The 1,153,433-nt window shown below is 37.2% G+C and overlaps 5 protein-coding genes, 1 non-coding gene and 2 pseudogenes across 10 annotated transcripts; 4 read left to right on the forward strand and 4 right to left on the reverse strand.

The window, feature by feature from the left end:
* The first annotated feature begins 63,679 nt into the window (after positions 1-63,679).
* On the forward strand, positions 63,680-597,220 carry SYT1 (synaptotagmin 1). 3 transcript variants are annotated; one of them, XM_060025298.1, is made up of 12 exons: positions 63,737-63,822; positions 63,919-64,023; positions 177,263-177,373; positions 247,629-247,687; positions 407,169-407,351; positions 455,512-455,696; positions 461,614-461,736; positions 465,503-465,670; positions 469,346-469,513; positions 515,966-516,083; positions 591,455-591,588; positions 596,152-597,220. In XM_060025298.1, exons 5-12 carry the CDS (start codon positions 407,186-407,188, stop codon positions 596,356-596,358), a joined length of 1,269 nt encoding a protein of 422 aa, XP_059881281.1. In that variant the 5' UTR covers positions 63,737-63,822; positions 63,919-64,023; positions 177,263-177,373; positions 247,629-247,687; positions 407,169-407,185; the 3' UTR covers positions 596,359-597,220. The 3 variants fall into 3 exon arrangements, with proteins under 3 accessions (XP_059881280.1, XP_059881282.1, XP_059881281.1); XM_060025297.1 differs by having other exon boundaries at positions 63,680-64,023; XM_060025299.1 differs by having other exon boundaries at positions 63,680-64,023; positions 461,623-461,736.
* LOC132434624 (U4 spliceosomal RNA) lies at positions 137,885-137,960 on the reverse strand (annotated as a pseudogene).
* On the forward strand, positions 482,580-482,710 carry LOC132434636 (small nucleolar RNA SNORA18). The gene has a single exon (XR_009521355.1). It is a non-coding gene; the product is annotated as a small nucleolar RNA SNORA18 (small nucleolar RNA).
* Positions 597,221-622,468: 25,248 nt separating the features above from the next.
* Positions 622,469-625,766, forward strand: LOC138414221 (uncharacterized). Its single transcript, XM_069541239.1, is given in 3 exon segments — positions 622,469-624,068; positions 624,070-624,169; positions 624,171-625,766. Coding segments are annotated over 3 exon segments (2,451 nt in total). The 5' UTR covers positions 622,469-623,313.
* Positions 625,767-672,759: 46,993 nt separating this feature from the next.
* On the reverse strand, positions 672,760-774,828 carry PAWR (pro-apoptotic WT1 regulator). Of its 2 annotated transcripts, XM_060025302.1 has the most exons (7): positions 774,688-774,828; positions 773,498-774,173; positions 705,098-705,229; positions 695,688-695,722; positions 679,321-679,468; positions 677,615-677,719; positions 672,760-675,424 (listed from the first exon to the last, which is right to left on the reverse strand). In XM_060025302.1, exons 2-7 carry the CDS (start codon positions 774,023-774,025, stop codon positions 675,338-675,340), a joined length of 1,035 nt encoding a protein of 344 aa, XP_059881285.1. In that variant the 5' UTR covers positions 774,026-774,173; positions 774,688-774,828; the 3' UTR covers positions 672,760-675,337. The 2 variants fall into 2 exon arrangements, with proteins under 2 accessions (XP_059881285.1, XP_059881284.1); XM_060025301.1 differs by lacking the exon at positions 774,688-774,828 and having other exon boundaries at positions 773,498-774,328.
* A 38,939-nt stretch (positions 774,829-813,767) lies between these two features.
* PPP1R12A (protein phosphatase 1 regulatory subunit 12A) lies at positions 813,768-963,452 on the reverse strand. Of its 2 annotated transcripts, XM_060025303.1 has the most exons (25): positions 962,982-963,452; positions 905,657-905,787; positions 886,896-887,014; positions 877,462-877,621; positions 872,890-873,034; positions 871,423-871,497; positions 870,502-870,590; positions 870,194-870,351; positions 864,781-864,905; positions 857,148-857,363; positions 855,789-855,883; positions 854,833-854,937; positions 853,747-853,914; positions 853,173-853,349; positions 846,746-846,836; positions 845,123-845,323; positions 844,712-844,880; positions 842,031-842,152; positions 837,913-837,978; positions 832,216-832,232; positions 830,820-830,955; positions 827,547-827,651; positions 822,009-822,056; positions 818,989-819,039; positions 813,768-816,218 (listed from the first exon to the last, which is right to left on the reverse strand). In XM_060025303.1, exons 1-25 carry the CDS (start codon positions 963,216-963,218, stop codon positions 816,132-816,134), a joined length of 3,093 nt encoding a protein of 1,030 aa, XP_059881286.1. In that variant the 5' UTR covers positions 963,219-963,452; the 3' UTR covers positions 813,768-816,131. The 2 variants fall into 2 exon arrangements, with proteins under 2 accessions (XP_059881286.1, XP_059881287.1); XM_060025304.1 differs by lacking the exon at positions 853,747-853,914.
* LOC132434205 (uncharacterized) lies at positions 941,114-948,860 on the forward strand. The gene is made up of 3 exons (XM_060025921.1): positions 941,114-941,175; positions 941,350-941,464; positions 947,685-948,860. The coding sequence occupies exons 1-3, from the start codon at positions 941,114-941,116 to the stop codon at positions 948,132-948,134; spliced, it is 627 nt and encodes a 208-aa protein (XP_059881904.1). The 3' UTR covers positions 948,135-948,860.
* Positions 963,453-1,018,497: 55,045 nt separating the features above from the next.
* Positions 1,018,498-1,018,923, reverse strand: LOC132434326 (small nuclear ribonucleoprotein G pseudogene; annotated as a pseudogene).
* Between the last annotated feature and the right edge of the window lie 134,510 nt (positions 1,018,924-1,153,433).

The following is a 1,153,433-nucleotide window of genomic DNA, read 5'->3' on the forward strand; positions in this document are numbered from 1 at the left end:
TGATTATAATATTCCTAGAAATGAATGATTGTAAAGACAGTACTTATAAAAACCTGTAGAATTCAGCAAAACCTATGCTTTGTGGAAATCTTATAGCCTTAAATATATGTATTAGAATGGTAGGAAGCATCAGAATGAATGAATTCAACATTCATCAGGAAAAATAATTTTAATTATTACAGAATATACCCAAAAGAAGAGAAACAAAAGAGGTAATGAGGTGGATAGACCTAGAGTCTGTCATACAGAGTGAAGTAAGTCAGAAAGAGAAAGACAAATACCATATGCTAATACATATATATGGAATTTAAGAAAAAAAAATGTCATGAAGAACCTAGGGGTAAGACAGGAATAAAGACACAGACCTATTGGAGAACGGACTTGAGGATATGGGGAGGGGGAAGGGTGAGCTGTGACAGGGCGAGAGAGAGGCATGGACATATATAAACTACCAAACGTAAGGTAGATAGCTAGTGGGAAGCAGCCACATGTCACAGAGATATCGGCTCCGTGCTTTGTGAACACCTGGAGGGGTGGGATAGGGAGGGTGGGAGGGAGGGAGACACAAGAGGGAAGAGACATGGAAACATATGTATATGTATAACTGATTCACTTTGTTATAAAGCAGAAACTAACACACCATGGTAAAGCAATTATACCCCAATAAAGATGTGAAAAAAAAAGAAAAATTATAATATGTTATAAAAACAAATATTAAAAAGGCATTAAAACAGCTAAAAACTAAAACATTGGCAAGATGACTCAGATTTTCATTGATGAGTTTGCTGGTGCTTATTACATTATTAAATTTATTAACATTATTAAAATATAATAAATACCAAACAAAAGTGTGCTAAGTACTGACAACGACGAGTATGTTCAGTGAACCAGGGTTTATTACTCATCTCATTCTGTGCATCATAAGTACAATGGAGAAAAATGCAGTTTTCAAAAACCTTGATGTTTTACTTATAGACCCAAATAACAATAACAATAACCTAATATTTTTTAGATGTGTATTTATTTCAAGATGATATTGTATATTTGAATTTTCTATTTCTATTTTCCAAATTTTCAAGAGAATGTCTTTTAAAGAAAATAATAAAATTAATAACCATGTTAAATTTTATTATTTTTATTACTATTTCATGAATTTTTGAAATATGAAGATGAAACAACATGATACATGTTTGTGTGTGATTACGAATAAGTACTGCAAAATATTTCTGCCTAGGGAAGTTCTTGTAGCATGTATACACACACACACACACACACACATATATATGTGTTTTATTTTGTATGGTATATATACCATAGTATATTCCACATAAATGTACATATGTATTTTTTGCACTTTCATTGCTCATTATAATAGTGGTAAATAATATTTTAAAGTTGCTGATATAAGTACTTATCTCTACCATTGAAGAAAAATGTGGCATATAGAGAATGAGTACAGTTTATGAAGAAAAATAGACTAAAACAGTTATGAAGTAAAACCATTGGCGTATATCAGTGTTAGCCCATTGCTTTTTTAATGCATGTGATTACAAAATGAGAAACGTAATTTTATTGCATCCTTCATTCTTTGTGACATGGAATTAAAGCTCTTCTTCATTTCTTGGCAGACATTCATTGACAGTTTTGTAAAAGTTGACAAGGGCCAAATTTTTAAAAAGATAACTTCATAGATGTACACTGGAACTTCTTATATGAAAGTATGGCTTTAAAACTTCTTAGCTATCAAATTAGTCATAAAATAGTTAATGTCTAAATAGAGCTATCTCTATACTTAAAATTTCACTTATATACTCATTTTTTATATGAAAATCAGTTTTCTTTTCTCACCTAGACTCTCCTTGCAAAAGAGAGAATGAAAGAAACCTGCATGCATTTCCATGGGAATATTCAGATTGGGTGCTTAAATATTCAGATTCCAAGAAATCAGAATCCTTAATGAGGTGGGATGCAAAATCTGCAGAAACAAATCCATCAACAAAATTTTAGCAACTAAAGCTCAAGAGAAGTTTATTTCTTGCTCATTTAGCAGTTCAAGGCGGTGAATCTTGATCTTTAAGCGGTTCTTCTTTAAGTAGTAATTAGGAGACGCAGGGTTCTTTCATCTATGTTCCTACTATAGTGTGGATTCTTGTTATCATTTGCAGCCAGTCAGTGGAGAAAGAAAGAATGGGCAACAGGCCACCCATCTTCTTAACCCTTGTCCCTGATATGGCACGTAGCATTTCCATTTTATCCCATTGCCTATAATTCAGTGACATGTTCACACCTAACTGCAAAGAAGTCTGGGGCATGTACTCAATTTGCGTGCCTAGGAAGAAGAGCAAATGGATTTCAGTAAACCACAGTCTCTGACGTAGAAATCAATTCTGTGCTGTATTTTAACATCTGAATGATGTTAAGTGAAAAAGCTGAGTTTCTGTGGTAGAAAATACCTACATTATGGTGTCATAAGAATAAGATGAATTAAGATTCATTATACCTGGGCCCTATGCTGTCTCCACCTATAACATCTGAGTAAATAGGCAAATCATTAAACTTTGGTGAAATTCCATTTTGAGTTTTGTGACTGAATCATCTCTAAGATTAGCTACAGCTCTAAAATGCTATAATTATACTTTTAACAGTTTTTGAGGTGTTGAGTGAGACTTCAACGTACAGACTTCCAGCAAATTGGAAAAAGGTGATGAGTACTTTATAAAATGAATATTAAGGTTCATGTGGATGATTTTTATCACATATCAGAGGTACGCTATTCTTTTTCTAGGAATTATAGTGCAAGTAAGTATCAATATTAAATATCAATTGATTTTAGTCACAGTTTTTCTTAAAATTCGATATTTTTTCACCACTGTGTGCTGACACCATTACTTCTGGCACATCGCAGGAACTCAGTAAATATGTGCTAAATGAAGAAATGCATGAATAAATAATTAAAATGAATTTAAATAAAATTTAACTCCTATGGCCTGAATTTGTATCTAAAGTATCACTTATGCTATAGATCTTCTCCATAATTAATCGAAAAAATACATAAATAAAATGCAGATAAGAAAATCCTCCTATAAAACTTAATACTTAAATGGAGTAAGCTCTGCCTTTTTCTTCAGAGCATGTTGTAAATGAATTCAGATGGGTCTAATAATTAAACTAAATCTAGCGAAAATCTGAAAAATTTAACTCAACAACTGGGACTGGTAAGTGCACACACATTACATAGTTCAAATGAAAAAGACTGCATTTTCCATAACAGATTACTTACCAGAATTGACATTTTTAAATGAATTTCCTAAGGGAAAGACCTAGAGAAGAAACATAATATGTAAATGCAAAGAGAGTTAGATTCTGAAGCTGGCAGAAAGCTTCAAGACACTGTGTGATAATTGACACATTTGGTCCTTTCATATTCTTGAATATAACTATCATCCCACTCCCCCACCAACTTAGAGGAGAGTTTTCTTTTCTCAAATGCTTATGGGAAAGAAAATGTTACTTATATTCAAGTAAATACAGGCAAATTTCTCCCACATAGTGGTCTAATTCATTTCTTTTTTAACAACTTCATTGGACTATAATTGCTTTACAATGGTCTGTTAGTTTCTGCTTTATAACAAACTGAATCAGTTATACATATACATATGTTCCCATATCTCTTCCCTCTTGCGTCTCCCTCCCTCCCTCCCACCCTCCCTATCCCACCCCTCTAGGTGGTCACAAAGCACCGAGCTGATCTCCGTGTGCTATGCGGCTGCTTCCCACTAGCTATCTATTTCACGTTTGATAGTGTATATATGTCCATGCCACTCTCTCACTTTGTCCCAGCTTACCTGCCCCGTCCCCATATCCTCAAGTCAATTCTCTAGTAGGTCTGCGTCTTTATTCCCGTCTTGCCTGTAGATTCTTCATGACCTTTATTTTTTTTTGAGATTCCATATATATATGTAAACATATGGTATTTGTCTCTCTCTTTCTGACTTACTTCACTCTGTATGACACACGCTAGGTCCATCCACCTCACTACAAATAACTCAATTTCGTTTCTTTTTGTGGCTAAGTAATATTCCATTGTATATATGTGCCACATCTTCTTTATCCATTCATCTGTTGATAGACACTAAGGTTGCTTCCATGCCCTCGCTATTGTAAATAGAGCTGCAATGAACATTTTGGGACATGACTCTTTTTGAATTATGGTTTTCTCAGGGTATATGCCCAGTAGTGGGATTGCTGGGTCATATGGTAGTTCTATTTGTAGTCTTTTAATGAACCTCCATACTGTTCTCCATAGTGGCTGTATCAATTTACATTCCCACCAACAATGAAAGAGGGTTCCCTTTTCTCCACACCCTCTCCAGCATTTATTGTTTCTAGATTTTTTGATGATGGCCATTCTGACTGGTGTGAAGTGATATCTCATTGTAGCTTTGATTTGCATTTGTCTAATGATTGATGATGTAGACCATTCTTTCATGTGTTTGTTGGCAATCTGTATAACTTCTTTGGAGAAATGTCTATTTAGGTTTTCTGCCCATTTTGGGATTGGGTTGTTTGGTTTTTTGATATTGAGCTGCATGAGCTGCTTATAAATTTTGGAGATTAATCCTTTGACAGTTGCTTCATTTGCAAATATTTTCTCCCGTTCTGAGGATCCTCTTTTCGTCTTGTTTATGTTTTCCTTTGCTGTGCAAAAGCCTTTAAGTTTCATTAGGTCCCATTTGTTTCTTTTTGTTTTTATTTCCATTTCTCTAGGATGTGGATCAAAAAGGATCTTGCTTTGATTTATGTCATAGAGTGTTCTGCCTATGTTTTCCTCTAAGAGTTTGATAGTTTCTGGCCTTACATTTAGGTCTTTAATCCATTTTGAGTTTATTTTTGTGTATGGTGTTAGGGAGTGTTCTCATTTCATTCTTTTACATGTAGCTGTCCAGTTTTCCCAGCACCACTTATTGAAGAGGCTGTCTTTTCTCCACTATATATTCTTGCCTCCTTTATGAAAGGCAAGGTGACCATATGTGCATGAGTTAATCTCTGGGTTTTTTATCCTGCTCCATTGATCTATATTTCTGTTTTTGTGCCAGTACCATACTGTCTTGATTATTGTAGCTTTGTAGTATAGTCTGAAGTCAGGGAGATTGAGTCCTCCAGCTCCTTTTTTCTTTCTCAAGATTACTTTGGCTATTCGGGGTCATTCATGTTTCCATACAAATGGTGAATTTTTTTGTTCTGGTTCTGTGAAAAATGCCAGAGGTAGTTTGATAGGGATTGCATTGAATCTGTAGATTCCTTTGGGTAGTAGAGTCCATTTCATGATGTTGATTCTTCCAATCCAAGGAAATGGTATATCTCTCCATCTGTTTGTATCATCTTTAATTTCTTTCGTCAGTGTCTTATAATGTTGTGCATACAGGTCTTTTGTCTCCTTAGGTAGGTTTATTCCTACGTATTTTTCTTTTTAACATCTTTATTGGAGTATAATTGCTTTACACTGGTGTGTTAGTTTCTTCTTTACAACAAAATGAATCAGTTTTATATATATACATATGTTCCCATATCTCTTCCCTCTTGCGTCTCCCTCCCTCCCACCCTCCCTATCCCACCCCTCCAGGTGGTCACAAAGCACCAAGCTGATCTCCCTGTGCTATGCGGCTTCTTCCCACTAGCTATCTACCTTACGTTTGGTAGTGTATATATGTCCATGCCTCTCTCTCACTTTGTCACACCTTACCCTTCCCCGTCCCCATATCCTCAAGTCCATTCTCTAGTAGGTCTGTGTCTTTATTCCTGTCTTACCCCTAGGTTCTTCATGACATTTTTTTTTCTTAAATTCCATATATATGTATTAGCATATGATATTTGTCTCTCTCTTTCTGACTTACTTCACTCTGTATGACACACTCTAGGTCTATCCACCTCATTACAAATAGCTCAATTTCATTTCTTTTTATGGCTGAGTAATATTCCATTGTATATATGTGCCACATCTTCTTTATCCATTCATCCGATGATGGACACTTAGGTTGTTTCCATCTCCGGGCTATTGTAAATAGAGCTGCAGTGAACATTGTGCTACATGACTCTTTTTGAATTATGGTTTTCTCAGGGTATATGCCCAGTAGTGGGATTGCTGGGTCATATGGTAGTTCTATTTGTAGTTTTTTAAGTAACCTCCATACTGTTCTCCACAGTGGCTGTATCAATTTACATTCCCACCAACAGTGAAAGAGGGTTCCCTTTTCTCCACACCCTCTCCAGCATTTATTGTTTCTAGATTTTTTGATGATGGCCATTCTGACTGCTGTGAGATGATATCTCATTATAGTTTTGAATTGTATTTCTCTAATGATTAATGATGTTGAGCATTCTTTCATGTGTTTGTTGGCAGTCTGTATATCTTCTTTGGAGAAATCTCTATTTAGGTCTTCTGCCCATTTTTGGATTGGGTTCTTCGTTTTCTTGTTACTAAGCTGCATGAGCTGCTTATAAATTTTGGAGATTAATCGTTTGTCAGTTGCTTCATTTGCAAATATTTTCTCCCATTCTGAGGTTTGTCTTTTGGTCTTGTTTATGGTTTCCTTTGCTGTGCAAAAGCTTTTAAGTTTCATTAGGTCCCATTTGTTTATTTTTATTTCTATTTCTCTAGGAGGTGGGTCAAAAAGGATCTTGCTGTGATTTATGTCATAGAGTGTTCTTCCTATGTTTTCCTCTAAGAGTTTGATAGTTTCTGGCCTTACATTTAGGTCTTTAATCCATTTTGAGCTTAATTTTGTGTATGGTATTAGAGAGTGATCTAATCTCATACTTTTAAATGTACCTGTCCAGTTTTCCCAGCACCACTTATTGAAGAGTCTGTCCTTTCTCCACCGTACATTCCTGCCTCCTTTATCAAAGATAAGGTGACCATATGTGCGTGGGTTTCTCTCTGGGCTTTCTATCCTGTTCCATTGATCTATCTTTCTGTTTTTGTGCCAGTACCATACTGTCTTCATTACTGTAGCTTCGTAGTATAGTCTGAAGTCAGGGAGCTTGATCCTTCAGCTCTGTTTTTCGTTCTCAAGATTGCTTTGGCTATTCGGGGTCTTTTGTGTTTCCATACAAATTGTGAAATTTTTTGTTCTAGTTCTGTGAAAAATGCCAGTGGTAAGTTGATAGGAATTGCATTGAATCTGTAGATTGCTTTGGGTAGTAGAGTCATTTTCACAATGTTGATTCTTCCAATCCAAGAGCATGTTAAATCTCTCCATCTATTTGTATCATCTTTAATTTCTTTCATCAGTGTCTTATAATTTTCTGCATACAGGTCTTTTGTCTCCTTAGGTAGGTTTATTCCTAGATATTTCATTCTTTTTGTTGCAATGGTAAATGGAGTGTTTTCTTGATTTCACTTTCAGATTTTTCTTCATTAGTGTATAGGAATGCCAGAGATTTCTGTGCATCAATTTTGTATCCTGCTACTTTACCAAATTCATTGATTAGCTTTAGTAGTTTTCTGGTAGCATCTTTAGGATTCTCTCTATATAGTATCATGTCATCTGCAAACAGTGACAGCTTTACTTCTTATTTTCCGATTTGGATTCCTTTTATTTCCTTTTCTTCTCCGATTGCTGTGGCTAAAACTTCCAAAACTGTGTTGAATAAAAGTGGTGAGAGTGGGCAACCTTCTCTTGTTCCTGATCTTAGTGGAAATGCTTTCAGTTTTTCACCACTGAGGACGATGTTGGCTGTAGGTTTGTCATATATGGCCTTTATTATGTTGAGGAAAGTTCCCTCTATGCCTACTTTCTGGAGTGTTTTTATCATAAAATGGTGTTGAATTTTGTCAAATGCTTTCTCTGCATCTATTGAGATGATCATATGGTTTTTCTCCTTCAATTTTTTAATATGGTGTATCATGTTGATTGATTTGCATATATTGAAGAATCCTTGCATTCCTGGAATAAACCCCACTTGACCATGGTGTATGATCCGTTTAATCTGCTGTTGGATTCTGTTTGCTAGTATTTTGTTGAGGAATTTTGCATTTATGTTCATTAGTGATATTGGCCTGTAATTTTCTTTCTTTGTGACATCCTTGTCTGGTTCTGGTATCAGGGTGATGGTGGCCTTGTAGAATGAGTTTGGGAGTGTTCCTCCCTCTGCTATATTTTGGAAGAGTTTGAGAAGGGAAGGTATTAGCTCTTCTCTAAATGTTTGATAGAATTCGCCTGTGAAGCCATCTGATCCTGGGCTTTTGTTTGTTGGAAGATTTTTAATCACAGTTTCAGTTTCAGTGCTTGTGACTGGTCTCTTCATATTTTCTACTTCTTCCTGGTTCAATCTTGGACGGCTCTGCATTTCTAAGAATTTGTCCATTTCTTCCAGGTTGTCCATTTTATTGGCATAGAGTTGCTTGTAGTAATCTCTCATGATCCTTTGTGTTTCTGCAGTGTCAGTTGTTACTTCTCCTTTTTCATTTCTAATTCTATTGATTTGAGTCTTCTCCCTTTTTTTCTTGATGAGTCTGGTTAATGGTTTATCAATTTTGTTTATCTTGTCAAAGAACCAGCTTTTAGTTTTATTGATCTTTGCTATTGTTTCCTTCATTTCTTTTTCATTTATTTCTCATCTGATCTTTATGATTTCTTCTGCTAACTTCGGGGTTTTTTTGTTCTTTTTTCTCTAATTGCTTTAGGTGTAAGGTTAGGTTGTTTATTTGCGTTGTTTTTTGTTTCTTGAGGTAGGATTCTATTGGTATAAACTTCCCTGTTCAAACTGCTTCTGCTGCATCCCATAGGTTTTGGGTCATCGTGTTTTCATTGTCATTTTTTACTAGGTATTCTTTGATTTTCTCTTTGATTTCTTCTGTGATCTCTTGGTAATTAAGTAGTGTATTGTTTAGCCTCCATGTGTTTTTATTTTTTACGGAGTTTTACCTGTAATTGATATCTAGTCTCATAGCATTGTGGTAGGAAAAGATACTTGATATGATTTCAATTTTTTTTAATTTACCAAGGCTTGTTTTGTGCCCCAAGATATGATCTATCCTGGAGAACGTTGCATGAGCACTTGAGAAGAAAGTGTATTCTGTTGTTTTTGTATGCAGTGTCCTATCAATGTCAATTAAGTCCATCTTGTTTAATGTATCATTTAAAGCTTGTGTTTCCTTATTTATTTTCATTTTGGATGATATGTCCATTGGTGAAAGTAGGGTGTTAAAGTCCCCTACTATGATTGTGTTACTGTTGATTTCCCCTTTTATGGCTGTTAGCATTTGCCTTATGTATTGAGGTGCTCCTATGTTGGGTGCATAAATATTTACAGTAGTTATATCTTCTTCTTGTATTGACCCCTTGATCATATGTAGTGTCCTTCTCTGTCTCTTGTAATAGTCTTTATTTTAAAGTCTATTTTGTCTGAAAGGAGAATTGCTACTCCAGCTTTTTTTGATTTACATTTGCATGGAATAACTTTTTCCATCCCCTCCCTTTCAGCCTGTATGTGTCCCTAGGTCTGATGTGGGTGTCTTGTAGACAGCATATATACGGGTCTTGTTTTTGTATCCATTCAGCCAGTGTGTGTCTTTGGTTGGAGCATTTAATCCATGTACATTTAAGGCAATTATTGATATGTATGTTCCTATTACCATTTAATTAATTGTTTTGGGTTTGTTATTATAGGTCATTTCCTTCTCTTGTGTTTCCCACCTAGAGAAGTTCCTTTAGCATTTATTGTAAAGCTGGTTTGCTTGTGCTGAATTCTCTTAGATTTTGCTTGTCTGTAAAGGTTTTTATTTCTCCATCAAATCTGAATGACATCCTTCCTGGGTAGTGTAATCTTGGTTGTAGATTTTTCTCCTTCATTACTTTAAATATGTCCTGCCACTCCCTTCTGGGTTGAAGAGTTTCTGCTGAAAGATCAGCTGTTAATCTTATGGGGATTTCCTTGTATTTTATTTGTTGTTTTTCCTTTGCTGTTTTAATATTTTTTCTTTGTATTTAATTTTTGATAGTTTTATTAATATGTGTCTTGGCATGTTTCTCCTTGGATTTATCCTGCATGGCACGCTCTGTGCTTCCTGGACTTGATTAACTATTTCCTTTCCCATATTAGGGAAGTTTTCAACTATAATCTTCAAATATTTTCTCAGTTCCTTTCTTTTTCTCTTCTTCTTCTGGGACCCCTATAATTCGAATGTTGGTGCTTTTTATGTTGTCCCAGAGGTCTCTGAGACTGTCCTCAATTCTTTTCATTGTTTTTTCTTTATTCTTCTCTGCAGTAGTTATTTCCATTATTTTATCTTCCAGGTCACTTATCTGTTCTTCTGCCTGAGTGTTTCCGCTATTGATCCCTTCTAGAGAACTTTTAATTTCATTTATTGTCTTGTTCATCACTCTTTGTTTGCTCTTTAGTTCTTCTAGGTCCTTGTAAAACGATTCTTGTATTTTCTCCATTCTATTTCCAAGATTTTGGATCATGTTTACTATCATTATTCTGAATTCTTTTTCAGGTAGACTGCCTATTTCCTCTTCATTTGTTATGTGTGGTGGGTTTTTGCCTTGCTCCTTCATCTGCTGTGTATTTCTCTATCTTCTCATTTTGCTTTACTTACTGTGTTTGAGGTCTCCTTTTCGCAGGCTGCAGGTTTGTAGTTCCCATTGTTTTTGGTATCTGTACCCAGTGACTAAGGTTGGTTCAGCAGGTTGTGTAGGCTTCCTGGTGGACGGCACTAGTGCCTCTGTTCTGGTGGATGGAGCTGGATCTTGTCTTTCTAATGGGCAAGTTCACATCTGGTGGTGTGTTTTGGTGTGTCTGTGGCCTTTTAATGATTTTAGGCAGCCTCTCTGCTAATGGATGGGGCTGTGTTCCTGTCTTGTTAGTTTTTTGGCATAGGGTGTCCAGCACTGGAGCTTGCTGGTCCTTGAGTGGAGCTGGGTCTTTTCTTGAGATGGAGATCTCTGGGAGATTTTCAGTGTTTGATATTACATGGTGCTGGGAGGTCTCTTGTGGACCAGTGTCCTGAACTTGGCTCTCCCACCTCAGAGGCACAGCCCTGATGCCTGCCTGGAGCACCAAGAGCCTCTCATCCATACAGTCATGTGGCTGTAGGTAGGAGGCCTCAGTTCCTTGCCACATGGATCTCTCCTTTGTGCTGCTTGAGTGTCCTCATGACATGGCAGCTGACTTACTCCAGGATGAGTGATCCGTCCTACAGTCCCCAGGACTGTCACGGCTTCAGCTGCTGGGGCCCCTCCAGTACCAGCATCCTCAGTGAGGCCTCCCTCCCCTCAGGCTCCGGGGCTGTTCAATGACGGCGTAGGGCAGAAACCCCAAGCCAGCAGTTCCATCTCTGCCTCTAATTCATTTTTACATTTGGTCACTGTTTAAAATATTTTGATTGTATATACTTTATATACCAGGTTTTTGAGATATAATTGATATATAACATTATGTTAGTTTCAGGTGTACAACATAATTGTTCAATATTTGTATACATTGTGAAATGATCAGAATAAGCCTAGTTAACATCTGTCACCGTACATAGTTACAAATTTTTTTCATGTGAAGAAAGTTTTTACAGTCTACTCTCTTACCAACTTTCAAATATAAAATAGAATGTTATTAACTATAATCCCCATGTTGTATATTACATCTCCTTAACTTATTTATTTCATAACTAGACGTTTGAATCTTTTGAGTCATTCACCCATTTCACTCACACCCCCAACATCCCCCACCTCTCACTACCACCAATTTATTCTTTGTATCCATGAGCTCAGATATTTTGTTTGTTTTTTAGATTCCAAATATAAGTGAGATGATATGGTATTTGTCTCTCTCTGACTTATTTCACTTAGCATAATACCCTCAAAGTCCATCCATGTTAACATAGATGGCAATATTTTATTATTCTTTTTTTAGGCTGAATAATATTCCATTGTCTATATAAAGCACATCTTCATTAGCCATTTATGGACACAGGTTGTTTCCATATCTTGGTCATTATAAATGATGCTACAATTATCATGGGGTGTCTATATCTTTTTGAGATTTTTGTTTGTTTGTTTTCTTTAGATAAGTACTTAAAAGTGGAATTTGCTGAATTATATGGTAGTTCTATTTTTAATTTTTTGAGGAACCTCCATACTGTTTTCTATGATGGCTGTACCAATTTACATTCCTACCAACAGTGCACAAGGGTTCCCTTTTCTCCACATCCTCACCAACACTTGTTATTTCTAGTCTTTTTGATAACAGCCAGGTGTGAGGTGATATCTCATTGTGGTTTTTATTTGCATTTCCTTTATGATTAGTGATATTGAGGATTTTTTCATTCATGTGTTGACCATCTGTATGTCTTCTTTGGAAAAATGTCTGTTCAGATCCTCTGCCCATTTTTTAATCATATTGTTTGGGGTTTTTAAAAATTCTTTCCCTATTTAGTTGTATGAGTCCTTTATATAGTTTGGATATTAACCTCTTATCAGATATATGGTTTCCAAATATTTTCTCTCATTCAGTAGGTTGCCTTTTTATTTTGGTGATGGTTTCCTTTGCTGTCCAGAAGCTTTTCAATTTGATGTAGTACCACTTGTTTATTTTTGCTTTTGTTGCTTTTGCTTTTGGTGTCAATATATATATATATATATCTCTTCACTAAGACCAATGTCAAGGAGTTTGCTGCCTATGTTTTCTTCTAGGAGTCTTATGTTCTCAGGTCATACATTTAAGTTTTAATTCATTTTGAGTTAATTTTGTGTTTCGAATAAGATAGTGTTCCAGTTTCATTCTTTTGCATGTGGCTATTCAGTTTTCCCAGCACCATTTACTGAAGAAACTGTCTTTCTCCCATTGTATATTCTCGGGTCCTTTGTCAGAAATCAATTGAATATATATGTGTGTGGATTTATTTCTGGGTTTTCTATTCTGTTGCATTAATCTATGTATCTGTGGTTATGTCAGTATTATACAGTTTTGATTACTATAGCTTTGTAATATAGTTTGAAATCAAAGAGCATGATGCCTCCAGCTTTCTTCTTCTTTCTCAAGATTGATTTGGCTATTCAGGGTCTTTTATGGTTCCAACTTCAACGAATATTTACCAAACATTTTCAGAGCTGTAGGTCTGAATACATACTAGTGACATAGAAACACAAAGATCCTGCTCTCATACAATGTATAATCCCCAATAAAAAACTCTACATTACAGTATTGTATTGAGTAAAGGGAGTAAATAATTTAGCATTCATCAATTATAGAAAAGCAAAATATTAGAAAATTGAAGTTAATATAAAGAAGAGATAAATTTCATGTAAAAGAGTTAAATGATGTGAGGTAATAGAAAGTTTAAACCCCATTTTCTTGGCCTCTTAGTATCCAAAACGGTGTGGAAATGCTAGAAAAAATTACTATAGATCTAAAAATAGAAGCTAATTTGGAATGTAGGTATTGTGAATTCCATTAATTGATTTAATCATTTGGTGAGTATTGATTGAGTCCTTACTATGGGCCAAACATACAAAGGTTAAGATATTGCTTAGAAAAGAAATAAAATAATTACAATACAATGTAATAGAATTATAAAAAGAAGCACAAAACTGTAGAGAATATAGAATGGTCACTTAATATAGGCAAGCCAATGCCATAATTTAAGAGAACTTGGACATGTAAGAGAACATTTCCAGGAGAATCATTGTCTAAAACAGATATGGAGACCTTCAAGATGGCAGAGGTGTAAGATGTGGAGATCACCTTCCTCCCCACAAATACATTAGAAATACATCTACATGTGGAACAACTCCTACAGAACACCTACTAAGTGCTCACAGAAGACCTCAGACTTCCCAAAAGGCAAGAAACTCCCCACGTACCAGGGTAGGGCAAAAGAAAAAAGAAAAAACAGAGACAAAAGAATAGGGATGGGACCTGCACCTCTGGGAGGGAGCTGTCCACACACTAGGAAGCCCCTTTACTGGCAGAGACGGGGTGGGGAGGGTAAGCTTCAGAGCCACGGAGGAGAGCACAACAACAGGGGTGCAGAGGGCAAAGCGGAGAGATTCCCGCACAGAGGATTGGTGCCGACCAGCACTCTCCAGCCTGGGAGGCTTGCCTGCTCACCCGCCGGGGCGGGTGGGGGCTGGGAGCTGAGGCTCGGGCTTCGGAGGTCAGATCCCAGGGAGAGGACTGGGGTTGGCTGCGTGAACGCAGCCTGAAGGGGGGGGCGGGCTAGTGCACCACAGCTAGCCGGAAGGGGTCTGGTAAAATGTCTGGAACTGCCTGAGAGGCAAGAGACCATTGTTTTGGGGTGCATGAGGAGAGGGGATTCAGAGCACTACTTAAACGAGCTCCAGAGATGGGTGCGAGCACGGCTATCAGCGTGGACACCAGAGACAGGCATGAAACGCTAAGACTGCTGCTGCAGCCACCAAGAAGCCTGTGTGCAAGCACATGTCACTATCCACACCTCCTCTCCCGGGATCCTGTGCAGCCTGCCACTGCCAGGGTCCTGTGATCCAGGGACAACTTCCCCGGGAGAACACACGGCGTGCCTCAGGGTGTTGCAATATTATGCTGGCCTCTGCCGCTGCAGGCTCGCCCCACATTCAATACCCCTCCCTTCCCCCTAGCCCTAGTGAGCCAGAGCCCCCTAATCAGCTGCTCCTTTAACCCCGTCCTGTCTGAGCGAACAGACGCCCTCCGGCAACCTATTTGCAGAGGCAGGGCCAAATCCAAAGCTGAACCCCAGGAGCTGTGCAAACAAAGAAGAGAAAGGGAAATTCTCTGTGCAGCCTCAGGAGCAGGGGATTAAATCTCCACAGTCAACTTGATGTACCCTGCATCTGTGTAATACCTGGACAGGCAACGAATCATCCCAAGATTGACGTGGTGGACGTTGGGAGCAACTGTAGATCTGGGCTTTGCTTTCTGCATCTAATTTTTTTCTCTTTTTATGTTTATCCTAGTTTAGTATTTAGAGTTTATTATCATTGATAGATTTGTTTATTGATTTGGTTGCTCTCTTCCTTTTTTTTATATATAGATATATATTTTTCCTTTTTCTCTTTTTTGTGAGTGTGTATGTGTATGCTTCTTTGTGTGATTTTGTCTGTATAGCTTTACTTTTACCTTTTGTCCTAGGGTTCTCTCCAGTTTTTTGTTTGTTTGTTTGTTTTGTTTGTATATTTTTTTTAGTATGCTTTTTAACACTTGTTTTCATTGGTGGATTTATTTTTTGGTTTGGTTGCTCTCTTTCTATTTTTTTTATTAAACTTTTTTTATTTTTAATAATTTCTTATTTTTTATTTTAACAACTATTTTATTTTCTTCTTCCTTCCTTCCTTCCTTCCTTCCTTCCTTCCTTCCTTCCTTCCTTCCTTTTTTCTCCCTTTTCTTCTGAGCCATGTGCTTGACAGGGTCTTGGTGCTCCAGCTGGGTGTCAGGCCTGTGACTCTGAGGTGGGAGAGCTGACTTCAGGACACTGGTCCACCAGAGACCTCCTGGCTCCACATAATATCACACTGTGAAATCTCTCCCAGAGATCCCCATCTCAACACTAAGACCCAGCTCCACTCAACGACCAGCAGGCTACAGTGCTGGACACCCTATGCCAAACAACTAGCAAGAGAGGAACACAACCCCACCCATTAGCAGAGAAGCTGCCTAAAATCATAAGGTCAAAGACACACCAAAACACACCACCGGATGAGGTCCAGCCCACCAGAAGGACAAGATCCAGCCTCCTCCACCAGAACACAGGCACCAGTTCCCTCCACCAGGAAGCCTACACAACCCACTGAACCAACCTTAACCACTGTGGGCAGACACCAAAAACAACGGGAACTATGAACCTGCAGGCTGCAAAACGAGACCCCAAACACAGTAAGTTAAGCAAAATGAAAAGACAGAGAAACACCGCAGATGAAGGAACAAGGTAAAACCCCACCAGACCAAACAAATGAAGAGAAAATAAGCAGTCTACCTGAAGAAGAATTCAGAACAATGATAGTAAAGATGATCCAAAATCTTGGAAATAGAATGGAGAAAATACAAGAATCGTTTTACAAGGACCTAGAAGAACTAAACAGCAAACAAACAATGATGAACAACATAATAAATGAAATTAAAAATTCTCTAGAAGGAATGAATAGCAGAATAACTGAGGCAGAAGAACGGATAAGTGACCTGGAAGGTAAAATAGTGGAAATGACTACTGCAGAGTAGAATAAAGAAAAAAGAATGAAAAGAATTGAAGACAGTCTCAGAGACCTCTGGGAAAACATTAAATTCACCAATGTTCAAATTATAGGGGTCCCAGAAGAAAAAGAGAAAAAAAAAAGGACTGAGAAAATATTTGAAGAGTTTATACTTGAAAACTTCCCTAATATGGGAAAGGAAATAGTTTATCAAGTCCAGGAAGCACAGAGAGTCCAGGATAAGTCCAAGGAGAAACATGCCAAGACACATAGTAATCAAACTACCAAAAATTAAATACAAAGAAAAAAATATTAAAAGCAGCAAGGGAAAAACAACAAATAACGTACAAGAGAATCCCCATAAGGTTAGCAGCTGATCTTTCAGCAGAAACTCTGCAAGCCAGAAGGGAGTGGCAGGACATATTTAAAGTGATGAAAGGGAAAAACCTACAACCAAGATTACTCAACTGAGGAAGGATCTCATTCAGATTCGATGGAGAAATTAAAACCTTTACAGACAAGCAAAAGCTAAGAGAATTCAGCACAAGCAAACCAGCTTTACAACACATGCTAAACGAACTTCTCTGGGAAGGAAACATAAGAGAAGGAAAAGACCTACAATAACAAACCCAAAACAATTAAGAAAATGGGAATAGGAACATATATATTGATAATTACCTTAAATGTAAATGCATTAAATGCTCCAACCAAAAGACATAGATTGGCTTAATATATACAAAAAGAAGACCTGTATATATGCTGTCTACAAGAGACCCACATCAGACCTAGGGGCACCTACAGACTAAAAGGGGATGGAAAAAGATATTCCATGCAAATGGAAATCAAAAGAAAGCTGGAGTAGCAATTCTCATATCAGACAAAATAGACTTTAAAATAAAGACTATTACAAGAGACAAAGAAGGACACTACATAATGATCAAGGGATCAATCCAAGAAGAAGATGTAACAATTGTAAATATTTATGCACCCAACATAGGAGCACCTCAATACATAAGGCAAATGCTAACAGCCATAGAAGGGGAAATTGACAGCAACACAATCATAGTAAGAGACTTTAACACGCCACTTTCACCAATGGACAGATCATCCAAAATGAAAATAAATAAGGAAACACAAGCTTTAAATGATACATTAAACAAGATGGACTTAATTGATATTTATAGGACATTCCATCCAAAAATGCAATAGGATACACTTTCTTCTCAAATGCTCATGCAACATTCTCCAGGATAGATCATATCTTGGGACACAAATCAAGCCTTGGTAAATTTAAGAAAATTGAAATCGTATCAGGTATCTTTTCTGACCACAACGCTATGAGACTAGATAGCAATTACAGGAAAAATTCTGTAAAAAAATAAAACAGATATGGTACAGAAAATGGGCTAAATTTGGAGTAGAGATTCAAATCTGGCAGCTCAGTGTGAAGTTGGATGTGTGACATCAACTCTCTGAGTCTCAATTTCCTCATACATTTCAAGAAGTTATACCTACTGGAATGGTTGTTGCAAGGATTTAATATATTGGCTAATGGTCTGGTATATGGTAGATATTCTGTAAAACGGCGATCAGTGTTAGGATTATTTGCAGAGTCTTAGGATTATTTGCAGAGTCTTAAACTCAAGTAAGAGTAGTCAAGGATGTTCCAAATAAAGAAAAGCACAAATAGCATAAGCTAGAATAATAGAATGCCTTTATATTAGGTCCCTAGGGAACAGTTGACAAGCTGCTAGTAGGTGGCCTGAATAGAGAAAAGAGTACAGAGAATGAATTCGGAGAGGTGAAGTGTTGGAGTTAGATAGTGAAGGACTTGTGTGATATTCTAAGGAATGATGCAGAATCAAATTTCTGTTACAGAAAATTATTCTGGTGGCAACTGGAGGGTGAATTGGAGATGGAGCAGTATGACAGTTATAGAGATCATATAGAAAGCATTTGGAGGCATGCGTCCACTCCTCCTGTGTACCAGGCATGATAGGTTATATTGATGCGTAAATGAAGAGATAGCTACTTTTAAATCCAGGAGAGAAATTGTGAAGCATGAAATAGTGGAAGCAGAGGTAATGAAGATTTGGGAGAGCTTTGGAATCATAATGGACAAGAGTATATGATCAAGTAGGTGTGGGATATGAGAGACAGAGAAAAGTCAGGATGACTCTGGAGCTTCTGAATGAAGCCTGTGGGTAGGCTACAGGCAGGACAGCAGTGGGCGAAAAAACATGGTCTCCAGAGACTGCTTGGGCCCAAATCCTGGCTTCATCACTTTGTAGATGACATACCTTGGGTAAGTAAGTAGCTCCTCCACTTGCTAGCAATATGCCTGGGGTGCAACAGGGGAGACGTCAAGCTCAGTAAAGTGAAGAAATCTTCCTAGAGTAAAACTTTTGATAATATATTGAAGAGCTTGAGACAGAAATACAAATAAGGTATGTGGTTAACAGTTTGGCTGCTTCACTGCTCAAAGCCGTAGCCACTAGCTACATGTGACTATTTAAGCTTAAGTTAAGTTTAGCACTTTAGTCACACTAGTCATACTTCAAATGCTCAGTAGTTACATGTGTCTAGTAGCTGCCATATTAGACAGTTGTACAAACTATTTTCATCATTACACGAAGATCAACTAGACAGCACTGGGTTACTCCAAGAACTTATAAGGAGCAAGATTAGAGGATTTTAAAGAGAGGTTTGGGGTTCCTGAAACTTTTAGAATAAGCCTACAGTGCAGAAAAATTTGTTCTGTTATTGTTTACTGAAAGCCCCTCTCTGCTGAAGAGACAATCAGGCACATGAGTGTACTTGGTATTTGTATATCCTTCAGTCACATTCTGTTCACCTGATGTTTGTCCAGTGGGTTAATAAACAATATTCATCAGCTCAACATCACAATTCTCCATTCAATCAGTGCTGACCTTGCTGTACTACACATAAGAACCCAATTTTTCAGTAACAACCACCACCCCTGAACCCCCAATTCAATAACATACAACAAAGGGTGCAGCCAGCTAGATACCTGGTATCAAACTTATGACATTGGACACCTTCCATTTGAAGGAAGCTTGGAAGAGACATGTACTCTAGATTGAGATTTGTTTTCTTTGCTCATTATGTTACGCCAGCACAAACATTCATGGGCTTGCTAAATGCCTTATCCGCTCTCCTGGCATGATGGTATCATTGCTTTAAGGAAATCATGTTATGGAAAAAGTAAAATTCAAAACCTTATCAGTTAACTGATCATCAAAAAGCAGCTGGTATTATAGCATGATAAAATTTCTATTAAAAATACATTTCTCCAGCACAAGGAGTCAAATCATTTTTAGGCTTGGACAGTATCTCATACCTAGAGGATGTGGTAAATGGTTTGTATTTTTGTCATCTTTTTCCCATAACCAGAACTCAAGTGTCAGGTCTCCTAGCATGGAATTTGACATGGAGCCTGCCCTTAGGAAACCAAATGATCCACTTGTGTGCTTTTTTGTTTTTATTTGTATGACTGAACCAATATCTACACCAATTAAAAACTGATACTGCTACTTGGCCTTTTGGGGTTCTTCATGCCACTTACTGAGCAATCCCAAATGGAAGTTTATATAGTTGATATGGGCAGTGGATCTGTTTTAAGAAAAACTGGGTTATAATTCCTACAGTCCAGGAATTCCAACCCTCCTTCTTGTTCTCTACATATTCTCTCTTTCATACTTATTACATTCTAACATTATATAAAATTTACTCATTAGTGTTCAGTGTTTATCATATATCACTTCGTGCTTAAATATAAGTGACTCAAGGACAGAGATCTTTGTCTTCTTTTGTCTACCAAAGATTTCCACTGTATAGAACCGTGCCTAGAATGTATCAGTTATTAAATATATATATATATATATATAGAGAGAGAGAGAGAGAGAGAGAGAGAGAGAGAGAGGGAGAGAGAGAGAGGGAGAGAGGGAGAGAGAGAGGGAGAGAGAGAGGGAGAGAATTGAAGCACGAATGGAATCAGAGACTCCCCTAGTTTCAACTGTTCCATTATAAAAGAAATGGAAGACTACTGCAATCCATTACAAGTACGATTACTGTAAAGCTCACATCCCACGAGAATATTTTGGGTCATCCTTCAAAGTTGAAACAAACAAACATGGTCAAGTTTCTGGCTAAAGGCAAAAGTAATAATGAATTGGCAAAAGAGTTAAAAACCATGAATATCAACTATGGCCCCATGACAAAAGGGAATCATGCCTGCAGAAAGAGAATAGATTGTTTATGGTTGTATTTTTCATTCTTTTCTCTGTTTTACTAGCATTTATAGATCATTTTTATTGAGATGGGGTAATCATAGACTTAAGGAAATAAAAGGTGCCACCTAAAAATCTTGGGCTTAGGCACCTAAACTCTTACAGCTGTCTGCAATAACTGATGAGATTTGTGGATGGTTTGCCTTTCTGGGGGGAACTGGGTATGTTTGCAGTTTTAAGGTTGATTATGTTATGGGGGAATATTATTTTTAGAAGTGTAATATAGTTAGAAGATATATAAGGAAATGAGGTAGCCAAGGGGGTAATTTTGTAAACATTTCATGGTTTGGGGTACCATCAACATTGACCCCTCCTTCAACTGGTAAAAAAGGAAACTTCATGTATAATATCTGTTTCATTTCTCACTATGGAGACTGAGGGAAATGGCACCTAATGGCAGCAAATGTACATAGAAGTATCTACAGCTCAGCCTTGGGTGTTGTATCTGAAATGAATGATGTAAAGGCAGTGAGATGGTTGGTATTTATTAAAGTTAGCTGTGACTGTGTCCAGACACAGAAATACCCTGGCTATTTATTTAGCAAGTATACATATAGGTCTTACTATGTGTCAAGTCCAGCTCTAAGTGTTTTACAAATATTAACTCATTTAGAAACTTCTATTAGTCTCTGCCAAATATTCTGGACTTGTAGTAGGATTGTACTCTCTGATGTCCTTCTGGTGTAGCCAAGTGACCAGTTTGCGCCAGGGAGTTTTAAGTAGAAGGGATGTGTGTCATTTTTAGGCCTACCAACTAGTTGTCAATAAGATACCCTCCTGTCCTCTTTCACCTTTGTTGTGGCCATTGATAATAATCCAGAGAATGGCTCTTCCTTCAGCCTGGATTTAAGAGTGCAGATGATGGAGCTGTCAGTTAGCCAAACCATAATGAACATGTTCCATGAGCATGAAATGAATATTTTAAAGTCAGTGAGATTTGGGGGGTTGTTTGTTACCAGAGCATAGCTTTCCCTAGTCTAATACAAATTCCTGTGTGGTAGGTACTGTTATTCCCATTCATAGGGAAAACCGACCACAGAGTGGTTAAGTAATTTACACAAGGTCATACATAGGAAGCAGGATTCAAGTTCAGCTAAGTTAGCTTCAGAGTCCATATTCTTAACTAGTAGGCTCTGCATCCTCTATAGGCTGTCATTTATAAAAGATGGTTTCTGTCCTTTCTGATTTTTGTACTTCCAGCCTTGCCTTTTACCTGTGTTCCTTCCAAGTCTTTCCATTAGCTCCCCATTATTAGCATGGGTACTTCAACAAATAAAACTTTTCTTTCTTAAAATAGAGTTGTTTTGGTGCTTATAACCAAGAACCCCAAAAGAAATATGTGAATGCTTTTTACCTATTAAAAGCAATAGGTATTCACTGAAGGAGTTTAAGCTGATGAAATACATGATCCAATTGTATTAAAATAAGCCAAATAACCTGTTTTAAAAAACTAAAATTAGAAGTGTATTTTACAAATTAGAAGTGTATGGAAACAAATTGATTAAATATATTGATAGAATGTCTCAAAATTTCCCATAAATCTCAGAGAATTTTAGATATTAGAAAAACACAGTATAGTGATACTGTGTTCTCATTATGATGCTAACCTCAAATAATCCCAACTCAGGCATAATATATAGTCTCTCCAATCCTGAGAAATGGTTTTTATAATGGTGTGACTAAGGAAATATATTCTGAAAGCCCCACAGAACTACTTTTCTATTCACTGTTGATTTTGACAGTGTTTTCACAAGTTCTGGTTATATGTTTGGAACTCTATTTTTAAGGTAACAAAATAAGTTCTGAAAAAGCAAGACTGGATTTAACATCTAGCAAAACTGCCAATTGCTTTTCAATTTGTTAGTTGAAAAAAATATCTAGATAGTAAATTGAAAGTTTTTATATCTATCATTGAAAAGTGGTATTTGTCTCCAGACTAAGATAGAAGTTTGTGATGCAGAAACCTAAGAAAATTTTTATTTACAATGGCTCACTCTCAGTACCTATCTCTTAGAAGTGAGACAGTACATCAATACATATTGCCAATTCTGTCTTTTATTGTTTCCATAATTGTCAGACTCCTTGTCAGATTTTTAATATCTGAAAATAATCAAAGCAAGATAGCAGTTTCACCTATTATACTTGAAAATTTCAGCAAGAGTTCCTTGTTATTTCTATATATTGAGCCCTTCCTCGAGAATCTAGGTCTAGATGTTATCACATAAAACCAACAATAATTTTTAGGTTTTAGGGTTCCCAAGATAATAAAAGAATACGCAGATAATAGAGTACAAGGAAGATAAATTTCTTTTAGGCCATATAAAAGACAGAAACTATGCTTATAATGCTTGGTTCTTCTTTTTTGTAGAAGAGTTGGATATATTCATTTTTATGTGTGTATGTTTATTGTGATTTGCTATTATGGGTTTTTTTTTCAATCATCCCAATTGCAATGATTTCTCCTTTCTAAGTGAACAGAGAATATTAATAAATCTAGGGCCATTGTTCCTAAGTGAGTTTTGCCAGAAGGTCAGTGCGTTTTTTTCTGTAAAAATACATTTACATGTTTGCACTAAGGAAGGATGAGTTAACATATGCAAATCCTATGGGGATTTTTTTGGGTTTTTTTTGTAGATCTTGCTGCAGGACCCTGTTGTCTTAATCTACTTAAAGTGAGGTTTGTCCCTTTGTTTCACGTCTAATAAGATTGCTAAGCAAGGACCTTTGTCTAGCAAGTACTGTTGGGAATAAAATCTAGGGATGCTGTGAATAAATTTGGGTCATTAACATAACCTAGTCATGCTATAAATTTTTATCATAACCTCTCTTCAGTGATGAGTGGAATGGTCTGAGGTCTGCCTGCTGAGGTATAACTGTAAGCTAGAGGATACCTCAGTTTGCCCCTGTACACTCAGGCCTGACAGCTAAGATGCTCAGGACCACTTAGACCTTGAAGGTGTCGACTATCAGAAAGAGGCCTGAAAACAATCATGGAATAACTAAGTATGGTCTGGATATTACTTTGAGCAGAAAGAAGTAGTTTGGAGGCCCCCAAACAATGAATTGACAGTGTCTATTTAGAATCCAGTAATAAGCACTTGAAATATAAGCACTTAAGGTGATTTTAATACTTTTTACTATATTTCTCCAATAGTGAATATGAAAGGACTGGGCTTTTATTGTTTGTGTTGGGAATTTTATTGTTCTCATTAATTTCACCATCTGTCTACATTCGTGTTGTGTGATTATTACATGGACAAGAATGTAACAATGAAAAGAACAAGCATTAATTCAACTAAGGTTATCTTTGAAGTCTGTCGACTGTACATTGTCTTAGTCTCCTAATAAGGAGATAATATGGTTTATAATTATATTGTTTAGTTACCTAAAGAACAGGAAGATCTAAACATATGGCTCAAACTCACAATTAGATGATTCCTTGCAGTGAGCTCAGTAATCCTTGATAATTTTATACAAAGTGACATTTGGCTAAACCTGTGACAAGGAAAAAAGCAAATTTTCTTTGGAAAATAAGTGAATAATCTCCTAGAATCTAGAAACTGGGAAAAATAGGAAGTACAGGCTAAAAATTAAGACTTTCTGTCTGCATATCAGCTCATAAGTTTTATAGCACTTGCCTTCCTCCAGATTTTCAGCAAGCCTATAATCTACAACAGCCCTTAGATCCCATTCACTTTGCCTTATGCACTTGTTTATTTTTCTTGAAAATTCCCCAGACATTTTTCTTAACAGGTGATTTTTCAATGAAATGTCATTTTGGTTTTTTGTGAGTATCCTTAGTGGCATGTACCAAATGACTCATTTCATTTGTGACCAGAGCCAAATTCAAATTTAATTTTCCAGAGGGGACAAGTTAATGTATAACCTATTGTGCCACCTGGCATCCTAAATTCAATTTCCTGAACTGTTTTCACTGAGAACAGAATCGGGTTTATTGTTTTGTAAAGACATTTCCAGCTGTCAGCTGTGACTTCAGTCACTTTTTTAGTTATATAATTAACCCATTTGTTATAATTAATAAGTAATAAATACTCAGAATTCTAAATTTTGAAAATGAAAATTTGGGTTATTTAGATCTATGGAACTGCCGTGGCCTATATTCTGAACTAGAGAAATACTAAAACCTCTTAATTGAACTTCCATTTTTCATCCTATACTGAGTTTTGTGCCTCATGAATACTATCCTAAATTGTTCTTTTGAGGTTCAAACCCAAACCAATTTAATTCCAAAGCTCATATATTTTTCTATTACACGATGTTTGAGTTAAAGGTGTTTTTTTGATGTTTATAGAAAGCATGAACATTATAAAGTTAAAAATAGGAAGAAGAATTTTCAGACCACTTCAAAATGGCATGTAGATACAAAGTCGTAATAGTATTGTATGTTAAAAAAGTGAGACTTAATAAAGTTTCTTTACATAAAGATTTCTGAGTTATTAAGGCCACTTGCTGTTCATAGTAGCCTGGTATGTTACCAAAAGACTCTAATTATAATATATAATATGTGTCTTGTAACTCACCAGTTTACATTCTAGCAGCAGCTTGCTCATTTATGTCCAAATATTCAAGATTGTTCTATATGTTTGACTAAACCCTGAATGAGCCATTTTAAATAGTAAACAACATATTTTACACTGCATTATTTTGAAAAAAAAATAAGATGAGAATTTATGAATTAAATGATATTTTGTTCTTTATTCTTATTTTAGAATCAGTTATTCCCTTTCTTATTCTTCATCTAAAACTACAGACCCTGACTTTAAATTCCAGGCCCACAATCTCTTAGCTGAATAACTTTGGGAAGTAGTGTAACCTCTCTGGGTTATAGTTATACAATGGGAATAATAATAATAATAGTAATGACCTCATTTGGTAATTAGGAGCATTAGGCAATTTTTATTTATGTAAAGACTTCAAACAATATCTGAGTACTTAAAAAACATCATGTACTATTATTAGTTGTTAAAGTTTTCATATTACAGTGCCTTAGCATATTAGCTAATCTATCAATCTCTAATGCTCAATTCTCAATCACTACTATGTTTTTTCTTCCGTTTTACCTCATTTCTTCTGAGCACAGGTAATAAATAATAATACCAAAATATACCAAATAATAATACCAAATATACCAATAATAATATACCAATACCCATATACCAATAATACCAAAATATTTGCAAAATATTTTGAAATAAGGAAAATACATGATGTCTTCATCCAAAAACATGTTCTAGAAATACTTGAGGTGTTTCTTCTCAGTCTTTTCCCCCCTAGGTATAATTTACACTGTGATGATCGTATTGCATATAAAATTCTAGTTCCTGTTTATTAATATAATGTTACCAAAGAAATCTCTTTACTATAAAATATACATCATGTTAATGGTTTAAGTTATGAATATATACTAGGTTATTCAACAGTCTTTCTATTGTGAATCATTTAGTTGACTTTCATCTCTCTCTCTCTCTTATTTTTATCATCATAGCTAGTGCTATGGTTTGTTCATTCACCAAGTAAGAGTCCTTTCTAGCCAGAGGAAACAGTAGGGACCAAAGGAGGCAGAATCCCTACCTTTGTGGAGCTAATGTCCTAGCTGGGAAAGGAGCAATAAACAGATAACTCTACATACATTTAAAGGAATGATGTGTACTTTAAAGAACACTAAGACAAGATATGGGTATAAATATTGATGGGGAAGTTCTCTTTAAGACAAACTGAATTTGCAAAGCCTCTCTGAGGATATATTTGAATAGAAGCCTAAATGAAATGATGATTAAATTATAAAGTTTAGTGCATAAAACTTTTTATTGCAGGTCTTTTTGAATATTTTTAGTTTTATATGGGGAAGGGAAGGAAAATCAATAAACTAAAATACCTAAATAATTTCATGTCACATCCTAAAGTCACTCCCCAGCAAGCATTTAGCATAAAGAATTTATAACATTATTCCTTATTAACAGTAGCAAAATAAGCATATTTAACTCACTGGTTGACATATGAGAGGTTTGAAGTATGACTCAGAGAGTTACATGATTACTCAGGCCAGTTTTCTTGTCTGGTAGGTTAGAGATCATGGATCTAAAAACCAATTTTGGTTATATATTTGTTAGCAAAATCCTCATAATCTGTTTATAAAAGAAAATCAACATGTGCATCTCTTTGGGTTCAAATTATTGGCAACAGCATACCTCTATATTTTTATACTTATAAAACAATCCAAATTCTCCTGTGGAATTCCAATAGAGAGAAACCTATTATATTCAACAATATGTAACCTGCAAAGGATTTCTGAAAGTCAGGGTGCATGTTGGAGATTGCCTTTGCTTAGACCTTTACATAATCACTTACAGTCAGCCTTCCTGGAGAAGTTCCCATATTTAGCTTTTTGATCATAATGCAGTAGGACAAATGTCAGGAAATACATTCCCATAAAGTGAAATAAATCTTGTTCTTTAACCCAGAAATGACTATAAACATTACCTTCATGGAAATTTCACTCATTTGCATATTTTCAGCTTCTGTAAGGAGAACAGAACGAATAATAATTAGGTGGTGGTATTTTTAATTGAGGACAAGACTAAACCTTACTTATCAGATTCTCACATAGTGCAGGCTAATTTTGGTCTGTATACTATAGTGAAAACATGACACATTGACCTCAAAGCATTTGAGGGCTGTTTAATTTTCTTTCACTGAAAGGAAAAATAAAATAGATTTTGGTAAGTTGTCTTGATGAGAAAAATTCATACAATATTTACATATCTTTTTTTGTAGCATGTTTATATATTTTGAGATCAAACAGCATTTTTCCTTTAGTTTTCTTTTTAAATAATATAGCATTGTAAGTTTCAATCTCACATAGATGGGAAGATTCAGAGCTTAAAACAACTAAACAAAGACTTAGGTACATGTACAAGCCTCAAATTGGAAACACATCAGATTCAAGAATGGAAAATGGTGAGTAAAAAAAGGGAAGGAAAACAATGAAATGAGAACAGACCTAGAAACGATAGAGGAGAATTATGTTAAGAACGGGCAGAAAAGTGTCAGAAGTACCATGAGGAGGAAAACACAGAGAGAGAAGTAGAAGAAGAGACATAAATACTGAATAGAAAGAAGTAACAAGGCAACAGGGAAAGGAAGAGAAAAATAAATGTCAGTAGAGAGGATTATCTCAGTCCTCCAAAAACAAAAAAATCAGAAATGACAAAGAGGGGAAGTAAAAAGAAAGCTAGAAGAACAGGCAAAAGAAAAAGAAATTCCAAGTTAAGATTCTTTTGACTGAAAGTTATACACTCACCACAACTATGTTGCAATTAATTAATTAAGAAGAAAATATCTCATAAAGATACAAAAGTATCTCAGAGAACACAAGACATGGAAGTTCAAGCAGGTTTTCCCAAGGACTAGCACCCGAAACTGGAAAGCTGACAGTGTCAAGGGCTCTTTCTTCCATTCTTCCCTTTTTTCATTCTTTGCTTTCTGCAGACTGGTTTCTGGTTAGAAGTTTGGTTTTCTTGCAGCTTCCACTTTCTCATCTACTCAGTATAATCAGCATCAGAGACTGGCTAGGATTTCTGAATTTTAATCTCAAATTATCATAGGAGTTTGTTTAACCCAATTGGATCAAGGATCTACCCCTAGTATAATAGGTTTAATCAGCCTTCACCAGGGAATGATAATTAAATTGAGATTAGTCAGTCTTCTCACTATGAATTGTGGAACAATTCTCAGGAAAGGAAGCAGTGGGATAGGTTGAAAAGTTCAAAGATATCAACTTCTTAGAAATAAAGAAGATTAACTAAAGGAGTGATGGAAAAAGAACACTTATAGGTCAGTAAAGTAAAAGGAATATTGAAAGGAAAGCAAACAGAGGAAGAGAGAGTAGTAGAGATGATTACTATGTTAAAGAAGAATCAACCCAATACAATTATAGTACTTCATATTGGTTCCAGCATTTACAAAAGTTTCATAACACCCCAAAAAATGGTTTCTAGCTCTACATTTATAGGGAGAATGGAATATCTTCTCTTGAGTTCACATAATTTGTCCTTTATGACTGACATCTCTTGAGGGCAAGGATTGACTCTTTTTTTAAGAAGTTTATTGTGGTAAAAACAATTTAACAAGAGATCTGTCCTCTTAATAGACTTTTACATGTATAATACAGTACATGTAAAGTATTGATTACAGGCACAATGTTGAATAGCAAATCTCTAGAACTTATTCAACTTGAATAACTGAAACCATATACCCCTTAGTTAGCAACTCCCCAATTATTCATCCCTTCAGCCTTTGGCAACCACCATTCTTCTCTTGCTTCTATGAATTTGACTATTTTAGATACCTCATGTAAGTGAAATCATGCGGTATTTGTCCTTCTGTGACTGACTTATTTCACTTAGCATAATGGCCTCAAGGTTCATCCATGCTGTCACATATTGCAGGATTTCTTTTTAAAGTTGAATAATATTCATTGAATGTATGTATATACCACATTTTGTTTATTCATTCATCTGTTGATGGACACCTAGATTGTTTGCACATGTTGACTATTGTAATAGTGCTGCAATTAACATAGGAGTACTAATATCTCTTCAGGATACTGATTTCAATTATTTTAGATAAGTACCCAGAAGTAGGATTGCCGGATAATATGGTAGTTCTATTTTTAACTTTTTAAGGACGTTCCATACTGTTTTCCATAGAAGTTGTATTATTTTGAATTCCCATCAAAAGTGTAGAGGGTTCCAATTTCTTCATATCCTCATCAACACTTTTTGTCTTTTTTTTTTTTGGAGGGGAGAATAATAGCCATCCCAACAAATGTGAGGTAATAACTCATTGTGGTTTCAATTTGCATTTCCCTGATAATTAGTGATGTTGAGCATCTTTTCATATGTCTGTTGGCCATCTGTATATCTTCTTCAGAGAAATGTATTTTCAAATCTTTAGTCTATTTTTAAATCAGGTTATTAGGTTATTAATATTGCTGTTGAGTTGCAGGAGTTGACTATATATTTTAGAAACTAATCCCTTATCAGATATATGGTTTGCAAATATTTTCTCCCATTATATAGGTTACCTTTTTGTTTTGTTTATTGTTTTCATTGCTCTGCATCTTTTTAGTTTGATATAGTCTCACTTGTCTATTTTTGCTTTTGTTGCCTGTACTTTTAGTATCATATCAAACACATAATTGCCAAGACCAATGTCATGAAGCTTTTTTCTGTTATTTCTTTTAGGAATTTTACAGTTTCAGGTCTTATATTTAAGTCTTTAATTCATTTTAAGTTGATTTGGGGGTATGGTGTAATATATAGATCCAATTTTATTCTTTTCATGTGGCTTTCCAGTTTTCCCAACACCTTTGTTGAATAGACTATCATTTCCCCATTTTGTATTCTTGGTACCCTTGTTGAAGATCAGTTGGCCATATATGTGTGGGTTTATTTCTGGGATCGCTATTCTGTTCCATTGGTCTATATGTCCTTTTGCCAGTACCATACAGTTTAATTACTGTAGCTTTGTAATATAGTTTGAAATCAGAAAGTGAGATGCCTCCAGCATTGTTGTTCTTTCTTAAGATTGTTTTGGCTATTTTGGTTCCTTTGTTTTTCCATGTTAATTTAAGAATTGTTTTTTCTTTTTCTGTAAAAGAATTCCATTGGGATTTTGATAGATATTGCATTGAATCTGTAGATTGCTTTGAATAGTATGAACATCTTAACAATATTATCTTCCAGTCCCTGAACATGAGATGTCTTTCCATTTGTTTGTATTTTCTCTAATTTCTTTATCAATGTTTTGTAGTTTCAGTGTACAACTCTTTCACTTCCTTTTGTTTATTTTTAGGTATTTTATTATTTTAAAGCTATTGTAAATGGTACTGTTTCCCTAATTTACTTTTCAGATAATTCACTGTTAGTGTATTATCACAACTGATTTTTGTATGGAAACACACTGATTTTTTTGGTTGTTGTTGATTTTGTATCCTGCAACTTAACTGAATATAGTTATTAGTTATAATAGGGGTCTTTTTGAAGTCTTTAAGGTTTTCTATATATAAGATTATGTCATCTGCAAAAAGGGGTGATTTTACTTCTTTTTTTCTGATTTGGGTGCCTTACATTTCTACTTGGTCTGGATAGGACATCTAGTACAGTGCTGAATAGAATTGCCTAGAGTGGGCACCCTTGCCTGTGCCTGATCTTAGAGGAACAAGTTTGTTTTTCACCAGTAAGTATGACAATGACTATGGGCTCTTCATATATGGCCTTTATTATTTTGAGGTAATTTCCTTCTGTTCCTAGTTTGTTGAGTGTTTATGATGAAAAAGTGTTGAATTTCGTAAAACATTTTATCTGTTGACAATATCATGTCATTTTTATCTTTCTATCTTTATTAATGTGGTATATCACATTAATTGATATTCATATGTTGAATCATCCTTGCATCCCAGGGATAAATCCCACTAGGTCCTGGTGTATGAAATTTTTAATATGCTTTTAATTTGGTTTGCTGCAATTTTATTGAAGATTTTTGCATCCTTGCATTTATCGGTGATACTGGCCTGTAATTTTCTTATGTTTTGTTGTCTTTATCTGGCTTTAGTACCAAGGTACTGCTGGCCTCATGATATGGGTTTGGAAGTATTTGCCCCTCTTTAATTTTTTGGAAGAGTTTGAAAAGGGTTAGCCTTAATTCTTATAGAATTCACCAGTGGAGTGTTCTGGTCCTGGGCTTTTCTTGTTGTAAGGTTTCTGATAACTTTTTCAATCTCATTGCTATCTATAGGTCTGTTTAGACTTTCTTTTTCTTCATGACTAAGTTCCAATAAGTTCTATATTTCTAGGGATTTATCCATTTCTTTTAAGTTATCCACTTTGTTGATGTATAACTGTTTATAATAGTCTTTTATGATCCTTTTTATTTCTGTGACATCAGTTGTAATCTCTTCTTTATAAGCAGGTTTAGGTTTACAGAAAAATTGTGCAGAGTACAGAGAATTCCTGTAAATTGCCTTCCCTCCCCTTCCTTCTAGTTTCCCTAATTATTAAGACCTTGCATTAATGTGGTCCATTTGCTACAATTGATGAGCCAATATTGATGCATTATTATCAACTAAAGTCTATAGTTTATATTAAGGTTCACTCTTGTTGTACATTCTATGGGTTGTGATAAATGTATACTGGCATGTATCCGCCATTATCATGTCATACAGAATAGTTTCATTGTCCTAAGAGTCCTTTGTTCTCCCCCTATTCATCTCTCCTCCATTCCAACCCCTGGCAATAACTGATCTTTTTACCTTCTCCATAGATTTGCCTTTTCCAGAATGCCATATAATTGAATTTATGCAGTATCTAGCCTTTCAAATTCACTTCTTTCACTTAGCAATATGCATTTATGATTTCCTCATGTCTTTAGTGGCGTGATGGGTCATTTTGTTTTATTCCTGAATGATATTCCATTGTATGATGTACTACAGTTTGTATATCTGTTCATCTATTGAAGGACATCTTCCAAATTTTGGAAATTATGAATAAAGCTGCAATAAATATTCATGTGTAAGGTTTTTGTGGACCTAAGTTTTCAACTCATTTTGGTAAAAACCAAGCAGCACAATTGCCCTTCTTTTTCAGTACAGTTTTTATACCTGGTAGTCCTACCTTGATAAATTATAATTTCTCCTTCATAGCTAAGTCCTGTGCCTGTGATCCTAATTTCTTTTTTTTTTCTTTTTTTTTTTTGCGGCACACGGGCCTCTCACTATTGTGGCCTCTCCCATTGCGGAGCACAGTCTCCGGACACGCAGGCTCAGCGGCCATGGCTCACGGGCCCAGCCGCTCCGCGGCATGTGGGATCTTCCCGGACCGGGGCACGAACCTGTGTCCCCTGCATCGGCAGGTGGACTCTCAACCACTGCACGACCAGGGAAGCCCCTAATTTCTTTTTTTAACACATTAAAATATGGATATTTTACTGAAGATTTATCTCATGGGTAGATGGGGGAGAAAAGGTATAACATATAGCCCAGACTTAAAATCCTTATTAGACATATTCATTCTTTAATCCTCAAAGTTCTTAAAATGAGCAAACCACCTCTTCTTTTCATTTCTCATTTTACTTTTTTGAGTATTTCTTTCCTTAGGTTATCTAGCTAAAGTTTGTGAATATTGTTTATCTTTTCAAAAAATCAACTCTTTATTTTGTTGATTTTTTTTCTTTTATATTCTTTATTTATTTCTGCTCCAATCTTTTTTATTTCTTTCCTTCTGCCAATTTTGGACTCAGTTTTTTCTTCTTTATCTAGTTCTTTGAGGTGTAAAGTTAGGTTGTTTGTTTAAGATCTTTGTTTTTTTTCTTTTTTATTCTTTTAAAGGTTTATCACTAAAAACTTCCCTCTTGGTGCTGTTTTGGCTGCAACCCATAAATTTTGGTATGTTGTATTGTTTGGTTTTTTTTTTGCGGTACGCGGGCCTCTCACTGCTGTGGCCTCTCCCGTTGCGGAGCACAGGCTCCGGACGCGCAGACTCAGCAGCCATGGCTCATGGGCCCAGCCGCTCCACGGCATGTGGGATCTTCCCGGACCAGGGCATGAACCCGTGTCCCTTGCATCGGCAGGCAGACTCTCAACCACTGCGCCACCAGGGAAGCCCTGGTATGTTGTATTTTCACTTCATTTTCTCAGGATATTTTCTAATTTCTCCTTGATTTCTTCTTTGACCCATTGGTTGTTGAAAAGTATTGTTTAATTTCCACATGTTTTTTTGATTTTCCATTTTTCCCTCTGCTATTGATTTATCATTTCATTCCATTGTGTTTGGAAAAGGTACTTTGTATGATTTCAGTCTTACTGAATTTGATCAGACTTGTTTTGTGACAAACTAGTGACTTATCCTGAATAATGTTCCACATGTGATTGAGAAGATTGTTATTCTGATGAATGTTCTGTGTATGACTATTAAGTTCAGTTGGTCTATAGTGTTGTTCAAGTTTGCTGTTTCTCTGTTGATATTTTGTCTGGGTGTTTTATCCATTATTGAAATTGTGGTATTGAATTCTCCTACTATTACTGTGTTGCTCTGTATCCTCACTTTAATTCAGGAATATTTGCTAATGTATTTAGATGGGTACATATATATTTATAATGGTTATATCTTCCTGTTGAATTGACCCTTTTATCATTATTTAATATACTTTGTCCCTTACAATTTTTGACTTAAGTCTATTTTGTGTGATATAAGTGTAACTACCCCTGCTTTCTTTTGGTTTTTATTTGCATGGAATAAATTTTTCCATTCTTCTTTTTTTTTTTTCCAGCCTATGCATGTCCATAAATGTAAAGTGAGTCTCTCGTAGTCATCTGTATGTTCATTTTCTTTCCCAGATTTGGAAAGTTTTTGGTCATTGTTGCTTTGAATTAGATTTTGGTTGTTTCTCTCTATGTTCTTCTTCTGGGACTTACATAATGCATATATTGATCTTCTTTTTGGTATCCCATATATCCCTTAAACATTCTTCACTCTTTTTGCTTTTTGCTCCTCTGACTGGATACTTTCAAATAACCTGTCTTCAAGTTGCTAATTCTTTCTTCTGCTTGCTGTAGTTTGTTGTTGAACTCCTCTATTGAAATTTTCAGTTTAGTTGTTGTATTCTTAAGTTCCAAAATTACTGTTTGGCTATTTTTATAAATTTCTGTCTTTTTGTTGACATTCTCACTTTATTCATGCATTACTCTCCTGAGCATTTTTAGCATTCTTATAATAATTATTTTAATTCTCTGTCAGGTGATTCATATATCTTCACTTCATTAGGGCTAGTTCTGGAATTTTACCTTGCTCCATTTTTTAAAATCATATTTCCATATTTCTTCATTTCCTTTAACTCATTGTGTTGTTAGCTACACAGAAGAAAAAGACCAGCTCTCTCAGTCTTTGCACATTGGCCTTGTACAAGAGATGATATTCACCAGTCAAGCCAGTTAGAGCTTCTGTAGTGCTCTCAAACATTTGTGTCAGTCCAAATCACCATTTTTGTTTTTAGGTGCCCCTAGACAGAAGTGACAGAAGTCAATCCCTTTGGTGGTAACTGGAGAAATTGTAACACTGAATGTGTGATCCAAATCTTTTCCTCCCTAGGGAGAAGCTTGGAGTTAGGGTGGCTTTTTCTTTCTCCCCACTAGCTCTGTGTTAGGCTTGAGTAGCTGTGCTGAGTGCATGAATTTTAGTTTAAATTGCTGCCTTGGTTCTCTGTGGTCCCAGGAGTCTAGCATATGTTGATCCTGTCAAGCACTCTGCAAGAGATGAGATAGAAGCCAGTCCTGTGGGCAGCATGCAAAAAGTTGGGATACTATATGTGTGGTCTGATTCTTTCTCTCCTCATTGATAAGCTGGCAGCTGGGGGTTTCCTGTCAACAGCATGGCACTGTTTCAGGGAAGGGATTATGGCAAGAGGATGTCTCCAATTTTACTACCAGTTTTTTTTTGTACCTGGTTTTTGTACTTGTCCAGACTGCAGGAGCCCCTCAACTAGTTTCTGGATTTCTCACAAAGGGAATTTATCTGTGTATTTCTGTTGAATTTGTATGCTGGTGGTGGGTGAGTCCAGGGGTTCCTCTTCTGCCTTCTTGCTGATGTCACTTAAGTCTTATTTGTTTTTATGCTAGCACTTCACAGAATGCCAAGCACTTAATCAATGCTTATGGATTGATGATAGGAAATCATATACTATTGCCTTTTGTGCTGTTAGCTGATTCATTGAATGATATACTCATTCAAAAAATAATTGAGTTTCTCCTGTTTACTAATCATTTTTTTCCTAAATATGAAATATTCACCACTGGAAAGATGAAGATAAAATGGCTTACTTGACACACTCAACGCATAAAATGCTCTAGGTTAGATTCCTTGATGAAACCAAATAAAGAGTGTCCTTCTTTACTGCCTGTGTCCTAGATGAATTGGGAGGCAAGATAACAGGCCAGCAGATGGAGAACCAAAGTATCTCCTTTACTGCTGATAAAGGTTAGGAGGAAGGACATAATGGAGGAATCAAAATTGCTTTGCTCACTGAACCCATAGAAATAGAGAGATATACCAACTGGGAAGTTTGCATTGAGCCAGCCACCCCTACAAAAGAGTCTGCCACCAGAGGAATAAGGACAAAATGTGATATCTTATGAACACATTCAGAAGGAAGGAAACAGGAATGGTTTACCCCTACAGTACTTCAAATTAGTGTATACAAGTCTAAGTTATAATGAGTGAGATGCATTATCTAACACTGAAGTCAAAATATCAATGAATTACAAGAAAAAAATAAATGAGAACCAAAAATTTTACTAAATTTTGTCTTAGATAAAGATTTAATTTCACTCATTAATGATACTGATTTCTGCTTGTAATTAATACATCATTAGAGTTTTTATTTCTTAATGACAGCACCTAAGGCTGTGGTTATAATTCTCCTACATTAGTGGAAGCTATCCAATGGCCAATGGCATTCTATTAGATTTTCTCAGTTAAATTAATATGATGGACTTTTAATGGATGTTTTAATAAACATGATCAAGAATATTGTGAAATCACAGTCACTCTCAATGACATTTTTGACTTTGTGTAGTAATAGAGTTTTCAGTCATTGATTCTGGTCCTCTGAGAAACAATTCAAAATGAATTATTAATATATTTTTCTAGTGTTAGTAAGAAAAGTGACAAAGGGAACATAGACTAGACCAGATTTAACAAGATTTTTTTAAAGATAAGCTATTTAATTAGCTAATCTAAAGTTTTCGTTTCATGTCATTGTGATTATCCAGGTCTGTGACCTTTCCAAATAGAATACAGGTAGAAGGGGTGAGATTTGATTTGGGATTGAAAGAGTAATAGATAGGCCATCTATGCTTATTTATAAATTTCCTGTCTTAGGGTCATGTGTTCAGATCACTCACAAAGACAGATTTTGAGCTTAGCTTAACCTAACTCAAAACAGTGTTTCCTCCAAGATATAGATTCTTAAAACCTTCAAGTCCAATGGGTGGCTATTTCTCTTCACTCTGTGAAAACACACATTTAAAGAGAAAGCTGCTAAGTTGCATGCTGAGATTCTCCTAGGACATATTTTAAAGAAATTTTTGCAGGTGGTTGAGAGTTGTCCTCTATGTATCTGTGGTAAGGGAATGAAAATTGCTTACTCTGGGAACATTGACTCTATCATTCTTAAATTATCTGTGTACTACTTAAATAGTTTACATTGATATAGGGATAGAAAGGCTCACGGTTATGTTTCCATCCTGCCACCATCATTGCCTATAAACACTGGGTACTCGGTGCAAGCAAAGCAAATTGTGTCATATTTTTTGTTTTAAATTTTCATTACATTTTTATTGCTTATGTAACAATATTGTTACTAAAGAAAAAATAAAGTATACATATAAAAGATAAGAAAGAATTTAGGAGAATTATTCCTGTAACCTAGCATTTAAATATAAAGCCTATTAATATTTTAATATTAATGACCATTCAGATATATTTATATGAGTATATGTGTTTTTCTTTGTTTTATTTTTCCTCAAACACTCATGTAGTTATTCTCCAATACATTAAAAATCTTATATTTTCTAATTGAATACAAATAGTATAGAAAATTAGAAAAGAAAGAAAAATATAATAAATTGGAATTACTATAAATCATTGCTCTATTTTTATAATTCTTAAATAATTTACAATATCAATATCTTCCACTTTAGGTTATACTAATATTTTATTAAGTGAAATAATGTATTAAAAGTACATAGTATCATCACTTAATAATGCTAAGTTGTAAATTTACTATTGCTGCTAGATGATTAAATACTGAAGCTCTGTTTATTTGGGAGCCTAAATAAAAAGTGCACAGTTTCAAGTATCATAATCACACAGAATTTTATTTTCTATGAAATGAGGTGGAAATAGAAGTTAATCGTATTATTGATATCATTTTAAAACTCTGACACATACCGGAAAGGCATTTATGTGAAATGTGCAGTGAAGAAATGAGAAAGTTTATCAATATTTTTAACAACAGAAGTTTCTCTAGTGTACAAAGAAAAACAACTTGTTAAAGAACATGCCTGAAAATCTTACACTAGGAAATACTTTCATAATGACTTTGAATTGGAAAACTTTCTACAATCCATTGGAATGAAAGCAAGAGAAGTGAACTCCAGCAGTAGTGTATGTTTGAGAGCAATGAAATCTCTTCAGTACAAACATTCATATGCATTTTGAAAGACTATAGAAAAGACATTATTGTCATGCTTTAAAAATGAACCTATAGTTACACAGGGAAATTGGCATATGTATGTTCCTCCATCTTTTCCTGAATCTTGCCGAATACAAAATTCCCATCTCTATCGTCCTGTAAAGCTGGAACCTATAAATCTAGAGAATTTGCAACAGTTTAAGTTAAAAATGACTTTAAAACAACCCAGAAGCAAATGTTCTAAACTGACTTGGATTTAGGAGCTACTTAGCTGTAGTCAGAGCTTGCACAGGTGCTGGACCCTACAATTCTGAAAGCACATAGAAAATTTAGAGGACTCTGTGATTAAGGGATTTTAAGAGGAAGCTAAAGAAACAGAGTTATAATGTAAAACAAACAAACAAAAAAACAAAAACAGAATAAAAAGACCTCAGTGTTCCTCCTCAGACTTAATTGTTTAATATCGTAGAGACTGAAGGAATACACTGATATTTTATTGAGGAGGGGCATCTCTACTGTGATTCCTGAAAATGGCTCAGGTTTAACTACAGGGTCAGAGGAGTTAGATTCAGTATAAAAATGAATCAGTAAATTTCCTATGTAGATGCTAAAGTGCAAACAGCTCTCTTAACGAAAAAACTTCAGGCCAGCTCCTCATCAATATTCAGTTAGAATGCATATTCCAGAAGTATTCCTTGATCCCTCTTAAACATACTACACACAGCCATCAAAAGTGACTTTCTTAACACATAAAACATATAGTGTCATTCTCTTATCTCACTCTCTCCCTCTTGGCACATGGGATCATCTGTATTTTTTTCACTGATTTTTAAAATGTGGCAAAATATATATAACAACATAAACATATAACATAACATTCACCATCTTAACCACTTTAAAGTGTACAATTCAGTGGCACTTAGTACCTTCACAATGTTATTCAATCATTTCCACTATTTAGTTCCCGAAAGTTTTCATTGCTCTGAAAGGAAACCCTATACTTATTAAGCTGTAACTCTCTACTCATCTCTCTCCTCAGCCTCCGGCAATGACTAATGTGCTTTGTATCTGTATGGATTTAAGTATTCTGGATATTTCATATAAATAGCATCATAAAATATGTGGCCTTTTCTGTCTAGTTTCTTTCACTTAGCCTAATGTCTTCAAGGTTTATTCATGTCACAGCATATATCAGTACTATAATACTTTTCATGGATGAACAATATTCCATTGTATGTATATACCACAATATTCATTCATCAGTTGATGGAAATGCAAATCAGTTGAGTTGTATGCACATCTTGGCAATTGTGAATAATGCTGCTTTGAATAGTTTTGTGCAAGTCTTTATTTGAATATCTGTGCTCAATGTGGAATTGCCGGGTCATATGTTTTACCTATGAGAAACTGACAAACTGTTTCCACAGCAGATGCACCATTTGATATTTCCCCCAGAAGTGTGAAGGTTAAAACTTTTCCACACTCTTGCCAACGCTTATTATCACTTTTTTTTTTTATGATAGCCATCCTAATGGGTATGAAGTGGTGTGTCATTGTGGTTTTTAATTTCCTAAATGACCGATGATATTGAAGACTTCTCATGTGCTTTTTGGCAGTTTGTATATCTTCTTTGGAAAAATGTCCATTGAATTTTTTTTTTTTTTTTTTTTTTTTTGTATGCGGGTCTCTCACTGTTGTGGCCTCTCCCGTTGCCGAGCACAGGCTCCGGACGTGCAGGCTCAGTGGGCATGGCTCACGGGCCCAGCCGCTCCACGGCATGTGGGATCTTCCTGAACCGGGGCATGAACCCATGTCCCCTGCATCGGCAGGTGGACTCTCAACCACTGTGCCACCAGGGAAGCCCTGTCCATTGAATTTTTTTGTCCATATTTTAATTGGGTTGCTTGTCTTTTTGTTGGTAAGTTGTAAATATTGTTTATATATTTTGGATACTAAACACCCTGATCAGATACATGATTTGAAAATATTTTCTACCCATTTGTGGGTTGTCTTAACTCTCTTGATAGTGTCTTTTAATGCACAAAACTTTAAATTTTGAGAAAATCTGATTTATCTGTTATCTTTTGTTGTTTATGCTTTTTTTGTTGTAACTAAGAAATTATTGGCAAGTCCAAGGTCATGAAAATTTACCTCTTTTCTTCTAAGAGATTTAGCTCTTAACGTTAGGCCTTTGAAACATTTTGAGTTAATTTATATATGGTGGGAGGTAAAGGTACAACTTCATTCTTCTGCAAATGGCTATACAGCTGTCCCAGCACCATTCATTGAAAAGACTGTCCTTTCTCTTATTGAATGGTCTTGGCACCCTTGTCAAAAATTAGTTGGCCATAGGTATTTAATTTATTTCTGTACTCTCAAGTCTGTTTCATTGGTTTATATGTTACCCTTATGCCAGTGCAATTGTTTTGATTACTGTAGCTTTGTAGTTAGTTTTGCAGTCAGGAAGTATGATTACTATTTTGGCTGTTCAGGGTTCCTTGCAGTCCCACGATAATTTTACGGTCAGGTTTTCCTTTCTGCAATATGGTCATTGGACTTTGATAAAGATTTCATTGATTCTATAGATCACTTTGGGAAGTACTGCCATTTTAACAAAATTAAATCTTCCAATTCATGAACATGAGACGCCTTTCCATTTATTTAAGTCTTTTCTATTTTTCAGCAAAGTTTATCATTTCCGATGTGCGAGTTTTCTAATCTTTGTTAAAATTATTCCTAAGAATTTTATTCTTTTTGATACTTTTATAAATGGAATTGTTTGCTAAATTTTTTGATTGTTCATTGATAATGTATAGAAATACAAATAATATTTGTGTGTTTATATAGTATCTTCCAACTTTTGTTGAATTTGTTTATTCTTTTTAAAATTTAATATAATTAATTAATTTTTATACAGCAGGTTCTTATTAGTTATCTATTTTACACATAATAGTGTATATATGTCGATCCCAATCTGCCAGTTCATCCCACCACCACCAACCGCACCCACCCCACCCCTTTTTCCCCTTGGCATCCATATATTTATTCTCTGCATCTGTGTCACTATCTCTGCTTTGCAAACCAGTTCATCTCTAACATTTTTCTAGATTCTACATATATGTGTTAATATAGGATATTTGTTTTTCTCTTTCTGACTTACTTCACTCTGTATGACAGTCTCTAGGTCCATCCACATCTCGACAAATGACCCAATTTCATTCCTTTTTATGGCTGAGTAATATTCCATTGTATATATGTACCACAGCTTCTTTTTCCATCTTCTTTATTCATCTGTCCATGGGCATTTAGGTTGCTTCCATGACCTGGCTATTGTGAATAGTGCTGCAATGACCATTGGCGTGCATGTGTCTTTTTGAATTATGGTTTCTCTGGGTATATGCTGAGTAGTGGGATTGCTGGGTCATGTGGTAATTCTGTTTTTAGTTTTTTAAGGAACCTCCATACTGTTCTCCATAGTGGCTCTATCAATTTACATTCCCACCAATAGTACAAGACGGTTCCCTTTTCTCTACAACCCCTCTAGCATTTGCTGTTTGTAGATTTTCTTATGATCCCCATTCTAACTGGTGTGAGGTGATACCTCATTGTAGTTTTGATTTCTCTAATAATTAGTGATGTTGAGCAGCTTTTCATGTGTCTCTTGGCCATCTGTCTGTCTTCTTTGGAGAAATGTCTATTTAGGTCTCCTGCCCATTTTTGGATTCGGTTGATGGGTTTTTTTAATATTGAGCTGCATGAGCTGTTTAAATATTTTGCAGATAAATCCTTTGTCCATGATTCATTTACAAATATTTTCTCCCATCCTGAGGGTTGTCTTTCCATCTTGTTTGTAGTTTCCTTTGCTGTGCAAAAGCTTTTAAGTTTCATTAGGTCCCATTTGTTTATTTTTGGTTTTATTTCCATTTCTCTAGGAGGTAGGTCAAAAAGATCTTGCTGTGATTTATGTCATTGAGTGTTCTGCCTATGTTTTCCCCTAAGAGTTTGATAGTGTCTGGCCTTTCATTTAGGTCTTTAATCCATTTTGAGTTTATTTTTGTGTATGGTGTTAGGAAGTGTTCTAATTTCATTCTTTTACATGTAGCTGTCCAGTTTTCCCAGCACCACTTATTGAAGAGGCTATCTTTTCTCCATTGTATATCCTTGCCTCCTTTGTCATAGATTAGTTGACCATAGGTGCGTGGGTTTATCTCTGGGCTTTCTCTCCTTTCTATTGATCTATATTTCTGTTTTTGTACCAGTACCATATTGTCTTGATTACTGTAGCTTTATAGTATAATCTGAAGTCAGGAAGTCTGATTCCTCCAGCTCTGTTATTTTCCCTCAAGATTGCTTTGGCTATTCGGGGTCTTTTGTGTCTCCATACAAATATTAATATTTTTTGTTCTAGTTCTGTAAAAAAATGCCATTGGTAATTTGATAGGGATTGCAGTGTATCTGTAGATTGCTTTGGGTAGTGTAGTCATTTTCACAATATTGAATCTTCCAATCCAAGAACATGGTATATCTCTCTGTTTGTGTCATCCTTGATTTCTTTCATCAGTATCTCATAATTTTCTGAATACAGGTCTTTTCCTCCTTCAGTAGGTTTATTCCTAGGTATTTTATTATTTTTGTTGCAATGGTGAATGGGATTGTTTCCTTAATTTCTCTTTCTGAACTTTCAATGTTAGTGTATAGGAATGCAAGAGATTTCTGTGCATTAATTTTGTATACTGCTACTTCACCAAATTCATTGATTAGCGCTAGTAGTTTTTTTGGTGGCATCTTTAGGATTCTCTATGTATAGTATCATGTCATCTGCAAACAGTGACAGTTTTACTTCTTCTTTTCCAATTTGTATTCTTTTTATTTCTTTTTCTTCTCTGATTGCCATGGCTAGGACTTCCAAAACTATGTTGAAAAATAGTGGCGAGAGTGGACATCGTTGTCTTGTTCCTGATCTTAGAGGAAACACTTTCAGTTTTTCACCATTGAGAATGATATTTGCTGTGGGTTTGTTGTATATGGCCTTTATTATGTTGAGGTAGGTTCCCTCTATCCCCACTTTCTGGAGAGTTTTTTTAATCATAAATGGGTGTTGAATTTTGTCAAAAGCTTTTTCTACATCTATGGAGGTGATCATATGGTTTTTGCTCTTCTATTTGTTAATATGGTGTATCACATCGATTGATTTGCATATATTGAAGAATCCTTGCCTCCCTGGGATAAATCCCACTTGATCATGGTGTATGGTCCTTTTAATGTGTTGTTGGATTCTATTTGCTAGTATTTTGTTGAGGATTTTTGCATCGATATTCATCAGTGATACTGGTCTGTAATTTTCTTTTTTTGTAGTATCTTTGTCTGCTTTTGTTATCAGGATGATGGTGACCTTGTAGAATGAGTTTGGGAGTGTTCCTCCTTATGAAATTTTTTGGAAGAGTTTGGAAAGGATGAGTGTTAGCTCTTCTCTAAATGTTTGATAGAATTCACCTGTGAAGCCATCTGGTCCTGGACTTTTGTTTGTTGCAAGATTTTTTTTTTGAATTTTATTTATTTTTATACAGCAGGTTCTTATTAGTTGTCTATTTTATACATATTAGTTTATATATGTCCATCGCAATCTGCCAGTTAATGCCACCACTACCACCCGCTTCCCCACCCTGTGGTGTCCATATGTTTGTTCTCTACGTCTTTGTCTCTATTTCTGCCTTGCAAACTGTTTCATCTGTACCATTTTTCTAGATTCCACATATATGCATTAATATACGGTATTTGTTTTTCTCTTTCTGACTTACTTCTTTCTGTATGACAGTCCCTAGGTCCACTCATGTCTCTACAAATGACCCAATTTCTTTCCTTTTTATGGCTGAGTAATATTCCATTGTATATATGTACCACATCTTCTTTATCCATTTGCCACAGTTGCAATTTCATTACTTGTGATTGGTCTGTTCATATTTTCTATTTCTTCCTGGTTCAGTCTTATACCTTTTTAAGAATTATACCTTCCTAAGAATTTGTCCATTTCTTCCAGGTTGTCCATTTTATTGGCATAGAGTTGCTTGTAGTAGTCTCTTATGATGCTTTGTATTTCTGCAGTGTCCATTGTAACTTCACCCTTTTCATTTCTAATTTTATTGATTTGAGTCCTCTCCAGCTTTTTCTTGAGCAGTCTGGCTACACTCTAATCTTTAGGTGTAAGGTTAGCTTTTATTGTTTTTTGTTGTTTTGTTTTGTTAAAAGGTAGCTTTTTAAAAATTTATTTATTTATTCATTTATTTTTGGCTGCTTTGAGTCTTTGTTGCTCTGTGCAGCCTTTCTCTAGTTGCAGAGAGTGGGGGCTACTCTTCGTTGAGGTGCATGGGCTTCTCATTGTGGTGTCTTCTCTTGTTGCGGAGCACGGGCTTTAGGCACTCGGGTTTCAGTAGTTGTGGCATTCAGGCTCAGTAGTTGTGGCACATGGGCTTAGTTGCTCCGTGCCATGTGGGATCTTCCTTGACCAGGACTGAAACCCATGTCCCCTGCATTGACAGGTGAATTCTTTTTTTTTTTTTTTTTTTGGTACGCAGGCCTCTCACTATTGTGGCCTCCCCGCTGCAGAGCACAGGCTCCGGACACGCAGGCTCAGCGGCCATGGCTCACGGGCCCAGCCGCTCCGCGGCATGTGGGATCCTCCCGGACCGGGGCACGAACCTGCGTCCCCCGCATTGGCAGGCGGACCCCCAACCCCTGCGCCACCAGGGAAGCCCGACAGGTGAATTCTTAACCACTGCACCACCAAGCAAGTCCCTAGATTGCTTATTTGAGACTTTCCTTCTCTATTGAGGTAGGATTCTATTGCTATAGACTTCCCTCTTAGAATTGTCATGTTTTCATTGTCATTTTTCTGTAGATATTTTTTGATTTCCTCTTTGATTTCTTCAGTGATCTCTTGGTTATTTAGTAATGTATTGCTTAGCCTCCATGTGTTTGTGTTTTTTTACGTTGTTTTCCCTGTAATTGATTTCTAATCTCATAGCATTGTGGTTGGAAAAGATGCTTGATATGATTTCAATTTTCTTAAATTTACTGAGGCTTGATTTGGGACCCAAGATGTGATATATCCTGGAGAATGTTCCATGTGCACTTGAGAAGAAAGTGTAATCTGCTGTTTTCGGATGGAATGTCCTATAAATATCAATGATATCTATCTGGTCTATTGTGTCATTTAAAGCTTGTGTTTTTTTATTAATTTTCTGTCTGGATGATCTGTCCATTGGTATAAGTGAGGTGTTAAAGTCCCCCACCATTATTTTGTTACTGTTGATTTCCTCTTTTATTGCTGTTAACATTGAGGTGCTCCACTGTTGGGTGCATATATATTTATAATTGTTGCATTTTCTTCTTGGATTGATCCCTTGATCATTATGTAGTGTCCTTTCTTGTCTATTTTATCTGATATGACTATTGCTACTCCAGCTTTCTTTTGATTTCCATTGGCATGGAATATCTTTTTCCATCCCCTCACTTTCAGTCTGTATGTGTCCCTAGGTCTGAGGTGGGTGTCTTGTAGACAGCATAAATATGTATCTTGTTTTTGTATCCATTCATCTAGTCTATGTCTTTTGGTTGGAGCATTTAAGCCATTCACATTTAAGGTAATTATCAATATGTATGTTCCTATTACCATTTTCTTAATTGTTTTGGGTCTGTTTTTGTAGGTCCTTTTCTTCTCTTGTGTTTCCCACTTAAAGAGGTTCCTTTACCGTTTGTTGTAGAGCTGGTTTGGTGGTTCTGAATTCTCTTAACTTTTGCTTGTCTATAAAGCTTTTGATTTCCCCATCGAATCTGAATGAGATCCTTTCCAGGTAGAGTAATCTTGGTTGTAGGTTCTTTCCTTTCATCACTTTAAGTATATCATGCCACTCCCTTCTGGCTTGTAGAGTTTCTGCTGAGAAATCAGCTTTTAACCTTATGGGAGCTCCCTTGTATGTTATTTGTCATTTTTCCTTTGTTGCTTTTAATACTTTTTTTGTCTTTAATTTTTGTCAGTTTGATTACTGTGTGTCTCAGCATATTTCTCCTTGGGTTTATCCTGCCTGGGATTCTTTGCACTTCCTGGACTTGGGTGGCTATTTCCTTTCCCATGTTAGGGAAATTTTCGACTATAATCTTTTCAAATATTTTCTCTGGTCCTTTCTCTCTCTATTCTCCTTCTGGGACCCCTATAATGCGATTGTTGATGCATTTAATTTTGTCCCAGATGTCTCTTAGGCTGTCTTCATTTCTTTTCATTCTTTTTTCTTTATTCTGTTCCACAGCAGTGAATCCCACCATTCTGTCTTCCAAGTCACCTATCCATTCTTCTGCCTCAGTTATTCTGCTATTGATTCCTTCTAGTATATTTTTCATTCCAGTTATTGTATTGTTCATCTCTGTTTGTTTGATATTTAATTCTTCTAGGTCTTTGTTAAACATTTCTTGTTAAACATTCTAGGTCTTTGTTAAACATTCTTTTTTCCGAGGTCCTGGATCATCTTCACTATCATTATTCTGAATTCTTTTTCTGGAAGGTTGCCTATCTCCACTTCATTTAGTTGTTTTTCTGGGATTTTGTCTTGTTCCTTCATCTAGTACATAGTCCTCTGCCTTTTCATGTTGTCTCTCTTCCTGTGTATGTGGCTTTCCTCCGACAGGCTGCAGGATTGTAGTTCTTCTTGCTTCTGCTGTCTGCCCTCTGAATTGGTTTATTCTTCTAATAGTTGTATTGTGCATTCTTTCAGATTTTCCATACATAAGATCCTGTTATCTGAGAATATAGTTTTTGTTATTTCTTCTTTTCCAGTTTGGATGACTTTTAGTTATTTTCCTTGCCTAATTTCTCTAGCTATAACTTCCAGTACAGTGTTCAATAGCAGTGCAAAAGTGGAATCACTTTCTTTTTCCTCATCTTAAGGGGAAAGCTTTCAGTATTTCATTATTGAGATGTGGGTTCTTCATAAATGCCCTTTATCTTGAGTAAGACCCCTTTATGTTGAGTAAGACCCCTTGTATTCCTAGTTTGTTGAATGTTATCATCATGAAATGGGGTTGGCTTTTGTGAAATGCTGTTTCTGCTCAATTGAGATGAACATTTTTTTTTTAACCTTCCATCATTAGTTGGTTATATTATATTGATTTTTGCATGTTTAGTTACTCTTGGATTTGTGGAATAAATCCCACTTGGTCATGGTGTTTAATCCTTTATATAGGCTATTAGATTCAGTTTGCTAGTGTATTATCCAGGATTTTTGCATCTATGTTCATAAGAGATATTGGTCAGTACTTTTCTTGTGATATCTTTGGCTTTTTGCCAGGCTAGCCTCAAAGAATGTGTGAAAATAGTGTTTCCTCCTCTTTTGATTTTCGAAAGAATTTGAGAAGGATTTGAGAGAATCCTTTAAAAATTTGGTAAAATTAACCAGTAAAGTGATCTGCTCTTGCACTTTTCTTTGTCGGCAGGTTTTGTTGGGATATTTCATGTGCTTTTAATTTTATGAACACTAATGATCTGAGCACTTTTTCATGTTCTTATTAGCCATTCACACTATGTGAATCATGTGTTGAACTCTTCCACCATTTTTTAATTGTTTAGCAGTCTTTATTATTGTGCTGTAAGAATTGTTAATATATCCTGGACACAAACAGGATATACGTTTGTGAATAATATTTCCCAATACGTGGCTTGCCTATTCAGTTTCTTAAGTTTCTTTTGAAGAGATTTTTAATGTTGATCAACTTTAATTTATATTTTCCTTTATAGTTATTAGTTTGTTCTAAGAGCCTAGGAATTCTTTAATTGTTCTGGATTTAAGTCCTTTGTCAGATATATGCATTACAAATGATTTCTCTCAGTTTGTGTTCTGTCTTTTCATTCTTTGAATGTTGTCTTTGATGGTCAGAAATTCTTAATCTAATGAAGTCCATTATGTCAGTCTTTCCATTAATGGCTAGCTATTTCTGTGTTGCATTTAAGAATTATTTGCCTACCTCAGGCTGATGAAGATGTTCTTCTATGCTTTATTCTAGAAGCTTTACTGTTTTTCTTTTCACATTTAGGTCTATGATCTATTTCCAATTATTCCATTGGATAAATGTATCTAATTGGTTTAATGTCATTTGTTGAAAATAAATCCTTTCCCCCACTGAATTAGCGATGTGCCTTTGGTACAGATCAGGTGACTATATATATGTGAGAGTGTTTCTGGACTCTACTTTCAGATCTGTTGGACTATTTGTCTATTCTTGTACCAGTAACGCACAGTTTTGAATATGAGGCTTTGTAATAAGTTTCATATCTACTATTGTAAGACTCTCAACTCTGTTAAATGTATTTGAGACTTTCACAGAAAGTATAAGCCTTTTTACCTCCATATAAATATTTAATCAGCTTGTCAGTTTACATTAAAATTGATATTGAATTTTATCTATAAATTTATATGGGAGATTTTGGCATCCTATTATTTATTTCTCCAATATAAGAATATGATATTTTTTCATTTATTTGTTTTCTTAAATTTTTCTCATCAATATTTATAATATTTAATGTGGACATCATAACCATATTTTCCTAGATTTATTTCTAGGTATTTAATATCCATTGATGTTATTGTAAATGATGTAATATTAAATATCACTTCTAATTATTTGTTTCTAATAGTTACAGAAATTAGTTTTGTATATTGATCATTTATGAAGAAAACTTGGTAAATTTATTTATTAATTCTAAGACTAGATTTTTTCATAGTTTCTGCATATAGAAACATGTAATTTGCAAATAATGATATTGATTTTTAAATTTCATATGTAATTTAAATTTCATATATATGATTTTAAAATTTCATAATATATAATCTTTCTCACATATTTCTGTGTCAGTGTGGTTAGATGAGAAGTCCATTTTCCAGAATCTTCTTCTATGTATAATGCCTAAATAGCGTTGGTCCAGAGGTACTTGTGTACGTATGGAAGACATAAGTGAAGCTGTATCTATTGTTCTCGGAAGGTCCTCATGCTTAGATGTGGTATCAGATAGAACCTGGCAGATTACATGTAACAGAAAGAACCTGGCAGTTTCTAGTTTGTTCTGTCTATTCCATGTCCAGTTCTTCTTCTCAATAATGCTCACAGACCCATAACCAGACCCTTGGCTGCAAACCTACAGAAATAATAAGTAGGCAACAACTTTCCATCAGTCTCTCCATAAACTTCATCTGTTAAATCCTTCTGAAATCCTAAGCTTGTAATTATAAAGGATAAGTAACTTAAACCACTAACAAGTTTTCAAAAAACAAACAACAAAAAATATTGTGAGGCATTCAGAGGAAGACATTTTTAATCGAGAAAGGGTAGGAAATAAGTTTCTAACTTATGATGGGTTGCCTGAAAGTATCAGAATTGAGACTTGAGTCAGTTGATAAAGAAATACTTAAGACATTTATTTAAAGAAAAAAACCACTATAATTAAACCATGAACAGTTTATTTTGTATTTAGAAGTTAAACTTCTTTCCATTTCTGGGGATATTAACAATGTAGATTGCTTAATCATTTTTTATTTTAGCAGTGTTCAATATGTGCTTTGCAAACAGATAAATGCTACAAAAATTTAAAGTACTGTATAAAACTTAAGATCCTATATGTTAAATTTGAGATTAAATACATCTATTCTAATTGAGATTAATTTAAAATTCCAGTTCATTTTTTTTAATGTTTTGAAAATTCTGCAGTTTAAGGGAAAGTATAAACACCTGGATTGCTCAGCTGAGAAACCCATACTTAAGCAGGGAAATGGAGACATTTTAAAAAGAATAAGACAATTATAAGCAATAATCACTGAATAGATTGTATGAAGTTCATAATTCTTTCACCATTATTTAAACAAACTCAAATCATAGAAATATCAATTTTGTATACTTTAATTTTTACTACAGTCTCTCTTATGATCAAATATCTAACATTGCCTTAGGAACAGGCAGCACAGCAAAGTTAATTTCCCAAACTTTAGGTCAATTCAAGCTTGGTTAAATTGCCATTATTTACTGGCTCTTTGCTACCTGTTTTCAAAGCAGTCCATGTTCTTTCCCTTTCACCTTCTGTTAGTCAGTTTCAAAATCTTCTGATCTATTAGACATGCACAGAATCTGCTTCCCATCTGCTCATCTCAACACCACTGATGTTAAATTCTTAATCTTTAACCCAACATCACCACAGTACTTTCATCTCTTGGGAAAAACTTTTTTGATCGTTGAATGAAAATGGCTACCTTCACCTAGTTGCTCCATGTTTTGTTCATGCTTACTGATATACCCTGAAACTAGCCCTAGACATTCCATTCTAGATTTGCCTGGTTTCAATGTGTGCTCTGCCACTACCAATGCAGAAAGTAAAGAGGGAGACTGGGTAAAACAAAAGACATTGCATTGGTAGAACCAGGTTATACTCCCTATTACCTTTAATTGCAAGCCTTTTAAACAATCTGACCCTCTTTCATCCTCTGTTAAGTGGGAACAATAGGAATGACATCAGAGGACTATTACACTGAAATGATATGGGTAAAAAGTATACTATAAAACCCAACATATTACTATTATAAAATATGCTAATTTTGAAAATATCTTTTTAATATTCTGAGATACAGCACTGATGTTTTTTTCCTTTAGAAACCATATTTAAAGTGGCAGTTAGGAATACTAAACATGGGATTAATATTACTAAACTTTGAGCTTGTAATAGATTTTACAAGTTTTGTGAATTCTCTAGAGGAGTATTTTGAGAGTGTTTCCACTTAAATATATATATTTAACTTCCAAACAATTGCCTTACAAATAAACTTTTTACTTATTCAATATTTTTTTGTTTATTATAAATAAAGGTATCTCTTCATGGTATTCTTTATATGAAATTAAGATCTAAGGAACTTTTTATTATTTTATTTTATTTATTTATTTTTTTACGGTACGTGGACCTCTTACTGTTGTGGCCTCTCCCGTTGCGGAGCACAGGCTCCGGACGCGCAGGCCCAGTGGCCATGGCTCACAGGCCCAGCTGCTCCGCAGCATGTGGGATCTTCCTGGACCAGGGCACGAACCCGTGTCCCCTGCATCGACAGGTGGACTCTCAACCATTGTGCCACCAGGGAAGCCCCCAGGAACTTTTTAAACAGGGTTAAAGTTGTTGTGATATCAGTATGCTTGCTTATTCCCTTGTTTAAAAGCATATGCTAGCAAAATAATAGAAATGGTGAGAATTTTTCTTATTTCTATGAATTCAATCATAAATCAACAATAACTGTCCCCAAATTGTTATCTCTAACCTTGACCAAATTCCCAGACCTGAGAATTACTGACTTAAGTGACATCACCAGATCTCCTTTCCATAGGCAACTTAAACTCTAAAACCCCACACTGAACTCACATTCTTTTTAAAGCATACTTTTCTCTGTATTTGCTCTCCAGTCAATGACTCTAATATTTCAATTAACCAGCTCAGATATCTAGACTTTTCTCTAAATTCCTCCCTCTCTACCACCTTTGACCTGGAAAACCTTTAAATACATGTTTTTAAACATCTCCCAAATGTGTCTCATCTTAAACATGTCATTATTACTGACTTCACTCAGGTCCACATACTTGCCTAAGACAGGAATCAGCAAACTTGTCTTTGTAAAATACTAGATCACAAATATTTTAGGCTTTGTAGGTCATATAACATCTATGAGTACCAAACGCTTATCTCTGCTATGTGAAAGCAGCCATGGACAACAGACAAACAAATGGGTGTAGCTGGATTCTAATAAAATTTTATTTACAAAAAGCAGTTGTACCTTGGGTTGTAAATAAACCTTAACATGAACAAATTGGTCTAAGAGAAATTAGTCTGCATGCCAAAATAAACTTCAGCACACTTTAAAGGAAGACAGTAGTATTCAGACATTTGACAGTGTAATATTCACAATGTCCTGTATCCAATAAAAAAATACTAGAAAGAAGAAGGAAGCAACTTTGACACATAATCGTGAGGGAAATCAATCAATAAGCAAAAATACAGAAATAATAGATGATAGAGTTAACAAGGATTTCAAATGAGATAAGTTCATGCTTAAAGCTAAATATAAACATAACAGAGGGAGAAACAGAAGATATAAAACAAATGACATTCTGAAGCTGAAAGCACAATATTCAAAATGAGAATTGATAGACTAAATAACAGATGAGATACCGAGGGGTGGGGAAAAAAAAGTGTGTATAAGGACATAGCAATAGAACTATTAACACAGAAGCAAAAAGAGTAAAAGGGAGGGAAAACCCCTGAGTTTTGGATACCTGTGGAAAAATATTAAGCAGTCTAACATATACAGACGTGGAATCTTAGAAAAGAGGAAATGTGGTTGGAATGAGAAGAAATATTTTAAAAATTTTCAGAATTTTCCCTAATTCATTTGAAACTCTGTTTACAGATTAAAGAAGCTCAATGACCCCAAGCAAAATAAACACACAAAAAAACTGAAACCAAACAAATCATATTGAAATTGATTTGAAAAATGAAAATCCCAAAAGCAGTCAGAGAAAATGAACATATTTTATGCAGGCCGAGAAAGAAAAAAAAAAAATCATTCTCATCAAAATCATTGCAGACTAGAAGATAATTCAATAATGTTTCTAAAGTCCTGGGGAAAAAACACATATTTTATCAGCCTATATTTCTATGTTCAATGAAAATATACTTCAAAAATTAAGATGAAATTAAAGACATTTTTAAACAAACTAAAGTTCAGAGAATTTGTGAATAGCTGTCTTGTACCACAACATAAGTTATAAGATGTTTTTCAGGCTGGAGGAAAACCCAGATAAAAATAGAAATGCACGAAACAATGAAAAACAGCAAAAGTTTGTGGGTAAAGATAAGTGAATATTGTACAAAACTAATGATAATGTAGATTTAAAATATTTGTATAATTAGAATAAATTGTCAGATTTATGCTACTCGTGGTATAGGAATAAATGGAATTACATGTTCCTAAATTATAGCATTATTGAGAAAGTGGTAAATAATGTGTATGCGATTGCAATAAGTAAAGGGTATATGTTATATAAACACTAAAAGAATAGTAAAAATAATGAGTTGAATCCACCATATATTCACATAGAAAAAAAATGAATACTGACCCCCAGTCTGACACCATGCATAGAAATCAATTCCAGATGGCTTACTTATTTAAATGTTAAAAGTAACAAGCAAATCTCTTAGATGAATGCACAGGAAACTGTCTTCATAACTTTAGAGTGAGCAAACATTTCATATATAGGGCATAAAACAAGCTATCCATAAAGGTGTGATGTGAAAGGTTGTGCTACACAGAAAAAAGAACACAGACCCAATACACGTTATTTGATGCTTTAGTAACCTTGATACCAAAACCAGGAAGTACAGCTCAAGGGGAAAATTATAACTGAATCTTAGTCAACAACAGAAATCCAAACATCTTGACAGAATATCATGAAACCAAATCCAGCCATTTATTTAAAAAATAGGTTTATATTAGAGTTAATTTATGTCAAAAGTGCAAGATTAATTCAATATTAAAATACATATTAGTGTAAATGACATTAACGTATTAAGAGGAAATTGCCCTCTCAGTAGATGCAAAAAACAAATTAAAACCTAGAGAAAATTCAACATCTGTCCATGATTAAAAAATAAAAATGTAAACCAGAAATAGGAGAGAACTTCTTTGCCTTATAAGGACTTTGTCAAATACTCTACAACAAACAAATACTTATTGGTAACATATTAAAAGTGTTTTCCTTAAAGTTAAAATAATAAAGATCTTTACTTAAGTGGATCATCTACCCAATGCAATAATCAGGCAAAAGAAGTGAAAATGATAGCTGTTGAGAAAATTGTCATTATTCATAGATTTTTGTCTCCAGAGAAAATCTAAATAATATCCAAATTATCATTATTAATTAGTTTAGCAGCTTTGCTACAAAAGCCAACTTCTTTTTTTATGAGGAAATGTAAGTTTTAAGTGGTAAAATTTGCCTCAAACAATAAAAACTGGTACTTAAATCTGGGGAAAAAGTGTATAATGTCTTTGATAGAGTCAAAGTCATAGTGCTACCAATTTTTTCCCAAATTAGTAAAATATGTAATAAATGTTATCAATAATATTAACAGAGTTTTTTTTATGGAAATTTACAGGAGAATTCTAAATTATATGAGCATGCTTAAGGTAAGCAGTCAAGACACTTGGGGAATAGAAGAAGGAAGAAACAGTGGAGGAGGAGGAGTGGGGAATGCTTTTAGATATCAAAATCTATTATAAAGTTACATAATTAAAACAGTGTACTGTTGATGCAGAGATAGATAAGAAACATATATGCAAAAATGAAAAAGTGATCTAGACAAAGCTAGCATTGCAGGTTGATGGGGGAAAGGACAGGCACTCAATAACTGTGCTGGGACAACTGGTCATCAGTAGGAAAAAAATAAATTCTATCTCAAGGTATATACAAAAATTATTTTAGTTATATTGATGACTCAAAAGTTAAAATATTTTTAATTTTATAAATATAGAGAATATGAAGTGAAAGAATCATAGAATTGGGCTACACTAAAATTAAGCATTTGTCTTCATTAAAAAAAAACAGAAAAAGATGAAAATACAAGCCACAAGTTGAGAAAAGATATATGCAATACATATAACCAACAAAATATTAATACAAAGAATATATAATGAACTCCAGTGAATCAAAGACCAAAAATAAAACATGGGGAAATGATTTAGAAAAGGCATTTCACAGAAAAGGAAATATGAATGGCCAATAACATATGATATTATTCTCAACAAATTTCTCAGTAATCAGAAAAATACAAGTTAAAAATTCAAAAATATATCATTGATCTCCACCAAATAAGAAAAATTGTTTTTAAAATTTGTTGTGATTTCTTTTCTCATTCCAAATAAATATACACTTCCATTCCTATTTTGAGGCTATTTTTAAATAGCAGATGACATGATATTATACACTGAAAATCCTAAAGACAGCACCAAAATAAACAACTAGAACTCATCAATGAATTCAGTAAAGTTACAGAGTACAAAATTAATATACATAAGTTTGTTGCATTTCTAAACACTAACAATGAACTATCAGAAATAGAAATTAAGAAAACAGTCCCACTTACAATCACTTCAAAAAGAATAAAATACCTAGGAATAAATCTAACTAAGGACATAAAGAACCTGCCCTTGGAAAACTATAAAACACTGATGAAAGAAACAAAAAAGGACACAAACAAATGGAAAGCTATACCGTGTGCATGGGTTTGAAGAATTAATATTGTTAAAATGACCATACTACCTAAGGCAATCTACAGATTCAATGTGATCCCTATCAAAATGTTGATGGCATTTTTCATGGAACTAGAACAAATAATTCTAAAATTTGTATGGAAACACACACACACAAAAACCCTGAATAACCAAAACAACGTTGAGGAAGAACAAAGCTAAAAGTATCAGATTCCCTGATTTCAAACTATGCTACAAAGCTACAGTCATCAAAACAGTATGGTACTGGCACAAAAACAGAAACATAGATCAATGGAACAGAATAAAGAGCCCAGAAATGAACCCACATTTATGTGATTAATTAATCTACAACAAAGGAGGCAAGAATATACAATGGGGAAAAGACAACCTCTTCAACAGCTGGGAAAACTGGACAGCTACATGCAAAAGAACCAAACTGGACTAATTCCTCATACCATACACACACACACACACACACACACACACACACACACACACAAAGAAAACAAACTCAAAATGGATTAAAGTTCTGAATGTAAGACCTGAAACCATACTCCTATAGGAAAACATAGACAGTATACTCTTTGACATCAGTCAGCAATATTTTTTTGGATCTGTCTCCTCAGGCAAAAGAAACAACAAAAGCAAAAATAAACATATGGGACTACATCTAGCAACAAAATGAAAAGACCACCTACTGAATGGAAGAAGATGTTAATTATATTTGCAATTGATGTATCTAATAAGGAGTTAATATCCAAAATATACAAAGAACACATAAAATTCAACATCAAAAAAAACAAACAACCCAATTAAAAAATGGGCAGGTGAAAAAAAAATGGGTAGGGGACCTGAGTAGACATTTTTTTCCAAATAAGACATACATATGGCCAACAGGCACATGAAAAGGTGCTCAACATCATCAATCATCAAGGAAATGCCAATCAAAACCACAATGAGATATCACCTCACACCTGTCAAAATGGCTACTATCAAAAAGACAACAAGTAACAAGTGTTGGCAAGAATATGGAGAAAAAGGAATCCTCATGCACTGTTGGTGGGAATGTAAATTGGTTCAGCCACTGTGGAAAACAAAGTATAGAGCTTCCTTAAAAAAATTAAAAGTAGAATTATCGTATGATCCAGCAATTCCACTCCTGGGTATTTATCTGAGGAAAACAAAGACACTAATTCAAAAAATATGTGTACCCTTATGTTCATTGCAGCTTTAATTACAGTAGCCAAGATAGGAAAGCAACCTAAGGGTGTCCATCAATAAATGAATGGATGAAGAAGATGTGGTATACATACAATACAATATTACTCAGCCATAAAAAAGGAGTGAAATCTTGCCATTTTTGACAACATGGATAGACATGTAGGGTATTATACTAAGTGAAATAAGTCAGACAGAGAAAGACAAATACTGTATGATTTCACTTATATGGGGGATCTAAAAAATAAAGCAAATGAGTAAATATAACAAGAGAAACAGAGTCACAGATTTAGAGAACAGACAGGTGGTTGGCAGAGCAGAGGAGAGTGGTGGGGATGAGAGAAATAGTTGAGGTAGATTAAGAGGTACAGATATCTAGTTAAAAAATGAGTCACAGCTATGAAATATACAGTGTGGGACATATTGTCAATAAAAAAGATTTGTTGTGACTTTTTTCATTCCAAATAAATATACACTTCAATTCCTAATTTGGGGCTATATTTTAAAATAAGGTCCCTAAATTGTAAAAACCTCATATCTATAAAACCTGGGTCCATTTCTTATTCTAGGTGTATACCCAAGAGAAACTCATGCACATGCAGAACAAAAGATATGTTTGAAATTAATTATAGCAGTACCATATGTAATAGCAAAACAATACAATTATCTATAGACAAAAGAACAATGGTAAAAAACAATGATGGGGACTTCCCTGGTGGCGCAGTGGTTAAGAATCCGCCTGCCAGTGCAGGGGACACGGGCTTGGGAAGATCCTACATGCCACGTAGCAACTAAGCCCATGCACCACAACAACTGAGCCTGTGCTCTAGAGTCCGTGAGCCATAGCTACTGAAGCCCGAGTGCCACAACTACTGAAGCCCACACATGTAGAGCCCGTGCTCCCAACAAGAGAAGCCACCGCAATTGAGAAGCCCGCACACAGCGATGAAGAGTAGCCGCCGCTCACCACAACTAGAGAAAGCCTGCACACAGCAATGAAGACCTAATGCAGCCATAAATAAATAAATATTTTTTAAAATGATGTATTCATACAATTGAATACAATCTATGAGTTATAATGAATAAACTTCAGCTACATGGATGAATCCCAAAATGTACTCAAACTAAGTGTGTTGAAGGAATATATATTACTGCATAAGTCCATTTATAAAAATCCAAAAAAAGGAAAAACTGAAAATGACAATTTTTAGAGTTACTTACATATGTGGTAAAATTATAAAGAGTAGCAAGATAATGGTAAACACAAAATATAGGATAGTGGTTACCTTGGTGGTGCAGGTAGGAGAGTATCAGATGAGGAAGAGCAAATGAATGATGGCAAAGGTAATTTTCAATACTTAATTTCTGAAGCTGGATGGTGCATATACTGGTGTCTTTATTAATAACATTTAAACTATTCATACTATTTCCTAATGAACATTTCTAAGAGTTCTAAAGCCAACAGCTAAAACTCAGTAACCTTATTCATTAAGAAGAGTGGCTGGCAAAATATCCCTTTTCTGGTTCCATGCATTTCCCTTGGTGATGATGAGACAGTTATGTTAATGTGTTATTTAAGCTATTCCTTAATCCATAAATCTTTCAATTTACTCTGTATTTTTGGAGCCTAGTAGAAAAGGATTGGAATTCTTGAAGTAGTCACAGTTATTTTGAATATATCTTAAATTTCTCTTGATTGTCATGTGTTGGGGATTGAGATGTGCTGTGTGATGTTGGAGAAATTAACATTTCTGTTTCAATTTTCTCAAAAATATTTTTAATATTTATATCCCATTGACTTCCTGATACTCAAATCTATTCCTCTACTCTTAAGATAGAAAACACGGGGACATACAAAATGGACAACCATGGTCCAGGAGATGTCATCATCATGGCATCCACAATAGGTTTCAACTACAGTGGGGTTTAAGCATGCTCACAGACCAAGAGACCAATCACTCAGGCTCCTGTTACCTCTGTCAAAAGTCTTCAATATCCAAAAGGGAAGCATGCCCAGATCTATGAGAGACTTTTATTCTGGGGTTAGAAGTAGAGAACCTTGTGTCTTTCTTATCTTTCCTCTTTGTTCAGTATCCAGTAAATGAACTTTTCCTTCAAAAGCCTGCCAGTTTTGATGCTTAATTTAGTATTAGGTGAATTAGAAACAAATGGACCAGGTTGCATATAAATTGTTGAAGCACACACAGATAGTCGGTTCTACAAAAACCCTCCCAGGAGTGTACTAGAATGAATCAAACGTATTTGTGTTTTTCCTGCCTTCTATCAAAGCACTGAGCACCATTCCAGAATCAAATTTTGAAGTCTTGAATGTCTGCCCTGCTTCTCTCCTAAACATTATTAAAACATTTTAGCTTGTTGAAAGCACAGACTATTTCTCCCCTTCCACAGCCTCAACCTACCTTAACTCTCTCTATGGCTTTTGATAAGTAATTAATCCCTCTGGACACACATTTTTTTTTTTTTACATAAATTGAAGGCAGTAGTTGAGCTATGATTCTCTTATGTATTCAGTTAAATAGAATTCTCCCTCTGATTTTAAAGGGAATTAATATAAAATTTAATGTTCCTCTTGATTTATTAGCAAAATTGCTTTTGCTACAGTATATTCCTGGTGTGATAGGGTATTTGAAAAATATATCACTTGTTTTCCTTCTAAAACCTTTGGCTAACACTAACTCAAACTACTTTTTATTTTGCTCTTGAGATAGATTCACTTAAATATTATTTTCCTTTTGCTAACCTCAACAGCCTGACACAGTATATTACTTTTTGAGTCACTGTTCTCCTTTTCATTTTCAATATTTTCTTAGCCATAACTTTAAGAAAAGCCTTTTGTAAAGCCACATTGAATACTTCTAGCTCTTTATTTTCTTTTCTGTGAAAATTGTAAGGTATTGTAGTTCAATTATAGAACTCTTACTCTCTGCCCTAGAGACTAAGACTTGACTTGACTCCCATGTATTCATTTTATTTTTTTCCTCTTTCAATTCTAGATTCTCTTTATTTAAAACTTTGGGTGTCCAGTTAAAAAATCCATGTGGTTAATTTCTTTTTATCTAATTCTAAAACAGCTCTGATGTGTTCTCCTTACCAGGTGGCTATAATATCATTAGCAGTACTATCAGGCCAAATGATTGTGAGAGAAAGGAAACCAAAATGGATGACTCCACTGTCTTTAAGTGTTTTGAAAACATGTGGTTGGTTCCACTGGCCTCCTAAAAACCAAAAACACCAGTGTTCATATTTTTAACACTAGAATAGATTTTTCTTAAAGAGTAATATAAACTAAATGTTAACAGCAAAACGATACTTAAGTGCATATTCTCTAAAAATTATTCATCTCCTAGAAGCTTACAGTCTAAGACCAACACATGCAAGATAGAAGACTGTTGATGCTTTATGTATAAACAAATTTTTATAACACGGATTAACTCTCTTGTAACTTCAATGTTCATACGTAGAGTGTCCAACTCACTGTTGGCTTAAATGGATTGGATTATGGGAGGAAGTCCCACCTCCTAGAAATCTGAAAAACAAAAACAATGGCAAGAGGAACGATAATGATGAAATAATAATAATGGCTAATGTCATTAATCCTTGCTATGTGCTTGGAACTAGCACTTTATATACATTGCATTACTTAATCCTCACAAAAAACCCTAAGATATATGCTGTGTCCTTTTGTACATATTATAGATGAGAAAACTGAGGCTTGGAGGGGTTTTGTACATTTTTCGAGATCACATAGACAATTAGTGTGGAAGCTGGAATTCTATATAGATTTTTGCTCCAGAAAACAAACACTTAATCAATCCTGTATCCTGGAAAGAGGGGAGAAAAAAGGCTGTATCTTGAAAGGCAATGACAGAAAATGTATAACTATAAAAGAAAATATGAATTTATAGAAACAAAATAAATCTATACAGGCAAAATATGGAAAAGTTGGTTATTTTTTCATTTTTTCACAACCTTGAGAAATGATACTTATGAATAGATTTTACCAATTAGTGTGGTTATTAAAGATATAAACTTTAATGATATATGAGTGTGTTAATTCAATGGAACTCTTCAGTACCATTGATCAACTAGCATATACAAGCCTTTTCAGCAATGTGGAGAATTCTCTTGATACCTCTCTTGTGTGTTCTTTCTGTGGTCTATACAAAACCTTGGCTAAGTTTGCACTTAATGAATTTCTAGTTTCTAAAGTCTCTAATTCCCACTCTTGCCCTAAGACACACTCTTCTCCTCAGTGCCCCAATCCAATTTAATTTCTATTCTGATCCTGTAGCCTATTAAAATAGATGGCAAAGGGAACATTAAAGTAGTAAATAGATGAATCCATTGAAAAAGGAATAAAGAAAATGATGATGAGATCTCAGAGCAAAAAATGTGAAGAAAAAAATGAACAAAGGTTTTTTTTTTTTTTTTTTTTTTTTTGCGGTATGCGGGCCTCTCCCTGTTGTGGCCTCACCGGTTGCGGAGCACAGGCTCCGGACGCGCAGGCTCAGCGGCCATGGCTCACGGGCCCAGCCGCTCCGCGGCACGTGGGATCTTCCCAGACCGGGGCACGAACCCGTGTCCCCTGCGTCGGCAGGCAGACTCTCAACCACTGCGCCACCAGGGAAGTCCGGTTTTTTTTTTTTTTAAGCAAAGAATGAGGAAGCAAAATGTTGAACAAAATAGATAAACACAGTTCTGAAAATAGCAAATATTTTTTAAAAATACAGGATAACCAAGGGATGAGTTCAATCTCAGTAGCATAAGACATAGACATTTCTAGATTTTAAAAGTACCTGAGGAACTGGATAAAGACAAAAGCCTATTGACCTGATCTTTCTTTTAATGGAGGTGAGTCTACTATAAAGTCAAAGAGATGATATATACTCTCTGCAACAGAATAGCATGATATGTGAGCCCAGGTGGAGGTCTTTAGATCATTCCCAGAGTTTGGAGAGAACATAGGAATAGGAGAGAGAATTAAAAATCTTAGTTCTGTAAAAATTACAGCGTATATATATCCAGTATGTAAGTGCAGTCTTCCTAATATTCATGATCAGAAATGCTGTTTATTCCAAAGTTAATCACAATATACCTGTGAAACCCATTCATATCTTAGCCAGCAGTCTCCTGCAAGGAACTTTGGGATGTAAACATCTAACACCATTCCTGTTGTTAGGATTCTGACCACTGAGAGAGAGTTGATTATTGGGTAGCATATGAGGTAGACAGGAAGAGAAATTGGCTAAAACGCTGATAATAGGATCAGAGTCTGGAACAGAGATTAATATGGAATCATATTCTACTTACTAATTTCTTCTAAAATAAGTTTACTTGTTTCTACATGCAGCTATTGGACACAGCTTTTAAAAACAAGCAGCTTTTAATTATTGGAATCTAGAGAATGTGCTAGGAGTATTTTTTAGAATAAAGATCTCTATTAGGTGGATAATATAATGATCCTCATGTGAGGACGTTTACTAGGAAACAGTGTTAGGTAATTGATTCTTTTTCTCCTCCTCCTCCCCCCTCAACCTCCTCATTCTTTTTCTTCGTCATCAAATACTTAAGTTGATTTTAAACTAACATCTATTATCTTTCTCCATCTATGAAATTATTCTAAGATTTGAGGAATATTTTTAAACAATGGGAGATCCATATAGTTACAATTTTGGAGAATACACAGGTATTTGTCATTAAAAGGATTAGTTTATATCAAGTTGTCTTCTTTTCCCGTATACTTAGAATAAGGATCTTAATCTTAAACATTACATAAATTGGAGAGATTTAATTAAAACTTGAAGAAATGTGTTACTGTTAATTGAATTCTTGATACAGTTACCTTTGCAAACCAATGTTAATGAAACTCCAGTTCAAAGTGGATGGGTTTGGGGAATTGAGATAGCTATTTATTTCCTTAACTGAGATGCCGTGATCATCTTTTCAGTAAAATAAAGAACCCAGTTAGGAGAGTTCTCATTTGTAGCTATTGATCAAGTTTACACAAACTGGAAGTATTTCTAAGCAAAACAAATCAGAGATTCAAAGTCCGGTAAACAAGGTCAGTGAGTGAGAGATGGAAATGCTTCTATGCGTTTTGAAAGACTTGCACCTGTGGAGCAGAGCCAGGTCTTGGTCCGACCCCGAGCCAGGTTCCGCTCCGCCCCTTGCCTCGCTTGCTCTCCCTGCCCCCACACGCTGAACCTCCCAGTTTGGTATCTCTCGGTGTTACCAAGCTATAAATTGCCCTAGAGCTTAGAGGCAATCAGGTCAGCACCGCTGTCACAGGGGAAAAGCTTCTTACTCCCGAGCAGAATCGTTCGGGGGAAAGAGAGGAAGGAGGGAGGGAACCCACGCTTTAGTCGTCACTGCGCTGGCAGGGGGTGGAGAGATGGGGGAGGGGGCTGGCAGAAACTGCATCCTCAACAACGTCGCCCTTGACCCAAGTCTACAAACTTATTGGTCGCCACAGTGGAAACTCCCAGTGCACTCTCCGCTGCCTGACAGCCCCGGCTGCTGGGTGGAGTCGCGCTTCCCGGCCCCACCTATGGGAAGGAGCTTCCCCTGCATCTCCGATCCACCGCACCCTTTACGAAAAGTCTCCAGGTACCTAGCAAGGCTCAGATTGTTCTACCCCCGCTTCCACCCGTGCACCCACACGATAATATTATCAGCCTCCGACAGCCCAGAGGGCCACCTTCCTGTGTCCTCAGTTTGAGGACACTCTTGCGGAATCCTTTCTTTTCCCCGCCCTGCTTTGCTTTCACAACTCCAGCGGGTTGAATGGCCAAAGACAAACTTCTGCCTCTCCTTCCCGGCTTCCACATTTTCAAAACCCCACAGCCTGCAAACCCACACACATCGGAACTCCAAGGGTGCTGTTGCAGTCCGGGCATGCTCAGTATCAAGGCAGATTTTGATTGAAAGTAAAAAAAAGAGAAAGAAAGAAAGAAAATAGCTTTGTATTATGCAGTCTCCCTCTCATGTGCTTACAGCTTGCTGAACAGGTTGCGGGGCATTCCTGCGACTACCCAGAGGGTTTATCTGGTGCCCTTGATTACGTCTCCTTGGCATCTGTACCCCTCGTAGTTCCCCCCCCCAACCCTTCTCAACCCCCCCTCCTCAGGTCCCTGTCCGCTGTGGGGATGGAGAGACACTAACAGAACTGGGATGGGCGCTGTTGGCTGAGCGGATCCACCTATTATTAGTGCGCCAGGATTGGCTCCTCGGCGCAGCGTACCCCAGGTGGAACCAATCAGGCGGCCGGGGCTGGGAGCTGATGGGCGGCCGCCTCCTCACTGGAGGGATTCCTCGAGAAGCTGCAGTGTGGGGATGCTCTAGACCGAGTACTGCCCCCAGTGTCTTTCCACCTCTTCTTCCTGCCGCGGCGGCAGCAGCGCTTGGCAGCGGCAACTTGAGACTGCGCCCAGGGCAAGCCCCCCCCAGGGTGGTGCTCAACTGAGAGGGGGGGCTCAGTGCCCGAAGGTGTGTGTGTAGGGTGGGGGCGGCCAGCTGGGACCAGCTGGTGGCCCTGGAAAACCTCCCACACACCCACACCCACACACCCCTTTTGTGTTGCAGGCTGCCCCTCCAAGAGCAGAGGCAGCAAGAGGACGTGTGTGCACCGGTCTGCACGGGGAAGCAGTAGGGACGGAGCCCGGCACCACCTCCTGGTTCTCCCTCCAGGTAAGACAGCGGGACTGGCGGCACAGCAGCCTCAGCTGTGCCTGTTTGCTTGAATCCGTTCGTAAGATTTTGTTCTCGGTACACTTAGGTTTTGGCGGTGGGAGACTGAGACCTGGGCAGGGAGCCCCGGGTGGCCTATTGTGAGCTATGTAATGAGACCACATGTGCCTCTCCTGGAGAAGCACTTTGCACAGCGCCCGTGATTTAGAGCCTGGAGTTGATGATGTTGGTCATCCCCCATCTTCTTCTTTCCCTCTTTCATTTCTTCTCCTCCGTCCCCCACCCCCAATCTCTATCCTTCACCTCCCCCCCCCAACCCCTTTCAAATCTCTCATCTTCTCCCTCCTCCCATCCAAAGCACGCACAGTGTTTCTTTCTCTTCCTGGAAAGGATTGCCTTTTCTGAGAGGAAAGAGGGGGGTAGTGATGAAAGGAGAAAGATTTCTTTCTGCCCAGGGGGAAAAGAACAAGATAGAATACACGATAGAAAATTAGAGTACCAAAAGCAATTAAACTGAATAAAGGAAGTAGACAAGCCATGCAGCCCCAGCTGCCAGAGAGGGGAAGTGTCAAGTTTGACTTGATCTTCTGCTTGCAAGGGGCTGTGTCTCTCACTAGATTGCTTCAAATGGAACAAAAATAAACCACCGATCCAACCCACTTTCAATTGCTTAATTGCTGTTGCTTTTAAGTGCCCACCATCTGACTTTTCCTGGTTCCATTTGTCCTGCGGGGCTGACTATTTGGTCTTATCCATCACTGGTAATGTCTGAACTTGGAGAGGTTTCTCGAGTGGAGAAAAAATTTTAAAAACAGATTATTACTTTCCTGAGGTTCTTTGGCATGGCCTTTATGTTGAGGGGCAAAAGAAAAAAAAGTAAAGTTTCAAAACATGTTAGTGACACCAGTATTATTAGGAGGCTTGGATTTCTACTTTGAGAAAGCAAATCTGGTTAGCTTTGTATACATGGTGATTTTGACTTTCTTGAATATTAACCTGAAATAATGCAAACATTTAACTTTTGTGTTAAAGCTGCATTTGCATATGAATTGTGATTTCATTCTATCTTTCTGCTGTTTGCGTTTTGCTGCCCAGATATCGAATTCATGCCTTGCCTTATTTTCTTTTAATAAGTATATTTAATAGATGTACACATGATGCTTATACAGTTTCAGTACTCGATTTAGAAGGTGCATGGAAGCTCAGTTGGCCAAGAATCCTCTTGTACTGGAACAAAGTTTAGGAAGTAATGGTAGGAAGATAGCGTCAAATTAAAAAACCTTGAAGGGGAAAATGCTTTTACTTTCATGTCTTATTATAATACAGAGAAAGGTATCAAAACAACTATGTACCCTGGCTGCCTGCATGATAGGTCAAGTGAAAGGGACTTGCTGGACAGAGCCTTGACAGCAGCCTCAGAAATTTCTAATTCCATCATCAATGGTATAAGCTTTCCTTTCCTATTATTCAGCTAAGTGATGACCGTCAGATGGGAGGAGATAGAGAGAAGTGCTTAGCTGAATGTAATGGGAAAGCATCCCAAGTGGGTCCTACATGAGTGCAGAGAAATCAGCAGATGTTAGTGTCCAGATAAATCTTTTCCTTTGATTTATCAGGGAAAATGCCAAGTCTTACATTTTTTTTTTTCCTACGTGTCCACTTCGGATAAGAAAAGGGAGCCTTCTTAACTCTGCCTGATCTTCCACACTAATCTGTGTACCCCAGAAAGTATTTTTTTCACCACATATCTTCAGTGGACAAGTTTATACACTGACCTAAAGAAGAGCTGCTTTCATTTACCATCAACGTAATATATGTTATTTTCTAAACCATTTTCCATTTGAGACACTTATCTTTCCTATCTAAGTAGAATTGCCTCGAGTCACAAAAACAAGATCTTCTTTCTAGGCCTTTGACATTTAAATGCCTTTTTTTTTTTCTTTTTAATGTAGTATCTCTGTTGAAAGCTAAAACTTATTTTTAGTGGTGCCACCTTTTGGTTATAAGGACAAAAGGACAATCGTTTAATTGCCTTATGTGTGTACAACTGAATTAACAAGTTTAGACATAAAAAGATATAGAAAAAGGAAACCAACTGCTTTTCACTGCGAGCAAAATATTTTACTTGCTTATTTCTCCACTGTCTTAGGAAGGGTAAAAGTTTGGTCTTGGTTTGTGACATTTATGTTCAGGACTCTTAACAAATGCTAATTATAACAATGACAAGTAAAAGACATGCATATGAGTATTGAGTTTCTCACATACAAAAAAATTAAGCCTTTATATACCGGAAGTCAGAACTAATTCCAATATATATTGAGTGGATTAAAGTGAGACTTTAAATGATATATTATGGGAAATTATTACCCTGTCTTTCCACAAAATGTTCTAGTGTAACAGTTTCATACAACCTTCATCTTTTCTCCTTTTAAAAGAATATCTTAGTAAATCTTATTAATGTTTTAGAGCAAATATGGTAATTAGACTTTAATGTATTTTTATCAGAACTAAAGGTTGCTACCCTACAGAGGAAATGCTAAAATGCTAATTTCATAAAATACCACATGATAGAGAGTTGTTACCGAGTAGTTTTGAACTTTATTTCATAATGGAGAATATTAGTTATTCTGTCTGGTCAAATTGTCAGAGAGTTCTAATTCAGAAATATGAAAATGGTTAGCATGGTATGTACAAGATTTGCACATTAGACTTGGTGCTAACTGAAAATAAAACTAGAATATAGTAGCTTCTCTTAATTGTACATGCAAAATGAACTGGATGATTAATAAATAAAATACAGAATGTGTTAGATCTAAAAGCTAATTTGAACTTCCTGTTTGCCTAATGACACCATGGACATAATATCAATTCATTCTTTTGAGTTCAGTATACTAAATCAATTTATAGCGAATTCCCAAAACAGATTTTTACAGTCATCTAATCTTAAAAAAACTCACACTTAACACAGACAATTATGTGAGCCTGAAATACTTATACCTCTTAGGATTTCCAGTTTGTGTAATAGCTAGGAAGAGATACCATTAACTCCAAATTGGAACATCATAATTCTTTTCCTAATGGTAGTGATTAAATGATTTGGGGAAGGGAAAGTAAAAGTAAACAGTTTGATTACATAATGGAGCAAATTTGGTCTACTATTACAGAAAACCAAGACCAAAGTTAGACTTTCTGGCATTAGAATAACATAGGTGTGGGTTTTTACAAGTGTTTTGCTAAAAACTAATGCTTTCTAAAATGAAATACCTGGAACACTTGTGATTTAAAATAATTTTTTTTTTTTTTTTTTTTGTGGTACGCGGGCCTCTCATTGCTGTGGTCTCTCCCGTTGCGGAGCGCAGGCTCCGGACGCGCAGGCTCAGCGGCCATGGCTCACGGGCCCAGCCGCTCCGCGGCATGTGGGATCTTCCCGGACCGGGGCACGAACCCGCGTCCCCTGCATCGGCAGGCAGACTCTCAACCACTGCGCCACCAGGGAAGGCCCTAAAATAATTTTTAATGATTTTCTTGTCATAAATACATCCGTATCAAAAGTTTAATATATGATATTCTTCCTAACTGAATTTGTTTGCCATCGAAATTGATCAAAGCTATTTAAATAGGGATAAAGTATATGGCTGTGTAAAACATAATTTCAATTAGCATTTAAGGATATATATATATACGTATGTGTGTGTATATATATGTGTACGTGTGTACATATATATACATATTATGTAACATTTTCTAAAAGGATTTGAGACTAATGGACAGTAGCATGTAATCTGCTGAAACTAGGGAGTACTCCTGTAAAAAGTACCATTTAAAGAAAGATTACAATGTCTTGGGGATGCTTTTAATATTTCTTTGGTTGAAAAGACCAGGAGTACTCAGAGGCAAAATTAATGGAGGTCTAGATCTTTTCCTTTATACAGCCCTTCTGTGGCTTAGGGAAGAAGTGATTTTTATATGAATCATGTATTAAAAAAAAAAAAACAAAACACCTCTCAGTGCAAGATGCACTTTTATATACAGGTAACAAACTGAAGTCACATTTTCACATGATTTGGACATAACAGGGCATTAAAGTTTTTATCTTTCTAAGATTTCTTCAGTGTTTCTTTCAGCATTTGCACAAAGGTAAACGTGTTCTTAATCTTTTACATAATCGACATGATTATCATTGCTTTTTCAGATAAGGGGGTTTAGATTGGTATCTTAAATAATTCCTTTAGGAGTGATCAATATTTTTCCTAATAGTTTTATAAATTTGATTCAAATCTCTCCATTCAGTGTGGCCACTTTTTTTAAAGCAGGAATTTAATCTTTCCAATCTGAAGAAAACAGTGTTTTTCCTTTAGCTTCTCTGTCATTTTAGGAGAGTTCTTGAAGAGCCACTTTTATATTGACTATAAGATGAACTGTGATAGCAGGGCATATGAACATCGTTCTACTCATATGTGTTAGTATAAAAGAAATGTATTTTAAATAATATTGCAAGTATAGTCATGCTATCTATTGGAAATAAGAGAGCACCCAGTCCTTTCTTGCTATGTATGAATAAAACTTCAACCTTTGCTATATTGTTTAAAAAAGAAAAGCTCTTATTTTAAAGTGTACAACGTGAAATTATTGCTATGTTATAGAAGGAGTAAGCACCGGGGATGTTATTTCCGCAGTTTTAAAAATAATTATAGAGGTCCTATTGCAAAGAAGCCTCCTTTTAAAATATCCACTTTCTAAATCTAAAAACAATATTTAAAAGAGTTCTAAAACAAACTGAAACCTAGGTTAGCATAACAATAGCACATTTATGACTGTGTTAGAAAGAAGTATTCTGCTGTCTTTGAAAAATGCAAAGCAGATTAAAAAATGTTTCTGTAATTTCTGTAATTGTATTTAGTTAAACCACAACTTCTAGTTGTTTAGAACTAATTCTGATTCTCTTTGGGTTTGTTTTTTCTCTACAAATACACTCAGTGCTTGGAAGGGATGTGACACACTGGTTTCCTTAACTTACCAGTAATGTTAATGAGAGGAGGTCAGAGTTCATCATTTTTGGTTACTGCTATTGTGGAGATAAAAAGAAAAGATACCGATCGTTCCTATACTGGTCTCACATGTAGTATGTTGAACATATTAGTTATACACATAGGGCGTCATTTTGTTGAAGAGGAGCTCTGGAAAATTGGAAAGCTTATGAAGATAATAAACGCCTTCTGTATTTTAGCTGTCTGTACAAAATGGGAGCTGGAAACTTTCCATGTAGATTGAGAATGGCCTTTCTCAGCTAGTATGAGAATCTGGTGAAATAATGTAGTTTCTGAAATAATTTGGTTAAAATACCATTTCCTAGCAGCGCTGTCAGACAACATTTCATTGGAAATACTGGATTACAACCCCCCTACCGCAGCCCCCAAAACTACGCCTAAGACAGTTAGCTAAGTGCCTCAGTCAAGAACGAATTTTGGTCAAAATAGCCATTTAATCAAATCCAGCTATGGATGGTACTGAAACTTGGTCTTGCCTCATCCCATTAAACCTGTTGTTTCTCTATTTGCTCAATGTAGTTTTGCTTATAATTAAAAAGAGTTAAGTGTTTCCTGCAATAGATGAATGTTTTCCTTTTCTTTCTAAATCATTCACCTGATCAAGGATAAAATGCACATAGGCACTTAAACACAAATAGAATCGGAGAGTTACTTAAATATGAGAACTTCTGATACTGCAGTTGTTTAAATGAGACATACTATCTCTTGTCCTCCTCCTACACCCTCCCAGACTACAGCCAACTTTTCTGTCGCAAGCAAATGAAGGAGAGAGCAGGCAAACCCACCTCACACCTCTTGGCACAGTTCCTTGGGTGTGGCCTCCAGGGGACAGCCTCCTGTTTTTACCTGAGGTCTCCTTGCGTATCAGCCCAGGCCCTACTCTAGCTGAAAGCAGATAACTGAATTTAGGAATTGCTACTTTGAGATTTATTGGCATATTTTCGTCAACGTGAGGGCAAAAGCACACGGAAATACTCAGACAGAACATACTCAGCTGTAACAAACTTGGTGCTAACACTTTTCAAATGTGATGCTGAATCTTATATACGATTTAGATAATTGATAACATAGTTTTCTTTCATGGAATTTCTTTTGATTACTCACAAGTGATCCAAGCAAAAGGTGAGATTGTTAAACCGTGAAGCCTCGTATAACTTAACTTATTAGCACCAGTGGACAAAGCTGAGATAATTATTTAAAAGAATTTCAAATCCTTCGATTGGCTTTAATACTTCCAAAATCCACCTGTGTCTTGTTATGGAGACCCTTAAACATTTACATACCTCGTCCTGCTCATCACAGATAATTGAGAACTGGTTTGTACATCTACAGACTGGATATTATTGTGAAACGTCACATAGGGTTGCTTTTAGGATGGATTATTGCTAATCTTCTTTCAGGCATAATTTTATGTGAATGTAACTAAGTGTAAACAGCATGTAGCATCACAGCAGCAGACTACACTCACTACAATGTCAAGTTAGAATTGTTTGCTCTTTCCTTGAGAAGGAGAAAGAGTCGATTAAGTATATTTTTTCGTGATGATGTTCTGCCCCCCAGCATTCTATGTATTATAAACAGCGAAATAGGTCCTTGTTCTCCACCTATGAAATATGGAATCTGCTTATTTTTGTGGGGAAAGTCATTAACAAATGTTTTTTTGGACAAATGACTTAATGGCTTTTGAAACAAGGACAAATGATATAACACAGGTTACTAAGGCCTAGCTAAGCTCCTCTAGCAAGCAGGCTCTGCGTTAGCAAGATTATTAAGAAAAGTTGACACAGCTTCTCAGGAGAAAGGCAAGGTAGCAAAGCTCTGAATCTCTGTCTGACTTGGAGTGTCTGCAGATCCTTGTTTACAAGGCTGGCTTTCTGCCTAATCCCTAGCATTTTTATCAGATTTGAGGAATGAATAAAGTGAACCATTGGGCCTTAGACCATATTTCTAGAGCACTAGCATCTTTTTATAAATAGAATAACATCACTATCCTATTTTAGCCAGTGTCCAGAATCCAAGGCCACTAAAAGTTTTATATATAAATATAAACCAGACCATTAAATGCCTAAAAATGCTTGAGTTTTATCTGTCTGTGTACAGGAAATTCTTGTGTTGAAAGCTTAGTTAACAACATGACTGTACAAGTAATTTACCTATTTTTCGTGTTTTTATTAAATTATAATATTAAATTTAAAATGCCAAACAATCACTTTGAGATACAGTTGAGTTTAATAATTCAAGAAAGTGACATTTCAACAAAAAGCCAACATATTCCTAAATTCTCCAACACCACCCTGCTTTTAAATTGTGGGAGGAAAAAAGTACTTCACATGCAAGTTTCCAGTTTTGTTTTGTTTTTTTTTTCCTGTGGAATCATAGATACTTTCGGAACCATTCCTAGATACCACAAAATGAATATTAATGATAGGACAGAGCCTACTCCTTCAGGACAGAGTGGAGTAGACAAGTTGTTAGCCTTGGAGAATCTGTTTCATCATTTAGATATTGAACACATAGCAACAGTTTGATTTCTTTGACTTCTGGACTTTTAGACCCGTATGTGTTGGAGCGTGTTACTACTCACTGCCAGGGTAGAAGAGATTTGTTCAGCTCTCCAGCTAAGAGCGTGATATAGCAATTCTCTTGCATTCTCTTCCTTCCCCACCATTTTGTTCCTTTCTCATCTCTTGTTTGCCTGCCCTCTTCTGCCTTCCTTCCTTTTTTTCTTTCTTATTCACCTCCTAACGAATCATCTTCCCCTAGAATCACTGGGAGCTTGGTACTCTAGGCCCCATACTAATCTCCACATGCTGAATTTATTTTTTGTCAGTAACCAAGAAATTTCACTCTTAGTTTGTATACATTTCAGGTTAGTTTCGCAAAAGGTTTGTATAGATAGATAAGGGAGCATCCTCTTAATTTGTTTAAGTAGTTGGCACACTTAAATGGATTGTGCCACGATTTGAATGTTTTTAAGACCTTACATGTAAAGACTAGCCCACTGGTAATTTTTAGAACAAAATTGGTTGAAGAGAGATAAAGCAATAATGTTTAAAATTCCAAACGGCATGTACTTTTAGGCACCTTTTTTTCTCTGTTTTGTTCTTCCAGTGGTAACTTTTACATCATTGTTTTCACAACAGTTGTATCTCACCGTATGTAAAAAATATTATGTTGCCTTATTTGATTTTGATAATAGAGAGATTCTCCATTTTACAGAGGCAATAAAGGAGACTCAGAAGTTAAGTTACCTGGCTGTAATTACACACTTAGGAAGGCTTTTATAATTTTCACCTGCTGAATCATACTGCCTCAGCAGTTAATCAAGAAAAAAGTCAAGTATATTTTTAAACTTCCTCGCTATATAAGAACTAGTTTGCTATTTCTTATCAAAAATAAAAACAAAAATATAACATCTTCACTGAATATTGGATATGCAGTTGTTATTCTTCCCATTGAAAAGAGAAGGACAGTTTAATATACTGTCATTACTTCTGTGACTCTAACTTTGGATTAAATTGTATTTTAAAATTATTCAAGGAACAGTTCTCTAATCCATAAGACAGTTCACCAATCCTGAGTCACTAGGCTTAGTTGGCCTTTACTCATTGCTGTATCACTGTGGTATTAGATGTTACCTCATTTGTTTCCTTATTTGGAAACTATGGAGTCATAAGCCACCTCCTAGAGTACACAGAGATGTGATGAGAAAATGAACGTTGTAGCTTTACTAGAAGCTTTACAACCTCATCTCTCATTATTTTTCTCATTGGTACTTACACATAAAACTTCTCACTGTTTCCAGAACCTGACATTAATGGAAGTTGTTGAATCTACTGGTGCTTTTTCTCTCCTATTTCAAGATAGAAAGGGCTAAGCAGGGAACATACTCAAGCCCCAATTATTATCCAGCCCTAATGTGAAATCCATCAATTGGCAATTCTTTATGTTAAGAATCAAACACGTTTGGAAATGATTGCCAGTAAGTATACACATTGCAATGTGGATTATCATAATTGACTTTCTAGCTGATCTGATAGAAGGAAACAGAAGTTTTAATTGGGAAAGGCTTATAGAAAGAATGCAAGATTAATTGGAACAGAAGACAGGTATTTATGGGGATTTTTGGACAAACACAAGTTAATCATATTCTCGTGTTCTTACTACGATTCCATTTAATATTCCCAAGAATTTTTTGAGACTGGTACTAATTTATCTATAATTTTTAGATGAGAAAAATGTGGAAAAGTAACTTGCCAAGGTCATACAACTGTTATGTAGAGGGAATTGGATTCAAACCCAAGCAGTCTATTTCTAGAGCCAACACTCAACCATAAGAAATCATAATCATTAAACTCCTCAGTGGTAGAAGATGCAGAACAGTTGGAAGCAAACAGAAGTGATCAAAAGAAATTGAACAGTCATAAGCAAACTGTACTTCATAGTTTGAGTCAATATGACCATCATGGCAATGTGCTAAAAGATTGAAACTTGAGTCTCATAGGTCTGGGTGTAAAGACCTACTCTGGCATGGTGAGCTTCAGTAATATATTTCACTACTAAAAGCTTCATTTCACCAGGAATGGAAATGTTTGCAAATTGTCTGGTACTCTGTTAATAAATGGCAGATCTGACCACTCTTGCCCCCCTTTTTTATTAGTCAGGGACTCTTTCACTTTCAAAAATGCCACCTAACTCAAAATGGTTTAGAGAGAAAAGGGATTTTAGAGCTCATGTTACCATAAAATCCAGGAATATTCTGGATTTCATCATAGCTGGAAATAGGAAATCAAGCTATATGATCAAGTCCAGGCCTATCGCCCCCCACCCTCTCACCCATCCCTACCTCCTTAATTTTACTTTTCCCTGCCATTGCTTTATTTAGAATCAGGCTCTTTCTTTACGGTGGTTAGAATGTTCCCAGGGAACAGGCTTACATAAGAAATCTCCATGTAAAGAGAGCATCTTTTTTTCCAAAAATTTCTAGGATAATCTTGACTGGAACAACTTGAGTCACTTGCCCCAAACTCATCACTATGGTGAAGGCTGTGAAATATCATATTTTTCTAAGCTGAGCCTTGTGTCATCCCTGGATTTGAGAGTTGTACAAAGCATCACTCAACTACATAGAAAGAGAGTTCTGCTGTTAAAAGAAGGGAAATGATTAGATTTAGAGCAGGCAAAACAACAAATGCCTAGCTCATAAGGTATGGGCACTGACCGGTCGAGAGGATGCCTGCTGGCATTAATGCTGGAGCAGGCTCCTGGAGGGCCCTTATTTTTCCTGGCACTAACCCCTTAGTTGATGGGGTAAGATCCAGGGAATTCTAGGGGAAGGTCCATAGTAGTTGAGGATGTGGAAAGGAGTGGCCCTCAGAAGGCTTGAAGCAATGCCATTTACAAACAGGTGTGGATGTAGTCAATAATTAAACAACTGGTATGACTATAGCAGTGTGAAAAGGCTGCCTATCAGGGGCTGAGGGCTGAGTTGAGTGTCATTTAACTCTAGTTGGGTCCTTGCCTTACTGCTTTGGCCTCCTCTTTTTTAATGCAGTGGGAAAATACTTATAGGATTTGAGGATTCTTAGATTCAGAGCTCAGTAGGTCTGAGAACTGCCAACTAAAGATATGTACAAGGCCACCTGTGTATATGTCAATACCTCACATTTTTGTTGGTTTTGAGTAAGGCTGGTTATTTTCAGGAGTTTATAGAGTTTTATTTTATGATTACCCTAACTACCTATGTATTGCTACAGATACAATAAAATAAATTTGCACAAAAACACTATACATTTTTCCTTGCTATACCCTGAACTGAAAGGGAATTATTTAGGAATGATGCACTTCCTCCGTAAGCACCAGGGCATGCCTGTTATATGCCAGGTGCTATTTTAGTGCTGGGAATATAGAAACAAATGTAGTAGATAAGTTCCTTGCTTTTAGGGAGCTGGCATTCTAGGGAAGGAGACAAAATAGTTAAAAACAACAACAAAAGATAACTAAGGTAGTTTTCAAATAGTGAGAAATGCTACTACATAATAAAACAACCTAATAAAACAGTAAAATCAAGGACTCTGGTAAACCAAAGCTATGTAAGTTGAGGCATGAAAGGAGAAGGATCCGGCTATGTAAACACCAGGGGAAGAGCACAGTAGACAGCAGAAATCCTAAGTGCAGAGGCTTGGCAGTGAGGGTGAGTTTGTTCTACTTACGGAAGAGAAAATAGCAAATGTAGCTGAAGTTGTAAAGATGCTGGCTTCATGAGTGTAACCCTGCTTTAATATTTTAACTAAAAGCAAACTACAAACATTATTAAGGAAATTTTCCAAACAAGACGATCACGTCACCTCAACATTATTTAAATATATGTAGTATCTTATTTCTGTGTAATACATTTCCAGTCTATGTAATCATGCTTACACATTTTATGATTACAGTCATGGAATACATACTATTTCCACCCTGACTTTCAAAATGCACTCTCAGGTGACTTACAGGCATATATTTTTATCTTCCAATTTCTCTAGAAAGGTAACTTCTTTTCTTTTATGACATAGATTCCTTAGACACGTTCCGTTATCTTTTGTTAAATCTTAATAACCTTTCTCCTTTTGCCCTCCTTTCTAAGGGAATTGAACACACAGCCTACCCTCAATTTTATTGTTTCTCAAAATTTAAGTGAACACCTTGGTTTTTTATCACAATAACGTTTTTTTCCTCAATTTAATTTCCTTTTGAGTATATGTTTGATTATATCCAACAAAATTCAAATTTAGATTTTGAAACAAAAGTAAATAAACACTGAAAGCATAATGAAACAACTCATTTTGTGTCGATTATCATTTAGACAACACGGGTCTCAGAGCATTAACCGGAAATTATTTTTCCTCTGTCTGGTTTCATATCCTGGTTTTAAGAACTCAGTAACCCAAGTCTACCTAGGTCACTCTGTGACAGTAAACTAGGTGCTTACAGAGGCATATTAACATTGCGAGTGGTGCTGCAGTACCACTCCCTATGCTGCAGCAGTAATGAAGTAATAATTACAGTGTCAATCTTAAATGGCCCTCTTTTTTCCCCTAAGACTCCCATAGACATTATATGCTGATAATAACATATTTTGTAAAGAGAGTATTCTTTGCTGAATTCACCCAAAATCATCTATATGTGAATATAGCAAGAGTGTTATAATGGACCATTCTCATCAGTAAGTGATAAACTCTGTTTTCCTTATCTGTGGAAATCAGGCTCTTTTGTATCCTAAATATCTTATGTTTTTCTACATCTGTATATATATATATATATATATATATATATATATATATATATATACTTGCATATATAGTATATTTGAATTTTTTAATTATGTGATCACTCCACTAAGTGCAAGTTTTTCAGGATTTTGCAATGATGTATGTATATTTTTTATCATCTTTTGACTCTGCAGTGCCTGACAAACATTAGGAAGAGAGCATTCCATAGAATATTTATTGAATGAGTGAATGAATTCACTAAATCTATATTTTCTAATGTTTTTGAATGACATCCAAACACAGTATGCTTTCAAACACACATACACACTACATGAACAAAAGTTCTATGAAGTATTTCTTACTGGTGGTGTATTCTGATACCTCCTTTTCAATTCTCTTTTTTACCTAATTTATTTTTTTATTTTTATTTATTTATTATTATTATTTTTTTTGCAGTACGCCGGCCTCTCACTGCCGTGGCCTCTCCCATTGCGGAGCACAGGCTCCGGAAGCGCAGGCCCAGCGGCCGTGGCTCACGGGCTCAGCCGTTCCGCGGCATGTGGGATCTTCCCGGACCGGGGCACGAACCCGTGTCCCCTGCATTGGCAGGCGTACTTTCAACCACTGCGCCACCAGGGAAGCCCTACCTAATTTATTAAAAAAAATACTGGTCATGACCAACAAAGTTAATGTAACAGCATACCAATGGATAACAATCTGTAGTTTTAAAAACAGTTTCCTAAAGAAGTATTATCAATTTCAAAAAAGTATATTTAAGATCCCATTAAGCATACATAAGTATAATATAATGGATATACAGGAACTTGCAGTGCCTTATTTGGAACATAAAGTATCATCATACTGTAAATGAATGAACGTTAATAGAATTCCCAGACCAAAATGCTCTTGCTGTATTCACATATAGGTGATGCTCTTGCTGTATTCACATATAGGTGATGCTCTTGCTGTATTCACATACAGGTGATTTCGTGTGAACTTACACTGTATTTTTTTAAACCCACAATGAATCTGGCGCCAGTGCTGTTACTGGTCATTCTCAACCAAGCAGATTTATGTTGGTCTGCTGCCTTCTGAGGAATTCAGTTAATAGCCATTAGTTAAAATAAACTTTTTTATAGACTAGAGGAAAATACAGAGATGTGATAGGAGATTATTTCTGTTTCTTTAAAGTAGTGAATACAGAACTAGTCTATGGAACCAACAGATGATGAAGACTGAGCATAAATATTTAGATTTTTGTGTTCAAATATAAAAACAAGCAAATAATATAGAAACCCTCAATCTGTCACTAAGTTTATGATATAGTGATTTTACAGTGTGATCTCTCTGAAACCTTTCTGTGCTAACTGGAGAGGATCTGTAATTGATCATGATATTTCTCTGCAAGCTAGTAGACATTCAAGTGGCTCAGCACAGTAATGCTTCTTTGGCTTTCCTACTATCCAGGTGAGTTTTCTCATGATAGTGGATAAGGTGGAGATTATGTCCTCAATCTTTCAGTCATTCATCAAGCTGCTCAAAAATATTTAAGAGTACAAACTCTCAGGCACTGTCAGCCACTTATGGAAAAGTGTAGTTCAGTTAAGAGAGACATCATAAGCAAGTAGTGATAATATATTCAGATGTGAGCTGTGAAATAATCAGGATAGGGTAGGAAATGCTATGGTAACAAACAATAGGAAAACCTCAGTGGCCTAAACATCTAAGCCTTATTTCTTGCTTATACTATGTAACCATTGTGGAAAAGTGTGTGTGTATTTGGGGGGAAGGGTGGCAGAAGACCCTCTGATTTGAAGTCATTCAGGGACCCAGAATGTTGAGAGCTTCAAAGAGTTATAACACTGTCATCTCAACATAATGACATTAATGATACAATGACATTAAGGATTCATTGCAGTTGGGAGGAAAGCGCTGGACAGTTTCTCACCATCCAGTGAGAAAATTAACTACTTTGACCCTGTAAGAGGCATATACAATTTCTGGTCAGAGACCATTTGCCAGATCCAGCCAACGTGGCCTGTAACTACAAGGGCATAGGAAGTATAACACCCTCCACCCCAACTTGGGCCTCGAAAGGAGAGGATATTGCCAAGATCTTGAAGCCTCTTTTATTAGCTGCCACAGAAAAGTGAAAGCACATGAGAGTGAATGATCAGTTAGTCAAGCCAGCTACGGCTTCACAGAGGAGGTGATGCACGGGCTGCACTCTGAGGGACCTTTCTATTATCATGAAAGATGCTTAATTCATTCTTTAATGAAATCTTCTCTCTCTCTCTTTTTTTAACCTGAATCTCAAACACGGGATATGTGTTTTATTAAGAATGCCAGCACTCCTGGTAAATTTGGTGGATGAACTAAATCATTTCTCTCGTACTAGGAGTGCTGATGTATAATACAACTGTCAATTTAACAAATCTATTTGGATGTCTCAAAGACACCTCATATTTACCATGGAAAAAGTGAACTTTCAGTGTCTTTGATCCTAATGAATGATTCCATCATCCATCTAGTTGTGTTATCTAGAAACCTGGGAGTCATCTTTGTTTTCGTGTCTCTCATTCTTTTTTTTTTTTTTCGTGTCTCTCATTCTTAACCCGAAGTCTAAAATATATGATATATTTATTATTTTTAGTTTATAAATATCCTTTACATCTCATTATTTTTCTTTATCTCCATTGCCATACCATAATCAAACCAACCTTGCCTTCTCAATTCTACTCTTCTTACTTTGACTTTCAAGTGCATGCATTATCTGGCGCCTCCTACTCACCAGCCTAATTTCTCATATTGTTTCTCTCATTCTCATGCTCAGGCCACACGGGCCTTCTGTCAAGTTTTAATATTCCAAACTCCTTCCTGCTTCAGGGCCCTAGTACATGCTGCTTCCTATGCTTGGGTTACTGTGGACTGTATTTACTATTGGCAGACACTAAGGATGTAAACCCAGCAATAAAGTTTGGCCAGCTTTTTAAAAATAAATGTTTATTCTTTATATACAAGAGTAAGTGTTCGGTTTTTTTCATATTATGAGTATGAATATGTCACTTTTCAAAATTACTGCAGAATTGTCAAGAATTGGCAATCACCGTGTGGTAGAAAGGGATCTGAACAGTAATTGAAACTTTTTTATGGTTTGGGAAACCCTGAGTATAAGTTTGAAGATGTTGAATAGTTAGCTGCTTTTAAAGAAGAAATGTATTTATAAATTCAAATCTTACAGGTGAGGATACTGATGAAACGAAATTTAATTGAAGGAAATCTTCAGTGGGATATAGAACAGTGCTTTAAATATATCTTGCTAAAATTTTAACCTTAGGATTTTTTCCAATTATTTTGAGAACATGTTTCTTCCAAATCATGCCATCGTAGAGTTTTTTCTTGTTTGTTTCTTTTCTTTGTAATGGGAACACTCTGATCTCACATCCTCTGGGTGTGAAAACACACTTTCAGAAAATACTTGAAAAAATGCAGTGAAAAATAAATCTAGCTAAAGATAAAATAGCAAAACTATAAGAGAAATTTTAAAATAAAGATTTTAAAAATCTTTAAAATCTCTGATTACTGAGACTGAAAAATCTCTGAGATTGACTGTGTTAAGAAATCTCTTATATTTATGTGTATATTTCTGTACTTTAGTTCAAACAGTAATTCATTGTTATAAAATTATAGCAATGAAGATTAATGTTTATCATCTTGTTTCCAATTATATCTTCAATGTCAACTGACCTAGCAGTGCTTAGCACTTTACTAAGTAGGAACCTAAAAATCTTTGGTGGACATTGCTGGATGGATCATCCTTGTTGGTGTTTTTTTCATTTGTTTCTCACGCATTTCTATTTTTCTTCCAACTTAATGTTTAGCCTTGGCAATGAATCTTCATGAACTGGAATTAGTTATAGTTGACTCTTATTTCATCCAAGGTGAAATATGACTTACTTTCTTTAATCAGCCTTTACTTCTCTATAATAAATCATCCCAGTAGTTCACTACTAAGTTGCAAATGAATGTGTGCTAATTTAAATGTATAGATCATTAAGAGTAAAAACATATCATTTATTCCAGTTCCACTTTAATGGAGCCACTATTGTGGATTATTTGGGGCAACGCTAACTATCTTTGAAATAGATAATCAGTCTTTTGCTTTACTTTTTCCCTTTCATCTCTTCTCCACCTTTTCTTCCTTCTCTCTTTTTAACCATTTCCTCAATTTTATCATAAATATCTATTGCATTCGAAGCACAGAAGAATTCTACTACTAAGCAAAAAAAATATTCTTTCTGTATGGATTTTAAATATATGTTTAATATTCTACATTGGAAACTGGTATTTTTTAGAAAATTATGGTTTATTGCTAGTAAAGAGCAATGTTTTTAAAGAAATATTTTAACTTGATTTTTTTTAAATTGAAGTTGGTTGATTTACAATGTTGTGTTAGTTTCTGGTATACACCAACAAAGTGATTTAGTTATACATATATATACATATTTCTTTTTCATATTATTTTCCATTATGGTTTATTACAGGATGTTGAATATAGTTCCCTGTGCCATACAGTAGGACCTTGTTGTTTATCTGTTTCATATATAGTATTAACTTGATTTTTAAATGAAAAAGTATTCCCTAAAAATATTTATAATATTAAAATAATCCAAAAATATGTGAATTGAAAAGTAAGTCTCCTTTCAAACCACTTGTTGTCTTCCCAAAGGCAACCATTGTTAATAACCTCTTATATCCCCTAGCAGAAATATTATCTCTGTATGCAAACATACATCACATTTAAAATTAATGTTCCATTATATACACAATGCTCTGTACATTTTAAGTTATTATATAATTTTATTTATGTTGGATAATATTTTATTTTATACAAACTACAATTATTTCATAATGTACATAATATATTTTACATGTTAGTAAGAGTTATAGCTAACACTTTTGGTTAATGTAACAGGAACTAATTCTATAAAATATGTTAATTGCAAGTGATTCAGTTTAACTTTAAGCTAAATCAGTTTTATAATTTTAAGTATTTTCTGGTATAATTTGTGATGATTGTGACAATTCACTTTAGATATATTAAATGATTTTATAGATTTGATCATATTTAAGGATTTTTATAAAGTTTTACTTCTCTCATATTGCAAAGTATCTGTCAACAGATATTATAATATCTTGTTTAAAATGAATAATTATCATTAGAGAGCATAATCTTCTGTAGCATTTTTAATGTTCAGACACTATTATAAATAACATTTTATAATCACGTTTATTATGTCTTTGTTTGGGGGCTTCAATATGTTAATCTTAAGGATTTTAAAATATTTCAAAATGTAAAACATTAAGAATGATCTTGCTTGTTTTGGGTGCATGACAAGTATTTTACAACAGAAAGGATATGGAAAATATTTGAAGGAATATGAAGTTTTTAGGGGTCTTTACAGAATATGTTGACTTAATAATAGTAGCTTACGTGTAGAGAGCTTTAATTACATGCCAGTTGCTATTCTAAGTATTTAATCATTTAATACTACTTCAAACTCTTTGTGAGGTGTGTACCATTATTACCATTTTGGAAATGAGAAAGCTAAGGGTAGAGAAATGATGCTGTCTGCTTACAGTCACATAGCTGTTAGGTGTTATAGCTGGGACTCAGTTCCATGTGAGGGGAGGGTGGCTTTAAAGCCAATAGAATCTAGATTATTTATTCTGTTATTAATCCAAAAACCTCTGAGCATTAGTTCAAAATTATTCAGTATCAATAACTTTCAGCCCTCCAAGAGCTTATCTTTTAGGGGGAGCAGAAAAGAAGTTAAGTGGAGAAAAGAAAGAAAGGAGAGAGGAAGGGAAGAAGGAAGAGAGGGATTTGTTGGTAGTATGTTTTATCTTGGTAAGTACTATCAAAATAGTCAAGATAAAAAAACAAGGAGAGAGAGCAGAGAGTGCCAGGTTGTGGTGGGTGGGGGAAGATGAAGGCAGAATGCATTTTTAAATAGGGTCCTCAGTGAAGGTCATAATTGAGCACAGATCTGAAGGAGGTGAGGAATTAAGCTTTGGTAAGAGGTGGGACCATGCCTGGTGATTCAAGGAAAGCAAAGGAGACAATTGTGGCCCAGGTGAAACAGGCTGAGAAAGCACCAAAAGATTATTTCAGAGAGGTGACTTGAGGGCAGATGGTGTAGAGTGCTGGGTCAACTTTGGCTTTTATGCTGAATGAGATGGAAAAACCATTGGAGGGTTTTGAGCATAAGGGTAACATGTTCCAACTTGGATTTTTAATGATCTTTTTGAATAGAATGTTTTTGTTAGAATAGACTGAGTGGGTTAAGGGTGGAAGCAAGGAGAAAATATGCTCTTTGTAGGTTTATATTTGAAATGAAATTGCCTGCACCTTCTCTCTCTGTTCCCTAGATGTTGTGGCCTTTAAGTACATTAAGAGAGCGGTGGAAAGCTCAGGAATATGTTACCACAGAATGTTTATGAAAAAAATGGGTTTAATTTCCATCATAGAAGGTTATCATAACACTGTTTTTTTTGTTTGTTTGTGGGTTTGTTTGTTTGTTTTAACATTTTATACATGCATTTCCCAGCCATCTTTATTTTGAGGCAAGCAGATAAAAGGTGGTCTAACTTCAAGGCATCTGGGAAAGTGGCAGAGAAAATCTTTTTTTATTCTTTCTATGCTTGAAAGACTTACTAATGCACTCTCAAACATTAGAGGAAGAGAAGCATTAAGGGTTCATGAATATAGAGTGCGTGCAATTAGTTCTAAAAGCCGTCTTCCATAAGATTGGATTGGCATTGCTTTTCAAGAAAATTTTTTCTAGACAAAATTCTTTTGCCTTTCAGTATTTTACATTTAATTTCATTTTAAACAAAAATAAATCAATATCAACATTGCAAATGATACCCACCCTACTGAAGGCCGATTTTGAGACTTAGAAGACATTTGATATAATTCTCTAAAATTAGCCATCATCCAAATAGTGCTTATCATAGTCAAATTCATAGCAACAAATTCAGAATTAAAAGATATCTATAACGCTTATAGCTAAGTTGATTTGTGTTTTAGTCAGTACATACTCCTTATGTTTCAGTGCACCATCAGCAAATAGTTTTCCTTTGCTTGCTTACTATGAGATGAGCCTTCAGCCAGCTATTCTAGATTTTTTTAAAGGCTTTTTTAAAAGGAGACTATAATATAGTTAAAAAGCTACAAAAGACCCAGAAAATACTTTCAGGGAAAAATATAAAACAGTATATTATTTTTTGCTGAAGTGGAGAAAATGAATATTTAAATAAAAGACATGGTGGATAAACAGATATAAGCTATTTAAAGTTAAGTCATTCAACAAGACTCCATGATCTATACGTGCTATTTAGTCGTGTGGTCTGGGAATGCCAAGGGGTGGAATTGAGGAGGTATCTCCAATGACACTTGTACTTTATACCTTATAATATAGTTGTTTGTATACATTATTTCCCTTCCCTATTACAATATAAGCTCCTTGATAGTTGAGAAGATATCTTAATTATCTTTATATCCCAAACAATATCTCACACATAGTTGATATTCAATAGAAGTTTACTAATTGAATGAAGTATGTGCTTTCCCCTAAGATGCTAAAACATAATTTCAATATCTAGAACTTTCATTGGGAGAAATAGATTATTGCTTGCTTGAGAGCACTGATCATGTTTCCCAAATGTGATATTCTTGGCTTATTGAGAAAAAGCTTACCTTTTTGGATGGAATATTTAAAATTAACTAAATTTTATTTCCAAAGAGGCATGCTTAAATTTTACCCCCCCCCACAAATTATTATTAGTAGAGTATTTAAACTAAGTTATGTTGAGATTATAGTTAGTAATCAAACTTACTACATATAAAAAGTGAAATATTAATTAGTATCATTAGTAGTAGTAATAAAAAGTATAAATGAGTGCAATTTCCAATATAAAAGTATTTTTAAATCATTTTTTTAAATAGAGGGTTTTTGTTTCAATTTTTATGATTTACAAAGATTACATATTGCCCTTGTATGTAGAAGACTACATATCTGACTATAAAGTAGGTGTAAGTAAGTAGGTTTAATAAACATATTCAAGCTGCTGAGATAATAAAACATTCAACTTAATAATAGTGCATGTAAAGTGATTAGTATGGCAAAATCATATTAGTGATTCTTTGACACAAAGAAATGTTCAGTAAATGATAATGATATCTATAATTGCCATTATTATTCTTACTAATCTTGTTGGAGTTGTTCACTTTTGAAATGCTTTGGAGAACACTTTTTGCATTTACCTTCTGAACTCTTCTTCACTTTACATTGTTCAGTATACCTCTGCCTGGTGATTGGTTCATATCTTTGGTAGCTTCTGAGTCATGCTTTATCAGGAAACCAAGGCTGTGATTTGCATCCCAGAATATCCTCCTCCTTCCTCCTTCTCACTGTCACTTCTATTTTTACTTCGGAGCACAAGGTTCTTTAAGGCTTATCTTGTATTCTGAGGTTTCCCGCATCCACAGATTTACTACCTGCTTCTCTATAAGAAATGTGTACTTGGTAACAAATCCTTACTAGAAAAAGACCGCTGTAGCTAGGTTAATACCTAAGGACAAAGCTTTTCTTTTTTCCTAAATCTCCCATTCTTTCCCCTCCTTGAGCTGACTGTTAGCATTTTTCTGCCCCAGTTCTCCCCGAGTGCCTGGTCCAGTTAATCTTGTTAAACCAATAAAAAATGATTTGGTTACCTGTAGTTAATCTGTTGAAAAGCATATATTGAATTCCTACTTTGTCCAGGGACGTTTGTTAAACACTAATTCAGGATATCTTATCTTGGCATCCATGTTGCCTCAAGGGTTTCAGAATATTTTCCTTGAAATTATGTGGAAAACGTGGTGTGCATGTTTGCAGGTATGTTTTTTCTGGGGAATAAGCTCATAGTTTCCATCAGATTGTCAAAGGGTGAAGATGCCAAAAAGATCAAGATTCACCCACAACAGAGGCAAAAATGCATAAAGCACATTCCTCTGGTTGAGGAGCTTACAATACAGGTGAAATTAACAGGTAAATGACAGTATAAAAATAAGGGTGAAGAGTATATAGTACAATAGGTAAGAAGAGAAAAATCACTTAGAAATAAATTGGTGGGAAGAACTGGGACTTCATCTGGGTTTAGAAATAAGTTATTTAAAGTTTTAGGGGACTTCCAACCTGAGGGAAAAGAGTGAACAAGTCCTTGGAATTAGTAGTATTGATTAGAGTGTCTGGGAAGATAATGAAGAGCCTACTTGAATTATATTTGTTTATAAATAAAAGTGTTGTTGAGTACATGATATATTAATAATTGCCATGGTTTAAAATGTTGAATAGTAAAAATATTCATGGCAGATCATCTTTTAGCTAATCTTCCTTAGATTTAAAAACTTTCAGATTCTGAAAACCTTAAATATTCATCAAGATATTTTTCTGTAAAATAACAATGATCTGCATGATATTTCATTAAGAAAGACACTATGGTCCATTTCACAAAGACATGAGGTACAGTTCTTCAGTAGTAAATTATATTACAGCAGCTTACACTGACCTAGACTGAATATTTTAGTTTTCTTAAATATATCCAGTGCATTTTGTTTCTAAGCTTCTGTTTTATCCAATTAGAAGGAAAAAAAGTTCAAATTTCATGGCTTAAGAGTGTAGACATCTGTACTCAAATATCACGTACTATCTCAAAATTAAGCATCTTAAACTGGACCGCTCATGACCCTCTTCTTCCTTCAACTCACGTCCTCTTCATCCTCCTTTTCTTTCCCCTCCCTTCCAAACTTTGCAGTGTCTCAATTGTAATCAGTCTTTCATCTTCCAGGTCACTCATTCTTCCCAAAATTGATCCCTTCTTCCCAGAAAACTTTCTTCTTCTTCTTCTTATACCATATTTTTCATCTTCATTCTCCACTCACTAACATTTCCATTGCCTCGGATCTCCTATCCAGAGTCAGACTCTTTTTCCTTTCCATCAAGGTAAATATTGTCCTACCTTCAAGGCTTAACTGAGAAACCATCAGCTAGAGTGTTTCTAAATAAGAACTATACAATAGTAATCATGCTCCTAACATGAATACTTCTAGATTTTAGGTATGTAGATAGTACCCTGTTTTATACTATATTTTCTGTTTGGATTTATGTAGAATTAACCCTGCTGGTTTTTCACATATACATATGTTACTTATCTTTCCACCTTAACTAAAATCTTTTTGCTGGCTGGATCAGGTTTCCTATTCCTGGTTTTCTTGTTTGTTTGCTTTGTTGTATTTTTCATCTGTCAGATCATTAGGCACAAAATGGGCTCTTTACCTACAGCTATTTTTAAAACACAGGCAAGATTTTAGGAGAGAATGGCACGTAATCAACACTCACATACATTGTAATTTACACTGTACATACAAAGTATTTTCACATACTTTATCTCATTTACTAACACTATTATGTATTATCATCTTCATTTTGCAGATAAGGAAACAGACTTGGTCAGGAATAGGAAACTAGTCAATACCTGACCTGAGCATTAACTCAAAATGTCTGCTCTATACCCAGCTTTCCATGTTAGCATAGCTGCCTTCTAGGGCTGCATTTTATAAAAGAAAGTTAAAAGACTGAATAGTTTCTAATATTCAAAGGGCAATAGATCTGGAACAAATTTGTCAAGATAACTAACAGAAGTTCTAGATGTTGCTGAATTGTAAAGTATCCACCATGAAATGACAGTTAATTGAAATTTACTTAAATACGGAAGGAGGCATTTTTGACAGCTTTTTAATGTGTAAAACTTGTAAGATAATCTCAGAACATGTAGGATAAAAGGAAACTTTGTCAGTATTATCACCAGAAACCTGTGACAATTTGAATTGTGCCCAGGAGGAAGGTCACAAATCACTCCTTTAGGGATGTCCATTAAGTAGTCTTTCCTCTCTTTAAAAGCTAGGTAGTGGGTACCAAAATAAACCAACCTCAAACTTAGATGCATGTCATTTCATGTGTGTCTTCTTAGGTCCGCAAAGCCAGCACTGTTAAGCTCGAGTGCTGAGAATTGTTTAAATAAATCCTCCTATGTGTGACAAATAATCAAGAGGTAAAAGTCTAAGAAAACTACAAAAGGTTACTACTAATAATTTTATATATTGGCAGTTTTCCATTCTATTTCTCTTGACGTGTATTCTTTAGTCTTAGTGTTTATGAATCAAGCGTATTTGGTATTTGTAGGATACAAATGCATATTTGATTTAGCAACATGTTTTCTCTCCAAAAATTATACCAAGGAAAAGAATTTGATGACAAATATATATACCAATTAGGGTGAAAATTATTTTTGAGAATTCTGCGATATTTTAAAGATAACTACATATGAATCTTAGTTTGAGAAAATCACTTTGAGAAAAAACAAAGTCAAATTCTAAAATTGAAAAAATAGTTCATATAAGTATCATCGTGATGCTCTTATTATGATTTGTGTTCCCTAGTAACTTAGTTGCCTAACAAGGTTATTCTGCTGATGACCTTTGCCATCAAAAATGGTTATCAAGATCTATGAGGATTGTGCAGACAAATGGATGCCCGCCATGATTGTAGCCAGTATGAGCGCACCGAGCATGAGCATACAAATGGAAACCATTCCACATTATTCGCAGACAGTTGCAACATCAAAAGCAAGTGTGATTAATAGTTAATGACAGGTTACTTCTTTCAGTCTACTAATAATGATTCTTGCCTTAATTTTTTTGACTTTCCATTGGCTAATTTATCAAAACTTACAGATTAACACTGACAATAAAGTTGTTAGCATCTAGACCAATAACATTATTTCTGAATAGAATACATATTTCTAAATTAAACTTTTTTAAAGTTTGCAAGGTTTGTTTTCAATACTAAGCATAATTTTCAAAGCCAGGTCATCTAGGTACATACATTTCTCTTCATTTTATCGAAGAGGAAGCAAATCTAAGTACCAACATTTACTGAATACCTGAAAAATAAAAAGACTGATAATTTTGATACTCATGAAATCCAAGCTTTTAAAAGCGGATATTATAGAAAAGTTGAGTCAAAAATATTTAGCCTTCTACCTGAGTAAAATTTAATATATTGATCCTATGATTTCTGCTGTAACTTGACCAGTGGATGATGATGTGTTGCAGAGAACAAACTTCTCTGAAGTGAAACTAAACCTAACCTTAAAGGTAGTTAAAGACTGGATTTATCGCCTGTTATATAGATAATCAAAACAAACAGATAAACAAAAACCATGATGCATTAAGTTAATAAATTAGAAATGAGTTTAAATGCATACTATGTAGATACCCATTTCTGTCATCACCAAAGTAACGATACAAAACATAGTAAAATGTCCTCTATGTTTCTTCTTCAGATCTCAGTTTTCAGGGCCTCTCATGCACACAGACCCTTCTGAGATCCCGGGGGAATAGGGAGGTTGGCAGTGGATATGTTTTGTTTGTAAAATTTGTAAAAATAAAATATTTTAACCATAATTAGTGAGATAACTCTGTCCTTTCCACCTAACTTTGTATTCCTATTGCTTTTGTGATTTTTTTTCTTCAAAAGGGCCCTCAGAATTGTATAAGTGTCAGGAAACTCAATGTCTGGAACTGCTCCTATATGCTTTACCTCTGCCTAGATCTCTCTCCCCTTCATCCCTACTTGTTAGAATCCTACCTAACATTCAAAGCCTATTCCACATACCTCTTCTTCTATGCGAGTGTTCTGATTTGTTTATAGAACTTTGAGCCTATTTATTTTCAGTGTTAGTTTTAATTTATGGCTTGTGTATGGTTCTTCTTGCTTTTCACCACCCACATAATCTAGTAACAATTGGCTCCAGCCTAATAGACTCTTGGAGACTCACTCCCAAGCCTCATGACTTCCTAGTTGTGTGACACCAGGCAAGTCACTCATTCTCTTGCTCCCTCTGGGACTCAGTCCCGCACTATCAAATGGACATCAAAATAATAATATTCTCCTCATAGACTTGTTGTCAGGAGTAAATGAGATGATTACTATTAAGTGCTTATTAGAAAGCTTGGACAATAGTAAAAACTCATGAGTTAGTTCTTACAATTATGATTATTTAAGTAAAAATTTTAGGTTTCCGTAGCATCCCGTAAAATACTGTGAAAATAAATATGTACTGACATGAATTATTGATAACAGACTTGATTATTTCAGGCTATAGGATCATTTTGAAATACAAAATGAGAAAAGACAAAAAATGTTTCTTCGTAAAACTACTTTATGACATTTAGGATTAAGTAATCAACGTGGTAAGTAAAACAATCAAAAATCCTTTGATGTAATATTTATTCTAAGTGCTTAATGTAAAATAATGTTAGTTTTAGCAATTACTAAAGAGTTGGCATTTGTGTACTTCCCACATAATAAACAGACTCTAAAAAAACACATTTGGTGGTTTGAACTATGGCATTTTCATTTGAAAAATAAAATATGTTATCACAGAAACATTTTCATTTCTCTGTGATTGACTTATTTAAAAAATATTTTTGAAGGTATTCTATAAAAATACTCCTTTTTTTGTTAATCCATGTTTTTGATTCCAAAATATTTTAAATAAGGCATATATTTGAAGTCACAGGACACAATAATGAATGATTGTGATATGTGCAAAGTATTTGAATAATGAAAGCTAATTCTAGTCTATTAAGGACAAAAAAAGATGCAACACTATCTGCGTCAAATGTTTTCTTAAGTTTACTCTGTATTTGGATCTATGGACACCACTGCAGTTTATAGCCTCTTTGACTGTTTGGAGTTGCAAGGTAAAGAAATCAGGCCTCCTGCTATAATGGGGACCTTGTGAAAAATGTAATGGTATAGGAGAAAGAAAATGGCCAAAAGAAACCTAAGGACAGGAGGCAAGCTCAGCTATTTGGTTGCCATGCAACGGGCAATTTCTTTACCCTTGAGCCTTTTCCTCATATATAAAATGGAAATCATTATACTGACTTCAAAGGTAGATGTACATAAAGCACCTAGATCAATTTCTGGAGTGTAGTCTGTGACTTTACCATATACATAGATGAAAGAAAGAATTTGTTTCTAGAAGTCCAACTCTAAGTATCACAAAACCCCTTTCTTCTTCTTTTTTCCTAAGCATTTAGTGTAAAGTTAGAACTGCATTTATTCTTTTCTAACTTTAATTGCTACTTGCCCTGTTTGCATAAAGAATTGGCTATTTCAACAGTCGTGCTAACTAGTGAATGAGTATTGTCTTCACAGGAATTATAAGATAAATACATTGAAAAAATGTGCTTGAGAGAAAAGAGATATGGAAACACACGATAAATAACTAGGGAAATGTCTCAGGGTAAATGATGAAGAAGAACATTTTAGCTTTTTTTGTTAAATAAGAAAATGTGGTCAATGGAACAAGTATAAATCTCCTGGAAGAAGAAATTTATCTGAGACAACCCAAAATTTTATCTGAAACATATGCTTAATATAGGAGATAAAAACATTCTGAAACACAGATGGGGGGAACTTAATTTGAAATGAACAGCAATCACTCTCCCTGAGGGGCAAATGTCCCCAAACTGTATATCCTCTAAATACTGTAAATAGAGAATTTACAGTATTTAGAAGTCAATGATATTTCTTTTTTTTAATTTTTATTGGAGTATAGTTGATTTACAATGTTGTGTTAGTTTCAGGTGTACAGCAAAATGAATCAGTTATACATATACATATAGCCACTCTTTTTTAGATTCTTTCCCATATAAGTCATTACAGAGTATTGAGTAGAGTTCCCTGTGCTATACAATAGGTCATTATTAGTTCTCTGTTTCCTATATAGTAGCATGTACCTGTCAATCCCAGTCTCCCAACTTCTATTAATTGTTTATAATGTAGATACCAAACTCATTTAATTCTGTTTTAATTTAAAACAGTATAAAATATATTACATACTAAAAATTATTTGAAAAGAAGGTATTTTTTAATTAGCTTCATTTCTCCTTGATGAACACAAAAAGGAAAAAAAGAGTGATTTTATATATTTTACAAAGGATAATAGGAATTTTAGAGTTCAATATATAAAAAATATTTTCTACAAAATATTAGTTTCAATTAACAGAAATGTATAATTAGAAAATTTACCTTCCTTAAATCTTAGAAGCTCACAATAATGCACTTTAGTCTTTTTGACCTACGTATAATATCTAGATTTATGACAATATCTATATGTAATATCTAAATAGATTTGTGACAGTGTCAGCAGTCAACTAAAAGACAAGATGTTTAAAATTTTATTTTAAACTTTTCTTAAATTTGTTACATATAGACTACAGAAGTAGCAGACCATGCATTTAAGTATGTAATACCTTCATACTGATTAATCTAAAATGTACCATAAAATAGCTTTTGTACTTTGTTTCTATGAAATACCATTTGAAAAATATTCAGGCTAATTTATTTTTATCAAATGTCAAATATCAGGATATTATTAATGATTTTTGAGCTTAAGAGAAAAGCTACTTTCCTTTCTCTGTATTTCAGTGGTATCAACATAGAAATACTACTTAATAAACCATCCTCAGAGTACTTCGGGCAGGATTAAATGTTTAGTGACTAGAAGTTAAACTCTTTTTTATTAGACCAGGTCTTAAATGCTGTTCAATCCCAGAGGTGGATCTTCATCATTGCATAAAACTTGGTAAACCTGAAAAAAATGACAGTTCAAGACTGTCGTCTACAGGCATATGAAGCAGTTTGTCTTGATCGTTTAAAAGGAGTAGACAGTTGGGCTTCCCTGGTGGCGCAGTGGTTGAGAGTCCGCCTGCCGATGCAGGGGACACGGGTTCGTGCCCCGGTCTGGGAAGATCCCACATGCCGCGGAGCAGCTGGGCCCGTGAGCCATGGCCGCTGAGCCTGCGCATCCGAATCCTGTGCTCCGCAACGGGAGAGGTCCCAACAGTGAGAGGCCCGCGTACCGCAAAAAAAAGTAGTAGACAGTTGATGCTTTATTAATGATTTTACTAGATCCCATCCACTGATTTGCTCTGTATAACTAATAAGGATCCATATAATTTATCAAGTGCCACAAGGTAAAACTTATACTAGGGCTTTTCATCTATCATCTCACGAAGATCATACTTAACCTGTGGATAAGTGTGTACTACAAAATAAATATTTGGTAGGGGGAAGGTTTATCTTCTCAATTGTTTTGGAGTATTACGTTGATCAGAGAATATAGTGCTGAGGCTCTGGTATTTTTTTCTTTTTTTCAAATTATTTCTCCCATTGATATTTTTTAAAGTGAATATGAAATCTTTTTGATTTTCCATAGGCTCCTTGGAAAATCTTAAAGATAGTTTTAGAGGTAAAAGATATCATGAATTTATTTTTTATTTTTTATTTATTATTTTTATTTTTTAACATCTTTATTGGAGTATAATTGCTTTACAATGGTGTGTTAGTTTCTGCTTAATAACAAAGTGAATCAGTTATACATATACATATGTTCCCATATCTCTTCCCTCTTGCATCTTCTTCCCTCCCACCCTCCCTATCCCACCCCTCTAGGTGGTCACAAAGCCCCGAGCTGATCTCCCTGTGCTATGCGGCTGCTTCCCACTAGCTATCTATTTTACGTTTGGTAGTGTATATATGTCCATGCCACTCAATCACTTTGTCACAGCTTACCCTTCCCCCTCCCCATATGCTCAAGTACATTCTCTACTAGGTCTGTGTCTTTATTCCCGTCTAACCTCTAGGTTCTTCATGACCATTTTTTTTTTCTTAAGTTCCATATATATGTGTTAGCATACGGTATTTGTATTTCTCTTTCTGACTTACTTCACTCTGTATGACAGACTCTAGGTCCATCCTACAAATAACTCAATTTCGTTTCTTTTCTGGCTGAGTAATATTCCACTGTATATATGTACCACATCTTCTTTATCCGTTCATCTGATGATGGACACTTAGGTTGCTTCCATGCCCTGGCTATTGTAAATAGAGCTGCAATGAACATTTTGGGACATGACTCTTTTTGAATTATGGTTTTCTCAGGGAATATGCCCAGTAGTGGGATTGCTGGGTCGTATGGTAGTTCTATTTGTAGTTTTATAAGGAACCTCCATACTGTTCTCCATAGTGGCTGTATCAATTCACATTCCCACCAGCAGTGCAAGAGGATTCCCTTTTCTCCACACCCTCTCCAGCATTTATTGTTTCTAGATTTTTTGATGATGGCCATTCTGACTGATGTGAGTTGATATCTCGTTGTTCTGATTTGCATTTCACTAATGATTAATGATGTTGAGCATTCTTTCATGTGTTTGTTGGCAATCTGTATATCTTCTTTGGAGAAATGTCTATTTAGGTCTTCTGCCCATTTTTGGATTGGGTTGTTTGTTTTTTTGTTATTGAGCTGCATGAGCTGCTTGTAAATTTTGGAGATTAATCCTTTGTCAGTTGCTTCATTTGCAAATATTTTCTCCCATTCTGAGGGTTGTCATTTTGTCTTCTTTATGGTTTCCTTTGCTGTGCAAAAGCTTTTAAGTTTCATTAGGTCCCATTTGTTTATTTTTGTTTTTATTTCCATTTCTCTAGGAGGTGGGTCAAAAAGGATCTAGCTGTGGTTTATGTCATAGAGTGTTCTGCGTATGTTTTCCTCTAAGAGTTTGATAGTGTCTGGCCTTACATTTAGATCTTTAATCCATTTTGAGTTTGTTTATTTATTTATTTATTTATTATTTATTTATTCTTCGGTATGCAGACCTCTCATTGTTGTGGCCTCTCCCATTGCAGAGCACAGGCTCTGGATGCGCAGGCTCAGCAGCCATGGCTCACGGGCCTAGACGCTCCGCGGCATGTGGGATCTTCCCGGACCAGGGCACAAACCCGTGTCCCCTGCATCAGCAGGTGGATTAGGTGTTCTAATTTCATACTTTTACATATACCTCTCCAGTTTTCCCAGCACCACTTATTGAAGGGGCTGTCTTTTCTGCACTGCATATTCTTGCCTCCTTTATCAAAGATAAGGTGACCATATGTGCGTGGGTTTATCTCTGGGCTTTCTATCCTGTTCCGTTGATCTATCTTTCTGTTTTTGTGCCAGTACCATACTGTCTTGATAACTGTAGCTTGTAGTATAGTCTGAAATCAGGGAGCCTGATTCCTCCAGCTCTGTTTTTCGTTCTCAAGATTGCTTTGGCTATTCGGGGTCTTTTGTGTTTCCATACAAATTGTGAAATTTTTTGTTCCAATTCTGTGAAAAATACCAGTGGTAGTTTGAAAGGGATTGTATTGAATCTGTAGATTGCCTTGGGTAGTATAGTCATTATCACAATGTTGACTCTTCCAATCCAAGAACATGTTATATCTCTCCATCTATATGTATCATCTCTAATTTCTTTCATCAGTGTCTTATAATTTTCTGCATACAGGTGTTTTGTCTCCTTAGGTAGGTTTATTCCTAGATATTTTGGTTGCAGTGGTAAATGGGAGTATTTTCTTAATTTCACTTTCAGATTTTTCATCATTAGTGTATAAAATGCCAGAGATTTCTGTGCATTAATTTTGTATTCTGCTACTTTACCAAATTCATTGATTAGCTCTAGTAGTTTTCTGGTAGCATCTTTAGGATTCTCTATGTAGAGTATCATGTCATCTGCAAACAGTGACAGCTTTACTTCTTCTTTTCCGATTTGGATTCCTTTTATTTCTTTTTCTTCTCTGAGTGCTGTGGCTAACATTTCCAAAACTATGTTGAATAATAGTGGTGAGAGTGGGCAACCTTGTGTTGTTCCTGATCTTATTGGAAATGGTTTCAGTTTTTCACCATTGAGGACAATGTTGGCTGTAGATTTGTCATATATGGCCTTTATCATGTTGAGGAAAGTTCCCTTTATGCCTACTTTCTGCAGAGTTTTTATCATAAATGGGTGTTGAATTTTGTTGAAAGCTTTCTCTGCATCTATTGAGATGATCATATGGTTTTTCTCCTTCAATTTGTTAATATGGTGTATCACGTTTATTGATATGTGTATATTGAAGAATCTTTGCATTCCTGGAATAAACCCCACTTGATCATGATGTATGATCCTTTTAATGTGCTGTTGGATTCTGTTTGCTAGTATTTTGTTGAGGATTTTTGCATCTATGTTCATCAGTGATATTGGCCTGTAATTTTCTTTCTTTGTGACATCTTTGTCTGGTTTTGGTTTCAGGGTGATGGTGGCCTCTTAGAATGAGTTTGGGAGTGTCCCTGCCTCTGCTGTATTTTGGAAGAGTTTGAGAAGTATAGGTGTTAGCTCTTCTCTAAATATTTGATAGAATTCACCTGTGAAGCCATCGGGTCCTGGGCTTTAGTTTGTTGGAAGACTTTTAATCACAGTTTCAATTTCAGTGCTTGTGATTGGTCTGTTCATATTTTCTGTTTCTTCCTGGTTCAGTCTTGGAAGGTTGTGCATTTCTAAGAATTTGTCCATTTCTTCCAGGTTGTCCATTTTATTGGCATAGAGTTGGTTGTAGTAATCTCTCATGATCCTTTGTATTTCTGCAGTGTCAGTTGTTACTTCTCCTTTTTCATTTCTAATTCTATTGATTTGAGTCTTCTCCCTTTTTTTCTTGATGAGTCTGGTTAATGGTTTATCAATTTTGTTTATCTTGTCAAAGAACCAGCTTTTAGTTTTATTGATCTTTGCTATTGTTTCCTTCATTTCTTTTTCATTCATTTATTTCTCATCTGATCTTTATGATTTCTTTCCTTCTTCTAACTGTGGGGATTTTTTGTTCTTCTTTCTCTAATTGCTTTAAGTTCAAGGTTAGCTTGTTTATTTTAGATGTTTCCCGTTTCTTGAGGTAGGATTGTATTGCTATAAACTTCCCCCTTAGAACTGCTTTTGCTGCATCCCATAGGTTTTGGATCATCATGTGTACATTTTCATTTGTTTCTAGGTATTTTTTGATTTCCTCTTTGATTTCTTCCGTGATCACTTCGTTATTAAGTAGTCTATTGTTCAGCCTCCATGTGTTTGTAGTTTTTACAGATCTTTTCCTGTAATTGATATCTAGTCTCATAGCGTTGTGGTCAGAAAAGATACTTGATACAATTTCAGTTTTCTTAAATTTACCAAGGCTTAATTTGTGACCCAAGATATGATCTATCCTGGAGAATGTTCCAGGAGCACTTGAGAAAAATGTGTATTCTGTTGTTTTCGGATGGAATGTCCTATAAATATCTGTTAGGTCCATCTTGTTTAATGTATCATTTAAAGACTGTGTTTCCTTATTTATTTTCATTTTGGATGATCTGTCCATTGGTGAAAGTGGGGTGTTAAAGTGTCCTACTATGATTGTGTTACTGTCAATTTCCCCTTTTATGGCTGTTAATATTTGCCTTATGTATTGAGGTGCTCCTATGTTGGGTGCATAAATATTTACAATTGTTTTATCTTCTTGGTTCGATCCCTTGATCATTATGTAGTGTCCTTGTTTGTCTCTTGTAATAGGCTTTATTTTAAAGTCTATTTTGTCTGGTATGAGAATTGCTACTCCAGCTTTCTTTTGATTTCCATTTGCATGGAATATCTTTTTCCATCTCATCACTTTCAGTCTGTATCTGTCCCTAGGTCTGAAGTGGGTCTCTTGTAGACAGTATATATACTGGTCTTGTTTTTGTATCCATTTAGTCAGTCTGTGTCTTTTGGTTGTAGCATTTAATCCATGTACATTTAAGGTAATTATTGATATGTATGTTCCTATTCCCATTTTCTTAATTGTTTTGGGTTTGTTATTGTAGGTCTTTTCCTTCTCTTGTGTTTCTTGCCTAGAGAAGTTCCTTTAGCATTTGTTGTAAAGCTGGTTTGGTGGTGCTGAACTCTCTTAGCTGGTATTTTTAATTTATTTACATTTTTATTGAAGTATAGTTGATTTACAATATTTTGTTAGTTTCAGATGTACAGCATACTGATTCAGTATTTTTGTAGATTATATTCCATTTATAGGTAATTTCAAGATGATGGGTATAGTTCCTTGTACTATACAGTAAATCCTTGTTGCATATCTATTTTATATATAGTAGTTTGTATCTGTTAATCCCACACCCCTCATTTGTCCGTCCATTCTTCCCTCTCCTGTTTGGTAACCACGTTTGTTTTCTGTATCAGTGAGTCTGCTTCTGTTTTGTGTGTACATTCATTTGTATTATTTTTTAGATTCCACATATAAGTGATGTTATTTTATTTTATAGAGTTAGTCCCCAAAACACTTCTGCATGGGCAGAGATGAAATTCCAGAGTTAGGAAATGAACTACATATAATATGAAAGTTCATTTGTACCTTGTGCTGGGTATCCTTCCTCATCTTTAGCTCCCAAAGGGGTGGAACACCTCAGACTGAAAAATCTTACTAACCTAACTCCTAACCTTACTAACCAAGAATTTCTTAAGGCATTCATGAATGCTTGAATGTCAGTGATTATAGTTCATAAATCTTTTACCCTGTCTGTATGGTTAAAAAATGTTATATGGAGTAAAATTCTTATACTAAAACTGTACTTAATAACTATACAACCTTGAGTAAATTACTTAACTTTCCTGTCTCATATTTCTTACCTGTAAAATGTGCATAAGAATAGTACTACCTATAGGCTTGTCTGGAGGATTTAAGTGAGTTAATAAACACCAATAATCTTGGAACAATGCCTCGAAAAAGGTAACAATAACTGTCAATTACTGTGATTGTTATTGTTTTGTTATTTTCTCATATACAGGCTGATCCTATACCAGGCCAGGAGAATTCAGTCAACTTGAGGGGGGAAATGTTAGTCAAATAATGATTTGGTGCCAGAATTCATTTTACTTTCTGTTTGGCTGTTTAATCATTTTGTTAAAGAATAACAAACAGCATAATCTCTATTCTCAAAACGTCCTCAGCCTTCTGATCTTCACAGAGTCACAGAAAGTAGGATTTAAATGGCTTTCATCTAGTTTGTCTTAGTAATAGACCCACAGTCCATCAAGAAACAAATGTCTTTCTATGGCCCTAGTTAAACAGAATTCATGATTGTTTTTCCCCCTAGGACTGCATTGCAACTGCAGATGAGAATGGCATCATGCCAGTGGGCCCTGCCAGATGGCTTTCCACTGCATTCTGAGTTTTGGAGAACAGGAGCACAGACATTTTTGATTCTGCAGGTCCATTCGAGCACAATTTACAATAAGGAAGAAAATATTTAACAGCAATTTCATATGCAGTGAAGTTATAACTTTAACATTGAAAAAATGCAGTTTTTAAATATATATCCTTTCCAAATGGATACTAGCAAATTATCAGCTAAAAAACCTGGGTATCTATAACAGAGCATGTTTTCCAATAGTTAACTGCAGATTCAGTAATGATACAAAATGATATAGTTGTTGATATTGAAATGTTTCAGTCATTCCTTTCATTCATCTCTTCAGTACATAGTGCCTACTCTGTGCCCAGCACTTAACGTGAGACGCCTTCACTTCATTGTTGCTGGTTTTGAGTTGGCAAATTCTGATGTGATATTGTTTCTTATACTAGACTAGTTCTAGATAATAATGCTCACTAAATATCTCCATGTTCATATAAAATATGAGATTATATTTCTCATTTAACTCTATGTTTAAGGCTATCAATGAATTCCTCATGAGTGTCTCTAGTGTAGGGCTTTGCTTTATCCTCCAGTGTATTCCTGGAGCTAGAGCGGTGTCTGGCACAAGTTAAAATATACAATGCAGTAAATAATTGAGTTAATAAATATGAAAATCTAAATAATCCCGAATGTCAGTTAGGAGAATTGTGGTAATGATGAAAAGCTACAAACCCTGGGAAAAACTGTTTTAATTTCAAAATCTATGTGATATTCTCCAGATAAATTTTTTTTTCATTTATTATATATTAAACATATATTAATGTATTATTTGGTTAAAAAAATGTGTTTCTATAAGTGTAGATGGATACAACCTACACCATTTTAAAGTTTTTACGATATACTTGTGAAATAGTAACACTTTTCCCCAAAAGAGATTTTTCTGTTTTTTTTAATCCAAGGTGGTTTTTGTCTTTGAAATTTAATGTAGCTCTTAAAAATGTTCTGTTCTCTCTATTTAATCTGCAAACTTAACATAAGTGGATTTTTTTGAACCTGGTTTTTAAAACACTATGTGAAAACTTTCTCTCTAATATACTTAATTCAATATGCTTTATATTTTTTATTGATTTTTTTAACGAGGCTCAAATAATTTTATACTTAGATTATTTTATAGGTAAAACAGAATATTCTTGCAATAGGAAGACCTTTTGAAGGAAGTCATTAATTTTGTTACCTAATTGAATTTAGCTCCTAGTTTTTTATCTGATACCTTTAGAAACACAAATTAAGAAAATTATATGAATAGACAGGCTCCTTATTTAAATTAAAAATGTCATTACCTTGTAATTATAGTATGGTAAGACCAAACACAAATATGACAAAACAGGTTAATCGAATAATTGGTCATTGAAAATTGCTAATAGACCCTTTGGTGGTGATTAAGAGAGGCAGTAGATAAGAATAGCTGTATTTTGGTAGTTTTCTGGTAAAATGTTTTGATGGCGAAAAATAACTGAAAAGATGGTTATTTACTTATTTTATTCTTTCATTCAACAAATATTAGTCTGGACATTTTGCCAGGCACCCTTCTATGACCAGGGCTACACTAGGGAACAAGCTAGACAACATACTGTTCTCATGAAACTTACATTCAAGAGGACAGGACATATATATGTGTTAGTATACGGTATTTGTTTTTCTCTTTCTGACTTAATTCACTCTGTATGACAGACTCTAGGTCCATCCAGCTCACTACAGATAACTCAATTTCGTTTCGTTTTATGGTTGTATATATGTGCCACTTCTTCTTTATCCATTCATCTGTCGATGGACACTTAGGTTGCTTCCACGTCTTGGCTATTGTAAACAGTGCTGCAATGAACATTGTGGTACGTGACTCTTTGAATTATGGTTTTCTCAGGGTATATGCCCAGTAGTGGGTTTGCTGGGTCATATGGTAGTTTTCTATTTTTACTTTTTTAAGGAACGTCCATACTCTTCTCTATAGTGGCTGTATCAATTTACATTCCCACCAGCAGTGCAAGCAGGTTCCCTTTCTCCACACCTTCTCCAGCATTTATTGTTTGTAGATTTTTTGATGATGGCCATTCTGACTGGTGTGAGGGTGGGAGGGAGATGCAAGAGGGAGGAGATATGGGGATATATGTATACGTACAGCTGATTCACTTTGTTATAAAGCAGAAACTAACATACCATTGTAGAGCAATTATACTCCAATAAAGATGTTTAAAAAAAAAAAGAGGACAGGACAGATATTATTAAGTACATAAGTAAATACATATGGTGAAATCTGGTAGCTTTAAGTGCAAAAGAAGATAAAACAGGCTAGAGAGTGACTGTGGAGAGATGCAGCTAATTTTGAATGAGTAGTCAAGAAAGTCTCATTTGAACTGAGACGAGGAGATGCCAGCCCTGTGTCAGATGCTCTAGGCAGAGGAGCTAAAGGCCCTAAGGGAGTGTTTGAGAGATGGAAAGAAGGCACATTTGACAGGAGCATGTAGAACTAGGGAAAGGAGGGGAGAGGATGCTAGATATCTCTAAGTAACACCCTGTGGAAACTATGAAAAGAGTTGGGCTGTACTCCAAGTGCAGTGGAGTATTGTAAACAGCATAGTGTCAGGCTCTTCTTTATAATTTTAGAAAAAAAACTTATGTGAAAGAATATTTGTTCTATACTTTTTAAAGTCACATACATTTGGATCCCTGTTGGCAATGCAGTCTTGTTTCTTAATTTAAACACTCAATGCTGTCAAAATGCACATAATTTTTAATTTAATTTTAATGTGGTTTGTCAGAACACTAGAAGGCAATTAAAATCATTTGACATACTATTTTCCTTTTTGTCCATTTTCACAAATGCATTTTAAGTTTTTTATAATATTTCAATTAAACAATATCTAATCCATTTATTTAACTATATCCTTCCTACGTAGAAACGTCACACATTATTTTTAAAGGTATATGCATAAGTGTGTCTATCTGGCTGACATGATATTAATTCATTGCTTCTCTAGGAAGGATAGTCATGAACAGTGTTTTTCTATTCAACCATTTAACCATCAACATTTTTCATGATGATAAAATTTATGTATTTTCCAGCAACAGAAACTTTGAATTGAATTTGGACCTCTTAAAAGAATTTTTGCCCAATGGCAATAATCTTCTTCCCTGATTGATAAAGATTAGAATTGGTTACTGAGTTTTTGAGATTTTATTTTGGTATAGCATTTTTCCTTTTCTTTATTTTCCAGACATGAATAACTGCCAAGCAAACACTGTATTTAAACCCCTGAGAAGTTCAAAAGGGTTTGGAGACAGCAAAGGGAGTTCTTTTATATTTCATTATCCTCTATAATTAACATTTCTGCCTCAGCATTAATAGAACTAAGCTTTTGTCTCCTTTTGATTTTCATTTTAGTGGTTGAGGCCATTATTATTTGTGCAAAAGGACAAGCTAGCTGTTAAAAGTAGCCCAAGTGCAAATTGGAGGGTAATTGAAGGAGATAATTTGCTGTTGTGAAAATATGTCCAAATATTTGTTCATGTCATTGTCAACAAAATGGTGATCATCAGACCAAGCTAATTCCCTTTCCCAGGCACCAACTGGTTGTTGTTGAGTGTTTGGCCTTCACAACACTCATGTGATCACATCCCATCATATGTGCTTGAGACAGTGTCTTTAAAACAGCAGAAATGTGGGTGCTGCTTCTTTACCTCTTCATCTTAAGAATTATTTTATGTTTTAGCTGTATGCTATAACCAATCTTTAACTTTGATCATATAAGGATACTTTATCTTAACGTTACATATGTAACTATGCCCATTGATTCTTGGAAAAAGAAAATTCATTTCTTTACATAGATTTTTAAGGACCCAGTTGAAGATAAGCTCAACATATAACAGTAGGCAAACCATATAGAGTACTTTAGGGATATCTCTGTAACTTCTATATACATCAAGCAAATAGCTCATAAGACTATATACAGGTGTTATTTATTTATGAACTGTGAAGAAAAATGACATAGATAATACAAGTTGGTAGACAAACTGAAATTATGAAAGTAAAAATAATTTCTTAGTTATAATAGCTGTCACTTACTGAATATTAGCAGTATCATTAATGAATATTGCTATTTATTTTTTCCCCAGGAATTTTCTGTTTTTCTAAAAGGTAGAAGACCATGAGTTAGTTAACAACCAAATAAACATCATTGAGTAGATATCAAATAAAGGTATATGAGAAATTTAAATTTATTTTTCATCCATTTCATCTCCAAATACTTGATTATTTCACTGGTAGTTATGTGATTTTGCTTCATCTTGACCCTTTGGAGAAATAATATTCTGTCCTCTGATGGTCATGGAATTTGTAGCCTGCTTTGAAAGACTCATCACAAGATGTTATTGACAATCTGAAGTCTCAAAAAAACATTGGATGTATCCAGTATACAGCATTTGGTGTTTCCAGTTTTCTGAAAGTAATTGGTGGGACTGTACGATAAAGCAGGGGTCTTGAAATTCAGATCTTACTATTTAAACCCTAGTAATATATGTTGCTAGGAGCTGAATTGGGGTTAAAATATTGTCAGCTGAATTTAGCCACAATTGTACAGAATCAATTTTAAACTCAAAGAACCGATAATAGTCATTTATATTACACCTTGTATTAGTTCAAAGCTGGAAGTATAATATAAAGTTATTAAATCTCAAATCAATCATTCAAGGTAAAGATGGATATATCTTTGGCATTTTATGTCAAAAAGGTAGGAAAGCGTCTCTAAATATCTAATATTTTATTTGTGATATTTATGCTGCAGAATAAATAGGATATAGTGCTTTTTAAATACTTCTGCATTTGTTAAATTTTTTAATTGGTTAAAAGGATACACAAATATAACAATTTCAAAAATTGCCGAGTGAAAATGATATTTAGGATATTCTGAACTACAGGTATATGTTTACATGTAGATTATGGGTATATATTTATATAAACATATACATTTACAGTTCTCATAATCTTGTATGATAAATAGCCTATCATTTTATATGTTTTTAACTTAATGAAATATATAATGTAAATAGTTATACATATATTTACATATAAAAATGTCATGAATTTTTTAGAGTCTCCAAACCATACAGTTCTTTGTATTCTTTAAGCCGGGAGTCAATAAAGATACCAATTTATCTTTATTCCTGTTAAAGGATCACAGGATATACCCTCTGAATCTATATGATACAAAACTTGGTCTATTTGATTAATGGAACAAATAACTAGTGTATTCAGAAAATAACAATAAATTAAATAATTATGCATCATAAGAGTATCAGAATCCCAATTATTAAAATTGTTATAAATCAAATTTATCAATCTTTATTTTTTACGTTACAATTTGAAAAGCAAACTAGAAATACTAGTGTGTATTACATTTTAATTTATCTTTTCTTAGAGAAATTTGCCATTAAGTATTATAAAATATCAAATCAGTCATTATCTGTAGGTGACTGAGCCCTTAAGATAATTGTATATTAATTTTCATACGTGATTCATCCATTAGAAAGCTTATGCAAAGTTAGATGTATTGAAGACAGCCACCATTACCCCATAAAAAATATAAATATAAAATTAATAAAAATTAATTGCTCTCTAAGGATTTAATGTCCACCTATTCTGGGGAAGTCAATATATTGGATCTGTAGTAAATAGACTCAGTGAATCTAAATGTGGACATGCTGAATTTCTTTAATAGTATGCATTATTCTAAAGAACTGTAAGTGAAAGGAGGTAGTGTGTGCAATGCTATGATAAGGAACTACAACTACTCAATTTTAATTCTCATCTGAAAAGCATACAGAATTTCACAAATATTGGGGAATGTTGGAAGAAAAGAGTTTTAGCTTAAATGGAACTGTATTTTAACTCTTTAGTTTTTATTTGTTTTAAGTAAGGAAGATAATAAGAGTATTGCTGGCTCATTGAGCACTTTCCATGAGCAGGTGCTGAACTAAACACACTACTGCACAGAACTTTTTATAAGACAGATATATATCTATATCTATATCTATATAGATATATACACATATACACGAGACAAATAAACACATGAGACAAATAAAGCATGCAGAAGTAAAGTTGAACCAGTTTTCGAAATTAGGGTGATATTCATACATTGCAATTAATTAAATTTGTATATGTTAATCTAAAGAATATTTCCACCAGATTGGCTAAATGTTTTATAAATAATTTCTTATTGGACATTTGAAAATTATTTACATTCTTAAATTTGGAACAAATCTTTCTGTAAATCTCCTTGAATACTAATGAAATCTTGCAAAATATAGTATGTATATTAAGTAGTTTATTAAAGGGAGATTACGGGTTATTCAGATTTTTTTACATTATTAAAATGGAAGAATCAGTGGAACAATTTTCATTTTTTCTTTCTCTACAAGAAAGAAAAACATGAGATAATGCAAATACGTAGCAAAATAAGGCTAAAAATAATAGAAAAGATGGTAATTGTCTTATTTCTCTACAAAGTGAATAACTTAAGTACCATAATAGAGGAAGCAATTGCTCTCTATTTTCAATTTAAAAACAGATTAAATAAAGTGTTAATTATAGGAATAGCAAGTAAAACAAATCTACTTTCAATATTTAAAGGTAAAACATAATGGAGATTTCAAAGAAATTTGTTATCACTAATTTATGGTGGTTTAGGTTCAGCATGACCTTGAATCTATTAGTTAGGCATTAAATTTCTTTTCTGTCCTGTGAATTCTGGAAAAACTTTAAGCCTTAGGGCAGGTAAAATATGAACAATAGTTTTCTCAAAGGTAGTTACTTTTTAAGTACCACAAATATTTGTTTAGCTTCTCCTGGGAAACTAGAGCCATCATTCAGCATCCCCTACTTCTGAATCTTCTTAATTTAAAAAACATGTCAAGTTTTAGCTGATGAAGGTAAGAGTGTTGGATATTTTGATAGTTTCTTTTTTTTTGACATTTAAAAAAATTTATTTTACTTGCCTTTATAATCAAGATTTTTGAATAATACCTTCTAAGCTAATGCATTTTAAGCCCCAAAATTTTGTATTGTCATCAGTGATGAAATTTAGAGTAAATATAAAAGTATTATTTTCACAGGTGTTTAAGTACTTTTAAAAAATATTTAAATGACAAAACAAAACACAAATTATACTAAATTTTCATTAAAAGATACTTGGATAGCTTCTTAATACAGAACGTTGCACAGGCCACTTGTTCATACAAGGCGATAAATTCTGTAACCATTCACATGGCCCCGGAAAACTGCTCTATAGATCAGCTTTTAGCATCAAATTCTTTGGAAGTTTGCTTACCTGAAATTATAATTGTCAAAAAATAAATTAAATTATATCTATGTTATTAAAATTTGTTAATGAAGAAAATGCAAGAATATTCAATATGCTTGCTTAAAAATATGCTTTTTGAGACTTGCAAGATAAAGCTTGTATATAAGTAATTTTTATTGTTGATATTTGCTCACTTCCACAGCAGCAGTATTATCTGGCAGGACCTAAATGAAATCTAAAGTTAACCTACCTGTTAAGTTAACTTTTACAAAGCCTACAATAAGGTTTCACACAGAGGTTGTTTAATTCAAAAAGCAAAACCTGAGTCGCCATTGTATTGGAGTAGATGCTCTGCTATAGCAGAAGTGGCTTAAAAATATAAAGTAGGATTAGGAAGGGAAACTTACCTGGATAGAAAATTGTTAATGGTGGGGTCCCTGAGTGAAACAATTGTGCTCACAGAAAACTATCTGTTCTTTTAAAGTGGACTTAAAGTATTTTTTTAAGATAAAAGGCAACTTTTTTAATGCAGAGAGTTTAGTTAGACTTATGGTACATGTAAATGTTAATTCAGAACCTCCAAAGATTAGGGATCCATCCTGGAAACACAAAAGTTGGAAGGAGATATTATGAATATTTAGAAAATGATTAAGATTATGTAACATAAATAGAGACATTATTCACTCTCATCCCCATATTGAGATGAGGCCATAAGAAAATAATTTTGGATAATTGAAGAAATTATATTTGTATATAGTAATACATATTTAATATATATGTAAAATTATATTTTACACAAGTAAATAGTTAAGTTATGGAACGAAGAGACAAAAAGGCTGAAAGTGTGCAATAGACTTCAAAGTTTTGTAGTTAAAATGGTCTGTCAAACTATCGTCACCATGCTGTACATTATGGCTCCAGAACTTATTTATCTTATAAGTGGAATTTGTACCTTTTGACCCCCTTCACCCACTTCGCCCACCTAACCACTCCCCCACCAACTCCTGCCATCTCTGGCAACTACCAATCTGTTCTCTGTATCCATGAGCTTGCTTTTGTTGTTGTTGTCTTAGATTCCACATATAAGTGAGATCATACAGTATTCGTCTTTATCTGACCTATTTTACCTAAGTATAATGCCCTCAGGGTCCAACCATATTGTCACCAATGGCAAAATTTCCTTCTTTTATATGGCTGAATAATATTCCTCTTTGTGTGTGTGTGTATATCACATTTTCTGTATCCATTCATCCATTGATAGACACAGGTTGTTTTCCATTCCATACTATTTTAAACAATGCTGCAGTGAACATGGGAGTGCGTATATCTCTTTGAGTGAGTGTTTTTGTTTTCTTTGGATAAATATCCATATGTGGAATTGCTGGATCATATGGTAGTTCTATTTTTAATATTTTGAGGGCCCTCCATACTGTTTTCCAAAGTGACTGCACCAGTTTGCATTCTCACCAACAATGCACAAGTGTTCCCTTTTCTTCCTTGCTGACACTTATTATTTCTGGTCTTTTTGATAATATCCATTTTTACAGGTGTGAAGTGATATCTCATTGTGGTTTTGCTATGCATTTCCTTGATTATTAGTGATGTTGAGCATGTTGTAATGTGCTTGTTGGCCATCTCTGTATGTCTTCCTTGGAAAAATGTCTATTCAGACTCTCTGCCCACTTTTTAATTGGATTATTTTTTTGTTTTGCTATTGAGCTGGATGAGTTATTTATATATTTTGAATATTAACCCCTTACAGATATATGATTTGTAAATATTTTCTCCCATTTGGTAGGTTGTGTTTTCACTTTGTTGGTTGTTTCCTCTGCTGTGGAGAAGCTTTTTAGTTTGATGTCCCACTTGTTTGTTTTTGCTTTTGTTGCCTTTGCTTTTGGTGTCAAACCCAAAAAATCATTGCTAAATCCAGTGTCAAGGAGCTTGAAAATTGTTTTTCAAGTTTTCTAGGCTTCATATGTTATACTTAAGCATAAAATGCCTCAAGCCCTATACTTGTATTTTCTAAACAAACTGCAAATGTTATTGTCGGTTACTACTTACTGAAATCTTTTTAAAGAACGACTTGTGCATTAAAAATCTTCAAAGCAGGAACAATTTGGAAAAGGATAAACCACTCATTTTTATACCTCTGACCTTTTAATATATATATCTTCTACCGTACATTAGCTTTGCTCTGCTTACTGTTTATTTTAATTTCAGTTTCAGTAAAATAAATAAATACCTGAATGTAGGAATCCTAAGGGAAATAACCTTGGAAAAGGAAAAATAGATTCTTTGATCTATTTAAGTGATTCAAAAATTACAGCACATTACAGTGCTATTAAATGTTGTAAATAACATAAAACCTTACTTAACTCTCTAATATGGAGAAAAATAGTTCTGATTATATGAGATGTAGCATCAAGGAAGTTTGTTTTTTTTCCTCCAGAGAGGTTTGTCATATTTTGTAAACACTGATGAGTTTTTCCTTTACTGAGGTAAGATAAAAATATTCATAATTGAGGAGTACTCCTCCTTCTCATGTATTCAAGGAATCTGAAGAAATCAAAGCAGTATTTTTAGCGTACTTTCAGTCAAGCCAGTGAATAAAGATATGAATTAAATAAAGAAATTTGTATATTTAGAATGTACAATTATAGAACATGTTTCTTTTAATAGAAGGAGGGGATGGATTCAGTTATGTTCAGTAATATTAAGAAAGTCTTTAAACTCTAGAAAAAAATATTACTCATATTAAGTGCTGATAACTGATTTTATTCTAGGCACTTACGTATATATCCCAAAGAAAAGGAAGGAGCTACCATGTAAAAATACATTTCCTCATGAGGAATGGAAGTTCATTCAAACATTCAGCCAGTAGCTCTGGGTGCCTGCAAAGTGCCAGGCTGAGTGCTGAAGATATAGCAGTAAATAAAACAGATAAAAATGTCTGTCCTCATGGAGTTTATATTCCAATGTGGAAGGCAGACAGATATAATAAAAAATAAAATACTGAGCATGTCAGATGGCAAAAGTGCTATTGAGAAAGACATAGGGGGAAGGGCCTACCAGCAGCAGGAGTGTGAGTTGTCCCGGGCCACCTACTAGTAACTAAGAGGAATGACACAGAAGTGAAATTAGAGCAAACAGAATTAGTTCTGCCTGTCTTCACGCAGGGAGTGATCAGACTGGGAGTGTTCTTGAAGAGAGTCTCACCAGGAGAAAGCAGTGTTCTGGGCTCCGTCTTCTCTCTGCCAGAGCACACAGTATCCCTAGGTCACATGGATCATTCTGCCATTTCATTCCATGTCATCACTGAAACGTCGATTTGAGCACCTGCTGTGCCAGGAGCGTGTTGTGTCTTGTGAACACAAAAATGATGAAGACCTCATAACTGCACGTGAGAAGCTCAAACCCTGGCACTTCAATAAAACTACTGGTATAACTCTTTGATTTAAATTATTTAGAGACTAGATTTTCATGTTTTGATTCATTAGAGTTGTATTTATGGTAAAGTGCTCTCAGAATGGGAATTTAACCTTTTCGTGTTCAGGTTCTGGAGTAGGGGCTTCATAAAATCAAAAAAATATTCCCAGGAGTTGGATATTATGATTCTTATTTTAAGAAAAGGAAAAAAGAAAAGGTATCCAAGTTCATGGGGTAAGCAAGAAGCAGGAAAGACTATTGAATCCGAAGTCTCCATACTTTCTGTCAGAACATGATGTATACAAAAGCCACCCCAAGAAAGAGATTCATTTGGTAGTTTGTTATCATCATGATTGAATGTATAATATGGAAAAAAAAGTATGTGAAGATGTGTTAAATCAAAAGATAATGCCGTGTATATATATTCAGAACATTTCTCTAATAAAGGACCAAGGGATGGAGCTCCTCCAAGCAAAGTGATCAAGTCTAGGTGATGATGCTTACAGATTTACATCCTCAAAGCAGTCCTCCTTTCCAGAAGTTCCATACTTATTAGAGCATTAACTACTAAATTCTCCTTTTATGTACCGATGGAAGTCTCAAAAGACGAGCTGTCTGAAGCCAAAATATAAAATGCCGTGTGTAGTTAGGTCAAAAACTCTGATCTACCTCCCAGTTATTACTGTCATGAAGCTACGTTTTATTTTGTCAAATGAAATAAAAATGTGAGTTTGCATATGGCTTACAACCTGAAAAGCGTTATCAAAACCACAAGTTCTTGGGACTTAACAGAAGCAAAATGATCAAGATGGTTGCTTACATAAAACGTTGATTTAGTTCTCTGATGCTTTGAAAGGAAGGCATAATTTGAATTACCGCTCAGGTATAGAGGGGAGAAAGTCTTTTCTCCTACCATTTCCTGAAGTCTGACTCTGCAATATTTGGAGCTGCTCAGCCAGCCAGCAGCCACGTCGTTGCATAGAAAATATGCAAATTACATTTTGTGCCCAGAAGGTGTAAATAATTGGGTTTATTAGAAATAGAAATTTTTAGATCACACTAGTCTTTTTTTTCTAGTTTCTTCATCTCCTTGTTTACACAAAGACACATACCCTTTTGTATAAATCACTCTCTCTCTTTATATATTTATATACTCACTGTGTCCCTGGCAAGTGATAGAAAGCCAGAGTTTTCAGAAACTCAAGGAAAAGAATCTGTCAAAGGTTCTCTGGATTGACCTTCACAGGCTAGTGGCTCAGTCTTGAGTAAATCACTTCACCCCACTTAGCCTCAGTTTCCTCATATCCACAGTATCCAAAATTCTTTAAAAATTCTGTTTACTCATTAATATTCATGGAATTTATAATTTCCAAGCCCATGGGATCTTTCTTATTCCATTATTCTAATCAAAATATTATATTTAAACTTGCAGAATTTGAAGATCAGTGAGATGTTTTTGAGTACCGGTTATATTGTTTCTAAATATAATGTTACCGTAAGGGCCATGTGGTACAGCTTCAGAGATAACATAAACTCACACCACCATGACTGCCAGTTTTGATGATTACATATCTTAACAATAGAAAGCTGAACAGAACTCAACAGTTCATTTTTAGACCAGAATTTGTGTTAATCATTTTGGTCTACTGATAAGAATTTAAAGCCATATTTTTTTCCCCTAATCTCTAAAGCATAACCGTGCCATGTTCCAATCATGATTTGATGTTTCCAGTTTACCCTATTTTACTCCTTATTTCTGTAAATAAAATAGGCTTAAGAAAATGTTGGAACTCTAATGGATAAAGAAGGACTCATGGACAGGTTGAGGGCAGATCTACTATTTTGGCCTTTAGAAAAATCTCTACGTATCTGGGTTGAATCTCTTACCTGGCATTTCTAGGAAATCAGTTTTGATACTTCACTTAGGAATGATCAGTTTCTAGTACACTGATCAATATTGAACATTTTCACAAAGAATTGATTTAAAATCAGAACACAATTTATTAATATATAATTAATGCCATTTCAATCAACCAAAATGTTCATAATCTCTGCAGGACAAAGAAAACTTGGGAACTACATTTTATTACAGAGAAATGTTTATCTTACTTGACTAAATGTTCATTTATTCAAGTGGTGTTTATTGATTTCTTGCTCTCTGCTGGCCATTTGGGACACAAAGAGGAGCAAAAACAAGTACAGCCTTTGCCTTCATGAAAATTTCAGTCTAGAAAAGGAGAAAGAGTAATTACACCATGATCACAGAAAATGTTAAGTTACAACTCTGAAAAATGCTACAAGAGAAAGTAAGATATACCGTGTTCTGAGAGCTTATAGTAAGGACATTTTGCCTTACTGGGTAAGCCAGGCTTTCCTGAATAAGGTACACATGAGCTGATATCTAGAGGACAAACTGGAAATTAACTTGGTGATGCATACGGGGGAAAGAATGCAGGCAAATTCTTGACAAAGGGCAGACAAGGGACTGAAAAGGCCACTCTGCTAAAGTACAGGGAATGCCTAAGAGTATGCTCTAAGAAAAGATTAAAAAAGCAGAGAGAGATCATATAGGGTTTATAGGACATGCCAAGATTTGTCCACGAGTGATGGGAGGCCACTGAGAGGTGTTGAACAAGGGAGGGAAGTGATCAGATTTTCATTTTTAAATGACCTTCCAAGCTGCAGTGTTGTGAGTGAACTAAAGGGACACTGAGCTGGGTGTGCATAAATTAGTTTGTTGTCAAGATGAGTTGTACAACTTGTACAACTAGATGGGTGTGGGTGTTATTTATCAAGATAGAAAATGCACCTAGTGGGTGGGAAGATTGTGAATTTTATTTTGGACATGAATGTGTGTTTGGAAATAAATCCTGGAAGAGATGTCATAGGAAATTGAATATATTGGCTTCGAGCTCAGAAGAAGTCATTTGTGTTTAGGTCATATTGCAAACTGTGGAAGTGGAAGAGAGCATAGAATAGGGCAAGCCTAAGTCTGAACTTCGAGGTACTCCACTGTTATAAATGTTATAAGTGTCTATGTACACACAAATGAACCCGCAAGTAACAAAGAACTGGCACAGAGGAAGGAGTATGATAAGACAAATGTGGCAGATGACCAGGGAAGAATATGTTTTGAAAGGGGGGGAGACATCGTCTATGTCAAAAACTGCTGTGACATCATCTAAAATCTGAAAAATGTTTATTAGATTTACTGACATTGGAAGTCACTAGGAATCTCAGCAAGAACTGTTTCAATGGACTCAGGAGACCAGATGCCAGAATGATGGGTGAGGAGTAAGTGAAAGTTAAAATGGACATAAGTATAGACAGCTTTAGCCTCTCTAATGCTTTGTGATGATGATGTTGGTGACTTCCTGGGGAAGTGAGGTGACTTAATTCCCAGGAAACACTTTTGCCATTGCCTTATTTCCTGTTCTCTCTTTATTCTAAACAAGTCAGTAATGGAGTCCGAGAGTGTATCCCCACTTTGTTAAATTACTGAAAGCAATGAATATTTGCTCACTATACTAATTGTATTAATAGAATCATAAAGTCTTCCCCAAGGCTCAAAGCACAACATAATTGATGACATCTATGTCTGACTTCCTATTTCCATGAATATCTGGGTGAGTTTCTATGATATTTCTGTAAGTTTCCTCTGTAGAATATATGCAATGGAATTTAGAATTGGGGTACATAAGAAAGGTAATATCAGGGATGGAATATTTGGTATGGGTCAGTTGTGATATCTCAGAAAATGAAAATGGATTTATTATTATACATTTACTCCATTCCCTCCCTCCCTCCTTTCCTTTCTTTCTTCTTTACTTCCCTCTTTACTTCCTTCTTTCTTTCCTTCTCTTTAAGGAATGAACACCTAATGATTCTTCTGTAATATGCAAAGTACTAGCTGATAAATAGTAAAGGTAAATGAAGAGTAAAATGATAAGTACACTGAAATTGCTAAAACAGAATAGCTATGTCAAAATAAACAAAGATAAGATTGAAGAGAATGGGATTAAGAGAATGGGAGTGATAAATACTTTTGAATGCAAGCCTGTGATATAGTGATGAATAGAACGTTATTAAGAAAATAAAACTTAGAGATTATCCTAGAAGTTCTGCACAGGTCTAAAAATAAAGAGACATTGGTTATCGTAATAATCCTAGACATCAATTTTGGGAAATGAATATAAACAAGATGCATTATGCCATGGAAGTATTCTCAAGTCTCAGTAATCCCTGAGAACATGTCACAGAGAAAGGCAGTCAATTTGGAGTCAAAAGGAGCTTTACATTCAAGATATATTGTGAGGGAGATATTTTTAATAAATAAAAGTATAATTTGGGGCTTATTAGGTATCAGGTGTTGGTAGGACATCCAAGCACACATATACTGAGGCAGAAGAAAATAAAACACATGTAGAATTACTGTTCAGGTATCTAAACATTTTCTCAAATACTTCTTGGGAAGGCCCACTCAGTAACCGGAATTTTCTAACATATGCCATAGATTGATAAAGACAAGTGAGAAAGTTGATTGGTTGAAAATATGTTACAAATCTATTTAGTTATATTTACTTACATCAGAATGGAAAGTTAAATTTTACTTTTAATTGTAAGTGAAATCCTTTTAAGTTTATTCATTGCCAGTATGTGCTGTTGAGTCTGTTCTCAGAAGACATAAGTAAAACATCTCAACTTTGTCATAAGCACATGTACACAGTACTCTTGATTTCCCATAGAAATCTTAGAGAGATAGCTTATTTTTAAGGAACCCAATTCTAAATTTCTTTATCCTTTAAAGATACGTTTTATTTATTTATTGTATTTCCTTTTGTTTTTTTCTAATATAATTTTTAATCATACTCACTTTTGATCAGTCTCTACTTACTGTGAGATCTAACAGTGATAATTTTAGACTAGGGAATTCCCTGGCAGTCCAGTGGTTAGGACTCCACGCTTCCACTACAGGGGTCACAGGTTCGATCCCTGGTTGGGGAACTAAGATCCTGCACGTCGCATGGTGCGTCCAAAGAAAAGAAAAAAAAGTTAGACTAAGCCAAACACACTCTTTTTTTCTATATTAGTTGAGTAAACACTTGAGTAGAGCCTTAAAGTTTGAAGAATGATATTTCTTCAAAAAAGTATCAAATTTCTACTTAATATAATATTACTTTATTGATATTTAAGAAACTTTTTGTACTTTCTCTCTAGATCTCATAATAATTTCAAGTGCATACATGCTTGCAGAATGCTCTATTATGCTCATTTTCCAGATTATTTGAAAAGTTTCCTCAGCTGATGATAGTTATGATTTTTATGAAATGCAGAATTCTTCCTTCATTCCTTGCTCCGAAGAAATCTTTAAATTTTACCAATATGTGAGTTGTTAGGGGTTTTTGTTGCTGTTGTTGCTGTTTGGTTTTTTGCTTTCATTGAATAATAATCAAATCTTTTGCAATATTTACTTGATCCAGTAAAATAGATAATTTATTTGACTCACAATGATGTAAATAGGAAATGATTAAACCCACAATAATTGAAATTAATTATTAATCAGTGATCTAGATGATGAACAAATTAGCCTTCTGCATCGCTGGTCACATAAGTGGGGAGATTGAAAGGGTGTAATATATTCCTATTAAAAAATTTTAATTGTGTCTCTAGGAGTCCCCTAAAACTTTAAATATCTTTGGGAAAACTGGGTATTTTGGAAAGGGCACTAAATTGGACTTACCTTGGGAAAATCAGTTTTTCATCTTATTTAGTTTTTCATATGCAAAATGCAGATAATAATTTTTACTTATTATACAGATTGTTCTGACTCAAGTAAGATAACATATGTGATTTTTTTAAACATAGAAAAATGGCATTAATCTTCAATTAATTATTCTTTTGCTCACCTATCAAATCCATCCCTTAGTAAAATTCTGAGGAAATAGATATGGGTCAGTTTTCAAAAAGGTTTTGGGAAAATGATTGTGTGACTTTGACATTGGAGAAATGGGGACTTCAGTAGAATACCCTGGAAAGTACTTCTGTGGGTGGGAAGAAAGAAGTTGTGCTAATACTGAAGAGAGAGGTGCATAATTGGGGACTAGAAACACAGTGAAAAGGAACTTCTATTTCCTGGTTTTGTCCCTGGAATCTATTCTGATAATAGCCTGTGACCGTCTACAGCAGATGTTTTCATGTGTTTAGCCACCAAGTAGTTTAATGAGTTAAGCCTACTTTAACAGCAACAAATTATAGAGTAATTTGTTTTCTTTTATTGATGCACATATTATATATACGTTTCCACTTTAATGTCCTCATTTGCATAAGTTTAAATAGGCATATGAATTACAGCTCTGAGCCTGATGTGCAATAGTGTATGGGTCCCTACAGCTTGTGATGTCTGCTAAAGAAGTATAGAGCTCAAATGCTGTACCAGAAACATTTCTTATTTTTCTCCTTATAAAACCTCTGAATTTAACTCTGAGTCAAGAATGCTATTTTCTACATCTTTTCGTGCATTAATTCATACAAATGATTATCTACTTTCGTGAGAGATGTGTGCATAATACATTGTACCTATCCTCAATTTACATGCCATCTAATGTAAAAGTAAAACATGTACAGATATTTATAATACAAAAATGAAGGTTATAACTACCACATGGGTAATACAGAATGAATGGGGGGTCCAAATAGAGAGTGATGACTTATCGCAAGTTGTGAAGGAGTGCCTTTTGAGCTGTATGTTGAAAGATGACTGATAATCTCTTGAAAAAGGCAGACTGGACAACAGTATGAGCTATTGAAAGTTTTAGAATCAGAAGGTACTATCATTAAAGAAATGCTTTAAGAAGATTGAAGTGGTGGTTTGAGCCATATTGGTTAGAACACAGGGGATGATTCTGCAGATAAAAGTACAGTTAGGGGACTATTTTAATATTCGGTCCATGATTCCCAAACACCGGTTCCCAAGCACCCCTGCTACAGAAGCATCTGCAGAGATTTTCTAAACAGCAAACTTCCAGGTCCCTCCTGAGACTCTGATTCAGTGGGTCTTAGTTAGGACCCCAGAAACAATATTGAAAACCCATCAGTGATTCTGATGTATAGCCAAGGTTAAGAATCACAGGTTGCAATGATAAACCCTCTGGCCTTATTAGTAGAAACTAGAATTAAGGTAATGGGAGAAAAAAGAAACAAATGTAGGAATGCCATAGAAGGTATTTTAGCTGTTAATAATTGCCCAACATTCAAAATGACAAGTTTTACTATTTGCAGTTTGTGAATTGCACTTGTGGAAATTTTTCTGTCTTGTTTTGTTACTATATTTATAGAGCATTTTTAATCTATTTCCCTACCATTTTGTTCCTCATTTGACATCACAACAAATTCTGTCAAAATAAGTTTCAAAAGTGTTTCTTCCTTCTACTCATGCTGACAATAATTCTGAAGTTATTTTAAGATTTTAAGCCTTTTGCAACTGCACCGAATATTTTAAATTGCTACCATAGATACTTTTAGAAAGAATGATATCAGCTGATTATGAAAGAAAACATTATATTTGAAACAGTTTTCTAGGCTTTGCTAGCCACTTTCAAATTCTCTATATTTTTATTAAGATTCCCAAATACATAACAATAGAAACTGATTTATTTTTAAATGTACGTTTAACATATTGGTATTTAATTATGCCATGTTTATGGGGATGTTTTATTGTAGAGTTTAATTAGATGTTTCTGGGTCTAAATGAAATCCAGTCTTATTTTAATTAAATGGTACATGGTGCTAAAAATGATAGGAAAAGCTAAAAGAAAAGAACCCCAATGGAAGACTTGGGTTTCAGTTGTTGGTTTTTTTTAAACATAAAGTAGCTCAGCTCTCTAGCTGAACTAGCCAGACAAGATTTGAAATCACGTATAGGACCCATTTGTTGAGCCAGGATTTTCTCTTATTTAGTTTCACTGATATGTCTGAATAAATTACTTAGCCAAATGTATGGTTTACTGTTAAATCATATTGGAATCATGGCAAGACCAAAAATCTTATATGAAATAAGTGATGTACAGGTAATGCAAATAAGCTCATTCAAAACATTTTTTTTAACAAATACTTGAGGAGGGCTCAGATTGGTTATTTTTTTTTACATCTTTATTGGAGTATAATTGCTTTACAATGGTGTGTTAGTTTCTGCTTTATAACAAAGTGAATCAGTTATACATATACATATGTTCCCATATCTCTTCCCTCTTGCGTCTCCCTCTCTCCCACCCTCCCTATCCCACCCCTCTAGGTGGTCACAAACCACCGAGCTGATCTCCCTGTGCTATGTGCCTGCTTCCCACTAACTATCTATTTTATGTTTGATAATGTATATATGTCCATGCCACTCTCTCACTTTGTCACAGTTTACCCTTCCCTCTCCCCATATCCTCAAGTCCATTCTCTAGTAGGTCTGTTCTTTATTCCCATCTTACCCCTAGGTTCTTCATGACCTTTTTTTTTTTTCTTAGATTCCATATATATGTGTTAGCATACGGTATTTGTCTTTCTCTTTCTGATTTACTTCACTCTTCATGACAGACTCTAGGTCCATCCACCTCATTACAAATAGCTCAATTTCGTTTCTTTTTATGGCTGAGTAATATTCCACTGTATATATGTGCCACATATTCTTTATCCATTCATCCGATGATGGATACTTAGGTTGCTTCCATCTCCTGGCTATTGTAAATAGAGCTGCAATGAACATTTTGGTACATGACTCTTTTTGAATTATGGTTTTCTCAAGCTATATACCCAGTAGTGGGATTGCTGGGTCATATGGTAGTTCTATTTGTAGTTTTCTAAGGAACCTCCATACTGTTCTCCATAGTGGCTGTACCAATTCACATTCCCACCAGCAGTGCAAGAGTGTTCCCTTTTCTTCACACCATCTCCAGCATTTATTGTTTCTAGATTTTTTTTTTAACATCTTTATTGGGGTATAATTGCTTTACAATGGTGTGTTAAGTTTCTGCTTTATAACAAAGTGAGTCAGTCATACATAAACATATGTTCCCATATGTCTTCCCTCTTGCGTCTCCCTCCCTCCCACCCTCCCCATCCCACCCCTCCAGGCTGTCACAAAGCACCGAGCCAATATCCCTGTGCCATGCGGCTGCTTCCCACTAGCTATCTACCTTACTACGTTTGTTACTGTGTATATGCCCATGACTCTCTCTCGCCCTGTCACAGCTCACCCTTCCCCCTCCCCATAACCTCAAGTCCGTTCTCTAGGAGATCTGCGTCTTTATTCCTGCTTTACCCCTAGGTTCTTCATGACATTTTTTTTCTTAAATTCCATATATATGTGTTAGCATACGGTATTTGTCTTTTTCTTTCTGACTTACTTCACTCTGTATGACAGACTCTAGGTCTATCCACCTCATTACAAATAGCTCAATTTCGTTTCTTTTTATGGCTGAGTAATATTCCACTGTATATATGTGCCACATCTTCTTTATCCATTCATCCAATGATGGGCAGTTAGGTTGTTTCCATCTCTGGGCTATTGTAAATAGAGCTGCAATGAACATTTTGGTACATGACTCTTTTTGAATTTTGGTTTTCTCAGGGTATATGCCCAGTAGTGGGATTGCTGGGTCATATGGTAGTTCTATTTGTAGTTTTTTAAGGAACCTCCATACTGTTCTCCATAGTGGCTGAACCAATTCACATTCCCACCAGCAGTGCAAGAGTGTTCCCTTTTCTCCACACCCTCTCCAGCATTTATTGTTTCTAGATTTTTTGATGATGGCCATTCTGACTGGTGTGAGATGATATCTCATTGTAGTTTTGATTTGCATTTCTCTAATGATTAATGATGTTGAGCATTCTTTCATGTGTTTGTTGGCAGTCTGTATATCTTCTTTGGAGAAATGTCTATTTAGGTCTTCTGCCCATTTTTGGATTGGGTTGTTTGTTTTTTTGTTATTGAGCTGCATGAGCTGCTTGTAAATTTTGGAGATTAATCCTTTGTCAGTTGCTTCATTTGCAAATATTTTCTCCCATTCTGAGGGTTGTCTTTTGGTCTTGTTTATGGTTTCCTTTGCTGTGCAAAAGCTTTTAAGTTTTATTAGGTCCCATTAGTTTGTTTTTATTTCCATTTCTCTAGGTGGTGGATCAAAAAGGATCTTGCTGTGATTTATGTCATGAGTGTTCTGCCTATGTTTTCCTCTAAGAGTTTGATAGTTTCTGGCCTTACATCTAGGTCTTTAATCCATTTTGAGCTTATTTTTGTGTATGTGTTAGGGAGTGTTCTAATTTCATACTTTTACATGTAGCTGTCCAGTTTTCCCAGCACCACTTATTGAAGAGGCTGTCCTTTCTCCACTGTACATTCCTTCCTCCTTTATCAAAGATAAGGTGACCATATGTGCATGGGTTTATCTCTGGGCTTCCAATCCTGTTCCATTGATCTATCTTTCTGTTTTTGTGCCAGTACCATACTGTCCTGATTACTGTAGCTCCTCCAGCTCCGTTTTTCGTCCTCAAGATTGCTTTGGCTATTCGGGGTCTTTTGTGTTTCCATACAAATTGCAAAATTTTTTGTTCTAGTTCTGTGAAAAATGCCAGTGGTAGTTTGATAGGGATTGCATTGAATCTGTAGATTGCTTTGGGTAGTAGAGTCATTTTCACAATGTTGATTCTTCCAATCCAAGAACATGGTATATCTCTCCATCTATTTGTGTCATCTTTAATTTCTTTCATCAGTGTCTTATAATTCTCTGCATACAGGTCTTTTGTCTCCTTAGGTAGGTTTATTCCTAGATTTTTTTTTGTTGCAATGGTAAATGGGAGTGTTTTCTTAATTTCACTTTCAGATTTTTCATCATTAGTGTATAGGAATGCCAGAAGAATCCTCAACAAAATACTAGCAAACAGAATCCAACAGCGCATTAAATGGATCATACACCATGATCAAGTGGGGTTTATTCCAGGAATGCAAGGATTCTTCAATATACACAAATCAATCAACATGATACACCATGTTAACAAATTGAAGGAGAGAAACCATACGCTCATCTCAATAGATGCAGAGAAAGCTTTCGACGAAATTCAACACCCATTTATGATAAGAACCCTGTAGAAAGTAGGCATAGAGGGGACTTTCCTCAACATAATAAAGGCCATATATGACAAACCCACAGCCAGCATTGTCCTCAATGGTAAAAAACTGAAACCATTTCCACTAAGATCAGGAACAACACAAGGTTGCCCACTCTCACCACTCTTATTCAACATAGTTTTGGAAGTTTTAGCCACAGCAATCAGAGAAGAAAAGGAGATAAAAGGAATCCAAATCGGAAAAGAAAAAGTAAAGCTGTCAATGTTTGCAGATGACATGATACTCTACATAGAGAATCTTAAAGATGCTACCAATAAACTACTAGAGCTAATCAATGAATTTGGTAAATTAGCAGGATACAAAATTAATGCACAGAAATCAACATTCTTCTGATGACATTTCTCCTTTTTTTATTCCAAAGTTCAGCCCAGTTAAATCCATTTATTTCCCTGCTATCTTACCTTTTCATTTATGGGCCAGCAAATATAGTTAGTTTATTGCTTAGTATTGAACTGTCTCTTTGATCTATACAGTTTTATTTTACTCTTGATATACCTAGAAAAGGAGCATAGTATTCTTTATTTATAAGTACCTCAGTTAGTTGTATCTATTGAAACTATGAAAACACCTTTTTAATTACAACTAGAACTCTATTCTCTGTCTAAGTCTCTGGCTTTACTATTTATGAAAACATAGTGTTTAATTACTGTTTTGCCACCTCATTTCTTTTCTAGTAATTTAAACTTGAAAACCTTTTCACAGTCTCAGTATAAATTCTGAAAGCAGTTGTAACTGACCCCGTGCTTTATTAGAAACTTCTTTCCTATATTGAGTTGAAATGTCTTCTTATATTTCTACCTATCGCTCAACCCCTTGTGGCTAGACAGAACAAATCATATTCCATGCAACAGCCTTTCAAGTATCTGAAGATGGTTATATTCATACTTCTATACCATCTCTGCTCCAGGCAGTTTTTCATGAGTCATGTCTTTGATTTCTTTACCATCCTGTCTTCTGAATATTATCCCAATTAATCTTTATAATCAAAGCTGACTGTAGGACCCTGACATCACAGAATAAAATTGGACCAACACTAACTTTGTTCTTGCGAATGTATTTGCATTAACACCCCTAGATACCCAGCCACACATACCCTTACCCATCTGATCAGATTAGTTTCCAAAATGATTGTTTCATCATGTTGGCTCATATTAAATTTAAAATAAACTAGAATGTGGGCCTGAGGTAGAACACAAGCATCAACTGTTGGATAGATCAAAGAAAGAGTAGCTACATCTTAAGAACTCATGTTCATATTAAACAAATCTTTTAGAACTTTTAAAAGCCATACATTAAGAGATTTTTAAGTCTTCTGTAAGGTTTTTAAGTACTCCCATATCAAATCCTATAAAAAATAATTTATCTCAGAAAGGTACAATAGTAACATGGATTTTTCTTTTTTGCTTAAGTAAGACAGTGATGCCATAGGTGCTCAGAGTGGGCTTGATTCTTCCAGGGAAGAGACTGAGAAATCGTTGATGTGAGAAGAGCCTCTCGCTTGCTGTTCTCTCCTTTCCGGGCTGGTTGCCTGCCAAAGCCTCATTCCTACCTGTAAAACTGCCAGCATCGGTTCATGCAGCAAGCCTATGTAATTTGCTTTTCTGGGGAGCTATATTAGGGCAGGGTTGACTGATTGAGAGAACTGAAAGCTACAGGCTCTGGGACAAGAGGGCTTTCCTGTGGCCTTATGAGCTGGTTGGTCCTTTTTCAAGCTTGAGAGATAAAACTCTTGGTAACATAGAAAAGGCCTTACTGGCTAAACTGACAGTACTTTACTGAACAGTGCAAATGGCCCTCATAGCAGGTGCGTTATTCATGGAGCATTATTCATCAGAGCACCACCTGGACAAAAGCAAACAAACAAAACAATATAGAGAGAGATTAGTTGGGAACAAATTTTATATAAAGGATGTTCCTTGTCGAATTATTTATAATGGAAAGGAAAAACTATTCAGTCTGAATGGCCAGAAATTATAGTATTAATTATAGGGCATCCATACCAGGAAATGTTATGCATCCTGTGTGATGTTAAAGAAGAACCTTCAATTTCTATAAAAGTTGATGAGATACTTAATCAAAACTCAAATTTCAAGGCAGTATTATGGTGGCAGCTTGTTAAAATGCATAAGTGATGTACTGGGAGAGCGATACTAATTGAGAATGAGATGTGGAAACAGAAGATAGGAAGGATTATCAAACAAAATTTTAGAATATTATTGCTAGATGGTAGAGAGTTATTGATGACTTGTTGATTATTTTAGTTTCACTATTTGTGCTTATATGTGTTATGCAAACACACAGACAATAAAGTTACTGCTTTTGTAATAAAAGCATGGATAATTTAAAAACAATTTTGATGGGTATAAAAATAATGTTTCCAGGTTCTAAACAACAGAACCCAGCTCTAGGGAACTTGAAAAAAAAAAAAAGAATGTGTTGGAAGATTATCAGAGAACTCTCCAAATCTGCTGAATCCAAGATTGGGAAAGATGTCAAGGGAAGCAGGATACCAAGCGAAGCCCGGACAGCTGAATGCAGAAAGGGATCAGGCAGAACAAGGGGATGGTCTGCTTATAATTCTTCCATTGGTACCTTTGTCACTGGACTGTGATATGTGCCATAGTCTCTTGACACCTCTGTTCCTGTGCCCAGATTAATCACTAACTCTCCTTACATCTTTGCCTCACTTTGTTAAGATACAAAAGTCCAAGTTGGGATGGTGTATATTAGTGGCCCATAACCCATAGGATGTGTCCATGCCCAAGCTTCCAGGGCCCTGCATGGCTATTCTCTGCTTCCCTTGGCTTCAGGTGGAGACCCACCTCTTATTTTGAGGTTTCTGTCACCTCCCTCCAGTAGAAAGCTTCTTGGATGCTAAGTAGTAGCAAATGTTCTGTACATCAAATGTTGGAAGAGTTAGTAAAACATTGTGTTAATATTTCTCTGGAGATGCTTAAAAGCCTTAAATAGGATCCTTCAGATAGATTTTTATCTGTACAAGTAAGTCCAATTGTGTATGCTACAATTCCTAAGACTCTGGAATATTTCAGTAATGTGTATTATGTAGCTCAGGCATAATAGAAATGCATTCTCCTGGAGACCAACACATGAAACGATTTGTGTATGCATTGCCAGCGTCAGACACCATATATTAGTGTCAATATACTGTAGAGTACATCAGGATGTTTTTTGCTCAAGAGAGCTATGAAATTTAGTCCTTTTGAAATACTAAGGCAGAGTGAACTACTAAGCTAACTGCCAAAATCCAAATTTAAAAATATATACAAATATTTTTATTTTTTGAGGGATATGTAGGAGCCTGTCTTCTGATTAACAGACTCAAAAGAAAAATGTCAGTTAAATTAAAGTCATGGGAATCTATGATTAGGTTAATAATGTAGTGACCACGTCTTGCTAGTAAAACAATAATATTTAATAAGAGTGTTCACTGCACTTTTATAAGATGGTTTACAAGTTCACAAAGAAAGTTATAGTTGTAGTACCTGCCACTGAGTTGTTTTATGAGCTAATAGATGACATTCAACAGATGAAAATGAAAAGGCAGAATATACATCATAGATAAATGTATGACTATATTATTTATAAATGTGTGCTAAGGGATATTGGAATGGCTTAAACACATTGAGATTATTTTAATACAAATTCAAGAAGCAGTTGAGTTTTCAAAAATTCAGATGCTTTTCATTTCTTAATTTTATGCAGTCAGATGTATTTTTGTAAACTTTGCAACCGAAAGATCTCTGAATAAGCATTTTTAATTAAAAGTCCCACATAACCACTTTGAGAATATTTTTTTCATTGAGGAAAGGGGGAAAGAGCCCATTAAATATTGCTGTTATTTTGTATGTATAAAAGAAGTCTCAACTGGCAATTCAAAGCCTTCTATGATTTGTTCAGTTGAAATTAATTCTCTTCCTTCTCCTCCATGTTTCCCCTGAACTTTGCTTTTACCTGTATTATCTCATTTAAGTTTGCATCATATGACGATGAGAATAACGATAATAATGAACCCTTAGTGATTAGGAAATCAAAGTTTAGACAGATAGCTAATTTGTTCAAAGTCGTGCTGCTTATAAATAAAGTACTAAGATTCATTCTTAAGCAATCTGACTCTAGAGTCCGTACTTTCAATCCCTGCACTATTAATTGAATATATATTTTCTTCTCTGGATCTTTAATTTTTAAAAGGAAAGGCATCCATCTTACTTACCAATATAACTTTCATGGTACTTAAGACCATGATGACCACAAAATAAGATTAAAAGGAAACAAATCAAAATGTTCAGTATAGTTGTTATATAGTGTGATTATAAGTAATTAATTTCATTCTTTTACTACTTTAATGTTTTCCTAATATGCTGTAATAATAGAAGTCAACATAAGAGATAGTTAAGAGTAGGAATTCTGGTCAAACATACCTGATTTCAAATTATTTCTCCCTCACTTTATGACTCTGTTTATTTATGGCTTCAGTTATCTAATCATAAAATGGGAATATTACAATGGAAATGGTATTTAAGACTGTTGTAACAAAAATACACTTGTCAGAGTATCTGGTAGAAAGCAATCAATAGAAGCTAGCTATTATTTTTAATCAAAAAATACTTAAGGAGAGAATACTAATATATCATAAATAAAGAATACTGAAATTTATGGTCATTGATGAGTCTTTGAATCCTTAAAATGGATTTTTATCCATACAATAAATTCTAATTTTGTGCACTAAAATTCCTAAGACTCTGAAACATTTCAGTAATGTGTTTTGTACAGCTCAGGTCATGATTCTAATGCTCAGGGTGGATAGAATAAGTAAAAATGCTACTTACAAAGATGTACCTGACCAGACTTCCTCCTTTTGGGTATTCTACCATGATACAGTCATATTTAACAATGAACGGTGTTTGGAATCAATTTATATGTATACACAGTATGTTTACATGGTATTTCTGAGATTATTACAATGTTATTTAATTAATTTTATTTGGAATTTCTGCTATGGCTTGAATCACAAAGTATTGCAGAGACAGGGTCAGGAAAAAATAAAAGATGGTGAGAATGAGGTGAAAACTTTAAATAAATAATGCTTGGATTTTATAAATAAGCAAAAGAACATCTTTTTTACATGTCTCTGTAGTTCATGAAAACTGTATTAGAACAAGTTTAGGTCTAAGAGAAGATGAGGGGTAATATTTTGAAATCAACACATTTTTTTACTATCACTGCAGAAATTTCAGTATATTTTATCTTGCATCAAAAAATTACATCTAAATATTTCTTTATAAAAGTTTCCTTAGGGCTACACAAACCCAGAGAGGTACAGAATTACTTGACTTTTCTCTGTGCAATCCTAAATCAAATGAAGTTCTCTCAACTGAGATTCTGTGATCAGTTTGGAGGTCTTGAACTAGACTGTCCCTTATACTGACCATAGGAAACAGTTCTCCATATTCGTTATCATTTTCCCAGTATGTACCAGCATGTCCAGTACATACTATGTTCTCAACAAATATATAATGAATGCATAACTAATGGAGTTACATGGCATAAAGATCTTGGAATTACAAGTCCTGTCTTCAGTCCTGGGCTTTGCCACTTGCTGATTATTTAGCTTTGGGCGAGTGATTTAACTTTTTAGAATGTAAATTTATGTATCTGTAAAATTTTAAAAACAATTCTCCTAGTCTCTCTGAAGGAGATACATGTAAATTATCTTTGAAAATTATAAATGCTAACCATTATAAAGCCATTTCTAAGGCAGAATGACAATGGCTTAATATCGTGGAATCATAGAGTCTCTGTATTGAAAGAGACCTTAAAAGTCATTAAGTTCAACCACACCACTGGTACTTGATTTTCTTCCTAAACAGGGATGTAATGGATATGAAATGCATATTTTATTTTATACATAAGGGGTTTTTCATTCTGCCCCTGATATGACCCAAAATATTCCCTTTGAGTTATAAAGGAGTGATATTTTCAGTACTTTACTCCACACTTTTAAACCGCACACAATTCCATGAGGTAGACACTACGTTTGTCCCCATTTAGGAGATGAGGAAACCTAAAAAAAGAATTGTAATGTTACTTGCCCAGTGACTCACAGTTGGTAAGTTGTAGAGCCTGGACTTGAACCTAGACAGTCAGGATGGAGACAGTCTTGAGTCCATACTCCTAACCAGCACAGTGCACCCTCCCCAGGTGAAGTGGAATGTGGGAATCTTCTCTGTTCCCTGCACGCAACAGTGGATGGTTGTAAGGCGCATCCTATCAAATTCCATAACAGTCTGGAGTCTAGACCAGCAGAGTTCCATAGAACTTTCTGAGATGAAGGAAATAATCTATATGTATACAGTCCAGTATGGTAGCTAGTAGCCACCTTTGGCTTTTGAGCAATTGATACGTGAATGGTGTGATTGAGGAACCAAATTTTTAATTTTGATAATTTAAGTTTAAATAGGTAGATGTAGATAGTGATTACACGGTGACCACATGTTGAACAATGCAGTTTCAGGTTCTAGATCAATGCTTCTCTTTTTTTTTTCCTCCTTGGTATATATGACAGCTGGCATTTATTTGTGAGACACTCTCCCATGAATGGAGCCTGGCAGGACAGAACCAAGTAGTGGCTAAGAATTTAGAGGCTGAAGTTAAGCCGACTTAAGCTCAAATGTCGGCTGTCGTGCTGAATGTGTGACTCGGAGTGTGGAGTTGACTTACCCTTAAATCAGGGCAGTAATTAAATTACATCACTGAGCTTTTTAAAAACTGAAAAAAAATTATTTGACATAATTTCAGAGTTACAGGGGGAAATGCAAGAATAGTACAAAGAATTCCTGTGTACACTTCACTTGGAATCCCCAAAGTTTATTACTTTTTCTCTCTGTCTCTGTCTGTCTCTGTCTGTCTCCCTTCCTCTCTGTCTCTCTCTCCTCTTCCCTCCCTCTCTCTTTTTCTCCCTTTCTCTCTCTGTCTCTCTCTGTGTATGATTATTGCCCTGAACCATTTGAGAAAAAGTTGCAGGCATGACTCCCCTTTCCTTTTACTAAATACTTGTGTGCATTTCCTAAAAATAAAGACATTATCTTAGACAAGGCAGGAAATTAACAGTTACTAGTCATAATACTATTATCTAATCCACAGACCTTATTCAGTTTTCAGCTGTCGTCCCAATAATGTCTTTTATATCCAAAGCAAATACCATCTTATGCTGTGCATTCAATTTTCATGTCTCTTTAATCTCTTTTACTGTAAAACAGTTTCTCAATCTTGATATTGTTTCATGACATAGATGTTTTTTAAATGATGTAGGCCAGTTAGTTTGCAGACTGTCTCTCCGTTTAGGTTTGTCCTTTGTTTCCTCATAATTTGATGTACTTGTGCACTTTCGTTAGGGATAAGAAAGCTATGGCATGTCCTTTGCTGTGCATCATATCAGGAGAAATATGATGTCCATTTGTCCCATTATGTTGGCCCATTATGGTGATAATAACTTAGATCACTTGGTCACTTAAGTAAGTTTCTATCTACGAAGAACATGTTTTCGAGTTAAGCTTATAAATTCATATAATTATTTTTTTTGACACTGTAGCTCCAGATTTGAGTAGAGAGAGCCCCCCTCAAGCTGACCCTTATATCCTTTTGACATGACTCCATCATTATTTGAATACATCCCTAATTTCTGGCATAAGAAGTCACTTCAGACTCAGGTCTTATCTTCCCTGACTACCTCCTGGAATCATTAATTTCATCAAAATGCTTCGGTTTATAGGAGTAAAAGAAAGGTATTTCGAAAGCAAGATCTTAGAGCCTGATGGACTTTTTGTTGCTACTGAATGTCAGTACTTCTAGGCTTTTTAGCAGTTAGAACTAGGCTACACACACAGAGATGGGTGTATGTACCACCACATATATACATACATACATATATATATATATGTAATTTCTTCCTCCCTTCCTACCCTCCTTCCTTCTATCTATGTCATAAAAGTTGTAAGTTCAAACTGGTTCAAGTTCAAACAAGTTCAAGTTGGTTTCAATTCCAACCAGCATCATCTTTCATCTTTCCCACATTTGTAACTCCCTTCTCTGACAGAACAAGACCTAGATCTCATTATCCACAATATATTTATTTATTTGTTCAGTCCGAGAATACATAGAAAGTAGTTTCAGAAGTATTAACCAATAAATCTGAAAAAAGATACCTGCTATGTAGAATTCAATAATTGTTTAGAGTTCTTTGTGTCTTCAGACTGAGGGTATATAGTCCAAATATGCAAAGTCCAAATAGTCTAAAAGTTACCTGAATTCTCCCCCTCTGCCACCATGCCCAATGTGGCTATGTTATTCATTTGATATAAAAACATGACTCTGTTCATGTTTCTGTTTTGGGTTTTTAGATTTGGGTCCCTCCCCAAAGTGTTGTCCATTTTCTTTTTTTAAGTATGTAAAACATTAACCATTTCCAAAAATTAGAACTTTACCAGAAATTCTGTTCAGAGAAGTGTTATCCCAACCCCCTCTTCCTTCATAGAAGTTTTTTGAGGAATAAATAAGATTATAAATGTTTAGATTTTTACACACGACCTGGTACCTATTTAGATTCCAGGAAGTCCCATCTAGCTATTCACTTAATAATATTGCTTTACCTTTGTTCATTTACACACTCCTCAAATACTTCATGCATTTTCCTCCCATCTATGAAACCAAACTGGAAAGCAATTGTGTGAATAAAATTCTTCTCAACCTTTGATATTTTAGATCTTACTAGGAACAGATTATGTTGATATCCTTATCACAACTGATCACAAAACGCTATTGTATTTAGTTACCCAGTTAATCAGTGGCCTATTTTGTTCCTTAAAAGAGAAGAATATGCTTACTGTCTGTGGGATAACCATAATGTTATTGCAGGAATTATGTAGAAAACATATCACAGTAAGACCTCATTTCAGTGATGCCCTAAACAAAGCTGTAATTCTGTATGAAGGTAATAATTGTTAGATTGGACTGAAACAAATAAAGAATCCTGAGACATGTCTCAAGAAATAAGTGAGTTAAGTGGAACTTCCAAGAATCATCACCAGGTTGCATTCGGGTTCTAGCTGCATGCTGAACCCCAGGAATTTCTTGGGATGCTTTAGAGACCCAATCTTTGTGTAAGGTTATTTTTATAATAAATTGGTTTCATTGTCCTCAATAATACAACTATAGGTTTTGCTCTAAGACTATTGCAGGTCATGATTTTTCTTAAATTTTGTATCTTGCATTCATTGTGAGCCATGTCCCATTCCATAATTCTGACCATGGGATCATGCCTAAATTTTCTTTGCCTTTTTGAAATGCCCTTTCCAAATGCCTACAGTATGTTTCTAACTAGTTGCTATCTTTCCCCTTCTTGCTGGTCTGAATTAAGCATTGAAGAGAAATTATCCTAACAACTTTCTTTTCCTTCTCTAGATAAAATTGTTAGCAGGGCGAGGAAAATATTTGTTAGCTTTTCCACTTTCATTACAATAAGATTTGTAGTAGATGGCAGAATTTAAGCCCCCCATTGCTACAAAGCTTGCCTTTCTCTCACCTGATCTTGTGGTTATCATTAGGAATAAGGCATCCATAGCCTCCAGCCAACCAGGCATCTCTAGCACCGTGCACCTCCTTAATAGGATGCTTCTGTCTGCCTTTGTGTTCATTTATGCCAATACTATTCTGCATGCTTCTGCTCAGAAATCTACAGATTTCTCAATACCTCATTTTTCAGTATTTCTCCCTATTTCCCCTCACTGGGATTCGAAAGTATGCCTTTGAACTTGAAGTAAATAATACTAATTGGCACACAATTTTTAAAAAATTCTGTTGTTATAAGATGGGGACAAAGTGATAGCTTAGATAGATGTAACTTATCATAGCAATGAAGGAGTTTGGGATATTTTCTCTTCTTAGCTCATCTCATTAGTAACTACTGCAGGAGTCATTTGTATTCCATTTTAAAGTATAAATATTTGATTCATATCCAATTGGGAATAATTTGTGTAAGATATAGCATACAATGTTTTACCTCTGTGTATAAATCATTACCCCTGCATTTAATCATTGCTAAGAGATCGTATAATTTAGCAATATAGATGATTTTATATTTGTTTCTAGGCTTCTTTTACCTTTGGATCAATTAAATAATTTAATATATTCACCACTTAATGCAGCTTTTTAAAAAACTGAAGTAAAGATCATAGAGGAACAACTATGACCTTAGAAAAGTTTGTGACTTCATTAAACAGCAAAAACAAAAAACAGCAGGAAACGTAAGTTTTTTAAAAATCCAGAATTTGTGACATAGAAGTGATACCACAAATAGGGCAATTGCAGGAAATCTGAGACTATCCTTAAGACATGTCATGTTGTTACTGACAGTTATACTAAACTATATAGTGAATTCTAACACATTCTGAATGATGAATCCAATCACTTGGGTTTGGCTGACCGGAATTATCCCAATATAGCACATGCATTCATTTTGAGAACAAAGAATATGAAAGCTAGTATTTGATTTCTCTTGTAATCATCTGGAAATATGGTAGATAGTTTTAATCCAAAATTTCCTGTATGAGAAGGGAATAAAATGGAAATAATGCTGTTGAAGTTGAAGGTCAAATTCTATCAGCATGAACAAGGAACCTAACATCAGACCAAAGTTCTCCTTCAGAATCCCAGAGTTTGAAGATGCTATGAAGTCCTGCACTGCAGGAAGAATAATTAAACAATGTTATCAGTTGGATTCTGTCAAACAGTCTGGTGCTATTTTACCATAATAGTTCTAATTGATCTTTCCATAATCTGAACATTGTAACTTGAATGTGACACTGCCTTAAATGCCCAATAAAGTGCCAACACAGAGGGACCATTTGGGGCCAGATCCCAACCTATTTATAATTCAGTTCTATTCTATTCTATTCTATTCTATTCTGTTCTATTCTATTCTATTCTATTCTATCCTATCCTATTCCATTCCATTCTATTGATTCAAGTGAGTATCTGCTAGTTACAGGGGAGTTTTAAGGTGAAATTTAAGATTTTTAACTAAAAAAAGTGTTAAAATAGGGTTGTAGAAAATAATATATACTTTGATCCTATATCTGATATAACTAATAATAATAATAAATAAAAGAATCTATAAATACACAAAAAGTTATTAACAGCAATTATTTTGGGAGAGGGTAGGAAGACTTTTTATTCAGTAATTTTACTTTCTAATTTAACAACTTTGTAGTGCGTGATTATCAATTAGCAGTTATTACCTATCTGATTAGGAAAAGATAGTTTTTCAAAAGCTAAACTTTATAGAAAAGTCAAATGATGTAATGAAAAGTCATAGAATTTATAGTCAGAAAACATGGCAACTGTCTAGCCATGTGACTCGGTAGATGTCATATATTTCTTCTGAGCCTCAGTATTCTTATCTGTAAAATGTGATTGATAATAAAATTACCAAAGTAAAAGGTGGTTGAAAATATCAAAATGCAATGTATGAAAAAGTACTTTATAAGGTCAAGTATCAAGATACCTTTGGTAGTTATATATGTACAGTTTTATGCTGACTTATAGGTACTTATTGATAATTCAGAGAGAGACATATTGGGTAGACCTATTTGTAAAAAAGAGCAAAATCCTAGAAAGAAAACTGACAGTGAAAAACTGAAGGCAGAGGTGAAAGGAAAAATACAATGGAAATATATCAGAACACATTTTCAAAACAGACAGAATGCAGCCCTGGGAATAGGGAGGAGAGAATTAAAGAAAAATTAACATGGTAAACGAAAAAGTCAGAAATTGGGGGAAAAAATAGAGCTAATGACGAAGAGACTTTTAGAAATAGCACTAAGCTGTGAAGCCTAGGATGGTCATTAGATTTGGGAAGGGTGATTGAGGCTCTGGCACTCTTACCTGCTAAAAATGACTAAAGGACAGAATGAAAATCTTTTCTAGGACTGTCAAGTTAGTTATGCTATATAGCTGGAGGTTGGAGAGTGGTTAAGGTTTGAAAATAATTAAGTGATATAACCAGGATTTGATCTACTGAATTTGATTTATCTCTTCAATGGCCAAAGGTTAAAATGATCAACACGTAAAGCTGAGGCATAAGTTGTCACATGAGACATCTAAACTCAGATCCCGGTTCGAGCTTGCTTCTGCCCATAGAATTGAGGACTTCAATCCACGTCTTGAGAATTCCGGTTGGTTACTTAGGAGTGAGTGAACGCGTGTGTGGCCATGATGGATTTATTTATTTCTATCTTAGGAGTTATTTTCATAGTTTTCCTTTGAGAATTCTAACAGACTTCTACCAGCTTCAATTGTTCTGTCTCTGGATGCTGCCTACGTTCTGTCAACAGAGGTGGGCCAATTTATCTGATATTGCCTCTGCAGAAAAGACAGGAGCTTTGGGGGGCAAAGTGTGCCTATCATGCAGGTAAACTTCCCTGATCTAACCAGGTAGAGAACTAAGCAGTCAGGAGGGGTAGTGTTGGTAAAAGCAGAATCTTTTCTGTAGCCACCTCTCCTGTCCACGTAGGAATAGCTAGCACAAGAGCCACTTTCTATAAGAATTCCTAACATTTGACATGGCTCGACAAGGATGACTCTGATAGACATTATCATGTCTGAATCTGTGCATGGCTGAGTCTACCGGTGTGTTTGGACAACCACTTTCCCTCGCTGCAAAGTATGTCTCCTTTTCATCCTTAATGGCATTTTTGGTTTATGCCCTTGTTTGTGAAATTATGAGAGGCTAAATTTGGTTCTTCCTCCAAATCTAAATATCTTCAGAATATAATCTGAATATCCAAATTTAGGGTTGGGTTGGGTTTCCTCTTATATTTATTTTGTTTGTTTATTACCATAATGACTTCCCTAATAATTGTAGTTTGTACCCTAGCCTGAGAGCGGCAACTAGGAGAATATATGCCTGCTGCCTCTATGCTCTCTGTACCTCAGTTTCTTCCTATATGTTCGTGGGAGGTATGTCAGTGTTTTTTATTTATCTCGTAGGATTATATTGAATGCCAATTAGGTGTATTTTTAAACACTTACAAAGCTATTTGTGTCCCCCAAATTATCTACTCATAAAAATACTAATTTTAAAAGGATCCCTGTGGTAATGAGGTTTATAATTAAGCTGTCAGTTTAAAATATTTTGATTTCAGTTTTATTTAAAAAGGAAAATCCAGAGAATGGACTTGAGGACACGGGGAGGGGGAAGGGTAAGCTGGGACGAAGTGAGAGAGTGGCATGGACATATATACACTACCAAATGTAAAATAGATAGCTAGTGGGAAGCAGCTGCATAGCACAGGGAAATCAGCTCGGTACTTTGTGATCACCCAGAGAGGTGGGATCGGGAGGGTGGGAAGGAGATGTAACGAGATATGGGGATATATGTATATGTATAGCTGATTCACTTTGTTATAAAGCAGAAATTAATACACCATTATAAGGCAATTATACTCCAATAAAGATGTTAAAAAATAAAATTAAACAAAGTTTATCATACTAGCAAAAAAAAGGAAAATCCACTTCAAGTTTGCTATGTGAAGTTTTGAAATTTTGTGTAAATGCTAACATCACATGGAAATCACATTTTGTACAATTTTATAGCCACCATTTTTTTTTATCTGACGGTTCTTGTAATTTTCCTTTTAGTTGCCTTCAGGGAACAATATGAGAGCTCTACTTAGAGCTTATTTAACTCCTATCAATTCTTATCAATAAAAATCAAAGATTATACAAAATTATACAAACATTCATTTGGATAAGAGGCAGTCCATTGAATTCTGCTAAAACAGTTTTTATATTAAAACTGATTCATTTTATTTCCTCACTTCAGTTATAGGCTACTAAACTCTTACAGCCTTCTGAAACACAAAAATTGAAAAAGTCTTATTCATGTAAAAAATTTTTTAAATTCTACGTAAAGCAAATGTCTGTCATACCAAGATGTCCAAAATTATAAAGGTTATCAGGCATCACTCGTGGTAGCCTTGGAAATTATTTGTTTGATTTTTGAGGAAATCCTTTAACCAGTCAAGTTCAGTAATATTTTTAACTTACTTTTCTCTGCATTAAAAGGATATGCCTGTTAAGATATACCTAGGTCATACATAATATATTCATCTGTCTTCTACCACCTCTGTGGGTTGAGATGCACATGGTTTAAGTGAATCTGTGTGACGAATATTAGAACCATCTTGACCCCAGTGTGTCAACTTCTGTGAGTCTGGCGGTTCTCAAAGAATTTGTTGGCTGAGCTATAGAGTCTCTAAGAAACTCTGATTTGAAGAAAGAAGACTAAAGTTTGGGGAGGGAAAGTGAAAAAGGTTGATAAATACATATAACTTCCTAAATAAAAATTTTGTCATATATCATCAAGAGTAGCCCAGGAAAACCATTCTTATGGCTTCTAAATCCTTGAATCCAGCAATATAAAAAATTTTTATTTTGATTTAGGTTTAAATGTCCAGTTTCTTGAGATGCCAGTTTCTTTACAACCTAAACCACTTGTCAAGTTCAGACCACGGGGAAGAATATTACTAGTTTTCAAATACAGATTATTAAATCCATTCCATTTGAAAGACTAGAGATGCAGGTCAAACATCCTCTACTTCATGTTTTGGATCCCCTGGGAGATAATCCATTTTAGGAATTGTTTAATACTTTCTGAATACTTGTCATAAACTTCCATCACAGATACTTGTTCTTAAATCTGCAAGGCAAGTTGTCTTTTTATATGCTTGTTTTGCCTCTTTAAGAGAGAAAAGGGAAGAGAGAGGGAATGGAATTAAGCTTTAAAGAAACATGCCTGGTTTGTGTGTTTGGTGCTTTCCAGAAACAGGAAATTTATTAGAAGAAATTGAGGGTAATCTATAGTTAAGGGAAGCAGTTTATATGTCTTATGGGCCATGGTTTCCCCAATGAAAGAATGTTTAATACATCTTTATTGAGTAAATAGGCTTGAATAAAATCTATAAATTTATAAAATATTTTTGTTTGATCTTTATGGCAATCCTTTGGGATGAGTAAAAACAATATTATATCTCTTTCTGGTGTTGTTGCTAACTTGGCTTCCTGACCCAAAGTCAGTATCAATCCATTCCAATTGTGAAAGACCTAGGAGTGTCATCTGAACAAGCAGGAGTGGAGATGTTAAAACCACTGGTTTTATCGCACATCTGCAAGTGAGAAGACCTGTCAAAACATGGGTTAATTGTTTATATGGTAAAAAACTAGATGTTGAAGTGAAAAATCTAAAGTGCTAAATATGTTAATTATAATTAAATATGAGCTGTTTTCGGAAAAGGTACACTGAAATTTACTACAGAAAGAATCCAAGACTCTCTCTGATGAAGTTGGTATACAACCTCTTTCTTTAGAGAATAGTACAAGCACAGGGAGCAGCTGCAGGACCCCCAAATTCTTGGAGGTAAAGAATATCTAGAATTTAGATAGATATTATTATTATATCTATTCATAATAAAATGTAATTATTCTATTATTCTATTTAGAATAATAGAATTTGCAGATTCTAACAGGTCACATCACATGTTGGTAACTGAGGTGTGAAAAAACAAAGGACCATACTCTGGCTTGTACTCCATAGAAATCACACCTTACTTGTAACTTTAGATTTGGTTGGATCCTTTTCCAATGAATTAAGGGCAGCAAGCATTAAAAATAAAAGACTAAAATTGAACTCAGACAAATTTAAAATGTAAGATCTAAAGGTGGTACATTGTGGGCCTAGATAATTTGAATTCTGTCTTTGAACAGAAGGGCAGCTATGGGGAAATTAGGTTTCTTGTGATGACATCAGAGACATCTCATCCCCTGGGTGTCAATGGTCACATTTAGAACGTTGCTCTAAAGTCCGATGCAGACTCTCTGCTGATAAGTTTCTGAGAGGCAAGTTTTTGGGTCTCATTGATTTACTGAAACATTCATTCAATTAAGAAATTTTTGAGTTCCTGGAAGGAGCCAGTGGTATGCTAGGCCATACAGCTACGACATAGGCATGGCTCATGTGTGGTGCAACCTAAATTTTGTTGCTTTGGTAAAGATAACATCACTTCCGAGAAGGGAGGCTAAATATTATAGAAAAGAACAGAACAGAAGTAGGATGCCTCCATAAAAGGAGGCAAATACATAAGATTGGAAATTGAAGTGTGCGTTCAGTCTGGGTAAATAAAAATATGAGATTAATTGCTCTTATATGGGTAATTAAATGGGGGGTGGGGGAGGTGTTCCCATGATGTTAATCCTTTCTGAGATTAACATGCTTTTATATACTGGTTTCAGTTAGTCATTTGCCAGTGAAGGCTTTTAGATAGCATTTAAGAGAAATCTGTACAGGTCAAAACAAAAAAAGAGACAATCTTTCCTAGCAGAGCAAATTGTTAGAGATAAGAGTATACATAAATTATGAAATTTGCTGTAAAGTCATTCGAAATGGGTGTATTCTTCTGTGGCCACCTTAGCTATATATGTATCTCAGAGCAGAGGAAGCCCATCTAGATCATATCATCTAGAAACCAGTATTTGAGCAGCCTCATAAAATATTTCAAAGTATAAAGTCTCAAATTTCCTTTGATGTTAAAGAAGAGAGACACAGTAAATAAGTAAGGTTTTGGATATAAGATAAAGAAAAGTTGGAAGAAAATTATTTCATTATCATCAAAATCAATTATTGAGTTTCACTGTATTTATATCACTTCTTTTAGAGTGGTAAAGTTAGGAGAAAATTTAAACATTTTCTTCTAAGAATGTACAATTTAAAAGGATAATTTTAATATAGAAAAGGTTAACTGATGAATAGAATATATTCTATTTAGGAATGTTTACTTAGATAACGACAAAGTATTCATGTTTCCTTCAATGGTAGTTGAATCAGCAGTATCTCTAAGTTTGCTAATAACTTGAACACTATGATTTTGGACTTGAACCCTAAGGAGTCAAGTTCAAATGATGACTTGTATGTTCTCTATTATTTAGTTGGGAAATTAGACCTGGCTATTTAAGGTTTCTTAAATCATTACATATATGTTACATATTTTAAACAGCTTTCAGTATAATTCTTGTGAATTGGCTTTGCAGATATGCCTGTTTATTTTTTTAGATTATTTAGGAGATTATTTAGCATTAGAAGATATGTTTAATTACAGTTTTTCCTTATAAAGTAGGCAAACTTTCATGTTTACTAAATAATAAGAAATATAAATTCTTTATTTATTAGTGAATGTGGAAAATAATTTTCTCTGAATGTAACCCAGTCTGGTAACTTTGCATAAACAAGCCCTAATTCAAAGCTATTGCAACAGGAGGGAGAGACCGGAACTCAATCTGAGCTCTACTCCAGGGGAAAAAAAAGGGCAGGAGAGTTTTCAATTAGCAATAATCACGCCTCGGATAAACCTCATTGGCTATGGTACTGCCACTGCGCAAAGCTGGGCAGGAGAGTTTTAAGAGGTGCGTGGAGGCCTCTAAGTCCACCTTTGTTTGCTAATTGGATTTACCTACAGGAAAAGGAAGATAGTTTTACAACTTGGAGCAAGGCACCTATCAAATTTAGGCTTCTACCTTCCTACAGACACTGAAAGATAGAGGTACTGTCTTCCTGGATGGTTACATTTCAAAGGAATGACTTCCAGGTCTTTGAGAAAGACATCTGTGGGTTGTAAAACTGGCTAGGGCCTTTGAAAGATATTTACATTTCAAAGGAGCAGAGAAGGATTTTACAATGATATGTTTTCTAAAGTAAATGCGCTAAGAAAAGAGAGATCAAGGGCTGAGTCGGGAAGATAACTAAAGTTTAGTCAAGCAGAGGGGGACCAACTTGAGCAATATATTATGTCGTGATTATGTTATAATTTGGACTTCTTCTCCAAGGTTCTTTGACTGTGGACCTCTGGGTGTGACTCATTTGGACTTCTGGAAAGGGGAAGGAACAATAGGGATGATGCTTTGGTACTCTTCTTTACTCTGTTACCAACTATTTATGTCTTGAGAAGCTGCCTTTGGGGCCTTTAAATTTTGTAAGTTGAGAAGAAATTAGATATTTATTCTAGTAACAAACAATAATGAAATAAATTATTGGAATTGCATAGATTATCATAGAAATACGATTAGTAGTAGTATTTTTAGTACTTGTGTTGAACTTAGCCATCATGATGCATAGAAAAGAGATGTTGTTATACTATAAAGATAAGTAAATTTAGGTAAGTTATGCTGAACAATTAAGCAGAATAGCCTTATTCTTATACTAGCAGCTTCTTACCTTCAAACTGGAATTAAAAGAGAAAGTTTATATGTCATCCTGTTAAGGAGACAGTGATAATTATAAATTCTCGTCCTCCTTCAGAATCTTAAACAAAAAGCCTTACTTTCTGGAAAATTCTATAGTCCTATAATGCGGAAACATTATTTAGAATAAAACAACTCGTAAAATGTTGATAAAAAAGAACTACCTAGCTAATTCTTAATTCTCTGAAAACTAAAGCTCTCTAATACCTATTTTTTGAATGCTGTTGTGGGTAATTAGATATGATTTTCCAGTTATTGGGGAAAGAGCAGATGTGACTGGGATTGCTGAGATCATAATTTTATGGTGTAATGTGATGCTGACCGTGTGAGGGGATGTGAAGATGAGGCAGTTAACAGTAGATGTAAGAATTTGGAACTGGGAGTCTTTGAACTATATTTGAAAGAATCAGAGCAAGGGCTTAAAGTCATTTTACTTTTCTTCTTTCTTTGTTTCCTTCTGCCATTCTTATAGCAGATGAATTCTTGGGGCCTCTCTCCTCACTCTTCCTTTCCAACGTTTTCCTTCTATTTCCTTCTCCTTTAGCACTGCTCTTTAAGTAAATAGGACACTGAAAGAATATATAACGTCAAACAACCATCAGACAGCAGGTCCTAATCATGCCAGTATTCAGTAAGCCATGTCTGAAGACTCTACCTTTCCTCTGGGTTTGATAGGATAAAGCTAGTCGTGGAAAAGGAATTGAGAAGTGTGGCTCTACTGATAAGGAAACATCACCATAAACTATGAATTAGCAGCAGGTCACTGGATTTACACCTGGAGTGTTTCACTGCTATTAATAATGCCTTTTTTACTCTTTGACTTCTGTGGACATATCACCTAGGATAATGACCCTCCATCTATTTGCACAGGTGCAAGGAAATAAAAAAAGGTCCTAAAATGTACATACAGACTCACACACACGTAAGCATGCTGGGCATACTAAATTATAGAAAAGAATAATTCATCAATAAAGTAAATGTTGTGAAGTCCTGTGATTCATCATTCATGATTCATTCATAACACAAATTAAAAAATAATTTTGAAAGAAGCTGACAGATTGGACCAGAGGCATAAATCTAAGCTATCCAGGCAGTATAACTCTGCACAGTAACATTACGGGAACAGCTGCTATCTTTGTGTAGCTCACACCTAGGTTGTTTTTGTAGACCCTACTGATGACAAAACCAATTAGCAGATTAGAAATTGCCAAAAATCAGGGATGCCTTGCTGAAGAATCTCTAAAACTGAATAGTATTTTGGCTAATGCTGTTCTTTGTTCATCTCAGGATTTATAGAATAAGAATGTTTTGTGTGTAAACATCTGTTGCTTCAGGGGAGCACCCATCATGCAGTTGCCAAATGAGGTAGACATATGTGCATATGGAAGGCCTTAAGACCTGTGGTACTGCTGAATTTCTTAACATAGATTAAAACTTCTAATCAGGTTTTTTTTTTTAAGTAAACCTACTTTATAAAATGAACTGTTGAATAGTTTGATGTAAAAGAAAGCATTTCAAAGGATATTTCATTTAAATGTAAATGTAGACTATGCATTATTAAAGAGAACGTGGCTTTTCATATTCTTGTTTTTCTAGACACCTGGGATCAAAGTCACCTTTTGAACTTACACAGTAAGCTTCTAAACTTAAATCTTACTGTTAAGGATTTAAGTTCCTTATTTTCACTGTTAAGAGACAAATGCTACCTAAAGCTTTATCTGCAGCATTAATTTTCCTGTAAAGACAGGGGAACTGAATTAGCAGGGGAAAGGGTAGGACTCTGGAACACTTCGGTCGTAGCTTTGGAATCAGAGCTCTCAGCAGTTTCATGCTTTGTGGATAATTAAAATCGATACAAAATAATTACACAGCTGGAAGGATCTCCAGATAGTTAATCCAGTCCCTTTCCTCCAGGAGAAACTAACTCTAGTCTAAACCAACGTCCACACAGGCATTCAGGTTACATGAAAGAATTAGGAACCCTAGATTTACTTTCTGCACTTACTATGAACATTGCAAATGTGGCCTGGTAATAAGTGTTCAGAAGGAGATTATTATTATTATTATAAAGACGATGTAAGCATCATACAATAGCCTTCTGCAATCGCAAGATAATCAATGGAAGGCAGTGATGGCTAAAATGACTGTCATTTTTAGTGTTTCTCATGTCATATCTTAAAAGTCCAGATCAAGTGCTATTCCTCCCTAAAATCTTACTAATCTCCATATCCATTGGTTATTTAACTTTTGGTACCTATATTTAGTAAGGCTTTAGGATATATACATAAATCTATAATATGAATATAGATAGCTGTATAAAGTAACTTTTGACATCTCTGCACCTTAATGAGAAGTCCTTGAATGCTAGTTGCCAGAGCCTAGCACAATGCTCTGTACTTAGTCATTACTCAGCAAATGCTGGTTTTTAATATTTTTCTTCTAAATCCGGTTGAAGCTAGTTTTTCTTTATTGTTCTGTCCTCAGGGCAGGTGAGGACAATCATGAGAAGTGTTGAGTCTCCTGGCTGATTTCAGTTCTCTATTCCAACATTCTCTTTATTTCTTTTTTAAGGCGTCTTTGTTTTTTTTATTTTATAGAGATCAAATATTGTAAGAACAAAATAAAACAAATATTTCCAAGTTCCATTAATGTTCCACATTTTTCAAGTAAAATTTAACGTGACGAAGTTAGTCTACAACAAAAGATTTTTAGATGATCTCTTGGAGTTCAATTTTATTTTTTAGGTACACTTTTCCTAAAGAAAAAGGCCATGGTTCTTGAAGCTTTTGGTAAATCAGTAGAATTCAAAAATTGTAAAGTAACGTGTCAAGTTAGATTAGTGGATTAGTCCAAGGCATCTACAAAGTTTTAGGGAAACAATGTATTACACTCACTACATGCTTTGAAAAAAATAAATAAAAGGGAACTTTTCATCAGTATTCAATATTGGGCCACCATATGGAACTGCACCCTATTCACACTTTTTATGTTTCCTTTAATCCTGCTGTCTTTGACTGGTGGTCAAAACACAAGATTTCTATTACAGAAAATATTTCCCATCAATTGTTATTTCTACATCCAGCTGCCTTCACAATCTCTTTTCTTTATTCTGTGACCTACATTCCACATTTCTTTACAGTATATTCTTTCTTCTTCCTTTAGCTAATAAACTTCCAGTTTCTTCACTTGACAAGAAACAAAGGCAACTCAAGTGGAGGCTGTACATTCCACTACAGCCAGAAGGGGATGGGGGAGTGGGGAGGTGAGGGCTGAAAATGGGAATAACATTCTAAATTTCCATGCATTCAAATACCATCACTTTCTTTGTCTGCAAGACCCTTACTCTGCATACACATCCCAGACACACTGTCTTCTAATCATTGAGGACACTGGAATCTGGCTCCCTATCTTCCTTTTGACCCCCAAACCCAAGCATCCTTGTGTATAGCTTCAGTGTCATTATGGTGAACCCATCAATTTATCCCAAGAAATTTTACCGACACTTCACTCAACAAACATCATCAAAGCTCAAGTCCAAAGAAAAGAATGAATCTCTCTCTCTTTCTCTCTCTCCCCCATTCCCTCCATTCAACCTCCATGCTCTTCAACCCTATAATTATCTATTTAATTTTCCTAAAGCACCGCATTAATCCATGCAGTCACTGATTCCTATTGCCACATGTTCAGTCTTCCTACTTCTGGTGTTCAAAGACCATCAAAATTGGCCCTCAACCTTTGTCTCTAGACAATTTTTGTTACTTGGGCAAGATTATAACTGATCCAGCAATTCTCCAAATACGCCTAATTTTCTAGAATTCTAAGCTATTCTCATGGCCTCTGTCAATTGTGTCCTACCCTCCCCCACAAAAAAAACTACTTTCCTTTAAGATCCAAATGGCCAGTAGTCTGTGACCACTCCATGTGAAAGTGTCTGTGTTCTTCTCAGAAGTTCTGTGGATTGGGTTCCACTGTTTGAAAGCATTTATTTCTTTGTTTTGGGGTTAACTGTAAATTTATCTGTCTCCTTAATTGCCTAAAAGGTAGAACCAGCTTACTGTGCTAGTAAAATAGGGTATTAGTTCCGTGTCTACCTCTAATGAGCTCTTTCTGACTTACCACTTCACCCTACTGAACTACAATTGTATATGTATGTAACAGGAGAATGAGGACATCGATTAAAATGATGTGTTATATTTTGTATGTGTTCTATGAAATTATCAGAGAAGTGGCCAGGGCGTTCTATGTTTATTATTTCCATATCACTCTCTTTATAGTAGGCTAAAACTAGTAGATATTCAATAAATATTCATTAATATTCATTGAATAAGGAGATATTTACTAATTTCTTTTTAACAGAGCACAATAAGTTTTAAGGAGTCAATAATCCACTTAAGGATACAGTTCTCAGTCATCTACCCCTTCTTTTCATCACATCCGTGATTAGATTTCTCCACTAGCTCTGTCTTCTGGACCACATCTTTAGCCTATGGCAAATACTAAAACTAGTATAAAAAACATGGCATATCAGGTTTGAAAAAACAGACTTCTAAGTTTTAGTGGCAAGTTGTGCAATGCCACAGTTTCTTTGAAAAGCCTTTGCAAAGCACCTCAATTACACCTCATCATTATGGTTCTTGTGACTTCCTGGATATTTCTCTAATAAACTCTGTAAAACTCACCTTGTTAATCACCATTGACAAAGCTCCATCACATGGTTCATCTTGTTTGAACCGCATAAGAAATCAGAAGTTGTACCTTCTTCCTGTCTCATTGGTTGCCTCAAGTTGTAAGTTTTGCATAATTATATAGATTTTTCTTCAAATGATGGTATCTTATAAACATGGCGAGTTATGTCTTCTAGAAGCCCGTATCTTTGGGGGGTTTTACATTGATAAGAAACATTGAAAACTTAGTTCATTTTTACAAAGATTTCAGAATTTTAAATATCTCTGAGAAGGGTCATATGCCAACAGATGCTTAATTTTCAGTGTAGCCCACATTATCCAATGCCCAGAGGGTGTTTTTTCTTTTTTAAATATTTAAATAACAGTAATATTGGCAAACACCGTCTTCTCCCCCCAGATGTGGAATACAGGAATGACTTGTTGGCTACTAAAGAGATTAAATTTCATTTGTCTTTGCCCTAGAGATAAACACCAAGTAAAAGATGGAAATATTTTTGATAAGTAAGTTATCACAAACAGCATAGTTTCTACTTAAGAAGTAAAAAAAACTAACTCGGCCTCGGGGCTCTAATTCTATTTGTGTGCCATCTAATATTTGTAAGTGGGCTTCACTTTAAGCTTGTCTATCCTGGCAGTTCAGAATGCAAATATAATAACAAAATTCCCTGAAAACAAATTTCAGCTGATCAAAACCCCTTAAAGAATTGTTTAAAAGATAAGTTATTTTCTTTACTACAGTAAGTAAAGTATTATGGTGATCAACGTGTGAGAGAAATGAAGTTAATTTATATTAAATACAGAAAGGAATAAAAATAACTCATAATACATTCAAAACAAGACTGTACCGTATTTATAACTAGCTTACCTTATCTCAGTAGTTGAATTTTCCTTTGAATATAATTTTGGAGGAATTGCGCTTTTCTTGGCTAAGGTTCTATTTTAAAACACACACATATATGTTGTTGACAATGTAGCCCTCCATCCTAATAACCGAGATTAATATCCAGTGACATAAAAACACTACCAAATGTAAAATAGCTAGTGGGAAGCAGCTGCATGGCACAGGGAGATCAGCTCGCTGCTTTGCAACCACCTAGAGGGGTGGGATAAGGAGGGTGGGAGGGAGATGCAAGAGGGAGGGGATATGGGGATATACGTATGCATATAGCTGATTCATTTGGTTATACAGCAGAAACTAACACAACACTGTAAAGCAATTACACTCCAAAAAAGATGTTAAAAAAAAAGTACTTGAGATTAAAATAGAATAATTGTGAAGTAAATGTGTTTTTTCCCCCTTAGACTTGGGACATGATTCAGCATTTAAAACTTATAATTCCCCAAAAGATGTTACAGAGACAATTCAGCTGTTGGATTTGTTTCAGAATAAATAAGGGACTTAATATAATATGCATATGTGTACATACATATAGAGTCTTACATATCTAACCTATGTATCATGTGTTGATATATTTTTTCTTCTTTAATGTGCACAATTTCAGTTCATTCAGTGATATACTTAGGCAAATGTTACCAAGCCTCTCTCCTCTGTTCAGGAAATGAGATCAGCAGTGCTTATGGGAAACGCACATGGAATCATCAGTCTTTGGTGCTCATCTAGTCACATTAACATTGTACTTCACTAATAATGTGGGATTTGGCACAAATCTAATGATATTAATGGGGAATGACTTCTGTTTGTATAGAGAGAGTAAATGGTGGATAATTGTGCTCTTTCTGCCCTTATTCAATCCTTTGTTCACTCTCCCACAGCCAACATGCCTCCCACATCCCACCTGAAACTGGAGGCAGCCTTTCTTGGCTTTTCTACTTTTTCTAATATTTCTTAGCCTTGTGGGAGAAGATAGGAGGAGGAGGAGGAATAGAAGAAGTCTAGTTCAAAATATGCAGTTTCCTCTTTAATGTCACCACTGGACTTGTTCAAAGAGAAACTCAGATCCTTTTTTTTTCTTTTTTTAAAGTAGTATCCAGACAAAAGTTTTAGGCTGTAACTCGGGTATGTAATGTTACAGCAGCTTTATATTTACATATTAGAGAAATCTGTATATTTATATGTTAGAGAATTCTAACATAAAAACCTTTTTATTTATATTTCAGTAAAATGTCCTTTTAAAAATATTTAAAATCTGAAAAAAATATTTCCCAAAAGATAATCTCTCTTACAAGGAGGGAACACATTTATTCGTTCCACAGGAATTTGCTGGGTGTCTTGTATGTGCCAGGCATCTCCTCACTGGAGATACAGTAGGAAAAGGAGGACAAAGTTCCTTTATCCAGTAATACTTAAAGGGTTAAAGCTTGTATTTATAAGAACTGGAGCTACCCTTAAAACCACTAGACTCAGTAATTCTATAGTGCCCATAACATCTTACACTAAACATGTAGTAAGTACTTTAATGATACATTTCCTCACCAAACTGGAAAGCCATTGCATGTTTAGCTAAAATATCTCCACTTTGGAGTGAACAAACAAAAGCACTGGGTTTGATCAAAATGTAGAAGAGAAATACCTATTTGTTATGAATCTGCCTCTTAGTATAAAGGGTATAAGAATTATTTACATCTACTGGAAAAAAAAAAACTGCAAGTTTTGTTTCCAAAATGTTTCGTGACATTTATTTATTAACTACGAATTGTTTGTATATTGTGATGGACTACCACTTAAGGTGTTTTAGTTGTTGTTGTTTTTACTATTCCTGAAAGATTTGCAACTAGTTTACCCCATCAGCTTGGTTTCTTTCTCCTCTCTCCTGGAGCCCTAGTTTCCTGGCAAACAGCAGGAATGTTATAGATTTAGGAATTAACCTTCAAGAAGGCACTTTAGATGGCGATGTCTCCATGAACTGCTCAGTTCTTTAGTCTCTCTTTTGGGCACAACTTGGCAAAGTGAAAATAAGCCAAAAGACGGAGAGGAAAGTATTTTGCATTGGAAATTTTTTCTTTTCTTGAAAGAAACATCACTCACATTTAGGCTAGATTATACACCACGACCTGGAATTGGAAACCTAGCAGCTGATGAATTGGAACTTTTCTGTGAAACAAGTCAATTTAAGTTAGAGTCATGGACTGTTCACACAGGCTATCAAATTCAAACGGATGAAACAGTGCCTGGCAAAAGTTTGACTGAATCTAGAAAAGAAAAACAGATTCACTTAACAGAAAACGACTGGTAAGAGATTACAATTTTTAAATATGTACTAAAATTACTGTTGTTCAGGCTGATAATTTCTCAGTGCTAATAGGCCACGGAAAGGCTTGATACAGCCAGTGTAGCTTTGGAGACAGGGATTTTGTTTGGTTTTTGTTTCTATGTTTTATTCAAATTATTGTTGTTCTTTATAAAACTGCTTGGGTCGTTTTTATTAACGTAGGAGAGCCTGGACTTGTTGCAAGAGATATTGTCTAAAGAGTGATAGCACTAAAGACCTTTAGTCCCTATATGGATAAGAGACAAATAACTAAATTAGGGTAGGTCTTTTTATATAAACCAATCTTAACAAAACAATCTTAGTAAATACTTTAATCTAATAAAATATCCTCATAGTCAAGTAGTGTTTTAAAATACCAGCTATACATTTTCAAGTTCATTTTTCTTCAGAGCTTTTAAAGAACCATAGAAATACTGTATGTAAAAAATGAATAAATCCAACAGTAGTGATAGAAAAGGATACAAATATAATACATGAAAGGTCCTGCAACTTACTTTAACCACCTAACTAAGAAAAGTAAGAACACTATTTCTCAGATAATTTTTTTAAGTCAATATTACTACAACTCACTATATTAAAGGCTCTCAAAATGAGGGAATTAGTCATGGAATAACATTTTCTACAATTAATGACATATTTAATTTTCTTATTTAGTCATATTTCTTTCTTTACTCATAATCAAAATATAATTTAGAGAATGTATTATTTCATCTAGAAATTAACAGCTGGCTTGTAAGGAAGACTTATGTCAGATTAATTACTGCCTTTTTAAATTTTATAATATACTGTGACAGAAAATTAATGATGCCTGCAGTATTTAGCATAGTTCGTAACCCACATTTCAATGAAAATATACTGTTATTAATGATAAACATTGCACAGATATAATAGACATGAATTGCTGTCCATTTTATGTCTGTTCTGTATAATTCTATGAAATGAAGCTATATTCATTCTGTTTATTAATTTAGGCTTCATGGATTAAAATTTGCATTCATTATATTCATGTGTATATAGGATTATATGAATTTAATCAACTCAAGGCATGACAAGTAGCGTTTGACTGACAGTTTCTTCACGATTCTAATCTGGTCAAGAATTTATTTCCCGTTCATTTTATCATAGACATATGAGCATTTTAAATTAGACTGAACACGTTAGCATTTTAGGTAGTATCCATTCCCTTCATGCTCCCTGTGCCAAAAGCAAGGTAGTGTCCACAGGCAGACATAGACTTGTATAGTGTCCACAGAGAGATGCTTCCATAGCATGCATGCCCTGACATTTAAAGCATGATATCTCCAGTTTGGTGTCTCAGATTTAAGTTTCTTGCACAGTTTTAGTTACAATCTCTTTTTCCTGTAATGGATAGCAGGACCCCTTACATTATAGTGTAGCAGGTGTAAAATTCCAGATTCTCAAATAGGGTCACCTCTTTCATTTTTAGTCCTACTGAATTCAGTCATTTTCTTTATACCAGTGGCTAGTGATTGGCTATGACGTCTCCAAACCAAGGACTATAGTAATAAGAAAGACATGGTATATCCCTGGACAAATATGGGAACAGTTATTTTTGGAACCATAGGCATAAAAATACTAAAAAGAATGCTTAATAGTTTTCCTGTAGAGGATCCTTTTGGAAATACAGAATTGCTATGGAATACTTAGAGGAATATTCATAAATAGATTGAATGAATAGTCGAGATTTCTACATTAATAATGAATGTGAAGTAAAGTTATTTCCATAAAATAACACCAAGTAATATTTGCAGAGCTATGATAATGAGTAAAATGTATCCACTGGTTTCAAGATTGTTCCAAGTGAGTTTAGAAGGTGTGAGTTGTCACAAAATAATACAGCGAAGTTTTCAAAACCTTAAGTCAATCATAACACCATTTCATTTATAATTCACTTTTGAGTGTCTGTATTCCAGAGACTGACTGACAATGGCAGGTGTTTCTGAGTGATTGCTGAAGAAAATATCTAAAATGAGATACAGCAGAAATAAGTCTCTCTAAAAGAAGAGAATTAAAAGCAACCAGGTAGGGAAATGCATTTCTGAGAAAATACAAGAGACTTTCAGATCTCTCTTTGAGGCATATGCCTCACATTGAAAAGGAAGCATTTGAGGAAAACAGAGATGCCAGAGAGAATAGATAGGGAGTTTCCCTCCCATTAGCCTGAACAGGGTACAGAGGTAGAACTGGGCAACCTAAATTACATTGAATAATCTGAACTATAAAAACCTTTGGGATATGAATTTGCCTCTACTTTCATAGGAACAGAGTAGATGTACATGAAGATTATAATCAATATTTGTGCATAGTGGCAGAATAAAATTATGTTTTCAAAAGTTAGAAATGTTTTAGCATTTTTCTGGGAAGTCATAATTCTCAAAATTTTCAAAAACACAAAGAAAAAAGTAAAGCCTTTCTGGAATGGTAGCTCCTAAAAGTAACTAAAATTGTCAGTTTGGTGTGAATCCTTTCAAACTTTTGACAATATGCAAATATATACGTTTACATTAATGGGTTTTTCTGTAATATCCTTCTGTAGATTAATTTTTTACTCAATCATATAAGGTATAAATTAATGTGTGAATACATAGGAACCTACTTTATAGTTTTGACACTACCATGTTTCATTAAATGGATGTACCATAATTCACTGAAGCTATCCCTTTCTGAAGTATATTCATAATATGATAATATAAGTAATCATAAATTCTAGTGTAATTTAGGTTTTAACACAGTTTCTGATCAACCCCAGCGATGAGAAGGGACTTCCTTCAGTGGAAAACATTCAAAGTGCCAGCCAGTTTCTCATAGTATTTTATGAAATCACAACCACCTTTGGACGTAGAAATCATAAGCTTCATTTCACAGCACAAAACAATGTGTTTCTGAGAGGTTAAGAAGTTTATTGCAAGACACAGCTGGTTTGGTAAAGAATCTGAAAAAGAATGAATATATGTATATGCATAACTGAATCACTTTGCTGTACACCTGAAACTAACACAACATTGTAAATCAACTATACTCCAATAAAATTTTAAAAATATATATAACTTACCCAGTCGTTCAACCAGAAAACTGGTGGGTATGCAGTTATCGCCCAGCTCCTGGGGTACAGGCATGCCAAATACAGAAGAACTCTGTCAAGAAAAGATATCCAAAAAGTATGGGTAGTGTGTCCCTCCCATGTCATACAGGAATGAAGGCCTGCCCAGAGATGAACTTTTTGGTTTCAGGATCCATTTACATCTTAAAAATTATTGAGAATTCTAAGGATATTTTGTTTGTGTGGGTTGTAATCTAATACATCAATATTTATGTATTAGAAACTAAACTGAGAAATTTATTTACTGATTCATTTTTAAATGACAATAATAATAAACCCACAGCCAACATTTTTAATTAAAATATGTTTTGTAAAACAAACAAGACACAGAGCTAGTAAATGACAAAGCTAATATTCAAAACCAGTTATGTCTGACTGATTCCCTGTCCTTGACATGCCAACAAACTGTGAGAAAACTGTGAGAAAAATATGTTATTTCATCATGACCTTTTAGTGAGAGAGTTTCATTCTCAAGTTGTTTTCCTTAACTACAGAGCCCTGGATTTAAGAGAATTATTGAACAAAATTGTGCCATTCTTTTTTTTCCTCTAACATCTGTACCAGGAAACCTTGTTGCTTAGACCAAAATGGAGGAGCCATTGCACTGTCACCAAAGTACCAACCTACAAATAGTGTCATGAGGATTGATGGGTTTCTGTATCTTTATATTTTAAATATAAAGCAACGCCACTCATGGACATCAAAGGATAAAGTTTTTTCATCTAATACAATTTTATACTAATTTGGAGGTGGCTGTTTTTAATGGGATATGAGATAATCGTCTATGTAAATAGGTAGTGTATTTCATCCAGAATAATAGTGAAGTCCAGACGCTCGATATATGGATTACCTCTTTGCCCTAATTCAGTATAATTCTGCTGGTGTCATAAAGCCTCAAATATACTTTTTTTTTTTTTATACAAAACAAAGATTTTTCTTTTGGATAAAAAGTTGTCTCCTAATTATCTACAGGTCATTCTATTATGGAACCAGGAACTTCATTCGTTGGTTTATTAAGCAATTGTTACTGGATTTGTGCTGAATTCTAGTGATATCAAAATAAATTAGAAAGAGAGTTCATGTCTCCATTCCTCCAGCAACCACCAGTGTGATAAGTAGGGAAGGGACATGAGCAAGGAATTGATACAAAGTATGATATAAAGTAAAATGAGAGCCCAGTGCTAATTTTGGGTCCTAATACAGAAGACACATGAGAAATAGGGTTAAATAAGGTTTCAGGACAACAACATTGTGGGATTTAATATTATAAAATTTTTAAAGTAATTAGGATAATCCCAGGGAAGGGGGGAACGACTAGTTTAAAAAGTACTGTTTAATATGTGATGTCAGTTTGTAACTACATAAATAAAACGTCTGGTTAACGTTAAAATAAGACTCTCTTAGTCTGTGTTATGAGTCAGTGCAGTGAACAAGTTAGTCAACCCCCTTTTTGGCATCGTGTTCAAAACCAAATGAATGACCAGATCTTTTGTTCACCTGAGTGGACCTTTTGCCATCATCTGGTCACAGCCGCCATTGCAGCCCCTAGTGGTTTGGCTACTAGAGCGCTTGCCAGAGCTCATGTGTCATTTAGGATGTCCCCAGCCTCTGCACGTCTGTTTGTTCTAATGACCACCCTCAGCAAGCCCCAGCTTCCGAAGGAGACTCCACTAATTAACTCAGTCAATACAGCATCTGATAACTGGTTGGTGGGATAAACAAAAAAGACTCCTAAAGTGAAGGAAGGAAAAATGAATTCTCCAGGCCACGAAGACCAAAATGAAATTACGAGCCATCAACCCAAAGCCATAGAAGCTTGATCGTGTACATCAGCCTTGTCTTTGGCATTGCCTGGCACTCCATCCTGGGCCAAAATGTAGATAACTGCAGTTATACCATGCTCAGCACTTCAGTTTGGTGGCAGTTTCATAATATAATAAAATTTATCATTTGTAAGCCCGTCTGCTTTTTTTTTTTGAAAAAAGCCCGAGAACAATTTGATCTGTCCTGCTAACAGCAGACGCTGATGCAGGTGGTTTAAAAACAAAGCATTTAATCGGGCAGGGTTTTACTTAAACTACTTGATGATTCATCATCCAGCCTCTGCTCATTGTCAATTGTGCCTCTCTGAGCTATTATTTATAGAATATTTAAAGAGCCGGGACTACATGTGCCTCTGTCTTGGGTTCTGTTGTGCTATAAATTGTAGTTCCAATTTGTTTCAAATGTGGCATGGATTGTCAGGATGCCATGACTCATGCTTGGTTCAGATGAATACTGTATAGTAGTTATAGCGAAAAGCACAGTTTTCACTATTTATTGGCAGTTCTAGAATATTCCTAGACTACAGTTTTCTCAGGTTTTAGCCCCGTAAAATCATTCTACTCCTACATTTCCTCATGTTCATTTTCTTCACAGGGCAAAATTCAATCAATGGCTTAAGGAACACTGTGTAGGTTCTGGCCCCCTAAAATGGCCGTTGCCATATGAGGTTGCTCAGCATGACTCAACCCTTTATCTATCAAGAAAAGAGACCAACATTTGTGGTTTTCCCAAAGGAGACACTATAGATTTCTTGAATCACATTCTGTCTCCTTAGGTACTTTTTTTTCCTTTAAGCTAACTATTAAAAACAAAAATCAGAATCAGATGAAAGAAAGAAAAATTTAACTTTAAATGACAAAACCAGGAGGATAGAAACTTTTACTTGTCATGCTTAGTCCTTAATAATTGCAATTAAATAGATATTAAGTTTAATTCACCCCCTAGGCTCCCTAAAAGCAGAACAGTCTTTCCTCTCTGCACCCTCCACCTTTAACTATGTCCCATAGTAGGGACATAATAAAGATTAGTGGCAGGAATGAATGATTCTGGAAGACAAGTTATGTGACTCTATCATTGGGAGGCTGGAGAAAGTTAGAAAAGATAGTAAAGTATAAGAATAGGACTGAAATAGGATGATTTAGAGAAGAGTTGAAAAGGATACATAATTATCCAGCCTAAGAGTCCGCCTCTATCTTATTCCATTCGGGCTGCTACAACAAATCACCAGATGGTAGCCTTTTCACTGTCCTCACATGGTGGATGGGGCCAGGGAGCTCTCTGTGGTCTCTTTTATAAGGGCACTAATCCCATACATGTGGGTTCTACCCTCATGACCTAATCACCTATCCAAAGGGTGCATCTCCAAAGACCATCCCATTGGTGGTTAGGAATTCAAAATGTGAATTTTGGGGGACAGAAACATTCAATCTGTAGCAACCTCCGAATGAACAGCCCCTCCTCAGAGCACATATTGCTCATGTGCGGCTATGGCACCTGGCACATTTCATTGTTATAGCTCCTAGGGGTGCTTCGATTGAGTGTGTTCATCTTCTCATTCCTAGCACAGGGTGTGGCACGTGAACGAGTATTCAGAGAGCATTTATGGATGGACTGAACCAGTGCACACCCAATATCATTATCATCAAATGCTAAAGGCTTTCCCAGTTTAAAGAGAATTGAGGTGTTGTGTTGAGAAGTTAGACAAATTGTATAATCCACCAGAAGCAGTGTCTAAAAGAATAGGCATCCAGCAAACACAAATTTTGATGAAATTTGAAAATTCGAACCACAGTATGTAGTTTAAAAAAACTCAAATAGGCTTTGCCAGAAGAAAAAAAGGGTTTTGAAATTTTTCATTAAAAATTCAAGAAGAAAAGAAGGTGGGGCATGGAGAGGGAGAAAAAGCAGTAGGGAATGTGAGGGAAGAACCAGAAAGAGTGAAGACAGTGGATCAGAGTTTTCATTAGGTCTAGCCTGGTTTGCTGTGGACCCCTAACCAGGGATGATTTTTACCTATTCAATTTTCAAAAGCAATCCTTAATGATATTTCAATGCCCAATAATATTTCAGTTATATTTTAGCGTCAGTGCTATCCAGGAGGATTATTCAGATTTACATGGCAAACAAAGGTACTTAATAAAAGTCTTGGACGACTTGGAGAATCAGAGAGAGATTTCCTCTAGCTGCTTCATTTGTAGCCTTAGAGAAATAATGCATTAATCTGCAATTAGATCATGTCATCTTTCAGGATGTTTAGCTAAGGTGAAATGTGTAATTAGACATTTTAAATTGCATGTCACCACCCACAGGGTTGACACATGTTGTTTTCTCTTTGGTACAGTTCTGTGTAAGGATTCACTCAGTATATCCAGAAGTCACCTTGACCATGAAAATAAGACTCCTGCAAATTACAGCTTCAGAATGAAATCAAACGTTATCTTCCATTACTCGTGTATTCCAACTTGAATGAACATGCATTTGATAAATAAGTTTTTCATTTTGCTTACTTATTAATTTAACATACATTTTATATTTGAGGATAGCTTAATAATTATCAAAATGACTAGCAGATAATGATTAAAAATAGTCCCACATGTACTCGGTCCACCTTTTATTATGGTAGGTATAGGCATGGAAAAGAGGCTTTAAAAGAGAGAGAGAGAACATATGTAAATATCTTCTTAATATTGAACCCAGTTGAGTTTCCTTAGTTTGTTGTACATGTGATAATTACCCTGGATCATATTTTTCAATAATGGCATGTTTGTTATTATAAATAACTTTATATATGTATTTTTTCATTTGGGATTTTTGTAAAATATTAGCAGGTGAGGGAAAAGAAGTAATGTAACCCATCTCTAAGTGTATAATAATGAATGCTAAATGTTAAAGACATATCTGCTAAAATACACTTAAACAAATGCAGTATGGCCTGCTTTATATCTCTCTACCTTTTTATTGCGATGTTAATCAGGAATTTAAATTTTATTTTTAGGCATGGTATCCTGAGTACTATGTGAAAAGGAAGTGATGATGGAATTTTTATTTTAGTGTTAACGGCAGTTTTCAAGAGGCCTAATTAAAATCTTTATCTGAACCTTGAAGATGGGAAGGCTGTGTGAATGCATGCACTGAGTTCATATGCCTTTTGAGATTTTCTTTTCAATTTTATAGTATAAAATTTCTAGTTTTTTTATACTTTTCTCCTATAAAAGTAGTATTTCTTGTTATCTTTAAATACTGCTTTCACTTAAAATGACAGTTAAACAGTTTCTAAAATATTTTGAAATACTTTAAGAGGGAAAAACCTACTTTTCCAATTGTTTAACAATAAGATAGGAGTTCCAATAATTTTAGGAGTTGCCTAGCTGCTATACATATTAAGGTGATGTCTAGGTGATTAGCAGGATCATAATTCAGAAGATAGGAAAAGTGTTGCTTATTTAATTTTCAAGTCCACCATTCAGGTTATGTCAGTATCTCTTGAGTGGGGTAATACTGGTTGGTCCTCAGGGAGAAATAAATGCTTATTGGTTGTATAGGTGTTTATTTAGTATCTTTAGTAGACTTAGTGTCAATGAACTATACCTTTATAATGACCAGGAAGAAAATAATCTTTACTTGACCATTACCTGAAAGTGTTATGGGACCATGCATTTTATTTTCTGCCAAGACATTGTGTGGGTATATGTAGGTAAAGACTGGGGACGGGGTGGGGAGAGGGCAGGGGTGAGAAACACTGAAATACAATGTCTGTTGGCTCTATGGTTACCTAGCAGATAAATTGCATTTTCTTATGTCTTTCAAAGTTTCAAGGTCAAACATGTATTAAGATTAATATTTTTCTTTGGCTGAAAATCAGTGATCAGCATAGAATGGGGTGGTGTAAGACAAGTGGTGCGAGTCAGAATGGAAACTCCTATAATATGAGAAATTTTGTGTTAAAATGAAGTTGCTTTACTCGTTTGAACTTAGGTCTTCTTTTTCTGAATGAGGATGTGGTGTGTAGGGATTTGCGAGGAAGTGCCTTGGTAATCATGGAGTACTAACACTGCTGGAAGGACTGGTTTTGTGTGTATGCTTGTATGTGTTTAATAAATGTGAAATGACATTCTGAGAGATAGCTGGAACAATTTAATACAAACATTAATGCAAAGTGCGCAAAGATTTTGGAGGCATACTGCTTGAGTTTGAATCCTGGCTCCTCCACCTGTTTTTTCTGTGACAGGCTACTTACGTAACCTACTTGCACCTCAGTTTCCATCTCTGTAAAATGGGGATAGTAACAGCAGCTACATTATTAAATTGGCTTGAGGATTAAGTGAGTTAATATCCCACTCCCTCCTCTTCTTAGAAAGGAAAATTCATATCCCACTCCCTCCTCTCCTTAGAAAGGAAAATTCAGGGTTTTTTTGTGTGTTTTTAAAGGATGTATCCTAAATAACCAAAACAATGGTGGCAATCATTTAAAATTGAAAATACCTATCAGAAATGGAGAAAAAATGTGTTTCTTAAACCACTGGCAAGGACATTTATGCATAGGCTTTGTGTCTTAGTAGCAGCTTACTCCAAGGTGACTGTGTTACTTACTGAGATTTGACCTCTTATATAGTTGATAAATTAATCAGTAAAGAATAATTACAGAACACTGAAAAATACAGATTATCATCAGAATCAAAATTTGCCTATTATAGTGAGTTTCCTTCAGATTTTCATGGAGAAAATATTGTCTTAACATCACAGTTTACTGGACTAAGAAAGTTGGAGGGATTTTTGTTTGTTTTGTTTTTAATGACAGACACCTTAAAAGGTTTTATTGTTGTTCAGGACCATGAAGTCCATTATGGTAAAGAGCTAGTCATTTCTTGAGTAATTTTTTTTTTTTTTTGCTAAATACTAATATCAGTTTAAGTAAGTTTGATAGCCAGCCTTGATCACGATTGATTACACAGCATTTGAAGTCATTGCTCTAGTGCTAATAGTAAATCTATTTTGTACTGTGTAACCTCTTAAATATCCTTAATTAAACTGTCTTTGCTCCATGGAGTGTCACCTGCTTGTAGACCAGCAAGAGATCTCTCTCTCTTCATAACTGCCCCTTCATAACTAGCACAGTGCCTGGCACAGAGCAGGCTGTCAGTAAATGGTGGTTAGATGAACAAATCATACTAAATGAAAAGGTGTCAGTCCATTTCAATTTCCTTATACTTTACTGTGCTTAATTTTAAGTCATAATAAAATTGATAGTAAGACCTGCAGTAAAGGCACAGTGGTGGGAAGCCTAGGAATTGAGGTACCATCAGAGTTATATGGCAATAAAGGACAGTCATCCCTTAGACGTGGCTCAGATCTATGGAAATTGACAACTAATGTAGAGAATCGTATTATCGACATTGCCTACACCTGGGTAATATGACTACTGAAGCACTAACTGTGTTCAAGCACTGAGCTCAATACTCATTTCAACTAAGAAAACTCTGTGGGGTTGATTTTATTAATTGTATTTTGCATCTAAAGGGACTCAGAAATGTTAAGTCATTGGCTCATGGTCACACAGCCAGTAGGTGGGTAGAGACCAGAATTGGATCCTGTGTTTTTCTACATGAAAATCCTGTATTCTTTGCTTTTCTTTGGGAGTCAAAATACTCTGAGCTGGCCCAAATAGACTACACGTTTTCTTTGACTCAAATGAGTCATATGTACAATGGATAAAATAACAAAACACTGAAGATCTTAATATTGTAAGGTATTTCAAATAATACTCCCCAAATAAATATGAAAATCCTGCAAAATGTGGCAAAGCAGTAACCATTATACCATATTATTTGGTTAAGAAATCATCTAAAAATTTAAAGTCAATTTAGTCAACCTGCATTTTTATTTACATTCTAGCATTCACATAATTTTCGTTTCCCTCAATTTACTCTTATCCCCTAAATCCTTACGTAGCTTCACTTGAGATCATAGCTTCTTCTAATTCTGTTCAAGGTGTAACTTTTCAGGAAAAGAAAAGCCATTTTTGAGTGTACTTTTCATCTTTCCTTGTGAAGAAAGTTATAATTAGAGATAAAGTCTGATCTCCCTTCTCCAAGTACCCTTTAATAAACGGATTATGCTTCTGAGGCCCAGATAGTTCCAAACCACAAGAACCCTGCATACAGAGCTGTCACTGAGAAACCAAGGACGCAATAGATACTTCAACTTTCTCTTTTTAATTTAGTTTACAAATCCAAATACAGCAGAAGTTTGTTGATCACTTCCTTGCCATATTTTTGTTTGTATTTTTCTGTTTCTACATTCCAGTGTTAGAATTTGTACCTAGCCCCTACCAGGCAAGGTCAGGAACTTACCAAAGATCATTCAAAATACTATGTATTATTCTTTCTAGTGATTGAGTTTTATTACTTGCAGCTATAACTTAAGTAAAGGAAAGTGCACTATGCTTTGATATCATTTTGTATCTTTTGTGCCAGTGTGAAAAACATTCAAGATCCCTTTAACATCAATTGAGAAGAACATTTATAGGACCAAAGAGTCTGTTGTATATAACATATTTGAAATTATTTTATATGTAAACATTTATTCTTATAATATGCTAATTTTGAGCTTTAGTCTCTTAATTGTTCAGCAAATTATTCAATTTATTTAGTTAATTTTTTTTTTAAACAAACTGGTAGAAAGCTGTCTTTATTAACTAGTATAAGTATTGTGTGGAGGTTAAGCAGTGTTCCAAAGTACTGAATCAGTTGGAAGAAAGATTTTCTTATTAAATATTTGTGTTACGAATATATTTGGAATAAAATTATATGTAACTAAAAATGCAATATTTTAAGATGTTTGCTTAGAATTATGAAAATTATAATCTTACTTAAGAGCAATTATAATCAAAAAGCTTCCTCACAAGAAAATACTGGTTTTAATATGCTTCAAACACCCTTTAATCCTTCTGCCCCCATCTGTTATTACAAACATGTTGCTTGTGCTACCTTAAAATGTAAACGAGGGTGTATTCCATTAGAAGGACTTCTTTTCTATATGAACACAAAAGAGAGAGGTTAATAGATGCAATAATTCTGATGGATGATTCTTATAAGAGGCCCCTAAAAAGAAACAATCAATCAAACATATAGGTTCTAGCTCTTATTACAGAACAACAGATGTCAGGGCTTCTTAAGAAAATGTGTGCCCATCACAGAATACTGCTGAGCTCTACCCCGTTTGAAACTAATAAAAACACAGTTGCAATGCCAGCTATGTAAGCTAGGGAGGAATTCAGTGGAAAAGTGAGATATCAGAAATGCTTTCAAGTCCTTTGAAATTGTAAGTGCATTTGAATGTTATGCCGTGAGCAGGGAGGCTGCATGAAGTGATTCTGTTTCTAAAGGTAGTTATAAAGAATCTGAACTACAGGATTCAAGAAACACTACTGGTGATTTTGAAAAACCATATAAAGCTAAAGTTAGGAAGAACTGCATTCCAGAGTGGTTCAAAAATGGCACATGATTTCAGAGTAATTTAAATAATTTTAAACTCTTATATATACTTGATTTTACAGTCTAATAGTTAGTATCTTAGTTTTAAAAAACAATAAAAAGGCAACTTCACTACTTCCATGCTTTGTTGGGAGTTTTGCTTGTCATGGTAGAAAATAAAAGAAGAAAGTAAAAGAGAAAATCTTAACAGTTCGTGTTTCAACCCTGTTCAACTCCATTTTTTGAGAGTTTTTTCTAACCTTTAGCCTTTCCAGATTTTCTCTTAACAAGCATTTTAAGTAACGGCATGAATTTTAGGAATTCTCAAAATATTTTCTGCTATAATTTAAATGTATGCAGAATCTGGCAATACAGTGATCTGTTCATTTCTTGAGTGAATAGGTAAAGCATATTTAATCATTGGAAAGTAGAAACACCTTTCTGACTCAATTTTTTTCTCACGTAGTTCTTCATCTCAAAGAAGAAGTTCCTTTAGCAACCAATGAAATCAATTGGTGAAGCAGGTGTAATGGACAGATGTCTTAATGTGCTGCCTGCCTGGGACAGCACAGTCTATTGGAAAAAAACAGAAAGTAAAGATGCCAGAACAGAGTAATACATTAGTGTCACATTTAGAGAGGTTCATGCGTTGCTCTGGGGGACACAGAGATGATTCTACATAGATCAGTGGGGTTAAGGATGGCTTCTGAGAGATGTGAATAGGAGTGAGGATCATTTCTGAAGAATTTCAACTGCAGAAAAGTTAGCCTAGCCAAAAATTTTAAAGAAGGGCCTGCCATGGTTTTCCCTGTAGAATTAAACACATCAGCTTATACTTGAACTATAAAACTTTCTTTCAGCTCATGGTCTGTGCCTACATATTGGCAAAGGAACGTACAGTGGAGAATATAAAACTATTGCAGTTCTATTTTTAATAGCCCAGTATGGATCTGTAATCCATCAATTATATAAAGTTTTCCTTAAAGAAACTTATCTTTTCATTCTACTTCTCTGGAGTGTGCGTTTCTATACTCGAAGGCCCATTTTGTGGACTATTTAGTATCTGTTTTGTTGTCTTAAGTTTGCTATTTCAAGCTTTAAGCCGTTGTTACTCCCGTAAATTCTAGTGATTCAAGATTTCTATGAGCAAGTTCATGTTGACCCAATCAACTGCCTTCATGTCTTCATAGAAGCTGATTATATCCCCTTTGTTTTCCTAAGTGGAGATATTATCTTTGCAACCCTGTCTCCTGTAGCAGCCTGCTTTTCCTCTGAATCACAAGCAGTATGTCATATAAGAGAAATGAGAAGGTAGTTGTAGGCACTGCCTGAATGATGAGTAGTTCTTATGCATTACTAATGGCAACTTGAGAACTACTTAGAATAACACTTAGCACCAGATAAAGTGATCAACCTTCCAGGAGATGGAAGCTCTGTAATTGAACTGGAATAACCGGTAAACACTACATCCCTTTCTTTTCAGCTTGATGTGTCATATTTTGGTAAGTGAACATAATCATTTACTACATATCTGATGCTATACTTGAGCAAATTCATAGTAAAACCTTTGACTCATGAGTTACATAGAACCAGTCAGAGGCCAGATGTAATATTGTTATATACCTGTAGTGTTTTTTAATGTCACATAACCTACTATAACAACAGTGTATTGAGATAAAATATTGGATTGTGCTTTTTGTTCGTTTGTAGGGTTTTCTTCTTTTTTGGTTTTAAGGTTCATTAGTGTGATTTTGTTTTTCTTCAAACTTTTTGCTTGTGATGATATGGATAGTCTAGGCAAGAAGCTTGGGTCACTTAGGGTATTATCTCATAGGATTCTTACAAATATTAAATAACAATATGAGATAAAGTGTTTAGAGAACTGCCTGGCACACAGTAATCACTCAGTAGCATTCTTTTTAGGGCATTATAATGAAATAATATCGCTCCATAGGTCAGTTACCTTTACTTTTCTCCAAGCAGATTTATCCTAGGTAGCCTATAAATGATCAATAAAAACTGAACAACACTACTAGAAAACTAGCTCAAAGTCTATGACCTAAATATTACATGAACCAAGTATGTCAGCTTTGTAAAGCGATTGGAAAATGTGGCGTCTGTGAGTCTGTTTGGGGCAAGGAAGCAGGGAGTTGGCCTGTGTGTGTTCTCAGTCCTAATCTATATAGGATATTCTGAAAGCAAGCTGTCATTCAAACTTTTTAAAAGAATTGGCTTATAGGAACAATGAATTTATTTCATAAGCTTTGGTAATAAATAATTGTGTCGCTTAACTCTTCTATTATTGTTTCCCTGAAATCTATTCACCATACCACAGCCGAAGTGGTGTTTTGAAAATTCAGCTCTGATTAAGTTACTGCCCCCTCCTACCCTACTTATAGCTCTTTATTTATTTATTTATTTATTTATTTATTTATTTATTTATTTATTTTTGGCTGTGTTGGGTCTTCGTTGCTGCACACGGGCTTTCTTTAGCTGCAGCGAGCGGGGGCTACTCTTCGTTGTGGTGCGCGGGCTTCTCATTGCAGTGACTTCTCTTGTGGAGCACAGGCTCTAGGCGCACAGGCTTCAGTAGTTGTGGTGCACAGGCTCAGTAGTTGTGGCTCGCGAGCTCTAGAGCACAGGCTCAGTATTTGTGACACACGGGCTTCATTGCTCCGTGGCATGTGGGATCCTCCCAGACCAGGGCTCGAACCCGTGTCCCCTACATTGGCAGATGGATTCTTAACCACTGTGCCACCAGGGAAGCCCCACTTATAGCTTTTTAATGATTTTATAAAGTTTAAGAAAAACAGGCCAAAGTCCTTGCTGTGACTTACAGGGACCTCTGGGATCTGAATCCTCCTTACCTTCCCAGCCTAGGGCTCCTCACTCACACTGTGCTTTCTGTGGTTCAGTGGCCCTGATCATGGGCTCGACATGTCAGAAAATTTGCACATGCTGAACCACCCCCCTGGAATGCTTTTCCCTACAAGGCCTTGCTCAAGTAATTTTTAATTCTAAGTTTGATCTCAACACAGTGCCTGGCACATAATAAGTGCTCCAAAATATAGGTAGCATAAATGAAAAAGTGGATGGTTAATGGAACATGTACTGTCTCAGAAGCTCTGTAATAAAGGATAATTTGAAATTTTTTTCACTAGCAGTTTTCCCTTTATGTCACTTTATATTAGAATAAAGTTCAAACTCAATTTAAATATTCCCTTCTTTGGATTCACATTCATGTATCTGAATTGTTAAAAGATTCTTACCATGTTAGTAGAGAAAAAAGTCTTTTATCTGCTAGTTTATTCTTTTCAGATTTAGGGTTAATACATTAATAAAGGGGGAAGGGGTAATACATTCTCTCTCTAGAATTTTGGAAGATTTTGAGAAAAGGTCCAAAACTTAGCTCACCAAAAATGGAATGACTGCATGTATCAAGCCTATATTGAATGGTAACAATTGTAATAGTGAATATGCTGTACATGATATAAAAACTGTCTTACAATTTGTGCTCTAAGGAAGATATTGTGAAACTATAGCCAGACAGAGATAACAAAGTAAAAAAAAAAAATCTTAAAAGGAGAAAAACCATACATGGAAGCTTCACAATAATAAGCTTTTGCAATTGCCCAAGTTCCCTCTCATAGCAGCCTTGGTTGATTAGAATGAGGAACTGTGAGTAAATAGAATTCCTTTGAAAGAAAAAGTGTTTGGGCTCCAGAAGCTGATGAATTTTCTTCTATTCTTAGGGTAGCAAAAAGAAAGAAAGGTAAAATTCTGAGCTTTACTCTCTATATAACAAGGTTGTTGTGACCAAATGAATGTGAAGAATTTAGAACACTGTACAATTCTAAACTATTGACATGAGTAATACTTTTTTGTTAACTATTAGTAATGTCAATGCATTCTGTACGCTACTGAGGAAATTGATTTATTTTATGTGCACTAAATAGAAGTGAGACCCAATTAGAAATGAGAAATTATTCCTAATCTTACTTCTAAACTTTAAAACATTTGTTCATAATTTTAAATCTTTCAAGATTTCATTATTCATTTTTCTCTCTCTCTACTTGTTAGTTTCACACATCTTGAAAAAGAATATTTGTTGTCTGAATTACTTCTTATAAAATAGAAATTAAATATTGTCTGACTCTTTTAAGCCTTTAAGAAATGTCTTTTTTTTTAGTTTATGAAGATGCTAGTTGGTGTATGTGGGTGTGTGTATCTAAACATTCCGAAATGTCCCACACTACTAATATGAGTAACAATTAGAAGTGCACATACAATAGTATTACTATGCTTATTCTCTGAGTTATTGTATATCATTATATTTTATTTCATTGTCCATTCTATGTGTTCTCACTCTGTCTCTGAAGGAACACTGTCAAGAGATATACTTTGAATCTGTAACTTACTTGGTTTCTTGACCACACACTCTACTTTTAGAAGTTTCTTCTACTTTGTCTTTCAACACACTGCTCCCTTCTTTTGCCTATTCTTGGGTATATTACATTTTCTCTGTCCATCTTTTATTAAATGTTGGTTTTCTTCAATGGTAGTCAGCCATTTCCTCTTCCTACATTTCATGTGTTCACTGAGAGATTTCACCTATTCCCTTAGCTTGTTTTTACATCTCTACAAACAATCTCAAATCTCTATTCTCAGCTCCCAAATTTTTTTTTTATTCCTTAGTTTTGCAAATTAGAGAGGGTAGTTAAGAGTGTGGACTTTGAAGACAAAATGCTTGGGTATAAATGTGAGCTTTACTTATCAGTTAGGTGACCTTGTGCAAGTTATTTAATATCTTTGTGCCCCAGTTTCTTGTATTCCATGGTATGGCTGTGAGAGTTAGCCATAGAATAGAATAGTTAGCCATTGGAATAGAACCTGACACATAATAAGTCTTCTATTAAGTGCTCTGTTAGATTTGTTGTGCTGTCATTGTCATTACTGATTGAGCAGGTAGCATGAGCAGGGAGACATAATACTGAGCAGAGGAAACAGGACCTGACCCCTGCTCTCCCCTGGAGCATATAGTCTATAATCCTCTTTTTAGCTTCCCACTAGATTTGTGTGCTTGGTTGGCCTCCTGGTATTTCCAATACAAGATATTTAAATCCAAAACAAGAACATGCTTCCCCCTCAAATCTGCATCCAGTCCTCATAACACTTAACATCTTTACAAGGGTCACCTGGTAAATTGAACATTACTTCAATTACATTTTACAGGAAACAACTTTCTGAATGTCTCACAGGTGTGACATTGGTCAACCACTTGCCAGTGATCCCACAGCATAAGTCCTGGAGCTGACACTTGGACCAAGATTGTTCTTCAGGCCCTTTCTGTATGAGTCACTGCCAAAGATACCATGTTTCCTGGAACCTGGTAGAACATCAATACATATTCTTGAACTAAATGAATGGAATGAACCCTAATTTATTAATTCAGAGTTTACATTTTGACTGTCTATTTTATGTTCTGTTAGAAGACAGGGAAGTGGGAAGGGACCAGTATTTTCTGAGCAGGAAACATTTATATACCTTAATCATTCGTTTGTCATCCTTCACCTCATTCTGTCCTTGTAACTCTAAGACTGGTACCATTATCACCATTTTAAAGATGAGAAAACTCGGGAGTTTGAACAATTCTCTTAAGATTCCTGAGCTGGTACATGTTAAAGTCACAATTTAATTCCAAACCTGTCTAATTCTAAGGACCCGCAATCTTTTTACTATGCCATCTTGCCTATTTACTTTGCCTGACAATCTATGGAAAATAGTTTCCTCTTACACCATAGTTTTAGCTTTTCACAACATATATGTCGAGCACTCGGTCATATCACTTGTTTCAGATTAAGTCAGAATAAAAACATTGACAAGGTAAGTCACCTATCTGTTTATTTACAGAACCTTAGACAGAATCCAGAGGTATGAGTCAAAAACTTAAGGATGTGAATTAATCCCCTATTATATATTTTTGATATCATATTGGAGAAGGTACTTATTCCTCCTGCATTCTTTTTATACATATAAAACACTCAAAAAAGTTAATATTCATAAAAGCCTTTTCTTGCTAATAACTATTGAGAGAAATTTAAGTGAAATAATCATTGGCTTCTGATAACATATGACCATTAAGTCAATATATGCTTCTACTCTCTTTAATTTTTCCAGTATATTATTGAACAATTCCTTGTTCAAAAACTAAATATCAAGGATAACAAGTAAGATATTTGAGCTAATATTTGAGCATAAACTATTAAGGACAATGATGTAGTTTTATTTTCTTGTGTTACAGTAGAGAAGGGCATCTTAGCCAGACTAGCACAGTGATGACATATTTTCTGAACTGTTTTTTCTCACATTGTCTTATGCTTAATTTAACAAATATTTATTAAGTGCATACTGTGGGCAAGGGGTCACTATGGAGGGTACAAAAGAGGCTAGAATATCATTTCTCCCCTTGAGGAATTCATAATCTGATGGCAAAAGCAGACTTGTATGTAATCAACTGCAGTATCTGGAAGAAAAAAGTACATCTTTTAATAACAACACAAAATACTCTGGTATTGTAAAAAGAGCAAGGCTAGAGGGCAGGGCATTGTGGAGCTTGGAATGAAGTGGCAGGATATTAAATGGAAGACATCAGTTATGAAGCTAAAGCACATATAGGCAATAACATGGTAAGAGTCTGGATTCGTCAGTGGACTGAGAGAGTAGAAGGTAAAGAATATCAGGGACATTTCAGGGGAAGAATCAATAATATGTGACACTTAATCAGATGTGGGAGTAGAAGTTAGGTGGAGTCAAAGATGAATTTCAGTTTTCTTATCAGATAATATGCCAGGGAACACAAAATAAGAAAAAGCGTAAGGGAAATGTGCAACATTTCATTTGAGGTTTGTGGGTTTAATATACCAGTAGGACATCTATAAGTAGATAGCCAGCAGGAGGAAATTTGGGTCTAGAATATAGTGAGGAGGAAGCAAAATAAGAAACTACAATAAAACACAAAACTACGGGAACCTCCTTGGTGGGGCAGTGGTTAAGAATCTGCCTGCTAATGCAGTAGACACAGGTTCGAACCCTGGTCCGGGAAGATCCCATATGCCACGGAGCAACTAAGCCCGTGTGCCACAACTACTGAGCCTACACTCTAGAGCCCGCGAGCCACAACTACTGAGCCCGTGTGCCACAACTACTGAGCCCGTGTGCCACAACTACTGAAGCCTGCGAGCCTAGAGCCCGTGCTCCACAAGAGAGGCCACCGCAATGAGAAGCCGGAACACTGCAACAAAGAGTAGCCCCCTCTCACCGCAACTAGAGAAAGCCCGCGTGCAGCAACAAAGACCCAATGCAGCCCAAAATAAATAAATAATAAATAAATAAATAATTTTAAAAATAAATAAAACTACAAAAACCAAAAACTACAAAGCCCAAAAAGTATGGGCATTAACACAGAACCAAAGTTTTGAAACAGTGGAATGGTGCTTAACAATCTCAATAATGCAGAGAAGTTGAAAATTGAGAATTAGGTGTTAGATTTGACAGCCATGAGATGCATGATGACTTTAGTATAATGAATGAGGAAGCCGGATTGCTGAAGGTTGAATAGATATATGGAAGTAAATGCAGAAAAGTTCACTATGAAAGTTTTATAATAAAGAGGAGAAAAGTGAGTAAGGGGTAAAAGGGTAGTTGATGTAAAATTAATATTTTGGCTTAGTATGGAGAAAAATGAACTTGTTTATAAACTAGTAAAAAACAAAAATAGAGAAGAAGAAGAAGAAAGATACTTAACTCAAGATCCATAGAGTAGGAGTCTATTTGGGACTTCAGGTTGATTTTGATCTCTTAAAAGCATAAACAAAATATTGAGTGTATGTAAATTTTTATTTGAAGAGTCATGAGATTCTCATAAGGATCTCTACTTCTCACTGCAACCTCCCAAAAATAAATTTTGGAATCTCTGAAATACACAGAGGGAAGATTTTATGGGCAATACCCAAGGAAGCAGGATGAAATGAATTCAAGGGGATGTATATTCTACACCATTTCATTGAAAATTTCATCTGTGAATCTCAAAGTGTTCCATGTATGTTTAAAACAAATTTGAAAAGAATAACTCATATCATCTCTTAATATACTCTGAATTCTGAAAGGAAAATAGACCTAAAAGGATCATCACTGTACACATTACCTAAGAGATAACTGAGCACTTGCCCAATCTGTGCCAGGCATAGTGCAGGGTGGACTCAAACAATTAGGCAGGACACCTAACGTAGAATTTAGTGGAACCATGCCAATGTGGGATTCAGTAATGGTTTAGCAGACAAACTATCTAAGCTAAAACATGAAGAACCCATTCATTCAAAAAATGTTTATAGAGTGCCCATATGAGCCAGATACTATCCCAGGTGCTGGTCTTCTGGGCACGAATAAGACAGGAATGTCTGCCTTCGTGCATTGTGGCAAGAGGGAGACAAAGTAAACAAATGGACAAATAAACAAAAGTCTATAATACCAGGTCTTGATAAGTGTTATAAAGAAAATATACGGGGCGGGGGTGGGTATAGTGGCAAAGGAAGACTTCCCTACAAAGGTGACATTTGATAAAAGACTGGAATAAACAGAGGAAATGAGCCATGTAAATATCCAGGAAAGATCATGGGTGGTAGAGAGAACAAAGGCCCTGGGTAGGAACATGGTCTGTTGAGCTGGAGGAATCGCCAGTGTGTCCAGAACAGACTGAGGAAGACAGATGAGGAGAGTATATGAGGCCAGAAAAGACTTATGAGCCATGTTAAGGAGTTGAAATAGGAATAAGTCAAGTGAGGATTGGAGGGAGTAGCTTGACTTATTTGACTCCTTATTGAAGTTTGACTCCTTATTGAAGGAGAGTGTAGAGAAATGAAGTTGGAGGTGGGGATAAAAGTATTACCATTTTCATAGGATAGAAAGGACTTGATGAATGGTTTACTACCAGCTAGCCGTCAACAATACACGAGAAACCCAAGGTTTGCAGATCAAAGACATCACTAGATAATTTCATCATCCAAGATTCTCTACCAAGAGATACCAATTGTTTTTCTTTATACAAGACACTGTATTGAGTACAATGCTTTAGATTGAAATGGGTATATTCTAATATAGTAGCTTTAGATCATTTTATAAATTTTCTTACTTTGCAGAGCCTAAAGTTCTGAGAGTTTCCAAAGTAAACATATTTCACTGATTTATATGTACATATTTTAAAGAACATGAAAATAAAGTAGACTGATTTTTTTAGTTATTCTAAAATTGGTTTTAAACTTTATAATATTTCTAACTTCGATTTTTTGAGTGGTTCTCTTTAGTACATAATGTTTTTACAAATATAGAATAATTCTAGGAACTAAAAATAAGTACCCTATTCTCCCTTCCCCCATATAACTGATGGACTCAAAATGTTAGTGATTCTTGGCTAGCTTTAGTTGTTGTAAAGTATGTGCTTTTACATCTGATTTAAGAAACAGGTAAATGTTTATTTAATCGTTCAGTTGAGATTGATACAGTTGTCTTCTACTTACGCTATCTTCTTATTGCCCAAATCATACATAGAAGATATGTAATTTTTTTTAAATATAGGTAATTTATGAAGTTTAGAATGAGAAGTTTATGGTTACTACTGCATGAGCAAGCTATTTCAATGGAGGCTTCCTTGTTCTATTGCATCGTACTTGCTTAAGTCTGGGTTTTCTCATATCTGGGTTCTTATGACACTGACAATGTAATGTTAAAAATGTGGGACTAAATATTTTGTGCAAAATAAACTGTTATACCATAAAGTTTTTTTTACAGTTTACTTCATTTATCTGTTTATTGATAGGCTCTTTTCTCATCAAAGTTGAAAGCCTCTTTTGTAAATTATAAAAAATTTTATTGTGACCTGGTTCATTTAGTACTTATTTAGATGAAAAAAGCTTGAACTTGATAATAATACAGAGCCATTCAAACAAGGTCAGTATACTCTGCCTTCGTTATTACAGTTAATTTTTCATGACTTTTGTTGTCTTTTTATGAAAGTTTACATCTTTTACAATTTCTTACATTTTAAATACATTTTCTAAAATATTTACTATGTATATATTTGTTCATGTCTTTATTTTTGTATTTGGCACTCCAACATTTGCACTGGTATAGAATTTAGCAAATACAGTAGTAACAGAGTTTTAATTGAATTTTGCAAGAACTTAAGCAACATGAAAGCAGGGATCTGATCTGTCTTGTTTGCCTCTGTAACTTCAGACCCACAAAAGTGTCTAGCACAAGGTAGGTCCTCTATAAATATGTTAATGTAAAGGAGAGAAGAAAGAAGAGATAGAGGACAAGAGAAAGGGAAAGATGAATTAATAAGACAGTTTTTGTCCTGAAGAGACTTAGAGGCCAGATAAGGAAATATGACATGTGCGTAAAAACTAGAATAACAATACAGTGATGTACCCTCCAATATACCATAATTATATGTGCCTTCAGCATTCAAGAATGGGATTTAGGCTGAAGTGTTTTTAAATTTGAAGTTGTGTTAACTTGATATTAAAAAGAATAATGATGTTAGTAATGGTAACATTAACGCCAACGCAACAGAGCTTATTATATGCTAACATTTCAAGTAAATTAATTTATCCAATCCTCACAATAGCACTATTGGATAATTATTATTATTATATTTGGTTTTTTAGATGAAGGAATTGAGGATTATAACTAGGAAGTTCTAAAGACAGAACACAGTGACAACCAAAAAATAACAGCCTGGGCTTCCCTGGTGGCGCAGTGGTTGAGAGTCCGCCTGCCGATGCAGGGGACACGGCTTCGTGCCCCGGTCCAGGAAGATCCCACATGCCGCAGAGCGGCTGGGCCTGCGCGTCCGGAGCCTGTGCTCCGCAACGGGAGAGACCACAACAGTGAGAGGCCCGCGTACCGAAATAACAGTCTGTGAAAGCTCAATTCAGTCCTTTACTGGAAATATCACTCAAAAAAAACCTTTTTTTTTTTTTTTTTGGCGGTACGCGGGCCTCTCACTGTTGTGGCCTCTCCCGTTGCGGAGCACAGCCTCCGGACGCGCAGGCTCAGCGGCCATGGCTCACGGGCCTTGCCACTCCGCGGCATGTGGGATCTTCCCGGGCCGGGGCACGAACCCGTGTCTTCTGCATCAGCAGGCGGACTCTCAACCACTGCGCCACCAGGGAAGCCCCGAAAACCTTTTTTTCATACAGCATTTATTTTTGTATTTTACTTTCATTAATTTTTTTCCTTAAGTTGGATTTATAGTAAAATAGTAATAGTTATAAATAAGTATAACAATATAAATATTATTTCAACTATTTAAAAGCTCCAATTTATTAAATAACACAAATGTTAATTATACTTCTTTGAAAAATTTATTGAAAGGGTATCCATTTTATTTATTTTTTAACTGAAGTATAGTTGATTTACAATTTTGTGCCAACTTCTGTACAGCAAAGTGACTCGGTTATACACCTATATACAGTCTTTTTTTATATTTTCCATTATGGATTACCAGAGAATATTGATTATATCAATAGTTCCCTGTGCTATACATTAGGACCTTGTTGTTTATCCACTCTAAATTGTAGTAGTTTGCATCTACCAACCCCAAACTGAAAGAGTAGCTTTGAAACAAGCAGCTAAAGAAAATCTAAGAACATGTCAGTGTTCTGCTGATTCTAGCATTTTGTCTCTAGATTTCTAACCTCATCTACGAATTATTGCTTATTCTCTTTCCCTGCTCCACTCATACATGTAAGAAAGTCTGCTAGAACTTGAGCTGTGCAGATTGCTGTGCAGAATAAAATGTTAATCTCTTGGCTTATTCAGTCCAAGAATGATTGTAATATACTTACAATGATTGTAATAAATAGAGACTGTGACTGACTCAGATAGTGGCACAAAATTAATTACCTGTCTTTAGTCTTATATAATGCATTTTATATATATACATATATATATATATATAATATTTAGGAAAAGCACACAAGCATGGAAGATACATATATAATGCACTATATATAATATAATTAATATATATTATATATACATGATATATATAATATATAATGCATTATATATACGTGCCTTCCATGCTTGTGTGTTTTTCCTAGATCTGTTCTCCCAGTGACTTTTACCTGCACTTCAGATCAGAGTTCACCTAAATTCCCACAGTGGTCAAGTATTGCTAGTGTTGCTAGTTTGTTATCTAGTAGTTAGCATACCACTAACAGTGGTCAGTAGATGATGGCATAAAAAAATGGATCATGTGCATCATGGCCAGTTTTAGCAAATCTCTAGACTAGATTCCTTTCCTAACTAAAGTTATCTTATAAAGAGGTCCAAACGTATTTTGAATAATTTAAAATCAAACCTGAAAATACATTTACAAAAGAAAACAGAAATATGTTCATTTGTCCTCAATAACAAAGGAATAGAGAAACTGAAGGCAATCAGTTGAACCAAAACAGGTTGTTAAAATTCACAGTGTGTTCTATGTTGAAATTTTAGAAATAAAAAAGAAAAAGATGAAAGCAGATGCACTGTTTTGTGGATTAAATCAGACAAGAGAGCCAAGGCTTTCAAACTCCTTCTTCTGTCCAATTTACAAAGAATAATGATATAAAATTCTTTGTAGCTTTTATCCCACATTGACTAATATGGTAAAAGATTTCTCCCTGGCATTTTTTTGCTTTAAAAAAATCCAAATAAATTTTAATTCTAACTGAAGTCCTTCCACATTCTATGTTTCGAATACAATTTGCAAACATTTTGTCTTAAATTATTTTTTAATAGGGAAAAAATTTTTGAATGGTGCAAGAGCCTACCTCTCCTGCTTTCTCCCCCACTTTTTGCCTTTGCACATTGCAAACAAGATTCTTCTTACGCAATTATCTTACAGGGCATCTTGGCATAAGGATATTCAAATGTAATTATTCTTTACATTTTCATGTCTCAGGTAATTTGGCTGGTATATTGTCTGTGATTTGCTTATACATAAGGTCAAAAACCTGACCCCTGTTGGTAATACATCATAAACTAATCATTTATATTTTCTTTGCCAAGGTTCACTGAACCATTTAACTTACACTGACTACTGCAACATTAACTTTTTCATATTAAAGCAGTATTCAAATTAACGTTTTTAAATTACACTATAAAAAAGTGAATTTGCGTAAGTAAAAATTAAGGGCACCGTAAGCAAATAAGTTGGGCAGTTTTTCTTGGGAAAACTGTAGCTTAAGCACATTCCTCTAGATTATTTAAGCTGTTTGTTGTGTTACAATAATTTGTATCTAACCCAGTAAAATTTATAGTACATGTGTTCAATGGAAGAAAATAATTGATAAATTAAACATCTCACTCTGTGGAAGCAGTCTATTAAAATTGCTAACTTATTAGATATTTTGTCTATGAGCTTTTATGAATTCATCTATATCATAAAAATATAATCTTTTAATATTACAAAATTTGAAGTACATATATTTGGTTAATTCCTCTAAGTTCCCCTGTCAAATAAATGGTACCAGAGAGCCCTTTATCTGTATCCATTTCTAAATTGATAATAACTAAAAGGATTTAGAGTTTTGTGAAAATAACAAGAGAATTTACTGAAAAATGATTGACTCTTACCCTAAAATGAGTGAACCTAAAGTCTAAGAGAAGTACGTTAGGACAAATATATTTTGCTTTCAAGTTAGGTTCCTCATCTTTTATTTTTTTGTTCATTTACTTTGCCCAAAGAGGTTTATTTATACCTTTTCCATAAGCTACAATTATAAATACTTTTTTTTAAATTGAAATATTGTTGATTTACAATGTTGTGTTAGTTTCTGGTGTATAGCAAAGGATTCAGTTACGTATTTGTGTGTGTGTGTGTGTGTATACATATATATATTCTTTTTCATATTCTTTTCCATTATGGTTTATTATAGAATATTGAATATAGTTCCTTGTGCTATACAGTAGGACCTTGTTGTTTATCCGTTTTATATATAGTACTTTGTATCTGCTCATCCGAAACTCCTAATTTATCCCTCCCCACCCCCTTTGGTAACCATAAGTTTGTTTTCTATGCTTGAGTCTGTTTCTGTTTTGTAAATAAGTTCATTTGTATCATAGTTTAGATTCCACATATAAGTGATATCATATGATATTTGTCTTTCTCCTCCTGACTTACTTCACTTAGTATGATAATCTCTGGGTCCTTCCATGTTGCTGAAAATGCCATTAGTTCATTCTTTTTTCATAATTGAGTGGTATTGCACTCAGTTGTTACGGTAGTATCTTCTCTATCCATTCATCTGTCGATGGTCATTTAGGTGGCTTCCATGTCTTGGCTACTGTAATTAGTGGTGCTGTGAACACTGGGGTGCATGTATCTTTTCAATTTAGAGTTTTCTCCAGATATATGCCCTGGAGTGGGATTGCTAGATCATATGGCAACTCTGTTTTTAGTTTTTTAAGGAACCTCCATGCTGTCTTCCGTAGTAGATGCACCAATTTGCGTTCCTACCAACAACGTAGGAGGTTCCCTTTCTCCACATCCTCTCTAGCATTTATTACTTACAGACTTCTTAATGATGACCACTTTGACCGGTGTGAGGTGATGTCTCATTGTAGTTTTGATTGGCATTTCTCTAATACTTAGTGAAGTTGAGTATCTTTTCATGTGCCTGATGACCATTTGTATGTCTCCTTGGGAGAAATATCTGTTTAAGTCTTCTGCCCCCTTTTTGATCGGGTTGTTTGCTTTTTTGTTATTGAGTTGTATGAGCTCTTCATATATTTACAAATACTGTTTTGAATGACGAATCACCAGAAGCACATTTTATTAGTCTAATAAGCTCTACATTAGCATGCAAAGCTGACCTGGCATGAAAGTAATTTAGGGATAAAAATAATAGCAAATGATTGCTAGCATCAGGAGACAGTTTTCTAAATTATCCATTCATTTATACATTCAACATGTATTTGTTGAGCTACGACTGTATAGAATAGTAGCCAAATGGTGTTCTAGGCACTAGATATGCATCAATGAACCAAACTGAAAAAACCTCGAGCTCTTACAGATTTTTGAAGAGGTGGTCGTGGTGCCAGGAAGAAACAGACAAGCATATATGCAGCGTAATGATAAGTACTGGGAAGAAAAATACAGTATTACTGAAAAGTGAAGAAAACAAATAAACCTAGACCTATTCAACATCAGGGAGTCAGAAAATTAATTTTTAAATCAATACGATAAATTTCACTCCTATGAATAGGTAAAAGAAAGTTGTTGGTTTTTTTTTAATAGTGATAAATATCCTCACCCCAATCCATTCTCCAAAGAGTAACTAAAGGGAGTCGATGCTTCAGTGGCTTCCAGGGTCCCCTCACCTAGAACCCTCATCAGAGGCTGCCCCATGCCTGCCTCCAGCCTTGATACCCCCATGCCTCTCCATACTCACTACATTTCAACCACATGGACCCTTTGTGTCGTCCTTGTTCCTCAAGCATACGGAGCTCAGGACTTTACACATATATTGTCATATTTTGAATCTACCCCTTTACCCCATCCTACCCGTAAATCCAGCTAATTCCTGAATGTGATTTCTGCAAGGAAGCCAATTCTGGATGAAGCTCCCCTGCTCTCACTTTCCCGGCATCTTTACCTGTCCTTTTTGGAATTTATTACACGTAAAGTGTGTAATGACACATGCTCTGTATGTATGTTTTTATCATCTCTCTCTTTCATTAGCCTGCAGTCTCCGCGGGGCGAGGTGAGGTGGGCACTAGAGGCAGCCGTTTGTCTCCTTTGCCAGTGAGTGTTCAGTGTCTTGCACCCTGCCTGACACGAATAAGCATTTAGAAAATCACTTCTGAGAGAAAGAATGAATTTCTATAAAAAATGTCTTAAGTTTACAACCCATGGTTTTATGTAACACATTGCAAAGTGGGTTCTGGTGGGAGCTGGTAATATCCTTTTAAACCATGTGACTGAGCTAAATCTAGTTGAATCTTTTGTTTTTAAATCTGTGTTACATACTGTTTCTGCCCCGGACTCTGCTGGAAGTCTACTGCTTGCTTGTAGGCTCACAGTCCCAATGACAGATGTTTTTTAATCTTTGCTATTTGGCTTCCAAATGGGTATATATTACTAACTCATGTATTCTCACCAACATTTAGAAAATGACCCTGGGGGCTGTGCTCTGAGAAATCAGATACTTTCTGGGACCTGTAGCCATGGGAAAGAGGTTTTGAACGCTTTCTGGTGGGAAAAGCCATTTTATGCTTGGAACCATTGTTGAAAAGAAGATCCAATTGTGAAAAGCCACAGTTGTGTAAACTATTAAAAAATTCCAGGGAGTGACATAGATCAGGACTTTATTGTTTTATCCTCTTACTTCACATGTGTGTGAAGGGCACACACATAGATGTGCATAAACACACAGTGTTGGTGATGTTTTCTGCTTCATTCCACATGAGAACTTAGAATACTCCTAGAGGATGGGAAGAATCCTTTATCGATGCCTACCGCATCCTGCATCTCCATTGTGACACTTATCTATGTGTAGTAATAATTTATTTCCTTACCTGTCTCGCCAATTCTTTTAGAAGCAAGAAACTTTCATTTTTTCTCCCCAAAACCTGGCCAACAAAAAGACAGTCCACAATAGACACTCAATTAATATTCATTGAATGAATCGCAGATTATAAATAAGTACCTATAATGGAAATAGCCTGAGCTGGAGTCAACCTTCCCTTGTCTATCTCAGCCAGGCAAAATGGAGCTCAGAAACCACTCAGGGAATTACACTGTCTTATGCAGCATCTTCTCCTTTAAACCAACAGCTAAGGTTTTCCCAAACCCAGAAAACCCCCAAAAGATTTTCCTACATGGATTTATGCCAGAACGATTCTGGTCCATTAGTTGGCAAAGAGGACTCCATAATAACTTCAGAGGAACTGTAAAATTCTATTCAGAATATAATGAAAGCTGCGGGGGATTGTGTATTCATTTATCTTGAAGTAGGAAAGCTTGAATCCTCAAATAACAGGGTGTTGCCATATTAGCTTCCTCCAGAAAACTGAAACTTCAACTGTGAAGAGAGCAGAATGGTCTGATTAGTATCAGAGCTGCTGGAATCTGCAAAGCCTCCATTCTTAATTGGAGCTGCAAGATGCAGCTGATAACTTAAAGTCTCCCTCTGTGAGTTTCTGCATTCGTGGATGAATTCTGTTACTTTAGTGTTTTTGAGATTCCATATTCTAAAATCATTATTTAAAAATCTCAAATATAAGATAATACCATAGGTTGCCCTGTATCTAAGAATAAATAAATACAATAAAAGAGTATATTAAAGAAAACAGAAAGAATAAAAGGAAGAAGGAAAGAAAAGAAAAAAGAATGGAAAAGAAAGGAGGGAGAAGAAAAGGACAAAGGAAGCAAGGAAGGAAGGTACTATTAGAATATTTGATAGACCTCCTCCACAACTCAGATGTTTTTGTATGTGCAGTATTTCAATGTCCTTCCTAGGTACATACAATGCCTTCCTTTTTTATTAGCATGGCTGCAGCTGCTGTTGCTTGCAAAGAGGTTCACAAATCAAAATAGACTCAGTTAGCTTTTCAATAATTCTAAAATATGGGGGAACACTGCCAGAGAAGGACAGCACTCCAGTATCCTAAACAAGGAGTCTTGTCAGCAAAACAAAGTATGAATTGCTTAGAGATAATCCCCCCGGGTGGTAATTCCACTGGGTGCCTTCTGTGGCGGCACACGCTCTTTCTCCTCTACGGAGCAATGCCATAGAACAGGCTATGTCAGAAGAAATTGGAAAAAAGTTGCTTTCTTGAAACATTTCTTCTTCTAGATTTTTCTTTATGTCCACATGATTCATACCTCTTGGTTCTTAGCCTGGAGCACGTAGTGCAACCAGGAAATGAGGAAGCTAGAGCTGGCTGTGAATAATGAATGGGCCACATCAGCAAAAGTCTATATACACACTCAGTAGCAAAGGCGGGTGCAGAGTTGCAGGCCAGCATTTTTATGAATTTTTTCCATTCTCCTCTTTCTCTCAAAGGAAACCAGGAAAACAAGAACTAGCAAGAGCTTGACAAACGCCTGGCTTTGAATTGGAGACATTCACCTGCCTATTGCTTCATTCCTGGAAATTTCACTGCAACTAACTAAGGTACGTGGAAAAAAAACAGAAACTTTGATATGTTTTGTTGATGAACTTGTGATATGTGGAATAAGAATGCATTTATGCGGAAAATTGGAGGACTGTATCTCTTACTTCAAAAGAATGTTTAGTATTTGTCATGTCTTTTGAAATTATTACTAGTATTAACGCCCTTGACGTGCTAGTTTAGTTGGTGGGGCACTGGCCACTTATATAACATTTTGCTTTCTCCCACTCTCGTTTTGTACTTCATCAAATCCAAAGTTGTCATGGTTCATTATCTGTAGATGATCTTGAGCAGCCTTGCATTCTAAAAGAATATGCCAGAGCATCTGCCTCTGTGCTTTTGTGCCCTGCTGTACGGATGATATTTCAGCAACAATATTGGGTAAGGGGTGGGAGTGGAGGCAGACTTGTCTCAGGCTGATGTTTCTTTGTGCCATACTATGCCTTACTCTCTCCTATATGCCTAATTCAACAATGAAGTACATATATCACATTGTGACTATTACCTGTGTTAGAGTACATAATCGAGGTTGTAAAGTATCTGCTTGAATGTCCCAACTAATGAATTCCATCAAATTCAATTATCATTCTTAGACTCTTCATTAACCAATCAAATTGCTTCTTTGGTCTGTCATTTCTAACACCCTTTCACTCGGCATAACCACAGTTCTCTGAAGTAAATTGGAGGTGATTAAATTATCTCACTAATCATTATTGGGAGTCTCATGTTACTGAAGTTTTGGATTTCTAAAGAATCGTCTTTCACATGATTCTCATTGTACATAGGAGAAATAATGTTATAGTATGAGGCCGTGTCTTGAACTTTATTCTGCTATTTGTATCTTAGTTTCTTCCTGAGGAAGGTGGCTGCAATAGGTCTCTGATCCTAAAATCATACAGAAATAAACCAACTATACACTCCTATAAATTCACATCTTATTAAATAAATCTGTCCAGTAGGCTTGTGTTGTAACACAGTTCTTCACCTTTGGGGAATGAACCATTTGAATGCTGGAAGTTCCTCTTATCTCTGATGCAGTATGATTTTACAAGATCACAGTTGTTATTGCTGAAACATGTCTTTTGCTAATTTTTATAATTTCCTTACATAGATTATTAAAACAAAGGAAGTGGTTCTGAAGTGCATATTACCTAGAATCAAAAGTTTCTTTCTTAGGCAGTAATTGTCAGTGCTAATATATAATGGTTATTTCAATCATTTTATAATGAAAGGCACAGCTGATGATCTGACAGTGTGGTTCTTCCCATACAGTTCTTAAAATATTCCCATTTTATACTCTTCTACTTTGTATTTTAGAAACAGTTTCATCTTCTACTCTGCAAATATTTTGAGAAACATCTCAAAATGTAACCTGAAGCCAACCTAAGGAAATATCTATTCCTGGGTTCCATGCCAGACGTACTTAATCAGAATCTTTGTGAATGGGCTTTAGAACCAGCATTTTAAATATGTGTATCAGATCATCCCAATGCACTCCAAAGTTTAAAAACCACTACTCTATAATATGACAGCAAGGAAACAGCCAAGTGGAAAACATTTTAAAGCTATAGACATATAATTAATATAAAAATATTGAAAATAAATTAGGATTTTGACTTTTTTCCTACATATTTTTATTTCCTAGGAGTGTACAAAGGACTTTAGACTGTTTCTTTCCCCTTTCATTTGAGTCATAAATATTTTGAAATTAAAAATTAAATGTTAAATATGCTAAGGGTATGAATGTCTATCAATTGAAAAGTTTCCCAAAGTTGCCAAATAATAAATGATCTCATAGTAAAGGGTATTAAATTCATAATTGCTACAATTATTTTCACATTTAAATCTTTAGTTTTACAAAGCTTTCTAAATATCAAGTCATTCTTTCAATATTAGATGTCTAATAATCATCACTTCTTTAAGAATTCCAGCCTGTACTTCTGTTATGGTTTCTACTCATACAAGTCCTGTGGGTGTCAAACTTTCAAAAGATAATTTATTGGTACAACTAAGTAAAACCTTTTGGCTAAGGGTACCCCATTTATTCATAAGTGAATATTTTTCTTTTATCTAATTTTAGTAAGGGAATTTCCTCATAGCTTTATTTTTAATGCAAAAATGTCAGACAGTTTGCCAACTTAACATGCCAAACTCTGAAGTATACATTTAAGTTAGAAGGGACAAAGAACTTTCTTCTGAACCGTGAAACGACAGAATATTGTGATTACCTCTGGCACTGAATGAGAGCAAAAAGTAACATTAGATTTAGTAGGAAAACTGCAGAGACTGTTTGACCCATAAAATTAATTCTTGCTTCCTATCTTGTAGAATCCACTGAGACAAGGGTCTAAAAGGGGAAAATGCTCAAAATCTTTAGGTTTTCAGGTGTACTTACTTTATAAAAGTGTCCTAAAATAGTTGGAATAATTGTCTTCCAAATTCATACGAATCTTTTTATAAATAAAAATATTCTTGGTTTTCAACTGGTTTTAAAAATCACATTTACAATACAGGCAGGCACTAATTTCAATTGGATTGTATTTCAAAAGTTTAATTTATAAGTTATATTTAGAACTCAAAATGTTTTCACACAGAAACGATGTTATAAATGATGTTAGATGCACATTCAATTTTTTTTTTTAAACATGTTGGGGGTAGGAGTTTATTAATTAATTTATTTTTGCTGTGTTGGGTCTTCGTTCCTGTGCGAGGGCTTTCTCTAGTTGTGTCAAGCGGGGACCACTCTTCATCACGGTGCGCGGGCCTCTCACTATCGCGGCCTCTCTTGTTGCGGGGCACAGGCTCCAAATACGCAGGCTTAGTAGTTGTGGCTCATGGGCCTAGTTGCTCCGTGGCATGTGGGATCTTCCCAGACCAGGGCTCGAGCCCGTGTCCCCTGCATTAGCAGGCAGATTCTCAACCACTGCACCACCAGGGAAGCCCCACATTCAATTTTTTTTAATCCACAAAATTATAGTCAAATTATATGATTTGTAAAAAATGAAAAAAAGAGCTCTAAAGTGGAAAATAGTAGAAAACAATACTATGGGATTCTAAAAAGTAAACCAATTGAACAAAATATTTTTTTAAATTCTTATTTACTTTGAATATTGACACTAAAGAAAAACAAGTTTGGTTATAAAGTAAATGAGAAACTGAAAGAGAGGGTAGGATGTTTTTGTAAAACACAGAGAAACTGGTTATAACATGAGCAGTATTCTCTTGAGCAGAGGAAAAGTAGATGGAGGGAAGAGATGCAGCCCAGAGATAGAGCTTGAGGGGCAAGTGGTCTCAAATACATTGCCAAGCAGTATTAAACTATTAAATAGACAGGATGCTCATTAATGTTCATGTTTATGGCTCAAGGAAAGAGGTGCATTGAGTTATTTTTAAATGAATAGATACTTATTGTAGGTACACATTCATTTAGAAAGCAGATGAATAGAGGAAGTGTTTAAGCAGAGACAGCAAGCATGAATGCTAGTCCAATGGACACCAAGGAATGATGGAAAGAGAGAACTGGTGATCTCATAGCCTTCTACCAACAGCTTTTTCTCTGAATGACTCAAGCCGCCACTCAGGGTTTTATTATACCCCACTTTCTAAGGAATTCTATCCTCTGTGTTTTTCAAAAAGTTCAGCATCATGTTCAGTTGGATCAAGTTTACCTATTTGCTGCATTTACCCCTACAGGTGTTTCTTTAATTTGCCAAATATTTCCTGAATATCTACTGTGTTTTAGGCACTTTGCTGAATTTGCTACTTTTAGTCCAGACATTAGACCAAAAAAAATATTTTGTTCCATTTGAATTTTAGTATTTTCTGTTTTACTATTTCTCTTTCTTTCTATTCATTAAATTTGGATGGTTTGATAAAACAGGAAGCACCTGTACCTGGCATGGCGGACAGGAGTCTGAATAGCCCAGGGAATGAGGCCCAAGTAAGGGCTTATCTGTCTTATTCTTCCTCTGTTTTTTGGATGTCAAGGAAGTCTTAGCAGCTCTGAGTCCCCTTTACCTTCATTTAACCTAAGGAACAAATGGTAGAGGTGGAAAAGCAAACAAACTAAAACTCCTCATTCAAAGAAAAATTGATAATTTCAAAATAAAGGCCCGTAATAGTTAACATCTCTTGTTTTGGTCAAGCCTCACTACTAGGCTAATCTGCAGTGTAAGAAACAAGAAGTTAGATACCTTTCCTAGAAAAAGGGCCTGTAATACTTCATCAGTTCTAATTTTTAGTAAAATAAAATGTCTAAAAGAAAAGTTTCCAGAATCTCTGTTACCGTTGAGGTTGAGGCACAACAGAAGTTATCATGTAGGCTCCTAACATCCCTCTTCACTCTGGAAATTCCACTAGGAAAAAAAAATGGTTCATTTTCCATTGAAGAAAATTTTAAAGATATTTTTAAATGTAAAGCACCCTTCTTTTCCATTCCATTCTCAAGAAACAAGAGTAAAGGGTAATATGGAGTATTGGCAACATTCAAATGAGTCTTAGGACAGGAATGGTCAATGCCTGGGTTGAGTTATCTCAGTCTGTACTTCACAGCTTTCAAAAACTACTAGGAAAACCTGGGTTTAATGAGACAACAATGGTATTGCCACTCAGCCTTGTTTGAATTTCCCAATTGCTTTTGTTCCCTCATCCCTTTGAAGTGATGCTTGAGAATTGCTTGACCGGTCCTATATCACCAGTTATCTTCACATGTAAGCTTGTTTGATGTTTCCTGCACTTAGGTTTTCAATCAGTATATCTTCGTCCTCTACTTTCCCTTAGCCCAGCAAACCTTGTTCATCAGCCTGGGTTCACACTTCCTATGCCAGTCAGCACTTCCTATGCCAGTCAGTCTTCCAAGCCGTGTGTCCAGGCCCCTGTTCTATGGAGATTTCATGTTAGTGGAGAAACAAACAAGAAACAAACACATAAATACTCAGACCCACTAAAATAGTGATCATCCAGTAACTCTAATCATATTCTTCTCTGCATTTTTTTCCTCCAAGTTGTTTCCAGTCAATGATCCTACTCTTTTTAATCTCACTGATTCTTACTGTTGTCAGTTATGCACTAAAATCAATCTGGTCCACTTACTTTAACTCTTTTTAGTCTTTATACCTCCTTAAATGAAATGTATAAATTTGCATAGTAGATAAAGCTATATTGCCTGAGAAATCTAATCCATAAAGCTAGGCCTAAGTAATGCCACAGTGGCTACACTGTGGCCATTATGGAATCTAATACCCCACAACCCAGGCCACCAAAGGCATAATTTCTGATCCTGCGATTTTTCTTAATTACATTTCCCAGCGACTGAGTGTCCTGTTCTGGGACACATCAGAATAAATCTTTTGCTCTGTTGTTCTATCTGGCAAAGTAACTTCACTATGGATGAAATTGGACTAGCCACTTTTAAATTCAATAAGGATTGTGTGTATCTAGTCAATATAAAAGAATAGACTTTCGAGAATTCATTGTGGTAATAGGAAGGAAAATTACCTACTTGAAGATATTGGATGTAATTCAGGAAATAGATGATAAGAAAAGAATACATAGCAATTTGTGAGAATGATGCACTATTTAAGAAGAGATAAACCAATAGCCTGAAAAAGTTATAGAAGTTGGACATTCATTCTTAACAATTTTCTTTACACTTATTATCACTTAAAAATAAACTAATAACATTAAAATGCAATATTTAATGAGAGTAGAACCACTAATTTAATAATAAAAATGATTTTTATATTTGCTTATGCTGATACTTATTTCAGTTTAAAAATGTTTTATGGAGAAGTTAATACTTTTTATTGTAATTTAATAAAAGCAAAAGTTGTGTTGCTCTCATTAGTTTATTTAGGGTTGATTATCTTTTTTATTTGAAAATATTTTTGCCAATTTTAAGGCATTTAAAGAATCTTCACTTTGCCATACATTAAACCCCCTAAGCAATGTGCAGCTAAACATATCTTAAACATATATACCCAGGAGAATAATACAGTTCACAGGAACATCGAAGAGAGCTTAATAGAATCTTCTAGAAAAACTGAACCAGAAGGAAATGTATAAAATAGATGAAAGGATATTTTCAAAACCCAGTAAGAATGTGAGGTCACAAGGGGATATGTTGAAGGACATAAAATTGTTTCAGGTGCAATAGTAATGAACTCCAGAAAGCTATCCTTTTCCTAACATTGTGAAATACACACAGAACTATGTGAAGCATTGTCTCATTTCACTGTGTGCATCTAGGTTAATCACTGATTACTAATTCGTTTCATATCTGAGATGAAGCATTTACCACCTCTTGTTCATACATACATATCTATAGTATTATCACTATAAATATTTCTAAATATGTAGATCAACAACACATTAAAACCCTGAAAATCCTCAAGTGTCAGAAAAGAAAGAGCTCGAAGGCAGAGTAGAAAGACGAAGAGCTGATGTCATGACTGAGTAGGGAGAGGTCGGTCCTTTATCAAGTCTCTAATGACTACAGGACTTGGGTCTAAGCAGGTTCGAGATCTGGAACTGAAATTCTCACATAAATTCAGGATCGGCGAAGAGCTGCTTCCTTCTTGATGAAGCAGCAAGAAAATTGCACCCACTGATCCAGGGAAGTGACTAGAGCTTATCTGCCTAGGAACCTAGATGAAATACAGGGAAAAAAATAGTTCTACTGTGACAAATCAAAACACCAGGCTTTGGCATATGTCAGTACGGGGCTTGAATGTATATTATTCACAGTGCATGAATCCTCCAAATGTAATTTATATAAACTAATGGGAACCTCCAATTCTGTATGGAAACATGTCTGAACCAGGACACACAGGACTCTTTAAGAAAAAAAACAAAACTAAAATGAGTTTACAATTAAATGAATAATGATAAAACCACACATGAGAATTATCCAACATAGCAAAGCATAATGAGGCACCATAAGCAAGAGCATTCAAATCCTAAAGTTTTGAGATAGCTTAACAATATGAAAAACAGCATAAACTAATCATTTAAAAAATTATAAAAATAAAGAAGGAAGAAATAGAAACCAACAGTAAGACACTATGAAAACAGATTAGCAGATCTGAAAAAGAACCAAGTACTCATAGAAAAGAAAAATATAGTTTTCAAATTAAAAAATTTAATGAAAACTTTTAGGATGAAAAGAGAAATGACCTAAGATGATATTAATGGACTGTGAATTACATCTGAAGAAATTTTCTAGAATGAGCACAGAATGTTAAGAGATGGAAAACTTAAGAGACATAGAGGAATAAAATGAGAAAGCACACCAGTATCTATTAGGAATTCTAGATGGTTAGTTACAAGATAATAGCTGAGAATTTTCCATATTTGAAGAAAGTCATTAATACCTTATAGAAAATCATTCCCAGCCACAAACCAGATAAAGAAAAACAAATTCAAACATAAACATTTTAACAAAGCCACAGAACTCCAAAGATAATACAAGATCTTAAAAATCAATTAGAACAAACAACATATAAAGGAGCAAGGAAAAAATAATAGATATCTCGTCAACTATAATAGACAAGATGACAGTGCAAAAAATAACTTCATGTGTTGAAGGGAAATAACTAGCAAGTTCCATATTTATATTCCATATTTATATAAACTACGAATTGATTTTGCTGGCATTATTTTTCAATAATGACAGCAAAATCAATGTACTTTTTCAGAAAATGATTAAAGAAGTTCACCACTCATAAATAATTTTGAGTAACAAAATATATATTATCTACATTTTAGTGAAACCCTGGTTTTCAGCCTTGAAAACTTGGTTATTCTAGGATTCGGTAAACTAAAAAGACATCCCTGGGCTTCCCTGGTGGTGCAGTGGTTGAGAATCCACCTGCCAACGCAGGGGACACAGGTTCGAGCCCTGGTCTGGGAAGATCCCACATGCCGTGGAGCAACTAAGCCCGTGGGCCGCAACTACTGAGCCTGCACTCTAGAGCCCGCGAGCCACAACTACTGAGTCTGTGTGCCACAGCTACTGAAGTCCGCATACCTAGAGCCCGTGCTCCACAACAAGAGAAGCCACTGCAATGAGAAGCCCGCACACCACAACGAAGAGTAGCCCCTGCTCATGGCAACCAGAGAAAGCCTGCACACAGCAACCAAGACCCAACGCAGACAAAAATAAATAATAAATAAATAAATAATAATTTTTTAAAAAGACATCATCAGTAGCGTATTGTTACAGACCAAGTTCATTGCTGACATATCTTTATGTGTCAAAAGGTTGAAATTTTAATAGCATAAGAGAGGCGCCTTTTTGATAGATAGTTAAGTGGCCTAAAATACAGAAACTGCACTGTCCTGATCATTTACTTCTTCAGTTAGCTACTCTGTAACATTGCCTTCTGAACAGGAACTTCAAATGTAAAATCTTTATGTTCTCCTAAAATCATTGTTATCATTCTTGACCCATCATTAAATGTAAACTATTGCATTTCAGAATGCACATCCAGACATTTAAATGTGTACACATGTAAATGCTTATCTTGCTCAGCTTCTGTAATAGTGTGAGAGATATATAAATAATCAATAGTTAAACCTATAAACCATCTTTGTGCCAAGCACACTTAGTAATTATAGGATAGCTGAGCTAGAGATAAAAAAGACTGTAGGGGTAATTGGAGCAAGTTCTTGCCAGACAGCTTATGATCATTAACAACTTCTTCATGTAATAAAGTGATTCTGTGAAGAAGATGGAAGGGCACTAGGAACTAGCGTAGGAGCAGACCTAATGACTGAGTGGTTTAGCAAGAGTGTGTTTTTACCCAGGACAAAGCCTTAAGAACTAGAGACAGACCAAATACTAAGAAAGAAATTTGCATTAGTAACTTATCTACCCCTTAAATTAGATAAAACATTCACAAATCAGTTATACCCCTTCTTGTGCCTGTGATGTTTTCTTATGCCCTGGACAGAATTTACTAAGATAATTAAAAACTCAGAGCATCCTATCCATACAATGACATATAAACATTCTCATTCTGTTTAATTCTTGAAGCTAATGTGTTTATTTATTATGATGATCAGAAATTAGGAAACATAAAGGATGAATTTAATAGGAAAGTATTAAAACATATTCATGAAAGGAACATACTACAAAGGCGAATTAAAATTTGCTATCAAATATGTAGAAAATTAGATGGAGTTTTTGGTTTGAAACAGCTGAAGAGCTGGCAATATGCTACTATTAAAAACCAGCATTATTCTAAGATATTCAAATAGAAACATAAGAATAATGCTGGACAGATCACTGTATTAGAGAGCCTAGTTCTAATTTAGATCCATAATTGAAACACAACATCAAGAACTAATACAAGGACTGACATATACACACTACTATATATAAAACAGATAACTAATAAGGACCTACTGTATAGCACAGGGAACTCTACTCAATACTCTGTAATGGCATATATGGGAAAAGAATCTAAGAAAGAATGGATATATCTATATGTATAACTGATTCATTTTTCTGTACACCTGAAACTAACACAACAGTATAAATCAACTCTGATCTAATAAAAATTTTTAAAAAAAGATTTAACAGAGGGAACTGTATTCATTATGCTGTAATAAACCATAATGGAAAAGAATATGAAAAATAATATATATGCATAACTGAATCACTTTGCTGTACAGCAGAAACTAACACAACATTGTAAATCAACTATACTTCAATAAAATATATTTAAAAGTAAAAGAATTAAAAGAAATTGAGAAACAGCAACAAAACTAAAATTATTTAAGGTTTGAGACATCACCTTGTCAGAAAAGACTAAAGAAATTTCAAGATGTTAAAATGAGAAAAAGAGAAGCATCAGATGTGGATTTAAAGTAAATATAGGCCATTACAAGAAAGGTCAGACACTGAGGCCCAAAAGGGAGAAATGTGTTTAAATTGTCGGAAAGAATAGCAGATGAGGTGATGTGATGTTCTACAGAAGAGAATGTTGAAATTCTGTTCTTGAATTTATTGAAAAGACAGAAATTTCTCTTTTGTGAAAAATTTTATACAGTTCTGCCTGACAGTAAAGAAATACATGTTTATAACACTTCCCAATTCTCGTATATGTATATTGATAGATAAGTTTTGACACTGTATTTGGAAGGCTTAGGGTAATCAACCCAAAGGTTTCCTGAAGTAGAAGCACAACATTACAATTTTCTAGGTGATAAGTTATTTTATGACTTTGTTATTACATTGAATGAGCAACAGGAGAGTCCAAAAACATAATCTTCCCCCCACAAAAAAAAGTCCGTTTCCAAAATAACTCCTGTCAAGATGGCAGCCAAGTCCAGAGAATGACCAGATTAATCGTTTGGGTTTCGTGGTTGTTTTGATGTTGCATAGAAGGAGAAATGATCATTCTGTGATGGTATTCAAGGAAGTGCTCCTACAGAGATAGAGTCATCCGCTCACCATCCCTCACAAACCCCCTTCATAAAATGGGAACATTCCAGGTGGAGGACAGATAATAAATTCTTTATGTTGTTTTAGAACCTTTAATTCTAAAAATATTGGAGGTTTTTATGTACTGCTGTTTTACTTCTGAGTATAAATGTAAGGAAGTTGTTTCATAATTTAGTTTTATAATTTAGACCCTTGAATAAGGCTTATAAACTGATTTATGGTCATTATGCTTCAAGTTTATTTTGGATGCAAAATGTCTTACAGAATCTACTGAAATCAACAAAGGAAATAATTTCAAAAAGTGTTCATCCAATAGAAATTCTCTGTGGTTAGGAAAATTTACATCAATCTATTTTTACTTACCGACACCCTCGTTCTTTTCTTTATAAAAACACCTTTGGGGGAAGGAGAAAATTTAAAAGAACACAAAGAGAGGAAAATTACATAAAACTTTAAAAATTGCATGGACTTTTGCCTGCTTTTCACATGGACTACTGTCTTATACTTATTTAATCTTCTCTGATTGCATTATGTTGTGAATGGGCAGGGTAGTGTTTTCCCACCAGTTTCTTCTATACAGGCAAGAATTTTCAAACCAAAAATCTAACAGTTTGTGTTTTTATTTTACTTTATTATTTTTTTAATTAATTAATTAATTTATTGTTTATTTTTGGCTGCATTGGGTCTTTGTTGCTGAGCCAGCGTGGCTTTCTTTAGTTGCGGCGAGTGAGGGCTACGCTTCATTGCGGTGCGCCGGTTTCTGATTGCGGTGGCCTCTCTTGTTGCGGAGCTTGGGCTCTAGGCGCGCGGGCTTCAGTAGTTGTGGCTCGTGGGCTCTAGAGCGCAGGCTCAGTAGTTGTGGTGCACAGGCTTAGTTGCTCCGCGGCATGTGGGATCTTCCCGGACCAGGGCTCGAACCCGTGCCCCCTGCATTGGCAGGCGGATTCGTAACCACTGTGCCACCAGGGAAGCCCAGTTTGTGTTTTTATACTGCAAGAAATGTCTCTGGTGAATAGGGAAGATGATTTATATGCATACATCTGACCTTATAAAAAAATCTTTGTTTTTCCCATAAAGTTGAATTTATATTGCTATCATTTATTCCAGTTTCTTTTTGTGTATCTCTAATACACCATTTAGTTTGTAGATCTTTGATACTTTAGAACATATGACAGTTTAAATAAATCTATTTTTCCAAAATTTTTTTACGTTTATAGTTTTTCTTCTTTTTTTTAAAAATGAAACAAATAGTTAATTACATGGTTACAACAATTTTTGCAAAGTTTCAGCTAACACATTGTAATGACTAAAAATTGCCTCTGCCTGTTATTTATTGTTCAGAAATTAAAATTTAATTGTATTAATTAACAGTTCTATGAAGAGTAAAAGTTATTAGGTTTCTAATACTTACAGTTCTTTTTTATATATAGTGAAATTCAGATTTCTTCTAAAAGGGAAAAATCACTCTTCCACAGTAAGAAAGGCTTTCTATTCATATCCTGAAACTACATTTTTTAGCTTGTGGAATATAAGTCATCCACTTGCTTGGTATGAATGCAGAAATTTAGTTCACGAAACTGAATATATATTTGTTCATATGTCTCTTTATAATAAGATTCTGGACTGTGATGAGTGGTTTTTCCTTCATGTTTTCCATACACACATGAAGGATTAAATACATAGCTTTCTTTTTTCCAAAAATGCCATCAGCATTATCAGTCTCTGAATATAGGTGGAAAACTGCCTCAGTGTTTCTGATATTTCTCTTTTCAAAAAAAGCCACAATGCAGAATGAATAAATACTAAAATTTTATAAAGTGTGATCATGAAATAACAAAACTTCTTTTTTTCAAAAAAGCTCATGTACTGAAATTTATATTCAAATGAATGTTGTCCTTCACTGTGGTCACCTTGGATTTCAGAAATGCTGCTGCTCTTCAAAGTATTTTGTTAACACATTTTGGGGTCTGTCTTTAGAGCCAGTTTGTGCACCAGGAAGCATTCCTCAAAGAACACTGGGAAGGCAGACACCATCCATGTCTGCTACAGGAGACATTGGCTTTAAAATCACATGATCATGGCAAATGTGAAGGCAGACTTTCTGAAATGTATGTTTCTTCCTTCCTCCCTCCCTCCCTCCCTCCCTCCCTCCCTCCCTCCCTCCCTTCCTTCCTTCCTTCCTTCCTTCTTTCCTTCTTTCTTTCTTTCTTTTTCTTGCTTTTGTGAATATATTTATTTACAGTTTTCAAAAGCACTAAGTCTACAGCCCTAAGATACTCAGAATGACTTTCTGTGCTTCCTTTGACCTGAGATGTTTCTTTTAATGAGTTTGTGCCCTCTTCAAGCAAAATAGGCATTCATAAATTATATTTTTATTTTAAATAGTACTCTTTTTTTCTGGACAGAAAGATATATCTGTCACATAGGAGGAGGGATCTGAGGCTGATGGAATCATGAGATCACATGTTGGTTAAAGAACTTCTTAGGCTATGCCCAGAACACTGGATTCTTTAAGATATTAAAAAAAAAATCAGGAAACACAGATTTTTCAGGCTAGGTGAAGGATTATGGGCTCATTGTTTTACTCTCTTCTTATTATATCATTTAGTTATATCCTTATCCTGGACAAGTATATAAGGTCCTTACTAGAACCCATAGAACTATACATGACCTGCCCCTGCTACTGGTCTTTAATGGGATATAAAACTTTACCAGAGCCTATAGTACTCTGCATACCTAATTACTGTTTAATATTCACTTTGCGTTAGGGATTTATAAAATGGACCCTAAAAAGCCAGTATATACCAGACCCACATGGGTTCACTAGTGTATTTTACCAAACATTTAAGAGAGAAATTATACCAATTCTCTAAAATCTCTTCCTAACTCATTCTGAGGCCCATGTTACCCTAATACCAAAACTAGAAAGACATTACAAGAAAAGAATATTGCAGACCAATAGCTCTCATGAACAGAGATGCAAAAATCCTCAACAGGAGCCAGCCCATGAGCTATCATGCCAGGTGAAAGAGGTAATGGAACTGTGGAGGGATGTTTCACCTTCTATTACAAACTGTTCATTTATTCAACCAAAGTTTACTGTTCTGAGTACTATCCTATGTGGTCGAGAAGTCAGACTAGTTACCATCCCCCATTCAGTCAGTCACTTATCAATTAACTTATCCAACAAGTATTTCTTGAACATCTACAAGGTGTCAAGCATTATACCTGGTACTGGGGAATGTATCAGTGAGCAAAATAAACCAAACTCCTGCCCTCGGGGAGCTTACGTTCTACTGGGGAAACAGACGACAAACAAGATATACACATAAAATGTAAAACATGTTAGTGACATGTGTTAAGGAGGAAATATGAGTGTAACATGTATGTGGTGGTGAAATGTACATAGGTTGTTCAGAGATGGCCTCACTGAGAAGACGACTTTATGCAGAACCCCAAAGGATGCAAGGGAGAGAGTCTTGACAACGTCTCCTGGAAAAGAGAAGGTAGAAGGAACAAGGAAACAAAATAACTAGGAGGCCAATGAAGGGTGAGAGAAGGGATGTGCTTGGTGATAAAGTTGAAGAGTTAGGTGGAAACCTGGTCACGCAGGGCCTTGTGGGAAATGGCAGGGAGTTTGGATTTTATGCCAAGTGTAATGGAAAACCGTTGGAGGGTGTTCAGTGGGAAAATGCCATGCAATGATTGACTATTCTAGAAATTCATTCTTATTTCTGTGGAGAATATATATTTAGGTGTCAAAAGTACAGGCAGGAAGACCAGAAGTAAGTTATTGCAGCAGTGCAGGTGAGAAAGCTATCAGAGGGTTAGTAGCTTTGATTAGGCTCATGGAAGTATAAAGGGGAAAAGTAAAAAGACTTGAGACATATTTTCAAAGTAGAACTTATATGACCTGTTGATAGATTGGTTATGGAGAATAAGAGGAAAAAAGTTAAGAATTATCCTAGATTTTTGCCTTCAACAGCTTGGTAAAGTCATTCACAATGATGGGGATGATCCAAAACAGGATCCAATAAGGGAGGATAAATAGAGTTTTATTTTTTACATAGTAGGTTTGAGATTCTCATTGGACTTTCAAGGGGTGACAAAAAGGCTCAGGTGCAGGAGGCTGGGCCCCGGGAGAAATGACTGGGATGGAAATATCAAAAGAAGATTTGTATTAACTAGGATGCTCTCAGCAGCAAATTAAAGAACACTTTACCAGAAGCTGCTTAAAAATAAATATTACTGACATTTGTTTTGTCACTTTACCATGTCTGTTTATTAAGTTTAACTTTAGAGTTAGATAACTCAGCAGATAATTGTTGTAAAAACCCTGGGTCAGCCTCTATGAGAGTCTCTTGGCCTGGCCGCCAGGTATGCAGTGTCAGTGCAGCCATCCAAGCATCATGTCTTCAAGTGGCAACAGAGAAAGCAGGGTAAAGGAAAGAAGAGTGTGCAGCCAAAAAGTTAGCTCTCTCTTCTGATTGGGGAGCAAAATTTTTTCCAGAAAATTACCAACAGATTCCCCCATGTCTCTTGTCCAGAACAATATCAAATGCCCACCCCTTGCAAAAGGAAATAGTATTATCTAAATTGATAAGACAAATGTGTCATTTCTTATAACCAAGATTCCATCATTAATTTTAAAAAAGCTAGGCTGTCTAAGGAAGGTAACCATCCATGTCTACTACAGGAGACATTGGCTTTAAAATCAGGACAAATGATGTCACCAAAAATATATCACTGTACACAAAATATTTCACCCTCTTTCTACAATACCCTTTTTTAAATGGCCACTGGAAGAACGAAATCTAGAGTATCACCTACAAATTAGTTGCTTCTGGAAGTGAAAGAAAACCATAACCCAACAAACTTAAGCTGGCTGTAATGATGATTATCTCTCATCACAGATGAGAATTACACACACACACACACACACACACACACACACACACACACACACACACACACACACACACACACACACACACACACACACACCATGATTTCCAGTAACTTCATGTTTCTTGTTAGCTTAGGGAAAACCACAGCCTAAAATATCATAATCTTACATATATTTATTGTGGACTTAAATTCAGCAGATCTGGATAACAGCCATTTTACTTTCATGAACCATGACTGTCTCATCTCTGGGCTTTTGCTCTTGCCCTGCCCATTCTGCCTGGAAATCACCTCCCTTAGATCTTTACGGGGCAATCAGTTCTCATTATTTGGATGAGAATGTCATTTTCTTAGAGCCTCTTACCTTGACCACTTTACTGAGAGCAGCCATACCTGTACCAAGTCCCTCCATATTTAATACATATTTAAATAACTGCTTTTAATGCACAGAAGTTATCCCTAACTGAACATTGTATATATTTTTGCTTGGACCTATAAGATGTTTCTTCCCCACCCTTAATTAGGTCAAGGACGTCTGCTTGCTTCTCCATGGGCTCTCAGCACCTATGACAGCACGTGCTATGAGGTACATACTCGGTCAAGATTCATTTGTGCATCTGTAAATGAGGATACTTTGAAAATAACGGACCTATATGATCTTTCAGAAAACATATAACACTTATATTCTGTGATTCCTGAGAAGATTTTTTTTTGAGTGACATTTGTTGGAAGTTTTTTTTTTTTCCCCTGATTAGGAAAATAAATTACATCTAGAAATCATTCTTAGCTCACCGTTCTATTAGTGCCTATGACTTAGCTGACCTCCTTCTTTCTTTGAGAGACTTTTTTCCTTTTAATCCACATTTTCTACTTCAAAATATAGGATGAATAAAAGTACATGACTGTGTTTTCTTAGACATAGTAGTTGGTTAAAGTGGGCACTAAATGCAAGAGGAACCAATCGTGAAACTTTTTCATACGGTTGTAATCATTTATGTGCATATTCATGTTTATACTTGTAGGCTCTTAACCTATGTGCTCCAGTGCCTCTTAATTTGGAAATGAAATGTCTTAACAGTGGCCTACAATTTTATACTATGTTTTTATAACTTTGAAATTAATCATCTGCCTATGAACCAAGATATAAATGAAAAATTTCCTGGGGAAAAAATGTACCTATATTTCTGGGCTTACAGATCTAAAAGATAAAAATTGGAATATAGCGAGGAAGAATAGCTAATATCACAAGGATTATTTGAATTGCCTTTGCTAAGTGACAGTAACTGAATTCGATATTAGAATTTTTCGGATGAATAAGATGTGATTAATGCATTTGAGTGTTCCACAGCCTAGTTGGAGATTATAGGTAGTGTGTGAAGTGAAATAAACAGGAAGGAGAACAGGATGTGTCTAGGATAAATGAGACCCAGGGAAAGAAAGTTTTCTGAGAAAAAAAAATAGAGCTCAGATGTAAACATATCTGATTCAGAGACTGTGCTGGAAAATTAATGAAATCAGTAGGCAAAAGAGAGATTAAATCAGCCTAAGAGGGGGGATATACAGATCTGTTAAAGAATCAGAAATGGGACAATCAGAAATACTGGGAAGAGACTTAGAAAATTTACAGGAGAATGGAAGCAACTGAATTCCAGAAAGTAAGTTTCTGTGTTTGTGCACCCTTAGTAGAGGGTCTCTGCTAGTATTTGAACATGCGCTTGTGTACGTGACAGTGTTATGCGGCCTGTGAGTGTTGCCTCACCTGCCGCCTCTATGAGTAGGGTTTATGGGTATTAACTGTTCATTTGTTTACTGAGAATCTCCCATATGCCAAGTACCCTGGCAGAGGCAAATAAAAGAGACCACTGTCCTCAAAAAGGTCATAATCTCTGATTGGGAGATAAGTATTAAATAAGCAACGTGATAAAATATACTTGCCACAATTTCCTATTATTGCAGGGTTTTTTTTTCTTTCTTTCTGATGTCAAAAAGTAATCCAAGCCACCCATTGGCATTTAAATCATGTATATCTAGTTTACAGTGTCCTTCCTTACAGTTACTTTGTTCTATTTGTTCTATTACAGAAAAAAACAATGTGAGTTGATATCTACATGAGTTTTTAAGTACAAATCCTTATCCCTGTCTGCCATATCACACTGTGTTGTGAGAAGTCCAAAATTTAGGTTCTTTCTTAAATTTAATTATCTGGTACTTCCCTACAATAGTCTGTCTCTTATTGACATGTCAAATTTCATTTTGTTCACATATCTTTTGTGTATGTCTACTTGATACTGATAACAGTGGCTGGTGTAAGAGCTTATCTGCTTTTGATTCTGAAAATGTAATAAAGAAGGAAAACACAAAGGAACAGCCACATGTACTCGCTATTCAAGCATACATCCAACTTTTATATCAAACTAATATTGGGAGAAACGTGGGCTGCATGTTGCAACTCAGTCTCACTGGTATCAAAGACAGACACCAATGGCAAGGGACAGCGCGTCTGTGACAAATGTGTGAAGGGATAAATTATTGAAACAAAGCATGTGAAAGTGGTCTTATGAGGATCTGTGTTTGACTTTTAGGTACAATAATTTCACGAATGTGTCCCTTTGTATTACGTTACCTTTGACTTCAGAACAACAGCATTTTTCTTACCTAACAATTTATGAATAAAAATGACATGAAAATGAGAAGAGACATTACCCCTTAGTGCTCCATTTACTCCATTTGAATACATCTTAAATAATTATCAAATTAAAAAATATTTGAGGGAAAACATAGTATTAAAAGAAACGCCAAGGGCTTCCCTGGTGGCGCAGTGGTTGAGAGTCCGCCTGCCGATGCAGGGGACACGGGTTCGTGCCCCGGTCCGGGGAGATCCCACATGCCGCGGAGCAGCTGGGCCCGTGAGCCATGGCCGCTGAGCCTGCGCGTCCAGAGCCTGTGCTCCGCAATGGGAGAGGCCACAACAGTGAGAGGCCCGCGTACCGCCAAAAAAAAGAAAAAGAAGCGCCAAGAAGTTATGTAGTTCTTGCCTAACTCTAGGCAGTTTTGAAATTAGTAAAGGCCTTCTAAAAAGGGAACCTTACATCTTATAGAAACACTTCCTTCTATCTAACTCAAATGCTTTATTTCTATAGTAACCCTATGTTTTCTTTTCCTTAGAAAATTAGTAGTAGAGTATCATGTCTTTTGGGTCTATAGCTAACACCAAAAACACTGTAGTTAATTAATGTGGATATTTTTAAATTGTGGACCCCTAGATAATTAATTTTGTTTCTCTGGACTTCACAGATGAAAGCAAAATTCAATGATGTGTAATTAGAAGAAAGGCACAGTTAGTCCTTTTGAATCATTTTATGTGAAAGAAGATTTTCATCATTTATTTAAAATCATAAACCGACATTTTTATCCAAGAAAATTCTAGAGGAAACATTTTGATTTTCAAATGTGATTAGAAAAACTCAGACATTCATCCTTGCCCTTTCTATGAACTCTTTCTCAGATTAACAAGTTTTCTTGATCTCATCATTTGGGGTGCTGTTTATAAAACTGATAGCTGTACATAAGCACTGAATCTTTTTATAGATTTTATAAAATCATGCTGAATTGTTTTGTGGATAAGTATGTTTGTGTCAAATTGATTTGGCTCTCTGTGGATTACTGTTTGAGGAAAAGGCTGATCATTTTGTAGTGAGGGTCATTTTGTGAAGAGCCGTTATTTCCTGGAACCTTAATTTTGGGGCCCCAGAATGTAGACTTAGGGACCAGGCTCTTCACCAAGGTCATTGTTCTGTTCTTACCATTGCCCTTTCCCCAACTCAAAGTCACCCTTGTAGTCAGGAACATTCATTTACAGGGAAAAGAAACGAATAGCTCTTTCTTACCTATGCCCCAGAGCAACAAACAGCAAATATCACCCGAAAGTCACTGCAGATGGACGGAATATTCAAGTTTTAGAAGTGGTTATGTCTGGACCTGAATCTGCCAGTTCCGTGTGACTCTGCACAAGGTGATTGACCTTTCCAGCACATGCCATCCAAAAACAACAGAATATACATTTTTCTCAAGTGCTCATGGAACATTCTCCAGGATAGATCATATCTTGGGTCACAAATCAAGCCTTGGTAAATTTAAGAAAACTGAAATTGTATCAAGTATCTTTTCCGACCACAATGCTATGAGACTAGATATCAATTACAGGAAAAGATCTGTAAAAAATACAAACACATGGAGGCTAAACAATACACTACTTAATAACGAAGTGATCACTGAAGAAATCAAAGAGGAAATCAAAAAATACCTAGAAACAAATGACAATGGAGACACGACGACCCAAAACCTATGGCATGCAGCAAAAGCAGTTCTAAGAGGGAAGTTTACAGCAATACAAGTCTACCTTAAGAAACAGGAAACATCTCGAATAAACAACCTAACCTTGCACCTAAAGCAATTAGAGAAAGAAGAACAAAAAACCCCCAAAGGTAGCAGAAGGAAAGAAATCATAAAAATCAGATCAGAAATAAATGAAAAACAAATGAAGGAAATGATAGCAAAGATCAGTAACACTAAAAGCTGGTTCTTTGAGAAGATAAACAAAATTGATAAACCATTAGCCAGACTCATCAAGAAAAAAAGGGAGAAGACTCAAATGAATAGAATTAGAAACGAATGTCAGTAACAACTGACACTGCAGAAATACGAAAGATCATGAGAGATTACTACAAGCAGCTCTATGCCAAAATTGATAAACCATTAGGCAGACTCATCAAGAAAAAAAGGGAGAAGACTCAAATGAATAGAATTAGAAATGAATGTCAGTAACAACTGACACTGCAGAAATACGAAAGATCATGAGAGATTACTACAGGCAACTCTATGCCAATAAAATGGACAACCTGGAAGAAATGGACAAATTCTTAGAAATCCACAACCTTCCAAGACTGAATCAGGAAGAAATAGAAAGAAATATGAAGAGACCAATCACAAGCACTGAAATTGACACTGTGATTAAAAATCTTTCAACAAAGAAAAGCCCAGGACCAGATGGCTTCACGGGCGAATTCTATCAAACATTTAGAGAAGAGCTAACACCTGTCCTTCTCAAACTCTTCCAAAATACAGCAGAGGGAAGAACACTCCCAAACTCCTTCTATGAGGCCACCATCACCTTGATACCAAAACAAGACAAGGATGTCACAAAGAAAGAAAACTACAGGCCAATATCACTGATGAACATAGATGCAAAAATCCTCAACAAAATACTAGCAAACAGAATCCAACAGCACATTAAAAGGATCATACACCGTGATCAAGTGGGGTTTATTCCAGGAATGCAAAGATTCTTCAATATACGCAAATCAATCGGCGTGATACACCATATTAACAAATTGAAGGAGAAAAACCATATGATCATCTCAATAGATGCAGAGAAAGCTTTCGACAAAATTCAACACCAATTTATGATAAAAACCCTGCAGAAAGTAGGCATAGAGGGAACTTTCCTCAACATAATGTCCTTTATATGCAGTAATTTAAAAGGGTCCTCCCAACATCATTCCAAAGACAAAAACTGAAGGTAGAAATGGTTCTCCAGACTATTCTGACTTCTAGTTTATCAGTGGCGTGAGGTTCTATTAAGATGTAACTTAAAATAGTGCCTGTTAAATGGTGGATGGTGACCTATTAGTGGGTCATGGAACCAAATTAGTGGTTTGTGACAAACATTTTAAATTGAGTAAAATAGGACAAAAATCAGAAGTGTGTAAGTTACATCAGATGCAGTGAGGCTTAGTATTGCTTTGTGAAACAATTATGTATTCAGTTACATATTTGCATTGTGTGACTGAATTGTGCTATAAAACATTTCTTACCGATGTCATTGCATTAAGTAAAGTAGCTGAGCTGTAGATGTCCATGTGTAGGTGATATTTAGAAACTCACCATGCCCATTCGGTTGGATGCTTGTGAGAAGAAAGCAGATAGATTAGTGCATTCTTATTTGGTTTACTTAAGAACCGCTTTTAGGCACCTTTCCTCAAAATCCGTGGTGCTAAGACTACTGCAGAGAGAATTCTCTATTTGTTTCCTCTTCACACTCTGATGTTTGTTCGCTGACATTTTTGTGTCAGCCCCACAATGGCTCCTTTGGGCTAATAAATCCTTGTGCACCAACTCACAACTCTTACATTCTGATAGCACTCTCTAATGACTTAAAGCCTGTATTAGATTTCTCTGTTTCCTAAAACAGCATATGAAACTGTTGGACCTAAATTATCCTGGACCCCAAACTCTGAAAGAACATATAATCATAGGAAAAATATATTTCTTATCAGAACAAGCAGGTGTGCTTGAATATTGACTAAGCTGCTTAATCTTTTGGGCACGGTATGTCTTGCAAAGAAGGACAGTAATGTTCAAATACCTGTACTTTTATTTTCTGTCAGTTTGATATTTTTCCCTTCAGAATAATCATTTTCCACTTTCCTAATGAAATCAGTTTCATGCATCAGATCAGCCATCCTTGAATATTTGAAGCCTTTCACATCAGGTCCTGTAATGCCGTTTTACATATTGTTTGCTGATGTGGTTGCCTGGTCAGAAATTCAGCTGTTCCACTGGGACCCCACTTTTGTTTTTCTAGGAGCAGTTGAACATCCATAGCATCCAGCTTCTGGAAAGAAAAGCTTTCAAACTAAACAGACTGTGTTCATTTAGGTTACCACAAATTCTTTAACCATATAAAACTGCTCTTTGACTCATTTTGACCTATAAATGTTTAGTTCAGGCAGTTTCATATAGTTCAGTCTAATATTATGTTTGAAAAGACAATATCCTGTATTCAATTTACATTTCCTTTTAAATAGCCAGACTCTGAGTTCAGCCAGCATGAGATATGGGCTGATGCTTTTCTTCATTCTTGTATTTAGTAAATATTTTCCTCAGTTCCAGCTATGTTCAGAGCACCAGGCATGTGGTAAAGACAAAGATAAAGCCGACAGATGCTTAAGAATCATGTAATGTTTTTTCTGATTGCTAGTAGACTGGTGGCAAAATAAAGTTATATCCTCCTTTTCACTCATAAAGTAACACAGAACTTGATCGCCCATTAAGGTATGTGGTTTTTCTTAAATATGGGCTCAGTGTCGTATTAGAATCATCAAACCCCTTCCTGTGTTGTCCCTATATTTATTTCCTCCTGAGTAGATACTCTCTCCAATCAACCTGCCAGTGTCATTTAGTCTTTCCTAGGTACCTGTCCCTGATCTTTAAATGCTAATGATCTACGGTAAGCATTTAACCACCTAAAGTCTCATTGCATCTTGAAGCATTAACAAAGCACTAAGGTGGCTCTTTAACGTTTTAATTGCACCAGCCACAATCAATAAAATATTACAGATGTTCCTATGTTATTGTTTCTTCGTTTTGGAGGTGAGAATGAATGGATATCTTTGTAGTTTGCCTCTTTGTAAGATGGTCACTGCCTGGCCTGTCTGTTGCTATTTCTAGTTCTTTTCACGTTTACTTTAGAAGTTGCATTATTCTTGGGTTTAGTTTTGTTTTGTTTGGAGGGAGTCCTTTGCTCTGTGGTTGATATTTTTGAAATGATTGCTCCCATTGCTATCCGGTGTGGCAGGGCTTTTGCTTCCTTCAGAGACTCCTCGTTTTGTTTCTTCCAAATGACCATCCCACCCGCCACTGCTGCACTGATGTTACCAAACTATAGACTGAGTACAGCAAGGCGGTGCAACCATGGCAGTGATTCTCAACCTTGGCCGCACGATAGAATCCCCCACGGAGTTTTAAAAATACTGACGCCTGGGTTCTGCTCTTGACATTCTGAATGAATTGGCCTGCACTGAGGCCTGGACATTAATATTTTTAAACATTTCCCAGCGGGAGTCTAATGCACAGTGAAGTCTGAGACCCACTGATTAAAGTTTTAATAAGAGTTCCCACGTCGAGCGAGCTGTATGTCTTTGGTCTCATTGAAGCTGGTCCAGACTTTGGAATGAGCTAAAAGCTAATGTGTATAACTTCTTTCAGTAACCCATTCTGATGGTTAGCTGGTTACTTTATAAAGGTTTTACCACCTGCCCTACATTTATCAGAGAGGAGTTCAGATCTCAACAAGAGTGAGAAATTATATCCATAATATCTAATAGCCCTGAAGTCACTCTTTGGGATCCACTGCAAGATTATTTTACACACCTGACACTTTGGGCAGCTTTCCTAAGAGTAATTAACATCTGTGTAAAGATGTAATCACCTGAAGCAGCTATGTAAGCAAGAACAATCTCAAGAGCTTTTCATTTCTAGCAGCAAAGAAATTGTATTACAGCAGCATTTTGCCAGCAGAGCTTAGGACATCAGTGTAGCCAGTATTAGAATGAAGCATTGGAAGACTGAATAACAGGAAAAGATTAATTTCTATTAAATACCTACATCTGCTGGTTCTCCCAAGTAGATTAGACTGCAAAAGCCTAATGGAGGATTTTACCCAATCTCCTTTGACTCTGTGCACAATTCCTGCAGGTGCTACCAAGTTTCCCCAGAAAGAAAAAAACAAAAGGAGTAAGAAGTAGCCCCAAACATGTAACCAATCCCCAAATTAATTGCTGTTTGAATGAACTGTGTTGTTATTTGTGTTGTCTTCATTTACATGGACATTCTTTTGTTAAGAAAGAAAGATTTCTTTTACTATGTAACATTATACACTTTTAGAATAAAAAATTTGCCTGAATTTCTGAACTGAACTTACTGTTTATCATCTGTCAGTTTCACAAATAATCCAGGTCTTTCTCCATCCATTACTGTTACAGAGAGGTCTACAGATAAAATTATGGGTATAATTTTACCCCTATCTACCTTAATGTCATTTATTTTAAGAGAATTAGAAGATCTTTGTCAGCTTTTGCTGTTACTTTTATGTGTCTCTGCCTCAGTGCATTCGGTAAACTATAAAAAAATAGACTAATAGTAATTTTCAATGAATACAATTTTTCTGTTTTATATCAAAGTCCAGCTGCTTTCAAGAGAATCCCTTGATCACCTCTACAGCCATGATTTGGGCTTAGGGAAATGTGACTAAGCACTGATTTCCACCTAAGGGAAAGGTTGCTTCTAAGATATAGGAGAGCCTTGCAAGAACACATTTCTTTTTTAGTGAAAGCTATACTATATTGATACCAATTAAGAAGAAAGCATGGGGCTTCCCTGGTGGCGCAGTGGTTGAGAGTCCGCCTGCCAATGCAGGGAACATGGATTCGTGCCCCGGTCCGGGAAGATCCCACGTGCCGCGGAGCGGCTGGGCCCGTGAGCCATGGCCGCTGAGCCTGCGCGTCCAGAGCCTGTGCTCTGCAACGGGAGAGGCCACAATAGTGAGAGGCCTGCGTACCGCAAAAAAAAAAAAAGAAGAAGAAGAAAGCATGAATGGGAACTCTGCTGGGTTTCTGAAAGTTCTGTTTTACTACAACTTTATTAAAGCCCTGGGGAAGACCTTTTTTTTTTTTTTTTTTTTTTTTTTTTTTGTGGTACACGGGCCTCTCACTGTTGTGGCCTCTCCCGTTGCGGAGCACAGGCTCCGGACGCGCAGGCTCAGCGGCCATGGCTCACGGGCCCAGCCGCCCTGCGGCATGCAGGATCCTCCCGGACCGGGGCACGAACCTGCGCCCCCTGCATCGGCAGGCGGACTCCCAACAACTGCGCCACCAGGGAAGCCCAGGGAAGCCCAGGGAAGCCCCCTGGGGAAGACCTTTAAACTTCCCTTAGTGGTTAGTTTTGATGCTAATAGTATAGGGTATTCTTGAAGAGCCTCAGAATTCAGAAGGACCATATTGACACTCTTAGATGGTCAAGAGATTGGTTTCTAAATACTACATCAAACAGTGTATGTAAGAATAACCTCAAAGCACAGTAAGAGTTGAGGATGCTATAGAGTCATATATCAAACCCTAAAATTCCATCTGTCTGCCTTACCCTACCCAACCAAATCCAGTTTGGCAAAGTACAGAAAATGGATCAAATAAATCAGAAAGATAAAGAGCAAACATAAACTCACACAAGTGGCTTTGGAAATGCAATGCTTAAAAGAAAGTCAGAGAAACAGGAATTAGATTGTTCACAGGATAAACATAGGTCTCGTCACAGTATTAAGTGAGAATCTTTGAATGGCAAGCCACAGAAACTATTTGAGCTGGCATAAATCTCAGTGATATTATAGGAAAGGCACTGGGGTATCTACAGAATCCATGGAAGCATTAAGCTTTCACATCTCAGGGAGTGCGGGATCCAGTGTATCGACAGAGATCTCAGGGGCAAGAATATGTTCTCCGGGCTTCTAGAATTCTCCTAGAGGCCCAACAGTTTAACTCCCAAATTAGCAGGAAAGTAATTTGATTTTCCCATTTGAGGTAAAGGGCCTATCCTGTGTTAATTAGCAATATCCCAGACAGCTGTTCTTGGAACAAAAACATGGCCCTTGGGAGTCATTCCTATGGACAGTGTGGTTGTTCTCAACTAGGAAGGACCAGACAGGTAATCCATAATAGGATTCTATTATGAATATTTTCAGAGAGTCCTGAAAACAAAAAGAAGAGATCCTCAAAATACAGGGACGTCTGTGGATCGTGTTATTCCTGAAGCCTCAGGCCTTTCTATTTTGCCTAAATTGTCTTATATTCGTGACTGCTAATGTTAAGTAATTGTGCCTTGAGAGAAGGTGGTCATGTTTTGCTTTGTGAAAAGTAGGAGCATGAGCAATCTTGAGAATGGGCATTTTTTCCTTTTCCTCTTGAGTTTGAGTGAACGCAAGAGGAGGAATGTGTACCGAGATGACCTTCTTTCTTCCCAGAAGCTGACTTGTACCCTAAGCCTATCGCTTTACAATTTCTTTTCCTCTTTCTTGTTCCCTGTTTTGGAAAGAGAAAGAGAAGACAGAGGAAAGAATGGGGAAGAAGAGAGTGTGCCTTGCAGAGGACACTATGTTCCCTGGATTCCCTCGCCCAGTAACCTAATGGAGAGTTAGAGGAAGCAGCTGCTCCAAGGAACAGTTCTAGACAGTTGAGGCTAGTCCTTTCAGCCACCCCGCCCCTCTCTTCAGTGCCACAAATGCCTAAAACGACTTTACAAGAGCTCAGAGCCTTCAGTCCACATTTAAGAAGGAAGGGCCAAGTGGATTGAAGCTCAAAACAAGTTAGAAACTGACTCATATCAAAGTTTTGCCCAAGACCAAGTTTTGAAAGACTTGGAGAGGAACAGGAGAATTATAACAACCCAAAAGGAAAAGTGGGGGAAAGAGCAGGATCTGAGAGCCTGCCCCAAACCCTTGCTCTCTTCATAGTTTACCCGGTGCTGTCCTTGATTAGAAGTCATTTTATTTTGTTTGCCTATGAGAAATAAAAATACTGAAATTAAGTCCGAGCATGGAGATATTTATGGATATTGACCTTTAAATTAGGTGAAGGGAGAGTTAGGAGTTCAAGAGCACAGGGGTCAGAATTTCATTAAGAAGCAACTTTTATTTGCTCTCCTTGGCAGGTAACCCTAAATGTGTGAATTCAGTGCCATCCTTATTCCTTACCCAAAGTCACCACTCTTTGTCAGGGAAGAGTTCTGCTTGCTTTGTCCAGGCCACTGGACTGGAAGCTCCATGAGGACAGCCACCATGTCTTCTGTGTAACAACTGAATACCCAGCATCTAGCATGGAGGCACTGAGTAACATGTGCTGAAAAGATACTAAATCATGAAGCAGTGTCTAAACAACAATGTGACCTTCGGGAAATGCGGGGAGGCAGTGTAGAATTAGCACAGTGTTTAAGAACGAAGACCCTCGAGTGAGTTAGACTGAATTGATTCAAATTACGACCGCCATTTTCTAGCTTTGTGACCTCTGCTGATTTGTTTAACCTCTGTGAACTCGGTTTCCTTCTCTGCAAAACTGGAATAATAATAGGAGCTTCCTCCTGAGATAGTTCTTAAAAATAAATCTATTACACATAAAGCATTTAGCATATTTCCTGCTACACAATGAGTACTCAGAAATATTAAGTATAGCAAGTTGTCACGTGTAGTTATAAGCAAAATCCAATCAAATTTTGTAAATCCTTTGAGTTTAGTGTTGGTAGAAAATTTCACTCTGTTACATTCATTACTCATCAAGGGATGCGTGCGATAAAGAGAGGTGGTGTAAAGGTCCTGCTCTTGGCTAATAACAGTGAATTTCTAGAGCAGCAAGGCTCCATGATTAGGTGACAGAAAATGGCTTATTATATAGTTCTTCTATCAGTTCACCAATAAATACATTATAAAATATTCACACAGGAAGCTCTGATTCACCAAGGGTTTTTAGACATTCGTATCTGCTGTTTTTCTTCCAACACTGGCATGATTGAAAAGCATTAGCATGCTCTTGGCTGTGACTGTGTTTTGGAACCTGCATTTGTAACTCCCCCCATAGAAGAGCAGCAAGTGATTTGGAAGCAGCGTGATGGTATGATTTCTAAAGGGAGATTGTTTTGTGTACCTATGGTTTCCTTTTCTGGAGTTTATCTTTAAAGAGTCTAAATCTTTGACATGCTTTTATATTTTTTGTCTAAAAATGGGAGACTAATGGCAATGCTCAAAATCAGGATAACCATGGTATAAACTGCTTCTGACAGCCCTTTCAAGGACAAGTTCAATTCTGACTTGTACTGCCCTTGCTTTTATAATCCTTCCACCCTGGCAGAAATAGTCTAACCTGGATTAAATTTACATCTATCAGAACATATGTACTTAATAGCAACTAAATTAAAATAATCCCATATTCAAACTTTGAACTTGGGTGTGTGGAAGAGGAAAGGTATGTATCATGCAGGGTCCAGTGCAGTCCTTTGCCACCTTATCAGAGATTTTTCAGGAATCGGTCACTGTTAGTAGTTAATGTATTCAATATGTTAGTGCAAAGGTGGGGAAGGGATCAGCACTAAAATGTAGAAGCTGGTTAATATTCCTACAGAGAATTCATTAACTTCAACAAGATGTGATTTGAGAGAAAAGGTTCTCATCACCACACGTTTTAAATAAGTACTTGCACTTAATAGGTGGCAGGATTTTGATTATACAATTGGGTATTTCATACTGAGAAACGCTGACTATTTTAAACATATCAGTGAGGTTAGTGGAAATATACAAAATATTTGAAATGTGAAATAAATGCAAACATTACTGATGTTAGGTCAGATTATATTAAATTGGATTAGGGTATGTTAAAATATAGGACACAGTCTACTTCAGAAGTAATTCAAGATTAATTCACCGTTACCAAGCTGTGATTCGGATGCAAAGCAAAATGGAAAGGAGAGTGCTGTTCTTCTTCTTCAGCTAAGCAGTGGAAGGATTAAAAACTGTAAACGTACTCCTTGGAAACAAAATACCTCTCTTGCTTTTGAACGTAAGTGGTTTTTTAAAAATCACTTTTTAGAACTACCTTAACTACTTCTTCATTTTGAAGATATGAGGGTTTCTGTCCTTAAAAGAAAATTATACTTTGTGTCTACACTTGAAACTATCAAGGTTGATGCTGGATTGTCTAATAATGCCTTAGTCACACACGCTATCCTGGGGCCAAAAGATTCCAATCAGTATTTTGTTTTCCATATAAAACGTCTTGTCATCTTCTTTTCATGAATTGAAAATACTGTTGTTGGACCTTTATTTCCGTTGATGTCCGTTGGTGAAATATCCCTGTACTGAGACACTCCAAGAAATGCCAACTTAAATTCCCAAATACGTCTTTACTTGGAAATAAAAAGCGAACAATAAGCAGAAAATTGTCTTAGCCAAATTAGCAACAGAAATCATCTCAAATAAATTATGTAACTGAATATTAAAGAATTCTAAAAGTTAAGACTTCCAATGTGTTTGCCTTTGAGTATCCTTTTTTAATAGTCAGAATACCACTATTGTCTACACCTTAATTCATTACTATTCTAGTATAAAAATCACAGTAAGTTTAAGGGGCTCTCGGACAATTCGTATTTAACCCTTAAAATAGCTAAAAGCTGCCAGTATGATAATCAGTTCCTCTCTTTAACGTTATATTGGATAGACTAAAATGGTGATATTTTACAAATCCTTCATAAAGTTCACTTCAGTTAATAAGAAAAAAAAAAGTCCCCAATCTCACTAACAAAGCCACTGCTAGAGTGACAGTAAAACCTTCTGGAGCTTCATCATTCATAGATAATTTAAAGAACATCAACTGTAGATCCTATGATTAATTAGATTAAAAAAACCAATGCTTAGGGATTTTTTTATTAGTATACATTTTAACTCTAAGCTGTTTTACGAATAAGAAGAAAGTACAAACATGTTATTTAAGAAGAGAATGTGACCAGAGTTGAGAAGACTAAAGATGTTACACTGCCATCCCTACAATCCATTCTATCGGTTGGAAAGATTGTGTGCTATTAGTGGCTACAAAAAGGCTGCGAAGAAGTGAGCACACCACCATTATCTGACTAATTTGCTTTGTGAAGTGCTTTTAGAAAAACCGAAACTGAAAGGCACTCTAAACTACCAATTTATGGTCTATTCTTGGTGTCCATGATGCCTGAGAGAACAGCACATTGTAAAGTCTGTTTTTCAGATGAGAAGATTTTTGTCAAAGTGATGTGGATTTTCAAATACAGTCAGCCCCCCATATCCAAGTGTCCCGAATGTGCAGGATTCAACCAAATGTGGATTGAAAATTTCCAGAAAGTTACAAAAAGCAAATCTTGAATTTTCTGCACCCCAGCAACTATTTACATAGCATTTTCATTGTATTTACAACTATTTACATAGTATTTACATATGTCTTTTAAGTAATCTAGAGAGGATTTGAGGTATATGGGAGTATGTACGTAAGTTTTATGCAAATACTATACCACTTTATATTAGGGACTTGCGCATCCTTGGATTTCGGTATCTGCAGGGGTCCTGGAACCAGTCCCCCAGGATAGTGAGGGACAACAGTACTCGTGATCATCTGCTTTTCATCATGTGAAATTTATCATGTGCATTCACTTTCACTTCAACTGTCTTCATCCAAATAAATGTTCTTTTTTTTGACACTTGCTTCAAAATTAAAAGAACATAAACAGAGTACGTGGATTTATTTCAGTGATTGGATTAACTGAGAGGTTTTGCTTTTAGTAATTTCAAGGTTTTCTAATTCCATTTTAGGAGTGTGCTCTGCGTTAAACATCTGCATGGTAAAATCACTAAGATATTGAAGGGAAAAACTGCTGTTGCAGGATGCATAGAGATGTTTGCAGATCCTTTTTTTAATAAAAGGATAGAAATATGTATACCTTTTTTTTCCTCCTTATACTTTTCAAAAAATTAAAGAGATTTTACTGTAATTTTTTACCATAATCTTTCACTAGTTAAAAAGAATGACAGAAAGGCATGGATGTGATAAATTTAAGGGGATCAAGGGAAGCACGTCAGTACAGTGTGCTCCCTCCTGGCCAGAAAAATTATAAATTAAAAGTCATCCTGGCGTGTGCTTATTGGTCACTTATAATAATTTTCATTTATGAACAACTTGTTTACCTTAAGTTGAAATGTCTTTGGCAGAAAGAATAACAATGCACTTGTGAATGCAAGAGGAAATATTCCTTGTTTGGCTTTTTCTCGCATTGTCATTTTTTTAATTATTATTATGAGGGGAAATTTCGTTTAGAATAAAGTCTCATCATTTCACAGTTTTAAAAGTTTTCTCAGATGAATGAAATTTGGCTTTTGAACCTCTCAAGTTCGGTATCCAGGTAGTGAGTGAGCTACGCAGAAAATGGTCTCATGCTGTGTTTATTGAGATGTCCTGAACTCTTGCCCTGAGCTTATTTCATTTATATTCCATATCTAGTCAAACTATGAATTTAGTTTAGCGTCACGAAGCACATTACATTTGTGTATTCCTTGAATCTCAAATTCACTAAGTCACTCCTTTGGGATTCTTCTATCATGGTGAAGTAAGGCAAGATGAGGAAAAAATGAGATCCAACATTAAAAAAAACAGCTTGAACTCTTATTCACTTTGTTTGGAAAATGATTTCATGAAACCTGTTGTATTGGGCTTTAAAAAATAAATATCTGTTATATTAAGATAAGTATGTAGCTTTCTTTTAAAATGAGCAGAAGGTACATTTGTGCTGCACCTTTCACCCCCTAAGGAGTGTGTTACAAACTCTATACAGAGCACAGAAATTACTTTTTCCATCACTGGAGTGGAACAGAGCAGTTGTTTAACAGAATACAACAATACTGCAAAATCACTTAAGAAAGGAATTGAATGAGAGTACAGCCTCCAAAAGAAATGACAGGGGGGATTTAAGAAAAGCAGACTGCAATCTCTCAACTTGGAATGTGGCCAGGACTTTCAGGCCAAACACTCCAATCTTTCCCTGAAACATTATACGGTAGTGCCTTTGACCCATGATCAGTGTCTTGTCATTTTAGTGCTTATCACATGTGACATCTCCTGGATCTAGTCCCTTGATAATTAACTAGTCCAGAACTGATCCAGAAAAAAAAAATCTTTTAATGACTTTCCAATGTCCACTCTTCTAATGCACCTGGGTTCCCACCATCAGGTCTCCTTGCAAATGTCACCAGTCCTAGCCAATGTTAGGAGTGTAACGCACGTGTTATTTAAAACCCAAGGTGTCAAAGTTGTAGGTGGTAAGATAGATTTTTCTAATTTCAAGTAAATATAAATAGATCCAAGCTTAAGACATCAGTGCAAAATTAGAAAGTTTTTGAGACATTCAGTGAAGCCAAGTGAATAGACGTAATATGTGTCATTGAGGGGTTGTTGTTTCTTTGTTTCCTAATAAAAAGGCTCTACCTTCATTTACATTGTATTGTAGATCTTTCCAAAGTCCTGAATGATAATGATCATTTTGCAGATGAATTTATTTTGAAAAGCATGTATATATATTTCATTTTCCATTTTGAAGATACACTAGACGTTTTCAAAACTTTTGACCTACTCAAATTTTATCTTTTGATGATATAATCTTCTCAATTCATTAGTACATTGGACAGTCCCTTTTCATTTTTTATAATTCTATAGAAACTCTTCTGCTTTGAAGTCAGATTAGAGCTATTTCTTTTTTCATCTGGCAGGTTTGAATCAGCACTCCCTCTGAAAGGATTAATTTCTTTTGTTCCAATTTTAAAGTAACGATTGCCAGCATCTTAAAAAGCATCAGTTATGTGGAAAAACTGCCCTGCGCAGAAACCATAATAAAATAGTTAACCTTCATCTTTAAAGTAACTGTGATGCCACCAAGTATTCAATTTTCTATGCTTTCAAATATCTAATAACCCTGCTTTTTTAACCTCATATTCTAATCAAGAAAAGACGATCACATGTAATTTATATATATACAAAGCAATATGAAGAAAACATGCTTATATTCATTTAGTTTGATTTATAGTTATTTGTGGTGAAAGTTACCAGTTGTCTAAACTTCCCAAAGTAATATATTTGGACATTTAAAAGTAACTTAAATTTTTAATGAAACTAAATAAATTAGATCATAAATATAAAGGTGATGACAATTGCAATTTCTCTCTAATAATTACAACACGTAATTAATTTAGCTAATTCTTACTGACTTCTCTTATGTGCCTAATAAATTCCATGATTTGGATATAAAGCACTTAGAAATACTGAGCTCTATACAAATTTTATCATTATTATTGTTTAGTTAGTATAAGTAATTGTATTTTGGTAAAATTTCAATAATATCTTATGTTTAAGTTGTTTTGTTGGGTTGGAGCTAAAGATAAAGAGAAGTATTTGATGTTGCTATTGGTTTGGTTTATTTCAATAGGATAGTAGCACTTAATACAAGGGTGAAAATCAGAATGCAGTTTGAATACACATGTGGGAATTTTTCAGGTATCTAGTATGTCCCATTTCCTTTAAGCATTTTATCTCATTTCACTTCACCACAATATTATAATGAAAAAATTATTTCCATATTTAGATGAAGAAAATAGAGCAGAAAGGGGTTCAGTAACTTACTCAATGTCACGTGATTATAAATGATAATTCAAAGTAGCTGACTCCAAAACTCTCTCCACTCAATAATGACACTGATTTGGTGACTAATATGTTCATATGCTCATTTTAACTTCGAATGAGAACTTACACAAAAACCTGAAGCTTAACTCTGCATGTATAATACTTCCATGAGAAGAAGGGTTTCCTAGAACATAACTTGAAAACCCTGATAGATGGCATCTCATAAAAGAATCTAGTATCCTTACTGTGTGAGCACAACAAAACTTTCTGGTAGCCCTCGCATTCTAGCAAACAAGAAGCCCCCTCTAAAACTATGATAATTTTCCTTGCCCCAGCGATACACGATGAGGTCAGCAGAACCCCTTGTTTCAAGGGTCCCAGCCAACCTTATGTGTTAGAGGCCAGCTATAGACTTTAGAAAGGGAGCATGAATGAAGTCACAATATGTCTGAACCCATTTAATGTTTCAACATGACAATGTTTTATTCATATTATGAAATCAATTAAACAAATGTTTATGAATAGATAATAAACATGGATTATCTCTGTGGGATTACCCACAAAGATTAAAAAACATGGATGTTTAAGGTCACACAAACCTAGATCGCAGTCCTAGTTTTCCTTTTACTAGTTCTGGATCTAAGCAAGTCTTTGCAACCCACTAATGTGCAGTTTCTTTATAGGAAAAACAAGGCTAATAATAGTATCTCTCTCACAGGGCTTTTGTACATTAACATGTATTAAATGAGATAATACATGTAAATGACAGTGTATCTGCTCCATAGGAAACACTTCAGAAATTATTTTGTTCATTTACTAGCATTATTATTAATATATACCGGATTGTATACAAGATCCTTGAGAGCAGATAGACATGGCCTCAACTTAGACATAGAGGTTATGGATTGAAAAGATAGGCATGGCCGTGCAGTTTACCAATTACTATGCTGGAAGAGGATTAAAGTCATCAAGAGTTCCAAAAGGTTCAGTTTAAAAAACCATTCCAAACTGGGAACTGGTCCCATCGAAGGTATGCACTTCATGCAGGTCCCACATCTTCAAATTGCTCTTCCCACCATGGACACACCTGAGCCCTGGTGGATTAATATCAGACATCTAGGGTAGTGCTGTGGTTTTGACAGGCACTCTGTTTGCCTACCTTCCTTTTCTCTAATTGGTTTGCCTTGAAGGGTGATGATATGCCTTTTAGGATGCCAAAAGATTAGACACCTTAGTTCCTAAGAAATCATTGTGACTGTGGGTAAAAAAAACCTAGAAGATTTTTTACTCAAGGTCCTCTTCCAGGGAAGACCAAGCTCTTGAAATTGACTAGAAATATCAATTCCCATTCTAGCTTGGAGAGGAAGTGATGGCATTCATTACTTTAGGATTTTCTCTCTCAGGCAGGTCTACTTGTGCCAATGTATGAAGGTCACTTATATAAGGCATGGGAATTAAAGTATTCGATTCTGGGTCATCAAGGGAACACTTAGTCAGGACTGGCCAATGCAGCGGTTTGCCAACAGCTGGCACCTGTTTGGCCGAAGTTGCCAAGGCCAAAGGGTGGCTATTATGCAAGGAGTGGTTTCCATAATAAGTCGTAATTGGAGTGTACCATGAGGGGACAAGGGAAGGCAAAAGTGGCAGTGACCATGAATGAGCTCCAGGCAACAGGTGCTCTTTTTGGAAAACTAGTCATGTTACTGGGAACGATGACATTGCAGGCTTGGATGTTTGGGTTTTCTTGTCTTTTGACAATCAGTGAGGATGAGTGTTTGGTGTCATCTTCTGAAAGTCCCTGAAATGACGTATCTCCCACCTGTTTTTGTTTGTATTTTTTTTTCTTTTGTTTTGTTTTGGGTTATCTAAAATGTACTATATAGGATCGTTAGAGATTCACAGAAGATATTCTCGGAAAGCTTCAGAGCTTTGTTTGCTAAGTTTGATTCTAATGGAGGATAAGAGGGAGGTCCTGCAACACAGTTCCCACTTTACCCATGACGAGCCATGTCAAACCATATGGTGAAACACATTATTATTGTGGTTAATAACTTTGAAGCACAGTTTGGTTGCAAGTAATTAAGATGTTATGCATTGATGATTGACTTCAGTAAATCTATAGCTCCTGCTATTTTGTTGTTTTGTACCTGTTTAAAGCTGCCAAGAGAAATCTTAAAAAACAAAATCCATACAAATATACAAAAGAAGTCCACACAAATATACTCTTAAGGTGCTCTACCCATTAAAATTTCAGTGTGTGGACATTTCAAGTGTTTTCAGCCTGAAATTATTCACAGTTACCTTGTTGGCCATTTTTCAGCGAAAGGGTTGCTACAGTTGACAGGCATGGCAGCCAGCCAGGAGAAATTGAGCATAGAGGAGATGCAAATTTCCCCTCACAGTTAGGTGAGGGCAAATTATGCAATTAAGTATGGTAGCTATTTAAATCCAATTGTAATTCAAGGCCCATCTCAAGTCCCTCCGCCTCCTCCATGAGGCTTTTTAAATTACTTCAGGCCATGATGACCTCCCTGTCCTCTGCAGTTCTATAGCTCAGTTTATTCAGGTAGTTATGAAATGAAAATGAAGATGTATTTTATAAGTTTATGTGTAAGTTAGTCATTTGGCACATGAAACTATTTTCCAGGAGTTGGGAAAAAACATTTTATGTGGTGGTTCTATTTTTTTCAGTCAGCTTTGTTACAATTATTAGGAAATTATTGCCTAGATCAGTCCCCAGGGCCACCAACCGTCACATAAGCAGTGACAGTACTGCAGGAACTTGATGTCCTAAGGACTTTTATGTTCCCATATTTAAGAGTTCTCTTCCTCTTAAATTAACATAGCATCTGAACTCAGAAGGTAGTTGAAGGTCAAGTTGGGAGTGGAGGGGGAAAAGTAGATAATACTTATACTGTTTTGTGTTACATATGTCAAGTTTCATCTCCTGGGAGGTGTCAAGAAAAGGCTTTGGGAGAAGGTGAATAGAAGATTGAGAGGTTCAATGATATGGGTAATGGTCCCCTTCATTCATTCAACATTCAACTCACAAATGCTTACTAGACGTCAGGCACTGGTTTAAGGAGGTACTTGGGGATACAGCAAAAATACGTTAACCAAGATCCCTGCCCTCAAGGAATTTACACTCCAGTGAAGTAAAAAAGAAGATCTACCCACATACATATAAATAGTTACGACTGTGATTAGAAAAAATACATAAATGCAGTCGTGAGTGGTGAGTTGAGGGTGAACGGCCATTTATATACAATGGTCACAGAAGGCCTCTCTGAGATGATGACCTCTGAATCGAAACCTAAAGAGTAATAACCATCCTGGAATATCTGGAAGGAGAGGGTTCTAAGCAGAGGGTTCAGCACATACAGGAATCCTGAGGCAAGAGCGACCTTGGTTTGTTCTAGGGGCAGAAAGAAGAAAAGTATGAGCAGTTCAGTGCAAGCTGAAGGAGAGTGTTAGGTGAAATAGGCAGGGGAAATATGTACGATCCTATAAGCGTGAGAAGTGGTTAGATTTCATTCTAATTGTGATGGGGAGCCACTGAAGAATTTGAAGCAGAAAAACGCTATGACCAAGTTTATATTCGAGAAGCTTATACAGGCCATTGGATAGAATATAGACTCCTTTCTGTAGGTAGAAAGGAGTGATGTTAAGAGACAAAAGCATTTATCCAAGGGAAAGATGAAGGTATTGTGGTCTATGATTGTGGCCGTGCGGATGGGGAGAAGTCAAATTTGGACTTTTGTGGAGGTGGAATAGGTAGGTTTGATATAAAGATTAAGGGAAAGGAAGGAATCATAGATGATTGATAGTATCCTAGCTTCAGCCTCAGGTTGGATGCATAAGGTGTTCCAACTGATGGCTGTGCCATCTCCCACTGTTCACTCCTGTTTTTTGCTAGCCTCATTTCCCCAGATAATGTCCTCATGGATGATTGCCCCATTTTATTCGTGTCCGTAGTGTTTACCATAGTAGGAGTTGAATAAAAACTCCATTGATTTATTTTCTCCACTACTTGAACAAGAAAATATTATTCAAGAACAATTTTCTTCTATAAGAAAAACATTATGGTGAAATTTTTAGAAACTTTAGCATTGCTTTAAATATATTTATGCTCCCAAGATTACTTATAAGATTATTACTCCATTTAGACACCTTACGTCAAATTGAAAATCTGAATTGCTCGCTTTCATTAAATGTTTAAATTACACGAAGACTACCTTTCTGGTTACCGTGTGACAACTTCTGTTGTGGCTGGTGTGAAATACAAGATGGCATTTTAAAAGCTTTATAAGTTTTTAGTACTTTCCATGAGAAAACCAATACCTATCAACACTTACGTATTTCTAAAACAATATTTTAAGTCTTAGTGGTTTCATCTTTACCATTTATGTAAAGATCCCTCTGATTTTTTTTTAACTTTCAATAGTTTATGCAAAGCCATCCATCCTGTGAATTGTCTAAAGCACTAGGCAACCCGACTTTCTGTTTTCCCCTGACACCCAGAATAAACTTTGGTTGTCTGCACACTTCATTATTGATGAGTATTAGCAAAGGCAGCAAAGCAAATCATAGCTATTAATACTAAATTACATGTATTAAGTTCTTACTTGCTTCCTGGCACCATGATAAACACTTGTATGTTTTATTTCATTTAATCAATGTAAATACCATATGAAGTAAGTAGCATCATTATCTCCATTTTACTGATAAAGGCTGAGACTTAGAAAGAGTGAAGGCTGTGCCTAAGATCACCTAGCTGTCAATCAAAAGAACTGAAGTCAATGTAAGTCCACAACTCAGACTCTCAACTATAAGGTATATTGCATATTGACATAAGAAGGTCAATCCAGCTGATATTTTGGTTATTTTTATAATTTGGTTAACTTTAAAGGTTTATATTTTCTAACATTTTGAGAGTCTATACTTTAACCTGTATCTCATTTTCTTTTCCCATCATTATCAATTCTGTTTGTTTCTTTATCCTTTTACTCTACCTTTCTTTCACTATCATCTTTTTCCCTAGCCCAGATTTAGTGCTTTACTCCATAATATTAAAGCTCTGCCCAGAGAAGGCATTCTTTGTACTTCATGACACTTTGCTGCCATTGCTGTCACTATGTTCTTTCCTGGATTCGCAATCCTGAGCTCCAAGTGTATTGCCAAGATTTCTTAACCTGCCTTACATTGTCTCTGGGTGGAATACTGCTGTGTGGAGTCTGAGGTCTTACCAGAGGCTTTATGGGTTTCTTTTTATTGCTAAATGGATACTATGGCATTCCTATTACAGTAGTTTGTTTCTTTATCCCGTTCTTTCAATATTTTTCTAGTACTATGGAGAAAGAGGTAGAAAAATCAATAGAATTAGAATTGAAAAGAAACTGTGACAAGATGAAAATTGGACAGAAACAAATTGAATGATTTTTTTTTCCAGTCTAAGTTGAAGATTAGACTAGATGTCTCTCACTTGTCTTAGAAAATAGAAGATGGGGAATATCTCACATGTATCCTGTCCTCACTTTGGTTGCCTTGCATGAAATCCTCCATTTCATTCTGAACAAACTCTCCTCTCAAAATCATGTCCCCTATGTGTTCAAAACAGGAAGTAAGTTGTCCATAATAACATGTTCCACTGCCTTTTTTTTCCGTGAAGATCATACCTTTTGCTACTCCTCTTGATATAAAAGTGAGGAGGAAAGTCATCCGTAGTTGAAACCCCCTCTTATCAAAGCCCACTAAATTATTCTTTACTATATTCTTTATTAAATCTGGATTCTTGATTAACAAATTCAGTATCTCCTTTAATGCCTCCAAGACACCCAGATCCTGATCATTTTACTCTCACCTGTACTTGCTCTATTTCTGCAATATAGACTTACAAAGTCTTGTTCTGCAATCAGTTGTTAAGCCATTCCTGTAGATACTCAGATTCTTTTCAGGACCCCATCCTAACTACTTTATTATGTAAATTTTCATTATTTATCTCAATCTTTGAAGACAATTTTCTTCTAAAGCTAGATCCTCTGAATGTACCCTCTATCTAACACCCATCTAATTCCTGATTGCTAGCATGAGGATGCCTTTATTTTCCAAGTCTACTTGATTTCCTCTTCAAGGGAAAGATGGAGGCATCTTGGACTAGGATTGCGGCTGTAGAGAGGGTGAGATGTGGCCAGATTTGGGCCGTGATGCCAGTCATTGTTGAGAAGTCCTACCAGAATTTGATGTCTGTTTCTTAACATTAGCCTAAAAAGTTGCTTTAGGATCTCATATGAAACCTTAAATGAAATATCTTTTCACTGGTAAAGAGGAGGTTAAAAGAGATCATAGTCTTCAAGTAATGGAAACATTTATTTAATATTTACTGCATATATTTTTCATTCAGTAAGTATTTATTAAGTGCCAGGTGCTCTGCTAGATATTAACAGTTCTACTGAGCATAAAGTAGACAGTGTCTCCCAGTGTTTACTAATAACTTAGAAGAAAAATAATCAGTTTACTACAAAGAAGTGTGATGAGTGATTTGAGAAATTACAAAGGTTTGTGGATCTGTAGCAGGAACATTCCATCTAGTCAAGAAGGCAATTGCATTTCATTTGAGGTCTAAAGAACAGTAAGAGTTAACCCTATCCTAGTGCTAAAGAGAGAAGGTTGAAAAGATTGTGCCCCGGACCTCAAAGAACTTACAATACAGGTGTGTATATGCTTTCTGAGAGATCTTACTAGAAATCGTTCAAATAAACTAGGGAAAACTTTTAGACCAATGGCTCTTTGCACTTAAAATTCACCTGAGCTTTATGGGAAAAAAAAATCTATGACTAGTTGCCACCCCAAATCTCCTGAATTAAAATTTCTTGGTATAAATCCTGGGAATTTGCATTTTATAAGATCCCCAGTGACTCCTATATTTATGAATGCTTGGGAATCATTGCCTAAGATTTAAACATAGGTTTTCTTGAGAATCACCTATGATGTTTTCTATCTGCAGATTCTCTGGGCACACTTAGGAACTGGAAAGTTTAGAACTAAGAGGCCCAGAATCTTCATTTGTAGGCATCAGTCCAGTTGATTCTAGTTCAGGGGTAGGTGGACCATACATGGATAAGCAGCACTCTAAAGTTGTATGACAACATTATCTGTTATAGAATATTATGGACTAGATATTGATTTAATTTTTAGAAGAAGACTGGATCCAATCACCTGGAGGGTATCTTACTTTCTGGCCACATCTAGCTCAAGCCGTCTCCCACTCAAGCATAACTGAGCACGTACTACTGTGATATACAAATGGCAAGCCACATTTCATTGTTCATAAAACCACAAGTGTATGCAGTTTTCAATATGGAAGGAAAGGAGTTGGGCTTTTCCTATTCTCTTACTTGTTTCTGTGACACTTCTGAGATCTATGGAGTCAAGTCACCATTATATAGCTCTTGCTTTCAGAAAGAGTCAAGAAAAAAAAATGTTGTAATATCTCCTGGTTCTTCGTGAAGTATGTAGGCAAAAACTGATAGCTTTCTGTAGACAAGTGTTCATTCCTTCTGATAAAAACAGAATGTACCTTTTAGCTGCTCCCATGCCTCTTCCCAGGTGGTCACTGCTCTGCAACCAGATTGCTAATTTTCCTTCCATGGTTTCTCATCACTCTTAGGATGAAGTCATCTCCTTAATGAGGCCTACCATGCTCTATAGGACATGCCCCGACTCACCTCCAGACTCATGTCCCCTCTTTCTTTGCTTCATTAAGGATGACACATATGCCTTATGGTCACGTGGCACCTCTTTCCGTGCACCCTCGTCTGCCTGAAGACCCCTGCTATCTCTGCTTGCTTCCACATCAGCCTAACTAACACTCATCTGTTTCACATGGCAGCTCAGGAGTCACTTAGAGAATCTTACCTTGACTCCCACTCAAGGTCAGTTTTATCAACATTGTTCTGTCTCCTAGGGTGCTTTTCTCAGAGAGTTACTGTTATCTACTCCTTCATGAGTTTATTTGCTTAATGTCTCCTTAACTAAACTGAAAGCAGAAACAGTGTGTGTGTATATGTGACACATACAACATTGTCTACACATAGTAAGTACTTAATAAATATTTGTTGAAGACGTGAATGAAGAGTGTAAAAAACTTGAAGAAAGTCAGAGTATTTCAGAGTAGGATCTCAGTCCATCCAGTGGGTTCATCAAATATTTATTCAATATTTGCTATGTTCTGGATGCAGTAATAGGCACCAGGAAGACACAGATGGATTAACTGTTTGTGAGCTGTAAACACAACATGAACTCTCAGTTTTAGGCAACTTTCTTCCAAGGAGATGCTGTTGTATCACTCATTTGTGTAAGTGGTAGCTCTTCCGAACTCATCTCCAACTTATCTGCAAGCAACCTGGGCATATTCCATTTCTATTTCTTCTGTTTTCCCCATACAACACCTAGCCCATTTCCAGGAGGTCCAAGTAAAGCATTCAGTCAGGCCCAATTCTAGAAACAAACCAAAACCTCAGATCAATTCTTGATATAGTATAAGAAAAAGTACCTTTTTTTCTAGATAGTTATAGAATGGAAATGCCAGCAAAATATATTAGAAGATTAAATAGTACATTGTTTTTTTCATATACAAATGAGATTCATGACTATATCAATTTTGTTTGAAAAAACAAATCTAGGGTATTTTGACAACTTCTAGCGAAAAATCAATTCAGATACTTTAATCAGAAATAACTCTCATGATAAGTACCATTTATTTTTTCTTAAGTCTAACCTAAAATTTGCACTCAAATGTGATTAGAACTCTTTTCAAATACTTGATACCATTTAGAATAGTGTTTAGAATTCTTCCCTCTAACCATTCTATGTCATGCCTATATTTGGTGGAAATATTTCTTCTCTTTGAAAACATATTCCGAAATCTTCATATCGAATTTAAGTTAAAGATTCAAAGCTAAAGTTAGAAGATATAGCCACATAAATAACTTTGTACAGTGATGACTCATAATAAATGCAAACATTGTAACTCAGAGTGTCTACCTAATAGTTGGTATTGTACCTATTAATAGTCGGTATTGGTATAGACGTTAATGATCAAGCGTAGCCAACATGAGAGACTTTTTTTCTATGAAGCATCTGGTTGGTAGTACCATGTTTGTTGGTTTTAACTTTGCTAGGCAAAATGCCATTTAGGGTTTTGAGGGTGTTTTTAAGAAGTGGGGAAACAACCTTCAGCATTTTTTTCTTACTAAACTCCATTCATGTCAGAGAAAGAGAAGATTGCTGGCTGGAGAAACCAGAAGCCAAATTTGCAAGTGAGGTCAAACAAAATACTAATAGATTCTTGCAATATGCATTAAAATGCTTTCATTTTCACAACCCATTTAACAAGTAGGTGTTTCCGGCAATGCAAAAATACATTAATTCTTTTTTTCTTTCCACACCTCTACAAATTGCTTTTGTGTAATATACTGCACCATAGGATACTTACTCAGAGAGCTGATGCAAAACCTCATTTTGAGAAACAAAAGCAGTGTCGATTTCTATGGCAAGAGAATGAATACTACATTCCAAGTTGATTTAGGATCTGACAGTTCAAATCTAAAATAAGTTACTTGGAAGGCCCACTATCTTTTTTCCCTGACCTTGGGTATTCACAGCATTTGTGACCTTGAATGAAAATGAAGTCTAACACTAAGAATGTTCTTCATCAGCATGAATTAGCAGTTTTTTAATGTATGTTTCTGTGATCATCAGTTTATTTTCCAACGTGTAATTTCTATCTCCCTAAATCAATTTACCCAGCAGCGTGTTGCGAATGTGACTCATTTCGTCTGTGCCTGTGCTTAGCATTATGTTGCTACAACAAGACCACCTGACAGATTTTTGAGCCTAGGAAGTTGTCCATTTCAATTAACAGGACACCCAGGACATTTCCCTGTCAGGATAATGAAAGTATGCACTAATTTGCCTCCTCTCTGAAAAAGAAGAAAATATTATGTACTGTTAAAATGAAGTCAACTTCCTTTTTTTTCAGAACACAAAGTCTTAGCATAAAATGAATATAAATAATGGAAAATTATACATAAAAATATACAATATATATTATATGTTGTTTGTATTATGTATATTATATGTGTGTGTGTCTGTGTGTGGGTCTGTGTGTGTATTTTTTTCCTCCACATTATGGTGTATGTGCCAGGCATCCTTTCCTAATTCTTCGACGTCTATAGAAAAATGGATGGATTATGGACACAATCATCAATTCATAATGCTAATATGACCTGCTGTTACCTGTCCATAGCAACAGATTTGTGTTTCCTGTGCTTTGGAGAGGAAACACGTAGAAGAAAATGCATCATTCTAATGTTTAAGTATCGTTTACTTCATGAACCCTTTGAAGAAACCTGCAGCGTTTAATTCCTCCTAGGCTATGGCTAAGCAAGGGAACCTAATGGGTGGTAAAGTACAAACACGGTATGACAAAGGCTCCAACTGGTTTCATGAAGAATTGATGCAGTTTTGCAATAATGCTTTAATAAGATTAGAAACTCTGACATTTTCTCATCCTCCGTCAACATTGGTGCATGCGGGACTTTTAATATAGTTGCACATGTAAACCTTAGCTTTTCTAGTCCAATTCAGTTTCTCCAGGTTCTATTCTTGATAGATCTCTTTTTGTTAATAGTTTTTGTAAGCCTACAGGAGAAAGGAGAAAAGGGAAAACAAACTGAAGCAAAGCTCCTTTCAACTATAAAACGTCCCTACAAATATATGCGGGTGCTCTTTAGATATACCATTTTGTATGGTTAAGCCTCACAAACTCATCTCTGCAGCAGGCTGCACATAATAGCTGGGAGACAACTGAGTTATAAAATTCATTTTGGACTATTGAGAAAAGAAATGGAGCTAAAGAAAGGTTCGAGATTCTATCATGAGCCCATAAAATAGGAACTTTTACTTCTTCCGGTGAATTTCTCTCACTAATACTGGTTTATTTTCCTTTGTATGGAGAATGGTCATTATTAAGACACCTCGTAGGTTTCCTCCATGAACAGTGGCCCTTAATTAAAGTTGTGCATATATATGTAGTGATGAGATGAGCCTGACGTTTTGCAAACACCTGCTTTCTTTAAATAAAATCCAATGATTATTTTATAGAAAAAGAATAATAATGTTATACAATTTGGGAGCTGAAAAGATGGATCTAACCCCTCAATAAATCATTTTAAAGATGAAAACTACTGTCCAAAGAGGTTGATTTGCTCCAAATCAGAAAGTTATCTAGTGATGGGAGAACAGACAGAGTGCCATCATCTGCCCCCTAGGAAAGCATTTTACTCTTCAGTGTGCTTAACAACTTGACAATAAAATGAGGGATTTAGAAAACGTATAGTTCCTAAACCTAGACTTTTTAAGGAAATAATTTACCATAACTCATATTTTTATTTTATCTTTCAAAGAGCTGAATCTAAGTACCAAACTTATTCATTAACATTTTTATTCTATTGCCAATATAAGTGCATTTCTTATATTTTAATGTCTCTTCTGCTTTTTCAAAGCATCTCAAAATCTGCCATTTTGTTTTGTCACCATAGCTCTCCAATAAGGTAGCTATTCATATCTTCTGTATTTTGTTTTTCCCCCCTCACGGAGGACACTGAAAAAGAAAGAGGTAAAATACAACGCTACCACGTTCACAAACCAATCTATACAGACAATGACAATATACCTGTGTGTCAATGAATTTGTAGAAGGAAGTATAAGAGAGGAAACTTACTTATACCAACTATTGACTGATCTGTGCTAAACTAGTAGGAGAAGCTTTATATATGTTATTTCATTTAATTCTCTGTGAAGAAGCATTATCTCAATTTCCTAAATGATGTACTAAGTCTCAGACAGGGTAAGTAATTCAGCTGAGGCCTTAAAACCATGTAGAGGCACAACTAAGATTGAAAATCAGGATTTTTACTACAAAAACGAATGCTGGGTGTTCTAGACTAGTGGTTCTCAAATTTGGTCTGGGGACGCCTGCAGGCCCAAAGACCTAGTCTATGAGATCAAAACTATTTTTATACCTTTTCAATCTCATTGCCTAATGATTTTACAATGTTTTCCAGAGGTTATGTGACGTATTGCAACACAACAAATTGACTGAAGCAGCAGACATGACACTTCAGCTACCTTCTATTAAGACAGAGATTTTTAAAGATTTGTAAATGTGTAAAACAATGACATTGCTTTCACTAATCTTTTTGTTTGCGAATATAGTTACTTTTTAAACATGTTAACTATATTAACGAGTTATAGTTTATTGTTATTTTAATAAGTTAATAAAATTTTACATTTCTTTTAATTTTTAATAGGTTATGTATATGCAGACGTAACACATATGCAACAGATCTCGTGGAATCCTTGATAATTTTTTAGTATAAAGGAGTTCTGAGACTACAAACATTTGAGAACCACTATGTTAGATGAAGCCTCCTCATTGAACAAAACAACCCAGGACCTGTCTTTCAAAGGTCAAGAAAATCTATGTGTACATCAGTCTTAGTGCTAGAAATGACTTTCAGATAAAACTTTGCTGCCATGTTGTTTTTTCACTTAACTTATCCTAGAAAGAAATCAGTAATTATTGTTCTTTTCTTGGAGGTCCTGAGTTATGAACTGTCACTATAGTCAGGTATTTAAATCTAACTCTTTTGACTTAGTTTTAGCAAAGTTCTCAAAGGCCAAGAAGGAAGTGAGAGGTGATAAAGCCTGCACATTCCAAAGTGAGGGGCAGTAATATACATAAAACTTTCAAAGACAATTTTTAAAATTAGTTTGACAATACCTCTCTTACCTGGATGAAATAAAAGGGTCAAAGTAGGAGCCAGGTTGTTGGAAACTGAATAATTTCTTTAAATATAGTTGTTAGTATGCTGAGTCTTTATGGGGGCAGGAAAAACACAGCTTCCCTCTAGCCTGAAACCTAGAGAAAAGGGGCTTTAGAGAGACCATCTGAAGTTCCTCACATGATGGAGTCTCTGTGGCCCTGCAGTTGATGCCTGGCCCACAGTAGGAGAAGCCAGAATGTAGGATATTGTGACTGGCTCAGGCCTCAGATGGAGGAACATGAAGAGACTTCACTGAGAGCAGTCTGGACTCAGAAGTTGACAGGGCCAAGTATGGTGAGCATTTCCTCTGGGATCAGGTCTTGAATAAACAGCCTGGAGTTGTTTTTAGTAATTTTAAAATGTTTTATTATTGTATATTGTATAATTCATAGTAATACATTTATTATTACATAATTATTTCATTCCTACAGAAAAGTTACAAGACTACTACTAAGAATTACCATACACTCTTTGCTAAGATTCGGCAATTATGTCTATGCTGTACCATTTACTTTATCATACCCTTTCTTTATCAGTCTTTCTCCATGCGCGCGCATGCACATGCACACACACACACACACACACACACACACTTTATTTCTGAACCATTTGCCTGTAAGCTGAAGACATCATGCCTCTTTATCCCTAAATACTTTAATGTGTATTTCCTAAGAATAAGCACATTTTCATATATAACCACAGTGTAGTTATCAACATCAGGAAATTCCTCATTTTTATCATAGTACCACCTAATCTATAGCTGGAATTGTTTCACATTTTTCCCAAGAAGGGCATCCTGACCCCACCTAGGGGTAGAAATGCTGATCTCCCAAGGGTTGAGAGAGGAAGTATGAAGGGGGAACAGATGGAAATGCATAGATCTCTAACCCAGCCTTGAGTGACTGGCAAGGATTCTAGGAAATTGGGATTGGCGATAGAAAGGACTCATTCACTGAAGAACAATTCAAAGATTTATTTTCTGGGAAATGGGGTTGAAAGAGGTACCTGGCCGACCAACAGCAAGGCAAATTTAAGCACAGATTGGAATGCACCTATCACAGGCTCCTGGTTGTGCTTTCTCTTTATTGTCAGAATTGATTGAGGAAACCAGGGCTATGCTTCTTCAACAGGTAGAGATTGCTCATACTCAGTGGCCAAGACTAGCTGCTGTATCAGTATCCAAAGCCAGAATTTTGCTTAACAGTATGTATCTGTAACATATCTTTACCATTCTAGAGCTATAGAGACACTTATTCATTTAATTATCAAATATTAACTAAATGTGTACATTGTAAAGTCCTAGACTAGGAATACATTCCTGCAGTCTCAACATTCATTCATTCATTCATTCATTCATTCATTCAACAAATACTTTCTGAGAAGTACCATGTACCAGACTTTCTAGGTGCTAGGAAAATAGTATTTGACTAAAATGGCCAAGATCCCTGCTTGCCACGAAGTTAGTTAGTTACTTTCTAGGGTGCATTCTGTTGTCCTTGTTGAGCTTATCTCTGCAAGGGGGATGCTGCAAAGATGTTTTGTTATATCTGTGCTATAGTTTTTATGCTGTAATGATTAAGAAAGAATTTGGATCAGAGAATGAAGCTAATGGAGAATTTAGTCCAGCTTTTTTCCACTGTGATGATGTATTGTCTTCTTGAAGTCCTGCTGTTTGCTACATATTTTATTTTTTAATAGCTCCAGGATAATAGCTACCTAACCCTGCATTTATTGGGACTTTTTGATAGTCAGTTGCAAAGCAGAATACCCTTATTTATTTTTTATTTATTTATTTTTAATAAATTTATTTATTGATTTATTTTTGGCTGCATCGGGTCCTCGTTGCTGAGCATGGGCTTTCTCTAGTTGCAGCAAGCAACAGCTACTCATCAGTGCAGTGCGCGAGCTTCTCATTGCAGTGGCTTCTCTTGTTGTGGAGCATGGGCTTCAGTAGTTGTGGCACATGGGCTCAGTAGTTGTGGCTCACAGGCTCTAGAGCACAGGCTCAGTAGTTGTAGCACACAGGCTTAGTTGCTCTGTGACATGTGGGATCTTCCCAGACCAGGGCTCAAACCTGTGTCGCCAGCATTGGCAGGCGGATTCCCAACCACTGCACCACCCGGGAAGCCCCAGAATACCCTTATTTAAAATATGCTTATGAGGGACCTGGCTCTGCCCCAGCAGCTGAGAGGAGCTGCGTCTCCTCAGGACCCCCTGGAGCCTTGGCTTCTGGAACAAGCAGGGCCGAGGCCATGCTGACGGCCCCGGCTCTGAGATGAGAGGCATCAAGTCCACAGTAACGGAAGCCTGGTCTCCTCAGGACCCGCTGAGAGGTGGTGCCGCTGAAGGAAAAGGGTCTTGGTGTTCCGGCTAGGTGTCAAGCCTGAGGCTCTGAGGTGGGAGAGCTGAGTTCAGGAATTGGTCCACCAGAGACCTCCTGGCTCCTTGTAATACCAAATGGTGAAAGCTCTCCCAAAGATCTCCATCTCAACACTAAGACCCAGCTCCACTCAACAACCAGCAAGTTACAGTGCTGGACACCCTATGCCAAACAACTAGCAAGACAGGAACTCAAACCCACCCATTATCAGAGAAGCTGCCTAAAATCATAATAAGGTCACAGGTACCCCAAAACACACCACCGGACACGGTCCTACCCACCAGAAAGACAAGATCCAGCCTCATCCACCAGAACACAGGCACTAGCACCCTCCACCAGGAAGCCTACACAACCCACTGAATCAACCTTAGCCCCTAGGGGCAGACAACATAACCAATGGGAACTATGAACCTGTAGTCTGCGAAAAGGAGACCCCAAACACAGTAAGTTAAGCAAAATGAGAAGACAGAGAAACACAGCAGATGAAGGAGCAAGGTAAAAACCCACCAGACCAAACAAATGAAGACGACATAGGCAGTCTACCTGAAAAAGAATTCAGAGTAATGATAGTAAAGATGATCCAAAATCTTGGAAATAGAATGGAGAAAATACAAGAAACGTTTGACCAGGACCTAGAAGAACTAAAGAGCAAACAAACAATGATGAACAACATAGTAAATGAAATTAAAAATTCTCTAGAAGGAATCAATAGCAGAATAACTGAGGCAGAAGAATGGATAAGTGACGTGGAAGATAAAATAGTGGAAATAACTACTATAGAGCAGAATAAAGAAAAAAGAATGAAAAGAATTGAAGACAGTCTCAGAGACCTCTGGGACAACATTAAACACACCAACATTCGAATTATAGGGGTCCCAGAAGAAGAATAGAAAAAGAAGGGGACTGAGAAAATATTGGAAGAGATTATAGTTGAAAACTTCCATAATATGGGAAAGGAAACAGTCAATCAAGTCCAGGAAGCACAGAGCGTGCCATACAGAATAAATCCAAGGAGAAACATGCCAAGACACATATTAATCAAACTATCAAAATTTAAATACAAAGAAAAAATATTAAAAACAGCAAGGGAAAAACAACAAATAACATACAAGGGAATCCCCATAAGGTTAACAGCTGATCTTTTAGCAGAAACTCTGCAAGCCAGAAGGGAGTGGAAAGACATATTTAAAGTGATGAAAGGGAAAAATATACAACCAAGATTACTCTACCCAGCAAGGATATCATTCAGATTCGTTGGAGAAATTAAAACCTTTACAGACAAGCAAAAACTAAAAGAATTCAGCACCACCAAACCAGCTTTACAACAAATGCTAAAGGAACATCTCTAGGCAGGAAACACAAGAGAAGGAAAAGACCTACAATAACAAACCCAAAACAATTAAGAAAATGGTAATAGGAACATACATATCGATAGTTACTTTAAACCTGAATGTATTAAATGCTCTCACCAAAAGACATAGACTGGCTGAATGGATACAAAAACAAGACCCATATACATGCTGTCTAAAGAGACCCACTTCAGACCTAGGGACACCTACAGACTGAAAGTGAGGGAATGGAAAAAGATATTGCATGGCAATGGAAATCAAAAGAAAGCTGGAGTGGCCATTCTCATATCAGACAAAATAGACTTTAAAATAAAGACTATTACAGAGACAAAGAAGGACACTACATAATGATCAAGGGATCAAACCACGAAGAAGATATAACAATTGTAAATATTTATGCACCCAACATAGGAGCACCTCAATACATAAAGCAAATGCTAACAGGCATAAAAGGGGAAATCGACAGTAACACAATCATCATAGGGGACTTTAACACCCCACTTTCACTAATGGACAGATCATCCAAAATGAGAATAAATAAGGAAACACAAGCTTTAAATGATACATTAAACAAGATGGACTTAATTGAGATTTATAGGATATTCCATCCAAAAACAACAGAATACACTTTCTTCTCAAGTGCTCATGGAACATTCTCCAAGATAGATCATATCTTGGGTCACGAATCAAGTCTTGGTAAAATTAAGAAAATTGAAATTGTATCAAGTATGTTTTCCGACCACAATGCTATGAGACTAGATATCAATTAAGGAAAAAATCTGTAAGAAATACAAACACATGGAGGCTAAACAACACACTACTAAATAACCAAGAGATCACTGAAGAAATCAAAGAGGAAATCAAAAAATACCTAGAAACAAATGACAATGAATACACGATGACCCAAAACCTATGGGATGCAGCAAAGGCAGTTCTAAGAGGGAATTTTATAGCAATACAATCCTACCTCAAGAAACAAGAAATATCTCAAATAAACAACCTAACCTTACACCTCAAGCAACTAGAGAAACAACAACAACAAAACCCCAAAGTTAGCAGAAGGAAAGAAATCATAAAGATCAGATCAGAAGTAAATGAAATAGAAATGAGGAAACGATAGCAAAGATCAATAAAACTAAAAGCTGGTTCTTTGAGAAGATAAAAAAAATTGATAAACCACTAGCCAGGCTCATCAAGAAAAAAACTGAGAAGACTCAAATCAATAGAATTAAAAGTGAAAAAGGAGAAGTAACAACTGACACTGAAGAAATACAAAGGGTCATGAGAGATTACTACAAACAACTATATTCCAATAAAATGGATAACCTGGAAGAAATGGACACATTCTTAGAAAAGCACAACCTTCCAAGACTGAACCAGGAAAAAATAGAAAATACAAACAGACCAATCACAAGCACTGAAATTGAGATTGTGATTAAAAATCTTCCAACAAACAAAAGCCCAGGACCACACGGCTTCACAGGTGAAGTCTATCAAACATTTAGAGAAGAGCTAACACCTATCCTTCTCAAACTCTTCCAAAATATAGCAGAGGGAAGAACACTCCCAAACTCCTTCTACGAGGCCACAATCACACTGATACCAAAACCAGACAAAGATTTCACAAAGAAAGAAAACTACAGGCCAATATCACTGATGAACATAGATGCAAAAATCCTCAACAAAATACTAGCAAACAGAATCCAACAGCATATTAAAAGGATCATACACCGTGATCAAGTGGGGTTTATTCCAGGAATGCAAGGATTCTTCAATATATGCAAATCAATCAATGTGATACACCATATTAACAAATTGAAGGAGAAAAACCATATGATCATCTCAATAGATGCAGAAAAAGCTTTCGACAAAATTCAACACCCATTTATGATAAAAACCCTGCAGAAAGTAGGCATAGAGGGAACTTACCTCAACATAATAAAGGCCATATATGACAAACCCACAGCCAACATCGTCCTCAATGGTGAAAAACTGAAACCATCTCCACTAAGTTCGTGAACAAGACAAAGTTGCCCACTCTCACTGCTGTTATTCAACACAGTTTTGGAAGTTTTAGCCACAGCAATAAGAGAAGAAAAATTAATAAAAGGAATTCAAATCAGAAAAGAAGTAAAGCTGTCACTGTTTGCAGATGACATGATACTATACATAGATAATCCTGAAGATGCTACCAGAAAACTACTAGAGCTAATCAATGAATCTCGTAAAGTAGCAGGATACAAAATTAATGCACCGAAATCTCTGGCATTCCTATACACTAATGATTAAAAATCTGAAAGAGAAATTAAGGAAACACATTGCAACAGAAAGAATAAAATACCTAGGAATAAACCTACCTAAGGAGACAAAAGACCTGTATGTGGAAAACTATAAGACACTGATGAAAGAAATTAAAGATGATACAAACAGATGGAGAGATATACCATGTTCTTGGATTGGAAGAATCAGCATTGTGAAAATGCCTATACTACCCAAAGCAATCTACAGATTCAGTGCAATCCTTATCAAACTACCACTGGCATTTTTCACAAAACTAGAACAAAAAATTTCACATTTTGTATGGAAACACAAAAGATCCCAAATAGCCAAAACAATCTTGAGAAAGAAAAACAGAGCTGGAGGAATCGGGCTCCTGGGCTTCAGACTATACTACAAAGCTACAGTGATCAAGGCCATATTGGTACTGGCACAAAAACACAAATATAGATCAATGGAACAGGATAGCAAACCCAGAGATAAACCCACGCACATATGGTCATCTTATTTTTGATAAAGGTGGCAAGAATATACAATGGAGAAAACACAGCCTCTTCAATAAGTGGTGCTGGGAAAACTGGACAGCTACGTGTAAAAGAATGAAATTAGAACACTCCCCAACACCATACACAAAAATAAACTCAAAATGGATTAAAGACCTAAATGTAAGGCCAGACACTATAAAACTCTTAGAGGAAAACATAGGCAGAACACTCTATGACATAAATCACAGCAAGATCCTTTTTGACCCACCTCCTAGAGAAATGGAAATAAAAATAAGCAAATGGGACCTAATGAAACTTCAAAGCTTTTGCACAGTAAAGGAAACCATAAGCAAGACGAAAAGACAACCCTCAGTATGTGAGAAAAAAATTGCAAATGAAGCAACTGACAAAGGATTAATGTCCAAAATTTAGAAGCAGCTCATGCAGCTCAATATCATAAAAACAAACAACCCAATCCAGAAATGGGCAGAAGACCTAAATAGACATTTCTCCAAATAAGATATACAGATTGCCAACAAACACATGAAAGGATGCTCAACATCATTAGAGAAATGCAAATCAAAACTACAATGAGATATCACCTCACACCGGTCAGAATGGCCATCATCAATAAATCTACAAACAATAAATGCTGGAGAAGGTGTGGAGAAAAGGGAACCCTCTTGCGCTGTTGGTGGGAATGTAAATTGATACAGCCACTATGGAGAACAGGTTCCTTAAAAAACTAAAAATAGAACTACCATATGACCCAGCAATCCCACTACTGGGCATATACCCTGAGAAAACCATAATTCAAAAAGAGTCATGTACCCCAATGTTCATTGCAGCTGTATTTACAATAGCCAGGACATGGAAGCAACCTAGGTGTCCATCGACAGATGAATGGATAAACAAGATGTGGCACATATATACAGTGGAATATTACTCAGCCATAAAAAGAAGCAAAATTGAGTTATTTGTAGTGAGGTGGATGGACCCAGAGACTGTCATACAGAGTGAAGTAAGTCAGAAAGAGAAAAACAAATACTGTATGCTAACTCATACATGCGGAATCCAAAAAAAAAAAATGGTTCTGAAGAACCTAGGGGCGGGACAGGAATGATGACACTGTTACAGAGAATGGACTTGAGGACACGGGGAGGGGGAAGGGTAAGCTGGGACAAAGTAGGAAAGTGGCATGGACTTATATATACTAACAAATGTAAAATAGATAGCTAGTGGGAAGCAACGCATAGCAGAGGGAGATCAGCTCAGTGCTTTGTGACCACCTAGAGGGGTGGGATAGGGAGGCTGGGTGGGAGAAGCAGAGGGAGGAGGTATGGGGATATTTATATATATGTATAGCTGATTCACTTTGTCATAAAGCAGAAACTATCATACCATTATAAAGCAATTATACTCCAATAAAGATCTTAAAATAAATATATAAAATATGCTTATGAAATGTTTCTTTAGGCAGATAGAATTCATACATTCATAAGCTAAAGCCCACATGTATGCACACTAATTGATTTTTATGAATACCAAGTGTGAGTGTTGTTTTCTATCCAAAGTTCTCTGTGTGGTTTTACCATTTAGGCAGCACTGATTTGTCTAGAAGTATTTTGACATGGTACACGTACTAAACATTCAAGCCTGAATTCAGAGTAATTTTCCCTTAAAATTACTTAGAGGCAAAAAAAAAAAAATTATGTGAGCAATCATTACTCTTACTTCAATGTGAATCACGTGCCTCATCAGCATGATTCCATTTCCTCTAAGTTCACTCTAAAAGCTCTTCAACTCAAAGCCAAAATATGATATTTGCTTGTTAAGCTTTATGGAAGCATTGGGAAGCCTGGAAATGAGGCTGAAATTATATTGAACATTGGAGTTTCTAATGTCCATTTTTACAATCATTAGTAACTAAGTTTAATGGCTTGCTTTGGGATTGTCATTCTAGACTCAAATCTAGAGTGAAAAACCTGAAGTATACTTTGTGTATTATTTTACCTGTAAAATAAAAAATGTAATTTGATTTCTTGATCATATGTGTATGTGTGTATATATACACAATACACATTGACATAGACACATGCATGTACACATATATATACAACATGCATATGAAATAAGTGTATATTGGCGCATCTATGCGTTTTTATGCCTATATATAATATACATGTATATACAGGCTGTTTTATTCTGACACGCATGCAATGTATACACATATATATGTTTATATACATTTGTGTGTAGAAGAGCTATTAAGCAGTAGAAAGTGATAAAGACTATCTGATTCTAGATCTTTTTCCTTCTTTTTTTAAATGCCAAACACTGTACCTGTGTAAGTGACCTTTTGAGAAGGTTGGTAATATTGATGCATATGTACATTGTTGGAAATTGTATTGTGATATTACTAAAGAGAAGTAGCTTATGTCTGCATATGAGTGTGCAATTGCTTCAAAATGAATCTTCCTCCTCAGTGCTAGATGTCAGCTACTGAAAATAGATATTAAAAAAGACCCTTGAAATATAAATTCTGTGGCATAATAATATTATAGTGAAGAATTGTATTTAAAATTTTGATTTGTTAATTTTATGCATGCTTTATTTTAGTTTCTCTTTTCTTAAGGAAATATTACTATTCAAGCATGTAAAATTGCTTGCTTTTCTAAGTTAACAGATTGGCTACAGCATTTATGCTTCTATTTGAACACTTTCAAGAAAGAAGAAAGTTTTTAACCCATTCAGAATAGGAATTATGTCTGTTCTATAAACATATTTCAAGTACTCAGTTATTATTGTTTCCCGATCAAGGAGACTTTAGTGTCCCGGTTATAGAAATGAGGAAGATGAACACTCAGAGATAGTTTCATTCTGTGAGTGTTCAATGCATTTGTATATTGATCACTGAAAAAAAATTGCCCATTCTCATCCTTTTAACGTGTTCTTTCCTGATAAAGAAAATGCCATTCTGCAGTTAGGAAAAAACAACAGGCCATTATTAAATTTAAAAAGCACTGTGCCTTTATTTTATTGGAATCACTTAGTTTATTTGCCTGATTATTTGTTTTCAGCTATTAGAATGTATTTAAAGCTGCTTGAAAACCCACACAGCACTGAACACTGATGTGTTCCTTTTACACCCTTTAGTAGATGCCTTGAAATTCTCCACATAATTTGGAAAACTATTTGGAAAATGCTTTACTCTGCTGCATTAAGGGAACTTAAGTTCTTATTGTTTTGCTGTTTCTTGAGCACAACCAACTTTCCCTGCCTCAGACATGGTGCTTCCAATTCTCTCCACCCAGAAGGTTCTTACCTGGCTGCCCACACAGCTGTCTTCCTCACTTTAGTCTCTGTTCAAATATCTTTCCAAAGTGGCTTTCTGGAACCACCGTACCTAAAATAACCTCTCCAGCCTGCTTTCTGCTTGATTCTTTTAAGTCTTGCCTACCTATATTTTTCTTCATAGCCATTATTACTACCTGGAGTTATAGTGATTCACTTTCTTATTGATTCCATGAGGATAAGGATCTTGTGTGCTATATTCACCTCTCTCAACAGTGCCTGTCATATTGGAGGTGCTCTCAATATTATATATTTTATATATATATATATATATATTTATACTTATATATGTATCAAACCCATGCTTAATCAATGTAGAAAGCAAGTTGAAAACCAAAAGATTTAGGCAAGTGACAACCACACACACTTGAAGCCAATTTATGATTAAATAATACCATACCCAAAGTATCCGAAAAAATGAATTCCTTTTTTCCCAAGAAGTAGGCAAACTAAAACATAATATGCTCTAGTTATTTTAACTTGTAACAAAAGAATTGTTATTTAAAAGCATAAAAAAGAAGCTTTAAGATAAATTCTATTTGCAACAATTAATATAAGGGTATGGCATAACATACATTTATTATTTTGTAATTGCTTTAAATAAATAGAGACCAATTTAGCTATGGGATTTGCATCAACTACTGGCCGAGTTTTAATGGTCAGATTGCCTGTCTGTGGATGGCGAGATCTCCTTATACCTTCCCAGGCTATATTTATTTGAGTTAGCCCATTTCTTTGTATAGGCATAGTATGAATTGATAAAGATCTCTGTATTTGGTCAGGATAAAAGAGCAAAAGAGGAATATTGAATATCACCAAATCCATAGGACGAGATTACTGCTTGCTTCGTCAAGTAATATTATAGAAATACATGTTATTTTAATCATCTCAAAGATGTCTCCATGAAAAATGTGTTAGAAAACTTCAGCAAAATAATGCACTGTTGGTTGACAAGCCACTTCAAATTTCCTTTCTGTGGAGTTATTTGTGATCTATCATCCAGTCAGCCCTTAGCAGATATTTCTTTACTCCAATAGAAAAATACACTTTTCAACATAATCTTCTCACATTATTGTTGTCCTTCTGAAACTTTAAGTGTAAATTATGTAATATAATACATGTTCCTGGCCAGCCTAATGCTTTAGAAGTTCAAAATCCAAAAACAGATAAATAAACTAATATAGACAGAGCTAAACTAATATGGATAGAGCATGATCATTGGGTAATTCAGTGAAGATTTTGTGCTTTTCCTTAAGTAAAAACTACACTTTACTGCTGACTTTGTCTCCAGAGCAACAGAGTAGTTTAAATGGGAATAAGAAATAGAAAATGCATGTGGAGTACCTGCCAGTCATTGTGGAATAATAACAGTAATAGATTTTCTAAGAGCATTATTTCAAAGGGCTCTTTACGTTAACCACCATCACACAAATATTTTTTTTCCTGTATTCAGTGGTTGGAACATTTCTTATTCAGGAAGCTGTACAAGATATATTTGGCTTTGGAAGTCCTGCATGGTAGTAGGATACTTTCCCCTTCCTAGGTAATTTCTACTAATGCAGATATCAATTATGCTTTCAAACTTTTCAATATCTCGCCCTGTGTGTTATGGGTAGTGCAGATTGGTTTTGTTTTATCGTCTTTGTTAATGCGTTTGTAGATTGCATTGAAAGAGTCTGAGAAAATTACTCCATACATCAACATCAACAGTGCAAATTGTTTTTTCTTTTTTTTTTTTTTTGGAAATCTACATACTGTGCTAGTGTACTACACTGTACAAATCAGTAAAAAAAAATTAAATGCTTAAAGTTGGTTCTGGAAAGTTTTAGGTCGGGAGCAAATGTACTTTTTGAATGCTTCTCAAAATTGAGCAAGAGAAAGGGAAGTAAATAAAAACGACTGTGAAACCAAACATATATGCTGCTCTCTTCCTACCATCCAGATTCAGAAATACTTGTGACTTCTGACATGGTGATTAATGTAACATCACTTGTGAAATCAATGAAACTAAAATATTTTCCATACATTCATTGCTTTTCTCTAGCTAATGAACCTTAAATGAAGTTTTATTTATATAGATGTGCTAAGTGTGAACAGAGGAGGTTACTTGGTAATTGTAAGTTAATTAATTATAACTGTAATAAATGTTTCTTTAAGAATTCCTATGGTAACATTTTGCAAGTAAAGATAATGCTCTTCTTTACTCAACCATGTGTAGAAGAATAACCTTAACTGAATGTTGCAATGTTTCTAACCTGCATAGTATAAATTCTAATACATTTAAGTGCCATTGTGCTTAATTTTTTTTTTTTTTTTTTTTTTTTTTTTTTTTGCGGTACGCGGGCCTCTCACTGTTGTGGCCTCTCCCGTTGCGGAGCACAGGCTTCCGACGCACAGGCGCAGCAGCCATGGCTCACGGGCCTAGCTGCTCCGCGGCATGTGGGATATTTCTGGACCGGGGCATGAACCCGTGTCCCCTGCATCGGCAGGCGGACTCTCAACCACTGTGCCACCAGGGAAGCCCGTGCTTAATTTTTGTATCAGACTTGCTTCACTGTCTACGTGTAGTTTTCTTTTACCCTCCTGGGTACAGATTGTCTATGCCACATAGAACAAATGATAGGACATTTTGTTAAATCAGGTAATGTCTTTCTCTTCCATGTGTCATGAATTTCAGTGTTAACACTTTCATGGAAGAAACAAAAACTTTGCACACTTTATAATACACTTTCAAGACTGCCTAACAATACTTTGTTATATTTTACTCCAATATTTTTATAGCACAAAGTGAAATAAAGCATTACCTAATCAGAAGACTACTACCCAGTTGCTTTGCTACATTGATCTTCTGAGAAACCTGCATTGGCTTCTTGTTGCCTTCTGTAATCTCATTCTAAGATTGTCTACAATATGATCCAACCTACTTTTCCAGCCTTATTTCTCTGTCCTTGCATACACCTGGTTCTCCTGCCCGACCAGCCTACTGTCTAGAAAACAAAGATGCCTAGTGCTTTTCCTCCTCCATCGCTTTGCTTCTCCATAACTGGTCCCTCTGAGACGCTTTTCCCTATCAAAACTCAAACAAAGAATAGATCTTCCATGTACCCTAAGCCGTTAGGGCTTTTGCTACTCCTTTGGATTTTAGTTTACATACAAAGAGAACTCATTATAGTCTGCTTCAGGTAAGAGTTATGAGTGGGTTCAACGTTCCCTCCCCCACCCTACCTTTTGGATAGAAATTTCTTGGGATTTCTCGTTTTTGTATTCAGAACAGTGTTGGGCAGGTGCCTTGCCCAAAGTATTCCATCAGCAAAATCCATTAAATGAAAATATATCATGAAGGAATTGCATCACTTGCCTTGGTGAGGCTCTCACAGAATGAAAGAAATAAGAATAGTTGTTTAAACAGTCTTACGTTTAAATTAAATGGAGGGGTAAAGTGATAGTGTCAGCTCAGAAGTACACCTACATTGTCCTTAAATAATGACTTGTTTTAGGTGAAACAGGTTCAGTTTCCTTCAGATGTGTATCATGTCTCCAGTATTGTTGCTTCAGTTCTCATCTCCAGTCTGCACTCACCTCCCATGATCACCATCTAGACTTTTGGAGCTATTGCTCATGTATATACACATACATACATATATGTATGTATCTTTATTTATATTTTCTTTATTCCAGAAAGAATAAAATATTTGTATTTAATAGAATAAATGCTCATCCAATTTTAAGGATTGATTTACATAAATGACACCTACTGAATAAATCCTTGATAAAAGAGAGATGAATTAAAATAATCTCAAAATAGTATCATTTGCAATGAATTTGACTATGAATGGCACAATTATTTGATTCCTCCCATGTTAAGAGTCTATTTTAAAAGTCACTAAGGGGCTTCCCTGGTGGCGCAGTGGTTGCGAGTCCACCTGCCGATGCAGGGGACACGGGTTCGTGCCCCGGTCCGGGAGGATCCCACATGCCGCGGGGCGGCTGGGCCCGTGAGCCATGGTCGCTGATCCTGTGCGTCCGGAGCCTGTGCTCCACAACGGGAGAGGCCCGCGTACCGCAAAAAAAAAAAAAAAAAAAAAAGTCGCTAAGAACGTTTTCCTGACCTAGAGAGCTTGTAAATTTTATTATATACCTCCTGCAAATACTTCTGATCATCAATTTTAAATAATATTAAATTTGAGGTTGTGGTACACTGTGCCCGATGTGTTGATTGGGTCTTCTATGTTGACTTCTTTTCTTGGCATTTGCTTCTTTTCAATAAAGGAGCATGAAGACAATCCAACATAGAAACGGCCTCTTAGGACCATGTTATAGCTAATCAAATAAATGCAGAATTTTATATTTTAGGCTTGCAGAATTTTATATTTTAGGCTTGAATGTCCCTAATTCACCAAGACAGTCACCTCTCACCCCTTGTTAAGGTGATGATCCATGTTAGTTCCCTATCATGTAACTTTCATATTAGACACATCACAGAACTAACCTGGCTTTTTCTTGTAGAACCTAAAAGAAAAGTGAACAAGTACACAGATAATGGGCAAGAGAATAAGGTTTGAGAGGAGTAGTTTTCTACCTGTGAGAGAGAGAATGTGGTGTGGAATAGTATAGAATAAGTTACAATATTCTGCACTTGAAATGTCTGGAGTATATGATACAACCGCACCATCAAATTGGCAAACTAGATTTTTAGTGAGAGGGTACTGCATAGAGAAGGGAGACTGATTGGGTTCTTCAATTGTTTAGTTCAACAGACATTTATTTAGAACCTCATATATGCCAGGCAATGTACTAGGTGCTTCCAAGTACATTGTCATGGAGTTAAACAACCTCAAAAACTTTAACATGATGTACTAAGTGCTATGATACAGATATGAATTGGCATTCTATTGGACAGAGACCTTTTCTTCTACTTCATTTTGTTCCACACAACTCCTGGAATGGTACTACAGAAACACAAGGACATTTGTTGAGATTTGCCTGATTAGAGAGATGGAACTGTGACTTGACTTGGGGCCACCTCCAGTACATGGACAGTAAGACTGTGATTTGTATTCAAATCGGAGAAGGTCTGTGCTTCCCATCAACCTCCGCCAACCAAGTTTACTATTCTTAATATAATTAGCATTTAAATGATTTCATTATGTTGACATTTTAGTCCATGTTATGATTGTTAGTAAAATTAGAAATCCACATGTGGTAGATGATACTTCATAGACTTCATTGAAGTCTGTTAAAGTGAATGATTACATGATTAGTTTCTGAGTCTCCCCTATATCAAAGAGATGGAAGTGATGATAATAAAATCAGTTTCTTTTCAAAAATGACATGACCTTAAACTATAAAGAGGAAATTACAATGCTAGGGAATTCTATGGCAAAAACCAGAACACCACTGAGAAACACAGTAAAAGTTCACCTGCTATAATATGTAAATCCAAAAGAATTTTTATTTTAAATTGAAGGTTGTTCTCTTCAGTTGAGTTTTCTATCAGTGGGCCCAAAACTCAGTCCCTTATAATCCCTGCCTAGAATCCTGCCTCCAAGGGAATTTCCCTGTTCTAAGGAATTAGTTCTAAGGAATTAATCTTGATCGTATTCCTTTTGTCAGTGAGAATTAGTCGCCATCCACATTAGACCCCTAAAGGATCAAAGAATAGAAGCTGGGAAACCAGCTCACCCATGTTATTGCCTCACTGGACCTGTTGTTATTCCATTCATTATATCATTTCATGGGTGAAATGAAAGTCTTTTTTCAAACCCAAGTAAAATAGTGTCAAATTTTTAAGTAAAATTTTATTGAACTCTCCCCCAAATTTCTAATGCTAGATCACTCAACTGCTTTCTCTAGTGAAAAATTTAGTGTGATTTAACTATACATTCCCCATGTAACTTGTTGGACATTCTTCATTTCTCTCAAGTATATTTAGGTTTTGAAAACATCTTTGAGTTCTCTGAGTAAATCATTAATTCAGAATTTTATAGGATTGCATTTATGGTTATTTTGAGAAAAATAATTTTATCAGAATTAAGTGGTTTGTTCTTATAGCAAGTGTCTTATTTCATTTCTTCTCCCCTTTGGTCTTTTCTATTCATCAATTTGTTTTCATCCACTGATGGGGGATCTCGAGTCTGGTGTTCTGAAACTGACTTCATGTGCATTCACTTTCAGAGTGGAGATCCCATTCTATTCTTTGAAATGCTTACCATTTCCAATACCCACACATCTAATTCTAAGAACTAGTTTTTAAAATGTGTTTTCTCCAAGTAAAGTTTTTTGGTTTTGGTTTTTTTGTTTGTTTGCTTTTTGTTTTTTTTGTTTTTTTTTTTAATTTCTAAACCTCTTAGAATTAAATAACCATTGTCCATTTAAAGAGTTGAGAGTTTGGCCGTTTGAGTTAACACAAACCTTTGTGCTTTGGGGTCATCACATAACGTCTTTTAGCCATCCCCCCGGTATGTAGCTCTTAACTTAGGTATTCACTCAAATTTGGTTGACTCTAGTTAGAAAATGTATCTCTAGACATCCATGAGCATGCAACTTTTACTTCCTGCCTAATTCGATGTGAACTGTGTAGATGTTTGTAGGACAAATGTTTTATGCGTCTCATAAATATATCCTTGAAGGTAGTCCCACAATAGTAAATCCTCATATGTAGATGAAACTATTATGTTGATTTAGAAATCTTTTGTTTAATGTAGGAATAACGCAATTCAGGTAAAAGTTCCAGGAGTAGTAATGAATTTTACAAAGGTTACATGTTGAACATTCCTTGAAAAGACTTCTACTTTTAAGGCTTTTTACACTTCAGAGATTAGATATATTCAATTACTTTTAGAAACCAAAGATACCTCAATAAATCAAGTAATTTAGTCTTTTTCCTCAGGGTAGGTATTGTGTTACCCCATCTTACAGATGAAGCAATTAAGATGCAGAAAGCATGTGAATTGCTTCAGGTGATACACACTGAATAAGTAGAAGAGGAATGTCTAGAAAATAGGCTTTTTACCTTCTCAAAGTCCATTCCAACACTACAGAGACTTTGTTGCAAAGGAAAAATGGGATTCAGAAAGAGCTGAATGTAGATACTGGCTCTACCATTTACTAATTCCAAAGAAGTTGTGACCTGAGTTTGCTCTTATGCAGAGATTTAACACCTACTTCACCATGTCCTTGTGAAGATGAATGTGATAAATATATGCAGTTTGCTGAGTGCAACTAATTAAATAGCAGTTATACTTACTTTTTTAAATCATGCTGCTTCTCCAAAAATAAGCATGTAAACCCCGACAGTGAATCTTTGAAGAGGGCAGTTTTCATGTGAATATAAAGGCCCAGGATACTATAAGCAAATTTGTGTTGATTTTTTTTTAATGTACCAGTAAGAAAGAGAAAAATAAGACAATGTCTTGAGAACTAGTTTAATGTGAGAAATCACTAATTTTCTATTTTATCTCTACAATTTTTCCCCGAGTGAATAGAAGTGACTGAAGACCACTTCTTCTAGGCTATGGTTTTGTCACAGCTGGCCCTGAACTTCCAGCTTGGTACTTTCCCATGGTGATGAACTAAACTCAAAACACAACAGAATTTGAGCCAATCAGCATAGACCTGTAAAGATTTCATGCCATATCCCAACATCACACTTATTTGGTCACTGAACTTTGTTGGGCTTGAATTTGCGGCAAATCCAGGTTTAAATGTCATTTTCTCTCCTTCAGTCTTAAATCTGTATACAGAATTGATGCCCCACTCCCCCTACCCAACCTCAAAAAATTGGGAAAGTTGAGTCAACTTATTTTCATTGCTTGTCACTTCATCATGTCTTATTAGGACAGGTGTGGTTTTTATAGCTACCTTGGAGCCCTTTGTAAAGATATTTGGTTGGCTTCTCCTTTTCCAGCAATTATGTCAGCATCTATGTTATGTAAATATTCTCCACAGTCTCTAATTGTTGCAGCACCAGAATCTGTAGAGAAATCAAAACCCTCTGAAAATAGTCCAGTTAGTTTGTGTTCTCTTTCCCTTGTGCCTTCCTCCTCTTTTGTACCCCTGGCTGCCCACAGAGACGCTAATTCTGCCATCAACAACCCTCCATCTTTCTTATAGTGGTATCACCATCAGTGGTCTTGTTTTGAACATAGAACCATAAGAAACATCCTGCTCTCTTCTGACAAAGCTGGGAAAGTGGCCCCTCTCACCTCTCCAATAGATCAGACTGAATTGGCAAACTAATTTCAAGTCATAGATTGAGGTGCCTTTCAGGCTATTTGACTAGGTCTTTCTAGTTAAAGAACAGTATACCTTTCATCCCCCTATAATAGGTCCTTGGCCTTTCTTCCCAAAAATGCCAAGAAGGATAGGTGCTGATAAGAAAGCAAGGTAGGGGATCCACAGAAGTCCCAGGATCACCAACCATGGTTAATGGCCAAGAAGTCATTTTTTGGTATCTGCCAATCTGTATTCCAGTACATTTTCTGAGCTCAAAATATACTCTGCCCATCTCCATCAACAGATGAGTGTTTACCATGCATTGACTCATTTTAAGTACCACCTTATTGTAGGGAAACACAAATGCATAGCACATGCCTCCTCTAGTAGTCAATTCAAAATCAGCATAGATGGGACTGGGGAAAGTAATGAGATCATATATAAGTAAGGGCTAAGTTATGTGTTATTGAATGTAAGTGCTCCACAAGCTTGTAGGAAAGAAACCATGAGGAAGCTAGTGGGTTTTTTTTTTCAGTTTGTTTTATTGAAGTATAGATGATTTACAATGTTGTGTTAGTTTCTGCTATACAGTAAAGTGATTCAGTTATACATAAATATAATAGTTTTCATTTGTTAATCCCAAACTCCCAATCTATCCCTCCCTTACCACCCTCCCCCTTGGCAACCACAAGTCTGTTCTTTATGTCTGTGAGTCTGTTTCTTTTTCATAGATAGGTTCATTTGTATCATATTTCACATTCTACATATAAATGATGTCATATGGTATTTGTCTTTCTCTGACTTACTTCACTTAGTATGATCATCTCTAGGTCCATCCATGTTGCTGCATTATTTCATTCTTTTTTATGGCTGAACAGTATTCCATTGTGTGTGTGTGTTTGTGTGTGTGTATGTGTGTATATATATCTATCTATCACATCTTCTTTATCCATTCATCTGTTGCTGGACCCTTAGGTTGTTTCCATGTCTTGGCTATTTTAAAGAGTAGGAAGCCAGTGTTGATCATCAAAGGCATCATGGAGGTATCTGCAACTGTGCCTTGTGGGCCTTGAATTAAATAGCTCTTCATGGAATTAAATATAGATCCTAAGACTTTCTTCAGCCTTTTCTTCTCTAAGATGGACAGTAACAATTCTATGACCATGTAGTAACAGAATATTTCTATGAACTCCTGCCATTTCGTGGCTTCTTTTGAACACTTTCCATTTCTATTCACTTGGGAACTCTAGATGTGGAAGCAGAGAGTGTGTAGTGTCACAATAATAATAAAAAGATAAAGATTTCTACATCTTCATGCTTCTGTCAATAGTATATGTAAATGTCACTTCACACATGCCAAAGCCATAAAGCACATTTTGCATTCTCTCTTCTATATTAAAGTCTCTTTCGATGGGATTTATTTCCCATTACTTGAATCAATGCATTGCTCTTTTATTCATCTTTTCTTTTCCACCCTCCATTTGTCTTCATTTAAAACTCATATCTGGCTATTCTCTTCTACAAAAAGGTTCACAGTTACCCATTTTAATAAACAGAACCACATACAGAAATATTTAGAAATGGAAGGCACATTAGAGAATCACCTTTTTCCACACTCTCATGGCTGATGACATTGAGGTGAAAATAGATTAAGGGATTTGCCTAAAGTCACACACTAGGTAAGACAGAGGCAGACTAGGATTATATGACACTTAATTTTACTTTTATCAATATTCAATATTATTCATTCAACAAACATTTATTTGTGTGATAGGAACAATTCTAGGAGCTGAAGGCCAACGGAGGCTCCCCTAGGCATAATTCTGGTCCTATGGCTCATGTTTCTTTGGGTTTCTTCTCCCTTTGCTGTGCTCACTGTGGCTTCCTGCTATACCTTTTTTAAAAATTGTTTTATTTCTTCATGTATTGATAGTGTCTTTATCTTCACTCAGTCCCAATTAACTTTCCCAAGCTTTTCATTTAATTAATTCCCATCCTCCTTTTCAAGGTACAAACTGGCTCTCTCCTGGCTCAGTGCCATTCTGCCTCATTATCAGGCCTCCGTTCTAAAATAATTATTTTGAGTATAATGAAAATGTTAAACATGGTTGAACCCAGTATGTGATTTGTTATAACTGACTGCCAACAGCTGTTTTATAGTATGTTTTGACTTGTATAATAAAGTGTCACATCAAAAAAATAAGTAAACCCTTCATCCTTCCCCCCACCCACCCATTTCATTCTTTGTTGGTAAATATTTGCTTCTATTGTAATGAGGACAGGCTTGTTAGACTTAAGCCTCTTAAGTGACTGAATGGTTAGACACAAAACATAGAAAATGTTCTTTCCTCTAATATGAGGTACAATCTTTTGGCCTTCTACCTTCCTTTGAAGGAAAGTCCATATTCTGTGTGATTGCCTTGTTTACTGTTCCTACCAGCAACTATAGTGATTGCATTTAGTTACAGAACATTTGTTTGTTTACTCTATTACTTGATGGAATATTTTTCTTTTACCACCTAATATTCTCTAATAGTTACCCAGATAAATGTCATTGTCTTATCTTTTGTAGCTATAGACAGAATAAAACCATCTTGTGCTTAATGATCAAAATAAGAATAGCCACAGTTCAGTGTAATGTTTTGTAGAGATACTGAAAAATGGCATTTTATATTTATTTAATTTTTTTTAAAGATAGTTTTAGATTCTCTTTTTTGGTCATGTTTGTTTTGCTATTTCAAACTCTCATAAAGCATTACAAGAATAGGACAGGGAGATCTCATATTCCCTTTACCTTGATTAACCAACTGTTTACATTTTATCCTATATATCAGTTTCTCTTTCTGTCTCATAAAAAATGATATACATATATATACTATATATTCTTCATATTATGTATGTTACATATGTGTGTGTATATACGCAGTTCATAAACCATTTGAGAATAAGTTGGAAACATGGTGTGACTTATCCTAAATACTTTAGCATATATATCAGTGTATTTCCTGAGTACAGGACATTCTCTTACATTACACAGAACAAGAATCAAACACAGGCAATTTATCGTTGATGTAATACCATTATCTAATGCATAGTCCACATTCAAATTTCATCCACTGTCACAATAACGTTCTTAACGGCTAATTGTTTTTTCCCATTGGTCCAGGATCTAATCTAGAATCATGTAAGCCATTTAATTGTCATGCTGTGCTTTACTTTTTTGTTTAAAAGCTTGCATTCAGTCACTAATGACCTGGATAGTGTCTCTTTTTAAAGTAATTTCTGCTTGCTGACTACTGTTCCAAGAATAGGAATTTAAGCCAAAAGCTGTCTAACAAAATCCCTTAGGAATAATGTTATCTGTGCCGGAAATGGCACAACAACTTTGAAACCCTGTTGTGACGACAAGTTTTGGCATTTCAGTAGGAGACAGTAAAGAGAACTCTAAGTTAAGCAACATTTTGCAGTTTTGAAATTTAAAACTTGGAATAGAGATTCTGTTGCCATTCCAGTCAAGGGGTAATGTTTACAAGTAGCCGTGTTGCACACAGATTCACAGTGCAGACTTTAAATCCAACCCTAAATAAATATTTAGCTCAATGATGTGTTAGTGAATGCTTAGTAAAAATTAATGCTTTCATCAAAATAAAATACTGGAGATATTTTTTAAAGTTTGGATGTAAATATTAGTTATTTGTCATTTTTTAATCTAAGTCCCCTTTTTTAAAAAAGCTATGCATTTTTAAATGTCTAGCATTAAAATGAATACAAGTAGTTCCCTCCCCCCCAAAAAAACCAAGGAACACTGATCTGTAGTATTTATGATGCCTAAAGCATGCAGTGTTTTGCTTAGTTCTGTAAATAGAATTATGATTAGGGCTACAAGGTTTCCACAGCAATTTCTAGCCACTGTTGAGCAATAGTGATACCTAAGTCTCAGACAATTTTCTTTTTTCTCCATGTCAGGCTTGCTTCTAAAACTAGATAAAAAGAACATGAAAGAGCCATCGGTTTTACTGACTATGAATACATATCATGTTTTGTGAAAATTATATGAACCTACCTACCTAAACAGATTCATTTTGTTTTTTTTTTTAAGTATTGTAAAAACAGGCAAAAGTACCAAGTACCAGGAAACTGAGTCAGACCTACTGGTAGCAATTACACTACTGAAAAACCAGATGGTTGACGGGAGGTGCAGAGTCATCCCATGTTATTTTCACGTTTTCCCTCTAAAAGAGAGAGAGATGTTTATACATGCAAGAGACAAATTAGCTACCAGAAAAATACTATGCACATCCATATTCAGCACGTAGATTAAAAATAAAATAATTGTCTGTTCCCTACAGTAGAACAGGCTTGCCCATTCATCCTTGTGATAGATATGCATGCAAAACCAAAATGAAACCAAATCCCTGCAGATGACTCATAAGTCACAAAAACTGTTTAATCCTTTCATTGTATCCCTTTGGGAAGCCTGCCCCTTGGTTAGTAGTAACATGCAATATGTATAATGTCAAGTATTCTGTTAGTTTTTTAGTAGAAAGGCTTCGTTTTTTCTAACAGAGTTTTGTCCCTGTATTTCATACAAAGAGCTTTATGCCACTCTGTTACCTTAATATGTACGTCCATAGAATTCTGTTGTAGCTTTTGTTTTAATAAGAAAAGTGTCAGTAAGCAGAAACCATGTATGGAAATCTTATCTAAAATTGATTGTGGCTCTTATCTAAATTGATTTTAAGAGGCAGGCAGGTAAATCTAAGGTGCAGTTTTACATTGCTCTTTCTAGTGGATTTTGCTAGAAAACAGTTGAGTTTCAAGCAGGACTAAAATGAAAGGAGACCTTGGAGTCTTAACCATTGAACAGATGCAGTAAATGCAGCTTTGGGAATACAGCTGTCACTTCACATCTTTTCCACTGAGTACCTATGTAAGCCAATCACCAGAGCTGCTGTCATTGTAATATTTTTGTACCTTTGTTGAAAATAGACACTGAGAACCCTTTAAACAGAGTAACGTGCCTATTATCAACCTATTTTTAAATATTTCATTCCTTCTTGATTTTCATTCCACTTAAATTTTTTGATGACCAAAACTAATGAGAACTTATAATAAGAAGGTACTTGTTTCTAGCACTGTGAAATTGTTCATTTGTGAGTTGCTAACTTATCAAACCAAATCAGAAATTCTTGATATCTTTATAATATTAAAGCAGTTCCTGATATTGACTCTTGGGAAGGATTTAATTTTCTTATTCTCTAAACTGAAAGTTGTACTGCTTTCTGCGATGATGTGAGATTATTTTTCTCTTTATCCCTGATGGGATTTTATATATATGTGTGCATATATTATATATATAGTATATATGTGTATAAATGTATGTGTATATACTTATACACATAAACACACACACTAGAATAGTTTTAGGTTATATCTGAACCTTGATATGGCTCCGAAAATAGGCAAATAGGTAGAATATATTGAAGTGTTCAATATAGCAATAGGCATTTAATTGACTAATAATTGTATGATTCCTTTTTAATGAATAAAATAATGCAATATTCTCTAACAATGTCTGCCTAACTTAGTAGTATTTCAGTTTTCAAATGGAAAAACTATAATGTAGGGAGCATAATGAACTTCCACAAAATCAGTGTATAAACTATGCACAGAACCTTGATCTCTAAATCTTCAACTTTAAAATCCCTATCTATCTATCTTATACTATATCTACTAAGTATATATATGATATTGTATTGTATTTGGATGTATATAGTGTAAGATGTTTAAGTAGAAATAGTAAATAATAAAATGAATCAGTTATAATTCATGACAATATGAAATGATTCTGAACTATGTGTACTCACCTAACCATTGCGCATATTGTTTCCTTTTAGGAAAAAAAATACCAAGAAAGAAAACAAAGAACAAAATACCCGAGAATTCCTGAAGAACAGTAAGTACTTTAATGAGACAATGATTATACTAGAGCTTCTATGACCTTACAAATTTCTTTTATAGAAATATTCACCTTTCTGTTTTCTAAGATAAGAAACTAACATACTAAGTAAATGGAGCCTTCTAAAACTCAATTTCAATTTACTGGAGCAAACTGAAAATCATTTATCCTATAATCCTCTTAGATAAGAGGCCAGGGTAATCCTTGTAATACGTATATGTGGCAGAAAATGTTTATGTTGATTCCATCATATCTTTTGACTAGCATCATATCATTTTAAATTCTATAGAAGAAAAACAGTAAGTAAAATTTAATCAAAGTACCTCACGTTCTCTGTATGTGATACAAATTTTTTTTCACTTTGAACAAAATTTTAAGCAGAATCAATATGCTTGGTTTGTTTATAGTCATTAAATTAGAATTATTAAAAAATGGCAGCCATCTGCAGGCATTAAAACTAATTAATCTCATTAGTACATTTCTTTCCAATCTTCTCACAACTTAATTACGACGTGTATTTCCTTACATAGCTATTATTTGTTAGTAATAATTGTTTTTATTAAACAAAATTAAGTGCATTCTTGATATCATTCTTTCTGATAAAACTAGTAATATTGTAATGATTTCCTAGATGTAAACAATTACATATAATGTAAATAATTATAAATTTTGAATATGTGAATGTCAAAAAATAGTAAAATAAATATAGGAAAGCAAAATCCACTTTGGTGCCCCATGGTATATCACTTTTAATACCATGGTAGTTTTGAAATGAGTTTTCACATGCATTTCTCTAAAATTTAAAACAGAAATGTTGAAGTAAAATGTAGTGAATTAGCAAAATGATAGATCTATATCTTGATATATATCAAAATAGAATAAAGTCCAATGGAAAGGCTATAAGTGTGATATAAAAAAAGAAATTCATGAATAATTTTTCTAGGATATATACAAATTACACTTAATAAGATTTTCTAGCACCCAAAGAACTTTAAGATGTGATTCATGCATTAAATGATTAAATATAATTAATCATGGTAATGATGATATAAATGCAGTTTATCTTAAACTTATTTTACTTTTGAAGTGTGAGAGAAGCAGGAAGAAAAGGATTTTCTTTTACTTACCTATCTGAATATTATCCCTGTGCTGCCTCACTTTATACAAAGTAATTTACCTCACTTTTTGCTGTGGTTATGGATGGCTATACACTTTCAGTTTTAATCAGAGATTTATAAAATTCAAACTTCAGAACTTTCAACAACTGTTCCTTGTTTTAAAAAAGAAACTCCAAATATGTGAATTGCTTTTCTGAGGTGACATAATATGTTTACATCGTCTTGGGTATAAGAAGGATAATTTAAGAATTAGATTTTTCTATCATGTTTAAAAAAAAGAAAAAGTGCCGCCAATTTGAGTGAATTGCAGAATATGAAATAAATGGGCAATTTCTTTTTGACATGTTTTATTGCCAACATCTTACTGACCAGAGAAAGTCAACTAAGTAATTCAGCCAAAACATAACACCTAGAAATTGTCCCACAAGAAGGCTAGCTTCCCTTTAAGTTTTGTTTTTATGTAAATAAGTCAGTTTTTAAACATAATTTCAATTCCTTACATTACTTATTGGGGAAAAGGTTGGATTTTTAAATGAAAGAACCATGCATGTTTGTTTTAAGGTCTTTATACAAGAGCCAGGTAATACCTACCCTAGCCTCTCACAATTTCTTAGTCATCTTCTTATAATTTTATTGTGAAAAGCTATCAATGGCTTTTTATCTGATCTGATTAATCTATAACTTATTTGGTCTGTTATTCAGTGTGACTTATATAAGTGATTTGATTTGAAATGTAATTTTCAGTAGGATTTAGTATGGCATACTTTGGAAGGACCTGATTCAAGTAATGACATCTTTTGCTCATTTGGAATAATCCTAGGGAAAATAATGTATGTTTCCAAGAAAACAATCATGCCTTTTCTTGGTGCATTTTGTGGTATAGGGCAGTTTTTCCCTTCAGTCTTTAATTGTCTTTTATTTAACAACAACATGTTAAACTACTCATAAATAATTGTAAGGAAAAAGTGACTCTTTTTAAGATACATATCATCTGATTTAATGGTTCCAGAATTCTTATGCCCTAATCCTTCCATTTTTTTAATTTTTATTTTATATTGGAGTATAGTTGATTAACAATGTTGTGTAAGTTTTAAGTGTACAGCAGAGTGATTCAGTTATACATATACATGTATCTATTCTTTTTCAAATTCTTTTCCCATTTAAGTTATTGCAGAGTATTGAGCAGAGTTCCCTTGCATTACAGTAGGTCTTGTTGGTTACCTATTTTAAATATAGCAGTGTGTACATGTCAATCCCAAATTCCATATTGATCCCTCCCCACTCATCCTTTCCCCCCAGTAACCATAAGTTCATTCTCTAAGTCTGTGAGACTGTTTCTGTTGTGTAAATAAGTTCAATTGTATCATTTTTTTTAAGATTCCCCATATAAGCGGTATCATATATTTGTCTTTGTCTGTCTTATTTCCCTTAGTATGATAGTCTCCAGGTCCATCCATGTTTCTGCAAATGCCATTATTTCATTCTTTGTAATGGCTGAGTAATATTCCATTGTATATATATATATGTACCACATATTCTTTATCCATTTGTCTGTCGATGGACATTTAGGCTGCTTCCATGTCCTGACTACTGTGAACAGTGCTGCAATGAACATTGGGGTCCATGTATCCTTTCGAACCATGGTTTTCTCCAGATACATGCCCAGAGTGGGATTGTTAGATCATATGGTAGCTCTATTTTTAGTTTCTTAAGGAACTTCCATAATGTTCTCCATAGTGGCTGTACCAGTTTACATTCCCATCAACAGCATATGAGGGTTCTCTTTTCTCCACACCCTCTCCAGCATTTACTGTTTGTAGACTTTTTGGTGATGGCCATTCTGACCATTGTGAGGTGATACTCACTGTAGTTTTGATTTACATTTCTCTAATAATTAGCGATGTTGAGCATCTTATTGTGTGCTTTTTGACCATCTGTATGTCTTCTTTGCAGAAATGTTTATTTAGGTCTTCTGCCCATTTTTAAATTTTTTTCTTTAATATTAAGCCACATGAGATGTTTGTAAATTTTAGAGATTAATCCCTTGTCGGTTGCATCGTTTGCAAATATTTTCTCCCTTTCTGTGGATGGTCTTTTCGTTTTCCTTCTGGTTTCCTTTGCTGTGAGAAAGCTTTGAGTTTAATTAGGTCCCATTTGTTTATTTTTGTTTATATTTCCACTACTCTAGGAGAGGGATCAAAAAAGATCTTGCTGTGATTTATGTCAAAGAGTGCTCTGCCTTTATTTTTCTCCAAGAGTTTGATAGTAGTTGGTCTTATATTTAGGTCTTTAATCCAGTTTGAATTGATTTTTGTGTATGGTATTAAAGAATGTTCTAATTTCATTTTTTTACATGTAGCTGTCCAACATTTCCAGCACCATTTACTGAAGAGACTGTCTTTTCTCCATTGTATATCCTTGCCTTCTTGGTCACAGATTAATTGAGCACAGGTGCATGGGTTTATCTCTGGACTTTGTATCCTGTTCCATTGATCTGTATTTCTGTTTTTGTGCCAGTACCATACTATTTTCATGACTGTATTTTTGTAGTATAATCTGAAGTCCAGGAGCCTGATTCTTCCAGCTCCATTTTTCTTTCTCAAGATTGCTTTGGTTTTTCAGGGTCTTTTGTGTCTCCATACAAATTTTAAGATTTTTTGTTCTAGTTGTGTGAAAAATGCCATTGGTAATTTGATAGGGATTGCATTGAACCTGTAGATTGACTTGGGTAGTATAGTCATTTTGACAGTTTTGATTCTTCCAATCCAAGAACGTGGTATATCCTTCCATCTGTTTGTGTCGTGTTTGATTTCTTTCATCAGCATATTAAAGTTTTCAGAGTACATATCTTTTGCCTCCTTAGGTAGGCTTATTCCTAGGTGTTTTATTCTTTTGATGTGGTGGTAAATGGGATCACTTCTTTAATTTCTCTTTCTGAACTACTGTTGTTAGTGTATAGAAATGCAGTAGACTTTTATGTCTATATTTTATATCCTGCATTACCGAATTCATTGATGAGTCTAGTAGTTTTCTAGTAGCATCTTTAGGATTTTCTGTCACCTGCAAACACTGACAGTTTTACTTCTTCTTTTCCAATTTGGATTCCCTTTATTTCTTTTTCTTCTCGGATTGCTGTGGCTAGGACTTCCAAAACTATGTTGAATAAAAGTGGTGATGGTGGACATCTTTGTCTTGTTCCTGATCTTAGAGGAAATACTTCCAGTTTTTCACCATTGAGCATTATGTTAGCTGTAAGTTTGTCATATATGGCCTTTATTTTGTTGAGGTAGGTTCCCTCTATGCCCACTTTCTGGAGAATTTTTATCATACATGGGTGTTGAATTTTGTCAAAAGCTTTTTCTGCATCTATTGAGATGATCATATGGTTTTTATTCTTCAGTTTGTTAATGTGGTGTATCACATTGACTGATTTGCATATATTGAAGAATCCTTGCATTCCTGGGATAAATCCCACTTGATCATGGTGCATGATTCTTTTAACATATTGTTGGATTTCGTTTGCTAGTATTTTGTTGAAGATTTTTGTGTCTATGATCATCAGGGATATTGGCCTGTAATTTTATTTTCTGTGGTATCTTTGTCTGGATTTGGTGTCAGGGTGATGGTGGCCTCATAGAATGAATTTGGGAGTGTTCCTTTCCCTGAAATTTTTTGGAATAGTTTCACAAGGATAGATATTAACTCTTTTCTAAGTGTTTGATAGAATTCACCTGTGAAGCCATCTGGTCTTGGACTTTTGTTTGTTGGAAGATTTTTAATTACAGTTTCAATATCATTACTTGTGATTGGTCTGTTCGTATTTTCTATTTCTTCCTGGTTCAGTCTTGGGAGGTTATACCTTTCCAAGAATTTGTCCATTTCTTCTAGGTTTTCCTTTTATTGGCATATAGTTGCTTGTAGTAGTCTCTTATGATTCTTTATTTCTGTGGTGTCATAACTTTTCCTTTTTCATTTCTAATTTTATTGTTTTGAGCTCTCTCCCTCTTTTTCTTAATGAGTCTGGCTAAAGGTTTATCAATTTTGTTTATCTTCTCAAAGAACTAGCTTTTAATTTCATTGATCTTTTCTATTGTTTTCTTCATCTCTCTTTCATTGACTTCTGCTCTGATCTTTATGATTTCTTTCCTTCTACTAACTTCGGGTTTTGTTTGTTCTCCTTTCTCTAGTTGCTTTAAGTGTAAGGTTAAGTTGTTTATTTGAGGTTTTTCCTGAAGTAAGACTGTATTGCTATAAACTTCCCTCTTAGAACTGCTTTTGCTGTGTCCCATATGTTTCAGGTCTTCGTGGTTTCATTTTCATTTGTCTCTAGGTATTTTTTGATTTCCTCTGATTTCTTCAGTGATCCCTTGGTTATTTAGTAGCGTATTGTTTAGCCTCCACATGTTTGTGTTTTTTTTCCCTGTAGTTGATTTCTAATCTCATAGTGTTGTGGTCAGAAAAGATGCTTGATATGATTTCAATTTTCTTAAATTTACCGAGGCTCGCTTTTTGGCCCAGCATGTGATCAATCTTGGATAATGTTCCATGTGCACTTGAAACGAATATGTATTCTGCTGCTTTTGGATGGAATGATCTATAAATATCAGTTAATCCATCTGGTCTAATGTGTCATTTAAGGCCTGTGTTTCCGTAATGATTTTCTGTCTGGATGATCTGTCCATTGATGAAAGTGGGGTGTGAGAGTCCCCCATTATTATTGTGTTACTGTCAGTTTCTTTTTTATGGCTGTTAGGAGCACCTCAGTATATTAGGCAAATGCTATGTTGGGTGCATATATATTTACAATTGTTATATCTTCTTCTTGGATTGATCCCTTGATCATTATCTTGTGTCCTTCTTTGTCTCTTGTAACAGTCTTTATTTTAAAGTCTACTTTGTCTGATATGAGTATTGCTACTCCAGCTTTCTTTTGATTTCTACTTGCATGGAATACCTTTTTCCATCCCCTCACTTTCAGTCTGTATGTGTCCCTAGGTCTGAAGTGGGTGTCTTATAGACAACATGTATACGGGTCTTGTTTTGTATCCATTCAGCCAGTCTATGTCTTTTGGTTGGAACATTTAATCTGTTTATGTTTAAGGTAATTGTTGATATGTATGTTCTTATTGCCACTTGGTTAATTGTTTTGGATTTGTTTTTGTAGGTCTTTTTTCTTCCCTTCCTCCTTTGTTCTCTTCTTTTGTGATTTGAGGACTAACCTTAGTGTTGTGTTTGGATTTTTTTTCTTTTTTGTGTGTGTATCTATTGTATATTTTCAGCTTGTGGTTACCATGGGGTTTTGCTATAGCAGTCTATATATAAACAAGATTGTTTTTAAGTTGCTGGTCTTTTAATTTCAAATGCATTTACAATATCCTGCATTTGTGCTCTCCTCTTCTCACAGTTGCTGTTTTTGATATCATATTTGTGTGAAAATGATTTGCTACCTTTACTGTATATCTGCCTTTACCAGTGAGCTTTTCCATTCGTAATTTTCTTGTTTCTAATTGTGGCCTTTTCTTTTCTGCCTAGAGAAGTTCCTTTAGCATTTGTTGCAAAGCTGGTTGGGTAGTGCTGAATTCTCTTAGCTTTTGCTTGTCTGTAAAGCTTTTGATTTATCTGTAGAATCTGAAGGAGAGCCTTGCTAGGTACAGTATTCTTGGTTGTAGGTTCTTCCCTTTTATCACTTTAAATATTTCATGCACTGCCTTCTGGCCTGCAGAGTTCCTGCTGAGAAATCAGCTGATGATCGTATGGGGATTCCCTTGTATGTTTGTGCTTTTCCCTTGTTGGTTTTAATACTTTGTCTTTAATTTTTGTCAATTTGATTCCTATGTGTCTCGGCATGTTTCTCCTCGGGTTTATTCTATCAGGGACTCTGCTTCCTGGACTTGGGTGACTGTTATTCTTCCCATGTTAGGAAAGTTTTCAGTATTATCTCTTCAAATATTTTCTCTCTCTCTTCTCCTTCTAAGACCCCTATAATGCAAATGTTGGTGCATTTAATGTTGTCCCAGAGGCCTCTTAGACTGTCCTCATTTCTTTTCATTCTTTTATGTTTATTCTGTTCTGCAGCAGTGATTTCCACCATTCTGTCTTCCAGGTCACTTATCCGTTCTTCTGCCTCAGTTATTCTGCTATTGATGCCTTCTAGTGTATTCTTCATTTCAGTTATTGTATTGTTCATCCCTGTTTGTTTGTTCTTTATATCTTCTAGTTCTTTGTTAGACATTTCTTGCATCTTCTCAATCTGTACCTTCATTCTTTTTTGAGATCTTAGAGCATCTTTACTATCATAACTCTGAATCTGTTTCAGGTAGATGGCCTAGCTCCACTCCACTTAGTTGCCCTTCTGAGGTTTTTATCTTGTTCCTTCCTCTAGGACATATTCCTCTGCTGTCTCATTTTGTCTAACTAACTTTCTGATTGCAGTTTCCATTCTGCAGGGTTGTATTTCTTTGTGCTTCTGCTGTCTGCCCCCTTGTGGAAAGGACTGGTTCCTGTCCACCGGTGGGTGGAGCTGGGTCTGTCCCTCCAGCAGGTAGGGCCATATTACAGGGTGTTTATTGGGCAGCTGTATGCTCAGGAAGACTTCAAGCAGCCTGTCTGATGAAGGGTAGGGCTGTGTTCCTGCCCTGTTGGTTGTTTGGCCTGAGGCATCCCAGCACTGGAGCCTACAGGCTATTGGGTGGGGACAGGTCTTGGTGAGAAGGGGTGGCCTCTAGGAGGGCTCATGCCAATGAGTACTCTCCAGAACTACTGCCACCAGTGTCCCCACACTGTGCCAGAGCCACCCCCATCTCCACAGGAGACCCTCCAATACTAGCAGGTAGGTCTGACCCAGTCTCTTGTGAGGTCACCCCTTTTTTCTCTGGGTCCTGGTGCTCACAAGACCCTGTGTGCACCCTCCAAGAGTAGAGTTTCTCTTTCCCCCAATCCTGTGGAATTCCTGAAATCTTACCCTGCTGGCCTTCAAAGCCACATTCTCTGGAGGCTCCTCCTACCATTGCCAGACCCACAGGCTGGGGTGCCTGACGTGGTGCCCAGAACTTGCACTCCTGTCGGAGAATTTCTGTGGTTTCATTATTTTCCAGTTTGTGGGTTGCCCACCCCCCCCAGGTATGGGATTTGATTTTATCGTGGTTATACCCTTTCTACTGTCTCACTGTGGCTTCTCCTTTGTCTTTGGATGTAGGTTATCCTTTCTGGTAGGTTCCAGCATTTTTTTATCAATGGTTGTTCAGCAGTTAGTTGTGATTTGGGTGTTTCTGTAGGAAGAGGTGAGCTCATGTCTTTCTACTTGGCCATCTTGTCTCCGCCCACACTGGATCCTTCCTCAAAAAAAATGACTCAATTTAAGCCTGAATAATAAAAAACATATAGTTTATTTCTTTAAAATTTTATAAAATATTTATGAAGAGAAATAATCTGAATTAAAATGATGTCAAATGTGTGTTAATATATGTCTTAAGGGTGTCAGTGCATGGAGAAAAGCATGATATTAGGTGACTATTTTTCTTGTCTTTATCTGTAGAATACGTGCTTGTATTATACACCCATGACGAGTAAATAAGCTTTTACAACTTTTATTTGAATCAAACCTTACAAATGAAAGATGTTTTAGCAAAGGAAAGCCATACAGACCTCCTATACTTTTTCTTCAGAGCCCATAGCTTAAGAATGATTTGGTGGGGACTTCCCTGGTGGTCCGGTGGTTAAGACTTCACCTTCCAATGCAGGGAGTGTGGGTTCTATCCCTGGTCAGGGAGCTAAGATCCCACATGCCTCATGGCCTAAAAACCAAAATATAAAACAGAAGCAATATTGTAACAAATTCAATAAAGACTTTAAAAATGGTCCACATCAAAATATATATATATATTAAAAAAATTGTTTTTAATGATTTGGTGATTAAAATATTACTACAGCTCTTTAGAGCACATTGCACTTATATTTCACAAAAACTTTTTGTGCTTAAGAAAGATAAGGAAAATAAGGAAAGAGGACCATTGGATATTGTAGTTTATATTAATAATTTTCCTCTCAATTGCTGAACACTTGGTGGTGCTTTCAAGAGCTCAATGGGTCAGCACTTTATAGACGCTAAACACACTGGAAAATAATAACAAAGAGGATACATATTAAAAATTCAGGTGCTCAAGCGTGCTTCTGAAAAGCTATTCACATTACCCTAGATTTACTAAACCTCTTTAAATACTATTGGGAGTTGATGTTCTCACTCAAGGCATGACTATTATTAACAATCTTGCTTTCCTGGCACACCAAATAGAGCAAGAAGTTTTCAGTAAGAAAGGTCCTAATGGAAAGCAGATTTTAACTAGGAAAGGGTTTGTGATTCACTGGAGAGTAAACATTATTTGTAAATGCTCTGTTCAAGCTTCATTTAGTCAAACCTCTCTTTATTTGAAGTAGTTAAGTCCCTGTAATCAAAAAGTATAGACGTGTGTGTGTGTGTAATAGTAGCATAGTAGCATAGAGCTAGGGAAAAAAATTTATCTATCTGGTCTAAAGTTCTTCTTTTAGACATTACCTCCTTTAATATGCTCATTTATAGAGGGCCAGATAAGACAAGTCATTTATCCAAGCTGTTGCGTCTAGTGACAGAATCAAGAAAAATTCTAGCTTCATTAACCACCCACTGTTTTTCCTATCTGTAGTATTAATTGAAAGAGCTTATAGAAAAACTGAGGGTTTCAGATTGGTTCAAGAAGCCTGTTCTCAAAATTTTAACTTAATTCAACCAAAACTCTAACAAAATTTTATTTAAATAGCATGGCCTACTCTCTACCTGCCAAAAATTTTATTGTGATATGGCTCACTAGGATGATGTTTATAGTGGAAAGAATTAGAGAGAGTTAGTTAGAGAATCTGAGTTTGAATCTTGACTTCATCTATTCCCCCTCTCGTAGCAAAGAGTCCTGGGGAAGGTGATGACTTTCACGATCACACAGGTAGATTACTACTGGATAACAATAATACATACATACAATCTACCATCAGCAAAAGTTAAGCAATTACCTCTTTGATTCTCTACTTTTTTTATCTAGATGATGAAAAAAAAAATCTGTCTAGTCTGCTTCCTGAGACTCTCTGAGAGCTAATTAGATTGCTGTAGTGATGTTATTACATTATTTTATAAAATCTTATACTATGTTACTGTAAAAAAACAAGTTCCTTTTGTGTGAAAATTTGACTTTACTGTCTTGGGAATCCAATATTTCATTTTACAACAGTCCATTGCTGATGAAACCGAAGTTATTGATTGATGTCTGTTTTAGACAATAATGGTCATCCAGAAAAAAATTCCCTTTTCCTTGAATTTATAATTTACCCTTAATCCTGATCAGCTTTCTCACACATAGACCTAAGAGAGTTCTTATAAAAAAGGAAGAGTGTTAGGAAGGGAAAAGGAGCACTTATTGGGCTCTTAGTTTGTGTCACATGCTCTACTAATTATACAATTAAATTTCATTTGATTATCAAAAGTACTCCTCCTATGTTATCATGGGTTCATCGATAATGAAAATAAGAACTGAAAGCCTTATAAAGTTAGCCTAATTTAGTAAGCAGAAGTTTTACCATTTGAACTCAGGTCTGATTTACCCCTTTTCAAGTTATCACTCTTAAACATTTAACAACGGGTGAAGGCAAAGCCTATTTCATTTTCCTGTATGAATGATGGCATGGTGGGAGGAGGTGGAAGTAAAGAATATATCACTTTTTAAAATGTAATTTGTCTATGAAGAATACTTGATGTACAGATAATACTACTTTATCACTTATCGTCAATAAACATTAGGTTGCATCATGCCTATTTGTCCTTCAGATGCTAAAATTAAACCATGATAGGAGAATTTAATTATTAAAGACAGCTATCTTTAGATAGAAAAAGTAGAACCAAAATTTAAATGAATGATAGCCATAAGTGTAAAAGATCACCTAAAGAGAAAGAACTATATTTACTCTATTTTTTGTTTGTAAATTAACAAATTGATGTTCACTGTATGTGCTTCTTAGATTTCTATGCTTACGTTATTATCTGGACTTGTTCCCTTTAAAATCATTGGTAAAACTTCAGAAATTTATCCCTTTATTCATTATTCTTTAACATTTGCTAGTGAGTGCCTACTCTCTACACTGCCCCAGGTGTTAGAGATACAGAAGTGACCAAAGCACAGCCTCTGCCATCAGGTAGCTTATATTTAGAGTAATTACAAATACTGGAATGTCTATTTTATAAAGAGAATAACAGTACTTTGACTTACAGTAATTTAAGATTCTCATATGATTAACCATGGTCAGAATCACTTTATGTATTTATTTACTAGGTGACTGAGAATTTTGTTGCTTTCTCTGGGACATTGGGTATGATGGGTTTCCCACAATCATTACTATTCATGGTAAAGCAAAGCTAAACAAATTTTGTGACTTAGGGCATTTCCTAGAACACTAAAGAAGGAGCCTTCTGTAATCATATTATAGCATTGTACTGGCTTTGGAAACTCACTCTCTGTGTTCAAATCCCAGCTCCACTGCTTATTAGCTATGGGATTTAGGGCAATTTAGTAGACCTTGTGATTGTAGGTACTACACTGAGGTTAGCTATTCTACTTATTCAATAGAAGTTGATAGAATTCAGTCCATTTTTTATTTCTAGAAACATTAAGCTTTGATTTGGCTGCTCTTATTGAAATTCGTCTTTATTTTGTTCTGAAAATTTTATCATCTTTCATGACTCAAATATAAGTTGTATAGTTACAAAAGAGAAGGGAAATGCTTTCAGATCAGCAATATGGTTTTAGAGATATGTGAAGTCTAAAGTTAATAAGACTTTAAAACAAATGATTCAGCCGAGTGATTAATGCTAATTTTGATCTGCTCTAACATGGAGACTTATTTACAGATTTGTCAGCACCAGGGCATTACTGTGGGTTGCATTATTCATTTGTGTAATTAAGAACATTGGCAGTGGAGGAAGGAACTGCATTCAGGTCCTTTTTCTGCCACGTACTTGCTGTATGACCTCAGGAAGACAATTTAACCTCTGCCTCAATGTCCTCATATATTACAATGGAGATAAAAAATCCTATTTTATAGGCTTCATGTGAGAATTCCAGTACACGTTTTTTAAGTGTTTATTACAGAAGTTAATACAGTAACATCAGCAGATAGTACTTCTGTTGTTATATTTGCTATTAAAGATATCTCCTTTGCAATATTAAAGGGGCATTTTTAAAAAATCATAAACCACATACAAGTCTGCAAGGAATAAAGACGAAGGAAAGTACAAAGGACGAAGAGTAATGAAGGCTGGTTAGAAAACCTGAATGCAAGATGAAATTTGGTTTCGATACAGTAGTAGTCTACCATGAGCCCTCTCCTAGAAGGCCTCTTCCTCCTTAAAGCAAATGCTACTGAAATTAGACAAGGCCAATAGCGTGGCTCCCTTTCAGAGAGGTCAAAAGTAAGACTTGAGACATTTTGACAGTCTTCACGGTTCTACAAGTAAGCTAAATCAGCATGCATCCTGTTGTGAAGGGTACCAAAAAGGCTTTCTACCCTACCAAGAAATGCCTTCCTTTGGGGTCACAAATGGGGTCATTTTCTCCAGAGAAAATAACCCTAACCCCAACTGTAGGCTGAGCAGCTTTCCAGAAATAAATTATACCCAACACATGCTATAACAGGCACCATTGTAAAGTTAAGGGCAGTTTTATGCCACTGCATAGCAAAATGACACACTCTTCCTTTAAAGAAAGTTACATAAAATTTTGTATGTGATATCTAAAACTGAAATCGCAAAATTATTCTTTCACCAAGGAAATCTCAGATAACAGCACTTCTTATTTTGCTGCTTTTTCCCCCGTGTTAAGGAATCAACTGAGTTCCTCCTCATTTTAGTACCTCACCTATGTTGTTAGTAAATTTCACATCTACCATTTTAATTTGCTTTATTGTTTGTCATTCTTTTGCAAATATCGTAAAAATCCCTTATAATACTGACATGGAGTATCAATACCAACACCACTCTCCTTTTCATGTCGAATCCTGTTCTGCCTGTAAAGACAGGTATATCCCAGCCTTAGTAATAATGATTCATTTATCACCAGAATGTAATTCATGGTAAATATCTTATTTTTCTCTTTTCCTTAAAAGTTAATTCTTACATAAACTACACACAATTTTATTTCTTTCCTATTCTAAAATATAAAAAATCTGGTTCAGCATATGCTCCTTTGTACATTTGAGCAATTTATGTCTCCTTATGGCTAATATGAATTGCTTAACCCTGCTATTGTTTTTATTTTCCACTTTCAAAAGTATCCTGGCAAAGCCTATGTTTATGAATTGGTACAAAATGTTTCAGACTGAGGAAGGAAAGTCTCTAAACAAATGCCCAATGTGCATTGGCTTCCTAACTCGATGACCCCCAAAGTGGTATTATATGAATTTCAACAGTCTGAAATGTAAAAACTAATTATTAGCAGTTTTGCCAGTTGCTCAGGGTTTTTGCTTATCCATTTTATTTTGGCATGTAGCATTGACATGTTCGCTTTAACATCTCCTGGGAAGTACTTATTTTTTATTAACTATGTAATATTTGAACATTATTTAGCCTTGAATTTTCCTTCTCTTTTGTATTTTAAAATACATTTTCCTCATTTTAGAGGTTTTCATAATGCCCCCCATTATGTCTTAGAGCATTTTATTTGTGATAGTATTTATAATATCATTGTATTCTAGAATGCATGATTTTTAAAAATTTATCTGAATTATAACTAACATAATTCTAGAAAAAGATGGGTTTGCATAATTGTGCAATTATTAATATGCCCATTGTTTCCAATTATGATGAGATTTGAACAATTGTCAATATGGTTTATGAAAGGCAAAGCCAAATTTGTTATTGAGACAGCTAAAGAAATGGAGAAAAAACAGGCAGTCCCCCACCTATGAAAGTTATGTTTTCTTTCTATTTCATGAGATAGATATTTACTGAGAGTCATTGCACAAACAAACCCATGAAAAGCCACAGTCTCCACTGAGCCACAGTATTTAGAGCATTGGGAATGGGGATGGCATGAGTGAAAGGGGGACAACAGCAAAATGTTTCTCCATTTCTCCTGACACTGAATTGACCCTGCCCAAAATTTGAAAAATAAGTAAAGCTGGCTTTCCATACTGCCTTATCTCTTTCTGACCTTTGCTTTTTTCCTGATGTAATTCTGTTTCCCACCTAATGTTCTTGAGATGCCTTTTCTTTAAAGCGGTTTCAGCTTCTAATTTCCTAACCCCACTTTTCTCTTGCTCAGCACGCCTCAGTGCAGCTGGTATAGGGAAGCTACTAAGAAAAAAGGAACCGGCTCAAAGTACTCGCACTGGCCCTGCATTCTCTCTGCTCTCCCCCAACCCCTACACACAATAGTGTTAACCCAAAAAGCAAATGACAGAGGGGATTTTACACAGTGTGAGGTCCTGAAATGATGAGCTCAGATGGTGTGGGTGGAGATATTTGGGGACACAAACTTTCAGTCCATCGCAACCATCTATACCAACCATTCTATTGGGACGACTCAGATCAAGAAAGTAGCGCTTAAATTTTAATTTTCAATTTCTGTCATAACTAACTCTGGATGTGAATATAATTAGTAATGATGAAACAAATGCTGTGTTCTTTCTGTGCTGGTATCAACAGTTATGGAAGTGGCACAGTGAGACCAAGCCAGCCCATGCCTCTGTCCTCGGACTGACGGCAACGGTGGTCCCCATTAACTGAACGCTTGCTTCCCCCTGAGCACTTCACATGTAATTTCCCCTATTTCACAAACGAGCAAACTGAGAGGCAAACTAACTTTCTTAATGTAACATATCTTATAATTTTTGAGCTAGATGCAGACTCGAGTCTATATAGTGCTAAAACCCATACTCTTAAACAGACAAACTTCAGACTTATACCAAAACAATGTTTGAAGAATTTCTCTCTGCATGAGAGGGTGAACTCCTCGAGTGTGGTAGGCGAATCATCTTTGTGTCCCAGACTCTGTGCCAGAGTTCGTGCTCAGTGCTAGTTGAACCAAACTGATGACTTTTTTACTCAGATCTATCATAGTGGTGGCTTTATTGAAAACTTTCTTTTCTCTTATTTTTCCTCACCAAAGCTAGATTAATCCACATCCCCAAACACTCCATTGCAATAAGGTTTTCTTTTCAAGAGTTGTATCTTTAGCCCTATACAAATTTGTCATTTATTTTGACCTTTTTTTAATTATGATAAAATATACATAATATAAAATTGACTGTTTTAACCATTTTTAAGTGTACAGTTCAGTGGTATGAAGTTCTTTCACACTGTCGTACAACCATCACCACCATGTACCTCCAGAACTTCATCTTCCCAAACTGAAACTCCATATCCATCAAACAATAACTCCCCATTCCCTCTCTCCACAGCCCCTGAAAACCACCATTCTACTTTCTATCTCTATCAGTTTGACTACTGTAGGTATCTCATATAAGTGGAATCATGCAGTATTTGTCCTTCTGTGTCTGACATATTTCACTTAGCAAGGTCCATCCGTGTTATAGCATGCGTTAGCATTTTTATGCTTCTTAAGCCTGAATGATATTTCATTGTATGTATATGCTACATATTGTTTATCCATTTATCCTATAGTTTATTGAATAATGTAGCTGTCCAATGTGGAATTCTTTGCCATTTCCTAACTTAAGATGCAAATATAGAAATGCAATGAGTTTGTGACTTCTAGGACAGCTATTCTTTTATGTCATAAACTCTAAAATTAATCACAGAATGCTAGTTGAGTGTAGGCAATCAGCAAAAGAAATAGATGAGTTTAAGATAATTAGGGTGTCTGAGTCATAAATATGCCATGTTTTAACTGTTCCAACTAGAATTAGCCAGTCTTCATGTGATTATCTGATGTTTTTACACATCAACTTTTCTTTAGAAGATTTGAGAAGCCACTGGTATTTTTAAATTGCCATTTCTCTAAAAATAAATAGAGGCTTGTTGATTCAAAATAGGAATGCAAATTTATAACCTTCAACTTTTTTAATACTACCATTTAACTTCTAATCTGTGTATTATGAAATATTGTTCAAGAATTACTGGATGAATCTTAAATCAATAAGAAAGAAATGATCTATTCATCCCTTCATGTTTTCAACAAATGTTTCTTATGTGCTTACTATTTTTACAGCCAGCATTTACTGAATGCAAGATACACACACATATGTTTATAGCTGTATATATCTTCTAATAGACAATCTTTATCACCATTTTTACAGATGAGGAAGCTGAGGATCAGAAAGGTAAAGTGATTTTCACAGCTAGTAAGTGGCAGAGTTGGAATTCTAGATGCATGGCTCTTGCTCTCTGCCACCTCACACTGCCCCCCCTCTACATGCTATGCATGGTGTTATATGCAGGGCAAGACACCATCTCCACCCTGGAGTAATTCACATTATAGTGGAATTGGTGAACATTCTAAAATGCATCATAATAGTACGATAAGAAATACTTGGAATCCAGTTGGACATGGCTTAACATCGCCTGAAAAACTTTACAGAATAAAGGGCAGTCCATCTTGACCTTGCATGACTTGCTTCCATGCTGGTTTTCCACTTTGATTGCTAAAGAATTTACTTAAGCACATGGTATGGTTGGTTAGGGTTGAGGCTGTAATGAGATCATGAAGGTCAAGTTCAAGTTTGTTTGAAGTTAATCTCTAGCCAGTGGAAAACCAGTTTTTTAATGTTATTTTTTCTGCTTAATCTCTCATTCTGTAGAAGCCTTAGTAATAGTAACAATTTTTAAAAAAAAGATAAGTTTCAGAAAAATAATTTTTGTTAGCTTGTTAATGTTCTTGCATTATAGAAATGAGGCAAGATTTAAGTGTATGACCTTGGCTTTTGTTCAGAACCATTCCTTCTCTCGGGTGATCCTCAACAGTATGATCCATAATAACCTTTCGTTGCTATTTTCTGACCTGTTGGGCGAGGCACTGAAGCCTGCTTCCCAAGGTCTGTGTTGCTTTAAGTTACCGCAGTGAGGAAATTTCACAGTGCTGTCATGCTTTTGGTTAATAGTTTTGTGTTTTGCTTGGAAAAGACAATTCTGATAGTGTCCTACTGATTCAGATGTTTTCTGACAGTAGCTGCCTACCAGGTTTGCCTTCATTGACTTTTCAATGTTCTGTTACAAATAACTTGCATGTACAATTTGATATTGAAGGGCATAGAAGGTTCCCCACTGTGCATGAAGTTGGAGCAGCCCTGAGTCACGGGGTGGTGTGTGCTTATTCTCATTCTGAAATCACCCACTTGTCCTAGGCTGTTGCCATTACAGGGTTGCCTTTTCTCTGTCATTCTTTTTTCTTCTCCCTGTTTTATTCTTTAAACTTCATTCTTAGAAATCCCCCATGATGAGTGAAACTTGATATATAAAGTCATAGGTGTTTTCTTATTTTTTTGGACACCTGGAATCCACAGTATATTGAATTGCAAGTACATATTTTGTTAGTAATTTTAAAGGAAACCTATTTTTCAATTCTTCTGAAATTGTGGATGGTTAGAAATGTCTGTTATAATAAAAATAACTATCAATCATTTAATGAATGCCTACCACTTGCCAAGCTCTGTGCATAGCAATTTTTACATGTTATCTATAATTTTGACAACTCTACAAGGTAGGTTATCATTGCCCCATTTACAGATGAGGAAACTAAGACTCTGAGAGATCAAGTCACTTGCCCAAGATAATAATAATCACTACTCTCTCTCTAATCATGCTTGACTTTTAGTATCTAAAATGATAGTAATGAATAGTGTTTGGATTTGTAGAGCACTTCACAGTTTGCACGGCAGTTCACATACGGTACCTCTTTTAACCTCACAAAACTGGTATCTGTACTTTCTATTTCGTCTTAGTCTCTGTAAGACCATTTTAAGGCTCCAGATTCTGAAATGGATTATGAATTTCCTTGGGCTGAAATATCACCCTTTGTTAGGTTAGCATCATTTGAAATAATAGCTTCGTTTCTACCACTGCTAGTTTATCAGTGGAGAAGGCAGCTGGAGAACTTGCCTGTTGATACCCTTGAAGAATTCGGGGCATTATGCTTACCCAGACAACAGCTGCCTAAAGCAGAAGCATAATAGTGTTTTCGAGACCATAATTCTCTGCCCAAGAAATCTGTGTAAAAATTATATACATAGCTGCTATTTTTTACTGTCCCCTACCAAGATCCCAGCCCACAGCATCCTTGCCATTTAAAGACGTTCCAGTCTCTGCAGACTGTTCCCATATCTTCATATGTACTAAAGCATCCTATTCATTCATATACATGAATAGACATAGGGAAGAGGGGGAGGAAATAGACAAGTGCACAGAGAGAGAAAGGACACCTTACAGTATTACACAAGGATAAGGTTACAGGAAAATCGATACTAAGTACATTTCTGTCTCATCACTAGTAGTTCCAAAACTCAATGACCTTAGATTCTCTGACATAACTAACTTAGGGTGGAAAATACCAATTGGGTAATGGGAACAACAAATAAAAAAGTTTAAATAGAAGAAAAAATAAAACAATTAAAGCCACCTGTTATCTCCCATCCCCCATGGACCACAAAACCACCCTACTCATCATTTCAGAAAGTTCCCTATTCTTTCAAACACCAGAGCTTTGGCTTGAGAGTTTGTCCCCACTTTTCCTGACCTAACCTCCTCCTATGCTGAGTTTCTCCGTCTCATCTATATCCCCAGAGCATCTACCACAGCACTGCTCGGATCTGCTGGATGGGAACAGAGTCAGCCATCAGTAGGGTAACCTTGCCACCGCCTCACCCCCATCATACCAGAGAGCAGTCCAGCACTTTGAGCACAATGCCCAGCACACAGCAGAGGAGTCTACAGCACCAGACCCTGTGCTAGTTCTGAGGGTTAGCCTCAAGGAATATTTATTAGAAGAAAGGGAATGAAGAAGGTAGGGAAGGGAGGAATGAGAGAGAGGAAAAAGAGACGGAGGGAGGGAAGGGGAAGGAAGGAAGGCGGAAGATATAAAAAAACAATGTCATGATTTAATCTATCACGTAGTTTTTCATATAAAACAGTTTTTTCAGCAAAGACATTTGAAAAAATAAATATTTCAGAGTCATTCAGAACTCACAATGGGGATGAGGGAAATGAGTTTTATGTAGGACTAAAAGTCAGATCTTATCATTTGTTTTCCCACTATTTTGGAAGTTTATTTTTCTTATTACTATTTCCACTTTTATTATGACAAGGTCTTTGTTCACTCCTTAGCTAACAAATTTTAGAAACAGACAATTTTATATGTTTTTATAATGTAACAAATAAAATAAGAAGGCAAAAGAATTTTATCTCCCAATCTACAAATTACTGCATTAAAATATTCCTAAATAATGCAAAATCCACCATATACAAGTGTGAGGGTGAGTGTGTTTTCTCTTTTGGTCTCTGTGAGACTGATTATGCTAATTGATACCAGTGCTCCTAATAGGAACTAACTACTCCCCAAGGAAACACCATTTACTATTCATTCTCCTGCTCAGGCGCTCTGTAGCTTTACTTTCTCCTTTTTAAAATTTCTCAGTACTGCCCTTATCAATCCTAAGAAAACTCCTGATTTTTCTAGCACTTCTAGGCCTTGAGGGGCTGCATACTACCATTCTACTGCTCTTCATACATTCCAACAACTAGAAACTCATGGATAGAGTGTTGATCATAAGACACATTGCTCCGCTTAATGATTGAGACTTGATTCCAATTCTTGCTATACTTGTGGGCAGACAATGTATTTATTAAATAAAAAGCCAATGTTTTATTTTTCTTCCTATCTATCTCTCTGCTACTCAAAAACAAATATCCCAGGAGCAATAGTTAGTTAGCAGTCACGGAAGGCAAGAAGATTAAACAGAAAAATAAACAACCTTGAGAAAAAGAAAATCAAGTATGATTTTTGAATAGTACCTTGAAATGTATTATAATCACTTCCTGACTTCTAAATCAGATCTGACCAACATATACCCCAGTATCTATTGAAATCTATAGGTCAGGCAAATATTACACAATGAGAAAGGAATATTTATTAGTCTTTGTGCATTTATAGGCGTAGAAGATGCTGTGTGAACTGGTTTGAATTTTTCATCTGTTCATTATCTTATGGTTTCAATTAGTAATGAGCAGAAAATTGAAAAAGATGGAAAAGAAAGAGGGGAGAAGGGAAGAGTAAAAAGATCAAGGGTTGCAAAAATTATAAAAGAACAAAGTAGTTACTCACAAGCTAGAAAAAGAGATATTTCACAAAAACGAGTTGGATTATGGGTTGGAGGGAAAAGACCACACATATGCACAGCCACGTACACGCACACATCACCCACACATGTGATATACTGACCACACACAAAGATGTACACACATGCACAGACTCCGCCTCAGATGTATCATCCACACACACAAAAGCACAGACTACACACTTGCTCATTTGCTCACAAGCACACACAGACACAACAAAGTTATGCTCCCATATCTCATAGTGGCTTCCCTTGGTCCTCAGTGCTCTGGGGGCAAGGATGGGGAGGGCAGGGCTCAGAGTTGCCTAGGACTGGCCATGCGACCAGATCTGTAAAGCTCCACTATCTTTGCTGTGCTGCACCTTTATATACTGCTGTATAGTATCATTCCAGAAAATCTTAAATTTATAGTCTATATGCTTCAGATATCTTTTGGTTCCTAAAGCAAATTCAGTGACCATCTAGCGTGAGGAAGCAGAGTCAGTGCCAAGGAGTTATGAGCAATATTGCATTCCCTTGAAATAAATATCGTGGATTGTACTTATCTAACGCTGAATTCATACAGTGGGAATAATAACACTGGCCTAATGAGGAATAAGTGAAGTAACGTTTGTAACACACCTAATACAATGCCTGGTGCATAAAAGATGCTCTAAAAAAAAAAAAAATGGAGAAGGGCGAGGCGTAATTTTACCTTTGTTATAAAGATTTCTAGCTGCTCTTGGTTTGGTTGATTTCCCTCATATAATCTACTAGATCTGATCACCTTTTAGTTTCCTAAGAAATATTAATAAAGACTACTTAGTCCACATTAATCTATCTCTGAAATCTGAATAAAACTTTAAAACTTTCAAAGGTAGTTCAGAAATACACACGAAGTAAGTGTTACGTATATATTTCCTCAAGGCAGTCAGTTGAGTATGATTTTAGATCATATATCCGTGCACTGGAGAAACCCTTCTGCTATGACAAGCTAGTTAAATTGTGAGATTCACCCAGTTTATAAAAATCAACATGCTTTTTTAAAAGAAAGCATTTAAAAAAATTCTTTGAAGTGTTAAGAAGAGGATAATGTTATAGATGTTGGTTAAAGGTAGTTGTATGGAATTAAAATCATCTAGCTCATGACTATTTGTTCAGATGTCCCTCCTACAAAAATAGAGTTCTTATGTGTACTGAATTCTCATAGTTGACTTTAAATTCTGCTTCCTGTATTAAGTAGAAAAATAGAGTCATGGAACTGTGGAATTGGAATTTGGAAATATGCATTTCAATGCCATTTGGATATTAAAAGTATTAGGAAACTATATTGATACACAGGCATTTTTAAGAGTCAGTTCTAAGTTATTTTTTAAAATTTTAACCTTTAAGCTTTTACTTGGAAAAAATTTCTTATAATTTTAAGATCATATAAAAACCATAGTGTTCTGAATGGCTTTATGTGAACTTTGAAGCAAATAACTAACAAGGTATGAACCCAAGCAAGGCCCCAGATGATTCTCTCTAGCAGTTAGTTTGTAAGGAGACCTTGTAATATAGACTTGTTGGGGTTTCCAGGTAAAACATCAAATACCAGCTGTACTTTCATGCTCAGTGGTGTAGAAAGGCAGAGAGGAGAAGTAAGGATGTGGGCACCAGGTCCTGGGCTAAAGGTTCACGTAAACTTCCCCAATTCTTTATGCTAGCCTACATCCTCCCCTAGGATCAAACTGCCCTGGGCTACAAACTGAGACTCGGAGAATATATTTGTTCATGACCACACACACCAAGTACAAACTGATGTAGAATATGTTACGTACCTGCCTATTTCAGGGCTGAGTGTCATCATTTGGCATTATTGCCTTTACACTTTTATTTCCACCACGACACACCCATGAGGCAAGTCTGAAAGAGGAAGGCAAGACTTCACATCATTCTTAGAGCCCCTGCCAGGCTTTGGATTTCATTCTTATTAATTTGGGTTGTAGTTGCAAAAAGCCAAACCACAAATGACCTTTGATTATTTTATGAAACCTAAACACACTTGTCAAACCCAACCATGCAGAACGGTGCAAATTAAGTCAACTTTTACTCTGGTTTTGTGCCAAACGGGATGAAGCCTCTGGTGGCCTGGATAGCTCTATTTCCTGCTTTCAATTTCAGAGAGTCTAATTAGTAAATCAAACTTTTAAAAGCTGTCTAAAATAATTAATTAGGTCATAATTACTCAGAAGCATATTTTATAGTGTACTCTAATCTACTATCTGGTCTAAATGCTTGAAAATGGTATCAATTTCATTATTAAAGAATTAATTATAATTGGGCATAATCCTTTGGTGATGGAGGGTGAAAAGAAAACATACTCTAGCGATAAGTTGTTCACATATGTGAAGTAGATAAATTCTTCCAGAGCTCAAGAGTGCTAGTTGTGCTCTGGAATTATTTTCTGGTTTTAATAATATTCCGTTTTAAAAACCTTATAAACATCACCCAACAAATAAATGCCTCATAGGAAAAAAGGGCCCTCTGTCTGAATGTGTTCATTGCACATGGACAAGTTATTTTCCTCCTACTGTATCCAAAGCATTTCTGACCATCATTACATTAGTACAATAAAGACAAGGAGAATGTATGTGTCGTATCAACCTCTGTACTAAGGAGTTTTACCCACATTATCCCATTTGTTCTAAAAATATAATGTTATAAGGAATGTGTCATTTTTACAGATTGAGGAGGAGAGGTCCAGGGAGACTGAATGATTTTCAGAGTTAATAAGGGCAAGATCTAGGAATTGAATTTAGGCCTGTGTAATTCCAAATCTCACCTTTTTTCTCTTTTTTTAAACTATTTCAGGTTTGTTACATTGGGGACCCTACTAACAAGGGTCTTGTTACTAGGTTACTGGAAACAAGGGTCTTGTTTCTTGAGGGTCCATGAGACTTTTTTAAAAAATCCTGTCCTTTCATTTCAATAATAATTTTAAAGTGTATACGTATTACCACTTATGAATACAAAACAGCTACTTGGCAGTGATCAAACAAGAAAAATATTTTAATACAATATAATTTCAGTTGTTAAGTCATGATTTCTCAGACAGGGTCTTCAAGCCCCACTGAAGGATCCTCAAAGATTTCTTTCTTTTCCTGAAAGACACCTGCACATGACTTGTGCTTATAGATGAGCATTGAAAAACCATGAGCATATAGAAAACCATGTCCTGCACTACCATAGAATATTTTATGGACTCCTGAGTATTTTAAATTAATTCTTCAGATTCCAGATTGCATTTGTCTATTTTCTCAAGCATTAATGATCTTCAAACCCTACGTGTTACCAGATGTAAAAAATATCTAGTCATAAACTCTTGAGTTTGAATTGTATCATTGTTTGTTATGGAAAATTTTCTTTGACCAACCATTGGGAGCCGACATAAGCGTCCAAAGCAAGAGCAAGTATTTGCTCAAATGATTCTTAGCGAAGACGATACTTGTTCTTTTATGCATTTAATATTCGTTTTACTCAGTTTTAACCAGGCCCCTGAGTTCCCCTTTATATATTTTTGTTCCTGGTTTACATACATATTAATGAGTTCCATGAAGCGTGGTGTCGTAATATCTTTGTCCCTTTTATATGCCAGTACAGTGTGCTTTTATTTGACAAATAGCTTTTTTCAACCGACATTTTAATGCCACATTCACAAAAAATCAAGCAAAAATGCTAAATACAATTTGGTTTGTCTGTGAGGTAGGGTTTTATGAAGAGCTTTCCATCAGAAAAGCTACATGGAAAAGATAATATATGAAAGCTGGGAAAATATAGATAATTACCTCACATCCTAATATTTACACAAGACAATGTAACTTTTTACCAATTACAAATAGAAAAAAATCTTTTAAAAACAATATTATATCATCCCCTAAAGACTAATTCTCAATTTTATTAAGATTCAACAATAGAAATCCTTTCTGAAAATTAACCTAAAATTTCTCATTTGGAGCGACAGCTTATGTTGCTTGTATTCTGCTCCTAAATGTTACTATCTTTAATATAAAGGCTCTTAAGCTGCATGAAGACTAATTTTCCCCAATCTTGTCTTTCATGGACTATGGAGAAAAATGCCATGAGGTAAAAATGTTGTTGCTATTTCTTTAAGCTCCTACTCATTCCTTTTTAATGTTTCTTTTAGGATCTAGCAAATCAAATAAGAAAATTTAACTTATAAATAGTAATAACACCTAAGATCAATAAATCTTGCCTGTGCCCATCCATGTCAGAGAGAAAATATAAATATGAACCATTTCAAAATCTTCTTGCATATTTAGGCCAAAGAGTATTGTAAACTAAAGCTGTGGACTTCAATTGATCATTACAGTTTTACGGGTATACTGTTGTAGTGACTTAATGTGTTTCTCAGAAGAGAAAGAATAGAGGTGACCAATGCTCATCTATAAATGGCAATGAGTAATGTGAAAACAAGAGCACAGATAATATACCTGTTAAGGGTTTCACAAATGTATAAACCACAAAAATGTTAGATTCATAAACGAAGTAATCAAGAACATCTTTTAAACACTGTTGTCCTCCTAATTTTTTTTAGGTTTTATAAAATATATTACATACATAAGTAAAACCATAATGCAGACTTAAGTGCTTACTTAAAATGTATTTTTGGAATGAAATTGGGTCATTTGTAGAGACATGGATGGACCTAAAGAGTGTCATACAGAGTGAAGTAAGTCAGAAAGAGAAAAGCAAATATCATATAATAATGCATATATGTGGAATCTAGAAAAATGGTATAGATCATCTTACATGCAAAGCAGAAATAGAGACACAGAGGTAGAGAACAAATGTATGGATACCAAGGGGGAAAGGGGTGGGGAGGGAGGAATTGGGAGACTGAGACTGACATGTATACATTACTGATACTATGTATAAAATAGACAACTGATGGGAACATACTGTATAGCACAGGGAACTCTACTTAATGCACTGTGGTGACCTAAATGGGAGGGAAGTCCAATGGGGAGGGGATATCTGTATGTGTATGGCTGATTCATTTTGTTGTGCAGTGGAGGCTAACACAACATCCTAAAGCAACTATACTCCAATAAAAATATTTTTAATAAAATTAAATAAATAAAATGTATTTTTGAAAAATTAAGAAACTTTTCATTTTTCCACAGTGTTATATTTATGAATTCTTTTTTTAATTTTTTTAAATTCCTATTTTTATTATTTGCACATTCCTATTTTTCCACAACTGTGTTTGAGTGTTAAGACTGAGTTTTTTCTTTTTTATGGACATTATAACATTAGCTTTAATAGTAATTAAAAATTAACAATAAAGTATAAAAACGAATCTAAAAATTCCTGCTATATAGAATGATGGCTACTAAAGACCATTTGTAGGTGACTTGGCATTGACAGAAAAGTATACAAGTGTGGATTTAGTCAGATGTTAAAATTCCTTTCTGGAACTCAGTCCTCTTGGCAAACATAAGTATTGTGTAACTCTTTATATTTTAATTGGAGAAAAATGCCTGCATGAAAGGATAATTTTTACTTTTTATCTTTTCCAGCAGCATGTGCTGCTGTTTGACATGGCAAATGGAAAAATCAGAAAGAACTGAATTAAATATCTCATTATCCAACAGATTGAATAAATTATAAATAAGAAAAATAAATACAAAGAGAGGCTCAAATATAACCTTGAGCATAATGCTTTGAAGGGTTGTAAGAATTTTCAATATGCCTTCTATTTTCATCCTCTTAAATATTTCAAAATATACTTAAGGTGTCATAGATAAATAAATAATAATGCTTCCATTTTAACTATAGCCTATCTTTTGAAAGCTGTTTATCACCAATTCCTGCTATTTTATATAATGGGCCTACCAACCTACAGAATGAATGACATCCAAACTGACCAGGACAGACTTAGGAAGCTAAGTACACACCAGTGCAAGAAGAGCAATTTGTCTAGTCATAGGATTTTTGGCTTCAGAATGCTTTACAGGCCTCGAGAAATTCTAACCACACCCCAAGAGGTAATTTGCTATTACTGACAATTTATGAAAAAAAAAAAAAACTCTTGGCTATCTCTAATTTGCCCAAGGCCAAAGAAAGTCAGATTAAGGTTTTTGGCCTCAAGTTTTTAAGTCTGATTATTTGGATTGCACTTTATTTTTTAACTTTAAGTAAGTTTTTTTTATTATTTTAGGAATTTGGCATCATTTGTTACTGCAAACCTATACTTGTACTTGAGATTACACTTCTATTTTAAATTCCTATTTTCATCACTAACAGCTTTTTATGCTTTTCTCCTCTTTTTTTCCCCAAGCTTTATTTTCTTCCAGAAAATTTAAAGAGTTGTATTAAAAAACTGCTTGGTCGTATTTCAATTAGTCAAAACTTGACACCGATAACAGTTGCAAGTGAAGAATATTCTTCAAGCTCTGTGAACAGAAGAGTAGATAATTCAAACCTAGGTCCCCCTCAGAGCACAGTCAGAATATAGGAAGAGAGTTTTGCCTCTCAAAAGTGAGGAGCTATGGACAAAAGACAACATGTGACTTGAAATCCTGATCCTCCCTTTTTAAAGATACTACCTCTGAACTCTTAATTAGAAAAACAATATAAAAATAGAGGGAATTCAGTCTTTGTTCAACTTTGGGTTGGTGTTTAAAAGCCACAGACTTCTCTTCAGTACCTTACTGGGCTGAAGTGTAGAGAAACCTTTGTAAATCAGTACTACTTATTTAAAAAATAATTTGTTGATTAATTCACATTTTATTTACCATCTTTTATGCCAGACCCTATTAAAAGCACTGGAATTATGGTAATAAATGATATGAACCTTTCCCTTAAAAAGCTCAGTCTAAGAGAGAAAGAGAGAGGAAAAAGGAAACAATAACAAAAAAAACCTCTAATAAATCTGTGCTAAGAGAATACAAGGGAAAAAATAATTACTTTTGTGGACAGTAAATATTTCAGACTGGAAAACTGGATCCCAGAGAACCAATGTTAATTAAATGCCTACTTTATTTCTTTCCTAGGACTGCCTTAAATTATCAAAAATTTGGATGGCTTAAAACAACAGAAATTTACTCTCTCACAGTTCTTTGATCCAAAATCAGAGAGTTAGCTGGTAACAAGGTCCTACTGTATAGCCCAGAGAACTACATTCAGTATCCTATGATAAACCATAATGGAAAAGAATATTTTAAAAAAGAATGTATATATATATATATATATATATGTATAGTTGAATCACTTTGCTGTACAGCCAAAATTAACACAACATTGTAAGTCAACTATACATCAATTAAAACAAAAAGAGTTACCTGGGCCCTGCTCCCTCCAAACTCTCTCAGGAAGGAGCCCATCTTGCGTCTTCCAGCTTCTGCTAGCCCTAAGCATTCCTTGCTTTGTGGCAGCATAATTCCAATCCCAGCCTCTGTCTTTGCATGGCTGTCTTCCCTCTGTGTCTCTGTCTCTCCCCCTCTTCTTATAAGGACACCAGTCATATTGGACTTACGGCTCACCTAACTGCATTATGACCCCATCTTAACTTAATGACATCTACAAAGACCTCATTCCCAAATAAGGTCACATGCACCAAGGGATTAGAACCTCAACAAAGCTTTTGGGGGAAAACAATCCAACACACGACACTAGATGCTCATTAAAACACTAGGTACTTGTCCTCCTTGGTTTAAAAAATAATAGTGGTTTCATTCAAAAATCAGACAATAAAATAATTCATCAATTTTTTACAGTTTGCAGATCTATGTATATGAGCTTTTATACATACAGCTCTGTCTTTAAAGATGAAGAGGATTCTCTTTCTGAACAAGGAAAAAGATAAACTAGATTTAAGTAGCAATTAAAGATAGGGCTGGAAAAGAACAATGGCTCTCTAATACAGACTTATTGTGGCTATTGTGGGATGACTCTCACTGGTGATTTATTGAAATAGGTAAACTAAGGAAGTGAAATGATGAAATCTTGCCCACAGTAGAGAAAGGGTACTAAATGACCTCCTGGAGTAACTTCACTGGCAGTCATTTGAATACAACAAAAATCTAAAATTTTTGAACATAGTATGACACATAAGCAGGAATGCTGCAGGAATGCTTACATAAGACTGACAGATTTTACCTTTAAAAGGTATTTACATATATAATGCATGTCCAACCTGAAAATATACTATTTTGTGATATTTGAGTTTCCTACAGTCTCTCAGGAGGCGCAAATGGTACATAGAAATATTTGCAACGTTTTGTGTACTGTAGTTGACCGTTATAAACTTATTGTACTCAGTAAATTCCAAACTATCTACTGGACACTGCAGAGAAACAAGACTTTTGCCATGACACCAAGGACCATACTATTACTATAATATGCTTTATTTATATAAATAGGGACCTTAAGAGATTTCACCAGGATGAGAACTACAGGACAAGGGTGGATATTTCAGGAAAAGAGAATGACTAATTAATTCATTCAACCAATATATATTGAGAACCTGCTATTTGTCAGGCCCTGGGATTTCAGCAGTGAACACAGTGTTCCAAGTTCTTGTCCTCAAATAGCTTAAATTCTGGGGTGGGAGGGAGGGGGAAGGGGGGTGGGGAGGGCCGAGAGGTGTCATCAGAAAAAATACAGCATGCCCTGTTAAATTTGAATTTCAGGTAAACGATGAATACATTTGTAGTATAGGTATGTTCAATACAATATTTGGGACACTTGAATAATTATACAATGAATAAGTTTTCAGTATAAGTAATGACAAGTAATAAGTTTTTAGTATGTCTGACACAATATTTAGGACACACATACTAAAAAGTGTTTTGTTGTTCATCTGAAATTCAAATTTAACTGGGTGCCTTGTATTTTTATTTGCTAAATCTGACAGTCCTAAGGTAGGGAGAAAGAAAATAAACATACAAAAAGTAGTATGCCATAGATAATAAATACTAGGAAGAAAAAGAAAGTAATGTTAGGAGAATTGGGGATGCTGCAAGAATACGGGGTTGCCATTATATTTATCAGAGAGAAGGTCCCTCCAAGAAGGAGATATTTGAGCAGAGACCTGAAGGAAGTGAGGGTGTGATCTATATCACTACCTGGGTGAAGAGCTTTCCTGGCTAAGGAGACAGTAAGTAAAAATCCCTGAGGTTGGAATACTGTAGGCTTCCCAGGGAACCAAGAGTCCTGTATGTTGGAACAGAGGGAGCAATGGGAAGGGCAAAATTTGTATTGGCCTTTCAGAATTTATTATGAGTCAGAATGAATTCTTTGGCATTACTCAAAATATGACATTAAGTTGTATGTCTGTCCATCTCTGTCTCTTTGTTCCTCTCTTTATCTCTGCCTCTCTACAAATGCATGTGTGGGTGTGTGTCTATAATGTAAGACATATATATATACAGAGAGAGGGAGAGGCTCAACACAAAGTAATGTCTGCTACAAGGAAAAATAATGAGCAACTTAATTAATCTGGGCCTTATTTACACTTGTGTTGTCAATTTTGATCATTTGCTTATTTAACTAAAATGTTCTGCTTTCATTACAGTCATTAGCTTCCACCTATAAATAATAATGTATTCATATTCTGTAAGTATGTTATAGAGTTCCACACATTTTGCAGCAGAGACCAAGACACAGAGAGTATTGTTATTTAATGAAACCTCTCATCAAACCCTGTGGATTTACTAGCAGTTGGTTAACCTTCAAAATAACACCACATATTGGGATTCTAATGCCCAAATTTATTCATCTCATTCTTTGTTTTGAAAATTGGCCTCCATTAGACATTGTCACACTGCAAACTGACCCTTCTCTCCACATGGAGGTGGTCTCTGTGGCCCCAAAAGGTGGACTCAGCAGTGCCCCCCATTTTAAATACCAGGGATTTAAATAGCTCTCAATCCAAGGGACACTTGTACAGCATTTGTGTTCCTGTTCTGCCCCCATTCTTGTGTCTTAATCTCTGACTTGGTAGCTTCCCAATATTCCGCCCCTAGAGGCCTGGAATATGACCTTTCTCTTGTTATTAACGCTTCTAAAATACACTTGTTTTCTAATCTCTGGCCTGGTTCTTGAGATCATTTTGCTTACTGATACAATTTTCTGAGTAAAATATCAGAGTATTAATCATCCTTCACCCCTGAGTTTTGCTCACTCAGGATCCAAGACATCCCAAATCAACTTCTCAACTCCCTTTCTTGACTTTTCACTTGGAATTTTGTCCTGCTATTGTCATGCTTCCTGACATAAGTCATGTTTTGCTTGATAGACTGACTTCCTCTGAGCACCATCATGGGGATCTGTTCTTAGTGTGCTAACTCAATTCAGAATGTGATTCCAGAGGAAACTTACACAAGCCACTTAGATAGCCTCATCCACCAGAGGGCAGACAGCAGAAGCAAGAAGAACTACAATCCTGCAGCCTATGGAACAAAAACCACATTCACAGAAAGATAGACAATATGAAAAGGCAGAGGGCTATGTACCAGATGAAGGAACAAGATAAAACCCCAGAAAAACAACTAAATGAAGTGGGGATAGGAAACCTTCCAGAAAAAGAATTCAGAATAATGATTGATAGTGAAGATGATCCAGGACCTTGGAAAAAGAATGGAGGCAAAGATCAAGAAGATGCAAGAAATGTTTAACAAAGACCTAGAAGAATTAAAGAACAAATACACAGAGATGAACAATACAATAACTGAAATGAAAACTACACTACAAGGAATCAATAGCAGAATAACTGAGGCAGAAGAACAGAGAAGTGACCTGGAAGGCAGAATGGTGGAATTCACTGCTGCGAAACAGAGTAAAGAAAAAAGAATGAAAAGACAGCCTAAAAGAACTCTGGGACAATTTTAAACCCAACAACATTCGCATTATAGGGGTCCCAGAGGGAAATGAGAGAGAGAGAGGACCCGAGAAAATATATGAACAGATTACAGTCAGAAAGTTCCCTAATATGGGAAACGAAGTAACCACCCAAGTCCAGGAAGCACAGCGAGTCCCATACAGGATAAACCCAAGGAGAGACATGCCAAGACACATAAATCAAATTGGCAAAAAATAAAGACAAAGAAAAATTATTGAAAGCAGCAAGCGAAAAATGACAAATATACAAGGGAACTCCCATAAGGTTAACAGCTGACTTCTCAGCAGAAACTCTACAAGCCAGAAGGGAGTGGCATGATATACTTAAAGTGATGAAAGGGAAGAACCTACAACCATTTCGATGGAGAAAGCAAAAGCTTTACAGAAAAGCAAGAGATAAGAGAATTCAGCACCACCAAACCAGCTCTACAACAAAAGCTAAAGGAACTTCTCTAAGTGGGAAACACAAGAGAAGAAAAGGACCTACAAAAACAAACCCAAAACAATTAAGAAAATGGTCATAGGAACATACATATCCATAATTACCTTAAACATGAATGGATTAAATGCTCCAACCAAAAGACACAGGCTTGCTGAATGGATACAAAAACAAGACCCATATATATGCTGTCTACAAGAAACCCACTTCAACCTAGGGACACATTCAGACTGAAAGTGAGGGGATGGAAAAAGATACTCCATGCAAATGGAAATCAAAAGAAAGCTGGAGTAGCTATACTCATATCAGATAAAATAGACTTTAAAATAAAGAATGTTACAAGAGACAAGGAAGGACACTACATAATGATCAAGGGATCAATCCAAGAAGAAGATATAACAATTGTAAATATACATGCACCCAACATAGGAGCACCTCAGTACATAAGGCAACTGCTAACAGCTATAAAGGAGGAAATCGACAGTAACACAATAATAGTGGTGAACTTTAACACCTCACTTACACCAATGGACAGATCATCCAAAATGAAAATAAATAAGGAAACAGAAGGTTTAAATGACACAATAGACCAGATAGATTTAATTGATATTTATAGGACATTCCAACCAAAAACAGCAGATAATGCTTTCTTCTCAAGTGCTCATGGAACATTCTCCAGGATAGATCACATCTTGGGTCACAAATCAAGCCTCAGTAAATTTAAGAAAATTGAAATCATATCAAGCATCTTTTCTGACCACAACGCTATGAGATGAGAAATGAATTACGGGGAAAAAAAGGAAAAAACACAAACACATGGAGGCTAAACAATACGTTACTAAATAACCAAGAGATCACTGAAGAAATCAAAGAGGAAATCAAAAAATACCTAGAGACAAATGACAATGAAAACACGACGATCCAAAATCTATGGGATGCAGCAAAAGCAGTTCTAAGGGGGAAGTTTATAGCTATACAAGCCTACCTCAAGAAAAAAGAAAAAATCTCAAATAAACAATCTAACCGTACACCTAAAGGAACTAGAGAAAGAAGAACAAACAAAAGACAATGTTAGCAGAAGGAAAGAAATCATAAAGATCAGAGCAGAAATAAATGAAATAGAAACAAAAAAAGCAGTAGCAAAAATCAATAAAACTCAAAGCTGGTTCTTTGAGAAGATAAACAAAATTGATAAACCATTAGCCAGAATGATCAAGAAAAAGAGGGAGAGGACTCAAATCAATAAAATTAGAAATGAAAAAGGAGAAGTTACAACACACACCACAGAAATACAAGGCATTCTGAGACTACTACAAGCAACTCTATGCCAATAAAATGGACAACCTGGAAGAAATGGACAAATTCTTAGAAAGGTATAACCCTCCAAGACTGAACCAGGAACAAATAGAAAATATGAACAGACCAATCACAAGTAATGAAATTGAAACTGTGATTAGAAATCTTCCAACAAACAAAAATTCAGGACCACACGGCTTCACAGGTGAATTCTTTTAAACATTTAGAGAAGAGCTAACACCCATCCTTCTCAAACTCTTCCAAAGTATAGCAGAGGGAGGAACATTCCCAAACTCACTCTATGAGGCCACCATCACCCTGATACCAAAACCAGACAAAGATACTACAAAAAAAAATTACAGACCAGTATCACTGATGAATATAGATGCAAACATCCTCAACAAAATACTAGCAATCAGAATCCAACAGCACATTAAAAGGATCATACACCATGATTCAAGTGGGATTTATTCCAGGGATGCAAGGATTCTTCGACGTATGCAAATCAATCAATGTGATACACCATATTAACAAATTGAAGAATAAAACCCATATGATCATCTCAATAGATACACAAAAAGCTTCTGACAAAATTCAACACCAATTTATGACAAAAACTCTCCAGAAAGTGAGCATAGAGGGAACCTACCTCAACATAATAAAGGCCATATAGGACAAACCCACAGCAAACATCATTCTCAATGGTGAAAAACTGAAAGCATTTCCTTTGAGATCAGGAACAAGACAAGGATGTCCACTCTCTCCACTATTATTCAACATAGTTTTGGAAGACCTAGCCACGGCAATCAGAGAAGAAAAAGAAATAAAAAGAATACAAATTGGAAAAGAAGAAGTAAAACTGTTAGTGTTTGCAGATGACATGATACGATACATAGAGAATCCTAAAATGCCACCAGAAAACTACTAGAGCTAATCAATTAATTTGGTAAAGTTGCAGGATACAAAATTAATGCACAGAAATCTCTTGCATTCCTATACACTAATGATGAAAAATCTGAAAGAGAAATTAAGGAAACACTTCAATTTACCACTGCCACAAAAAGAATAAAATACCTAGGAATAAAGCTACCTAGGGAGACAAAAGACCTGTATGCAGAAAACTATAAGACACTGATGGAAGAAATTAAAGATGCTACCAACAGATGGAGAGATATACTATGTTCTTGGATTGGAAAAATCAATATTGTGAAAATGACTATACTACCCAAAGCAATCTACAGATTCAGTGCAATTCCTATCAAATTACCAATGGCATTTTTTATGGAACTAGAACAAAAAAATCTTAAAATTTGTATGGAGACACAAAAGACCCTGAATAGCCAAAGCAGTCTTGAGGCAAAAAACCAGAGCTGGACGAATCAGACTCCCTGACTTCAGACTATACTACAAAGCTACAGTTATCAAGACAATATGGTACTGGCACAAATACAGAAACATAGATCAATGGAACAACATAGAAAGCCCAGAGATAAACCCACGCACCTATGGTCAACTAATCTATGACAAAGGAGGCAAGGATATACAATGGAGAAAAGACAGTCTCTTCAATAAGTGGTGCTGGGAAAACTGGACAGATACATGTAAAAGAATGAAATTAGAACACTCCCTAACACCATACACAAAAATACACTCAAAATGGATTCAAGACCTAAATGTAAGACCGGACGCTATAAAACTCTTAGAGAAAACATAGGAAAAACACTCTTTGACATAAATCACAGCAACATCTTTTGTGATCCACCTCCTAGAGTAATGGAAATAAAAACGAAAATAAACACATGGGACCTAATGAAACTTCAAAGCTTTTGCACAGCAAAGGAAACCATAAACAAGACGAAAAGACAACCCTCAGAATGGGAGAAAATATTTGCAAATGAATCAACAAAGGATTAATCTCCAAAGTACATAAACAGCTCATGCAGCTCAATATTAAAGAAACAAACAACCCAATCCAAAAATGGGCAGAAGATCTAATAGACATTTCTCCAAAGAAGACATACAGATGACCAAGAAGCACATGAAAAGCTGCTCAACATCACTAATTATTAGAGAAATGCAAATCAAAACTACAATGAGGTATCACCTCACACCAGTCAGAATGGGCATCATCAGAAAATCTACAAACAACAAATGCTGGAGACGGTGTGGAGAAAAGGGAACCCTCTTGCCCTGTTGGTGGGAATGTAAATTGATACAGCCACTATGGAGAACAGTATGTAGGTTCCTTAAAAAACTGAAAATAGAATTACCATATGATCCAGCAATCCCACTACTGGGCATATACCCAGAGAAAACCATAATTCGAAAAGACACATGCACCCCAATGTTCATTGCAGCACTATGTACAATAGCCAGGTCATGGAAGCAACCTAAATGCCCATTGACAGACAAATGGCTAAAGAAGATGTGGTACATATATACAATGGAATATTACTCAGCCATAAAAAAGGAATGAAATTGAGTCATTTGTTGAGACGTGGATGAATCTGGAGACTGTCATACAGAGTGAAGTAAGTCAGAAAGAGAAAAAAACAAATATCGTATATTAATGCATGTATGTGGAACCTAGAAAAATGGTACAGATGAACCAGTTTGCAGGGCAGAAGTTGAGACACAGATGTAGAGAACAAACATATGGACACCAAGGGGTGAAAGCCACAGGGGGTTGGGGATGGTGGTGTGCTGAATTGGGTGATTGGGATTGACATGTATACACTGATGTGTATAAAATTGATGACTAATCAGAACCTGCTGTATATAAAAATAAATAAAATGAAATTCAAAAATTAAAAAAAAACTAATACTAAACTTTCTTTGGGTTATTTATATGGAAATATGTTAATATAAATGTTTCAGACATTACATGAAATTCCTAAAAATCTTATATATTCTGGTATAATGTTATAAGTCATAATTCTAGTTATTACTTTAAAATGTATATCTCAGAAATAACTAAAAACAAACAAACAAAAAAAGAATGTGATTCCAGCGGCTGCTATCCCTGTCTGCCCTCATTGGATGTGGCAGGACCAGGACACTGGGGCATAAGCTAAGCCCGCCGCCCTTTGTGCCCAGTAATCGAACTGGTTGGATATTGCTCCTTGTTTCTTGCTTTCCAAAGTAAGAATCACACCAACATTACTACATACTTTACTCTGAACTTCAAATCAAAAATGTTTTAAATATCTCACATCTCAAGGATCACGAATTAGAGACACCATATACATATTGTTCTGTAATTTCAGAACCAGGCATTAGAAGAGCCCTGTGTTTGCAGAAACTAGAACTTTAAAACATTTCTAATCATACTCTTGCAAAAAAGATAACATGACTTTCTCCCTCTCAATTCATGCCATCTTTTGCTTCCTGGCCAAAATCATCAAGGCTTGTTGAATTTCATAATGAATTTCTCTTTTTGGTCTATGGACCCACTCTCCACCTTTTTTACATCTCTTTTGAGTTTTTCCACTTACACCCACTAGAACATTTCCTCTTTGTGCTAGCCCAAGCAGGCTTTTCTGTCTGCGTCAGGCCAACATCCAGCTCTTTCTTCCCAGTAAGTGTCTGTCTCTGAAGTCTGATGCAGAGCTTAGCCAGAGAACCTTTCCGCATGTAAGTAAACAGAGCCATGTTTAACTAGGTCTCAAGATGAAACACGTAACTGTCCTTTTTGCTGTGGGGAAGTGCTTCTGATGCTTTAATATTTATGCTCTAGATCTAAAATAATCTACTATTAGTTCTGTGAACCTAATCCCCAAGTCTTAGTTTCCTCATTTGTAAGATACTGGCTATGTGATCTCCAAGGTCACCTCCACCTCTGCGGTCTGTAATGCAATTATTCATCACATTCGGCAGAGCCTCTCCTCTTTATAAAACTCAAGTCTGTGGAATCAGAGAGAACCAAAAATGATCCCAGGCATGATTTTGCTATGGCAGGATTTCTACCTTCATAGTCATATACTCCTTTTTAGAAAACCATAAGAAGAGGTAAACTATGCAAATTAGAAATAAATATATATCTGATAATTATAAATCACAAATTATATCAGCTTTAAGAACAGAGAGATTACTAAAATTTCCTAAGAAGATGTACTGTGACATCTTATATATTGTTACCTTTTTATTTTCTGTCAATTCTTTACTGCTTTATTTGGAGGTGAGTTACATACACAGTTTTCAAGTTAAGCAGATCAGATGAAACATAATCGTGATTGCTGTTCCTCTGTTTTTGCTTTCCGTAGTGGATGCTTTAAGTGTGAAACATTCAGTGTGTCTATTTACAAGACTATTAAGTGTGAGGAATATTTGTATCATAAAACACTCCAGGATTAGCTATACATTAATAATGTTTTAAAAACTTATTTGAAAGTGAACACTCAGCCAGTCACATTGTCTGGGAGGTCCCAAATAATTGGAATGGCTTTTTTAAAAAAAATTAATTGTAATTTCTTAATTTTCTGAATAAATGTGCATAGTTCACCAGTGGATTTGTCTTCTCCATTCTCTCACTTGCTGAATCTACCCTATCAATCAATTCCTGAGTCATTCTTGATGCAGTGCAAATGATTTATAGTCAGCCTCAACCCAGCAATGCATAGGGTCTGGAATGTCTTACTAATATGCCCAGTAAGTTTTAGCCCTCCTTTTGTGGCCCAGCTCTAGCCACTGCATTGACTTACCATAGAGTTTCTGCTTCAAGTTCCTGATAGACCTGAGCCCCTGTAGAAAAAGCCTTGACCTCACTGGCTCTTGTCAGCCCCACCTCTAGAGAACAAGAAGCTGTTTATTCCCACAACACTACCATGTTCCTTCCAGGAATGGGCTCCTCACCCAAAGGCGCAACACTGCCATCCAGCTATTTTGACCTTGAACTCGTTCTTCCACAACTGGCCCACAGTAATGCAACACCCACAGTGACCACACAGAGATTTGCCGTTTTACGCAGGACAGCCCCATGGATAGGTCTGCTTTCCAGTTTCAGTGTTTTGTCCATATCTGTTTCCGTTGCCTCTTGTTGGTGAAACAGCACTCTGACCCATTCTGACATTTCCAAATAGGAGGGGAAAGTACAAAATTGTTTGAACCATTCATGAATAACTTGGACATTCAATGGGAAAGTAATCAAGACTGTTTATGAATATTCCTCTTTTAAAATAAAATGGTATTAAGCAAGGGATTGAGGTGGTCGACCATGCTGTATTTGCAAAGATAAATGAGATTTAGATAAAGACATAAACTTTGACAAGAGCATTATGTACTTTTTGCTTTTCAATCTGTTTTTGCTTTTCCTACATGTTGTTAGCTGAAGGGGACTTTTAAAAAGCTAGTTGAAAATAATGACACCTCAAAATAAGCATTGGGCCATTCAACATTATCACTTTAATCTTTCTGGCCCTTTTAGAAATAATATGCTCATTTTAAAAATTACATGCTTTCTTCTGGTAATTGTATGTAAATTTCAAGTCATTAAAAAGTACTATCACATTTTTTTTCTGGTTCATTTTCTGACATATTTCTGTACAAATGGGTATATTAGTAGGAATAGGACAAAATTTTTTAAAACTAAAATTGAGCATTGTATTCCTGGTTTTTAAAACTGTTGTATCCCATGAAAGAAATGTTGTCTAAGATTTCTATAAGCTATTCATAGAACCATCAAATTAAGGTTGCACTTTTTTTTAACTCACTGACCACTGTCCAGTTCTAACTTAATGACCATCATTTGATGGGAAAAGCATGTTGACTGCAGAATCAGCCAGAGTTGGCAGCTAATTCTGGCTTCTCCACCTACCTCCACTCCACTCCTGGATCTTACCCCCGCTAGCCCACCAATTCTCTCATCTCTAAATAGTCAGAATGTCAGTATCTTTCTTATTTGAGGGTCATTGTGAGAAGAAAAATAGACAATATATATAAAGCACTTAGTTCCCTGCCTGACACACAGTAGGAGCTTAATAAAAAATTATTAAAAATTAACATTAATTATATATATCTGGAGTAATTGAGGCAGATGTTATAATGCAATGCTCGAATCTGTTCTAATTATACCCATGCCTTTATTAAAAGCCTTTCATGCTTTCCATTATCTTATCTAATACTAATAAATTGTCTTTCACAGGTAGAACCCATGGCTACTTTTTAAGGGACAAAATATTCTGTAAGATTCTATTTTATGCCAGAATCACTTTTTTTCAGAATTACATATATTATTATATATAAAAGCCATTATAAAATATAATTATATATTGCATAATTATGTAAATTATATAATATAAATATATGATGTAACTATATTATATATGAAAGCCATATATATATACACATACATATATATATATATATACACACACACACATATATATACACATACCTCTACAGGGAAAGAGAGGGGTGCTATTTCCTGGTTTAGATTTTCACAAAGGTCTTATATGTATTGGCTTGCCCCAGATGCTAATGGATACTTAAACCACATGATGCAACTTCACAGAGAGTCAACTGTACTCAATGCAATGTGATAAGTAAACTCAGCTATGTGAAGGGGTAGAATTAAAAAGTCATATGAATTAGAGACTTCCCTGGCAGTCCAGTGGTTAAGACTTCGCCTTCCAAGGCAGGGGGTGCGGGTTCGGGCCCTGGTTGGGGAGTTATATCCCACATGCCTTGCGGCCAAAAAACCAAAACATAAAATAGAAGCAATATTGTAACAAATTCAATAAAGACTTTAAAAATGGTCCACATCAAAAAGAAAAGAAAAAAAGAATGCAGAGATATTTTTTAAAAAAAGTCACATGAATTAAAAGACTGCACAAGATCCACCTAAAAATTCTTTTCTGACGGGACTGATTCAGGCTACACCTCAGAATCCCCAGCACGTTTAACACTTCTGATTTAGGGTATTTTTGGAATACCCTACAAAGTTTGGAGAAAAAAAGAAAGAATAGAAAATAGTTAACATAAAATCAGTGAAAAAAAATAAGACTAATATAGAAACTATTGTCATAAGCTGTAAAGAACATGAGAAGGATATTCCAACTGATTTTAACCTCTCCCTACAGCAGAGATTAATAGAGTGATAATTCTTATTTGGTACCTAATCTATATTAAAGACAGTGATTTAAATAGCGCCTGTGGTGTATGGAGTATTAGGTATAGCAAAGGCCCTGAGTCCAGGGTATAAAAAGCTTAGAACTTTATAAGATGATTGGCATGTATTTGTGGGATTATTTTTTTAGAATACGGAATGGGAAATTTTATCTAGCTAAATTTAAATTCCCACTAATACAGATTTTCATCTTCTTTAAATTGAGATCTGTATGTTATTTGAGTTAACTACCTAGATATATCAAATAAAATTAATGTATCAGAGTATGATAGTAGAAATGACATTTTCAGATATTTGAATTTGTTTTTAATTATAGCAGTGTTCTCTATCAGCTACAGAAACTGTGGAATATGTATGTTATAAACATAAACATAAATAACCTTATTCTTTTGAAAGACCACAATAATTTCAAAGAACTGTTTGCTGTTGATATGCACGAAAATGAAACACACTAAAGTGATAAAACAGACTTTGGATCTTAAGGTTATAGTGACTGCTATTAACATTGAACAGATCCAGAGACATGAAAAATGGGCTGTCTGTACTCTTTGCCAACTCAGTGAGAATATCTTATAAACCAGATCATTACTTGTGTTTAGCTGATTGGTATGGATGAAGAGAACCTTAAATTCACAGTACAATATTTTTCTATTCCTCATATGTGAGTCATCGTTGCAAAAGTAAAACCTTCACTTCCTCAAAAGTAAATCTCCTGCTGTTTCAATGAGATCGAGCATTTCAATAATACTCATTTTAAATTTAATATTATACTATTGGGTCCTACAGAAAAACAGAGGATTTAGTGTGTAGACGTTTACCCATTTATATAAAATCATTATATTTGGGCCAAAAAAGGGAGAATTCTGCAAATTAGTTGTTTCTTTTTATGTCGTACCAAACATCTTGAGACATCCGGATGTTTGACCATCACTAAACTTATTATGATTAATAAAGCATTATATTTTTTATCTAAATGACTTGGCACCTAAGAGAAACAGATTTAATGATTATTTATTAACCTTCAATTCCAAGGAAAGTTAGATAATTTTCTACTGTGAAACAGAAAGAGAAGCCATTCACTTCAATAAAAGCTGTTGCCTAAATCTGTATCTGAAAGAAAACATAATTGATGTCGGTAGATGTACGTATATTGATCTTTAAGACAAAACAAATCACAAAAAAGATGGTGAATTAAATATATGTAAGTTTCACAGGCTAAATTTCACAAGCGAAAACGATGAGAAAGATTTACTGGCTCCCACATCAGTGAGCAGCAAGGACACCAGGCAAGACTTAAATTCTGTTAAAGCCTTTGGGATCTTAACCCAGCCGCTCAGGCCTTCTGCTTGGGTACCACAGCTCCAGAGAGGCAACCTAGCAGCCGTAAGGATGCTGTTAGACTAATCGAATCAGTCTCTTCCACTGTCAATACTTTGTCAAAATAGTCTAAGATGACAGATGGGTCAGGGAATTTAGGAGTCTTGCCAATGGGCATGAGATTAGAAAGTGTCAGGTTGTAGCTTTATGATAAGAGCAGACCGAAGGGAAAGTGAATTCAACTAAATGGGGATTTGGAATCATGCTGCCAGGCTGCTTAGATAGTAGAGCTGTATATCTGGGCAGTGAGGAATCTGAGTGTGGTAGGAATGGAACTGACAAAGTTTGGGACTGAAACGATTAAAAAATAAGAGAGATTGGAAGAGCTATATATCATGTCAAAAGCAATCACTGTATGCATATATATGTATATGTGTTTGTGCAAACCTGTACACATAACGTATGTGTACCTGTCGCGTAACCTGTCGCATCCTCTTCCTCAACTCCCTCATTCCAACTCCCCTTCCAGGGAAGACCATATAGCTACAAACATTTTAAAGCCTGTGTATAAAATCTACAAAAAAAGAAAAAAGTATATTACTACATTTCTACCTATATGATGCAATACGGACATTGTTATGCTTCACAAATTCACTTGTTGTCCAAGTTACATATGAGGCCTACTCTCCTGTATCTGGTAACCGGTCCTGATTTCTCTCTTTATTCCACAGTTTCTTCTCCCTATCAAATTATAAATTGCCTTCTGTAATTTGTTTCTCTGATGTAGCATATCCTCTGTCAATTCAAGTACTTCTGCCGGCTTTCCTTGGGAGGTTCTAAGATGACAAATGACTCCTTTATCATTTAATTCATCTCACTATAAAGGAGTGTTTGTCATTATAAGCTTCTTATTTTCTTACACTATAGCTCGCTGATGGTGTGACCATAAAACCTTAGTTTCGTTGTATCTCAATCGTCTCTACAAAATAGAAATAGTGTATACATTGTCATTAAAATTTCTCTTACTGAAACTGTTGTGGCCAAGATGAATAGTGTAGTAAGCTGGGCCTCAAATATATTGGAATGCTGGTGGAGATTCAACATAGATTTGGTGGGGAGGGCAGATTCTGACCCTTCTGTAGACACTACCTAAGAGTGGAAGTCACATGGCTTTTTCTCCAGACATGTATTACTTTTTGGTTTATCAATATTCACAAAGGCTTATAAACCCATCTTCAGCTTAGTGGTCCGCAAGAAGTAGCTTCAGTTAGCATCAGAGAATAGCAACCTCCCAGATATTGTAAGGAAATTTAATCTCTCATTTATCAATGTAACATAAATTTTTGTATACCTGCTCTATCCCAGCAGTACCATAGTGTAACTATGAACAGACATGGTTCCTAGCCTCAGGGAACTGACAGAACAGAGAAGTCAGACAATAAAAGAGGAAAAAATAACATGTACCTTGTAAAAAAAACCATTTCTGCTGTGATAAGAGAATCACTGCTAGGGAATTCTGAGAAGACAAGTAAAATATATTGCACATATAAGCACACACCTTAAAATAAGCTCAACAAAAGAAACAAATTGGTCAATGATAGAGAATAACTACTGGGTTATTATGGGAAGATGATAGCTTGAATATATCCCTGCTACCCTTGCTGCTACTGTATCTGACCCAAGCAGCTACCTAGGCTTCCTGTGCTGCCAGAGCCTTGAAAGAAAGAGCACTTGGGGGAATTTTTGCTTCATGAACCAAGGAAGAGGCAAGGACCAGTGGGGAAAGGCCTGAAGGGAGGCCCCAATGAATGTGGTAGATTCTGGTGAAAGTCTGGCCTGCGGGGTGGATGAGCAAAGGCTGCCTGCAAGAGTGGTCCTTGCTGGGTCTACCAGTCTCCCCAGGCCTTGAGCAGCTTCCGGGTGAAAGAAGGATTTTTTTTAATCATGAAATAAAAAAAGCAAAAACCATGAAAGAAATGATTATTCAACATGACTGTACTAGGATAAAAACTTATATAAAAAAGAAACTTTAAAAAGTAAAAGGATAAGCCAGATGAAGAAAGTATATTTTTTTAAAAATCAAATAGCCTAGAAGAAAAATGGCCTAAAGCATTTTATTCAGAGAAAATTAGAATGCCAATAAAAATATCAAAAGATATTAAAGCTCACTAGCAACTTCTGAAATACTAATTAATAGATACTGACCCCAATTAATCTTACACCAAGGTGGTAATAAAGATGTAGAAAGGTAAGACTCACAGACGTTATTGGTTGAAGTAGAAATTAGTACCACTACAGAGGAGAGCACCTTCAAAACACCTGGTAAACTTGAACATGCTCACAAGCCCTGATTCACTAGTTTTCCTACTAGATGAATGAATTCCCTAGTGAAACTCTGGCACACTTTTATAAGAACTTACATGCAAAGATGCTCAGATCTGCTCCCTTTGGGGGAGTGAAACATCGCAGCAACCTAATTATTCTTCACTACATAAATGAATTATTCTTCACTACATAAATGAACAAAGTGGACTTTGTTCACACGGTAGGATAGTGAACCAAAATGAAAACAAATGAATTTACATATATTGACCTGAATAAATTGCAATAAACAGGGTGATTTTGAAACACCAAGTTGAATTTTTAAAAAGTATTAAATGATTTGAACTTGACAAAATGTATTCAACGTAAAAAATGCATTTATAAAAAAAGTTATATAAAAACTTTAAATGTAGAAAATAACATATATATTGTTCATAGAGAGATCCATATTTTATAAAATATAAAAACTGGACCTAGAGACTGTCATACAGAGTGAAGTAAGTCAGAAAGAGAAAAACAAATATCATATTAATGCATATATGTGGAACCTAAAAACATTGGTATAGATGATGTTATTTACAAAGCAGAAATAGACAAATGTATGGATACCAAGACGGAAAGGATGGGTGGGATGAACTGGGAGATTGGGATTGACATATATACACTACTGATACTACGTATAAAATAGACAACTAATGAGAACCTACTGTGTAGCACGGGGAACTCTACTCAATGCTCTGTGGTGACCTAAATGTGAAGGAAATCCAAAAAAGAGGGGATATATGTATACATATAGCTGATTCACTTTGCTGTACAGTAGAAACCAACACAGCATTGTAAAGCAACTATACTCCAATAAAATTTTTTTTAAATTATGCATACATCTACCAATGTCAGGAAAGTGATTACAGCTGAGAAGGAAGGGGGGGAACGGAATGGGACAGTCATTAGCTACATGTGTAACATTTGATACTGAATGAGAAAGCACCTTGACACAGAGATGTCAGAATGTCAGCATCTGTTTGTGCACGGAAGTGGACATCCTTTGTAATATTATTTTTATTTGATGAAATCACGATTATTGTGGGAGATTCACAGACACACCTCTTAATAAGAAGAAAAACCACAGTTTCTCAAGGAATAAGGTAGAGTTGAAAGGTCAAGTGTCATAGAGGTGAAGAGGACAGGGGCTTGGTGATGTGCTTTGGGATCAGGTGTGGAAGAATCCAGAGCCACCACTTACCAGACCTGAATCTTTCAGAAAGTTATTTAACCTCTTAAAGAATCGAAGTTTTCCTCTGTAAAGTGAAGATAATAATGGAATCTACTTCCATGGTATTATAGTGAAGCAAAATGTACTAATGTAGCATATATAAAACAGTCGGCACTGTGGCCAGAATAAATGGTCCATAAACGTTGACATAGTCCATTCATTCATCAAGATATTATTAAAATTCCCAGTCTAAACACATAATGTCATGAAGATATTATGAGGGCAAATGGAATGATATGGGAATTTAGTAACAAGCATTAATTGAATATCCACTAGGCTCAACACTTTCCATAATTTACCTGTAAGCCTCCAAATAACCAGGCAACAGCAACTCTTATCCTGTGTAAGGAGACCCAGGTCCTAAGAGGCTCAGTGTTTTGCCTAAATCTCCAAGCTTGTGAGAGCTGTGAGGTCCAGATTAAAGCCGACATCTGACTCCTAAACTCGTTTGTTTACAGTGATAATCAAACTGCACTTCCACTGGCTATGGCAGCTTTAAAATGTTTGAGACCCATAATTCTACACTATGTTACCTTTCTGCATACTAGTAGATACTTCCTAAGGTTCAAAGAAAGGCCAATATATACTTTGGTGTCAATATAATATTTCAATTATCATATACAGTATAATGCAGGTAAAGTTTAAGAACAAAACTGCTTAACCTTAAGCATGATTTTTTTACTGTTTTACATTGTGTATTATAGAATTTGGTATAGGTGAATTAGTTGACAATAGGTTACTGACTTAATATGAAATAAATATAGACATACATACACACACACATGAAAATAATGCAACAATGAACCTTATGTTTGAAAACCTTACACCAATCTCTTCTCATTTTTAAATAAGTTTATGTGTGGTGAAAATGCAGCTAACCATGTCCCATGTCCCAGGGCAGAAGCCTTCTTCAAGTGCTCCCTGTACAGGCAACTAAAGTGTTATAACCTCTTTCCGTCAGCGGTGTGAACCTTTCTGAGGGCTCATGGTGGCATGGAAAGATCTGACCTAAGTCAGGGGAGCTGGGTCCCAGTCACACAACTACCATTCACCAGGAGGAGGTCTATAACACACCAGGGAACCCGGAGCTTCACCTTTTCCAGGCTTCAGCTTTTCTTTCAATATAATGGAAGCATTGGTCAAAAGCATGGAAGTAGTTTTCAAATGTATTTTAAGTCCTAGACCCCTTTGTTTACCTAAAATTTTAAGCCAAAGTCAAATATGTCAATTGCCTGGAAAGGGGACATTGAGAACTCTCCCCAAATTCTTGGACACATCTCCAGTAACACTTTGGAACCATCCAGAGATAAGTCAGAAAAAATTAGTGGACAAGATGAATTCTAAGATTAAATTAACTAAGGAGAAAATTGTGGGCCTCCAAGTATGACCAACGTGGTTTGAATCTCAGATCCTCCACTAACTAGTTGTCTTACATTGAGCGAATTAACTGGTATAAAACTAGTTCCCTGTAACCTACCTTATAGTGTTATTGTGAATATTGAATAAGATAATGCATGTGAAGCACTTAGAAAAGTGCCTGGAACCTAAAAAAGAGATCAATAAGGTAACCTACTGATCAGTTTACCACCACCAACATCATCATCATTATTGTTATGAAATTAATCAAATGTACGAAAAAAAACCTAGCAGTTGCCTGGCACAAGATGTGTGTGTATTACACCTCCATCATTTTCCTACTTTTATGCCAAGATATCGACTCTATATTAGGCTCTAGAAGCTGTTAGATTATATTAAAAGGTAATGATGAATGAGATAGCAACCTCACAACACACTGATGAAAGTTATTTTCTGCAGATTAGAATGAATATTGAGCTAATGGTATTTTTGTGAGAAACTTTCCTCCATCCCCAGTAGTTTTGTATCTGCTTCTCTGGATATTTTAGTGGTTGAGACATTCCTGGCTACACAGGAATGTGAGATGTTCATTAAGAGAAGAGCCCTAGTCACTGCCTTGTAAAGATGATTCTGACAGCCTAGTTCTTTATGAACTATTTGTGTGTTAGCTTGTCCAGACTTTGGATGAGTTGGCCACTGGAGCAGAAAAATCACCACCAGGCTTGTCATATATCATTGATGCAATGTGCCTTTCTATGTGCTTGGCTGAGCAGCTTCCAATGACATTTGACATGGGGTTTTCTCCCAAGGCCATGGCATGCTGTGTGCAGCAAATCTGAGCTAAAAAACTAGTGTATGGCTGGGTGTTCTTGGTAGGCCTCCAGGCATTTCATGTTCATTTATAAAATGCCTTCTTTCTCCTTCAAATTAATCTTACGTTCTTTCCAATCACCACTGTAATACTCTTTTGACTTTATTTTCTGACAAGCATGAAATAGCCTGATAGGATTGAACTGAAGTATAAAAAACCAGAGTTACTACAGTCAGAAATAAATGAAAAGCCAAAAACCAACTCTGCAAATTTACCTTCACAGCTGTGTTAGTGCACAGTTCAGGCCGTTTCTAGTTTTAGGACTCTACATTACCTCTACATGATGTCTTTGTGTTGAATGAAGTTGTAGGTGTTATGTTTACAGAGCAGTTAACCTGTCTCCAAAATCTGTAACGCTCCTGGATGTTCTCTGACTTTCACTGCAAATGGAACTTCAGTGTTGGTTTATGGAAAAGCTACTAAAACAACAGAAGGACAGTTATCACAAGTCTCTTTATGAAAAGCATTAGCTTGTGGTAATTAATCTGAATAGGACATTTACTTTAGTTCATCTAAGCAAATCAATCTAAATTTTATTTTCTTCCTGGATATGTCGTTTAATGCCCATTTAGGTTCAAATATTATATTTCTTTAAATTGTTAGTCCTAATGTGTGTTGTTGGGTGATCCATTCATTTAATAAGCATGTATTTGGCACCTCCTATATGCCTGGCTTTTGGAATTCAGAGGCAAATGGCACAAAGTGTCTGTCCTCAGAGTGTTCCTAGTCTGATAAAGGAAGAAGAAAAGTAAACAAGAAATGTGTATGGTGCATCAAAGCCCAGTGGTAATAATGTGTACCAGGCATAGGGGCGACAGAAGAGAATGGGAGTTCAAGGAAGGCTTCCTGGAGAAAGTGATCTCTGAGCCAGACAAAAAGGGGTAGGGACTTCCCTGCCGATCCAGTGGTTAAGACTACGTGCTTCCACTGCAGGGGGCACGGGTTTGATCCCTGGTCAGGGAACTAAGATTCCGCCAAAAAAAAAAAGGGTAAAATGATGACAGGCAGTGATGGGAAGTTTGTTAACCAAAAGGATCCAAGTAAAATGGAATTGAATTAGGGAAACCGAACAATTTGTATGGGGCTTTATATTTAAACAACACTTTTATGTATTCGCCCACTCATTTCTTCCCTTGAGGTATGCAAGCCAATATCTATCTTATTTTATAAGTTAGAAAACTGGCTCTCAGAGTTCCCACTCAGTGACTGTTACGTGAATGAGATAACTCAACAAATACTTATCAAGTGCATAGTACCTCTCTGTGCCTCAATTCTTTATCTGTAATATTAGCATAATAATCATACCTCTCTCTTAAGATTATTACGAGGAATAAATAATATATGCTAGTAACAGAACAGTGCTGGGCTCAAAATCAGTGTTATATAAGCCAGTTATTATTACTAGTAGCAGTAGTAATAGAATGCCAGATACTGTTTTAAACGCTAATTGTGAGCAAAACAAAAGCTAATTTTCATGGAGTTTACAGTGTAGCTAGAGCAGACAAATGGAGACAGTAAAAGGAAATGAAGTTGAAAGATTTGCTGGAAGAGGGAAAGGCACAGATTGCATAGGAATTTATAAGCATGCTAAAAATTTAGAATTTTAAGCAAAAAAAAGGATCTAACTTATGCTTTGAATGAATTACACATTGAATAGATTGAAGAAGGGCAAGGATGGAGAGAGTAGACCCGGTAGAAGATTATTCAGAAAATGGTGGCTTTGGGCCAGTATTGGGGGGGGCTGAGTGATGAAGGGGCGCAGAGAGAAGTGGTCAAAATCTGGATATATTTTGAGGGTTACCAGGCAGAATTCACTGATGGATTGGATACATGGTGTTCAAGAAAAGTAGATTCCAGAATTTTGGCCTAAGCAGGTAGATCAAAGCTGGCATTTCTTGAGATGGAGAAAGATTTATGAGGAAGACAACTGGCAGCAAAAATCGAGATTTTAATTTTAAACAAGTTAACACTAAATAAATTGATGAATATATGATATTGCAAAAGATGAGGGTGAACAATTTAAGCTACATTTACTAGTTGATTGGCAACAGTTAAAATTTTCAAAACAATTTGAGCTAAGGATCTTCATGTTTATCATATTATATTGAGCTGTTTATGTGGTTTGCTCTCCCACTAGATTATAAACTCCTTGGTACACTATTCACCTTTGTGAATAGTGTACCAAGGAGTTCATCACTGCCCAGCACAGTGCCTGGCACATAGTGTGTACTCAGTAATTGTGGAAGTAAATTGAAAAGAAATGGTTTATGCCCATACAGAAATTCGAGTTGAGATTGTAGGTTTCCTGGGTCTGCTGTTGTATAAATTCAAACCACTCATGCTTGGGGTTGTTGAGAAAGTTCCAGATATCTGCTTAGCACCACAAAGAAGGGGAACCCTCACTTCCACATCCTGCAAACAACTCTTAGCATCCTGCTACTTCCTTATTTTGCCTCATACCAGAGTCAAGAGCAACATTTCAATGTGTCTCTTACATTTAATTTACTAAACTCCAGGCCAAATTGAGCCCTGGTCTACTTGAAGAAAAATACACAGATGTAGTTTCTCCTTCCTTGTGCACGTTCATCTATCTTTACTCTAATTCACTCAGAACTCAGAGAAAAACGCATGTGTATCGAAACATTTGTATGGCATTGATTGTTCCCCATGCGATTATGCCAACAGCAATAGTGTGAAAGCATGGGGGTGAAAATCATCTCTGTAGCTTGTCTTTTGTGGGTTTACACCCCAGTGAGGTAGGACAGATAGCCTAAGGTGTGTCTCTACTTTTCTCTGAGATTTGTCTTTTCAGTAAGAGTGTATTTATTATACCTCCTGCTTGCTTTTAGTGACTGATAGATTTCTTGAAGGTAGAACAGATTCTTTTTCACTTGAAAAAAAATTTATTTCTGTTGTAGTAAAACTGTTTCTTTAAAAAAGTTTTTAAAGATGTGAGACTAGATGTCATTTTAAGCTGGTACAAACTGTTCAAATTTTGATAACAATAAATCAGATTAGAGGTGTAGGATACCATTTTGTTTTCCGCTAGCCCCACTTACAGCCAAGTGCCCATCATTCCAAACTATCTGCCTCCATCTTTGTTCTTCTTCCCTCTCCCCTACTATTCTGATCTCCCATAAGACCTCTCACACTTTCCTATCTTATCTGTCAACCCAGTGATCCCTCATAATTGAATATTTGAGACCACTGGAGAAGCCTAAGCAGTATTGGAGCTCATGAAACTTATATTTGCTAGGTGTATGGTATACCTGCTCACAAGGATCTTCTAAACTCCTGAGAGACAAGACACATAAACAAAGTTTATTAAGTGTGATTCATGCTTCAATAGATATTATCCAGAGGAGAGGGCTTTGACTTTTTCTGGGTCAGTCAAGGAATATTTCACTGCAAAGGTGATATTTAGCTGAATCTTAAGGGATGAGTAAGAGTTTGCCAATGAAGGAAGGCATTTTACGTTAAAAAAACAAAAAAAGCAATATGATAAAGGGAATAGAGGAAGGCAATGATGTGATCCATTTGGAGAAAAGAAGTTAAATGGGACTGGAAGGAAGAATAGTCAAAGGTGAGGGACCAGATGCTGGCTGGGCAGATGTTAAAAGACTGTGAGCAGAGGCATGCCATCATCACATCGAAACAGTATGGAAGATGAATTAACATAGGTACTAAGTTCACATAAAAGTCTATGGCCATAGTCAGAGAGAGGTGGGACGGAGTCAAGGGGATTAAGAGGCTGGATGGAATCAAGAGAGTTACAGGAATCAGAATCCACATCAATTCATAACAAAGTGCAGGAGGGCAGGATGAGGGAGAAAGCAGAAGTAAAGGTTTTAATTCCCAGGTGCCATTAACCAAAATAGAGAATAAAAGATATTGGCTGGGATTGCATCAGCATGAGGAGCATAATATAGCTGATTCTGGAAGTGCTGAGTATAAGGATCCTGTGAGCTAAGCTGAGTTATATATTTGGGAGTCTAATAGGCAGAAAGGTTGAAGTCATAGGTGTGGATGCAGTGACTCAAGGTAGAACGCCCCTGAATGGGCCTGGTTCCTCTAAATTAGTCTAAGGGATGTCAGCCATACTTCCGAGAGATCTCAAATATATATTCCCTGGTTTACAAAATTCAAGTAAGATATTCTCATCCTTTAATGATGCATGAGACTGCCAGACAGTCCATTAGCCAGAGGTCGCTGATATCATCTAGCCACAAGGTTTAAACCTCTGAGGTCTTAGAAAGCAGTTTTCCAAGGGGCTGCAGAAATGTACTTCTCCTTTGCTTATGAATACCCATAGGAGCTGGTATCACTAAGATACTATGCAATCTAACTCCCTCTGGAAAATCAAAATGCTCATAAAATAATGCTAAGATCTTGTCAAATAAGGCCTTACCCAGCCATATTCAAGGAGGAAAGCATTCCTTCTGACTTCTGAAAAATGGCCTATTTGCCTTCTCCAAAAAATAATGTCAGAACATATCACAACTATTACTGTATATTTAATAATGATGGAAATTTTAACTTTCAAGGATCCTACTTAGAAATCAAAAAGAAGGGCTTTCAAAGCTACATTGCTTATTTCTCTGTGTGTGTGTGTGTGTGTGTGTTGTTTTTTTTAACCTCTTTATTGGAGTATAACAGCTTTACAATGGTGTGTTAGTTTCTGCTGTATAATAAAGTGAATCAGCTATACGTATACATAAAAAACAAAAAAGGTGGGGAGAGGAGAAATTCCTCCCTCTTTCTTCTTACCCAGTTGCTTGAGCTTGGGCATCTGTCTTCTGCCCTGGGCTTCCATGGTTCTCAGGCCTGGGGACTGCAACTGATTTACACCACCAGTTTTCCTGGGTCTCCAGCTTGCAGATGGCAGCTGGTGGATTTAAAAAAAAAAAAAAAGTTACATTGCTAGTTACTAAGTAGAGAAGACCCTTGTTTTCCTCACCTCCTTCAGGGTGAGACCAGAAGGTTAGTCACTTTAGTGTGTGTGTGTGTCTGTGTGTGTCTGTGTGTACATATGCACACCTGAAATCTGATAGATAGTCCATGATCTTTGAAAATTTGTTTTGCTTTCCCAAAAGTTTGTTTGGTTATGTTTTTATTTAATCTCTCTGGGCTTACGTTTCATCTTAGCCATCATTTAATAAGTTTCTTGGATGTGCCAAACGATAGGAGTTTTATATTCTTTATTTCATCTCCTCTTCTGTTACTTATATGAATGAGATATTAGCATGGAGTTTTTTTGTTTTGGGGGGTTTTTTTGCGGTACGCGGGCCTCGCACTGCCGTGGCCTCTCCCGTTGCGGAGCACAGGCTCTGGATGCACAGGCTCAGCAGCCATGGCTCACGGGCCCAGCCGCTCCGCGGCATGTGGGATCCTCCCGGACTGGGGCACGAACCCACATCCTCTGCATCGGCAGGCAGACTCCCAACCACTGCGCCACCAGGGAAGCCCCTACCATGGAGTTTTATACATAAATCTGAACCTGCAAAAGGTTAACCAACTTGTCCAAGGTCACACATCCACAAAGAGGCACAGCAAGTGTCTGAAACTAAGTCTTTCTGACACAAAAGCCCCCGCTATGAAACACAAGGGATGAACTTGCCCAGAGAAAGAGACTACATGAGGATACAGCCAGAAGGCACCATCTGCAAACCAGGGAGAGAGGCCTCAGGAGAAGCCAAACCGGCAGATCCCTTGATCTTAGACTTCTAGACTTCAAAACGATTTCCCAGGAGCTCTATGACCCTGTGACTTTGGTTACTGGATTACAGCCCAGGGATGAGCAAAGCTGACCTTCAGCAACATTACTGATCTCTCTTAGTAGTAATAATTATAAAGAGATTATCTCAGAATTTCTATGTGAACAATCTTATTGTTTAAAAATAATGACTTTTTTGGGGCTTCCCTGCTGGCACAGTGGTTGAGAGTCCACCTGCCGATGCAGGGGACATGGGTTTGTGCCCAGGTGCAGGATGATCCCACATACCGTAGAGCGGCTGGGCCCGTGAGCCATGGCTGCTGAGCCCGCACATCCAGAGCCTGTGCTCCGCGATGGGAGAGGCCACAATAGTGAGAGGCCCACATACCACAAAAAGAAAAAAAAAAAAGACTTTTTCAGAAGCAAGAAGAACTACAATCCTGCAGTCTGTGGAACAAAAACCACATTCACAGAAAGATAGACAAGATGAAAAGGCACAGGGCTATATACCAGATGAAGGAATAAGACAAAACCCCAGAAAAACAACTAAATGAAGTGGAGATAGGAAACCTTCCAGAAGAAGAATTCAGAATAATGATAGTGAAGATGATCCAGGACCTTGGAAAAAGAATGGAGGCAAATATTGAGAAGATGCAAGAAATGTTTAACAAAGACCTAGAAGAATTAAAGAACAGAGATGAACAATACAATAACTGAAATGAAAACTACACTACAAGGAATCAATAGCAGATTAACTGAGGCAGGAGAATGGAGAAGTGACCTAGAAGACAGACTGGTGGAATTCACTGCTGCGGAACAGAGTAAAGAAAAAAGAATGAAAAGAAATGAAGACAGCCTAAGAGACCTCTGGGACAACATTAAACGCAACAACATTCGCATTATAGGGGTCCCAGAAGGAGAAGAGAGAAAGAAAGGACCCAAGAAAATATTTGAAGAGATTACAGTCGAAAACTTCCCTAACATGGGAAAGGAAATAGCCCCCCAAGTCCAGGAAGCACAGAGAGTCCCATACAGGATAAACCCAAGGAGAAACACGCCAAGACACATACTAATCAAATTGGCAAAAATTAAAGACAAAAATTATTGAAAGCAGCAAGGGAAAACGACAAATAACATACAAGGGAACTCCCATAAGGTTAATAGCTGACTTCTCAGCAGAAACTCTACAAGCCAGAAGGGAGTGGCATGATATACTTAAAGTGATGAAAGGGAAGAACCTACAACCAAGATACTCTACCCAGCAAGGATTTCATTCAGATTCGATGGAGAAAGCAAAAGCTTTACAGAAAAAGCAAGAGATAAGAGAATTCAGCACCACCAAACCAGCTCTACAACAAATGCTAAAGGAACTTCTCTAAGTGGAAGACACAAGACAAGAAAAGGACCTACAACAACAAACCCAAAACAATTAAGAAAATGGTCAGAGGAACATACATATCGATAATTACCTTAAACATGAATGGATTAAATGCTCCAACCAAAAGACACAGGCTTGCTGAATGGATACAAAAACAAGACCCTTATATATGCTGTCTACAAGAGACCCACTTTAGACCTAGAGACACATACAGACTAAGAGTGAGGGGATGGAAAAAGATATTCCATGCAAATGTAAATCAAAAGAAAGCTGGAGTAGCTATACTCATATCAGATAAAATAGACTTTAAAATAAAGAACGTTACAAGAGACAAGGAAGGACACTACATAATGATCGAGGGATCAATCCAAGAAGATATAACAATTATAAATATATATGTACCCAACATAGGAGCACCTCAATACATAAGGCAACTGCTAACAGCTATAAAAGAGGAAATCGACAGTAACACAATAATAGTGGGGGACTTTAACACCTCACTTACACCAATGGACAGATCATCCAAAATGAAAATAAATAAGGAAACAGAAGGTTTAAATGACACAATAGACCAGATAGATTTAATTGATATTTCTAGGACATTCCATCCAAAAACAGCAGATTACACTTTCTCCTCAAGTGCGCACAGAACATTCTCCAGGATAGATCACATCTTGGGTCACAAATCAAGCCTCAGTAAATTTAAGAAAACTGAAATCATATCAAGCATCTTTTCTGACCACAATGCTATGAGATTAGAAATGAATTACAGGGAAAAAAACGTAAAAAACACAAACACATGGAGGCTAAATAATATGCTAGTAAATAACCAAGAGATCACTGAAGAAATCAAAGAGAAAATCAAAGAACACCTAGAGACAAATGACAACGAAAACACGACAATCCAAAACCAATGGGATGCAGTAAAAGCAGTTCAAAGAGGGAAGTTTATAGCTATACAAGCCTACCTCAAGAAACAAGAAAAATTTCAAGTAAACAATCTAAACTTACACCTAAAGGAACTAGACAAAGAAGAACAAACAAAACCCAAAGTTAGCAGAAGGAAAGAAATCATAAAGATCAGAGCAGAAATAAATGAAATAGAAACAAAGAACACAATAGCAAAGATCAATAAAACTAAAAGCTGGTTCTTTGAGAAGATAAACAATATTGATAAACTATTAGCGAGACTCGTCAAGAAAAATAGGGAGAGGACTCAAATCAATAAAATTAGAAATGAAAAATGAGAAGTTACAACAGACACCACAGAAATACAAAGCATTCTACGAGACTACTAAAAGCAACTCTATGCCAGTAAAATGGACAACCTGGAAGAAATGGACAAATACTTAGATAAGTATAACCTTCCAAGACTGAACGAGGAAGAAACAGAAAATTTGAGCAGACCAATCACAAGTAATGAAATTGAAACGGTGATTAAAAATCTTCAACAAACAAAAGTCCAAGACCAGATGAATTCTATCAAACATTTAGAGAAGAGCTAACACCCATCCTTCTCAAACTCTTCCAAAATATTGCAGAGGAAGGAACACTCCCAAACTCATTCTATGAGGCCACCATCACCCTGATCCCAAAACCAGACAAAGATACTACAAAAAAAGAAAATTACAGACCAATATCACTGATGCATATAGATGCAAAAAATCATCAACAAAAGACTAGCAAACAGAATCCAACAACACATTAAAACGGTCATACACCATGATCCAATGGGATTTATCCCAGAGATGCAAGGATTCTTCAATATATGCAAATCAATCAATGTGATACACCATATTAACAAATTGAAGAATAAAAACCATATGATCATCTCAATAGATGCACAAAAAGCTTTTGACAAAATTCAACACCCATTTATGATAAAAACTCTCCAGAAAGTGGGCATAGAGGGAACTACCTCAACATAATAAAGGCCATGTAGGACAAACCCACAGCAAACATCATTCTCAATGGTGAAAAACTGAAAGCATTTCCTTTGAGATCAGGAACAAGACAAAGATGTCCACTCTCTCCACTATTATTCAACATAGTTTTGGAAGTCCTAGCCACGGCAATCAGAGAAGAAAAAGAAATAAAAAGAATACAAATTGGAAAAGAAGAAGTAAAACTGTTAGTGTTTGCAGATGACATGATACGATACATAGAGAATCCTAAAATGCCACCAGAAAACTACTAGAGCTAATCAATTAATTTGGTAAAGTTGCAGGATACAAAATTAATGCACAGAAATCTCTTGCATTCCTATACACTAATGATGAAAAATCTGAAAGAGAAATTAAGGAAACACTTCAATTTACCACTGCCACAAAAAGAATAAAATACCTAGGAATAAACCTACCTAGGGAGACAAAAGACCTGTATGCAGAAAACTATAAGACACTGATGAAAGAAATTAAAGATGATACCAACAGATGGAGAGATATACCATGTTCTTGGATTGGAAAAATCAATATTGTGAAAATGACTATACTACCCAAAGCAATCTACAGATTCAGTGCAATTCCTATCAAATTACCAATGGCATTTTTTACGGAACTAGAACAACTCATCTTTTAATTTGTATGGAGACACAAAGACCCCGAATAGCCAAAGCAGTCTTGAGGGAAAAAAATGGAGCTGAAGGAATCAGACTCCCTGACTTCAGACTATACTACAAAGCTACAGTAATCAAGACAATATGGTACTGGCACAAATACAGAAACATAGATCAATGGAACAAGGTAGAAAGCCCAGAGATAAACCCATGCACCTATGGTCAACTACTCGATGACAAAGGAGACAAAGACATACAATGGAGAAAAGACAGCCTCTTCAATAAGTGGTGCTGGGAAAAGTGGACAACTACATGTAAAAGAATGAAATTAGAACACTCCCTAACACCATACACAAAAATAAACTCAAAATGGATTCGAGACCTAAATGTAAGACCAGACACTATAAAACTCTTAGAGGAAAACATAGTAAGAACACTCTTTGACATAAATCACAGCAAGATCTTTTTTGATCCACCTCCTAGAGTAATGGAAATAAAAACAAAAATAAACACATGGGACCTAATGAAACTTCAAAGCTTTTGCACAGCAAAGGAAACCATAAACAAGATGAAAAGACAACCCTCAGAATGGGAGAAAATATTTGCAAATGAATCAACAAAGGATTAATCTCCAAAATATATAAATAGCTCATACAGCTCAATATTAAAGAAACAAACAACCCAATCCAAAAATGGGCAGAAGACCTAAATAGACATTTCTCCAAAGAAGACATACAGATGACCAAGAAGCACATGAAAAGCTGCTCAACATCACTATTAGAGAAATGCATCTCCACATCCTTATGCAAACATAACAATGATGCCTACCTTACAATTTGTAATGAGTACTAATAGGCATAATGTATTGTAAAAGGCTTAGCCAAGTGTTTGGCACTAATAAACGTGACCATTTTAGAGCATTTGGGGGAATACAGTTTAGTCCAGCTTGACTGTAACGTATGAGGAAGAGTAAGGGAAGATAAGTCTACAAATATAATTGAAACCAGAGTAAGCAGAATGTGCAACACCAGCCTATTCCTTAAGCTGGAAAGAATCGTGAAATGTTTTTTGAGCAGGGAAGTGATGTCTCAGTGCTAGGCTTTTGAAAGATTAATAGATCAGTTGTTTACAGAATATTTTGGATACTGGAAATACAGAAGTAGAAAATCAGTTAAGAAGCAGTTTAATTACTCCCACAATAGAGACCAAAACAAGAGAAAGGATTGCAGACATTACAGAAGTCAAGTTGACAGGACTTTGTGACTAAGTGAATGAGTACAGGTGTCAAGGCTGGGGGCCTGAGAGAATAACTGAATAGAGATGGCAATGAAAGGACCCAGTTTGAGTCAGAAGAAGATGACTCAGCTGTGGGCACACTGGTTTGAGATTCCAAAAGATACCCAGCCAGCAGTGGAAAATGTAGAACAAAAATAAAGGGGAAAGCACTAGTTAGAAATGTAGGTTAGAGTATCATCAACATTCAGATTGTAGCTGAAGCCCTGAATGCTGGCAGGATAGCTCTGCCAAGAGAGAATGGAGATAAAAGAAAAGGATGGTAAGGGCATAGTCCCAATGTCTGAATACTTCTCACTAAAGAAACTAGAAGAATGAGTCTGGGAATGAGACGGGGAAGGGAGGGATCCATATGAACAAAGGACAGCCAGTAGACACAATGAGCAGATTCTACATGTCAATTGCTGTATGTAAATAATACCTAAATAACGAACTTAAACACTTTTATTCAGATATTTCGTTTATAGGATGCTAAAAGAGCTGATTTAAAAATTGTTGGTAATGCTTTTCACGCATCATGAAAATGATGTAAAATTCTTGAGCTTTTTTTTTTTTCCTGTATATATCTAATTTATTTACAAAGTCCTCATAGAGAGGTCTTTTTTAAAATGTTCGATTTCTAAAATATAGAAGCACTTCTTAAGGAAATTGTGAAATATTCAGACTTAGCTGAATAGCTACCTAGGAAATAAGTCCTGTCAACAGCATGAAAAAAGTTTCCTTTGACATAATAGCTAAAGGTGATGAAATGATTTCCTCATTAAATGACTCAATTCCCAGGGTGGCATTAGGAATGCATAATATATGAGGTGTTATCACAAAAGGCTTTTTTTTTTTTTTACTGCCACACCTCTCCCCTTACTTTAACTTTAATTATGATAGAAACAAGGTATAAACAAAATCAGCAAGTATAAATTAAAATGATATAGATTGTTTCATATCACTAGTTGTTCACCCCCATATTTCACATTGTGTTGTACAGATCAGAATTCAAGTTAATAGAGGAAAAAAGTTTTTCTCCTTCAAACAGGCATACTTATTTACATAAATGAAATTATGAATGAAATTTTTAAAATAGTAGAACTGATATAAAATATTGAAATACACGCTATAGCCAAGTATATGTTAATAAACCTGAAAATGTCAATTAAATAAATATGTGGAAAAGTAAAAATGATCAAAATTAACTCAAGAAATATATAATATAAATAGAGCAATAAACCAGATGAAATTATTATTATTATCAAAGAATTCCAGAGCTAGAGTTTACCAATTGAATTTTTACATTCAAGTAATAACTTATTATATTATTTTCTATAATATAGAAAGTAAAAGTTATCCATTGTTATTCTTGATGATTTCAAAATTTGATCAACATGAAAAAACATACAACAAAAATGCATGAAACCTCAGCTATTAACAAAGTTGGATACAAATGTACTAACAGGTAATTCCAGTAATACATTAAAGGTATAATCCTTTATGATGAAGATAGGTTTGTTTCAAAAAAATTAAGTTAATTAAATCAGTGAATTTGATAAAATTTTACATTCTCGTTAGAAGTATTATCGTTAAAATCAGAAACACGGCATGCTTATTCCCTCCATTATTTTAGAATAAGATAGATTGTCGGGCTTCCCTGGTGGCGCAGTGGTTGGGAGTCTGCCTGCCGATGCAGGGGACACGGGTTCGTGCCCTGGGAGGATCCCACATGCCGCGGAGCGGCTGGGTCCGTGAGCCATGGCCGCTGAGCCTGCGCGTCCGGAGCCTGTGCTCCGCAACGGGAGAGGCCACAGCGGTGAGAGGTCCGCGTACCACAAAAAAAAAAAAAAAATAGATTGTTATTCTGTAAAGAGCACATGCTTATCTTCATAGACTAGTCCCAGAGAATTATCTAAAAACCTATTAGATATTCTTAAAGACTTTAGCTACAAGAATTTAGGTATAATATAAACACCTGAAAAACAGCAACTTGAATTTGAATCACCAGTGAGTAGTTACAAGACAGAAATAATTACCAACTAAGAAAAAATTAAAATGTATCCAGAAATAAGCCTTAAAACATTGTGGCAACTATGTCAAGGGAACTATAAAGCTTTATTCAGAGATAAAAAAGGAAAAAAATTAAATAGGAAGATGTACTAGATGGGCTCCTGGATGGGAAACTTAAATATTGTAAAACTATGAATTCTTTCTAACTAAATTTAGAGATCTAATGCAATCTTTGGTAATATGTCATTGGAATATTTTTGAGAATTTGATACTTGGTTCTAACATTCATCTGGAATAATAAGATAGAAGAATGACTACAATCAAATGGCATTACTTTTTTTGTGTACAGTAAGAACTAATGATTTTCTTAAAGAGTAAAAATGAAGACATGCACCAAGTTGATAACAATACTAATATCTTGAGGGCGGGATTAAAAGAACTTGATGGAAGGGGGAGGCTTTTTTTTTCTTTGTTTCTATATATATTTTAGTGGGAATGATTTTTACTTTCTTCTGACTGTAATTTTCAATTTTTACAAGATCCTATTAAAACAATAAAAAATGATCCTATTAAAACAAAAAAAAGGAAATATTTTAAATGAATATAATGAATGTTTAGTATGTTTAATATATAAAGATATATTTCATTTCAAGAGTAATGCTAAATTATTCTAGTAGAAACTTTAATATTACTAGATAATTGGCAAAAGAAGAAATTTCCTTGAAAGTTCACTATCATTAGTAAGTAACAAAATAAATTTAAAACAAAATAGATATACCATATTTATCTTTTTGATTTTGTGGTTTAAAATGTTAATATTTATGACTGATAAGGCAGAGTGACAGAGGCCCTCCCAGACTCTTCTTGTAGGAATGTAAATGGGTCAGCAGGAATCTTGCCTGAGAGATCACAATGGATTTTGATTTTCCAACTCACATATTTGTGGATTTTTTTAATTCCTACAATATTTACACATTTAAATAGTACAATATTAACATATTCTACACTATTTACCTATTACTTTTATAATCAGAAAAATAAAAAGCATTTTAAAAAAATAAAGTTGCTTAATGTAAATTCAGCAATTAGGATTTTTTAATATGGTATTTCTTAAATCACTGCTTTTCTTAATTTATTTGTGAGTGACAGACATGGTTATGGCCTCAATTCCTCTCCCCAGTAAGTTCATTCATAATATTCTAGTAACTGAAATGAAAATACACAAATTTCTTCTCATAGGGATGCTGGGTGATAGGTATAGTAATAACTGTAATAATGTTAGTAATAGTCAAAATATTTAACATTACCATATGCTGGGTACTGTGTTAAGCTCTTCAGAGGTATGAACACAGTTAATCACCAAACCCTATATGGTGGGTATTATTGCTTTACCAATTTACAGATAAAAAACTAAGTGTCAGAAAAGTTACATAAATGTGCAGGACAGCACTGTGACTCCAGAGATGGGATGCCAGGATCTTATGCCCTGCTAGACTGCTTGCTTGGGATTTTTTTTGAGAGGTCATGTAACTTACTTGAGCCAAAATGTTCTCAACTCCGCTGTAAAATGAAAATAATAACACTTGGCAGTGTTGTGAAACCAAATGATGTGATATATATGAAAGTGCTCTGAGGAGCAAATTCTGTAAATTTAAAACATGATTGTAGAAAAAATGGAGTTTAGTTTTAAGTATTTAGATAACGGTTCCTTTCTAAAAAGTATCTTTCTTAGTGTCATCGATTATTTTTCCCTGTTCTTTTAAAAAATCTATGCTATTTTGTAGGAGAAATTGTTGTTCTTTGTTGAGTACAATGTCTGAAGCATTGTCCACCCAGTGTTGCTAGTTAGAATTTTACTACAGACCAACCAATCCCAACCACAGAAGCTGTCTTTGTGTATAAGACTTTAGATGCAGCAAATAATAATAATGTATCTATAGCAAGTTTTCCAGTATATATTACTACTGCCAAAGGACCCCGATGAGATGTGAGAGAAAAGAAATTAACTATTTGTGATTAAAGATGTAGTGAACACTTTACAAACAAGTATTTTTTCTGACCATAATTAAATTTTGGTTGAATTACATTCTATTTATGATACCTCATTGCCCCCTAATTTCATCTGGGTAAAATGTTCTTCCTGTTGTCTCCTTTTGACTTCTGCTCCATTTTACAAGAAGTGACTAAAATTTTAAAACCTTTTTTTTTTTTCATTTATGACAACAAGATTGAAGGAAGACTGCCATGAGTACAGAGTCCTACACAAGAAATAGAGATCTAGGTCAATTTTTCCAATGGGGAAAACAAATTGGGCTGACCTCCAATATTACCTCCTGCCTTTTCTCTGTGATAAGGCACAGTAAGAACCAGAAATGAACTTGAAAACAAGAAGTAGCCTCCTTTAGTTCCATAGCAACCTATGAATAAAGACTTCAGAAATCTGTCCTTCTCTAAAATAAAGATTTTAAGGGGTTTAGATCTTATTTTCTTTTGAGTAGTTGGAGACTCTAATCGCTTTAAATCATAGGAAATCTAGAAAATGTTTTATGTGAATTCAGGTATAATGCATTTATACTTTAATTCTAAAGCTAATTTTGATATCAGAAGTTTGCTTCTCAGTTAAACACTGATTAATAAAATGGATTTTTAATTTTATAAACCTTAATGCTTGATTTAGCAGTGTGGTTTAACCAGTATTTATAGATATAGATACAGATATCAAAAAAGAGCTTTAGGGGCTTCCCTGGTGGCGCAGTGGTTGAGAGTCCGCCTGCCAATGCAGGGGACACGGGTTCGTGCCCCGGTCCGGGAAGATCCCACATGTCGCGGAGCAGCTGGGCCCATGAGCCACGGCCGCTGAGCCTGCTCGTCCGGAGCCTGTGCTCTGCAACGGGAGAGGCCCCAACAGTGACAGGCCCAGCTTTAAACATGTATGCACTTGAATATAAAGTATAAATAGAAGAGCACAGAGAAATTTGCTAGTTATTGGTTCTTAAATAATAAAGCTAACAATTGTTAAACTCTTACCAAGTGCCAGATGACTTAGTTATCACAAGTATTACTCCCTTTAATGCTCACAATAATTTTATAAATAATTAGCATTTTTAAGTCAAATGATTAAGTGACCTGCCCAAGGACATGCAAAGATAAAGTGATGAAGTTGGACTACACTCCCATTGGTCTAACTCTACAAAGAGTACTCGTTACCACTCATCCACACTATGGGTACTTTACTTACTTGTTTTTTAAAATAGTCACTATAGTGTACCGATCAAATATAAGAATATTGTGAATTTAAATCCTCCTCACTTAAAATTTAAAAATACTAGTTTCACTGCAAAGAAAATCCTGAGGTGACTCCATGGTCTACAGTAGTATTCCTAACAAAATTTGGGATAGGAGGCTGTGGGGCAAAGAAGGGAAAACCTTTCCAAGAGGGCTGTTTTTATACTATGCTCACCCCACCTCCCAATTCCAGTATTTCTCCCTATTCTTTTCATGCATTACGTATGTACGTACCATTTCAAATACTCTTCCTCTTCATGGAACATGCTTTCTGCTTCTACCCTACGTCATGGCTAAGTTTATCCTGCAGGTCTCCACTCACATGTTACCTTCCCCAGGAAGCCTACCTGTTCAGTTAGGGTGTCCTTCCTCTTGCTCATAGCACCCTGTCCTCTTTCCTATCATATCACGTCCCTCTCTCTCTCCCTTTCCCTCTAACACACGCACAGTATTTTAATCCTTTATTTATATGTTTGTCCATCTAGTCCATCATATCCTTCCAAGCAGAGACAATGAGTTTTTCATTCATCTTACTGTAGTAATAAATTTTAAAAATAAAAGACAACTATTATTTTTATCCCAAGTGAGTACCATAATGCCTGCCAGAGACTCAACACTCAAAACGTATTTGTTGAGTGAACAAATATATTTCAAGGCACCTCCCAGTTTTCAATGTATTTTCTCATGTGTTCCCTCATTTAATTTTCATGTTACACCTCTGTGCTGAGTGTAATATTCTTATTTTTAAATAACGAGAAACCCAAAATGCAGAAAAGTTAAGAAACATGTCCAAGGTCACAAGTGCTACAACAAAACAAAACTGAGACTGAAACTTATGTCTTTGGACTCTGTCCATTAGTGTTTGCCTTACAACGAAGACGAGAAATCAGTCTCCTAGGAAAGTACGAGGTATACTTCTGGCTTACCACATTTCACTCTCTGAAAAACTTTACTACATTGAAGTGGTAGCATGCCACAGAAATTTTTAACTGTACATTTCAAGCTTAATGGACAAAATAAGAGTTTTCTTCAATTCAGTAACTGTTTAGTACAGAGCATAGAGTTAGTAAATAACAGAGACAATCTTTGCCCTTCGTGGAACTAAAAGTTTAGTTGAAAGGATTAGAGAAAAATGCAAATAATTTTAACTCAAGGCAAGAAAGAGATGCTACAAGAGAGTCAGTAGTTCATTGGACAAATTAGATAACTAATTCTATGTGCCAAGCTTCATGCAATGGGTTAGATATATGAAGATTTAAAAATGGGATTGTGGGCTCCCAAAAGAAAGCGATATCCAGTGGCTTGAATTAAGAACAGAGTCATGTGACGGGGGCAGTGATGGTAGTGGTGGGATGAATTGGGAGATTGGGATTGACATATATACGCTAATATGTATAAAATAACTAACTAACATATAAAATATGTATAAAATAACTGTATAAAAAAATAAATAAAATAAAATTCAAAAACTAAATAAATAAATTTTTTTTTAAAAAACAGAAAAAAAAAGTTCTTCCCTCCCCTTAAAAAAAGAAAAAAAGAACAGAGTCATGGAAGTGGTAGAAACTGAGAGGAAGCTTAGAGAGCTGGTTGACTTTCAAAGAATAAGGATAAAGGTGGTCATTCTGGGAGCTATGGAGACATTAGACAAAAGCTACAAGATAGAAAGATGTGGGGCATATTTTGGAGAGAACTAGTTTAATGAGAGTGTTAAAGGGGGAAAATGGGTGAAAAAGAATGAATGTCAGGACCTTATATGCCAGACTAAGGAATTAATTCATAATTTGATAAGTAATGGGGATCCAATGAAAATTTTGAGCAGCAGAATGACATCACTTGAGGTGGGATTTGTAAAGATTTATCTACCTGGTGTATGTAGGATGCAGCAAGAAACTGAAGTCTTCAAAGCTAAGGATGATAAAGCAGCATCATATAATTACACCATTATAGTACAGAAAATATTTAGGTGATCTAAAATAAACACATTCTTTTATTCCCTGAAAATAGATGAAACAATTTTAAGAGAGTCCCCACTGATGAGTTTTCATACTAAAAAAGCCTATCAGGGCGAGAGATTGCAACGCAGTACAGTTAAATTAGATTTGTTATTTCTTGGAACGAAACTCCCTTTGGTAGTTGTAGAGAAGTTCTATTGCAGATTCAAAAAGAAAAAGAAGAACTTGAAGCACACAGCAATTTTTCATAGTTATTACAGGTGACATCTAAACTGGCAGGGTGCAGACAAAGAAAAGGCATGTAAATTAGACTAATAAAAGCGTTTGTTTAGACTTCTCCATGAATACCAACAGAAGTATATAAAGAGATAATGAACTTGTCTAGGGTAACTACTGATAAATGAGCAAGCCCAGGTTATCTTTCAGTTCCAAAATGTATTTCACAGGCAGGTCAAGTCACTTTTGATTATTATTTTCAAAAGGAGTCATTTTTAAGATATTTGTGTTTCACATATAAGTTAGCCAAAATATTTTATGTATTATTAATTGTATTAATATGTATTATTAAATATGACTTTAACAACTGACATCCCAACCTGCCTTAGAGATTTAATGATGATTTTATCAAATAGAATAAGAAGGTACTTGTCCTAGTGCTATACCATTGAAACTTGCACTTACGGACATTTAATAAATAGTTCTTTCATGATAGAGATTTTATACTAAAGAGATATGGCTTACAAACTATATTGTATTAGGTAGCCCCAAAACTCTCTGTGTTATAAATTCCGTGAGATGATCTGCAAAAGAAAGAAATTTTCTATTGTCAATTACATTTTGGAAATTTGCATGTCTCTTTCTTTGGAGATACAAACTACACATTAGCATAGTAAAGTCTGATATATCCTGCCTAAATAATATAAAACCTATTTAACTGTATTCAACCCAGTGCTTTCCAATCTTATGTGATAAATATAATCTATTTATTTTCCTTTCATATCTATTCATATTCCATGCTGACCTCAGGAAATATTGCCAGCGAACAAAGAAGACAGCATTACATATTCGGGAAATGTGAACTTTTAATGAAAGATCTGCTCACCACTAACCCTACTTCCCAAAAAAGCTACTGGCATTCTGGTCTGAGTCAACCCATGGGGTGCTCAGATTTATCATAGGTGCTCATGGGGTCCCCATAGTCCTATTTAGCCCTGCCTCAAAAATGAGACATTAGGGGCTTCCCTGGTGGCGTGGTGGTTGAGAGTCTGCCTGCTGATGCAGGGGACACGGGTTCGTGCCCCAGTCCGGGAAGATCCCACATGCCACTGAGCGGCTGGGCCTGTGAGCCATGGCTGCTGAGCCTGCGCGTCCGGAGCCTGTGCTCCGTAACGGGAGAGGCCACAACAGTGAGAGGCCCGCGTACCGCAAAAAAAAAAAAAAAAAAAAAAAAAAAGACATTATCTCTGATGATTTTGTCTCCCCTACTCTGTTGCCTCCATCCATTCATTTGATCAATGTTTTCTATGTTCTGACTCCACGACAGGGAGCATGATATATTCTGGAGATAAATAGTATACAGACCCCATGGCCCTCACCTTCACTAAAATAGTGGAAGAAAGAGACAAGAAAAGAGCCTGATATGTTTCTAAGGAAAATACCTGCACTGTGGGAACACAAACGAGGAGCATCCGTACCGCTTTAGTGGATTAAGTGCTGAGAATAAACTGAAATCTGAAGAATAAGTGAGAGATTAGGAAGATTGTCATGCAAGGCCTTGGTGTGGAGAGCTTGACTTTTAGGAAAAAAGTAAATGTGGTACTTCGCTCCATCCATGCAGTATGGATCCCAAGGAAAATTCTTTCTTATTATTGAATTTCCCTTCTCAGAAGAGTAGAGACTATTCAAACCTTGGTACCTGTAGGGTAATCCAAAGGTGAGAGGAGGTGGCATCATGCCTTTTAGAAGCTTGACCCTCTGCCCCTTGATTAAGTAACTGCTGTTACTTGGAGGCAAGAAGCTAATGTTGGAATCACCCCCACCTGCCCACCGTGATTTAAGTTCAGAGCTACAAAGAGCCAACCAGCTAACCAACACCTCCTCCTACAGTGCTTCCTCTGTGGTTCTATCCAACCCTGGAGAAGTTCCTTCAGGCAGCATTTGACTCTAAGTCATGAAGGCAACCATAAGTCAAGACCAGAAACACTTCTTTGAGACAGAATATAGCTCTTTGAAGTATGTCCACTAAATAGGAGATGTGTTAGGATACTGCTGGCCAAGCCTATATGGATGTTCATTTCTTGTTGGAACACTGATTTGTCTTTCACAGGATTGTGAAATCAATGTATATGTCACAAATGAGCAAAAGAAAAGAGTACCTAAAATTGAAAATGTCAGTATTATTCACACAAACTCAAAAACACCAAACTGGTAACACTCTAATAAAATGAAGATGAAAATGTCTTAAAAATGAGAGACCAGAATATGTTATTATATGCATTGATTCTACATTTTCAAAAGGAAACAGTCACAGGAGGCTGTGAATCATTTATCATCCTGACCAGACCTCTCCTACTCTTTTCTCTTTAAATTTGAAAATGGTGCAATTATTCTGTTATATGCTTCATAAAACAGTAAATTATCTCCAATTATTGCAGATTCATAGTAGCAGTAAAATGCTTGTGTAAAACAACACACTCTTGGAATTTATTACAAGATTATAAAATTACAACTCTGAAAAGAGTTTCAAAAACATGTCTAACTCATTTTCCTTGCCTCTGGGCAGGACTGAGTTGCAAATAATTCCAGAAAAGAATAACTATCTAAAGAGATGGTCCAACAATTATTCTTGTTAGCTCCAGGGTTCAATTACACTTATAGAGAGACAAATATTTTTTCCATATGCCACAGTTCTTAATGTTTCCTTATGTTTATATTCAGCTAAATTCTCAAAAAAAAAATCACATTCTATCATATCAATAAAAGTGAATGGTCTCTGAACAACAACAAAACCACAAAATTAAGTAAAGAAATCTGTCGATGACTTTACCCCATAAGCTTTTGAAAACCCTTTCATTTATTTGCCTTGATATTTCTTGTTTTGTCTAAAAGACAGCACTGGCTAGACAAATTTTTAATCACCTCTACGTCAAGGATTTTTAAAATGTCTTAAGAGTGGAAGGATAATCTACCCTCGGCACAAAAACATTTTGTTATTCCCACAGAAACCATAAAGTAAGCATAGCTTTTCCTCCGCTGACATTAGAGGATATTAGTGATTTTCTTAAATTGTAATTTAAAAGTTTTTTGGGAATCTGGGAGATGCCAGATGTCCCCTAAAGTTTTATCATAGTGTACTATTCTCCTTTTGTCACTCAGCACACCATCAAGGCTGTCCTCTAGAGACTGTCCTTCCACAATTTAGGGCTGCTTTGAGAATTTCTAGAACAGTTCTGAGACCATATATTTGTCAGTCAAATCTGTATTCAATTCCTATGAAGTTTCTCTCTTCCCCATACTCTGAAAGTTACAAGGAGCAGAGGGGTATACGCTAGTGATATGAAAATAGTAGCGTACAACCTCTGGCGTGAGAAAGATCTGTTTGACACCTGGTTCTGTCACTAACAAGCTAGTTGACCTTGGAAACGTCATTTATATTGTCTGAGTTTCAGACCCTTTGGCCTTTAAATGGAAATGATAATGCCCACCTCAGAGGGAGAAACGGATTGAGATAATTTATGGAAAGCAAATAGCCAGACACATTGGTCCTCAGTCCATGTCTGCAGTTATCGTTTTCTATCATCGCTGGTGTTCTTGTTGTTAGTATTACTGTGTCTGTTGGGAACGATAGGGCACGAAGGCCAAAAAGCCCAGAGGAGTTTAGGATTGGTATCAGTGCCCCCGGAGAAGTGGTTGGAATGTGCACGATGTACAGTGGGGGAAACGCTGGGAGACTAGTAAGAAAGCAAGGTGTTTCCTCCACGTATTGATTTAAGAGGCACACAAAATCGCTAGCAAAGCAGAAAACCCTCTCATAAGTATCCCACCTTAGGTGGAGACAAAAGGCTCAGGGTATTAACGTAACACACCCAACACGATTGAACAAGGACTCAAACCCAGGATTTCTGCGTCCAAAGTCAGTGCTTTGTCTGCTTATACCAGATGCCTTTTAGGACACCATTCCTGCCCATAATAGTCTTCCCCAGCCAGCCAACCTCCTAGTCATTGCCTATTTTTAACTCCCATTGTATGTTATACTCATTTTATTTCAGCATAAATATTTGCTGTGTTCTATCTCTTTCTACTGAATTTTGAGCTCCAGGTCAAAGAGAATTTCTTGTGCATCTCTGTATCTTAAGGCCTTATATTCGAATCTGAGTTCCACCGCTAGGATTGGTGGGCAGGTCACTTCTTTCCACTCCAGGGAGGGTGGCAACTAGGCCTCTCTCTGGGTTCCCTTAGAATCTAGAAGCACCTCTTGTAAATGGAGAAACAGGCACGTAGAGATTGGTGAATAATAAAGAGTAATGAAAAAGCCAGGGTATAAAATTGAAAGTGTTTCAATTCTGGACTAAGGATAAATTCTTGAGCTTGGGAGTTGCTTCTCGAAAGTCCTGTTATTAGAAAGATTAATCTAGAAGCAAAGTACGTGGACAGACTAGCAAGAGATGGGAGTTCCAGTAAAATCATTCATAGGCTAATTAAATTCCCTCTTCGCGCACTTTTACTGCAATTAAAATATAAAATGTCTGTTGACATTTTTGATGCCTTGATACGTATGCAGAGATACTTATTCTTAAGTGGGTTTTCCCTTTCCTTTTCTGTGCTTCGTATAATGCAGTCACTATCCACGTGAGCCCACAGTGCTCAATGTTAAATTCGCCAAATGCTGTTCTGCACTGTTCCCTCAGCCAATTTATTTCAATCTCAGAAGGAGCAGCCAACTCCACAGTGGATGACTGCTGACTGCAGTTCCACACCATCACTCTTCAGGAGTAAGCTGCGCTCGGGCAAAAAGCTCCCACCGTGTGAGCATGGATGCGATCAGTCCCTCGTCAGCGGCAGCAGCTGTGGGCCTAGGAGACCCCACTTTCTGCCCATGGGGTGCAGAGATGCAGACAGCTTATCTACCTCTAATACAGGACTGGATTTTTATCTTTAAAAAAAAAAAGCTATAGAAAAGGTAAGGGAAAATATATAGGTTGCATAGGGAAGATTATCAAACCAGTCTTCCTCCCATGTAAGAGCTAGGTCATATTTACAGCATGATTGGTGGTAGCCAGATATCATAAATGCTTATGTTTATTTTTGGAAAAAATTATAGAACTTTCAGGGTAACAGCTTAAAACTTCTAATTTTCATGGTTAGGGGGTTAGAGCCTAAATGTTCAGAAGTTTTCCACAAACGCTATCATCAACTTAAAATAGCTGTATTTTGGGCTTCCCTGGTGGCGCTGTGGTTGAGAGTCCGCCTGTCAATGCAGGGCACACGGGTTCGTGCCCCGGTCTGGGAGGATCCCACATGCCGCGGAGCGGCTGGGCCCGTGAGCCATGGCCGCTGAGCCTGTACGTCCGGAGCCTGTGCTCCGCAACGGGAGAGGCCACGACAGTGAGAGGCCCACGTACTGCAAAAAAAAAAAAAAAAAAAAAAAGGCTGTATTTACTAAATGAATTTGTATTGAGATGGACACATACGATAGCAAGTCTGTGGCCCAGAGCCAGGAAAGCTTTACCTTTGTCCATTTGACCTCCCTCCTCTTGCCTCTGACTTTCCTTATATGCTGATTCCATCAAATAATTTGATGATTATAGAAATGATCCTTGACAAGATCCTTTATTCTTGAACTATATTATCATTTACCCTATCACCTTGCATTTGTGAACTGCATGTTAGAATAAGCCACTTTGCTGTTTCCCATGTGTACTTATTATTGGTTATGTATTGTCATACTCCGACTAAAATTATGATTTTAGTAAAGAAGTGGATGTTTCTAGAAATGTATGCACAACATGGAGTTTTTTCAAAATTTGACTGTACACCATAAGGGTAAACATTTTTCAAGTGCAATGTTAAGGGAAATTTTTTTCACGTAATTTGAATCGACAAGCCATTTCTTTCAAGTCTACATACAATTTTTCTGTGTAAGTAGTGGCGCAAAAACAAACGGCATACTGTCTATTCTTCTCTGTTTAAAATCATAATCAAGTTTACCATTTCTGCTATGTAATAAAGCAAACAGCCCTAGTGTAGAAATTAGAAATAAAAAGAGTTTAGTGAGCATCAAAGTTGAGTCCAACACTGTACATGTGTTATCATCTGTAAATTTCACAACACAAAAATCAAGTAATTATCTGAGTTTCCAGGGAATTAAGTAATTTAACGAATGTGTCCTGCTGGCTCTTTAAATGCTCTAACTCCACAGGCTTCTGTCCTGAGTACTGTCTTTTGCTACAGTACATGATTTTCCTGGGTGCTCTCATCTCTTTTCAGGGTTTCAATTGCTGCTTATATACTCCAATTACTCTCAAATCCATTATTTCCCACTGAAACCTTTCTCCCAAACCTCAGACCCAAATGCCCAACTGCCTAAGATATCCTCCCTTCCCTGTTCCTAGACACTTCCTCCTCCAAATATCCACTAGTGGTTTCCCTATTCTTTCTACTCTGTTTCCTATGTATGTTCCCCATATACACTAGCTGAGTTAAATCAACACATTAAACAAAGGACTCAATATGAAAAATTTATCAAAGTTATGTGACATTTCATGTGATCAAATATGTGATTCCAATAAGAGAATTTCCTTAAACATTTCATTCTTATACCTCAGAAGCCATACAGGCATCATCTGATCCAGATTCCTTGCTTTGCAGCTGAGAATCTGATGCTAATAGCAGCAGTTCAGTCTTTCACTCGAGATTGCATGGCCAGTGTCTGCCTTGAATCCCAAGTTCCCTGACCTGGGAGGAAGTTCTACTGGACCTTGTAAACTCCTCCTTTTTTCAAAAAGTAATGATTTAGGAGTGTGAGCCGGTATTTAGAGTAGTGAGCTATCATGTTTCAAATCAGCAGAAATCATCTATGTGTCATCTCACATTCTCCCTTATGGGAGAGTGGGGCCTAGGTCCATATTGTCACACTGTCTTCTATATACGCTCCACGGGTGGGGTCAGTTTCTCTTCCCTGCAGTGGCTCCTAGCCTGTATTTTCCTTTCCTTCTCCTCTGGCAAACCCATTTCCCAGTCATGAGGATCCCATTGTTCACATCCACACCACTCACTGCCCTACCTGACTCCCAAAATGGGGGGCTTGAGTTTAGCTACCAGGAAACGTGCTTCAAGTTACCTCTTTCCCAGACTTGGGGTAGGAATGTTTTTGGTCTATAGAAATAGGCAGCCTCACATGTTAACTGCAAATGAAAACTTGCTTTGTCTGTTGGGTTTTCTAACATCCTAGAACAATCTGGAATAAACTGTAGGGTGCATTTTTAAGTGACATTGAATAAATCTAAAAAGGAAGGTAGACCGCTATTTGATTTTGCTAGCCTCTTGTTGATTTCAGAAGCAGGGCCTCTGTAATGGTGAATTCAGTTTTACACTTTTCTCCTCTTCCCACTCAGGGCTCGTTAACCCCATAGTCACTCTCCACCTGCACCATCACCCACAAGCTCCTCTCATGCCCATCGCTGGCAATTTATGCCTTAGGTTAGCTTTAAGGTCACGTTTATGAGTCTGCTAAACTTGCAAACTTAGCCACCTGAGATGCTACAGGAAAGGAAATGTTCTTATTAGCTGCTTTCAATAAAATTTTCTGGAGCTCAAGTAGTGTTTTTAACACCCCAAGGAGATACCTTGTAGAGAGAAGAAGTCAAGCCTTATATTTGCTTAATTAGTAAGTACCTGTTAAGGTATTGAATAATATACAACATAGTAGATGCCATGCAAGTAAACCAGCATTTATTGAGTTCCTAATACATGATAGCCAGACATAAACAAAAATCAAAAGTCCTGCTTGCCCTGGTAAAGGGGAACTTAGAAAAGCTGCATTTTTAGCCACACACTTTAATGAAACTGTTCCCCTCTGGTCACTGCTTTTCAGCACTTTTTCTAGTAGCTGTCTTCTGTCTATCATGTTTCCTTGCAAGATTTTTAAGTTCTTTCAACTTATAGAACTATAGCATGTGTCTTAAGCATATTCTCTTTCTTCAAGCCCATCATCACTCACATAATTAGATATAAAAGACTAGAAATTTCTTTGAAAAAAGGTCAATAAAAAGATTCACACTCCAAATAAGTATGAATTTTTAACTAGTTTCCTAAAAATTAATTTCTGGGGAAGTTTTTCAGTTGGAAGACTTTCCGATAAATTGGGCTATTTTGAACTTGAATATAGCTAATTCAGCGTCCAAACATGGTAAGTAAAGCAAATTTTTGTGGTCATATGTATGTTCCATTCATTTTTTTCTGTTATTTTAATAGGAATATAGTTGCTTTACAGTGTTGTGCTAGTTTCTGCTGCACAATGAAGTGAATCAGCTATATGTATACATATATCCCCTCCCTCTTGGACCTCCCTCCCCCCCCCACCCCATCCCACCCATCTAGGTTGTCACAGAGCACCGAGCCGAGCTCCCTGTGCTATACAGCAGGTTCCCCCTAGCTATCTATTTTACACATGGTAGGGTATTTATGTCAAACCTAATCTCCCAGTTTGTCCCACCCTTCCCTTCCCACCCTGTGTCCACACGTCTGTGCTCTATGTCTGTGTTTCTATTCCTGCCCTGCAAATAGGTTACCCTCTTGCACTATTGGTGGGGATGTTCCATTATTTTATTGCCAATAAATTAAGTTTGGTAAGTTTGAGAGACAGATATGAAAATGTCTGAAGGATGATGATGTTTAAAGTGATTCTTTTTTTCCACCAAGTTCTTAGTAAATAATAAATTCTCAATTACTTTGAGAAAGATTATTTTTATCTTCCCATATTTCCCTAGCCTCCCAGTAATAATTCTAACTATTAATCTAACTCGCTTTATTTTTTAAAATAAATGATGACATCTCCTAAGTAAGGTGATCATTAACATCCATCATTTTTATAAGCAGTTTGACTGAAAATGAAGAATTATGATGAGGGGAGAGCCTAGTTTTACAGGAGAGTATTTCACCCTTCCTTTTGGAGACAAGTTCTACAGAGCCACCCAATGTGTGTTTAATTCACTTATGATAGAGAAAGAATGAAATATCCTTCAAAAGATTCAAATCAACTTGCCATTTAATCCCCATGTTTCCAATAGGCTCTAACATTAAGCAAGAGAAGGAGCTCTTGGATTCCTACCATAAGCTCCCATCTGTCTAAAAAGTTGTCTGCCTCAGCATTGCAGGTCCCATCATCCAGTTCAATTCTTTGGGCCATGCCACTGTTGCTGAAGGCATCCATCTCAAAGCATTGTGTGTGTGTCGGGGCCAGGGTGGGGGGCGGGGAGTAGTTGCAAGAGAGAAAATAGAAAAGAATAAATGCCCCATTAACAAAGTTATAGAACTGATTTTCAGATTCCTTAGCTATCACTTCAGAAATAAGGGAGGGGGGCATGGAGAATCTTATAGAAAAACAAATAGGTAATTATGTTGAAAATAATAACACCGAATGGTTGATTCTTCTGATCCTCTAGATACTAACAGCATCCCCACTCTATAGATGAGGAAACAGGCTCACAGGGATTGAGGAACTTATTCAAGCCTGTGCTTGAAATCACAGCACTGCATTATGGTAACACAAACGTTTTGTTCAATTACATTTTAGAAGCACATTTACTGCATAAATCTAGTTCTTTTGTGCATATAATCACACTATCTTTTTTTCCACTAGCTAAAATAAAATTGAAGCATTTTACATTTCCTTAAATGACAGTAGGTGTCTAAAGATTTAGTTTTCCATTTTTGGTGTTAGAACTCAGTGAGCTCCAATTACTGATTCCCCATAAACCTGAAACAAATAAACAGGAATGTTTTTTTAAAGTTAATAAATAAAAGTTCTTTACTTCCTTGACCAGTAAATTAAGAAAAAACAGGAAGAAAAGTCCAGAATAGCTCTACTCTTCCCCTAAAATGAAGAGGAGACTAATGAAGGACTCTTTCAGATACCAACGGGAGAAATAGCTTTGCCTGCCTGCCTTCTTTTTCGCTGGTGCTCTTGTCGTATTTTTAATTAACACTTATCAAGCACTACTATGTGCCAGACACTCTGACAAAAACCTACATTGATATATTCAACCACCCCATGAGGTCTTCAGGAACTACATCACAGTGAAATTTTCAAACAAAGCTCTCACTTATACAGAAGACCAGGATTCCCATTCTAAAAGGTCATCTCTAATTCACACTTTTGACTCTGCCCTAAGCATAGCCAGAAGTCTATTGCCTTTCAAATTATGTGGCCTGCCTTAGGGAAGAATTCCCCAGCACAGATATGATGTAATGGGAATAGCATAGACACCCAGCGTTTGAATACACCCTGCAACTTTCTTGTTTTATGATCTTGGAGACAATACACAACCCCTCAGAACTTCCATTCCCTCATCTGAAAAAAAAGGGTACCAAACCCAAGAAATTATCATGAGGAAGAATTTAAATAAGCCATAGATAACCTGGAAGTAAGAGCCCAATGAAATAATTTTTTTCATCATCATCATCTTTATTAGATGGTACTTTCTCAGATTCTTTGACCAGAAAATAAGAAGGACTTGAATAGACAATAAGACTTCTCCATGGAGTAATTGTATACATTGTATATATAAAACTATATATTATTGTCATTTCATACTTGGTGACTAGACAATGATACCCCTATTCTTTTTTTCTAGATTATCAATCAAATGTCCAGCATATAAAGATTTGAAAAGTTAAGTATGGAGTAGTCTGAGTAAAATTAAAAGTATTAATTCACTTCAAATGAAGCTGAGGGAAAAAAGTATTTGAGGTTACTCTAGGAAAGAAAGGAGGGAGAAGAAGAGATAATTGAGAGAGAGGAATAAAGAAAATACGCTCATTATTTCTTCCTTATTCTCTGCCATTGTGTGATTTCTTTACAGGGATTAGAGCATTGACATATGCAACCTTGATTCTTGTTATCTCTGATGAAGAGTAATCCATCCCTTCTACGGTGTGTGTCTTAGGGCTTAGCAGATCGCTTAATTTCAGAAAGTTATAACACAGAACCCTCAAGAAAAAACTAGAAACTATTAAAAACTGTGTAAGCAAAAAATAACGTATCGTTTTTTCTTCTTCTTCCCAGTTGAGGACTCCATTCTTTGGCAGACATTGTAAAGTAACAAAAATGTTTAGTCAGAGTCCTCAGCTTATATATGAAAAAATCATTTTCTCTCAACTGCTCCAATATCATTATCACTTTGTTAATAGGCATGCCGCATTCCTAAGTTGGGAACATTCACTCTTCCTGGAACAGGCAGGCCCCAGATTCCTCCTGGTTTCTGCTCAGTCTACCTTATCAAAGACGCCTTTCCTATCTTCTTCCTAGGCAGCAGTTCCCTCACCCCATCACTTGCTACCCTCTAATCCAACCTTTTCTTTATTTTCTTCAGAGCACTTATCACCATGTGACATCTATCTGTTTAGTGTTGTTCTCACCTCATGAGGATGTAAGCACCATGAGAACAGAGATTTTCTTTGGTTCACTACTGTATGGCGTGAAGGAGGAATTCAGTGGTTATTTGTTACATTAGTGAATGTAAAGAACTATTGAAGGAGCAAAGGCCTGATTAGGTCTCAGAGACTGGAAAAAATTAATATCAGCACATTTAAAATAAAGAGCTTATATCTTTATTATGTAGTCCTTGTGAGTGTGTGTATATGTGTATATATACATATGTACAGAGAGAATGTGTGTGTGTATATATACACACATATTGAGAGAGAGAGAGAATGGCACTACTAAAAGTATAACATGCTGGAATCGTCGCTCAGGTAACTCTAGTGACAAAGTCACTTTGGAGGCTATATGCAGTGTCAAACGACCTCATTTAGGATGTCTATCTGGACAACTTCAAGATGATGTTGGTAAAAATATATTTAGACTCATAATAAGATAGGGCCCCAGATGTCCTGAATTACTGGGTGAACTGGTATGGAGCAGTACTAGAGTGAGAAATACAGGAATGGTGACTCTGACCATATCTTGGACTCAAGATTGTAGTTAAGGTAGGGCCTACCAATTACATGAATTCTGTTTGTCAGCCTTGTGATGTTAGTACTGAATTCACTAACACTTGGACTTGAAACTTGAGAATTATCACCTAAGCTATTTGATTACAATTTTGTGTCATTCAGATTCATGGGAGACCCCCATCTAGGACCACACCTCACCAGGAGGAGGCTGTTGAAATTCTGCTGGTGGCATCTCTCAGCATTGAATCTATTATCTCACACAGTTAAGATGTGGCTCCAAAGTTTTATATCCTGTTCAACAAGGACTTAAGAATGATCCAGACCTACCTTCCATTAAAAGTAGTCAGACGACATTTGTTACTAAGCATAATCCCCTAGAGCGTCATACCCAGCACCCAAGCTGTTCAGAGTATTCTTCCCAGTGACAGAAGCAAATTTTTATAAGTACAATTTTCTCCATTTCTTACAATCCAAAGATATATTTTAGTGCCACTTACGCACTGGTTTTCTGGAAAATGCCTGACTAACCTACCCTTGATCTGACTTTGCCTTAACTTAGCACTGGTTGCAAGAAAGATATGAAAAAAATCAGAAGGACAGTTTCTATCATGAAATAAATCGAGGGTCAAGAGTTTAGTAATGTTTAAAAGCAAGAGCTTTGAAGCTAGCCGGGTTTGTCTTATATCTGAATCTGAGAATTACAGCCATATGAATATGAGCAAGCTACTTAATATTTTAAAGCTTAGATTTCTCAACCATAAAATTGGAATAATGACAGCACCTAGCTCAGAGAACTGATGTGAGGATACTGGGTAAGTACTGGGCAAAGTTGTCATGACGACTGGGAAGAATAATGGGCGTGAAATGACTATCATGGAGCAGGTCAACATGCCTATTTCCTTCTCTTCTCCCTTCACTTGGGAAGGATCCAGTCCCTGGCACTCCCTTGTGCTACCAAAATCCTGCCTTGGTATGGCTGTTTCTGTTTCCAGCTGTCTTTAATCTGCCACATACAAGAATAAAAGCTGAGAGGAAACCTAGAAAATAATGATTACCTTGTCTTTATTTATTAAGAGCAATAGAAGAGGCCTTTTCTTAGGAATAAATGTTGAATCATGTTAGCAGAAGTGACTGCTATTATTTAATATCATTTAAATTCAGCTATTTAGGAAATGAATTATCTAGCCAGGTAGAGAGACAGAAAGATGTAGATAGACACATAGGTAAATTAATGCTTGGATGGAAAGAGAGACATAGGATCATACACGGGTGGATGGACGAACAGATAGACAAATAGGTAGATATATGCATGGATGGTTAGGTAACAAATAGATTCAGAAAGATGAAATCATATATGGTTGGATGGATGGATAGATAGATGGATGGATGGATGTTATGGTATGAATAAGGTATGAGAAACATCATGGTAAGGAATTCAAGGTAAAGAGGGAAATTCCTAGAACCCTATCTCCCTTTTGAATTACAGCCAAGCATACTTATGTTTCAAGCCTGTGATCTTCAGACTGCAGCATGGTGTACTCAAATTACAAGAAAAACCTGTTACATTTTCCTAGAAATTCTATAATCTTCAAGTATTCGGGAGGAATTTTTTGTTTTTGTTTCAAAAATCCAAATATATAATGAAATAAGGTACAAATACATAGGTATTTTTTTAGAAAAAAGCTCATGTGTTTTTATGTTAAAAAAGCGTGGCCTTAGGTTACAATCCCCTAGACTCTCCTGATGGTATCCCTTCTTTCTTCTTTGTCTTTATGGGCACTTCGGTTGAAAATTTTAGAAGTACATTGTCAATCAAAGGGTCACAACAGTTGGTGTGGTCTGAAACACAAACTGTTTACAATTTTTGTTTTCTTTTTATTTTAGCAATGTATATATTAATTTTTTGCTAGAACCAAACACATGTGCTATTAAGGTCATGCTGATCCGATGAAACATTAAGCAGAACAGGCTGTGAGGTACAGTGGAGAACAGGACACAATCTACTATGAGTAAGAGAGAAAAAGCACAGATGCATGTCAAGGCAAATACTCAATAGACCCGTAAAACTTCCCTTCATGGGTCTGTAAGAGAGCACAGTCAGGTCGATGAAAATTGTATGAAAATGAAGAGTCACTACTGAAGGAATTGAATAGTGCAGTGACATGGGTGCTTTCCTAAATCCACATAGGAACATTGATGTACTCTAGGAGGAATTATATTGTAAAATATACTGCCTCATTCACCATATTTGAGTATGAGTTTCTACAAATTTAGTATCTGAAAGTGTGCTAAAAATACAAAATGGTTGGGAGTCTCTGGGTTAAACTTTGCAGTTTAGATCAGGAGATTTACTGACACCTGTTAGCAAAATACCATAACCAGATGGAGACAGTGGCTTTTAATAAGTGAATCTAAGTATAAATGTGTAAAATTCCATTTAAGTCACAGGGCTTTGGATGGAATGTAAAGCTATATCAAAGATGATTCAATATGTGTACATTATAAACATTTTCAGAGATGTCTTATTTTGCAAATGGGTACAGACCTCTGCAAATGGACAGATGAAAAGAATTACATACAAACAAAACTCAAGTAACATTTTTGATGAAAAGTTTGCAGATCTTTCTCAGAAATCCATATATAAAGAAGTAAATTTTTCTTGGTACATAAAAATGTGGGAAATTTGCTAAGATTCATCAGGAATTCCTGTGTATATAGTCATAGCAATCAATGAAAATTTTTTATGATCTGGAAGGTATTCTTTTTCAAAAACTGAGTGATTTCTCACCCATAGTGAACTATAGGTGACTATACAATTTACATACTAAAGTAGGACACTGTTGAGAGTTAGAGGCGGTGCTAAACCAAATTAAAAGGAATTGCTTGATCTGTACCTGGCTTTGCCGTATGCATACTGGAATGCATTCACTCTAGGAATAATTGCCGTTACCTGGAAATCATTTGTCATCCCATGCATTATATTGTCCAGCATCAAACCAGTGGAGACCCATCATTATTGCTCCAAGACAGTTCATGGGTGTCATGTTTCTGTACATCTGGAGAGCATAGGAACCAGCTGCCTTGGTTCTCAGTCTTTTCAAGAATGTTTGTGTGGCAAAAGCTTTGGAAGCTAGAGATCCAGAGCAAAAGTTAGGCTGGTTAGCTTGCCTATCATCACAAAAGATTCAGGTTTTCTAAGCTTAGGATTCCTCATCTGTGACACAAATCCCATATGTGCAGAACATCCGCATAATCTTTATGGGACCTGGACTGTCAGGGAGAATTGACACAAATATGAAGCTCATGCTGCTTGCTATGCCACAAATAAAAGTCCTTTATCTTTGGCCCTGGAGTTTCATGTCTTCTGCCAGTATCCATGGATATTTAGATGGCTAACTTGTTCACTTACAAGTAGGGCAAAATCCCAGCCACTTCATAGCTTTTAACACACATGGATAGGGCAAGAGCAAAACGAATAACCATTGTGATAATAATATTTAATCTGAGTCCTAGAAAGGGCATTGGACAGGGGTCCAGAGATAAGTTGCTAATCCCACTAGACTACAGCCTTTTTGAGTGAAAGAACAAATTACTCCCTTTCTCTCTGGTCCTCAGTTTTCTCATCCATAAAGTAGTCAGAGGAAGGAGGTGGCCTTTTAAAGTCCTTCTGATCCTAAATTATTTGCATTTGTGATTCTTTCAGTCTGCCCATAACTCTGTCCCTCATTCCCACCACATGATTTATAGATGCATCCTATGTACATATGATATGTGCTCTACGGTATATGTGTTAAAACTCACAGAATATTAGCATGCAGAAGCTCCTTAGAGACAGTGTACTCTAGATATTTCCATAACTATGCTCTGATAAATCCCAGGATCCTTCAAAGAAGATTTGGGAACTCCAAAATTCTTGATTGGTTTATTTTTCACGTAAGTGTAAACTAGTTTTTAAATTGAAACAAAACCACATGGATACTGCAATCTGTTGCAAGCTAAATGCAACCACGTAGAAGACCAACAGTGAGGGAACATATCCTCATTGACCTTACAAAATGCAAGTGCCATACAGTCCAATTTCTAAAATAAACCTACACTGTTAAAATTGTTTCTTTTGACTGCTATTTAAATGAGTTACAAACAACAACCACTTTGCAATGCTGACTTTATCAATCAGAGACATGAAACACTGATGCATTACAGTACTATTAGTCTGATGAAAGGGAGTATAACGAATTGGGGTAAAGAAGAGAAGTAGAGGCAGAAAAGCTAACTATATATACATATGGAACTATTATAACTATTTGAAGCTTATTTTCCTTTTGAGTTGAGGATGCTATTGTTTCTTTTAAGGTCACGTAGTTGAATACTGCAAGAATTTGGAGTATGGGTTTACTGCAGTAGCTTTTGTCCCTACTAGCAAAATCATTATTAAAGGTTTCCTTGAACATAAATGTTTCCTTGAACAAAAAGTTTTCTTTTGCTCTGGCTTGGCATTGCTATCCCCAAAGATGAAGGGATCGGTCTGAACTTTGGAGGAACAAGCCAGAATGGAAAAGAGATGTGTATAAAAGGCAATATGGAAAAAGAAACAATCCAATGGCTGATTCATGTGCAGAAACACTTAAACCAGTGCATCTCCGTGACTGGGGAAATGATGGCAACTTGGATAGAAACAGGAAAGTTGAACAGAGTAACCAGTTTTGAAAGCAAGAATTATGAGCACAATTTGAGAAAGGTGGAATTTGAAGAGATAACAGGCCACGTGGTATAAATCCCTAACGAACAGGCCAGAATTGAGGAAAGAGGCCTAGCTAGAAATATGGATTTGGTAGTCATCTGTGTCCACAGACTGCAGGCTTCAGATATCAGAAATTAGCTTTTATTCTTGAATCTGGAAGTGCCAGTAATGCTGGCAATTTCCTGCCACTCTTTCCAATAAAAAAGTCCACATTCTGATTTCGCTGTGACTCAGTAAATTGCCTCAAATCTCATACACCATTTTCCTTGTTGCAGGGTGTCAAACCCAAATCTACCTTCACTTTAAGTGTAAAAGTTTTTAAAAACAGTGTTGTGCGTTTGTAAATTGAATAATTACATTTTCCTTTCCCTGAGCAATATGGAAATGTGAAAAAATAATAATAAATCATCTTCACCAATCAATGCAAGGAATTCAGGTTTGCAAAGCCATGTTTGAATTACTATAAAAGGAAAGGAGACCTGACAATTTCTGTGTGATTGTGGGATGTATAGCATCATCAGAATGACAAGGTAAATGCTGAGGAATATTTTTCTAAATATTGGAAGAATTGACTGGGTATTCAGCAGAAGCTAAGTGAAAATGTCAGGGTAACGATTACGATTTTGCACTTTAGCACACACTGACGATTGGGACATAGCAAGATTTGATTGTGGCTTCATGAAAGTATGAGATGGAACTTTCAGAGACATCGCCTGTACTAGACTATACTTGAATGCTCCTTTATTTTGCATGCAAGATTTTTTTTAATATATACTCTTTTTAATAGTATGTTATTTGGTTAATATATATGTCACACTCATTAAATTTCATACCTTGAATTTGAAGGTATTTTTTCTATCTTTGTTTCTTTGTAAGCATAAAATTATTCTGAGCTTTTCTCAGATACCAGTAAATAAGTAACAATTGTTCAGTGAGTATCTACCGTGTGCCTACCGCAAGGCTGAGCATTATGGACTTTTAAGACGGAAGAAATTAACATCCACTGGGGAAGCAAGTGTAGATACTCATAAGTGTTCAACTTTCTATTCTGTGATAAGGAAGATTAAGAGTTGGGTGCAGATACCTCCTTGGTTGACATGAGCATCTTGCTTTTGATCGACAAAGACACTTATGGGAATATCAGCTTATCCTACTCCATGGCTTTACTTTTAGGGCCACAGGACACGGGTTGGTGGTGGTCAGTGGATGATTATTCTCTTGGCAGAAGTCAAGGATTGCAGGATCCAGGTGTCTTTTGGAGTGGCTGAGTTTCTGAACAAATAAGATCCTAGCAAGAGCAATTAAAACAAGCTCTTAATTAAAAGCTTTTGGTATCTAAACTTGAGGAAAGCAAATCGATGTGGCAAGCTTTCACTCCAAGTCATATCATTGCTCTGAAGCCCAGAAGGGTAGCCTGAGACAACACTGTCTGGAAATTTCCTGAATGCCTAAAAGGACTTGGGTTGAGTTCAGTCTAGACTGGAAAATATGTCTATATTTAGAATAAATGGTGAAAGTTTAACATTTAGACAGAAAATCACTTAATTTTCCATTATTATAAAACTAAATGTATCATTCTCATGAGTAGACATCCTTTCAGCTGCTGTCTATTGAACTCTTATGAGCAGCCAGACATCTGCTGACAGCATTATCTTGGTTAAACTCACACCATATTATAGATTGGTACTCTATCCCATTTTTACAAAGGAAAAAAAAATCCTGGAGAAGTCAAGTAACTCGTTCAAGATCCATCACCTCACAAGAGGTGGGGCTCAGATTAAAACCCAAATATGCTGACCCCAAAGTCATCGTGTTAACTACTACCTGGTACTACCAAACTTGACCAGCAGTGAACTTCAGGTATTACATATGAATGTGCTAGGTAAATTAGTTCCTGACTGCATACAAGACCTCTACTCTCCAAGCATTTTTTTTTAATACCATACATCGCTGATAAACTATTTTCCACCGCTTCTAATAATAACACTATAATAATGACAATTATTACTGAAGATGGCCAGTGTATCTCTGTAATTTTCATTTTTAACGTTATCTAATGCAGTTTTTGCATAAATTCTTCTTAGCCAATAATTTATTGCTTGTGTTAAAAGAAAAAAAATCTAAAAATGAGCTTATTACATGTAAATGGTAAATCTCTTCTATTTATAGAAAATCATGTTTCTTGTGTTTTTCATTAATTATAATGGCACTGATCAACTTTAAATGTGGGCTCCCTCTACATATTAAAATTGATTTTTCTCTACATTTTTAATTCTGCAGCTATTACGTATCTGGGAAACAAGAAAAATGTTCAATTATTTTCATTATTCCACCTATGTGAGGTATGGCTAGTCATTTCTGTAGGTCATATCAAATAATTGTTCCAAAGTATTATTACTTTGCATCCAAAAACGTCAATAACAACGAGTTAGATCTATCATTTATTGAATGACTGATATGTTTTAGGTACCACACTTAGAACTTTTTTTGTACTTGGCACTTTATATCCATTGTATCATTAATATCCACGACCATCCCATAAAGTAGTTATCATTACCCACAATTATATAAGAGCAATCTGTGGATCAGAGTCGTTAAATAACTCTCCTAAGTCATAAATTAGAAGTGACAAAAGCTGTTTCCAAAACCTGCCTGCATCCTAGCACTAAATTTTTAGCCTATCACCATGCTCCCTCCAAGATACCTTTGAAAATACTGAAAATTAAACTATCTGTAAAAATAAGATCTTGAGCATGTTTCATTTTAGGTTTGCACTTCATAAACATTTTAACAGATATCCTTTGATCTTAGGGGAATAAAAATTAAAGTTAGCTGTAACTCTGTAATTTGTTTCTTTATATATTCAGTATCTTATCAACCCTTTGTTAGCATGGCTGACCTTTCCCAGCGCTGGTATTTATGTAGAGCATCATGCTTTTGTATTAACTATAGACATTTCTGTCTTTACCCCTGCACAAAATCTCTTTCCTGTCACGTTGTTAGCAGATATTTATTCCACTCTGCAAGCAGTAATGCATAAAAATATGGCTGTAGATATGCATGTCCTTTCTCAAGCCCTAACACATACAGATTTAACCATCACGTCATTCATAGATACTTATTTCATCATGACAAGAAGAGCAACATATATAATTAATATTGATTTCCCTGATCTTGCCTGAACCCATACAGCTTTCACTGGTACAGACTGATAGGGAAACACTTTACCTCTGAAACTCTCCGGCGTTTAAATATTTAACTTCCATTTCATACATCACTAAATATTACTGGGGTACACAAAAAAACTACCAAAAAAGCAGTAATTCAAACTAAGAACTTAAGAAATCAACTGAAGCCAAAAAATCTTTAAGATTTTAAAAAGATATCACTAGGAACTTACATTTCAACATCAAATTTATATTTCAATCTCAGTGAAAGAGACATAAACATCATTACTCTTTAATAAAACCATAAATAATATTTTGTGGTATTTCCTAAATGCAATAATACTAAGAACTAGTAGTCTGTTAGAATTTACAACCTACATTCCAATTTACAAACAGATCACTGGCTCTGACTTTCATTCGCTTCTTCCTTTTGACCACAGATATGCAACTTTGGGCAAGTTACTTAACTTCTCCAAGCTATCTTTTCCTCATCTTTAACACGTAAAATAAATCCACGGATTAAATGAAAATATGTGTGTGTGCATTATATATGTCACATTTGTTGAGATAAATATATTCATTAAATACTATCTATCAGGAAATAGATATTATATGATTATATATATATATGTGTGTGTGTATATACATATATATATCACACAAACAATGCCTGCCATACACGTAGTAGGGTCTCAATAAGTGTGAGTTCCCTCCCATTTTCTCCTTTTCATATACGTATTGTATACTAGGTACGTATCTGTTAAATATATTGTACTTTATCACGTACTATAAAGTATATGTATACTCTAAAGTATAATGTATAAATATACGTTATACTTTACCCTATACCTTATCACCTCTGTATCACACACTATTTATATAATTTGTTAAATACATTGTACTTTGCAAGGCTTTCACTCAGGGTGGGACCAGAATGAGGCACTTGCTTCATGTACAAAACTTAAGATGATGCAAAAAAAAAAAACATAATCAAGTAAATAATATTTTAATGCAATTTTTTAAAATAAGAATTTATCGAAATTCCATGATGAACAAAATATCAAAACATTAAGTAAGGGCACAATCAATATTACTGGTCTTTCCTTTGCCTTGGGCTTTTATATGGCTCAGCCCAGCACTGCTTTCACCAGAATTACCTAAGCATGTTTCCGAGCTCTCAGCCTCTCCGTAGAAAGAATATTCAGCATGTCTGTGTTCTTATTCCAGGGCCTCTTGCATGAGGTAGCTCATCACAGCCTCATTTTTTTTCCCAGTTTGAAGCTGAAAGGTTTAAGGCTTGAAACTGGAGATAGGAATACAGGCTGAAGTATGAGCTGAGAACTTGAGGAATCAAGAATGCGAGAGGGCAGGGCATCACAGAGATCTAGTGATGAGAGAGCTTCTGTTCTAGAACTTGCCAACCTTGAAAAGCCTACAGACTACTGTCTCTCTGCTCATTCTGCTTCAACTTCCTCATCCAAGAATGATTTCTGACTGTGACATGTTTCTATAATGATTTGGGGAGGCACTAAATACATTTCTGGTTCTTAGGCCTATGAATATAACAGAGTACTCCATAGTTATTTTCCTTTCTGTTGGACTTGGGGGGGGGGGGAATGCCTTGATGAATTACACTTATCTAAGTACTCAGCATATGTAGGCATAGAGTTGATTTTAATAGTGCTTTTGAAAAATGAGAATGGGTACATCCTCTTTCTACAATGTTTTCTTATTTCATATTGTACCTATTCCTAAATATTCAAATCAGCCTCTACTAAAGCCAAATTGTAGACCAAGTTAGTGCTGGATATGACTTGGTTTAGACTGATTCTCTCACTGAGACAAGACACATCGCTCTCTTCGGTTTACCCCAAGGGAAAGAATTGTATCACCAGTAGGCAACCCAGGAAACAGATTAACCAAGCCATGGAGTAGAATGAGTAGGTGACGGTGCTTCTATCCCTCAGTTACCAAACTATGCACAAAACATATCTGCAGTTAGTGTGGCCATGTATGCAGCATTTCAGGTGAGCTATGGATGGCAGGAAAAGACCACATGAGCCTACAGAAAGTCCCTGGTTTATTTAACAAGAATTCTGAAATTAATGGAAACGCAGTGGCTCCCCACAGCGGGGGCAGATAGGCAGCATATGGCTTTCCTCTTGCCCCTGGCTTCCCTGAGGGGCGCACATCTGCCAGAGACTCACTTCATCTGGAGAAGGCCCTGCTAGCTCTGAAAATACAGCCAAGTTCTTCTATGCCACAGTCTTTCAAGACATGGAGTCTACGACACCAGGGAGACATAGGCTAATAACCTATGTGCTTCCATTAAGGGAATATTTACAGACTTTATAGACTCTTCAGGTTCTTCTGCAAACTCTCCCCAGGAAGCTCACATTTGCTTCTGGTACAGAAAGCAGTCAGGTTTCCTTCACAGTATATCTGCCTCTAGAATTCTGGTATCTCCAAAAGCCATTTTCTAGAACACTCCTTGATACAGACTTAGTACATTTTAACTAGGTGGTTTCCACATACAGTTTGGTCTGAAGATAACAACAGATTAACTTTTCTGAAATATATTTAGTTCTTACCACATGCAAAGTTAAGTGCCTATTGAGTTCTCAGAGCAAATGAATGAGTTTGGACCCAGGCATACCTAATTTATAAAAGACTGTGCATTTCATTACCATGCATTAGAGTCAATTGGAATGCTTATCAAATGCAGAATTACTGGGCATCTCCTTAGATTTACTCCTGAATTATAATGTTTGGGGGTGGGGCTAAAGAATTGTTATTTTTCTGAGCCCCCACTTGACTCATGCACCCTAAAGTTTGAGCATCACTGATTTGCATCCTCGTTGCATTGACTCCTTTAGGATTTGAAGTTCTGGTTATCTTAGGAGAAGTCCGTAGGTTTACATGTTACCAGTACCATTGTGACAACTGTCTTTGCGTCCCTCAAAAAAACCATATACTCTCTCTATAGATAGATAGATAGATAGATAGAGATATATATACACACACACACAAACACATATACTCTAGTCATTACCCCAAGCTGAGCTCAGCTTGCCTATATCATAATGAACTGACAGTCAGGGTCAAGGGAGTCAACTTCCTAAGTGTTCGTCTTGAAAAAAAGTAGGCCAGCTTTTTCGCCTTGCCTTCTCTCTTGAGTTTTGTTAAAATAAAGCCTATTCTTATCTGTGGAAACCAGCATGTTTTGCCATCTGTCTCCTTGCAGATATCAAAGTTCTATATTTTTCATTCAGCACCAAATATTTATTTCACCCCTCCTTATGATGTTTTTTCATCCTCATCTCCCCTTCCATATACCAGTTTTCTGTGATCAGATTCAATCTGTGCATTGGCACATTAATCTATTCTTTACGCTTCATTTTATTCCTAATTTAGGCCTAAGGAATTTTATATTTTAATATCTTGCGACACCCTATAGGTTCCTTATTTCTTTAAAAAAATGTACTCCTTTGAAAGTGTACAAATAACATATTTGTATCTTTGCTGCTTCTTAAGTTTATTATTTAGATGCATGAAATATTACATGTGACATTAGACAGACATGCTAGAATGGATGGCTTAACTAAAGTAAGCTATTTTGTTTACTTCCATTAATACTACTGTGGTTATATAGGTGAACACATTTGAAAAACATGAGGAATATATGCTAAATTATTTTGCATTTCCTTTTTTTTTGAATTTTTGAATTTTATTTTATTTTTTTATACAACAGGTTCTTATTAGTTATCTATTTTATACATATTAGTGTATATATGTCAATCTCCCAATTTATTCCAATTATTTTGCATTTCATAGCACAAGTAAAACCAATGTTCTAGTATTGTTGATGAAAAAGAAATCATTGAGTAATTGGGGCAAAGACTGAAAATATTTAGGTTAGTAATGATTATTTGAATGTGGAAGACCAGGTATCTATTTAAAGAACAATACATGTGAACCTAAAACTGCTCTTTAAAAAAAGTTTTTAAAAATATAAGTCTATTTAGAAATATTTCATTTAACATAATTAAGGTGGGCTCAGGACGTTATTTTCATTGCTTCTACTACTTTCATGATTTTTTGTAGTTTATGGATCCCATACTTTCTAAGGTGTATCACGGGGCTGTAGGAACACATGGCATTGGTCTACATAATTCATCAGGTTAAACAGTCTATGTCATTGGCTTGGATTTCTTTCTTCAGGGTGTTCCCAAAGTACATCAGGACCCAGCTCAGCTAGCAGCAGTTTGAGATAGAGAATTAGCATATAGTTTCTTAGGGAATGGTGCTTGAGTAGCTGCCTTGTGTGAGGCCTGAGCAGAATTGCTGAGAGCCAGAGAGGAAACAGGGTCCAGGCAGTAATCCTGCGTGACTCTGTCTAGTTTGGTATCTCAGGAAAGGAAATGTCAGGATCATTGTTGAGTGACGAACACACAGACAGTGCAGATCAGTGTTGCATCTGGGGCCCGCAGCTCGCTCACGTTACAGCACACTTATGCAGAATTCCAAAGCAGCCCCTGTGGTACCAGGTAAGCATCTCACCTTCATTTCTACTAGTGTGAAGTACTGAAAAATCATTGAGAAGTTAAGACCCTTCTTTGCCTACCACTTGATGATTTACATTATTCACCTTTTTATGAGAGGGCTTAAAAATGTCCATTTTCTAGAGGGTACTAAAGATGGAAATAAATACATGGCTGGCTGGGTTAAGTATACTGAAAATGTGGCCAGAATAAAGAAAAACAAATCAACCTACAATGTAGACCAACCATGAGAGACTGAACAATATGATTTTTTATTAATCTCCCATGCCAGGGAAACAGACACTTACTAAGACAGATGAAATAGAATGTTTCCATTTGGCAAAATGCTTGGAGGTGGAGACAAATTTAAACAGTCAAATGTGAACATTAGTAAAATGAGAAGAAATGACACTATAAGCAGATCACAATTTCTTATGGCCTTTCATTTGTCTTTTGAGAAGCAGAATAAAATGACTGTCACTGTTTTAATCGCTTGAGAACCAGAATTCTTTTCAGAGTTTTATCACTTATTGTTGAATGTACCTGTGTTATGAGTCCAAGGTCCAGGTTCTGAATCAGAGAATCATTTATTTGATTTGTGTCAGCCACAGATTGCTTGAGGAATGTCACTTTTGCTTACAGAAAACTGAAATAGGCATGGTAGGATGTATTCCTATACTTCAAGTGCATTTTAAGACAAGAGGTCAAACTCAAGTTGTCCTTAGATAAGGAAGAAGCAGAAATAACAGTACTTCAAGCACTAGATTTTTTGTGTGTAACCTTATAGGTTTATGATTTTGAGAAAATCTTATGTTACAAAAAAGATGGATGCTTAGATATAGAGAGTAACATACCGTTTTCTCTGATGATACTCCAAAAATGGATTCTTAAGAGCAGATCCTATTAAGATCTTTTCATGTTGCTAGGAGAATTGTTACCATAGAAACAATGGTACTAGTAAGCATCACTTACACACACATAACCTCAAAAGTAACTTAATTAAAATACCTTTAGAATTTTATAGTGTTGTCTTTTGCAGCATTTGTGTGTGTGGTACAACTTATTAAGCCCTTTTTTAGGCAAGCATGAGTAAATTTGCCCACTGCCAGCTTTTATTAGTTTAAATTCTCACTCACTTTGTTACATTGAAGTTTTATCTTTCCTCAGCATATAAGGCAGAAAAAAAACTTTAATATTCTCAACTCAACTGTCATTTTTATTGGGAACATTGAATCACAGCAGTGGTGGGTGCTCAGCCCTGATGGGATGCCATAATCAAATAAGAAAATCAAAGAAAACTTTGGCACTGCGACAGATTTAAGTCACGCTTTACCCATAACCTCATAATCTTGAGTATTATTTTGAAAACGCCAAATCAGAACAAGTAGCCATCCTCAAATTCCTTAAAATATGCTTCTGGATTTTTCATTAAAAATCACAAATTCTGATCAAATGGAAGAGAGTTCAGCTCAAGCAACTTTGAGAAATACTCTTCTACTTTTTCCCTTAAAAGTATAGTTAATAAGACTCCATTACACAGGTACTGATTACAGGCCCATAGTTTACTGTTCAGAGAGCATGCTAGCTCACGTTACAGATTTCTCTAAAATCAAAAGCTTGAAGTCTGAATTCAGGATGTAAAGTGTTAACATGTTGCCAGGAAACAAATTAGGAGAAGAGTTCCCATGTCTTGGTTGGGAAATTGTGCATTGCTTGTGGATACCCTGAAATACTGTAAGTTGGGAGTTTTGGAGGGGTATTGTGGAAGATACAGCACACCACACTTGACCACTGTAGGCTTCTGCTAATGTCGCACCCATCATCACCTCTTTGACATACCATTTCCTCCAAAATTAGCTCATTTCGCTTACTATAGATCAAATTCCTTTTCAATTTTTGTCAATAAAGTTTGTTACTGCAACCATACAATAGACAGGGCACCAGAGTTATTTCCCCTGAATTCCAAAAGCCAACAGCAAAGCAGAGTCAATAACACCTGTTGACAAGGCTGATACATCCAACAGCTGACATAAAATACTGCCTCAATGACATAGAGAACAGAGATATGGGCCCCCAGACACGAATCTCTTCCGTGACACTCCTTAGTGAGACACTCCCTCATTTTCCCACCAGCCAGGAGGGCACGGCTTAACAATCTTGTCAGGCCAAACTGGGATGAGGGAAGGGGGCTTCTAACTGTCTCTCTTTCCAAGAATACCGACCCCAGGCATCCATGGCCCACGTGGCACAATTCCACTTACAAATGACTGAGCTAGACAGCAACCAAGAAGTGATCCTTCCACCAGACCCCTCCACCTGCGTAGTCATGACAACTGCTAACCCAGCACTGAGAACACCAGAATACTCCTTAACCCTCTTCACAGCTTGGTTCATTTTGCATTGAGAATCTTGTCTCCCAGGGAGTTATCCATGGGATAAGCCTCCAATAGGCTTTCATTTTAAACTAGCGAGAACTTTGTTTTACCTTTCCAGGGTGGAAATAGCCTCATATCTCCCTGCACCACCCAAATCAAAAAAGTTCTCTATCCCATTTAGCTGTAGCTTGAAGGCACTTTCTAAGTTTTCTATCATGTCAGTGTCCTCCATTGTATTCAGGGCTTGGTAGTCTTAATAATCAAGAGTATCAGAGTCTGACCTTGCCCTGGACAACTTGCTTTCCCTATCATCTTAGAAAGAGCAAGAGCCTTGATATCAGCAAATCTCTAAGCCTCCGTTTCCATATATAGAAAATTAAGAGCATAACCTTACTCTGTAGCATTGGAGTATTAATGAGGATTGAACTAAATAATGCATATTCCAGCACAGTATCTGGAATATCAAAGCTCTTAAAGAGAGGATAGCTTCTACATTATCTGCAGAACTGGTTGGAAGGAAATCGGACTAATATCTCTAATTGTAATCAGTTTTACTTGAGCTTATTTTACAATTCACTTCTCTTTGTGACTATCATTCATGAAACTTCACTTTGCAATCTAAAATTAATTCAAGTTCCAGGTGGGTGTTTTCCAAACTTGATAAAAGGAAATACCCATGGGACAACAAATATATTGGTAAAAAAAAAAAATTACTGCTACAAGAGGCAACGAGAACACTGTTGGTCATAATTTAAGTAGTGCAATGTAGAAAAATCATAAAGTCAGAGAAACCAAAAATTTTTAAAGCATAACAAGTCATCAGTTCTGCTTGCCCACCCCTTAGGGTTTTGTCCAGTGTTCATCTCTAATGTCGTAATGATGAAGCAGCTTCTGCTTCCCTTGAAAAACTCTCATAATCAATAACTCTTACTGTCAAATACCTTTCCTGATAGACCAAATTTTATATTTTCATTCATTCTGTTCTATTATTTTTAGTTATGAGCCTGAGTACTTCCAAACTTTGTAATTCTGCCCCTCAGACTTCCATACACTGGATGGCCAGCCTAGTCATTTTTTTTTTTAATCTTCATGATTTCCTAAAGATATTCTCTCACTTACTGTTCTCCTTTGATCAAATCACCAGTGCTTATCTACATCTTTTGTAATACAATGTTTGCAGTCCCTACTGTTTATTAGTGTAAGGTTTTGCAATTTCTACTTTTAATTAAATTGCCTCAGAAGACAATTTAACTTTATCCGTTTCATTGCATTGGCAAGTCCTTATTTTACTTATCTTCTATAATTCTCAGTCTTACGTATGTCTTTTAGATCCTCATAGCTGTGTACAAAAGAAGGACTCCTGAACACAAATGTAACACACATTGCACACTGTGTCAAAGCTCCTTTGGAGGGCTTCCCTGGTGGTGCAGTGGTTGAGAGTCAGCCTGCCGATGCTAGGGGATGCGGGTTCGTGCCCCGGTCTGGGAAGATCCCACATGCCGCGGAGCGGCTAGGCCCGTGAGCCATGGCGTCTGAGCCTGCGCGTCCGGAGCCTGTGCTCCACAATGGAAGAGGCCACAACAGTATCACATAGCTGAGTGTTTTGCATAGTAGTTGCTCAATAAATGTTATATTGCATTCTCTTCTCACACAGCAAGTTGAACTAAAAGCAATAACTCTCTTGAACTTCAAAGGTAAACTAGTAAATTTTACTAAATTAGAAAAAAATAATAAGACTTTTAGAAAAACTTCTTAAATCAAAACTTATCTGTGCAAAAATTAACAATGGAGATTCATTTAAACTCAACTTTTACATTGCTGCATAAAAGCTAGCCACAAAATGATTAGCAATAAAACTACCTAAGTTCCCAAAGAATCACCAGAGGTTCTATTAACAGCATCTGAAAGAAATATTTCTACAAGCCGCGCCACAGAGGTTATGCTTTTATTGGTGTTTATTTCTTCATTTCAATTACTCTTTCTTTTTCTCACTCTGTTTCTTACCGTCTTGGAACCATTTGTCATAACTACTCTTGCAAGTGCCCTAGCATTGCACTGCGGTATCAATTTCATATTTCTTTAGCAAACTTCCCATGTCAACTTCCAGATGAGTACTTTAGACTTTTAAATAAGCCTACTTAATGAGCACTCCTATAAATTACGTTGCATGGATTTCATCCCTGTTAATGCTCTGATAAGACCTTATGCTTTTCCTTCATATAATCCATCACAAAGGTAATTATGTAATTATTTGTTTGTGTATTTCCTGAGTCTTCAGCTAAATTGTAGGCTCCATGAAGGGAGTAGCTATATGCCTTACTTACTACCCTGTCTCTATCTCAGCTCACTACTATGTGTCTAGCACTGTGTCTGGCATTTAATAGTTATACAATAAATACTTATTGAACAAGTGAAGAAATGAATGAGAAGATGGATATAATTTTATTCTGATACAATGTGCATTAGTTTAAGCAGTTGATAAATTAATCTATGTACATCTTCACTTTTTAGTATTCCTTGCATGGTTATGAATGGCCTAGAAATATAAATATGAGCTTACCTTTCGTTCATCTATGTCTAAAGAACAGCTAGTGATTTTCCCAAACTGCTCTTAACAAAGATATTGGTGGACAAAATGTATTGGCTTTCCTGGTGAGTCATTTCTTACAACTCCATTCCCTTAATGGAGCACCCAGCAGGGAAACAGGTGCTGCGGGAATGAGTTAAATTATACCTCAAGAAGGGAAAATGGCTTGGCATTGAGGAAATAATAGCCAGACTCTTTCTTTAATAATAATTAAACAACAGGTCAATTAAGTCAAGTATCCATCATTTAGGTTAAATATCATTACAGCTGTTGATGTCTGGAGACTGAATGACTGATATAATTCCTTATATCTAAGTTTCATAGGAGATATCTTTATTAAATAGGAAAATTCTAGTCATAGTCAATGAACTAGTCAATAACTAGTCAATAAACATGTGTAGTGTTTACTATGCAACTTATGACATGTCTTTGTTTTAATGGTAATATCTATACTGTATTTAACAAGTTCAATACTAAAAGCAACTATGCTGTTTTTTCTGCATATTTTCCAGTGCCCAAGTTGCTTGTGGCTTCTGCACTGTGGATTTTTGGAAGTTCTTTTCTCAATATTTATTTCATCAATCTATTAATTGACTTTACAGAACAGTCTCCACTCTAAAAAAAATCAAGACCTTATCTGCTCATTACCTCAAATTGCTTTAGACAGTAACAAATTAACAAATTCTATAATTTGTACTATACATGCCTAATAGTACATTATCCAGTGTTCTAAATCTATGTGGCTTTGGTTCATCTTCATTAAAAACCTGTTTTTCTAACTTTATTTAGAGTGTTAACTTTTTTAAAAATATGATTTAGTATACCTTATCATTTTGTTTTACATAAATTTTAAAGATGGTTATCTCACAGAACTTAGGAAAAATACTTAAATTAATGCTTTATTTTTTAAAAGATTCATTTAAATCATTTTGTTTATGGCAAGAACTATTTAGCCATACTGAACATAAGTCATTTAAGAATTAGTAATAAGTAACAGGTATACGTGCCAGCAATGTACAAGATGCCATCATCATTTTTATTTTTTTAACATCTTTATTGGAGTATAATTGCTTTATAATAGTGTATTAGTTTCTGCTTTATAACAAAGTGAATCAGCTCTACATATACATATATCCCCATATCTCCTCCCTCTTGTGTCTCCCTCCCACCCTCCCTATCCCACCCCTCTAGGTGGTCTCAAAGCACCGAGCTGATCTCCCTGTGCTATGCGGCTGCTTCCCACTAGCTATCTATTTTACGTTTGGTAGTGTATATATGTCCATGTCACTCTCTCACTTAGTCCCAGCTTACCCTTCCCCGTGTCCTCAAGTCCATTCTCTACATCTGTGTCTTTATTCCTGTCCTGCCCCTAGGTTCTTCAGAACCTTTTTTTTTTTTTTAGATTCCATATATATGTGTTAGCATACGGTATTTGTTTTTCTCTTTCTGAGTTACTTCACTCCGTATGACAGACTCTAGGTCCATCCACCTCACTACAAATAACTCAATTTTGTTTCTTTTTATGGCTGAGTAATATTCCATTGTATATATGTGCCACATCTTCTTTATCCATTCATCTGTTGGCCATCATTATTCTTAATTCTTTTATGTATTAAAATGTTCTCCTCTTGGCAAAAACCCAATGAGATTGGCATCATTATAAACAGATCTACTTTGCAGATAAGTAAAGAGCGGCAGAAAAGGTTTAAGTAACTTTCCCAACATCACAAAGCCAATGATTCAAACTCAAACACTTGGACTCCAGAGCCCAAGATTTAAATAATTATGCTATCTACATTGCTTCTCTTTACACATATAGTATTTTAGGTCCTGGAAAAAAGGGAAAAACAAATAGCAAAAGAAACAACCAACCACAACAAATGAAAAACACTTCAGACCTCAAAGAACTTTTAATTGTGAGAGAATTTACAGCCCAATACGTCAACCACCCTTCTAGCCCTACACATATTCCCACAAAGAGACTGAACACACTCACAGCAAAAACACTTTATACATGTACCCATATACACACTTAAAAGTACAAAGCAAGTTACAGGCGGATGTAAGTTAACCTATGTGTAGGAAACAGTTCATTAGAACCATCAGAACTAACATGTAGAGATTATAAACTATATGCCAGGCCTTTTCCATATACCATCTCCTGTAATCTTCATCACTTTATAGAAGATACATCTGAGGCTTAAAGAAGTTCAGTAGTTTGCTGAGGACCACACAGATGACTGTGAAAGAGCTGGAATTTAAACCGGGTTCTGAGTCCAAGCCCATGACATCACCACACCACAGTACAGAAAAAACTAATATACTCCAGAGACGGACCACAAAAGCCAGTAGGAGATGCCCATAACGAAAATCAGTGTCTCCACTTCAGCAATTCTGGCAAATAATAAACTTCAAGATATGGCCTTACGGAGTATAAGGTAGAAGAATGGTCAGAGCCTGTCGAAATTCACCAGAAAATATTTTCTGAACGTTATTAGATCTGACCTGGGGTTTTTGAAAAATTTAATTGTGATTTATGTCCACAAGGTAAAGGAGAGAGGAAGACTGAATAGCATATTATCTTTTTAAAAATGCATAAATCTCCAGAATGTAAATATAGTTTATAAGATGAACCTTTACAATCATCACCAAAAATAACTAATTAAGTTGCCTATTTGTTCTCCTCTTGCACATCTAAGCGAATTTCACACTTATTCTTAACAATTACCTCTTTTATTTTCCAAGCATTTGAAAACACAGGCCTTTAGCAAATATACTTTTAGTGTTCCCCTAATTGTAGATTTCCATGAAAATTAAAAGACAAGGAAAGGAGCTGAAGTGTGTATACTTTAAAGTCTACACCTGTTTTACTCTAAATTTAAACTGATTTTTCTTCTATCTTTGTGAGTGCTGAAAGTGGGGAAAAGAGTTTATTATTATAACGTTCATTGTAATGAGTATAACCTAGGTTTGAACAATTCTAGGTAGGCTTTGTAAAGTTAAACCACATTAAAAGGCCTTAAATTCAAAAGTTTGTCAACTAATAACTATGTTTCTTAGAATATGTGGCTCAGTGCCATATACTGGTAGCTACAATATTTAACTTGAATGTTCCCATCACAAAAATGCAAAAATGTCAACTGATAGAAAGGAACAGTTACATCTAATGAGTTCATGAAAATCTGTGAGATCCACATGAAATATTAATCCTAGGGATTTTAAAGTTTTAGTATTTGTAAGTCAGGATGACTCAAACTTATAGTCTTTCAGAGATGTATAAGGGAATCTTTATTTGGTGAAGTTGCAATGAATTCCCGCACTACCATATCATTGGTTTGAAATAGGAACTTTTGATGCCACATCTGGAGAATAGAATAATATAAGCCACTACAGGTAGTAATTACTGCAGGTAATTGTAATGCAGCTTGAATGGTAAACATTAATGGGGAAAAAAAAAAGATTTCTAAGCAAATAAAAATCTCAAGCATCAAAAAGACAAAAAGTTTGTGATAAATGGTTCATTTAGGCATGCAGTGCTGTGTGGGCAAAATTGGATTGCAATCATAGCCATTTCAAAAATGAAAACATTGGGAGAAAAGAAAATTGGACAGAAATGGCATGGAAATTACAGCCTTTGAACCATTCTGAACCTGTTTTTGAAGTATCATCATGAGTGGGCAGCAAATTCCTTCCAATCTCCTGTTAAAACCTTTATGAAAGCCTAGAGACCCTGAGAGAGAGAGAATCAATTCGGGGCAGACAATGGAAATATTTTTTAGTGATAATCTTCTTTTCCATAAAACTGTGCAAAATTAATTCTACGGTTAAATTGCTACTTGATTTTTCAATTGATACTTTTAATTTCAGGAGAAAATCCTCCCTAATTATCCTTGACCCGTCCAACTAAAGATCAGTTAATAAGCACATACTTCACGGTAACTATTGGGTTGGCCCAAAAGTTCATTCGGGGTTTTGGTAAGATGTTACGGAAAAACCTGAACAAACTTTTTGGCCAACCCAGTAATAAAGAGATGACACAATTTCACATAAATAAAGAGTATGTTAATGTTCCTGGTGTTATATTGTTGGGAATCTCACGGGTCCAAGAATTCTGTGATTAACAATGCACACCTAGGAATGTAAGTGGGCATTATTCTATGGAAACAGATCTTTGGCCCTTATAAATGATGCATTATAGTTTCCAAAGACATGTTGTGCTGGGTCTGTATTTGCAAAAAGTTAAATTAATTCTTACAGCTTTGAAACAATAGTGATCATAGACTTGTTCAATCATTGCTGAAATGTCTGTAATTCGATTCTAAGACATTAATATTGAAATTACCCATTGACTTTCTTTATTAAATACTTGTAATTAGTCATTTCATAAGGTTTTTTAACCTATTTGTTAAATCCATGTTTTTAAATTAGCTTCCCAGTAATCATTTAACTTATTTCTTACAAATAAAATAATTTTAGATTATTATCTGGAAGAATGTTACATCCTGACGTTAAAAAGGAGAACTATTTGTAAATAAGTATAAGAACGTTACTTTACCTTTCCGTAAGTAGCAGCTTTAATCTTCTGAGAAGATTGTTTAAATCAGATTTGCAATGCCTGAAGCAAAATCTTGGTTTATTTTATTTTATTTGACTTGACTACATTCTGTTTTCATTAACATTTTCTATTCGACCTTTTGAGTTATAGACCCCTTCTAACCTAAAAAGATGTTATTATGAAAGAAGACTGTGTCTGTTTTTTATCTTTGAAAGTGAGTACTGTTTTATTGCTATTTGAAAGTATTACTTAAAAGATAGTGGTGTGAAATTTCAAATGAAATGACAAAAACACAGATTTTTTTTTTCTGTCAATGATTTTTAACTCAACTTTGGGTGAAGTAGTTTCTTCCTAAGACTCGTTAGCTATGTATAAAGTCTGTAAGCAAAATGACCCATTTTTGTAACATTTTAAGGCTTTCATGATATTTTTTCTAAATTATATCTATGAAGTTTAAGAAGCATAAAATAATTTTCTAAATAGACTTTCTCTTGGATACTGGCAACATACAACACATTTTTTTTAATCTGAAAGAGATGAAAAATCTTGCCTTGGTCCTTGAAGAACCCATGATCTAATGGAAAAGATGGACAAGGGGCAAATTGAAAAATTGTATGATGACTGCTCTAAGGGTGGCACTTAAACATCACTGCCTCAGGGACTGCTAAACTAGGTTTATCCCCTTATAATATACTACCTGAGCACACTAAATTGTCCCTATTAAAAAGTACTCCACATTCTGTATGGCAATTACAAATCAAATCTGTCTTCCTGATAGACCGTAAACTCTATAGGGACCCATATCTTTTTTCTTGTTTATCATAGTATCTTCAATGCCCAGCACCATTTCTGACATGTAATAGCTGCTATATGCATTCATGTTGAATAAATGAATGAGAGTGAATGAATGAATGAATGAAAGGTATAAATAGGATGTTATATTATTTAACCCAGAGCAGACCTTTTTTTTTTTTTTTTTTTTTTGCGGTACGCGGGCCTGTCACTGTTGTGGCCTCTCCCGTTGCGGAGCACAGGCTCCGGACGCGTAGGCTCAGCGGCCATGGCTCACGGTCCTAGCCGCTCCGCGGCACATGAGATCTTCCCGGATTGGGGCACGAACCCATGTCCCCTGCATCGGCAGGCGGACTCTCAACCACTGCGCCACCAGGGAAGCCCCAGACCATTTTTAAGTGAGAACTCAACTAAGCCGTAAAGGAAAGTCCAGATGAATATGGAGAGGGAGGACATAACACATATAAATGTACAGAGGTGACAAGGAGCACAGAGCAGTCATCTGGAATGGCTAGAATATGCACAGAAATGCGAAATTACAGTGATGCAGTATATTTTTTATTTTCATCTTAACATTTTTCTCCACATCAAGCAAGTAACCCACTCCTTGCCTAGAGGGTTTCTTTCCAGGGAAGAAAAGAAAAACAGCCAGAAGTCAATAGCACTTATTGCTTTTGGTCAGAATATAAATACATCGAAGAAATACTCTTAGTTCCAGAAGAAGGAGCATAAGGGGAGCATGCTTTGGAAGACAAGGAGAGAGTAAGAAGGGAGACTCCTTGAGACAAATAAGGAAAGCTGGTTTGTCAGTACCTTAGGATGACGGTAATGATTGTACCACAGACCCAGAAGCTGCCAGCTTCACCAAAAATTCCTGTGCCTGAAGCATGGGATGGAGAACAGAGAGCTACTGGGGTAAGAAACCCACTGAGAGACCATACTGGCTGAAACACTGGGCATCGCAGGGGTGACTAGGATGAGTAGATGAATCACGAGCAGAGGAACTTCCATGATTTGGGCGTTCTGCAATTCCCCAGGACTTCGGAATAACCTTGAGGCAATAAAGTTACTAAATTTGACATCCCCACCTGCCAGGAAGGATGGAAGCCTAGAGCCAGGTTTAAAGTACATTTAAGAAAATTAAGGGGCTTCCCTGGTGGCGCAGTGGTTGAGAGTCCGCCTGCCGATGCAGGGGACACGGGTTCGTGCCCCGGTCCGGGAGGATCCCACGTGCCGCGGAGCGGCTGGGCCCGTGAGCCATGGCCGCTGAGCCTGCGCGTCCGGAGCCTGTGCTCCACAACGGGAGAGGCCACAACAGTGAGAGTCCCGCATACCGCAAAAAAAAAAAAAAAAAATTAAGAAATGCAATATTTCTTGTCATTTGAATTTGTAACTTTAGATTTCTTATGCGCTACTTAACCAAGAGAGTTAGGTTGAAAGGCATCATATAACAAGCTAATAAGTTTCAACTTGATTCTGAGAAGAGTCAGCCATTTATGGTTTTCAATTAGGGAAATTACAGGTTTAGATTAAAATTTTATAAACATCACCCTAATGGTAATAGAAGTTTGGATTGGATAGCAACAAACTAGTGGGAAGTCGCCCAGGTATGAGCAATATTGCAGTCAAGAGATAATAAGTTGAACTTAAGATAATAAGAATAGAAAGAAACTGTTGACATGAGAGCTATTTAGAATATTGAACCATCATGCTTGGATGTGTATGGTGAAAGAAAAAGAAATCTCAGGTAACTCCCAGGTTTCTGGTTGGCCTGGAGGGTTGAGAGGGGAGGAGGAGGTATCACGTTATCATTTGTACGACAAGAATCTGAGGAGTGTGCTCCTGAAAGAAGGGAGAAAATTATCTAGAACACAAGAGAGAGGAATTTGGGGCTCATCAGTAAAGTTGAAGTTTGAGGCATGTATATGAGACCTAGCCCAGGAAATGCACAGAGAGTAAAAGGGCTGAGAAAGGAACTCTGTGTGTTCAGAGAGAGAAGTTCTGTAGATGACTGAGAAGGGGTGAGCAGAATGCTAGAAGAACAGTAAAGAATGCTATCCCAGAAAAAACGAGAGGAAAAATTTTCAGGAAGGAGGAAAACAAACGTCAACTGTGTCAGATGTGATAAAAAAAAAAAAATAAGCAAGTAAAACAGATTTTGGAAAATTTGAACAAAAATAAATACCTGGCAAGGAAACTAGATTTTGGAAAATCTTGAATATGAGATCTTAGATGACCTATGAGAAAAGAATTGTTATGATAGAAGGAGGTGTGGAACCAGGTTTCAATAAGTCAAGAAGAGAATTCTAGGTGATGAAATAGATACTTTATATATAAAGTTGAATCAGAAGGGGAGATAGGCACTCAGGCCTCTAAACGGGTTTTAGGATCAAGGAAGCCAAGTGATCTTGTTTTCATTGCTGCTTCACGGGGGGAGATTGGAACAGTTAATATTGTGGAGTGTGGGAAGGGAAAGTAGAGGGCAAGAGGTTAAAGAGAAAATAAAGGATAAAGGAATGGTAGCCTGCGGCAGCAAAAAAAAAGCAGAAAGAGACAAAATGCAGATAGACACAGAAGAGAAGGAAGTTAGAATCCTTTTGAAATCAGAATCACTTCACGTCTGTATAGAGCAGGAAGAAGTGAATAAAAAGTGCAAAATGTCAAGGAAATTATTGCGTGTTTGCCTCTATTTTTCTGAGAGAAAATAGGCAAGAGAGTAATTGTCTATTTTGTGAGGAATATTTTATAAGGACTTACCTATTTTCATATTATCTAAATCTCTATGATGTCTATTCTGTGAGGAATTATATAGCAGAATCTCTGTTCCATGAGAGGAATTGTCTGGTGGGAGTGAGGACACAGTTTGGAAGACTGAGTTCAGAAGTGAACATAGTTAATATTGGAAGGACAGAGGGGGAGGGGGAGTTGACAGGGTAAGTGGAACACTTACACGGTAAGTTTTGCAAAGAGCTTTCCTATTGGGCCTCAACTATGGATGTTAATTTACTAAAGACCGTTTACAAAAAGCAGGAAAAAATGTAAAAAGAAGTAAGAGAAGTTGGGACCTAGGAGGAGCCTTAGGTTTCATCCAGCCATATTACTCTGCTCATTTATATGTAAGGTAACTTGAGACCTGATGGGTCAAGTAACTTCCCCAAAGCTCAGCAGTGACACCATACTCCAGTCCCCTCCCTGCTGTAACAGAAGTCTTTCACTCCTGCAGCTGCCTCTTGATAAATGGCCTTCATCTACACATAAATAAAATTTACCAGGAGGCTAATATTGCAAGATCAGCAGAGCCCACAGAACCTGGAAGCCACGCATACAACCTTTTAAATTCATCGTTTTCTCTGAATCCTTACCTCCTGTTCAGTTTTCAGGAATTGCAAACTGTTTGTGGCTAAACACCCTAGTTAGTAAGTATACATACACTTAATTTCACTGGTGAAACCTCATAACTTAGTCCTTTAAAAAGGACATACCTCAATAAACATATTCTTGGGGAATTTTTACTCCAAAGATTGTTTTGTTCTTAGCAAGGACAGGAATAATTTCACGAACAGCTTATGTAACTTCTGGAGGATATGACATTGCCTACCTTTTGAATACTCTTGGGCTATATTTTCTCAGGGACAGTTTTGCCTGAAATTGTTGAACGACTGCTTCCTTACTGAATTTCTGGCATGAAATGGATGTCCCAAATTGAGTTACAGGTTGTTTTTTGGTTTTAATTTTTTCAGTGATTATAAAATGCCTTTCCCCCATCCCCAGCCTTTCCTATAAGTATTCCTGGTGTTCCCTATTTTTTAAACCTCCTAAAGGGGGGAAAAAAAGAATTTTCCAAACTTTAGGCAAGTAAAAATATCACATTTTATAAATACGAAGTTTAAAAGAGTATCAGTGTGTTTCTGGTTTGCACTTCACTTTGATCCAAAGAAAAAACGTAGGAGTTTAGAAAAACTAAGCAAGCTCCAATGATCAAAGCAGGGGAGCCCACAGAAATTTCCCATGTAGGAAAGAGAAGAATTTGGGTGGATCAATATCATGTAATATTGTTAACTTAAAAAGGAAAATCTACTTTTTTTCGTGATTGAAGAAATACTCAGTATCATCCAGCCTTAACACTCTCCTCAACAATTATATACATGAAAATTCAAGAAAGGTAATTGTAGTTTACCTTAAAAGGTAAACTACATTTATCTGGACAATGAACCACAAGCACCTATGTCCGAAGTCTTGATCAATGGCCCAACACAAAACATAAATTATAGTGCAGACTTAAAAGGAAGCCTTACTGGTGGAGGTTGGGAGAGGTGGGGCTAGGTTCCAGCCCAGCGTCTGGGGATTAGACAAATTACTTAATTTCCCAGGTTCCTCAGTTTTTGTCATCTGGAAAATGGAAGCTTCAAACTAGATAGTCTTTATGACCCCTTCCATCAATAGGATGCCAATCAACCCAACTTCTCCTGGATTCAAATTTTTAACAATAAATTTATGCCTCTGGCTAACTTTCATCAGAATTACGGTTGGGGGAAAGATCCATTGAACATACAGGAAAATTCTGTTCTGTTTTACTATCTAAAAGAAAAATTGAGCTACACTTTTTAGTGGTTTATAGACCACCCTGATGCATCTATGTCACAGTATGGCTATGATTAAAAACTCAATTTATGAACAATAGGGACACATTAATTATGACTGGAACAATAAACCTAAGCATAGAAGAGATAACATGATATGTTTCTGTATAAATTATCCCGCCATAGGAGAATGCTGATTCAAACTTTGTAGCACTGGTAATCCTTCTTTCTCTGAAATGGTGTGACTTTCAAATAGTTTTACTTTATTGGGTGGACTTCACAGATGATAAGTTTGTTTTCTGGCATTAAAAAATCATTCAGGGGCTTCCCTGGTGGCGCAGTGGTTGGGGGTCCGCCTGCCGATGCAGGGGACGCGGGTTCGTGCCCCGGTCCGGGAGGATCCCACATGCCGCGGAGCAGCTGGGCCCGTGAGCCATGGCCGCTGGGCCTGCGCGTCCAGAGCCTGTGCTCCGCGGCGGGAGAGGCCACAGCAGTGAGAGGCCTGCATACCGCAAAAAAAAAAAAAAAAAATCATTCCGTTGTCACCACAGTTTCTTAGGGAATTTGCAAATTCAGAGGTCTTTATTTAAAATGAGTCATCATGATGGTGCTATTTTTCTCCCAGGGGTCTACCCATGTATTCAGTTAGATATCTGAGGTTCAGACACGAAGTCAAGTTGCATGTTTATCAACTGAATGAAAAAGATGTACCACCTGTAAATCAATGTGGCTAATGATATTGTCTCTATTTTACAGTAATGGAAATTGATGTTCAAAAGGTTAAAGAACTTATAAGGCCAAGCAGATTTTAAGTGGCAAATCTGAGAATTGAGCCTCTGACTTTAAGAACTTCACGTCCAGTATGTGTTCACTGTATTATACAGTCTTCAACTACCTTCTCCTAATCATTAGTATGACTGGGATTTACAGGCTTGTATTAATACTAACCTGATTCATGATTAAATTTCTCTGGTATAAGTCAGAGTTAAAATACTCAAAGGGACATTACGGAGCCACTGAAAGGTTACGACTTGAGAAACTACCCCCCAAAAAACTATTATTTTAGGTTATTTCAGTGTTACCTTGAAATAATAACACTTCTTGAGTGCTTGCCACATTGCTCTGAGAACTTTACAGATAGGAATTTATCTAATCCTCAGAATAACTCTATGTCATAGGTACATTTTTTTCCTTCCTCTTTAATAAATGAGGAATCTGAAGGACAGAATAGTAAAATATAAGCTAAGAGGTCTGACCCCTGAGTCCACGCTCTATAGCTAAGAGGTCTGACCCCTGAGTCCATGCTCTATACCACTCTCGGGTCGGGATAAGAGGGAAAAGGATCCTAACATTTCGTCCAGTTACGTACTTATATAGTACACTTTGGTGGAAAACAGGAAAAACTGTAGAATGAAGCATTGAGAAGATATTACTGTCGGAGCATGTGATATCAAAATAGTGGCCACAGAGTGACAATGGGGAGACAATTTGAAATGCCTAGAAAAAGAAGGGTCCCTGAAGACAGATTGCTTCATAGCTTCATTTGGGAATTTGTGATGATAAATTCAGAAGAAAAGGCATATGGATCTCGGCCCTTGGAATCAACATGACAACCAAGATGTGGGGAGAAAATTGCTGCTTCTGTGCCACTGAAGGTACCCTGTAAGCTTGGACGTACTCATTACTGAATCCATTTACCAGTAAACTTACAAAAGAGCCAGGAAGTTCTCTCTACTCCCACATAAAACAGCCATACGGCCATGGCACCTCCATTCCACTCCTCCAAGCTCTTATGCTCAGGATCTGATAAGCCAGGAAAAGTAAAGATAAATATTTGACTAAATGGAAACATGAGATTGCTCTACTTAAAATATGTAACGTCTTGTTAGAGGACATACTAAGGAACGTACTTATTGCCACGGAGGGCCAAACAAATGCAAGAGATGAAAATAAAGCAAGATTGTAATTTTTCAAAGGAAGAACTGTTTAATCAAAAAGATAATAAAGTATTAGAATGGGCCGCCAAGAGGAATTGTTTAGCCTCTGTTTCTGAATATCAGAAGTGCTGCTGTTTATCCTTATTGATTAAAAATTGAGATGTCTAAAGGTAAAGGCTCCCTAGAATCCCACTATTTAATTTAAAAATCCATATTTAGCTATAAACATTGTCTTGAGGCATCAACAATACAAACACGCTTGAATTTCTCTGTTGACACTGTATTCTTTTAAAACAGAATAAAACTTTCTTTTCATCTAAGGCATTTGATGCCTTTATCTAGGCACCAAATCAACTGTACATATTTTGTTTAAAATCTGTGAATAATTTAGTAGCGTCCTCGGTTCACCAGGTGATGTCTCTAAAGGATACAAATCATGTTTTAAATGCAATTTACGTATCAGGAAATAGCCTATCAGAGTTAACGATTCCGTTAATGCACTCTTTTGAAAAATTAGAAATAGTTAGTTCAGCTTTAAAAATAGGTATTAAAATGGAATCATTTTCTCTGGCAAACTTTTAGCGGTAATTTCAGAAGGAAAAAAAAAAAAAACCAAAATGGAATTCTTCTGTTGCCTTCCGGCCCCTTTTGAGAACTCCCTATTTACAGAGTAGGATTTAATGAGCATTTTTAACTAACACTTGATGAGAATTTGCTAACAATTATGTAACTTGAGTATTTGATTCGGTTGCTGAATCATCAACTGTTATATGTAAGGAGCAGATTACCCAGTCATATGTTCAGTTTCTAACCAACATTTCCAGAGGAACCACATATTAAAATTCATGCGAGTCCAACCTTTGGTAATTATACACCTACATCAAGTACTGTGTGCCAATTGTGTCACACATATGACCTCATACTAAGAACAAGCTTGGGCAAGGTGGGTACCATTATTACTCTTTTTACAAATGACAAAATCAAGACTCGATAGGGTCTTACAAAATGAAATTCTTTTTGAGGCTAATTCAGTAGGTCTAACTATAAAGCCCATGATCCGTGCACAAGGCCACATGGCCTCATTTTCATCAGGGAAAATCACTAGGTACTCATTTGATACACAGTTTGCCTTCATAGGGTCATTATTTGTGGGTGTGTTCATTGCTTTGAGGTAGTTTGCCTTCAGAGGCCATACTCACCCCAAACTGCATGAAAAATACAGGCTGTTCCATTTCTTTAATTCATTTGTTTATTTATTTAATTAAAAATAGTAAAAAAATTAACACATCTTAAAGTCCTGATAGGATGCAATCACTGACATCAGTCAGAAAAGGGTCCTCCTTGGCAAGCGTTACAGCCAATTGCCACGAACAAACACTTCCAGGTCACCTTTCCCCTCACCAAGACAAGCACGAGGTGTCCAAAGCATCATCTCCAAGATTGGCTCAGACAGGAGAGAGAGATTGATGGAGAGGAAGCAAAGGGAGTGGCGTCAGAGGAAGGTGCTGAGAAGAAGATGAAGGGTTCGAGTAGGACCACTAGCATGATCATGGAGCACAGCCATCATTCCTTCTCCTGCCACCTCTGCACCCCACTGTGCTTAGGACCCCGTCCTTTCCACTGTCAGGCAAGCTTGTTCCACAAGACAAAGTGACCTACTTACAGTTTATTATTGCAAGGGAAACTTTTGGCTGTGACCTTTAATAGCACAATGTTCTATAGGCATGACTATCATTCACCCTTTGCATTGACGTGTCTGGTTGGAGTTATGATACCAGGTACACTCCTTGGGCAATTAAAAACCACAAAAGACAGACGGGCATCAAGTGAGAGAACCAAAATAGCTACCGCAGGCACAGCCTCAGTCCCACCACTATTTTAAGATTTCCTGTTCAAAGCAGTAGGTGACAAGAAATCCCCCACTTAAATGAAACTCTAAGCATGCTTAACTCTCTCTGTACTTGAAATACGACCAAAAAAATAACTTCCCCAATTGACCACATATGATAAATTTGTTCTTCTAGTCAATGTTTATCTGATGGCACTACTCATTCAGCAGGTACTTGTAGAGTGCAGACGCATGTCATGAACTAGATTGGGGGTTGTTGAAGATGCAAAGAATAACAGGATATTGTTCCTTACAGGGCGAGACTTACCCTTTAACTGGGAAGACAAACAATTATAGGGCATTATACTAAAAACTGTACCTTTGTTATAACCCTGAAACTCTCCTAAGTGATTTAAATGTATTAACTCATATAATTCCCCACACAACCTTTTAGGTATTTGCTGTTAACATCCCCATTTTACTGATGGAGAAAATGAGGCCCAGACAGGTTAATTTATCAAGCTAGTAAGGGCTGAAGCTGGGACTCAAACTCAGGCAACCTGGCTCCAGAGTCCACAATTTCAGTCACCTTGTTGTAGAACTCTAAAAATAGAGAGCGACCCTCTCCAGGGGATCCAGGAAATACTTCTGAGAGATGATGTTAGAACTGAACTCTTAAAGACAGGTTGAATTTAGTCAAAGAACGGTCTTTCAAGGCAAAACATACAGCATGTACTGAAGCATGACAGTTTGTTCAGGGAACATTGATACAGTTTGTAAAGATGGCATTTAAAGTGCGTGGGAGAAATTAAGAAAGGCAGGGAAATTCCATTAGGACAAATGGGGAAGGGCCCTTTATGTTATGCTGAAGAAGTTTGAATTTTCATTCTACAATGAAACAATACAGAGACAGCAGAGATTTCCAAAGTAGGTAAGGAGAAGTAAACTTTAAGTTGAAGTACAGGCTTGTGGATTCTGATCAAATAATAGAAAAAGTCCAATGTGGCAATTAGGTGGGCTTAGGGATTATGCAAAGATGTCATAGTCAGCATTTTGTTTTTAAGACACTGTTCTGGCTACTTACAAAAAAATCACTGGAGAGGGAGGAAACAGAGAGGCTGGGAAGGTATTCAGAAAACCATTAGCATGTTTCATCAAATCCAAGGCACCACTGATTTTAAAGTGCATGATTTTAAGAAATACTAAGAAATAAAAATGCCTACAATTAAACACCATCTATCATAAAATGCATTCCAAGTTCACAGATGTTAAAATGTAGGAGTGAGTGCATCTTAGAATCTATGAAAGGTGGTATAATGACTCAGGCAAAAGTAGGCTTAATTACTGATCCCAGTCACTGAGTTAATTGGAACCTAAATTCATTGAACAAATAAATATTTATTGAATACTGGTATGTAGAAATATAATGGAGATGTTGAGAGTAAACGGCAGTAGTGACTAAGGGAAAGAAATGATATTGGATATAAGATCTCTTAAAAATAGACTTGTTGAGCTTTGTTGTACTACTGAATGCAGAAAGGGAGGGAAGGAGCTTTAAGGATAACCATTGGAAGGCTGACAAGGTAATGTCTTTAAGACAAGTATAAAAAGATGAAAATCTTAGTCTGTGACACCATGAGTTTGGCTCTGAACATGCTGAGGTTGAAATAAAGATAGGACTTGCGTGTGGGGATGTCAGCAGGTAGTTAGAATCACTGCCTGGCTCCTGCTTAGGAAAGAGGACAGGCTTAGACAAATTGATTTAGGAAGCATCCAAGTGATGTGGTGACACCATGGTAGTAGATGGAGTCGCCTACAGCAAGTCTCACCAAGAGGTGATGTTGGCTGGAGCTAGGGCAAAGCCTTAGAAATAAATGAAAGGAGATGGATTCAAGAAATACTATGAAGATAAAGTTCCTCAGTCTTGATATTGATAATCCTTAAGGGTTGGGAGAAAGATGATTCCATTGGGTGATATGGGAAGTTAAGAAGTATAGCAGTTTGGTTGAAGAGCAATAAAAATTGCAATTCTAGATGTGCTGTGTTGGAAGTGCTATCAGGATATGCAAGTGAAAATGACCTAAGAGTAGTTTAAAATGTATAGTCTGGGGCTTCCCTGGTGGCGCAGTGGTTGGGAGTCTGCCTGCCGATGCAGGGGACACGGGTTCGTGTCCCGGTCTGGGAAGATCCCACATGCCGCGGAGCGGCTGGGCCCGTGAGCCATGGCCGCTGAGCCTGTGCGTCCAGAGCCTGTGCTCCACAGCGAGAGAGGCCACAACAGTGAGAGGCCCGCGTACCACAAAAAAAAAAAAAAGTATAGTCTGTATTTCTGGAGATGGGTCAGATCTAGAGATATAAATTTGAGAGTCATCTCTTCATAGTGAAAGTTGCTGCTGTGGTATAAAAGACTGCCGAGAGAAAAATAGGGATGGTAGAAACAATTCAACCGTAGAACTTTAAAAAAAGTTACATTTAGGTGGAAGAAATAGTTCTATCTTATCCTAAATAATATTATTTAATAAGAAATGACATTATTTAATAATAAAATGCCTATGATTTATTGAATGCTTATATGTATGAGCCATTTCACATTTGATATTTATAATACTTCTAAATAACTGCATGGTAGATACTCAAATCTCCATTTCAAAAATGAGGCAAATCTGAGGTTTAGCATCTTTCCCAGGGTTACACATCTAGGAAGTGGCTGAGTGGGGATTTGAATCTAAGGCTCTTGCTTGCAAGCTCTCCTGCTTCCTAATGCACTCCCAGCCTACACAAAGCCCATCTTCATGTCACTGTCAAACATCGCTCCTCTTCTTTACAGAGCACATGTAACAAATCCAAATGCCCAGAGAGGACACAAGCAAGTAATGTGTTTCAGAGACTTGAGCTGGATCTACCCCTAATGGTATCTGGAATTGTCTGCTTTTGACACTGCACCCTTGTTTTGACCATGAAGATATATTCTTCACTTCTACCAAAAAAAGGTTTCCTTAAAAAATGTGGTCCTCTTACTCTATTTTCATTTTTCCCACTTTTGATTGAAACATGGAAACAAGTATTTCTCTACCATAAGAAAACAACGATGTAATGAGATGAGAGCAAAAGATGCTTGAATTCAGTGCTGAGGACAATAGAGAATGGCGGCGACTATGGCAAAATGGAGAGTAAAAGCCCATCTAAAAAGGTGGCAACCCCTCAAAGTCTTGTGTTGCCAAATCTCCAAATTTTTTTCAGGGAAGGTGGGAATTTAAAATGCTCGGCAAGGGCTTCCCTGGTGGCGCAGTGGTTGAGAATCCGCCTGCCGATGCAGGGGACGCAGATTCGTGCCCCGGTCCGGGAGGATCCCACGTGCTGCGGTCCGGGAGAATTCCACATGCCACGGAGCGGCTGGGCCCATGAGCCGTGGCCTCTGGGCCTGCGCGTCCGGAGCCTGTGCTCCGCAACGGGAGAGGCCACAACAGTGAGAGGCCCGCGCACCGCAAAAAAAAATGCTAGGCGAAACCGTCCACTTTTGATAGGATGCATCATTTTAAACACCATGCAGGCTAAAGAAAAACTGCCTATGAGTAGAATTAACACTGGTGCCTGTTTATGAACATAATCACATAATCAAACCAGTTATATTTTGTAGAGTGGATAATTAAGAAATGTTGGTACTTTACTATCAGTGGTGAATTACTAGTATGGCAAGACACTGCAGTGGAGAACCACTGAACTTGGAAGCGTTCACAGAGAATTTACAGCGTGCTTTCCTTTTTCCTTCTTTTTTGGCTTTCTGTTGTTCCCCCAACTATTGGTTCATCTAAACTAGACTGTCCTTCCCGCCCTCATGTTTCCATTCGTTTTGCAAAAACATCACAAGAAGCTATGTCAAATGCATCAGTAAATTAAAGTGTATGTATGAATAGATATTCACAAATTTCCCCACATCATGGTTAGCTGTCATAAGCTATGCGAAAAGTACGGAAAGGAACCGGGTCTCTTTACCTTTGGAGCGTGCCCAGAGGAACACAATGTAAAGAGAAATCCTTAGGAATGACTGTTCTCAGTATCTGCAATCTCCACTGAGCCCCTTGCTTTATCTTTGGGAATTTAGTGTTTAACCATATTTTAATATGTCAAACTATTTGTTTCTCATGAGAGGGGGCATGTGGTAACAATCATTGTTTGAGTCACAAACTGGATGAACTAGATTTAAATGTCATTTCTAAGTGGATTAAGAAATATTCCGTTTTTACATTTAACAAATGAGAAATGGCACAGAGGGAAATGGTGATCTAGACAGAATCCTGGTAGATACCTAAATTTATGTTGATAGAGATTTACCTTACCCCTTTACTTTCTAAGACGTTGATATAAAGCAAAAGGCATATGTCTAGAGGAGTGACCTGATGACTACCATTAGCCTTCGGTAAAGGAGTTGGTATGAGGCAGGGACTGAGGAATCTTGTGTCCGGATCCTTGTGGAAGTGGGAGAACGGCAATAATAGGTTTTCTATCACATTCAAAAATTTTGTTCAGGGATATCCCATTTGTGTAGAGAGATGTAATTTTCCTCAGACATCATCTAAGCTCATTTCATGGAAATGGGGCGGCCTGAAATTTTTGCTGCATTTCTCTTTAGAAACAATTTTTAACTCTTTCTTTATATCACGGTTAAAAATTGTAAATGAACAGTTAGGGAAAAAACCACCTCTGTTGATTTAATTATATAGCTTACATGGTATTTAAATAGCCACGTTTATTACATATTTGTAGCTTGAGAGGATTCTTCACACATAAAAGCTTTTCTATGGGCTGGGCACCATCCCAACTCAGATTTAGAATAATGTGGGAAAGGTTTTGTTCACTGAACTTATTCCAAATTTTCTAAAGTTCTATATTGTTGAAGGAGGCTATGGTTGCTGATTTTATATGGTGGTGAAGACTCTTCTATTAAAATGTGTTTCACTGAAAATCTATCCTTTGAACAGACGCATAAGAAATTTATCTTGATTGCACTGGAAGATGGCAATTTGGAGCAATTATTTATCCTTATAATGACCCAAGAGCTTTTATCATCAAGCACTTACCATTTGAAGACCTGACTCCCGTTCCTAAATAAGTGAATAATAATCTGCGTGTTTAATCCTTGCAATACAACTTAATCTTTTGCTAGCCTATTCTATGAGCTAATGAGTTTATATTAAGTGGAAACTGAATTGTCCACCTTCTCCATTGTTTATACAGATATATATTACACATATGCAATAGGATGAGCACCAAAGAACATTTTCTTTTAAACAACTATATTATAGGAAAGTTTCTTTGGCTGCTTCAGGCTAAAATCTAATTATTTACTAAAAGTTCACCCACTGAACTCATCAAGTTTTCCTTACCTTTCATCATTTTGACTACCTGACTTCTTACACAAAAACATTTTACTGAAAAAAAGTTACACTTTTACATTTTCTGGAACTTAAGAGCCATGAGACCTGTCTTCGCAAAACACCATTTTGGTACAGATAATTTTTCAGAAGGCAACTTAGGATTTTGAAATATATACCAGTTGCCAGAATCTATAAATCTGCTGGTAATTAGGTTTTTTAAATTCAATTCTGGTCAATTCTACCATAATAATTGCAATAGAATGCATTAATAATGAGCATAAAAGTTTAATGCAATGCATAGAATAGAATTCAATAGCTGATTTTAATAGTGGTCACTTCTTATTCTATGTAGGGAAGACCAAGCTCTATATTGATGTACAAACCATGGAGGCTATCTGGGAGACAGAGATGCTATACTAAAAACGAATATTTTAGGGAGAAAAATCAGGGTGTCGCATGGTCATCTAGGTCATATGGTTAGACCAAAATTTCATTTAATTTTATTTTTGCAGTGCCCTACTAATGGTTCAGTAGCATCACAAGCAGTCCTAAATCCTGGGTGATAACATGTTCTTCTTCCAGTTTTAGAAATCCAATTGAATAAAAATACCTATAAAAATACCTATACCTCCCTTGGTCTTGTGAGGATCAAATGAGATAATGTACATGAAAGCACTACAGATGCTATACAAATGCTAGTTGGATTCTTAGGGAAGGCTTTTTAGAGACAGCTTTGGCACAGTAGAAGGATACTGGGATTCAGTGTTGGAAAAATCTTAGTTTTACTAGCTCTGTTCCCTTGAGCAAATCATTTAAAATTGAGTCTCACTTCTGTATACGTAAAACAAGTAAACTAATTTCTACCACAGTGCTGTTTCGTAAATCACCTTCAAACAAAATAAGACCTATGATGAAAGTGTTTGTAAACGATGAAGCACGATACTGGTATATTGTTATTAGAGTGGTTATTTATTAACTATAGAGAAGGCAAAGTAATGGTTATAACAAAGTAAATTGTTTAATTAGAATATCTGTTTAGAAAGGCTAGGCAATTGCAGTGAGTTCTTTGTTAAGTACTTATCAAATGACTATCTCAGTGTCCCTATGCAGAGGGCAGAGAAACGGTGGACAAGTCCTGGACTTGAACATCTTACCATTTCAAGAAAGTAAGGCATACTTTGAGTCTCTACAAGAGGTAAAGGAAAATTTTTTAAATGTATCCACATTATTGGCCACTTGAATGATTAAATCTGTCACCTAGCTTCAATAATACTTGTTTGAGAATTAATTGTGTACAAAATATTGTCCTATGCCCTGATCTGTGGGAGTGTTTGAGTGTATGTGTGGAGTAGTTGGGGAGGGTGGGAATGAAGTTGACATGTATACTACAAAAGAGTAAACATATCGTTCCTCCCTTCCTTCGACAACCTTATTCATTTGTGAAACTTCAAGATTTTATGCTATGAAGAAGCATAAAATGAATGTCAAAAGACTTGTACCAGGATGTATTATTGAAACATATTGCACCTGCTACATAGAAACAGGTCTTTATTTTTACGAAATATAAACATTAAAAGACTAAATTGTCAGGTACCAAATATTTGTAGCTATACATTCCCCAAAGCCCAATATATTAGAATTAAAACAAAGGATTAAAACATTATGTTAAGGTCTAACACATATGTATACACTTAACTTCTTAGTCTTCTAGTGATTTGTTTAGACAGGGAGCTTAGAAAAGTCAGTAAGATCTGGTGGAAAGCCTTATTCGAGTGACAGTGTCAAGTTGTCTCACTGAGCCTCAGCTTCCTCATCTGTAAATGAGGAAAGCTCTAACGTGTTAGGTTGTGATAAGATTCAGCATTCTAGTGAACAAAAGTGACCCAAACTGTGCCAGACAAGTGCTTGGAGTTTAAGAAGTAAGCAATAATGTTCAGCAAGTAGGAATCTCCTTTTTGTTTTTTAAACCTCTTAATCCCATACCCCTATCTTGCCCTTCCCCCCTTTCCTCTCCTCACTGACAATCCCTAGTTTGTTCTCTATACCTGTGTCTGTTTTTTTTATATTCATCCACTTGTTGTATTGTTTAGATTCCACATATTGTGGTATCATACAATATTTGTCTTTCTCTGACTTATTTCATTTAGCATAATACCATTCAAGTCCATTCATGTTATTGCAAATGGAAAAATTCCATGCTTTTTTATGGCTGAGTAGTATTCCATTGTGTATATATGTATCCACTACATCTTTATCCATTCGTCTGTTGGTGTACACTTAAGTTGCTTCCATATCTTGGCTATTATAAATAATGCTGCTACGAACATTGGGGAGCATGTATCTTTTCAAATTAATATTTTTTTCCTTCAGATACATTCCCAGGAGTGAAACTGCTGGATCATATGGTAGTTCTACTTTTGGTTTTTTGAAAAGGAATCTTCAATTTTAATAAACACAACAAATGATGTTTCAATCTGGCAAAGATGGGACACCTTGCTCTAAATTTAATTATTCTTTCTCTTTCCCACAGAATACTACTAGTTCTTACTGGTGAACCATTAGTATTTACAGAATAAAGACAGCTCTTTTTCACATTTTAAATGCTTTCAATATAGTCACTAGGAAGACAAAGTAACGGTATTTGTTATGGTTAGAAAATAGCACACAGTTTTCTAAATTCTTTTTCACTGAAAGAAATGTTTCAGACTAGTGCTTTATCCTCAGAAATATGTGAGTTTGGGTATATTATCATGTTATTTGAGGTTAGCAAGTATGTGATGCTTGAGATCATAACTAGCTATTGTTTACTAAACATGTATAAGATAAAGGGAGATGAGAGGCTAATTATCAATAGACTTGCCTTACATAGCAAATACCATTTTCTACTTTAACTTGGCCTCAGTGATAATAATCAGAAGTCAAGTTTCTAAACAGCTTTCCCATACCCTTTTGGGCCATTAGTCCCTCATCTTTAAAGTTTTCAATATTCTTTTCAAGACATCTTGAATACTTGAGCAGCAATTTTCCGTGTCTGCAGCAATCACCAGTTGAATGCTTTTGTGAATGGGAAAATAAATGGATTTTCAACAATGTAGATACTTTTAAATGAGAGTCCCGATGAAATTATGGATGAATCAAGGGACAGCAGGAAGTCTGTGATTTTCTGCATTTGCAAGTGTCTTCCTAAAACACAGCATCCTTAGCTCTCAACAGATATGACCCATTAATGCCAGTGCCTCAATATTTTTTTAAATAATTCTTATTTAAAAAAAATTTTTTTATTGAAGTATCATTGGTTCACAGCATTATATTAGTTTCAGATATATAACACAGTGATTCAATATTTTTATAGATATACTCCATTTAAAGTTACTATAAAATATTGGCTTTATCCCCTGTGCTGTACACTATAGCCTTGTAGCTTAGTTATTTTATACACAGTAGTTTGCATCTCTTAATCCCCTACCCCTCTTATGCCCTTCCCCCCTCCCTCTCCTGGCTGGTAACCACGAGTTTGTTCTCTATATCTGTGAGTCTGTCTCTGTTTTGTTAAATTCATTCCTTTATTTTTTTAGAGTGAGAACGTTTAGTAAACAATAGCTAGTTATGACCTCAAGCATCACATGAGTGAGAACGTTTATGGCTTCAGAATTTCACACAAGAACAGTCAGTAAAGTAGCCAACTTTATACATAAACTCTCAAATTGTATAAAGGGCATTAAATATGCTACTGGTTATTGGAGGACTCCTACAAAATATTTATGTCCTGACTTCTAGAAGTCTAAATAAAAATGGTATAAAAAAAAGGTTTTAAAATCTAAAGAGAAAAAAAAAATCTAAAGAGAATATAAGAACTCATACAGGGAAAAACAGAAATGTATACGATGTTATTTAGCTACCTGCTTGTTTTTGTCACTCGCATCTGTGAGCAGAACAATTTAGAGGCCCCTCAGATGCAGTGAGGCAAACAGAAGTCTAAAGGCCTTTCTGGAAGAGGATAGCATCAGCGAGGGCTCAGGGGGGATTCGTCTGCCAAGGCTGCAAGCAGATCTGACCTATTGGTGGTGTGAGATGAAGCAGCTGTCTTTGAAAGCTACTCTGGCATTTGCCATCTATGTTTCTCAGAAGGAGCGTGGCAGAAGAAGATCGATAATTAGTGAAGATGATTCCTGCTGTTACTAAATAACCACAGAAGAGGAAGAATCGTTTGACCTTCATATTAGTCACATTGCTGTTTATAAAACAGGTCTTTCAAATGAATTCCCACTCACTAATTTCATATACTTCCTCCAGAATTTAACTATTCATTCAATAGAGAGTTAATCTGACAAAACCATTGCATGATTTTCCAGAAGAGGGTTAAGATAGGAGAGTGATGAGAAACACGGGGTCTGGAGCTGGACCCGGTGGGTTTAGATCTCTGCTATACTCCTTAGCAGCTGTGTGACTTCAATAAACTATTTAGTCTCTCCTAATCTCAGTCCCCTCATCTGTAAGGTCAGGGTAATGTAATGTCTCCCCTCTTATTTTAATGAGAAGATTAAATGATAGAGTTGTCAAGAAAGCACTGACAATATTTGGTATTACAAACACTCAGTAAATGCTAATTATTAAGGTTTCTAGGCTTGAAAGAGGTCATTTATTTTTAAGGTATATTTTATTACTACACCATGCAAATCTGTATCTCTTTTCTTGATTTCTGTAATAGAGGAAAATACTGTCAAAACTGAAAGATTCAAAATGAATTACCCAGGTACCTAATTCAATGAATACGTATCAATATGCTACTACGTATAACACAAGTCAGTAAGAGTTCTTGCCCTCAGGAAAGGAGTTGTGCAACTAGAGATGCCCAGGGAATAAAGTGATGCGGCATAAAAGGCATACCAACTCTTAAGATTTAAGGGGACTGGTTAATGGCGTACGTATCTTTTTCCTCCAGAATTCAGAACCATATGAGACACTTTGTTACAAAGCAAAAACTAACACACCATTGTAAAGCAATTATACTCCATAAAGACGCTAAAAAAAAAAAAAAAAAACATAAGAGAGGTAGGCTGAGGAATCAAGCTACTACTGTAGCTTTAGGGAGCACATTAACTGCATTACGAGGCTTAAATGTGTGACCTCAGTGTGGTTCCTTGAACTGAGCTTGCGATTCAAATCTGCAATCCTCCCTGAAAGTGCAGACTGTACCCCTGTAAGTTCACTGCACATCCAAGAGCATGCACCTCTCTGTGGGAAAGCAGATGTACAGTAAGAACCTCAGACACCCTGGGCCAAGCACGCTCAATTCCTTCTCTCACATTTATCAATAGGGCCAGGGGAAGACGGATGGAGAGAGGAAGCCAAAAAGACAGAAACATCACTCCTTTATTTTTTCCTTGAAAGAGTGCTATGGAAATTCCCCCTTCACTTGGTGGGGTATGAGAAGTGAAAATAAGTGTTCTTGTCCTAAAGGAGACAACATGCATAGGGGTTCAAAGAAGAAAGAGTCCGGAGGGTTGGAATGATTAGGAAACAATTCAGAGAGTAGATAGTACTGGGGATATGCATTTTAAAGGAGTATCAATTGGATAGGCAAGATGAAAGAACGGGGCTACCATGAGGAGCTGGTAGTAAGTCCTAAAGAAAAAGCTAGAAGAATTTTCAAGCATCAGAGAAGAAGGCCCATCACAGTTGACACTGAAGTGCATTTTTAATGAACTTCGAACACCTGAGACTTTGTTAATATTTAAGGGCAAGAAATAGGCAGTCATCGTAAGGTGTTTAAGATTAGCAAGCACATGCGGTATATATTTAAGATGATGTAACATTCTATGGAAATAGTATATTATTAAATAGATATTGTGAGGGTCAGGCTCGATTGCTGGATGAATGAAACCAGCACCTATATCACACACTAGAATGGGTAGTAAATGACGAAAATAATGAACAGATTTATAGGGGAAAGAAGACAGAAGGCTATCCGGAAAGAAAGGAATTTTGGAATGTATAATATGGAAAGTGGATCACTGCCCAGAGGTGAAGCCCAAACCATAATTACAAAAATCATTAGAATCAGAAAATAAAGGAATTTCGAGAGCCAAATGGCAGAGAATCATCAATGGACGTTGAAATCACTAAGAATGCCTCTAAGGATGTTAGCGAAATGCAGTACAAGCCAGTGGAGGAAGATGGACACCCATCCTAGAAGTCCTGGTGACAACGATGAAGCATTAAATAGCATAAGTACAGAAAATATAAGTGGCTTAAGAAACTGCTGGGAGTTAATTGTCTGGAATTAGTATTGAAATAAATTCTCCTGGGCTTATGGAAAATAAGAGACTAAGAGGCATCAGGGGGAAGCTGGGTTTCAGTTAATAAAAGATGGAAAGAGTTTAGAAGAAAGATTTGAGGGTTCATTACAAGGTGCAATCAAAGGCAGGCACTCAACTGACACACTATGCATGACACAGTAATAAGGGGATGGGCCAGAGTGCAAGGGACCTGGGGAAGAGGGGCAATCTAGATAGGAAAAAGGATGCGGGCATTATCAATAGCCAGGATTAAGGAAACGACGGCTTGAGAAAGAAGCTCCAGGGACCTGTTGACAGTACAGGCGGTAGCATAATTTTGTCATTTTCAGGCCTCTGGAATGGCATTGCCGGGTCACTTAGGGATGTTGAAAAATTATATTCTTTCAACACCTTACAATTAGGAATGGGAATTGGCATCATCCTATTGGCGCTTGCTGCTAACACCAATGTGGGAATTTTTAGAGACAGACACATGGTCTCACCAACACATTCTAATGTAGTCACGATGCCATCCAGTGGTTAGCTTGGTTACTTTCACAGATACTGTCCGTCTCTCTTTAAGAATATATTTTATTTAAAAAAAAAAAAGAATATATTTTATTTTATAGTGAATATTCATCTAAGTTTCAGCAGGCTTTTATGATAAGCATTTTATTGTATCTTCAAAAATCACAGAGGAGGGATTTGATTTGTTATTTACTTCTAAGATAATGGAGTTACACCCAGCTTGTTTTCTATATGTGTTATGCTCTAGGAAACATGATTTAGCCTCTCTTCTATTGAAATTAATGCAATAAAGAACCATGAAATAATGGGCCTTACACTGTATTCAATTTTAGTCCTAATAGAAACACAATGGAAAATAACATCTGCGACATAGGCCTGGTTGAACACAGGAAAGTAATGGATATTTTCTGCTATGATTTTATGGGTGTTCTGGGTTATATCCTTCACAGAATGCTCATTGGTACGGTAATAATATGGTACCTACTTTGACTTGACTTATAGGTAGTCTCAGTTTGTCTATACGTTTACTTGGGCAAATTTAGCGGGGAGACTTTCATTTGGTTGCTAACAAAGTAGGATAAATCGAGCTGCCATTAGCAGGAACCCTTCTCAAAATTTTTGTAAAAGCACAGCTTTCACATTCATTGCACATCCCTTTAAACGCATATTTTAAAGTAATTTTTAGCGACATCCTATTTGGGATATGCAAACATTTGGCAATAAAATTCTCCTTTGCCACAAAAATTCATTATTTGAATCTCCATGGTAAATTAGCTTTATGAGGTAGCTACTTTATTTTTCTATGAAGCAAAGGCAAGAATAGAGACAGTTTCATCATCTTTATCATTGTTTGTATGAGGAATCACTAAACAGTTCACCGGTGGGAAGCTATGAAAAGGCCCTTTGGTTTACGCCTTTATCGGTAGGCATAAACATAACTAAACCGCCCTAGAAAAATGTACATTAATATCTAATATTGTTTCTAAAGACCTAGAGGGGTAGCGTCACCACAGTCAACTATGCTGTACTGATGCAATATTTTAAATCATTTCAATTTGAAAGTGATTGGAGCCATTTGTCATTTGATTATTTTCACACTATTTGTCCTTAGACTGCTTAAATTCAGTTCAGAAAATACAGAATTGATTTGGAGAAGAAGGCGGTATTGACATAAACGATGGCAACGTCTGCAGATTTTCAGGGCTGGGGGAGCAAGAGATCAAATGCTACCCAGACTGAGAGGCAAAACTGATGACAACAATCAAAAGAGAAAACTTTATGGTTCATACGAGTTATTGCATTTGATCTTAACTCATGCAGTTACATACTCCATACTACTTATCAATATTAAATTAATGCTAAATAATTTTTCTACTAAATTCTACCACTCTACAACCTTCTTCATGCAATGAACTTTTGGTTGTTTGGTTGTTGTTACTATTTTTTAAACTTTACATTTGGAAAAATTTTAAACTTACCAAAACAATTGAAAGAATAGTACAGTGAACACACATATACTCTTTGCTTATGCCAAATGATAACTTTTTGCCACACTTGCTTTGTGTATGTGTGTGTGCTCACTTTTTTTGGCTGAACTATGTGAAAATAAGCTGTAGGCACTTCATCCCTAAGTTACTTCACTGTGCATCTTAAAAACAAGAATACTCTCCTACATAACCACAATACCAGTAACACAAGCCAAAAACTTGAACATTGGTGCAATAATATTATCAAATATAATACCTAAATTTAAATTTCCCCAATTGTCCAAAAATGCACTCAATAGCTCTCTTGTAAAGGTACACTTCAACTTTTACAATGAATATCCCCAGATACCTTTTACGCAATTTTGTTTTTTGGCTGTGTTGGGTCTTCATTTCTGTACGAGGGCTTTCTCTAGTTGTGGCAAGAGGGGTCGCGTGGGCCTCTCACTATTCATCGCGGCGCGCGGGCCTCTCACTATGTTGGCCTCTCTTGTTGCAGAGCACAGGCTCCAGACCCGCAGGCTCAGTAGTTGTGGCTCACGAGCCTAGGTGCTCTGCGGCATGTGGGATCTTCCCAGACCAGGGCTCGAACCCGTGTCCCCTGCATTAGCAGGCAGATTCTCAACCACTGTGCCACTAGGGAAGCCCTACGCAATGTTTTTAACATCTACGAATTCTTGCCTGAATAACTTATTATGCTGGGTATTGCAAAACAAGGTGATTTTCTAATTTTGCCATTTCTTCTACATTTTGAGACAGCATTCTACTGTAAAGAAGAAAGTTCTTTTGCTTTTATTTAATAGTATCACCCTGGGTTCATGGACTTTTTTAATAATTTTTTACAATCATTTTACTTTTTCACATCCACATTGTGCCAGTTGTGGCCAGTAAGGGCCCCAAAGACCAGCTCCATGTCTTTCTGACACATGCCAACCAATATGAGGCGTATCCTTACATTCTTACACAATGAGGAGCTCTAGGCCCACCCAGTACCTTCCTTGTCCCAGACTTAAACACAAGAAATCCGTTCTGCCTTCCCTCCCCAATGGGTAAAGGTATTGAGAAACCAAAATATACTAATTTTTACTGGAATATCATCTTCTAGGCTCTTTTGGTGGACAGAGCTAGGTTTTTTTAAAAAGAATGCATTCAAATTTACACCTCTAAGTCAAGTTCAACAACACAGGATTCTTCTGCACTTTTTTCCATTCCATATGCATATCCCCACATCTCACTGTGAGAACACCAATTTCTAACATCATCCATATATTTCTCATTTGCTCTATCCTACAATACACAAAAGCTTCAGAATTACTACACCAATAGCAGTAGTAACAAACCTGCTATGTCAGATTCAAGATTTTTAAACTATTCTTTTATGTCCTTAGATTATGTACCACTAAGGTGTTTCACTTAACAATGCATCTTGAAGCACTCCATATCAGTTCATAGAGATATCTTTTATTCTTTTTGATGGTGTTATAGTACTCCATGTTATGGATACATCAGAATTTACTCAACCAATCTCCTATAATTTGGCATTTAAGGGTTTTTCCCCAATATTATGCCACAATGACTAACTTTGTCTATTTTGTTTTGTACTTTCGGAGGCGTACCTTCAGGATAAATTCCTAGAAGTGGGATTACAGAAGCAAGGGTTACCAAGGATACCTTTGTCAAATAGTGCCAAATTCCCCTCCATAGATATCGTGCCATTTTTCACTTGCATCATTGTACTTCTTAAAATAACCCAATCATTATTTCTCCCTGAAAACACTAATTATTTAAATGATAAACAATTAATTTTATAGAACTATAAGAATTCCTTATACACCCACTTCCTGATTCCAAACTCAAATTTAAATTATATAGGTGGCAGATGTATATATCCACAGAAACAGAGGACTATAATACTAGACAAACCTGGACAACTGGTATGTTTTGAAATTGTAGTATTTATGATTATTTTTCTCTTAGACTAATTAAAAATACAAAATAAAACTAAATAATTCATATAATGGAAATTTAGAGTGAAAAGAAATCTCAGAGATTGATCTTTATGAATTATATTAGAAGAAAGTGAAGTACTTACAACATAAACATGATTGAATGTACATTACAGTTATTTCTGGAAGTATGACTATCTATATAGTATATATGCTACTCTCACTGAAAATATAATCTTCTCTGTCTTAATTTTTCTTCTAGGGTTCTCAGTCTCTGTATCAACTTTATACCTTCCTAGATTTCTAATATTTCTATTTAAACAGTTCCTAAGATCTCACAATCTGATTTCTTAGTTCCCATTCCCAGGCCACAAAGTGTGGAAGACCAGCTCACGTGACTGAACCACTATAGATGTTCCTCATGTGACACCAATGGGCTTTCACTGCTACTCAGCAGTACTTCCTTCTCCAGGCTCCAGATGTCTGAAATTCACCTTTCTACACCTTTTCTTTTAGCTGATGACCTTAGTTTTTACTTTACTTGAAAACCAAGGGCATTCAATTTGTATTCATACCAATTCTATCCTCCCTTCCTTGTAACATCTTTATTTTCACTCTTCCTGCAGGCTAACTCTCCCCTTCTCACCTCCACACACCTGCACTCTTCCTCTGGAACTGTGCTCCGTAAATCATCTCCTTTTCAGCTTACAATTTGTTAAATCTTTCTGTCTTCTGGCAACTTCTCTTTGTCTCCACACATGCTGAGGACTCACACATTCTAACAACAGCTTTCTTCACCTTCTTAACTTGGAATTGTTACTTTTTCTTGTCCTTTCAATGGCAAAATTCTTAAAGACACTGTATTAAAAATCACAGCTTCTGTTTACTCTCTTGTCAAGCCCTTGTAATCTGGCTTCCACTTCACAGAATATGTTCTTTTAAAAGTTTCTAGTGACCTCTAAACTCTAATTCCAGTAGTCTCTTACTGTTCTCCATCCTTCTTAAGCTCACTTCAATGTTTGGTGCTATTGATTGATTTCCTCTTCAGACTCCCTTTCTGAGATCATCTGGACTCTTTGTTACCACAGTTTTCCTCCTCAACATTCCCTCTCCCTCTTGTTCACTAGTTCGTCCCAACTCCTAACATTAGGGATTTCCTAAAAGTCTTCCATAAGGTTTATTTGAATAGTTCATCAGGTAAACAACGTGTTGGAAGACCACACATGAGGATGTTTCCTGGATTGTGAAAATGGTAGAATGCATATTGGGGAGCTCATTGCACAAAGCCTGAGAGTTATAGGTATATAGATAGGTTCAGATGAACTATATGGCAGCAGATAATAGATAGGCAACAGGTATATGTAGGTTCAGATAATGGGCCATGTAGTTCTAAGACTATTTATTGGGCCAGTATGTATCACAATATTTGTGGGCCAGTATTTCTCAGGTAATTATATATCCAACAACAGTTTTTAACTGACTGAAAGCAGAGGTCCACTATAATTTTAAAACATTGATAAAATGTTAACCCTTCTTTTTAGCCTTTCTGCTGAAAAGATTTTCTTTTAATCTAATATCCAAAAGCAAACTGCATCATATTACTATGTCTAAACTGCCCTTAGTTAAATCATTAATAATCATCCATTACTTTTTAGAAATCAGCTCTATTTCTCCATTTTTAAAGACCTAAAAAATTTGAATAGGTTTTTTTCTACAATAAAAATACTGTTACAGCTTCAGTTGACATAGGTCAATTTCTGATGTAACCTGGTCTTTATAGTAATCACTCAGAATAAAAACCAAAAATGTCACATTCCTTCAGTCAGGAACTTAGGCAATATTTAATCACACATCCATTGCCTAAATTACAGTAAATATTTGTTGTGCACCAATCATATGCAAGTCTCTATTAGGACATTAGGGATTCAATCTAGACAAAAATCTTTGCCATGAGAGCATATACATTTCATCTGAATGAATCAGAATGGCTTAGATGTAATGGTATTTGTAGCTTATACCTGTCCTTCCTGTAGTGGGTGGTGCTGTATAGGGTGTTCCAGCTTTAGTGAACCCACTAAATTGGGCAGCTAGGAAGATATTTATCTTCTATAAAGGGGAACTGTTCATGTGTCCATGTTCAAAACTAAGGGTGGTCTTGCCCCAGGGGACTTTTGGCAACCATTTTGGTTGCCCAAGCTGATGGGAAAGGGTTCCTACGATGCACTGGACAACCTCCCAAAGAATTATCCCATCTACAATGTCAACAGTGCCAAGGCTGAGAAACCGTGCTCTGGGCAAAAGGGCTCATGTGGCTTGGGTTCTCTCTTAGGAGAGGGACATAAACCACATTCTTCCACAGCCTTTCTCCTACTTCTGACCATACAGATCTCCCTTCAAGTTTATTTCTCTGATCTTTTTTGTTCCATGGGAAAACATATAATGTTCAACTGAGATCTGTACATTCTGTTTTTCTGGGCTGTTCTCAAGGGTCAATCAATGCTTGCTAAAGTTTTCGAGCAAGCACTAAGGTAAGTTCTGTGCCTGCTGGGCATAATTATAGAAAACAACTTCAGTTTAAAAATCTCCTAATGGGAAGCACAGGCACAATCTACAAATTACAATCTTTTTCTTGTGTGTTTGTGCCCTCAGCAGCTCACAGCAGGGCCAAATCAGTCTCCATCAGCCACCATTTTTCTAGCTACCTTCCTAAAATATCAGAAGCAACAAACCTCCCAGGGTGAGGAAACATTCTGCAGTTTTGCCTACGTGGATCACTATTTTTCGCCTACAGTGGTTATGCTGCTATAAAATAACTAAGAAGTTATTATTTAATTCATGAATAGAAGGGCAAGTTAATCATGTTATTCTTTAGAAGTGTTATATTTCACATGGTAGAAAACTCACAGGGGCCTTGGTTGTTAGTCCAAAATTCACTTGTGTTTTTCCTTTCCTTTAGATACTGCCTAAACGTTATAGATGATAATGTCATCATTTTACCTGTATAACTCTATGGCAAGGTATAAACTAAGTCACGTAACTGTTGAACTCCGGATGGAATTTATACTTTTACTACTTATATAATATTAGATAACCCATTTAACCTTTCAAGGGCTGGATTTAGTAATGCATTAAATAAATAAGTTGAGCTAGTATCTGGCATGAGAATCCTGGGTTTGAATTGGGTCACACAGCCATCAGCTGGTGATGCCATCAGCAAGTCATCCCACCATTTAGACTCTAGAGATTATAATATGATTACTTCGAGTATTACAAAGCTATTTGCCATTGCTTCTGTCATCACTAGATGGTTATCTTGAATGTGTCTTCTGGTTCTACAGACACAACTCAATATCACCCTAAACTGTATCTAAGAGATGATATCCAATATTCAGGATGTCTGAATTGGCCAAAATTAAGTAGGGTTTTAAATTCTGTGTTTCAGCTTTTTTTTCCCCTAGTAAAATAATTACACTTTGTAGGCATAGAAGTATAGGAGTGGAGATGTAATTTTTACCCCAGTGGTTCCAAATTTCTTAACATGCACATCTATTTTAGATTCACTAGGAACTAATACATTATAAACAAAACACTTCTTTTTAGTAAAGGTCGAATATTTTCTCTGAAAAGTCTCCCATCTCAGAATGTGTCTTCTTTTCTGTCCTAAAACTGTATGAGCTCTGTTATTACAGCAAGAACACCTTCACTAGCAAACGGAAATGTCACCCAGCCAAAGAGAGGTATGGAGAGCCAGGTCCCATCCACTGTGACCTGGCATTTTGGTCTGTAGCTACTGACCATCAAGAGTGATGTCGTTCATTTTTAGAAAACCCCATGATTTATTAGTCCAGAGCAAGAAGAGAGACACGTTTGTGGGTGGGTGGCTGGAGTAGATCTTGGACATCATTTCTGAATTCTGTGATTTTTTCCAATTACCTCTGCTCCCAAGAAGTCAATCACCACTGCTTGTAAAGAGTAACCCATTTAACTGATAAATAACTAGGTTCTGAGGGAATATTAAAATGAAATTAAACACTACTTCATTTACACTTCACCTATCCACTTGCATTTCAATGTATCCAGACCATTTTTCTAGGCACTCTTGTTGAATATGGTAAAATCTCCACCTCCATCAGGTACTTTTTTATTTTTATTTATTTATTTTTTTTGGCGATACGCAGGCGTCTCACTGTTGTGGCCTCTCCCGTTGCGGAGCACAGGCTCCAGACGCGCAGGCACAGCGTCCATGGCTCACGGGCCCAGCCGCTCCGCGGCATGTGGGATCTTCCCGGACCGAGGCACGAACCCGTGTCCCCTGCATCGGCAGGCAGACTCTCAACCACTGCGCCACCAGGGAAGCCCTCCATCAGGTACTTTTGAGGTTGGATGCACGTTGGAGTGATTCTCCATGTGATATTTCACAGAATCACCAGCCCACCTTTCCAGTATCCCTTCTGGGTTAGATTTCTTCACAATACCCAGATAACAAGTAGGCAGGCTACATCTTATTATCCAGGTTTGCACTGTGGAAGGGATGGTCTGATTCTCAAGAAGCTGACACCTTTCTTGGATATAAAAGATATGTAAAAGAATAAATAACCCACTCCAAAAAACACTGTGATGGTTTACAGCAGATCAATTTGCTATAAATGTGATTTACTGCAAATCATCATAGTACTAGCTATCTTCAAGCAGTATGAACTAAAGATGTAGAAAAGTAGTATATAGAAGAAATGGTTTGAAAATACCCATGATTATGAACCAGTTCCACCTAACCAAGTAATTTATCATTTAATAGTTAGGTATTTTATAGCAAAGTTAACTATATATGCTTTTTCTATAAAGTACATCCTATATTTCCATTCTTGGCCAATGAAAATTTAAGTGCAATCCTGCAGTATGTCAGGAATTGAAGTGTTTTATGTTCTAACATTTCAGTCCCCAAGAAGAGTTCATTTTGTTTCTATAGCATTTTCCACATCATCTTTCTTTGTTCAACAAGCTCCTTCCAATCCTCTTTTCCATGAAACTACAAGATTTCTTGAGGCTCAAGGATCCCCACATATTCACATCTTCTCAAACGTTACTCTTGTCTTTCTTTGCCTGTAATTTTCTAGTATCTCCTGGATTTTACACATCAAGTATAAGATTCATGAAATTCAGTTACTCACTTTATCAGTTCTGCACATTCAAACTTCCTGGTATTGATTTCACCTTACATGCATCATACCTATAGTTGGTTTGCATTTTACTTATACCGCACATAAACTCTTTCTTTGTAAAGAGTATTTTTACAGTACAGTGGAGAGTGCGTAGGAGACTTTGGTTTTAATCCTGCAGAGCACTTTCTTTCCTCAAGCATAGAATAGAAATGTTGAAATTGTGTTCATTTTCCCAGAACTTATTATGATGTGTATGTTTTTTATTCACGTACCCTCTAATTTCTTACTCTCCCCAGGTCTAGAAAAGAAATTGAACTTTTAGAATTCTTTCTTTGAGAGAAAGGAAGTAATTTTATTCATGAAGTCCATTTCATTTAGTAAAAATGTCTCTGAGTGGCTGATTCCCCAGAGATTAAATGTCCAATAGGCAGTCAAGTAGAAAGTGGACTCCCATCCTCCTGGTTTCTCACACCATACATAAGTGATGGTATACACTTCCTCCTACCAGCTTTCTCCTGAAATCGTAATTTGTCATTTTCTAAGGACTAAACAATTAAGGTCTGAGATTCATTTTCATTGCAAATGAATAATTAGTGAATGTCAATTTCATGTTCTCTTAGTCCATGCAAAAGACAAAAGCAGTTATGTTACAATGCTTAACAGGCTCTCTAGCTACGATGACGTACAAATTCTTGGAGATGATAAACATAAATATTATTATTGTTTTCCTCCTTAAAAGATCATCTAATCTGGTCTCATTTAAAAGTTTCCTTAACATTTGTCTTCTCTATGTATAACTTTAGGAGTGTTTTGCTAATTAGATACAAGAAATATAGTCACCTCTTCTAAACATTATTTTATTTACACTTGGTTTTAGATTTTTTATTGTTTCTTTGTTTCTCCACCCCCTTACAGCACAAGGTATCTCAAACCCCAAGCAGCTGCCGTCTGGCTTGTTTTACATAACTCTCTGAGGCCATTCAAGTGGCAATATACCAGTGAAGAATAAAAATATATATATTGGATAGAGCCCCGGAACTGCACCCAAAATAGCTTTTGAAAAGTCATTGAGCATAACAGTGGAAATAATAAGGAGGTCATAGCAGCAGCTGCTCTGGGAGCACTGGAATAATTCTCCCATCATCATGCCGCAGGTACAGGCGGAGAGCAATGCTTTTGGAACCTCCACTTTCCCCTTTAGTTTTTATGCCTATCGCTCAATCCTAACAGCTGACAAGCACCTGGGGATCAATGCCTTCAGGATTTCATAAATTCACACTAATTTTGGCAATTTCCCAATTGTAACAGTGAGAACCTTCCCCCAAGTTGGGCAAACAGCTTTAATATTTCATTGCATATTCATGTATCACCCCATGTTATTTTTAGTCTCTAAAGGAGACAGCAGACGAGGCTTCATAAAAGATTAGTAGAAGCCCTACAAATAGCTTTCTCACTGTTCTCATAGATTTGGGGGTTCTTTTCTTTTCCTGAGAGGGCAGACAAGAATTCCCTTCAAAGACAATGTATTTGGTAGTGAACAAAAGGAAAACTTCAAACCACCAAGAATCTCCTTGATATGTGAGAATATCTAATTTTGATTCCCCCAAGACAGCCAGCCACAATGTTCACCAATTGTAAGGCACCAGCTAATCTTTACTTTCTCTTTCCCCCCAGTTCTTCCCATTTGTATTATTTAAAGGGTATGTCATGTTTCATTATTTCCACATTTCTTTCTGTGAGATATCAAAATCACATTGGGAAAGAGCTATATCTTAAAAAAAAAAAAAAACAGACAATTGGAGATAATTTTTTTTGTACCGTATAGGTGTCTTGTAACTTTTATATTTACTGTGCTGTTTTTTACAAGAATTTTCTATTCCATTTCCCTTATTCATCCAGAGAGTTTTATAAGATTGTATAGTGTGCAATATAGTGAAAAGCCCAAAATAATAGAAAACATTTTTAGAATGGAGACATTCTACAAATGACAGATTTTTCCATTTTAGGCCTTATGAAAAATGGATTTGAAACTTATAAAATATGTATCTGGAACATCTGAGTGCAAGATTTTTTATTTTATTTTAGAATTCAGATCCATGATTTAAAAGCCCTTTCCTTTTTCTGAAAATAGCCATGCTGAATTGATTTTTAAGGAGAAAGAAAGGGTGTAATTTGGATTGTAACCCTTTTCTAAGGACTTACACTGTTTTCACTTATGCTGACTTCCTTTATTCCCATTGCATCCTCATGGAGCAGGGAATGCATGTGTTATCATCACTCTTTTACAAGGATGAACTTTCGGCAGAGCTATAAATAAGGCTTCATTTTCCTTTGTTCCATTTCACCTTTTCAGTTCTACATCTCCTGTTATAGACGCAGTGTGGCTTTCTAGCTAACACTCCTTTTTCTATCTTGAAAAAAGGGTCTTATTATCTTATAACATCACTCAAAGAGAACTTGCTTTCCCCGCATCCCCCAGAGAGTTAAAGAAAGGAAATAATCAACCCAAATGAATGAATCACTAATGGTAGAACTTCAATAATGAATGTGAGATAGATATCTAGGAGATATCGCTGGGTATTTTCCAAGTCTTTGAAAACTGCATGGAGGAGTAGGGAAAGTCCCATTTTGTTATTCTTATGAAAACCAAAAATCTGAGTATTCAATCTCTAACCCGAATTTTATAATCTTGATTCTCCAACTTTGAAAGTAGTTCTTTCTCAGTCAGACTTCTTCCTTCTATAATGGCTGCATCAAATTCCACTAATTTTTAGTACAGTTGACGGAGTAAAAAAAGAAGGTAACTGAATATAAAGATGACTAGGTTGGAAACCAAAAATCCAAGTCTAGTCTGATTTGCCACTAACTAGCATTCTGACTTTTGGAAGCAGCTGTGCCTTTCTGAATGTATTTTCCTCCTCTAAAATTAGGAAGCTCAACAATATCTTTTTTAATGGTTCTGCCACAGTGTTCTTGGATTTAAGCTTGAACTCTACTAGGTGTGTGATCTTACACAAGCTATTTAATCTCATCTCTAAAATGGAGATGATTACAGTACCTACCTTGAAAGGAATTACATCAAATGCAGTAGGTACTTAGTTAGATTCTAATAATTTTTAGCTATCACTTGATTTTTAAGAGCTAAATTCAAGTTACCACAGAGACATTAAACAGTTAGCATAACTGAAAAATGTAAATATGATTTTAGATATTTGTATAATAGCTGATGTTTATCAAGTGTTTATTATGTGCCAAACATTGATTAAGTCCTTCATTTGTAAATCTCATTTAATCCTCTCAATAACACATTGTAGAAGATACAATTATCTTTGATTTACCAATGATAAAACAAAGGCTTAGACGATCACACAATCACACAAGTAAAAAAAAAAAAAAAAAAGGTGCCGGAGGTGGTGGCGAACAGTTTTTTCCCCAGAGTTCACTCTTTTAATCACTGTGCTATCCTGCCTTCCATTCTAGGTCTTCTGCCTTCCATCTAGATGACTAAACCCTAATTAAATGCAGCACTAGATCCTAATAAAAATAAACCTTCTCATCTCTTCAATCATTTTATAATCCCTATTTGATTTACATTAATTCTCTTCCAAACTTGCCAGTGGACTTTTATGAGGCTATGAATCCATAAAGTCAAAAAGTGTTTTCAAATCACGACTCATTATTCGCCTCCATCCTTCCCCTTCAGAATCACATATGAAGGACCAAGTTTCTTGGGAATCTCAGAGACTTATTTAGATCTAGCCTGGAATTCACCTAAAGCTAGATAAAACTGGTGTTGATAGGCCTGTAAGAGCCCCACAGAAAACATTGCATCAACACACACAAACACACACACACACCCCTTCATTTCAAATATAAGAAGTCAGAGGTCAGAGTTTTAACACCATTGTTTTCCATAGATGGTGGCAATTAAGACATTTGAAACTGCTACATTTCAATCTCCAGATCCTCATGGTGCAACACTTCACTGCACTGGGAAACAACATCTGTTTCATTCTCCAGATTAATTCCCTTCTTTCAGAGAAATGACTTTCAGCTATTTTAGATATATGCGCTTCGCTTCATTTGAGAAGCAATTTATATTCATTCAGTCACAGCCATCATTCACTAATATCATGGATTGATGGACTTAAAAAGCCTAGCTTTTCATTAGTTCTGTTTGCAAGGCTAATTTTTTTTTTTTTTTTTGCGGTGCGCGGGCCTCTCACTGTTGTGGCCTCTCCCGTTGCTGAGCTCCGGACGCGTAGGCTCAGCGGCCATGGCTCACGGGCCCAGCCGTTCTGTGGCATGTGGGAGCTTCCCAGACCGGGGCACGAACCCGCGTCCCCTGCGTCGGCAGGCGGACTCTCAACCACTGCGCCACCAGGGAAGCCCTGCAAGGCTAATTTTTATAGCATTGGATTATTTTACTTCCAGTTGCTCCTTTTTCCAGGACTTTGTGTCCCACAATCATTCTTTTGATAGAATAATCTATTACATGTTTCTATCTAATCTATTACATGTTTCTATCTATCTATTACATGTTTCTATCTAAAAGGATGTGTTGATTCCCTTTGTAGTGAGAGCAGGTATTTACAAAAGCCAAAAGGTTTATGTTCCTCGTGCTAATTTGCACAGAAAGTTCTGTGAACCCTTTCAGTTAGCAATGAGACTATTAAAATATAAGTCTTGGAACAGAAAGGATCAGGAATTTAGTTGCTTGTGTAACACGTATTATTGGCTCCTAATTTGCACTGAATATATGTAAACTCATTGCTCCATTTCTTAAGTATCCTATTATTTGTTTACTCTTGCAGCTGTTACTGCTAACTTCAGATTAGTCACAGGATCTCTCAATATATTACTATTCCTTTAGCAAAAGCAATGATGATAGGGAGGGAGGGAGGGAGGGAGGGAGGGATGGATGGATGGATGGAAGGAAGGAAGGAAGGAAGGAAGGATAGATAGGGATCAGTAATACCTACATTTATCTAAGTCCACATATATAAAGGATTTTTCACTTGTTAAATTGTACTTATCAAGAACATGTGTAAAACAATCTAATTGTTTTGCTGTTTATAGGCACACCATGAAATTTTCTTCTGAAGCAGTAGATTCTAGTAGGTGAGGAGCCTTGGGAACAAAGAAGAGACGATTCCTTGTACTAATGATTCCTAGAAATGTTTCTAATTACAGTATGACATCCTGTATCTTAGGTGCAATGCAATTACCATTTTCTCTTTTCTTCTTCCTCCCGATACACTTATACATGAGGATCTGTGGGTTTCATTACACCAGGGTGATTAGGTAAAGATATTTGGTTGAGATTTTAAGGTAAATTTTGACTTCAAAAACGAGTGATAAGTGATTTCCTTCTTCCTGGGCATTGCTATGTCCCAGGAACTTCACCTATACATACGATCTCCTCATTTAATCCTCCCAGCAACCTGTGAGGGACCTGTTGATCTAGTAAGGAAACTGGGACATATGCCCTGTATGACTACAACTAAGACATAAAATGATGACTGCTGCAAGCCAAGTACAGAGACGTATAACAATAGCTGTGCAGAAGAAAGTTTCCTTCTATCTGAAGAAATTTTTAAAAGCTCCTTGAAAAGGTAACATTACCATCAGACCTGAGAGGAAGAAAGGTATTTCTAATGTTACTTTAAATCCTAGGACTCCCTCTTCCCTTTAGACGTGTACCACTAATGTTATTCTTGTGGTAAACAAACATAAACGAGGTAAGAATGATACCTTGGCAAAATGTGAAATGAAGACGAGGGAGCAAGGAAAAAAGGGAGAGAAGGTAGGAGAATATGGGAAGGACCTAACAAGGACTATGTGTTTTCATGAAAGAGAGATTGTGAAAGAAATAAGAAAGACCTTATTCCTAATCAGTTACAAATAAGAAGGTGGGGGAGAAGGAAAGTTATGGTTTAATGTTCCCTTGATACAACCACCAGTTGACACCACCAAGGCAGTCTAGTTTATTTGTTGCCTGAGTTGACCTTACTAGTGTCAGGGGAGAATCTGTCTTCTGATCTCATGTGTAAGACATTCCAAGCTCAGAAGCTCATTTCTCAAGAGAAGAAGATGAAGTAAGAAATGCTTCAGTTATTGATGGTCTTAAAGTTTCCTAATATTAATACCTAGTATACGGAGAAAAGGGATGCGAAAGAGGACAAGGCACCTGTTTTAATGGTGGCAAAGGTGGCCTCTCTCCCACAGCTAAGCTGAGTGATCTTGCTTATGGGTGAAGTATTTTGCGAAATCATTCTGGCTTGCTCAGGGGCCAGCCTTGTTGAGTGTCTCTCACCATTCCTAGAAGGACAAAGTAACTGCCCCCAACATCACCCACAGGGTGTAAGAACTGATTAATGTGAATGCATTTACCATTTATCATTTATTCAAATATTAAGACTCACTGACCTCTAAGAGAATCAAAGTAAGCATTTTTTTTTTTGCCCTTCCTTCCTTTCAAATAAGTTGATATCAGTAGCTGTGCTTCTCATACATGGATTCTCTAGAACCAATTCCTTTCAAAACTGTGGCCTCTCAAACTAGCAAATCATATCTGAACTAAAGTTAGTTCTATTCAGGTGGCTTTACATTCCATTCCATTCTACACAATGTCATAGTCAGTGTACTACCCTAAGGACCCCAAACAATTTCCTAGTAGCCTGAAAGAGTCTCTATAACTTTCCAACAAATTTCAGAAAAAACATAGGATAATGAAATAAGCCCGAGAAAAGATTTTTTTAAACATCCTCTTTATGCCAGGGGTTGTTCTAGACCTAAGAAGATGCAATGATGCCACTACTGGACTCTCAAGGAGTTTACAATCTAGTATAAGAAGAATATGTGTAAACCAATATGTACTAAGCAGTAGAACATATGAGACGCACTAGGGAAATAAATGAATTCTGACTGGGTGGGCTCAGAGAAGAAGGAAACAATTGACTTAAAACTTGAAGCATTAAAAAGATTCAGATAGTAAAGAATTAGATGGGGGCAGAGTTTAGGTAGAAAATTTGCTGCAACGGAGGTAAATCACTTAACAGAGCAGAAATTCAGGGGTGTTTCACACCAAGAATTTACTTTAAATTCTCTCTAAAGTATTTACTTTAAATTACTTATTTCTATATTTTCATTTTTTACTGTTATTAAGATCCATCATGACCAAAATATATCTTCTTTTGTATAATACTTGAAAAATTGATGATGCCAACTTTAAATATGTTTCTTATTTCATTACTTCATCAAATTTCAGAACGTTTTTGCTCTTTGTGGATTCAATTTGTTCTTGTTTTATTTTTCTCTATTTCTTAGGTATTTTAAAATCCCTATGTGCTGATAAATCATACAGCACGTTGGAATTACTGGATGCCCAGATTAATTTAAAAACTGGAATTTAAGTAGAAATGTAATTGGCTATAAAATATATAGACTCTTATTATGGTAATCTTCTAACTTCTTTTGAACCCTGGATTTCAAGTCTCTGCTGACCAGTGAAACTTGTCGTTTAAATTCATTCAGAAGGGTAGTGTCTTATGCAGAGTGAGCCTATGAAGCAAAAATTATCTATAGTCTAAGTGACCTTTGAAAATAAGCCTACCATAAAATTCAGTAGGCTGCTTTTTCCTGTTTTTCAGTAAATCTAACACAACGTTGAAAGAGATCACTGTTCTTGGTGAGAGACTGAGGTGAAATAATCACCTGAGCTAGAAGCCGTACTGGACGAAAAAACTGAATTGTTGCTTTTTTTTTTTCCCTGAGTGGGTATGGTTGATGTCACCTAAGTTTAATTAGAACACTACTGCAGTGGTTCTCACAGATAACCATGCATCAGTATCCCCTGGGGAGTCGTCTGTTGAACTAGCTTGCAGAATTCTACCCTCAGTAGGTATAGAGTAAGGCTTGAGAATTCACATTTCCAACAAGTGACCAGTAATGGTGATGCTGCTGGTCCAGGGATCTCACATCTGTGTCCGTGTGTGTGTGGGTGTGTGGGTGTGTGTGTGTGTTTTAAAGATACCCGTGTATGCAGCCATTTTCACAAAAAAAGAAAATCTGCTAGCAGCTACCAGCTGCAACCTTATGGTCTCAAGGTCTCCCCCATGTAACTATGCAAGCATTTTGGACCCCAGTCAATCCTTGCTAAGCAAGCATCCTTACTTCTTGCCACTCCAATCCTGATTCTTAACAACTTATGCAACTTTTTGGTTTTTGCCTATGTAAGCCTTCCCCACTTTGTAGCCCAGCAGAACACAATTCAAGTGCTTCTTGAATCTGTTGTCTCCCAGGCTATAGTCCTCTATTTGGCTCAGATAAAACTCTTTTCCATTCCAAAAAATAAAAAGATGCCCTGTATGTGTGCGTCATTCAGCCAACTACATTCTTTCATCTATCAATCCTTTCTTTGTTTTTCAGTAGTGAATATAACCACTTCTGCCCTGTAGAGCTGCTTTGATGTGCAAAGTTGGCAAAACCAATTCTCAGCTGCTGGGAATGCCTTAAATGCTGAGGTCAAATTGTCAATAGAATCCTGCCTGGGTTGATTTAATGTCAGGAAGATAGATATAAAAGTGGCATTTCAATAAGCTACTTTGCTAAACTTTAATAACACAAATTCTGTTAACCTTGGAGCCCTGATTTAAACACAAGTAAGTGAGGAAATCCCTATTGTTAACTAAGCCCATTTTGCATATTTATTGCTATCCCTTTTAATTTGTAAGGGCATATCAGACTAATGAAATCTTTTCTCTACGTACTAGGTCTTTGACTTTGCCTTTTCCACTCGTTACATTAGATGTAGATGCCTGATGTGACTTTACTAGCAGCTTACCTACATTTGGAGAAACTATGAAAACATGTGAAAAAGTGCTTGCTGTCATCCTGTCATTCCTTTCTTAACTTTCTCATTTTTTCCTATACTTGTCTATAATCTGTTTCAAAGTCCAAAATTTTTAACTTGCTTTTTCACTCCACCAAAATGAAAATCATATCTATATTGATTTCACTATTTAAAAAATAAATGCCCTATTTTGTTGAGTTCGGTATTACATTCAGTCTTCCAGTTGTTTTAATTCAAAATTATCCTTTGTGCAATCATATACCTAAAAAAGAGAGATAACCCTGAAATAAGAGAATACAATGCAAATAAGCTGGGATAGGGGAGTGTGAGAATATAAAAATTTGGAAACGTGGCGACTACTTGACAACCAAGAAGATTATCACACTGTCATCAGCAGGCTTTGGGGTTGATTAAGGGGAAGGAAGAGGATGCCTTAAGTAGCGTGGGGAAAGACTCAGAGTAAAGATTTAGATGTAACAGATTAAAATGACAAATTCACAACTTCATCAAGTGACCTGCCTTGTTTTGTAGTCTAACTTGGAAGGAACTAAGGTAGAAAATATATAAATATGATATAAAAAATTTAAATATAAAAAATCAAATTACCTACTTCTTCCCCTTTTATAAGTCTATGTAAAGTTATAGAATACAAAGTTAAAACATACCTTACTTTAATTGCTCTGCCTATGGATTTCTTATAGGGAACTGCCTTCAGTGGCATGAAAAATCTAAAATTGCTTGCAATGTTTATACTTGAAGTCAATAAATTCTACTTATGCATTCATTCACACATATTTATTTAGCAACTTCTATGTGACTCGTGTTGGGTGACTCGTGCAAGAAATAGAGTTGTGAACACACATCCCTTGCTTGGCCTGGTTGTTAAAGTATACCAAGGAACTGCTCATAGCAATAACATGCATTGACTGTGGAAACAGAAGTTCATGGACCTATCATGCAGTGTATCAAGGTGTCCTGGTACTAATCATGGTGTCTGGGTGCTCCTGGCAAACTTAAGGAACCCTAATTAAGAATTAAAATTACATGTGGAAAAACAATCAGTCTAATCTATATATTTTTTTCCTTCAGCAACAACTACAGAGAAGAAATGTGTCCCTTTAACCTCTGAGGAGGTTATTTTCCCTTTCAACCGAGGGAGGAGATCTTCACATCAGAACTAACTGTTCTATGATTGATTAATAGCTTCCCTCCTGTTGCTGTGTGCAGCCGGGATGACATGCATTGTACACACAACAGGAGGTAAGAGAGTCAATCAATTAGGGGAACAATTAGTTCCAGTTTCTACAATTTATTTGAGGCTGTAGATGAAATTGCCTGAAAATATTCAGAACATTAAAGATCAGTGATGAAACCTAAAGAAATAAATTTATATTCAAATTTCAGAGGCAGATGCTTAGCTGACGCTGCTCTTCTGCAGATAGGCTACGTTAATGCAATAACAATTATAACTTGGCAGCAATTAATAAATAGACTGTCAAAAGCAGTCAAGTTGTGTTCATGGTTTTGGAAGGCTGCTGGTTTTAGCTTTGACATGATGTGGCTGAAGTGTTCCTGAAAAGCTCAGCGTTATTAATTAATTTAAGAATGCAATTCTGTGACTCCCTTTCTATGGGTCTTAGGTTGGAAATTTCAGGAACCAATCATTCAGTGCATCTTGCTGTATCTTCTTTGGGGTCCATATTTAATTCATATTTGTATTTAGAAAACTGCAATATGTAGGAGTATTCTAAAATTTATGAGATTGATGCAAATACAACCAAGAAAACATGAGACGACTTGAAGTAATGTAATTTGATGGGATCCTCACATAGAATTCTAGATTTAGCCCTCGTTGCAATATCATGGTATAAAATTCAAGTTAGGGGTAGAAATCAGGTGGGCCAAGGGTGATGGTCTAGCTCCAAGTGAACTTAAAGTTACATCGCATGCAGTATAATCTGCAAGTCTGAGCCTAGGGTCCCTCTGGTCCAGGGAATGAGACAACAGAAAGGAATAAAAATGGTCAAGAACATTTCACTGAGAACAGTGAAATAAGCAAAATGTTCAATAAATGTAATACAAATTCTTTTTCTTTTAAAGCAAGATATAAGAAGGAGTTAAAAGCCATAATTCTACCAAGTTTTAAGCTTGGAGATTTTCTTATCCTTACTTAATAATCATCAAAGCTACCTCAGGCCAGAATGTAAATCCCTGATCAGTTTCACGTATCTACTAGTTTGTTCAGATTTCAGTAATGAGTAAATAAATTATTGATGTTAACATGTGTGTATGTAATACTATTTAAAACCCAAACACATTCTGAGAGTAATGCTCTAGAGTTACTCAAATTTAATCCCTCAGAGAAAATGTACATTTTTTAAAAGGTAGCACTGTTACTTTGATGAATGCATAATCTCTTGCTGAAAACTCTGATGGAAACAAATAGGACAGCTAAGAAATAAGGCAGGCAAATAATATCACTATCACCCAGAAAACAAGGTAATACTAACAGAGAAAATTAACTCTAAATATTAAATCTATCTCTAGACCAAAACAGGAAAGAATTCATCTCATCTCACACAAGTTTTCCTAACCTTTAAATAAAAATCTGGTAGAAATGTGTTAGAAAATTCCATTTTGTAATTCGATTCTAGAAATTAACTAAGAAGAAAAGCAAATTGATATTCCCAGCTCCTTGTCTGTGGTGTTTTAGTACTCACATCAACTTTCGTGCTCTAACTAATTTTATTAATCCCTCTAGTTAATGAATAAGTAAATCAAGAGCAGGGAGAAAAAGAATCCATCGATTGCAAGAACAGTAGTAGAACATTTTTAGAAGTGGCCCCCAGCTACGAAAGTGATCTTGTCAGCATTGCTTTGCTATCTAGTTAATATTCTAATTTCTGTTTTATTGTTCTTCATAGAGCAAAATGTTTCACAGTTAATCTTCCACGGTAGTTTTGTTTCTAAGCTCTCTTTAAAACCTGGATTTGGCAGTAGCCAAATATTTGAAGATAAATTGATTTCATGCAATACACAGAAAACAAGTATGTTATTGATATAAATGGTTTATTTGTAGAATTACGTTAAAGATTATTTTGAAACAGCATGATCCCTCTCTGGACGGTATTAGAATTTCATGCCTAAATCAAGTTGAACATTAATTTATGTGAGTTTCTTTGTCATTTGCAGTAGTAATGAATGTCTCTGAGTGGACTGTCAGGGGAGGGACTGTGTAGATAACAGGTTCGAGAAAAAAGATGCACGTGTGAAGTTCACGTGGGAAGAAATTGCTACAGATTTCTCTCTTTTATTCCTATTCTTAAAGGAAAATACTTAAATTTAAGGACATCAGTCCTTTTCTTTCAATCTGATTGATAAAAGCAGAAGACTCAGGCCTAAATTGTAAATTACATATGCAGTCGAGCAAATGCCCAGACATGATGGAGACAGACCACGGTAAGAAAGAGGAAGGCTGCATGAGTTTGGGGAACCACAAACCTTGGACACTGACATTCTGAAATCAAATGACATTCTGATACCGATTTCCAGGCTTTTTCACTAGGGCAGTGTTTATAATCTTAACCAGCATGGCCAAGGGAAAAGTCTCAAGGGCAGTATAGACTCCAGTCATTGCCTAAGTTTTTTTTTTTAATTGAAGTATAGTTGATTTACAGTGCTGTATTAGTTTTAGTTGTACAGCAAAGTGATTCAGTTATATATTTTTTTTCAATATATTCTTTTTCAGATTCTTTTCCCGTATAGGTTATTACAAAATATTGAGTATAGTTCCCTGTGCTATACAGTAGGTCCATGTTGGTTATCTGTTTTATATATAATACCGTGTACATGTTAATCCCAAACTCCTAATTTATCCCCTTCAATGCCGCACCTTTCTTACTTCATCTGGAATGCTGTTTTCTCATTCAGAAAGCTATTCAGTCTCTGATGATGGATTTCTACAAAGTACCATCTGAATCCGCTGATTTCTACAGAGACTTTTCTTCTAACACCCTCTGCAAAATGCTGTCTGGCTTCTTTACTTGTTATCATGAATAACAGCATGATTTTGTAGATACGTGTTCTCTCTTTCAACACTGAATGCTCCCTATCCTTTTTCTGTCTACCAGCTGCCTTCTCTCTTCACTGTCAGCATTTTGTGATGAAAAAGATTCAATGACAAAGTGTGCCTAATATTGTGTAGGGTTTACATTCGCTCAGGATTTGAAGCAGGCCCCTGTTCGTATTGTTCAAATGCCGTGTCACCTCTGCTAATCCCAATTCTCTCCAAAATGGAACTTAATCTGATCTAACATGCAAAACTCAGAAATGCACCCAGAGCCTGCTTGTGACACCAGAGAAAAATGAAGAATGGTGGGTAAATTCACCTAACTTCACCTAAGCTGATATGGTTCACTCCCTCATACCAGGAAAATGAAGTATCTATTTATAAAAATGTTATAAGTATATATCCTAAAAACAATCAAATTTCTACCATACTGGGGTAGGGATTGAGACTTTGTGCTGAATATTGCAAATACATACATGAATAAGACCCTATCCCAAAACTCAAGGGGCTCAGAGGCTGGTAGGAAAAATACATACATAAGCAGACAATCATGACATAATTCTAGAAATGCAATAAAAATGCCCTAAAGTCCTCATTTTTTCCCTTTTCCAACATAAAGTAGAGGAGTCTTTTTACATATTGAAGAAAAGGGGGGGTGTTTTCATCAGAAGTATAGACAGGATTTCTGTTCCTGGTGGCTTATTAACCACAGAGATTATTTATGCTTACTTCCAAAAGCTATTGAAATGGTAGAAAAGATATGAAAAGAAAGGGGTGAAGTATATAAAACTCTGGGCAACATGAGAGTACATTAATAAATCAGAAGTTGAGACACTTCCAGAGGATAGAAGGCATTTCACAGTAATCGATCAAGACAGCAGATCTGAGAAAACTGTAATCCAGAAGTACTTGATGAAAATACAGTCCAGAGAGAGGAACCATTTTCCCCAGCCGGCCCTAGATATTTTAACAAATTGATCCAGCACTTTTGCCTAGAGAGTAATTGCAATGGAGTAATTTATTAGTGGAGAATTGCCAGCTCACAGCTGGGCAACCGACTCTAGTTTACACAGAGGTAAATAAGGCCACTTGGAATGCACGCTGAGTAATGCGGGGAGAAGTCTGGGAACGGTTTAGGACCAAAACAGAAGCAGAGCCAGGTATTCTGAATCTCAAAAGGATATTAAGAAGAACAGGAATAGCCCCTCTGTCAGAAATAAAACATGGTCCACTCCCAGAGGAATGCCTTCGTCACCTTGATAACGAGGTCACTCCTAGCCTACCTGCTGCCCAGGCATCTGTAAGAGAAGCCTGGTCATCAGTACACTCCAACCAGGTGCACTGAGCTCCCGGTCAACCCCTCTATTCAGAGGAGAGGCTAACAGGAAGAGACTTGCCCAGTTTTGGAGAAATCCATAGCAGTCCCTAATACTAATCAACACAAGGTTCAAACACAGACATTCTGGCTTCAGAGCCTATGCTCTCATCTAGCACATAACTGGTCTAGATATGCATTGGCCCAGTATACCTAACTTAGTAACAGAACCTGCCCCCCACACCTATGTCATATTTCCAATTATTGAAGGGAATTTTTTTAGTGTCAGCCAAATATCCAATTGGTGAAACAGCTACCTATACAGATATTGAAAAGGTAAAAAAATCAAGGAAATGTATCTTGGAACCAGAGCATTACCACATGGACCAGCCATTATTCCATGAAGTCATCCTTAGATCCGATCCTGGCTCTTTCTGATTCTCAAAACTTTTAATTTCTGAAGCAGCAGGACCTCTAGAAGCCGCATGGTATTCGGGCTAATGTTCTTACAGCTGTATTGGAATTGCTAGTGCTAGGAAAGGGTGATTCCCATATATGTACGACTTGGAAATTGGGGCTTCTAAATGGGTGCCTAACTCTCAGTGTCCTATAACACCTTGCCAGGGCCACAGAGCTTCAGAAATTTTAACCAGTTTGACACAGAATCCTGAAAAATTCCTTTGGTAGCAGCTGCCCTTTTATTGAAAATTTGATAAATCTGAACTATATATTTAGATCCTACTCCATAGAGAAAGGGGAACAACCTCCATCGAGAAACAGAACAAAAAGTTTTCATTTCTTTCTGAGTCTAATTGATATGACTATGGGAGCAGAGGGTGGAGAGGTAAACAGAAAAATGTGGCCATATTCCAGGATCTGGCCTTCAAAGTGATAGACTTAGAAAATGATTTTGAAAGTTATCTTTCAGTGTGACTCACACTAACCAATTCACAAGAGACTAATGTATAAACTAGAATGCCAATATTTGTTCAGGGACTAGATATCTAGGCATGTCTTACCTGTACATTCTTTCCTAGCAGAGAAATCTGCATGCAAATAATACTATGTTAACTTCATGAATCAGAGCAGGAGAAGCTCCTTGCATCTAGCTCTGTAATAGGGATATATCAATATTTGCTACAGGAACAAGATGATGATGCTGACCATCATCATCATCATCAACACTGCATTAAAACAATTGTTATCAACTACCACTGAGTGCCTGCAATGTGCTTATTCACATTTTATCTAATTTCATAATAAATATATAAGTTGTATACTATTATCCTTTTTAACAGGTGAGGAATGCAAGTAATGTGCTCTTGTTTTCACAGCTAAAAAAGGCAAGAGACAGAACTGAGATCCCTCTCAAACTGGCCATCCTAGAGCTCATGTGTGCTCACAAGGTCCTTAACAGTACCACTTACCTTGTGAAAGTCTCCTCTTCCCTGGATGGATTTTATCTCTTTTTTTTTAACACCCTAATTCCTACATTTCATTATGAATTATTTTTCCTTTAGGTATGTTGTTATTACTTTCACCTGTGTAGCTTTAAAGTTTCTCGTAGAGCTATATTTTGCCTGTTCTTTCTGCCTCTAGCCCTGATAATTCTGTGATTTGAAGTTGCTGTTGTAGAAATCCTTCTCATATTTCAGTTTGATTTTATAATTTTACTCCGTTAATTTTAGTGGTGCTCTGCTGGCATTCCTACCTTTTCTTTCTTTGTTAGGCACAAAACTTTCACACGGTCCTTTTGGTTTGGGGGTTTTTTGGTTGCGTTCTTTCTCCCTGATTTTGTCTTTGATGCCAAAGCCCCTGAGTGATTTCTACAATCAAAATCTTCAGTAAACAAGTGGAATGATATTAAGTCATATCTCCTATTTGATTCTATATTTCACCTTCTAGAATACAAGGTGACTTTTAGTTGATTGAAATCAACACTCATATTTTATTCATGCTATCAGTATACTTTTATCTTAGTAAAAGTGTTGGTTTATCTGTAATATGATATTCAGTGATGAATCAGTAAGAGTGTGCCCTCACTCTGAAATGTCTCCTTAGTCAGTTGGATATTAATTGCGATTCAGCTATTGCTATTACCTGTTTTAAGGAAAAGCAGTTGCATATTAATGGCGTGGAAGAAAAAAAGTTTGGCTAAATATAAACATTTTCTCCCAGTAAATGCATCATCGTTTATAACCAGATTGATGAAATGAAACATGTAGTTGTAACCATCAATGATCTTGAGCTACACAATGGGGCAAGTTGCAAATCTTCCCTGTACCTGTTGTTTCACAGTAAGGTAGAGATGCTTTCTACTTAAGAATATTAAAAAATTGTGGTAATATGGCATTCTGAGAGTAAAGGTCATCCAACAACTTTCAAAGAGGAAGATGGGCCATTCAGGTCAAGTACTTTAGATTACTTTTCAGTTTTCTTTTAATATGTCATAATATCAAATTATTCCTATGTTTGGAAAAAAGCCTAAAGAGATAAGACTCCCTACAGAATGACTTTTTTTTTTTTTTTGTGGTACGCGGGCCTCTCACTGTTGTGACCTCTCCCGTTGCGGAGCACAGGCTCCGGACGCGCAGGCTCAGCGGCCATGGCTCACGGGCCCAGGCGCTCCGCGGCATGTGGGATCTTCCCGGACCGGGGCACGAACCCGCGTCCCCTGCATCGGCAGGCGGATTCTCAACCACTGCGCCACCAGGGAGGCCCCAGAACGACTTTATTTTGATGCAATTATACTGTCTGTAATTACTAAATCTACAATGTAAAGGCAGTTTGACTCCATATATTGCTGTCATTAAGCCAGAATGCCTGTTTATTATGCAAATGAGAGGGTATTTACAGATTGTGCTTTTGCTGAACTCTTTCTTTGAAGACCTAAAATGTAAACTGCTATATATTCATCTGTCTTATCATTGAGCCACTCAAATGGAAATGGCATGAAGTCCAATTGTTGGCCAAATGTAAGTTTAAACAAAATAAAGCCTACAGATACTGATTTTTATCAAAGTCATATTTTTCACAGTGATGCTTAAATGTGAGATGAGGAGAAGCCAAAGAAAAGGAATCCACTAAGAAATGCTTGGAGAGTGTGCCATGTAAACGACATAATAGGGTACCTGCCTCTCAAATATCCTTTCCAAGTGTTTGGCTCCCCCGATTTACTTCCAAAGTGCTCCAAGTGGATGAAGGCACAGTTTTACAATGTCCAGTCACTCACACGTTTTGATTAATTATGGACACATTAAAAGGTAGAGCATTTAATTTGAATACAATGTACAAAATTAGAACCTTACCTAAACCTTTTAAATCTTCTAAATTAGATAGAACCAATCATGAAGCCAATTTTCTGGTATTCTGAATAAATTCAATTTGTATTAATCTAGCACTTTAGGATGCTGGGCAATGATCTTCACCATAATTCATAGGGTGTAGGGAAGATACAGCTCTGTTCTGAAGAGGAGAAAATGTAATGAGTGTCTCATAGACTTATTGAGCATCAAAAATTAGGGGTCATGGGCTTCCCTGGCGGCGCAGCTGTTGAGAGTCCGCCTGCCGATGCAGGGAACACGGGTTCGTGCCCCGGTCCGGGAAGATCCTACATGCCACGGAGCGGCTGGGCCCGTGAGCCATGGCCACTGAGCCTGCGCGTCCGGAGCCTGTGCTCCGCAACGGGAGAGGCCACAACAGTGAGAGGCCCGCGTACCGCGGAAAAAAACAAAAAAAACTAGGGGTCAAATGCACACACAGGTAAAGGGTATTAGCAAGCAGCCAATAAATACCCTTTTCTACTACTATGCTAGGCATAGCATAATAGAAAATAAGCCGATAGAAACAATTTTATTTTTGTTATTGTGGAGATCATATTATAAAGTATTTGTGTATGCTAGCTTTTGACTGCAGGCAACACCAAATGCAACACAAAATGGATTAAACCATAAGAAACACTTATCTCCCATTGCAAGAAGTTCCCAGGCATGGTGGTTGTACGGCTAAACAGTACAGCAACTCAAACCATCTTCAGGGTCATGATTACTCCCAACTTTCAGCTCCTTTATCCATAAAACACCAGCCTCTCCTTCACTGAACAGTTCTCTCATGATCACAACACAGTTACAGGCAGTTCTAGCTGCCACACACAAATATAACACCAACCAGCAGAAGAGAAATCACTTCCTGTGTATGTATTTTCAAGAGTTAGAAAAACTTTCCCAGACATCAGCCAGCAGACTTCCTCTTACACACAACAGGCCCAAACTGGATCACATGGCATTGCTCAAACCAACCATTGGGAAGAAGTATGGGATTACCAGGACTGACATATAGACTAATAAAATTTACCATGAGTGGGGGATAAGGAGTAGTGGTTGCTTATCTAAAAATGCATATCTAAAAATATGGCTTATCTGAAATCAGAAGGAAGGAATAGCTGTTAGGTAAGCAACTGACCTACGATCTTGCTTATTATTTTTTTGTAAATTGTATATATTGTTCATTCAAGTCTCCTGTCACCAAATTAGTTCATCAGCACACAACAGAAGGTCGAATTCAGGAAGAATAAGCCAAATCACTTTTTATACTTCATATCTGATATATTTAGCGTGTAAACTTAGACTTCAGGCCCAACTATACTCAGATATTTAAATCCTGGTGGTTTTCTCTACCTGGTGTGTTCTCTCAGTTCAGTCTTTCATAATCATTTCTACTAGAGCATATAACACATTGGATTTTAACCATCTGTATGCATCTGTATGTATTCATTTATTAACGAGGCAGAATTCCACAGGCCCTGGAGCCAGCTTGTTTCAATTCAAATCCTCTCTTCAGCACTTACTAGCTGTGCAACCTTTGGTAAGTTTCCTTATCTATGAAAGACAGATAGTACTGCCTGACTCATGGGTTTATTTTGTGAGCATTAAATGAGCTTCTACGTTTCAAGCTCTTATTTTATTCATTTACTGTTTTTAACTGGAAATTGCAGACATTTCCATCATATTTAACAATCTGAACTGTGTATAGACTGATTTTAAAGTTTTGCTTCCCTGTGTGACAAAACAATGACAGTTTGCACACCGTTTGATAAAAGAGGGCCTTGAGTCGCAAGCTTACATTTTCTCTCAAGTGCCTGTAGCTCAGAAACAGCAAGAGTTCAGAAATGGGTTTCAGCAAAGCAATGGAGAATGGGAATTCCAAATGATTATTCTGTTGCTGCTATAGAAAACATTTTGACAGTCAATTTGCTTGATCCAGCTAACCTGTACCACTTCCAAAACTGCCAAAAGCATCTAGTTTTATCTTACTGTACAAAAGAACAAAACTGTACAGAAGAGGTAACTTCAATTAATATCGTACACAATGACATTGTTGATGAAAACTATGCTAAACTGATCCATGTAAGATTTCCATTCCATCTCTAGGTTTTCATGTCTACCGGTTTTATCAAAAAATAAAAAAGGGAGACTTTGACACTGTATCATTTTAAAAATGCTACAAAATGCACTTGAAGTCTTTATAATGCATCTGAAAAAGCTCTTTTGCAATCTTTTCTTGATCATGACCCTGCCATTCTTACCAAAATCTTGGGAGGCCCTTTAAAGCTATACAATTTCTCCAATATTGAGTGATGCTTTGAAAATAAATTACAGTTTTTGAAACTGCATTAGTAGAGAAATGGGTGTACAATAAATGGATTACTAGAAAAACAATGTTAAATTTGTGAATTTATTATTAAATGCTTTTAGAAACATCTCTGATATCCCAGTTTCCAAGATTTCTTTCCCTATTATAGGTGGGAAATTTTCAATTTGTCTAAGAACTCTTGCTTTTCTGTATCATTATCACAGTATTTCAGTACTTGGGTCTTGACTTGGATATGTTTTGTTTCCATTCTTTTATTCTCTATATTATAGGTCTAAGGGGGGAAATAATCTAGCAATGAATATAGTTTTCATTTGGCTCAGAGATTCATTTTTACTTTAGCTAGTTCTTCTGAAATTTATGTTGACTATAATTGCTGAATATAATTGCGGTGACTGATCTTCTGGGAATGAGAAACAAACTCAGTTTGTTTAAAATTTTATACAGTCTATTACTTTATAATACATTATTTGTAAACAATGCTCGTGCTTTCTCTTCATTCTTTAGGAAATCTCTATTTCATGTACTCTAAGAAACCACTAATTACAGGATGCAGCATGATTTTATATACCACTAAGAAAAAAATGCTGCAAATTAAACTATGTCCAAAAACGGTTTCCTATCACTTGAATTTTTATTTTGTACTTATTGAAAGGTCATTGACTCACTTAGATTTTATTTTGTGTCATTTTTGTGCATACAAACGAGGAAAATAAAAGAGATGGGTTAATAACTTGCAAAGATTTCTAAATCTGTCCTCAATTCATAGTTGATGATGCCCATCTTTTCTTACAGACCATTTTCCTTTGGGCCATCAATAGTGTTCGATAAAGCATCTCTTTAAATATTGTTCCATTAGTGCTTCTAAAGCCTTCCAAGCTGTTTGACTCCCATTCTGCTAGTTTTCAGTGTATAAGCTTACAGTAGAAAGCTTCAGACACAGCCAGGATTCTGATCCCTTCCTCAAATGGCCTTTAAATGATTTGTTACTGGGATATCAATAGGAATAAGAAGACAGTTGAGTGTGCACAGGCCTGGCTGACAGTGATAGTGAGATGCCATATGTTATAAGACAAATAAATCCTCATTTCAGAGGTGTAAAAACATGGGGGAAAATGTAATGTGGAAAAAAAATGTATTCAGAGTCGAATGTTTTAATCTCTCCAGTATCATTGAGTCACCATGGCATTTTTCTAAACCTACACAATAGGGGTCTCACATCACTCTACATCATCAGTTCTTTCACTTCACACACATACCCAGTTATGAATGCAGAGCAGACTTAGTAACAGAATTCACCACCTCTGGCTATAAATTCAGATATTCCAGGAACAACTAAGCCTAGTGAACCCACACAGGTTTTACTTCTAATCGTGCTTTCTTGATTACAAGGTACAGATACTCAGATTACTATCAATATTAGTATTGCAAGATACTACGTACTGAAACTCAGAACTGAAAACCAAGCCAAAGGAAGCAGGAAACCAGAGGGATGCGGCTGCCATGGTGGTCACAGATGTGAGCCCTGGGATCAGCTGCATTTGGGGCCCTGGTCCCCCCACTTATTAACTCTGTGACAATGAGCATGTTTCTTCTCTTCTCTACGCTTCAGTTTCTTTAGGGTATTTCATAGCTTCCATTCCTGCAGGAGAGAATCTTATTGGCCTCACTCACCTTTTCATGCTAAACAGTGTCATTGGCCTCAGGCCAGCATCTAAGTGAGGTGCCCTTCAATCAGGTACTCATACCTCCTTAAATCTGCTGTGCCCATGGCTCTTGGGGGGCGATCATGCAATCTACATGGACTCTTTTCCATCATTAGAGTCTGTAAGCAGGACAATTTCAGTGGAAAGGGGCTATGGGTGGGCATTCACATCTTAAGTACATCTCCCACCACCATCTACAGGATCCACAGTCAGATCTCTCCTCAGAAAAAAAGAAAAAACAGTTGAAAAAAATTTTTAATAGATACAAAGAATTTTGAACAAATTGGACCAGCTTGGAAATAAGCCCTAGTAATAATGACACTTTTGCCAAAGTACATTATTATTTTTTTAAACAATGAAAATTAGAGTAAGACAGGAAAATAACTGAGTTCTTATTATTGCCAGTGTCCTTCCACCTTTAAGGAAGAGAAATCTTGAGGAACTGCTTTTGCTTGTCTTGGGGAGACAGGAATGGAAGGGGGTAAACACTGGACAATCTGGAAAACTAAATTGTATAAGATAAAAATAGGAAATAATTCACACTGAAAATATGAAAACCAGAAGTTGGTAGTCCATTCCAAAGTCTAGTAGGAGTAGCTGACCATTTAAAAGTTTGACCTCTGGTTTTTAATACAAATGTTGCTATTCTGCTCTTTGGAGCCCCTAACATATGTACCCCTCTCTGCTTACTCCTTTTGGACCCAGATTTCCTAATTCCTGGTCCTACGGTTTACTTCTTATACATGCTTTGTCACCTGCTCCCTGGCGATCAGAGTAGTGTTTCCAGTTATCTAACTATGTCAGGAAGGTAACTGTGAGTTGTAATTTACCACTATTGGTGTCAAGAGATGCCATCCTGGGGTCTGTTTGAGTTTCCATAATGGCAGGAAAAGGCAGCCAGGAGAAACTCAGGGGCTGTCTCAATGGTGTGAATTGGCATCTTACTCTCCTTTTCACTGACTCCACACAAGGCGCAGCACTCAGGAGACACACATAACAGGCATCAAGTACCCAGTACATGATAAGTAAGACATAGCAGTAAATAAGTATGGTTCTCCCCTTCGGAGGAAGAAAAGAAACTAAGAAAGAAAGAAAAGACAAAACTAAGGAGAGCAGGAGGATGTCGATTGGAGAGGAGAGACGGGGGCGGGGGTGGGGGCAGAAAGATAGGAGAAGGAAAACCAACATAGCTGTAGGAGGCTGCAGAGAGCCAGGCTTGGAAGAAGGGACAGAGAACACATAACAGCACCTTCTATGGGGCCAGGAATGGGAGACCATGGTGATGGTTTCCATGGGCGTTTACTTATTTCCAAGCTCATCAAGTTGTACACATTAAATATGTACAGTTTTTGTATATCAACCATACCCCAGTCATTCAGTATCTCCTAAGGGATTCTTAGGAGATGCAGCTGGTGAGTGTTCAGTACTCCTCCCTCCTCACATTTTTCCAAAGACACCTTCAGCATAATAACCTCTACACCTCTTCAGGGTTTGTACTGTGATATTTGTAGGACTGGGGAGGAGTGTTGATGCTTTTTGCAAAGTAAAGCTAAGCAGGCCCATTTGTATTTGATTTGCAAAGGCATCTGTGAGAGATACTGGCTGAGAACCATACTCTTAAGCAGAATTCTCACTGCACCTCTTTAGGAGACTTTTGTGATGAGATAAAGGGGTAAAATCTGGAGGTACCTACATCTATTTTGAATCAATAGATTGCAGATAAAGGGCTCAGGAGCCTGTATGTTTTATGGTTTCATAAAGGTAGGCTACGTGCTATGCTTCCATTTGCTCCAAGGTCTGATAAACAACCTTTCATCTCTCTCCATTTTACTGGGACTAACACCAGAAGTCAGCTTTCTCCTGCCATGACAGGGACCATACAATCTCTGGCTGTCCTCCTACTTCCAGCAAGAGAAACTATCTAAACCAAAGAGACGCTACACCTCAAGCCTGACATTGCAACATTTGCAAACTCATAGAGGATTTTGATCATGCTGCTAGAGTTCACTAACTGCCTAAGGATCCTTGGGTTTGGAAAGAATTTAAATGAAACTTTTGACAGTGTTGTTTTTTTTCCCCCCAAAATCTTTCAGAGTGGGTATCATAGGTGGGATTCCCAGGGAAGCTGCTCTAAGTCAGAGGTAGCTTACTGGGGAATGCTTTTCATGTAACGGGGTGGAGAAAGCAAGGTTTAGGCAAGATGCAGTTACCACAACCTTCAGCTGATCCTACAGGGGTCTTCAGAGATTAACCAAATTAAGGCAGGGGGACGTGCCTTTACACCAGCATCCTAGTCATTGCATGGGGGCCGTCCCTGGGGAAGTGGGTTTAACCTTGGACAAAGCAGTTCCCTTTAACCAAGGGTGACTCTTTAGGAGAGACTCCTCAGCTGTGAGCTGTCAGAGGGCCCTGAGACTGAGGGCCTCATTCCTGAAAGGGAGGGAAGGAGGCACAGGGCATCTTCTTAGGGTTTTCACCTACACTTACAGAAGGTCAAGGGAAATTCTGATGGAATAAAATGACTACATTCTGCCCTTCATCTCAAAAATACTTTATAACACATTCTGTGATATCTCCTGGACTCTGTAATAATTTCTGCAAGAATTACTTTCAGTTTGGGGCATTTCTGCATTCAAAGACTTTTTCTTAGTAATAATATATTCTTCAATATTTCTTTGACCTTCTTCTCCTGTTTGCTCTTTAATTTTGCATGCTATTATGATAAAGTACAATGCTTAAATAGAGATGGAAATAGTTCTTTCAACAAAAATCATTATGTGTATGCAGTATGATAGAGTATCTCACTGTAAAATCCAAGAAATCCATATCAATTTATGGACCTAGAGACAGACATAATTAAAGTCCTCCTAAGTAGAATAAATGTAAGGGACAGAGGGAAGTTGTCATGGCAACAAAAAATCCTGATTTTCCTCATTTTATACCACAAATGTATTAACTTTTATGATACCTTAAAATTTCTTCTACATTCTATTTTAACCAGTGGCCATTTTGCATATTATATTTGCTAGATATGCAGCTGAATCCTTCTTTCTTGCAGTTTAGCTTTTTACATTACATTGTAAAGTTTGGTGTTTTTTTTTAATCTGGTATTGAGAAATCTCTTTCTGGAAGGTATAGTTTTCTCAAGAGCAAAACAGTTTTAAAGGCCTTTTCTTCTGTGTAATTTTAAATAATTCAGGTTTATAATATACAATATAAACAATATAAACATACGGGAAAAAAAACAGAGTATCCTATCACAAGGTTGACATTTTTAAGTGTATCTTTCCAACCTCTTTTATACAAAAGATCTTATCTAGAGAAATTGGACATACTTTCTATAATGTCTCATAATTTGCATTTTCATCTAATTCTCTAATGTATTTCCAGGTTTGTAAATGTTTATCTTTAAAATAATTCTAATAACATTATTTTATGGATTACCACAATTTAAGTCTCTCTGTTAGGTAGTTTCTGGTCTTCTAATACTATAAATAAGTTACTACAAACATCCTTATATTAAATGAATTCTTTACTGTGAATTCCTAGAAAAAGAATGAGTGCTTCTACAGCTTTTAACATGTTCTCTTACTTTGGCCTCGATAAAGTATTTTTCAAAACTATGGTCTTTACCCATTGCCAAGTTTTTTGTATCCTCACCTTCACATCTATATTTATCCTCATTTACAATTAATATATATTAACTTTCAGTTTTTTGACTATTTGTTAAATTAAACACATTTTTTTTTTTTGGTAGGAGGGATTTGCATTTCTTTCTTTTAAAATTGCTTGCTTGTGTCCTTTGTACCCAACCTTCTTCTAGGCGGGAATTTATTTTTCTATTCAATAATATTTCTCTTGGCACATTCAAGATGTTAAATTCCATTTTAACAAACTCAATGACTATACCTCAAAATTAAGCAGTCTCTTTCCTATTAGTAAGATGACTTGTATTTTCTATTTACTGCTAAACCAATTCAAAAGAAAATCATAAATACCTTTCCAGTGCTGATTTAATTGTTTCATAATACTTAAATGTTATTACTGGAATAGACTAGTGGAAGGAACTGTGGATCAGGCTAAATCTGTGTAGAACAAATCGCTTAACCTCTCCACAACCATTTTTTTTCCCTGTAAAATATGATAAGTTACTTTTCAGGGTTGTAATGAGAATTGAGGATATTATACTTGAATATCAATGCCAGCATTTTGGCACATAGTAGGTTCTTAATAAATGGCATCTTTAGTTTTTCTTAGCCTCATTTAATGTTATTGTATCTTAACAGGTCCCTTAGCATAGTGATTTTCCAAACTGTAGGTCACAAACCAATAGTTGTTTGTGAAACTAATAAATATAACGAGAATTTTTTACTAAAACAGAATAGAATGGAATGTATCAGAATATCTCACACATAGTAAGGGCAAGTTTCTTTATGTGAAATGTGTTCCATATTTAACATATAGGGGGAGAGTGTGTATACTGGAGCACAATACAATGTACTTCTTACTAAGGGTCATAGTCCAAAACTTCTTCAAAAAACCCACTATTTTATTAGATTTTAGTCTCATAGCGTACAAGTCCCTTATACTAGTAGCTAGGACACCTAGGTTCAAATCTCAACTCCACTAATTACTGCTATCTATCTTTGAACCAATTGCATAACTTCTGTATGCCTTAGTCTCCTCACCTGTAAAATGGGTGCTAATTATACCTATCTCATGGGAATGGTGTGAGAACTCTATGATTTCATATATCTCAGCCACTTAGCAGATCCTCAATAACTGTTGGCTGTTTTTTATCAAGACTTGAGTAGAACATAAATTTTTTTACTAAATAAACAAACAATGCCACCTGCACTAAAGTACATAAGAGAGTATAAAGTCATCACATTAGTCAGGACTGAATAATAAGCTAGTTTTTCCACCTGCAAAATGATGCTTCTTGATAAGCATCTTATTTCCATAAATATGCATTTTCGAGAGCCATGTAACTGTTCTTAGTTTTGTTATTTACAAACTCTATCTCTCAAAATATAAAGGAATGAAAATAAATTCAGCAATTGGTCTTTCTTTGTCAGTATAGTAGATCCTTAATTGCCCATTATATCTTTATAATTTGTGAAAGACCTCTAATTTCACAGTGGTATACATTAAGTAAAAGAAGCACTGTCTGTATATTTCTTACATAATCTTTTCTTGATTTTTAAAACAATCAGAAATGGTAGGGATAATATCATTGGCTAGTAAGTTCCAAGTTTATAGATTTTACCTTTTTTTTTTTTTTTTTTGCGGTATGCGGGCCTCTCACTCTTGTGGCCTCTCCCATTGCGGAGCACAGGCTCCAGACGCGTAGGCTCAGCGGCCATGGCTCACGGGCCCAGCCGCTCCGCAGCATGTGGGATCTTCCCGGACCGGGGCACGAACCCATGTCCCCTGCATCAGCAGGCGGACTCTCAACCACTGCGCCACCAGGGAAGCCCTAGATTTTACCTTTTTTTGATAAAACACCTTGCAAGCTGTACCTTATGTCTGAAGAGAATTCTTTCTGGAAATTATAGAAACATTCTTTGCTTCCTTCACAACAACAACAAAAATACTGCTTAAGCTTTAAGTGCCTTTTCTAAATGTTGACTCTGTTTAATAAAAGCCTCATTTTTCCCAAAGCCTTTTAGATCATTCAACTTATATATACAAATGTTTTATATATATTCCAAAATAAACTGGGGAAATATGAAAATATTTAACAATCCAAGAGAAAGGACCCAAACATCTCCGAGCACAAAAGCTATAAACAACTGTGTAGCCCGTTGGAGGGAGCAGCCAAACGTCAGGCTTATCCCAGCAATGATATCCCACTTCCAGAACATGACAGAAATTGAGCTGAAACAGACAATATACCTTTAATTTAATGATGACACTGTTGTATTTAGCTATTCTATTTAGCACAATCACTTCCTTTAAATCCCACAGCAAACCATAATTCCTCAAATATCCTCAGCTATCCTGTGGAGATAAGTAATGATAATCACATCTGGTGATTCTCATAGCAGAGGAACAAATTCATTTTTTAATACACACAGATATTTTATGCATATGTATGTGTTTGTGAGTGTGTAGTTGTAGTCTTGCTAAGTTACATGAAATACGAGTGAAGGCATCATCAATATCAATAGCTTCATCTAGGTTGTGCGAACAGTACTCCAGATTTTTGCAGGGAGACAAGAGCCAAAGCTAAACAGAATCAGAAAATCAGGGAAAGCTTCTGGAAAGTGACCCTGAGTTAGAAAAAATAAAATTTTTTCACAGTCTGGAAAAGTCTGAGCTGCCAAATGCTATTAGGGAGGGATAGATCAATCAATCGATTGATCAATTAATCAACAGAAGGAACAAACTTGCATGCCAGACATTGTGCTAAATTCTTTGCATGGATTAAAACCTTACATACTTGGTATGATTACTCTCCTTTTACAAATGAAGAAACTCAAGAACAGAGAAGCCCTGAACCCCTATCTGTCTAATTCTACCCCTTAGGATTGTATTAGTGGCTACTATTGAAAAATTCAAAGCTTTGAAAAGAGAACTAATCTATTATAAAATTTGATTATCTATGTGTCTCAGCCTCATCCTTGATCTCCTTTCAGGAGACCCAAAATCTCTAGATTTTGATTAAGATTTTAATAAATCCCATACATTGGAGATTATTCTACTTTCACTAAGTATGTAAGTAGGCGTAATTAATGCACAGAAGGTTTGAATTCTATAAAAATCCTTTATCTGCTTGCTCGTTATTTCCATTTCTTTGCAACTCAGAAGGGCTTTATGGGTCCATCAACTTTCCTGCTGAGACTGTGAAGTTAGGCCCAGGCCTATTTGTATTTATCTATTTCTGCCCCAAATCATGTCCACTCTCACCAGCACAGTCTGAAAACTTACATCACACAGTAAAAGTATTTAAGTCCAGAATACGTTTAGATTGGAGAATATGACTTCATTTGTACCCCTTTAGAAGACCTCCCTTACATTTATACAGCACTTCACAGGTACTAAGAAAAATCTAGGCAGGGCAGGTTTTGATTCTTCCTATTTCAAAAGATGTATTAATTAAGAAGTTTAATGCCTTGTCAAACTTCATTTAGCTAGTGAAGAAAACTAGAACTGTTTTCTGTATTCAAGGCTAAGATTTTTTCACTGACTACCTTAAGGATTCATTTTTTTAAATATTTTGAAGATTTTTAAATAATTGAATAAATAATTTTTATTATTAATTATATAATTCAATAATATAATCAAACTAAATAAACTGAAATAATTAAAGTCATGTTTTATCATCAGCACCTTAGTCTATATAGTCAATCATGCCACATTTACAGTGGCTTCAAAAATTCAGCGTAAGCTGGGACAAAGTGAGAGAGTGGCATGGACATACATACACTACCAAATGTAAAATAGCTAGCTAGTGGGAAGCAGCCGCGTAGCACAGAGAGATCAGCTCGGTGCTTTGTGACCACCTAGAGGGGTGGGATAGGGAGGGAGGGCGGGAGGGAGGGAGGCACAAGAGGGAAGAGATATAGGAACATATGTATATGTATAACTGATTCACTTTGTTATAAAGCAGAAACTAACACACCATTGTAAAGCAATTATGCTCCAATAAAGAATTAAAAAAAAAAATTCACCCAGCAAGACAAGTGAATTATTGATCATAGTATTATCTATAGTAAATGTCAAAAAAAAATAACTGGGCAGAAAGCATGCTATCAATAAATGAGATTCAAGAACTAATTTCTGTATAACATTCAGGAATCTTAGAGTATCAGTGTTACAATAGTATTCTTTACACCCATTTTAAAATTTACTAACATTTTGAATGTGCTATCTTTTATAATTTATCAACACTTCCAATATAAATATTTGGTCTCTCCTTTTCGGAAACGCAAAACATTTAGAGTATAGAGCATGTATGTTGTCAGCAATTGTTTCATGGACATTTCAGTAGGATATGGGTTAAAAAGTTAAATCTATATAGCAAGTAATTGCCTGTATAAATAACTAATAGATTTGACAGTTTCATTTTATTGTTAGGAGAAAATGCTTTCAATAACTATGTCTGGTCTTACCTTCTGGGGAAGAACCTTCTCTGTGGTTCCATAAATATTTCATGAACCAACATAAAGCAATATGCTAATGACAGGCTGTTTACCCAGTGAGCAGATGTGCCCTCTGATGTTTTTTCATCTCTAGAATAGATCTGATGTGGGGTCAGTTAAACCATTTTGAATTGTTCTTTTTTTTGCTTCCCTCCCCTCACAGTTTCACCTGAACCTAAAATGGTGAGCGAGAGTCATCATGAGGCCCTGGCAGCCCCGCCAATCACCACTGCTGCAACTGTTCTACCAAATAATGCCACAGAGCCAGCCAGTCCTGGGGAAGGAAAGGAGGATGGCTTTTCTAAGCTGAAGGAAAAGTTTATGAATGAGTTGCATAAAATTCCATGTGAGTATTGCATATTGTTACTTGAGTAAAAATAAATGGTTGAAAATCAATGTACCCATTGGGAGGAAAAGAATTCCTCTTAACCTAAGTGTACCTTTGATTTTTTTATTATTGGAATGGTAGTATTCCAAAAATAAAATGGAATATTCTTGGAAATGGAATATTCTTCTTAAGGATTTAAATATACTTAATAAATGAAAATCCAATTTATAAAAAAAACTATCTTGTGTTTAATGTAGGTGGGCTCTTTTTTTTAATCTTCTTCAATGTCTCTTTCTCCAGAGAATGTTAACGTTTTATGTGTTGTGTATTTTAGATTTGTATTTATGAAATCATTCCATTGTAAAGATTATTCCTAAGCAATAGCTAAAATGTACTTTCCCATTATTACAAGTTTGGTTTTCTTTCACTCATCTGTTAATATTTCAAAAGCTTTTGCACACTTTTTAACATTTTCTTTGTTGTTATTGGGAAAGAAACAATAACCTGGACCTAAGTTTATTTGTGTGGGTATAGCACTAAGTCCAACCAGCGCCATTTAATTTAAATCATAAACTACAGGTTGTTCTTTTTTCTTCAGAGATGAACATTTACTATGCACTAGACACTTCTCTAGGTTCTGGGAAAGTAAGTTTTGGCCCTCACAAAGCTTTTATTCTAGTGGGGGAAAAGAAATAATCAGTAAGGAGGCAAATGTTTATGGTACATCATGGTGAAATGGTGAATAATATAAGGAAACAGAAGGAGAGTAAGTGGGAAAGGGAAGGGGGTAGAGGGTAAAAGGTTATTACTTTTTAGGATTATCTGAGCTGATTTCCTTTGTAAGGAAACCTGGAGGAAGTAGGGGAGAAAGCTCTAACACCTGTGTTATACAAAGGCCCTTAGGCAAGAGTCTGTCTGGAATGGCAAGGAGCTCAGTGTGCCTTCCGTAGAATAACACAAGGTAGAGAATGGCGGAAGACAAACCTGAGGCCGCTATATGGAGCCTAGTGAATTGTTCCAAGGAAGCTGGGTTTTACTCCGAGTGAAATGAAATGGCTTCGCAACATTCTGAGCAGAGGGATCCCATGATCTGACATAGGTTTTTCTTAAAAATCACTCTTGCTGTTGTGTTGAAAATGTGCTTAGAGGGGCAAGGACAGAAGATAAAGCAGGCTGTTGCAATCATCTAGATGAGAGATTTACCAAAGCTATAAGAGTTATTCTATAAGGACATTGAGAAACTAAATGAAAACTACAGGGAATCAATTTCTTATCCTCCCAGGAATTAACAACTTGTTCATCTGTTTGTCCACCTTTAACAAATCCAAGTGCATCTGAGAGACACTCTTAGCTCAGTTGTCAGTAATTTCCATTCCCAGCATGAAGTTCCATAACCTAGGGAAGAGGGAGATGGTCCAATAGAGCGATCCCTAGGATGGAGAACACAGGCTCTCAGGTTCTCTTCCTTGCTCTGCTGCTGAGCTGATGGACTGATTTGGGTATCTTTTGATATGACTTTGAAGTCATAACTACAGGGCAAAAGCCAAATGCACCTGTCATGGGGGCAAACTCTCCCTTGAATATTTTATCGAAATGCTTGCTCTAAAAGAAATGTGTTAGAGGGAAGCAGAGATAGAAAAGAACACCACCAAATCAAACGCGTATTCTGCCTTGTCTTCAACACCATTTCCTTCTCTGGAAGAGTAAACAATATGAGAAGCAATGGCAATGTCGATACCAGTGAGATTTAATGTTCCCCGTGTATCCACACACCCATTCTCTCATCTCCTTTAGGCCTTCACCCAATAGCATCTTCTTAATTAGGACCTCCCCAACCATGCTATTTAAAACTCTAACCCATTTACCCCACCCAATCTTTGCCAGCATTTCCTGTCCTCTCCCTTGCTCTCCCTTGCTTTATTTCTCACCGTATTACTTAGCACCATCTGAAATGCTATGTATTTTATTATCTGTTGTTCAGTTGCTCTGGCTCTCTCCAAAATAATGTAACCTCTATGAGTGCAAGAAGTTGGGTCTGTTCTATGCATAGTTGCATCCCTGGTGATCCTTAATATGTACGGGGCACTCAATATCTATTTGTTGAGTGAATTAATGAATGAATCAATGTTGATTTAACTTATATCCTGAACCACCCACTCTTAGATTTTCAGGCCTTAAGATGCTGAAAATTTAAAGCATATGAAAAAATTTAAACAACAACGTCCTACTGTATGGCATAGGGAACTATATTCAATACCCTGTGATAAACCATAATGGAAAGGAATATGAAAAAGAATGTATAAATATGTATAACTGAATCACTTTGCCGTACAGTAGAAATTAACACATTGTAAATCAACTACAATAAATTTTTTAAATTTAATTTCTAACACCAAAGAAAGCATCATTTCAATGCTTGACTGTGTCATTCACATTGAGAAAACAAGTTGTTTCCATATTTATAGTCATAACTCCATCATTTAGCCTTCTCCACTTAGTGCCAGCTATTACTTTATACTTTCCTCCCTGTGTATCAGCAGGAAAAGAATCAGCTGGGAAAAAATATCTATGCAACTCTCCCTTCTTTTTTTTCTTTCCCTTGGCTATTCTTATTTCTTTCCTTCTTCCCAAGCCACTATCCCATTCCTGTGTTTCTTTCTTCGGCACTGGGAATTAGACCAGGAAATCAGCCTTCCTCCATGGAGATTTGCTTTGACCAGCAACCTAAAATAATAGAATGTCAGAGGATCTAGGTAACACCTCTAGAAATATTATGTTGCTGGCTCTCTCCTTCATTTAATGGGAAGAAACAACTGAGATACCTAAAATTTTTAAACGGTTTGGTAAATAAGTTTAGGAAAACTAAATAATAAATACAGCCATGCAGGTTTATGATAAATATTGTAACGGCGTATTTTACACTTTCATTTTAATCCATCACAATTTTTACTGCCCGTGTAATTGAAATTTCTAATGGGATTTATACACAGAGAGCAACACTCAACAGAAATGAAACAGATCCCTAAATCAAATTCCTTTAGGAGCATATGTTAGATAAAGGTTATCACTTTTGACTTGGCATAATACGGTGATGCTAATGACAGGTAACAAATTAGAATATTAATTGATTTCCGTCTCTGAACTAAATCTTGGCTCTCTGGCAGATGTGTTTTTTGCAAAATTGATAGCAAACAGCTTTAGTCTGTCACTTGAAATTCCCACTTGTGAAAAGAGAGGTGTCACAATGGCAAGGAGTGTGCATGTCATTAGTTGGGTAATCTGCAGAGTCCAGCACGGAGCATATTCAAAGCAAATTGCCTGATGATAGCATCCACAACACCACAGGGGTTTCAAATAAAAAAAGGAAAAGGAAATGGTAAATGCTGAGCATTTTTATCTTTCAATTCGTTCTGCACGCTGTTATCTAAATGAAGCAGACAAGGTTTTTCAGAATGTTTCTTTATTTTGCAACTTTGATTTTAATATGACTAGGGCCATGGTTGGTTTGTAAAGCATGAACTTGTGTCATCCAAATAGCTGTGATTAAGGTTTTGATATTCATGAGCTTCTTGAAGTAAAGTGCAACTTTTCTGAAGCACAGCAGAAAACCAAATAGCCAGAACTTGACTTTGAGTCTAGAATAAGAGCAAGTGGGCTAAGCGTAGTTATGTGATTTGTGCAGAAATACTATTGGATAGACAGTTTAAACAGGGATTAAAAACACAAGCTTTGGTTACAGACTGCATGGGTTCAGATCTTAGCTCTGCTACATCCTAGCTCTGTGACCTTGGGAATTATTTCATCTTTCTGTGCTTCAGTTTCTGCTGGTATAAAATGGGGGTTAAAAATAATATCTCCATCATCGGGTAGTTGGGCAAAGGCATCAATGCATAGGAAGTGCTTAGAGTGTCTGGCACAGAGTAAGCATCCTATAAGTGTTAGCTATTATTAGAGTCTAGTTGTCATTTTTAACAAGTGTATTCCTCTTTCAGAAAAGCCCTCTATTCAGGTCAGACACCCAAATTGAGAAAATTCCAGAAACTTTGCAGCCAAATATTCAAGCATTGCCTTCTTTAAACACGTTCCAAGGATGCCTGTTCTAGGAAAGACAGATTCCTTCTTGGTGTTTCCTCTTCCCATCACATCTAATTTTCTTTTTTTCCTTTGTAATTTCATTTTCTTACTCCCTCATTCCTTTTAGCCTACAGGTATGCTCAAAAAAGTCCACATATTTGCAAGGGCCTAGTGAAATGCTATGCATCGTAGGTGATTCAGAAATGTCAGTTTCCTTCTTCCATGCTCTAAGATTTTCTTCTTCCTTTACCTCCTCCATCACCCACCATTCTCACTTCCTCCTTCGTATCTACATCAAACTGATTGGAAACAACAATCTAGATCCTGACATCTATTTCTTCAACTTCCATTAACAAGTCAGCTTCTTCTGCTCTGATCTGCATTGTCAAGTACTATTAAAAGGGTCACCAGGTACCTCCTTTTGCACAATTATGAGGGTGATTGTCAACCTTCATTTGGTCAGATATTTCTGTGTCGTCTTTATGATCAGCGGTCATCATCTGAAAACTCTTGATTTCCAGGAGTCTACTCTCATTTCCTCCTCTTGCTTCCTTCCCTCCTTATTCTCTTTCATTGACTGGTCCTCCCTTTTCATTATCTTTCCTTCCCTGAAGTGGTAGATGTCATGGTTTCCAGGGTTCCATTTTTAATCCTGTTGCAATCTTATTCTCTATGCTTTCCCTGGACCATCTCATTCCCCTGGCTATTCAGATAGGAAATCTCACTATTATCCTTGTCTCCCTCATCTATTGCACCTCCAATTCCATACCCGCATTCATTTAAGTCCTGTGAAATCTCCTCCTAAAAAACCTCTCAAAACCAGCCAGCACTTTGCTTTTCTCTCTTCCTGGATTCCCTTACCCAATTAACCCTGACACGTTCTTTTTTTTTTTTAATCACTCAACCAGTTCAGATGTTACCATTTAGATGAGAAGTTGCCTCATTTCCCAAAGCAGAATTGTTTGAGCCGTCCTCCAGCCTTCAAAGCTCTTCATTAAAATCTTTGTCTTGGTTACCTTGTTTTGTTTGGTTATATCTGTCTTTCTCACTGAAATGTAAACTCTTCAGAGGCAGGGACAATTTCTTACACACATTCGTATCCCCAATCCCCAATTTGAAAGTATCTGCCACCAGGCTAGAAACTATACTATAGGTATTACCATATTACAAGTATTAACACTACACCAAATACTGTGGTTCTTGTGCCATGCTTGGAGAAACTATGATCTAGAAAGCAATAGTTTTCAAACATTTTAGCCAAGGATCCCTTTGTTCAAATAAAATATTATACGGAAACCTATGTACAGGAAGTCAGAGCTGCCTTGGTGAGTAAACACATCTTCCTCACTCACCCTCCCAAGGTTTATTAGCAGCTACAAAGACACCTGGCTGTATGGCACACAGTTTGAAGGCAGTGGCCTCAACAAGTGGCAGATATATCAATGTTATCCCTCACAGCAATAACCAGTGAAACTCAACAACCAGTAGTGATATAACTGGTTAAATATGGCATAAGCAAATATTCATCCATGAGGAAAAATGCAGTCCAGTAACTTTGTTTTCCCTCGTGGGGCTGCAGAATGAATATAATGCTACTGCCGTATGTTAGTGTCAAGAACACAATGTTAATTCAAGAAGATAATTTCAAGAAACGTAGGAAGAGAACCCTTAGGAACATATAGTAATACCTAGCATGTGAAGAACAATAATTATTGTAACGATTGCCAATGTTCACTGAGCACTTAGCATGGGCTGTGCATTCTGTGAAATCAACCTCCATTCTGCCCTGTAAAATCTCTACTAGGTGTGAATAATTATTATCCCCATTTTATAGATAAGAGAGCTGAAGCCTAGTAAGGCACACATGGTGCAGGTTGTAGGTGCAGGGCTGTGGCAGGAAAATTTTTGCAGTTTTTTTGCCTTCACAAAATATCACAAAGACTGCAAATCACCTCCACTGTTGCTTATCTCCACTGACTTGAAACTCTTAGGGCTCTATGTGCCTGTTCAGAGATACTGGTTGGTATTTGATGTTCATCTCTTGTTATTTGTTTTACTAAGTGAATACTTGGAATACAAGTTTAGTGCTAATTCAGAGTTTCTCCTTGGCTTGAAAGGCAAGTGTTTATTCACTTTATGTTTCTGCATTTCTTTTATTGGACTCACTCTAACACACTGTCATGTGAATAAATAATCCATTACTACCTAAGTACTAAGAGTTAGATTCTGTTGCATTGTATAGATGAACTCCTCAAATATCATCCACTGACTCAGCTTCCGCTCTCATCTGTTGACTCTGTACTTCTCACACTTCAGAAAAGCACTGGCTAAAATGTTAAGTGAGATTATTCATTGTTAACCTCTACTAAATGGAAATATCTATGAGAAAAAAGTTACAATGCTGATGAGCGTTACTTTCAGAGCAAGTGCTTTGCAATATTGAGTTACTTCATCAGTGCAATGCTGAAGGAATCTACTTGGAACAAGGACACTTAGAGATAAGGGTTGCAGTTCACAGCACAATGTAGTGATTCATGCTTACACTCAATAAATGGTTTTGTTTATTTATATCATTTTTCAAGTTTAACTCTGATTCAAAATGTAGGAAATGCATACGTGTATATGTAAATACAATGTGAATTCAATGTGTGTGTATTGAGTTACCATGAAAAACTTAATCCTAGGGCAGAAAGTCAGTTTGGTTCTTAAAATTTTGAGTTGGCACTGCCCCTTATAGGATATTATGAATACTCGTTGGGCCGTTTTTATTGTGCTGATAAATGAGCATGAGGGGCAGCTAGTGGCATTTAGAGGCCCTGGGCCCGGGAACCCACACATCTTCCAACATGTCAGACAGTTTCGCACAATGAAAAGTTGTTCCACATTCTGCACAAATTTCACAATCTCCCTGGGATGTGCATATGGAAGGAACCCCTGTTTATAATTATCTGAACCTAGAATGACTTGACATAAAAGGTTAAAGTGTTTTCTGCGTGGCTCTGATATAAACTGAATATTCTAGCTTTTATTCTAATGTTTTCCTAACCTCTGAAGTTTCACTTGCTCCTGACTTTTTGCAAATTTTCTGTCTTATTTCATTAATTCCAAACATCCCTTTTAGCAGTTGCAAGCATTTGATTACTTCATCGTGTCTTCTAGTAAAGTTTTGTCTGAAGATTTTTACAGTGAACTGTGAATTATTTCATTACAAATTACTTTATTATTTCTCCTATATTATAGTTAGCACATTTTATTCATTTGTAAAATTTATGTGGGTATGTTGTATTATCTATTATTTACTCTGAGTAAAAGGATTGTTATAAAATATTCATTATACTACTGATTTTAAAGAGCAAGTGTGTAATCTGACTCTATCAACATCCTATATTCAATGTATAAACCTAACAAAATTATAGGCTTCTGATGCTGTATTTCAGGAAGGTTGTTTAAATGTGTCCTTGAATTTTGTTTCCCTCTTGGAAGCCTATTATGCAGAAAATTCCCCCAAGAAATTCATGCCTTTAAAATTAATTAGTGTTGTGAGATTTTATAAGCCTCCAAAGCATAGGTAATACAGAGTAACAGTAAGCACATTAAGCCACCCAGTTAAGTTAGGATCTCAGCGAAGTTTCTAAACCTTATTTAGCTACATTCTATTAGCATTTCAAAGATATTAAGTAAACACACCTAAGAAAAATAAGGGGAGTGAACAATATTTTGGACATATATTAAAAATAGCTCAGGAGGTCTTCCCTGGTGGCGCAGTGGTTGAGAGTCCGCCTGCCGATGCAGGGGACACGGGTTCGTGCCCCTGTCCGGGAAGATCCCACATGCCGCGGAGCGGCTGGGCGCGTGACCCATGGCCGCTGAGCCTGCGCGTCCGGAGCCTGTGCTCCGCAACGGGAGAGACCACAACAGTGAGAGAGAGGCCTGCGTACCGCAAAAAAAAAAAAAAAAAAAAGCTCAGGAATCACCTTGCTGAAATACTGTACCAATAGATAAATACATTTAAAAATAATTTTAAACATCTATTTCTCACCACATAGCAGTTGCATGTCAAAATACAGGCTACATTTTCACTCAGGGAAGTCTGACTATAAATGCAAATCTATAAAGAAAACAGCAAAAGGAAAGAAGCTGAGAGACTGCCGTTTTCGCCTATTCTAATGACTATGTAGACCTTTTATTGCACTGCTGACCTGTCAGGTTTGTGCCAGTTTCTATTAAATTAGATAAAGAATTTAGAAGTGGAAACCAGAGGGAAATTATGCGATGTGCCATTATCTTTTTAGCACTCGGCTTTATTTTTCTTTGTTTTGATTTTCATTTCTGAGAATACTATAATAAAGAGATTTGAACTTGTTTTCTTCTCAGTCCACATACCTCCTCACTCTGCCTTTTAAGTGAACTTAGATTAACTTTGAAATAAAGATTAAGAAGATATTGGCCCAGGGCTTCCCTGGTGGCGCAGTGGTTGAGAGTCCGCCTGCCGATGCAGGGGACACGGGTTTGTGCCCCGGGCCGGGAGGATCCCACATGCCGCGGAGCGGCTGGGCCTGTGAGCCATGGCCACTGAGCCTGTGCAAGATATTGGCCCATTTAAAAGTTTCCTCACCAAGCAACACTTTCATTGAAACCACTGTACTGGAGGAATCTCAAAATCACTTCAACCCTCTGCCTTTTTCTCTTTCAAGCTTTTTACATACATACAAGTTATTTTTAAAGGCAACAGTAAGCTACAAATAATAGAAATATATTTGACTAACAATTATGCCATTTATGGAAAGGAGTGTGTACCTGTCCACAAAAGCTTAGAAAAGAGCCAGGATCTCATGGTAATAAACTTTAATTGACAGAGTTAATGGTTCAATGCCTTGCAAGTAAAATTTTATTGCAATAATGTTTTTTCATAAGGATTTGAATCAGATTCGTTAAAATCAGTAAACTATTGCAGTAGATTAAAAACACTGCTGTTATATAAATATTACCCCTAGATTCTTCTGTACACTTCAGTAGCCTTAAGTTTTAAGACTTTGACCATAATTCTAAATTAGTCACTCAGAGGCCCTGGCCCAGTATTAGTTGTTAACCCGCAGTAGGGGAGCACTGTTTGCTACAATAAGAGGCCAGAGGGTGAGCTCTGGAGTTGTTCTGCCTTGGTTCAAAGTCCCAATTCTGCCATTACTACTACATGACCTTGGGCAAATCATTTAATCTCTCTGTAAAATGAGGATAATAATAGTACTTACCTCTGGGAAGGTGTGAGCAGTGAAGTATTAATATATATAAAGTGCTTTAAACATTGTCTGGAATATAACATGGGCCATATTCAAAATTCATAAACTCCTAATGCGTATTTATATAGCTCCTACTGTGTGCTAGGCTGTGTGTGCCATGCTTAGGAACTAAACTAAAGCACATCATTTTAACTTGTTTCTGGCTTCGATAGCATTACAGGCTCAGAATTTTTCTACCAGAAGGACCTCTAAATTAAACTGTCTTAGCAAGACATCAACAGTATTGTAAGACATGATATGATTTTTGCATACATTCCAGTCTCATCTGCAATTATTCACCCTCACACAGTTTGTTTTGTCAATACAGAGACTCTTAGAGTTACTGAATTTATTATGCACATTGTCCCATGCTTCCAGGTCTTTGCACAGACTCTCTCCTCTGCCTGAAATTGCTTGCTGGCCACTGCTTGTCTAGCTGGACTACTTTTAGTTATGCCTAAGGGCTCAACTCTTTTTTAAAGGTCTTCCTGTCCTCATGCTACCAATCCCATAATCTAATATTCATCAGCAATTCTCCCTCTGTAATAAATCTGTGCTTTACATATGTTCATAATTTTTACTTTCTATTTTACTTTTGTGTTTTCTCTCTTAATATGAACCAGTCTACGTGAGATCAGAACACTGTCTTTTCATCTTTGTGTCTCCAACCTCAGCACAAAACTTGGCTCATAGTAGGCAGAATTATTATTCTCCTTTAGCTCAAAAGATCCTACATAACTATATTAACAAGGAAAGGACTTCCAATCCTAGATACAGAGGACAGATTGGCAGAAGCCAGAGGCAGGCGGTGGGGTGGGGAAAATGGGTGAAGGGGGTCAAAAGGTACAAACTTCCAGTTATAAAATCAGTCATGATGGACGGATGGGGAAGTAAGTTACAGCATGGTGACTATAGTTAGTAACACTGTATTGTATATTTGAAAGTTGCTAAGAGAGGAGATCTTAAAAGTTCTCAACACAAGACAAAAACATTTCTAACTGTGTGTAGTGATGGATGTTAACTAGACTTATTGGGGTGATCATTTCACAACGCATACAAGTATTGAATCATTATGTTGTACACCTGAAACTAATATAATGTTATCTGTCAATTATATATCTGTTTAAAAAAGGGCTTCCAAAGGGGTATCACTGGAAAGGGGTAATAATAATAATCAAAGGTGAAATTCAACATTATGCTGGACTGAAGATGGGCCACCTTCCAGATCCCTTTTGCTTTCCCCTCAACCACTCAGCCCTTGACAATCATCTTTTCTCACCTTTGATTTTTCTCTCCCTTTGCTCAGCCTTTGCCATCTGCTGTTTTGTTTTCTTTCCTCCTTGCCTGTTTTGTATCAAAATGTTAGGAACTGTTTGATTCTCTTTGGCCTGGTGGTAGCCCAGTCTGATTCATCGCTGAGATACAAACCACCACCCAATCGGTCCTCAGAGTACACAGCTCTCCCCACAAGTATTTTTATTCAAGTGGAGACCTGGGACTTAATACCAGTTTCATGTTTTAGTTTTTAAAATAGTGCACGGTCCTGCAATGCCCAGGAAACAAGATGAGCTCATTTCTCTCAACGATTGCTGAACCACACAGCCCGGTTTCCTGTGCATTCACCGAGAGAGTTCAAAGCTATCGCTGAGTGTTGTGTTACGGCAGCTTTTACCACACTGTGTACTTTTGTGAGGTTTTCTCTGCTGAGTAGCTGTTTATAGGAAACTTGTATGAGTCTCCCTGTTTCACTTATCAGCCACACAAAGCACAGCCCTTTGGTCTTTGGGGGATCGTTGCTGCCGATGAGGCCACAAGGTGGATATCATTTGAAGTGGTGCTTCAGAATGGCCTTGCCAGCCATCTTCTGCCCACACTAACTGGAACCGTTCCATATCACCTCACCTTTCCACGGCTGCTGTCATCCATCCACCTGTCTTTTCCATACCTGTTAATGTGGCTCTGATGTGATTTACCTGGCTGTCTTTCAAGTCCTCATCAGTAGACACTCTGTTTTGCTATTTTGCATTCCGTAGCCTTCACCTCTAACAGCAACGCTACGGATGTGAAAGCCCAGGAACTCTCGTAAGAGTTCAAGTTTGATGATCTTTCTAAAAGTTGAGCACCACGTGATTTCACCAGTGCCTCAATTACTGGAAAACGGATCATTTCCCGAAGTCAGTTCTGCTGCTTTTATCCTTCATGGGAGCTCGATGCACCTTTGCTTCTATCTGGATTCCCTGATTTGGCCATTCATTCAGCCAGGGAGAGTGGACCTGTCTGTACAGACACCCAGTGCCATGTACCTTACCCTTCCTGATACTCTCTTCTCCCTTGGTTCCTGACACTTTAATCCTCTTTCGTTTTGAGTGTTCTTTTTCTCTTTGCCTCCTTCAATCACTGATAGGTACTTTCCAAGGACCTGCCTTTGGCATTCATCTACTGCTATGATTTCTTCATAATTTCAGGACTTTCAGTATTCTCTTTATGTAAATCATACTTCTAAACTCAATCCCCAGTCTTGATGTCTTTACTGAGCTCTCCCCTTTTGTTCAATTAACCTTATTAAGGAATGATTTACGTGCAATAAGATGCACCCACTGCAAATGTACAGCTCTGTGCATTTCGACAAGTATATGAAAGGTAATCACCCCTCAAAAAATGCCTCTAGGCCCTTTCCAGAAATTCCTGCCCTGGTTCTAGGTGATAACTGATCTGCTTTCTGTCACTATAAATTATTTTTGACTGTTCAAGCATTTCATGAAAATGGAACTATGCACTGTGTCGTCTTTTGCATCTGGCCTCTTTCACTGAGCCTAGTGTTTTTGAGATTCATCCATGTTCTTTTATATACCAGTAATTCATTTCATTTTATTGCTCAGTATTCCGTTGTATAGATATCCACAATTTGCTTATCTATTAATGAAAGTTTAGATTGTTTTCAGTTTGGAACTCATAAGATAAAGCTGCTGTAAATATTCCTGTGCAAGTCTTTGAGTTGATAGAAGTTTATGTTTTCTCTTGGGGAGTACCTAGGTGTGCAACTGCTGAGTATTAGTATAGAATTTATTTTTCTTTATGTAAGAAAAAAAATTGTCAAACTTTTCCTAAAATGACTGTGGTATTTACATCAGTGATGTATGAGAGTTCTAATTGCCCTGTGCCCTTGTCAACACTTGGCATTGTTGGTCTTTTAAATTTTAGCCATTGTATTACAGGTATCAAGTATATCACTATAATTTTAATGTGCATTTCCATGGTAACTCAAAATAGATTATAGATCTAAACATAAATATTAAAATTGTAAAACTTCTAGAAAACATAGCAGATAATTCAATGGTCTTGATACAGGCGAAATTCTTTTTTCCCAGCTTTAGTGAAATATAATCAATAATATAACATTGTATAAATTTAAACTGTACAATGTGTTGATTTTATACAAAATGATTACCACCATAGCATTAGCTAATACATCAATCTCATCATATAATTACCATTTCTTTTGGGGCTGAGAACATTCAAGATCTACTTTTAGCAAATTTCAAGTAGATAATACAGTATCATTAGCTATAATCACCATGCTATACACTAGATCCTCAGAACTTGTTTGTCTTATAATTGGAAGTTTGTACCCTTTGGCCAATAACTCCCCATTTCTCCTACCCAGCAATAGTCTGCCTAAAAGGACATCAAAACCATTAACAATAAAAGATAAAGGTGACAAATTAAACTTCTTCAAAAGTAAAGACTGCTTTTTTGAAATGCAGCACTAAGAAAATAAGGCAGGGGGCTTCCCTGGTGGCGCAGTGGTTAAGAATCCACCTGCCAATGTAGGGGACACAGGTTTGAGCCCTGGGCTGGGAAGATCCCACATGCCATGGAGCAACTAAGCCCGGGCACCACAACTGCTGAGCCTGCGCTCTAGAGCCCATGAGCCGCAACTACTGAAACCCGCGCGCCTAGAGCCTGTGCTCTGCAACAAGAGAAGCCACCGCAATGAGAAGCCCACGCACCGCAACAAAGAGTAGCCCCCACTCACCGCAACCAGAGAAAGCCCGCGTGCAGCAACAAAGACCCAGCGCAGCCATAAATTTATTTATTTATTTTTTAAGAAAATAAAAAGGCAAATCATAGACTGAGAGCTCTAGAGTATCTGCAATACATAGATTTGAGAAAGATGCTGTTTCTGGAATATATTTTTTTAAAAAACTCTTACAAACCAATACAAAAATGAGCAAAGATTTGAACAGATATTCAGTCAAAGAAGATATACATGACCAATAAATTCATGTAAGGATCAATTGCACGATCATTTACATTCAACATTTTTAGTCATTAGGGAAGTGCAAATTAAAACTACAATGAATTTCATTTTTAAAGCTCTCTTTAAGATCCATTCATCTGTATATGCCATTTGCATATTTTACTAAATTGAAATTTAGTATATCCCAACTAAACTCACCTCCTTTTCCCCCCAAAAAATACACACACACCTCTACCCTGAAGCTCAAAACCCTAGCATCATCTTTGATTCTTCCCACTTTTTGTCCCCATTGTCCAACCAGGTAACAAGTTCTACTGCCTCAATCTCTGCCTTCTCTCCTCTCTATTCTCACTGCTGCTTCTCTATTTGGCCCGTCCATCTGTATTACAGTTATTAGGACCTCTTAAGAGATTTCCCCATAGTTATCTTCCCCTGTTGGCCAATCCACTGTACATAAATCTTCCAGTTGTATCTTCCTAGAGCACAGCTCTGAACACACCAGTCCCTTGCTCAGAAACCTTTAGTACTTTCCCCCTTATCTGATTTTTGAACTCCTTTATTTGCCATCCAAGACCCTCTGTAGTCTAGCCCCAACCTACTTTTCCAACCTCAGTCCAACTTCTTTGAACTGAACTATTCACTGTTCCCCAGAGACATGCCTCCATTTCCTGCTTTTGTACCTCAGTCCATGGTGTTCCTACATCTGAAATGCCATTACCCCCATCTCTGCATATCCAAGCCTTCCTAACCTAAATGATAAGGCTCAATTCAAATGCCAGCTCTTCCGTCTTGCTCCTCCTGAATAACCATTTTACTCTTTCAATATACTTATCTTCTACCATGTAGTATTATGCCCATATCTTATCTTCCTTACCAGATTTAAGTTCTTAGAAGATAGCCTCAGACTTTGACCCCTTTTTTCTTATTTTAGACTACGTGCTATGTGCCTTACAGACGATAGGCAGTCAATAAATGTGTATGACCTGGATGAATTGCTTGGTTGTAGAATACAAAACAGAGTAAATTATCATTCCTGTAATCTAGTAGGAGAGATAAGATACGCAGAGACAGTAACAGTGTAAGACAGTAGAAATGTGTAGAGGAGTCATCAAAGATGAGCCTGGAAATGTAATTTGGAATTAGGTTAGAGAGGGCCATCAATATCAGGCTAAAGAGTTTAGACTTTATTAAATCGTTAAAGAGGAGCCAGGAACCATTCAAGATATTTCAACATGGAAGTAACATAATCATTGTTTTGTTTTAGGAACATCAATCTGACAGCAGTGTGTGGGCAGGAGAGATTACAAGGGGAGAGCCTGGAGAGACGGACCAGGCAGGAAGGAGGCAACTGAAGGAACAGTAGAGATAATGAAAGTACAAATTGATGTGGAAAGGAAGGCACAGATGTTCAGACTCTGTGAACATGCAGTTGACAGACACTGCAACTGGATCTGAGGGTGTGTAGGAAAAAAAGAAAAAATATAATTCCAGAGTATCTGGGTGATCATTCCCCAGTGATGCCCTGTAGGGAATGGGGAATGCAAGGGAGAGCTCAGCATTGGAAATTGAGGTTTGGGGAGTTGACCACATATAAATCTAGGTTGTGAAAGTGGATAGTTGACATAAGTAAGAATGTGTGGGATGGGGGTGGGGGGAGTCAATGATAAATTCTTAAAATATAAAACTCATGGATGAGTAGTGAAATTGATGGCGGGATAAATGAGCTGTCAGAGAGTAGTGGGTAAAGCAGAAATGCAGAGTGTCATAGAAGCTAAGTAAAAATTTTCTGAGAAACAGTAGCCAATCTGGTTCAAAAGAAATGTATTGAATGTACTGCTTGAAATTCGGAAAAACAAAAATGACTAAAGCATGCAATCTACCCTTACCATGTTTTCAATATAGTGGGGGAGAGGGAGCAGATACCATCGTCATCATCATTACCAGTATTTTTGAGTGATTAATACAGGACCTCATCTATTTATTAAATTATTATTTGACCAGTTATTCCTCATAACAACCTTGTTGGGTATGTATTTATGATTTTAATTTTATAAAGGAGTAAAGCATCTCAAAGATATTAAGCAAAATGTACTCTGGTACAGGGCGTAATGAAATAAGGATTAAAGAAGGGTGCAAGTAAGCAAAGCACAAAGGAAGGAGAAATGGTACAGGAGCAACAGAAGGAGTTAGTTAAGAAAGAGGTACCTTTTGAATTAGGCCTTGAAAGAGAGGATTTATACAACCGAAGAACTGGACAGAAAGCCATTTCCTACTGAACAACATGAGTCGTGAGTGCCATCACAGTTTGATGGTTAACAGTTTGGTTTGGTGTGACTGAATTGTAGGACACATTGAAATGATGTTGATGCAAATCGTGTGACCCCATTTTTTTTAGAATATTTAATGCTTGGCTAAACAGGTCATACTTTATCCTGCAAACCATAAACCTTTATGGGATTTTAAAAAATAGAGTGTAGGTCCAACTAATCTTTTTTTTTCTTTCTTGATGATCAGAAGAAATAATAACATATAAACATCCAGGCATGGCAAATGCTGCAAATAGATCATGGAAGCTTATGCTTGAGAAAAGGTCAGTGGATGTAGAGCTCTTTGTTGACCTTGGAAAGCCTTGTTTCATTAGACAGCTGGCTTGCAGGGTGTGAGGTGAGGAGTTAAGAAGTGAGAAAGTGGAGTGAGAAAGTGAAAGCAGTGAGTGTGAACTGTTCTCTCCCGTGATGGGACAAACAGAATGACGGCTCGTGCACTTAGCAGGATGAAGGGGAACTGGATAAGTGTTGAGGCAGGGAGCAGAATGAGATGAAATGACAGAGACTGTCATTACCATAGGCAAAGTGAACTCTTTCCTGGCTCATTCTGAACGCCACCACATATCCACACCCCATCACACATCTCTCCTAATTTTTTTGCAACAGAAGTTACTTGTAAACCTGGGACAGAAAAGTTGGTGACAGTCCACTGAGAGCTTCAGTGTTAGAAACTCTTCCCAATGCATTCAAATGACTAATTCACTGGGATTATAAAGTGTTGCTGAGACCACAGACCAATATGTTTGCACTATTTTTCCTTCTTCATTGATCAGAGTCTCCCTTCCCCTGTTCTTTCCGTAAACCTCATGCTACGGCACTTGCCAATTTTGTTCTTATGTGACAGCTATTTGTTTTATTCTTCCAGGTTAGTCTAAAATTTTTTTTTGGTGGGGGGAGGCAGAAATGGACATTCTCATATATATTGCTGCTGTAGATACTAAATAATTACTTATTGAATTAATTTTGGAGTCTGTTTCACTATTATAAATACATGCAAAAAATTGGTTTGCAGAGAGATATATTAGTTTCCTACTGCTGCATGAAAGCTTACAACAAACTCAGTAGCTAAAAACAATACACATTTATTGTCCTACAGTTTACATGGGTCAAGAATGCAGGCACAGTTTAACTGAATCCTCTATTCAGGGTCTCACAAGATTGCAATCTATGTGTCACCTGGACTCCGGAAGAGCGACTCAGGCCCCTCTTCCAAGCTCCTTCAGGTTTTTGGCAAGAATCCATTTCTTGCAGTTGTAGGACTGAGACTCTCAGTTCCTAGAGGCTGTCTGCTTCTTCAAGGCAAGTGGAAGAACATCTCTTTCACCTCAGGAAGGGTCTAGTCTCTCTTGAAGGGCTTTCAACTGACTAAGTCAAATACACTCAGGAAAATCTTTCTTTTGATTAATTCAAAATCAACTGACTTAGGACCTTCATTGCACTGGCAAAATCCCTTCACCCTTGCCATATAAAGTAACTTCATATCACGGGTCTTGCTCACAGTCAAGAAGAGGGAATTCTACAGGATGTGTACGTAAGGAGTGCTAAGAGGAATTTGGGACGTCTTGGGAGCCATCTCAGAATTCTGCCCACACAGATATGGAAGGGGAAACAGAGCATTAGGAGAGAGCAAAATAATTTTTCTTTAATGAAAAAGCAATAGATATTTCCTTTTCTATAGTATCTATTTGTACTATATACTTTTTTTTTTTTTTTTTACAAAATTAAGAGGATTTGAACTGGAAAGCATCATTCATTCTCATTTTGTCCATTTCTTCTTTGGTGGCGGGGTGTGGGGGGCAGATTCCATTATGACCACTAATACAGTATATTTTCACAGGGTTAGCAGCAGCAGAGTTAAAGTGCTGAGATGTTTCAGTGCAGATTCTTTGGTATCTGAGCAATGTTAAAGGGAGTGCGAAAGCTAAAGCAGTGTGCTGTTCAGAACTCTCAGTCTAGCAAATTTTTCAAAGGTTATATTTTGGTAATGACAATGAGTTCACATCAACGGGTTTCATAATGTCTATGAAATGAAAGATAGGGAGAATTAGTAACCAAGGTCATTCAACTACTAAGTAGCAACAGAGGATTCAAACCTAAGCCTGGCTTTTAACTTGAGCCCAATCCAAATCCATCTAGGTTCTTAACTCTTGCAAGATGCTCTCTCCTCCCAAAACACTCATAATAAGACCTTGTGTTGTATGTAATAAGTAACTTGTGTATGAGGGTGCTCATATACATCCTCCCAAAATTCATATGCTGACACCTAATTCCAATGTGGTGGTATGCGTAGGTGGTCCTTTAGGAGGTAATTAGGCCATGAGGGTGGAGGCTTCGTGAATAAGATTAGTGCCCTTATAAAAGAGATCCCAGAGATCTCCCTTGCTCTTTCTGCCATGTGAGGATACAGTGAAAAGGCAGCTGTTTATAAACCAGGAAGTGGGCTCTCACCACACACACAGAATCTGCTGGTGCCCTGATCTTGCTTCCAGAACTGTGACAAATTTCTGTTGTTTACTAATTACCTAGTCTATGATATTTTTGTATGGCAACCTGAATGCACTAAGACAGGCTATTTGCCACTCTTCCCCTTGTCTCCAAAATTTGAAGACAATCAGTTTCCCATTTCTTCATTTTTCCATGACATTTTTTTCTTTTAAGCTTGTTAAATGGAATTTCGTAAATTACTCAAGTATAACCACATGCTTGCTCACATTTCAGTATCAAGCACAACATCAGGCAGTGGGCATTTTTTTCACACTGATGCAACTGTTCTGGTAAATTAAGAAACTTGTTAAATCCTTCTTGTGTCTCTATTTATTAAAAATATTCTAAAACAAAATCAGTGCAGCAAGAATGCATTGGAGGACCTTACTCAGGAGCAAGGATTGCAGATATTGGAGATGCAGTGCAGAAAATTTCATCCCTCTTCCCCATTTCCAAACTCAGCGATAGCTTTGTGAGCACCAAGCAGGAGGTCTCTGAAGTTAAGCCCATCCCAGAATGGCATGCGTTGTTGCTTCTAATGATTGACTTTACTTGAAGTATTAATTACCAAAAGTCTACTCTCTAAAAGTGCTATGTATCCTTATCTCAGAAAGGGAAAGCAAAGTTAACAGGGCCATCAAGGAGTGGGAGGAAAGGCAATTTTACAGATTTAGTTAGCATGGAAAAGGAAGAGGGGAGGGGAAGAAAATGGGGGCAGGGAGTAAAGTTACACCTAATAAAGCTTAAGAATCTAGTATAGCTTTTATGATGTAAAAGCATGATGCTCTATCATGCTCTGTCATAAAGTAAAAAGAATTAGTTATCCATTTACCCAGTTTCACCGTGGACTCTACTACCACATTTTCAAATGTGTTAGAACAATTGATCAATTCATTTCAACTCCATTCTCTGCAATTTGAAGTACTGCAGTGAAGGCTTTCATACTGATAATTACCAGTGTTCTCTGCTCTTTTCCAGGCCTAAAATTAAGGTGCCTTTGTTAATACCTTCATCACTATCATTGGCTTTGCACATTGCTACCCCCTTATTATTTTTACAATTTGCTAAAGCTTTTTTTTGTTTGGTAACCTTGATCCTCAAGAACTTTCTGCCTGATTTCCTTTACACAGTCCTTTAGCAATTTTTTCTCTCTTCATAGAAATTCTCATTTCCTATATACTAATGCAGAAAACACTAATATTTGATCATAAAACTAAAGGGATCTATACTAACCTTTCCCCCCAAGTTTTCACATATTTCACTCTAATTCTTGTTGGGCTTCTAATTTTACTTTGAAAAGATTTTTTTTCTAAACTGAGATTTCTCTCTTTAGTTTCTTTTCTTACGTGGCAAAAATGGAAAAGCACTTTAAATGTTATTCTAAAACTTAGTCTGTGAAGTAGGTGGCAGTCTTAGCAAGGAAATGTAATTCCTGGAAATTGTTTCCAGTGAGTGATAGCTGTTGTAACTGCGAAATCTAGTGTAAGCAATGAGTTTTTTCACCAAAGGAATGACTCAAACTGTTATATCTCTGTGTAGAAGCCATCCTTTAAAAAAATACCACCTTCTCGTTACTTGGAAACTCAAATATAAATAAATAACCTTTAACCTTCCTTTGATTTCTTAAGTTGAACTTTATATTTTTGTGCAGAGTTTTATAAGAGGTAATGATTATGGGAAGAAAAATATAGCTGCAAAAAAACTGTAGTAAAAAAAGAAAATAATTATGAAAATGATAACAAGCTTTTGCAATTTTGTTAATTCTTACCAAGATTAAGACAAACTTTTCGGAGGAATAACTCAGGAGGAAACCTCAAACTAGTCTCTAGTTTCACTAAAAATGGTATTTTATAGAAACTATGCAAAAACTTAGTAGACTATGGAGTCTGGAGACCAGAAGACATATTACTGGTCAATCCCAAAAGATAAGGATCCTGTTAAGAGTAGTGGGTACAATAGATGTTTTAGAACACGGCAGTTGTTTTAAACATGAAAATTAAAGGTGCAATGAAAATCAAAGATGATTAAAACTTTAGGCCTAGGGAGAGTTGAGAGAATGGGGGAGCAATGATTAAAAACTGGACATTTTGAGCATGTATTCCATAATGGGAAACGGAAATGAGACCATGAAAATGAATAGAGCCCAGTCATCGATGGCCTTGAATTCCAAGTGTCACTGGGGACCACTGAAGTATTTTGAGCAGAGAAGTAACCTGGCCAGAGCTTGCCATTTCCTCTAGGCTTCTGTTTTGGAATGAACTGGGGAAGGGAGAGGCTGAAGAATGGGAATCGATTAAGAGGTGATCCAAGTATTCTAGGCAGGAGGTAATAAGAGCCTGACCTGACAAGTAGAAATAGAAATTCAAAGAAGGAAGTACATGTAAAATGTATTATCCCCTTTTCCAATCTGGTACTTATTTTTGCCCCCATTCTCTGGTTCATGTTGGCGGTCATTCCCTCATCAGTTCTAAATGTGTGAATTCTGCACAGCCTTCATGATACCATCATAATGAGGCCATTCCAATTCTTCTAGACTTTCTTCTATTATTTCTCTGAATTTATTTTTTTACCTTTGTCTCTGAAGCAATTATTATTAATTCTATCTTTTATCATAGTCACCTCTGTTGACCTCTTATCTCAACTATTGTGAGTTCCTAGAAGACTGAGATGATGCTTTAGTTTCGGTCTCTCACCCTTATCCAGCCCAGTGGCTAGAAAGTCAGGGTTCAGCATAAGGGTGACAGTATTTGCTGGGGGTGTTACGTGGATAAAGTGCAGAACTAGCAATATACACTTGCTGGAAAGTCAAAGAATAACAACAAGAGTTTCAAAGGAGGGATTTTTTTTTAATTTAAAAAGTTTAAATCTGTCCCTAATTCCAAGTGTCATTAGAGATAAGGCAAAGTGAAGATAATTGAATATAGTGATTATTTATCACCTGTAAAATTCCAGAGTATTGTTTTTATAGAGAAGATATTAAGACTTCAGAAAAGGTGTTCCAAAGTCAAGGGCTGTCAGGCCTCTTCGCATAGCTATAAACCAAATGCATTCTCATTTCTTCCATTTACCAGTACTTCTGGTTCACTGTTGTTAAAAAGATATCAGAAGTTGCAAAATAGCAACTTATGAGGTGCCACTTATGGAGTAGGAATGCTTTTCACATAGATAGGCTTTACAATGTTGTCTTTGAACATTCTTGGCATAAACAGGACATACTACTGCTGAGATATATAGGGTATAATGAAACGTAGCACAAAGTCAAGGACTCACAACTCTTTGCTAAGAGAGAAACAATTTATGAGGCATTATTAAGGACGGTGGGGTTATTACCATCTCACTAGCAAATGGAAAAAATTAGATCATATATTCCCTTCACACATGGCAGATTGTTTTGCAACCACCTACATGTTGGCAGTTGATCATCACTCAGTATTGAATGAGTGCCTGGTGTGTGCTCAGTGACCTTCAAGAATGCACAGCAATGGCAGTGGGGGAGAGTCACAGCACAACAGATGCTTAGCACACACAGACATAGATACTCAAAAGGCTCACAGTCATACAAGGAAAGAAACACACATTCAAAGAGTTGGAGAACACTTTCCAGGGCAGGGGATCAAAAAAAGCATAGGAAACTATAGTTAAAAGCATGAATTTGCACTGAAAGGGGCACACAATAGGAAAGTACTAAGAACCATCTTGTAGGATGAAAATATTCCTCTTGAGAAAGTACATTTTGAGTTGGGATTTCAGAAAATGAAGGTCAATAAAGATCTTATCGGTTAAAAAGAAAATAGCAAAAAGTAGTCAGACTGGTTGAATCCATTTTTTAAAGTTCACTGAGGCTAAACCAAGCCCATTTGACCCAGTTAGTATCACAGGACACTTTAATCCCATTCAGGATGCCCCTCGTTGTAGCAAGTGAATTAGTCACATGAAAAGGATGGTGCAAGACTAATGACATTTCTGTGAAAATACTCAAAGTAAATTCTCCATTGATGGAGAGTAGCATTTTTAATAATGAGAGGAGTGAGATGGATGGAGAGTACAGCAAGATTAGATTTCTTAAAAAGTATGTTATGAAGAAACAAGGACTCAGTAGAGGGAGAAGTTGGATTGGGCAGTTGATGGAGAACCTCCATTGCACCTGACATTCTTAAAAGGGGAAAACGTACTTACTGGGAAAATAAAAATTATCTGAATAAGAATGTGTAAGCCAGAGACTTCTCTTGTCTTCTTACTTAGAAATCATCATAGCAATTCGGGTATGAAATATCAAAGGCATGGAGAAGAATGGTGTTTGTAAAAATGAAGAAGTCTGGAGTCTCAAAAATGCCAAAATGGCTGGCAAAAAAAAGATAGAGAAGGCAAAACTAACCCAAGAATAAAACCAGAAGAATGATGAAGTGATGATATGTTTAGCAAAATGCAAAAACTTGAACAGCAGCTCAGGTTGGGTACAGACAGGCAGGACAGGCTTGGTTCTGGAACATTTCTGGTTTCAGATATTGCTGAAACAAACACCTTTGGGTCAGAAGTTGAAGTCAGCTGGAGACCCTTGACATATAGGAAATCATAGTTGAGAGTTAGCCTCAAAAACAAGGTAGTTAATGGGATCAAATCTAACATAAAAATGATTGTACAAAAAAAAATCTGTGAATCTAGCGAGAATTCATGAAATCAATTAATTCTGTTTTCAGAGGTAGAAGATCGTTGACAGAAAAAACTGATTTCATTTTGTGTATATATTTTTTGTATTGTCCGTCTCTCAAGCATGTTCCCTGGGGCTATGTGACTTTTCCAGGCTCACAGGTGTTGAAGGGTGACAGCTATGTAACTTATCCCCTATTTTCCTCCTGTTTTCCCAAAAGTCTTCCATCCAAAGAGTTGGAAGTGTGGATGGTGAGAAGACAAAGCCATCTAGAGGAGACAGATCCTAGGGGACATATGCAACTATAATGAGGGACTTGGTGCTTAATCAGATAGATGGAAAAAGATCAAAGGTCAATTATTTAGGCAAACGCCCAGCAAAACACTAAGCAAAGCTAAGTGGTAAGTATTTCCAGGAAGGAGGAGGTGTTAGCAAGAGCGGAACCAGAGGGATGATCTCACTCTTCTGGATGGATCAACAAGAGAAGATTAGGTCCCCAACCCTGGAAAAACTGGAGTTTAAGACTTTTCATCACAACAGCAGTTTAGAAGAATAAAACCCCATTACAGAAATTGAACTAGAATGTTAAATATTAAGGTTTTGAAGGCCAGACTCTGGAAGTGGATCTCCACATCAGAATAAGGCTAATAGATAGCTGGAATTCCTTAAAGCCCCCAAACAAGAAACCGGTGAGGGTCTGGACCATCTAATAGTAAAAATAGTTCCCATTAATTTAGTAATTATTAAGTGCTTTACCTGAATCATCATATTCAATCCTTATACAATCCTATAATATAGGTATTATTATTTCCATTTTAGAAAGACTAACTTGCTTAAAATTATGCAGCTAGTATGTAGCCAGGAGGATACAAAATCCATAAGTGTGTGACAAAAAGAGACTACTGCCTGGGTAAAAGGAGGATTCAGAACAAGAATGAACTTGTTATAACAACACTCCTCCTAGAAGTCCTTCCAAGAAAGAAAAGGCCATTGCTGAGTATGTCTGCCTTCCAGGATAAGTTACCTCCCAGTATGAGAGCTCTTAGCTCCTGTTCTCACAAACCCTTATCTATTAATAAAATCCCAGTATGTAAACATAGTCCTACTACTGCCATCAAGGACTCCTCTGGAATACTCAAGGTGAAGTCCTCTTATATATCAATATATCAACTCCCTTGAGTCATTTAAAATATTTTAAATTTGAGAGCAATTCTCATGCACAACTGTGATATATCTCTGGAGATGTCTATATTGCTGCAGTATAGATAGTTTCTAATAAAAAATTTATGAATGAAATGTACAAGTCAGTGACTTAGAGTAATACACTTTGGGTCATTCCATCATAATAGCCCAAAACTAGAAGAGTCTTCACACAATGAAATGGGTGATCAGCATTCTTTTGGTGAAACCCAACGCTAATTTGTGTACATGATGAGTGATGTTTTTGGCTCTTGGAACTAACAAATACCCACCTACCCTGGCTCCCACATAAATGTGTCCTCAAGCTCAAATGATGTCATCAGAACTCAGTTTCTCTCTTTTCAACCTTTAGCATGGATTTCTTCAATTTTTACTTCCCTCCTAGGACGGCATTGTCCACATGGCAGCTGCCCAGCAGCTCACGGCTAACATTCAGCCAGTGTAGCAACGCTCAGTATAAGTGACTTTTTCACTCATTCAACAAATATCAATACATGTTGAGTGCTTACTGTGTACCAGCATTGCTCTAAATGTACAGATATGTCAGTGAAGAAGAGAGAAAAATCTTTGCCCTTGTGTTATCTTTTCTAGATCTACTATTTGTAAGAATAGTTCCAGGTACAACTACTTCAACATCATGTGTCCGTCCATGCCGCAGTCATTATGCTCTGGGGGAATGGAATGTTCTCGTTCACCAGACCTACAGCTTAAACCCGTGCTTAAAGAAGGGAAGACAGGATCAGTAACATTCAAATCACCTTAAGACTAAAAAAGAAGAATTGGGGGTGCTTTTACCAAACAACAAATGTAAACCTAGGAGGAAAATTTTTCAATTAAAACTCCAAAATCCAAATTCAGGGAGTTTAGATGAAGAAATCTCCCCTGAAAACAAGTAGAACTTGCTCAGATAAAGTTTTTGAGTCAAATTAAGCTTCCAGAATCATCCAGTCTAGACGCCTCCTTGTTTAGTCCATGAGCACTAAGGGGAAAATAGTCTTCCAATGAAGAGTATATGGGGTAGAGTCGCACTTCCAAGGATAATAGCTATCTTCAGTCATTGTCTGAATATAAGTTTTATTTATATAGAGAATTTCAACATCCACCCAGTGAATAGCTATGGGCTATGCGTCCTTCCTTCTTGCCACAGACGGTGGAAGTTATGTTCAATTTTGTCTCACCCCAGGTGAGGAGAGCTCAAGCTATTAGTGATTGAGACCTCAGGCTTCGTAATTTATAAAATTTATTTTGCTCTTCTGTGTCATGGAAGAAAAACTGCCCCCTGTGCTTTGGGAAAATTGATTCAAAATTTGATTGTCTAATATACTGACTCTAGATAACTGGATAGTAACTGATAAGATAAAACTTCGTTAGGAAATACTTATTTTTTCCAACAATAATATAATGGTAGCTGTCCTTGTTTATTTTTTCTTGACGTGCTAGATGATAGGCAGATAATAGGGGTGTGTGTGTATTGAAAAGCAAAGTTATTAGACATTTATGACATGGTTAAGAATGGTGACTTTTGCAGCTGAACTGCCTAAGTTAACATCATGACGCCAACATTAAGCTACTAAATGATCTTGAGCAAGAAACTTCTCTGAAACAGTTTTTCAGAGTATGAGAGTAATAGCACATTATAAGATTGCTGAACATATTAAAGGTATTAACAGACATCAAAACTCAGCACAACAGCTGATAGATAGTTAACATTCAGTAATTTTAGTCATCATTATCTTCGTCATACTCAGGATGCTTTTTCCTGCCAGTAACAGGATTCTCATCTTAAGCTGATATAGGTATCGTCAGTACCGACTGTCCCTCCTTAGGGGCACTGGTATAGTTGCACTTCCTCACCTTATTGTAGGCGAAGCTGTGTCGCTAGTTCTGGGAGGTTAGGTTGTGGGTGAAAGTCACATGTGCCTCTTCTGGGCTAGAACATTTGATTCAGATGTGAGAACACCCAAAACTCTTCCTTCTGGAACCCAAACCAGCAATTTTGGAGATGTACTTGCTTCATAAACCCACATCTTTGAGTGACTACAATAAGCAGAAGCCCCTGCTGCTGCACAAAGGCCTCTAGCGTGAATGAGAAATAAGCCTTTGTTGTTTTAAGTCCCTGAGGTTTGCTGCATAATCAAACACATCTTGACTGATGCAAGCAACTTACACAATGAAGCATTTAAGTGTCTCATATAAAATAAAGTCTTGGGGTAGGCAGTCCCAGAGCTAGTTTACAACCAGGAGCTCTGAGTTTCCTTTGACCGTCTCTGCATAATTGCAAGATGGCTGTGGCAGCTCCAGACACCATACATTATCAATATAACAATCCAATCCAGAAGGAGATGGTGGGGGAGAAAGGCAAAAGGGGTCTTTTTCCCTTGGTGCTATCTCTTTTGTCAGGGAAAACATTTTTCCCAGTAGTCTCCCGCAGATTTCCCTTAAATAGTATTGGCAGTACTGGCTCTTATGTCCAACTCTAGACCAATTAGTGACCAAAAAAAAAAAGGAATTACAAAACTGATTTAATTCAATCGTAATTCATCCCATCAATCTGGGGAAGGGGCCTGCTATTCTTGAGTATACTAGTCCCTTGCATGATACCTAAACAAAATGGGTATTCCTTAGCAGAGAGTGAGGAAGAAGAATGGTTATTTGTCTAAGCGACCAAGAGTATCTTTCCCAAGAGCAATGGCCTTTTACAAGACTTCTTGTAAAACTAAAAGAGGACTTTTTAAATGACTTTCTGAAATGACCTACTTACTGTCAATGAAGTTGTCCCAGGAGAGGATTTCAAGTCTACTGAGAAGACTGAGGTATGCTGGTAAACCCTTCTGCTTGCATATTTCGGTGGACAGTGTGGATTTCTAAAGAGGCTTGCTCAGCCCCCTTGTTAGACAGACACCTAATAATCTGGTGGACACTGAAGTATGTTAATAGGGAGAATGTGTTACATGAATTATTTAGATTATGATTATCCCAACGTTAAGCAGTTCTTGAATTAAAATATATGCCTAGGATACAAAATGCATAGCAGCTTATTTTGTTCTAAGGTGAGAAATGTAGGAAGAGAAGAGGTTACCAGAGAATGATGATCGACTCTCCAACCCCCTTATGGCTTTGAAAAAAATCACAATTTACAGCTTAAAAGCATGGATTCCAGGTAAAAGCTAAAAGTTGGTGACCTCCATGTCTTTCCAAAACATGATCACGCAGGACGGCAAGAGAAACAGCAAAACAAATTCCGCCTTGTAGCACACGTTTTCCTTACTAATATTTGCAATTCCAGTTTCTAATAGCACAGGTATATTTAGTTGCCTCTGAATGTTGGAATGCAAACCCATTTAGTGTTGAAAATAGGAGCCCAAAAAGGAATCGCAGGCTCTGTTGGCCTGCAGAATCCCATAGCTGAAGGCTGATTTTAATGTATCTGGGGAATTTTTTTTAATTCTTGGCTATCATGCTTACTTTAGAACAGCATTTAAATTATTAAACCATTACCATCTCAAGCACAAATGTCTTGCCGACACTTGTGACTTCTGAGTTATTTGTGTTACCATTTCAAGAGTTCTACTGAATATTTTGAGCACGTCTAGTGGTGGAAATGTATATTTTTCTCATGCTCCAGTTCCAAGCTCTTTAAAAGGGGCTGGTCAATAAATCCAAATCTTTTTTTTTTTTTGACCAAGAGATCTCTACCACTGTTAATAGTAGGTATCCTTCCAAAAGATTCCTAACAATAGGAATCCTTCCAAAATTGTAATGCCAATTACTCTGCCTGATGCAGAAGAAACGTGCTATTCATTAATCTGTTTCTTATTTGTTTATCCTACACTTGAATTTTCATCTCTGAGTAGCAACATTACAACACTTAAATATTAGGATACTGTACTTTTTCCCTGTATGTATCCATGATTCACCTTTAAGTTAACTTTAAGAAATCTCAAACCTAAGCTTGCTAATATAAACTTTAGTATTCTTTCCAGCGGAGACCACTTTACTAACAAAAATAGCTTCTATCAACTTGCTAGAAGAGTCTCTGTGTGGCCATAGCTGAGATAAACGACATTGAAGATGTAGAGCAAGAGACAGTTTTGTTAAATTTCACCTTAATAGACATTTAGCAGCATGTATCAAAATTCATTTTTATCCAAAACTGAAGAAAATGTATTAAAAGTTAGAATAAGACAATAACTCACTGTCAACTTTGTTGACAAAGGTATATTAATTGAGATGTGGAAAAATAGTCAACTTCTATCCTTCCAAAACTGTCAATCAGCATGTTTGATAGTTGGACACTTGACTTTGGTTAGCAGTCACGTATTAAGGTTAAATTATGTGTTAGTTCCATGGCTGGTACTAACTAAACTATTATCTTGCCAATGGTTATTGCAATGAGGTCACACTTTTGGTGCAGAACAAACAGAAACCAGGAATCTATCATCATCCCACTGGAACATTACTGTTAAGTGAACCAAGAAAGAAAGAAAAGCATCTCACTATTAACCTCAAATACTTTTGGAAATGGATGTTCGCATCCATATCCTCTCTGATAGCCTGGGTTATGGCCTTGGAAGTGAAAATCCCTTGCTGTGTACATAGTGGGTCAAAAGAGTAGGAAGAAAACTAACTCAAATGTTTTAAGATGCCTCACAATGACACCTGAATTTCCTCTGATGCTTAGCATTTTATTTCCCTAAGGGTGAGACTACTTAAAGGAGAAAAAGATCAACTTCTCAGATGAGGAAGCAAATTAAACAGTTAATAGAAACAGAGATTATTTTGTTTTGCTTTGAAAATAAACAACACATCTCATTCTCAGAAGACGAGCAGCTTAAAGTACACCTTTATTTTACGTATCCCTACGAATTGCACATTTAAGAACACTACAGAATAATGATTCTGATTTATTTGGTTTCAAAATGATTGTGACAGTGTTGGAAGGCAGGGTTTTATGTTTCCTTTCTTTTGTTTTTCTGACTTAGCATCCTGACTTTCAAACAATCCAAATGAAGTGAGGATGCCAACTAGACAAGGCATGGAGGTGGGAGACTCCAGAACCGCATCACTTTTGTTAACTAGGATAGTGCTTCCCAGGATAGACAGAGTGACTGCTGAACTACATAGAAAACACAAAGCATGGATTTCTGGGCATGTGGGATGTCTTTAGGTAATTTGAGAGACAAATCACGTACGGTGCATTGACTGCTCTGCTGTGGCTATTTTGCTGAGGCTATTTTGACTCTTAACACTGAAAGTTCAAACTGCTGTTAAGATTTTACTATAATGTGTGCTGTGGTTCTCTTAGGAATGAAGAGTTAAATCTACAAAGTTCCTAAGAACACTTATGTAAAAGCATAAGGAAATGCACAGGAATAAGAAATTAAAAACACTTAATTTCATGCAGAGTTTACATCTTGGGAAGAGACAGGAAATGCAATCAGAGGTGGTCCTATGTGGCCTCAGCAGTCATCATCTTTTAGTTCTTCAGCTTGGTGTGAGGTAAATGAACATCACACTTTATTCCTTTTTGCTTGACTTAAATTGTAATAATGTCTGAAAAAATTAAAGTCCATGTAGTATCATGGGAACATTCATAATGAAAATAGCTGAATACAAAATTGCATGTGCTGTGAAGGCAACTCTAAATATATGTGTGTAAATGAAGATAAGAAGGGAAAATGTTAAGAGGTGACTTGATAAAATAATAGAATTATGAGCCATTTGCATGGCAATTGCTGAGAGATATGATTTGAAAGTTTGGTGATCAAGAAAGGGAAAATAGGGCTTCCCTGGTGGCGCAGTGGTTGAGAGTCTGCCTGCCAATGCAGGGGACACGGGTTCGAGCCCTGGTCTGGGAGGATCCCACATGCCGCGGAGCAACTGGGCCCGTGAGCCACAACTACTGAGCCTGCGCATCTGGAGCCTGTGCTCCGCAACAAGAGAGGCCGCGATAGTGAGAGGCCCGTGCACCGCGATGAAGAGTGGCCCCCGCTTGCCACAACTAGAGAAAGCCCTTGCACAGAAACGAAGACCCAGCACAGCAAAAATAAATTAATTAATTAATAAGAACACCGCAATCAACAACATAAAAAAAAAGGGAAAATAGAACCTGAAGAAAATGGAAGCTTCTTTCACATAAAACAAAGGAAATGTTCAGTATAAATCAATTTAAATATTCAGTATATAACCAATTTGAACCTTGGCTTTTTCTTCCTCCTCTCCCCTGTATTCACCCCATCATTTTACACTCTTTCAATTAAAGAAAAATTCTTCCTTTTCTGAAAACATCTGGAGTTAAAATTCAGAGTTCTACAAGAAAATATAATTCAGAGCTCTAAATTTAAAGCAAGGTGAAAGTGCATCCACAGTTTTTAAATATTACAAACACAATAACTGGCATTCAGCTGAATTTCCTATTTATTGCATATTCTGAATTTGATATAGTCTAACACTTGTAGGCTTAAAGCTTAACTGAGGCATGTAAAATAAGACAACGATTAAACAAAAGGAGAATTTCTCACTTCTACCATAACTGTGACATTAGGAAAAAAACTCAGCTTTACTTTTCCAAAGGGACTTGATTACATGGAGATATATGTGACGAGGAGCAAACACACCTCAGAAAGATTTAGAAATACTTATTTTTCCTACAGGAATTCCCAGCCAGAAAGCAAAACTTGCTGAGTCTAACTGGCAAAAAGATTCTTCTTTGTTCTAAGGTAACTGTTCCTTATTTCCCATGGCCTTGAATAAATTCAAATGCAGCGGTTGTTTTGCTAAAACTCAGAGTAGAACCTCTCATTTACCTACTATTGTTCTGCTTCATTTACTTCATTCTGATCAATTTCAGTCACGCTCTCTCGGGTGCTTTGAAATTGGCAGGTATTCTAAATGAACATCTTGTCAGGACTGGTGGAAGTAAATAAGCAGTTAGAGAAAAAGGCTATTTCATTGAACTGCAAAGAAAAACAATCTTAAAGACTTTGTTCTTATTCTCCTGCCTTTAATAACGCACAGTCATAATACGACGGAAACCTTCTGAGAAGAAATTTTTATTGGTGGCTTTACTTCACCATACATGCGCACCAAAATGCCTTCAGAAACTGATGCCCAAGGTGCTCCCTCAGAGGACCACAAATACAATAAAGTTCCGTTTGAGTGTAAGGCTACTTTAACAAGGAATTCAGATTTAATTAGGAGTTTGAGATTAACATATACACACTACTATATATAAAATAGATAATCAACAAGGGCCTACTGTATAGCATAGGGAAATATACTCAATATTTTGTAATAACCTATAAGAGAAAAAAGACTTTGAAAAAGAATATATGTATGTATAACTGAATCATTTTGCTGTATAGCAGAAATTAACATTGCAAATAAACTATACTTCAAGAAAAAAAATTTTTTTTTAATACGCAGGTTTCTCAAACAGGAATTAATATACTTTAAAACCATAGGCTTAAAACCCAGTGAGACAGTGTAAGTGATGGCCAGGCATCATCGCCAGCCAAGCTTCATTGCCTCTAAGATTTCATGAGCTATGCCAGATCTGCTCTTTTTTAAAAAATTCTTTCAGTACATATCAATCCTTAAAATTAAGAGATTTCTACTTCTCTGCCCCCAATATTTTCAGTCTCTTCTGCTATACTCTGTTTATTTTTGCTAACTCTCCCTTCATAGAAAACAGGTCTTTAATTCTCTTATAGGTCCCACTGGCTAAGATTTAAATGTCTTCTTTACTTGATGCTGGATATGCCAAATTACCTATATTCCTTCCAACTTGTAGCAATTACACTGGGCCAATTTTCTTTTCCTTTAAGTTATGACAGGCAAATAGAACCAGGGCTCTAGAGGAAACCCAGCAGGTTTCATATAGTTTATTGCTTGGGTCTAATCATTTTAAATATGTTACCAAGAAATACTTTCAGGATGAAAAATATTAAACTTTAGAACAGAATTTGATATATATTTATTTTTATATAAAATTGGAAAGAGAACTAGCATTTATTAAACCTCATCTATCTGCCAAGTGTCAGATGTGTTACCTCATGGAATTCTCTCAATTATTATTGTGGTATTATTATTCCCACTTCTCATGGAGAGAAATAAAGGCTCAAAGAAGAAAAAGACTCACTGCGCTTTAAACTCAGGGTTCTTTGACTCCAAACCTCTACTACCTTTTAGTATACCACGATGAGTTGAAGTAATATATAGAATTATAATTGATTTTCTATGAATTTACTGTTTCAGTTATTAAATTTCAAATTTATTAAAATTCACACAAAAACATTTACCTTTACTAAAAATCAAATTATATTGACGTCATGCCAAAATAACTGCTCTATGAGGAAAATTAATCCAAATCTATTCCCTTCTAGAAAGGTAAAACTCTTAGGTGTTGCTTTAGAACAATAACCAAATAATAATTATGTTTCAGCCATTTTAGAAACTTATTTTCCATTACTGTATATTAATTATGATTCTGATCAGTTGTGTTAACAAGACTTTTTCTCCTTATACTTTGCGCTTTTTTCCAAAAAGTCTATTTTGTTTTATGCCATAGTTGGACTTTTGCCTAGAAAATTACAAAATCACTTAAAACGAACAGTATTTATCCCGTCTTTCTGAAGGAAAATACTTCTAACTCCAACCTCATGACTCTCCCCTAATATTTTTCCAGCCGTAGGTGTTAGCATCTGCTGTTGTAAAATCTTTGGTTTTGATTGGGGGAGACTGGGGTGAGGGCTAGAGCAAAGATCACTTTTTACATTAAACATTATATAATCATTCCACATGTCCAATTACACAGATGACTGGAACTTTACAAAACAATCTACCTCAAGCTCATCTTAATCATTTTCACATTTGTGTTCTTGAGATTCTACCTGAGATTCTCACCCTTACAATCCCTAAATAAGGCACCTGACACACTTCTCACCAGGTAGGAACCTGGTGGTGACAAATGCTTTCTCTGCGTCCTTGTGAGCACTACTGAAACTGAGATAGGTCTCAACTCTTCTTCTCCTGGAAATGTATGCAAGCCTCAGACCACTTACAACCTCCCCTCCCTGTTTCACCATTTAGATGACTGCTCAGAGACAATCAGAAAAAGTGCCAAAGAACGTATCACCCCAAATGGCTTCCCCAAACTCTGTACTGTATTCTTCCCTCTCTTGACTCCCCAACATTATCATATATGCGTAAAGCAGCCCACAGAGGTGGTAGAGTGAATGGAAAAGAGAAAACCAAGGCACAAGGCAGCACCATGTGCTTCAAGAAGGACCAGGAGTGATGTCAGGAACCCTGGGTTCAAGGAGGGAGCTGACCCAGGTTAACATAAACATAGGGTCACTTACTGCCCCTTTTGTAGTGTCCATAGAATGCGTCCTTAGTTTTCTTCCATTTGTCTCAAACGCATGGTAGGACTTCAAAGAGCACTGATTAATGAAATGACTTACTACAATCAGTTGCCGCTTTTAAGTCAGCGGAGCTATCCTCTGAGGTTAGTGGAATGCTTTTTCAATAGGAGATAGCGCTCTCCATTCTTTTTTTTTTTCCCCTCAAGATCCTTCTTCTGATAACCTGTTTTATGTTGAGTGCTCTGCTATTTTCTTCCTTTCTGTCCATCAATATTTAATTTAAAGTAAACATCTTTTTCAGAGATAATAGTTTGACCTTTAGTCAAAAAGATTTACCCACATCAGTTCACTGAATTCTCCATTTTTTTATTATTTCATTTAAAATCATTAAGATGAACTTCAAATATAAAATTTTTTATTACTTGAAAGGCATTTGCCTCAGTATGTTAAGAAATGGATCTACTATCCTTTTCCAAAGAATCTTAGGAGGCCACTAGTCTAGTAAGACAATTCTATTTCTTCCAAGCAATATCTGGATTTAGTGATCCTCCAAGCATACATGTTAATATTACAATATTTGTGCAGCAACCGGGTTCTTGACTTTGATGGTTACGTATAAGTAAAATACTGGGGAAAAAAACAGCTATCCCTTCCATTAAGTTTCATAGCTTTCAATCTTTAAAGAAAATCCTCTATTTCACTATTTTACTAAATCATATTAAAATGTAAATTTCAGCTACTGTTTCAATTCTAGTCAAAACCACCAAAAGAAAACTATAGGCTCCTAACTTAATTTTCTTGAAAATGAGCAAAGACAGCAGAAAATAAAGGTTTTCTGTAAATGAATATGACATTGGAATGATTTAAATAGCAAAGAACCAAAAATTGTGATCCTAGATAAGTTTAAATCCCAACACCGTTGATTGATTTGAAACAGGAATTATCAGAAATTGGATTAGTAGAAAGAGCTTGATGTTCAAAAGACTGAGCTCAAGATTGGGCCATGGTTTCTTCCCAGAATCTTAGGACAGTCATTATTTTTGGTACTTTAGATTTACCATCTGTGAATGAGGATATTACCTAAATGAAATAATAAACCCAACTATTTTATAAATTATTCAATGGAAACAAATGGTATAAAATCAAAGTTGGTTCTTAATAAAAATTGATCATTATAACTTAAATGTGTATGTAAATAGTTACTGAACAATAAATGCTGAATTCAAGATAGCTTTTCAGTCTCTTATAATACTTGGCCAATTTTTAAGGAGAAAAAAAAACAGCATCAAGAGCATGTTGTTATTAATGCATAAGCACTATAAAACGGGGAGTGTGTTCAAGCAAAATCTACCATTTAGCCAGTAGAAAGAGTAAAATCTTTCCACTAATATCTTTACTGCTTAATAAAAAGGTTTACCTCAGGAAGTGTTAGCTGGGCTGAAAAATTACTGAAAATACGAAGCAGTACATGTTTATTTCCATTAATACAAACTTAATATTATTCTAATGCTGCTTGCACTATTTGAATAACATAAACAATTGTTGGCCAGTGCAATTCTGAAGGACAATTATTTATGTTCCCCCAAAGTTTGATCTATTCATTCTATTATTTATCCACGAATAGCTTGATGACTACCAAAATGCTTTGCATTTCAGTTTTTCAACAGCAATCTTTATTTTAGAATGTTACCCTGACATTCGGATATATTGTTAGGGCAGAACACTTTGAGCTACTGGAAATTGTACAATACATACAAAATTGCTTGTATTTCATCTTTTATCCACGTAACGTTCAGAACTTGTTTTTTCTGCCAAGTTTTAAGCATTTTCAAATTGTGAAATTTCATCGGAATTGCTGGCAAATAATACTGACATTTAAAACTTTCCTTCATATTATCTACCATTCTAAGCACTTTGCACGTCATAAATTTACATATCACAAGTCAGAGTTTATATCATTATCTCCTTGCTTCACTCACCTCCCCTGTTACAGAGGGTGAAACTGAGGTTCAGAAAGTTTAAATAACTTGATCAAATTGATTTAGCAATTTAAGTGGCAGAACTTGGAGTCAAGATCCATGATCCTTATTATATCTGATGTTGCCCTGTTACGATTATCAATAATATTTTTTGACAAATGATTTTCATTGATTTGGCATAAACAATTAAAACTTATTTCAGTTAAGAGAAACCTGACAGTAATATACAAATATGTTCACAAAACTAAACTCTTCTTAGAAGTGATATAATTAGTGAATATTTGCTCATCTGTCAATGTGGACACGAGAGAATGCCACAATATATAAGAAGAACATGAAAATTGAACCCCAAAGACTTAGGTCTGATCTCAACTCTAAAAGGAATCACATTACAGGAACCATAGTTCAGATCCTCAGTGTTCTGATCTGTAAAATGGAGATTATGGTATCCACTTTAGCTACTCTACAATTTGGCTTTTAGGGTCAAATCAGTTGAGGTAATGTGAAAGGGTGTCATAAAATGAAAGAACTATATAAATGAGAAATTGAATTAGGAAATACTGCAGGGGTAGGATATAAGAAAGGAAAAGGCATACCAGCATTACTAGTACAATTTTAATCGAATCTTTTAAGGAGATATATGACATAAAAATCATTTAGAAAAAATAATTGACAGAAAAAAATAAGCCAGTTTACTGCTTTTTCCATAGTCTATCTGGAATAAAAAATAAGGGATGCTTGCACAGATTTTCTAAATAATCTGGAAAAGTTGATGTATGTATGAAGGTTTATCATGATTTAATCTGTAGTATTTTTTTTTAAGTGTACGTTTTAGTTTCAACAAGGTGTCCAAGGAACCAGGCCCTATGTATAAACAGTATTTGAAGAAGGCTGTCTCTGCCTCTAATTATACTTTCATTTATTCAATAAGCATTTACTTAAGACTTACCCTTGTACCCAACCCAACTGATACTTCATAGAAGGCAAAGGAAAGGAAGATATCAGTATCCCTCTTCAGATAGCCTCCTCATGTTGAAGAGACAAATCACAAAGCTACTAGAAAACAAGGATCAATACGTGATAATAGAAGGCATAAATGAATGTGGATGAGAGACAACGCAAAGGGCTCCTGCGTGGTATTACTCAGGTAGACATTTGGAGGAAGTCTACTGGGAGTCATTCAAAGGAAGAAATAACTGAGTTTGACAAAGAGAAGAGAATAAAAGGAATTCTACATTCTTAGTGGACATCTGTGAGAATCTACAAAGACCAACAAGATTTGCAGGGCCTTGAGGTCACATGCTCACTGCTGCGGTGCTTAGAAGCACGAGCTCTAAACAAAAGAGAAATAATATTTAAAAGGAAAAAGAAAAAATAAAGAAAAAGTCACCATATACAAGATTGACCAGCATAGGGAAACCCCGTCAAAAGCAAGAACAGGAAATAAATCAAGGATCTTGGGAGCTGTAAACGAAAAATGAAAGTTCACATCCAAGAACCAGGAAACAAAAAAAGAAGAAATGACGCTACAGATTGTGAATTGGACACATAAAATTGCCAAGGAGAGAAGCAGACTGAGATAAACAGAGAAAACAACAGTTGGAAAGGAAAATTAGTAAGTGTGGTCTGTAGCAGCAGCGATCCATCGGATCATCAAGGCAAAATGTCCCGTGGATAGCTAGACAAGTGGGCGGCTTTGCTTTCACTGTTGTCTACCTGTCACTTTGTATAGTGATGAAATTAATGAACCTGACGCTTCCCTTTCATGACTGGAAAGACTCAAATGTCCTGCCCTTCTTCGCTCATGCACGGCAACCACACAGTTCTCCTGTCAGTACAATCAAATCTCTCCAAGTTACAGGGAATTCTGAAAACGCATCGTTTGCTCCTAGAATAATAAACAGGAAATACAGGGGAGAAAAATCCTTCCAAAAAGCAGGTAATGAAACCAAACGGCCTTTTTGTTTGTCTCTTTCTTCTGTTATAAAAGAGCATAGGGAAGCAGGGAATATATCCGCCCATTTACCTGACGTTCTTTTATCATAATTGGATTTCATTCTAATAACATTAAATTTCTTAGTAAAGAAACAAGTAGACTCTCAACTATTGAATTATTCCAAAGTTAACAACGGGTGCTATATTCAATGCTTGGAAAAGTCTTTTTTTTCTTGGCATCTTTGCCAAAAACAGACAACAGATTAAAGACCTAGTTGACCAAATTCAAAGCATCAAAATAAAACCAAGTACTAATTGGATCAGGATCCAAGAGATGCTTAATTTGAAGCCTTAGCAAACAAAAGTCAAGAAGAAAGTTAGCTTCCGCTATGGGAAGAAAAAACCCGAGACATAATTTTTCTTAGTTTTGAACTTAGAAATCAAAACTCGAGAGAGACATGCTACAAATGTTACAGGATAAATGGATTTCCCTTTAACCACAAAATTGTGTCGCCCACAGCATGATTGAAAACTGTTACAAATTTCCAAGAGCTTCAGCACTGATTAGCGAGTGAATTGCCTTCATCTCTGCCAACTTACCTGGCATCCCTCTATGTTTACCAACACACTTCTCCCTGGAGGCTGCAGAGAGCAAGTTCCGGAGTCAACTCTGGAGCCTTATCTAAATCCCCTGAAAGCTGTGAGGGGAGCTTATCTCTGCCTGAAGACCCAATGTCATTTTCCATGTCAAGTTGCAGACATTCCAATATTGTGAAGATATGGATGACTTGGCCTCATCGTTGAAAGCAGACGATTATTACAGGCATTTTATAAAATTAATTATTTGGTTAATACCTGTGCAGATAAAATGGACTTCAGTCGACTAATTTTTGTTACCAAGACTGATCCTTGCATTCAGCCAGAAACATCAATAACCTTAACAAGTTATTCAGCAGGGACTGTGAATTTGTTCAATAGAGCAACACATACTGAAATCAGATCGATGGATAGAGGTTCTGGTAAAAATGTATCAATGTATGGGTTGTGATTTTGTGCATATCAAAGCAGTGTATCTTACTGAAGTCTTTTTATGTGTTAACTTTATTAAATTTTAAAGTTTTTAAAAATAATTCTAAACTAGTGCTCATCGGACAAGTAGAATAAGATTGCTGTGACTATATAGAATTAGAATCTAACAAAAGGCCTCATTTAATTTGGCATTTAACATGCTATCTGGTATTGTTCACAACTGCTTCATGTCTGTTAATCAAATCTGACCAACTGGACTGGAAGCTGATTAAGAAAATTGTTTCAAACCTCACTATTCCTCCAATGTGTTGAGCATTATCGTGTTAAATAGACATTCAAATGGATGAATGAATGAGCGAGCCTCTCTCCTACATTATTTTTTACGCAATCCATCCACCTTAAAAAGCCACGAGTAGCTGACTCAAGTCAATGACTTGGATCATTTTTACAGCATATTTATACAGACACATCTTCCAGTTTGCTTTCTGTCAGGGGCTCATATTGGAAAACTGAACAGAACGACATTAGAGGAAATGTGAAATGTGTTCTTAAGAAGGTAATTCTGAAGGGTATTCAGGGAAGGCCACGTGTGTTTACCTCAAAGAAATGTCTTTCCATTTACTATGATAAAAAAATCTAATGTAGATTTTCATAAGTCCGTGTCTTATTGAGAGCTTTGTTTAGCAAGGTAGTCACTGGGTGATAAGTTAGATTAAAAGGAGTCTAAAACCCAAAGGAAAGGAAGGAGAAAGGAAAAAAGGGAAGGAGGGAGACAGACAGGAGGGGAGGGAGTCAGGAAGGGAAGGAGGGAAGAAAAGAACTGGAGTCCCCAAAACACTATTTTCACTGTGTACCAAGCAAGGATTCAAAGCTCACCTCAAGACTCACCTCCTCCATGAAGCCTTCCTTGAACTCTAGGACCTTTTATCTTGCTCTTCTCTAACCTGCTACCTGCCGAGCCCACCTACTCCACTGAATTCTGTGTTTAACTCTGTATAGGCTCCTGTCTCCTGTAGTTTATTCCTGGGAGTTAGTCTTCATAATCTCCTAGATAAAGGGGCCCATCTTCTCTGGGTTCTTTTTCCCCACCACCCCCAGCATAGTATAAGCACACAGCAGACTGCCCAGAAGAAATAAGTGAAGGGTTAAATGACCAAATAAAGACTACATTTTCCCTAACTCACTAATCTTGAATTTTACTCTGATGCTCTCAGAAAGGAGTTTTTACTTCAGAATCCAATGGTCTTCTAGACCTAGGGAACTGTAATCTCCACAAGGGTACCACACACTCCCAATTGTGTGGAAATTTAAACCAACACACAACACACACATACACACATCTTCCCATCAAGAGCCCATAGCTTTTGTCATATTCTAAAAAGAGCATACAATTCAAAGGGGGCTTAGAACTACCATTCTAAATAGTGAAGAAAAATAAGTTTAATACCCAGAAGCCAAGAATGCATGGTCTTTGAAGCCATTTCGGTCTATAATGAGAAATTCTTCATTCTGACCTTTGACTGGTTGGTTTAATCTTAAGCCATATTCTGAATTACTTCATACACTATTTCAACTCTTGCATTTAACAGTCTGTCTCCAGAGGTGGTTAATGAGTGTATTAATCCACATATTTGCAGAACTTTTTTTTCCATTTGCATTCTGTAATTTAGAAAAAGCTTTAAAATGCAAGGCTTATTTTCTTTTTTTTTCCTTTTTTTTGCCAATTTTTGAAAAATGATTATCCTTGTCTGTTTTTTAATAATTATTTATAAACAGTCTAAAAGCAAAGCTCTGACATATAGATTATTTTTCCTACTGGTTAAGAGCAAAAATTATTATTTTTCTATTGTATTCTGCATCTTGCATCAACGTATAATGATCTAGAAAGATGGACTGTATGGGGTAAAACTGGAAGTTGGCAAAAATCTTCAGTAAATGTAAGAATTAATTTTTATATAAATTATTCATAAAATGAATTACACATACCTTAGTGCAGTGATGAGGCACTCATATGACAAACAGAGAGACATCAAAAGTAGAAAATGCTTGAAGATATTGCTGAATTTTTGCAGTGGCCATAGCAATGATACTACCTCTGTATCTTGAGGCTCTTGGCTCACATAACAAGAATTGATATAAAAGTACAAGCTTACATTTCTCAGAGAGGAAAATATGGCTCATCTTGTGAAAGAGTTATGAATTTAAGGTTGTTTCTTAATATGATAGATGGGAATGAAATGGAAAGATAATGCAGAGCTGCTCCAGAAAGACAAAAAACAGTAAGTTTTGTCCTCGATTAAACCTTGAACCCAATGAGTAAATCCACCAAAGTTTGCCAGCCTAGGAGACTGCAGTAGCTAACTGGGAATGAGGAAGGAGAGGATCAGAGCCGAAGACATGGGATTGAGTAGCTGACCCACAGGAGACACACATGGGAGGGTGGTGGGCCTCAGAGACTGTCCACTTCTCTCCTACTTGAGCTCAAGAATGTGGGGACGTGGGTTTCTTTCAAGCCATTTACTGAGCACCATTAAGCAGATAGTACCGAGTCAGGTATTTCAGAGAGGGGAAAGAAAAGTCTCTTTGGAGGTGAGAGCTCAGAATTAGAAGAGCTTGAGCAGGCCTCCCCTCAGCCATAGGGCACTTTGTGTAAATTAGAAAAAGCTCTTCTCGCCAACTGCTCATTCTGTAGGTCTGAGGCACAACGCACGTCTGATGAGTAGATTTCAGATCTGGGAGCATAAGGTTGACACACATGACTGCTATCAGTAATGCTAAAATTCTCCCTTTTATAAATGTACTCTCTGAAATACCCTTGTTCTTGGTGAGACTTTTATCTTTGATTTCACCATATATTAAGGAAAAGGATATTTCTTGCTCTATTAAAGAAAAGGATATTTGGAGTGTCTACTTTTTCTTTACATATATGTCAGGGCCCCTTAAGTAAATAATTTAAGAAATTTATTTACTGCCAAACTCCCTGTGGGGGGGGTGGGTTGAGGCAGGAAATGAGGCTTTTCAGTTTGAGAGTTACATTTTTATTGTAGAAAGAATATTTACTTGCTGAGTTCATCAATAAACATACCCCTGGAGTTCTAAATTTGTCCACAGGGGCATATTAGCCATGTAGTTTCTACCTGAAAATGTACTATATTATGTTCTGAGTACTGAGCTTGGCAAATACGGAAAGTTACTTTTTTAAAAAAGTAAATTAGACCTAGATTTAACACCTGGGAAGTCAATAGAAAGCTTCATGATTGCAGAAACCGTGCTTAGCACTGTATCCCAGACCCGAGAAAAATGCCTGACACACAGTAGATGGTCCATAAATATGTGTTTGATTAAATAATTACTTTTTTAAACGGCCGACTTCCCATGAAAGGACAGCCTCTCTTGATAAGGGAAAACAGTTGTTTGGGGTTTTTCCAACAGAAGACCAGCTAATGAAAATTTATTTCTAACTGGTTCCAAATTAATTTTATTGTGTTTGCATTAAATATCCGTGCTTCATGTCATGAATAATCTACAAAGAGCTGAGTTTTAAGTCAGCAAGAAGTGAATTTCATGTGTAGGAAGGAGTTTATTAAATACCTTTTATACATTTTTTTTACAGGTTTGTCTTTTTATTTTTACATTATATGTCATTTTTATGCCAGTCTAACAAACCACCCAGTGTATTATACCACACAGTCCCCATTTCCCACTGGCTGGGAGGGGGAAATTTTAGCAAATATATGCAATATTTTTATTTAAAAATCTGTCAACACTCAGTGAGACTTGTGTTGAGCCTTGAAAAGTAAGTATTATTTAAATGACCAAAGAGGAAGCAGAAAAGCCATTTCACAAAAGAAGGAATCTGCTTTAGAAAAACATGGGGGTAGAACTGAGCAAAGTACAATGAGTTGCCCTGTCTGACGGGACTACAGGTGGTATAGGAGAACAGTGAGAAAGAAAGGTGGATAGGTGGGGTGGGCCAAACACAGAGGACTGTGAAAGCTATGCACAAAATGACTGAAAAGTATGTATGAGAAAAGTTGTGCTCATAAACAACAAGGTCCTGCTGTGTAGCACAGGGAACTACATTCAATACCTTGTGATAAACCACAATGGAAAAGAATATGAAAAAGAATGATATATATGTATAACTGAATCACTTTGCTGTACAGCAGAAATTAACAGAACATTGTAATTCAACTATACTTCAATAAAATTTTCTAAAAAAAGAAAGTTTTGTTCAATGACAATGGATGGGTAAAATGGAGAGAAGAGATAACTGATGGGAAGGGAGATCAGATGGGAGGTAATGTCAGGCCCAAACCTTCCAAGTCAAATAGATGTAAAAAAAAAAAAAAAGAAAAGAAACATATAAAATGTATCAAAGAAATGACAAGACTTGCCAATCAGTTGGAAATGGGAATTAGAATTTCCACGTGGTTCCAATGTCTAAGGCAGGAAATTATAAAAGCACTGACAGAAGCCACATAGCTGGTTTGAGAACTGGTTTGAGAAGATGATGAAAGATTCATAGGGAACATTTCCTAGACAGTTGGGAACACGGTTCTAGAGAACAGAAGAAGGGACGGTAACTGACCTACAGTTTAAGGCATGGGAAATGATGTGCTTATTAACGAGGGAATGTGAAGATGAGCACAGAGCTAAACGCCTTGAATAAAATCTCCATCTGACACTGGGGATTGGGAAAGGAAAGAGAAGAAAATGTCCGAGCCACAGAAGGAGGTGCCGGTACGGGTAGTAGAAACAAAAGCAGAAGAAATTTTCAAGAAGGAATACATGATCAAGACTTTTTCATACCACTGACAATGTAGTTTGGGTTTAGCCAGAAGAAAATCATTGGTTATCTCTGAGAGAGTCTTGAGTGCACTGTTAGTATCATGAAAATGGTTGCAGAAGGCATAGATAAAAACGGTGAATAAGAAGAAAAGCTCACCACATATACAGAAATAGCCCACATTAATATTCCAATTGCATAGTCATCTATATGCAGCATATGTTATAAATCTCTTGAGGTCTGCTTTGTCTCTATTGAGTTTCCTATTGCTGCTGTAATTACTTACTACAAAATCACTGGCTTAAAACTGCACAAATTTATTATTTGGAGGTCAGAAGTCCAAAATGTGTTTAATTGAGCTAAAATCACATTGTCAGCAGGGCTGATTCCTTCTTTCTTCCCAACTTTAGTGATAGGTAATTAACAAATAACATTGTATAACTTTAAGTTGTACAACATGATGATTTGATATACGTATATATTGTGAAATGATTACAACAATAAGGTCATTTAACATATCCATCACCTCACATAATTACCATTTTGTGTGTATGTGGTAAGAACAATTAAGATCTCTCTAAGCAAATTTTAAGTATACAATACAGTACTGTTAACTACAGTTACCATGCTGTACATCAGACACCCAGAACTTATTCATCTCATAATTGAAAGTTTGTACCCTTTGACCAACATCTCCCCATTTCCCCTACCCACCCCCAGCCCCAGGTAACCACCGTTCTACTCTTTGTTTCTATGAGTTCCAACTTTGTAGGTTCCACATTTAACTGACATCACAGAGTATTTGTCTGTATGACTTATGTCTCTAACTTCTCATTTAGCCTGATGCCCTCAAGGGTCATCCATGTTGTCTCAAATGACAGAAGGAACCTTTTTTATGGATGAATAATATTCTATTTTCTTTATCCATTTATTTTCTTTATCCATTTATCCATTGATGGACACTTAGGTTACTTGTATATCTTGACTATTGTGAATAAAGCTGCAGTGAACATGGTGGTGCAGATATTTCTTCAAGAGAGTGATTTTTTGTTTCCTTCAATAAATACCCAGAATGGGATTGCTGGACCACATGGTAGTTCTACTTTTAATTTTTTTGAGAAAACTCCATAGTTTTTTGTTGTTGTTGTTGTTTTATAACGACTATGTGAACTAATTCTTCCCGTTGCGGAGCACAGGCTCCGGACGCTCAGGCTCAACGGCCATGGCTCACGGGTCCAGCCGCTCGGCGGCATGCGGGATCCTCCCGGACCGGGGCACGAACTCAGGTCCCCTGCATCGGCAGGCGGACTCCCAACCACTGCGCCACCAGGGAAACCCTGAACTAATTCTTTTGAAGCTGTAGGAGAGAATCCCTTTCCTTGCGTTTTCCAGCTTCTAAAGGTCACCTACCTTCTTTGGTTCATGGTCCCTTCCTCCATCTTCAAAATCAGCAGCACAGAATCCTCAAATCGCTCTGATTCTGAAACTCCTGCCTGCCTCTTTCACTGAGAAGGACCATAGTGAATACACTGGGTTCATCTGGATAACCTAGGATAAACTCGCCATCTCAAGATCCTTAATCACATTTGTAAAGTCCTTTCTGCTATGTAAGGTAACATAGTCACAGGTTCCAGGGATTAGAATGTGGACGTTTTTGAGGACTCATTATTCTGTGTACCACAAAATCTAAGTTAAAACATCAGAAGCAGAATTGACTTTGACTTAATTCTTATGCATCGGTTTACCTTCAGGTTAAATGATATGTGAGATTAATTCATTAACTAGAAGATGAAAATAACACTTTTAATGGAGAGCTTTTACATTAGTCTATTATTTTCTGTTGAAAGGTCCTTAAGTTAAATGCTAAAATTCATGTTATAAAATTCCATTTAATGATAGTTGGGTAGCAATAACTATAAGCTGATAGCTTTCTGCCAGTAGCAATATTTTGATGAGCCTATTTTTGATTGAAACTATATTTTATATTTAAATAAAATAAAGAAATCACTCTTAGCAGCATCTTTTGCTGTTATTTTTTTTCAAAAGTAAAATGTCCTATTAAACAGGCTTCACAGCCCCACAAGGACTTTTCCTTTGTATACATGTATAATATGCATATTTTTAACCTAATGATGTAAAAATATATTTCAGTTTCTCCTACTATTCAATCTGTAGTTTTTCCTTTATAAAATTGAAGGGATAATGAACAAAACTTCTGTGAAGATTACATGAGATTTAATGTATGTAAAGCCATAGCACAGCTGCTGGCCCATAATAAGTAGGTCTTCAATAAATTTTTAGCGTAATCCAAAATATATTTCATGAGATTTGCTCACTAATATTGAAACTTATTTCTATAAATGCTACAAAGTAATAATACTGTGGATGGTGTTTCTGACTAAACTTACAAAATTCTCGAAATTTAGTTGCTCTACGAAATAAAATAAGATCGTTAGCACGAAAATTCAATTTAAATAACTGCATTTAATTTAAAATGGTGGTTTATAATTATTCAGTCCAGTTTTCATATGGGTACACAAAATGATAGCATTAAGGCTTTTTTAAAATTCCATCTAAAGGTACCAGTAAGTTGTGAGGAAATTTTTGTTTATTTCATATATTCAAAGTTAAAATTAAGCTATTCAGAAGATCAGCTGAAAGCAAATCTAGAAGACAGCAGCACTATAAGAAATAGAAGTCAAAAACAAAAGTTTTTTTCAGTGATTATAATTCACCTTCAAGTTGCACTATTTCAAATTTCTTCCTGTAATCCTATGTTCCTATCTCTTTACCTCCTTTAAATAATGTTCCTGTGCTGTCACTGTCTATTTTCTTTTTGTTAAGTCGTCAAATGATCTCTGTCTTGCCCTGTGTAATTTAAGAGACTTTTATGTAGCTCTCTGAGAGACTATCACGCAAGTCCAACTAGGAGAATAATTTACGAGGTTCAAAATGAAGGGTCATTATGCTACTGTCTCACCCGCAGTGAATACACAGGCTCTCTCCTTCACGCATGGCAGGGTTTTAACTAGATCAAAAGAGGTAGAAGCTTTTAAATGAAGTATTGTGAATGCTATCATTGGTTACATAAGCTCCCTTTACATTTTTTTAAAAATATGATTGCTTAATGAGATTAGAGACCTATAAGAAAGCATGTCTTTGGGTATGGGCTTATCTGTAACTTTCACACAAATCTTTCTTTAGCTGAAAACACAATTTCAGCAGTTATGGTTTTATATGTCCTTAGGGTAACATCTAGTCATCTTTCATAAGCTAGAATAATATGCATAGTAAGTCTTCTTCACTATGAAGCTGAATGCAAAAGGAGCCAAGAGAGCGGATTTTCTCAGTTTTGAAGTTAATTTTGAGGTGTTTTTACGTCATCAAAGTACTCCTACCTGTGTTCAGCAATCATTGATACTAACGATGTTTATGTAGGTAGAAGAAAATAGCACTTTTTCTTACCATTTCAGTAACTAATGTCTTTTTTGATTACAACAGGCAAATCTAATTACTGCTTCTTGTGATTAATCTCAATAGTTGAATGACTTTCTAGGCAAACTGAAATCCTCCGTGTTTCCATGAGACCTGATTGTTTTATAAGCACATGTGTAGGGGATGCCAAATGAGAAAATAGAGTTACTTTTAGTAGCTGGACAACGTGTCATAGAAAAAAATGCTTGAGTGTCTTTATTTGTGTGTGCTTTATTAAACAGACCCTGTGAATCGGAAGTCTACGCTCTTATCTAAAATTCTCTCTTCCTCCTCTCAATTTCTTAGCATATCCATCAAACTCCTCTCAGTGTATTCACCTCTTTCTTTTTATATATTTATTGATGTGCATTTTTTATGCCCCCATAGGTACTCTGAGCTGTGTCACCCACAGTACTTAGCCCTATGCCTTGAATATTTTTTTTAAAAAAGCTAATATTAATTGAATTCTTGCTGTGTGCTAGATGCCATTCTAAGATTTTTTAGTCTATTAACTCAACCTTGAAAAGAGATGAAACGGGTACCACTATTATCTTCATTTTATAGAGAGGGAAACAGCAATTCAACACACATAATCTGGCCAGTTACGAAGCCTGTAAGTGGCCAAGCCCGAATCTAAGCCTGGGTTTATAACCGCTGCCCTACCTCCAGAGACCCTGCATGGGTAAATCTCCCCATGATCGACTTTCGAGCACCAAGTCCTTCTTCCTAATCTTCACTACTTTTAGGACTTTACATTTGTCTTTCTGTTGTTTTGATTAATATCTACCCCTTCCACTGTGCCCAGGGCATATTAATAGAACCTATAGTATTTGATAGATGAGAAATAGCAGCTAATATTAAGTTTTTGCCATGTGCCAGGTACTGCATCTTATTTTAATATTCAGAAAGACTATCAGGTACCCACCAATTTACCTCCACTTTAGAGATGAGGATACTGAGACAGAGAGAGGTTAGGCAACTTGCCCAAGCTCACACAGCTAGTAAAATGGTGGAGCCAGGGCTTGAACTCAAAGGCCAGACTCCAGAGGTAAGCTCTGAAGAAATGAAGGAGTGGATCATTGAAAATCTAGCTTGGAGGGGCAGGGAAAGCTGTAGGGAGGAGATGACATTTGGCATGCCTGGACGGGCGAGGGGGAAAAGATAGAAACACTCTAGGCTGGGGAAACAACATGGATAAAGCAATGCAGAACAGTGTGCCTAGAGCTCAATAAATACGCATGAGTGAGTGAACAGCTATCTTTACGGCCCATGAATTTAAAGGTTTTGCAGATGTAAATGCTTTATTACTAACAGTCTCTGCATTTGTTTTCTTTCAGTGCCACCGTGGGCCTTAATTGCCATAGCCGTAGTCGCAGTCCTTTTAGTCCTGACGTGCTGCTTTTGTATCTGTAAGAAATGCTTGTTCAAAAAGAAAAACAAAAAGAAGGGAAAGGAAAAGGGAGGGAAGAATGCCATCAACATGAAAGATGTGAAAGACTTAGGGAAGACCATGAAAGATCAGGTAATGTATTCATTCCATGTTTCTTCTTATTTTATCAAAAATTTAAGAATAGACAGTTTATTCGTTTATGCCAGATAAATACAGAAATAAACAATATCTGGACACTTGTCATAGTTTTAGAAATGCTTTGCAATCCTTTCAGTCATGACTCAACATCCCAAAGTACAATGGAAACGTGTGGTTAGGGTTTTCCAGTCTCCTAAGCACATAGACCAGGAAAGGGCATCCGTGACCATCAAGGCCAAATTGGTAGGCCCAGCGTATTGGAATGATACCTGAACATTTGTATTACATCTGTTTAGCCTCTCTTAATTGTGCCTAGAGCTAGAGAAACAGAATAAAGAGTACCTGTTCTTCCTCTTGGGCGGGACATCTTTTTATCATCATCGCTGTTCATAATCACTGTTAAATACTGAGTCTTATAGCTATTTATCACACTTGATGAAAGCTACCATCCCTGTACAAACATCCAGCTCAATTATGAGCGCTCAGGAGTAATGAGTTATACAAGGCAAGTGAGAGAAGTATGAGCTGGTTCTAAAGAATGGGGTAGAATTTTAAGGCAAAACTCTTCACTTAGGGACAATTAGAACCATAATGCAAGTTATAAAATCCATCTGGCTGAGTTATCTTCCCAAGCCCAAGGAAGCAATCTGAGTGTCCTTTACACTGTTATCTATCTTTCCTAAACGAGCTAGGTGATTTGGTTCAGAATAAAGTCTACTATTAATAAGTATAATAATTAAATGTCTCTTCATTTCTCTATTGGAATCATATTCATATTGGATATTTCTAAGGAACAACTTATTTCATATAAAAAGTAAATGTAGGGACTTCCCTGGTGGCACGGTGGTTAAGAATCTGCCTGCCAATGCGGGGGACACGGGTTCGATCCCTGGTCTGGGAAGATCCCACATGCCGTGGAACAACTAAGCCCCGTGCACCAGAACTACTGAGACTGCATTCTAGAGCTCACGAGCCACAACTACTGAGCCGTGTGCCACAACTACTGAAGCCTGTGTGCCTAGAGCCCATGCTCCACAACAAGAGAAGCTACCACAATGAGAATCCTGAGCACTGCAACAAAGAGTAGCGCGCTATCCACAACTAGAGAAAGCCAAACTAGAGAAACCCAACGCAGCCAAGAAATAAATAAATTTATATTAAAAAAAAAGTAAATGTGAAGATTTTTCAGAGAAATAACATTTTCAATTATCAATGCTTCCCTTCAAATAATTCAAAATTTCTATTTATTCCCTAATAGCAACATATATAGGCAGCTTTATAAATTCTTATTATACTATTAATTGAACTCTTAAATATGTGAATCTCCTTAAGAACAATTTAGTTAAGGAAGGTATTTTTAGTACATTTGTATAGTTATCCACACACTCAGGACACTAATCCCTCTCCCCAGCCTGAGTTTTAAACACTTTGCTCAAAGACACTGTAATGTCTCTTGACAACAGTTTCACATAGGCTCATTTTTCACTTGAACTTCTGCTTGGTTTCAGAGCCGTAGAATGAATGCTATGCCTGCACTCACACTCGGAGAGCTTCATCCTGAGCTCAGAGTATCAAGGGTTATATCTTTCTCAAAGTTTCTAATCACAGCCACAGAAGCCCAGGTGCCAGTGTTCAACCACAGATGTCTAATAAGGATTTTTCTTTTCAGTTAATTTGTTACATAGAAACTGAAGCTTTAAATCATGTCTTGTTTTATTTCAGCATTTTCCGTAACCAGCAGGACGTGATACAGATTTCTTTAGACAACATATTTGGGAGATTAATAGCAGTAGTAATAACCTTCTAGATGGACATGGATGTACTGAATAATTTGTATGTGAATTTGAGCTATGTCTATGAAACATTGGAAATATAATACTATCATTTTCATAACTACATTAAAATTCAAATGTGGTTTTCATGTTTGCTAGAATTAACAGCTTAAAACACTAAATAATGTTAAATGATTACTACAGCATTTCTTCCTAGGACAAGAAATTTGTATTTTTCTTTGTGGAATTTGTTCTGTATGATGTAAGACTAATTTATAGGATAGTAGCAGTGTTTATTACCCCTATTATGACATGGATAAATGACCAAGATCTCAAAAATAGTAAATACAGAAATCAGTAACTTGTACCATTTCACTCCATATAAGAACTAACAGAAATTCAAATTTCAATATTCATGACTATATGTCTCTATGATAAGATTTTATAACCAAGGAAGAATTTTTAAATATTCTGCAATAACAACAAAATGGTAATGATACATAATATTTGTATACAGAAAAGGATACATATTTAAGACTTTTATAATGGCTTAAAACTTAAAAGCACTAAAATTACAGAGGGGCAAAATCAACTTGCAAAGTCAGAGGTCTGGAAAGGTCATTTCTCCACGGCTTTTACTAACGTGTGTGGATATTTAAATTTTTATTTCTTCCCTCTGTGTCCTCCTTATCTGTATTATGTCTCATGACTGTTCTGGACTGTCCCTTGCGGTAGGTTTCCTCTGCTATGAGACACCCTTAGTCAACGCTCAACTACATTTAGTGGCCTGGCAGCCGGGGCTCCGCAGCTGAGGGTGTACCATTCTGACACACATCAAGAGGCTGAACTAAATTGATTTTTTTTTTAAGATAAAGGGTTTTCATTTTAAGATTACTGATTAAATAGAACAGTATTAGAAAGCTCAAGTTTTAATAGATGGACACAGAAAGAAAATGTAGTGTCTTACGCTCCCTTTTTAGCATGTCTTATTAATTCCAAATCTGAACAATTTAACATAGAATGAACAAATGCACCTTCTGATGGTTTATCCAAGTACAACTAAACACCTTTTGAATGTTGAATCAAGCCAGAAGCATGTGCACTAAATTTTTGAAATTTAAAACAAGGTCTTTTTCCCAACACAGCTTTTCCCACTACAATTTATCAAACTCTCAGAACTGCTGGGCTTACATGCATTTTCCTCTGCATTTTGTCCCTTGGTGCGTGTGGTGGGGAGACTACTGCTCTTGAGATATTATAATAGCTGCTGATTTAATAGGTCTTAATTTAATGTAATGGTACAGAAAATGTCTTGCTTAAGCTTGGCCTTTGGGACAAGAATAGACTTAATCACTTCACTGATAAAACAGCAGCACTGAGAAATTATCAAAAATTTAGCCCTATTCCATGCAGAATAATTGCAGAAATGGTCATGCACCTTTCATTAGGGCAAAAACCACTTAGAGAGAAGGTGATTTAATAGCTCAGCTCTTTCAAATGACACTGAGCTGAAACATATGTAAATTGTCAGTTCTGAAAGAGATTTTGAAAAAGTATTTTAATCCATGAAAATTTTTTTATGATGGAGTGGTGTGAAGATTTTTTCAGACAAAAATGTGCGTTAAATAGTTTGCTATTAAAAAAAATTAAAATTTTACAGGAGGCAAATTACCTACATTGCCATTTTCTCAACACATCTTTTCAGACAGTATTAAAGACTGACGCACAGCTGAGGTTCTGAAAGGGCAATGTGGGTTCACTGCCTCAAGTCCTCCCCTTAAATTCAGTAGTCTTTTCCTGTCACTTTACTATCATTTTTCTATTAGCAACACCCCAAGTTAAAAGATCAATATTAATTTTTAAATAATTATGTTGTTTTCCTGCCTGTGGCTATCAGTAAAGCAACATTTTACTATTCAAGGAAACATCCAAGTATAAACTTCCTAATTAAATGGTGTATGGCTCACCAGATTTGAAAAGGTTTCTGCACAGATGTAATAATGGCAATTTCCAATTTTCCAAAGTCATTGTAGGCTCCTGAAACTTTTCAGGAAGAACAAAATGGGAGGCATCTCCAACTACAGCTCAACTCTCTGCTTCAGCTCAACTCTCTGTTTATCATCTTCCCACCCTAATGAGTTCTAGTAAGATGATGCCAAGTCTGTTTTTTAGGATCAAATTAGAGTTAGATGGCTAGAGCCAAATTGCAGTCTTGTCAGTTCAGAGACTGAGGGTGTCATTTTGAGACACCACTGCGGGTCTCTGTATGAATGGATAAGTGAACAGAAGAGATTTCTCTGAGCAGAGGGAAAAAACCATGTAATCTGGGAGTTGTGGGAGGCTGGATGGTAGAGCTATAGTCTAATGACTCTGAAGCCTTTCTGAAGCCTGATTATACTTCTGTGCATTTGAGTTCTAGAAGATTTCTCAGGTTTAATTTGATCACTGGCAGGAGTTAAAATTCTTTTGCTTTGGGCTTCCCTGGTGGCGCAGTGGTTGAGAGTCCGCCTGCCGATGCAGGGGACATGGGTTCGTGCCCCGGTCTGGGAAGATCCCACATGCCGCGGAGCGGCCGCTGAGCCTGCGCGTCCGGAGCCTGTGCTCCGCAATCGGAGAGGCCACAGCAGTGAGAGGCCCGCGTATCGCAAAAAAAAAAAAAAAAAAAAATTATTTTGCTTTGCTTTGTCAGAGATATAAAGCAGCCTACCACTCATATGTCTTATCTTCAATTTTGTGAGATTCTATAGTAACACACACACACACACACAAAGAAAGGCAATGAAAATACCATAACCAAAACCTAAGAGAGAATATTTGTAGTATATAACAACAAAAAGATTGAGACCACTAAAATACAGAGCCTCTACAAATCACTAAGAGGCAAACAACCCAATAAAAAATTAGCAAAGGATGTATTATATATACATATTATACAAAAGATTATTACACAGGTAGTCCCCAGAAGAAATAATACAAATAGTTCATATAAAGGTTTTTAAATTTTTCAACCTCAATAGTGTTCAGGAAAACGTAACATTTTATCATTTTTCATTTCGAATAACTATTTATAGATTTCTAATTTTTTTCTAATCCTTTAAAGCAATAAGAATGCACACCCCCTAGAAACAAAACTTCTAATATTTATAATCGTTATAACCTTTGATTTTTTTGAGCAAACTTTTTGCATTAATTGGGAAAATACATTATATATTTTTATTTTTAATAAAGAGGACCATTTGAATGAATTTTATGAAATTATGAGCTTTCTAGTGTTTCAATTTATATTACACTTAAGTTTTAGGTTATCAGGAACATTCAATTGGTTTAAACTCAATTTTGAGAATTCTGTGCCATGATTTTTGCTTGTTACCACAAAATTAATTTTTATGCTAATTTCAGCTTGACAGAATTGCAAACATAACTCCTTTTACCTTTTGCTATCAAACAGACCCGTAAGTCAATTTAATTCAGCCTAGCTTTCTGTGGAGCTGTTATGAAAGTAAAACAGTAAACTTAAACTGGAACTGGGGTAGATTTTTCTCCAAACATGCATTTGCTGGTGGCATGTTTTTTTTTACTCTTTTCCCATAACCATTACAAACGTATACGCAAAACTCAGGAAATTACAATTTTCTAAGAATCACTTACTCAACTATCTTTTTCATAGGAAACAAGGCAAGAAAAGGCCACCCATTTCATATAAATTACTCCACTGCATGTAACAAGGATGTTTTACATGATGCTTAAGATCTCTTTTAAATTACATGAATGTGAAAACTGGCCTGGTTAATAGCATGTTTATCATACCTCCAAAAGAAGCGATTTTATCAGAGCCAAATATAACACAAAGTTGACGTTTTCTTTGCAACAACTTTACATTTTTTGCTTGCAATATTCTGAGGGGCTATTTCCATTGCTTCCATGTTGCTTGCTGATTGGGGGGAAAAAATTCCGTGCACAAATGGAATTTTAAAAAAATATGTAAGCAGCAGATGTGAATGTGTGTCAGACAAATGGAGATTTACAGCATCTCAGTGCTTGCTTCTAACAGCTTGGAAGTATAACCACAGGCCCAGTGTCATTTGAGTTCTGATGAAAATTCATTTGAATTCACATATAATCCATTTCCCTACTCATAGGCCCTGAAGGATGATGATGCTGAAACTGGATTGACTGATGGGGAAGAAAAAGAAGAACCCAAAGAAGAGGAGAAATTGGGAAAACTTCAATATTCACTGGATTATGATTTCCAGAATAACCAGGTCTGAGGGGGAAAATGTCTTGTAATTCCATTACGTTTTCTGAAATTACCAACTAGAAATTGAAACAAGATACTTCTTAAAACATTTGGTTTGCTACGAGGGGAAAATGCAATTATCAAAGCTATTGATGAAATCATTTCTAAGTACAGGCGGTCCCCTACTTGCTAATTTAACTTCTGGTAATTAGAATCCACAGTGTTCAGCCGATTACATCTACTTATGGCACTTACAGCAGGCAGGCAGAATACAAATTAACTTGAAGCCATCAGTCTGATTCTGAGAGCTCCCAGTCACAGATCCCTCAGGCTGAGCTACAACAATCTTCCTTGGAATTCATGGATTTAGCTCCAAACAGGGCAAGGGACCTTTGAGTTAGACCACCAATTAAGCCAAAGTCTTCAAACAAAAATTAACCATTTGATGAGGAATCAAAGATTAAAAAATTGACTTTCCATGAATTTCAATGGCAAGAATGCCTTATGTAACATGATACTGGCTAAACCTCCTAGCACAAATGAGTTAACGGCTCTAGAAAAGTAGAAAGACCATCAACTTGATTTCTAATGCCTTTGCATGCTGCCCTGCTTCCGGAAAAGTGACAAGGAACTAAAGGTTGCATCAAAACAGTCCCTCCTGCTTTAAAAGCCGTGAAGTGCCCCCTAGATGAATGATAATACTAGCTGGCTTTTATTAACTGCCTGCTATAATGGTAGCTCCAAGATAAATGTTAAAAAAAAAAAAAAAAACCTCTACCTAAAAAGACCTTCCAGGGGCTTCCCTGGTGGCGCAGTGGTTGAGAGTCCGCCTGCCGATGCAGGGGACGCGGGTTCGTGCCCTGGTCTGGGAAGATCCCACATGCCGCGGAGCGGCTGGGCCCGTGAGCCATGGCCGCTGGGCCTGCGTGTCCGGAGCCTGTGCGCCGCAGCAGGAGAGGCCACAACAGTGAGAGGCCCGCGTAACGCAAAAAAAAAAAAAAAAAAAAAAAAAAAGACCTTCTAGGACCCATGACTTTGATGAAGATGTCTCTTTACCTTCTGAACTGTTCAAGAAATTTAAAAGCTAGATAAGAATTAGCTGAGTTAGAGATCAGGCTCTTAAAAATCTATAAGACACAGTTCTCTTCCGACTAGGAGAGCTTTAAATCGATTTCTCCAGTTTGATCAGTTCACTGACCTTTCGGGGTGGGGAAGAACTTGATAGATGTAAATAGAGTTACTACCTAATGCAGCATGTGTTAATTATGTCTAGTTTGATGAGGAATAAACAATAAATAAATCAAACACCAATACTCAGCTTTGGTGACTTATGTCCAAAGTCAGTAATACTGTGAGCTCTAAACAATGGCAGAAATTCTGGACTTTATTTAGGAATTGACTGTTCAAATAATGTCTTCACTTTTTGAAGTGTCCAGAGGGTTCCTCAAAAAGAACATATTGATACGTACCACCATATAATAAATAATTGTACTTAGTTAGCTTCATTATAGCCCTGGCTCATTATTTTATAATACATTCCAGAAAACTGCATGTTGGTTATAGATACAAGCCAATAGGTATGGAATTATACAGAATTATAGGTATACCATTTCTAGTTAATTAAATAGGGCATTTGAGGTCATTTTTGTCGCTTCTACCAAAATTTGATTAGGGATTGGTTGAGAGCAAAACTGCCTATTATTTATGTATTCTAGAGAAGGTCAAGGTCAACTTACATTATCTTAACACAAAACATCTTTTCCAGAAGTATAACCTGCCTTTATATATGTAGCCAACAATTTTCTACTAATTTATTCTACTTTCATATTTTCCAGTAGAAATCTAGTGGATCTCATCTTGGTTAGTCATAATTTTGAAACTTCTACGTTGGCTTTGAGTACTCTAAGTAACATTTTATAAGGTAGTATTTTTAAGAATACAGCACTGAATTTTTTTTACTCAAATATAATTCGAATGCATTTACTCTTCCTTTTCTAGCAAACCCATTTTAGAAAGAAGGTGTTTCATTCAGACGATCTAGGGTATTCTACCTGATAAATTATTTTAATAGTATGCATTTATTCTTCCAAATGGTCTCCGCTAATCTGATTTATAAAATGATTCCTATGAGTCATGGAAGATAAAGTCTGAGGAATTTCGTAGATAAGGCTGTAATCAAATATACACACCTGCTTACCAAAACTAAAAGACAATCCCAGAAGTCCTCTAAGAATCCTTCATGGTGGAGAGAAATGTGATACTTATCTCTCAAGCAGAAGTCAGAGGGGGGTTGGGAGAAGTAATTCCACCTCTATCAACAAGATACCCCCAAATCTTTAAAGTACAGATGATCAAGTTTGAAAGAGTTTAGGCTATATCACTAGTGCTTTCCCTGCCCCAAAGAAAAAGTATTACAAAAAGTGAGGAGAGAATATAATCTTGCTTATTCACATTGCTATCCAAAGGCAAATTCCAAATACCAACTTGGCAAACCTAGAGATGAACTGTTTGCTTTACTAATCATGTCTTTATAAGCTGATGTCTATTTTAAGCATTCTTTGACCATCGGTCTACGTTTTGTATACCTACAATCCAGCATTCTTATTGCTACTGTTGTATGATGAAGTCACAAAGATCTTGAAGCATTAAGATGGAAACAACAATCTTTAAGGGTATTGGTCTAGGTTAAAACTTGAGCCAACTAGCCAAAGTGCACATGGTGGGTCCATTTTGTAGAAAGTGGATGTGACTTTTTCAAGGAGGTGACTTGCTTTTCCACTCTATTGGTGGAAAAGATACAGACTCAACATTTCAGACCCTGATGTGAACAGCTATGATGTGACTGCATTTTCTGAAGGGTATATACATTGAATAACAATAAGGGAGTCTACTTTTGTTTCCCATATGGATCTAAACCAGTCTGTTGACACATCATGTCTGATGGCAGGGCATCAGAAGAGTCTGCTCACACCTTCTGTTTCCTTTGCAAAAACATTATCAGTGCCAGCCAATACCCGCATTCATAATAAGAGATAGGAATGTATCACTGAGAAAACCAGACGTGAAGAAATGCAGAGATTTCTGCTGTATTTGAAAAATATCAGAAAATTAGTCACTTAGCATTAAAAACCATAACTGTAATCTCCCCTTCCTTTATATGAAGCTAAAATTATATTTCTTTGACCCCATGTCCTATATTTAACACAGAATTTAATATACAATAATCATTTTACTCTAAGTTAAAACAAGAAGGAGCCAGTACCCAAGTAAAGGTCAAATATGATAGAAACTTGAAAATCTTATTTTTATCTCAAAAAGCTACCAAATTCTAAGAAAATTTCTATTTAGCTGCTCTGGGGCTTTGGTTCAAAATAAGAATTTCCTACTTTATAATTACAAGCTTGTGATTGTTTAACAATTTCTTTCCACTTACAAATCATGCCCTGGAAAGAAAAATAATGCACAAGGGCTTTTAGCAACTGGAAAGTTATTTGATTGCAACCCTTTTGCAAACATGAATTCCATATTTAACTGTAATCAGCAACCTTTTAAAAGCCTCTTTTGTGTTTAAAACCAGGCTTCCTAGAGCCTGCATCTGTCATAATTGGGTTTCTGAAGTCTATGCAGCTCACTTCATTTGCCTTCTGTGCTCAGATTCAGAAGAGAATAAAAGTTTATTAAAAGCAAAGAACAAAAGGGAAAAATCACAATATGCAGCAGTGTGAACACATCAATCTTTTCCAACATGTCCACCAATGCCAGTGTTTGCTGTATCCTGCCTCTCATTTCAGCTGCTGGTAGGAATCATTCAGGCTGCCGAGCTGCCCGCCTTAGACATGGGGGGCACATCTGATCCCTATGTGAAGGTGTTTCTGCTGCCAGATAAAAAGAAGAAATTTGAGACAAAAGTCCACCGAAAGACCCTTAATCCTGTCTTCAACGAGCAATTTACTTTCAAGGTAATTTTTTTTTTGTACTTACTAATGAACTTGTCCTCTGTTGTTCTAGATAACAGACTGATCTCATCCTGACACATATAGAGACCACTTGACCACTTGTTCAGAGACTCACAAATGATTCTATTCAGAATATTTAAGATTCTTATCTTCAATGTAATGAGGACTCTCTATTGCATTAAAATTTGGTCCCAGTAGGATTCAGCTCAGCTATTTCAGAAAAGAATATGGACTGGGATAGAACTAGGATGTCATTCGTATCTAAAAAGTGAGTTCAGCTTCAAGTGTGTCTGTGGACCTGAACGTTTCCCCCCTCTCTAAAATAAAGCCAAAAGAACTGTAAACTTTTTCCAGGTTTCCAAGTTCCTGAAAATAAATCACGACCACAGAATAAAGTAAGCTGTGCAACACTATTTAAATGGTACAATGAGGTATTACTCTCGTTGCAAAATTTTTTGTGTACAGGGGAAATTTAAGTATTCTAAAACATTCTGCTTAACCCACCAATAAAAAGAATATGAACCTATTGTTTTTTTCCATCTCTAGCATTTTCCTCTTACTCTTGGCTCTTCCCTGGTGTTCTTCATCTTGTTGAGACACCTCAATTAGCAAGCAGTAACAAAGAGGAATTCTGGCCACATAATAACTCAGCAGGAAAAGGTGCTTGGCAGGTCTCAGGCATCTCTGCATATACGAGTAGTCTCTGTAGTTCTCATCTTGAAGTCATGCATAAAAACAGTCTTTTGGTAGATATGTTTAACACGTGAAATTTTTTGAAATGCATTACTTAAAACAATACATGTCTGTGAATATGCCAAGGAGCAGATTCAGAATCACCTGTCTACCAGTCAGCCTTAGCGATAGCACGCACCTGACATTAGCAAACATCCTGGTATGAAGTAAAATGGATGAAACTGAGGGCGTGAGTCATTCCCATGAACCTTGTTTCCAATTTTGTAAAAGAGCGGTATCTTTCTATTCACTCTAAAATTAGAGTTTTTAAGACAAAAAAAAAAAATCCCTCATCTACTGTCAGCAACTCCGTTTAAAATCTATACTTTTCTAAACCCAGATAGTTAATGTAGAGTAGCAGTAAAAACCAGCTTATGAAGAACTAATCATTAGGGTCAATATACCACAGGACATACAGTGAAAACGAAACAAAAAAATATTGCAAAAGGTAATTACAATCCTTCTGTTTGACTATGTATTGATCTTAATTTAGGTCAGTAGTTTCTAACCACAATTTAGTCAGCACATTCTTAAATTATTTGAAATACTGTGGGGCTTTGTTTTTGTTTTGAGTTATCTATACGTTATTTCTTTTAAAAAAGTGTATTGCTAATAATTTTTAGTAATGTCTATAACCTCAAGAATTATAATCATTGAGATTTTGAAATTGCCTATAAAATTTAATAGGTTCCATTTTACTTCAGGAGTGTTGATCACATCAGAAATCAATCCAAAGTACAATATATTTTGATAGATTTGAGAAATATACCACCGTTTCTAGGAACTAGTTAATTTTTCCTTGTAGGCCTTGTAGATTATGCATCTTAAATGCCAATAGGCTGTATGATACAAGAATGGAAGCAAAACAGTTTAAAGAGGATTGGCTTTAAAATTGAGTTCAAATCCACTGAACATGAACTTGACATGCCCCACATGAAATGCTCCTTCTTTTCTCCACAACAAACTACCATTTGAAAGAGCTACTCATCATTCAAACAGTAAATATTTATTAAGTGCCTACTGTGTACCAGCACTGTGCTAAATGCTTTACATGTATTCGTTTGGCCTCAACCAGCCCCTGTGAAATAGACACTGTTATCATCACTTTTTGATGGATGAAAAAGCCGAGGTTTATTTACTTGTCCCAGCGCCATCAGTGGGAAAAAGGGGGAACCCAGGCCCAGACCTGCCTGACCTCAAGCTCAAGTTTTTGACTAATGCCCTTTCAGTACAATCACCAAAAAATCTAGAGAGATTTCAGAAATCAGATGAAATTTTCAAGAGTTCATCCCTACTCTAAAATTCCTTATTTCTTCCTTTCAAAACTGGCTCTTTGGAAGGGTTTATTTTTTCACTCTAAAGTAGAAAATGTGCTGTGCCTAGTTTTTAATCATAGTATTTTAATCTGATTCCAAATAGATGACAAATGATATAAAATAAAAACTCTTTGGAAAAACCAAAATTTCTTGTATATATGCAGTCAAATATTCTTCCTTCTCCTTTCCTTCTTAATATACAGAGTTAATTGAGAAATGTTTGCTGGAGCATAACACAACTATTTACACTGATAAAATAATAGCAAGTGTCTGAAAGTTGATCAAACCTTCAATACAAGTCTGAACAATTTCTTAATTAGGCATTTCTTCCCGGTTACTGAAGTGTAGCTTACTTGGATTGCCCTGCTTTCTCTGAATATTAAAAATGTCACTAATAAATATCCCAACCCATAGCATCTGTCCCAGTTATATTTGAACAGCTGGAGAATTCATCAGTTCTTGGCCTTTTGCCACTGCTCATCCTAAAGAGTGTCGTACCTAAGAATGAACTTCAAGATCTGGATTATAATGCATCTCTGATATTCAAAACAGCAATTTTCTAGTCAGCTCTTGTCAATCAGTAACTTATTTTAAGGAATAGGTGAGGCACCTTGTGAATTTCATTCAAGTCCTTGCAGACTCCTAGCATGCCTGTTCACATATCACTGCTCCATTAAACTATGACATCCAAATGGCCTGAAAGAGCGGGAACTCTCCTCAATACTCTGTAATGGCCTATATGGGAAAAGAATCTAAAAACAGAGTGGGGGGCTTCCCTGGTGGTGCAGTGGTTAAGAATCCACCTGCCAATGCAGGGGACATGGGTTCGAGTCCTGGTCCGGGAAGATCCCACGTGCAGCGGAGCAACTAAGCCCGTGTGCCACAACTATTGAGCCCGTGTGCCACAACTACTGAAGCCCATGCGCCTAGAGCCCGTGCTCCACAACAAGAGAAGCCACCGCAATGAGAAGCCCACACACCGCAACGAAGAGCAGCCCCTGCTCACAGCTAAAAGAAAGCCCGTGCACAGCAACGAGGACCCAACGCAGCCAAAAATAAAATAAATTTATTTTAAAAAAAGAGTGGACATATGTGTGTGTATAACTTATTCACTTTGCTGTACACCTGAAACTAACACAACTTTGTAAATCAACTATACTCCAATAAAATTCCTTTTAAAAATGAAAGAGTTAGTAGAACTTTTGAAACAACTTATCTACCCGGTTAAGTTGCACCCTGACAGTATAACTTATCATAAAAATGACAACAAAATATTCTACAAGAAAAACTTATTTATATAGTCAAGTGCAATTGGCTTGGTTTATTCGTATATTAACCTTGAAGTGTTTCTAGCCTGACTAATAGTATGAGCTATTATTAATAATACTAACAGCTTCTAGAACTTTGGGATAAAGTGATAAATCACTATGGTAAGTCCTCATTTTCTCCCAAGTAATTTAAGCCCCAAGCAGTTAGTTAAATGATTCAATTTAAGGAAAAAACCCCCAAAGCACAAGTATCTCCCTGTTCTGTTTATCCAACATAAATATTAAAATTAAAGACTATAAACAGGTAACATGTTTTAAGCATTTTTTGTGACCAGATGTTTTGTCCTCATCTTTTTATTTAGGTGCCGTATTCGGAATTGGGTGGCAAAACTCTGGTGATGGCTGTCTATGATTTTGATCGTTTCTCCAAGCATGACATCATTGGGGAATTTAAAGTCCCCATGAACACAGTGGATTTCGGTCACGTAACTGAGGAGTGGCGTGATCTGCAAAGTGCAGAGAAGGAAGAGGTAAGAAAAACATTAGCATTTCTAATGTGACAAGCCGTACTCGCCAGTTGCTACTCTCATACTAACCTATTGAGAGCTGCCGGGGTGACGTGAGTGATGTGGCCCTCCAGCTTCTGACAGTGAGCAAAATAGGGTCAGGGGATTGCATAACCTCGTAAAAAAGTATACTGATCTTCTGGGTCTTATTTGAAAGAAAACAAAGGTTTGTGCAGGTCTACAGATAATTCCCTGGGGTTGAGGGGACAGACAGACGAACACACCACTTCTAAAAGCTTAGAAATTACACACACACACACACACACAATCTGCTTCTTTAAAAGGACAGTGAAAAGTCATCTTTTCCTTTGTATTTTTCCACAAAGACTTTGTTTTCTACATAGATTATATAGCTATTAAATAGAAATGAAATGGCACTTTTTCCTTGATTATTTCTGCATATTATAGACAGTTCATTGTTTCTCCTAAAGATATCAGAGCACAATGGGTAAAACGTCAAATAAAATTCACAAAGGCAGATATTAAATCCACTTTTTAAGTGACTCACATTTTTACAGTATTCTTCACATTGTTTTGCCCCAGTTTTAATAGGTTAGCCCAGGATTTTTCTGTGATTTAAAGAAGGGAATTTCAGTAGCCTTAGTGCATTTAAACTGCATAATAATCAATTCTATTTGATTATGCTATGCCAGCCTGACACTAGTGCTTTTCTGAGCCAGTGTCTCAACAGGCCAAAACCAGAAAAGCAAACAATTCTTAGCTTCTCTGAATTCCTAAAGCAACTCCTTTTCCAGCCATTTTTTTGTTCCTAACATGGGTTTATAATTACCCAAGGGATTGCCAACAGCCTTTGTCATTTAGGATCACTAGACGCCTTGGATTCTGTAAGGTGTGGTCATTTTGGGGCCACCAGGGAAATCAGAAAGTAACCCAAGCCTTCAGAGAAACTCAGCCAAGAACATCACCTGGGAATCCTTTCAACCTAAGGTTTTCTGTAACCATTATTACTATTGAGGTTTTAGAACAGGTTTATTTATTACTATACTGAAATTGAATTTTATTAGTGCTCTAAAATTATTACTTCGTTGTCAAAAAAAAAAAACGAGTCAAAATTATTTGAGTTAAGCTCTGCTTTTTCTTTGGAAGGAAAACGTTTAGTCAAAATTAGATTCTTGGATATTGAAATAGATTTACTGCCCCTGTGGATAGAACCACCCAAGGATAATATGGAGTTTTTAAGTTTTACAACTTATTTAAGTAGTTCTTCCCTATGAGTAGACCAATATCTATATTAAAATGCAACATCTGTGTGAAAAACATTTAATCCTTTAATCATAATGTTGCTAGTCATTTAACAAGGTAGTGACCTGTTTCACTGAATTTTTATATTTTATTGACATACTTGACTTTGTAAGTTCCTTGTGGCTGGGGGATAGGGGTGGGACCATAACAAGTATTATTAACTGATAGATTTTTGTTAATTGATTATTGGTTGGCTTCTTGGTCGAGTATCCAGATAGGACCCACTTGTCCTTCACAAGCCCACCTGTCCAGAGGGCATGGCTCATGTCCTTCCCCCCCCAACTAGTCACTATCAAGTGGTATGGGATTCCAAGACTACACCCCTGGGCTTCTGAAAAGTTGGTAAATATTTTTGTCTGTGTTAGGAAATGTAATCCATCAAGCCATTTTCTTCTTTAAAAAATTCTTTGAATACGGGCAGAGTTTGATACTTGACACTGAGCTGACAGGTATGACGCTAGAATCTACGAGTTTAGGTAGACTGCCCAAAAAGAATCACGTTTTTATTCTCACCCCCTGAATTGCCCGTTTTCTCTCTTTCATAACTTTCTTCCTCCTCATCTTCTCTCCCTATGAAAGATTTTTTTTGTGATCCAACTTACTCAAAATGATTCACCAGGGCTTCCCTGGTGGCGCAGTGGTTGAGAGTCCGCCTGCCGATGCAGGGGACGCAGGTTCGTGCCCTAGTCGGGGAAGATCCCACCTGCCGCGGAGCGGCTGGGCCCGTGAGCCATGGCCGCTGAGCCTGCGCGTCCGGAGCCTGTGCAAACGTTTATTATGTACTGCTATATTCCTAGAACTGTGCCAGGTGTTTAAAAAAAAAAAAGAAACGTGAAAAGGGTGGACACTGTTCTTGCTTTCATGGAGTTTAGTGCTGCCTCACTTTCCTCCCTCACTCCAGTTTTTGCCTTGCTTATTGCCAGCTAGACTGATTTCTAGTAAAAGTCTTGCCTTTAAGATCAAACACTCCTGGGTTTCAATCCCTACGGATCCATTTACTAGCTCAGAGATCTTAGACAAGTCACTTATGCTCTCTAAACTTCAGTATTTTTTTTTTAATCTAGTAAGTGGTCTAACATTATCTTATTTTACAGATTAAATAGGATAGAGTATAAAGTACCTAGCATGGAGTCTGCTATTTGACATATTCAACAAGCAAGAGATCTCCCATTCTTTCTTCTTGACCAATCTTTTTTGTGTCCTTTCTTTCTTGTGCTTTCATCTCCCTATTTGTTCTACTCTTTTTCCTCTATGTGTATTGCTCTACTCTTTTCCTCACCACCACTGTACTTACTGAATGGCTCTGGAGATTTTTAACGGGAAATAATTCTATAACTATACTTTTAAACCCTGGAGCCTTTCCTCTTTGGTAGCTACTTGGGAATAATTTTTGGTTTTCAGTTGAGTGACTATTTCCTTTTATCATGATATAGGAAACCTTATAAAACAGATGTCTAGCTTACAAAGTATCTCTGGATAACTAGATTCAGGTATAAACTTTCTCCTAATAAATAAGATTCCAATTACATTTTATGTCTAAAGAATTACTTCTCACTGATAACGTGCTGTCTTTTCATCTACTGTTCACTAACTAGAGAAAATTATAGTTGTTTGAATAAACTGAAGTCTTAGATTGACTTTAGTTCTCACGGTTTCAAACAAAATTCTTTTTCCATTTTATATGAGCAATTTTGTTTAAGATTTTTGTTTTGCTTTCCTCTAAAGTGTTAAATCTTCTTTTTAATGTCATAATGAGTGAAAGATACCAAAGACAGCGAGAAAAAGGAATTCAAGAAACAGCTTTGGAATCTAGAAACTGAACCGCTAGTCATTAATAGTCTGTTCAAGGAGAGACTTGGATTTAAACGGGTTAAATACAGCCCACTAGGATCCAACCCCAGGGTTTTGATAGCATGGGGTAGGCTTTGTTGTTTAAAGTTATAAAATATAAAAGTCATAAGATGATGAAGCAATTACGTAAGTTAAAGGATTATGTGTTATCTTAGTAAGCAATTAAATACGCGAGCAATTGGGGAGAAACTGGAAAGGAGCCTTATCTAAAAGTTACTAAGCACATGTTTGAAACACAGGGGGTGTTGAAGAGAGAAATTAGGCCAGAAGAGCTTCAACAAGCACACAACTCCCATTGTTAGATTCTAGCCCGTGGAGAAAACCTCTGTGCTGAAGTTTCCATCCTGACTTTATGACGTTTTTATGACTAACACAATCCAAGTCCCCTCCCTTACTAGTAGTTCAGGTTCGCTAGCCATTTTTTTTTTGTTTAATGTTGCATGACTGATGACCCACTCTCCTTCCACCTGCTAACAGGTGAAGATGGAATCTGACCTTGCAAGACAGCTAAACCTTTCTCTTCCTTTTGTCTCTTTAAAACAGAAGTCCTTTGAGTTTCAAGAGATGGTTACGCATAAAACCATTGTCTTAATTTTCCCCCTTTTCAGGTTAAGGCCTCAAACATCATCTTTATAATCAGTATATACAGTTCTTCCACTGGTAAAAGGCTTCTAACATGTATAGCCTCAGGCTACCTGGTGAATTTTTAAGATTTTCTTCATTTTAATCATTCAAGAATATTTATGTCATCCATAAGTCAAACCTGAAGCCAACCTCCAGATATTTGGAGTAATCCATTCTTTTAATATTTTTACTTAATTACTTCAAATATTATGATCAATAGCTATGACTCCATTTTCTTTTTTAATGAATTTTATTTATGATCATTGCAGCAACTGTATCAGTCCTGTACCCCAGCATCAAGTACATCTTCAAAGCATTTAGACCCTTTTTATTTTAGCATTTGTTCCTAATTTTTCATCCCTATGCCTTCCACTACTACTTTTTAATCCCTAAAAACAGCATAAAATATCACCAGAATGCAACTGGATCCCTTTTTTTTAAGGAGTCTGTCTCATAACTTGACCAGTACTATTTTGTCTCCATTAGAAAATGTCCATCACCTCTGCTTTGTGTAGAATTCGTTAAAGAGTGATTTTTAAATGAGATTCTGTAATCTAGTACAAATGGAAAAAAAAACTGATTGCTGAATTAAAACAAGTTGGGACATAATTTAATTAGGACCCAAGCAGAAGGGAAGAGAAACTACTTTAGTGCCTTAATAGAAAATCAGTTTTGCAAGAAAACTTCACATTTTTAAGTCTAATTAGAAAAACATTTAATTCACAGAAAAGCATTTGGAGAATACATATTCAATCAAAAATCCAAAGTTTTTTTAAGCTTATGATAAGTGACTTGATATTCCTTTGGAATGCGTTCAAGTCATTATTCCTTATGGCAACTCTTTTGTCCAAGGATCATGAAAGAACTGATGCTGTTTCTAAGTATACTTAGCAGTCAGATGGTAGCTCACGCCCTCCAAGAATCTCCGCACAACAAATTAGTGCCCTGAATGAAATCCTCATAAAAGGTTAAGTGCAGGAACTTTAATATGGAAGCCAGTAAGAATCTACCTTGTCACTCACAAACTATCACATTAGAGAAATGCAACAGACACTCATTTTGACCCCCAGCATTCCAGGAAGGTATACTTATTTTTACTTCTTCATCGTCTGTCTTCCCCACTGGACTATAGGCAGCGTATCTATTGTTTCCAACTGTGAAACCAAGTTTAATCACAGAGGCAAGCACACAGTAGGTGTAAAAAAATATTTTCGAATTAATGAATGGGGCAGAGTTGCTTATTATACATGAGAGATGCTTCAAAACTTCCATTTTAAAGTCCATGTTATGGTAATTGTGTTCTTATTTTACAAATGAAGTCTAAAGTATTCTGAAAAACCATCAATAAAGTATCTTAGCACCAAACAATGAAAGTGATTTAGTACCCTTTTGTCTTTTCAGTCTTTTTATATCAAATGGAGGCAGATAGATGCTTAGCAAAAGCATTCTAATTGTTTTTGTTGATGGTCATGAAAATGATGAGTTTCTCTCACTAATTTTTTGGGGGGAGGTGAGGGGTAAAGGCTTATTCAGGATCTCTTTCCTCTGTATAAACCTTTTTATCCTGTTTCCATGATGCATGGAGAGCTTGTGGCTCAGCTTAATTTAACTTCTATTTAAAGTTAAGATTTAGTTAAAGCTCTGATTTGAGTCTCTGCTGGCAACATGGAAATTTACCCAGAGGGAAATGGGAAAGAATCAATTCCAAGGAGAAGTCCAAGAATATGAACAAAATCTAAGTTTATTGTATCTAGAATATTTGTTGCTAGTCAGATTTATAATAAAATAGATATAAAACAATTCAATAATATTATATGAAGACCATGATATATTTTAGTGTACTTAGTATCTATGTGTCCATTTTGTGGTACGTGCAACATAATAGTTTCCCTTTAAACTAAGTAGAGTTGCATTTGATTTCTTGATATGTCTTTGGCCATAGCTGTGGTTTACTTGCATCTGAGTTTGGTCAGAATTTCAATCACCAATTATAACTGTATTGCTATGCATAATAAGTATTGTCGGCTTCATGATGTGGTTTCTAAAAACATCATAGGAAAGAATAACTGGAAATATCCTTCTAGTGTGTAGGACTGTAATTTGATTGCCTTTCTAGTTAAAAAGCCTTTTCAGGCACAAATGGATGAAAACAAATTCTCACTTCACTGAGATTCTAAATGAAAATTTGGTATCATTTGTCTGCTAAAATAAAAGCGTGGGAACTGTGAGCTTCAGTTTTATTGGGGACTTAACTGAGGACTATAGCCCCAGAGACAGCCTCTCAGATAGCTCCAAGGAACTCTCAGGAGGACATAAGGGGGGAGGTTAGTATATACGTGATCTTGGCAAAGAGGTTTGGCAAGCAAAAGCACATCTCTGTAGAAGGTTGCTACTAGCCACGAGGAAAAGATATCTCAGTTAACGATTTTAGTGCTTTAAAGTATGGGAAGATGCAAGAATTTGGGTTCATAAGATTTTCTCCTGAAAATATCTAACTATCTGAAAGCCTTGTTCTGCCAGTTTTCCCAGAGCACAGAGGGCCTCATTCCTGATCTCCACCCTGAGCTCCTTTCAGGGTATGTTAAAGGTCAGCAACTCCAGTAGCTAATGACTCAATCCTTGTAGAACCAGACAGCAAGCGACATTCTTTAGTTGGCCCTTTTTTTTTTTTTTTTTTACTGTGAATTCCCTAGAAAAAATAAATTTAGACTCTAAAGAATTAAGTGGAGGGAGAGACCCTGGACATTTTCAAAATGCCCTTTGACGACCTCCCATGGTTCCCCCATTATCATAACTTAACCTACTGCATTACCCTCCCCTTCACAGCTGTCATGGCCCAGAGGCCTGGATTTCCAACCCAGCTCCCTCGGTTCCAAAATTCATCTTATTAAAAGCTTCCCTTAACTTCTCTACCTAAGTTATAAACACCAATAATAATAAGAGCTACTATTTACTGAGAATCTACTGTGTGTCCACAAAAAAACTTCACAACAGTCTTCAAAAGTGGCATATTAAATCTGTTTTACAAAATGAGGGGAAAAACAAACCTGAGCCCAGGAAAGTCTAAGTAGTCTGTCCAGGTTCACACAACCAATGCCAGAGCTAAACTTCAAACACCGGTCTTTCTACTTCACCACTCTTTCTACTTCACCATACCATCTGCTTTAAACAGTGTCTCTCAGTCTCTTTAGCCTCCAAGTGTAGCTATAAACTCAACTTAAATGCAACAACAAAAAAAAGAGCAAAACCAAACTGATACAAATTAGTTTTTCCTCAGCTTTGGCTTGTTTATTTTGGAATTTCAACGTTTGGTCAATTTTCTTTGACAACATTCAACTGATTAAAATCTACATATATATTTTCCCTCTCAAATATTATAATACACTGCAAATGTAACACAGCAAAAGAAAAAAAAAACAGTAAATAGCTATGGCATTTTTGTTTCTTCTTCATAATATTTCATAAATACTTACCATGAATTCCTGTCCAGGATACAAAGTCCTAAAATTCAAAGGTCCTGTCCAGGATACAAAGCCCTAAAGTTCAAAGGTACTCATTAACACAAACATGTTATTATTCACTCATGATTGCTGATGAATTTAATGAAGGCAGAGGGATTTTGCCTTCCAATAAAAAAAATTCATTAAATAGAATTTAAATTCACATTCATTTATTCAGAACATATATTGAATATCTGTGAAATTACCACTGTAAAGTGCATGGAATGGAAGATTAAGATTCACATATGGGAAACGGTCAATAATTGTAGCAAAATTTCGTAATGAAAATTAACAAAAGCAGTTTTGTAAAGAGCCAGATCTGAAGTATAAATTACTGGGCACCGTATGTTTTAGGCGCAAAGAAAAGGTACGGACAGGGAGGGTCCGTGGAAGAGTTGAAAAAAGTGAGCTAGTCTTTCAAACTGAGTAGATTTTGAATAGGCAGAAGGAAACTAAGAATGCCTTCCAAAAGTTAAGAGGTGAACAAGAGACAACTGACAGAGCTAAGACCGCCAATGACAGGCCCAGGTAGAAGTAGAGTGAAAGCTTGAACAGATATCCTGAGAAAGAAGACTGAATGAAGTAGTTTAGTGACAGTTTGTCCCTTACAATGTCAGACTGATCAACCTAAACTCAGGACGCTAAATAAAGCTCGTAAAACTTGTTCTTCCCAAGGACAAGAGCTGGAATATGAAAGCCAGCCCCACCTCTATGCCAAGCACTCTACTAAGTGCTTTTCTCACATGATCTCAGGTAATCCTTGGTGCAGTCCTATGGGGTCATTCTTCAGATCCCTGTTTGGGATTGGCCAATCCCCATCGGCCCGGTGCACCCAGAAGGTAAGCACCAGAATAAAGATTTAGACCTAGGTCTGACTCCCAAACCCATTCTCTCTCTCCTCTGCCATATTGCTACTTAATTGACTAACACTCAGTGAGTCCAAGGATATTGCCAATCTTGTTTCTCTTCTTATCCCCAGTGCCTGGCACTGTGCCTGGAACATCCCAAGTGCTTAAATAAGTATTTCCAAGGGAATCGGTTGGACAAATTAAAATAAAAATTTTCTTTTACAAACATGCATGAGTCATACCACCTTCAGAGAATTCATCTTTGAAGGATACCCAGTTATTCCAGTTGTACTGCCTATATGGTACATATTTTGAATTCCAGCCCCTCTCTCCAAAATTCTTTCTCAGTATACAATACAGTCTTCTCTCTGTCCTCAGTTGTGGCCTGTCTTTAAAAGGTAAGTTTGATTGAAATGGTCATAAGCTGTTTCCAAGTATGACCTATAAGGTGATGATCCAACTGAGTAAAATAGTTTTAGTTATTATGATCAAGTAATGAAGTGGATATTCTTGTGAGACTTCTATTCTGACTCTGACCAAAATGTTTTGAGCAATAACATCATTATATAGTCTCTCAAATGGGTCACTATAGGAAAAATCATCAAGAGATATAAGTTCTGGATACATGTAGTGCCAAGGAAATCTGTTTTAAGAGAAACTAGTGTAGGTGTTAGTTTTCTTTTTTATTTAAAGAATAAAGAGTGAGAGTTTTCAGTCGAACTTTAAATACAGCAAAGTGGTTTAGAAGCATGGATTTCATGAATATAGATTGGAGGAGCATAAAGTGAGGAGTGGGAATTGAAACAGGAATGAATAGAAAACAAAAGAAGGGTGAGAAAAATGATATAGACAAGTGCAATCTTGCCTGTATCTGGTTGTTTTACTATTGAAATAGCAAAGAGGATTCTGAGTGGGAAGCAGTGTCATCAATGCAGGAGAATGTCTCGTTCTGTCCTGTCCTCCAATTCCACACATTTGGATCTTGTACAATGTCATCTTTTCTGGTGGTTCATCATATGCTTTGGAACAATTTTTTTTATTATCTTGTTTGTGACTTCTTCAAATAAAATGTTTTCACCTTCTGCTTTACTCCTGCCTCGCTTTGAGCAAGCCAAATGTTTGTATTGTGAATCTTTAATCCATTACAATCTGTTACCCTGCAATTAGATGAAATGTCAGCAATTCAGTTGTACTATTTGTACTAAAGAATAAGGGAGAAGAATGAGGACTTGCTGATAAACAAGAACTTAAATAATTAAAGGATGAAAGAGAGGGAGCCCGCATACACACATGCAAACCTACTTGTTTTACACGTGGCTAAGGTTCTTTCCAATTGTGAACAAGAGGCCTTAAATACTGCAAATTACTTTTATTCCTTCATTCTTTCATTTATTCAACATATATTTATTAGGGCTCTTTTGTGAGCCAGGGACTGTACTAGCTTCTAGAAAAACAGTGGTGAAGATAAACAGACCCATTAAGCGTAGTCAATTATACTTTAATTATGAGACAGTACCACAAGTAGATAAAAGCTCTGAGCCTGGGCTCCACCGATGTGTATCCAACCATGACTCCACTTACTATTGGTGTCCTTAGGCTTGTTACTTAACCCTTCTGTAAAATGGGATTAATATTACCCACCTCCATGAGTTGTGATACACTCTAAAAGATAATTCATTGAAAGCACTTAAACAATACTTGGCACCTAATAAACTCTCAACAAATACTAGGTTTTCTTATTATGGAAGACACTGATCAGAGCCTTTATTTCCTTGCCACTGAAAAAGCACTGCTCTGACCACTAGACTTATATACGTTCTTTTGTGAGGAGACTGAGACAGCCTTAGGGTTCAGAGGACATCAGCATACAGTTCTGATGAAAGACAGGATATCCGAGTTTAGCTCCCATGTGTGAGAAACGGTGGATGAAGACAGACTGTGGGTGACATGGAGAAGAGGTCACAAGGCCAATCCAGGGTAAGGCTTAGCACGCATGAGTGGAAGGTGGCACTAACACAGTGTGGCCCCAATGACCACGCACTTCTCTATGCTCTGACACCACAAAAAAAGAATTCAAAGTCCAGGCCCTACTAAATCAAAAAGACTGTCAGTAACAAGTATTGGTGACGATGTGGCAAAATCGAAACCCTCACACAGCTCTAAAGGGTGTAGCCGCTTTGGAAAACAGTTTAACAGTGTCTCAAAATGTTCAACAGAGAGGATTCCTATGACCTAGCAATTCTACTCCTAGGTTTATACTCGCCCCCCAAAGTGGAGACGCATTTCCACACAAAAAAAATTGTAGAAGAATGTTCGTAGCAGTATTTTTCACAATTGCCAAAGAGTGGAAAGAATTCAAATTTCCATCAACTGATGAATAATTAGACAAAACATGCTATAGTCACACAGTAGAATATTATTCAGCCATAAAAAAGAGTGTAGCACTGATACGTGCTACAACATGGATAGATCAGAACAGCCAAATCCACAGACGGAAAGCAGATGAATGGTTGCCTAAGGCTGGGAGTTGCAGGGTGGGGTGGGGGGCAGTAGAGGAGGAGGCATGAGGAATGACAGCTGGTGGGTATGAGTTTCTTTGTGCGCTGATGAAAGTATTCTAAAATTAGATAGTGGTGATGGTTAACACAACTCTGAATCTACTAAGATCCACTGAAGTGTATCCTTCAAGAAGGTGAATTTTCTAGTAGGTGAAGTATAACCTCAATAAAGCAGTTTTAAAAAAAAATGTTATTTCAGGCACTGAAACCCTAATCATGGAAGCATGATGTTCTAGGTTGACCTGGGGTTCCATCTGAAACAGAACTGATGTATGCTGGGAATCCTCTCCCAATACTGTTTCCAAAGTTGAGGGATATTTCCTCAAAATATTCCAGTCTCCCTTTAAATCAGAACATGTGTCTGCAGGATCCTGCTCTTCACCACCACACCTCTTGATGTAAGGTCAATACTAAGACCCCTTGGAGAGATGAAGAACCCAGGCTCAGGCCACGTGGCTAGCCAGTGAGAACTCAGGATTCAGACACCCTTTTTCTGATTCCAAAGCCATTTTCTACTAGTGTACTCTCTCGTAGGGTAGAAGCTTTAGGGTTGCTTATCCTGACACAAGAACAATGTTCTAAATATTAGAACTACCCACTCCCTTTTGCAGTCTGCCTTCCTACGGTAGATTCTCAGAGATTCCTCCAGTCATTTCCTTGCTCTTTTCTGTGCCTTGACTAGCAACGTCATGCCTTTTTTTAATGGAGGTAGAACTCAACATATAATAAAATGCAGATATGAAGTGTACAGTTCAATGTGTCTTCACAACTGTATACACCAATATAAGCACCACTCCAATCAGGTTGCAGAACATTTTTTTACCCCCGAGAAGTCCCACATGCATCTTGGTGTCTATACAGGAATGCACCGATACTTACTCTAATGGGATTCTATCGTTTTTTCTTCCTCATTCTCACTAAGTGCCCTGATAATACTCAGCATCACCTTGATCTTTAACCCACAGCGTATTGTTTCCGCTGTACCGTACGACTGGCACCTCATTACACACATCCCTGTTTTCTAAGTGTCAGTGCCAAGCCGCTTTGTGCCGTTACATAAAAAGATGCCTTGTTTACCTGTTTTGTTGTCTACAGGAGTATAAGGTCCTTGGAAGTAAGGAAAGTATTTACTACTTTTGCACATCACAGTAATTAGCTCTTAGGAGAACGTGTGGCAGGGATCAAATGAGGACAGATCCCACCAAATCCCATCAACCCTCTGAGCCTCATTTCCTTATATGTAAAATGCTGTTGAAAAATGTAGAACGATATGTACTTACGTGTTTGAAATTTACTTTTGTTTTTTCCCCAATGATTTTTAGAAAATTCATAGAGTTGTGCAACTATCAGAACAACCTAATTAAAGAACATTTCCATCACCCCAAAAAGAAACCTTGTGCCCATTTGCAATCACTCCCATTCCCAGCCCTCATCCCCAGGCCACTATTGATCTACTTTCTGTCTCTATGGACACTGCCTATCTAGACACTGCCTATCAACGTAATTCTACAGTATGTGGCCTTTAAAAAGTTATTTTTCAAACCCAGGTCTGTCTGATGCCAAATGAGTTCCTCAAGTAAACAGATACATTGAGTAGAAAATCACTTGCTCTTTGGGGGAGCGGGGGGGAGATTCATGGTTTCCAGTACCATCTGGCAGTTTCAGGAGTATTCTTCCTCTCACTGTAGCACCACTGACAGTCTCAGTATCTCTTTCACTCACTCCTGTCCACTCTTTCCAGATTTCAAGTGCCTGAAGACAAAGAGGAATGGCACCTAAGCTTTTGGGAAGACTGATGGGAGGTTTCTGTCAGTCTACTGCAAACAAAACTTCTGCCACTTGGCGTCCCCTGCCAGCCTTATCTCCTCTCTTCTCTCTTTTTATCTCTTTAGGAGAACTCAGGGAACAAATAAACCATTTAGATTGCTTTTTTGCTCCCTTTTAAATGTCCCCCAAGCTGCTAATAACGTGCAGTTATTTTCTCCCTGATGGAACACAGCGAGACTGTGAAGCAGGCATGTATGTCAGGGTGCTCACAGGGTCTTACCTGGCCCCCAGGAGCTGGCAGGAGTCCAGCTTGGAAAACACAGGAGAGCACCGGGCAGTAGGAGGACCCAGAGCACAGCGAATCCAGCCTTGGGCAAACCATCTAAAACGCTTAGAGAACAGTGTTCTTAGGGGTAATGCCCTTCATTCTAAACTGAGCCCCTCCTTTCAACATCCTTTCTGAAAGTAACTTCTAAATCAGTATTTTTGGTTTTGGGTGGAACATAATGAGTTTATATGCAAGAACAATTTGCTGGACTTCAGATAACACTGAAGTGGAGAGATGAGGATTTGTGAGTGAAATGTGAGGCCCTACAGACAATTCTATTAGAAGGGAAGAGTTGAGGTCTATCCCGATGGGGCTTTTTCTGTAAACCTACATCGTTGGAAACGCCTCGTAGATTAACGGTGTGGTTTCCTTTACTCAAAGAACTACATGTTAGATCTGTGGGAAAGAACTACAAGACAGAGCTGCCAAGTGAACTATGAAAAACCTAACTTTTTACCTTAGGTATTGGCATATCCCAATGATCTGTACTGTTCTAGGGTGTGATGGCTTAGGAGGGAATATGATCTGAACCTCATACATTTTTAGAGGGTGTCAAACCCTCTAAAAAACCCTGGTTCTGCCTGTCAGAACCAGGCAGATCCATCTCCTGACCCTGAACATGGTCCTAAAGTAAATCGCTTGAGGAAATTGGATCCCAAAGATTACAGGTGGGGAATTTTGAAGTGTGTCCATATTTCATTGGAGATCAAAGAAACCTAACTAAAAGAATTGTGGGCTGACTCACATGATAACTTATTTTTGAAAGGGCTGTTTTATCTTGAAGATTATGAGTTAGGAGAAACTAAGGTGATTGGCAGTGGAAAGAATCAGAACGTGTGAAATTCCTTAAAAATTTATTGACTTAAATAACTTTGTGTTACACATAATTTAAAAAAAACTCTTTAAGAAAAGGGAAAAAAAATTTTTTTTTTTTTTTAAATACTTCTAGTCATGTCTCCTCATTCTCTAAGCTGCAAACACTCTGGAATGTGGTGAGAGGTTATTTAGCAAAAGTTAACCAACTGCTCTTCAGTTTAAGGTGTTACTTCTGCATGTATAAATCAATATTCTGACAAGGAGCTTCCCTGAATTTTCTCCTTCTGCTAGTGTAGGAGGGGAACTTTTAGGAACCAGCATAGTGTCAGGAGTTGTCTGTTCTTAATTGTATCTCAGTGTCAGAAAGCAAAAATAGAGTGAGATAAGAATATTCAAATAGGTCAAGAGTCTGGAGTTTTGTTTTTTGATCTTTGAACATATTTTTGGATAGCCTAAGTCATAAAGAGAGAATGTAGACAGTAGCCTTTGAAATGCTTGCCTGATTTAAAAAAAAAAAAATTACCATCAATGTTTAACTTAGAATTTGAGGACAGATGTGTGCTGCTTCTTTAGGTCACTGGCTTTCCAAGTCCCATCATGTTGATGCTTTGTTTATATTGAGGCCACATTTGAAAATTACATCCAGGCTATGGAACCTGAGTGTCACAGTAGGATTGCCTAATTTTAGGGGAAATTATGTTGTCTTTTTTTGTTGTTGTTGCTGCGGTACACGGGCCTCTCACTGTCGCGGCCTCTCCCGTTGCGGAGCACAGGCTCCGGACGTGCAGGCTCAGCGGCCATGGCTCACGGGCCCAGCCGCTCCGCGGCATGTGGGATCTTCCCTGACCGGGGCACGAACCCGTGTCCCCTGCATCGGCAGGCGGACTCTCAACCACTGCGCCACCAGGGAAGCCCTCTTTTTCTTTTTGGTAGACAGTATTTTCAAAGCTCCGTTAGCTAGAAAAACCAGGTAGAGCACAAACTTAGCTTAACTGTGTTTAAACTCCCATCTATTGAGTTTGTGTGGGGGGCAGATGCGTGTTAGGTGTGTTATCTCATTGATTCCTCACAGTGACACTCTGGGGTACGTACCCTCCATATCCCCAACGGATAGACAAAGAAGCTGAAACTCAGAGAAACTGAACAGCATGAGGCCATGCAGCTAATGGGAGGCCTGGGGTTCCGACATGGTCTGACTCCAGACACACATCACGCATCACATGGGATCGCCTCTAACTGAAAAAGAGGTCACAAGGCCTGCATTAGGGATGATGTTTTAGTCTGCAAACGCACACCCGCTCTGCACACACTCCGTACTTTGTTCCTCTTACTCTTACGCTCTCAACTCTAAGGCCTCCACCCTACTGTGCGAAGAGGGCTACGACAGCTTGCCTCAGTTCAACACCAATCCCAATTCCCAACCCTCTAGCTGTCCCCCAGCTTCCTGGGTCAATCTTTCTATGACATAGATCCATCTGTGACAGATCCACCTAGGATTCACATGTTTCTGTTTCCAAGTCTCTCTATTCCCCATCTTCCCATCTGTTTCATTCCATCCTATCTCAAGTTCCCGGCAGGAGGAAGTCATTGCTTCCATCTCTTTCATCACTTTTCCTGATACCAGGTACAATGGTGAACTTGGAGTTGGACATCTGCCTGGTAACTATCCCTAGGACACCAAAGATCAATGAAACATTTTCACGTTCTCCAGACAGTGTTTAATAAGGTATACTTGAATCTAAGAGACAGTTCTTTGTAAAACAAAGTATCTTTGTCTGCTTAGAGTTTCCTAAGCCCCTGTGTATCACAAAACAAGAGAAGCTCCTTATTTGCATCCTATACAGAAGATTTTGAGCTCTGTAGAATTTCTCAATATTTTTGTCACTCCCGAAATAATTCTTAAAAAGCAATGAATCTGCCAGAAAGGGCTGATTCCTTTATGAGGTGCTACAATTTGAAACATGGCACTGACCATCCTGCGAGATTGCCACTTCAAACCCTTCTTACAAGAGAAAGAATAAGAGGGAAAGAAAATGCATGAGCTACCTCTCACCAAACCAGATGATTACTAAGTGCCTGTCATCCAGTTTCCCATTTAGCCTTTCTTCAAATCCAAATATTTAATATTTTGAGAATAAAATCATAGCATTCCTGCCTGGAAATTTATGTCATCTTTATATGAATTAATTTCACATATACCTTAGCCAAATTTTTAAACACTTTTTATGTTAGGTCTGAATTTTAGCAGGATAACTAGCCTTTATTAAATGAGCAGTGGCTGGTGTCATTGTCAGTCATGACTTCCAAAAACCTCGTATCAGTTGGTGGCAGACCTGGTTTCCTGCACAAGGAAATCATCTCTATCGGGGGATTTCTAGAGACCTTGATTCTCACCACCACCCCAAAACCCCAGCCTCTTCCACCTGCTGGTTTATGGTCTCTCTCCAAAAATCTCCTGACTTTGTAATTCGAATTGCTGATCCATTCCCTTGGGAGGTAAAACAATTTACATATTTAATTTATATATGAAATAATTAAACACATTAGCTCAATTAAATCTCACAGACTTGTGTTACACATATTACGCTAAACGTGCACATGAGGAAACCAAGACTCACAGAGGCTAAGAAACTTGTCTGAAATCACATAACTAGGAAGTAACGACCAGATGTTTAAATGGTTTGCTGAAAAGTCCACGTTAATTACTATTTATTCTATTTTTAAATTCCAAAGTGGAGCAGGGACTCCACGTCAGATTCCTGGGGTTGAGAGTTAGGAACGGTTCAAGCCACGTATAAAGGGACCTGGTAATTCACTTAGGAAAGAAATGTAGCATGCGACAGTGGTGACCTTTAAAAACTGGGTAAGGGTTTTCCCGAAGTAGTAATCAGGATCAGAAGGGTGCCTATTTAAATAGCATACATGCAGTTTGAATTCTTTTTCTTCCTTTTTTGGTGTGCTGGAGGAAAGAAAATTGTTTATCCCAGTGACTGTGACTTCATATCCAACAGTGCTGAACCTCAAGAGAGAAAAGAGATGAGACAGCTGCATTTTAACAAGGTTGATTTAGGCCAGAGCTGCTGTTTGGGGCCTCTGGTTTGAGTCCGAGATAAGTATTTACCAGGATGTACTGCTATACAAGTCACCAGCAAATGATTTCACGGAAGAACCCAGTACACAATCACAAGGATCAAACCCCCTTTCAGATCCTCATGTTCGGCGCATAATGAATTCAGTGCCCTGGGCTAGAACTTAAGTAACTGGGAGCAAAACCCAGCTCATCATGTGTCATTTCTACAGGAAGATAATGCTTGATACATTATGTGATCTCCTGTATGTGAAGCAGGAAGCCACTGTCCAGCCATTAGAGTGTCAGGACCGAAGACAGAGAGAAAGGCTGGGAGCCCAACAGGGAGGGTGTAGTGGATTATTTCTCTCTGGGTGTTGATGTGGTGACCTGCCATTGCCCACTGCCCTTCCCATTCTCAGCATACTCGCCCGCCAATGTTCTCTAAGAAAATGCTTCTGGGTGCCTCCTTTCCACATAAAATCATATGCACTTGGGCTCAGAACCGAGAATGGAAATGGTTCATTTCCCAAATGCAGGTTCTGGCCCATCTGAACAAAGATTTGTACGCAGTAAGTTAAAATCTCTCAAAGAGTTTCAAGCGTCAGTTTTTCAAACATATTCTCGGACTGTGAAAATTAAGGATTAATATATCCCTGAATGGAAACTGCTAATTAACATCTTCTATGCTTTATTCTTCCTATTAAGTCTGAGATTATTTTCTTACTTTTAAACATGCTGCATCTGTTTGGATTATCTTTTTCTTTAATTTATTTTTTTTAATTTTTTTTTTGGCTGCATTGGGTCTACGTTGCTACGCACAGGCTTTCTCTAGTTGCAGCGAGTGGGTCCACTCTTCGTTGCATTGCGCGGGCTTCTCATTGCAGTGGCTTCTCTTGTTGCAGAGCACAGGCTCTAGGCATGCGGGCTCTAGAGCACAGGCTCAGTACTTGTGGCACACGGGCTTAGTTGCTCGGTGGCATGTGGGATCTTCCCAGACCAGGGCTCGAACCCATATCCCCTGCACTGGCAGGCAGATTCTTAACCACTGCACCACCAGGGAAATCCTGGATTATCTTTTGTGTCCCATATATTTCAGCTTTTATTAGTTCATATTTGTCCCCCCAAAATGTAGGTTAAATAGGTGATAAGTAAGATTTACACTATCTGTTTTTATGAGTTTAACAGTAAATATTATTAATATTGCTTTACATTTGTGTGATGCTTTCATGTGCTCTAGAGACTATTGGGAACCAGCCCTGTGTTTCCAAACCAAATTCTCTCTCCCCTCAAGTCTCAGGGCTGTGGCATCTATGGAAGTTGCCTATCTATTTTGGGCTCTTAAAATAGAAGAACCACAATCTTTCTCTGAGAGAACTGAATAATCAATGTCCATTAATTGGGGGTAAGATATCCATTTGAGGCAGCTTAGAATGACCTTCTGAAGCGACTAAAGCCTAAATAAAAAGGTGTTTAAATGTGGCATGGAAACCAAAGATACCCCTCCTGGCAGGGTGCAGTGTTGAAACAGCTACCCCAAAGAGCCTACCTCTCTGGAGGGTTTTAAAAAATAAGCATTGGGGGCTTCCCTGGTGGCGCAGTGGTTGAGAGTCCGCCTGCCGATGCAGGGGACACGGGTTCGTGGCCCGGTCCGGGAAGATCCCACATGCTGCGGAACGGCTGGGCCCGTGAGACACGGCCGCTGAGCTTGCGCGTCCGGGGCCTGTGCTCCGCGGCGAGAGAGGCCGCAGCAGTGAGAGGCCCGCGTACAGCAAAAAACAAACAAACAAAAAATAAGCATTGGGTCATGGATTTATAGTCCTGCTTCAAGGTAAGGGGACAGACAGGGCGATCTCTCATGGGATCTAGCAGCCTGGTGATTCATCAAAGAAGGTGTTTAAAAAGCAAAACCGTGAAAGAAAAAGAGCTGTAGCATCAATCTAAATCAAGGCTCACATGTACTTTCTCTTTTTCTTTTTTAACTTCTAATCTCTGCCTGCATTTTCATAAGACCTATCACAGTAGGACATACCCTCTACAATTACTTTGACAAGCAATGGTATCAGTACTTAGGTTTTTAGTCTCTTTCAAAGTAGTCAATTTTTGACAGTGACAAATAGCAGAAACTGATTCCTGAAGCTCTGACTCCAGTCATAGATTTGGAGAGTTGATTTAGCAGAGTGGCTTTCCGTATATTAGCCCCTGGCTAACTTTCTTGGGCAAGTGCGCATAGGCAGCAAAATTTCAGTGGAAACTTACACAAACGCAATAAAAAACAGAAGTTATATCGTGTTGACTTTTCTACCAGGTAGATTTAAAAAAAAAAAAAAAGTACCAGTTTTTTAACAATCTATTTTTAATGACAGTTATATACAGCAAAATATTCTGCCCAGAGATGAGATTTCACACTGTAGAGTTCTTGCAAACAGAAGCAGTAACAAGCTGAGCCTCTGGCCATCCTATCTAAACTACATAGAAATTCATATTCATGGAAGCCAACTTTAACTTATAATTTCACACATTAAAATGGGCTTAGTGCTCAAAAATAGGAAAGTGGCTAATTACACTACCACTTAATGGAATATTAGGCATTAGACATAATTATATGGAAAAATGCTTTAATATGTTAGGCAGAAAAAGCAAAATATAAAATTTTATACATAGATACATATGCTTGTGTTGTAGGTTTTTTAAATATTTGCATATGGAAAAGATAATTTGGGGATCTATGAAAATGAGATTATTGTTTTAGGATGCTAAGATAGTATTTTTGGTCCAATTTTTTTTTTTTTTGCGGTATGCAGGCCTCTCACTGCTGTGGCCTCTCCCATTGCGGAGCGCAGGCTCCGGACGCACAGGCTCAGCAGCCATGGCTCACGGGCCAAGCCGCTCCCACGGCATGTGGGATCCTCCCGGATCGGGGCACGAACTCATGTCCCCTGCATCGGCAGGCGGACTCTCAACCACTGCGCCACCAGGGAAGCCCTTTGGTCCAATTTTTAATGTACATATATAAATGTAAATATACACACACACATGTACATTTGATGTAACAAATGACCACTTTTTCAAAGTTCAGTCTAGTATATTTTTTTTCTGCACAAGTTTTTTTTTTTTTTTAAGTGCTCTACCATGAGTTTTAAGAAAATGCAGGTAAACCCACATGTTCCCTCCTTCATTCACTTCTCTGCTCATAAGACCCCTGCCAGCTGCAATACCCACATATTGAATGGGTTTCCATTTTAACTTGTATTCAGCTAAGTTTTTCCTTTTCTTTTCCAAATGAGTTTGCCCCAGAAATGTTCCCCTAGATTATTCCACAAAAGCATGTAGTATTTACCCTTAAGTAATTAGAAAATAGGAAGGCGAGAATAGATTAACATTTAAAAATAAGAGAGAGCACCCCTGCCGTGCTTCTGTGGCGTTTGAGATGTGCAGTATCATACATGTGTTTCGTCACTGGCTAAGTGAGAAATCTGGAAGGGGCTAGGAAAAGTTGTGTGGCTGCAGTAAAATCTCGACTGACAAAGAGAAGTTTCTGTGGTGAATGTTTCCATGCCCTACAAAGGAATGGGGCAAAATAAAAAGATCAAGACTTATACCTCGGGTTAATGCAGCAAAAACTATATTGGTAAAAAATTTCAGTGCCACGGAGATGCCATCACACAATCACATTGATCAAAATGCTTCCCTGAAGCATGGATTTCAAGCGTTTGCATTTTTCATGCCAGCCAACTGCTATTCTAAGTAGCCATCAAGTTTTCATAACCTTCTCCTGGCCACCTCCAGAAACTGTGGTGGTGAGCAGGTCTGTTCCACTGCAATGGATATTCTATAATATCTGAATCCCAGTTACGTATCTTTACAGGGGGAGCCTGAGACTGAGGGAGACTGAACCATGAATTCATTTCTACATGACCTTTGGCCTGCTTCTGACAGCTAAGGAGATTTGACTTCCTGGCTGGCCTGCTAGAAGCTCAGGGAATGAGACTTCCCAGTATTTACTATGTCATTTTCTAAATCACAGTTTCAGACAGAGTATGATGTAGTATACCTCCTTGGTGGGGAAAAGCAATGTTATGGCCCAGAGGGAAAAAAAAAAAAGCATGTGCCCTCATTCTTGTTAGATGTGGAAAACAAACCATCGGGTGAACAGGAAAATAAATACTGTTATGCACCTAGCTTCATACCAAAAAGATATTACTTTGTTGACCTTGCTTGCCTTTTCAATGCCAACTTCAGGTCTATTTGTTAATGCCAGCTTTGAGTAATTCAAAATGTATATAAAACCATTTTCATGAAACCTACGGTTCATGGAAGACAGAGGAGAGGTTGTCCATTTCGTGTGAGGCCTATGATTTCCCTCTTTCCATACTGATTTATATACCTGCAGGGAGGACTCATGGATCAAGAAGGTACACCTTGGTTCAAACTGCCTCTGCTATTCATGACTGTGCAAACTTGGAGAATTCAGCTAACCTCTCTGTGCTTTAATTTCCTTATGCCTAAGATAGAGAATACAAAACCCTATCACAATAGCAATTATACCTCAAGAAAAACCCTCATCACAGACTACTATAATAAGATGCTACATGTGAAAACATCCAGAACCAGTAAGCATGCAATGAACACTAGCTTCCTTTCTTTTTTTCTCCTTCTACACTCTTGGGCTATTATAACTTACACAATAATTGTGTTACTTAAATTCCCTACTACTTCTTTCAAATACAAAGACCATATTTACTGATACAGGGGAACAAATACATAAAGCTTAAATCATATTGTGTCATATTTTTTTAAAGGGTAGTCCAACAAAATGGGACCAAGATTTTCTTGCCGTCCGTAGACAGTTCATTTTAGCCTTTTTTTTTTTTAACATCTTTTTTGGAGTATGATTGCTTTACAACGGTGTGTTAGTTTCTGCTTTATAACAAAGTGAATCCGCTATGTATATACATATATCCCCACATCCCCTCCCTGTTGCATCTCCCTCCCACCCTCCCTATCCCACCCCTCTAGGTGGTCACAAAGCACCGAGCTGATCTCCCTGTGCTATGCAGCTGCTTCCCACTAGCTATCTATTTTACATTTGGTAGTTTATATATGTCCATGCCACTCTCTCACTTTGTCCCAGCTTACGCTTCCCCCTACCCCTGTCCTCAAGTCCATTCCCTAGTAGGTCTGTGTCTTTATTCCCATCTTGCCCCTAGGTTCTTCAAGACCTTTTTTGTTTGTTTGTTTGTTTAGATTCCATATATATGTGTTAGCATACGGCATTTGTTTTTCTCTTTCTGACTCACTTCACTCTGTATGACAGACTCTGGGTCCATCCACCTCACTACAAATAACTCAATTTCGTTTCTTTTTATGGCTGAGTAATATCCCATTGTATATGTGTGCCACATCTTGTTTATCCATTCATCTGTCAATGGACACTGAGGCTGCTTCCATGTCCTGCCTATTGTAAACAGTGCTGCAATGAACATTGTGGTACATGACTCTTTTTGAATTATGGTTTTCTTAGGGTATATGCCCAGTAGTGGGATTGCTGGGTCATATGGCAGTTCTATTTTTAGTTTTTTTGGTGTTGTTGCGGTAGGCGGGCCTCTCACTGTTGTGGCCTCTCCCGTTGCGGAGCACAGGCTCCGGACGTGCAGGCTCAGCGGCCATGGCTCACGGGCCTAGCCGCTCCGCGGCATGTGGGATCTTCCCTGACCAGGGCACGAACCCGTGTCCCCTGCATCAGCAGGCAGACTCTCAACAACTGTGCCACCAGGGAAGCCCTATTTTTAGTTTTATAAGGAACCTCCATACAGTTCTCCATAGTGGCTTATCAATTTACATTCCCACCAGGAGTGCAAGGGGGTTCCCTTTTCTCCACACCCTCTCCAGCATTTATTGTTTGTAGATTTTTTGATGATGGCTATTCTGACCAGTGTGAGGTGATACCTCACTGTAGTTTTGATTTGCATTTCTCTAATGATTAGTGATGTTAAGCATCCTTTCATGTGTTTGTTGGCAACCTGTGTATCTTCTTTCAAGAAATGTCTATTTAGGTCTTCTGCCCATTTTGGATTGGGTTGTTTGTTTTTTTGATATTGAGCTGGCTGAGCTGCTTGTATATTTTGGAGATTAATCCCTTATCAGTTGCTTCATTTGCAAACATTTTCTTCTATTCTGAGGGCTGTCTTTTTGTCTTCTTTATGGTTTCCTTTGCTGTGCAAAAGCTTTTAAGTTTCATTAGGACCCATTTGTTTATGTTTGCTTTTATTTCCATTTCTCTAGGAGGTGGGTCAAAACAAATTTTGCTCTCATTTATGTCATAGAGTGTTCTGCCTATGTTTTCCTCTAAAAGTTTTATAGTGTCTGGCCTTACATCTAGATCTTTAATCCATCTTCAGTTTATTTTTGTGTATGGTGTTAGAAAGCATTCTAATTTCACTCTTTTACACATAGCTGTCCAGTTTTCCCAGCACCATTTATTGAAGAGGCTGTCTTTTCTCCACTGTATACTCTTGCCTCCTTTATCAAATATAAGGTGACCATACGAGCATGAGTTAACCTCTGGGCTTTCTATCCTGTTCCATTGATCTATATTTCTGTTTTTGTGCCAGTACCACACTGTCGTGATTACTGTGCTTTGTAGTATAGTCTGAAGTCAGGGAGTCTGATTCCTCCAGTTACATTTTTTCTTTCTCAAGATTGCATTGGCTATTCGAGGTCTTTTGTGTTTCCATACAAATTGTGAAATGACTTATTCTAGTTCTGTGAAAAATGTCATTGGTAGTTTGATAGGGATTGCATTGAATCTGTAGATTGCTTTGGGTAGTATAGTCATTTACAATGTTGATTCTTCCAATCCAAGAACATGGTATCTCTCTCCATCTGTTTGTATCATCATTAATTTCTTTCATCAGTGACTTATAGTTTTGTGCATACAGGTCTTTTGTCTCCTTAGGTAGGTTTATTCCTAGGTATTTTATTCCTTTTGTTGCAGTGGTAAATGGGAGTATTTCCTTAATTCCTCTTTCAGGTTTTTCATCATTGGTGTACAGGAATGCAAGAGATGTCTGCGCATTAATTTTGCATCCTGCAACTTTACCAAATTCATTGATTAGCTCTAGTAGTTTTCCGGTGGCATCTTTAAGATTCTCTATTTATAGTATCATGTCATCTGCAAAGAGTGACAGTTTACTTCTTTTCCAATTTGGATTCCTTTTATTTCTTTTTCTTCTCTGATTGCTGTGGCTAAAACTTCCAAAACTATGTTGAATAAGAGTGGTGAGAGTGGGCAACCTTGTCTTTTTCCTGAACTTAGAGGAAATGGGTTCAGTTTTTCATCATTAGGAACAATTTGGCTGTGGGGTTGTCCTATATGGCCTTTATTATGTTGAGGTAGGTTCCCTCTATGCCCACTTTCTGGAGAATTTTTATCATACATGGGTGTTGAATTTTGTCAAATGCTTTTTCTGCATCTATTGAGATGATCATATGGTTTTTATCCTTCAGTTTGTTAATATGGTTTATCACATTGATTGATTTGCATATATTGAAGAATCCTTGCATTCCTGGGATAAACCCCACTTGATCATGGTGTATAATCCTTTCAATCTGCTGTTGGATTCTGTTTGCTAGTATTTTGTTGAGGATATTTGCATCTATGTTCATCAGTGATATTGGCCTGTAGTTTTCTTTTTTGTCACATCTTTGTCTGGTTTTGGTATCAGGGTGATGATGGGCTCATAGAATGAGTTGGGGAGTGTTCCTCCCTCTGCTATATTTTGGAAGAGTTTGAGAAAGATAGGCATTTGCTGTTCTCGAAATGTTTGATAGAATTCGCCTGTGAAGCCATCTGGTCCTGGGCTTTTGTTTGTTGGAAGATTTTTAATCACAGTTTCAATTTCAGTGCTTGTGATGGGTGTGTTTATATTTTCTATTTCTGACTGGTTCAGTCTCGGAAGGTTGTGCTTTTCTAAGAATTTGTCCATTTCTTTCAGGTTGTCCATTTTATTGGCATATAGTTGCTTGTAGTAATCTCTCATGATCCTTTGTATTTCTGCAGTGTCAGTTGTTACTTCTCCTTTTTCATTTTTAAATCTGTTGATTTGAGTCTTCTCCCTTTTCTTCTTGATGAGGCTGGCTAGTGTTTTATCAATTTTTTTTATCTTCTCAAAGAACCAGCTTTTAGTTTTATTGATCTTTGCTATTGTTTCTTTCATTTCTTTTTCATTTATTTATGATCTTTATGATTTCTTTCCTTCTGCTAACTTTGGGGTTTTTTTGTTCTTCTTTCTCTAACTGCCTGAGGTGTAAGATTAGGTTGTTTGAGATTTTTCTTGTTTCTTGAGGTGGGACTGTATTGCTATAAACTTCCCTCTTTGAACTGCTTTTGGTGCATCCCATAGGTTTTGGGTCATGTTTTCATTGTCATTTGTTTCTAGGTATTTTTTTGTTTCCTCTTTGAGTTCTTCAGTGATCCCTTTGTTATTTAGTAGCATATTGTTTAGCCTCCATGTGTTTGTACTTTTTAGTTTTTTTCCTGTAATTGATATCTAGTCTCATAGCATTGTAGTTGGAAAAGATACTTCATATGATTTCAATTTTCTTAAATTTACCAAGGCTTGATTTGTGTCCCAAGGTATGATCTATCCTGGAGAATGTTCCATGAGCACTTGAGAAGAAAGTGTGTTCTGTTGTTTTTGGATGGAATGTCCTATAAATATCAATTAAGTCCATCTTATTTAATGTGTCATTTAAAGCTTGTGTTTTTTTATTTACATTTTGGATGATCTGTCCATTGGTGAAAGCGGGGTGTTTATGTCCCCCACTATTACTGTGTTACTGTCGATTTCCCATTTTATGGCTGTTAGCATTTGCCTTATGTATTGAGCTGCTCCTATGTTGGGTGCATAAATATTTACAATTGTTATATCTTCTTCTTGGATCGATCCCTTGATCATTATGTAGTGTCCTTCTTTGTCTCTTGTAATAGTCTCTATTTTAAAGTATATTTTGTCTGATATGAGAATTGCTACTCCAGTTTTCTTTTGATTTCCACTTGCATGGAATATCTTTTTCCATCCCCTCACTTTCAGTCTGTATGTGTCCCTAGGTCTGAAGTGGGTCTCTTGTAGACAGCATATATATGGGTCTTGTTTTTGTATACATTCAGCCAGTCTGTGTCTTTTGGTGGGAGCATTTAATCCATTTACATTTAAGGTAATTATCAATATGTATGTTCCTATTACCATTTTCTTAATTGTTTTGGGTTTGTTTTTGTAGGTCTTTTCCTTCTCTTGTGTTTCCTACCTAGATAAGTTCCTTAAGCATTTGTTGTAGAACTGGTTTGGTGGAGCTGAATTCTCTTAGTTTTTCTTGTCTGTAAAGGTTTTAATTTCTCCATCAAATCTGAATGAGACCCTTGTTGGGTAGAGTAATCTTGATTGGAGGTTTTTCCCTTTCATCACTTTAAATATGTCCTGCCACTCCCTTCTGGCTTGCAGAGTTTCTGCTAAAAGATCAGCTGTTAACCTTATGGGGATTCCCTTGTATGTTATTTGTTGCTTTTCCCTTGCTGCCTTTAATATTTTTTCTTTGTATTTAATTTTTGATAGTTTGATTAATATGTGTCTCAGCATGTTTCTCTTTGGGTTTATCCTGTGTGGGACTCTCTCCACTTCCTGGACTTGATAGACTATTTCGTTTCCCATGTTAGGGAAGTTTTTGACTACAATCTCTTCAAATATTTTCTCAAACCCTTTCTTTTTCTCTTCTTCTTCTGGGACCCCTATAATTCCCGTGTTGGTGTATTTAATGTTGGCCCAGAGGTCTGAGACTGTCCTCAATTCTTTTCATTCTTTTTTCTTTATTCTGCTCCCTGGCAGTTATTTCCACCATTTTATCTTCCAACTCACTTATCCTTTCTTCTGCCTCAGTGATTCTGTTATTGATTCCTTCACACCCCCCTCACCATCTTCCCCAGGGTTCCCCCATCACCACTGGACCCCTAACCATGGGTGGGTCACTCTGGGTGTACAAACTCCTCGCTTTCCCAAGCCGGCCCTCAAGGGTGCCGTCCTGGAGGTCCGGCCTTTACTTTTGCTCCCCCTTCCCTCCCTCCCACTCCCTCAGGACCCATGCGGCTGGAGGGGGCCTCAGTGGGCAGAGGATCAGGTCTGGGATCTCAACAGGCTCCCGGGGGCCCACGTGGGCAGGGGAAACCTGGCCATGCTCTCTTTCTGATCCTCTGCCCTCCCAATGGTTCACCAATTTCCCTCTTCGGGTGTGGGATCCCTTCCCCTCCCCCAGCCGCCCCTCAGGGGCGCCAGTCCCGTCCCGCCTCCACTTCTCCTCCCCCTCACTCCCCCCATGCCCCACATCCTACCCAGTCACTGGGGGTTCCTCCCGTCCACTTAGGTGTCCGTGGTCCCCCACAGGTGCCTGGTAGGTGCCCTAGTTGTCTAGCCTAATTATTGAAAAACTCAACTATTTTGACTTTTTACAGTGTCTGGCAATCCAGAAAACCTTTAGCTCGGATTAGCCGGACTACAGCATGGAGAAGGAACGTATTCAGGCTGCGAGGCCCGTGACAAGCTATAGTTAATAAGTTCTCCATGGTGTCAAAAGTAATAATAGTAACATGCCTTTGTGAGTTAAATTAATTTTGGTTTGTGCACTGGCCTGCACATAAAGGTGAATGACATTTCCAAAAATGATCAGGCAGGAGTTGAGAAAGCCAAGTGGTAAAGCAGAATGAGATGCGCTCACTAGAGCAGGGCCGCTCACTGCAGGCGTCTGGGGGCACAGGCAGAGAGATGCAGGGTATTATTACAGCAAAGGTGATGCCGTGGGGGGAGGGGTTGTTTTAGTTCATTTTGCCCTTTACGAAAATTCCGGAAGAGCGATTGTGTCTTTAGAGAAACTAGAGATGTTTGACATCCTGGCTCCCTGTTTGGTAATGAGAGAGCATCTTCCTGCTAATCTCTGATTTCAAGTGTCTTCAACCCACAGATATTTTTTTCCCTCTGCCTGCAAGAGGCAGCTGACTGGTAATAGCTTTTAAATGAATGACCCGTCAAGTGGCATTTTAAAGCCCTAATGGTTGTGTTCATTTCAGAGACTTCTTAGGAACCCCACACACATACCCTGCCACTGGCACAGATAAATATGCTGTCTGCAAAGAGTTAAAAGACACATGTTGAACCCAGGAAGAAAAGATCTTAGTATGACCGACGTAGCTGGTGTGGTATCTTGTCTTTTTCTGTTTGAGCTCTAATAGTTCAAGGGTTGCAACCAGAAATCAAATTATAAGGAAAATGAAGATTTCCCTGTTAAGTGATTACTATAGATAGGAACTATATAATAGTTTATATTATGTAATTATATAATAGTTTTATATAATATATTATAATAGTTTATATATAAACTTAATAGTTTAAGGAGGAGCTATATAATAGTTTAAGGAAGCTGTGTGTCTCCTCTTACTATAAACTTGACAATTCAGTCTTGGCCTCATCCTAGAGTAATAAGTCTCTACATTTCTTTCATGTATCTGTCAACACATTATTTTTCCTGTCTGTTCAGGAGTACTATTGATATACCACCCAATTTTTAAACTTGTATGTACAAGTTTCTTTATTTCAATAAAATTAAGAGCACTGTATTCTAGGCTATACATATTGTTTGATATCCATAGCCATCCTACACACTCTTGGAAGTATTCTCCTCATTTTATAAAGGAAAAGTAAAGGGAGTACCACAGTCATACGCCCATTAAGTTACCAAGTCTGCATCTTAACTCAGGTCAGTCTGAGCCTGTGCTCCTGTTGACACATAACCATAAAAACCCTTGCCCTGTTTTCCAGCAATCAATTCACTGTATGTACTAAAGGCTTCCTATATAAGCAACTATGTTCTGTACCTTCTACATTTAACTATCCCAAACAAAAACACATCAGCAAAGGAAATAGCTCCTTGGTGGAAGATTTTTCATTAATCTGATGCCTCAATTCAACAACATATCTACAGATCATTCTATGCTGGGCCCTGGTGATACAGAGGTCAATCAGATACAGTTTTTCCACTCAAAGGAGTTCATAGGCAACAAGGAAGGGATGATGCTGTCTGGAGGTGAGGCGTTCAGAAGGGATGATTAGATATGAATGAGGTGGGTTATAAAGGACGATTAGGAATTCAACAGGTCATGAATAAGGATTTCCAATCAGGGGAAGAAGGGTGAGCATCTGAAACATTCAGAGAGAAATAACGTCTGGCTACGATCTAATGCATGTGAGAGGAGAATGATGGGGGCAGGGGCTAAGCCACAAAAATAAATAAGGGTAATATTTTAGTGCTTTGAATTTGGAAGTTAACATTTTACTCTGATAGTTGGCAACCAGGAGGGTATTAAAGCTGCCAGTGGCCGTATCAGCTCTATGGCTTAGAAAGCTAATCCTTTGGCAGCATGACGATGAATTGAAGGCTCTTGCTTCCAGAGGCAGAGTTCATGAAATTACGTGGCAGTGAAAGTAAAAACTCAAATTTGAAAAGGTTTTTAAGGTATGATTTATAGAAACTTGTTTTCAATTAGACAGAAGAGTGAGGGCTTGAAAGCCATTGAAAGTGATTCCAACTCTAGCTTGGTTAACTGAGAAGTGAGCAAACGGGGCAATAAATGAAATTACAGAAAGATGCATGAATTTTAAGGATAAACATTAAGTTCTATTTTGGACATGTTGGTTAAAACAGAATTCATTTCCATTTTAGATCATATTAACACCCTACTTCCTCCCCATCACAAACTTGTTTAAGTGCTTTATATATCGTATTTTATGTTCTCCTATATAGTACCCTACCCAGCATCAACCTGCATTGCTTAAATTTTCCTGATTCCATCATCTCCTTAACAGTCTAGTATTTTTCTAAATTGCTTATAAATAAAGCCAGAAGGCACGTCCTTTCTTCAAAGGAAAGAAATCTCCCAAGGAAAAAATGTCCTGAAGAACAGAAAGTGAAGAAAACAACCTTCATCCTTGCCATTAAGCTAGTACCTTTTCTAGCTTCCTCAGGAACTTCCTGATTTCCATTTCCACTCCTCCCAGTTAGCAGCCAAGTATAATAAACCACTACTAGCACCTGCTCCTTCCTGTGCTGATCCAAGCTCAAGGTCACTGAGGGGTGAAGTGGGGGGACAAAATCGAAGCCACGTTTTACCCAAGGATAGGATTCAGTGGACTTCAACTCAGAGAGACCCACTGTGTGAGAAGACCCTGAGCTCCCCTGCAGAAGGAGGACCTCAGGTGGGGCCCAAGTGCAGTGAGATGGGCATCTCCACATAGACATCTTACCAGGTCCCACAGCTGGCTGTCCATGTCCACAGCTCTTCTGTGTGTCCAAGAACAAACTCCTAAGAGGGCTGACTGAGAGCGAGAACTCTGTATCAGCATTCATATGACATTATCCTTCTGTTCATTAACACAACAAAAATATGAGTGTCTGCTATGTGCCAGACACTGTACCCCGCACCAACTGAGTAAGGAACACACAAAGATGGATATAATTGTATTTTGTAAAAACTCATTCTTAATTTTTGATGGATAGAAATGCTACGAATAAAATAACGAACATGCACTGTGCACTTAAACCATATTCTAGGCATCATTCTAAGCACTTGGTGTATCTCCTCTCATTTGATCCTCACAACCACCAGTTGAGATCAGTACTATCATTATCCCCATTTTATCCAGGAGGAAACTGAGGCTTAGGGAGATGAAACAACCTACCCTAAGTCACCGAGCTAGGAAGTGACAAACCAGGGTTTCAAATCTAGGTCTATCTGACTTTAGACTCCAGCTCTAAACCTCTACTACCTGTAGCCCAACAGGTACTTCAGCCACAGATCCATCCCTATACCGTATCCACTGACCTCTGGCCACATGAGAACAGAGAATACAGCACTTATGTGTTTAGAGAATGTAGCTTGCTTTTATATTTTTCTAATTCACTGCTTGAAATAATCCCTTTCTTGCATTTATTTATCCTCCTTTTTGCAGAAAGCTTATCCTTCTACCCACTTTTTCCTTATTTGACCTCACCAAATCCCTGTGAGGAGAGAAGAATATAATTGATTACCCTTCTGATTCAAGATGATGTAATACATCTCCTTTTAGTCGATACATTTAACTCAGGCAACCTCAGGAACGGAAAGGAGAATCAGGGAGCCTGTGTTTGGGACGTGCTTCTGCTCCTCTGAGAAACCTTTCATCTCAATAGTCTGCAGGTTTACATGGAAGACCTTGAGACGGTCATTCAGAAATTGTAGCCTGCTGACTCCTGTACACTCAGGAGGACATGAAAGCAATTGCAAGTTGCTTTTGCAATATTAGAGATGAAGAATCTGGCTATGAACACTTCCACCAGGGAAGCGCTGCCATGTGACATTTTTTTCCAGTTCAGCACCTTGTGCTAATAGTATCTTACAGGCTTAGTATTAGATACTATTGAACAATGATTACCCAATATAAAAAGAAAATTAAAATTTCACGAGATTTGCCAGATAGAAGAAAAAGCATGGACTTTGATGCTTAACAAACCTGTGTTCTGGGTTCTAATAACCATGTTACGTTAACAAAGTTACTCCACAGGGCTGAGCCTCAGTTTGTCCATTTATGAAGTAGAGACAATGATAACCTGTACTTCATGGCTGTGAAGATATGGAATAAATCATATGAAGTATCCAACACATAGAAGCTGATCTGTAAAAGGCAGCCCGATTTTTTTTTTTTTTTTTTTTTTTTTTTTGTGGTATGCGGGCCTCTCATCGCCGTGGCCTCTCCCGCCGCGGAGCACAGGCTCCGGACGCGCAGGCCCAGCGGCCATGGCTCACAGGCCCAGCCGCTCCGCGGCACGTGGGATCCTCCTGGACCGGGGCACGAACCCGTGTCCCCTGCATCGGCAGGCGGGCCCCCAACCACTGCGCCACCAGGGAAGCCCTACATAACAATTTTATACATATTCTTTTTAGCTTCAAATTCAAAATGATGTCCCTTAGATTTCACATATTCTTTCTCTGAGTCAAAAGATTTTGGGGGGTCATCTGAAGTATATATGGTGATTTTTTTTTAATTTATGTCACTTTTACTTATTTGCCAAAAATATGCATGAAAGCAATGGAAATAAGGATTACCTCAGGCTCTTAATTTGTCCCTTTGCAGAATTTATTGAACAATAATGGTTACTACTTTTCTAAGAAAGAGTTCATGGAAATCTGCAAACTACTTTAAGGTACAGTGTTGGCAAACATGCTTTTATGGGATTTCAAATGTGAAAAAGTTCTTTTTAAATTTTTATACTGGGACATCCCTTGTGGCACAGTGGTTAAGAATCTGCCTGCCAATGCAGGGGACATGGGTTCGAGTCCTGGTCCGGGAAGATCCCACATGCTGTGGAGCACCTAAGCCTGCGTGCCACAACTACTGAAGCCTGCACGCCTAGAGCCCGTGCTCTGCAACAAGAGAAGCCACCACAATGAGAAGCCCACGCACCACAACGAAGAGTAGCCCCCACTCTCAGCAACTAGAGAAAGCCTGCATGCAGCAACAAAGACCCAACGCAGCCAAAAATAAATAAATTTATAAATAAATAAATTTTTAAAAATTTTATATTGATCTCCATTAACAGGATATCACATAATAAAATCCGAGATGAAAACCATAGATAAAAACTAAATCCTAATAAAATGATAAAAAATCACCTGATGAAATTGGCCAGAAATTTATGGGTCCGTTTTCTCAGTCACATTTTCTAGAAGCTAAGTTTCCTTCATTAAAAATACGATGTTCAAAGTTGAAAACCAGAATGCCATTACAAATAAAAGAGGAAAATTATCACAGTTTAAAATGCCTTGAGTTACAGTTGCATAACACACATTCTTAAAAATTCTTTTAGTCGTCATTTCGCATAAAAAATCTGTGATGTCCTTTACATAACAATAAAAACAAAACCCTGACATCTCAGCAGGTCACTCCAGCTGTCAGTCTGAATACATGCAAAATGAAGGAAATAAGATAATACCTATGTGCTTTCTTTGTCTGAAGACGATAGCTTCCAAGCAAATTCACATCACACTCATTTGCAGATAAACTATATTTTTGCACTGTGTGATGTAGTGACATCCACATTTCCATGCAAGGGACCACTGAATTCCCTAATGATCTGATTTTCTTAACGATGAGCACCAGTGAACTTTCCCCTAGGCAAACCAGATGGAAACGAAATTGTTTCTGCAAAATGAACAATTTGTGAAATGTTGGCAAATTGAATTCCAAATATACTTAGAGATGATCTTGACTTCCTCTGTAAGTCTGCCACAACATGCAGTGCATTTAAGGCCTACATGAGAAATACGCTAATTATCTGCATAACCTTTAAGGAAAAATAAATGAGAACAGAAGATCACCACTGGAGAGAGAAAAGCCAAACTCTGATGAAGTAGTAATGTGTAGATGGGACCGTTTCACTAAGAAACTGAGATTAATGTAGATGTTGTTAGAGGTGTTCACTTATCACCTTTGAGATTGGTGATCTATTTTGTGAAGGGGGTAACTCAAGCTAAGCAAATTTCTTCACATTGTTTCAAGTCAGTTACATAGCCAAGATGAAAATATAAATTCAAATGCCTAATCTATATGCATATAATTTGCAACTCCATATATTTTTATCTTTATCTGAAAACTGAATTAACTGGGCTGTTCATGAGAAAGATTTTGCTTCCATTATCCACAATCTGATTATATTACTATTTTCACAGTGACACTGAAACTATCAAGCAGATGCAACATACTTGTGGTACAGAAGATGGACTGTACTTTTCTCTTTATCTCAATAATCCTTACAGGTCTCCTCGTATCCCATCCATGGAGGGTTGCAATGCCCCTGGAGATGGCCATAGTCATAATTGGGATTTGTACCTATTCAAAAATTCAAATATTCCACCTCAGCTGTTATATCATCAAGTAATGAGGATTCTTTTGCATCTTTACAAGAGCCAGCTACTCAATGTCTAATAAATAATGAAGTAGTGGAAACTATTTAAAAATGGTTATTCTACTGATATTAACCTAGTAAGAAAATGATATTAATACATCTCATGTACAGGGTTAGTATTTCAAAGCTCTTTTCTTTGATTTCATTTTATTCTTACCAGTTCTTTACTAGAAAATGTAGTTGCATTATTATATATAAATCTAGTTAGAGTTTCTCTTCAAGCAAACTAGCCAAATTCCCAGTGTTATTCGCGTATCATTTTTAAAACCTATTCCCAAACAGTAACTGTTTTCTCTTTGGCTCTTTTATGTTTTTGTCCTGTCTAGTTTTTCCGCTAATGATATTTATCCATTGTCCTTGGCATGTCTGCTCTCTCAGAAAGCTTGATCCCCAAGATTCCACTTCCATATTCTCTTTGCCTTTAATAAGAAACCCAAATGATATCTTAACTCTAAAGAAACTTTATTGTCAGCTATGTGCTCGACAGTTTTTTGTTTTTACATCACTAGTGCATATAGCATAGCTTTTCATTTCTTCCCCATCAGAGTCTTGGCCAACTGATTCCAAATTTTTCTTACAATAGCACAAAAACTAAAAATTGGCATTTCCTCTGTCCTATCCCTTTTCTACAGTAAGACACAATGGCTCTTGACCTGTAACTTTATATCGACTTTTAGCCATATGGCAGACACTTTGTTAGGCAAAAGTGATGAAAATATAAGCCTTGTTTAATGAAAGAGGCACATAGGGAACAGGCATCTTGTGTGTAATATTATAAGTGCTATACTGAGAGTTTAAAAAGGTGTCATTGTAACAAAAATAGGGAAGAAAAGCCATTCATGAGAATGTCCAGAGGATGACTCAGTAGAGATGACAGCTGAGAATTAAGAGGAGTCCAGTAGTAAAACAAAGGGAGGGAGTTATACCAGTTAAAGGAAGCAGATGTCCAAAGATATGAAAGCACAAAAGAACATGGTGCAATCCACAACATGCAATAGTTCTTGTTCTGTTGCCTGCAATCCAGAATGAATCTGCTTTCGTGTGGTAACATTTCTGTTGTATAAGTGTGCATCTCCTTTGCTATTTCTTTATATAATACTTTTATCGTTTTCCTTTGTATGTCCATGGGCTTCATCCTCTGCTCTGGTGTCATCTTCATAGGTTGTCCTTTGTATTTTCAAAAATCTGTTCAAGTGAGACCACCCTTTCCAAGAGTCTGTCAAAAGGGCGGTTGTGTTTAACCTGAATCCTCCTACTTCTGCTCTCTTAATTCTTCTTGCTCATATAGATTATGAGAACCGGAACAGTCAAAAAGCTGGTCTTCTTCTTCCCCTGCTACACGTTCACACATCTAACCCATAATCCATCCCTTTCCAAAAATCCATCCCCCCACTCCTGTGGCATTCTTCCCCTACTGATGGGTATCAAGAACCCCCAGACCAATCCCTTCAGGAATGTTCACTTCCCCCTTTATTGTCAAGTACTTGCACTTTATTGGAAGATAAAGTAAACAAACTGGCTTTTCCCCCGACCCCTTACTCTCTTTTTCAAGTTTCTTTTCTCTCCTCTATTCCTTTCTCTATTTTTTCCCCACTGCCTTGCCTCTCCAACCTCAATTTATTGGCTTTTTTTCCCGTCTTCTCTCTTTTTTCAAGGCTCCCATTTGCTATGGACAGCCCCCTTGGCAAGCTGAAGCCGCAAGTGGAAAAGCTGGACTTGGCCCCTATGACCTCCCTCACCTTGCTTAAGTGGCTTTTCTCCCCTTGCAGCTTCTGTGTGACTAGCCTAGTGCATAGCGTGCTCTTTTTGTTGCCTTCTTTTTGGTTCTCTTCTCCGTGATTGTAAGCTCCTCTTGGCTCACAGGTGGGTCTTACGTAATCCTCACGGAAAGAAAGAGCAGGCACGATTCATCTATTTTAATGGTGCAGGAAGAACTTGCTTGCAGTGCCCCCCTGAGGTGGTTGGTGGCAGAACTCAAGTCTACGGAGCATTTACCTTCCCTTTCACCCAGACCTCCCTGAGAAGAAGGAAAACCTTCCTGGGGCAATGGTGTCTCCTACTTGTGTGGTATTACCATTCCTTCTGGATTTCTTGGTCACCACCCCAGAACTAAAAAGGGAAAGTGTTCTTTGGATAAAACAGCACCTTGGCTTCTGAGTTCTCTCTGTCAAGACCCTATTCCCCCATGGTACCTTTCACGTTAGTTAGGATGCACCAGTAAACGTAGCTATGGAGTGAGAGGTCAGGGTACTAAGTCTTTGCAGTTGTTGAGTATGATTAGTAAACATTTAATGCTGCTCTACCAGAAAGACTATGTATAAATCATTCAAATGCTTATCTCTGCCAGTAAAAATGACACATCTCAGAGTTGAAAGTGCCAAACTATGCCTTCCAAGGATTACCTGGCATTGTTTTTCATGACTGCTCCAGCACCAATGGCCCACCTTCTGGCATATTATTTATGTATAATGGCTTCCTTTATAATTGCCTAGGTCAAATTTGCATTTTTATGTAGAAATAGGTTGCTCATATTTCAAAATTACTTAGTATCCACACTTCCGGTTTAAAAGAAGATAACGCTGGTTCCCATAATCCAAATTTAACTATTTGGAAGAGGCCCCAAAAGTCACATGAAGACAAGAAAATAGAATATTTAAAATTGGGTCTGACCTAGAAAATCAAGGACATGTAGCTAACAGAGAGAGAATGTTAAAGGGACAAAGCAACGTGGTCTCTTTAGATACTTTCCACAAACGTTCTGCATTATTTCCCTTCGCTTCACATGTCCTCATACAATTGGGTCATTCACCTGGATTCCTACTAGGCGCTCTGACTGACTAAGGCAGCATCCCTAGCTATGGAGACATACTCACCATCTTTGGCGTTTTTGCCCGTCTCCACTCACTTAGATAAATCTTCCATAACCCAAAGAACTGTCAACTAAAATTTAATACCATGATGGATTGCCATGTCATCCTCTAGGGGGCAAAACAGCGTTTCATATTATTTTAAAGGACTCCTAGAGATCTAAAACTTTAGGGGAAGGGAATGAATGGTGGAATTTCAGGCCCCAAAGCACACTACAGAATGAAGAATCTTTTGACAAGGACATTGCCAGGACTCACTTTCCATTCTACATTCTGGTCGCATTCCCCTGTCCACCACTTGAAATTCTCATTTGAAATTAACCAAAACAAATTCCTCTACCTTCTCTATACTGGTCCTTCCAAATATATATTTCTAAAATGGCACTAATCATTTTATGTTGAACTTTTGTTTTTATGCTTGTCCCCCTCAACACAGAATAAGTTTCTTAAGGTCAAGGACAAGTTTTCATCATCCATTCTTCCTAGTACCTTGCACCATGACTGACATATTGAAAACACAAAATAAGCATTTGGCAAACTGAATTAATGAAGTATAAGCATTGCTCATTTTCTACTAACCACAGAAAGTGAAATGGATCACTAATCATACTTTTGAAAACACTGTTTAGAATTCATTCATTTATTTCTATTAATTATGTAAGGCTAGGCTACAGTAAGAAGTTGGCCCAAACATGTAATGGTTCAGCAAAAGAAATTTATTTCTTGCTCACTCAGTAGTACAAAGTGGTTCCACATTGGCAGGTAGGGTTCTTTTACTGTGCCATTTGGGGATCCTGGCAAACTGAACCTCTGCCATCTACAGCACGTGGCTTCGAAGGTCACAGAGGTCACTGTCACAGTCATAGGGGAGATGAAAGATCATACAAAGTAGTTATGGGGGATTGAGTCTAGAAGGGCACACTTCACTTCGGTTCACAGTCCATTGGCTAGAATCCAATCACAAGACCTCATCCAACTGCAAGGAGGGCTGAGAAATGTAGTCTAGCTATGTGTCCAGGAAGAAGAGAATGGATTTTGACAAACAACTAGCAGTCTCTGTCAGAGTTGAGCACTCAAATATGCATGCATTCTTTGTCTCAATGAATATGTGCTAATCATATCTTATATGCCAGAACTATGCATACAGATTAAAAGGGTACTGTATAAAGATGGTCAAGTTCATGTAAGTGAGATGCAATCCAATAATCACACAAATCAATATCTGATTGCTGTATATCATTACAATTACTGGGCATGATTATAGTAATGATAACTATAGTCAAAACTTCAAAAGAAGGGTATAAGGAACCACTAAAGAATATTTAAGAAAGGCTTTACTTAGTCTTGGAGTCAGGTAAGGCTTCTCTAAATAAATGTTGAGGTAAGGTCTGAAAGATGAGTAAAGGTTACATAAAAGGGAGAATAACGAAAGGACAGAATGTGTCAAGCAAAAGGAACTGTTCATATGGTGGTGCTAAGAGTACAGTTAACATGACTTATTTCATGATATGAAGAAGCCTGATATGAAGAGGCTGAGGAGTAAGCAGGAACAAGACATTGAAGAATATTTTAACTGGTGGTAAAGTTGTGGATCTTTATCCCAAGAGAGACAGAAGACCTACTTGAGGATTTTAAGTAGATTTGTTATTTAAGAGGCCGACTCTGCCCACTATATTCCAGGAGTAAATTGGAGGAGGACAATTTAGAGACTATTAGAATATCCCAGGTGACAGATTATTGGATTAGGGGGTAAATACTCTAATATTGAAATATTAGAGATTTATTGGAAAACGATGGAAACAAGTGAACCCACTTGAGAGATTTCTAATAGATAAAATCAGATCTCTAAAGAAGTCAATGGTCAGTGATAATGCCCAGTTTTCTGGCTTTAGCAACTGTTTGGAGGCGGTTACCAATACTGAAATAGAGTGAACCAGGCTTGTGAGAAATGTAATGCAATTCAGTTTTTGGCATTTGAGTCTAAGATCTTTATTTAATGTACTAATGTGGAAATGACAAGGAAGCAGTGGATATATAAGTCTGGAGTCCAGATAAAAGATCTGAACTGAAGAAACAATCTTGGGAATCACTTCTGGATTGTAACTAAAGCCATAGACAGGGACAATATCAGTTTAAGAAGAAAAGAAATGGGCTTGGACTAGAATCAGTGGCCAGAGAGGCAGATAAATCAAGAAAGCCTCCAGAATTACAGAATCCAGGGAAGAGAGAGAAGTCAACACATCCTGCTGAGAGTTCAGGTTAATGAAACCTGAAAAATATTTATGACTTATCAAGATGGATGTCATTTGAAAACTTGGCAGAAACAATTTCAATTCAATAAAGTAATGGAGAAATCAGTAGAACATGAACAAATAGGGACAGTGATTGTAGACAATTCATTCAAGAAGTTTGGCTTCTCTAGATAGTGCCACCCTCTTCCCTATATATGGCACTACGTATGGGGAAGAAGGTGGTTGAAATAGGATTTTTGTTATAATAGCAAGTGCTCACATAGTACGTTTTATGTGCCAAGCACTCTTCTAATTACTTTACTTTGCCTTGTATTTTACCATGTTTATTTTGTTCCTTGGTTTTGTATGCTTTATTGTGTCCTAGTATCTAGGACAGTGGTGGCCCAGAGGAGATGCCCAATAAATGTTTGATGAACAAATAGTTAATGCCCGTGTCTCAGTCCAGTGCTCTCTCCATCACTCTGTACTGCACTGTACTGTTATTTTTAATAGGCATTTTGATTTTCTATTTTCATCATTTTTAGAGCACTTCAGAATATCCACTTTTCTGTTGTTAATTCTTATTTCTAATAGGACTACAAGTGTATCTCTTCATCAAAGTAGAAGTTAAAGATATAGTGAAAAAAATTTGAAGATGTAAATCAAAAATAGAAATCTGTCCTTAATTAAATTACATACATTTTATACCTATAGAAGAGTAACTTGTTTAAGTGCTTAGAGACTTTGCCCGTGCATCCCTGTGCCTGGAACATTCTTGCCCTGTCCTTCAAGGGGTTCACATTGACTCTTCCTGTGGAATCTTCCCATCTCAGCTCAGGTATTTTCTCTTCAAGCACACTTACATGTCACCAACCCCCCATATATACTAGCTCTAGCTGAAAGGGGAAAGCTGGAAGACTTGTCCTAAAGCTACATTTGCATGGCAAGCACATTTGTTTTACAAAGGATGTTTATTTGGGGTGGCTGGAAAAATTTATCCTTGATTATTGGGGGTATAAATCTCCAAATAAAGTCTTCCTTCCTTAATTCTATCACTAGACCCTGGCAAGTTTCAACCTTCTCCTCTTTGCCCCCAGAGTATTTGTGCCACCTGTTCAGTGCAGTTAACACACGATATTGTTATTCTGTTTAAATTTGTCTTTCTACTACATTCTGAACTTGTTCAAAGTCATCTTATTCCTCTAGGTATCTATGGAGCCTAGACTAGACCCTGGAAGAGTTTATGATGGAACTTAATCATTGCTTAGTAAGAAATGAATAGTTGAATGCATATGAAGTTAATCAATTACATGGTAACCTCACAAAAATAAGTATTAAAAGAAATAACATAGTCTCATTCACCTGAACCATTTACTGTCCATTTGCACGCTAGGCCAGATTCAGTCTTTTTAGCCTGGGTACATCCACAGCAACATTTCACACTGTGACCATCTGGACCATTAGATGTAAATACCGATTTGCAGATACTTCAGGGGTAGGAGAGTAGTTATGGGAATAAAAAGAATTTGAAAGATACTACCACACAAAGGATATGTTTAAAGCCACCCTATCTGTTATTAAAATTAAAAACCTGACATTGACCTTTCCTATAAATGAATAATATCTTTGTATTTTTACAAATGGAGAACACGCAAATAGTCTAGATTTTCATTTTGAGAGATTGGACTGCCATTTGTCTGTCACCTCTAAATAGATGCCCAACCTCAGAAAAAAACCTTCTATTCAGAGAGAATATCTCCAGTTTAACACATAGAAAAATCTTAAGATTAACATAAATAGAATATGTCCTTTTAAAATGTCACAGCATTAAGTCAATTCAGGTACCTTTTTAAAACTCATTCAAAAGTATAGCATTTCCAACAAGTGTGTGAACTTAGCCCCATTTGCAAAGATCATTAAAGTGAACACCTCTCTTTACACATAAAATGATGGACGGTGCTATAAAAAACAGCATATATTCATTTTAATCAAGCTTTTTATTTACCCAATGGAGATGACCTCTGTTCTAGTATCTATAATGCTTTTCAAAAAGGAAAGGTATTACTGTAGTTGTCTATATTAAATCATTAATTCATGTCTACTCTATTCAGTGGATGCTTTTAAAAAAATATCAGAATTATCAAGCTGCTCAGAACAAAGGTGCTTTCTGATTGTCAGCTCCACATTCTAAAAGAGCAGGTTAATTTCTCTGAATCTCACAGTTAGAACTTTCTAACACTAACTGGCAGTTTCCACCTAGTGATCAAGGCAATTGACTAAAATAAATTATACATAAAGCTGAGATTTCTAATAGTAGTAAGGTCCCTTCATGAGCTAATCATACCAGCAAAAGCACTCATCTGTCGGCTGCAACCCCATAGGGTCTTGAAATTATCGTATAAAAACTGCACTTCCAAGAATGTTTTCGTTTCCAGTTTCATGAAAGGACTAACTGAGCCATGTCTACAGAACTAGGAACAAAGAAAGACCTCTGAATATATTCATTAGTTGACTTGTTGATTAGCTAGAAACACTGTTGATATATCGAGTACTAGTGTCCATACTGTTTACAAAACAAGACTGGTGAGGCTCTCTTTTCAATGCAATCAACCAACAGTTATTTCTAAGCCCCTATCATGTGCCTTATTAGGTAGTATCAAGTACAATCCCTCTTCTTCTGGAGATTAGGGTGAGGGGAACTCGCAAATATGAATAGGGGAAAATATCTCTAGGCACCATACTACTGGCTATAAAGCAATTAATTACTAGTAGAAATCCTTGTGCACTATGGAGATACTTAAAGATATGGAACTTGGACTAGGGCTTAATGGTTAGGGGTAATTTAATTAGGCATAATAAGGGACTACAGACAGACATTGTAGATGAATTTCCTGACTAAGCAAAAATCTGGTGATGGGAAGGAAGATAGCTCAGAGACGTAGTCATTGCTGTGGTGACCCCTCCACACACACACAGTCTTGCACCATCTTCATGATGAAGGCATTTATTCCACTGGCCAAGAGTGTTGATGGCTGACACTCGTAACAACTGAGTTGCTCCTTCTTAGAATCTCCCTCACAGCTGAGGAGGCCCTGGTCCAAGATGTGGGGAAAGGCCACATCCAAAGACCGGTGGATTCAGGAGCATAAAAGTCATCTCTTCAGAATTTAGAACATCTCTGAAGAGCTATTTTAGCTCCAGAACTTCCTATAGGATCGACTGAGGCCTTTGGTGTGACTGCATCATAGCCCAACTTCTCCACCTGAGCCATCCTGCTTTCTGCATTCTCCCACAGGTGTTGATTCAAAGGACACATCCCAATCTCCCATTTGCAAATCAGTTTGCTTCCATGGAGAACCCAACCTGTGGATACTGAGGACATTGACTATAATTGATAGTAGGGAATCTGCATTTATTCCATCAATAGGAATCATATGGCTCTGCTCTGTGCCAGCCATCTCTTGTGGATCTCATACTCTGGTGGGGAAAACCTCAACAAAATAGAACTTCGAGCAATATGTGCTAGGATGAAAAAAAAAGCAGGGCATGGGGGTAGGTAGTGTGAGTGTTTAGGAGTGGATGGAACCTCTTCAGATAGCATCGCCATATAAAAGGTCTCTAAAGAGGTGATATGTAAAGCAGAAAGCTAAGCAAACTAATAGAACAATCCATGATAGTATCTGGGGGAAGAATATTGCAGGCAGAAGGAAGAGCATAGGCAAAGGGTCTGAGGTCAAAGTGTACCTAACGGGTTTGGAGGAGAGAAAGTAAGATCGGGAGTATAATGGTAGGAGATGGAGGGGTGAGACCCCCATCTATAAGGCCTTTAAGTGTAAGGAATACAGATTATTCTAAGTGAAATGGGAATACATTGAAGGGCTTTGAGTAGGATTGTCTCATGACCAGATTTCCACTTTGAAAAGATCAGTCTGCCTTCTATGTGAGGAAGAGTCTAGAAAGGAGCAAGAGTTGAAACAGAGTGGCTATCAGGAGGCTATTAGAGAAGTCTAGGTCAGGAATTATGTGATGCTTTAGACTTAAGGTTACCAATAGTCATGGTTTGCCTGGGATCGAAGTCTCCCAGTATACAGGACTTGTGAGGCTTAAACCAGTAGAGTCTTGAGCAAATGAGGGTGGTTGGTCACCCTTCTTGGACTAGAATGATGACCCTATAAATGGGGAGATACAGTCAAATTCAAAATATATTCTGAAGATTGAGTAGGTAGTGAAGTTGAAGAAAAAGATTTGGATAGTTAGGGCAAAGAATAGAGCTTCTTGAAAGCCAGGAAGATGGGTTTGGACCTTTGAAAGATTAGCTTGGCATTAGTATGTGGTCTCCATTGGACTTTGGTGAGACTATGACTTAAAGAAATCTTTGCTCAGACCATTTCAAAAGAGATGACAGAAGTATTTAGGGCATAGTCTCACAGAGTGGAAATGGAGGTGAAGGGGATAGAGGTAGTGGTGGAGGCCATGGTGTAGGGTGATGGTAGTAATGGCAGCAAATGGTAGAGATGCAGGTCATATTGGAAGTGGAGGTGGTGAGGGTAGAGGTCATGCTGATGATGGTGGTAGAAAAAAGTGAAAGAAAAAATACAGTTGAACATACATTACCCAAAAAAAGAAATGTCAAGACTTGTAGGCTGAATGACTAGAGGAAAACAAAAGGTAAGGTGGCCACCGGAAACAGATGAGTTAGCGACCCTGACAGGTAAGAGTGTTGAAAAGGCAAACAGTTGAGGGGAGGGTTTGCTGATGAACATCCATTTAGTAAGACAATCTAAAAGTGAAAGGAGAATATCCTAGTGGGCGGTCAGTTAGGAATATTAGTTTCTACCATTCCAGATGACAGTCTGACACTAAAGAAAACTCAGGGGCTTCCCTGGTGGCGCAGTGGTTGAGAGTCCGCCTGCCGTTGCAGGGGACACGGGTTCGTGCCCCGGTCCGGGAAGATCCCACATGCCGCGGAGCGGCTGGGCCTGTGAGCCATGGCCGCTGAGCCTGCGCGTCCGGAGCCTGTGCTCCGCTGCGGGAGAGGCCACAACAGTGAGAGGCCTGCGTACCGCAAAAAAAAAAAAAAAAGAAAAGAAAAAGAAAACTCAGGATCAAGTCAAAAGACTTTGAGCATTAGCTCCATGCTAATGTAAACCTTATGTAAACCGAGTTTAAAAATTTTAAAGCACTGAAAAGCAACTTCAGTTGATTAACATAAAAATACATGCTTAATTTGGCATACCAATTATGATGATTTTATGAGCAAATGAAATCTTACATGTTCAAGTTCCTAAGTTAATGAATTAAATGGAGATCTGTAAAAGGTGCTAAAATAAGTACTTTTCTCTATTTCCCTTTCTCCCAAAATATCCACTTTGAAATCCAGTCACTCATTCTTCCCCCATCCCATAGCTTTAAAATTAGAGGTAACTTGACATATTTCTTCTACTTGAGGTATGGTTTTTTCAAACTGCAACTGCTTTCTTCTGAAACTAAATATGTAAAATCTTAAAGATTCCCTAGATATCCTAAGATTGAAGAATAAAAGTATACTAGAAGTTATGACAACTCTTCGTTTAGAACACCTGAGATGCCTATAAAGTGTGGAATTAGATTATGGGCCACGAAGAACGGTGTCATTTAAGAGAGAACGGCTGATTAGGATGCTTAGAGTGACCTGGTTCTCCAGCAGTTCCCCAGGAAGGTTACTGTGGCAAATAGACTCCTGCAAAAAGAACCCTTCTGATGAGCATTTCTGAACAGGAGTTTTGTTCATTTACCTTTGTCTTGTCTCCTAAGGTTCAGATGAATTTGTCCATCCTTTGTATTAATTTCTGTGCTATCGAGGCCCGTTCTGTATTTTCAGAGACTATGAAATGTAATCTAGTCCGCTAGATTCTCCTGATATGTACATTAATTCCTAGGGGTGAGTAGGCACATTACAAGTAACTATTATCTACACTAGTGGAAGAGAGGTATGACCTAGATAATTCAAAATGAGGGAATTAGCTCCAATTTCCATATATTTACTTTTTGAAAATATGTGGAAAGTGATAATTCAGGGAAGGACCTTGTCTTCAAGGAGTTTTTAGTCATGTGGGGAAATTAAGACACGCACAGTAAGACCAAAAAAGTCCCCTTAGTAACGTAAGAGATATGTGGGTAAGGTGCTATGGGAACTCAAGAAATGAAAGAACCATGGCTATACACACATGTGGTGATATTTTCAAAAGCATTACATAAGCAGAAAGTACCATTTCTCTCTTCCTCTCTCTCTCACGTGCGCGCACACGCACACACACATTGAATATATTACTTCTCACCTATCGATAAATTATAGAACAGGTAGATACCCTTTCCTTTTTGAAAGATGGATTTAATGAGTACCCCCCAAAAAAGGAACTGCATTTTCTTAATTTGTTGGATTACATCTGGGCAGTTAATTTAGCCAATTTAACATATGTCAAGATACAGAGAAGGCCAAAAACAGCCAAATTAGGAGTACAACAGGAGAAGACCTGAGGATATGGCCTTCTGTACCTCACTCCTATGTTAGAAATCTATCTGCAAAAGTCTGGCACAACCATTACCTTCTTTGGAATTACTATTGGAGGGGGGATGGGCAGGGAAAAGATGCAAAGAAATAAACCCTGATTTGCCATACATATACTTAATGCCGTATGTCAGTGAGCAGTCTAGCACCTCCAGCATCTGAGAATACAACAAACTGCACACCCTTGCCCCCTCTCTCATGCATTAATATGAATGCAAAAATCTTCCTCATGTTCAATTACCAAAGTTCTTAGTTATCCTAAACAGTAAAACACTTAAGGTGGGAGAACCCATAGGCCTCTTTTCTGAAAAAGGTGAAAGTTCTATATAGCGTCAACATTTTAAACTCTTCAGTTATTCAGAGATGCTCAAATATAGGATTGGTGAATGTTCTTGAAACTAAAATATGATACCAATGAAATAGCGTGAGGGTATATGAGAAACTTTGTGTTACTGTGTATTTCACTTTTTTGACCCACTGCTTAGATTTTTATAAATTTTAGGATAAGGAAAAAGAAAGTTAGACCTCACTTGAAATGAGTAAAACTAAAAGTGCAAAAACTTATATACGTTTTTGCCTTTTTGCCTTTCTGCTATTAGGAATTTACAATTTCTCATCAATAAATAGAATTTAAATGGAACATGGAAACAAGTATTTTTCCCCCAAAAGTCTAAGTATTACACATAATCCTATTTGAAATGTCAAAAGACAAAAAAGTAGGTAGGTTGAGTCTACCAAAAAAGTGTTAGGCTCTTTTCAAAGCTATTTAATCAAGTTATTAATTTTTGCCAAGAGTTTTGCAGTACTATTCAGAAAGCAGTCTCTAAAAAATTGTCTTGGTCCCATCTCCTGAACCATTGAATTATGGATATATTTTGATGAATGTTAAAGTATAGATGAGCTAATTAAAAACTGAAATGAGTTACAGTCACTCTTGATGATACCTTAGTGAATGAAAGACCACTGGGTAAATGCCAGTGAACGTTAAGAGTTTTCAACTTCTAATTGTCATAATCCCCCTCCCTGAGGACTTTACAGTGTTTATGTACAAACCACATTCACCTTTATTTGAAAAATTACTTATACTTTCTTATTGGTTTTCATAGCAAGAGAAATTGGGTGATATCTGCTTCTCCCTTCGCTACGTACCTACTGCTGGCAAACTGACTGTTGTCATTCTTGAGGCAAAGAACCTGAAGAAGATGGATGTAGGTGGCTTGTCTGGTGAGTCTGATGTTTACTGTGTTTCTTGATGCTGTTTCATCGTGGATACCGAATGCACAGCACACGTGCCGCGATGCCCCACTCCTTAATTGGTCACAGTTCTCTTTCCCATGGAACCTGGAAGCAGTTTCAGAATTCATCCCAACACAGAGACCCAGGAAGCCACTCTCAATTTATTAGAATTAGCAGAGAAGATGAGACCTATTTTCCCACTTCACAGCCCAGGTATCAATTGGCAATTCTATAGCTCTGAAAGATGAAAAACTGCTTCTCTTTTGAAAGGCAACACCTATGACCAATTATAATTTTGTTCCCTTTTTTTTGTTTTGTTTTTTGGTCAAAATTCATTTATGATATGAAAAATACTGTTTTATCTGAGACTCATTAGGTTAATACTTAATTTATATAATAAAAGACAAATATTAGGTAAGTATATAGCCTAAGATAGTTTTTAGCAATACTGTTTTGTGTGAACATGCAGCATTTCAAATATATGTGAACAATAAAATCTGAGGGTGAATCCTCATGGTAATGCATTTAGTCTCTACAGCTTGTGTTGGGGATGGGGAAATTTGGGGATTTAAAGTTCTGTAAAACCCAATTTTAGTTTCAAAAAAAGTGAGTATATTCTTTTCTTTTTTTTTTTTTTTAGGTGAGTAAAGTATATTCTTTTTTTTTTTAACACCTTTATTGGAGTATAATTGCTTTACAATGGTGTGTTAGTTTTTGCTGTATAACAAAGTGAATCAGCTATACATATACATATGTCCCCATATCTCCTCCCTCTTGCGTCTGCCTCCCACTCTCCCTATCCCACCCCTCTAGGTGGTCACAAAGCACTGAGCTGATCTCCCTGTGCTATGGGGCTGCTTCCCACTAGCTATCTGTTTTACATTTGGTGGTGTATATATGTCCATGCCACACTGTCACTTCGTCCCAGCTTCCCCTTCCCCCTCCCCATGTCCTCAAGTCCATTATACTTGCTCAAAAGCAAAGTCAAATGAAGGACTTGTCATTTCCACAGCGGAACACAATTGTTTTTATTTTCTTCTCTGTGTGATTAAATCAGTTATATTCTTGATCTTCTAGTAACTAATTAAAGTGTGAGGAATTTTCTTGATATGGCACAGGGTCAAAAATAGACTATAGTTGTCATTGTTCATGGCTATGGAATTAGATCCAACATGACTGGTTATTCAGTGCTTTCTCTAATAAAAATATTGCAAACTTCAGAAGGTCACCCTCATGCAGCATGGTGATTTTATATTATAAAGTGTAACAGCTAAAATATGCTAAAGCTAAGGTTCCACCTACTGAACCACTAATCTGTCACCCAAATTCTCCTGGTGCCTAAATTTACTTCTCTTTATAAATATATTGCCTGGGGAATCTGCACGACTTCTTTCATGTCACTAAGACCCCATTTAAAAACTTGCTGCTTTCATCGCCTAATGGCATTAACAGAGCAAGTTTAAAGCAATAAGCAGTTTCTTTCAAAAATGTAGAGTATTTACTGTGCCTAAGATGCAAAATATATGCATACACCTATGTAAGTATCTATACACATCCACCTTTTCCTGGCTCTGTCCTGTAAAAAGGCCTAGAAACAAAGACTGACCTAGTAGCCATGACCATCCCAGAACCAGAAATGGTGTGAAAATACAATTTCTCACTAGAAGAACCTGGAGCTTGTTGGAGAAATGGTAGATTCCAGGTGTGGCAAAAGAAGGTATACAAGACAAGCCGAGAACATCTCATCATACCAGAAAGCAAGGAAACTATCAAAGACTAAGGGAGTCATGTCAACAGGCTTAAGAGTCACCTTGAAGAGGCTTCCACTGGCCAAAGATGTGATCATTTGAACATCAGTAATGATAATAAATGCAATGTATTTAAACCTAAAACAAAAGAGTATTTAATGTGCAGAGAAATTTTTAGGCACGAGAACAGTTTACCCCCAGAGTTCTACTTAGTATCTTGAAGTCTGACTTCAGACGCCTTTGACCTTTCCGCTTCCTTTGGTTCGATAGCCAACTATCATCATCTAGTTCTCTGCATCCTCTCTCCCACACTTCTTTCCAAACTCCTATGCCAACCACCTCCTCATCACCTCTATCCAGTGCTCTCCTGGTCTTCCTCCCCATTCACCTTAACACCCTTCATCAGAGTTCCAGAAGCAACTCTACCATGAAGCCAGTAACTTCAGGGTCCCTTATTTGTTCTGTCTTCTCCCAAAGTCCTAGAAAGGAGTCCCCATGGTCACAGATAGATATTTCACCCACAATTTGTTAATCACAGTTTGTGCCTCTTGACACTCTCACGCCTCTTCCATCATCCATCTCTCTTGTTGTTCAGCAGCATCAGAGATGCTACAGGCATTTTTGAGGTTTAGCTATGGGAAGTTGGGTCTAGCAGGACATTATTTATGTGGCTTGCAGTCATAACCATGTGTAGTTGGGTAACTGCTAGGTATCCCAGTGAAGGAAGGGCTCCTGGCATGACTCCTACTACCCATTGGGCTAACTCAACACTGTGACATGGAAGGGGCAAGGCCAGAGGTCATATCTAATTCAGTCTTCGTAACTCTATAAAAGAGAAAAAAATATATTCTTTTTTCAAATGCCAAACTACATTTGCTGAAAATAGCTAGTTAACTGGAACCAAAGTGGGCTATTTTCCCAGGGTTTACAATTATAGTAGCTTCACAACCCACCTAACCCAGTTCCACCCCTAAATTTGAAGTACCTGGAATGATTTGGTTGAACAGTTAAATATTAAATTAAGGATATTTAGCCTTGAAATATCCTTAAAGAGTCCTAATCATATGGGCTTCCTGCTGCCTGTAAAATTAAGTCATAATCACTCAGGTCTACATAATATAGATACTTCCAGACTACACCCCACCATATTTCTATATTTGAACCAAGTTGACCAGCACACTGGTCCCCAGAACAGGCGATGGGATTTGCTGCCTCCACTGTTTGCTTAAGTTGTTTCCTTCACCTGGAATCTCTTCCATCCACCAAGGAAGGTCTAGCTAAACCCTATCCATTCTTCAGGCCCAGCTGAAGTCTTATTTCCTCCATCCACTGAACAACTATGTATTGTGTCCCTACTTTATGTTAGGCATTGTTCTGAAACCAGGTTTACATCAGTGGACAAAACAGCCAAAGGACCCTGCCCTCATACAGATTACATTGTAATGTGCAGAAACAGACAGGAAGCCAATAAATAAGAAAAGCACGTTGTACACCAAGAGGTGATAAGTGCTATGAAGAAAGCAAAGCAGGGAAGTAGAATAAGGAATGTTGGGGAGAAGCTTTAAATGGGGTGGTTGGAGAAAGACCCGTGAGTAGGTAACCTTTTGGCAACAACCTGGAAGAGGTGAAGAAGTGAGCCATAGGGGTGCCTGGGACAGACAGCATTATACGTGGAGGGATTCCATGAAGCCTTTTTTGATCCATCCTAAAAGAACAAATTTTTTCCTTTTTTAAATGCCAGGAGTTTGTTTACACCCTTCAAACATCACGCTTCTCTGACTAGACTGTGCTCTATATTTATATATCCCACCATTCCCACACTGACTGGTAGCACTGAGCTGAGCTGCTGAATGAATAATCAATTATTTACAAAGGAGCTATGGCCTGAAAAAACAAGTCTTGCATTTCAAATTTGTTTAACCTACTTACCACTAAAATGACTTTAAGCACTTGGATGGTCTGTCTCAAAGTAAGTTGACCTATGTCCAAGGAGACCAAAATTATATAATGAGGTCCTTCCAGGTAATTTGAATGCCAAACTACATTTGCTGGAAATGGCTAGTAAATTGGAACCAAAATGGGTTTTTTGCCAGTGTTTAAATCCCAGTCTCCCACTGTGAGCAATTTGACATTGGACAAGTTATCTAGCTTTTAAGTCTCGGTTGCATTATCTGTAAAGTGGAAATAATTAGAGAATCTTATTTATAAGGTTATTGTGAGAAATAAATGAAAGCACACTAAAGTGCTTACTATTATTGTCATTATTTCTATTAGTAACCTTATCAAATCTTGGGCTAAATATGCAAAATGTGAAAGCAACCAATGGATAGTTTAACCAATTCCTTGATTTAGTGGGAAAAAAGCTTGATGGGATTGGCTGGTCAATTCAGACAAAGAGATATCAGTAGACTCCTGTATTCTAAGTCCCAATATCAAATTAAGACAATATATGGGATTAAACAAAAAATATTGAAGAAATAGGAACATTTTTAAAAATAATTTCTTACGACTCAACACAGTTTCTTTCTTTTCTACTGTATGAATTCAAAAAGCATGGCCCCAAGATTTTGCCTCTATCATATACCCAATATAACAAGCCATGCAAATCCCAACTCTTACCTTACAGTGACAAATTTGATTGGACCATTCACATATCTACAGTAGACACTTGAGCTTTGTTGCTTCCTGTTCTAGCGCTCAAGTATTTGAGCACCAGCGAGGGTTTCCGAATCTAGCTATTTGTATTGAAATCTTGAGTCCTGCAGGCGGCAAGGCTGTTCGTCAGGTGCACGTATGTGCAGTGGGAAATGAGCAGCTTTTGTGCCCTGTACTTGGAAAAAACTCAAGCCTTCGGCCTAGTAACCACAACTTAATATACATCTGCACTTTTGGAGTAAATCTCCCTTCAAATAAATGTTTTCGTAAAAATTGAGGTAGAGTATGAAGAGTGCCTTAGTCCATTCAGGCTGCTATAACAGAACACCATAACATGGGTGTCTCATAAACAGAAATATCTCACAGTTCTGGAGGCTGAGACATCTAGGATTAAGGTGCCAATAGGTTCTGTGTCTGATGAGAACCTCCTTCCTGGTTCACAGATGGATGTTTTCTCTGTGTCCTCACGTGGTAGAAGGAGCAAGGGAGCTCTTTGGGGTCTCTTTTATAAGGTCACTAATCTCTTTCATGAGGGCTCGACCCTCAAGAGCTAATCACCTCCCAAAGGTCCCACCTCCAAATACCATCGCATTGAGGACCCTGTTCCAACGTATGATTTTTAAGGGGACATTAACATTCAGTCTATAGAAAAGAGGTCTAAGAAATTGAAAGCATCAGAAAAGTTGAGAATTCCTAAAGGTGTGAGGTTCTATATATGTCTTGCATTTTTTAGCTGTATAATGTTTATATTTGAATTTCTACCCGTGTAGAGGCACAAGTCAGAAATAACTAGATACCCTGCTCCTAATTTCTTGTCCCTGGATATGTTACAGTTGATCTTCTCAGGTTTTTTTTTTTGGTCACCCCAGAAATTTGAGACTTCTGAGTACAGCTTTAAAGAGGAATGTCAAGACTCTAAATTCAGTTTGGGCTTTATATATCACAAGTTAAAAAAAATTCTGAAAGTTTTCCAACGAGTACATAACTGTTCCAAGAAGGAAAGACAAAACTTCTGAACCAACAAAATGGAAGTGATAGTAAGCTTTTAAGTTTCTGTATTAGGGAGAAGTTCTAATTTTCAACTTTAATCTGAAAATTGTTTTCAAGTGTTAAGAAGTCATTAGCACATAGTTATAAAACACTCTACTAATTTAGAAAACCTTTTCTAACTTGGTTTTCTCATGTGGTCCTCAAGATAGACCTGTAAGGTAGTTTCTGAAGGTGATATTCTCAGAAAATTGAAGCTTAGAGACACTAGACAATGTACGTAAATCATCTTGCTCCACGTCTGTCACATACGTGGCATTCGATACTGGCCATTGCTTTTGTCATTATTGACATTCAAAGCCACCTAATGTGTAGATTGTAGAGCTGGGACTGAAGTCCAGGCCCTACAATTCCCCAACATAGAACATCTCAAAGACTGTTCCATTTCCCTCTTCCGCTGAAGCTAGGACAGAATTCTTTTGAAATTTTTCTAAATGTTTGTACTGCTAGGAACCATGGCAAGTAAATCAAGGTAAAAATCTGCAGCCCTGCCCCCTTGATATGGTTTGTGTTCACTTATATTGTGAAGAGAACATCAAAAGTATGCCAATCATTGGCAGCAAGAGAATGCTGGGAAAACATAGGAAGGACTGAAATGATATGCCCCTAATTCCAGCAGTCTGCTGAAGGTCAAGGACCTGGAGAGGTAACTACAAGGTAGGATCAGGTCAGAGACATCCTGAGGGCTGGTTGGAGAGAGCGTGGTGGAAATTGTTCTCTCTTTTTTGATTTACTTTATATATTTATTGAAGTATAGTTGATTTACAGTGTTGTGTTCATTTCTGCTGTACAGGAAAGTGATTCCATTGTACATATATATATATATATACATTCTTTTTTGTATTCTTTTCCATATGGTTTATCTCAGGACATTGAATATAGTTCCATGTGCTGTACAGTAGGACCTTATTGTTTATCCATTCTATATGTAATAGTCTGCTAACCCCGAACTCCCACTCTGTCCCTCCCCCCCCCCCGACCCTCCCCCTTGGCAACCACAAGTCTGTTCTCTATGTCTGTGAGTCTGTTTCTGTTCTATAGATAGGTCCATTTGTACCATATTTTAGATTCCACATATAAGTGATATCATATGGTATTTGTCTTTCTGTCTTAGTTCACTCAGTATGACAATCTCTAGGTCCATCCATGTTGCTGCAAACGGCATTATTTCACTCTTTTGTATGGCTGAGTAGTATTCCATCCCATATGTGCACCACACCTTCTTCATCCATTCATCTGTCAGTGGACATTTAGGTTTTTCCATGTCTTGCCTATTGTGAATAGAAACTGTTCTCTCTTACCATCTTTTCTCCCTTTCACTTTCCACACCAAGTCCCACCTCCAGTCTTCTTCCTGGCCGTCCCCAGATCTGTCTCATCACTATGGAATTTATACTGTGAAAAGCAAAGAGCAGGAGTAGAGAGGTCCCCCAAAGCATCTAAGTTCCAAAGAACAGGGCGATGGATTTCACAAACGGCACCAACTACTTGAGGGAGATGATGGCAGAGGAAGAAAGGAGGCACACGGTGGTAAAGAAGTCACCACTGCTTTACAGCAAACTGCCAGTGTGTGGACAAGCCCCTGACACCCAACCCAGTATGATTCACCATATGCTTCCCCAGCCCTGCCGGCCCCGCCTGCCCCCCACACACACGCACTGCTTTCCTTTCCTCAAGATGTAATTTTTTTTTAATTTGTCACGGGTTTGTCTTGTCATTTCTACTGTCCTAGAAATAGAATTTGGAAAATAGAGCCAATTTAAATTTTGGAAGTTATCTAGGAAAGGGCAACTCACCCAACCCTGGGGAATCACTAGATTCCACACATAGAAACCATGAATGAGCACAGGCCTATCGTTCTTTCAAGCACTAGTCAGCAAGATGTGATATTCTACCTACGTCAGAATCATCCCAGGTACATGTTAAAATTTAAGATTTCACGGACCACCTCAGACCAAACTATAACTGAATACCTATGGGTGGGAACCTGGAAATTGCATTTTAAACATTCCCCCATGTTACGCTTATGCATCTTAATAGGAAACTATACTTTATAGGGAATGTATAGAGTTAGAGGAAGCTAGGGTGGAAATCATATTGCAATATATGTGTTTGAAATCAACACATTGAACACCTTAAACTTACAATGTTTGTCAATTTATGTCACAATTCTTTTTTAAAAAAAAGAAAAAGAAAACTCTGTTTTAGAGGCTTAAATTCTACATCATAATTTTTTAGCTGAGGTCCGGGTCAGCCCAACTCCAAGTTATAATTTTTATCAGTGATATAGAATACATCCTTTGCTTCGTCCACTGGAATTTACTTAAGAAGTCCTATTTTTTTTTTTTTTTTAAATCAGCTCAGTATCCTCTTCCCTGAAAAATACCTTGCCCACATATCTAAATTACTGTCTTTTCTTCTTCGGTTTTTTCCAACCAGAAACAGAAGCAATAGGCAGTTCCTTTATACATTCATGATCACCACTCTTGACTGTCCTTCCATTGGTGTTGAAAGCATGACAAAGAAAACCACTCCAAATTCAACTGATTTGGACTAAAAGACACTAGTCTGGGAGCTGGGCCAACAAATCAAGTGGCAAAAACTTATCTGAGCCAATTAGATAGGGATATGCAAATTAATTGGCCATGATATCAGGGTCAAGCAATAACATGCAAATAAACTGGTATCTTATTGAGCTAACGAGATAGGAATATGCATAATAAGTTGGCCATGATGTCAGATGGCTTCATCCTAATTTTAGGCTTGAATGTTATAATACAAAATTCTGTGACACTTCAAAAGGCTTAATTACAATATTGATAAAATAGTCTGAATCCCTAAGATGTGAACAAGTTGATCTGAAAAAGAAATGACAAATCCTTAAACTGGATCATCCTGCAATGTGAGATCCAGCCACAATTACCACAGAACAGAGAGAGATGCTACACCTGAAGGACTAAGTGGTTTGGATGAAATGAGAAGAGGAGATGTGGGATGTGGGCTAGATTTGATATCAGAAAAAATGAATGATTGGCTGAAACACATTAGTTCAGAAAAGCACAAAAACTCCTAAATAAGTCCTTTAGCTGGCAGGCACATATAAATCATTCAACAAACATTTGAATACCCACTCAGCGCCAGGCACTATGCCAGTCCTTGGCTAAACAAGTAAAAATAACAGCAGACACTCACGTAGCACGATGTGAGCCAGACATCCTCCTAAATGCTTTACATATGCTAAGTGATTTAACCCACACTTACAACCCTATGAGGTAGATACTATTTTTAATAGAGAGGTAAGTAACTTTCCCAAGGTCACAGAATCAGTATTTGGCAGATTTAGGATGTCAAGCCAAGCAGTCTTCCAACTCCACGAATAAAACTCGACTTCTCAGGCATTATCCTTCCTCACCAGGTTCAATCTGGATGACAGATGGCTCACTACCTGTTATAGTTTGAGAGATGGCCAAAAATTCTACCTGATTCCAAAATTCCTTCATGCCCAAACTAAAATTAGATCATGGAAGCCACTAATATAAATTCACTGGTTGATTGTTCAATTAGGTTTTGGTTACTTAGATGGCAAAGACAGGATCAATGAGTTCATAAGATCAGACATCAAATACTAATAGATTTCCAGTCGGAAAGGACCACGTCAGTTTCAGTGTACAGACTGGTATGTTATTTTAGTGACTGATTCTTTATGCACAAAAGAGGACAAAATACAAAACAGTGTAGTTTCAGCTGTATCAGTGGTAGAGACGCAGGGATGTTGCTAGAATATGGAAGAAAGCCCAAGTCTAAAGGATTTGAGTGCCTATTAGGCGGCAGAGGAAGACTAAAGAAAAATTTTACCTACTACTCAATATCAAGGGCTGATTCTGGATGACAGTATGTATGATATGATTGGGATGGGGGGGAGATATGATTTAATAGTACAAAAGCTTACTGCCCCTATAAAGCGCTATGGGACTCTGTGGGCCGATATTACATATTTAAATAATAAGACTGAAGAAACTTGAATTGCAACAGACAACTACCAGGAAAATAGAGCTCATCTGGACAATGTTAATGAGATCCACATATGGAGAAGTGGAAATAGTTCCAAAGAAATCTGAATTTTTACTAGTCACCTTGAAACTCCAATTCTGAAGGTGACATCCATGTTTCCAGCCACTGAAATTCCAAGCTCAGTGAATAAATCCAAAAGAAAAAGAAAAAAAACAAACCTTGCTAGGCTGAGTAATCCAAAGTGTGATAGATGAGCTTCAGTGTAGTCAAGCTTAGAAGTAATATATTGAAAGGAAAAAAAAAAGTTAGAGTATAAAATAATACGGTCTATTATAAGCCAAGAAAAGTCACACAGAGCCATCCATTGAAGACATTTATCAAGTGTGCCACTACAACAAGAGGCTTGGTGCTGTCGTGGAGGATTTTATAAACACAACAGGGAAAAAAGGCCCTGCCTTTGTCCCAGACTGGAGCTCATTCACGTATGGAGAGCCTGTGGTTACAGTCCGACCTTAGGAAAGAGAGTGGGGTTAAAGGCCCAGCTGCCAGAGAGGCGGCTAGAACAGGGATGAAGAGGCTGTGTGTGAGAACAGGCTAAGAAGATTGCGACTTTGTAGTCTGGAAAAGGAAAGCTGAGCAGAGATATGATTAGAGTCTGAAAATCATGAAAGGTAGAGCCAGAGTAAGACCAACCTGTTTATCACATCCCACAATGCTAAGATTAGGAAGTGACTTTGATGCTTGAAAGAGAATAGATAAAAGGGAGGGCCATTGAGAATCATCCCAAAGGCACCTTTCTGCTCAAATTCTTCATCAGATTTTCTCTGCTACTTTACAGTTCAGTAGTAAAACTTGTTCTAGGAGATGGAGTGGGTTAAGATCAATGTATGGGTCTGTTTTGAGTTATAGGCTTGAAAGGGGACATCTCTAAACCTTTATTGTATGTTGTCTTGTAGGACCCCATGTGCCTTTCCATGAGTAACCATCAGAAACAGACCCCACAGCTGCAAAGTTCACTAGCTGTTCAACCCAGAATGGCTATATTTGCATCCTTGAGTTTCCATTCTATCCTCTGCTCTCCATTCAGTATGTAAGAAAGGAATAGCGAAGGCCAGATTTAATAGGTAATTGCACTGGCAGGATTAAAGCCCCCAAATACTTGTTTTTAAAACTGTATTTGGTGGGCTTTAAGAGATTTTATTATCTATATTATATGTATTTGATAATGTTTTAAAATAAAACTATTAAAAATATATCACATTTGTGTCAACATTATAAATTAACTATACTTAAACTTTCAGAAGTTAAAAAAGTATTGCAAATATCTTTGCCATTTTTCACTTCCTTTTGTGACACTGCCAGTTTCCCACTCAGCCTGGAACAGTTAGGTAACAAAAAGGGGAAATACTATTGAGTCTGAAACACCACAACAATGCTCAGAGAAATAGAAACATCAAAAACAATCTTTTTAAAAAAAAATTACATACTTTATTATAGTCACCTCCACTTTCAAAAGGATATATTGTTTTTATTTGGTCCCTTAATCCCTTATTCCTGATTTGTTATAAATTTAATCATTCTTTTTCCTTCCTTTTTATAGCCTTGCCACTTGCTTGTACCAAGAGCTACCTTGAGAGCAGAGATGGTGTCTACATATGTTTGCCTTCTCAGAGGCCCTGGAACTTATGTGAGGGGAACATACTTCAGCTTCCCTGCCTAAACAACCAGTTACAGATTTTAAGATTCTGCCAATCTAACTGGTTATTTTGCTTTCACCTTCCAACTGATCTGACTTAATTTCTTCCATTTAATGAAATCCTTTTGGCATCATAGAGTAGTAATAGTATAATAGAAACAGCAGCTAAGAAATAAGATCAGAAACATAACATGTAGTTATTGAAATTGATTTCAGCTGTCATTTTCAGATTTCTTTTTTCCTTTATTCCCCCACTTCCTTAATAGTTTAAAAAAAAAAGTGAAACAGATCATCTCCAGGAAATAAAGGAAAAGAGTAACCCAGAAATGCACACGTTACTACAGTTATTCCTCAATGAGGGTCATAAAGACATTTTTCAGTGAAGAAGTAAAGACAAAAACGGTTCCCTAGTCACATCTTTAGCCCAGCATGAACAGATAAGGCAATGACTCAGCATCTTACTTGTTCATTGCTTTATAGACTAACTCCTTATAAAAGTCAAGAGAACATAGCAGCTGGTTGCCTTTTTCAATTCCTAATGGCCTAACTTTTGCTACATATCATTCTCAGGGCTCCCAGGAAAACTAGGAGGCTTTCTATAACTTTTTTCTTCTACAAAAAAAAAAAAAAAAAAAAAAAAAAGGTTTTAAGTGTTTACTTAGGAAATTAACTTTGTAACTTGAAAATATGAGATAAGCACATTATTTGATCTCCTTGGGAAAGCTCAAACTGCTTTTGCTCAAAACTAAAGCAACATGGTGACTGACTTAACTTCTAGACTTCAAACTACTGATTTCAGCTAATAATATGACAGCGTGATTAACTGTCCCATGTGAACCAAAAAGAGGTGAATGCATTTACTGATAGCACACTTGCAGAGCTCATACGCGTACATATGGAACTGTGACATGTCGCAGTTATCTACAGTTGTTACAGCTGCCTTTTGTTCATAGTATTATGGACTTTCATATCCTAATTAAGGAAACAAATGCTTTCACACATAGCACTGTTAAACTATTTCCCTCCATTTTTAGTTTTCAAATTATAGAGAAGCTCAATAAAATTAAAATAACCTATAACCCCACCACTGATTTCAAATGGAGGGTAAAAAATTAAGCCCCAAAACTACTCCCTCTAATCCCTTTCCATTCAGAGATAATTCAGTGTCTGAAGGAAACAATTTGAAACTTCACATCAAGATTTTTTTGATTTATATAAATTATATGTGCATATATAATATATGCATTTTATAAAAATGAGATCATAAAACATATTACGCTAATATTTTTTCACCTAGCAATATATAATAGAGATCCTTCTAGGACAGTATGTATAGACGTGCCATTATTTCTACTAGTTGTATGACATCTCTTTGTTTGGGTGCACCATAATATATTTAGTAATTCCCTTATAAATATAACTGTGAGGGCTTCCCTGGTGGCGCAGTGGTTGGGAGTCCGCCTGCCGATGCAGGGGACACGGGTTCGTGCCCTGGTCCGGGAGGATCCCACATGCCACGGAGCGGCTAGGCCCATGAGCCATGGCCGCTGAGCCTGCGTGTCCGGAGCCTGTGCTCCGCAACGGGAGAGGCCACGGCGGTGAGAGGCCCGCGTACCAAAAAAAAATAATAATAAAAGACAACCTTTACTGATTGCAAAGAATACAAAAAAAAAAAAAAATCAGGTCATTAGCGTGTAGATTTTCAGATTTTCATCAGCTATATTTGCAGGCGTTTGAATCCTTTAACTCACTCAGTCCAGCAGCATTGTTTTGATAGCAGGTTGGAGATATCTGTGACAGTCATTATAGTCAAAGTAAAGATATATACTTTTGCAAAGTCAAAACCAATATTTTTAAGGCAATTTCTCAAGTTCTAGATTTTACAAAACTACTTAAACACGTGAAAACTACTTATACTGAAAGTTGCCAATTCTAGGTGTAGAAAATACTCCTGAGTTTTATAGTATCTTCTTTACATACAGTGAAAACATTATAAATGAAAGCAGCCTAAAGAGCTGTATTATATTATAGGGAAGCTTCCGTTTACTATAATTAGATACCTATTTTAATCTTAACTGGAAGGCGTGCTCATGTTTTATATAAGAATTTCACTGAAAAATTTTTAAGAAGAGTTTTGTGGCAGAGATTTTAAAAGAGGCAGTGAATGCTTATGAATTATGTAAGTCTGAACTTTCATTTTAATAACTCCATTAAAATATAAAAACCTTAAAAGCCTCCCAGTAGGAATTTAACTTTATAGAAAGGCTTTATATGTGCCCTGACCTTGCCAAAAGACATGCCTTAGGCAGGATTTAACAGTTATTACAGGGCAAAGCCTAATAATAAAGACCCATCTGAAAAAACCAGCATTTGTCCTTGCCTCCTTGGCCTCCAGTGGAGTTGCAACTCAGCCGTAAACAGACCCTCTCCTGAGAGACAGCAGGATGCAGTGGGAAAGGAACAGTAGCCAGCATTGGAAAACCTGGATCTGAAGCCTTTTAACCTTTCTGATCCTGTCTGCTTGTTTATACAGTTGGGGTATTAATAACAGCAAGGTTGTCACGTAAGCAAATGAAGTAATGTCAGGTGGAAACTCTGAGTTGACAGCACCATGTTAAGTGTTGGTTATTTTTAAGCCGAAGACAGTTCTTGGTTGACTATTTTTCTCACCATATCCTGGTTCCTAGAAAATACAGTCCTATATGCCTCATACTGTGTATGTTTAAAGAATGCACCCCCATTATTTGCATGGCAGTCACCTGCCTGGACTCACCTACTCTAGGAGAACATCCCAAGGCTAACAAATCCTGCTCCCCTCATCCATTCATTCTTGGCCACAAGACCTTGCATATTTTATAAGAAATAAGACCAGTAGTGTATTTCTCAAGGATATATTTCTACCATTTTCAACTTTAAGTTATATGAATTTTCTAAGATACCAGAGTTCTCTCCCAAGTGGTTCTTTATGATCACAGGCCCAAGATTGGGCTAATAAATAGGAATAAAGAATAGAACCTCTCTCATCCTAATTACCAAGTTCATGCCTGGAAGCTGGATAAACTCTCTCTAAAATGAAAACACCGTAAGATGGAACCTGGTGTTGCTTGTTAATTTGACTAGAAGGGGCAGGGCCTGGTCCCAGAGCAGCTCTGGGGGAAGATATGTGAAAAATTGTTGTGCCCCAGAGCAGAGATGAACCCTCTGTGTCACTTTGATTTGTTATTCAACTAATTGCTAATTTTGCCTACATCAGTAATGTTGAACTGTGTGTCTCAAACTAGCCAGCCTGACCCCAGTTTAAACCAATTGCTTAGGAAGCATTTTCTGTGAAGCTAAGAACCTGAAGACTATCTGTATTCCAGGGATAAATGTCAGAGCTTCACAGGATGCTAAGGCAGATATAAACACGAGATTAGGAGGTATATTCCAGCTTGATCCCCATGTTTAAAAAACTCTTCAAACCTATTGCGATCAAGGCTGCTTTTATTTTTTAAAATCAAGATATATCTTTAGTATTCCTGGAGTAATATTCCCAAGAGAAGTATTACGTAAGTTTAGCCCAAAGCTAAAGATGCTATCCTCAAACCAAATTAGATATACAGATTTTCATGTGTAAATAGATACATCTTTTAAATTAACATACCCACATAATTATAGCATATCGATTTTGATTCTTATAACTGCCACTTGAAATTTTTTTTAATGTAAACTATTCTAGCCATCTTTAATGCTGTAAGAGGACCTAGTTTTTAAAGCTACTAGAACTTAACATTTGCTTGCAAGCAAGATACAGGAATGGGATTTTTTTTTCATCTTGGGTGGGTTGATGAGCACAACAATTTTTATTTCTCTTTGCTGCTGGTGTGGATGGGTCTTGCCATTGCCTCCCTAGCTTTTCCATTTGATCTGATATGTAAAAACAGCAGTGAAACCTTACCAACTGAAATTATTCATTTCAAAGATGAGACTCTGGCAACAGAGCTTCTATACACTGAGAAGTCTGGAATATTGCATTCGTTTCTGGAAACACACTTAAGAGGAGAGACATTAACTCTCTGAAGCAAATCCAGAGGGAAATCAGGGTCATGCAGAGGGTAGATCCAGTCTCACTGGAAGAACTGTTCAAGGAATTGGAGATGCTAAAGCTACAAAAGAACAGACTTAGAGAGGACATGATGGTAACTGCCTGCAAATACGTGGGGAAAGAATTGAACTTACTCTTCACTCTAAAGAGCTGAACTGCAGATCCATACTTGGTTCTTTCAATTTCAGTACCTAAGCAAAGGCTAGAGGCGAGCTTAGCAGAAACACTGGTTAAAAATTGTGCTCTACTCACCGCTGTAGGTTAGGGGGTCAACCTGTTAAGTGCCTCCAATCTCCTAAGACTGTCTCATTTTAGGTGAGAACTAAAGCTCTAAATGACCATGCTCAGCCTGAAGCTAGTGTTAGCACACGGAAGAGTGTATCTATTAAAGACAGATTTACCCCCACCAAGTAGGGATAAAAATTGAGGATGAAAGACTATTGCTGAGAATGATGACAACAACGACAATACTATAAGTCTTGTTTCATCTTAATCCCGTGAAGTCAAGATTATCCCCATATGCAAATGAGGAAACGAAGCCTTGGAAAAATTCAGAGACTTGCTCAAGGTCACAGAGTGAATGAATGGCAGGTCCCAGCTCCTCGCTCCAGCTGGGTCCGTTACCTAAGCCTGTCTGATTACCCACTACATTCCACTGTCTAGACGATGCACACTGTAATTTCAATTGGCCATAATCCCCAAACCGTAGAAACCTCAACCGTAGAAGATAATAAATGCTTTTGAGCTGCAAAATGATAGCTGACTCACAATTAATACCCTCTATAGATTACCGTGACAAAGTAACGATATCCAACTGTGCCTGCAAATGCCAACACATGCAAATGCCTGCGACTTCATAGATAAACAGCAAATGCCCTAATGAGTAAAAACTAACTGCTCTTCATTTTTTTCTGTGTGCTTATTTCTGCTGGAAAATAATGTCCAGAACGAATTTATGTTCTTTCCAACAAAAAGAAAAGAGAGAGGGAAGGGGGCGAGGGGCGAGGAGATTAGTGTTTACAAGTTTACATAATATAAAAAAAGAGCAGCCATGAAATAGTGAGCTGTGGCTTCCCAGTGGGAAGATAATCACATGCAACCAGTGAGTTCCTGGGCAATTTTAATTTCCTTTAATCATTTCCAAAGTCGTGCCTCGAGAGGTGGAAGCTAAAAAGCTTCCTAACATCTTGCCTTTCTTTTTTCCTCCTCCTTTTTTCAGGTTGGCACAAAGTAGCAAGAAAAACAAAACAAACGAACCTGGGTAGAAGCAATTTAAGTATTTGCTTCCCCGGGAAAATTCCTCCGTTATTTTAGTCCCATCATCATTCATCTCTACCTTTGTACTGCCCATGTATTTCACTGGATCACAGGCTTGTCTTTCTTTGATCGTGTCCTATAAATGCCTTTCCTCGTTCATGAGACTGAGTTCTTTAATCGTCAGCGTTGCCAGGCACCCTATTTATTCCTTTTTCTGTGTTTCCACGGCACACCGGAGTTATCCCTTCCCGTGACTTATCACATGCTCTAGGTGTCTGTGGCTCTTTCTGAGTTTCTTTTGCCAGAGACCTGACTTAATTCATTTTTGCACGGCCGTCATCTAGCACTGCCTAAAGTAGGGCCCCATAAGGGTTGAAATAAAATGAAAATACAAATATTTCATTTTATCCCCCCATGTTGGGCTTAAAGTATGAACTGAATTGAAATGAATCCAATCAAAAGTTAAGTTGAACTGAATTGAATACATTATGTCACAATAAAATTATCCAGATTGCACTTACACATATAGACAAATTGATTAGCACAGCCCAACTATGATGTTGTGATTCTAATGACTGATACTCCTAGCATTACCTATTATGTTACCATAGAAAGGGCAATACCTTTAGGCATAATATTATAGTTATTTCCTTCAACTGAGGCCATAATGGCAGACACAGTCTAAATCACTGTGTATTTAAAGAGTGGCTAGGAAATGTAGAACAAACCTCTGGAAAGTTGACGGTATGTCTGAAAAAGCAAATGATGTATAAAGTAACATGAACTAACATTACACTATTGATTATACAGGAGGATTCCTCAAAACAAGTAGATTTTAAATTTCCTTTTCCAGGCTAAGTCAACTTCTTGGTCCAAGCTATGCTGTCATCCCAGAGGGAGAGGAAGTCCCATCACCATCAGGTCATCCCCTCGCTCCTCTCTTCTCACTGACTGGTTTTTAAAGCCAGAGATAATCAGCAAGTCAGTCACCATCCGGGTTAAGCCCCTACATTGGGTACTCGAGATTCAGTCAATAAGATGGACATAATCTGTCCTGCTCTGGAGCCTACAGTCTCAAAAAAGACGAAGCAAAGTATAAAAATAATTTAAAACCCTATGTATTAGGAAAAAAAATCAACAGGATATGAAATTAAAGGAGGTTTCCCTCACCCGATGGATATGGACTCTGATTTAGGAGTTACAGGCAATTCTTCTCAAAAATTCTCTCTTTTCAAAAGAGTTATTTACAAGCCAGATAAACGTTTTGTGAAAATCAAAGTGAGGACAGGGCTGAGGGGGGGAGCTATCCCTTCTTTACAATCAATGTTTAAGCAGCATACAGTTGTCTGATGATGAAATAAGTGAACATCAATTTGAAGATCTCTGATCAGTAAAACTTTTGGAGCACCTTCTTCCTTGCATGTTTATAAATTTTGTACATTTAATGTTGTAGTAATATAAAATGGACATCATAAACTTCTTTAAAAGTAAAAAAAAGTAAAGCCTATAGCAAAAGTAAAATATACATTTTACATTTATGAATGACGAAAATGTTATTCTCCCTTCCAGTGTTATTAATATATTGTGTTAGTAAATATGCGTCATTGAAAATATAGTTTTAACCCTGTGACATAGCAATTCACAAGTTTATTTCACTTAGTTTATTTCACTTAGTTCTAAAAAGAAGTGTCATTAAGAAAAAATACCTCACAAAGGCACGATATTGACTGTAAATTGAGATTCACAGTAAATATAAATCAGTGATCACACTGACTGAAGTTGTTGATGTTTTTAAAAAGATTTTCAGTCACTTCTCTAACCTGAAATAGATCATTTTTACTTCTAATCATGTCTGACACTGAGCTCACTCGAGAAACAGTCAGTTCTGTCACATTCTTATTTTTCACTCGTGTGAAATACATTTGCATTATCAGGTTTTTAAGCCACCGTTGTTTTTCAGGAATCACTTTAAGCAACATGCTCATTTCGTGAGGATGTTTGGTTAAAACTAAATATAATCCAGAAATACATATCACTTAGTTCACGTAAACTGCAGTACATAGCAAAACACAAAAAGCAAACAAGTGAGGGCCCCTCGGGCAGTGGTGCTGTCGCGGCCCCTCAGCAACCCTTGAACACCGCCTGTGAATGATGCCCAGACAGGGACGCCACATTGTTCTGTACCTCAGACCGTGGCAACTCTCTAATCTGGTCTTATTTTTAGAAGAAAAAATAAAGCAGAAATTCTAATATTTTCTTCCCCATGGAGAATATTTAACTCCACACTGAAGACCACAGAAGACTCAAGGCTTCTAGTTAATACCCCAGAAATCTGCCAATCATACTACATTTTCTTTTCCTTTCTTTTCTCTTACCACAGCCAGAAAGATATTGTATCATGTTGCTTCAATTTTCCTTCCTTAAAAAAAAAAATCAATTATTTATTAACCCAGAAGCACAATGCATTGTAACTTATCAACTGGCGAATGAGGTAAGTGTTTTAGGCTTTGCAGGCCACCTGGTTTCTTGGAAGTATTCAACTCTACCCCTGTAACACGAAAACACCCATAGACGATATGAAGAATAGATGTGATGGTGTGCTAATAAAACTTTATATAGGGACACTGACATTTGAATTTCATATAATTTCACATCTCATGGAATATTATTCTTCTTTCCATTTTTTTTTTCCAACTTTTAAAAATGGAAAAACCTCTTTAGTTCATGCCCACAAAAAAACATGCAGCAGGCAGATTTGGTCCATAGGCAATCATTTGAGGAGCCCCAAGGCCAGAGGAAGGGTAGGTAACCCCTACTGGGGTGTCATGGAGGCTTCCTGGAGGAGGAACTGTGTGAGGGGTTATGCAGCTCAGGAGGACAGGCCCAAAGCACAGTGTGAGCAAAGGCATGTCTGTGTGAAACTAATGGGCAAGTGCATATGAAATTGCTGCAGCAGAGAAGAGTGAGAAATGAAGTGGACAGAGAGGCAGGGCAGGATCGAGGGAATCGAATTTTATGCTCTGGGGGTGTTAGGGTGACACTGAGGGGTCTAAGCAGGGAGTTTGTGTTGGAATGATCAGCAGTGGGGAAATTCTAGAATGTCAATTCTAGCTCTGGCTGTGCAGTCAGTCTGACTTGGGCTAGGATCCCCATTCTGCCACTGACCACACATACAACTTCAAACTAGCTTCTTATCCCTCTAACTCTGAATCCCTTCATCTGAAAACAAAAGATGCTCTCTAGGTCCATCCATGTTGCTGCAAATGGCATCATTTCATTCTTTTTATGGCTGAGTAATATTCCATTGTACTATATATGTACCACATCTTTATCCATTCATCTGTAGATGGACATTTAGGTTGTTTCCATGTCTTGGCTACTGTAAATAGTGCTGCTGTGAACACTAGGGTGCATGTATCATTTCAGATTAGAGTTCTATCAGATATATGCCCAGGAGTGGGATTGCTGGATCATATGACAACTATTTTTAGTTTAAGGAACCTCCATACTGTTCTCCATAGTGGCTGCACCAATTTACATTCCCACCAACAGTGTAGGAGGGTTCCCTTTTCTCCACACCCTCTCCAGCATTTATTATTTGTAGACTTTTCAATGATGGCCATTCTGAGCTGTATGTTACCAAACGGGAAAGGCAGGAGGAGGGATAAATTAGGGGTTTAGGATTAGCAGATACAAGCTACTATATATAAAATAAACAACAAGGTCCTACTGTAGAGCACAGGGGGCTATATTCAGTATCTTGTAATAAACTATAATGGAAAAGAAGAAAGAAAACTAAAGATAATCCCTCCCCTAGCATTTGCTATTCTCTGTTATTTGCTTCTCTTGCTGTACATTCTTTCACAACTGATAATGTGAGTCACTAACTGGTTGTTGGACTGATGCCCCCTCTAGCTTGCAGAAACATGTCATTACCAATGTACACCAAATGCCTAGCATTGTGTCTCACAGCAGGTACACAAAAGTAGTTAAGGAATAAATGAAACAAGTCAAAGCCAATATTCTCCCACCTTGTCATTCTATCATTGTCCATACATGCTTCTTGTTTTGCAAGGATAAATATGTTGTAACATTTATTTAAAACTTGGGACAAAGGCACTGAGAGAAAAATGATTAATCATCCTCTATACAACTATCTTATGCATAATAAGTTTGTTTTTCTGAGAGAGTTCTAATTACATTACATTTTGGTACATGGCTTTCCCCCCGCCCTCTTCCACTGAGATGCCTTTCCTTCAAGAAATTTTCTTAATTTAAATAGGCAATTTTCTAGTTTATATTGCACTAAACTTGAAGTAGTATCTTTCCAAAGCACAATGCATCGGGCTAACTTTTTAACTTAAACTCAGAAATAAGGTGACAAGTGGCCCATTTCATGAATGATCCAAATGATGTATCCTTCCTCCTATAAATTGCCAAAAGTTCTTCATATTTCACTACCTGATACCATAACACATTATAAATTGTATACATATGATTTATCTAATCACCAGATTTCTAGGACTCTTGCTCCAGAGCAAACCAGAAAGCAACAAAAATCCATGTTGATGTTTTGCTCAAATTGTTTCTTATTGTTCAAGTTCATTCATTCAATGAATGTTTTCTGAGCACCTACTATGTGCCGTGCACTGTTAAATCTTTCCTTTTAGGGATATTCATGGAACATGTTTGACATTTTTACTTTCTAAAGAGGTGAATTCTTCACCACTTTAGTTTTCCTATTATGTGTATGGGTAATGATGGCCTAATTAGAAAAAGTCTAACAGTTTCTAGGGATAGGATAAAATATAAAAAACTCATAGGACTGTTTAAGCCATACAGATTTTAAGAAGCATGATCTTCAGTTTCTGTCATCCTTCTATTTTCCAAGTAATCATAACTGCATCTTGAAATCTAACCTCATTTACATAGGATGGTGTTACTTTTTTTTTCAAGAGCAAATTCCTTTATTAGATTAAATATATTTAATGTCTGTCATATACTTCTGCAACCAAAAGGTGTACGTCACACATATAGTGGAAAATACATTTCAAAAATTCAAAAGCCTGTCATAAAGTGTTCACTCAAGATAAATTTTACTCCATAATCATACAAAATGAATCAATTAACCTTAGTTTTAATATCTCAGTGTGACTTTAACAAAAATACTATTACACATATTTAGAATTGGTACACAAGGTATATAATTGTATGTTAAGCACTGTCTTTGCTTATATTTTAGCCAACAATAAAATGTAGTGTTTTTTTTATATGACAGCGTTACTTTTGAAAATTCACGTTGGCCCTATCGCCATTATTATATAAACAACTTAGTTCCCTTTCTCCCTTTTAGTTCCACAGTCCTTTAAGACTGATTATAAATTGAGAATATCCAGGATGCTAAAACGATATACAATTTACACAACATACCAAATCTGTTATTTAGAAAAACCCTGTCATTTTCTCAAGAGAGCTTATAATTACATTCCAACACCTATTTCGTCATCACTCCAGTCTTGACTAAAATTAAGCAGAAAATAGTGTATGTGAGAAAACAGTTTAATTCTATTTCTGAAAATGAGTTCTTTCCAAGAAAATTCTGTTCAAATGTGATGAGATCCCCAGGATTTTATAAATTTGCAGTTACTAACTTGTTAACCCAAATAAGTGGGGAGAGATATATTCATTCAGTGCCATAAATATATACTCTATGAATGTATATTATGTATATGTATATTATGTATATGTATTCTATGATATATGTATTTAGTCTGGATTTTATCCAAAATCCTAAGGATGACTTAACATTGTGGTGAAATATATACTATATAGACAAGACTTAAACACTTGACTATTCAACAGAAATAGCTGTTGAATCAATTGAGTAAATGTAGTTTAGTGTTTGTTGCCCCTTCTTCTTCCCGAATAGTTTTACTTGCTCATTGATTCAAAATGTATAGCACACCTGTGTCCTAGTCAGTTCTGGAGGCTAAGGATATAGCAGTGAATAAAACAGTCAACCCTCCTTCATGAGACTGATATTCCAGAGGGCGAGAAAAACACTAAGCAAGATAAATGAGTAAACTACAAAGTGTGTTAGATAATAAGTTTTTAGGAGAAAAATGGAGATGGGAATGTTTAAGTAGTCAGATTCTGAATATAGTTTGAAAGGATCTGAAGTGAAAACAAAAAGGAGTGTATGTTTGAAAACAGGGCTTGGGTCAAAATGTTTATTTTCAAAATAGGGGTGCGAATTGGAGATCTGTTACCTTCTATATCCTTCCATGGAAATTTCCTCCTGAGAAAAGAAATGCATTTAATTCTAGTGTTCTTGTCATGTTTCTGATGATTTACATTCTCATTTTCAGTTCTGAGATTATGGTTTAGTAAATGGTTCTCAGACCCAATAAACTTATCAGCAGATAATTTTTTTTAGCAAGTTAATCAAAATGCAGGCAAGACAACGGGATATGCTTGAAATAACAAATCACTTGATTAGTTAATTAGGTTAGCAAGACTGCCACGAAATGAAACCCTGTCATTTTTTAAAACCTCAGTTGAAAATATTCTGGGTAATGACATGTACATTTTCAAGGAATAAAGAAAATTGGCCCTTTTGAAGGTTACTAAAAGGTGCCAGCTGTGTACCTTTCCAGGGATTCCTCAGAGAACTCTGAAAATACATAAGGGATTGGTTAATTATCTTAAAATCTCAAAGAGCAGTCTAAGCTACACAATAACATAGTAAAGCCACATAAAGCCTCCTGATGTTTTATGGAAAGTCCTAGTTAGCCCAAGCTTTTGGATTGGTTGAAATTTTTATTTCCAAGCTCAGTATCAAACCCCTGGATAGCTGTGATTTTAAATAAACCTCTCTGTTGTGTCTTTTGCCTCTTAATATAGTAATCATAGATATTTGCATACTGAGTCATCATCTAGTGGAACTCTATCTTTGAAAAACATGTTTACTAAGAGAATACTAAAATTACCCAAAGGAAATATAATAATTTTTAGAAATAGCTATATTATTGAAGGCTTACTATCTTCCACTTGCTGTGCTTAATACTTTATATGTAGTATGGCATCTTATCACAACATACCTGAGACATGTACTATTTACCCTGAAAAGATGGCCTGTGGAAGATAAAATACCTTGCCAGGTTCACACCAGACAGTGAAATGACTGAACCAGTCATCCAAACCCCACCTTCTAACTCTACTTGGATGTTTCCTGACTTACAAAATCTAAAACCCCTTTCTAGAAACAATATGACCTCTTTGGAAAACTTCTTTTCCAGTTGACCTATTTTACTTTAATTTTCATAGCAGATGGAATCTTTTAAACTAAGATTTTGACTCTAATCTTGGCTTTTCTTTTAACAATCCTTCAGCTCCCCTGAAAATGGAGGATGTAACAGCACCTGTCATTTGGAGCTTTTGAGACAATAGTAACAGCAGGAACTAATTAGCATACTCTGGAAGTCAGATACGGAGTTCAGAGAGACTCTTAGGAAAGATAAAATTTGAAATGTGTTCCCTCCCCCCCACCATGTTTATTCACATGGCCCCCTTATTCAATCAGCCAATCAGTAAACATCTGTCACTCCTCTCTCTGCATCCAGTGTCAAAAGAGTACTTTCCTAAAAGTGAAGAGGGCTTATTTAGCAGAACTATAAGCAGCCTCCCTTACAATTTGCAAAGTGGAACTTTGCCAAAGCTTTCCCTCTCAATCCTATTATCTCCTAGAAACACCTACTTGTGCCTTTTTGAAAGACACCCAAATGTGAAACCCCAAATTTCCTGGACCTGCTTGAGCAATCCCATATTTAGGATCCCCATGTTAGAGGAGTGTAGTGTGTGTCCCAGAATGCTAAACCCACAAGAGGATTAGCAGCCGTGTGTAATACCACGTGGTCTGACTGAATAAGGTAGCAGGACTCGTACTGAGCTTACTGTGTGCTGGGCATATGCTCAACACTTGACAATCTTTACCCCATGATTCCTATGACAATTCTGAGAAATATATACTATCATTATCAACATTTTGCAGTCGAGATAACTATGGCTTAGAGACTAAGTCAGCTAAAGCTCATGCCCTTAGCTACTGCAGGATTTAAGTTTTTATTTCTTTAAAAATGGAAGATCAATGGCCTGTATTATACAATACCGTTATTCTGAATTCCCTGATTTCTACTTTAAAACAGTGTCAATTTTTTTTTAAAGGATTATAGGTGCTTTTATTTTGCTCTCCCCAGAAGGAACTTATCCTTCCTTCAAAGGTAAAACTGTATACGTCATCTTTACAGTTGAGAAGTAGTTGAGACTGTCTCAAGTTGTCATCAGATCAGATATTCCTTATCAGAGCCCCTTGAAGATAGAAGGGCCAGCATGGTTATAAAGCGCAGCACAACAAAAGCCAAAGACCCGGTAACAGCACTGCATTGAAATGCAGCAGCATCTGTGTTTTCACTCCCCATCTTAACTCACAGCATAGCAGGGGGTTCGAAGGATTTGAATTCTGAATTTGTTACAATAACATCTGCCAAGAACAAGTCCTGAATGTACTATTTGTCCCCATGGAGAAAAATGAGGAGCTTATCATGCAGGTCTTTGTCAAGATAATAACAACACCTGTTGTCAGGCTAAAGATTTAGATACTCCTGGATGAAATGCCAGGTCTGCTGTGTGCGGTCGAGGGAGCGTGGTTGAGCCACAAATTGCTTGGAAGCAAGCTGATTTTAAGTTGCCATGGAAAGAAGATGCAGACAATGAGAATCCTTTACATGAATATTTTCTATGTCTTGTTATGATAGGAATGTCCAGCTGAGGGGCACTTTCTTGGTACTACCAGTGACATGAACGGATAAAATAATAAACACTAATTACAGTGTATTACAATGATTTCTGGGCTTCACCTCAGAGAGGCATAGATCTAGCTAGGTAATTACTTCTCTGACAGATAGGTTTTTCCATGAGATTTGAGGATGATGAGTCTAGTTTATTGACTGCTGGTGAGACCACAGGGGAGGAAAGTCATGAGGCATGATTAAGAACATTTTAGTCAACATGTTTTTCAATCAAGTTGTCAAGGTACCCAATTCTGGTTAAAGAAATGCTTCCTATGGAAATGACACTGATTCTCAGCCATGGGTGTCTGTTACTTCAGGGAAGGAACTAAACAGTAAGAAACTGTTCTCAGGGTGAAGTGCAAGTTGTTTCCTGAAAAGGATGCCTTTGACTATCGTGCTCTGTTTCTTCCTAGTGTGAAAGAGAGCCAGATTGTTCATTACACTTATATTCCCCGAGAGATTATTTTCCCCCTACCAATTTGGATTGAAGTTCCCTACACAGTTCTGGATAATGTTTAGAAGGTACTCTGACCTCAGGGGATTTTCAAAAGTACACAAATCCATGTGCTTTTGTTTCTTTCCACATCCTCTTGAGAATCTCCTCCCTTTCCCCACACCCTAACTGATTTTACCTGGAAAAGGGTGGTGGTAATTCTCCTTGTTATTTACCTATAGAGAGCAAAGAATCTATAGAAGGAAAAAACAGAAAATTAGAGAATTCAGAGAAGAAAAGGAAGTAAAAGAAATAAAGCTTTATCAAAAATTTGAATAGTACAGATGGGCTGCCCTTCTGGAAATGATCTGTCTTATTAAAATGATATGGTTCTAACACTTTTTAGCCCTGTTACGAGTATAAGGATTCAGAGAAAAAAGTGGTTTAACACTATGGCAAATGATTGCTACTTCCAGCACTGAGTAGAGATTCCTGGGTTGTGATGAAGTATAAATGTCACGGTGCAGTCCCCTCTTTCACTTACTAAAGAAATTCAGATATTGTAGAAATGCAAGCACATCTGGACTGCTTGTAAAATATGATTTTTCTCCCCAGTAGACTGTGTGCTGTTTGGTACTATTGATCACCTGGTATCTTGTCTTCTATGAATGGTCTAAGGGAAATTTAGCCACACCTAAACAGAGCTCTTGCAATGTTTATTCCTAGAATAGAGATCCTAATGTGCTTTGCAGAACAGACACAAATTTCCATTTCTTCCCTAACTATACTTCATCCTATTCAATATGGCACAAGAGCAAACTAAATTCATAGGGTACAGATGGCTATTCAAGATACCAGGTTGGGGCTTCCCTGGTGGCTCAGTGGTTGAGAGTCTGCCTGTCGATACAGGGGACATGGGTTCGTGCCCCGGTCCGGAAAGATCCCACATGCCACGGAGCAGCTGGGCCCATGAGCCATGGCCACTGAGCCTGCACGTCCGGAGCCTGTGCTCCACAACGGGAGAGGCCACAACAGTGAAAGGCCTGCATACTGCAAAAAAAAAAAAAAAAAAGATACCAGGTTTGTTTTTTTTTAATTCAAAAAGTGTTTTTCCTAAAACAAAAAACTCTTTGTGCTTCTCTAACTACCCTTTATGAACATTTTGCTGTTGTCCCTCACAGAATTTACAGAGTTAAACAAAACACACCGTTCAATGATCAGAATTTAATTAGGTTTTCTGTGGTTGCAACAGCTTTCCAATTCTTTCATCTTATGAAGGAGTAAATCCCTAGATTACTCAGACACGTGAAAATAAATTTAACTAGAGTTTTTACATTGCACCTCTCAGTTCTTCATCATGTAAAACACCTGTGCCTTTCTAAAAGATGCGAATCCCTCTTTATTATTTTGATGAGCTAACAAGGTGAATTCATTTCTAGAACACTGTAAAAAGTCAGTTGTGATCAATGGCCCCAAGAATATAACCTCTTCTGGATCATACTTACGATTTGGGAAATCTCTGTGGAAACTAGAATATATAGAAGTGTTATCTGTGTTGTAGTCATACAACTAGAGGGTTTACCCTCCCCTCTGGAGAACTTAACATTGAGGGTAGGCTGAGAGGCGATCATTTTAATATGGAAGATTTTTCATAAATAAAGGAAATTGAGTTTTTAGTAGTTGAGGCAAATTCTCCATATGCATCCTTTTTTATCTCTTATTGAGTGCTGATCTATACAATTAACACAGCAAATGAAGAAAAGTTCCCAGCTTTGAAAATATCCAGCAGATTTAAGTATTGTTATTTACCATAACCACCTCTTAAATATATGTTAATTGCAGCTGCTAATAAATAAGCTTTTGGGTAAATGTCTTTATAGCACATATTTTATATACAAAATTGAAACGGAATTTTATCGGATTAGACTTGTATGACAAAAATAATCTTTAGACAACCTCTTCCATGTCTATAATTATCTAATGCTTGGGTATCAAAAACAAGACTAATTGAACAGGTTAGTGTTAAAATAAGTAGAATTTATTATCTACAGGGACCTGTAACCAGATTGGCCTGTATCTGGAATAAGTATAAAAAATATTCAGCTTGGCGCTGGCATGTAAAATTTGTGAGTTCAACAACAAAAAAAATTTAAGTGGCTTCACATTGCCTAACCATATGGGTTATGGGCAAAGACGCTATGGCACTGAGATGAATGACTCTTTTGACAAACTTTTTTTTTTTTTTTGCGGTACGCGGGCCTCTCACTGTTGTGGCCTCTCCCGTTGCGGAGCACAGGCTCCGGACGCGCAGGCTCAGCGGCCATGGCTCACGGGCCCAGCCGCTCCGTGGCATGTGGGATCTTCTCGGACCGGGGCACGAACCCGTGTCCCCTGCAACAAGCAGGCAGACTCTCGACCACTGCGCCACCAGTGAAGCCCTGACAAACATTTTTGACACTATCCTGGGAGCTTGGGAGCACCGTATACTTAGAGCCATGATGATGATTTTAATTTATAGTTCCATCATTTCAAGCTTTGAATATAGGCATAAGAGCAAACAAAAATGAAACTTGATTCAGTTTTGTGGGCAGATGTAAGAAAACATCATCACTTATTATATGATAGATTTAACTGGCTTTCTCCTGAATTACATAGACATATGTATTAGGGACATAGACATGTTCCTAATCTGTTTATATATAGGTGTTTAATACCGAAGCCTTTGTATTATTGTTTGATTGTTTATTCTTTTCAGCTAAGAGTTAGTCCCACCAAGCAATTTATAATAAATAGCTGATGGGGCTGGGGGTGGGCTGGTAATTGGGACTCAGTGTGGAACAAGCTATGTCCAAACACAATTTTTTTCCCAAAACTTCTACAGAGACAAAATCAGTTCTATATAAATTAGTTATTGGAAGTAAATTCTCAGGACTGTTTGTATATTTTGTTTTCTATCTATTTGTAGATGATCAAGATTTATGTATATTCATTGATTTTTCAAGTCTGATTAGCCTTTAAAATGTAGCTTGAATCTTTATGCTCATTCCCCCCTCCAAATGTCACCCACAATTAAAATTGAAGTCATGATACCAAAATTACTGGTGGCAGAATGCCAGGATTTACAGTTCAAAATGGTGTCAGGGCAAAATTACATATGCAGGCAATTATGGGTTTTAGAATAAATTAGTGTTTTAGGCTAAGGTTACCAATTCGAGGGGAGCATCAATCGACTGTGGGTATTAATTCAATTACCTGGTTTGTTTGTTTGTTTGTTTGTTTTTTTTGCGGTACGCGGGCCTCTCACTGTTGCGGCCTCTCCCGCTGTGGAGCACAGGCTCCGGATGCGCAGGCTCAGCGGCCATGGCTCACGAGCCCAGCTGCTCCGCGGCATGTGGGATCCTCCCGGACCGGGGCACGAACCCGCGTCCCCTGCATCGGCAGGCGGACTCCCAACCACTGCGCCACCAGGGAAGCCCCCAATTACCTATTTTTTAATTCAGAAAAATGTGTTGTGAGCATAATAAATGAAAAAAATAAAGCCATGAATAGAATGTGCCACTGGAGTGGTCTTAGGTGAGAACATACGTGGTGAATTATAACACTCCAAAGACTGCTGCTTCTCCGGCTCTTTTCAGTTCACTGGATAGACTGGTCTATCATTAAATGAACCAAGCTAGAAAAATCCTGCAGTCAAAAGGAAAACAAACTTTGTTATGAAAACTCAGGCTAGCCCAAGATTAAGGAAGGGCAGGTGAATGTCATTGCCACGATCTCTGATACTATCCTTGTGCTGTGAGAACTGCTACTTTAAATCAACACTGGCATATCCTGGGCCTTTAGTTAACCAGTAAGGGTTGTCCAGTCCACTACCTTGCTATTAGATAACACTGCTTGAAACCATTCCCAAAGAAAGGTACCACATCCCTCTTCAGAGAATTAGTTGATTCTTGACAAACCAAATATATATATGAATATAAATATATATTTATATTTGAAAATAATAAATTTCTAACCAAAAAAGGTTCACAAATTTAAGATCCCTTTGGAAGTAGCCACACTTTCCCCCAAATATGTCTTTGGGGTTTTTTTTCTCCCCTTTTTATTTGCTTTCTATTGCATGGACTATCTTCCTACCCATTGTACCTTTGTTGAAAATATTAATAACTACTCTGCATTCCTGAAATTCCCTAGTGTTTGAGTCTTTAAATATCTATTATGATCTTAATCTCTGAAACCTAATAATGATTTACAAAAATTCTCAGTGCCCTTCCCTGAAGTTAGTAGCTTCTAGGCACCTGTGTCCAGTCTCACGAACCCTGGGTCTGTGGGCGCCCCTGCAGTATCCTCACACTTGCTTCAGCTTCTCCATCCCCTTCCTCCCTCTCTTCCCCTGCTGTCTTGTTCATGGTCAATGTTTCTGTAGTCCTACCTTGTTCTCATTCTTCTTGATTTCTCTCCCAACATTAACCTCACATATGTGAAAAACAGTCTTTTGGAAGAATAACCTATTGCAACATTTTATAAAGTCATTCTGAATGCAGTTGACATAAAGATGTTTGCCTGGTCACCTGCCTGTAGGGGATAAAGGAAGTGCATGTGTGATGGGAGACATAGGTATTATTAGAAATGACAATCATAGTTGATATCTTAAACTGAGATAACCTGTATTTATCTTATCTCCATTTTCAGCACTTCTGCTATCTGCACCCTCTTACCCATCTTATAACCTTTGAATATTTTATCTAACTAGTATCCTTTATAAAAGGAATATTTTTGCACACTATATGCTTTTGCTTGAAGAGACAGCAGTGGCCCAGAGAAGCCGCTGGAAATTAGTGGTAATTCATTAGTTAAAATCTGCCTCTTTTTTCTACCTAAGCTCAGTGGAAAAAGCACTAAACCGAGTTCTAGTCACAATTATACCACAATTCAAACCATAGGCATGGGGAAGTCACACAACTTGTCCAGGCATCAATTTCTCAAATGAAAAAAAAAAAAATTAAACTGTTTGACATCTAAGGTTGCTTCCATTTTTAAAATCAATGATTCTATTACTTTTTTTAGTTAAATAAGGTTTAGGAAGCTGGCCTATCAAATGAAGTTACTATAAAGAGTAAAAACAAGAGAGAAATGATTTCAAATACGAAGCTATGTCAGCTGTGCAGACATTTTTGGAATATTTCTAACCAAGCTTAATCACTGTTGAGTTATTCTATTATTTTTCTATGTGCATTTGATTAAGGATGATGCACAAATGTTTCTTTTTATGTGCATTCTATTGGGGATGCCAATTATGAGTTAACTTATTTTAAAGGTTGTTTGTAATGTCAATACAGTCTTAAGAAATGCCCAAATAATAGTTGCTAGGAGAGAGGCTAAAATGCCTATGAGATGGTCTTGGAAATTTCTATAATATCTGCTCTATCTAATTATGTATAGATCCAGACTATTCATGCTTAATATCCAAGTAACTGCTGGAATTAGAATGGTTTGACCAATACATGCAATTAAAGGGGACATATTTTAACCCTTTTCTTAGGAAGTTGATTTTTGTAATATGAGCATTTTTAGGTGATATATTTAATGCAAAAATCTTTGACATCTCACCATTAAATTCTCATGAACACTTAATGTCATTTTGTTACATTAAAACAAAACAGCCTCTACATCCTGCGCACACTTTTTCTTCTACGTTGTACAAATACTTAAACACACGTGCATATAGCTGTAGGGGGACTATAGATGGAGTGGGGTCAGAAAATATCTGCAGTGCACTTGTAACATTTTTCCAGTTCCTCGGTCACCATCTTTCAACACTTTCCTTTACCTGTGTCTTTTTTTCTCTTCAACATATACACATCAGTACTTTGTCTTGCTTTGTTAAAAAAATAATAAGGAACACTGATTTCAGGGGGAGGATTATATGCTTGAAACTATATACATTTTTGCAGCGGTAGAAATTTTTAAGAAGGGTATTCATATTCTATTCATAGAAAAACTTAAGAAATGGGTACTTCAAATCCCAATTTCCAGCACTAAATATATTATAAAAATTATACAAAGGAGATGATGTTCACGATTTCAGTCCTCTTTGCTAAGCCTGTGACACACCTAAATCTTGCCATTTAACAGACTCCAAAGGAACTCATTTTTGAATGCTATTAAGGATATGTATTCACAATACTTGAAACTTGGCTATCCTGTGCTTAGAAAAATATGCTTCGTCAGTAGGTTTATCCTACTTGTCCATTATTCTCCATGACTCTCTACTTGCAACAGAATTGCGTAATCAAGTTATTTCCATTCACATTTGCACACCGTGCCAAGAAATAAAAATGTGGAAAATCAGTTCTGACTCAAGGCACATTTATTAGATTATAGAAAATCTTACTAATCACAACTTTCAGCAACACAATGTCAACCACAGTTTTTGTATAAAGACATTGAATCGACATCCCGTTGTAAAAATTCTATCAGTAGTACAACGTATCTATACTCTTCCCAGTAACGTGTCCTCTGACAGATCTAGAAAGCCCTAAATTAAGTTAGACAGCCGATGAATACGAAGAACACTTTTAGTGATTTTTAGTGAACTTAAGTAACCTAAGATACTGCCATTTGCTAAGTGCTTGTATGAATCGGGCACTGTGCTAAGTGTTACAGAGAAAAACCCTCACAGCAACCCTGTGAGGTAAGTACTCTAATCATCATCATTTCGCAGATGAGGAAGCTGAAACTTGAAGAGCTTAAGTAACTGCCCACGATTACAGAGGCGGAGCTACACGTCAAGTTTGTCCGGCTCCTCAATCATTCTATCCTGCACCCTAGCTTTGTTTATATTCAGGTTTCCTTTGCTATCTCACCATAAAACGCTGCCACCCTATCTTAATGGTAGAAGAGATTTAACTCCCACCTCTAGCACGTGTCATAGGACACAATTTTAAATGTAACTCTGGAAGTATCCAAGGATATTTAGCTTGACTGCCAAGTTCTATAGGTTGAATTCAGTCTTTCATGTGCTTCACCCTAGCCACCCAGTGCAAATTATGTCACCAGGAGCAAGGTGATTGTCGTTACTTTCAAGGTCAGTCACAGTCACTAGGCCCAGAGGTTAAACAGTTGTATTCCATCAGCAGAGGGCATTAGAATCTCCAGGGACACTTGTTAAAAATGCAGGTGCCCTGGGCTTCCCTGGTGGCGCAGTGGTTAAGAATCCGCCTGCCAACGCAGGGGACACGGGTTCGAGCCCTGGTCCGGGAAGAGCCCGCATGCCACGGAGCAACTAAGCCCGAGTGCCACAACTACTGAGCCTGCGCTCTAGAGCCCATGAGCCACAACTACTGAGCCCAGGTGCCACAACTACTGAAGCTCATGTGCTAAAAGCCCGTGCTCCGCAACGAGAAGCCACAGCAACAAGAAGCCTGCGCACCACAACGAAAAGTAGCCCCCCCGCCACATGCCACAACTAGAGAAAGCCCGTGTGCTGCAACGAAGACCCAACACAGCCAAAAATAAATAAGTAAACAAAATAAATTAATTTATTAAAAAAAATGCAGGTGCCCTGACTCAGCATCTCTGGGATAGGGAATCAGGCATCTGCATGTAACAACTCCTGGTTATTCTAATGCAAAGTCCTGAAGAATCACCCTTTGAGAAACACTAACTTAAAAACATACAACACAAAACAAAGGACGAAAGTGGTTTTTGGAAACAAACAGTAAAAGAAGGTTTCAAAAATTCCTTCCCAGTTCTAAAATGTATATATCTGGGGATGCCAGAATCACAGTGCTCAAAAAATTTGAAAAGCCCCCTAGGAGTGCAAAAACCTAGTTTAATAAAGAATGACACAGTCCATAGGTCGTTAACTCCAAAGGATGTATTAGTAAGATGGCGAAGAGCTAACATGGCCCATTTTCATTATTTTCTGAATGTGGGAAAGATGTTGCCAAGAGCAAAGAAAAGACATTATCTTTTGTAACCACTGAAATAGAATCTTTAGCTAATCCCCCAACAGTTCTGAGTAGACAGTAAGAATTACACGATTGCACCACTTAGGAAAATGAGAGAAAGAAATTAATGGATTTATTTTTATTCAGGATGGCTGATTTGTCGTGATCAGAAGTCAAGGAATTTTAAAATACCAAGGAGCACAAACCTTCATGCGAGGTTTGGGAGGCAATGGACCAACTAAAAATAAGGCCATCAATACAGCAATCTGTAAGCTATATGGCAAATATCAATACACTGTTGAAAGCTCTGCAATTTGTATACATTGTAAATTCTTCTCCAAATGTGCCACGTCCACACAACGTGAACAGCATGTGTCACCACAGAAATAACGCTCTTTGAAGAATGAGTGGACACACGAGACGTGACAACATGCTATTAATCATTGTTTCTCCAAAGAAGGAACAGTTTAGATACTGTTTCGTGAGACTATCTCCACGGCCGCCACGTTTTCAATCTTTTTAAAATGTATGTTTGAAAACCCCAAAATAGGCAAGTTTCCATGGGAATACACTTGTGGACAACAATTTGAAAAACTAGTAGTTACAAACCATTTTCTAAAAAAAAAAAAATCCTTGTTTCCTCTCATACCTACAAAAACCACATCAACTTTTGCCACTGTGGGAAAACTACACGTAATAGGAAAAATAATGATAGAGAGTTCATAATTTATAGTAAAGCTATCAGCTGTACAAAGATTTTAAGAACATAGCAAATAATGCTCACTGCTGATACATAAGTGAGAATATTCACAGGTTTACAGCAAATGAGGACAGAAGATGGAGAATAATTCTTTACTCCTCACTTGACTCCATCTGTGACATACGATTTACCTGGAGTATGAAGAACAAAGAGTAGAGAAAGAATATCAAGAGAGATAAACTAATGTAAGCTGATGCAAAATTTTCAAAGACATAGGTATATGTATATATACATATATATGTATGATGTACATAAAATAAAGAGATGATTCACTTTAGTCTCTCTAGTTAAAGAAATCCAAGCATATCTACTCTGACCCTGTCTGGATAGACAATCCTGAAAGCACTTCTTTAGACTTCTCTATCAGCCCCCATCCTCCCCTACCCCATCCCTCTCCGATTTCCTCTGCCCTTTGGGGAAGGAACAAAGACTGACCACCTCCCCCGATATTTACCCCTCTGCCAAACCCTAACATCTCTGTCATTCTGGGAGAGCGAGAACCAGAAACAGCCGCCATTTCAATGTATACCTTCTTTCTGACTAACCTGAAAGCTATAACAGGGACTGCATTGGAGAGGTGATGTATTATTCGGCTGCAATCTGCTCTCATATGCTTTACATCTGGTCACATGTATTATTTAAAATCAGACAGATACATAAACTGTTGATGTAGCCCAGATAGCTGGATGATAACCAACTGGTAAATGCTAGGGGTATATAGCTAGGTATTAACGTGAATTGCAACGGACCCGCAGATATGAATATGATTTGGGATATCACCAAGGCAGCTGTCAAAATGGAAATAATATTGCTTTTACTGAGGAGAAAAAAGACTGAAAAGAGTAAAAATACAACTAGAAAGTTACAGGAAGAAACTCACACAGTAATAAGATTTATCAGTGTTTATCAATTGCCTACACAGGTTAAAGATAGATTGCTATGACAGTATATAAAACAGTCTGCAGGATGATTCAGTATCCAAATATGAACCCATTTAAACTCATGAAGATCAATACCAATCAGAAGTTGATGACACATAACCCACCCTTTATTCTCACATCTCCTCTCAAGAGGTTAACACGTTTCAGAATTAATACATTTAAAGATGCTTGACTATTAGGATAGGAATTAATCTATTTGGCTTATGTTAAAGAAAACTTGTTTCAGCCCACATCAATAAACTGTAATACCTAACTAGAATTCATCAAAACAGATTTCTACTGTATCATTTCAAAAAACCAGATATTTTCCCTCTTACTCAAATGCTAAAACATCTGGACCATAAATTTTATCTTACCAATGACATATCTACACAAAAGAGTTGTTTTGCTATTGAGTGTATTTAGTCATTAGATGGACTGCCTGTCTACATAAAATTACCTCCATAATTATCAGAATTAAGATTAAATAGATTAATCTCATGATAACCCAAATGTTTTAAAACTACTTACACACCACTCAGTTTTTTATATCATTTCTTAATGCCAAGATGATTTTAAAGGACCAAATACATAATTGGCATTGAATACATCTGTCAAATGAGAGAAAAGAAAAAAGATGTAGAGAAGAAGACTGGTTATAGAGAAGACATCAATCAAAAATTCCTCTAAATGATTTAGTTGTTTAATTAAAGTAGAGAGCCCCACATTTATTATAGACTTCAGTAGTAATCTTTGATTCATGAAGTAAAGAAATTTCTTCTCCTAGTCTATATATAGTGTACACTTAGAGTATAATGAAAGGAGAAAAAGTACAGGAAGCATACCAAGGGAGAGAAAAACAATTTAAGTTGATGCATATCATATCAAAAATAAAATACCTTATAATAAACTTAAAGTTTTTATTACCATACCACACTTGGTAAAGAAAACAAGTATACAGATTTTCCTAAATTAATCCTTAGTAATAAATTCAGGGAGACTTACTGTTATGGTCCACAAGTCAACCATTGACAATTTTTATTATATTATGGTTGAAAATACTGAATAATAGTTTGTATACTAAATTGGTTACTATATCTAGGAATATAATGTTAATGTTAATGTTCAGATATGAAGTTATTTATAATCATTTCTAAACCAAATACTGTAATACTTTAGAAACTGAGGTATTTATTATGTTTAACACTTTATAGGGTCCAAATAGTATGCTAACAGATTTCCAGGTAACAGTAAGGGATCTTTATACTGATGGCTAGATTACCCTAGTACAGGAAGGTTGGTTGCTGTGGTTCCTGCCCTACACTGATACTTCTTCACTTGAATACATGCTAGGAGAATATATTTGATAATTTTGTAGCATATTTAAAGTAAATATTAAATATCTAAATATTAAGTTGAATATTATTCCAGTCTTTCTCAATCCTCTCAGTACAGAATCACCTTAGATTTTAACATATAGATGCCCAGGCTCTATCCCAAGAGGAACAGTCGGCTGAAGGTTCCAGGAAGCAACGATTTTTTTTTTTTTTTTTTAAGTTTCCCCAGTCGATACTAATCTAATACAAAACCAGATTAAATTCTTTTTCTGATTGAGAATAAAGGGATAGAGCTCAAGGAATAGAAGTTCTATAAATTCATATATATCCAGGCTATGGGACATACTCACAGATTAAATGGAGAAAATCGTAGCTAACGTATCAATACTTTGTGTTGCTTGGTTAAAGGCTGACTTTTTTTTCAGACAGTCAAATACTTACTGAGCATTTATTTAGTGCCAGGCACTATCATATAGATACCCAGAATAGAAAAGTTAACATGATCATTCACCCTTAAGGGCTTATATTCTAGTAGGGAGAGATGATAACAATTAAACAAAACCAAAAAAAAGAGTAAGATAATTTGGGGTACCGGTAAGTGCTAGGAAGGAGACCAACAGAATAATGTAGAGGGTGAATGTGGAGGGTTGACAGATCTGGTGAACAGAGACATTTGAAAATCCGGAAGAAAGTTTTTCAAGCAACAAGAAAAATACCAAGCTCCTGAGATGGGAAGAAATGTTGTGTGTTTGAGGAATATCTAAGAGGCTGGTGTGGCTGGATCTTGGCACACCATTGAGAATGTGTAGGGAATTCGGTCTGAGAGACAGGCAGGAACCAGCTCTTGCAGGAGCTTAGAAGCCTTGGGAAGGTATTCGCTTGCATTCAGTTGCACTGGGGAGCTAGCCATAAAAGGGTTTTCAGTGAAGGAAAAAAAAGACAATGACGAGGTCTGCCTGCACGTTGGAATGTTGTTCTGCTTACCCTCTAGAAGAGGGTCTGTGGAGGGGGTCAAAACTGTGGGCAGCATCCTTATTGCACCAAGATGATGGTGGCTTGGTACCGGGAAGATTCTAACAGATCCTCTAACTGTCTCAAGTAATGATTTTTCTTCATTGTTCTTTTAGATCAGAAACACCATACTACAAGTCTTAAAGATGTGGCCAGGTGGGGGGATACGATTAATAGAGAAATATATCAGGATGGTTCCTTTTTATAAGTATATGTGACATTCTAATCCCAACAGCTTCCAATCTAGGAAAATCTTACACAGTATTTTCCACTAGCAACTGTAAATTCTGTGTTACTACATAGAATTGAAACCTCTCAAGTTTGTGTGTCAGAAAATTGTTGAGATGGATGAGGTTACGTTAATGCAACAAACATTCGATTCTGAATTGCTGTTTAAAGCTGAAAGTTGACCTAACTGAATTAATTTCTAAATACGAAGTATTTTCCTGTTACTATCAATTATATTCCATTTGTCATTTATTACACCTCAGAAAGCGATCGGTATGCAAGGTCGGTCTGATCCACAGAAAAGGAGAACATAGGGGTAGGAGGGCCCTTGCTACAACAGAGGCTGAGCCCCTCTCAACTACCAGGGGAAATCTGTTCAAATGCTATTGAAGGAATTTCACACTTTAGGTGGAAAGAATACTAAGGACTATGCTCTGAGTTCATGGCAATCACTACCTTGTATTCAATAATTGATGTGGCTTTTCAGCAAGTACTGTCTTAAAAAGAAAAATCCTTTGCGCTACTGTGTTCAATTCTTAACTTACCTCTTAACTTATCCTGGCTTTGTATTGTCAGCCAACTTAATTTTTCTGATGACAGAGATCAGGTCATACGGCACATGCATCTTAATGCCTTATTATGGTGCAAAATATGCAACAGGAAGTCAGTAAATATCCACTGAACAAAACACATTTAATACAATAAGGTCCCTCTACTCCAGAAGCCGAGAACAGATTTTAAAATATGATTGAATCAATGTTAATATATATTATAAATCAACATGTATAAAGTTTCATCAATAAACATGTATCAAAACACTTGCAAATAGGATTTATGGATGAGGAAAGTTTTCTGGGAGAACTCGCCTAAATTAGTATTTCAAAAAGAAAAGGACCTGTTTTATAAACAATGAAGTTTGAATAGAAGGGAGAACTTGATATTGGAAGCCAGGAAGACCATTTTTTCTGTTTCACGATTCCCTTAATATTTCTGTCACAGCCATTCTAGTTGGTCTCTCTCCAGACCTCTACTCCAAATCACTGTCTAGCTCAACATGCAGATTAAAGCATGTAATTTCAGAAAGTCTTCTCTGTATTTCTGCCTACTTAATTTCTGCAACATTAATACACAGTCCAGTACTGCCATGCTTGGTCTCCTTTGAAATCCTGCAATCTTAAAATCCTGTAATTTCAAAGATATTTCTTTTCTTAGGGAATTGGGATAGGGCAGAAATGAGAAGGAATATTGATCCTTTCTTTGGTCTTTAAGTTTTAGAAGGGTTTTTGATATTGTTATCTTTAAATGAATGTCATAGGACATTTTAACAAGTGATCTGTGGTCATTTGAATAATTTTTTGGCCTTTTAAAATTTCATTGTCTTCAGGAGATAATTTCAAAGAAAATATGATAAAAGATAAAGTGAAAATTCAGATGTGATGTTCTATTTAGAAATTATATTTTCTCTAGAATTAAAGAGTTCAAATATGTTGCCAAAAAGGAAAAAATAAAACCTTCAATGGCTGTATTGATAATACCTAGACGGTTCCTAGTATTACATCTATCTCATCTTCCATTACTTATTAGGAGAGAAAGCAGATTAAGTCTAATCAAGCACACTCGATGATTGCTGCCGGTTTGTTTCTAAAGACACCTTTTCATGTATAGATGAGGAAAGACTAAAATTTCCACATAGTAGATATTACAGAGTAACGAAGTGGCTCTCAAACCTTGGCGTAATTCAGAATCATCTGGAGGTCCGGTTAAAATGCAGAAATGCAAAATGCTCTGCTGGACAAACCACAATGACTTGAATGAAAGCAAACAGTTTATCCAAGTACATTTCTCTCTAAAGCCAAGATGAGTAGAACATACCTAGTCCCTCACCTTCTCTCCTATTCTTGGGCCTCACTTCCTCAAATATTGAAGACACTAGTCATACCCTCCATCGACTTCAAACTCCCCACTCTACTCTCATTCCCCTATGCCTGACTATCCTTAATGTTTAGCGACATAGTGTGATGTCAGAGAGAGAAGTGGGCACAGGGACCTGAGGCAAGATATCCATTTGAGCCATGATTTCTCCATCAAAACCTAAACATCTACTTCTCCTGGCTACTGTTGATGACTTAAAAGAAATGATAATGTGTATAGAAGCAAGCATGACACCCAGCACGCAGGAGGCCTTCTTTCCTACTGCCGGCAAAACGAGTTTCCTTTCCATCCTTCTAGAACTTCTAGGCCTTATATGTCATCACATTAATCTCCTTGTCAACTCTACTTTGTACAGAGTGTACCAGGCAGAAAGTAGGAGAATGAAGGTGGCTAGGCAGGGTTTTCAGTTTTTCAGAAAGCAAAGAAACACAAAGGGGGTAGATTGATTGCTGCTTGCAGGAAGGTAGAGGGCCAGAAATCAGAGCTCTAGAACCTTTTAGCCATTTTCCTCACCTCTGTCTGAACAACTTATCTACAGGTAACCACACCATCTGACAGAACACAACAGATGCAACCACCTAATGCCTGATACCAAGTTTTGGACCAAGGGCACATTGCCGAAAGGCAGGCGTTAACTTTGTTCACCTTGCCTAACTCGCTGTTGTCTGTGCCATTGCCTTGTATCCACAGGATGCCCTAGCGTATTTGGTTTCCATGAAGTCCATGTGTGAACCTAGAAAAACTAAACCTCTAATCCGAAAGAGGAACAAATATCTTCCTTATATTTTCATTCGCTCCTTTAGACCAGGGGTCCCCAACCCCCGGGCCGCAGACCGGTACCAGTCCATGGCCTGTTAGGAACCCGGCTGCACAGCAGGAGGTGAGCGGCGGGCAAGCAAGCGAAGCTTCATCTGCCGCTGCCCATCGCTCCCCATCGCTCCCATTACCCCCCCAACCATCCCCTCCCCCACCCTGATCTATGGAAGAATTGTCTTCCACGAAACCGGTCCCACGCCAGAAAGGTTGGGAACCGCTGCTTTAGACAGGAGCACAATAACCTATGGATGCAAGTCATCATCCCATCAAGTTTGAGAAGCACCATAGTAGCCGTTAGGGACATGCCATCTGCGTGCCAGCTCTAACAAACAATGTGACCTTCAATAAACCTTTTCAGTTTCTTGTGTCTGTGACCCCCCCACCTGGAAGATGGACCTAACGCCGCCTGGCTAATCTATTTTTTATTGTTATTATGCTATATCAAAATGCTTCAAGAAGTCAAACATGGGCACATGTAACACTGATGGGTAATTTAAGTGAACTCTATTAACTAGCAGTCAATCATCAGCTTTCATATATACCACATATCAAGAACATGCCATAAAATTCCCATTACGCTTTCACTTGGCATTCAGGAAGCTAGTGATATAAACCCCTTGATGATATAGCCTGAGACAAAATCCAGGTTGGTCACTTCTTCCACTCCGGAATAAATGTCTTTTCTGAGAACTTTTGTTGGCTAGCAGATTTCTGTAAAAAGAATTTTACTCTCCAATTTTATTTTGTTGCTCAATAGGAGATTACCACATGAAAGCAAGCCATTAAAAATAAATTGTGAACTTTTTAAGAAGATAGACAAGGGGGACTGGTATATACTCATAGCACTGTTTGCAGAACGAGTACTGTGGCACTTTCAGAACGGCGGGAGGCTTCACAGAACCTTCTGACACTGGCGTTGACCCTCCAGCTTGGGTCAATCTACACTCCACCCCTCACAGGCTCAAATAAGAATTCCTCCCGCGGAAAGTTTCCGCAAGGCAACGGACAAACCCCCTGGGACTAGCTCCCGGCTTGCCTGAAGCTCAGCTGCTTCTCTCGAGCTGCCATATCACACTTGACCAGCAGGTGCTGCCATTTCAACATGTGTGATTTTCCCTTCCAGTCCCAACACACAAGTTCAAGGTTTCCAGCTTTGGGAGCTAAAACCTGGGTTTCAGGTCTGATGAAGTCTTTTTCACTGTGGTTATCTAGGATTGAGCCATTCTGAGAGCTCTAGTTTCTGTTCATGAAGCAAACTGAAAACAAGGCAGCCCAAGAACGACCCCTCCTGGATGGGCAGCCTCAAAAGGCGGATTTTTCACAGGTGTCGCCTCTGTGCTGCAAACCTAAATAGCCCAAGTTCAATCGCATCGATGCCGGAGGCAGGAAAAAAAAAACGAAACAAAAGATAAGAGCAAGCTCAGTAAAGCTTATGGCTCTGCAAGGGCTCTTTTGATATAGAGATCTCTGTGAAAGCTCATTAAATCCTCAGTGTGTGAGGCAGGACTTCGGGAAAAGTCAAAATGAAGATAATAAGACACCACATCCACTCATACCGACACATTTGTAAAGCATTCCGGATACTCCAAGGAAATTCCACACCACTCACCCCCTCATATTAAGGGGCCTGAACTAGCTCTTCTAGTTAAACCACAGTCCAGATGAACAGTCACAGACTTGGGAGACAGTTTTTTTATAACATCGACCACAACACTGACCACAAACAAGACTATTAAAAAAGCAACTCAGAGCATGGTCCCCATGATGGAGAGCCTGTTGGGGTCTCTTCTTGAGCAAACAGCAGCCCCCACACACCGTAAATATTCAATACATCTGAATAGACGATCAGACATTAGGCGATAGTTATATGTGAGAAAAGCCAGTAAGTTCCATTTTCCCAGTGCTTTATATTTACTGGAAAATACTCATAAGAAAAACTTTATCCTCAGACTTCAAGCAGAACTTGAATGGGAATGAAACCTTGTATTAAGGCTCTCCAGAGGAACAGAACCAAGAAAATGGACATGTGTGGCTGAACAGGAAGAGAAAATTTAAGAAAGTGACTCACGATATTGTTGAGGTTGGGAGGGTAGGCGGCAGGCTGGAGAACCAGGGCAGGGTCGATGTTGCCACTCTGCAGTCCACTGGCAGAATTCCCTCTTCCCTAGGCAAGCTCAGCCTTTTTCTATGATGGTCTTCAATTGGATGTAGTCCCACCCCGATGACCTCATCTTATCTTAATTCCCTATTTAAAGACCCCATCCCCAAATACAGTCACATTCTGGGGTCCTACTGGGGGTTAAGTCTTCGATATACGAATTGGGGGGACAAGATTCAGCCCATAACAGGCCTGAACGAGCATCATTATGATCTAGAGATTAAGAAAGAAAGAGGTGGAGAGAGGTTGGTAAAAAAAAAAAAAAGAGTAAACGTGTGTGATTCTCCACCCCTGGTCCCAGGCCCATCATCAACAACACCTAGAAGTTGTTAGAAAGGCGAATTCTCAGATCCCACCCGAGATCGACGGCATCTGTGAGTGGGGGCCCAGCAATTTGTTTTTAACAAAGTCCTCCAGGTGATCCCAATGAAGGCTACAGTTTGAGAACAACTATCTTAGAAGGTTCTTGATTATAAGAGCAATGCCACCTGAGAAATTTTCCAACCAATGTGGCTGTCAGTAGTGTTTAACCTGTCTTTTCTTTAAATATGAAGCTGAGTCATATTTTATAAAAGGGCCCTGAAATCCATTTTACTCTTATAAATTGGAACTGAAGCCAGAGCTCCAGGGATAAGCGTGATAACAACACTGCAAAGGGACTTGGCCTCTGAATACAGATTTCACAAGGTGAAAGCAAAGCTGTAGGGACCCGATAAAGCTAATTTATCAAGTAGGAGAGCAGTCTAATAGCTGTCTGTCTGGCTGGAGGCCGCCCGTTACCTAATGCAATTCCCATGAATGGCAGACTAAATTAGAATGGTTGATCTTCATAAAATTCATTCTACTCTCCCTCTTAAAAATGAAAAACTAGAAATAGAACTAAGTGGTCACTTTTGAGCAAGAATCAAATTTAGATTATGCTACACTTGGCCCCAAAATATCCTCTTCACCCTCAGAACATTAGCCTCTGCAAATACACTGGTTAGTAAGTGTATTCGGCCATGCCTCTCACCAGGCCCTTTAAGAATCTGCACTCCTGGGACTTCCCTGGTGGCGCAGTGGTTAGGAATCCGCCTGCCAGTGCAGAGGACACGTGTTCGAGCCCTGGTCCGGGAAGATCCCACATGCCACGGAGCAACCACAACTACTAAGCCTGCGCTCTAGATCCCGCGTGCCACAATTACTGAAGCTCGCGAGCCCAGAGCCCGTGCTCCGCAACGAGAGAAGCCACGGCAATGAGAAGCCTGCGTACCACAAGGAAGAGAAGTCCCCACTCGCTGCAATTAGAGGAAGCCCACGCACAGCAACGAAGACCCAACGAAGCCAAAACATAAATAAATAAAAATAAATAAATTTAAACAAACAAACAAAAAAAGGAATCTACAGCATCAGGAGCAAAAAGGTTGAATTCACCTGTGAGTTATTTCCAAGACTTGGTGGATGGTGAGATATATAATACAACAAGGATACCCATAACTTTTTATCTGGAAAAGTCAGCTTCATCTGAGGCTTCTTTGATGACTCCTCTTGAAATCGGAAGAGGATCCGATTTTCTATGTTCCTTCGATTCTCTTGCACATGGCCTGCACTGAGATTTCTGTTTCAGAGTGGTGGTTCATGCAGGACACTCAGAGTAGATGCACCTTGCCGTCTTCTTTTCCTCCGTCTTTGACCACGTCTCCACCTCACAGAGACCTCTTCTTTCCAGTTCCCTCCTTCTGCAAACAACAGTCTTCACTTCCTTAATCCTGTTCACACTACCTTCTAACACTGGCCACCAAAAGATGCTGCTTCCAGAACAGGTTGACAGGGATGCTCAAATGCATGGGGGAATATTCCTGACTCTCACCTGGAATCAGTTTGGCCTGGGTATGACACTTGAATTTACAGCAAATGTGTGTATAGGCAGTTCTGGGTGAGCCACTCTGAACAGGAGATGGCAGTAGCGGCAAAGGTATCTGGGCATCCTTCTCCAGTCCTCCTAACAAAGGGTATTTCCTGTCTGTCAATTCAGGGCATAATTTTGCTCACCAGAGCCAAGCTGTGGACTCCGCAACTATTGAAGGGCTAAAGATTGCTCAAATGGAAGGCTGAACAAGCAAATGAGCAAGGTGGGGGAGCTGTTACTAATTCTCACCGCAAAGGGAAGGAGGAGCCCCAGAAAAAGCACAGATGCTGCTACTTAGATTGGCATCATTGGAAGCTGGGAAAGGATTTGAGATCTAGTGCACAATCTTACGGTGACTTTGAGCAAGTTATTTAGCAGAACTGATTCAACCTGTGACCTCATGTGGCTTAAGGGGGTAAGGGGGTCCTCCTCGCAGGCTTCACAAAGCGTCAAATAAGATAAGATCCAGGAAAACCATGTAAACTGTGACATGCTCTAAACGTACGAGGAAGGCATTTTTGTTGGCTTGTCCCTGCACCTCCAAATGTCCTAGACCACTTTTTTTTCCTTCGTTTTTTTTTTTCATCCAGGTTATATGGCCAGAAGCTGTTTGACCATGGGTCTCTTATTTCTCTGATAATTATAAATTCCCAGAGAGCTACGGCACACAAATTACATTGTAATAGCTCTAAATTCTTTGCTTCATCCTGAGTCTACAATTATGCTCTCACCCAGGCTCCTGTCATCTGTTGTCTTGATTTATGAGAACTTCTGTCCTCTGATCTCCTCATTTCTTACCCCTGCCTCCTTTAAAACTTCTGAAATGTGGCTGCAAGGTCGAATTTCTCATCGTGCCAGCATTGCATTCTCAGGTGTAATCATTACTGTCTTAATAAAGCAGGCAGCTAGTTCCACAATCGTCTAATTCACTAGATAATGGCTCAGCCCTCACTGTATAATCCCCATCCTGTCCCTTGCTTGGACTCCAGAACCACTGTGTTGTGGTTTGAAGTATCTCTTAAATTGTCACATGTATTATTTAAAAATTTGTTTCCAGTCAAGTACATGATGGATCAAGTGCTGCATATAAATTAGGAAAACATAACCAGTTTCACCTGGAGTGAAAACAATAGCCGGAAAGTTTTCTGGTAACTTCCATATACTTATAGACCCTTTCCAAAAGTTGGAAAAAGAAAAATCTAAATTTTCAAGTATTGCAGAATCAGGTTGGTATTAAGGTAGAAGATTTAGGAGGCATGCAAACCGCAATTTTTGAGGTAGTTAATAAGGCAGAGATATATTATTTCACTTTGCTCCACTTGTGACCTAGAGTGAATTATATCCACAATAAAATTAGACCGAACTTGACTCTGGTACCTGAATGGCCAAGAGGTACAGAAATTTCCAACACAGCTTTATTAGTGTGTGGGATATAACAAGACCATAATCTAAAGCCAGTCCTCAGTTTTATTATTTATTTTGCTGCCTTGATCATTTTTCTGCACTCATTTGGCTGGAAGGCACAGACATTCCCTGTTGATTATCTCGACTTGGCAGTTGGTTTCTGCTACACATTTTGATTCCTAATATGGTAGCAGGAGAGGGTTTTGTATGAGTTCCAGCGAGTTTCTCTGGGCTTGTGGAATGCAGTGAGGAAAGAATCCTACAGAGATGAAAACATGAACATTTGCACTGATAAAGAGAAAAAAGAAAGAAAGAAAAAGAGGATGTCTCTCTAAAACCTTTTTTTTTTTTTTTTTTAACTCACGCCACTTTCATTTCTAATGTCGTACAGTTGGGGGATGGAAGGAATTAACTTTGTGTTTTTTAATTGCCTGTACTATCAGGACACTTCAAAAATCGTTTCGAAATGCCTGAGTGTTTGTATAGAAGCAGTGCTAACAAAAGACACTTTTCAGCATCATCAAGGTTTAAATCCTCGAAGCACCCAATAACACTGTTCTCTAAATTAGCCACATAGTGATGAAATCTGGGAAAATAAGTTGCATGTCCCCAAAACAGAGTAATAGATTATTCTGTCCATTCACTGTACAAATTATACTGTTCTTCCTAATTTTTGTAGCAATGAGATTTAATTTTAAAGAATCCATGGATTGATTGTTTCAGAGGTCAATACAGTTTTTCTCTCAGTTATAGGTTAGTTCACAGAAGTATTCATTTGGTAAAAATTCCTTTAACAATACATCCCAGATGACAAACTCTCCTTTAGCAGTAGGCTCTTTTTTTTCTAAATGTATTTATTAAAATCCTCTGTACTTTAATAAGCCACATTTGCACTGGTGTAAAAATGTCACCATTTTCATCATAATTAACATCCATTTAACGTTTAACTTTTATGTAATTAAGAATTATATTTGGTGGCTATCGCCTCCAAATTGGCTGTATCAACATTTGGGATCATGTCTAGATGGGCTTATCTGCTGCATCAAAAATACCCAAAAAATCAACTGATGAGTCATCTAGAAATTCAAGAAATTCAACATGCTAGTGTAGATACATTTGAAAGTATGGGTGTTTTTCTGTTTTGTTTTTTGTTTTTTTGGTCGCACGGCGCAGCTTGCAGGATCTTAGTTCCCGGACCAGGGATCGAACTGCACCCCTTGTAGTGGAAGCGCAGAGTCCTAACCACTGGACCACCAGGGAAGTCCCTGAAAGTATCGTTTTTATGATGCTCCATATCTTTTCTTTTTCTGGACAACTAATTCTTAGAAGCCCTTCTGAAAGGGTTCTGATCAGTTAGCAACAACTACAAACACAATTAGTCTGTATATTAGTTAGGCCTGGGCGTGGCTACAAAAACCAGAAAATCCCCAAATAACAGTGGTTTAAAGGATATAGAAATTTATGTTTCTGTAATACAAAGTACTGTGAAGGCCATCAGTCCAGAGCTGACATGGGGTCTCCATCTGTCACAAGCAACCTATGGCTATCTTTCTCCTCTGCCATCCTCTGCATGTGGCTTCCATATCATGGACTTGTGTGGCAGCTGCAACATCCATGTGAGAAGGAAAAAGGGGGAAATGAAGTAAACCCATGCCGTTTAGTGAAAGTTCTTAAAGTCCCACATGGGTTTTCCACTTACATCTCAATGGTCTGAATCTAGTCTTGACCTGCCAGGGAAGCTGGGAAATGTAGTCTTTTATTTCAGCAGTGTGCCCAGCTAAAACTTGGGGTGCTAAAGCTAAGGGAAAGGAGTGAAGTGGATATTGGAGTAGGCAACACACAGTCTCCATCATAGATTCACAGGCTCCTTGACCTGCTATCATTGTCAGGGTCATGGATGACTTAGCTTCTCCATGCATATTCATATTGATTTATTTAAATTAGAAGTAGCTGTTGTGCTTCACTAATGTAAATATATATATAAATTATAAAAACTTTGAAAATGCAGATAATTAGGAAAAGTTTTAAACTATCTTAAATTTCACCACCCAGAAATAGTGGGGTTAATTGTTTAGTACATAGTTCCAGGCCTATCTTTATGCACACCTATGTATATATATATATACTTTCCATAATAAATTTGAAATATACGAAGCATGCTAATCTTTAATCTGCTTTTTTAACAAGATGTTCACGATATGGTGAACATCTTTCTTCATCGATAATCTTTTCAACATTGTTTTAAATGACTATAGATTATTTCTTTATATGATTATACCATAGTTTAACCAATATCCAATTGTTAAATATTTTAGTCATTTCAAATTTTTCTGTATTATAAACCACACTGCAATTAATATATTTGTCACTAAATCCAGGGAAGTCCCTGGATTTCTTTGATTACTACTGAAGTGGAGCGCTTCCCTGGTGGCACAGTGGTTGAGAGTCCGCCTGCCGATGCAGGGGACACGGGTTCGTGCCCCGGTCTGGGAGGATCCCACGTGCCGCGGAGCGGCTAGGCCCGTGAGCCATGGCCGCTGAGCCTGCGCGTCCGGAGCCTGTGCTCCGCAACGGGAGAGGCCACAACAGTGAGAGGCCCGCGTACCACACACACACACACACAAAATATATATATATATAATATCAATTGTCAATATCAAAGAAAGGTGCGTGCTAGAAAGCAAGGAACAGTAAAGCACCACCCAGAAATTCCTTGGCTTTACCACTTAGGCATCTCTGCATGACAGCACAGAACAGTTGCCTACCATTTCAATGTGTGAATGGACCATAATTTTAAATCATACTCTAGTAGTAGATATACAGAGATTGTACGTAGTGATTTTGCCTTCATAAGCAATACTTTTTGAATCTCTTTTTACATGTACCTTTGCATTCTTAGGAAAGGGAATTTAGAGCATAAAATCTTCCAAGCAGAATCCCTGAGTGGAAGGGAACGTGCATTTTAAACGTTGATAAAATGTTGCCATAAAATGTTGCCAAACTGCTCTCCCCAGACGTTTTTCCAATTTACAAGTCAATGGCAGAGACAATCTGTATATTTTAGGATTTGCTTGGAGAAAGTGCTGAGCTAAGCTGCCACAGAACCAGTTCTGCAAGCTTCAGATCAACCTACCTGTTTGCAATCAGGATCCCAGCCATGCATGCAAGTTCAAGGTTCTCTGAGCTTTTGGCATCCCCGGGCAGTCTGCCTTAGTGCAGCTAAACGGGAGTGGTACGGTGCCGCCTACATTAAGAACCATTTTTGTTTTCGCTTTCTGGAGTGTAAATACCTATTAAAGGATTTTCATTCCAAACCTAGGGAAAATTCTATTGAGTAAGTAAACCAATAAGAGGGAGGGAGCTGTGAAGGCTAAGTCTGAGCCGTCAGGAGGGCAGACAGAAAGAAACAAGGCAGGGAGGCAAGGTCAAGAAATTGAAGAAGGAACTGTGAGACAGTCCTACGACCACTTTGGCCTCCTGAAAGAAAAGGTTTGGTAGATATTTGCCCGAAAGCCCCTCGAGGAGGATTCAGCATCAAGGCTGAATGGCAAAGACGAGAAGTTCAGCACTTTTGCTATTTTCCTCTCTCTCATGTTCAAATACTTCTCAGAAACATACAGCTTCATCTTCATTACCATTTGATGTGTATGTATATAAATCCTCTTCTAAGTAGACTTGGGGGTTTATATGCATGGTTTTGTGATAAAATAAGAGATAATCACATTTTCAAACACAAACATGTGAATGATAGAAAAATGATAGCATTGGTAATTCAGTTTCACGTTTTGTCAAGTATCTTTTTAAAATGCAGTTAATTATATACTAAGCCTTCTCATACATCATTTATGTTATTGATTAAATGTAAAAATGGAAGGAAAAAAACTGAGTCCAATTTATTTTTGCTAAGAGAATGAGTAAAAAACCATCAGCCACGTTAATATTTCAAACAACAAACAATTGGAAATTTATTTCTGCTCTTAAAGAAAAGTTTGGGACTAACAAATTCTTTGACACATGTGCTGTTGATGAAGAAAGGAGGGAGAAGAGGTACAATATGCTCCAGAAAATGATTACACCTTCAGCGAGAAACGGAAAGAACAGCTCCTCTGTTGGCCACTAGGAAACCATGCTTATGACTTAGTAGTCATAAACAGTAAAAACACAACGAAAATCAGAAGATATACATATACGTGTGTGGACATAATCATTCTGTGCTTCGTTTCCTGCGAAACTGTACAACAGCAATATATTTTTAACTTAATCTAAAATGTAAAGCCTGTACCAATTATCAGTCATCCAAAGTGTCTGTAGTACAATTTGAGGCAGCACGGAGAACAATGGAACACACATTCTCATTCAGTCTTTTTTTTTATCTTTATTGGAGTATAATTGCTTTACAATGGTGCATTAGTTTCTGCTTTATAACAAAGTGAATCAGCTATACATACACATATATCCCCATATCTCCTCCCTCTTGCGTCTCCCTCCCACCCTCCCTATCCCACCCTTCTAGGTGGACACAAAGCACGGAGCTGATCTCCCTGTGCTATGCAGCTGCTTCCCTCTAGCTATCTATTTTACAATTGGTAGTGTACATATGTCCATGCCACTCTCTCACTTCGTCCCAGCTTCCCCTTCCCCCTTCCCGTGTCCTCAAGTCCATTCTCTACGTCTGCGTCTTTATTCTTGTCCTGCCCCTAGGTTCTTCAGAACCATTTTTTTTTTTTTTTAGGTTCCATATGTATGAGTTAGCATACGGTATTTGTATTTCTCCTTCTGACTTACTTCACTCTGTATGACACTCAATTTTTTTAATGAAATATTTCAGGCCTTACGATATTAGGTATAATATAATGAATACTCATGTACCCAGTACACAAAAGAAACAAAACCTAGCACATCTAATCACAATACTTTGGGTACCCTTTCCTATCCTTTTTCACCCATTCTCTCCTCAGAGGTAACTGTTATCTTAAATTTGCTGTTTGTGATTCTCAGCTTAGTTTCAAGTTTTATGTTCATTATTCCTAAGTATGTTTTTATTACACATACAGTTTTGTTTTTGCATGTTTTCAGTTATATAAATGATATTGTACTCTGTGTATTTTATGTGTTTTCAAACTTTATATATACAAGTGGTATCATATTATGTATCCTTATGCAGGAATGTGTCTCTCCAAATTATATTCTTGAGATGAATCCATTTTGGTTAATGTGAACTTGTTACTTTTAAATTACTGTATATAGCATTTCATGGTAGGAATATACCCCAACTGAGGTTTACATTTTTCTGTTGATGAATATTTGGGTTGTTTCCAATTTCTTGCTGTCACAAATAGCACAACAAGGGACACTCCTATACATGTCTCCTTATCCACATGGGGGAGTATCTCTAGGATGTTTACGTAAGAGTGAGATTTCTGGGATGTAGGGAATGTACATCTTCAGCTTTTCTAGACATTACCAAATAACACCCTACCAGAAGAATATGAGCATTTCTATTGCTCACATCCTGTCAACACTGAGATTGTTTAACGTTTAAGTAGTCAATTTTAACTGGTGTGTTTTTACCAAACAATCCTGCAGGGAGCAGCATATCCTGGTGATTCTTGCTGTTTCTGCCACATTACAGTTAATGGGTCCCTTCCTTCACTCCTTGAAATCCTTCGACCTTCTCTTAGTTACTCCTCAACCCGCTTTCTTACCTCCATCAGCTCCCTGGAGATATCTTACACGGACAAATATAACACCATCTGAAAGCTGAAAGCTCCCTCCCACTTTTCACTCCACATTCCTGGCACATATCTGTCTCCTGACAGGATGGGAGGGAAATAGAGGCAAGCCAGTCTTGAATTAAAATACTCATTCCAGTTCAAAGTAGCATTAAGAGAGGATGTGAGTGGACAGCAAAGTCTTCCACAGTTCTGAAACAGTGGTATGTAACCTAATTAGAAGGCATTGCACACTGTCAGAAACTGTTTATGTAAATTGGAAAATTGCTGAGAAGTAGGGAAAAGTATTGCAAAGCAGTGGTGGCTTTGTTTTTCTTCTGGAATAGAAGCTATTTACTCCTTTGCTTTCTTAGTTACATTGTTGCTGGTTCCCTAAGGAAGAAAAAGAGAGTTCAGTTTCAATACACCTCCTTGAATTTCTCTCATTTATACTGAGCTGAAGTCTCTCCATGTCCAGAGCTCCATGGTGGGAATGCAGCCCTCAAAGATGCAATCCTTTCAACAAAGCAGATGTGAAACTGAGCTGTGCTTAAAGATTGAAAATGGCTGCTTTAGAGGAGAGTTTGTTAGTACTTTCAAAGTGGTCCTACTGTCACCCCTCTGCTGGGAGTACTTTTTCCTTCCTAGAACTGGGTTTTTAAATTTCAGTCCTTTAAAATGAATGAATCATAAAATTGTATTACTGTCCTTAAGGGGGAAAGTAGGCAAATAAATATGATTTGCTTTTGGATTGACCACTGTTTTGAGTTATTAAATCTTCTCCTCCTCCATTATCATAGATCAAACTTTCTCCAAATGGAACCTATCAAATACTCTTTTAGCAAAATGTTAATAGGTGTTCTGGGGAGTACAATTTATGTCAGTAAAAATGTTGGATTGAAGAATGTTTTCTACAGGAAAATCAAGTTTCTCTAATGCAAAAGTTTCTCAGAGTCAGTTATTTGCTGATATGTATTATAAATCTATAAGGCACGACTTACAGCGATTCTGTGTTTCGACAGCGATTCTGTGTTTCCAAGTGGTTTGACCACAGTTCCCTTTTCCATGAAACACCTGACAGGATTAGAGTTCAGAAGACACACCGGAAAATGCAAGGATAGATATTCTAAGGTTGGCTACACCATCACCCCGAATCACTGAAACCAGAAATTCACAAGACCCAATTATATGTTATCCTTGACTGAAATTCTTTCATGATAGAGTATCTGTCTTGACATGTTGGTTGGCCTACACATTGCTTCCGTGTTGAATGTTATTGTGGAGATATTTGAGGGCAGCCTAATTTTTGCTTCCTGGTCTGTGACTTTTTTTCTGCTTCAATGCCTAAGGAATGTCTGTATTCTCGAACTTCAATTATTCAGTCAGGGATATGTTTGTAGTGTTGAGCATTCTGTTACCAATATGTCCTAGAACATGGTATACTCTTTCAATCTGTAGGCTTCTTTGTCTTTAGTGATACTTCCTTGTATGATATTTGCAAATACTTTTCCTGTTCTATTTATTGGATCCTCTGCTCCAGGCATCCTCAATTATGTTAAGTGCTTTGGAACTCCAATCTATTACCTTCTAATTCCTTTGCTCCTCTTGTATTCACAAGCCTTTCTTCTAGGTCAGTAATTTTATTTGCAGCCATGTTTATTTCATTCCTTGCTATGTCACCTTTACTTATTGTTCTATAATGTTGTTTTTGTCCTCAACCTTCTTTAATTCTGTAACCTTCCTGGTGTTCTCTCATCTCATCATTGAGCTCATATTTTTCGGAGTGCATGTTCTCATTAACTTGATTCATAGTACAAAGCGCTGCTGAGGAATTTTGTTTTGTGCTTTGGATTATGTTTTCTTTAAGAGTGAGGGTTTTATCATTCCTCTGCGTGCCATGTTCCTTTCTTTTAAGGGTTGGTTGGTTTTGTTTGTTTTTATTTGGGAGCGTTGCCTTAGCATGTTTGGATGTTTGTCTCTGTTTTGTTCCCCCCAACCTTGTTCTATCCGGACCTTCTCTTTCTTCTGACCAAGTGTACGTGACTTCTCCTTGACTCCATGTCCATTGACTCTGACTTGTTTCCACACTGAGCTATGGTTTGAGAACTTGGTATTGAATACCACCCACTTTCCTGTGGGGACTGGAGGGGAAGACTATGTGACATCTGTGTGAATTAGACTGAAGGGAAGCTGTGTGACATCTGTGTGAATTAGAACTCCTGGATTCTGCTCTCTCTGGGGTTTGATAGGCGTTTTGAACTAAGTTTTAACCCCTCCCTACAATCAGGACTCATATCCACCCTGAAGGGGGACACTCTGGGATTTTTTCTCCACAATCATTCAACACATTTTTATCGAGTACCTATTCTCTACTAGGTACTATTCTAATCTAGGCACTGGAAACAAATGAGACAAAAATCCCCTTTCTTGTGAGTTTATATTCATTGTGGTATCTTGACTGATACAATGTGGTATCCAAAAGAAGCTGCCCACTTCTGCCTAATGGCATTCCACCACCGCTTAGTCAAAAGAGAGGAAAAAAAATAAGGATAGTCATTCAGTTCAATTTTCTGTAGATCTGAGGGCAATAATGAAGGCTTAAAATTCATCAAATTCGCCAGTGAAGCTTCAGAGGGGCAGGGAGGAAGGTCAAGGTTAGGAGCTACACTGTGTCACTCCAGAATCTTCTCTTTTCCTGGCCTGCATTTTGCATGTGTGTGTACATGCCCATGTTCTGTTTTGTTTCGGTGTCCATACTAGTAAGGGGCACGCCTTGCCTTAATTTGGTAGCTGGTTTGTTGTTTGGAAGGAGAGAGCTAGTGTTTCTTGGGGTTGGCGTTCACTTTTTTAGTTGTGAGAGAAAAATGGAAGGTTCTATGACCTGTTTTCACTCTATCACCTTCAGCTGGAGGCCTCAACTTGTTCTTTTAACTCTTAACTAAACATCCTATCTGTGGTCTGCAAATATAAAATTACCATGAATAGCTCCTTCCTCGTAATTATTCAAGTATTGAATACTTGAAGACTCAGATCTAAAAAAAGAAATCAAGCTGAAGTGGTTTGGTTGGGTTGTGTGCCAGCTCCTCTTGGCTAAAATACATTTCAAGGACTTAAACTTGAGAGCACTTCTAAGAAGTTGGTTATTCTGGATTCCTTCATATCTAGGGAACACATTTGTCAGAAGAGCTCTTCAATTTCATGACACCTTATGCTCAAGATTTTTCTTGCACAATCCCGTAAGAATCCAATCTCTCTTCTGAGTATGTCAAACGCCTACACAGTTACTAGCAGGCACAGACAGGAAGTGAGAATAAATACCTATCTCTAGACTTGCGCTAAGATATGGGCTCTGGGTTAGCATGAGAAACCCCAAGCACCTAGACCTATTTGCTGAACCTACACAGTCAAAGAAATAACCAAACACTTGTGCCTTTTATTGTGTACAGTAAGAGACTGAGCATTACCTACAAATGTCTCCCAAATAAATCATACTTAATTCAGATTATGAGGAGAATATTTGATAAATGCTTTGAGAATATTTGATAAAGGGAATTTCAACGGCACTAGATTGCATCTTCTTGTGTCACTACCATGTCTCTAATGTAATTTCCCCCACCCAGAAATGTAATCCTCAGCCAGTTGCCTTGAAAGCTGGTTACCTTGGAGATGATTATCAGTATTATGATGACCTATTTAGAGGAATTTCTGCATTGCCAGAAAACAAATAACCACAGAGAGAGCCTTACAAAGGAATGATGCTTGTTCCCTGGAAGTGCCTTTACAAACGAATGACGTAGATGTGATGTATTATGTGTGTGCGTGTGCGCGCGTGTGTGTGTGTGTCTGGTGTAGATTTGTCCATAATTAGGATTTACATTTTTGTGGAATGGCAGTTGTGCTTAAGCACTTTAAGAGCAAAGAAGGCAGTAAAAACCACAGCAGGAATAAGCATATAGACATCTTCTCTCTTCCTACAATTTGAAATTCATGGCCATGTTTGTATTGATTTCTCATCAGTGTTAACATAGTTTCCATTTGCCCAGTTTCTTTTTCTTGCTCAGGCTCTGTTTTTTGAGGATTTTCTAGGGGTGCTGGAGTGTGGCTGACAGGTGATTGGTGAGGATTGATTTTTACAAACCAATTGATGGACTGTTAATAGTTCCCAAATAAACTTAGAGCTGCTATTTTGATTTCCTCAGAATTATGCCACAAAGTCTGTGTTCTAACTCTATTTGGTCTCCCATTCTTCTGTGAAACTAGTGTTTGTGATTATAGGCAGATTGGACTTTTTAAGTTTAAATGTTTTTCATTAATCATTATCATTGTCATTATCATTAATGCTTCATCTGCCTTTTTTTTTTTTTTTGGAGAAATTTTTGGTACTACTTTAACGTGGACCTTAAAAAATTCCAGTGATAAATATTAAACCTTTATTACGATCAAAGACACAGGAAAAAACAACGTAAACCAAGCATTACCCAAAATAGGACCAATAGACCTAAATTTCCAAATTTAATATTTGTTCTTAGGTTTTCAGGTTAAAATTCACTCATTGTAGCTTCCTCCAAGGTAATAACAACGTGTCCATATTTCCCACCATCTTCTCAGATCATCTTGCAAAGCATTGGACACATAATGAATGTTCAATAAACCTGACCCATCGTATAATTTGCCCTCCAGGAACTTCCAAAACCTTTTTACATTCCAACTCAGTTTTCATCTGCTCATGTTCAGCAAGATTATGTAGGGATCTCCTTTTTTTAAGCAATATGCAGTAAGTCTGTTTTCAGAGAGGATCTTGAGTCAAGGTCAATTAACTCATTCAGGCCCTATTTTCAATTTTTGTACTGTAGACCTGTCCTTATGCCTGAAATCGCATCCCTCTGAACTGAGGGCAAATATCAAATTCATATTAGTTACCTAATTAAATTCTTTGGACTGTTCTGACTGCCATGTTGAAAATGCCAATGTAAGGAAATTTTCTTCCATTTGACTAAATATAACTCTTTCTCTTTCAATATTTTTGAGAGGGAGATACACTGATAGTTTAATGAATAATTCCTTAGCTGAATTTTATCTCCTAAAATCTAGCACTATATTATTCAAATGGATCCTGTAAAATGTTGACTTCTCTCCATCTAACAGAGTTGTTAGGAACGGTTTTACCGAAAAAGCATTAACATGGCTTATGGGTATATGGCCTTTGACTCATTTATGCCATGTCCTAAAAGAGGCACTAAAAACACAGAGAGATTTTCTACTTAATTCAGAGACCGTAAATGGTCTTAGAACATAATGTCTTCCCTCTTATTCATTTATTCAATAAAGATATTTAACTGTCCCTTTAAAATGGCTTTCAGATGAAGTAACAAGTGGTGAGTTGCTTGAAGTATCTGCACATCCAGCGCTGCTTGGTAAGAATTAACCCTTTGGAATCTAGGCTTGTATCCAAACCATGCAGAATATTTCCCAAAAGATTCAGAATCAGACCTCTGACTCTGCCCAACAATGCCACTAAATTAATTCCCTCTGCCTCCTCTGGGATGGCCTTTCAAGGCAAATCATGAACTTGCATTAGAATATTTGCTTTGTGCCTAATCTTCACTGCTAGAGATGACAGTTCTTAACGTTTAACACTCGCCATCCTTCCCACCCTGATGCTAAACTGGGAAGAATGAGAACAGAATGTTCTAACCTCATCCATACCACAAGTGGTTATTCAAGGGAAAAAACATATCTCATGGCCTTTTGCTAGATAAACTTGCTTTACGAACAAGGCAAAATCTTCTGAAGGATGATATGGAATAGCTTTTCTCCAAAAGGAGTTCATGACTTTATTCCCTCTGCTCTAAGAAAACTCATGTCCTACATTGCTAGCGATCTGACGCAAATCATGAGATTTGCTCACTACAGTTATTCCAGCTGGTCATTTCTGTCAAGTTCTATTCAATCCAGAGCAGCACCTGTTAGAGTGTTTCCGATGAGAAGCTTGGGGAAAGGGTTATTGGGTAAACGGGCTGTTTTCACCAAGTCCCATTTGCCATCCTTTTAGTGATTGATAGCCATCCTTAATGAAGATTATAAAAAGAGAAGCTGCTTTAAAATGGACAGTCAAAAAGTTTCCACGAAGAAATGATATAGATCTGAGCTTCATTACAGAGGTATAGGGTAGGGGCATGAAGAGGAGGCATTTCAGGCATGTGGCCCCAAAGAGGGATGAAACACAGTGTATTCAAGGTGCTGAAAGGGCTGGAGCAGCAGGGGGAGTACCCTGAGAGACGAAACTGAAGAGGTAGGTAGGAGCCAGACCATTCAGGGTCTGTTAGTCTAGTTAAGAAATGTGAACATTAAACTTACGGTATAATTACTGGATTGAAAACCATGTAAGGAGTTATATCATGTTTTAATCATCCTTCCTTGCACAATGTATAGAGTCTAAAACTGATCAAGTTTCTGAATGTTAGATTAGGATGAATGTTCAAAGTCGCAGGGTTTCTATGATCACTGATATTAACTGTCTGACCACGGACCCGTCACTTAGTCTCAGGTCCCTCAGCTTTAAAATGGAGGTAATGAAACCTCTCTCTCGGGGTGGCCATGAAGAATAAGTGAGATAAAATACAAAGAGTGAAAAATAAAGTGCCTGCTAAGAATTTTTTTTCAATCGGAAAGAATATGCAGTACAGGCCTTAGATGTGGGCAAGAAGGGACCGTGCCCTGGAACCCAGAGTTTAGAGATCCTACTGTGGTCCTCCTCTATCTACCCTTCCAGGGGATGAAGAATCCTCAAGACCAGCAGAACAGAACACGCTCATCTAGGGGCTGCACCCAACTCTCCATTCTAGACCGGGCTCTGGGTACCTCAGATCCAATGCTCCCTGCCAAAATGATCTCAAGTTCATTCACGAGGTCTTTGAAGATTTTTTTTCCCCCAGATATGACCGCCTGAAGGCAAGTGCATACCCCATGGCTAAAGAGCAGTTTTTGGACACAGGCAGGCTGGGGCGTCCCCATGGGTGTATGTGAAACTTCTTATGGTGTGCGTGGGAGTTTAGCGAGGAGAAAAAGGGGGCCGTTTCCATTGCTGAACCCCGAGGAGTCTGAGAACTCTTGATTTAAAGCTGGACTTCCTGGTTATTATGTGTTAAGAGATGAGAATAGAAACTACCTATTTTAACAGTTTGTGTTCTAGTTTATAACATTTAACAATTTAGACATATGGCATATGGACTTGCATTTGAAGTTTTAACCTGGGCCCTGCAAATGTTACAGGCAGGTATGTATGTATCCTATTATTTATAAAATCCTGCATACCACACAAAATTCCATTTCATTTAAACCGCCTTAAGATGTAGGGGTTGCCTATTTATGAAAATCACTTTAGGGCAACCATGAAATTCCATTATGCTCAGGAAGGCTGGAAAAGGCCAAGGGAAAAAAAACAAGTTCAAAGAAAGGCAATCCATCTAGTGACCTCTTTTCTTCTCCACACAAGCAGAAACACCATCCAAATATCACTGTATGGTGTTTTGTGAAATTGTACATCTATATGTGGAGGTGGAATGAAAAGAGGACATAAGAGCTGGTCTTGTTTAGAACTAACAAAAGGTTACTTCTCTCTTTGTGACATTCATTGGGACTCCCTAAGTGTAGAGCCTTGAATTCAAACTAAGCGTTTCCAACCGAGTGAAGGGTGTCCATCTGCTCCAAATTCCTCTCACTGTCATTGCCATACAAATCATTTAGCAAGAAAACATACACTGTCTTACGCTATCTTTCCTAATACAAAAGATGTGAGTTGATTTAAACTTACCTTTTCAGGAATTTCTGTCTTCTCCTCCCACCCAAATGTGAGCTCTTTGAAGAACAAACTGGGTTCTATAGTTTTCTGTATCCCCTCACTCTCTTCCCTAAGAGTTTGCTCAACAGATATTTATACCTCACTGACTGATGCGATCATTTAGCAAATATTTACTGGATTCTACCATGTGCCAGGCTCTGTGTCAAGCATGAGGGTACAAGATTGAATGGGACACTGGCTAAAAGATAAATGCCTGGCACATAATAGGCACTCAGTAAATGAGAGACTGAGCAGGTGAATGAATAAATGAATGGATGCATCAGTGAGTGAATTCTGTACCACAGAACTAAGGAATAATATCAAGAAAAATGGAATAACCACTTAAGTTATATTAAACCAAAAGGCATCAAAGTAAAAGATGTCAGCCTGTAGAATATCTGTGATTCAAGAAAATGTCAGGGACATCCCTGGTGGTGCAGCGGTTAAGAATCCGCCTGCCAGTGCAGGGGACACGAGTTCGAGCCCTGGTCCAGGAAGATCCCACATGCCGTGGAGCAACTAAGCCCGTGCGCCATGACTACTGAGCCTGCGCTCTAGAGCCCGTGAGCCACAACTACTGAGCCCGTGCACCACAACTACTGAAGCCCGTGCGCCTAGCACCTGTGCTCCGCAACAAGAGAAGCCACCGCAATGAGAAGCCCGCGCACCACAATGAAGAGCAGGCCCCGCTCGCCGCAACTAGAGGAAGCCAGCGCACAGCAACCAAGACCCAATGCAGCCAAAAATAAAATAAATAAAATAAACAAATTTATATATATATAAAAAGAGTAAACAATTAAAAAGAAAATGTCAAATGTGGGGAAAATAAGAGCAGCCCTAACATTTATACCTCTGGGCCATCTCCGTGGCTATTTTTAGTGTGTGGTTCTGGAATCTTGCAAAGAATTAAACTGATCCACAGAAACCAAATATTCTATATAAAGAATTTGACTAACTCTAACACCCCAACTCTCACTTCTCCCAGATTTAGGGATGAAGAATCTTAGGTGTTGTCAATTCCATAGAAATCAGTATGTACAATAATATTATTGTGAGTTTTTACTGAGACCTGAAATACTGATATGCTGTGATTGACTTTAATCACAAATTTGCTTTATCAAAAGCAGTAAAATCACCACAGAATTATATGACTCCTTGTCATACTATATGCAGTGTAATACTGAAGTCATAGTTTATTTTTATTTTCTCCTTACAGTATTGTAAGAAAACCAGATTACCAAGGTAGAAGTTGATCTCTCTTGCAAAGCTACTTATCTTCCTGACATGCAGAGCACCAGCTGATTTCGAACAGAGTTTCACAGCTTTATAAAATAGAACCATATTTGGCCATCAATGAACCAAAATAAAATACCTCTCTAGAAGGATAAAGGAAATCAATATTTACATAAAGAAACTTAATAACAAGCCAACCATGGTGTTCAAAGTTTTGTGTCTTTAAAATAGGGCATGCATTATTGATACTGTACAATCTCAAACCAAAGGTGGAAAGTATGAGTTCTCAGCAATATTATGAGTCTTAAAAACCATTATCTCCTTTGTAGAAGAAAATGAAAGCCACTTTGTTCATCCTATTCCAGGTCGGCATGCTTAACAATGTCACTTAAAGGCAGGAGGGGGACAGCAAGGAAAAAGAAACCTTCCTGAGATCATGAATTCATCTCCTTTCTCAAGAAGAGAAAGAAGCAGTGAGACATTTCCAACGAAGAAAATGTAGGGGCCGTTCCCCCGCTCCCTAGGAGACAGACCCAGGCACTTGACAAGTTCTAGAAGCAATTCAAAGTGAGGACATGGAGAGAGATTCCTCCACTCCCTATGGAAACATTTCCAAATCTCTCCCTCCATTATCCTTAGACAGGCTCAGTCCATAAACTTTCTAATATTTGGACTGCAAAATGTCTAGAAGACACATAGATATTTTAAAGCAAGTACATACAAGGAATAGGGAGTTAATGAGAGTGAAATCCATTCTGGCTGAACCAATGTGAGAACTGGGTGAAGCTGAAGTTACCCCACCAGAGCACAAACCCTGTTCAGTCATACTAAGTGTAAGAGCATCTCTATTCTCACATTGTTTTTGTTTTGAACTCAGGCTGAACTGCCTGGAAACCTTCTCTGTGTGGATAAGGAGTAGCATCCATTTATTGCCATATTACATGTGCTTAAAAATCCCAGCAATAGGGGCTTCCCTGGTGGCGCAGTGGTTGAGAGTCTGCCTGCCGATGCAGGGGACACGGGTTCGTGCCCCGGTCCGGGAAGATCCCACATGCCGCGGAGTGGCTGCGCCCGTGAGCCATGGCCGCTGAGCCTGTGCGTCCGGAGCCTGTGCTCCGCAACGGGAGAGGCCACAACAGTGAGAGGCCCGCGTACCGCAAAAAAAAAAAAAAAATCCCAGCAATGTTATCCAGTTACCAATGTTATCTCATCAAGTAGAAATGTCTAATAATTGTTAAAAAAAAAAAAAAAAAGGAGGAAAGAAAGAAAGGAAGAAAGTATCTTACTAGTGATCTTTCATCTGGCATAAATAAGAGGCTAAGCCCAAATGTCCAAAAAAAGAAAAAGAAAAAAGTCAAATTTGCTGTTTGCAATTTTGTTTGCTTTGCTGAATCCTTGGACTGTTTTTGTTTTTCCAATCAGCTCGTGCAAACAGTTTATACATGGTCATTCCATGAAACTTTTTGTAGTCATCCAGAAAGAATCAAACATAATTACTACGGTTCCTAGTCTCATGTGTTTGCCCTTCCCAAAAGATTTTCCAAAGTTCAGGAAGAAGAGGGTTGAATTATAGATGAAGAATTTCACCTTCAATACTGAAAAGGAAAGATTTGGGTTTTGCAAACACAGTGAACCCCTTCCTCTACCAAGGGTGGAGCTCAAACCCTCACACTGTTCTTTTACTTGCCCATAAACGCACCACATCTGGAAAATCTTTCTTGGCTGTAGTCCTACTCCATAGGTTTTGTTCATGCATTCCCACACTTTTAGTCAAGAGGCTGGCGGTCACGTACAGTCCACTTTGGCAACAACAAAAATGACTGTTGGAATTCAGTGGCTTCCTTACCACGACCAAAAATGCTTTCCACTTAATTCATAACAATAGCATTTTGCGCTTATGTATTTGTCTCATCAAAGCACTCTGCCGCCATTAATGAGCTAAATCAGCCTTTGCTATTTTATAATGTCTCACTACAATGAGGTTGCTTTTCTCTGTGGCAGTCACTTGTGTCATGTTGTTTTCTTCTAGCAAACACTGAACTTAACTAATGTAAATTCATTTTTAAATTGTGGGCTCAGAGGAAAATTTTCCCGGAATATATTTTTAATGCTGCATCCTTACTATAACATTACAGGGAGCATTTTAAACTATAAAGACACATAAGTTTTTCAATGTAGTCTTCTCTAAGTACTTGTAAATTATTTATAAAGACCCCCGCAAGTAAATGTGTTGTAACTGCCAGTGATGGAAATGGAAATTGTCTGCTCTGTGAACCCTATTACTATTCATTTGTATACTGTTTAATGATTGGCTTACTGATGAAATACTCCGTCAGTGTACAAGAAAAAGCCGCAGCTGGCAAGGAAACTCTAAATCCTAAATCTGCCATGTTTTAACTCTGCTGTCTCTGCTACTGCTAGACCACTTTTTTTTTTGTAATACTGATATGGCAGTTTAATTCAATGATAATTAGATCTATCTGTCTACTGTAAGATATACAAACATATACTTTTCTGCATTCCCCTAGGAAAAAAGGTAAGTTTCACGTCATGGACCACTTTTTACAAGTGCTTAATGGCTCATTCCTAGGAATTTGATCTCAAGTGGAAAGGAATGGCTCTCTGAAAATAAGTGTATGCACACTTCCAAGTTTAGACAGAGATGGACTCCTCAAGACCCTAGGTTGAGAAACTCTATAAACATTGGTTGGTTGCCTCCCAACTTCTATTCCCAGCATTCTTGGTAAGGGCCTTCTAATTCCTGTTTGAGGAACTACCATATTCTTCTATTCTTAGCCTTGTATGTTTGAGGAACTACCATATTCTTCTATTCTTAGCCTTGTACTTAGGCTAGAGTTGCACCTACACCCAACTCCAAAGGTAGGATTCCTGGCACTCCTGATTGGTTTGGGGATGGGCACATGACCCAGGACTAAGCCAGTCTTAACTCATCACATCATCTTCAACACAGGGATTAATATAGGGTTGACATTTCATCTATGTTTGTCCAATCAGAGTGAACTTGGGACTTTTCCTGGGAATTCTGATGTAGATTCTCTTTCCTTTGGATGGTATAGTGTGATGATATGAGACTTGAAGCTGGTACAGTCATCTACATCCTTAAGAGAAAAGCCTAGGATATCTTGGGGAGGCCACCGTGTGGAATCTGCAGAGGACTCTGTAGAAAACAGTAGAGACGCAGGCAAACCTGGGACCGTGATATTGTTGACTCTGTATTAAATAGGGAGCAGATTGAACTGCTGTAACAAAGAGGCTCCAAAAGATACAATTGCTGTTTGAAATTCTTTATCTCCCTCATGTCCATAGGTGGGTGGGTGGGCAAGATTGGTAGGCAGTTTGGGGCTGTGAGGTCATGTAGGAACCCAAGATCTTCCTACCTTGTTGTCCTGTTCCCCTGGAGTACCAACTTCATGTTGCAAGGTAAAAGCTGGTTCACTGCCCTCCCATATCATCCATGTTTCAGCTGCAAGAAAAAAGAAATATAAAGTGGAGGGCGTGAAGCTTATTTTAAGGTAGGATTTACCAATTTTAGCTCTATTGATATTTTGGAGGTGATGATTCTTTACTGTTAAGAGCTGTCCTATACATTGTAGGATGTTTAGCAGAATCCCTGGCCTCTACCCACTTAAGGCCCATATCACCTCCCCAAGTTATGACAATCAAAAATCTCCCCAGACATTGCAAAATGTCTGGAGGATGAAATAGCCCCTCCATTGAGAGCCACTGTTTTAAAGATATGCTATGGAGTTCACACACAACACTTCCATTCACTTCCAATAGCCAAAGTTACTTATTTGGCCATACTGAGTTGTAAGAGAGTCTGGGAGAAATATTTCTAGCTGGATGAAATGGTGCCCAGGTAAAACTTAGGAGTTTCGTTGCTAAAAAAAAAAGGAGGGGAGAGAATTCCCTGGCAGTCCAGCGGTTAGGACTCCATGCTCTCACTGCCAAGGGCCCGGGTTCAATCCCTGGTGGAGGAACTAACATCCCGCAAGCTGCACCGCCCAGCCAAAAACAATAAATAAATTTTATACATCTTTTAAAAATAAAAAGAAGGGAGAAAAGGATTTTAGGGGACAATTAATCTTTGCCACACAGCCCTACTTCTGGACTTTTCCACCATATGTGGTGGACTGAAATGAGTTTTCAGTCACTTGAAATTTGGGACCTTACTTGATAAAAGTGCTACTTTCCTCTTCCAACACGATAAGTTGAAATTTACTGAACATTATCCATGGGGTGGGCCGGGGGGAGCGGGAAGGTGAAAGGAATGATACCTAAAGTTACTCAGAAGCTGGGTACTGGCTCAGAAGGGATTGAACAAAACAACTGAAATGAGGCTGTTTCATAACAAGTCTTTGGTTGAAATGGAAAGGCCATGGTTACAAGGGCCCACGGTCACTGTGGTAGTTAAGAAAGAAGACAGTATAATTATGCAAAATTGTCAAGATGAAAACTGCAGGCATCTTGCATTATTCGGCTTTGAACTGCTGCTTTCTAGTTCTCATTGTAAATACAAAAAGCCTTTAGTGGCCCCTTTATATCTCACACAAAAGGATCATTGCTTACAGCCAGCTGTTTTGCAATTCTATTTCTATGAAGTTAGAATAATTGGACATTAGAACTGCCTAAGGGAAGAAGGGGGTGACAGTGTTCTTGGGTATTAAAGTAGAGTATGGAATAGTAATGGAAGGATCCCCCTTGTTACAAGGAGATAGTCTTCCCAGAGTTCATCCTGAAGCCAATAGTTCTGAATTCAAAACACATTTTCCCACAATAATATTGTTTTTATGTTATTAGATAACCACAGAAGTCCTCCAATACCAGAAAAGAAAGAGATGTATGCTTTGCAATAGTACAAAAGAAAATGCTGCAGGGCATTTGGTTTGTCTGAAGGTTCTGACTGAGGAAATCATCAGTAAAATCTTCAGGGAGGAGGTGACTTTTAAATCACATTTACAATGGGAAAAGAAAGCATCTCAGGCTAAAGGACAGGCAGTTCAAAGATGGGGCATTCAGTTCTCTGTGAGGACGAGTGAGTATCGACCAGGAGTGGAGCACAGGTTTGTGGAAATGAGATGAGGAAGTTAGGATGGGCTGTGAATGCTATGGTAGAGTTTGGAGATTTTTTACGTTGGCAAGTCATTAAAGGCTTTTAATCAGGGAGCTAGTGTGATCAAATGTCATTTTAGCAATTATAAGAAGACTAGTTTGATGTTGATGGCATGGTAGCAAGAGAGATTGGATTTCTGATCTCGAGATGTGGCAACAAGTTAGAGAGAACCAACAAGTGTGACAAGGTGAAGGGAAGTTGGCAGGATGTGGTGGCTCACTCTTCATGGGAGGTGGAAAAGGAGGAATCAAAGATGGCCCCAAATCAGGCTGGACTCATGACACAAGAACAGGCCAACAGGGGAGGTAATGAGCTCAGTAGGTTTCTGTCCCAAGGATAAAAGAGCCGAGGGAGTTATAGTTATGGCCTTATAGTACAGCATGTGGGCTGCACTTACGTTTCTGCAAAGCTCACCCAACGTGGTGTCCCTGTAACTGAAGGAAAACAACTTACTGAATTTCATACTTAGTTCCAAAGTCTTCCTCCAAGGTTACTCTATGTCCTTTTTTGGGAATGTATCTCTACATGTTGAAACTGCGCCAGGGACACCAGTGTTGGTTAAAACATTACATTCCAGTGCCAGACTCTGTGGCCAGAAGCTGTTTAACTGAGGTGGCAGTAATATTGAAATCATAAGGTTGTACTGCAGGGTGTCTGAGAAAAGTAGTATAGAGAAAAATCCTATTAAATGTGTGCTAAAATAATATCAAATGTGATTACACTCGAGAGTCTTGGGGCAGATGAAGGGAGAGGAGAAAATAAAGAAGTATCAGTAATGGTCAGAGAGAAAAAGAGGGGACCAAGGGAGAGTTTAGTGGGAAGAGAGCTATCTTAGTCTGGAGATAGATAGACAGACAGACAGGTAGGGCTCTGCTATAACAGAATACCACAGACTGGGTGGCGTAAATAACAAACATTTATTTCTCACAGTTCTGGAGGCTGAAAGTCAGAGATCAGGGTAACAGCATGGTTGGGTTATTAGGGAAGGCTCTCTTCTTCATTTACAACTCTCCTCATTGTATCTTCACATGGCAGAGAGAAAGATCATCTCTCTTATGTCTCTTCTTATAAGACTCCACCCTCCTTTGATTGCCATACCCAACCTCCCCATTTCCATCCCTTCCGTAGACAAAGCCATCAAATCAACCAAGCCTTTGTACAGCAAGGTAGATTGTGGAGAAGTCTGGAAAAGGAAGAAAATAGGGGCATATATGTGTCATCACTCTTCTTACTCCCTGACCAAAAAAGGATGGCGGATTCAGTGCATTCAGGGCAGATCAGATGGAGATGAGTGGGATGGGATGCAATGCCTAAAGGACTATGTGTAGGTGGTAGCTAGAGCTAAATATTGGAGCATCAGGACCAGATCAGACTACTAGGAATTGGTTGTGGGAAGAAATCCTTCAGAAAGAAAACTCCTACCACTTAATGTGAAAAATATATGAGGGCTTCCCTGGTGGCGCAGTGGTTGAGAGTTCGCCTGCCAATGCTGGGGACACGGGTTCGTGCCCCGGTCCGGGAAGATCCCACATGCCGCGGAGCGGCTGGGCCCGTGAGCCATGGCCGCTGAGCCTGCGCGTCCGGAGCCTGTGCTCTGCAACGGGAGAGGCCACAACAGTGAGAGGGCTGCGTACCGCAAAATAATAAATAAATAAAATAAAAAATATATATATATGTGTGTGTGTGTGTGTGTGTGTGAGAGAGACAGAGAGAGAGAGAGAGAGGTCTTCCACTCAAAATTAATGCCTGAATAGGGACCAAATGAAAGAAAAAGATTGGCACCAGACCATAGTCTGTCCACCCCACGAATTATATTCAGAAGAGGCTGCCCAACTGGCAGAAAATGGCCCTTTCACCTTCAGGATTGCTCGTAAGCTGGAGCTGACCAAGTAATCACCTAACCAATCAAAGGTAGTCTACATCCTCATCCCTGAATATGGCCGCTGAGACCAAAGTATTCATTTGGCCGTCAACCTAGGATCCTCTGCACTCCTTTCACATGGCAAAGTCAGTGCTCCCTAGCCTCCACTGCCCAGGAGGTGAGGTGCAATAAGTGACTTAGCAAATCATCTCACTGTAGCTTTAACACAATGATTTCCTATCCCTCGCTCTGGATTGGAAAGAGTGGAAAAAAAGAAAGGAGGAGTTCTAAGGCTAGATGGAAGCAGAAGGAAGAAACCAGACTATAAATGTTTTTCATGATAGAAAGGAATTAACAGAAAAAGGGAGGAGGTATAGACACTACCTCTCTCCAGCAACCAGTAGGCATTACTATATTCCCAACAACAACAATAAATCTCAAAGCTGAGGGCCTCCTTTTCTGTTTCCTCATTTTGAGCAGCATCAGGAAAGTAGATACTACATACATAATATGCCCAAGTATATCCACATTAGCTGGCCTCAACATCTGGAAAGAAATCTCCATAAATCATAGTTTTGACTCACACTAGCCTAGAGCCTCAGTAATAAGAGTCCACTTAGAACTCTCCAGATTAACTTTTCAGCTCTGTGTAATCTGATGTCTTGACTTCAGGAACAAGAGGAAACTATACAGGATGCTGAGTTAGTTTCCCACCTCACACCTCAAGACCACTTATACAGGTAGAGATGAAAGAAACCCTTCCCTTCTCTTTCACACCATACATGATTAAATTCTTCATTAATGAACCAGTTGCTTAGCATGGGTTTGCTTCTTTCCAGAAGTAAATCTGACACTTGGGGCAGCTTGGCTCATTCCTGCAGCCAATGGAATGACTTCCTCCCATTTGCTAATGGTGGGCACCAGTTCTGCAACGTGAGTTGGGGGAGAGTCTGACACGTAGATACTGACTTAGATCTCAGCCCTTTCATGACACAATAATAAACGTTGATCATTAATAACAATATGTTCCAGGCACATTTTGAAACACCTTCCCTGTAGAAACTCAATTTAATCTTCGCAACTCTCTGAGCAAGGTGTTATCATTCTCACCACTTTGAGGTGAAGGAACTATGGCACAGAGAGCTTAAATAACTTGCCCAAACCACACAGCTAGCAGTACAGCTGAGATTCAAGTTAATCTGGCTCCAGAGTCTATACTTATAAACACTATACTAAATTATTTCTTCAACGTATCACAAAGAGCAGTAGGTTCAGAGTCATAGGACCTCGGTTTGAGTTCTTGGGGAAAAAAATTAGTCTTTCCAAGCCCCAGTTCCCTCACTGGAATTGTTGTAAGGATTAAAGGAGATGATATAATTTATATATATATACCTAACATATATGTATATGATCTTAAAGTACTCTACAAACATAAAGGAACATTATTATATTAAACCTTGTAATGGATCTGACTGTAAAAATTATTCTCAGCTAAGGTTTCATCCATTTTGACTAATCTTACCACGGATCCTGAAACATCTGTACGTAACTGTTGTCTTCTGATTGCACGCTCTGTGTTAACTTTTTTGAATTAAAAAATACTTTTTTGAAGGATTTTGTTTTGAGGAACAATGTAATAATTTTTAGAAGATTGGAAAAAAATATCAATTTTTTTCCAAAAGATTGTTTTCTAGACCTATTTAAACTTGACTTTCATCATCAAACCTTGCTAGATAAACAATAGAATTATCTCTTCAGCTTTGGTTGTTGTATTAGTTTTTTGCTACTGCCATGATAAACAATCAAAAACTTAATTTTTAAAACAATACATGTTTATTATCTTATAATTCTATAGAAGTCGTACACAGGTGTCACTGGGCTAAAATCAAGGTGTCGGAAGGGTCGTGTTCCTTCCTGGAGGATCCAGGCGAGAATCCGTTGCCTTTTCCAACTTTTAGAGGCCAACTGCATTCTGTGGCAGTGTAGCCATCTTAAAAGCCAGTAGTGTAGCTTGTCCCTTACCCTTCTTCTATTGTCACATCTCTTTCTGACCACAGTCAGGAAAGGTTCTCTGTTTTTAAGGACCCATGTGATTAGATTTTGCCCTCTTAGGTAATCCCCTCATCTCAAGATCCTTAACCTTAATTACATTTGCGAAGTCCCTTTTGCTATATAAGGTAACATATTCACGAATTCCGAGGGTTAAGATGTGGACATCTTTTGAGAAAGCTGTTTTTCTGCCTTCCATAATTGTGAACTTTAGGGACAAAAAACAAAAACTGTTGTATATTATATTAAAGAGGCTAGTCAACATATAAAAGTTTGAGGGTGACTTCAATACAGCGTCCTAAAATACCACCAAGTCATAACAGCTATTATGACAGAAAGGAGATGAAGTTCAGTTAGGCTGACTTCAGACAAAAAGAGAGCCGACAAATGGTGAGTGAAGGTGGCAGTGCCACAGTGACAACAAAACCAAATGATAGACCTGAACATCATCCAAAATGAGGCAATGAATCTGCACTCTTTGTACCTGTAGTTTATTATTGGGAATAAAGAACCATCTTTCTGATCCCAGTCCATCATTTTCCAGAATTGAAAAGTTACACTCATATACTATTAGAGACTAGATAGACATCGGAAAAGAGCCCTTCCTTTCTACCACAGTTTGAAAAACAAAAAGACGCTAACCTTTTTTAAGATAAATTAAACAAATAAAAGAAGCAAACTGTCCCAAGTCTTGCACCTGTTTCAGTGGCAACAGGGATTATCTAAATGGTGTTGAAGAAGGGTTGTCAGTATTTAGATGATGAAAGGTTCCATGAGTGCTTGTTTTGGGGACAGAATAAAGCAGTGCAGCCGCAGAGGTATGGAGTCCCTGAGGACAGTAGCCCAACTTTGTAGCTTGCATATTTCCCCATGCTATTTACATGTTTACAAAAACCTAACAGATGTTTGAATGCCATGCATGGTGTCCAGCAGTTGTACTCAGGAAAAGCAACAACATTAGGGAGTCTCATTACAGCCTATTTATCATTTCCATAAAATGATGTCTTATTACGCAATGATCAGGATTTCTAAGCCACTAAGAAACTCTGAATTGACAAGGATTTGCTTTGTGGAACAGCCCCTAAAACAGAACAAATTTAATTATACAGGGTCTTACTCTGCAGGAGAGGCGATCCTTACTATTAAAAACGTGTGTGTACTTAAAGCATGATGGGTATCTCATAGTTAGGTGGGTATGTTTCCATTTAGAAGACTCAACCATAGTTACGGAGACAGGAGCCAGGTCTAGATCCCCAAAGAAGTTACTAATGAACTAATCAAGGGATTAGGGCCATCTCCAGAGGGACCAGAATTCAGGGCAAGACTCAACCAGAGGACACTTAGGAAATCAAGCCAATCAAAGAGTAGATGAAAATGGAGAAGACTGGAGAAAATGGAGACACAGTGTAAGACTCTGGATGGCTGAACCAAGAAGATGCTCAAATGTGACCACCTTGGGTACATAACCTATCAGGCTTAGACAGTCAAGACTTATCCAGGCACAAAAGTTGAAAAAGAGTAAGACATCTGACAACCTGTGGAGTGGGAGAAAATATTTGCAAACCATATATTGGATAAGGGATTAATATCCAAAATATATAAGAAACTCATACATCTCAACAACAAAAAATAAAAATTTAAAAATCCATTAAAAATGGGCAGAAGTTATGAATGATATTTTTACAGAGAAGATACATAAATGGCCAACAGGTACATGAAAAGATGTTCCAATATCACTAATAATCAGGGAAATACAAATCAAAGCCATAATGAGATATCACCTCAAACCTACTAGAATGGCTATTATCAACAAGACAAGAGATAACAAGTGCTTGCAAGATGTGGAGAACAGGGAACTCTCATGCACTGTTGGTGGGAACATAAATTGGTGCAGCCAGTATGGAAAACAGTATGGAGGTTCCTCAAAGAAATTAAAAGTAGAGATACCATATAATCCAGCAGTTCCACTCCCGGGTATGCATCAGAAGTAAATGAAATCACTATCTCAAAAAGATATCTGCATTCCCATGTGTCCGTTGCAGCATTATTCACAATTGCCAAGACATGGAAACAACCTAAGTGTTCATCAGCAGATAAATGGATAATGAAAACGTGGTATATATAAAATAGATTATTATTCAGCCACCAAAAAAGAAGGAAATCTGCCATTTTTGACATCATGGATGGACCTTGAGGGTGTTATACTAAGTGAAATAAGTCAGACAGAGAAAGACAAATACTGCATTCTCTCTCTTATATGTGGACGTAGAATCTATTAAAAAGCCAAACTCATAGAAAAAGAGCGCAGAATAGTGGTTGCCAGGGGCTGAGGAGTGAGGGAAATGAGGAGACATTGATCAAGGGATACAAACTTCTAGTTTTAAGATGAATAAGTTCTGGGGATCTAATGTACAGCATGGTGACAATGCTGTGTTGTATACTTGAAAGTTGCTAAGATAGTAGAGCTTAAATGTTCTCGCCATACACACAAAAACACTATAATTATGTGAGGTGATCAATGTGTTAACTAACCTTGTGGTGGTCATTCCTTCACATATATATGTATATCAAATCATCACACTGTACGTCTTAAATTTACACAATGTTACATATCAATTATATCTCAATAAATATGGGGAGGAAAAGGAAAGAATAAGCTCTAAGTTACTGTCAGTCTTGGTTATGATTAAGACGGGAATTTTGCCTGTAAAGTAAGTTGCTTTGGTACCTGTAACAGGATGGATCTGCAAAAGCAAAGACTAACTCTGCCCATTCATAGCAGCCCCATACCTGCTCCTCTTCCAGCCCCGTGTCCCCTCTTGTAAGTATCATGAAATTATAGAATATCTCTGAATCATGGTCAGAAGTGGCAGATTCTGCTTTTGAAAGTGGGAGGCCAGCAGTGTTACCTCTCTGACCTCACTGCCTACCTCTCCCCATCTTGCCTTCTTGTTCCGTAGACACACAGAAGGACAAGCACCTTAGGGCTTTGCATGTGCTGCTCCTTCTGACTGGTTCAAGCTTCCACCACATCAACCAACGACTCACTCCTTCTTGTAATTCAGTTTTTAGCTCAAACCTGGCCTCCTCGGTGAGAACCTTGTTGATCAGTTTTCCTAAATTACCTTGTTCTCCCCCAGGCATTGATCACATCACATCAGAGTTCATGTTGAAATCTGAAATTATCTTGTTGGGTTTTTAATTTGCTTGCTCACATGGCAGATGCACAAGGAAATTTCTTGTCATATACTGTGTTAAATGAATAAAGAGTCACCGTGCTTCTCTTGCAAAACCCTGTGCCTTAGTTAAGTTGATGAAGTTTCAACACATGAACACAGGAGCCATAAACATTGATTTGTGACTATTTAGTATTTGGGTATTTTGTCAGTGCCAAGGAGCAACTGGAGACTTGACCATCTTTGTAAAAGTGCAAGGGGCAGGGATGGAGGACCCAGTGAGCTTCATAAGCAAACAAGGTCTCTGAACCAAAAATCAGAGTTGTCTGTGAACAGCAAGATGGATTATCAGTAAAAAGGGTCTTTTTTCCCCTTCATTTGCAATTATTTACAGTGCATTTTTTTAACTGATCAACTATGTAGTTGATAGGCTTGGTTTCTCATCACTTGGTCTGGCTTTTAAAGATATTCTTCATTTTGATGAAAATCTTCATTACGAGCCCCTTAACTGGATGTAACATTAAAAACAAAAACCCCAAACAACACATATTCAAGTAATGTGGGCTTTGGGGCAGTGGGAAGAAGATAGGACTAAGAATAAGGAGACCCAGATTATGAGGCCAGCCCTAAACAAGTTCCTCTGATTCAGTCAACAAAAATTGTATACTGCCAGGTACTGTTTAGTAAATTCAGTTAGTGAATATGACAGACAAAGTTTCTGTCCTTCAGGAGTTATGTTCTACTAGGGGATAGGAAGAGGGAGATAAAAACCACCTTTGCTGGTCTGCAGTTTTATCTTCTAAAAGTACAATATGTGGGCATTAAACTAGATTATCTGTAAAGTTTCTCCCAGTTCTACACATTCTGAAAGAAAGGAAAGTAATTTTGGAAGGCTTGGCAGTGGTTATTTTAGGGGAGTAAAATCATGGATGATTTAAAATTTCTTCCTCTTTTTGTTTATCATTGCTTCCTGATATTTTTTCTATAATAAACATGTATTACGTATCCGATGGAAAAATGTTGAAGAAAACAGTAGATTTTACTATCAAACCTGGGTACTGGTTCTTAATAACCTGAAGGGAGGTCATTCATCTGTTAGTAATGAGAATCGTCTTTCCCCTCCAGTGACTTACTTATTACTTTATCTAATGAGGCTTTGAGGAAACTGCTAAGGGAATCTTTCTGCTCCTTTTCTCATTACCTCTGTGTGTGCTACCAGCTTATTCTCTTTTCCCTGAATCCTTGAAGCTCTTCTCTACCTAGAAATGTTCTGGCACAGATCCTGGTTATCTCTCTTTCTCTCTGTCTCATACACACACACATACACACATGCACACAGACACTCACACACACACACTCAGACATGTGGCCTCTTGTCACCCTTCAATATTCACATCTTACTTTAAATGTTACCTCTGCAGAAAGGCCTTACCTGAGTGATCTAAGTATAAGAATTCCATTCTTCCCTTAGACTCACCATACCTCTGGGAGTCTCTATCATACAACTCTCTGCTCTTTTCTTCCCCAGCACTCTTCTCAACTTAGAATTTCATACGTATTTCTTTTCTTTACAAGCTTATTGTCTATTTCCCCCACAAGTCTGAAGTTCCATCCTGAAAAGAGGGATGGTCTGATTTGTTCACAGCTATACTCCTAGGGCTTAACTAATATTGTTTGAGCAAGTGAATAAATGAAAGAATGAAATGTCTCCTTTGTCCTCTCTCTGTCAAGAGTTTTAATTCCCATGCAGTGGTATCCTGAAGCCAGTTCTTTGCCAGCTCACAAGAGCCAATTGTTAAATTTTCAGGAATTTAGTGAGCCAATTGTTAAACTGTTAGCTTGAAATCAGCCATGCTGGGAGTATTTATACCATGGACATTAGCAAATGCTACATGTCAAGACTTTTTTTTCCCAAAAAGCTGGTTTACCAGCACACCAATCCTCTCATCTCCTAAATCCAACTATAAATACTGAGATATCATGGCAAAAAAATATGGCCCATAGGTTACTTAAAATCTTTCAATAAAAAAACGCTTGAAATTAAAAAAAAAAATAGTAACTACATGCTACACAATTATTTTCCTGTCAGGAATACTTGGACTTTTTATAAGCTAAATTATAATATAAAAATATGTGTCTCTGATTTCCTAAAGTTTTTGTTTCTGTTTTTCAGATCCTTATGTGAAGATTCATCTGATGCAGAATGGCAAGAGGCTGAAGAAGAAAAAGACAACGATTAAAAAGAACACACTTAACCCCTACTACAATGAGTCATTCAGCTTTGAAGTACCCTTCGAGCAAATCCAGGTAATGTCAACCGTATTTTTTCTTCCCATTCAATTTCATTTCTTCAGATCACATAAATTCAACACACAGATCTTGTGAATTATCAGTGCATATGCCTCCATTAGAACTGCTATTCTCATTCCACGCACATTTAATGCTCAAACTACATCAAGAGGGAAATGATAAAATACACAGCACAGGATGTGCTGATTCATCGCCAAAAACAGCTGTCATTCTGTTGAGCAGAAATAAAGTAGGAAAAAGAACATTGACAGAACCACTCTACTTATTCAAAAAGTACATCCACAAAGGTTAAAAGGTCGAGAGAAAATAAGCTTTCACTCTTTACTCCCAGGCCACAGTATGTAATTCTCATTATCACCTCTTTGTAGCAAAAAAAAAAAAAAAAAGTAGGATAAAGGAAATATTTTGGTTGATGCTAAATATGCAGCATCTTTAATCTTTCACTATTAAAAAATAATTAACAGTAGAAAAATTAGGCTAAGTTGTATTTTTCATTGTTTAAATTCAGCTTCCTGTTTCTGAGTTGGAATGGATGGTTATTTTTGTAAAGACAGAACCTTAATTTGCTAGATAATATTTGTTATGATAGGAATTATCCTATTAAAAGACCTTGTGGTTAACATGTTGAAAATAGGATGCTACATGTAGACACAGTGATAGCATATGATCTTATTATTTAGTCATTCTTAAATATTTTCAGACTTTCTTACGTCATATTCATAGTTAGGCTCTTGGATCCAAAGTTCGCATCCATTAATTATGGGCTATTCTTGCTAATATTTCTTCTTTTTTTAAATATGTATTTATTTATTTACGGCTGTGTTGGGTCTTTGTTGCTGTGTATGGGCTTTCTCCAGTTGCCGAGAGCGGGGGCTACTCTTCCTTGCAGTGTTCGGGCTTCTCATTGCAGTGGCTTCTCTTTTTGCGGAGCACGGGCTTCAGTAGTTGTGGTTCACGGACTTAGTTGCCCCGCGGCATGTGGGAACTTCCCGGACCAGGGCTCGAAACCGTGTCCCCTGCACTGGCAGGCGGATTTCCATTGGCAGGCAGATTCCCAACCACTGCGCTACCAGGGAAGCTCTATTCTTACTAATCTTTAATGGGTATCAGAGAGTCAAATTTCTTAAAGCAACACTATTTTTACACTTTATAAAAAAATTGATGTGGGTCTATCTTTTCAGTCCTATAGAAGTTTGCTCATAACTTGAAGGAGAGATGAAGGGTAGGCATCAAAACTACAGCATGGAACCTTCTAATGGTCCAGAATAACAAAATGCAGCAAATATTCTTCGTTTGCATATTTTTATTTTTAACCTAGTCTTAAAATACAGTACCTTAGGAATGAATCACACCTTTATTCCATGAAGAAAGCTAATATAATAGCTACATTTATTGTATATTTATTTTGTACCTAGGCCCAAGGTAAGCACTTTACCTGCAAAATCTCATTGAATCCTTACAATAACCTTATAAGCAAGGTACCATTATTACCCCAATTTTATATACATATAAGGGAACTGAGGCTTAGAATTGTCTCCTATATAAAATAGGAATAATAACAGAATCCATGTCAAAGTGAGACCATGCATGTAAAAGCATGTGGAACGGTGCTGAGCACATACAAACGCTCAGTAAATGGTTCCCATCATTCTTACTCACGATGCTATTGTTGTCTTTTATTCAAATTAACATTTTATGTATTAGAAAATGGATCTAACAATAAGATTAAAACAGTATGTAAATCAGCACTTTCCAATAGAACTCTGCAAGGATGGAAATGTCATTGGTATTGTCCAATAGGGTAGCCACCAGCCATAGGTAGGTCATGAGCACCTCAGCCACTAGTATAAACAAGGAAGTTTAATTTTAATTTATTTAAATTTAAACAGCTACATGTGGCTAGTAGCTACTGTATAATATAAGGCAGTTTTTAAATCATCAGTAATCCCACCATCCTCACATTAGTTCATGGTTTTTATATAACCTTTCTTATATACATTTTCACATGTCAGCTGATTGTACATACTTATTTACTTTCAATAGCTGTTATATAAGTAAATGACATTGCAGAAGACACTGATTCCCTGTCCCCAGTCACTTGTTTACTAGCCTGAACCAGTGAGCTCACTGCTTTGGACCCACTGGCAACCTAAGACATCCAATTTCTCCAACAATTTATTTTGCAATATTTATTCAGTGAACTCTTTTTTGAGTTCTGAGACATTATTCCTATGGAAACTAACACCTCCTGGCATTTTGTGTTTTAATTCCACAAAACAATATGAGGCAGGACATTGAGATGAAAAATCCTATTGTAAATCTTCTCCTTTGAGCTACAATTCTATACCTTTGAAAAAAAAATACATGTCCCTTTTCAACTATAAATTCCAGCAAATGCAAATATATTGAAAATGAAGCACATTAAAAACAAGATGTATGCTGGGTTTCTGGGGCAGCCTTTCAGAGAAGATAACATTTTGTCAGGACAGAGAGAACCTCAGCCCAATACAGAGTCCATGAGGCATGGAAATAATGAGCATGCCTTTGACTGCATCCCTTCTTCACCGCTCCTAAAGTCAATTTGCTCTTTTCTTTCTTCTTTTCCCCAATAGGCTGCTATCCTAGTCTTTGCATTTCCCTAGAGAAAATAATTGAGCATTTAACATGCTATAATAGGGGCTTAGGTTTTTTTGGGGGGGGGGAGGGCTTAGGTTTTATTTACCCTGAGGTTATACGATTGTCTGTCTTTCTATCTGTCTCTATCCATATGAAATACATTGAGAGAAGCAAAATATGCTGATTTCCAAAAGCATATGAAAAGGTTGCAAACCACCCCCCACCAAAAAATGTACAGACTACAGATGCAGCTGAAAAAATGAACCCAAGGCCCTTATAAGGATATTTTGTTTTGATTGCTCCTAATCAATACATTCCTAGGTGAAAGAATCAAAATTCACTCCAACTATTCACTCCAACCTCCAAAACCCGACGACCCTACTGTCCCTGTCCCTCATTCCTTGCAATATGACTGCATCCAGATGAATTCGCTTGGGAAAGGTGCTCAGAACCAAGGTGATTCTGTTCTTGGCTTCGAATGCCATCCAGTGAATAGGTAATTCCCTTGATAATGGCATCAATCCAAGGCTGCACAAGGAAAGATGGAAATCGGTTTCCTTTACTGCCCATGTGTTGCATTTTACATTCTAAATTCCACTTTCAGAAGTGATCATTTTCTCTGATCTGAAGCTGTATGCTGGTGACCTCTCTCAGCACATTCGTCCAATGATGCAGTCCTCAGAGTGCCAAGCCCAGTAAAGGGCCATAACTGAGCGGGATCTTCATCTGGCCCTGGCTTCCATCATTACATTTTCTGCTTCTTTGGCCTCTGGCCACCAAATACTACACGTTCTACTTTATTCTAAATTTTCCCTTTATCTTTTCCCTTGGTTTCTAGATTGGAGCCATTGCCTATTTTGACTAAGCAAATTCATTACTTAGGAAGAACTAAAAGATACTTTTAAAAAGTGTTTCTTTCGTGTCAAAATGGTATGGGTTTGCTTTCACCAGTTCAAAAAAGTCAGGCATTAAATAAACCCTCACAACCTAATGGAATCACTGGAGTAAATCTTGTGTGGCCTAAAGGGTTATTCCAGTTGATGTCAATGCTGGATACACAGTTACTTAATAAATGCTTATTGAGAGAATATATGAATGAGAAAAATTATCTTTAGTTAATTACTACTTTTTTAAGACTTTCACTCTGTTGTCACACTTTAAACTCCCAATAATCATGTGACTAGCTGAAATTCTGTATTAGTTTTATGTAAAACTATGCTGGCTCTTCCCACCTGAAATAGGATTGCAGTACATGGTTGCTTTGAAAATTGTAACCAAAAAAACAAAAATGATCTGAGTACTAACGCCAGAAATTTTGCTGATGAAACAATGGAAACAACTGGATTTAAAGGTGAATACAGGGGACTTCCCTGGTGGTCCAGTGGTTAAGACTTTGCCTTCCAATGCAGGAGGTGCGGGTTCGATCCCTGGTCGGGGAGCTACAATCCCACATGCCTTGCGGCCAAAAAAACCAAAACAGAAGCAATACTGTAACAAATTCAATAAAGACTTAAAAAATAAAAATGCATACAAGTTGACATGGGCAGCCGGGCATGGTATTTTATCACATGGACTCCCGAAACCAAACCACTCATTTCTCATATGACTTCAGGCACGTGATTTAACTTCTCTGAGCTTCAGCATCTTATCTCTATAATGTCAATGTTAACGGGACCTATTGTAACTGAGTAGTTCACATGAAAGACTCAGAATTGTGCCAAAATTAACATTTACTGAGTATTCTGAAGATGCTGAAGGAGATGATGATGATGTAATAATGGCAGGGACTGGACTCGGGTTTTCACGTTCAGGCCATTTTCCTCCTTGTCCTGGTGTTTGGAGCTTGGGTCTTCTTATTTCTGACTGCTTTGATCTCAAGGAAGCTTGGTAAGGGCTTTATCTCTAGAGCCGGATGATTAATGTTTATTTTGTGTCCTCTTTCAGAAAGTGCAAGTGGTGGTAACTGTTTTGGACTATGACAAGATTGGCAAGAACGATGCCATCGGCAAAGTCTTTGTGGGCTACAACAGCACCGGGGCGGAGCTGCGACATTGGTCAGATATGCTGGCCAACCCCAGGCGACCCATTGCCCAGTGGCACACCCTACAGGTAGAGGAGGAAGTTGACGCCATGCTGGCCGTCAAGAAGTAAAGGGAAGAAGAAGCCTTTCTGCATTTGCCCACGTAGTGCTCTTTAGCCAGTATCTGTAAATACCTCAGTAATATGGGTCCTTTCATTTTTCCAGCCATGCATTCCTAACACAATTCAGTGGTACTTCAAATCCTGTTTTAATTTGCACAGATTTAAACGTAGAGAGCCCCTAAGCCCTTCGTCATACCACTGCTCTCCAAATCTACTCTTCTTTTAAGCAATATGATGTGTAGATAGAGCATGACTGAAATTATTTATTGTATCACACCGTTGTATATACCAGTATGCTAAAGATTTATTTCTAGTTTGTGTATTTGTATGTTGTAAGCGTTTCCTAATCTGTGTATATCTAGATGTTTTTAATAAGATGTTCTATTTTAAACTATGTAAATTGACTGAGACATAGGAGAGCTGATAATATATTATATGGTAAATATAGTATCGTCTGCATTCCAGCAAAAATATCAACTTGTAAGGCACTAGTACAGTGAAACTGACATCTTAAAGGACAACTTAAACCTGAGCTTTCTGTTGAATCATATGAGCACCAAGATACGCTGACACCACATATTTGGTGGATGAATCCAATTTTGTAGAATTTCTTCACAGGCAAATTAGCACGATCTGAGAAGCATCCAGCCTGACCTCCAGGAAGTAGAGCCACAAACCAGAATAGCATCTGTCTGTACGTATCTACAGAGCTCAAGTCACACTTCACTCTTACATTCAAGGAAGCAACTGAACAGGGGTCAATGATTTCACGTTACTGCATATAGAGTAATGACACGATGGTGTTCCGTGTGTGTGTGTGTGTGTGTGTGTGTGTGTGTGTGCGTGTGTGCGTGTGTACATGTGCATTTGTTTGGGGATGGGGTGGGTGGGAAAAAAGCTGAGGGGAGAAGAAGTCAGCATTTCTGAAATACTGCCTGACTATTTAAAAAGAAAAAAGTAGCTCTCCGTTAACACCTTTATACAAAATGTGCATCCTGTGAATTCTGTTCCAGATTTCACACCTACTATAACTTCAAAAGGTTTGCACGTCAGACTTTGTAACAAAATATTTTATTATACAAAACCAGATTAGAAGGAATGCAGAATATTTTTAACGCAGCAATCTGTGCTTATGACACAAAATGACTTTGTGGTAAGCAGACAGTATTGTAATCCCATCAAAAGAGGAAAAAATAAAACAATTAGCCATAGTTCTGAATGCACTTCCATTAAGCCAAAACAGACAGCTAGTGATCTTTTTATATGCTCTTTTTACGTAAATAAGTTTTAATTTGTCCTTTAAAAAAAGGTGAAACAAAACCAAGAACAAGTTCTAGAAAACTGAAGCAACCTCTTATGTACACTAGATGCTTGATTTAGGACGAGTTTTTAAATGTTTTCAGTGTTATTATGTAGTGATTGGCACTATTACGAAGCTACTAGTCATTCCATAAGAGTCTTAAAGGACTGCTCTGTGTAACACTGTGACTGCCCTGTGTGCTTAGACACGTAATGTAGTTTCCTCAGTGGATAGCACTCAATCTATTCCGTAGTGATATTTTAACAATACTGCCATTCCCTCCTACTGCACTGCCCAAGGTGTGTGTAGCACAAACCGTTCTCATTACAAAGGACCAACTCAGCACTGAAAAGCTATGCATAGGACAAGAAAGATACAAAGCATGGGGTGGAACACACAGCATTTCGTCAAGCACTGTGCAATATTCCATATTTTTCCCCACCATGTTAGACCCCCGCTTTGCCGAAAGGCAGCCCATGATCTCACACTGCATGTAGCCTTTTCTCCCACTCCCCTCTGTGACCCTTTTCACTCGCAGGCCACAGAGAGTAGTGATGCTCTGAAGTGAAAGTTTTGTCTCCAAAAATACCAAAACAGAATGAAGGAAAACTAAGCATTAGCCTCACGTTGACTTTCAGATATCGCACCATGGCTTTTACAACTGCAAAGAGAATTCAAAAAGGGCTGATGGGAAGCTTCAAACACGGGGTTGGCTGTTTCCTGATAAAACTACAATTCCTGTCTTGTTCTTTCCCATCAAAGAAGAGGCAAGCCCTTTGGCCTTTCAGCCCAGTCATAGCAAACTCCTTAGAACTGGGATAGACCTGGAGGACAAAGGGAGAATAACATCTCCCTCTTCCGTGGATGGTCCATACTTTTTTCAAAAGGTAGATAATAGAAAATGCACAATTCACGATGTGAGATTAAATACCAGTTTGAACAGAAGATTCAAATGAGACTCCTTCCAACTTAAAAGATCAGACCCTACCAAAGAGAGGGAGTTGATTGACTTTTAAAAATTCCTTGAATACCAGAAACTGACATTTGATTTAAAACTTCAGTTTTAAGTTGTTCGCGCTGAAACAAACATTTTGAAACAAGCAGGTTCGAGCTGCCGAATACACATCATTTCTTGCATTAAAGCACGATTAATGCATTCTCTTGCAACACTGCCAGACATGGGATATTGTCACGATAGAATTAGTTGGTACTACGCCACCTGTCACAAGTCAGTGACCGAACCTGCTTTAAGACCAAGATTCATCCTCCAATAAGCCACATGTACCTTTCTGACAAAGCTGTGTAAAGTATTAGAATCTGATGCTCTAGAAAGATCCTAGTTGCCTTTGTGTATATTTACTGCCTGCTTGAGTGCTTCTCTGTGTGGGTATTCTCTGTATCTTGTAGAAACGTTGGGGTGTTTTCTTCTGCCATATGGCTCGTGGCCCGCGAGTCAACTCCTTAGCTGTATTTTACCTTCATTTTCGATGAGGTAGTTTAAATTTTGTTTCATTTTGTGTAGTGAATTCCACAGGAGTTTTCTGATTGTTGTTAAAAATGACTTAACATATTACACAGATATTCAATAAAAATGTTTTATTTCCTGTTGATGTTGCTGCCTTTCAGCCCTTTTTCTTACCTGACTCTGGTGGGGAGTCCATGGCCTATTGACTTTGGAGCCTGCTGGAAGCAGGGGCACCTAAACAAAAGCTTGCACTGAATGCCAACCTCTGAGTCATGTCTATGAAGACAGAATGGCTGGAGGGAAAACAATGCCCAGAGAGCATTTGCCCATTCCTGCCCAGTGTTCCTGGGCATGTCTTTCTCAACATGTGTCTCTCTGTTCCTGTTTATGATGAGTTCACCAGGCACACTTTCAGGCTTCCTGCTTTGCCCAAAATGTGTCCTCCAGGATTTTCATACTCTAGAGTCTGAGTGCCATAAGCCTCTCCAGAATGGAATTAAAAATAAGATATTTTAAAGCCAGTCTTCAAAGGAGAGCATGACACATTAACTTCCCTGCCTACCACAATTACTAGGTAAAACAAGTAAACACCTTTCCCCCACTAAATGCAACATTCATCAGGTGCCTGCTGTGTACCGTGTTTGTCCTGGGTGATGGAGATACAACAAATGATGTAATAAGATTCACCTGGTCCCAAAGAGCCCACAGTCTCAGGCGGACATGTACATGCAGTATCCCAAGATGCTATGAGGTACACCCTGAGTCCCTGAGAACTTTCACCAGACCAATCCTAGTGGACACGATGGTGTGCCACCCTCACTCCCCTTCAGCACCTAGAAGCTGCTAGAAGCCTTGCCTGCCGACAGCTCACAGCCCTGTCCCTCTGCCCTCTGCTGAGAAGACTGCCTTACCTGAGGTCATGCGTCCTCCCAGGGGGCGCAGCTCACATTCCGTGGCCCACAGTGGACCTCCTGCGCCATCATGGCCGAGAGGGTTAGTTGACGGTGCTTGTGCAACCGCAGTGCTATTCGACTTCTCCCTCTGCCCCGTCAGTAGTCCTCACTCCTTCACGGTGGCGCTCCCAAGGGCGCTCGCCAATAAGACTCCTTCTCAGAATCCATACCCTGGGATCCCTGTCTTTGGGGGAAGAGATAGGAAGAGAAGATTTCTAGAGAATACAATACCAGAGGGAAATCCTAAAGGAACTGGTACGAGTTATCCAAGTCCATGAGTGGGCAAGATTGTGGCAACATTTATCTCATTTAACAAGGCTTAAGGTTCACTCGTGATAAGGTCTCTGGTAGCTGCCTATACCTTACTCCCTTCAGCAGCATTTACTGGGACCTGCCAAATAAGGGTAAGGACTCAGCCCAAGCAGCTTAGACAGCCAGGGAAGAGGCCACCTAACTACTGTTTCTGAGGAAACAATTGGCAGAGGTCTAAATGTAAGTTGAGAAAAGAAAATTTGAGACCCGTGAGGGTAAGGAGCAAAAAAAAAAAAAAAAAATCAGCATTATAAATTGTTCAGTTTTCAATGGTGAGCATTTTGTTTTCCTTAAATAGCTCTTGACATTAGTTTACAAAAAGAATGTTTCTTAATGAAGTACCAAAAAGAAAAATCACCATATCCTTTCTTCAATGTCTGTATTTCAAATAAGGAATTTAATATAAGAATTTGGCCCCATAAAAGATCTGAGAAAGCCAAGCAGAGACAGCAGGTTAACTCAGAGGTGAACAGATACCACCTGTAATTACATGCCAGGGCTGCCCTAACAAAATACCACAGACCTGGTGGCTTAACCAACGAAAATGTATTTTCGCACAGTTTTGGGGGTCAGAAGTCTGAGATCAAGGTGCTGGCAGGGTTGGTTTCTTCTGAGATCTCTCTCCTTGGCTTGTAGGTGGCATCTGGTCCCTGTGTGTTCACCTGGACTTCCCTCTATGTGTGTCTGTGTGCTAACCTCCTCTTCTTATAAGGACATGAGTCATATTGGATTAGGGTCCACCCTAATGACCTCATTTACACTTAATTACCTCTTTAAGCACCCTATCTCCAAATACAGTCACATTCTGAGGTATTAAGGGGTTAGGACTTCAGCATATAAATTGGGGGTGGGGCGTAACTGAGCCCATAACACCACCCCTAAGGCTGGAAAAACAAAATGGAGAAGAGATGTTAACACAGCCCAGAACCATAGCGGAGGGGCCAGAACCTGCGGGAATTAGCATGGAACCACCAAAGGGTCTTGGGTGCTGGTGTTGGAACCAACAAAGAGGCTCCCCATTGGAGGCTCAACCTGGGCCTCCCACCAGCATAACCTAATCAGAGTCAGCTGGGGAGGGAGTCCGGGCGTACATAGCCAGCACAGAAAGGTGGGAATGAGGGTGGAGAAAAAGCAGGCAAATGACCAATACTTTAGGTGTCTCAGTCCATTCAGGCTGCTATAAACAAGAATACCGTAAACGGGATGATTTAAACAACAAATATTTATTTCTCACAGTTCTGAAGGCTGGGAAGTCCAGGATCAAGGCACCAGCAGATTGAGTGTCTGGTGGGAGGTGGTCTTCTTGCTGTGTCCTCACACGGGGGAAGGGACAAGTGAGCTGTCTCTGGGGTCTCTTTCATCAGGGCACAATCCCATCCATGAGAGTTTCACCCTTGTAACTTAATCACTCCCAAAGCCCCCCATGCCACCTTCTAATACAATCACTTTAAGTGTTAGGATTTCAACATAAGAATTTCAGGGGGACATAAACATTCAGTCCATAACATTAGGAAACTTTTAGCAGCTGCACAGGTTTTCTAAATGCTCTGGTTTCTTCCCTGTAGGATTCAGGTGTTCCTATCCGAGCCACACCTGATGAAACAGGTGCAAGAAATCACAGTCTTCCATTTATGCAGAGAGTTGACTAATACAGATTTGAAAGTTCCAACCAAGATTGCCATTACCCACTCCCTGCAACACAATTTTATTACATATGCACAGGACTCTTTGATGTGTAGCAACTGATTTAAGCTGCACACAAATCTTTACTGTAAAACAGTCAGACGGTGACTTTGGAATAAGAAGGTTAAAAAAGCAGGAAAATAAAAATGAGAAATAGCCTGATACTAAATGTAAAAAGAACTTTTCCAAAGCATACAGAATAATAATTATGCTGGAGGAACCATCAAGAGGGAGCAGTAATAAAAGCACCATGCAAACCTGCTGATCATTTCTGTGTGATCTAAGTTCTGAGGCTGCCTGTAAGTTACCTGCATCTTAAAGTCTGCATTTCAGCCATACTGATTCCTTCCCCCTCCCCGACCAATACATATCCCCAAAGTTCCCACACTCATCCTTCTTTAACAGTAACCATCTTGCCAGCAAAGGCTTTTTCCCTGTGCAAAATGGACTTGCCCTCGCCAGAGCACACACAAGGTCAAAAGGGATTTTGTACTGAACAAGTCAGGGCTCACTTCCTTCTCAGCTGTCCACTTTACTTTGGTCACTTTCCTACCTCCTCTGGCCTGGGAGTGAAGCAAAGAGGTGACATCCTTTATAGGCAGGATTTTTTGAGTTGCCTGTGGAAGGAACCCAATTCAAGCTGGGTTAAGGAGAAAAAGAGAGGGAGGGAAAGGGATCCAGGGCAGGGAGAGGGAGAGAAAGACAGAGACAAAGAGAGACAGAGACAGGGCTTCCCTGGTGGCGCAGTGGTTGAGAGTTCGCCTGTCGATGCAGGGGGACACGGGTTCGTGCCCGGTCCGGGAAGATCCCACATGTCGCGGAGCGGCTGGGCCCGTGAGCCATGGCCACTGAGCTTGCACGTCCGGAGCCTGTGCTCCACAGTGGGAGAGGCCACAACAGTGAGAGCCCCGCGTACCGCAAAAAAACAAAACAAAAAGAGAGACAGAGACAGAGAGAGGAACTATTGGCTCATCTAACCAGGAAGTTCAAGTTATGATTCCATTCAGAAACAACTGGATCAAGGGTCACAATGTCATCATTCTCTTTCTCCCTCCTCCCCCCCAACCCCTGTCCAACTCTGTTCCCAGTATTACTTCATTGTCAAGTTCCAGTGTCTCCATGATGGCCCCTAGCACCTCCAAACTTCTATTCTTCCAGCTTAGCACACTTGCAGAAAGTGCCACTTTCACAATTATGTCGCTAAAGTTCCCAGACCTGACTTCCATGCTTGCGGCACATGCCCTCCTTAAAATAACCACTGTGGCCACATGATGCAGTGTTCACTTTGGCCAAGCCTAGGTGTTGTCCCAGCCCAAGAGCCACAGAGATGGAGCAAGGATAGTTACTCAAAGGAAAATCGAAGTGCTCTTACCAAGGAAGAAAAGTGGTACTTAGCAGACAAAAACAACATGCATCTATCTACTCGTTGGCCTTGGTTCGCCTCTGCCCCAAGAGGAGGAAAGCTGAAGGTACAAACTCAGCCACGGCAGCAGCCTGGTCATTTTTCCTTTTGACCAAAAGCACTATCAGGAAGGGAATTTTGAAAGTATGCACCACCTTTCAACCACCTGAAAACATCCGTGTTCACCTTCCTACTTATTGCCAGGAAAACCAGTCAACTGCTATATATTTTAAGCAGCCTCTTTTGAAAAGCACTGAGATATTAACACAACTTTAGATTCCTGAATTTGTAAAAAGAATTTGTTATTATTATAGAAACTTATCAGGAGGAAAGGGAAATAGGAAAAATTCACTCTACATACCTTTCTTGTTTTTAAAAATGGACTGTCTTGGTCCATATATACAATCACCCTTTAGATGGTGATTGTATAGAATTTAGTATCAACTTCTTTCACTTAACGTGAAACACAAGATTTTTTTCTTGTCGCCACACAGTCTGTAATTCTTATTTTTAACGGCCACCTGACTTTTCTTCAGATAGACAAACAAAAATGTATTTGACCATTTCCCTAATAGCAGATTTTAAGTTGTTACTAATTTATTTCTTATATAAATAACATTGTAGTGATACTTTAGTGAAGATTTTATTTATTTATTATTCTGTTAATCTACTATTATCTATTTTCTCAAGATAAGTTTCCAGAATTTTCCAATTTGGTTTCTGGAAGTTCCCACCAAAATGCACTGCTACTGGTGTTATGTACTCCAGTTTTCCCACAGCCTTCCCAGCTGTGGTCATCATGCTTCGAATGTCTGACAGCTGTAGAGGGTCATGTTGCCTCGGTGATAAAAGGTCCAGGGCTGGAATATGAGTCTTTCCATTCCAGGGCCACTGCCCTCCTCACTACTCCAGGCAGCTTGGCTAAAGAAAATCAATGGCAGGAGTAAAACGTTGGCAAAGAGCCTGAAAAGAAAGGACAGCAGGCGAGAATCTCAAGGAAGAGAAGGCCCAGGACGAGGAGGGTTCAGATAGGACTCTTTCCTCGTTCTCACCTTCACCATCAAATCCAGGGACTCTGAGCGCTGGGGAGTCTCTCCGGTCCCTCCGTGTTTCTTTAAACCCCTTGTTCAGGCTTGCATCTTATCTTACCATCAGTGTCACAGAAGCCTCACAACAATCCCTCCCAATACCCAGCCTCACTGGCTCCAGCTCTCACTGCAGACCGGACAAAGCACCACCCTGAGAGCTGGCAGCCTGCGTTCAAATCCTGCTCCCATCACTAAGCTACATAGCCCTGGACAAGCCACCTACTTTTGCAAATAAAAGATAATTGATATGAAAACCTGGTATAAAATAAGCATTCAATAAAAGGTAGTTATGGTCTTTCTGAATCTAGCTCAGTGTCAGTAAACTTCACCTGTAAAAACAGCTTTCGGGGAGCTTTGTGGGCAATATGTTCTTTGTGGCACCTTCTCTTCTTCTGGCTGTCTGGCAGTCATCCATCCCTCCTTTCTTTCCAACGCTTTAAAGATGTAAAACCCCCTGCACTTGCTTCGGCAGCACATATACTAAAAATGTAGAAACCTTTTGTAGTTCACAGACCATACAGGTACAAATGGCTGTAGTTTGCGGACTAGCTTCGAGTCACATCACTCTGCTTCTTAAAAGCCTCCCCTGGGCCTTCCCTGGTGGTGCAGTGGTTAAGAATCTGCCTGCCAATGCAGTGGACACAGGTTCGGGCCCTGGTCCGGGAAGATCCCACATGCCGTGGAGAAACTGGGCCTGTGCACCACAACTGCTAAGCCTGTGCTCTAGAGCCCTTGAGCCACAACTACTGAGCCCGCATGCTACAACTAGTGAAGCCCGCATGCCTAGAGCCCGTGCTCTGCAACAAGAGAAGCCACTGCAATGAGAAGCCCGTGCACCGCAACGAAGAGTAGCCCCCGCTCGCCGCGACTAGAGAAAGCCCACGCACAGCAACAAAGACCCAATGCAGCCAAAAATAAATAAATAAAATATATTTTTTAAAAAAGACAAAAAAACTCTCGTTTCCTCTTCCCTATAGACTTAAATTTAAATTCTTCAGCGTGGCATTCAAAGCTGTCTCCAGATATTAACCACGCCCCTCTGCCAGCCCCGCCCCGTATCCCAGCTACACAATTCTCTGAACAAATCCACGTGCTCTTCCGGCTCACACCTTCACTGATGCTGTCCCCTCCACCTGAAGTTCCCTGACACAATCTGGCAGGTTGGTGAGTGACGTGGGAAGGGAAGGAAGGCTGTGGAGACACTCAGGCGATTCGGGGAAGGAGAGAGATGTGACATTTTGTTCCCAATGCACTGTCTCTGTGAAGCACAGCCTGGGTTCTCAGGCTTAGTTCCTTAGTCCTGTGTTCTTCCAGCCACCCATGAGCCCCACATGCCTCCAACCGTTAGGCAAACAACCATTATCTTTAGAGTAACGATGCCTGAAAGACTCACCATTTTCCTTGAACATACTGAAGATTTTTTTTTTAATTCAAGGGAACATGAACATATTTCAGAATATTAAAGCACTGCTTCCTCCAGCAAATGTGAGACAGTCAGATGATTTATAAATTATAAAAAGGAATGATACAATCGGTCCTTGACTAATTTCCTGTCAGTGTCACAGTTGCCTCATTTTCTTACATTTCCCTAAAATCTGCACTGCTGTTTTCTCAGAGCCGGAACTCAGACTCAGGTGACCCAAATTAGACAGGCTCGGGACAGTAATTTACGGGCTGAGTGACTCACTAACTCTGGCTTTGCCTCTAGCCGGGATGATCCCTGCATGTGTCCCATGGCCAGGAAGAAACCACATGGCCTCTTTTGCCTCCCAACCCCCAGGACCCATCACCCAAGCCGGTGTTTTTACCATGAAAAGATTCTCTTACTTCACCAGGAGCTCTTTAGGAAGAGATATACCATCTCTACATATTTATTCAATACTTACTCTGAAATAAGTGCTAATTCTTTGGTTGGGAGTCTCAGGCAGACTGGACTGAAATGGGGCCCTGTTATGGACCGAATTGTGTCCTCCCCAAAATTCTTATGTTGAAGCCCTAACTCCCAGTCAGAATGTGACTGTATTTGGAGATATAGATTTAAAGAGGTGATTAAGTTCAAATGAGCCATTAGCGTGGGCCCGAATCCAATCTGACTGGTGTCCTTGTAAGAAATGGGTCTCATTGGGCTAAAATCGACATTGTGGCAGAGTTGCATTTCTTCTGGAGGCTCTAAGTGAGAGTCCATATCCTTGCCTTTTCCGGCTTGTAGTGGTTGCCCACATTCCTTGGCTGGTGGCCCCCTTGCTCCATGTAGCAGTATCTCCTCTCTTACCCATCCTCCTTCTTCCCATCTCTCTGACCACAGTCAGGGAAAGGTTCTCCATTTTCAAGGACTCGTGATTAAATTGGGCCCACGTGGATAATTCAACATACTCCCCTCATCCCAAGGTCCTTAACCGTAATCACATCACAAAATCCCTTTGCCATGTAACAAACATATTCACATTTCAGGGATCTTGCACATCCTTGGGGCCATTAATCTCCCTATCACATTGTGTTATTTAAATATTATTAAAAATACTAATTTCAATTTTTTAACTTTTCTTAATGTGCCTACTAAAATATTTTAAGTTACCTATGTGGCCTTCTTTTGTGGCTCACATTATATTTTTATTGGACAATATGATATTAGAAATTGAGAAACACAGAGATCAAGAGATTTGTCAAAATTTATAAATCAACTCAATAATGGTGCTAAAAACTTTGAAGTGGCTCAGGCTCAGGGCTCAGACTTCCCTTTCCATACTCATCCTGGGTGATCTCATCCTGCCTAATGACGTTAATGCTATTTACACACTGATGAGTCCAAAATTTTTATCTTCAGCCCAGACCTCATCCTTGAACTGTAGTCTCATATATCCAACTACCTACTTAATGTTTCACTTGGATGCCTAATAGCATCTCAAATGTAATATGTCTCAGTCTGAACCCTTGTTCTTCCCCAGCACCAATCCCACTCTCGATCCCACCCTGCTGCTCATATAGTTTCCCCCCATCTCAGTAAGGCCCCAAACCTCAAAGGTAACATTGACTACTCTATTTGTTTCCTGACCCACATCGAATATATCAGCAAGGTCTGTCAGTTCTACCCGTGAAATACATCCAGTTTCTGCTCATTCTTGGTACCCTCCCACCTGGTCCAAGCCACCCTTGTCTTTCACCATGGTTAACTCAACAGCTCCGTAACTTGCCTCTATAATTTCATCCTTCTCCCTTTCAGTTTATTTTTGATAGAGCAGCCAAAGTTATCATGTTAAAACACATAGATCACATCATTTCTCATCTTAAAATTCTCCAACGATTTTCCATCTCAGTTGAAAGAAAAACTGAATTCCTTACCATGTTCCACAAGACCCTGCATGGTCTGGACCCCAGCTACTGCTCTGACCTCATCACTTACCACTCTCTGGTTGGCTTACACCACTCATTTGTACTTGCCTCCCTGCTGTTCCTCAGACATGCCAAACATGCTCCCACCTCAGGGCCTTTGCACCTACTGCACTTGCTGTTCCCTCTACTTCAGCAGTCATTCTCCAGAGAACCCCCTCTCTCGTTCCTTCATTTTCTTTAGGTCCTTAATCAAACACCAACTTTCACCATCCTCATTCCTTCACCCTTTCCCGCTACCCTGCCTTATTTTTCTCTATGAAACACCACCTGGCACACTAAATATTTTCTTGTTTATCTGTTTGCTGGCTGTTTCTGCTCAAAGAAATGTATCCATAAGGACTGAGACTTTCATCTGCTTTGTTCATTCCTATATCTCTAGCATCTAGAATAGTGACTCGCACGTAGTAGGTGCTCAATAAATATATAAACTAATTGACTCAGAAAGAATTCATAATGTTAGGCTGAATAATTAAGAATGAGCTAGATAACCATGCATTAAATATGTTTTTCAGAACTGTATTGTTTGGTTCTAGCAGATCTTTAAAGGCATCTTTCAAGAGTTAGCCACCTTAGCCAATTTTCAGATAGAAGTCTCATTCTTCAAAAACCTAGTGGTTTCAAATCCTAGTTGCCCTTTTGCCACTCAAAATCAGTTTTTCTTACGTGGATAATTGTTTAAATCTCGTCTTTAGAACTGACAAGGGAAAATGTAGATAATTGCTGTTAACATAAATGGAAAAGCGCCAAAAACTACTGATATTTTCAGTTCATTTAACCCCTAATCAACTGTCAAACAGAACATCCTTCCCAACTGACAGCTTCAGTTAGCAAACTAAGGGGCCTGCTTGTCTCAGGCTCCTGTCACATCAAGAGTCTCAGAAGGCAAACTAATTGCTTATCACCTAAGAAGAACAGGAACAGGGGCATTATATTTTCTTATTACTGTACAACTTTATTTCTCTTTTTGCTAATGCTTTTGGAGCTGGTGATGTCAAATTTTGAACTGCATTTTTTTCATCCCATACAGAAAGCAGTGCTGCTTCAGAGAGGCAGAGACCAATAGGTGGGCTCCTAGATTGATTTGTGTCACATGAAAGATACTCACGGATACTCCTTGAAATACTCACGTGAGGGGACTATTGAGCAAGGGGTTCAAGAAGGAGGCAAGAGCAGCCGGAAGCAGGATGCAGGGGGTTTGAGGTTCCTACTTAACATCCACCGAGACATGAGATGGGGGAGAAAACCCAACCTTCTCTATGACTACCTTCTCTATTGAGTAATAGCACAGACCGATTAAAAAAATAAAAAATAGGGCTTCCCTGGTGGCGCAGTGGTTGAGAGTCCGCCTGCCGATGCAGGGGACACGGGTTCGTGCCCCGGCCCGGGAGGATCCCACATGCCGCGGAGCGGCTGGGCCCGTGAGCCATGGCCGCTTAGCCTGCACGTCCGGAGCCTGTGCTCCGCAACAGGAGAGGCCACAACAGTGAGAGGCCCGCGTACCGCAAAAAAAATAATAATAATAAAAATAAAGAATAAAAACCCACAACTTCTAGTCTAGAGTCCAAAGCCCCTAGAGATTTTGATTTCTCTTTCTCGGTTTCTAAATTCCTCTGCCTTATTTCTTTGCCTTCTCTCTTCTCTCTCTGTAGGACATTCAGTTGTTGTTTTCATTGATTATACTTATGTAAACAAATTTCTACTCTTAGTTTTTTGAGATAGTGGGATAAAGGGTACATTATTTCCCTTTTTACCTAGATTTTTTTATATTACTACATTTTGAAATTTAAAAATAACAAAGTAGGGACTTCCCTGGTGGTGCAGTGGTTAAGAATCCACCTGCCAATGCAGGAGACATGGGTTCGAGCCCTGGTCCAGGAAGATTTGACATGCCATGGAGCAACTAAGCCCATGCACCACAACTACTGAGCCTGTGCTCTAGAGCCCACAAGCCACAGCTAGTGAGCCCATGTGCCACAACTACTGAAGCCGGCACGCCTAGAGTCCATACTCTGCAACAAGAGAAGCCACCGCAATGAGAAGCCCACACACCACAACAAAGAGTAGCCCCTGCTTGCCATAACTAGAGAAAGCCTGTGCACAGCAACAAAGACCCAATGCAGACAAAACTTATTAATTAATTAATTAAACTTTTTTAAAGTAACAAAGTAAATAGAAGACACATGTATTGGGAGCAAAAGTGAAAACCACTCTGATGCAGTCCTGGACACACTAGTACCTAAATGCTCTTTACATATTTTCATCTTGTATTAAAGTCATTCTTGGGAATTCCCTGGCCTTCCAGTGGTTAGGACTCCGCACTTTCACTGTGAAGGGCGTGAGTTTGGTCCCTGGCCAGGGAGCTAAGATCTCACAAGCCGTGCCAGCGCAGCCAAAGTCATTCTTGATATAATGCTGACCTCCACAAATATACGTCCAGGAGAAAAACCACACAGTTTCTAAACTGAACTTGAGAGCAGGGACTTTGTCTTTTCATCCATTTTTTAATTCAATAAAAGCAATTATTGAGTGCTTAAAAATGCCAGGAGCTAAGTTTATAACCTGAGCAAAAGAGATATAATTTGTTCCCAAAGGATTTTAAAGTGAAGGGATTGTTTTGTTTCTTTGCATCCAGGAGTCTCACAAATGCCAGGAATATAGGGGACACTGGATAAATGTTGTTTTAACTAATTACTAACTGCCTTGGGTGCCAGGGCCTTGGTTCTAGTCTCCCCAAATCCCTGAGGCACTTTTTATCAACTATTCTTTTTCCATTCAATATTTCAATCTCACCTATGCATTTGTGGACAACCTGCTCCCCCAGACAGTAAACACAAACCACATGAACAACTCTCTGTAAAATGGGGGTAGGAGATGGGAGGGACAGTGTAGGAATCATAGATCAGTCTGTAAGTCACCGCCCTTTCTTTAGGAAGTTAGTATTGCTCTGTTTATGACCCCTGTAGGAGCTTAATACATAGAGATCTTTGATGAAAGAGTTAATGAAGGGGTATGTGCTATTAAAAATAATGATAATTCAGAACAAGAAGATAGAAATTAATACAGCTGGTTTTTTAAGGAAAAAGCCCTGCATGTGTGTGTGTGAAGGGGAGGATTCCAATGAAGTTGCTGTTGCTCGAAACATCTTTGGAATTCCTTTCGGTAATATTATTCATAAAAAAAATACCCTAAGGATAGGTTTAACTAAAGCTTTTGGATACAGCTGAGATATGAGGAATTTCTTTTGGTCAGTCACAAGATAAAAAATTCTACTCAGCATTTCTCAAATTGAGATCCCTTTTATACTAGTCTTAAACATAAACCAACAAAAGAGTTCTGTGGCCAAAAACGTTTAGGAACTACTTCATCCTATTCTCCACCCTGGAGATTTACAAAGCATATTTCTATTATGTTATCAGCTCTTTGCTGCTTAATTATGGATTCCCAAACTAATTTGACTGAGAAGACTTTTAAAAAAAATTATGCCTATCAACATTGGAAAAAAATTTATTGAGGTATAATTGATTTATAACAAGAAAATCTTGTTTTAAAGTAACACGTGCTTTTCTTGTGTAATTTTAATTTTTTTTTCTAAAAACCCTTACTTGAACATACAGATTTTAGATATACCTCTTTTTAAAATCAGTTACTAAAATCAGTTACCGTAGCAAACATTGTGAGTTATATTTTCATATCCATTTTTCCCTTCTACCTTTACAAAACAAAACAAATCCCTTTTGTTCAATGTGGCAAAGTATTCAGCTACAGACACGCACCTAATCTACATCCCTTTGTGGCGTTGTGACCAAGTTTTAGCAAATGAGATCTAAGCAGAAGTAACTAGGTATGGCTTCTAGGGAAGCTATTTAAAAGGTGAAAATTCTGCTGGTGTGCCCATACAGCCTTTTTCCTCTGTCCCTCTCCCCTGCCTGGAGCACAGTCATGACACCTGAGGGGCAGCCAGCATCTTGCATCCATGAGATTGAAAGCCACAGTCTAGGGAGAGTGGAGCAGCAAGATGGAAGCAGCCTAGGCGGCTGAGGGCATTATGGGGCTGCCCTGGGCTCCAGAACTTTTTTTTGTTTCAGAAAAACAAACTTCTTTCTTGTTTAAGCCATTGTCTGTCATATTTTCTTTTAATTTTGACCAAACACATTCGTAACCAAGAGTCACATTTATGATCACATTTCCCATAGTTTCTATCTTGCAATGAGTTGTGTTTTAGACTTATTATTCTTGTACTTTTATTGTACATCACCTCAAACCCTTCTTGACAGTACATATAGTGTATATGAAACAATAAAAACATATGTATTTATAACCATTGCAAGCTCCACATTGCAAATTGCTGTAGGTCAGCAATTAGAAATAAATGTACATGTGGTCTGCAAAGATTTTTCTAAACCTGAATATTGGTCAAAGAATCCAAAACCATTAGTTTGGTTTAATGTCATAGCAATCACCTTCTATAAATTCTGTTTGTAAATGTAGCTCTATTCATAATTTAAGTAAATGAAAATAAATTTTGTAGTGACAATTTTATTTCATCCTTTGTAAAAACTGTAAATGTCCTTAAGTATTATTACCTTGGGTTGGGATGCCATGATGTAGATATACATCTTTAATTCTACTTTGTTCTTTTTGAATGGAGAAAATCTGACTTCATCTCAGTTCCCAGCACAACTGGCCTTGGGAATGCTGGGAAATGGATAGCTCTAAAATATGTGGGGAAATGAAGGGGATATAAATTGCTGAGTATTATCATCATCTTGATGGCATTGTAGTCTTTTTCTCTTCTTTAGACAGAGTCAGTGACTGGGAAGAGAGATATGACTGAACTCTGTAAGTCTATGTAAGGATGGAAGGGCAATAACCTAAGCCACCCTTGATGTTCTATTGAAGACTGGCTGCTTTGCCATTGTTGCAAATTGCCCTGCAATTGTCAAAAGTAACTAAAGAGACTTGAAATTTTTACCTGAGGAATAGTGATGAGACAGAATCCAGACTCCCTTAAGAAGTTTCACCTGACTGAAAAAGGGCCAAGAAAATCAAGCCCACTTCTGGAAATTTCCATGCGTATTAGTTCTTCATAATTACAAATGGATGGACTTCCCTGGTGGCGCAGTGGTTAAGAATCCGCCTGCCAATGCAGGGGACACGGGTTCGAGCCCTGGTCCAGGAAGATCTCACATGCCGCAGAGCAACTAAGCCTGTGCGCCACAACTACTGAGCCTGCGCTTTAGAGCCCACAGGCCACAACTACTGAAGCCTGCACATCTAGAGCCCGTGCTCCACAACGAGAGAAGCTACCGCAATGAGAAGCCCACGCACCACAACTAAGAGTAGCCCCTGCTCACTGCAACTAGAGAAAGCCCACATGCAGCAATGAAGACCCAATGCAGCTAAAAATTAATTAATAAATTAATTTTTAAAAATAATAATAATTACAAGTGGAATTCTATGGAGTGCCGAAGGAGTGTTGTCACTTAACGACTTCCTAAATAAACTGCCACAAAAAGAAGCATATTAAAGAGGAGTGATATTTAAACATGTGGCAAGAATTATCTGAGATAAATTACAAAGAAGGTGCCTCTCAGCTTTGCATGCAAAAAGAATCTCCATTAAGTAATCAATTAACCCCAAAGCAATCCTGAACAACTGATACATTTAACAAACTTCACTGAAGGCCTATCGTTTGTTATCACTGAGATTCACACAAAGGATATAAAAAGCATTTCTATGGCAGAAGTATGTAACCATAAAAAGTTTACAACTGGGGCTTCCCTGGTGGCACAGTGGTTGAGAATCTGCCTGCCAATGCAGGGGACACAGGTTCGAGCCCTGGTCAAGGAAGACCCCACATGCCGCGGAGCAACTGGGCCCATGAGCCACAACTACTGAGCCTGCGCGTCTGGAGCCTGTGCTCCGCGATAGTGAGAGGCCCGCGCACCGCGATGAAGAGTGGCCCCCGCTGACCGCAACTAGAGAAAGCCCTAGCACAGAAATGAAGACCCAACACAGCCAAAAGTAAATAAATAAATTTATTTTTTTAAAAAAAGTTTACAACTGAATAGGAAATTTAGGACATATATAAGAGCAAAATAAATAATGATACATAAACTAAGTTGCTGCACCCAAGTGACACAGCCAAAGGAACTACAGGAATTCAAAGGAATAAACAGGGTGTCCTGGTTAAGGGCTTTGTGAACAGAGAGAATGGGCTTGAGTCCCTGTTCCATCTCACTCCACCTTTGTGACTCTAGGCAAGTTACCTAACCTGTCTATGCCTCAGTTTCCTCATCTGTAAAATGGATTTAATAGTTGTAACTACCACAAGGTTGTTTTCAGAAGTAAATATGGGGCTTCCCTGGTGGCGCAGTGGTTGAGAGTCCGCCTGCCGATGCAGGGGACATGGGTTCGTGCCCCGGTCTGGGGGGATCCCGCATGCCGCGAAGCTGCTGGTCCCGTGAGCCATGGACGCTGAGCCTGCGCGTCTGGAGCCTGTGCTCCGCAACGAGAGAGGCCACAACAGTGAGAGGCCCACAAAAAAAAAAAAAAAAAGAAAGAAAGAAATATGATAACATACGTAAAATGCTTAGTATTGATTCTGGCAAGAGTAAGTACACGATAGATATTATCCATTATAAATACAGCCATACCTCAGAGATATCGCGGGTTCAGTTCCAAAGCACCGTAATAAAGCAAATAACACAATAAAGCAAGTCACATGAATTTTTTGGTTCCCCAGCACATATAAAAGTTACGTTTACACTATACTATAGTCTATTAAGTGTGCAATAATAGCATTATGTCTTGAAAAACAATGTACATACCTTAATATAAAAATACTTTATTGCTAAAAATGTGCTAGTCTTCATCTGAGCCTTCAGCAAGTCATAATCTTTTTGATGTTGGAGGGTATGCCTCGATGTAGCTGGTGCCGACTGAGCGGGTGGTGGCTGCCGAAGGCTGGGTTGGCAGTGGCAATTCCTTAAATTAAGACAACCATGACGTCTGCTGCGTCAATTGACTCTTCCTTTCATGAACGACTTCTCTGTAGCATCCATGCTGTTTGATAGCATTTTACCCCGAGAACTTCTTGCAAAATTAGAGTCAATCCTCTCAAACCCTGACTCTGCTTTATCAACCAAGTTTATGTAATATTCTAAATCCTTTGCTGTCATTTCTACAATCTTCACAGCATCTTCAGCAGGAGCAGATTCCACCTCAAGAAACCACCTTCTTTGCTCATTCCTAAGAAGCAACTCCTCATCCGCTCAACTTTTATCATGAACTTGCAGCATCTCAGTCACATCTTCAGAGTCCACTTCTAATTCTAGTTCTCTTGTTGTTTATACCACCTCTGCAGTTACTTCCTCCAATGAAATCTTCCATGAGGGTTGGGATCACCTTCTTCCAAATTCCTGTTAATGTTGATATTTTGACCTCTTCTCATGAATCTCAAATGTTTTTAATGGCATGTATGTAGTGACTCATTTCCAGAAGGTTTTCAATTCACTTTGCCCAAATTCATCAGAGGAATCAGTGTCTATGGCAGCTAGAGCCTTACATAGTGTATTTCTTAAATAATAAGACTTGAAAGTCAAAATTATTCCTTGATCCACAGGCTGCAGAACGGATGTTGTGTTAGCAGCATGAAAACAACATGAATCTCATTGTACATCTCCATCAGAGCTCTTGGATGACCAAATGCATTATCAATGAACCATACCATTTTGAAAAGAAGCTTTTTTCTGAGTTGTAGGCCTCAGCAGTGTGCTGAAAATATTCAAGAAACCATGCTGTAAACAGATGTGCTGTCATCCAAGCTTTCTCTTTCCATTTATAGAGCCCAGGCAGAGTAGATTTAGCATCATTCTTAAGGACCCTAGGATTTGGGGCATGGTAAATGAGCATTGGCTTCAACTTCAAGTCACCAGCTGCATTAGCCCCTAACAAGAGAGTCAGCCTGTCCTTGGATGCTTTGAAGCCAGGCATTGACTTCTCCTCTCTAGCTATGAAAATCCTGGATGTCATCTTCTTCCAGTAGAAGGCTATACTGTCTTCATTGAAAATCTGTTGTTTAGTGTGGCCACCTTCATTAATGATCTTAGCTAGATCTTCTAATAACTTGCTGTAGCTTCTACATCAGCACTTGCTGCTTTACCCTGCACTTCTTTGTTATGGAGATGATTCCTCCCCTAAACCTCACGTAACAACGTCTGCTAGCTTCAAACTTTTCTCTGCACCTACCTCACCTTTCTCAACTTTCATAATACTGAAGAGAGTAGGGGCTTGCTCTGGACTAGGCTTTGGTTTGAGGGAATGTTATGGCTAGTTTGATCGTCTATCCAGACCACTACAACTTTCTCCACATCAGCAATAAGGCTGTTTCTCTTTCTTATCATCTGTGTGTTCACTGCAGTAGCACTTTGGATTTCCTTCAAGAAGTTTTCCTTTGCATTCACAGCTTGACTAAGGGGCACCAGTGGCCTAGATTTTGGCTTGTCTTGACTTTTGACATGCCTTCCTCACTAAGCTTCTAGCTTCTGATTTAAAGGGAGAGACACGTGATTCTTCCTTTTACTTGAACACTTAGAGGCCACTGTAGGGTTATTAACTGGCCTAGTTTCCATATCGATATGTCTCAGGGAACAGGGAGGCCCCAGAAGAGGTAAAGAGATGGGGAGTAGCCAGTCAGTGGAGCAGTTAGAACACCTTTATCTATTGAGTTCCCTGTCTTATATGGGTGCAATTCTTTGCCCCAAGACAATTACAATAGTAACACTAAAGATCACTGATCACAGATCACCATAACAAATATAATAATAATGAAAAGGTTTTAAATATTGCAAGAAGTGGCAAAATGTGATAGAGACACGAAGTGAGCAGATGTTGTTAGAAAAATGGTGCCAATAGAGTTGCTTGACACAGGGTTGCTACAAAACCTTAATGTGTAAAAAATGCAGAATCTGTAAAATGCAATAACGTAAAGCATGATAAAATGGGGTACGCCTGTAATTTGGAGGAATGATAACTGAAGACTGGGTCTGTAACTGAACTGGAAGTCTTTCAGAAATGTTGTGAAGGATCCAATTTAAACAAGCAGAGAGAGAAGAGAGAATAACTCAAATCTTGACCAACATAAGTAAATACAAGGAATAGGAATGCACAGGGCACATTTTAGAATTAATAAATTTGAAATCAGTAGTTCTCAGTTGTTAATAACTGAATATTGCAATCAAGAAAGAAGCAAAGGACATGAGCAGCAAAATCACAAATTAGGAAGTAATTAGGAAACAAACATATGGGAAAATATTCAGTCTTATTAGGAATCAAAAAATGCAAATTAATACGAGAGGACGATTGACTCAAGATGGTGGATTAAGCACACAAATCTAAGTACTTTCTTAGCCCCAAATCCCAAAAAATGTCAGCGATGATAGAAAGAAACTAGAACAAAGTGCCATCAGCAGACTAGAAATGTTGTGAGATTCCTGAACTATAAAAATCACACTGCAGTGGCTTGATGGAGGAAACCCAAAAGAGTATGGGGGAAAAAGACCACTGCAGTGATACGAGCCATTCTGGAGGTTATCCAAGTTCACAGGTAATTAAAACGTGGAGGAGGTGGGATGATTAATTCAGGTAATTACTGCATAGCTACTATAACAGACATGTCCTGAAATCTCAAGGGTTTAATACAATAAAAGTTCATTTCCCTTACTTACATCACGTGCCGTCAGCAGCAGAGATGCAAACGGGCATTTCAGGGAAGGGGGCTGCTGCATTCTCCCCTGGGATAAATATGAGTGTAGATACAATCACACCCTTAGACTGGCAGGTGGGGCCCCTGTCCTACACTTTGCCACTCAAGGATCCCTGTGCTCTGGAACACCTTCCTTGAAATTTTCTAAGTCTCGTGCCTGGACCTGCCAGAGACAGCAGTGTCATCCAAGCAGGGCACTCCAAGTCTGGACCTGGTCCAATATGGGTCCTGGTCACCAAAAGCCCCTCTGAAATTTTCCAAGCTTCCTCCAATAACTGGGAATGGCCAGGGCTGTCTGAATATTTTTCTCTCTTCTTCCCCCTTTTCTCTAGGAGTCCAATTACGTAGCGTTTAGGCTACTTAATATTGTCCCACAGAGCATGATGCTCTATTTAAGTTTTTTCTTAGGCTCCTTATTCTCTGTGCTTTCTTTTGGATGGTTTCTGTTACTGCGTTAAAGTATACTGAACTTGTCTTCTCCAGTGCCTCATCTGCTGTTATGTCTACCTGGTCTATTTTTAATTTCAGATATGGTATTTTTTCCATCTTTAAAAGTTCCTTTTGGAATATATATCTATGTTCCACTTCTCTCCTCAACACATCATGTTTTCTTCTACTTTTTTTTTTTTTTTTTTTTTTTTTTTTGGTGCGCGGGCCTCTCACTGTTGTGGCCCCTCCCGCTGCGGAACACAGGCTCCGGACGTGCAGGCTCAGCGGCCATGGCTCACGGGCCCAGCCGCTCCGCGGCATGTGGGATCCTCCCGGACCGGGGCACGAACCCGTGTCCCCTGCATCGGCAAGCGGACTCTCAACCACTGCGCCACCAGGGAAGCCCCAGCGTGTATGTATACAGATGTTTTAACGTCCTTTTCTGCCGGTTCTGTCATCTCTGGAGTCTGTTGTATTCCTTTCAATGAGGTTGGATATTTTCCTGGCACACAGATAAGTTACTGGAATAAACTGAATGCTTTCAGGACTTACTTTTAAGCTTTGTTAGGATGTATCCAAGCAGTCATTAGTCAAGGGTTAATTTAGTTCCAGTACTAAGATAATATTCTTTGGAGGTTTCTACCCAATGTGTATATAATGAGGTCTTTCCAATACGGCTTGTGGGAACATGAGCTATTCCCAGCCTGTCTGAATCCCAGTAATTGTTCCTCCTACTTCTTTTTGATGGTTGTTTTTTCTGGTCTCAGAGAGTTCCCCTCTCACACTCAGTACTGGGCCAAAGTCTCAGAAGGACCCACTGCTGCTCCCTCCCTCACTCCCTCCCTGTCTCCCTCCTTTCTGCCCGCCCTGCAGCTCCATTCTCTAGGGTACTCTGACCCACAAATTGTTGCCATCTTGGCCTCCCCAGACTCCAGTCTCTGTCTCCACAATTAACTGGGACTGCCAGTTTCCTTCTTCCTGTGCTGTGACCTGGAAACTGCCTCCGGGCAGTAAGCTGGTACAGTCACACCAAGTTTTGTGTGTTTTTCTTCTCTCAGGAATATACCTCTTGCTGCCTATTATCCAATGTTGGAAGATTATTGTTTTGTATATCTTGTCCAGTTTTCCAGTTAAGGGAACAAAGTAAGTCTTGTCCCTTCATTTCTTCTCATACAGAAACCTCTCAATGTAGCTTTAATTTGCATTTCTCTGATGCTAAGTTCTTGATCAAAGTGTATGTACATTTCAGAATTTTGAGAGATACTGCCTACTTGCTCTCCAAAAAAGGTGTTATAAATTTATATTCCACCAAGAGTTTTGCATTCCAGTACTAATGATTGCCAATCTTAAAACACTGGATATGGAAAGATAGTAATAAGAATAGGAGATACAAATGCCTTTAACCACATGAAAATATGCTCAATCCTGTGTAGAATAGAGAGACCCAAAGCACAAAATTAAGAAAAAAGCACTTAGTAGAAATAGAGAAGATGCAAAAAGAGAAAACATATAAACAGCTTGTTATTCATCAGATAAGATGTTGCATTCATAAAACAAAAACAGAATGCTATTTTTTAAAAGGGATTTTCAGAGAACAAGAAAAAAATGCTTTCATAAGTTAGAAATGTGATCACAAAAGTTAAAAATAAAAAATAGAAGGGTTGAGGAAATTTCCCAGAGATGGCACACTCACACATAAAAAAGACAAAGATATAGGAAAGAAGAGAAAGAGATAAGAAAAATAAGAGAGTCAATCCAGGAAATCCAATGCCTAAGTAGTACAAGTTCCAGAAACAGAGAAATAAACAGGGCAAAATTATCAACAAAATAATTAAGGAACATTCCCCAAAACTGAGATACCAGATCGAAAGGGTCCACTGACTGCCAAGTACAGTGGATGAAAATAACCTAGAATGATGGACATTATTGTAACATCTCAAAACACTGGAGCAAAGAAAAGATTCTATAAGTTTTCAGAGAGAGAGAGATGGAGAGGGGAAGGGAGAGAAGAAGGAGGAGGAAGAGGATGGGGAAGGAGAAGAAGAAATCCATATCACTCTGGACATCTCAGCAGCTACCCTGGAGGCTAGAAGACAATGGAGAAATGGCTTCAAATGACAGCCAGTCTAGAATTCTATACCCAATCAAACTATCAAACAAGTGGGAAGATGGAATATAGGCATTTTTAGACACTCATGATCTCAAAAAAAAAAAAATCTATCTCCCACTAACCCATTATTGAGTAAAACTGACTAATGAGTTCCAACAAAATGAAGACGTAAACCAACAAAGAGAAAAACATGGGGTCTAAGAAAACAGGAGGGAGGTCCAATGTAAAGGAAAGCATATGGAATCTCCAGGAGGAATGTGAAGGAAGATCCCAAGAAGGTAGTTACAGAACAAGTATAGAAGAGCAACCAGAACAGCGTTATTCAAAAAACTGACACGCTGAGAATTACCATTAGCAAGATCCTCCTGCCTTTTTGCCATCATTTTAATCTGAGGATTGAAAGCCCAGATAAAGCCTGACCCAGATTCTCATACACACTTGGCTTATTTGAACCATGCATTGATGATTCTCTTCTCTACTGCACACCTTGACTCTTGGATCAGCTGGGAGTACTCAACTCTTTCTAGAGAAATGTTTTGTTTTGATCTATTCCTGAAAATTTGAACTAGGCCATAGCAAGCTTAAAAGTGGAAAATACAAAGCAGTCTCTTCCCTTCATCCTATTCCTGCTAGATATCCAGTACCTGGCCCATCTACACTCCTGCCAGATGCCCCAACTGTGGTAAGCCCTGCGTCCCAGGATTCACTCCTGACTGTGCCCCCCAGCTTCCCAAAAAGGGGCTCCTAAAAACTTTCAGGAAAGCTGAGGCCAGGCCATGACCCAGTGACTCTGTGCAAGTTATATTTTCTATGTTTCATCGGTGGTAATATCGCCTTTTCCTTACACAGCTAGGTTTGTGCTTATGCTGTTGAAGGATATACACATAGGTGATAAATCTATAAAGAGAAACAGCACAATGAACACAGAGCTAGTACAGTAGTTCCTCTAGAAGGGTTAGAAGTAGGTACAATCAGAGAGGGACCCAGAGCCATTTCTAAAGTGTTGGTAATGTTTTAATCTACTTCATGTATTATAACTTTTCATTTTATAATTATTACTTAAAATGTGCATATGCATTTTATACACTCTTCTATGTGTGTGATACACTTCACAGTAAAAAGAAAAAATATATAGCAACATAATGATGTCCATAACTGGACAAGTAGGCCATGAAATTGAATGCATGCTATGATTACAACTCTGCATTACATGACTAGGGAGAAAGAATAGAAGGTAGTTATTCTCCAATGAGAGCAGTAAATTATAGTTGAAAGATCATGCATGATTTTCTCACAAACCTAACAGTTTTCAAGTGGCTTCAAATGCATCATCCCATTAGTCCTCACCATTCTGTAAGGCAAAGATTTGTCACAATGCTCATGCTGCCAGTGGAGAAGCAGACGCCTGCCTTTTTTAGCAAACCTCGCCCATAATCTCACAGTCAAGGAGCAGCAGACCTGGGACTCAAACCTCTACGCCATACAACGTCCCTGTCGCACCCTTTCTCCTACCTTGATCCCAGTGACCTCACTAAGCCTCAGCTTCTTCATCTGTAAAGTAATAATAATGGTAATGGAGCTTTATTCAAAGAGCTATCAGGATCAAATGAAATAAAGCATGTATAGCACTTAGCATACAACCTAACATACAGTAAGTGATCAATAACTGTTACATATCAGTAATAGTAATATTAATATTAAGAATTAATTAGAGGGCTTCCCTGGTGGTGCAGTGGTTAAGAATCTGCCTGCCAATGCAGGGACACGGGCTCGAGCCCTGGTCTGGGAAGAGCCCACATGCCGTGGAGCAACTGGGCCCGTGAGCCACAACTACTAAGCCTGCGCGTTTGCAGCCTGTGCTCCGCAGCAAGGGAGGCCGCAATAGTGAGAGGCCCGTGCACCGCGATAAAGAGTGGCCCCCGCTCGCCGCAACTAGAGAAAGCCATGGCACAGAAACGAGGACCCAACACAGCCAAAAATAAATATACAAAAATAAATAAATTTATTTTTTAAAAATGAATTAATTAGATAGTTGAGTTCCGTACTATTTAACTAGGCATTAGGCATACGAGAATGACTATGAGGCCATTTGTCCAGGAGTGACAGACAATTAAACAAATAACAAATTCAAGAATCTGTAGAAATGATGGTGATATAGATATTGTGGGACTCGAGGGACATTGTTCCAGCTAATGATTAAGAACTCTCCAGACAATAGGGGCTTCTTAGACAATGGGTGAATTTCCAGGATGTCCGGCCCCCTTCCGAGAAGGAGGGAGATAACAAAATGTAAAAAAGGTGTCTGTCAAAGACCAATCAGGCAGCTGGGGAGAAGGAGGGAGATAAACAAAATAGGTGTCTGTCAAAGACCAATCAGACAGCTGGGGATAAGTTCCCTCTCTGGTCCGAGCCTAAGCCGGGACCAATCAGCAGGAGAACACAACCAAATCTATAATTTACATACGGGGAAGTGGGAACCTATAAAACTGACATATTCGCGCCCAAAAGGGGTTCCTTCTTCGACCTCCTGCGTGAGGACCAAGGAACCCCGGTGCACCGGCCTTCAATAAACCTCTTGCGTTTTGCATCGACTTCCGACTCTTGTTGTTTCCTGGGCGAGTCGAAACTCCTAGGAGACCGCGCAGGTCTAACATTTGGGGGCTCGTCCGGGATTCCACTCGCCCCGGACCACAAGAACATCGGGAGTTGGAGGTACCAGGTAAGCTCGAGCTTGATTGTCTGTTTGTCCCTTGTTCTTTGTGGGCCATTATCGGAGGAAAGCCGTAAGAATCGGCTTATTATGGAATCTGTATCGGACCTCTGGCTAGGCAGACGTGCTAATAGCCGGCGTCCATGAGCCCTAGGGGACGCCCTGGTGGCTCATCTGGAAGGAGAGGCAAACTCTGTCTCCCCTTCACTCGGTTTCGGCAGTTCCCTTGGTGGTAACTGCCATCTGAAGAAGTTTCGGTTTTGAAGCGAGCTCGCGGTGGCCCATACGTATATGTGTTTCGTGGAGTTTTAACTGTTTCTGTATTGTGGTCTATTCTTCTTCTCTGACGGACGACAATGGGACAAACTATGACGACTCCTCTTTCCCTTACCCTAAGCTATTGGACCGAAGTTCGGGCCAGAGCCCATAATTTTTCGGTAGAGGTAAAGAAAGGAAAGTGGCAGACTTTGTGTGCCTCTGAATGGCCAACATTTCAGATAGGATGGCCCCCCGAAGGATCCTTTTTATTAGACAAGATTAAGCTGCTGAAATCTAAGATATTTAATATAGATCCCCACGGACATCCAGACCAAGTACCATATGTCTTGGTCTGGGAAGATTTAATTCTCTCCCCACCTCCGTGGGTCCGGCCCTTTGTTTCCTCAACAGGTACATCCGCGCATACATCAGCAGCGTCGGAGATATTAGCCTTAAAGAAAAACCCCAACACGGAGAAGCTACCCGACGCCCCGGATCTACCGAAGGCGATTTATCCTGACCCGCAGTCCGATTTGCTTCTTTTGGATTCCCCACCCCCTTATCCTCCGGCCCCGAATCCCCTACCACCTAGAGGACCCCCAGCTCCACTGCCCTCGGCACTGAGGGAACCATCCATGATGGAAGAAGAAAGGGGTCCCTCAGTGGGCACTAGGAGCCGGAGGGCAATCTCCCCGGACTCCACTGCCCTACCTCTTAGAGAATATGGCCCCCCCGATGGCCAAGGGAATAGACCTCTCCAATATTGGCCCTTTTCCTCTGCAGATCTTTATAATTGAAAAATGCATAACCCAACTTTTTCCGAAAATCCACAGGCCCTTACCGCTTTAATAGAATCTCGTTTTCTCCCACCAGCCCACATGGGATGATTGTCAGCAGCTGCTCCAGACTCTCCTAACGACTGAGGAGAGGCAACGGGTTCTTTTAGAAGCCAGAAAAAAATGTATTAGGCACCAATGGGCAACCTACCCAGCTGCTTAACGAGATTGATGCTGGTTTCCCACTCGTCAGGCCAAACTGGGATTTCAATGCCCCGGAAGGTAGGGAGCGCCTGAAAATGTATCGCCAGGCTCTGGTGGCGGGTCTCCATGGAGCGGCCAGACGGCCCACTAATTTGGCTAAGGTAAGGGAAGTAACTCAGGGGCCCCAGGAATCGCCAACTGTGTTCCTGGAACGTTTAATGGAAGCCTTTAGACGCTTTACCCCTTATGATCCAACTTCGGAGGGACATAGGGCTACTATAGCAATGGCTTTCATAGATCAAGCGGCCCCTGATATTAAGAAGAAATTACAGAGGCTAGATGGCTTGCAGGGATTTTCGCTTCAGGAGTTAGTAAAAGAGGCAGATAAAGTATGTAACAAAAGAGAAACGGAGGAAGAGAAGGAAGAAAGAAAGCAGAAAGAGCAGGAAGCCCGTGAAATAAGACGGGATAAGAGACAGGAGAGAAATTTAAGTAAGATACTGGCCACTGTGGTTGGAGGAAGAAATATAGGGGATAGAAATAGGCAGGAAGGGCGAACGGCAGACAGAAGGCGGCCATTAGACAAGGACCAATGTGCCTACTGTAAAGAAAAAGGACATTGGGCGAGAGAATGCCCTAAGAAAAAGAATGGAGGAAGGCCAACCAAAAACAAAATCTTAACATTGGAAGAAGAAGACTAGGAAAGTCAGGGCTCGAACCCTCTCCCCGAGCCCCGGGTAACTCTTAAAGTGGAGGGGGAACCTGTTCAATTTTTGGTAGATACCGGAGCCCAGCACTCCGTCCTTCTCCACTCAAAAGGTCCTATCTCAGCTAAAAGGTCATGGGTACAAGGAGCCACTGGGAATAAACAATATTCATGGACCACACGAAGGACAGTAGATCTTGGGATTGGACGAGTAACCCATTCATTTTTGATTATTCCGGAATGCCCCTATCCTTTGCTGGGAAGAGATTTACTCTCCAAAGTAGGGGCTCAAATCCACTTTCAGCCAGAAGGTCCCACCATAACTGATAATAAGGGAAGGTTACTTCAAATATTGACTATGAAATTAGAAGATGAATATAAATTATACGAGCAGCCTTCATCCTCACGAGTTAATGTTACTGATTGGGTAACTCGGTTCCCTCAAGCCTGGGCAGAAACTGCCGGAATGGGGATGGCCAAAAATCGGCCCCCGGTGCTAGTGGAACTCAAGGCAACTGCCACCCCAATAACGGTCCGTCAATACCCCATGAGTAGAGAAGCCAAAGACGGTATCCGTCCCCATATACAGAGGCTACTAGACTTGGGCATCTTAATAAGATGTCAATCAGCATGGAACACCCCTCTCCTGCCGGTAAAGAAACCAGGAACAAATGATTATCGGCCGGTGCAGGATCTACGAGAGGTAAACAAACGGGTGGCAGACCTCCACCCCACAGTTCCAAACCCTTACAACCTCCTGAGCACTCTTCCACCTCAACATACGTGGTATACTGTTTTGGACCTTAAAGATGCTTTTTTCTGTTTAAGACTCTCTCCCCTGAGCCAACCCTACTTTGCCTTCTAATGGAAAGATCCAACATCGGGAATGTCTGGTCAACTGACATGGACACGGCTACCTCAGGGATTTAAGAACTCCCGGACCATCTTTGATGAAGCCCTCCATCAGGATTTGGCATTATATAGAGAATCAAATCCCCAGGTAACATTACTCCAATACGTTGATGATATTTTATTAGCTGCTGAGACCCAAGAAGATTGTATCAAGGGTACTGAAAAACTGTTAACGGAACTTGGAACCCTGGGATATAGAGCCTCAGCCAAGAAAGCACAAATATGCCAACAACAGGTCAGTTACCTGGGGTATCTATTAAAAGGGGGGCAAAGATGGCTCACGGAGAGCAGAAAGGATACGGTGGCCCAAATTCCGGCTCCCAAAAACGCCAGGCAGGTTAGAGAATTTTTGGGGACGGCCGGATTCTGTAGACTATGGATTCCAGGGTTTGCTGAGCTGGCAGCCCCATTGTACCGCCTAACCAAAAACAGCACTCCTTTCGTTTGGGGCGATAAGGAACAACGGGCTTTTGACCAAATCAAACGAGCTTTACTTTCAGCTCCAGCCCTAGGACTGCCAGATGTAACCAAACCTTTTCATTTATATGTGGCCGAAAATAAGGGCATTGCAAAAGGAGTATTGACTCAGAAATTGGGTCCCTGGAATCGCCCAGTTGCTTATTTGTCAAAAAAATTGGACCCTGTGGCATCAGAATGGCCCACCTGTTTAAAGATAATCGCTGCAGTGGCCGTTCTAGTCAAAGATGCTGACAAACTAACTTTAGGACAAAATCTAACGATAACAGCTCCTCATGCCCTGGAAAATGTAGTCCGTCAACCACCGGATAGGTGGCTAACTAATGCCAGGATGACCCATTACCAAACCCTGTTGCTAAACTCAGATCGCATCAAGTTTGCTCCAGCCACAGGACTCAATCCAGCCACCTTGCTACCTGATCCTGACTTGGAAGGCTCCACCATCATACATGATTGTCAGGAAGTACTAGCCGCAGCACACGGCAGTAGGCCGGATCTGATGGACCTGCCCCTCCCTGATGCTGATTTCACCTGGTTCACGGATGGGAGCAATTTCCTGGAGGAAGGTAAGCGTCGAACTGGGGCAGCCGTGGTAGACGGAAAACAAGTCATATGGGCAGCGGCACTACCACAAGGGACCTCAGCCCAACGAGCTGAATTAATTGCCCTGACGAGGGCATTAGAGATGGCAGAGAATAAAAAAGTAAACATCTACACAGACAGTAGATATGCGTTTGCTACCGCTCATATCCACGGTGCCATTTACCAACAGAGAGGGCTACTAACTTCAGGTGGCAAAGAAATTAAAAACAAAGACGAAATCGTGGCTTTGTTGACTGCACTCATGCTTCCTACTAAAGTCAGTATCATCCACTGCCCTGGACATCAAAAAGGAAATGCCCCAATAATTAGGGGAAATAATATGGCTGACCAAGTGGCCCGAGAAATAGCATCGGGAGAAGTCATTTTAGGACTGTCAGATAAAGTTCCTGAAAAACCAGGCCGCGATGAAGAAATCATCCCGGCCACAACAAAAGGAACTTTGTCCCCTTAGCAAGCAGAACCCATGTTACAACAGATGCACAGATGGACACATTTGGGGACTAAAAAGATGGTAGCCTTGTTACAAAAAGCCAGGTACGAAACCCCTGGAATGACAAAATTAGCTGAACAAATTGTGCAGGAATGCGTCCCATGTCAACAGGTAAATGCTCACAAAGGGAAACTTGAAACTGGAAAGAGACTCAGGGGGGACCGCCCAGGAACTTACTGGGAAGTGGACTTTACCGAAGTGCGTCCTGGAAGGAACGGTAATAAATACCTTTTAGTTTTTGTAGACACTTTTTCAGGATGGATAGAGGCTTTCCCAACAAAAAAAAGAAACAGCTGCTGTAGTAGCCAAGAAGATTTTAGAAGAAATTTTTCCTCGATTTGGAGCATCAAAGGTAATAGGGTCTGATAATGGTCCAGCCTTCGTCGCCCAGGTAAGTCAGGATGTGGCCAGATATTTGGGGACTGATTGGAAATTACATTGTGCCTATAGACCCCAAAGTTTAGGTCAGGTAGAAAGAATGAATAGGACTCTAAAAGAGACCCTAACTAAATTGTCCTTGGAGACTGGCGGTACCGATTGGACGGTGCTCCTTCCTTTGGCCCTATTCCGGGTTAGAAATACACCTTCCCGATACCATCTTACTCCTTTTGAAATATTATATGGTGCCCCGCCTCCCCTCCTCACTTTAGGAAAAGAAATAAAACCTGATTGTCAAAATAACACTGACTTATATGCTAGGCTACTGGGACTCCAATTGGTCCAGAAAGAAATATGGTCCCAACTCGCCAAGGCCTACCAACCGGGAACACCGAGAGAAACTCATCCTTTCCAAGTCGGAGACTCCGTATGCGTCCATCGGCATCGAACCCAGATGTTGAAACCTCGATGGAAAGGACCATACACCGTCCTCCTCACCACCCCAACGGCCATAAAAGTGGACGGCATCGCTGCCTGGATCCATGCTTCACATGTGAAGGCTGCACCAGCGACGGCATCATCAGGATGGCGGGCCCAAAGAACCGACAACCCGCTCAAACTCAAGCTTCTACGAACCTAAGACTTATAATTTTGGTTTTACTGCCTTTACTGACTGACTAGGAATATCTGCCGGGATAGGAACAGGAACCACAGGCCTCATACAACAACCCCAGTATTATGCAAGTTTAAGACAGGCTGTAGACATCGACCTTCGAGCATTAGAAAGTTCCATAACTCAACTAAAGGAATCACTCACCTCACTTTCAGAAATGGTGTTGCAGCCTAGATTTGCTGTTTCTTAAGGAAGGGGGATTATGCGCCGCTCTAAAAGAATAATGTTGCTTTTATATTGATCATTCAGGAACCATTACCAAAACCATGGATAAACTAAGGGAACGCTTAGATAAAAGGCAAAGGGAGAGAGAGAACGAAAAAGGATGGTTTCAATCATGGTTTGATAAGTCCCCCTGGTTTACCACCTTAATCTCTACTCTGTTGGGACCTCTTATTGTTTTATTGTTGATTTTAACTTTTGGACCATGTGTTCTAAATCGCTTGATAGCATTTATTAGAGAACGTATCAGTACTGTACAAGTTCTAATGTTAAGACAACAGTACCAAAGTTTACGAACAGAAGGTTGAGATTCCATGATTGGAATCAATAGTCACAAGAAAAAGGGGGGAATGTGGGACTCGAGGGACATTGTTCCAGCTAATGATTAAGAACTCTCCAGACAATAGGGGCTTCTTAGACAATGGGTGAATTTCCAGGATGTCCGGCCCCCTTCCGAGAAGGAGGGAGATAACAAAATGTAAAAAAGGTGTCTGTCAAAGACCAATCAGGCAGCTGGGGAGAAGGAGGGAGATAAACAAAATAGGTGTCTGTCAAAGACCAATCAGACAGCTGGGGATAAGTTCCCTCTCTGGTCCGAGCCTAAGCCGGGACCAATCAGCAGGAGAACACAACCAAATCTATAATTTACATACGGGGAAGTGGGAACCTATAAAACTGACATATTCGCGCCCAAAAGGGGTTCCTTCTTCGACCTCCTGCGTGAGGACCAAGGAACCCCGGTGCACCGGCCTTCAATAAACCTCTTGCGTTTTGCATCGACTTCCGACTCTTGTTGTTTCCTGGGCGAGTCGAAACTCCTAGGAGACCGCGCAGGTCTAACATTATACATAGATATATATAGATACAGATCTCTCTCCAAGGAAGATGTGTGTGTGTGTGTGTGTGTGTGTGTGTGTGTGTGTGTGTGTGTGTGTATATATATATATATATATACTTTTTTTTTTTCAAGGAACATTTGCTTTGGAATTGGACCTGGTGAGGTGAGGTGAGGCAGCTGGGGAAGGCTTCCCTGAGGAAATGCTGCAGACTCTGAGATGTACGGCTGAATTGGAAGGAGTCTAAGAGACTATCTAGGCTATTCTCTCAATCCTCACTTGAGAAAAGGAAAAATGATGACAGTGGGAGTTGAGGTAAGGAGATTATTATACCCAGAGTTTAATATTACCACACTAAAATGGTCTACTGTGACTGTTAAATCAAAGGAATAAGGGCAAAAGGTCTTTGGCTTTGGCAATTAAAAGATAATTAGTTTCAGAAAAAAATAGGTACCTGGGAATTAGATGATATCAAAGAATTGTTCATTTTGTTAGGTGTGATATATGGTGGTTATATTTTTTTAAGTACCATTCTGTGAAAGACATAGAGTTCAACTTCATTAGTTACCTTAACTTATATAATTGGCCTACAGTGGGAATGGGATAGGCGTGAGAGTGCTGATTATAAAAGAAAGTATCACAGAAAGGAAATCACCAGGCATTCAAAGAGAATAACCTTATCTCTACCTTTATATATGTTTGACATTTTCTGTAATAAAAAATTTTAAATATAAAAAGTGGCCAGCGACCTTGAAGGAAGCCACTTCAGATAAATATTGTGGGGAGAAGACAGATTTAAAAGGGTCAAAGGGTACATGGGTGATGAAATATTGAGTCAACTCAAGAATTCTGGCCATAGCTCGGTGGAGTCTCAGGCTGAGAAAATGCAGATAGAGATACAGATAAATACATAGATATATACAGAAATAAATATGGTTTGGCTAATTATAAGGAAATCTAAACACATCTGTGGGTCTAAAGGAAGAAGCCAGTGGAGGAAGAAAGACTGAAAAAGTAAACCAGAAGGCATAAGACGTTAAAACCCCAGATGGGTCCTAAGAGGAGAGGAGATTAAGCCAGAAATTAGAGCAAGAGAAACTACTTTCAAACCCATCCATGTCAGATGAGCAAAATCCCCAGCTCTCCTGCCAGCCTCGGCCACTTGTTTCAGGAAGACACACCCATCACCATCATGCGATGGAGCTCTTCGATGTGAGGCCTGACAGTGGAGGGCATGGGCTACCAACGAAAAGGAGGAAAAGGTGAACAAAGAAACAGGTACAAAGAGAAAGGAGACAGCTACTCCAAGTGAAAAATCTGATATTGAAAAGAACCTGCCATGGGGTGAATCATAGCGTTCACCCCAGCCCTGCTGCTCCACCACTAAGTCCAATCAGATTCCAGCGAGCAGCCCACCCACAGACTCAGGTCTGGAGTTCAGGAAAGGCAAGAAGACTGGCCCAGGTTGGAGTTAGTAATCCAGGGGTTAATATGGGCTCATCCTAGGGTAGAAGCGAAAGGCAGGGCAAGGGAGGAGGTGTGTCCATTTCAGAGAGGTTCCGAGACCCAGATTTAACTGCCCTGAATCTCAAGGGTCAGTCCAAACAGGGCCAAATTTTTTTGGTTTGAAATAGGAGCAGGCTGCTTAAATATGGCTACTCGCCAGCAGAACCCATATTATTATCCGATACTAAATTTAATGATGCAGGAATTTTGGCTTACCACTTCTCTGTAACTCAATTTCCACAGTTACCCTAAGTTGGCCCGTGGTGGGAGAAAAGTATTCCAAAATAATTATCATAAGAAAAAAAATGTCAATGAGAGGAATAAAATTATTCCTCTCCTCCGTGCAAACAAAGAAACCTTTTCTACCTTTTCCCCTACACCCATCCAAAAAGGTATCTGAATCATTGGTCCTTTGAGAACCAACAATAACCCTCAATTGTTAAGGAACTAGAATTCTACTAGAACAAATTATTTTCTTAACGATGCCAGCTGAGGAAGTGAGAACTATTTGTTGCACTGTTTAGCTGCCTTAATAGGGCATCGTTAAAATTCCCTCTTCAGTTCACTACTTGAGATGCAAAGCCAGGGAAATGTTCCACTAGGTGTGAGTACAGACATTCTAATTAACGTCATTGTAATCAGGGTTTCTGCCCACCGATATGCTAAATCACGTGAATTGCATGAATAGTGAAATGGAGTGGCAAGTATTTCAGAGGTGCCTTCTGAGCAGAATCCATATTCTGATTCTAATCAGAGCTACAAAGATTTCCTATATAAAATCTCACATTTCTAAGTCTCCATCCATCAGTTATTGACTCCTCCTTAGAGCCACTTCACCCACAGTCCTCACAGCAATACTCACTCCTGTGTGTTTTTACTCCCTGGGACACAATCCATTGCCCCTCACCAGGAATTCTCATTGACAATACCCGGAGAGCAGAGTTATTCTCAGAGAACAGCTTGCCCAGTGCCGGGCTTCATTTGTCTTTCCCCGTGGGTCATTTATCACAGGGAGGTAGCCTGTTGAGGTAAATACTAATTGAAAGCCTGTATGTTCTCCTGTGTGAGAGCTGTACGTTCTCCAGCCCTGAGCAAAGGAAATTATTTTGCACACAGAGGCACCAGTCCAGAACTGGACAAAGTCCCCCCAGCTGGCAGTAACACATGCCCTATCACTGTCTTTGGAAGAAAGATTCTTCCAATTCTCAGAGAAAAAAGGAATCATGGAGTATTGCAATTTACATATGCAAGCTGAGATTTCCCCCAGGCCAAAGGTTTTGTTTCTATAGTAGCTTTAACTACCTTCATTATCAGAACCCAACAAGAGAAGGTTGGGTTCCCAAATGTAGGCGTGTTCCTACATCCCTTTCCTCACCCTTCCCCCTCCCTCTCTCCTCCCTATTGGACTTGACATTACAGGTAGAATCCATTTGTAAATAACTTGGCACATTCACCAAATACAAGTGTCTGTTATGCACCAGGCACAGCAGCAGCTGTAGAAGATAGAATTTTGATTTTGAAAGAGAATTATATACCATAATAATGCAAACACCGATTATTGATTTTTAGCAAGTTAATCTATGCATAAAACTTGAAAAACTTAAAAAATGTACAGAGCAGAATGTGAATGGTAGAAAATGATGTAAATGTACAATGTCAAATGCTGGCAAGTGAAAGGGAGGGAAGGGGCTTCCCTGGTGGTGCAGTGGTTAAGAATCCACCTGCCAATACAGGGGACATGGATTCGAGCCCTGGTCCGGGAAGATCCCACATGCCGCGGAGCAACTAAGCCCATGCGCCACAACTACTGAGCCTGCGCTCTAGAGCCCGCGAGCCACGACCACTGAGCCCGCGCGCCACAACTACAGAAGCCCACGCGCCTAGAGCCCGTGCTCCGCAACAAGAGAAGCCACCGCAATGCGAAGCCCGCGCACCGCAACGAAGAGTAGCCCCCGCTCTCCGCAACTAGAAAAAGCCCGCGCGCAGCAACGAAGACCCAACACAGCCATAAATAAATAAATAAATGAAAGGGAGAGAAGATTGCTGAGGGGAAGGATTTGGAATCTATGGAGGAGCAAATAAAGGTATAAATGCGTTAACGTTACCAAGGTAATTAGAGTGGACGTTACTGGTGCCTGACCTATTGCCACCTCCCCTTCTCTCCCTTTCCCCCTGCATTTTGCTTGTTAGCAGAGCCCAAGTTCTATTCATGTGCCCACGTTATTCTTTGGAATCATGTGCTCAGGAACAATCAAGGGTAAATCATGATTGATCTAAATCGTGATAACTGCACACCCCTTGTCAGTCATTAGTGCCGAGTATGTGGCTGGTTCTAGCCAAAGAGACAGGAGGCAAAAATCGGCACTGAGCTTCTGGGAAAGATATAAAGGAAGAAACGGCCTCTCATATTGTTTTAGACATTATCTGAATTGATTAATCTTATAGTTAACCTATCTTGGAACATCTTACTGTGGGAAAATACATTTTCCTTACTGCTTAAATATTTGGAATTGATTTTCTCTTTCTACAAGTGAAAAACAACCTAAATACGATAACTCACTGCAGAACTAAAAATGATGATTTAAATGTGGAGGAAGGAAAAAAGAAGGAAGGAGGAGATGTAAATGATGATTTAAATGTGGAGGAAGGGAAAAAGAGTAAATTCTCAAGTATAATAGCAGAAGATTATATATATGTATATATCTATGGTATATATGTATATATATGTATGTATATAATTGATTTCTTAACAAAAGAAAAGTAGCAGTGTAAGAATTCTATTTAGAGGGATGGAGGTAGTCATCAGAAGAAACAGACGTTAAAAATGTGACCAGAACTGAGGTGGCAAGGAGTGGGTAAACTATTTTTCATTATAAGTCTTTTTGCACTATTTTATTTTTAAACCATGTGCATGCATTATTTTTGATAAAAGCTTTAACATTCACATAAAGAAGAAAATGAATTCAAAACTAGAAATTAATTTCCTCTTCTAGAGCCACCAGAGAGAAAATAAGACTCTTTCTCGGAGACAAATCAACAAACGTTAATAGAAGTGCTTTTAACCAGGCGAGAATGCCAAGGGCCTCAGTGCTTTTCCCCGTGCTATCCGTGTAGTAGTTTCTCTTTGTGCAGATGTGGATTAGGCTTTTGGCAGTGGAAGTGTTTGAAATAGAAGGAGATAAGGGAGTTTGGAGGGCAAAGAAAGAGAAAAATCCCCCAGCTACAGTACAACCAGTTTTCCTCTCGCTCCAAACAATGCAAATGACACATGCTCTCAGATTCCATTTTGCTAAAATAGGTGGCAGGTGTATGAGTTGGATAACTAAGCATGCTGCATTTCTCCCACTAAAGTAAGATACCAAAAGTAAGATACCAACTTTCTCCAAACTGATTTCACTCTTAAAAGTACAAGAGAAAATTGCCATGGTTATCTTGACAGTCTCCTCTGGGATATGAACAAAGTTCAAACTGCATCTCCCCCATCTCTTTGACACTGTTGACAAAAAGGTACTAATGATCTAACTTGAGCCACCAGTATCACCATAGAACATCTAAGGACATTCCTCTTCAGCAAATCCCAAAGCTCCCAAAGATGCGATTTTGTTCCCAGGGGATCAGAGTTACTGAAACAAGTTCTGGGAAGAAGACAATCCTATAACTGCCAGAGTCCAAGAGAAATAAACATCTACTTCCAACTTTATTCACTTGATGTCCCATTGAACTCATTGGTCAATAGGCCATTTCTTTTAAGCTGTTTTTCAGTAATGTAAGCCATATATACTGGTTTAAACTCAGTTAAAATAAATTCTAACCTGAAACTAGTCAAGTCTTCTGAAAACGAACCTATTACAATATCAAATATGAATTGACGCAGCCATGCATATTTCTAGCAATATATCCTACAGAAATAAGACATACAAGGTTGTGCGTTGCAGCATCCTTTGTTATGACAAAAAAACCAAACAATCCAAAAGTCAAACAGCAGGAGATTGATTGAACAAATAACGACGTAACCACACTAGGGAATATTATACAGCTATTTAAACAAAAATAAAATAAAAACTAGATAGAACTCCATGAATTGTCATAGAAAGATGTCCATAATACATTGTTATCTAAAAAAAAAATTTGCAGAAATATGTGCAGAATATAATTCCATTTTATTAAAAAAAAGTGTATATGTATATCTGTATGTTTATTTTTATTTTTTTCATGTAACCAGGGAAAGATATGAAAGGGTATAGGTCAAACTGTTCATGGTGATCACCTCGGGGCATAGAATTAGAGGCAGTACAGTTTTACTTTATACACTAGTAAATATTTTGAATCATCATATCAACACCACATTATTTTGCATTGAGGAAAAAAAACAAAAAAAGATGTATTTGTTGGGAGTGTACGGAAGGTTTTCAAATCCTCTCTTCCAGGACCACACTTAATATTACAATTTCATGAACATCTGTCTGGTTTTTCAATATCTTCAGAAAATAAAGATTTTACAACCTTCTTCTGTAACTTTGTCATCATAATAGTTTCCATTTAGTGAAAAGCTAATGTGTGTGGGTGCTTCCCATACAGTCACTCACTTAGTCTTTCAGTAACAGCCCCGGCTTCCCTAGGTCAATTGTACAGATGAGAAAATGAAGTAACTTAAAGAAGATCACACAAATCCACCAAGCAGCCTAGTCAGGACTCCAAAGCAGATCCAGCTGGAAAGCTTGTGCTCTTCCTGGGACCACAGCACATCTATTAAGCGCATGCTTCTAAGCCGAATCACTCACCTCACTTCGAATTCGATTCGTTTTGCAAATGGAAACAGTATATACTGTGGGAGTCTAAAAACCTACCTCACAGAGATGTTGAAAAAGAATCAAAAGAGACCTGCCTCAACCATGGCCCCTTCTTCCACTCATCATGCTCGCCTCCCAAAGAAAACTGTCCTTCACAAGCCATCATGTCCTCTGTTACTCAAAGCCATACTCTTCCCACTCTATCTTTACCTTCAGCCTTTTTTTTTTTTTTTTTTTTTTTTTTTTTGCGGTACGCGGGCCTCTCACTGCTGTGGCCTCTCCCGTTGCAACGGAGCACAGGCTCCGGACGCGCAGGCTCAGCGGCCATGGTTCATGGGCCCAGCCGCTCCGCGGCATGTGGGATCCTCCCGGACCGGGGCACGAACCCGTGTCCCCTGCATCGGCAGGCGGACTCTCAAACACGGCGCCACCAGGGAAGCCCCCGGCCTATTTTTTTTAAAATTCTCTTGGTGAGGTCTCTCTGAATTCTCTAGATTTTTCCAGACCTGAAATCTGAACAGATCCCTTCAATACTAAAGCTTACCTCCCAGCTTCCAAAAGCTAAGATCTTAGTCCTCTAGTAACCCAATAGCCTGCAAGCGTGTCATGATGTTTTGAAGGTTAACAAAAAGAAAAATATTGCGAACTCATGGTCACTTGACTCTAATATTTTTTTCAGCTCTGCTTGAAAAATGGTTTGTCATTCCTGGCCTTGAACTTGTAAGATTTGTTAACAACTCTGTGGGAGGGACAGTGGTCAACAACTTTTGGAGAAAAATGTTCATTAGAGCCAAAGAGGAAAACTCAGTAGGGTTTAGACGATACACAGCATAGTAACTAAGAACTGGGAATGTACAGTATACATCGGAGAGGCAGCAGCTCTGTCCCCTGTCGCGGACGCTGAGATGTGGCTGGATTATTACAGGTGCTGTCTCCTCACACAGCCACAGTAACCAGAAATGCCTTTCATCCCATCTCTGGCTGGTCCAAAGGTCATACTCCCCAGGGACCTACCACTTCATAATAATGATTCATTATGTATTCCAGCCCCAGGACATTTCAAAAGAGTGTTTCAAACCACTGCTGGTTATTATATTGGATTTAACTCTACTGATGCATTTATTGACACCACGGGAACCACTGAAATGCAGTAAGCTCCTTTGAAAGCAGAGAATTTCAAGTAGGCACATATTTTGAATCTGTCTTTCCTAAGAGGCACAGAATACACTAATTAATGGTGGAAAGTCACAAGCCTATATACATGGAACGACCTGGGAGGGAGGGCAAAGATCTGGGGGCAGTTGATGCGTACACCTACTCATTTACTTTTCATCTTTGTACTGTTGCTATAGCAATCTTTCTAATCTGCAAAGCTAGATCAAGTCTCTCCCACATGTAGAAGCCTTCAATGGTTCCCACTGCCTTCAAGATAACCCCCTTAACATGCTGTCTACCCCCCTTTCAGGATCTGGAACAAAATTCTCCATCTTGGATCCATCAAGCGGGCATAGTAACTGATAGTAAGTAACAATAGACTATGTCTTTGTATCCACAGAGGCTAAGAGAATCCTTAGAATACAGTAGATGCTTGTTGACTGACGGAAAAACTGAAAAAGTGAAAGAAGAAACAAGTGGAAGAATGAGACATTCTTACAAGATTCTGTTCAGTTGTTTTGATTCAAAATTGTGACTGTTTCTGCTATCTCATATTCACAGGAAGGGGGCAGGGGAGGAGACAGATAGATAGATAAATTTTTTTCCTGTGAATATAGGCGTATTATATATATATATTTTCCCCCCACAGGAAATATGCACAGTAAAAAAAGATTATCTATCTAGCTATTATCTCTATCTGATAGCCCAACAAAACCGGGCATTTTAGTTCTGGTTGCTCTTTTCAGTGGGGGTTTTTGGCCCCAAGAATGTGAGGAATTTACTTGTATTTACTTTCTTATCCTCAAGGCTAATTTTTATCACTCACTTAACATTCCAAAAGCCCCTGGAGCCAATAAGCAAACCATTTGATTGAAAATAAAATTGTAACGTAGTCCTCTATTGCCTAGAGAATTAATTAGAGTTCCAACTCACTTCCTTAGTACCATTTTAGACTGGGGGGAAAAAACCTAACTACAGAAATCACATGTTACTGGTATTGATGCTTCACCCAGGCCATACATCGTAGGCCACTGAGTACTAGGAAACAACCTAACACCTAAAAGCGCCCCCTATAGGCTAGAAGTATTAATGCAGCTCTCTCATTACATCAATGGAGTAGCTTGGCACAAAATGACTAATTCTTTTACACAGACCTGAAAAGAACTCTGTAGAGAATTATTTCTCTGTCAAATCCCCCTCTTCCCCAACACCACCAGAAGCCTTAGCCAACAGCACTACCACTTACTCACTACGCAGGTCAGAAACTTAGCAGCCGCCTGTGGTTCTTCTGACACTCTACAGCCAGTCCGTCTATAAGCCCTGACAGCTCTGACTATAATACATAAATAGCTCTAAACTGACCATCTTCCCTCCCCCCACTGCTACCACCCGAGTGTAAGCCCACTACCAGGTCTCCGTATCCACCACACTTGTCCTGTCTGTTCATCCTCTCCACAGCAGCCAAACTGTCTATTCTAATTACATCAGCCCACATCCCTTTCCTGCATCAAACGCTCAATGACTTCTCACTGCACCGTGAGTAAACTCCAAACTTCTCACCGTGGCCGCTAAAGCTTTTCATACCCAGCCCCTGCCTCCCTCTCCCGTCTCATCCTCCCTTCTCCCTCGTTCATCACGTCCCAATCCACCGGCCTCGTTTCTATCCAACATGCTGAGCTCAGCCCCTACTCCCTCAAAATTGTCAAATGGCTGCTTTCTTCCCAACATTCAGACCTCAGTTCAGATGTCATGACCAATTTGACATCTTTGACCAATCGACATCTTTCCTGACCAATTTAAGCCACTCTCTAACCCATGACCCTATTTTATTCTTTCAAGATTAGATTTTATTATCTGTCTCCTTCCACTGAAGTTGGAAGCTCCTTAAGGTCAGGGACTCATCTGTTTAAGTTCTCTGCTCTACCCACATGGACTAGAACATTTCCTGGCACAAAGCGTGCATCAATAAATATTTGCCAACTAACTGAGTACCACCAAAAAAAGGATCTTCTTTTCCACATACCACATGCTAGCGTCCGGCGAGAATGAGCACACCTGTGAGGTGCCGTCGTTTGAAAAACAAACAGCTTATCTCTTCGAAAGGAATATTTCAGACCACTGTGGATAAGATTCGTATCCAGAGTAGAGAAATGACTTGTCATGAGCAGACACTAGAGGTAGTTTGTCTTTCATTCTCACTAGATTAAGATCTAAAAGTCTAATTTCCACCCTGAGATCTTCAAACGAAACCTGATGAGTTTTTTCCCCTCACCTGTCAACTGATAAACAGACACTTGTGGTCTTTCTTACTATCATTCACTCAATCTTTGATCTTTGGAATTCTGCTTGCTTCATCTCGGTGCAGTTACAGCTCCACTCTGTGGAAAAACGGGGAAGGCAGGAAACTCAGGATAGGTGTGTCACCTACATGACCACTGAGAAAACTGGGGAACCTAGGCATCAAGAGTACAGCCTGTAAGAACATGCACAGAACATCAGAATAATGAAGTGTGTTTTATTCTTATTTAGATTCGATATGGTAATCTCTAAAAATTAAATATGAATCCCGGGCCTATCAGTGTTTGATGATTTACTTGCTTTCTTGCCCATCTTCCCACCTCTTTTATTTCCATCGCAGGTTTGCAACTGTTCAGCAATGTGCTTTCCTAAATGATGCATCTCTGTCAGTAGACACCATGACGTGTATAAAAATTACAAATACATAACACAAAGCTCATTCTGGTCAGACCCCGAAATGAGATGATGAAAAGCAAATGATTTCTTATATCCAGATGCATAGAATGCAGCCATGGAAACTAGCAGAGGCAGCACTGACTTTTCTTAAAAGGAAAAGAATGTTTTTCACTAACTGGTATCCCTCAAGCCTTGCCTAGGGGAAAAGATCCTTCATGAAGCTGCCAATCGTTATGAGCAACATCAAATCAAGACCTAATCAATGTCCAATTGGCCCAGCTTCCAGGAGAACAGGTGCAGAAAGGAAGTTAATCATCTCTCCCGGAAAGGTCTAGAAATATTTTAACATTTCTTAGGATTTAATACACTGCAACGTGTGGTCTCCAAAGCATCAAAACTTAACACGGTTTCTGGTAACAGAGTGACACTCAACACAAACAGCTACAAGGCTTCCACCACTTTGCCATCTAAAGATTTTAAAGCCATTTCAGACTGAGTTTTAATCTATGATTGATGGTAATAATATCAATTGCCCCTTCTCCAGCTTCAAGAAGTCAAATTTGGGCTCCACTTTACACTGGGTTTTTCATTGGACTAACTCATTAGAAGGCTTCAACCCTTAGTGAAATTAGAAACTAGGCAGAGTTTATCTTTGGTGACCCAAGATAAACACTTCATCTCCACACTCCCCCACGCTCCTGTCCCTGTTTTGCTCTCAAGTTCTTTCCCTATCAAAACAGCCTCTAAAGAAGAGATCTGAATTCCTTAGCACTAAAATAAACCTCTGCTAGAAGCTTCCAGAATGACCTTTCTCCAGGAGCTACAAATAGGGATCAAAGCTTTGAATTAGACTATGTTTTCAAGAACAAGAGAACATGTAGGGAGATGAGGAGTTTTTCCTGAACCCATGAAATTGTAGAGACAGCAGCTGCCAGCTTAGCCTACTGTGTGATTAAATAAATTCACTTCAAAACTTCAAAACCGAGCCCTTCCTTCAATTAGTTCATAGTTCACAAACATGCAAACAATTCATTTTCATTCATGAAATAATTACAAGATTACTTAAAGGACAGATTGATACCCAAAAAAAAGAGAAAGTTTCACAAAGGAGGCAATGACTGAGCTTGGTTCTCAAGGATAAATAAGAATCTGTCAGCAGTCGAGGTTAAAGGACGTTGTAAAGCAATGGATCAAAATGAGTAAGGGGTCGGGGTGGGGGGGGGTTGAAAGCATTCTATTGGCAGCTTGGTTTCTAACTTACCTCTCTCCCCCCTCTGGAAAACCCTGACCTTAGGGATTAGAAACTCTGCTGACAAGCCCCAGTGCTCAGATTTAGAATATATATATGGACTGAGAATATTTGTGATGGACAATTCACTGTGTAGAATATAATGAAGAGTAAGAAACAGCCCGGCCACAAAGCAATTCACAATATAATGGACGGAAATAGAAATGGATGCACAGAACATAAGAGAATAAAGACTAAGAAGAAGAGAGAGTGGAGCGTGAACTGGCTGTAAAGTAAGCCAGCCATAAAGCTAGCCCAGCTCCCAAAACGGAAGTCACGGTGCGTAGATCATTTAAAATCCTATCCAAAATAAATAAATAAAAATTTAAAAATAAAAGTACTATCCAGTGGCTAAGTCAATGTTGCCAAGTCCTGCCTGAGTGAGAGGAGACTGAGTGGGTAGGCGTGGCTGTCTTCTGTCCCACCTTCATGTTTCCAATTTGCTGATAAACCCCACTCAACAAAGGTTCTCCCGGCTCAGGAAAGAGACTCAAGGGTTTTAAATTTTCTACATTTACTAACTTATCATGGAAAAATTCCTGATCACGGGAAAATTCACCCACAGCTGATATCACGTGGGGCAGTTCTCAGCAAAAAGGGTAACCACTTCCTCATTTACTGGAACCACAAATCCCATCTTACTTGTAAAAGAGAAGAAACCTCAACATCCTGCTGACCCCTCAGAATCTTGCCTCTTCTGCCAAGGGCTGCATGCTCCCGTCATCTGGTTGCCTTGGACACATCACCTCCCTCATCTCCCTGATGTGGGGCTACATGTAAAGATCACTCAGTGCAACTCTGGAAATCCCCCAGTCTGGGTAGTGTCCGCCCTATGGCTGCCCACAGCTGTCACTGTTCAGGCCACCTTCACTCAGCCAACGCCACTTAGAGCAGGGAGAGCTTTGCTGCTGCTGCAGATGTTGACAAATGTCCCTCCACCTGTGGCTGGATCAGCCTGCCATGGTCTTCTGTGTTGAGTTTGAGCTAGGAAGCCTCTGACCCCTTGGGCCAGACATCCAGCTGGTTGTTTTGGACAATTAGGAATCAGGTAAATATTTTCATAAGGCTGAATATTTTTAGCAGTTTGAGTGAATGCTCTTCAAAGCTTCAGGTTCTGGGTCAAAGGCAGTTTTCATTTACAGAAAAAGTCTCATCCCTTCCCTTTTTACCTGTTAAAGTTGTATGGACACTATTTGAGATAGCTGCTACTTTATTTTTCCTGTTATCTTTTCTTGAGTGTGAAAGTGTGGGAAGCCCATGTTAAGCGGGTATTCTCTCTGGAGAAGGCATCTCAGGTCCAGTCACATGCCTTCAGATTCCCACCTATATAATGATATGAGCCTTCATGTAGAATGTAAAATGAATTCACACACAGGATAAAAGTAATCTCGATAAACACTGAAATTTTTACTATATGGGAAAAAAATATGAATGGGGTATCCTGTAGTTTAGAAGCAGCATAAACTCAAAAAACCTCAGAGATCCTGTCATCTAAGCTCTCATTTTATGATTTAGGGAATTCATTCCCATTCATTCATTCACTCATTCAAAACCAGACAGGGTTCATCCCAGCCCAGCATTCATCCCAGTGATTCTCAAAGTGTAACCCCAGGACCAGCAGCAGCAGCATCACCTGGGACCCTCTAAAAATGAAAATTCTTGAGCCCCACCACAAATCTACTGCGTCAGAAACTGTGGGGGGTAGGATCCAGCAACCTGTATGTTACCAAGTCTTCCAGGCACACACAAGTTTGAGAGTCACTTCCCCATATCCTGTAAGTGGAATGTATTAGGGCTATTTATTTTAACTGGATTAAACAAAAAAGGAAATCTATTCATCTATGCAACTAAAAAGTTCAAGGAGGGGACTTCCCTTGTGGTGCAGTGGTTAAGAATCCACCTGCCAATGCAGGGGACATGGGCTTGAGCCCTGGTCCGGGAAGATCCCACATGCCACGGAGCAACTAAGCCCGTGCGCCTAGAGCCCATGCTCCACAACGAGAGAAGCCCCCCACTCACCACAACTAGAGAAAGCCCACGGGCAGCAACGAAGACCCAACGCAGCCAAAACTAGAATTTAAAAATAAATAAATAAATAAATAATTTTGAAAGTTCAAGGAGTAATTCCTCCTCTAGAATAATCTGGGGAAAACACCATGTTTTGCTTTTCTTCAACGGCTGCAAATTTCCATCTCCATCAGCTACTCCTCTCTTAGGGTTGTCCATACCACGGTCCCAAGCTATCTCTCTAACTTGATTTCCCACTGCTCTCCAACAGGTACCGCTGCTAGAAACTTTATGGTTTTCCCCGTGTCTTTTTTTTAATTGAAGTAGAGTTAATGTACAATGTTGTGTTAGTTTCAAGTGTACATCAAAAGTGATTCAGTTTATATATACATATATATACACATTCTATTTCAGATTCTTTTCCATTATAGGCTATTACAAGATATTGAGTATAGTTCCCTGTGCTATATAGTAGATCCTTGTTGATTACCTATTTTATATATAGTAGTGTGTATATGTTAATCCCAAACTCCTAATTTATCTCCCCTTCCCCCCACCGCTATCACCTTTGGTAACCATAAGTTTGTTTTCTATGTCTGTGAGTCTATTTCTGTTTTGTAAATAAGTTCATTTGTATCATATTTTAGATTCCATATATAAGTGATATCATATGATATTTGTCTTTCTCTGTCTGACTTACTTCACTTAGTATGATCATCTCTATGTCCACCCACATTGCTGCAAATGGCATCATTTCATTCTTTTTTATGGCTGAGTAATATTCCACCCCCTCACCCCTGTGTCTTGACCATACTATGCCTATTCCCCTATGTTCATTTCTTCCAATAAATTCCCCTTAACTGAAACACTTCCATTCCCTCAGCCTATTAAAATCCTTCCCAGACTTTAAGAACAAGTTCAAGTTTTACCACTTCCATGAAAAATCCCTTGTCCACTCCAACCATCTCTTATAAACTTTCTTGTGAACTCCTATAGCATTCAGTGCCTGACCCATACAAGATAGTCTTTAATTACACTTCTTAGTTAGGGACTGTTTTGTTGTAAGAGAAACCATCTGTGCTTGTTTCAATAAATGGAGATAGCTGTAAGGATTTAGAGAGATTTCATGTAACCCAATTGCAGGATGATTAGCTAAACCTCAACAGGTGTGAAAGGTCACAAGTAGTAGACAGGGACACTTATTCCTCACGTTTTAATATGGATGGACATATACTGTCCTCTCTCCCTACCCCTCAATCAATCTCAATTAACTGTCCGACTGGTGACTTTGGGAGAAGGAAGTACATGCTCAGTGTAGCCCCTTATTCTCCTTTTTTGTGGGGGGAGGCAGGCTTCTGTAGGGAGCGTTCAAGGGCAGGTGCCCAGGGCAGGGAGGTGGGCAGCACTGCAATTTTCCAACTCTGCTTGGACTAGGTGGGTAAGTTTATTTTGGGGTGAAGTTAGTGAGCCCCTTGTTACTGCAGGGTTGAAGTTGGAAATCAACCCAAACAGATTAAGGTGACACTTTTATTTCCAGCTGCCTTATTTGTCTGACCCTCAGCTGGTTCCAACTCAGGCGAGAAAGAAAAGGGTATTATCACTGGTCACCCTATAACCATCTAAATAAGAAGCAGCAATTCTCTAACTGGAGCTACATATTTAACATCCTTGCTGGAAATCCACTCCAATTCTCCCTCTGAAAATGAACTTCTTTTTTATTTGAGCTTCTGGCTCCTCATTAACTTAGAAATTTATGTGGAACTGGGTGTTGCCATTAGTGACAGAAACTGCTAATTTTCCCCCAGATTTATTCCCCTCTTCATCCTTAGTAACAGAACACCCAAATTTCAGCTGAGTACATGGAAACCCAGAATAAAGAATATATTTCCCAAGTAGATGTGGTCATGTGATTAAGTTCTGTCCAAGGGGATTTAAGAGGAAGGGCTATGCACAACTTCTGGAAGATATCTTAAGAGTGAGGGAGTTTGCTCTTCCCTTTTGATTTCTTCTTTCCTACTGGTTGAAATGCAGTTCTAATGGCTGGAAATGAGGCAGCCATTTTGGACCATGAGGAAGAAGCAGTGGTATGCTAGAGCTGCCTCACAGGTTCAGGGCAGCAGATTGTTGAACCTTCAGGAATTTTGCAAACTAGTGATTAAACCACTGGTAGCTTGAAATTGGCCATGCTGGGAAGGTTTCCAACATAGGAATCAGGCAAATGTTACAACTCAAGCCTTTCCACTCCCACCCGTCACCCCCAGCCCTGAGGATCAGTTTACCAGCACACCATTGGATAGAAAGAAGTGTATGTTGAAGATGTCAGAGCAACAGGACAAAAGAAGCCTGAGTCCCTGATGGCAATGAAATACCTTGCCATGGGAGCCCTGGACTGCCTACATTTATGTGAGGAAAAAGTGAATTTCTATCTTGTTAAGGAATTATAATTTTTGCTTTCTAGTCCTCAAAGCCAAACCCAGTTGGGACACTGGACCTAACTCAACATCACCTGACCATTGTTTTGGGGTCATTAGGAAACTAAGAGAATCTAATTACTTCAGCTTAGATCAGGTTTCCACATCCCTGGAACAACCTTTGGGGGACAGGTGTGTGGGTTCCATGGTACAAACCTGGCCACCTAAACCATCCTTTCAGCAGGGCTATAGGTTTACATCTGTAAAAAAGGGGATATGAATGGAGCAGGCACCCCAAACTAGTTAATTATGCTACCAGTTGGTTTATTAGGACACAGTTAACTTATTTAATGTCATTCCACGTAGCATCTACATCGGCTCCTTTTAAGCCCACTTGTCTGCATTACTTTCCAAAAGCATTTTATAAATAATTGTTTCTATGTCTTCCACATAATTTATAGCTGCATATTTTCCCCTCTGCCCTGAATGCTGTAGGTACACTACACTCGCTCAGCCACTGAGAGCTCCACCATGCTGCCCTGAGTTCAGTGTCTTGTTTATTCCAGCGTGGTCTCTCTCTGTTGATTCTGGGCTCTGGCAAACAGACCTGATCAATAACACCAGAGAAAAGCTGTTCAGATGACGGTGCTGTACCTGCCAAATGGAGCAAGAAAGAGCAGCACAGGAGACCCTCAAATGCCTGCTTTATTGCAGCTCCAGGCACCGCCAAGGAAACAGACAATGAAGTTCCTTAGTCAGTAAGAGACCCAGAAGTCCTCTGACTTTACGAACATCCTCATCAACATTACTGCGTCTATGGCGGATTGACCAACCATCGCACGACTATGTAGCTAAAGGAAGATACAGCTGGAGACCCAACAGAACTTCAGGGGATCTGAAGAAACTGGAAAATCGACTGCCAATCTACCAAGTGGAAATGCATTTCCAGTGGACTTTGCTGTAACAGCCGTTTATAATGCTGATTCCTTTAGGGTGCCCAAGTTCAGGGAAAAAAACTGTGCCACTGTGTGTGGTATGAATCTACTCAAAATGTCTATGTGTGTGTATGCTTCATGTGTGGGTGGATATTATATTTCTAACCAGATTATAAACTCCAGGAGAATATGGAGAGAAAAAGATCAACAAGACAAGGTCCTTGACCTATCAGAGAAAACAGACAAGTGAAGAGAATACTACAAAAATGGTGTGAAAAGTACTGTAAGAGAGATAAGCAGAGTGAAGTGCTCTTGGTGGTGGACTCTCCGATATCGTCTCTACTCCACATGAATAGTCTATCCACCCACAAGAATCCCATGCCTGTCATTGGTTTAAAATGGACACAGGAGCCAATCTTGGTCTCCGAGACATGGAAAGAAGCAGAAAGTTTTCTCACTCCTAAAAAGGAGACACAAAAAAGAGGTATTCCCACTCTTCCTCTGGACATTGGGGTCAAACACCTACCCAGTGGGCTTACTATAAAGCACTAGGCCCTATTTTAGCAGATGAAAAAGAAGGCCCAGAAAAAAGAAAAAGCTAGATATCTGAGTAGAGGGACTTGAAATACCATAGTAGAAAATAGCAATCGTTCTTCCATTCCTACAGGCAGGAGCTAAGCCACTTCTAAGAGGCTGGATGCTTTGTCTGATAACTATTTGCAGAAATCTCTTCCTATCCCTACTCTCTGCTGTATTATAGGGCAAGGACCATGTCTAGGACAAGGCCTCAGGCACAGTGCCTTGTATAGCCCAATCAACAGTGCTCAGAAAAAGTTCAAGAGCAAAAACCCAATAAATGGGGCTTCCCTGGTGACGCAGTGGTTAAGAATCCGCCTGCCAATGCAGGGGACACGGGTTCGATCTCTGGTCTGGTAAGATCCCACATGCCGCGGAGCAACTAAGCCCATGCGCCAGAACTACTGAGCCCGCGTGCCTGCCTAGAGCCTGTGCTCCGCAACAAGAGAAGCTACGACAATGAGAAGCCTGTGCACCGCAATGAAGAGTAGCCCCCGCTCGCCGCAACTAGAGAAAGCCCGCGCACAGCAACAAAGACCCCAACACAGCCAAAAATAAAAACAAATAAATAAATTTATTTAAAAAAATAAATCTTTTTCAAGGAGTGAGATTGGGTATTTGATAGTGAGAAAAACAAAATGATTAGAAAGAAAGATTTGGGGGGAACTAGTGCTATTCTAGGATCCCCTCCCCCAAATTCTTCATTCCTCAAGCCTGCTTTTTTCTTTTTTTTTTTAGTTATTTATTGTATTTATTTATTTTTGGCTGCATTGGGTCTTCGTTGCTGCGCGTGGGCTTTCTCTAGTTGCGGTGAGCGGGGGTTACTCTTCGTTGTGGTGCGAGGGCTTCTCATTGCGGTGGCTTCTCTTGTTGCGGCGTGCGGGCTTCAGTAGTCGTGGCACACGGACTCAGCAGTTGTGGCACACAGGCTCTAGAGCGCAGGCTCGGTAGTTGTGGCTCCTGGGCTTAGTTGCTCTGCGGCATGTGGGATCTTCCCGGACCAGGGCTCGAACCCGTGTTCCCTGCATTGGCAGGCGGATTCTTAACCGCTGTGCCACCAGGGAAGCCCAAGCCTGCTTTCTTCTACAAAAGTCTGCTTTCTTTAGCTGCAGCTCAAGAACTATATTTTTCCTACACTACCCTCTCTCAATTGAGAATTAATTCTACATGCTGCCCCTTCAGGATCCTGTTCTGCCCTCCACTGGTCATGTCAAGTTCCTATCCCTCACTGTGAACTAGATTTTTTGATTTTTTTTTTTTAACTATCAAGACCCAGGTCCCACTTCCAGACTGATTGAATCTAGTATGAAGCCAGAGCTGAGAACCAGGATATGACTGTATAATAGACGGCTGTCGCCGCTAGATCTCCAGAATTGTTGAGGAAGTTCTATAGCTATGAACAAAATCCCACCCATATTCCATGTCTGAAGAGCTCACGGGTGTAGGGGACAGATACCTTCATGTAGGAACTGGAGACAGTCAACCTGCCAGCAGACCCACTTCTTTGACGCAAGAGAGAGAAGGGGAGAGAGACAGGGGGTACCTCTGGGAGGAACGCATTCTGCAGAGTGGCAACCATCCCTTCCATCGCCCCTCACTGTTTAGAAGGTTAGTTTTCAAGCTGGGATCCCCGCACGATAAAACTGAGGCCGAAATGTTGCTTCCTACCACTACCGCTAAGTTGAGGACTGGGGATGGGCTCTGGACTGACAGTTGGCAAGTCACTGGTCTGGCACAGCACCTGATCCTTGCCAGAGTGGAGGGGGGAGCAGAAGAGAGGTGCTGAAGCTGACGGGAAGCACTAGAAGGCGGGCTGTGTTGCCCTCTTCGGAGCAGCAAGAAGACAAGTGTTCCACTTGGCTCTGACAGAATCCAAGGAAGGTGACTGGGCTTTAGCCGTCACGCTTTCCCAGGCAGCTAAGCGTACCATGGTCTAAACGAGAACATTGCACCTGAGAGAGATCTCCACTTGGAGCATGGCCAGGGGTAGCCTGGAGAGCCCACTGAGGAACCAGCACATGTACCCCAAGAGAGAAACTGCATTCAGACAGCAAAGGGCAATCAGTGTTGGCCAGATAAGCTGCCACAGCCTACAGAAAGCAGAGGTGAGTACAGACCTCCTCACCAGAAGCAGGCAGGTAAGAGGAGGCATTGCCAGCTTCCATTCCTACATCGAAATTGTAAACGCTCGCTCGCTCTTTTTTTTTTTCTTTTTTTTTTTTTGTGGTCGCACCGCGCGCCATGCGGTGTCTTAGTTCCCCGACCAAGGATGGAATCTGCTCCCCCTGCAGTGGAAGCGCAGAGTCTTAACCACTGGACGGCCAGGGAAGTCCCTGTAAGCGATCTTAATGGCGTCTCAGCCCAATTCCATACCTTGTGTCGCTCCCAATTTATTAAAAGTGTCATTGAAATCTTAAGACTCAGTAGTGCTCATTTTAGTTTACAATCATTTTCTATTCAAAGGTCTTCTTCCTTTTATTGCCCACACCCCTAGAAAACTCAGTCATCTTAAACGCTGGAGGGTGGGATGGGGATCTTTGTTCTCTCACATCCCAGCGCCCTTTGCTGCGCTTAGGTCACCACCTTGCCCCGAGGTATCAGTTCCCAGGTCCACGAAAAGACTCCAAGAGGAGACTCTGACTTCAGAACCAGTTCCCTAGCCTGAGGTCACTGTGATCCGAGGTGTTTTCGAGAAAGCCCCTCCCCCTCCCTCTGAGGCTAAACTTTCTTTCCCGTGGGTCTGAAATTCTCAGCATTCCTGGCATTCCCCAAGGGCTGCGACAGCTCTCTAAACATTCCTGCCCAAAGGCACCTGAGGAATGGGGCCGCAGTTCTGTGGGAAGGCAGAAGGAAGCTAAGTGCACAGGGCAGCCAAAGTATTTGGGAGGACGACAGGGAGGCCTTAGACAGACAGACAGACAGACACACACACACACACACACACACACACACGAGAGGGTGGAGGGTGCCAGAGAGGGAGCTTGGTCTAGAGGAGAATTTGCAGCACCTTGGTTCCGGCTCAGCCTGGTTAGGGACTTACCTTGGAAAGGAACGTGGGCCAGCAGAAGCTGGTGCAAAGCTTTGGAGGCTGGAAAGGAACCCAGGGCCCTAATATAAATTTTTAATCAAGATTTTTCGCTAGTATCACTTGCTGGAACCCCTGGGGGAAAAAGTTTTCACTGAGGCCCTAAGTGTACCTCAGTAGCCCAGTCACTAGAGCCTCAGAGATGAACTCCATCGGCAAAAATCCTCTCCCTTTCTGGTCTCTTTCTCTCCCTCCATCTCCCTCCGCCTCCTTTCTCTTTCCCACACACCACCTGAGAGTTTATTGGGGTAAATCTTCCTGAGAACTGGGTACACCTGCAGTTTATTCATCTATGCCTCAGACACACCACTAGAGGGCAGTGTCATCACTGGTCCCCTAAAAAAGGCTCCCGGTTTCCTCTGGCTGCAGTGTTCAGGCAGGCCCAGGCACACATCCTGTGACAGGATGTTTCAGAACTTTTCCTTCCACTCTCATTGTAAATAAACAACCTCGGGGTGGATCCATCCAGATGCACATCACAGCACAGCATGAGCTGCCTGGGCCAAAGCTTCCGGTCTATCTGTAACAGTCTTGCTCAACTGTAGCACAGGTCAAAAGCCGGAGCTTAAACTTGCATTTTCATCCTTCTGAATTTCTGCCTGAATTCTGGAATTTCTCTCATATGCTGCCCTCAGGAGCAAAAGGAACTTTTCAAAGGAATGAACAGTTGAAGGATCCTGCACAGCCTTTTTTGTACAAAACTCTGTTTTGTTTCCATGTTCAAGTTACAAGTGTTTGGCTTGCTCAAAAAGCAAGGTTGCCCAACTGGTCAGAAGTGATTAGTAGCTTAGTTGTGTGTGCAAACATGGGGACCAGGAGCCACACGTTTCTCTCTGCTGGAGGCACTGGGAGTATGAACTGGGGCCCAGTAGATCTGGTCCTAGTTAATGTGCCAAAAACACAAAGTTGCTAGAAGCTTTGGGCGTTTTTGGCAGAATTCCCCTTCCTGTGAGTTCCACTAGTGCTCCTAGGCCCAGGGGACAGGCTCGTATCTGACTTCTCTGAGATTAGTATTTGAAGAAGCCATGCAAACTAACCCACTGACTGAGGTCTGGGTGAAATGATGATAAATCAGGGAGTATTAAAGGAATGAGGTAAGGGCTAGAACATGGGCATGGACATCGCTGCCCCAACATTGGTACTGTACTTCCTTAGACAACCAGTACCTCCTGATACCAAACTCATCTTCAGTTTATCAGCAAAGGCAGATAAGGTGAAACATTTGCAGCAAGAAGGATATCTGGAATTTTCCTACCATGCTGAAATACCATCCAGAGTTCAAGTGGGCCATATTTGGACAAAGATTGCTATGGTTTTTTTTCCTATCTTTTGTGTTTTCACTGCTATATAATAACATTAACACTCTTTACACAAGGTCAGTACTATTTACCTAAGACTTTCTCAAAGGTCTCCCTTCTCTTTTCCTATTCTTTTCCCTCAAAGGATCATGAGTCCATATTATGCTTTTGAGGGGAAAAATAAAATAGAGAAGTTTATTGAAATGAGTCAGGTGGGGATTGTAACTCCGCAAATCCACGTGCACTGAAGGGAAGATGGGAGCTGAAAACTAGTCCCAAAATTTAAAGATGACCTTTCAACAGGAAGCTCCCAGGGTTGGGCCCACATTGTGTTTCACAGCAGGCAAACAGAGAAAAAAGCACATAAAAACAAAGATAGAAGAAAATGGAGCAAAACCTAACTAGGTAGAATGTTGACAAAGGGTGGAGATGGATTCAAGAGTTTTACAGGTGGCACCTGTGGCCCTCATCACCCACACACCCCATGAACATTACCAAGGAGGCATCATGGCCTTTTCTCTTACAGGTACCTTCTTTACCAGATGTTGCCCACCCCAGGAAATCAGGGAACAAGCACTTCTTTGCTTTCAGCTCACCTTTACAAGTCCAAGATTTGGGGACAAAAAAAAAACAACAAACAGATAGCTAGGAAAGGATAAACAGTAGGTGAGATCCCAGCTGTAACTTGGCTAAATAGAGCTGTTTCAGAACATGACAACTGGGCTTCAATCCATATTATTCTGAATGTATAATCGATGTGTCCTGTCTGTTTCCAGGAAAGGAACTTGTGTTCTGCTTTTTTCTTCTCCACTTTCACTTGGAAAGAACGGCTTTCTCATTAGGCAACGTTCACATGCCCTCAGAAAATGTGTTTGGAGTAGAAAGACTCCCCGGAATCACAGATTAAAATGCCAGCAGAGTTGAGTATGTTCTTCCCCATTCTGAGCTGGTGAAATGAGCACTCATGCCGTTCTCCATGTGGGGAGCTTCTCAGGTAAGACTATTAAAGCCATGGAGTCATCTACTTAAGTGTGGTTATTAAAATCCCACAGCACCCTTGTGAAGAGTGTGTGGACTGGCAGCCAGAACATCTTTTCCCATTCCAGCCCCTATCTTTCCTGAATTTATAGAAGCAAAGCAAGTAGGTAAGATTTAGGTCCTCTCACCCGCTTTGCAGATATTAATTGAGCAACTATTCAATGTGTTAGGCACTGGAGTACAAGATCTACGGACTTCCCTGGCGGTCCAGTGGTTAAGAATCCACCTTCCAATGCAGGAGATGGGGGTTCAATCCCTGGTCGGGGAACTAAGATCCCACGTGCCATGGGGCAACTAAGCCCGTGCGCTGCAAACGAGCATGCGAGAGCAAATGGAGAGTCTGCGTGCTCAACTACAGAGCCCACCCGCTCGGGAGCCCGCGGGCCACAATTAGAGAGAAGCCTGCACACCACAACGAAGATCTCATGCAACTAAGACCCGATGCAGCCGAAAAATAAAATGAAATAAATCAATAAATTTTTTAAATAAATAAATAAACAAGATCTAGCCTAGACTTTGCCTTCACAGTGTTTAGTCATGAGGGAAACAAGCCAGTTAAAAGTCAATTATAACTTCACACCCACAAGCGTGGCTGTCACCACTTAAAACAAAACAAAACAAAACCAGAAAATAACAAGTGCTAGCAAAACTTCAGAGAATTTAGAATGCTCATACACTGTTGGTGGGAATGTAAAATGGTATAGCTACTGTGGAAAACAGAGTTACCATATGACCCAGCAATTCCCCTCCTAGGTACATATCCAAGAAAACTGAAAACATGATCAGGCAAAAACTTGTACAGAAGTGTTCATAGAAGCATTATTCATAACGACCAAAAAGAGAAAACAACGCAAATGTTCATTAACTGATGAATGAATAAACAAATGTAGTGTATCCATACAATGGAATAACGTTCGGCCATAAAAGGGAGTGAAGTGCTGATACATGCTACAACGTGTATGAAGCTTGAACACATTATGCTGAGTGAAAGAAGCCAGACACCAAAGGACAAATATTGTATGATTTCATTTACAGGAAAAGCCTAGAAGAGACAAATCCCCAGAGATAGAATTTAGACTAGTAGTTGCCAGTGGATGGGGGAGGAGGGGAGTGAGGGGCTCAGAGGGTGTGGGGTTGTTTTCTGGGGTGATGAAAATGTTCTGAAATTAGGTAGTGGTGATGACTGCATCTGAACTGTATACACTTTAAAAGGGTGAATTTTATGGTATGTGAATTATATCTCAATAAAATGAAGTAATTATAAGGCAGTCTGATGAACGCTTTCTGAAAGAAGTAACTTTTAAGCAGAGACCATAAAAGATAAATAAGGGGCTTCCCTGATGGCGCAGTGGTTGAGAGTCCGCCTGCCGATGCAGGGGACGCGGGTTTGTGCCCCGGTCTGGGAAGATCCCACATGGCGCGGAGCGGCTGGGCCCGTGAGCCATGGCCGCTGAGCCTGCACGTCCGGAGCCTGTGCTCCGCAACGGGAGAGGCCACAACAGTGAGAGGTCCGCGTACCGCAAAAAAAAAAAAAAAAAGGATAAGTAGGAAGAGGGACAGAGGAGGAAGAGTGAGCAACGCTCAAGGACCAGGGGAACAGCTGGGTGCTGAGGGGAGAAAGCACGGCACAGTTGGGTAAACAGTGAATTGCCCCGTGAGCTGAAGCAGCGTTTGTGGTGGGCAGCAGAGAGACATGTGGTGGGCAGCAGAGAGACATGTGGTGGGCAGCAGAGAGACATGAGGTGGGCAGCAGAGAGACATGAGGGGCTAACCAGCCAAGCTAAGGAATTTGGACTTTGTCCAAATTATAACAGGAATCCTTTGAAAGAATTAAAGCTCAGGGGCACCAAGATCTGATGTGTTCTTCAGAAAGGCTGCTCCAAATGCGGAGTGCAGAGCAGGCTGGAGACAGAGCAAGGATGGAGGCGGGGAGATTAGTCAGGAGGTTACTGCACTGAGACAAGTCAGAACTGACCGTGTAGGGAGAATTGGAAAGTACCGGGGAAGGGCTTCCAGGCCCCCTGGCATTAATGCCCTGCCAACCCTAGTGGAGATGCGGTCTCCTGAAGAGGCGGGGCTGAGCCTGCCGGCGGCGTGCCTCCCTGCAGGGAGGCCCTGCTTCTGCTGCGGGCCAGACTTGCCTTCGCTTTTCAGACCACCCCGACCATAAAGAGCCTGACCACCTGCCCTGGAAAGACAGTCTGCTCCGCATCAGCTACGGAGCTGGGACGCAGAGACACCCGAGTTCAATGCCTGCTCTGCCGTTTCCAAGCTGCCTGACCCTGGGTAGCTGTTTCATCTCTGATCTGTTTCCTCGAATGTGGGGTGAGGGGTATAGTACATAACTCACAGTCTTTACTCACGGCTCTATGTGACTATATAGATTAAAAAAAGCCTTGTACCAGGCCTGCCCTGTAGTGGGTGCTCAAGAAACTTGTTTTCTGTACCTTTCAAGCCCTCTGAGATTGTAACTGTGGTTTCAGTCACAGTCATAATTCTTCAAGGCAAAGTGGGAGTCCACAGGGTAAAAAAAAAGTCTGCCTTAGGCCTGGTGCTGTCAGTATTTAAGAGAGCTGGGAAACACTGTTCCGCTATCGTCCTAGAAAGAGGTGCTTGCCCAAATGACAAACGTTAAGTCATCTGGATCCAGGCTCTTTAAAGACCATTTCAAAATCAAATGTATTTAAATAAATTCCTAAAAAGAAAGATCTGAGAGCTCCTCAGACAAGTTACCGAATTGGGCTTGTTTACGCTCCAGGAAGGCCAAAGTTCCAGGTAAGACACCCCTTTCAGGAGCTCAGCATAACTCCAGGGCAGCAGACCATATAAATAGTTTGAGGCACTGAACAAATGGAATGTCGTCTGGAATGATAATGTGAAAACAGAAAAACAGTCATGTAAACACAGCAGGCGATTTAATTTAAAGAAGCACATTGAACAGGCCACCTAGAGCTTTCTAGGCACAAGTTAAGGGAATACATTTTAAAAACCAGGCGAGGATAGAAAGTATCAAAATGTATTTTAAACCCTTACTAAGGAGTTTATTGTTATCAGCACTGAAACCAAGGTCTTTCCTCTTCTCCTTTGCCAGGTTGCAAGTCCTAGTCATAAAATATAATTTTAATACAGATATCATCTAGTAAACAATCTCCCAAACCTTCAGAAAGCTCTCTCGCGCTCTCTCACACACACACACAATGTATCTTTCATGTATCTGAAACATGTTTCCCTCTCATCTTCCTACACTATGAAAATTCATCTCCGAGGAAATACCCACCTTCCTAAGGATTTTCCTTTCTTCTCTGATCACTGTAATGGGTTGCAGAAAGCACAAGGTGGCAGCAGCACACTAGAAATGCAACTAGAATAAGCTCTTGGGCATCATGGAAACTGCATCAACAATCAATTTATTTTCATAAAAGTAAAAGAGACTTTTCCATTATAAGAACAAATATGCTAAAAGTTTGGAAAATACGACAGTGGAAAGAGAATTATACCACCCAGAGATATGGACAAATGTTTAATTCTTCCTGCCATGATGAGTAGTTGTGATTATACTAGATATGCAACTGTATATTTCTCCCTTTTAAACTTTAACGAAGTGAGCACTTTAAAATCTTATTTATTCATACATCGCCTTGTTTCAAAAAAGATTTAAGGCATCTGCATGTCTGTCCATATTTTTATAAACGCTTTAAAAAGATAATTTATTAGAATTAGCATATTTAACCATTTTCCCATTAGCAACAATTACTTTAAGCAAAACGTTATCAACAGTGCCTGAGCTAATAAGTTTACATTTCTAAGATGCAATATCTAAAAGCAAAAACAAAAAAGCTAGTTATTAGGGAGAATCAGAACTGAACAAATGAAATGGTAACCCTCTCTTTTTTCCTAAAACAGAAAATGAAATCATGGTGTCCTTTCTGGGGGAACAGCATTTACTCTAAAACCTCTGTAACTCCAGAAAAAAAGTACAGAATATATTATTGCTTTAGCTGGTCTGTATGTACTGGGATCTTCATTTTCTTATTTTCAAACCTATATCAACAGTGTATAATATGTATTTTACAGGTGTGGGAATAACTGTACATATATGCATAATTTTACATGCAGAAAATATCACATAACAAAATAATTTTTAAAATACTTAAGTATTGCTGAAGCAGCCAAAAGTCCTTTATACTTTTAGAAGATTGCCACTAACTAGATTTGCTCCTGGAAAATTAACCAAAACCAAAATTCATTTGCTGCTTTGGAATCATTGATGAGTGCTTGAAAGAACTGTATAAAATCATTTGGTCTGGTCATCTCCTTTAGACAGAAAAAACCCATTATTATTACCCTCTACTCAGGCAAGTGAAACCTTCAACAACATCAGGCAACTAAGTGGGGAGACAGGGTACTTAAAACCCTGTAGCAAGCACTGAAAAAATTCCATATCATCTCCCCCATGTTTCAGTACCTTAACTCACCCCTTTAATCCGCAGGTCAAATATGAAAAGTTAGAAATAATGTAGTCACTCTTCCCCCTTTTTAAAGTGAAAACTTAATTTGCTTTATTAAATGAACAAAATACTGACTTCCATGGGAGGGGAAATTCAATTGTCAGGAACAAATATTATTACAGTCCAGAAACTCCAAATGGTAAATCTTGATTCTCTCCTTTGTAAGAACCTATTAGGCAATCACATGAAATTCTCTTCAAGAAAAGATCCCATTCAGACTCCCCAGGCCCCAGTCAGAACTCAAACAAAAGGGTTCTCACTCTGAAGGTTTCACTTGCTCCTTGCTGCTTTCCCCCTTCCCAGGTAGCTTTGAAGAAGTTTCCCATTTTATTCAAATGCTCTCAGCCAGTTCGGAAAGGGGATTTCCTGAACTCTGAGCGCCAAGGTTAAGTCTTCTGTGGTCCAATATATTGCAACTTGGAAGTGACTGAAGGGGGAAAAGTCAGCTTTAAAGAAATTACTAGTGCAGGAATTGAGAGCACTTTCTCAACATTTCTTCACCATAGAACTGCATAAGAGACTCAAGATTGAGTCTGGATGATTTGACTAGAAACTTTTTTTGCCTCCCTAGTAGCTGAGGTTTCCCAAAGATTGGGCTTTTCCATTTCCAGAGCCCTGGAGAAGATTAAAAAGCATGTACTATATTAAGTAACATGCCTTGTGTATGGAGTATCCACATTTTAAAAGCCTAGAAATTCTCTGGCTTGGGAAAGCTAGAAAAGTAAACACCAACTATGACGACTGGCGAACTTAATCTTTCCACTGCTGTATCTCGTCCCCAAACTTTTCATAAAAATAATTTAGGTTTTGGCCCTCGGAACTATTCCTTACGAAAACTGCTTATCGTTATACAAGAATAGTTTCCACTATTTTCTGTTTGTTTTTCCTCTATTTCTATTCTTTCCCACATAGATTAAACCAAAATAAGATTAGCCAGACCTAATTTGATTCCAATCCAAGCCACACACCCTATAAGTATTCCATTCCAAATCAAGTTTAATTTACTAACTTCCTTGGGGCCCAACTGAATGACCTACTGGAAAGAGGTCACAGAATAATATTGCAGGCCAAAAAAAGAATGTGAAAAACACAAACAAGCCTGGAAACAGATTGGCCCAAACACATGACTTGGTTAAGATGTTTCTTGTGGAATTCCAATGTTAAAAGATTAAGCCTTCCAACAGGAGAAGCAGCCAAGGGAGAAGTAGATGCATTTGTATTTACTTATCATTCGTTCATCCACTTATTCGACAAATATTTATTGAGCACCTATTATGCAATCAGACCTTGTATACTCATGGACCTTACAATAGTAGAAGAGACTTCAGGAGACTATTTGCTTTTCCAGGTGTCCAGGTCTGCACTAAAGCCTGTCTCCCCTCTGTCTTCAGTATTCCTTCCGTGTACTGTGAAATCTGTGAACAGAAGCTTCATATTTTACCTGCTTCTATCTTTTGATAATTTAGAAGCTGAATTAAAAACCTCCCTTTTGATTCTGGCAACAAATGACTTTTGGATTCTTTTAATCTCAAGGATTTTAGACCTTTTTTTTAAACCTCCTTTTGAAGTCAAGTTTTACCTCTAAAAGATAAAGTCAATTTCATTTGCTAACAATATAAGAGCTAATAGTATAGCAGCTACATATGGCTTTATACTAGTGATAAATCACTAATATTGTTATAGCTCATGTTACAAACTTCCACCATATTTTTGACCCTCAAAATCACTCTCATGTAATAGGAGAGGTATTACTATGTAATAGTGTATTTTGTAGATTAAGAAGTGGAGGCTAAAGAAGGGGAAATGACACATCCAAAGTCACTTAGTAGGTGGTGAATCCAAATCTTAAGACTATCTGATCAATGTGCTTTTCTACTTTTCCTCAATTTAAATTTAGTTTAAAATTTAAACTTTTGGCTGTTTGTGCTAGCGAGTGGGACTCTGTTATGCTACAAACACATCAAGAATTCCTCCTTAAGATTCAGAAGTTTCCTGCTTAGTTTTGTTTAACAACATACCATATGCCCCATTTGAATTAAAAACAAAAATTAAACACATGATAACAGTAGACTATAGGTATATCAGACTCCCATAAATAGAACAAAAATGCTCTTATTTAGAGCATGTCATTTTGGTGAACAGGAAATCAGAAAAACTATTTTAGTCCTCATTTCAGCATTATTTAGCTAATTAATCCTCTATGTCAAGTTCTGTGACAGTTTTACACACTATAAAATGTGTATAAAAAGTGTCCTTTAAATTTATAAGAAGAACAAAATCATTAATTCTAAAATATTTTATATAGTACCTAGTGTTACTGTTACATGAATTCTGAAAAGGGAGAGAAAAAAGCCCATTTCCAGTTTCAGCTCAGCAATATCTTAGGAGAGAAGGTACATTTTTTTGAGGTTTCTTGTTTAGTATCTAGAATATTGTAATCACAATCAGTGAATTCTTTAAATTCCTTTTACGGACATCCCTTTGGACCATGAATCCAAAATTATGTAGGCATTTTCCCTATTACACGATTAGACTGGTTTGCACAAGGTACACAGTAAGTGAGTAGGAGGATCAAAGGTCAAAATCTCTGCTCGATATCCTAACGTGCCAGGATCACTAGGTCACACCTCTGCTAATAAGATAAAACTGTGACAGAACTCAACAGAATTCAACAGAATTCAACAGAACTCTCTAAGCTGAGCCTCAGTTTAGCCATCAGTTCCCATGCTAAATCTTACCAGATCTGCTTCTTTCTCTTTCTCTATTCATGCCTAACAAGCAAAACAACAGATAAAAAGCAAGCTGTAAATGTGGAGCAAAGAATCTGAATAATCCACAAGCCAGAAAAACCTGACTGAACGAGAGTTAACTAAATGGATTTCTTTTCTACAGTTTAGAAAGTGAGTTTTCTTTCTTTCTTTCTTTTTTTTGCGGTACGCAGGCCTCTCACTGCTGTGGCCTCTACCATTGCGGAGTACAGGCTCTGCACGCACAGGCTCAGTGGCCATGGCTCACAGGCCCAGCCGCTCCGCGGTATGTGGAAATCTTCCCGGACCGGGGCACGAACCCGTGTCCCCTGCATCGGCAGGCGGACTCTCAACCACTGCGCCACCAGGGAAGCCCAAAAGTGAGCTTTCTTAAATCATATAATGAGTCCAAGGATTCAGCAGGCTACAATGTGAGTTTGTATTAGAATTTTATTTTCATGAAAAAATTTTCAGAGTCACAAAATGGAAATAAGAAAATGCACAGGGACTTCCCTGGTGGTCCAGTGGTAGAGAATCTGTCTTCTGATGCAGGGCACGTGGGTTCGATCCCTAGTCAGGGACCTAATATCCCACATGCCACGGGGCAACTAAGCCCACATGCCACAACTACTGAGCTCGCGTGCATCAATGACAGAGCCCGCCGTGCCGCAAACTACAGAGCCCATGCGCTCTGGAGCCCACGCACCACAACTTGAGAGAGAAAACCCGCATGCCTCATCTAGAGAGAAGCCCGCGTGCCGCAAGAAGAGCCCACATGCCGCAACTAAGACCCAATGCAACCAAAAAATAAAATAAAATAAATACTTTTTTAAAAATAAGAAAATGCATAAGTTGGCCTACAGAAAGAGAAAAATGCCTGTGAGAACTCTATCACAGGACAAAATTGTAAAAAAATCACAAAAATCTTTCAGAAAAGGTAATCTAGTCACCCAAAGAAATGTATAAATTGGCTGGAGAAGAGCTACTGAAAAATACAGACCCTGTCCTTAACAGATTAGTAAGAAATAACAATACTAATAGTTCTGCATTTACCATGTAATACATATTGATTTAGGCATTTTTAAAAAAATCTTAATCCCTTAAAAATTGCTAGATCCCTAAGAAGTTTCACTAGTCCTTCAAAGCAATCTCTCCTTCCTCTGTGCTTGTTCACATTATATCTACCCTTTAACTATATGTAAACCTACTGAAGACAGAGACAGTCTGATTTATTTTACTACTGCCTTCAGCATATACCACAGTGCCCTGCCCAGTAAACAGTAGAGTTTAAAAGAGTGGTTTTCAAACTTTGGGTGCATAAAGTATCACCACCAGATTTTGTTAAAGGGGCAAATCCCCAGACGCCAGACTCCAGAAAATTGGATCTAGTATATCTGAATTGAATCTAGTGATTAATTCAAATATTCAATAAACATTTATGAAGTACTTACATGGTAGGTGTCATTCACTCGACTTTACAGATACAGAGCCATGAGTAAAGTAACCTGCTAAAGGTCACAAAACATAATAAATAAGGGTCAGGCTTAGGCTAAAGTAGCAACCAAGGTCTCCCATTTACTCATTCATTCATTCTTGTATTCACTTATTTAACTGGTAATTGAAAACCTCCTACGGGTGGGCCTTTGAAAGGAAAATGTACACAGACACCAAATGCCAATCATTTCCGTACTGTTAGCTGACAGTCCTGGAAAACGTTATCCCCACCAGCGTAGTCCTGGAGTAGCCGTCAGAAAGGGTGCAAGAAAGAAGAGAGAAGGGATGTCCTAGTTTTATTTCTAGGAGATAGAAGCACTGCACGATTTTAGGAATAGGCTTTTTCTTTGTACATTAATTTTTTTCATTGGGAATTATATTTTTTAAAGATGCCTTTTTCACATTTTTTTCTGTTTAGCAGCTTAGTCAGCTATCTTTTAAATGTTAAGAAAATCCATCTCTCTTTAAATCCATACTACCTTTCATAACCTCCACCAATTTAAACTGAAGTTCCAAATATTTTTGGTTGAAAAAGAGTCTATCGCTTGCTTTAATTTTTCTCATCAATCTCACTCATGGGAAAAAACATTCCTATTTCTGAACTTAATTAAAACAGAGATTAAACTTTCTTATACTCCACAAATTTCATATAACAAGTAAAATACACATGTTTAAGCTGAGCAGAGTATTTTCCTACTAGAGCGATATGCATGTGTAAGGTCTAAGAATGGACAAGTGTAAGATCTAAGATATCTCAGGAGAAAATACAACAAAAGGAGATACACTGTGTGTACAATTTCAAATTAATACATATAACTGGACAAATAAAATGTCCACATTCCAGTTAAGATTCTTTTTCTAGGTCAGAAGACGAACATTACTTTTAAACTTGTACAATTCAGGAGGGAAAAAAAAATGTCCTAGCCCTTTCAATTGCTACTGGGGTACCCTGCCTCAGTGATTAAAAAAAAAAAAAAAATCATCCCTAGTACTGACACCTGTAACTGCCATCCTCTGCTTTGCCGCCTAATATAGCACGTGTATCCAGGGCAACAGAAACTGCTTCTTGTTGTACAGGAGCAGGTCAGGAGACAAACAACCTCTTGCTTTGATATGCTTCCTGTTTTCTGCTATCAGGACATACCAGTCTCTAGTAATCAGGTACACTGAAAAAACAAGTGGAGAAGTAGAGAAAGAAACTGACTCGTTGCCAACCTTCATGAATTCAAGCTGATTCACCCTGTTTGTTTAGTTCCCGTATCAGCTCGGTTAATGATACTCCTCTGGAATATATTTGTTCAGGAGTCCGGGCAGAGACATTTCTTAGTAGGAAAACAGGCCCAGGTTGAGCCTGGGGATTTGAAAGGAAGAGAAAGCTAACTGAGAGAAACTCTGAGCTTCTCAAGTAAACTAAATCAAGAAGCTCTTTCTTTCTAAAATATGCTTGCCTTCAACCAAGATTTTGTTCAGTGTTTCTTGGGTAGCCACAATTTTCCAGGGGCTATAGAGATTATGTTACATTAACATCAACACATAGCACATCCTCTTTCAGGACAGAGCTCAGACTTGCTTCAATTGGACTTCTGAGGACAGTCTCCCTAGCAAAGCAGATATTTAAGACCAGAGGGCAGTTTTATTACTCACTCAGAGCTTCCTGATTACTTTTTGTTTAATTTCAGGGAGGACAATCATTATCTTCTCAACTTCTTCACTGGTAAAACTCACACGAGAAAAGGTACTTCATTTAAATTCTTCTCCCATCATAGCTATGAACAGGCATGGTGTCACATTTTCATTTATCCTTCACAATGAGCCAACCAAGTTAGGCACTATTTTGTCCTGGGTGCAGATGAAATTATAAAGCAACTTGTCCAAGGTCACTCAGCTAGTAGTGGTACAGCCAGGCTCTGAATTTGAGTAGGTCTAACTTGGAAGCCAGCACTTCATAAGGTGGTGTGTGTATGAAGAACCTTAGCTGCAACTCTCGGGTGCAATACCACGGCTCATCAGACGTTGAGTATTATTTTCCTAAATATTCCTGACTATGACTGACACCAGCCCTCCCTCCCCAGTTCCTTCAAACTTGCCTCAAATTCTAGGTCCTAAAGGTGTCTCCTCAGTCCTTTAAGGAATTAATCTCCCCCTCCTCTTTTTTGTGCACATCCTGTCTAATCCTTAACCATGTATATGCATTTTGAGAACGAACAGACAGTCTGATTCATTTGGGTGTCCCTATGGCCTCCAGGTGATTCTGAGGCAGGGGTAGAGGGACTACCACACTTAAAGAAACACTGCCTCCAGCTGTTTGTGACTTTGGATTGAAATCATGTTCTAAAGAGACACGAACAAAATAAAATTTAATTTCCACTCTCCCTCCACTCAAATAATTTTTATGATTTCCTATATCTTATGGTTTTATAGTATTGTTTAATCTCTGACCTTTCTCTAAACAGGTCAGTGTTGCAGACTAATCTTATTAGTGGTCAGACACCTCCATTTTCAGGTACTAGTAAGATATCTGATTCTGTTTACATCACTACGTGACCTCAGTGTAAATAAAACACTCCTCTCGGTCTTATTTCCCCATCAACGCAGAGATATTCAGCTTTTTAAAGTTATGAAGATGTTATAAGCCTATTTGAGACCAAATAAGAGAAACTTCTCAAGTACCCTGGGGAGGGGAAATAATTCTTACCAATTTAAGTTACTTTTAAGAGTTTAAAATAATCTAGGTATAAAAGGGAAAGGGCTATCCTAAGTTCATAAGTGAATCAGGGGTAAATCCTCAAAACTGGTTCTAATTCCCCCACATATGTTCTTCCCCAAAGAAATAAATCTTTAGGTAACTCACAGGAAAAGGATAAAGTGTCCTGACCGCTCAATTACAAAAAAAAAAAAAAAAAGTAAATGGATGATGATTTCACCGTAGGGGGAGTGTTTCTCAAGTAACTAGACACCAAAAGCTTGTAAAGGACACTGTACTTAGTTCCACCTCAATTGCAGAGCTCAGAAGGAAAGAAAAACACACAGAGAAATAAGTTTTATTTAACCATGGGTGACTTTGGGAACTTTATGAGCTATAGGAACATAGATCCATATTTGGGAATCCATTATAAAATTAAGCATAGAAATGGTAAATAATTACAGATCTTTCAGATGATCAGAATGTACTAGAAAATGTGGAATCCTGACCTCCACTAAGAACTTACTAGCCTTGGCCATTAAGGACATGATTTGGGGGCAAAAATAAAATCCATGTAACAAATTAAATGAATGGAAATACAAATTTATGCTCTAAATGCCCAATTTCTCATGATTAGGGGAATAAATCTGCCTTTTCCAAACATTAGACCTATCAGCATGTTTATGACACAAACTATAGCCCATGACACGTATTGAGGCTACTCTCTCTGTCAAAAGAGAAGTGAATTTCAATTCTCATCTTCTGGGAAGTTCCAAAGGACATTCTGAGAAGCAACCACCCTGTGCCAACACTCTTTTTAGGGCAACAGAGAATAAAATGGTGTTGGCTAGGATTTGTCTTTTCGTTCACTGTGATATACCAAGTACCTAGAACCAGAGCCTAGCACAAAGTAGTATACAAGGAGTATTTGTGAACTAATGCAAGATGCAAAATACAAGAATTCTAGGCTACAGCTGGTTTCCATGTTCTGGAAGAAAAGAGGGGATCCTTCTTTCTGGATGGAGATACTGGCAGGAAGAGAAGAAAGGTTTTGTCAATGTTAATTATCAGGTGGTCCCCTAGTCGATGGCTGCCAGCAACCAGGCTTTATTCTAAGCACCGCAAGAACTCGTGGTGGCTCAGTCACAGGGCGACTTCACAACCTGCCTCTAGCCGTCATCCAACACTCCACCTCCTACTCACCAGGACTGCCTCACAACCAGCTGTGAAAACTTGCTTGGCTGGCACCTCTACATAGACCCTCATTCATATGTGACTAGAGACGGAAGTGTCTAGCATCTATTAAAACCCCTACTCCGAGTTTGCGCCAAATTTTAATGGGGTGAGGAATGAGAATTTGTGCACCACTTTTTAATTATGATTTTATTAGCTTAATTAAATTATATAAGCTCTCTGATGTCTTTTCACATCCAACTCAATGAACATCTACCTATACATGCTGACGTTAGTTCTGTGCTGCATTCTAATTTGAACACCACTTTACTGTGATTTAACTACTAAAAAAAAAAAGAAAAAATCTTGACTTTTATAGTCAATCTCCTGAGGTTCTCAACAGGCATGAATAGATTTAAATTTTTTTCAAATCAAGATATGTAAGATCTGCTTACCATTTATTTGCACAGAAAATGAGTGAGAGAATGAGAAATCACAAAGCAACAAGCAGCTTTCTGTCATCTTTCTAAAATTTTCTAGTAAAAGTACGAGTTGGAAAATGTTTCAAGGTCCTTACAGCTTTTACAGTTAAGAAGAACTCTGTAAGTGCTCTCTGGTTTTTATTTCATCTGATAATCTAGATGGTTATCAAGGATTTAATTTTTTACAAAGAAAGGTAGCTCTTAATTCCAGGTCTTGAAAAGGCAATGTACAAGATGAGACTGGAACACCTAATGCCAGAAAACAAGGAGGCTATCCATGACCAAAAGGACACAGGAGCTAACTTGGAAGGGGCACCCACTGGCCACATATGAGATAATCTGGACATAAAAAAATAATGACTGCAATGGATTAAAACACTTTAACCATATAAAACAAACATATGACTTACCTTTGGAGGCAGCCTGGGCTCTGGCCCATTACTGTAAAACTGGTAAATAAAGGAAAAGAATGTGATCTTATCTTCCTTATATTTTAGAGAAACCAAGTAATTGATGAAGAGCTTCTCTTTAAAGAATTCGAACTACTAATGTAAACAGAATGATAGAACTTGAAAATTATCACTGCAATACCTAATGATATAATAGATCTGGGCAATAATTATCAATATTTGCTAAAACCATTACATAAAAGGTTGATGTCAAATTTTTAAATAGAGCAATCAAACTAATAACATCTGAATTTACTGACCTATCTTAACATCATTAAAAGTGAGACAACCAGACATTATGCACCTTCTGATGTGATTCAACAGAAATACACAACACTTATAAATTACTGCCCAAAAGGTATACATATATTGAATCTAGTAAAGTCTCTTCATCTAATTAACAATTTATAGAAAATAGGGGGGATAGAGGGACAAGTTAAACAGCATCTTAAAGATAGAATCAGCCAAATCCAGAATGTGGGAAATTCTACAGCACAAATGATCTAATTTCTTCAATTTGAAAAAAGGCATAAAAATTGGGGGTGTGTGTAATTTATAGGTTAAAAAAAGGCTTAAGAGACATAGTAACCAAATGCAATGAATGACTCTCATTTGGATCTTTATTTGAATAAACAGTAAAAGGACATTTTTTGAGGTGTCGGGAAATTTGAACACGAAGTATTACAGGATGCGGCAGCCATGAAAATGGGCTTCTCCATGCTCCTACTGTGGGGTGGGTAATTAACTGACAGCTGCTGTGATTTGAATCTACCATGGTGTGCAGCTAAGGCCCTGCTTCCTACTGGCTACTCCCTGCCAACAAAGGAGCATAGCAGGAATACAAAGGCAAGCCCATTCCTGCAAGATGTGGGACTACTCTGATGAATGGGCATCTTTGGCATGAGGACTTTTACAGACTTGCTAAAACTTTCTTCAAACTGCACTGTGGATTAAGACTTCCTGCTCAACCATCCTCCTTCCCTCTCTTCTTCACAGCAGTCAGGTCTATGCTGAGGTTTCCCAACCTGCCCTAGCTCCTGCCCCATTTTTCCTCACATGTGCTTTCCCCCAGCAGATCTCTTGCAGGCCTGCCAGAACCCCAACTAAACAGATGATATCAAGAAATTAGCATTAAATGAGTTCGGGATGCTAATATTGTGATTATTTTTTGAGCCTTATCTATTAGAGACACATACTCAGGTATTTACAGGTAAAACGACAGGATGACTGAAATTTAACTGTAAAAATACCTCAGCAAAAAATGAGAAAATGGGGGACAAATTAAGATTGGAAAAATATGGGTAATTTATCTTCTTTTGTGTATATCTGAAAACATCCATAGTAAGATGTGAGAAATACCTGACCAATAATCCTCAAAACTGTCGAGGTCATCAAAAACAAGGGAAGTCTAAGAAACTCACAGCTAAGAAGGGTGTAAAGAGATACGACAACTAAGCATCATGCGGTATCGTAGAGTGGATCCTGGAACAGAGAAAGGACATTTGGGAAAAAGTGAGGCTACATGAACCAAGTATGAACGTCAGTAAATAATAATGTACCAATATTGATCCACTAATTATCACAAATGCACCACATTAACATAAGACATTAATAACAGGGGAAACTGGGTGTGGGGTATTCGAGTACTCTCTGTACCATCTTCATAATAATTCTGTAATAGAAACTTGCTCCAAAGTTTTTAAAAAGTAAAAAAAAAACAAACAGTAGATTATTTAACTATCTCATCATGTAAGAAAATAATGATCCCAAATTAGACTTTAATGTTTTTCTTTACTCACTGGGATGCAATTTTGTGGCTTTATCCTCACCAGTCAATTAGCTAGAAAATGCTATTGAATTTCTGAGTGCACAGAGAGTAAACTGAAAATTCAGTCTCCCCATGGACCACCCCACAGTGTCTATACATACAAAAAAATGAAAACAAAACTATAACTCTGATGAAACATACATTTATTTGTTCCCATCAAGGTTTAAAATTTGACAAAAATGCATTTCTGTTACCAAAAACCTTCAGGCAATAACAGAGATCGACCTTAACACAGAAGAACAAAGATTTCATTCCACAGACTCTTGGACTTAAGAATTCATTTGAGTTCCAGAGATAATACTAAACTAATGGGGTCATGTCAAGCTGCCAGTATCCATGCTGAGGCTTTTCCTGATACAATCTTTTGCAATGTAAGCAACAATGAAAATATCATTTTTTTTACAAGTTCATGTTATATTACTTATATAATGTCCAAAGACAAAAGGAGGACCAAGATCTTTGCTTAAAAATAGAAGTGCATAATGCAAATTTGCAAGCTTTGACCTGCATCAGAATCATTTGAAGGGCTTGTTAAAACACAGATTGTTGGGCCTCGCCTCATTCTGTTGTTGGGTGGGGCCCACGAATTTGTATTTCTAACAGGTTTCTAAGTGAAGCCAATGATACTAGTGCGGGGACCACACTTTGAGAACCACTGGGAAAATATTTAATAGGACAATAATTATGGCATGAAAGTGAGTATGTCATAGCAAAAGGCACAAAGTATTGCTTTGTGACCTTGGGCAAATTAACCTCCCAATCTGTACCTTGCATAGGTTTTAAGGAATCAAATAAAAACAATATTTAAAGCACTTAACACAATACCTGGCATATGTGGTTACTGAATTATTAATTATTGAATGTTTTTATGCTATACGAAATTAAGGTTAAAGTTATGTTCATACTGTTAACTGAGTCACTATGCTTAACTGAACTTAAGATATACTGATCTCAAAAGAGTTACAAGAAACAAGAGGTACTTTTAGTCTTCTTATGATCATTAATTACCGTTCTGAAGTGTACATTTATTCATCCAATTACAATGTTCACTGATTAACTGATTTACTTTAAATAATAAAGAATACAGTTAATATGAAAATTACTGGCATAACTTTACTTTAGATTAGTGATGTTGTTTACTATCCTGAATTATCCATTCATGAAACTTTCAATCGGCTACAGAAGGCTAATAATTTTCCTACTTTTCTTAACACTGTATCAAATGAATGCATTCTTACCAAAACTGATTTGCAGGTTCTTCAAACGGAATTTCCTATGCCTTTGACTGATAGGTTTGTTTATACTTTTGCACTACAAAAATAATAAAAGGAGTCAGATACCTTTCTATTATTTTTCCTAAAACTTTGCTTCCATAAAGCTAAAATGTCCACTGATGACATCATCCACCTTTGTTTAACCACAGTAAATAGTTTACATTTCAAAGGAATGCAAACATTTCCCTGGATAAAAGCCTGTAATGTAATATAGACTGTAAATTTCATGTCCCGTAGTATATCTAAGCAGGTATAGCTGCTGATCATATATGGACTAAGACAATAATTTATCCTGAATAATTTTTCATACTTCAACATGAAAAAACATACCTAGCAGTCAAAACCCTTATTTCGTTTTTCTTTCACATGTATAAAGTCAAAGTCCAATCTACCTTTCCTAACTAGCTCATATTAATTTTTTTTCATACTGCTCAACTATCTGACACCAAGTAGCATTCTCCTTTATTAAAAGCATCTTTATTCAGTCAGAGCAGTTTTTTTAAAGTGAGAATTGAATTGTGCATTTGGTCCAGAATTAAGAGAGAAGTGTTTTGCTTTCTTTTTAACCTTACATGGTTAGACATTAAAAAAAAAAAAAAAAAGGTTTGTAAAGGGTATTATAACCAGCCCTACCTCTTTAACATGAAGGTCTAATATTACATAATTCTTTCCAAGAAGCTGACCGAGAGTAAAATGTAACCAACCTCTTGTAGAGGTGAAAAGAGAAAACTAGAGGCATGAGATTAAAAAATCATATGGGTAGTTTATAGCTACTCATAGAATTGTGTGCACGCACAGAGTGAATCTAGAAGGAAAAACAAAAAATAGGGATTTGATGAAGTCTAAGATAAAGAGATCCAGTTCCAGTTGAGACTAGGAGACCTTGCAAATTTTTTCAATAAACTTGCAAATGGAGTACATTCTTACATAATGACTTGAGACTTTATCTAAACAGTCTGACTGAAAGATGCTTGTTCACTTGTTAGACATGTATGACATTACTGAGAAGATTTAGAGTTCTAGAAGTAAAGAAGACTGATTAGCCTGTGCAGGTGTATGAAGAATGACACATTAGGCAAGAGGTTATGTAAACCATTTACTAAAAAAACACAGACTGGATTTTTACATTCCCAGACCTCTACCTATCTTTTCTAAGTATGAGGGACCTGAAATTCTTTGACCATCATCAGATTTAGTGGATGACAGAGCAAATTTTGGATTAAGAAATTATTTGTGCAGTTTCAAAACACAAAAACAATTAAAATTTTTAGTCAGGTTGAACATGTACACTTCCTCATTCAAAAAGCCCCACCACGAATGTATTCAGATCTTATCAATACCATATTTTTGTTTTGTAAAATACAATTCCTTCTACAATAATATACTAATAAAGATTTTAAAGTACTGCATACTGTTTCAGTAAGAGGCACATAATGAGAATATTAACATTGTCCTTTAACTTCGAAAATAAAACTCATGGTCAGGGTTTCACCGATAGTACAGGAAGGAAAAAAATAATTAACCAGTGTTAAAAATTAAACAAAAATTTACTTTTTATTGAGTATTTATTACTTTACATGCAAAGCATATTAAAAGTGAATCTATATCACGTTGACTACCCCAGTGAAAACCTATGCAATGGGAATTATGAAAGCTGTCTACACAATACTAATGTGATCAATAAATGATCCACATGTTTCTCTACAAATTTGCATTACCTGAATTAGCTGATTTTTCAACAAAACAGTAATTTTAGCTTTCATATGGTCTTTACTGGTAACAGCAGACATCTGATACTTAAATTTAGCAGAAAAGCATAATAATAAAAACCCTGAATAGCACAGTCAAAACTTTCAAGAAACAAGTTCACCAAAAAAAGGTAATATACATCTATTAGGTATCCAGAGGGGGAAACAAAACAAAACAAAACAGGCATGTAATAAATGTCCATCAAGTGATCATCACTAACATTCTATTATTACCAAAGTGACTGCCAATATGTGAACTGTTTATTAGACTTAAATACCTAAAACAAACCAGTAATCAATAATGTATACAGAAAAACTAACTTAAAATTACATTTGAATACCATTAACAGTTTGGTGTATCTGACATAAACTGAATTCTTTTTACTTCACCACTGCTACAAATGCCTTTAAAATGTTCTTTTCATAATACATAATTATCTTAAAGAAACATGGTAAGATACTTCCCAAAATGCATCAGGTCTTTCATCCACCACTCAGTAAATGCTGCAGCAAATTAAACAGTACCTATTAACCAGACCTAAAATACAATGGCTGGATAATAAATACAAAAAGAATACTTTTGAATGAACTATTCAGATTAGACTGGCTAATGCTACTTAAGATATAGCACTCTTAAGATAGCACTGACACACACTATACAGATTGTACAATGCTAGATAGAAGGGCTGGTCCATGTCCATTTTTTGGAAACTTCTGTAATATCTAGAATTGTATACCCAGTTGACTAATAAATACTTGCTGAAAGAATAAGTATGAAAATTTAACATAACCCCCTCAACCATATTTTTCTCACATATAATTATTTTGGGGGGGTAGGATGGGGATATGACTTTAATATGCTGTGAGATTCTAGCTAAGTAAACTAAAAAAACAACGTGGGCTCAGGTTTTCTTGGACTATGATTCAAGTCTACACTGAGAATGAAACGACCAACTTCTATACATCAATGAGAAAACATAACAGGATGGGGGGAAGTACCTTTGTTGATGGACCTGATGAGCAAAATGTTTGTCTTATTAGTACTATGTTTTCAGTTTATTGAAACAACAAAAGTGTCACTAGTTCTCAGATAAGTCGTACAAGTTACAATCCTAATCAATGGGATGTCCTTTATTTATGAGAGCATAGTTCCAATGCAAAAGAAGTCAAGTTTACTGTTACATATTAGGAATGGTTTAGATATAATAAGAGAACATTTACCACTGACTTTAACATGTTATTTTAAAGTTCTGATTCCTGAATGTTAGTTCCTTCTCACTTAATATATTCTCCCCAGTGATAAGCTGGTGTTCGGTTTTTCGTATTATAAGATGAAAATATATGCTTATTATTATTAACAACATTATGATGTTGTTAATGTTGTTAATTATTATTAACAACATTATGATGTTGTTATTAACAACATTATGAATAGTTATTAAATAAGTGCCAACATTGCATGAACTTACTAGGTACTGAGTCAAGATCAAAGAACTACAAAAAAGATGAAAGATAACTATCACTATACATGTGAATACTGTGTAGGACATCAGATTAATCATCAAACCCAAGGTCCTTCCTATTTTGTCTTTTGGTGTTGAACATACGGACGTGCTACTACATTGACTTGCATTATTTTCCACAAAGTATTAGTGGACTCAAAAACTTGCATTTTAATTTCTAATTATAAAAATCCAGAGTAATCCAGAAAACAGAAACCACATGTAACTGAGGTAGGTTTTTTACCTTAAGAATACATTGCTTTCTACTGCAACTAGAAAGTTATTTTTAAAAACACATTGTTTCAGATATCTGCTCCTGATACTTAACCTTCTGTTATAAACTACTTGAGCAAGTATTACAATGTTAATCTACTATATTTAATAAATTCCCTTAGAAATACACACCCTAAAGCCTTCCTCTTCCTCTCTAAAGGTAACTATAGTGCAATAAAATTAGTAACAATTCTAGAAAGATGAAACAGATATTACTACAGTAATTCCCAAGTTTATGCATGTCAGAAATCAAGGAGGAGAGTCACATTCATTTTAAAGATGATAAACTTACTGTTTTGAAAATAATATCATAAACACATTAGAACTTTGGATATGCTTTATTATGCCACAAATTCCCAAGAGATATAAGAAATATTATTTCTGAACGGGACTAATAATTTCACAAATACTAGCACTTTATTGACAATAGCCAAGTTTTTTAAGGTCATGCACATGTATTTAAGTAACGTTTTTAAAATCTCGTGCTTTTTATAAAATTTAAAGGGAAACTGTAGCAGATCCTACTTTATTTTTCAATATTCAGTGTAAAAATCTATATGTGATATAAATATACATTTTAAGGACAGGAGGGAGGACTGCAAATGAACTGCTTTGCCTAAGTTGCCAGGCTCCTGCATAGGTACCGTTATGTAAAAGATCATTGTTGGAAATGCTCCTGATAAACTGAAATAAAGGAAAAACTTTAAAACAGCTTGGTCTTTAAAAGCATTAATACCTGGCATAATTTTAAAGGGGGAAATGAAATATTCCTTTACTTCCAAATGGATTAAACAGAAAAGTCAAAATACTTCTCTTATTGAAAAACGAGTACACAAATACATTTTAAGGCTGGATACTAACACCATTTTCACAACATCCAAAGTATGGATGGGAAGCTAGGCAACACCGATATTTCTGCCATACGCCTAAGGGTAAACAAAGGGAGATGAGGACTTCACCCCCAAAGATGGTGACTGAGCCTGGCATACCACTTTGACATGTGGGCAGCAGATCACTGTTCCCATGCTGGGACTATTCTCCAAAAAGGATGCCCTTATGCAGTAATTCTACAACTTTATCAAGTTTGGTAATCTAACATTGAACTTTTTGCTAAATATATATATGGACATATGTGAAGTTCTCCAGTGACCAAGTTAATTATTAAATAAACTAAATGGTGAAAAAATGCTAATAGCTAAAATTATGTTAATTTCAGGGTTTTCAATGGAAGATATAGGAGGAAAGAGGCAAGGGTAGCTGTTTCCAAATCTAAGTTATGAACAGAATCATTAGATGTTGAGCTTTAAAAATTCTATCCAGGGTCTCAACCTAAACCTATCTAGAAGCTATAACCCAAGAATTCTTTTTAAGCAACCCAAATGATTCTGATGATTAGTCAAGGTTGAAACTTCTGAATTGGGGGCATGGGGGAGGGGAGAGGGCACGATCTAGATTATTGCAGAGTTTTAGTATTCAACATTGATATTTATCATTTACTCTGCATTTTTTCCCAACTGTCTCACCTTCCCTATTTTTCTAACAGTGAATAATGAAGTGGCTTAGCACGTAAAAGGAAAAGAGTCAGTAGGGTACCCAAAATGGGTTTTTACTATGTTCAAGCCATTTACATACATTAATTGGATAAAAGGGTACCAGTAGACTGTTTGAGATTCAACTTCAGACAGATATTTCTTAATGTATTTTAAAGGAGAAGGTTTCCTTACTCAACATGAGAATGTAATAATATAAAATAATTCTAAACATTATTGTTACTTAATAAAAGAGAAAATTTGTATAATTCTTCAAAATAATTGTTTTTATAAATCCAATGTTAGGAAGAAAATCCCTTAAATTTGAGGTAGGGGAATAATTCTCTCATATGGGAACAACTGTGTCACAGTGTTATCCTCCAAGTTAGAAATTAAGCAAAGTATTTCAGTATTATTTCTGTTTACATACTGTTTTGTTACAGTAAGTACAAATGTTTTAAATGTGGATAAATATTTTGGTTTTGATTTTAATGCATATGATAATTAAAAATATGGATTTTTTTTTCCTTCTACACTGAAATTGTATACACTCTCTAGGCTTGATGAATAAACAACTTTTAAAATACCCCATGTTCACTTATAAACCTTGGAATAATAATAAAAAAAAAAGTAGTACCTACATAAGAAATTTTACATTAAAATTACAATTGTATGTTTTTCTGAAGTCAAAGTGATTTTAAATTTATTTCAATATTTGAATACAAAATAGTACATTTTAATTTACTATAGCATAATTCAAGTATTCTCTTAAATTTTATATTTAGCCAACTAGTATATGATATTAACTGACTTTTTATAATAGCTTTCCTTTTTTAAAGATGACTGTTATACAAAAGAGTGTGACTCTATGTTCCTCTAAATTGCTTAGAATAAGTTGAGAGAACAAATGACAGTAGATAAAGACCTTTAGGAGTAAATCATCAACATATAAAAGGTTGCACACATCAGTAATAAGGCATTTGCAGGTAACTCCCTAAAAAGTATTTGAATTCATGTAAACAAAGACTATGTATATTCTTTTAGGGAGAAAATGCACTACCATAGATGAAATATATTCAGATGGTTGTGACTTTAAACCATATGTTATTTGAATACCACACAAAACCGAAAGAGGCATAACCTACCAGTTTAATAACTAAAAGATGTTACTTATTTGTGAACTAAAAGGTTGATACTTTTTGAAACTGATAATGAAAAAGAAATATTTTGAAAATAAACATCCACTGTTTTCTAGAAATAAATATACATACTTAGTTAGTTTAATGTATTACAGCATAGGAATACTGTCCTAGCGCCCAAAACATTCAATCAGTAGTTTTAAAATATTTTTCCACACTGAGCCTTGAATCTTCTACCTTGTTAGCTGCCCAACAACTTTCAAAAGAGTTTTATTCTCCTGCTTTAGTTGTTCATTTTCATCTTCTATGTCATCTAGGTCCTTAAGGAAACAAAAAGGAAAATAATACGTAAGTTTTTAAAACACTTAAAAGTATTCTGAAGGTGATAAAAAAAATTTCAAAAATATACATTCAAAGATAATTCATACAAGCAATTAGTCTGCAAACGAGGGCTAGTTCTGAAAACAACTTTGGAAGGAATATGCCCCACCTAAAGGCAGCATCCACTACTTAGACTCCTCACTGGTATCATGATAATGCAGGCCAGCTCCTGCCAGATCTTTCAGTTTTTAAAGAGAAGCCAGAAATCAGAATTCTTTATTGTGAATCTTCCAATTTTTAATCACTATAAATAATTTAAGTTTTTAGTTAAAAACAAATCCCTCCTTCCCCAAACTAAGAGCTAAATACATATGCAGTCAATGTGAGGTTTGGGGCCTTGGATTGCAACCCTGTGTCAAATTAGGCATCAAAAAGATCCAGGTACAAGTTCTAGATGTACCCCTACCACCTTGGTGATCTTTGACAAAGTATGCATGTTGCAGGGGGAGAATTTGGGGAGGTGATAGAACTGAGGTATACAGAAAAGGAGGTCTGGGGCTTACAGAGTTGATCTGGTTCAATTTATGTTAGGCTTCTCCATGATATTTTGTTTAAGGGAAAGGTTTAGAGCTTAAAAAAATGCGAAAGCCACTAAACTAGGTGCTTTAAAGTTATCTGATTCTAGCTCTATGTTCCTTATATTAATCTTAGTACCATATAAACACCAGTTGGTAAATACAAAGGCAATCCACTATAAGTTTTAGTTTGAAGAAAGACTATTTCAAGGTAGACTATTTACTGATGGTTGGAAAAGAAAACATTTATAGATTTATCCTTGCAATTCAAAATACTAAACTTGGAGAAATCAATTTGAATTCTAAGTGTACTACTGGATAGCAAAATTCTGAAACATTTAGTATACTGTCTTTGAACAATTAGGTAAATGAGTTTTAAATGTTCAAACACAGAATTTGTATTTACTCACAAACTAAATTAATGATATTAGGAAACTAATTTGTTGAAACTAACAATAATAAAGATACGGGATTCCTAAAATCACTACAACTGAGACCTACCTAAGATTTAGAATTAAATAATAAAATACATTCACATATCATTTACTAGATTACAAACTCTGTAAGGGCAGGTGTTTTTTTTATTCTTTTTAATGAACACACTGACTAAGACAATGCGAATACATCATAGACATAAAAATATTTACAGATTTTATTGAATCATATTCTAGAACCAAAAGAGGAATGCCCGTGTTCCAAACCAAGATGAAAGGCAGTCTATAAGAATGGAAGAGCTTACTTAGAATTAAAACTATTGAATACCTGAGGGTCAAATACTGGCTCAGCAGATAACTATGTGATTACTACATATGACCTTGAGCAAGTTAAACTCTGAGTTTCAGTGTCCTCATCCACACCCTGCAGTTAATGCTGGAGAGCTGTATTAGAATAAGTCTGCACATAATGAAGCTTTCTATTTTCCCTTCTTTTAGAATTAAGAGTTAAGATTGGATTAGGAATTTGTTCCGTTTTTCCCTGAAGCAAATTTATTTCTTTCCTCCATCTTATGTAAAGCCTTCGAAAAAGGGAAACTATGAAATCTCTCCTCATTACCATTACCTAAGTATGGCCTAGCATTAATACCTGCTTCTTAAGCAGGGAGTAAATTCTAGGGCTGAAAGAGAAAAAAAAAAAGAGAGACCTTAGGTTTAGGCTAAACCTAAAGCTGGGGATGCATATGTATAACTGAAGAAAAAAAAGTGGTGAAAATACCACAAAGACAAGGACATATGGAGTTTCTTATGGCAAGACAGTAGCAATTTTAGTTCTTCACTGGGGCAACTCTGTACCAGTACCATTTTATGTGTGGTGCTGACCAAGCTGCCTCTTACCTCCAGACTCTAACAAAACACAGAACAAATCCATTCACTGGTCCATCCCCAAAACAACAATATTAAGTAAATACAACTGACTGGTAACTGGCCAGAGGAAATCAGTTTATGGAATGAAATGACAGTTCTGGCTACCACAAATTACTATTGCATTAACAAAAGAATGAACTATTTAGTTCATATTATTATTTAATAAAATTAAATAATTTCTTCATATTTATGTATTTTCATCCAGTTGACAGAAAAAAAGGAAACCATTAAACTGAAATATGTGAATACTCACTCGATTTAACAAATCAATTTCTTCTTTGAGTTTTCCAATCATTTCCTCTTTATCTTGCATTAGTCTCACAAGTCTTAAGTTTTCTTGTCTTTCTCTTACCACTTCCTGGTAGATATAATTACAAAGTATTAATTGGGAAGTAACAAGTTGTTTATAATCTTAAATAGCATACATCTGCTAAGTCTGGTGAAGTACCTTAGATACATGAAGATTTCCAATGAATTTCTTAAGTCACTTGGTAAGGAAAGGAGGACCCCATCCCAGAAAAGAACCAGAGAATGAGAGGAATACAGGAGTTGTAAAATATACTTCTGATTAAATCTATGTTTACCCAAGTTTTTAACAAATACCAATACTCAATGACTTTAGCTCTTTAGTTGATCACCACCATTAGTAATAAAATACCTTAACATTTAATGACCAATACCCTGTTGAAGAAAATTCAAAATTTTAATAAAAAATACAAAGTTCAAGAAAAGGAGATGGCTCTATGGAAAACTCTAAACAGAAAAATAATGATCCTCCATTTTACTTCTGGCTCTGCCAGTTAACTGACAATGGATAAAATGAAGGAACTGAAAATGATTACTGGTTTTTAAACTTTTTTTTTCTTTAAACAATGCAACACCTTTTCCAAAGAAATCTTATCAGAAGCCTGGACTTTACGCTGGGTCAGCCACCTTGGGGGCAAAAGTGAAGCAGAACTGAAAGGTCTCACATAGAATTTGGCTTCTTTCTTACTCACCCTCAGAGGAAAGCAGCCAGCCGGCCTCATTAATCAGCTGCTGCCAACTGCTAGGAACTCAATCCAAACTCTTGTGGAACTTTAAAAGCCCTTCTGAAGAACCCCCTTGAAAACTATTATACTATGTATTCCTTAAAGTTTTTAATTTAAACTCACAGAAACTAGGGTTAAAGTTCGAATGTGAACTAACAATAATCATAATATTATAAAAAGAAACAATTTTTAAAATTCAATCTCTACTTAAAACAATTTTTATATCACAAGGAATAGTTTCAGTTCAGCAAAATAAAACACATTTTCAACAATCAGAAAGTAATTCAGCACCATTATCAATTTTAGGGATTTAATGTTTACAGAACAAAGTTGAGACTCCATGGTTAATAAATTAATGCCAATATTCATTTGAGATGTTCTCAAAGATACTCCTAAACAGGTTTATCCTTAAAATTGTTTCAAACACCACAGTGGCTCTAGGCTCTACCTCACAACCCAGAAGAAAGTCTACAATCTGTACAGATAATATAATAAACACACAGTAGTACATACTGCTAGCAGAGACTTCTAACCATTTCAAAGGCAAAGATTGTTTTCAATATATTAAAGATAACACTTGGCAAAATGAGAGTATCCATTAAATATTAACCAATTCAAGAGCTGGCTCCATTTCTAAAAGTTTTAACATCAACAGAACTGGACAGAAAAGTATTAAGGAAATCAGAAAATGCTTAGCCATTATGCATCTAGAAAATATATAATTAAGAGTGATTCAAAGCTTTTATTTGACTACACATGGAAGTACCGATTAACACTACTGGTTATCTTCCATTAGTGCCCCTCATTCTTTTCCCTTTTTTGTCACTGTCTCTTCCTTACACATTTTTCTCTGTGCTGCTATGAAAGTGAAAAAGGGATCCCAATGGTATATTAATTTCATAAATCTTAAATAATTTGTAATTCATACCTTTTCAAGATCTTCAATTTTCTTTTCCAATGTGCTACTTGAGACCAAATTACCTGAAGCATTTGCATCCCTGTTATACCTGCTGAACCCACTTCTATCTGTTCGGGAAAATCTACTTGAGACATCTTCTTCAGAGGCAGTGGTTGTGCTATGGAAATAAAAAAGATACAAAAATTTTTTTTTTTTTTTAGATGTTGGGGGTAGGAATTTATTAATTAATTAATTTATTTTTGCTGTGTTGGGTCTTCGTTTCTGTGCGAGGGCTTTCTCTAGTTGTGGCAAGCAGGGGCCACTCTTCATCGTGATGCGCGGGCCTTTCACTATTGCGGCCTCTCTTGTTGCGGAGCACAGGCTCCAGATGCACAGGCTCAGTAGTTGTGGCTCACGGGCCTAGTTGCTCCGGGGCATGTGGGATCCTCCCAGACCAGGGCTCCAACCCGTGTCCCCTGCATTAGTAGGCAGATTCTCAACCACTGTGCCACCAGGGAAGCCCCCCAAATTTTTAAAGATACCTAATATTCAGCAAGAAGAGTGCCAAGAGTATTTTCTGTTCACCCTAAACAATTATCATTCCCCTGAGGACACATGGTTATAATAGCCAACTTATTTATAATTATGGAAGTTAATCATTATTCCAACACGATAAAAAAATTTTTTTTAAATTAATTCTTTTGACCAGTATCTACTGAGTAGCTGCTAAGTACCAGACACTGTTATGAGTACTGAAGATGGAACAGGAAACACAGATGTGCAAACATGGACTGACTTTCATAGAGCTTTCAGTGTAATAGGAATATAACCAACGACAATAAAGCAAGACAACTATCACAATAAGGTAAGTGTAAGGTACTCTGAGAACTATGACAGTGGACCTAATGTAGCCTATCTGTAGTGAAGAACCACTTTCTTTCTCCTTTTATTTTTAAATTCCATTACATCATGGACAAACACTTTTTTTTTTTTTGGCTGTGCTGGGTCTTCACTGCTGCACACAGGCTTTCTCTAGTCGCATCAAGCAGGGGCTACTCTTCATTGTGGTGCACGGGCTTCTCATTGAAGTGGCTTCTCTTGTGGCGGAGCACAGGCTCTAGGCACACAGGCTTCAGTAACTGCAGCACACGAGCTCAGTAGTTGTGGCTTGTGGGCTCTAGAGCACAGGCTCAGTAGTTGTGGCACACAGCAGTTGTTCCGCGGCATGTGGGATCTTCCCAGACCAGGGCTCAAACCCGTGTCCCCTGCATTAGCAGGCGGATTCTTAACCACTGTACCACCAGGGAAGTCCCCATGGACCAATACTTTTGTAAGATCAAACAAAAATGAACTGGAAAAATAAAAGTAAAAAAGGCCATACAAAATACAAGCCTAAATGTTTTATTAGATTCAGACCCATAAAATTATATTTCAAAAACAGGATAAACAAAAAAGAAAAGAATTACATAAAACTGCAGAATTTTCATTGGAAGTATGCATATAGGCAATTATAGAAAAGAGTTATCGCACTAGCAACTTTTGTCATTTCATAATTCTTATTTAACCAAAAGTTATCACTGAAATAGCCATTCTTCATATTAAACACCAATTCACACATTCTGAACTAATAGCATATGTCAATATTTAAAGTTTTTAATATAACAAATAAGCTTGCTTCTTGCTTTTGCATTAGTTATCTATTACTGCATAAAAAAATATGCCAAAACTTAGTGGCTTAAAATAACACAGTTATTATCTGACAATTTCTGTTGGTCAGGAATCTGGAAGCAGATTAGCTGGGTGTTCATGATTCAGGGTCTCTTATGAGGTTTTAGTCAAGATGTTGGTCAGGGCTACAGTCATCTGAAGCCTTGTCTGGACTGGAGAGTTTGCCTCACTGAGCTGATGGTAAAAGGCCTCATCAGTTTCTCACTGGTTGTTGGCCAAAAGCCTCAATTCCTCAGTATGAGGGCCTCTCTACTGGGCTGTGCACGACAAGGCAGCTGGCTTCCAGAGAGAAAGCGACACAACAACCAAGACAGACACTGCAGTCTCTGTTATGACCTAAACTCAGAAGTGACATACTATCACATCAACCCCATGTTGAATGTGGAAGGGGATTACACAAGGTGAAAATACCAGGAGGTAGAGCTTCCTGGGGGCTCTTTTGGAGGCTGGCATCATTCTTGCTAATCTACCGAATCTAGCTTGGACTGATGACAATGCTGATCACAAGGGGTAAGGTATATCTAAACTACCTCTATGATTTGTTTTAGTAGCACTCACAACAGAGAAATTAGTTTCACAGATGTATATTGACCAAAACAGGGGAAGAGACTTTGAAGCAATTTTAGCAAGCTCAGGATATTCAGTTTTAACTTTTACCCAATATGCAGAAAATGACATTTTTCAAAATTTGTCCTCAATTCTTTATTGGTAGCCAGTTCCAAAAATTTATCCATCAAAAGTATAGTTAAATCTATAATAACTTTTGATGAAAAATAATAGATTCTTGATCTATTAATTTCCTATGCATGGGTTTTCTTTTGATGGAAAATAAAATTCAAAGTCTTATCAAATTTGTAAGGTATATGCTTATAACATTTTGCAACAGTGCAATATTAAAATCATCACCTACTTACTGATAAATTGTGGAACCCATCATAACAATTTGAAGAATCTTTTCCCCAAAATTTCTAACTTTCATTTTTGTCCTTTGACCTTATGTAACACTGAAAACATTTGATATTTCTTTCTTGCATGAAAGGCTAATTAAGATCATTTTTTAAAAAACAATGATGCTATCAGACAAATAACCTTAATTCACATATTTTAAAAGCTGGGGACTAAACTAGTTTCTTTTTAAAAAAAAATGAAGTATAGCTGATTTACAAAACCTGATTTTTTATCTTGTAAAAACATGAAGTGTTCATGCCAAAGGTCAAATACTTTGCCTGAAAATTTCCCTTTAAAAATTATTGTATACCTCAGCATATCGTAACAGCTGATTGGCTCAGCTTCCAAACTATCATTTAGTTGTTTTAAAACCTCAAATTTAATGTATTAGTGTTTAAGTAATTCACACTTTTAGCGAACTGTTAATTTAGTTGATATACCAAGTACACTACTTAGTTCAGCCGACATAACAAGACTTTCTCAATGAAACAAGCAGGAAGTTGATTTACATTCTGGCACAAGTTTCAACATTTTTTCCCTGTCACTGTCTATATAATAATCAGAACATACTCCTGCAAAGCAAAGCAAAACACCAAACCACATTTGTTGACTTGGTAACTCTTCAAAGTTTTATATATCTCAGACAAGCTGTGTTTGTCAGCAAGGAAGCTGAAAAATAAATTCTTCCTTCACATTACTGTCATGTGAGCAAAATCAATGTGCTGATCATATTGTAAGAAAAATTCCTTTGCTATCCTGATTTGTCTAAGAGTTGGTCTTCTGTATGACTAAAACTGTCCCTAAATATACCAAGCTATGGGTGTTGCTGGGAAATATTACATGAACTACCTTCTTTGCTACAGATTCATCCAACACCTTCCAGCGAACATCTTTGTCTTGTCATTTGTGTGTAGTTTTTTAATGTTAGCAACCTGAAGTCAGACTGTAAAAGAAACTCACAAAATACTAATGAAATCCTGAATATATACGAAATCCTGAAGATCTCTTCTGTCAGCTTAACTGTAATAGTTCTTCTTTCAAATAAGGCATTTGTGGTTGTGAATATAATTATGTCATGCATGTAAATGCCACTTAAATTTTGATGGTTTTATTGTTTTAGCAGCCAGTACATCACTGCAAATAACCCACTGTGGTTTTAGCACTTCCCATCAATAATGGCTAAAAATTGAACTCAATATAGGAGGGAGGATACTTCCCAACAGAACTAGTACAAACTCTTTTGGTCTGTACCTCTTTGAAATTACTTCCATCATCATCATTTGGTTTAGTATTACTGTCACATTCAGAAAAGATGTATCTTTTTTTATTAAAAAAATAATCTAGGAAAGCTTCCTTTATCATAAGTAAATTAAGATTGAAAATAAAGAATATAAATTTTAGGGCTTCCCTGGTGGCGCAGTGGTTGAGAGTCCGTCTGTCGATGCAGGGGACACGGGCTCATGCCCCAGTCCGGGAAGATCCCACATGCCACGGAGCAGCTAGGCCCGTGAGCCATGGCCACTGAGCCTGCGCATCCGGAGCCTGTGCTCCGCAATGGGAGAGGCCACAACAGTAAGAGGCCCGCGTACCGCAAAAAAAAAAAATTTTACTTCCTAGATTTAGGTAATACTAACAAAAGCAGAAATTGAAAAGAATAAAAAAGGTTTTTTGTTTTTATTTTGATTTATTATATATTTACTTTTTAATTATTTTACTTATGAAACAAGAATATGCCTGATTAAATTTAACACATGATTTTTAAGGTAAATAAATCCTTCTTCAATTCTTACACATTTTGGGTTACAAATGACTAACATAAAAATAACACAGGTAGAGCAGAATACACATTCTTCTCTAGCTTGCATGGTATACTAACCAAGATAAACCATATTCTGAGCCGTAAAACACACTTTCACAAATTTATAAGAACAGAAACCATATAATGTCTGCTCTTAGGCCACAACAGAATTAGACTAGAACCAGTAACAGCCCCAAAATAACATGCAGATTAAACAGTGCACTCCTAAATAACACGTAGGTCAAAGAAGAAATCTCAAGAGAAATTTTAAAATATTTTGAACAAAACGAAAACGAACCCACAACTTATAACTTGTGGAATGCAGTAAAAGCAGTGCTTAGAGGGAAATTTATAGCAATGAACGCATATATTAGAAAAGAAGATAGATTTAAAATGAATAGTCTAAGTTTTTACCTTAGGAAACTAGAAAAGAAAGAGCAAATTAAATCCAAAGTAAGCAGAATAAAAGAATAACAAGAACCAGAGCAGAAATGAATGAAATTGAAAACAGGAAACCAACACAGAATAATCAATGAAACCAAAAGCTATTTCCTTGAAAATATCAATATAAGCAATAGGCCTCTAGCCAAGCTAACTAAGAAAAAGAGAGAATCTCTTCCAGAAGATAAAAGCAGAGGAAATATTTCCTAACTCATTTTATGAGGCCAGCATTACCCTAATACCAAAACCAAAGATATCGCAAGAAAAGAAAACTAAACACTAAGATGTCTCATGAACATTGATGCAAAAATCCTCAACAAAATATTTGCAAATCAAATTCGAGAATGTATAAAAAGAATTATACACCAAAATCAAGTGGGATTTATTCAAGCCTGGTTCAACAGTTTAAAAAAAAATCAATTAATGTAATCTATCACAGTAACAGGCTAAAGAAAATCACATGATCACCCATAAATTCAGAAAAAGCATTTGATAAAATCGAACATCTATTCATGATAAAAACTGGACAAACTAAGCACAGACGGGAACTTCCTTGACTTGATAAAGAATAACTACAAAAAACCTACATCATATGAAATGGTAAGACACTCAAAAGCTTTCCTGCTAAGATCAGGAGAAGGCAAGAATGTCCCCCCCCCCCCACTATTCCTTTTCAGCATCTTACTGGAAGTCCTAGGTAATGCAATAAGACAAGAAAAGGAAATAAAAGTAATACAGGCTGGGAAGGAAGAAATAAAACTGTCTTTGTTCACAAATGATAAGATCATCTATGGAGAAAATGTGAAAGAATCCACACCAAAAAATTCCTGGAACTAATAAGCAATTATAGCAAGGTTGCAAGATACAAGGTTAACATACAAAAGTCAATCCCTTTCCTACACGCCAGCACTGAACAAGCGGAATTTGAAATTAAAAACACAATACATTTACATTAGCTCTCTCCAAAATGAGATACTTAGGTATAAATCTAATTAAATATATACAACATCTACGTGAGGAAAACAACAAAACTCGAATGAAAGATACCAAAGAAGAACTAAATAGAGAAATAATCCCTGTTAATGGATAGGAAGAGTCAATATTGGCAAGATGTCACTTCTTCCCAACTTTGATTTCCCACTATCTACTGGCTCGATGAAAGCCGAATCAAAATCTTAGCAAATTATTTTGTGGCTATTGACAAACTAATTCTAAAGTTTACATGGAGAGGCAAGATCCAGAATAGCCAACACAATATTAATGAACAATGTTGGAGGGCTAACACTACCCAACTTCAAGGCTTACTATAAAGCTACAGTAATCAAGCAGTGCAACACTCGTGAAAGAAGAGACAAATAGAGCAATGGAACAGCAATGGAAGCAGAAAGAGACTCACATAAATAACCCACAAGTGATCTCTGTCAAAGAAGCAAAGGCAATACAATGGAACAAAACAGTCTTTTCAACAAATGATGCTGGAACAACTGGACATCCGCATGCAAAAAATGAAAAATAAGGCAAAGACTGTATACCCTTCACAAAAGTTACTTCAAAATGGATCACGGACCTAAATGAAAAATGCAAAACTACAAAATTTCCTAGAAGATAACTAACATAGGAGAAAATGTAAAAGTCCCTGGATATGCTGATGACTTCTTAGATAAAACACCAAAGGCACAATCCATGAAAGAAACTGATAGCTGGATTCATTAAAATTAAAAATTTCTGCTCTGTGAAAGACAATGTTAAGAGAACAAGAAGACAAGCCAGGCTGGGAGAAAATATTTACAAAAGACACATCTGGTAAAGAACTGTTATCCAAAATATACAAAGAATTCTACAACTCAACAATAACAAACCACCCGATTGAAAAATAGGCCAAAGAACGTAATAGACACCTCAGCAAAGAAGATATACAGATGGCAGATAAGCATATGAGAAGATGCTCCATATCATATATCATCAGGGAAATACAAACTAAAATGAGATACCACTGTACACATATTAAAATGGCTAAAATCAGGATCAATGCTGGTGAAGATGTGGAGTAACACGAACCCTTATTCACTGCTGGTGGGAACGTAAAATGGTACAGCCGCTTCAGTGACAGTTTCGTGGTTTCTTATAAAACTAAATATACTCTTACCGCCAATCATGCTCCTTGGTATTGACCTAAAGGAGCTGAAAACATATGTCTACCCAAAAACCTGCACGTGGGTGTTTATAGCAGTTTTATTCACAATTGCCAAAACTTGGGAGCAACCACGATGTCCTTTCCAGGTGAATACACAAATAAACTACAGAAAATGGAATATTATTCAGCACTAAAAAGAAATAAGCTATCAAGCCATGAAATGATATGAAGGAAACTTAAATGCATATTACTAAGTGAAAGAAGCCAATCTGAGAAGGCTATATACTGTATGGTTTCAGTTATATGACATTGTGGAAAAGGCAAAACTATGGAGAGAATAAAAAGACGAGAGACTAAAATGCTACCATAGTGATGGATACATGTCATTATACATTTGTCCAAACTCACAAAATGTGCAACACCAAGAGTGAACCATAATGTAAACTATGGACTTTGGGTGGTTATGATGTGTCAGTGTAAGTTCATCAGTTGTAACAAATGGGCCTCCCTATTGAGGAATGTTGACAATGGGGAGGCTATCCGTGTGTGGGGACAGGTTTATATGGGAAATCTCTGTACCTTTCCCTCAATTTTGCTCTAAAAACTTAAATTAAAAAAAATCACGTACGTACCACAGCACCTGAACTAGTCGATATCCTGTTCTGAAAGGATTCTGCTTATCATGCACTTAGGTGTGATGATGACAATGTTAAAATGCAATTCAGGCTTCTAAACATTTACTCTCAAGTTTTATTCTTACCTTGTCATGGATTACCTACAAACAGTTCAAGGACCACACTTTGAGCAGCATTATGCTAAAGAATGTTTAAACTCAGACTTAAAAGAGGAATAAGAATGTGTAAATATCTAGAAACAAAGAGTACGTGGCCCTTTGAGAAACAGAAAAATCCAATATGGCTAAAGCATGAAAGGTAAATATAAGGGTGATAAGATATGACACTGGAAAAGCAAGCAGGAGACCTGAAAGCAAGATATGACACTGGAAAAGCAAGCAGGAGACCTGAAAGCTCTTTTATGAAGAATTTCAACTAATGGTCTCCAAATTTATTCATTACATACACATTGGTATGTATATTTACCTACTATCTTTATAATCGATTTACAATATCATTATGTTTGGTTATATATTACATATTCATATATACTTTATTATACAAACATATGTAAATCAAATAATATGATTTATAATGTGATATTGTTAAAATATTATCTGTATCACTAAAAATATAACATAAAGGGGTGAAAAGATTTTAAATGTACATCTTTTTTCTTTTGACTGCGTTGGGTCTTTGTTGCTGTGCGCAGGCTTTCTCTAGTTGCGGTGAATGGGAGCTACTCTTCGTTGCGGTGCGCGGGCTTCTCACTGCAGTGGCTTCTCTTGTTGTGGAGCACAGGCTCTAGGCGGGCAGGCTTCAGTAGTTGTGGTGCACAGGCTCAGTAGTTGTGGTGCACAGGCTCAGTAGTTGTGGCTCGTGGGCTCTAAAGGGCAGGCTCAGTAGCTGTGGAGCATGGGCTTAGTTGCTCCATGGCATGTGGGATCTTCCCGGACCAGGGATGAAACCCGTGTTCCCTGCATTGGCAGGTGGATTCTTAACCACTGTACCACCAGGGAAGTCCCTAAATATACATTTTAATTATTTATGATACAAATTTTTTTGTTTTCACAAAAATTGACTATAGTATTTTTTTTTTTTTTTTGGGTACGCGGGCCTCTCACTCTTGTGGCCTCTTCCGTTACAGAGCACAGGCTCCGGATGTGCAGGCTCAGCGGCCATGGCTCACGGGCCCAGCCGCTCCGCGGCATGTGGGATCTTCCCAGACCGGGGCAAGAACCCGTGTCTCCTGAATCGGCAGGCGGACTCTCAACCACTGCGCCACCAGGGAAGCCCGACTATAGTATTTTTAATGAAAGTATAATTTGAATATGCTTCACTTCTGAGGAACTTATTTTAACTCTTTGTGATATATAGAGATTTGAAGGTGTAGTTCTATGCATATTTGATTTTTAATGTCTGTAACAGCAGAAAGAGATGTCTCACAGGAAGAATTTAAAGTTTTTTAAATTTTCACTTAAAACTCCAAAGCAAGCATCAAAATTTTTTTCTAATTTATAAGAACAGATCTGATTTTGTGTATCTTGCCAACTGAACACCACATGATCACCTTTGCGTTTATATACTTATTTTTATATTCTCCTTAAATTCCCCCGACCTATCCATTTTGTATTAGTTAAACAACATAATAATTCATAAATCCATCTAACCATTCAAATTACACTATTGTGCAACATTTAGAAAGTGAACAAACTTTCCTCAAAACACCTCAAATACTAAATAATCATCTGATACATAGAACAAGGGAATAAATAACAAGTACATAGTGCTAGCTATTAAGTATACAGTGGGCCCTACGAATCTGTGGGTTCCACATCCACAGACTGAACCAACCCACATTGAAAATATTCAGGGGGGAAAAATGCTAGAAATTTCCAAAAAGCCAAACATATTTATATAGCACTCACACTGTATTAGGTACTATAAGCATTCTAGAGATAATTTAAGTATACAAGAGGATGTGCATAGATTATATACAAATACACCATTTTATACAAGAGACTTGAGCATCCACAAATTTTGGTATCCTCAGGGTCCTGGACCCAATCCCCGCTCCGTGAATATCAAGGGATGACTGTAAATGTCTTACTGTCTTTTAGATTAAAAGGTAAATACAAACAGAAGATCTAATATTTCCCTCCTGCATCCTAACATTATCTTGTGCATCACCCTGCCTTGGAGACCAGTTTAGACTCATTTAAAGGTAATAGGAAGTCATTAAAGCAGGGAAAGTGACAGAATCATTTTAATAAAATGCACTGGAAATGAGCAAAACTGAAGGCAGCGACACCAGTTTGAAGGGTATTGTAATCATCTATGTAAGAGATGATGGTGTCCCTGGACTTCCCTGGTGGTGCACTGGTTAAGAATCCACCTGCCAATGCAGGGAGCAAGGGTTCGATCCTTGGTCTGGGAAGATCCCACATGCCGCAGAGCAACTAAGCCCGTGCACCACAACTACTGAAGCCACACACCTAGAGCCTGTGCTCTGCAACAATAGAAGCCACCACAATGAGAAGCCCGGGCACCACAACGAAGAGTAGCCCCTGCTCACCACAAATAGAAAAAGTCCACACGCAGCAACAAAAAACCTAACGTAGCCAAAAATTAATTAATTAATTAAATTTATAAATAAATATATATATTATATTTATATATTATTTATTTATTTATTTTAAAAAAGAGATGATGGTGTCCTAGATTGGTGGGTTGGCACTGGAGCTACAATGACTGAATTTAAGTGAGGTTGTGAAGAAAGGGGAGGGGAGGGGAGGGGAGGGGAGGGGAGGCGAGGGGAGGGGAGGGGAGGGGAGGGGAGGGGAGGGGAGGGGAGGAAAGGAAAGGAAAGGAAAGGAAAGGAAAGGAAAGGAAAGGAAAGGAAAGGAAAGGAAGAAAGGAGGGAGGGAGGGAGGGAGGGAGGGAGGGAGGGAGGGAGGAAGGAAGGAAGGAAGGAAGGAAGGAAGGAAGGAAGGAAGGAAGGAAGAAGGAAGGAAGAGTCAAAAGCAATGTCCAGATTTCTGACTTGAGCAAGAATGTATTTTGATACCAACTACTGAAATCCACTAAGTTTCACAAGTTTACTTTTGAACATGCTGAGTTTAAGATGCTTCTAAGATATCTAAAAGTAGACATTTGAAAGTTGTTGGTTATACAGATATAGAGCTAATGATTTAAAATCATCAACGTAGGTATATACAGTAACCAAAGTCACCAGAGTGAAAGAAATTTCTAGAACAAATACACAGAACAAAAAGAGAATAGTCTAAGACAAAGAGCTGAGTAACATCAACACATAAAGAGTAAGTACAGGAAAGGAAGAACTACAAATAAAAACTGGGAAATACTGGCAAAGTGGCAGGAAGAAAATCAAGAGGGTAAGGTATCACCAAAGCCATTATCTATCATGTTATAAAAGAGCATTAGAATCATTTTAAAGGACCTCTTTTCACTTAAAAAGAAGTCCACTTATCTGCATCAACCACAGATTATTCAAGTAGAAACCACAACGCTGACAACTATAAACGAAAACCTAAAAATGTGGATATCCCTTAATATGTTTGTTTGCTTGATGTACAAGCTTAAAACAGCCTTTCAAAAAGTTTAACCTATTAACAATTTTAAAAATCCTTCCTATTAGGCCTGTCAATACACAAGTGATAATATCATACAAACTCAAAACAAGGAATAATTATTACTGAAAAACATAATCAGTGATTTATCCCCATTAGGTATTAGGTTTGTAAAGAACACTGTCATAATTGTGAATAACTGTGTTAACTGATCTTATTGCCAAATTTAGCTCTGTTTATTTTAAAAACAGGGGCTTCCCTGGTGGCGCAGTGGTTGAGAGTCCGCCTGCCGATGCAGGGCACACGGGTTCATGCCCCGGTCCGGGAAGATCCCACATGCCACGGAGAGGCTGGGCCCGTGAGCCATGGCCACTGAGCCTGCGCGTCCGGAGCCTGTGCTCCGCAATGGAAGAGGCCACAACAGTGAGAGGCCCGCATACCGCAAAAAAATAAAAAATAATAAATAAAAACAGAAAGTTTTTAACCTATTTTTGAGGGCTGGATATGTACAGCGCAAAATACCCAGAATAAAAGATTGTTTTATTAACTCCAAAAAGATTGTAACGTTCTATTCAGGAATGTTAACACAAATCTCTAACCAATACAATTCCAAAAAGAATCCCCCTCTGCCCTTAGCTACAAAGTATTAACCATAATGTGCAGAAAAGGAAAAAGAATAAACAGTATCATCAAAGATAAATACCACCATTTACCGAAATTTTCCCCTCTGGGAATTTTCATATTTTCTGTGGAAAGACTAGAAGGTGTTGTGTTGGGGGATAAAACTATCACGAGAACAAGATTGGCAGCATTATGAGATTACAGCTAAAGGAATTTCCCACTAAAATAGATATTTTAAACCTTAGCAATTAGAAGAAATACAAGACCCATGAGTAAAATCCTAGTTTTAGAATGGATACCAAATACTTAGAAGTATTAGGTAAGTTGGGGAATTACTAAATAACCAAGAAGTACATGACTGGTCTCCATATTTTTAATGTTTCACTACCTTATTCAATTCCACCACCACTGTCCCAAACAGTCCCTCACTCTGGGTAGGTCTTCTCTCTCTTCTCCCTTTACACACACACACACACACACACACACACACACACACACACACACACACACACACACACACACACACACACACACACACACACACACACACACACAGCAACAACTAAAGATCAAAATCATCTCTCAGACTCTTTATTAAAATTGTGATACATATTCACTGTGGGAAACAGATAACATGAATCAATATCTCCAGTAACTCCACCAACCCAGAGATAACGGCTGTTATATTCTACAATATATTAGTAGTTCATAACCTTTTTGTATTGCGGATCTCTTTGAAAATCTGATGAAAAATATAGCTCTTCTCCCAGATAACCATGATATTCTTTTATATAGAATTTTAGCAGCTCATCAATAGAGTTCAAGTTAAGAACACATATATATTATGATAGATGTTGTTTTATATCATACTCTTTGTAATATGCTTTCCCTCTCTCCATTTAACATAAATAGGTAATAATTTTCCTATAATTATTAATTCCTATAATTAACGGTTTTCTAAAGAATCAGTTTAATGCCTGTATTGTAACTTTATATTAATATGCTATAGCTTATAACCTATCTCACTGTTAGAAATTTAAGTTTTTCCAGTTAGGGGCTATCATACTTGTTCATTTCTGGTGTGTTAAGTATAATGAATTATCCTAAAGAAATCACTATAAACTTAACCAAGTAAACATTCCACTAAGAAAATTACACATTGGGGGAAAAAAAAAACCCAAAAATACATAACCACTGATCCATCCTTCTTAAACCTTGAGTTTCAGAAATTTCAAGACTCCCCCCTCCAAATAATTATCCAAAGTTATTTAAACATGTTTTAAAAAGGAGTTCAGTGAATATGTTAAGAGACGTTCTAGGTAAACAGGAGTTGATTCAATAAAATAGAGCTCAACTACAGTGACTGCTTAACAAACTCAATGCTTAAAAAGTACATCCTTGATATTTGTAAGAAAAAAATTAATATTTAATCCATAATTTACAAGAGCACACAAACTAGTCTTGTGGGTGGCTTGTACCCTCTAATGACTTTTTCAGTTTGTCTAGTCGTATATATATCATAAGTTATTTGGTTTGCTGAAAATATTTTCTAACATATAATGCCAAATTTCTATCCTTTAGCCCATTCCTCCTTTTTTCACCACCATTAATCAGCAGATACCCTTCTCCAAATAACATACATTCTCCAGTCTTTGCTACAACTTGCTGACAGATTAATGAAAGTAATGAACTGTTGATATACAATGTAACAAATTCCTCTAGATAAGGAATTGATAATTTCAGATCTAGATTTTGTGCTTGTTTTTATTTGGTGTGTGTTCAACTACGAGTTGCTATGAGTCCATGAATAATGACTAGAAACTTTAAAAAAAAATTGTTGTTGTTTGTTTTATAACAGTATTAAACATGGCTAAACCTTTGAGAGCTAAAAAGTAACAAACCATGTGCTTTAGGCTATGAAAATAAAAGAAGTAACAAGTATATGAACAGGTCACAAGTAAAATAATGGTCTAAAAAATGGGTGGGATGGGGAAGGGAGGGAGATCCAAGAGGGAGGGGATATATGTATACATATAGCTAACTAACTTCACTGTACAGCAGAAACTTATACAACATTGTAAAGCAATTATACTCCAATAAAAAAAGCTTAAAAATAAAAACATACATCATGTGAAATCAATTTTCTACCTAATTTAACACAATATGTAAATAAAGCTTTTGATGAGGATTTGTAAATTATTCCCCTAATGATTCTACCTAAAGAATGCAAATCTGAAAAGTGCCAATTATAATTTAAGGTTTATAATTTAATAAGGATTAAATATGTATGAATGATACAGCAAACTTGGTAAGTTACTGAAGTTTATTTTTATTCCCCAAACCAAAAACTGATGATAAAAACTCTTTTGGTTTGAAAATGTGGCCTGGAAATAGGCCAAATCAAAGCTATTTGATTGGCAATGCTTGCTAGCAAAAGAAAAAAGAGTCTTTCCAGTTTAAACTATTCATGTTAAGTAAAAATAACCAAGCACAAGTTTCATTATAGCTACATCAAAATTACTCAGAAATGAAAATAAAAGCAGCAGCAGTGGCAAACATATCAGACCTACTTAGTCAATTGTTGATTACCTTGGCCTTCTTATCTCTTTTAAAAGGTAAACACTGGGACTTCCCTGGTGCCACAGTGGTTAAGAATCCACCTGCCAATGCAGGGGACACGGGTTCGAGCCTGGGCCTAGGAAGATCCCACACGCCATGGAGCAGCTAAGCCCTTGCGCCACAACTACTGAAGCCCACGCACCTAGAGCCCACACTCTGCAACAAGAGAAGCCACCGCAATGAGAAGCCCACACACTGAAACGAAGACCCAACATGGCCAAAAATAAATAAATTTATTTATTTTTAAAAAAGTTAAACATTGAGTTTTATCTATATAACAACTTAGTATTAAAATTAGAGCTCTTCTTAATCAATGTTTTATTTTAGATGAATTATAATAACCACAACTTTTAACCAAATATTTTAAACTTTAACGTAAAAGTAGGGCAAGACAGAGGTTTTATATGTATAAATCTAGGTAGACTGTCTTGTGCAAGCATGCGAGTTCTGGAGTCAGGTTGCCCGAGTTAAAATCCAGACTCTTCTGTTCACTAGCTTCGTAAGCACAGTGAAATGATTCTACCTCTTTATCCCACTTCACTCACCTATAAAATAAGAGTAAATATTATACCTACAGTACCTACCTTACAAGATAACTTTGGGAATTGAATGAGATCTCTACGTAAAGCTTCTTGGACATTATAAGCACTTGATAAGATTTACCATTATTCCATTAATTATTAGCACAAGCATGACCACACCTTCTGCAACCTTCATGGCTTCAACAGGGAAAGAAGCTAATATCTCAGTCATCTCCGTTAAACAACTTATACTTAATTGTGATTTTCCTCCTATACATGTGTACACACACTCAAACACATTTTCTGATAAAAGCATTACTCCTTGTGTATAGCTGGTGCTATGGACTTGCTAGGGTCTGAATGTTTGTGTCCCCCCAAAAATTCTGTTGAAATCCTAACGTCCAATGTAAGGGTAATAGGAGGTGAGGCTTTGGGAGGTGCCTAGGTCACAAAGGTGGAGTCCTCATGAATGGAGTTAGTGCTCTTATAAAAGAAATCCCACAGAGCTCTCTAGCCCCTTCCACCATGTGAGGACACAGTGAGAAGCTGTTAGTCTGCAACTGGCAAGAGGGCTTTCACCAACCAGAACCTGACCCTGCTGGCTCTCTGATCTCTGACTTCCACGCTCCAGAATTGTGAGAAATAAATTTCTGTTGTCTGTGATATTTTGTTATAGTGGCCTGAATGAACTAAGATCAGAATGAATTGGATACTCCCAAAATTCATATGCTGAAAGCACTAACCCCGATGTGATGGTATATTTGGAAGCAGGGCATTTGGGAGGTAACTAGGTTTAGATGAGGTCATGAGGGTGGGGCCCTCATGACGGGATTAGTGCCTTTATCAAAAGAGACACCAGGGAAGCCACCCCTTCTCTCTCCACCATTTGAGGACAAAGTAAGAAGGCAGCTCTCTGCAAGTCAGGAAGAGAAGCCTCATCAGAACCAGACCATGCTGACACTGTGATCTTGGACTTTACAGCCTCCAGAACTGTAAGAAAATAAATTTCTGCTCTAGCCATCCTGTCTATAGTATTTTGTTATGGTATCCCAAAGCTGACTAATACAGATGGTATATCTGTATTTTCAGTGTTTAAATACACAAGGGAAAATGACACAGTTTTTCTTTTGCTAAGTTCATCAAACCCTTACAAATTCATGGTGTTTGCAGTATTCAAAGACTGCAGAGTATGTCAGAATAAGTCATGGTCAGAAAGACATTACACTCCTGCCTACGATGTAATTTCTTTTTAAGAGCACAATATTAAGGTTTCTTATTTTTCAAACAGCTGTTTGAAACAGTTCTAGTTAGTTAAGCCATGGTCAGGAAGACATTACACTTATGTCTACAATATGTTGTTAGTCATAACTTAAGGATTCTTACCTTTTGTATCTGCCTGAAACTGTTCTAGATGGCTCCTGTAAAGTAAAAATAAAAAATGACATATCAGTTTGGGTATGTGTATAAGCACACAATTCCGTATTCCATAAAACTACTGACAGAGAATACTGGAACAATTACCATTGTTTTTTTTAATAATTATTTTATAGATTTATTTATTTTTACTTATTTATCTTTGGCTGCATTGGGTCTTCGTTGCTGCTCGCGGGCTTCCTCTAGTTGCAGCAAGTGGGGGCTACTCTTTGTTGTGGTGTGCGGGCTTCTCATTGCGGTGGCTTCTCTTGTTGTGGAGCACGGGCTCTAGGCGCACGGGCTTAAATAGTTGTGGTATGCAGGCTCAGTAGTTGTGGCTCGCAGGCTCTATAGCGCAGGCTCAATAGCTGTGGCGCACAGGCTTAGGTGCTCTGCGGCATGTGGGATCTTCCCAGACCAGGGCTCAAACCCATGTCCCCCTCATTAGCAGGAGGATTCTTAACCACTGCGCCATCAGGGAAGTCCCTTTAAAACTATTTTTGAAACCACAGGAACTAGATTTAAATGTTTAATCACTGGTTATTTAGATAAAGCAGAAAGAAATACTAAGGTTATGTGTATGCAAAGTACATTTTATTGAATGTAGATAATAATGATTCCATATGGAACTTTTCCCCTTAAGTTTCACAAACAGTACTCCAACTAACATTTTATCAAGGTTTTCTTTCATAAAAGTCCCTAATCTTATTTTATATGAACTAAAACTTAAGGCACAGACCTTGAATGATATCTGTCTAAATATGCATTAGAAAAAATGCTAATAATGCCTTAAGTTCCAAAACATAACACCTCTCTCACTTTGGTTATAAATGAAATATTTCAAAACATGACATCAGCTTGATTATCCAGACTATCTCTTGCTGCAATGAAATAGGCAAAATTGCTAAATAAGAATAGCCCTTGTTGCATTTACTGATTTGTGGGTAACTGATATATTGATTGTAATGGTAGAAACAACCTGGCAATAAATAATATTTCTGAGGCTTAAAGTAGGCATTTTCCCCTAACATGATAAAACTTAAGACTAATACACATTTAGAGTAGAATTTTAATAAATACAGAAAGGTGAAATGGAGGATGTTGGAGGATGTTTTCAGCAACACTACACTATCGTGGCATTATACTAATGTTATACTTTGACCCAACTATAAATGACTTAAAGTCAGTTATCAGGTAAGTTTCCATTTATGTATACTAATAAGTTGTATAATATCTGTTTTCTACGTTTCTCACAGCTTTTTTTTTTTTAAACAACTAGTGACTTAAAACATATGTCAACTTTTACGGTATTTTCTCTACAGCTAGTTTGGTGCAACTGATCAAATGACAACTTGGACATACTTGATCAAATTATTCCATGCTCATGTCCAAGATGTATAAACAATAAGATTTAAGCCTATTTCTGTATAACTAATATTCAAGAGCTAAGATTCTAAAGCAGACCAACAACTCTTAAGCTTATTGTTTATTGGTTAGATGTGAATATGGTTTTTATTAGACAACACTTAAGCTTACTGTTTATTGGTCAGATTTGAATACAGTTTTATTAGATTATACATTTTGTAACTAAATGTTATTTCACAGTGACTCTACTAATCAAATTCTATTGCTTAGGGACTTCCCTGGTGGTGCAGTGGTTGGGAATCTGCCTGCCAATGCAGGGGACACAGGTTCAAGCCCTGGTCCAGGAAGATCCCACATGCCGCAGAGCAACTAAGGCCGTGTGTCACAACTACTGAGCCTGCACTCTACAGCCTGCGAGCCACAACTACTGAGCCCGTGTACCACAACTACTGAAGCCCGCACACCTAGAGCCCGTGCTCCACAACAAGAGAAGCCACCGCAATGAGAAGGCCGCACACCACAACTAAGAGTAGTCCCTGCTCACCACAACTAGAGAAAGCCTACGTGCAGCAACAGAGACTCAATGCAGCCAAATATAAATAAATAAATAATAAATTTATATATATATATATATAAAAAATTCCATTGCTTAACAATGGAATGTTCCCCAAATTGGATAGACAATATTAGCAGAGATTGGGAGGGGTGGTAGCCTGCTTCTCATGTGTATTCAAGACTCACATTTACAGATGGAATTTAACTATTCCCTGCCAAAAAGAGGAAACTGAAATGATAGAAAAAAAAAAAAACATCAGCCCCTATAGTGCAGTAAAAGAGTCCCTTATAACTTTAAGGAGGAAAATTCTTGTTGTTTCTATACATTAATACAAAATTCTACACAAATATCAACCTTAGATTTGTTAACTAGAAGCCTCTATATTTCTGTGACCACAAAGATTTCCAAGCAAAGAGTGATAACGTCATAATTACTATAACTGTGAAAGTTGAAAATTCCATTCTAAGTGTGTGGGGGGAGAAGAAATACCTTCAGTATCACTGAAATTGCTTGTAAAAAATATGAATGCTAAGACTATATTGGTCTTAAAAGTTTCAAAGACTATGTAATTAGACCTTCCAATAACCCTAAAGTTTATTATACAACTGATTTAAAATATACTTTTCCTGAAATAATCTTTCTTGTAATGGGTGGTTTATATTACAAAAGGGAGGGGGAAAGGCCTATGTAGAGCTTAGAAAATGTTGGCAAAGCACGAACTGTTTTATGTGAGTTTAAATAAAACATTCTGCTTCATTCAAGCTTAGAATGGTCAATAAGGAAATTCCACGAACATTGTCTTTACAGGTGCAGTGGCAGATCAGCACTTGTAAAGTATAAACGAATATAAAAGCATATGTGAAATAAGATCAGACAAATACAGGCCCAGTAGAATATAGTAAAATAATACTGAAGTTATTCAAATAAACTTGAATAACTTCAGTATAGCCCTTGGTAAACTATGGCATACCATGGTAACTGGCCCTCAGGACTAACTTTAAAATACCTATACTGGTATATATAATATACTAAGATACAATGTTGAAGATGAATGCAGAACAGAATATCTGTAATGTACAATTGAGAAAAATAACTTTAAAAATGAGAATAAAATAAGGACATTATCAAATTAACAAAGATTTTAAAAGGAAAAACTAAATAATAACCAATATTTGTAACTATAAATGAAGTATAACCTTTAAAAATTGTGAATCACTATATTGTATACCTGTAACTTGTATAGTATTGTATAGCAACTGTACTTCAATTAAAAAAAAAAAAAAAAAAAAGGAAAAGCTCATTATTCCCCTCCTTTCCTGAACGCCTTAGTCCTAAAGCCATTAGGTGGGGCAGAGCAAGGTGGGGAGGAAACAAGGTGGCCCCAACCAGGGTATCAGAATACCGGAACACTCCATGAAGAAGAGCTGCTTGGCAAAAAGAATCAGAGTCCAAGAAAACTGAGGCCAGCATCCATACAGCAGGGGGACTTAGCCTGGCATGAGAAATCAGAGCCTGAGCAGAATGAGGAGGGGTCTACAAAGCATGAAAGGGAAGTTAGGTTATCAGGCCTGAGGCAAGGTCAGAAAGGGAGTCCCAGGAAGGGATACTGAGAGCCCCAAGCATGGCGTGATGGTCATCCATTCATGAGGGGGGCCCAAAATGGGGATTTAGAGCCCCAGAAGGGTAAAGAAGATGTTCCCTCAAAAAAGGCAGCCTGGAGCTTCCCTGGTGGCATAGTGGTTGAGAGTCCGCCTGCCGGTGCAGGGGACACGGGTTCGTGCCCCGGTCTGGGAGGATCCCACATGCTGCGGAGCGGTGGGCCCGTGAGCCATGGCCGCTGGGCCTGTGCCGTCTGGAGCCTGTGCTCCGCAACGGGAGAGGCCACAGCAGTGAGAGGCCCGTGTACCGCAAAAAAAAAAAAAAAAAAAAAAGGCAGTCTGGCATGGAGAATTCACAGCCCTTGCAAGGTGTGGAGAGGATCTCTGTAGGGCATGACCAGGGCTGACGTGCCAGAGCCCAAATAGGATGAAGAGAGTGTCCACAGAGTGGCAGCCTGGCCTGGAGGTGTCAAAACCCAATCAGGTGATAAGGGGTCCCCATGACGGAGTAATCCAGCATGAGGTCTCAGTCTGAGCGGGAACAAAGGAAGACCCTAAGGAAGAGCAGCCTGTCACAGGATGGAGAAGCTAAGCAGGGTAAGGACGGAATCCACAGAGGGGGTGAACTGGTGTGAGGAGTCACAACTCAAGCAGGGTAAAGAGGGCAACCTGCAGCTTCACAAGGGATGCCCAAGCCTGAAGAAACTGAGGAGAGTGTTCATGCACAAGGTAAAGCCAACGTATGATGTCAGAACCCACTTGCGGTACGGAGGGCATACGTGTGGGGAAGGAGTGGCAATGGGAAATAGGTTACATATAGGGGAATTGACTAAATAAGAAAACACATTAAGAATAACGGGAAACAGGTTCCTCAGTGTCACAAAAGGGAGTTACAAATACTAGATTTAAGTCTTGTGATATTAGATTAGAATTGGCCATATTGGTATAAATTAGTTTCAGTATCTACATAGATAGATGTAGTTACCTAGGTAGGTAGGCAGGCAGCAGACAAACAGATATGTATACGTATGCATGTACATAGAGACACACACAGTAGGTCTGTACATAGAGAGGGACTACAAATGGTGACATCTCAATAACATGAACATAACTACAGCCCAGATCTTGGCTTCACAATATCATTTACCAGTAAAAGGAATCAGGGCTCCTTAGAGAAATAGCTGCTAGCTTCCAAGACTGGAGTAAGAAGCTAAAGATGAGTCTGCATTATCTTATTATGCCAGAAAACAAAGAAGTATTCCAAGAATGATGGAGATGTAGCAAAGGATACAAAAGGTTACAGGGGCTCTCACTGGCCAAATTTGGGATAAAGTGACTATTAAAATAAATAATGATGTGCTGTGGTAGGCAGAATAATGACCCTCAAAAGATGTTCACATTCTAATCTCTGTAACCTTCAAATATATTAGGCTACATGGCAAAGGGAAATTAAGGTTGCTAAATCAACGCCACTAAACAGAGAGATTATACTGGGTTATCTGATGGGCCCAATGTAATCACAAGGGTCACTGAAAGTGGAAGAAAGAGGCAGAAGAAGGTCAGAGGGAGATATGGCAAAGAATAAAGGTCACAATGCTGACTTTGAAGGAGGAAGAGGGACAAGGAATACAGGTAGCCGCTAGGAGCTGGAAAAGGCAAGGAAACTGATTCTCCCCTACAGCCTCCAGAAAGGAATGCAGCCCTGATTTTAGCCTTTGATTTCAGTCCATGATTTTATTAGTCCAGTGAGACTTCCAACTTACAGAAGTGTAAGTTGATAATTTTGTGTCATTTTAAGATACCAAATTTGTGGTAATTTGTTATAGTAGCAATAGAAAACTAATACTGATGGTAAGTAAAACCCATCAGATAAAATAGGTAATAGTGAGTTGATACAGATATACAGATATAAATAGATGATAGATAAATGGACAGAGATAAATAGAAAGTTTGATGGAGATTAAGGTATCTACATGGTTCAAAGCACTTATCCACAAAATACTTATTAAGAAGGGGCAGTGAAGCCTGGCAAATACCACCTTCATCACACGACCAAAGTGATCATCATCAGCAATGGAACAAACTAAAATCATGTGTCACCTGATAGGATACACAATGAGAAAAACATAGCACCAATTTTGTGATATTCCTGACAAAGACATATAACCTGAATCTAATTATAAGTAAATATTAGATAACCCAAACTGAAGGTCACATCACAAAATAAATGACCTATAATCTTAAGAAGTGTTAAGATTAAGAAAGTTAAGGAAAGACTGTATCAGACTGAAGAAGAGATATAGTGACTAAATAGAACAGGTGATTCTGAATTAGACCCTCTTGCTATAATTTAAGACATGACTGGGACAACTGGCAAAACTTGATGATGGCTGAATATGTTAGATGGTAAAAGAATGTGTCAATTTTAATTTCCTATTTTTAAGAGGTGCGTTGTGGTTATGTAGGAGATCTTGTTTGTAGAAAACACACAGTGTAGTATTGGGGGTAATAGGGCATCAAGTTAGCAACTTACTCTCAAACATTTTAAGGGAAAAAAATTCTCTGTACAGTACTTGCAACTTTTCAGTAAACTTGAGATTGTTTTAAAAGGCAAATCAATAAATAATCAAAGAAAGGAGAAAAATAAAACTCATAAATGTCCTCTCACAAAATGCCATTATTTACATAAACTGATAAACTTTTCTTCATAAGTAATTTAGGCAATATGTATCAGAAATTTTTAAAATCTTTAAAATGCATTATGGGGAATTCCCTGGCGGTCCAGTGGTTAGGACTCTGTGCTTTCACTGCAGGGGGCACAGGTTCGATCCCTGGGGGAACTAAGATCCCTCAAGCTGCAAGATGCGGCCAAAAAATAAATAAATAAAACATTTAAAAATGCTTTATGGCTTTTGGCCCAATAAGTTCATCTCTGGTAATCTGGCCAAAGAAAATAATTCAAAACACAAAAAGCTTATTTAATCTCCACAGATGTTAATTCCAGTATGACTTATAATAGTAAAAACGTTTAACCACTGAGGATTTGTATTAATGGGAAATTTGTGTCACCTATTGCACACATTAAAGAAGAAAATTCTATGCTACTGAAAATAATACACAAAGAGTTTTGAATAACATGAAAAAAAATGTTCATGCTATAACACCTACAAAGAGAATTTTGGCAATACCATCAAAATTACAAATGCACATTCCTTTTCACCCAGAAATTCTAGTGCTAGGGTTTTATCCTACTGATTTACACACACATATGCAAAAGAACATATATTAAAAGGTTTTCACCACCACATTGTTTGTAAAAGCAAAAAATTATATATAACCTAAATGACCATCAACAGAAATTAGTTAGAAAAATTATGATACATATACAAAATAGAATATTCTGTGTTTACAAAAAAATAATAGGGAAGCTCTTTATGTACTCCACAATATTAAATGAAACGAACAGGATGCAAAACAGTGTGCTAAAAATTAGTGAATACATATATAGACATATATATACACACATATAGACATAAATTTGTTTATGGACTACCTCAAGAAGGATCTAGAAGGATGTGCAAGAAAAGAAAGCACTAGTTGCCTCCAAAGAAGGTAACCAGGTAGCTGAGGAAGACTTTTTACCTACACCTTCTTATGCTTTTTCCATTTTTTAGCATGTGATTGTATGCTTCTTTTAAAATTAGTTAAGCCTAAAGTTTAAAATTTAATAAACAGTTCATAAAATACATAAGGAGACCAAACTAGGTAATTTCCCGTCTTTTACATTTTCATTTTTTTCAAATTTTCTAATTGATCATGTATTATTTAATCAGAGAATTAATATATTACTTTAAAAACTGGCATATTATCTAGGGAAAAAACATGGTTAAAAATGTGTAAAATCATAGCTAAAAATATAAGAAAAAAATATAAAGTCTCATTTTTTATTACCACTACTCCATATTATTTGAAAAATGCCAAACAGAAACTTAAAACACTCTAACCTTTCACAGAGTTTACTGTTATGCCAAATTCATGTTCCCATTTCATTCTTCATTTAAAAAAATTTGTTTAACTGATTCACATACATAATGCTAAGAAACAAAATCTCTCTGTCCTATTCAAGAAAAGCCTTAAAACAACCAATGATGCCAATATTTTCTCTCTCTTTTTGTTGTTTTTGAAGTTGGAGTTATAAATAAAATCTATATCTTATCTGAGTAATAGAATATGTGAGTTTAGGTAGTAACTCAGAGAGGTCAACTATGTAGACAGAAAAGTTCCTGTTCCCATTCCAACTTCAATGTGGCAATTTGGGATCCACTGGAGAGTTTTTGCCTCACTTTCATCCTAAGCACATAGCCTGGAATATACATACTGAAAACCAAGATCATCAGTGAGTTACATCCTAATTGCTAATGAAACAAACAAATAAACAAAAATGAGAGAAATGAAGGGCAGACCTAGGAAGAGACTAGAAAAGCTACAGGAAAGAAGATAAACTGGATAAGGCAGAAAGCTCCTCAGAGAGCCCAGATCAGCAGAGACTGCTACATATCTGGGTATAAACTTGGAAATAAACTAAACACTAGGCTCCTCAGCTTTGACTGGGTAAGGAACAGAAAGAAATCAGCCCTCTTTCCAAAAGCTGCTGCCTGATGTTAAGTGACATGACCAAGAACTAAAACCAGTTCTAGACTCAATCAAAATGCTATATTGTCTCTATCCCAATAAATTAAGCCTATGTCTTCTCCTGGAATAGGCACAGATTTAATTTCAACTTTGCTGTAATACACAAAAACAAAGGATACAAAGATACTTTAGATTATGAACAGTCACAGAGGTGCTGAGAGAAGCACTGCTGCTTAGCTTACACTATGTTATAATAGGGTATTCTAGCAGTAGCAACTGCAGTACAGGGGCACAGACAAACCCACATTACCATTCTTCGCATCAATGTATCTGCCTCAAAGAGCAGAGGAAAAAGAAGTTTTGCGTTCACATCCAAACCATTTCAAAATATTTTGCCTCTCTCTGCCAAATGCCTTCTATCATAACCTTGCAAATTAATAGACAAGTTTACATTTCATTTTTTTCATCAGTAAAACAGGGAGATATGTGTACTGCTCGGTATCATAATAAAATGCACTTAAAAAGTCAAAGCTGGAACTCTGAAAAGACAACACAGTAGCTTACAATCTCAAAATGTCATCAAATTAATTTAAGCTTAGATTTATCAAGATAATTCCCAAAGTACAGTTTATATGGAATGATTCTGAAGAGTGATTTGCTTTAAACTCAGGCACCCCAATGCCAACAACTCCCAATTTTCTGTGCTACAAGAAGCCAAGATAACAGCTAATTGGAAACTGACTTAAATTTTGTTTTAAAAAGTATTTTATAATTACACAGAAATATGGGTGTTTCTGGCAATTCACAATACTACATGTTGTGTTTTATTATTATGTTGAAACATTTGGCTTGGTAGACACTTGTTATTCAACTCTTTATTTGCTACATAATTCTAATGCAGATATCAGCCTGGAACAGTACTCTCCACTCACTTAAAACTCACTAATCCTTACTTTTTTAAGAGCAAAAGGGTAATTATTTTTCCTGCTGATTTTTACAACAGATACTGTTTAAACCTGCTTAGTCAGTAAATATTCACTGATCAGGAACTAAGGACCAAATACTGCTTACGTCAAAAAGTATTTAGATATAAGGAAAACCACTGGTTAAATCCATTTAAAGTACTTAAATGGAGTTGATGCAACCAAAATGAAACAGGAAAAATTATTAACAGTAACTTAAAAATTGTTAAAATAGCTAGTGACATTCTAGAATTTTTAAATACTCACTTGTAACAGATAGGAACTTCCTGGATCTAATAAGCTTACAGCCTCATTTTGCATCGTGTTCTGTTGTGTAATTGCATCTTCTCGTTTCCGCTCTTTCTGCCCAGCTTCATCATCTTCATATTCATCTAAGCACTGAAAGAAAGAATAGTTTCCATTTTACTTCTATATAATATTAATAAAATGTTTTGATAGTACGTGACGATACATTTGATAGCATTAAGAAATACTAAGCATTCAGAAACTACACAATAAAAGTGTTCCTTTCAACAACTGGTACATTTAATTCCTATAAACTAAATTATCTGCTTAAAATCCAAACCTCCACATTCACACCCTTGTCAACATCTTTCTAGGCTCTAGGCTCTAACTACCAGTGACAAGGTTTGCTTAAAGGTAGGGTTCACTCTTCCTTCATCATTCAATCTTCAAGTAAATGGACTACCTTAAAGCACTTTTTGGAAGGTAACAAAAGACACACCACACAGACATGGAATGTAGAGTCTAATGGGAAGGGGTGTGTGTCTGTGTGTACATGTGCAGATAACTTAATAATAAAAGCCACTGAAGGTAGGGTGTGTGTGTGTGTGTGTGTGTGTGTGTGTGTGTGTGTGTGTGTGTGTGTGTGTGTGTGTGTGTGTACGTGCGCACATAACTTAATGTTAAAGGCCATTTTCTACCTTAGTAGCCTATAAGTATCTTCACCTAGGGAGTAAGTCTTCTACAAACACTCTGTAGAAGAATTTACAATTTAAAAAATGCGTTTAATTTGGAATTGCAGATATTAAAAAAAGAAGAATCTCAGATGATGGGAAGAACATATGGAAAAGCTTACATGAAAGGGTGCTGTTTAAAAAACCGAATCACCACCTGTGTTATCTACCCAGACTTTTTACATTAATAAAAAAAAAACAAAACCAACAACCCATAAACAGAAACTAAACTCTATCCATTACACCCACTGTGAAATAGGTCATCTGTTCCTTGTAACTGAACACATTCTTAACCAATACACTGCCTGTGTGTGTTTTGTAAGAGACAAAAAATAAATAATATCTCTGCAGGCACTTTGTAAACACTAAGACACTGACCAAAGCACAGAATAGCAGGAAAGACAACAGTATTTACAAATTGTGCAAAGAGAAAAGAAAGGCTGAAGCCACTGTGCAAACCAAGAAGGATCCCTGGAGCATCTGAAATAGGAGAACACAGAAAATAAGCAGCACATTCAAAGACACAAGGTCCATAGCGGGGAGTATGGAAGAAAGCATCTGTTTGACATGGAGTCTTAAATCAGGATGATGTGGAGGGAAAGCTGGGGGACAGAATGGAAGGGATGAATTAAAGAAACAAGTAGGCTGAGATTCCAGAGAATGTTTAGGGTCTCTCCTGTAATGCAACTAACTATGTGTACAGGTGTCACCTGGCCCTCTTCTCACCCTGTGGGAACTGGGGCTTAGGTAACTGGTACAAGAAAAATGATAACACTGTGGCTACTGCTATTGCTGTGAGGAACAAACTGTTCTTGACTCCCAGGAGACTAGTGTCTTCTGCCAGGATCCATGAAACCAGAGCAGGCTAACTCGTTAGCTTGTAAGCAGGGTAAGATCTCAGATCCTTCAAAGTCCTTGACAGAGGTGAGTATTGGAAAGGCATATGCTCTGATCACAAAGAAATACAGATAATAAATAGCCTAAGAAGTCTAGACTTTTCATTACGTAACACTGAAACATGTTACAGTGCTACAATTCCCTGGAATATAAGTAAAACATGATCAAAACTGATTTGGGGAAAGGAACCTGTATACAGCAATTCAGAGTTCTGATTAACAGGGACCAAAAGTGGAGACTAAACAACAAAGTAGGCAATGGGATCCTATGAAAAATGATATATCTGGGAATTCCCTGGCAGTCCAGTGGTTAGGACTCAGCACTTTCGCTGCCGGGGCCTGGGTTTGATCCTTGGTCGGGGAACTAAGATCCCTCAAGCCTCTCAGCATGCCCCCCCCCCCCAAAAAAAGATGTATCTTAGGTGGAAACAGAATCAATAAAAGGAATCTAGTAAAGGGTACCAAAGTTTAAGAAATTAGTCCTGATTAGAAAACGAATCTCTCTTAGGACTTTTAAAAAGACTTTCTCAAACCAATAGACAGTATCATGTTTTATGCCAAAATATCAACAAAATTTAAATGCAAAGCCAGACTTAAGACACTGATGTCCACTATCAACAGGGTGGTTACCATCACTCTGGAAGTACTATTTGGTAAAACTAGGGAAGAAGAATAAGAGATTTCAGCATCAGAAAGGCAAATTTTCATCATTTCAAATGATACAAATTTGTCAAAAATATTTTAGAATTACTACAGTTCCTTAAGATGGTTTTTCATTAAGCACACAGAAATAAATAGCTTCTCAGAGTAACATCAATAGCTAGTTAGATTATATAATTTTAAGAGTAACCATAAAAATAAACTAAAAAAACTTTATGAAAAAACTATAAAACTTTACTGAGTGGTATAAATTAAGATCTCTTCTTAAGAAAAAAAAACTAATACTGAAGGTGTCAATATCTGTAAATCAATTCATAAGTTGAATTTATTTGGAAAGTAAGGGTGGATCATCTGGATGCATAATTACATAAAACACCCAGAAAAATTACTTCTTAAAGAGAGTTATGACAGAACACTCACTCTAACTAACATTAAAATGTATAAAACCACAACACCGAAAACTATGTGATAAAGATACTAGAACGGAAAAGAGAGTGGAGTACAGAAATTCTTCAATACATAGTACTGAGACAAGAGTCAGCAAGACTCTAAGACCTAGGAAGAATAAAAAGTGGTCTCATCTAGCCTTCTACTCTGTGAAAGCAATCATTCTCTGGTACCTGGGCTGTAAAAATCCCTGACCGTAGGATCAAATGTCAGTAGCATGAATTCTTAAATCATAGAGTAATATAGACTCACCAGCATTAAAAGAAAGCAGAAAAAATAAACTTCAGTAAATGTTTGCTAAATGAACCAAGATGAGACAAATTAGGGAAATGGACTGTTGCATACCAAGTTAAAATTCTGAATGTTCTTTTTCTTGGCAACACTCTTACACCCACTGACCTGGGAACCTATTTATCACACATACTATCTCTGTGGAGAGTGTGTACATCTTACTTTCCAGGAAGCTTTTAGAATAGGAATTACTTGATGAATCACAATTTCCCTCCAAAGTTCTTCTAGAAACCAGTATAGTTCTTTTAGCAACAAGCATCTTACAAATTCCTTAAACTATCTTACTTAACGGGGGATAACTACACCTGGAGGAACCATTTGGTAGAAATGGTGAGAAATAAGAAAAGACTGAAAGCAAAAAGGAACTGAGTTAATTGACAAAGGTGGGTAAAGACATCTCCTATTCTACTTCTTGTAAAGATTAATAATTTTCTAAGCACAGAAGCTGGCTGGTATCCTCAAGGGAGAGAGAGAGTTGGTCTTTAAATAAGTACTAGCAAAAATAAAACCAAAAAGAACCCTAAATATTTTTTAAAGCTTCTTTCTATGAATTATAAGCTTTTTATCTGGGAGGGGAAAAGATGAGAAGAAAATAGCTACTGATTTTATAGTATACTTACAACAGTAATGTGGGACTGAATCTCCTACCTCTCTTCTCAGCTCTCATTTATAGATAAATGTAATAAACATGTAAAAGTTATTCTCTCCTTTCACACAGATTAGAGAGGAAGTTGCATGGGAACTGAGTTAACAATTATTTGAAACAAACCAAAAAGTCAGATTTTATGAAATGATAATAATAAGCATCACTAATTCTCATCAAGCTCTTTGCTCTTCCCAAAGGTACATTTAGAGTGTTAATATTTTAGCAAATAAAACCTCAGAACAAAAAAGGAAATGTATGATTTTCATTGCTAATAACAAAGTATCAACACTGGAAAAAAAAAAGAAGCTACTTTGAATAATTTTTTATAACATGTAAGATTATTGCTCAGATCTGACAAAGTAACCAAATAAAAAGAAAATGGATTTTTTGTTAAGTCCTATTAGTTAGGATTCAAAAAACTGTACTTCATAGGAGCACAACAGAAAGTTCAGAAATAGATCTAAATAGACAAATTGTGTTTACAATGAAGTAGAAACTCTTACTGGTGGGAAAGAATGGGCTTTTTTTAAAACACATGGTTTGGGGATAACTGGATAACTATGTATTTTTTAATGTGAAATTGGATTTATTCCACATACTAGGATAAATTCCAGTACATCATTAAAAATGAGCAAGGGCTTCCCTGGTGGCGCAGTGGTTGAGAATCCGCCTGACGATGCAGGGGACACGGGTTCGTGCCTGGTCCGGGAAGATCTCACATGCCGCGGAGCGGCTGGGCCCCTGAGCCCAGCGGCCATGCTGGGCCTGTGCGTCCGGAGCCTGTGCTCCTCAACAGGAGAGTCCACAACAGTGAGAGGCCCGCGTACCACAAAAAAAAAAAAAAAAAGAGCAAAAATTTGAACACTCTGCCGAAGAAAATATAGGGGTGACAAATAAATACATGAAAAAAAGGCTCAATATCAGTACTTATTAGGGAAATGCAAATGAAAACCACAATGGGCTATCACTACATACCTACTGGAATAATAAAATTAAATATCGACTAAAATTAAAGTGTTAATGAGGATTTGAAACAACCGAATGTCTCCTATATTGCTGGTAGGAACTAACAGTGGCGTAGTCATACAGGGAAACGCTTGGCAGTTTCTTATAAATTTAAATATATGCTTACCATATGACCCAACAATTCTACTCCTAGTTAGTTACGAAGAGAAATGAAAACATATTCACTCAAACCTTACACAAAAACTTGAACAAAAAAAAATAAGGGCTTCCCTGGTGGTGCAGTGGTTGAGAGTCCGCCTGCCGATGCAGGGGACACGGGTTCGTGCCCCGGTCTGGGAAGATCCCACATGCCACGGAGCGGCTAGGCCTGTGAGCCACGGCCACTGAGCCTGCGCGTCCAGAGCCTGTGCTCCGCAACGGGAGAGGCCACAGCAGTGAGAGGCCCGCGTACCGCAAAAAAGAAATAAAATAAAAAATAAAATAAAATAAAAATCAGTTTTCATAATAGCCAAAATCTGGAAATAGTCCAAATGCACATCAACTGGTGAACAGATAACCAAGAGTAGTACAGCCATGCAACAGAATATACTCAGTAACAAAAGAATTATGCTAAGACACCAGGAAATGAAGACTATATGCTGTGTGATTCAATTTCTGTAAAATTCTAGAGAAAGCAAAGTCATAGTAACAGAAAGCAGATCAGTGGTTGTCAGAAGCTGTGCCTGAGGGGAGCAGGCTGACTAGAAAGGGGCAGAATGAATGACGGAAGTGTTCTACATCCTGATTCTCATGGTGGTTTGCCCAGTTGTGCATATTTGTCAAAATTCATCAAATCACACTCTTAAGACAGTAGTATATTATTATATGTAAAAGACACCTTAATAAATATGACTTAACAAAAAGAAATATCATGGAGGTACTGAACAAATGAGTTTAAAAAAAAACTGAACCTAAATCTGATTAAGACTCTAGATCCAACTACCAACTAAAGGAAATAGAGGGAATAGAACAGTATATTAGACAACACCATGGAGAAGCAATCATGAAAATCCAGATTGTGGGATATAGAAGACCACAGAGCAAACAGTCATCTGGGGCTACATAAGGTTTGTTGCTTTAAAAAAAAAAAAACACTTTAAAAACCATTCTCAGCTCTCCATCATATAGAAATAAGCCTCTGCTGATCCCTGTTATAACTATAAAATACAAATGGCCAGTTCTTACAACTAATAAGTTGTAAGAAAGGGAGAGAGAGGGAAAAGGAGAAGAGAGCCACAAATTTGAAACTCAAAGGACATATGAATGAATATCAATATATTGACCTCATTTGCATCCTTACTCAAAGAAACTATTTTTTTTTTCAAAGAAACTATTTTTAAAATAATCATTTAAGAGACAGTTCGAACAATGATGAAATCTGAAATTAAGTCTAAGGAGTTTCATGAGATTAAGGAACTATATTTAAGGTTTGACAGTGATATTGTTCTTTTGTTTTAAAAAGATTCCTTATATTTTAGAGACATGCTGAAATCTTTAAGAATAAAATAATAAGTCATCTGAGATTTGCTTGAAAATAACATAGGGATAGAATGGGTAGTGCGTGGTGGTATAGGTAAGACAAAACTGGTCAGGAGTTGATCACTGTTGAAGCTGAAGGATGTGGACATGGCGGACTTCACTGCACCATTCTCATGACTTTTATATTTGACCAAAATTCTCACAATAAAGTTCTAAAAGTAGCAATAAAATTTGACTGTGCACTGACTAAGTAACTAGAACTAGGTAAGTATCTTTCCTATGAAGCATAACATTTCTGCCTCTAGAGAACAAAATGGTGGAATATTATCTGAAAACTGTTTTCAAAGAAATGGAAATGTTTGCAATTTAATGTAGAGTGGGGAAAAATACTATGATGAATGATAAAAAGAAAAATATACATTATCTCTAGATTTTCTTTTTTTAAATTTATAACTGTCTATAAGTTATATTTTAGATTAAAAAATATAAGAACTCAGATTTTGGAATCAGAGAGACCTAGATTCAAATCCCACGTTGGTGAATTAAAATAGTAATAACATCTACTAGTAACTGAATATTTTCTAGGTGTGTAGAGAGCACTGTTAAGCTCTAACATCTAGTATTTCAAATACAGGTAATTTTCACAAAAACCTTAGGAGGTGGGTACTACTTTATATAAGAGGGATGTGAGGATTAGAATTAAGTAACAGGACACAAAGTTGTTGAGGGGTACCGTCAGAACTCCAACCCAAGCAGCCTAACTACAAACCTCAACCTCAATTTTCCACTACCAGTTGTAACCTATTCATCTGTCACGAAATCCATTTAGTGCTCTGCAACCCAGAGTTTATTTGAAGAAAAAGAAAAGGAACAGAACAGAAAATATCAGTGAGCACTTTTCTGTGAAACTTTGGTTTCACGTTATCTCGTGAGGGTCCTGGATCACTTTGCAGAACACAGAATTACTGGAAGTTACAGGGAAAAAAAGAGTGGTTATGAGTTGACTATTGTTGTAGCTGGATGACAGTTATATAAGGGGGGTTCATTTACTCTGTATTAGCTCTGTGTATGTTACCTTTTTTTCCCCCCATTTTTAAAGGGACTTTTAGGTTCTACCAGGTCTCACTTCCATGTTTATTTCAGTCACTGACAGCAGACCAAACTTCCCCAGGTCTCACCCATTCACTTGTACAGACTCTCATTTCCATACCACTCTGTACGGTCCCTAATCTGACCCAATCCTGTGTCCTTCCTCTCCCTTCCAAATCATTCCTCTGTGCGCCCTCTGGAATTCCTGCTGATTAACATTTTGCTTTCCTCAGCTACAGGATGAAACCTAGTTGGCTCCCTGAAAAAGCCCTTTCCCCTGTAGCTCAGTCAACTGGAAGCTATTTGTTTTTGAAGTTCTTTCATACCTTTGGGCCTGGTGGTAGGATTAGTGTATTCTCTGACTACCTCTCTGGAGCAAGTATCTCCTTTGGCCACAATGCTCTAAGGCCAATGATTCTTATTCAGTCAATACCACTCCCTACAAGGCATGGAATTTTGTGGTGGCATTTTTGGTCATATTGATGACTAAGAAATATTGTTTATGGATTGGAAGCATGAAATGGATATCTTGCATTTGAAAAATTAGTCCCTCTAAGATAGAACTGACCCACGTCCCATCCAAATGTAAAATGTAATACCAAAAAGTCATGCGGTGAAAAATCTATTTATAATTATCTGAGCCTAAACATATTTTACGGGGTGGTGGTGCGGGGGGGCGGGGGGATGGGGGAGTGGAGGTTCCAGAGTTTTAAAATACATACAGATTTTTCCAGGAAGACAACTACCCTTTAAATCCAGATAACATGATATTTCATTTGTTAGTAGCCTTATTTTTTTAAAGTTGCTCAACATTTTGGAAAAGGTCGCTGACAGCAAAACTATTTGTGGTATTTGACTCACTAATAAAGCACACTTTTATCAGTCCAAAAAAAGGTTTTTAATAATCAACATTTTATAAGTTCATAGACTAAAATAACTAAACAGGATCCATTTCATGGTAGCTTTTCCCTATTAATTTGAAAAAGCAGAACTCCACAAAATTCAGGAATCCAGAAAAAGCAACCAACATACCATTTGCCTACTTTAAACACAACTTGTATTAACATTTTTAAATGCTTCTAATATATGGAGAAGAGCATATTCAATAGAACTTTTTACTTAATAAGAATTCTTCGACAGTAAGTAAGCCTCAACAATCACTCATAACTATTATTTATTTGAAACTATGCACACACAACTAAAGAAAATACAATTTTAAAAAATATTTCAAATGCATTAAAAATCGTTAAAAATAATTTTTAATAAAATAAATGCTGAAGCCAAGTTTTGACACTTTCATAACTAGAATAAATTGTGTGGTATACTATCTAGTTCTTGGAAGAGCTCAGCTAGAGATTGCTTCACATTCCTTTTTCTTTTTTCACATTTGTTCCCTTTCATAAGTGAGGAGTCTTACAAATGAATTAAACAATTCATTCATCTCCAAACACTATTAACAATAGTTCTTAAAATCCATTCAAAAATACTAGTCCCCTTAATTTTCAGAATCCCTCCCCAAAAGTGTAATATCATGTTCTTCTTCCCAAATGCCTGTCTCTGTAACCTATGAACACCTGATCTTAATATAAGGAATCCACACAAATTCCTTAGGTGTTTCAGTTTTTCAGTAAATTTTTGCAAAGTATAATTACTTCTCTATAAAACTCTAACACTAGGGAATAGCACAATATTTTCAACATATGAATCAGAATGAGGAACAGAATTACAATAGAACTAAACAGCCAAGTAAGTTTAATTGTATTTATGTACAATAAATCATATAAATGTGGCTCTAAAAGCATGCTGATTTCCCTTTGCATTTTAAGCAATCTTAGCAAGGCTTTTAGGGAAGAGAAAAAAAACTATACAGCTCCAGGAGAGGGAAAAAAAGTCTGTATTCGGGATCACACAGTTACAAACCATGAATGTGGATAAGTGCTTGTACTTTCCAAAACGAAAAGTTACTGTGTCCGTGAAAGGTATTAGGGGAGCTAAGCTAGATTCCACTCGTTTTCTTCAGAGAGACCATGCCATCCTATCAGTACTACTGCTGCTTCATCTGCCTCCCACTCTGGTAACACCCCTTTTCATCCTCCATTAGTCCTTTATCTAGCATATACCACTCTGTCATCATTCAACCTCTGCCAAGCTATTCCTTCCCTTCCCTCCCTGTTCCTAAGCCAAGAGGTTTCTTTTGAAATGGTTAAACAAAAGGAACTTTACAACATTAACAAAAAGAAGAGTAAGATCAAATTAATAAGCATCTTTATGTGAAAAGAACTGAGCAAAATAAACAAATGACTGCTCTCCTCTCATTAGATAGCTGAAAAAGCCACATATATAACACAATGCTTAAAAACTGCCACACACACACAGCCTTAAGCTAGAAAGTTTGGAAACTAAGTGGGATAAATTATAATGTATGGGGCTTCCCTGGTGGCGCAGTGGTTAAGAATCTGCCTGCCAATGCACGGGACAAGGGTTCGAGCCCTGGTCCGGGAAGATCCCACATGCCACGGAGCAACTAAGCCCGTGCGCCACAACTACTGAAGCCTGCACTCCAGAGACCGTGCTCCGCATCGAGAAGCCAACGCAATGAGAAGCCCGTGCACCACAACAAAGAGTAGCCCCCACTCTCAGCAACTATAGAAAACCCGCCTGCAGCAGCAAAGACCCAATGCAGCCAAAAATTAAATAATAAATAAATAATTTTTAAAATAAAATAGAATGTATGAATTTTTCAGACTAATTATTAAACATCCTGATTAACTTTGTAAATTAGCAATGAATTTCATCTATCATACTGAATTAGGCTTTCTAACAACTTGCTAATATATTGATACTAATATAAGTACTTTGATTTCATGGATTTAAAAGCTGAGTTTGCACGAAGGTTAGCATTTTAGACAAAAATGAAATCTTATCTGTAAAGAATCTGAAAATATAACACTCCAAAAAAACAGGAAATGAAAACAGAATTTCATCCTTCCATAATTTTAAAGTACCTCCCCCACCTTAAATTCTACACCAATACTATCAGATATGACTCAGCCATGGACAATCCAACCTCGTGCTGGGATCCCATCAGATCTCAGGGCTAAGCAGTGTCAAGTTCTCTAAAGAGCAACAATATTCATGATTAGAGAGGCAGGCAGCATTCTCACTTTCAGCAATCTCAACAACAACAATAACTTAAAAACTACAGTTGGGTACTTTTTATCTAAACAGAAAATGAGATTTTCCTAATTACAAAATTAATGTACATTACAAGAAAACTTTTAAAATACAGAAAAGAAGAAATTAAAAATCATCCTTTATCTTAAAATAAACAACTGTCATCACTTTGGTACAAATCATTCTAGTACAACTTTTTCTTTCTTTTTTTTTAAATCCATATAATTGTAGGCATCCTGTTTTGAGATCTATTTACATGGCCTCTTCATTTTCAACAAAAATTTTAGTAGTTGCATAGTATGATACTAGATTTGTTTAACCAGATCTGTGTTGTAGGACATATAAGCTAAATAGCCTTTCATATAAATGTGTGTGCCTATCTCTAATTTTTATGGCTCTATAAACATGCTGCCAAATTTTCCTCCAAGAAGGTTAATGTTGTCTCACCCTTATTACTGTTTTAACCCTCTCCGAACATGTTAGGCAAATAATGGTTTCACTGAATCCTAGGTGAGCAGGATGAACTTGTGCTCTCTTTTTATTGGCTTTATGTATTTCTTTATGTATCTTCACTTTCTTCACTGATATCCTCTCTCAATTTTTATACTGGTTTATTCATTTCCTTAGTATGTCCAAAAGCTCTTCATATAGTAAGATGGTAACCTTTATCGTCAATTTTTTTTTCTAGCTCACCTTTTAATTCTGTTTAAGTTTTCCTTCTGAGATTTACTCCCTGTGGTTTTATGTTAAGAAAATGTTTTTCTTACTTTAAGATCTAATAAACAAGGACTTCCCTGGTGGCCCAGCAGTTAAGACTCTGCACTTCCATTGCAGGAGGCGCACGTTCGATCCCTGGTGGGGAAACTAAGATCCCACATGCCGCTTGGTGCAGCCAAACAAAAAAGTCCATGAATTCCAAAGTTCATGAATTCTGGAATTTGTGGATATTCCTATTTTTAAAAAATCTAATAAACACACATACTTTCTAACTTTTACCATCTCACTTTTTTAAACTTTTTAACTCATCTCATATTTAATTTCTTGTATAGGGAGTGAGTTTGGAATCTAATGATTTTTTTAGGGTAAGCCATTGTTCTAGCCACAGAAATGGACTAACCCAGAACTGCAACACTGGCGGGAGGCTGTATGCGTAACAGCCCTGGGAGGAGCTCAGCAACCCCTCCAGGTTCACACCTAGGGGCTCTTAAGCAACCCCTATCTCCTCACCACTGATTCAAAATGCCATCTTTATATTTTTATATATGGCTATGTTTTAGCTTTCTATTCTGTTCCATTGATCTATTTACGTTAATGCTCAAATCATATTATTTTTATCATTAAAAGTTAATAGTATCTAGTAGTATCTAACAGTTTCCTTGATTATTATTCATTATTCAACTCTCTTGGCTATTCCCAGATGACAAATTCTCCTGGTACAATGGAATAATTATTTCAGTACATTTGAAATAATGTATAAATTATTTGGAGAAGTCTACCGACAACATTAATTAGCTGTGTGATCTTCTAAAATGGGAACAGCAGTACCGACATAACAAGTTTGTGCAATAAGTTAGAACTAAGGAAATGAAAGTAGATATGGACTGTGGACAGACATAGCAAACAGCAGTGGAATCTGAACGGACTGAGAGAGTCCAAGCAGTAAGCAGCAGTAACAAGATGACTCTTAGTTTTCTAGTTCATGGTATCATTCTTGCACGCAGATAATTTAGAGAGGAGAAACAATGAGGTCTTTGGTGTTGAGTATTTGGAATACTTGTGTGATATAAACAAATAATTCAAGGAAAGGAAGGACCAAGGTAGAGATCAAAGGCTAAACCTTTTCTAGTAAAACTCTCAAGATGGCTCTAAATGTAGGTAAATTGGACGACACAGGCAAACAAAAATTGAGAGAGCTCTGACAGAGGGTTCTCGAACTTCTCTGAGAAGTAACTGTGCTTTTTTGCTGACAAACATGGGTAAAAGTTTAGGATAAGGTAGTGGGGTGTAGGTTGATTAAAAGTTTAGAATACATATTTGTAGGAAATATGAAACTGAGTGAAAATAAAAGTATGTAAATGATTTCCAGACAAGTGCTGAGGGTCCAGCTCAGAAGGAAAACCCTAAGACTTCAAAATGGCATCCATCTCTAATATCAGCTGTTATTAATTTAAAGCTCATTACTGCTGTGAGTCCAACTCTAGTAGAGAAACTTATTTATAAATATTTTCAGCAAGTTGTCTAATTATTTTTGGAATGAGTAAGGAGGAGGGTCTCCCCATATCCCTAACTGTTCAAACAGGTAACTCAGAAGCAAGTCTTGACCAGTGAGATATTAATTGTGCGATTATACTTGAACATAAAAACTTTGTTAGGGCTTCCCTGGTGGCGCAGTGGTTGAGCGTCCGCCTGCCGATGCAGGGGACACAGGTTCGTGCCCCGGTCCGGGAAGATCCCACATGCCGCGGAGCAGCTGGGCCAGTGAGCCATGGCCGCTGAGCCTGCGCGTCCGGAGCCTGTGCTCCGCAACGGGAGAGACCACAACAGTGAGAAGCCCGCGTACCGCAAAACAAACAAAAAAAACTTTGTTAATATCATTTTCCATCAATATCTGACTTTCCCCCACTAGACTCCAGAACCACACTGATTTTAGATGAAAATTCTTTCTATGGTTTTATATTATACTTTCTTTTATTATCTACAACCCAGGTCTCAACCTAATTATATTTGTTTTAATGCTTAGCAATCCCAAGTACTAGGCTTGGGTATTTACAACATAAAATTTCCTCAACATGAGTCACACAAACAATGCTAGGGAAACAAACTAGGCACTAGTGTAAGGAAAGAGACTATCTTCAGAACGAACTACCAAAAGAGACAAATGTGTAAAATATATTCTATCTTAGATGTATCAATGATGGCTCTTAAATAAGCATAGTGCTGAGGTTGGAAAAATAAACATCACACTCCTAAGCTTAACGGCTCACAAATTATTGATTATACTCCTAGAGACTCAATGAGTAATCAAAGAAAACAACCCAAAATACCTATATTTAGCTTTCAACCATTATCAGGTTTAAACAATCCAGTATTCACAGCCTTTCTTCAACTACATCCAATGATGCAAATCTAATCCCATGATTGTTATTCTTCAACTTCCTAGATGTCTGGGCAATATATGTAACTGCTCTATGCTTCAGGTTTTTTTTTAAATCCGTAAAATGGGGATGACAGCAATAATTATGTCCCATAAAATTTTAAGGATTAAAGGAAATCATGTATGCAAAAAGCTAAGAACAGTGATGCACACAGCAACTTCGTAAATGTTTTATTATCATCATTATAACTCCCATCAATGAACACTCAGATGTACAAGTAAACATGGTAATAATAACACCAGCTAACTTTTACCAGACACAATGTACTAGGCGTTATTCTAATACTTTATTTGGATCATTTCATTTAATTCTCACAGGTAGGTACTAGTATAGATTCCTTTGGTCAATGCTGTTTCAACTGGAATTGCTTTCTCCTTACTCCTCTGTGCTAATCCAACCACAAGTATCCAATTCTTCCACTGAGTAGGCACTTTGTATTTACTGAATATTTATTTATTGAATGAAACCTTGTCTGATTATTCCAAATGTAAAAAATCAGATTATAAATTCTCCATTTCTTAATTTTTAACTCATTCCAGTTCTTGATTACATATTATATAGCACTGGTCCCTTTTCTTTCGTTTCTTTCTTTCTTTTCCTTCCTTCCTTCCTTTATGGCTGCGTTGGGTCTTTGTTGCTGCTTGCAGGCTTTCTCTAGTTGCAGCGAGCGGGGGCTATTCTTCGTTGTGGTGCATGGGCTTCTCCTTGCGGTGGCTTCTCTTCTTGTGGAGCACAGGCTCTAGGCACATGGGCTCAGTAGCTGTGGCTCACAGGCTCTAGAACACAGGCTCAGTAGTTAGGGTGCACAGGCTTAGTTGCTCCGTGGCATGTGGGATCTTCCCGGACCAAGGCTCCAACCCATGCCCCCTGCATTGGCAGGCTGATTCTTAACCACTGCGCCACCAGGGAAGTCCCTGGTCCCTTCTTTTACGTTGCAAATTCTACCTACTTAATTAGGTTTCAAGGTTCCCAAAGGCAGAAACCTCATCCAGTATTATTTCTGGATCCTTCAGTTTCTTGTCAGTAACACCTACACAATGGGAACTTAATAAACAAACGCAAATTCCCTAATTTAATATTTCCTGACTGTCCTATATAAATTTTAAATAATTTTAACAGCATATTTATTCACTTTTATTCAAAAACATTCCTTCTGCTTAAAAAATACAGTTTGAAAAATCCTCATGTACACAGAAATAATATCTGGTAACTACCTCCCATTTTATCCCAGTCAATTTCATTATAGATTCTAACGAGAAATACAGGATTTTCAAGAACTCTCATACACAGCATACTTTAAGAAACACTATATAAATGCAGTAAAGCCTCGTTTCTTCAGCAATAAACAAGCAAAACTTCCCTCTTATATAATGAATGTGGATCACTTTCAGCCTCAAACCCCTCCCCCCTCAAAGAATGAAAAGCAGTAATTAATAAATTCAGAGGACCTGAAACTAAGTCAAGTCTAAAAGGATTGCAGGCAGAAGCCCTGAAACTTTTAAAATAAGTTACCTTACTAGTTTTTGTGGAAATGTTTATTTATAAAAACACTCAGAATTTCCTATAGTCAAACCACCTATTGAGATTTTAGGCAGCAGGGAGAGAGAAGATTATAGAACAGAAGGCAATCTACCACACGTTAAGATTTCCCCAATGTAACACACATTTTCTGAGAATTCAGAAATATTTGCATAAACATAATGACAGAATAATTTGTATACATACTTGAACAAAAAGAATGATAGCACCGAATCCTTTGAAAATGAGCAATTATCCTGGAATCTCTTTTATGCTTAGAGAAACAAAACCACCAAACAGCTTCTGTCTCCTTTCACCAATGGTCAGTAGTACTAAAAAGAAATAACTAAATAAGGAAAGGTTATCGGAAAAGGGATCCTAGAGAAGAATACGTGGAGACTCATAATTTTGCTAAGGTGTCCACATGCACAGCTAAAGCTCTGTAGAGTTCCTATGGACGACATACCTTTCTGGTCTAATGTCTTGTAAACTTCATTTTCAGTCCTCTTTCCCCCTTAGGAACATTTGTCTAGCCCCTCTCAAGAAGCTTTACATTTCTGTTTAAATTTCCTCGTCCCCTATGCATATCCTCTCATCCCCCAGATAGTCAATCTGAAAGTAATTTAATTTAAACTTATCATACAAATCATTCATACTAATATATACTTCCATTTTTAAGAACAGTTCCTCTCACAGAAAAATAAAAAGTTTTGTCTATATTAAAAAAAAAATTAAAACCGATCTTGAATGTAAGCTAGCACTTAACACAGAGGCTGGCACACTACCAGTACTTGAATATTAAATAAATGAATGAACAACTTAACAAGTAAACTAATTAATCTACTTGAGCATAGCATGCTCCGCACCCAACAAGGGTCTTTCCTTAGCACTCCCTTAGTCTTAAATCTTTCACTTCTCTCCCATCCCTTGGCCCAAGAATCAAGGACTCAGTTCTATTATATGCTGTACCTTCTCCCTTTATCCCAGGCTTCCAATCATAAAATGAGCCAAGTAAGCAATCCAACCTGTACGACCACAAAATTCCAACTTCTCAAGCTCTTTAATACTTTGGGTATACACATTTTGGGTATGAAGAAGAGAAAGGAACTAGGAGAGAACTGATCAGCTGGGAGGACAGGGATGCAGCTTAAAGAAAATCAATTCTGGAATGGTTTGATGGGTGGGACTCTTTGAATAAGAGTTTGTAAGTATTATGTGTATGTGCATCTAAGAGTGAGGTTAGGGGAAATAACTAAATTGTACTGGCAGTGGCTAGATAAAGGTAGTAAAAAGAGAACTAAAAATGTAATTTCAATTTTGTCTAAGTACCATATAACACCCATCTTTAAATGATGGGTTCGTTTTGCTTTAACTTTCATTATATAACGAACTCTATTTGTGCCCTTAATTCTCAGATTTACTGATTATACAAAGGAAGTTAACCGAAATTTTTTAAATGTTTTTAGAGAGAATACTATTGATGTTAATTCAAATATAATAATGACAAGGACACTAACAATTATACAGCACTTATGTGCCAGGCACTGTTCTAATTCTTTTCAGAGCAAAATTCTTTTAACCTACACAACCACCCTATGAGATAGGCACTATTATTATCCTTACTTTACAAATTTGGAAGCAGTTAAGCAACCTGCCTAAAGTCACACACCTAAAAAGTGATGGAACTGTTATTTAAACTCAGACAATCTGGCTGCAGAGTCTAGGCTCTTAACCACTAGGCTATATTTACTATTCTGGGGTGATGTAGCTTGTTCTCTACTTTCACTGTTAAAAAAAAAAAAGGTCTCAAATACAGCAGATATTTTATACAATGCTTATTAACAGGATTAAGAAAGTCTAATGATTTACCAAGGGACTCTGCATAACAACTCCTTTCCTGAGCATTTTAAGGAATCATAAACATTCATTTACCTCAGATGCTACAGGACGAATCTAGGGTGGGGGGCAGATAATCAGAAAAATATATTTCATTGAATCTAAAGATGCCATTGACTGAAAACATACCATTATTTTATGTGCCACTGAGAAAGAAAATTCTGCCAAACTATAATACACCATTAGTTTAAAACATACCCTTAAATGAAAAGTGAACAAAGTATAACTAAGCCAATGAACTACAGTCACTTATCAAGGGCACTTTTAATACATGGTTGCATAAAAGATGAGACCATGTAAAAGACTATTAGCATTTCTTGAAATCTGCTGTATCATTCTGGGAATCCACATATTTGGAAGAACTTAAAAACATGAGAACAACATATGATTAGAGCTTAAGTTGTGGTTGTAGAGAACATCAGGACAACATGATAAACTGGTTTACCAAACATATGCTTAGGTCAGGGCATATGTATTAGTTTGTTGGGGCTGCCATAATAAAACACCACAGACTGGATAGCTTAAACAACAGCAATTTATTTTCTCACAGTTCTGGAGGCTGGAAGTCCAAGAACAAGGTATCAGCAGGTTTGGTTTCTACTGAGGCCTCTCTTTGGTTTGCAGACAGCTGCATTCTCACTGTGTCCTCTCATGGCCTTTTCTCTGTGTGTTTTCAGCCCTGGTGTCTCTTTCTCTTCTTAGAAGGACACCAAACATACTGGATTAACACCTCACTCTAACAATCTCATTCAACCTTAATTATATCCTTAAAGGTCCTATCTCCAAATACAGTCATATTGGGGGTTAGAGCTTCAACGTACAAATTTGTGAGGGGGATACAAAATTCAGTCCTTAACAACATATAATAGCTGATCTTAGTGGAACCCATTCCTGGAATACAAAACATCCTATCTGTTATAGCAAGATACTACTGAGGTAATAGTACTCAACACAAGTCATTTCTACATTAGGATCAACAACTCAAACAAACAAACAGAATAGCTCTTCATTTGAGACTAAAATAATTTACTCTATGGGATTTTAGAAAATTGTTTAAGCTCTATAAAGTGTCCTTATTTTTGGTTTTTGCTACATTCTTGTATTAGAATCAATTCACATTTTATATTACAAAGGAAAATCTTGCTTTCAGGCAATTTTTGCACACTATTCTCTATATTACTTAAGAATTAGAGCCACTATTTACCTTTGACTCACTGGCACCTTACAAAGCGCCTAGCATATAGTAGCGACTCAACAAATATGAGAGGTAGGAAGAGTAGAAGGAAAGAAGGAAGAAAGTAAGTTAGATAATTATCAATTTAGGGTACAGTACTCTAAATTCTTATCTGCTTTCAGTTTTGTACCCTCCGGATTCCTTGAACCAAAATGCTTAACATTCAAAAAACGTATAAAGATAACGGCAAGTTTAAGGTCTAACACAGACTTCAGCTGATTCTTAGCTTCATGTCACAGTTCATAAAAGTAGAAAGCAAGCAAATCTTACGAACAATGTCCAGCCCCCCCGAATGAGCGTTTAAATGCTATTTGAAAGCAGAAACAGACACAGTTCAAAAGACCTTTCAGAGCTCATGGGCCTATGTAATTGCCAGGAAGTCTACTAGTTCAAAAGCTGGCTTTTGAAGTCAGCTGATTCTACAGTTTCAACGAGAAATTTTTACATTTTATCCCCCCCCAAAAAAAGGCCTTCATAAAACACAGCATTTACATATAATACCTACTCTAAACCCTAGATATTCAGAAACCATCCACTGAGTAGTCAACTCATTTAGTATTTATCATCTACATTCTCTTGTGGCTCCAAATCTACAAGGGAGAAGTGGAAGCATAGAGTAAGCTAGATCTATATGAAAGAAATATTCTTAAATACTCTGCTATTTTCAACTGTCAAGGAATATCAAAAGGAAAGCAAGGGGCTTCCCTGGTGGCGCAGTGGTTGAGAGTCCGCCTGCCAATGCAGCGGACGCGGGTTCGTGCCCCGGTCCGGGAGGATCCCACATGCCGCGGAGCGTCTGGGCCCGTGAGCCGTGGCCGCTGGGCCTGCGCATCCGGAGCCTGTGCTCCGCAATGGGATAGGCCACAGCAGTGAGAGACCCGCGTACCGCAAAAAAAGAAAAAAAAAAGGAAAGCAATATTTAAATGTTTCATTGCGGTCTTAACCATATGAAAAATATTTCAATCGCACTGGACTGAATAACAGATAACATAAACAAAGGTGGACCATTTTTGGTCTACTATTTGATGTGCCCACGCTTCTCTATAAATTTAGACGATTGAGTATGAAAGCAAATGTTAAGGTAATAACACTACTTTAATTTGACACATCTGAATTAATGAACATGAACAAACAATAGTTACTTACTATTTAGAAAGGAAAACATTCCTTCAGTACAAACATGTATATGGTTTCTTTTCTTTATAATTGAAATTTAACATATGTTTAAATTGCCAAAATCCCATATCACTCAGTTTCAGTTTATTTTAAAAGGATCCAAAGTTCTTGATCTCATACATCAGAAGAAATGAACAAGACTTTTATAATGAGAGAGAAAACAAAATGACTATAGTAAACAATAAGTTCATTTTGTCTTAATTCTCATTTACTGAAAAATGCTCTTGTGTAGCCTACTTTTCAAAGCCTTTTAAAGAATGATAATAATATGCCTTTCCCATTACATAATTCAGATCAAATTCTATGCCTAACAATTACAAGCATAAAGTATTCATTTACATACCTTCCTTCAGTGTTCAGAATGCATTTATTATTGACCAAATCACTTACATAAGAGATTTAAGTAGGACACTAGGTAACAAAAATTCCATTTCTCCTTGCCTTAGTTGTTTTCTTATTCCCTTTATCAAATAACTGGTATTTCAATAGTGCCCTTCTTCAGAAAGTTTAAAAAAACAACTTTTACCTACAACAATGATTCATGTTTTGTGAGCAAAGAGAGGAAGCTTTGTATTTTTGTTATTTTTATCTGTAAATATATTTTCCCTTTAATGACCAGAAACCTAAGGTAAAGAAAATACAACTTATGTGAAGTCTAAACTGAAACTAGGATTTCAAATTGAAACTTACATTTCAAATAAATTTGAGTTTATACATTCTATCCCTAATAGTTCTTAAATAAGGATGATGGTTTCCAAACAGTACACCAAGGTAGAGTGAACTCAGAGGCTCCTCCAACGGAAACAAATAATTTTTGATATCTGTGGAACACTGCATGAGCCACTAGGCTCAAGGCAGTTCAGTTTCAAAATCAGATCCTACTGCATTCCTTTATACGCACTCATTATCTTCGCAAGACTAAGTCTCTGCAACTAAATTTTAAAATTTTCAAAAAGAGAAAAAAAAATGGCCAAAACAAAAAATAAATGTGGAATACAAAATGAAGAGTAGAAGTTCCCATTGATTCCATTCCAAGTTTTATGAAGTTGCATAGTATAAACTGTACACATCCCATTAGAAAAAAATTGTAGCTACTTAAGAATAAAATTAAAATATTTCTTGGGGAATTCCCTGGCAGTCCAGTGGTTAGGACTATGCGCTTCCACTGGAGGGGGCACGTGTTCGATCTCTGCTCAGGAAACTAAGATTCCACATGTGGCGTGGTGTAGCCAAAAAAAAAAAAAAATTTCTTCAAAGAAGGAAGTCAAAGGGACTTCCCTGGTGGCACAGTGGTTAAGAATCCACCTGCCAATGCATGGGACACGGGTTCAAGCCCTGGTCCGGGAAGATCTCACATGCCGCAGAGCAACTAAACCCATGCACCAAAACTACTGAGCCTGCGAGCCACAACTACTGAGCCCACGTGCCACAACTACTAAAGCCCGTGCGCATAGGGCCCGTGCTCCGCAACAAGAGAAGCCACTGCAATGAGAAGCCTGCGCACCGCAACCAAGAGTAGCCCCTGCTCACCACAACTAGAGAAAGTCCGCGCGTAGCAACGAAGACCCAACGCAGCCAAAAATAAATAAATAAATTTATTTTAAAAAAGAAAGTCAAAGAATTCATATGTGTTATTTATTCAAGTTGTTAGAACATAAATACTTAAGTCGTTTAGACCTAAGTAAATGGAGTTATTTGGTATTTCTTTGGATCGAAGGGCATCATGAAGGAATTACTGGCACGCTAAGGGTGTGGTGAATTGAGAAAGTTTGGGAACCTTTTGATAAGAGTATAAAATGAAATGCCATTGGGACTGTTACTAAACTTAACGAAACATTAAGTGACTACATTATCCTCAAAAGACCATATATAAAAGTTACTGTGTAGGCTCTAATAACTCTATTTACAAATGTCTGAAGTCATCACCTTTTCAAAGAACATTCTCCACCCCTCCCTCTTGTTTAACTGAAGTCCAGCTCTTACCTAAAGTCCAGTCCCTCTTCAGCTGTCTCTGGGGTAAAATACTCCTCAGTCCTCATTTGGGCTGGCACAAATTCATCTTCCTTTTTCCATACTTAGGAAAAAGAGCTACATAGTATTCTTATGATAAAGGCCGAACTTCTTCAACAAATTCTCATGGGTCTTGGTAACAATATATATACACAGTACCAATATTAATATTATACAAAATTCTCCAAAATACTTTCAGAGCCATATCCTGAAATATCAATATCCTCATTATGCCAACAATAGTGCTTCTCTGTATAATTTGAAGGCACACGAAGTCAGCTCAATGTTGATCTGGTTATAGCAATTCAAAGAGCTTTCAGTAGTACCAAGCGCAGGATCTCAATTAAGAACAAGTGGGTAGCAGTCAAGTTCCGCTACCGTTAACTTTAAGCAAGTCCCTCTACCTCCTGAGTCCCAGTCTCCTCAACCATAAATAGGGTCATTTATTTATATAACAATATTTAGGAATGTTCAAATGAAATTATGCTTATTAAGCACTTCATAACATATTACTTATTATACAAACAAATGGATCCATCATTCTTCCAAATATATACATGCAAAGCACCGTATTAGCAAATAGCGACAGAGCAAAACACAAGACAAAAAAATCCTCTCCTCATGGAACTTAGATTCTAGTTGGGAAATAATATATTTAATCTCAGCTCCCTTCCACTAAAATGACAACAAAGACATGTTAAAAAGATATTAGCACATATCAACAAAACTTGAGACAGAAGAGTGAGCGATGACGGCTAAATTCTGTCTATAAAAAGTAGATGGGGACTTGCCTGGTGGCCAGTGGTTAAGAATCCGCCTGCCAATGCAGGGGACACGGGTTCAAGCCCTGGTCCAGGAGGATCCCACATGCCACAGAGCAACTAAGCCCGTGCACCACAACTACTGAGCCCGCGTGCCACAACTACTGAGGCCTGCGCGCCTAGAGCCCGTGCTCCGCAACAAGAGGCCACTGCAATGAGAAGCCCGCGCACCACAACGAAGAGTAGCCCCCACTCACCACAACTAGAGAAAGCCGGCGTGGCAACGAAGATGGAACTCAGCCAAAAATAAATTAATTAACTTAAAAAAAAAAGAGTAGATGAACAATTGCAGATTTTGCAGTGCAAAGAAAGCTGAAATCTACACATCAAGCAAAAAAAGGGGGAAAAATTATACCAAAGAACTGGGGAAGAGGCTTAGGAACCGAAAGTTCACAAGTCCCTAATGGCAAGGGAGAGGAGTGGGCAAAAACAGGAGGAATGGTGAAAAGTCTACATAAGAGGAAGTTAGGGGCTTCCCTGGTGGCGCAGTGGTTGAGAGTCCACCTGCCGATGCAGGGGACACGGGTTCGTGCCCTGGTCCGGGAAGATCCCACATGCCGCAGAGCGGCTGGGCCCGTGAGCCATGGCCGCTGAGCCTGCGCGTCCAGAGCCTGTGCTCCGCAACGGGAGAGGCCACAACAGTGAGAGGCCCGCGTACCGCAAAAAAAAAAAAAAAAAAAGAGGAAGTTAGGACACCTCACTCCCTACCCTCCTCAGTCAGGCAACTATCTTATCCCCATGGACAAGGTTTACTCTCTACAAATACTGAACCAAAGAAGTGCCGGACTCTGAGACACCAGTAATAGTCAAGGGTGGAGGTGAGGAAGGATCATACTGAAACAAGGAGTGAAAGTCTATGTATAAAACAGTGGTATTTCCAGTCCTCTTCCCCAAGTGCATCTCAAAACATCAAAATGAAAAAAGTTTAGATAATAAATATTCCCCATATTTTCAGACTTAAGAGATAGCTATATATAGTAATTATTTATAATGGTTCCTGTTCACCAAAAAGCCGTATTTCGCTATTAAAAAAAAGATTTATTAGGTTCAAGTTTATATAGAAAGGGAGAGAAACAAGAAAGAAAGGGAATTACGTTTAGAGGCTAGATGATCGTCTTGTCAGGGAAGCTTTAGGCAATGAATAAAGAGGTAATTCAATACAATTTTTAACAGTACACAAAATGTCATGCAGTTATTTTAATATACATTAGAAACAATATAGCTAGTTTACTGAACCTATAATTTCAAAATTGGTATTGCTTAGCTAAGGCTAAGTTTAAAAAATATTAAGAAAATATTAACACAGGTATTTTGCAGAAATGGCAGTAGTATGTAAATGTCTAAACTTTGAGGCAAACTACTGCAGAGACGATAACTAAATTGGATGGTAAAGTTAAGGCCAGGTAAACGAAAATTACTTCAAACTCCAAGGATCCCTTCAATTCTGATTCTAGGAATATTTTTAATAGACATACTTTAGGAAACAAATGTTTTCTGGATATATATTGACATAATGTAGGTTGACCAAAGAGATGCTTTTTCAGAAACATTTTCCCAAGATACAACATTAGGTAAAAAGTATTCTTTGAGCAATAGTAATTTAAAGTTCTAAAAATAGAATAACAGATTAGATGAATAAGAACAGTTAGATAAGGTAGAGGAAAATTATAAATTATATTAATAGAAACTACCATTTATTGAGCTTCTACGGTGTACTAGGCACTGAGTTAGCCAATCAAAACAGGAACTCTTTACACAACTCCCTTTTACAGGTTAAAATTCTAAGACTCAGAAGTTAAGTAATTTACTTATGGTCCCAGTTGGGGGAAAGAGGGGTAGCTGAAGGGGAAAAAGTGTGACATAAGGGAAGAAAAATCTTTGATAATCAACTAAGTATCACAATTAAATTCCCAATACTATAGTTTTCCACATTCCTAACATTCGGAAACCCTTATAAAAATCCACAAAGTAAACGACTAAAAACTAGTGGTTAAACAAATGGCCAATAAATTAGATGTATTCCACAGAGATACTGTACCCAGGAAAAAAACTTCAATTTGATAGAGCAGATTCATCATGTGCATCTTACCCTAGCTGAGGACTTAATTACATTGCTGGTTCAGCCAAAGAAGAGACATAGCAAAAAAAATGCCCAAAACTTCTTAAATGGTCCCATTTCCAATATTCAGTTAAACGAAGTCAGACGTTACTGAGCAGCCCAACCAAACAACAACAAAAATAACTGCCATATGCTTTATAATTCTATGATCTGTGTCCTTAAAATGTCAAAGAATGTTTAGCCGTTAAAAAACTTCTCATAAGTTTTCAGAAATCGTCCCATATTTACATTATCATAAAAAGCAGTAATTTTGTAAAACTGAAGGGAGACTCTGCTATTCATCCTTTTAAAATGTGCTCTTAATTTTTCTGACTACTAAAGGCTATAATAATGTCACTGGAAAACAGAAGGCTGAGTGAGCATCTGAGGGTAAAAAGGAATGTTTTCACAGGCGCAGTTGGTAAATACCACTGGCTCTAGATGAGCATTCTTCCCTAACTGGAAGCCAATCCAATTTAACTTAAAAAATCTCCTTGTTACATAGAGCAATGGGAGATCATATTATCTCAATTATCCCTTCACATTAAACTCAAGGGTTGAACTAATACTTTAAACATTATCAACATCCATTCCTTTTTACTGTGTTTCCAACTGAGTCCATAGCCAGAGTTAAGATTTAGCTAAACTAGTCAACAGGCTTAGATGTTGTTCTCTAGCTTGGGCACTACAAAAAGCTTATTTTTATACTCCATACTTTCCATTTTGATTATGCAAACATTCAATTTGCAAGTTATAATACATTACCAGTGCTCTCAGGGAAGGATAGCTTGTGAGACCCAATCCAAACTTTAATGTCATAGCAATCCTTCATTGTATTACTGCACAGCAGTGTGAAAAAGGCCAGTATGGCATGGGAAGAAACAATCCTATACAAACACATTTTACAGTAATGAGTCTGCAATCAATAAATCTATTTGGATACTGGAGTAAATGATCTTGAACAGAGAAACTTAGGTGCCTAGGAAATGAATAAAGCATAATCACAAGAAATAAAATTTTAAAGTAAAGCAAAATATTGCATTTCTGAAATTTAAAGTAGTTTTCTTTCTTCACACTTAAATTTTTACACTAAGTGACTGCATAGAATATACACCATAAACATGAACAGGCAATTCGGAAAACATAAACACTCAGTATGTAAGTAAGTAAACATGTACAATTCTCAAAGAAAAGCAAATTACAACCAAAAGAGAACTGGTCACAGAAATTTCGGCACATATATAATTTGCATTTAAAGCTTTCCCTTCCAGGCCTGAATCCTGGCTCCCAGATCTGTCTTCCTTATCTCAGCTCAGTCTCTCAATGTAGCTGTCTCATGTGGTATCTCAGCTTAGATCTGGCTAGAGGATCAGGCTATTCTCATATCCAGGCTGGACTAACAAAACAAAGACTCAAGTGACAATAATAAAAATCAAGGAGGAAGGGATAGTCAGTCCCAAGGCTTAAGTCCCTCAGTCCCCTTTTATACTGGATTTCTAAACCATTTTTGGACTGATAAGATCAGTATTTTTTTTAGTTTATTTTTTAAATTTTTTGGCCGCACCTCGGGGCATTCAGGATCTTAGTTCCCCGACCAGGGATCGAACCCAAGCACCTTGCAGTGGAAGCGTGGAGTCTTAACCACTGGCCTGACAGAGAAGTCCCAAGATCAGTATTTTGAATTTATGCTATAAAAGGAAAGAAAACGAAGCAACCCAATGTCATTCAACCCATGAATGGATAAACAAAAAGTGGTATACATAAGCAGTGGAATATTATTCAGGCTTAATAAGGAACTTCTGACACACACTACAATACGGATGAACCTTTGAAGATACTATGCTAAATGAAATAAGCCAGTAACAAAAGGACAAATATAGTATGAATCTCCTATGAGGTACCTGAAATACTCAAATTCAGAGACAGAAAGTAGAATGGTGGCTGGTAGGAGTGGGGGGCAGGGAGGCAGGGGAAATAGGGAGTTAGTTTAATGGAGTTTCAGTTTGGGAAGATGAAAAGTGGTTGCACAACAATGTAAATGTACTTAATGCACTGAACTGTACATTTTAAGATAGTTAACATGGTAAATTTTATGTTATGTATATTTTACCACAATAAAAAAAAAGGGAAAGGAATGATAAAAACAATTAAGCTCACAACGGCTAAGACCCTGAAAACCTTTCAAGAGCATTAGTGGTATTTAAATATTTAATTTATTAAGTAATACAGATACTCATTGGCTAAATATACCTTGTAATACAGACCACAACCTGATGAATGTGAATATTTGAGCGGATTAAAGAAAGACTTTCAATAGGAGTCACTAAATCTTTTATATAAAAAAGTTTCAGATTTGTGATTCTGTAGGGAATGTCTTTTCAAAAGCTCTTTGGAAAGAGTTCAATCATAAAAGAAGACAAAAATATGGACCATCATGCGCTTACTTCATTTTCCAACCTCTATATTAACCTGTTCCTGAAATGTATTTACAAAGAATGCAGCAAATCTTTTCATCAATCACCATGTGAAAACCTTTGGCAGGGACACTGTGCATTCCTGGGAGGATTTAAATTAGTTTGTGAGGGACGGAAACCTGGCTTAAAAGCAAAGAATTGGATTTAGGATTTGACAAAGAGTTTCTTTTCTGAGGAACTTAAAATGTTCTATCATGAGTTTTCACATTTATTTCCTCCATTATTAGCAAAGACACAAAATAACAAAGAATTTCAATTAAAATTATCCTTTGGTAGTTTTCTACTCATTATTATGTTAGCTTTATCTGTCCACCACAGTACAGTATTTGAAATCACATTTCTGTTTTAGGCAAAAAAGGAACTAAATTAATATTCCAAAGGCAGGAAATCCTGTTTCAATTGCATCATTTAAAAACTCTTAACTGATCTACTTTGAAGAACAAGAGTTATCTACCAGAAAGTAGGATAATTTTTTTAATTGATGCAATTTCAATCTCCTTAAACACTTTACACTTGAATATATCAGTGCTTATTAAAAAAAATCACTCTATCTTTTTTTAGATTTCAAATTCTAGTTTATTTTTTAAAATGTTAGTTTGACAAATTATTTTAATTGTAGATAACAGGCACTTAATTTAATTCTGCAACTTTTAGTTTAGGCCTAAAAACTCAAATTGTTCTAAAGGATCCTTATATGTAATGTGGTAAATCACAGAAACGCAAGTACTGCTAGAGGTACTATGTGAGTGATATGCACTCTTCCTGTAAGAGCCAAATTGTCAAATAAGCTTAATTTAAGTAGTCAAACATGTTGAATAGCTGCAATAAACCTGAGAGAACAAGAAGAAAAGATCAGCAAAAATAAATTGACAGTCCTTAAAGAATAGAAATGGGGAAAACCAAAAACATCCTTGTGATAATGCTGGAAGAATCTTCCAGTCCTATGACTCAGGGAAATAACATTCTTACTGGCACAACAATAGGGATTAAAATAATGGTTGAAAGTCTACCCATAACGGCAGCACCCACTATTTGCATAAATAGTTTGGTTAAATATGACTACATTTAAATTTTATCTTAATTACAAATACTATTCCACTAAAGCACCAGCAAAGAAGGTGTGTGCAGAGGGGGAAGACATGGACTAGCCAATCCAATAGTTATAATATGGCCAAAAATAATAACAACAGTAATAGTAATAAGGTAGTACCTGTAATCAGTATATTAAAAAGAGAGGATATGGTCCCATTTAACAGACAAAGCTTGGCAATAATTCTAAGACAATGGCTCAAAAGACAGCCTTCTTGTCCCTCTGTGCAAAAGGAAAGTGTTCCTCTTTCCCATAAATCAACCAACTAAGGAAGGCTCTGGGAGAGTTTGCAGATGGAAAGCTGCTCAAAAAGCCTAGTTCTGGTGATACTTTACCACCCCTTGGGTGGGGGAATTACCACCTGGGAACTGGGGACTGCAGTATTTAAAAGCCCTTTCTTTTCCGTTCGGTAACAATCAAGGAATCATTTCAGCTTGTGAAGTACTGCTACTATACTCCGAGGGGGAAATCAAGGAAGTAAAAGGAAGTACACGTCTGTTTTCATTAAAGTTCCTTAACATCTCTACTAGTTTCCTAATGCATTTAATCTTGCTAAAATGCACAATCTCAGGCCTCACCCCAGATCCTTCAAAAAAATCTGCATTTTACAAAAGCCTCAGGTGATTTGTATACAGATTTAAGTCTGAGGTGTCCTGGTCTAAAGTGCCACACCTGACAGCCTGACATCCCCAACTAACCCCATGCCTAACTGCGTATCACTACTTTCCAAACATTTTAAAACTTGAGAATGGAAAATGAAAGCAATTCAAAATCTGAATATACTTCTGATAATGGAGAAACTGTTGAACTAACTAAAGAGTTTGGACTTCCTAACTCCTTTTCCAAGAGGAAAATTGTATGAATAGATTTGTTTTGAAATCTAGCTCTAACAAGATGAATAATATACTGGAGGCAGATAAATTAATTAGGAGCTACTGTAGTGATCCAAATGAATGATAACGGTGGCCTGAAATAGTATAGTAGTAATGAGGATATGAGGGAAGTAGATGAATCTGAACGATATCTAGGAACTAAAGTTGACAACATGTGGTGAATGAATAGATGTGACATGGAGGTGGGGCAGGGAAATATGCCAGATACTCATGTAATTCAGGACATTCATATCAATAACTTGGAAAAACTAAGCAGATGGCCATACTACTCACAAGTTAGGGAACACCAGAGCAATAAGGTTTAGCAGAAAAGACTAAATTTTTAGGAAAAAAACAGAAATGTTCAGTAGACAGACTGGCACACAAGTCTTAAGCTCAAGAGGAAAATAGGCACTGGAAATATATATTCATAAATTAACAGTAGTAACACCCACTTCTGGCCAAGTTGGAGAAAGAGGGACCAGATTTACCTGCCTGCTTGAAACAACAACAAATACATAAAATGCATGGAATAATGGTTTTCAGACAATAACTATCAGCACACAGTAATGAATCCTGAGAGACAGAAAACTAAAAACTCTGCAATTACTTCCTAGAGAGTTTCCAGACAGCAGCACAGTGAGAAAGAACCTGGGCAGAGACCAGCAATCTCCCTGAATTGAGGAAGTGGGTATGGGAGCCCAGCAAGGCCAAGGTAGCTAGAGTACGCAGGACCGAATTCTGAAGAGAAGAAAGCTGCCCAAAAATATCCAGAGATCGGAAAGGGCCCCCTCTCTAGATTTAAGCTAAGCATTGACCAGTGGAGGCACAGAGGAAGCACCCCAAGGCTAATACATCTGAAAGGATTAGAGGGAAACTGATACAAGAAGAATGACTGTGCTCAATGAAGCCAGATTTTAAGGAGTACGCACTATATGATTACCTTTATATAAAATTCTAGAAAATGCCAAGCAATCTATTGTGACAGAAAGCAGGTCAGTGGTTGCCTTGGATGGGGGAGAAAGTACAAAGGATCACGGGTAAACTTTTGAGGGTGATGGATATATTCAATATCTTGGTTGTTGTGATGGTTTCATGGGTGTACACATGTGTCAAAACTTGTCAAACTGTACATTTCAAATTTATGCAGTTTATCATATGTCAATCTATCTCAATAAAAAAAAAAATTTAACTATCAGCATATACACAGAACCTGAAGTTATGAGGGTGGTTGCGATTGCTGAGCAATTATACACAGATTGAGAAGGCGGCCTAGGAAAGGACCATAAAGAATACCAACATTTAAAGAAGTAATAAAGCAGAGAGATTGTGAAGGAGTTTTCCAAGAATTAGAGGAGAAACTTGCAGAGTGTGGCATAATTGAAGCAAAGGAAAAAGAGTTTTCCCTCAAGGAGTCTTTAAAGGAAAGAGCAATCTATGTCAAATTAAGATAAAGCCTAAAAAATGTTCAATGTACAAAAGAGAAGAATATTATGAGGTAGGCATGGTGTAGGAGAAGGAGCACCAAGACAGTCATCCTTGATCCAATAATTTGTTATTTTAACTAGAAAGACTAAGAAATATAGTAAAAAATTTATTTAAGGCTTGACTGTTAAGAAAAACCATGAATCCTAGATACTAATAGATTATTTTTCATCTGGCACTGGCACCCTCCTAACTAATATGCTACATTCAACATAAACAACAGTAATTAACTGTCCTTAATTGAGTCTTTAAAGGAAATCAAATCAGAATCAAGCTAACAGTAATTAATGCATATACTCATTAAGCATGAGTGAAAGTCCAACTTGGAGGTCTATCTTCCCATCTAAATTTAATAGGAAACTAAATACTTGAAATTCTTTCAGTTTTTCTTTTTTAATGAGTAATAGGGTTATTTATGTTCTTCCTATCAGCCAAGCAAGAACAAGATTTTTTTTGCCTCATGTTAGAATAAAAATTTATGTTTACATACAGATGCACATCATCAGCACACATAAGAATTTAATTCAGTAAATTAAATTAAGTGAACAATCTTCAAAACAAATGCAGATTTATCTATGTTATATAACACTAAAATTCCAAGAGACCAAACTAGTCATCCTTCAAAATAAATAATACCAAAAAGTAATTATGTTTAATTGCTTCTTTTAAATTTTTACACAGATAGAATATTTTATAACTTTTTTTTGTTTCATTTCGGAATATTTAGTAAATTCAATCTGTTACATCTCTTGACTATCAACATACTTTTAAATATCTAAACTCAAGCTAAAAATCTCTGTAATATTTTGCAGCAGGGGCGTTTTAGATATTGGATAAAATAGGCCAATGTAGAAGGCCAAATATGTGTATCATTCACAAACAGAGGCAGACTTTGTTCTTGTCATTAAAAACACTTCCCCTGCTCTCTACCTCATCTTACTAGCTTCATTTCCATTTGTACAGTAGTAATAAATGTCTGGAGAAAGCCCACTAGTTCACAATATTGTCCAGACCAACCAATCCCTAAATAAGACTAAAATGTTAAAAAAATTTCACAGTAGGACTCCCCTGGTGGCACAGTGGTTACGAATCTGCCTGCCAATGCAGGGGACACGGGTTCAATCCCTGGTCCGGGAAGATCCCACATGCCACGGAGCAACTAAGCCCGTGTGCCACAACTACCGAGCCTGCGCTCTAGAGCCTATCTACTTCTCCTATCCTGATTCAAATGGAATGCCAGTATGGCAACTCCTAGGATTTGTCACAAATGGGAAACCAAGTGCCATCTTCAAAATTTCAGGTCTTAAATCTGGAGGAGGAAGCCAGTACCCTTTTGGAGCCATGAATATTGTCCGAACTCCATCTGTTGCTCAGATTGGAATTTCAGTGGAATTATTGGACAGTCTGGCTCAGCAGACTCCTGTAGGTAATGCTGCTGTGTCTTCAGTTGACTTACTCAGTTCACACAAAAGATGTTAGACAACTTCTACAATTTTGCTTCATCGTTTGCTGTCTCTCAGGCCCAGATGACACCAAGTCCATCTGAAATGTTCATTCTGGCAAATGTGGTTCTGAAATGGTACGAAAACTTTCAAAGACGACTAGCACAGAACACTCTCTTTTGGAAAACACAATTTGAATAAAATAATTTTTAATGGATTCTGAAATTTGTCATGTTTTGAAGATAATCATTCTATTTGAAAGCATGAAGTCGAAAGGATCATGAAGCCTAAGTTTAAAAACTGCTTATGACTATGAAGCTTAATTAAAATCTTTATAAAAAATTAAAAACACTGAACTACCGAGCCCGCGTGCCACAACTACTGCAGCCCACGCGCCTAGAGCCCGTGCTCCACAACAAGAGAAGCCACAATGAGAAGCCCGTGCACCGCAACAAAGAGTAGCCCCTGCATGCCGCAACTAGAGAAAGCCCATGTGCAGCAACGAAGACCCAACACAACCAAAAAATAAATAAAATTTTAAAAATTCGCCTTTAAAAAAAAAGAAAAACAAAAGAATTATAGAGGAAATCCGTCTTTAGTTAAAAAATTTTTTTCACAGTAAATCCCATTTTACAACTATGCACATTTCTATCCGTAATCATTCAGAACATCAATTACATTCTTATATAACATATAATTTAAGAGGAAGAAAATAACCTATAGTAGCTTGAGACCAGACGTTCATTAAAAAAACTTACCAATGAAAGACAGAACATTAGAAGTTCTAAAAAATTATTTTCTGTGATATTTAGAAAGGATTTTTGTCTGTGGCCCATGCTGTTTCCTTTTTTTTTTCTTTTCTGATATTTAACAAAAGAAAATATTTGGGTTTAAAAGACTACATTACTCCCCACAAGCAGTTTTACAAATTGTGCAAAAGAAAAGAGATTAAAGGCGGGGGTTCGGGGGTGGGCATGGAAAGAAAAGATTCACTCTTCTTAACCAACTATTTTATTAGACACAGCTGCAACAAATATAGTTTAAAAAAACAAACCTGAAGACAATAGCTCATTATGTTTAGTGCCAGGCCCATAACAGTTTGGGAGACACAGCTAGACATTAAAAGCAAATCTACCACAGACATACTGGGTTATAAATGCAAGTACCTGGAGTTCTGCAATCAGCTGTGGTGAGCAGCCTCTGATCAATTTATCCTAGTCAGGAGCAGCCAGAGGAAATGAAATGAAGGAAACAGGAAACAGCAAAGATAAAATGCTTTTTCCTAGGGTAAACTTCAGTGTGGCATTGACAGGAATCTGGTCCTTTCCTCATCAACTGACCATGTTAGGAACAGGGAATGAAAGTAGTTATTAAGTACCACAGGACAATTCAAGATGACAGACATAAAAACAAGCAGCAGAAGTGCTGGGAGCAGGCATTGAAAAAAGGAAAAAAGAGGAGAAGAATGAAAGAAAACAGAACTTAAAAAACGCTTCATGGGAATAACCTTCATACTTACGCTACAACGCAGCAGCATTACCTGGAGCACTTGCTACAACAGTAGGGCTGGGATGAAGCCCAAGAATCTGCATCTCTCACAAGGTCCCAGGTGATGATAAAGCTAGACCCAAAAACCACACTTTAAGAGGCACTGCTCTATACTTACCCTTTTGTAAGACTCAACCCACTCATGCTCACTTATTTAATTAATATCTGTCATCTGGAGTGGGGGGAAAGACTGTTAAACCCATCACTGTCATCACTGTATTCCTATCACCTAGCACAATGCCAAATACATCATAGTCTCCAAATATTGCTTACTGAATAAAGACCATTGTGAAAAACACGGAATGTAGTGAATGGCGGCGGGGAGGGAAATTAAAAGAGAAAAGTATGAAGACATAGAAAACAAAAGCACAATATAAATGTCCAAGTATTTGCTACAGGAACTGCCCAAGTCTTAATGAGAACGGCAGTAACTGGCCATCAATCTAATTTCATAGGGAGGTCATAAGCCAAAGAAATTTGACAAGGGCAGAAAAAGCAAAAAAGTTAGAAGTAAAAGAAGAAAAATCAATGAATATTTTATATCATTAAAAAGATGGTATTTTTAAACAGCAAGAGTGATAAATTCAAGTGGAGAAGAGAATATGTTATGGATATACCACCATTAGATATCTATAATCTTAATCATCATCACTAAAATTCATTAAGTATCTATGAGTCAGACACTAACACTAGGCAGTTACATTTACTCAACCACTCCAGATAATATTCTCTACATTTCAGAGATAAGTAAACTAGGCTGTAAGTGATGAAATCATTTGCCTTTAGAGTCAGATGGACCTAGGCTCAAATCTCAGTTTTTCCTACCTCACCTCCGAGTAGAATGGCCTTGGGCAAATATTTTGGCCTTTGAGCCTCTTGCTTAACTGTTATTTTTTCCATTCCGTCAGTTTTTTTGTTATAGCTGTCTTGCTTATTTTTAACCTACCATTTAATGAGTTCCCCGTGTGCTAAATAACATGGTAGTCAAAGGCATTAATGTGTAAACTCAGTGAACACAGTAGTGCATGGATCTGAATTCCAAATAAAGCCAATTTCTTCTTTTATTAAACAGGAGTAATAATAATAATACCAACCACATAAGGGCTTGTAAGAGTGTCTAGCAATAAAACCTAGCTTCTCTTGTCATTATCATCATCACCATTATTACTACTAATCTATATATCAACACCAAGATGAATATTAGTCCCATTTTACAAGTAAGGAAATTGAAGCTAAAAGAGATTAAGTCCTGGGATCTGTAATTACTATAACTATTTAAGTACTTTGTGTATTTGGTTATTTTATCTGTACTCAAAGTACTGTTAACTAAAATTTTGTTTTTAAAAGTTGCGATTTATAAACCTTATAGTTTTCAGTCTTCTCGTTTACAGGAAAAGATTTTGTAAATGTGATGGGAGTGGGCGGAGACACTGTTTAACAGAATTAACCTCCAATTAAGAATAGTTAGAAAGGTAGTATAAAAGAGAAAAGAAAGCAGAGGCATCATCTTCTCCTATATTATATCCAGAACTCATAAAAGAGGCCTTCAAGAAATACTTGATCTGATGTAGTTCCACTTTCTTTGAAGCTGTGTTTCTCATTTTAGGGTACATATACCCTTCCTGGAAGTACATATCCTCATATGCAGAGGCACAGTTAATATATGACCTATTCCTAAAGTACTAAATGTATTCAAAGATTGGGGGGAATAGTTAAATAGTACAGAACAGTACAGAAGACTTCAAAGAACTGGGCAACCACACTAGTACAACTCGAGCCCCTTGGGATATAAACCATGTCCTCTCCTACCCGAGTCATTTGATGGCAGTCTGAGTACACCAGTTTGTAATGTAAACCTTTTAGTAGCATAACATTAAATCTGTTTCTACAATTACCAAAAATGAGGTCAATATAATCAAATCAGATAATACATGTTCATTTTCTTCAAACTGTTAAGCCCTATCTATATAAATTAGTATTAATGTCTGCTTTGTTTTTTAAAAACTATGGCCCACCTCCTTGAGGAAAGGGCACATGTAACAAATAGTTTTCTCTCTCCAAAGTCATTTTTATAATTAACATTTATAGAAGATTCTCTACCACTATATCTTTAGAATACATATGCAAATTGCTATTGCCAAGCAATTTAAAGATAACAGATGTGTGTTAATCTTTTCATAACATTATATGATTCACTATCTAGTTCATCTCTTCCCTTCCCTTTCATCCACTGACAAATGCCAGAGTATTAAAAGTTGGATGTTCCTATTTTAATTTTCTTCCTCCATATCCATGCTGTCCAATAGAAATAAAATGTAAGCCACATGTGATTTTAAATGTTCTAGTAGCCACATTTAAAAAAGGAAAAAGAAACAGGTAAAGTTAATTTTAATAATATATTTTATTTAATCCAATAACTCGAAAAAGTATCATTTCAATATGTAATTCATATAAAACATTATATATGAATGTTTAATATTTTAATGATTTAATATTTACATTTTTTCAAACAAAGTCTTCAAAATCCAGTATGTATGTATTTTATACTCACAGCACATCTCAACTCTGACTAGTCACATTTCAGGAGCTCAACAGCCACCTGTGGTAGTGACTCTGTACTGGATAGGGAAACCATATATGGTGACACAAACAAGAATTTCCCTGGCCTGAAGGCTACAAATTCCTGACATTCATGCCTACCTAATCTGCTAAAGCAACTAAAAGAGAAAAACTTTATTTATTCCCTCTCCTTTTACTATGTATCAGAGTACAACTGTGAAATTTAATGAAAAAGGGTATGAGTAATTCAACATAATAAGTACAAAAAGTATAAATCTCTGCACTAGCAAAACTGAAAACATTCTGTGCTATAGCAACAAACAAGAAACCAAAAAAGACCATTTGGTGAAAGTTAAAATGTATTAATTGAGTACCTACTGTGTGTAACATTAATCTATAAAAAAATACAAGGGACTTCCCTGGTGGTCCAGTGCTAAAGAATCTGCCTTGCAATGCAGGCGACGCTGGTTCAATCCCTGGTCAAGGAACTAGGATCCCACATGCCACGGGGCAACTAAGCCTGCACGCCACAACCACTGAGCTCACGCGCCTCAACTAGAGAGACCAAGTGCCGCAAACTACACAGCCCACGCACCCTGGAGCCTGTGCACCACAACTAGAGAGAAGCCTGTGTATAGCAACTAAGACCCAATGCAGCCAAAAATTAATTAAATAATTAAATAAATAATAAATAAATCTTAAAAAAAAATACAAATAGGATCAGTCAGTGATTCTCAAACGTGGCTGGAATTCAAACACAGGCAAACTGACTTCATAATTAGGAAACTCCTCTAGGGCCTTTTTGCTGGTACCACGTCCTCTCTGTAATAAACCCGGATGACTTTCCTTTTGGTAACTGCTAATACCTCCCCAGCTTCCATGCCACACCCACCTCCCCCCCCGCACCCCCCCCCCCCCCCGCCAGCCAGGAAATGGTAAACTGTCTCTACTGCAACCCTTTCCTTCTGCCCCCAAGGCAGATATACAGAACTGTTCTTTAAAACATGTAGAAAACCATAATTCAGGAAGACACATGCACCCCAGTGTTCACTGCAGTGCTATTTACAATAGCCAGGAAACAACCTAAATGTCCATCAACAGAGGAATGGATAAAGAAGATGTGGTACATATATACAATGAAATATTACTCAGCCATAAAAAGGAACGAAATTGGGTCATCTGTAGAGACATGGATGGACCCAGAGACTGTCATACAGAGTGAAGTCAGAAAGAGAAAAACAAATATCATATATTAACGCATATATGTGGAATCTGAAAAAACTGGTATAGACGATCTTATTTACAAAGCAGAAATACAGACACAGACATAGAGAACAAACGTATGGATACCAAGGGGGAAAGGGGGGGGGCGGGATGAATTGGGAGACTGGGATTGACATATATACACTACTGATATTATGTATAAATAGATAACTAATGAGAACCTACTGTATAGCACAGGGAACTCTACTCAATGCTCTGTGGTAACCTAAATGGGAAGGAAATCCAAAAGAGGGGATATACGTATACATATAGCTGATTCACTTTGCTGTACAGTAGAAACTAACACAACATTGTAAAGCAACTGTACTCCAATAAAAATTTTTTTAAATAATAAAATAAAATGGAAAAAAAAAAGTGATCAAGAGAATGGAGTAGATTAAACAGATTGTAAATCAAGATAAGTGTCCCAGTACTGAAGTTGATGCTGATTTGCTAATCGACCTCTGTTAAAACATCTTATTGCTTTGTGTCCATCCTTTGTCAGCACTAAATGAAAATCCATAAAGCACCGTTTTAAAACATGTTGGAAATGTTTGCCCCCTACCAACCAACCACCGGAAAGCCCTAATAAAAATAAAAGGAAAAAAAAACCTGTAATTCTCTCCTCAGGAATTTAAGTCCTTTACCATGTTTGTGTGTATTCTGAAACTTTCAAGAGAGTGATATAACATAAAAGATCTTCCAAATTTATTTAACTACCTGAACTTTTCTCCTTCTCCTGGCAGGACCTCACCCTACCTCACCCCACCCCTTGCCTCCATTAATTAAAGGTACCCAGCCCTCAGAATTCTGTCTGCTCTTTCACACCCAAGCTAACTCAATCTATCTACTCTCATATGGTTTGAACAGCACAGATCTCTGGTTCTCAAAGTGTGGAATCAGAGTAGCATCAGTATCACTTGAGAACAAGTAAGAAGTGCAATTCTTGGACACCAACCCAGACCTACTGAATTGGACACTGGGTGGACATCAGTAGCGTGTGTATAACAAGTCCCCCAAGTGATGATGTGCACTAAAACTGGAGAACCACTGCCACAGGCTAACTAGCTCCAAATTGTTATCTCTAGGCCAGACCTCTCCCCTAAAATCCAGACACAGTCTAGTAAGATTGTCAAAAAGCATTTTATTGAACTTTGAAAAAAGATGAAATCATACAAACTGGAGAATATAAATAGTAACTATATACTCACAGATAAGGAAAAAAATCTGTCCTTAAGAACTTGTATTTCAAACTCTTAGCCATAATATTTCTAACGAGAAAGTTAATAACAAAAAATTTCAAATTCATGACAGTGTTCATCACCAACCTTGAAAGAAAGAATCTCTGGGGATATCCATACATATTTGTTGGCAAAAGTAGAGAATATCTCTGGAAGGTACACAAAAAAATAACAGTGGCTGCCTGTACCATTTGAAATTTTATCATGGGCATGTAACTTTTAAAAATTAATATATTACATTTAAGGTAATATTTCACTTTTAGTTATAAGAAGATAGTTTTCTTATTTACTTTCTAAAAAAATTCTTATATTAGTAACACTTGAATTTAAAGCCCTATTAGAACTAGGAAATTTGTTTTCTGTGAAGTTTGATGCTGCCTTTGCATCATTTTGTTACATTAAACCAAAGCCCCCTCCCTTCATCATGTTCCCTTTATCTCCATAAACATTTTTTTCACTAAGAACCTATGAAAAGCCATGTGTCATCAGTAAAAAAAAATAATATGATCAAACAGGGCCATGGACCTTAAGCAGGGCTCAGAGGCGACAGGATTCAGGGAATTATAATATAGGAGGGTTATAGCCTGCTTAATCATATTCAGAAAGTAAAATGGGAAAGCAATAAAAAGTAAAAACAAATAAAAATATCTCAAATGAAAACCCAAATGTTGCCACTTGAAAAAAATGCTAGAAAAGATTCTCAAACTAAAAAACAGCCTTCTCAAAAGAAGCTGAAATGCAGTAAATGTTACCTGAAATATAGAAAAATCTCAGTCAATATGTACGGTACAGCTTAAAAAAATCCAGATATCTGAGACAGGAGAGAGTGAAAAAAAAATTTGTAGGGATAATACTTCACATCCCACAAAACAGTTTTCATAGATAACCTCTCATTTGAATCTCACAATAGTCCTGTAAATAGGCTGTGATATTAGAACAACTACGTTAAGATGTATTCTAACAAATAAAGAAATCAAAGATGAGAGAAGTTAGGTAAAAGCTGTAGAAGTCAAAAATATTTTAGTCTTTACCCTGTATCTTTCTAATGCATCTAGTCCTTTCTTCTGTATCTCCACATGGGTAAATCTAGATAGCCTGGGATTACTAAACTCTTATTTCCATTCACATCCTCATTCTGGCCCATTCACTAATGGACCTACCACTTTGTCAAAGCGAACTAGAATTCCGTTCAGCTTCTTTCCCTTTATCCTTTCTTGCAAAGCAAAAGCATCATTCACACATAAAGACCAAAGCAAGAACCCAGCTCTTACAGATTCCAGAGTAAGAAATCCACAAAGGCTTACACCAAATCACATTAAGTCCATTTATGCATCTGCAAACTTCAAGTCATAAAATGGCACCCATTCCCATCAAGTGTATTCCTAGAGGACAGAGAACAGAAGATAAATTCTAAAATGTGTGAATCAACACTTAAAATCATGAGAGCGACAGGAAAAATGGGCAGGGCACCAAGAAGAATCTCAGCAGATTTCCATACCCCATGTGAAATATATGGTAAATACAGAGTAAGTGATCAGTGCTCCAAGACAGCAAGCCTCACATTACGAAACAACTATCCACTCATCATTTTCCCATTATACAAATTATTGTTAACGTAATGTTAATCTTTAAGAATTATTAATTCCTAACATTTATTCTTCATATTAATTCTTAATAAGTATTATTGAATATTGTTAATTACTAATGATGTTAATGATTAAGAAGGATGGATTCAGGGGTGAGATACACCTAGATTTTTAATCTCGGTACCATCAGTTATTACTTGTGTAAAATTGAGCAGGTGCAGAGTTCTCATGAATAAAATGGAGATTCACTCGCCTATCTCCAAATTCAGGATTAAATAAATTAAATGTGTTTATCTAAATTATCTGTCAAGTAAAAGTCCTCAAATAAGTGGTAGCTTTTTTTTTTTTTTTTTTTGCGGTACGCGGGCCTCTCGCTGTTGTGGCCTCTCCCGTTGCGGAGCACAGGCTCCGGACGCGCAGGCTCAGCGGCCATGGCTCACGGGCCCAGCCGCTCCGCGGCATGTGGGACTTTACCGGACCAGGGCAAGAACCCGTGTCCCCTGCATCGGCAGGCGGACTCTCAACCACTGCGCCACCAGAGAAGCCCAGTGGTAGCTATTTTTATTTACAATGACAACACAGTATCATTTTCATTATTTCCTTATGATTAGGGCTCAGCATTTTTTAAATAGCATTTTCTCAATGCTTCCTTACTCTACCTTCACAGGCAAAATACCAAATGTTTAATAACTCTACGAAATCTTCAAAAAAGTAGGACTTCTAAAATGAAAGCCAAGAAAAAATAAACCACAGATTTAAATTGAGTAATCTGTTTTAGCTAACATGAAGCTATTAATAAATTCTGTAAATCAATATTTCTCAAAGGTATTGTTGATGGTCCACATTCATCAAAATTATCTGGTGAAATCTTTAAAATGCAGACTCATGGGTCCTATCCTAGACTTACTAAATCTCCCTTAGTAATTCTCTGGCAAATAAAGTTTTATAAATTTGTTTTAAATAGTCTAGTGTGAACTTTTGACACAGCAACTGACAAACGAAATAAAGTTAAAGTTATACTATATGTAGCAATTAACTAGGCTATGTGTTTGTAATGTAATAAATAAAGATAAATAAAAATAAATCCAACTACAAAGCACATGCAAAATATACATTCCAGAAAAAGTACTAAGTCTTGGCAAATATGAAATTGTCAAAGGGAGTTAATAGCTCATGTCTTAGTCTCTTCAGGCTGCTATAAACAAAATACCATAGACTGGGTAGCTTATAAATAACAGAAATTTATTCCTCATAGTTCTGGAGGCTAGAAGTCCAAGACCAAGGCACTGGCAGATTGGGTATTCTGGTGAGAGCCACTTCCTGGTTCAAAGATGGAGTTCTCTGCTTTTCTTTCACGGTGGAAGGAGCAAGGTAACTCACTTGGACCTCTTTTATAGGGGCCCTAACCCCATTCATGAGGGCTCCGACCTCATGACCTAATCACCTCCAAAAGATCCCTCCTCCAAATACCAAAACACTGGGGATTAGGTTTCAACATAAAAATTTGGGGGGGACATAAACATTCGGTCATTAGCAGCTTACAATAAGGTAGTTTATTTTACATTCTAAACAAAAAATTGCCTATTAAAAATAACTAGACCTGGTAAGAAATTTAGTAGGACTATTTACCTATTGTACATAAATGATTATTTTCAAAAAAGCTGTACAAAGCAAACAACAGTCCTTAAAATAGTCACTAGAGGCTACCACTTCAAAGGTTTGGGGCTGTTAACTAGCCCCCAATTTTTTTTGAAGTGAGTTTTCATTACTCAAAAGGATATAGAGATTTTATAAAAGGAAGACCAGAATGATCCTATTCTTTCACTACACCTCTGCAAAACCCTCCCCCAATTAGAAAAAAATTATATAATTTCAGGACTTCCCTGGTGGCGCAGTGGTTCAGAATCCACCTGCCAATGCAGGGAACATGGGTTCGAGCCCTGGTCTGGGAAGATCCCACATGCCGCGGAGCAACTAAGCCCATGCACCACAACTACTAAGCCTGCACTCCAGAGCCCGCGCGCCTAGAGCCCGTGCTCTGCAACACCGCCCTGTTCGCCACAACTAGAGAAACCCCGTGCACCGCAACAAAGACCCAATGCAGCCAAAAATAAATAAAATAAATAATTTTTTTTAAGTCCTAAGTGTGATACCAAACTATTTCAAGGTCAAAGTAAGCATTTTTTCATAAAGCTCCAAAGTTTATACTTTAAAAAAAAAGAATGAGAACAAAACACATACTGATAATTGTATAAACACAGTAAATATGCATCTATCACTACCTTAAGTAAACCAAAAAGTTTTTTAACTTTGTAGTGAACATTCAGTCAATGCATTCTTCATTAACAACTAGAAAACTCTTCTTCAATTTCCAGGAAGGAGGGACAGTTCACCAAATATTTTTCCAAGAATCAATACTTACATTATGGGCTTCAACTGTGAAGAGGTTTGATAATACCCCCAATATATATGAGAAAAAAGATTAAAACAATAAAAGATAAGATTTAATTTCTTCTCCAAACAGATATTTTTCCATGGAATGATGGTGGTTACTCAAAAGATTCTCCAAAAAATGTAACTTTTTTCAAAGAAATTTTATAAATGCAAAAATTATTCAAATTTTTAAAATTTTCTTATAGTCTACAAATAAAGCTAAAACAGATACCTTCAAGCCAAAACTATGCTATTAAGTTCTAATCTCTAAAATAATTTTCACCAGGTCCAAAAACAACAAGAGATTAAGTCCAACTGGAAAAGATTTATTTTGCTGACATTATTCTATTTGGTTCAGTTTCTTTCCATCCTTCAACTCACATCCTTTCTCACTTCTAACCCACATTAAATAACTATTTAAACTGACAAATATCTTAAGATCTATAGATGGCTGGCTCAATAAACTCATCTCAACATATTTCTATTGTATCATAAAAATTCCAAAAGTCAATTAAAATAAAAATTGTTAAGTACAGGAAAACTGAGTCTACATTTCATCTCAAGTACACAAGAGTAAGAAACTACGACGACCTTCCCCTTTCATTTGTTTTTAAGAACAAGAAATTAAGTTTTATTATGCCTAATTAATCTACTGCTTATACTTCTCTGACACACATCTCCTCTCTCCAAACTTCATTCCATTCCAAGTTTTAGTTTCTGGATTTTATCATTTATGACAGCTTACAACTCCCAGTCTTGCTTCAAGAGTGCTCAAATTTTGGAAGCAATTCTGGAAGTAGATTATAAAGTTCAGTTTTCTAAAATCAAACTGCAGCAAAACTTAACATCCCATAAGAGAGCCTATATTCTTCCTTCTATGGAGTTAACAGTAATACATCTCACAATATACAAGAGCTTTAAACTATTCACAGACATTATCTTGTTAATCTTTACAAAATTTCTATAAGGAAGCAGATAGGTAAAAGCACCAGATACCTTGGAAGCTTTTCAATCCTTTTTAGACTCTCCAAGTAGTTTCTTAAAGAGATTATAATGTTATATGATATACTACTAAATAAGCAACCTGTAAGATACAAACTGCACTTTAATAATTTAGGAAGGCAACTCAAATGTATTAGCAGAGGAGACTTCCCTTCCCTTCTAGGAGACTCTAACTGGAAGACATGGTTTCAATTAGTACAAAGTGGGCTTCATGGCCCTCTCTTTCTCTTTCTCACATGGCAAAACAAATGCAATAAAGCTTCTATCTCTCTAAAGGGAAAGAACCAAGCATTTAGCCTACCTTATTTGTACAGGCCATATCTTAAGGTAACTAAATAGTTGATAAAAGTTCTCTCTATAAAATACTCCAGCTAATAAATTACAAGGGAATGACAGAATTAGAGTATCCCATTTTGCAACCCTTAACAAAATGGAGCTAGACCAACAGACCCCAAAGCATGGTCCAAGGAACCCCTGTGCGTGGGTTCCCAAAACTCTTTCAGAGAATCTGCAGAGTCAAAAGTATTTTACAATAATACTAAGATGTTACTCGCTTTTTCCCCCTCACGCTCTCATGAGTGTACGTGAAGTTTTCAGAGGCTACATGACACGTGATATTACAACAAACTAAACGATAAAGCAGATGAGAATCCAGCTGTCTTCTTTTAAGCCAGACAATAAAGAGATTTACAAAAATGTAAAACAAAGCCACTCTTCTCACTAAGTTTCTGTTTTGGAAAATAGTTTTCACAAAAATGTTATTTATTTAAACATGCAATGGGTTTATCTTTGTTATTTCTAAATAAATAACAGATATTTCTGAATTTTTTTAGTTTTAATTTCTAATAAGGTAAACACCAATAGATATAATATCATTTACACATAAACAAAAGGTCTTTAGGTCTTTAATAATTTTTAAGAATATAAAGGGTCCTGAAACTAAAAAGCTTGGGGACAGCTATCTAGGCAATTCATCAGCATCTGCTAACATCACAGAAAAACAGTTGACCAGAGTTTTAATCCTCCTGATGGAAATACAAAATATCACCTATGAAGTATTCTTGAGAAAATAAAATTGAACATGAATCTAATCAAACATCTAGTTTAAATAAAAATCTACCTATTTACAGGAAATACAACGTTCAGAGGATTACACTAAACAACGCCATAGGAATGCAATCAGCAAAATCCAGCCTGTAGAGAATACTACAGGACAATCAGCTTTATTCAAAAACTAAACTGCAAAAGAATAAAAGAGGAAGAATGTGAAGACTAAAAGCAACTTAACAGACACAGCAACCAACTGCAGTGTATAGACTTTATTTGGGCAAATATAAAAACATGCATGAGATAATCATGGAAATCTGAACACTGGATATATGATATTAAGGAATTATTATTTACGTGTAATAGTGGTATTGTGGTTATCTTTAAAGAGTCCTTATCTTTATAAATTTATACTACTTACAATGAAATGACATGATTCTAGAATTACCTCAAAATAATGGGAATTGGGGAAAAGAGATGAAATATTATTGAACCTGGGTAATAAAATACATTTATACATAGGGTTCATCATACTATTTTGTTCACCTTTGTTCATTTGATTTTTCCATAATAAAGGTAGTTGTTTTTTAATGATTCAAGTTAGGAAAAAATTTATTTCTGTAGGTAAGCTGAATCATTATCATTTACTCTTAAGCCAAAGACTATTATAACCAGTATTTCTTCCCATTAAGCTGCCTGATGTTGTGCTGTTTCTGCTTCAGAAGACAGCCCTGAACAGTATGTCTTTGGTTTTCCAGCGTTTTATTTCTGAACCCTTCGCCTCCAAGAGTATCAAAACAAAAGCAAAAACGAAAAGGACAACTGGTAAGAAAGGAAGGTTATAGAGAGGACAAACATAAAGAGAGGAATCAGTATAGCAAGTTGGAAACTTCACACTAGAAGGATATAGTCTCATCCCAATAGAACAAATACCAGCATGCTTACACACATGCATTTCTGATTGTGTGCTATAGCCGAGACCCTGAAATGAAGAAAAAGTTCAAAACAGAGCCATGGGAAGGAAGGAATGAGTGCACGTTAAAGTAAGTTCACTCCTGTCTTTTTCTATTTCAGATATGGACTTTGATTAGTCTTCACATTTTGGTTTTCCTGGAGGTGTTGAAAGACTAACCCTAAAAGTTATTGGCTTGGGCTACAGATGAGATTCCCCACCCAATGAGGCTATGTAAAGATCAAGGATATAACACCAATAACCTTACACTGAGGGTTTCTTGTACTATGATTTTAACAGAATTTTAAGTAACTTGCATAACAGATTTATGAATCACACAAATCTCAAAACTTTCCCCACATGATAAGAAAGAGTAAGCCATGTCATAGAGTAGGGCCATGTCTATTTTTCCAGGATCATCCAAATTTCAAATATCCTATCTTGTCGTCAGGTCTTGTATCCTGATTACTGGTCTGCAAAATACAGTCATCATATCCATGGAACTTAAATAACTAAGAAACATATTTTAATAACATCTCCCCATCTAATAATCATCTTAAATTATGCTTCATTTTCAAGTCCTCCAAAAGAAGCCACTCTAACAAACATCTTGATAATCTATCCTTAGCTGAGTAACTCTCAAGTGTTCTTTAAAAAAAAAAATCAGATAATAAATGGAAAAGTATATTGAAACTGGTAAGTTATACTCTATGAATACCAGTTATTCTTTGTTTTTAATGGATTACTTTTCTGAGAAAAAAATATCAATATTTTTAACTTATGGGTACATAAAAAGCTAAAGATAGGTGTTGGTTTTAAATAAGAAAGAAATAAAAGTTGTTAATCACACTGTTTCACTCCTTGCACCAGAGCAAATTTCTATTATTTTTCCCCATTTTAACAATGTAAACAATTTTAACAACAAATTTTAAAGAACTCAATGACAGTATGTAAGCAAGGTCTAAAAGAAAAATGCATGGAAAGTTAACAAATTACAAAAGGGTTTTACTATTTGTTTGTTTTTAAAACTATTCTCAAAGTTTACCACGGAATCAGGTAATTTAAACTTAAAAAATGAAACTATCATCCCAGTTAATGCAATAAGAAAAGGAAATAAAATGTATACAGATTGGGAAGGAAGAAATGATACTGTTCACAGATGACACGATCATCTATGTAGAAAACCTGAAAGAATCAACAAAAAAACTCCAGAACTAATAAGGAATTATAGCAAGGTTGCAGAATATACGATTAGTATTTTAAAAATCAATACATTTCCTATATACCAGCAATGAACAAGTGGAATTTGAAATTAAAAACACAATAGCTCCCCCCAAAATTAAACACTTAGGTATAAATCTAACAAAATACGTACAACATCTATATAAGGAAAACAAGAAAACTCTGATGAAAAGATATCAGAAGAACTAAATAAATAAAGGGATATTCTGAGTTCACAGTTAGAAAAATTCAACACTGTCAAGATTTCAGTTCTTTCCAACTTGATCTACGGATTCAATGAGAGCACAATCAAAGTTCCAGCAAGTTATTTTGCGGACGTCGACAAACTGATTCTAAAATTTATATAAAGAGGCAAAAGACCCAGAATAGCCAACACAATATTGAAGGAGAAGACCAAAGTTGGAGGACTGACACTATCCAACTTCAAGACTTACTATAAAGCTACAGTAATTAAGATGCTGTGGTGCTGGTGAAAGAACAGTCCAATAGGAGCAATGAAACAGACAGTGAGCCCAGAAATAGAGCCACATAAATACAGTTAACTAACAAAGGAGCAAAGACAATACAATGGAGCAAAGATAGTCTTTTCAACAAATGGTGATGGAACAACTGGACATCCACATGCAAAGAAATGAAACTAGACACAGACCTTATAACTTTCACAAAAATTAACTCAAAATGGATCACAGACCTAAATGGAAAACCTAAAACTATAAAACTCATAGAAGATAACTGGGACTTCCCTGGTGGTGCCCAGATAAAGACTCCTCGCTCCCAACGCAGGGGGCCTGGGTTCAATCCCCGGTCAGGGAACGAGATCCCACATGCACACCGCAACTAAGAGTTCACATGCCACAACTAAGGAGCCCATGTGCTGCGACTAAGGAGCCCACCTGCCGAGACTAAGGAGCCCGCCTGTCGAACCTAAGGAGCCCGCCTGCCGCGACTAAGACCCCATGCAACCAAATAAATAATTTTTTTTTTTTAAAAGATAACTAACATAGGAGAAAACCTAGATGACCTTGGGTTTGGCAATGACTTTTTAGGTACAACACCAAAGGTACAATCCATGAAGAGAAATAGTTGATGAACTAGAAGACAAAACAGAGTCTGGGAAAAAATATTTACAAAAGACACATCTGAAAAAGGACTATTAGCCAAAATATCCAAAGAATTCTTAAAACCCAACAAAAAGAAAACGAACAACCCAATTTAAAAATGAACCAAAGACCTATTAATAACCACTTCATCAGGGAAGATATACAAATGGCAAATAAGCATATAAAAAGATGCTGTGTCATCAGGGAAATGCAAATTAAAACAAGGTACCACCACAGGACTTCCCTGGTGGCACAGTGGTTAAGAATCTGCCTGCCAAGGCAGGGGACATGGGTTCAAGCCCTGGTCTGGGAAGATCACACATGCTGCGGAGCAACTAAGCCCGTGTGCTACAACTACTGAGCCTGTACTCTAGAGCCCACAAGCCACAACTACTGAGCCCTCGTGCCACAACTACTGAAGCCTGCACACCAGGAGCCCATGCTCTGCAACAAGAGAAGCCACTGCAACGAGAAGCCCGCACACTGCAACCAACAGTGGCACCCGCTCACTGCAACTAGAGAAAGCCTGCTGGCAGCAAGGAAGACCCAACGCAGCCAAAAATAAATAAATAAAAATAAAATTAAATAAATAAAAAGCAGTATTTTAAAAAAGAGAATCCACCTGCCGATGCAGGGGACACAGGTTCGAGCCCTGGTCTGGAAAGATCCCACATACCGCGGAGCAACTAGGCCCGTGCGCCACAACTAGTGAGCCTGCGCTGTAGAGCCTGCATGCCTACAACCTGTGCTCTGCAACAAAGAGAAGCCACCGCAATGAGAAGCCCACGCACCGCAACGAAGAGTAGCCCCCACTCGCCGCAACTAGAGAAAGGCGGCACACAGCAACGAAGACCCAACACAGCCAAAAAGTAAATAAATAAATAAATTTATTTTAAAAAAAACAAACAAACAAGGTATCACCGCATATCTATTAGAATGGCCAAAATCAGGAACAATGAAAACCCCAAATGCTGCCAAAGATATGGAGCAACAGAAACTTTCATTCACTGCTGGTGGGAATAGTACAGCCACTTTGGAAGACAGTTTGACAGTTTCTTACAAAACTAAACACACTCTTAGCATATAATTTGTTGATCATGCTCCTTGGTATTTACCGAAAGGATCTGAAAACTATGTTTACACAAAAACCTACACGTGGATGTTTATAGCAGCTTTATTCGTAACTGCCAAAATGTGGAAGCAACCAAGATGCCCTTTAGTAGATGAATGGATAAATAAATTGGTATATCCAGACAATGGAATATCATTCAGCACTAAAAGGATATGAGCTATCAAGCCATGAAAAGATATGGAAGAATCTTAAATGCATATTACTAAGCGAAAGAAGCCAATATGAAAAGACTACCTACTGTATGATTGCTATTATATGATGTTCTAGAAAAGGCAAAACTATGGAGACGGTAAAAAGATCAGTGGTTGCCAGGGGTTAGGAGGAAGCCTGCATAGGTAGAGCACAGAGGATCTTTAGGGTGGTGAAACTACTCTGTACGGTACTATATCGATAGATATATGTCATTATACATTTGTCCAAACCCACAGAATGTACAACACTAAGAGTACCATGATGTAAACCATGGACTTTGGGTGTCTGTGTATGTTCATCAGTTCTAACAAATATACCACTCTGGTAGGGGATGTTGATGATGGGGGAAGCTATGCACAATGTAGAGGGAGGAGAGATGTGGGGAATCTCTACAACTTACACTCAATTTTGCTGTGACCCTAAAACTGCTCCTGAAGTCTATTAAAAAACAAAACTGTCAAATCTGTTTCTGGAGCCAAAATAAAATTAAATGAGCAAAACATTTTACCATTATCATGCCCATCTTATGTGTTACTATTACACATTTTTTCTTGAACAAAAAATTCCAGTCAGTAACAGTGAAAATTCTTCATAGAAAAATCAGTGGGTTACAAAATGCTAAAAATGTCTCTCGTACAGTTTCATTCTAAAAAATTCCATGACATTAAAAAAAAAAAAAGATATTTCCTGAGACACAAGTATTGCAAAGGGAGTAATTTACAAAATATCAAAATAACAGCAGTTACTGTAACTGACTCTTTCTTATGCCCACACAAATTTTTTGGCAGATGTTTTCTAGTATTTGTTATCCTCAACTATTCACTGGAATAGATAACCATATTACCAACTGCAGTTCACAATAAAAAGGAGATATCGTTAAGTTTAACTCCAATTTTAAGTCAACTTCAAGATTTTGTAATTTTAGAGCAGGAATCTAGGAGAAAATATAATTTAGAAATGAAATCATTTACTCAGATTTGCCACATTTGCCACATTCTCAATACAGTCTTAATTCTGCATAGCAAGCAATGAGCTAAGTGTTGAGGATATTAAGTGGAGTCTCAAGGAAAGCTAAGCTTAAAAAAGGAAAACATTACATTCTAATAATTATTTCAGAACCACGTATAGCTTAAAGTTGTTTTGCGTTCACCCTTTTAACCTTGAATTCAACAAAATAAAAATTTGAGGAATGTAATTAAAGTGCCTTGTCTCTAATCAACTTACCATCTAAATATTCCACCAATCTCAAGATTGAGTCCCTTCTCTGGGAGAAGTCTGTGGTTAGATTTCATGACGCAGGAAAGGTTTTAATCAACAGGCTAGAAACACAGGCCTTAAGTTCTATATACTGAAGGTGGAAGTAACTTCTCTGAATTCAAATATATTGCCATCTAGAAATGAAGCCAGGCATAAAGAAAGCACTTAAGCTCTAGATGTTTACCCTTCTGACATTTCACTGAATCAATAAAAAAAATAATTAAAGTATCATTAGAATTCATAAAAAATGAATTCTAAGGATCTTTGGAAAGTCAAAGATAGATTTTTATTTGTTTCTTTGTGCAAACACAGGATCAGATATTTGGTGGAAAACCACATAAAAAACTACAAATGTGGACTAGAAAGTAATGTGATTAATATTTTAACATAAAACATATTCTAACTGACATGATCAAATAAGCAATAGGACCTTCTCAAGGCTTTCTATACACCTTATGAAGTTGTACACACTTTATGAAAATATCATTAACCAAAATATTTTTTAGTGCTCCTCTTTTGATATTTCCATTAAAGCTTTGGCATACTCTTCTGAACAACTGTTCATTTGATAAACATTGATTCAACACCTCATTTATGCTATAACTCCTTACTGGTAACAAATATTTGTCATCTGAGGGTAGATAATGATGCTTTGAAAAAAAATCATCCCAGGTCATCTGGGGAAACTTAGGTGATTAGGTTAATTAATACCATTATTATCTGATTTTAAAAAAATGAAATCTTAGAACCTTAAATGCATGTTGCTAAAATCAAAGAAGCCAGTCTGAAAAGACTGCATAGGAGAATTCCAACTCTATGACATTTGGGAAAGGTAAAACTATAGAGCCAGTGGAAAGATCAGTGGTTGCCAGGGGAAGGGGAGGAGGTATGAATAGGTGAAGCATAGGGGATTTTTTAGGGCAGTGAAACTATTCCCTATGATACTGTAACGGTAGATACAGTGACATTATGCATTCAACAAAATTTTTTTAAACTGTACAACACAGAATGAACCCTAATGTAAACTACAGATTTTATTTAATATTGGTTCATAAATACTGGTTCATCAATTGTAACAAATGTACCACACCAATGCAAGATGTTAATAATGGGGGAAACTAGGGAGTAGGGGAGTATATGAGAACTCTCTACTTTCTGCTCAATTTCTCTGCAAACTAAAGCAACTCTAACAAAGTCTTTTACAGGCACACCTCGTTTTATCGTGCTTTGCTTTATCTCACTTTGCAGATATTGCATTTTTTATAAACCTGAGTGGAACAAGTCTTTCAGAACCATTTTTGCCAATAGCATTTGCTCACTTCCTGTCTCTGAGTTAGATTTTGGTAATTTTTGCAATGGTTCAAACTTTTTCATTATTTTATTTGTTATGGTAATCTGTGATCAATGATCTTTAATGTCACTATTGCAATTGTTTTGGGGTGGCACAAACGGCAACCACATAAGACAGCCAACTTAACTGATAAATGTCTGTGTTTTGACTGCTCCACTGACTGGCTGTTCCCCCATCTCTCTCCCTCTCCTCAGGCCTACCTATTCCCTAAGACACAACAATATTGAAATTAGGCCAATTTATTACCCTACAACGGTTTCTTAAGTGTTTAAGCAAAAGGAAGAGTCCCAAGTCTCTCACTTTAAATCAAAACCTAGAAAGGATTAAGTTTAGTGAGGAAGGTATGTTGAAAGCCAAGACAGGCTCGAAGCTAGCCTTCTTGCACTAAACAGTTAGCCAAGTTGTGAATGCAAAGGAAAAGTTCTTGAAGGAAACTGAAAGTGCTACTCCAGTGAACTCGATGATAAGAAAGCAAAATAGCCCTACTGCTAATATGGAGAGAGTTTTAGTGGTCTGGATAGAAGATCAAACCAGGCCACAATATTCCAGTAATCCAAACCCTAATTCAGAAAAAGGTCCTAACTCTCTTCAGTTCTATGAAGGCTGGAGAGGTGAGGAAGCTGCAGAAGAAAAGTTTAAAGCTAGCATGGGTGGGCTCATGAAGTTTAAGGAAAGAAGCCATCTCCATAACATAAAAGTACAAGGTGAAGCAGCAAGTGCTGATGTAGAAGCTGCAGCAAGTTATCCGGAAGATCTAGCTAAGATCATTAACGAAGGTGGCTACACTAAAAAAACAGATTTTCAGTGTACTGATAGGAAAAAACAGCATTATATTGGAAGAAGGCGCCATCAAGGACTTGCACAACTACAAAGGAGAGATTCAATGCCTGGCTTCAAAGGACAGTCTGACTCTCTTGCCAGGTAGGAGCTAATGCAGATGGTGATTTGAAGTTAAAACCAATGCTCACTCACCATTCTGAAAATCCTAGGGCCCTTGTGCTCCATAAAAAGAATAACAAAGCCTGGATGACAGCACATCTGTTTACAACATAGCTGGCCCACTGTTGACACCTACTGCTCAGAAAAGATTCCTTTCAAAATATTACTGCTCACTGACAATGCACCTGGTCACCCAAGAGCTCTGATGGAGATGTACAATGAGATTCATGTTGTTTCCTTGCCTGACAATACAACATTCATTCTGCAATCCATGGATCAAGGAGTACTTTCAACTTTCAAGTATTATTATTTAAGAAATACACTGTGTAAGGCTATAGCTGCCATAGACAGTGATTTCTCTGATGAATTTGGGCAAAGTAATTTCAAAATCTTCTGGAAAGGAGTCACCATTCTAGATGCCATTAAGAACATTCATGAAAAAAAAAGAACATTCATGATTCATGGGGAGAGGTCAAAATATCATCATTAACAGGAGCTTGGAAGAAGGTGATCCCAACCCCCATGGAAGATTTCAGTAGAGGAAGTAACTGCAGAGGTGGTATAAACAGCAAGAGAACTAGAATTAGAAGTGGAATCTGAAGATGTGACTGAGATGCTGCAAATTCATGATAAAACTTGAGCAGATGAGGAGTTGCTTCTTATGGTTGAGAAAAGAAAGTGGTTTCTTGAGATGGAATCTGCTCCTGCTGAAGATGCTGTGAAGATTGTTGAAATGACAACAAAGGATTTAGAATATTACATAAACTTAGTTGATAAAGCAGTGGTACGGTTTGAGAGGACTGACTCCAATTTTGAAAGAAATTCTACTGTGGGTAATATGCTATCAAACAGCTTTGCATGCTACAGAGCAATCATCGGTGAAAGGAAGAGTTGTTACCTGATGCAGCAAACTTCATTGTCTTATCTTAAGGAATTGCCACTGCCACCCCAGCCTTCAGCAACCAGCACCCTGATCAGTCAGCAGGCATCCGGCAAGACCCTCCACCAGCAAAAAAAATTATGACTTGCTGGAAGCTCAGATGGTTAGCAATTTTTTAGCAATTAAGTATTCTTTAATTAAGGTATGTACATTTTTTTAGATATAACGCTAATAGACGACAGTATAGTGCAAACATAACTTTTATATGCACTAGAAAACCAAAAAGTGCATGTGACTTGCTTCATTGCAATGTTCACTTTATTATAGTGATCTAGAACAAAATCTACAACATCTCTGAGGTATGCCTATAAATTAAAAAGAAATATTACTATGAACAAATTTGAGTGCTTCAAATGATCTACAAAGTAGAGCTCTGAAGGTAGCATCAAAGCAAACTACCAATTGTAATACCTGTATCCTTCTACTCTATGGGTTTCAAAGCTGAGGTATATTTTCTAATATAAACCCTCTATCCCAGGAATTCCCTGGTAGTCCAGTGGTTAGGACTCGGTGCTCTCACTGCCAGGGGCCTGGGTTCTATCCCTGGTTGGGGAAATGAGATACCACAACCACGCGGTGCAGCCAAAAAATAAATAAATAAACCCTGTATCTCAATCAGGTTGCTAACTCCCACCTTTGTACCACTGCCCACTCTGCTCTCTCTCAGTCTGAAATATGACTCTCCTCTTCACCTGCCCATTTCTTATCAGTCCTTCAAGATCAGCTCAAATCTCACACTCCCTCCGTGAAACTTCCTGGACTATTCAGTCCTCTACGGAACTCTCACTTCTCTGTACTAAGAGTATGGCATTATTTACCACTTTATTACACATTTTTTTAAATGTTTCAAAATTATCTTATTTCTCCAAATTAGATTTTAAATTGCTCAAGGAAAAAAACATGAATTAGAGTTTGTCCAAATCCTGGCAATGCTGGTAACAACAGACATAGAAACTCAGATGCCCAAAAGGCCTAATTCAGTGCCTAATATGCAATACATACTAAGAAGGTAGCAAATGTGTTGTAGCTTTACTGGAACATCTGAATTATTAAATATTCTGTAGCCATTAAGAATAACAACACAGCTATATATATATTCACTGACATATAAAGATGATCATAAGATAGTAAGAGCAAAAAGGTTATAACATTTGTAGAATGACTAAATTTCTGGACTTATATATTTATTTTAGGTGTATGCCCAAAAATATCCTCAAAAATTGTACACTAAAACTATAAAGTAATAGTTATCATTGGACAGTGGGAATTACATTTATGAAACCAAAAAATTAACATCTCCGCTTTCAAGAAAAGTTTAAAAGGAAATAATATTCATGATATAATGTCAAGCTTAAAGATAGGTTATAGGGGCTTCCCTGGTGGCGCAGTGGTTAAGAATCCGCCTGCCAATGCAGGGGACACCCCCTGGTGTCCTGGTCCGGGAAGATCCCACATGCCGCAGAGCAACTAAGACCGTGCACCACAACTACTGAGCGTGCGCTCTAGAGCCCGCGAGCCACAACTACTGAAGTCTGCATGCCTAGAGCCCGTTCTTTGCAACAAGAGAAGCCACTGCAATGAGAAGCCCGCATACTGCACCGAAGGGTAGACTCCGCTCGCCACAACTAGAGAAAGCCCATGAGCAGCAACAAAGACCTAACGCAGCCAAAAAAAAAAAAAGTAAATAAATAAAATTTAAAAAAATAAAAAATAAAGATAGGCTATAAAAATGTACATAGAATATAATCCCAATTAATAAAAATGAAAGAATGTATGTCAAATCGATAGCAGTAATCTATAGCTGATGTTTGCACAATCCTGTTTTGGCTGTTTAACTTCAAATTTTCTGCAATGAGAAAGCACTGCCTTTAAATCATCAAAAATAAACACTATTCCTAATACGTGATTTGGAGAAGCACTTAACTTCCTCTAAGTAAGAGAGGGCAGAAGGAAGGGAGACAGGAAGGGAGGAAGGGAATATCTGTAGAAGCTGAATGAATAAAGGCAGGAAAAGAATCAAAGGCAATGCCCATCCTTTAGCATCTGTATTCCAAGATGAACTAAAAGAATCTGGGAGTGGAATTAACACCTGTTTTTATATCAAATACAGGAAAAAGTCTAAACCCAGGGACAAAATTAAGCTATAAACCTCTTCTTGATTACACTCAGAACAGAATCTGACAATTTAATATCACCAGAGCCCCCACCTCCACTCCATCCCGCTCCCCTAAAAAGTCACCCCTAAATCTTCAGTACATAATTATTTTTGGTATAACTTTGCTTAGGGCCTATCCTCTCGTTTCTTTTTAACCCATGTGAAAATCTGGATTTATTTATTCTATTATATGCATATTATTTTTACAGGATTTTATATTGTTTAACATTCTTGAATAGGTACCTGTTTCTGAAGAAGAAAATTCCCTTAATGACTTCAAATTAGGCAGGCAAAACTTACTCCATTCTGGAAGCTGTCAGAGTTATTGTATAAATAGGTATGGACAAAGGAAGGAAATGCTTAGCCAATAATACTAACAAAGAACAGCAGAATAAAGTCTGAATTCCCTGGCATGACATTCAGATCCATCACAATTGGTCCGTATCATTCCTATTTAGCTGTTCTCCATTCACTCCCAATCATGAATTCTGTGCATGTCAGTTTCCTCTGTAAGAACATATCCCTCCCTCTTTCCAACAATGATAACCAACGTGTGAGCACTGGCACCTAAACAAATGTGAGTCCAAGTTTGCCAGTATAGCTTTGGGCAAGTCACAACTTCTATGAAGCTCAACTTCCTCATCTTGTAAAATGAGAAATATAAAAAAATCTACCTTGTGAGTTAATGTGAAGATCAGATATAATGCACAGAAAGTTCCCAGCAAAGTGTTGTGCACACAGTAGGCATGCAATGTAATGCTATTATCTCTTGGTTCTGTGCCTTCCCTTATCTAGAATGTTACTGTGTCCCCTCTGCACTTGGGAAGTCTTCATCAGTCAAGTCTCAGGGCTTAATACCACTTCATCAAATATAAAGCTCTCTTTGACTCCCTCATGTAACTGGTGGCTCCCTTTTCTGAGCTAGTTCAGTACTTTCTTCTTTTCTATATTGCAGTTTTTATAACATCAAATTATAATTATTTGTTATCTGTTATGGACTGAATATTTGTGTTTCTCCAAAATTTCTATGTTGATAATTCAAAAAGAGTCATGTACGACAATGTTCCTTGCAGCTCTATTTACAATAGCCAGGACATGGAAGCACCCTAAGTGTCCATCGACAGATGAATGGATAAAGAAGATGTGGCACATATATACAATGGAATATTACTCAGCCATAAAAAGAAACGAAATTGAGTTATTTGTAGTGAGGTGGATGGACCTAGAGTCGTCATACAGAGTGAAGTAAGTCAGAAAGAGAAAAACAAATACCATATGCTAACACATATATATGGAATCTAAAAAAAAAAGGTCATGAAGAACCTAGGGGCAGGACGTAAATAAAGACGCAGACCTTCTAGAGAATGGACTTGAGGCCACGGGGAGTGGGAAGGGTAAGCTGGGACGAAGTGAGAGAGTGGCATGGACATATATACGCTACCAAATGTAAAATAGATAGCTAGTGGGAAGCAGCCACATAGCACAGGGAGATCAGCTCAGTGCTTTGTGACCACCTAGAGGGGTGGAATAGGAAGGGTGGGAGGGAAGGAGACGCAAGAGGGAAGAGATATGGGGATATATGTATATGTATAGCTGATTCACTTTGTTATAAAGCAGAAACTAACACACCATGTAAACCAATTATACTCCAATAAAGATGTTAAAAAAATAACAGGCTAAAAAAAATTCCTATGTTGAGATCATAAACCGCAATGTGATAATATTAGAAGATGGGGCCTTTGGGCGGAGATTAGGTCATGAAGGTGGAGTCCTCATGAATGGGATTAGTGCTCTGATAAAAGGGACCCCAGAGATCTCTCTCAACCCCTTCCACCATGTGAGGACAGAGTGAACCAAGAAGCAGGCTCTCACCAAACACAGATTCTGCTGCTGTCTTGATCTTGGGAGTCCAAGATCACAGCCTCGAGAATTGTGAGAAATAAATTTCTGTTGTTTATATACCACCCAGTTCATGATATTCTGTTATAGCTGCCTAAACTAAGACATTATTTTTTCTCTAAGAGAACACCTGAAGTTCCTTAAAGACTGCTGATAATGTAACTCATTGTATCACGGAGCACTGGGCCTGGGGCACAGAGAAGGCACTCAAATGTTTTTGAGTAAACCAACTAAAAAAGAATCTACCAAAAGTGCTGTAGCACCCAAGGGAGAAGAGTGACAAGGGCAAATGCTAAAGAAGGTCAGGTAGGATGAAAATAGAAAAGAAGCTGTCACGTTGGCAATTATGAGGCCATAAGCAAACTTGGCAAGATCAATTTTAATAAAGTAATGGGACTGAGCAGTGAAATGGGAGTTAGCAGGTGAAAACAACGCCTTTAAGTCGAGCAATTAAGGAAAGAAAAGTAAGTTGAAGGTGAAGCAGAATTAAGGGAACATTCCTTCATGGCAAGATGAACCAACAGAGAAAGGCTGAGTATTTAAGAAGGAATAAAATAATAAAATAAGCGAGATTCCAGATAGTAATCAGGAGAGTTAGCCTGGCGGGGGCGTGGTGGGGGAGAGGCAGGACTGCAACACTCAGCTACAGGGAAGAAGGCTGAGGCCGAAATACAACTTAAATTCTGAGATAAAAGTAGTCTGGGAAAACCAAGTTAACACTTTTTTATAATGGACTAGATGATCTCTAAAGACTTTTCGAGTTCAAAACACCCCGTTATGTGATTTTCTAATACCAAAGAAAAACCCTCTAAAATCCATCCACTGCTTTCCTTTTCTACCAGCACTGCCCTAGCAATCAGTATTAGTATATGGTAAAATGAGTATTCTCAGCTCTAGTCACCGTCTGCTCCCTAGATCTTTCTCTACCTCGCTACTTGGATTGATCTTCCCATGCCACTGTTTTACATATTTTGGATATATGGATGTGGATATGAATACAGATATAGATAGATACATAGATACGTACGTATGTATGGGCATATACATATACACTCCAGCATTTGTTTAGAAAACTGTATTTGTTCCAAAGTAACTAATATGTTAGGGAGCAAGTTGAGCATAACACAAATTTCACATTTGCTTCTGTGCAACTGCAAGAAACACTAGGTGAGCAGAGAAAACACTACCCAGCCACACAGAAACACACAAAACACACACACCACAAAGTTCTGCCAGGTAGCTCAGTTCACTCACTGCATGTGTTATGAGCTATACCCATCCATATCTGGTGTTGAACTTTCAATCCAATTTCAGATAGCCCTTCTTCCACCACTTCACAAGTTGCAACCTTTTTGACACCCACTTCTGTAAGCAAACTTCAGGCCTTTTACAAGGTAAAGTGTCATATTTATTGCAGTACTTCTATATTTAACCATTTAACATGTATAAAATTGTGCTAGTCTTCATTAGGTTTCTGTCTTTTCACATGTCACTGACAAAGATTTTGAGTGTTCTGCCCCTAAACTCCATTTTTCCATACACCCTGGGGTTTTTAATCATGTGACTTTTGCATACCATGTTGAGTTTTATGAACTTGTATGTTGAGTTATAGCTTACACACACTTATAATTACTGCAGCTCTAATCACGAATTTCCTGCCAAAATCAAAGGCAACAGAGGAGGTAAAAAAAAAAAAAAAAATCTCAGGCATCCTTCACAATTATCTGAAGGTCCCAGTACCTATAAGATGCTTTGAATGACCCAAACACATTTCTTGAATGGTTCAGGAAACACAATATATGAAAAGGAATAAATAGCTGTTTAGCAGTAGGGCCAATAAAGCAATGTTGAAATATTTTAACATCAAAAAACACAAACATATCCATCCCTAAAGACAGAGAGTATACTGGTGGTTGTCAGGGGCTGGAGGGAGGGTAGAATGGAGAGTTACTGTTTAATAGGTATATAGTTTCAGTTTTACAAGATGAAAAGAGTTATGGGGATGGTAGTGGTGATTTCTGCACAACAATGTGAATGTGTTTAATACCACTGAATGTACACTTAAAAATGGTTAAGATCTTATGTATGGGTATTTTACCATGATTAAAAAACAAAATCCAACTCTCGGGCTTCCCTGGTGGTGCAGTGGTTAAGAATCTGCCTGCCAATGCAGGGGACACGGGTTCGAGCCCTGGTCCGGGAAGATCCCACATGCCAGGGAGCAACTAAGCCCGTGCGCCACAACTACTGAGCCTGCACTCTAGAGCCCACGAGCCACAACTACTAAGCCCGAGTGCCACAACTACTGAGCCTGAGCTCTAGAGCTCACGTGTCACAACTACTGAGCCCGTGTGCCACAACTACTGAAGCCCGTGCACCTAGAGCCTGTGCTCTGCAACAAGAGAAGCCACCGCAATAAGAAGCCCACGCAAGACCCAATGCAACCAAAAATAAAAAAATTTTTTTTTAAAATCCACCCCTATTTTTGAAGAACACCACCATAAAAATATTCATAATGAATGACTAAATATACACACAAACCTGTATAGTGTGGTTCCATTTTTTATGTAGATAGAAAAAGGACTATAACAAATATTAATATGTATAACAGGTGATTGGTTTCTCTATCTTTTTTTGTATTTACACAAGGGAACTACAATGAATACATTACTGTTTTAACACATTTTTACCAGCAGAGAAAAAATATTTAAGATACAAATTTGATTTGGATCAACTTTTGCTGGCATTACAGAATATCAAGAGGTCTTGTCAAGAATTTGAGACCTAAAGTAACTTCTTTGACTATTTCAGCTAAAATACTTTCTATTCATATTCCTCAGGTACCATCTTCTGAACGTTCATTTTGTTCTTCATAACTCAGATTTCCATTCTTTTTAAATACTACTAAAAGTATTCTGCAAGGAATTCCAAAAGTAATAGAAAATCATTTCATACTTCATATAATCTGAAAATTTCTCAAATAAGATTAAGTAGTTCACTTACATGCCCATAGATAAGTTGAATATTAAAAGGTATCTTTTAAAGTTAATTTTATTACAAAACACGTTTTCATCAGATGTTTTTCAAACTGTATTTTATTATTTTTATTTATTATTCAATTAGTCTCTTAACAGTTTATAAAAAGAGCCTGCAAACAAAATTTTAGCTGTCACAGAATTGTAATCTACAACATAAATTCTCTCCTATCTGTTCATTTCAGCAAAACTCTAATAAAATACTCACTTTCAGAACACAACAGCCCCTTTTCTTTAAATTCAACTTATAAAGCAAATGAAACTATTATTGAAAACCACATTGTAACCTATAAAAATTTGGTGAAGGAAATTTCTAAAGACTATCACCGAATAAACGTTTATTAGCCAATTCACGTGCTTAGTTTTGAACTCACTGGAGCTGTTTTTGCCCTTTATGTATATAATTTTGCTGCTTTTAGAAATTAAATATTGTTATAATTTTATTCAGACATGGTGCCTGGCATATTTTTAAGTAACCCAAGGAGAATGTAATAAATAGCTGAGGCTCAATTCTAACACCCGTATGTATACAGCTATAAACAAAACTGCACAAGACTTGGGCTTCCCTGGTGGCACAGTGGTTGGGAATCTGCCTGCCATTGTGGGGGACACAGGTTCGAGCCCTGGTCTGGGAGGATCCCACATGCCGCGGAGCAGCTGGGCCCATGCGCCACGGCTGCTGGGCCTGCGCTCTGGAGCCTGCAAGCCACAACTACTGAGCACGTGTGCCACAACTACTGAAGACCGCGCGCCTAGAGCCCGTGCTCCACACAACAGGGGAGGCCGCCACACCGCAGCAAAGAGCGGCCCCCACTCACCGCAACCGGAGAGAGCCCGCGCACAGCAACGGAGACCCAACTCAGCCAAAAATAATTAAATAATTTTTTTAAAAAAATGGATAAGACTTACACCAAAAGTTGCCTCAGCAATAAGCAAATATGTTAAGAATCAATTGGCTAGCTAAGGACACCGACAGGTCTAATATGTAAGAGTAGTAAACAAAAGGAGAAAAGTCTTCACTTGAGACTATTTTGACAAGATGGACAAAACCTGTTTTAAGAGTTTGAACTAATTATTAAACATATTTACAAACATACACTTTCCCTTAAAGAATATAAAAAAGAAAAATGAGTAAAAGTACAGTTCAAATTACACGTGAAGTATTAGAGGTTTCTTCTGTAGGCTAGGCTTCTGCAAGAAGCAAGACAGACAACATTTTGTACTAAATATATGACATTACATAAATGTTTAAGATCCTCTGAATTTCCAAGTACCTCAAGTTGTCTCTGTTAAAATATCTATAAAGTTCTTAATTAAAAGGGAAAAATAAGAATGTTTAACATCCCAGTAAGAAATTTCCACTAGACATCAACAACCACCTTTCAATGTAACCTACACAGTAACTATAATTTATCATTTGGTCATTCTTCGAACATTTTCAGAAACGTTATCTCACAGGATTATTATATGAATTAAATAAAATAATCAGTATCAATTTCATTTCACAGATCAGTAAACCAGTACAGAGCATTTAAGTCAGTTCTTCTCAAACTTTAGTATGTACAAGAATCACTCAAGAACATGTTAAAATGATGTCTTAAGTAACTCCTTCCCATCCGCAGACTGAAGTGGATCCCAGAAATCTGCATTTTAAATAAATAACACAGGTGATATTGGTACAGGTGGTTCCCCCCACCCCAACCCAGCCACATCTTTTAGGACCCTGATTTAAGTAATGTATGACTAAAGCCATTAATGGCATAAAACTCCATTTTTACTCTGAATCAAAGTTCCCAAAAGTTTAGATGGTAGAGCTTTACAGATCTCATGAAAGATACGTAAAATTTTAAACAAGTTGAAAATATTACATTCAATTAAATTAAGTACCTCTTATTCTAAATTCCAGTAAAAACAAGTGGTAGTAGATGTCTAAGTTTTTTAAGAAACTTAAAACTGAGGAGATTCTACCATTTCATTTCTCTGTGAAATGCAGGAAAAGCTGAAATTAAATTATATTAACTTAATAGCTTCTCGTGGTTTGAATACTGTTGCACTTTACTGAGTAGGGAGCTAAAACTTAGGTACCACAGGTTCTAGGAACATAATTAAAAAATTAAGATGAAAATGTAAAAGCACTTAGAGCACAGCTTTGTGAATACACTGAAAACCACTGAACTGTACACTTTGAAAGGGTGAGTTTTATGGTATGTAAATTATATCTCACTTTTTAAAAAGAAAAAAACTCTTAGAAAATTTCAAACTAGTATTTTCCAGTAATTTTAAATTTCTAAGACATTATATCAGCATTACTATTAAACAGCATAATTATTTTCTGGCCTATATCACAGATGCTGAAAACCAGTGCAGAAATAATAAAGAACATAAATAAGGCTGCTAGCTTGACAAAGATTTTAAACAAGAATTGTAATACCACTGTTTATATATTTATTTGCTCTCAAATTCTTCCAGTAAAGTCCCACTTCATCTGCCTTTTATAACAGGGTTATTTTCAAATTCTATAGTAATTTATTAGCATCTTATAAAATAATCTTTTATTTCTTTATTTCTTTTTATTTCAATAATCTTGTATTTCTTAAACTAGGTATATAGTATGTAATACACTGAAATATAATAAGATGGTTATTAAGCACCAGACTTTGAAGACAGACTACTTTGCTTCTTACCACATATATGGCCTCTGGCAAGTAACTTATCCTTTCTGCCCCATTTTCCCATAGGGTTGTAGAGAGAATTAAATGCACCAATATACGTAAGGTGCTTAAGTCAGTGCCTGGCACTTAATAAACACAGCATAAATATCATCTACTTTAATTACATAATAATTATTTTTATGTAAAAAGGCCTCTCAGCTTAGAAAACTCATTACAAATCCTGATAATATTAAAATTTCAATTTTCTTTATCAATTTAGGAAAGCTGCGACTAAAATATTATTAAGGAACCTAGGTGTTTATGCTGTTTCTACCCTATTCACAAGTCCAATTTTCTCCAACTCTGAGTCACTATTAGTTCTTCTCCTGACTCATCACATAGAAAGGTAGACAGTCTGGAATATAATTGGCATACTAAAAGGCATTTCTTAATCTATCTGGATTTATAAGATTTACTAAGTGGAACTTGTCCTATATAATGGTCAAAAAATATGCTAAATAATTATGACAAACTGTGTTCACTTAAAAGTGTTTGTATATATCAAACATTCCTTCAAAGTATGTAGTAGGTGTTATAACCCCATCTTGACTGAAAAACAACATATCACTTAAGTAAAATCGAAGATCCACATTTTCTGACTGCTAGCCAAAAGCAGATTAATAATTTGCTGATGATTTGGTGTTCAAAATTTTGCCAAGCAAACTACAGACTAGAAGCTCAGAAGTAATCTCTGAGCCTACAAATTTGACCTTAACTTCTATTCAATTCCATACTTTCATTGTTTTCCCCATTCAGATGTTCAAATCATTTAAGATAACCTCTAATAAAAAGTTATTGAAAAAAATCTAGGGACGTAAGCTAAATAATGCAACATAGATTAATTAAAAACTCCACTTTCCCTAGACACAAAAAAACAAATACTTTTAAAATACTACTCTACCACTTATTCACTTTCCATGTGATCTTGAGTCATTTAAACTCTCCAAGCCTCCACCTTCTCCTCTGGAAATGGGGATAAAAAGAGTAACTATAACTACCATATGGGATTGCTGTGAGCATTAATCAAGACAACACATAAAACACTTTAGCCAACCACTATGAAAACAGTTAAGTTTCAATAAATGTTAACTTCTATATATAAATCCAAACTTTAGCATCATTTGACCTCTATCTATTGAAAGATTTTATTTTCTATGAAAACCATCAGTTAACCCATTCATGCACACCTACCCAATGGCAATAACTTCACAAGCACTCTGAAAATGTGGATATTAACAGTCGAGGAAGTTATAGTCCCCTCCTCTTGAGTTAGGTACCCTGCTCAGGAAATAGCCTGTACTTAGCACTGTACTACTTAACACAGTTCCCTATATTACTTGAGAGCCCCTTGTGGGCAAGCCCTGTGTCCTATTATTCATTTCTGTATCCCGAGACTGAAACCCAATAGTTCTAAAACCTGACTCACAAGGGGAGGTTATCAAAATATTAATGCCTGGGATCCATCCCAGACCCATTAAATCTAAGAAGGTCAGGGAGGTAGAAGACAAGTAATCAGCAAGGGGGGAGCATTTTTTTAATATCCTCACGTGATGTTAGTGTGCTGCCACAGTTAAAAACCACTGCACTCTGACATTTAAAATACTATACAAACAGGTATGTATACGTGTGTGAATATATAAATATATAGGTAAAGAAATATAAGTCTCAGTTCAAGACCCTCAACCTCACAGCTACTCCTAGCCCCATCATCTCTTTCCTTTAAACAGACAACACTGTTAATAAACAATTAGTTACATGCTGCGTTAAGATGGTTTTTAAACTGTTAACTCAGTACAGTACTTAAGCTTCTTCATGTAATTATGCCTTAGCCTTCTTCCTAGATTACAGTCTTGCTCCTTGAAAATATACACTGCCTTATTCTTCTTGTTTTCTCCACAGTGCTTATGATAGTGCCTTGAACACCAACATGTAATAAACATGTAGCTGATCTAATAAATGCATACAAAAATTATCAGCAGGAAGTATGTCACATCCAAATTAACCAATTTGGGCTATGACTCAAAAACAGAAAAAGTAAAAAGTCAGAAAAAAGTTTAAAAAAACCTCTAACTTAGTAAATAAGAACAACTAAAGTTTATCTCATTAATGAGCATCTATATATTTGCATTTATTACAGCCATCACATGCAGTATCCCATCACCATCCACCACTTTAAGATTCTGAACTGCTTCCTTACTAAAACTATCTTCCAGTTGCTTGTGGTATCTTTAGCTGCTGTCATGTTCTTTTGTAACAACTTTACAATACTCTGTAATTAGTAAAATAAGTTAATGAAAGTCACAACAAATGTGTCACACGTGCTTAATAAATACGTCTTGAAGAAACAATGTTTATCAACCACTAAAATAGACTCTTTGCATACAAGTTACATGCTAATCTCTAATATAAATTTAGATGGGAATACTGTCTGAAAATAAGAGAGTCTTATTCAACACTATATATAATACAAGTCTAATTGTGAGTATTGACAGACTGATGATTTTCTGCTTTTATAGTATTTTCATACCTGAAAATTCTATTAAATAGTGTATGACTTTAAAAAATAGGAGTGCTAAGCTGTATTACACAAGAAACTCCACAGCAACTGGCATTCGCAATGTTGAAACTACTAAGAGAAATGAATGGCACACAATTCTAAAAAAAAAACAATTTAAAGATATGAAAATGACTCACCTTAAAAGTTTTGTGTCATACATGTACCACTATTAACAATCTGAAAGACTTATGTTGTTTTTAAAAATCTGAAAATATGGGGACTTCCCTGGTGGCGCAGTGGTTAAGAATCCGCCTACCAGTGCAGGGGACCCGGGTTCAAGCCCTGGTCCGGGAAGATCCCACATGCCGCGGAGCAACTAAGCCCGTGTGCCACAACTACAGAGCCTGTGCTCTAGAGCCCGCGAGCCACAACTACTGAGCCCAACTGCCACAACTACTGAAGCCCACGTGCCTAAGGCCCATACTCTGCAACAAGAGAAGCCACCCAATGAGAAGTCCGCGAACCGCAACAAAGAGTAGCCCCCGCTCGCCGCAACTAGAGAAAGCCTGTGAGCAGTAACAAAGACCCAAGGCAGCCAAAAAAATAAATAAATTTTAAAAAAAACTGAAAATATGGGGAGGAGGCACTCAAGAAATATGCCTGCTAATTAGATACTGTGGTAAAACATTACCATGTTTTGTTGGGTCCTACAGCATTAAACAGATAGAGCCGGAGTTACCACAAAAAGAAAGCAGTACACAATTCCCTATTCAATAAAAAAGGTTCAAATTCCACAGTCAAAAAAATGGTACCCTGGGTTGTTTGTTTTTAAGGAAGATTAAATTTAGGAGTTGCCAACACCCAAACGAAAAACATTCCAGAGTATCAGACTCAATTGTAGTGGGGAGTCATCTACATTCTCAGCACTACGTTCCCTTACCCAAAACAGGAATATTAACAAAGGATGCTTCTTAGGATCTCACGAGATACACCATACTTATTTACCCCCGGTAAACATTACCCTTGTTTAAAAACCAAAAACAAAAAGATACTTGAGAAATAACAATTTTAGCACAAGCAGCCAGACAAAAAATGAAGTTTAACATCTGCCAAGATATTCCCCAAAATAAGACCCCTGTCAAATGAACAATGAGGAAAAGACTGCAAATGACAAATTCTTTTATTTGGACCATCAGCTACTTTTAAAAAGAAAGTTGAGGAATGTAGCTTTTCCAAAGCCTTCTCTTCAGTTTCTCCCTAATCTTCATATTTTTAACTTAAAAAAAAAAAAACCCTAGAAATTTGATTACCACTCTTATGAATTCCTTTTAAAGCAATTTAATGAGTAACAGATCTTTTGTGCAAGTAGGAAACCACAGAGGACAGTTTTGCTGGCTGATAAAAATCTCTCTGAAACACTCATAAAAATATACCCTTCAAAGACAAACTCTGATTTTCCAGGTATGGAAATTATATTAAGACTTAAAAATTTGGGTATGTTTGATATACACCCTAACTTACTGCAAATGCTTTTACTTGAACCACAATTAAAGTTGGTGAATTCTTACTATTTATTTACTGTGTGTCAAAGTTGAATAAATTAGAAGGCCAGGAGGAAAAAAAAGGTAAAACCTAGAACCAAATGAGAAAAAGATGCAACTACTTCGGGTGAAACAAGGTTATTGAATCACTTCCCCAAACCGGTGAGTTACTATTAAAGTAACCAAATACTTGTTAGAGGATTGTTTTGTTTTGTTGAGGGTAGAGAAAGGTGCAGTTATACCCCAAGTAGAAATGTTTCACCAGTAACTCTGTAATGGGAAGATGCTGCTGCCTGCATAATGGTTTTTGAGACTGCTCAAAAATACCAAAAAAAAAAAAAAAAAAACCCAACAACAACCCAAAAAACAAAAAATTCCCAACCCTACCACAAATGTTTTCCAGAATACACAGAGCCAAATACTTAAATACAGGGAGAGAGCACTTTAGCAAAAAGAATTGAGGGTTGCTACAGCGTTCCTAATGTCCACAATACCACTCAGAAAAAAACTCGTGTGTGTGTGTGTGTGTGTGTGTGTGTGTGTGCGCGCGCGCGCGTGCTGGGGAGCACTATTTCCAAAAGCTGGTTTATATATGAAATAGAGCATATGCTCAACTGGATATACTTATCTTGGGTTCATTGAAAGATAAAGCTGTCTGGGAGAGTGCTAAAGCCACGTTTTCTTTACAGGTGCTATTAAACACTGTTAAGAGAGAAGAAGAGATAAACTATCTGATAATTTGAGACGGGCACGTGGGAAACTAAAGTACGTGGTCATCACCATTAATCAATTTTTCTAACTGATCAAGCATAAACAAACAAGGCTAGGTGGGCAAGTTCTAGAGCCCCGAGTTGTCTTTCCAACACTGAAAAGAAGGATCCTGGGTCTGAGACCTTAGCCGGGAAGCCTGAAAAGCACGCGTCCGACTTTGGATTTGGGGAACTTCCCAGCAAGCATTTGTTGAGAGTAAAACTCCATCACCCCCTGCCTGCCTAACTCAGTGAAAGGCTAAGAAGTGCAGGCTCGAGGGGGAAAGCTCTGGGCCCTGGAGAGAAGACACCAGGAGGCGGCAGCCCTCCAGGGTCCGGCCGCGGCCCCCGCCCGGCTCACCTCTGCGGCAGGGATGTTGACCACGCCGGTGGAGCGCCGCTTCTCCCGCAGCTTCCTCTTCTCGATCTGCCCCTTGCCTTTCCTGGCGCTGGGGCCCGAGCTCTTGCCCTTCTCCAGGGCGCCGTCCCGCTCCTCCTCGCCGTCCCGTGCGGGGGCTGCCCCCGAAGCGGCAGCGGCGGCGGCGGCGGCGGCGGGGGACTCATCCTCCGGCCGCCGCGGGCCGGGGGCGGCGCGACTCAGCTGCGCAGGGCCCACGGCGCAGTTCACGCCCCCGGGGCCGGGGGCGGCAGGTGCGGCGGCGGCGCCTGGGAGGTTGTTGTTCAGCTCGTTGGCCGCAGCGGTGGCCGAGGTACCCAGGGGCCCCGGCGGGAGCTTCCCGGCCGCGTCGCCCGTGCCCCCACCGGGGGCGGCCGGGCCCGGGGGATTCTGCTTGGCGCGCATCTTCTCGCGCTTCGCCTTCCACTCCTCCAGGAAGTCTGTGGTGCTGCCGCCGCTGCCGCTGCCGGTCCGGTAGCCACCGGTCGCCATATTCCCAGCGGGGCCGGCCGGGCTCTCACCTCAGGCCGCCGGTCCCGACTCCGGCCGCCGCCCCCTCTTCCTTCCCGCCACCCGGAGGAGGCGAGGGAACGACCCCCGGGCGCGGGGGTGGCCGCGGCTCCCCCAGGGACCGGCTGGTCTGCAGGGAAACACAAAAGGGGGCGGAGAAGGGAAGCGTAAGATCCTCGCCCGGCCCGAGGGTCTGCCCCGCGGCCGCGCCCCTCGGAGACCCACAGAGAGCGCGCCCACTCAGCCCCGCAGGCGAGGAGCCGCAGAGTCCCCACCCTGCAAAGTTTCTCCGACGCACCTACACGGCTGGCCCGGACGATCACCGCCCCTCGAGGGGTGGAGAGAGGCACGGTCTCCACCCCCGGCCCGCCTGCCCGCCCGCCCGCCCGCCCCATCCCCGCCGGGGTCCGAGCCTGCGGCGGTCGGGGGACCCGGACCAGACCCCCCACCTGTCGACCCGTCGCATCTCCAACCCTCGCTCCGGTCCGGGGTCCCCGCGACCGACACACTCATTCCCGGGACGAGGCGCGGAGTCCCCTAACCGACTCGCGGAGGAGGCGGGACGCCTCCCGACCCAGCAGTCCAGCCGAGTCCAGGGGGACGGGTGCGCGTGTGGAGCGCGGACCGACCGGGCGGCCCCTTACCTGGGAGGAGTTGGGGGGACGAGGAGCGGGACTGGGTGCTGGCGCCCAGGTGAGCCGAAGCAGCCGCGCGGAAAGACCCGCGGCCAGCTCTCCGTCCTGAGCCCGCGGCGCTCCCGGGCTAGGAGGGAGGAGGGAGGGAAGGAGGGAGGGAATGAGGGAGGGGAGGGAAGGGAACGAGGGGAGCCGAGCGGCGCCGAAGCGCCGGCGGAAAGGACCGAGACCGCGCGCGAGGGGCGCGGCGCGCGGTGGGGGCGGCGGGGCCCGCCGACGCCCCGCCCCCGGCGCTCAGGTGCGCGGCGCCGCGTCCAGCCCGCTGCTGCCGCCAGTCCCGCGCCAGCGGATGCGACCGCACATTCCTGGGCGCGCAACCTCGCGGCGGCCGACCTACCGGCGCCTCCGACGCTGGAGCGTGAACCGCCCTCCACGCCCTTCTCCCCGTTCCTCTTCTCCGCCTCTCCAGTCTCCCACCACTCTTCCTTTTAAGTACAAGACATATTCTTCCAGGGAAAATCACAAATACTGCTGGCTGAGGGGGAAAGTGCATGATTCAGGGCCTGACTAGCTAGGATGGAAAAATACTCTCGCGTCCCTTTTCCTAGTCGCTGCCCCCTTTTCAGATGTACTGGGGTGGCAAACAGGAGAGTGGAAACGGCTAAAACCCAGGCCCCTCCTTCTAAGTCTGTGGTCTCAGGTGAACGTGTCGCCTGAAAGGAGAGACTTCAACTGTACGTGTATTATCAAGGCTTTACTGTTATCTTAGGCTTGCAGGGAAAAATTTTAAAGCTCATTTTAAAATGTATTGTGTTGGCGATCCCAGTCCTACTTGGAGTTTCCTCTTAACCCTGTCTCTACAACTCCTCTTCACAGATAGGGAATTTAGCAGCAAAACTCCCTACCAAAGTCCTAAAGCTGCATTGAGGCTGATTTGATATGAGCAGGGGCGGTGATTGTCTCTATTCTTCTACCCTTGACATGCCATAGGGTAAATCTTATCTTCAGAGGCAAGTCATCTCCGATTTCTGGATCAGGGCTGGGTGGACTGCCACTGTCAAGCACTTGAGCAGACAGACGTCACCGTATCCGAGTAACGCCAGGGCACATCACTGTCATAGGGTACAAATGCCTGGTCACCATTTTGCAAAAAGTAGGCGAGCCCTGAGTCACATTCTTACCTAACATAACTCTTTCTTCCTACTTAGTACCTGTTTTGCCTAGGTGGCACACGGTGGGTGAGCCGTCAGCCTTTGCCTGCTCAGGAAGGAGAACAGGAGAATGTGATTCACATGCTATTTATTTATCAGAGGGGAAGGTCACACAGTTCTCGTCTTTTGTCTGACTGCTGGAGTGAACTTGTGGATAACCCGGATTGAGTTCTGGAAAAACTCTTTAAAAAATTAAAGGCCTACGTTGGGAATCGGTTTAAAAGGCTGAGCCTGGCTGGTACCAACCTGGGTGTGCCATCTGAAACTGCTCAATTAATGATTCATTACTTTGTTTTCTGAGTTTTAAGGTGGGGGAGGGAGGGTTGAGCATTAAAGAGATTCACATTAATATTCTTTATAACTTAACAGAGGATTTTCTCTTGGAGGGACTGCAGGATATAGCAGAAAGAGGATATAATGTGCCTGAGTACAAACATCTAAATAGCTGAGAGATCTTGGGCATGTTGTTTAAATTCTCTGAAACTCAGCTTTCTTTACTATAAAACCAGTAATAACAGCCTATGTTTTTATGTTGTTATAAGAAATGACACTGTGTACTTGGTCAAGGAAAGCACTCAGTAAATATAGTCTCTTTTATTAATAGGATATTGAACAGAGTCCTGGGTTTCTAAGGGGGGCGCAGACGAAAAAAGATAAGGTACTAAATACACAATATTAACTTGAAAACAATAGACTTTGAATGAACTAGGATAACACTCTGCCACATAATTTATCAGTGCATCTCTTTGACCAGTTTTCTTGGTATATTAACAAGCGCTGAGTCAGGAATGTTGGCTACTATGGACTTGTGTGACTTTCGGCAAGTTGCTTACCTTTTGTGCCTCTGTTTACTTACACATAAAATGGGGATAATAATACTTCCTACATTGTGAGAGGGTTGTGAAAGTGTCCGAGAGATCCTTAGATAAAAGGTAGTATGGGAGTACCGGAGTAGTTGTTATTAGTCTATAAAGTGCCCTAGGAACCATGGATGAAAGAGATTACTGAGGTACAAAGCGCTGTGTATTATTACTGTTATCGTTCATTATACCTTTTGTCTTTACCTTACCATCCTCAATATTCCCAAAGGTATATTTCACAGCCAGACTGCTTCCAACATTGCATCAAGATATTTAGCTGAGTCAGTTCTAAATTGCTGTGCTTGCATGTCGTCAATCTTCACGTACAGCGTTCTGATGAAATAATCCTTAAAGACTCTGAGCCTGGTTTCTCAACTGCAGCACTACTGAAATTTGGGACTGGATAATTCTTTGGGGGTGTTGTCCTGTCCATTGCAAGATGTTTAGCAGCATCCTTGGCTTCTGCCCACTAGATACCTACCAGGAGTGTCCTCCACCCCCAGTTGTGAGTTTGCCAAGTGCTTCCTGGGGGGCAAAATCTTCCCCAGTTAAGAACTTCTGAGCAAACCTAAAACAACTAATTTGGGTGATACACTTGCCCTTAATAATAGAGGGAAATAAGATGATGATAACAAAACAAAGATTCATTTTAATATGTCAGAGTCAAACTTATTCTAAATGTTAAGTCTTACTTAATGTTTTCCAGGCAGTGGATTAGCTATATGTGAAATAGCCTGTTTGTATGTGTTGAAATAATTAATAGGATATTAAGAAATAACAATTTGCCTGCAATGCAAATATTTCTGGAAGATATGCAATTCGCCCTCTAAAATCAAAATAATACATGCACATCGTCTTAATGGTTAAATACTTCAGTTCTACAAGGATTATAACAAAAGACAGCAATCCCCTACCTAAAACCCTACCCAGAACTTTGAACTCTTATAACTGTTTCTGCTAATATAGATCTTCCTATTTATATTTTAATGCCCTCACCTGCTATTCTACTTCTTGATTTCTCCATTTTTTAGACATCCATTTTTGGCTTCCTGATACAGAAGAAAATTTAGTTCTCCTCTACTTAGACTACACCTACACGTTTCTTACTCCTAAACTCCTGCTATACTTGTATTGCAATTTTTATTGAATAAACATTTAATGTTTATAGTGTTATTACTATGCAAATATTGTTCACAGCTGAGCCAGGCAGTGTACTATGTTTGCTTTTCTTTTTTTTCTCCAACTTATTTTCTTGTTACACAAATATTTCTTTTTCCTACAGTTAAAACTTGCCCCTTTTTTGCCTTATTTTTCTATATATCAGTCACAAATTTACACCCAGACTTTCTTCCTGTCGATGCAGTTCATCATGTCAGATGATCTGTCAGTTCTATTTCTCTTTTTCTTGGAGGTATCTCTCCTGGAGCCTGCCACCCCCACTCTAGTCTGGATTGATTTTAAAGCTCATTGCTCTGTGGTTATTCTGGGATTATACTTCCCTAACATCCTGGGAATTATTTCCTGTGCAGACTCCTTGTTTCCTGAATCCCATATTGTCCTCTTTCTTTTCCCTTATTTTAGTTGAGTACTTCTTCAGTATTCTCTGGAGATCCGATTGCACATTCTTCGAGACCATGTGTGTTAGAAAATGTTTTTAATTTATCTTCACACTTGGTTAATAGTTTGGTGAGGCATAGACCTCTACGTTGGAAATCATTTTCCTTTATAATTTTGAAGGCATCACAATATTGTCTTCTGGTTTCCAGAGTTGCAGTTTGGAAAACCAATGGCATTCTGATTCCTTTGTATTTTCCCTCTGGAAGCTTTTGGAACTTCTTACCCAGATCTACTTGAATATCTTAAAGATTTGCCATGATTTGTCTTTTTTTTTCTATATAAATTTATTTATTTATTTTTGGCTGTGTTGGGTCTTCGTTGCTGCACACGGGCTTTCTCTAGTTGCAGCGTGAGAGGGGGCTACTCATTGCGGTGCGCTGGCTTCTCATTGCAGTGCGTAGGCTTCTCATTGCTGCAGAGCATGGGCTCTAGGCGCAGAGGCTTCAGTAGTTGTGGTGCACGGGCCTAGTTGCTCCACGGCATGTGGGATCCTCCCAGACCAGGGCTCAAACCCATGTCCCCTGCATTGACAGGCGGATTCTTAACCACTGCGCCACCAGGTAAGTCCCAGCCATGATTTGTCTTTTTTCATTATTATGTTAAGCACTCAGTGGGCCGTCTAAATCTGACATGTGCCTTTCACTTGGGAAATTTCTTTATCCTATATCTTTGGTAATTCTTCCCTTCCATTTTCTCTTTCTGGAGCCCCTGTTAAATAGATATTGAACTTCTAAGTGTTTTCTAGTAAATATTTGTCTTTTCTCTCCTAGTTTCCATCTCTTTGGCATGTTATTATACTTTCAGTGAAATTTCCTGTCTTACTTGCCAAACCTTTCTGTTGAATTTTCTGTTTCTGCCACCATTTTTTCTTTGATCTATTTCTTAGACTCTAAATGTTCTTCTTCCATATTATCCTATTTTTGTGTCAGATTCATCAGATTTTCTCTTTCTAAGGAAATTCCTTTAACTTTTCTTCTGCTGGTCCTACACTTTGTCTCCTATTTGCTCCCTTTTATCTTTTTGATTGTTTTAGTCTTCATCTTTCATATTAGAGGATTTCCTTGTCAGTCTGCTGTTCATTCATTTTTTTTTTAATTTTTTTTTTTTTGGCCGCTCTGCGTGGCATTCAGAATCTTAGTCCCTCGACCAAGGATCAAACCCGTGCCCCCTGCAGTGGAAGTGCGGAGTCTAAACCACTGGACCACCAGGGAAGTCCGTGTTCATTCATATTTTAGATTGAAGCATTGAAAAGTTGTTTGGGGGACTTCCCTTGTGGCGCAGTGGTTAAGACTCTGAGCTCCCAATGCAGGGCACCGGGATTTGATCCCTGGTCAGTGAACTAGATCCCACATGCATACCTCAACTAAGAGTTTGCATGCCACAACTAAGGAACCTGCCTGCCACAACTAAGACCCATTGCAACCAAATAAATAAATAAATGAAAAGTTGATTGCTTGCTCTTCTTTCAAAAGGCAGAGCTTGTTGATTGATGGTCTCAATTTAGGGAGCTGGTGTTTGGACCCAGGCATTTTGTGGAGGCATGTGTCCATTGTCAGCCTCTTTGAGGCTTTTCTCTTGGCCAGATCAGTTTCCCTGAGAGAAATTGTGTTTCTGCCTGTATTGCTAGTTGTCAACTGTTTCCAGTTCCAAGTAGAAAAAGGGAACTGGGGGAGCCTTAGTACTCAGCATGCAGGTTTCACTCAGTCCCTATGCTTGGATGCCTGGGGTGCTCAAGTTCAGTACATTTGTAATTCAGCAACTTCAGAGCGTGAACTTCCAGTCCTCTGCCAGGATCAGGAGAGACAGCCTCCTTGCTCCTGGGCCTTACAGTGGGGACTTGAGAATCTAACTGTCCCTTATATAGATTTTTAACGACTCCAGCTGTTTTCACCCCCATTCTTTCCTCTCTTTCAATATATGCTGCTGCCTCTGATTTCTGAGCTTTCTTCAGGACAAAAAGGATTCCTTCTGGCTGGCTTTGTCTCTTGCAGGTGGTTAGAATTCACCTTTCTCTTCTCTGCTAACATCTATCTGTTTTTCATCTTCCATCTTCCAAAATTTTGCTCTCATTTCCCATCCTCTTGGTTGTTACTGGTTTATGACTTTACTTTTATTTTAGTGAAGTTACTTGAGGGTGTACAGGTAAACATGTGTGTTCAATCTGTTATGTTTAACAGGAGATCTAATCTGTCCATTTTGCAGATTTCTAGATATTTTGAAATCTAATCTGTGATGAGGCTAGATAAGTAGAGACCTCTACCTCTTATTACATCTTAAGCCCCTATTGATTGACACTATTAGGAAGAGTTCTATGAAATGTGTTGTGTTTTCTGGAGGCTGTTTAGGAAGATGTGGCTCATTACATTACATAATGTCCCCAGGAAAAAAATGTCTGACATTACTACTAAGAATAGTTGTATGTATTTCTCTTTTGTTGGCTTTTTTTTTTTTTTTTTTGGATGTGGACCATTTTCAAAGTCTTTATTGAACCTGTTACAGCATTGCTTCTGTTCCATGTCTTGGCCCCTTGGCCCCGAGGCATGTGGGATCCTAGCTCCTAGACCAGGATCGAACCTGCCCCCCTGCCCTGGAAGGCAAAGTTCCAACCACTGGACTGCCGGGGAAGTCCCTTTTTGTTACTTTACTTTTTTAACCACAATAAAACTATGTGTTTCATAGCTGGTAAGTTTTCCCTTCTTCCATCAACTGCTGTTAATCTTAGGCCAGATTTGTGGCCTATCCGGGAAAGATCTAGGTTTTGTGGTGCCTGAAGCTTATAAAACTTAGGGCACCTTCTTTAAGAAAAAGAATAGGTTAAAAAAAATAGTTAGAATGAGCAATTTTAAAGATTATAAATTTTAACAAATTGAAAAGTGCCATAAGCATCACAAAAATCCAGAAAAACAACCTAAATTATTCACTATTACTCTCTGACATATTTCTATAATACTGTTTTATCTGCATTTTTACTATTTATTTTATTTTGTTTTATTTTATTTTTGCCTGCACCACACAGCTTGCAGGATCTTAGTTCCCCAACCAGGTATTGAACTGGGGCCCACAGCAGTGAAAGCACAGAGTCCTAACTGCTGGACCACCAGGGAATTTCCGATTTTATTATTAATTGATGCATAAAATATCTGACTTCATACACAGATGTATCCTCTATTTGTAGTACACAAATATATATATTTGTGCATCATAAGCACAGGATCTCTATTGATCCTACCAGTTTTTCATTATCTGTCACTCCTTTCCATGTCCTAACCTCCTTACTCAGATTAAAGCTTATCATTATTAGCCTCCTCTGCCTACTCTTGCTCAGCTAAAATAAGGCTAATTAAAAACAGTTTGGTGGGTGGGCTTCCATGGTGGCGCAGTGGTTGAGAGTCCGCCTGCCGATGCAGGGGACACGGATTCGTACCCCGGTCCGGGAGGATCCCACACGCCGCGGAGCAGCTGGGCCCGTGAGCCATGGCCGCTGAGCCTGCGCGTCCGGAGCCTGTGCTCCGCAATGGGAGAGGCCACAACAGTAAGAGGCCCGCGTACCGCAAAAAAAAAAAAAAACAGCGTGGCATCTTTCCTAACTCTCCTTCAAATGCATGACCATAGTTTCAACTGGGCAGTGCATACTATCTGGCAATCCTGCAGTCTTAGTAAGCGTGTTCACCTGTGCTGCAGAATGACTAGTTCACATCACTCCCTTAAACCTCCAAAACCTCCTTATCCAACCCTCGCTCTCAGTTGATGAACTTGTTTGTTGACTAAAGTAGGACCTATGTGAGTGGGGCTCCTCATCTTGCCCCACACCTTTACTCACCTTCCTACATCTGGATCTACCCTCTGCCTCCTTACGTTTAGATGAAGTTCTTAGCTCCTTTTGAAGGCAGTCCTGGCATTTGTATCTTTCCCCTTGCAAGAGCTTTGCTGTACAATTAATACTCTTCTCTCATGCATAACCAATTTCTTCTTTTTTAAACAATTCCTTTCAACATACAAATGCACTCTATATTAATTCCCTCTGTATTAATCTTCTACTTACTGCTGAAACAACTTAACATCTTAAACAACACAACTTTATCATCTTACAGTTCTGTAGATAGATGTCCTACAGGGATGGGTCTCATTGGGTTAAAATGAAGGAACCAGCCCGGCTGCACTCCTTTCTGGAGGCTCTCTGGAAGAATCCATCTCCTTGCCCTTTCCAGCCTCTAGAGGCTGCCCACATTCCCTGGCCCTTGGTCTTCAAAGCAAGCAATGTCCCATCTCTCTGTGCCTTCCCGCCAGAGCCACATCTCCCTATGATTCTCTTCTGCCTCCCCTTTCCACTTTTAAGGATCCTTGTGATTATATTGGGACCACCTGGATAACCCAGGATGATCTGTTTTAAAATCAGCTGATTAGCAACCTTGATTCCATCTTCAATGTTAATTCTCTTTTGCCATATAACTTATATTCACAGGTTCCAGGGATTACGGCCTAGAACTCTTTGGGGCCATTGTTCTTCCTACCACACCTTCTTAAAGAAAAACATTTTCCCAGACTCTAGAATCTAATCTGGTCAATGTCCTATTTCTCTGTTCATGTTCCCAGTCAAAAGTCTTGGAAGAGTTATCTTCATTCACTGTTGCAGTCTTGTGGGAATGAGCCATTAACCTGTGGGGTCTGTGCTAACTCTGGCTAGCTAGTGTTGTAACTGAATTGTAGGACATTCAGTTGGTGTCCAGAGAGTGGGAGAATTGGTTAGTGTGGGAAAACCACGCACACATTTGGTGTCAGATATGTTGAGAGAAAGAGCACAGTGTTTCCCCTTTTACCTGGTTAAGATGAAGATGTGATTTCCTGACAACCCAGCAATTGCACTCTTAGGCACCTACCCTAGAGAAACTCTGACATGAACACAGGGACACATGGGCATAAATGTTCATTGCAGCACTAATTATAATAGTGAAAAAATGAAAAAGTACTTGTAGTTAGCAGGAGAGTGAATATATAAATTATAGTTTATTAGTATAATGGAACATTTATATCATTTCAAACCAGTTTCAAATGGATATGTAGGGACTTCCCTGGCAGTCCAGTGGTTAGGACTCTGCACTTCCACGTTAGGGGGCCCAGGACCTGATCCCTGTTCGGGGAACTAAGACCCCCCCCCAGTGCAGTGAAAAAAAACAAAAAGAATATGTAGAGTATGACATTGTTCACATAAATTTCCAAAAGGTACAATAGTATATATTTTTAACAGATACACATTTGTAATATAAATACAAGCATACCAAATTCAGCTTATTAGTTACTTCTGAAGACAGATGGAGGGAAAAGGTATAGGAGCTGTAATGTTGCTGTTATTTATGTTTTATTTCTTTAAAAAGGAAAGAGATCTAAGATAAATGTGCATTAACATTTGTTAAATCTCAGTGTAGGGGGTACCTAGATTATTTGTTATATTACTTTCTGGACTTTTGTATATTTGAAATATGCTAGAATTTAAAGTAATTTTTAAAGGAAAAATACTTGGACTTGTGTAAATAGTTTCATAAGAAAAGTTTTGACTTTAAAAGTCTGAAACTTTAACAAAATTGGACTTGCCCAACATGTCTTTGGGCAGCCTTAAAATGTCCCCCTTTTTTGCCAAGCAAAAGAAGCCATAAAATTGTAGAAAACTTAATGAAGCCATGTACCCTGGAAATATTTGAAATGGTTTATGGCTTGGGGCAAAGGAAGAAAACTGAAGCCATGCCAATGTCAAAAGTCACAATTCCCTTTAGAATCACTGATCTTTCCTCTAATATCTGGACACAGATCCTTAAAATGGCTCCTAAACCACTTTCCTTCAACAGGCAAACAACTGGATGAAACCGCTGATGCCTCTCATTTTAACCAGCTCTTCCACTATCATTCTTCTTTTCATACACGGGTGCCACTATTTCTTCCACTAAAAATTGGAAGAAATATTCCAATTTTTCTGATCCCCTTTTGGAGACTTGGCAAGCCCTTGCCACTTTCCGAATGGTGAAAAAACGTCTTTGTCCAGGAAAACTCTGTGTGAATGGAACATTTTGGTTCTCTGGGCACAGATGGAGCACCTGAGCTCAGTAACACGCCTGGTTGAGCAGCTTTGCTGAAGACGCTCCACACATTGTCATGACTCATTGCTCTCAGCATCAACAGGAATTGGGCTGTGCCAGCAGATCTGAAAGGAAACTTGTCTACTGCTGTGAAAGTAGGTGACTTTCACAGAGCCTGGTCTTGATATCAGCCTTTTCAAGAAAATTTAAATAGAAAAGAGATCAGAGTAGAAAGCTCTTCTCCATTACACTTAGTCCACTTGTGACTTTCCAAAGAACAAATCTTAAAGTATGTGATTGAACTTCATGCCTAAGTTGTATGTGTGCTCAATAGAGAGAGAGAGAGAGAGAGAGAGAAACAGAGAGAGAGGAAGAGAGAGAAAGAAAGCCTTCTCAGAACAATTTAACTGGGAGGTGTTCATTCCTAGTTTTGTTACGTCATAGGTGTTTTTGACCATGAGACTAAGATAAATCTTTTGATCCAAGGTCCTACATAGAGCATTCTGGATGCTGCTAAAAGAACCCCATCAACTCTTATAGCTCAGCTGCCATGTCAGGAAGTGAAGATAGAAAGCAAACAACATGTAAACTTTCCAATAAAGAGGAAGGACTTTCTGTGGTCTGAAGCTCAAAGTCTTGTTTCTCTGCAAGCAGAAATCTTCAATACCCCAAAACACCATAAAATTCTTTTGAATGTTACTTCTGCTTAGATGACTTTAAAATTAAATCATGAATTCATCATCCTTTTTGGCCCACAGAAAGCTTCAATGATGTACACCTCACCCAAGATGGTTCCATTGATTCACAGTGGTGATGAGGCATGAATTCAACTCAATCTTGGAGTATGTACTTTAACGTATATTAAGCCAATATTTTCAGAGCTTTTTGCCATTAAAAAAATTGAAATTAAATGGATGACATAGATGACATAACACGACTTCTTATTCAAATCAAAAGCAGTCTTTCACTGGAATTCACTATTGAGTAAAGCTGAGATTGCCTTTTATTTTGTAGACACTTGGGTTTAATTTAAATTAATGAAGATAACATTTTGCATAATAATACTTATAGCAGTTATTTATTGCTTACTACAAGCTAAGCACCATGATATTACTTCGTATACAGTGTCTAACTTAACCCTTTAAACAGTCCTATGAGGGAAGCATCAATATTACGTCCCTTAAACATCTCAGAGAATTGAGATTATGTAACTTACCCAGTGTCACACAGCTAGTACATGATAAAACCAAACATTTCAGCACGTAACTGTCTGATTCCAGAGCCCATCCTTATATGTCAAAGGAATTAATTTTAATGCAATAAAATAAACAGCTTGACCAGCTCAGTTTCTGTGCATTTTCCTGTGAAAGATTTCTTTTGATTTTATCACAAGGTTAGGGCTTCGTAATCAGTGAATCTTAGGGCTACGAACAACTAGACCAGACAAACCAGGCAGCATGGGCTCCCTGCACAGCCCCTCCCCTCTCTGTCTTTGCATCCTTGTGTCTGGCGCACAGCAGGTATAAATGTTTGTCAAATGGCACACAGGCAGGACTGCTGTCCTAAGGTGGCCCTGGAAGTAAGCTGACTGTCTCCCAGGGCTTTACTTGGGAGGTGGGGACAGTTTGGGGTAGGGAAGTACTCCTTGGTGTTTGTGCCCTAGTCAGCCTTTGATCCTCAGCTTTGCAGATTCAGAACTCTGATTTTATCAGCATCTGAAGCACTTATTAATGTCTCAGGGACACACAGTCACGTTAATGTAGCCCACTTGCCTGGGCTACATTTGTCTAAGAGCCAAATAACTCAATTTATAATGAAAAATATGAAGGTCAGAAACCCAGGAATGTTAAAGTCATCGTGAACAGTGTGCATTCTCCAAGAAGGCAGACCTATGTGGGAGTGAAAGCAGGACTGTAAGCTTACTTGGTAAATATGGAAAATGAACAGGAGGGGTTAATTAGAGGAATCCAGTGTTTACTGGCCTCTGCTAAGAGAGCTTGAGACATTTATCTCCACAAATAAGGAGAGCCCGGCCAAACTGAACAGAACAGAATGGCTCTCCCCAGGACCTTTGCATTCCGACTCTTTTTTGCTAAGGAGGCTGCTAACTCTGCTACTGAGGGACACATTCTTCCTTTGCATGTGCTAATGACTTTAATCTGGTTACGGTCCTGTTTTATTGGTCAGACCTCTTTCAGGTGAATTTGCATATTGCTGCAAAATCCATTTATTGAATTTTTTTAAAGTTTAATTCCCTCAAGGCAATTTTATTGGTGGGCATTCTACTATAACTTCAGTGTACTAATGACTAGCATTTTCTAAGGCCACTCAATAGATCTTCCAATAGAATTTGCTCCTAATTTTAAAGTCAATATATAAGCTATATGAAGAAGAGAATTACAGTCATTCATTCAATGAATATTTAAGGGGTTACACCTACTATCTGTCAGGCTTGTTCCGTGCAAGTTACTGTTTAAGCAATAGAGTACAAAGACAAATGACATCTCCTACCTTCAAGGAGTCTGCAGGTGTGTAAACACATATGTAAACAAAAACAGATACCATAAAAGACTATCTGAATAAAAAGACTTGTAAACAAAAAGATGGTGTTTAGTTCTAAATAGAAATAAGAACAAGTTGTTATAAAATAGAAAACTAATAAGGACCTACTGTATAGCACAGGGAACTCTACTCAATACTCTGTAATGACCTATATGGGAATCTAAAAAAGAGTGGATATATGTATATGTATAACTGACTCACTTTGCTGTACAGCAGAAACTAACACAACAATGTAAATCAACTACAACTAAATCCCTGGGGGCGCAGTGGTTAAGACTCTGTGCTCCCAATGCAGGGGGCCCAGGTTCGATCCCTGGCCAGGGAACTAGATCCCACATGCATGCCTCAACTAGGAATTGGCATGCCACAACAAAGGAGCCGGTGAGCTGCAACTAAGACCTGGCACAACCAAATAAATAAATATTAAAAAAAAAAAAAGACCAAGTTGTTGTGCAAGCACAGACTGAGGAGAGATGCCTTCACCAAGAATGAATGGGAGATATTTTTAAGTAGACAGGAGAGGAATATGCATTCCAATAGATGGAACCACTTATGGAAAAGTACAGAAATATAAGTGCCTCCAAGGAATGGAGAAGGTGCTGCCTCTGGAAGGTTGGGAGTGGACACAAAGGTGGGCTGGAGGGGACACGGGCATAGGGATGAGTCTACTTGAGTCTTCAGGACCAAAGGAGACCTTTCCCACCTTCCCTCTTCCCGTTGGAATTCTCACCTCTCCATGTTTGCCTCTTGTGCCTCTGGCTATTAATTCTCTGTTACTTTCAGAAGCCTCTGCTTTCCTCAGGTAATTCTTTAAATCAGCGATTTTTAAAAATTAATTTTTTTTATTACATAATGCATAAGTGTGGTACAATATTCAAAAGATGTAAGGGCAAAGTGTGACAAATCAGGTTTCCCTTTGACTTACGATGGCCAGCCACATAGTTCTGCTCTTCTGCTCCCAGGGACTACCTCTGGTACCAGCTTCCTGCATATCCTTCCAGAACGTCTCTGCATAGGCACGTATATGCACATGTTTATACACAAATGCATGTATGTATATAATTTTTTACACAAATAATAGACTACTGCTACATCTTGCTTTCTTTGCTTTACAATAGATTTTGGGGATCTTTCCATGTTTATTTATCCTTTTATTCATTCATTTGACAAGTCTTTATTCATTCATTTGACAAGTCTTTATGTCTTTATAGGTCAGGCACACTTAGGTGGTGAGGATACAGCAGTGGGCAAAATAGGTAAAATGTCTGCCTTCGTGGAAATTATATTCTAGTAGAAGGGGTACAGAAAAGACAGACAAAAATCAAATAAGCACTGAAACATATAGTGTGCCAGATGGTGATAAGTACTATGGAGAAAAATAAAGCAGAGTCCTGAGAGGGTAGAAGTTGGAGAGTGGCTGCAATGGTTGCAGGAGAGACAGAGACTGACAGATCTTTTTCCCTATTGGTCCAATAGCACTCTGTCAGATGAATATATCATAATCTGTTGAATCAGTCCCCTACGGATAGAAACTTACATTGTTTCTAACATTTTGCTGTTACAGTGATGCAATTCTTGCACATATGTCATTTGACACATCCAAGAGTATATTTGTAGCTTAAATTCCTAGAAGTGGAATTGCCAGCTTAAAGTCATTAGCATATGCAAAGGGTCTGTGCAGTTTTAATTTTAAGAGATTTTGCCGAATTACTCTCTGAAGAGTACCAATTTACAGCCCTTTCAGCAATGAATGAGCGGACCATATCTTCATCAACACAGTGTTGTCAAGATTCACGATGTTTGCCTATCTGATGAGTAAACCATGCAATCTTATAAGTCTAATTTGCATTCACTTTTTTTTTTTTTTTTTTTTTTTTTTGCGGTACACGGGCCTCTCACTGCTGTGGCCTCTCCCCTTGTGGAGCACAGGCTCCGGACGCGCAGGCTCAGCAGCCATGGCTCACGGGCCCAGCCGCTCCGCGGCATGTGGGATCTTCCTGGACCGGGGCACGAACCCGTGTTCCCTGCATCGGCAGGCAGACGCTCAACCACTGCGCCACCAGGGAAGCCCTGTACTTCAATTTAAAAAAAATACCATAGATAAATAAAAATGGAATTCTAAAATAAGTTTAAGTAACCTATAGGAAGACAGGAAAGAGAAAACAGAAATTGTGAATGATAATACTTTCCTCCTAAGATCGGGAATAAGGAAAGGATGTCTGCTCTCCCCACTCTTCTTCAACATAGTTCTAGATGTTCTAGCCAGTGCAATAAAGCAAGAAGAGGAAATAAAAGGCATACTGATCAGAATGGCAGAAGTAAAACTGTTTCTATTTGCAAATGACATAATTGTCTACATAGAAAACCCTAAGAAATCTACAAAAATCTTTTACAACCAATAAGTGAGTTCATCAAGGTCACAGGATACAAAGTAAGCATATTAAAATCAACTTTGTTTCTATATACTAGCAATTAACATGTGGACACAAACATTAAAATATAATATTACCTACAATAACTCAAAAAATTGAAATACTTAGATGTAAATATTACAAAACATGTCTAGGTTTTCTATGCTAAAAACTACAAAACACTGGTGAAAAAAATGAAAAAAGATCAAAATAAATGGAGAGACATACTGTTTTTGTTGATTGGAAGAATCAACATAGTAAAGATGACAATTTTCCCTTATTTGATATACAAAGTTAATGCAATTGCTATCCAAATTCCAGTAAGACTTTTGTAGATACAAACAAGATTATTCTAAAATGTATTGGGTTGGCCAAAAAGTTTGTTTGGGTTTTTCTGTACGAACTTTTTTTGCCAACACAATATACAGAAGGGCAAAGGAAATAAAACAGTTAAGACAACTTTGAAAAAGAAGAATGAAGTGGGAGGAATCAATCTTTTCAATTTCAAGATTTATCATGTAGCTTCTTTAATCAAGACAGTGTGGTGTTGGTGGAAAGACAGATACATAGATCAATGGGATAGATTAGAGAGCCCAGAAAAGGACCCACATAAATAAGCACAACAGATTTTTGACAAAGGTACAAGTACAATTCAATGGAAGAAAGGTAGCCTTTTTTAAAAATGCTGCTGGAGTAATTGGATGTTCATTTTATTTTCTTATTTATTAATTCTTTATTTATTTATGTTGGCTGTGCTGGGTCTTGGTTGCAGCATGTGGACTCTTAGTTGTGGCATGCAAACTTAGTTGCGGTATGCATGTGGGATCTAGTTCCCCAACCAGGGATCGAACCTGGGCCCCCTGCATTGAGATCATGGAGTCTTACCCACTGGGCCACCAGGGAAGTCCCAGACATTCATTTTAAAAAAAGAATCTCAACCTAAACCTCAGATCTTATCCAAAAAGTAAGATCATGGACATAACTGTAAAATATAAAACTTTTAGACAAAAACATAAGAGAAAATCTTTGAGATCTAGAAATAGATAAAGCGTTCTTAGACTTGACACCAAAACCATGATCTATTAAAGGAAAAACTGATAAATTGAACTTCATCAAAACTTAAAAATTTGCTTTGCAAAAGATCCTGTTAAGAGGATGAAAAGACAAAGACTAGTGTTTAGAATACATAAAGAACTCTCAAAACTTAACAGTTTTTTAAAAACTCCAGTTAGAAAATGAGCAAAAGACACAAGGAGACATTTCACCGAAAAGAACATATAGATAGCAAATAAGCACAAGAAAAGATGTTTAACAACATTAGCACCAATAGGGAAATGTGAATTAAGATAAATCACTACACACTTACCAGAACAGTTAAAATAAAAAGAAGTAGTGAAGATCCTGGTGAGGACAAGGGAAAACTGGATCATTCCCAGATTGCTGGTGGGAATGTAAAATGGCACACGCTCTGGAAAATAGTTTAGCAGTTTCTTTAAAAAATAAACATGGGACTTCCCTGGTGGCGCAGTGGTTGGGAGTCTGCCTGCCGATGCGGGGGACGCGGGTTCGTGCCCCGGTCCGGGAAGATCCCACATGCCGCGGAGTGGCTGGGCCGTGAGCCATGACAGCTGAGCCTGCGCGTCCGGAGCCTGTGCTCCGCAGCGGGAGAGGCCACAGCGGTGAGAGGCCCGTGTACACGCAAAAAAATAAAAATAAAAATAAACATGCGACTACATAATGACCCAATAATTGTGCTCCTGGGCACTTAACCCAGAGAAATAAAAACTTAAGTTCACACAAAAGCTTGCACACAAATGCTTATACCAACTTTATTTATAAGAGCCCAAAACTGAAAACAACCCAGATGTCCTTCAATGGATGAGTGGTTATAAATCTGTGGTACATCCATATCATGGAATACTCTTCAGCAATAAAAAAGAATGAACTCTTGATACATGAACAATCTAGATAAATCTCCAGAGAAGTATGATGAGAAAAAACATAAATCATAAAAGGTTATGTACTATATGATTCATGTATCATTTTTGAAATGATAAAATTATAAAATGGAGAACAAATTAGTAGTTCCCAGGGGCTAAGGAGGGGTTAGAAGGAGGAGGGAAGTGTGTGTAGTTATAAAAGCACAACATAGGGATTCTTGTGTTGTTGTAATTGATCTGTATCTTGACTGTATTAATATCAATATGCTGGTTGTGAAATGATACTATAATTTTGCAAATTATTACCATTGGGGGAAACTGGGTAAATTGTACATGGAATTTCTACATTGTTTTCTTACAACTGCATGTGAAGCTGTAATTTTCTGAAAGTAAAAAGTTTAACTGAATAAAAAAAAACCACCAGAAGTCCTAGATTCTGATCCTATGTCTGGGTGATTTTTATAAAGACATTACATTACTCAGCTTCAGTTTACTCATCTGCAAAATGGAGGAAATGATACCTGCACTATATCCTGGAAGTGGGCAAGTAAAGAGAAAAAAATTTTAAGAATTTGCACATAGCTACATACTCGGAATCAGACTTCTAGAACAGAAGGGACGTTAGTAATTTCCTATTTCATTGGTCTCCAAATTATTTTTTTCTGGACCATAGCCACCACAGGTTGGACATTGTGCAGAGTGATGGGAAGCTCTTTCTAAAGTCCCACCCCCACTCCCCTCACCACTCAGCCTTGCTTTCCTTTGTTTTCCATATTAGAATTCTGAGGGATTTTGTAGGAGAAAAGTGTTTCTTACTTAAGGCATTTTGAAAACAATTCTTCTAGTCCCAATCTTTCATTTTACTGACCAGGAGACTGGTAACCAGAGAGGTTTAGTGACTTACTCAAGACACTAAGTAGTTGGTGGTGGAGCTGAGAACAGAACTAGGGCTACTGACCCTCAGTCCAGTTTTTTTTTTTTTATTAAATCATGGTGCAAATAGCTTAATCAGGTAATAAATTTGCTAATGTAATAACATGTATTGTTGTTTAGAGCCGTAACTTTATACAGTCTTCCTTAAACAGATGGGGTGAATTTGTAGACATGTTGGTAGCGGTGGTATTGGATATTGTTTATAGGTGGATGGAATTCAAGGAGTGTCTTAAACATACATCAGTTAGAGTACATATTTGGAAAAAGCTTGTTGGTGCCACCTAGTGGTTCAAGTGATAGATATTAATAGTAGTACTTCAGAAGACATTTTAGAACCCCACTTTTGTTAATGCTATTTCTTTTTTAAAATAATTTTTATTTATTTATTTACTTATTTACTTATTTATTTTTGGCTGCTGTTGGGTCTTCGTTGCTGCATGCGGGCTTTCTCTAGTTGCAGTGACTGCGGGCTACTCATTGCGGTGGCTTCTCTAGTTGCGGAGCACGGGCTCTAGGCACGCGAGCTTCAGTAGCTGTGGTACGTGGGCTCTAGAGCGCAAGGCTCAGTAGTTGTGGCGCATGGGCTTAGTTGCTCCGTGGTATTTGGGATCTTCCTGGAGCAGGTATTGAACCCGTGTCCCCTGCATCTGGCAGGCAGATTCTCAACCACTGCGCCACCAGGGAAGCCCAATGCTATTTCAGTTGATACACTAAAAGTCATTGCCAGCTACCTCAGCCACTTTATGATGTTTTAGGTGAAAATGCTTTTCTAAATACAAAATAAGAGGCTCACTTTTGGTTTAGCGATAAAGTTTATCTCTGCTAATTAAAAAGTTTCTTCTTGATAGAGCAAATTACTTAAATTATTTTCAAGCCCAGATTACTTGTTAATTGCAACTAATTTTTAAGTCAGAATAGTGAATCCTTAGTACAGATCCTTAGGATTCCTATAAAACTAATAGTCAGGCTTAAAAGTATTAACATTCTTTTTTACAAAATCTGCAATTTGGATCTTTTACTAAATCAAGTATTACTCTGTATAAAAAAACCTTGTGACCATGTTAAAGACTAATGTCATAAGGCCTGCAATTAGAATTAAGTGCACAATTTAACCATTAGAAGGGTTTCAACTCTTTGAAGTTTTCTAATGAACATATATTTCTTTCAATGAAAACTTATACTTTAGCAGATATAATCCTTTTCCTAACATCAAAGCAATTATTTGAGCAGACCAATACCTCCCAACAACTGTTGAACACTTAAAACGCTTAATTACTTCTACATTGTTCACCATATAACAATTTTCTTTCTTTTATGAGGGGTCATGAAAGGAGTGAATCATAAAATAATTTGTTTGCTAAAGGTGTTATTAACTTTGGAAATTTCTGGTCTTCTGGGCTGGCCCACTTACCAAAGCTATTTTCGGAACAATGATGACAATGATGAGTAAATACTCAAGTACACAAAAGATATTTGGTAGACAAGGATAAGGGAGGTTGTTAACAAGCCTGTGGAGGGAACCTGAATAAATCTGAGAAAAGCAGGATACAAAAGCAGACATGGAGAGAAATGGAACCAATGACAGAAAGAGAAGAGAAAAACATTTAAGGAACAGAGGTGAGGTACCATCATGGCAAAAGCGAAAAAGGTCTGAGATAATGCTGAAAAAGTTTAACGAACAGGAGAAATTTGGAAAGCAAATTTACATTCCCATGTAAAAATATCAACCTGTGCAAAATTATGCAGTTGTTCCAGATTTTAGTAATTGAATATTTTTAACTATTGAGTAGAGGTACATTTTCACAATGCCAATTCAAAAAAGATTTTTTAAGAAAACATGCAAATGTAGCCCATTTCCAAGGGCTTGGATCAGAGATGAAGGTTATGGGTAGCACTCATTAGTCATGTCAGGTAATATTAAGTTCTTCATTTAAGTTACCCACTGACTAATTGAAGCTCTTGCCTCCTTAAAAAAAAAAATCTGGACTCTATTGGAATACCCTCAGTTTTTTCCAATAGAAACACTTCAGACTGAATGTTGAAGACAGGTGAGAACAAAATAGGTTTTGAAGGAAAAGTACATGAGGGCTTTTATGCTGACTTCCTAAAGTCACATGAAGTGGAATGTACATTGAGTCAGATATTGTTCTGATCCTGGCTTCATTGCTTATGCCCTCAGCTCATGACTTCAGTTTCTTCTTCTGTAAAGTGGGAATACAGCCTCTGATGGTTGTTGAGAGGATTAAATCATATATAGATTAAATCATAGGATTAAATCATATATATGTGGGTAAGGTGCTTATCAATGCTTGGCACACAGAGGGTGATTAAGAAATGGTAATTTATTTTTTCAGACAATATTTAGTAAAGCAATCAGCAAAGCATTCAAAGTTCTTTCCCATGGTCTTTTGGTTTCACTGGCAGCATAGACTTGAACTGGCAAAGAAGTCACGAGCTGTTTTTAATGTCTCACATAAAATTCTTAATGCCCTAAGAATCTATTATTATATATAATTATAACAAGTAGATTTTGTACCTAGGGACACATTTTAAAATCTTCTAATAATTACGAGATAGTGAAACTCACTTCTTCCATTTTAACTTGAGGTCGCAAATTTTTTAGTTTAGAGACAACGTGGAACTTTTTAAAGAATAAGGGAATAGTAAGTATGTAGGCTACAAAAAGAGCACTTCTATTTTTAGGATTAGTATCGACCAAATGTGAAAAGCTGGTGTCTTCTAAAGAGATTTTTGTACCAAGATTTGAGAAAATACTCTTGCTCCTGTTAACATTTACAAAGATGTATAAATGAATACAGACTATAACTTTTAAGAATTCTATTTAAGACTCACTACGCCTTCCGTTATTATTACTGTCCAAAATCCAGAACATAAACATGCCATAATTGATAGAGTGTCACTATAGAGATGTAGTGTCTACATGAGGGCTCCTCAACAACAGTTTAAAACTCACACACTCTCACATTAATAAGTTGTGCCTGTAGGCATCCTTTCTTAACTCAGTGGTTTACTGATGAAATCAGCAAAAGAAAAAAACAATGGTTGGCATATTGGTAAAGGGCAAGTTCAGCCCTTTTTTAAAAATCTGGCAATTTAAAGTAAAATTATAATGGAAAATTTAAATAAACTTTAAAAACTTTGAGTACTAATTATATGTAAGAAATAGTACCTAAGCATGCCTGTTTATATAGCTTTGCCATTTGAAATCTTGCTTAATATTTCTTATTAAGCCACTAAATGTATTTTGTCTGTTTTTTCCAACTAGATTATTTAAAAAATTAAAGCCCTTCAATACTGTTCTTTGCTTTTTCAAATTCATATTATTGTCACTTTATTTATATCTAATATTATTCTATTTAGTTTGTTATTCAATCATTCATTTGCTCACTCAATTTGGGCAAGGTTTGGATTTGCCTGTGTTCCTTATGCACATATTCTAGCCAGGGCTGCAGGAGAAACACTTAGAAGTGCATTTCTTTTTTTTTTTTTTTTTAACATGTCTATTGGAGTACAATTGCTCCACAGTGGTGTGCTAGCCTCTGCTCTACAACAAAGTGAATCAGCTGTACATATACATATATCCCCATATCTCCTCCCTCTTGCATCTCCCTCCCACCCTCCCCATCCCACCCCTCTAGGTGGTCACAAAGCACCGAGCTGATCTCCCCGTGCCATGTGGCTGCTTCCCACCAGCCATCCATTCTACACTTGGCAGTGTACACATGTGCATGCCACTCTCTCACTTCGTCCCAGCCCACCCTTCCCCCTCCCCATGTCCTCAAGTCCATTTTGTAGTAGGTCTGCATCTTTATATATTCATCTAGAAGTGCATTTCTTTAATCTGAGCAGTTATTGAACTTTCCTTCAGCGTGGTTACAGTTTACCTCTTAGCCTCCTCTCTCTCTTCTATCTCAGGGAAAGAAGTATGTATGCAAGTGAGTAGAAGGGCTTCCAAATGTTGCTCCATTCCCCAGGTCCAGATGGAAAGAAAGATGGGGTGAGCTGCACAGTTAAAACCACTGCCATGTGCTCAGGGGCTCTGAAGGTATGAGAACAAAGAGGGCCTTTCACACCTGTGATGTAAGTTACCAGCACCCATTGTCCTCAGCTCTTGCTCTTCATTCGTCACTTATGCCTCTGTGACATCCTAGCCTATTTGCCCAAGGATTCCCTGGTCTGATTAGGAGAGGCAGACTAAAAGGCTGTAAAATCAATCCCAACTCTGCAATTCTATGGTGTTCACTAAATCTTTTTACTAAATTTCATCAATGACAAAATGCTTCATTAAACCTAGATACTACTATCATATTTTTTGTTAGATTCAATGAATATCTTTTTTTTTCCTATGTCACTGAACTAGTTTTACCTTTTAGTATATCATACACATTGTTCTTTCATGCTTAAAATAGCCCCTAAAATGGATTCAATTTGCACAAGTGTTAAGGGGAGGAATGACTCATTTCAGGGCCTTAGACAAAAATAAGACGTGCTGCTGACTTACGGTCTAGTGAGAGGAACTGATGTACTCATGGCCAATTATAACCACTGTGGCAGAGGCAGAAAGTAGTGCCATGAGAACCCAAAGAAAACCAGGCTTCTTGAGAAGCGTGCTATTTTAGCTGAGTCTTGACAGCTGCCTAGGAAACAAGGTACATGGTGGGCAAAGGCCTGGAAAGTCTGAGGTCTGTTCTGAGAATGTTTGGTTTCATGGGTGGAGTGTAAAGGGGGCAAATCAAAGTGGGATCAAAGAAGTAAACCTGGCACAGTGCCTGGCATATGGTGGGTGCTCAGTCAATGTTGAAAGAAAAGAAGATGCATATGTCACTCCTGTGCTCGAAAACTTCCCATTATACTCAGAATAAAATCCTGGGCCTTACTCTGGTTCATGGGGCCCTGTGTTTCCTGCCCCCTTAACCCTCTCACCTTATTTCTTACCACTTGTCACCTTGGCTAATGCTGCCACTGGCTCCCTTCTCTTTCTCAAGCATGCCAAATCTGTTTCTGGCTCATGAATGGCAGTTCCCTCTGCTAATACCACTGTCCTTTCAGATATGCCCACAGTTCCACCTGTCACTTCCGTCAGGTCTCAGATCAAACATCTCCTCCTCAGAGATGCCTTCCTTGACCACCTCTTCTGGAATAGTCACCCCAGTTACTATTCACTTTCTCTATTTTGATTTTTCTGTGTAGCACTTATTCATGCTTGATACTACATCCTTCGTTTATTTGTTAATATTCTATCTCCCCCACTAAACTATAAGTTAATTCAGTGAGGATAGGGACTTTATTTTCTTTACCTCTGTATCTCCAGTGCCTCGTATATAGTTGGTTTCAATAAGTTATTTAGGGAAGGAAAGGAGAGAGCAAGGGGCCAGTTGATGGAGGGCTTTGAATACCATGTCCAGTTATTCTGCAGGACACTGTCTCACTAGCCATACCTCTTTACTCATCTCTGGGCTTACAGATGGACCCTCCATAAATTCTTAACATCTTTTCCCTCATTAAAGAGGAATATATTAAATACCTAGAAGGTAGTTAATATATTATTATGCATGCAGGAGAAAAAAAAGAAATCAGTGGATGATTCTTTAAGTCTATAAAGGGCACTTATTATTGCCAGGTGCTGGGCTAGGTGCTGGGAGTATAGCAATGAACAAGACAGATTTGCTCTCACAGAGCTTAGAAGCAAGTAGGGAGAGCTGCAGTGAAGCATGACCAGCGTTTTGTATAAGGGAGTAGGGTAGGTACTCTTATCTGCTCTTATTAGAGGAAACGATGTTCATGCTGAGACCTGAGAGGTGAGTTAGCCAAATAAAAGGGGAACAATAAAGAGTACCTCAGAGTGAGGAAGCAGAATGTGCCAAAGGGGGTGGGAAGAAATCAAAGAAGTCTGATATGCCTGGAGCCTTAAGTACTCTGTCTTCCAGGTATTTACATTCCAGTGGGGAGGAAAGACAGTCATTTGAGGCAGTTAAATAAGAATACAAGGATCTACAGGAGGAAGACCAATGGTCATAGTAACTGAGTGAAACAGATCCTATAGAAGAGTCTTAGAGGAGAGAAATGAAGGGAGAGTGTGGGCTAAAGGTAACTACAGGTCTTCAAGGAGAAAAAGGGATGCAAGAAGAACATGGAAAGCTGGTTGGGATGTAGCTAGATAGACAGAGGGAATGGACCTTCTGATCAGGAGAACTGGTGTTTGGAGGAATAGGATAAGACAGGACTGCTTAGACTGTTAAGGTGGGAGAGGACGAAGTGATAAGTCTTGGTAGCTAGATTTCAAAAGGAGGCCTTGGAATTTATTTGAGGATGATTAGGAGATAGTGAAAGTAAAATGTCAAGGAACAAGTCATTTAATAACAAATATTTACTGAGCACCTACTGTGTGCCAGATACTAGGCGGTACCAATACAGCAGTGAATAAAAGTTCCTGCCCTCATGGAGGTTACATTATAGGAGAAAATATTAGGTGATAAAAATACACAGGTTAAACCAGGCAGGAAGGTTACTACTCAGAGCCAAGAGAAAGTGATGCAAATGAAATACTATTTAAAAGTAGGGAAAGAAGGACTTGAGCAAGAGATTAAATATGTTGAACAAAGGCGAGACAAGAGCTCTGGATTTTTGCTTTGCTTTACCTTCCTGACTTCCAGTTTGTTTATCCTCATTATTGAGAAATTAGTCTGAAGTTAAGACTTTTAAGGAATCAAGTATTGACTGAAGCCTGATATATTCTAGGTTAGTAAAAATCTTAATTTATTTTACATGCAACTTTGTAACAATCTAAATTATTTAAAACAGGGATTCTCTCAGTCTCTCTGTTGCCTTACATGGGTGCCTTACCTAAACCAGTCATCAATTGTGTAATCAATAATTTTCAATAACAGTTGAAATAGAACTGGTATATTGCACATGGTAGGCATTCAGTAAATATCTATTAAATGAATGAATGTTTTCTAATTCTTTAATAAGTTAGAGCAGAATCAGAGTTTTTCTGATAATGTTCTCATTTACTTGAATTCTCATATACTATCCTGAATGGGAGAGAAAAAGGAGGGGCAGTATCTTCCTGCAGGTCGAAAGGATATTTCCGATAATTGCCAGTATGTCTTATCTATGCCAGAGGCCGCCACCTAGGAACCTTGGGAATATGAAAGTCACCCATTAAGTGTGTCCCAAGGGGAAAAACTGAGATCTACTCCCTTAAAAATCACCCCCCAATTTTATCACTCTACAAATTACTTGTTTTCCTTTTTCCATATCCCTTGCTGATTTGCATCCAAATGTATACATATTAGTTGTATATGTATACTTTATTCATTATTTTAAGTAATATTAAGTTGGACACTTTAAATAAAACAGTCTAGATTCTCTACGGCAGATTCAGTTCAGTTATTCTTCTACTGTATAAGGTAATCCAACAGGTTTATAACCCAGGCATTTAACAATGAGTTGAGACTAATTGCCTTTGAATATGGTAGAGTTTCCTTGTTTCTTTAAGCTTCTCCAACGCTTCTCCACCCTTGCAAAACCAATTCACCCCCACCCAACAGCTGACCCAAGGAAGACTCATGTTCTTCACTTTAACACACCTTTTACTTTAGTTTATATACTTCCTGCTATCTGGGATGCTTCTCACTCCATGAAAATTCTATTTTAAAAAGTTTAATTAAAAAATATCACATTACAGAAAATTTGCAAAATAGAGGAAAAATATTACCTATAGAGCTATTCTCTAATACAAAACATTATATTTTGGTCTACTTGTTCAAGCCTTTTTTAAAGCTAGTTTTTTTTGGGTTTTTTTGCGGTACGCGGGCCTCTCACCGCTGTGGCCTCTCCCGTTGCGGAGCACAGGCTCTGGACGCGCAGGCTCAGTGGCCATGGCTCATGGGCCCAGCCACTCCGCGGCATGTGGGATCTTCCCGGACCGGGGCACGAACCGACGTCCCCTGCATCGGCAGGCGGACTCTCAACCACTGCGCCACCAGGGAAACCCCTAAAGCTAGTTTTTAAATTATAAAAGTAATACAAAAGTTTTGTTTCTAGTAATAGCAGAGTAGCTTATACTGGACTAAGCCTTCCTACAAGTAACAGTTATGGACTTTGGATAAAATATATAAAATAGCTGGAGTGACCAAAAGCTGGCACAAACTGGAGAGGACTTAACCCTGGAGAAAAGGGAATCACTTGGTGAGATCCATGTTTAAACAGATTTACCCCTGAGGGCATTCCCCAGTGAGTGCAGTAGAGAGTAACTAGAAATTAAGCTGCACTCTTATCAACTTGAGGTATCAGAGGACACAGTTTGGGGCTGCCAGACTAGTTGGAAATTCAGGGGGAGATTTTTGGAAATGAGAGCCATTGAGATGGGAGTTCCAAAATACGTGCACAAACGTCTTTCAAATTTTTGGATGACCTCTGATTTGCAAATACATGGTCTCAAAAAGCCTAGGAAAGAAACAGCTAGAAAATGCCGAGTAGAGATTCCAATTGTTGCCCACCATTGAAGAGACAAGAGTTTGGAGTTTGAATCCTAGTCTCTTAGTCCACTTGGGCTACCATAATAAAATATCACAGGGTGGGCGGCTTATAAACAACAGAAATCTATTTCTTACAGTTCTGGAGGCTGGCAGTCCAAGATCAGCGTTCCAGCATGGTTGAGTGAGAGTTATCTTCCAGGTCATAGTCTTCTTCTGTATCCTCACATGGCAGAAGGGGGTAGGGAGCTCTGTGGGATCTCTTTTATAAAAGCACTAATTGCATTCATGAGAGCTCTATCCTCATGACCTAATCACCTTTCCAAGACCCCACTTCCTAATACCATAACATTGGGTATTAGGATTTCAACATGTGAATTTGACGGGGACAGAAACATTCAGACCATAGCACCTACCAAGTCCAAGGGGCTTGGTACACACTTTAAGCTTTTAATCGAAACTCAAGAAGGGCATAACTTTGAAGTAAAGACTATTTCCTAGAACTAAAGATTTGTTCTAAGACTAAGAGTAAAATTGAAATAGGTCTGTCCTGTAAATATAAAAAGTGAACTTATACAAGATCAAAGTCATTAGCTGGTAACTTAGCTGCTTGCTAGAATGGAAATCAGAGCTTTTCAGAGGAAGATGAACTCATGTATTATCTACAATGTCTAGAATAAAAAATATTAAACATATAAAGACACAGGAAAACCATGACCCAAGATCAAGAGAAAAAGCAGTCAACAGAAACAGACCCTGGGATGACCCCTATGTTAGAATTAGCAGACAAGGACTTTAAAGCAGTTATTATATTTTCAAAGACAACAGAAAAAATAGTTATAGCAAGTGAAGAGATAGAAGAATTTCAGGAGAAAAATAAAATCTATTTTAAAAGAACTAAAATGAAATTCTAGAACTGAAAAGTACAATATCTAAAATGAAGAATTCTCTGGATGGGCATGACACCAGATTGAAGATGGCAAAAGGGTCAGTGAATTGGCAGAAAGATCAACAGAAAAATATCCAGTCTGAAGAGCAAAGAGGAAAAGGATGAAGAAAAATGAACAAAGCCTTAGTAAGTTGTTAGACAACATCAAGCAACCTAACATGCATGCAACTGGAATCCAAAAAGAGAAGAGAAAAATAATATAATGGTAAAGAAAAATTATTTGAAAAAATAATAGCTGACAATTTCCCAAATTTAATGAAAGTATCAACTTACAGTTCCAAAAATTTCAGTAAACTCCTTGTAGCAAAAGTACAAAGAAAATCATACTTGTGCACTACCAAACTTCTGAAAACCAAAAATAAAGAAAAAGTCTTAAAACAACCAGAGGAAAAAAATGTATTACATACAGGGAAAAAATGAAAAAAATTATGGTTATATTCTCATTAAAAACAATGGAGGCCAGAGGACAATTGGGTGACAACTTTAAAGAGCTGAAAGAAAGAAAGAAAAAAAAAAAGTCAACTAAGAATTCTATATCCAGAGAAAAATATCTCCAAAAATTAAAAACAAAAAATAAAATGATAGCTGAGAGAATTTATCACCAGCAGGCCTTCACTGCAAGGAATAAAAAAGATGTTCCTCAAGTTGAAAGTAAATGACATGATATGACATGTCTAGAGTTCGTCCAGTGCTTTGAAATGAAGAGCTGCAGAAATGGGCCTACTTAGCAGACATTTTTTTAAAAAATATTTATTTGGTTGTGCCAGGTCTAGGTTGCAACAGGTGGGCTCCTTAGTTGCAGCATGTGGGCTCCTTAGTTGTGGTAGGTAGGATCATTAGCTGTGGCTCACAGCTTCCTTAGTTGTGGCACACAAGCTCCTTAGTTATGGCATGTGAACTCTTAGTTGCAGCATGCATGTGGGATCTAGTTCCCTGACCAGGGATCAAACCCAGGCCCCCTGCCTTGGGAGTGCAGAGCCTTATCCACTGTGCCACCAGGGAGTCCCAGCAGACATTTCTTTTTTAACACCTTTATTGGAATATAATTGCATTACAATGGTGTGTTAGTTTCTGCTTTATAACAAAGTGAATCAGCTATACATATACATATATCCCCATATCTCCTCCCTCTTGTATCTCCCTCCCACCCTCCCTATCCCACCCCTCTAGGTGGACACAAAGCACCAAGCTGATCTCCCTGTGCTATGCAGCTGCTTCCCACTAGCTATCTATTTTACATTTGGTAGTGTATATATGTCTATTGCACTCTCTCACTTCAGCCCAGCTTACCCTTCCCCCTCCCCATATCCTCAAGTCCATTCTCTACATCTGTGTCTTTATTCCTGTCCTGCCCCTAGGTTCTTCAGAACCTTTTTTTTTTTCTTAGATTCCATATATATGTGTATACGGTATTTGTTTTTCTCTTTCTTTCTGACTTACTTCACTCTGTATGACAGACTCTAGGTCCATCCACCTCACTGCAAATAACTCAATTTCGTTTCTTTTTATGGCTGAGTAATATTCCACTGTATATATGTGTCTCATCTTTTTTATCCATTCATCCAATGATGGACACTTAGGTTGCTTCCATGTCCTGGCTATTGTAAATAGAGCTACAATGAACATTGTGATACATGACTCCTTTTGAATTATGGTTTTCTCAGGGTATATGCCCAGTAGTGGGATTGCTGGGTCACATGATAGTTCTATTTTTAGTTTATTAAGGAACTTCCATACTGTTCTCCATAGTGGCTGTATCAATTTACATTCCCACCAACAGTTCAAGAGGGTTCCCTCTTCTCCACACCCTCTCCAGCATTTATTGTTTGTAGATTTTTTGATGATGGCCATTCTGACTGGTGTGAGGTGATACCTCATTGTAGTTTTGATTTGCATTTCTCTAATGATTAGTGATATTGAGCATCCTTTCATGTGTTTGTTGGCAATCTGTATATCTTCTTTGGAGAAATGTCTATTTAGGTCTTCTGCCCATTTTTGGATTGGGTTGTTTGTTTTTTTGATATTGAACTGCATGAGCTCCAGCACGCATTTTTAAAATCATATGAACTAGTTGAACAAATCTCTGTTAAGACCCTGTAGAAAAGGTTTTGATTTGAAGTGACAAGATTCTGGATCTTAAAGGAAATTGGATCTTTGGAAAAATCATATTGCAAAAGGAAATACTGGAATGTTTCCACTGCTGCTTGGGCTTGAGAGTGAGGAGGTATATCATGAAGTGTCCAGTTTTATTGAAACCACATGGAAGAATTGCAGGACAAAACTGAGGAGTATTTTCCCTCCTTTCCAAAACAAGTGTGACTCAGGGAGGGCCCCTTTCTCTAAATCTTCTGCTCAGCTCGAGAATTTGTGAGCTGCAGTCTGTGCACTGAAGATGAGATTCACTAACCTGTCCCTAGCCAACTTCTGGATTTCTATTAAAAAAAAATCCTTTCATTCAAAGGAAAATAATGGACATCATGCTGCAGTTTTCAACTCCTTACATTTGTGAACAGGCTTATTTATTTCAGGTGAAAATGAACTCTGTCCTTGTTCTAAGTTCATCCCAGAATTGAGAGCATACTAAAGCACATTATAAGCAACACATGCAGTCTAAGAATCTTATAATGATATGGTCTTAATTCTCCTCTTCCATCTTTTGTGCTATTGTCATACATTTTACTTTTACATGTTATAAACCATCAATGTATTGTTTTTATTTTTCATATAGTCAATTATTTTAACAGCTATTAAGTATAAAGAAAATGTCCTTTATATTTACCTACATTTTAAGCACTTTCTCAAATCTTAATTTCTTTGTGGAGATTCAAATTACTGTCTGATATCCTATTACTTCTGCCTCAAGAACTTCCTTTAGGACTTCCCTGGTGGCACAGTGGTTAAGAATCTGCCTGCCAATGCAGGGGACAAAGATTCAATCCCTGGTCTGGAAAGATCCCACATGCTGTGGAGAAACTAAGCCCATGTGCCACAACTACTGAGCCCACGTGCCGCAACTACTGAAGCCTGCGTGCCTAGCGCCTGTGCTCCCCAACAAGAGAAGCCATCGCAATGAGAAGCCCACCATACCGCAGCAAAGAATAGCCCCCTGCTCGCCGCAACTAGAGAAAGCCAGTGTGCAGCAATGAAGACCCAACGCAGCCAAAAATAAATAAATAAATTTATTAAAAAAAAAAGAACTTCCTTTAACATTTTTCTGTAGCATAGATATGCTATTGCATTTTCCCAGTTTTTGGCTGAAAAAGCAGTTTTCCTTCATCTTTAAAAGATAGTCTTGTTGGGCATAGAATTCAGAGTCATCAGATTTTTTCTTCTCGCACTTTAAAGACATCACTCCACTGTTGTTTGGCTTGCACAGGTTTGTATATAACACTTTTTCCCCCCTTTGTCTACAAGATTTTCTCTGTAACTTTAGCCTTTCAGCAGTTTGAATATAGTGTGTCTAGTTTTTGTTTGTTTGTTTTTTAAATCCTTCTTGGCATTCTCTTGAGCTTTGTGCAACTGTGGTTTGATACATTTCAACATTTTCAGAAAATTCTTGACCACTATCTCTTCAAATATTTCTTCTGTCTCATTTTCTCTCTCCTTCTGGAATTCAAATTACACATATATTAGACCACATGATTTTGTCCCACATCTTTTGAGTGCTGTGTTGTTTCTGGGTTTTTTGCTCTTTTTTTTTTGAGCTTGAGTTTGGATAATTTCTATTTACCTACCTATCAACAACTTCACTCTTTCTTTCCTTGGCTGTGTCAAATCTGAATGTGTCTGTAGAAGACATTCTTATAATTTGTTATCCTGATTTTTTATTCTACCATTTCATTTGACTCTTTCTTATAGCTTCTTTTTTTCCTTTTTTTTTGGCCGTGCCACGAAGTATGTGGGATCTTAGTTCCCTGACCAGGGACTGAACGTGCACCCCCTGCAGTAGAAGCATGGAGTCTTAACCACTGGACAGCCAGAGAAGTCCCTCTTCTAATTTCCTTGTCTGTTCATTCCTGTTCCTCACCTTTTCCACTGAGAGTTAACATGTTACTCACAATGATTTTATTTATTTTTTCTCATAATGATTTTAGATTTCCTATCAGATAGTTCCAATATTCATGCAACCTCTAAATCTGGTTCTGATTGCTTTGTCTCTTGACAATGGGTTTGGAAGAGCTTTTTTGCTTTTTTCTATCTTGTACTTACTGATATCTTGCTGCTCATAATGCGTAGAACAGTAGAGATTGAGATACATAGTATTTATTACTGGATATGACACCTCTTCTGCTGGCCTGTAGAGTCAATATAGTTAGGAATTGAGGTGGGTTTGTCTTTTGTTGTTGCTACATTTACCACTGGTTTTAAATTTCACTGGACTTACCTTGTGGTTAGGGTGAGAATTGGTTTACTAGAGACTTTTTCTCAATGTTCTGCTTCTACCTTAAGTCTTCTCTATTAGTTTGTTCCTCACAAGTGGTCTCTCCCTGCTCTTGCGCCTTCCCCCCACCATACACTTCTGTTGCTTGTTACCTGGTACTTGTTATTTGGTGCTTGCCGGGGGGTGGGGAGGGCAGTGAGAGGCTGGAAGAGCTTTCTGTATTCCTGCTTCAGCCTCAGGTTCAGCCAGACCCTGTCTCTCTGGTCTCAGGAATGGAGTTTTCTCAGTGATCCTGTACCTCACCCAGAGGTAGGAACCTGTAATGGACGGAAACTTCACTTTTACTTGATAAGCACTGAATAATAAACTCATTTTATAGTATAACATTATCTTCCCTCAAACAAAAATCTCCTGTTGGATTCCTTTTGTAGGGATCCATTAAAGGTGATGCTTTCTTCTTTGAGGTGAATCTGCTCCACTTCAGATTAATTTTATCTGATTATGAACCTCCCCACTCCAGTTTCAAGAGTAAAAGTAAAATCTTCCTTAGTATTTTTAAGATTGAGTGGAACCAGTAATATGCTCCCAACATAGCTAGAGATTTCTCACTCCCCACTGATAATCCTTTTCATTCTCTACTAGTACAGTCTTTGAGAATTTTTTTTTTTTAACATTTAGTTCCATTTCAGCCCAGGTGATCTAGATTTGAAACCTATAGGCCTATAGGCTAGTAGTTCTCAAATTTTATCTTGCATCATAATCCCTTGAGGGCTTGTTGAAAAAGACTGCTGGGCCCTATCTTCAGTTTCTGATTCAGCAAGTCTGGAGTGGAGCCCAAAAATTTGCATTTCTAACAAATTCCCAGGTGATGCTGACACTATTGGTCTTGTGATGTTCTCATGATGATCTACTGATATAGATTAAATAAATAAATAAATAAATAAATAAATAAATAAATAAATATATATATATATATATATATATATGAACTGGTTAAGTCCATTTTCCTTAAAGGAGTTTAGCTATAGTAAGTAGTGACCCTGGTGTATCTAGTCACTTAAGATATGCAGCAAAAATGGATGCCTATTTTTAGATATAGCTGAGTCCCTTCAGCATGCTGTGCAGTGTTTATGATGCATTGTAGGGAATGCAGGCAGCTTGGGCCTGAAATGTAAGAAGGCAGTTGTGTTGCCTTTCCTAACTTAAACTTGCAAGAGACTTATATTTTAGGACATTTGCCGCCCTATACCTGGAGTTTTAGGCTTTTTATCTCTCTAGCAAGAAGAGAAAAGGCAAAGTAAGGGGATTGGCTACCCCTTTTCTGATCAAATGTATGCGCCTGTCATCAAGGTGCTTGTTTCATATGAAAAAAAAATCCTTTTCCATTTCTATTTGACTTCCTGGTAAACTGGATTCGATTGGTCTGCATGTGTCCTTTTTCCCAGCCAGGTATATGTGGTATGATTGGACACATGGTCTTCTATTTTTAGACTATCACTGGTGTTACTCAAGGTTTGGGCTATATGATCTCCTTTTAACTATTAACATAGGATATCTACATTTTAGGTTCTCACAAGGGATTTTACTTTTGAATTCTCCATTTCCATTTAGAATATGAACACGTGATATTGCAATACAGTAGGTCTCAAAATATGGTCCCTGGACTAGCAGTATCAGCACCATCTGTGAACTTGACAGAAATACTAATTCACTTGCCCCATCCCAGACCCTAAATACTGAATTAGAAAATAAAAGTGGGGGGCTTCCCTGGTGGCGCAGTGGTTGAGAGTCCTCCTGCCGATTCAGGGGACACGGGTTCATGCCCCGGTCCGGGAAGATCCCACATACCACGGAGCGGCTGGGCCCATGAGCCATGGCTGCTAAGCCTGTGCGTCCGGAGCCTGGGCTCCGCAATGGGAGAGGCCACAACAGTGAGAGGCCCACGTACCGCAAAAAAAAAAAAAGAAAGAAAAAAAAAAGGAAATAAAAGTGGGGCTTAAACTATATTCGAATAAGCTCTCCAGGTGATTCAAGCTTGAGAAACACTGCTGTAGGGGAATGATTAAGCTAACCAGTCCTGGGACAAGAAAGATAGTGAATACTACACACTTGGATTATAGTACTTTGATCTCTCTTGCAACTATGTCATAACATTTGTGGAAGCATATCTTATATTCTAGATTTTTCTTTTGAAAGCAGAAATAAGAAACGACCATCTGAAGAGAAATACTACCCCACAAAGTAGAAACAAATGAGGACAATGTACATTAGGTATATAGACCAACTGTAAAACCCATGAGAAAATTCCTTCCTGAGAAGTGATCCAAAATGTTTATTTTGCCCAATGAACTGATGGGCTTCTTTTACATAGTAATGATGTTTGTAATAATCCATTTGTCCATTTCTAACTTGGTTGTCAAAGAGTTTTAGCAAATGTTTTACATTTAATTGAGTAAGTTTCCCCTTAGGAAACTGAGCCTAGATTTTCTAATATAATTATCCTCCCCAATTTATAATCCAATTCTTATCTCTTGTAAAATATAATTTTATAGCTATAGAGTATGTGGCTTTATTATAAAGAGCTACAAAATATTCTTGAGAAAAGGGTATGGACAAAGATAGTAAAGCTCTTCAAGGAGCAAGTCTAGTGCACAGCATGTGGTCAATACATGTCTAAACAAGTCCCTCATCCAGCTCTCGCTGCCTCTCCGACTCTCCGACGTTCCCTCCTACTATTCTACTTCTTGCTCACTTAGCTATATAACTACAATAGCCTTACCGTTTGTCAAAACACTCAAGAACATCTGCACCTCAAGGCCTGTGTTTACGCAGCTCCCTCTGCCTGGACATGCTCTTCTCCCAAGCACCTGCACAGTTTTTGCCCTCCCCTCCTTCCAGTTTTGGCTCAAATGTTTCCTTCTCAGTGAGGCCGCCTCTGACAAGCTCTCCCTCATTCCTGAAATCTCTTATCTTGCTCTATTTTTTCCATAGTATCTGTTGTCTTCTAATATTGTGTAGCTGCTTATTTTCAATCTTCCCATTCCTTAAATGTAACCTCCACAAGGCAGGGATTTATTTTTACCTGTTTGCTTCCGGGTGTATTCCTACCCCATAGGGCAGTCTGGCTTGGAAGCGCTAACAAGAACTTGAATGACTGAGACAAAGTCTGCAGGAATCAGAATGCTTATATTTAACACGTTACAAAGCTTTCTTAAAAACCTGTCAAGACTTTTTCCTCCACAAAATGTATCACAATTATTGATTCACTCTTCCCTTTGAAAAACATCAAGTAAACATCTACCATGTGCCAGGCACTATACTAACTGCTGAGAACAAGGATGAAAAAGACTTTGTCCTTTTATGGAGCTCATAGTACAGTAAAATAGAAGAAACAGATTAAAGAGAATTTAAAACCAGAAAACCAAGGTATGTATAGGGTGTCTGGAACATAGAAAATACTAAAATTTAGCTCCCCTCCTCTCTGGTTTTTCTACTACTGGTCACAGTAAAGGAAGTAGTGGACATCAGAGGTGCAGGCTAGCATGGAGTAAGAATGAGATGGGCAGGACTCTAAATTTCAGACCAAAAGAGTAGATGAGATTATACAACTCTTATGCAGAAGATCATTATGCAACAAGGTTAGCTGCATAACCTTGATCTGTAGGCTGATAAATGGCCCGGATGACCTCAGGATATTTTCTGGGAAGTATTATGTAAACTCTAAAAACATCCAAAATTAGGGATAATCCTGACATTCCAACAACTATGAATTTTAATGAAAACAAGAAATATGGGGTAGCAACTATCATTAAGTATTTACTAAAACACTTACTAGCCCATACTTACCAGCTGCCTCTTCTGTGGCAATTGCATTTTGTATGGCACACCTATACACTTCTTGACACATCCCCCCACTTTTGGTAACAGGAACTGGGGTCCACAGATGGATTAGATGCACACGAGTAGAGAGTCAGTGTTCCTGGAATCTGTTAGGATAGATGTGGCATGGTTACAGAGGTGTACTTTTTCCTTCTTTCCAATGGTTGAAGGAGGTCCTCTGAAATCCACCTCATTTCTTTCTCCCTTACTGACCCCAGAGTAAAAAAAATAGGTGTTTATGGTTAATTGGGTACATTATTCTAAAATTTTGCTTTAATATATTCTAAGAAGAAACAATCCTATTAAAAATTTTTACACATTAAAAGATTCTTTGGAAATACGTTATAAACATTTATCAAATGATCCCAGAAAAAGTAAATTACATTCTAAAGTAAATTAGTACCTTTAAAAGTCACAAATTATTAATGTAATTTCTTCAAAGTAATAATATAATAATTACATTTGTTGGGCATCAATCCACTAAGCTCAAGAACTGTTCAAGGCACTTTACATAGACATGTCATTTACTTGAAAAAACTGAGTCTGAACGGATAAATGATTTGACCAGCATCACACAATTATAAAGTAGTGTAGGTGAGATTTACATCTACATCTGACTGAATCCAAAGCTCCTTCCACCCTGTCAAGTGTTTAAAAAATCAGTACCCCATAGGTTTTGAAAAGATATACTATGGATCCCACAAAATTTTGATTCAAATTGTTTGCTAAAATGCTTTCCTCAAACTTATAAATACACTCACATACATGTCAAATTGTAAAACACTGGAGAGCACATACACACTAAGTTATATTGTCAAGTTATCTCATTTTTGTGTGGAGCTTCTTATGTCCTGTACTTGGTCTTGATTTTCTTTAGGTCAGAACATACTCACACTAGAGTATACTGCTAGAGCACATGTTTAGCATGGTTATTGTGAAAGCAACTGAAGTTAAGATGCATCTGCTCAGTAATGCTCTGATCCTAAGAATTATATAGTAACAAGTGAGAGTCATGCTGTTGTCACACATATCTTATACAGACCTATTTTATGTTTTGAGTACAGGCATCCTTCAGTATCTGTGGGGGATTGATTCCAGGACTGCCATGGATACCAAAATCTGTGGCTACTCAAGTCCCTTAAACAAACTGGCATAGTACCGTTGGCCCTCTGTATCTGTGGATGCAGAGGGCCAACTGCACTTTCTTTTGGGTTGGGGTCATATCTGTGAGTTAATATGAATACAAATTTTATCTGTTTTATATATTGGTATTCCACACATTTTCAGTGGGGGAGAAAAATTTGCTGCTAAAACCACAGCACTATCAATGTTGCCTATCTTACTTGGGAATAAGAAAGATTCTTGGGAATTGAGCTCCCATCACCAATTAAAAAAATCTATTTTTGAAGGATGCAAAGTTTCTTTTGCATGTAGGTATATGAAAATCTTTTACAAATTTATGGTCTACTGGGCATAGTTAGAATTTGCACCAGGAAATCAACTAGACGCTTGAGCATTAAAAGCATTAATCTTTTAAAAAATCCCATTACAGGGCAAAGGGTTTAGTTAATAATAAGTCCTAAGGAGAGAAAAAATTAGTGGGTGTGGGGGCAGGGATGTGGGATTAGAGAAAGAATGTGGAAGAAAAAAAACCAAGAAACGCCATCCTCAAAGTGTAAAACGATCAAACTAAGTGATACAGGGGGAAAAGTCCTAGATTAGGATCTGGGGAAAAAACAATGGCAACCACCACTAAGTTTGAGTAAGAGCTCTGCTTTGTACTAGGCTTGGGATGTTGACCCAGTTAATAATATGTACATCTCAGCTTTCTCACCTGAAATTTCTCACCTTTATTCACCCAGCCTGTTGTAAGAATCAAATGAGGTATCCTATTGAAAAAGACTTGTATCAGAACAAACCTGTAAGAATAATTGACCGTGGGGAAGGGGAGAGAAGGTAAATCCTTCTCTTTCCCACTCTCATTGTCACAGACCTGTAAGACAAAGTACAGGCCCTACAAGCTGAATATTATTCAGGACAAAATCTACTAATATTGCTCATTTCTTTACACATTTCCTCCGTTTTTTCTCTTCAGCCTTTTAAAATTAAAATATAGTTAATTTTTGTGACCTGTTTATTGGAATTTAAGCAGTGACAAGCTGTGACAGCCAGGCTCAAAAACGCTTACTTCTAATACACTTTAGAAAACTTGTAGTAAAATTTCAAATTATAGTAATAAGATAGAATTATTTATGTCACATTATAGAATTTAAAATTTCTGACTCCTGTGTTTTTAAATTTATTACGTGGTAATCTGCTCATTTTGGGGGTTTGGAACAGCAATATGACACTATGTCACTTACCTAAGAAAGCACTCTGTTGTTTCATAGCACATAGCCCCAGAGAACCTTTCTAAAAGGAAAGCCAAGAAATGTATTTAGGGACTTCCCTAGTGGTCCAGTGGTAAAGAATCCACCTTCCAATGCAGGGGACGTGGGTTGGATCCCTGGTCGGGGAACTTAGATCCCACATGCTGCAGGGCAACTAAGCCCGTGTACCGCAACTATTGAGTCTGCATGCTGCAAACTACAGAGCCCACATGCCCTGGAGCCTGTGCCCCACAACTAGAGAGAAACCTACGCACCACAACGAAGAGCCCAAGCCACAACAAAAAGATCTCGCATGCCTCAACGAAGACCCCACGTGCTACAACTAAGACCTGATGTAGCCAAAAAAAAAAAAAAAAAAAAAAGAAAGAAAGAAATAAATGTATTTAGCTATTTAGAGATATATAATAGGAAAATAAATACTTCATTCTACACCCAGTCCTTTTTGGACAATGGCTCTCATATGTACATTACCCCTGTGGAACATGCAAATTCAGACACACAGAGACCACACACAGCGTAAAACATGGAACATCACAGAAGAGACTGCTTATCAGTCAGCTTTCATCTTTTCAACCAAAGGTTTTCTCTAGCAAGATATGGCTAATGGATTGTTAATAACTGTTAACAGAGTTTGCTCTGTTTTCTGCTTATATTTACAAAGTGAAGGACAACCTACAAGGCTGTTATTTCCTACGGGAAATACATTGCCCTAGTTTGGAGACAATTTGACCTCTGGATATTTTCTTCTTACAAAAACACTCAGTGAGTGCTGACACTGGGAGTCATGACTGTTTCAGATTAGCCAGGAAAGACTAAGTGGTAATAAACCTTTAAGCAAAAGAATAAAATAGCCTAATGGATTAGTGAATATCTACTAATCCATTATGGATTATAATTCATAATCCGTATGAATACTCTCCTAGATAATTCTATCTTTGCATTTGGTTTGAAGTATTTGCATGTGAAATTTTCTGTATGGAGGACAAAGAACAGTAATATCTATCATTCTGTGAGCATGCACAGGGAAAGTACTGGAAGTAGAAACAAGAGACACAGGCTTACTACAAGTCTTTTACCGAAGTTCCCAAATCAGAAATGCCTCTTATCTACTTACAGATGTGTAGTAGATGGGGGTTGAAACTTGGACAAATCTAGGTTGGAGAATGATCTACTATTTTACTATTTTACTATTCAATGGAATATTATCCGTATACGTATTCCCAAGCCTATGTTTGCAACTACAAAAAAGCATAGGTTTAATTTGGAAGCCACAAAATACTTAGGTAAATGAAATCTTTTGCTACAAAGCTACTATCTTGAAACTCACTTTTATCATTATTTTTTACCCACTTATTATCATAAAAAAACTAGTTCTCAGATTCTGCACACAGACAGCTTTATGTAAAATATATAAACATTTGTCCAAATTGATACACAGATTGCATAAATATGGCAATTAAGATTGCATTTACAGATGTGCATGTACAATGTTGTGCAAATTATCACAATATTACAATTTCAAAAATTATTCCAATTGGAATCCAAGTAAAGCAATTAGTGAAAAAATACCCATGCAGAATTTAAATATCTCAGAACAAAGTTTTAAACGTCTTCAGTAAAAGTTCACACATTTAAAATAGTTTTATTCATTTTATTTGTATATGTCAAAATACATTTTTTTTCCAAAATAGTGGGTTTTGCAACTAGTTTCATGCAGAAACAAGGTCTGCTCAATACTACCAATAAAATCAATATAGCACAGTAGCTGTTCAGTTTTAGATACAAAGAATAAATAACCTAAATACAAAACACTAAAATATTAGAAACATGTATTTAATCATTCTTCACAGGCATCCAAACTTCACAAATATAATCCTTAGCATGCCTAACTGTTGTGCAACCAGAACATGTTGCAGTCACTCAAACTGACCAATTATCTGTATATTTTACGTCCACATAAGACCATGGAAATTCTTTATATTCAGACCAACCATTCATACAGTTCAAATATAACCAAAAATAAAATTCCCACAACTATCCTTGTACCTTTAAAAATCAAGAATCCTGAGCTTGGTAGTAAGAGCATAACCTTATATCTTCATAAAACCAATCAAGAAAGAGAGGACTTAAAATCCTGCTTACCAAAACACCTTTTCCCAACCCCAAAGTAATCTAAAATAGGCAGTAGAACACAATGACCTTTTAAAATGAAGGGGGTACAAATTCACATTTAATATAGTATACAATACAATCAATAATACAATTAGCTACTATAAGCTTTACAATGTACAATTTATTCAAATGGCTGAACTGTTCAGTGGTTAAGGAGACAGTTATGTGCCAGAAAGATAGAGTATTTTTTGCATGGTTTAATGAAAATATAAAAGCTATTTGTCCAAATAAAAGCCATCTTCATATGTACTTGGTTTTGCTTTTTTTTAAAAAAAGGCCACTGAAATGTATAAAATGGTCTGAACATGATGGTGGTATCAAAGTCAATGCCTCTTCACATGGCAATAACAGTGCATTTAACACGAACTCACGTTAAGTCTGCAAATGATTTCATAGCATTACTTTGGCTAGCACAACAGTTATAGACAGCACTCAGATAAATACAGGTATGTGAAATGTGAAGTAATTACCTTATGGAACTTTAATTATGGTTGAATACTATCAAATGAAAACTGCAAATAAAAGTAAAAGCATTTTACAGTAGAAAACTTTTGTAAAGATAGGGCTCCACATAAACGTGTTATTTTAAAAGTCTTTATATCACATTGTTAGCAAATTTTGTTTTTAACACTATTATGGAGTAGCCTACTTTGCATTAACAGACATTTGAAATAAGAAAACAGTCAAGCATGCCATGTGGTGGTCTAAAAATCAAAACAATACACTTATTTATATATACAGCATCACTCAGTACCTGCTAAAATGAATGTGAAGATTAAAGAATCTAACATCTTATACTACAATAATAAAAAACAAACAAAACAAAAGTGACCAATGAAGGCAGAAAACAGGACTTAAAAGAATCTAATCTCAACTGACTTTAAAGCATTCATATAAGGAATAAATGCATATTGCACAAACAGTGAAAGCAAATGTTCCACCAAGCAATTCAGTTCCAGGTGGGGGACAACACAGCATTAGCCTAATATATGACAATGATCTCAGAAGAGCAAGCGTTCTTTTCTGTAAATGAGAAAGCTGTGAGACAGGAGAAGGGTCTGCCACATGAAGAGTTAGAAGGAAAAAATACAAACCCAAACTCAGATGAAAAGCAAAAAAAAAAAAAAAAAAAATTAAATATCGAAAAACTGGAAACTGTGGCACATCAAAAAATGCTGAATAACTGTCTTCTGTGAGAGCTGAGTTTTTGTTGACACAAAAGTATTTATGTACAACTAAGGCTTACTGGTTAAATATCTGAGGCATATCTGGCCTTGAACACTTTCCTTATATGCTGGAGCTGTAAACAAGTTTTCTCAGTCATAAAAAAAAAATCTTCTCAGCAGCTGCATTAACATGAAACAATGGTCTTGATACAAGGAAAAAAAAAAAAAAAAAAAAAAAAAAGAAAAACACCAGAAAATTAAACAAAACAAAACTCCTAGATAAGAGGGCATTTGGCAGGATATCCAAAAATGACAGTCTCCAAGGATTCTTCCCAGGCTTCCAGTGACTGTCAATTATGGTCCACTGGGTTACTAATATGTGCAATTCCAATTACTTGCTGCTTTTTCTTTTTTTATTTGGAAAGTTTGCTTATAACTCTGATCAAGGCCCCATTTTCATCCTTTAGCCTCTGGTTGTCTGCTTTTAAGTCTGGTAACATCTATGAGAGGAAAAACAGAAGAGAAAGTTTTAATTCAATAAAAAGATAAAATATGATTCTTAATAAATGTTATATTTTTACCACAAGACACATGAACAAGCTTTGTCAGTTATATATATTTCTAGTGACTAAAACATGTATCAGGAAGAACCCCCCCCCCATTTGTGAAGCTAATTAGTTTAATAAATGATGAAATGAAAGGTTTATTCTCCCAAAGTTATCAATTGAAATGTACTAAATCACTTGACATTATGAGTCACGAGCACACCGTATTAGAGCAGCCAAGGAAAGGAAGCCTATTTTTGTTAGGATAGGCTCTTAAAGGGAATTCCTTTAAGAGTTCCTGTCAGCCTAAATTAAGGCCTTTTGCTTTATTTATGTCAGACCTCAAACCATACTGTTATTCCACAAGAAAACCAGCTTATTTAGGGAAGTTTTGAGGGAATTAGACTTGTTCTAACTTATTAAAATTCCTTAAATGATTTACCTTGTACTAAGTTTAAGTGCCTAGTACAATGTCTGATCCAAGATAAGTGCTCAATTAAATGGTAACAAAGCAATTATTACTATCATTAGAATAGTATAAAATAATTTATAAGCCAAAGTAGTAAGTCTGAATTTATAAAAATATTCAAGCATAGAAAAATATAAGTAGTATTTGGAGTAAATAGAAAAACACACCCTTACATCCTGAAAACAAAACTAGTTTTTGTTTTACAGACAAACTGAAGGAGGGGGTGGAATTATTATAAGTTAATTGGATTTTCTACTAAGAATGATTTAAATCACATGTGCTCTGCCAGATTTGCTTGGAAATGGAATAGCTTATATTTTAGACATTAAAATATACTTTCCAAGATATTTAGGTCTCTTTCCTCAGCTTTCAAAATGTACTAGGTTATCAAATTAGATAAAAGTAAAACTACTTGCAAAATTACCTTAAGCAAAATCTTTATGAAGAGTTTAATATTATGTGGAACCAATCAATTCTTACCTGTGCTCAGAATGCAGGGATATAAAATACAGTAATCTGAAGTTTATTAGGATAACTAATAAGTTTATTAGGATACCGCTGTTAATAGAGAACTACGTGAATATTAACGAAGATGGTTCTGACTGAAAATGACATTATTTTGAAAAGCAGATAATTCATGTTTAATCTTCGGCTTCAACATATATTAATTACATGTAAAATACATGTTCCATTTTCTTTCTAGTAAAGAGTTTTAAACAGCCATATTTTTAAGTGCTAAAATATTCGTAGAGCCAAAATGTGCATTAGCTTTGCAAAAGTGCAGACAAGTCTTTTATCTAAATGCCTCGATCATTCCCTCAGTTTACTGCAGTTTATCAGTCACAATACACAATTAGTGACACTTTCTAACATTCTGAGAAGCCATGCATAATTAAACAGTTATATGATAAGCTCCAGACACAATGGCATTAATTTGTAAAAGTGAGCTCAAGACACGCTTACTAATACAAAAACACCTGCCTGGCTCTACTAAGAAGAAATGATGAAACTATAAATTATAGATTCACAGACTGCAGTTGCCTACAGAACCCTGAGCGCTTGGCTACCACTCTTGTCAAGGCCCTATTCTCAGTCAGCAGTCGCTCATTTAATTCTCTCAGAGTTTGAATTTGCTTTATTTGGTGCAGATTCTGCAGGAATCAGAACATAAAGAAATAGAAAATAAAAAATAAGAAAGTGGAAAAGAGTACAATGAAAACATAAAGAATCACAGATAACAAATGTAAGAAGAAAAAAATTAAGAGTCTTAAAAGAATATTCCATGAAATTTGCAAAAGTAAACAGTGTAGTTCTAAAATTCCTTATCAAACAAAATACACAGGCAAACAAAATCCAAAAACATTTTCTCCAAAGCCATTCAATAATGTTTTAATAAGAAACTAAATAATTCAATAGAAAAACATTTAAATCTTGAAATTCTAATTCTATGGGCATAATTTCCTATGCATTAGTCCATTAATTCATAATGTGATAGATATTTTATGCAAGACAATGTAATAAGAGGTAATCAATTAACTATGTCATTCTTTTTTTTTCCTGAGAAGACTGTACCTTCCAATATTCAAAATGAACTTATTTTCACAGGTGATGCAGAGTTTGATAAACTGTACCTCTGACTGTCCACTACTCTAATGTCCTTTATTTTTATTTATTTATTATTTTATTATTATTATTTTTTTTCGCGGTACGTGAGCCTCTCACTGTTGTGGCCTCTCCCGTTGCGGAGCACAGGCTCCAGAAGCGCAGGCTCATCAGCACAGGCTCACGGGCCTAGCCGCTCTGCGGCATATGGGATCTTCCCGGACCGGGGCACGAACCTGTGTCCCCTGCATCGGCAGGCGGACTCTCAACCACTGCGCCACCAGGGAAGCCCCTAATGTCCTTTATTTTCAAAAGAGAACATTTCTATAGTGATCCCTCCTCACCAGTTATTCTCCAAGGAACAGAGTATTTAAACTGCAACAAATAAATGATAAATCCCAAATCTTATAGTCATTATTGTCCAATTTATTCTATACCTGAACATCAAAAGTGCCATGAAAACTGATTAACAAAAAGATTTGGGTTTTAAATACTTTTCTAGCTCACCTAAAACCTGGATTTAGGAAGAAAGAAAAGCACAAGATATAGATAACTCACAAACTGTATAAGCAGCTTTAAGAACAATTAATGTAAACATAGTATCTGTAATGGTACTGTAAAATTTGAGTTTATACTGCAGCATGATTTACTTACTTTGAGCTCTTCTTCCATTTCAGATATTCTTCTTTCTAGAGCTCTTCGTTCCTAGGTGAATTTAAGGTACTAATGTTAATGATATAAGTACTATATTCTTAAATTTTCTTCTAAATTGTGAAATAGTGACACTTTAGAATAAAAAATTAAATCAGGAGCAGTGTAGAAAAAGATGCGATGCCAGTGATGTGTAAAGAGCTTTCCAAAATTTGAGAGAAATAAATATGAGGATCATTATTTTGTTACTTCCTGTAAGCTCTTTCTTTAAAGCTTTGACTTTCTGGTAAGATGCTACATAACACGTTTAAACTGTTTTTAGTTCACATAAAACTTAGGTTAGGGATAGAGTAAACCAATACTCAAGACTGAGGATTGAATAGAAAAGAAAAAAAAAAAGAAACTCACACAAAGATGCAATTACTCTATAGTGATAAAAAGCAGAAAAGCAAGAAGCAAACGTGCCTAAAATATCTGTACTTTAAATTTCAAAAGGATCTAAGAAATGTTCATCTCCTCCACCCACGATGTTAACTAGTCATTATTTGTCCAATTGACTTTATAGCTTTGTATTTAGTTTGATACTCTACATAGCATTAATGCAGTGAATCTAATGAAGAAGCAACTGTAGCATTTATTTTAAACTACCTTGTTTCAAAGAGTGATAGGCAAAGGCAACATACAGTATATTACTGCAGTGTACAGTTTTATTCTCCCTTAAATAATAAGCATTCTAAGGTGTTATGCAAAAAGCAAGCAGCAGTAATTAATGTGCTTAAAACTTTGGTTAGGTCATACCGCCCAGAAGATACTGACTCTTGCCGGTCACCTTTCAGATACAAACCATTTAAATTTAGTTTAATCACACTGAAACTATTTCTAAGACATTCTTTCCCAGATTAATAATTAATGTTGATATTTAGTAAAGCAGTACATTTACTGTAAATGTTAACGTTTTTAGAGTATGTGATTTTAAAAAATAGATGAAATCCTACCCATAGTCTTATAAGTACTGTGTTATTCTACTATTAGCATGTTTAAACATTATTACACAGACAAAAATGTTACTTTTGATAAACAGACCTTTCTCCTATTTAACAATACATCCATGACACATTCATAAAACCACTGCACTTCTCAAAATATTAGGACATATAATATTATATTTGATCCTCATAACTTTGTGAAATATCAGCAACAGCATTATTTCCTCCAACTGACAGGTAACAACCCCATCATTCTCAATTTTATTATGTGCCTTCAAGATTTTAACTATGTAGTGGTAAAGCAAGACAAGAGCATTATACTGAACTGCCTCACTGCCAAACTGACAACTGTAAAGTTGCAGGAAATTTCTTATATTTAACAAATAAACATTACCATTTAAAAATATGGTTAAGAGAAAAAAAATGCATATAAAGTGCTTAATTCAGTGCCTGCCTGGTATGTAAAAGAGTGCTGAATAAAAGTTGGCAGTTATTATTAATACTAGGATTACCAATGTCTGTTAAACTGAAAGTAGATTAGCTACTTCATAATTTATCTGCATTTGACAGGCAGAAAGAGGAGGTCAGGTGAGAATGTCAGAATATGAACATGTATATATTGTAGGTGTATAAGCCTAGATGAAAAAAAAAAGATAAACATTAAACTGTCACTTATCTCTACATGATAGGGAGATTTTATTTTCATCTTTTGTTAAAATTTTTGTAATAAATACATTACTTTCACAAAAATAAAATATTCTTAAAAATGTGACTATCTCAAAAATAAATAATATTTTGATTAAGTATATGGTTATCTATGTCTTTCATCTCAACTATTAGTATGGATAAAAGAGAACTGAAAACATTTCTTTACTGTTTCACATATCTTGGATGTAAAATTCAGTAAGTTATACTGTGGTATAATAATCAACATTAAATTTAATAAAATAAGTGATTCCAAATTTTTAGCAATTATAAGTTAGATCAATAGTTTTTTAAATGGCCCAGAACAACGATTTTTAAAACCTCATGAAATCATAATAAAACTAGGAGTTATTATACGTTACAATTTAGTAAATGACATAGACATTAACTGTTATGTTTATATATTTGGTATTTTTATCATTTCTCTCCTTTTTTGGGGTCAACAAGGTAAATTTTTAAAATGGAATGGAAGAAAATATTCTCATATCAAGTGCTCTTGACTATTTATTCTTCGATCTAGAGATCAGAGCTCCACAGTATGTAATTTCTTCTCTGGCTGAAACCTTGAAAATCTAGCCACTGCTCAGCTGTACTACAGGTACTCTTTGAGTTAATTTTTCCATTAACTTTTGATCATTTATAGATCTTCAACTGCTCAGACTAAACTTGTGGAGTTTTTCTTATGCCCACTGCCAAATCCCTGGGCAATAATAATAATAAAAGGAGAAAAATACAAGTGAATATATCACGGCCAGATAAAAAATTGCAGAAAGACATAAAATGGTAAAAGGATTTTCTTGTAATCTTTTTTTTGTTTGTTTTAGAAGAGCCTACTTAAGTTAAATATTTAAACTCAAAATTAAATAAAATATTGTTAAATTAGCTTTAAAAAGAATTTGAAAATTTGGTCCCCAGATCTTTAAAAACTTTAAGAATGGAAGTATTTTAATTTTGTAAAGAATTAAACTAAATGTATAGATGATTAAAGTGTTTTAAGTATATCACCACAGAAAATCAAAGAGAGATAAATGGCATTTTAAAAATATCAGATTCACTATCACAATGTGTATATTTCATAATTAAGGCAAGATTTTTTTGTACATTAAAAGAATAACATGGTAAATTAAATTTAACAAGGTAATTTCACCCCATAAGACTCTATAGAGAAGATAAGCTAGAAAACATTCATAATCAAATTATTGAATATTAATTTAAACTAATTAAAACTACCATCTATAAAAACAAAACTAAAGAAAACCAAAAAACCTACCATTGCTTATATAAAAAACAAAGGGGGAAATTGATTACTTATTCAGTAAGATGGACACTTACCCTTTTTTCCATTTCCAGTAGTGACCTATCAGCAAATCTTTCTTGTCTCTGCAAGGAAGTAAGAAATATAAAAGAGATGTAACTGCAATAAAGATGGGGAAAGGGAGAGGACCACAGTAACTCTCCTCTACTGGTATTCAAAGAAATCACACTATTCAGGAGTAATACACAGGTGTAAGCAAAGAACAGAGAAAACAGGATTTCTACTGAAATAATAAAGAGTTAGAGGAATGCTTAGGAATACAATGGTCTCCACAGTTCTCATCGTTTATGTATCGGTTTTCCTCGGGTCTTTACAGCTGAGCTGAGAGTAAGGATGGGTGAGTACTATGGAGCAAAGCCAAAAATATCCTAGTTTTCCCTCCGATCTTCAAGCTCTCTCTTTTCCTACACCAGGAAGAGTGGGTAACCTTAGTGCTCAGAGTCCACGACCTTGACTGAAATGTACTTTGGACCAGGTTGTGTGACTGTATTCATGCAGTCAGACTAGTAAACTGGCCTTTTGGTCCTCTTTCACAGCTACCTTAGTTTTGCTCACTCCTTCTCTAGAGTTTTTTCCCCCAATCATCCATGTTCCAAAATTGGTAAGAAGGTTCATATCCACTGTCACTTATAAGAAATCCTAGCCATATAACTTTTCTTCTGGTAAGGTCAGGTCTCATTTGTTTCTGCTTCTTGTACTATACAATCAACTAAAGTTGATAAACACTGAGATCTGGGGGATGAAAAGGGCCCTTGGGGTTTTAAGCCACATGCTGCACTCAATACCAGAGAGCTGTGCATATATGGGTATTGAGCACAGGACCAGTTAAAAAACAAGTGCTTAGTTCTCATTTACATTGACCTCTGTTCATACATCTCCCTTGGGATTCCTGGTCTATTTGCTGAAAATGAATTCATCAAAAGGCTCATTCCCTAGAAGCCAATCTGCTGAATAACCAATTTAAAAAATTTACCAAACATGGTTTTTGACAACTACTTAATAAGAATGCTCTGCTATGATCATTAACCACAAAATATACTTTAAAAAACTCTCTCTACATACACATATATGGTTCATCACTGATTAAGCACAACTTCACTGTTTACTTTGGTGATTTAAAAGACATTTCTTGGGACTTCCCTGGTGGCACAGTGGTTAAGAATCTGCCTGCCAATGCAGGGGACACGGGTTCAAGCCCTGGTCTGGGAAAGTACCACGTACCGTGCAGCAACTAAGCCCAAGTGCCACAACTACTGAAGCCCTCACGCCTAGAGCCTGTGCTCCACAACAAGAGAAGCCACCGTAATGAGAAGCCCGCACACTGCAATGAAGAGTAGCCCCCCGCTTGCCACAACCAGAGAAAGCCTGCACACAGCAACAAAGACCCAAAGCAGCCAAATAAATAAATAAATTTATTAAAAAATAAATAATTAATTAAATAAAAACCATTTCTTTAGGGGACTTCCCTGGTGGCGCAGAGGTTAAGAATCCACCTGCCAATTCAGGGGACATGGGTTCGATCCCTGGTCTGGGAAGATCTCACATGCCGCGGAGCAACTAAGCCCGTGCACCACAACTACTGAAGCCCGTGCACCTAGAGCCCATGCTCTGCAACAAGAGAAGCCAACGCAATGAGAAACCCGTGCACCACAACGAAGAGTATCCTCCGCAACTAGAGAAAGCCCATGTGCAGCAACGAAGACTCAACTCAGCCAAAAATAAATAAATAAATAAAATAAATAAACAAAACAAACATTTCTTTATATAATTTTCTCTTCTGTCAACCCTTTCAACATTCATATTTTTGTATCATCAGGGCTTGTAAACCAAGTTACTTTTTGACCCTTTTTTGCACAATTTCTTTTTTAACGTTATAGTATATAAATAAAGATCTAAATCATGGCCATCTAACTTGTTTAATTTATTTTAATTTTTTTTTTCCCCACACTGCACAGGTTGCAGGATCTTAGTTCCCCAACCAGGAATTGAACCCATGGCCTCAGCAATGAAAGCATGGAGCCCTAACCACTGGACTGCCAGGGAATTCCTAATCTGCTGTTTTAAATGATTTTGTTTTTTGTGCTTACTCTTCCTGGAAAAATAGAAGTTAATGTATTCCCATTGCTTACTGTTAGAAATCAAATTCAGAATTTCAAATAAGATGAGACTTTCAGGGATTTCCCTGATGGTACAGTGGTTAAGAATCCACCTGCAAGGCAGGGGACACAGGTTCGAGCCCTAGTCTGGGAAGATCCCACATGCTGCGAAGCAACTAAGCCTATGTACCACAACTACTGAGCCTGCATGCCACAGCTACTGAAGCCCACGACCTAGAGCCCGCGCTCTGCAACGAGAAACCACCGCGATGAGAAGCCCGTGCACTGCAGCGAAGAGCAGCTCCCACTCACCGCAACTAGAGAAAGCCTGTGAGCAGCAACGAAGACCCAACACAGCCAAAAATAAATAAATTTTTAAAAAGATGAGACTTTCAGCTAATTCTGATATACTTTTGATGTTTTTATTTTATTTTTAATTAATTAATTAATTTTATTTACTGTTTTTATTTTTGGCTGCATTGGGTCTTCAGTGCTGCTTGCGGGCTTTCTCTAGTTGAGGCGAGCAAGGACTACTCTTCGTTGTGGTGCGTGGGCTTCTCATCGCGGTGGCTTCTCTTGTTGCGGATCACGGGCTCTAGGTGGGCATGCAGGCTCAGTAGTTGTGGCTCACGGGCTTCGCTGTTCTGCAGCATGTGGGATCTTCCCGGACCAGGGCTCAAACCTGTGTCCTCTGCATTGGCAGGTGGATTCTTAACCACTGCGACACCAAGGAAGCCCAACTTTAGTTAATATTTTTGGTAAATATTCTAGTTAAAGCTGTTAAAATAACAATTGGTAAACCTGGTGAATTGACATTTGACAAAATCATTATTCATCAACTGGTTTCTGGTAAATTAACCTATTTCCCTCCCTTGGAGACTGTACAGGGAGTAGGGTGGCTGGGTTAAGGCAGGATTCAAGGATTCTAGAGTCCTTGGCTAAATACTATCACACAGACCTGAACTTCAACTTTAATTCTTTTGGCTGTGCTGCGCCTTTTGCACGATCTTAGTGGATCTTAGTTCCCCAACCAGGGATTGAATCTGGGCCCACGGCAGTGAAAGCACGGAGGCCTAACAACTGGACCACCAGGGAATTCCCAAGATTAATTCCTAACAGGATGATCGTTCCCTTGGAAAAATTCCACGTGACTATCAAAATTGCCACTACTATGTATATTCATGAACAGTTACAAAAGAAATGTTAAAAAAAAACCCCAAAACATCAGGTGGAAAGATTCACAGTAGATTCACAGAGATTAAATGCTCAGGATAAGTAACTCTAAAATTGAACAGAAAGTTTAATGTCCTATCAGTTTTACTTTTACATATATCCCTAAATTTTTCAAATGACATTTACATAGTGTAAGATACTAACTTTGAATATTTACTCAATATCTCATACTCTAATTACCCCTCCTATTATTAATTCAGTATACTGGGCATGATACTTAGAATGCCTGCTAAGGCAGAAGCTGTCATACTCTTTAATGCAGTGACTTATTTCTCTGGTGACAGTCAATGGGATCAGAAATTGGTACCTGACCCAAAGGAAGCTTGCAATAGTTGTCCAGTGTCCTATGAAATGGTCACTAATAGGTCCATGGGCACTAACAGGACTGCTTCACGTTGATGATAACTGGCTAATTCTATCAGTTCCCCTCTCTTCTAGAGTTTGAATGAGAAACAAATAGGAAGAATTAGATGACAAGAGAGTAGGTAGAAAAGCAGAGAAACATAGAGATGGCAGTAAGCAGTGGAAACACAGATTAGCTGAATCACCATAAGACAGAATACTACAGTAGGGAGCAGTGGACACTTTTATTTAGAAAATATTATGACCAAATCTCTAGAGCTGAAACTATTTTCAGGGAACTAGTTATAATATTTTGCAGCGGCTCACTAAGCTACTAATGCAACCGGAAGAATGACGACGTTCCAGTTTACCATGAAGCCTAAGTGTAAGACGGCAAGTTTAAACTTGTGTGACAGTCCAAGTTTTTATGACACCTCACTATGAAACGTGTTCTTGTTCTGTACTTCACTGTGTATCTTCATAGTAAACCCTCATTACCTGATGGAATCTGAGTCTTCATAGCCTCACAAGGTTAGCATGATACCTGCAAATTTAGCACAGTCTCCACTGTACATAGACAATTGCTTCACAATGTAATAGTGGTTAACAACAAAAAAGGACCTGGTAATAAGTGTAAGTTCAACATAGAGAAGTAATTTTAAAAATTATGAGAAAGATGAGTATAAAAGAATGGTCACAGAAAGTATGCAGTCTCATTTACAGAACTGAGGACGCCATTTTAGATCAGTGTTTTCAAACTGGATTCTAAAAGTTTAGTGCAGAAATGTGTTTATGCTAGAAAGTCTTATGTTAAAATTAAACGAGTTTGTTTCCTTAAAAATTACAGGACTCGGGCTTCCCTGGTGGCGCAGTGGTTGAGAGTCCGCCTGCCAATGCAGGGGACACGGGTTCGTGCCCCGGTCCGGGAAGATCCCACATCCCACATGCTGTGGAGTGGCTGGGCCCGTGAGCCATGGCCACTGAGCCTGTGCATCTGGAGCCTGTGCTCCGCAACGGAAGAGGCCACAACAGTGAGAGGCCCGTGTACCGCAAAAAAAAAAAAAAAAAAAAAAATTACAGGACTCGTTAGAGCCTTTAACATATAAATAAACCCTGTAAAATCTCCAAGATATAGAACATATAGTATTTCTCAGTTTCTTGGATCACAAAGCTCTTTCCTCTTCTTTTTTTTGTTTTGAAGGGGGGCAAGAGAAGGAAGAGGGAATGTGCCAGAACTATCTCCCAGAACTAGTGTTTTATGAAAAAAGAGCTTGGGAAACAATTCTTAGATCATACACATCCTAGATCATATGTACAAGGCTGTGAGTTCTGCTTGGCTGTCCTAGTTTTCTTGTCTAAAATTATCTCTACTAGGTTGTTGCACAGAAGGAAGGTAAAAGGAGTTATGACTAAAATTATCTTCTTCCAGAATTATTATGTCAAATTATTAAACAAATTATTATGTCAAATTATTAAAAAGGTTTTTTTTATTAAACAGGAAACATTCATAATGAATAAAAATTATTATACAAAATTTTATGGCTTTAAGAAGATTCCGTATAGATAGATGCTTTGCCTTGCTACATTTGGTATGTTGGAAATAAGCATTTAAAATCCTTCATGTACCACAACATAGGTATTAAAAGGCTTAAAAATACTTTGACTTTCTACCGTAAGGTTATATACGTTCATATTTTAAATTCACTTTAGAAGAAAATAAATTATTGGTAAACTGTATTATCTTGATTCTGTCCTATTAATAAATAAGCTTTTATCAATAACCAAACTTATATCTAGAACACAAGAGAACATTTCAATGCAATTTTCAGATAGAATAAATCACAACCATTATCTTTAGAGTAACAAAGAGAAAAAGGTACAAACCTGGGTGGCCTTTTCCAATTGTAATTTAAGATCTGTCAGTTCCATATTTGTATCATGTAGTTGTGCTTTCAGCTTTTCATTTTCAGCTAGAATTTGTTCATAAAGCTATACAAATTAGGGGAGAAGAACAAATTACTTTTCTGCTTTTTTACTATTTTAAGAAGATTTCCCATTGATTACTTTACAATATTAAAACAGAAAGATTAATGTAACATATGAACTATTAAAGAAAGCATTAAAAATATTTTAATGCTTTGTGGTATCAAGGCAGAAATTTTTGGTTATTCAGGTGTATTTGTCCCACATAAACTCTTTAAAAACTAGTTCTGGTATTTAAAATTTATTACTTCACTGAAAATCCTAACTTTTCAGTTTGATTAAAAAAATTCAGTTATCTGATAAAGAGGGACCACACTGTGACCACAGCTGGAGTTCAGGAGCATTATGATTTTTATTTGGGGTCTCTGAGCTTTTCTGCCTATCATTCACTCTTTAATTCCTGATACTGAGATGGGAGTATCAGTTGCATTTATCATTATACTTGTATATTTTTACTAAAGGTAAAAGGAAAGCAAAATATTTCTTGAACACTTTCATAGCACTTGAATCTACTACTTCTTTTTTCCTCATCTCTACTACTACAACCATAGATGTCTACAATCATCTCTTACCTAGATATTTCTATTATTAGAATTGTTCTCCTGACCTCTCTTTAATCTGTTTTATACAAAGCAGCAAGAGTTAAATTTTCAAAATGACAATCTAATAATTTTCATAGGCCAACCATTCCATTAACCTCCATACATTAAAAAACCCTTGAATGGCTTCCCAATGTTCTCAGTATAAGGAAATCCTTAAAACAGCCTGTAAGGCACTGATGGTTTGGTCCCAGCCTACACATCTGTAGGTGCAAACTCACACCACCATCCCCTTCGCTCTACTAGCCATACTGAAAATTTAATTACTTCAGTACATCATGTACCCTCCCACCACCAGGCTGGTTTGTGTGCTTGCCCTTCTCTCCATCTGGAACACTTTTTTCTCCCATTTTTGCCAGTTAACTACTAATCATCCTTCTGTTCTTGGCTGAAGTGTTACTTCCTTAGGAAATCTATCCTTAGGCCCTGTCACTTTCTTTTGTTACACAATTTTATAAAACCGTTTCTTTATTTCAGGATAATGGTTTCAACTTAAAGATTATCCATTGATTTGTATCATTATATGATAAGGTCTGTCTGGAAGATGCTCATAAGAGCAGGGACAGGATCTCCATCTCCACTGCCCATGAGCAGAACTTCACTACTAATTTAAGCACAATTCAGTGTTCAGTTCTTTACTGAACGAATGAATCTTATTCCTAACATAAACTGACCTCCTACCTTCCTTTTCTTGTTGATTTGGCTTGTAAGAAAGTGGGTGATTCAAACAGCTGCCAAATACCTGGGGACATGTACAAATACCACACACCTTCCTCCTCCACAACAAACTTCATTAGGTTTATTCAAAGCTTACAATATGAAGAATCATGATCTTCAGAATTCTAGATTATTTTGTTGCCAGGACTTATTTCTTAATTAGTTCCATCCTTAACCCTTAACAGCACTTGAACTATCTCACAAGTTTTTCGGTTACCTAGGAAATACTATACTGTCCTGGGAAAAGCTATATTCTTTGTTTGGCTGCTTCCTATTAACAAATAAAGAAAAGATTTCACATGCACGCACAACACCCTCCCCCCCCACCCCACATCTACTCAGTGCCCCCTTTTAGCTCAACCACAGTATTACAGTACTGGCCTGAGAGACTTAAATGTGCAGGAAGTCCTGGGTACTTTCCCTTTTCCTTCAAATAAACAAATAGCTTTTTTTTTTTTTTTTTTTTACATCTGGTGTGTTAGTTTCTGCTTCATAACAAAGTGAATCAGTTATACATATACATATGTTCCCATATCTCTTCCCTCTTGCGTCTCCCTCCCTCCCACCCTCCCTATCTCACCCCTCTAGGTGGTCACAAAGCACTGAGCTGATCACCTGTGCTATGCGGCTGCTTCCCACTAGCTATCTATTTTATGTTTGGTAGTGTATATATGTCCATGCCACTCTCTCACTTTGTCACTGCTTACCCTTCCCCCTCCCCATATCTTCAAGTCCATTCTCTAGTAGGTCTGTGTCTTTGTTCCCATCTTACCCCTAGGTTCTTTATGACCTTTTTTTTTCCTTAGATTCCATATATGTGTTAGCATACGGTATGTTTTTCTCTTTCTGACTTACTTCACTCTGTATGAAAGGCTCTAGGTCCATCCACCTCACTACAAATAACTCAATTTCATTTCTTTTTATGGCTGATTAATATTCCATTGTATATATGTGCCACATCTTCTTTATCCATTCATCCAATGATGGACACTTAGGTTGCTTCCATGTCCTGGCTATTGTAAATAGAGCTGCAATGAACATTTTGGGACATGACTCTTTTTGAATTATGGTTTTCTCAGGGTATATGCCCAGCAGTGGGATTGCTGGGTCGTATGGTAGTTCTATTTGTAGTTTTTTAAGGAACCTCCATACTGTTCTCCATAGTGGCTGTATCAATTTACATTCCCACCAGCAGTGCAAGAGGGTTCCCTTTTCTCCACACCCTCTCCAGCATTTATTGTTTCTAGATATTTTGATGATGGCCATTCTGACCGGTGTGAGATGATATCTCATTGTAGTTTTGATTTGCATTTCTCTAATGATTAATGATGTTGAGCATTCTTTCATGTGTTTGTTGGCAGTCTGTATATCTTCTTTGGAGAAATGTCTAGTTAGGTCTTCTGCCCATTTTTGGATTGGGTTGTTTGTTTTTTTTATTGAGCTGCATGAGCTCCTTGTAAATTTTGGAGATTAATCCTTTGTCAGTTCCTTCATTTGCAAATGTTTTCTCCCATTCTGAGGGTTGTCTTTTGGTCTTGTTTATGGTTTCCTTTGCTGTGCAAAAGCTTTGAAGTTTCATTAGGTCCCATTTGTTTATTTTTGTTTTTATTTCCATTTCTCTAGGAGGTGGGTCAAAAAGGATCTTGCTGTGATTTATGTCATAGACTGTTCTGCCTATGTTTTCCTCTAAACAAATAGCTTTTTAAATTCTACTTACCATTAATTACCAAAAACTGAAAATTTAAGTAAGTTATTTCAATAAACTGATTCAATTATGAGTTTCCAGGAGTAATATCCAAACATAAAAATCTCAACAAAAAGATTATTTTTAATTAAATATAAATAAATAACCCAGTACCTTTTTAAAGTCAGTTGAATCATCCTTTTCTAGCCTGCTACTGTAAGGTTTTCTTTCTTCTGAGTAACTGTATGATCCAGAGCGACCCAGCAAGGAATCATACCGATCACTAGCTGATGTAGAACTGATTTCATATCTTCAAAAGATGAGTTTGAGTCAAAATCTTTATTATAGGCTTTCACAACTTACATTAACATGCATCCTAGTATATTAAACTAGATATTCCAAAATAGTAGGTAATATTCTCCTTCATCGGTTATCTAATTAACTTTCATGATATATAATAAATAAATGGGAAGTTATTTTTAACACTAATTTCCCTTAACTAAGAAGGGAAGTTCAAAATCTCTATATTTGAAAGTCAAAACTGGTTTTACATCATGATGAATTATTTCAACAATTTTAAACTGTACATTTTTTTCCCCCACATTTTAATATCTCTAAAATCAGAACAAGGCTTACAATTGATGGGTATTATAGTTTAACTGGTAGCACTTTTCCTTTTTTTAAGTGGCATACAATTGTATTTTAAAATTAGTAACATTTTAGATGATGAACTAACTAGTCTATCCGAAGTGATAGATAGTACTATGCCATTTTATATAAGGGACTTGATTGTCTGTGAATTTTGGTATCCGCTGCGGAAGCCGGGGCGGGGCGGGGGGTGGGGGGGAATCCTGGAACCAATCCCTCAGGGATACCAAGGGACAACAGAACAGTTTGTCCTAAACAAGAAGAACATATCTCATTTGAAAATGAGGATCCTCTTATTATCTAGTTCTGAATTTGTGTTACTTTTTCTGATAAATGCTACTGCCTCTACACTTCAATTCAATAGAATCATCAGTATATAAAAATTTGTTCTTAGTTTTTACAAAGCTTTGGTTAACAATTATGGGCAAGAGGAACAAAAATTAGATTCAAGGATATTGTGGAGGTTCTCTGAAAAGATGAACAATTTGAGCTAGATGATACTTTTAAAAAGTGTCTTCATTGGTTTTCTTTTATCTGAAGCAGGGATAAGAGAGAAGATTCTGAATACCTAATGAAATAAATTTCTGGTGGGTTTCATCAGTCTCTGATGTGAATAATGAGATGGTCAGTGTTGAAGTAACTTAGGATGGTTAGGAAAACTAAGAAAAGTTATCACTGTTGCAAAGATCTGAGAAAAAGTCTTTCTTAGTGACTTACTATAACTATTGAACTAGAAGTAAAGCCATTGATAAAGAAAGCTATTAACACTTATCAGGTCATCTAAATATCTACAGATTTTTTTATTATTAAAATAATTCTACCAACTTAAAAAATTTATAAATATCTAGCAATATATTTTTAGAAAGGATAAAAATGAGTAAAAGGTCAGTAAAAGAAAAGAAAAAAAAAAAGTAAAACATACCTAGAAATGGAATCCGTCTATAAAGAGAGAAAAACATAACCATAACTAAATTTTTATGCTTTCATTAAAGTAACTTATTGATTTATCAAGAAAATTTAACATCAATACTATTTTCACACTATTAAACTAACACCTATTTATTATATACACTTTAATGTAGTTGTTCTTACAAAGAAATTCTAGAACAGTCACTGTATATTTCTACTTGTCTAATACTATACGATTACATTTGCCAATTTATAGTCATATTTTGTGAATTTCTACAAAATGGCACCATACATTATTTTTTTAATTAGAAGGAAAAAAAAGAGAGACTAAGACATATCCATTACTTACAACCTGTTTAGCAGGAAAAAGTAACATTTATATTAAGAAATGCAAGTTTATTATGGGACATCTCAAAGCAATTATCTTTCCCATTTTTGTTTTTGAGGCCATCGGAGACAAACAAATGAATGCCTAAAGTATTTTATGTATGACAGTATATACATATTTTGCTTAAAATTTATTTTCTGGAAATCCAGCTATACGTTCCTTCAAAGTTTAGCAATTAGGAGACAGGAAATTATAATTAATTTTCTTAAGCAAGTGGTATGCTATACTGAAGTTCCAAAACTCTTCTTATCTAAATAGTGAAATGATTAATAGGATAAAATAGTCTTATTGAATTCAAAGAATTTTTTGGGGATGGTCATCTTTAGCTCTTTCTCTTTCTACTGAAACACGCAATCTATAATTTTCTATAAAATAACTATTCAGAAACGGTTTGTTAAATTTCTGAAATTAGATATTTATACTTACCCTGAATGCACTGTGAAATTACTGGGTTCCTTTGGGACTGTCTGAAGTCTCATTCAGACTAAAAATGTCTTCCTAAGTCTATTTAAGTTTCCTTTGCAAAACCAATTTCTTACCTGCTTCCTATTTTTTTGATGCAATGCTTTACTTTATTGATTTATTCTTTAGTTTTATAATAATGAACAATTTTGAAGTTAAATTTCAATTTTCATGATATCATTCAAATTCATAAGCTGCTAAAAGAGTAGATTTTGAAAGTTCTTATCACAAGAAAAAAAACTTGTACTTATGTGTGGTGATGATGTTAACTGGACTTATTGTGCTAATCATTTCACAATACACAAATATTAAATAACAACTTTGTACATGTGCAACTAATATAATGTTATATGTCAATTATATCTCAATTTAAAAAAAGAGCAGAAACAAACAAAAGATATTATTTATCCAAATTCAGGAAACTAGCCACACATGAAATAAAATGTATACATATCAAATGAAAACATCACATCTCACCTCACAGTCTGCACTCTGGTTCACTGATTTAAAATTTAAGAATAAATAAAAACTCCAAGTAGTCACAGAAATCACTCAAATTCTATTTCTTTGCCTTTAAAAAGCATGGTTTTTAAAGTATTGGTTATGTTTTATATTTTAAAAATTGTAGTAGAAAGCACATAAAACAAAACATACCATGTAAGCCACTTTTAAGAGTATAGTTCAGTAGCGCTGACAATATTCACACTGTTGTGCAACAGCTCTCTAGAATTTTTTTCATCTTGCAAAACTGTGATTTTATACTCATTAAACAAATCCCCATATCCTCCTACCCCTAGCTCCCGGCAACCACAATTCTACTTTCTGCTACCCATGAGTTTGAACACTCTAGGTACCTCATTTAAGTGGAATCATACACTATGTGTTTCTTGTGACCTGCTTATTTCACTTAGCATAATGTCCTTGTGGTTCCATGTGTTTTAAAATTATTTTTCCAAAGTAAAAATGCCCTTTAAGTTTTTCTGATTACAGTACCATAAGCTCATATAAAATACCACAGTATAAAAAGTTCCTCTATAATTCCCCATCTCTCAAACACCCTAGATAACCACTGTTAATCTTTTCTGTATACATATCTTTGTGAACACATAAAATATCTATCCATGCAAATACATTCTGATATATTCCCAACTAATAGACAATGAGGATGTTTTCAATATTTTGCTTCAAGAGCCATGCTGCTGTTAACACTTTAGACTTGTTTTTCCAAACTTAAGTCATTTCATTGGGAATATATTTCTCAAAGTGGAATTGCTAAGCTAAAAGGCATGAACTTTTTCTCAAGCCTTCAGATTTGTACTGCTAAACTGATTTCCCAAGAAAACATATTAATTATAATCCCAAAATCTTATATGAAAATGCCTATTTCAATACTAATCACGCCAAACCTAAGCATTATTAACCTTTGCCAATTTCACTTTTGTATTAATTGTTTGGTTATTAATGAGAGTAAATGTACTTTAAGCTTGTTGGCCATTTATATTTCTTCTTTTGTAACATTTATAAATTTCATGGATTCTGCCTCTGTTTTACTGTCTTTTAAATAGTACAAATATCTTTTAAGTGCTACAAAAGAGGGCTAAGCTTATTTACTTTTTAAATATTTATTTATTTATTTATGGCTGCATTGGGTTTTCATTGCTGCGCACAGGCTTCCTCTAGTTGCGGCAAGTGGGGGCTACTCTTCGCTGCGGTGCGTGGGCTTCTCACTGCGGTGGCTTCTTTTGTGTGGAGCATGGGCTCTAGGCGCACGGGCTTCAGCAGTTGTGGCTCACGGGCTCTAGGGCACAGGCTCAGTAGTTGTGGCGCATGGGCTTAGTTGCTCCACGGCCTGTGGGATCTTCCTGGACCAGGGATCGAACCCGTATCCCCTGCATTGGCAGGCGGATTCATAACCACTGCACCATCAGGGAAGTCCAGCTTATTTACTTTTTTTTTTTGCGGTACGTGGGCCTCTCACTGTTGTGGCCTCTCCCATTGCGGAGCACAGGCTACAGACGCACAGGCTCAGCGGCCATGGCTCATGGGCCCAGCCGCTCCGCGGCATGTGGGATCTTCCTGGACCGGGGCACGAACCCATGTCCCCTGCATCGGCAGGTGGACTCTCAACCACTGCGCCACCAGGGAAGCCCCAGCTTATTTACTTTTAACTGAGCAAATGTGTCTCTATTTTAATAAGGGCATCTTTTTTGCCATTTTCTAGCTTTACATGTTTAAATAATCAAATCTGCTAATCTTTTCTTTTTAGTTTCTCGCCTTGGTGTCTGTCTTACTTAAATTTTTGATTTATTACTAATGTTCTTTTCATGGTAAAAGTTTTATCATCCAATAGTTTAATGAAAGCAAATTATAATAACCCAAGCAACAGAAGCCCCATTTTTGGAAAGAATGAACCATATTATGATAAAGTAATTCAAATTTCACCTTAATTTTAATTTATATCTTGAAGGTAGCTTCACAGGTAATTCAAAATATTTAACAACTTTTCGGCAACTTACAATTTAGTTTGAAGCGAAAAAGTATATGCTACAAAGCCATTTTTCAAATTGGTGAACTGCGATTCTATAAACTGAATACAAGTTTTGTTTATCAAACACACTTCTGAGGTAATGATAAAATGCACCGAACAATTGTATTGCTCATACTTTTTCACAGAAAAAAAAAGGGCTGATGCTACAAATTTTCATAAGAGAGCAACACTTATTTAGTGGAAGCACTTTTCTAGTCTATTGTAAAGACACTATGGGTTAGTGTCTTAACCTCCACTCTTCCTTTTCCTCATGGTACAGCAGTCATTAAGTTTAGATGAGATGGTACGTAGCCCACATTAGCAGCAAAACGGCTGCAATATATCAGTGGTAGGCCTTGTCTGACATAGAGGGTTGTGTAATATAACTGAATTATAAAAAATTCTCTTTGTTTAATCCAGTTTAAGCTGGGTTTTGCATTACTTGTAACTGAAAAAAATGCTAGAACAAAGTAAGATCCAAACAATCCTCTAGTTTTAAAATGAACAAAGACTATTTAAATTGTTTGGAACTAAGAAAAATTTTCTTCATAGAAACAATATTCTACTCAACCTTAATGTATCTCATGTATAATTTTAACAGTAAAACTTAAATACAACATATATCAATATGCTTCAAAATTTGTAAGCCAGAAAACTTTGTAAGCCAGAATATCTTTCCCCTCCTATCCCAGCCTGCTGGGATAGGAGATCTGGGTGATATGGCAGTGAGAAGGGTCAGCTGGAGATGGTTTACTAATTCCTTTGCTTTTGTTTACCTGTCCATTGTTTTTCCTTGAAAGATGGGAGTTCATAGTGTACCAATGGGCAAGGAAGATGATGGACAAGTTTACAGAATATAATAAAGAAGAGGCATAGGTGAAATGGGGGAGTGCTGACAACTGATAGGCAAAGGGTTTAAAAATGACAAAACTTTTGCCCTGCAAATAATTTACCCTTGTTAGTAATTAATTTCTCAATCTGTCTGGCTATCTAAAGGTAAAATAAAAGTAACTTTTGGGTCAAAATAGGCCCTAAGAGTAATGTCCAGAGTCACCTAGCACAGAGAACCAACTTCTGGGCACTTCACATTATTGTAGATTCCTGCGATTGAAAGTAATTTTAACAGCTTTATGTAGAAACGCCAAGTCAAAATGAAGAAAATATGATCAGAATACGATTTCAGGCTAGACAGTGCTGAGTATAAAAGATTAAGACTAACTTATGTTGTACAGATCTACCCTTATGTGAATACAGCTCTTCTAAGTATGTCAGCTTTGTGCACAGCCAAACAATAGGGAACAGAGGGGCAAAAAAACTAGTGGGAAGAAACTTTCATCATTTGCTAGCTATGCAACCTTGTCATTCAAACTTGCCTTAGTTTCTTCATCAATACTGAGGGGGCGAGGTGGGGGGGCTTTTCCTGAAGATTATTGAGGAAGATCAGCTGTGATAATGAATGTAAAATCCTTTAGAGACACTATATTTCTAAACAAATGTAAAGCAAGTTAAAATGACCTATTATCTTCTCCAGAATACAACTTTGCCATTTACAAAACTAAAGTCTGGATCTGGTAAGGTATGCACTACTTCTGGATATTCTTTAGATACTTTTCTTTGGTCAAAGGTTATTACAGGTAGCCCCTGCTTTTCAAAAGTTCGTTTACGCCACTTTGCTTTTACGAAAAAAGGCAAAAAGTGCAAACAGTACTCAACATGTTTTACAGCGAGCCATTATAGAGGCAGCACACCCTCAGCAGCAAAAGAGACACCGCCAAGCTCCTTCCCTGGGAACTACACTCAGTTTAAGCTGCCACAGCTTTGGACTGTGTCTTTGAGCACCGCGATTTATCTCAATTTATCTCTTGCATCCGATAGCAAGATGTGTCCTAAGGTAATTCCCTCTTCACTTTATGTGGCTTACTGAAGATTATGGAACACTCTACTTTTGGACAGCAGTGGAAAACTGTATTCTCTTCTTTGTTTTTTCTTTTCAACTTTGAAGGTTAATTTACATATTTCTTTTCAACTTTGAAGGTTCATACAATAAACTACATCCACTTAGAGAACACAGTTTGATGAGTTTTGACAGTTGTGTATATCCAAAAAAATACCTCTACAATCAAGATCTAGAACAATTCCCAATGTCTCTAAAATACTCTTTGTGCCCCTTTCCAGTCCCTCCACGCCTGATTCCAGAAAACCACTGATGGTCTACCCCCAGCAGGCAGGTACAGTGTGCAGTAACTGTCTGACATGAATAAATATAAACACAAGTAAAAAGTAACCCTTAAAAAATACGAATACTTCTAAATACAAAAAATAATGTTATTTACCTGAGTTTCTTTTTTATTGGATCCCTCTTCTGTATCAGATTGTTGTTCTTGTTCATTTTCATCACTCTAAAATAGATTTTAGAAAAGTAAAGATAAATTTCAAACGGTTAATATTTAAATACATTAGGGTTTTTGTAATTTAAAAGGACCCTTGAGAAAAACCTAACAGGAAATGGATCAAAAGGAAAACTTTTTTAAGTGTGACATTTTTTGCCTTATTTAGAGGAAGCCTATTTTGTCTGCATGGTACAATATAAGTAGGTTAGTGTATACGGTGAAGAAAGACCATCTACCTAACATTCTGATTTAGGAAACACATACTGGGGATGAGGAAGCTGGAGGCTTAGCATGAAAAAGATGATACTCAATTTTATATTGTAATGTTACGGCGTGTACTTTAATAGTCAATATAGATACTATGTAGCTGCTCAACTATAATGAGGGAGCAAAAATAGGAAACTCATTAAGTAAGGAAAACTCTATTCTATAAGCTTGGCAAGATTTATACAATGGTCCTATTATATTTAGGTAGTTCAGCTATCTAGAAATTTTTTGGGAATTTACGGCACACCAAATAGAAAACTAAGGTCTCAGTAGGCTAAAAACCTAGACTCCCAGACAATAGGAATGTTCTACTAGAAGGCCTGAACATCTCAACAAACCATAAAGGACTGAAAGAAAAGGGAAATTTGCAATCAAACATATCTGGCTCAGGCTCACTATAAAAATACCGCAGGCTTTAAAACTAAATCATCCTATTTCACACTGGTACAGCTATTTTCAGCTCTGTGACTTAGTGTAAATTTATTAAAAAAAATTTTGAGCCACAGTTATCTCCTCCACAAATGGGGATAAAAACCTTATAGAATTGCCCTAAGGATTATAGAGGATCTTTGTACAAACTATCATGTGGTACCTAGCAAAAATGATATGTGAAGTTACTAAGTGAACAGGAGAAATCAATGCTCCTAATGCCAGTATTACTTATTAATATAAATGTATTAATTCCGCAACACGAACTAATTGTCTTTATGCGTTACTGTTTCATGGAAGAACACAGGAACTGGAAATTTAAAAAGTGGGGAGGGGGACTTCTCTGGTGGCACAGTGGTTAAGAATCCGCCTGCCAATGCAGGGGACACGAGTTTGATCCCTGGTCCAGGAAGATCCCACATGCCGTGGAGCAACTAAGCCCATGCGCCACAACTACTGAGCCTGCACTCTAGAGCCTGTGAGCCACGACTACTGAGCCCGCGTGCCTAGAGCCCGTGCTCCACAACAAGAGAAGCCACCGCAATGAGAAGCCCGTGCACTGCAACAAAGAGTAGCCCCCACTTGCCGCAACTAGAGAAAGCCCGAGCGCAGCAACGAAAACCCACCGCAGCCAAAAATAAATAAATTTATTTAAAAAGAAAAAAAAAAGTGGGGAGGCTCAGAGGTCCTGAAAAGTAGTAACTAAGAAAAAAAAAAAAGGAAACCTAATAATATAACAGAGTAAAAACACTACCTTATCTTTGACAGAGCCCTTGGTTCTTTTTGTATATTTTCTGACATAGGTTCAATCATGAGGCCATGAAAAGGGAAGGAGACTTGTGCTGATGGTTGATTAGAACACAATTCAACGCAAGCTCAAATTAAAAAGATGAGTATTGCCCATATGGATCTCAGGAAGAATTCTTATAATGCTGGTTAAGTGTATGACTCCAGAAAGTGGATTTTTGAAGGGAGAGCTGGTATAAATAAAATTGGGGAAAAATAAATACCATATAATAAAACTTTGCCTGTTAACCCCCTAATACATATAAGTTATTAAAAAGATAATTTTTAAGTAGTAAGAGTTACTATGTTAAGGTGCTAAGACTGTGAGGTTTTATGTTACTCCTATTAAAATGTTACTGGGCAATCAGTGAGAATCAACCAGACATCATGTACTTCCTGACAGAGGACAAAACACCCTGCCAAGAAAATACTGAACCAAAATCTGATCATTTTTCTACCTCAAACTACCAATTTATAGGAAACATAAAAAGCTACATGACTGTGTTAAACTACAGTTCAGGGATATAACCTAGTTCATTAAAAAATAACTGTAAGAAAAAAAGAGATGGAGGACATAACTGATTACAAGAGACTTTAAAGAAATAACTAATCATAATGTATGGTCCTTATTTGGTTTCTACTCAAATTAGCAAAGTATAAAATTAGAACAGGGACTTCCCTGGTGGTCCAGTGGGTAAGACTGTGCTCCCAATGCAGGGGGCCCGGGTTTGATCCCTGGTCGGGGAACTAGATCCCGCACGCATGCCGCAACTGAGAGTTCACATGCCGCAACTAAGAGTCCTCATGCCTCAACTAAAAGACCCCGCATGCTGCAACTAAGACCTGGCGATGCCAAAATAAATAAATAAATAACTATTTAGGACTTCCCTGGTGGCGCAGTGAGAATCTGCCTGCCAATGCAGGGGACACAGGTTCGAGCCCTGGTCTGGGAAGATCCCACATGCCGTGGAGCAACTAAGCCCGTGCACCACAACTACTGACCCTGCGCTCTAGAGCCCCCGAGCCACAACTACTGAGCCCACACCCCGCAACTACTGAAGCCCGTGTGCCTAGAGCCTGTGCTCCATAACAAGAGAAGCCACTGCAATGAGAAGGCCGAGCACCGCAACAAAGAGTAGCCCCCGGTCACCACAGTTAGAGAAAGCCCATGCGCAACAACCCAACGCAGCCAAAAATAAAACAGTCTATGGCAAAACTGAGAAATCTAACACTAAATGCCTACTGAGGAGGGTCTCGCAACAGAGCAAATAAATTCTAGCCATATGCCCAGAAAGATTCAGGAATTGTAGATTTAAAAAAAACCAAAAATAAATAAATAAATAAAATAACTATTTAAAAAATAAAATAAAATTACAATAAACCATTTATGGTAATATGAGTCAACAGGACATTAAAACTGACTGAATATTCAATATTAAGGATTTATTGTCAATTTATTTAAAAATAAACATGATCATGGTATTGTGATCACTTATTATATGATAACGTATTGTGGTTACTTTTATTATTTTTTAAAAATATTTTTAAAAAAGGTGTCCTTATTTCTTAAAAATACAGACTGAGGGCTTCCCTGGTGGCGCAGTGGTTGGGAGTCCGCCTGCTGATGCAGGGGACGCGGGTTTGTGCTCCGGTCCGGGAGGATCCCACATGCCACGGAGCGGCTGTGCCAGTGAGCCATGGCCGCTGAGCCTGCGCGTCCGGAGCCTGTTGCTCCACAGCGGGAGAGGCCACAGCAGTGAGAGGCCCGTGTACCGCAAAAAATAAAAAAAAAAATACAGAATGAAGTTTTTACATATAAAATGATATTACTAAGATTTTCTTCAAAATGATATGGGAGTTGGGAAAGTCGTGGGGATTTAGTTTAAACAATAAATACCTGGGGTAGGGCCATATACTTTTTTATGTTTGAACTTTTCTGTATTAAAAAAATTTTTTAATGAAAAAAAAAATCAACTGGCTAAAAAAACAATCCTCCCAAAACCAAATTATTTTTGCCTTCGTGTAGGTATATGTTGTATTGAAACAGTATAAATTTCACTTTAACCACGTTACCCCACAGCTCTTCTTTCTCTTGCATATGAATATCAATGTCAGGCATACAATCAGGAATCAAGAAAAAAAATTAAATTTATAGGATTGTTATAATTTGATAAGTAAAGCACTGCATCTATCCAGCATCACTTGAGATGGAAATAATTGTTATGTATATCATAATCATATTCATGAAAATAGGATTAAATGTAAAGCATCTTTCTTTCAGGAACCGCTAAGATAAATGAGCAGTTTAGCCATTATACAATAATCAACATTTGTACACTGAGCTGCAGCCATTATTTTTTTTATTCCAATATTGGGACAGTATTCTTACTTTTAATACCAGAAATCTAAGTAGTTGTTTATTCTTGTAAAGAAGAACTCTTCTGATTTAAATAAGTCAGCTCAAACACATAGTGATGATCTAAAGAATATATAATCTGAGGCATATAAGAAATCATTAGTGTACATTCTTGGAAAGATTAAGCATACTATCAAGTAGTTATATTTTAATAGGTTCTCACATCTTGTGTCCAGAATGAAACTCCTGTAGATCTTCTTTTCTCTCTTGGTCGCCGTCGTTCTCTGATTGATTTAGGTTGTGATTTATCTTCTCCCTCTTTTTCTTCTTCTCTCTTTTCTCCCTCTGTTAAGGATTAAAATTATTCATATGGCAGCCATGTATCTTGATAGTATTTTGCAGTGTGACTTAGAAAATAATTCTAAGTCAACCTCCTTTGTGAAGCCTTCTAAAATTCTCTAATCAGAAATAAATTTTGCCCCTCCCAGGGCTCCTATAACATGTGGCTTAAACATGTATCTGTATCTCTCATTAGATACGTTTTTGAGAATCAAGATAAGAACTGATTTAAATTACTTCATTTTTCTAGTGCCTAAAACAAGAATTTTGCTAAAAAGACACACTTACTATTTGCTGAACAGAAAATAATTGAATCCTATGAAGAGAATGGGGTCCCAGTTATTAACATCTGACAGGAAGATAGTTATTATACCTAACATTAACACTTCAAGATAGTTATTATAACCAAACAGTGCATAATGATGGAACAGCTAGTGGGCATGATACGAATTTATCAGTTTCTGCTTCTACCATTCCCAGTCTTCCTTCAGCAGTAGAATGAATACAGTAGTCATTGAATTTTCTATTAGTATCTAAGAGCAAACCTTTTTTTGTGTTGCTGGGAAAAAAATTATCTTTTATTAAAAACAAATCAATGTAAACAAATGTTAGTCTTCAAATTTGTTCCCTTCCTGGGATAGTTAAAATAGCTTCAGACTCACATACTAGAAGAATATTAGGGCCTCTGAATATGCTGTAAAAAGTAGACAGGGCTTCCCTGGTGGTGCAGTGGTTGGGAGTCTGCCTGCCAATGCTGGGGACACGGGTTCAATCCCTGGTCCAGGAGGATCCCACATGCCGTGGAGCAGCTAAGCCTGTGTGCCACAACTACTGAGCCTGCGCTCTAGAGCCCACGAGCCACAACTACTGAAACCTGAGTGCCTAGGGCCCATGCTCCACAACAGGAGAAGCCACCGCAATGAGAGGCCCGCACACCGCAACAAGGAGTGGCCCCTGCTTACTGCAACTGGAGAGAGCCCTCGCGCAGCAATGAAGACCCAATGCAGCCCCCCAAAAAAAGTAGATTGTAAAAAAAAAAAAAAAAAACAAAACAGACATATGGAACAAAGTAACGTTAAAAATGATTTTTAAAAGGCTCCTTGTGTCATTGTCTCCTTGCTGTGAAGAAAAAGAAGCAAAAGAAACCCCAAAATTACAGTATTAAGAGGGGTTTTAAAGTTGCTTTTAGAATTAGTTTACAGCAAAGGTCGCAAACTCCAACATAGAGAGTGGCCATCCAGGTTACATAAAGAGGTAAAATGGGCCAGGAGGGCACTACTCCAAAGGGGTGGGGGTGGGGCTGCTACTACTTGGCTCTAATCAATTGTTGACCTGTGAGAATTCAGAGCCAGTGTTGCCGTATCTTCCAACTTTTCAATAGAAGACAGAAATCTGAACTTTTATGCAGATACCCCTAACTTTAAATGTTTGCTCAAAATTTTTACAAACATTAGATGGGTCTCACACTTACTGGTTTAAAGAACTGAAATATTTCAATGACCAACAAAAGAAAAGCCAGCTGGAAGTTGAAAATAATTTAATTTTCTGAGTTTATTCCTACATGATTACTGATATTATCATGACTAATACTATGAAATTTTGCTTTTTTAAAAAAAAATGTTAATTAATTAATTTTATTTTTGGCTGCGTTGGGTCTTTGTTGCTGTGCGCGGGCTTTTCTCTAGTTGCGGCGAGCAGGGGCTACTCTTCGTTGCAGTGTGCAGGTTTCTCATTGCGGTGGCTTCTCTTGTTGCAGAGCACGGGCTCTAAGTGCATGGGCTTCAGTAGTTGTGGATCACGGGCTCTAGAGTGCAGGCTCAGTAGTTGTGGCGCACGGGCTTTGTTGCTTGCCGGCATGTGGGATCTTCCCAGACCAGAGCCCGAACCCGTGTTCCCTGCATTGGCAGGCGGATTCTTAACCACTGCGCCACCATGGAAGCCCGAGATTTTGCTTTTAAAATATTAAATACCTACAATTAGGAATAATTTATTTAGTAGCCATCTCTTATTTAAAGGAGGAGTTAATTAGTGTTTACATAGGAAGCTTATATGAAGTAATAGGAAATGTTAATAGCATCAATATGCCAATATACAGCTGAAAAAGAAATCTATTTCTCAAGAAATAAGCATAAAAATAAGTTTTTTTGGCAAAGACATTACATAAGTTAAATGATTTTTGTTTAAAACAATTTCACAGAAAACAGTTAAAAGATATCTACATAATATGCAAGAAATGACTTGAAACATTAATAAACTGCTCCTAGAAATAATCAATAAACTGCTCCTAGAAATAATCACCCCACCAGTTCTTCTATACTAACTTTTCTATGTTGATGGACATAAAGATTTTTGAAGGCAATAAAGATATACATATCAATGCCAGACCACATTATTTTCTGTTTTTATTTTCTACTTTTCTCATTCTCAACCATCATGTTCTTTCTGGTTAGGTAGAATGAGTCCCAGTTTAGGATGTTGTTACTCTTCTGTTAAACTACTAGGAAAAACCAAGTCAAAGAATTAATCTGAAGGAAACAAAGTGTTTTCAAAATCTGGTCTTCTTACCTCTTTCATTTTCCTTTGTTAATCCTCTGGAGTAAGCAGAAGTTATACCTACAAGACTATTTGGCCTGTTTAGTTGACTTGAAGCATAGAGTGAACTGCTCATGGTAGAAAGTGAAGAGGATGGAGTGGTTGAACTTGAAGTTGATACTGGTCTGTAGCGTTGATAAGTCTGTGAAACATTAAAATTAACAACCATTTGAAATATAAACATAGATAAAAACATGTAAGACACTTAAATTCATTTCAAAGGAAAAGTAACGTTCTAATCATGTCAAAATAATTTAGATTTCCAGTTAAAATCCTTATGAATATTTTGTATATGGTTTGTTAGTATATAAATCTCTTGCATTTTGAGAATCACAAGAACTATCCGTGCCACCTGATCTAGCGCTGTTGTTGGTATACTATTACCTCATCATATGTTCTGGAGTACTTTTGTTTATATTCATCTTCTCTAGATGTTTCTGACTCCTTCTTTTCTTCTTGCTTCTCTTTATCCTGTTTTTCTTTTTCTTCTTTTTCTTTTTCTTCATTTTCTTGTTCTCTGGTTCGGGTAGAACGACTCCTTCCTATCGTTTTCTCAGCTTCCTGAAGATCAGTCAATGTCACCCCCTGCACGCAAAAAAAGATAAATTTAATTATGAGAGGCATTAAAGCTCATTTCAAAGGAATATTTTATAAGTAGATATATTAAATATGAATGTATTAAAAGTCAAATATGCATGTTTGGAATTGGTTTGCAAATTGAAACAATTTCTAGTCACATTCATTCTATGAAGAATCATCATGAGCAAGCACAATAATAGGTACTGGGAAAGAAATAAAATATGTGCGAGAAATTGTCTCTGTATTCAAGAAATTAACAGAATAGCACAGGAACTGACCATATGAATATAAATATTCCCAAGAAGTTCAGAGAAAGAAGGAAAAGCCAATATATGCATTATTTATGTATTAAATTTATATATATTTATGTTTCTATATATGTATATGCACACAGAGAAGATTTCAGTAAAGAAGTAATTTTTGAAGGTTAAGTCTTGAAAAGAATAGGTTGGATTTCAAGAAGTTAAGGCACGAAGACAGAAAAAATATGTTAAGTAATGGCAAGGATTAAACACTTGAATCTAGGGACTTCTCTGGTGGTCCAGTGGTAAAGAATCCGTCGTCCAATGCTGGGCATGTGGGTCTGATCCCTGGTCGGGGAAATAAGATCCCACATGCTGCGGGGCAACTAAGCCCGTGTGCCACAATTACCGAGCTCGCGTGCCTCAACAAGAGAGCCCACGTGCTGCAAACTATTGAGCCCATGCACTCTGGAGCCTGTGCGCCACAACTACAGAGCCCACATGCCCTGGAGCTCACGCACCATAACTAGAGAGAGAAAACCCGCACACCACAACTAGAGAGAAGCCCACACGCTGCAACAAAGAGCCCACGTGCCTCACCGAAAAGATCCCACATGCCTCAACGAAGATCCTGCGTGTTGCAACTAAGACCCAAGGTGGCCGAAAAAATAAATAAAATAAATAAATAAACAGTTGAATCTGGACTTTGGAGCCCCTCAACTGTAGGAAAGGGAAGACACGAGAGATATAGGAGAGAGAATGGCAAGTGGGTAAGAAGATGATAACTAGCTTGAGTGACATTTTTCTCATACTTGTATATCAGCTTTTTGATATACCTAATATAAAAGACCTATTTCCCATACCTTCCAAATACGCATAGAATTCTTTAATAATTATGCGACATCATATATGATTAATTTTAACACTGATCAAATATCCTGAGCCAGACACTATATTAGGAATAGAAAAATAAATACTTAAAGAGATACAAAGGCATATGCTACTTAGACGAAATGTAACATTAACAGTATAGCCACATAAAAAGGCTACGGTAGGATTACTAAGGCAACTTTTATTTTTTAAGATTTACTCATATTATATAGTGACATCAGTATTTTCACAGAAATGTGAAAAAGGGAAAGATAATTTATTTTGAACTTTTATATATTATACACATTAACTATACCTGTGTTGATCTTCTAGACTGTCTTGCTTGTCTAGATCTTGCTTTTCTTTGGGATTCAGACTCTTCATCTCTAACAGGAGTGAGGTATGATCTACAGTAATAAATAAAAATTGTCACTTGGAGATGCAATACCTGTGAATATAATTATACACGAATGTGCGTAAGTGAAACATTTAAGTTTAGCATTTTAATGGATTTTAAGAGTCTTCAGAAAATGATTAAACCCACTCTGAAATTCAACAATGCAATTTGATAGTTTTTTAGATTGGAACTACTCATATTAACATATTTTTAAAGTTCTTCCTAACCACAGTTTTGGTTTTTTTTAAACCATGTTAACATCATTCCTCTTAGCTCCTTTCTTGATTTTCTGCAACACCATCCTAGATGATATGTGAAGTTACAAGGCTAAACTCTAGACTGTCAATGTCTTCTTATGGTAAAGGACTGAATGTAATATTTAGGATATGGGATGACTAGTGAGGAAGCAGCACTCCCTGCATTCTTGTCATTGTGCATTTACTAATAATGTTTTTGGCAGACATCACACTCTTGTTCATACTTTAAGTTCTCTAAAAATTCAAGTGTTTTTATATACGAATTGCTTTAAAATCAGCATCTTATTCTTGGGTCACTGATTTTCTGATACAGAGAAGAGGATTTGGCATTTATGTTCACTAGATTTTATACTATAAATCTAAGCCTATGTTCCATCCTGTCACACGGTATGCACAACTTCAAAAGCATGCACTCTATGTCAAGAGGTAAATAATGAATTAAAGGGTTGAACAAGCAAAGACAAGACAGAGCCCTGCAACATAAGAAAACTTCCCTCTAATGATCAATATTATTCGGGAAGTTCAATTGTTAACACTTTATCTAGTTATACTACTACCATCTAGCTCACATTTCTCAGAGAACATTCTGAACTTGAGTATCTCTATTTTCTGTTGTTCATTAAGTTTATCAATAACCTATCATCATACCCCTATCTCCAAATGCTATTTTTTAAAAACTCTCATGTTAACTTTAGTGTTCTTCTCAATTTGTAATTCATTCTGCTCTTTAACCTCCCTGATACTATTCACATATTCGTAACAAACTTTAGAATTTATTCTTTGTTTTATGCCTTATGTTTTATTTTTTCTGTGTCCTTTAAAGCTCTAAGTTCAGAGAGTATAACACATCTTCAAACACCTTACAGTTATTTACAGTTCCTTCAGAATTCTTTTTAGAGAACTCTCATTCTTTTTGATACATAGGAATGCGTCTTTCCCTCCAAAATCTTGAATTTTTTGGAATCTGTCTCTCTAAAACTAGAATACAGGATTCATTATTCCTAGGATTTGTCTCCTTGGATAACTAACCCTAAGATGACATAGTCATTTCTCACCCAAGATCCTGGTTGCCTCAATTTCATCAATTAACTACTACTTATTGGTTAAAGTTAGTTCTAGAGGACTGGTTCTTCTTGCTTCTACTCTAATCACAGATAAACTGTAAAGCAAGGTAAGTCAAGAAATTCTCAAGAGGGTGTTTTTACTTGAATGAGACATCCAGCAAACTTAGATGAAAATCCCATCACTTCTATATTCTGACTTGTTTTTATCATCTGCTTTGAGAAAGTATCACTTGTGTTCTGTATTCGGTTGAATAACTTATGGCACTATATCATAAGGATAAAACTTTTTTTTCTCTTTATCCGTATGTTTTCTATCACTTTTTACCTCTAGGTTTCTAGAATATCCTGAATGATTATGTCTTTTTGCTATCATAATAGCACTACATTTATCTCATCAATAAGGCACAGCTCATCAAATTGAAACATTTCATTGAAGAGCTCTATTCTACCAAATTTTGTTTCTATTAAAAACTAGTACTGACTTAAGTTCATAAAATAAAATTTTAATTTTTTTAATTAAAAAAAATTTGTCTCCCTAAAAGTGAAAGGCAAGGGAGAAGTCACTAAATAAAACATTTTGCTTATCACCATTTCCGTAGTTTAACTTTCTCTTAGTTGAAATTCTGTATGGCTTCATCTGTACCAACACACAAACCCAGAGATGAATACAACTGGTAGGATACCTGCCCTCTCTCCATTCTATGATGCTCAAAAGCTTGATATTCCTTTTTCTCCCATTGTTTTATTATTTCTATTGTCTATACATCAATTCTCTTGAGTTTTAAGGTTTTTATTCAGCTGTAACAGATACTTTCTCATTTTTATTACAACTCCAGTGATTTTTCTGGGACAAGAAAGAGGATAACCAATAAATTTGTTATTAGAGTTTAAGAAACATTAATTCTGGAATACAATTTTTGTATTGTTTGTTGTAGAAGTTGATTATATAAATGTGGAAAATACTATACATTCTAATGTTCTCCAGGAAAATAACATATTAAAGGGTCTGAAAAGGACTAAGGGAAGAAACCTGTTTAACTGTGTTTAACTCAGCATTTTCCAAGACCATTTAAGCAGGAAAAAGTTTTTTTTTCTTTTGTGGTACACTTTTAAACGTGTAAAAGTTCTCTGTGAAATATTAGCCTGTAAAATGGCTATTTTTTTTCATCCATTCATTTAACACTTATTTATGCATCTACTGGTCCTATGCAATTTACTGCCTTTTGGACTTCCACCAGATGAGGAAAAAAAAATAACAGAAAGAGAAGAAACCTAAATGTGATAGCAAATCTAGTTTAACAAAAGTTTATAGCAGCCTAGACAGCTGCATGTATCACTTCAGCATTTCATGAGCTGCTCTGAAAGTACAAATGGACATGAAAGACTGAATTCTTATTTCCATTATGTACAAAGTTTTCATATATAGTTTAAAACAACTGCATTGTCACTATGCCCCTTTACCCCATGGCAAATAGCACTATCAACCATCACACTCTCTCCCAAGAAGCCTAGATTCTTTTTCAATACTTTCAAGCTGCCATGAAAGTTAATAAATCTATTTATCATATCTGGTTTAACATATGCAGGTTAGGGGCATAAAAATTACTAGCTGAAAGACTTGTAAAATCTGTTCATTTAAAATTTCCATACAAACATTTGCTCCAAATTAGCATAAAAACCTAGCCTATCGATTTGTAATATAGGAAATATATTTGACAGTCCCCATCTGAAATTCAGTTCCTTTCTCCTCCTTGAGGTGTCTATACAGAGCAGATCTCTAAGAACAGGATGTAGAGGAAAGAAATAATTCATATTTTTAATATGTGTTTAATTCCAAAGAGGTGATCATCAAAAAGATGGCAGAACATACCAAATTGCATTACTATATCATATTGTCATACTGATCTCTTTTGTATAACTGTATAGGGTATATAATTTTACTTACTAGTCTTAGATTGCCCACTATTTTCTGAACAATCCAAAGGTTATTCTTAAATTAAGGTTTTTTCCCTCAGTAAAAGCAATTATTCTATATATTATTTCCCTGACATTTATTGGCTGAAATATTTATATTTATTTATAATTATTATATTTTGGTTAGTCAACCAAATTAGATCTCTAAAAAACTGAATACCAGCCCTTGCTTCTCACTCAGCATTTTTCCTTCCAGAGGGAAAAAAATAAGTAGACAAATGGGAGCTGGCTGAGCCAAGGGAAAATGGTAGAAAAGAGTAGTTGTACCGAACCATGTGAACTCATACTACAAATACGAAGTTATTAGTAAGGTACTGTTTTGCAGTTTGAAAAGACTATGGAGAATTAGAAATGCCTAAGCAATGAAAGAATTTGCCATCTTGCTCCACCTACCTATCTATCTATCTATCTATCTATCTAGATATTCTGCCACCCCGCGAGGCTTGCTGGATCTGTTCCCTGATCAGGGATTGAACCCAGGCCATGGCAGTGAAAGCCTGGAATCTTAACCTCTAGGCCACCAGGGAACCTCACCATGCTCCATCTGTTTAAAGCTACCTTCTCCTCCCTGCTCCCCAATGCCTCCTCCCTCCAATTAATCAATTGGAAATCTTTATAAAAACAGAAAATTTTCATCCAAACCTGATCCATAAAAACAGGAAAATTCAACAATAATGTGGAATTTAATAGTGTACACAGTAACTTTACATAATATCTAAAAGTACATATGTAAGGGTACCTGAAAATGGCATAAATGTATTAGTATCTTTTTCAGCCACAGTATATTCTTAAATCACCATACATACATTTGGGGGCAAATTTTCAACTATATACATTTTGAAACCATTAATGAAATTTAATTAAAAAGACAAACAGGGGAATTCCCTGGCAGTCCAGTGGTTAGGATCTGTGCCTTCACTGCTGAAGGCCCTGGTTCAATCCCTGGTTGGGGAACTAAGATCCCACAAGCCAAGCAGCATGGCCAACCAAAAAAAAAAAAAAAAAAAAAAAAAAGACAGACGAGGCCAAAATTGCAAACAGTTATTCGACATGAAACAAAACACAAACATTAATATTATTGCACACATCACTGAAGCAAGTAAGACAAAATTTCTGTAATGTAGACCCGGAAAAGTGTCAATAGATATATTTTATTTCTTATGATATGAGAACCTGCTCTGTCCTAACAATATCACCAAATATTTATTCTCAATCTTAAAGTCTTCCGGGATTTATTCTAAAAGCTGAAACTCAATACTTTCCAACAATATAAAAAATAAAGAAATCTGAGGTTAAGAATCATAATTTGCTTGTTCTGAAACAACTGATGATTTTGGGGAAACAATCACTGGCTTTGTCATTGGAAAAACTTTTTTAAAGTATGGAATGCTAGATAGAAAGGATTCTAGAAGTTAAAAACTATATAAATTAAATATCTCATTTTACAGAAAAATAAATTCTAACCCACAGAGAACTCTTACCTTAGGATTAAGGCACAGCAAGGAGTAAAAAACCAAGACCTCCTGAACCTTTTCCCCTTCAGCTCCCCACCTCCCCAAAAACCAAAGCCCTCAAATTCATTTTCACTAGAAGAGAACGATGAGTGCCTATGAAACTCTAATTTCTGTAGGCTATGTGGTCTCATTGAAAACACCTCAAAAACCTAAAACTGACTAAACTTAAGAGAAAAACAAGAATAATTAAAATATGATATGACCTATACTGGTATTCAAAAATCACAAAATGCTAACTGCTTGTAGTGCTGTTAGAGAAGTATCATTAAATTTCACCATAAGAATAGAAATGAAGCATAAATATATTGACAGAAACTAAAGATGTAATGATAGGAAAGAAAACTTTTTTTTAATTAAAAAAGTTTTCAAAACATTTAACATTTTGTTACTTTTCATATATTCACCACAAATATTACTATAAGGATGCTACTACTTACAACAGGCCACGCACTTTGCTAGGCATCAGAGACAAAAGATGTATAAGACTGTATATGAATACTATGTGCTAGAAATAAAACCAAATTAATCTGGTTGGTATTTTAGTTAAGGAAAATATCAGCTATGTAGCTAATTTTTCAAGAATAAAATATTTAAAGAGGTTACGTTTAGTTTCCTAAGATGTTCTTTCTCAAGAGGGAAAACCAAATTCAAAGCTAGGACTATGCATGATATAGCAAATAGAACCCTGGACTGATTCTCCTGTAATATTGGGCCTAGCCTTAGCTCTCAATCTTACTAACCACATAAAAGTGGAAAAGTCACTTAATATCTCTGGAACTCAGTTTCCTTCTGTAAAGGATATCATAAAAGATAATAGGTAAATTCCTTTCCACATCTATGATTCCATACCAATTGGCTGCAACAGGAAGAAGTGAGCAATGCTCATAAAAATGTTTTAAGCACATAAAACAAATTCACAGACCCTTTAAAAAATTTAATTAATAAGTGCCTTCTATGTACCAGAATTAAAACTAAGTGAATGTAGTTAACATACTTAAAATTATTTGGCTTACACATATGCATAAGAAGCCATTCTTCACCAAAAGAATTTTAAAATGAAATTCTCAAAAATAACAACAACAAAAATCGCTAAACATGCATCAAATTTCTTAATAATGAGGTGGAAGGGGGAAACAATGAGAAGAATAAAAAACCTGTTTTTGTCATGTTACATCTAGTTTTCCATGAGTATGAGTTGTTTAATATGTATTTAGAGTATGTGCTTAGATCTTCATCACAAAAATGTTTTGAATTAAATAAATCATTAAAACTAAGATGGCTAAGTATGAAGACAACTATCTGGCTCAGTGCCTTTAAACAAGAACATTAATTCTGTCAGAGGTGGGTTACCAAGCCTAAAGGCGAATAATTGCTAATTATATCAATTTACATAGTTCTGAGCTGATCTAGGTTATCTCATGTATTAACCTACTGAAGAGATAGTCACCAACTTCCCAAGATTAAAAAAACAAGCAAAACAAACAACTTTCATCATTGGGCAAGATATATCAGCAGTCCTATTAGGACCTTTACACACCTGCGTCTCTCCCTGACCTCTGAAGTGGAGGAGACAGTGCCAGCAGTAGTTGTAGTCAGGGTTGTGGTAGAGGCTGCAGCATTTACAACAGTTGGAGCAACAGGAATGGTCACTGCCGTAGGAACACTGTCCTTTTCTTTTTCAGTACTATCCTCAGCCCACAAACGATTTGAGGTACTATAGCATCATAAGCAGCAACACAAAAAAGAGAAAAGGAAAACAGCTAAACAAGGAAAGCACTTTCTAGCAGCTGAAAACATGTGACTACAGGGATGGATTTTTTTAAAACATAAGGTGAGACATCTTTCATCTATGAACCAAAAAGTTCACCCAGAGCTGTCAAAGAGAAATTTACACTTTAAGCAGCTTAATGCAAAGAAAGTTCATAAGTTAGGAACTTAATATTTTTTCCCCAGACATGCATAATTGCCTCTTTTTGGAACCAATTTTTGTTTGTAAATCATTTTAACAAGGTCAATGAAAAAATCCAGAGCCCCACAATCTTCTAAACAAAAATGCATGCACATACATAAGCACACAGTAGGCCTGAACACAAAATGTATCTGTGACTCACCTGCTTTGTGTGCCTGCTGAGGAAGAACCCGTTGTAATCTTTGTAGTAGTGCTTGTGCTGGAAAGCAGGCTTTTCTGAAGCCCAGCTGCAGAGGTAACTGTTGGTGTTGATGTGGTGCTTGGAACACTAGAACTAATCAAATCATCTTGTCTTCTACCAAAGGAGCAACTAAAGGAAAGAGTCATATCTATATAGAATGTGTTTGTATGTGTATTCTATAGTCAATGCCTATACATTATACAGATTCACAAGGCTAGGAAAAAATCTAAAAGACTGTGTTCCTAAATATGCCACCGGCTCCAGCACCAAGAGTTGCATCTACAACTTGCTAGAGTCTAGATGATTTCCCTAATTTGGTAGTGTATCATTTTACTGCATCCCCCACCCACCAACAAGATTCAAAGATGATCTGATAGTTTACATTTCTGGAACTGTTCCAGGTCATATGGTCACGCCAGGTTGGGTCTGGAAAAACACTTTGGTTTGGTTTTACTTGGGGAAAGTTAAGACTTAAGCATTTTCTAAGAAATTGTTTTGGCAATGGGTCACATCCCTAGGGGTGACCCATGCCTATATTATATTTGTTGATCTTTTAGTCTTTTTTTGGTTGCTTTTAGCAGAGAAAATAACACATAGATTTTCCACCCCCTCTCCAATATGATATTACCAACATTCCAATTCAAGGCATTTCCATTGCTCTGAGTTCTAACACAGGTAGAAACTTTCCAGGTCACCACATGAGCTCAATTAATTAATCTATTTCAACTGCTCTAGTCAATTACATAATTGACTTATATATAATTACATACAGAGTTCCTTTTTTAATATGCTATAATCTAAAAGATACTTCTTAGCATATCAAATTTAATTTAAAAATATATAATATAATAGGAAGGCATAAGTAGGAGCAAATTTTAACCCATCTTTAAATATATATTCTGTGTCTTTAAATGAAGTTTTATTTAAACAACAAAAGATATATTTAATAAAGGCACATTTTTAATGTTATATTAAATTGAGAGCTCCAAACTGCCTCACATTTTAATAAAAGAATACACAAAAGTTACTTAAGAATTATATTATTACCTTTTATGATAAGCTGATCCTTCATTAATTGAGCTATTCTTTTTGAGATCATCTTCCCATTTTCTTCTTGTATATGAACTACTTGTTCGCAAACTTGAAGAATCTCTGTGAAAAAAATATCTTTCAGATTCTGGTAAATAATTTTAAAATAGGGTTAAAGAAGCTGTATTTTAATAAACATCTGTAGAAGCAGAAACTAGTAAAATCCCTTAGAAAAACAGTCTGGAATACTTATTAAGAAGTGAAAGTAATTCACTAAGATTCCAGTTCTAAGATTCTATCCCAAAGGTATAATCCTAACTATAGGGGGGAAATTTAAATGTTTGCAGAAGTTTTATTTATGATGACAAAAATATTAGATAATTTAAATGTCCATAGTTTGGGGAGGGGAAATGGCTACTTTAACCTCAGCAAATCTACTCTATGCAACACTATGTACTAATGAAGAACAATGCTTATTGAAAATACATACTAACATATAAGACATTAGGAGATCTTAAGTGAAAGAAAAAGTCAAGACACAAAATTGAATATTATAACATGATTACAATTATATTAAAAATTCTCATACTCTATATGTGCTGAAAAGTAGGAAGAAACAAATTAAAATGTTGACAGTGATCAAGTAAGTGCTTTTTCTCCCTTCTTCTTTCTCCTTTTCTATTATGTTCCAAATATTTAGAAAGCATATACTAGTCTGTGACCTCATCTGCCACCACTGTCCCCTCACTCCATTATAACCATAATGCCTTCATTTGTTTTTGCTATTTCATGAACATACCAAGCCTGCACCTCCTCAAGTCCATGTACTTGGTGTTCTTCCTATTAGGAATACCCTCCATCTCCTCCTGAAATCCATATCCCACATAATTACAACAATGCTCATGTTTTAACTCTTATGCTAGATAGTAAAGATTTTATAGTAAAAAAAATAAAACAAATCATAATGAATCCACCTGTTTTCTTTCTCTTCAATGTCAGATGTACTGGCTAGTCGTCTTGGTATTGTAGGTGCAACATATGCAAGCCTAGTTCCTTTACTATCTTTCTCCTACACAACAGGGAGAAAAAAGAGTGAAAATAAATCTGTGATGACTATAGGTGCTGCTAAAAGTATTATGTAAAGAGTATTCAACAATGTATAATTACACAGCCATCATAGTTTATTTTATAATATTTCCATAATTCCTAGCTAAACTCCAAAATTGATGTCTATCAATATTCAAGTACTATAAACACTAAAAGACAGCCTGTTCAAATTAATTTTCTTTTCCCTCTTGTTTAATCTAGAATTAGCTCTTTTTTAACATAAGAAAAATTCCTCCACATTTTAATGACTTTTCCTGAAACTTCTGTAACATCTACTGTAATGTAGTATTGTAAGATAAAATATCTTTACTTCTTTCAGAGAAATAAGGTCTCAAATACAGTTCACTGATAAGTCTCAATTACTTACATTATACAAGCTATTTACTACCTTGATATACTATGTTTTAAAAATATAACATTAAAATATACAAAACAAAAGGTTATTTAAATTATATTTAACCAAATCTGGCTGAGAGTGTAGTGACAATGACATCTGTTACATTCTCATTATACTGGCATCAAGTACTTGGAAAACAACTGGAAAATAAATTTATACAAAATAAAAAATATTAAAATTACTTAGTGAGAAATTCATTTCTGAATTTCTGATACATGTAAACACTCCTGTATAGAGCAAGAAAACTGTAAGGAAAAAAATGTCCAAGCACTAAAAATGCAATAGAAAATAAATAATCCAATTATACAAAATAGCACTGAATGAACTGTGGTGCATTCTATTTAATGCAATTTAATACTGCCTTTCAAAATACAGTTATTAAAATTGCTCACTAGGACAAAGCTGTGATGTATCAGATGAAAAAAGTAGGTAAAGAAATTGCATATATTGGATAAATTTAACTTATGAGTATAAGCACATTCTAGAAAAATGTGTTCCTAAACTTTCAAAACCCTTCTTAATAAATAAAATTAGCTTGCTCCTTGATACATTTTATTGTAAATTCTCAAATAGAATAAAGGATTCCTTTAATTGAGTATAGTCTCATAATTTATGTTTTGGGCAAATACATCTGATCTTCCCAATAATTATATCCCATATAGATACCTGCTTAAGGTAAGTACATTTGTATTATCATGTAACTCATTAAGTCAGGTGAATTAAGTTGATACATAGATCTAATGATACATAGTAGAAAATCCAACGGATCTGATTCCAGGAAAACAAATTATCATAGTTTTTATAGAAACCAAATTGTGAAACAGATTACCTTTTCTTTATTATCCAAAGAGGAGGAAAGTCTGGGACTTGAAGCTGAACGCATAACACCTGCAGTGTCTTTTTCTTTCTGAGCCTCTTTAGATGCTGTGATTTCTGCAAGTGCGCCATAACTACCAGTCTTTCTAAGTCCTAACCTCCAAGATGCAGGAGACTCATCTTTTCTCTCTTCTTCTTTGGGAGAAATTTTTGTAGCTGAAGTTGGAAACTGTTTTTATTTTATTTTATTTTTAAGAAAAAGGAGAAAAATTATACAATACTTATCAGTCCTTAAACTGAAAATGAGAAGTTTACAGATAATATGTTTAAAATTACAGTTAATAGTTTCAGGAGAAACACTTTTACTAAGCAGGTTAATGTCTTAGTAAAAAATGTAAAGATCTAAAACTGAAGAAGGAAATACTACCTTTCCAGATGTTAGATTTAAGAACACACACTCCACACTTTGTATCACACAGAAAAATTATGATGCAAATACAGAGAACAGAAATGAGCACACCATAATGACTTAAAACCATGCATCTTTGAAACCAATATTCATATTAAACTTGTTATGTTGTAACCTAATATAAATCCTTGCACATCGAAATGCCTCACCATAGATTTTTCACCTTTACTGGGCACAAGAACAATGCCAGTTTTGCGCAAGCCCTGCCTCCATGATGCAGGATCTACTGATTCCACCACAGGCATGATAGGAGCAATGAAATCATACTAAAGCCAATTAAAATAAGACAGGTAAAGAGATAAAGATTGAAAGCATGAAAACAGAAAAGGAAGTTATGAGCAAAACAGACTTTTCTCTTTTTAAAAGAATTTTATAATAAATTAAAACCCAACAACTGGGTAATTATCCAATCTTTAAAAGTCACTGGGAACAAGTTCCAGTTTTAGCATGAGAGAATCTGAAAGAATCTAATACAGAAACTTCTAAGGCAGTTAAAGCCACATAGAGCTGATAGTATTATAGTATGAAGTGAAAAAACTACTGCCCTTGAATTTTGTTTTTATTCATTTTGTACTTGGGTTAAAAAATTTTAAATCCATCATCATCAACAAAAAAGTAATCATCAAAAAAAAAGTAATCATCAGTAATATTTCTAATTATAATATTTAATTCATTAATATTTTAAATATCATAGCCTTAAATTTACTGTTTGATTTTTCCACCAAACATTAAACATTTCAACTAAAAACTGTTTTTGTACAAATATTTATCTCATTTTCAGGGCTTTCCAACTACCCTAAAAATGAAATGTCTGTTGTCTGTAACTAGTTCACCTCATTAACTTCACTTACAGAGTTTAAATATTCAACCACAGTTAAATATAGATGGTAAATATAGCAACTATCTAGTTACTACAAGCACAGGATATAGATTAAAAAAAAACACAAAACCACCTTTCTTTCATACCTATTACCAAGGTTTGCCATAACAGCAGTTTAATAGAGCTTGTTAAAGCACCCATAATGTTGGAGGGCTAATTCCTAGACAAAACTGCTACAAGATACCTCTAATATTTCCAATAATTAATTCCTAACAATAAGGTTGCAAAGAGGCTCAAGATACACAAGCATTTTTCAGTTCCCAAAATGCACACTGAGGCATTCCAGGGCACAAGAACAAAATCACAGGGGTGCTGTGGGATATTTTAAAGTTTTGAGAGAAGTACAGTGACATCTGTTGGACACTGCACAAATTGCCATTATTAACTTATTTGTACCTAACTACTTAATCAATGAAACCAAGAGGTATTTTTTTTTTGCCAAATGGCACTGTGAAAAAAATTTAGTAAAACACTAAGGTCTCCATTGACTGAGAAAGTCCAGGAAGCTCTGTAATATTTTACATAATATGATAGGCACTGAGATGATTCCTTATTGATTTCAGAGTTTAAAGTCATGGTACTCGAGAACAGAGGTTGGCAAACTTTTCCTTCTGTAAAGGGCCAGACTGTAAACTTTAGGCTTTGTAGACTATAGAGTCTCTGCTGTAACTACTCATCTATGCTGCTGTAGCACAAACCCAGCCATAGGTAGTACACAAATGAATGAATGTGGCTGTGTCACATAAAACTTTATTTAGGGGCAATGAAATTTGAATTTGTGTCACAAAATATTCTTTTTCTTTTCATCCTCCCCCTGCCTCTGCTGACCATTTAAAAGTATTAAAACCATTCTAACTTGCAGGCTGTACAAAAAACAGGTAGTGGGCCACCTTTGGTCCACAGACCATGGTTTGCCAATCCCTCCCTATCCCAGAACTTTCCCCAAACTGGAAACAAATGTTATTCCTTCATGATAAAATCATCATATAGCAAATAATATTTGCTGAGTGTTACAACAGAAGCTAACATTTAACAAATGTTTACTTGTGTGAGGCCCTAAACTAAGTGCTTAATATGGGTTATCTCATTTAATCCTACAATCACCCAATGAAATAGCATTTTACTATTATCCAATATTTTAGAGTTGAGAAAAATGAGGCAATATTATCAAGTTTGAAATTTTGTTGCACTGTTACGACTGATATACCTCCTCTCCACCTCACATGGATTTAAATACTGGTTTATGTGTTTAAAAGCATCTTTCAATTTTTGGTATATAAATAAACCTCTCTGAAAAACTCAAGTATACCTAGTCCCTGAAATTCTTTTTTTGGTTTTTATAACCAGGACACTATTTTGACTTTCCTACTCTCTGACTACCCCTTTCCTGGTCTTTTTGTTGTTGTTGGTAGCAACTATCCTTGTCATAGCCCTGTAACATAAGCACTCCAAGAGTCTGTTCTTGTATCTCCTATCTTCTCTTTATACTTTCTTCTGAATGCTGTGAGTAGGGTCTTCTTATATCCTCAGGCTAAATATTAATTGTATTCAGCTTATTCTCAAATTTGTTATTCTCCAGCTCAATCTGACTCCTAAATTCCTAGTCCTGAATTTCTATTTACCTGTAGAATGGACTATATGTAACTAAAATTGGAACCTGAAACTCAACATGTTTAAAGTCAAACACCTTTATTTCCAAATCAACTCTTCCTCAGTTCCCTATTTCTGTTACTGGTACCAAAAATCTCTTCAATCCCCTAAATTTCTTTTTTTTTTTTGCCCGCTTTGTGTGGCATGTGGGATGTGGGATCTTAGTTCCCTGACCAGGGATCGAACCTATGCCCCCTGTGCTGAAAGCACGAAGTCTTAACCACTGGACACTGGGGAAGTCCCAACTCCCTAAATTTGAAACTTCGCAGTCATGTTAGACTTCTTCTCTGTCATCTTCCTCCATCTACAAGTTAAGTGCCAAGTCTCTAAATCTCCTCCTCTCCTTTATAAGTCCACTGCCACTTCTCTGGTTTATATTCTTATCATGCTAGGCAACTTCAATGACTTTCTAATAAACCTTCTCTCAGTCAGTCTCTCACCGTCAAATACACCTGTACGTTGCTGCCAGAATAACATTCTAAAATTCTCTCATGGCCTTGTTCAAACATCTATGATCCTCTACTATCTATCAAATTATGAAAATGTTACCATAGTAATGAAAACATTCCAATTTGGCTCTACTTTTCCTGCTTTACTTCGTATATATATCCTATAAATCAATCAAACTAGACAACTCATTTTTCCTGCAACACTCCACATTATCCCTACTTGTTTTTTTTTCATTTTTTTTTTTGCGATACGCAGGCCTCTCACTGTTGTGGCCTCTCCCGTTGTGGAGCACAGGCTCTGGACGCGCAGGCTCAGCAGCAATGGCTCACTGGCCCAGCCGCTCCGCGGCATGTGGGATCCTCCCAGACCGGGGCACGAACCCGTGTCCCCTGCACTGGCAGGCGGACTCTCAACCACTGTGCCACCAGGGAAGCCCTATCCCTACTTTTGATCACACTGTTTCTCTTCTCTCTTTTTCAACAGACTGTACAAACTCTCCTCTCTGTTAGTTGAAATACTACCTCATTCTTCAAGATCTATCTCAAATGTTCTAACTCCATTACCTCAAATCAAAAAATGATTTCTTCCATTTAAAAACTATCATTCTACAATTATATACTTTTACTGGTATACTTCATATACCCACAGCACATAGTAGTCTCTTACTAAATTTTATTATGATGTAGGTTCAATTAGCAAGAACAGGTAATTCCAAGAAAACTCTGAATTTTTACCATCTAGCAAAGAAAATATAGTTTATGCTTATTGGAATATATGTGTATACAGCAGAGTAGGTAATCTTTTTCAGAGATCCCAGCAATATTTATTTTGACTAGAGAGTTATATATAAACATTGTTAGTTAAACTTATTGTTAGTTGAAACTTTAACAATAAACTTACTGTTAGATAAAAATTTAATATAACATGTATATTATTTAACTTATTGTAAGTTAAATAATGCGATAAACTTACTAGTTTTAGTTAAAATAAATCATAAGATCAAACTAATGGTTTTATAGATAATATATCCATAAATCATTGGCCTGATCTCACTGCTACAGAAATAGTTTTATAATTTTAGCTGACAAGTTAACAACTTAAGAGAAGATCATTTAAAGTGAATATACCTATGTTTCTCTGTAGTTATCATGAGTTATTATAGAATATAAGTGATATTTAATACTGTTTTAGAGCTTCCAGTTTCGTGATCTATTCCTTGCCATGAATGTTAGAGAGAGAGAGAGAGAGAGAGAGAGAGAGAGAGGGAGAGTGTGTGTGTGTGTGTATGTATTTATATACATAGTTTATGTACTGCTGGAGGAAGCTAGAGAACTTAAGATAACTTGTCTAGATAATAGAATCAGAGTAGTAAGTGGCAACCTAAAAATAGACAGAACTCTTAATTAATTACAAAATCTTTTACGATGCATTTACAAATTAAGAATTCATCCAAGGAAATTTCTGTTAGGTCTCTAAGTTACAAGGAAAATCTTGAAACAAATGAAAAAAAAAAAAACACTAAAATGCTAAATTATAGTAAATACAGTACCACTGAACATGGTAACAGGCTTTAAAAGTCATATAGTACTGATAAAACTTAAAAATACTTCATTTTTTTGTACACCATGACTTTATTACTTTGAATAAAATTTGCCCATAAAACTTTAAGAACAAAGACTGAAACAATGTAATCTTTAAAGCAAGTTATGATGAGTTTAAATGGAGAATAAAATGGAGTTTCTAAATATGCAAATTAGAGAAACAGTTGTCATTAGATCAATTTAATTACAGAATCAAAGTAATTCTGAATAAGAACTTTTATAGCAAGTAAATTACTGGCCCACTAATCTAACAGAGCTATTAAGTATTTGCTTTCAGTGAGGGCAGTTGGCATAAACTGAGAAGTAAACTGCCATAAATCTAGGGTTATGCTTGAGAAAAATATAATTGATCATAAGAACCCTACTGTAATTATTTGACTATAGTAGGAAAGAGATTGCTTAGTTAAATACTCAAAAGACTGACAGCCGGTTTCTTGGCCAGGTATTCCGGGGGGATGGGGCTTTTGGGAACTTGATAAATCTACAGTTCTAACAGATAATCAAAAGAGCTAAAGTTTAGGATTCACTGAAGAAGTATAAAGGGGTTCTAGAATTAATAAATCTTTAGTTAAAGCAGCTCATGGTGACACCAGTTATGGCATGATAACTATCTTGAAAATTTTGCAGACGACTGCTTCTGGCCTTGAAAAGGCCAGAAATTCTCCAGAAATTCTGGAGAATTTCATTTTAAAGCATATGAAATTATGACCATTTGAGAATGGGTTCTAATTGAATTCAAGAAACCCTCAGTTCTAGAATACAGCAGGTAATAAGATAATTCAGTCACAAAGTCTTCTGATATTCAAATTGTACCAGTGAAATTCATACATTTCTACCACTAAGAATTCATACTACCGCTTTCCTTTGGAAGAGTTTTAGAGGAGGATTATTAATAACAGTATGGATTTTAAAAGAATTCTCTAGTTTATGATTTTAAAAGGTTCAAATTTTGACCACTTGGAGCCAAATCCAAAGATTAGCAAAACTGACAATATGATAGAAACACTGTGGGGATTTAAAATCAGTCCTCAAACCCATGCAAACCAAATAACGTCAGATAAGCAACAAAACAAGAAGTCCAAAGGCAGAGACTTAATAAGTAAACACAATGTATAATCCCTGAGTGGACCCTTAATTTGAAAAATCAAACAGCTAGAAAGATGTTACTAGGAGGACAACTGGGAAAATTTTGAGTATGGTCTGTATATTAGTGAACATAAATAATGGTATTATATCAATGTTAAATTTTCTAAGTATGATGATTTCTGTGAGGGAATGAAGGATTAATGCCTTTGTACTTAAGAGGTACGTACTCAAGTATTAGGAATAAAGTGTTACAGTGAGAGCAGTCAATTTTTTTTTTTTTTTTTTGCGGTACGCGGGCCTCTCACTGTTGTGGCCTCTCCCATTGTGGAGCACAGGCTCCGGACGCACAGGCTCAGCGGCCATGGCTCACGGGCCCAGCCGCTCCGCGGCATGTGGGATCTTCCCGGACCGGGGCACAAACCCGTGTCCCCTGCATCGGCAGGCGGACTCTCAACCACTGCGCCACCAGGAAAGCCCTGAGCAGTCAATTCTTAAATGGCTCCAGGAAAAAAAAAAAAAGTACGTGTGAGTGTGAATATGTCTACGTGTGTGCATGTGCGTGCATGCGTGCATGTGTGTGTTACACAGAGAGGGAAATGAGTTTACTCCTAAAAGTTAGGTAAGGGTGGGGAGAAGCCTTTAAAAAGAGACCAGTAGGTTAAAAAAAACCCACAGAAAACCCTTAATCTTTAATTAGAGTTAAAAGAAGTATAGGTTCTGAAACAGCAGGGAAAAGAAAAATCTTTAATAGATCAACAAGAAAGTAAGGATGAAGAATAAGTGGAGAACAAAATAAGGAAGAGGAAGAAATGAAACTAACAATTTGGGAGCACTCAGTCACTAGCCAAGCTCTCTCAATCACCGCTTAACAATGTTAACTTATTTTCTCTGTTATTATTTTTGTTTTGTCCTTTTTAGGAGGAACAGATAAGGAAGATAGTCACTTGCTCAAGGTCACAACAACTAACAAGAGGTGGGGTCAGCAGTTGACCTCTGGTCTGTTCTGACATACCTGGTGCTTTGTAAATGAATTAGAAAATCTAGATTCCAGTTCTCTCAGTAACTTGTGGTAGTACTTTTCGTGCTTAACTTATACACATGTGAAATTACCAAAATGCACCTTTACTCAACAGAAATAAAGGATACAAACCCCATGCTTCTCAAAAGTTCAATGAAAATAAAAAACTACCATGATCAGTAGTTTTTCATATGAAAAATTTTATCTTTCTGCTATTTACTGGGTTGGCCAAAAAGTTCGTTTGGTTAATGAATATGTTGCTCAATAAAGTTCTTGGTGAAAACCGAACAAACTTTTTGGCCAACCTGATTTTTGTTAATGATCAACTGCAAAAAGTACTTGAGAAAAAGAACATAATAGATTCAGAGGAAATAAAGAAAAATACATTCTTATTCTAAAACCTTAAATAAACTTAGAACTGTCTTAATGCTTTAGCTCAAATGGTACTTACACAGAATACATTTATTTTTAACAAACACAATTTTGGCTTACCTTTTTAATAGGTGATGTAGGTGTTGCCTGACCAGATGACACAGTAGGTGTTGTAACAGCTACAGGAGCTGCTTGAGTACTAGAAGTATTGGCATTAGTTACAGAAGCCATGGATTTTGTCTTATCTTTAGGGAAAGGAAAAGGAAAAAAAAGAACACTAAGAGTCATGATTCTAGATGAATTCAGTTTCAATGGTATTGAAAACAGCATTTTACACTGTATTTTTGCCTAAGGTTTTGTTAACTCAGTCTTTTCCCACTATTATACCTTTTAACAAGTGTCATTTTCAAGGAGTTTCTAGAAATGTCTCAATAGGTATGAGACTTAAATAAGAACACGACACACAACCAGACTTTTAAGAATAAAAAGCACAAATAAAATATGACTATCTGACTTGTGTACTTTTAACACTATGGAAAATTTTTTTAAGTTTTAAATTAATATTTAAAACTTGAATACACGAATACAACGTTAACTTCAAAAAATGCAAGAGCTATGCAGTTTTCCAATGAATAAACAACTTACACTGCTTATCTAAAACTTATAGCTCTTCTTTATTCTAGGAAATCTAAAAGTGCTCTTTGTCGATAATGACTTATATTCCTGTCAAACAGTATGCTTAAATGTCACAAAGAGCATTCCTTCTCACCCCCCAAAAGTCTAGAGTTAAATGGGCACAATATCAGCTAAATTAGGTTAAATCTCTTCTCACAATGTATCAAGACAATTTCCAACTAGTAATTGATCACTTAGAAAAAGATTTTTGAAATATTAGAAAAAAATCAATATGATGATAGCAAAAATTCAAAGACTGTATTTGAACACATAAACTGGCCTTTAGCAAAAGTCACATATAAATTTAAACCGTTAAATTAACTGTAATTTATAAACAGGCTAGAAAAGTTCACTTTTCAAATGGTCAAAAGTCATTTTATCCAGTTTTAAAATATTCCTTTAGTTTCAAAATGGGATAGGACAGGTATCTTTCTATACTTTTGTGAAGAAGTATACTGCTTTTAAAGCCCTATGAGATACTCATTTTCATTATATTACCTCTCTCCGTTCTTTAGGTCAGTTTTGCAAAGAATCTTCCACCATAAATTACCATTATGAGTAAGTAGACAATATTAACAAATCCTTATCTTTAGGGCAAATACAAACTTCCCACTAATAATTCTGAATTTGCAATGATTCATTAAGTCCTATTTGTGTCTAAGAAAACATCTGTAAGATGTTAATAGGGTGAAAAGCATAATCTTAAACTGTATCAAAAGACAAGGCCAAACTGGCATATTTAAAAATCACTATAACCACAGCTTTTCAAATAAACTGAATGAGCGAAACTCAGTCTAATAAACGTTTTTCTTGTTGTTAAATCCCTCTTTTCATTCAACAGAAGCTAAGCCTATTCAGCACAGTTAAGTACAAATCATGTATACTCTAATTAGACCATCCTCCTGGAAAACAATCCATCTAACCGGAGAGAGTAATTCAACAAATATTTATTAAGTGTCTGATACCTCAAGTACTGTCCTAGGCACTGGGGATATATATCAGTCAATGAAAAGACAAAATATCTTAACTGCATAAAGCTTACAGTCTAGTAGGAGAAATAAGTAATAAACTAAAGCTCAACATGTGTTTTTTTCATTTTATTTTCTCCTTCTCCCCCTATTTTCTCCAGGTTTAAAATTTTTTTTATATTATTGAAATCTATACATCAAAGAATGTATATGCACGTATACAAACATTTATGTTTGGTTTAAGAATAATAATTAAACAAACCTCAGGTGTCCACCATCTAACTTAAGTAAACATTATCAGTGTTACTGAAGCCCTTTCTATCCATTTGATTTCAATGAAGAATAAAAACTTCATGTCCTAGAGAAAAAAAAGAAAAAACCTAAAAGCAAAACTATGCTTCCCTATTCTCATTCCTTCAACTACCTCTGAAAAATTTATATATCATTTGGAAGGAAATTAAACTTTTGGTTGAGTTCCTATTTTCAATCTGATTTATAAGAAACTGATTAAAAAATGGTTTGGAAAATATTTTATGAAAGAAAATTCAGCAAAATAGTTATTGAACATAAAAGTTTCCCAAGGAAATAACCTTACAAAAAGAAAAAAGAAACAGTTTAGAAATTGTCAGATTAAGCTATACCTCTACAGGGAAATGGCTGCTTTCTCAAGCTTGCCAAATAAAGTATGATAAAGCCTTGTTGATACTAAAAGAGTGAGAGAGAAGGAACCACACAGCATTTACATGGATTAATTCTTGAGATAGTTAAATTTTCCTGGCACAACTGGCTACTAGCAACAGGAAGAACAAAATTATCAAGTACAATGCTTCAGAGGAACATTTAAAGTTAGCGCACTGAGAAGAGATTGGTATGCTTAAAGTCCAAATTGGGAAATTAATATAATACTATTTGATGGTAATTAATTCTATTCATACTTATAGAAGAGTTTAAAGAACTATCCAGATAGCCTAGTCCAATACTTCTCATTCTACAAGCAAGGAAATTTCAACCAAAGGTCAGGAGGCTTGCTAGTTAGTGGCAAGACTGGCCTAAATCTGAAGTCGTTTTTTGTTTTAAATAGCTCCCTGGTGCCTAATACTGAACAGTGAACTCTATAGAAGGGACCAATTAAGAAAAAATAGGTAGAAGAATCTCAGGAATCTCTGTGAGATATCTGGACTTCCAGTTCTTGAATTCTACTACATGAGCTAGGAGATCTGGGTACTGGTCCTGGCTTTCGTGTGCACATGTGCATATAGTTTAATTTGTAATGATATATTTTACTAGAGACTGGGGGCCAAGGCATGTCTCACAGACAGGAGATTAACTACATAAAAATAACTTTAAATACTTGCAAAAGTATCTAAGTCAATTTAAATTTCAATGATATCATTTCATCTTTCAAATGAACTGAACAAATTTAACTGAATGTTATTAGGTAAGCATATACATTAATCTTATTTAAATTAGTAGACTTTAATTTTATACAATTATTACATGAAAATTAACATTCATTACAAAGCAATTGATTGTTATATAGTATCCATGTAAAGCAGGTATTATTACCCTGATTTTACAGAGAAATCAGAGATTAAATAACTTACCCACATCTACAGTTACATGCATGAATCAGTCCATGTTCTTGAACACTGTACATGCTGATTCTCATATAATTTGTTTTTATAGTTAGAAATATTTTAATTAGCATGTTATACAAATAAATTATAATATTCAATGACTACCTGTTGTTCTACTGCCAATTTTACCTATACCTATATTTAGGTATATTACTATTTACCTATATTACCTATATTCTACTGCCAATTTTACCTATTTATTTTACCTATATATTTACAGGTGAGGCAAAAGATATGCTGACTCACCTGATCAGCAATGTCACAGCAATAAATAAAAAATTAAATCCCTAAGTGACTAGAATCTAGTCATTTATAAATTTCAAAAACTCTTTGTGTATTTCCAAAAAATAATTTACTTGTAGGATTAGCAAGCTTCAAGAAAATAAAGGAATCCATAACACATCACCTGGCAACAAAGCTAGCCTGTGCCCATTTAGCAATATCTTGTTTTTAATGGGAAATAGAATTATCAGTACGTTCCTTGACATGTTTATTTAGTAAACTTTAGCTTCTCACATTTTCTTAGAGAAAATATTTTATTGAGTGAGTAAAAACCCTGATTCAAAACTGTTGCCGTTGTGTCTAGAGGAAGTATGGGAGTCCAAGAAATTCTAGGGCTCCATTTGTGTTTACTAATGATCACCAAACTGGTCCTGATAATGATGACAGTTTTTTCATTGATAAAAACCTTAATGAAAATGAAATACCTTTTCTGATAAATACGTTAAAATGCCAAAATGCCAGGTTATACAACTCAAAGATAGCAATCCTGGAATCTTATGCTCTCAGAAGGTTTTTTTTTTTGGTTTTGTTTTTCTTAAGATTTTTTTGATGTGGACCATTTTTAAAGTCTTCATTGCATTTGTTACAATATCGCTTCTGTTTTATGTTTTGGGTTTTTTTTGGCTGTGAGGCATGTGGGATCCTAGCTCCCCAACCATGGATTGAACCCGCACCCCCTGCAGTGGGAGGCAAAGTCCCAACCACTGGACCACCAGGGAAGTCCCTCTTCAGAAGTCTGAGTGATTAGCCAATACAGAATAAAAGCAATTCAGTAAACAAAATCTATAAAAACATGTGAGCCAGAGGGAAAAAAAAGCAGAAAACCTATCCTTGATAATAAAAAGGGAAAGAACATAAATTGTTAATTGTTATAAAAAGGGAAAGAATGTAAATAGTAAAGCAATTTGGCAGCATCTATGAAGAGTGAAAATATGATTCAATAATCCAATGTTTAAGTGTATCTATTAGAGAACCTCTTGCACATATACACAGGGAGGCAATTATAAAATGATTGCTGCAGCATTATTTATAACACAACATTGGGAATAAGGTAAATTTTTATCAAAAGGGAAATTAATGTATTTAATGAATACTATACAGCAACTAAAAGGATAAGTTACATACATAAAGACACAGATAGATACAAACAAACCTAAAAAATACAACTTTCAAATAAAAAATGCAAGTTGCATAACAACTCCTAGGGAATAATAAAAACACAAAACAACCTTATAATTACTATATATTACTTCTGAATGTAAGATAAGAGTATAAAAATAGACTAGAAGATTCAGAAAAAAACTCATGATAGTGATTTGGGAAAGAAAGGAAAGAGAAGTAGATTAGGGTTGGTGGTTAAAGAAGACAATGGTAATGTTTTAATTTTATTAAAAGAAAAATTATAAGCAAATACAGCTAAATGTCAACAGCTGTTAAGTTTTGGTAGTTGGAATATGAATGTTTATTATATTATACTTTTCTGCATCTTTAAAATTTCTCAAAACAAAGTAAATTTCCCCACACCTCTACAGGAAAAAATCTTGACTCCGCCCCAGCTTTCTAAAACTTTAGTATTACTGAGGAAATATTTGGGATGCTGTTGGAGCCAGCTTCCTGTACTTTCAGGTCTCAGAAAGCAGCAGGAGCATTCTTGAGCTGCTGGGAACCCATCTAACCCTATGTGCACCATCCAAAGAGAATCTTAGAAGCCTCTTCACCTTCTTCAAACCTAAAAATATAGGTCAGTAAAATGCAGAGGTGATCAATTACCTGCCTCCAGGTAAGCAGAGAACAATAAAATCACAGCTATACTTAAATTTCTAACACTCCCTGAAAGGCAATTTACTGGCTTGGGAGGTATCCTAACAAGTAGCATGTCAGTCTGAAAAGTTTCAAAATTAAAGCCTGACCTCATCTTACTTTACACTTCATCAAAATTCACTGAAAATCCCTTTATCCTTCAAATTTTACCTGTTTCAGCTTCTGATTCTGAGTCATCTTCCTCATCTTCTTCACTAGAGCAACTAGATTCATCTTTTTTTCCTTCTTCTTCATCATCAACCTTTTCTTGTTCCAGAGATTCAATACGGGATGCATTTTTCTCAGGCTCAATAATCAATGTCTCTTTGCTGTGAAAGGAAAAAAGCCTTGAAATAATTATAAACACAAAAGGTGAAAATTAATTTTTCCCAGAACCACAAAATCTAATAATCATACTTGTGGCTATCATGACAACTCATTTAAAACAATAACAAAACCTACTTTAATATTTTACTTACTTTTTAAAGGTTTTCTGTGATTGATTATTGTCCATATTGGCTGTTGATTCAATCAGTGGAGACTTCTTCTCCCGTTTTTCACTATGGAGCTTTATAAAAGTTATGCAAAGGAAAATAAGAATACTATTAAAATAACATTAATGAGCAAAATACAGAATTTAAAATAATAACAAAGTAGCTTCCCAAACACGAAATGAAAACAAAACAGACAAAACAAATAAAAGATTTGTTTTACCTAAAAAGAAAAGGGCTTGGATAAAGAATAAAAAGAACTAGACAATTTAAAAGCTCCACAGAGGGGACTTCCCTGACAGTCCAGTGGTTAAGACTCTGCACATCCCTTGCAGGGGACATGGGTTCGATCCCTGGTTGGGGAACTAAGATCTGCTGTGTGGTGCAGCCAAAACAACAACAACAACAAACCACTCCACAAAGGACTAAGTTGGATTTTTTTTTTTAAGATCCCTCCAACTTTAGTTTACTGAAAAACCAGGGACCATTAACCATTTAGGATGTCTAATAATATTTTACTTAAACATCTGCTTCCTAGTTATGTAACTCCTTGCTTATCTAGCGTATGCTATTTTAGAAATCTGAGATTTTATAGTCTCCACCCTCTAAGCAAACTTTCTTATGAAATTAGTATGAAAAAGATACTATTATTGAGAACATACACATTATAGAAGTATTCATTTTGGGAAAGGGATGCTAGAGAAATGGGGATAAGCAACACAAAAGGCTAAAAAAAACCCCACCACTACTCCTTTATTCTCATTCACTGTCATTTAATTTGATCGCTAGGAATAACTTAAAATCAAACAGTATAAAACATCACAAGAATACTTTTTCAGCTGTCTAAGATTCAAAGTTATTAAGAGAATTCACTAATAGAGACAATTTCTAGACAATCATCATACATACCAGATTTTGTTTCTTTTGCAACTCTTCTAAATATCCTAAAATGTCTTCATCTGCTACATCAAAGGCTGTCTGGCCCTACGCAGGAAACAAGAGGGTTGGTGATAATTAAAAAATCAATAAATTATAAAATGCCTTCGGTGATTCTGTATGATTATACAGAAAGAAGTTAGATAACATTTTTAATGGTAGGTATAAAACATGGTACATATGACTTGAAGGAGATGTATGAGAAATCCCTGTGAGAGATAAGCAGCTGATATACCTCCGCTTACTTTTTTTGGTAACAGCTTTATTGATCTATAATTCACATACAAGTCACCCATTTTAAAGTATGCAATTCAATGGTTTTAGTATATTCACAGAGTTTTACAACCATTGCCACAATCAATTTTAGAACATTTTCATCACCCCCAAAAGAAATGACATACCCATTAGCAATCCCCTCCCCACTCCCCCTCCCCCTGTCTGAGGCAACCACTAATATACTTTCTGTCACTACAGACTTGCCTATTCCAGACATTTCATATAAATGGAATCATACAATATATGGTCCTTTGTGACTGGCTTCTTTCACTTTGCAAACTGTTTTCAAGGTTCATCCATATTGTAGCATGTATCTACTTCATTCTTTTTTATTGCTGAATAATATTCCATTGCATGATCTACCACCTTTTGGTAATCTCTTCACCAGATGATGGACATCTGCTTTTGCTTTCTGGTACACAATGAATAATACTGCTATGAACATTTGTGTATAAGTTTTTGTGTGGACATCTGTTTTAATTTTCTTGGGTATATAGTCATGAGTGGAATTACTGGGTCATGTGGTAACTCCAAGTTTAACTTTTTGAGATCTTATTTCTACTTTACCGCCATAAAAATTAATTATAAATTCTTAGTAGAGTAATAAAATAAACATATATATTTCTAAACTACTTAAAAGTTCAGCCAGCCACAGGTATGACTTAGTTTCAAAAAGTAGTCCAGGTGAACATCTGTCAATCTATTTTTATTCATAGTGGAAAAGAAAATTTCAAAGAGCTGTTGACCCAAAATAGTAAGGATTTTTCCTGCTGCCAGCTTAGTCCTTATAATAACCCTACTGGTACAAGTCTCCAGAATGCCAGAAAGTTCATTATTCAGAATATATTCTACCTTATATGCTTGCAAAATTTCTTAATTTGTGAATTTCTAAGAATATAATATCAATGGAAGCACCCAAATCTACTTGACACATATGGTAATACTATTACAGAAAGAGTAATACTTCTTTGTCGAACAAGGCCAAATCACCTCATAAGTAGCTGGAAAAGACTTAATAATAAAAATGAATAAATGATTCACAAAATGTTTTACACAGTTAATAAACCTTAATAGAATTAAATAATTTATATTCTCATAACATTTTTTAGACTAAAACTATATTTCTAGAAGTTGAAATATTTAAAGTACATTTGAAAGGCCTACCACTTTGTTGACCATCTCCATATCACACAGACTGTCCACTAAAATTCGACATGCTTCTTCTTTACCCCAATGAGCTGCAGCATGAAGAGGTGTCCAGCCATCATAATCTTTAATATTAACATCATAGCCCGCCTGTATTAAAAGTCTAAACAAATTACAGTGAATTACATCATCATTAAAATCTAGAAATGATTGGATATAATTAACAGCTATATACGACGCAAGTTAACAAAAATTTGCAATATATTTCTTTTCATAGTTCAGAATCCCTCCTCCCCTCAACAAATTAACTAGGACAAAAGAATTCTCAGAAAACACTGGCATAGAGGATCTTGAGTTACTGCCATAATAATGAATTCAGTTTTAATTAATTCCTAATGACTATGAGTCTTATGGTTTGGTATGACACTGATTAATTCTTGTTAATATGTTTCTAACTGAAAATTTTGCAGGAGAGCCTATAATTTTTCAAAACTATTGGATCAATTTGTATGTTAAACTGATTTATTGTAGGAAATGTCTTCAAGTGTCCATATGATATATCATCTCAAGCTGAACATGTTCTAAAAATATACTGGGATCAAACAAAGTTATTTGTAGTGTCATTGTTGCCTTGTGGTTAAGGAACTGGTTTGTGAAAGCCTTCATGAACCTTTATGATCTACCACTGGAAATTTTCATAGGAAAATGACTGTTAGAAACAAAACAAAGCAAAACAAATATTCCGAGGGGTCGAGTCTACTTTTCTGTAGCAGTAGAAAGCAGATATTCTAATCAACAAAGCTAGAAAACAGGAATACATTTTAATACAATGGAAAGAGTTGCATAAATGTTAGTATGCCCTTATAACTGTATATTGACATCAACCTTCGTTTTATTTAGAAATTAAGCTCACAGAGAGCAAAGAATGGGTCTATAAATTGCACACAGCACAGCGCCACACACAAAGGCGAACACTAAATACTTTATAACTCAAATCTGGTTAACCTTAACCTTACCTTCCAAGATGCTGACCTTGAGAGGGCTTCTTTTTACCTACAGGAGGTGGTAGTGATAGCTAATATATAACCATTTATTTATGTTTCAAGAACTGATCCCCTATTTCCTAACAATATCTAAAGCAGATGTTTTTAATTATGGCTCCATAGCAGAACCATCTGAAAAACTTGCTATTAAAAAAACAAAAAAAAGTTTTCCCAGCTCCATCCCAGTTCCACTGAATTAATCAGTATCTTGGGAGATGGGCCCTGTCAACTTATTACTTTTAATAAGTTCTGCATATGATCTCACATCACTGCCTGTCTCCTGCCTGCAGATCAACATTTAAGAGCCAGTGATCTAAAAAACACGCTAATAGATATAAGTCAGAAGATTTAAGTTAAAAAATATGGCAACTAACATAAATATTATCAGATACTTTATTAATAGAGACAGAAATAATAATGGAAGATAATAAAAATATACCCCCAATAGGAAATATGAACTATAATAATGTTAAATATCCTGAGCAATACAAAATTCTAAGTACTTGAGAGTCTGTGCGGAGAGAAAGGTAGACACACACACCCTGCCCCCCAAACATAAGGCTCTCTATATGCCAGGCCATGCAAGGATACTCAAAAAAATAAGACAGTATTTATTATGCTCAAGGAACTTCTAATGGAGGACAAAAGTTAAGTAAAACAACAATCAACCCTCACAGACAGGTTCTATGATGAAGCTGCAATAGGAGTACAGAACTGAAAAGCATAAAAATCAACTGAAAGGGGTTGTGTGTGTTTGGGGGGAGGGGGTAAGTGGGGACACAGTTACATTTGAAATGGATCTCTTCTATTTATTTTTGATTTAATATTTTCTTTCCTAAGTAAAATATTCACAAATTTCAAAACTAAAAAAGAATAAATGGCTAGATAGCAAAGTCACTTTCCCACTGCTGACCTTTAGCCAACCAGTTTCCCTGCCCCAGAGATAATCATACTACTACTTTTGATTAGATCCTTACAGAGAGATTTTATGCATATATAAATAAATACAACTTAAAGTTTTAAAACATAAACACAAATGATGCATAGTTCTTAACATATCCTAGTGCTCTTTCCATATCTATAAGTAGTGTTTTAATCACTATAGAGTATTCTAGTGAAAGGATGTATCATGATCTATTCAACCATTCTCCTACTCCAATTACAAACAATGCTGCTAGCACATACCTTATTTCCTATGTGAGTGAGAATATCTGTAAAAAAAATTCCTAGGGATTTCCCTGGTGGCACAGTGGTTAAGAATATGCCTGCCAACGCAGGGGACATGGGTTCAAGCCCTGGTCCAGGAAGATCCCACATGCTGCAGAGCAACTAAGCCTGTGCACCACAACTACTGAAGCTTGCGCTCTACAGCCCCTGCTCTGAAACAAGAGAAGCCACAGCAGTGAGAAGCCCGTGCACCGCACAGAAGAGTAGCTCCTGCTCACTGCAACTAGAGAAAGCCCGTGCACAGCAACAAAGAACCAACGCAGCCAAAAATAAAATAAATAAATAAATTAAAAAAAAAAAAACAACTCCTAGAGGTAGTGCTGCTAAGCCAAAGAATAACTGTTACTTTGATAAAATTTGCTCAATAGTCATTTATACCTCCACCAATAATGTAAGAGAGTGCCCTTCCCCAAATTTGCCAACAGTGTGCCAAACATTTTGATCTTTGCCAATATGATAGATGAAAAATGATAATTCACTGTAGCTTTATCTGCACTTATTATGAATGAAGTTGAGCATTTCTTTTTCATGGGCTTAAGAGCCTTGAACTGAGTCAAAGGATAGAAAGGAATCTGCTTCCAAGTTGAAGAGATGGTGAATGAAAGTATCTAGATAGAAACAAGAGTAGGCATTAAGGCATCATGAAAGAACTTCAAGTAGATATATACAGCTGGAATCATGCATGCCTGAGGAGCAATGGTAGCAGCTTAGCTTGAAAGAGGAACCAATGGCCAGATGACTAATGGTCTTATGTGCTAAGCTGAGGAGTTTAAAATTCATCCCAATTCCTGCTGAGAATCTTAATGAAGGATTTTAAGAGCCTGGACAACTGAATTACAAAGACCACTTGGAAGCAGTCTAGAAATCTATTTTACAGTGCAATCCAGTACTCATATATATGTTTATAGAAACAAGAATTTTAAGAAACAAAATACCTTTACCATATGCAATACTCTGATATTTTCGATTTTTTTCTTTTTAAATGCTGTTCACAGCTCACTAAGTTCATTTCATGACCCACTCTGATGGGGTTTCAAAGTCTGAAAAATTTTGGATTAGAGAGAAACAGATGGGACAAGGAAACTAATTACAACTTAACTGTAGCGGCTTCCCTGGTGGCGCAGTGGTTAAGAATCCGCCTGCCAACGCAGGGGACACGGGTTCCAGCCTTGGTCCGGGAAGATCCCACATGCTGCAGAGCAACTAAGCCCGTGCACCACAACTACTGAGCCTGTGCTCTACAGCTCGCGTGCCACAACTACTGAAGCCCACATGCCTAAAGCCAGTGCTCCGCAACAAGAGAAGCCACTGCAGTGAGAAGCCCGCGCACTGCAACGAAGAGTAGCCCCTGCTCACCGCAACTAGAGAAAGCCCGTGTGCAGCAATGAAGACCCAACACAGCCAAAAGTAAATAAATAAATTAATTTAAAAAAAAGTTAACTGTACTATTCTAGGAGAAGGCTTAAATTACTGAAGTGAGTAGGGATTGAAATAGGAGGAAACCCGGAATAACTGACCCACTTAAACTTCTTCACTGTTTTTACTGAGGAGAGGGAATAAGGAGAAGGGATTGATATAAGAAACCAAAGTGGAACAAAGGTAAAATAGAGGGTGCAGTAGATTTTGCTGAGGGCCAGGCTTATTAGCCTTCACATAGATATAACAAAAGTTATGCACTGAATTGTTTTTTCCATACAGTTGCCAACACCTTTGCACTGCATAAGTAAAAACCAAAACACAAATTTATTGTGACATAAAGGAGCTTTGCCCCAAAGATATTTGTTGATCAGTATATAACTCTATATCGTCTAAGTTGCTTATGGTTTAATATTTAATATTATGCTAACAGCACTCTGGATTCCAGTGTTCATGTAGTGAAAATCCAAAACAAAATCAGATAAGTTACATGTAAATAAACAATCAGTAGGAATCAAGCTCTCAGAATTTGATAATATGTTTATACACAACATTGTTCTTAGTCTCTGTATCCAGAGCTAACCTATCTGGGAATCTCAAAGTGACTCTAATAATTTACTAGGCCAGAAGGTAACATATAATGGTTGTCTGACACTTAAATTTCACTTATTGGAAAATTGCAATGGAAGAACAGTAGAATACTCAAAATTTGAGAGTGAAAGAAAGAACTTTAGAAATAAAGCAATAACATTCAAGGTAGTTTTCTCTTTCTCCCTATAGACAGACATTAAATAACTTACAAAAGCTGTTTCCAAATAATGTTAGCAGGTATCTTAAAAAAAGGAAAAGTGAAATAAAGAAAACAAATCAAAGCAGAAAAACAACTGTGAGAAGCAATACTTACTTTAAAACTTCTGTATAGCCTTTAGCGGCTGCAACATGAAGTGCTGTACCTCCAGATTTTGCATGCCGGACATCATTTATATGGCCACTATTTAGCCATTGTCTTGCATCTCTAAGCATTATTCGTTCTTCTTCTTTTCGAGCTGCTTCTATATCAACCCCTGATAAAATAAAATATTTTTTTTCATTTTTTTCTCTATAGTAAATGTTTTTGTTTGGAAATAAAATTATCCAAAACATTCCAAGTTTAATTGAAAATTAAAAGTGAAATTATATTTTTGAAAAATGGGCTGCTTAGAACAAGCTGGTTAAATAAAGAAATGTAGGAATACTGTAGATATTTTATTAGCATTCTCTATTGACTATTTAATTTTTGCCCTACAGTATTATTTTGGCTTTCTTTTTACCTTTTCTGCTTATTCCTTTTGTTTTTGAAGATTTGAATACTCCCCAAGGTATTCCCCATCCTTTGGTCTAAAAAAAAAGTTTGTTGTTTTAAACAATCATATGTATTTAAGTCTCAAATTTTTATCCACTGCTTTGACCAGTTATCTGTACTCTAGCCTAGTAGGTACAAATGTTTATTGAACACTTCAACTTGGAGGTCCTGTCCTCATCTAAAATTGAATAGACCTTAAATCAGATTATTTTTCTACCAACACCCCTTTCTTTTTCCAACATAGTACACTGTTCATACCATCACTATCAGTTTTATAATTTTAGTAAGTTATATAGATGTTTATTCATTTAAAAGCATTAAGCGCTACGCTAGGTTGAGATGATAAGAGTGGGGAGAATTCAAAAAGGGACACGACCTTCAAAGCGCTCAACATCCTGAGAAAAAAATTAAAATAGAAATGATAATCCTGAAATTCCTCAGTGACCTCATGTTATCTTATGGCTTCAAATGCTGGTTATTTAATAAATAGCACATACCATGATGCATTTATACTCCAGAAGACAACGAGCTTATTAAAAAAGGTAAATATACTGCTTTTTTATCTTGTATCCCCACCATATGGATGGATACCTGATACAAAGTAAAAGGGATCAGTAAATGTTTACTGAATGAACGATGAATACATAAATACATGAGTAAAAAATAATTACACATACACACAACTCCTCAGCTAAGATCTCTTCTATAATTCATATCCATGTATCCAATTGGCTGGCTGGAATTTTTCATTCACTCATTCATCAATCAATCAGTCAATATGTACTGAGTCTCTACTATATGTCAGGTACTTTATTAGGTGTTAGGGGTTTAGAAGTGAACCTATTACATGGCAGATGATACATCTGTGAAGGAAAAAAAAAGCAGAGTAAAGGTATAGAAGGTAATGAGAAAGAGTTGTTATTTTATATAGGTTGGTAAAGAACAGTCTCTTTGATAAGGTGACATTACAGCAAGAAATAAAGTGACAGTCATACCATAAACTTAGAGAATATTCCAGACAGAGGGAAGTACTAGAGATCTTCCTTGACTTACAATAGGGTTACAACAAAAGTTGAAAATATCCTAAGTCAAAATTGCATATGATATACCTATCCTGTCATAGCTTAATGTAGCCTACCTTAGACACGCTCAGAATACTTACATTAGCGTACAGTTGGGAAAAATCATCTAACACAAAGCCTGTTTTATAAATAAATTATTAAGCGCTGAATATCTCATGTAATTTACTGAACACTGTATTGAAAGTGAAAAACAGAATGGTCACATAGGTATAGAATGGTTGTTTAAGTGTATCAGTTTGGTTGTTTACCCTCATGATTACGTGGCTGACCAGAAGTTGCAGCTTGCTGCTGTTGACCAGCGTCACTAGGGAATATGTGCTGCATATCACTAGCCTGGGAAAAGATCGAAACTCAAAATCTGAAGTATGGTTTCTACTGAATGTGCATTGCTTTCAAACCATCATAAAGTTGAAAAATCGTTAAACTGAACCACTATAAGTCAGGGACTGTCTGTATTAAGCACTGAGGTAGAAGCCTGCTTGGAATGTTCTTCTGATTAGGAAAAGGCAGGGTGTCTATAGAGTAGTGAGGACAATGAGCGGGGGGCAGGGTGACAACATCCCACTCAATTTAAGAGGATCACTTAAGCTGAAAAGTTACGAGTAAAAACAGGTAGAAACTGGGAGGCTATAACAATAATTCAGGCAAGAGATGATGGTAACTTGAACCAGGGTGGTAGCAGTGAAGGTAGTAAAGAGGTTAGATTCTGCATTCTTCAAGGCAAATCAACAGAATTTGCTGTTAGTTTGGATGTAGGAGAAAAAGAGAAGTCAAGGATGAATCAAAGGTTTTTAGCCTGAGCAACTAGAAAAATTAAATTTTCAATTTCGGAAATGTGAAGTTTGAAATGCACTAACAGACATCTAATTGGAGTTAGCTGGATATCTGAGTCTGGAGAACAGAGAAGAGGTCAAAACTAGGGATGTAATATAATACATAATAAAATGATATAACACAGTCACCTCAAACTCAATGCTAAAATCTTATCTCAATTTTCCCTAGCCAATCTGCTTGCTGTCTGTCTTATATTTCCTATATTAGGTTCCAATATTTACCCAGAAACCCGGAAGTCACCCTTAATCCCTCCCTTTGCCTTATCCACAGCCTCCATCCAATTAGTCAGCAGATTCTGAGTTGCCATTCCTAAAATGTCTTCTTTTCCTAAAATGTCTTCTTAATGGCCCCTAATCACTATTTTAGTTCGTCTTATGTCTCTCACACTTTGACGACTACAGCTGGCCCTTAATTCATTCTCCTCAGTTCCTTCTGAGTCATTCCTCACATCATCGCCAGACTGGTTTTTCTGTAGCAAAATACAATCATCTCTCTTTTCTATAAAAATCTGTCAATGACTGCTCACCTCCTACAAGACAAAGCTCAAGCTCTTTAGTGTAGCAGACAGAGCCTTTTATGATTTGGTCTCAATGCATTTTTAATTTCTAGTCTTTCTCCTCTATCATCACCCAGTGTTCTAACCATATAGATCTTCACATAGATCAAGTACATCATGTGCCTGTGCTGTTGTGCAAGCTAGTATCCTCTATCTGGAATGTATCCTTACCTTGCTTGCTTAGTAAATTACCATTTATTCAACATAAAACTAAACTGTTCAATTGAAGCTCAATCTCAAAAAAGTAGGCCATGACTGAAAAACATTTTTAAAATCCCGAGATTACAGAAGTGCAGGTAGTCATCTTCAAACTAGAGATCTCATTTTTTTCCCCCAAATGTTTGCTCTTGGTGCTAGAACCAACTATTCTCTTGAATTTTTCTTTTTTTTTCCTAAATATTTACTTATTTATTTATTTGGCTGTGTCAGGTCTTAGTAGTGGCATGCGGGCTCAGTAGTTGCGGCGCACAGGCTCAGTAGCTGTGGTGCATGGGCTCTAGAGCGCATGGGCTTAGTAGTTGCAGCATGCAGGCTTAGCTGCCCCATGGCACGTGGAATCTTGGTTCCGTGACCAGAGATTGAACCCACGTCCCCTGTGTTGCAAGGCAGATTCTTAACCACTGGATCACCAGGGAAGTCCCTCATTACTACATTTGAAAGAAACTTGCAAAAAAGTTTTCCAAATAGACTTTATAAAAACAATTATATACACTATATATGTAACGGACAAAACCTATTATAATCTTTAATTACAAAGTATCACCATTTCTATAACAATGCGATTTTATACATATATAAATTTCCTTTCAAAAGATAATCAGCCCATCTTATTTAAAATGCCTTCTAATGTTATTCATAAAAGAAATTATAAAGCTGTAATTGTTAATACATTAAGAATAATCTTTCTACTAAATGACCTTTCTCAGACTGATTTATTTTATTTTCTTATGCTTAGTTTTTTTTACCATGTCTTTTAATACATGAACATCTTTATTATCGTTATCCCTTTTCTCTTTATCATCTTAAATAGTCTGACTTTTATTGTCTTTTATTATTCTAAATTTCCTCTGGACTTGAAATAAAAAACAGCTACTTCAAAAAAAAAAAAACAAAAAACAAAAAACAAAAAAAACCAGCTACTTCTTCTGGATTTATCTAATTTCATGCTATCTTCACCTAATTAGAAAGCAGTTACCCTCTGCTGCCACCAAATTGTGCCTTTATATGAATTATATATAAATACAACTCAAGTTTAAAATTAAAGTACATGTGAAGAGAAATTTCTTATGCTTAAGAAAATCCAGTTAGAAAAAAAAACACTCTTGTTCTTAAAATCTTTCAAAAATACCACTGATTAGAGCAATAGACCATTAATTTTTGTTTAAACCCCACTGGACTATGTATTACAATACCTGTTTTCTAATTCCAGTGCTTTAACTAGGCTAGCAGCCTTTGAGAAAGCCATAACTTCTTTGAATATTAGTATAATGGGTTAAGAACACAGACCTGAACCTAGGCTGCTGGGTTTCAATCCCTGATTTGCCACTTACTAGCTCTATTATCTTGGGCAAGACACAATCTACACTAATATTCAGTTCTTTTATTTGTAAGATAGGAGTAATGAAAGTATATACCTATCCACAATGTTGTGAGGATTAAATTAATTAATATTATCTGTGAAGTGTTTAGATGAGGAATAAGCACTAAGGTGTTAATTATCATGATCAGTTCTAAAAGTCTATGATTCTGCTTCTCTTTAACTGCACTGTGGTCTAATAGGAAGAAGATCTTATAATGAATTTAACTGGTCCTTAATCCACCTATAATTGCAAGGTTTTTAAACAACGAAAACAATGTATATTGAACTAAATTGGGTGTGATATAATAAAGTGATTAGACTATTTAACATCTGTCACTGCTATAAAAAACAGTAGGGCTTCCCTGGTGGCGCAGTGGTAGAGAGTCCGCCTGCCGATGCAGGGGACATGGGTTCGTGCCCCGGTCCGAGAGGATCCCACGTGCCGCGGAGCGGCTGGGCCCGTGAGCCATGGCCGCTGGGCCTGCGCGTCCGGAGCCTGTGCTCCGCAACGGGAGAGGCCACAGCGGTGAGAGGCCCGCGTACCACAAAAAAAAACAAAAACAAAAACAAAAAAAAAACCCAACAACAGTAAATGTTAGCTTGAAATGTAGCCAATTCTCATAGGTAAGAAAAAATAAAATCAAATTGGAATTTTGTTAGCTAAGAAATGCAAAAATTTACTTGTGTCCCACACTAAATAAAGAAAATTGCATTAAAACATAAACCAGAAATACTTTCATCTACTATTCAATCATTACTACTTTCAAAGGCAATCTACTCAAGCATGACTAGTTGTTAATCAAATATATTAGAATAAGAAATAAGAGCCAAAAGAGTGATTAAAGAACTTTAAAATATTAAATAATAACTTTCATACCAGGATAAATAATTTGAGAAATCTTGTCATTACGAGAGATATATTTAGGGTGCTCTTTTTATAAATGTTAAACTCTATTAGAGATGCCTCTATCTTTTGTTTCTTTGGAATAAAGTTATGCTATATAAATTCATGTATTCCCATTATATGAATAAAATGAATATCATGAAATATTTTCTAAGAGATATTCCTAATAAAATGTAGTATGGTACAGTGATGAAGAGTGTGGGCTCAAGGTATCTGCTACACTGTTTGGGACTGAACTACATACAGCACGACTTCCTACATGTATGACCTTGGGCAAATCACTGTGCCTCAGCTTCTCATCTGTAAAATGGGGTGACAGTAGTATTAACCTCTTAGAATTGCTGTGAGAATGAAATGAAATAATGCATGTAAAGCCTTTTGCTCAATGCCTGGCAAACAATCGGTATTTAATAAGAGTTAGTTATTATTTTTAGTATCAGCTCTTTACTTTTCAGTTTCAGGGTCATACTATATACTATTTTCTAGAATTTCCCCTCACCTATTATTTTCCCAGATTTACATTTTCCATCCTGACATTTCCTAAATTCCAACAGTGCACTGAACACTGTCATCTAGATGTGCTTTAGCAACCAAACTCAATATATCCCAAAACAAACTCATACACTCTCTAAATCCGTTCCTGCTTTGTCCCACATTTTCCCGAGTGAATTTATCCAGTCATCACTTCTTAAACTGGAAACTTCAGGAGGCAAATTAGCTTGCTTCAATTCTTCCTTCATCTCCACATTCAATTCTCCACCAAGCTGTTTTAATTTTACCTTAATATTTTCTGAAAACAGTCCTGGCTCTTTGCTCTTTTCCATCTTAAGTGTAACCATTTTGCCCCTTTTCATCTTTCACCTGGATTAAGTGAAGAATCTTCTTCAAGAAAGGCATGCCACCATGTATCCCCCACTCTAATGCATCCTCCAGATTACCATCAGCTGCTTTATTACTAAAAACCAAATCCAATCAGGTTAATTTCCTGCTTGGGGATCTCTGTTGCATCTGTCTAATGCCTACAAAAGAGATGTCTACCATCTGGCTCCAGCCTAATCTTCTCGAGCCTCAACCTCATACTAATTCCATCCTGACTTTTTACTCCATTCCAATTCTAATGAATTCTCCACGTATGCTATGTCTCCAATTCCTTTTCTTTGCACATGCTGATACCCCTGTCTCACATGCCTTTTTTGTCCACTACCCCCCTTCTTTGCCAAGTAAATTCCCTCTCAAATGTCATCTCTCAAACCCTTCCGGACTACTGCAAACAGTTACTCATAGGCTTTTCTGTTCTCCCACATCATTCTGTTCCTACCTATATTTTAGCACATAGCACACTGCATTGTGGGGCTCTGTTTATATACTTGTCACTTCTATACACCGTGAAATCCTTAAGAACAAAGTGTGTCTCTTAAAAAAAAAATACCCAGCACTCAGAACATATGCTGGCACCTTAATCAAAACTGAATGAATCATTACAACTAAAATCAGCCTTGCTAACAGTTTCCTTTATATATAGAAGGAAACTAAAGACAAGAAGTTTTCAGTACATATCCATCCCTTTCCCAGTTCATAATAATTGCTAACTACTATTAAACAATATTGTTGCTATCTATCTGGGCATTCACCAGGGCAAGCTGGACAGATAAGGGACTCTTCATCCAGGTTGATGCTTTATACCCATTCTTCCAGCTTCTTCAAGTCTTGAAGATCCTATTACTCCAAAATTGCTTGCTTAGGACACAGCTGTTAAAAGCTCTTCCGTGTATCTATCCAAGTTCCAGTTACGACTAGTTTCCTAATGTGTGCCTTGTTTCTCCTGAGCTCCAGGTACCTTCAGCCACTTGTTACAATGCCTCAACTCTATTTAGGCATTTAAATATTTCTTCAGTTTCAGTGCCTAAGATTTTTTTTTTTAACAACCAGGTAGTCATTATGAATTTTCCTAATCCCAAGGAATAAAAATCTCTTTTCAAGGAACTGACTTAGCTTCTATTTCTCTGCTTTTATTTCCTGATGAACCACATTTCAGCTGGAGTCAACCTTCTGAACCAATATCCCATACCTTAGGAAAACACAGTTCTCTTCTGATAATACCCATTTAATCACTGCCTAGACATAATATAGTGGAAATCACACAGTAATTTATATATATGTGTGTGTGTATATATATATATATATATATATAAGTTTTTTAAAGTTGTATATTATATATATATTATATATATATATTAGTTTTTTTAAGTTGTAGTAAAATATGCATAACAAAATTTACTATCTTAATAACCATTTTAAGTAGACAGTTCAGTAGCGTTAAGTACATTTACACTGTTGCTCAATCAATGTCTAGAACTCTTATCATTTTGCAAAACTGAAATGCTATGCTAATTAAACAAGTCCCCATTCCCACTTCCTCCTAGCTCCTGACAACCATCATTCCACTTTCTCTATGATTTTGAGTACTTGAGGTACCTCATGGTAAGTGGAATCATACAGTATTTGCCTTTTTGTGACCGGCTTACTTCACATAGCATAATGTTCTCAAGGTTCATCCAGGCTGTAGCATATGTCAGAATTTCCTTCTTAATGCTGAGCAGCATTTTCTCTAAGTATATACTACATTTTGTTTATTCATTCATCCATTGATGAACACTTGGTTTTCTTCCATCTTTTAGTTATTGTGAATAATGCTATAAACATGGGTGTACAAAAATCTCTTTGAAACCTTCCTTTTAATTCTTTGGTTATATGCCCAGAAGAGGAATTGCAGTATAATACAGCTTTATATTTATTGAGATATAATTCACATATTATTTAAAGTATACAATTCAGTGGTTTTAGTAAATTCGCAGAGCTGTGCAACCACTATCACAAACAGTTTTAGAACACTCATCACTCCTGAAAGAAATTCTACCCATAAGCAATCGTTCCTCATCTATAAATTGACATCTCCCAAATTTATCTCCAGCTTGTACCTCTCTCTGTTGACATATTCAACTGCTTGGATACCTAATAGGCAAAACAAACTTAACATGTCTGAAAAATGAACCCCTGAACTCTCCCTACAAAACTTACTTTTCCCACAACATTCACATCTCTCATAAAAACTTCACCCATCTAGTGGCTCAAACCAAAAATCTTAGAATCTTCCCTGCCTTCTTCTTTCTTACACACTGTAGTTTTAATCACTCAATAATCTTCTTGGCCAAACCTTCAAAATATATCTAAAATCCAATCTTTTCTCATCACTTTGTCTACTACCACCCTGCTCCTGCCCTTGCCATTCTCCTACTTCTGCCCTTACCTTCCTATAATCTATTCTCAACACAATAGCCCCAGAGATCCTTTCTAAAGCAAGTCAGATCATGTCACTCCTCTATCTCAATCCCTCCACTAGCTCACTGTTTCACTCAGGTTAAAAGCTAAAATCCTTCCAACAGACCACAAGGCCCTATGTGATATGGTCCACTGCTACTTCTCTGACCTCATCTCCTTCCAGCCTCTTCCTTGTTCTGCCTGCTTCAGTCATACTGGTCACACTCGCTGCTTCTCTGAAAACACCAGGCACCCTCCCATCCTTGAATTCATTGGTTCCTCTGTTTGCAATGTTCCTTCCCCAGACCTACATGATTCATTCCATCACCCCAGTAAGACCTTAGCTTAAATACCACCTTATCAGTGACAACTTCTTGACCACTCTTTAAGTTTGCAATGTGTCTCATTCACCCCGTACACTTCCTTATCCCCTTTGCCTGTTTTACTTCTCTCCAAAGCTTTTATTGACAGATAATTTTATGCCTTACCCTACCACTCATGATACTTCTTTCAACTTTAAAAACATTAAAAAGACGTAGAGTTAAGAATCATATATTTTTTCAAGTAGAACCTTACTTCACATACTGTTAAGTAAACTGATTTTCTTTCCACTCAAATTAAGATTGCCCTTCAATGTCAACAATCATTTATTGAAAAAGTCAAGTATCATGTTCTTTACACAACAGTTTTAAACATATTTTACATCTAGGTTGGTTACATTACCTTGCCGATTAACTTCATTTTGAAGTAGCTCTTCCATTGCCTCCTCCTCAGCAATATCTAAAGGTGTGTCTCCTTCACTGTTGACAGCACCTACATGTGCTCCCTGACCAATCAAAAACCTGTAAAATTAAAGGGAAGAGAATTAAGCAATGACGGTATCATCAAAATAAGACTGAATGCATAGCTAATGAGGCAAGCTCCTATGCAAGAGCAGCAATAAAAACCAAGGATAGCATAGGTATTATTTAAGTTTTAAGAAACTACCATAAAAAATGTTTTCTTTCCTTTTTAAAATTTTATATTTCCTAAAATTTTTCTATAAGGTACACACATTAACTAAAACAAAAATGTTATTTTAAAATAATTACAAAGTCTTTCATAGAATTATTTCAGACTGTCTCCATTAAGATTTTTCATTATCTCCATATTGACTGATTTCCTAACTGAACTTCATGCTCCCAGTCTCATGCCATAAGCAAGTTCTTAACTTTGGGCTCATGGGCATAATTCAGAAGGTCATTCAGCTGATACAGATATATTAAAATACCGTGTATGTTCATCACTATTTTGAAATTAAGGTAATTATTAGACCAACTACTGAGTCTTTTTATTTAATGTGTTACTAAAGAAGCACATACATACTTTGTACTCAGTATTTTATTTTATGCATCCAAAACACAATACTAAGAACATATTCACAGGCTTCATCAGACCTGACAAAGGGATCCGGATACAAAATGGTTGCGAATCTCTTTCACTATGCCAACTGCACATCTCCCAGAATCATCTATTTAACACAACCAGAGTCAATTTCCAACTTAAAATTCTTTGAATGGTTGTCCACGCTAGGAGAAAACATACCTACATGGCCCTTACTGATCTGGTTTTGTCTTCTTTTCAGCCTCATTCCTCTTCCTTCTTGTATCACACTTCAGACTCCAACAATATGGAACTGTTTGTAGTTCCAGATTAAGCCATGTTCTTTTGGCATCCCTGATTTTACTTTTCTATATATAAAGAATGGCTCCCTTTTTTCCGATGTTCCTAATCAATCTAACTCTTATTTGTATATATATTTTTTTACAGGCTACATGACAATATTCACATTATCAAAACAGTGAAGGACAAAAAGCCCTCAGAGTTTTAAAAAAAGAAGAAAAAAAGAAAAAACTCCCTTATATCTCTCCTTCTGTTATCATGTTCCCTCCCCAGAGATAAACACTATCAACAGCATGGCAAATATCTTTCTGGTACCTTTACTATGAATTTATATGTGTGTCTATAAAGAAATATATACAGTCACTTTTGAGGTTCTTTTTGTAAAACAAAAATTAATGGGATTACTTTAAATGTACTGGAGTGCAACACTTGCCTTCTAATAGCTGAAAAATATTCCACAATATGGCTGGATCATACTTTTATTTAATGCCATCCTCCTAATGGATGTGTTCTTAAATGGACATTTGACATTATCAATCTTTAAAATTTTTCTCAACGTGATGAGAATACAGCATCTTATCATTGTTTTCTTTCCTGATTACACACGAATTTGAAAAAAATCTGGATATGTTCACTAGCATTTGTATTTTCTCCTTTTGTGAACTTCTTATTTACTTCTTTTGCTTGTATTTTTAATGTGTGCCTTAACTCAACAAATACTTATGGGGTGTTGTTACAGATTGAATGGTTTTGTGCTCCTCCAAAATTCATGTTGAAACCCCAAACCACCAATATGATGCTATTAGGAGGTAGGGTTTTGGGGAGGTAATTAGGTATAGATGAGGTAGAGGTTCGAGAACCCATGATGGGATTAATGTTTTTAAAGAGGAAGAGAGTAGAGCTCACTGTCTCTCTGCATGGAGGGCACAGCAAGATGGCAGCGATCTGCAAGTCAGGAAAAGAGCCCTCACCAGACACAGAATTAGCCAGCACCTTGATCTTGAACTGTCTAGTCTCCAGAACTGTGAGAAACAAATGTCTGTTGTTTAAGCATCCCAGTTTACGGCATTTTCTTACAGCAGCCAAAGCTGACTGAGACAGGTGTCTACTATGTATCTACCACTATGTTACATGTCAGGCATATAACAGTAAGCAAAAACAAATGCAGATCTTCCCCTCAAAGATCTTATAATCTAGAAAGAGAGCTAGATTAATTCCCTAAATACATGTAAAACTTTGATGTCTTATAACAGTGAGTTATGTCTACAAGTGAATAACAGAATAATTTGATTTAGTAAGGTCAGAAAAGGATTCTCTGAACAATATATAGGTACTAGCAAACACAATGGAAGGAGAGTATGTTCCAGGAGAGAGAACAAAAGGCACCAAAAACCTGTGACAGGAAGTGTGTATGGCTAGACAAGGGTTTGGTTCATTCTCCTGAGAGTAAATGAAAGAATCAATCTCTATATAATATGTCAGGTACACCCCAAAGTCAGTGAATGTTTATTTTGTAAGATCTGTAAATGATCAACTATGTGTTTCAAAGAGATCACTTTTGTGAAGTATGGAAAATAAATGAGAATGGAGAAAGAATGAAAGTAGTCAGACCAGCTAATGAGCTACTGCAGCGTAGACAAAAATTATGTTGGAAGCTTGAATTTGATGGAGGAAATGGATAAATTCCAGAGATATCTAGGAGATACTAGAGATCAGCTGGATATGAGAAGCGAGGGCGAGGAAGGTGTCTATGATACACTGAAGTTCTTGACTTGTCTGTGATAGATGGACGGTAGTACTAATAAATGATACACAAAAAAATAAGTTATTCCCTCCTTCTGACAAATAGATGTGCTGCAAATATTTTTTCCATATTGTCACCACATTAAAAAAAAAAGCAAACCTTTTCTTACAGCATTTTGTATTTGAATGAAATTTAAAGGTTGTATGAAGTCAGGTCTGTCAATCTTTTGCTTTAAGAAGGACTTTACCGACTAGCTATTGATATCTGTGTGGAGATTTAACTTTTACAAGACACACACACATAGAAAGAGAAAGATAGAAAAAGGAAAGAATATACACTATAAAGTTAACAGAGGTAGCATTAGGAGGAATTTGCTTTTTTAATTTTATTTTTTAGCCGCACTGTGCAGCATGTAGTATCTCAGTTCCCGGACCAGGGATCAAACCCGCGTCACCTGCAGTGGAATTGTAAAGTCTTAACCACTGGACCACCAGGGAAGTCCCACATTAGGAGGGATTTGTATTAGCTGGGGTTTTCGTTGCGGGGGGGGATTTTTTTGTTATCCTGGTTTTCTGCAGCAAGTTTATTTTGTGTATGTATATTAGACCACAAAAATGACTACCATGCCATTTTGTAGCCTGGTATTTTTACAATTAATAATATGTTATAAACATTTCTCCTTGTGCGAAACAATTTTTATGATCTTCACGGGGACTTCTACAAACAGAAGTCATATTTGAATTGAAGAAACTTTTTCTGTTTCACAGTTTTAAAAAATGTAATATAAAACTAATGAAGAACATTTATATACTACAAATAAATAAATAAATGAATCTGGAGCCAAAAAAAAATAAGGTATTATTGGAGTAGAACCTGTGCTATGCTCCAGGGGAATATGTAGGTATTCTGCTAGGCAAAATCTCAAACAATCAGAGATATTTACATAAAACCACCTATATTTTGCTTAGGTATTAGAAATCATTCACAGGATGTAAAGACAGAATAAAAGGAAGACCTCAAAGTGGCTGCAGTGCTAGCAGAGGGAAGCAGAGTCTCAAGGAAATAACAGGTCAAAGCCAAAATGAGACAATCCAAAATTTATATAAACAGGAAGGATGTTAAGAGAAACTAACAAGAGTAAAGTTCTGAAAACTGTGGGCAGGAAGTAGGGCCTGGAGCAATCCCTGAGCCAAAAGTTTAGGTATAAATATGTATGCATACAATTCACAAACCTCTCCATGACTCAAGAACTATTATTTGCAAATGTAAATAAAATAAATAAATAAAACCCCATGGCATTAATTCTTATTTACCATGAATAATCTCAAAAAGCCATTCAAACATTGGTTGGGTGAAAAAAAGCATAAACATTTAAATTCTGCAGACTTTGGGTTTGGTTCCCACCTCTGTTTCTTGACAGCTGTGTGATATTCATTAACTTAAAAACATTTGAAACCTAGCTTATAGGTAACTTACAGGGCTGTGTTATGTTTAAATGAGTTAATGTCTAAAAATAAAATTAAATTCTATCTGTTATCACATCATGCAAAATCATCACACTTAGAAAGCAATATTTAAGATAATGTGAAACAAAATACAGGCTATCTGGAATACCAGAAACTCACTTTGTGGGACCCTTGGAGATACTGAAAACAGATGGTCAGATTTCCTTCAGAACAAAAACGGCTGGGGTATTAAAAGCAGCTCATGGGACTGCTGATTAGGAAAAATACACTATATTTACTGTAAGATTTCTTGGGGGGGAAAAAAAAAAACTATGAAGATTTCACACAGGAGTCCCAAACTGAAAGTCAGAATATTAGGCTGTTTTTCAGATGGGTAACTTTTTTGAATGCTTCAGGGTTTAAAAAAAAAAAAGGGCAGGCTTTTATTTGCTTAACAATGGTTAATGATGTCCTTAAGCAATACAAAAGAGGTCAACATAGGAGATGCCACCTATTGAATGATGAAAATCTTTATAAATTACTGAAGTGAAAAATGGTAAACTGCTAGGTTTACTGAGATTTATAATAACCTACAGCTTGGAGTCAATAAATAATTTTGGATAATAAACCTCAAATTCAAGACATGATCCAAATGGATTTCTACAAAATTATTTGCATATGTGTGAATTTAAAAATCTAATAAAAGGTGTAAAACTTGTTAACCAAATTATCGGGTGCAACTTGGATGTGGTATATTAGATGGATAGGATTCTATCTGGGTTAGAATGATTCAATGTTAACTGAATTCAGCAGACAAATTTGACAGTCTCATAATTATCTTGGATTCTGAGTTTTGTCAAAAGCCAAACCACAGAAGAGATTGAGAAGGAGAAATAGTTCATTTTAAAAATTTGATGTTTTAATTAAAGCCCTTGTCTTTAAATCAGAAGCTAATGAGAACATAGTAATCAAAGAGACAAAGAGAAAGAAATTTCATCAGCAAGAGCTGAATATATTTAGTGTTCAAACTTAATGTACATTGTTTTATTTACTGTAGAAAAACTAGTATCAAGAAGTTGTTTTAACCAATACATGGATTTTTCATGCTTTCAATACATGAATTTTTAAAATTCGAAACGTCAGTGCAGCCTTAAAAAAGAAGTTCTGTCATACAGGTGAATCTCAAGGCCATTATGGCAAGCAAAATAAGCCAGTCACAAAAGGCCAAATGCTATATGATTCCACTCATATGAAGTGTCTGAAGTTGTCAAAATCATAAAAACAGCAAATAGAAAGGTGGTTACCAAGGGCTAGGGGAGTGGGGAGGGGAAATTAGTGTTTACCAGGTAGTTTTAGTATCACAAGATGAAAAATCCTAGAGATCTGCCCCCCAAAAATGTGAATATGCTTAACACTATTAAACCATACACTTTAAAATGGCCAAGATGATATATTTAATATTATGTTTTTACCACAATAAAAAAAAAACCCCACAAAGTCAGAAAACCACTGAAATAGTTGTTTCTTGACAATTCAAATGAATTACTCAAAGCCATCCAATGAGACAGAAATTATGAAAACTAAGCTACCTGAACTTTTCAAAGATGGGTAAGAGAACATTGTACTATTAACTTCAAAAATAAATGCAGACTTCCTTGGTGGCACAGTGGTTAAGAATCTGCCTGCCAATGCAGGGGACACAGGTTTGATCCCTGGTCTAGGAATATCCCACATGCCGCGGCGCAACTAAGCCCGTGTGCCACAACTACTGAGTCTGTACCCTAGAGCCCATGAGCCACAACTACTTAGCCTGCGTGCCATAACTACTGAAGCCCACATGCCTACACAGCCCGTGCTCCGCAACAAGAGAAGCCACCGCAATGAGAAGCTTGCGTACCGCAACAAAGAGTAGCCCCACTCGCCACAACTAGAGAAAGCCCACATGCAGCAACAAAGACCCAACGCAGCCAAAAATAAATAAATAAATAAAATATATTAAAATATATATTAAAATAAATAAGTAAATAAATGCTATTTTCTTTTGGAAACCTCTGAGCAACATAAAATCAGTGTAAATAACCTTATGCATCTTTAGTGGGAATGCACTTTCCTATTTCCTATTTGAAGTTCTATATCACAATAAAAAACAGCTGAAAGTAACTATAACAGTAAGAATCCAAACAAAAGTTCTGACCTGGAACTTTTGAAAGTTTTCTTTAAAATAACAGTTCTTTCCTTCAGCACCTGACAAATGTTGTGCCACTTCCTTCCGGTCTCCATGTTTCTGATGAGAAGTCTGCTTTAATGCAATGCCCCCTGCCCCAATGTTATAGTAGTTCCTTTCTCATTGCCTTCAAGATTTTTACTTTGTCTTTTGTTTTTAGAACTGCTTTGGTTTATCCTGTTTGGAATATGCTAAACTTCTTGAATCTGTAGGTTTATATCTTTTGCCAAGTTTGAGTAAGTTTTTAGCCATCATTTATTACTTCTTTAAATACTTTTCCAGCCATGCCCTCTTTCTCTTCTTCTGGGACTCCAATGGCAAAAATGTTAGCTCTCTGGTATACTCCCACAGGCCCCTGAGGCTCTGTTCATTTTATTTTAGTCTATTTTCTCTCTGTTGCCCAGATTTGGTAATTTCTGTTGTTCTGTTTTTCAGTTCACCAATTCTTTCTTCCATCCCCTCCATTCTGCTGCTGAGTCTATCTGCTATTTATTTCGGTTACTGGATTTTACAGTTCCAAAATTCCCATTTGGTTCCCCTTCATATCTTCTATTTCTTTGCAGACTTTTTTTGGCTGAGACTTTTTTTCATTTGTTTGAAGCATACTTGTAATTGGTTGTTGAAGCACTTCTGTGATAGCCACTCTATAATCTCTGTCAAATAATTTTAAGATTAATATCTCTGTAATCTTAACGCTGGTCCCTACTGTCTTTTTTTTTTTTTTGCAGTACGCGGGCCTCTCACTGTTGTGGCCTCTCCCGTTGCGGAGCACAGGATCTGGACGCACAGGCTCAGCGGCCATGGCTCACGGGCCCAGCCGCTCCGCGGCATGTGGGATCCTCCCGGACCAGGGCACGAACCCATGTCCCCTGCATCGGCAGGCAGACTCTCAACCACTGCACCACCAGGGAAGCCCCCTATTGTCTTTTTCATTCAATTTGAGATGTTCCTTGGTATGACAACTGATTTTCAATTGAAATTGGAACACTCTGGGTATATTATGAGACTCTAGATTGTGCTTAAATCTTCTATGTTAGCTGACTATATTTGGCCCTGCTCTAGCAGAAAAGATGGGGAGATGCCATCTCATTATTACAAGGTAGGGGTAGAAGTTCAGGTTCCCCACTCAGCCACCATTGACACTAGCGATGGAACAGCTCCTTGTTACTTCTGACTCCTCACCAAGCCTTCACTGATACCTCCCTGGCTAAGGAGGCTATGGGTGCCTCACTACTACACCCTATGTGGCCTCCACTGACACCATAAGGGGAGAAAGAGTTAGGCCTCTTTACTGATGGGTGGTGGTGAAAGTATTTACTCTCTACCAGGCCTCTTCTGACTCCACCCCAGTGGGGAGGAGTAGGAGCTCCTTTTTACTGCCAGGTGGGGGTGTAAGTCCAGGCTTCCCACGTGGTCTCCAGTGCCAGTTAGGGTAGGGCTAGTTAACTATCCGATGGGGATGAAAATCTCGGCAGGTTCTGTATCTGGCCTAATCTGACACCATGACAGTAGAGGTGCTAGGATACCTCATGATAGCCTGGTAATGTTGGAAGTCTATGCTCCCTACCTGGCCTTTGCTAGTGAGGGTATGGGTGGGACCATGGTTTTTTTCTGCAGTGTTTGGCTGGAGTAGTTTTTTTTTTTTAAGGTTTTAGGGTACCCCTCTCCTAGTATTTGGCTAAAGAGGTTAGGGTTTTGTTGGGGCTTTTTTGGGGGGGCAGTGTGGGGCCATTGGTGCTTCTGGGTTATCAGCTTCCTCAGTTCCAAGTGTGGTATATCTGAGGCAAAGAGAAAAGCCAGAAACTTACTCCTGTCATTCTTTGGATCCTGAGATCCGTAGCTGTTCTGTCTTCTCTCTATCTTTTTTTTTTTTTTTTGGTCTTCTCTCTATCTTATAGAGTCTTTGTATATTTTATATATCATGTTCAGGGTTTTTAGTTGTATTCAGCAGGAGGAAAAACGGGAAAAACGTATCTATTCTATTTTCCAAGAAGCAGAAATTCTCATTTTTAATTGTCAGGAAATTATAATGTTTATAACATTACCAATTTTAACCTTTAAAAAAATTTCATTTTGTCAAAATCTCACAGGTAGAAGTATTATTTTTATACATAAACCCTGTTACTAGTCCAGTAACATGGACTAATGTACCTTGCCAAATACTGTGCTAAATTTCTGACATCGTGGTTTCACAGTTATGCTACAGATACAATTAATTATGCCGATAGCAAAGACCAGGCTATTGTGTGTGAGAGAAATGAATCTATCTGTGAAAGTGGGCTCTATTTTCCAGTTATCTAGGCACCCAGATTGTCAAAACAAAACAAAACACAAAAACAAATTCAAAATGTGCAGAAGGATTTAAATTCCTCTCTTCTCTTTGCAAAACCACCTTTAAATACAGGAAATTCTGTAGCTTCTGTCTTCAGCATTTCTTATTTCTCTTAATTATTCCTCAGAGCAGTGACTATACTTCTTTGACCATGCACTAACTCCTGAAAATGCATATTTATTTATTAAAATCAATTACATGCACTACTGTCTTACTTTATTACTGTATCTCCCAATTCCCAGAGGCAAAAATCCTACTCATTGTGTAATAATTCTAAGATATACATTTTCCCCAAATTTTAATATTGCTGAAATCTTCTACAATCTATTGACCTTACAATCAATGATGTCTCAGCAATGGACAATGGCCACGACATGGTTGTCATCATCTGTCTTCATGTAACCCCAGTCACAGCTATTCATACTGTTTTCAACTTCAACTGATTTATGTGCATTCATACCTTTGATACCTTATTTACTGAGCTTAACTGTTACTTAAAATGTCTTCCTGGATGGTGTCTGAAACTTTTTGCTGATACCTTGTAGTAAGATCAAGAAAGCACCACCAACAACACTTGCAGAATGCTATCAGTGGCTTAGAAGAAAATCCCAAAGGCAACAATACAACATTCTTAAGCAATGCTGCATCCAAGACACTACAATTAGATAAAGAATGATACTGTGTGTGTGGGGAAAAAAAACCCCAAGGTGCTTAAAAACAAAAAAACACACACACTGTATTACAGGTTTTTGTTTTTAACCTTTTAAATTGGTACATAAAATAATGACAATGTGTTATGACGATGGCATCTTAGATTTGATGAAATTCAGTTTACGCATTATAAACATACCCAAAGAAGTCCTGGCTTCCTATTGCACCTTTTTAATTGGCATCTCAAACTAGGCTTATTTAAATTCACATTCCACTACACTCGAATTTCCTCTGCTTCCCTCAATCTTGCTCTTTAATTCTTTAATACTAAAGTTAAAGGGCATCATTTTCCCAATTACAAAGGCTAGAAAGGGAGGCAGAATGGTGTAGTGTCTTAAAGTGCAGACTTGACAAGTTAGACTGTCTAGGTTCAAATCCTAGCTCTGCCAATTATCGTGTGATTTCTCTCTATGACTCAGTTTCCTCATCTATAAAATAAGAATTATAATACGGGCCAACCATCACTCATCCAAACCCAAATTTCAAAACTTTTCTTTTTTTAAAATAAATAAAGAAATAAGTAAATATTTATTTATTTATTTATTGCTGCATTGGGTCTTCGTTGCTGTGTGCGGGCTTTCTCTAGTTGCGGCGGGCGGGGGCTACTCTTCATTGCAGTGCATGGGCTTCTCACTGCAGTGGCTTCTCTTGTTGCGGAGCACAGGCTCTAGGCACGTTGGCTTCAGTAGTTGTGGCACACGGGCTCTAGAGCGCAGGCTCAGTAGTTGTGGCTCATGGGCTTAGTTGCTCCATGGCATGTGGGATCTTCCCAGACCAGGGCTCGAACCTGTGTCCCCTGCACCAGCAGGTGGATTACTAACCACTGCGCCTCCAGGGAAGCCCTCAAAACTTTTCATATTTTAGAAATATAATATTGTAGATTATGCAACACCCTTATTGAGTCTGAGGCAGTACTCCATAACCAAACATGTTAATATTTTTGCAAAAAATAAGTTAAGTGGGGAAGAAACAAAGACTATAAATAGCCTCGTATCAGTTCAAGTCATGGTGAGTTGCCAAATGAGCCTACACCAAACTTACAATTTATTTTGTCATTTTTCAGAATTTTGAGGGTTTGGAATTGTGCATCTGGGCCTGTGGGGTGGTGGCAGCAATATATTTTCATGTAATTGTTAGGATGACCAAAATTATGGACTTAGAGCAGTGTATATTAAAGGACTTAGAGCAGTGACTGGCACACAGTAAGCACTCAATAAATGCTAGCTATTATCAGCATTATAACTACCTTTGATTTTTCCTCCCACCTTACTATCTAGATCCAGTGAATCACACTAAGCCTTATTAATTTTATTTTCCAAATTTCTTTCAGATCTGCCCCACTTCCAAGCTCACTGCCACTGCCCTGTCTCTAACTCCCTAATCCCTAATCTGTTCAAACTCCCTAATCAGTCAAGAATTGTCTTCTTAAAATACAGAGAAGGATCATCATGTTCCTAAAAACGCATCACCACTAAAGGTCAGTTAGCAAGGCATACAAATTCCTCTGTGCTGTAGTCTCAGTTCCCTCTTCCTGTCTTATCAGTTACTCTCTCCATATACCACTAACACTCCTCTCCTCAAAAAACGACGACTCCAGGGGGCTTCCCTGGTGGCGCAGTGGTTGAGAGTCCGCCTGCCGATGCAGGGGACACGGGTTTGTGCCCCGGTCTGGGAAGATCCCACATGCCGCGGAGCGGCTGGGCCCATGAGCCATGGCCGCTGAGCCTGCGCGTCTGGATCCTGTGCTCCGCAACGGGAGAGGCCACAACAGTGAGAGGCCCACGTACTGCCAAAAAAAAAAAAAAAAAAAAAAAACCAAAACAAAAAAACCAAAATACATAGTCTGCTTTACACTAACTATGTATCATTCTTGACAAGAAATATGTAAATAACCGAAATGCATGGATTTGCCAACTCTTCTTGGTGCTCAAATACCCACATATCAAAGTAAATAGGACAAATGACTACTTCACTCTCTCCTGCTCCTCTCATCTAGCTAGGTCTGCTCTAAGACCAAATGATCAGATGATAGTTTTCTTTATTAAATGATCCAGGAGAACCAAGAGCTTAGCTATTTTTCACTAAAAGTAGTGACCAAAGATAGAATTATGAATAACAACAACTAATTCAGCTAACTTTACTGATAACTAAATATATGCCATAGATTGTGCCAAGTGTCTTATAAACACTATCTCATCTAATCTTCACAATAATCTTATAGAATAGGGATAAGCGTTAACATTCCTATTTTAAAGATGAGGAAACAGAGGTTCAGAGAAGCTGGTAATTTGTCTAAAGTTAATAGCAATTAATTAGCAGAGTTAAGATTAAAATAGAGTTGTCTCATTTCTGAGCTTGATATTAGGAATATTGTAACGTTTCTCATAGGCATGGTGGTGCAATTTATATAGTTCTTAAATTGGTAGGAATTTCTGATTCTTTTACCAAAAATAACAACATTATTGAATTCCAGGCAGAGGAATCAGCAGGTGCAGACTATGAAGCAAGATGCTTAGTTTGTTTAAAGGCTCAGCAAGGGGACCAGTTTGGCTAACAAAGACAGCCTGGAGAACATGGAGAAAATGACATCAGAGAGGTAACAGAGGGTCAAACCACAGCCTGTAGGCCACCAAAACTCTGGTTTCTAAATGCATTATAAACCCACTGGAGGGTGAAGGGCTTTGAATTAAAATGTGATGTTATTCCACTTGCAATACTTTAAAAGGATCATTCTGGCTGCTGTGCAGAAAACAGATGGGGGGAAGAGGATGGTTATGGTTAGAATGATTCCAACTGCAATAATTTCAGTGAAGAACAGTGTCCAGGATCAGGGAGAAATGAAAGAGGTGACGAAACAGTTAGATACTGGATATATTCTAAAGGATAAGCCAAGAGAAATCTTGAGGATTCTGTTGTATGTTTATGAAATAAAGGTTATAGTGAAGAAGAAAAGCCATGCCATAAATAAGCCACCACAAATATTTTAAAAAATTATATCCTTAAATAGCTGATTCTTTAATGATCAAATAACAAAGCTAATGAAACTTTTTCCATGCTGTAAATAAGACCATGAAGATGTCACTGAATGTCACTACCAGTATATTATAATGATATGAAATCTTCAGCAATGTCTTCAGAACTACTCCAAACGTGAAGAAAAATATGTTAAATGTACTAATTAATCAACATTCCATTCTATATACTATAAAACTACATAATGCTAGCCTAACACAGGGCTAATTTTCTCTGCTATTGAAAGTTTAATACAAACACTAAAGCTACTCAAGATAAAAGCATTCCTTAAACATCTGTGGCAGAAGGCTAAAAAAGAAATGTAGTGACAAAATTAAAAAGAGACAAAAGAGATTATAACCACATCAATAACCAAAGTGTTAATAAAACAAATCATTTAAGTTTTATTATTCAAATACAAAATTTTTTTTATTCTTATAAGTCATAGGAATTTTTGTTTATGTGAAAAATAAAGACAATGCCAAGGCTAAAGTTACAGTCATTCAAATAAATAACATTCACTGGTCCATCAAGAAGGACAAGCTGAATAAACTACAATGACACTGCACAACAGCGTACTAAATACTACACCTGAAGAGAACAATGAGAAATAGTTCTATAACCCACTATATAGTGGTCTCCAGGATAGACTGTTAAGTGAAAAAAGAAAACTGGAGAAATAGTGTATGATAGTCTTTCATTTATCTGCAAAGAGGGAATAATACTTATATTAAAACACAAACTGGGATAAAATATAAAATTTAAAAATGTTACCCATAGGAAATAGGGTGGTAGAGTAGGGACTGCCGTTAGAACCTGGTATTTTATGTAAATTATAAAACAAAATTAAACTAAACAAAAAACAAACTTAAACAGTGAACTTAATGGTATATCTAGTTAGTGGCATAGCCAAACAGAAAAGAATTATTCCAAGTGACTTCAGCACACACAGTAATTTGATGGTATATTCCAAGTGGGATACCATAAGGACAAAAAGAAATGTCACCCCCCTCACCCCTGCCAAAAAAACGAAAACAAAATCCCAAACTTCAAACTGCTTTCAGTAATCATTATTATTGTGGTACTGTTATAAGCAATCTAATGTATATGTAATATATGATGAAGCAAATGAGTATTATGTGTTATTTTAATTCTACAGTTCTTGGCAACAAAGTAGGGGAGAAAGGAAATATTGATACAAGATTGAAGAGGTTAAAGAAAGACACCCTGATGCTGAATTTGAATTTGAAAGAATGATCAATGCAGCAGCAATGAGCACTTCTAGCACCCATTACAAGGAACAGGTTTCCTTAGAGAAATGGCAATTCCAGACCCAGGGCAGGAAATATAAAAGATGAGTCTGGAACATTTTTATACTACTAAAGAGCAAGGAAGCTTTTAAAGATCACTTTATTTGGTCATGTCCCAAGGTCTTAGAAGCCAACATGAAGAGACTCTTGTAGACCAAAGATGGTACAATTTGCTAATCAATAAGGGCAATAACTGCAATGGATTGAAATACATCAAGTACGTTTAAATGCATGTGCTCAAGTTATTTAGATCTCAAAAAAATCAATTAGTCCTTTTTGAGGGTAACTAGTAAACCAACTCATTATTTTAAAAATCAGTATATGCAGGGAAAGAATAAAGAATATATCCTGTTTTCCTATAAAACTTGTACAAGGGGTAACCAAATAGTAGATATGAGGCAGTTTCCTTTACAAAAATATTTCAGCTAATAAAAAAGAAAGACAAAGTTTAAATGCTCCATCGTAAAACTCCTATGTCTTCATCTAATTATTTCTTCATCTCATTATTCTTTTATCTATTATTTCTTTATTTTATTTGTTATTATTTCTTGGTTATTGAAAGCCAAGTCAGAGGACTTGGTTTTCAATGTTTTCCACATAATTTAAATATATAATTCAGTTATACTTAATGGCTAGAGTTATAATTAACCGATCGTTATAGACTGGAACAATAAATTGAATACATAATTTTTTGGGCTCCATAATCATTCTAGTATGTCCAGAAGTCATAGTTCTAGTATGTCCAATTTTACTTCTAGTCCATAGCCCAATGACATTCAACTACAACTTTTAGGGAAGAATACCTTGATGTGACAGTGAGAATTTTATACTGCCTGTATTAGTTTGCTAGTATTACCATAACAAAATACCATAGACAAAGTGGCTTAAACAATAGAAATTTATTTTCTCATAGTTCTAGAGGCTGGAAGACCAAGATCAGGGTGTTGGCAGGTTTGGTTTCTTCTGAGGCTTCTCTCCTTGGCTTACAGATGGCCACCTTCTAACAGTGTCCTTACATTGTCTTTTCTCTCTGTGTGAAAGACCCTGGTGCCACTTTTTGTGTCCAAATTTCCTCTTATAAAGATAGAGTAAGATTGGATTAGGGCCCACCCTAAGGGCCTCATTTTAATTTAATCATCTCCATCTATACAGTCACATTCCAAGGTTCTGGGGCTTAGGCCTTCAACATATGAATTTTGTGGGGACATGATTCAGAGCGTAACACTGTCAATTCAGCACCCCAAAGGAAGAGAATAATGTTAATGCGTACATTTCAATATCTGACCCATCAGTAAATAGTAAAACAATGCATATACTGACCATTAACACTATGCTCCCCAAACTCACTTCATTTATTCTTCCTCTAATCCACTCTGGTGAAGGGGCATTATTAAACAATCTCTATTTTTGGTTTTCCCTAAGACTTCTACCTTATTCATAGCAGGGAGATGTTGAAAGTAATTATTTTGGTGAAAATGTGAGAAAATTGAGCCAGAATATGAAGAGCTATCATTCATCTATTCACTTGGCTTTTGCTAGGCTAGAGACCAGATGTGAAATTGTTAATTGTCTAGAAACTAAACTGCAGCCTCACATTCTTTGTTCTACTGTCTCCAATAGAGGTCAAAAATTTAGAACTCGCTGTATCCTACCTAATCATCCACAAATCCTCATAGTGAACTATCTGTGCTTCACTGTTTTGTTTTACCTCTCAGTTCAATAGGGTTGAATTAGTACTATTCTGTGCAAAACGTAGTTGGTAAAGAAGCATGTAAACAACTGATATGTTAGAGATGATGATGAATCAGCCAGGAACATTAGCAGGGTTTCTGGAAGAAGTGATTCTAACATAAACTGCTGAAGTCTGGTAGTAGCTGGTCAAGTAAAGAAATGAGGCAAATGAATCACTATGAGCAAAGACACAATGATATGAACCAGCAGGGAATGCTGGGGAACTGAAAGTAGTCTATATTGACAGAGTAAAAAATGTAGAAAGCAATATGAGAAACAAGAGCTAGGAAGAAGCCAGATCATTCCCATTTTATAAATAATATTAATCATAGAGGCTAAGTAGCTCAGCCAAGGGCACAAAGGTAGAGAATGGCAGAACCAGGATTTGCAAACAAATTTAACTCCAAATACATCACTTAGCAGAGTGACCCCATGATTTATAACTGTTGTCTCTACGTCATTATTAATAGGGCCTTCCTTTACCCTATAAATGCTCTGATTTGGGAGGTATCTTTCACCCTACCTCTTAAGCCACCATGCTATATGTTTTCTAGACCCAAGAAAACTAGGATTTTGGATTTCATTAACTTCTCTCACTCATTAGTGAAATTAATTACTGAAAGAGATAATGCTGGTGAAAATAATCATGCATTTAGAAGGGTTTTAGGCAATCATCACCTAACAAATAGCCCAGTATATACGAGAGTTGAACGGTCTTTTATAAAAATATTATCCTTATTTAAAAAAAAGAATCTCAGAGGGCAGAAAGAGCAAAAAAGGAAAACTCATCATTCTTTTAATTTTAATTTTGTTCAAAAAAACTATAAATTTAAATATAGTTGACCCTTGAGCAACATGAGGGTCAGGGGTGCTGACTTTCCCTGAAGTTAAAAATCTGTGAATAACTTATAGTTGGCCCTCCACATAAGCAGACCCCCTGTACCTGTGGTTCCTCAGTATTCCTGGTTCCACAACAGCGGATTCAACCAACTGCAGATCACGTAGTACTGAAGTATTTACTGTTCAAAAAAATCCATGTATAAGTGGAACCATGCAGTTCAAACCTGTGTTGTTCAAGGGTCAATTATACTTCAGTTATACCACAGCCATTAATGCCATAAATGCCTATATAAAGGTAGTTAGATCAGCAAAACTATAGTCAACCTTGGTCAAAATAGGTCATTTTTGTTTGTATAAGTCCTATGAAACACATATTCCATATCCCACCTTCCAAAAAGAAGAAAAGTTGTAGTTACTCTACTGAAACTATTAACACCTGCAGCAGACTGCCCAACCCTCCTCACACTTATTTTCTGGCATTAAAAAAACTGAATATGCCAGATACTTGCTTCTCCCAGCAAAGACATGGGCAAATTACCAAGCCCAGGCCAACATAAGTCCCTTAAGGGGAAATCTGCTATAGTCAGAGGGCTCTCTAGGGAAGGTTTCCCTCCTTGACAGTCACAGAATATGGAGAAGATACTTTCCACTCCCCAACCACTTTTTATTTTGCTCTTGGATGTGCATATGTAAAAACACAATTCAGGAGTTGTGGCAATCATCTTGTAACCAGGAGGGAACAAGGCTAAGAATAAAGTCTATATTTGGGAAAGGCAGAAGAAAACACCTGAAGACTCCAAGCCCTGATGACAGCGCTGAGCAGCTTAATAAACAAACCTGAATGCCCTTCCTCTAAACTATGTATTATCCTGTACAACAAGTACCCTTTCCCTTTACGTCAGTTTAAGTTTGATACTGTTTACGTGCATCTAAAATCATCCCAACTGACACAATGGGTTGTTAATCAAGTCTACAAGAGGAAATTATTCAGGACAATTATTACTGTCTTTTCAAACTCAGAAGCATGAATTAAAAAGGAAACACAGGATTACACATCTGAAGAAAGAAGCTGGGTTTTCATTTTCCCAAAAAGATAAAAAAGATAATGGTCAAAAGTTAATACATACTGAGTATTTCCTATGTGCCAGGAACTATACTTGGTGGGTTATCTCAGTTAACCCTCACAACAAACCTAGAAAATATTATTCCCATTCTACAGAGGAGAAAGCTGACAATTATAAAAGTTAAGCAACTTGCCCAAGGTCATACCCCTTGAGAGTGGTTGAGGAAGCCTTCATAATCCACATTAGTTGACTTAAGAACCTAAGTACCAAATATTTAAGGACAGCTGAAGATAAATGCACCTTAGCTATTTTTTTCTATGAAGATGAAATCCAAGCCCCTTGTTGAGCATGAAAAGAACAGAAAGGAATAAAGAGAACCACAATTAAAATTATGAATAACCACTGTTGATTTACAATGGCAAAAAGAATCCTTCATTTTACACATAAAGAAATCAAAGCCCAGAAAGAGGAAACAAATTATCAAAAGGTGTAGCGCAGTCAGTGTTAGAGTCAAATAGCTCAGATTTTCTGATTCCCAGAGCACTTTTCATTTCACCGAACACTGCCTCTCCTTTAAACTGGTATACTGTATCTCCAATACACATGGGGGCTGGAGGGGGGGGGGCGGGCAGTGTATGTGTGCATGAAATGTACAAAGAAATAAAACTATGAAGACTTACTAAGAGAGATTCACAGAGTAGGACTACCATATTTATTCAATATTTATTAGCTGATAAGCTTTGATGTGAGCAGATAGACAATAAAAATGTTTATGGTGCTGGATACACAGCAACAAGAAAAAATAATTTGATGAAAAAATTATTTTGTCAGGATATGTATACTTCCTTGTTAAATTTTTCAAGAATCAAACTTTCTCAGAAAGTACTCCCCTATTAAAGGTAGTTAAGAATACAATGACTATTTTTCACTAAATTTTCATGTTTTTAGAAAACAATCTTAATAAAAACTAAGCATAAATATACTGAATAATTGGAGAATTATGTATCATATTCTTTCTTTAGCAAAGTAACCTAATTCAGAATTGTTGTTAATTTCCCCTAACAATTCATGATTACATAGGGATATACTAGATTGCTAAATATTAACCTTGAATCATTTGACAATACATACACTCAAAAGAAAAGGAGATGGGGCTGGAGAATGTGTACAATTACTCATATCAATTCAAAGTACCAAAAGTCAAAGATGGTAGGGAGACAAGAAGATGATCTCACACCAAGAGACAATATTTGGATTCCCATGATCTACTTATTCTCTTTCCTGGGAAGAATAATTTTTATGAATTAAGGTAATATAAGAGTTCAATCATTTATCCATAACAACAATTTCTATAAAATCTCAAGTCTCTAAATAGTATTTGGATAAAAACAAACACAGAACTAGCTTACTCTGCAATATCAAGATATCCACAAGAAGCAGCTGCATGTAGTGGTATCCAGCCTTCATTATCAGGTTGATTAATATTTGCTCCATTTTCTACCAGAAACTTCACCATATCAACATTGTCATCAATGCAAGCCTAAAAACAAAACAGAAAGCAGGATTAGAAAAATTTTGAATCAATACTCCCAACAACACATCAATAGAATAAAATTCCTATTTTGAAGCTTTTATAACATATTTTCTATAAGGTAGTCTCTTGCCATCTTGATTGTACTGCTATGAAGTAGGCCAATGGTACTACCTAAATTTTAATAGTCCTTGCTTAGATACCCATATAACAATACTGTATGTGACTAGACATTTTATGCCAACCCCATGAGGAAAACAAGTACATGTCAACATGGAAACAATCAAAACATTATAATTAAGTACCAATAATATCCTCTATAGCAGTGGTTCCCAAACTGTGGTCTGTTCAGGGAGTGGGATCCCTTCAGGGAGGTGACAAGGTCAAAACTATTCTCAAAATAATACTAAGATGGTATTTCCCCTTTTCACTGTGTTGACATGTGCACTTGAGGATGCAAAAGCACTAGTGGTAAATATGTTTCTGCCTAAGAATAAATCAAGGCAGTGGCAAAAAAAAACAAAAAAAAACACCCCACAGCACTTTACTGTCCTTGTATTCACCACTCTGCACTCACAGGTTTTTTTTCTTTCCCAAGCTATTTTTACTTATGAATGTCCTTGACAATGCAGTAAAAACTATAAATTTTATTAAATTTTGACTCTTGAATATATATCTTTTAAATACTCTGTGGAATAAGACAGGAAGCATGCATAAAGCATTTCTTCCAAATATAATGACTGCCCTGAGGAAAAACACTTGTGCAATTAATTTGCAAGCCGATCTAGCCACTTTTTCCATGGAACATCATTTTAAAAAAATTTTTTACTGGGGTATAGTTGATTTACAATGCTGTGTTAGTTTCAGGTGTACAGCAAAGTGAATCTGTTATACATATACATATATCCACTCTTTTTTAAAAATTCTTTTCCCATATAGGCCATTATGGAATATATTTTTACTTAAATGGCAAACTATAGTTAGTCTAACTTGGATGTTGGCAGAAATTTTCTTGAAAATGAACAAAGTCTGTCAAAAAAAACTAACAGTATTTGTTGCCAATGATAAAATTCAAGCTTTCAGGAGTAAATGAATTAGTTATTTTAATTAAAAAATGCCATTTATATAACATGGGTAAAGTATTGCTTTAATTCATTTAAAAATGAATTAATAAATATATAGAGTCCTCTGTTTTACCCTCTAGTACTGTAAGTATTAATATATACAACCCACAGAAACAAAGCTCTTTGAAGTCCTTCATAATTTTTAAGAGTATAAAGGGGTCCTAAGATGAAAAATTTTGAGAACCGCAGCCTATAGTAAATAAGAAGGGAAATTTTTTCAATGCTTACTTTGTGCCAAGTAGTATGATTGGTGCTTTATCTATTTTACTGATTTGTATATATTATCCTCACAAAATCCCTCATGAGAATGGGAATTTTGCTGAATCCCCAGCACCTTTTACCATTCTTTGCATGTGGTAGGGGCTCAATAAATGAATAAATGAACAAGAAAGCTAAGATTCAAAGAGATCAAGTAGCCTGAATAAGCCACAGAGATGGGAAATGATAGAGCTGAGATTCTATCACAGATGTTCAGATTCCAAAAAATAAGCTCCTTCCACACTTAACACCATATCCACAGATGTTCCTATTTCAGCAACTATTTCTCACCTATTTTGCAGTCTCTGAAACAGGATATCATACACTCTAGGCACTTAATAAGTGCTTGCTGTATAAATAAAACCAATTTTCCTTTATCTATCACAGAAGCAAAAGAAAACAGTTTTAGTAGCTTTTTCCTAGGGGGGAAAAATGACAAAGTTGGTGTCAAGAAAAGCACTAAGGACAAAGTACTTTACACCTAAAGTGGAAAAACACTGACAAGTGTTTGGCTGTAGGCTCTAGTTCTGGCTCTGCCACAGATTTTATAGCTGTGAACAAGTAATTTAAACTTTTGGGGCTCTGTCTTTCAAGTGGAGGAGAGAAGCTGGTGGGTTACATATCTCTAAAATTCCCTACCATATTTAACATTCTTATATATCCATGATTCTTCCCTTTGGAACAAGTTACAGGCAATCTGAAGGCAAGATCCCAAAGTGCCCAAACAGTACTTTACACATAGCAAATGGTAAATGAGTATATATAAACAACATTCATATAAAGTTTAAGTATATACTGCTTGGGAAAAGAATTGTGTTTTTCAAGGAGCAGTGGTTAAAGGGTAGGAGAGATTTGAGAACCACAGCTATCTAATAACAAGAAACATCAAAATTCTACTGTATTATGAAGTAGTTTATAAAATGTTATTTGAGATAGCTAATGACTCACAGTGGCTTGAAATAATATTACATCTATTTATAAGTTTAAGCATTAATTTTCCTTGAGAAAAGATATTAAATTGTATTCTCCTCTCTCTCAACCTCTTTTAATTCCTACAGGCTCCAAAACAGTATTCTGATTTTATCATTGATATAAAAATATAAAACTCTACCTGATAAATGTTTTCTAATACAAATATGATTACTGTTTTTAAAAAATGGAGAAAAACATTAAAACAAGAAATTATTATATGGGAAATGCTCACAATATATTAAGTTTTTTAAAAAGGATACAAAACAGTTTGCCTAATATGATTCTAATTTTACTTTAAAATCTACACAAAAGACTAGAAGAATATATAAGTTAATAGTCATTATCATTGGTTGTGTGACTATGAATAATTTTTATTCTTTAAATTTTTCTTTATTTTCAAAATGTGTACAATGAATAGGCAGTGTTTACATAAAAAGAAAATCTAAGCCTTGATTCTTAAATGAAAAATATTAAATCTACTGTATGGATATGGAGAAAAAACTAATTGCTGATAAGAGTGTAAAATTCATATAACCCCTTCAGAAAACCATTTGACAGTATCTACTGAAGTTATATAGAATTGATAAATAAATGGGGTGGGATGTATGTATATATGGGGAGAGTCTACTCATGTAATAGAATCCTATACATCAATGAAAAAAGAACAACAAACAAAAAGAACAAACTAATGCTACCTTCAACAACATGGATAATCCCTGCAGACACAATACATGAGCGAAAAAAGTAGACACAAAGGATACAAACTGTAAATTTCCAGGCAAAACTAATCCCTGGTTATAAAGCTCAGAATCCTGGTAAATTTGTGGGGAAATAATAGGAGGGGCACGAGGGAGCTTTTTGGAAGACTGGAAATGTTCCCCACCTTTCTGATTTTTTACATAGGCGTACATATATGTAAAAATTCACTGAATTATATGCTGTGTACTTCATTGTATGCAAATTATACCCCATTTTAAAAAAAAGAAAAAGAAAAAAATAGGCTACCATGTATTAAAAGCCTACTGTATATTATCTCCAGTATAAAACACTTTATCTTTCTCTAAATTGCACATGCTAAAACATGTCTTCCTTTAATTTCTATCCCCTGCCTCCCGAGGCTCCATGTATCAAATGGAATCTCTCTTTTAACTGATAATCTTTAAATATTTTGAGTTCTCCCCACTGCCCAAATTCTCACATATTCTTTTATAGGCTAAGTATCCCTAATTTCTCTGGCTATTCCTCATATTATATATGCTAAAAATTATATATGCTAAGGCCCTAGAAATACAATGAAGGGAAAAGATCACATAGTATAGGAGGCTAGTCCATAAACAACAACGTAAGGGTATAAGAGCAGTGGGTAGAAAGTACTAAAATATCTTTGGGAACATAAAGAGATCTTGTGATTAAGACAGTCCATAAAGGAGAATACATTTGAGCAAGGTTTTGAAGATTACATAGTTGTTGTTCAATTCGCAATTCAACTAGAAGGAACTTCACTGAGCAGATGCACTATGACTTAAACAATGTATGGAATAAATGAACAGAAAGTCATCGAGTGGTAGATAGTATCTGCAAGTTATAAAACAGAATAAGGCTAGGTGGTAAGAGGTCTGAATGTATTGCAGGTAAAAAAATCTGAACATAACGCAAAGATGACAGGATTTGACATCAGAGGTGGTTTTCAACCTACTTTCTAATCCTACTCATCAAGAAAACCTGCTACACTCCCATCAGTAATAGTGGCTCAATTCAGCAGTAGGAGTAAGTAGGAGAAAACACTGTAGAATTTCAGGTAGATGATGTTTGAAAAACCTATTCAGAGTTTAAAAGCAGAGGGGTGACATGATCAGATCAGTATTTCAGAAAGATTACTGGAAGTGGTATGAAGAGAGAAGAGCCTGAACTGAGCAACACCAGTTACTCAGAACGGATATTAAGAGAAATCTGGGAGAAAATGTACAAGGCTTAATTAAAGATTGGATATGAAGGGCGAGGGACAGGGAGAGGTCATTCATGAAAACAAATACCACACATTCGAAAAGCAGGTTGGAGGAAGAAAGATAACTTTAGTTTTGGATATGCTGAATTGATTATAGGTGTCTGTATACTTATCTAACGATGCATATCCAGTAGCCACCTGAATATGCAGATCTAGAGCTTAAAAATGAATGTGGGATAAAAATATCTATTTGGGAATTACCTGCATTAAGGTAATAATTAAAATAATGGGACCTAAAATCACTCAGGGAAAGAATGTAGAGAAGTGATTTCTATGAAAATAGTAAGAGAAAGGTTAAAATTAAATTATAATCAGTATATTCTACTTGGAGGACAAAGACATTTGTGGTATTTTATTCAGTCAGTTACAGAGAGTTCTCAAGAAGCTCATCATCTAGTATGGAAGACAAATACACAAGTAAATAAAAATATCAAAATGAATATGATAAATACAGTTATATGGCTGTACACTTCTTACCATGGAAGCCAAGAAGAGAAGAACTAAAGAAGAATGGTTGTAGTCAGGTAATACTTCCTGGAGGAGGCTCTACACCTGAACTTAACATATGAACAAGTAACAAACACTTCCTGGTATATGAAGATGCAAAATCACATATGGGGAGGATAAAGGTAGGGCAGGATCCAGAACAGAGTCTTATTTGCCATCTTATGAGTAATTCTTTGACAGTGAAGATAAAAGATCCTCAGAACAAATGGTTAATTTTTAAAGTTTCTCCATTTTAAGAAGGTGACTGCCCTGGCTCTTTGAAAAAATTAACATATAGGAATAGCTATTCCCCAGTAAATGAAATGTTGCTGATTTTGATTTTAAATGTTTGTTTTTAAGTCAGTATAACTTAAGAAACATCAAATACCTAAAAGCAGTTAATACCTAAAGCAGTTAATGTTAAATGTGCTTGGGCCTTTATTTTGTTTAAATGTAATAAGTTTTTGAAATGTTTAAATACAAATTAAATGCCAAAAACATCATTGTAAAACATGTATTATAAAGGAATCTCAAGTTTGTGTTGTAAATTGTTCAGTGTTCTCCTGAATATTTACAAAGCATACACAATAAACTGGCAGACATGCCCATGAAAATATTGTTGCTAAGAGAATCAAAAGCTAACACATGCAGCACATTAAGAGATACATGACTTGCTGACTTGAAATATCTGACTAAATATGGTCAGTCTATTAAGCCATATATGGAAAGAAACAGAGTGACTCAAATATACTTCTAAAATCTTATCTGACATGATTTATCTTAAGTTTTTCTTAAATACATATTCCGAGCCATTACCAATAACAGATGATTGTGTGAAGACACTTTTGTCATTTAATCCCAGGTACAGGCAGCTTTGTCAACTTGAACTATAAACTATCTCAATAAACTAGTTCAAGTACATAAAACATCTGTTTTTATTGAAAAGGGGGCCTAGTTATTTTTCTCAGCAAGTTAGCACAAGGACAACCTTTGTTCCCCACTCATGTTTAGGAAAAAGCTCAAAAGTCTAATAACAAAGAATTGAATTATAAAGGGGCTACACAAAGTTGGCTCTAAGAAGACAGAGTCCATGCCTTAAAGACAGATTCTGGGTGAGGCACGTGGAGTTGAAAAATCATTAAATTTCATTCCTAGAAGAGATAAAAACAAATGTGTTTAGCAACCATTCAATTCAATTGAGTAAAATCACAATTACAAAATAAACAGCATTTGAAATAAATTCTAACACTGTTATATTCCTTTTCATGAACAGACTCTAGAGCCAGATTGTCTGGGATTAATCCAGTTCTGCCAGTAGGCTGGTTGTTGTTGGGTCTATTATATAACATCCTGTGTGCCACAATTTCCTCTGGAAAATGAGGACAACAATAGTACCTACTTCAAAAGTTTACTATGAGAGGTATATGAATTAATATATAAATCACTTAGAGTAGTATCTGTTGAATAGTAGGTACTATTATGTTTATATCAATACATAATCCAAATGTTCAATCATCCTCATTAAAATCTTTTTCTTTTTCAATTCTCATCTAAAACTATTTTATCCCTTTAAAATTACAAAACAAAGTTAAATGGTGGAGACTTGTCAAATATTCTTTGTAGTACCACTTTTGGTAAAAGTCCTATCTACTAATGATTTCTAAGAGGATGATTAAATTTTAAAAGATGCATTAAGAAAATTTTAGGGATCAAACCTCCTTCCAACAAACTTTTACATATAGAAGTTTTAAATAAGCTCATTCATACAAATTACATACAACACAAGAGAGTAAAACAAAGGAAAAGATTTAGTTGTATAAATGTAATTATACCAACTTAGGTGAATATATAATTATAGTCAATTAGATGAAATGCTTACAATTTGCACCTAATCATTACTAACACAGTTAATTACTGAAAGGTAAAAGACAAATTAATCTGAATACAGAAGTTCTCTAAAACAATTTCTACTTCCTTGAAACAACTCTTTATGACTCTTAGCAAGGAAAACTCAGTTCTACTCAACTGATAGGAACAGAAATTTGTAGATATACCAGAAAATAGTGCATGCCCTAAGCATTCAGGGTGACACAGATGTCAGTGAGTATGTGTAAAGAGGAAGTAAACTGGAGATGTCCAAACAAGTTTTTGTTCTATTTTAAAGAAAACTTGGACATATCAAAGGAGGAATCACAGGTGTAGTTTATACAAGAAAAATAATGAAGAACTCCGAGCAGCATTCCCATACTAAACAATAAAAAATATCGATAAATACCTTGGTCTTGCATTGAGACTGGCAAATAAATGAGCATGTACAATCTTAGGAGATCATCTATTATATTTAATAATGAAAACAAGTAAGTTCAGCACTGCATTTTAGTTCAATGATTTTTTTTTTTTTGCCTTTCTTATTTCTTATAAGCAGGTAGGATCTCTAGACATAAAAATAAAGACCTGGCCTTACAATAAATCATATGTTCACATGATAAAAATGATTGGAAGAATAAAATTCAAAACACAGATTATACACAATGGCTAAACCATGGGAATTCTCTATTGGGATTAAGAAAAATTCAGACTTACATAATATATATAGTATCCATAGGAGACACAATGCCTGACAAGGAGAAGATCCAATTTATCTTTGTGGATTGAATGAACTGGACAAGGCAAAAAGACTATAACAAAAATCTGAAAAAACTCTTTTGAGAAAAAATTTCGAGGGGAAAAGTCATTGGTATCTGTGGGAGACTGGTTCCAGTACTCCCTGCAGATACCAAAATTTGCGGATGCTCGAGTCCCTTATATAAAATGGGGTAGTATTTGATTATAACCTACGTACATCCTCCTATATACTTTAAATCATCTCTAGATTACTTAAAATACCTAATACAATGTAAACGGTTGTAAATACAATGTAAATGTTATGTAAAGAGTTGAAAGCTTGCGGCAATTTCAACTTTTGCTTTTTGGAACTTTCTGGAATTTTTTTGTGGACTATTTTCAACTCTTGGTTAGTTGAATCCTTGGATGTAGAGGACGGCCAACTATAATCGACACATCGCGTAAACATTCATACTTCATCTAACAAGTACTAAGTATTTGAATAAGAATGCCAAAAACTGGAAACCATAATTATTCCAAGATTAAAACACACCCTTTATCTACTCTTATTACACAGCTGTTATTTCCTTTATTGATAAAGATCTATAAAGTAGTAAGTCAAACCTAGATCTTTAGAGGCCAAAGACTTTTATTTGAGGACTCAGTAAGGGAAGAATATTACTTCTAGAGTTTAGAATCCTTATGGATATAAAAATGTTAAACTTCAGGATCATTCTTTGACAAATAACTTTTATGGACTGCCTACTATATATAAAGCAGTGAGCCAGCCACTTTGGTGGATACAAGGACCAGCAGTAGAGAGTATATTCTTTTTGTTTCCTTTATGCACGCTGCCTGTCATATAGCAAGTCCATAATAAATACATGTAAAATGAATCAAAATAAAATGCAAACCTCTCCTTAATGAGCAGGTGTTTATGACCTAGTGTATGTGTACATTAAACTCTACTAAGTACTGTATAAGACATGCTGCCTTTATTACTGTTTCATGTGTTCCAGTCTTTTCTCACTACTGGATTATAATCTCTTAAGAATAGAAATTGTCTTATATATCCCACAATACCTAACAGTGCTACTCAGCAAATTTTTCTTAATGGACTAAAACAATTGATCATGTAGTACTGTTCTCAGGATGCTTATCATCTACTTAGGAAAATAAGATAAGCAGATAAAGAAAAATACTAAGCAATTTAAAAGCAACATAGCATCAGTGCTGGGAAAACTGGCAGCGACATGTAAAAGAATGAAATTAGAACACTACTTAACACCATACACAAAAATAAACTCCAAATGGATTAAAGGCCTAAATGTAAGACCAGACACTATAAAACTCTTAGAGGAAAACACAGGAAAAACACTCTTTGACATAAATCATAGCAAGCTCTTTTTTGACCCACCTCCTATAGTGATGAAAATAAAAAAATAAATAAACAAATGGGACCTAATGAAACTTAAAAGCTTTTGCACAGCAAAGGAAACCATAAACAAGACAAAAAGACAACCCTCAGAATGGGAAAAAATATTTGCAAATGAAGCAAGGGACAAAGGATTAATCTCCAAAATATACAAACAGCTCATAGAGCTCAATATCAAAAAAGCAAACAACCCAATCCAAAAATGGGGAGAAGATCTAAATAGACATTTCACCAAAGAAGACATACACATGGCCAAGAGGCACACGAAAAGATGCTCAACATCACTGATTATTTTTTAAATTAATTAATTAATTGATTGATTTTTTTTGGTTGCGTTGGGTCTTTGTTGCTGTGCACAGGCTTTCTCTAGTTGCAGTGAGTGCGGTGTGCGGGCTTCTCATTGCAGTGGCTTCTCTTGTTGCAGAGCACGGGCTCCAGTAGTTGTGGCATGCGGGCTCAGTAGTTGTGGCTTGTGGGCTCTAGAGCACAGGCTCAGTAACTGTGGCGCACGGGCTTAGTTGCTCCACGGCATGCGGGATCTTCCTGGACCAGGGCTCGAACCCATGTCCCCTTTACTGGCAGGCGGATTCTTAACCACAGCACCACCAGGGAAGCCCCCAAATCACTAATTATTAGAGAAATGCAAATCAAAACTATGATGAGGTATCACCTCACGCCTGTCAGAATGGCCATCATCAAAAAATCCAGAAACAATAAACGCTGGAGAGGGTGTGGAGAAAAGGGAACCCTTTTGCACTGTTGGTGGGAATGTAAATTGATACAGCCACTATGGAGAACAGTATGGAGGTTCCTTAAAAAACTACAAATAGAACTACCATATCACCCAGCAATCCCACTACTGGGCATATACCCCAAGAAAACCGTAATTCAAAAGGACACATGTATCCCAATGTTCACTGCAGCACTATTTACAATAGCCAGGACATGGAAACAACCTAAATGCTCAACGACAGATGAATGGATAAGGAAGATGTGGTACATATACACAATGGAATATTATTCAGCCATAAAAATAAACAAAATTGGGTCATTTATAGAGATGTGATGGACCTAGAGACAGTCATACAGAGTGAAGTAAGCCAGAAAGAGAGAAACAAATACCATATATTAACGCATATATGTGGAATCTAGAAAAATGGTACAGATGAACCTATCTGTAGGGCAGGAATAGAGACGTAGACATAGAGAAAAGACATGTGGACACAGGGCGGGAAGGGGAGGGTGGGACGAATTGGGAGATTAGGTTTGACGTAAATACACTACCATGTGTAAAACAGACAGCACAGGGAGCTCAGCTCGGTGCTCTGCAACGACCTAGATGGGTGGGATTGGAGGTGGGGGAGGGAGGTCCAAGAGGGAGGGGATATAGGTTATACATATAGCTGATTCACTTCATTGTACAGCAGAAACTAACAAAACGTTGTAAAGCAATTTTACTCCAATAAAAAAAAAAAATAGTTCCCCTCCTAAAAAATAAAAGCAAAATAGCATTAATAAAAGAAAAGTGGGTATGTGAGTAGAGATGAGTTAAAGAAATCTTTTTATACATAATAAATCCTTTGCCAGGTTTCATTACTGTCTGAGCTCTGGAGATAGAAAGCCAGCTACAGGTAGCTGTTTTCCTTGTTGAATTCCTTTATCAGACATGATCACACACTGACCTAGAGGTGTTTAATCAATGAATATATACCAATAAGAAAATAATTTAATTTCAGGGGAAGTAATAAAAGCTTTTACATACTGTTTTATGCAATTCAATTAAATACAACAACAACAGGTTACAAAGGAGTATGCATAATATGATTCATTTCTCTTCATTGATATTCCTTTTCAAGACTCTGGAAGAATACATGTATACCTCATTTTATTGTGCTTCACAGATACTGAATTTTCTTACATTGCAGATACTGCATTTTTTTTTTTTTTTTTTACAATCTGAAAGTCTGTGGCAACTCTAGGTCAAGCAAGTCTATCAGTGCAATTTTTACACAGCATTTCCTTACTCTGTGTCTCTGTGTCACATTTTGGTAGTTCTCCGAATATTCCAAACTTTTTAATTATTATTATATTTGTTATGATGGTCTGTGATCAGTTATCTTTGATGTTAATATTGCAAAAAGATTATGACTTGCTGAAGGCTCAGATGATTGCATTTTTAGCAATAACGTATTTTCAAATTAAGGTGTGTACACTCTTTTAAAGACATAATGCTATTTCACACTTAACAGACTACAATATAGTGTAAATATAACTATTATAGGTACTAGGAAACCCAAGAATTCATGTGACTTGCTGTATTTGGATATTCACTTTACTGCGGTGGCCTGGAACCGAACCTGCAATATCTCCGAGGTATGCCTCTATATGCCAAAATGTTAATTAACAGAAGTCAAAGTCATTGAGTTATTTTCCAAAAACCTTAAAGGACATAAAATTCTTATGGTTTTCCAAAACAAAAAAGAAAATCACATAGTTGTTAGCTATCTGTTTTTTGATGAATTTCTTCAGTGCTCAGCAAAATAAGTGGTCAATAAATAGCACAGACTCTTCACTAATTCAATAAATATTTATTAAGTGCCCACTACAGCAAGATACCATGCCAGCTGCTAGGAATACACTGGGGAACGATATAAACCAGATTTCTATACTCATAAAGCTTACACAGTCCAGCAAGCAAGAAAGATAACTAAACAAACAATAACAAGAGGTATGATAAATACTATGGACTTTACTAGAGAACTTAACCTAGATTTAGGAGAAAGAGAGGAGAAATCAGAATATCTGAGAATGGCGTTAAGGAATTTCCACTTTAAAAAGGCTCGCCATCTAAACCGTAAAAACACACTAGATTGAGAACCACTGATATCCCCAGTAACTGAAGCTAGAGAAATAAACAAGGCACAAACAGCATATGTAAAATATGATCAGAAAAGCCTATGTCAAACCTGGAGAGCTATGAGAATTTAATAAAGGGGAGACAAAATAAAGGGGAAGAAAAAATAAAATAAAAATGTAAAATATACATAGGTATGTAAGTAAGAGAAAAATTCAGGTAGAGAAAGCAGTGTGGAAGAAAATGCAACTTGACAAACTAAAGGAAATGCCCCATATTTTGGTGCTACTTAACAACACAAATGAAGAATACACGAGATCAAAAGGTAAGAAGATAAACCCTATTTAACAAAAAATTCAGCCAATTAAAATAAATTCAGAAATCAAGACACAGTGGTCAAAACTCATAACAAGTGAATCAAAAATAATGTAAATATTATAAATTCTAACAAGGTAGAAATATTAATACAGTTAACAAAACAAGATTAGGGGAGAGAAGAGCAAAAATGAATGAGTGCTGATTTCCTAATCTTTCCTAATGAGTAGTATGATCTTTCTAAAACTGGAACGTGGTTCATAAAAAATCCTATTGCAATGTATTGATATTATGCATAGCCTGTTTTCTTAATCTTAAAGGAATATTTAAGGAAATACTCTGTAGTTATAAAGAAAATTTATCTAAAATTTAACCATTACTTCAGTATTCAGGTTTTTTTCTTTTGGCAAATTAAAGCAAAACTCAATTTTACACATTTTAATTAAAATAGTATACGTAATATGTCCTTTTAAATAAAAGTATATCAAATAATTTGCACAGAGATTCTAAAATAATGTTTCCTAAATGAATAATGGTTAGTTATGGATAATCAACATCCACTGAGCAACTATTATTACTTTTTTTTTCAGCATATAGCACATTTCTTAAAGTTAAAAAAAGAACCAAACACTTCCTGCAATAAATTCAGTCTAATCAGAAATAAACATATATATAGATAAAATTACAAAACAATAAAACCTCTCTAAAATTCTCCTCATTCCAGTATACATGGATTATTTCAGTATACCTTTCCTAAAACCTCAAGAATTAAAACTATATGTTAAAAATTGAAATATATGTATTTCTATATATTAAAAATATTAAATTCAGGGGAAAGGGAGAGGTTTGGGAAGGGAAAGGCAAATTTTTTGATATACCATGACATGAATGGGTGGAAAAAATTAGGGAAAAGGCAATCTAAGCCTTGGAGTTATATTTCTACATCCTTTTCAGAAACGAAAGAGCAAAGATATGTCTAACAAACGTTGAGAACCTGGTAGCTGTTCTGCTATTTTCAGACATGCTTTGGCAAAAAATATCAAGGATGAAGTTAAGAATATATGAGTCTCGGCCCTGACGGAAAAAATTGAAAAAAAACTTATTTGGTTATTTTAACCAAATATTATTTTCCATTTTAGCCTACCAAGCTAGTCTGCATTTCTGCAACCATTAATGGAAGACTTAAGGGAGCAGGAGTTAATACTTCCAAGTCACAAAATAAGAGGAGCACCAAACATTCAAATGGAGAGAAGAGAGAAAAAAAAAAGGTGAAGCTATAAATGATTTTCAAGTACTCTGCTGAACAGTAAGAAAAGGAGAAATGTTCCTAGGGAGCAAGGCATAGTAAATAGGAACGAATGAATTAAGTATTTACTAATATAAGTTGAGGAATGTAAAATACCACAAAAATTATTTTAATTTGATGCTTGTGTAAGTAGCCTCTAAAATAGCAATGATTCCTGCCTCATCCTCATCAAGTTTACATCCTTGTGTAAACTCCTCCCCTTGAGTGTGGACCAGACTGAGTAACTTGCTTCTAATAAACGGAATGAGGTAGAAGTAATGGTACGTCACTTTTAAGACTAGGCTATTAAAAGATCGTAGATTCCATCTTGGCATGAACCCTCTCTTGCCCTCTCCCAAATTGCTCACAACTTGGGAAAACTCAATTGCAGTGTCAAGAAGCAGTCTTATTAAGAGGCCCATGTGGCAAGGAAGTAAGACCTGCCAATAATGAGCTTTGAAGTGGATCCTTCCCCGCCTTCCCCCCACCCAAGTTAAGCCTTCAGACGACATGAAGTCCCAGCCAATAGCTTGAAGTCAATCGAAGTACCTAGATAAACTACATCCAAATTCCTTAACCATAGAAAATTTGGTAATAAATGTTTGACATTTTAAGTTTAGGGGTAATTTATTATGTGGTGATAAATAACAGCTACATTGCTGGATTACTGATGAATGTAGAAGGCATTTATATCAGTTTTCATTGCTTCCGTTTGTGTGTATCCAAATATCCTGTTCCCTTCTCTACTTAATCTCTAATCTGTCTTTTCTCCTGTATTTCCACTTCTCTTAAATGTGGTAAGTTAGTCCTTCAAGTTATTATCTAAATTTAGACCTATCACTCTAATTCCACAAATTCAAAGCTCTAATCACAATGGACCACGCTCCATTTCTTGAATATGCCAAACAATCTGAAATTATAACTTCAGAATAAATAACAATCACCTGATAATGTACCAGTACTCATGCTTGATGAGTAAAAACGTATTTGATATAAAAGAAAATAACCTTCTAACTAGCCAGAGCTATCCTAATAAACAATAAAAATTATTACTCTTTCAATATTTATTTTTGAGGATGGAGGGCATATGAATAGCAAGAATTAAAGTCAGCTTTTATACATTCCTTTGCATTGAGGGAAAAAGATATGTATAATTTTCTACTGCATAATTCATTCGTTTGATCATTTTCCCAAGACTGTTATAAAAAGATGCCAGTATTTTACATTTACAGATTATGGAGTTTTGACATTCCTTCAAATGTAAATAACTAGTCAAAAGAGAAAGTAATAAGGCAGAAATAAAAATACGTAAATTTTCAATTTGCCTCCTGAAACAACTGTCAGCATGCAGCCCTTCTGAATGCAATTCATCACAAAAATTTACTGTAGTATTTCCCAAACTGTTTCCATGAAATTACTAAAATGAAAAGGTTAATAAATGGTCTTTAATAAAAGGTTCTTAAAAATAATTAAATTTAGGAAATACTGGATTAAACAGATTTCTTTACTGCAGAACTTGTCAACAAGTCTCTTTTCCCACTGACATCTATTTTTATCACCAAATTTTTTTTTTTTTTTTTTTTTTTTTTTGCAGTACGCGGGCCTCTCACTGTTGTGGCCTCTCCCGTTGCGGAGCACAGGCTCCGGAAGCGCAGGTTCAGCGGCCATGGCTCACGGGGTCTAGCCGCTCTGCAGCATGTGAGATCTTCCCGGACCGGGGCACGAACCCGTGTCCCCTGCAACGGCAGGTGAACTCTCAATCACTGCACCACCAGGGAAGCCCCAAACTCTATTTTTATGTCCAAGTTAAAGCAGACAGTCTGGGAACCATTGTTCCATACATACAATGTAATATAACAAACAAGTGTACCACTGCACTGTGAATTCCTAGTCTCTCTCACAGAATGAACTAATTTCACAATTTTACACTATTTTTCACCTCTAACGGAAAAACCTTGTATGCAGATTTTGTGTACCAATAACTGCATGGAATCAAGAAACTTCTGAAAGGTTTTCTGTTGTTGTTGTTTAAACTAAACAATCAATTAACATGGCTAACTCAACACATTACAAATGAGATTTTCACCTTTGGGGATGCTTCTCCAGCTACCTAGAAGACGTTGACACACATACGCATCTCTGCCAGAAAGACAAAAGCTACAAAACTCTGCTAAGACAGATGTGACAAAGGATCTTTAGATAAAACAAAACACAGTGCTAAAAACCCTACAAAGCACGCTCATGCTCCATCACAAAAAAAGCAGGTTGGCAGGAGGAAGGGGTTGAGTTCAGTTGCCAAGAAAAGTAACCTGGTAATAAAAATTCAATTCTTTCTGATCATATGAATTAACTAAGGCAGTTTGGGATTTCTCGTGAAGAAGACAAAGGGAACCTACGAGTAATGGCTGAGGCACTGCTAGACCTTATAGGTTGCTCTTCAATTTAGACTTCTTCTAACCATCTTAATCCTTTATTTCTGACAACTTTTCCAGCCTATGTTCATGTAGCTAGAATTAAATCATTCTCTTCTTCCATCTTCTGTAACACTGTGAACACACCTCTCCTAACACACTTAGAACACTGTGTGATAATTATCTACCCATATGTACTATTTCTGCATTCATTTTCCTCTCCTTCTGCTTCCACTACTGGGAGCTCTTAAAGGCAAGGACTCCATTATGTATTCAGAGCATAGACTACATTAGGCAGTAATCAAACGTTGAATGGAGGAAACAGTAGGATTTAGCTTCAGTGTAGGACTCAGAAATAGGTTGCTGATTCTTTGTTACCTGTAGATGACTGTATCAGAAATTAATTTTTCCATGTCATATCTGACTTACTACAGTGGATAAGTTAAAACACATTTTGCAATCTTCTTATGTTAGGGGGAATAATACCTTCCCTTTTCCTACACGATAAATCTATAACTAAGGATTTTAGTATCTACAAAGTATTAAACTACCTTGCAGTTAAAGGTACAATTGAGCGACACAGATCACTCAGAAAAATCACATTCTTCAAAGCAGAAAGATGACTAGAGCTGAATAAGATCATACCAGGATAGAAATAACTTATTGTTTTAGCGGCCCTGTGGTGGTGATCACTGCTGCTCCTGAATGTTTACACTTTTTTCACCTGTGTCCCCTAATCAGGTACCAGGAGTTCCAAGGTAGGAAAGACTCCAAACAATTAATAATTTCACTTTCACTTACCCTAACGCCTGCCTTTAGTGAAACTTGCACTTCTTAATTGTACCATATGCAGATATGATCCCTTCCCCTCATCTAAGTGTCAGATAAAATAAACCGTTTTATTTTTAAGTTTCCTTTTAGAAAAATCAAATTATATAACCAATATCATGTAATGTTTTGTTAAAAATAACATTAGCATTCTAGCATAAAACTACTGCCACAAAAGCAATTCCTTTTTTGTGTAAGACAGACTCCCAATGCACATAAGGTTCCTAGTAATTTAGCTGCTGTGGTAATAAAGGCAGCCAAGAAGAGAGCACTGAAGACAAAGTGAAAGCCAGCTAGTTTTTTTTTTTTCTTTTTCTTTTTTTGGAGTGGTGCCTTGCATTTCACTGAAAGTCTAAAAGCTAAGTCTTGACCATATAAGGCTTTGGGATTCCCATGGATAGAAATGCCTAGGCAACAGTCAAATCTAATAACCTTAAAATACATGAAATACAGGTACTAAACTACCATGAGAGGGTTCTTATTTTTTGCTCTAGTTTCACTTAAATATATTCTTACAGATAATCCCCAAAGTGTTCCTGCAAAACATTACGATCAAATTCACAAAGCTGAAATATATAAAAAGTATATATAACTCACAGAAAATTCCTTAAAAAATAAGCAACTTTTAATGGAAACCCTCCTAAAGTCTGTTACACATTCTTCTTTTTTTTTTTTTTTCCGGTACGCGGGCCTCTCACTGCTGTGGCCTCTCCCATTGCGGAGAACAGGCTCCGGACGCGCAGGCTCAGCGGCCAGGGCTCACGGGCCCAGCTGCTCCGCGGCATGTGGGATCTTCCCAGACCGGGGCACGAACTCGTGTCCCCTGCATCGGCAGGCAGATTCTCAACCACTGCGCCACCAGGGAAGCCCTCCTCTGTCATTTTAAACACATACAAAAAGATGCAATTTCATTTCTCTCCATTAACTCATTACGGTGTCAACTATTAAACTCTTGATGTTATATAACACTGTCCTTCTGGACAGTAGTGTATGCAGCTAAAATGATACCTAACATGCTTTTTGGGAATTGTTTGCTTTTAATAGGTTTTCTGCTTTCTATATTGCTTCCATCTGTCACCTCCTGAAACTACATGATAGCATCCTATCTTCATCTTAATTTGTAGCTCTTAATTTGCGAAACATTAAAAAAAAAAACTGAGCCTAAAATAAGAGTATATAGGGAGATTGGTTCAAGATGGCAGAGTAGAAGGATGTGCAATCACTCCCTCCTGCAAGAGCACTGGCATCACAACTAACTACTGAACAATCATCGACGCTGGAACTCACCAAAAAAGATATCCCACATCCAAAGACAAAGGAGAAGCTGCAATGAGATGGTAGGAGGGGCACAATCACAATAAAACCAAATCCCATAACCGCTGGGTGGGTGATTCACAAACTGGAGAACAATTATACCACAGATGTCCACTCACTGGAGCGAAGGTTCTGAGCCCCATATCAGGTTTCCCAACCTGGGGGTCTGGCAACAGGAGGAGGAATTCCCAGAGGATCAGACTTTGTGTGCAGCAGGACCCAAGGGGAAGGAGCAGTGACCCCATAGGAGACTGAACCAGACCTACCTGCTAGTGTTGGAGGGTCTCCTGTAGAGGGGGGGGGGCTGTGGCTCACCATGGGGACAAGGACACTGGCAGCAGAAGTTCTGGGAAGTACTCCTTGGCGTGAGCCCTCCAAGAGTCCGCCATTAGCCCCACCAAAGAGCCTGTAGGTGCCAGTGCTGCGTTGCCTACAACCGACAGGGAGGGAACTCAGTTCCACCCATCAGCACACAAGTGGATTAAAGTTTTACTGAGCTATGCCCACCAGAGCAACACCCAGCTCTACTCACCACCAGTCCCTCCCATCAGGAAGCTTGTACAAGCCTCTTACATAGCCTCATCCACCAGAGGGCAGGCAGCAGAAGCAAGAACTACAATCCTGCAGCCTGTGGAACAAAAACCACATTCACAGAAAGACAGACAAGAGGAAAAGGCAGAGGACTATGTATCAGACGAAGGAACAACATAAAACCCCAGAAAAACAACTAAGCGAAGTGAAGATAGGCAAACTTCCAGAAAAAAGAATTAAGAATGATAGGGAAGATGATCCATGACCTCGGAAAAAGAATGTAGGCAAAGATCGAGAAGATACAAGAAATGTTTAACAAAGACCTAGAAGAACAAACGACTAGAAGAATTAAAGAACAAACAGAGATGAACAATACAATAACTGAAATGAAAAATACACTAGAAAGAATCAGTAGCAGAATAACTGAGGCAGAAGAATGGACAAGTGACCTGGAAGACAGAATGGTGGAATTAACTGTCATGGCACAGAATAAAGAAAAAACAATGAAAAGAAATGAAGACAGCCTAAGAGACCTCTGGGACAACATTAAATGCACCAACATTCGCATTATAGGGGTCCCAGAAAGAGAGCAGAGACAGAAAGGACCCGAGAAAATATCTGAAGAGATTATAGTCAAAAGCTTCCTTAACATGGGAAAGGAAACAGCCACCCAAGTCCAGGAAGTGCAGAGAGTCCCAGGCAGGATAAACCCAAGGAGACACATGCCGAGACACATAGTAATCAAACTGACAAAAATTAAAAACAAAGAAAAATTATTAAAAGCAACAAGGAAAAAACGACAAATAACATACAAGGGAATTCCCATAAGGTTAACAGCTGATTTCTCAGCAGAAACTCTACAAGTCAGAAGGGAGTGGCACAATATATTTAAAGTGATATATTAAAGTGATTTAAAGTGAAAGGGAAGAACCTACAACCAAGATTACTCTACCTGGCAAGGATCTCATTCAGATTCGACAGAAAAAGCAAAAGCTTTACAAACAAGCAAAAGCTAAGAGAATTCAGCACCACCAAACCAAATGCTAAACAAATGCTAAAGAAACTTCTCTAGGTGGGAAACAAAAGGAAGAAAAAGGCCCACAAAAACAAACCCAAAACAATTAAGAAAATGGTCATAGGAACATACATATCGATAATAACCTTGAATGTAAATGGATTAAATGCCCCAACCAAAAGACACGGACTGGCTGAATGGATACAAAAAAAAGACCCATATATATGCTGTCTACAAGAGACCCACTTCAGACCTAGGGACACGTACAGACTGAAAGTGAAGGGATGGAAAAAGATACTCCATGCAAATGGAAATTAAAAGAAAGCTGGAGTAGCAATACTTGTATCAGATAAAATAGACTTAAAAAAATAAAGACTGTTACAAGAGATAAGGAGGGCCACTACATAATGATCAAGGGATCAATCCAAGAAGAAGATATAACAATTAAAAATATATATGCACCCAACATAGGAGCACCTCAATACATAAGGCAAATGCTAACAACCATGAAAGGAGAAATCGACAGTAACACAATAATAGTAGGGGACTTTAACACCCCACTAACACCAATAGACAGATCATCCAGACAGAAAATTAATAAGGTAACAGAAGCTTTAAATGACCCAACAGACCAGATAGATTTAATTGCTATTTATAGGACACTGCATCCCCAAACAGCAGATTGCACTTTCTTCTCAAGCACACAAGGAACATTCTGCAGGATAGATCACATCTTGGGTCAAAAATCAAGCCTTGGTAAATGTAAGAAAACTGAAATCATATCAAGCACCTTTTCCGACCGCAATGCTATGAGATTAGAAATGAATTACAGGGAAAACAACGTAAAAAACACAAACACATGGAGGCTAAACAATAGATTACTAAATAACCAAGAGATCACTGAAGAAATCAAAGAGGAAATCAAAAAATACCTAGAAACAAATGACAACGAAAACACGATCCAAAACCTATGGGATGCACCAAAAGCAGTTCTAAGAGGGAAGTTCATAGCAATACAAGAAAAATCTCAAATAAACAATCTAACCTTACACCTAAGAAAGGAGAACAAAAAAAACCCCAAAGTTAGTAGAAGGAAAGAAATCATGAAGATCAGAGCAGAAATAAATGAAATAGGAACAAAGAAAATACTGGCAAAGATCAATAAAACTAAAAGCTGGTTCTTTGAGAAGATAAACAAAATTGATAAACCAATACCCAGACTCATCAAGAAAAAGAGGGAGAGGACTCAAATCAAAAAAATCAGAAATGAAAAATGAGAAGTTACAACGGACACTCCAGAAATACAAAGCATAAGAGACTACTACAAGCAACTCTATGCCAATAAAATGGATAACCTGGAAGAAATGGATAAGTTCTTAGAAAGGTATAACCTTCCGAGAACCAGGAAGAAATAGAAAGCATGAACACAAGAATGGATTACATGCCCCAACCAAAAGACACAGAATCACAAGAAATGAAATTGAAACTGTGATTAAAAATCTTCCAACAAACAAAAGTCCAGGACCAGATGGCTTCACAGGTGAATTCTATCAAACATTTAGAGGAGCTAACATCCACCCTTCTCAAACTCTTCCAAAAAACTGCAGAGGAAGGAACACTCCCAGACTCATTCTATGAGGCCACCATCAAGCTGATACGAAGACCAGACAAAGATAGCAGAAAAAAAGAAAATTATAGAACAATATGACTGATGAATATAGATGCAAAAATCCTCAACAAAATACTAGCAAACAGAATCCAACAGCACATTAAAAGGATCATACCCCATGATCAAGTGGGGTTTATCCCAGAGATGCAAGGATTCTTCAATATACGCAAATCAATCAATGTGATATACCATATTAACAAACTGAAGAATAAAAATCACATGATCATGTCAATAGATGCAGAAAAAGCTTTTGACAAAATTCAACACCCATTTATGATAAAAAGCCTCCAGAAAGCGGGCACAGAGGGAACCTACCTCAACATAATAAAGGCCATATACGACAAACCCACAGCAAACACCATTCTCAATGGTGAAAAACTGAAAGCATTTCCTCTGAGATCCAGAACAAGACAAGGATGTCCACTCTTGCCACTATTATTCAACATAGTTTTGGAAGTCCTAGCCATGGCAATCAGAGAAGAAAAGGAAATAAAAGGAATACAAACTGGAAAAGAAGAAGTAAAACTGTCACTGTTGGCAGATGACATGATACTATAGAGTCTTAAAGATGCCACCAGAAAACTACTAGAGTTAATCAATGCATTTGGTAAAGTTACAGGATACAAAATTAATACACAGAAATCTCTTGCATTCCTATATACTAACAATGAAAGATCAGAAAGAGAAATTAAGGAAACAATCCCATTCACCACTGCAACAACAAGAATAAAATCCCTAGGAATACCTAGGAGGTAAAAGACCTGTACTCAGAAAACTGTAAGACACTGATGAAAGAAATCAAATATGACACAAACAGATGGAGAGATATACCATGTTCTTGGATTGGAAGAATCAATATTGTGAAAATGACTATACTACCCAAAGCAATCTACAGATTCAATGCAATCCCTAACAAATTACCAATGGCATTTTTTACAGAACTAGAACAAAAAATCTTAAAATTTGTATGGAGATACAAAAGACCCCGAATAGCCAAAGTAATCTTGGGGGAAAAAAACGGAGCTAGAGGAATCAGACTCCCTGACTTCAGACTATACTGCAAAGCTACATTAATCAAGACAATATGGTACTGGTGCAAAAACAGAAATATAGATCAATGGAATAGGACAGAAAGCCCAGAGACAAACCCACACACCTATGGTCAACTAATCTATGACAAAGGAGACAAGGATATACAACGCAGAAAAGACAGTCTCTTCAATAAGTGGTGCTGGGAAAACTGGACCACTACATGTAAAATAATGAAATTAGAACACTCCCTAACACCATATACAAAAATAAACTCCTAATGGATTAAAGACCTAAACGTAAGACTGGACACTATAAAACTGTTAGAGGAAAACATAGGAAGAACACTCTTTGACATAAATCACAGCAAGATCTTTTTTCACCCACCTCCTAGACTAATGAAAATAAAAACAAAAATAAACAAATGGGACCTAATGAAATGTAAAAGCTTTTGCACGGGAAAGGAATCTATAAACAAGATGAAAAGACAACCCTCAGAATGGGAGAAACTATTTGCAAACGAATCAATAGACAAAGGATTAATCTCCAAAATATATAAACAGCTCATGCAGCTTAATATTTAAAAAATAAACAACCCAATCAAACAATGGGCAGAGACCTAAATAGACATTTCACCAAAGAAGACATAGATGGCCAAGAGGCACGTGAAAAGCTGCTCAACATCACTAATTATCAGAGAAATGCAAATCAAAACTACAATGAGGTATCACCTCACACCAGTCAGAATGGGCATCTTCAGAAAATCTATAAACAACAAACGCTGGAGAGGGTGTGGAGAAAAGGGAACCCTACTGCACTGTTGGTGGGAATGTAAATTGATACAGCCACTATGGAGAACAGTATAGAGGTTCCTTAAAAATCTAAAAATAGAATTACCATATGATCCAGCAATCCCACTACTGGGCATATAACCAGAGAAAACCGTAATTCCAAAAGACACATGCACTCCAATGTTCACTGCAGCACTACTTACAATAGCCAGGTCATGGAAGCAAGCTAAATGTCCACTGACAGACAAACGGATAAAGAAGATGTGGTGCATTTATACAATGGAATATTACTCTGCAATAAAAAGGAACGAAATTGGGTCATTTGTAGAGACACGGATGGACCCAGAAATAGTCATAAAGAGTGAAGTAAGTCAGAAAAACAAACATCATATATTAACACATACATGTGGAATCTAGAAAAATGGTACAGATGAACCAGTTTGAAAGGTAGAAATAGAGACACAGATGTAGAGAACAAACATATGGACAGCAAGGGGGGAAAGTGGGGTGGGGATGGTGGCAGAAGGATGAATTGGGAGATTGGGATTGGCTTATATACACTAATATGTAAAAAAGAGATAACTAATAAAAACCTGAAGAGAAAAAAAAAAGAGTACATAGAAACTATATGAGGACTTCTAAGTAAAATAAAAGTACTTGTGCTTAAGCGTGTGCATTCTGCAACATCTGTTCCAGTTCCATGAATAATGCTTATTTTCTAGTTATTGTTTAGGTCATAAAGTTTCCAATGAGAAAAAAAATGATTAGAGAAATTACGCAGAGGACAGACCTAACCAAGTAACATCAAAACTGGCAACTGTTGGAAAACGGGGAACTAATATATGTTATTGGCAGTTTTCCTTGCATAGGGGTGATTAAGAGAACAATCATGTGATGCAACTAGTGCTGATCATTTCAGAGCTCCTGGAAAAAATAGTCACCCTAAGAAAACGAGCAAAGACCCTGAGATAACAGTTCACTTTTACATTACTTATATTTTACTTACAACATTGCATGCTCATGTCTTTAGAATAATAAGATATCGTGATAACTTACACTGTGATTTTAATTTTCAAGAATTCAAGAGCAAAGACAGGGAAAGTAGAAGTTCATTTCACAAAACTTAGTGTGTAAAGCTCAGTGGAGCAGTCATGTCTAATACAGATGGAAATCTTTTTGTTTTTTAAAAAATAAATTTATTCATTTATTTTTATTTTTGGCTGCGTTGACTCTTTGTTGCTGTGCACGCATTTTCTCTAGTTGCAGCGAGCAGGGACTACTCTTCGTTGTGGTGCATGGGCTTCTCATTGTGGTGGCTTCTCTTGTTGCGGAGCACGGGCTCTAGGTGCATATGTTCAGTAGTTGTGGCTCACAGGCTCGAGAGAGCAGGCTCAGTAGTTGTGGCGCATGGTCTTAGTTGCTCCGTGGCATGTGGGATCTTCCCGGACCAGGGACTGAACCTGCGTCCTCTGCATTGGCAGGCAGATACATAACCACTGCGCCACCAGGGAAGTCCCGGGAAATCTTTTCCGACAGAGCGATTTCATGTTAACAAGAGAACAGATTATATAAATAAGACATGAAGGTAAACCCCCAAGCTCTGTGTTATCACAATAGTCTTCCTTCTCCAGAAAATATCTTTCAGAAGAGCAAAAACAGTTTCTGGACTTTAATACCCTTCACCAGCATGGTTCAGATCTTTTCAATAACTATTGAACATCTATCATTTATTGTGATACAACATGCTGGGCATACAAAGATGAATCATGATTGATACAGATCCATATGAAATACACGGTTTTAATTGGGAGCCAAATAGGAAATACTTTAACATGGCAAGTACCTTACTTTGTAGGAGCTGAGAAGATAGGAAGAGCCTAGAGAGAGAGGAGTCAGAGCTTCTAGGAGTATGTGTCTTTAAGAATATAGAAATGGTGACGGCTAAAACAATATTCCTAAAAGGTAGGGAGTAGAATATCAGATAGAGAGCGTGTGGTATTGCGGAAGGACCATAAAGTGCAAGAGATGATAGGTGATGAGGCAGAATTAAGTGGAGATAAGAGGGGGAGATGGGCTTCCCTGGTGGTACAGTGGTTGAGAGTCCGCCTGCTGATGCAGGGGTCACGGGTTCGTGCAGGGGTCACGGGTTTGTGCCCCGGTCCGGGAAGATCCCACGAGCGGCAGAGTGGCTGGGCCTGTGAGCCATGGCCGCTGAGCCTGCAAGTCCGGAGCCTGTGCTCCGCAACAGGGAGGCCACAACAGTGAGAGGCCCGCATACTGCAAAAAAAAAAAAAAAAAAGAGGGGCAGGCTGTGGCTGGCCTTGCAGATCAGGCTAAGGAGACTAAATGTATTCTGTACAACAAACAATATGTGTCCAATATGAGTAATATAAAGGGATTCCTCGAAAAGGAAAAAAAAATTCCCACAAACTTCCCTAAAATTAACTGAAATTATTTTTATTATGTTATTTAAACAGCTACTAACATAAACTTAGGCCATTATACATGCCTTAGTACATATGTAAATCTAAACAAATTTATAAATTTTCTCATGACTTTTTTCTTTAGTTTGTAAAGGGGTCTGTGATGTCAACTGGCTGGGAATTTACCCCCATCCAATTGCAAACACGACATTTTCACTAAATCCATCTTGGTCTCTCCTCATTTGTTGCTGACAGTTAAATCTGTTATATTTGGCACCAACACCAATGCAAATGCAAATGTCTTCAACTGAAGCTAAGAAGCAGTATTCAGTTGTAAAATGCAACTGAAACTAAGAAGCAGTATTCATGGGTAGCTAGAAATACCCATCTTCCTGGCTACCCATGATCATATATTTTAGATTATCTTCACAATGAAAACTCAAGAATTTAGACATTCTTATTGAGATAGTGATTAAGAGAAAAAGCATCTTAATGCCTCCTAAATTTCTGGCTTATGTGATTAGATGGAAGACTATGCCACCATTTCCAAATGTGTCACCTCTACGATCTTAGAATTCTGAAATTCCCAGAGAAGAATATGGTGTCCCATTCTACATCTTCCTCTCTCTTTGGACTGAATCTCTTCTTTTTTGGTGCTCATTGTGAATTCCTGATTCTTGACCCCTTCCAATTCTCCCCAGTCCACCATTTACAGGCTTTACTTGCCTACTCTATTTCAACTATTCATTCAGCACCCCAGAATTTCTTGCCAATCTTTAGGGCTGAGTAGTATCATCCATTTGCTCTCTGTGCTCTTATAAAGATGCTGTCAAGCAATGCTAGAAATATTATGAAACCATATTAATTTGGTCCATTATAACATCACTCTAACCTCACTATTATTCTACCCTCCTTCTCTTTTCCCTGAATTCCTATCACATTGTATTTACCACTCCAAATCCCCTCCAGTCTCCTTATATTAAATCCTACTGCTCCACAATGCCACCTGAGATAAATACCCAATAGCTATACTTTTACACTATAAAGAAAACTGAAATAGTCAATGGCGATCTTCTAAGATCTCACTGTTCCCACATTAAAAGTTCTTACATCTCCCTTCTTTTTTCTCTTTTTGGTTTGGGAGAAGAAATGTCCCACCATTCCGAAACTAATTCCTAATGACTTATTACACAAATGCCTTCTACTTTTCTATATTTATGCTTCAATATTTTACCCTATGCATCAGCCAACCTGAACTACTCACTAGTTCAATTCTTATCCTGGCATCTCTTGTAATGTTGCTCCCTCCTGCTATAATGCTTTCCCTATACCTCTGCCTAGACCGCACCCCCGCCCCAACAAAAATTCTTTCCATTCCTCTACATCCTAAAAACTACATAAAACACAAAAATATTTATTGACACTACCTTCCACATATAGTATTTCCCGCTTTTCCTTTACATTTTATTATAAAAATGTTCAAACATATAGCAAAGTTGAAAGACTTTTACCGTGAATACCTATGTATCCATCATCTAGAATATATTATTAACATGTTATTACTTGCTTGGCATATATAGCTATCTACCCTTTATCCATCATTCCTTTATCCATCCATTAATCCAGCTACTTTAAAAAGTACCAAAAAAGTAAGGCTGTAGAAATTAGTATAGATAATTAGTAAATTATCTCCCTAAATACTTCAGCATGTGTATCATTAATTAGAGTTCAATATTTGTTTAGTTTTCTTTTGATGCAAAACTTACATACTATGAAATGCAAGGAACTTAAATGTACATTCACTGTGTTTTAACTAATGCATAAACCTGTGTAACCCAAACCTCTATCAATATTTAGAACCTACCATCACTACAGAAAGTTCCTTCACGTCGCTTTCTACTCAACTCCCACACCCCCATCGTAAAAGCAACCACTACTGTTTTTTTTTTCACCATAAATAAGATGTGGCTATTTAAAAATTTCATGTAAGTGGAATTCTAGAGTATACCCTTATTATGTGAAAGCCTTTTTCTGTAAGCAAGATGTTCATGAGATTCATTCATATAGCTGTAGGTATCAGTGGTTTGTCCTTTTAATTGCTGAGTGGCTATTTCCTTGTATGGCGATATCATTATTTATCCATTCCTCTACTGATGAACACCTGGGCTGTTTCCAGTTTTCAACTATTAAGAATAAAGCTGTTATGAACATTCTGGTATGAGTCTTTTCAGAACATATGTTTTCATTTCTCTTAGGCAAACACTAGGAACAGAATTTCTGGGCAGACGTATATTTACTTTTATAAGAAATTGACGAACATTTCCCCAAAGTAACTGTACTAATTTATATCTCCACCAATAATGAGTTCCCATTGCTCTGCATTCTCACCAACATTTGATGATGTGTTTTGTTTTGTTTTGTTTTCATTTAGCCACTGATTGGTGTAACATTCCCCCTTTCTGAAAATAAATGGCAATGTGTTTGCACCTTTCCTCTTATCCTGTGCGGAATTAGTTATATTTGCACTTGATTTGCCCCATTAGACTATATACACGTCTTGAAGTTACAAATTGTTAGTCCCCTTCCCCCTACAATGTTTATAGCAGAGTGCTTTGCACATGCCAAAACAATAAATGTCAGTTTAATTTAACTGATTATTAAAATTTATTTGTCCTCCCCATTCTGGATAAGCAACGGCGAAAATAAAATCTAAAAGGCACATATGTGAAATGAGGTTACACACAATCAAGGGTTGGTAACAATCTTCCAATTTTATCGTAGTCCTCTGCTAAAATACGAAACAACCCTAAAACCATTTATTATGCTGTTTTTCCTATAATAGTGTCATATCTAGACACATACATATAAAAACATACAGAAACAGAACATAAGCTCCATGTAAACTCCACAAGCAAAGGAATTTTTGCCTGCTTTGTTCATTGATGTATCCTAGTGTCTAGAATAGTGCCTACCAGGTAATAGGCACACAAATATTTGTTGAATAAATACACATACATGTTTCTACAAATGTGCCTTTAAATCAATAGCAGTGAACTTAAAACAATGAACAACAAAGCTTCTTACAGTTATAGCTTTAACAGCTTTAAACCCTAATACCCATGAATATATCCTTTTATAAATAGTTAAGTTTCTGTCTGGGATTTTAAAATATTTTCCAAAGTGAATCTTTACACAATCTGGAATGGTAATTATCTTTAACTTAAGTATACAAGTTAGGGAAGCATACACACTGAATTTTACAGAAAGAAGGTGGCTCCTGAATAGCCTCCGCAGATGTACCAAATCAAGCCGGCAATCAATGATATAGTATAGGATTGTCCACTTAACTAAAAATCTTAATTTAACTATTCAACCTGTATGCCTATGCACCAAATAAATTAGGGAGAGCAATTTCATAATGTCCACTTCTATTCAAAGCCCGAAGATGAAGTCTTTGAAATTGGTCATTGTGAAGACAATTCTTCATACCATTAAACATTTCCTGAATATCTAGCAATCAGTATTCTATGTACTATGCTAGGTGCTCACTACAAAGACAAAATTAAGGAACTTATATTTTAGTGGAATAGGCAGTCAAGTAAATAAACAATTACAGAACTGTTACAGAAATATGCAAGAGTTCAAGGACAACACTCAAGACGGCTCTAGATTGGGAACAAGTCAGGATAAGCTTCTTGGCAGAAGTAGCTGCTTGAGATACCTAATCACATGAAGCAGAAAAATAGAGGTCATCTTCTGAAGTGAAAACTCACTAGTAATCATGCTCAAGAGTCAGTTTTCTATACAGCAATTGATCCTGTTCAGGAGGGTTCCTATAGTTTTTGAAGAACAGTTGAAAGCTATTTGGATTGTTGACATGACAGTTGAAGGGCATTTGATTTGTTCTCAGTTCTTAATGATTATAAATAAAGTCATTATAAAATCTGCATACGAGTTTTTGTGTGACCAAATGTTTTCACTTCTCTTGCAGAGGCAAAAAACTTGCTTTAACTTGCTCCTCACTTTTTGGAGTCATTACAAGAAAAAAAAAAAAAAAAAAAAACAGTTCTTGGTGTACTCTGATGCTTTTGCAAAAATGTTCTTATAAAAGGGTTTCATCTTCAAGGAATTCATGGAAAAGACTCTGACAAGTACAGATTTCTGGTAACTGACTATACTGATGAACTGAATGAATAAGCATTTTCAGAACTCTAATGGAAAACTGATGAATTCATAAAAGTGCTAACAAAAGATCAAGATAAAAAAAAATTAATTACATGGGACTGAGTGAACTGATGAGGATGATTATAATTTTTGTAACTTTGTTTGAATAATAATAATAAAAAATCCCACAAGGACTCAGAGGCAAAAAATATACAAATCAATTTTCACTGCAAAGTAAAGGAGCTGTTACAGTGGAGGATTACTGGACTGAATGTCAATATTATGACATAGTATGAGTGTGTTTCATGTTTGGTAATTGCAATCATTGTTGCTTTTGTTGTGGTCACCCATTTACAATGCTTGGTGTCAGTTTAATCTCTTGTAAAAATAAAAATACAGTGTGTGTGTGTGTGTGTGTGTGTGTGAAGAAAAAAAAGAAATACTTCTATTTCACCATAAGAACAATGTTTGATAAAGTTTTTGGTGGCTATTAAGAAGGTCCCTTCTGGGCTTTCCTGGTGGCGCAGTGGTTGAGTGTCCGCCTGCCGATGCAGGGGACGTGGGTTTGTGCCCCGGTCCGGGAAGCCCATGAGCCATGTCCGCTGAGCCTGCACATCTGGAGCCTGTGCTCCGCAACGGAAGAGACTACAACAGTGAGAGGCCCGCGTACTGCGCAAAAAAAAAAAAAAAAAAAGAAAGAATTTCTATTTGATAAGATTTTTGAAGTACCTAATGCTTTTTTAATCAAAAGATTTATGTCTCTATTTTGTTCATTATGTACTTTTTCTACCTTTTCTTAATGTGATTTATTATGTTGGTAGATATTCCAGTATTGAATTTTCCTTGCCTTTGTGAGATAAATCTTACACGGTTCATCATGTATTACGATTTTAAACATTATTTGATTCAGTTTGTTAAAAAAATTTTATTCAACATTTTTACATCTCTTTTTATGAATGAGTTTGGCCTGAAATGTTTCCTTCTGTATTATCCTTGTTTGATTTTGGAATCAAAATTTTGGAAGCCTCATAAGTTGATGAGTTTTATTCCTTTTTCTCTTGTTCAAAACCTTTTGAGGGCTTCCCTGGTGGTGCAGTAGTTCAGAAGCTGCCTGCCGGTGCAGGGGACACGGGTTCGAGCCCTGGTATGGGAGGATCCCACATGCCGCGGAACAACTAGGCCTGTGAGCTACAACTACTGAGCCTGCGTGTCTGAAGCCTGTGCTCTGCACCGCGATGAAGAGTGGCCCCCGCTTGCCACAACTAGAGAAAGCCCTCGCACAGAAATGAAAACCCAACACAGCCAAAAAATAAAAAAATATAAAAGTAAATAAATTTAAAAACAAACAAACAAAAAACACCCCAAAACCTTTTGAATAAGATTGAAATTATTTATTCTTGAGGGTTTGGTAGAATATGCTTATAAGACAATCTGCCCCAGGGATTCACCCACCCCCAGAATGGGTTTTAACCACTGATTTAATTACTTTAACAATTAGTGTATGTTCTATTTTGCTTGGGTCAGTTTTTATAGGTTTTGCTAACAAATTGTTCATTTTATTTAGACTTTCAATTTTGTGATTATAAAATTTCATCCTCTCTTCTTATCTAATACATACATTTAAGACTAGAAATGCCCCCTGGAACAGTTTCCAGAACTTTTGATTTGTAGTGTTCGCATTGTCAAAAACATTTTCATTTTAAATTATTTTATTTAAAAATATTTTGTTTTTTCAGCTATACTGAGATATGATCGACAAATAAAATTGTAATATTTAATATATGTATACATTGTAAAAAAGAAAAAAAAAGCATAGGACAATTGCATAGCTCTCTTAAAGGTAAATACTACCAAGCAGTAATAATAACAGCTATTTACTATCTGAATCTGCCAAAAAAGAAAGACAGTGAGAAAGAGAAAAAGAAGCAAAGTAAAAATTGGATTTAAATCCAAAGAGAAGCTACTGAATTTTAAAATTAAATCATTCAACAATTACTGAGAATTCACTATGAGTCAAGCACTATGATAAATGCTTGGGCTTCACTGGTAGATAAATAAATAAATAAATGCATAATTACACCCTAAAAGAAGAGATATGAAAGAACAGGGTGGTAACAGGGAAAGATACGTTTGAGGAGAATAAGACAGGGAATCAGCAAAGGTTTGCTTCAGAAAGTCACAAAGCTTAATGAATAAGTTAGCCAAAGGGTAGAGAGACTGTTTGAGACGAAGGGAAAATGCACAGGGACTAGCGGTATGAAAAAGCTTAGATAATTAAAGGTGTGAAGGAAGTGCAGCTAGAATATTGATGAGCAAAGGGAAGAGACTACAAAAGTCAGCTGATCCTGATAGGTCTAGTTAGATTTGGGATCTTTTTCCCTAACAACTTTGTTCAACTTAGATAGAGTGTCATCTACTTTATACTCATGATAATTCCTCTAAGAGAGATATAAAATTCAAAGTGGATTTCAAGTCTATAATTAGTGTTCTCTATCGAAAAACACATTTCCTCTGAGCTTCAGCTGTTACTGATAATATCAATACCAATGTTTAGAAACACTGACATTTCCTCTTAAGCCCTTTTATTAGTATTGCATTTTATACATCATTTTTATATAGTATTTCATCTAATCCTCACAGCTGGTCCAATTTTTCTAGCAAATGCTAGGTTTTTGAAATCTTTGATTCCTAAATTGAAAAAAAAAAGAAGTATGAGATTCTTATTCTAAATTATAAAATTCAATTCAACAAGCATTTATTTACCTGATACAAAAAAAACAGTTTTCGGGGCTTCCCTGGTGGCGCAGTGGTTAAGAATCCACCTGCCAATGCAGGGGACACGGGTTCAATCCCTGGTCCGGGAAGATCCCACATACCGCGGAGCAACTAAGCCTGTGTGCCACAACTACTGAGCCTGCGCTCTAGAGCCCACAAGCCAAAACTACTGAAGCCTGCCGCCTAGAGCCCATGCTCCACAACAAGAGAAGCCTCCACGACGAGAAGCCCACGCACCACAACGAAGAGGAGCCCCCCTCGCCACAACTAGAGAAAGCCCGCGCACAGTAACGAAGACCCAACACAGTCAAAAATAAATAAAATAAAAAATAAATTTATTTAAAAAAAGACAGCTTTCAGAGGTAAAATATGGAGGTTGAACTTTTAAAGTAACTTACTCTTTTTTTGAAAGCTTTGCTTCCATGCTGTTAACCTTATAAAGTAATTTTTAACCGGTTCTACCAAAGTATCAGTCAAGCAGAACTTAAATTTTTGTATTATTCTAAATACCACAGTGTGGACCTTGATAATTTAAGTCCACTGGACCTTGATAATTTAAGTCCATATCTTGTTTTCCAGTTTCATGTGTATATGCTGTATTTTATCCTTTTTGCTATTACAGTTAATCCTTCAAGAAAATGAAGGTAAATATAAATACGATCATGAATTCACAGCTCTTCAAAAGAATGTGTGTGAAACCACACTACACAACTATTACTGTCTAGCTGACACACTTTCTCCTCTACTCAGTAACTCTGCCTTTCCACCCACACATTAGATTTTCTCCCCTGAAAATCTGCTGGTGTATATCATCTACAAGCAGGAAAGTACCTTTATGTAAAAGTTCTTCCCTTTCGTCCCAATTCTGCTAGAAAGAATAAAATGATTCCATTTATATGTAGTGCTTAATTAAACAGAGTAAATGTTCTAAATGACTAAAGTCATAACAGATACATTCATTATGGACCCACAACTAGACATAAACTCAAAGGCAGGTACTTTCTATTTGTCCTCCAACACCTAGCGAAAGGTCTGAAACAGCAGTTATGCAAATATTAGCTCCCTTTCCCCTTTGGTAGGAAAGGCTGTACTAGGTACTTTCATTTACATTACCTCATTTCATCTTCCCAGAACCCTGCTACAGAATATTATTATCCTTACTTAGCAGACTCTGAAGGGGAAAGGACTCCAATTGTAGAAGTTCTTCCTTCTATATTTTACTAGCTCTCTATTTTTTCAAAACCTACACCACTCTACAATATAACATTTTATTAAGCAATTGGCTGTTTAATAAACTTGAAAATATCTGCAGACTTCACTTGCTTCATACTCAGCTTTTTGAAAGGCAAATAGCTCTAGATACTTAAAAGGGCCAAATAAAAAGTGTGGTATAGATGTAAAGCAGAAAGCAAGGTGAAAAAAGAACTATTGTTTAATTCTTCAAGACACATTGAAGCATCTTCACTTTACTTGAAGTGAATACCAAGACCACCCAAGTTTAAACACAAATACAACAACATTTCCAAAACCTAAAATAGCAAAAATTCATGTTTGAAAATCCACTTTAACACGTTATGCTGTAATTCAATTCACAGATGGCTTGGCTAATCTTTCTTCCAGCTGCCATGTTACCAAAATAATCTTTCTTCACTAATTCTATTCATGTTTTACTACAGCTATTATATTCCTGCTTGGTATACTTAAAACCCATCAAACAATTTTTACAGGTCATTCTGCAAATTTCTATGTAAATATTCTAACAAAATAAAATTGAAAAGCCCACTAATCTAAAGATAGCACCACTAGAGCTTAATAATATACACTAATGGTAACAACAGTTGAGTGCTGGAATGTATCAACAGTACAATTGAGAGTATATAAAAAATACACACAAACACAGACATACACCTATGCAAGGTAGAGGGACTGCAAGGAAATTCATTAACATAGAGTAAAGGGACTACCTTTTTTTCCTTTTCTCTCTCTCTCTCTGTTTTCTTCTTTTTTCAGTATTTCCAAGTTCTCTATAGGGCTTATGTATAACAAAATTAAAAAGAAAAAAAACTAAAAAAAGTGAACATTTAGCAAATATCAATAGAAAAAATCAGATGGCTTTTCATTGCTTATTGTATATAAGACTGATTATACTTCATAAATGATCTAAGTTTATTTTTATTCATGCATAATTCAATTTTAAAATGTATTTCATTAATATGTAAATATAGGTTAAAATAATTCTCTGGCTCCTCTCACTCAAGGTCTCTAAAGTATATTAGTACAGGAGAGAGGCAGGTTGGAGGAGTGTAGCTGCCATCTAGAAGGCAGCCCTTGTGAAAAAGATAACAAAGAGAAGTAAAATGCCTTTTGATAAACTTCCCAATTACCCTAAGAAATTAAGACAAGTCCTAATGCTTTTCTTAGTTCTATTGGAACTCATTGCTCATGATTCTTCATTTATGATAAACATACTTTAGCTTTCAAAGGCAGCTAACAACATAAAATTTACCTTCAAAATTGGAGGGAAAAATTATGAGTGTCCAAAGATACTCAGCCTGTACTAACAAAAAAGATCATCAAGTTTACAATAAAAATTTTAAAGTATAGAATATTTCCTTGGGAGGAGATGAAAACAAGAAATTGGTAAATAGAGCAAGCACCTTTATTCTACTACTGTCTACTTTCACTAATGGCAGACTTAACCTCATTTTATTACTGTATATAAAAATAAATCTATTTTCTTTAAAAATTGGAAGACTGCTATACTCTATGGTGTATTGATTAATAAGGGTTCATAGCATTTTAAAGGGAGTGATCTCCACTATTAGCCTCAGGAGCAATCAGACTACTTGCTACAGTAAATATCTGAAAGAATAGAAGGCTTCTTCATATAAATGGGTCTCTGGGACTGGAAATGTTTAGTTAGGATACTAACTCATAATTCATTTCTCCTATATAAAGCTTTCTTTAAACAATGTTAAATTTTACAGTGTCTTGCAGAGTAAAGAGTAGAATCTTTCCTAAAATTTACTTCAATTTAAAACAGGATGATGATCCAAAGCACTGTATTTAACTATTCCAAATCTTCAAAGAGCATAATGCTTGTGGTACTGTAAGTATCAATGATAACTGCCATACCTAAACTAGGGCCTAGTTTTACTTTTATTCCAAAATAGGAAGACAACAGTTAATAACAGAAAACAACAGATGCCTTTGAATTTTCTAATGAAACTAGTAACGGCTTTTCTTGTAGTCTTTTTGTTTTTTACCTCCCTGTCATCCACAGTTCTGTAAAACGCAGAAGTTCTAAACTTGGAATCAGATTATCCAGTGAAAACAAACAAGCTTTTAGTAATGGAAAAAATGACTTAATAGAAGAGCAGAAGCTAGCAGAAAAGCAGGTATATGATCCCAGTCATGTAAATTGAAAATGAGACAAAAGCATTTAATGAGGTTTTTTACATGATGTCTTGACAAAAGGAACATCTTAAAGAACTTAACAGAATCATAAAATACTAATATAAACCAGTGACCTGTTAGTTCTGTGTTACGCTTTAGTCATTATATGTTCAGTTACTATATTTCAGGTAAAGTTATTTAGAACCAAGGACTGATAATTCAAAAATTAACTATACCACTTGTCAGTCAGGGCCCTACAATTCTTGTCTAATAGCACCTACAATCATAAACAGCAAGCTCTGGGACAGTAGAGAATATTAGCTGGCAAAAGCAAACCTTGGTGTTCCCTGGCTATATAAAGGGAGCTTCTTGGCATACCCCACTGGTACACTTTAGATAACTGATCTACCAGATCTGCTCTAGCCTATCTACTGAACTATAATTAGCTCCAGGGATTCTTTAGGATACCAAGAGAGGTAGAATCTGGTGATTCAAGTAGCCCAGAGGCACTATAACACAGTGTTTATGAGAATAATGTTGAGTCAAACTACCCAGATCCAACTCCCAGTTCTGCAATGTATAAGCTTTGCTGTGACTTTGGAGTCACAACTGCATCTCATTTTCTTCATTGGTATAAAAGAAAAATAAGATTAAAAATATTTACCTCATATGATTGTTGTGAGACAATACAACTGCCTAAAACAGTGTTTATTATATAGTTAAACATTATTATTTATGTTTACTATTTATTACTCCCATGAGATCAGTCCCTCTGAAGATGGAGAGATGTGAATTCCCACACTTTTTATAAGAACCTGTTACAAACTAAAAGTTCTATGCCCTAACCATGGCCTCTGTTTAATGTCATATCATTTTCACAATAAAAAGGGGAGGAATCATTTTGTAAACTGACAACAAATCATATTTATCATTTGGGTGGGACTAAAGGAGAGAGGAGCTTATTGGGTGAGAAAAGGGCCTATGTGAGTTAGTCTAAAAGACCCAACTCAAACAGAACTGGATGGAATAACTATGACAACAATTAAAATGAACCTTCAAGGTATATTTCAAAATATAATATCCATTAATTACTTTGTCCTAAAAAATTTTTTTCTGATCTAAGAGCTACACAAAATTAAAATACTTTAAATCTTGTTTACTCCACTATGAATTCCACTCCTAAAAAAAGAGAGTTAATGCATTAGAACATATAAGAGTTAATGCATTAGAACATATGAATAAAAAAACAACCCTCCAATTTTGAGGGTTAGTCATTGTACAAAGCTGAATACTATCAGTTCAAATTATTTAAAAATTTCTCAATTTAGTATTCAGTATATGCAACTCTATTACAACAGAAAATGTAGCTAGTGGCTAAGAAAGTTAATATTACTGACTTGGAAAGCAGTAAAAAATGCATCAATTCCTAACTTCTTACAACGTCTAATAAAAATCACTTTGTAACATTAGCAAAGAATTCTAAAGATAAAAATGATAAAATACTGATCCAAAACCCAACTCTTTCTTGGTAAATAGGAAACCTACAGTATCAAATAAAATCAAAGGGAGACTGGAAGGAATATTTTCATCTCTGAGCTGAACTACTGAAATGGCTTCCAAGCTGCTATTTTCCATAACTATCAAATAAATTTCCTCCAATAGACCTTAATTCATTCACTCCAGTGTTATTTTTTTTTTTTTTTTTTTTGCAGTACGCGGGCCTCTCACTGTTGTGGCCTCTCTGGTTGCGGAGCACAGGCTCCGGACACGCAGGCCCAGCAGCCATGGCTCAGGGGCCCAGCCGCTCCGCGGCATGTGGGATCTTCCCGGACCGGGGCACGAACCCGTGTCCCCTGCATTGGCAGGCAGACTCTCAGCCACTGCGCCACCAGGGAAGCCCCCAGTGTTATATTCTTTACCAATTTATACACCAAGTCTATACTTCTGGGCTTGCCACCATGCATCCTCCCAATCTTCCTTCACAGGCTATTCTCCATTTCCTAAAACTAAACCTCCTTTAGGCCCAAAACCCTGATTGCATTTCCATCACCTGGGTTCAGCTCCTTCCTCCCTCGCCTCCTTCAGCACATTTTGAAGACTGTGAAAAATTCTACCTTACCTTCGTTTTATGAATCATCTCAAACATACAAACCACAGAATTCTTACACCCTCCCCCACCTAGAATACCTTTTAACATCTTGTAAAATACCAGTGTTCAACTGAAGAGCCATCTGAGGAAAGATCTGTTGTCTGAACTACTGCAATAGCCTCTGGAATTGGCCTCCTGGTAGAACTCCCTCTTCCCTCCTCCCCCACACCTCAATCTTTTCTATAGGCAGCAGTTGTCTCTTAAAAATGCAAATCTCATTATATTAAGGCAATTAAATATCTCCAATGCATTTCTAGAGCTCTCAGTATGAAATGGATTTAATAGGACTTACTGGGTCCTACTAGATCTGACCTCGACCTACCTCTCTATACCTCTTGTGGTACCATTCTTCTCATCAGTGTGCTCTGGTCACACTTCCACTGGGTTCTTCCTTGGGCCTTGCTCCCTCCCTCCTTCCTATGAAGGGCTTTTATATGTTGTTTCCTTTGTCCAGAACCTATTCCTCAAGATTCCACCCCTCCACCCTCTACCAACTTTACCAAGTCATACCAATTCATCCTTCAGCTTTCAGTTCAACCATCACTTCCACAGAGATCCCATCCAAACTCTCAAAACCTTTCGTTCCCTTTATTATGTATTTTTAAATGAAATATATTTGACATATACAATATTTTATGCTTTTCCTTCAAAAGACTCAACACTGATTGATCATTCGATTAATGTGAACAAAAGTTTGTCTGTATTCCTTAGCTCCTAGTACCCAGCCTGGCACATACAAAGAACTCAACAAACATTGTTAAATTCATGAAATACTCATAGTTCAATCACCAACTAATCAGTATAAGAGAATCTCTGCCCTCTACAAATATAAATTCTAACAGTTTTATAATGAATCAGTTTAATAAGGAGCCTCAGCAGTCTCTTGTGAAATTTCAGCTTTAAAAGATGTAGTAATCCAGAGACTTCCCTGGTGGCACAGTGGTTAAGAATCCACCTGCCAATGCAGGGGACACGAGTTCAATCCCTTGTCCGGGAAGATCCCACATGCTGCGGAGCAACTAAGCCCATGTGCCACAACTACTGAGCCTGTGCTCTAGAGCCCACGTGCCACAACTACTGAAGCCTGCACGCCTAGAGCCCGTGTTCCACAACAAGAAAAGCCACCACAATGAGAAGCCCATGCACCACAACCAAGAGTAGCCCCTGCTCGCCACAACTAGAGAAAGCCCAGGTGCAGCAACGAAGACCCAAGGCAGCCAAATATTAAAAAAAAATTTTTAATTAAAAAAAATTTATTAAAAAAGATGTAGTAATCCAGAGTAAATGTTTCCATTGGTATTATACATGTCTAACCTAGCAAAAGAGATAACTTTTAAAAATATTTGAATTCATTTGAAATCTCACATACTTCTTATACCAGCAGTGTATAAGAATTCTTGTTTCTCCACATCCTTCTCAGCATTTAGTATTATCAGTCTTTTAAATTTTAGCCATTCTGGTGGATATGTACTAACACCTTACTGTGATCTTAACTTGCATTTCTCTGATGAACGATACTGAATAAGTTTTTGTCATTTAATAACATTTGAATATTAATGGTGAACATTTATCACCATTTGAATATTTCCTTTTGTGATGTGCCTGATTGTGGATTTTTTCTTACTCATTTGTAGTTTAATACATACATACACACACATACACACCCCTGAATGTAAGCCCTATGTCAACTGTACGTGAGACAAATATCTTCCCATTTTGAAGCTTACTTCTCTTAATGCTATCTTTTGAGGGACAGAAATTCTTCATTTTAATGCACTCCAGTTAATCAGTCTTTTCTTTTATGGTTAATGATTTTTGTGTCCTGTTTAAACATATTTTCCCTACCTGAAGTTTATAAAGGTATCTTCATATGTTACCTTCTTCAATATCTATTATTATATATTTCACATTTAGATCTACAATCCATCTCAAATTGATCTTTGTGTATCATGCAAAGTATAGGGTGTCAACTCTTTTTCCATATGGATAGGTTGGCTGAGTTCCATTTATTTTCCATCAGAGTAAATAAGTCCTCTCACCTTTCTGTTCTTTTTTTAAATTTTTATTTTATATCAGAGTAGGGTTGATTAACAATGTTTGTTAGTTTCAGGTGTACAGCAAAGAGATTCAGTTATATATATATACATGTATCTATTCTTTTTCAAATTCTTTTCCCATTTAGGTTTTTATACAGTATTGAGCAGAGTTCCCTGTGCTGTACAGTAGGGTCCTTGTCGATGACCTATTTTAAATATAGCAGTGTGTACATGTCAATCCCAAACTCCCAATCTGTCCCTCCCCTCTCACCTTTTTGTTCTTAAAGATTAACCTGGCTATATCTGGCCTTTTTCATTTATATATCAGATTGTCATTTTTCACACACACACACACACACACACACACACACACACACACACACAACTAGGATTTTGGTTCAGCTTGTGTTGAATCTGTGATTGGTTTGGAATTAACTTCTTTATAATAGAAAATCTTCCATACCATGAGCATGGTATTGTATATCCCTTCACTTATTTAGCTCAGAGGTTCTCTGAAACCCTTACAGGAAGTCTGGCAAGGTTAATACTCTCATTCTCTCACAAGTGTATGGTGGAATTTTTCAGAAGCTAAATATGTGAAATCACAACAGACTATGTGCAGAAATAGTTACGAGAATCCATTTATCATCTATTAAGCAAGACATTAAAATCTGCAGGGGCTTCCCTGGTGGCGCAGTGGTTGAGAGTCCACCTGCCGATGCAGGGGACACGGGTTCGTGCTCCGATCTGGGAGGATCCCACATGCCGCGGAGCGGCTGGGCCCGTGAGCCATGGCCGCTGAGCCTGCGCTCCGCACCGGGAGAGGCTGCAACGGTGAGAGGCCCGCGTACCGCAAACAAAAAAAAAAATCTGCAAAATGTAAAACAATGCATTTTTTGTGCATTGTTTTACATTTTGCAGATTTTTTTTTTGTTTGCGGTACGCGGGCCTCTCACCTCTCACCGTGCAGGCTCAGTGGCCATGGCTCACGGCCCAGCGGCCATGGCTCACGGCCCAGCCGCTCCGCAGCATGTGGGATCCTCCCGGACCGGGGCACGAACCTGCGTCCCCTGCATCGGCAGGCAGACTCTCAGCCACTGCGCCACCAGGGAAGCCCCAGAAGACCATTTTTAACAAATGTACATGTAAATTAAGGGCTATGCCATCAGTTATTTCCTTCTTCCTAGTCTTGCTCCATTTCACAACTCTTAAAAGCCCTCTTTTCACTGTCTTCAAAAATATTTTCACAAAATTCACATAACTCTAAGCTTCACCATTCCTGATTCTATTCTTAGAGATTTGAGGCCATTTTTTCAATTCATTCTTAAAACAGATATTCATCATTAAATTCATCATTTTCATATTCATATAAAACAAGTCAAAAGAGCTCACTGTATAAAAATTGCTCTTCTATCTTTTAAAATCCCTTTATTGCTCAAAACTATCTGCTTTTTTGGAAATTATGCTTATCTTTTCTTGGTAGTCTACTTGCCAAAAGCTTCAAAATACATCCAACTAAACCCCTAATTCATTTTCTTACTTGTAAAACTCTCCCAAGGTGTACATCATAATGACAATCAATCTTTCATTATGAAATAAAAGGTTCAGAGAAAAGATAGGCATAATATAGAAATAAATATTTAAAACACCAGCTTCCTTGAGTGGACAAAGACTAGCAAACTAACATTCATTATGTCAATGTCTCTATATTTAATCCTGAATACATTACTGGAAGTAGCCATTCAGGCATTTTTCTCCAGTTCAGATTCATCTTCATCACTTTTTTCTGCTTGTTGTAAAAGATTCAAAGATGACATAATCCAGAATATCCATAACCATTAATAGTTGGGGTAATTTCCCCAGATTTTTTTCTATGCAAACAACATTTCCCCCCAAATGGAATCACATCACACATACTGTCTTGCAACTAACTTTCTGACACTTAAGTGTAATTTTACAGGGAACAATTTACGTATCATCAGTCCATTTCACACATAAAACAAACATACACATAATCTCCCCCCACTCCCCAATAAGACTGGCTTTAAATGTCAAGGGTGGGTTAAAAAGCGGAAAAAATGCCACAGTAATTTTGAATTAAGGTTTAATATATATAGTAACCAGGCTCACCGCGCCACTCCCCACTCGCAGCCCCGTGCCTTGCTCCTCTCCGACATAGCAAAAATATTCAGCCCTACAGAGACTGAACGGTGCATCGAGTCTCTAATTGCTGTTTTCCAAAAGCATGCTGGAAGGGACAGTAACAACAGCAAACTCTCCAAGGCCAAGTTCCTTATCTTCATGAATACAGAGCTGGGTGCCTTCACAAAGAACCAGAAGTACCCTGGTGTCCTTGACCGCATGATGAAGAAACTGAACCTCAACTCTGATGGGCAGCTAGATTTCCAAGAATTTCTTAATCTTTTTGGCGGCCTGGCCATAGCTTGCCATGACTCATTTATTAAGTCTACCTCTTCCCAGAAGTAAATCAGAGGAGTCTTTGGGCCTGGCCTCCAGCCCCACTCCCTTTCCTTCAGCCTCCCAATTATCATCTACCCCTCACAGTCCACACATACCCTGAGCCCGGCGCACCCACCACCCCATGCAGGCCACTCCGGCTGGCAGTAATAAAAGCATATTGTTTTTTAAAGCACATACTGGAGAGTCAGTAAATTTGTGCAAGGGAGGGAGATGACTGGGAGGAATATAAATTAGATTGATGTTAACAGTTACCAGAAGTTGTAAAGTAAATAGTAAAAGTGCATCTTGGGTGCATACATAATCATGATTAATGATACCAACATAATCATCTCTAAGTTTCTCAGACTGATGGAGAGACGTCACTTAGTGTTCACTCATTAAATGTCTACACACCCCTACTACGGTACTGTCATAGGCTCTAAGGATACAGTCAGCAAGACAGACAAGGTCCTGCCTTCACTGAGGTTACCTTCTAGTGGGGGGAAAAACAACAAATGAATAAACAAACAAATAAAGAACTATGAGAGTACAAAAAAATATATAATAACCATTTCCTATTTCACTTAAGCTAAAACAAACCCAATGATGCTTGCTCAAGGTCAAAATAACCCACACAACCTTTTTATAGAACTGCTACTTTTCTCATTACCTGTGCAACTTTAAAAAAGCATTAAAATATGCAAAAAAGTCACAAATACTCAAAGCAACTCTAGTAATATTTTGAGCAAAAAAGAAAAAATATATCAATGTATAAGTTTTTTAGTTAAAGCTAATATTTTACCTTTATTTTCCCTGAAAACACAGCTTACTAAATTTAGAAACCGAAAAAAGTTAGAGGATTTTTTTTTTTGGTTGCACTGTGCGGCTTGCAGGAGCTTAGTTCCCCGACCACAGATCAAACCCGTGCCCACCACAATGGAAGCCCAGAGTCCTAACCACTGGACCACCAAGGAATTGCCAGAGACTGTTGAATGAATTCTTTTTTTTTTTTTACCCGGGCCTCTCACTGTTGTGGCCTCTCCCGTTGTGGAGCACAGGCTCCGGACACGCAGGCTCAGCGGCCATGGCTCATGGGCCTAGCTGCTCTGCGGCATGTGGGATCTTCCCGGACCGGGGCACGAACCCGTGTCCCCTGCATCGGCATGCAGACTCTCAACCACTGCACCACCAGGGAAGCCCTGAATGAATTCTTTAACTGTACAATTCTTAGCAAAATCCAACATGCTCTGAGAAATGTACTCTCACCTCTCATTTTAACCTATGACCTTATTTTCACAGAGCATTATTTCAGGCAATGAAAGACTTTTAGACTGTTACAGCTACCACTCCTTTATTGCTCTCCAACAGTTCTGTGCTCTACCTCTCCACATCCCCATATCCCTAAAAAGACACACTCTGCCCTCCTCCACAATATCATAAAAATAAATCTGATCTTACTTAAAAGTTCTTAATTAATTCTTCTGAAGTGAAAGGCAAAGGAAATCAAACACAAAACTTTGCATGTATTTTTGGACAGTTCACCAAAGCCCTAAAGACTCTAATCATGAATCCTTATCCTGTGGTTTTCCTGTAGCCTCGTAAATTCTTTTCTATTTGGTATTCAAATAGATCTAAGAAAACAGGCTAACTCCAAGACAAAACACTCTCCAAACAAGATTTTTATATATTATTTATAAGTAGGCCACCTCTCCTCAATATCCTATATGTCCTTTAGCATACTTCACAGTTGATTGTAATTTCTTGCTTACTGCCTGTCTCCCCCAATAGCATTCAAATATACTCTGCTCCTGACCTATACAGTAAGCACAAAGTATTTACTGAATGAACACATCCTGTGAAAAGCACTCCATTCACCTAGTCATCCAAACTGGAAACCAAGCACACCCACATCTTTGCCTCTATTCCCTCACTTCAAACCCCTTCCAATTCCTACCAATTCTATTTCTTAAATATGTCCTGAGTTCATCTACTATTTACCAACTTCACCTCCACTAAGCTAGTTCATCTCTCTTAGACTCCTCAAGTTCCTGAACTAGCCTCCCTGCCTCCAGTCTTGTCTTCTTTTCAGTTGCATTCTCCACGCTGCAGCCAAAGTGATTTTTCTTAAAGAGAAAATTTGTCTCATTTAACCTGATTAAAATCCTTCAACACTTCTATACACCTCCAGCTCTTTGCACATACTGTTCCCTCTCTCTGAAATAGTTTCCAATACCCTTCCCTCCCTTACAACTTTGGCTAACTTTTATTCATCACGCAGCAGCTTAAATAATAACTTTCTCCAGGAAGCCTTCCCCTTCCCCAAATCAAGGTGAGATGTGCCTTCATCAACTTCCACACCACTTTGTACTACAACCATTACATATCATTACACATAACTGACATAAATGTATAATTTCCTTATGTTTATCTATATACCCTAATACACTGCAAGCTGTGTTAGGGCAGGGACAATGACTGGCTGTCTTCTTTGTCATCATAACTACAGAGATGAATACCAAGCCTCTGCCAGTGCCTCAATTTTTTGTGGTGAACACTTATAAATACCTAATTTCATTCTTTAAAAATACAACAGCCTATTGTAAATTAATTCACACATTACATAATAACCCATTCCAAGTATATAATTAAAAGGTTTTGGTATATCCAGAGTTGTGCAACCATCACCACAATTAATTTTGTAACATTTTTATCAACCTAAAAAGAAATGCTATACCAATTAGCAGTCACTCCCCATTTCCCCTCAATACCTCCAGCCCTTGGCAACCATTAATCTATCTTCTGTCTCTATAGACTTAACTATTCTGAACATTTCATATATATGGAATCCTACAATATGTGGTCTTTTGTGACTGGTGTCTTTCACGTAGCATAATGTATTTAAGATTCATCTATGTTGCACCAAGTATCAGTACTTAGTTTCTTTTTATTGCCAAATAACATTCCACTGATTTCCGTAACAAAACATACCACATTTTATTTATTCATCAGCATATTTTGTGTTGTTCCCACTTTCTGGCTATTTTGATAATGATGCTATAAACATTAACATACACGTTTTTGTGTGGGCATGTGTTTTCAGTTCTCTTGAGTATACACCTAGGAGTAGGACTGCTAGGTTATACGGCAACTCTATGTTTAACCTTTTGAGGAACTGCCAGACTGTTTTGAAAGTGGTTGAAAATGGTTGCACCACTTTACATTACCACCAGCAGTGTATGAGGGATGGAATTTCTCCATACCCTAATCAACACTTGTTATTATCTGTTGTTTTTATTATAGCCATTCCATTAGGTGTGAAGTAGTACCTCATTACGGTTTTGATTTGCACTTTCCTGATGGCTAAGCAATTTTACTCTAAACTCCATGAAGGTAGCGTTGATATCTCTTTTGTTTAAAAGCATATCCCCCCCAGTACTTAATAGTGTATGACACAAAGTAGGCCTTTAATTCTGTTAAGTGAATATATAAAAAAGTAGTATGGGTTTGGGAGTATTTCTTTTTCAGGTGTGCATGATAGGAGTTATTGACTGTATATTGGAAGCGGAAGGAGTAAACACAAGAAGACCCTGAAATTGTAGTTTAGTAAGTGGAAGACTGACGACATCAAAAATAAGATGTAGATTATACAAAAAGGAGAACAGATCATATAAAAAGAGAACAGTTGAAACTCTAAGAATGAATGATATGGAAAAGAAAAAATAGAGACACAGAGAACTTTGGAACATTCTTCTTTAAGAAAGAAACAGGGATGTCTACCCTGACATTCTAGGTTAAGTCCTCCTAGTAAAAAATTTCATCTTACCCTAGATCTATTCTAACACCCACTGCCACCTCCTCTAGATTACACACTACATGCACACAGGGACCTTATGCCAGGCATATGATAAATAATGATTTATATATTTGTTCATGAATGAGTTAATCACTAATTGAAACAAATAATAGCAACATTTACCTGCAAATACAAATATTGTTTAATATTTCAAACAACTTACAAATTTTCTTAACACACAGAGTAAAACAGATTTTTCTATGGGTGCCTCAGAGAAGGGAGATGACATCATCACATTATGAATGTAACATGTGTGTCAGCCGGAGTACTTTCAAGGTTAGTCTTCTATATTAAATATACTAGAGACTTTACTGAAAATATCTTTTGCATAACAAGCATTAAAACAGCATGTTATCATGTTATCTTGGGCAAAACATATAAAATTGCAGGTGAAATCTCTAAGAAAAACAATCTGAACAATACAATATCATGAGTAAGCAAAGATATACATAGTGTAATATCCACCAATCATGAGAAATTGAAAATATACTAAATATTCATCATCAGACAACTGGGAAAATAAATTTTAGGATGTACACACGTACTCACACATGTACACACAAACTCACACAGCGGACCCAATATTCATTAACACAGTAATATTTCTAAAAATGTGTAATTTAGAAAGTAGGTTATAAACCAGAAAATTAAATATAAACTCACTTTTAGAAAATTATATATTGGATAGAGATGGATAAAGAGAGTCTATTAAAGTTTTAAATGGGGCTAGCTAGCTCCATGCCTGAAAATCTGAATAGCATTTATTTTCTTTTTTTATATTTTTCTATCATGCTTTAATTACTTAAATAATTATTCTTCTTCAATTTCTGTTTGGGATAAAATACATATAGAACAATAAACAAACTTGAAAGTAAGCCATGTTTAAAATTAAAAAGGAGATGGTGAAGAGAAAAAGCAAGAATAGAAGGCACTGAAGGCCTAATAATTACTTGAGGCATTTTCATGTATACCACATTGAGAAAATCAGAAATTTAAAGACATTTTAGTGCTTTTTTTTAAAGATGGCTAAAAGTTAAATAGCAATAGACATTTTAAAAGGGAAAAAACTTGAATATTAGGCAAAATTTTTATGCAGATCATTCCATGTACTTGGAAAGGATATAAACTGTTGAACATGTCATCTGTTCTAATCTTTTAATAAAAACTGTACAAATTAACTTATCTTTGAGAAAAACAACAGCTCTTAATGAAATACGGTGTCATGATCTGGCAACAGCAGCATCAAAATCTTTTGTGGAAAACACAAAAAAAGACCATGGTTCAATTCACAAGCTATATAAGCTGTTGACTTGTTTCACGCAAAATTCAGAACACAAACGAAGAGTGCACTAAGTTAATCATAAAGAAATTCTGAAGCATACTCTCAAGTCCAAGCAATGTAAAAAGAGTTGACTAAAATCCAAGCTGGACTCTTTATAACCATGTTCCAATTAAGAAAAAGCTTTTTAGAAAATATCATTTAATCACTGATAGTATTTATTAACGATGATTACCCAGCATCTACTATTTTCACCCGACATGTCTCCAGTGACTATCATTTTCAAAATTTACAAACTTTCCTGAAAGAAAAAAAACAATAGCACAAACTCAACTCAACACAGAGGATATTCAAAAGAACCTGCTGGAACTGAAGCTCCGACAGAAAAGTTCCAGAAATGTTCCAAGGAAAAGTACAAATATTGGATTAATATTTAGAACCACCTAAAATATAATTTTGAAGGCTAATAAAATGTATACACTTTAGTTTGTTTACTACAAAGTAAAAGTAATTGGTGTGTGTGTGTGTGTTTTAACAGTTAATCCAGGAAAATATACTTTCCCATGTGGTTAACTTCTAAACGGTATCAAGTCACAAAATTTCTCCAAGTATTCAAGAAAATGGTACAAACTTTCTACAACCTTATGATTTTTTTCATTAGGAAACATGTTAAATATGTAAAACATGCAATTTTCAGTTCATATGAGTTAATAATCAAATTAAAGTAACGCTTTTTAGTCACTGAAGCTCTCCCTGCAGAATATCTCACTCAGTGCACATAACGCATTTAAATAGATTACTGAAAAGGTGACAGCTGAGGAATGCCTTCATTTCTTTCCATGGTTTCTACTGAATGTCATTTCAGAAATGCCTATATAACACATGACAATGTGGAATGTCTCCACCCATGAAAGAGCATTCAAGTCAAGCAAGCACACTTAGGGCAGTAACACAGAGCTCAACTTTGTCTTTTTATGGTTAGCCAGCAGAACAATGAAAAGCTAAACAACCAAAATACTAACAAGGTCAGAAAAATAGTGACATACAGGGATCCATAGTGAAAGTGTTATTTAGGAAAAAAATATGATTAAGATCATTAGAAAATATGAATTAGCTTCTAATGACATGCTAGGGATTCCTCTTCTAAGCCAATACTGGATGATTTGTTTAAAGAAATTCATTTTTAAAGTATGTTACATAAACTGAGCAAAATTCTACTTGTATTGGTAATCAGGAACACATTCCATTTCAAAAAAAAATCTAAGATCCTGCTAAATTTTGACTGTAATAATGGTTACCTTTACATTATAATTATCATAAAGTAAGTTATTGGTATACACTTTTTAATTAGAACATTTTAATGTTTGCTGGTTGTTATATTTACCCAAACTGTCATCATTTTATTCTCTATGAACTCTGCTCTTCACAAGATTAGTTTACATTGTGCTGATTTTTTAAAAAATCAACAAACATCTACTGTGCACCTGCTAAAATAAAATGCAGATACCAAAGGGGATTTAAAGAAAAATGAATCAAAGTCCCCACTTGAAGGAATTCACTACTCTGTCTGGAGATAAGATATACTAACAATAGCAGGTAGTGTGTAAGTGCCAAACTTAGGGTTTAAATAGTAAGTGAAAGAATTACTGTGCACCCCCGTGGTCAAGCAAGTCCACACTTTATGCTTTGAGCTGTGTCTTAATACAAATAAGCTGGGAAATGCATTCCAGAGAAAGATTACATATGCAGAGGCTTATGGAAATATAAATATGAAACCAGTGGTTCCTCAAGAAAGCTTTCACCAATCTCCTGAATCTCTTCAGGTAAATTCTTTTTCCACTTCTTACTGAGTGATCAGGGACCAGGCACTTTCATCCTGATGATATGGCCTGCCACCACCTGCACTCTCTCATATCCTACCAAATGGAGAACACAGGGTATAAAGTTTTGAAATCTGCTCACACTTAACTACTCTACTTCATGGAAGAGCATCAAGAACATCTGTTGTCAATACAGCAATAATCTTATAGACTAATATATGAGGCTCCACTGTCCTTTATTTGGATACTATATCCTTTTCTTCTTGTTAAAGTATTCTTTCTTTTATGAAATGATGATAGTAGAAGGTTACCAAGTTGTTTGTTTTTAACGCCCTAACATGACAACATAAAAATTAGGTTCTCCTCTTTTAGTCATCATAATTAAAACAAAGAACAAAAAACAGAAACCATTTCATTGGTCCATGAAATGTACAATTCTGGGAACCAATGATTTCATAGGCAACAAGTAAATCACATTTCAGATGGTGCTCTCACTTACTACCACTAAGAAAAAAAATTCTATTGCCTTTTCTAAGGTGACTTGAAATATAATTTGGCTAAATTCTGCAAAATGATTTAAGGAATGGAATATTCTTATGACTTGGATATTCCTACTAACAAAAGGCTTCCAATTAAAATCAAACATGATAAATATTAAAAAGTTTGTTTTACTAATTCAGAATTTAAATTTAATTCAGGTAACTTTACTAGCATTTCATGTAATGTCTCAAGTCCTAATTATAAATAATAATAATCATTGTACAGAAAGTAAATTTCAGAAGATTAAGCTAAATGGTGGTGACAAGCTGGAGCTTGCTTGCTTGCTTGCCTTCCTTCTTTCACTATCAGTGATATGAGTTTACCTATAATTTATATCTTTTCATTGAAAAAGTTAAGTCTGTGAATGTATAAAGCATCTACTGTAAATGAGTATGCAAAAATGCCTAAAGCATTAATATAAATTGTTATTAAGATAAAGAAAAATGAAGATGTTTAAAGACTAAGTAAACCCTGTCCTTAAAAAAAGAGTTCTGTTGCTGTTGTAACTTCCTTTGTAACTACCGAAAGCACCTGGTCAAATATTATGCACATAATGGTCAGTCAAAAGTAATCTTGGGGGGCTTCCCTGGTGGCGCAGTGGTTGAGAGTCTGCCTGCCGATGCAGGGGACACGGGTTCGTGCCCCGGTCTGGGAGGATCCCACATGCCGCGGAGCCTGCACATCCGGAGCCTGTGCTCCGCAACGCGAGAGGTCACAACAGTGAGAGGCCCGTGTACCGCAAAAAAAAAAAAAAAAAAAAAAAAAATCCTGGCAGTTCCTAAAGTTTAGGACAGATTTAGAGATTAATTTAAATATGGCATTACTGCATTTCAATTACCATAGAAAGCTCTTAAAAGTTTTGACTAGCCAAACAACAGCAGATGAAGAATATAATTAGATCTATGTGTATGTGTTTCATTTGATTCTCTACTGATTAACATGGAAGAACTTCCAACTACTAATCATCAACCATAATTACTAGAAGATTTAAGAATACTTTCTTCTTCAGACTTAAAAGACATGTAGCATAGTGTTAAATTTGGGCTCTGGAATCACATAAACCTGTGTCAGAATCCAGCTCTGCCACTTATTATCTTGGTAACACTGAGCAAGAAAAAAGGGACACTGTGAGAATTAAATGAGATATTGGTTATAAAACTATCTAACATAATGTTTCACATGTAGCAAATCCTCAGCAAATGTTCACCAGCCAATTCCTTTCTTCAATATAACACTGGGATAAGGCATGGCTACTACATATCCAACCCTTATTTAGAAGAAACTCAAAAATGACTGTTGGAGGTCTTCGACCTTTCAAAGAGATATACCAAAATGCCAATACTCCATTTGCCAACCCCTGTGGAACCTCACAAACTTTCAAAAGAAAAGTGGGGTGAAAATCATCATTTTTGGCAGGCAGAAAGGCAAAGAAAATAGCAACTTTGGGAAGTGTCAAGAAGTAACATGTTACAGCAGTAACAAAATAATGTTCTATATTTTGCCTCCCTCCAAAGGTTTCTAAATAGTTATATTTTTTAAATTATCTAACTAGACAGTTTTTAAAGTACACCTCTTATGTGAACAGTATTGTAAAATGTGATAACAAACAGAATGAAAAAAATTTTTCCTCTATTCCATCTAATGTTTCTACCTGGCTATACTAGAAAGTGCTCAGTCACAGCTTGCCATCACACTGTAGCTGAAGTACATGAAAGATGGTCTTGGTTACGACACTTCAAAGTCAGACCACAAAACTGTTGCCAGGAAGCACAGAGGTATCAACTGCAGAGAAGGCATTATAACAACAGCACTGTGGGCACTGGTGCCCTACCAGAATACCCCATTTATGGCTAGTGAGGGGCCAGTTTGGGGTTAGAAATTTTGTTTAGGTTTGTTCTGTTTGTTTGTTCTTTATGGTTAGGATGATTTCAATAAAAAGTTTGAAGAGCCATCAGCCATTTAAATAAGATTATGTAGAGAAAATAACTTATACTGTATATTTTTTAAACAGAGGTTTTAATATTAGTTATAAGGTATCCAACAGATTCTTCCAAGATCTTAATATCCCCCACCAAAAAAAAAAAAAAGGAAACAATTATAAACTCTACATTCAGTTTTAAAGAGATTTCTCATATACAGCAATTACACTATTCTCTAACAAGAGACTCAATATCAGCTGCTTCCAGTCTCTTTTCCTTTTGGTTGGAAAACACTTTAAGTAGCCCCATTAGAATACTTTTTAAAAGAGAGTTACATTTCAGATTATGATTCAGTGAAAATGGCTTGGCTGAGAAGATTAAGCACTTGAGAAAAAACTCAACAAAAGTATTCCTTTTACTGACAAGAGGGGAGTCACATATTCCTCAAAGAAGCTTCAAATGGCTCCCTCAGAAGTAGATAAAATTTGTATTTTAAGAGCAAAGGGATGTAATATTAAACTTACCTGCAAGTCTGTATCTATTGAAAATCAAAAGGAAAACTTTATTTTAAAATTATAATAGCAAAGAACATGGATTTAATTCTACTCTCTGTATTCCTCTATAGGACCTAGTTCAGACCTTTATAAAGAAGGTAGCAAATTAACTGATGACTCGAGTGAATATTTTTCTATCTCTTAATCAACAGTTAAACCGGTTCAGAATTTTTTTGTATTCTGTATTCCTCTATAGGACCTAGTTCAGACCTTTATAAAGAAGGTAGCAAATTAATTGATGACTCGAGTGAATATTTTTCTATCTCTTAATCAATAGTTAAACTGGTTCAGAATTTTTTTAATGGGAAGGAGGTTAATATTAAAAAATTTTTTAAATCTCAAGACATTAAAAATATCTGCACAGAAGATCCACAACAAGTTCTACCATGTGCAAGAACTGTACTCTAAGTAGCTGGGTGTGAATGTTTTAATGATTTATCTTACAACACACAAATGACTATAAAACTTCCTATCTATGATACAAGGTAAAAGATAAAATTCAATAAATCTTTAGTGAGCGCCTACTGTGTGCCAGGCTCTGGAAATACAAAAATGTGGAAGATTGGGTCCTTAGAGTCAGCCAGGAAAGACAAACTTAAAAACACACACTACTCAGTAAGAAGCATTTTAACAGCAGCAAAGAGGCAAAATGTAAGGTAAAATGAGCACCCCAGAGGAGAGTCTCTCCAGTGACATAGTTATTATACAAATTCAAAGGACAGAAAGATCCTTTCTGGAGGACAACTGGGTTGAACCCTGAATAATGACCAAGATTTTGATTGGCAAAGAGGGAGGGAGTATATTCTAGTGGTGGAAAAAGCAAGGCCATAGGCATGGAAGTAAAAAGAGTAAAGGATATAACACAGTGGGGATATATCAGGTCTAACCTAAATGGTGAAACACTTTAAATCTGAATTTATGGAGAGGAGTGACATGACTGAAATGATATTGTTAAAAGATTAATGTGATAGCAGTATGAATGCTAGACTGGACCAGGGAGAGAAGAGGAAGGGAAAGCAATTAGGCTATTACTTTACTCTAGGGATAAAAATAATAAAGGTATGACCTAGATTGATAATAAGAGTAGCAAGAAAAAGAACTGATGTGAAGGCAGTTATGAAGACTGAGTGTCTATATGTAGACAAGGGGATGAGTAAACAATAATTAAAATGTTTAAAGCTTAATCTAGAGATTAATGACATCATTATCAGAAACAGGCATCGATGAGAAGAATAGGTTTGGCGAAGAAAGAAAAATATTCATTTCGGGTTGAATTTAAAGAAATTCCTGATATTGATGTAAATAAACAGTTGCTATTCTACGGCAAAGGGGGTGGACCTCTATTTACTACATCACTACTTGAAGATATATTTTTAAATATAAAATCACAATATATTGAATAATATTTTACTTTAAATCAACAGTTCGTCATCAGTAGAAAAATGGAAATGAGGGATTGGAGCTCTGCAGCAATGTGAGAACTGGAAACTGACTTGGAAGTCACAGGCGCAGAGGAAGCAGATAAGATTTTAAGGTAAAATCAAAAGGCTACACTCACAACTGCTGGAAGAAATCTCAGTCCTGCATTTTATGCACACCAGTATCAGTAAGCATCAGCAATAAAGCATTCTATAGAAAACTATTATTACTCTCCTAAAACCTTTATAAAGTATACTGAAATAAAGATACAGATCATATAGTATTAAGACTCTACCAGGTAGCTCTTAAATTAGAGCTGATTATTGCCCACTGATAAAAATGAAATTCTACTCTAGACCTCAGTTCTAGAAAATCAGAAGTTTATAACGTAACTTCAGTACTGTTTTCTAGCTACTGGAGGGGGTTAGGGGAAGGGAGGTTATTCTAGAGACCAAGATAGGAAATTTGACTAGAAACACTGCTTTTTCTCCTATATGAATGACCTATTTTTACACACACACAAAAAAGGAAACTGTCTTTCGTAACTTCTAATGAGAAAGAACATTCAACTAATTAAAGAAACTTTTAAATATAAGCTGTTTATATTAAAATGGAAGTAAAATATTAGATTAAGAAGAGGATTTGTGGGTTGTAAAGTTCCTAAAACTCTTCTCCTGACAGTGAAATTTAAGACACTCCATCCAACTTCCCTGGCGGCCCAGTGGTTAAGACTTTGCCTTCCAATGCAGGGGGTGCGGGTTTGATCCTCGGTCGGGGAGCTAGGATCCCACATGCCTTGTGGCCAAACCCCCCCCCAAAAAACCCACAAAAACATAAAACAGAAGCAATACTGTAACAAATTCAATAAAGACTTAAAAAAAAAAGGTCCACATTAAAAAAATCTTTAAAAAAGAAAAAAAAAGACACTTGATCAAAACCAAAAATGGAAATGAATATTCCAAAAGACTAACCAATAATTAATCTGGTAAAAACATTCTGGTTATTCTATGAGCTTTCAAGAGGTTAAATTAAAAAAAATTATTCAAGGGCTATTAAACAAATCAATGGGTCAATTTTGGTTTTATAATTTAAGTATTTAAAGCAATCAGTATTCAAGAGATTTTTAAGGTTAAAATTTTTTGTGATTCTTTTTTTAAAAAGTTTTATCACCTTTCACTATCTGTTGTTCTGAATTTGCCGAAAGCGAACTCCTTGTTCTCTGCCACAATGGCAAAAAAGTACAAGAGTCAATAAACGAGAAATGAGGGTGGAGAAAACATAATAAAAATTTTAATGGTTGATATTTTAAAGACTTTGGCTTCACTGAGTTAAGGAATGTGCAAATAAATTACAAAAAGAAATTATGCAAATGATTATGCATAAACTTGGCAACTTCTGCTTAAGTGTTTGTCAGCTAAAACAAAATATCTAATAAAGACAACACCTAAATAATGCCAAACTAACCACTGAATTCAGTTAATCAGGAAGACTTTGATAAGTCTGATAATTCTTGCAACATGTCCAAATTTAGAGGAGGAAAAAAAAAACCTCTAAGAAGCCTGTTGGATGTATTTTCTCTTTCTACCTAAGCCAATAATATAAATATTAGAAGTTTTCCTCTTCCTCCAAGCCAATATAATTGGGTTCCTCAACAACTGTAATAACTTTACATTTCTATATGACAACTTTAATAAAACATACTGATATAAACCACTATGCAACCTTAACCTGACCTCAAGCATACAATAATCTGTCTTTCTGAATCAATTCCATACTAAACCATGTAAATTACACTTGAAAGAAATTTGAAGAGTCATCCTACATAATTACATTATCATTTCTAATGCTGAAAGTTTCTTTCATTTCAACACCATGTTTTTAGAATCTAGAGTTATGCTATAGCTTAAAATAAACCTCAGCCAAATAAAAAGTTTGTTATACATTAGAGACTCTAAATTAATGGAACAGATAAAGAGCTAAAGACCATGCTATATTTTTACTGGGTGCCACACGCTAAATTCCAGATTTGTCCTGCAATTTGTCAGTCATTACAGTTCATCCAGTCAACTTTGTAAACAAAGGCTATAAGCCAAGTTTGATATGAGAATTCAATTAAATAAAATTTAAAAGTCATCATTCACTAAACAGGAAGGAGTAAAAGGAAAAACGCCACCACACACCTCTTTTAAAAAAGCAGCAATATGCATGAAATATGAAACCATAAGTTTCAACCTCCCAAACAAGTTTTTGTCACAGCATTAATCAACATCTTCCACATATAACATCTTCCACATATAACCAAGGCAACTTTGAGTTAGTTTACAAGTCTTTTCATTGTAAGGGGAACCTATTGCTGTTAAGTCGTTTTCTAGTAATTCCAAGTTGTCCACTAATAAAATGGAAAGAGTTTATGTTTTGACACCTATTACCATCACTGAAAAATTGCTTTTTAAGAAGAACTCTAAGTGGTTGTGTTGCTTTTGGCCTGTTAAAGGCAAAGCAACATTATCTCCGGATTGCCAATAGTTTCTCCTTATTTGGCTAACATTGAGAGATCCCAATCAGACTACTATAAAACTTTAACATGCACAAAGCATCCATTTTGAGAAAAGTTCGTGAACAGCTTTCTTTTTTCCCACCCCCCAAAAGAAAAATGAGAGCTTGGTAACCGGCTCTGAAAAAAGTGCCTCGTATTTATTCTTCTCTTTTTAACCCCAATGCACACCCCTGGACCTGGGGCCAAAGGATCTCTGACACTGCGGCAAACGCTACTCCGAGTTAGAGGCTCTTTCGTACGTTCCGGCCCCGCGGTGGGCAAGCCCTTTAGAACGCTTCCTCACGCTACCCACTTTCACCTTCTCCCCTTCAGCCGGTGCAGATCAGCTAAATTACAGTTTCCCCCTCCCCAGTGACCAAGAGTAATAAAGGAGAAAACAGGAAACCGTCTGCTCAGGGCACTCGGCTTAGGGCGCTTGATTACTATTATCATCATTTATAATCAAGTCCTAAAAACTACAATAAATCCAACGCCCTCCTAACAAGCCAAAGACGTCCCTCTACCCAAGTGTCCCCAGTGCCTCTTGTTCGTAGTTTTCTTCAGCATCCGCCGTCCTCCGACTCTGACATCACTGACATCGGGGGCCCAGGCACAACTCCACCACACCGCTCCCCATCTCGACCCCAAATCCCAGACACACGTCCACAAATGGCCCTGGGGCCCCAAGCGGACCACAGTCCTTTTCCCCCTCTGCCCCGGAAATCTCCTGGTTCCCTTACTCCACCACCAACTGGTCTGAAGGGGGCCCCAAGCCTAGGGCCCTCCCTCTACCAGTTCTCTCCCTCCCTCCTTCGCGGGAAGCCGCCCCCTCACCCCGCGGCAGGGAGTCTCCCGCCGCCCCCAGCCTCAGGAGACCAAGAGCCGAGGGGAGGCCCAGGCGGGAGGCTAACGAGGACCCGCAGGGTCAGGAGAGCGGCGGCGGGGCGCACAGACCTGGTGCAGGGCAGTGAGTCCGTCCACATTGGCGTAATTGATATCAGCGCCGCGGTGCAGCAGCTTGAGGACCTCGTCCGTGTCGCCGCTGGAGCAAGCAGCCAGGAAGACGGCGCCATCATCGAACTTCACCTTGGTCTTCTGGCGCTTCACCACGGGAGGCTCGAGGTCCGTCTCGGAGCCGATCCAGCGCTTCAGCTGCTCGTTCCGCTTCTGCTTCGCGTCCGCCATCTTCATCCCCTCTCCTGCCGCCGGGTCTTCTTATCGCGAGGGGGGGAAAGGGGAGGCGGAGAGGGAAGAGAGGGGAGGCAGGGGGTGTGTGACTGTTTCTATGAGTGCTGGCCAGAAGAGGGCTGGGAACCGGGAGGAGACGCTCGAGACTTCCAGTATCCCACAGAGCACTGGGGCGGCGCGCCCGGCCGAACGGACCTCCCTTCCTACTTCAGAAGCCCTCCCGGCCCCCCGCCCGGCCACCCGTCACCGGCGGCCAATCTAACGTAACTTCGCGAGATCCGGGCAGGGAGGCGCCCTTCGGCCAGTGCGCATGCGCCATGGGCCTGTGCCCGCCCCAGGAAGAGCGCTCCCGCGAGCCGCGGCGGGGGAGGCTAGGCCACCGGAGGGAAGCGGGTGTGGTCCAGGCCGCCTGGGCAGCGGGGGCTGGGACCAACCTGGAAGGGCGGAGACAGGGAAGGAAGGTTGTCCTGCCCCGCTGAGGGCTCCTGGGGTTCCGCAGGCCAACAGTCGGGTTGTATGGCGGCTCTTCGGGGCAGACTTGCCTCCAGGGCTGTCTCAGCTCTGCCGAGTGGTTTGCTCAGGGCGGAGGATTTTCCTATTGGCTGCGTTATTTGAATAGAATGGAGGATAGATAGGTCGTGAATTAAGCGCTAGTGATTTCCCTTTCTGAGGGACTCAGATGAATTTGCTAAGAACCTTTTAAAAGCAGGGTCTGTGTGTACAGCCGAGGGATTTGTTGGTAGTTACGCCAGATCTCAGCCCAAGGTGACCGCCTTGTGACAAGGGTTGACCTGCAGTAATTGCAGTGGCTTTCTGCCAGCCTCCACTGTAGAAACGTCTTTCATCTTATGCTTATTTTTTCTTGCTTTGTTGTGTTTGTGTTTGTTGTTTGTTTGTTTGTTTTCTCTCGCTCGTATTTTGGGTCCTCTTTCCCTTCTTTCAATGCTTTAATCCTGTCTGCTACTACCCCGGAGTTTAGCTCTGCCTTGTTACTGGTCCTGACCTTTTAAGGGATTTCTGGTTCCTGCTCCGTCGCTTTCTAGGGGTGGATAAAAGACCCAGCTGCTTCTAGAGTTCAAAAGGAATGTTAATACCACGCAATGGATTTAACCGGTATTTTGTGACTACTTACTCTGAGCCAGTCATGGTTCCAGGTACTGGCGATACAATGACGATTACGACATATTTAAACCACCTTTTGAGATCACATGTTCAGAATACTTCGTAATTTATCATAATTATAAAAAAGGCTTTTGAACTTTGTCATGTATGACACCGAGCGCGCGCGAGCGATTTGAAACAAATACTAACGTCTTTTGAGCCATCTATTTGTAATCTTCACCAACTGATATTTTTCTAAACAATACAATATTCTCATCCACTATTTTCTAGAACATTTAGCGCCAAAATAAGAGAAGTCACAAAAGGTTAGCATTGAATGGAACTTGAGGGATCATCTGTACTGAGTCTCCAAAGAACTAATGGACTTACCTAATTTTTCTCAGCAGCAGGATTAGTATTCCTTCAGAAATATTACGCACCTGTACTGAGTTAAGCATTGTTCTAGATGCTGCAGATACAGCAGTGAAGAATTAAGCTTCTCTTATTTTCCAGTAGACTACATTACAGCTTATCATATTGAGAAATAAAAAATGGGTAAAATGTGATTAGGAAACCACCTGCCTGTAACACCAAATTTTCTGAATAGCAATTACTAGGATAGTAATAGAACCCAGGTGTGGTTAAAAATATTTCCTCTAAAAATATTGTAGAAATAGAAAGTGAGTGTAACATGCCTAAAATGCACCAATCAGAGCTTTGAATAATGACAGTGTTAGGTGCTGGAGAACTCTTAGCACTAAAATACAAAATTCCTATTCACTTAAAAAACTCCAGAATACAGTTCTTAAAATAAAAGAAAGGAATTTGAAGATTGCCTTGTCAGCTCTTCTATCTACCTAGAAAAACTGACAGCTTATCTTTACTATTTCCCAAGAATGTTATGGTCTATTTGGTAGCTCTTAAAAGTGCCTTGGAATATAGATTGATATCTCAAGTTTTGATTTGGGCAAGAGTTTGGTAGGAAGTATGTTATTTCTGATTCAAGCACTTACTTTAGGATGTAAAATTAATAAAACAGTAGTTTATTAATAAATTGTTAAGTATCATTTCCCAAAGGCTACCAGACAAAAACAAAACAAAATAAAAACCCACCAGGGCTGTTAATATATGCAAATTTCACTGAGGTTAGCTTTCCTTCTCCAGATCTAAGGGTCACGGAGTTCTGTGTTAATCTCATTGCAAGTGCTGTTAAACTGCCACCTGTTTGCCTTTTTAAGGAGAATTTTTTTTAATGTTTTGAATTAATGATACTGAAGACCTACCACTAACTCCAGAAAAGGCAAAACTTATTGTTTAAAAAACAACACAAAGCCAGTCACTTCATAATACCTTAATAGCAGAATGAACTTAAAAATTTATCTAAGCAGAAAAAGAAATTGAAGAAATGCAAATATTTTCATTTCTTAATGCCCTCTGAGTAGATAAGGGTGTCAAGATACTGTTCAGCTCTTTTAATGCAAATTAAGCCTTAAAATAGAAGTGCAAATTACACTGTATTAATTTGCTAAATGTTTTCCTTTGCTGCAGCAAATCATTAATCAGTTGGGGTCTTTAGTTATTACATGCAGGAGATTTTCAGAAGAGGATCTGTACACATCTTTTTCAAAACTTAAGTACATTACAGATATCCCCTACTAACCATTAATTTACTTGTTAATTATCAATTTGAAGACATTTTTAGTAAATCATAAAATTTAAATCTTCACACATGCACACACACACAAAGCTTAGAATTTTTTCTGTGTTCTCTGATGTACCATCATCTAAAGAGTGTAGCATAATATGTTATTATGCTCCCAGTCAAGTTTATTATTAGCAAAATAACTAGAGAATGTAATAATATAGGATGCTTCAACATCTGGAAGGAGAGTTTAGGTGCATGAGCTTCATCTTGGAACACTAGCATTTAGTTGAAGGATTCATTCAAATGTCCTTAAACTGAAATTCTGAAAAAAGCTTCTAAATTCCTCCAGAGACTAGAATGCAAAAAAAGGACAGAGTAGGATATTAGTGAGAATAAACATGTGCAGTGATAACAGACACAACATCACTGGTAAAGACTATGCTCAGTTTTGGCAGGTGGGAATAATATGAGCCTCATGTGGTTGTTTTAAGATTAAATGAATAATATATATTAGAAAGAAAAAAAATGAGATTTTGTTTTCTTGTATTTGCCTCTTTTCCTTCCCTCATTAAAGCTGATAGCAACTCAGCTTCCTTGCCTCAGGGGATGTTTGTGGCAAGGAAGAAAGCAGAAGTTGCTTTCAAAACACTTTCCTTCCTAGCTTGAAGTGACCACCCCCAAATATCTATTGAATAAGAATTTAGGGCTAGTAATCTGGTTGGAAGTAGTGTACCAGTTGGCTAGGAATTTATTGAAGCATGGTATTACAGATCAACACAAACAGGAACATTTTCTAAAATTGCTTGTATTCTCACTTTTTAAAAATGTTATTTCATAGTATCATGTAATATTATTTCTATTTAGGGTGGAGAAGGGGGAACCAAGCAAAGGGAATCTCCCAAGCCATTTTTGGGCACTTCTGTGGAAAAGAAGGATTTCACTGAGAATAAAACGTGATGCATAGGCTAAAAGGATGAGAAAGAAGTCGGTGGGCCTCTAGAGCAGTGGGGATTTGCTCCCTGATCTCTGGAAGTGTCCCTAGAATGTGACAAGATCTCAGAATGAATGGCTTAATGCTGCATAGAGAGGCTGGAACCTAAGCATTGGAACTCCCACTAGCCAAACATAGGTGTGCCCCAGACTTGGTCTATACTATGGTCTGAATGTTTATGTCCCCTCAAAATTCGTATGTTGAAATCCTAATCCCCAAGGTGATGGTATTAGGAGATAGGGCTTTGGGGAGCTAGTTATGTCACATTAGTACCCTTGGCCCCTTCCACCATGTAGCGTCACAGTGAAAGGACTACCATCTATGAACCAGGAAGCAAGCTCTCATCAGAAACTAAATCTGGCTGTGCCTTTGATCTTAAGACTTCCCCGCCTCCAGAACTGTGAGAAATAAACGTTTGTTGTTTATAAAGCTGCAAGTTTATGGTATTTTGTTTTAGCAGCCCAAATGAACTAAGACAACCGAAATGCAGCAGTTTGATAGACCAGAGGTTGATGGGTCAATACATATTGATTAACATCTATTATTTGTCAATCATCATTCTAGGTTCTAGGCATATAGGAATGAATAAAACAAATAAAGTGCCTGCCTTCAATAAACTTACATTCTAGTGGGGAGGGACAAAAAATGAACACATTTTAAACGAATAAATAAATTCAGATACGGCTAAGTGTAGTGAGGAAAAAAATTAGGAAGAGAGAAGGTAAAAATTGTCTAAAGTTACTGGCAGTTAGGCAGATGTGGGGTAGGGAAGAAAAGTTTACTCTGATTAGTTAACCAGGAAAGTTCTGAGCTGAGGGGGTGTCCAGGTTTTGTTGTGCCTGACATTTATGCAATTTGGGGATTCCTCTTTAAGGAAAAGGATATAAAATTACACTCAGTTAAGTGTAGGGCCTTGGAAGGGACCCATTGAAGTTAGAGGCCCTGAAGTTTTGCAGTAAATCTGCCTCCAGCTGGAACTTAAATGTCGGGAAGCCACCTGAAGGGATCATGCAGGCTAGGACAGATGTTCCAGCATTAACTAGTGTGTAAACATGGCCGTAGCACTGTGTAGTATGACCTCAGAAACTTGACACACACCCCGGTGGAGGTTAAAGACCACCAAGAATGACTGATATAGAATTCCCTACTGGTCAGGAGTTTAGGTTGAGATTAAGTTATTTATAGAAAATTAGGCCAGATGAGGACTCTTTAAGTGAGATTCATTCCCAATACATAAATAAAGAGTCAGCTTTATTTATGTATTATAGCTGACATTGCATATAGCTGACATGTAGTTCATTTTCTATTGGTGCCATAAGAAATGACCACAAATGTAACACCTTATAACAATAACTATTCATTATCTCACAGTTCTGTAGGTCAGAAGTGCAGGTGGGCTCAGTTGGGTTCTATGCTCAGGAGGCCAAAAACCAGGTATCAGCTGGGCTGGGCTCTTAGCTGGAGGCTCTGGGGAGCTCATTTAAGTTGTAGTTGCAGGACTGATGTCCCCACTTCCTTGCTAGTGGTGGACTGGGAATCACTCTCAGCTCCTAGCGACCTCTTTCTGTTTCTTACACATGGCCCCCCTCCATCTTCAAAGCCAGCCACAGTGTGTCAAATCCTTCTCATGCTCTGCTTCCTCTCTTTGACTTCCCCTTCTGCCATCAACCTGAGAGAGGTATCTGTTTTTAAAAGTTGCTGAAATTAGATAATCTCCCTATTTTAAGGTCAACTGACCATATAAAATAACCTGATCATAATATCCTATTTACAGGTTCCAGGGATTAAATCAAGGACATCTCTGAGGGATGGTTTTAGAAATCTTGCCTGACACAGGGCTCAATAAATAATAGTTTCTTACCATCTTACATTTCAAAGAACATTTCTTAATCACCTACTGTAATCCAAGAACTAAGAAAATGAATGACATTATCCTTTAGGTTAAGGAGTTTACACTTTAGTAGAGGAAACTGGTATTGAAATAGGTAATTTAAATACAATGATAAGAGCTAATACTTTTACAGAATTTACGAAGGGCCCATTCCTATTATAAGCACTGAATGAATATATTACTGTACAGGGTAAAGAAAGGGATACAAATAAAGGGAAGGATACAGTTAAAGCAGTGTATACTGTTAAAGGACAGAAGAGTGTACTTTGGGTTGGGGGTGGGGGCTGAGGGGAGGGACAGATAGGCACAGCCTATCAGGGAGATCTTTGAGAAGGAGTGATACATGAACTCATCCTCAAGGAAGAGTAGGAACTAGCCAGGCACAAACATGATGTGTGTGTGAAGGGGAGTGGGAATCTTGTATGTATAAAGGCAGAAAGAGGGACAGTTACATAGTATCAGAGCACAAAACATCAAGAAAGTCATAGCAGGATCCAAAACTGGAGAAATAATAATTTTATAATGGAAGGTCTTAGATACAAAGAAGCGGGGCATATTTATCATTAAAATGATGGGGATGAAAAGGAACACAGAATTGTTCAGAGTAGCTCAGACAGCCCTAGATAAAATGTGAAGAAAGCTTAATTTATCTTTGAAAATTTCTCTCCTCCCCATTTATCCTGTGACTCATTCTTGCTATTAGCAGATGTAATCCATCATTGGCATAAACTGAGAATTAAGATCTTAGCTAATAAGGCTTAAAATATGACCCATCTATCTCATTTTAAAAGAAAATTCTCAAAGACTGAAAAATCATCAGGGCAATGACAAGCCACCAAAGCCCTCATATGTTTAGGCCAGAATGGGCAACACCTTTTCCATTTGAAAGGCTAGTTTAAATGGCAGCTGGTGTTGTAGAGGGAAGCTAATGGGATGATGAGGACTGTGTGTCCTGCTGTTTTCTTCCTCTGCTCATTTGTCCATTCTGATAGCGTCTTGGAGCATTAGGCGTATCCTACTGGGTTATCCCCAATTATGCTTCAGTCAAAGGGTTTGGCTAGACTAAATGACCTCACAGTTCCTTGAAATTTACAGAGAAAATTTATTTCTACTCCACCATCACAACTTAAATATAACAAATAAATGAAAACTTGGAATACCACTATTAAGATGATGGAGACTCGTGGTTAAAAATTAATACTAAAAATTGGGGAGAAATTAGATATAAAATAATACATAGATAACTAGTTAACTTATTCTAAGTTACATATATATATACACACACACATGCATACACAGTATAGTAGATGTCTGTTTTTTAATTTCACCTATCTGGCATGCCTTCCCGCTTCTATTAATAGTGATGCGTGGGTTTTCTTGGAAGGCGGGAAGGATTGTTTGTTTCACTGCACAGAGTCTTGGAATTATCAAGTTTCCCTACCCAGAAGTAGATACATAAATCAGTTAGGATTCTTGATTGCAAAGAAGACACTGCCTATTTGTACTAGTTTTCTATTGCTGTGCAACAAATTACAACAAATTTAGTGGCTTAAAACAACACAAATTTTTTTAATTTACTTTTTAAACATTTAAAAAATTTTATTTATTTTTGGCTGCATTGGGTCTCCGTTGCTGCGCGCGGGTTTTCTCTAGATGTGGCGAGCGGGGGCTACTCTTCGTTGCGGTGCTCGGACTTCTCACTGCGGTGGCTTCTCTTGTTGCGGAGCACGGGCTCTAGGCACACAGGCTCAGTAGTTGTGGCTCACAGGCTCTAGAGCGCAGGCTCAGTAGTTGTGGCGCATGGGCTTATTTGCTCTGCAGCATGTGGGATCTTCCCGGACCAGGGGTCAAACCCGTGTCCCCTGCATTGGCAGGCGGATTCTTAACCACTGCACCACAAGGGAAGTCCCACAAATTTTTAAGTCATAGTTTCTGTGAGTCAGGAGTCTGACACATTTTTGCTTGGTCTTCTGCTCAGGGTTTTTTGAGGCTGAAATAAAGATGTTGCTAGCTGTACCCGCAGCTTGGGTACCTTGAGGCTTGGGGTCCTCTTCCAAGCTCACTAGTCATTTGCAGCATTCAATTCCTTGTAGTTGCAGAATGGAGGTCCCCATATTCTTGCTGGCTATCAGCCAGAGGCTGCTCTCAGCAACTAGAGGCTGCCCTCAGGTCCTTGCCATGTGGCCCCTCCATACAGCTCACGACATGGTGTCCAGGCCAGCAGGAGAATCTCCCTCCAGGAAGGGCCCAGTCACTCTTTAAAAGACCTTTCCCCATTAACTCAAGGCCACTCAGGATAGTCTCCTTTATTAAAAAAATAATATTTTTTTCACATTTTAAATTAAAAAATGTTTTAATTGTGTTAAAATATACATAATGTAAAAGTTACCATTTGAACCATTTTCCAAGGATACAGTTTGTGGCATTAAGCACATCTACATTGCTGTGCAACCATCACCACCTTTCATCCACGGAACTTTTTTCATCTTTAAAAACTGAAATTCTGTACCCATTAAACAATAACTCCATCCATCCCACCCCCAGTCCCTAGAAACCATTATTCTACTTTCTGTCTTTATGAATTTTACCATTCTAAGTATCTCATATGAGAGGAATCATACAGTATTTGTCCTTTTGTGACTGGCTTATTTCACTTAGCATAGTATTCTCAAGGTTCGTTTTGTTTATCTATTCATCTGTCTGTGGACACTTGGGATGTTTCCACCTTTTGGCTATTGTGAATAATATTGCTATAAGCATGGGTATACACATATCTCTTCATGACCCTGCTTTAAATTCTTTGGGTATATACTCAGAAGTGGAATTGCTAGATGATGTGGTAATTCTAATTTTAATTTTTTGAGCAACAATCATACTGTTCTCCATAGTATCTGCACCATTTTATGTTCCCACAAGCAGGATAATCTGCCTTTGATTAACACAAAATCAACTGATTTGGGTCATTAATTACAACTACAGAATTCCTTCACCTTTTTCATGTAACGTAATCACAAGAGTGAAATCCATTGTATTCACAGTTCCTTCCAATACTCAAGATGAGGGGATTATACATGGTGTTTACACCAGGGACAAGAATCTTGGGGAGCATTTTAGAATTTTGCACACCACACTTCCATAAGCAGAAAAGACATTTATGGAAAGGATGTTGAATGGTTCCAGAATTAGTGAGAAGGCCAGAGAATGAACCCACAAAATGAGCAGGAACAAATGTAAGTCCAGCAATAATAACATAGTCAAGATCACATTATATGAAAACTCTGATAGAACGACATTTGTGGTGCCACCACCAGATAGTAATTGTTGTGACAACTGTGGTAAACAGCCTCTAAGAGGGCCCCCAATGATCCCCACCTTGTGGTATTTATCATGCCTTCACATTGTCCCTGTGCTGTTCTGAGTGACCAGTAGCATTCAGCACAAGTGATGATCTGTCACTCTTAAGATTAGGTAATAGAAGACACTGGTTTCAGTCTTGTTTGCTCGATTACTCTCTAGAATCACTCATTCTGTGTGACTTGGGCTATCATGCGTGAAGACACTCAGGCACCTTTTTTGGACAGGCCCACTTAGTGAGGAACTGAAGCCTCCAGCCAAGGGAATGAGCCTTCTTGAAAGCAGATCCTCCGGCCCCAATCAAGCCTGCAAATAAATGACTGCAGCTCTGGCTGCCAGCGACCTAAGAAGAGCCTTTCCATCTTTAGAGGGTTTTAAGCAAACAAAGACAAATATGGGAAAGAGATTATATGTACACACAATAACTAAACTATTTACCATCTAGTCCTTTACAGATAAGGTTTGCTGACCCTTCTACCACCATTACTGAGGACAACTCAACTTCCCAACATTTTCTCTGAATTCAAAGTCCTTGGTCTGAATGCCCGGTTGGTTAAGCCTAGCTCAGGTGTCCAAGACTTAACTGCTGAGGAACTGGAAGAGAGAATGTCTAGCCCCATGTAGCTTCTGTAGTGGGTGGCATGGTCCTTTCTCCCAACACGACTCACAAAATGGGAATTGTCCCTAATTAAAAAGTGTTCAGATTCTAGGTAACAAACAACAAGCAGAAAAATGATCTAACTCCATGGAAACCAATCAGATTAGCTCTCTTTAGCATTTAGCAGACAAAGTTGATTTGTCCAGATGATGATGCTCTAAAGAGACTGTCTAGTATTCTTGTCATCGCCTATGTCAGTTCCTGTACTACTTGCTTTCTTAGCTTTTTTTTCAATTTTGGGGACTACACCATATCCTTCTAACAAACTGATTTTTTTTGCTTAAAATTAGAGTCAATTTCTGTGCTGGAACAAAGAACTCTACCTGATATAATATTATTGATATTGTGTGAAGAAGATCATCAGAGAAGAATTTCAAATTTGTTAATATTTTATTTCTCCAAGACTTTGTTATTTTATTTCTCCAAAAGACCTTTTCCCCACAGGAAATATTTCAATATTTCAAACCCTTCATTTCTCCCAAGCAAATGACATCAGAATATGTTTCTGAACCTGGCATAGGGACTTCCCCGGCAGTCCAGTGGTTAAGACTCTGCAGTTCCCAATCCAAAACTGGGCAGAAGACCTAAATAGATATTTCTCCAAAGAAGACATACGGATGGCCAAGAAGCACATGAAAAGCTGCTCAACGTCACTAATTATTAGAAAAATGCAAATCAAAACTACAATGAGGTATCATCTCACACCAGTTAGAATAGGCATCATCAGAAAATCTACAAACAACAAATGCTGGAGAGGGTGTGGAGAAAAGGGAACCCTCTTGCACTGTTGGTGGGAATGTAAATTGATACAGCCACTATGGAGAACAGTATGGAGGTTCCCTAAAAAACTAAAAGTAGAATTACCATACGATCCAGCAATCCCACTACTGGGCATATACCCAGAGAAAAGCATAATTCAAAAAGACACATGCACCCCGATGTTCATTGCAGCACTATTTACAATAGCCAGGTCATGGAACAACCTAAATGCCCATCGACAGACGAATGAATAAAGAAGTTGTGGTACATATATACAATGTAATACTACTCAGCCATAAAAAGGAACGAAATTGAGTCATTTGTTGAGATGTGGATGGATCTAGAGACTGTCAAACAGAGTAAAGTAAGTCAGAAAGAGAAAAACAAATATCGTATATTAACGCATGTATGTGGAACCTAGAAAAATGGTACAGATGAACTGGTTTGCAGGGCAGAAGTTGAGACACAGATGTAGAGAACAAACATATGGACACCAAGGGGCGAAAACTGCAGTGGGGTGAGGATGGTGTTGTGCTGAATTGGGCGATTGGGATTGACATGTATACACTGATGTGTATAAAATTGATGACTAATAAGAACCTGCAGTATAAACAAACAAACAAAACAACTAATACTAAACTTTCTTTGGGTTATTTGTATGGAAATATGTTAATATAAATGTTTCAGACATTACATGAAATTTCTATAAAAAAAAAAAGACTCTGCAGTTCCACTGCAGTGGGCATGGGTTCGAACCCTGGTGGGGGAAGTAAGATCCTGCATGCTGTGCGGCATGGCCAAAATAATAAAATAAAATAAAACACTGGCATAATAATAATAATGGGTAGAAAATTATATTCTCATTATGAAACATAAGATTTAAAATTATAAAGAATACTCAATAATTTCTTTCTTCAATTAGATCTATAACCAGCTATTCTAGAATTTGTGTATCAGAACTCAACTGCCTCTTTTTTGTTAGCTATCACTTAAAATCAGTTTATATTATTCACTTATTCATTTGTTCATTCACCAAACATTTATGAGCACCTGCCACGTGGCAAGCCCCTATTAGTGCTAAAGTTATAACAGTGTAAAACATATATTCCCTTAAATCAACAACAATCAGTAACTCAACTCTGTGATCAAACACAGCACCATAAATAATAGAACAGCCTCCATTATGTGCCCTTCCATCATCTATGATATATTTTTGCCGAAAATGAATAGCTTGAGTCTAATCAAGCCTCTTAGATCAGATATCATTTTATAAGAAATAAGGGGGCTATAAGAACATATTAAATTATACCATAAGGATTTAATCAGAAAAACCCAAATGCAGGATAGTCTACAGGACAGTTGGCCAGGCCTCTTAAAAAAAAAGTGAGGATTTTTAGATTAAAAGAGACTGAAAAATATAACAACCAAATTAAACATGTGAATTTTGACTAGGTTCTGATTTGGAAAAAACAAGTTATGATTGATTGTTGGGAAAATTTAAATATGGATTGGGTTTTAGATTGATATTAAGAATTTTTTTGTTATTTGTGTTCTGAGATGTGGTAATAATGTTATGATTACAAAATCTGTCCTTAATTTAAGGCGATGCATGTATAATTTAAGGAGATGCATGTATAAAGTGTCATCATGTTGACAACTTCCTTTCAAGTGGTTTGGCAAAATAAAAAAAAAATAAACACACATAAAGTAGATAAAGGAAATTTAGCAAGATGTTAACAATTTCTGAATCTAGCTAATGGGTATCTAAGTGTTTGTTATACTATTCTTTCAACTTGTCTGTTTGAAATTTCTCATAACAAAATGTTGAGAGAAAAAGAGCCCATTGCAGGGAGACTGTGCTGTGATTCCCTAATGGGGTCAATACCATTGTCCCAGAGGCATTTGGAAGTGTGGTGGGGGTATCTTTGGTTATCAAAATGTCTGGGGAGCATTACTATGATTTGATGGGGAGGAAGGTAGCAGGGATGCTAAATAACTTGCAATGTGAGGGAATTCTTCACCCAACAATGAATTACACTTCTCAAAATGCCATTACCTTCCCTGTTGAGAAGTACTGAAAATAAACCAGTCAGTAGCTCTTCCCCCCCAAAATCCTTCCTTAACCCCATATACAATTCTAGTGTTTCTTCTTCAATCTGCAAAAAATAATCTTGATAGAGGAATCTTCATTCATGGTTTCCACTTCCTCATTTTCTTTCCATTCCTTAATTCACTCTAGTTTGGTTTCACAACCACCATTCCTTAAAAACTGGTCTTATCAGGATGACCAGTGATGTTATTGTTAAGTCCAGTGGACGTTTTGCAGTATTTGACCATGACGAATACTCTCTCCTTCTTGAAAATTTCCCCTCATCTTTCATGACACCACTCACTCCTGGTTTTCCTCCTAATTCTCTAACTACTTTTAAGATTCCTCTCATACACTCCTTTTTCTCTGCCTACATTTTATTTCACAGGATTTCATCTGTAGCCCTTTTTTCTTTTCACTTTACAGAGTTTTTTTTTCTCAGATCCCCACCTGAAGGCCAGATATTGCATCTAAGTTCCATAGTCATTTATACAATTGCTTACTGACAGGAAATATCTGAGCCTAACAAATGCAAAATGGAATTTAACAGCTTCCCACGAATACTTGCTTCTTCTCTTAGAGTCTTTATTTAAGGCAATGACTGGGATCTACTTAATGCTTAGGGAACCTACTGTAAAGCCATCTATCCTAGGTGGCAAAGGAGGGAAGGTGTAGGACAGGGACGGCTTATGGAAGGAGATGACACTTCACGGACACAATTAATCAACGAGGAATTTGATGAGGTGTTTGGGGGTGATGCAGTGTGAGTTAGGGAGGAGACTCCATCAGAACAGAGGCAGAAACACAAAGGCAAGTAAAACTACACTTCTCCTGGAAGTGAATGTAATTCACAATCGATGAAGCATACATGCTTTTTTGGCAGGAAGAACTGGCAAGGGATAGAGTTGTAAAGGTAGGAAGGAAGTAGATCATGTAGAGTCTTTTATGCCATGCTAAGGAGTTTGGCTTTTATCTTATCAGGTCAGAGTTGGCAGATTGATTGCCCACAGGCTACAGAAGTGATGTGTTTTAAAAGAGTAGAATTAGTTGTCAACATTTTAAAATTGAGAAATTTCACATACAAGTTTGGACTTCTAGCCTGTTCTGAAGATTTGGGAGTTCTGGCCACATTTCCCCACATTTGACAGACTCTGCTGTCACCACTCTGCAATAGTACCTATTGATCTGCTTTATTCAAATGTCACTTATGCCACCTGCCTGGCCCCTGTGGCCATTGGCAATTGCTACTTTTGCTTCAGATGCTGGTTAGCCATTGAAGAACTGTTAGCAGGGAGGTAGTATGATCAGACATTTGGGTCAGAAAGATCATTCTGGAAGAAAAATATAGGTTAGATTCTGGGGCATAGGAAAGGGTACCATAAAGAAATGAATCTATAAATTCTAGAGCAAAAGTGGGCTGTGGGTAGGGAGAGAGAACAGACTCATTACCTCTCCCCAGACACCATTTACCCTCCTAAACCACTGGGTAAGTCAGAGGAGGTAAGAACTTTGCAGTACTGGAGTGACAGTTGGAGACAGCCTCAAATAGGGCAATGACAGTACAGATGGAAAGGAGGGTCCAAAAATCAATAAAGCTTAACCATTGTATGTGGGGTGTGAAAAATGGGAGGAGTGTAGGATAGTTTCTGAATAGATAATGAATGATAGGGTCTAATTTTGATTAAAAACCGTTTATCACACTGCCTAGGAGAAGATAAGTTCTCTTGCATCAATTAAGTAGATTTGCTTTTCACAGTGATCACTTCGCTAGATGTATTTTCACATATCCCTAGTAACCATACATCAGTAAATTATACACCATTCCTGAGTAAAACTCTAGGAAAGGTAATTGAACATAAAGTAAGTGAAAGTTTTGACAAGAACTTGGTGGTCAACAAGAACAACTAAAGGTTCTTGAAAAATGAGCCAAGCTAAATTAAGCTCATTGTTTTATTTTTTGTCTGCTTGTTTGTTTGTTTTGTTAAGCATGTGGGGCTAGGTCAGGATCATGTAGACAGAGAGGCAGAGAGGAGGCACAAGCTCTAAAGTTTCTCTAAGCTGCTTTGCCTTAACAGGAACATGATAGACACTGGATTTCTTAGCCTGACAATTTCTCCAACTCTATCAGCTTTCCATTTTCTTCAGTATTCTCCACATTATCCTAATCTCTCTTTTCCCATTTTTTTAACCTCTTCATTTTCTTTTTAGTTACCAACAGAGTGACTTATTTTTTCTTCTTGTATCTGTTGGACTTTAGATATTTCTAATTTTCCCAATTATATGACTTTTACTTAAATCTCCAATATTATTACACCCATTGTACATATCTTTACCTGACTCATAAACATTCTCACTCCTGATACACACACACACATAAACACACATATATAGTGTGTATATATATGTATATATATATACACACACACACTGTATGTAAGTTATATGTGATTTCTCTTATTTCTCAAATTATTTTAATTCACTTCATTTTAATCCTATTTCAGATTCATCCTTCTAAATTTTATCTTCTTATATCTTACTTTTACCTTTTGTAGATAAAATTCTATAACATGCATTTCATGCCTTTTAATACCTATTACGTCATTATCTGAGTAGCTAAGGATAAAGAAGCTTGTATGTGCTCCATTCCCACTTATGGCTGTAAAAGAAAATATGAAAGATGTACTGAGAGGGGTGAGGGTTATAGTTGCCAGATATGTGTATTTAGATAGATAGATAGATAGAGATATGTACGATACAAATACATGAAATTATGAATGAGAATGTCTTTATTCTTAATTACATCCAAGTAGGCAATCAGCTAAGATATATCTATCTGGAAGGGTAGCTGATTTTCACTTCTCTTTAGGCATAGGTTGTTAAAAACAAACCCTGGAGTGGATAATAAGGCCATTCTTCTGCTCACTTTCATAAACGCCAATGCAATGTTCTAATCCCTCAGGTATAGGAAATATTGGTACAGCATCGGATTAGCTCAGACATGAGATGAAAGCTTGAAAATCGGTCCCTATAGCATTTGTCTTGTACATGTATAGTCATTCTGGTGTTTTTACTGTGGCGCTCTCTCTGGCTTCCTTCATCTCCACCACTTCTATCATAGTTCAACCCTGTTTAACTCACTTCTAGAGATGAACGTGAACAAAGTGTAGTTTTCTCTACTGTGAAGATTTCTGCTATGTTATGGACTGAATTCTGAAGACAAATATTTCTTCTTGCCTGGGTAAGGGAAGAAAAGAGAAAAAGAGAGTATTAATATTTTGAACTGATGGAGTTGTTCTGTATCTTGATTATGGTGGTGGTTACATAACGGTATACATTTGCCAAAAATCATAGAACTGTACATGAAAAAGAATGAGATTTACGGTCTTTAAAAAAAAAAAGGGAGCAAGAGAAACCAGTTAAGTTCTAAGACTGTCAAAGTTACAGCCAGAAAAAATATATCATATTCATAAAGTCACTTTCATATTCAGATGATAATATTCCTAAGATAGTAACTATTACTAATATAATCTTCAACATAGCTTAGTTACTCTCTTCTTTAAAACTTTGAAAGAAAACAGTTAAGTTCTCAAAAGCCATCTTATATTCTAATCATTTGTTTTTCAGAAGTTTAGATTTAAAATTCAGTTAACAGTATCAAACTGGTTAACTAAGTGTGGTAGAGAGCCAGCCATCAAAATGGCCCCAGTGACTCTCACCTCCTGGTGTTCATGCTTCTGTGAAGTTCACTCCCATTATGCAAACAGCTGACCTGTGTAACCAATAGGATATTGAGGAAATCACAGAGTGTGATTTCCTAGCCTGGGTCATAAATGCTTTAAAGTTTCTGTCTTGCTTTCTCAGGGATCACTTGTTCTGGGAGATGCTAACTGTTATGCTGTAAGGACACTCATGCAGCCCTGCTGAGATGCCCGCATAGTAAGGAAATTTCCCATGTGAGGGAGGCATCTTTGAAGGAGGTCCTTCAGCTTAAGTGAAGCCTTCATTGACTAATGTCTTCAATGCAGCCTCATGAGAGATCTAGAGCCAGAGTCATCCAGCTATGCTGCTCCCAAGTTCCTGACCCACAGACACTGTGAGATAATAAATGTTTATTATTGTTCTAAGCTGCTAAGATTTGGGGTAATTTGTTATGTATCAGTGGACAACAAATACACTAATATATTTTATTTTTCTGAAATATATTCAAACCTAAATATTCCAGGCTATACTGCATTGACATAGAGTAATATCTGCTTGAATTTTAAGCTCAATTATATTAACTGATAAAGTGAGGATATTGTGATATGTAGATTTGCACTGAGTTCAATTTCTAGAAGTTAGAAAATGATCAGTAAGTGATCATTGATTGAGAATTTTTTTTTAAAATTTAGAGCCTGTTTTTTTGCAAGGACTGAAAACTAATCAAAGTAGCTTAAGTAAAAACAGGATATACCGAAAGGATAGAACCTCATAGAAAGTATGTTCAAGACGAACAAATTTGGGTTCTTGGGAAGTGGAAAGTTTTCAGGTGGTATATCTCTCCATCCCTCCTTTTCCTCTTTTTATCTCTCTATTACTCTGTCTCTATGCTCATTTTCCTACCTCCTTCTCCCTATATCTGTTTCTCTTTCTGTCTGTCTTTTTCTCTCTACATCTCAGTTTCTCCTCTCCCTACTGCTGCTTTAATTTTCTCTCCTTCCCTTTTCTTGTCCCCTTTTCTCTGCATCGCTCCTTCCCTCTGTCTCTTTCTTTTTTTTTCTAAATCTTTCCATCTTTCCTTTCCTCTCTGTCCCTCATACCCTCGCCTCCCATTCCCGCCTTCTTGTGTTTCCCTCTTCCTTCCCTTCTTTTTTCTCTCCACTTCCCTCTCCCTTTCCTATTGTATCTCTTCCTTTCTTTTTCTATTTTGCATCATCTCTCATCACTTATTCTAGGTATCTTCTTTACCCTTCTCTTCTGAAGGATGCCTGCCTTCAAACTTAAAATATTATGAAGATTCTAAAATCAATGTAATAGATTCTGTTAAAGTTTTCTGAAATACAAAACATCTCAGAAACCTGGAGGTTATGAAAACCTCAGCAATCTTGGTAGTACTGAGAACGTGGAAGACAACAAAAGTCTCAGAGTAGCTGATGTAAACATCTCAAAGTCCAGGGGTCTATGTACTTTACATATGAGATCTCCTACCTCTTTCTATCCACGTTCTCATTCTTAGCCTGCAGCAAATTAGGGGAAAAAAAGCCAGAGGAGGGATGCTGCTAAAGTCAGATTGTTGGTACCAACAGAGGGTTGGCACCTGAAGAGCAAAAGACTACATAGGTTAAAAACTACAACAATGAAAAGCAGACACAAGAACTGAGAAAACGTAACAGTGTGGATCCAGTCAAAGAAAGGGCAAGCAGTCCTATACTTTTCAGTAGTCTGGAACAAATCTCTAATAGTGGATATTCATTATAATAATTATGGAGAAATTATACAATTTTATTTAGATATTTAAGAAGGCAGGAACATACTTTGTGAATATTTTGGTAAAATATTAAAAAGTACGCCCTTTAAAATGTAAACTTTGGACATTAAGGAAATTTAGATATGAGCAATATCAACTTTTAGATGTTTTTTTTTTTTTCTATACGTTGTGGCCTCTCCAGTAGCAGAGCACAGGCTCCGGACGCGCAGGCTCAGTGGCCATGGTTCATGGGCCCAGCTGCTCCGCGGCATGTGGGATCTTCCCGGACCGGGTCACGAACCCATGTCCCCTTCATCGGCAGGCGGACTCCCAACCACTGTGCCACCAGGGAAGCCCTAGATTATTTTAAATAAAAATTTAATTACATTAAATAATGTCTGTTGGTTTTTTTTCCATTGATGCAGGAGAAAAATTAATAAATTTAACTTTTGGTACAATAGAGTCCAACAGATCCTAAATACTAATAGCCTTAGAAATTTTAAATGATACAAAAATATTAGAGGTTTGTATCAGCCTCATCTTGGGTACAAGCATGAAACTGTTTCAACAAGCAGTTAAAAGACAAACTTCCTTCTGCCCAGGAACATACGTTAGCAAGTTTTTCTTACTGGTTAATACATACCTTACTAGTTAATAGTGAGAATGGATCATGTGGGTATGTTTTCATTCTCCAGCTAGTTCTAAGATCCTCTAAGGTAGACTCAATTTTTTCTATTTTCCTGTGTTGTGAAGGACCATGTCCCTCACATTGTGCATGCTTAACAAATGCTTATGACTGACTTAACTGGCTGATACTGTGGTTTCCAACTGGGGCTATGGCAAACATAATAGTTTTATTTCAAATATGCTGCTTAGATTAAACTCCCCACAAATCCTTATTGGAGTTATTTTGAAAAGTTTTTGTTTTCTGATTATAAAGCTAATTTATTCTCCTTGCAATATTATCAGGAAAAAAGTTTAAAATCTAAAGAAGAAAATAATGTCACATAATTCCATTACTCACAGATCTGTTAACAATTTGGAATACAGCATATCTTCCAGATTTTTTTCTTTGAATATACTCATGAATACATATACAGTTTTACTTTTTTAAAAAATATAAACCCCAAAAAAGTCACTTTATACATAGAAACTAGTAGCTATCTTTTCATTTAGCAATATATCATGGACATGTTCCCATGTCAAAGAATATAGGTGTGCAGTGCATGAATATCATTCTATGTACTTTTTTCTTCAGTCTTCTTTTGGTGATTTTCATGTATCTTATAAATTTTCAATCATAAAAAATTGCACAGCTGAACATATTTGATTTACCTTTCTTAAGAAAATACCCCTAGAAATGGAATTGCATAACAGAAGTTTGAGCTCCAAGCATATCAGTGAATATTTATTGATCGATCATCAGACTATATGACTAATTATAGGGACACAACTATTTAGATAATTTGGAATGGTTAACCTTTTAGCCATATGAAGATATATTACATAAGTATATTTTTGAAGGACTTCTAAGTAGCTCCACTGACAAGTATTTTGAAATATCAATAGTTACTTAGTAAAGAAACTTCTGAGAATCTTTGTGGTCTACAGTTTTGGATAAACTCAATAAACTGTTAACTATCAAAGTCTTGATATCAGCATCTGCCAAGGGGAAATACCAAACCAAAGTTGCTTTTGCGGTAGGTACTAGCAGCAGTGTTAAGCATTCGTAATGTCCCTACCAGTGACAGAGTGATTCTTTATCATTGCAGTTTGGCTATCACATATCAGGGGAAGTGGTAAATTCATATTAGAAATTATAACCATTCTTTGGTAACTCAAGGATCTTGGGCAGATATTTTACCCTTAAGGGACTTTACCCTTAAGGGATCTTTTACCCTTAAGGGACTACCTAGTTAGCTGAATTTTAGAGAAAGCTTTTTGATAAACTCATGGTTAGACAAATTCATGAATTCTTGAAAGTACTATGTGAGGCAGTTAATCTAACAAAGTTGATACAGCATGGTGTTTAGGAACATGATGGACTTCGATATTTGACAACCTTGGGATGGAATGTCACTGTTTTCTCTGGAGCACGCAGCAACTTCTCTAAGCATTAGTCTTCTCATTTTAAATATGGAGATGATAATAATCTTAGAGTTGTTGAGAGGGTTAAATGTGGTAATGCAAGGTGCCTATCATATGGTAATCAGTTAAAAAATATCAGTCCTTCTTCTTCATAATCATAGTGATGCTTTACATCCAGCAGGTACTTGTTAATGCTGTTGAAAAACGAGTGTTTAACCTCAAAATATTAACAATGACCACTAAAATTAATTCCATATTCATGTAGAATTCTGTATAATTTTGTGTGTAATCATATAAATATGTAGAACCACACTAATTTTATTGATTGTTAGAAATAAGCTTGAATTAGTAAAAAGTATGAATTAAAGGTTTTTTAAAAAGTAAAGATAGTTACATTACTTTTAAATTCATTTAATAACTAAACTAAAAGGAGGGTTTTCAGTGAGTTCTTTGGGGAATACATTTTGTTGTAGATGCAAAGCTAGTGTTTTTTCACTTATACATTGTTAGTTATTGTATGCTATTAAAACTTCTTGAGGTACCCGCACAAGTAATTTAAAACATTTCCCCCCACTGAAATCTCATTCTCTAAGAGAATCCCTTACTCAAGATTAAAGGCAAAATTTGTCAACTCAGATTTTTAAAAGTACAGGTTGACTTGCTATGATATTTTTCCCTGTGTGTTTTTTATGTAAGGTGAATAAAGAAAAATTTGGGAAAAATAACCTCTTCTCTGAGACCATTTAGTTAATTTAAAACTTAACACTGAAAGTAATGTTAGGTTGGAACTAAAACGTTGTAAAGCAATGTACTAGAGACCCTGGGGCAACTTCAATCTAATTTAACTAATAAATATTAAGCTCATATTATGAGTCCAGCATTGTGTTAGGAATACAAAGATGAACTTAACGTGGATGTTAATGCTGGGAGGTAATTTGGAGATAATTTAATACAAACCTCTCAAGAGACAGAGGAGAAAATTAAGGCCTCCGAGAGATGAAGTGGCTTTCCCATAGTCAATAGATAAGTAGCAGAGCCAAGAGGAGAATACTTCAAGTTTCGTATTCCTTGCCTAGCCTCACGCTCCCTGCCCCAAAGGTTTTACAAAAGATACTTGGTACAGTTTTTACATTGACTAGAGCTCTTGTGGTTGGGCAATTCCAACAAAGCAGGTCGGGAAAATTTCCATGATAGTCAGCATCTCAAAATAGCAGCAGGTCCGCGCAGCTTTGTTCCTAACTCTGCAAGAATGAAAGAAATTCTAATTATACAACTAGCCCTGGACAAATAGTCCCTCTCAACAAACATTTGAGTGCTTACTATGTGCCTCGCTCTGTGTTATATCCTAGGAATATAAAGTAGGCTGAAAACAGTTCTTATCTTTAAGAAGCTAGTAGTTTCTTATACTACAGAGGAAACAAACACGTAAGGAGAGAATTTCAGTGACATTACACAGCCCAAACCAATGCCTTGAAAAATGCATCCCAACATTAAAAAATTTTCTTAGTTTTAAGGTGGTTTGGCCAGGGCACAAATACCCTAATCCTACTTCAACACCGTTCCATAAAGTTCTTGTGGCAGAAACAGATAAAAGAAACAAATGCAAAGTAAAGCAGAGTTCTCACTGTGACTCCTAACCTCAGTGCAGAGGAATATGACATACTGACCTATTGTTTCAAGGGAGCAACCGTTTTTCTAATCTAGTTGATTTAAATGGCCTTAGGCCAAAGCACCGTCAAACACTTAAACCCACGTTTATTCTGGTCACATGGAACAAAATTAAGTATGAGACTGAGGGTGATCTAGCTGTTTAAGGCCCCTGACATGCTGGGCCAGTCCCAGCCTTATGCTCTGATAGCTCTGGAAAGGAGAGAATCAGAGATCCCTACTTCTGATATTTAACACTTGGAAATCCCACCCACTATCAAATATGGCCTGATCAGTGACTTTTTCTTTTCCTTTTTTTTTTTTTTTGGCTGCGAGGCATATGGGATCTTAGTTCCCCGACCAGGACCCGTGCCCCCTGCAGTGGAAGTGCGGAGTCTTAACAGCTGGATTGCCAGCGAAGTTCCTGATCAGTGACTTTAAATGGAATCAACTCCTCCTCTCTACTTGGACAGTTTGGTACCCTTGAATAGGCTTTATTTCCTCCCTTCTTCCTGTCAGATAATCTCCTCAAAAACTTCACCTGAATTTTATTTACAAAACTTTTTTTAATGTTAGCCGATTTGTATCAATCTGTTTCATTATACCCTATCACCTATTATGTTTATATATAAACATATAAACACCTAAGATACTTAGTCTAAGTTTGCTCTTCTAAGTCAACAGAAGATTTGAAAATTTGGACAGAGGAGCTGATCAACCATATAAGAGCTTTAAATAGTTTTAGATGGGTCATGAGAAGTGGCATAACCATTCTGAATGATTACAGTGCTTCAGTTCTACTGTGAACCCATTTTTATTTTTGAAACTCATTCGCCCAGTTAACCTTGGCATTGCCCAAGAAAAAGTCTGACGGAATCTGATGATTATCTCGTAAGGAAGCACAGAGCTACATACAACAAAAAGCAACAACATAGCAACTTAGGTCCAGAAAGCTTTGCTTTTAATCTCATTTTTCCATAAACATGCTCAAATCCATAATACAAGGTGTTTGCTTTTTTAAGTTTATCACTTTTTTTTAACCCCCAAATAAACTTCTTAATGCGTTTATTTTAAATTTGGCGGGGGGGGTGGGGTAGGGAGGGGCGACATTTGAGTTTCCTTGCGAAGAAATTAAAAAAAAAAAAAAAGAAAAAGTGTTGTGTGTCCCATTCCTTCTTCCATCTCCACCAGCCAAATAAGTATGTGCTGCGACGGCATTTCTGTTGCTCTGAAATGTTGAAATAGATACGGAAAAAAAAGGCACCGAAAAAAAAAAAAAGGCACCAAGTGTTCATGTCGAGTGAAGGCACGCAGTGGGCTCCAGAAACCTGGCAGGTGGAGCATCTCGCGTCTGGAGTCTCGCGAGGTGTCGTGAGGCGAACTTGAGGCTCGCGGTTGTATGGGTTGCCGGGTGGAAGCGGGTTGCTGCGTCAAGACCTCCCTGGGCGGAGGGGTTGCGGAAGAGTGCCTACGTTCTGTCCCGGAAGTTGTCTGGCGCTGGGACGTCTTCTTTCAAGCCTTTGTGCTCGCACGTATCCCCCACGACCTGTCTGGGGCGCCTGATGTGGTCGGAGTCGGCGGGCAGGTGTGGAGGTGCCCGGAGGGGGAAGGCCTGGCCGCCCGCGTGGGCCCTCAGGTCGGCTGTGAAGTCAGAAAGACTTGTCGATGGGCCTTCACGACAAACATGGGGGTGCCGACCACCTGGGACCCCTCTAACACGTGGCCCCGCTTCCTGTGCAGGACCCCTTAGATGGCAGCAGCCCCTTGTTGCAAACACCGGATCTCCGCTCGTTGACGTGCTCCGCGGGTCGGGGCTGGCGGTCAGCACGCAACATAGGGGCAGCGCCGTGATACTCTGGATGGATCCGCGAGCAGCCGTGGCACGCAGTCTTCGAAGCGCACGCCCCGCGTGTGCTACTCGGTGGCGCCCCTGCCTGGTGGCCACCTGGAAGCCGGCAGCCACGCTGTCCTGATCTTGTTGAGGTACTGCGGGCCCTTGGTGACGTCGGGGACGATGATGGGGCTGGCGCTGGCGGGTCCAAAGCACCACATCCTTTAGGCGTCGGCCGCATCCCACTCGTACTTCTCGGTCACTTTGAGGCCTGCTCCTTGAGTTCCTGGCGGGCAGACACCTCGACCTTGTCGGTGTCCTTGGCCAAGCAGTCGGGGAAGCACCGCACCTTCATGTGTAGCCGATGGTGCTTGTTGGAGGCCTTGGACAGGCCCAGGTAAGTCTATCACTTTTGAATGGTATCGGGCTCTTAAATTTTTGTGTCAAAGCTCAGTGGTTCCCCCCACCCCAACCACATTTTTATACTCCCATGAAAATAAGCATTTAATTCGCTTGCTTTTCAGATTACAATATGTAGGAGAGTTATTCCTTCGATTTAGGTATTCAGTTGAATTGAATACACGTTGATTGTGAGCCTGCAGTGTGGCAGGCCCTCTGCCAGGTGCTGGGAATACAAAGGTGGGGAATTCATGGTGTGCAAGGGCAGATAGAGCAGACAGCTATAATAAAATATTCATCAATGCTCTAGGAGCAGTTGGAGCACAGTGCTAAAAGAAGGCAGAACATGGAGGCATAATTCTTCCTGGCTGAAAGGGAGAGCGGTGCTAGAGGAAAGCAGCTGTTGGGCTCGTTGCCACTACAATACAGCGTCCAATTTCAGCTCCCCCCACAGTGCTTCTTGACATTCTGACTTTAGACCCTATCCAGCAGTTTCTTCCATTCCTTTGGCTGACTATTCCAACATTCACAGTCCTTTATGTCATTCAACCCTTTTCATTTGTTTCATCTTCCTTTGCTCCTTGCCCTTTTCCCTTACAGCAAACCACCAGACTTCCTTGTTCACAGAGCAAATAATTTCTCACATGAACTCCCTCAACTTCCTACTGTTCTTCTCCATTTCCCCAGCCCTGGTATTTCAAATGACACTTTTTTTTTTTTGAGTGAATGCATGAATAAATAAACATATTAGGCACTATTTGTGGTAGATGCTGGGGATACACATGTCAATAAGTTAGGTTTCTCTCTGCCGTCAAGCCAGTCACAGTGTAGTGGATTCACATCTGTTACTCCCAGCTATGCTTTACGCTTGAGTTCTAGACCCATATATTCATTGCTTTTATGATATTCCCATCTGTTTGTCCTCCATGTGTCTCCACACTAACATGTCCAGTACTGTATCCCCTTGCTCCCATGTTTGCTCTTCCTCCTATTTTACCTGATTCAGTGAGTAACTGCATCATCTGTCTAATGGTTCAAGCCAGAAATGTGGTGTTCTAATTAATCACCAATAGCTATTTATACAATTCTCTTAATATCGCTCATTCCCTTTTGTCCACTCCCTCTGCCTTTGTCTTAGGACCCTTATTCATTTATCTCTTGCTTGAATTTTTGAAATTGCCAGCCTGGTGGCAATTACTTTTAATTCTTTCATCTAATTCCTTGCTTATCAAGCTTTATATCTAATAACAAGCTTGTATAGCTACTTCCTGATTTTCCAGATTTAGGCTGTATTTATTTACCGGTCACTTTAAAAGATGGAGATTTAGCTCGTTTTTTCATCTTCTTCATACTTACTACACACAGGACTTCCTTCTGAACACTGAGTCTAGCAATTTCATTATACTTTTATTCTAATTAAATCACTATTCAGTATTTACAGTATTGTAGCTATGAAAATGTTAGTCACAACTGAGGTTTGTAAAATATCCATTACTGTGTTTCCTTTCTGCACAACTCTTTCCCCTGGAGATAATTTCTACAACTTTTTGATCCCTTTGTTTTCTACTAAATTGAACCATATGAAATTGCCACTTTTATTAAATATTAGCATTATGTGGTTCAAGGTAGAATGTTCTTTTTACGAATCCAAATTCAATTCTCTATCAGTTATCCAAATACCTCAGTACTTTTAGATAACTGAAATGTTCTGTAATTTTCAGCTTCTTGATACCTTCTGATGGATTAAGTTTCCTTTTCATTGTCGTGCTCCTGAAGAAATCTCTCCTGGAGTCTTCTGACTTGCCCTAATCTGGACTAGTTGTTAGCTAAACCAGGGAGACAACTATCATCCTAGGGCTTTTTTCACTGGAATCCTGAGATCTGTCTCTTAATATACTGCAGCTTCCTGTTTCTTGGTTTATTCCCTCATTTTGGAGGATCACATCTTCTGATAGCTTCCTGAGATAGAGTGCACAAAAGGTAAAGTTTTCAGATCTTGCCTGTTTAAAATATCTTTATTTGGCCCTCTCAACTAATTAGTTTGGTGTGCTATATCATTCTCCATTGAAAATCTTTTTTTTAAAGAATTTTGAAGGTGTTGCTGTAACATCTTCTAGTGTCCAGGTTTGCTGTGAAGTCCAAAGCCATTCTGTTTCTTGATCCTTTGTTTCTGACCAGATATTTTCCCCCAGAACCTTTTCTTTTTCCTAATTTTCTGAAATTTTATGGTATTGTACTTTGGTGGGCGTCTATTTTCATCCACTGGACTGAAAACTTAGCGGACACTTGAGTCTCACTGGCCTGGCCTGTGTTTCGTGTTCACCTCTAAACAGATCATGGTGGACAGGAGGATGCTGTGCACTGATGGGCCAGTTCTAGGTCATTTGTCCTTCCTTGGAACTGATAGCTGAGGTTGGGGGTACATGGACTGACAATACAGGAAGGGTGGCTTCCCAGGGAAAGCCAGGATGTTGTTACTAAAAGAAACACAAAAGATTGGGCAGACAAAACTAGAGATGTCCGCTATATAATGTAAACAAACTCTCTGTATGTGTAACTTAAAAAAAAAATTGTTCTATATCTTTATTTATTTATTTATGGCTGCACCACACGGCTTGTGGGATCTTAGTTCCCTGACTGGGGATTGAACCTGGGCCCATGGCAGTGAAAGCACGGAGTCCTAACCACTGGACCACCAGGGAATTCCCTGTGTGTGTAACTTGATGGAAGCCTAACATGTAATTGGGTTGCTGAGTTCTGAATGACTGAATTTGCTGTGGTCCAAAGGGTGTGAATGACTGGCATTGGTGGTATAGTGGTGAGCACAGCTGCCTTCCAAATGGTCTGAATGACTTCCAGTGACTTACATTCAGCATACAGTACTAAGAATGCAAGTCATGATAGAGTGAGGTAGTTACTTATATTTTATAGAGAGCATATTAACTTTGATTTGTTTTTTCAGAAAATATTTTAAAATGTCTAATTAAATGGATTCTGCAGATATAACTATAAATTTATCTCTTTCCCCAAAACCTGAAAATCAGTGATCATTTACATAATGCTGGTTTACAGAGTAAATTGTTTGTGTGAAAGAATTGGGACTATGTTCCCAGTTTAGGCCAGGAGCATGTTTACCACTGTCTCTTGCCAGGCCTTGTCTTTGCAGAGTCCTTGTACAACTAAAGGTTTGATGCGCTGTTATTTCTCTATATCATTAGGGAATGAAAACTCATATTAAAAAGTTACAGGACATGCTCTGAGAACAGTAAACCTCACAGCCAACCAACAATCTTTATTAGAAATGCTGAAATAAAAGTAATGACTAAATTTGCATATAAATCTTCCATAAATACAAAAAAAATTATTCAAGTATTTATTATCTCCATTTTATAGCACATTTGCCTTTGTTTAGGTAGTACATAAATCCAAGAGGAAAGCCTGGTGATTATCACTATAAAAAGCATTTATTGAAACTTCCTGTGATAGATACTTGAAACAATAGTGAACATGCATAAATGACATAAGTTAGCAAATGTTAAGGGTAAGCGAAGATAAAGTGCCTTTCATGTTAGGGTTGCCAGATAAAACACAAGAGACTTCATTAAATTTGAATTTCAGATAAAAATAAGTAAATTCTTTAGCATAAATATGTCCCTAGTATTTCATGGGAAATACTTCTGGTAAAAACTTTATTTATCTGACAATCTAATTTAACTGGGCATTCTGTATTTTTACTTGCTAAATCCGGAAAATCAGCTATTCTAGCATAATGACTTAATTTCACATAGGAACACAAAGATTATGAGAAGTTCTGTGTCTATGGAAGCTGTGGCTAGAAGGAATTTGCTGGCAAATTTTCAATTGGTTAGGCCATGTTCCCTTTAAATTCAGTTCAATTTAAGCAACATTTGCAGATGGAGACCTTGGTGCTGGATAATGTAGAGATGGATAAACTGTTTTCTCAAGAGAAGATGATTTCAGGCCTATAGGGGCAGGTGGTCCAGAAATAGTGTGTGAGGAGGAGAAAGCAATAATGCGATCTTTGAGCAAATGGGGATTTGAGCAAATGTGACTGTCAGGGAATAGTTGGGTGGATAAAATGATGTAACAGATGATGAGCAAGTAGAAACATCACTTTGAAAATGTATAGCAGCAGATATTAGAGAACTCTAGGTGGTTATATCCATGATTTTTAGGCTTGCATCTAGAAAAGAACCTCTCAGGTATTTATTTACATAGCAATAAGCCTGACAGTTTAGCCTAACTTAAGAGTTTCTTCACACCATGGTCATAGTCTGAGAACCTTTTGTCTAAATTATCAATTTTGGGGTTTCAATATGCTCTGCAACTTGACTCCAGAAATACTGGATAGCATTTATGAGGCACTGTTCTAAGTCTTTTCATGAATTAAATTATTTATTTCTCACAACAACTCTTTGGGGCGAGTGCAGCTGTTATTTCCATTTTATAGTTGAGGCAAATCAGGAGTAGGAAACTGATGTGCCCATCAGACCACGTAGGGAATGTAAATGTGGGGGGGCAGGCCAAGAGTAAGACAGTGAATGCAAGTGACAGCCTCAGAGTTGGGATGTAACAGGGAGACTCTGGTGAGCTGGGAAGCAGGTGACCCATCTCCAGCACTTTCTGGATGGCTCAGACTTGCCAAACCATCTATTTTTTCTTGAGAAGCTGGAAATCCAAAATTTAAGTGACATTTCCTAATTTTTGAGTGTTAGAAACTAGTTTAAATTTACAGCACTCAAATTAACAAACTAGAATTTGCTTCTGAGCAAATTTTGCCAGCAGTTTGTCATTTCTGCTTTAGATATATTTTGTTTTTACAAGCTAAAAAAGAGTAAATTGTTTTTATCAAAACTGAAAATTGCTGGGCAAATCCTATTATGTAACACCAGCCCCAAATAAACATATTTTTAGACCTTAAGACTAGGTTGGGGGCTTCCCTGGTGGCGCAGTGGTTAAGAATCCGCCTGCTAATGCAGGGCACATGGGTTCGATCCCTGGTCCGGGAAGATCCCACGTGCCGTGGGGCAGCTAAGCCCATGCACCACAAGTACTGAGCCTGTGCTCTAGAACCTGCGAGTCACAGCTACTGAGCCCATGTGCCACAACTGCTGAAGTCCGCGTGCCTAGAGCCTTTGCTCCGCAACAAGAGAAGCCACCTCAATGAGAAGCCCACACACTGCAATGAAGAGTAGCCCCCGCTCGCTGCAACTAGAGAAAGCCCGCGCGCAGCAACAAAGACCCAGCGCAGCCAAAAAGAAATAAAAGTAAATTAAAAAAATAAAAAAGACTAGGTTGTAGCAGTGTGTGATGATCAATATTAAACATGAAAATTGAACAGCTAGTACTCAAAGAAAACAGCTGTTCCTTTTCTATAAGGTGGTGTTTCTCGATTTAAAAAAATATCATGATTCACCTTAAGAAATTAATTTGACATAACATGTACTCCTACAAATCTCTTATTTTATATATAAAAATATTTTCAAGAAAAAATATTCACTCTTACTACCTGTCATACATTCTGATACTTTTTTATTCTATTCTATTTCATATTGTTTACTACATGCTGAATTGATTTCATAACCCAGTAATAGGTCATGTCCAAGTTGAAAATCTCTGCAATAGAGAACAGTTTTTCCTTCATAAGGATAATACAACTCTTAGCACTGAGTGAAGTAAAACGTAAAAACTATCAAGGTAGTGTGTATCCAATTTCTGTTGTGAAAATTCTGGCAATGAGAGATACCCACACTTAGGTATAATCTAAATGCTTCCTTTGCAGGTTAATTTTGTCTCCCTAAGGGAGTTAGGGCAGGACAACTACTTTTTAAAAACTCATTGAAGGCAAGCGAATACTACTTTTTGTATTCTGCCATAATGCCCAGGTCAAAGTTGTGGCTCAGTTAAAACTTGTTGCTTTGATTGAAAGAATATACTATGGCTATTGGTATGTAGGTTATTGGCTCCTGGCTGATTATTAGAGTTTTCTGGAAAACTTTAAAACAATACGAAATCTTATTCAGGAAAATTATATTTGTATTTGTCCTTTGACACAGAAATTCTACTTCTAGCAATCAGCTCTGGTGGCTAGTTGGTTAATAAACTAATGGTGATACCACCATTTTAATTATTATGCAACTATGAAAAGGAATGAGAGAGATCTCCATGATATATGGCTAAGGAAAAAAATCAAGGTGCATATATTTTTGCAAAAAGAAACACTGGTAGTATAAACAAGGAACTAAAATAGTTGTTATCCATAGGGTGATTTTGGAATAGAATGGAGGGGAAAGGGAGAGATGAGGCTTAGAAATCTAAGTATGCTTTTTAATTTAATTTAGGTTTTAAATCATGTAAGTATTTTATATATTAAAATCATAGAGTTAATTTAAAAAGAAAAATTCTAAAATTGAAAATAGAAACAAGTAAACCTTGACTGTGTATCAAATTGCTAACATAGCACAGAGAAAAAAAATTTATTTCCAGTGAATTTTGAATGTAATACTCTATGCATCCTTAGTGAGATATAATCTAAGGGCTAAAAGAACTATGAAGAAAACTTAAGGGACTTCCCTGGTGGCACAGTGGTTAAGAATCCGCCTGCTGACATGGATGGATCTAGAGACTGTCATACAGAGTGAAGTAAGTCAGAAAGAGAAAAACAAATATCGTATATTAACGCATATATGTAGAACCTAGAAAAATGGTACAGATGAACCAGTTGGCAGGGCAGAAATAGAGACACAAATGTAGAGAACAAAGTATAGACACCCAGGGGGGAAAGTGGCAGGGGAGGGGTGGTGGTGGTGTGATGAATTGGGAGATTGGGATTGACATATATACACCAGTATGTATAAAATGGATAACTAATAAGAACCTGCCGTATAAGAAAATAAATAAAATTCAAAAATTCAAACAGAACAAAAAAAAAAGAATCCGCCTGCCAGTGCAGGGGACACAGGTTCAAGCCCTGGTCCAGGAAGATCCCACATGGCGTGGAGCAACTAAGCCCGTGCGCCACAGCTACTGAGCCTGTGCTCTAGAGCCCGTGAGCCACAACTACTGAGCCTGCGTGCCACAACTACTGAAGCCCGTGCGCCTACAGCCTGTGCTCCGCAACAAGAGAAGCCACGGCAATGAGAAGCCTGCGAACCGCAGCAAAGAGCAGCCCATGCTCACCGCAACTAGAGAAAGCCTGCGCGCAGCAACTAAGACCCAGTGCAGCCAAAAATAAATAAATAAATAAATAAATTAAAACAACAAAAAAAGGAAACTTAAACATCACTTAGTGATTTTTATCGTTGGTAGTGATAATTGGTATTATGTATTTTAACCATTATTGCATATTTTGGGGAAAAAATAAATGTTTAGGGTGATAAGATTTTTGTGTAAGAAGGACACATGAGTATGAAATCAAAGAAGTTAAGAAAAAATCCCTATAAAGTTAAATTTGAATTGTAAATATTGATATTAACTCATTTTGAATATATGTATGTCCTATCTCTCTTTACTGAAAGGGTCTAGAAACAGTGACACCTCTGTAATGCCCAGATTCTTTTTGTTTGTTTAAATATTTATTTATTTATTATTTATTTAGGCTGCGCTGGGTCTTAGTTGTGGCATGTGGGATCTTTGTTGCAGCATGTGGGTTCTTAGTTGCAGCATGCATGCGGGATCTAGTTTCCCAACCAGGGATCAACCCAGGCCTCCTGAGTTGGGAGCTTGGAGTCTTACCCACTGGACCACGAGGGAAGTCCCTGTAATGCCTAGATTCTTGATTATCAAATTCCCTAAAAGGAACCAGATTCACTTAAAAAATGGCTGATTCCAAGTTAAGTCTGAGGCAATTAGGTAAAAGTTGAACTTGCAATATCTTGTGCCAGAAAGCAAGAAAGTCCTCAAATATTGGAGCCATCTTGAAATAACTTCTGTTGATCAAATTGGAACAAAATAAGCATCCCAAAAGAATAACTAAATGATTATAAAATGTAAAATAAATCAAAAACTATTAGTTTTGAAGAGAGAAAGAGAGGGAGAGAGAAAAACACCTTACTTTGGAAATAAGTAAGACATTATCGGTCTTTTTTGAAGGCACTGTTGAAACCAGTTAATGTGTGAAAGCTCCCCCACCCCTTTTTGAAACAAAGGAATGCCAGCTCATCAATATGGAAGAAATAATAGATTAGAAAAAGCACCATTTGGAACTCCTAGTGGAAACTGATTCAGACAAAGATCATTAATAGAAGCCAAAATACATTAGGTGAGAGATTAATGGGGAGGAGGATATTTGTGTAGTGTCCAAGTATCACTCCATAGATTACTTGTTAATTGCAAAGGGTAAAAACCTTACCTTTGCAATGGAGATACCTGATCACCTAGCATAGCTATCAAACCTAGTGTCACTGACAGACAAGCTGAATTATGTGGTTTCAGGTGTGGTTATAGGATTATAGTGTCAGTATGAATTACTTATGTCGAAAATGTTTAAACTAAATTTAATCAAGTTTTTAGATCTAGTTTCTAGTTTACAGGGAAAAGGAGAATAGACAAAGAACAAGTTTAATGACACCAGAAGGCAGGTCAAATTGCCAAAAGGCCATTTTTTTAATGTGTAGCTACCCAAGGGTTTGATCAGAGAAGCCTGAAAGAACTTTTAGTTTTGAAGGCAGATTAAGCAGGGGTTGCTTCCCTCAGCTTTTATTGAAAACCCTATTCCTTCATAAGGATAACATGCTGAAGCTGCTGGTCTAGGCATTTAATCCAATATAAAGGAATATTTCTTATGTTATACAAAAGAACAGTTCCAATTTCAACATGAGGAAGCAATTCAAATTGGAGAAACAATGAGCTCTACCTAGAATTGAAGACCTTTTTCTAAATAAAAGAAGAAACTGTTTCTGTCTAAATATGGGCATTTTAAAAAACATCTTTATTGGAGTATTATTGCTTTACAATGGTGTGCTAGTTTCTGCTTTATAACAAAGTGAATCAGCTATACATATACATATGTTCCCATATCTCTTCCCTCTTGCGTCTCTCTCCCTCCCACCCTCCCTATCCCACCTCTCTAGGTGGTCACAAAGCACTGAGCTGATCTCCCTGTGCTATGCGGCTTCTTCCCACTAGCTATCTATTTTACATTTGGTAGTATATGTAAGTCCATGCCAGTCTCTCACTTCGTCCCAGTTTACCCTTCCCCCTCCCTGTGTCCTCAAGTCCATTCTCTACGTCTGCGTCTTTATTCCTGTCCTGCCCCTAGGTTCTTCTAAATATGGGCATTTTGATTGCTCAGTTCCACTGAGCCCTTTTTGCTCCTTGCTACATTAAGTTCTCATTGAATGTGCACTTGACTTCTTTGCAGTGAAAGCATATTAATCCCTAACATGATTTTTTAAATGTTCTTTAGACCTCTAACTGGATCATTTCTTGTTGATGCTGTTATACTGCTGTGACATTTTGGACTCACTGAATGGCACTGAAAATCAACTTTTAAAAAATTATAATAAAGCTTAGGTGAAATAGCAGAGAAGCATCTGATTCCTTCCTTCCCCACAAAATGGAGAGAGATTAGACTAAGGGCTCTCTTTGGTTCATTGGACAGAGATTGGGGAGATGGCAGAGCAGCTACATCCTGTTTTTGAGCGAGGAGAAAATTCAGGCTCACCCTTTTAGAGCTGCCAGGCAGCATAGCTTCTGAGCAGAACTGCCCTATTATTGCCACTGGCAACTCCACCCTTGCTGTACCCAGAAACACCCTCCAGTTTCCCCTCTTTTCAAACTATGCCATTTTCTTCCCCTACTGGTTAGCACACATCATTACTACTGTTAAATAACAAATAAGTTTTCTTGTATAATTTGGAGGAATCAATTTATAGTCTTGCCACATTCGTGTTAAATCTTAGGTAGTATTTCTATCTTGTAGTGAGGACAAGAACTAGGCTAACAGTAGAAAAATGATTAATGTGTACGTGAATAGAGCACCTGAGTCCTATAGTAATGCATGCTTATCGTCTAAGTTAATAGTTCCCAGTATGTAATCTCTAGACTTGCAGCATCACCATCATCCAGGAACTGGTTAAAATTGCGAACTTTGGGGCCCAAAACTTACTGAATCAGAAACCCTTGGGATAGAGCCCAAGAATCTGTGTCTTAACAAACACTGCAGGTAACTTCTTATGCATACTGAAATTTAGGAACCACTCTAAGCCATGAGATTCCCTTTATTCCTTTAAGTCAGCAAACCTGTTTAAATACCTTCTATGTACTATGATCCATAAAAAATAATATAACAATCTTTGTTCAGAGGGTGGTAATATGGAACATAGGGAGAACAGAGTTTACACAGAAAGCCGTAACAGGCACTTATTATAACCTGTCTTCCCATCTTCCGGGTGTCCCCAACTTAGGGTCTGTGGGTATGAGTGAGTGAACCATTTTAACCAAAGGTGAAGAGGCTAAATTGACATATGTATTTGTAGCAATGGGCAGACAGCTCCTGACGTGGTTGAAGGCAAAGAGGGAGTCCTCAGACTCAGAGTATAAAAAGAAGATCCCATTCTATTTTATAGTGAGAAAAAATAACTAATAAAGAAAATTGCAAAATCGTGGGAGAGATGGTAGGATAACTGGGATGATCTGGTTTGAAGGGAAAATTTAAATTATGCACTATCTGTGTAAACAACATTATCTAACCTTAGCCTGTTGACTCAGCTGGTTAGAGTTCTGTCACAGTTTCAGTTCCCTACAGAGCCTGATAAATTATTCCTGTTCTTGGCCACAATCAACATCCCACAATTCAAAGCATCAAATAAAGATGGCATGGGGCATTGGGAGGATTGTAGATCATTACACATTCCTACTCCCGGGCGAACACCTGAAGACTGCTGAAGGTGGGCGGTAGCACCATCTTTGTAGGAGGTAGTAGATGATAAATGGTCAATTTCTCAAATTCTTTCCCAAAGCTTTAATTGTTACAAAGAGTTTTTTTTCTTTCCAGGCAAATTTACCTTTATGAAGAAAGATCATAATAACTTCTCAAGGAAAGTTAGTAACATTTCACTTGGTGCTATTATAATTTTTATGTTAACGTCTAAAATGTCTCATTTGGTGAAATTAGTTCATTAAAATATTTGTATGAGCACATAAACATTTATTTTTCTACGCACATTAGCTAGATCTTGAAGATATTTTTTAAAATTTAGAGGTTAATCTCCTGCATCCTGGGACTTCCCTCGTAGTCGAGTGGCTAAGACTCCCTGCTCCCAATGCAGGTGGCCCGGGTTTGATCCCTGTTCAGGGAACTAGATCCCACATGCTGCAGCTAAGGTTCGCATGCCGCAACTAAAGATCCCATATACCACAACTAAAGATCCTGCATGCCTCAACTAAAAAAAGATCCGGCATGCTTCAACTAAAGATCCTGCATGCCGCAACTAAGTCCCAGTGTAACCAAATAAATAAATTAATTAATTAAAAAAACTCCTGCATTATAAGGAGACAGAAATTGCCTAAGTTTTAAATATAGCAGACTACATCCTCTAACACTAGCTAAGGATGCCTCAGTGTTTCCATGCAGAACTTGTTTCTAACTCAGCCTTAGGAAAATTCCTTAAGGTAAAACTTAAACACTACATCTGTCTCTCAGCCGATTGTTTTATAAAGTTTCTGAGTTTAAAGTTACCATAAATGTCGACAGTGTGGTGGAATGTTTATATGCTTGGTTTTTCCCTGCATCTAGTGTTTGAACAAATAGGAAGTTTATAGTGGACATAATAATAACACTGAATGTCAGTGGCAAAAAATTTTTTTTCTGTGTGTTTTCCTATCATCACTCAATACCAAGAACTTCTCCTGTCTGCTTTAAGAAAAAACCCAAAAGATTGCTTTTTTTTTTCTTTTTAAATCATGTTTAATGAAATAAAAGCCAGATATCCGAATACACATAGATACTTCCACAAGCTGATGGCTGGGTGCTTTGATCTTGGGCTATCTCCGTGGAAATATGCCATGCTTTGTGTGTGAGGATAATGTTATTGTCAACTATCATTAAGACCTCTTTTCTAGTAAAGGAGTAAATAATTATATGGAAATCAGAACTTACAAAATATATTTTAAAAAATCTTATAATCCATTAAATAGACTTGGCTCTCTGGTTGAAAAATAACCAACAAAAAGGATTTTGTTTGTTTCTGTTTAAAGTATTATAAGACACTTACAAAGGATCATTTTGATTTTTTTTTTTTTTTTTCTATACGCGGGCCTCTCACTGTTGTGGCCTCTCCCGTTGCGGAGCACAGCCTCTGGACGCGCAGGCTCAGCGGCCATGGCTCACGGGCCCAGCTGCTCCGCGGCATGTGGGATCTTCCCGGACCGGGGCACGAACCCGTGTCCCCTGCATCGGCAACCACTGCGCCACCAGGGAAGCCCCACAAAGGATCATTTTGAGATCTCATAAACAGAATACTTTAGTTAAGGTATCAATATCCTCCACTATAGGGTGGGAAGGAAATAGGAAAGATAAATTTTGGATTTACCAATTTACCAAGATAAATTAGACTCTTCTGGAAACCCAGGATTGCAGCCTCACATGTCTGCAGGAGCCGGGCAAGGTTACATGGATGAAGCAGACTGTGTATAGCATGGAGACAACCTTGAACTGAAGAGCCAAGCAGCACTTAGCTCAATCCATGTAGTAACAAGAGTCCAATTCCAGAGCTTTTGTTTGTCTAGACAAACTCCCAATGAGATTTTTACAAAATCTCCAAATTATTTAATGCTGGGAGTTAAGTAATTTTTAAAAATAATCGTGTTTGTTAAACAAATCTGTCTGGTGGATAGATTTGCCCTGTGATCCACCAGTTTGTGATCCTTCATTTTAACCCTAAATTGTGGTATACTCATGTTTCCCTGCTGCGTAAAACATTGAATGCCAGATGTAGATGATCACATGTTATTGTAAAAATACGGAAAAGACAAGTACTTAATATTTGTTGAATATTTATTAGGAAAACTAATACAATTTGTTCATTTTGGGTGAAGTCTTCACCAGTTATCAACACACACACACACCCATTGGCATGTGAACTTGTTTCCACTTAATGAGTGAGATAGGAATGTTAATTTTACTGACCCAACACCACTGACTCACTGGGAAAAAAAAATGGCCTCTTTCTTTCTCATTACACACACACATGCACACACACGCAGGCACTGTGTAGCATGTATGCATTGGTAGAAGTCACTGTATAATTGCAAATCTGAGGGCCAGGGTCCATATTTCTACAGATAAAGATCTAGTATATCTTCAGTCTAATATATCTTCAGTGCTGGGTGTCTAGTAAAGCATATGTAAGCATTGAATGATTAGAGTTTCCAGAACTTATTAGAGCAGGCCATTTGAAAGTGACAGAAATCTTGACTTTACAGTTCTTATTTTCATTGAACTTTTAACACATGCTAACACAATATGGATCATTAGTAGAAACAGGCAGTCCTTGCCATGAATTGAAGAGACACATGCTGAGAAAAAGATAAAGAATAGTGAGTTTTATTTTTTTTATTGATAGTTTAGAATTGTCATCATATCAGGTGCCTGTTATTTGTGTTAGAGGGTATACATTTTTTAAGTCAGCTTTTTAAATTTAAGTATAATGCATACATACAGAAAGTGCACAAATCATTAAATAGCTTAATGTATTGTTTTCAAAGAACCAAGCTTTAAACCTTTTGGAATGACTTGACAATCCATTTTTGCATATTTGGTCAGTTCTGAAATATACCAATATGCTTCTGAAAATAGCATTATCCCTAACTTGTGCCTTTTTTTTGCCCTTGACCTGTTGGTTAAACTTTAGATTACTTGTTTCTATAAAGCATCCATTACCTATAGTCTTTTCATCACACAGCACTAAGGCTATGTCTTGAGCAAATTCATCAGTGTTACTTCTGGATTACACATTGGAGTTACAAGATAAACATTCTCTAATATGACACATCTTTTAAAAATAAAGACAAAAATAGTCCTTAAGAAGGGGTTTTGGTCACAGTACATAAAAACATATAAAATCAATAGGTACTTTCATCCTTTTAAAATGATAAAAACTTTTTTTTCCCCAGATGAACGTTTTTGCAGAGAAAAGTAGGAAGGCACATTAAAAAATTCTCTATTAGAATCACAGCCTATTATAGATTCATCTAAGCAATTTTACTATAAACACATACCTATAAACATATAATGTCTCTTGACTGAATAGTTAAAGCAGGTCATATATCATAATTAAAACAAGGATAAACGTGGTAACCTAGAAACATGATTAAAAATTTTATTATCCTAAATAAAGCATCATTTAAGTAGGTGAGCCAAAATTATAACATGTAACTAACTCTGTTAATCCATAAATTCAGAGGAAAGTTCATTGTCTTCTCATGGTAAGAATGCTATGTTGGGGTTCCCTGGTGGTGCAGTGGTTAAGAATCCACCTGCCAGTGCAGGGGACACGGGTTCAAGCCCTGGTCCGGGAAGATCCCACATGCCACAGAGCAACTAAGCCCGTGCGCCACAACAACTGAGCCTACGCTCTAGAGCCGGCAAGCCACAACTACTGAGCCTGCGTGCCACGACTACTGAAGCCCATGCACCTAGAGCCCGTGCTCCGCAACAAGAGAAGCCACCACAATGAGAAGCCCGCGCGCCGCAATGAAGAGTAGCCCCCGCTCACCGCAACTAGAGAAAGCCCGTGCGCAGCAACGAAGACCCAAAGCAGCCAAAAATAAAATTAAAAAAAAAAAAAAAGAATGGTATGTCACTCTTTACTTGGAGTTTTTAACTGATTACTTACACAAAGTTACACTATTATGATAGAGTTTTCAAATTGATGTGAAAGATATTCTGGATCTTCAGAATGATGGTGTAAAGTAGGCTATCTGTAATTATAATTAAGGGAAACAGCCCAAGTTTGGAATGTTTTCTTTCATCTTCGCATATATAATTTGCATTTTACAGAACCTCAGGCCTTTGCATCTGCAAATTGTTGATTAAAGTAAATCATGTAGTCTAATCAGAAGATTCCAATAAAGTAGAATTTTGTTCACTAATTCAGAAAAAGTCTGGCCTATTGCACAAAAGTGCCAAGGAAAAACTCTTTATACAGTGAACCCCAAATAAAGCACTACTGATGTTTTGTTTGTGACTATATGATTAGCAGAGAGTCTTAAGTATTTATTGACCTAGTCTTGCCTTTAAGTATATAAACACTCAATGACTTGGTCCACTTCAGTAGACATTGTGTTAGGTATTGAGGATTTGAAGATGAACTTTCATATTTGAGAAATTTAATATCTTGTAAGGGGGACAGACACATAAACCCATAATCTCAGTATGATGCTGTAAATGTTAAGTAGGGAGCAGGCACAGAATGCCATGTGAACAGAGAGAAACTATATGGACTATGGTTTTCAGGAAAGTTCATCTCAAGGTAGGGTATCCAGTTAGGAGACAGTTGAAGTATACCCTACACAAAAGATGATGAGGACGTGAATTAGGGCAACAGTTTTTGGGGTGGGGAGAAGGGGGTGGAGTCAAGCAATATATAGGAAATAAAAGAGGCAGGATTTGATGATTGATTAGATAGGAGAAATAGGGTAGAGATATAATAGATAGGTACATGCATATTATATACACACATATACATACATACATGCATGCATAGACAGAGGCAGAGAGATGATAGATAGGTTTCTGGCTTAGAAAAGGTGCTATTAATTGAGACTGGCAATACAGGAGAAAAGCCAGTTTTGGAGGAAAATACTATATTGATTGGGGCAAGAAGAAGTGGGAAGTTGAAGTTGGGGTACCTGTGGCACATCATAGTAGATATGTCAAATGTGCAGTTTGATATAAGAGTCTGAAGCATGCTTAAAGGTAAAGTGCTATCCTAGCTTCAGCATGTTACTTCTCGTGTTTTACTTTATTTGCTAGTTTTCAAATGCATAAAAAATAAAGATTGAATAAAGTTACTACTGGAAGATATATTTAAGACCTAGTAAAGTAAGAGGATAATAAATGGGTCCTGTGGTGGCATTCTGAACCTTGTTATCATCCTGGTCATTCTATGTCCAACATCTTAAATACCCCTACATACTTTAATTCATTACTGAATGCTACCACCTTCTCGGCTTCACCAAAACCAACCACGTTCTCATTCAAAGTAAGGATTTGAGAGCTTAATATCAAATCCCACTTTAAGTTCACCTGCAGTCTTGCCTTTCCCCTTAGTTTTAGTAACGGTTCCTAATCACATTGGCTCATGACTGAGTCATACTTCTATGGTTAACCCAAGCTGCACTCCAAGACCTCCAGCATTGCCTTATTCCCACCAATGCTTCCAGGTACTGGAGCCTATTCTAGACCTCATTTTTGGGTCCCTGCTGCAGAACTACCCTGATTCAGGGTGACACCCTCGTGCCTGGGCCTGCTGCCTCAATGTTGAATTTTATTGTTTATGGAGCCCAGACTCACTCACATTTCTTCTTAGAAATAACCTTAACAAGATTTCCCTTTGGTGAATCCCACCCCCTCATCTTTTCCGTCAGCCCAGGTGGTTACTGTGAATACTGTATGCTATTCTCCAAGAGGCTTCAGACAATCCGTGCTTTGCATTCCCTTAACTCCAGTGCTCCAGTGATTGTCTCAGAAATGGTGTATGTCCCAAGCAGAGGCAATGCAACATGCTTCCCCCTGCATTCATGTGTGTGAATTTTCTTGCTGCATGACCAACAAAACATGTAGCCTTGGGAAGTGTTGGTGGTCTGAGAATGGAGTCCTCCAAAGGGAAAGATAAAAAGACTACAACCCGATATTAATATTTGGGCCCTGCATTCAGCTGCTTCTGTAGTCAAATCTAAACCTGGCCTGCTTAGTTATATTATTTTTTGTTTAAGAGAACTTGTGTTGGGGCTGTTACCTTTAATTGAAAAATAATCTTACTTGATTTGTAATTTATTCACTCAATAAATAATCATCGAGGATGCACAATCCTTGGGAATTGGCTAGGTGTTGTGGATATGGGAGAGGATACATCAGAGAAAGTCCCTGACCTCATGGAGCTCACAGTTGGCTGGAGGACCACTGTTAGATGTCCATGATGCTGACTTCATGCTTACCTGGACTTTTCCTGTTACCTGTTGACAGATACCTTTTATTCTGGGCTTTGCTTGCGGACCTCCCAGAGGGCCTCTAACATTGAGCATGGAAAGAATTCATTCTCTTGTCTGGAGACCTTCATAGCTATGGGTCATCAGCTCTATGGACCATCTCACTTTAGCAGGTCTCTCTAGACTCTGCGTCTCAACTATTGCCTGTCTGACCTATACCACTGCTATCTTAGCTTCAGTATGTTATTTATTATGTTTTAATTTATTTGCTTATTTTCAGATGTCATTAGAAATAAGGATTGAATAACTTTTAGGAGTCAGATGGTGAGAAGGAATAGGAGGACCTCTTGTGCATTAGGAAAAGTTAGGTGCATATTCGTTTATCATACATGTCTTCTTTCAAAGAAGCATTTCAGAGCCACTTTGGTAGAAGAAAATGAATAACAATAATCATAATTTAAATTGATCCCATAATCGTTCGTTCTCCTTCCTTCCTCCCTTCCTTTCTTCCTTCCTTCTGTACCTCCCTCTCTCCTTCCCTCCTCTTATTTCCTTCCCTCAAAATATGTTTATGAAACTAATTCTTGGTACTGTTCTGGGGGATAAGGTACAGCTTTAAACCCACAGAGTCTTTGCCCTTATGAAACTTGAATTCTAATAAGGCATTGAGTTCAGAACTTTTACATGTAATTCCATTTTAGCTATATAATAATTCATTTTTACCAGTAAGGAAATGGAGTCTAAGGTATATGATTATGTAATTTGTCCTAGATCAGAGCAAAGGCAGAGACAGGATTCTGACTTAGGTGTGTCTTACACTAAAGCCCATGTTTGTAGCAGAAGAAATCAAACTAAGCACTTAAGTGCTATGAAGAAAAATAGAGCAAGGTATATGGGATACAGAGTGATGGGCCCAGGAAAGTTCTAGATTCAGAGGTGGAACAGAGATCTGAATTAGGCCATGCAGAAACCCAAGGGAAGGTAGGCAGAGGGAACAGGATATGGGGCAGGGGCATGCTGGAAGTGTCTAAGGCTCACAGGAGGGCAGTGCAAGGAAGGGGAGGGTTGCAGAAGAGGAGGTCACAGGGACAGCCAGAAACCTGATGATGGAGCATCTTATGGACCATAGCAAGGACTTTGGGTTTAGATGATACTCGTCACTCTGCTCTAGTTCTAAAATGCAGTTCTTTCTGTTCAAGGTTCAGAGGGTTGAGAAAAAATGAATCAGAGATAGGACTTTGAGAGCTCAGGGAGTGAATAAAACAGATGAGATAACAATGCTCAGGCTCTGGCCAAACTCACATCCCACAAGTGTAACCACACCCTGCTTGCATTTCATGTCTATCTTTGAACTGGAGTTGAGCAGAATGGGAGTGTAAAAATTGTGTTCTGATCTCTTTCCACTCTGTGCCTGGGCAGAGAAAAAGGAAGAGCGGCACAAGTGGGTGTGAGATCAGAGGAGAATTATGCAGCTGATACTCTGTTTAAAAGGAATTCCAGTGTTCACCCCCACTCCAGAATATCAGTGGGCATTTCTGCCAACACAAAGGCTGATACTGCAGTGTTATACTGATTTGCTGTCTATTTTATCAGGAACTACATTTGTATAGCTCTGCATAACTCAAAGGTATAAGTCAAACAGAAGACCCCGTATAATGTAATTTGTAAACATGTTCTTACAGTTTAAAGTAGATCTCTCTGAAAGTATTAGATAATTTATGCTGCTTAGAAAAATCTTCACTATTTGTTTTAAATAATTAGGCCTAAGAGTGATTTTCTTTCTTCTACATTTTCTTTGTTGAATGGGAATTCATTCTCTAGGGAAAAAAGAAACTTTCTTAAAATAAGAAAGACATCATCCTTATTTTGTATGAAAAATGTTTGATATTAGAGTTGGATGAAAGTGAATGACAATACTCAAATATTTGGGGTTGGCAGAACAGAAGAATAGAAGAGAATAGAATGAAGTATTTTGAGAGCTTATTCTTTAAATCATCTCTGATTTTCTTTTTAACATGAGAAAATTAAGGTTGGAGAAGTTCAGCTTAAGTTTGTCTTCCAAACTTTAAGTAACTTGTTCTTTCTGTTTTAACTTTTAGTTATCCCTGGTCTTGTCAAAGGTAGACATTTTTATTATAATTGTATTTCTGTAGATGCCCATGAATATTATGGTGGAGAATGCCTTACATGGGATTGGTGATAGTATTTTGGGGAGAGTTTACCAGCTATTTCTTTAATATATAGCTATATCTCTATATTTATATCCATGTCTATGTCTGTGTATGTATTTTTAAAAATGTAATCCGTAGGAAAAAGTGTATTTTGTGTAGGGACCCAGCACATACACACATGCACAACTAAAACAAAAGTTTTCTTTTTTCCCTTTACTTATCTTCTCTACTCTTCAGCTCTATTTTCTTTTCTGTTTAATTAAAAAGTCTAGTCCCAACCCACTGAAATGATTTTACAACCCACTTATTGGTCTCAGTGCACAGTTAGAAAAGGCATGATTTTGAAAAAAATACCATTGGCTTATGATGAAAATCCATAATTGCTATAAAAGGAAGCTAAGGATTATTTTGGGATCACATTCCTAGGCTTTGGTAGTTGCTATCATAGAATCAACCTATTCTCTATTCCTGGGCTAGATGGACAATGGCCACGAGTTTGATCTCAAATAGTATTTATCTCCTTATCTTTTTATTCTTGGTGTCATTAATTAGCTGAATTGACCTTGCAGTACTAGGAATAGTCGCAAGTTCTTGAAGCACATGCTGTAAGTGTACTATAAGCTGTAAGTATATACTTATAGCTTTAGAAATCTAGGTTTCGGTAGCCAGAGAGAGAGAGAGAGAGAGAGAGAGAGAGAGAAACAAAGAGAGAGCAAAGTTCATTACTGTATTCACACAGGAGACTCAGTCATCAGTCCAAAGTGCACTTAGAACTTTCAACAAACTGTGAAAGATTTAATCCTGCCCAATACTTAAAATCACATAGATCCCACAGAAGTTAATGGTTTGGGATGGATCTATAGCTTAAACCTTTCAGAACACATACTATCATTTTCCTACTGTTTATTCATTAGACAACAGCACTGTGTTGAACCTCACAGCAGGGGACAGCTTTTGTTTTTGCCAACTTGATACCCATGAAATCTTCCTCCATGAACTCATGTTTCCTCTCCGGGACCACCTCCCCTGTCCCTTTCTCAGTTCTTGCAGTGAAAGTCATGATGGCAGGGACCAATTCTCAGCTCTGTTTGTTGGATTCTGCGGTACTTTCCTCCCCACCGCTGATTGCACTTGAACCCCAAAGCATATTCAAACTCATCCTAAACTTCAGAACCAATATTGAGGAGAGGTAACAGTAATCTAAAGAATTCTGGGGACTTCCCTGGTGGCGCAGTGGTTAAGAATCTGCCTGTCAGGGCTTCCCCGGTGGCACAGTGGTTAAGACTCCCTCTGCCGATGAAGGGGACGCGGGTTCGAGCCCTGGTCCGGAAAGATCCCACATGCCACGGAGCAACTAAGCCCGTGAGCCACAACTACTGAACCTGAACTCTAGAGCCTGCGAGCCACACTATTGAAGCCTGTGTGCGTAGAGCCTGTGCTCTGCAACAAGAGAAGCCACCGCAATGAGAAGCCCGTGCACCTCAACGAAGAGTAGCCCCTGCTCACTGCAACTAGAGAAAGCCAGTGCGCAGCAACGAAGACCCAATGCAAACAAAAATAAATAAATAAAATAAATAAATTTATATAAAAAAAAAGAACCCGCCTGCCAATCCAGGGGACACGGGTTCAAGCCCTCGTCCGGGAAGATCCCACATGCCATGGAGCAACTAAGCCTGTGCACCACAACTACTGAGCCTGCGCTCTAGAGCCTGCAAGCCACAACTACTGAGCCCAGGTGCCACAACTACTGAAGCCCGCATGCGTAGAGCCCGTGGTCCGCAACAAGAGAAGGCACCGCAATGAGAAGCCCGTGCACTGCAGTGAAGAGTAGTTCCCACTCCCCAAAACTAGAGAAAGCCTCTGCACAGCAACAAAGACCCAATGCAGCCAAAAATTAAAAAAAAATATATATAAAGAATTCTGTGATGTAGCATCATGATTTTTGCACCTAAATTGGTTTCTGACTTTGTGCCTCAGTTCTAACAATGGGCCACCCCCCCTTGATAGGTGGGCCTGAGTCATTGTTTGTAATTTGTCCATGAAAATCTGATCCTTTGCCTTATTCTTGCTTGGTCCTAGAGACGTAGATTATGACTGCATCAATTGTCTGACTTCACTGGTACTGATGACATGATTTTCTTGCTCTCTTAGCTTTTCTGGGAACTTCTGGAGGACTGGACTATAGTCATTTGGCATCTCATGGTTAGAAGTGTTCCTATTTCCCTGTAAAAGCCACCTGAGTGACTACTTTCCTAGGCTACCCCTTATTAATTGTTACAATGTTTCAGGTACTGAGTATTTTTCTCTCACTGGGCCTCCTCCCAACCTGTGGCTGAGTCAGTTCCAAATGCCTGACCTACTCCCATGGATGAATCTATTATCAGAGCTGAGCTCCTCCTTTATTTCCCTGCTGATAATTGGACCACATCTGGTAGATCCTCAAGATATATGAAACTAACTTTTTGTTTTCTTTCCCTGTGTCCAATACAGTTTCCTGCTCAGGAAATAGTTGTTGAACAAGCATGTCCATTTGAAAATTTGCATTGCTTGTCACAGTTGTCATTTTGTTTGAGGGGTCACAAAAGGAAAACTTGTACCTTGGTAACTGTTTTAAGTGAGAAGAATTTGGGAAAAATGAATCTACCTCTTCAAGACTTATTATGAAATAAAATGTCAAAAGGTCATGTTCAGAGGATGTTTATTAACTGCAAAATTCAAACTTTCTTTTTTTAAATTTTTTTAAACATCTTTATTGGAGTATAATTGCTTTACAATGGTGTGTTAGTTTCTGCTTTATAACAAAGTGAATCAGTTATATATATATACATATGTCCCCATTATCTCTTCCCTCTTGCGTCTCTCTCCCTCCCACCCTCTGTATCCCACCCCTCTAGGTGGTCACAAAGCACCGAGCTGATCTGCCTGTGCTATGTGGCTGCTTCCCACTAGCTATCTATTTTACGTTTGGTAGTGTATATATGTCCATGACACTCTCTCACGTTGTCCCAGCTTCCCCTTCTCCTTCCCTGTATCCTCAAGTCCATTCTCTAGGATGTCTGTGTCTTTGTTCCCGTCTTGCCACTAGGTTCTTCATGACCATTTTTTTTTTTTTTAGATTCCATATATATGTTAGCATACGGTATTTGTTTTTCTCTTTCTGACTTACTTCACTCTGTATGACAGTCTCTAGGTCCATCCACTTCACTACAAATAACTCAATTTCGTTTCTTTTTATGGCTGAGTAATATTCCATTGTATATATGTGCCACATCTTCTTTATTCATTCATTTGTTGATGGACACTTTGGTTGCTTCCATGTCCTGGCTATAGTAAATAGAGCTACAGTGAACATTTTGGTACATGACTCTTTTTGAATTATGGTTTTCTCAGGGTATATGCCCAGTAGTGGGATTGCTGGGTCGTATGGTAGTTCTATTTGTAGTTTTTTAAGGAACCTCCATACTGTTCTCCATAGTGGCTGTATCAATTTACATTCCAACCAAGAGTGCAACAGGGTTCCCTTTTCTCCACACCCTCTCCAGCAATTATTGTTTGTAGATTTTTTGATGATGGCCATTCTGACCGGTGTGAGATGATAGCTCATGGTAGTTTTGTTTTGCATTTCTCTAATGATTAGTGATGTTGAGCATTCTTTCATGTGTTTGTTGGCAATCTGTATATCTTCTTTGGAGAAATGTCTATTTAGGTCTTCTGCCCATTTTTGGATTGGGTTGTGTGATTTTTTGATATTGAGCTGCATGAGCTGCTTGTAAATTTTGGAGATTAATCCTTTGTTAGTTGCTTCATTTGCAAATATTTTCTCCCATTCTGAGGTTTGTCTTTTCATCTTGGTTATGGTTTTCTTTGCTATGCAAAAGCTTTTAAGTTTCATTAGGTCCCATTTGTTTGTTTATTTATTTATTTATTTATTTATTTTTTTGCGGTACGCGGGCCTCTCACTGTGTGGCCTCTCCCATTGCAGAGCACAGGCTCTGGACGCACAGACTCAGCGGCTATGGCTCACGGGCCCAGCCGCTCCGCAGCATGTGGGATCCTCCTGGACTGGGGCACAAACCTGTGTCCCCTGCATCGGCAGGCGGACTCTCAACCACTGTGCCACCAGGGAAGCCCCCATTTGTTTATTTTTATTTCCATTCCTCTAGGAGGTGGGTCAAAAAGGATCTTGCTGTGATTTATGTCATAGAGTGTTCTGCCTATGTTTTCCTCAAAGAGTTTCTTATAGTGTCTGGCCTTACATTTAGCTCTTTTATCCATTTTGAGTTTATTTTTGTGTATGGTGTTAGGAAGTGTTCTAATTTCATTCTTTTACATGTAGCTGTCCAGTTTTCCCAGCACCACTTATTGAAGAGGCTGTCTTTTCTCCACTTTATATTCTTGCCTCCTTTATCAAAGATAAGGTGACCATATGTGCATGAGTTTATCTCTGGGCTTTCTATCCTGTTCCATTGATCTATATTTCTGTTTTTGTGCCAGTACCATACTGTCTTGATTACTGTAGCTTTGTAGTATAGTCTGAACTCAGGGAGCCTGATTCCTCTAGCTCCGTTTTTCTTTCTCAACATTGCCTTGGCTATTTGGGGTCTTTTGTGTTTCCATACAAATTGTGAAATTTTTGATTCTAGTTCTGTGAAAAATGCCATTGGTAGTTTGATAGGAATTGCATTGAATCTGTAGATTGCTTTGGGTAGTATAGTCATTTTCACAATGTTGATTCTTCCAATCCAAGAACATGGTATATCTCTCAATGTATTTGTATCATCTTTAATTTCTTTCATCAGTGTCTTATAATTTTCTGCATACAGGTCTTTTGTCTCCTTAGGTAGGTTTATTCCGAGATATTTTATTCTTTTTGTTGCAATGGTAAATGGGAGTGTTTTCTTAATTTCACTTTCAGATTTGTCATCATTAGTGTATAGGAATGCCAGAGATTTCTGTGCATTAATTTTGTATCCTACTACATTACCAGATTCATTGATTAGCTCTAGTAGTTTTATGGTAGCATCTTTAGGATTCTCTATGTATAGTATCACGTCACCTGCAAACATTGACAACTTTACTTCTTCTTTTCCGATTTGGATTCCTTTTATTTATTTTTCTTCTCTGATTGTTGTGGCTAAAACTTCCAAAACTATGTTGAGTAATGGTGAGAGTGGGCCACCTTGTCTTGTTCGTGATCTTAGTGGAAATGGTTTCAGTTTTTCACCGTTGAGGACGATGTTGGCTGTGGGTTTGTCATATATGGCCTTTATTATGTTGAGGAAAGTTCCCTCTATGCCTACTTTCTGGAGGGTTTTTATCATAAATGGGTGTTGACTTTGGCGAAAAGCTTTCTCTGCATCTGTTGAGATGATCATATGGTTTTTCTCCTTCAACTTGTTAATAAGGTATATCACATTGATTGATTTGCGTATATTGAAGAATCCTTGCATTCCTGGGATAAACCCCACTTGATCATCGTGTATGATCCTTTTAATGTGCTGTGGGATTCTGTTTGCTAGTATTTTGTTGAGGATTTTTGCATCTATGTTCATCAGTGATATTGGCCTGCAGTTTTCTTTCTTTGTGACATCTTCATCTGGTTTTGGTATCAGGGTGATGGTGGCCTTGCAGAATGAGTTTGGGAGTGTTGCTCCCTCTGCTATATTTTGGAAGAGTTTGAGAAGGATAGGTGTTAGCTCTTCTCTAAATGTTTGATAGAATTCGCCTGTGAATCCATCTGGTCCTGGGCTTTTGTTTGTTGGAAGATTTTTAGTCACAGTTTCAGTTTCAGTGCTTGTGATTGGTCTGTTCATATTTTCTATTTCTTCCTGGTTCAGCCTCAGAAGGTTGTGCATTTCTAAGAATTTGTCCATTTCTTCCAGGTTGTCCATTTTATTGGCATATAGTTGCTTGTTGTAACCTCTCATGATCCTTTGTATTTCTGCAGTGTCAGTTGTTACTTCTCCTTTTTCATTTCTAATTGTATTGAATGGATTCTTTGCCCTTTCTTTCTTGATGAGTCTGGCTAATGGTTTATCAATTTTGTTTATCTTCTCAAAGAACCAGATTTAGTTTTATTGATCTTTGCTATTGTTTCCTTCATTTCTTTTTCATTTGTTTCTGGTCTTTTCTTTATGATTTCTTTCCTTCTGCTAACTTTGGGTGTTTTTTGTTCTTTTTTCTCTAATTGCTTTAGGTGTAAGCTTAGGTTGTTTGAGATGTTTCTTGTTTCTTAAGGTAAGATTGTATTACTATAAACTTCCCTCTTAGAACTGCTTTTGCTGCATCCCATAGGTTTTGGGTCGTCGTGTTTTCATTATCACTTGTTTCTAGGTATTTTTTGATTTCCTCTTTGATTTCTTCAGTGATCTCTTGGTTATTAAGTAGTGTATTATTTAGCCTCCATGTGTTTGTATCTTTTACGGATTTTTTCCTGTAATTGATATCTAGTCTCATAGCATTGTGGTCAGAAAAGATACTTGATACAATTTCAATTTACTTAAATTTACCAAGGCTTGATTTGTGACCCAAGATATGATGTATCGTGGAGAATGTTCCATGAGCACTTGAGAAAAATGTGTATTCTGTTTTTTGTGGATGGAATGTCCTATAAATATCAATTAAGTCCATCATGTTTAATGTATCATATAAAGCTGTGTTTCCTTATTTATTTTCATTTTGGATGATCTGTTCATTGGTGAAAGTGGGGTGTTAAAGTTCCCTACTATGAATGTGTTACTGTCGATTACCCCTTTCATGGCTTTTGGTATTTGCCTTATGTACTGAGGTGCTCCTATGTTGGGTGCATAAATATTTATAATTGTTATATCTTCTTCTTGGATTGATCCCTTGATCATTATGTAGTGTCATTCTTTGTCTCTTGTAATAGTCTTTGTTTTAAAGTCTATTTTGTCTGATACGAAAATTGCTACTCCAGCTTTCTTTTTTTTTTTTTGTGGTACGCGGGCCTCTCACTGTTGTGGCCTCTCCCATTGCAGAGCACAGGCTCCGGACGTGCAGGCTCTGCAGCCATGGCTCATGGGCATAGCCGCTCCATGGCATGTGGGATCTTCCTGGACCGGGGCACAAACCCGTGTCCCCTGCATCGGCAGGTGGACTCTCAACCACTGCGCCACCAGGCAAGCCCATAGCTTTCTTTTAATTTCCATTTGCATGGAATATCTTTTACCATCCCCTCACTTTCAGTCTGTTTGTGTCCGTAGGTCTGAGGTGGGTCTCTTGTTGACAGCATATATATGGGTCTCTTGTTTTTGTATCCATTCAGCCAGTCTATATGTTTTGGTTGGAACATTTAATCCATTTACATTTTAGGTAATTATCAATATGTATGTTCCTATTACCATTTTCTTAATTGTTTTGGGTTTGTTATTGTAGGTTTTTTCCTTCTCTTGTTTTTCCTGCCTAGAGAAGTTCCTTTAGCATTTGTTGTAAAGCTGGTTTGGTGGTGCTGAATTCTCTTAGCTTTTGCTTGTCTGTAAAGGTTTTAATTTCTCCATCAAATCTGAATGAGATCCTTGCTGGGTAGAGTAATCTTGGTTGTAGGTTTTTCTCCTTCATCACTTTAAATATGTCCTGCCAGTCCCTTCTGGCTTGCAGAGTTTCTGCTGAAAGATCAGCTGTTAACCTTATGGGGATTCCCTTTTGAGTTATTTGTTGTTTTTCCCTTGCTGCTTTTAATATGTTTTCTTTGCATTTAATTTTTGACCGTTTGATTAATATGTGTCTTGGCATGTTTCTCCTTGGATTTATCCTGTATGGGACTCTCTATGCTTCCTGGACTTGATTAACTATTTCGTTTCCCATATTAGGGAAGTTTTCAACTATAATCTCTTCAGATATTTTCTCAGTCCCTTTCTTTTTCTCTTCTTCTTCTGCGACCCATATAATTCGAATGTTGGTGCGTTTAGTGTTGTCTCAGACGTCTCTGACACTGTCCTCAGTTCTTTTCATTCATTTTAATTTATTCTGCTCTGCAGTAGTTATTTCCCCTATTTTATCTTCCAGGTCACTTAACCATTCTTCTGCCTCAGTTATTCTGCTATTGATCCCTTCTAGAGAATTTTTAATTTCATTGATTGTGTTGTTCATCACTGTTTGTTTGCTCTTTATTTCTTCTAGGTCCTTGTTAAATGTTTCTTGCATTTTCTCCATTCTGTTTCCAAGATTCTGAATCGTCTTTACTGTCATTATTCTGAATTCTTTTTCAGATAGACTGCCTATTTCCTCTTCATTTGTTAGGTCTGGTGGGTATTTGCCTTGTTCCTTCATCTGCTGTGTATTCCTCTGTCCTCTCATTTTGCTTAACTTACTGTGTTTGGGGTCTCCTTTTTGCAGGTTCATAGTTCCCATTGTTTTTGGTGTCTGTCCCCAGTGGCTAAGGTTGGTTCAGTGGGTTGTGTAGGCTTCTTGGTGGAGGGGACTAGTGTCTGTGTTCTGTTGGATGAGGCTGGATCTTGTCTTTCTGGTGGGCAGGTCCACGTCTGGTGATGTGTGTTTTGGGGTGTCTGTGGCCTTATTATGATTTTAGGCAGCCTCTCTGCTAATGGGTGGGGTTGTGTTCCTGTCTTGCTAGTTGTTTGGCATAGGGTGTCCAGCACTGTAGCGTGCTGGTCGTTGAGTGAAGCTGGGTCTTGGTGTTGAGATGGAGATCTCTGGGAGATTTTCACCGTTTGATATTACGTGGAGCTGGGAGGTCTCTTGTGGACCAGTGTCCTGAACTTGGCTCTCCCACCTCAGAGGCACAGCCCTGACACCTGGCTGGAGCACCAAGAGCCTGTCCTCCACATGGCTCAGAATAAAAGGGAGAAAAAGAAAGAAAGAAAGAATGAGGAAGGTAAAATAAAATAAAGTTATTAAAATAAAAAAATTATTAAAAAAATTTTTTAAAGTAATAAAAAATAAAAAAAGAAAGAAGAGAGCAACCAAACCAAAAAACAAATCCACCAATGATAACAAGTGCTAAAAACTATACTTAAAAAAAAAAAAAAAAACCAAAAAAACGGACAGACAGAACCCTAGGACAACTGGTAAAAGCAAAGCTATACAGACAAAATCACACACAGAAGCATACACATACACACTCAAAAAAAGAGAAAAAGGGGAAAAAAAATATATCGTTGCTCCCAAAGTCCACCTCCTCTATTTGGGATGATTCGTTATCTATTCATGTATTCCACAGATGCAGGGTACATCAAGTTGATTGTGGAGCTTTAATCCGCTGCTCCTGAGGCTGCTGGGAGAAATTTCCCTTTCTCTTCTTTGTTCCCACAGCTCCTGGGGCTCAGCTTTGGATTTGGCCCCGCCTCTGCGTGTAGGTCGCCTGAGGGCGTCTGTTCTTCGCTCAGACGGGACGGGGTTAAAGGAGCCACTGATTCGGGGGCTCTGGCTCACTCAGACCGGGGGGAGGGAGGGGTACTGATGTGGGGCGAGCCTGCAGCATGACGTTGCACCAGCCTGAGGCGCGCCATGTGTTCTCCCGGGAAAGTTGTCCCTGGATCCCAGGACCCTGGCAGTGGCGGGCTGCACAGGCTTCCGGGCAGGGAGTTGTGGATAGTGACCTGTGCTCGCACACAGGCTTCTTGGTGGCGGCAGTAGCAGCCTTAGTGTCTCATGCCCGTCTCTGGGGTCCGCGCTTTTAGCCGTGGCTTGCGCCGGTCTCTGGAGCTCCTTTAAGCAGCGCTCTTAATCCCCTCTCCTCGGCACCAGGAAACAAAGAGGCAAGAAAAAGTCTCTTGTCTCTTTTGCAGCTCTAGACCTTTTCCCGAACTCCCTCCCGGCTAGCTGTGGCGCACTAGCCCCCTTCAGGCTGTGTTCACGCAGCCAACCCCAGTCCTCTCCCTGGGATCCGATCTCTGAAGCCCGAACCTCAGCTCCCAGCCCCCGCCCGCCCCGGCAGGTGAGCAGACAAGCCCCTCAGGCTGGTGAGTGCTGGTCGGCACTGATCCTCTGTGCGGGAATCTCTCCGCTTTGCCCTCCGCACCCCTGTTGCTGTGCTCTCCTCCGCGGCTTCAAAGCTTCCCTCCTCCGCCACCAGCAGTCTCCGCCCACGAAGGGGCTTCCTAGTGTGTGGAAACCTTTCCTCCTTCACAGCTCCCTCCCACTGGTGCAGGTCCCGTCCCTATTCTTTGTGTCTGTTTTTTCTTTTTTCTTTTGCCCTACCCAGGTACGTGGGCAGTTTCTTGACTTTTGCGAGGTCTGAGGTCTTCTGCCAGTGTTCAGTAGGTGTTCTGTAGGAGTCGTTCCACATGTAGATGTATTTGTCATATATTTGTGGGCAGGAAGGTGATCTCTGTGTCTTACTCTTATATCATCCTGAAGTTCCCCCCTCACACTGTTTCATTTTGATGCTACAGCTTTTGAGTGTGTTCCTTGTAACCTCAAATGGATTTAAAATATGTTTATTATGATAAAATTAAAATGTTATGATATGAAACTGTTTCATGACACAATGAAGTAAGAGAGAAAGAAAAAAAGAAAAGGGGAAAGAAAAAAGAAAGAGTGAAAGAAAGAAAGAGGGAGAGGAAGGAAGGAAGAAAGAAAGAAAGAAAAAAGAAAGAAAGAGAGAGGGACTTACATGGTGGTCCAGTGTTTAAGAATCCGTCTTGCAAAGCAGGGGACGTCAGTTCAATCCCTGGTCGGGGAACTAAGATCCCACATGCCTTGGGGCAACCAAGCCCACATGCCACAACTAGAGAGCCCGCATGCCTCAACTACAGAGCCTGCGCACTCTGGAGCCTGTGTGCCACAGCAAGAGAGAAGCCCATGCAGCACAACGAAGAGCCCGTGTGCCGGAACGAAAGATCCTGCGTGCCACAACTGAGACCCGATGCAGCCAAAAAAAGAAAAAGTTAAAAAAAAGAAGAAAAAGAAAAGAAAAGAGTCGGGTTCCAATGTAGTCCCCTGATGGTACTAACCCAATGATCTTGCACTCTATTGTGTTCATTCAGAAACTTTATTTTGAAGAAACTAGAAATTCAGTTTAATTAATATTATTTTGTGTCAAGTTTCAGTTGGCGAAAACAACACCCTGTTAATAGAGAAAAAAATAGATTGTTGTGCTTCCTAAGGGAATGTGTTAGATTTGGAGTGTAATGATTAAATACATTATGTTGGTAAGTTAAATGTAAATTAACTAATAAAAACATATTAGATACACTTCCCTGAAAATACACATGGGATTGAAAAGTCCTCTAAAATGTCTTTGTGGGTTTGGGTATTCAATAATTTTAAAACACAATGGAAACATTTATTTAGCCCTTCTTACAGATAAGCTTATCAACCTTGCATAGAAAGGTTTTCTCCTGTGTCTGGGTCTGAGAAGAGCAAAAGAAAAGATTCAGCTGGGAAGGGATAAATGCAGGAAGGAAAATCAGTGTAGCAAGAGAGAATGCAGGAGAAAACACTGCTATAATTGCTTTAAATGCAGATCACGGGCTCTTTGCATTTTTGACAATTCTGCTTAAGCACCAGAATATTAAAACTAGCTTTCAAGGGGCTCCCTGTCTCAGCGCACAGGCAGACATGCAAACAAATTATTGGGATAGAATGTAATGGCAGAGCAGTGGAATGAGAGACAAACTATCTGGTAAGTGAGCCATGAAGGCTTCACAGTGTAGGTCTCCAAGGGGGGCTAAGACTTTGCTGGATGAAGAGGAGAGAAAGGCATTGCAGGGAAGAGAATAGCTAGAGCCAAGGTGTCAAGATGTGAAAGCATCAGCCATGTTGAGGGAAAGAGTAAATGGCCTGGTGTGGCTCTAGGAACAGTATATTTTGGGGAAGGTGTTTCTGGCATGAAGTGTTGAGAAAGGTAGATTGGAACCAAATGATCAAAGACTTTCGATGTCAGGGAATTTTGGATCTGATCTTAGCAAGTTATCAGCATTTTGGGTTTTTAAAAATTTCAGTTAAAAATTTAATATGACAAGTGTGCATCACCTGACTTTTACATCACAATAAAACAAGTCCTTTGAGGATGGGACGTGTGGAAGCAATTGATTTCTCTGCTGAACACAGCCATCATTTATACTCTTTCTAAGGATGCTAACATGATGATACTATTTCCTTGTATTATCCCCTTTCCAATATTGTTCTGTTGCCCTGGATATGATCTCCATACATTCATGTATCACAAGATTCATAAAGGGATCAAATTCCCACAATATTCCTTGGATACATCTGTTGCTGTTTAATTTCAGTAATAACTTCTTGTTCTTAAATTTTTTTTCAACTTGAGATGGTGAGCCTTGCTCATGGCGTCTACTCAGTGTGCTTAGAGCTGCCTTGAAATGGTACTTGTGGTCTCCCTCACACTCCTGTGGTATGATCAGAGGCTTTTAAAGAGGAAAAGGACAAGGATGTATTATTCAATAGTCTTCCTTCTAGGCTAATCTACCTGGAACACCAAGCCCAGGGCCTTGTTAGAGGACACTGCTGCCTTCTGGGTCATTGCCACCTCTCACTCATGCTCTCCAACCTCAACTAAGCAATGTATCTATCACACACCACTTTTAGCTTCCCTTACCATTCTTCTTAAACTTTCACAGCTTCCTTAAAACCTACCAAGTGCCAATACCCTCTTCCTTTCTTTTTTCAAGCAACTGGTGATTGCCTTTGCTTCCCAGACTATATTTGATCCATGGAACATCTGTTGTTTTAATCTGGTTATCTGTGGTTAACCAGAGTCAGTTAACATTCTTATCATGGTCATCCATGGCATTGATAGCCCTGGACATATGACGTCTACATCAATTCAGGCAAGACCTGCACCTGCATCATAAAGTAGACCAATCATCTTTTAAATACATAGTTATTGAGTACCTATTATGTGAAGGATATTTTAGGCACTGGAGAGACAGTGAAGACCAAAACAAATGAGACATCTGCTCCCTCGAGTTTCATGGCTTATAACAGGGGTTGGCAAACTACAGCTTGTGGATCAAATCTGGCCCATCATCTTTTTTTAATATAAAGTTTTATTGAAACACAGACACATTCATTGTTTATGTATTGTCTATGGCTGCTTTCATGCTAAAAGGGCAGAGTTATGTAGTTGCAACAGAGACTGATTGGCCTGGAAAGCCTACATGTTTACTCTCACTTTTTACAGAAAAAGTTTGCTGATCCCTGGTCCAGAACAGTGCTTCTTGAACTATCTGTAATCAAAAACCAGTTTCATTTTATTTATTTATTTTTTGTAAGTTTATTTATTTATTTTTGGCTGTGTTGGGTCTTCGTTGTGGTGCGCGGGCTTCTCATTGCGGTGGCTTCTCTTGTTGTGGAGTATGGACTGTAGGCGTGTGGGCTCAGTAGCTGTGGCTCGCGGGCTCTAGAGCACAGGCTCAGTAGTTGTGGCACACAGGCTTAGTTGCTCCGTGGCATGTGGAATCTTACCAGACCAGGGCTTGAACCTGTGTCCCCTGCATCAGCAGGCGGATTCTTAACCACCACGCCACCAGGGAAGTCCCCAGTTTCATTTTATATTGTATTTTATTTTATAGTGAGAGGATCACTTAACATAAGATCTATTCTCTTAAGCAGTTTCTAAGTGTATAATATATTATTGTTGACTGCAGGTACAATGTTGAACAGCAGATCTCTAGAGCTTATTTATCTTTCTTGACTGAAACTTCATCCCCATTTCCTCCTCTCTCTAGCCCCTGGCAACCACCATTCCACTCTTTGATTCTATGAATTTGATTATTTTAGATACCTTATATTAGTGGAAGTATTCAATATTTATGTTTCTGTGATTGGCTTATTTTTCTTAGCATAATGTCCTCAAGGTTCATTCATGTTGTATATTGCAGGATTTCCTTCTTTTTAAGGTCAAAGAGTATTCTATTTTATGTATATACCACATTTTCTTTATCCGTTCATCTAATGGTGGACATTTAGGTTATTTCCACATTGTGGCTATTGTGAATATTGCTGTAATAAACATAAAGGCACTATTATCTTTTAGAGATCCTGATTTAAATTCTTTTGGATTAGTACCCACAAATGGGACTGCTCGGTTATATGGTAGTTCTATTTTTAATTTTTTTTTTTTTTTTTGCAGTACGTGGGCCTCTCACTGTTGTGGCCTCTCCCGCTGCGGAGCACAGGCTCCAGACGCGCAGGCTCAGCGGCCATGGCTCACGGGCCCAGCAGCTCCGCGGCATGTGGGATCTTCCTGGACCGGGGCACGAACCCATGTCCCCTGCATCGGCAGGCAGACTCTCAACCACTGCGCCACCAGGGAAGCCCTATTTTTTTTTTTTTTTTTTGGAAGCCCTATTTTTAATTTTTTGAGAAACCTCCATACTGTTCTCCATAGCAGTGGCACCATTTTGCGTTCCCAATGTACAAGGGTTCCAATTTCTCTACATCCTAGCCAACACTTCTTATCTTTTTTTTGATAATAAGCAAACTGACAGGTGTGAGGTGATATCTCATTGTGGTTTTGATTTGAATTTCTCTGATAATTAGTGATGTTGAGCATTTTTTCATATACCATTGACCTTTTGTATGTCTTTTTTAGAAAAATGTTCAAGTCTAGTTCATTTTTAAATCAGAGTATTAGGTTTTTTTTTTTAACTATTGAGTTGTAGGAATTCCTCATATATTTTAGACAATAACCCCTTTTCAGATATGTGATTTGCAAATATTTTCTCCCATTTCATAGGTTGCCTTTTAATTGTTCCCTTTACTGTGCAGAAACTTTTTAGTTTGATGTAGTACCACTTGCTTATTTTTGTTGTCTGTGCTTTTGCTGTCATATCTGTGAAATCATCGCCAAGGCCACTGCCATGAAGTTTTTCTCCTACGTTTTCTTCTAGGAGTTTTACAGGTTTTGGTCTTATGTTTAAGAATTTGATGCATTTTGAGCTGGTTTTTCTGTATGATGTAAAGTTAGGGTCCAGTTTCATTCTTTTACATGTAGATATCCAGTTTTCCCACACTTTTTGTTGAACAAACTATCCTTTTTCCCATTGTGTATTCCTGGTACCCTTGTCAAATATTAGTTGACCATATATACACGGGTTTATTTCTCTGCTTTGTATTCTGTTTTGATTTGATGTTTTAATTAAAATGATATTGTACCATACTGTTTTGATTACTCTAGCTTTGTAATATACTTTGAAATCAGGAACTGTGATACCGCAGCTTTGTTCTTCTTTCTCAAGATTGATTTGGCTATTCACAGTCATTTGTGATTTCATATGAATTTTAGAACTGTTTTTTCTGTTTCTGTAAAAAATGCCATTGGAATATTGATAGAGAATACAATGAATGTGTAGATTACTTTGGATAGTATGGTCATTTTAACAATATCAGTTTTTCCAATCAGTGAACATAAGATGTTTTTCCATTTGTTTGTGTTATATTCATTTCTTTTATCAGTGATTTGTAGCTTTCAGTATACAAGTCTTTCACCCCTTTAGTTAAGGTTATTCATATGTATTTTATTCCTTTTGGTGCTATTATAAGTAGGATTATTTTCCTAATTTCCTTTTCAGATAGTTCATTGTTAGTCTATATAAATGCTACTGATTTTTGTATGTTGATTTTGTAACCTGCAACTTTACTGAATTTATTAGTTCTAATAGCTTTTTAAAAAATGGAATCTTTAGGGTTTTCTATATATAAGATCATGTTGTCTGCAAACAGGAACACTTTTACTTCTTCCTTTCTAATTTGGATGACTTTTATTTCTGTTTCTTGCCTAATTTCTCTGGCTAAGTCTCTAGTACTATGTTAAGCAGAAGTGGTGAGAGTGGGCATCCTTGCCTTGTTCATGATCTTAAAAGAAAAGCTTTTAGCTTTTCACCATTGAGTATGTTAGTTGAGGGCTTGTCATATATATCCTTTATTATAATGAGGTACATTTTTTTTCTATACCTAGTTTATTAAGAGTTTTTATCATAAAAGGTGTTAGATGTTTTCAAATGCTTTTTCTGCATCCATTTACATGATCATATGATTTTTATTCTTTATTCTATTAACGTTGTGTATCACATTAATTGATTTTTGTATATTGAAACATCCTTGTATCCCAGGGATAAATCTCACTTTGTCATGCTTATGATCATTTTAATATGCTACTGAATTTGCTTTGTTAGCATTTTGCTCTGGATTTTTGCACCTCTTTTCATCAGGTTGGCATGTAGTTTTCTTTTCTTGTGGTGTTTTTGTCTGTCTTTAGTATCAAAGTAATGCTGACCTCTTAAAATGAGTTTTCAAGTGTTCCCTCCTTTTCAGTTTTTTGAAAGAGAAGGATTGGTATTAATTTGTCTTTAAATGTTTGGTAGAATTCATCAGTGAAACCATCTGGTCCTGGACTTTAATTTTTGGGGAGGTTTTTGATCATTGATTCAATCTCTGTGTTGGTTAGAGGTTTATTCATACTTTTTATTTCTTCATGATTTTATTTATAATATGTTTCTAGGAATTTATCTGTTTCTTCTAGGTTGTCCAATTGTTGGCATACTGTTGTGCATCATAGTCTCTTTTGATACTTTTCATTTCTGTGGCATCAGTTGCAATGTCTCTTCTTTCTTTCATTTCTGATTTTAATATTTGGGACTTCTCTGTTTTTTTCTCAGTCTAGACAAAGTTTGTAAACTTTATTTTTTCAAAAAAACAGCTCTTAGCTTCATTCATTTTTTGCTACTGTTTTTCTGTTTTCTATTTCATTTATTTCTGCTCTTACCTTTGTTGTGTCCGTCCTTCTGCCAATTAGCTTGTTCCTCCTTTTCCTAGTTTCTTGATGTGCACAGGTAAGTTGTTTATTTGAAATCTTTTTTCTTTTTTAACACAGGCATTTATTTCTATGAACTTCCCTTTTAGTACTGCTTTTGCAGCATCCCATAAATTTGGTGTGTTGTGTTTTCATTTTTGTTGTCTCAAAAAAATATATATATATATATATTTTTGCGGTACACGGGCCTCTCACTGTTGTGGCCTCTCCCGTTGCAGAGCACAGGCTCTGGACGCACAGGCTCCGCGGCCATGGCTCACGGGCCCAGCTGCTCCACGGCATGTGGGATCTTCCCGGACCGGGGCACGAAGCCGTGTCCCCTGCATCAGCAGGCGGTGTCTCAACCACTGCACCACCAGGGAAGCCCTCAGAATATTTTTTAATTTCCATTTTGATTTTTTTCTTTGAACTAGTGGTTGTTCAAGAGTATGTTGTTTAATTTTCGTGCTTGTCAATTTTCCAGTTTTCCTTTTTCTATTGATTTCCATTTTCATTTCTTTGTGGTATGATTTCAATCTTCTTAAATTTGTTAAGGCTAGTTTTTTGTCCTAACATGTGAGCTATCCTGGAGAAAGATCTGTGTGTGCTTGAGGAGAATGTGTATTCTACTGTTGTGGGGTAGAATGTTCTACATATGTTAGCAAATGTTTGCTCTATTGTGTTATTCAGGACCTCTATTTCTTTACTGATCTTCTGTTCAGATATTACAGTCAATTACTGAAGGTTGGGAACTGAAGTCTGCTACTTTTGTTGTATTGGTGTTTATTTCTTCCTTCAGTTCTGTCAGTGTTCGCTATATATTATTTAGGTGCTCTGACCTTGGATGCATATGTAACTGTTATATCTTCCTGGTAGATTGATCCTTTTATCAGTATATAATGTCCTTTTTCTCTTGCGACTTTTTTTCTTTCAACCCCTGCTCTCTTTTGGTTACCATTTACATGGAATATTTTTTTCCATCCTTTCATTTTCAGCTTATATGTGTCCTTAAATCTAAAGTGAGTTTCTTGTAGACAGCATGTAGTTGGGTCTTGTTTTTAATTCACTCAGCCACTCTGTGTCTTTTGGTTAGAGAATCTAATCCATTTACATTTAAAGTAATTATTGATACAGAAGACTTTACTGTTACCATTTATTTTTTTTTTATTTTTATTTTTTTTGCAGTACACGGGCCTCTCACTGCTGTGGCCTCTCCCGTTGCGGAGCACAGGCTCCGGACGCACAGGCTCCGCAGGCATGGCTCATGGGCCCAGCCGCTCCGCGGCACATGGGATCTTCCTGGACCGGGGCACAAACCCGCGTCCCCTGCATCGGCAGGCAGACTCTGAACCACTGCGCCACCAGGGAAGCCCAACTGTTACCATTTTTTAAGTTGTTTTCTGTTAAGATCAGTTAAAAATTTTAAGAAGTCAGTTGTGGACAGATGTTTTTGTAGATTATAAGAAAAATGAATTACTAGAAAAACAAAATAAAAAGTCAAATATGAAAAATACAAACCATTATTACTATATCAAATTGTTATAAAAGTTTCTAAAATCTTAATCTTAGTTTCTGTTTTTATCTCCTGGAGGATAAGGAGATAATAAATAAATAATAAATAAATAAATAAATAATAAAAATAAATAATTTGCAGATCAACACTGGCCAGTAAACCATACTTTGAGGAGTGCTAGTCTAGAAGGAAAGACAGAAATCAATCAAATAATAACACAAATAATAATCCTAGATCAAATTTTACTAAGAGCTATGATTAAAAATCATCAAATTATGTGTGCCCTTGGTGCAGGGGAGACCAAGCAGGAATTTCTGAAGAGAAGAGCTCTGAGCTGAGATTAATGTATGTGCATTAGTCATGCAGAGAGTATTTATTTACCAGAATCTGATGACAGTAAGAGAGCATCTGTGGAAATAGAACTACATGTGCAAAAACCCTATGGTGGGAAGGAAATTAATACATGCTTGGAACTGTGTCAAGCACTTCATGTGTATTTTTCACTTAATCCCCTCAACAATCCAGTAAGTTCATTATTATCTTACACTCATGCTGTCCATCCTCAGTTAAGCAAAACATTAGCATGCCTCTTTTTATCATCTATTTTATAGATAAGAAACCTGAGGAGTAGAGATGTGAAATAACTTATTCAAAAATCACTTAGCTATCTAGTAAGGGGTAGAATTGGAATTGGATTCCAAGACTGTTTGATGCCACAGTCTGTTCTTTTACCCACTGTACTATGCTACTGTCATATTTAATCTGAATAACCCATGATTTCAACCCTGAGTCATTTGCCTCCAGTTCCCAGCAATCTTTAAGAACCATCTTAATTTTACTCTCTTCCTTGGTAAAGCTGGAATCTGTGATAAGATTTATCACACTCCCAATTGTTTCCACTGAGAAAGTAGATGGAGAACCAGAATATTCCATGAAAGCTAGGATTAGGCACCATAGCCCTTAGTAGTACATTTTTAAAGGAGAGGTATGTAGCTCATATCAGAATTATGTTCATTTGTGAGTAATAAGGACTCCAAATAATACTTGCTTCAAGATTGAAAGTTGTTTCTCTCTCATGTAAAACTGCATAGACAGATAGTTCAGACTCTATTCTATGAAGTCATCAAGGCCCCAGGCTTCTTCTCTCTTGCTTTTCTGCCATCCACAGCAAGCCATCTTATGATCCAAGATGACTGCTCAGGCACTGTATTAGTTTCCTAGGGCTTCTGCAACAAAGTGCCATGAACTAGGTGGCTTACAATAATGGAAATTTATTGTCTCACAGTTCTGGAGGCTGAAAGTCTGAAATGAAGGAGTATGGCCATACCCTCTCTAAAGGATGTAGTGAAGAATCCTTCCTTGCCTCTCCTAGCTTCTGCTGCTTGCTGGCATTCTTTGGTTTTCCTTTGCTTGTAGATGTATTACTCTGATCTCTACCTCTGTCATAACAGGGCTATCTTCTCTACATTGTCTTCCTTCTGTGCCCATCTGGGTGTCTTCACGTTGGTGTTGTCCCTATATGTCTGTGTTCAAAGTTTTGTCTTATGAGGATAGCAGTTGTATTAGATTAAGGCCCACTCTAATAACCTTATCTTAACTTGATTACATCTGCAAAGACCCTATTTCCAAATAAAGTCTCATCCAGAGGGACTGGGGGTTAGGACTTCACTGTATCTTATTTTTTGGAGGGAGGTACAACTTAATCCATGACAGCCTCCAACATTATATCTACATTTCATCCTGCAAAAGTAATAAAGGAAGAAGGAGGCTATGCTTTTTTCCTCTAAGGATACTTTCTATATGGTATACAGAAAGATTTTGCTTACAGTTGTCATACTTGGGTGCAAGGGAGGTTGACTAGCTTTGTGCCCAGTTAAATCGGAGATTCTGTTACTAAGGAAGAAGAAATGAATTCATATTGAGTGACAGCAAGCAATCGCTGCCATGTGGTCTAAAATTGCTCTTTAAACCAGTTTCTCTGATCTATTGAATTGCAGTGCTTGACACTCTCATAGAAAGCTACATAGCATATCACCTGTTTTAGGCTGGGGCAGAGATACATGGTTTCCTGGAAGTTTCTAACAAGCCTGTACCACAGTGTGATTGTGTGACTTGGTGACATGATCCTGAGCTAGTCATTAAACTTCTCTGAGTCTCAGTTTCCTCATTTTTATATTAAGGATAATATCTATCTCTTGTAATTGATGTATAGCTTAAGTCAGATAATATTATATGTGAAAGTTCCTGTCATAAATAAGGTACTCTATATCTGGTTATTAAATATGAATCCTGGAAGGAGAAAAACAGAAAAGGAAGGAGGAAGGGAAAGAAAAATTGCTTTCTGCATATAACATTCTAATGAAAAGAAAAGCTTCTGTGAAGAAAATGTGTATTTTCTTCAGTGTCTTTTAAAGCAAGTCATGTTTCTTTTGAGAAAATATCAATCTGTTTGCTCTCAACAATTCTTTTTGATGTGATATAAAGCCATCCCACACATTTTGAATTATTATTTGAAGGGTATTTGTTAGCCATTCAGGTCAGAAAACAATCACTGAACAGATCATCCCACATGACCTGATCAAGAGGCAACTACTGCTATTGCATTTAGAGGAGTTGTGCAAATGACTCCTCGGGCATTGCATAGATAATATGCTTAGTTTTTCCAGTAAACATTATAGCAGAGTTGGCTAATTGTCCCCCAATATCCAGTCCCCTCTCTTTTTCCATGAGGTTGAATTTTAAGCTTGGGTATATGGCCACCCACCCAATGATTGCATTTCTCAATTGCCACTAAGTGTGGCCATATGATCAAGCCAATGGGTTTAAGCATAAGTAATGTGTGCAACTTCTGGGTCATGTCCTTAATCTTTCCCTGCATCTCTGTTCTCCTCCTGCTCTCTCAGATGTGTATGTGATGCTGAGACTTCTTTGATGACTGCAACTATTTAGGACAGGAGAACAACAAGATAACATGAGCCCTGTGTTCCTAATACCATGAAGCTGCCTATCAGCCAGTTCTGCTTAAACTTGGATTGTTATGTGAAAATAAACTATTTTGTTTAAATCACTATTATTCTGGGTTTTGTTATAGCAACTGAACCTGTATCCTAAAAATACAGAATTTGGTACTTAAAAGTGGGCACTGGCTGAGTGGTCAGGTGGTGGGTTCAAGAACACAGTTATTGCAGTCTGGAAAGCTGGCTATCATTATTACACAATGGAAATAGATTTCAAAACCTGTCATCTGCAATAACTTGGAAAGTGAACCAAACACTCATGGAGACCATAGCTCTAAGAAAAAAGGTAAAAAAAAGAAAAATCAGGATATTGGAATGTATTGGTTGCTTCTTTAGTTCTTTCAGCAAAGTTTTCAAGGCAGATATAGATTCAGACTGGATTGAGTCAATTGCAAGCAGAGATGGAAGGGAATACAACTTTCCTAAAAGAAGATCTTTCTACCTAGGCCAGCAATCTGAGTTGACTAAGGGTTGAGTAATTTAGGAAGGGTTGAAAGAACCAGCTGCTTCTGCAGTCCAAACCATAGCAATAATATAGGTGGTTGTTAACGGTAGGAGAGGCAAGAAGATGTTTTGGTTCCTTATTAATCTCTACCAACTGCCTCTCAAGTGAGTCCAAATTAAAAAAATAATACATTTTCAAGTGGATTTTCTTCAGTGTTCTATAAGAGCATCATTACAAACTTTAATGGTTTATTGATTGGCACAAACAATCTATGTAAAAAGATTATTATGCTTATTATATAAAAGAAACCTCAAATAAATTTATCTAGCTCAAAGATCTTCAAAGCAAAATATGCAGTCCCCTGGGGTAAAAGGAGATTTTCCAGTGGGTACTTGGACACACATAACTTAAAGAGGGTCAGTTTATAGATATTAAACTTCCATGTTTATTCTTTCTAAAAATTGATCTACCTGAGAATTTTCCCCACGGTCAAGAGTCATTGTATTTCTCTTTTGCTGACTTTCCTTCAAAATTGTCCTCCCACTTGACTAAAAAAGGCCTACTACCTCTCTCCCATCTGCAATCTAGCATACTGCAAATGTTCAGTCCTTTATGATGTTTGCAATAATTGTTGACTAATACTAACCAGAAGTCTTTTAATGAAACACTTCGGCCATTGATGTTTTAGGGAAAAAAACCCACTTACTTTCAATTTATATACATGGTTTTATTGCAAAGAAATATTATGGAGGTGATTAATATGACAGAAAACACAAACTATATTACATCATGTAATTCTGTTAGGGAAGTGAAAAGAAAATAAGAATTCAAGGAACAAAAGGAACTGTTAGAGAAGAGTTTGTTTACTTAAATTCATTTAAAATGAATGATGGTGGTGTCAAGTCACTATATTATTTACATTCTTTCTGATACATTTAAAAGAGTGTTATAACCATTTTTTAAAAAAATGTCAAAATGTACAGTATGTCAGAATTGCATCTTTTCCTACTATTTAAACTTATGGGGGAGAGATTTTATATTTAGGCTTTAAAATGTTAGTGGGGCTTCATAGTATTTAAATGTTCTTTAATTGTATACTCAAGCAAAAATGTTTGAAGACCCCTTCTATTCCCCATTGTAACTGGATTACTGCCCATAAGCCCTTCCTATATAGTACGGACCCTCTGTTGCTCCAGAGCAAATAATGCCTTTGTTTAGAATTGCTGATAACTTCTGGATGGTTGCATATTGTCTGTGGAAGCCAAATGAAATCAGCAGAAGTTTTGTCTGCATAAAGTGTAGAGGATGTTAAACTTCAGACTTGGGTAGAATGGATGGGCCTTTCAGTTTAAGCCTTAACAGTAACATTAGGTTATTTGAGGTGAAGAAACATACATGGAAACAGTAACAATGTATGCCTGTCTTTTTTCTTCTTTTGATGAGGTTTTCCCTTTTTTTCTTTTTTCCAGAAAAGGTTGAAAGTATACTTTCTCATTCCTTCCATATTTGATACTGTTACATGGAGATAATCTTGCTGAAACAATGTTATTCTACATGCTTTTCTTGTATCCAAAGCAAATACTGGTTTCCAGTCTTTTGTATTTTTTCAAATAGGACTGTTAAGAGATCCCAGTTATGAACTGTATTAATCCTACTATAGCTAGAAGGCTTGGCAAGTGTTTTCTAATGAAACATTGTATACCTTATTAGGTTTGTTGCTTTATTTTAAACAAAGGAGATTGGGAAGAATAAGTCAATGGAATGTTTTAAAAAACACTTTAGCTTGATTTTCTAATAAGGAAAAAGTATTAGACTTGTATTAGCACACTGATCACCTTTAAAAAATACTGTATGAAGATGGGGATTGAACATCATCTTAATAACACTTTACTTTCTCTTGAACAGAAATTTCCTCTCTACCATAGTTCATATTAATTGTTCCTATTAAAGCCAACTGCAAAAAAGGCTAACAAATCATGGTATAATTTGTCTTGTAACTGGAATATATTGATTTTCTATATATTTTTTACCAATTTGAAATAAGAGAAATAAAACTTGCGTTTATTTTATCTGTGAATTTGGATACTCAGTGGAGAATTTACTCAGCCACATTTCTCTGGGAACTGCCTGTTCTACCACAGGGTGTTTCCTTCCCCTGATAGTCTTATTTCTGTGAAAATGCCCATTTTGGGCATGAAAAGAGTCGATTGATTGGACCAGGGGTTGCAGCTGTTCTCTCCTCCCCAACCTGAGCTGAGCCAACCAGACTCTCTTCCAGGAAGTTAGAGTCAGAACTGAGAGACTGGAGTTTGTTCTCCACCTGGGACTGGGCCCATTGCTTATAACCTTGGAGCTGGGATACAACCTGCCTTTGGGAAAGAATAACTGGTTTGTCCCTAACATTAATTGGACCAGGAACAAGAGTAGAAATGATGGCCCTCATATCATATGTTTAAACATTGGAAAGGCATAAATTAAGAAAACAAACTATTAAATATGGTATTTTTACCTTCCTGTTTTTGACAAATATAATTTATAGCAGACTTGGAGGTGAAGTTTGAAAATTTAAAGTTCTGAGACTCTTCAGAGTCTTTCTGCAATGGAAAGTGACTTTGGGGGGAGAGATGGTTTGTAGCCCCTCATCTTTCCATCAGGCACCACAAAGGGCCATGCATTGCATGTACTAGACACTCCAGGAACTCATCAAAGCACCATCCACTTTGGCCATGCTTTGGGACTAGAGGGGCACACCTGCAGAACAGTTTGTCCACAGGAAGACAGACCCAGAAAAAAAGATAGAACAGGTCCTGGAAATAAACTCAGGCCCTCTGGGAGCAGGGAATTCTGTGTCCTCAAGTGCCCAGACCATGTTCTTGAAAGGGCTATATGGGCTCTGGAAAGGCACAGTTGTGGGCTTTTTTTTTTTTTTTGTATTTTTTTTTATTATTATTATTTTTAATAGGCTTTATTTTTTAGGGCAGTTTTAGGTATTGATACAAGTTTAGCAACAGTGAGCAGAAAGTTCCTATAGCAGAGTTCCTGTATACTCCGTCCCCACACTTACATGGGAGAGGCTATGCATGTGTTGGGGTATATCTTTTTAACCCCGTGGACTCTGTGCCTCATGGGGAAGGGCACAGTCTGGGAAGGGCAAGAGTGGGACCCTCTAAAGTTCTGAGGCCAGGGCAGAGGTCCCTCTTGCCTGAGCCTAAGGGCGATATTGGAGAAGAAGAAGATAGGCAGAACTAATAAAACAAGAGACAAGGAGTTCCAGGGATCTTCCAATTCCTGGTTTTAGTCCCTTTCAAGGCTCTGCTATTTTCCTGTTCTAGTTTTGTTTTTGTTTTGCTTTGTTTTCTAAGACACTATGACATTCTTTTTTTTTTTTTTTTTTTTTTTTTGCACAGGCTCAGCGGCCATGGCTCACGGGCCTAGCCGCTCCGCGGTATGTGGGATCTTCCCGGACCGGGGCATGAGTCTGTGTCCCCTGCATTGGCAGGTGGACTCTCAACCATTGCGCCACCAGGGAAGCCCTCTTTTTTTTAAAAAAAAATTTGCAAATTTATTGACAGGTTGCTGTTCTGTTTTTTTGTTTAAAAGATTTTTTAAAAATTGAGGTATAGTCAATGTACAATATTATATAATATTATATGTACAATATTATATGTACAATATAGTGATTCACAATTTTAAAGGTTATACTCCATTTATAGTTATAAAATATTGACTATATTCCCTGTGTTGTACAATATATCCTTGTACCTTATTTTATACATAATAGTTTGTACTTTTTAATCTCCTACCCCTATATTGCCCCTCCCCCCCAGCCCTCTCCCCACTAGCAACCACTAATTTATTCTCCGTATCAGTGAGTCTGCTTCTTTTTTGTTTTATTCACTAGTTTGTTGTATTTTTTAGATTCCACATGTGTTATCATACAGTATTTGTGTTTCTCTGTCTGACTTATTTCACTTAGCATGATACCCTCCAAGTCTATCCATGTTGTTGCAAATGGCAAGATTTCATTCTTTTTTATTGCTGAGTAGTATTCCATATATATATATATATATACATATACACACACACACACACACACACACACACACACACACACACATATGCCACGTCTTCTTTATCCATTCATCTGTTGATGAACACTTAGGTTGCTTCTATACCTTGGCAATTGTAAATAATGCTGCTATGAACATTGGAGTGCATGTATCTTTTCAAATCAGTGTTTTTGTTTTTTTCTTATATATACCCAGGAGCGGAATTGGTGGGTCATATGGTAGTTCTATTTTCAGTTTTTTGAGAAACCTCCATACTGTTGTCCATAGTGGCTGCACAGATTTACATTCCCACCAACAGTGTATGAGGGTTCCGTTTGCTCTACATCCTCATCAAAATTTGTTATTTGTGTTCTTTTTGATGATTACCATTCTGACAGGTGTGAGGTGGCTTTGATTTGCATTTCTCTTATGATTAGCATTGTTGAGCATCTTCTCATGTGCCTGTTGGCCATTTGCATGTCTTCTTTGTCTTCTTCTTCTGTTTAGATCTTCTGAGCGTCCTTTGATCAGGTTGCATGTTTTTTTGATGTTGAGTTGTATGAACTGTTATATATGTTGGATATGAGTCCCTTATTGGTCATATCATTTGGGAATATTTTCTCCTATTCAGTTGGCTGCCTTTTCATTTTGTCAGTGGCTTCCTTTGCTGTGCAAAAGTTTTTAAGTTTAATTAGGCCCCATTTGTTTATTTTTGCTTTTATTTCCTTTGCTTTAGGAGACTGATCCAAAAAAAATATTGCTACGATTTATGTCAAAGAGTATTCTGCCTGTGTTTTCTTCTAGGAGTTTTATGGTTTCCAGTCTTACATTTAGGTCTTAATCCATTTTGAGTTTATTTTTGTATATGGTGTTAGAGAATGATCTAATTTCATTCTTTTATGTGTAGCTGCCCAGTTTTCCCAGCACCACTTATTGAAGAGACTGTATTTTCTCCAGTGTACATTCTTGCCTCCTTTGTAGATTAATTGGCCATAACTGTGTGGGTTTATTTCTGGGCTCTCTATTCCATTCCATTGATCTATGAAGATCTATTTATGGCATTCTTATGAAACATTTCTCCACTTTTCTTAAGCTAGTTTTACGTGGTTTGTATTACTTGTAATCATTGAGACCTAACTAAGAATACCAGGATACCCAACTAGGAGACTTTGAGTTGCCAATGAGATTAAAATTTCATTACCTAAATTTATGTATTTATAAAGTGTTTACTTTCAAAATGATTTCACATTCATTTTATACTCCCCACAATATTTTGTGAAGTGAGAATCACTATTTCCATTTTGTAGATATGGAAATGGAAGCTCAGCTAACTTGCCCAAACTTCCAAAAAGATTTCCTTGTGGTGAAAAAAGGGGACTTGAGTGTATCTTTCTGACATTGGTGTGCATGAGAAAGTACATCAGCAAGCGCTAACAGTGAAGTCAGGCAGACACCTCTTCCCACAAAAACTATTAGGAACAAGGTAACAATCGATCAAAACACCATTTGTATTCATTTTTAAAGCAATGATGATCCTTTTGAAATTTCCTCTTAAGAAAGTGCAAATGACAAGAATAAGAGACTTCAGTTGTCAACCTTGTTTCCTTTGGTGGCTTACACCAGGTGTTAAGTCAAAGGTTCACTTTGTGAGTGTGCAAGATGTAAACCCAAGAATAACTCTTCTTAGACTCAGTGGGAAGTTGGGATGGGAAGGGGAAGCAGGTATTAAATCTCTAATTGAGGAATGCAGAGATTCCTCAGAGTTTTAGGCATCTAACCACTATTTCTGGTTATAGAATGAAAGGGAAGGTGTGGTTTGTAGGCAGGGATCTTTTCTGTGGTTTTGATAATATGTCTCCCTGAAAATGGAGTTGGGGCAGGTGCCCAGAGAATAAGTCTGCTGGAGGTTAACAGCCCCTTTGGGTAGCACAAGGAATGGGTTATGTGTATGTGTGTTTGTCTCAAGCCAAGTAATATACCAAGATCGTTATGTGAAAAGAGAGACCCCAGAAGAATAAGCATCCAAAAAAGAAAATCTTAAATAAAATACATTTATACAATGTGATGACATTTCTCAAATTTATAGATGAGGAAGCTGAGGCTCAGAAGAATGAGGTAATTTGACCAAGATTATATAGTTAGTAATAATTAATTGCTAAGCTTCTTAAACCTTCAGGCAGATCAAGTCAACTCCAAAGTCCCCACATAACACAGTCCAACTATCAAATATAAACATATTCAATATGAGGTAGAGCTGCTACATCAAAAGTTGATATCTTAGGGTAATTTTTCTCAGCACCTGCTTTGTTATTGTTCAGTATTTCTGTCACCTTGGGCCAGTATTGCTCCCACCATCTTGCACTGCATGGCCTGATTCTATTTTTCTCATATTGTGCTCTATTGCCCACTTGTAGCAGATTTACCTGGGATGTTTGGAGTCTACCACAAATCTGCTGAATCTTAATCTCTAGGCGTAAGACTGGGAATCTGCATCTTATCACACCATTCCAAATGATTCTTAGGTACACTAAATGTTGAGAAACATCAGGTAGGTGTATTGAGGAGTAAGAGTTAGAAATAGGAACAAGAGGACGAAGAGGGGAGCTACATTACATTTTGAATGTATATATTTATGTATATAACACACGTATTACATCACATATTTGATCTACATATTTACATACGCAGGCATGCTAGATTTCTAATGTTCATGTTAGTAATCTGGAACCCAGCTTCAAATCAGGAGTAAATTAGAAGTCCCCAAACAACCCACACAAATTTCCCTAATTGGGTGGAAAGGTAACAATAGAGAGCCCACACACTTTATTTTGAATAAGGGTTTGAAGCCACCCTTGAAACAGACTGCCTTTTTAGAATGTTGTAAAAGTCCACATGTAAAATATGGTTGAAAGAAACCCAGAAGAGTAATACTTTGTGACATGTAAAAATTACATAAAATTCAAATTTCAGTGTCCGTAAATAAAGCTTTATTGGAACACAGCCATGTCCATTCATTGCATATTGTCTATGGCTGTTTTGTGTCTCAGTGGCAGAGTTGAGTAGTTGCTACAGAGACTATATGGTCTGTAAAGCCCCAAATATTTACCCTCTGGCCCCTTACAAAGAAAGTTTGTCTACTGCTGATATAGTATAACATATTTCTGACTCAAGATAAGGAAGGATTTCTCAAGACATAAAAAGTACTAGTCACAAAGGAAAAGATTGAGAATTCAATTATGGTAATATCAATCCTGGACAAAGATAGGGGGCAGGACAGAGAAGAGAGAAGGAATAGCTATATAAAGAAATGATACTTAGGAATTCCCTGGCGGACCAGTGGTTTGGACTCTGCGCTTTCACTGCCGAACGCCCGGGTTTGATCCCTGGTCAGGAAACTAAGATCCCACAAGCTGTGTGGTGCGGCCAAAAAAAAAACAAAAACAAAAACTTAAATTGAAGCCTGAAAAAATTTGAGCGCATATCATTGTTTGTGCAGCTCAGAACACAGGCAAAGAGTATGGATAACAATTTCTCTCTTAACAAGGTCATTTACATGTGTAAAGTTACAAATTTTTCTTTTCACATTGGAGAAAGAAAAGACCAGAGGGTTCCTTCATTTTCCTGCATAAAAATCATAGTAATTGTCAAACTTTCCAGAGCTTAAGAATGGATTTTGTATCTCTGCCATTAATGCTGTGGTGGGCACTGGGCTGCTTTTTTGCCAAGTGGGGTGACGTGCTGCTTGGTACCTTCCAGAACTGACCCGGGGTTCCCCAGTATGGCCTCAGGGATGAAGACCACATCTTAAAATCTCTTTCTAGAAAGAGAAAAATTGCCAAGAAATGTTGTCAGTTGTTCAGAAATTTAGATATATCTGAGGGTTCCTAATGTAAACAAATAATGATCTATTTGTAATCTCACTATTACATGTCTTTTAAAAGTTTTGTAATTTTTGTCTTCCACTTTTACATTTTTAATCCACCTGCATTTGATTTGATTTTGTGTGTAATTAGATTACCAATTTTCCTAGTGGCATTTACTGAACAGTTCATCCTTTCACACCCTTCTGTGAAGTCTGCTCTGCCAAAAATCCATTTTTATGTGAGATTGATTCTAGTCCTTTGACTCTGGTGTATTTGTCTTTTCCTGTGCCAATGACAGTTCACTGTCTTTATTACTACAGCATCACAATGAATCTCTAAATTTGGTAGGCAGATCTCTCTGATCTTAGTATTTTTAGAATTGTCTTAGTTTTGTGTGACCCTTTGAGCTTCCATATAAATTTCAGAGTGATTTTGTCAAACATTATCAAGAATCCATTTGGGATTTTGATCATAATAGCTTTGACTTTATAAACCAGTTTGCACAGGTTGGCACTTTTATGATATTAGGTCTTTTGTCTTTTAAAATTTTTATTATGAAAAATTATCCATCACCTAACTTCAACAAATATCAACATTTTGACACACTTGTTTCGTCTATCCTCCAATTATTTTTACTGAAGTGTTTCAAAGCAAATCTCAGAATCATGTCATTTCAATCCCTAAATATATCAGTATGCATCTCAAAAAAGGGAGAGGCATTTTCTTACATTACCACAGTGCCATTATCACATCTTGTGTTATTTTATTTTATTTATTTTAAAAAATATTTATTATTATTTTATTTATTTTTGGCTGCGTCAGGTCTTAGTTGTGGCACACGGGATCTTCGTTGAGGCATGCAGTATCTTTTGTTGTGGCACGTGGGCTCTTTGTTGTGGTGCACGGGCTTCTCTCTAATTGTGGCGTGTGGGTTTTCTCTCTCTAGTTGTGGCTCACAGGCTCCAGGGCACGTGGGCTCTGTAGTTTGCAGCACACGGGCCCAGTTGCCCCATGGCATGTGGGATCCTAGCTCCCTGACCAGGGATCAAACCCACATCCCCTGCATTGCGAGGCAGACCCTTTACCACTGGAACACCAGGGAAGTCCCTCTTGTGTTATTTTAAATGTATTTTTTTATTATGATCTAATTTCCAGTTCATAATAAAATTTTCCCAATTATCTAAAAATGTCTTTTTGCAGTTGATTTGAATTGGGATCCAAGCAAAGGACTCTCACTGTATTTGGTTATTATGTCTTTTACATTAGTTCTAAAGTAGAATGGTCCTCTCTTCTTTGTTTTTTTATGCTCTTCACTTGTTGAAGAAACTGGATTAGGTGTCCTGAGAAATTGTGGATTTGGCCTGTTTCTTCCTATAATGTCATTTAACTTGTTTCTCTGTCTTGTAGTATTTCCTGTAGACTGGAATTTAGATGTAGAAACTTAGAATTAGATTCACATTATTTTGGCAAGAATATATCATGGATAGTTCTGTGTATTTCCTTCACATGTATTATTTCCTATTACTTTACATCAGATGACATATAATGCTGGGTTATCTCACTTTAATGTTATTAAGCTTGCCCCATAGGTACAAGTGGTGATAGCCTGACCCCTTCATTTCATAGTTTCCCATAAACCGTTAATCTGATGGTACTACCATCCATTGATGAGCATAGCCTGAATCAGTTAGTTCATTAGGATTGGCAAATGGCAATTTTCTAATTCTGTTATTTTATCTGCACTTATAGCTGATATATATTTTTTAACATCTTTATTGGAGTATAATTGCTTTACAATGGTGTGTTAGTTTCTGCTTTATAACAAAGTGAATCAGTTATACATATACATATGTTCCCAAATCTCTTCCCTCTTGCATCTCCCTCCCTCCCACCCTCCCTATCCCACCCCTCTAGATGGTCACAAAGCACCGAGCTGATCTGCCTGTGCTATGCGGCTGCTTCCCACTACCTATCTGTTTTACGTTTGGTAGTGTATATATGTCCATGCCACTCTCTCACTTTGTCACAGCTTACCCTTCCCCCTCCCCGTATCCTCAAGTCCATTCTCTAGTAGGTGTGTGTCTTTACTCCCGTCTTACCCCTAGGTTCTTCATGACCTTTTTTTTTTTCTTAAATTCCATATATATGTGTTAGCATACAGTATTTGTTTTTCTCTTTCTGACTTACTTCATTCTGTATGACAGACTCTAGGTCCATCCATCTCACTACAAATAACTCAATTTTGTTTCTTTTTATGGCTGAGTAATATTCCATTGTATATATGTGACACATCTTCTTTATCCATTCATCGAATGATGGACACTTAGGTTGCTTCCATCTCCTGGCTATTGTAAATAGAGCTGCAATGAACATTTTGGGACATGACTCTTTTTGAATTATGGTTTTCTCAGGGTGTATGTCCAGTAGTGGGATCGCTGGGTCATATGGTAGTTCTATTTGTAGTTTTTTAAGGAACCTCCATACTGTTCTCCATAGTGGCTGTATCAATTTACATTCCCACCAGCAGTGGAAGAGGGTTCCCTTTTCTCCACACCCTCTCCAGCATTTATTGTTTCTAGATTTTTTGGTGATGGCCATTCTGACCGGTGTGAGATGATAGCTCATGGTAGTTTTGATTTGCATTTCTCTAATGATTAATGATGTTGAGCATTCTTTCATGTGTTTGTTGGCAATCTGTATATCTTCTTTGGAGAAATGTCTATTTAGGTCTTCTGCCCATTTTTGGATTGGGTTGTTTGTTTTCTTGTTATTGAGCTGCATGAGCTGCTTGTAAATTTTGGAGATTAATCCTTTGTTAGTTGTTTCATTTGCAAATATTTTCTCCCATTCTGAGGGTTGTCTTTTCATCTTGGTTATGGTTTCCTTTGCTATGCAAAAGCTTTTAACTTTCATTAGGTCCCATTTTTAAATTTTTGTTTTTATTTCCATTTCTCTAGGAGGTGGGTCAAAAAGGATCTTGCTGTGATTTATGTCATAGAGTGTTCTGCCTGTGTTTTCCTCTAAGAGATTGATAGTTTCTGGCATTATGTTTAGGTCTTTAATCAATTTTGAGCTAATTTTTGTGTATGGTGTTAGGGAGTGTTCTAATCTCATACTTTTACATGTAGCTGTCCAGTTTTCCCAGCACCACTTATTGAAGAGGCTGTCTTTTCTCCACTGTATATGCTTGCCTCCTTTATCAAAGATGAGGTGACCATATGTGCGTGGGTTTATCTCTGGGCTCTCTATCCTGTTCCATTGATCCATATTTCTCTTTTGGTGCCAGTACCATACTGTCTTGATTACTGTCGCTTTGTAGTATAGTCTGAACTCAGGGAGCCTGATTCCTCCAGCTCCGTTTTTCTTTCTCAAGATTGCCTTGGCTATTCGGGGTCTTTTGTGTTTCCATACAAATTGTGAAATTTTTTGTTCTAGTTCTGTAAGAAATGCCAGTGGTTGTTTGATAGGGATTGCATTGAATCTGTAGATTGCTTTGGGTAGTATAGTCATTTTCACAATGTTGATTCTTCCAATCCAAGATTGGAAGATTCTTCCAATCCAATCTCTCCACCTGTTTGTATCATCTTTAATTTCTTTCATCAGTGCCTTATAATTTTCTGCATACAGGTCTTTTGTCTCCTTAGGTAGATTTATTCCTAGATATTTTATTCTTTTTGTTGCAATGGGAAATGGGATTGTTTTCTTAATTTCACTTTCAGATTTGTCATCATTAGTGTATAGAAATGCCAGAGATTTCTGTGCATTAATTTTGTATCCTGCTACTTTACCAAATTCAATGTTTGGCTCTAGTAGTTTTCTGGTAGCATGTTTAGGATTCTCTATGTAGAGTATCATGTCATTTGCAAACAGTGACAGCTTTACTTCTTCTTTTCTGATTTGGATTCCTTTTATTTCTTTTTCTTCTCTGATTGCTATGGCTAAAACTTCCAAAACTGTGTTGAATGATATTGGTGAGAGTGGGCACCCTTGTCTTATTCCTAATCTTAGTGGAAATGGTTTCAGTTTTTCACCGTTGAGGACAACACTGGCTGTGGGTTTGTCATATCTGGCCTTTACTATGTTGAGGAAAGTTCCCTCTATGCCTACTTTCTGGAGGGTTTTTATCATAAATGGGTGTTGAATTTTGTCGAAAGCTTTCTCTATATCTATTGAGATGACCATATGGTTTTTCTCCTTTAATTTGTTAATATGGTGTATCACATTGATTGATTTGCATATATTGAAGAATGCTTGCATTCCTGGGATAAACCCCACTTGATCATGGTGTATGATCCTTTTAATGTGCTGTGGGATTCTGTTTGCTAGTATTTTGTTGAGGATTTTTGCATCTATGTTCATCAGTGATATTGGCCTGTAGTTTTCTTTCTTTGTGACATCTTCATCTGGTTTTGGTATCAGGGTGATGGTGGCCTCGTAGAATGAGTTTGGGAGTGTTCCTCCCTCTGCTATATTTTGGAAGAGTTTGAGAAGGATAGGTGTTAGCTCTTCTCTAAATGTTTGATAGAATTCGCCTGTGAAGCCATCTGGTCCTGGGCTTTTGTTTGTTGGGAGATTTTTTTTTTTTTTATTCTGACTTCCTTGCAGTTAGGAAATCAGAATTTCTTTTCTTTTTTTAAAAAATTAATTAATTAATTAATTTTGGGCTGTGTTGGGTCTTCGTTTCTGTGCGAGGGCTTTCTTTAGTTGTGGAAGCGGGGGCCACTCTTTATTGTGGTGCGTGGGCCTCTCACTATCGCGGCCTCTTGTTGCGGAGCACAGGCTCCAGACGTGCAGGCTCAGTAGTTGTGGCTCACAGGCCTAGTTGTTCTGCAGCATGTGGGATCTTCCCAGACCAGGGCTCAAACCCATGTCCCCCACATTAGTAGGCAGATTCTCAACCACTGCGCCACCAGGGAAGCCCTTGTTGGAAGATTTTAAATCACTGTTTCAATTTCAGTGCTTGTGATTGGTCTGTTCATATTTTCTATTTTTTCCTGGTTCAGTCTTGGCAGGTTTTGCATTTCTAAGAATTTGTACATTTCTTCCAGGTTGTCCATTTTATGGGCATAGAGTTGCTTGTAGTAATCTCTCATGATCTTTTGTATTTCTGCAGTGTCAATTGTTACTTCTCCTTTTTCATTTCTAATTCTATTGATTTGATTCTTCTCCCTTTTTTTCTTGATGAGTCTGGCTAATGGTTTATCAATTTTGTTTATCTTCTCAAAGAATCAGCTTTTAGTTTTGTTGAAATTTGCTATCGTTTCCTTCTTTTTCATTTATTTCTGATCTGATTTTTATGATTTCTTTCCTTCTGCTAACTTTGGGGTTTTTTTGTTTTTCTTTCTCTAATTGCTTTAGGTGCAAGGTTAGGTTGTTTATTTGAGGTGTTTCCTGTTTCTTAAGGTAGGATTGTATTGCTATAAACTTCCCTCTCAGAACTGCTTTTGCTGCATCCCATAGGTTTTGGGTTGTCGTGTCTCCATTGTCATTTGTTTCTAGGTATTTTTTGATTTCCTCTTTAATTTCTTCATTTATCACTTTATTATTAAGTAGTGTATTGTTTAGCCTCCATGTGTTTGTAGTTTTTACAGATCTTTTCCTGTAATTGATATCTAGTCTCATAGCGCTGTGGTCAGAAAAGATACTTGATACAATTTCAATTTTCTTAAATTTACCAAGGCTTGATTTGTGACCCAAGATATGATCTATCCTGGAGAATGTTCCATGAGCACTTGAGAAAAATGTGTATTCTGTTGTTTTTGGATGGAATGTCCTATAAATATCAGTTAAGTCCATCTTATTTAATGTATCATTTAAAGCTTGTGTTTCCTTATTTATTTTCATTTTGGATTGTCTGTCCATTGGTGAAAGTGGGGTGTTAAAGTCCCCTATGAATGTGTTACTGTCAATTTCCCCTTTTATGGCTGTTAGTATTTGCCTTATATATTGAGGTGCTCCTATGTTGGGTGCATAAATATTTATAATTGTTATATTTTCTTCTTGGATCGGTCCCTTGATCATTATGTAGTGTCCTTCTTTGTCTCTTGTAATAGTCTTTATTTTAAAGTCTATTTTGTCTGATAAGAGAATTGCTACTTCAGCTTTCTTTTGATTTCCATTTGCATGGAATATCTCTTTCCATCCCCTCACTTTCATTCTGTATCTGTCTCTAGGTCTGAAGTGGGTCTCTTGTAGACAGCATGTATATGGGTCTTGTTTTTGTATCCATTCAGCCTGTCTGTGTCTTTTGGTGGGAGCATTTAATCCATTTACATTTAAGGTAATTATTGATATGTTGTTCCTATTTCCATGTTCTTAATTGTTTTGGGTTTGTTATTGTAGGTCTTTTCCTTCTCTTGTGTTTCTCGCCTAGAGAAGTTCCTGTAGCATTTGTTGTAAAGCTGGTTTGGTGGTTCTGAACTCTCTCAGCTTTTGCTTTTCTGTAAAGGTTTTAATTTCTCCATCAAATCTGAACGAGATCCTTGCTGAGTAGAGTAATCTTGTTTGTAGGTTTTTCTCCTTCATCACTTTAGATATGTCCTGCCAGTCCCTTCTGGCTTGCAGAGTTTCTGCTGAAAGATCAGCTGTTAACCTTATGGGGATTCCCTTGTGTGTTATTTGTTGTTTTTCCCTTGCTGCTTTTAATATGTTTTCTTTGTATTTAATTTTTGACCGTTTGATTAATATGTGTCTTGGCATGTTTCTCCTTGGATTTATCCTGTATGGCACTCTCTGTGCTTCCTGGACTTGATTAACTATTTCTTTTCCCATATTAGGGAAGTTTTCAACTATAATCTCTTCAAATATTTTCTCAGTCCCTTTTTCTCTTCTTCTTCTGCGACCCCTATAATTCGAATGTTGGTGTATTTAATGTTGTCCCAGAGGTCTCTGAGACTGTCCTCAGTTCTTTTCATTCTTTTTTCTTTATTCTGCTCTGCAGTAGTTATATCCCCTATTTTATCTTCCAGGTCACTTAACCATTCTTCTGCCTCAGTTATTCTGCTATTGATCCCTCCTAGAATATTTTCAATTTCATTTATTGTGATGTTCATCTTTGCTTGTTTCCTCTTTAGTTCTTTTAGGTCCTTGTTAAATATTTCTTTCATTTTCTCTATTCTATTTCCAAGATGTTGAATCATCTTTACTATCATTATTCTGAATTCTTTTTCAGGTAGACTGCCTATTTCTTCCTCGTTTGTTAGGTTTGGTGGGTTTTTACCTTGCTCCTTCATCTGCTGTGTGTTTTTTTGTCTTCTCATTTTGCTTATCTTACTAGGTTTGGGGTCTCCTTTTTGCAGGCTGCAGGTTCGTAGTTCCCGTTGTTTTTGGTGTCTGTCCCCAGTGGCTAAAGTTGGTTCAGTGGGTTGTGTAGGCTTCCTGGTGGAGGGGACTAGTGCCTGTGTTCTGGTGGAGAAGGCTGGATCTTGTCTTTCTGGTGGGCAGGTCCATGTCTGGTGGTGTGTTTTGGGGTGTCTGTGGCCTTATTATGATTTTAGGCAGCCTCTCTACTAATGGGTGGGGTTGTATTCCTGTCTTGCTAGATGTTTGGCAAAGGGTGTCCAGCACTGTAGCTTGCTGGTCGTTGAGTGAAGCTGGGTCTTGGTGTTGAGCTGGAGATCTCTGGGAGATTTTTCCTGTTTGATAGTACGTGGAGCTGGGAGGTCTCTTGTGGACCAGTGTTCTGAAGTTGGCTCTCCCACCTCAGAGGCATAGCACTGACTCCTGGCTGGAGCACCAAGAACTTTTCATCCACAAGGCTCAGAATAAAAGGGAGAAAAAGTAGAAAAAAAGAAAGAAAGAGGATAAAATAAAATAAAATAAAGTAAGATAAAATAAAAGTTATTAAAATAATATTAAGAAAAAAATTTTTTTTCAAAAGTAAGAAAAACAAAACAAAAAAAACCAGACGGACAGATCCCTAGGACAAATGGTGAAAACAAAGCTATACAGACAAAATCTCACACAGAAGCATGTACATCCACACTCATAAAAAGGGGAAAAGAAAAAATAATATATCTTGCTCTCAAAGTCCACCTCCTCAATTTGGGATGATTCCTTGTCTATTCAGGTATTCCACAGATGCAGGGTACATCAAGTTGATTGTGGAGATTTAATCCGCTGCTTCTGAGGCTGCTGGGAGAGATTTCTCTTCTTTGTTCGCACAGCTCCCGGGCTCAGCTTTGGATTTGGCCCCGCCTCTGCGTGTAGGTCGCCTGAGGGCGTCTGTTTCTCGCTCAAACAAGACGGGGTTAAAGGAGCAGGTGATTCGGGGGCTCTGGCTCACTCGGGCTGGTGGCAGGGAGGGGTACGGGGCAAGCCTGTGGCGGCAGAGGCCGGTGTGAGGTTGCAGCAGCCTGAGGTGCGCCGTGCGTTCTCCTGGGGAAGTTGTCCCCGGATCACAGGACCCTGGGAGTGGCGGGCTGCACAGGCTCCTGGGAGGGCGGTGTGGATAGTGACCTGTGGGAGGGGCGGTGTGGATAGTGACCTGTGCTCACACACTGGCTTCTTGGTGGCGGCAGCAGCAGCCTTAGCGTCTCATGCCCGTCTCTGGAGCTCCTTTAAGCAGCGATTTTAATCCCCTCTCCTCGCGCACCAGGAAACAAAGAGGCAAGAAAAAGTCTGTTGTCTCTTCGGCAGCTCTAGACCTTTTCCCGAACTCCCTCCTGGCTGGCTGTGGCGCACTAGCCCCCTTAAGGCAGTGTTCAAGCAGCCAACCCCAGTCCTCTCCCTGGGATCCGACCGAAGCCCCCGAGCCTCAGCTCCCAGCCCCCGCCCGCCCCGGCGGGTGAACAGACAAGCCTCTCGGGCTGGTGAGTGCTGGTCGGCACTGATCCTCTGTGCGGGAATCTCTCCGCTTTGCCCTCCGCACCCCTGTTGCTGTGCTCTCCTCCGTGGCTTCAAAGCTTCCCCCCTCCGCCACCTGCAGTCTCTGCCCGTGAAGGGGCTTCCTAGTGTGTGGAAACCTTTCCTCCTTCACAGCTCCCTCCCACTGGTGCAGGTCCCGTCCTTATTCTTTTGTCTGTTTTTTCTTTTTTCTTTTGCCCTACCCGGGTACGTGGGGAGTTTCTTTTCTTTTGGGAGGTCTGAGGTCTTCTGCCAGCATTCAGTGGGTGTTCTATAGGAGCAGTTCCATGTGTAGAGATGTATTTCTGATGTATCTATGGGGAGGAAGGTGATCTCCGCGTCTTACTCTTCCGCAATCTTCCTCAACTCTGCTAGTGTTGGAGGGTCTCCCGCAGAGACAGTGGTGGCTGTGGCTCACCGTGCGGTCAAGGACACTGGAAGCAGAAGTTCTGGGAAGTACTCCTTGGCATAAGCCTTCCCAGAGTCTATCATTAGCTCCACCAAAGAGCTTGTAGGCACCAGTGCTCTAGCTGATATTTTTGATGGAAGAACGCCTGTCCTCATCCAGCAAAGGTATTTGGTTACTCTGAAATGCAGAAAGGCAGGATAAATGTTTAATTCTTTCCCTTTTATTATCAATTTACTGAGTAATGATTTGGTACCCTTGCAAATTTCCATAATATATAATGAGTTTTGTTTTGTTTTGCCCCCCCCCCACCCCTTTTAAAGCATCCTTCTGAACTCATTATCAACTTGTGTGTGTTCATGTGCATGACATGAGGTGCAGTCTTTATTCCTCTTGATGTTTAAGTTGTTCCATTTTGGTTAGTGGGAACCTCTTCAAGCATGTTCCTATGTCCCTTGGACATGACTGATCACTTTTTGATAACTTTTTTGCTTTCTGTCATTAACAAGATATCCCAGACCCATATCGTACATTTCCTGCCTCAGACATGGAATCTACCATTTCTTAAAGGAGTTCTGATTCCTTTTGGTGTTGGATAGGATGTAAAGACCAAATACAGGAATGACCTTGCTTTTAGGCCTTTTTGATGAACAGAAATAAGACTATTTATTTTAAAATGAAAAAATTTTTACATAAAGATGATATATAATTTTACATAATCAATTTACTTTCTATAGAAAGGCTGCTTCTGTACTTCTCATCTTCTCTCATGCACTCATTGCACCCATGGCAAGGTCTTTCTCTTCTTTAGGAAGTTCAGTCACTACAACTTGTGCTGTCGTTAACAAGGAAGCCACACAGGCAATATTTATCAAACCTGTTCTTACAATCATAATTGGGTCAGTAATTCTTTTTTCCACCATATCATGGAAGAGTTTTATGTGAGATTATTTTTATTTCATTATTATTTATTTGGCAGAATTCACTTGTGAAGTCATCTGGGCCTGGGGATTTTTTTGTGGGAAGGTTTGTCGAAAATGAATTTAATTTGTTCAATAGGTATAGGGCTACCCAGATTTATTATTTCATCTGTGTCAGTTTTATTAACATGTATTTTTAAAGAGGTTTGTCCATTTCATTTAAATTGCTTAATTTATTGCATAAATTAGCTCATAGTATTTGTTATTATTCTTTTAATATCCATAGGATTTGTAGTGATTTTACTTTCTGATGTTTATAATTTATGTTCTTTCTTTGTACTTACTGATCAGTCTAACTATGGGTTTATCAATTTTGTTGGCCTTTTCACAGAATCAGTTTTTGGCTTTGTTAACTTTTTCTATTGTTTATTTTATATATAATTTGATTTCTTTATTATTTTCTTCTTCTCCTTTCTTTGGGTGTTCTTTGCTCCTCTTTTTCTAATTTCCTAAAGCCATTTTATACCTTTATTTTTTGAAAAAATAAGCATTTAAAGCTGTAAATTTTCTTCTAGGAACAGATTTTTATATGTTGTGTTTTCCTTGATATTTAGTTTGAAATCCCACAAAATTTGAAATGTATTTTCATTGTCAGTCATGTGTAATTAATTGTCCATATTTTCAAATATGGTCATTACTTTGGAAATATTTTCTAATTTCCCTTGTGATTCCTTCATTAACACATAAGTTATTTAAGAGTGTGTTATCTAATTTTTAAATATTTTAGGTATTTCTGACATTTAAAAAATTATTGATTCCTAGATTATGTCCTTTATAGTCAGAGAACAAACTCTGTTTAGGATTTCAATGCTTTAAACGTATTTAAAATTTATTAAGACTTGTTTTAGAGCCCAGAATATACTGTTTTGGTCAGTGTTGCACGTTCACTTGAAAAGAATGTGTCTTCTGCTCTTGTTGGGTGTAGTATTGTATAAATATATTTAGGTCAAGCAGGTTGATACTGTGGTTTAATTCTTCTGTGTTTTTATCGAGTTTGTCTAATTACTCTATCAGTTTTTTGAGAGAGGGTGATAAAATCTCCAGTGGTGGCTTTGTTTATATTTCCATTTAATTTTGGCACTTATGTTTCATGATTTTGGAAGCTCTATTAGGTGCATATACATTTATGACTATGATGTATTCCTGATGATTGAGCGTTCAATTGTTATAAAATGTCTCTATCTCTGGTAATGGTCTTTGTCTTAAAGTCTATTTGAACAGATATTGATATGTCCCTTTAGCCTTCTTATGCTGCTGTTTATACTATATATCTTTTTCCATCCAATTACTTTCATCCAGTCCATGTGTTTTTGTTCAAAGTTGTCTTTTGTAGGCAGCAGAGAGTTGTTGCTTTTTTAATCCATTCTACAAAATCTCTTTCTTATTTTGTAATCCTTATTTGTTTTGTCTTATTTTGTTGGTAGGACCTGAAGTACTATATTGAATAGTAGCAGTCGTAGCACTATTCCTTGTCTTGTTCTGGATCCTAAGGAAATATATCTAAATTTTCACCATTAACTGTAATGTTTGCATTAGTTATTTGTAGATAGCCTTTATAAAATTAATGAAGTTCTACTTCTAATGTTCTTAGCTTTTCCAGCATGTATGTGTTAAATTTATGGAATGCTTTTAAAAAATCTCCTTAAATTATTATTTTTGGTATTCTTTTCTTATTTGTATTTGGAATAATAAAATGAATTAGTTTAAAAAGATTTTTGGAATAACTTGTATAAGGAATAGATTACTTCTTACATGAAGTAAGAAGCATATGTGGGAGCATACACATGTAAAATTATTTGCACGTGGGGCTTATTGGTTTTTTTTTGAGAAGGTCTTTGATTAATATTTCAACTTATTTAATGGGTATTAATTTATTCAAGCTTTCTATTTGCATTTTAGCTTAAAATTAAATTTATTAATTTCATCTAGTTTTATATTTATTGGCATATAGTTGTTTACAATATTTTTTAACCTCCATTGTATTTGCAGTTGTTTGTATCTATTTCTATTCTTTTGTCTAATTTTAAAAGGCCTAGAATATACTCCTCCAAGTGGGGAGGAGAGGTGATCCCCAGAGTGGGGAGCCTGTGGGCTGGACCACTTTCATTTATGTGGTCTTCTCACCCTCACCGTATCCCATCTGGTGTTCCATTCCAGTGACTCTTCCCTGAGTATATAGATCCTTTTAAGGAGATGTCTTCCTCAGCTGTAATTAGAAACTTTGACAAATGCGGACAAAGGGTAGGAGAAAGAGTGAAGAAATGAGGGAAGAGAATGCTCAGGATGGAGTCCAGCCTGCCTGTACTTGTAGCTTTTCACTCTAACTCTAGCTGAACTCCTGTGCTATACTGATGCTATCTCCCCCATTCTGTTGGCTCTGGTTTGGAGATAGGCAATGACATTTTAGGGTAGTGTTGTGGAAATAAATGGGCACCATTAGAAAACCCTTCACCAGGCTTTTCCCTGTTATTGCCTCTCAGTCTTCTGCGCTTGGTTGCCGTCTTACCCTCAACCCCCTTCTCCCAGTTACACCAGGCCTTGACCTCTATCCCTAAGCGTTTTCCTTACTTTTGGTGCAAAGTTCTGAGATTCCTCAACCTCCGTCTCACTTCTTTGGCCTCATGAGAGTTTGGTTTCTGGAGAGATAGCCAGAAGCTCTTGTTAATTTGCCATATTTTCTAGGACAACCAGTAGATTATTTGTAAAATAGAGAATCTGCTTAACATGTAACCATTTATTTTCTAATTTTTTTTTCTTAATTGTGATAGTTACAAGTGCTGGTCATCAAAATATTTTTGCTTCTTCTCCTGGGCACAGAGTAGGATTGCAATTCCCTATCCCTTTGCTAAAATTCAGTGTGGCCATGTGATTTGTTTTAGACAATGAAAAGTGAGCATAAATCGCTGTTTTACTTCTGGGTGGAAGCCCTAAGAGTCAGTGCTTGATTTGCCATTCTTTCTTATACTCTGTGACATGCCCTAGTTCAAGAGTTGGCAACATTTTTCTGTCAAGGACCAGATAATTATTTTAGGCTTTGTGGGCCATATGGTCTTAGTTGCAGCTACTCATCTCTGTTGTAGTGTGAAAACAACCACAGACAATACATAGGTGAATGAACATAGCTGTATCCCAGTAACACTTGATTTATGGATATTGAAATAGAAATTTCATATAGTTTCACTTTTTATTTTTTAAATTAATTAATTTAACATCTTTATTGGAGTATAGTTGCTTTACAATGGTGTGTTAGTTTCTGCCGTATAACAAAGTGAATCAGCTATACATATACATATATCCCCATATCTCCTCCCTCTTGCGTTTCCCTCCCACCCTCCCTATCCCACCCCTCTAGGTGGTCACAAAGCACCGAGCTCATCTCCCTGTGCTATGTGGCTGCTTCCCACTAGCTATCTATTTTACATTTGGTAGTGTATATATGTCCATGCCACTCTCTCACTTCATCACAGCTTACCCTTCCCCCTCCCCGTGTCCTCAAGTCCATTCTCTATGTCTTCGTCTTTATTCCTGTCCTGCCCCTAGGTTCTTCAGAACCATTTTTTAAAATTTTTTAGATTCCTATATATGTGTTAGCATATGGCATTTGTTTTTCTCTTTCTGACTTACTTCACTCTGTGTGACAGACTCTAGGTCCATCCAACTCACTACAAATAACTCAATTTCGTTTCTTTTTATTGCTGCATAATATTCCATTGTATGTATGTGCAACATCTTCTTTATCCATTCATCTGTCGATGGACACTTAGGCTGCTTCCATGTCCTGGCTATTGTAAATAGAGCTGCAGTGAACATTGTGGTACATGACTCTTTTTGAATTATCATATAGTTTTAATATGTCAGAAAATATTATTCTTTAAAAAATTATTTCAACTCTTAAAAAATGTAAAAGTCGTTTTTAGCTTCTGGGTCAAACAAAATCAGGCAGCACGCCAGATTTGGCCTACAGGCCATAGTTTCTTGGCTCCTGTTCTAGATGAAGGCTACTCCATAAACCTGATTCCCAGGAGGAGGAAAACAGCCAAGCCTCAAACTGATCCGTGAAAGATATCTGCTTTGGGGGAAAAAAAAAAACCCAACCAGTTATTTTAAGCCACTAAGATTCTCTTTCAAATTACAGCATTACCTAGTGCAATCTGGTACACTATTTCTATGTTTAAATGATAAGGCAGCAATGAATAACTAGAAGACAAACGTTAATGGAAAGACAAAAGAAAGAGAGAAAGGGCAGCTGAGAAAGAACCAGGAGGAGTTTGGACTGAAATTTAAGAGCTCAGGGACTTCCCTCATGGCGCAGTGGTTAAGAATCTGCCTGCCAATGCAGGGGACACGGGTTCGATCCCTGGTCTGGGAAGATCCCACATGCCGCAGAGCAACTAAGCCTGTGCACCCTAACTACTGAGCCTGTGCTCTAGAGCCCGCGAGACACAACTACTGAGCCCACATGCCACAACTACTGAAGCTCGTGCACCTAGACCCTGTGCCCTGCAACAAGAGAAGCCACTGCAATGAGAAGCCTACGCACCACAACGAAGAGTAGCTCCCGCTCGCCGCAACTAGAGAAAGCCCGCGCACAGCAGCGAAGACCTAATGCAGCCAAAAAAAAAAAAAGGGCTCATTAAAATTCTGACAGATTATCCATTCTTTTCATCTGAATCCCATTTCTTTACATTCTGATCATCTGCCTATTTTCACATTTAATACTGTATCTTCTACTCTTTCTGGGATGCTGGTATGTTGACTGTTTCAAATAATTAAAAAAAAAAGAGAAAGTCATGGAAGTACTTAAAGTAGAGCTGAAAATTGTGTCAAAAAGTCAGGAAGGCCAAAATAAGGAGCTCTGTTAAGAGATATTCCATCAACTAAAATATCTTTACTCTGCCATGGCAACTCCAAAATAGTATAGAATATGTAATATGCAGTATCCTTGTTTGAACCAGGATGCTGAGAATTGTGCGGCCAACAAATGTCTATTTTGGAGGCAAAAAGCGGCAGAGTCTCAAAAGAGACTGTACTGATTTTGTAGCATTTGTTGAGCTTTCCCAATTGTTAGTGGCAGAATTCCAGAGACACTCAAGGTATCCCCGTTCCAACGGCTTAAAACTGTATATTTACCTTGTGTGTCTCTGTAATTGCTGGAGCTCTGATTCTAACATGGTTGGTGTGTGTTAAATAATCTTTTTCTTTGGACATGCCAGAGCAGGAAAGAGAAGAGATGTTTGTGGTGATAAACGTTGCACTTGTCAGAGCCTCTTGCCCTGGAAATGTTTGTGGGAAAACAGTCCTTATTTGATCATTTTTGGGGTGAAGGAAATGAAAATAAGTTGTGTGCAGAGGCTCTGACTCCCTCAGGGTAGCTGAGTGGGAGAGAGAGTCTCTGGAAAACCTACAGTTTCTTCTTACAAAACAATGTAGCCTCTAAGAAGTTGAAAACATTTGGAGAAAGTACAGAAATGAAAAGCATTATTGTGTGAGGTACAAAATCTCAAGAAAAAAAAAGATGTTCTATAATAGGTTTACTTTTTTTCTTGGAAATCCTCTGGCCTACAATAATTTGTTTAAAATATGGCACTTAAATATTTAAATGCAGCAGGCCCTATGTGTTTAATTTCTTTGTTTAACTGATGCATAGTTTCCCAATTATGTAGTCACTGGTGTAAAATGTGAAGCTGTTCTGTGTCTATGTGGTTCAGCTTTCCAGAATATTTGGATACTGACTTTAAATGTGTACAGTATCATTCCTTTGCAGCAGTGTTGACTATGCCCAAATCTGTTAATATTAGACCCTCCCATAGTCCACTTTTCTGAAGTATGGTTAACAATGAGAAGAGTAGATTCAGTTTATTAAGTGGTTAATCAGAAATGCAGGGACTGCAGAGAGTTACAAAGTTAAATTTCCATTCACTATGTAGAAAGTCTGATGCCTGGTAAATCTTTATTTATTTATATTTTAAACAATTATGCCTTTAGTATATGGATTGATTCTTTCTGCACTATCAGTGTATATTCTGATGGAATTACAATATTTAATAGTGTGAAACACAGAGCAAGGCGTTAAGCATTTAAGAAATAATTAGCTGATTCTCTATAAAAAACAATGGAAAAAAAGTTTTACAAGTTTTAAAAGTTTTAGAAGGAAGAAAGAAGTGAAATGTTAACTTCCAGTTAATGGTTTTACACAGAATGAATGTCTTCTAACAAAGGTTCGACTATTTTGGTACACTGTGACACCAATACATTCTTTTAGAGCATAGAAAAGTGAATGTGGATACCACGGTCTGGTCATGACCTCCCTGGATACATGGAACCTCTCCCTGGGGCCGACGTTCACTGGAGGAGGTCAGTGACAAGAATGTGGCCTTGAAGGAATCATAAATGGTTGAACAAGAAGAGACTATGAAAGAGTACATTTTCTATCAATCAACCTTTATTAGTCCCTAGAAGAGTGCATATGTTTTAGAAAAAGTAGTCCCCACACCTGGGAATTGGGGCCCAGGGCAAAAATGAATGAAAGAATAAGGAAACAGGCAGAGAGACAAAAGAAAGCTAAGGAGAGTTTATATTATAAAGCACGTGCTAAATTCCATAATGTACAGTGTTCAAAGTAAACACAGTTTTAAGCAAAATAGATATTCCTAAGATATAAAACATTTTATGGTTCTAAGAGTTCTTAGGCAGCTGCACAGACTTTCATAGGTCAAATAAGGTGATAAAATGTTTCTGTGTATTCTACAAGAGACCAAGAGACCATTAATCTGAAAGATTTGGTACAGCATCCTAAAACATGTTATCTATCTTAGGAAAAATCTGTTTCTTAAGAGACTATTTTTTAAAAATTTTGTTTCTGTTGTTAGTCTAATTTTATTTTATTTATTTGTTTCTTTGAAATGCTTATTGAAATATATGTACAGAGAAGCACACAAATAGCACATATATAGCTCAAGGTGAACACATTTTTTTCAAAGTGAGTACATCCTGGTAGATGTGCTCAGTCCAGGAAATAGAATATTACTAGAAAACCTCTGCCTTCTCCTAATCACTAAATCCCAAAAGGTAAGCATTATTCCTGACTTTTAACTCCATGTATTAGTTTTTCCTGTTTTTTTTTTGTTGTTGTTGTTTTTATTTCGTTGAAATAGAATCGTCAGTAGGTATTCCTTTGTATTAGGCTTCCTTTGCTCAACATTCTGTTGTAAAATTCATGTTGTTGCATTAACAATAGTTTATTCTTATTGTATGTTATTCCATCATTTGAATATATCACAATTTATTTACTGTTCTAATGTTGATAGAAATTTGGGTCATTTCCAGTTTCTGACTATTACAAAGAATGCTGCTATGAATATATTCACACATGTTTTTGTGTGACCATACATATGTAATTATATTGGAATTAAAATTACTGGTTCATAGGATATGAAACTATTCACCTTAAATAAATAACACCAAATAGTTTTTCAAATGGTTGTAAAAATTACTTTATATTCTGCATTTACTATGGCTGATAAGCTCCTACGAGAGCTGACCCTCACAGACATAATAACTATAAATTCTTGGCAAAATACAGGTATACAATTACGTGAAGGCATTGAGAAATGAATGAAATTAGGCAGATTCTGGAGGGGGAGTAAATTCTTAGGAGGAGGAAAGGGAAAAGGGTGAGCTAACATTGTATTTCTTTTAGTCTGAAGACTGGCTGAAAGTGGTTCTGCATGGGATGGCTGTATAGAAATCCTGCATATTTTCAAATTTGAATAATAAGAGAACACAATTTGGTGCAAGAACTACTGGAAAATTTAAGGGGAATCTCAGAAGGGAGAGCACCTGTCTCTTGCCAACTCCTGGCATGCACAGAGCATACTTTAAAAGGCCCAGTTAGTAATAAAATAAAATAACTAAATTGAGACTTGAGCAACTGCCTAAATTTTTAAAACTATTTTTTAAGTTGAAGTATAGTTAATTTACAATGTTGTGTTAGTTTTAGGTATACAGCGAAGTGATTCAGTTATACATATATATGTATATGTGTATTTTATATATATATTCTTTTTCAGATTTTTTTCCATTATAGAGTATTACAAGATATTGAATATAGGTCCCTGTGCTATATAGTAGGTCCTTGTTTTTTACCTTTTTTATATATAGTAGTGTGTGTATATTAATCCCAAACTCCTAATTTATCCCCCCCCTGCACCTGCCCCCCCCCCCCCCGCTATCCCCTTTGGTAACCATCCTTTTGTTTTCTATGTCTGTGAGTCTATTTCTGTTTTGTAAATAAGTTCATTTGTATCATTTTTTTAGATTCCATGTATAAGTGATATCATATGATATTTGTCTTTTCTGTCTGACTTATAGTATTACAATCTCTAGGTCCATCCATGCTGCTGGAAATGGCATTATTTCATTCTTTTTATGGCTGAGTAATATTCCATTGTATATATGTACCACATCTTCTTTATCTATTCGTCTGTCGATAGATGTTTGGGTTGCTTCCGTGTCTTGGCTATTGTAAATATTGCTGCTATGAACATTGAGGTATATATATCTTCTTGAATTAGAGTTTTCTCCAGATATATGCCCAGGAGTGGGATTGCAGGATCATATGGTAACTCTATATTTACTTTTCTAGGAACCCCCATATTATTTTCCATAGTGGCTGCACCAGTTTACAGTCCCACTAATAGTGTAGGAGGGTTCCTTTTTATCCACACCTTTCAGCCCTTATTATTTGTAGACTTTTTGATGATGACCATTCTGACTGGTGTGAGGTGGTCCCTCATTGTAGTTTTTTTTGGTTTTTTTTTGTGGTACGCGGGCCTCTCACTGTTGTGGCCTCTCCCGTTGCGGAGCACAGGCTCCGGACGTGCAGGGTCAGCGGCCATGGCTCACAGGCCCAGCCGCTCCGCAGCATGTGGGATCTTCCCAGACCGGGGCACGAACCCGTGTCCCCTGCATCGGCAGGTGGACTCTCAACCACTGCGCCACCAGGGAAGCCCCTCATTGTAGTTTTGAATGTTAGTCTAATTTTAGATAAGACAAGTGTTCTAGGCTGAATTGTGTCCCCCCACCAGCCCGCCCCACAAATTCATATGTGGAAGCCCTAATCCCCAGTACTTCAGAATGTGACTGAATTAGCAGATGGGACCTTTAGAGAAATGACTGAGTTAAAATGAGGCCTTTAGAGTGGGCCCTAATCCAGTCTGATGATTCCTTTTTCAAATCCCGGCTCTGTCAACTTGTTTTATTGTAGGACCATACTATTGGTCCCTAGACTGTGGCATGTGGATTAGAAGTATGGATTTGGTGTGTGGGCTTGATCTTAATTCCAATTTTAGACAATCCACTGACTTTTAGTAGTCCAGCCTACTCTCGCAGCTTTGAACAAGGCCATCTTAATCCCCCCAGGCCTGCTCTAGGCAAGCCCCATGCTCTGATTCCACCTTATTGGTAGTAAGTCGAGTTAACCTTTTCCAGAATGCTGCTTTAATTGTCCTTTCTTTTGTCTGAGCGTACCACACATCCACAGAATTCAATCTTATAAAAAGCAAAAATCTTCATCTTGTTGGAAGTTTTGACCTTTGTCACCACAGAAAACTTTCTTAACCTCTGTGTATCTTCCTTCTTATACCTTTAAATGCAAATAATGGCTATAGGTCCAAGATACAGAAAAATGCAGATATTTTTGATGTTTTGCAGTTTAATAAAAGCTCATTCTTTTCTCTCTTTTTCTTTAGAACACATTCTTAATATTAAAGTTGATATAGGATAGGTGGCGTCTTTTGGATACCAGATTATCAGGAACACTCAAAGAATTAAGACTAAAAGTATTGATAGGCTCCTCTTAGAATTGTGGTAAGTCCAGAAGTTGGGTGGAAGGAATAGTGGCCCAAAGTAATCACAGTTCATAAAGGCATGAAATGAAAAGCTGAGTTATAGCAGGGTAGTGGTATCAGCTGACAAACACATGTGTGTAAGAAATATAACTTGTATAATTTTTCTGTGATTGAAATTAATATGCATTTTGAGCACTAGTTACACGGAGTGGCTGAAACATCACCTCAGTCAATTCAGGGTTTCACCACCCCTTTCCCCAAGCTTGTGGCCAGTTTGCAGCACCATATACAGAGTATCAATGCAGTAGTGAGGTGCTTTTACATCTTCCCTGGATTGTTTTAAACAATTCACATGGGAATGTTCTGAGATGGATATCTGATCCTGTTCGTCAGTCCTTGCAGGTTGATTGCTCATGGTCTAGTGGGAAGGAGAAATCTTTGGTTGCTAGATGTCCCCTCTATGAGCTATATGATCCCTATGAGCTGACTTAGCCTCTTTCTGCCTGCCCTGTCCCTTCAGCCAATACTACTTCACTGGTCCTGCACTTTACTGAACCCTAGAATCTCAGAGTCTCCCTGTTTTCTTGAGTATCTTCTGAGAATGGGAACTCCAAGCCTCTGTCATTCTCCATCTTCCCTGTTCCCCTGTCCCAATCCTGGATTTCATCTGTGGGAAAAGTCAGGACACAGGACTCCTGAAGAGACCCAGAGTCTACATTCTTTTCCTTCCATTCTCTGAATCATTATCTTTCTCAGACCTGATTTCCAAAGAGAGCCATAAATGCTGCCTCTAACTGATAATATGATCTCACAAAGATATTACTTATAGCATATATTTATGCCCTGAGCTCTTTATTTAGCTACTTTTGAAGGTACTCTTTATATAGCTCAGGTCCTAGAAACTCAAAAGTTAAAAAGTGTTTACAGTTCTTTGTTCTGAACTGCCTCAACTGCTGCCTAATAGGAGAATGGGTCATATGTGAACAGGAAGTATGGAAAAATGAAATCAAACCAACCAAAACATACAAAGTTGGTGATTATAACAAAACTAGAAGAGTGCATAGAATTGAAACTTAACTACTAATTAAAATCCATGAGCCAAAAATTTCAGTTGCCAAAACTAAGAAGATAGTCCAAACACTAGACGGTTGCTATCTATCTATCTATCATCTATCTACCTATGTATCTTTTAAAATCCATGAGTCTAGAAAGATTTAAATAGGCATGAATTGAAAATGAGGTATAGTGATCAATGACAATGAGAGAGGACCAGAAGGAGGCCTAGAATAATTTTAAATGTTCTTTAAAGGCAATGACTTCTTGCCTTTGATTTATATTCAGTTCCTGTGGGTCATGGGTGAGGGGCAAGTTCTTTTTTTTTTTTTTTAACATAGACCTTTTTTTCCAGTTTTATTGAGGTATAATTTGACATACAGCAGTATATAAGTTTAAGATGTACAGCATGATTTGACTTTATGAAATGATTATCACAATAAGTTTAGTGAATATCCATCATCGCATATAGATACAAAAGAAAAGAAAAAGAAAAAATATATTTTCCTTAATGAGGGGCAAGTTTTGAGTAGTTAAAGGCAAAGAATGGATAGATGCTCTGGCTGCCATGTCAGTCTACAAATGTCCAGTGGAGCTGACTTGGATCCAGATATGATCTATAGCAGTGCTTGAAAGGGGTTCATTCTTTTTTTTTTTTTTTTTTTTGCGGTACTAGGGCCTCTCACTGCTGTGACCTCTCCCATTGCAGAGCACAGGCTCCGGACGCGCAGGCCCAGCGGCCATGGCTCACAGGCCCAGCTGCTCCGCAGCATGTGGGATCCTCCCGGACCGGGGCACGAACCCGTGTCCCCTGCATCGGCAGGCGGACTCCCAACCATTGCGCCACCAGGGAAGCCCGGGGTTCATTCTTTTAAACTCAGAACTTTATAATGAGAATACAATGGATTGAGAATGACTGAAACCACACTGAAGAGTAGACTACATATGATTTACATTGACTATAAAGTATAGCTCAGTGGTTATGAAAATGGACCCTAACGTTCTATATAGCTTGGGCTAGAATCTTGGTTTTATCACTTACAAACTTTTTCATCTTGAGGAAATTACTTTGCCTCTTTGAATTTCTGTTTCTTTATCTGCAAAAATGGGAATTATAGTAATAGCTACCTAAGAGGGTTGTCAGAATTCAAAGTTTGAATGAATGAGTTCACTTAAAATACTTTTGTAAGTTCCCAATAAAATTTAGCTATATTATTATATTATCATTATTATTATGTATGATCCTTATCATTATTGTATGATATACTATATATTCATAGCATTAACTTCCAACTGTTCCCACTAGAATGCTTGTGAAATTCTCATGGAGGTGTCATTAGGAGAAATTTGTTGATTTTTTTTTCTGTATTCTTTTCTAAGTTAATTCCCCTGATTCTCAGTCATTCACTGATTCTGTTCCAATGCTAGTTCTTCCTCCATTCTTGTTTGTGTCTGAATGGTTACTCTGCATTTTGGGGAACATCCCCCCCTCCCTCCTGCTTACAGAGGATTATCTATCAAGATTTCCACCAACACTTGCTCAAATTTCATCCTTTAGTTGTCCTCAGCATCAGTTGTACTTCTGCAGCTCTCTTCGTACTTAGGAATGTCCGCATCTGTGCAGTTGCTGAAACTTATAGAGGTCGGAGCTCATTCACTCAACAGGATTTATTGAGCCCCTGTTATGTGCCAGGTACTGTGTCATGTGCTGCAGCACAGCATTCCTGCTGTCTTGAAACTTTGAGAGTACAACAGGCTCTGTAAAATGCCTGTAACCATTGCTCTTTCTTCTGGGGATGTCTGAGGTGTGTTTCTCCTTGCCCACCCTCCTTGTTCTGCTTGTTCTCTGATATGCTGATAGAGTGGGAGAAATTTTTCTTTTCTGCCTTGACACTGAGGTGGGAGCAAAGAAATGTCCATTTTGTCATTGCTGTGCTTTTCTCTGCACAGAACTCATTCATTCCATAATCTGTGTTGCAGTATTGCTTCCTTGACTCCAGTAGTGCTTAAGACTTCGTGCTTTCATCATTTCTTGTTCATTTTTTGTGAGGACTCTAGTGGGGATTGGGATTCTTTAAGTCTGTGTATTGTATTGAAAAACAAAGTATATGGAGTGTATGGACTTACTGTAGTATAGAGTTTATTGGGAATTGGATAAACTGGGGTTACAACACTGATTCTTTAGCTTTTTAGCCATGTGTTTTTGGGTAGCACTATTCTATATCGTTCTCAGACTCCTGTTTTCTCATCTGTAAAAGGGACCAATAACTCTCACCTTGAATGGTTGCTTTAAGAAAATAGTTGATGTCTATACAGTACCTGATGCAGTGCCTCAAAGTTACCCCCAAAATGGAAGGTTATTTTGAATTGTGCAATTGATTCTATCATCCTATCATTTGTGTTCCTGATGCTATAAAAATCTATCAACTTGGACTTCCCTGGTGGCACAGTGGTTGAGAATACGCCTGCCAATGCAGGGGACACGGGTTCGATCCCTGGTCCAGAAAGATCCCACGTGCCATGGAGCAGCTAAGCCTGTGTGCCACAACTACTGAGCCCACACTCTGCAACTCCTGAAGCCCATGCGCCTAGAGCCTGTGTTTCACAAAAAGAGAAGCCACCACAATGAGAAGCCCATGCACTGCAATGAAGAGTAGCCCCCGCTTGCTGCAACTAGAGAAAGCCTGCACTCAGCAACGAAGACCCAATGTGGCCAAAAAGAAAAAACCTATCAACATTTATTGACTATTTGCCATGCAATTTCTGGGCATGATTCAAAAATTAAGAGAAAATATCCAGATGGCATTATCCTATGGGTCAAAAAAAACCAAGGAAGAAAAGAAAAAGAGAGAGAGGACATACAAGAGTAAGAGAGATCATAATCAGGGACTTTAAAAATTTTTTTTGCTATAAGACTTAAAAGCCCAGTCAAGCTAGCTTAAAGCAATATTAATTTATTAAAAGAATTCTGGGATATCTTAAAGGATCCAGGGTCAGAAAATGCATCTGTTGCTTCATGAAGAAATGGAAAGATATTAGTAATTAAGAAAGATTTGTTCTCTCTTATATTCTTTGTCTCATTTTTGCTTTCTCTTGTCACATGGCCTCATGCCTCTGCCTGTTTCTGAATCTGTTATTTTGCTTTCTTCTCTCTGAAATTTGGTTCTTTCTGCTTCCTCATCAGCACAATTACACCCGAATGGCCACCCTTGTTCCTGATACTACAGTATCTTTTTAGCCCTAGCTGACTCTCAGTTCGTGGGTTCTTAGTTCAAGTTCTCAAGTGAGAGGGTCTAATGGGACCAGTACAAGGGTCAGATGTCCACCCTTATCCAATCAGCTCTTGGCCACGGAGGAATGAGGTCGTGTGATATAAACAGCTGTAGACGGATGAGGCAGCTCTCAGAAGAGGGCATGAGCTGGGCAAGCACCCTAAAGTGTGTTGATGATAAGCAGTAAGCTGAATACCGAGGACAATTTTAATTCAGAGTGTGGTTGCTGAGAAACCATTTGGAAAAACAGCTTATGGCAGAGGTTCCAAATGGGGTGTGTGTGTGTGTGTGTGTGTGTGTGTGTGTGTGAGAGAGAGAGAGAGAGAGAGAGAGAGAGAGAGAGAGAGAGAGAATACAGAATTCCCATTATAGAAACCAGGCCTAAACGGGAAGGAAACTAGTCTTGCAGATACCAAAAATGGGTCTGAGAACAGTAGGTTGTCCTAGGGCCAGAGGATGGAAATTGTTTAGACTGTCCAGAAAACTGGAACCTGGAGGAGGACAGTACCTAGAGGAAAAGCCTTCTGAGGCAGTGTGTGTGTGTGTGTGTGTGTGTGTGTGAGAGAGAGAGAGAGGGAGGGAGGGACAAGAGCTCGTAATAATAATTTCTTAGTGCAGCTTTGGCTTATACATGTACCTAGAAGGGGTTTCCTGTACCTCTAAGGGGCTTAGACCATTCTAGCCCTCCAGCCTTTTATGTGAAGTATAAATGAGAATAACTAATAAAAACAAAAGAAAGTTAATAGAAATAAAGAAATGATGGAGGGGGAGAAGGAGTAAGAAAGGGGGAGGGGAGGAGGAGACCGAAGGGAAGCAGGGAGAAATTGTTTGCTACTTTAAACTTAGATTACGTTAAGTACTGGGAAACTGCTTTAGGAACATTAACCTTTTAAAAGCGTACACCCAGAAATTCCCATCCAATATGTTTAGTTAGTTGAATCCTTGGACTGAGTGTGCATATTGTTCAGGAATGGAAGAATGAGGTACTATGAGAGAAGAGTCAGAGAGAAAGGTTTAGGTCCAGGAATATAGTTTTTTGCTGGAAAAAAATTGCTGTTTTTTTAGAAAAACTCTTAGTTAGGTGGTAACATTGTGTTGAAGCTCTAACAATAGATGAATTGGGTGTCAAAATCTAAAATGCCAGTTTCCAAGCAGAATTTAAAAACATATATTCAGAAGAAAGTGTGAGTAGTGATTATTCCTGGGGAGTAGAATTGAACTTGCGGAGAGGGTAGGAAGAGGGATTTACTTTTCATTTTGTACTCCTTTGTCGTGTCTGACTTTAAAAAACTAATTTAAAATTTTATTATAGTTAGAAGAAAACAAAAAGTATCATCTATGTTAAAAACTCATGGGCTTCCCTGGTGGTGCAGTGGTTGAGAATCTGCCTGCTAATGCAGGGGACATGGATTCGAGCCCTGGTCTGGGAGGGTCCCACATGCCGCGGAGCAACTAGGCCTGTGAGCCACAACTACTGAGCCTGCGCGTGTGGAGCCTGTGCTCCGCAACAAGAGAGGCCGCGATAGTGACAGGCCCGCGCACCGCGATGAAGAGTGGCCCCCGGGCTTCCCTGGTGGCGCAGTGGTTGAGAGTTCGCCTGCCGATGCAGGGGACGTGGGTTCGTGCCCCGGTCTGGGAAGATCCCACATGCCGCGGAGTGGCTGGGCCCGTGAGCCATGGCCGCTGAGCCTGCGCGTCCGGAGCCTGTGCTCCGCAACGGGAGAGGCCACAACAGCGAGAGGCCTGCGTACCAAAAAAAAAGGGTGGCCCCCGCTTGCCACAACTAGAAAAAGCCCTCGCACAGAAACGAAGACCCAACACACTAAAACTAAATAAATTAATTAATAAACTCCTACCCCCAACATCTTAAAAAAAAAAAAAAACTCATGGAAACACATTAATAGGGACAAATCTTTATTTCCAGCTCGGTTGGAGTATTAAGTTTTTGTGGAAGTGGGTTTTGTTGTTTGTTTTTAAATGTCTGAAGTTTATCCGTCTTCAGCAGCAACATTTCAACTATTTTGAGTGAAAATCTCTCTAAGGTACATGCTGCTTCCTTGCTTTCTTAAAAAGAGAATATTTGATGATTCAGGGATATGATGATTAGAGTGCGTAGAAACTCAGACAAAAGGTTAAAAAGTTCAGTAACTTGAATTTTATGTGGATTTCTAATTTAAAATAGAAATACAGCCTAACGCACAGTTGGAACATAAGTTATTCTTTTAAGAGTACAGTATGTTGTTCCAGGATTCTAAGAGAAGGATATGGAAAACAATGAAAAAAAATCTGTTAATTAATAAAGGCTTCTAAAGCCAACTGTTCTTAAGTATTTTAATATTAAACTGAGAAAAATGTGATGCTGCTTATTTTATTATAATCACGGCGCTGTTTTTTAAAATGACTGGAAACCAAATCAAACCCAACATGTAGCCTGGCAACCATGAGAAACAAACATTTTACTTTGTTTCTTAAGCTAACTGATGTTAAAACACTACCAAAGATTCCTAAAAATACCTGCCTCTGAGTTCAGTTCTTGGTTAATCTTTTTAGTTCTCAAACACACTTTTTTCACCCATTAGAACACATGACATTAAAATTCCTAAGATGCAATTTAGTAATTATATCAGTAATTTATCAACTTTCCTTTTCAAATAATTTTAAATTGCTTTCAATATTAGTACTCTAAAATGACAAATCAAATATCTACAAACATGGATTACTTAGGAAAACTTTTCTTTTGGCTTAGAACTTAATTGGAAGGGAGATGGTGTACCGATGAAAAGTTTTGGTGCCAAAGATGTGTGTTGAAGAAAGAAGTAATAGTTCACAATTGTCTTTTACAAGTGAATTTCCACTAACTGAATCCACATCCTACAGATACATGGTTCATGCAGGAGGAGAGAGTCTTTATAGCTCTATCACTCATGCTGTGTTATCAGAGCAGGATTATATAAGACGTTATGACTTATAGATGAGGGCCTTGTCTAAATAGGAGATCTAGAAATAACCTAAACAAAGACATGGCTATGTGACTCCCTGGAGAAGAGTTAGTTTATACTCCTGCTATGAGAGATATCAGCAAGTTATTGTTTTTTGAAAATTTATTTTTAAAATATTGAATATCTAACAAGAACAAATTATCTTTTGTCTCATTTGCTTAGAGATAAATGGAGATAAATCAGGTGGAGAAGATGTAATATGGGTAGAAAGATAACTGCTGTTTATTTAAATTTAGATAAATAAACATAATGATGCTAGCAAATATTTATTAAGCATTTATTATGTGCTGAACACTGGGTAAATGCCCTACATTTAATCCTCATAACTATACTTGAAGTAGGTAGCTGGAGTTACTCATTTTAAATATGTAGAATGAGTGGATAGAAAGTTTAGGTATCTTGCCGAAGGTCACACACAAAAGGTGGCAGAACCAGTTTCAAGCCTAAGCATGTCTTGGTTCCAGAGGTCTAGTTCATGACCATGAGAGTACATTTAAGTCCTCATTTATTGTTCAGTATTAGCTAATTGGTCTATATTAATAGGTTTGTATTCTATTTTGAAGTTCTATTAAGATTGCCAGATAGTCAAGAGATTAACAAATTACTGGAAACTAGACCATTTGTTTTTGCTGAATTTAATTGAGTGAAGTCTATACTCAGTAAATCTTATAATAAAGCAAAGAGTGTCTTCTTATGCATGTGGGCTATATACCAGCTCATCTTAGCTTCCTACTGTGTTTTATATAATTTTATTTCCCTGGAGCTTAGCTCAGAGCCTTAAATATAAGTGCTCAATAAAAAATTGTTGAACAAGTGAATCTAGTTTACATTTAGATCTTAGATTTCTTTTAGCCATTAAATCTTTTATGTGTTGACTATGTCAAACTATGAATCACAGTAAGAGTAACACATCTGTAGTGCTTTGCAGGTGTCAGACACTATGTTAAATGCTATATATATGTTAGCTCATCTAATCCTTGCAATAATCTTATGAGATGTCTACTAGTTACCCCTGTTTTACAGATGAGGAAACTGAGCTAGAGAGAGAGATTAAGAAATTTACTAACATCATATAGCTTGTCAGTAGTGAAGCCAGGATTTGAACTCAGGCTCTCTGGTTCCAGAGACTTATGGTCTAGATAGCATTAAGAGGAGAAGAATTGAGTAGTATCAGGTTGCCTGGGAAACATTAAATTGTCTTTTCCTTCTTTTTCCCTTCATCCAACCTCATACTCTGCTCCACAACTCACCCCACTTCTTTCCCCAAAAGTACACTTAGGATGGCCAAATTATTTATCATTATAGAGAGGGACACTTTTGAGAGTAAAAGGCGGTGCTAATTGGATGGAATGCCAGGACAAAAAGCATAAACACAGACTGCCCTGGAAATCGGGATTTTGGGTCATCATAAATATGCTGTGCTTATGTTTTGACTTTTTTTGTTGTTGTTTGGAGTTGCATGAAGTAAGCACAATGAAATAGATGTACCAACGTTGATTTTGCCAGCCCCTATTTCATGATATTAAGCTGTTTCCAATAGTTTGCTATTTAAGAAAAGCTGCAGTGTATAATCTTATGCCTTCATATTTCACACCTATGTGTGAGTAAATCTGTGGGATAATCTTTGCTGGGCTAAAGAGTATGCATACTTGTAACTTTGATAGACATTGCTGTAATTCCCTCCAAAGAGGATTTACCAATACCTATTCCTATCAACATGCATGAGAGTGCCTGTTCCCAATATACTTGCCAACAGAGTATGCATAAAACTTTAGAGCTTTGCCCATTTGATAGGTGAAAAATGACATTTCAGTGTGAAGTTTATTTGCATTTCTCTCATTTTTATTTCCTTTTTATAAACTGTCTGTACTCTTTTCCTATTTTTCTTTTCCTATGGGATGGATGGCTCTGCTATTTGACTTGTGTGAGCCCTTAATACAGCCCTTTGTGATACTTGTTGAAATGTATTTTCCAAGTCTGTCATTTGTCTTTTCATTGTGCTCATGATAGTTTTCGCTATGCAGAAAATTTTACTTATAGTTGTGTTTATTTGTATTATGTGTTTAGGTTTTTAATCAGACTTAGGAAGTCTCCCAAACTCTAAGTTTATATTTAAAAAAAACCCAAAATGGTTTCTTCTGCAACTTTTACAGTTATTTCTTACATTTTAATAATTTATCCACCTGAAATTTATTTTGTGTAAAGGTGCTACAGATAAACTTGTTTTCCAGATGACTACCTAGTTTTCCAATACCATTTGTTAACCCATCTTTCCCAAAATTTGTGATGTCAGTTTAATTATACACTAAATTCTGGTATGTATTTGACTCTAATTCTTTTTGTAGTGTTCCGTTGATCTGTCTAGTTGTGTGCAGTAAAGATTGTTTTAATTATCATAGCTTTACAGTATGTTTTAAATATCTAATAAGGCTATTTCCTCCACTTTATATCTTTTTTGCAGAATTATCCTAACTGTACTTTTATGTATTTTTTATATATACACTTTGGAATTAGCTTATCCAGTTGTGTGGATACATAAAATTTTTCTCCTAAAGAATATTTTATAAATACACACATACATCTCAAACCCAAACCCACACATAAAACAAATAAGTTCCCTCCTTCCAAAATACATAAAGTTATTGTTAAAGTTATTAGAGTATGTATGTTTGTACACAGCATACAGACAACATGTTATTTTATGGACTTGAATATTCAGATAAACAAGAGTATATAAGGATTCAATACTAAAACCATCACACATATATTGCTATTTGTACATTTATTCAAGCTATCACAGGGCTTTCCTTCTGTTACAGTTAGGCTGTGAATTCTCTCCAGTTTGTTAGGAAGAATACTTTTTCAGTCAGCTGGTGAAGTCAAGAGAATGTCAATTCTAATTTATTTCCCTGTTGTTTGTTTCTATCTCCTCTCTCTCAGCTGTATCAAGATATGTCAGTGACATCAGCTGGTACATTCCAACTTCTTTTAGAAAACAAAAGAAGGGGGGAAAAACAATTACCCAAAAATGCATTGTCCAAACTCCTTGGGTCCTTTTAGTCCCAGAGGAAAATTGAGGGGATTGTTTCTTTCTGTGAAATAATCTTATTGGATTCAGACAGTATTTACTCAATTTATCCTATAGTTAAAAAAAGAGAAAGAAATGTCTTCGCTTTCGGTAACCACTGTACTTTATCTCACATGATTCCGTAGTCATCGTTGTGAAATGCAAACAGAGTTTTGTGTTAGGCCTCATGGCTCCCTTCTTACCCACCGTTAACCTGCTTACTAACACCATTTGGCCATTCTCTTTAGTCATCCCTGCTGGACTTACGTGGCTCAGTTAAGATTTTTTTCTTTTGCCTTTCTTGGCGACTGTACTGGCATGGCTTCCAGAAGGAGAGGTGTTGACACATAAGTGATGTGTCTAACAGTTAGTAGGTTTTTTTTTTTTTTTTTTCCTGAAGCTGGCTTTGTTTGATTTCTGACCCAAATTAGGTTTTTAGAATATATGAGGAAAATCTCTTTGGTAGAGAAAACAAAATTTCAAAAAAGAGTTTTTCTCATTACCATCCAGCATCTTTGTGATGATTTTGTTCCTGAAAATAACTTTAGAAAATTATCTCTGGACCATGAGAACACAAATTTGTCCTAGTTCTTGACAGCCCAAAGTGTTCAAGATGAGGACTTCTCTAAACAAGTAGCTTAACATGAAGGTGATTATGAATGTTTGGAAATTCCATGCTGGATGTGTGGAGGGGAAAGTGTCACAATGTTAGGAGGTGAACATTTCTGCTTGGACTGAATGTACCCTAATGTCTTACAAAAGAAACATTAACTGTGTAATAGCTAGGGATCCAGTTAGGATGTGATTTTTTTTTTGGCCAAATAGTGCCTTAAGGTAGGCTTGGAAGTCAGACAGACCTGGATGGGAACTCTGGCTACACAGCATATAAGGGTCATGAGCTTGGGTACACTGCTTAATCTCTTTAGACCTCAGCTTCTTCAATCATCTTAACTGTGTGTGTGTGTAAACGCTAACTTCGTTGAATTAGCGAACATGTATAAAAACACCAAACCAAGTGCTTAAAAAATAATAGATACTATTTTAAGTTTAAAAACTGGCTCTGGTAAGAGTGTAATATAAACATTAAAAAACTTGGAATGTTTTAAGTACTATCCCAGAGTCACTTATATGTGGAATCTAAAAAAACTGAATTTGTAAAGACAGAGAGTAGAATGGAGTTTAGCAGGGGCTAGGGGTTGGGGAAATGGGGAGATGTTCAAGGGTATAAACTTGCAACTAGTGGATAAATAAGTTCTGGAGATCTAGTGTACAACATAGTGATTATAGTCATCAATACTGTATTATAAACTTCAAAGTTGCTAAGAGACTAGATTTTAACTGTTCTTAATACAAAAAAGAAATGATAATTATGTGACATGATAAAGGCGTTAGCTAACACTACGGTAGTAATCGTATTACAATACATAAATGCACCAAACCAAAAAAAAAAAAAAAAAAAGAAAGAAAAGGGTTAGTTGAAAAGAACCAAAATAAGTCTGCAAATTGAAATTTATATAACTGACAACATAGTCTCTGTAGTTTTGTAATTAGCAGAGTACTCCTGGTTTCACCTCTTACTAGCTTTATTGCTTTGGATAGGTGACAATTTTGCTATACTTCTTTACGTAGCTGTAAAATGGGTATAATGATTGTATATGCCTTACCATAGAGGAAGTATAGAATAATGATTAAGAGCATAGTTTCTGGGAGAAAGCCTTCCTAGGGTCAAATCCTACCTCCACCATTTACTTGTTTGTGGTTTGTCATGACCTTGGGCAAGATACTTAATCTTTGGATGTCTTGGTTCCTTATTTGTAAAGTGGTAGTAATAGTAGTATCATCTTATAAGGTTGTTATGCATGTTGAGTTAGTTTATGTATTTAAAGCTGTTCACTTAGTGAGCACTATGTAAGTGTTAATATTTATTGTAATGACCTTATTCAATTGTAAAGGGAATTAAATAGAATTCATATTATAATGCCTTCTTCATGATTAAGCATTCAGTAAATGTTAATTACTGTGGCTGTTACTGTTTGGGTCTAGTTCCAGCTCTGCATTGGCCATTGGCGTACCATAGTCAGATTAGTTTTATTAAAGTAACACTTTTGTCATGTTTTACTCATGGTAAACACTCTCAGTTGCTGCCTATACCTGTAATAGTGGTCCTCCTTAGACTATCTCTATCCTAATCATTTTAATCTATTCCCCAGGCATGCCTCACACCATCACTTCACCTAGTTTAAGATTTTCTCCTCATTCATTGTTCGTCAAGAACTGTGAATAGTCTGAGATTTTACCTCACTTAGAAGCTAACAAATTAGCCTGCCACAGTTTCGTGGATGCTGGCAGAAGACTTGAAATTCCTGGGTTATTACTCACAGAACAGCAAGCAGTGTGAGCCTCATGTTTGCATCCATTATTCTTATTCCCTCAATCCCCGGAGCGGGGTGGGGGTGGGGAATGCAGAGGAGCCCAGGTGGGTGTTCTTCATGCAGTGGGCTTGTGTCATAGCTGAGGAACTCCAAGCTTAGGATGCCTGATATTCTTTGATAACAACTCAGAACTCAATAAATAGTAGTTTCATAGAGCTTATTTACAATGTAGAATCTGAAACAGTATTTGTTACTATGTTGCATTACAGTTATCTTGCATCTTGAACGAATCCTTTACCCATGTATGATTTTGTGACATATTGACCTTTTGAAAAATATTGGTTTCCTAGGTTATGTCAACCTCCCAAATATTGACACATTTCCATAAACAATATAAAAGATTACATTTGTTAATATCATTATTGACCACAACAGAAAAATCTTTAAATATTGGGAAACAATGAGGCTCAAAGAATCAGATATAAGTTTTCCAAAATTTGGATTTTCCTAATATCCTAATTAAGATGAATTTTATACTTTTCTAATATTCATAAAAAACATGTTTTAAAAATTCAACTTGAAACTCAAACATTCACATAATTGCTTTTCTTTGAGACAAGCATTGTTTCAATGTCAGAAGAGCTTTATGTGTGCTTTTAATTTCATCCCACAGAATATTTAAAAGGTGCATACCCAAGAGTTAAAATTTTGAAAAATCAGTAATTTTTACTGCTTCATCAAAGATATTCTTAAATAATGGTGGTGAAAAATGCAATAATATTCTAGTGTAGTTTGCTGCCGCTGACTTATTCATGCTAAGTTGCCAGCAGTTGTACACCATTGTTTTTTGCAACATTAGTGCAAATGTCAACACAGTGAAAATGGCAAATAACATCTTAGTAGTATTATGAAGATAATTTTGACCTTATGGATCCCTGGAAAAGGTCTCCAAACCTCTCAAATGATCTTGGATCATCTGTGAGAACTGCTGAGGTAGGGAGACCTGTTAAGAGCTGTTACAAGAGGAAATTGAAGGAGACTTGAACACAGAATGTACAGCATGAAAGAAAAGCGATTTGAGAAATGGAGCACACTGATTCTAAGTTGTCTGTGGATAGCTCAGGTACAGATTTATGGTAGCCTTTAGAAAATATGACTCTGAGTATAGAAAGTCAGATTTAATGATCTGTGTAATGGAGGCATCCACACATAGGTTGAAGTCATCAGACTGTGCATAGCATAGTGGTTTAAGGCAGGGGTCCCCAATCCCTGGGCCGCGGACCGGTACCAGTCCGTGGCCTGTTAGGAACCTGGCCGCACAGCAGGAGGTGAGCGGCGGGCAAGCGAGGGAAGCTTCATCTGCAGCTCACCATCTCTAGCATTAACACCTGAATGCCTGAACCATCCTTCCCCCCCACCCCATGTCCGTGGAAAAATTGTCTTCCATGAAACCGGTCCCTGGTGCCAGAAAGGTTGGGGACTGCTGAATAGGCTTCCTTGTTTTAGATTCTAGTTCTGCCACTTTCTTTTTTTTTAAATTATTTTTTATTGAAGTATAGTTGAATTACAATGTTGTGTTAATTACTGCTGTATAGCAAAGTGACTCAGTTATACACACACACACACACACACACACACACACACACACACACACACATTCTTTTTCATGTTCTTTTCCATTATGGTTTATCACAGGCTATTGAATATAGTTCCCTGTGCTATACAGAAGGACCTTGTTGTTTATCCATTCTATATATACCAGTTTGCATCTGCTGATCCCAAACTCCCACTGCTACCATCTCCCACCCCCCTCCCCCTTGGCAACTACCAGTCTATTCTCTATGTCCCTGATTTTGTTTCTGTTTTATAGATAAGTTCATTTGTGCCATATTTTAGATTCCACATATAAGTGATATCATGTGGTATTTGTCTTTGTCTTTCTGACTTCACTTAGTATGATAATCTCTAGTTGCATCCATTTTGCTGCAAATGGCATTATTTCATTCTTTTTTATGGCTGAGGTGTATTCCATTATATATATGTACCATATTTTCCTTATCCATTCATCTGTTGATGGGCATGTAGGTTGTTTCCATGTCTTGGCTACTGTGAATAGTGCTGCTATGAACACAGGGGTGCATGTATATTATTTTTTTTTTTTTATTTTTTTGCAGTACGCGGGCCTCTCACTGTTGTGGCCTTTCCCATTGCGGAGCACAGGCTCTGGATGCGCAGGCTCAGCGGCCATGGCTCACGGGCCCAGCCGCTCCGCAGCATGTGGGATCTTCCCAGACCGGGGCACGAACCCGCGTCCCCTGCATTGGCAGGCGGACTCCCACTGCGCCACCAGGGAAGCCCGCATGTATCTTTTTGAATTATAGTTTTGTCTGGATATATGCCCAGGAATGTGATTGCTGGATCATATGGTAATTCTATTTTTAGTTTTCTGAGGAACCTCCATACTGTATTCCATACTGGCTGCACCAACTTACATTCCCACCAACAGTGTAGGAAGGTTCCCTTTTCTCTACACCCTCTCCGGCATTTGTTATTTGTAGACTTTTTAATGATGGACATCCTGACTGTCTGCCACTTTCTTAATCAGTTTGTGTGTTGGCATCCTCATCTGGAAAATGGATAAAATAATAGTATTTACCTCAAGTGGTTGTTATGAGGAGTACATGTGTTGATATTTGCAAAATGCTTAGAACAGTGTTTGGCACATAGTAATACACATGTATATTAATTCATATATGAAATCCATATTTATAGTAATCCATATATATATAATTTTTAAGAATAAATGAAATAGAAGAATGGGAGTATGTGAGATTATTCTGGGAGAATATTGGGAAAGAAGAAAGCCCAGGGTTGAGGGGAACTGATATTAAGAGAAAAGCAAAAAAAAAAAAAAAGGAGCCAGCAAAGGAGACAGGGATGAGGGGATGAGAGAGGCAGGCGAAAACTCTGGAGAGTGGTTTACTGGAAGCCCAGGAGGAGTGTGCAGCAATGTGGACTTAGGCAGGAATGTAAACCTTGAGATGGCAGGTGCTGCATCTACTTCGTTCTTGGCTCAATTCCCTGGACTTAGCATTGTGCCTGATACAGAGCAGGTGCCCAATAACTATGTGGTAAATGAAAATTGTTATAGAGAAGTCAGAAAAGATAAGGGCCTGAATATATTCATTTAGGATTAGCAAAAATAGGTCAGTTGGGGACTTAGACCCTCTATTTAATGCCAAACTAACATCAGAATTAGTTGTTGAAATCTTCTTACTCTGTGGTTTAACCGTTAGAGTTATTGTATTTTATTACCATGGTTTCATTACATTTTTATGAAACCAGACTGAAGTCTCATTTTTTTAAATAAGTAAATTCTGCCCATGTTCACAGTAATAGTTTTAGTCTTTTTTCCTAAAAGCCAAAATTAGTCATTAGATAGAAGTCCTGATCATTAACCAGGCCACTGGATGACTCAAGATTCCATCATTTGACCTCATATTGAAAATATGAGGGCCAAACAGAGTTTGTCTGACAAGCAGCACTGCAGCAGTCTTTTCTGCTTTTCAATTTTACTGTACAGGAAAAACATAATCAAAGCACTGGTTTTCCTTTTATTTTGGCCAGTGGCAGTATGTTGCTCTTCACTGAGAATGGTCTGACTATAAAAATCTCCACATGAGGAGGTGGTTACAAATGAATACCAGCACCACATCTTCTGGGCTCCTTAGACCAATGGATTCCATTTAACTGCTGTCAGATTAAATATCCCTAATTATTACGTTAATTTTGCCACTTCCTTGCTCAGAAATTTTCTATGGAGTGTATATCGAAGCCTCTTTTAATCTGGCTAAGTTCCCTTTCTGAACTCCCCCTGCAGAAACCCTATACTATAGTCACATGAGGTTACATTCTTTTCTTTTCTCAAACACTTCACTCCCCTACTTGTTTAACTTTTGTTAGATCTATTCTTAGAAATCTTACAGTATTTGTTTTGAATGGAATATTTTTTGTTATATTATCTAATGGATTATTACTGGTGCTTAGGAACATGTCATCAACTTTTGTAGGTTACTCTTTTATTCATAAATCTGCTGGCTTTTAAAAATTGTAATGGCTGAATATAGAGGCTATTGAATTTTCTGTGTAGACAACCATATTTTCCACAAATAATGACACATCTCTTTCTTTCCAATTATTATGCCAAAAAATTTTATTGACTTGCATTTATTACTTACACTAAAGTGTTCAGTAGAAGCAGTGATAGCTGGCATCCCTATCTTTTTCCTGACATTTAAAAGAATGCTTCTCAAATTTCATCATTAAGCTACTTGATGAATAAATATATGTGTGAGTCAGCATTCCAGGTGGTTACGAGATAGGGCTCTGGACCAATCTGCCTGGGTTTAAGTTCTAGCTGTGTTACTTACTGCTGTGTTATATTGGAGAAATTAACTCTGGCTTGATTTCCTCATGTGTAATAGAGGGGATGATAGCACCTAATCATAGGGTTATTGTAAAGATTCAATGAGTTAATACTTGTAAAGTGCTTACAACCATCTGGCACATAGCAAGCATGATACTGTGTTCCTTATATAAATATACTGAATTGGTCATTTGAAATTTCTCATTCAATATATTACTTTAATTTATATTATTATATGTAATGGCCTTTAAGTTCCTGAGATAAATCATGTTTGATTGTGAATTTTAAAGGGCATGTAAATTGGTATAGCCACTATGGAAAACAGTATGGAGGTTCCTTAAAAAACTAAAAATAGAGCTACCATATGATCCAGCAATACCACTCGTGGCATCTATCTGCAGAAAACCATAATTTGAAAAGATATGTGCACCCCAGTGTTCATTGCAACACTATTTACAATACCAAGACATGGAAGCAACCTAAATGTCCATTGACAGATGAATAGATAAAGAAGATGTGGCAATTTTTTACAATGGAATATTACTCAGCCATAAGAAAGAATGAAGTAATGCCATTTGCAGCAACATCCATGGACCTAGAGATTACTAAGTGAAGTAAGCCAAAGACAAATATATGATGTCACTTATATGTGGAATCTAAAAAAAAAATGATACAAATGAACATGAGTTCCTACAAAATAGAAAAAGACCCACAGACATAGAAGACAAACTTATGGTTACCAAAGGGGAAAGTGGGGGAGGGATAAATTAGGAGTTTGGGATTAACATGTACACACTACTATATATAAAATAGATAACCAACAAAGACCTACTATATAGCACAGGGAACTATTCTCAATATTTTGTAATAAACTATAAGGGAAAAGAATCTAAAAAAAAAGATATATATGTGTGTATAACTGAATCACTTTGCTGTACACCTAAAACTAACACAACATTGTAAATCAACTATGCTTCAATAAAATTAATTAGTTAATTAAAAAAATACATGGTTCACTTCTATTCAATACTGTACTGGAGGTTCTAGTCAGGGCAATTAGGCAAAAGAAATAAAAGGCATCCAGGTTGGAAAGGAAGAGGTAAAATTATACCTGCAGATGATGATATTATATACAGAAATCCTAAGGAATTCACGCTAAGAAAAAAACGTATTAGAGCTAATAAGTGAGTTCAGCAAGGTTTCAGGGTATAAGATCAATATACAAAAATCAATTGTATTTCTATATACCCAGCAATGAACAATTAAAAAGGAAATTAAAATAATTCCATTTACAATAGCATCAAAAAGAATAAAACAATTAGGAATAAAGTTTACAAAAGAAGTTCAATACTTATACACTGAATACTATAAAGGATTTTTGAAAGAAACTAAGGAATATCTAAGTAAATGAAAAGTTATCTTTTGCTCAAGGATTGGAGGACTTATTAAGATGGGAATACTCCCCAAATCTGATCCACAGATTCAATACAATCCTTATCAAAATTCCAGCTGCTATTTTAAAAAAAGAAATTGACAAACTAATCCTAAAATTATGCATAAATATAAGGGTCGCAGACTAGCCAAGCCAATCTTGAAAAAGAACAAAGTTGGAGACTCACATTTCCTGATTTCAAAATTTACTACAAAACTGTAGTACTGAAGGCAGTGTGGTACTGGCATAAGGATAGACATATAGGTCAATGGAATAGAATTGAGAATATAGATATAAATCCTTCCATTTAGGATCAATTGATTTTTGACAAGGGTGTCAAGGCAACTCAATAAAGAAAGAATGGTGTTTTCAACAGATGCTGCTGTGACAAGTGGATATCCACATGTAAAAGAACGACATTGGAACCCTACCTTACAACATATACAAAAATTAAAAATGAGTCAGTGATCTACATATAAGAGCTAAAATCATAAAACTCATAGAATAAAACATAGAAATAAATATTGTGACCTTGAATTAGGTAATGGTTTCTTAGACATGACACCAAAACATAAGCAATGAAAGAAAAAATGGAATGCATCAACTTAAAAACTTTTGAGCTTTAAAAGACATTTTTGAGAAAGTGATAAGATAAACCACAGAATGGAGGAAGATATTTGTAAATTATATTTATAATAAGGGATTAGTATTCAGAATACATAAAGAACGCTTATAGGGAATTCCCTGGTGGCACAGTGGTTAAGACTCCACACTCCCAATGCAGGGAGCCCGGGTTCAATTCCTGGTTAGGGAACTAGATCCCATGTGCATGATGCAACTGAGTTTGCATGCCACAACTAAGGAGCCCACATGCCACAATTAAGGAGTCCACATGCTGCAACTAAGGAGCTGGTGAGCTGCAACGAAGGAGCCCTTGAGCTGCAACCAAAAGGAGCCCACCTGCTGCAGCTAAGTAGCCCACGAGCTGCAACTAAGGAGCCCTCCTGCCACAGTGAAGGCCCAGTGCAACCAAATAAATAAAAATTTTAAAAAAAGAACGCTTACAAAGAGACAATAAAGAGATGACCCAATTAAAAAATGGGCATAAGATTTGAATAGACATTTCTCTAAAGAAGATATAAATGGCCAAAAAGCATATGGAAAGATGATAAAAATCACTAGTCATTAGAGAAATACAAATCAAACCACAATGAAATACCACTTCACATGCACTAGGATGGCTATAATAGAAAAGATGAGCAATAATAAGTGTTGATGAGAATGCAGAGAAACTTGAACACCTGCACATTTCTAGTGGGAAAGTAAAATGGTGCAGCCTCTTTGCAAAAGAGTTTGGCTGGTCCTCAGAAAGTTATATATAAGAGTTACTATATGATTCAACAGTTTTACTCCTAGGTATATAGACATTGAAAACATATGTCCACCCAAAAATTCGTTCATAAATGTTCATAGTAGTATTACTCATAATAGCCCCAAAGTGGAAACAAACCAAATGTTCATCATCTGAGGAATGGATAAACAAATGTGGCATAACCATATGACAGAATATTATTCAGCAGAGGAAAAGATACTTGCTGCATCAAGTATCAGTAGCAATGGATGAACCTTGAAAACATTATGTTAAATGAGAGAAGACAATCACATAAGGATAGTAGCGAATGTCCAGAATACGCAAATTCATAGAGATAGAAAGTAGATCAGTGGTTTCCAGGGGCTGGGAGTAGGGGCTGGGAGTGACTGCTTATGATATGGGATTTCTTATTGGGGTGATGAAAATGTTCTAGAAGTTGTAGAGGTTGCACAACTTTGTGAATATATTAAAACCGACTGAATTGTACACTTAAAATTGTGAATTTTATGATATGTGAATTACATCTCCTCAAAAATGTTTAAAGAATACATGGTTGGATTTAACTTTCTAGTATTTAATTTAGAATATTTGCATATATGTTTATGAGTGAGATTGTTCTTTTCTGTTCTCACACTATCTTTAGTTTTCATATCTGAACCCAAATAATCTGACTCCTCTCATTGTTTTGTATGCAGTCCTTATTTCTCTCCAAGTCTAATTCCACGTTTGCATTAATTCCTATCCCTTCTTGCCTATTTAAGGACATAATTCTAGCAGTCTCCCTCTCTTCCCTACATCAATAATTTTTCCTTTTTATTTGATAATACCAAGTGAGTATTCAAAAGTGATACAACAGCTCTTATTGTGAAAGCACCTCCTCTAGACTACACAGTCTTCTCTAGCTACTGCCATGTGTTTCTTTGCTTCTCATAATAGCAAAACTTATCGAAAAATTTACTTATGGTCACCAGCTCACTTCTTTCCCCCCCGATGCTCTCTTGGAACCATTTCAATCAGGCTTTTATCTTCACTTATGTGCTAAAGTTACCAGTTAACTCCATGTTGTTAAATTCTAATGATCAGCTCTCTGTTATCATCTTACATGAACTCTCAGAAGCATTTTTTTACAATGGATTACTCTCTTGAAATATTTTCTTCAGTTTACTTCTGGGATGCCACTTTCTTGGCTATATGATTGAAGATCATGGCTTTTTGCTGGTTGTCAGCTGAAGAGCATGCTCAGGTGCTGGAAGACCACCCAGAATTCCTTGCCATATGGGCATCTCCAACATGGCTGCTTACTTCATCAAGACCATAAGGAGAATCTCTGACCTCAGGGAGAGCCCAGCCACCTTCACTTTATGTCTTTTCATCTGATTAAGTCAAACCCACCAGATGATCTCCCTTTTGATTAACTCAAAAGAAATTGATTTTGGATCTTAATTACATCTTAGATACCTTGACTGTGGCCATATTCTATTGGCTAGAAATATGTCACAGGTCTTGTCCCACACTCAAGGAGTGGGAATTATGCAGGGCATGAACACCAAGGGGAAGAAATCATAAGGGCTATTTTACAATTATGCCTACCACACTCATCTGTTTGATCTCTCAAATGGGAATTCTTCAGGACTCAGTTCTTGGGTCTCTTCTTTGTCTGTTGTGCTGAATATCTTTCATTTGCCTCTCCACATTTGCCTTCTCCTCTTCTTTGATTTGTGCCCTAAGAGGTGATTTGAGTACACTGTATCAACAGATTCCCTGGCCCTTTTCTTCCTCTTGGAGGTTGGGAAAAGAGTGGAGTTGGGGTATTTATTCCTCTGTCCTCCTAACTGCTGTGTTAACCTCCCTCGACTAAAGGTTACAGCTCTTGTCAGGGGGCCCTTTCCCTTCAGCCGCCTCCTCTGTGTTCCCCGTAACTCCTCCTTCCCTTTACCCCTTTAGGCTTCCTGCTATTAGGGTAGTGCATTATACCTTGTTCTTTACCCTAAAATCTGCCATGCCATTAAAATAGACCCTTTGTTAAACTCTTCTCAAACTGTATGGCTGGAGTGTGCTGCATGAACTGATGGATAAATCTACATGCTCTCCTTCACTGATCTCATCTAGTCTCATGGATACAAATTTCAGGATTCCTCTGACGACGCCTAAATTTCTATCTGTAGCCTGCCCTTCTCACTTGGGATTCCTACTTGAAATTTCCACTTGGATATCTTCTTTATACCACAGACTTAACATGTCCCAAACCTCCAGCTCTATTCTCACCTAACTGCCAACCTCAAACATAACCTCTCCACATACTTTCCAGTTTCAGTAAATGGCAATATCATTCTTCCAGCTGGCTTCCAGGAGGCCAAAAAATCTGGAGTCATTTTTGACTTTCGTCTTTCTTTTACACTCCCCATTCCATCTAACAGCAATCCTCTTATCTCTATTCAACATATATTCATATTTCAACCACTTATCACCAGCTCCACTGCTTTCACCTTGGTCTGAGCCATCATCATCTCTGGCCTGGATTACTTGAATAGGTTTCTAATTTGTTTCCTTGCCTCGTTTCACATTTCACTCCAGTCTTTTCTCAACAAGGCTGTTGTACTGATTTTTCAATATATAAGTCACATTATATCCCCCATCTCCTCAAAATCCTCCAGTGGCCTCTCATCTCACTTGGGAGTAAAAGCCAAAGAACTTAAATGGTATAGAAGGCTCTATGTGATCTGCTCCAGTTCCAACCTTTGCTTTTACCTCTCTTCTTTGCTCACTCCACTCTTGTCACACTAGTTTCCTTGCTGTTCTTTGAACATGTGCTTCTGCCTTAAAGCCTTTGAACTTCTTGTGCCATCTGCCTTGGACACTTGTCCCCTGCATATCTATATGGCTGACTCCTTCAAATCTCACCTTCTCACTGGTTCTTCTCTGGCACTCTCTATAAAAGAACTTCTTTCCACTTTGGTGCTCTTCTTCCTCCTTACATTACTTTACTTTTTCTTCATAGTACAATACTTTTACCATCTGACATATTATATATTCTTCTGTGTATTTGCCATCTGTTTCCCACACCGCCCCCTCCCCTGCAGTTAGAATATGCCGGGACTTTGTTTTGTTCATTCTTTTGTCTCCAGCACCGAGAATACTGCCTAGCATGTCATGCTGCTCGATAAATAGTTGTTGAGTAAATAATTGAGTATATTAACGAAAAAGCTTGTGTGATTAGGGCATTATCATATTGGTTTGATAGTCAAAATGGATAAAGTCTCTAAAGCTGTTTTGTTTTGGGGCTCCTGATCCACAGTAGTATTGGGGATAGTACAAATAGAGTTATGGAGCTAGGGGGTCTTTGAATCAGTTTCTGGTCTTAAGACTGTGTCTTTTTTTCTCCTCTTTTCTCAGATCCAATACTTCCTAATAAACCACAGCCCCTAGCAGCAAGTGAGTTGTTTTTTAAGCATCCTATACCTGCGTGGTATTTCCCACCCAGCTGCAGCCTCAGGCAGGGTGCGTGGCTCTGGCTGCTCATCTGCCCGAGTCTTGCTCACCGCATGGCCTTCCTGTTCTGTTCCTGGCCTGTGGAGATATTTATCTTGATTTTGCACCCAGCTAATGTCTTAATGCTTTTACCTTTTTATGCATTTCCAATCATGGCTGAGGGTTTGGAACAAAGAGGGCGTGGTAATTTATGAACTCACTAAACCATCTCAGTTAGGAGTCCGCATGCATTTCCAAACAATGTTCGAATTGTTGCCAAATTTAATATCCAGGAGACAGCACATAAAAATTCAGATTTACAGTTTATCTTGAAAATTTGGAACATCTGGCAACACTCAGCCTGCATTTCTGCATGTGACAACTGAGTGGAGGTAAGTAAATACTAAGACCCTTCAATGGGTCATGTACTGTACAAGTTGCCAAGTTCTCACCACTGCATATTTTCTTAGACTTGACAGAAAAATGACCTAACTCCTTTGCTTTATCTGCTTAACCCCTGTAGGTATTTTGATTTATGATCCCTATTTTGGGTACATGATGAGCTAAAGCATCAGGTAATTTATTAAGAGGTTAAAAAGCAAAAGCCACCAAACAAAAAGCATAGTGATTATTTTGAATCATATGTAAGAAATGGAGCAAGAGAGAGAGCCAGTAAGTTTTTTCATCTGTATCTTCGTGCCCCAAACCTACTAAACCTGCAGCTTTTTCATTTTAGGGTAGACTTCTGCCCTTAAATTTTTTTTTCTTTTGGATTAAACTTTGTATCAGTGAATCCTCTGGAAATGAGTGATGCCATTACACAATGACTAACGCAGCACTGAGAATGTCATGTGTCTAGTCTTCTGCCAAGGTAAGGTCTCTCTAATTTAACAAAGAACTAACTCATTTGATGATATTGACAAACTTTTCTTCCTAAATTGGGCTGAGTAGTTACGACAATCAAATTTTTCATGTATGCAAGAATCTAGGTAATCAGCTCCTTTTTGCCCAGCTACCACAGATATTCTTCCCAGAATTATCTGTGGCCAGTTTCAAGTACTGTTATACTTATTGAGGAATAAATTTCTGGTTTATATTAAATAGTGACTTCTGTCCAAAAATGTACAGGTGTACAAGACTAACCAGGGAATGGGCATTTGTGTAGCGTATGTGATTTGTAGTTTCAGAAAAACCTATTGCTTCCCATGTTTATCAGTGGGTCATGGTGCCAGAAATGACTATATTTCTCATTTATTCAGGTTGATGCAATTAAGCTAATGTTGAATAGCAAATAAATCCTCTTATGTTTGTGCCATTTGTCATCTCATTAGAGATTTCAGGTTTGCAAGGGCAGTTAACACAGTGCTGCTCGCTACTTCCTAAATACTCTTCCAGAAAACTTATGACATTGCTGCTTATTATATACACTATTACTTACCTGTGTCTATGTAAGGGGGCTTGCTTGTGATCTAGAGAGTTTAAGTTTTGAAGTATGGTTTGAAGTTATGGTTGTAGCATGTTTATCTGTTCAATTGTTGTTTCCCTTCCATAAAAGTTAGAACTCTGTCTTCAGAACAAACATTTGCTAGTATCTAATCACCACATTTCCAAGGAAGAGTCATTACACAGAACAAGATTTAAAGAAAATCAGACATTAAGTACACATTTTAACAATAAAATGAAATATTATCAGTATTTGTTTAATCTGACCTTGTTTTTTCTCCTAAGCTTGAGTTGGATCAATTCACTTTGAATGACAAATATTATTTTCATTTATCATTTTTATTATTTTGTTGTTGTTTGAATACAAGCCCAGGTGGTTGAATCCCCTCAGCTTTTGAGGGAATCTTTAGCTGCTTACTCAGGAACTATTTAGAAGGCAAGTTACAATTTCTCGGGAACAGTTGGTTCATAGGCAGGGATAGAAAAGTGGATTCTGTGGACCCATCTATATCACCTGAGCCTAAGGTTAGATAACCTCATTTGAACCCTGTAGATTTAAAAGTCTTCTCTTAAGTCAGAGTAGGATCTTTCTTTCTAGAAGTTCTAACAGTTTCTTTTTCCCTTCCTTAACTGTTCACATATGTTTAACTCCAAAACACTCCAATTTTTTTCTTTTTAATCACCTACCCTATCTTTTGGGACTCTAGGAATTTCATCTTAAAATTCTAATTCAAATAGTTGTTTTTAAAGACCAGCCTTGCCTTTTTGCTTTCCTAGTAATAGTGTGGGTATCCTTCCCACACTGAACTACAACCTAGCTGACCAGGACAGCAATGCATCTCCTTTAGTTAGATTTGCTCAGGTGGCCAAGACAGAGTCATTTAGGCAACGTCATGTGAATGGGGATATTCTGGAAAGATGTGAGGAGATGAACAGCAAAAAAGGGAGCCTCCTTAGCAGCTGTACAGAGTGTCCTTCATGGAATCTCATTCTTCATTGTTCGGTGTTCAGCTACTGCAGCTCTAGTGATCTAATAGCATCTTTGGTAACCTTGTCATTTGCCCACCCACAGAAGTGGGCATCCATTGGTCCTCTCAAATTTTAATGCCTCAGCTTTCCTTGGTTTCTGCTTCTTTCTTTTTCTGATACATTGTCCACTGCTTTTTTCCCATTGCTTCTGCTTTCTTGTGATTCATTCTCTCTTTCTCTCTCATATTCTCAAATTCAAAACTACTTTTGATCCTCTTTGAACTTCTAATGCCTTGCTACGCAAAGTCTGGTCCTTAGACTAGCAGTATCACATTAACTTGGAACTCGTTAGAAATGCTGAATCTCAGGTCCCCCCTCCAGACTTGAATCATATTCTGTATATTAACAAGATCCTCAGATCTGAGAAGTATTGCTCTAATGTGGTAGCCCCTTTACTTTCTCCCAGTCCATCAGCTCCCACCTTCTTATCTTTTTTCATTTTTTCACCATCATTGTTTAATTTAGATCCCACAGTCCTTTATTTGAATGACACTCTCACCAATACTGTTAACTACCTTGTGCCTTCATCTCTTAAACATTGATTTTTTTAAATTTATCTGACAAAAGCCCAACTCTGGATGACTGCATCTATGTGCGTTCTCTATACCTACAACAGAACAGCCTGGCACTGCCAAAAAGTCACTTATCAGACAGATTGGTTCCAACACATTGGATTCTTTAAGTCTGCCAATTCTTCCATGTTTCCCTGGTAAATTCTCTCCCTGTATCTTCAAAAATTGTTTTAAACATTCTACATTCTAGTCAAACTTTAAATATTCTTAACTCCTCATTCTCAGCAGATGACTTCACCTCCTACTTCCTGAAGAAAATAGAAGGCATCAGATGGGAACTCCCTCAGCTTCCTGCTACGAAATTCATACAGTTCCATCTCTACCCATGTTCTTCTCTTTCCCTCTTGTGTTAGTATAGGATATAGTCTTCTGATCATTTAGGGCCAATCTCTTCACCTGTGTTTTGAATCTCATCCCATCATGCCTTATCAGAAATCTCACATTATCAATTCCTCCTCTCCAGCTCCACTCTGCTATTTATTCAGCATATCCTTCTCAACTGGATTATTTCCATTTACATTTAAACCTGTTCATGCATTTTCCATCTTAAAAGCAACAACCTTTTCTTGACTCCCATGTTCCCTCTCCAGCTCCTTTCAGTCTTTTCCATTTCTTTAAATCTAAAGAGTTTTCATTATTTGGTGAGTTCATTTTCTCATCTCTAACTCACTCTTTTTAAAAAAAAAAAAAATTAATTAATTAATTTTTGGCTGCATTGGGTCTTCGTTGCTGCATGCAGGTTTTCTCTAGTTGTGACGAGCGGGAGCTACTCTTCATTGTAGTGCATGGGCTTCTCATTGTGGCGGCTTCTCTTGTTGTGGCTCTTGTGCAGCCAGAGAAATATTTTATACAGTTTTGAGTACGTTCCCTCCTCTCTGTGCCCAACTCCCATCCTTTCAGGGACTTACCATTGTTGTTTTAATAGAGACCAAAATAATGAACATAGCCCTCAAGGGCTTCTGTGGTTTGGCTTCTATCTATGTCTCCAGCTTAACCTCACTCTACTCTTTTCCTCAATCCCTGCATTCCAGTGGCATTGATTGATTGATTTTCTAGAGGGCTCACAAGAGTCTCACAATACTGTTGTTCTCTCTACTAGTAATATTCTTCTCCCATTCTTCAGCTTGTTACCTCTATTTCACCTTCATTTCTCAGCTCAAGCCACTTTTTTTTCAGATAAGTCTTCCTTGAGCCTCTCATGTTGGGTCAGGTTTTCATAGCATTGTTTTACTTCCTCATAGCACATGTGTTAGAATATAAATGTATGCTCATTCATGTGATTATCTTACTAATATTTGACTTCCCCATTAGTAAGTTCCATGAGCATAGAAAACAACTGTCCATTCTTCAATATCCGCAGCACTTGGATGCCCTGACTGACCCAGAGTATGTCCTCAATACATACAAGTTGAATGAATGTAAATGTCTGAAGCTAGAGCATCTGATAGGATTGTTAGCCACCATCCAATGTAGAGTCCATCATACCAATTTTTTGTTTCAGGCTACCTAACAGGCTCTTGGTTCAGTCAGTCAATTGCTTCTGGGGAGGAAGTTGGTTGAAGTCTGTGTAGTCTAATCACAAGCAACCAAACTCAGCCAATCTTGCATTAGGAGTTACATGTGGTTGCTTTTTCAGAAGGTAACTATGGGTATAGCATGTCCTGGAGAATGAGAGTCACTTCTTCAGTTTCAGACTCCTTGTTTATTTACATTTGAGATTAGATGACATTAGATTAGAGTCTTTGGTGGATATCAGAGAAATAAAACCTACCCATACTTCTCTTCCCTGACTGTTATGTTAGTGCTATTCTAAGTACAATTTTTAGTAAGCAAGACCTATTGAATATACTATTAACTCTGAGTAGAGTTGTAGGAAAGTTACCATAGAAATGTTCACTATAGCTAGTTGACATTGTACAAAATCTAAACACTTTGCTCACATAAGTTCATGAATACTAATGGCTTTCCTTTGATTGGAAAATTCTCAAAGTGATTTGCCAACACACAGTTCACCAATACCAACCAGGTCTGAGACTGCAGCTGGGGGCAGGGGCAGCTGGGGGCAGCTGTTTACCATAGCACGATTAGATTAGGCCTTTTCAAAATGCAAATATAAAAGAATACCTTATTCAACTGAAGCTTCAGGGGTAATTTAGAAAGGCAAATGCAATTATGCAAATTGGATAGCTGCCAAAGAAGGAGTTGGCCAACATCTTTAATTTTGTAAAGAGGGCTGTTATCAATTTATATATATAAATCTCCATCTGCCTCTGGAGAGATAATGAGTCCTCTGGGGTACAAAGTGAAGAGATGTTTTTCATGGAGAATTAGTAATATGTAAATAATAATGTTGATGCCAAGATACATATAGCATCTGCTATCAAACAGGCAACTATACCGCATATAATTAGACAATGCTAAGCAGTGGTCAAGGTCTAAAATTTTTATTATGCATGACTTTTTGTTTTTGTAACTCCCTGGTGATAGCAGACAGAAGAGAAGCATATCACTTAGCATTTTGTCTCTTGAAAAATGGCTTGGAAAAAATCTAGTTGGAACACCTACAAACAACCAATGTTTAGAAAATAAATGTTAGTAAATATATAGTTATATTTTTTCTTACCCCCAAAGGGAAATCCTGAGCTCAGTTAAAATTCTCTTAGGTTCTCATATAGTCTTCTTTCTTTCTTCAGAAGCCAAGGGATCAACTGAAAGGAGTTGATTATTTTTTTATATCAAGAATTTATAAATAAATTGATTGGTTCATTCCACATGTATTCATTTTATTGAGTACCAAGAATGTGCAAGACATGGATTGGGTATTAGTGATACAAGAGTGAGCAAAACTAGACAGTCTCTACCTTGGCATTTGTAATACAGCAAATGTGATAGACTATAATGAAGTGACCATACAAACAATTGTAAAGCTACAACTGTGTCAAAAGATGTCAAGGGAGAGGTACCCAGTACAGTTCCAGGAAAATTGAAAATTAATCTAATGGGTGGATTGATGTGGTCAAGGAGGTCAGGAAAAGTTTCTCCTTCTCTGACGATGAGATCTTTGAGCAGAGCTCTGAAGAATGAAAACAGAAAAACTTGCCAGGCAAAAATGAGAGCCTATGTGACAACTCTGTGGTGGGAGGTTGCCTAGTATGTAGGAATAACTGAGGGAAGACCAGAGAGGCTGAAGTGGAGCGAGCACGAGGAGGATATAACATGATGTGGGATAGCACGAGCTGGACTGTGCTGAGCTCCACATGCCATGCTAAGTTGTTTGGTCTTTCCCTTCAGAGCAATAGAAAATATTAAAGTGTTCTAAGCAGAGGGTGGCAAGATGCAATTTGCATTGACTCCTCAGATTAATGTCAATTAAATTCAGACTGCCAGTATATATGTACTGAAATATGTGTGGAATAATATATGTGTACAGGACATCAGCACATTTTACTTCATACCATATCCTTAAATATAGGGAGATATTTTGAAAATGAATTTTGATACCACCATTTTGAGGAAGATTAAATCAATTAAATTGAAGTCATTGAAATTCATTGAAAAAGTATAAATGGCTTTGCTTTTTAAGTGCTGAAACAATCTTGGTCAGTGAAGTATTTAAGAAAGTGAAGATTAATACGTATTTTGAATGTAGATGAATAAAAGGTGAGAAGCAAGGAACAGTAAGATGGGGGTGTATAGAGGAGAAGGTGAAAAATATGAGACTGAGTTTGGGTATTCAAAAATGTAAAAAGTATAATGTTAGGTCTGGGCATTGAAAAACATGGTTAGTCTGAATGCGAGGGAGACACTGGACAGTAAAATGAATGAGAACAAGTAATGTGCTTCTGAGTTTTTCCATTTTTTTCTGTTTTTCCATCCCTGCATCTCTTCCTTTTGGAGAAGGACTCCCTCCTACACTGATGGTTCATGTAATTTCAGTAGAACTGACCCCACCCATCATCTCCAAGGATAGCCAATCAGAGTTCTCCATTTCCTGGGCCACAAGATTGATTTAGGAATGGGCCTGTGATCCAAGAAGATATAAAAGGAGCCATTCCTATAATAATTTCTGAAACTAATGGGAAAGATGTGCTCTCTTTTTTGGGAGGAGGGCTAGTGCAACAATGTATTAAGATTCAAGTATTCTCTTTTGCAATCAATGAAGAAGAGTTTGCCTGAAAACAACAGAGAGTGGAGCAGAGTCAAGAAATGGAGAAAAAGACATTGCAATTGACAGCGGTTAACCCCCTGGAACCACATATACTTTAAAGTTTCCATTTATACAGCCTGATCACTTTTTTTTTTTAAATAGGTTTAAGTTGAGCTAGCTTGAGTTGAGTTTCTGTCATTTGAAACCATGAGCCTTGCTAGTGGACCAACCCTGCAAAAAACTCATACTTGGATCAGTCCAACCATCTGTCATCTCTGTATACCTGGGATCTTAAAAATAATTGTAGAGTCATTGTAAGAATACCTCAGAAATGTAAAGTACTGCTGGAGATCACATGAGCTTGTAGGCTGGTGCCATGAAACAGTCATGGTTCACAGCCCAGTTGGGACTTTGACACTGCTTGGTAAAACTTTGTGTGTGTGTGTGTGTGTGTGTGTGTGTGTGTGTGTGTGTGTGTGTGTGTGTGTGTGTCTGGTTAGGGTCTCTCCCATTCTTCTCGTAATTTTATTTTTATTTTATTAAAAAAATCTCATTATATCCTCTATCCTGTTAATTCTACCTTCACTATTGGTGGATGATGCTTCCTTTTACTTCACTGAGAAAATTAAAACCACCTGGTGAGAATGTCTCTCTACCTACCAGTGGTTCAGCATCTGCGCTCATCCTTTCTTTTTTTTCTCTTGGGACAGCACAGGAAGAGGTTTTTTTCCTCCTCCTCAAGATAACTCTATATTGTGCTTTGGTTTCCATTTTCTTTATCTCCTTGTGGACCTTGCTCTGTTGATCTTCCTGTCTCCTGTGTTATCAATCTCTTTCTATTGGCTCTTCATATGTAGTCTCTTGCATTATAAATAAGCTTCTCAGTTTCATATCCACCTCCTCTGTCTGTGGCGCCTTCTCTCTCTATTTTTCCTTCACAGCTAAACTTCTCTAAAGAGTTACTTAGATATCTCCATTTCCTCACCTCTCATCTGTGCTTTAACTCACTACAGTCTAACTTCTGCCTCTAACTCGGTTGTCTGCTCAGATAAAGGTCACTTCCATATTGTCTGCTCAGATAAAGGTCACTTCCAGTGACTTCCATATTGGCAAATCTTTTCTCTCCTTATCTTCCTTGACCTCTCTGCAGTACTTGACATTGTCCATGGCCCTTGCATTGAAGTGGTCTTCTTCCTTATCTGCCATGAGTCTTCTCTCCTGCGATGTAACTTTTAACTCTCAGGTTGTTTTCTTCTGTAGCTCACCACTAAGGGATCAGCCTGCCTCATGACATGCACTAATTTATTAAACACATATTTTGTGCCTGGTCCATTAGCTATGTAATTATAAATATTTTTTGAGGTAGGCACTATTATTATCCATGCTGTACAGATTGGAAAATTGAGGCTAAAAGAGGTTATGTAACTTGCTTAAGAGAATGCATCTTGTCAGACCTGGAGTCAGGACTTGAATCCAGAGTCTGCTTTGTACTATTTCAACTAAACTTCTTAATGAAGTCTAATATACAAATAGAAAAATGAATAGCTTGATAAACTTTCACAAAGTGGACACACATCTCTGTAACCAGAAAACAGATCAAGAAACAGAATGTTCCTAGCACCCCCAAATCCCCCTCATATCATCACTACACCCCCCACAGGGGATAACCAATATCTAGACTTCTAACACCATAGATATTTTACTTGTTTTTCAACTTCATATAAATGGATAATGGAATCATACAGGATATGTGTAAGACTCATTCATTAAGTTGTGTGTGTGAAAAACTCATTCATTGTTATTACATGATTACCTTTTAGTACTTTATTGTGTAGATACACCACTATTTGACCATCTGCTCTTGAATGGACTTTGGGGTTGCTTCTAATATTTTTTTTCTATAACAAATAGTGATGCTATGAAAATTCTTGTATACATCTTTCGATGGACAATATGTGCATTTCTGTTGGCTATAAACCAAGGAGTAGAGTCACAGGTCATGGGGCATGCTTATGTTGGTTTTCATAGACACTGACAAATGATTTTCCTAACTGATTTTATCTTAACGATCGACTACTTCATATCCTATATGCTCAAAATAAGCCCATTATCTTCCCAGTAGAATAGAAAGGTTTTCTTTGTTTATTGATCATATCCCTTACATGTACCCTTCATGCAGGATTTATATATGTATGAAGGATACTTTTGTCTGTTCCAAGATCCACATTTATTATTATATTGGTACAATTTTTATCTCCTTTATTGACCCCAAAAATGGAATCTTGGTCTGAGTAAACTTCTTTTCAGCTGTGCTTTGTTCTTATTTTTCTCTTTATCCAAAAACCATGCGCGCATCAACTAGAAGTCACTACATTGTTATGTTGCGCCACATGTGGCTGCCTTTCATTTGCCCATGCTTAAACACTGTTCATGGACATGGTAGTCAAAGATATCATAGTCACATCCTTTACTTAAACATTTTCCCTGTTAAGGGGAGGGCGTGGATTTTGCTTCAGTTAGTGCCACAGCAAGTGATTAGTGCCACAGCAAGCAGTTATTATTGCACAGTGCTCTAATTGTTATTCCGGCTTGGACCAGCTGAATCAAACCCTAGAAATTCATGTGTGATGGAAAACATACTGCTAACCCAATGGTTTTCTGTAAAGGAAGCCCATTGTGAGCACTAATTTTCACTGTACACTTTTGAATAAAGCCTCTTCATTCTTTGAGAGATTCCTCTATCCCACAGATGTGCATAAGTTAAAGCCTGGCGTTACCCAGTTGAAATGTTATGTGAACATATGCAAGCAGAAATGCCCCAAATAATATCCTCATGTGTTTGGCTGACATATTTAGTTTCTCTTGTTTGCCTCACTCATATGCTCTGGCTGTCTCTTCTACCCATTTTATCAAGTGAGGACTGCACTTGTTGAGTTCATCTTCTTTCATGGGATAAATAAGTAGATACATAGATAGGTACATAATATATTTTTTATAGAAGTATATTTGATATATAACATTGTGTAAATTTATGGTGTACATGTTGATTTGATACATTTACACATTGTAATATGCTTGCCATTGCAGTGATAGTCAGCACCTCTATCACATTACATAATTATCATTTCTCTCTTTTTGTGGTGGAAATAGTTAAGATCTAGTCCTTTTGTAAGTTTGATGATTATCATTCAATATTATTGTCTATATTCGCTAATCTGTACGTTAGATCTCTAGGACTTATTTTTTATTCAAATCTTTATTGTTTTTAAAAAACACATCATTGTCACAAATACATATATACACTTACATGCACATATATATCTAGGAAGGAACATAAATATGACAAACTTTATCATTAAACAGATTTGAAAAAGTTTTCTTAAAATGTTACTGTGTACTGTATAAACCTTAAATAAGAAAAATAGGATGTAAGATAATTATGCCCTTCATTTTCATTCTCATTACTGGTTACATTTTTCTGTTTATTTGTTTGTAGGACTTACTTAATAGATATGTAATATTAAGTAGTTTCTCAGTACTTTAGAAATGTGTAGTTTGTGATCTTTAAACACGTTGGAAAAAATAATCTTTTCTTGAGAATGAATGCTTTAACTTAGTATAGAGGCATTGTGATTTAATACAGTGCAGCCAACATCCACAGTTCCATGCATTATTTTTCTATATAAATGATGAGGAAAAATATGTCTTTAGAAGTAAAGGCACTTTTCACCTTTTAAAACTAAGCTTAATATTCACATTTACTGTGATTCCACAAACTGGTAGGAAGTAAGAAATCATGAATTGATTTAATGTTTGACTGATTACTTTTTTAAATGCTAAAATACTGGCTTAAGGCAGCCATACTGGCAAAAAAAGCAAGAGTTATGCATTGACTATGTTTGTTTTAATCTAGAATGAATTGCTTGTGTCTGATGATCAGTCCCATGAAGTTTGCCCTTTTCCTTTTGCATGATGTGACAAGTGTCTAATATTACCTGTGTTCTGAGGAGTGAGTAAATAGCAAATAAAAGGAGTTTTTTTTTCTGCCACTGAATTGTTCAGTTATGGTAAAACTGTAATTTTTATTCCCTCTCCTCTTTTCCATAAGTTATTTGAAAATCTTTAGTATCTCTCTCCACTATTGTCCTAGACAAGACTAGACTGTTTAGAAGAGCTTTTTAGCTCTATTCATAGGGCAAGGTTTTCTTCTTTTTATATTTCAATCTTCCTGACAGGGCAAAATCTGTTTCACATTGGTAGTTGGTACAGTTAAAACGTCACTTGGATATCCATAGAATCAGGCCAGTGTTTAAAGATCCTGGCTCAGTCTTTTTATTGTTGTGTCTTTATGTTCAGGTAACTTAAATCTATCAGATTCCTCATTGATAAAATAGTAACTGTAATAATGGCTCATATTGATTAACCCAGGCACTAGTCTACATACTTTATATACATTAACACTTAATATTTATAATAATTCTTTCTGCTAGGTAGTATTATATTATGATTCCTGATTTACAGATAAAGGGAAGATACTATTATTATTCCAGTTTTACCAGAAAGAGAAATTGAGGCCTAGCGAAAATGACATTAAGTTACTTTCCCAAGGAACACAGGTAGTAAATGACAGAGCTAGAAGCTGAACTGGACTATATACTATATTGTCTCTTACGTGCCAGGGCAGGTTGTGAGAATTAACTATTTAATTCTAGTGAAAACACATCACCATGAACTCTACCTAATAATTACTCAATAAATGGTGATTATTGTTATTTTCATTGAGACAGCAGGGAAGAAAGAAGACGGAGCGGTGAGAATGGGAGGTAAGGTGTCTGTCATTTTCCCTTGGATCTCCCCTACCTGGAACAGTGCTTTGCAATGAATGAGTGAATGCATAATGAGTGATCTTAGGGCAAGATTAAATTGGACAGGATTGACAGAAACCTTACATAAGGGTACAAAGTGGTCTAAGTGTATCATGAATGACGTTATTCAACTAATGGTCCTTAAAGTTTGTGTCTGTAGTCATAATAAAGCTGAGAAAGGGATGTAGGAACAGAGAAATGAAAAGAGGCTTTAAGAAAAAGTCCTAAAGATGTTAATGTTATAATAATTTCATCAATTTGTTTTATTAACTGTAATGTGCTTACTAGCAAAAAAAAAGAAAGAAAGAAAGAAAAAGAAAAGAAAAAGAAAAAACAACCCTGCAATAAAATGTCAATTTGTTGTAAATTTGTCATAACTGAAAAGAAAGGATGAACATTCTGTGATTTACTGGAATTAAAAATAACGATTATTCAACTTTTAGGAAATTTTGTGAATGCTATTTCAAATTACTTTTTTGAATGAATACCAAATATAATTTTAATGTAAAATTTTTGTCAATTTATGTCTCTGTGAGGAGAAGGAACAAATTCACTCCTTTGCAGTTATATATTCACCCAAATATTTCTAAGAACAATGGTGATGTTTTGTTATCCTTAGCTTATGATACTCAAATACCTTATTTAATTTAAGAATGTAATTTATTTTTAATAGGTCAGGATAACAATTCAGCTTTTATAAATGTATATAGTTCAGTAAAAAAGAAATCATTGAACCATTGAAAAAGAGATAATTTATTTGTGCTTTTCTTGTATCATATGTGTTAATCATCTGTAAGTCTGTCTTACTAAGGATAAAAAGGTAAGGTTTCAGCATTAATATAAGCTATCTCCATATTAAATCTCTTATAACCCTGCAGTGGTTAAAGCTTTCAATTCTTGAGGATTAGACACACTGTATTAAGTTTGGCTAATATTACTTTTGGCTGAGAAAACAGGTTATTAGTTTTGCCAAACTGTATCTTTTTGGATTGCCTTTAACATTTTGTTTTTAAAAATATAAACAGTGCTTAATTCTAAGCAAGAACAAATTAAGAAAAATATGTAACTGTGTGCTCATTATCATTACTAATTTTTACATGATGGGAGAGAACACCATCAAAAGTCAAATTTGCTTAAATAATTATAATTGCAGGAGACAGATTCTACTTGACAAATTTCTGCTTTCATTACACCTCTAAGGAATGAGGAAAGCAGGCATTCTTCCTGTTTGCTTTATTTGTTTCCACCATGGCTAAAAATACACAAATTTGACTTTGTTATAAAGCAGAAACTAGCACACCATTGTAAAGCAATTATACTCCAATAAAGATGTTAAAAAAATACACACATTTGTATGCACATGGAAAAATGCATGTTTGACACTCAATGTGATATATATGCTGTGAATACATCATATGTGTATTTTGATGTCAGAGTCACTAAAACATCAGGAAGAAAATATTAGAATCAATAAAACTTAAGTTTTTATTTTCTTGGAGACAAATTAACCACTCTTACTTTTAAATATCCTCAAACATAAATTAAATATTCTAATGCAGTAGTTTTCAGTTAAATAATTACCAACATTTGTATGTTTATTATATGCCGGGTACTTTAAAGCACTTTCCATATTTTAATTCATTTAATCCTCATCACAGACCTATGGGGTAGTTATTTATTATCCTCATTTTAAGATGAGAAAATTGATTCACAGAGAAGTTAAGTAGTTTTTCCAAGGCCACACAACTAGTAAACAATTAGTTAATAAAACATTTGCAAAACCTTTTTTGTGCCAGGCACTATCCTAAGCACTAGGGTACAGAAGTGGATAAAACAGAAGACAATAAAGAGTATTGAGGGTTTGCAATTTTTGATAGGGTAGTTGGGAGAATTTTCATTGGACGGGTGAAAATTTACTTGGGTAAAGATTTGAAGGAATTAAGGAAAAAGATTTTTTTTTGCCATGTGAAATTAAAGAAAATTTCTAGGTATGGAGCCCTATATAAAAATACTGTTTGGAGATGAATCAGCTTGAGTTGATGATTAGATATAAAATATTTATATCAACTGCAGTGTTTGTACTGGCTATTTTCTTTTTACCCCTCCAGATCCATTGTCTACTATTCTCCAGTCTCCTCTGTGCCCTAGGAGCTTGAGAGTGTATACTTTAGTGTCCTTGTCCTTTGGCTTCTGGTTTGGTTTGGCCAATGGGAGCCTTAGCAAGAGCAGAAAGGAGGGAGGAGAGAGAGGTCAGGTATTTATTGCCTTGTGGCTTCCCTGAGGGGTCTCCACGGGCTGGGTGCTTCCCTCTACCCCAGGTTGTGACCTCCATCAGGTATCTCCCTCCACAAGACCCTATCCTTTTGCCTCTGATAACTGCTCCTTCCCCACACTTTCTGGCTTAAGATGGTAAACATGTCCTCCTGTTATTACTATAGGTACCATGCCATCCCTTGTGCTTTCCCTGGACCCCATCCACTCCTTTGGAAAGGGTCCCTTTATTAAACTCTCTCTAAAGATTGCCTAATTTGAGTGTGCTCTCCTCTCCCTGATGTGGTCCTGACGGACAGTCACCACATTAGCTGCATGTATGGCACTCCAAATCTTCTCTGTAAGGATTCTGAATTTGCTTGTCACCATAAATTCCTCCAACTAATGAACCTGAGTACAAATGTATATTTATTAGATATCTAATGCACTCAATGCTTGCATTTTCCCTCCATTCAGTCCCATCTTTTACTAAAGTATTTATAATTGACTCTGAAATCCCTTTAACTTTTAATCTTCTTTATCTTCAGAATGTTTTGGGCTCAACATCCCAGGGCACTATAGATGGACATTGTTGAAGTAAGGAAGTGCCCAAACAAGTGGTCATTTAAAAAATAAGTAGTGGGCTTCCCTGGTGGTGCAGTGTTTGAGAGTCTACCTGCTGATGCAGGGGACACGGGTTCTTGCCCCGGTCCGGGAAGATCCCCCATGCCGCGGCGCAGCTGGGCCCGTGAGCCATGGCCGCTGAGCCTGCGCGTCCGGAGCCTGTGCTCCGCAATGGGGGAGGCCACAACAGTGAGAGGCCCGCATACTGAAAAAAAAAAAAAAAAAAAATCAGTACTTTTATATTCAGGGAGCAATTTTAGGAAATGCTAGGAAGTTGGAGACAAATTATTCCTGAAAAGTAAGACTAATGGACTTTTTATAGAATAATCAAACGTGTTGTTTTACCTTAAATACCATTAAAAGGTAAAATTGTGGGAGAGTAATTTTTCATATTTGAATAACTTCAGGGGAATCATAGATTATAAATGATATATAAATTACAGAGGCTGTATAATTCAGTAGCTAAGCATGTGGGCTCTGTAGAATGCCTGGGATTGAATGCCCCACTCTTCCGCTTACTTGCTGTGTGATCTTGAGCAGCTTTCTTATTTTTGCTCTACCTCAGTTTCTTCATCTGTGCAGTGGGGTTAACTTACCTCAAAGGATTGTTGTGTTGAACAAACAAGTTAATACATGAAAAGTAATTAGAATGGTGCTTGGCATATAATAAACACTATGAGTGTTAACTCTTATTATTATCATAGAGAATGCTGGATATTTTCAGCATTTTATAGAAAAGTCTGAGTGGGAAAAATACGTTTGAAAAAGACATTTTTTTAAAAAAATAACTTGCTAGGATTTTTTTTTTTGGCTGCATTGGGTCTTCACTGTGGGCTCTTCATTGCGGTGCATGGGCTTCTCTAGTTGCGGCGCGTGGGCTCTAGAGCGCGCAGGCTCAGTGGTTGCGGCGCACGGGGGTATGTGGGATCTTAGTTCCCTGACCAGGGATCGAACCCCGGGCCCCCTGCATTGGGGGCACGGATCTTAACCACTGGACCACCAGGAAAGTGCCTGAAAAAGACATTTTAAAGTTAATACAAGTGAAATAATAAAAAGATAAATAGATACAGAAATTAGAAAGCTTTATAACAGCATTTCAAAGTATATTCTAAGGACTGCCTGGTGTTGACAATTTATTTTTATTATATTAATTAAATGTGTCTAAACATTAAGCTTTATTTAAACTCTCAATGCTTATGGTTCTTAAATGACAGTAAAACTAACACACATGCCCAAAACTACAAAACCAATAAAATGTAAATTAGTGACGTTAATTTAATGTGTTTTGCTGGAAGGAAATTGTCACTTGTTATGTGAATACTGACTATTAAAGGGTAGGATCTTTTGAGCTTGGTATGCCTGTAATATGTTTTATGATGACTCAGTTTTGCCACCATGTTTTACAAGTTGGACTATAAAGAAATCTTTGTACAGCCTGCCATGATATCACTTGGTCTTCACTTGGCACAGATTGATCATTTAGGTATTAAGTTAATCTCTGTTCTTTTTTCATTAAATAGTAACAATTAAAGCAGTACTCTTTGTTGATAATGTAGTCATAAATATAAGCACAAACACAGGCAGTTAAGTTGAGTGGCAGTATTGAGTTTATAAGATCATTCACATGTTCCACAATCTCTTTTTAATTGTGCTATTTTAACATCAAACTAAAAATGTGGCATTAAAGAAAAAATCCACAGAGCTCTTTCAGACCCTTGAAAAAACTCCCAAGGATCAATTTGAAAAGCAATGATTTATAGGATTTTTCCCTCAGAGACTATAGATGTTCTTTAAACTCTTTTTATAAAAATTTATGAAAACATCTGACAGCGGTTAAGGTATAAGGGAGCAGGGAAAGAAAGCATACTTTGAAGGAAAAAAAAATGTGTGAAACAGATTTCCTGGAAAAAATGTTGCTGGCTAGGGACACATTACAGCTAATGTGATTTTCTAAATGATTACAAATACACTAATATAATATTATGGTAGTTTCAAAAGGAGGTACTAGATATTTCAAGGTAGCACAGGCTCCATAATTCTTAAAGATTTTAAAAACTTGTTAAGGTTCTGATCCCTATTACTGCATTTCTAGAGTAAACCAAGAGTAAACAAATATACTAAAATGAATCTTTAGTACTCTCTCTGAAACACTGAGTAAGATATTAAAGTCTTGATTTTCTATTAGGATCGTTGTAGACTTTATTTGTCTAAGCGGGAAAAAAGAAAAATAAAAATTGGGTCAGAAAATTAGACTTCTAACTAATATTTTTAGTTTATTGCTAGATTGATATTACCACTGAGAGAAATATTCCTGATAAGATCCAATAAAAAAAATCAACACACAACAAAAAGCAGCAACAATTTCAATATCATTATTGACAAGCAAGCATTACTAACTAGCAGCAACTAACATTTATTGATTTGTCACCAAATAACAGGCACCAGGCTAAAGGCATTGCCTGGATTTTCTCATTTAATCCACACAATTACCCTGTGATTATGTTCTATTATTATCCCATTTTGCAGATAAAGAAGTAGAGTAGCTTGCCTGAGGTCACATGGTCAGTGAATGACTGAGCTGGAATTTGAACCCCTGCAATCTGAGCCTGTACTTATGACTCTAGGCTGAGAAGCTTTCTAAAATAGTTCACTGGTCAGACCAATATGGGCACGTAAAAATATTTTTCTATCCCCTTAGTGACCCCCTTCTCAATTTGCATTTTTTACATGGTTAGTAGCTTAAATAAGGCCTCCATATATTACTTCTTAGATTGAAGTACTGAAAACATCATTGCCAGTGAAGTATATAAAATGGTATTCATTCCTCCTATTTACTACATTTGCAGTAATTGAGAATACTAACTCTTAATAAAAGAGAACTACTACATAAATTTGACAAGTCAGAGTTACACAGAGAATTAAATGAAGCAACTATTTTTTAATAAATCTATTCTACCATTTTGTTAAAATTTTACATTTTTTGAACATTAACTTTGGACACAATGAACTATTAGCTATTTGGTGAACTATCCCTTTGCCTGAACATTAACCAGAAGCACTGCAATGTTGGATGCCAAAAGCAAACCTGGAATGCATATATATCACACAGTCTAACAAAGAATTCTCAAGATCAACCAAACAACTAAATAAGGCATTGAAAGCACTGAATATAGTATATCAACAAAGTAATTTTGAATTGTCTCAGAATTCAGGGATGGAAATAAACAAGTAGGACATCATGTCCATTCTTTGCTGGTGAGTGTGTGTTTTTAAACAAATGAAATGGTAAGAAAGAAAAATCAAACCAAACCAAAGCACTCTATGTTCTTAGTTAGGGTCTTTTTTTTTTTTTTTTTAAACCTATGTGTTAACTTTTGAAGGTGATGGAATAGAAAGGAGGGCAAGACATGACTGTCATATTAAAAGTGTTATATATTTTTTTCTGTTTATAAAAGTAAACTCTGATCCTATACAAAAGTATAGATTTATGGTCTTTTCCCAGGGCTATATTGACTATCTCATCCTCTCTCTTAATATAGTCCAAAGGGAACTGGGTCATCCGGACCTTCTACCAGACATCTTCATGGTTCACTACATTGACAACATCAAGCTAATTCAGTTAGATGAGCAAACTGATTAGACTGGGTGAGTCAAAAGTGGCAAGTGGACTGGAGGCCTTAGTAAGACTCATGCATTCAGGAGGGTGGGAGGTAAAAAGATTCAGGGGGCTTCCACATCACTGAAATTGTTAGAGGCCTAATGGTCAGGGTCAGGCTGGGACATCCCCTCCAAAGTAAAGGACAAATGATTATATCTGCACCTCCTACCACTAAGAAGACAATCCAATTCCTGGTTGACTTCTCTGGGTTCTGTAAGCACCATTAGAGTGAGCACACAGGAAAGGTCAAATATAATGGAAGGTGCTTATTATTTTTTCCTGTGAGGGAGAAGGTTGACACACCATCATATTTTCTTTCTATAAAAATAAATTATATATTATCTACATGTTATTTATTCTTGTGGGAGAGACAACAAACAAGGAAATTAATACATTATTTGTTTCCTTGATTACTATCTGTTCTTCCCATTAGACTATAAGCTCCTTGAAAGTGGGGACTGTATCTCAGCATCTAAAATTATGGCCAGCACATAGCAGTCTCTCAGACAATATATGTGATTCAATGAATGAATATATGTAGAATATAATTATAGTAAATATATACTCATAAGTATATAAATATATAATGTATATGTGTAACACATAAACGCATACATAAGTGTGAAAGGCATATATCTCTTTGTTTTCTGTAGATTTATGTCCTTCTTTACTCTCTCATTGGTACCTGAGAGTACCCCTGGTTTAGAAACAAACTCAAAGAAGCTTATAGCCTAAGTATGAGACAGAAAGATTTTGCCAGTCGCGTACAGAACCATTATTTTCACCTCCAAAAATTAGACATGAGGTGGGGGGAAGGGACCAGAGGCCTGTAGATGCAACTGGAGAAAGGAGGGTGTGAAGGGAGTGGAGTTAGAAGGAGAGTGGAGTTAGAAGGAGAGTGGAGTTAGAAGGAGAAGGAGTTCCCGGGGCTGGTGAGGACCAAGGAATAGAGTGCACCTTTTCTGAAGTATGGATCACCTGTGGATAGCCTGCTGTCCAACAGTCCTGAAAGCCCCCTGAGAGAGGATGGGGATGTAGACGCATGTGAAGGGAGAACGCTCCTCCTTGTTCAGGTTGAAAGTGGACAGAACCCAGGCAATGGCAGGCACACAGCCACTGTTAATAAACACGACCATCTACCTAGAGCTCCTGCCATGTTCCAGGACTGTGGAACATTAGCTTAATAATCATTACAGTAACTCTATTTTGCAGACATTAAAAAAAAGGAGGATCAGGTCAATTATGTAATTACCACAAGGTCACAAAGCCAGCCAGAACTATGTTTTGAATTAAAACTCAGCTGTCTTAATTCCAAAATTAGGTTCTTAACACAACACAGCATGCTACCTCATTGGGCTTTTGGTTCTGGTTTTTTGGGTGGTGCTTTCTTTCTCTACTTGGACAGGAACAGTTTCTGTGGAAATGTGGCTATGACAGTGGATAGCAGTCCAAATCTCAGGGTTCAAAGGGTGAGCTCTTCTCTGACCTGAGCTGGCCTTGATCTCTAAGTGCCTATTCTAGTGGAAAAGGAGTAGGGGTTTCCTGGAGGTAAGGAACCTGCATTTATTGGTTGCCTATTATTTATTGTGCTATGTTCCTTATCTTCTTTCTCACAGGAAGTCTGTGAGCTGGATGGTATTATCATTATTTTGAAGAGAGGGGTGGAAAAATGAGACTCAGGAAGGTGATTTATTTGTCTAACATTTACTAGTAGCTAGTAAATAGAGGAGTTGAAAGTCAAGCATGGGTCTGTCTGACTCAAGAATCATGCAGTGGTAATAACTGTGGTCAGCTGTTCTGGTTCTGGCAGGTCTGTTCAGTTTGAAGCACATCTCAGCCAGTGGTGGCGGGACCAGGACTGTGTTTGGTCACATGCCCATAGACTAAGCAACATATTTCTCACATTCAGTTACTCCTGTTTTTCAAATGTATATGGCTGATTTTATGATTAATGAGAGATAAACTTCTTTCTTTTATAAATTCAGAGTTCCCTTTTGTTGTTATATAGCAACAGATTGAAAGAGTATACTCATGGGTTGAAGGCAGAATTGTGAAATGGTTAAGAGCCCAGGTTCTGGAGATAGAATCCTTGGCATTTAAATCCTGACTTTGCTACTTACTCTCTAGGTTGGTGACACTGGGCAAGTTATTTCATTTCTTTAAAGCTCAGTGTCTTTAACTGTAAAAGAAAGATATCATTGATTTCGTAAGATGTTGTGAGCCTTAAATTAGTTGATCTATGCTAGTTGCTTAGACAGCACTTTGCTCAGAATAAGCACTTAAGTTTTCTTTATTATTATATCTGATCTTCTACAGGGACTTTAAGAAAGTTATTGATTTTAAGAGGGAAAATACTTGGAATGGGTAAGAACCTCTGCATTAGAATCCAACTTCATCCCTTAGGAGCTATGACTTAGAAAGTCACTTAAACTTTCTCTTATCAATTTTCCTATAGGGTGGTTTTAATGAATAAAATGAGATTGTGCACTAAACACAGTGTTTATATAGGACTATATATATATATTTATATATAGCACTAAACACAGTGTTTGAAAAATTGTTAAGGCTCACTATGTGATAAGGATGAGAAACATGATTATTATGATTTAATCATTAGCCATAATAGAAAATTTACTTGGATGAAATCACTTTTCAAAAATATTCATCCAAGGAAATGTGTGACAGAATGAAGACAGCAAAACCCCAATTCTTCAGCAAGTTTTATGAGCCTGTCTCTGTGCTAGACAATATTATACAGTAAAAAATGATGAGGTCCCTGACTGAAAGGAGCTTACCATCTAATTTGGGATATGAGTCACCCACAAATGGGATAATGTTTGTAAAGCTCTCAGTACCTTGTCTGTCACAGAGTAGGCACTCAGTCACTGAGAGCGGATACTATTATTAGGTTATTATTTATCAAAAAGTACATAACAAAGAGCTAACCAATATAATACCAACAATTAGAGTCTAAGGTTTTGTATAGTAAGGGGCTGACTAGGGAAACAGTATGCAGACTCCTTAAAAAAATTAAGAACAGAACTACCATGTGATCTAGCTGTCCCACCTCTGGGTACTTTATCCAAAGAATACGAAAACAGTAATCTGAAAAGGTATACGTCTCACTATGTTCATCACAGCATTATTTACAATAGCCAAGATATGGAAACAACCTAAGTGCCCATCAAGGGATGAATGGATAAAGAAGATGTCGTATATATATATATACAATGGAGATACTACTCAGCCATAGAAAAAAGATGAAATCTTGCCATTTGTGACAACATGGATGGAACTTGAGGGTATTATACTAAGTGAAATAAGTCAGAGAAAGACAAATACCATATGATTTCACTCATATGTGGAATATAAAAAACAAAAATAAATGAACAAACCAAACCAAACAAAACTGAACATGTAGATATGGGGAACAGAGTAGTGGCTTCAGAGGGTAAAGAGTGGGCAGGACTGGGAGGGTGAAATGGGTAAATTGGATCAACTGTATAATTGTTGAACAGAAACTAAATTTTTGGTGATGAACACACAGTACTGTGTACAGAAGTAGAAATACAATATTATACACAAGAACCTTATATAATGTTATAAACCAATGCTACCTCAATAAAAAATAAATTAAAAAAAACCCAAACAGGATGAAACAACCAACATCCTCACCAAGGACCAACAAGTAGATATCAATTCCACGGTAGATAGTATTATGTAATCTGTTAAAAAATTTATATATAAAATATAAAATCAAAAATATAAAATAAAGTAGAATGTTAAAAAAAAAGACACCTTATTACCAAACCAGGTCCATTTGGCCAACAAGTCTCAGATCCGCCTCCCTGAAGGTGAGAGAGTAGGATTTTTATGGGATAAGCTGGGTGGACCTAGGCGTGGGGAATGGTGATTGAAGGTAGGAAAAAGGTGAGGTAATCGGTCTTCTGCGCAGGCACAACTGGGTTACATGTTTCTGCATATTTTAAATCGGAGGCACTTAGCACAATTGGAGGGTGGAGTATTCTGGCCCTCTTGTCAGAAGGCCAGTCATTGGACACCCTTGTAGGCCTGTTCGAGGGTCTCCGGTCCCAACCAGCCCCAGCCAGCTGGCACTGGGCAGGAGCTGACTCTAGGTTCCTGCAAAACAACTGGGCTTTGTGAAGCTGTGAAGGTATGCAGTTAAAGAGAGGGAAAAAGGAAAGAAAGGAAAAAAAAAAAAAGTGAACTTAATCAATGAAGGCAATTTATGAGTAAAGGGGTTTTAACAAGCTGTTTCCTTATCTGGTGTCCTGTAAGACAAGCTCACAAATTTCCATTAGTTATCAGCTTCTGTTAACTCTGTGGGGCACAGTTTCCACCTCATTTAATATATATTGTTGATTCATGAACATTGACCTCACAGCCAATAGCACTATAACTCATATCTGAATGAAGATAATCTAACACGTGTTCTCTCTGTAAGACAACACAGCTTTCTTATGCTTAGGAATACTAGACAGCTTTTCAGCACTGTGCTTGGGGGTCATTTTAAATGGTAAAATCACCAACAGAAACACAAACAGGCAAAAAACAAGGCATTAAATAGATGACAAAAGGGACTCGTGTACAATAGAACAGCTATTGCCTTGTTTGACGATAGCTGGGTAGAGCATTGCCTACCCAACAGGTAGAGCATTGCCTTGTTTGACGATAGCTGGGAACATGCTGCTCTGTATATGTCATAAATGACTGAAAGCACCGCAAGTATTGATTTCAGGGTTACAAGTAAATTTTAGCTAGTACTGTAGGTGAATTTGCAAATACTGAATCTGTGAATAATGTATATTGTGAATTTGGAGAACGGACTTCATAGAAGAGGGGAGTTTTGAGGTAGACTTTGCAGGATGAGCGAATGAAGGTGCGAGAGATGGGGTGGGGAGAGATGCCAGCCTTTATGGGGTCTAGTTTCAGTTTCCCTCTTAACTTCCTGACCACAGATTGGTTGCCTACTCTAGGATACCATGCTGTCTCCCAGGATGAATCTTGGAGCTTTACAATTTCCTGTTTTTTAAAGAAGCAGTTTAATTATCAAACACAGGGAGGCATCTAATTTACAGAATAAAGTACTGTTAGATGGCTGTCTATATCTAACTTTTTTTGTCTGTGAATGAAAATAGTCTGGAGATTTCACACTTGGGGATGGATATCACTGAAAAACCCTGGGTCCAGCTGCAACTATATCTGCAAATCAGGACAGATTACTGTTACTATTTTGTTGTCATATATCTACATTAGGCAGAGGAGAGATAGAAAACTGTGGTGACCAAGGAGAGCCTTTCAAATCTTATAATGCTTCCCAATACGCAAATTAGTTTGTTGTTTTTATTGTCTTTAAGTGGAAAAAAATGATTTCCTCTTAATCCGTAAGTCAAACGTTGATTCTCAAAAGTGATAAAAATAGCATGTAGGTATTAGTCAAAGATTTGCTTTTTCAAGATTTGGCTGAAAACCAAACTAAAGCTTCCATGTGCTCCAGTAAACCCAGTGTTTCTCATAGGTTGCTATTTCTAATCCCTGTTTCCATGGAAATGGACTTTACATCAGCAAAAAGGGGATGAGGTACTGAGTGATTTATACCCACTGTTTGATATATTAAGTGATTCGCCACTGTTCTTTTCCTTTTCTGTAGAAATTACATAAGGATATTTTTCTTGTAGGGCTCTTAGACCTTCAGGTTAAAGGATCTCTAGAAATATAACCCTTAAGGGATAAAGCCGCAGCTGGTAACTTCCTGATAAAACATGGGGGCGGGGAGAAGGGGGACAGAGACTGATGTGGTTATACGAGAGGAAACCTAGAAGTCATGGTAGTTGACTGCTCTACTCAAAATGCTTTAATGGAAATGGGAGATTTTATGAAGCATTTACAATATATCCTACAACAAGCTAGGATAAAATTATTATTAAAATCAGTAGTTTAAGAATGACTTTTATTTTTTCCTCTGTAGGATAATCCTGCCTTTGATAAATCTAAGAACCCCTGGGGCTCACTCAGTTGGAAGTATCAGTGGTTTGGTTCCAGTCACCTTCCAGAAAGGAAACTGGCAATTCTGACAGGTCTACTTGTGGACCTGTGCTCAGTGGCCATTGTTGCTGTTGCTTCTACATGAATGGGAATAATTCATTAATTAAAACTCAGTTCTCAAAGGGTCAATTACACCTGCCTCCTGCCAATTTCCTTTTTTTCTTGGACTAAATTTCCCTGCTTCCCAAATCTGGCAAGTAGGGATCCCTTGACAGGTTGACACTCTCAAAGTTTAAGAACTCAGGACTTTTAGCTGCCCTATTGGTAGCACTACAGTTAATTTTATTTTATTTAATTAATTAATTTATTTTTAAAAATTTATTTATATATTGATTTTTGGCTGTGTTGAGTCTTCGTTGCTGCACACGGGCTTTCTCTAGTTGTGGTGAGCGGGGGGCTACTCTTTGTTGCAGTGCGCGGGCTTCTCATTGTGGTGGCTTCTCTTGTTGTGGAGCACAGGCTCCAGGCATGTGGGCTTCAGTAGTTGTGGCTCACGGGCTCTAGAGCACAGGCTCAGTAGTTGTGGCGCTTGGGCTTGGTTGCTCGGGGGCATGTGGGATCTTCCCGGACCAGGGCTTAAACCTGTGTCCCCTGCATTGGCAGGCGGATTCTTAACCACTGAGCCACCAGGGAAGCCCTATAGTTAATTTAAAAATATTGTTTATACTAAACTTAGTAGTGAAGTCCCATATAGACTCCTATAGTTGATTTCAACATTAAAAAAAACACGTGGTTTTTCAAACTGCTAGAAAGTGCCTGACTGAATTCACTATGTTAACCTGTGTTCGAGTGTTATGGGAAACTAGTTAACAAGCTCATTATTTTACAGAAGTTAACCTTTTTTTCTTTCTCCTTCAAGCTGGTGTTGGTGAGCCATTCTTACAACTCTAAAATGTTTATGCAAAGGAAGAATGATTCAGTCTGACTGTAGTCATTGTGCTAAGATGAATAAATCCTTTCCTACTTTTGTTTTTCCAGTTCCTCTACTTTCACTTTTTCCCTCTGTGGCTGTTTCCCATTTCAAATGGAGAAAATAATAGTACATAAAAAAAAATTCTTTTCGGTTACCAAGGCAACTTTTTTTAAACTTTTCTCTCCAGTACGGAAGCTCCTTGACATTCAGTAATTATTCCATTTTCTTTACATAGGAATATATTTCTGTAGCACTAGACTCAGAGTTGGCACCGATAAAGCATTAAACAAGTGCTTGAAGAAAATTTTATAATTCCTGCATACTTATGAATAAACATCCAATGAATGGCAAAATGGAAAGTCCCAATTTAAAAAAGTGTCTCTTGCTGTGATTCAAATGTTTTCTTTAAAAGCACTTAAGAAGTTCCTGCAGAATCTCTTGCTCTCTCATTTTAACAAATCCTACTTGCTCCTCCTATGTGAAAGGTTGATGTTTCCACAGGAGTTCAAATAGAATGGTGTGGAACAGGTCAGTACAGGCTGAATGCCTCTAGTTCTTTTTGTGGTGGTAAGTGGGTGGAATACATATCCGGTTTTCTTAACACAGAGAATTCTAAGTACTTTGAATATTTTAGTGTAAGAATTAAGGTAATCACAATGCCTCCCCGTTTTAGAACTCCTTCTCACCACCCCTTCCCAACAATGTTCTCCTTTCTGATGTTCAGGCTGTTGGATGTTCTCCAAAAACAAAAGGCTGAGTAGAGACTGTTTTCACCCCTCTTTTACAGTCTATGCTTTCGTACAATTGCATTATAATTCTGTTTATATAAAAGAAGAAAAATAATTATAGTCTTGGTATAACATATTCATCAGGAGGCCATGTAGAGAGAGAGTGTAAAAAGGAATGGTTTTAAAAACTAGTGTCTGATCCTGTATATTTGTTACATCATCTAATCATTATAAGTGTGGAAGCAGTTAAAAAAAAATCGACATCTAATAGATGAAAAAACTGAGTCTCACACTGGTAAAGCAGCTTTCCAAGGGCACAGAGCTAGTTATAAGGGAAACTTGAGGTTGGAGTACATGTTTATCTGAGTCCCATACTGTACATGTAAAGGGGGAACTGTTATACGTAAAATGATGTGGTATTGATGTCTTCAGTGCAGTTTAACAGAAAGTCATTTGGGAAGGGCTCCAAAATTAATCTGCTCCATTTCAAATTTTTTTGTTCTGGAGAAAGGGTATTTGGTCTCCAGGGGACAAACTGAAATCAAGTACAGTTGATGCTTGAACAACGTGGGGGTTAGGGTCACCAACCCCCCATGCATTTGATAAGTCTTGTGTAATTATCATTTACAATATATAATTTGTATACCCCCCTGTATAATTTTGACTCATCCAAAACTTAACTACTAACAGCTTACCGCTGACTGGAAGCCTTACCAATAACATAAACAGTCGATTAATACCTATTATGTGTATCATATACTGTATTCTTACAATAATGTAAGCTAGAGAAAAGAAAATGTTATTAAGAAAATCATAAAGAAGAGAAAATACGTTTAAAATATTGTACTATATTTATTGATTCCATAAATAAAATTGAATCTTGTCTGTTTGCAAGATAAATTGTCTGTCAGTACCTACATCAGTATTATCTTGTATGATACAAAATACCGTGTTATACATATTAATAACACTGGACATCAAAAATGAAAAGAAATGGAATGAAAAGATAATGTGAAAAGGAAATTCATATTTATTTACAGCTGTAACAAACAATTCACGCCTTGATAATGAAGAAGCAGCAATATGATTGCGCTGTGGTAGCCTAGTGTAATTGATTGCGCCATGTACAGCCTGTAGGTGTGTGGGTAAATTTTGGTAAATTTGAACTATTTGTAATAGATTTGTGTATATCTTATGGTAGTAAATGATAAAATAGTATCTATATATATTTTGTGCATTCATGACATATCTTTTTATTCTTTTTTTTGGTATTTTTAGGCTATGTGGTTTGTCTGTGAGTTTATTCAAGTGGCTGCAAATCTCCCCCCAAATTTCCAATATATTTATTGAAAAAAATCTTTATGTAAGTGGACCCATGCAGTTCAAACCTGTGTTGTTCAAGGGTCATCTGTAATGTTCTTAACTTTGCAACACAGCCTTACTGTTCTCTGATGTAACAATGTATCCAAACCAGACTTCTATTAATTCCAGACCTGTGAATCTACTTCAGTTCACAAACTGGCCCACAAACACAGAGGGCAAAGAGAGACCAAAGAAAGAGGTGGGCAACTCCAGATTGGTAGGTGGCAGTTTTAGTAAGCAAGGGAATTTACATATGGGGCTTGTCTTTGTTGGCTGCAAGATAAATGTATCTCTGCATCTGCCCACCAGAATCTTAAAAGTTTATATAGAGGCCTTAACTGGGTTTCGTAACATATTCAGTCCAGATGGTCTCAACACCAGTAGTGTTAGAGGAGGTCATCAAGAAGATGTGACTGCCGATTGACCCATGAGCTGGACCGGGGCAGTTGGAAGCTCCTAATGCCCAACCGTGTCCTTGGAATGTACCTTCCACCCACCATTCCCATAGCCAGAGCTGTGGACAAAATTTCAAGGACACAGCCTTGAGAGAGTAAGTTGTTTGGACCCTCTGAAGCACTTGAATATCCAGATTCAGTAACTTTGTGGTGGGACCAGGATTCTGACTTTTTAAAAAGCTCCCCATGTGACTTGCATAGTTACCCAGATGTTTTCGGGATCAGTGTTTTGTGGCTGACATTAATAATATTCTAAATCCTACATATGACATCATGTCCTGGCAGGAAGGCACCATAAGACAGGATTATTTTATAAACGAAACAGTTCCTACATTAAGTGTGAATGCAATAAATAAATACTTACTGAATGTTTATAATGCCATCCCTTTGATATCATGGTAACTGGCCTCCTTTAAATGGGGCACAAGATAGATATACCTTGTGAAAGCTCAAGGCCAATCTCTGCCCACCAAGAACTGTCACAGCTCCACAGCCCTCCCCTGATCCGGACTCTGTAAGGGGGTGCTCAGAAAAGCCACGAGCATGTAGTTCTTCCATTTCTCAACATTTGCTGCTCACTGGAATCTCCTGGGAGTTCCAACAAATTGATACTTGGGCCCCAGTCATGACCAGTTAAATTCAGATGCCAAGAGAGGCGTATTCTATGCTAATTGTGGCATCGAGCACTTACCTAACTTGGGGAAATTCCTAACTCTGTCAGCTAGTTGGGACCAAGGATACCCTTAATAGTAAAGTGACCACAGTGTCTTAATTCTTCATTGCCTTCCTTATTCCTTCAAGCAGGCAAACCTTGGATCAGGGAGGTGAGAGCAGGGTTGTGGGTGGGGTTGAGGGGAGCTGTCCGGTCAAGCACATCTTAAAGGCAAGGCATTGTTTTAGGTGTCCATGGATTATGTCACACAAAGTCTTTAGTAATAATTGTATATCAAGAATCTTTTAAGAAATCTGGTGAATTCATAAAATTTAAAATTATGAGCAAAGAATGTTAGAAAATAAAGCTAAAATTAAGAAAATACGCTGAGAAAAAAGTTGTGACTAAATCAGAAATTTCCTATCTTAGGGTACAATTTATTTATTTAGAACTATTCTAAGAACATATGCAGTAGAGGTAGCTGTGGGTTTAAAACATCTGTGGAGAGGAAGTCACGTCAAAATAAATTTAATTTTCACTCAGTTATAAAATGCTAGAGGTAAAAGACATCCTGGGGTGGTTCATCCTTCATTATATTGTTTTTTTTTTTTTTTTTTTTTTTTTTTTGCGGTACGCAGGCCTTTCACTGCTGTGGCCTCTCCCGTTGCGGAGCACAGGCTCCAGACGCGCAGGCTCAGTGGCCATGGCTCACGGGCCCAGCTGCTCCGTGGTATGTGGGATCTTCCTGGACCGGGGCACGAACCTGTGTCCCCTGCATCGACAGGCGGACTCTCAACCACTGCACCACCAGGGAAGCCCCATCCTTCATTTTAAAGAGAAGTCAGGTTACTTGTCTAAGGTCACACAGCTAGCTATTTTGGGAAGGTTTCTCATATACCAGCTAAATTTCTAAAGGAAATGGAAATGGTGATATCAATTCAGAAGGCGTTATTTCAAGACATCCCACAAATTTTATCTTTGCACTGCATATTTTTATTGTTCTTAGTAATCAGATTTTTCTAATTAAGACTTTTTCCATCTGGAGAGTAAAAGTAGTAAAACTATTAATGTTTTTAGCCCAGCCTATAAAAATGTTTGAATATATATCAGGAATTACAAGTATCGTGAAACTTTATTTTAATACAAAAAGTGAAAATTGATAATAACGTTTTCTTTCCTATTCCCCAAATCTTGTCTCTCCTTACCACACCTGCCTTTTTTACCCAGACTTTATGATTCTGGATAAGAAGTGGTAAATTGATATCCCTGGCATGACTGCATTTAAATAACTATTTCTGAAAATGACTTATGGAAAAGTTTACAAAGCACTGGAACTTTGCTGTAAATACATGAGGGTATTGACAATGGAAATCATGACTGGCTTGGTTCCAAAAGGTACTGGGAAAAATAACATTAACCCATTTGCAGATAAAAACATTTCCATCAGAATATGAGCAGACTGTTTTTTGGCTGTGTTCAGAGTTAGTCATAAGACCAAATATCTTATCATATCATTAAAAGTAAAAGAATCATTTCAAGACCCATAATGATGGATGGATGCAAATTTTAACTGCTGGGGTGTATTAATGAAAACATTTGCTGCCTCTGAGGCTGTGGTGTCTTGTCAGTTGTTAGATTCAGATGTCTTCAGTCACTGTCTGTGTGTGGCAAAATTTGCACATGAGCCAATGAAGAAAGATTCTTCAGCTCTTGGCAGCTTCATCTTTTTATGATATCATCATTTCTTCCTGTCTTCTTTTGGGACAGAATGGTCTTTACATTACCAGGAGCCACCTCTTGCTGACACCGTTGTGTCTTTATGGTCTTCACAGACTATGTCCAGGGTCCCATGTCATAACACTAGTAATCTGGTTTAGGTTTATTATCCAGTGGATTGGTGACCAGCTTTGTGTTTATTTTATCTCTGCAGAGATTGAATGTCCATCTTCTTTATTTCCCTTTCCTTTATCTTTCCTCTTCTTTTCTCCATATGTTGTTACTAATTCCTTTTCTCTTCTTCTACATATATGTCTTCAGCTGATGCACACTCTCAGATTTTCAAGCAACTGGCACCTATTCTACGGGGTATAAAGATTTTGTAGCAATCTTATGGAAGACACATATGCACATGCATATTCACATGTACAATTCCGACCCCCACTGCCAAACACACAGAATCCTGTTGTCCGTGCCTCACTAGTACTTATTATGTATGATGCTTAGGATTGAGTCAGTCCTTATTTTGTAACTTCTTTGGCTATGTTTGATTTTAATCATTACAGAAGGCAATACAGTAGTGGGCATTAAACTCTTATTTGTAGTTTCTATCATTCTACATAGTGAAAAATAATATGTTTTTGAAGCATTTTGTTTTACTTCAGTGAAATTGCTAAAAATTGTGTTGAATTACCAATTTGACAAATTTATCAAGTGCTTCAATTTACAAATATATGTGTCTTTTAATTATTTATAAATTTTATAGCAATTTATAATGGGTAGGGTGGTTTAATATCTGGCTGATGTTGGCTGGATTTGCGTAAGTGTCTGAGCTCAGAGGACAGCTTGGATGTAGACTGTACAATGTAGACTGTAGAATGACTGTATTAGTTTCCTATTGTTGCCTTAAAAAATTACGTCAAATTTAGTGAAATGTTATGCCAGTAGTTAAAAGAAACTTACCCTTTGTAAATTGCTAATATTTAGACGCTGGCAAATGGACTTTTAAGATTTAGTCATTTAGCTGATTGACTTTCAGTGAACTGGCTTTAGAAAATTTTATTTTTGGCATATTGATGTGCTTTCCTTTCAGATACATTATATCATTTGAACTTTACAGTAATTCTGATTTATTATTCTGCAATAAGTTTGAATACTTTTTCATTTTGTAGTGGCAAGTAGGTGGAGTCATATCCAGTTTTCTTAATACAAATTATTCTAAGCACTGTGAATCATATCAGGATGCACACATATTGCCAGTTTGTCCCATAATTAGTGATATGAAATTTGATCTCTTGGCTAAAGTGGCATTTGCTAGGTTTTTCCATTGTTAAGTTACTTTTTCTCCTTGTTGCAAACCGTAGCAATCTACGTGAGAAATGCTATGAGAATATGTAAATATCCTGTTCAACAAACTTCCACCCAATGGTTTTGGCATCCACTGATGATTTTGCTTAAATCAATTATTACCTTGGTGGTTGCACAAAGGTGTTTTTCTTTTTTCTTTTCTTTTTCTTTTTCTTTTGGCTGTGCCGCGCGGCTTGCAGGATCTTAGTTCCCCCACCAGGGATTGAACCCGGGCCCCCAGCAGTGGAAACGTGGAGTCCTACCCACTGGACCACCAGGGAATTCCCACAAAGGTGTTTTTCTAATTCTAGCATTCATTCTACATTTATTAGCTGGCATTTTTCTATAAGGAAGTTCTCTTCCACTCCTCTTTTCTTAGTATTACTTTGGATAAATGAGTTTTTTAAAATAATTCAGCATCATCGTTATTCTCTTTATTTAGCTTTAGGATAGCTCTTGTGTCCTCTGACTTGTCTCTATCAGTCTTTGAGGCTTTCTCTGCTTCATACCATGATAAAATACTCCAGGCTCATCTTGTACTCTTTCTGCCCCAGATCTGGAACCATTAATTTCTTTGAGGAGACTGAGTGTGGAAAGGTGTTTAGAAACCAAAATCTAACACTAAGTATTTTCACTGCTACTAGGCTGTTGCTTCTAGGCCCTCGCAGAGGTCAGAACTAGAAATATATTAAAATTAAAAAATGAGTTCGTATTGATACCTGTATCTTAAATCAATCAAAATAGGGTTCTTCCTTAACGTCTTCCATTCCACACTTGCATTTTCTCTCTCCCTCAGTGAAAACTCTGGTTCCCCAAACATTAATATATTTATTTTATTTATTTGCTTTATTTTGCAATTTTAAGTTCATAGTATTTTATTTGTCTCTGAGTTATGCTGTAAACATGCATTGTGAGAAGTTTTATTTACTATCCTTATTGATCCATATGATTTTTTTTTTTTTTTTTTTTTTTTTCGGTACGCGGGCCTCTCACTGTTGTGACCTCTCCCGTTGCAGAGCACAGGCTCCGGACGCGCAGGTTCAGCAGCCACGGCTCACGGGCCTAGCCGCTCCGTAGCATGTGGGATCTTCCCGGACCGGAGCACGAACCCGTGTCCCCTGCATTGGCAGGCGGACTCTCAACCACTGCGCCACCAGGGAAACCCTCCATATGATTTTTTTAAAAGATGTTTAGACAAATTTGGATTTAAGACTTCATTATTCTGTGGGGACACAGAAAACTATAAAATGTCTTTTCAAGTTTTTAAAGCCTGAGTTGACCCACATCCTTTCAATCCTCATTTCATTATTGGCCAGAAAAACACCTGATTGGTCACCCCCAATTTCAAGGGATGAGAGAAGTGGAAATCTACTACAGGCCTAGAAGGATAACTGGAATACCACTGATGACAAAAACATCAATCTCAGTGACCAAAAATGCTTATAAAATATACAGCCAATCAAACTTTGTTAAGGCTTTAGCTATTCTCTTAGATTAGTTTTTGCCAAGAAAGCAAAGCCTGAGGCGAAAGCATATGTGAAACTTTTAATTAGGGAATACTGGGAAGCTGGTGTGAGTGAAAAGGAGAATGAGGCAGAGAAGGAGTGAAAGCCAAAGGAGGATATATTCTGAGCTGGCTGTAGTATCACCTGGTATCGAGTGCAACTGATTTCTCACTTTTGAAAGGCCTCCTTACAATAGACCATGTTAAATTACATCCCTGGCTGGTCCATCTTGGGAAGAAGAAATTATCCCTCAGTTCTCATCTTCCGTTGCTCAAAGGATTGCTCCATAAAGTGTTAGCTTCTCTGCACTGTGGGTTTGCATGTGTGTGGTTTGGGCAAGTGGGGCAGTATCTTATGCCTCAGTGGCAACAGGGAAACCCTGGGATAGGAGATGAAAGATTATTCATTGGCATGAATGGTCAGATGCTGTTGCGTAAAACTATTGGAATTCATATAGAGTTGGTCGTCAAAGTGAAGGCTCAGGTGGACCAATTGGACAGGGACCTCAAAGACAAATGGGGCTATGAATATCTGTGGTGAAACATATGAAGTGTCTGACATAATCATTTTTACCTCTGAATCTTAGTTATTGTCTTAATTACTGTCTGTAAAATAGAGGCAATAATAATTATCTGTAGGTGACATGCATATATATATATATATATATATATATATACACACACACACATATATACATACGCAATAGAACTCATCATGTCTTCTCTAAAACAAGTCCTTTTTCTGACTCTGATTTTTTCATTAATGGCATTTGAATTTTCTTATTTAGGTTTAAGACCTTGGAGTCATCTGTGACTCTGCTTCTTCTTACTATGCAATGACAGTTAAAAGCCTAGTCATGTAGAATCTAACTCCACAATGGCTCTTGAATCTGTTATGTAATTTCCATTTCCAATGTCATTTTAACTCAGGCTGAGCACATTTTGTCTGAAATAGCCACCCGATGTTTTCTGTACTTCCCACCTCTTCTTTCTCTTGTTCGCTCTGAAAACAGCTTGCCAGAATAATCTTCCTAAAGCATCTGATAATGTTTTTTCTTTATACATCAATTGCTTCCAAAATTCTACCAAATTAAATTTAACCTTCTTTCTGTAGGGTATAGAACAATCCACAAATTAATTAAACCTGCCTTATCTACCTGGTTCTGTTTCACTAGTATCCATGTACCCAACTACAACCAAATTAAATTTCTTGGACATACTGTACTTTCTTGATGTTATTCCTTGCTCATATTTCCCTCAATCTTTTTTTTTTTTTAAATTGAAGCATAGTTGATTTACAATATTGTGTTAGTTTCAGGTATACAGCAAAATGATTCGGATCAGATTCTTTTCCATTATAGGTTATTATAAGATACTGAATATAGTTCCCTGTGCTATACAGTAAGTCCTTGTTGTTTATCTATTTTATATATAGTAGTATGTATCTGTTAATCCCTAATTTACATTCCCACCAACAGTGTAGGAGGGTTCCCTTTTCTCCACACCCTCTCCAGCATTTATTTATTTATTTATTTATTTATTTGATTGAGGTGAGGTCTTTATTTATTTATTTATTTTTGGCTGTGTTGGGTCTTCGTTTCTGTGCGCCGGCTTTCTCTAGTTGCGGCGAGCGGGGGCCACTCTTTATCGCGGTGCGCGGGCCTCTGACTGTCGCGGCCTCTCTTGTTGTGGAGCACAGGCTCCAGACGCGCAGATTCAGTAGTTGTGGCGCACGGGTTAAGTTGCTCCGCGGCATGTGGGATCTTCCCAGACCAGGGCTCGAACCCGTGTCCCCTGCATTAGTAGGCAGATTCTCAACCACTGCGCCACCAGGGAAGCCCCCAGCATTTATTATTTGTAGACATTTTGATGATGGCCATTCTGACTGATGCGAGGTGATACCTCTTTGTAATTCTGGTTTGCATTCCTCTAATAATCAGCGATTTTGAACATCTTTTCATGTGCCTGTTGGCCATCTGTATGTCTTCTTTGGAGAATATTTCCCTCGATCTTGAATGCCCTATGCCCTTTCTACTACTGCTCTTTTTCAAAATATTCACCTTCCTTCAAAGCACATCTTTAAAATTATTTCCTTCAGGAAGACCTGGCAGTATCATCAAGCCTGCTGTTTTTTTTTTTTTTTTTTTTTTTTTCCGCGGTATGTGGGCTTCTCACTGTTGTGGCCTCTCCCGTTGAGGAGCACAGGCTCCGGACACGCAGGCTCAGCGGCCATGGCTCGCGGGCCCAGCCGCTCCGCGGCATGTGGGATCTTCCCGGACCGGGGCACGAACCCATGTGCCCTGCATCGGCAGGCGGACTCTCAACCACTGCGCCACCAGGGAAGCCCAAGCCTGCTGTTTTTGTCACCACCAGTAACCAATCTCTTGCCTGGGTGTTCTTCATTTCTTATTTGGGCTATTTTTTACCTTCCTTTAAGGACAAGTGTGTATGTGGTGGGGGCAGCGTGTGTGTGTGTGTGTGTGTGTGTGTGTGTGTGTGTGTGTGTGTGTGTATACATGTGCCTATTGTATTATCTGTACCACACCCTGAGTTGCTGTCTAGTTAAGAGCTTAGCCCAAGGGAGGGAAGAGGTGAACTTGGCAGGCTCAGATGAGGGAAATTGGAGGTGATTATGCTGCAAAGATACCATGTTCTGTAATCCTAGATTGAGCTCCTTGATCATGCAAGTCTATAGAGAGGTCTTTCTCAGCTGCCACCAGGCTATGAAGCATGATTGAGTCAGATTGATGCTGACCAATTTTGCAAAGACAGTAAACTATATATCTGCTGTTTGGGATAATCTGGCAGGACTGGGAAAGGGTCAGAATAAATGTCTTCTTTCTCCTGATGGCTTAGGAAGGTGAAGGGGACATTGAATCTCATGAGCCAAAAATGTTTAATTATAAACAAACCCTAAATTCAGTTACATTTACAAAATGTAGTAAACAGTAACTCAACCAATAAATCTCTACCACAACCCTTTAGAGTGATGTAAAATATTGTTTGACACAGTTTCAAATACTCATATCATTTGCTTTATTTGGGTGGAGTTATTTTTACTAATAACAAAATTGGGGAGAAATGACTTATTGCATATAAGCTAACATTTTGTACTAGTGAGAGTATATTTTGGTAGGAAAAAGATAATGGCTAAAAGTAGTAACCTGGAAAAGTTATTTTTATCAGGCAGATTCTGACTGAGAGAGATCCTAAAACGCTTGTCTTAAGAAGTGTTTAACTTAGATCTGGTTTTTCGGTCATCTTAAGAAAAGGAACAAGATTGCCTCTTGATATTGATATTGGATGTTAAACAAGGTTTTTGGTTTCAAAGTAAATAGAATTTTATTTATTGAGAAGAGGCCTGCTTATAAGGAGGAAGCTGGCTAATTTTGGCCCATTTCCCTGGAATCACAATTTCGTATCTGATGGGAATGTGAGGAGCATGATTGTTTAGACTCCAGAAAAGCCAGTGGGAAGAAGAGAGGAAACAGCATCGAGGGACTGACCTTTTGACTCAGCTGACAGCCAAAGAGTCCAAGATTTTAGAATTACGACTGCAGTGCATCAGGGGCGCATCTTCCTAAGGCAAATGAAATATGATTCTGAGTTTTGTGAAGAATACAGGACTCTCTCCCGACTATCTCTTAAATCTGTTCTCTCCTCGTCATCATTTCTCCACAGGATACATGCAACAGCTTCTTAGCTGGTCCCATTGCCATCAGATTCACCTGGCTTCAGTTCATCCTACAGTTTGCTGCTAGTGTTATAACTGAAATGATAGAGATTGTCTATTTTGCTCACCAAGACAGTACCTGGCAGTAACATAAATAAAAACATTAAAAAAAATAATGAATGAATGCATTTTCCAAAATAACAAATTCACAGATTTGTTCTTGGACTCTGCGGTCCTTAGGCAGTGGTGGTAGAACAAAGGATTATTTGAGGCTAAGGAAAGGAGATGGCCTTTAAAACCCCCAAATCTTTGTTATCCACCCCTGTAGTGGATACTTTTTTTTTTTTTTGCGGTACGCGGGCCTCTCACTGTTGTGGCCTCCCCCGTTGCGGAGCACAGGCTCCGGATGCGCAGGCTCAGCGGCCATGGCTCACGGGCCCAGCCGCTCCGCGGCATGTGGGGTCTTCCTGGACCGGGGCACGAACCCATGTCCCCTGCATCAACAGGCGGACTCTCAACCACTGTGCCACCAGGGAAGCCCTGTAGTGGATACTTCTGTTCATTCTCCAGATCCTGCCCTCACCACCAAGACCCTCATTCCTTTAAGGGCCGGGAGTGTGGGCTGTTGAGGGTCACAACTGATTCCTTCCCTAAAAAAAGTATTTTGGCTGCCCAAGGTTACATCCCATTCCTGGGGCTTATATATTTCCTATGACTAGTTGGTGGGGATAGACAGGGTGAGTGGGAGTGGGGAGTGGGAAGGGCACAAAGGCCCAGTTCCTTGTTTCAATTCAGGTCATACCTGAGGGGCCATTCTGACTTCAGAGAAGTCCGTGGGATGGGTTGAGGCCTCTGTTGCAACTGCATTGCAGTTCAACTTCTCCCTCTGCCCTATACTGCTTCCCTTACTCCGTTACAAGTGTTGTTCTTTAGAATACTGCCACAATAAACCACGTGTATGTAAATCTTTGGCTTAAGAACCAACTCATGACAACCTTTAAAGCCACCACCAAGTAGACACTTGATCTAAACAAAACCAGAATGATTTCTACGTGTATGAAGCTTTATGGTGGAGACTCCTAGGCCTACTTTTAAACCAGACTGTTGCTCCTTAAGCACTTCCATCAGATATTCTAGAAGAGAAACTCTTGACTTGAACATAGTATAGGTGTTAGATATCTGCAGCAGCCTCCTCATCCTTGGAAACCATCTTATAGAAGTCTCTCATCCCTCCCTACAGGGAAGAATCTATACAACACAGAGTGAGTTCAACGCGTTTAGGTAAGAAAAAAGAATCATTGCAGCAGCTTGAATGATCTTATTTTGTTTTCTAAACCAAAACCAAGTAAATAGAATAATTGACATGAAAACTCTTTGCTTTGTATCTCGTAAATGGTCTAATATTATGATATCTAGACTAAGGGAACTTAACTGACGTTATAAGGATGATAGTATAATATATATCCATAGTGGGAGGTTCTCTGTGGGTTTATGTGGGACTAGTGACCAATCCTTTTATCCCTCACTAATCTTAAACAGGAACAATTAGTATTGAGTTCCAGTAATTAGAGGTGTGCCTGAGTTGCTGAGGTGTAAGTCTGCAAAAAATGCACAGAGAATGTATGGGGTGACACACACTTATAGTTTGTACTTAGTTTCAGAACATGGTTTTATAAACGTAAAAAAGACATAACTGCAAAATCATCATACAGCTAATATAAATAACTCAGGCCAGAAATTCATCTGAGACTCAAATGAGCTTATTTAGGTCATTTTAGATTGATTCAAACAAACAAACAGTTTTCAAAAACAATTCTTTTCTTTTGAGTTGTGTAGGTAGCTAAAAAGAAAAAAAAAGTACTTGAGATCATGTTTAAGATTGATATACAGACACACTTCTACCTTATGAACTTAGTTCTAAGATAACATTCCCACAACAAAGGAGAAAAAATGCACTGTTACCCAACACTTAAGTGCCTCTGTGTTCCCTCTGCATGGCCATCATGACATACCTTGATAATCAATGGAGGGCAAAAATGATTGTCCTTGTTTATTTCACAGGGCTATGGCAAAGCTAAAATGAGACTAGCAGGCAAAGAGGAGTTTGGAAGTAAGGGACAATACAATGTACATTGCATTGGTAATTTTTAGCACGATTATTTAATGGAAGAGGGCAAAACTTTCCTAGCTGGTCAAGATGTGGCAGTGGAGAAAGAATCCAGATGTAGATTCAGAAGATAATTTCTTTGCATAATCTTTGCTGACTATGTTTATAGAAGTAAATGTCAAGGTAAGCTTGGCAAGGAACAAAAGAGACGTCACATTTCTCCTGTCTCATTCCAGAGATGTTATCCTTTACCTTTCTGAGTATGTACAAGGCTGACATTGGGTTTCTGCTCCTTTATGGGAAACAGTATGCAAACACTCAAATAAGAGCAGGACAGTCATTTTTCATATATGCTTTGTTTCCATTTCTATGACTTGGAAAGACCAAGTTTCCAAACGTGGATATCCATGTAGTTGCCCTGCAACTCAAGTCCCTGCTTGCACTCTGGACTTTAAAAGCAATTAGTTTTAGACATGCTCTTGGAAGAGAGTGTAAGCTTTGAATTAAAAACCCTTTTCTCTGTGTCTTGCTTTCACATCAAACAAAACCAAGTTCATTTAGAGAGTAGAAGGGTGTGAATAAGACTTGTCAGTACCTCAGTCTTTTTGTGTTTTAAGTATATTTTCCTATGTTTCTGGAACAGCTTCTATATAATCAACTATTATGTCATAACCTGCCAAGCCAACAGGTGTTAACAGCAAGAAACTGTGCCAGTTGCTTTTAGGATGCATTGACTTTTATGGTTAACAATCTTGACTTATTATACTAGTAGAAAAGACTATTTTACAGTTTCCTTATAGCTTTATAATGAGAGTGGTATGCCCCTTCCTCAGCTTTAATATCTTGGATCATTGTCTCATTTTTTGCTTTTCTTTTACTTCCAAACTTCCTTAAAATATTTTATATTTGTCACCTCTATTTCCTGCCTATTCATTCTTTGTTTCCTTGTGGTCTGAATTCAGCCCCACTGCTCTCCTAAAATTTTCTTCATAGTCACCAGTAACCTTTTAGGAAACCTACGTAAAGACTTTTTAAAACTGACTCATTTTTTGGACCTTTCTGTAACATTTGCCTTGTTGATTGCCGTCACTGCCTTAAACTCTTCCTTTGTTCTCTTAACTTCTGTAACGTTATATAAAACTGATTCTCAAAACCAGCAGATATTCTCAATTTCTCTAGTTTGGTCATGGCTTAAAACCATAAAGTTATTTTGTACTCATCTCCATCTCTTTTCTACTAAGTCTTATCTGCTTATCTTTTGTAATGTTCTATCTCCTTTTTTCCCCTCCAGATCCCACTGTTATCACCCTTGTCCAAGTTCTGTGTCATGCTTGTTCTTCTTAACTGGCCTCTTTGTATTCAGTTTTTCCTCATTCCAACTGTTACTAAGCTACTCCTAGATTTTTCCCCCCAAACACTTTTTTTTTGACAAGTCACTGCATCATGCTCTGTGCTTGGAAGTGGCTGGATTCAAGCCAGTTGGGAATGCATCTGTTCTGATGATGTGTTTCCCTTAAAACTAGACAAATACTAACAGTGAAGATGCAGGGAAAACACATCAGTGGTTGTCTTGGACGTAGAAACTGAGGTAGGCCAATTTAGTCTGAAGCTTGGAGTTGTATTGCATAGGATAGAGGTTAGGGCTGTGCAATCAAAGCCAATTTAAAGGGTGAAACGTAGTCTATGCAGAAATGTGTTGAAGAATATTAGGGGCTTTAAACCAGAAAGCACAGGCCAGTCTGAGGACAGATGAGGGTAGATGTTATGGCACGCGTTCAAAGGAAATAGCCAATCAATGGACTAGGTTGAATAAATTTTGGTTCCTACACTACTAGAGATGATGTGGAGATGAAGGGGGAGTGGTCAAACTGAGTTCTATAGTTTCTGCTGTGATTTTTGCTTATGGAGTAAAGTTGTGCTGAATGGCCTTAGGAAGAGTCTAAAGAAAGAGACTAAGGATTTCCTAGACTGATTTGCTGGAGGGTGATTCTTCCATGAATTCCTTTACATGAACCTATTGTTTTAACCAAATGAATGTAATAATTGTTCCCCAGCCCATTCTCACGTCTCTGCCATATTCCCTGTCACGCCATGATCTTCTCTGCTTTCATGAATTCTACCTCTCCTTTAAAATTCACAAGTGTTTTATCTGCTATCAGTTAGTTCTTTCTTCAAAGAAATGAAAGTGAACGATGGCTAACTTAAGCTGTCCCTTCCTCTCCCACCCAAAATGGATGGGGAGTTAGAATTTACTAGAAGAAACCACAGAAGGCTAGATGATAAAGATTGGGACAGCTGGAACGAAGGAAACTGTGGAAGGTCAAGAAGCAGGAGACATAGCAAGCATCTCACAGCAAGAATAGCCTGGTAAGGACTCTATCACTGCCATTGCTGCTGCCATGACCTTGACCTCCAACTATCCCTCATCATTGCATCCCCCTCAGAATTCCAAAACCTGGTATAGAGCATCCAGTTGACGCAGACTAAGTCACATGTCCACTTGTTTGGCCCAGTTTGATCTCTGTTTTCATAGTGTACAGAGAATAGTGGCTCCAACCAAGAGCATGCACAGTGGGGGCTTTTCCCCTCAAAAGAGTGAATATTGGTAGGAAAAGGAGGGTCAGTTGCTGGAGAGCACCCAAATGATAAATTCCCACTATCAACTTCCTCCACTAATTGTCCCTACGTAACCCAGCTCAAAGTGACCGCTGCTGCTCCTTAAAGCTTTTTTTTTCCCCTCTGCCACTCATTTGGTGTGTAGTCCTCAACAGTTAATTCCGTTTCTATATATCGTTTTTCTTAAGAAGATGTGAAGACCTTGCGGGCAGAAACCTTATCTTTGTATTCTAGCACTCAAAAAAGGACTCTGCACACAGCATGTACTAAATAATTTTTTAAAGGATGATATTGATCAACTGTTTCATTACCAGTGGATGGTGTCCTATGAGAATCAGCCTCATGTTTTATTTAGTCTAATGTGGGACGAACCAGGAGAGGGCAACTGGCATTAACCTCACGCTTACTGAGTGTTAGGTACTGTGCAGAATACTTTCTCTTGTAATAATAAAGATAACAATAACAGCTGTATTTTATTTAGCTTTATTGTGCCATGCATGAAATGAAGTGATTTACATACATTATTTCATTTAATCCTCATAACGACCATGTGAGATAGGTCTCATTGTTTTGGCCATTTTACAGATGATGACACTGTTGGTTAGAGAAGTTTTAATTTTCCCAAAGTTTCACAGCAGGTAAGTGTAGAGCTGGAACTCGAAAGTCTTTCAATCTGATTCCAAAGTCCTTTTACTATATTGCATTGCTTAAATTGCAAGAATAAAGTTTGAATGAACATACAATTTCAATAAGCATTTCATCTCTTTCTTCATTAACTATTTTGGTTTCTCAGTATCACTTGGGAACTTGTTTGAAATGCAGTTTCTCAGGCCCCACAACAGACCTACATTCAATAGGTCTTGAAGTACATTCAGTACGTCAGAAACTCTAGAAGTGGGACCCCCAAATCTCTTTTAAACAAAAAAGACCTGGATGATTCTGATATATGTTAAGGCTTGAGAACTGCTAACCTGTCTTCTCTCTCACTGTCTGTCTTTATGTGGCTCTACACCTATATAAGTCATGCTGAACGCCTGTTGTCTATGTATTGTATTCTATTATATGCCATCATTCAAATTATATTTGAATTTTCTTTTATATTTTCCAATTCCTATTTTTAATTTATCCTGTGTATTCTTGGAGGCTGCTCTTGGTGAATGAGGTCTCACATTAAAAATACAAAAATATATGTACAGTGTACTTATGTGAATGCCAGTTACTGTATTTCAGAATAAGCCTCAGGTCTACTTTCCCAGGGTCCTGGACATTTTGTATCTATTGGGAGGGAAGCAGAATGAGAAACAGAACTTAATCCATGCAGGCAAGGTTTATCTCTGCCACATCCTGCCCTTTGCCAGAGGAGCTAAATGTTTTAGTCATTGATTTTTACATTGCCTTCTCTTCTCCCTTTTGCTGGAGCGTCAGTAAGGATATCAACGTACCAATTATGATTCTACATCTCTCAAGCTTGCCTGGGATTCATTGGAAATCTGCCCAGATGCTCAAGATTGGATGATACCTGAGTTAAATGTTCATCTCTTCTCTAAAACATAATGATTGTCTACTGGTCATTTTAGCCATCAGAGGACCAGGTATCTATTCCAAATGAATGAAAGTTTCCTGCCCTGTTCATCTCACCTGTATCAAGCCGATTGAACCTTATGGAGGTGGTCTCAAAGATAATGTTAGGATTTATGAATGTTTTCTCCTATTTTCTTTCTTTTTTAAAATTTATTTATTTGTTTATTTATTTATTTTTGGCTGTGTTGGGTCTTTGTTGCTCCACGTGGGCTTTCTATAGTTGCAGCGAGCAGGGGCTACTCTTCGCTGAGGTGCGCAGACTTCTCATTGCGGTGGCTTCTCTTGTTGTGAAGCATGGGCTCTAGGTGCGTGGGCTCTAGAGCGCAGGCTCAGTAGTGGCACATGGGCTTAGTTGCTCCAAGGCATGTGGGATCTTCCCAGACCAGGGATCGAACCCATGTCCCCTGCATTGCTAGGCGGATTCTTAACCACTGTGCCACCAGGGAAGCCCCTCTCCCATTTTCAACAGGGAAATGAGTCAGAAATGGCAAAATGAATAATTACTTTCCCTTTTCTTTATGCATCTCTCCTGTTACATTTATAATAAAAGTGCACTTTATTTGAGTCTAATTCAATTCATTTATTCTGATCTTTGAGTTTAAAATACAAGTAAAGTGACTAAACTAGTTTAAATTGCCTAGATTAGGTTTTAGTTATTTCTTTTTCTTGTATCTTTAAGGAAACACCCTAATGTTTATCACTTGGATCTTGCTTCTGTATTTAAAATTTGCTTAATAAAAAGATTTTCTTTCTTTTTCCTCTGTCTCTCCTCTTCCATCCTCCCTACCTCCTTCCACAGCTTCTGGCTCCACTTTGATTACTAAAAAAGAAAGGAAAAGCCAACAAACATTTGTTGAGCATTTACTCTGTCCCAGGAACTGTACTCACTTCTCAGATTCTTTTTTTAGTCTATTTTATTCATGGTAATCTTTCCTACTCCCACTGGTTCAACCATCATCTTTCTACTGGACTTTCATTCTCTAGACAATGTGTCACCTAGTTCTACTGACTCAGCTTCATAAACCTCCCTTAAATCTATCCTTACCACTCTATCATCACTGACTTACTCATCTTTCAGCCTAAGTATCTAAATGAACTCTTAACTTGTCTCTGTGACCTCATTTTTTCCAGTCTTTAGTGCACGTATATTTTTATCACTATCAAAATAATCTTTCCAACATGCAAACCTAGTTGGTGATTAATTCAGCAAAAATTTATTGCGTGTCTACTGTTTTTCCAGATGCTTTGTGCTGTGAATACTTGTGTGAATATGACCAGGGTTAAAACCTCAAAATGTTTCCTATTTGGCAGAGGAGGCAGATGTATAATTGGACAATTATTACAGAATGTAATAGGTAAAAGGATAAAAGTATATGCACAGTATTAAGGAAATGCTAAGGAAAAGTATGAGCCTTGGGCAGTGAGTGGGCAGAGAGGTTTAGGAAAGACTTTCTGGGCAAAATAATTCCTGAAAGGCATTTTGAAAGATGAAAGAAGATAATTTAGGAGGAAGATGAAGGTCGGGCTGGGCACGGGTGCTAGAGGAAAAGGACATTCTGAACCCAGGGGTAATCTTAAGCAAAGGCAACAAAAAAGAAAGAAATAGATTGATGTTTTCAGAACTAAAGAAATTCTGTTTATTGTTAGTTTAAGCTCCTAATTTGGGGGATAGTATATTATGTAGCAATAGATAACTAATGCAGCAGCTGAAGGGCTGTTTACAAAAATAGTACAAAGAAAATCTAAACTGGACTGGTAGCTATAGAGACGGAGAGAAATATATGGACGTAAGAAACCCAAAGGAATTAAAATCTTTAGGATATGCTGTTGAGTAGTGAGGGTGAGTGAGAAAGGAGAATCAAGGATGACTCTCAGATAAGTTTCAACTCGGCCACGACATGGACATTACTCCCCTGTACTTAAAACCTGTTAATGGTTCCTCATTATTTCTAGTAAAAATATCAAATACCAGCATAGACCTCTCTGACTTCTACAAAATGGCTCTTTTTTTTGGGGGGTACGAGGGCCTCTCACTGTTGTGGTCTCTCCCGTTGCGGAGCACAGGCTCCGGATGCGCAGGCTCAGCGGCCATGGCTCACGGGCCCAGCCGCTCCGTGGCATGTGGGATCTTCCCGGACCGGGGCACGAACCCGTGTCCCCTGCATCGGCAGGCGGACTCTCAACCACTGCACCACCAGGGAGGCCCAGGCAGCTCTTTCTTACCTTACCAACTTTATAACCAGTTCCCCCCTCTCACCCCCACCCCTGCTCATGCTATTGATTTTGGAACATATGCTCTTTTGCTTTTCTTTTTTAACTTTGCTTGTGGTGATTCCTCTTCTAGAAATGTCTTTTCTCTTCGACCCAACCTCAACTCTTCACACATACTTCAACCACACAAAGCACTCTTTTAAGAATCCATGTTTCTCTCATCCCTCCACCCAAGTCAAAGTTAAATATTTGATCTTCTGTGTTACTGCAGCATTTTACATTTATCTATATTGTCATATTATATCATAATTATTTATTTACATGTCTACTTTTTCTTCTAGACTATGGACTTTTCAAAAAATGCTCATTATCTTACTTTTTTTGGTGTAACTGCCTATACTAGCACCTGATGTATAGTAAGTGTTTAATCAATATTTATTCAATATATGAATGAAAGTATATGTTTGAAATCAATGAAATATCATTATATCTCTCCTGAATTTTTAAATTCTTCACTTTATGATACATATTGGAGATGCTTACACATGGAATTTACCTGAAAATTAATGTAGCTTTTACAGAGTCTGTGATCACCTGTCCTTGGTCTCTCCACAGCCTAATCATTCAATCAATTTTTAATTGGTTTGTAATTTTTTCTTTATTTTTTGTTACCCAGGGTAAAAATATTTTTCATTTCTGTCATTTCTTCATATCCCAGTAGTCCAAGGAAGATGAGAGGCACATGGAGCATGCCTGGACCCAACTTACAGCTTGGACCTAAACCCAGTCAAGCCCAGGCTAGATCAGTCAACCCCTAGACAATGCACAGACGTGTGATCAAGAAAAAATATTGCTTTTTAGAGCCACTGAATTTCAGTGTTGTTTGTTAAATAGCATTATTACAGCAATAGCTACTGATAAAATCAGTTCCTTTCTTTCTTTCCCTTCCATTCTCAACGCTACCATCCTTTTTCTTTTATTATTCACGTGGAGTATTGCTATAGACCACTGAGAAAAGTCTTCCAACCTTTAGTTTCTTTTCCTCTCAACTCATTTTATGTACCACATCAGATTAATCTTCCTGTTTTAAACCATTCTTCAAATAAAGTCCAGATAAGTAGTCTATCTCCATTTATTGAAATTCTGTCTGCCCTTCAATGTCCCTCTCAAATGCCACTTTCTTTAGAGACCTGCTGTCTTCCTCCCAGTTGATGAGCTCTTATTTTTCCTTTGGACTTTATCATCTCCCCAATTCTCCCACGACTCAACCCCTGGTAACCACCATTTTGCTTTCTGTTTCTACAAGTTCGGCTTTTTCAGATTCCACATATGGGTCCTATACAACATTTTTCTTTCTCTGTCTGGCTTATCTCACCAAGCATAATGCCCTCAAGGTCCATCTGTGTTGTCAAAATGGCAGGATTTCCCTTTTTTCTCATGAAGGAAATATGTATATATATGTATGTATATATATATAAATGTATATAAATATATATTATACACACACATCTCCTTTATTCATTCGTCTGTCTATATCTCCAACTTCTAAATATTGAAGTTCTCCAGCGTTTAGTCAGTGAAAATACTCTATTGTTTCTTTATTCTACTTAGAACTTTTGATCTTCCAGAATCTATGGATTGATATATTTCATTAGGTTTGGAAAATTATTGGTTATCATCTCTTCAAGTATTGCTTCTGTCCCCTTCTTTTTGTAAATCCAGTTATATATGTTAGACTTCACAGTGCACTCTAGCCCTCTTGCCACATACCTTGATTTTTCTTCTTTGGATTACGTTTTTCTGACCTTTTCCAGTTCCCTATTTTTCTTTTTAGCCTGATATAATTTTCTTTTAAATCCTTCCATGATTTCTTAATCTTGGTAATTATATTTTTAGCTGTTTTCAAATTTGCTGTGATTTCTTTTTATAGTTTTCAGTTGTCAACTTTCCATGAATAAAGTAAACATGGTTGTCTTAAAGTCTAATTATGGAAATTCCAACATCTAGAGCCCCTGTGGATCTCTCTATTGTCTGCTGTTTCTGCCATATCTCCTTGTATACTTTATTATCTTTGATTGTAGATCAGATATTATATTTGAGGTCAGTTGTAGAAATACTTTGAGGCCTACATATATATTATATTCCTCAATATAGACTGATAGTTTTTACCAAGTTCTTGAGGGCATTAGCAATCTAGTATCACCTTAATTCAGTGTCAGCTTTGAGATTTTTCTGGATTACTCAAATGATTTGCAGTCTGAATCTTTGATGCTTTTCTGAAGTTATGGATGTTTTTATAATTAGGTAAGCATTTACTTTTTAGCAAAAGAATTATTTTGTCTACTTTCTTGCTATTTTCACTCTCATGCAATCTTATAAAACCTGATGGCTTTAAACATTCTCTGTGTATACGTTGGTGAGGCTTGAATTTGTTTCTTTACCCTGGACTTCTCCCTTGAATTCCAATCTTGTATATGCAGTGTCTTCTCTATGCCTCAATTTGGATATTTACCAACATTTTCAAATCAAACCTGCCTGAAAATAAACTCTTGCTTTTCCCCAGAGCATATGCTCTTCTTGAAGTTTTTCCAGTCTCTGTTGATGGCAATTCTATCCTGGATGCTTAGTCTAAAAATCTTAACACCATCCTTCTGTTCTCTTCCTTTCAATTCTATTTCAAATCATTTGGTAAATTCTTGTAGTTTTACAGTTCAAATATATTTAACTGAGTCCAGTCACCTTCATCACCATTACTCTGGCCACAGCCAGTATCCCTCCTACCAGGATTAGTATAACTGCCTCCTACCAGGATTAGTATAATTGCCTCCTACCAGGATTAGTATAATTGCCTCCTACCCGGTCTCCCTGCCTCCACATAGAGAGTAATAAGATACCTTTTTGACCTCATGAGGTATACCACATAATATATTTTTCACCTCTTCTGTTACTCAGTTGCTAGTTCTTAGCTGGTTTTCAAACATTCCAGGAATGCTTCAGGCTTTCGGACTTGCTCATCCCTCTACCTGTACCAGATTTTCTCCAGACAGCCACAGGGGAAGCTATGGGTCTTTGTTTAAATGTCCCCTATCAGGGAGGCTTTTTCTGACCGTCCTGTTTACAGATGCTGTCTTCACCCTACTCTAACCCTTCCCAATATCTCATCATTCCCTGTAATTTTTCTCCTGTTTTGTTTTTTACATAGCATTTATTAGCCTCTGACATACTATGTATTTTATTTATTGATGTTTATTTCTTATTTTTCTATCTCTCCTCCATTCCATTAGAATGTAAGCTTCACAGGATAAGGATCTTGATGTGTTTTCTTTACTATCCAAATCCCAACAACAGGAATATTGCATGGCACATGATAATGTTAAATGGGTATTTGTTAGCTGGGTTAATGTTCCCAACCAGAGGAAAGAAGTGCACATTTTTGGTCAGTTTCAGAACTGAAATCTTATTAATGCAAAAGGCTATTTTCCTTTAGGGCAACAAGACAGGATTGCTTAAAATATAACTAACAAGAAATATTTAATCTCTCAAATTTAATCCTATTAAGTCGATTGTAGATGTCCAACTTATAATGAAATGCCAGTGGTTACTATAATTTCATGTTAGAAAGGAATTTCTAGGCAGCAAATAAAAAAATGTCACTGAATTGATATCTACTGAAAATTCAATTACCATCTGGTTCGCTATGCTTCTGGCACAATCAATTGTGAATACTTATTTTTGTGTTTATCCAATGAAAGACATTGGTGTGGTGTTTCACACGGATCACTTTAACCTGCTTGACAGTCCTTTGATGAACTGGTGAGAAATGGCAGTGATCAAAATCTCTTGCCAAATTAGATATTTGACCCAGGACACATCAGGACACTGTTTTGGATGTTTTAACATTATTCTACTCACTGCTTATACCTTAATATGCTTTCAAAACATTAATGCCAACCAAATTCTGAGAATTTATTTTTAATCCCGATTTTACAGATGAGCAAATGGGGAAGAAGTTAAATGGCTTATTTAAAGCTGCCTCACAAATTAACAGCCTACTGGGACTTTGTGTCAGGCATTTTTGTCTCATGTTTCTAAGTTTATTAATGTCATGATCTGATGCCAGGATAATCCAGGCCTAAGGAACATAATTTATCTTCTGGGGGTGCTGCCATGATGACTGGAGACTTCCCCGTTAAAATTCAGGGTCTGGAACAAGACTTGGTTCACGCTGATAAAAAATGAAGCTCTAATGTGTATTTCTGTTCTTCGGGAAGAAGTATCATTTTGGTGTTTACCAGCCTTTTAGATAGAGGGGCTCAAATAAAAGGCTTAATGGAAATATAGAGCTCCACGTGTTCTGATGCTAGTACAATGGAGTATTATGGTTTATAAGTAGAGCTAGAATTTCCTTCTCCAAGAAGGTAGAGTTAAGTTAGGTATCACTTCTCTAGGCAACCACATACTCAGTTATACATATGTAGAGTAGCTTGTTGTGAATCAAAATGCGTGAGTTCCTTCTGGGGCATAGGGGATTCTTACTGCATCTTGTCCTTGGGCAAGGACTCCTTTCTTGTGTTAGAAAGAGGGGCTTAGAAGTATAATTATACTTGGCTAAAACTGCCAGCTGGTTGATAAGATTATTTTCTTATTCTTTCATATTCTTAGTTTTCTCATCTGTTAAATAGTGATCATTGTAGAATCTCTCTAATAAAGTTGTTATAAGAATTAAATTAAGTTGAGTGTTTGGCACAGTGCTTCGCACATGACAAGTACTACATATTGTTACTGTTGTCATTCTTCTCATCTTCCTCCTTCTCATTATTACTATTATTAAATGATGATGATTATTAAATGAAGATGAGAATATGTTTTCCAGATAAGTACGATGGGGATAGTGAGGAATTCTTTTTATCTTCTATATTTCAAAGACTGGCTATGAGAGCTTTTGCTACCAGATGCAAGATAAGAACATCATCAACTACTTTAGTAGTCGAATGACTCCAACATGGAAAGCCAACAGCTATATTAGCATTTTAAAGTGATAAAAACAAATGTCAAGAAAATATTAAGTCATTTTTACTTAGATTAAAAAAATGGCAAGAGTATAATAACAGACTGTAGTTGGATAGTTTATTGATGTGTTCTCAGAGAATAGAAGTTAGAGTGAATGTAGGAATGTAAAACTAATATTGATTAGTGGCACATCATTAACACAGAAATGTTTTTTGGGTGAATGAGTAAATAGGTGGGTAGTTGGTTCCTAGCCTAACCACAAGTCTCTGAAAATGTCAAGTGTGGCAGACATATAGATTGTCTTACCCACATCTTTTCCAACTTTCTTTAAGTGTGTCCTTTTGTATTGCAGAGATCGGAAAGCTAAAAACCTTATCTCCCAGACTTCTTTAATAGTGAGGGTACCAGACATGATTTAGGTCTTGTCAGTCAGGTGAACTCATGTGAGCTTTGAATTTGGACCTGAATTATGCCATGAAAAGAAGAGCAAGAAGTATCCATTTTTCTGGTTGAGACTGTTGTAGGGGTGGATGGCACTGGGGCTGGCCTTGAAAGTGGGTGCTCCTTGATTGTGATGGGGGAAGCAGCTGTCCTGGCAGTCCATTCCTGCATTGGGAACTTGGGAGTTGTTCCTGAGCACTCTGCCAGAGTTCATTCATTTAGTAGTCCCATTTACTCTGTGAACCTTTGAACACCTGGGATTTATAGCAATCCCTTCCTATTTAAAGAAGTCAATATGGATTCTGTCCTCTGCAACTAAGACTTGACTAGTGGTTCCTTCTACCTTCAGTGCCCCAACTTCATCCTTCTCATCTTTTTTCATCTTGCCTTGGTCAAATGCTACTTCCTTTCGTAAATATTTTCTGATCTCCCCAGCTAATGGACTTTATTTGATCCACTAGAAGGTTTTGTGTTTGTGTTATAGTTTTTGTAATATTCTGTCTTGGTTTTGAGTTAGTCTTCTTACTCTGAATGCAAGTTTTTTGAGGAGGTATAAAATTAAAATATGCTTCAAGGCCTTTTTGAATTTCCACAGTGCTTATCATAGTTTCTTAGATACAGTAGGCACTTAATGAATATTTACATCCGAATGTTCTACTCACAACCTAAGACAAACATTTTCCAAACTGAATTCATCATTTATACCCTTAACCCTGCCTTTCCTTCCCCATCACAGACTGATCTTCATGGAGCAACTCTATCACATTTTTTGAGTTATTTTTCAGCTTTACCACGATTTTCTTTATTTCAGCTTTAGTGTCAATGCAACCCGTGAAGTTCAGAGTTAAATTACTGGCTTATGTGGATCATTTTGAGAGACTGTACCTAGAGTCCAGTTGTGAGGCTGATTTTGATGTCTGCTTTGTTAACTATTTGTGCCCAGTTTTGCCCGCAAGATGTAAGTTTTCAGACAGTCTTACCATCGTTAACTAAACAAATCACATCAAGTGTCATCTATTATTATTATTGTTATTATTTTGTTAAGAAGCAGAGTACAGTGTTGAAAAGTGAGGACATGGAGTCAGACTAACTGGGTTGGGATCACCCAGGCTCTGCCACTAACAGCCTGGTGACCTTCGGCCAGTTCCTTAATCTCTCTGTGCATCAGTTTCCTCATTTGGAAAATGTGGATAATATCTTCTTCTGAATGTTGTTGTAAGGACTGAATAGTCAGTATACATAAAGTACTTAGAATGGTGCCTTGCTTGTAGTACACATATGGCATCAGCTGTTATCTTTCCTATTTATTAAATGTGAATTTGAGGGCTTCCCTGGAGGCGCAGTGGTTGGGAGTCCGCCTGCCGATGCAGGGGACACGGGTTCATGCCCCGGTCTGGGAAGATCCCACATGCCGCGGAGCGGCTGGGCCCCGTGAGCCATGGCCGCTGAGCCTGCGTGTCTGGAGCCTGTGCTCCGCAACGGGAGAGGCCACAACATGAGCTTTTTTAAAAATAAATTTATTATATATTTTTAAATTTTTGGCTGTGTTAGGTCTTCGTTGCTGCCCGCGGGCTTTCTCAAGTTGCGGCGAGCAGGTCTACTCTTCGTTGGGGTGCGCGGGCTTCTCATTGTGGTGGCTTCTCTTGCTGCGGAGCAAGGGCTCTAGGTGTGCAGGCTTCAGTAGTTGTTGCTCGCGGGCTCTAGAGCGCAGGCTCAGTAGTTGTGGCGCACGGGCTCAGTTGCTCTGTGGCATGTGGGATCTTCCCGGGCCACGGATCGTACCCGTGTCCTGCATTGGCAGGTGGATTCTTAACCACTGCACCGCCAGGGAAGTCCCTTGCGCTTTTAAAGTATCTAAATGATATGAAATTCTGACTAGTTAGGACAGAACAACTAGTATTTCTGGGAATGTATGTGGACTTCAGGGATTTTAGTAATCGAGTAATTTTTCTCCACATTTGTGAAATAAACGTACATAAAATAAAACTTTCTTTGAGTTCAATTAAAAAAGCAGTGTACATAGATTAAATTGTCCAGATAATTGTTAATATAAAGTAGTTCACTCCACAAGAGTCATAAGGAAGCAGTGATATTTCTGTAGCTCTTGCAGATGTTTATTGGAACTTAATGATCTTTTTATTCTCATACCCTTTTTTAAAAGGAAGAAGTAGGTAATTAATACTCTGTCACATTTCCTGAGTTTTTAAATTATATAAAGTAGGGTGGTGATTTCAAGGGAAGAAAGGCAAGATATTTTTTATTAGCTATAGAAATAAAATTAGGCTGTGGAATGAGTTTTCTCTTTTTTTGTCCTTTAGTCTAATTTGTGGAACATTAACATCTACAGTATCTTATCTTTATTTTTCTCCTCTGATGGAAAGGTGACTATTAATGATTCATTTTTTGAGCATCAAGATATATCATCCGAAGGTGACAATGTTCATGTATGGATATATAGGAAATCAGGCATTTCTTTACTGGCATTTGGTGTTCAGGGGAGAAGAATGCTGCCTACAGAGAACTTGGGGGTTCTGAGCACCCTGCTCCACTCTTGCAGGTGCTCAGTACAGATTCACTGAGTGAACAAAGAGGTGAAGTTCTCTAATAACAGGCAGACTTGGATTCACGGACTTCATTCCGTGGATGAAATCTTTCTGAAGGATGTCAACTTCCTTTTGCTTTCCTTCTCCAGTCCTGTTCCTATGATCTCTGAGACTCAAATAAAGGATCAGCCACCATTCAAGATTTTTTATGTCAGTTCAACAAAGGGACGTAAAGGTCAATTTCAGGCTGCTCATATTCTACATAGAATATTCAGAGTTAATGACTGATAAATATATTTTTCTATATGTATATTTGTAGTAGAAAGAATATTTTTATATTTTACGGTCAGCAGCAGAATTCGTTTTTGGGTGAGGATAGACTCTGTTTAAGAATGTACCATAATAGCTACTTTGAGAAGGATATGCGAAACTGTCCCCGACACTCCCTCCTTACCCTCTCCTCCTTCTTTCTCATGTGGGCTTGGCCAAGGTAGGATTGACTGAGATCAGGAGGGAACAGTATTGCTTGCTTCATATAGAATGGGAGAACTTTTGTGTTTCTGAAAGAAGATCAAGAGAGACAAGGAGAGAAACTCTTAAGAGGAAGGAATATATGAGAAAGATTTAGATTAGCACTGTCCAATAAAACATAATGTGTCCTACAGATATATAATTTAAAATTTCCAGTAGCAAGGTTTAGAAAGAAAAAGAAACAGGTGAAATTAATTTTAGTAATATATTTTACATTAACAGCATGTCCCAATTTGGACTAGCCAGATTTCAAGAGTTCAGTGGCCACACGTGGCTAGTGGTTACTGTATTGGGCATCACAAATACAGTGACAAGAGCCCCAGCATCATTAAAGTTCTGTGCAGTGGGAATGGATGAGGGTTCTTTTTTTTTTTCCAAATCATTTATTTATTTATTTATTTATTTATAACATCTTTATTAGAGTATAATTGCTTTACAATGGTGTGTTAGTTTCTGCTTTATAACAAAGTGAATCAGTTATACATATACATATGTCCCCATATCTCTTCCCTCTTGTGTCTCCCTCCCTCCCACCCTCCCTATCCCACCCCTCTAGGTGGTCACAAACCACCGAGCTCATCTCCCTGTGCTATGCGGCTGCTTCCCACTACCCATCTGTTTTACGTTTGGAAGTGTATATATGTCCATGTCACTCTCTCACATTGTCCCAGCTTACCCTTCCCCCTCCCCGTATCCTCAAGTCCATTCTCTAGTAAGTCTGCATCTTTATTCCCATCTTGCCCCTAGGTTCTTAAGAACCTTTTTTTTTAGATTCCATATATATGTGTTAGCATACGGTATTTGTTTTTCTCTTTCTGACTTACTTCACTCTGTATGACAGACCCTAGGTCCATCCACCTCACTACAAATAACTCAGTTTCGTTCCTTTTTATAGCTGAGTAATATTCCATTGTATATATGTGCCACATCTTCTTTATCCATTCATCTGCTGATGGACACTTAGGTTGCTTCCATGTCCTGGCTATTGTAAATAGAGCTGCAGTGAACATTTGGGTACATGACTCTTTTTGAATTATGGTTTTCTCAGGGTATATGCCCAGTAGTGGGATTGTTGGGTCGTATGGTATTTCTATTTGTAGTTTTTTAAGGAACCTCCATACTGTTCTCCATAGTGGCTGTATCAATTTACATTCCCACCAACAGTGCAAGAGTGTTCCCTTTTCTCCACACCCTGGATGAGGGTTCTTAAATTAAAAATTTTAATTCATTTTCTGTGTTATGCCAAGATGCAACCCCCTCTCCATCATCCCTGTATCTTCAGTAAAATTCTATTATTGTGTATAGAATATTTTTTGTGAAATTTATTTTTATCTGTATTGGCAGGAATACTATTAAGTATTCACCCAAGCCAGGGGCATAATGTGTCTCCCTCATTTCCGGAAGCCTAATAAAGCCAAGTCTCATTCATTCTACAGCCTTAACATCCCCTATATTCCTCTCCTCCTTTCTGTCTCCACTTTGCTTTGTTTACACTGTACAGTAAAAAGAACAGGGGCTGTGTTCCACATTTGGGTTACACAAAGCACAGAACATAAAAGAGCCATCAGGAGACAGATGTGAGTGAGATGAGAACCCAACAGAAAAGGCAAATCAGAGAAGGCTTGGAGATATGTCAGGAGGGCAGAGCAGGGGGTTGCCAGTCTGCATTGGATGGGAACTTGACTCATTTTTATTCAAGTATTAAAATTAAATTTGGAGAACTTGGGACCATTCAAGAAACTAGTAATTTTTATGGGCAGGCGTAGGTGTGAGATCTGGGAAAGGCTACCTAGGATGAATTAACATAACACAACATAACATAACACAACATAACATAACATAACATAACATAACATAACATAACATAACATAACATATTCTGTCTTACGAAAATAATTTGTTGACCTGAACTACAGTACAGGTCAACAGTATACTACAGTTTTGGGTTTGGGTACAAACCTAGCATGAATTGACATAACATTATTCATAGTATTTGTTTTCACATTTAGGGTGACTATTCATACATTTTGTAGCAGGAATATTAGTATATTTAATAATGGGGTGCTCCCTCAGACCCCACGATGGGGTGTGACATAATATAAGATATATGCACTCTATTGAAGTCCCCAAATTTTAGAATTCCAAATTCCAGCTGGCTTCTTGAGTTTCCAGTAAGGGACTGTGGACCTGAATTTGGATTGGAGGTAGGGTGTGGGTGGAGAGAGGAGGAATGGGAAAAGCTTTCCTAAAACACTTCGCATCACAGCCTAGAGGTCAGTGCTTGACTTGTCAGCTCTCTGCTGATAGACACACCCCTTCTCCCCTGGTGACAGCAAATGTTCTCTCTCTTTCCCTTACCAGCCTTCATATCTTTCATTCCTTGTTGTTTGTCCTCTACCTCCTGAAGTCCTATAGGGTTGTGTATAGTTCTCCACATAAAATTCTAGGATTGTTGGGTAGTTGGGAGAAACTCTTAAGTCTCAAAGTAAGAGATGCTGTTAATCAGAACTTCACCTCAGAGTGTTTTTTTGGAGCAAAAGAGGAGATTGTTTGACTCACGTTGGTTATGTTTAACTGAGTGTGTTGCTTGATCTTGAAAGCATGTAGAAGGCAGTACATGGGCGGTAAATATGTGCTTGACGTTACACATCAGTCACTATTTTATATATAGCATAGTGATTCTGATCCTATTGGAAGAGTAACAGCTCATGGAGTATGCTATTCAGGTATACTATCTAAATCTAGAGATTCTTTCATCTAAGAGAGTTAACAGTACTCTAGAAGGGGCTGATGTATGTGTTTTTAAAAAAACTTTATTGAAGTACAGTTGATTTACAATGTTGTGTTAATTTCTGCTGTACAGCAAAGTGATTCAGTTATATATATATGTGTGTGTATATATATATATATATACACACACATATATATATAGATATATACATTCTTTTTCATATTCTTTTCCATTATGTTTTATCACAGGATCTTGAATATAATTCCCTGTGCTATACAGTAGGACCTTATTGTTTATCCATTCTATATATAATAGCTTGCATCTGTTAATCCCAAACTCTAAATCCATTCCTCCCCCACCCCCTCTGCCCCTTGGCAACCACAAGTCTGTTCTCTATGTCTGCAAGTCTGTTTCTGTTTCGTAGATAAGTTCATTTGTGTCATATTTTAGATTCCACATATAAGTGATTAGATGGGGCTAATACATACTCGGGGAATAACTTACATGGCCAGAGAGATGTGTTTATCTCTTCTGTGTATTCAGAGGCATCCACAATGTTCTGATATTTTGTATCTTTCTTTATATAATGTCTGATGCAAACTATAGAAAGGAGTTTGCTCTCTCTCAGATAGAGAGTCCTGCATGGCCAGAAGTCTTTGTTCCCCACAAATCTCTCCAGATTATTTTTTTCTGTTTATCTTACTGAGCCAGACTTCTTTCAAGAATTATCTCTCTCCTCTATGTAATATTCATTTTGAAAATGCTTCTCTTTCTATGCAGCTATGACAGAATAATGTGTTCCTTGCTGAACAGAATGCAGAGTAATTTCTTATCCAATAAAAATGAAAAAATGAAGCTGTTCAAAAGAAACTTCCAAATTGCCCTGCAAAGGGAACTCCAGAGAGACACCCCAGCAAGCTGGGAGATCAAAGGGTAACATTCAGGACTCATCCATTTGCATTTATCTTTCATCTGGGCAGCGAGTGATGTGCCAGTCATTAGCCTTTTGCTGTTTCTAAGGCAGCAAACAAATATTACAGTTACTGGAGAAAAGACCTGAAGCCTTGTGGTTGATAAAAGAAAACTCAGAAGTAGGCCTTAAGTTCACAGACATCCATTGTGATTGGTTTTCAGTCAGAGACCATACAGAGCAGTAATGATTGGCCTATGTTGAGTCATGATCATCACAGAAGAGTAAGGACACTTTCCCCAGAAAGATGCATGCACACACAACTTTATATAATTTAGGTGTAAGCGTATGGATTCTCTGAAGCCTGTGTCTGTACCCCAGAGTAAGTCTAGAAAGGGAAAAGCATAGAAAGCAAGTATAAATATATGTTCTTATTTTTTTTTAACTTTTAAAATCTGTTTCTGGAAAATAATGCTTTGTTTGTATCTGTATCTTAAAGAAATTACTAAGAAAAGGTAATGTTCAGTTATTTAATTCTGGAATTGTATGTGGCTGAAATAATAGATAGTAGGAATCAATAAGATTAATTTCAAAATCCTGACAGGACAAACCATCTTGAGATTTTTCCAAGGTCTAAAATGTCAGTTTATCTGTAGACACTAAATGAAGAATTCTATCCAAAAAGACTCTGTGGGAGTAGAGCCACCTTATTCATACCTGAATTATTATTATTGGACCTTTAAATATTCTGCAGCATGGACTTGGACCTTTACATATTCACTGTCGCCTTTAGATGGGCTTTTTGTGGATTGTAAGTGCTCCAGCGTGGAGGGAATAATGGGGATGAGAGGTAGGGGAAGCAGTTAACCAGTTGGTAATATCACTGTGAATGGCTCTCCAACTTAAAAGACATTAAAGAATTATTGTTAACTAAAGAGCATCTTGAATTCGGTGCCTTATAGAGTCCAACAATACTATCTAAATGTTAACTTTCTAGGGCCTTGAAATTCATTTTATGGGTACTTTTCATAGCTATTATCATATTTTATTCTCTTTACAACCATGTATGGTAATTATTATTACCATTCTTATATTTTGGATGAGGAAATGAAGGTCAGAGTGGTCAAATAACTTGCCCCCAAATCCTAGTTGTGATAGATCTGGGGCTTCGATCCAAGTTTCTGATTTGCTTCCTTTTGACTCCATCGAGAACAATACATTCCACGTCAGAGTCACCTGGCACTGACAAGTGTTGGTCTGGTTATCACTATCAGTGAGAATTTGTAAGATGAGACTGATTTCTTCTAGGGCAGGAAGAACCAGGGTCACATGAGTGTGCTAGGCTCCTTGTTGTAGAGGAGCATGGAACAGTGGGGCATGGTAGATAGAGAATAATGGCTCTTGGGGTTTGGGAGTTTGGTAGCGAAGAACATAGAAAATAGAATCCTTACTTCTCATTTCTCTCAGCCTACTCCAACATAGCACAGTTTGGTAATGAAGTGAAAGATGTCTTTAGGAATGAGAAAAATAAAATAAAATAAAAAGCAGAGGCCCAATCAACCTTGTGCTTCATTCTTTGCTAAGGAAGATGCTAAGAAGATTTTCCCTCCCAAATTCCAGTTTGAAGCTGAAAGGTCAGAAGTACTAGAACGGATAATGACCAAGGCACAGTATGTTCTAAACCTAATGACAAAGTAGATGCAAATAAATAGCTGGAACTGGAGGGCACTCATCCAAGGGTCCTGAAGGAACTCAAGAGTAAAATAGTCTGTGGGTCTAAGACAATTTATAGTCACAGATGACCCTTGAGTGTTCCTAGAGTTTGAGGACAGGTAACAAATCCAGTTCCCTGTTACAAAAAATTCAACTTTTGTCACTGATTTGTTTTTATTTCTACTTTAAGAAATCAATTCACAGGGCTTCCCTGGTGGCGCAGTGGTTGAGAGTCCGCCTGCCGATGCAGGGTACACGGTTTGTGCCCCGGTCCGGGAAGATCCCACATGCCGCGGAGTGGCTGGGCCCGTGAGCCATGGCCGCTGAGCCTGCACGTCCGGAACCTGTGCTCCGCAACGGGAGAGACCACAGCAGTGAGAGGCCTGCGTACCGCAAAAAAAAAAAAAAAAAAAAAAAATCAATTCACAAATGTTCATTGAGTATCTACTGTTAGACATTATGACATGATTATGTTTTTGACTTTTCAAGTTGATTTTACTAGATTTCCAGAAAGCTCAACCAATACCCAGAGGTTCCACAAGAATCCTTATAAACCTAACAGCCTGCCTATTCAGGACTTTAGTCTATTATAAGTTAAACACCACTAGTTTAAGAAAATAAAATCACAGACCAATACCCAAAACCCATAACATAGTTGACGAACAAAATTAGTTTCTTCTTTCAGGTAATTTAAGAGATGATGTTTTATGTACTTATTCTAAATAGGAATGATAGTTTTTGAATGAGGATTACAGGAAAGTGTATTTTTATTTCTTTTCTGTCCTGCCAAACTAGAAATGGTTCTCTAGATTTTTTACAGAAGCATGGAATGGCTTTGAATTGAAACTTTAAAGTTCTTTTATTTCACTCCTTTCAGTCAACCTGAAAAACTATCAGAATCAGAGAAAGAATTTTGATAGAGTCTTTGGGAGATATTCCCCCAAAGAAAAGCAGTATGTAGGTGAAAAGGTACTTTAGCTGATGGTTGTAAAAATGCAACAATTAAGGCTATATAGTTTTGCAACTATAGAAGTTGCAAACTTTTTTTCTCCTTAAATAACACTTTTTTTTTCTCCTTAAATCCTTGTAAGAGACAGTTGGATTTCTGCTCCCTGCTCTATCTTTCCATGACTCTTTTTTTTTTTTTTTTTTTGCGGTACGCGGGCCTCTCACTGTTGTGGCCTCTCCCACTGCAGAGCACAGGCTCCGGATTCACAGGCTCAGCGGCCATGGCTCACGGGCCCAGCCGCTCTGCGGCAGGTGGGATCTTCCCGGACCGGGCCACGAACCCGTGTACCCTGCAACGGCAGGCAGACTCTCAACCACTGCGCCACCAGGGAAGCCCTCCATGACTCTTAAATGTCAAGGGAAGACAGAGGACCTATGGGGGTGAAGAGGGAAGAAAAGAAAGAGTCGCACTTGGGTATTCTTAATATTAGTTGAATTACAGCCCCCTGACTGTTGCTGGGACTAGGATAATAATAGTCATAACGAGTCTTCAACATATTTGTATATCTTTTAACTTTGGACCACGTAGTGCGATTGTACTTTCCTAGAAAACTCCATGTAATGGTGGATCATTTAGTAATAAGACTCCATTCTATTTCGTCTTTTTTGTTATATATATGACCTAGCTCAGGAAGTGAGTTTGTCTATTTTTCTCTCAGTTCTTTTTCTCATTGGTATTCTTTCTTCTTCCTTTTATTGTAAAGAGAAGGAAGTTAGACTTTAAAGGATTAGAGGAGGGCTTGTTTGACTTTCCGAAATCGTATTCATTCTCAGAGACTTGTATTTTATAGATGGGAAATAAGGTTTTTCTTATAGCTACCCATAAATTAATGCTGGCCTTTGAGTGAGAAATTAATATGCTCCTCAGAAATTTCTGCTACTTATCTGGCAATTTTCCTCACATGGAATAAGGATTCACCGTTATGTCTAAATGTAACATGAAGATGGAGTTTATGAATGTGCTCTTCATTGGAACTACTGTCAGAATTATGGAGGGTCAACAGTTGTTTTTTTCTGCTCTCTGAAATATTGGTTGAGCTGAATAGTGTTGAGTTGAATAGTGTTCTAACACAGGCTTTCATTCACATTTGTATCTCCAGACTCTACCTAAAAAGTGCTCAATAAACAAACATCTTGAGCATCTATTAAGTTCTGGGACATGGTGATGTTTAGGAAGATAGGCTCTGGATATAGAACTATGTTGCCATTGTGGTTCCACTGTTCTTAACCTCTTTGTATCTCAGTTTTTTATCTGTGAAAGAAAATAATAGTGCCTTCCTTACAGAGGTGTAAGAGTTAAGGAACACAATGTACAATATCAGGCTAGTTTCGGGATTGTTTGTGCTCAGATCCATTCCTTGCCCTTCCCCAGCAATACTTTGTGTCACAGAGGGGCTGACTCCTCTGAGCTGCATTTCCCCAGGCTCCTGTGTCAACAGACTTCTGGCTGGTGAAAAATTGAGGGGGCAGAAGAAAGGGAGACGTCAGGGCATTTCCCCCTCCCTCTCTACTCCAGGGATATTCTTGGGCAACAACTACATCTTCTTCATGGCACCAGCTCCTGCTGGACAGACCCACCTGGCTTCCTACTTCCTTCAGGTGTCCCCAGCCTCTGGGCTCCCTCCTCCTTTTGTCTCTCCATCCTGTGGGTTACAGTGGCTTCCCGCCGCTGCTGCTCTCTGGCTTACCTCACTCTTCCCTGTTTGGGTCTCAGTTCCTCCAGTCACTTGTACAACCAGTTCCCTGAATTATTTTCTCTGTTGTAAATTCTTATCACTGTTTCTGCTTTTCTGGTAGGTTCTTTATTGATGCATGTATATAAAATATTTAGTCTAGTGCCTGGGCAATAGTATGTTCTCCTTATATGGTAGGTATAAACAAGTATAAACCAAGTAGAAATTAGTAAATCTGTAAGCATTTTAAGTATAAGGAAAAAACCCACAGCCTCCTTATCCATAATTCCAAAATCTATAAAAGCTCTGAAAACTTGAGTGTTTCAAAAATAAGTTTGTGGCAAATAACTTTGATTGCAAATTCTGACTTGAACTGACATGAATTATTTATTTATCCCACTTAGGGTGATTTTATTTATGTTTTATTGCATAAAATAGATGTGCTTGATCTCAGAAGACTGATCAGGCTCCACTGGGAATGTTATGTAATAAATGGTATGTGCATATATTCTCTGTATAAACTCCCCAAAATTCTGAATTCAGAAATTCATTGGACCCAAGGGTTTGGAACAGGGGATTGTATGGCTGTATCAGATTTCAGAAAAAGAAAAAGTTGAAATGGCTTTGAAGAATGGGAGAGAGAGGAGATGGGGAATTCTGAGTAAAAAGGCAGTTATAAAGAAAAGAGTGGAAAAAAAGGAAAAATGAGGTGAATGTGAAAAATAGTAAGTAGGAGGAGGAAAAAAGAGAATAAGTAGTATACAAATTATAAAAAGAATCTTCAAATGTTGGATTTTATTGTTAAGAAATAGAGAACCCTTGAAGAGTTTTGAGCAGAAGAGTAACTTAAATAGCATTATGCTTAAAGGAGCATTAAAATAGGTAGGTTGGCATAAAGAAAAAACCTTTTGGAAATGGAGATACATTTAACAGGCAACTTTAATAGGATGAGTAAATGCAATTGAAGTGAGGTAGTGGCGTGCCAAACAAAGTACCAATATAGAATCTACGGGACTTGATAATTAACTGGATATGGAGGAAGAGAAAGTGTGATGGTTATTTTTGTGTGTCAGTTTGACTGGGCTAAGGGATGCCCAGATAGCTGGTAAAACATTATTTCTGTGAGGATATTTCCAGAAGAGGTTAGTATTTGAATCAGTAGACTGAGCATGGAAGATTGCCCTCACCAATCCATTGAAGATCGGCTAGAACAAAAAGACCAAGGAAGGGCAAATCTGCTCTCTGCTTGACCTAGAACATCCATCTTCTCCTGCCCTTGGACATTTGCGCTCCTGATCCTTAGGCCTTCAGACTTGGGCTAGGACTTACGTGCTGTCTTGGTTCTCAGACCTTTGGGTTTGAATTGACTACACCACTGACTTTCCTGGCTTTCCAGTTTACAGACGGCAGATTGTGGACTTCTCAGTCTCTATAATTGATCTCTTTCTTTATACCTTTATATATCCATTGGTTCTGTTTCTCTGGAGAATCTTGACTACTACAGAAGGGTATCTAGAATAATTAAGTTCTTGCCTGGGCAATTGAAAGAATAGTGCTGCCATTAGCAGATGTACGCCAGGCAGGAGGAGGAGCAAGTTTGTGCGGAAGACAGTATGTTTAAGTCATGACATACTGAGAGACTCAAATATTAAAGCCATCTGGAAATGATAGAATGTTTATGAAGATGGAAAGTAAATATCAGTTTTGCTAGATTCATTTATGGATTCATGAGATTTTGAGAAAAGCAATTTCGAGTATGTTCTTCATTTGAAATTAACATGTAGAAATCTGGCTGCAGAACTGATGGATTTGCTTTCGTAAAGCTCTTCAAAACAAAAGCCTTGCCAATGCAAGAATTTAAATAAATATACTTTAACTAAAACTAGAAATTTCTATTCTTATATTAGCTATTCATTTCCCCAGCAACTATGCCACAGTTCCAGAATTACAAATTCAATGAACACATAATTATGAAAAAATTCCAAAGTGATTTTCATGGTTTTTACTTCTTGTGAATTTGGAATTACCATTTTAAGATGATATGAAAATTCTTATTCTTCAAAAGTAGTTTACAAAGTGGACATTTATCTCCTTTTTTTGTGAAATGTCATTACAAAACCACAATCATATTTCATCATTGCTCAAGTACCACTGAAACTGCAGTGTCATAGAAACAGATGCACTTCTCTAATTATAGAGAAAGTGCCTTGCTTAAAGGCAAGCAGTCTTCAAATTTACAACTAGCTCCTTTTCATTAAGTGGGTCTCCTTGTGGCTTGAGTGGTATTAACTGTGGTAAGTGTACACAAAGACACCTGTGTGAGTTTGCTAGAGCTGCCATAGCAAAATACCACAGATGGAGTGGCCTAAACAATAGAAATTTATTGTCTCACAGTTTTGGAGGCTAGAAGTCCAAATCAAGGTGTAAGGAGGGTTGGTTCCACTTGAGGTCTTTGAGGGAAGGATTTGTTCCAGACCTCTCTCCGTGGCTTGTAGATGGCCATCTGATGCATGTCTGTCTGTGTCCAAATTTCCCCTTTTATAAGGACATCAGTCATATTGGACTAGAGCATACTCTTTTGATCTCATTTTAATTTGATTACCTCTTAAAGACCCTATCTCCAAATAAGGTCACATTTTGAGGTACTGAGGGTTAAGGGTCCAGCATGTCTTTTTGGGGGGACACAATTCAATCCATAGCAACACCTCCTCATAAGTAAGGTATGTTCCTATGACTCAAGTGCCCCTAGGTCCCACTTTAATATAGAAAAAGACTGTGGAGTTTCTTGAGAACTAGGTAGAAAGCTAGCTAGCAGCAAAGCAGATGTAAGGATCTCCTGATTGGTCAGCTGTCACAGCTCTTTCAAGGAGGAAAATTAATAATAATTGAAAGACTAATATTTGCTCACAGAGTCTGCTTTACTTTTAGAATGAAGATATTATCTCCAAAAACTTAGAGCCTGGATACAACATAATTGTCTGCCTATGAGTAAAAGCAATAACTTTGATATGAAAAAATTTTTGAGAGGTACTTTTATTTTATTTAAGGTATTTGTCTTAAATAACATTTATTTACTTAATTATAAGTTTCTGCTGACAGGGCTTTGTCTTATGTTTGACATGTAGTAAGTTTGTCAAATGAATAAATAAACTAATGAACAAATGACATTGTTATATAACATTGGATTATCATTTGGGGATAAGAATAAGGAAGAGGAAATTAAAAAATGGAATAATAGAATCCCCTGTAAATAGAATTGAAATGAAATCATAGAACATTATAACTTAGAGACTTTGAAGATCCTTGTAAGAGAAAAGTTTAGTTCCTCCTTTTACAATGGAGAATTGAGGGTCAAAGATGTCAATGTTTCTGAGACCACAGGACCAAGTTAGTAATGTGGTGTAATGGAAGAGCAGGCATTCTGAAATCAGAGTTTTTGTTGTTGCTGTTTTTTTAAACAGTAATCATTAATTCTGTAGATCTGTAGGTCAACTGAGGATTGGCTGCTCTCAGCTGGACTTGGTTGGTGGCTCTGTTGAGATTGTCTGGCCTCTGCTCACATATCTGGAAATCAGCTGAGCTAGGCTGTGCTTGACTTTGATTTGAATTTGCTCACTGTGTCTCTCATTTTTCTCCTGGGAAACTTGGGTATGTTCTCATGGCAATGACAGAGGAGCAAGAGAGCAAGCCCAACTGTGCAAGCTCTTTCAAGCTTTTGGTTATGTCATGTTGCTGATATTCCATTGGTGAAGTCAAAGGGCTGAGCCCAAAGTGAAGTGGTGGGGTATATTCCCCCTCTTCAGTGAAAGGAGCTGTGAAGTTACATGGCGAAGGCCGTGGATATGGAGGGGCAGATTATGAAGAATTGGAGCTTTAAACTACTGCAAGTGATGAATGTTGGGGAGTGCGAGATAGAGGGTGGGAGTTTGTGACTTTTTTTTGCCAAGAATAAGGTACATGCGATCTTGACTTTACTGCATTGCTTTGAGAAATCTGGCTGTCCTCAGTTTCTTTATCTGTGAGCAGGGATTAACGATATCTGTATTACTGGATAATTGTGAACAATAAAGAGGGAGCACTTCTAAAACATTTGTTATGCAGTATATTTTGAACTTATGTTAGGTCTCTTCCCTCTTTTTCAGAGCAATTTCAGGGTGTACATCCCTAAAAACCAAGAAGACCATTGTAAAGCAAAAAGCAAATAAACACATAATGTACTAATGTATGTTAGTGCATTAACGTAGAAGAGGAACAAAATAAGGGAAAATTTTCTTGGCCTGAAGAGGATATTCAATGAGGATTAATGGAGGGGACTGGAGAGGGTATTCCAAGGGTAGGGGGGATAAAACAAAATGTGGGGTGATGTCAAAGTGAACACATTTAGAAGATCGTCTCATTACAGTGTTTTCCCCCATGTGGGAGACTAGAGAAAGAGCCTGTCCCACGTGGGTCCTTAAAAAATTTTGAAAAATATCTCTTCTCTCACTTCCATCTGGTCCCTCCCTTTTCCTCTCCCAGGACTTTTTAGAGATTTGTAAAAATGGAGAGAGGACCCAAGGAGGCTGGACTTAGATGTGGTTTGCTTCTCTCCTGTCTTCTGATCTTTTCTCACTGCTTTTTCTAATCCTTGCTAAGAATGGATGTGGCTTTTTTTTTTTTATTCATAAAGCCATTATTGATGGCCAGCTCTGTGCAAGGCACTGTGTCTGACGCTGAGTAGAGGTGGTGGAGTAGTGGTGGTGGGATGTGTTTACAGAGACGTATGCAAAGTGTTTCTGCTATCAGGGAGTTGCATATTCTCCATTTGCCTGCACCCCCGATAATCTCCACTCTTTGCTCCTTGCACTGTGTCTCAGGCTGTCCTCTGTTGCCTTCTGGCTTCCATTGGAGTTCAGTCAGTGAACCACCAGCAGGAGGTTACAGACTGGGAGATGAGAGTTTGGTTCCTGCCCTGCAGTCTTGACAATTGGCATTGGCTACACTCCTAAAAGTCATGGCTCCTGTACCCTTTCCTAGAGCTACGGATCCAGCTTCCCCTGAGTTCTGGTAACTGCTCCTTCTTACCCCTTTAGCCTAAGCTGGTAATAGCTTTTCAGCGTTACTAGTCCTTAGATGCTTCATCAATACTTGGTGGTTTCCCTTAATCCACCCACACCTTTGTAGATACCCCTTCACTAAACCTTCTTCAATCACTTCTTCTGATTATGCCATCTGTGTTCCCTCAGGACCCTCACTGATACACCTTCCCACTGTAAGATCAATATGGGAATTGAGAGACAGGTGGTGCTAATGTGCTTTCTTTCCAAAAGGAAGCTTTGCTGGATTAGTGATACCCTATTTTTTAAATATATATTTCATACATTTGCCTTTTTGCTTGGAAAATGCTTTCATCAGGGCTATTTGTCTTCTCTGAGATACTGAAGACAGCATGTACTGTGTGGTATAGTGGCTTTTTCCCTCCCTTCCTTTACCTTTCCTTCCTTCCTTCCACCCTCCCTCCCTCCCTCTCCCTCTCCCTCTTTTTCTTCTTCCTTCCTTCCTTTCTTTCCTTCTTTCTGTTTACTTGCTCTGTGTAGGAAGACGAGAGACAACATTTGAAATCTAAGCAATGTTTGCACAAAACTATAGAGCTGGTGTTTTAAGGAAAGAGGATAGCACTAAAACCAGATAATTTGGTCCCCATTTTACATTAGGAAAATTTTAAATGCTGGTGTTTCTGTTTATGCATTATACTTTCTCATGACATACTTCCAACTAAATACCTCATTCTCAATAACCTCCCTGCCCCCTTGCAGTCTGTTGCCAAATTTTATATATATTACTTCTACTGTATCTCAAGAATTGATTTCTTTGTTTCTATTTCTGTCATACATTCTTCTTAAAATCTTATTCTATGGGGCATTTGAAATAGACCTGAGTGTATGATGGCTTGATTTAATTTTTTCTCCATGGCCAAACTCAACTTAGCTCATGAACCCCACGTTCAATTTTGGCAGAAACTCATTCTTGTTAATTCAAGGTTAACACAGTTATGCCATATATTCCTGAACGGAGTATCAGACAACAGCCTCTCCCAGGGTCTGGATTCTGCCTACTTTGTTTCCTGTCTCATCCTCTGATGTTCAGTCACTGTTAACATGGGGCCAGGCTGAACCACCTGCAGTTCCTCAGTGTATTTAATGCTTTTTCCTACCTCTGTTTTCAAACGTGTAGTTCTTTTAGCTGGGTAAACCATGTTCCCCTTTCCCTCCTGTCACCTTCTTCACTTCAAGTGAGTGAATAAATGTCTAGTCTCTTTACTTGACCTCTCTTTCAAAAAATTCAATGAGAACCTAGCTTACCAAAGTCCTATGGAAGTAAAGTTATTCCCATTACAAAGATAGGGAAAATGATGCTCAGAGATATGCTAAGCATCATAAAATTGAAAAATATATGAGTTGTGCAGGTGGAATTGAAAATTCCTCTTTCTGACTCTAAGTTTTGTGTCTCACTTTCTGCTTACCATAACCTATTTATTCGTGTAGCACGTATTTGTGGAACTCCTAATATGTATCAATCACCGGGATACAGAGATTGTTTAAAAATTCTCACAGTTCACTGGAAATGGTGTGTAAGTGGAGAGATAAGCACAACACCAATTGGAGAAGAATTAATGGCAGTAGAGTTAGAGGCAGAGAAAAGTAAACGTGCCATCCTCTGGGAAGATGTGAAAATACTCTCAGAGAGCTAACATTTAAGTTAGTCTTTATTTAAAAAAATATATTTATGTATTTATTTTTATATATTTGGCTGCACTGGGTCTTAGTTGTGGCACGCGGGATCTTTGTTGCAGCATGTGGGATCTTCATTGCGGCATGTGGGATCTTTATGCGGTATCTTTAGTTGCGGCAATGTGGGATCTAGTTCCCTGACCAGGGATCAAACCCGGAACGCCGCATTGGGAGTGCAGAGTCTTAGCCACTGGACCACCAGGGAAGTCCCTAAGTTAGTCTTTAAATATAAGTAAGACTTTTCTAAGCAGAATGAAATTCAGGCAGGGGTAACTTTTTTTAATTTAAAATGATGGTAGTTTGTTTATTATACATTTTTTTACATTGACTTAGATTTTTAAAAGTATTACTTAAAATATTTTCTTGATTTTTGAGTTTTTTTGGTGCCCCATTAAACTCTGTGTTTGAAGCAACTACCTTGCTCTTCTCACCCTGGTCCTTTTCCTGTAACAGTCATGGAGTTGGAAAAGGTATACTTTTCCAGTGAAAGATGACAATTTAGGCTTTGTAGAGTGAAGGGTGTGAGTTGGTGTCAGTGGTGGGGAGGTGGAGACTGTCCAAAGATATGGCTACAGTGCTGGATTGTGAAGTGGCTAACAGGCTAGGAATTTTGGTTTTGATTTTTTAAACGAGTTTTTGGATGTCTTTTTTAAAGATTAAGAGTGGTAAAATCAGATTTAATTTTTGGAAGCTCTCTTTATAAAGAGTACTCAGTGGAGGAGGCAAGACTTGAACGTGGCAAAAAATTAGCAGTTGGTTTCATCAAACAAGATAAATATTGAAAGTCTAAATAAAAGCAGTAATGATAGATATGGTATTGGAAGTAATGTGATCTTATATTTTTTAATTAAAAGTTTCTCTTACTAATTATACAATTATTTTTTTCTTCAAGGCATGTTCATTTGTCCAAGATTTTTAAAAGAAAAATCATCTTATTTTCCGCCTTTTAATATTTTACTTCACTCTAGTTAAAGTATAAAATGATGGTAAAGTGCAATGTTACACCTTCACCCCATAATGCCCTATCTGATGAACATTGCTTTATATGTTCTCAAAAAAATCAACAGCAGGAAACCTCAGAGTTGATTTTGTTTAGCACGTCACCACCTAGTGAAAAACACGCACATACGCACACATGCACACACACGTACAAAATAAGTGCAAAAAGTCTGAGCAATTGAAAGTCATCTCCCAGTCACTCAAGAATTGCCTCTCATAATACTTTACAAACTCTTTCAGCCCTAATAAGGAGAAGGCTCCTCCACCACATGAGTGGTTAACTTACTCTAGTGTAGTTTTCTCATTTGTTGACTTGGCAACAGTCTTTGAGTCTGAGAGTTAAAAAAAATAGGCTGTAAGGAGTAAACATTGATTTACCTAATCAAGTAAGCATCCTTGAAGACAACTAGTTCAAATATAGGCCAACCAGGGTATGTCATGTTTTATTAAGTTGTACTAATTTTTTTGAGAGGGGTCTCAGAGTAACTATACTGGGAAATTAAGATATGAAAATGATAAGTGACGGCAATTAATGTTCTTGATCAGTTTGCACCATGACATCAACAAGAATCATAGCTATAAAAGTATGAAGTTAAAAGAATGGAGCAAAGGCTAAGGTAAGTTTGTCCTAGAAAAATATGAAATACTCTGGAAGGTAATAGGTAACTTTATTTTGGCAGTGACTTCTGACCGACTTGGAGGATATAATTTAATAGATTTTTCTGAGTGTTCCTAATAGGGCATCTTCATCATGAACCTCAATGCTAAGTGTGTTATCTTGGAAGTTATCATCTCTTCTTTCAGTGGACAGAGAAAGAGTTGTTGAGAAGCCCCTCTCTAGTTTGGTAAATAGACCATCTTTAAGCAATTAAGAAACTGAATATGTATCCGTAGCAGACGTTAGTTAGTCTCTGTCATCATCTTCCCTCCCCTCTCCTCCTTGTTTTCTTTCACACTTTCACAGTTTTATATTTTACATTTAGGTCTATGATCCATTTTGAGGTATTTTTTTGTATAAAGTGAGAAGTACAGGTTAAGGTCTTTTTTTCTTTTTTTTCTCCATTGAATTTCTTTTGCACATTGCCAAATACCAACTGACTATGTGTTTATTTTCTGTTTCACTGACCTTTGTTCTTTCACTAACATCACTGTTTTGATCATTGAAGCTTTATAGTAAGTGTGAGAATTCAGATACTGTGATTCCTCCAACTTTGATCTTCTTTTAATTGAGCTTTTAGTTGTTTTGGTTATTGTAATTCTTTTACTTCGTCAAGAGCTTGTAGAATCAGCTTGTTTATATTTTCTGGGAAGAAGAATCATGCTTCTTCTGGGTTTTTGATTGGGATTTCATTAAATCTACAGCTCAATTAAGGGAGAATTGACATCTTAACAATATTCTGTCTTCCAATACATGAATATATCTATTTTTTTTCAGATCTTCAGTTTCTTTCATCTGTGTTTTGAAGTTTTCAGCGTATGTATTATGCATGTATCTGTCAGATTTACACCTCAGTATTTAATCCTCTTTGGAGCTGTTGTAAATAGTACTTCTAAAAATTTTAGTTTTTATTTGTACATTTATAGTATATAGAAACAGGGATGAATTTTTATATTGATATTTTATCCTGTGCACTGCTAAACTCACTCATTAGTTCCAGGAGCTTTCTTGGAATATACCTCGGAATTTTCTATATAGAAAATCATGTCCACTGCTAATAGAGGTGGTTTTATTTCTTCCTTTACAAACTAAGTGAATACCTTTTGCTTTTTATTCTGCTGCTTTTTTGCTATGGCTGGAATCTCCAGGAATATTGAAAAGGAATGGTGAGAGCAGACATCTTTGCATTGTTCCCTATCTTAAAGGGAACATTCAGATTCAGTTTTTCACCATTAAGTATTATATTACTTGGTATTTTGCAGATTCCCTAATCAAATTAAGGAACTTTCCTTCTATTTCTACTCTTTAAAGTTTTTTAAAATCATGAATAAAGTTTGAATTTTGTTGAAGCCTTTCCTGCATTTATCGATATGATCATGTGGTCGTCCTTCTTTAGTGTATTAATAAGATGCATTACATTGATTTTTGAATGTTGATCCAGCATTGAATTCCCAGGATAAACCCCACTCAGTCATGATCTTTTTGAAATATTCCTAGATTGAATTTCCTAATGTTTTCTCGAAGATTTTTGTATCTATTGTACATTCATGAGGTTTATAGATCTGTAATTTTATTTTCTTGTACTTCGTTTGGTATAAGAATAATGCTGGCCCACTAAAATTAGCTTGAAAGTCTTATCTCTACTTTTATTTTCTGGAAAAGATTGTGTAGAATTGGTATTATTTATTCCTCAAAAGTTTGGTAGAATTTGGCAGTGAAACCACTTGGGCCTGGAATTTGCTTTGTTGGAATGTTTTTGAATTTGATTTCTTTAATAGATATATGACTATCCAGGCTAGCTATTTCTTTTTGAGTAAGTTTTAGTAGATTTCTTATTTTAAGAAATTGGCTCATTTTATCTAAGTTATCCAATTTTAAGGCATAAACTTGTTCACAGTATTCCTTTACTATCCTTTCAAGGTCAGTGAGGGCTGTACTAACAACCCCTCTTTCATTATTTATATTAATGGTTTGTGTTTCTCTTTTATTCTTTGTCAATTCATCAATTTTATTGATCTTTTCGAAGAACCATCTTGTTGTTCTATAAATGTCTTGCATTGTTTTTCACTTTTCAATTTCATTGCTTTCTGCTCTTTATCATTTCCTTTCTTCTGCTTGCTTTAGGCTTAGTTTGCTCTTCTAGTCTCTTAAGGTGGAAATTAGACCTTTCTTCTTTTCCAAGATAGGCATCTAATGCTGTAAGCTTTTCTCTAAGAAATGCTTTGGTACCATCTCACAAACTTTGATATATTTTATTTATTTTCATTTTTATTTAGTTCAAAATATTTTCTAATCCAACCTCCCTTTGCAGCCTCATCTTCTAAGACTTCCCTCATGTAGCTTGTGTTGTAGACATACTTATTTGATTTTATGCTTTTGTTCCTTCGCTTCTGATGTTTCTATTACTGTGACTCCTTTTTCTTAGTTCAATCTATCAGTCTTACTTATCCTCTTCAAATGTCATATACTCCATGAAGCTTTCCCTGATCACTTCCCAGGGAAGTGATATCCCTTCTTTGAGCTCCCAAAGTATATTATACTTTGCTAATGTCATTTAATAACTATTTCCTTATAGTTACTGCCTACTATAACCCATTTTCTTTGGCTGCAGAGGAGCATTGGTAACTTTACTCTGGGTAGGGCAAACAATGGTCAGAGGAAACAGTTTTCCAGATTTTTGGATTGCAGTATTTCCCTGAATGGTTTCATTATGTACTCGATTACTCCTACAGGTGCCAATATACCTAAATAGGTGGTGGTGGTAGAGGCAGCAACTAATAATTCTTCTTTGCCAGCTAAACTTACATCCAGAATGCTGAAGAATGGTTAAATAGTTCTTTGCTCAATGCTTTCAGTGATGAAAATCTAGAATGTACACATTGGGCATGTTTGTGAAAAATTATGTGTTGCACCTGTAGTCTGACTCATCCCCATGTACCAAATAAGAATCCATTTTCTTTCTTCAAGTCTTCTCTTTGTTCCTCTACCACTGCCCTTCCCTCCAACACACTCTGCTTTTGTCCTTTTTATTCCTTCTTTTCTCTGGCTCCAAGTCTCTACCTTCCCTCCTGTTCCAAATTACAGCCCTTCTCCCAGCAGTTAACAAGGCCCTTGCCTTATCTTATATCTTTCAAATCATACACTACTGTATATAAAATAGATAACCAACAAAGACCTGTGCACCACAGGGAACTTTACTCAATATTTCCTAATAACCTGTAAGGGAAAAGAATCTGAAAGAAATAGATATATATGTATGTATAACTGAAACACTTTGCTGTACACCTGAAACTAACACAACATTGT

The sequence above is a fragment of the Delphinus delphis genome, chromosome 11, assembly GCF_949987515.2.
Source record: "Delphinus delphis chromosome 11, mDelDel1.2, whole genome shotgun sequence".
In the NCBI taxonomy this organism is placed as follows: Eukaryota; Metazoa; Chordata; class Mammalia; order Artiodactyla; family Delphinidae; genus Delphinus; species Delphinus delphis.

Coding starts and splice junctions, on each gene's coding strand:
- SYT1 (XM_060025297.1), top strand. CDS start 407,186: ATGGTGAGCGAGAGTCATCATGAGGCCCTGGCAGCCCCGCCAATCACC. Junction 455,697..461,613: donor GGAAGACCATGAAAGATCAG/GTAATGTATTCA, acceptor CCCTACTCATAG/GCCCTGAAGGATGATGATGC. Junction 461,737..465,502: donor ATGATTTCCAGAATAACCAG/GTCTGAGGGGGA, acceptor CTCTCATTTCAG/CTGCTGGTAGGAATCATTCA.
- PAWR (XM_060025302.1), bottom strand. CDS start 774,025: ATGGCGACCGGTGGCTACCGGACCGGCAGCGGCAGCGGCGGCAGCACC. Junction 695,723..705,097: donor GAAGTTCCTATCTGTTACAA/GTGAGTATTTAA, acceptor TTTACTTTACAG/GAGCCATCTAGAACAGTTTC. Junction 677,720..679,320: donor AAATTGAAGATCTTGAAAAG/GTATGAATTACA, acceptor TATATCTACCAG/GAAGTGGTAAGAGAAAGACA.
- LOC132434205 (XM_060025921.1), top strand. CDS start 941,114: ATGATCCAAAGCACTGTATTTAACTATTCCAAATCTTCAAAGAGCATA. Junction 941,176..941,349: donor AGCATAATGCTTGTGGTACT/GTAAGTATCAAT, acceptor TGTCATCCACAG/TTCTGTAAAACGCAGAAGTT. Junction 941,465..947,684: donor AGAAGCTAGCAGAAAAGCAG/GTATATGATCCC, acceptor CTCCCCAATAAG/ACTGGCTTTAAATGTCAAGG.
- PPP1R12A (XM_060025303.1), bottom strand. CDS start 963,218: ATGAAGATGGCGGACGCGAAGCAGAAGCGGAACGAGCAGCTGAAGCGC. Junction 870,352..870,501: donor TCACAGAAAACCTTTAAAAA/GTAAGTAAAATA, acceptor TTCCTTTCACAG/CAAAGAGACATTGATTATTG. Junction 855,884..857,147: donor CTTTGGATAATAAAGAAAAG/GTAATCTGTTTC, acceptor CCTGTTGTGTAG/GAGAAAGATAGTAAAGGAAC.